This window comes from Ambystoma mexicanum, chromosome 1p (assembly GCF_040938575.1).
Source record: "Ambystoma mexicanum isolate Mex_15411 chromosome 1p, UKY_AmexF1_1, whole genome shotgun sequence".
NCBI classification, from domain to species: Eukaryota; Metazoa; Chordata; class Amphibia; order Caudata; family Ambystomatidae; genus Ambystoma; species Ambystoma mexicanum.
The window spans coordinates 382,072,157-383,165,692 of NC_090921.1; the positions used below are offsets into that span (position 1 = coordinate 382,072,157).

Here is a 1,093,536-nt window from a genome sequence, read left to right on the forward strand (position 1 = left end):
CCCACTTTTCCTTTTGCATAAAATACATTGGCCCTCATTATGAGTTGGCCGGTCCGGGAATAAAGTACTGTTAACAGTGTATACCAGCACCTTTCCAGACCAGCCAACTCCAAGTCTGCCATTTGGGGCTCTGATCTACCGGCAGGCCTGACCTGCAGGCAGATCAGGCACGTACCGGCAAAAACATGCCTGAAGCACCGGTACTAACGGTACCAGTAATTCAGGCAACCTCTTCCCATGGGGTCCTATTAGAATGGGGAGTAACCGGCATCTCCGTGGCCCTCATCCCGGTAACACCAGGATATCGGGACAGTGGAGATGGTGTTGTAGTTTCCCGGATCCTGCCGGAATTAACAGTGGGATACCAGGGAACTCATAATGAGCCCCATTGCCCATCTTTTACTACACCAAAGACTGTAGATGAACAGGGCACAGATAGTGACACCATTGAAGTGTTCACATTCTGGGCATCTATGAGTAAGCCTTCAATAGACATGCAGATCATAACATTGAAGTCTAGAAAATGCGAAAGTAATGCTTAATATAGAGATGACTTCTCAGGCTATTCTGATATTTGAGGCTCGTACAATGAGCTACATGAAATACTCACAGAAAAATAAAATGGCCTCATTATGACTGTGAAGGTCTGGAAACAAGGGTGCCGGTAAGCTTAATGGCACCCTTGTGTCTGACCCTGCCGGGCGCAGAAGCCCCAGAAGGTAGAATTGTCATGCAAGCACCAGCAGCGTTAGCAATGGTGCTGGTGCTTCAGAGTCCCCATTCCCATGGAGTCCCGATGGGAATGGGGACTTACCAAATCACCCGCACAACTTCACCCTCTGTCGGGCATTGTAATGTCCCGGTGGCACCATGAATTCAGGTGGCGGATCCGGTGTTACGGGTACAGCAGCAACCCGCTGGTAGCACCGGCAGATTCCCGCTGTACTCGTAATTAGGCCCAAATGTGTTTTTGTGGTACATGTTAGAAGTTATGTCCAGGGACGTTATTTTGTCCTCCTGTATTCACCCCATCATTCCCTCATGTATTCTACTCATATTGCCTGGAAGGTTAAAAGATGAATGTGTAAGTATGGTACAATACTTAGAATTTGTTGTTTTGTGTTACATTTAATTATGGCTCATACCCACTTACTTTGTGGTGCTTTTTGTAGCAGAGAATTATAAATGGAAAATAAATTACATTTTTTTCAAGTCTTTTTTCAGTGCTTCACTGCATACTTGAATGCCAGCATGGTCTGCTCAGGCTAGTCTTCTTCTAGGGTCAAGGCAATTAGGAGCATTTGAACAACAATAACGTGTTATCAGAGCTCTTTGAAGCATTAGGAACTAGGATTGAAGCACTACATAAGAATGGGATGTTAAAGTAATTAACATAAACAAAGACACAGGAGCACTCTTGTATAAAACATCAAAAGCCCTTAAAGAGACCACACATGTAACATGCAACCAAACAACACCACTACTCATTTCAGTCCAGTTTCTTTGCCCACAATCTCTTCATTGTTTGAAAACGTAATGGATCTAAACTTGACCAATATCTTAATTAAATATTTGGTGGCCTCTATAATGAAAATTAGCACATTGAGATCCTATTGACTTTCTCTCAACCAATCAGAATGTTCAGAGAGCAGTCAATAACTACTGGTATTGACTGCATTCGTAACATTCTGACTTGGAAAGCAGACAGGGAAACCACAATGCAATTTCCAAGGCAAGGTTTCTTGAAACAAAACTCTTCCTTTCTGGTAGGACCTTTTTGCCACAGCAACATCCTATTGAACACACCATAGAGAACACTAAAACATGGCAATATGATTTCATTTTGTTATAGATAAACCGCTTACTTTTACATGACGCCCAATGCATACTCATGTTAAACCCACTCCAGTTTAACCAAGTTTGCAATTAAAATACTAACGTATGAAGACAAACCCGTTATTTAAACACTACTAAAGCTACAGTTAATTTACTAACTCAGTTTGTCTATTTACTTTACTCACTATTAAAGTAATAGTTTTACTTCCCCACCAAAACTCTAAAAGATGTATTGCTACTACAACGATGTGCTAACAGCCTTATAGACCTCGTCAGGGGTCATTATTGCTTGGATAATGACCCTTCCCCAACATATGGCTCTCTTTGACAATGACCCCCTTCCTCAAACTATACGGCTACATTATCAACTGCTCTCTTATCATAGACGTTGACCAAGCTTTTTTAGGTAAAGCAGTAGTGTTACCTGATAAGGAAACCGTACAGACCAACCACTCACCCTAGTGCCTAATCCCTAATTTCTCCACCTTACTTACCACACAAAAACACAAAGTAGCCAAGCGCACAAAGACCCTCTCAGCAGACTTAAAACAGCACAACTCTACAACTGTAACAGTAACAGTAACTGACACTCCTCCAAGTCCCCCGCCAATGCACGCCCACACTTCAAGCATGAGGTCATGGACACAAACAAGGCCCTCAAGCCCCCTAATACATCACATCACACCTGGACACGTGTGACAGCATGCAGAGCCCAGGGGACTTCTGATCTGCACCATCAGCACAGAGCATTTTAATCTTGATGTTTTCCTCTCCACCCTAATAACCAACCTGCTCTCTTCCAGATCAGCAAGAGCCCCTCTAAACCATGCAAGGGGCAGTGGTGTGCAGTACAAACCCAAATATCATTACAAATAATAACACAACATAACGTTTACTGAAAAATCCACCCGGTCAACCCTAAACTACTGTGAATACTAACCTGCTTTGCCCTCAAAACATTGGAGCAAATTGCCCTTTTGTGGTCTGAGAAAAAATAAGTCAAAGATACATCACAAACTGGCAAGTGCTCAGGATAGCCAAGAATCATCAGCAGTAATAGGCAACATGAGTTTTGGGCATTGCAATTGGCACAGAAAATCTGGTCCTAAAATGGCCACTTCTCCACTACAAAGAAGGCACACATATAAGAAGGTGTCTTGACACCTTCAACATCGGAAATACACACCATGTGATCCAAATTAGAAGCCAACAAAGAATAGAAGCCGCTGTGTGGACCCTTCTGCGATTTGAACCTGGCACTACAGGCTGCACACAGATTTCAGAGGCGGGTGCTTAGCTTGCTGTGCTATCTGACCAGCTGCCAGCCTTTGTTACTGAAATATGCTCAGGGTCCGGAATCACATTAAAATTGAACAAGGCCCAAATGTATCTGAAATGCCCTTTTCAAACGTGTATTTTGTTTTTTTGTGTGTTTCATTTGTTTTCACTTAGTGTTTAGGCACACACAGTTGTGCAAGGCAGAGGCATCTGGCACTTAACAATCACAGCATAGCTGAGATTTCAGTAGAGCTCTATATAAATATACAGGTTCTCCCCTTCCTCTTCCATGATTTCAACCAGGGCAAGGAACCCCTTTACTGGCTAGGCATATTATTTGTTCTTTGCCTTGTGAGAATCAAGGAGTAACCCATGCCTAGTGTTTATGGTTTTCAGTGCTTATGTTTTGTCAATTTCAGTGGTGTTTTTCTAGTGTTTTCTAAAAATTTTAAAATCTGTGTATTTCAGTGTTTATAGGTTTTTTCGAAAAATAATGAAGCATAACAGTGCTTTTCCGGTGTATTTGAAAAACATGTCTTTATCAGCATATATACTTTCTGTAGTAGAAATACCTTGGGATATACAAAGTTTTCAATGGACAGGCTATTGAGGGAACTGTCTCTCAAAAGGGGTCTGCAGAGAAAGCCGGCAACAGATGCCAGTGAGACACAGCCCATGGAAAGGATGTAGGCAATGTGTACAGAATGCTGTCCTTTATCAATATCCAGGGCAGGCTTTGTGATGTGTCAGGGCCTGTGTGACAAAGAACGAGGAGCGGGCCTTCATTTGTGTATGTATTGACATCAGTGTGAAATCAAAGAAAATTATGTTACAGGAAATGACATGAGGCTTTGACACTTGGGGGGTAATTCATAGAATTTAGCGCACAAGTGGCGCACGCGGCTGGCGCACAGTGTGCGCGTGCGAATCCCTGCGCCAGCCGCGTGCGCTAAATTCCATTTCCGCGCACAGCCTATTCATGGATTCCAGTTACCAAAACCAGCCGTGGCGCACAGTGGTGCAGCGACCCTGCAGCAGCGCCAGTTACGCCCCCAAGAACGCCTCTCGCGCAGGGAAAAGCCATCAAAATCCCCAATCCAGCGCAAAGGGCTGCGCTAACCCTGTACCAGCACGGCAAGCGGGCTACGTGTATCACTGGGGTGCGCGGGAAGTACCTCACGTCATTTCAGCTGGGTACGTGTATTTCAGGGGTGCGCTGGAAGTTCCACACGCGATTCCATCAGGGTACGTGTACATCAGGGGTGCGCGGGAAGTTTCACACGTGAATTCAGCAGGGTACGTGTATATATGGGGTGCGCGGGAAGTTCCACACGCGAATGTCCTGGCTACATGTATTTCGGGGTGCGTGGGAAGTTTCACACGTGATATCAGCAGGGTACGTGTATTCCAGGGGTGCGCTGGAAGTTCCACACGCGAATGTAGTGGCTACGTGTATCTTGGGGTGCGCGGGAAGTTTCACACGCGATATCAGCAGGGTACGTGTATATCAGGGGTGCGCGGGAAGTTCCACACGCGAATGTCCTGGCTACATGTATTTCGGGGTGCGCGGGAAGTTTCACACGCGATATCAGCAGGGTACGTGTATTCCAGGGGTGCGCTGGAAGATCCACACGCGAATGTCCTGGCTACGTGTATCTTGGGGTGCGCGGGAAGTTTCACACGCGATATCAGCAGGGTACGTGTATATCAGGGGTGCGTGGGAAGTTCCACACGTGAATGTCCTGGCTACGTGTATTTCACGGTGCGCGGGAAGTTTCACACGCGACATCAGCAGGGTACGTGTATTCCAGGGGTGCGCGGGAAGTATCACACGCGATTCCATCAGGGTACGTGTATTCCAGGGGTGCGCGGGAAGTGTCACACGCAAAAACAGCAGGGTACGTGTATTCCAGGGGTGCACGGGAAGTATCACATGCAAAATCAGCAGGGTACGTGTATTTCAGGGGTGCGCGGAAAGTATCACACGCGATTCCATCAGGGTACGTGTATTACAGGGGTGCGCGGGGAGCACCACACGTGAATTGCACGTGTGGGTCCTCCCAGGTGTTCCCTCTACACCCTCCATGGCCCCTGCAGGTGGCCCACACCACAGGGGCCTACCCTGCACATGTCCTGCAGGCACCCCATCCACCATGGCCATGCCCCCCAGCCAACCCACATGTCACCTTGCACTACTGTCCACCAACGCATGTCCCCCTGCACCCCCAGCCACCAGGGGCAGCCTCCACCAGGCCCCCACTCATGTCCCCTATCACCCCCACCCCCCAGCCACCAGGGGCACCCTCCAGCAGGCCCCCACCCATGTCTCCCACCACCCCCACCCCCCAGCCACCAGGGGCACCCTCCACCAGGCCCCCACCCATGTCTACCACCACCCCCACCCCCAGCAGTGCAGGGGCAGCCTCCACCAGGCACCCACCCATGTCTCCCACCACCCCCACCCCCCAGCAGTGCTGGGGCAGCCCCCACCAGGCCCCCACCCATGTCTACCACCACCCCCACCCCCCAGCAGTGCAGGGGCAGCCTCCACCAGGCCCCCACCCATGTCTCCCACCACCACCACGCCCCAGCAGTGCAGGGGCAGGATCCACCAGGCCCCCACTCATGACCCCTATCACCCCCACCCCCCAGCAGTGAAGGGGCAGCCTCCACCAGGCCCCCACTCATGTCCCCTATCACCCCACCCCCCAGCATTGCAGGGGCAGCCTCCACCAGGCCCCCACCCATGTCCCCTATCACCCCCACCCCCCAGCAGTGCAGGGGCAGCGTCCACCAGGCCCCCACTCACGTCCCCTGTCACCCCCACCCCCCAGCAGTGCAGGGGCAGCCTCCACCAGGCCCCCACTCATGTCCCCTATCACCCCCACCCCCCAGCCACCAGGGGCACCCTCCAGCAGGCCCCCACCCATGTCTCCCACCACCCCCACCCCCCAGCAGTGCAGGGGCAGCCTCCACCAGGCCCCCACCCATGTCCCCTATCACCCCCACCCCCCAGCAGTGCAGGGGCAGCCTCCACCAGGCCCCCACCCATGTCCCCTATCACCCCCACCCCCCAGCAGTGCAGGGGCAGCCTCCACCAGGCCCCCACCCATGTCCCCTATCACCCCCACCCCCCAGCAGTGAAGGGGCAGCCTCCACCAGGCCCCCACTCATGTCCCTTATCACCCCCACCCCCCAGCAGTGCAGGGGCAGCCTCCACCAGGCCCCCACCCATGTCCCCTATCACCCCCACCCCCCAGCAGTGCAGGGGCAGCCTCCACCAGGCCCCCACCCATGTCTACCACCACCCCACCCCCCAGCAGTGCAGGGGCAGCCTCCACCAGGCCCCCACCCATGTCCCCTATCACCCCCACCCCCCAGCCACCAGGGGCACCCTCCAGCAGGCCCCCACCCATGTCTCCCACCACCCCCACCCCCCAGCAGTGCAGGGGCAGCCTCCACCAGGCCCCCACTTATGTCCCCTATCACCCCCACCCCCCAGCAGTGCAGGGGCAGCCTCCACCAGGCCCCCACCCAGGTCCCCTATCACCCCCACCCCCCAGCAGTGCAGGGGCAGCCTCCACAAGGCCCCCACCCATGTCCCCTATCACCCCCACCCCCCAGCAGTGCAGGGGCAGCCTCCACCAGGCCCCCACTCATGTCCCCAATCACCCATGTCCCCTATCACCCCCACCCCCCAGCAGTGCAGGGGCAGCCTCCACCAGGCCGCCACCCATGTCTACCACCCCCCCACCCCCCAGCCACCAGGGGCAGCCTCCACCAGGCCCCCACTCATGTCCCCTATCACCCCCACCCCCCAGCCACCAGGGGCAGCCTCCACCAGGCCCCCACTCATGTCCCCTATCACCCCCACCCCCCAGCAGTGCAGGGGCAGCCTACACCAGGCCCCCACCCATGTCTCCCACCACCCCCACCCCCCAGCCACCAGGGGCAGCCTCCACCAGGCCCCCACTCATGTCCCCTATCACCCCCACCCCCCAGCAGTGCAGGGGCAGCCTCCACCAGGCCCCCACTCATGTCTCCCATCACCCCCACCCCCCAGCCACCAGGGGCACCCTCCACCAGGCCCCCACCCATGTCTACCACCACCCCCATCCCCCAGCCACCAGGGGCAGCCTCCACCAGGCCCCCACTCATGTCCCCTATCACCCCCACCCCCCAGCAGTGCAGGGGCAGCCTCCACCAGGCCCCCACTCATGTCTCCCATCACCCCCACCCCCCAGCCACCAGGGGCACCCTCCACCAGGCCCCCACCCATGTCTACCACCACCCCCATCCCCCAGCCACCAGGGGCAGCCTCCACCAGGCCCCCACCCATGTCTACGACCACCCCCAACCCCCAGCAGTGCAGTGGCAGCCTCCACCAGGCCCCCACCCATGTCTACCACCACCCCCACCCCCCAGCAGTGCAGGGGCAGCCTCCACCAGGCCCCCACCCATGTCCCCTATCACCCCCACCCCCCAGCAGTGCAGGAGCAGCCTCCACCAGGCCCCCACTCATGTCCCCTATCACCCCCACCCCCCAGCAGTGCAGGGGCAGCCTCCACCAGGCCCCCATCCATGTCCACTATCACCCCCACCCCCCAGCAGTGCAGGGGCAGCCTCCACCAGGCCCCCACCCATGTCCCCTATCACCCCCACCCCCCAGCAGTGCAGGGGCAGCCTCCACCAGGCCCCCACTCATGTCCCCTGTCACCCCCACCCCCCAGCAGTGCAGGGGCAGCCTCCACCAGGCCCCCACCCATGTCTACGACCACCCCCAACCCCCACCAGTGCAGGGGCAGCCCCCACTCATGTCCCCTATCACCCCCACCCCCCAGCAGTGCAGGAGCAGCCTCCACCAGGCCCCCACTCATGTCCCCTATCACCCCCACCCCCCAGCAGTGCAGGGGCAGCCTCCACCAGGCCCCATCCATGTCCACTATCACCCCCACCCCCCAGCAGTGCAGGGGCAGCCTCCACCAGGCCCCCACCCATGTCCCCTATCACCCCCACCCCCCAGCAGTGTAGGGGCAGCCTCCACCAGGCCCCCACTCATGTCCCCTGTCACCCCCACCCCCCAGCAGTGCAGGGGCAGCCTCCACCAGGCCCCCACCCATGTCTACCACCACCCCCATCCCCCAGCCACCAGGGGCAGCCTCCACCAGGCCCCCACCCATGTCTACGACCACCCCCAACCCCCAGCAGTGCAGTGGCAGCCTCCACCAGGCCCCCACCCATGTCTACCACCACCCCCACCCCCAGCAGTGCAGGGGCAGCCTCCACCAGGCACCCACCCATGTCTCCCACCACCCCCACCCCCCAGCAGTGCTGAGGCAGCCCCCACCAGGCCCCCACCCATGTCTACCACCACCCCCACCCCCCAGCAGTGCAGGGGCAGCCTCCACCAGGCCCCCACCCATGTCTCCCACCATCACCACGCCCCAGCAGTGCAGGGGCAGCCTCCACCAGGCCACCACTCATGACCCCTATCACCCCCACCCCCCAGCAGTGAAGGGGCAGCCTCCACCAGGCCCCCACTCATGTCCCCTATCACCCCACCCCCCAGCATTGCAGGGGCAGCCTCCACCAGGCCCCCACCCATGTCCCCTATCACCCCCACCCCCCAGCAGTGCAGGGGCAGCCTCCACCAGGCCCCCACTCACGTCCCCTGTCACCCGCACCCCCCAGCAGTGCAGGGGCAGCCTCCACCAGGCCCCCACTCATGTCCCCTATCACCCCCACCCCCCAGCCACCAGGGGCACCCTCCAGCAGGCCCCCACCCATGTCTCCCACCACCCCCACCCCCCAGCAGTGCAGGGGCAGCTTCCACCAGGCCCCCACTCATGTCCCCTATCGACCCCACCCCCCAGCAGTGCAGGGGCAGCCTCCACCAGGCCCCCACCCATGTCCCCTATCACCCCCACCCCCAGCAGTGCAGGGGCAGCCTCCACCAGGCCCCCACCCATGTCCCCTATCACCCCCACCCCCCAGCCACCAGGGGCACCCTCCAGCAGGCCCCCACCCATGTCTCCCACCACCCCCACCCCCCAGCAGTGCAGGGGCAGCCTCCACCAGGCCCCCACTTATGTCCCCTATCACCCCCACCCCCCAGCAGTGCAGGGGCAGCCTCCACCAGGCCCCCACCCAGGTCCCCTATCACCCCCACCCCCCAGCAGTGCAGGGGCAGCCTCCACAAGGCCCCCACCCATGTCCCCTATCACCCCCACCCCCCAGCAGTGCAGGGGCAGCCTCCACCAGGCCCCCACTCATGTCCCCAATCACCCATGTCCCCTATCACCCCCACCCCCCAGCAGTGCAGGGGCAGCCTCCACCAGGCCGCCACCCATGTCTACCACCCCCCCACCCCCCAGCCACCAGGGGCAGCCTCCACCAGGCCCCCACTCATGTCCCCTATCACCCCCACCCCCCAGCCACCAGGGGCAGCCTCCACCAGGCCCCCACTCATGTCCCCTATCACCCCCACCCCCCAGCAGTGCAGGGGCAGCCTACACCAGGCCCCCACCCATGTCTCCCACCACCCCCACCCCCCAGCCACCAGGGGCAGCCTCCACCAGGCCCCCACTCATGTCCCCTATCACCCCCACCCCCCAGCAGTGCAGGGGCAGCCTCCACCAGGCCCCCACTCATGTCTCCCATCACCCCCACCCCCCAGCCACCAGGGGCACCCTCCACCAGGCCCCCACCCATGTCTACCACCACCCCCATCCCCCAGCCACCAGGGGCAGCCTCCACCAGGCCCCCACTCATGTCCCCTATCACCCCCACCCCCCAGCAGTGCAGGGGCAGCCTCCACCAGGCCCCCACTCATGTCTCCCATCACCCCCACCCCCCAGCCACCAGGGGCACCCTCCACCAGGCCCCCACCCATGTCTACCACCACCCCCATCCCCCAGCCACCAGGGGCAGCCTCCACCAGGCCCCCACCCATGTCTACGACCACCCCCAACCCCCAGCAGTGCAGTGGCAGCCTCCACCAGGCCCCCACCCATGTCTACCACCACCCCCACCCCCCAGCAGTGCAGGGGCAGCCTCCACCAGGCCCCCACCCATGTCCCCTATCACCCCCACCCCCCAGCAGTGCAGGAGCAGCCTCCACCAGGCCCCCGCTCATGTCCCCTATCACCCCCACCCCCCAGCAGTGCAGGGGCAGCCTCCACCAGGCCCCCATCCATGTCCACTATCACCCCCACCCCCCAGCAGTGCAGGGGCAGCCTCCACCAGGCCCCCACCCATGTCCCCTATCACCCCCACCCCTCAGCAGTGCAGGGGCAGCCTCCACCAGGCCCCCACTCATGTCCCCTGTCACCCCCACCCCCCAGCAGTGCAGGGGCAGCCTCCACCAGGCCCCACCCATGTCTACGACCACCCCCAACCCCCAGCAGTGCAGGGGCAGCCTCCACCAGGCCCCCACTCATGTCCCCTATCACCCCCACCCCCCAGCAGTGCAGGAGCAGCCTCCACCAGGCCCCCACTCATGTCCCCTATCACCCCCACCCCCCAGCAGTGCAGGGGCAGCCTCCACCAGGCCCCCATCCATGTCCACTATCACCCCCACCCCCCAGCAGTGCAGGGGCAGCCTCCACCAGGCCCCCACCCATGTCCCCTATCACCCCCACCCCCCAGCAGTGTAGGGGCAGCCTCCACCAGGCCCCCACTCATGTCCCCTGTCACCCCCACCCCCCAGCAGTGCAGGGGCAGCCTCCACCAGGCCCCCACCCATGTCTACCACCACCCCCACCCCCAGCAGTGCAGGGGCAGCCTCCACCAGGCACCCACCCATGTCTCCCACCACCCCCACCCCCCAGCAGTGCTGGGGCAGCCCCCACCAGGCCCCCACCCATGTCTACCACCACCCCCACCCCCCAGCAGTGCAGGGGCAGCCTCCACCAGGCCCCCACCCATGTCTCCCACCACCACCACGCCCCAGCAGTGCAGGGGCAGCCTCCACCAGGCCCCCACTCATGACCCCTATCACCCCCACCCCCCAGCAGTGAAGGGGCAGCCTCCACCAGGCCCCCACTCATGTCCCCTATCACCCCACCCCCCAGCATTGCAGGGGCAGCCTCCACCAGGCCCCCACCCATGTCCCCTATCACCCCCACCCCCCAGCAGTGCAGGGGCAGCCTCCACCAGGCCCCCACTCACGTCCCCTGTCACCCCCACCCCCCAGCAGTGCAGGGGCAGCCTCCACCAGGCCCCCACTCATGTCCCCTATCACCCCCACCCCCCAGCCACCAGGGGCACCCTCCAGCAGGCCCCCACCCATGTCTCCCACCACCCCCACCCCCCAGCAGTGCAGGGGCAGCTTCCACCAGGCCCCCACTCATGTCCCCTATCGACCCCACCCCCCAGCAGTGCAGGGGCAGCCTCCACCAGGCCCCCACCCATGTCCCCTATCACCCCCACCCCCAGCAGTGCAGGGGCAGCCTCCACCAGGCCCCCACCCATGTCCCCTATCACCCCCACCCCCCAGCAGTGAAGGGGCAGCCTCCACCAGGCCCCCACTCATGTCCCTTATCACCCCCCACCCCCCAGCAGTGCAGGGGCAGCCTCCACCAGGCCCCCACCCATGTCCCCTATCACCCCCACCCCCCAGCAGTGCAGGGGCAGCCTCCACCAGGCCCCCACCCATGTCTACCACCACCCCACCCCCCAGCAGTGCAGGGGCAGCCTCCACCAGGCCCCCACCCATGTCCCCTATCACCCCCACCCCCAGCCACCAGGGGCACCCTCCAGCAGGCCCCCACCCATGTCTCCCACCACCCCCACCCCCCAGCAGTGCAGGGGCAGCCTCCACCAGGCCCCCACTTATGTCCCCTATCACCCCCACCCCCCAGCAGTGCAGGGGCAGCCTCCACCAGGCCCCCACCCAGGTCCCCTATCACCCCCACCCCCCAGCAGTGCAGGGGCAGCCTCCACAAGGCCCCCACCCATGTCCCCTATCACCCCCACCCCCCAGCAGTGCAGGGGCAGCCTCCACCAGGCCCCCACTCATGTCCCCAATCACCCATGTCCCCTATCACCCCCACCCCCCAGCAGTGCAGGGGCAGCCTCCACCAGGCCGCCACCCATGTCTACCACCCCCCCACCCCCCAGCCACCAGGGGCAGCCTCCACCAGGCCCCCACTCATGTCCCCTATCACCCCCACCCCCCAGCCACCAGGGGCAGCCTCCACCAGGCCCCCACTCATGTCCCCTATCACCCCCACCCCCCAGCAGTGCAGGGGCAGCCTACACCAGGCCCCCACCCATGTCTCCCACCACCCCCACCCCCCAGCCACCGGGGGCAGCCTCCACCAGGCCCCCACTCATGTCCCCTATCACCCCCACCCCCAGCAGTGCAGGGGCAGCCTCCACCAGGCCCCCACTCATGTCTCCCATCACCCCCACCCCCCAGCCACCAGGGGCACCCTCCACCAGGCCCCCACCCATGTCTACCACCACCCCCATCCCCCAGCCACCAGGGGCAGCCTCCACCAGGCCCCCACTCATGTCCTGTCCCCTATCACCCCCACCCCCCAGCAGTGCAGGGGCAGCCTCCACCAGGCCCCCACTCATGTCTCCCATCACCCCCACCCCCCAGCCACCAGGGGCACCCTCCACCAGGCCCCCACCCATGTCTACCACCACCCCCATCCCCCAGCCACCAGGGGCAGCCTCCACCAGGCCCCCACCCATGTCTACGACCACCCCCAACCCCCAGCAGTGCAGTGGCAGCCTCCACCAGGCCCCCACCCATGTCTACCACCACCCCCACCCCCCAGCAGTGCAGGGGCAGCCTCCACCAGGCCCCCACCCATGCCCCCTATCACCCCCACCCCCCAGCAGTGCAGGAGCAGCCTCCACCAGGCCCCCACTCATGTCCCCTATCACCCCCACCCCCCAGCAGTGCAGGGGCAGCCTCCACCAGGCCCCCATCCATGTCCACTATCACCCCCACCCCCCAGCAGTGCAGGGGCAGCCTCCACCAGGCCCCCACCCATGTCCCCTATCACCCCCATCCCCCAGCAGTGCAGGGGCAGCCTCCACCAGGCCCCCACTCATGTCCCCTGTCACCCCCACCCCCCAGCAGTGCAGGGGCAGCCTCCACCAGGCCCCCACCCATGTCTACGACCACCCCCAACCCCCAGCAGTGCAGGGGCAGCCTCCACCAGGCCCCCACTCATGTCCCCTATCACCCCCACCCCCCAGCAGTGCAGTGGCAGCCTCCACCAGGCCCCCACCCATGTCTACCACCACCCCCACCCCCCAGCAGTGCAGGGGCAGCCTCCACCAGGCCCCCACCCATGTCCCCTATCACCCCCACCCCCCAGCAGTGCAGGGGCAGCCTCCACCAGGCCCCCATCCATGTCCACTATCACCCCCACCCCCCAGCAGTGCAGGGGCAGCCTCCACCAGGCCCCCACCCATGTCCCCTATCACCCCCACCCCCCAGCAGTGCAGGGGCAGCCTCCACCAGGCCCCCACTCATGTCCCCTGTCACCCCCACCCCCCAGCAGTGCAGGGGCAGCCTCCACCAGGCCCCCACTCATGTCCCCTATCACCCCCACCCCCCAGCCACCAGGGGCACCCTCCAGCAGGCCCCCACCCATGTCTCCCACCACCCCCACCCCCAGCAGTGCACGGGCAGCTTCCACCAGGCCCCCACTCATGTCCCCTATCGACCCCACCCCCCAGCAGTGCAGGGGCAGCCTCCACCAGGCCCCCACCCATGTCCCCTATCACCCCCACCCCCAGCAGTGCAGGGGCAGCCTCCACCAGGCCCCCACCCATGTCCCCTATCACCCCCACCCCCCAGCAGTGCAGGGGCAGCCTCCACCAGGCCCCCACTCATGTCCCCTATCACCCCCACCCCCCAGCAGTGCAGGGGCAGCCTCCACCAGGCCCCCACCCATGTCCCCTATCACCCCCACCCCCAGCAGTGCAGGGGCAGCCTCTACCAGGCCCCCACCCATGTCTACCACCACCCCCACCCCCAGCAGTGCAGGGGCAGCCTCCACCAGGCCCCCACCCATGTCCCCACCACCCCCACCCCCCAGCCACCAGGGGCAGCCTCCACCAGGCCCCCACTCATGTCCCCTATCACCCCCACCCCCCAGCAGAGCAGGGGCAGCCTCCATCAGGCCCCCACCCATGTCTCCCACCACCCCCACCCCCCAGCCACCAGGGGCAGCCTCCACCAGGCCCCCACTCATGTCCCCTATCACCCCCACCCCCCAGCAGTGCAGGGGCAGCCTCCACCAGGCCCCCACCCATGTCTCCCACCACCCCCACCCCCCAGCCACCAGGGGCATCCTCCACCAGGCCCCCACTCATGTCCCCTATCACCCCCACCCCCCAGCAGTGCAGGGGCAGCCTCCACCAGGCCCCCACTCATGTCTCCCATCACCCCCACCCCCCAGCCACCAGGGGCACCCTCCACCAGGCCCCCACCCATGTCTACCACCACCCCCACCCCCCAGCCACCAGGGGCAGCCTCCACCAGGCCCCCACCCATGTCTACCACCACCCCCACCCCCCAGCAGTGCAGGGGCAGCCTCCACCAGGCCCCCACTCATGTCCCCTATCACCCCCACCCCCCAGCAGTGCAGGGGCAGCCTCCACCAGGCCCCCACCCATATCTACCACCACCCCACCCCCCAGTAGTGCAGGGGCAGCCTCCACCAGGCCCCCACCCATGTCTCCCACCACCCCCACCCCCAGCAGTGCAGGGGCAGCCTCCACCAGGCCCCCACTCATGTCCCCTATCACCCCCACCCCCCAGCAGTGCAGGGGCAGCCTCCACCAGGCCCCCACCCATGTCCCCTATCACCCCCACCCCCAGGCAGTGTAGGGGCAGCCTCCACCAGGCCCCCACTCATGTCCCCTATCACCCCCACCCCCGGCAGTGCAGGGGCAGCCTCCACCAGGCCCCCACCCATGTCCCCTATCACCCCCACCCCCCAGCAGTGCAGGGGCAGCCTCCACCAGTCCCCCACCCATGTCTACCACCACCCCCACCCCCCAGCAGTGCAGGGGCAGCCTCCACCAGGCCCCCACCCATGTCTCCCACCACCCCCACCCTCCAGCCACCAGGGGCAGCCTCCACCAGGCCCCCACTCATGTCCCCTATCACCCCCACCCCCCAGCAGTGCAGGGGCAGCCTCCACCAGGCCCCCAACCATGTCTCCCACCACCCCCACCCCCCAGCCACCAGGGGCAGCCTCCACCAGGCCCCCACTCATGTCCCCTATCACCCCATCCCCCAGCAGTGCAGGGGCAGCCTCCACCAGGCCCCCACTCATGTCTCCCATCACCTCCACCCCCCAGCCACCAGGGGCACCCTCCACCAGGCCCCACCCATGTCTACCACCACCCCCACCCCCCAGCCACCAGGGGCAGCCTCCACCAGGCCCCCACCCATGTCTACCACCACCCCACCCCCTAGCAGTGCAGGGGCAGCCTCCACCAGGCCCCCACTCATGTCCCCTATCACCCCCACCCCCCAGCAGTGCAGGGGCAGCCTCCACCAGGCCCCCACCCATGTCTACCACCACCCCCACCCCCCAGCAGTGCAGGGGCAGCCTCCACCAGGCCCCCACTCATGTCCCCTATCACCCCCACCCCCCAGCAGTGCAGGGGCAGCCTCCACCAGGCCCCCACTCATGTCCCCTATCACCCCCACCCCCCAGCAGTGCAGGGGCAGCCTCCACCAGGCCCCCACCCATGTCTACCACCACCCCCACCCCCCAGCAGTGCAGGGGCAGCCTCCACCAGGCCCCCACCCATGTCTCCCACCACCCCCACCCCCCAGCCACCAAGGGCAGCCTCCACCAAGCCCCCACTCATGTCCCCTATCACCCCCACCCCCCAGCCACCAGGGGCACCCTACAGCAGGCCCCCACCCATGTCTCCCACCACCCCCACCCCCCAGCAGTGCAGGGGCAGCCTCCACCAGGCCCCCACCCATGTCTCCCACCACCCCCACCCCCCAGCAGTGCAGGGGCAGCCTCCACCAGGCCCCCACTCATGTCCCCTATCACCCCTACCCCCCAGCACGGCAGGGGCAGCCTCCACCAGCCCCCCACCCATGTCTCCCATCACCCTCACCCCCCAGCCACCAGGGGCAGCCTCCACCAGCCCCCCACCCATGTCTACCACCACCCCCACCCCCCAGCCACCAGGGGCAGCCTCCACCAGGCCCCCACCCATGTCTACCACCACCCCCACCCCCAGCAGTGCACGGGCAGCCTCCACCAGGCCCCCACTCATGTCCCCTATCACCCCCACCCCCCAGCAGTGCAGGGGCAGCCACCACCATGCCCCCTCCCATGTCTCCCACCACCCCCACCCCCCAGCCACCAGGGGCAGCCTCCACCAGGCCCCCACTCATGTCCCCTATCATCCCAACCCCCCAACAGTGCAGGGGCAGCCTCCACCGGGCCCCCACCCATGTCTCCCATCACCCCCACCCCCCAGCCACCAGGGGCAGCCTCCACCAGGCCCCCACCCATGTCTACCACCACCCCCACCCCCAGCCACCAGGGGCAGCCTCCACCAGGCCCCCACCCATGTCTCCCACCACCCCCACCCCCCAGCCACCAGGGGCAGCCTCCACCAGGCCCCCACTCATGTCCCCTATCACCCCCACCCCCCAGCAGTGCAAGGGCAGCCTCCACCAGGCCCCCACCCATGTCTCCCACCACCCCCACCCCCCAGCCACCAGGGGCAGCCTCCACCAGGCCCCCACTCATGTCCCCTATCACCCCCACCCCCAGCAGTGCAGGGGCAGCCTCCACCAGGCCCCCACTCATGTCTCCCATCACCCGCACCCCCCAGCCACCAGGGGCAGCCTCCACCAGGCCCCCACCCATGTCTCCCACCACCCCCACCCCCCAGCAGTGCAGGGGCACCTGCCAGCAGGCCCCCACTCATGTGCAACTCATGTTCCCCTGCACCCCCACCCCCCAGCACTGTGGGGCACCTGCCAGCAGGCCCCCACTCATGTCCAACTCATGTTCCCTTGCACCCCCACCCCCCAGCACTGTGGGGCACCTGCCAGCAGGCCCCCACTCATGTCCAACTCATGTTCCCCTGCACCACCACCCCCCAGCACTGTGGGGCACCTGCCAGCAGGCCCCCACTCATGTCCAACTCATGTTCCCCTGCACCCCCACCCCCCAGCACTGTGGGGCACCTGCCAGCAGGCCCCCACTCATGTCCAACTCATGTTCCCCTGCACCACCACCCCCCAGCACTGTGAGGCACCTGCCAGCAGGCCCCAACTCATGTTCCCCAGCCAACATGTCATCACAATCTAGATCCCTGGTCCCTATGGTCAGCCTCCAAATGCAAAACACCCACCCGAGTATTGCATCCACCCACTTAGAAATGGCAATCACATGATAGAACACCAATTGCAAGTTTGGAAACGAACACATGACCCTCACATACACCCAATGGGTGTCAGTGAATCTCAAAACCCATATCATGATATGCATGAAACGGTTGCCAGTCAATTCGTCGAAAAAAATTGGTCGACCAGACAAATGGTCGAATCAAATTGGTCGAAAACCATTTCGTCGAATTTTTTTTTTTTTCTATTTCAACCCTTTTTTTTTTTTTTTTGGGGGGCCCCCCCCCCCCCCAACCCCCTTTTTTTCTCTAAAAACCCATTTTTTAACAAAACGAAAACCCAAAAAATAAATATATAAATAAAAAAATGTTTTCGACGAAATGGTTTTCGACCAAATTGCGTCGACCAAATTGCAGTCGACCAGTTTTTTTTCGACGAGTTGACTGGACACCCATGAAACCAATAAGATGATACTACACATTGAAGTTTGTTCAAAAAATATGTATTAAAGGAAACATAAATTGAATCAAAAATAAACAAACAGAAATGGGAATGTAAAAAAATGAAAAGAAGCATGTCCGTGTGTTAGGCGGAAACCTGTGCAGTTCCCTCTGGGACCACTGCAAAAGATTTAGGACTACAGGTGTTTGGCAGTAAACCCACTTGGTAGCAGTCTGTACCACACAGATTCACTTGGTAGCTGTGGCTGAGCAGTCAGACTTCTCTCAAGAAGAGTTAAGCAGTATGTGGAGTATACAATATAGGGCAATTCTTCACAGTAAGACAAGAAAACACGTAACGAGGCTTCAGTGTAAAGATATTAAGGTATTTATTTATAACGGAACATCTATGCAAAACACTATGGCACTATCACGGCAAACACTTCAATCACAATTACTCTACGAAGAAGAAACGATCAATTCCCCTAACAATATTTCGACAAGTCTAGGTTCTACCAGCATCACTTATTTACAGACAGAGGTGTATGCCTCAACCTAGATGGCACTCTAATATTAGTTAGGACGGGAGAGAAAAATAAGCAGGTTACGAAATCAACACAGTTCAATACTTCACGGAAAAAATGCAAGGCAAGAAGGCAAGAACCACAATAGATCATAAAGTTCAGAGGCCAGGCCCACTCGGAGAGAGGCAAGGCGATATGTCCCAAAAAGTCTCTAGTGGAAATGCGTTTGAGTCTTTGTAGCAAATTGTTATCGGCAGATTGAACCAGTTCAGAACAATATGTGAGAAAGCTTGGAGGCAACCCAACGGACAGGAGAGAATTAAGACACCTCACTCGAACCGATCGAAAGGGAAGCCAGGCGGACACGGTACCTTGTTTGTGGAGAGACAGCTCCGGCGGGGGCAGTTGTTCCTGGTGGTGGATGCACGTCGGGTCTTTGCCAAGAGTAGAGATGATCTCATCGTCGAAGAAAAGTGAAGTCCGGTGCACCACCAGGGAAGAGACCAGCCGCGAAGTGCTCCGTCACAAGGCACCACCTTTTGGTCGCGGTACAGGGGCAGTGGCTATCCGGTTGCCGAGGTGCTCTGCACGGGCAATTCGACCACTGCGTCCTGAGGCGAAGAAAAAGGCAAAGGGGACTGGTTGTTCCCACCAGTCAGGGGAAGAGACTCTCCGGCAGGGAGATCTCTTCTGTCGTCGGGAAGTGGTGAGTCGGTTCCGCAGGGCTCCACCGGGAGTGTCGTCGTGCAGGTCGGCTCAGCGTTACCCTCATCGGATTCTTAGGTCCTGTGGCGACTTCTGAAGATCCAGTCCCAAAAGCCCTGCTTTTATGCAGAAAACCCCCATTCATCCAGCCTAGCTGTCAATCAACACTTGCTAAGTGGTGAGCGGGGAGGCTCACCACTTGGGCCAATCACTCCAGAGTGCGACCGGAGTTGGCAAGGCAACTCGGTCCAGGGTGCCTAAACCCCCTCCCACACCCCTGTGGTAACCCAGACAGAATGGCACCACTTTGGAGGGTCTCTGTACAGAGGCCCGCCAAAAGTGGAACAAAGGGCTCAACCTTTGGTTTAGGAGTCACAGAGACGAACACAGACGCCATTTTAAAAACCGAGTTCTGGCAGAAAATACCATCCGATAAACTTATTTAAGATAAGTAGACTGGTGGTACGTTAGAGATTAACGAGAAAAAGTATCAATCTCCAACAATGGGAAGAATCCCATAGGGTTATGTTCGGGGTCGAACATAACAAGTAGTTTCCACTGCCACCAGCCAAAACTCGACGAGGGGGGATGGGACAGTGCCCCCTCGACTAACAGACCTAGGAGTAATCGAATTACCCCTACTGGTACGTCCACAATAGGATGGTTTGTACTAGTTCTGTTAGTAAATTTTGGTCTAGTAAAGCCAATGGTGACTTTACATGCCCGGGGAGAGAGTAGTCAGTCCCCGGGTATGGAGTCTATGGTGGAGGTCCGCTAGGACGCCCCAGTGTTACGGCACGTAGGGTGCGGTGTAACACACATAGCAAAACATATGAGACCCTATGGAGTAAAAGACCCCATAGCCCATAGAACACATTGACATTCAAAGGAATTACACACATTCATGTCCAAGAGTGGGAGGAAAAGAGTCTCAACAGGATGGAAAAAAACAAACTCCAGAAATCCAGCAAAGCTGCTGGAGGACTCACTAGGTTAGGAAATTCAGCCTAAACAGAGAATTCTCCCTAACACCGTGAAAAAAAGCAAAACCAAAAATCATAATCCAAAGGAATGGTGTCCAAAGTCACAGTCCACAAAAGAAAATCCAATGGAAAATTATAATTGAAAGCCATTGCTCCATGGGTAAATTGTAAAAGAAAAAGAAAATCCAACAGTGAACTATGTACAGATGAACAAGCCAGGGTCCATTATCCCAACAAAAGAAATGAAACCTATCTAACAACACTAACTAATAAAAAAAAACTATATAAAAAAATGTGGCCCATTGTCCAAAAGGTCCAAAAAAAATTCAAAAACAAAGGAAACCTAACACTAACTACATAACTATGTACAAGGGCAGCGGGCTAGTCTGACGGCTCACTTTTGGATGTCCCGGGCTAGGGCATCATCAAACTCCTGCTCAATGTCCCGGAGGCGGTCCTCCTCCATGGCCCAGAGGGTCCGCAGGGCCGTCGACGTGTCGACCTCCAACCCCCTGCGGATTGCCTCGAGGCACTCGGCCCGCCTCAGGGCCCTCCGCATGGAGTTCTCTGCCCTGACCATTGTGAGCCGTGCCTCTTCCGCCCGCTGCCGCTCTGCATCTATGGCGTGGCCCAACCACTGCCACACGGAAGACACTTTCTGTCCTGGGTCCTCCTGCCCTCTGGCCGATGCCTGCCCCTCCGATGTTGAAGGCCCCGAGCCTTCATGGCTCCCACCACGTTGCTGCTGCTGCTGTTGCTGTGCCTCTGCCCGTGCACTGCCTCCTGCTGCCTGCACATCCTCGGCTGGCTGGGGTGCAGTCGTTGATGTGGCCACCCCTGCTGGACGTCCGACTCCCGACTGTGGCAGGGATGCCTCCTCCACCAGCCTGGCCGCACCGTCAGAGGCAGCTCCACAGGGCACCCAGGTGACTGATGGGTGGGAAGATGGCACGGAGGACGACTGGCACATAGGGGGTTCAGTTGAGGAGGGGGTCACAGCAAGCCCCATCAAACGGAGGAATCCGGCCTGGGAGACCTGTCCCAGTAGGCCAACGCGGTCAACGAGCCATTCGAGATGACGTGCAGTCTCCTCATGAAAAGACTGCAGGTCACCTCGCATGGCCCGTTGACGCAACGCCACACCAGTCAGGACAGGCTCAACCGGTACCCGGATAGCCACGTCCGCAGGCAGAGGAAGGCCAGTTGTCGTGAGCTCATCCCCTGCCTGAAAACGGGTCTGGACGTAGGCATCCCTGCTGGTGCAAGATGATGCAGGGACAGGATCAGGGACAGGATTGCACACAGGCACCTCCGCTACGGCCTGTGCTGCCTCCTGTCCCTGGTCCTGCACTGCACCACTAGCACCAGTGGGATCCCCACCTCCAGACCCCGTCTCTGTTGCTTGCACGGCCTCCTCCTCCACCAAACCCCCCACCAACCTGGATGACTCCGTGCCATCTTCCCCCGTTGGGCCCTGTGGGGTCCCAGCTGCCCCTTCTGCCGCCGAGGAGTCCAACTCCAACCTCCGCCTCTTGGACCTCCCCCCGGCAGCTGTGGCCTGGGACACGCTACCGGACTCCTCACTCCCCGACGAGATCACAACATGGGAGGGGAGCCGGGCCTTGCATCTCCGGCTGGTGGTCGGATCCCCGCCGTTGTGCTCCACAGCACCTTCTCCGCCCTCTTCATCAGTTGACGCTGCAGACAGGGAGAAATAAAACACAGGCATCAGGGCACTGTACAATGGACACATACACACATGACAGTTGTACATGAGTGGCATTGGCAAACCTCAGACATGCCATCACAATCCCCAACACACATGTCATTTCAACTCGCACACATGAGCCATACCACAGCCATATTGCAACTGCCAGCACCATCCATATACATACAAAAGCATGAGCAGGCAAAGCTGAGCCACACATCACATGCAGCACTACACATGTACACACACCACCACACTTGCATGCATGTGTACACCTCTGCCAAGTGTCGCAGTGTTCAGATGGGCATCCATGTCACATCTGCCAATCAGGCTTCCACATCCCGCTGTCACATGCATTCATGTTGCATCACTGTTGCACCCTTGTCAAATACACACAAATGCACATGTACACAGTGCTGATACATGCAGCTGAAAACAACATACATGCGTGACATCACGAACATGTCTACTTACATACACATTCATCCAAACATGTGTGCCCACACAACTGCATTTGGCATGCAAGCCTACACACACAAGCACCATCCATGTCTCACACATTACAGCCCTCGCATGTGTTAGCCTCACGGCCCTGTACACCCCCACCCATACTCGACCCCATACAAACAGATGTGCAACCTGCACGCTACTAAAACATCACCACACGCACAGCTCACAATCATGATGCATGTACACTTACCGCTCGACTCCAGACGGGTCTGCCTCTCAAGGACCTGGACGTGGAGCGCTGGGGATATGCGTTCCAGGACCCTCATCTGATCTTCCGACAAGTGGCCCCGGCGCCCCTTAGCATCCGCTGCCTTCAAGAGGCGCCGGGCCTTGTTCAGGGTCCTGGACCTGAAGTCCTCCCAGCGCTTCTTGACATGTTGTAAGTCGCGGGCTGCCACCCCCTCCGCGTTGATGGCAGTCACGATGTCAGTCCAGATCCGAGTCCGTCCTTCCTTGTCGGCGCGGGAACTTCCAAAGAGGGCATCATACTGCCCCAGGACTTGCTCCACCAGGACACCAACTTCCCTGGAACTAAAGCTGGTGCCCCTCTGTCTCTCTGGCCGGGGGTTGTCAGTGGTGCCAGATGTTGCAGTGCCCGACATGACAACCCCAGAGGCAGGAGTGGGTGGGCAACTGGGTCCTGGGGCTGGGCTGTGGAGCGATGGAATCCCAGTCGGGAGTCTTCGGTTCCAGCAGGGGTGGTCACAGCAACAGCACCCCTGGCTGATGTGCAGGCAGCAAATGGCAGGGCACGTGGGCAGCAGGCAGTCAGGCAGCAGCAGATGGCAGGAGGGAGCGTGCTCGGGGCTCTGGGGGGCAGTAATTCGGCCTTCTGGGCAGGAGCGTGGTCTTCCGTGTGCTTACGCGTGGCCAGCTTGATGCGGAGTGATTTGGCACGTGAAAATCTGTGCCGGTACTACTACATCTGTGCCATGGTTGGGAGGCCACCAAAGGTGAGGGGCGCCTCAGCTGGGCGTCCTCCTCGTGGCGGGCGTGGTCGGGGACGTGGCTGTGGTGACCAGGGAGTAGGGGGACTCCAGGGTGTCTAGGGCGTCCACAGAGGGGGAAGAGGCAGGGGTGCGCCACTTGAGCACAATGTTGTGCCATGTGTCGGTGCAGTCATGCCACCACCCCCTGTGGTTCCGGGGGATGCAGCTTCTGCATCTGGCACTGGCGCCCGTGTGACCCGGCAGTCCGTTCCATCAACTGCCACGGGCCCAAGGGTAGTGGTAGCTGCAGGTGCAGCTGTGGACACCGCCACCCAGGCTCAGGGTCTGCCAGCGCAGGCTGCGTTGGCACTTGAGGAGCCCTTGGTAGATGTCCAACAGGCCAGGAGGGAAACCATAGGGGCAGGCCGGGCTGCTCAGACCAAGACACGTGTCCTGGGGCAGTCATGTCATCTGCTGCCCTGAACAGCCGGGTGTTGGCAAGTGCAGGGGCAGATGCACCCAATAGCACCCCGGTTGTGAGTCTGCCAACCAGGACCGTTGCGGTCAATGACCCTGCCACAGCTGATGTTGCTGCGCAGGGTCCATTAGTGGGCACCCAGCTGCCACTGACACAAGTCAGGCCTTTGGTCATCCCTCCACCTGCCACTCCCTTGGCTCAATCCACCGAACCCACTGGCCATACTGGTCAGGGCGGCATTAGCCAGCCAGTGTCTGCGCCACAGTCCAAGAGGAGGAAGGTTGCACCTGCAGCACAGGCTGGGACCCCACACACAGCCACGACCTCCTGCACGTCGAGGAAGAAGCCTTTCTGCAAGCAGGAACTGGACTTCCTCATGGACTACTTGCGGGGTCACAGTCGTGACATGCTAGTGGGTGCCAATATTCAGACTACGGCTGCCCAACGTGACACCCACTGGAAGCATGTTGCGGAACATGTCAGTTCATTCGGCCATGAGGTGCGCACGGCGCAAGAGTGCAAAAAGCGTTGGAATGACATCAAAACGCAGCACTAAGGCTAAGCGTGCCTCTAATTACAACTTGACTCTGGTGACTGGCGGTGGGCCTGCACCAGAGGAGGAAGAGCTCACTCCGCATGAGGCACTCGTCGCGGAGTTCATACCACCTGAATTGGTCGAAGGAGTGGGAGAGATGCTGGACTTTGATGCCCAGTCCAGTGAGTGTTGATGCGTGTTTGTTGAGTACGTGTGTGTTTCACTTGTGGGATGTGTTGTGCATGATTGCCACTACATGTGACGTGTACATGGTTCTGATGTGTAAGTAATGCAATGCTTCCGTCATGCATGTCTCCTCTGCCTGCATGCGGGGACTCCATGTAGGCATGCTCCCTTGCCCCTCCTCCGCCACTCTGCACCCCAGTTCCACCTTTGCACTGGTGTTCTTCAATCTTGCCAATGTGTACTTTCTTGGTCATGCGTCCTGTGTAGATGCTAACTTCCAGCGTGGAATCTGCCAAACATATGCCGTGTGGTACAGCCTTAGTACTTGATGCAGGGTATCTCACTTGTACTGTGCATAGGTCAGATGTCCCGCAGGGACATGAGTGCCCATTCATGCTCTATGTGCATTGCACACATGCCCATATGTGTCCTTGACTGGATGATCACTGTAATACAAGTCCTTGGTTACATACATTGCCTGCCATCTCAACAGCCTTCCCATGTCAACTGTGGCTCAGTCCTGCGTTGCACACATGTTTAGGGTCTGACAATCTGTGTGGCTCACAGGCCTCAGCCTGTTCAATGGCCAATGACTCTGTCCAACTGTTGTTGTGTCTTCTTCACACATGGGCGGAATCCAGAGTTTTCATCATGTGTCCTGCTTACTGTCCCAGCATAATTTGCAGTGTTGTCACTTGAATCACATTAAGCTGTTGATGCCAGTCAACACTGCCTGTCAATACACAGGTGTATGGTCAGCCTTTTGATACCATGCTAGGCATCCCTGCTTTGGTACTGGGGTGGAGGGGTGCTTGGCTTCTAGATATGGTACACATTGAATGCTCAATGCACGTGATGTCTGAATTTGACATTGCACTGCCTTCACATTTCCTGGCACACACCATGGAGTCCTTGTACATGTAGGTAGTGAGTGGCGTACACATTTTCTGCACTGCATAGACCCACTTCCATGGAAACTGCCACCTTTCAACAGGTCTGATCACAGAAGCAATTCAAAGTTGACCCAGCATGCATGCCAGGTTATATGTTGTGTGTCACATGTCTGCCTGATGCGTTTGCTGTCGGTGTGTGTGTGTGTTGTGTGCTTCTGACATGTGTAGTGACCTTTTTCTCTCTATTTTTCAGGTGATGACGCAATGGAGGCGGAGGATGGTGTTGTCATGCCAGACACAGGGTTGTTACCACTACATCAACCCGGCACTAGTGGGGGTCGTGGGATGGTAGGCCACGAAAACCCCCAAGTGCTACAGTCCATCTTGTCTCTGGCTGCCTATGAGTCCAGCCTTGATGACGACTCTGACGTCCATGTTGAGTTGGTTGAGCATCAAGTCCATGTGTCAGGGGTGAGGGATTCTGATGTGGACACTCCTCTGTCTGCGACACCTGCACTGAGGGATCAGACAGTCTTGGTTCCTCCACCCGTGATGGATCGGGACGCAGGGTCACCCTCCACACCAGTCACTGATGTGCCTGGGGCATCACGTCAACGGGGGCATGTAGTCGTGCAGCCGTGGGCAGTGCCAACACAGCGAGGACCCCCGGTCCTTGGGTCCCGCAGGGGTCAAGCCCGGCAACGCGGTCGCCGCGCGCAACCGCAGTATACTGAGTGGGAGCAAGACATGACTGCCAATTCAGAACGGCAGGGGGCAGCAATGGAGAACATCGCTGAGAGCATGGAGCATGTGGCCCGATCTGTGCTCCCCCCTGCTAGGCAGGTGCTTCTCCAGCAGCAGGCGGCACGGTCCACGGCCCGCTCGCTCAGGCTGGGCATGGCGGCCTCAGACAGGGCACGCCAGGCTGAAATGTCGTATCTGCGTCAAGCAATTGCTGCTCACGCAGAGGCGCACATGGATGCCCCGAGGGAGGAGTATGCTTCCCTCAGATCCACTCTGGGTGTCCTTATGATGTCCCAGAGGCAGCAGGCAGAGGAGAGGTTTGCACAGCTTGAGCGTACCATCTCGGCTGAGCTACAGGCTTGCCGGGAGGTGCTGCGGTTGTCCAGCCAGGCCCTGCAGGAGGAACTCCGTGTTACACGTGCTACCTTGCAAGAGGAAGCACGTGTTTCACGTGAGGTTCTGAATGCAGACCTACTTCACATCGCCACACAGAACCAGGCTCACCCATCCGGCAGACTTGCTGCCGACGAGGGGCAAGCTGTGACTAGGCGTGGCCAGGCTACTGTGCCACATCCTCCTTTACAGGATGAGCCAGACTCGGACGACCATCTATCTCCCACATAGGTCGGGCTGTGCAGGCGTTGAGCCCATGGAGGTTTTTTTTTTGGCTCAGCATCATCGCATGTGGATGTTGAGCAGCACCCTGTACCTCCCCCCTCCTGGGTGCCTCCCCTCCCCCCGTTTCGTATGTGGCCATTTTTGATTTTTCTTTTAGTTTAGTTAGTTAAGTTTCTGTTTGATAGTTAGTTTAATTAGGTAATGTAGGTTTTCCATAGTTAGTGTAATTAGTTAATATAGTTTAAAATCGCTTGTCTATTGTGCTTTCATGTGACGGTGCGGTGCTTTGTGGCTTTTGAAGGCATCCACTGTCTGTTCCAGCTGGGCCCTTCAGGCTTGTCTTGTGTATGTGTTTGCTGCTTGGGGTCCTTGACTCCCATATGCCACTCCTGCCTCCCTTATCCATGGGCTCGCAAGGATGGTTTGGTGTCACAACCTTTTACACAAGGGCTTTGGACTGTCATATCTGTGGCATGTCTGGTGCTGTGTGACTTGTGTTTATACCCCTAGTGGGGATGATTTTGGTGTTATTGTCCACTGTTCAGCTTTTGCTAGATGGGGTGTTTCATGATTAATGTGTACATTCATTGCTATGCATTGTGTAGTATGTTTCTTATCTTTACTGTACACGTGCTTGTTGCAATTCATGCTGTAGATAGTGTTCCACACTTTGGATGTGAAAGACGGACTGATGGTGTGATTTATGATGTGACTCTCTGACATGGTCAAGTAATGAGATGCCTGAAGAGACACACACAGATGACTTTGAAGCATTAATCATGTGTTTCATGCCCTTTCTGTAGGGGGATGAGCCTCCAGAGCACCTTTGCCAGCAGACATGGCCCATTGGACGACGGAATTCTGGACACGTTTGTTGGTGCCCACATGCACATGTGTGCACAAGCAGAGACACAGGGATTGCAGACCTACATCCTAGAACTGCTGACGTGTTCCAAGGAACTCCAGGCAAGGTGAGCAGCACAGGGGGGCCACAACACAGCAAAGCTTGCACCAGGCGAGTTGCACATGCAGGCTTAGTCACAGCACTGAGGGTGAGCTTGGACGAATATTGGTGTTGAAGCACACACAGTGCAGCTCAGATGTGTTGGTGGACTGATGGCTGTTGATTGTAAGGTTGTCTGGGACACCTGCAGGGGCAGCGGCACATACCCTCCGGGTCAACAAAGTCCATCGAGGCACTTGTATCAACCATGTAGCCTTCCGAGACATGGAAAGGGGCAGCTCACAGGGACATACAGCAAGGGACATACTCGGGTGCAGTGCATTTCATTTCCATGTACATTATGATAAATGCACTGCCAACTTTGTTTCGGTCATGGTGGTACACAACTTGCTCTGAAGTCATGGCTTGCTATATGGGTATGTCTGCTTACCCAGGGAACATTGCATGTTGTGTGAATTGTGACACATTGGTGTTCCATTTGCCACGCACCCACCGGCGGCTGACTTACTGCATTGACTGTGTATGACCCATCACAGGGGTAATGTTATATATGGGTACGTAACATCTACACCAGATTGTCTGTTTGTAGAGTAGTTTGTTGCTATGGGGCATGTTTGGTGGTGTGTTTTTGTGTGATTGGCACGTACAGGTTGTTGACTGTGGCTCTCTTTGCAGCATTGCAGTGCTCCTGTAACTGGACCTGAGAGTGCGCAGGCAGGAGGCCAGCACTCAAAACCAGAGCTAAGTGTCTTGTTGTTTTTCTTTCAAACTGCTCTGCATAGGCTTGCTGGGGGTGCACTAATGCATGGATGTATGTGTAATTCAATTTTGTATGTTTTCTTCCCCCTAAACACCCGGAATCCTATGCAATTTTGAACCCTGTACCCTCTACCCTGTGTTCCTGCTTCCCGTACCTATCCAAGCAGCGTTCCCTAACCCTCTTTCCCCGCTGGGGTTGCGGATGCCTGTGTAAGCCCCAAACTTTCAGGCGCCAAAACCCTAGAGGGGGTGGTTGGTTCGTGCCACTCCTAAGCCTGGACTACAGAAGGCCATGACAATGATGTCCAGGTTTGTTTGGATTGTGTATGTGTTCATGCAGGTAGTACATTTTCGTGCATTCCCTACTTTCATGTGTCATTCCTCCTCCCCTCTCCTGCCACTCATTCCAGTTATCCAGTGTGCCAACACCTGTCCCGACTGCATATCCCTGAACCTCCTTCCCCACCAGGGTCTCAGGGGCCTGTGTGAGTTTGACCTTGCAGGCACCCGGGACACGGTGGGGGTGGTTGTTTCGTGACACTCCCGCGCCTGTACACGGGACCTGTGACGGTACACATCCGTTCATGGTGCATCATTCTATGTTATGTAGCACACATGGTTCACATCCTGTTGTGACATTGTTTTACTGTGCTACCTTGGTTGTTGCATCATTGTGGTAGTACTTGGCCTTTGTGAGGTACTGCTACGTCAAGTCATCTACTGGAGGGTGTTCTGGTTCATTTGTATGCCTTGGATTTTGTGATTTTGGAAATGAGTGTGGATTCTGAGGGTGCAGGCACCTTTTTACACACAAGATGGGAGATGGTGACGAAGGGTAAAGGTGATCCTGTGGCCAATTGGAATTGAGGGTTGAAGGCTCCATGACCCAGGTGCAGTTGTTCAGTGGGTCATGGTCATTTGTGAGGAAGGGGGGGGGGGTTGTTGTTGATAGTTGCCTTGCCCTCCAGTGTGATGGGAACCCTGACATTGTAATGGTGGTATCCTATGTACATGTTGTGTTCTGCTGATAAATGCCTGTTCATGTGTTGTGTTTACCTTTCAGGTGCGAGAGGATAGTTGTGGTTTGACATGCTGGGGTGTACACATGGTGAATGTTCACATGTGATGTGTAGAGAACACTGATGGTCACTTGATTGCACATGCATATGTTGAGTGCATGTCCTTGCTGACCCATACACTTGCACTCTGATGCACTACATGTACTACCACCCTTGCATATCCACGTGTACACTGTTTGCCTTCTGGTGCCCACTGTGTCCCTGCAGCACATGTTCTGTGACCAATTATGGATCCTGTACATGCCTAATTTGCTTTTTGATGTGGTCTGTCGCTTAGATGTGATGCTCAGGGTGTGCATCACACACAATGGCTGTTCACTGTGCTGTGCGCTGAGCAGTGTGTTGCAGGAGTAGGACACAGCACACAGAAGCTGCAGTGTTGATTTTGCAATGCACAATGTGCATGTAGACAGGCATTCATTGTTATGTTACGTCTACAACTCTTGTAATGCATTTGGAAATGACTTATTTTGGGTGGGAGGTTGTTGGTCAGTCATTTCATCTGATTCCAGGTCAGGCATCATTGTCTGATGCCACTGTACATTTTGGACATGGCAATGTGTACCTTATTGTTACTGTGTTGGTGTATGGGTATTGCTTGCCATGTCATGTTGTGGTTTGGGAGGGTTTGAGTGACATAACAGTGATGCCCATGGCCTGTTTTGCAGGTGTGTGTGATTCACACCTTGCATGTCAGGGTCATCTGCTTCTCAAAGCAACTAGCTGGGGGTAGATATCTCTCCGCGGCAGGGCCCTCCCTCTGGAACAGCCTTCCTGCCTCACTGGAACTTGAGGAGAACCATCTCCGGTTCAGGAAGCACCTCAAGACCTTCCTCTTTGCTTCTGCTTTCTCTCTGCCTCTCCCTTGCAAAATTCTTCACTGGAACTGCACTGGATCTGCAACTGGGCCACTCTCACCGACCTCGGTCCCTGGCCCAGCCACTCTCCACTTGCACTGCCTCCCTGGCAACCCCTGCACTGCGGTACTGTCTCTCTATCCCTACAGCCCCCCCTTCCCAGCACTTGTCTGCACTTACCTTTGCAGTTGCCACCAGCTGGCCAATGTATTTGTTTTTGGGTCTACTTACCCTGTACTGCACTCCCACCCCTCCCCTTCCCCTTGCACTTTTCCCTTCTCCCTACCCCTGCACTTGCACAATCTAAATGACACCTGGCCTAGTAGTACCGTTGTCTGTCTTCCCTTGTTCCCCCTCCCTGCCTCATCGCACCTTGAAATACTTGTGTATAGGCCATATCATGTCATGTCACATGTGTGCCTTTTGGTCACACAGGATAGCTTGTGTTTAAGTAGCTAGGGATGCTGACAATGTGGCACTTCCATGGCAACTATCTCAGGGTGGTAGGGTTGTTACAGTTGACTGTCTCTTTGTCATCAACGATTGTCACCTGGTATGTGCCAGGCCTGTGTGCACTCCGCAGGGGTGGGAGTTTAGGTGAAAAATATGGCCACAAGCTGGGTCCGGGCTTCCTCGCCACGTGCCCTGTCCCCTCCCATGGGCAGCGCCTGTGCCTGTGGTTGGGGATGTGGGGGCACCACCATGTCCACCGGGACGCCCTGCCGTGTTGCAACATTGTGCAGGACACATGCTGCCACAATGATCCTGCACACTACTGGTGGTGAATAGAGTAGCTGCCCGCCAGAGCGGTCAAGGGAGCGGAAACGTGACTTGAGCACTCCGAATGTGCGCTCCACTATGGCCCTGGTTGCAATATGGGCGGCGTAGTATCTTACCTGGGGTGGTGTGGTGGGGTTCCGGATTGGCGTCATCATGTGGTTGCTCAGAAGGTAGGCACTGTCCCCTGGGGAGGTGTAAATGGTTGTGATTATTGGGGTTTGTTTATTTGTGTGTGTGTGTGTGACATGCATGCATGTGCAAGGGCATTTGTACTCACCTAGGAGCCATGTGTCGCCATGCTGCCCAGCTTCCAGGGCCCGGCTCAGGGCGGACATTCTGTATATGAACTGTCATGGGTGGAGCCAGGGTAGTTTGCATAGACAGAGGTGATGATTCCCTTTGCATCGCATACCACCTGTACATTGATGGAATGCCAGTGCTTGCGGTTTCGGTAGATGTGCTCAGTGGCCCTAGGTGGACGTAGGGCCACATGGGTGCAATCTATGGCACCGAGCACTTTGGGGAAGTGTGCCACCCTGAAAAAATCCAGGACAACGGCCTGCCTTTCTGCGGGTGTTCTGGGCATGTATATGTGCCTGCGGACTGAGGGGCGCGCTGTCATGATTGCCAGTACCTGGTGTAGGCAGCGTGACTGCGTGGCCTGTGAGACCCCCCCCCACCATGGCAGTAGTCCGCTGAAATGACCCAGTGGCCAAAAAAGGCAGGACATTGAGCAGCTTCTCCAAGGGGCTCAATGCTTGGGAGCAAAGGGTGGGGGATGTAAGGTCATCTTCCCACTCCCTGACCAGGTCTAGGATGATGTGGGGTGGAAACCTATACCTGCCATAGACCTGGTCGTCAGGCATCCCAAAAAGGCTTGTCCGTGGTGCGAAAATGCGTGCCCTGGCTATTCTCCTCCTCCTGCGGTGTCCCACGATCAGTGCTGCGACAAATGGGGCATTCATCGTAGCTGTATATACGTGTTTGTTGTTTGCGCGCACTTTTATACTGTGCGCAGGGACGCTTCCGCCTGCCTGTGTGTGGCGGACGCGTTGACGCCTGTGTGCGTCTTTTGCCGTGCGCGGGTTTCCCGTATTCGGATCCATGAATACGGGTTGTTTGCGTGCGTGTGGGCGTTCCGTGTAGTTCCCTGCAGTACTTCCCCAGTTACGCCTTCTTTTTCACGCGTTATTCCCCATTCCGCGTGTTACGCCCACTGTTCTGCCCACTTTGGTTGTGTGCGCCGCGCTATGTGTGCTTTTGCTGTGCGCGTAGCGCACGCGTGTATGCCTGCGTGCGCCATGGCTGGATTGGGCGCACGGACAGCGGGAAACACGCGCAGTGTCTTCCTTGAATCGCACACGTGCGCGTGCGCTGCGTTTCTCGCGCTTGCGCTACCTTGCGCCTGCTTGCGCTTGGATTTTCGGCGCACGTTTGTTCCATGAATCGGCCCCTTGATGACATCATGGAAAGCAACCTTATAAGAAATTGTCATGAGTAAACCAAAAAGCGAACAAAATTTGTGATGTGCAATATATGTTATATTGATTTATACTACGCACCACTGCCATTTTTATGGTCTCCAGTCGCTTTATTAATGGTCCCTGTTACTATTCATGGAGCAGTAGGATGAGTGGGGCATTCTAGGGTAATATAGACAGAATCAGTTCTAAGGATTGTACTTTTCACGTATAAATCACAGTGAGATAAAATGATTTGCCTAAGATCACACACTTCAGTTAAGTGGTGATGCAGAGGTGATGCAGAGATTAGATCCGAGTCTGAAACATAGAAATTAAACCACATATATCTTCCGGGGTCTAGTTGTTAGAAAGATGGGTTTTTGTCTTTCAAGAATACTCCTACAAACATACATTTCTGTAGCAATATGAAAAGAAAATAAAGGGTAATTGTAGCTTTGTTTTCCCTGTTTTGCAAAGAAGCCTGACTATATCAGAATACAAAGCAGCATGAGACATAGGGGCTGATTCATGGAATTTGTGACCCGAAAAACAGGGATTTGTGTGCCATTTTGCACCCAAATCCCCATTTGTTAAATAGGGATTTGCGGGCAGAGTGGCGCACAAATCCCTATTTTTCGGCGCACTAATTCCATGAACCAACCCCTTAATATTTACTTTTGTTTTTATTTATGGAAGAAAAAAGTATTTGTCAGTGGTCGGGGGAGTGTTTGGAGGAAGTGCGGTTAAATTCAGGCCATTTTTATTTTTGTGGCCATTTGAATGCATTGTCGCGAAATTAGCTAAACTGTCCACTGAAAAATATTTTTTTTACATAAAAAGGATTAAGTGATTTTGCAGTGCCTGCGCATGTCTTATTCTAAGGCTTCATATACAGAAATACTTTTTTTTACAAAAGAAGATGTGTAAATGTCACATTCAAACCCTACATTCGAGGAAGGGGGAACAATGAGGGACTAAGGGAAGAAATAGACACACTGAAAAATCCACGTACATTTTTTGTAAATACAAATTTTTGTCGGTGGTCAAGGGCTATTTTGAGGAATTCTGGCCAATTTTGGGATGCGAATCGGCAGCCAAAATAATGGCTTAAATGTGTATACAATTCTCAAGATGGACCCTTACCACTGTGATATATTTTGATTGATTATTTTCTTACAAAGAAACAGTGTAACATAATATGCAGTGTTTATTTACTAAGGTCAGAGGACAGGAGAGGATGCAATGGGAGAAAGCCTACAGGCCTACTGGCGGTTGTGGGGTAGAGCCCTTTTCCTATTGTATGCCAAGCCCCTCTCGCCAGCCGCCTCTTCACCCGTAAAACTTCTTCCAATCCTTGCTCACACTAAGGCACCACTGGAAGGGACAAAACAGCCTTTTTCAGTTTGAACTGAGGAAGCACTTTTTTCTCCTGGTGGTGTTTTTCCGGGTTTTATCGGATGCAAATGAAAGTCTGAAAGCCTACCCAGGCCTTCATCCATTTCGTGTGATACAAGCTTACTAAAACTTACATTTCTCAGTTCTCGGCCAGGCCCCTCTAGGTTAGCAATGAAGGAAACAGTGCTCATGCCTCTCGACATCCCGTTCATTCATAGAAAAGATTGTGTAGAGATGGCAGCCACAGAGCTGGAAGACGGGGCTCCAAATGGAACCTCTGTTCCATTTCCATGATGGCAGGAAGCAGGAAGTCAGAGCAGCAGGTAAGTGAGGATGGGAGCAATGAGGAAAATTATGTTAAGGGGTGGGAGGTTGGGGGGAAGATGGCTGGGCACGGGAAGCAACTGGCAAGTTGCTTGGAAAGCAGGCTTGGATTGTGGTATTCAGCCTCCGATACGAGCAACCTGATTGGCTGCACCTCCCGCCCCCCGGTGCAAATATCTATTAGCAATGATGTGCTAAGTTAGTATGCCCAGAGCTGAAAGTGATGCGCTAAGCTTGATGTATACTGGAAAGGTTGTGCTGTTGCAGGTTGGGGGGTTCAAATGTACAGGAGCTTAGAGCCCTTTGGGTAACACGCATGCAGTGGATGGGATGCAGAATAATTCCAACACCAAATAATAGAACCAACTCAGGACGATGACAAAGTTTTCTGTTTTATTATCAATTGTCTAAAACAGGGAGTTACATTGGACATCAACGGATGTTCGCTCGAGTCTCTCGATAAACTTCACATAAAAACACAGTTATATAGTGAAAATTCATCATACATGATGTCCTACGAGGAATTATGAAAGGCTCAAGGGGAACATCCAAGTATACTTTCTATACAGGGTTGGGTCGTGATTGGAGCTCTACTCTCAGATGGATAACTCAGTGCCCACCTCTAGTGCAGGTCATCTTCACCACTATTAAGTATATAATATATCATTGGCTCTCAAACTATAAGGCCCTTCGTTATGTGGCACTCTATAATTGGTTTGCACACATGTGACATGTCTGGAACATTCCGTTAGTTTAGCAGCACGTAAGCTCATACCCAGGTGCCAGGAGGTGGACTTGACTATACCTTCCCACCCAATTATCCCAACGTCTCTCATCACTCATGCCTTCTGCCATGAAGAGTGTCTTTGAACTTGGCCTTGCAGTGTATTCTTGCCTGTGAGAATATAAGGCAGTGCGAGCACGCATTATCGCTTGTTCTAGACCAACTCCATTTCCAGCCTTGGCTTACGTGACAGGAAACCATGATTTGGACTATATTGCGGCATTTGAATGTCTTAAATGAATAAAACTTGGCACGCCTGGTGTTCTTTCTTTGCTCTTTAACAAGGGATGATTCAGCTTCTCACGTTTGCCACCTTCAAGAATAGATAACCAGTCTTGGCTGCCAAACAGCCTCTTCATTAGTATCTACGATCTAGGCTAATACTTGCTGCAACACAGTTTTCGGCTTTCCTTCTCCATGGGTCTGAGCTTGCTAAATCCATGACACCAATGTCCAGTTTCTATACATTGGCGGATCTGTGTGCAGTCTATTCACTACGTATAGCCAGCTTATAAAGTCACTTAGTCTACTTGCGTTGCTGCATCTGTACATTTATTAAACAGCTTGCATTTTCTGCAGTGCATCACACACATGCACTCCTCTCCTTCGAATATGAAAGTTTACTAGATTCTATACTTTGTCATCAGTTTCTAAAAGGGTCATACATCTTCTTCAGCCAGTGTTCTTAGTGCGTCACTCTCGTCTCTTGTGACGTCACCAGCTCTTCTTTCTCTCTTTTCATATTTCTTCAGGGAGTTCCTCCCTCAGATTATTGTCTCTTCAGTAATACATCTGGTAGGGTTTTCTCAGAGGGTACTTTCTTTCGAATATTCTCCGGGGTATTCTCACAACTGCTAGTGGTGTCAAGCATGGCACAGTCTCAGACTTCCAACATACAGGAGGTATGGGGGCGGATCTCATGCACAGTAGGACTGTTAAGATTTACAATACTGGTTTTGCATGCTCCCTCCTCACCTGAGGTTTCTGATGAATCTTTAGAAGGCTCTTCAAACGAAACTTCCTTTTTCTTCCTTCCTCTAGGTTTGGCAGTTTCCTTCTTTTCCTTCTTTCTCTTTTTATGCTAGAGATAGGGACCAGCTCCCAAGGATGCCACTTTGCCTCAATAAACAGAGTGCCTGGCAGCGGGGCCTCCGGGGAGCCCACCCCGAGTCCAGGGAAAAAGCTGAGGTGAAAAAACCCTGGTGAGTCTGCAGCGGTAGGAGTAGAGAACAGGTGACTCTGAAGTTATTCCCAGGATCCTGATGAATGATACCCCTATGTGGTACCTTGACAAATACTGAACTACGTATCCCAGCAGGCACCGGGAAGACCAGCAAACTGTAAATCCATGGGGGAAGATAGCCAATAAAGCTGTTTGACTGGAAAGGGAACTCCGATGAAGGAGAGCAGCAGGACTGGAGCAAGGTAAGGAGTTCGGGACAAGACCCGACTTCCTAAAGAGGGAGACAGAGGACAGAGGCATACCGCGAGGAGCGCAGTAGCCACAGCAGCAGAGCAAGGCAAGCGGGAGATGGAAAGTGCACAAGAGGGCACAGAAGGAAAGGAGTGCACAGCTGGCTTTAAAACACACGAGCGTTAGCTTACCGGAAAAAAGAGCGTTGCAACGCGAGGTCCTGTAATCCCAGCTAGAGTAAATAGCATACGGCGGCAGCCATTTTAAAATAAACTAGACCACTCGCCAGTGCTATGGGATTACGTGCTGGCGCAATCAGTGTGCTTTCCAGCGATCCCAGACCCTCCAGGGTTAGATCGTGACAGTATGACCCCTTTTCAGAGGTGGTCCTCCCGGCTTTCCCGGATGGGTTCTGTGGAAGTGACAGATCAATCGAGGAGCCTGTATATTTCGGAGTGGTTCCCAGGACCTTTCTGAAAATGGGTAACCCTTCCAATGCAATCTGCCATGCTTGTATCTTTTATCGAGCAGGCGGGATACCTCATATATCTCTGGAGTGTTTCCAGGCACACTCTGGGGGTACTTAACTCGCCTGGAGTGTGGATCTGACCGGTATGCTTTGAGAAGGGAAGAGTGGAAAACAGGATGAACTCTTTGCAGGCAATAGGGAAGTTGTAGGTGAAAAGCAAATGGATTGATCTTTCCCTTTATCCTGAATGGACCAATGTACCTTGTTGAGAATTTTCCAGGATGAACCCACCTGGGTAGGAACTTGGTGGATAACCATAATTTATTTCCTGTGTCCCATGCAGGTTTGGGTCTTCTCCCTTTGTCAGCCCATTTCTTGTAATACTGTCGGCTCACTTGTAGATTGTGTTGGGCTTTCTTGTGTAACTGTCTGAGTGTGTCCAGGAGTTGATCTACATTAGGCATCTTGGTGGAAAGCTGACCCGAAAGTGGGATGTGTCGTGGGTGGAAACCATAGGTACAATAAAAGGGACTCATTCCTATGACAGAATGTTTGGCATTATTATACGCAAATTCTGCCATGGGCAGAAGAGCATTCCAATCGCTTTGTTCCGAATTACAGAAGCATCTAATGTATTGCTCCAGAGTTGCATTCAGATGCTCAGTTTGACCGTTGCTTTCGGGATGAAAGCCTGAGGAGAGCGTCCTTTGGATGTCTAGGTGTTTGCAGACAACCGTCCAGAATTTAGAGGTGAACTGTGTTCCTCTGTCTGAAACAATGGTATGTGGGAGTCCATGCAACCGATCCACGTCACGTAGAAACACTTCTGCAGTGATAGATGCGAAGGGTGTACCCTTCAATGGAAAAAAGTGTGCCAATTTACTGAAAGAGTCCACAGAGACCATCACGGCCGAATAACCATGGGAGAGGGGAAGGTCCATAATAAAGTCCATAGACAAGTCTTGTCATGGCCCCGCTGGGGTTGATTATGTTGTAACAGACCTAGTGGTCGAGCACGGGAGTATTTGCTCTGGGCACATGTAGGGCATGTGGAGACATATTCTTTGACATCCTTTGACATGGTAGGCCACCAGAAGTGGAGAGAAGACAATTCCAAGGAAGCAGACTGGCTCTTATGCCCCGCAGTGGGAAGGTCGTGACACCATGACATTGCTTGTGATTGTAGTTCTTTGGTAGGTATGTATTACGCATTCTCTTTAAAGAGGAGATCTTTCTTGACCAGATGTGGTAAAGAATGCGAAAGCAGTGGCCCGATTGCCGTTTGTACCTGTTGGAGGAAGGTGTCAATCACTCTGATGAATCTCTTCCCTGCCAGTAGCCTCTCGTTCCCCACATAATGTCCTGTATCTTCTCCTAAACTGCGGTATAAAGTGTCAGTGAGTTGGTTATCTCTTCCTGGTAAAAAAGTAATCTCGAAGTCAAATTGTGAGAAGAAGTAGGCCCACCTGGCGTGTCTGGAATTCCTGCATTCCATTTGTTGTAATACTCTGAGATTTCGATTGGTCAGTGCAAACCTGAAACGGGTATGAGTCTCCTTGGAGTAGATGACGCCATTCCTCAAATACTTGTCTCATCGCTAGGAGTTCCTTCTCCAGCACCGAATAGTTTCTTTCACTGGGATTGAGTGTGAGGGAGTAATAGGCTATGGGGTGTTCAAGTTCGTCCTCCTTTTTCTGGAGCAGAGCTGCTCCTATCGCGCCACCCGAGGCGTCTGATTCCACCACAAAGAGACGTGACTGGTCACGTTGCCTGAGTATCGGTGCTGACACAAAAGCCTCTTTTAGGCGTAAGAAGGTGTTGTCTGCCTCTTGGTCCCAAACAAAAGTTACCCCCTTCTTGAGTAGGGTAGTAATCGGAAGTACTATTTCCGAGTAGTTGGGGATACATTTCCTGTAGAAATTTGAAAGCCCTAGAAATCATTGTACGGCCTTTACAGAGCTAGGAACAGGCCACTGTGTGATGGTCTTGGTCTTGCCAGGATCCATCTGAATCTGGTCTGTGGAAAGTATGAAGCATAAGTAGGGAACCGTGGAGGCTTCAAATACACACTTCTCCGGTTTAGCTAATAGGTGGTGTTGGAGAAGATTACAGAGTACTTCTGTGACAAGTTCTCTGTGTTCCTTAAGAGTAGATGAAAAGACCAAAATGTCATCCAAATAGACGACGACCATGGTAAAAAGTAAGTCAGAAAAGATCTTGTCCATAAATCGCTGGAATTGTGCGGGTGCAGTTACCAAGCCGAAAGGCATGACCCTGTATTCAAAATAGCCTGGTGGTGTTCCAAAGGCATTCTTACATTCAGCCCCTTCACAAATCCTTAGGAGATGGTATACGCCTCTGAGGTCGAGTTTGGTAAATAGACTGGCCCCCTGTACTGCTTCTATGATGTCTTCAGTGAGATGCATGGGATATCTATCCCTAATGGTGTGGCTGTTTAGTCCCTGGTAATCAATACACAGCCTGAGTTCCGTGGTACCCTTCTTGGAGATAAAGAAGAGAGAAGCACCTGCCGAAGATGTAGACTCCCATATCAGACCATTTTGGAGGTTAGTCTCCAGATACGCCTTCAATGCTTCCTTCTCAGGTAGTGACAGAGGAAACATTCTCACAAAGGGTACGGAGGATCCTGGAAGGAGATCGATCTTGCAATCTTCTTTGCGATGAGGAGGAAGCTGGCAAGGTTGAACATCCGCAAAGACGTCTGAGAAACACTGATACAGTGTCAGTATAGAGTTGACCATGAGGTGTGGTAAAGGCACCGTAATGCCAAGCTGAGAGCCTTCTTCTTCTGAACCTTCCGAAGCTAGGCAATGATGAAAACAATACTGGGACTGTAATTGTACTGTATTGAGTTCCCAGTTGATACTCGGATTGTGCCTCCTGAGCCATGGAATACTATGGAGTATAACTGGAAAGTGTGCTGCCTGGATCAAATCAAATGTAAGACGATCGTGGTGGGAGCCCATACATATATTCAACTCCAGGGTTTCTTGGATGATTGGTCCTGACTTCAACAGTGTACCATCCACTCCCTCGACAGGAATGGGTCTGAGTTTGTCTGGTCTTGGGATTCAATGGTTCTTGGCCCAAACATTGTCAATGAAGCGTCCTGCTGCACCACAAGCCAACATCGCCAAGCAGTCTACGGGGGAACCTCCTTCCCATTTGAGCGCAACCTTGAAAACCATGAGATGACAGGAGAGATCTGGGGTGTCCGGCTGCGTAACATCACAGGGACAAGTGACAATGACCCCTTCATTGTCCCTGATCAAGGTCGAGGTCTGTCGTGTCCCTGTCTCCTCGGCGGTACCTCGGGATAGTCCCGAAGTAGGTGTTTATCTGACCCACAGTACATACAAAGGCTGAGGTCCTTACGCCTCTTAGTTTCTGTAGCGGAGATCGGCCCTCTTGCCGTCCCAATAAGCATTGCTTCTTCTGATGGCATTTTCTCGGGTATTGGAGGTAGGCTAGGTGAAAACGGACTGTACTTAGGTCTCCGTCTTTCGGCCTTTCGCTCTGACAGTCAGAACTCTATCTGTAGAGACAAGGATACAAGTTCCTGGAAGGACCTAAGTCTCGCCACTCTAGCGAGTTCGTACTTAATCTCTTCTTGCAGACTGCGTCAGAATAGTGTCTGTTGAGCCGAGTCTGGCCACCCTGCTTCAGTGACTACTTTCTGGAAACTAGAAACGTAAGTCTGCACGTCTGTCGTCCCTGGCGTATGCCCAGCAGACTTTCATATGTGGAGTACAGCACTACAGGTCTCTCGAACCTGTTTCGGAACTGCTGGATAAATGACCCATTGTCGTTGAGGGAAGGGTCCGCGTTCGTAACCAAAGGAGTGGCCCACGCCAACGTATTTCCCACCAGGTTGGAGATGAGAAAGCCGACCTTTGCTCTGTTGGACTCATATGCTTTGGAGCGCAAGGTGTAATAGATCACACAGGCGTCCAGGAACTCCTTTAATTTCGAGGATTGCCGTCATACCTGCCACATGGCAACGACAAAGGGGGCAAATAGCCTCTATGTTCGTCCCTTTAGTGTACCAGTTGTCTTAATGCCATGTTGTCGGCTCTCAATGTTTGTACCTCAACAGTAAAACCTTGGATAGCATTCACGAGCTCTTGATATTGCTCCATACTGGCCATTGTATCTTGGCGTTGCAATCTTTCATGCGCAGTAGGATTGTCAGCATTTGCAATACTGGTTTCGCATGCCCCCTCCTCACCTGAGGTTTCTGATGGATCTTCGGAAGGCTCTTCAGACTAAACTTCCTTTTTTTTCCTTCCTCTAGGTTTGGTAGTTTCCTTCTTTTCCTTCTTTTCCTTTTTATTGTAGAGGTAGGGACGAGCTCCCCCAGAGGCCACTTTGCCTCAATAAGCAGAGTGCCTGGCAGCGGGGCCTCTGGGGAGCCTGCCCCCTGTCCAGCAAAAAAGCAGAGGTGAAAAAACCCTGGTGTGTCTGCGGCGGTAGGAGATGAGACCAGATGACTCTAAAGTTATTCTCAGGACCCGGACGAATGATACCCCCCTGTGGTACCTTGACAGATACTGAACTACATATCCCAGCAGGCATCGGGAAGACCAGCGAACTGTAAATCCGTGGGGGAAGATTGCCAAGAGAGCTGTAAGGGTACTCTGATGAAGGAGAGCAGCAGGACTATTGCTCCATACTGGCCATTGTATCTTGGCGTTGCAATCTTTCATGCGCAGTAGGATTGTCAGCATTTGCAATACTGGTTTCGCATGCCCCCTCCTCACCTGAGGTTTCTGATGGATCTTCGGAAGGCTCTTCAGACTAAACTTCCTTTTTTTTCCTTCCTCTAGGTTTGGTAGTTTCCTTCTTTTCCTTCTTTTCCTTTTTATTGTAGAGGTAGGGACGAGCTCCCCCAGAGGCCACTTTGCCTCAATAAGCAGAGTGCCTGGCAGCGGGGCCTCTGGGGAGCCTGCCCCCTGTCCAGCAAAAAAGCAGAGGTGAAAAAACCCTGGTGTGTCTGCGGCGGTAGGAGATGAGACCAGATGACTCTAAAGTTATTCTCAGGACCCGGACGAATGATACCCCCCTGTGGTACCTTGACAGATACTGAACTACATATCCCAGCAGGCATCGGGAAGACCAGCAAACTGTAAATCCGTGGGGGAAGATTGCCAAGAGAGCTGTAAGGGTACTCTGATGAAGGAGAGCAGCAGGACTGGAGCAAGGTAGGGAGTCCAGGACGAGACCCGACTTCCAGAAGAGGGAGACCAAAGGACAGAGGGAAACCGTGAGGAGCGCAATAGTCACAGCAGCAGAACAAGGTAAGCGGGAGATAGAAAGTGCACAAGAAGGAAAGGAGTGCACAGCTGGCTGTACACACACAAGTGTTAGCTTTCCGGAAAACAGAGGGTTTCAACGCGAGGTCCCGTAATCCGGGCTAGAGTAAATAACGTACGCTCGCCAGCACTATGGGATTACGTGGTGGCGCAATCAGTGCACTTTCCAGCGATTACAGACCCTCCAGGGTCAGATCGTGACAGCGGGACTTCCTGCAGAGGCACTGAGCTGCTCCTCTACACTCCCCTCTCTGGTTGATTCATCGACCACCTCTTCACCGGTTTCCACATCTTGATACTTTCTCTTGAAGAAGTGCTTCTTTCAGAGTCCAGATCTTCATCACCCCCTTCATGGTGCCAGCTGATTTAACATTTTCATCCACATTCCAAGTCATGTAGCTGCACTGTCTATTTGGATTGCAATAGACCCCATGTCCCATGTACTTCTTAGGATTCTTTGGATATAGGAACTCTCTCAGGTGCTACAATGCTGGCCTCTATGTATTTTCTGACATCTTCATCTGTCCAATCCTTGGGTCCAAAACCGTGATTCGATATCAATCATGGTATCAATCATGATCTTCATTCCTACTGCTTTCTTTGCTGTCTACATACAATGTGAAATTATTATCTTGATCACACAGAATCCAAACATCACCATGAGCAATAGTGCTTCAGAAAACTTGAAGATATTTGCCATCCACTGCTGAATCCATGAGAATATGGATGCAAACCAACTATCATCTATGATGTACTCTGTCTCGTCTTCCATCTGATTATGTAGGTATGTCAACAACACGATGGCCTCTGTCAAGGTCCCATTCTCGCCATCATTAGAATGTATGAATGTGCAACATGATGTCTCGATTTTGGTGCAAAATTCTCCTTCTATCGCTGTGATCATGTCAAGGACATATCTGTCTTTAGGGTCATCAGTCGTATGGCCCTCAATTCTTCCTTGATTGCATTGAATCCCTTTATGGTGGTTTTGATTGTCTGCAGAAGCTCCCATCTGGTAAGTTGCAACCATTAGGCATTGGCCAGTGTCTGGATCCCAGGCATGAAGATAGTCGTAAATGCTGAAGCAGTTTTGCTCAACAACATGTTTCATAAGGAATAGAGTCATATGTGTCTATTGATTACTGAGAGGTAATTCCTTCTCTTGGTTTGATTGAGAAATTCAAGCCATCTTCTCCTTCTGAAATGGGGATCCACTTTTGTAAATTCTCCAATGTTCAGGTCACTCTGAGCAATCACTAATACTGGAACATGGATGAGCACCAAGGAACATGTTCCTCCCCATTCCGTGTGCAGCTTCATGTAGGCCCTACACCCACAAGCCCAATATTGATCCATCAGGACAGCTGTCCCTGCACCCATTCTGGAAATGTCAACTGTAGTTTTGCAGCCTATGTTATCTCCTACATGCTTCTTACCTTCTCTTCAGAAGCATAGTGTCGAATTCGCCAATGGAATCACAACCACTGGACCTGATTCATCTTCTACCCATGTCAGCAGTTCGGCATGCATAGCCCATGAATTCAAGCACCCCTTTGTTTACTCTTTGTACCTCTTGCACATATTCTGGCTTCAGTAGATGAGCTACACAGGACTTCAGTCCTCCTTCCCATCCCTTCTTGGACTTCACTTGTCCATAGACTAAGACTTGAGTTTGTTTCCAACATCCAGGCGATCCAGCTATCTCTGTTATATCAGGGCATTCCATTCTCTTCATGTCTTTCACGACTACCTCTTCCTGTCCTTCTGCAGGCTACACAAGCATCTTACTCTCCCATCCAGGTTGCTTTTCCATCTGTGAGGTCTTGATATAATCATCCAGGAATGGAAACAACCATTTTGATCTCCATCGTAAAGTATCCCAACTTCCTTGAAATTGTCCTCTAGTCAACATGCTGCAAGATGAACGAGGCATCTGGCATCGTGTTCTGGCACTTCTCTAGAAATAAATGTTTGCACTGCATTCATGGCATAGGGTATGAGAGCACATATGTAACAACTCTCCTTCGATGTTTTCTCTCCCACTTTTTTCATGTGCTGATACCACATGTTATTACCCAAGTGTGCTGCATTGGCTAGATAAGTATTTAGCTCCTCATTATCTTCCTCTGGGGAGACCCTTAGGGGCCTCTGTGTCAGTGGAAGTAAATAAATTGAAAGATGCTGCTGTAGTGGAGGTAACCATAAGGGCCTCTGTCTCAGTAAGAGTACTAGTATGATAAAGACTGTGAAAGAGAAGAAATAGAAAGACAAAGATTGTAATCGTGCAGGCATACATTATACACCAATACATAGGCAACCATCTTTTGTGACATTTTGGTACCTGGTCACTCTCTAGAACTGTACCAACTTCCATATTTCGCATCTTTAATACAATTTGTCAAATCATTTTAGACTTGCAGCTGCAAGATCTGTTCAATGATCGCAATTAGCAGCCTTCTAATCACAGGGTCATTTTTAGGATCCTGTAAAAAAGTGTGAATATTAACATCTCTTCTGACAAGAGCAGGATAAGCTTGAAGGATAAATACAAAAAACAGCAAGCATAAGCCTATGCAAATCACTGTCAGTGAGAACCATAGGGGTTAACTACTTACAACAGGTACGCACCAAGAAATGAATCTGGATACTGAGCTTGCTTCCACTTTCTAATCAAGAACTGACGATTAGGCATAACTTTGATACGTCAATGTATTTCTAGAGTTCATTTTTCAAAATTCCTAAGATTCTCAGTAAGTCTTTGCACTCCTACTAAAATATCTATAAGGAGTGTCCGTTCGAATCACAGTTCAAATATAAGTCTGCATTAGCAGCTGGTTGCTTTATCGTCCTTCTTCTTGGTCTTCTATCGAGTCTGCACACGCTGAAATCCTTCTTCTTGTCTTGCTTCTGGATTGGCAACAGTGGGAGGGAGGTTCGAACCTTTATAAACTTTCACATCACCCAAGTGAAGCCAAGCTCGTATTCCTTTGACCTTTAAAGCGGAGGGGGTAATATTTTCAACGCAAAAGGGGCCATTAAAACGTGGCTCATGCCACTTTCTAGTAAAATTCTTGATCAGAATTAAGTTGCCAACATATAACTTGGGTGCTAATAGAAGTTCATTTGGGTTGGTTGTTGAATTGTCTTCATCTGTGTTCTGAGACCGACTCCCCGGACGTTTGAGTTGATCTGAAATGAGAGAAATGCTAGAGGTCATACATGTAAAATAGCCATTCAATTCATCACCTAACATTTTTGCTGCACTCTGGGTATCACTTCTACTTCTAGACGGAGGTGCAAGATGCATTCTCATATGTCGCCCTGTTACTAGATCGTGAGCGGTGAGGTGGTGTTCTGAACCAGGCTGATTCCGAAGGGCATATAAAGCTAAGAGTAGGCAATATAGCCATCCATTCTTCAAAGTCAATTTAATCATGGCAATCCTTAAGGAGGCCGTTAACTCTCCCACATATCCTGTTCACTTGCGGGTGATAAGCAGAAGAAAACGTATGCTTTATATTCAATAGAAGCCCTATTTGTTCGAATACCTCATTAACAAAATGTGGCCCATTGTCGGATCATAGCACTTCGCACACACTACATCTTGGGAGGACTTTGCGTAATAAAAACTTTTCTGTGCAAGTTGCATAAGGGTGTGGACACAGACTTGCCTCGATCTACCTGAGGAAGGGACACACCACCACTAATAGATACCTATATCCATTAAACACCTGCAGCATATCGACATAATCGATATGTAAAGGTGGAAATGGACCATTCGGTCGAGGTATTACCCCTCTAATTGTTCTCAGTGTATGTCAGCAGTAAACCTTTGACACACAATGCAGTTCACTATAAATAGCGAAACGTGTTCCAACAAATTCAGTATGAACCAGTCTTCCACAATCATTGCAGCAAGACTCTCCCTAGTTACATGAGCGGGGTAATGCAACTGTTCAAGCGTGACTTTTAATAACGCTACTCACATCACTGGCTTTACAGTGCTGTCCTGTCGCTATAATGCTTCAGTGGGGGATAAAGAACACCCCCTTTATTTTCAGAATTCCTTCTCGTCCTGCGGTGCACTCCCTTGAATATCCATTACTTGGGTCATCGATGATTTATTAAACCCTTCTTGCATCACCATGGTTGTGACTACTTTCTCTTTAATACCCAAAGGGCCTCATCACGAGCTGGGCAGTAACGCTGGTGGTATTACCGCCGGCGGTAATAGCCCTACCGCTAAACCCCCGGCGCTATTAGCGCCGGATCACGGGTTTGGAGGTAATGGAATTCCTCATTCCCCACTGAGCCCATTCGGGAATGCCCCATTCCCCATTGGGCTCAATGGGGAATTTTCACGCTTTTACCGCCGGCGGATTTCCCCCAGCTCAGAGCTGAGGAGAAATCCGCCGAAGCCCTTATTTGGCATACCCTTAAATCCGGCGGTAATAGCGTGACCGCCGGATTTAAGGGTTACCATCAAACTCGTGATGAGGCCCAAAGTATCGAAACTCGAGATATCTGGACAGTGTGCGACCCTTTTGGCGTTCTTCGTCTGTGGCTTAGTTTCCACAAGGGTTAAAATATGTTCGCTTAGTGTGAGTGTTAGGGAGAATTCTCAGAAATGTGCCAATACCTCCCACCTTAGAGACCTCCAGCTCTTTTGCTAAACTTTGGGACTTTGAACTTTTAAATTCAATATGTTTTCTGTGTTTGTTTCTTTTGGTTATGTAGTCTAACAAACTCCATTGGCATCATCTTTTTCAATTGTGTCCGAAAGCACCTTCAGTGCAGTGACACAGGAAAGTCTTCCAGATTTCTCAAGGTGTAAATACTTTCTCTGGGATAAACTACTGTTTCCCAGAGCAGTAAATGTGAAATTGACTTTACTTAGCATTGTAACTTTCTAGACCCAGCACACACTATCTTACAATAGAGTACCGGAGGGGTTACTTAGTATCCCCTTTGTCTAGCTTCTTATGTAACATGTTTTATGTTACTCTTTCCTCACTGAATAGCTGGTGGCAGTAGTTTCGTTTTGAACTACTGTGGTTTGCATTTACCGCAACTGTTCGCAGTTCCGGTAAAGCAATCGCAGAAGCCATCTTTTTCAAAATGGCGCAGAGCCATATTTGATAAAATGGCCCCTGTCTTCTTTTTTCGCCATGTCTTTGTGGAAAGATCCTTCTAGAGAGTTTCTCTGCACGCCAAACCAGGTTTGGTCTCTTTGTTCATTTCGCCTTTGGCAGGGATTCTGAGTGAAACCCGCCTCTGGCTCCAGAGTGTCTGGGGTAGGCAGGAAGTGAGGGAGGTGCCCGAAATTCCCTGTGCTTAGTCTCCTAGGAGACCCAAATGCACTATGTGGTGATTGGCTGGCTGACTGTCCGGCAAGGACAGCCACCCTGCTGGGTGAGTGACAGCTAAGTTGGAATGAATGGGAGAGAATTGAATAAAAGGCGAGTCTTTTGGCTTGGAAGGCAGAGTCGACCACTGAACGAAGGAGCCGAAGAAGAGCTTGAAGAGGCTGCCTGCTACAACTCCTGGACCGTTGGTTTGCCCGGTGAAGCCCTGCTGCAGTGCCAACTTGTCAAGTTCACAATCGACAGAGAAGCCCCTGCAAGGATGACTTCTCCCTTTGAGTTGGTGGGACCAATCAACTCCAAAGTAAGCCACCTGGACATCCATCTCAGAACTGGTTGAATTTCCTCAGAGTTGCTGCAGGAAACCGAATAGCCAGGGAGAGGAAAACCAGATTGTGTGTGTTGCCTAGAGCTTTTGTAAGATCCTTTGGACTCCCAAGAAGCAGGACTGACCAAGCCTGAGCCCCCTCAACCGAGTGCGGGACCCCAGAAGCAAGGTAAGCCCACCTCAACAGTCAGGAACCACGTTGTTGCTATTTGCAGTGTTCGGAAGGAGCTGAAACGCGAAACAGCCACTGCAAGTGAAGTTTGCCGGTTGCACGTTTTTGCCAGTCCCAGTGCATTGCATGAGTTCCCCGACGTCCTCCCGCTTGTCCCCACGACTGAGGCCCAGGAACAGTGAGACCTGCAGAGCTGCACAGGAACAGAAGTCATCAGCTGCATCTTTTCTTCTTTACCAAGGTACTGTAAAACTATACAAAGACTTTTTGTCTATTGGCTTTGGCTTAGCCTATTGAATTGTATGACTCTTCTAAGAGGATCTGAAAGTATTTGCCCTGCTTAAAAATATTGATGATCTCTTGTGTTCTAATAACCTTTGCCTTTTACCAACTTATAAGAGTGTTCTGAATGCCAACAGTAAGATATTAATGTCCGTAGCACCCTTGTTATTGAAGTCACCTGTGGGTGTAGGTTGTGTCTGTGGGCCTTCCCAAAAGGGTCCTGTCTGCTTCAGAAACTCTGAGTGTACGGTATTGAAGTGTATTTGTGTGTTACTATTATGTTGTTCCCTTCTAAATAAAGCTTTATAACTGACTGATAAATAAATTAATAATTGTTTATGCAAGAAACTTTGAGTGTAAGAGTTTATTTGAATACCTGTAACTGTGAATCTTTGTGTAACTCCACTACTGCTCACATTTCCCCTCTTGAGATACGCCTGGCTGCTCAACACACTACCAAAGCTGTGTCGTACAAGCTTATACCAAAGGTTGGGTTGCATATACCTGTAGTCATAGTTGTTTGTAGTGTTCCCAGAGGGTACTGCATTCAAACTTTGCCTAACAGAGAGCTGCACACTTAACGACCGCTATGGCCACTGGGAGTTGTAGTGCCTTAATAAGCCTGTCCAATAAGCATGCGTGCTGCACTGGAGTGAGGTCCGCACAGAGGTAGCGCCTCCTTTTCCAACATGTTAACCCTGCATGTACGGTTGACGTCACGTAGGCAGAGTCACTGTACACTGTCACTTTCTGCCCTTCTTGTTTCTCAAGTGTGACAATAAGCGCTACCAATTCTGCTGCTTGTGCTGAAAAGTGAGACGGTAGCCTTGCACTTGCTACAACTTCAGATTATCCATTTAAACTGTGTCTTACTACCGCTGCACCTGAATGCCTTTCCCCACTAGTCTGATCAATTTTCAAAGAACCATTGATAAAGAGAATTTGCACTCCTGACAAAGCATTTTCTTTCACACAGGGTATATCATCATAAAATTCTACATAATTAACACAGTCATGCACATGATCGCCGTCTGATATTGGCTCAGCTATAAACGTGGCAGGATTTACTATTATACATATTACAATTTTAATCGTTGGATTTGAAATCATTAGCTCATAAGCTGAAGCTCTTTGAAATCTCAATGTACCCTTGGGTTTCTCTAAAATGGCAAACAGAGCATGCTCCACGAAGAGAGTGATAGAGCAACCCATGACAATACTTGTAGGCTTCTCAATTACGAATGTAGTGGCTGCCAATGACTGTTCACAAGGAAATTGTCCTCTCATAGTGGGTATAAAATCCCACTGTAATATGCTAAAGGATTGTACCCCAATGTAGTTCTCTGTGTAAGCACTGCTGTCATGACAGTCCCATTTGTGTGCAAAAATAAATAAAATTCCTCTGCATAATTGGGAATTACAAACACAGTGGATGTACAAATAGTTTTTTCAATTACTCAAACCCTTCCTCCATTTCCTCCTTCCATTCTATTTTTACCTTATCCCCTTGTGTATGAACTATAATCAAACACCCGGGCTCTAACATAGTTGCATAGCCCCAGAAATTGTTGCATCAGTTTCACTGTATTTGCTTTTGCGATTTTCATAATCACCTCAGTTCTTTCAGGTGTCACTTTCTTTCCTTCATGTGGCATCAACTGCCCTATGTATAACACCTCTTCTTGGCAATGTTGTAACTTCTCCTTGTCTACTTTGTATCCCTAGTCTACTAGAATAGTCATCAACTTAAAATTACACTGAATAGAATCTTGTCTGCCCTCGTCTTCCGTGGTGTTACAAATTTAAATGTCATCTACGTTTTGTATCACTGCACTCTTAAGATCAATATTGTCTAAATCCATCTGTAGGACTCTATTAAAGATCGATGGGGATTCACAATACCGCTGGGGAAAACAAGTATGTTTCAGTCGAGAATGTAAAGGAAGTCAGATCTTGTGAGTCTTTGTGCAACGGGATCGAGAAAACACATTTTTCAAATTGATCACCATAAAATATTGAGCTTCCACAGGGATACTACATAGTATTGTCACCGGATTAGGAACTAGAGGAAACTCTGCATCTACAATCTAGTTAATCAGTCTCATATCTCGTATAAATCTCCACAGCCCTCCCTTAGATTTTGTGATCGGATACACCGCAGTATTACACAAAGATTCCGATGGCACCAGAACACCTAGCATCAGTGCTGAAATAGTCTGAAATATACCTTCATCAGCCTCTCGAGAAATGGGGTACTGTCTTGCTCCAAGTAAAATCACTCCTGGCTTCACCTTTATTTTGACTTCTATCCCCTTTAACAAACATACTTTATAAGGGCCTGTGGTCCAAGGGACACTTGTCACCTTCTCCAAGTCTTCCTGAAATAATGCTGGACATTGCCGCATTATCGACATTTACTGTGGGACTTCCCTTTTCTCTATTCATATCCAGTATTTGATGCTCTCAAAGAATACCCCTTCATCATATGTGCGGTCTTCCTTCAACATGTCATCATCGGTTATGTCAGTCAATCTGTACCCTTCCTCGAGAGCTATTACTTTTCTTCATGGTCTACCTTCATCATCTACTCCTTTGAGCATTGCCATTTCCCTTCGTACTATGGCTGCTTCTAATTTTATAGGGATAGTATGTCCCCCCTCTACGCCCATAGGTATTCATGGTCTGAACAAAAACTCATCAGGTATTCTCAGAATCTTTCCCACTATGCCAGGTAGCCATGTCAGTAGAATGCTCACCCCATATAGAAAAATCTCTGGATCTACTGGAACGCCTTGCAGAGCAATTTGCTCTGTATATGCCAGTATACATTCTCCCATGATTAAATAGTATATTCCTGTAGTGGAGCACACTATCCCTTGATCAGTGAAGGAAATCGTCATATTAGGTTTTGTCATTAAATCTCTTCCCAAAATGTTAATTGGTGTCTGTCGGTCGCGAATATAACAAAGGAACAGACATATCACACTCTTCTTTAGCGACTGGTAATTCATCAGTAAAAGGAACTCGACTTGTAGCTCCAGAGAACCCTTGAGCCTTCATGGCAATTCCCTACATTGGATATTTTCCCTCTCGCATACATGAACGTGTAGCTCCAGTGTCTACTAGGAAAGAAAAAGATTTGCCTCTTATCGTCACATCGACCCTTGGATCCTCTTGGGGGTCTGGTGTCACAGATAATATTGAACACATCAAGTCACCCTGTGAGCCATCCTATTGTGGGTACAGACTCATCCATGTCCCTGTGAATGGGTTTCCTCCTACCACAGTGATTCCTCCTATTCTGGGTGTCAACACCTGGCCTGTGTTTGCATACTGCTGTGTCTGCATGGGGGCTTATTGCGACTGCCCTTGTGATGGATTAATTTGCACTCGCTCTGGTTGCTGTACCTGCTGCACTTTTAGCGCTTATGTCTGATACAATGTTTAAACTTGGGCATACCATTTCCTAGTTTGTGTGCTATATGGTGGAGGATAAACTGTCCTCCATCTTGAGAATTGGCCATTCTGTACATTCCCTTGGCTCCCACAATGTGCCCTGTCAGCCAACAAGTCCAACATATTGGGTATGCTCGTCTAACATGTCCCCCTTGGTTAAATCCTCCCTGTGCATTCTGATTCTCATTCTCTGTATTCTGGAACCCACCTTGATTATTTTGGATTCCTCCTCTTCCCCTATAGCCCATACATCTGCCTTGTGGTACAAACCCATATCCACCATGGTCCCTCGGGCGCTGATTATTCACCTGCGATGTACTCATCGCTTCCTGCATTCCCAAGCCTTCTCTGCTTGTCAATACTGCCCCTTCTATTGCAAATTTAGGCAATTTCTTCTGAACTAACTTGGCTTCTTCTCTCTCCTATCCCTATCTTCTATCGCTCTCTGCCTTTTGTCATACTTTCTTTGCACTTCTCCCATCCATTTGTTCAGCAAAAGCATTACCTCGTCACCTTTATCCTTCTCTCCTTTCTATCTCTTAATTTCCCTTTCTATTTCTGTCGACATATTCGACTGTTCACTTTTTTCTTCCTCGTCTTGTATGATCTTACACATCTCTTTTGTTCTCTTATTCTCCCCTGGACAATCATCACTGCTATAAGCGGGTGGTTTGTATATTGTATTACTACACCCCGTCGCTGCTTTCAACTCCTTCAAAAGATACAACTCTATTTCTTCCGTACATGTGCCTTTTTCTTCAGGCGAGGTAAGGGGAGCTCAGGGCTCAACACCTTCTTCTTTTCTCTGACTCAGCATACACTCCTCAGGTCGGAGATCTTCCCTCTCTTCCTGGTATATTATCCAGAGCTCTAGAATTGCTAACCTTTTCTCTAATTTCTTCCCCATGTACGCAACGTGCAAGTGTGTGTTCATTTGTTGGAATATCGCTTTGAACAGTTATCTCCGTTGTGGCCAGGCATGAACATCTTATCTGTTGTGCCTTTCACCCATGCTGTACTACACTGTTTGAGCTTGGGCTTGTGCTTTGGCAGTGTCTTACATAAGTGCATCAAAGGAGTGTCTCCCATAATGACAAGTCTTAACTGACTGTCAATACTTACCAGACTTATGAAATATTCTATATAATTTTGCACAAATCACCACTTTTCAAAGCTTTTAAAACAACAAATATCAGCGCGCACCATCAATCGCTGCTCAAGCCTCTAATTTCTCAATTAGCTGTCTCTACCTTTGGATTGGTACAAACCACTTCACTAGATAGTTACTTATAGCTCCTCAACTTTTCTCAAAGACTTTACAACTTCTATCATTCTTCAATATTTTTACTCAACCAACAGCATGCTGACTAGTCGACTTTACACATTAATAAACACCATGATCACACTTTTTTCTTTTCGCTCACCTTTACTTTAATACCCTGTACAGGGTTTAAGACATCACCTTACATGAACCTGCTCATGCGTTATATTTTTCTACTCTACTCCCACTGAAGTTTTAGACATCTTCTCCTGAGCTTCCTTGTGCTAGGATTCCCTAGGCGCTATACTTCTCTTCACACAGTATTCCCCTTACTCAAAAATATATCACAATCCGACCCACTTCATTTGCTATTCCCCTTAGTTTTCTCACCATTTGTTTGTTAATCGACTCAAGGCCTTCAGTATTGTCTCTTCCTCCAATCAACCACTTCGCCTTCTGTCCGCAGAGCACCTGTGGAAAAGGGGCAGGGATTTCATAAAAGGGGGACCTGTTACCGTCTTGTTTCTTCTTGCAAGATTATTTCTATTGGGCCGCTCTCCACAGTAAACCCTGCAACCTTCTGGCTTAATGGCGGTGGATGCCCGATCGTCCGAAACTCTGTAGACAACCTAGTTTGGATATTTTAACCATCCGCATTACTATCTCGTGAGCTTAGATCCCTTTGGATAACATGCATGCAGTGGATGGCATGCAGAATAACTCTGACACCAAATAATCTAACCAACTCAGGAAAATGGCAAAGATTTCTGTTTTATTATCAATTGTCTAAAACAGTGAGTTACAACAGACATCCACGTAGTTCGCTCGATTCTCTCGATAGAATTCACATAAAATCACAGTTTGAGGAGTTGTGACTCCTGCCCGCCTCTAGTGCAAATCATCTTCGCCACTATTAAGTACACAATGTATCATTGGCTCTCAAACTATAAGGCCCTTTGTTATATGGCCCTCTACAATTGGTTGGCATGCTCGTGCAATGTCTGGAACATTTCGTTCACTTAGCAGCACGTATGTTCATACCCAGGTGCCAGGAGGTAGACTCGACTTTACCTCCCCACCCAATTAGCCCAACGTCTCTCATCACCCATGCCTTCTGCCATGAAGATTGTCTTTAAACTTGGCCTTGCTGTATATTCTTGTCTGTGAGAATATAAGCTAGTGCGCGCATGCACTCTCGCTTGTTCTAGAACTCAATGCCCAACTCTATTTCCATCCTTGGCTCACGTGACAGGAGACCATGATTTGCACCATTTTGCAGCATTTAAATGTCTCAAATGAATAAAACTTGACACGCCTGGTGTTCTTTCTTTGCACCTTAAAAAGGGATGATTCAGCTTCTCACGTTTGCCACCTTCAAGAATAGATAACCAGTCTTGGCTGCCCTTTGCCTTGATACCAGGACAAACAGCCTCTCCATTAGTATCCACGATCTCAGCTAATTCTTGCTGCAACACAGTTTACAGCTTTCCTTTTCCATGGTGGGTCTTAGTTTACTAAATCCATGACACTGATATCCAGTTTCTATATAATGGCGGCTCCGCCTGCAGTCTAATCACTATATATAACCAGCTTCTATGATCACTTAGTCTACTTGTGTTGCTGCATCTGTACAGTTATTAAACCGCCTGCATTTTCTGCAGTGCGCACACACGTGCACTCTTCTCCTTAGCATATGAAGGTTTACTCTATTCTTTACTTTGCCATCAGTTTCTATAAAGGTCATACATCTTCTTCAGCCAGTGTTCTTAGTGGTGACGCTCATCTCTTATGACGTCACCAGCTCTTTTCATATTTCATATTTCTTTGGGGATGCACAGAGCGGTATTTAAAGAACTTGATGTAAGCAACCGGGAGTCTAACTCCTGAAGGTAGACTATTAAGACCATAATGCAACATTCTGAAGATTAGCATACCGGACACTGATTGCAGGCTGAAGTGGAATCTGGAATCCATAATGTTGGTAGAGATGTGGACTCGTGTCTAAGGTGCTGACCTTCTACCCTGAATTCTGGATTCTAATCCTGGTTTTAACAGTGAGTGGAACTTGTGGGATTCCGGGCAAATCCCTTTATCTCCCTGTAGCTGTAGTTGTGGTATTAGCTGGTGAGCTCTTCCCAAACTCTAATTTACTGATTTCATGTAATGGATTAGAAAATATAACACCACGCTGCATGGGTTCAACATTTCACACATGGATTAGGTGAAACTCTGAACACCACATGCATGGAGTATGTGGATAACACATACGGCCGATTTAGGCAATTCATTTGAACAATTAAAGACGATCTTAAATTATATTTTTATTTTATATAAACTGGTTTACTAGATGTAGAATTCGCACATATTATGATCAGAAAGTAGCAAATAAATGGAAACATATTGTTTCAAAACGTGCTACCAGCTGGTGTACAATCATAACATATGCCACATACTAATATTTCAAGGGATGAGCACAGAATGGGTGGGGGAGTCAGGACTGCATTTCCGAATGATTGTCGGGGCTCCCAGACAGTGGAGTTAACTGCAGAAGCAATACCCGTTAGAAGTAATCCTGCATATACTGTGCAGAAATATTGTTTCGTTACCTGCCACCACCAGCCCACTGAAAGGGGCTGCACATGGGAGGGGTTTCACTCTCAGGACAAGATGTATTTGTACATCTCTTAAATGCAGCACCAAAATGGATAGATTACACACAAATAATGCATGTACTGAGCAGTAGAGCCAGCATGTTATCAAAACCATGGTGAAAAAAACAAGAATGTATGGGAACACAGCTGAGACTTAACCAACGTGCACTCGCCGCTCCTCCAGCATTACCCTGCCCTCACATATTTGAGCGGAGCCTCATTTTACCCCTTCACACTAGTGGAGTCTCACTTTTCCCATCATGCTCAGCCCTCAGGCACTCTTGCAGAGTCTCACTTCTCGCATTATGCTCAGTGCTCACACTAGTGGAGTCTCACTTCTCTCATTATGCTCAGTCCTCCAACACTCTAGTGGACTCCCCCTTCTCCCATTTTGCTCATTCCTCAGACACTCTAATGGAGTCTCACTTTTCCCATTATGATCAGTCCCCCGTATGATCAGTCCTCCAACACTCTAGTGGACTCCCCCTTCTCCCATTATGCTCATTCCTCAGACACTCTAATGGAGTCTCACTTTTCCCATTATGATCAGTCCCCCGATACTGTAGTGGAGTCTCACTTCTCTCATTATGCTCAGTCCTCTGACACTCTTAAGGAGTCCCACTTCTCCCATTATGCTCATTCCTCTTACACTCTAGTAGAGTCCACAATTCTCGCAATATGCCCAATACTCAGACACTCTTGCAGAGTCTCACTTCTCCCATTATTCTCAGTCCCCCGATACTCTAGTGGAGTCTCACTTCTCTCATTATGCTCAGTCCTCAAACACTCTTAAGGAGTCTCACTTCTCCCATTATGCTCATTCCTCTTACACTCAAGTGGCGTCTCACGTTTCCCATTATTCTCAGTCCCCTGATACTCTAGTGGAGTCTCACTTCTCTCATTATGCTCAGTCCTCAGACACTCTGGTGGACTCCCCCTTCTCCCATTATGCTCATTCCTCATACACTCTGGTAGAGTCTCACTTTTGCCATCATGCTCAGTCCTTGGACACCCTTGTGGAGTCTCACTTCTCCCATTATGCTCATTCCTCATACACTCTGGTAGAGTCTCACTTTTGCCATCATGCTCAGTCCTTGGACACCCTTGTGCAGTCTCACTTCTCCCATTATGCTCATTCCTCAGACACTCTGGTAGAGTCTCACTTTTGCCATCATGCTCAGTCCTTGGACACCCTTGTGGAGTCTCACTTCTCCCATTATGCTCAGTACTCACTCTAGAGGCTTCCCATGCGTTCCCCACTATACGGCCCCATTGCACTTGCATGGCATCTCCCTCCTTCCCATTTCGCTGTGCTGGCACATCTCGCCCACATTGTGTGCCCCGCAGTAACACTCCTTTGGGTCGTGGCCCATCTGTTGCTAAAGGCATCTCTCAAATGATGTTTCACACAGAACCCAATCAGCGACAGGTGTTGCTGTACTTGGTTAGACATCCTGGCATTCGGGGACCTGAGGAAGAGGGTGGGAGTGTCTGGCTGGCTACAGGTGTAATTCACACCGGCACGGCATTAGGGAAGGGCGCCTCTCCCCCACCCATGACCAGAAGAGCACTATTCCTGGTGGTGATGAAGGGGAGCAGGGGTCGGGTAGTCGAAGGGGAACAGCAGGCAGAAGGCATTTCTTTATGATTCAAAATGACCACCGAAAGCTCCGAGCATTGCATAATATGGCACAAAACATGTGGCGCTTTCTGAAGTGTAAAAGCTTACTTTCAGGTGAAAGATCTAAAATTACAATTAATTGTCAATCTGACTTAAATTGCCTTGGATATTAAACCTACACAGCTTCTAACATAAAGTGACACCTTTAACTCCTAAACCCTCCCAAAGTCCATCCATCTTGTAACCCTCAGTGAACTATTGCCAATGGCAAGGAAGTAGGAGACGTGGCTTTTTTGATTTTTATTAATTATACAATGATGCTGGTAATCGTATCTCAGAAAGGGTGGCCTGCTAACCCGTCCTCCTTACAGAAAACTCCATATCAAAAGCATAATTTACCCCTGGGTCCTGCTGCCCCAGTCTCCCGATCTGCAGCTCCTGCTCTCCAGTGGCACAGGGCAGGCTCAGTGGACACACAGGCCCTCTTTATACCTGTAATAAGAGCCAGGTCACTACAGGAAGCGGCAGCATTTACAATATTTATTTTTATTTTTTTATTTTATTTTATTTCTATAGCGCCTAGCACTCAGACAAGACCTACAAACATAAAATCATACAGATAAACTGCGGGCGGATTGGCAGGGATCAGACAGTCAAACGAATGCATGGTCAGTGAAAGAGAATTGTTTTGAGGTCATGTTTGAATTTCGCGAAGCTAGAACACTCTCTTAAGTCAGTGGACAGGACATTCCAACAAATATGCGCATAGTGAGAAAAAGACCCTTGTGTCACTATAGACAGTGTTGTTTTAGGAACGTGCAAAAGCCGGGAGTTGTTGGAATGGACAACTCTCCGAAAGGGAAGCCAAGTCAATCTCTCAGCTAAGTAGCTTCGGCTCTTTTCCGGACAGGCACTTATGGGGGATGCTCAGGGTTCGATAAGTGACCCTGCTCTCCATGGGGACCTCCCTGCATAAGAGACGTGATCAGATCTCTTCAGGCTTTCCACAACCTGCACAGCATTGTTTTGGATGACCTGCAAGCAGGCCATTTCCCCCTAGTTGGTACCCTGTAATATAGTCCATGCGAGCCCCAATAATTGCCCTAGCAATGGTGGCGCAATTAATGCGTTTCAGAAAAGGCCTAATTTGAGCCAATAGCTTTAAGTAGTAGGCCGAACTAGAATCCAAGCTGTTGATATATGACTTCATCGAGAGTTCCCGGTCCAGGACGAGACCCAGAGTTTTAACTTTGGGGAGCGTGGCTATGATGCAACCTGCGATAGTGAATGTCTGATATTCACTGCCGAGCTTCCTTGGCTGTAGTGCCGTACCTGCAATCGTGAGCTCTGTTATTTTTGTATTGAGGGCCGGGTGGTTGTCATTTAGTACATAGATAATATTTACTGAAGTAGTGTCTTTAACATGATCCCCTGAGAGGGGGATCAGACACTGCATATTTATTTATTTATTTATTTATTGTTTATTTTAATTTTTATATAGCGCCACTCACCCATAGGTCTCAGGGCACACATAAAAAAACAGACTAACAACAAGAATCCGAAAAGGAGAGGGAGAGGCAAGGTTCAATTAAGGTGCAAGGTTAAAGAGGTGGGTCTTGGCCCTTTTGTTATCTTTCTCAGGTCGGGGGGAGGGCGTTCCAGGCCAGGGGGTGAGGCCATCTGCATAGTTTGCATATAGGTCCCCTTTTTCTTCTACCATTTCAAAGAGTGGTCTTGTGTAGATGTTAAAGAGTGTAGGCAAGATACACGCCCCCTGAGATACTCCACACGAGACCAGGAAGTCCTAGGTATTGAAGTCATTGTGGAAGACTTTAGATTTTCATCCCGAGAAGAAGGAGCTTATCCACTCCTCTGCTTCAGGAGAAAAATGAGCTGTGTTCCTTAGTCTTTGCACCAGTATGGTGTGATCCACCAAGTCAAAGGCTGAGGATAAGTCGAGTCGCATCAGTAGCGCAGGCTACCATTATCCAAATGATGGAAAATACTTGCCTTCAGGTCTAACAGTGTGGATTCGGTGCTGTGGACACTCCTAAATCCAGATTGCTTATGACCCGGTATATTGTGTTGCTCCAGAAATTCTTGGATCTCTGTATATGCCACCTTGTCTATAATTTTCAGCAGGAAAGGAATGTTGGTAATGGGGAAATAGCTTTCCCGTTAGGCTGGGTCCAGTGATTTTTTTTCAAAAGTGGTGGGATCCATACTTGTTTAATCAGGGTTTAAACATTGCTTTCCTGAAAAGAGCAGTTGATAAACTTGGTGATTATTGGAGTGAGTTGGACTGCGCATGCTTTAACAAATGAAGCCGGGCAGTTGTCTCCTCTACAGGAGGTAGATTTAAGACTGGAAAGCTCCTTAGATATTTCCTCTTCCGTCACTGTCTTAAAGGCGAAAGGCAGGATCAAAGAGGGGGAGAATTTTCAGTAACAACCCTCATGATGTACGGGATGGTATGATTGGCGACTACATTTTCTCTGATGAAACTTTTTTTTTATCAGGGTTTCCTGTATGGTGGTACACCATTTAGAGTCCTTGATCATCTCAAATGGAGCAGGGCATGGTTTCTCAAGCTCCTTCAACATTTTAAGCAATTCTCTGGTGTTGCAGGTAGCACCCTTGATTCTGTTATCATAGTAGAGTTTATTTGCCACACGAATGACAATTTTGTATGTTTTTTGTAGGTTTTAGCAGCATTGGCGTAGTTGGTTTTATTCTGTACTGAAAGGTAATTTTTCCATAGCTGAGATACCCTCTTTTTGTCTGCTCTGAGTGTTTGGATCTCAGCAGTGGTCGAAGTGTACAAAAAGAAGTAGTGGAACTATGTTCCCTACTGGCCAGCACCACTCCCCACAGACCGCATCGCTGCGCCCCCTCCCATGCACAATAAAAAAAACCAAAAACATGTGCCTGCGGTTTAAGGAAACGTCCTGTGCAGTGCACTGAAAGGCCAAGTTTCAACTTCTTCCTCCACTTTTATTTTAAAACGAAACCAATCCGGAACAGTTTCTTTTTAAAATAAAAGTATAGGAATGGTAAAACCTAATTAAAATAAGTATAGGAGCACCGCTCCCAACCGCTCCCGCCCATTTCCACCACTGGATCTCAGCTGAGAACCATATTTTTATGGGAGCATCCCTAGTCCACCTCTCTTGCCAAACATAAACATAATTAGAACAAAATGGCCATGCTTGTGGCCGTTACAATTTTTAATCATAAGCCATACCTGAGATAGGGTATGGTGGCTTATATTTCATATATTTATGAAAGACACACCTGAATCTGTCTCATACAAGTATCAACACTGTGAGGCAGGCCAGTCATGGACAGGCTATATGTATTCTCCCTAGACTGGATGTCTCTGCTACAACCAGCAGGGCAGTAGTCTGTAGGAGTTGCTCTCTTTTGATCCTTTGTGAGGTCAGGTAACACCTTTCTCCACCAAGACAGCCTTTCAGCAGAAACTGTCCTGGGAAACAGGAATCAAAGGGCACACCCTATACAAAAGGACTAGCCTCACACCAGTGTATTGCATACTAAATGGCCTTTAATGCGATAGGCCTGAAAAGAGGGCATTGTATGTGTAGACAGAAGTAGCTCGGCACAAGTGGGGAAGGGTTACACCATATTTTTCTCTCTGTACCTCTCTTTCCTTCCTGTCTCCTCCACTTCCTTTAGCACAAACCACTGTGGGTATGATTCAAAGCCCACTTGTTACAAGAACTGGGATTGGATACCTAAATCTGGTTTGTTTCTATCCAATCACCACTGGACTTTTGCCTATAAAAGAGGGGGACTCCCATTCCTTCTTTGAATCACTTTCGGACTATCCAGAAATAATTAATTTGGACTTGTTTTGGGGAGTTGACTTTCCAAAGACCTCAGCCATTGAGGTGAAGCAGTGGTCTACGCCAGAGGCAAGCTCTGCTCCTTACCCACTCCCAGAGCACATTGGGGTGATGCTTGCTGAGGACCAAGACATGGCATTCTTCTTGAAAAACTCCCTAGGCTGGGAGAACAGAACCTGCCAGGACTGCCCCTGTCCTAGAGGCCCTGCAGTGGGTTTCAAAGTATCTTGACAGCCAGGACAGCCATGATCCCTGTTTTTACCATCAAACCACCTCAGGTAGCCTTTGAGCCCCCTTTAATGCTGCCAAGCCAACGGGAACCGGCACGTCTGCCACTGGCACTCACTCAAATTCAAACCATTGTGCTTGCATCATTGAACCGGCTCAACGCTGTAGCGCTTCAGTAGACTCTCTTCATCTCAAGCACCAGTGCACTTCACACTCAAATCAAAATCACTGCATCAGACAAAGCTTTGAATGGCCAGAACCTCACATTGCTGTGCGACTGGAACCACTGGATCTTCGCATCACGCATTGCACCGAACCAGCAGTACTCGTTGTCTCGACACAAAATTCTCGATTGTTTCCCTGCTCACAGTTCAACCTGCAGTGCCCGGCACAACTTCGGGACATCACAGAGCACAACCCGACTTGATGCTGGCTCGCTAACTAGACCAGCTCAATACAACACCTTCAATGACTTTAACACTGGTTCGACCTGCAAACACAGCTGCTCGCGTTCCGGCTCACCCCGCAATCCAGCAAACATTGGATTGAGGTACTTTGAATTTACCCTGTCCCCCTGGTCCATCTGTTGAGTCCCTTTTGCACCCTTTTCCATTGAGACATATCATTTTAAATTCATTGGGGTTACTGATTGACTCATCACCCCTATTTCATTACCCAGAATGCTGAATTTTTCTATCTTCTACATTTCTCTAGCTTTCCTTTACATGGGTGGGTTTTATAGTATTGTTATAGTTATTTGTCCAGTGGTGTGTATAATTAAAGTATATATTTTGTAAGGCACCTTTTTGGGACATTCCTTTTATTTTGGACTGTTGTATTTGGCTGTTTGGGTTGCTACTAGATCACATGCACATCCCTTCTGAGAGCATAGCTTCATTCAGCCCATGTTACCACAAAAGGTGGAGGGGGTATCTCTTGGCTGTCCCTGTTTTACCTTTATGATTAGGATCACTGTTGGTTTTAGAAGTGTGGCGGATGAGTAGGCAGTATAGCCACTACTCATCCTTAAAGTCCTGCAGAACAGAAGTCATTTTTTCACAGCTCCCTATTCGCTGTCCAACTATACTTAAATGTCCATTGCCAAGCATTATGCCCTTCCATGCTCTTCGTTTGCACCTGCCCATCCAATAACTTCCTCCAGGAAACCAAGCCCTACTACTCCTACCACTCCTACTCCTATGCGGGTCTATCCAAAACAGAACTAACCAAGCCCTTGTGAAGGGTACCACAAGCAAAACCATAAGGCCCCGATTCATGTAATTATTTGCGCATAAAATCCAGTACTTGCGCGTCAAACTGCGTGCGAAACACTACTCGTCAAATCATGGAACCGACTGCGCAGGACGTTTCCGGCACTTTCTTGGTGTTTGCACAGACTCAGCACGGCACTCTGAGTGGCCGAGCACCATGCATGAGACTCCATGCAGGGTGTGGGCGTGGCCTGCATAGGGGCAGGAATAGGGGGCGGAACAGGCAAAATGAGGATGAACAAGGCAGAAAGTGGGTGTTACGAGGGATGGACCGCAGGCAGTACATAGCATGCCCACAAATGTGCACAACAAAGCGTATTCATGGATGAGATCACGCAACCTCTCGCCTGCGAAATGCCTACTCAGTACCCTCGAAATCTCTGCCACCTGGAAGCAGGCATATCGACTTGTACGGAGGATTCGCAACTCTGGAGGTGAGTTTGCATGCCAGATTTAGGGGTGCATGCACGCAGATGGGGTTCCGATCGCACTTAGAGGTGAGGGTACACAGCGTAGCGGGTTGCAGGGACTGTTTGCATGGTTTGCACGCAGTTTGACCATGAAAATAAATGCTTTGCGTGAAACTGTACGCATGTCCTCGGGGTGCTGGTTACAGATACGGGGGACCCTGCCTAGGGTCCCCGAGATGCAGCCCTGCTTTCGGGTGACTCCAAGCACTGTTTGAAGGGTGCATGTATTTGCACCCGGGGGTGCACGCAAAGGTAGCTGTTCTGGTTGTTTTGGCTTTCCGTTTGGACATGTTGGGGGCGTTCTGAATGCGACTTGCGTATACGGTTACTTTGCGCAGACAATTCCATAAACACACAGGGTGCGCATTTTTTATTCTGCGTACAGGCAGTGTCGTTCTCGGCATGCAGCCCTTGCAGGATAAATGCGTTCTTTTCCATGAATCAGGCCCTAAGATTCTGGAACCTATGGGAGAAAACACTCAACTGCTAATTGCTGGTAAACCCCCTATTGCTAGGCAGGCTGTACCAATCACCCAAACAACTACATGAGCAGGCTCGGACTGGCTTGTAGGGCAATAGGCCCATGGCCGAACCAAAAACGCAAAATGTTTGTGTGGGCCAGTTTTTTGGGTCAAAGTGGGGCCCTTTTTTGGCCAATGTGGGCCAGTTTGTTGCGACTAATAGTTTTGACCAGTGTTTCTGAATAGATATTCTTTAAAATTGACAATCACATTGTATCAAAAACCTCCCCATTGGGTACTATTCAAACAGCGTCACAAAAGGAATGAATTCCCATTTGCAACTGTGGGCCTCTTTTTCGTTGGTGCCCGTGACCATTTTATGCCCCAGTCTGACCCTGGGTGCAGGCTCGGACTGGCTTGTAGGGCAATAGACCCATGGCCAAACCAAAAACGCAAAATGCTTGTGTGGGCCAGTTTTTTGGGCCAAAGTAGGGCACTTTTTTAGCCAACGTGGGTCAGTTTAATGACTTACTTCACTATGCGGCTAATAGTTTTGACCAGTGTTGCTGAATAGATATTCTTTAAAATGTACAATTTGCATCACATGTTATCAAAATCCTCTCTTTTGGGTACTATTCAAACAGCATCACAAAAGGAATGAATTCCCATTTGCAAATGTGGACCACTTTATCGTCGGTGCACGAGACAATTTTATGCACCAGTCCGACACTGTACATGAGGGAAGACTCATCTTTCGCTCCCGGCACCCTCTCTTTGTACAGCCTTTGAATGTGAAGTGATAGAGCGAAGCATCTTTCCTTCTATAATGCCACGTGACAAGCACATCTAAAATAAATAAGGGGAGGCAGCAGCATGTGTATCCCGTGCCTCGCTCTTAAATGTGGATGTTAATAGTCCTCATGAGGAAATTATAATAGTGTAAGAGCGTCGTCTGAGTTCAGCACTGGGCTACAGGTTGGAGTTTTCTTAACATGTTGAGAGTTACATTGCTGTGCATGTATGCTAAGGATCTGCAGGCTATGTTCAAATTGGAACTGGCAGAACCCCTTGTAAGGAGTGTATTGTACATAAGCACAACATTGTTGCGTCAGTCAAGACGCATACGTCTGCACGCACAGGCCAAGACACCAGTGCGGCACATACGTGATGAATAATACAGACAGAGGACCCGGTGCATGGGTGCGAATCCCCACATAGCTGCCAACTCACCCTATTTTGGTCTCCTCACCCACAAACCCCTTGCTCAACCGTATAGGTGCCAATGGGGAGCTCGCCCGCAAAAGCACCATTTTCGGTTTTAACCCACCTTTCCATTTGACATGGTTGAGAGGATATTTAAAACGCGTTTGGCTCTCGCATGATATATCTCCCGACTAAAGGGTACTGGTACTAGTAAGGAAAGAACCCAACATCGGTGATGAGGTGGTCGAGTTTGCACCCCATCCTGCAACACAGCAGAAGAAGGCGCTCTGGGTGCAGGATCACGACTGCCTAGATCTCCACAGGTGGCTTCTGTGCAGGTTCGGATTGGCTTACAGGGCAATAGGCTCATGGCAGAATCAAAAATGTAAATTGGAGATGTGGGCCAGTTTTTTTTTTGGTCCAAGTCGGACACTTTTTTGCCCAATGTGGACCAGTTTGTTGAGTTACTTCGCCATGCCCCTAATCGTTTTGACCAGTGTTGCTGAATAAACATTCTTTAAAATGCATAATTTGCATCCCATGTTATCAAAAATTTCCCCCTTGGGTACTATTCAAACAGTGTCACAAAATAAATGAATAGCCATTTGCAACTGTGGGCCACTTTCTCATTGAGGCAGTTTTATTGGCCAGTCCCACCCTGCTTCTGTGCCTCCGTACCTGCTATGCATTTCACAAGCGTCGCATGCGCCCTGATAAAAGCTGTGGATGGCCATATTCTCCAAAGACATGAAGAAGGCTATCAAGGAGACAGATCCTGGAGGGACGTGTTCCATGCTGCTGCACTATACTGGTGGCTAATAATGACCATGGGCCTCATTACGGTTTTGGAGGCAGCCATGGTGCTAATAGCACCATGGCTGCCTCCAAACCGGGCTCCATTACCGGGTTCCTGCAATGGGGACTTACCGGGTCATTCCGACATAGGAGGACCCGGTAATTCTTCCTTGCAGGAACCATTCCCCATTCCCATTAGAGCCCGCGTAGGGCTCTAATGGGAATGGGAAAGGAGGTAATAATGGGCAGATTTCAATTGGCCCGTTATTACCTCCCTCTACCCCTCGCGGGACCCGGAAAGGACGCCTAGGTTTTACCAGGCGTTTGATCCGGGTCCCGCAAAGGGAAGCTTGTAATCGGCGCTCCCATAATGAAGGGGGCCGGTTCATTACGGTAACGCCAGGGTCGTAATGAGGCCGCATGAGTAGTCAGTCAATGCTTTTCATGGCAAGTTTGGGGAACAGGTGAGCATGTACACAACCTGGTCACTGGATGAAAAAATAAGGGAAATAATTACTCCGGGTGCAAAACTAAGATGCCTCATTCTAAAGGAATCTGGCATGATCCTTGATAAAAGATTAAAAAAACTTCCAGATGAGAGTGAGAAACCTAAGGGCAGAGAGGGCAAAGAGTTCTCTCAAGCGGAAAGCGCGAGAGGTGGTGGATTGCATCAGACAGCGGGTCCTCTCTGTCATAAAGCAAGGCACGCAGGTGGAGACTGCATTGGAGAAGCACCGCATGAAGGTGCATGCCCAGCAAAAGCGTGGAAGTGCTTGGTGTGAGGAAAAATCAACCATTTCCCCAAAGGATATGGTTGGCCATAGCCCAAGAGGTGATACAACAAATGAGACAGAAAACAAGTCAACTGCAGAAAGTGAGTGGAGAAGACACAGAGGCCCTGTCAGAAGACGAAACTGAGGAAGATGTGGAGGTGGACATCTTATCACTGGCCAAACCGTCCACAAAAACATGACTATCCAATCCAAAATGCAAAGTCCTGATTCGAGGACTGGAAGTGAAAGCCCTCATTAATACTAGCGTGACCATAAATGGCATGACGGATGACACATACCTACAACTCAAACCATGGCTGAACCTGCAGCGCACAGTAACCAAAGTCAATGCCTATGATAACCTGACACGTATCACGGTGAAAGGAGCATTCCAAACAAATCCAATATGAAGGAAGTGCATTGCAGTAAACTTTTTGGTCGCAGAAACTGGAACAGGGGCAATGCAACTGATATGTTTCCCAGACGTGGCCCGGCCTTGAAGCTAGACGACATCCAGGAGGAGTTCACATATGTAGGAGGCCTGGAGGGGAAGGGGGTGTGACTGGGCATAGACAAGACTGTGTAACCCAAGGAACACTGCTGTGTGCCAGTTCATAAATGGGAGAAAGAACTGATCAAATTAGAGAGTGGAAAGAAGAAAAAAAAGAGGTTTTGAAAATTGCTGCAATGATGAATAGTTTGATCAGGAAAAAGGGTGTTCCCGCTGGCGGTGAATGTCCCAATGTTATGATCCCAGGGTGGGCTAAAGGCCCAAATGATAAGCTGGCCCAGGTGTGGGTGTGTGGTGCTGGGCTGAGTGAAACATGGGACACTGGTTTGGGAGAAGCTGCTCTGTCAGAAGTAATGTTTTGTTTACAACAGATTTCAGTAGAGAGAGGAAAGGAATGTGCCGCGCTAGGCAGGCAGGGTTGGGTTCTCTTGCATGCCTACAGGAAAATACATCAGAAATATGTGGAAATGAAAGAGCATATTTTGCAATTAGAAAAAGAGTTGGCTGCCAAGCAGCAGATAGCGTTAAGGCAAGAAATTCAGTTTAAACTTTTTAAAGACAAGGCTGATAAATATCAGGCTGTGGCAGAGAGGGCAGCAGTTAGAGTAGCCCAGTACAAATATAGAAAAAGACGAGGGGGGTCAACCAAAGGAAAGTGGCAGCTGTAATCGCTACCGCAGGTGTGGATTGGGACCCTGATAAGTGGGATGGAGACATTTTTGACTCAACGAGCCCAGAGAGCAGCTTGGCAAATGAGTCAGATTCCACAGCAGAACTTAATCAAAAGACAGTGGTGGCTAAGCCGGTTAGAAGACAGCGTGCCAGACCCCACCCGTAGAATCCTGCAGACGGGGTTGTGGATTTAACCACGCTGGAAGATTACACCCAACAGGAGGTTGGGGAAATCATTACTCGTTTGAGGCAAAGGTCAGGGGAACCTTTACTGACATGGATGGTGAGATTGCTAGATGGTGGTGTCGCAGAATTGTTGGTAGATTCTACAGACTCACAGTGTTTTTTGTCTTTGTCAACTGACACCAATGTACAGGAGGTCTTAAGGGCAGGGCCGCCCCCTGACGAAAATGGGCAAGATTCACAAGTGTCTTTGTTGCACCTAGCAGTCCAGGAATGTAACCACAAGTATCCTATTACCACAGATTGGTCTAGCGAGGAAAAGAAGTGGTACACTTTGAAAGAGGCGATTCAAAAGGTCAGAGAGCATGCTATGAAGGAGGCAATTCATGTAGATGAACCAGGACACATGGGAGTCGTGCCGTTTTCAGTTTCAAACAGGAACATGGTGATCAGAACTGCTCCGCCCGCATACAAAAGTGTCATTATGACTTTGCTTGTAGGTATGATCACCCACTGATGAAGTAAGGGATGCCATCCGGCAATTGGCAGATTTAGGGGAGTGGGACAAGAGTGATGACAAGCCGCAGGGGAGAGAGGGGCGTAGTCAGAGAAGAACTGAAGGCAGGAGGCAAGATAGTAGAGACTCCCGAGTGTCCCAGAAAGACATGTTTTTGGCCCTGCTAAAAGATGGAGTGCCACAAGAAGAAATTGATGCCATTGAAACCAGGGTAATGTATGAACTATACAAAAAGAGAGGGCTTGCAGTCAAAGAGCGCTATAAACAGGTTAAGAAACAGGTGGTGGCTAAGCCACAGAGGGACACCTACCTTCTGCCCCCTGAGGAAGAACAGGAAGAAGGGCCTATGGGGACACCTTCCCCGTACCAGCCAACATATGCTGATTTGAGGAAGGTGGTGAGTGCAATGTTAGAGGTAGAGTCAGGTTACACTCATTCAAAATTTGACTAGGGTTACGGCCAAGCTTCGGCAGCGTCCGCTCGCATAAAAGTTGATAGGGGACCCCATGTTAATGTTAAGATATTTTGGGGGGCGGGAAATACGCAAGGGGTTCGAGCATTGATAGACACCGGGGCGGAGGCCTCTCTGATTCATGGAAATCCAACACGATTCAAAGGCAGACACTTTACTATTACCGGGCTAAGGGGGAAGGAGACCCCCGCAGTACAAACAGAAGTGGATATGAAAATAGGCATTTTTGGCTAGGCAGAAATACCAAGCGTTGATTGCCCCAATACCTGAGTACATAATTGGCTTTGACATTCTAGAAGGATTAACTTTGGGACTTGGAGATAAAACCTATCAGTTTGGGGTGAGTGCATTGACCTGCACACCCATTACTGTAGGTAAATTGAAGATGCCCCCAGTGCAGGTGCCTGTGGCGACCAAGCAGGTAGCGATGAAACAATACCGCATTCCCGGGGGGCACAAGTAAATTTCAGACACCATCAAAGAGTACGTAGAGGCGGGTGTGTTATGCCCTATTACTACCGCGTGGAACAACCCACTCTGGCCTGTCAAAAAAGGGGACGGGTCTTGGGGGATGACGGTGGATTACCACGAGTTAAATAAACACACTCCTCCCTTGATGCCCGCAGTCCCATATTCCATTACCTTGATTGAGAATGTCCAAAAGTTTGAGGGGACCTGGTATGCAGTGGTAGATTTAGCCAATGCATTTTTATCTGTGCCAATTGTTGAAGAGTGCCAAGAGCAGTTTGCATTTTCTTGGAGCGGGCGTCAGTATACCTTCACGAGGTTACTTATGGGGTACATACATAGCCCGACTATCTGTCACCGGCTGGTGGCAGAGCACTTAGACAAGATACCGTGTAAACCTGACATACAAATCTCTCACTACATTGACGATATTTTGATTCAGCGCAAGGATGAGCGAAGTGTGCAAAAGCAGTTAGAAGTCATTATGGAAGGATTGAAGAAGGGAGGGTGGGAGATTAACCCGAATAAAATTCAAGGCCCAGCTGAGACAGTGATATTCCTAGGGATTCGGTGGCATAATGGGCATCGAGAGATGGTGCCGAAGGCCCAACATAAAATACTTGAGTTTACCACTCCAATGAACAAAAAGCAAGCTCAGCAGTTCATAGGGCTGTTTGGGTTTTGGAGACAGCACATTCCCCATTTAGGGCAGATACTGGCTCCCCTCTACAAAGTGACATGAAAGAAATAAGAGTTTCAGTGGGGGAAAGAGCAGCAAAAAGCATTCGATTTGGCGAAAGACACCGTGCAGCTGGTGCTTTATTTATGGCCATTGAAGGAAGGTGAAGTGGAATTGAATGTGTCTGTGCAAGACAATTACACTAACTGGAGTGTGTGGCAGAAAGAGGACAGGAAATGTGTGCCATTGGGGTTCTGGAGTTGTAAGTTGCCCGATGCTGGTAACTCATACACTCCGTTCGAGCAGCAGTTGCTGGCATGTTACTGGGCCCTTGTCGATACTGAGCAAATGACAGTGGGGTATGATGTGTTGATGAGGCCTGAAATCCCGATTATGCAATGGGTGCTGAGCTCTCCTAAAACACACAGAATAGGACACGCTCAAGAAGCCAGCATAATTAAATGGAAATGGTAAATTCAAGACAGAGCTAAATCAGGGAAGGGTGGGGTTGCAAAATTACATGAGCAAGTAGCCAACATACCACCCTCAGATTACATACCACCAGAAGTGTCTGAGAAACGCCCACCAGTGCCCGCAGATGTTATTGAATCATGCAAACACCAGATAATCTTAGTAATGGAACCCGGTAAAGAAAAATGGCAGTATGTTCCCGCAGACAAATGTTACCTACTATAGTGATTTTCAACAAAGATATCTCTTTTCTGGGTTTGCCTTGTAGATCCTGCGTCTGGCTGGTGTAATTGTGGGACTAAATGGACCCCGTTTGGGAGAGTCAAACGGCATGCTGCTACCCATGGGAAATGTCACATCTGTGCCAGCGATCCATGGGAAACCGATGATGATGAGCAATGATGTCCAAAAGCAGCCCTATGCCAATGCCAAAAAAACAGCCAGACCGAAGAAATGGATTTGTGGAATGCGGCAAACACGTCAGGTGCAAACGCAAACAACGTTGATGCTGTCAGGCTGAGATTCTGGTCTTGCATCTGCGGACGCTGCTGAACCCACGACAATCCCCCTAAAATGTAACGCTCAGAGCTCTGAATAGTTTAACAGCTCAGTTTACCACACATTAAAGGGAAAGGGGGAAATGGATAAAATAACAAACACCAGGCTGGAAGCTATTGACTAGCTGGCTCATCACCTGTAGATGAAACATAAGCATATACAACACCTTGATTACTCACTGAGTCACTGACCTTAGAAACTATATCCTTAACTAAATAGTTTAAAAGACCATAACTGATACTCCTCTGGAAATTGCCCTAAGAAGTGTATATGTAGATATGTTTTTCTTACAAGATGTTTGGAATCTTAATGATCATTCTGCCTTCAAATGTAGTTCCTAGAATGCATTAGCAATCTTTTTCTACGAAAATAGATTCAGTTCCAAATAAATTTTTTTACAAACTTCTAAAGTTTATCTTGAAGCAAGAAAGTTCCAAAGATACCAATAGGAAAAGTCATTTCATACAATGAGTAGTCTCGTTGAAATGGAGAGCTTGAAACATGTGCTGAAACTTCACGTAGATTGAAGATCGCGAACACGTGTTAAAAATCCATGTAGCAAGAAAAACGCACACACGCTTCAAATTCACATATCCTAAAAAAACTTGTACACGCTCTAGAATTTCACATAGCAAACACATGCACACGTGCAATTGAATTCTCGTAGCCGAAGTTCCCGCACATGCGCTGTTATTTCACGTAGCAATACATATGTGCACACGTGCAGAGATTCTTACGAAGCAATACACTCGTGCCGTAGATACACGTAGCTTAACATTCACACTCACGTTCACATGCGCTATGCTTTACTTAACGGCACCAACACGCGCTAGCTTTGTTGAATCACATAGCTCAAAGAAGCACGTGCACGCGCTACATTTTATATGTGGTTAAGATGTACGCGCTCCAGCTCTTGAAGCTTTTCAATTTAAATAAATGATTTTCTCAGAAAACTTCTTTAAATAAATTAAGTAGAATATATAAAGTTCTGAATTAATATGTACACCAACATTGAGAAGTAAAGAAGTCACTTATCTCCTGAAAGAGTCTTGAAAAAGTTCTTCTTACTGCCAATTGAATTTCCTTACTCCTGTCCTGAATCCACATGAACTCCAAACTCAATTCCTGTTTAATTCTCAGATAAAGCCGTTCGACCGCTTGAAACTTGAAGCCCCTGATCAAGTTAAGCAGGAGCAGCTTTTACAAACGTCCTCTCAGCTGGGCTTCGGCGATGAAAGGCAGTTTAGAACGTTCACTGTCCTTCCAATAAACAAAAGCCAGCCTATCAGAATTTAAGTTGGACACCTCCATCTTGGCTTGGGGAACTTTCCAAAGGATGCAATTAGGGTTAAGGCCAAACTTTTGCATCGGAACAAAAAACAAATCATAATTCACCAAAACCCTCCCAGTCAATGTATGTGCCTAACCTGACCCCATGTTTGTATGTACCTGACAGATGCCAGCTATGCAACAGATGTCTTTAGGACGGTGAAAGTATTCCCTGATTATTACCCAAACAGAGAATATGTGGAAATATTTGGACAACAGGTACTCAACATTACACACTTTTGCCTTGCTGATGTGCATCATGCAGAAGCTTTGCTGACTACTTGTTTAGTAGCGGTGCCGACGCCAGTTCCGGTTCTAAAGCACATTTTCAGCGTCATGCACAATGATTCTGCAGTTCAAGATTCCGATATCAGACAATCCTTTTCAGTCTATGAGTACTGCAGGTTTTGCCAGGAAACAGAACGCAAGTGGAGAAACTTGACACGTATTATAACATACAATATAACTCAAGGCGATGTGTGTTACTTTATGACCTGCAATGTAAAAGAAATTGGCAAATGCCAACAGCTGAATTTAACCAAACAGAAAAATCAAACTGCGTTTGAGAAAAGGTTGTGTTCACGAATTCCAAGCACATGTACCAGTGTGAATAATACTATGGGCCTCATTCTGAGTTGGGTGCAAATGGATTACCGGCACCGGTAAGGACACCGGTGCCGGTAATCCCTTTGCACCCTATTCCGAGGTCCCTTAGCGGGTCCCTCCTTTAAGCGCCTGGTTTTACCAGGCATTGTGGACGGGACCTGTTAAGGGACTTCGGAGATAATGACGGTGCCGCAATTTGCAGTGCCTTTATTAGCTACTTCCCCATTCCCATTGAGCCCTATGGGGCTTAAATGAGAATGGGGAATGGATTTTTCAATGGGGACTTACCGGTCCCGCAAAGGTCGGACTAGACCGGTAAGTCCGCATTGAACCAGGGCGGAGTCGGTACCGGTATGGGAGGTAGTCATGGCGCAAATAGCGCCATGACTACCTCCATACTCGGAATGAGGCCCAATGTCTTGCAATCAGACAGTGATAGCTGCCAGTCATCTAAATCATGTGAAACTTCCAACAGGATGGCTCTTTTCATGTGGCAACATCACATACACTTACATTCCAGCTAACATTTCCGGGGGTCCATGTGCCTTAACTCGATTAGGGCTGATGATGTTCCCTTTACACCCAGCAATGTCTCGAAGCAAAAGGTCAACTTTTGAACATGTGGGTCTAACCCCAGATTGTGATTCACATGTGCATTTGTTATCAGAGGCTGAGGTTCTAGCATTAGCCCTTTCATTAGTGGGAGTTTGGGGTGTAGCTGCTGGGGGTTACACATCTTTAATTAAACTATCATGTTTAGTAGTAAAAGGACTTAATCCCACTTCTCAAGCATTAGAAGAGTTGCTCCTTGATAGCAAAGTTATTAGTAAAGCAACCTTGCAGAACAGGGCTGCCGTTGATTATTTGTTGCTGAAACATAATTTGGGTTGTAACGCGGTTGAAGGTATGTGTTGTTTTGATCTAAGTGACCATTCACAATCCATTGAAAGTCATATTCGAGGTTTGAGGGACTTAATTTCCCAAATGTCTCAAGATCATATTGAGAATTGGTGTGATTGTTTATTTTCATGGATTCCTGATGTTGGGGGTATACTGCGTTACGCCTTTGCTTGCATTTGTATCATATTAGCTATCATAATATCTGGTTGTTGTTGTATTCAATGTATTTCCAACTTAGTTCTGATGTTTCGTCGGTTTCAAAGACCTGCTCCTCTACCACTGGGCTATGGAAAGTAAATATCCAAGGGTGGATTGTGATGCTTGAGCTAAAACATGGCGCTGGTGTGCATTGCATTCTGGGAGCACTCAGAGCCATAATGGATATGTATTCCATGCCTCAGTGAAAGCTGCACTTGCTTTGCTAAAAAAACATGTTTTCAACGTTATTCGTTGCTAAGCCTGATATGCAGGCCTCAGCCAAGGACACAGCGCTGGGAAAGCGAGAATCCACAGGTGCCGGCTGGTACCAGATAAAAAAAAGGTTTGTTATGGCTTGCTATGTTTGAACGAAGGTCTCAAGATGAGTTATGGAATTGTTTTCTGTGGTGCTTTAGGAGAGGGAAGCGCTTTGGTTCTTGGGGTTACTGTCGGTTGGCCCAGCCGGCAGCCAACGGTCACTCATCAATGCGCAAGCGCTAATGCCAGAAGGTTCGAGAAATTGCCACCCCTTTTGAGGAGGGAATATATGCGGAGGTCTGGAAAGGTCAAGGGCGAAAAAGCACAAAGACCTCAGTCAGAGCGGGGACGCCTTGTTCCGACATACCTGTGGGCTGTTGTGCTCTCGGGCTGGCTGTTACTGGGGTCTTCCAGCCGCTTCTGGCGTGATGAGGGATTCAGTTACGCCCATGGTGATGTATTCTTGCTAACTTTACTATCTTTTCTGTAATTTATTTCTGTGTTATCGCTTATTGCTTTATGTATGTTTAACTATGAATAAATAGCCGTATAAGTGCTCATCATTTTATAACTGCGTGTGTGGGTGTGAGTTATTGTTCCGTCTACCTGCGTTCAAAGTATTTGCTCTGCTCTGTAAATGTACTGGTGATAAATAACTGTCCGTGCACTCTTGACGAGCAACACAAGTCCTGAGAAGTCTTTTGAGAGTCGAGACATTGGGGGTCATTACAAGTATGGTGGCCCGGAAATAAGGGTGCTGGTAGCAATGTACCTGCACCCTTTCTGGACCTGTGTACTACAACTGTGCCTGACGGCACACTTGCGCGCAGCAAGTCTGACCTTTCAGGGCACATCAACCCAGCAGGCAAAGTTGTCATGGAACCACTGGCACCGTTACTAATGGTCCTGGTGCTTCCAAGTCCCCATTCCCTATGGGGCTCCATTGGAATGGGGACTAACATTTTCCACCGCCTTATATCCCGGTGCCACCGGGATCTCATGCGTCAGAAAGGGCGTTACAGTCCAGTGGCAACCCACCGGTAGGACCGGCAGGTTACTGCCGGACTTGTAATGACCCCTATTGACCACTATGATCCCAAAGCCATTGTAGCAGGCACAACCCCAGGTTTGACACCATCCCCACATACACATGCAAACATCAGCATGGGCATGAACACGCTGAATAATAAAGGCAGAAAATGTAAAGGAGCAGCAGGGACACTCTTAACAGCTACCCCGATTACCAGCAAGAGGGTACTTGGTCTCTCCCCGCCCCCAAAATCACTACCACAAGAACGGAAGACTTAACCATAGGGAAAGCTTAACTGTCTTTATCATCTATCAAAAGTGACAGAGATCACACCAGAACAGCATTTCGTTCCAGATGTTCTCACTCTCCAAACATGGGTTACACCGTTTGAAAGGCTAGTGATGTCTTAAAACAAGTTGCATCTCAAAAAAATCTATCAGGGATGGGAATTGGTACATCGAGGAAAGCTATATATGCAATATATAGGGGTTAGCCATATCTGGTGGCTCCACCTAGGACCACCTCTAAATGTTACAATTACAAAGTTGCAGGTCAACAGGAAAATGATTGGCCACTGCAGCATAGTGTGCTTAACGTGAAAGATAGCTAAGGATTGGACAAAGCAGGTCTTCCCAGTCTTGGGACCCTGGACAGCTAACAGGCTGAGTGTAACTGTTCCAGGCAATGGGAACAATCACAAAGCTGCTGTGTGTTCCCAATAAGTTGCCATCTCTGATCACCCAAGCCCTGAGACTGTACATCCAGCTTTGAACTTGTGTAGTAATTGTATCTTTCCACCTCTGGTTTTGTCAGAACAGCTTTCCTCCATCTGTCTCCAATGAATAGACACTTTTTGATTCTTCCACGTCACATGTGTAAGGACCACGAAATAGAGATCTCCTGCTTGTAATGATGAGGATTTTGTGCTGTGTTCCTTACAGGTGTCTTATCGCCTTGGTAAACTGGAACCGTTCCATCTCTGCTTGTCCTTGGCAAGGATGCGCAGTGTGTCTGCGATGGAAGCTCTGTCTGTCTGCCTTTAGCAGAATTAGGCTGTCAGCCTCTCCTTGTATTCAAAGTTCATCTTGCTTCCCTCATTCACTTCACTGCACCTGTGGCTTTAATCTTTGGTTTTACGGCCGTTCATATTAGTCGTAAGTAACAATGAGAAAGCTAATTGTACCTATTCCTGGCATATTGCTGTTTCCGCATAGCTAAAGATTTACTGGTTTAAGTGTGTCGGTCCTCTAACTATTATGAGTCATAGGCATTTGTTTCGTGTCCATCAGCAATAAACTAAAGTGTTTGTGTAGCTTTGTGCATGGATGCCTTTATACTTCATGTCTAACACATCTGTGTCATGATGTTAGTAGTGACGTCATCGGCCTTTTGAAGTTATAGTGAGTCAACTTGCTTGTTTGATGACGATATGCATCTCTTCCATATTGTCAACTGGGTACAGCTTAAATGGCTGTCCAAGTGAATAACGTTTCTCCCATTTGCGATACATCATTTATGGCGCTGAAGGAGCTAGGAGTGATGTACATCGCTCTTTCCTCTGCCTTCAGGCAGCAAGTCGGGTTGGGGTCACAAGGGCCACATTTGGGTCTTCCACTTGAAGACCCATACGCATGGGTGCTACTCTCCATGAGAAACTATCCAACTGTGCAACCCTTGTTTTTCTCTATACTCAAGAGTGTTAAGTAAACCTAGACAGACCTTAAAACGAGGAGGCGATCACTCTGGTGTGAAAAATAACACACCATGAAAGAAATGGACACAGGGAATCACACTAAAGCTAGACAGCTAGCATGTAACTCCCAGAGGACAATGCTCTACAAATGTATATTTATAGGACTTGTAGTTTGCTGTCACTTTACTGGTAGGGTGTTACCATAAATGAAGCAAGCAGAAAGGCCATTGTTAATTCTGTGCTCAGAAGAGCTGCAGGCTTGAATCACTGTCACAGATAGGTCATATGTAAAAATGTGCTTTCGTTCATATGCTCCCAAAATGCTCTTGGATTTTATGCAAAGCACCAAGTAATTTACATTGGTACTATTTGTTCTTCTCCCCTTTCTGATGGGTGCTCTCCTGGGTGCTTTCAGGGCTGACTGAATATGTCAGCGATAAGTGACATATACCTTGAGGTTGGTCTTTGGCCAGCAAAAGCACATTTAACGTGGCAACGCATTTCGTTTTAGGAGGCACCAGGAACATATGCATGCTAATAACCCTTCCTTGCAAGGGGGTGATAGCTACAGATTATCACAGGACAGGCAGACAGCAGGGGAGCAGAATCCCTAAATGAGCTCTTACGAAGAGTGAAGCAGCACACTTTGCCTGGGTCATTTATTTACAGAATGAATGTGATTTACTCACTGATTGAATCACGTATGCCCTGAGTCAGAAAGGGATTTATTTACAGAGAGAAGCTTATTTGGAAATGGAACCGGAGAGAGTTCTCTTTACAGCATGCAGACTGGGTGCAACCAAGACCACCTGATACCCTGCTGGACGGCCATAAGTACATGTTTGCACGGCCTCATGATCTATTGTTTGTTCAGGGAAGGTGACCTTTGCCTAAGTCACCTGGCCCCTGTAGGCTAATTGTCCAAGCCCCTTTTTAAGAGCCCCTCGATTGTTATCCCACTTAAAGCACTGCCGGTCTGCCGCAGACTATGCTATACTATGATATATTGTACTCCACTATGGCATACTATATTATACCCTGCTACGCTATTCTCTGCTACACTATGCTCTGTTCTCCTGTCCTACCCTGTGATCTATTGGTGCCTTCGTAGGGTTTGCTCTGTAATCCGTGTGCTATTCAAATACAGGTCCTTCCTGTTAGGCTATACTATGCTCAGCAATACTCTTTTTCTTGCAGACCATACTATGCTCATCTCTACCGTGGTATGTTTTACTATAGCATGCACTACTTTTCTGTACTATGCTCTGCTGTACTATGCTAACAGGTATACTATGCTCTGCTGCACTCTGCTACTCTATACAGTAATTGGTTCTGTTATCCCATGCTCTTCCCTGCCTATGCTGTGCTAGGGTCATATGTTCTGTGGTAAATTCCCAATAATCAGGGCTTTAAGTGGGCCGGGGCTCGCCGGTGTGCTGCTCTCTTTGGTGCATGTCTCACCCTAACTATCTCCAGCCATGCCGACCTCTCAGGCAGCCGTTTAGCATAATGCTACATGGTAACTCGGCTGCCGCCAGGTGTCAGCATTTCGTGTTAGCAAAAAGAATAGGCATTGCCTTTTTACTAATCCGAAATGCTGACACCTGAAGTCAGCCGTGTAACGGAGCAGCGCTTCGGCTAAACCTGTTGCCTTGATGTCTCTTTATTCCGAAACAGGAGGAGGGCTGGGTTGGCCAGCCTCTCCTTTTGTTTCTGAGTAAAGAGCTAACATGCAGCAGGAAGCCCATTAACCGTGCTTGGTTAAAAGACTTCCACTGTGTGTTAGATCTTTACTCAGAAACAAAAGGAGAGGCTGGCCAGCCTGTTTCGAAATAAAGAGACATCACGTAGCAGGCAGCCCATTGCATTCAAAGAGATTTGTGGTTAAAGGGTTGCCTGGCAGGGTCAGCGACTACTGCGGGCATTTCTTTAACCACGGTCAAGCAAGGGCTTGGGGGCCACTTAAAGCACTGACAATAATGCAAACTAAGTTCTTTGCCAGGGTGGCCTTGTGGATTCTGCCTGGATGTCAGGCTGCTGGGGGAACAGGTGCGTCTTGGTCTGTGTGCCTGCTCTCTCTGTTTATTGCTCTGTGAGTATGTTATAAATACCACTAGTAAAAGCGCTTCTTTTGGCTTCTAAACCTCCGAGCAGTTCCAGTTCTCGAGACTCTTTTTTTAAAATCTCTCTCAATATCCCCCGCCCCTGGGAACTGGGAAACTATCCGAGCTTCGCCAGCCAATCACGGTCCGTGCGCGAGGCGGCATATGCAAAGCTCTCGGGAGTCTGGGGACCGGGAAACGGGGGTTGGTGGGGGTCATGCAAATCCGGCGGTGACCCGAGAGGGGAGGGGACGGGAGTGGAGCAGGGATGCTCTCAGTCCATGTCTGTGCTGCTCTCGCTGAAACGGAGTGTCAAAGCCCGTGCCAAAACTCCCATTATCTCAGACACGTATGACTGGAGACACGGATGCGCGCGTGCACAGCTAGAACAGGCACAGTTGATGAACGCCCCTGCGCTGTCCTGGGAGCTGCTGGCTTCAGCGTCGCGAGAGCTGGCATTGCCCGCACCCAGGGCACTCCACGCAGCCCGGGCACCGGCGGGAAGTTTGGAGGGAGGAGAGCAGTCTATGCAGTGCAGCCGTGGAGGGCACGTCTGGGGGTCGACGTCACCTGAGCAGGTGGGTAACACAAGTCTAAGGGTGGATCGCACCTGAACAGGTGGGCAACGCAACTTGCCTCGTGTGGGGTCGACGTGCTGCTCTGCAGCAGAAGGTGGGCAGACACCGTCCTTAGTTTGGGACGAGTGGTCTGTGCGGGATGCCTACATGTTGTATCACAGCGTTGCAGTTACGTTCTGTGCATTTTTAAAGTGTGTTTTTTACCAGACTATGCGATGTGTCCATGTTTGGAAGCATGTTGTGTCCGAGGTGTCTGTAATGTGTACGTGAGTGTGGGTCCTTCGCCCAGTGAGTGTGTGTGGGTGATTCATTGATTTGCATGTGTTTTCTTCCTTGTGCATCAGTGTATTTAATTGTGTACGGTAATGTGTGTGTTTGTGTGCATACGATGTGTTTGCTAATTTGTGTTCCTTGGAGAATGTGCTTGATGTCAGTGTGTGTGTGTGTTTTGTGTTTGCCTGCATATCCCAGTTATTTATAATGCACAACACTGTTTGCAGGTGACAGAAGAGCCCGGCATGAGGCATCCTCTTTAAAAAAAAAAAAAAAAAGGTAATATTTGCGGGACAGCAGACTGCACCTGTCTGCAGGTTTACGGACTGCCGAGAACAACTTTACTTTGCAGTCCGATGAAATGTTCCCTCTAAAAAAAAAACGCGTAGAATGCGCTTCTGTTGGGGTGTCTGCGCTGCCTCCGGAAGTCCTCCAGCACATGCGCAGGAGCGCATCTCAGCCTTCAGCGAGTCTCTGATCGGAGCTACTTGGACATGATGCCAGTAGCTGGCAGATCAAGTGACTGCCTGCCTGGTCGCGCGATAGCAATAACTGGCTATGATGTGCGCACCTGCACATATCATGGCATTGCCTGTCAAGTGGTGGCAGTACCCCGCCCGGGCATATGATGGCAGTAGCTGGTCTAAATACCTGGGCATAATATTAGATGGTAACACTTTTTTACCAAGCAAAAAAAGGCAACATGACTGGCGTTGTCCTTATGTTTTGTTGTGCAGACGCCTAGAGGAGACACGCATCGAGATCTATGTTCCATTTTCGCCAGCGGCGAATGCAATATCACGTTTTTACTCGTGTGTGCGGAGAGCGCCACCAGGCAGCTGCATTCCATGCACCTTAGTTGATACATTTGCGTTTGCATTTATTTAACCAGTAGGCGTTAGTTTCATTGTGGAAGGGCCCGTTTTTTTTCCCCCAAGCGCGGGTCCGGGATTTGAACCCGTGTTTGCTCAGCGTGGTCTTGCTTCCCCAGAGCTATGCTCCCGTCCCGCAATTCATGCAGTGTGACTATTCAGGCTACGCTATTGTTCCTATTGGTGCATGTGAAGATTTTACCAGAGAGGCGTACAAGTATACCTTTCATCATGTTATCATGTGCGCCTATCCTTTTAAAACCACTGCTCGCCTGGGCAGTGCAATGCAGCGCACTACTAGATAAGCTCACCAAATAAAATAGTGAAAATACTGCTATTGCGAGGAGATGCGGCATCTAATTCACGGAAGCGTTTCATAACGGCAACAGCCCATTGGATAAAACGCTCTGTGTGTAAGGGCTTTGTTCTCCCGGGGAAGGTGTTACCTTAGAATTTGTGCAGATCTGTTGTAATGTTGGCTTTCACACTGGACTTAAAACGAGTGAGTCTGGGCATCCCACTTTACTGTTTCCATGGGCATGCCACGGTAAATATGTCCACTGTGAAGGCAACCATTACAGTCCCAAAGGCATGCTGTCTCCCCTTCTACGTGTAGCACCTCATGCTAGCAATACTGCTGTTGCTACCATTGCTCTTCAGCCCTGGGCCATTACCAGGCAGTAAAGACCCCACTTCAATAATAGTAATCTAAAATGGCACAGTGTGGCAGGGTTTCCTGGGCTTTGGTGAAGGCCGCGGCCTCCAGCATCTGCAAGGAATGGGGCCTCTTCGACGACACATGGCATGTATATTGTAGGTAATGTGGGGAGCACGTGTGCCTCCCTCCCTGTGAACAGTTAAACGGTGTGTATGAGACGCTGGGCACTGTGCAGATTCAAGCGAGTCACTATTGCAGGCTGTCTTGTACTGTGCTATGTTCTATCTTATGGTGGCTGCCTGCATACCAAGTACACTCTTTCATGCAGTGTCTACGTGCCCCGGGCGACGAGAAGAGTGCAAGGAGAAGTAGGGAGAGGGGAGGCGAGAGCTCAGTGGGTCGCTTGCATTCTGCTTTGCACCATAGTAAGGCCTTCGCAAAGCGCTGAAGGCGAAGAGAGGGGGGAGAGCAAGAGAAGTGGAGAGTGCCACATGGCAAGGGGGCTCGGCCACGAGGGCCGGCGAGCACCGACTTCTATAGTAGGCATTAATAGGTGCCCTGGCACACTGTCAGATGAGGGTGGACACCGGCATTTGGTACACAAGTTCACTGCTGAGAATGCAATCAGCAGGTGATAGGACCCGCTAGCAACCTGGGAGGTGCTGGTTCGAGGAGAAGTTTTTGGAAACCATAGGGTTCGATGGTCTCTGCTTTGCATGGCATGCACTGCAAGCTCAAACATTTCCGTTATTTCTGCCCTGTCCATCCCTGCTGTATGCTCTTCCTTAACGCAATCCCATATAGGTTCTGAAGGTCTCTGCTTTGCATGGCATGTACTGCAAGCTCAAACACTTCAGTTATTTCTGCCCTGTCCATTCCTGCTGTATGCTCTTCCTTAACGCAATCCCCTATAGGTTTCAAAGGTCTCTGCTTTGCATGGCATGTACTGCAAGCTCAAACATTTCCGTTATTTCTGTCCTGTCCATTCCTGCTGTATGCTCTTCCTTAACGCAATCCCCTATAGGTTTCGAAGGTCTCTGCTTTGCATGGCATATACTGCAAGCTCAAACATTTCCGTTATTTCTGCCCTGTCCATTCCTGCTGTATGCTCTTCCTTAACGCAATCCCCTATAGGTTTCGAAGATCTCTGCTTTGCATGGCATGTACTGCAAGCTCAAACATTTCCATTATTTCTGCCCTGTCCATCCCTGCTGTATGCTCTTCCTTAACGCAATCCCCTATAGGTTTCGAAGGTCTCTGCTTTGCATGGCATGTACTGCAAGCTCAAACATTTCCGTTATTTCTGCCCTGTCCATTCCTGCTGTATGGTCTTCCTTAACGCAATTCCCTAAAGGTTTCGAAGGTCTCTGCTTTGCATGGCATGCACTGCAAGCTCAAACACTTCAGTTATTTCTGCCCTGTCCATTCCTGCTGTATGCTCTTCCTTAACACAATCCCCTATGGGTTTCGAAGGTCTCTGCTTTGCATGGCATGTACTGCAAGCTCAAACATTTCCGTTATTTCTGCCCTGTCCATTCCTGCTGTATGCTCTTCCTTAACGCAATCCCCTTTTTTCAGTGTAAATTGTGACCCCTTTTCCCTTTATTATTTTTTTCTGATACTATTACATGAGGACACCCCCCGACACTTGCCGATTTCACTCAAAGCATTGTCATTTTTGTTGCCTGGTTTCATTTTCACTTTTATTTCATTTTTTGGTTTGTATCTTTTTTTTTTAAATGGTTGCCACTGTACCTCCTGTGTTATTTTTCCCACTGGTATTTTGTCCGGATCACACATTTTTGGCATACATTTCAAACTATGGTGCTTCAAACTTTTGGTTTTCCGTACTTTTATTTTCAAACGTATGTATAGCAAAATTATCTTTTAAATTTAGGATCACATACCAGTATGCCTAAGGCACAGGAAACATTGGGCACCTCTGGCGCACATGTCAACATGCCAACATTCCGCAGTTCACTCGGGAAATGCTAGTTCAGTCCTATTTTTAACTTTGCATTGTGGGACTTGCAGTACTGGGTTTAATAATGGGGATATCCAAGACTACAAATCCCAGAGTCCAAAATGAAAAATGTGACTGCATAGCATTTCTCAAATTGAATGGGGCAATGTTGGCACTCCATCCCTCTGCTGTAGTTTTAAGTTAAATGAACTAATGGGCGAAAGCTCAATGTTCTGGGCTGCCTTACCTTTTGTCACGATTTATTAGGTGGTCACTCTCAACTAAGGGAGTTCCTCCCCCTGCGCCCAAGCAAGGTGGCGCGTACCCAAAGCGCTTATACAGATTCAACTTTAGTGAGGCCTCCAACCTCTCTCGGACCAGCCGGGCAAATACCCTCTGTACCACCAATGAGCTAGGAACCAGGCCGGTGTATAGTCAGAATATTTATTTAAGGTTTGACAAAGAACCATAAAACCACCAAAACATCAGCCACCAACGCTGTGGCACAACACAATGTAACAATTTCAAATTACTTACACCAACTGACTTGTATTTCTAATGAACTTACAGATACTACTACACACAGGTACAATTTAGAGACTTTACATCAAAATCACACACATAGGATTTCCTGCACATTCACAATTATGAAATTTGAAACAATCCCCAGTGATTGCTTGGGGTTATCACAATGCTCTTCTCTCCCAGCAACCCCTAACCTCAGGCATCAGTTATATATAATAAATAATAATTTAGCATTTATATAGCGCTATGAACCCTCAGGTATCTGAGTGCTGCTTATTATTACCCACGGTGTGTGGTGCTCTTTTATTAACCTCGGATGAAATGCTGAGTCTGCTGGGATGTGAACCTGCATCAGCAGGCTCTGCACAGATGTCAAAGCAAGCCCTCTACTCGCTGTGCTATTGGACCAGTTTGACTCTTTCATCTGAAGGCAAGGTACAGGGAGTGGAATACAGTAGCAAAATCGTTTTGACTTTTTATTAAAATAGGCAGTGTTTGAAAAATAGACACAATGAAAAAAATAGTTTGGGACTTTTTAATTGAAAGGCAAAGCTTAGGAAAGGAACTCAATGGGAAAATCGTTTTTGGGCTTTTTATTTGCATAAAATGCAAGGCCTTGGGAAAATTGTTTTGGCATGTGAGTAAATAAAATGGGAAATTTCGTTTTGCACACTCTACATTCACTTGAATGGCAGCGTTTTGGGGTTACTTGTTGTGCGATTATGATATGATATGATATGTCATTTATAACGCACCTACACACAAGTGTTTAAAGGCGCGACAAGGCAAAGGAGGGGGGAACAGTGGGAAGACAGAGACAACGATCTTACTAGGCCAGGTGTCATTGAGATTGCGCAGGGGAAGGGGGAAAGGTAAAAGTGCGGTGGGGCAGAGTGCAGTACTTGGGTTCGACAGTAAGAATAAATAAATAGAATAAATAAAAGCATTAAGTAAAAGTGTGGCCAGCCGGTGGCAAGTGCAAGAGTAAGTGCAGACAGCAGATGTCAGGTGCTGGTAGGGTACTGTAGGGATACAGAAAGCTGCTCTCCAATCTTTATTCCAACACCCCATGTGTCCTCATCTTACTTGATCTCTCTTCTGCCTTTAACACGGTCAATCATGCCATCCTGCTCAATCGTCTCTGTGATAATCTGGGTATCACTGATCAGGCCATGGCTTGCCGACTTCTTTCCTCTATGATCAACCCTCCCAGGTCCAACTTGGGTCCTTCCTCTCCTCTATCTCTATCTCTACCTGAGGTTTTCCCTAGGGGTCTAACCTCTCTCCATGGCTGTTCAACCAATACCTGGCACTTCTTGCCGACCGCATTGCTGCTCTCTGCCCCAAATTTCTGTGCTATGCGGATGACACTCAACTCATTTTCAAGCTACCTTCAGCCACCTCTTCTCCTTCTCTGACTGTCTGCTATCCAGGAGTGGTGTGTCACCAATGATCTCTACCTTAATGCCAGTAAGACTGAGATTTTCCTCATCAGCACACCTGCTCCCTCCTTTCCTGTCACTCTCTGGACAACCTCTCTTGGCCCTCTACACACCGTGGGTAATAATAAGCAGCGCTCAGATACCTGAGGGTTCGTAGCGCTATATAAATGCCTAATTATTATTATTATTATTAAAACAGTCCCCCAGTGCGAGGGTAGCCTGGCAGGCAGTGCAGGTGTGCAACTGTGGGGGAGGGGACCTGGGCCTGAGATCAGAGGGTGGCCAGGTAATCAGTGCAGTTTCAGCCAGGAGTTCAGCGGGGGAGAGGAGGAGAGAAAGCAGAAGCAAAGAGGAAGGTTTTGAGGTGTTTCCGGAACCAGTTCTGGTTCTCCTCAAGTATTAGGGAGGCTGTTCCAGAGGGAGGCCCCAGCCGAAGAAAGAGATCTACCACCAACTCGTTGCTTGGAAAAGCGACTGACCCTGAGGGAGTTGGAGGTGGGACAAGCGAAGAGCTCCAGAAGGAAGATATTTAGGAAAAGAGAGTTGAAGGTATTGAGGCCCCAGGCCCCAGAAGGCTTTACGGACAAAGCAGAGGGTTTTGAACTTAATCCTCGCAGCCACTGGGAGCCAGTGCAGAGATTTCAGTCCTGGAGAGATACGATCCTTGGGCTTGAGGGCAAGGACAAGTCTCGCAGTCCTGTTCTGGATGAGTTGCAGAGGGCAGAGAGAAGAAGCAGGCAGATTTAGAAAGAGGCTGTTGCAGTAGTCCAGCCTAGAGAGAACCCCAGTTCTGGAGACAGTGAGCTTCTGGGGGAAGGAGAGGAAAGAAAGAATACATCTCAGGAGGTGCAGCTGCTAGTGTGACTTCTTAGAGACGTCAGAGATGTGAGGAGAGAAGGAGAGTGTGGAGTCGAAGATGACCCCGAGGTTTTTAGCTTCGCAGGTGGGAGCAGGAAGAGGGCCAAGAGAGGTTGTCCAGAGAGTGACAGGAAAGGAGGGAGCAGGTGTGCTGATGAGGAAAATCTCAGTCTTACTGGCATTAAGGTAGAGATCATTGGTGACACACCACTCCTGGATAGCAGACAGTCAGAGAAGGAGAAGAGGTGGCTGAAGGTAGCTTGAAAATGAGTTGAGTGTCATCCGCACAGCACAGAAATTTGGGGCAGAGAGCAGCAATGCGGTCGGCAAGAAGTGCCAGGTATTGGTTGAACAGCCATGGAGAGAGGTTAGACCCCTAGGGAAAACCTCAGGTAGAGATAGAGATAGAGGAGAGGAAGGACCCAAGTTGGACCCGGGAGGGTTGATCATAGAGGAAAGAAGTCGGCAAGCCATGGCCTGATCAGTGATACCCAGATTATCACAGAGACGATTGAGCAGGATGGCATGATTGACCGTGTTAAAGGCAGAAGAGAGATCAAGTAAGATGAGGACACATGGGGTGTTGGAATAAAGATTGGAGAGCAGGTCTTCACAGATGTTTAGGAGAGCAGTTTCTGTGCTTCTGGCAGCTCTGAAGCCAGACTGATGGTCATGGAGACAACCAACAGATTCAGTGTGAAGATTAAGCTGGGAGATGGCCAGCTTTTCCAGGAGTTTGCCCAGGAAAGGCGTGATGGAGATTGGGCGATAGTTAGCCAGGCAGGACAAGTCAATGGGGTTTATGAACACCCCCCGTTCTGAACAGAAGACAGGGGTTTCAGAAGGGTAGAGTCACCCAAGTACTTTATTGTCTATACCAGCTGTAACACACTTGGCATGAACTTTGTTAATTTCAAACTCTAACAACAATCATCCCGTGATTTTCTGTACTGGAATTAATTGATTTAACTTCAGTTCAATGCGCTAAGGATCTACACAGCTCCCTCCCCACAATTTAATGGAAAGGATTAAGGCAGGCAGTTCCCAACACAATTCAATTCAAATAGATAGGGTGATTTTCTATAGTGGAATTAATTTGAGTTAGATTTAATAAAATGTGCAAAGGGTCTTCCCAGTTCCACCCCCTCCCCACTATGCGAGATGGAGATTACGGCTGGCAGATTTCCCTCCCCACACTTTTGTTGGCATTTGGATTAATCTACTTACATGGGAGGCCTTGGTTATGGGGCCTCTAGGGAAACAGCAGGGCTCCTCTGAGGACAGCACAGATCTTTGCAAAGGCTTCGGTCAAGGTTAGTCCCCAACACCCAGACTTTCTCTGCCTCCTCAAATGGCAGGTCCAGGTAGCTTCTAGATTTCCCAGTCTTCATCTCCCATGCAATATTTAAGACCATTGTAGCTCCCTGTCTCTCTGCTAGTTGTACCTTGCACCAGCAATAGAGTGGGACAATCAAGGGAAACATTTAAAGTCCAAAGAAGGGTCCCAAGAGACAAAAAAGTGAAAGAAAAGCCCTTTCGGATTGAAACCTGATCTCTTATAGGGCTGGTTACACTCCATTATTATGATAAATCCCACACTACAAATTGGCCAGCTCTTATCCCCTTTAATATGAGTTCGGGATCAGCTCACTGGGACACACAATTCTCTTTTTATTCAGGAAAAAGGAGTCCAATGTTAATCAATGGCAGTGCTTCACATATGCCACTCAGTTTCACATAGCCCACACCTATTGCTAAATTTAATTTCTCCATCGCCACCTGACACGTACATCTGCTCATCAGCGAGGTCTGTTTCATGCACAATGTTTGGTCATCTATTAGTGGATCTGAAGCCATTTCTTGAGTTCAAGTCAACCCTCAGCCCTGAAACTGTCATTTCTGTTGGCCACTAATGCACAGTTAATGGGTAGACCTGACATTAAAGGTAATTTCTGCTGGCTATGTTATCTACAAGCCCCACAATTTGGATCTAATTCTCTGTTTTTTCCTTGTTTTTCTAACTGTACCAGGCAGCTTTTCCTGGGGGGCCCAGCACAGGTGTGGAGTTCAAATTTTCCAAAGCACTGACCTTTCATTTCAGTGAGGAAAACACCAGCTGCATCCATACTTCATAAAATACAGCTTTAAATCAACAAGATGTGCTTGTATGCAATATTTAACATTATATCTGGGCATGTTGTTTATCATACAATCTTTCTTCACATATGGTTTGTACAGATACAAGTTCACTTTAGGCATTATTCACAAATAGGCCACAGTTACATAGAAAATCCAAAAAGTGGGCCTTTCCATTTGAATGTCAGTTTATTTGTGAGAAGTAAATGTCTTTCTCTGATATATGTTGCTTGGCTTCACTTTTTAAATGTAAGGCACAATTCCTCCTTGGTATGTTTCGCATGCCTATTATTTCAATGTATATTTTCCCATGTGTACTGCTGCAGTTTTGAAACTGTCAAAAAGTGCCTTTTCCCAGTCCACATGAAGTCAGCATCTGCAGCACTACAAGTTATTTTTATTCATCCGGCATATCCATCAGTTTTAAGCTCTCAGCTAGATTCCCCTTCATTTGCGCACCTGTCCATTTGAGTGCAGTTGGCTAGGCCCATTCATATCCATTTCACTAGGCCTTATGTTGGACATCACTGTTTTGTACTAGCTTTTATATTTCAATGGAACTCCACATTAGCCATCTTCCCTCTCACAATATGGCCCTAGCATGGCCTCGCCGTCTCTGTCACTCTGGAGCTCTATTTACACCCCACACTTTGCCCAGCCCTGTGCCACCCCAACGCAGTTTCTGAAGTAAACAAATAGAAATAGTCAGATGTATACGTGTGTGTGTGTGTGTGTCAATATGACAAATGCCATCTAGTGCTGGCAGGGAACCTGAGCTTTTTTTTATTTCTTAGGATAAAATGATGTGGGTAATTCTTTTTCTGAAAGTGAGAGCTGCTAATCACACCCCACTTTCTTAAAGCGCCATGCCAAAAAGCATAATGCACACGTGTACCTTGCTGTGACCATCTCCTGACATCCCCAGCAGGTGCACTGAATCATGTTCAAAGGTTGCATGTGTTTTCCTAAACACAGCTACTGGCACGCAAAGTTCCAGCAGGCAGAGGTTGATTTTTAACTGTCTACACCTCTGGTTCAAAATATTATAATTGTGTACCCCAGCAGTCTGATTGCATTTATTCATATCTAAATATAAACAATGTCTGATTTTGACATGGTAGCTATTGAGATTACACAATTATACAGCCACATGTATTTCATGTCATTTATTGTTAGTTTGGTGAGCAGTGAGTCAGTCATAACAGAGCTTGGGTTGTATTAAGCTGTATGGACTGGTTGTACCCACAACAAACATTTTGGGTCCAGACTAGGAAGCCTCGCTTTGATCCCCCTTAGGAGAGTTAACTAATTCCTCCAGGTAACAGGAACCCTCTAGAGTTGGTGCCATTGGAACCAGTGCTTCAAAGACAGTCCTGACATCATAATGGCCACCTCAAACCAGGGTGCTGATTACTTTAGACCTATTGATGTAGAAAAAATAGGGGACAGGGTTAGAGTAGCCAGGAGAGAGGTTCAGAATACAGAGGGGTCTCTCACTATTTAATTTTGTGGGGGCTCCCAAATGTCTTGTCTTTCCTCCCCACTTCTTACAGAAAAAGCATTCTGTGTTTGACATCAGGAAGCAAAAGACGATTGTTACAGCAGCTATGATTGGATCCTTAACAACAGGCTTGGTGAGGACAAATCCGCTGTAACAATTTGCCTATAGAAGGGAGGAGGACACAAATGATCATAGTTCAAGGGTCATTGGTGTTTATGAAACTGTAGAAATGGATTGGAAAAACGCCTAATCTATACCTAAATCTAAGATGGGAGCAAGCTACAATCATCAAATAAAAATAAAGCAGTCCTTGTGGCGTCTTGTCAAATAAAAGGGCCTATACTAAGAAAAACCCATTGCCAATCCTTACAACTAAATACAAAAAGGGTGTGGAATAAGGTTCTTGAGAAAGAAAGAATTGTTCACAAATGATAAGTCAGGATGTAGTAGCCGGGGTCCCCCTTCACCATGTTTTCAGCACGGGACAAGATGGGATTCCGGAGCACAGCACACACTCAAGCTTTGGTCAGCACAAGCCTACAGTTCCTTTCTCAATTATCAGGACCTCTCGCGGTTAAGTCTCTTTTCTGAAAAAAGTCTCTTGCCTCCAAGGGCCTGCTGCATTCCAAATAATAAACAAAGATTTCCTTTTTTATCAATACACTGGGTGATATCTTTTCACACCTGGGTCCCCCTCTTCCAGGCTCAGACCATTCTTGAATGATAGCCTCCCTCCGCTGGGTTCACTAAGGCTGGTATTTCAAAACAATCTTCTCCGTCACATTTACAATTCTTAAAGTCTCTTTAGACAGTACACTGTGAACCTCAATTTCTTGGGTTCTCTCTTGTTAACACAATATGTTCATTGAGGCATCAGCCTTCGCCCCTTCTTATCGGCATCCCTCCTTCGGGTCCACTCTTTACAATCTTTTCTCTCATCATGTGGGATTCATTACCCTTAGCTTTTCATTACTTGTTGGTCAAAGATTTTCGTCTGTACAGCGGATTTTGCTAGCCCTCTGTATGACCACTTTGACACTGTTCTCACGGCCTTCTGGAATTGGTAGTTTCAAAAAAGATGGGGAACCAACTAGAGTCTCTCGCCGAGCACCCATGTGCCGGTCTCCTTTCAGCTGGTTTTCCCCTACGACCTTCACAGTTCTTTAAGCCTTTTTTAACTTGCAACTTTCATTCAACACAGTTCGTTTTTTTATCGGTACTCCCCTCGATTCCAGCTGTGATGAACAAGCTTGCCTTTCCTTGTATCTGGAGTCAAGGACGGTACCACAGTAGCAAGCGCCTTCTGTCCTCCTGCTGATCAGCGTAGGCACGCCTCGTGTACCCTTGACATCTGCTGCAGCACATGTTAGCTTTTGTTCATGGTCTTACAATTTCTTCCATAGAGGAATCACCGGTCTGGGTCGGAAAGGGCAAGGTCGCTTCTCTCCCTGTCACCCTCTCGGTTCTCGCGGCCTTTCCCCTCCTCTCGAACTGCCACCCTGAGATAGCTGTCTTGTTGTGCTGTCTGCTTTGCTCGTAATGTGCTCTCGTAGTCCACCTTTTATCCCCGTGGGGAAGGGAAAGGATCGTCAGGTTTGAGTGATTCTGGTCAATTGCCTGACCTTCGTTTTGGGACATGTCAAGTAAAGGGCCCTAACGTTAGTCTGTTGTCTCTCATGGTGTGCAAAAGTGTTTGTGTTAGATAAGGTGGAGGGGGGTAGAGAGGTTGAGTGTCCTATGTAGTAGAATAAGGAAGAGAGGTTAACAGAAGGGGAATAAAGTGTCTCACCCGTCGGTGTTCCTGCTCCATTCCCCAAGTACCCCCCATCCAGGTGATTCTACCACACTGGTCCACCCCCAGGAACTGGATCCAATAGGGATGGCTGTGTCCTGGCCACCTGGATGACATATCCCCGGGGATTAGTTTGGGAGACAACTTCAGGTTTCTCACAACTCTCCCCTTAGTTGTTTAATCTTTTAACAATGCTTAAATAAGGATTGACTAGAACACTGTTGGGATGCAGTCTGCTTCAAAGCCTGCGACAATCTGGCTACAGAGCACAGCATGGGACTGAAACCACCATGCTGGACCTTAAATCCACTCTGGCTGGCATGGCGGACAGAGGTCATCCTGCCCTGCTGGTGCTTCTGGACCTCTCTGCGGCCTTAGATCTAGTGGACCATTCTGTACTAGGGACTACACTCAGGGAGGTCGCCCATTGCTCCACTCAAGCATCCAATTGGATATCATCCTTTTTGGGACCCCGGACTGTCCAGGTATTTGCTGGGGATGATCACTCTGTAGCTGTCATCCAAACATGTGGTGTATCCCAGGGCTCCTGCTTGTCCCTGATCTTGTTCAACATATACATCCAGCCTTTGCTTGACCTGTTAGATGCCCTGGGTGTCCGGTAGACTAACTACACCGATGCCACTCAGGTTGTTCTTGAGCTTGGTGGTCATTATGAGCAGGATCTGTGTGCTATAAATAACATCTATAACTCCATCCAGGCATGGATGGCATGTAACTCACTAGCACTCAACTGTAAGAACACAGAACTCTTGATTGTTGCTTCTAAAGCACGCCTGAGCAAATTGGCTCCTGATTATTCCACCTTTCGGATTGCGGGAAATATCATTACTGTCTTAAAGAAAGTCAAGACCCAGGGGGTGGTTCTCGACGAGGAACTATCCATGAGGCCACCTGTCTTGTATATTTGATCTACATGTGGTCTCATCACCAAACGCATAAACTACATTCGTCCTTTCCTTACTGTTGAGAGCTGTGCCTTGCTCGCCACTGCTCTTGTTAATTCAAGACTTGATTATTGTAACAGCCTGTTGGCGGGTACCACAGCACTCAACATTCGGGCCTTGCAGGTGACCCAGAATAATGCTGTTCGTGCAACCCTGGGAATCTCTCGGCATGCACATGTTTCTGTCACCAGGAGAGCTTTACACTGGTTGCTGATCAAACAGAGGATCACACATAAGCTCTTGACCCTGGCCTTCAAATGAGATTCTAAAACCTGCTCGGGCTATCTTCTGGATGTGTTATGTGAAATGTTAACAAAAGGAATCTTCATTCCTCTACGGTGCCTACTTTCTTTCAGCCTAGATTCAAATTGGCCCATCTCGGAAGAACTTGCTTTGATGTTAGGCTCCCCTATTGTGGAATCTTCTTCCTGCTTCCATACGTCAAGCTGTTAATCTGCCCACTTTCAAGAAGGCAATTAAAACCCATCTTTTTAACCTCAACCTGGACTAATTTAGCAGTTTGCTTCTGTTGCCTGCTTCAATCTTGAACCCCGATTTTTCTTTTCCTCACTTTCTGGTGTTTGTCTTGTCATGTTTAATGTGCGCTCTGAGGCCTGCGGGCGTGTTACGCTTTATACATATTAAAATAAATAAATAAAGTCTTCTGCAAGAGGAGTGAAGCCAGAGAAATCCAAGGAAGAGGAAATCTCTTCTTCCTAACCATCCCAAGGCCTTATTTGGGATGACCAGCTGGCTGGACAAGACTTACTGCAAGTGGGACACTGGTACCCAGGATACTGCTCACAGGAGGTGATGTTTTCTGATGTTAAGGACGTGGAGTCTGGGTGCTAAGAGTTTCAAGTATCTATCAATGAGGACCCCAAGGTTGTGAACCATGGGTGACGGGTGAGGTGTCAAGGGGTAAATAGATGGGAGAAGGGAGAGTGAGGTTGGTGTTTGAAGGTGGCATAAAAATGATTTCTGTCTTTGAAGAGTTTTGCGTGGGGCAGTATAAAGCATGCAGTGGTACAGGGTGGTTAGTCAGTTATCCATTTGGGGATAGTAGGGGTGGAGCACGGGAAGGAGAAGATTACCTTAGTGTCATCAGTGAGACTGGAATCTATATCAAAAGGGACCGAAGGACAATCTTCTAAAGGATTGTAGAGTGGTGGGGAAGGAGTTAGACTGGTTGGTAGAAGGAGGGTCTGGTGGGATCAGCACTTGGTTTCTTTAGAAGAGGTATTGATGTGTCTGTTTTGTAACAGGCTGGGAAGATGCCAACTGAGTGGGATAGGTTGAATAGGGTGGGGAAGTGAACAGAGGTGACAGTTACTGACTGGCTTCTGCCTTTGGAAGGCCAGTAGGTCTGAAAAAGAGTCGGATCACATCTGTAGCAACTCTGTTTTTGTGGGACATTTTGTATTTGTAATTCAGGGTGGGGCACTGGACAGACATGTAGATACCAGACAGTGCCCATGCACGTAGCGCTGGCATGCACAACAAATCTACATGTGGGTTCACAAAAGACAAGTATGTAAATACAAAAATTAAAAATCTTGGGCTCCAGAAAGAACCATAAGAGATTTGCGGGTTGTTGAAACACAGGCTGCCCCAGCACAGCACACAACGATAGCACTACACCCACATCCACTACACGAACTGATCGCACACAATACTCCTGTCCCTAAACAAACACAATTCCCATAGCAATAAAGACACTCTGCAGCACTACACGAACAGTGTCCAAGCACTCCACGCACACATATAACCACAATAGAACCTGCCGCTTGAAGGTGTAACTGGGCCAAACTGGGATCTGTGATTACTTTGCTTTCTGGACATAATGGTATCTGGGTTTACTGTGATAACTGTGAATTTCGGAATGTGGCCTTATTGAGCAAACGGGACATGGTGGAATCAGACACTGCTCTGCTAAGTATGCATAACCGTGACAGTGGTTTCACTACCTGAGAATTGGATGGCAATGTTTCAAATACTTGAGTTTTGATGACAAAACTTGCCAATTGGATTTTCATGCCAAACACTGAAATTGTGTGAATGCAAGGGCTTTTGATGAGATTGCCTTGTATACCTTAGCTATGCCTGCCTTATGAGTACCAAAATATCTTATGTCATTACCTGACACATGATGGACATCCCTGATATATGATGGTAGCAGATGGTAAATGGTGTGAGCGCACATGGCTATGTTTCAGCCCAAACTATTGATTTTGTCAATGCTTGTCTCCACATCTGTCAATCAGGAGTGCATCCCGGAGCAGCATGGGGCTCGCCCTCCGGTCACCAACATGCTCCATTGCTCACGAGTCACTCTGCTGGCCGTGAATGTCTGCCTTTCTGAGTCCTGCTATTGGATTTACATCTCTGTATGTTACAGTGTCTAGTGGCACTCCGAAATGACCAACATGTGATGGGTTTACCCCAAAAAAGAGGGGAAATAAGGTTGCATGCACAATTAGTGTGCATACCACCTGGTATAAAAGATTGAATCCCATAATACTGAACAAGGGGAGGTGTTCCCTGCTCCTCTAGTTTGGTATTATAGGCTACAGAGGGTTGCTAGGGTGTCCCCCGCATATATTAGATGCCCAGTGGGGGACAAACAACAAAAATCCAAAAAACTCATTACAAAATGTGATCAAGTGGGCTTCGCAATTTTGTAATTCAAGCTTTTTGTATTTGGTTTTTTAATGTAGATCCGATGTAACAGGTTGATGCAGCATAAAAACTCCTAAACAAATACCTGAACACACATATCTATATATTATAGCACTATTGTCATCAGATAAGCACTATACTGGTTGTTATATGCCTTTCCCCAAGTTATAGTCCTGAGCTGCCTGAAAAGGGGCATATACCAGTCATTAGTATCTGGCGTGGGTGTGTCCACCAGATACACGTAACGTGATTGGCTCGTTTCCGAGCCATACCACGGTGTAATCCCATGGATGCACCTACGTGCCTGCGTTTGTTCCCGGTGGGGGGGGGGGCATGGCAGCCTTAGCCAATGAAGAGGCTCGAAATGGGACAATCTCCGTTCCGAGCCTCCCCAAGTCTGGAGGCTGCCTTCGTCCCCCGCCGGGGACTCAGGTACGTTTATTTTCCTCCAACCCCCTCCCCTCCAAACTATCCCCTCTCCGCCTTCACAGCCCCACTTACCTTCTTTTTTCTTCTTTTCTCGGGAGCGAACGAGCTGGGAACACTGGGAGCGAACAGCCGCCGGGAAAGGGAAACAGACTACGTTTTCCCTTTCCCGGCGGCCATTTTATTTTACTTTTTATTTTTCCTGTCTTCAAACATGGCAGCGTTTCGGAACAGAACAGAACAGGGTACTAATGGCTATAAGCCCCTCGACGGCGGGCCAATACCGCCCACGCTAATGCCCCCGGGGCTTCGTTAAGGCCCACGCTACGCTCAGGCCTGTAACCTGTAACTACGGACTGGGGGCATTACCTGGGGCGGTATTGGCCCACCGTCTTGTGGCTTATTGCCACAATATAGCCTGCCGATGGGCTCTAATGCCGTTAAAATATTCCAACCATTTAGGAGGAATATTCTGATTAAAACATGGGGAGGCAGAGGACAACATTGGGCATGTTAGGAGTTGGGAGGGGGCCATCCATCACAAGCCCTTTGCTACTCCTATGTCAGTTACGAGCATTACAGTGTTCTAATATAGCATTATAGCCCATCCAAAGGCAAAAGAGGACCTATAGCAGAGGTGTTGGATCTGGTTCATAAAGCTCTGTATAGCCCAGGTAAAGAGGTTATGTATTCCTTTTTCTGGAAAGCAAATGGTTGAAATTACTTTTGTTTAAAACAATTTCTCAGAAAAAATGAGTTGGAAAATTATCATTAGATTAAAATCAATGAAATAAACAACAGAAAACATCAGTTACTTTTAGCCAAAACTGGAAATCGATAAAAGCAAATCTGACTGCAGTCCTGGAATTTGTGGAGTAAGATGTGTGTCTCAGATTGTAGGCATGGAAACCGTCACATTCCCAACCTTTTTTCTGATAACAAAACAGCAAAGTTGTCCAACTAGGTATTGCCAGACGGCCGCGTAAAGATTTTAATAAAACTTCATGAATCGTCAAATTCAAATTAGATTGGACCTTGATGGTCAACTATCTAAAAGAATTATAGCGCGTTCGCATTGAGGCAGGGGTGCATACTTGCCCTTGCCGCTTTAATTTGCAAATGGCTGACTTAGAGTAACCTTTGGGTGGGCTGCTTGTCCCTCCGAAGCTTGGTGAGCTGCGGTATAGCTGGATATTGGATGTGGATGATTTTCTACTATTTATCTGCACCAGTATAGGATTGCCGAGTCTGCTTCCAGCATTTGCCAATCTTGCAACGGCCAATGGCTGGCAAACCAATCCGCAAAAAATGAACATTGTACAGTTTATGTCTGCGATAAAGGTCAACCAGACTTAGGTGGGTTATAAATCATGTAAAATGACCTAAGGTGGAGAAAGTCATCTATTTAGGCTTTCCAATTACTTTATTTTAACATGTTTTGTTGGCATTTATACGAAAACAGTTGTTCATGCAATAATCAATGCATACCTTGCAGCATATTTCAATCTTTACATGAGACTCTTTCCCCGCAACAGATTCACACAATAATAAACTAAGAACAAACTAAAAGCTTCCTTCACTTGTCAGACAGCATGCGTTATTGGACATTACATTTTCTTACCCTGCACGGTTTCTTTTGGCGTAACTCTTGCCCATATCAGGGTGATACACCGAGGAAACCGTTGTCTATGTATTGTTATACAGTTTAATCATGTTGGTTCCACAACGACAGGCCTGTGTGCTCACGGGGGTTTGTCATCTGAGGGGTGAAACATATCCCAGATCAACGTTTTCCAGGCTTCATACGAATTGCTTGCACTTTCCTCCACTCTGGCTACCCCCTCCCTACAGACTCTGGTTTCTGCCTCTGCCCAGTGCTCACATTCTTTAAGCCATTGTGTATATTGTGGGCCCCCAGCCGACTTCCAAGCCATCGCTATGGATCTTTTGGCCAGTACGCACGCCAGGTCCATGAATTAAACCACATGTTTAAATTTGCTAACTCTAGGGTATGCACCTAGCAAACATTCTTTCGGGGTCCAATCGTACCGTGTAGGCTTTCCAATTTCAAGCAGATCTGTAATGTATACTCCTTGGGATTATTTGACAAATACATTGGACAAGTTTTTCTTGGTCCCTTTAGTTAATTTCTGCGAGGGGTAAATTGCGCCCAAACTTCTTTATGGAATACAAATGATGCAAATATGGGTGTTAATTAAATTGGATATATTGGGGGCCCTACTCTGGAGAAGGGCTCTTGGGCTGCCAAAATGTACACACATTGTTCTTATACGATTTGAATTGGGCTGACGTCTTTGACGGCTAGAGCTGAATGGAAAATCCTTTCACTGCTTCGAAGAATAGTGGATCCACAAGACAGATCGATATATATGGTGAGTTTGCTGTTATAAAGGATAAAGGATGGAATGGAACAGTGAATAATTTGGGCATCATTACGACCTTCGCGGAACGGGTTAACTGGCTCCGCTAATGGAGGCGGACCCGTTAAACCCATTCCGCGAAATTATGAGGTCCTGCGAGGGGAAGAGTGGGGGCCGGTCGTAATCGGCACGTTGTTAGCTCCCTCTCCCATTCCCGTTGAGCCCTTTGGGGGCTCAGATGGGAATGGGGAAGGTCCGGGCCTGGATTCCCAGAGGGAGGAATTACCGAGCCCTCCGAACTCGGAATGGCCCGGTAATACCCCATTCTGGGATCCCGGTAGAGGAGCTAATAGCTCCATGGCTACCGCCAAACTCGTAATGAGGCCCATTGTCTGGAGCTATTACAGAGTTCAGGACTTTGAGGACTTTCTATGAGCGATTTGGTTATGAGACCTGGGAATGTGAAAGTAGCACTGCACAGGCCAGACTGGATTATAACTATGGAAGCTCTGCATGGATATAGTTCCTTATGACATCTTCTATTGGAACAGACATGTCTGGGCACAAAAGCACCTAATTTAGTATGTTTCCCTAATGCATTTGTGAGGAACATTCTAATAAGGTTCCGATTTAGGGGCCGATTCATGGAAAAGAGTGCATTAATCCTGCAAGGGCCACACGCCAAGACCGTCACTGTGCAAGCCTGCGCACAGAATAAAAAATGTGCAGCCTTCATATTAATGCCCCGACATGCTCCCGTGCAAAGCAAAAACAGCCAGAGCAGCTACCTTTACGTGCTCAGCCGGGTGCGAATACACACACCCTTCAAACAGTGTTTGGGGTCCTCCGTAAGTGGGCCTGCATCTCGGGGACCCTGCACGAGATCTCCATAAGTGTTACTGCCACCCCAACAACATGCGTACGATGTATCGTAACTAGGATAAAACATGGGAAAATCTGCATGCAAACCCCCGTAAACTGTTCCTGCTCCACACTGCACTGCATACGCGCACACCTAAGTGCGATCGGATTCCCGGGTACATACACGCACCCCTAAATCCAGCACGCAAACCCTCCTCTGCACTGTGATTCCTCTGCGCATGTGTACTTACGTCAGCCTTCGGGTGGCAGAGAGATGCAGGGATTTGCGTAGGCATATCGTAGGTGGGAGGTTGCAGTCACATCCATGAATATGCTTTGTCGTGCACATTTGTGGGCGGGCAATGGACTGCCTGTGGCTCGTCCCTCATAGTGCCCACGCTTTCCCTTGTTCTTCTCCATTTTTTTAGTTCCGCCCCTTACTCCACCCTCTGCGCAGGCCTCGCCCATGCTCTGCGTTGTGTCTTGTGCAAGGCACTCAACCACTCGCAGAGACATGCCATGCCTGCGTGATCTCCATACAAGTTAGGAAAAAGTGCTGCACAGTCAATTCCATGAATCGACGAACAGGGTTTCGCACGCAGAATGGCATGCAAATCCCCGATTTTCCGTGCAAATAATTCCATGTTTTGGCCCCTTAATCTACCACCGACAAGAGATGTTTTAGCTAAAAGGGGTCGCAATTCACGTGACCCAGCATATTGTTGTCATCATTGTAATAATACCAATGAAGTTGAAACATGGAAACATATGTTTTTATTGTGCGCCAGGCACTTACTTCTTTTCGTATGTTATATTTTAGACAATTTGTGTATAACACTCGTTATGTAGACAAGGATAACTCATGGCTCCCTACATCACTGGCAATTGCAGCTTCATTAATAACGTGAAGGTTTATACGTTGCAGGGCAATGAGCATGAACTTCTGCGTGTAATTCCCTATGTTGTCTGTTATATTTACGTTGCTGGCAACCACAGTATGAGGCTATATTAAGTTTATGAATGTTTTTATGTCTTGTGATAACTGGAATGAACGTTTAGAAAGTAATCTACTCATGAACCACAGGGGGGTTTTAATGTTTATTTTTCATCGGAATCTTCACTCGATTTATAGAACTGTGTATGTCAGTTTAGATATTGATAGTGTGTGCAGCTGTATGTATGAATTATACTATCTGGAGTATTTCCATACTATGTGACAGATTTTAATGTTGTACAATTTCTGAAGGAATTTTATACTCTGGTACATTTGTGTGATTTTAATTGTTCGCAATTTAGACACATTCAAATGATTTGAATCTATTTAATTTCAAACGTAAACATTTTCTTACATTTCATGTCAGGAAATTTCTTTTCGACCTAACGAAAGATGAAACATGATTTTTTTAAAGTTCTATTCAAGAAATGAAAACCTCATTACCCAGCCGGTCTGTGTGCAGGTCTGTGTGTGTGTGTAAGCGCGCGCTCGAACGCGTGCACCCACAAGGCTATGCGTGTGCCTGTTGATTTGGCCCTGTGTGCGTTTGTGCACGTGTGCGTGTGTGTGTTTGCACATGCGCGCATTCACGCATGTATGAATCTGTATGTGTGCATGTTGATTTGCCTGTATATGTGTGTTTTCTTTCCCTGCACGTGTGTCTTTCACTGACTGTCTGCATGCGTATTATTCCATGTGCTGCTATCTGCCTGTGTCCCTTTAGTCTTCATCATCTCCATGTGTGCCAATGTGTGGAACTGGCAAATTGTTAGACTTTGCTGGGTCACTGTAAATACTGAGCTGAGAAAACATGTACATTACTGTAACATTGTGGCAATTGGGCACATCTTCACACACGGGTCTGTATGTCTGCATGTTGATGCGTGCGTGTGTATGTGTGTGTTTCTCTGCCTGCGTGTGTGTCTTTCATTGCCTCTGCCTGCCCGCATGAATGTGATTCCATGTTACTCTGTATTTGTCTGTGTCCCGGTAGTTTTCATTTCCATGCTTGTCAATGTATGCAACTGGCAATGTGTGTTTGCTGGGTCATTGTGTAAACTGAGCTGAGAATATGCACGTTATTTCAGCATTTTGGAAGCTAGGAAAATATGTACATCAAGCATGCAGTGTGGATACGGCGCAAATATGTGCACTACTGCATCATTGGGGACACTAAGCAAAAGGGAAGTACTGTGCAAATGTGGGCAGTTAGAAAATACTTACCTTATTTTTTATTCATTTATTTATTTAGCATTTCTAGAGTGCTCCCAGCCCATGGGTATCTGTGCACTGGTTACATTCAGGTCAGAGAACACAGGTAAGAGAGAGAATGTAAAAGTACATAAAACATGAGACTGGTTGCTGTTTACAAAGGTGCGCATACCAGTAGCATAAGTCAGAGATGACAGAGGGCGCAGGTCATACCTGGAGAGGCAGAGTGGTCTATAGGGTTTATGGGTTTTGTGAGAAAAGCCAGGTTTTAAGGCTATTACGGAAGGCCCAATGAGATGTTTCACAGCGGAGCGAGGGTGCGAGAGAGTTCCAATGTTTGGCGGCTACCACCAGGAAGCTGCGGCCTCCTGTTTTCTACTGCTTGAATCTGGGGATGGAGAGTAGGTGTGGGTAGGTGGCCCGGGTTGGTCTGGTTGATTGAGATTTGTACATTTGCTCGATAGGTAGGTGGGTGCAGTGTTAGAGAGGCATTTGTGAGTGAGAGATAATGTTTTGAACAGAATGCAGTCTTGTACCAGGAGCCAATGGGAGTTGTGCCTGGCAGATGAGTTGTACTCTATTTTTGGTATGTTCAAGGCAGCTCTTAGGGCGCTGTTGAGTTTTTTGATGTTGCTAGCTGTTGAACCTGCGAAGGGTGCATTGCAATAGTCGATTCTTGAGAGAATCAGTGCTCTAGCTAGTGGAATGCAGCTCTCCGAGGAGACGAAGTGTCTGCAGGCATTGATGAGTTTGGTCCTGTATGCTGCTGCAGAGGCTATTGCATTCGCATGTCTCGAGAGGAAGAGCGAGGAATCTAGATAGACCCCAACGTTTTTACTGATTTGGAGACAGACATGGGGTTTCCGTCAATGGTGAAGGATTTGTAGTCGTCTTGTAGTTTGTTAAGGCGAAACTGAGTTCCAACGAGGAGTGGCTCTGTTTTTTCATCATTATGACATAGGCCATGATGGACCATCCAAATTTGAATGGTTTGGTAAATTATGTTTAGTGCAGTAGAGTCAGAATTGTGGTTACCTGTGATGGGCACGAGAATGTGGGTCTCTTCCACATAGTTTGTAAAGGAGACACCAAAGGTGTCCAGTAAGTCGAAGAGTGGCTTTGTAAAGATATTATAAAGCATCAGTGAGAAGCATGATCCTTGGGAGACTCCATAGGAGACAAGGACAGGGGGGGCTGCGGCTGTGTTAGAGAAGACCCTCATCGTGTGATTCGAAAGGAAGGACTCTATCCATGATATGGCCTTGGGAGAGAAGTTGGTGGCTGTTGAGAGGTGTTGGCGTAGTATTTTGTGGTCAACTAAATTAAAGACTGCTGAGAGATCTAGCAGGAGCAGAATTGCCAGATTACTGCTCTCTAAGATTTCGTCCATTTGGATTTTTAGGTCTAAGAGTGCTGTATTAGTTCAAGGACCGGGCGGAAGCTGGATTGGAGCAGGCCAAGCAGATTGTGTGTTTCCAAGTATTTCTGGATTTGCAGATATGCTGCTCTGTCCGGTATTTTCATAAGGAAGGGCACTGTCGGGATGGGGTGGTCGTTAGTAGGATTGTTCGGGCCTAGTGTGGGCTTTTTTAGCAACGGGAGTACCCAGGCATCTTGAAGATGGTGTGGACGTCACCTGCTGAGAAAGACTTCTTATTGAGTGCTGCGATAGAGGGGGCAAGTTCCGTGACGCAGTCTTTGATAAAGAGAACCGGGTAGATGTCACCTTGGCATCTTGAGGGCTTAATGCCGTCTATGATTTTGGTAACTTCAGACACAGTGACCGGGTTGAATGCGAATGGGGCCAAAGGATGGGCTGACAGCGGTATTGGTGTTTCCGACTATGGTAGTTTCATTTTCTTTATTTCGATTTTGGTTTGGAGAATGGCAATTTTGTCGGTGAGTTCCTTTTGGATATTAGTGCACCAGGTGCATTCTCGGTACAGCTGTCAGGGGGAGTAATAGGGGTTGTCAATTCACGCAGGAAGGCAAAGAGCTCTCTAGGTCCTGAGCTGGCTTTTGTATTCAGTTGTTGTAGGGTGCGGTTTTAGCGTGGAGGATGTCTTGTTTGTAGGCTTTGGATGTGGAGATGAATAGGTCTTTGTTCGTGAGTTACAGGTTTTTTTTCCATAGGGTCTCTACAGCTCGCTTGGAGGAGCGTAAGATTTTAAGGTTGGTCAGTAAACCAGGCATTCAGGTGCGATTTTGGTTTTGGTTTGCACGTTCCCAATGGAGCAACCTTGTTGATGGCTAGCAGGTGTGTTTGGTTGTGTAGCTCCACCATAGAATTTGGATCGCTATCAGTGTATTGGTAGTTAGTTATAGGTTGCAGTAATGGGAGCATGTTTGCAGGAGTAATGTCCCGTGAGTTTCTAGCGAGGCAGGAAGGTGCGATTGGTAGATTATTACTGGCAATAGAAAACGTGATAATGTTATGGTCCCACCAGGGGCTTGGGGTGTTTGATATGATGTTGGTGTTACCATGCATTTCCACCAGCCAGTCTCATGTCCAACCTTTGTCTTGGGTAAGGGCCCGTGATGCAGTGGGCCAGGCCTAAAGCTGACAAGTAGTTGGCTATGGTCTGTGCATTCAAGTGTGCAAGGTCGTTGAGGCGTATATTTAGGTCTCCCATAAGGATTATTCTGGAGGAAGGTTTAGTATTGTTAGAGAGGAGATTAGCAATGTCTTCCTCAAAGGAGTATAGAGGGCCTGGAGGTCTGCACATGGTGTGGAATGTTAGTGTGGCAGTGTTAGATAGGGATAGTTTGATGGATAGTAGTTCGCCAGAGTGGAACAGTTGGACTGCATTTCTCTGATAGTTGTTTTTTTGTCTCTTAAGCCTACTCCTCCTCCTTTAGTAGAGGGTCAGTCATTAAAGTAGACGGTATAGTTAACCGGGACTGCGAGAGATAGGGTTGGACTTGCCGCAGCATGCAGCCAGTATCCTTAATAGCAAGAAGGTCAAGATTGTTTGCTGTGATGAGGTCAGCGATGTACAGGGCGTGGGCTAGGGGGCATCTGGTGTTGATGAGGGCTCCTTTGATAGGTTTTACGGTCACCTCTGAGGGGGTAGTGTTATCGGATCTAATAGCATTAGTCGTGGCAGTAAGGTTTCCGGTCAGTAAGGAGTGGGGTATTTGCTGGCTCTATCATTAAGCTCAATGGTGGTGACCTCAGCTGGGCCATAGGCTGATACATCAGGTGTGCTAGACCCAGTTTCAGAGGAGCCGGACGAGTTGGGCAGGGTGAGAGGTGTGTGCTCCAGGATACCATTAACATTAGGAATAACAGGGTCTGTTGCCAGTTTGGATGTGGCGTCCGACCTAGTGGAAACTGTAGGTTGCGAAGATGGTGTTGTTTCATACAGGAGTGGAACAGTCGTCTCAAGAGTACCAGTTGCTGTAGCACTAGAGGGGTTAATTGGTTGCACAGTCCCTAGGGCCTGGGATGTGGCAGTGGTGTTAAGCTTGATAGGGCCTTTGGCTTCATACATCCTTATAGCAGTGGGCTCAATACATATGGAGGTATGCACAGTACTTTCAGTTTCATACATACTAATGGCAGCAGGCTTCAATACATGTGGTATACAGGGTACATTTGGCTTTTTGGCTTCAAGCATCATTATAGCAGTGGGCTCAATACATATGGAGTCATGCTTAGTTTCATGCAGAGTAATACGTAGGGTATGTTTAGTCTCATACATAGTAATGGTGGTTGGCGTCAATACATGTGGTGGTATACAGGGTACATTTGGCTTTTTGGCTTCAAGCATCATTATAGCAGTGGGCTCAATACATATGGAGTCATGCTTAGTTTCATACAGAGTAATACGTAGGGTATGTTTAGTCGCATACATAGTAATGGTGGTTGGCTTCAATACACCTGGTGGTATACAGGGTACATTTGGCTTTTTAGCTTCAAATATCCTTATAGCAGTGGACTTAATACATATCGAGGTAAGCAATGTACTTTTAGTTTCATACATAGTAATGGTATTGGTCTCAATACATGTGCTGGTATACAGGGTACCATTGGCTTCATACATAATATTGTCAGTAGGCTTGGTCCCCATGTTGTCGGAAAGGGTATTGGTGATAGGCTCACTGAAGCAGGTGGTCACGTAGGTGGAGGGGCCAACAGGGTGTGGATTCCGGGTAGATAAGACTCGGGGTATGGGTGCCAATGGGCACCTGTTTCGACAGCGGTTGTTCCGGGTGTGGACACAAACCTGTAACCGTGGTGCTTGGAGAGACAGGCTGTGCTCAGAGCAAGCGTTTCGGCTGTAAGGGTGGCTTTAGGCCTGAAACTAACATTTTTGGGGGCAGGCCAGTGGGTCTTAGATTTCAACAGCGCGTGCCGTGGATTTATATGCGAGAGCAGGTGCATACTTGGGAAGGACAGGGGTCCTGTGTGACAATGGGCGTGGGGCGGGTGGATTTAGTGGGAGTAGGTTGGAGCGGGAGGGCGTTTGGTAGAAAGTACGAGGGTGCTACAGTCATATGTTCAGGTAGGGAAGTCAACATAGTTAGGTGGATCTTGCGTTCTGAGTTACGTGTGTGGCAGGGTTCAGCACCTGCGAATATGGCTGGACACAGGCCTCCTGTGGTGGATCTTATTGGTGGTGCATTCACCAAGGAGCCATTCATGGTGTATCCCACAAGTTGCATTTGTTGTGAGGAGCAGCGAGAGCTGCTGAGAGTATATTCAGCCTTAGGCTATGGCCTTTGGATTCTGCCAGCTCTGCCTTCCTGCTCGGGTCAGGATTGGTCCTTGGAAGGTGCTGCCGTCAATCAGGTTACTGCACATGGCTAGGTGCCTGGGGGTTACTTTCCACAGTTGCCGGGGCGGCCATTTTCTCGTGTAGGTTTCCTCCTTAATGGCGCTCGGGCATCCTGGGCTTCTGCATGCCCTGCAGAGGTTCGGGTGTATAATGCAGTCGCAGCAGAACTGCTGAGAGTATATTCAGCCTTAGGTTACACCCTTTGGATTCGTCCAGCTCTGCCTTCCGGCTCGGGTCAAGACTGGTCCTTCGAAGGTGCTCCAGCCAATCAGGTTGCTGCACATGGCTGGGTGCCTGAGGGTTACTTTCCAGTTACAGGGGCGGCCATCTTATAGTGTAGGTTTCCTCCTTAATGGCGCTCGGGCATCCTGGGCTTCTGCATGCCCTGCAGAGGGTCGGGTGTATAATGCAGTCGCAGCAGAGCTGCTGAGAGTATATTCAGCCTTAGGTTACACCCTTTGGATTCGTCCAGCTCTTCCTTCCGGCTCGGGTCAAGGCTGGTCCTTGGAAGGTGCTCCAGCCAATCAGGTTGCTGCACATGGCTGGGTGCCTGAGGGTTACTTTCCAGTTACCGGGGCGGCCATCTTATAGTGTAGGTTTCCTCCTTAATGGCGCTCAGGCATCCTGGGCTTGTGCGCACCCTGCAGAGGTTCGGGTGTATCATTATGGTGGAATAGTAGCACGGAGCAAAGAGAGCAAATATGTACATTGCTGTGGTATTATACAAACTGACAATGCATTTTCCATGTGGCATTGGGGAATCTGGGAATTCTTGACATGGGGATATCATGGTTTGGGATTGCATCTCATGTGTGTTTTGGTTTTAGTGTGCTTGTGTGCATATATATGCTGATATTTTAGGCTTCTGACACATAGCAATCACTGGCAAAGTTTGCAAAGCTTTTTGTGAGTGCAAGTCATTCGCACACGGCTATTGATTTAAAAAACCAGCTACGCCAGGGATGCTTGCATGCACGAAAATAAAGCAGTGTGAGCACACGATGCTCGTACGCACTCGGCTGCCACTTGGCTGCCACCGTACTGGCGGAAGGTGGTTGACCCTCCACTTGGATTATGGAAAATGCACATGTAGCTACAGCAGTAGCCGCAGAGAGGCAATGCCAAGGAGCGATAAACCTCCAAACGCAATGCTCATTCACAATAATTAGCAGGTCTGGTTCATTTGCCACATAGTTCCCTAAACATTTATAAGGTTTGAACCACCAGCCTGTAAAATTTCCCTGAAATTCCAACCATTTTGTGACAATGTTACTTCCTTCATCCTCTTAAAAATCCATAATTGTTGCATTTTACTCTTTTACCTGCATATCTTGTACACTAGTCGAACACTGTCATAGACCCTATTCCTTTAGTCAGAGTCCTAAAAAGGATGTCATATAATCATGATCACATGATAGTGGCATGAACCATGTTATTGGCGGAGGCAAAGCAGAGGGTTGTAAGTTGGAAAAAGGTAATTTTCTCAAGTGATAATGGCCTCATTACAGGTCTATAAAACTTTCGGAATTAGGTCTTTACCAGAAGTTATTGCCTGCATTCTGATTGGCTGAGAGGAGGTCTACAGTGGAATCCCTGTGCTACTGCAAAACATACACCCAGTAGACTATAGCTTTGGTTTGGAGATGATACTGTTACCCTGGTGACCCCTGCCAGGTCGCAGCAGGTTGCATACTGGGGTTAGGAACAGGCCTGTGCTCCGGAAATGACGCAGGACGGGGGCGATTATATCTGGCCTGAGTCTCGTCAACCTTTCATGGCGTGGGGGTTTCTCCCCATTGCCTGACTGCTCACTTTGGCTGGGCGGGTACTCCAGTGTGTTATGTTATGTTACTCGAACTTGTAGCGTGCACGTTAACGCAGGAGCACCGTGACACGAGGAGAAGGGGGGCCCCGGGGGATGTTTTTGGCGCTGCACACGGCCAGCGAGTGGCCGTGGGGGGCAGAGCACCTCCTCAGGGTATTTAAGGGTCCAGGGAAGGTTCGGGAGGCAATTGGTGATTGTATCAGTTCTGTCGCCTGCTCCCTAGCCTTCCCTCAGTTGGGCTTTTTGAAGGGGTTATCAGTAGATGTGAGGAATAGGGCATCTTAGCGCGTAGGTTTGTTGTGTAGGTAGTTCTATAAAAAAAAATGTTTTATAGCGGATGTACTGTAAATAAGGTACCTCCATTTTCTTACCTGGGGGGAGGAAAGCGCTGTTGGCGGGGTGTTTACGGGAGCCGCTGTAGTTCAGTTGGTTTTCCTTTTTAAGTTTGCAGGTTGTGGAGCGAACATTTCGACCGTTTCTAATTGGGAGGAGGGGGTGGTGTAGAGCGTTGGGGTTAGGAACGCGGATTCTTGGCCAGTTCATTCTTCAGGGGATTTGGGAAAGTTGCCTGCGTGCGTTTTATGGGCATTTGCTGTTTACGTTATTGGCAGCCTACAGCTCTGTGTCCAGGGCCCGGGGTTTTTCTCGCACAGAGACAAGATTAAGGACGCATGGGCTGTCTAGTGTCAGTGGGATCATAGCCGGTCAAGTGGCACAGCGAGTAGAGCGCTCGATTTGACATCAGTGCAGAGTCTGCTAACGCAGGTTCGAATCCCGGCATGAACACCACACAGGCATGAACACCACACACTGTAGGTAATAATAAGCAGCGCTCAGATACATGAGGGTTCGTAGCGCTATATAAATGCCAAATTATTATTATTACTATTAAAGGGACAGCTCTATTTTTCCTTGATTGCTTTACAGTGCGGTGCATCTCGCGATCCACTAGGGGGCAGTGTGGGAGGTATTGTGTTCAAGTGGATCTTTGTTTCAAGTGGATCTTGTGTCTGGTGGGTGTAGGGTTTTTGCTGGGCACTGTAGAGCAGGATTGGGGGGTCTCTGAGGGCGAGGGCATTAAGAGGGGGCAGTATTTAGGGGGGTAAAATAGGAAAGAAAAAAAAAATAATAATAAACAAATATACATATTACCGGTGGGTTTTTATGAGGTGTTAATTTTACGCTGTTCAAAGATAGCAGTTTTGGCATTTTGGGTATAGGTCCACGGTTGGTTTTAGCTCGGGGGCGTAGTTTAGCTAGCTTAATTTTCAGGGGGCATATTTTAGTGCACAACCAGATTATTGGTGCACAATGGTGGGCCAGGGAGCTAGCAAGAAGGGTTTGGTTGATGCTAGGGCTCTGAGGGAGGCCCTGGAAATTATTAGCAGGGCATCTAAGGCCCAATTGGAAGGGGCGGTAGGGGAAGTAATGGAGAAGGGGAGGTAGGTGGGGGCTGATGGGGCTCTCGCGGTAGTGGTGGCTTGCACCCCCGCGGCGGGGACAGGGGAGGTTTGGGAATCCAGGGGCAGGAAGATGAGGAGGGTGTCCGGGGGAGAAAGGATTTCGGGTGGGGAGCCAGTGAGGGAGGGAGTGAATGATAGCCCTACGGAAGCCAGGAGTGCTCAAAAAGAGGTGTGTCAAGGGAACCATGGTGGGGGCGGTGATGAGGTGCAGAAGGGGGCGACAGGGCAGAAGGGAAGAGGGGGTAAATACCTGCAGAAGAGTGCAGGTGGGAGAAGGAGGGAGAGGTCCCCATGAATTGAGGAGGTTAGAGTGGGGCGCGGAACACCCCCCCCACCGGGTAGAGGGAGTGAGGGCGGAGGGCGCTGGGCAGCCCCCGCTGTTCAGGTGGAGGTAGAGGGTTTTAGAACGGCCCCTCCTCGGTCAGCACAAGGAGAGCCTAGAGGGTGCAGCACGGCGATGAGGATTTCAGGGTGGAGGACGGCACGCCTCGCCCGAGAGAAGAGGACCAGGTAGGGGTTTCTGCGGCCCCGCCGAGAAGACGTCAAAGGAGTGGCGGGGCGGACGCCCTGGGCTCGCACGAAGAACACCAACTCAACTCGGGCATGAGCTTGCATCCTCAATGGTATTTAAGGGGTGATGAAGTTGGATTGGAGGATTATGTGGGCCAGTGGGAGGTAGAAGGTTATAGGGCTGTAAGGGAAAGGGGGGAGGAGAGAAGAAGTTTGAGGTGGGATCGGGAAAGGCAGGTGCAGGGTGGTCGCGGGGCAAGAGGTCGGGGGAACTATTGGCTGGGGGAGTCTGCTGATATGTTTTGTCCCCGCAGTAGGAGCCCTCTAAGAAAAGAGATGAGGAGCATCGGTGTGGATGCCAGACTGCAGACAGGCTGTGTGGAAAGAGGTGAGTGGGAAAGGGAATGGTCACCTGCATGGCAGAGGGGAACATGAGAAGGGGGATGGGAAACGAAGGGTCTGGACTGCTGCAAGGGGTAAGGAAAGAAGTTGATGTACAGGCCATTGGAGCCTTGGGGGATGAGAAGAGCATTTGCTCAGTGGAGGTTCAAACGGACAAGGTGGTGGAGCCATTGGTGCTCGAGGTGCAAGTTGAAAAAGAAAAGGAGGTTGAAGTGAAAGGTAAGGGGAAAAAACTGCCATACATGGGTATAACAAAATCGTTGGGGGCGCACTTGATGGCAGCGACCAGGGAGAAGATTCATGTGGGGGGATTTGTAGATGTTTTTAAGTTGCTCCATAGGGAAGTGAGAGCAAAGGAGGGGTCTAAAGAAGAAGAGAGGGAACTGGCTTCGCCCCCAAGGGTCCCGGTGACTATTGAGAATTGGACGTCGGCATTTATCATTTATGCCAGTGTATATTGTGAAAAATTCCAGGAGCGATGCGTGGCCCTGCTTAAATATATGGATGTAATTAGGAAGGCTTTCACGAGTTTTGGGGGATTTGCCTGGGTACGCTATGATGAGGAATTCAGAGCGAGAATGGCGGAGGACAGTCAGGCGGTCTGGGGGGAGATAGACATGGATCTTTGGCTGCAATGGATGGCTCCGACGAGGCCTGCCCCGACATTGCACACAGCAAGTGGGCTGCCTGTGCCTTACCGGGCCTTTCTTGGCCGCCCCGCCCATGAGGGGTTGGGGGTGGAGGCAGAGGACAGCCCTCAACAGCATGTTGGGCGTTCAATAAAGAAGGCTGCACGAGGTGGATGTGCAAATTTAAACACAAGTGCAGCAGGTGTGCGGATCGGCATCCGGTTAGAGATTGTTTTCAGGCACGGGACAGTGGGTCAGGGCGAGGAGCGGGGCAAGGAGGAGGGGGGGGAAGGACCGCATGCCAGGTAAGTTGGGGAGTGCTGGTAGGTCAGGCTCATTTTAATGTAAAAGGAGGGGGGGCACAAGGTTTGAGAGGTTTTGGGGGCGATCCAAAGGGGGCAGGAGAGGGCTGAGGAGGAGGACGTATAGGTAGGGCAGGGGAGGGCCGCAGGGGGGATGTAAATGTGGAAATTGTTAAGGGGTGGTGGCCGTCATTTGGAGGGCATGAACGACGGTGGCGAAGCCCTCACGCTAGTCGCACGACAAGGTGAGTAAGCTTCAGGCTGCATGGACAGAGGTGCGGGAGTGCCTTTGGTGCAGCAGGGGGAAGTGATGAGATGGGTCTGCATGGACGGGGGTGCACTAGGGCCCCTGGTGCAGCTGGGGGAAAAATGTGGAGCAACGAAGCAAGGTGCTGGAAGAGGAATTTATATGGAATGTACTGCATGGACGGGGGCGCAGGTTGGCCCCTGGTGCAGCGGTGGAGAGGAGTACGACAGAAAAGGGGCCTGCATGGATGGGGGTGCATTAGGGCCCCTCGTGCAGGTGGGAAACAGGTGGTAATGGAGCTTGAAGATTAGTTATATGGAATGGACTGCACGGACGGGGGGTGCAGTTTTGGCCCCTGGTGCAGTGGCGAAGAGGAGTAATAAAGAAAAGGGCCTGCATGGACGGGTGTGCACGTGGGCCCCCGGTGCAGGGGGGGCAATGCAGGGCCATATTAATAAGGTGTTGGAAGGTGGGGGGCCAGGGTGAGCAGGAGGGTAATAGTTTAGAGGAAAAAGGGTGCCAAGTGGGTTTAGGTGTATTGTTTAAATGTTAGGTGAAAGGTGCAAAATATAGGGGGACAGGTAGGAGAGGACCGGGATGTTTTCGGAGAGGGATAAGGAGATAGCCAGGAAGGATAGGGTCTAAGGAAGGTGTTACTAGTGGTGTGGGAAAGGTTAGGGGGTTGGAACGCATTCATTTAGGAGGGGTGCAGCATCTGTAGGTAGCAGGCTGGGCTATTCAGAGGAGTAGGTGAAAAGGTTGGGACGCTGGAAGTAAGGGAGATACAAAGGATATGTCGGGGACCGGGGCAAACGGGATGTCTTTATAGAATTTTTCAGTAGGTAGCAGGAGTGTTGCATTTATTAGGATGTTGTTGATTTGTAAGTGATTTTGTAATTTCTTTTTCAGATGCTGCTAGGAGGTCGGGTCAGATGTCAAAAAGCTGGTTTGTGGGACATTCTAGGGTTAAGTGGGCGGGAAAAGAAGCTGAGAAAAGGGTTGTTGGCAGGCAACTGGGTTGCAACTATAAAGATGTTGTGGTAAGATGGCACGGGTTAGGGGGTCTGCGCTGGGATCAGTTGCTTACTATGTTGGCTGGGTTGAGGGAACGCAATGGGGCTCCAGAGGCATCCCTTATTCATGCTGGGGAGAATGACCGGGTAAGGGATACGGGGGTGGCTCTTCTGAGGAAAATGAACATGGATTTAGTCTGCGTTCGTGAAATGTGGCCTCAAGCAGCTGTAGTGTGGACTAAGTTGTTGCCGCAGAGAGTTTGGAAGGGAGCGATAGAGCGGGCTATTAAGGGGACAAACAGAGAGATGGGTACGTTTTGTGCCTCAGTGGCGGTACAGGTTATGGACCATAAGGAAATAGTCTATGAGGGATTCATGATCTTTAGAGAGGATTATTTACACTTGTAGCTTCATGGGAATAATCATTATGTGGCGGGCTTGGGCTCTTGGCCGGGAGATTGGTTAAGGAGTTGGAGGTAAAGAAAAATGGTGGGGCGGTGGGGCAGAAAGAACACCTCGGTGGAGGGTTTTTCTGGTGCTGGGGGCATGGCCCCTTTAGATGTGGGGGGAGGGAAGCACAATGGGGGAATGGCACGGGAAAGGATGGGGTGGTGCTGTTTGCACAAGCGGGCTACACAGGGGAACAGGTATTGAGCCTGGAGGGGCATGGCCCCGGGGAGAAAGCTGGACGCCTGGAAAGGGGTAAGGAGACGGTAGGGTCCAAGGGATAGTTAGGGAGGAAGTGGCTTTATTTAATTATTTAATTGTTGGGGGAAAATGAAAATGTTTAATTATTTAATTGGTTGTTTAAAATATTTCTTTAGTCTGTAAGGCCATGGAGCCAGGTAAGCGTTTAATTGTAAGCTTTGGCCTGTCACATTGAAGTGACCTTTTCCACTTTTAAATGAGTCTGGGTTTTTGTGCAGTAAGCCAAAAGGAGGGCCCTGGGGGGAACGCAAAGCGTTTCCCCCGGGTATGTTTTTGGTGCTGCACACGGCCAGCAAGTGGCCGTGGGGGGCAGAGCGCCCCCTCAGGGTATTTAAGGGTCCAGGGAAGGTTCGGGAGGCAGGCGACGGTTGGAATTGGTGATTGTCCCGCCCTTCCATCCCTTTCTTTTGGGTTAGGTCTGGTATCTGGTTTTATTAAATGGTGGGGCGGGGGGTTAATTGTACTTGGGTTCTGCAGGGTTTTTTACTTCCCATGTCAAGTTTTTACGGGGTTTTTTGGTGTCTGTTAAGGAGCTATTGTATGGTAGTTTTTTGTGACAGGTTGGGGCATTAGTGAAGTTGTAATGAAAAATGTCTGTTGCTCATGTGGCAGGTCAGACTGGCTGCAGGTCATATGAGGGGGGAGATTGGTGTAGAGGGGAGACTGAGGGGTATTGAAGTGGTTCTGGGCTCCGGGGGCATGGCCCCTTTAGATGTGGGGGGAGGGACGCACAATGGGGGAATGGCACGGGAAAGGATGGGGTGGTGCTGTTTGCACAAGCGGGCCACCCCGGGGGAACAGGTATTGAGCCTGGAGGGGCATGGCCCCGGTGAGAAAGCGGGACGCCTGGAAAAGGGGTAAGGAGACGGTAGGGTCCAAGGGATAGTTAGGGAGGAAGTGGCTTTATTTAATTATTTAATTGTTGGGGGAAAATGAAAATGTTTAATTATTTAATTGGTTGTTTAAATTATTTCTTTAGTCTGTAAGGCCAGGGAGCCAGGCAAGTGTTTAATTGTAAGCTTTGGCCTGTCACATTAAAGCGACCTTTTCCACTTTTAAATGAGTCTGGGTTTTTGTGCAGTAAGCCAAAGGTGTAGAGGAGAGGGTGAAGGTGTCTCTGCCCCACATATCACCAGTCCCCAGCCCTGCTACTGATGTTTCATGAACTTGGAAAAAAGAAGCTGTAAAACGCTGGACTCCGGGCCGCGCCTCTGGGCATCCAACATGTGTGCACATTCAGGGGCGGCCTTAGGGCAGGGCCATCCAGGTGCCCGGCCAGGGAGCCATTAACCCCCCACCACACCAGCTTGGAGGAGTCTTTTAACTTCTCCCCCAAGCTGGCATGGAGGGAAAAGTTGCGGCAGGCGCCCTATTGAAATTAAATGTGCCCTACTCTTGTGCTGGGGCCGGGCTTTCCAGCACAGGAGCATGGACCATTTAATAACAATAGGGCGTTGATGTTTTCTCATCAGTGCCTATTGCATTGATTACCTCCCTGCTCCGTCGTGGGAGTGGAGCGGTTATCATAAGATCAGGGCGTTAACGCATTAGCATTAACGCCCTATTGCAGTGATTAACTTCCTGTTCTGGATTAACTTCATGTTCTCGCATGGGGAGTTAAAAAAATTGACACCCCTCCTCCCCCCCCCCATTGATCAGGGCTGGGGGGTGCGCTGTGCCACTAAGGCCAGCCCTGCGCACATTCCGGCCTGCGCTGCGCTTTTCTGAAGTCAGATGCAGAAGTTGTTCCTGAAGTCTTTGAGGCCCATTCCCCTCCGCCCCCCTCCCCACGGGGACGGCGGAAACCTATTTCTGTGCTGATAGTGCGCGTGGCCAGAAATAGCGCTCTGTGGACTCAGCAAGTCTGCGTTCCGACAGCAGCAGTGGTGATCTCATCAGGGCCCGGGCCATCTGTGTGGGAACCCCTCCTCTTGCTACAGGAACCCACTGGACTCCTCTGACTACCACATTTATAAGAGTGCCATGAGAAGGGCCGCACTACAGTTCCACTTATGGGTTGGACCGAGCCAGCCTTACCACCAGCCAAGCCTACATTGACCCAAGTAAAAGCACTGCCTACACGTTTCCCTCTCATTAGTGCACAGCAGGATAGCTTAGCCCAGACATGCCTGAGCAGGCCCAGAGCATGAGTGAAGCCATCCGCCCCCAGCAGCATCGAGTGGTACATTCCTTGGGTAACTTGGGGGACTGCTCGCAGCTGCTCTCTGTTTGGCCTCTTTCCATGTTACTCCATAGTAAGTATCTTTGGTAGCCCTGTCTATTGTAATGTACAGCACATCGACTAAGGTCATCATTGGCACCTTCCAATGCTCTGTGAACGCGATTTATATAAATCTATAGTAGACGTGACTCATCCTCGATCGAACAGCAAGTCCAGTCTGGGGCTCAGAAAGACCATCCAACGTGATCATTGTGTGTGTGCGTCATAAAATACTCATTTTGGGTACCCTCGAAAATCCAGCTGGATTATGTTCTTGGGAAGATCAATGAGCCAAGACTTAAACTACTGCAGCCAACGAGGGGACATCACCCATAGCAACAGTGCACAGTATGCACCTATCACCCTTACCTGCATCCAAAGCAATCCATATCATGCATGCACATATGACATACCAAAGGCAATCTATGGTGTGCATCAATTGTGCATGTACCTTTTACCCTCGAATGATTTATTTATATACTGTGCACCAATTATATGGTAATCTTCCAAAGCAATTTATGAGGGAAATGTGGACTGTACAGTACTCTGCAGTATCCCTCTGCCAACTGTTGCTATTGTATGTTTGTGTGTTCGTTGCATCCACTGCTGCTCCATAGTTCCTACCTGCTCACTGCATAGCAGCCCCACCGAAATCACCCATTATGATGTGTCATTTCTTTAGGTAATCACATTGCCTTATATATAGTGCTTCATGCCAGATTGGGCCCCGCTGAGACTCGACCCTGAAACTGCACGCAGACATCACTGTGGCGAGAGCTGAACTCGCTGCGCTAACCTACCTATTTCAAAATTATGAAATCCTAAAATCTAGCACCAGTTACAGACAGCAATATCATCTAGCCAATCTCTTTTTAGCATCCCTCTACGACATATTTATATATGGGACCTGTTTTCTGCACATCATCAACAGTAATCTCTAGAATTGCCCAGGTGTATGCACAGCATGGACCTATGGTGATCCGTGGTGTGTCTTTGATAGAGGTTGCGTCCGTCACATCTGTTGTCATTTTAAGCATCTGTGTGGTCACTTGTGTGTGCTTCACCTGCCACGTTCACAACTTCAAAGCGCTTAATGTACCCTGCCCCGTAAACAATGAGCTGGGAAAAGGCCCTTGTCGGGCCGCTGCATGGGACCTGTGGCCACTAAGTAGCATTCCCACCAGCCCTCCACCCCCTCCACCCCTGTGAGTCCGGTAGATCTGCACCTGTGCAGCAATAGCCAACCTTTGGCAGTTCAAGCATGCTTCCCCTGTATGAAACAATCACAAATAACTGCTAGAATGTAATAAACCAAGGAATATGTGCAAACCTTCATCACCATGGCAACATGCCCCATTCCATTCGGCGGATGCTAGTGTTATAATATTGTTGCTGACACTATGGCATTGTCATGATGCAATATGATTCAGGAGTCTTACAAGATTCCGGAATCATATGGCCATGAGCATGCCATAGTGTCAGCAAAAATTTGCCTCCCATGATCATATGATTCTGGAGTCTTACTAGTGGAAAGAATGAATGGATTCATAAAGAGCATAATTCAATTAGCAATTGCCAATAACTTACCATGGAGAGATACCTTAAAGGAGGCATTGAATAGAGTTACCCCACACTCCGTCACGGAAGAAGAACCCTTCACACTGATGAGAGACAGAACAGCTTCTAATAGGTTAAGGCCGGCTTGGCTTATGTTGAAGAAAAACAAAGAGATTAGTATGGATGAAATTATAGAAAGAGTGAAAAAGAGACAGGCCAAGTACAAGAGATATTATGATGACAATAAGCATGTGAATAAGAGTACCATCAAGGAAGGAGATTGGGTTTGTTTAAAAGAACCATGGAAGATATTGAAAGGAGAATCCAAATACAGGGTTCCACAAAGAGTGGAACATTGTTCAAATAAATCTGTAATCCTTGAGGATGGTAAAAGTGGTCCTGTGATGACATAGTGTTGTCAAGAGCAAGGTTTCCTTTGGAAGAAAAGCAAGTGGAAGAACACATGGGAGACAATGAAGGAAAGAGTAATATGTCTTCAAAATCAGAAGAATTATATGTAACTTTAAAAAAGACTTTGTATACTATTGAATCCACATACAATCTACACATGCACTATGATCTCAAGAAGTGGATTCCAGAACATACCCTTTTGAGTTATAGTGTTACTATTATTATTTTTGGTTTGTGTTATTTATATTGTTATTACTGTTTACCAAATGTTTGTTTGTTAAATTGTGGAAGGGGAGATGTTATAATATTGTTGCTGACACTACGGCATTCTCTGGAGTAGCAGATGAGTATTTGAGAGATCACTTGGTACTAAACGTCGCAGACTCTCGGATAAAAGAACGCTTGTGGCAAGCGAAGGGCCCAAACCTAGAGCAAGCCATGGATATTGTTAGATCAGTGGAATTAGGAGATAAATGCATGAAAGAAATACAAGATAAAACATAAAGTGCTGAAGTTAGATGTGTACAAGATGTTCAAGAAAGTAATTCAGATAGAGAGGAAGAAAATTTGATTGCAGCAATTAGGAGAATGTCGAAAGTCAACTAAGGTGGCAGCAACATGAGAAGAGATAGGCTGCTAGTGGGATGCAAAACAGGTGCTACAAATGCGGCAGGTATGGGTACAACAACAATGAAAAAGAATGCCCGCCATTCTCGGCAGAATGTTACAAATGTGGCTATGTAGGGCATTTTGGAAAAGTGTGTTGAAACACCCAAGGAAGGGGGAGAACAATAGGAACATTCTCCAAGAACAGGATGCAAAGAGAAGGAAATCAAGTTAATAAGAATAATAGGTCGAGCATAAGGGCAATAGAAGGAAGTTCTGGTCCAAGCAATTTCATGTCCATGATCAATGAAATGGAAGAACATGTACAGATCCTGACATTGAGACCATTTGAAGGAAGTGTAGGATAATGGGTGTCAATGTTGGGGAATGGTGTGTCATTGAGAGTGATGGTTGACACAGGGTCACCATATGCCATGGTGGATGTACAAACATTTGGAAATGAACAGCAAGGAAAGAGGGCATACTTAAGGGAATCATGTGATCATGGGAGGCAAGTAGAAGAGACGGCAGCAATCTCCAGGGGGATCTCATTATTACAATACAAGAAAATAAATACTTATGTTTAAAAGATACGTTCTGAGCCAAGATAACTTATTTACTACAGCTAGTCCATACTTGATTTTGTCTTTGTATTCTGGGACTCATAGTCCAGGATTTCCCAATTACAAATCCAGAACTAAAGCTTCTAGAATGCAAAGGGAAAAACCAGAACTAGCATCTCCCAAATGGAATGATGAATGTTGGCATGGGTGGCATGGGTGGCGGGCTGCTTCTGGGTGCTGCCGTGCTATTTTGGCATTTAAATGACTATTTATGATGATTTGTAAGATGTTTCTATATGGATCTAGAATGACTGCCAGCAGTGACCCGTGCTATTCAGTAATAACTACACAGGTGCTAATGCTGATATGCCCTGAGGCGGTGGGCCGACCCTTTCGGGCCCTTAACATTGGTGTTGGGCCGTTACCTACGGGTTTGAGGCATATCGCCTCAATAGACTGCTTGGGACATAAAATACATTCCCAGGCAGCCAAACGGTCCAGCTCCGCAGTGATCCGCGTATGAATTGATGTCTTTGCAGCAGTGCTTGAAGGTAATAGGATTGGTGTGTGTGGCTATGGAGATGGGCATATCCCTTAAGAGGTGCGAATGGTGGGCGATTGTAAGGGGAACCTGCATAAAGCCGCATGCTGAGGGGAACAATGGCACACTAATGGTGGTCATTTAAGTGCATTGTCTTGCACTGTATTCTCTTCAGACTTGCAAGAACTGTTCTAAAACACTGCATTGCAGGGTGGAGTAGCGGAAAGGAAGGACTTGTATGGGTAGTGATTCTTTTTTACCCTTCGGGCACTGGGTGTGGTGTTTTTGGAAAAGAGGCATGACCCCCCCATTGAGCCGGAACGGGCAGAGCTTATGTTGTCTATTACTAAGGCCCCAGGTTACATGAAAGTCTGCTGCTTGGTGTGTCTTTATAGGTTCGGTTGTACTTAATGCACCCACCACATCTCAGTTTGTATCCCACATTCGGTATATCTTTAATCACGCTTTGATATTCCATGCTCTTCTGTCCCGCTAACTAATGGCATCCTTGCTGGGCACCAACACTCCTCAGATTATAGTTATAACGGTGGCTTTTAGATGCCAGTGGTGAAGCTGTTGCTACTTCTGGGATTGCAGGTGCTCATTATGTCCCAAGTATTTATAAAACATTTTATCAGTGTGGTGGGTAGCACGCCTCATCACACTGCTTGCCATTAGGTTCTATGAGGTTTGGGACTGTGTGCTATGTCTTTTAAGTTTTTGGTTTCTGTAACAACAGCTTGCTCTCCATGATATTTGGGATTTCTCAGTATAATTTACCTGGAATTTCAACCTACGAGGTTAATGGAAATGTCACACTGGGAGAATCCTGGGAATGTCAAAATTTACTAATGACGTCAAACTGGGAGTGCTATGAAGCTTAGACTGAGAACTCACAGGGAATGTCAAGCTAACTAAAAATGTCAACGTAACTGGAGATATAAAACGGGAACATGTATGTGAATGTCAAGCTTAATGGGAATGTAAACATTATTGGGCATATTCAACTTGGGGGTTACGATAAATATAACGTTTACAAGAAAGGTCTAACTGGGAGTACTATGGATGTCAGACTAAGCGCTTAATGGGAATGTCAAATTGGGAATTTACTGGGAATGTAAAGCAAACTGGGTACGTCAAATTTACTGGGTCTATCAAACTTGGAGATTACTGTCAATATAAAGTTTACTAAGAATGTCAAACTGAGACTACTAGGGATTTCAAACAAAGTGCTTAATGGGAATGTCAAACTAGGAGCTTGCTCGGAATGTCATGGTTCCCAGTAATATAAAAGTTACTGGGGATATCAAACTGGGAGCTTACCAGGAATGTTAAGCTTACTGGCTATATACAAAGGTGGTTAACTAGGTGTCATGAATCGCAGACCCAGATGGTCCCTTTGGTGCAGGTGAAAGAGAATGGGAGAGAGAAGTATGATTCCCTCTTCCAAGATGGGGTCGAGTTTCTCCTTGTTCATGAAGTATATTCAGCGGTCTAATCATTCTCAAAATGGCGACCAGCCAAATTGTAGTGAGTTAAAAGCACTGAGACTGCAGTATAAGAAGAAACACTGCGGCCAGCTCTGTGCACCGCTTCAACCTTGACTGCAACGCTCCTGTGAGTTTTCCCAAACTCCTCATTGCTTTCCTAGATTCAGATTAATTCACACTTTTTCCCATCCCACCTTCCTTTCCCATTCCTCCCTCTTTCTTTCATCTCTTCCTGACTTGCATACGTCGTACTCAGCATTTCTACACCTTGCGCAACTGGTTCACCAATTCCTGAAAGGCTCCAGCTTAACTTTCCTTTGGCTTTCCTACAGCTATCCCGAAGTGCTGCGCTCTCCATGCCCTGTTCCCTGTAACGAAGGCAGGGTATCAAAGTAAGACAAACACAAGTGACCACAGTTCATGGTTGTTTCTTGACCCTTATCAAGGGTGTAGTAAATGCCTATCTAAACCTAAATCTAAGATGGGAGTAAGTTACGACCATCAAATAATAATAAGGCCGTCCTAGTGGAGTCTCATCAAAATAAAAGGACAACAAAAACAAAAAACTATTGATAATCCTTACTGCTAATTTACAAATAGTGTGGGGAAATGTTCATGAAAAAAAAACGAAGTGTTCACAAAATGATAAGTCAGGATCTTCAGGCCGTTGGTCTCCCTTCCCCACGTTTTCAGCATGGGACAAGGTGATTCACTCGAGCATAGCACACTCTTGGGCTTCTTCGGCACAAGGACATCGTTCCTTTTACTAACATCAGGGCCTTCTGTGCCCAAGTCTCTTAAGTTATCAAAGTCTCTTGATTCAAAGGACCTGATATCCCAAAACAAACTAAACACAAAGTTCTATTCCCAATATTCAAGTCGGGCGATTCACTCTTCACCCTGGATCCCCCTCAGCCATGCTCAGATCCCTTTTCTTAACACAAGCTTTTGTTTGGATCCCCCTCTTCCGGGCTAAGATCCCCTTTTATACAACTTGCCTCCCTCAGCCGGGCTCAGACCAATTTCAGTTTATTGGCATCCCTCAGATGGGTTCACATTTGCCACAACAATATCTTTATGGGTGACTCACGGTTTACCCCGGATCCCCCTCTTTCGGGCTCAGATCCCTTTTATGCCATTAGTCTCCCCTCAACCGGGCTCAGACAAATTTCAGTTCAAATCAGCTATCAAAGACTTTCGAATGTGCGCAGTATTTAGCTTGACCCGTTGCTGGACCACTTCGATTGCACAGTTCAACAATTCTTACACGTTCAGTTGGATCCAAACAGAGACCTTAGAATAAGCACCCACGTGGCGCCGGACCACTCTGTATAATTATCAATCTTGATTTCTCAAAGTTCAATCACATAGGCCTCATCTTTTCTCACGCAATGTTGCCACTTGCAACCTTGGTCGTAACACAGTCCGGTCTGCTATCAGTCTCTCTGACTCACCGGTTGTGCCGACTTCACTGGCGCTGCTTTGTTGTCGCAGCCAAGGACAGTACCACAGCAGCAATTGCTTCTCCCCGCCTTGGCTGTCAATGCGGGAGGGCTCTGAGTACCTTCGGACCACATTGCACTGTTCTTCAGCTTTAATTCCCGGTATTATGTTCCTTTTCCTCGAGGCCTCTTGAAAGTTGCAGTTCTTCTCTGAAAAGACCAAGGGCACTTACCTCCTTACAACCCTCTCTGGTCTTGCCATCTTTCTCCTTAGTTTAAACTGCCATCTCAGAATTGCTGCTTCCTCGTGCATTTTGCCTTGCTCAGAGTGTGCTTTCATGCTCCGCCTTTTATCCGTGTGGGGAAGTGTGATGGAAGTAAGGTGTGTGTAATTATCAGTAATTGCCTCACTCTCCCTGACGCTCGTGTTGTGACATGTCAGGTGCACGGCTCAGGTGTTAGTCTGTTTTCTCTCACAGTGAGCTGTCCATGAAAAAGTGTTTGTGTCAGGAAACGGTGGGGATGGTGAGTTCCTATGTATCATAGGTGTTATTGGGAAGGGGATACCGCATCTCACCCTGCAGTGTTCCACTTCCACTCCCTGAGGACCCATCATCCAGGTGATCCTCCCGCACTGGTCCACCCCCAGGTACTGGATCCAAAAACAATGGGCATGTGCTGGCCACCTCGATGACAGATCCCTGGGGACTAGCGGACTAGCGGGTGAGACACCTTCAGGTTTCTCACAGCCCGCATATCCTTATTGCCGCTGCCTTATCATTCTCCTGTTGTGCCTCTGTAGCACCTACACGTCCTAATCACTGCCTCCTTCATTCCCCTAAGTGCCGTGCTGTTACCTTCTCTTCCGAGCGCTCGCACATCCCCATTGCAGACTCTGCTCTCTATCAGGAGTGTTACGTGATAATTACTCATACCCAGGGCCCGCTCCACCTTTTCTACTGCCATCGCATTGCTCCTGGCCACATCTGGGTCTTATTCCCTTGTGAACCAGTTGGGGGCTGGAAGCTCCTCTTAACTCATCCCTCTTCGCTCCTCTGGTTATCATCTTCCTCCCTGGACTTCTTATCCTGTTGGACAAAATTGAGATCTTCCAGAGGCGTAGACTCCAGATCCTTCATTTGGGTTTTATTCCACAGGAGGGTTTCCGAGATTCCCCACCGGGCTCTGTCTATCTACATACCAGAGACAGGTGAGGGGTGTGGAAGGCTCTCAATTTTTCATCATTGACAGATGCAACCACAAACAGGTAAGTGGTCATTGTAATTTTGAAAGGATACACTGTGGTCATAACACTAAGAGTGGAACACTTACTGTGAATGTCAAACTGTGAGCTTACTGGGAATGTCAAACTGGATTTGTAAATCTTATCAAGAATGTCAAATTCGGAGCTTACTCGGAATGTTAAAGTTGGAGCTTATTGGGAATACATGCTTACTGTGAAGGGACATACTGGGACCATTAAACCAGGAGCATGATGTGAATGTTAAACTTGATAGAAATGCCAAACTTGGATCTTACTGGTCATGTCATACTGGAATTATCATGCTTACTAAGAATGTCAAACTCAGAGTTCACTAAGAATGCCAAAGTTGGATCTTATTAGCAATAGCAACAGTGAATGTTAAACTGGGAGATACTGGTGCTGTCAAACCGGGTGCATACTGGGAATGTCAAACTGAAAGGGGCCACTAGGGGTCCCTCGTGCTATGGAAACAAGGCAATAACCATACACGAAAAGATGCGCCAGACACGAGGTTCAAATTCCCAATACTAGGGTTTATTGCAAGAAAAAGATAATATCAATTGGCCAATTCTGATCTCACGCCCCACGACGTGAGTTTCCTAGACCTCGAGGGACGCAAGAGAGCGAATTACGTACATCAGTTACATATATACAAAATGCATATCATACAATCAGCAAAGTCATGTTCAACACCCCTCTTTATTAAGTTCCTTTGAACTCGGGATGACGATGGACATGTCCGACGAGTATGACGATTATGACATTTTCGATGTCTATTCTAGTAACAATGTGCAATTAGAAAGTGCGGAGGCATCTTTTAGTTGTTGAACAGAACACAGTGGTTCTGTTCTTGGAAGCAAGCTGCACACGGGGGAAGTGCCACATTCCAAGCTTTGCTATCTATGAGGTACTATTCGTGTCCTGGGAGCCGACACGTTCTAAAGGGTTTTGCGAAGGGGGGCCGTAAGAAAAGCATAATTCAAGCCTTTAGCTGTATTATTCCAACATATTCTACCATCGTACGAGACTGGCTGGCAGCTGCGAAGTGATTAAATGCCCTGCAGCACTCTCTCCCAAGGCTACAGAGAGGGAGCGTGGGCATTCCTCTCTGGGCTACTCATGAGGAGTTTCAACAAACTCTTCAGTCCCGCGACCTTGTCCTTTCATATTCAGACAACAATGTTAACAGTTGAGCAGAGTAAGCAGAATCCGCAAGAATTGTAAGCTGCAAAGCAGTTTTTAGACAGAAAGCAATGAGCAATGGTTAACAAGCAAAATGGCGATTCTTGCTACATTTAAAATGGCCGCTCGTTGGTGAAGCATAGCAGTTTATATTTCTATAATTCGGTGCATAAGACGGTTGGCCCACGGCCATCAAGTTACATCTATCATTCAAATGAAGGGTATTCATTTTTCCAGATTGACAAACCCTCCTTTGGCCATATGCCAAATGTCTTATTTATTCATTGTATCCTCCTCTAATGAGGATAAGTCTTGGGTATCTACGTATGAATCATCTTCATCATTAATGTCTATCGCCATGAATTGTTTTACTGTTTTTGTTTCCTCAGTGTCTCTGATATTTCGGCCATGCGTTTGTTTTCCTCTCGACACCATGTGCATACATCCCTTAGTACATCCATCAGTTATTTCAGTGCACACTATTGGTAAGCATTGTATGCAACAGCAGCATGTTATGAATATCCCGAGTACCATCATTAGTATCGAAATTAACTTCCATCCCCAAGACCGCAATAATCCCCAAAACCAGGATCCTATCCCCCAAACCCGTTCTTCAGTAGAGAGTGTGGGACTTATGACATGTCATTTCTGGATCGCTTTAAATATCGTAGGGGAGTATTCATCTATATACACACAGCATGCAGTTTTTACGAGCTTGCAAACTCCCCCACGATCAACTAATATTATGTCGAGAGCCATCCTGTTTTGAAGTGCCATTAGTCTTATTCCTTTTTCTTCTAACGTCATATTCAATAAAATATCCATTGTGGAATCTATTGTTTTTTGTAATATTCCAGACAGTTTTCTTATATTGTAAGAATTTTCTATTTGGCAAAGAACGGTATAAATGATTTGGCTATATCCATTGCTATCATTCCATCCTCGCTACTCCTTTGAGTTCTACCTTTTGTTTGTTTGGCTACTTCTGCTGTCTCCAAGAGGAACACTCCTGGAAACAGTAGACCTAGGTAGCATGTACCTCCCCAGTTTCTAGGTAACCATAGATATGCTTTTTCTCCACATATAAAGTAAACAGGGTCTCCTACGTACCCGGGTTCTATTTCGTGTTTTAAAACCACTGTGTTCAGGCAGTTGCTAAACGTTCCTACTTTATAGGAACCCTTTTTCTGTAGACATAGGGGAGCAGTTTTGGGGCTGTGATCCACTGTATAGGCAGGGGGCACAGCATCTTTGCTCCATTCATCCCTCATTCAAAATGTCATTACTGATGTTCTTTCTGCGGCGGGGTTGGTCTATTCTGCCTATGTAATCTACCTAGTCTTGTTATTTTTCGTGTATTCTTTCTCATGGGTTTTAGTGCAAACAAGCGAGCTTTTTGGAATATGGAACAACCCACAGGTCTCATGATCACTTCCTCAAATTCATTCATATTGGTCTCATCTAGCTGACCTGTATTACTCTTGTTCCATTTCCCAAAGAACATTGCACTTAATGTTACCTCACATTAATAAATCAATGGCAACGGTTGTACATACCAGCCTATCCCTTTCCCACCATGCTGTGGTAAATGGGCGCAAACCCAGCAATCTTTTTTCTTTAAAACCACATGGGTCATGTTCATGATGAGCAACAATGTATTGTTGCCGTATCCTTCTCTATGTCTCTCTTCCATTGGGGGCAAAGTACCAGTGATTACATGAACCGGGCTTTCAGTAGCTTCTTTTGGCAAAAGTGTTTCTAATGGGTGTACGTACTCCAGGAACCATAGTGTAATAGCTGTTATTGTTGGTACTATCATACTTAAGAAACATAGGACCAATGTCCAAATCAGTACCTTATTCCTTTTACCATGCTTTTTCCCTAAATTTACAGTCTCTAAATCTATTATCTTTTCAGCAGGGGTGCAGGAGGAAGCTGAAACCGGTTTTGACTTGTTCTTCATCGTCCTTCTTCTTGCTGGCAAAGTTCGTCGCGAATATCTCTCATTCTTGATGCCAGAAAAGTTCAACGAGAAATGTCACAGTTCAATTCTGCCAGCCTTTTCACAGCCTGGATCATTTATCCACTCCAGTCAAGATTAGTTGTTCTTTCTCCCACTGCTCAGACGATTTCCGGACAGTTCTTTATTGATAGAGTTCTATGTGCATCCAGCTTGTCCCGCTCTGGCTTAGGACACATGTACTCTATCAGCCTTAGTACTTATGTGAGTCCCGCTTGTCCTGCTCTGGCTCCTGACACATGTACTTTTATAAGCGCACTGAGGAGCCGTGAGTCTTGAATTGTCCGACTTGCACAATTCTCACACTTCTCTCCTCTACGCCTCTGGTTCCTACTCCGTCTGTGAGTGGAACCAAAGGCAAAAAGAAAAGCACCAAAGATCTGTGGATCACTTTGCCTGTCGAGGCCGCAAATTATACCGATTCACTCCTGGTATTGTATGATCTTTGAATAGTGCCGTTGCATTTCCAGTATCAGGCTCAGTGTCAGCCTGTGGCACAATGATGGGTAGCGATGAGCGCCGTGGCAATGATGTAGTTTCTTTCTTTGGCTTTGGTGCATTCGCAGGAACTGGTGGGCGCCAAAGGGGTACACGCGTTGTTTCTGCTCGTGTTTGTAATGCAGGGTTTGTGTCGCTCGGCAGTGATGTTGTTTCTGCTGAGCAACGTTGGGGCACTTTTCACCCTTTCCCCTTACTGGCAGCCTCCTCAGGCTCTGTTTCGAGTTTCACTTCTCGTTTGCGCTTTGTTTCAACTTTCACTTCTCGCTCAGGCTGATGCTGTGGTACTGGACTGGCATCAGTTTCTTTCGTTTCCGAGACCCTTTCCTTTCTCTGGTCGTTGGAAGTTGTCAGCAGTCCTGGAAATCTTTTGGCATGTGTCGCGTGGATCCATGCCTTTCGTCCGTTTACTTGGGTGGCCGTCTGCATTGCCAAAAGTACTTGATAGGGGCCGCGCCACCTGGGTGCTAATGCTGTCTTCCGTTCAAAGTTTTTAATTAACACCCAGCTTCCAGGCTCCAGCGAGTGCCCCGGTTCAGGTATATCGCACTGGTAACGCCTCCTGCACCTGCTGATGAATCAAACGCAACTTCTGTATTAAAAGCCCACAATAAGTGCTTAACATAGGATGCTCAACCTCACATAATCTTTTGGGCTGCGGTGCGCACCATAAATTTGCTGGTCTCCCCATTATAATCTCATAGGGGGAGAGCCCAGTCTTAGCCTGCACAGACGTGCGCATACACAACAGCGCTAGGGGTAATGCATCCACCCAACTCAACTTGCTCCCAGCGCAAAATTTTGCTATCTTTGACTTCAAGATTACGTTATGTCTCTCCACAAGCCTGGCAGAACTGAGATGCCTGGAACTGTGGAATCTCTTCTCTATTTGCAGATCTGCACAGATCTGTAGCACTACTGTGCCCACAAAGTGGGGGCCGTTGTCTGACCACAGGACACGGGGCAACCCAAACCAGGAGAAATACTCCTTTAGCATTACTTTTGCTGTGGACATGGCAGTACAGTCTTTTAAAGGATATGCCTCCACCCACTTGCTGAATGCACAAATTACCACTAACACATATTTGTAGTTCTGGCACCTTTCCATTTCTATGAAATCAAAATGGACCACCTCAAATGGCATAGAGGGTGGGCCGAAACTACCTGCTGGAGTCACGGTTCCCTTCCCTACATTGTGTTGCAGGCACGTAATACAATTCTGCACTAGTCTTTCTGCATTCTGTTTTATGTGCTCATTCTTCCATACTGTGGATAAATGCTGTACCATCTTCTTCGCGCAAATGTGGGTAGGGCTATGCACCATTATAACCATTGCAGTTACATAACAATTTGGCAACATCCAGTTCTTTGTTTCCTTGTCCACCCAACATCCTTCCAAATCTAACTCAGCAGAGCCCTCAGCCCACCCCTGAATCTCTTCGGTCGTGGCTTCAGCCTGCATTTCTTTGACTGTGGCAACTCCATTCTCTATCATGCAAGGTACTTCCTCAGTCTGCACTGTCATCATTTTATTCCCCAAATCTGTGGCTGTTTGCTTCGCAATTCTGTCTGCAAATGCATTTCCCACTCTACATGTTACTTTCTTATGCGCCTCACACTTCACTATAGCTAGGCACTTTGGAAACGTGAGTGCAGACAACAATCGCACAATCAAAGGGCCATGCTGAATCCTGGCCCCATGTGATGTCAAGAAACCCCTCTCAGCCCAAAGTCGGCCAAAGTTGTGAACCACGCCAAAGGCGTACTGGCTGTCAGTATAAATATTCACGTTCAAATTCTAAGAGAGCTCACAGGCTCGGGTCAGTGCTATTATTTCTGCGGCTTGCTTAGAATTGTAGGGGATTCTTCTGCTTTCTACAACACTCTTTAGGGTAGTAATTGCATATGCGGCCGTTGATGTGCCATCAGGTAATTTAAAACAAGAGCCATCACAAAATAACTCCCCATCTGGTTCTTTTTGTGGGATATCGCTCAAATCAATCCTTCCCTTTGTTTCTTCTTCAGTGATCATTAAACAATCATGGGGTGGTGATTCGTTGTCACCAATTTCTGCTATGGGCAGTGGCATTAATTCTGCAGGATTCAATGCGCTACACCTCATAATTTGGATGTGGGGTGCAAACAAGATGAGCTCATATCTTGTCAGTCTAGCTGAGGTGAGGTGTTGCGTCTGCGTCCTATTTAATAGAACGTCTATAGCATGTGGCACCATCAGAATTAAAGTGTGCCCCAATACCATTGCTTCCGTTTGTTTCACTGACGCAGCAGCCGCTGCGACGGATCGCAAACATTGTGGTAGTGCGCGTGCTACAGGGTCCAACGTGCAAGAAAAATAGCCGCACGGCCTATTTCTTCCACCTTGTTCCTGTGTCAAAACCGCCAATGCACATCCTTCACTCTCACTCACAAACAGTCTAAAGATCTTTTTATAGTCAGGAGTGCCTAAAACTGGCGCAGCACACAATGCAGCTTTCTAACTTTCTTCATCCCACTGTAAAGGCATCTCTGCATCCTTTTTTGTCAACTTTATCATCGGCTTCATAATCAACGCAAAATTATTGATCCACTGCCGATAATAAGAGGCCATGCCTATTACAGCTCTCACTCCTTTTTGAGTTTTTGGAATAGGCATAATAGAAATACTTTCTATGCGTTCTGGTGTTAATCTTCTCCCTTCTTTCGAAAGTAGGTAACCCAAATAAGACACCTCCTTCTGATTCTTCAAACTTGCCTTGTGACCATGGGTCGCTAAGTGTGTCAATAGTAATATAGTGCTTTCTTTGCAGATCTCTTTTGTGTCAGCATCTAGTAACAAGTCATCTATGTATTGCAAGAGTACGCAGCCTTCGGGTAATTCTAGCATGTCTAGCTGCTCTTTTAGCGCTCTGCTGTAAATGCTCGGGCTTTCTGTGTATCCTTGTGGAATGCGTGTGAATGTGAATGATCGACCTCCTAGAGTGAACGCGAACAGATATCTACTGCTTTTATCCACTGGAATGCTAAAGAATGCGTTCTTCAAATCAACTACACTAAAGTATTCTGCAGTGGCCGGTATCATTGTCAGTATTGTTGTGACATCTGAGACCAAAGGGAATTGTGGGTCTACCACTTTGTTTAATGCGCGCAGATCAATTATGAAACGATAGGGTACCTCATTGCCTCCTTTCTTGTAAACTGGAAGAATCGGGCTGTTGCACTTGCTACCTGCAATTTCCTCAACCACCCCCAATCTCACCAGGTCAGTAACAAAGCTTTTCAATCCCTTCTCACCTTCAACAGAAATTTTATACTGGGGAATTCGTGGTAGTGTGACACCTTCTTTCAAAGTTATTTTTGCTGGCTCTATTTTCAAGCATTCTGCATCGTTATCATGCATTGCCCACAGACAGGTTGGTACTCTACTTAGCTCTTCTGGCAACTCTTTTGACATAAATTCCGTCACCGGTGCATCGTGAGGCCACATCGTGAGGAACACCCCGTCTGCCATACAATGTATGACTGCCCCAAATTTTCTCAACAAATTTAATCCTAGCAACTTCTCTCCACAATTTTCTGTCAAAAGAAATGGACACTGTTCCTTAAATGGTCCTATTTTAATTGGGACAGCTTCGGACATGGGGTTAATTACTGGTGTACCTGCGAACCCTACAGAAACATTCTTCTGCCCCGACAGTGGTATTGCCGGAACCAAGTGGTGGTCTATCGAGCACTTCTGTGCCCCTGTATCTACAAGGAAACGGTGCTCCTTATTCCCGACTCTCATTTCTACGTAGGGTCCTCTCTGATTCACGGGAATAGACATTGGTTACGACCCCTGTCGTGGGCTGTCCTATCGCGAAAATAACACATCGTCCGATGTTTAGTCACCGCTACTGCTATAATACGTGTTTGGTTGTGTATCAAAAATATTCCCATTTCCCCCTCGATGTCCTCCACTCTGATCATTTCTCTGTTGGCCCTGCCCACCCTGATTTTGGTTCGAAACACTTTGGTTCAATGTCTGGTTCTGTTGTGCTTGGTTTTGACCATATTATTGGGTTTGAGTACCTCCATTGGTATATCCCTGCTGCTGCTGCATGTTATTTCTACTTGGGCCGTTTGACCCCTGATGTCCTCTATGAGGCCTTCTCTGACCAAACCCACCTCTATTCTGTAGGTGCGGGCATTGCGCTCGCCAGTGTCCTTCCTCCTTACAGTACGCACATTGATTTAATCCCAATGACACCCCATGCATATTATTCAAATTTCCCCTGCCTTGGGCGTTTCCTCTACCTCTATTGTATCCAATGACCTGCTGCAGTAACACCCCTACTATCGTTTGCATCGCTTCTTTTCTCATCTCCAATGGGTACCCATTACATATCTCACTTACTTCCTTTACTGACGTTCTTTTGTTCGACATCCATCGCATTGTTTCCCCTACCCATACCTGCAATCTTTGTTTATCGCCTATTTGTCCCGGTACCCGCAAATGCTTTGTACCACCTGGAAAAACTCTCGGCCATGATTTTTTCATATTCAACCTTGACGCCTCCTTCCTACCTTTCTTAATAAACTCTCTACTATACTCAGGTGTAGCAAAGATTTCAGCATATCTGTCTTCCATTTCATTTTTTACTTCAATCATTTTGTGCACATGTTTTCTTACATCCTCATCTCTTTGCTCACTGCATGCTAACTTATTGAAATCTAACAATCGCTGTGGCGGTCAATTCCCAAGTATCTTTTTCCATTCTTCCACCAAAATTTCCCCCATGCATTCCAACACTACCTGTCTCTCGTTTCTTTTTCGGTACCCATACAATGAGGCCGATGTTGCCGTCTCATCATTTCCTTCTTTGTACATTTCTGCCTCTTGCCGTAATTCAATCTTTCTTTCTTTGCTGATCGCGCTTCGAGTTACCTGTCCAAATCCTGTTCCTTCAGCCCCGCCTCTCGCCTCCCCTGTCTCAATTTCGACTTCGGGAGGGGTGGATGGTGCTGAATCTGTCTCTAGAGCGGGAGGTGCGGATGGGACAAGTGACACAGGTGGCCTCTGTGAAGGGCCTTGCTGGGTGCTGGGAAATTGTGTGTCTGCGGTCTGCACTTATGGGAGTGCTCGCGCTGTGGGCGGGGCTTGGGTTAACGCTTGCGTGAGGGGAAGTGCTTGGGCTGCGGAAGGGGGTATGAGAGCTACTGGTTGGGCCTGCGCAGTCACTGCTGGCGTGTTTGGTTTCGATTCTGGTTTTGGGCCTCGACCCGTGTTAGTTAACAAATGTTCCATTATTTCCTCTGCTATGTGTAGTTCCCGCTGCGGGTATATTCTGTCTATGTTTATCTGGTCACGTCTCCCTTCCCATCTTAGACTTGCAGTCCACTCCTCCTCTTCCTTCTCTTCTGCTACCTCAAGCTTCGTTTTGTGCCTACGCGCATGCTTCTCTCTACTCCTAAGTCGGAGCATTGCTTCCCTCCTCCAATCTTTGACAGTCTCAAAAGCTGCAGGTCGCACTTTCTTTCTAATTAGCACCCTTTCTAGGTTATCTATCCTCCCAATCTCAAAACTACCATTAATCAGCCACTGATGGTCGGGTTGCTTTCTAGTTTGCCTATGCCAAATTTCACAAAATATTATCGCACCCACACCATATTTTGCATACATATCATAAGCCGGCGTTCCCCCAGGCGGTGCACTTTGGCCATATTCCAAGGACTGTCTACCGCATATGAAAAGCCCCGCTAAAGTGGACAGTACTCCAGGCATGTTTCTTTAACCTTCCCCTTTGGTTAGCCACTTTTACGTGGACGTTTCAGTTTGCAAATTTCTCTTTGAATCGGGGAATGACTCAACTGATAAAACAAGTTGCCTGTTCTAACGCAACCTCTCCCAACGTCGTGTCAGCGCTTCTCTGGCTTCTGCCTCGTCTCGGGAACCTTGCCTCCTTTGCACCCTGGCCCGGTACGTCGATCAGGGATCAGATGTGTGCAGATCTGCGGAAGGAATCTCTCCTCACTTCTACAGGGCGCCACGTACACTTCTTGATCCCGGCTCGACCGTCCCGTCCTCTCCGTTCTTCCGCCTTTACTCCATTACAACGTATACGATGGGGAAAGCGGGGGAGGGTCCCTATTCGGGCGCCATCTTGAAAGGGGCCCATAGGGGTCCCTCGTGCTATGGAAACAAGGCAATAACCATACACGAAAAGATGCGCCAGACACGAGGTTCAAATTCACAATACTAGGGTTTATTGCAAGCAAAAGATAGTATCAATTGACCAATTCTGATCTCACGCCCCGCGACGTGAGTTTCCTAGACCTCGAGGGACGCAAGAGAGCGAATTCCGTACATCAGTTACATATATACAAAATGCATATCATACAATCAGCAAAGTCATGTTCAACACCCCTCTTTATTAAGTTCCTTTGAACTCGGGATGACAATAGACATATCCGACGAGTATGACGATTATGACATTTTCGATGTCTATTCTAGTAACAATGTGCAATTAGAAAGTGCGGAGGCATCTTTTAGTTATTGAACAGAACACGGTGGTTCTGTTCTTGGAAGCAAGCTGCACATGGGGGAAGAGCCACATTCCAAGCTTTGCTATCTATGAGGTACTATTTGTGTCCTGGGAGCCGACACGTTCTAAAGGGTTTTGCGAAGGGGGGCCATAAGAAAAGCATAATTCAAGCCTTTAGCTGTATTATTCTAACATATTCTACCATCGTACAAGACTGGCTGGCAGCTGTGAAGTGATTAAATGCCCTGCAGCTCTCTCTCCCAAGGCTACAGAGAGGGAGCGTTGGCATTCCTCTCTGGAGTAGTCATGAGGAGTTTCAACAAACTCTTCAGTCCCGCGACCTTGTCCTTTCATATTCAGACAACAATGTTAACAGTTGAGCAGAGTAAGCAGAATCCGCAAGAATTGTAAGCTGCAAAGCAGTTTTTAGACAGAAAGCAATGAGCAATGGTTAACAAGCAAAATGGCGATTCTTGCTACATTTAAGATGGCCGCTCGTTGGTCAAGCATAGCAGTTTATATTTCTATAATTCGGTGCATAAGACGGTTGGCCCACGGCCATCAAGTTACATCTATCATTCAAACGAAGGGTATTCATTTTTCCAGATTGACAAAACTTACTGTGAATGTCAAACTGGAAGATTACTGGGAATCTTAAACTGAGATTACTGGGAATATCAAACTGGGAGCTTCTTGGGAATGTGAAGTTTACTGGGATTGTGAAACTGAGATCTTGCCATGAAATTCATACTGGGAGCATACTGTGAATCTGAAGATTACAATGAATGTTGAACTGAGTGCTGAAATAGTAGATCATGACATTCCATTGCAACATGACATTGCATGTCACAAACATGACGGAATAATAATAATCACATTTTATGTTGCGCTTCATGCCAGACTCCTCATTCTTCTAACCAATGTAACAGTACATCTTATGATTGCCCAATGTTTTCTGGTACTTCATTTAACAACCTCAGAAGGATAGGGGGGGTTGAGTCAGCACTGATGGGATTCAAACTCAAGTCCTGCAGGCAAACACAGATATCAAAGGTGAACGCTTAACTCAGTGATATGTCCGGCCCAAACAGGGAGTGTATCGGGCCTGTAAACAGGGAGTTTGCCTAAGGCTATCACAGGTTTATGTTTGGGAATACATTTATAGCAGCCCTGAACTGCTGGTTGTTCAGCCAACAAAATGGCTAGATGTATGCTAATCTCGGAGCTGGGATGATATGCCAGATTTAATTAATGTTTGTGCCAGATAAATTCCCTTGCAGGGGAAAGAGTAGCCAGCAGGCCCATTCACACCTTCTTGTATGCAGGTTAGCTGATGTGGGATGGGCCTGGCAGTTGAGGCCACCTCAGCCAGAGTGCAAGCCAATACCAGACATTGCCTAAGGGGCAGAGATTTTACTGTGGCAATAAGACCTGAGGTGGTGGGCCAATACTACCCCAGGTAATGCCCCCGGGGCCGTAGTTACAGGCCTGAGCGTAGCCCGTTAGACCGGGGTACTAACAGCATTTTGTTCTGTTTCAAAACGCTGCTGAGTTTGCCGCTTTTGAGTTCGTCCCGTTTCATGTGCCCAGCTCTCCACATGACGCAGCAGAAAGGCGGCAAAGACCTTGCTGTCTGCATCAAGAATGGAGATTGGGCGGTAATTCCTTGGATCATCTCTGGGTCCTTTTTTGTAGATTGGAACCACATGTGCCATATGCCAGTGGAAGGAAAAGGATTTGTTTTTGTCACATCTTTAAAAAGTTGAGCCAAAAGTCCAGCCCACATTGTTGGGTTACCACGCAACACGTTGGATAGTTTGTTGGGTCCCAGGGCCCTCAATGTGCTGATGTTAACCAAAATTTCCAGGAGGCTTTCTTTGTCCACTTATAGTTGCCAATGCACTGACTTCAGTTCAGATTTAAAATGGGGCTTTAGATCATCCAAGAAATATATTTTCTCGAAATGGGCTACCAAACAGGTTCGGCCACTGCATTTAACCTCTTACACGATTGTGAGTTTTTGATTCTATTCATAATACGCACAAAAGCTGATGCCTTTGTACTGCCCAGCACTTCCAGCACATACTCACTATCCTGGTGGCATAAGCAAGCTCTTCCCCCTCTTTCCCAGGTTCTATTTCTTAATCGGACCTTGTTGATAAGTTTGACTGCCTCCACTGAGTCTTTCCCATATGTAACCTTTATCAATTGGATTTCATCCCTGGATCTTTTCTTATAAACTGCTACTTCGCGATCAAACCTATGCACGTGAGTCTCTTGGGGTTTCTTAGTTTTCTGACGTCTTGGTCTGAACACTTTAGACAGAACATGTTCAACCAACAGGTTAAATATTTTTGTCGTTAGACTATCAACTTTCCATTCCCAGTGCTCCGACGACACCATCTTCTAAAGCAGAGTTCACCTGAGTAACTTTGGACTGATTCCAAATGTCTCCTCACCTCAAGACCAGATGGACCTTCCTCCGGGTCATTTTCCCTCCACTGCAAATTAATGACTGTACTCAACATTGCTTGATCACTTAATGTAGTTTGTGTGATCACCAAAGGGGAGCAATGGCTAAACAGGCCCATTGTCATGCAGTCCAGTATAGATGCCATTATGCCAGGTATAATCATAAGATTCATGTTCTGTTGAGGGAATCCAGTTTAACATTTTGAAACTCAGAGCCTCCAGACTGGCACAGCAGCCAGCGGCATCCAGCTAGACTACGTTTATTCTTGACTGGTGGACATCTTTCAACAGAATTGAGGGAACAAAAGCCCAGACAGGGTGAGTTTAGATCACCTACAAGAATCACCATTCCCCCCGGATTTAGAACACGCCAACCATCAATCAAAGCAGTAATGGTGCCCAACATAGTTTCTTGAAGACAAATACTCAGATGCCAATAAACGTTTAACAATAGAAGGTTTACCATAAAGCACCCTGTTTTCAGGTCGACATGCACACTTGGCAGACCCTTAAGCAAGGTATTTGATGGCACAATCATCATGCCTTTATTCATTTTTAACAAATATGTAGCCTGCCGGCAGGATGATCTGTTGCAGTTGGTTTTGCCTTTTGGGAAACTGATGCAAATCCATTGCTATGAAGTTCCCTCGTTAACCAAGTCTCCTGGACACATATAACAGTGTGCTTTCTTAGACAATTACCCAAAACAGGATCACCTATCAATTTGTTGTGATTCGTGGTGTTCCATGAAGGAAGACTGACAGGACCTTCATACTAGAGGGGGCGCTTATCTACTGGTTCCTTTCTATGGCCATTTAAGATCCCCCACACCCACGATCAGTCACATTCCATTTGCTTGCTGTTGCTTGTTTCACTAAGAAAGGTCACTAACCGGCCTCCATTGTTATTTGCACTTGTTGAGACTAGAAGCTCATTCGGTTGAAAATTCCCAAGTAAATCATGACTTTCTTTTCCATTTTGTTCTTGTAATAGTGATTCGGGAATTATATCAAAACCTGTTTGTTGTAAGGCCGAAGTTTCACTTAATATTAAGTCAAAGACCACTTTGGAGTCAATGAACACCACGGCAGGATCAGTACGGAAGAGATCCTTAAAGTATACCCGTGCAAGGTCCCTGGATGCAATTGCACTCAGGGCCGGCACTGTGCTGAAAAGCTTCAGGATATTCGATCTGTTTAGAATCACCTTCCTATATTCAACTAGCAAGCACTCTACACCAAGTTGGAAAGTTCCTGCTAGCAGTGCTTGCTGGGTTGTCTGAGCATTAGTTAGGTACCTCTGCTGGATTGTCTGGGTCTAAGTATTAGTTAGGAACCTCAGCCCCTCCTCTGAAGGTGTTTAAACTGCCCTTGTTTCCAGGGAGAGTCGATCTGACCCTCTTGCTCCTTTCAGAATGGGATAGATTTCTTTTTGCCCCCCCAGGTTAACTTTACAGGGAACAAATTCTGGAACCACGAAGGGTGGTATATTGCCCCGATTGAGAGTTTGGGCACCTGGGCAGGCTATCTGAGGCTGCTCCAAGCCTCTCAAAAGAATGCCTTTGAATGGCTCACTTACTCTGTTATCAAACCTGACCTCTTGTATGGCAGCAGTGAGAGGGACAAAGGGATTAGCAGCAGGTCTAAGATTAGACAGGGGGGTAACTTCCTGTGTGCACAGGACTGTCTTGATGATTTCCCCCATCGTGCAGCCCCTGCCCGTGCTGCCTCCATCTTGCATCAGCTGGTTCCTTTGCCACCTCTGTGAAATATCAGGTAACATTACCCACACAAATAATGTCGCCATATATGGCCATAGCAACATTATTTGTGGGGATAATTTGTGGGATAAATGGGAGCGCAGGCTGTGGGGGTGTCCCCCGCTCCTTTAAAACAATATGGTGGTTTCCTGGGGTTTCCCCTGCAGGATCCATGGGATAATAGTGCAGCTAAAAAACGGCACCATTCTTGTATGGCGATATATTTGCGGGGATATTAACATAGGGAACCTGTGAAATCACATTTGAAGTCAAGTGATGTAGATGCTCAAGCCTCCACCCGTCAGCATTTAACCTGGCATTTGCAGAAGGTGAATTTTGCGTCCTTCTGCTACTCTTCGCCCATGATAAATTCCGAGATGTCAACTACTTGTGTACTCCTATTAACTTCAGATACATTGACGGTCGATTTGTCTGTATTGCCAGACACTCGAATGGGCCTTTTTCCAGTTCTGATAATTGGCCTTAATTGCTGATTTTGGAGTACTGCCTTGACTGCGGGCTGCTTAGATTAGATTTGCTTCCTAGAGGATTGTTTGTTGGCATTTTTTCTCTTTGCTTCAACTTGGTCATGTGCGAGTTCGTCTTCAACCGTATCCAGTACTTTCCTGTTTTTGCGTTTCTTTCTTGCTTTCCTTTGTTGAGCATATAGTGTAGAATTTTCTTTACCTGAGGAATTTGTATTTTCGGCATTTATAGAGGTGGCTGTAGGCGGCATGACCTTTTCCTGTGTTCCAGCAGCCCACTGTGACCGTTGTGTCAAATTGCCTTGGCTTTGGGCACCTTTGCGTACTTGGATTTGTGTATTACTTGAATCACACGTTTTTCCATTCACCAAATTCCCACTAATCAGGGTCACCGACTGTGTGTCTTGTACGTTCGTCAGATTTCCTCTAGGATAGATTTCTCCTGACTCGGTCACAATCCTGTGATTAGTTATGTTTAAGTCCAAGAAGTCTTTTACCTTTTGATGAATGCCCACATTATTGAATTTAAACACCAGCGATTCCAGTAATGTGGATTGCGTTTTGACTTCTACTTTTAAGCCTTCATACAATGTAACCAGGATGCTCAACACCTGGTTGATCTCTTCAAGCACTGGGTTCAGAGTCTTTTCCCCCTCCTGATTAATAGACGATCAGTGTTGTGTGACACAGTCGGGATTCCCTCTTGCGGATCGAGTACTGGAGACGCATTATGTTTGGCAGAAAAATCTGAGTAATAGACCAAAATTTCAGTTACATCTGGAGAGGCATATGCCTCACTCTACCAACCGTTCGTTACGTCCATTTCTCCATTTAAACTCTCAATTTCGGACCCGTCACCCTCACTGCATGCGTCCTTATATCATGTTGCAGGGATTTCTTTATCTTGCAGATCTTATTTGAATTTCCTGTTTTTTTTTTAAGTCTGTGGCCTTTCCCCGCACTGTGTGAAAAAAGGAAGTTATGGTGCCGGCTTGCGGCACTGATCAATCCTTCGCTACCCCCATTTCACATGGTTCTTGCTGTTCAGGCACTTCCAAACCTATTGGTGCTGCTGCTTCAGCACCCGGGGCACTTCTCCCGGAGATATAGGAATCAGGAGGTATATGGCCAGTTGAATTAGTACCATGTCCTTTCTGCCCGGTTGTGTGCCATGGTCACACTCGGCAATTGTGTGGTCTTATCTCTACTCTTAAGGTACATGGAACGAGAGCTACTCCCGGGTGACTTACAGAGACTAAAGCTGTGATGGGAAATTGCAAACTCTCTCAGATCAATAAACACAGTGATTTGAGATTGTTATGGAGCTTGCCTCTCTGAGGATGGCACTCAACACCCTGCCGAACACTGCCAAACACACTGCACACACCATGTGCGCTCTGCGTTGTTGTTGAATATTTGAGTGGTTTCAAACTCCACCTCCGGACCAGTAGATGCTGCAAAAAGACTCTGCTGCTCCCAGTAAATCGTAGTCTCCTGCCAGGTACTGCCAAACGCACTGGGCGTGCTCTGCGCTGTGTGTGACTATTTGAGTGGTTTGAAACTCCACCTCCGGACCAGTAGATACTGCAAAAAGACTCTGCTGCTCCCAGTAAAACGTAGTCTCTTGCAGGTACTGCCAAACATACTGCACACACCACAGGTGATATTAATAATAAAGACACCACTTATAGTTCAATCCCCTAATAGTATGCACTGAGCAAGAGACAGTTTCCTTTTAACTAAAACAAACATCAATTTCAAATAGCTCAGTTTGAAATGATAGGTAGTCAAAGATGGTGGATCTGATTGCGACTTTGTTGGCATTACAGAGGTAATACCACCGAACTCAGTTCCAGTTCCCAAATGCAGATATTACCAGGTGCCCCGATAGATCCACAAGACTTGGAGACATGGAGACCTTTCCGTTATTTACCATTTTGGAGTCCAATAGGACTCCGTGGAGATGGAGTTCGGTAATGACCACTCCCAGTAATTACCAGATGCTGTACTGCTTTTCTGTGGTGGTAGTTGGCACTGCACAAAAGCAGCAGGTCAAAAGTGTTTCAAAAACAAAACAGAGTGGTAAAAAAACACACAAAACACACACACACACACACACACACGTGATCGAGCCCAGTCTGTTTAACACATTTTATACCACCCATAAGCGCTGAGGGCTGGGTGGGGGGGAGGGGACAACTGCCACCCTGTGGTCATTAGCAATGGAGGCAGGACCCTCACTTTACCCTCATTAGGATGTCCAGTTTTCCCTTTCTCACTGCGCATCCTAAATGAGACGGTGTACAGTGTCCATTTGGCTAGAGATTAAACACGGTTGGCTTTAACGCCATGAACATGAACTGTCTGCATTGTTAGTAATACAGTGATTGTGGCGCAATCAGGGATCCATAGCTGATGTTGAATTCTTTGAAGGGAGTGGCACATCCTAAGGCAGAAAGCTACCAAGGTAGGTCAGATGGTCGAATGACTTGTTGAGATGTTTGAAGTTAAAACGTGCTGTACCTTATGGCATTTTTGAAATTACTTATATGAAAAGGTGCAGTAAAATGCACTGTTCGGCCGGGGGATGGGTTGGGCTGGTTGCTTGCTCATATTCAGGGCAGGTGTGTGGGTATTTCTTCTCCCGATTGTGAAAATAAAAAAGTTGGCACTCAGTGTCTAATAATTGCTATCCACACAATAAAAGCATTTACTTTCAATTGAGCAGTTTGACAAGAACATAGCATCTTTGGAAGTGTACCCCCCCTCCCATGCTCGAAGAGGAACGCAATTCAAAGGGGATTTGTGGGGGTTAGTCTGACAAAAAAAAAAGTAAACACAGTTTAAAGAAACTGGTAGATGTAACTTTAAGAAGCATGATTCACATACGAAAGGTCTTGTTTTCTTGTGTCAATGCAATTGTAAGTGGCACCTTTGTTACTCAATAGTGTGCCCAGCATGATGGGGCCCACCCCAATGATATTCATGGCCCATTTATTCCAGTGGTGTCTGCTTCATGTCAGAAGAAAGAATAGGCTAAGCAAATAAACCAACATGTGATTGCCCACGGTTGGATGAGGGTGTACTTTTAGGGGTCCTGAAATTAGCTAATTGCCAGGGAGGGAGAGGCAGGAAATAGGGTTGCAGAGGCCTGTGGCTCCGAAGGGGATTACCATTTGACATCTTTACCGTGCGCATGCTCTGTGCGTTTTACACACTACACGGAATGAAGAGCAGAGTAAAAGATGGGAGCCCGTCCCACGCATGCGCAGGCACTCTAGCCACCTGCGCAGAGTAGGAAACCCGAATGGAATACCCCCACACGACAGATCCCAAAAAACTATAATCCCAATTACACTGACCCCAGGACACCCAAAAAGCCATCAACGCTGCGCAAACTGGCAACTGGGGGGCTGAGGAAGGCCCGCAAACACTCGCCCCTGTGAAACACAAGATATGATGACATAATATGTTATTTATAACGCGCTTAATACCCAGAGGTTTCTAAGCGTAGACCCGGGGATTGAACCTGTGCTGCTTCGCGTCATCTTGCTTCCAAGGCGAGCATGTTACCCCTGAGCTATCCTCCCGAGATAGCAGGCCCACCATACACACTAGGAACAAGCAATACCATAAAGCTGGCCACCTACTCATATACAGATGTTTAGGAAAGCGCGAGCTAAACAAAGGGATTTGGGGAAAAGCGCACGGCCCCACACCCTGGCATAGAACTCAGCGCTAGGAACACTCAATTCCAGCAGATAACAATCTGCCGGCACCTTGTCATACACACCAACCCCACCAAGGCCAGCATCAGCACTACGATCAACTATAGACCCATTCAGAGAACAAAAGAACACAACAGACTGTTAGGACAGGTCTAGGACTAAATCCTCACAGGGCAGGTGTGCACAACCGATTCCGCTGGTGGGCTGAATCCAGCACACAATTCTCATACAGTGGGCCTGACTGAGTAGGTGGTAGGGGCATGAGTGCCAGATTTGAGTATAAAAAAGAAAACGTGCTTTGAGATGTAATTTATATTTATTGATCTATTCTTTTAAACATGCCTTTATTACATTTTTACCTTTTCATATATCGACCCCTTACAATAAAGAAAGCCACTTGACTGCCCTGTGCACCACCTTCAAAATCCTTTACATTTACACTTCTGGTGAGCAAAACAAGTGATTCATCAAGGATGCATCAGTCACACACATACCGTCCATAGGGTTGTCCTCTACTTATATTGTCACTCCCTGAGCTTTATAGACCTCCTTCTACTCGTAGGGTCAACCATTTTATTACAACCCAATATAATGTGAGGACGGTATTATACCTGATGCCTACCCGGTCTCCTGACCCCCTCGTGATCATCCCGTGCAGACTGGTGGCCCTACCTCTCCCTCTTAATTTGGACTCCAACCCCATTTGCTCATAAATGCGACCCATTACTCATGGAAGGAGCCCAGGTCATCGTGAACAAGATATGTTAATTTGTCCATTGTAAATATGTCGCAGACCTTGTGTATCAGATACTGATAGATGCTTCCATTTCTGGGCCATTGCTACTCTCCCTGCCCTCAACATAGCTTCCAACACCCTAGGGAACCGAAATTCTTCCCTGACCCTTGGGGAATACCCAGAAGAATTAGTAGAGGGTTTATCTCCAACCCCCCTCGTTTAGCCAACTTAAATGTTCTGACCATAATACTTGAATTCTAGCGTGTGACCACTATATATGACATAGTGATCCTACTTGCCCACATCCCCAAGGACAAATTGGGAGACCCCACCCATACATTCTGGAGAGTTTGAGAGGGTCTCTGTGCCACCCATGTAACATCTTAAAATTGTGTTCCATTGCCACTGTGGAGAGATTTCCATAAAAGGTGACAATGCATTTTATCCAGGATTAAGTCTGGAATTTCTTCCCCTGCCAGCCTGTCCTAATACATTTTGAGCATCTGCCTATCCGCTACGTCTGTGGTAATTACTGCTTTGTATAATTCTGAGACTATCCCTTTCCTAGTATCTGATTCATCCAGGACTTTTTCGAAAAGGTGAGATCCCTTTCTATCTGTTAAAGCCATCCAGGGATCCATATCGCGCTCCTTCAGTTTCAGATACTCAAATCCACTTATGGATTCTCATCCTAACATCTCACAAACTTCCCCACAGCCCTTAAATTTAGCCTCTTGAAATAATTGTTCCACCCTTTAGAAACCCCAGTCCGATCAATCCTGAGCTTTCTGAAAACCCAAGTTATTCAAATTGAAAGGTTCCCCCTAGAACGAACTCGTCAGGGAGGGCCATGCAGAAAGTGACTAATTACGTCATCTTTTCAGGTGATCCTCCCTCACTTCTCCTCCCCCAGGGTCAGGATCCAAAAGCGATGACCTTTTCCGGGCCACCTGAGAAGAGGCTCCAGGGGGGGTAGGAGCGAGGATATCCTCAGGTTTCTCACAACATGTTGATCACCCCTCAAGCCCCCGGGTTCTGTTCCACCCACAGCCACCTCCAATGCATCCAAGATATCCCCCCCAAGCGTGTTACCCAAAAGATTTAGCACTCATTATTTAATTGAAAGTCCCTTCTTGGATAACCATGCTACTCTTCCCTGTGTAAATCCATGGACTTATCACTCCCAGAGGAGCCTCTCTCTTATCTCTTTCCCTGTGAAGATGTGTTCATTTTTTAGTATTTTCTTGACCCCAGAACTCTTCACCTTTCCTTGGGTCTCTCTCCTGCCACAGAATTCTGCTGTTTATTATCTTCTTGGGATTGGGGTGTCCCCTCCACCATGAGTTTGCCTGAGACTCTCTGGATTTCGTCCTCCATGACCAGATTGCATTTCAGGCCATCATATTCAAATGTGAGCAAAAAGAAGAACCCCCCAGATATATTGATCCCCTTTTTCCCTTAGCCAGCGAGCAAGGGGACCACACAGGTGCCTCCTAGTAAGGGTGAAGCCAGTCACGTCTTGAAAAACAGATGTCTTAGCAGGGCAATGGTCTATAGGCTTTTCTCTTCAAGCCTTGGCCAGAACTCTTTTTTTCTGTTTAGAGAAATCTCGCTAGAACCGATCTGGGACCCCAGCCTCTATCACCTGCCCGATGTGCTCTATCGATTATTAGTTCACCTATTTGCTCATTCCCAAACATGATCTTTATGAGTTTGTAAATGGCCTTCCTAATGTTTTTCTCGTTTTACCCGTCCTTTTCAGGAAAGCCAAAAAAGGGTACAGTAATCTCAAAATTAGCCATCTTCAATCTTGCCGCTTCTTCCTGTCCCTCCAATTCGGAGATCCTCATATCTTATTGATATTCTAGGATATCTACTGATGTCTGATTAGCTTCCAGCCCCTGTACTCGGTCCTCTTGGGTTTCCACCTTTTTATCCAATCCAACAATTCTGTGCCCAATGTCCATTCTTATCCCCCTGATCTCTTTGAGGAGGTCTGCAATGTATTTCTTCATGGCTGTCTGCTCTCCCATGTCAACTGGTGCATTCACATCTCCTTCTCTAAGGGGATGGACTGAGAGTGTAGTATTTTTTTCATTTTTGTAGGGACTCCTTCCAGCTATCAGGCCCTCTCAAGCTCGGCAGTCTCCCGCTTCACTGTGAAAGCCTCCCTGCATGGGCAGGTTCTCACATTACTATCAGGCCCTCTCATCCTCGTCAGTCTCTCGCTTCACTGTGAAAGCTTCCTTGCATGGTCAGGTTCTCGCTTTACTATCAGGGCCTCTCATTCTCGTCAATCTCAAGCTTTACTGTGAAAGCTGTCCTGCATGGTCAGGTTCTCACTTTACTATCAGGCCCTCTCATCCTCGTCAGTCTTCCGCTTCACTGTGAAAGCTTCCCTGCATGGTCAGGTTCTCGCTTTACTATCAAGCCCTCTCATCGTCGCCAGTCTCCCACTTCACTGTGAACGGTTGCCTGCATGGTCAGGTTCTCGCTTTGCTATCAGGCCCTCTCATCCTCGCCAGTCTCCCGCTTCACTGTGAAAGCTTCCCTGTATGATCAGGTTCTCACATTACTATCAGGCCTTCTCATCCTCGCCAGACTCCCGCTTCACTGTGAAAGCCTTCCTGCATGGTCAGGATCTCGCTTTACTATCAAGCCCTCTCATCCTCGTCAGTCTCCCGCTTCACTGTGAAAGCCTCCCTGAACTGTCAGGTTCTCGCTCTACTATCATGCCCTCTCATCCTCGCCAGTCTCCTGCTTCACCATGAGAGCTTCCCTGGATGGTCAGGTTCTCACTTTAGTATCAGGCCCTCTGATCCTCGCCTGTCTCCCGCTTCACTGTGAAAGCTTCCATGCAGGGTCAGGTTCTCACTTTGCTATCAGGGCCTCTCAACCTCGCCAGTCTCCCGCTTCACTGTGAAAGCTTCCATGCAGGGTCAGGTTCTCACTTCACTATCAGGCCCTCTCATCCTCGTAGGTCTCCCGCTTCACTGTGAAATATTCCCTGCATGGTCAGGTTCTCGCTTTACTATCATGCCTCTCATCCTCGTCAGTCTCCCGCTTCACTGTGAAAGCCTCCCTGCATGGTCAGGTTCTCGCTTTACTATCAGGCCCTCTTATCCTCAGCAGTCTCCCACTTCACTGTGGAAGCTTCCCTGCATGGTCAGGTTCTTGCTTTACTATCAGGCCCTCTCATCCTCGTCAGTCTCCCGCTTCACTGTGAAAGATTCCCTGCATGGTCAGGTTCTCGCTTTACTATCAGGCCCTCCCATCCTCGCCAGTCTCCCGCTTTACTGTGAGAGCTTCCCTGGATGGTCAGGTTCTCACTTTAGTATCAGGCCCTCTCATCCTCGCCAGTCTCCTGCTTCACTGTGAAAGCTTCCATGCAGGGTCAGTTTCTCACTTTACTATCAGGCCCTCTCATCCTCGTCAGTCTCCCGCTTCACTGTGAAAGCTTCCATGCAGGGTCAGGTTCTCACTTTACTATCAGGGCCTCGAATCCTCGTAGGTCTCCCGCTTCACTGTGAAATATTCCCTGCATGGTCCGGTTCTCTCTTTACTATCAGGCACTCTCATCCTCGCCAGTCTCCCGCTTCACTGTGAACGCTTCCCTGCCTGGTCAGGTTCTCACTTTACTATCAGGCCCTCTCATCCTCGCCAGTCTCCCGCTTCACTGTGAACGCTTCCCTGCCTGGTCAGGTTCTCACTTTACTATCAGGCCCTCTCATCCTCGCCAGTCTCCCGCTTCACTGTGAGAGCTTTCCTGGATGGTCAGGTTGTCGCTTTACTATCAGGCCCTCTCATCCTCGCCAGTCTCCCGCTTCACTGTGAACGCTTCCCTGCATGGCCAGGTTCTCACTTTACTCTCACTTAACTTTCAGCACTCAATTTGAATTTTGAACACTCCTTGACAGGGAGCCAATTTACTGGAAGAGACTTGCAGTCCCTCACTTTACTATCAGGCCCTCTATTCCTGCTATTTTTTTTGTTATTCGTTTTTTTTGAAAGAGTGTTATTATAATATTTCTATTTTTTATACTTCTTTTTTACAACCTTCATATATACTATCTTGCCCCGACAACTATGGATAGTGCAACGATATGGGCACTCTGCACTCTATGGTTAACAATTGATTGCATCCCATATCTAAGCAACAATAGTTGTATTCAGTTTATAGTATCTGCCTCCCGTGAGTCTCTTTTGGCCAGATACCATCTCAAATAACACCATATATCTCGGGGTCTAGTAGAAGGGTGTGCCAGCGTCCAGTACATCTCCTCACATTCGTTCACTTTTACCAATCCATGCATCCACTGGGCATGGAATGGTGCGTGTTTGTCCATCCACATCAATGCTATGCATTTTCGTGCTAACAGTAAGGCTAACACAATACATTTCCCTGCATGCTTCAGGAGAGGGGATGGTGGTAGACCCAGAAGACATATCATAGGGCAGTCTATGGCCGTACTGTCCATGATAGCAGCCACCTTCACCGTTACAACACTCCAGAATTCCGCCATTTTACATTTTTTAAATCTGCCTCGAGTTGTTTACGTTTTGGACATGCCCCTGACGCAGTGGGATGGAATTTGCGAACCTTCAACGGGTTGTAGCATGTTTGATGTAACAAGAGATATAGCGAAGCAGGATGCTTGTAATTCAGTGAGATGCCCGCGACTGCCAGCTTATCTGTTCCCATTTCTCATCCTCTACTAGGATACCCAAAGTGGTATCCCATCTTGATTTAGTCGATGCACCGCTTCCAGTTGGACATTGCTAGTCTATAAAGTGAAGAAATGGCTCTAGAAGTAGTTTCCGCCAGTGCAAGATACTGAACAAAAGGACTGCGTTTAGGTTCATCCAGTATGGACGGATGACTATGTTTCAGCTCCAAAGAAGTGTGGTAGAGAGTGAGGTAGTCATGCGCTCATGGAACTCATGCCCCTTATCTAGAGTAAATGGAATCTCCTGTTTATTGTCTAAAAAGGCTGATGGAGAGTAAGGGGAAACATTTATATCTTCTACGTAATTGTAGAGTTACCCATCTCGTGTTTTTTACTGGGTCCATAGAGGCACAGTGACACGACATATTGGTAAGGGGAACAGTTTCCATGGTCAGTTGGAGGGCAAGCATTTTCACTAGTTTAATACGTTGAGCTGTCGGTGGGGATTGGTACCAGTAGATTGTGTGGTGAAGCATACAGACCAGGCATAGATTTAAAGGTTTGGAACATTGATCCATCCCTGATTATACTGTAATATCTGCGTTTCCCATTTGATCCAAGGTGTTTTTTCCATCCCATATAAGGCCTGTCATGACCGAACACATTATCCCAAAGAACGAGGTGGTAAAGAGAATGGGGATATTGGCAAACAGATAGAGGCATTTGGGGGGTAACGCCATTTCAATTAGAGGGATTCTCGCCATAGACGAGATGGGTAGCATAGACCACTTGTTTGACTTGAGCTGTAGTTCACGTATCAACAGGCCATAGTTCGGGAATATAATTGAGCTGCAGTTGGTGCTACATTAATGCCTAAATATCGGACTGATTGCGGGGACCACCTAAACGTTTGCATAATTGCCACGGCTGTACCGCATTTGGCAGTGGGAACAGTTCTGATTTGTTCCAGTTAATCAGTAACACTCCGTGTCGCCCGAACTCAACTATGTCATCCACAAACGATGCTGAAATTGTACTCTGGGTGTTCGACGAAGACTACCGGATCATCCGCATTTCCTGAAGGCACCACATGCTGGTCAAATAGTCGAAGGCCCTTATCGGCATGTCGCTCTCTAATTAAAGCAGCAAGCAGTTCAATGGCCAGGGCGAACAATATCAGGGATAGGGGACAGCCCTGCTGAGTGCCTCTATAAAGCGAGAATTGTTCTGACGTCACACCATTGGTGTATACCCGAGCAGTGTGGTTAGTGTACAATAGGGATACCAGTGATATAAAATACGAACTTACCCACATTCTGGTTAGAAGCTCCATCATAAACAACCATTCCAAGGAGTAAAATGCCATTTCAGAATTTAAGAAGGCTGCCAGAGGCCGAGTGGAGGCGAGTGGAGGCAGTCTGTGCAGTCTGTCGTCCCTATTCTATGTACTTTGGCAAATCTGCAGTCTTTCCACACTTTTATTTTCTGAAGGAGGAGTTATGATGACTTAAACCCATTTTATCTACGGAGCGGAGGCAGTCTGTGCAGTCTGTCGTCCCTATTCTATGTACTTTGGAAAATCTGCAGTCTTTCCACACTTTTTTTTCCTGAAGGAGGAGTTGTGATTATTTAAACCCATTTTTCCCGCGGAGGGGAGTGGAGGCGAGTGGGGACAGTCTGTGCAGTCTGTCGGCCTTATTCTATGTACTTTGGCAAATCCGCAGTCTTTCCACACTTTTTTTTCCTGAATGAGGAGTTGTGATTACTTAAACCCATTTTTTCCATGGAGCCGAGGCGAGTGGAGGCAGTCTGTGCACGTCAGCGACTGTGGGACTGTCGACTGCGGGCAACTTGCATGCAGCACTTCATCCATTCAGCAGTCTCGTCCTGAAAATATAGGTACTCGCCTGCCCGCCTCTGTAACTTGTATGCACTTTTACTCGCAAATAGCTGGGCTTGACTGTTTGTGAGCTGAATTTGCCTGCCATGGCAAGATTGCGTTATGTCTGAACCAGAAGGTAACATCTGAGGGACATTGGAGGGACAGCGCTTATACCTTTTTACCTGCCGTGAGGGAGCTTGATCTCGAAAATCTTTCCGGAAGCGTTAAGGATTTTGCGTACCCCCTCGTTTGAAATATCTGACTCGCCACTTACCTGAACTCATAAAGGAAGATGTTTCGCCCATCAGTACTGGCGTGCTTCGGGTGCGCAGGGACTATACATCGCTTCAGCACGTTTACATAACAGATGATTGGACAAGGAGAAGCAGGACTCTCATTGTTTGTCCGGAATTAAGGCTAATACGACGTGGTCAGTGCTCACGATTTATCAGTGTTCTACCGGTGCTCCAGCGCATAATCTGTGTACTCAGACTCGGGGAATGTCGGCCTTGTGCCTTTGACCCGAGTCTTCTGCTTTTGACAGATAAGCGTCCCTACAGCCAGCCTTTCCTCTAGGCACATACATTTCTCCCCAAAAGCACATCGATCTCGGGGACTGCGGGCTACTGGCCTTTGATCCGAGTACAGGGGTAAGCTCCTACATCACTCTCCAAAATGTATGATCTTCGAAGTGCCTCCCAGGGAGTGGAAGGCAGTCAAAACAATCAGAACAATGCCAATGAGGCTGGCAGGAAGATTCAGGGCCAAGGGATGGGGTGTACAAGTAAAAGTGTCTTTAAGCGCTATAAGTCGGGGGGTGTTTTTCTCCCTCCACTTAGCGTCTATCCATCAGATAACCTGTCCCCTGCCGGCTCTGGAATACTGAAAATGCCGGCAGTGGGCAGGCAGGAATTGGGTGAATTGACCCCGGTGAATCAACCCATCCATGCCCTATTCAAAGGAAATCTTGAATATACGCTAAGAATGACTACCATGAAGAAAGTGATCTCAACTCATCTTATGTCTGCCACAGAGTCAACGTTGGACTGTACTATAGATGATCTTCCCATCCAGGGTTCTGGGTACAACAAGAGGACCCCCAAGTTCAATCCACACTTAATCTTAGTGAACCAAGAGAAGAGGATCTTCTAGAGCTGGAAATGGTGGTTCTGGGAAATTTATCGCATGAATTAAACAGGACACCAGGAGAAAGTGGCCGTGAACAGGAAAAAGGGCTTGCCCTACAAAAGTCCCCCAATTTGATGTCTGCATCTCAAATGATGGGTAACCAGCACCCAGTGAACATACCTCAGGAACTTGTGCCTTCCACAATAATGGCCCTGAACTTTGTTTTAAGTTCACTGGTCAAGGTTTTTGAAAATCTAAGAACAGAGGTTCAACAGCATATGGGCATACTGTTAGAGATCACAAAGGACCTGGAGATAAATGAAATAACTATGGTGGCCTTAAAATCTGCAATTAATGAAGTAATGGGTGAACCCTTGACCGAATTTCGCAAAGAAACAAAAGACCAATCAGTGAAAATTGATTATTTGGTACAACTGTGCAGGGAACTAAAAGAGGACTTGGGCATTTTATTAACAAAATCAGAAAATCCTGTCCAAATCACAGAGGGAAGAAGTAAAGTAAGTTCATCCAATACCCCTCTGGATCCGTTCTTAAATGATACCCCTCTATCAGCCTCTGTGATGGAGGAGTTCTAACGGTTGGTGCTTGTGGCAGACACTGAGTCCCCTCAGGAAGATCTGGAGGAGGGGTTGATAATAAATGTTTCATCCTCGGACTTGGATCTGGAAGTGCCTAAGAAAAAGAACTTGAATGGCAAATCCAAAAAGAGAAGGAAAAAAAGGCCAAGACTAACAAACGAAGCTCCAAACTTGCCCATTAGTAATTAAGGCAAACGAAAGAGGAAACATCAGACAACAGACTCCAATCGATTTATGTGGAAAATTAAGGAAGGTCTGAGTAAGGAAGAGAAAAGGCAGAAAGATAAGGAACCTATAATTGGCAGAGGAAAAAAGGGAAAGAATATCTCCAAACCAAAAGGACTTACTTATCATAATCCCACTGGAAATGAAGAAATAGTGACGCTAACAGTAGGCAGCCAAACAGAATCAGTCGAGCCACCAAAGAAAATTGCTCCAATCTTCCTATTAGCCAAACGAAAAGGCAAACCTGTAAATCCCACTGTAAAAATCGCCCCCATTTTTCTGAAAAAGACTAAAAGTGGAGATTCCGAAATTCTGGGAAAAGTACCCATAGTTACCAACAAAGAGGATCAATGCAGCACAGGGGAATTCCATAACAGCTGTGGTGAAGGTCTCGCCCGTCTAAGGAATGAAAGTAATCCACAAGTGCAACAGGCAGTGGCTCCAACTGTAAATGGGAGTGGTTCAAATAATACAACAAGATCCCCTTTTTTGAACAGCAATCCCGTCGTGGATCTGCAGAAAACATCTAACTCACATATACAAGCTTCAGACCTAAATGTTTTTCTGTCAGGAAAATTGCCTTTTATGCTAAATGGGCTACCTTTAAATCAATCTACGATTCTGTCAGCATTGAAGACAATTCCGTCTCTGAAGTATTTCTCAACAGCAGACATTGAGGTTGTGAGCTTCCCTTTTGGTTCCGACACTAACACTGCTGAAGTAGTGTTAAAATCAAGACTTGGGGCCTCATCACGAGTCTGGCGGTAACCCTTAAATGCGGCGGTACCACTATTACTGCCGCATTTAAGGGTCCGCCAGAACATGGCTTTGGCGGATTTCCTCCCTGCTCTGAGCTGGGGGGAAATCGGTGGCAAAATTGCCGATTTTTGGAGAGATTACCGCCGGTGGGAAATCTGCCGGTGGTAATAGTGCAAATTTTCCCCAATTGGGTCCAATGGGGAACGAGAAATTCCCGAATGGGCCCAATGGGGAATGGGCAATAAATAACCCTTCCGCCAAACCCGTGATCCAGCGCTAATAGCGCTGGGGGGTTTGGCGGTAGGGCTTTTAGCGCCAGCGTTACCGCCCAACTCGTGATGAGGCCCTTGGTCTGGATTTAATTCTGGGGGAGGTGGAGGTATGGGACCAAAGGGGACTGAGGATCTCACAAGTCTGCCCTGAATCAACAACTGTACAATTGATGAATCTCTAGACTCAGGAACGATCAATGGCTGTGCAAAGTAAGGAGGGAAATGCACAGGTCCAACTGAATATGTGGGAAATTGTACCTAAGGTAATCTTGCAAGTCTTCCTGAAAATGGGCATGACTCAGCTGAAGCTCTAGTAAAGACCCATATTAATGTACTTTCATGGAATACCAGAGGATATGCCTCTTTCTCTCAAGAGCCTAGAAAAGCTCAAATATGTAATACTTTTGATGTAATTTTGTTTCAGAAGACATGGTTAACCTGTCTAATGGGGATTGATGGGTTTTCTACCATCCAACAGTTGGCACAGGGCTCGGCGGGTGGTAGACCAACAGAGGCTCTGTTTATGGCTTGTAACAATGATGCCTTTAATGCCTCTAGTATACTATCTAATGAAAGACAGGGCATTTTAGTAGTAAGGGTAAGGAAAAGAGGCATCAAATTGGGTTCATCGTGGATAGTTGTAAACTTGTATTGGAACCCCCGGGCTTACCCTTTAAACGAGTACCTGCAATCTCTCTCAGACTGCCTGGTTGAGTGTGTCTACCAATATCCAGCAGATGAAATCATTATTGCTGGAGATCTAAATTCACAGTCTATCTCTACAAATGATCTATCTACAGGAAATGTTTGTCCTAAAAGTAGTAATGGCATAATCTGGGTAGATTTTATGCAGGGCTGGAATCTCTGTCTGTTTCATGGCAACATATGGGGGGATATCCCGAATGTACCGACTTGGCACAGGGGAACATCTTTCTCAACAATCGACTATCTATTTGCCTCCAGAAACATCTTTGAAAGTTGTCTGAGATTTCAAATAGGGGAGGGAAATATCGATGATCATGCAATGTTAGAGGCGACCCTGTGCTTTGAAGGTGACTCAGTTGTTCCTGTTTTTGACCATGAGTTGTCCACCAACCAGGCAGGAAATTACATTAGGAAATTTAATAGAGGGGGGGGAACTGCTCAACCATAAATTGAATGTTATGGTAGATCAACTCTCTGACCAACAATTGTCGGTATACTGTGACCCAGGGGGTTTCCTCCCCTTTCTCTCAAGTTTGGCTTCATCAGAGGGCAAGCTCCAGAAACCTCACAGGGTCCATAAACATACTTTCAATTTACACATTCTGGAACAGCAAAGGGCGGTGTTAAGAAGAACTCACTGCGATGCAGAGTCCTATAGAGAAGGTCTTACAACTCTTAATAATAACTATAGAAACTGGTTTCGATCACACAGTGATCTCGTATTCCAACATGATGGAGAAAGAATGCTCCATGCTCTAAGCCTGAGAAATTCCAGAAATTTCTGGACAATGGTTGGATCTAATAATGACTCTCATGATCAGAAACAGGATACCATTGTTCAGGAACAGGTCTGGACTGATCACTTCTCGGAGGTTTATGGATCTATCGATGCATCAACCCCTGAGTTAAAAATTACATCTAAGTGGTCTCTCATGTTCAATATATTAGAACTTGAAATGTTAAAAGGAAATCCTCCTCTTCCAGAGCGGTGGGCCCAAATGGCCTTAATAATTTGATCCTTAAAATGGGCCCACCAACTTGGGCGCGGGTCTTAAAACTACTATTCGATAATATAATTTCCCTGAAGAAATTGCCAGAAACGTGGAAACAGTCCATAGTTACAACAATTAATAAGAAGGGGGATCGATTACTGGCCTCAAATTATCGTTCAATTTCCCTCTTAGATGCCGACAGTAAAATCTATCTTTGTCTGCTGAATATTAGGGGAGTTTGAGACCTGGGCGAAATCTAACGGAATAATACCCAGGCAGCAAACAGGGTTCAGGAAGGGATTGTCAACATCACTTAACGGCCTAGTTCTTAGCTGCCTAAGTGCAAACTATTTTCAAAATGGGGACTCCCCCCTCTTTAGGGCGTGGATCGACCTTTCCCAGGCGTTCGACACAATCAACAGGAATCTATTGTGGAAGAAATTGGACGCCTGGGCGGTACCTCGAAACCTACTGTCGATCTTGAGAGAGCTAGATCACGTCAATTCAATGCATGTGAGGCTATCCAGATCTGGATTACTGTTAAGTCCTATCAGGATTGAGAGAGGAGTGCATCAGGGATGCCTGATCACTCCCCTTCTATTCATTCTTTTTATGGCTGACTTATCTAGGTGGCTGCAGGAGATAGGTTTAATAGTACCCTGTATTGGAAACACAAAAATGAACTGGTTAGCCTAATCGGATGACATTGTAGTTCTCGATCACTCTCAGGTTGGGCTGCAACATCTTCTGTCCGCATTGGAGATCTATGAATAACAATATATCCATTAATCCTACTAAGTCCAGGGTACTAATATTTAAACATCCGAGAAAGGTAGTTAAGTCCGACACCTGGAACCTGGACCATTTACCCATTGAGATTGTGCCTAAACTGACCTATTTGGGAGCTTCAATTGAGTCCTTTCCAACTAAAAGTAGTCTTCTATCTATTGACTCAAAGTCATAAAGCTGTGAGCACAAATGAAAAGAATTAAATCCAAATTCTGCAAATTCTCTATACTCCCGCTTGGAAGATTCTATATAGGAAAGGTGATTCCTATAATATTGTTTGGTTTGGATTACAATTCAATAGCCTATGAAAGTAGCATGGGATGTAATAGAGGCCATATTGTGGAAGCGAACTTTGGGTCTCCCTAATTGTGTCCCAATAGTCTGCCTCAGATACAAACTAGGTCTCTCTTCTCTTAGATCGTGGATGCAGTGGAAGTGGATCTCCCTCTACAGACTAATTTTAGATCCCCCAAGAGTTCTCTGAATGAGGATGTGGCCCTTTCGATGCAATGTGCGAACAATGGGTTCCTGGTAAAAAATTATAAGCTAAAATGCATTGAGATATTGACTAGGTCAGAGTGTTGTGTTGATCGCCGTGTTCAAAATCCCCCCAAAGTCAAGGAACAGATGAAACAATGGGATTGGATAGGCACGATAGTATGAAGTAGGCCATGGTCTCAGCCTCTTTTACATTGCTGGGAAAACGATGGTCGGTCTTGCCTCCCTATCTAAAAAAAATCACCTGAGCCATATATGAGATCATCTTTTTTGAGATTTCGACTAAACCTATTGAGCACTATTGAGATAGTATCCACTAGAGATAAGGAAGGGGCTACTAGCTCCATCTGTGATAAGTGTGACAATGAAGAATGTCAGTCAATCAAACATCTACTATCTAATTGTTCCGGTACTTGGGACGTGAGGGTTGAAAGACTTGCTAGGTTTGTCCATGATGTACGCTGGTTAAACACTGATGATTTCTGGTACAGGCTATCTTCAGGTAATGAGATCTTTTTGTCTGCAGAGGTGGTTAGAATTTTGAAGGAATTTAAATTGGTGGTAAACTGACAAACCTATGGACAGGGGAAAAGGAAGAGAGTAAGACGTTTCATTTATGCTATGCAATGCATTATGTGTTCTTTTTTTCCTTTCTTTTCTCTCCTAAATTTCTCTGTTTCCCTTTTCTTCTATTTCTTCCTTCTTGTCTCTCTTCATTTGGTGTTTTGTGTTCTATTTTATCTCTCTTTTTTAAATTTGAGTGTTATAATTGATTACTCACAAATGTGATTGGATTGTGCATATTTTTTTCTTTTTTGCTTTTATATATGTTTTTGGAAAATGTGCTAAAAGTCAAAACATTTGGCTAGTGCACAATAAATAAATAATTTTAAAAAAGAAGGCTGCCACAGCAGGGATGGCAGGATCAATGTATGTCGTAATACTGAACAGCTTCCTCAAAATACCTCCCTGATTCCCTCGGGTACGTTCGCGCATTACAAATAATAAACAGAGAAACAAACAAACAAACATCAAAATGTGTGATGCGGATCTGCCAGCACAAAGCCAGATTGATCATCAAGGATCATGTCTGGTGGGACAGTGGAGTCTATGTGCTAGCACCTCTGCAAATATTTTATTATCCTAGTTCAACATCGATATTAGTCGATAAGACTTAAGATCTTGTAGGTCTTTGTTGGGATTCAGTAACTCTATTATCCTGGCTTCATTTGAAGAAGGGGGCAGCAGGGTGTTCAACTTGTTCCATTGCAACACAATCCATTTATAATAATTCTGGTACAAGTATATCTGTGAATTCCTTATAAAATGAATCCGTCAATCTGTCTGGGCCAGAGGCTCTTACGGACTGGAGGTCCTTAATTGCAGCTTTAATCTCCTCTGCAGTCAAGGTAGTATTCAATGGGGCTCTTTGTTCATCACTGAGCCATACCAAAGTGGCCACGTTTAAATACGTATTTAGATGCGCCCTGGTTTTATCCAGTTTAGATGAGTATAATGACGAGTAATACTGCAGAAAGGCCAAGTTAATATCTTCTGCTTGTGTCCTAGAGGCACCACCGGCTGCCTCTATGGATGCAATATCCATTTGGCACTTGTAATTTTAAGCAGACCAGCAACCTATCGACCGAGCATATCTGATTCTGCGTATTGCCTACCCTGAGGCCTACTAGTAAAGATTTTAAGTCCCATATCAGCTAATTGCTGAAACCCAGCGTGAGATTTATGAATATCAAGAAGAAGAGAGAAGAGTAGTATGATAAGTAATGGCGTGTTCATCATAAAGCAATTTTAAATGTGCCTCGCGGCTATTCGGTTCCCTGCGCACCAGCTTCAAGATCCCAAACTCTTCAGAAGCACAAAGACCCCTAATGTAAACTTTGAATGATTTCCATACCATTGCGTAGTTGTCAACCGGCTCTGTGTTCACTTGGAAAAATTGAACATTCTCCTCACGTACCTCAGATCTAAACACTAAATCCGACAGTGATTCAGACATACTGTTTTTAGTTGTGCTCATTTAGTAACCCTACTGGTAGGCCTACACATTAATGTCAGTGCTTTACTTCACTCCCACCTCATTAAAGCAGTCTCAAGATCTCACTTCATTCTAAGAACCATGTGTTCCTGCTATTGTTGGGACATTACCTCACTGTCAGAGCCTTGCTTCTCTGTCAGGCACTTGTTTCACTGTCTGAGCCTGGCCTCGCTCCCATGACCTCGCTTCACTGTTAGAGCCTGGCGTCGCTGCCATGGCCTTGCTTCACTGTCAAAGCCTTGTTTCATGGACAGGCACATTCTTCACTGTCAAGGCGTGGCCTTGCTGCTATGGCCTCGCTTCACTGATTGAGCCTTGCTTCGGTGCTATGGCTTTGCTTCAATGTCACAGCCTTTCTTCACTGCCCTGTTTCACTGTCAGGTCTTTACCCCAATGTCAGAGCATTGCTTTATTGAAAGGAACTGTCTTTATATCAGGGACTTCATTCACTGTCAATGACTGGCCTTGCTTCACTGTCAGAACCTTTGCAATACTGTCACAACATTGATTTGCTTGTCAGGTTCTTGTCCCACTGTTCCAGCCTTGTTTTACAGAATTCCCTCACTTCACTTCCAGGGCCTGTCTTCCCCTTGCGAGCCTCCCTTCACTGTCAGGCACTTGCTTCACAATTAGAGACGGGCCTCACTACCTTGGCCTTGCTTGACTCTCAGAGCCTTGGGTTTGCTGCCATCATCTTGCCATCATCTGCTAAAAACATAATCTTTTAACTCACAAAGCTCAACAGGAAACAGAGACGAAGGGTTTCAGCAGACAAAATGTAAGAGTAACACCCAAAACAACCAAAACCTAACAAACCGAAAACCTAGAGGTTCCTAATGAAATAAGGCATTTCAACATAAACCACCATAGAATATGAACTCAGACCACCATAACCACCACACAGACTACTAACATCACTAACTAACCCTACTAAAATCTTTCCAATATCCTGAGTACACACGTCTGTGATGAATTGGATTCTGCTCTGCAGGAGTACAAGGATGATTAGGGCTAAAATGACCCACTCAGCCCCCATACTTCTACAAACCAAAAGACTATGCAATCATAAAGGTAAAACAGAGATAGTTAAGAGATATACCTCCTTCACCTTTTGTGGTATAGTGGGCCAAGGGAAGGCTATACTCTCAAGAGGGGTGTGAAGGTGGACTAGTAGTGACCCATACAACATCGTATCACAATCAAAAATAAAGGGAATGTCCAATCAATGTTCTATACAAATATATATGCTTTAATCAAACACACCATTTGCACACAAATGAATAGAAAATACTGCACAAAAACCCACCCCAAAGGACGAATATAGAAGATGTGGCAGACTGGAGAAAGTAGCACTTTGGGCGTAGCTCCAGCGGTGGTAGGTAAAGTGCTAACCACAAAAAGGGTATCTTGTTTAAAACAGGAACGATAGTGACCTAACCAGTCTCTAGGGTCGCAGTGGACCGAGGGGGCAGTTCAGAGTCAAGAGTACCTGGATTCAGTTCTTGTTGGGCTGATGCAGTCAGACCTGGTGTCTAACGTAGATGTGAGCTGATCATGCTCAGTTCGATCATGCAGGATCGTGGAGGCCCCAGCAGCAAGTGGGCGTTGAGTAGGGACGAATGTGGGTTCTCTGTGCAGTAGACGAGTGCCTCTCATAGATGCAAGTTCGGGCGGTCCTAGGAACTTTTCGCAGTTGGCCAGGTCGAGTCAGGATTTAGCTGCTGGGAGGGTTTGATGAATGTCACTGCAGCGGTTCAAGTCAGTGGGCGACGGTCATCGAAGTGGTGATCTAGGGTACGTCGAAATGTGATCCAAGAGACAGCAGTTCAATGGCTTGCTGGGCCGAGCCATGGTTATAACCCAAAGTTAGGGTTGGAGTCTGATTCTCCAGTGATTCAGTTCGGGTCCCAGCAATGAGCAGTCACTTCAGCCCTATCAGGCGATGAGCTTTAGCAGGCAGAGGTTGCATTGTCCAGCTGGTCAAACTTGCAAGAAAAGTCCACTGTGATGGAGGAGCACAGCAACCAGCGCTGGTGACCTCCCTCTTTTCCCAGGTGCAGTGAACACCGAGCAATCAATTCTGCGCGAGAGAACAGGGAGCTTCGGATGGTCATGTCCTCCGGTTGCTGTGAGGCCCTTTCAGGGGGACTGGAGGATAGTATGGTTCCATTCAGAGTCTGCTCTCCCAGCTCAGGAGATTCTATCGCAGAGTGGTAGATCCTGATCCACAGCAGGGTTTATTCTTGATGTGCCCTGGGAGTGGTAGGGGACAGATCTTGCTTCTGTTGTTGATGATGATTCCTTCTTCACCTCAGGCTAGGGCTTTGGAGAGTGCAGCTCTCCCAAAGGACGTCCAGTGAGATCTACAGTATGAATCTGCAGCCTTAAAGAATCTAAGAGGATCTGAGTGAATCTGATGAAGGGGTGGAAGACCCTTATTTTAAAGGCACAAGTCCTCAGGTGATTGAATTAAAGCTAGTCTGCCTTAGTGGTCTAATCCCTGCTCTTGAACGGAGTGGACTTTGCCCTTCTGATGTCACACCCAAAGTGCTTTGCTCCAGAGGATGTGGAAGGGACAAGAAAGAGAGAGCGAGGGTTATACAGTAAGAATCAAGATGGTGGAAGCCCCCTTCCCTTGATCAGAGCCCTCCTTCCTATCATAATTCCGCCCCCTTCACACTGAGAACAAGGCCTTTAGAGATGCAGCACCCTGGTGTGGGGCTACTTCTTTTGAATGAGCATTTTCCCTTGATGCCCCGGGCCCACTTTATTCACTACCTCAGGTGAAGGGTGTTACCTGTCCTCACAAAAAGTAGGCCTGGCCCGACAGGTTCTTGTCCTGCTGTTTGGCAGGCTACACTCAGCTGACCAGAGTACACATTACCTTCCACAGAAGAGCTGACACACAGGAGCTGGCACATGTTCGATATCAAGTGGAATGGGGAGGTCGTGATCTTAAGTAGAACCATGCACTATGCCTAAACGTAGGGATAGCTTTTTTGTAGAGTTTATCCTGCCCCCAGAATGGGTGACTTATGATCATCATAATTTTGTGTACAAGAGGGCATATTAGGCTGTCTCTGCGGCTGTCAAGTGGGCCTCTCATGACCTTCGAACTGCCTCTGTGCCTCCCACAAGTAGAGCGGGTGCCGCAGGTCAGGCTACTGATGCAGCAGGGGACAAGTGCACTATGCTTTTGACATGGAGTCGACGGGAAAGGGGAATCTGGTTGGCAGATTATCCCCTTTTTTGAGATGGAATTACCCTCATAATTTTATTTGCTTATAAAAATAAAAAAGCCAGGGTGTTGCACCCTTGCCAGATGGCAATTCCTCACACAGTCAAACATCAAATAATACATACACATACCTCTACCACAGCAGAAACCTACAACCACTACAAAATGCACACCCACAGCAACACCCAACTAAGCATAACACAATACAGAAACTAAGCCAATTACATACAAATCATCCCACACACACTCATACAACAAACACCACCTAACCTTTACCAACTAAAAACAAGCCTAGCACACACTGACCATTTTTTCTGAAATGAAGCTATGAACTGCACAACAAAGTTCACTTGTGCTTTCCCTCTCTATCCCATTAAGCCCTCCTTCCTTTTCATATCTGCCAGAGCTCCTGGAAACCATGACAATGACAGCGGTGTGCGGTATAAATCACAATAACATAACATAACTATCAGAGCCTGGCTTCGCTGCCATGGCCTTCCCTGATATGATATGATATGGCATTTATAACACCCCTATACACAAGTGTTTCCCTCACTGTCACAGCCTTGCTTCTTGGTCATAGCATCGCTCCACCGTTGGAGCCCCGTTTCACTGTCAGGTCCTTGCCCCACTGTCACCGAACTGCTTCACTATCATGGCCTTGCCTCACTGTCAGGACACTTCATTCATGTAGGGGGTCTTGCTTCTCCGTTAGTGCTTGTCCTCGCTGTCATGTCCTTCCTTCAATGGCAGAGACTTGCTTCACTTGTCAGTGACTTGCTGCATTCTCAAAACCTGGCCTCGCTGTCATGGCCTTCCTTCATGGTCTGAGTTTCTCTTCACTGTTAGAGCCCTGTTCCACTGCCAGGTCCTGTTCGACTGTCGAAGCACTGCTTTACTTTCAGGTCCTTGACTCAATGTCCCAGGCTTGTTTTGCTGACACTGCCTCACTTCACTCTTAGAGAATGGCTTCACTGTCAGACCATCGTTCATTGTCAGGGACTTGCCGCATTATCAGAGAATGGCCTCGCTGCCATCGTCTTGCTTCACTGTCGGAGCCTTGCTCCATGGTCAGAATCACACTCCCCCGTTGATTGGGACGTTTCCACCTGGAACTGAGATCTGTGTTTTCCTGTCGGAGGGTCCACTTTCGAAATTAAGTTTCTGTTGCATTTTGTCAGATTTCCCCATATTCGGTGATCGTGTTCCCTGGCACTGACACAGTCTATCTAGGAGTACTAGCGGGAATCCGAGGTGTCCGCCCTCCTCCACAGTGTGGATACAGCACTTCGGCTGAGCACGGTCCCAGAATTAGGCAGGTGCGTGCATCTGTGAGTGGGGTTATCAGACCCAGCAGCTGCAATGTGACCGCCCCCGACTGGGGAAATCTGCCCTGGTTGTCGTAGTATGTCCTAGTCTTGAATCCCTCTTTCCGTCCCTCCATGTGGGTCATACAGGATTATCCCCTTCTCTAGGCTGCACTGTTATTGAAGGCGTTCAACAAGTGGTGTCCTGCTGTATTATTACACTCTTCTTCTTGCTAGATCAAAGGCAGGCATTGGAGGTCTTGACTCTAAGCTAAACTTATTGTCCTCCAAGGTCGACCTACTACAACACTGACTGGACAAACATGGCGACCGCCTGGATGAGGTGGAGCAGAGGGTATCTGGGCTAGAGGACGGAAATACCTCACTTATCGCCAGAGTGTCATTGCTTGAGGTCCAGGTGAAATTGGTAACAGCTAAAAATGAAGATTTGGAGGGAAGAGCATGCTGCAACAATATTTGCCTGGTCGGTGTAAGAGAATGGTAGGGCTACCCATAATTGAAGAATTTGTGGAGGCCATGTGCAAAGACCTGTTCGGAGAGCCTGCACCGTCCCCATTGTTTGTGGTGGAGAGAGCTCACTGCATACCTGCGGCTCGTCCGATACCAGGAGCAGCCCCTGTACTATCATTGTGTGCCTCCTAAACTATAGAGATTGTGACTAGGGGTGTACCGAATAGTAGATTTAAGTATTCAGCCGTATAACGAATAGTTGGACAAGTATTCGGCCGGGGCCAAATACGTGCTGAATAGTTGCCTTTTTAATAAATAAAGTTATGTAGACAAGAAAAACAGGTTGTAAATGAAAAACACCCTTTAAAATATGTACATCCATCCGATTTTGCATTTCCTCTTCTTTGTTGTCTAAAGATATTTGTGTAAACCATGAAAGGAATACATTATCAGAAAATAAACTGTTCAATAACAGCGCAGTTTGTATTTTTGTGCATTAATAGATATTTCTTGGTCGGCTGCGTCCAAGTTCATGAACGCCCTGGATACACACATAGGCTCCCTAATAGCTACACATGCAAAATACAACCCGTTTTTACATCCTTACAAAGGCGAAAACACTATTTGGCATTCCAGTTCCTCTTGAAAGAATTATTTTGCTGTGCAGTAGCAGTCCTCAGAATTATTATCATTGGCTCTTCGCAGCTAGAAAATTATTGGCTAGTGACGAATGATGCTTCTTCCCAATTAGACTCTAATCACCATCAACCCATATCAAAAGCCCCACACTGTTGACAAGCAGAAGCACATTCATGATGGCAGTTAATCCTGCACCATTTACGCCGGAGGCTATAAACGACACAAGGGCCCTTAATCAGCATGCAGCAACCACAATTAGAAACCTGAGGGGTGGCGGCCTGTGTCAGGGGAACCCAACAGTCAGTCTGCTGCAGATCAGAGGCCGCAAACAGCTGATTTCAGACTGGCTGATATCGGCCTGCTGTTTCCTTTGTCACTTGCGGATGCAGCTGTAACAAGCTGCCGAACCATTGAAAGGGGGAGTATGAACGACATCAAACTTGCTGCATATGGTAGCGAAGGCGCTGCACACCTTTCAGCAGTGTTGTTAATAGTAAGAGCTGGCCTGCCGCTTTGGCTTGCAACTGGAAGGACATCGGAAAAATGCCAGTGAGAATTGTATAAACCGAAGCAAATTCAGGTGCTCACTGAGGAAAAAAAAGGCTGCAGATGTGGCCGTTTACGAGTGGGAGAGGTCTGGAGGGAATTAAATATGTTCCTACATGTATCATAGCAGAACAAACTAGAAATGTACTATGAGTGAAGTACTTGTGCATGTCTACTAGCGTCGTTAGAAATGGCGCACTATTGTGCAATACATTTCTGTTACCTGACGCAGTTCCATGAATTGCAAGTGACCAACTTTCCATTACTAATTTGCAAAACACTTTAAAATTAAAGCATTTTGCAAACTGGTCATGGAAGTTTAAATGCACTCTCAACCATACATCAGAAACATCTATCTGGAGAAAATGTAGGAGTGGTTAGTGGCAACACTGGGGCGTGTGTTACTTGGTGTGATTTGTACAGGTATATAGCAGGGCACTGTTTCTTGTGCGTGATATGCTGAGTGCGTAGGACATATATTCCCGTCTGTGTGATATGTGCAGGTACTGCAGGGCATCGACTTAAGTGCGCGGTATGAACAGTGTGTCTGGTATAGCAACACATGGAGGTGGATCACGTGAGGGGCTTGGAGTTAAATGTCAGGGGTGTGGTGGTGGAGGAAGTGTGGCAGGTGGTGCCGACGTTGGAAAGATGCCTATTTGGTTGGCATGTGGGCAGCGTTAGGGGCCAGATAGGGGCTGGGGCAGTGCGTGATTGGACTGTGTGGGAAAGCAGCGTATTTGTTTCATTGTCTAATAAGATGATTCCAAAGCCGGCAGGCGGTGTGCAGTGAACATTGCTGGGAACCCCCACACATCACTCACAGCGCACGAACACAGAATAACATGTCTTGCGTCTGCCCATTTCTATTCGCAATTTGTACATCTCGCCTTGCTCCACACCGAGAGGAAGTGGAAACATCCCGTGCCGGCACTGGGATGAAATCTAAACACGTCAGTCACCCAATGTGTGCCTGTGGTCAAGGCTGAGCTGCACCACTATTGTGCACACTCGCTGTGTATCATTCGTTTGTAAAACACACTGATGAGTTTGCAATTATAACATCTGCACGTTAATGATTAGGGTTGTAACTTCGGCTTAGAGTGCTGATTCAAGTAAGTATTCGTCCGAAACCGAATAGCTGATTTTCAGCCGGAATTCGGCTGAATACTTACTCAAAGCCGAATTTCGGTACACCCCTAATTGTGACACAATCCTTCGGCTGGCCAGTGAGAAGGGGGAACTCCAGTACGATGGAGATAAAATCCAAATATATCCAGATTTCTCGGCGGCAGTGCAGGTGGAGCGGCGATCATTTGCAGGGGTGAAGAGCGTCTGGGGGACTGTGACATCCCATACTCCATGCTATTTCCAGCGAAGCTCTGGATCCAACATGCAGGGAGGACACAATGCTTTGCCTCGCCGGAGGCAGTGAGCTCCTTTCTTGATGAGATTGGTGAGCACCCCCCAGAACAACCCGAGATCCCGTAGGGATGATCAAGACGGAAGAGACCCATGCTGATGTCATATGACTTGTAATATTGGGGGAAGCAACGTTGCAAACACTAAATTGACCGTTCACACCTCAATTATCTGATCTAATCGCCTCAAATACGTACACACATTAGTTGGAAGGGGAGCCCGCGCACTTGGCCGGGCACTAGCTCCTGAGCTCCGCACTGTATAAGGGGTATGGGTTAAGAGGTAGGGTTGCGTCAACGGGTGGGTTGGGGGTTGCCCATGGGGGAAGGGCATCAGGGTGAATACAGGGACAGGGAGAGGGGCGGGCGTCAAAGGGTGGTGGTGGAGGGGTTTAGGAGTAATTATGGTTGTTGGGAGTCCGGTCCTCGTCAGTTCACCCCGCTGTTGTATCCTACGATACAGGCAGCGCCTGCTTATGGAAAGAACAAATTGGATGGGGAGATCTGGGCCTCGCTGCTTTGGTGTTCCAAGAGTTGATGGGGTTTAATGTGGCAACATGGACTATAAGAGGGGGCAATAATCCCACCAAGATTCGGAGGATTACACAATACCTTAAAAGACACTGGGAGTGTTGCGGTAAGGCAACAATGGCGCCGGTAGTGCTACCGGCGCCGCTGTTACCTCGCCGCAACATTCTGAGTAAGCTCGTGGGTGCCGCCCTGCACGCCTGGACAGACCAGGCATGCAGAGTGGTACCCGCGAGCAGTACCGGATGGCAGCAATGGCCCGTTATTAACAGGGCCGTTGTTACCATTCTCCCCATTCCCATTGAGCCCTATGGGGGCTCAAATGCGAATGGGGACGTACTGGGTCTGGATCCCACGAATGGGAATTATCAGGCCCTCCAAGGTCGGAATGGCCCGGTAAGTGCCCTTTTGCGGGACCCGGACCCGGACCAGAGTTTGGGGTAGCCATGCCCTTAATTATATTGGGTGGAGGCACACCTGCGGGAATCCCTCAAATCGATAACTCTAAATGAAATTTTAGGAGCGATTAAAAAACTCCTGTGGTCCAAATCACCAGTACAGGTTAACGGGGGAATTTTACGAGGCCTTCGCCCCTACTCTGGCACCACTCCTTCTCCGAGTCTATAAAGAGAGGACCACAAGAGGGACTCTCTCCCCCCACGATGCGTGAAGCAAATGTGGTATTGCTACATACACCTGGGTAGCCTCCCAAGGATTGTGCCTCGTATATGCCAATCTCCCTAATAAATGTTGACAGTAAGATCTTTGGTAAAATCTTGGCCCGAAGGCTACTCCCATTAATGCCCGGTCTTGTACTAGCGGATCAGGCAGGTTTCGTCCCCGGATGTAACACCACGTTTGGACTCCGCCGTTTTTTTGGGATCATCGAGGCATTGGCCCCTTCGACCCAGGCAGTCGCTGTCCTTCTGGATGCCGAAAAGGCCTTTGACTCAGTCGAATGGCCCTAACATTTTGCAGTATTACAAAAACTAGGTTTGGGGTCCCACTTCATTAAATTGGTCTCCCTCCTATATGCAAACCCTTCATCAAAAATCATAATAGGGTGAGTAAGATTAGCACACTTTAACATGAGAAGAGGGACCAGGCAGGGGTGTCCTCTGTCAGTGATACTGTTTGCCCTTGCCATTTAACCGTTTGCCGCAGGCTTAAGAGAATGACAAATCGGGAGGGGTCTCAGTCTGGGACCACACAAACTGATCATATCGTTGTATGTTGATGATGTGGCACTCTTCATTTGCGACCCAGAGACCAATTTAAACCCAGTGATATGAGAGGTCCTCAGATTTGGGGTCTTCTATGGTCTTAAGATTAATCACAGTAAGTCTGTGGTGTTCCCCCTCACGACAGAAACCAGAGTATACCAAGACGAATTTGATCTTAGGTGGGAGTCTCCGGCGTTCGGTACCTAGGGGTGATGCTAACCCGCAATCGTGAAGAACTGTTTCTCGATAACTACGGGAAGACCATTGAAGGGCTCAGCGAAAAGATATCGAGGGGCGACACCTTCCACTCATGCTCCTGGGGTGCATATCCATTGTCAAGAGGATTATACTTCCTAAACTATTGTACCTTTTGTTAATGTCCCCTTGCTGTATTCTAGCGGCTTCTTTTGGCGCTTGCGACGATTGATCCTAGATCTGCTGTGGGCAGGGAAACCAGCAAGAGTAGCCTATACAATGCTTGTTCAGCCAATGACAAAAGGAGGCTTAGCTTTACCAGATCTCAAACGTTACTACTGGGCAGCACAGGCACAATTCCTGGGACACTGGTTTGCCACACACATTGCATGACCGCATGTCCAGGTTTAAGGGGCATTGATGGCCCCAGCTTATTATGAGCAGTAATCATTGGGGACCTCCAAGTCCCACCCAACACGCTAAATGTGGTTCTGATCAAATACGCAATATGGAGGAAGATGACAGGGAGTGGTGGCATCTTCAGCATGTACTCACCTCTTGTACCAGCAAAGCACATTCCCGGACTGGCCATAACGAGTGAACGGGTATGTTTGCAATGGGCAGGTAAGCTAGGAATAGAGACCCTGGGTGACCTGTTTGTGGATGGGGTCTTCCTCACATTTCAACAAGTAAAGGAGCAGGTACGTGACTCAGTGCTTCATGTTTTCCTGTATTTTCAGCTCTGTTACACTTTCAAGGCTTTCTTTACCTCATTCCCTGCACAACCACCGGTGTGGCTTCTACTGCACGGGGTTGTAAGAAGATTCAATTCAACACTACAGCTAAGTCAATGCCTAGTCTGGGATACTGAATGGAAACCCTTATTGATATATCTTTATGTCCAGTTCATGAGTTCTGGATGACTACCCCTATATAACACCCCTCTCTTAGAATCCCCCTGACCCCACTGAGCCAAGAAGTAGTTCTGTTTTGCAAGTTTAAAAGGTTTATTTGAGAAATAAGACAAAATATAGATACCACGCTTTTATAATAAATTAATAATCAATATCGCCCTTATAAATATAATGTTAATCAACAATGGGTAATCTGACACTAGCACACTTCTTTATAATCAATGAGGAGTTAGTATAGGATGGATCAAGTAGCAAAAATACTTTTATGATTTCAAGGGAAAAGCAATGAGGAATAAAAGGCAGTACAGAAATACTTGAGATGATTTTAGCAAAAGATAATATAATCACTTTTTCTCTGGCAACTCACCCCACTCCCCTATGCAATGTAAGACATGGAAGTAGATGGAAAGAGGAGCACACAGTTCTCAGGAATGCAATCAAATACAATACGAAATTCAGTTCCCCCCCCAGCAAGCTTAGAGAAAACCGGTATGAGTTTTAAAACACAGGCCCAAGTGCTTTGAATGTGGTGGCAATGAAGTGAGAAATATGCTGAAAATGCTTTTAATTCCCTTTAGGAGGTTCAGGGTGAGTGAGAGATACTTGGGATGAGTTCAGGCTCACATTAGCAATGATTCAGAGATGGTGATTAAAAGGCAATCGAATTTTTAGCAAGGAAAGAAATGACTGCTGATGGTTACACGTGGCTGGATTTTTAACCAAATCGCAAATCGCGGTAAAATTTGCGAGTGCGTGAATCGTGATTGCGGAAAAAGTATAAGAAAGCAAGTCAGTTCTAGGCTTGTTGGAAAGCTGAGATTCTAAGCTTTCAGAGGAAAGTTAAACCAAGTTCGTAGCCCAAACGGTTCCAGAGATATGAATGATTTTGTAAAGGTAATTTTTCGGATTTAAAGTAAACTTAAAATGACAGGTGACAGCTTTGCAGCTGCAGAATTGACAAATGACAGTGGTGCAGCTTTACAAATGACAGGTGACAGTTAGGAGGCAGTTCTACTTAGGTTAAATAGATTGAATTATATTACTTTAAACTAAGAGATTTGGTTTTGCCCCGTCCTAACTGTACTCACAATATATTTGGAAGGACTGGGTCTCGTCACGGATCTGATCAATCAGGCTAGCGGCACTTCACAGCGATCTGGTCTCTGGGTCTGCGGTTCTGCACGGTCTGGTCTGTTCGGGTCTGGCACTGGTCTGGTCTGTCCGGATACAGCGGTCTCTGCACGGCTCCTGGATCTCTGCACTGGTCCTGGCAGAAGTTCTTAGCAAGGGATTCAAGCAGCTCACCCGGCTGTGAGTAGCTTGCAGTGATTTGAGGCCTGCTGCAGAGAACTCAGCTTGTGGTTTTAGGCCTCTGATTTAGGTTCTAAAGTATAAGTTCTAGGTTCTGGAGTATGTAGCTGGAGTCAGTCTGGAACTGGTATCTTCTGGATGTTGTGTGTGTAACGCTCACCTGATTCCCACGGAGGCGCAGGTCTGGCTTCGAGTGCTGGTGCTTCTTCAATGGTGAAGCGCAGGACCCTGAAGATGGACAGGAAGGGCCCCTCTACTCTGGCTTCTCTGGCTCGCAGGAATATTCCCCTCTGCGTGAAAAGGGAGTATTACCTACTGACTGAGTTATGCTCAAGCCTCCCACTCTCCTCCAACCCTCCACGATACCCTTCCACGATTCCCCGTGAAGTCTCACCTTAGGGTCAGGAAGGATGAACTCTCCATCCTGCTTCTGATGCAGGGGCGCGTTGAAACCCAGTTACTTCACTGGATTGAGGATTGATGGGAGTTCAGGTAAGCTTGACTATTCAGGTAAGGCGCTGTAAAAGTTCTGCTGCAAGTTCAAAAGTCCAAGCTTAATAATAATGTTCATTGTCTTGTTGCAGCAAGCGCTAATGCTTATGTCTTTTTCCCCTTAGGGGCCGGGGTTCGGAATGCCGGAGATATGGCGCCGACCCGAAGTGAAACGTGCAGTTCCAGTAAATGACGGGTAAGTTCTGGATGAGCGCTCGGGTAATGTCTTTGCATTCGCTCATTCAATGTCTTTGTCTTTTTTCCCCATAGGGGCCGGGGTCCAGAAAATGCCTGGAAGCGGCAAGACCCGAAATGAAATGGGAATGACCAAACAGGTAAGTCTTAGAAGGAAACTGAGCTTTTCCTATTCCTTTCCTTCTCTCACCTTGTTCTTGTCTTTTTCTCTCTAGGCTCAGGGAAGTGGCTGTGGATCCGGATGATCGCTGCTGAAGATGGAGGCGTCCAGGATAGGTGAGTGAAATGCAGCGCTGCAGCGATCGTAGCGAAATGCTTTTAAAAATGATGTCTTCCTTTTCAGGATCGTCGGTGTGATGTCTCCGTGGTGCTGATTTAGCAGGTAAGGTCTTTTGTCTCCCTTTGCAGGTGACCCAGGATACTGACAGGCGAGGCTGAGGTCCAGATGCAGGAGTTGACACGGTGAGCGTCCAGCTGCGAGGAGCAGAACAACGCGAAGCGTGAGTTGCTGATCGGGTGTGGTTTAAATAGCTTTGGAAGAAGTTCCCAGTGTGTATCCTTCCACCGATCAGGTATGTATCCTTCCCCGACCACACCCGGGTGGAAAGTAGTCCCACAGGTAAAGTAGTTCCATTCAGGCCTCAAGAGGGCCTGGATGTAGCAGCATGGTCTGCATCAGGTAAGTGCACATTAAAACACTTGAACACATGTCTAGCTTTATGAGCCTGGCGCCTAAGGCTCCAGGACAGGGGTCCAACATGAGCCTGGCGCCTAAGGCGCCAGGACTGCGTCCAAAGGGCCTCAGCTTGGGCCCGCTGGCACTCCCCTGGGGGAAATGATGCCTGCCTCTGGGGTTGCTGGGTCGGACCTGGCTCCTTGGAGGTAGGCATCATGACAGTACCCCCCCCCCCCTCAAGGCCCCTCCCAAGGTTCTTTCCTCCGGGGGTTTTGGCTTGTTCGGAAATCTCTGGTGAAACCTTTGTACTAATCGAGGTGCGTGGACATGGTTACTAGGCTCCCACGATCTCTCCTGAGGTCCATATCCCTTCCAGTCAACAAGATAGAAGAGTTTCGACTTTACCACCTTGGAGTCTAAAATGTCTTTAACTTCGAATTCTAATTCCCCTTCAATTTGAACTGGATCTGGAGGCTTGGACAATCGGGTTCCTGGTTGTACTGGCTTCAAAAGTGATGCATGAAAAACTGGATGAATACGCATGTTGGACGGTAGATCCAGTTTAAAGGCCACTGGGTTGATTATAGCCTTGATGGGGTAAGGTCCTATGAATCTGGGATTGAAGGTTCGCGGGCCCTTGAGGGGTAAATGTTTAGTTGCTAGCCATACCTGGTCTCCTACTTGGTAAGGAGGAGTTTTACTTCGGTGCAAATCAGCGTTTTCTTTATACTTTTTCTTGGCTTGCTGTAAATGACTTGCAGCTTCTTTGAAGGCTCGGGTTATTGTGAAATGCAGATGATTTACTGCGGGCATTTCCAGGGTCAGAGGTGGATCTAGGTCAGAGGTCCGAGGATGGTGACCATACAAAGTATAAAAAGGGGTTTGTCCGGTTCCGGAATGCACTGAGTTGTTGTATGCATATTCTGCGATCCAAAGAATGTCTTTCCAATTCAACTCAGATTGGTGTAACATGCACCGAAGATATTGCTTGAGAGTCTGATTGGTTCTCTCGGTTTGTCCGTCGTTCTGGGGGTGGTGGCTGGTGGATTCCCGCACATCTATTTGTGCTAATCGGCAACACCTCTTCCAAAAATGGGAGATAAATTGACTTCCACGATCCGAGACTAATACGGAAGGGAAACCATGTATGCGAACTATATTCTCCAGGAATTCCTTGGCCAAGGTGGAAGCTGAAGGCAAACCTTTTAAAGGGATAAAGTGGGCCATTTTGGAGAATAGGTCCACAATTACAAGGATTGTGTTGTAACCAGCACAAGGAGGCAGGTCGGTTATAAAGTCCATTGACAGGGTGTGCCAAGGTGCCGGTGGAATATCCAAGGGTTGAAGTAGGCCGGCTGGCCTTTTCTTTTGAGCTTTGTTTTGGGCGCAAATTCCGCAAGACAGAACAAAAGACTTTATGTCTTTTCTCCAAGAAGGCCACCAGAAGTGGCGTTTGATTTTTTCCTCCGTTTTAGCGATACCAGGGTGTCCTTCCATTAAAGATTCATGATGATGGGCAATAACAAGTTCTTGCAATTCTTTACTTGGCAGAAACAACCGCTCCTGGAAGTAGGGTAAGTCATCCTTAACGGTGTAATGAGGACCCTTTTGACTCCATTCCAGTAAGGTTGAAGAGTCTAGAAGTTGTTTTACTTGCGTTTGGATGTCCTCAATAGTTTGCAATGAAGTTAAGCCCAAGATTCTTTGCTCAGGTATGATAGGCACAGGTTCTAAGCTCGAATTAGGTTCTTCCATGCCAATCCGGGATAAGGCGTCCGCTTTTCCATTCTTGCAGCCAGGGCGATAGGTAATTACAAAATCAAATTCCGCGAAGAATAGAGCCCATCGGAGTTGTCGTGAAGATTGAGCTCTGGCCGTCTTTAAATACTGTAAGTTTCTGTGGTCCGTAATTACGGTGATGGTGTGTCTTGCCCCGAGAAGGTAGTGACGGCAAGCCTTGAAAGCAGATTTGATGGCCAGTAACTCTTTATCGGTAATTGCGTAGTTGATTTCAGGAGGAGAAAATTTTCTGGACCAAAAGGCCACTGGGTGTAGTTGGTTAGTTTTTGGGTCTCTTTGCGAAAGAACAGCTCCCATGGCCGAACTGGATTCGTCGGTTTCCACAATGTACGGGAGATCTGGGTGCGGGTGCTTCAATACAGGTGCAGAGGTGAATTTGGTTTTCAGGTCCTGAAAGTCTTGTTCGGCCTCAAGAGTCCATTCGAAGCGTTTGTTTTTCTTTAGGAGATCTGTGATGGGTTGGACTGTTCGGGAAAATTCCGGGATGAATCTTCGATAGAAATTGGCAAAGCCGAGCATGCTCTGAACTCCCTTCACCGAGCTAGGAGATGGCCATTTGAGGATGGCGTCCACCTTTCGCGAGTCCATTCGGACTCCTTGAGGTGTCAGGATGAATCCGAGAAACTCAACTTCTGTGGTATGAAAAACGCATTTTTCGAGTTTTGCAAATAGTCTGTGCTGGCGCAATTTCTCAAGAACTGCCCTAACATGTTTTCTGTGATCCGATTCTGAAGAAGAGTACACCAGGATGTTGTCAATGTAAACAATGATACAGACATCGATAAGTTCCCGAAGAACATCATTCATAAAGTACTGAAAGGCGTCAGGTGCATTGCACAAACCGAAGGGCATCACCTGATATTCAAAGAGCCCAAACTCGGTGCGGAATGCAGTCTTCCATTCGTCGCCTTCTTTTATACGCACCAGGTGATAAGCTCCTCGGAGATCTAACTTGGTGTACACACAAGCGTCTTTCACCTGGTCGATAAGCTCAGGGATCAAGGGCAGAGGATAACGATTCTTAATCGTTATTTGATTTAGGGCGCGATAGTCTATACACGTTCTAAGGTCGCCCTCTTTTATCGGCACGAAGAACAGAGCTGAAGAGACAGGAGACTTGGACGGGCGAATAAAACCATTGGCTAGGTACTGATCTAAATACTGACGCAAATGCAGGTTCTCAGGTTCCGTAAGAGCATAAATCCTACTACAAGGTAGTTGAGCATTGGGTACCAGATCGATTTGGCAATCATAAGACCGATGGGGAGGTAACGTGTTAGCCTGTTCTTTCTGAAAAACGTCTTGGAATTCTTGGTATTCTGACAGTAACTGTAGAGGGGTGGAAGTTTCTGAGGCTAGACCCATAGCTGGATTTCTTGGATAACAAGTTGGTTCGCAATCAGGAAAACTTATCTTCTTTGCTCGCCAGTCAATTCTGGGATTATGTGTTTCTAACCAAGGAATTCCAAGAATTACTTGAAATTGTGGGGCCTTGATCACATCAAACACGATTGCTTCCCGATGTCCGTCCTGACCCACCAGTGTCACTTCAACAGTGGAATGCGTTACAGGCCCTGAGGCTATTTCGGTTCCATCTACTGTAGTAATGACATCTTGGGTTACTTTCGGGCGGAGAGGAAGCTTAATCCTAGAAGCCAATTCACGGTCTATGTAATTTCCAATAGCTCCACTGTCGACGTATGCTTTTATAGCATGCAACTGCTGAGGCTGTTTTGGGTCCACGAGCACCATTCGCATGACAAAATGCGAGGTCAAAGAGTTTGTTTTCAAGCTTGGCAAGCGGACCCCTACGCTTGTCGGGCTAGGTCGTTTCCCGAATCAGGTGTCAATAATTCGGTATCAGTAGCTCCAACCACCTTCTTAGGTGGTTTAACTTGACAATTTCGAAGAAAGTGACCGGAAGTCCCGCAATACAGCAATGTTGCATTTGCCGCCTTCTCTCTCGTTCTTTCTGCGTTAATGGTCCTTTAACACCACCGATTTGCATAGGTTTGGATGCGTCGGTACTCTTGGAGTTAGCATGGGTTTTGATCGGTATTCGGGTTTCGTACTTGAACCGATCTGCTTTTCTGTTTTGAAGTCTGTGATCAAGTTGAACCACCAAGTCTATGTAGTCTGCGCAGACCTGGGGTGGGTTTACTATCTGAGCTAGAACATCCTTAAGCTCTCCGCGCAGGCCTCGATGAAACAATGTGATCCTTTTGTTTTCTGGCCATCCAGTTTCCAAAACCAGTCTGTTAAAGGTGGCAATGTAGGGCAGAAGATCCTTATTACCTTGTCGGAAGGATAGCAGTTCGTTATCAAGGGCCTGTCCTTGAGAGTGTCGAGCGAACAATCTTTCCATGCTGGCCTGGAAGCCCTGAAAATTCTGGAGAATGTGATCATCCTGATTTACCAATGGAATAGACCAATCGGCAGCACTGCCACTGAGGTAAGATAGTATAAAGGCTACCTTGGTCTGGTCGTTAGGGAAGGCTCCGGGTCTGCATAGAAAGTGTAAACGACATTGGTTCATAAAGACGGCATATTTCTTGGGATCCCCCGCAAAATGTTCAGGCGGGGCGAAAGGCATGTGTCCAGGTAGATTGATTTGTACCGGGTTATTCAAACCCATTGATGTGGAAATGTCTCCAGAATTAGGTAAAGGAGTGTGCCCTGCCTGGGCCTGTAATAACCTTTTGGCTAGGTCATCTGTTCTTTCCTTGGATAGGATCAGTCCTCTTTTGAGAGCCTTAGTCTCCTGGCGGGCTGAGTGCGCCTCTGCCCGCAATTCCCCCAAAAGCTGGGCCAGCTGGTCAGTCTCGGAAGTCTCCATAGCGCCCGGGTGGGAAATTGTGTTTAGGCTTCGTGTTCTGTAACGCTCACCTGATTCCCACGGAGGCGCAGGTCTGGCTTCGAGTGCTGGTGCTTCTTCAATGGTGAAGCGCAGGACCCTGAAGATGGACAGGAAGGGCCCCTCTACTCTGGCCTCTCTGGCTCTCAAGAATATTCCCCTGTCCGTGAAAAGGGAGTATTACCTACTGACTGAGTTATGCTCAAGCCTCCCACTCTCCTCCAACCCTCCACGATACCCTTCCACGATTCCCTGTGAAGTCTCACCTTAGGGTCAGGAAGGATGAGCTCTCCATCCTGCTTCTGATGCAGGGGCGCGTTGAAACCCAGTTACTTCACTGGATTGAGGATTGATGGGAGTTCAGGTAAGCTTGACTATTCAGGTAAGGCGCTGTAAAAGTTCTGCTGCAAGTTCAAAAGTCCAAGCTTAATAATAATGTTCATTGTCTTGTTGCAGCAAGCGCTAATGCTTATGTCTTTTTCCCCTTAGGGGCCGGGGTTCGGAATGCCGGAGATATGGCGCCGACCCGAAGTGAAACGTGCAGTTCCAGTAAATGACGGGTAAGTTCTGGATGAGTGCTCGGGTAATGTCTTTGCATTCGCTCATTCAATGTCTTTGTCTTTTTTCCCCATGGGGGCCGGGGTCCGGAAAATGCCTGGAAGCGGCAAGACCCGAAATGAAATGGGAATGACCCAACAGATAAATCTTAGAAGGAAACTGAGCTTTTCCTATTCCTTTCCTTCTCTCACCTTGTTCTTGTCTTTTTCTCTCTAGGCTCAGGGAAGTGGCTGTGGATCCGGATGATCGCTGCTGAAGATGGAGGCGTCCAGGATAGGTGAGTGAAATGCAGCGCTGCAGCGATCGTAGCGAAATGCTTTTAAAAATGATGTCTTCCTTTTCAGGATCGTCGGTGTGATGTCTCCGTGGTGCTGATTTAGCAGGTAAGGTCTTTTGTCTCCCTTTACAGGTGACCCAGGATACTGACAGGCGTGGCTGAGGTCCAGATGCAGGAGCTGACACGGTGAGCGTCCAGCTGCGAGAAGCAGAACAACGCAAAGCGTGAGTTGCTGATCGGGTGTGGTTTAAATAGCTTTGGAAGAAGTTCCCAGTGTGTATCCTTCCACCGATCAGGTATGTATCCTTCCCCGACCACACCCGGGTGGAAAGTAGTCCCACAGGTAAAGTAGTTCCATTCAGGCCTCAAGAGGGCCTGGATGTAGCAGCATGGTCTGCATCAGGTAAGTGCATATTAAAACACTTGAACACATGTCTAGCTTTATGAGCCTGGCGCCTAAGGCGCCAGGACAGGGGTCCAACATGAGCCTAGCGCCTAAGGCGCCAGGACTGCGTCCAAAGGGCCCCAGCTTGGGCCCGCTGGCACTCCCCAGGGGGAAATGATGCCTGCCTCTGGGGTTGCTGGGTCGGACCTGGCTCCTTGGAGGTAGGCATCATAACAGTGTGGTCCGGCAAAACGCTCCGCAGCAACTGGATTTGAATCTCTCTACCTGTCCCAGCAGTCTCTTTTTAAGTGTTTTGAAAATGGGTGTGTGCCTGGGCCTAGCTAAGCCTGCCCCTCTCTACTTGTCATTGGCCCAATTCTCCCATCTCCCATGATTGGGGGAAGGAAATGTGAGTCAGAGTGATGCTGTAGGGTTTATGGGTCAGAGGATCCTCCCCTGGTCAGTTTGCCCACAAATCTATATTTGATTCAAATACATCCTTCCCAGATATACAGTTTGTTGAAATTACATGTGCACATTATATATTCCTTATGGTCCATGATTGTCCGCCTCTGATCTTCCTGGGGGCTTGCATTAAAAAATGACAACATTTTGCGCTTTTTAACTGGTTTTGCAATATCGGACATTTACCCAAATTTACACACATGTGCGCAAGGAGTATGGACATGAATTGATGAAGTGTCAGATTTTTAACATGCAGACATTTGGAGTGAGACCCTATTTTCCGCTAGCAACCGCCAGAATACACCACAGGGTCCTAACGCATCTCAAAAAAATGTTCACAGAAAAATCACAAAAATAATGATATTACTTATATAATTCTGACAAGTCCGCACTATGAGTTATCTATCTTTTTAAAATTATGCTCTGGCCCAGATGGGTGTGGTTTAGGTTCCAAAGCACATGGGGGTAGCTTCTGCCTGTCCCCGCCTCCAGCTCGGGTGGCTCCCAGAGGCACTTCTCCTCCCACTTCTCCCAAGAGGAAGCCACTTTTACGACGCCCCCAATATAACATTTGCCTGAGTCCAGGACAGGCCTTTGTTCACCTCCCTATAGTCCCCAGCTGCTCCACCCCTAATCTAATCAGAGAGGTGACAACTCCTTTTGGCAAGGGGAAGAGTGGCTGAGCAGGTTTTAACTCCTGTGGGGGTAGATGTCAGGCAGAATTCAGTTTCATTAAGCCAGGTTTCAGCCAAAATGTCACTTTTTGATCCCCAGTTTAAGTCAATACAATTTTTACATATGCAGCTAGAATGCTGATTCTAAGATCAACACTATGACATGTTAACAGTTACAAACTATGTGACACTCAAAAGTAGGTCACTCAGTTAATTTAAACATTTCGATTTTGGTGGTTTTAATCCAGTTTCAGTTAGGCTGCTGACATGCATAGCTCAGCCAGTTTTGTTATGAACATTGTTTTGGGCTCTTCATCTTCTCAGATTTTGTATGCACACATACTTCATTCTGCCAGATGTCCGCTGGTGTTCAGTGAGATTTTTGGATGTGTTGCAATGTTTGAAAATAGGCATTTTGAGCTGGCATTCAGAGAAACCAAAGGTAATTTTAAAGCGTTTTTTTTTTTTTTAACAAGTGCTGCTGTTTTACCTTTGGCACCCATTCCACTCATGGCACCCTGGCCCATCATGCTCGCACTGGTGGGTGGCAAGTTAGGCAACCATTTTGATGTACGCGCAAACTGCGTGGTTCTCCTGGATTCTGGCGCACATGTGGGCTTTTTGGCCATCTTGGATTTTCTAAGCCCACAGCACCAAATGTTGCAGCATGATAGCTCAAACGTGGGTCAGGACACCCAACAGGGTGATTCAGTCACAAGGGGAGGGCCGGTTGATTTCACGGGTCTATAGCGATCTGATGGCAGACGGGACAGGGGGGGACAGAAACCCCGAAGAGAAAGTGGGAAATAACCCTGGGAGACTCGATCGAAGAAGAATACAGGGCTGATATACTGAAGCAGTCCCAGAAGGTCTCCCTTAATTCCAGGTATAAACATACACATTTTAACTTTGTACATCAGGTGTACCAAACCCCAGCCAGGCTACACAAACACTTCCCCACCACTCCGGATGTATGTGTTAGATGCAACCACACCCCAGCGTGGGAATGCCTGAGGGCCCGTCAGTTCTGTTCGGAGGTGCTGAACAAGATTACATTGATGGCTGGGGAACCACTGGAAATGAATCTATTTGCAGCACTATTGGGATGCACAAGGCCCCTATAACCTGCAGTAAGGCGACTAGAAGCACTGCTTTTAGTACTAGCGCATATGAGAGTGGCCATGGCCTGTGGAAAGGACGCCCCCCAGTGTCAACTGTGGCTCCAAGATGTTGCCTACTGTCATGATACTGAAACTGCGTTTATTAGGACCCTTCCCTTGCATGTGCGTCCCCGAGAAGTTTAGGGCCCTTGTGTTCAATACTTGATTACTATTGTAGACTAACAAAAAGGCAAAGAGCTGGTAGTGTTATCTTATATTTATACAATTGAGATTGATACCTATGCACTGCTTGGAATTGTGTACACTTTGGGGTGGAAGGGTCCTGGGGGAGAATCGGACTGCATGTTGGGTTGTTTGTTATTGTTGATAAATGCAAAAATAAAGTATTTGTTAAAAAAAGGTAGCAAGAAGTGAGTTCCAGAAAGTGGCTGCTTTCACTACAAAGGAACTTCCAAGTCTGTTTGTGTGTTTGTGGTCAGGGCAGCTGATCTGCCTTTTGTTAGTGGAGTGGAGGGTTCTGAGCAGACAATATTGAGTAATAGATGTTTTTTTCAGTAAGCATCTTCCTGTCCAAAAATACATTTGTGGATCATAGTTCCGGTCTTAAACTTAATTCTTTCCTTGATGGGAAGCCAGTGAAGGTTTTGTCTGTGCTTTGAGATGTTAACAAGCCTTGAGACATTTTTAACGATGCGTACTGCATCATTTTGTAATACTTGCCATTTTTTTAAGCTGGAGCTTGAAGCTCCAATCAGTAGGGAATTACATTAATCGAGCCTGGTGATAATAATCGCTAGAGCGACCTGGTGTATAGATTAAACAAAATGGGAGATAGACTGGCCCCTTCAGGGTCTCTGCACCAGATGGGGTTCGATAGAGAGTGGGCCGATCCTAACTAGATTTTGGATTCACGTTCAGATAGAAAAGAATGGAACCAGTCGGCCGCCTCCTCAGAACAAAGTCCCAGGTGACAAACGGAATGTGGGAGCTGTTCCACCATATCGAAAGCTGCCGGCAGGTCCGAAAGAACCAACATACCCACTTTGCTCATTTCAATGATTCCCAGCACGTGTGATTGTAGATCTAGTTATGCTGGCTCAGTGTTATAGCAGGGTCAAAAACCAGATTGTCTGTCGTGGAGGATGTTATGAGTTTCCACAAATGCTTGAAATTGCACACAGGAAAGTTTATCCAGGATCTTAAGGAGGAATTGACAATTTGTAATAGGCCTGAGGCTGCTCGGGTCCTTTGGGTTTTAATTGGGATTTTTTAGCAGTGGAGTAACCAAGACGGTTTTAATTGACCTTGCTTCACTGTCAGAACCTAGCCTTCCTGCCATGGCCCTGACCTCCCTGCCATGGCTTTGTTGCACTGCCAGAACCTGGACTCGCTGTCATGGTCTTGCTTCACTGTCAGAACCTGGACTCTGTGTCATGGTCTTGCTTCGCTGTCAGAGCCTGGCCTCGCTGCCATGGTCTTGCGTCACTATCAGAGGCTGGCCTCGTTGCTCTGGCCTTGCTTCACTGGCAGAGCCTAGCCTAGCTGCCATGGTCTTGCTTCAGTGCCAGAGCCTGGCTTCGCTGCCATGGCATTGCTTTACTGTCAGAGCCAGGCCTCGCTGAATGGCCTTGCTTCACTGTCAGAACCTAGCCTTGCTGCCATGGACCTGACCTCCCTGCCATGGCTTTGTCGCACTGTCAGAGCCTGGACTCGCTGTCATGGTCTTGCTTCACTGTCAGAACCTGGACTCTCTGTCATGGTCTTGCTTCGCTGTCAGAGCCTGGCCTCGCTGCCATGGTCTTGCTACACTGTCAGAGGCTGGCCTTGTTGCTCTGGCCTTGCTTCAATGTCAGAGCCTAGCCTAGCTGCCATGGTCTTGCTTCAGTGCCAGAGCCTGGCATTGCTGCCATGGGCTTGCTTCACTGTGAGAGCCTGGACTCGCTGTCAGGGTCTTGCTACACTGTCAGAGCCTAGCCTAGCTGCCAAGGTCTTGCTTCACTATCAGAGTCTGGCCTCAATGCCATAGCCTTGCTTCACTGTCAGAGCCTGGTCTCGCTGCCATGGCCTTGCTTCAATGCCAGAGGCTGGCCTCGCTGCCATGGCCTTGATTCAATGTCAGAGCCTAGCCTTGCTGGCATGGTCTTGATTCACTAGCAGAGCCTGGCCTTGCTGCCATGGCCTTGCTTCACTGTCAGAGCCTGGCATTGGTGCCATGGCCTTGATTCACTGTCAGAGCCTGGCCTAGCTGCCATGGTCTTGCTTCACCAGCAGAGCCTGGCCTCAATGCCATTGCCTTGCTTCACTGTCAGAGACTAGCTTAGCTGTCATGGTCTTGCTTCCCTATCCCACCGCATTGCCGCTCTCTGCTCCAACTTTCAGTGCTATGCGCATGACACTCAGCTCCTTTTGCAGGCTCCCTTCAGCCACCTCTTCTCCTTCTCTCATCTCTAACTTTCTGTCTGCTATCCAGGAGTGGTGTGCCGCCAATGATCTCTGCCTTAATGCCAGTAAGATTGAGATTCTCCTCATCGGCACACACGCTCCCTCCTTTCCCGCCGCTCTCTGGCTGGCCTCTCTTGGCACTCTTCCTGCTCCTACCTGTGAGGCTAAAAACCTCAGGGTCATCTTTGACTCCACACTCTTTCTCTCCTCACATCTCTGACGTCTCTAAGAAGTCACGCTACCAGCTCCACCTCCTGAGAGGTATTCTTCCTTTCCTCTCCTTCCCCAGAAGATCACTGTCTCCAGAGCTCTGGTTCTCTTTAGGCTGGACTACTGCAACAGCCTCATTCTAAATCTGTCTGCCTCTACTCTCCGACCTCTGCAACTCATCCAAAACAGGACTGCAAGACTTGTCCTTGGCCTCAAGCCCAGGGATCGTATCTCTACAGGACTGAAATCTCTGCACTGGCTCCCAGTGGCGGCGAGGATTAAGTACAAAACCCTCTGCATTGGCCACAAGGCCTTCTGGGGCCTGGGGCCTCAATAACTTCAACTCTCTCTTCCTAAATATCTTCCTTCTTGAGATCTTCGCTCATCTGCCTCCAACTCCCTCAGGGCCAGTCTCTTCTCCAAGCAATGTGTTGGTCGTAGATCTCTCTCTTCGACTGGGACCTCCATCTGAAACAGCCTCCCTGCCTCTCTGAAAATTGAGGAGAACCATCTCTGGTTCCGCAAGCACCTCAAGACCTTCCTCTTTGCTTCGGCTTCCTCTCCTCTTCTCCCCTGCTGAATTCCTAGATGAATCTGAAACTGCACTGGTCACCTGGCTACACTCTGTTTCTCGGGGCCAGGTCCCCTCCCCGGCAGTTGCACACCTGCACTGCCCCCGTGGCAACCCTTGCACTCTGGGGCTGTTTCTGTATCCCTACAGCCCCCTACCAGCACTCGGCACCTGATGTCTGCACTTACCTTGCTCCTGCCACCAGCTTGCCGCACTTCGTATTTATTGTTCTTATTTATTGTTTTTATTTATTGACTGTTTATCCTATGTACTGCACTGCCCCCTCGGCCTTCCCCCGCACTTACCCCCCCCTCCCCTGCACTTGCACGATCTCAATGTCACCTGGCCTAGTAAGATCGTTTTCTTTGTCTTCCCTCTGTTCCCCCTCCCTTGCCTCGTCGCGCCTTGAAACACTTGTGTATAGACACGTTAGGAATGCCATATCATATCATCATATCATATCAGAGCCTGGCCTCGCTGTCATGGTCTTGCTTCACTGTCAGAGACTCACTTCACTGCCATGGTCTTGCTTTACTGTCAGAGACTCACATCATGCACTCACTTTATTCCCAGAACAAGCTTCATGGTCAGAATTTCGCCACAGGACGTGTGCCTTGCTAAGCTCACAGGCCTTGACTTCAAATGAGAGTCTTTCTTTGCTTTCAAGAAATGTCTTCACCCCCATGGCTCTTAATTCACTACCTAAACTTAGCTCCATGCAGGAACTATTTTAGCGTTACTACATGCACGTGTGTGTATTGATATTTGATGTCATTGCCCCCATGTATTCCCCTGTTCTCGGGTTCAGCTATTTTGCAGCATGAATGAGCAGTGAGACCAGACTCCGTAGCCTAAAACCTAGACCCTACATTTTCCTGCGACAACCATCTGTTTCCCGCTCGCTCTGCATCCTTCCTTTTTAGAACGCTTCCTCTTTCTACTTGTGCACGCAATTTGGGTCTGCCACCTCGCATGGTCGCTTTCATTCCCCCCACCGCCATGTTTTCTCTGGTACAGATTTCACACTCTTGCCAAGACTCTCGTTTCCGGACATAGGTCTTCTGCGGTCGCTACTACCCCTGCACTGTTTCTGTAAACCCCGGGGCAGGGCGGCGCGACCAAAATGGTCAGCACTGTATTGCTTTGCAGCTAGGTTCTCGCTTATATTCCCCATGCAAACACCTGCGTCTATATTCTATTCACTAATATAGCAGCTTTTTAGAAATCATTATTGCTTGCAAATACACTGGCCCTAATGCTTGGCGCGAATATGTTACCTCTTTCTGTCGTGTGCCTACAGTAGAGACATTTGTGCACCTGCCTCCCAATCCCCCACCTGTGGTCATATTTAGAGGCTGCTTACATTATTACTCACATCACCTCACATCACTTGTACTCAACTACCTTGTTCCACCCCAGTTGCCTGCAAGCAGCTTGTTAACATCCTAGTCTGCCCAGCCTGTGAAGCTCAAATTGGTCAAATACCACCTGTTGACCCCACATTCCTAATGTGTATGACTGCATTAATTTACACAACCAACTAGCTTTATAAACTTGCCCGATAAAGGTGTTGTGTCACCGCTCTCGTCCGTTGATGAAATCTAAAAACTCACATAGATATTGTTATTTAACATCTCTAAACCAATCAGAATGTTCAGAGCACAGTCAATAACTACTGTTATTGACTGCATTCTAAACATGTTAACTTCAAAAGCAGACAGGGAAACCACACTGCAATTTCCAGACAAGGATTCTTTCAGCAAGAAACTTCCTTTTTTTTTCGTGGCACCCTAAAGAGAAAGCTAAAGCATGGCAATGTGCTCTCACTTTCTTATAAACAGTTTACTGTTACAAGGCGCCTAATGCATGCGCATGTTAACCAAGTGTGCCATTTAAATTATTAACACATAACGACAACCTTGTTATTTAAACACTACAAAATAAAAACAAAGTTAATTTACTGAGTTTGTCTTTTTAGTTTAATCGCTATTAAAATAATGTATTTACTTCACCACCGAAACACCAAAACATGTATTGCTACTACCACTGTATGCCTCGAGAGGGGTCATTATCGCTTGGGATGATGACCCTTCTCCAATTTAAGGCCCTTGGCTTTGCCTCGGGCCATGTGTGATGTCATCTTTGATGTCCTGGGTGTTAGTCTTAGCAGTGCACAGTGGTGGTTTGAGTTATGGTTGCTTAGCTTACCATAACAGCCAAATATATGACGGTTTTTCCGGTTTTACATCACTTTAACAACGTTTTTCATTGAATTTCATACATTTTTATTAGTACAACTTAACCATAACATAAATTTAACAACGTTTTTTCATTGAATTTCATAGATTTTTATTAGTGCTACATAAACATAACATCCCTTTAACAACGTTTTTTCAGTGAATTTTACAGGTTTTTATTGGTGCAACTTAACTATAACGTCCCTTTAACAACGTGTTTTCAGATATTTCATGGGTTTTTACCAGTGCATGCTGTTTTCCTACAACATTCTAATACCATACTTACACCAATGTAGCAGCATTGTTGTCCAATTTATAAAGTTTCACCATAGAACTCATCCAAATCCCACCTTCTAGCATAATTTTTAACAATTCTATACATTTTTTAAAACTTTTTCCACTGTTTTTGCATCCGTGGACGTCCGCGAACATCTGGCGTTATCGCTGACCTTCCAGACAGTGCCACGTGACTAGTGGTCGAAATGGACAGGAGTGGTCGGGAGCGGTGCTCCTATACTTCTTTTAATTACGTTTTACTGTTCCTATACTTTTATTTGAAAAATAAACCATTCCAGAACGGAAGAAGTTGAAACGTGCACTTTCAGCGCACTGCACAGGATGTGCCCTTAAAAAGCAGGCAAACGTGTTTTGGGGTTTTTATTGTGCATGAGAGGGGGTGCAGCGATGAGGCCTGTGGGGAGCAGTGCAGGCCAGTAGAGAACATAATTCCACTACTTCTTTTCGTACACTTCGATCACTGCACATGACCATGCGCTCACGCGCAGCATGACGACGTGTCCATGAACACGTTTGCACTTCACATTCGGGTCCTTGCTTCAAGGACAATTTAGACCCTTCATGTTCTACTGATCTAGGAACTTTAAAGCTCAACATTTACCCTCGCACAGCTCCTACACCTATTCTTACTCATTGGGCCTCATTACGAGGTTGGAGGTAGCCTTGCCAGTTTTACCGGCAAGGCTACCTCCAAACTTGCATTCGGGTAATTGCTCTTTCGCGGGTGCTGAGCCCGGTACGTCCCATTCCCATTTGAGCCCAATAGGGCTCAATGGGAATGGGAAGGGTGGTAGCACCGGTACCGTTAATAACGGTACCGGTGCTACCATCATGTTCTGTTTGCGGGCGGCGGTACGGCCATCAGGTCAGACCTGGTGGCTGCAAGGGCACCCGCAAGCAGAACTCGTAGTATGGCGGTACGGTAGCAACGGTGCCGGTAGCGATAACGGCGCCGTTGTTGCCTTAGCACCATACTTGTAATGAGGCATTATCCATTAACAATTTAGTACAAAGCACATACTTGATACTTGGAAGAATAGTAGAAATACTGCTATTTACCTTAAAAATGGCATCAGCTGTTGCCATCCCTCCTCCGCAAGAGGCACCACCATCAGCTGGAGGACTGACACAACAAAAATGCGCAGTGTTTCCAAAGACAATGAAGAGAACCAAGAAGATGAGGTAGAGGAAGTGCCTACCTCTACCACCCAGAGAGAATCATGGGTGTGGCAGTTCTTTACCACTGTTGGGAATGTACCAAAGGCTAAAGCTACAAAAGTGAAATGCACTGAGTGCAACTTTGTACTCAGTCACAGACTACCTGGACATTACTCCTACGGGACCCCCTCCATGCGCCACCACACCAAATCCAACCACTGCAATGCTCACAGAAATATTGTTCCTTTCTTAGGAAGTAGTAAGCTGTCTTCCTCCACATCATCTTCGTCAACTAATACTGCAATCACACAGCCTACTGTTGTGGGACACAAAATCCCACCAGCTGCCTTGCAAGCAATAAAAGAGGCTGTTGATCCATATCTTTTGAAGACAACAGTCCCCTGTATATACTGCAACACACCACTCTGCAGGGGAAGCAATTTTGAAGTGCTTTTGACGCTGTAATCAAGGACCATGAGAAACACTGCCCACTACCTTAGAGGTAACACATGCGCAACATCTTTCCCTGTCCACCTGCTCCTCCATATTAGTGATTGGTGCCTCATTTCCCTTACAATATTACGTTCTAAACCTTTTTTAAAACAACAAAAGAAAGGTTCCTTTACAAACCACCTTTCACAGTTAAAAAATAGAAAAAAAAAAATCTTATAGACGCCATCTACTTTACATTCCTCAGTAAAGTACATAGGGACTCATTACAAGTATGGAGCTAGCCATGGTGCTATTAGCGCCATGGCTGCCTCCATACCGGGCTCCAATACCGGGGTCTGTGAATGAGGAATTACCAGGTCATTCCGACCTTGGAGGACCCGGTAATTCCTCATGCACAGAGCCATTCCCCATTTGAGCCCCCATAGGGCTCAATGGGAATAGGGATGGAGCTAATAACGGGCCCGTTAATAACAGGCCCGTTATTAACTCCTTGGTCCCCTCGCGGGACCTGGAAGGACGTCTGGTTTTACCAGGTTGGACTTATGATTCTACTGGCCAAACATACCAGATTAAGAATACTCTACTTCGATGGTCCATGCTGCAGCAATTCCCTATGTGTATGTTGTATTAGATTGCTGTATTAACAACAAAACCTCAATGGAACGTTTACGTTTCAATAAGTACATTACGTGATACTTGGAGTAGTTCAAGAGAGGCCCCACCAATGCCATTTCCTATGCTGCTAGCAACACTCTAAACAGAACCCCTTGTAGGGACTTTCCATCAGGATTGTTACAGCGGAGTGGTGTCATATGTGATGTCATCGTTGATGCCATTTGTGATGGCATCTTTGATGTCCTGGGTGTTAGTCTTAGGAGTAAAGGGTGGTGGCGTGAGTTATGGTTGCATGGCTTACCATAACTGGTGAGTTTCTTTAGTTTTTTAGTTTTTCAATTTTACTTTGCAACCATAACGTCCCATTAAAACGTTTCTTTCAATTAATTTCAAAGGTTTTAATTAGTGCAACTTTACAATAACGTCCCTTTAACACAGTTGTTTCACTGAATTTCACTAGTTTTTATAAGTGAACATTTTTCATGATGTTAGAACACTGTATAGAAGTTATTAATAATTTCTCTTTAAACATATATGAAAGGATGATGTACCTTCTTTAACAAACTTCTTTTGCAGCGCTTACTGATGTGTGTCATTTTTAGCAGCACATGCTGCAAGTCATGGTTGAATTGCCTAGGTCATGAGGCTCGACCATGACGCCAGCCCCACCAAACCAGCCTCTTTATCCACTGCACCAAGCCTGCATCCTGGCCCAGTGCTCACTATACCCCCATAATGTGAACAATGGCCAGTGCTCATGGCTTGCAGCCATGGCCAGTTTCCAGAATCCATGGGGTATAGGCTTCACCCATGCTGCAGGCCCCAATATGCAAATCGGAGTAGACATTTGTCCTCTCTGGGTGACAAGCCCACTGACTAGGCATCAAAGTTATATCACTATTTTCTGTACCTACATTAACCCCATAGCCGGTCCCTGCTGGCCAGTGACAGTGGCCAGATTGCCCCCCGGACAATCTGGCCACTGAGCGTGGCCACAGGCTATGCCTCAGGCACCAAGGTTATATCACTATTTTTTGCACCTGTCCTTGCCGGGTGCCAGGCCAACTGCCCACTTTAACCACATAGCCTGTCCCTGCTGGCATGGCCAGTGCCAGATTGTCCAGGGCATGGCATGCCCTGGAAAATCTGGCCACTGGGCCACAGGTTATGCCTCTGGCACCAAAGTTATATCACTATGTTTTGTACTCACATGTTGACACTTTTCAATAAATAAAACACAGGACAGTTTTGCAAAAGCATGCTTTCGGGCCTTTTCCAATCATTTTCGGGCAAGTTTTGTGGCAAATCCGTCCACGATTCGGCCTTTAGCTGCAAGCAGAATTCGTTTTCCCATTCAAGCCTAAATCTGATTTCAAAAATGTTGGGACCCCTCTACAGTTTTGCCCCCTCTTGACAAAATCCCTGCAACCACATTGTGCAACCATCCAACTACGGGTCTATAATCCTTTTGCAAACTGTTGTGTGCAGATTTGTCAAATGGCGTCAAAGTTATAAGATGTCCAAAAATGCTGGGCCCCCACCTCAAATTTTTTCCACCTCTCAAAGAAACTGCACCAAACTTTCGGTCTACATTTTTATTTCAGCTTTGTTGAAGGCCGCCAATGTTATAAGCTCTCCAATAACTGCTGTTCGCAGACCCTACAATGCACACATATGAACAGACGTCCATGAACATTTGTCAAATTGTCAGACAACATCATGTTATCTATGTGCCCAGAGATAGTCTAGTGAATAGTCTGCAAAGTGCATCTGTGCATTCCATAGTTATCTCGCATAATATCATAGCCACTGTGCCTGATACTCCCTTCCCTTTGGTTCCTCTTCCCACTTCCCCTGTGCACACCCCTCTCTGAATAGATGCAAGCAATAGTGTTAGTGCTGAATATAGCGCTCCCTAAAGTATGCCATATCTGTCCTGGTACGTCTTGCCGTTATTGGCCCCGCTTTCTATACTATAATTGTTCTTTCTATAATTGTTCTTTTATAACGCGCTTAATACCAGAGATTGGTTTCTAAGTGCAGGATTGGGATTCGTACCTGTGTTGCGCTGTGTTTTCTTGCTTCCAAGACAAATGTGTTGCCCCTGAGCTGTCCCCCCTAACCAGCTACTAGCACAGGTCACTATGCTCAGCCATACTCCAACCATCTTTTTTTTTTTAAACTTTATTTTTGAAATTTTCAGAACAACAAAAAACACAAGCACACCATCTGGGTGTGTTAACGTAGCAAAGCGAAACAGAGAGATGAAAAGGGACGAATTGGAGAAAGGGCAGGGAAAGGAAAGGAATAGAATAAAGCAAAGAAAAAACATAACATTTCCCGCTCACGGGTTCGACCGCGAAGCCGCCCCACCCCACTCATGTCCACAACAACAAGCATCCGGACTTTCCTAGTTAATTGTCAATCACCCTTAAGGCACAAATATATAGTGTTTTTTAATCTCACAGATCTATTTCGGAGTCAGGGGCTCTCAGTGGCTGAAGGAGCAGCGCTGTTTAGCAGATATGTAATATACGGTCCCCAGATGTCGGGGGGTCGAGCATGCAGTGGTAGCGTTCTTATAAATTCGCTCTCTACATCCTGACAGTAGGTAATGTCTTTTTTCCAATCTTCAATTTTGGGTAAGGGGCCCCGGCTCCAGGCCATAGCGATCCATCTACGGGTCAGCACCAGGAGGAGAGCCGCCAGTCTGCGGGATGCGGGACGTAAGTATTTTGTGAGGCCGAGGAGGGCCGCCAACGGTAGCGGAGCTACTTGTTCCCCAATAATATCGGCGACGATCTGCAGGACTGAGGCCCAGAACCGCTGGATTCCGGGGCAGTCGCATGCCAGGTGGAAAAAGTCAGCATGCGCCGCTGTGCAAAGTTCACATTGGGCCGATACTTCAGGGTGATGTCGGTGCTTTTTGGCAGGGGTGTAATACGTTTGGTGCACGTAATTAAAGTGTATTATTTTGTATAGTGTATTCACGCGACTTTTTGGGTTTGATATAGAATGTAGGACCAGTCCCCAGCATCTATTGACATCTGGAAATCCGATTCCCATCTTTGTTGGGTTCTGGCATTGGGTGACCCGGTGTCTGCCACCAGGGATCTGTAGAGTGCCGAGACCAGCCTCCCCTCTCCCTCGGCCTGGATGGTTTTGTGCAGCAGATCCCATGTAGGGGGTTGTTCAGGAAAAGAGGGCAGTATTTTTTGCAGGGTATAACGCAGTCTGAAATAAAGAAAGATATCTAGTGAGGTGCTTCCGCCCCTTTCTTTGGCCATCTGAGGCGTTAGGAAGGTGCCTCCCGGGAAGACATCACCGAAGGAGTGAATATTAAGCTTGTCGGCCCATATTAAAAATACTTTTTCATTCGTGAGTGGAACACCCGGGATGAACCTGATCGGTAGCAAAGGGGAGTATCTCACGGTCACCCCATACTTAGCAGCCATTTTCTTCCAGACTGCGTACGTAGAGAGGACTGTATTTAGAGTGTTATACGGAACTGGATTTGACTAATGATAACGGCACTGAGCAAGTCGGGAGAGGCCAGAGCACGTTCCACCTGCACATGTGGACCCACAAAGTGGATCGTGTACCAGTGGCTTAGAAATTGTGCCTGGGATGCCCAATAGTACTTCTCAATGTCTGGAAGCGCAAGGCCTCCTTTTGATGTCGGCAGAACGAGGGTGTCGTAAGCCACGCGTGCCGGTTTACCGGCCCATAGCAGCTCCAGGACTGCAGCCTTGACTTTCAGGATGAAGAATTTGGGGAGGCGTAACGGTATGTTGGTAAACAAGTACAGGAGCTTGGGGAGTATAACCATCTTCGTAAGAGAGGTCCTGCCCCACAGCGTTAGTGGGAGCGTTTTCCACCTGTGCACCCGTTCCTGAATGGAGGTGAGTGTGGAGACATAATTGTCTTTATATATCTCGTGATGGTTACGTGACATAAATATACCCAAGTAGCGCACCCCTGAGTTCTCCCATTTAAAGCCGTGGTCATCGGCAAATTGTGCCGTGTGAGGGGTCAGGGGGAATATCACAGATTTAGAGTGATTGATTTTCAATCCCGACATTTGCCCAAATATTAATACCTCCCGCATAACTGGGTTAAGGTTCTCCTGGGGATTGCTGACAAATAATATAACATCGTCAGCATAGAGGGAGACAATCAATTTGTGGGGGCCTAATTTGAGGCCTCTATGTATTTGGAATTCGCATAGTCTGGAAGCCAGGGGTTCCATGATGAGAGCAAAGATCAAAGCTGAAAGTGGGCATCCCTGCCTCATTCTGCGTTCAAGTAAAATGCATGTGGATCTAGTGTTCCCTAGTGTGATATAGGATCGGGGGCTGTTATACAATAGTGACACCAATTTAATAAAGAAGTTGCAAAAACCCATTTGTCTAAGCGTTGCTAGCATGAATGGCCATTCCACAGAGTCAAATGCCTTCTCGGCGTCAAGAAGCACCGCTATTGCCTATTGCGATGGGTCCAGGGCCTCCATGACGCCAAACAGACGCCTGATGCCATAGGTGGTGCTGCTCCCTGGGATAAATCCGGCTTGGTCTCCAATCACTAGTGATGGCATTAGGGGGAGGAGCCTGGATGCAACAATTTTGGCCAGGATTTTATTGTCCAGGTTGATCAGAGAAATTGGTCTATAGGATGCACATTCGTCAGCGGGCCGGCTTTGTGTAAAAGAATTATATTGGCCTCCCGTAGTGTTGGGGGAAGGCATCCGCTTTCAATGGATTCTTCATATACGCGTAGCAGGAGAGGGGCAAGGAAAGTTGCGTAGGCCTTGTAAAACTCTCCGGTAAGTCCATCTGGACCTGGTGCCTTGGACCTCGGGAGGAATTTTATTGCTTCCAGTATTTCTTCTGTCATTATCGGAGCATAAAGAGGTTCTCGTAGGTCTGCCTCCACCCAGTACAGCTCAGTGTCTTCTAGGTATTCTTGCAGAGATTCAGAGTCTGAATTGCCTCTAGAGCTGTACAGGTCCTGATAGAAGTCCCGAAATGCTTTGGCGATGTCCACTTCTGCATAGACACGCTGCCCTCGTGCGTCTTTAACACATTCCACCCGGGTCGGGGCTTTGTTCACCGATAGTAATCGGGCGAGCAGGGCTCCTGGCTTCTGACCCTCTCCATATTGTCGGATCTGGTGTTTCCGCCCTAGGAATTTTAGCCCTCTTTCGGCTCTTTCATTGAACCTCCGAAGCTCCTCCTTCAGTTCTGCCTGGATTTGCGGGCTTGGAGCTGAGATAGCCTTCATTTCTAGATCCTTCAGACGGGTTTCACTGTCGGAGAGTTCACTGCGGATCAGTTTCAGTACACCATTTTCCTTCCCTAAACATATTCCGCGCACAAAGCACTTTAGCGTTTCCCAGATAATGCTGGTCGCCTTGACTGAGCCTTGATTTCTCTCAATGAAGGATGTTATTTCCTCACGCAGTTCTTCTGTGAAAATAGTGTCTGAAAGCGCACCTAGCTTGAATCTCCAGTTCAATCCGGGGACTGTTGCGCCCACCATGGAGGCGTCAAGTGTGACCATTGAGTGGTCGGATAGTGTGCGTGGTAGGATTTGGCTCGTTCCCCAGGCAAACGGAAAATGGGTGGAGGCCATGATGTAATCTATCCTGGAGCTGGTGTTGTGAATGGGCGAGTAGAATGTGAAGTCTTTCGTATTTCGGTTGTGATGCCGCCATGTGTCAGACAGGTCAAACGCTTGACATATCTCGCGAACTTGACTACTGGCTTTGGACCGATTCCCAGTGGTGTTATGGGATTTGTCTAGAGTAGGGTCCATCGGTGTGTTAAGGTCAGCACCCCATATGATTGTTTCTGCGTTGGACCTCCCTAGTTGGGACATCACCCAGTTAAAATTGTCAGGTCCATCAGAGTTGGGAGCGCAGGAATTTACAATCACCACTTCTTTCCCTGCAATTATTCCCCTCACCAGCAGGCCCCTGCCTTCAGTGTCCTTCACCGATTCAATGAAACTGAAGTTTTTTCTCCTGTCAATCAGAATGGCGACCCCTCTGGCAAAGGACGAGTACAATGAAAAGTACCTGTGACAACCCCAGGACTTGGCCCACTGTGTTTCCGATGCCGGCAGGAGATGGGTTTCCTGGAGAATGGCGATGTTAACCTTATGCCTACGGAGACATTGAAGGATTTTCCTTTTCTTTGCCGGCTGATTGCCGCCACGGATGTTCCAGGTGGCTATTCTAAAAGTTATGGCTGCCATTCCGAAGGCCGGTGGATATTCGCCTGTCAGGACGTGGAATTGATAATGGTGCCTTGAAGAGTTGGAGTGACTAGTGGACTTGGTTTCCGGGTTATCAAAGTTATATATCATCAACGTTGCGGAATGAGAGTGGGGTGAGAAAAGCGGCCGCGTCTGGCCCGAGTCCCTCCCTTGTGTGGGCAACCCCCAACTGGCCCACAGTAATCCCCCCATATAGAACAGAGTTACAAGCATAGCTGCGCTAGGGGCACTAGTAGCCTGCCAAGAGGGTACCGGGCTCCCCATAGCGACAAAGTTTTGTTCCTGTGATGTACATTGAGCATGGAAAAAGGAGGTGTGCTGGTCACAACCGCCCATTACTGGGATTGTAGATTACGCAGCGTCCCTTCTCGCTCGCTCTTCCCGAAGGGGTCTCGGATTGTTCCCGCCATGTCTGCAGCCAGTCCGGTCCAGGTAGTCATTGGCTTCTTCGGGGGTATTGAAGAATTGGGTCTTCCCCTCATGTTGGATACGCAGTTTCGCTGGATATAGCATGGAATAAAGGATCTGATTGTCCTGTAGGCGTCGCTTGACTGCTGTGAAGGATCTCCTCTGCGTTTGCACCGCCTGCGAGAAGTCTGGGAAGACTTGAATGGAGTCGCCATCGTATTGCAGTTTCCCCTTATCTCTAGCTGCCCTGAGCATGGCGTCGTGATCCTTGTAGTTTAAAAGTCTTGCAATGATTGGTCGAGGGTGCGCGCCAGGCGCAGGTCTAGTGTTCGGGATTCTGTGCGCTCTTTCTACCACAAATAGCCGAGACAGCGTTTCTCTACCGAAGAGAGCTATGCAGATCTGTTCCACAAAGTCTTCCATTCTACCAGGCCTTCTATACCAGCTGGGCCGAGGGGCGGCGGCACACGGTGCAGTCAGCGGGGGGATGCGTGCCCATGGATCATGCGGCGTGTATCAGAGCGTCGGACCCAGCCACCTCGGGTCGACTGCAGCTCTTGTTCCCAGGATCGTTGCCGCCGGGATTTACTAGCTTATCCTGTTAACTGAACCAGGCCTCTCCGCGCCTGTAGCTGAACGGATGGGCGCCGTGGGAGGCCTCACCGGGACGCGTGTCGTGCCCCAGGAAGCGGCCTTGAGCTTGGATTGCTCCCCTGTGCTGCACACCAGGTCTGCGCCACACCGCGGCCGGCCGTCGGCGGGAGCTGCGCGGATTATGCCGCGTCCGTCAGCGGGGCAGGGCCCATCCAGCGGCAGCGCCGAGCCCGCCCGCGCTGCAATCTGCTCCTACCTGGGCTGTCTCGGGACTCCGGCACCCCAGCTCGTCGTTCCTCTGCCCTCGCGACGGTGCCGCCGTGGGGGACGGAGACCACCTCATCTCACAGGTGCAATTGCGCACACGTCCACCCTGCTTGCACGGCACTGCTCCTGGTCCCGTCGCCGAGACTCCCTCCAAGTGCCCGCCTCCGCCGCTCCGCACACACGCAGGGGCCGCGACCATTCAATCCGTCAGCCAGCAGGCCTCAGATCTGAGAGCGAGTATCTCGGGCTGTGGGCAGGCGTCTGGGTCGAGATTTATCTCAAAATGATCATTGAAGCCCCGGGAATGTGCACAGCTGTAGGATGGGTCATTCCAACCATCACAGGAGCATCGATGTTACAGGATTCATTAGAGCCCCACGGAGCTCTCTCAGGAAGCGGCCATCTTGGGTGGCTCTCTAGCGCCCTCTGTACTCCAACCATCTTGATTATAAGGCACCGCCTGGAGGTGCCCGGGTCTCCCATATGTACTATGTACCAAGGTTTTGTTCAAAACTACAAGAAATTTCAAAAATACACACCTTTATGGCTCCATCACTTCAGGTGACTCAATGGCTCTTGTCTTAATAGCATATATCCAGAGCGTGTTGGGCTGGGGTGAGAGGTCACTAGAGCTATCAAATGTTCCCACTGCAGGTGTGATCAGTCTATTCAGTTGTTTTCTGTGCATTCTGGTAGTTGTAGTCAAAGGGCCACTTAAAGCTTTTGCAGAGGAAATTGTAAAATTGCATGCCTTAAAATGTGGAACTAATTCCATTTTTGGAAGTCAAGCTACTTCCATGCTTGTCATTTTGGTTCAAACCATAAGGAGGCCTTTATTTGAGTAAGACGGAAAAACGGTGCACAAATTACCAAGTGAGTTCCTAAACTACCAACCTGGCTTGCCACCCAGAGTGGAGACATCACAAATGGAAGCCACGTTTTAAATGCAGTGCAATCTATGGAAATATTTAACTTCTCAACTTCTATTGTTTTGACGTTTTGCTGCTTTTACTGGACTTAAGCATGCTCAGCCTAATTGAATCCCCGAATGTAGTTGTGCTTTTCCCATCTTGAAGCCCAAACTAGAAGCATATAAAAAGAGGACTGCATCATGGCTCCAACTCCCACCAGACAAGGCACTACCGGGGACCTGTGTGTTAGCAGCCTGAGAAGAGTTGCTGCCCGTTGCGCTGTGGAACGAAGCCATTTTCTTACCTGTAATCTGGGTTTCTAGACACGTGACCTGTGATAGCAGTGGCAGATGGAGTCGGGAGCAACCTGCAGGGCCCCCTGGGGGCGTCCGGGATCCCGAAGCACCCTGTAATTAAGACGACAAAGAGGAAATGTATCTGCTGCGCGGAGGGTAAATGGGGCGGTCGTCTGTGTCTGCACAGCACCAATTACTGTGCTCTCCTCTGGCGCAGGTCACAGGCGCACGCCTGTCCAATAACACACTAACTGGGCCATTTAACGCAAAGCTAGCATTTATGCGCTGTGAGAGTGAGGCCCCCTGCATGCAATGTTACATGTTCACAAGTCAAGGGGAGCAGAAGTATGGAAGTGCGAGACAAACTCGCTTTTACTCTTTCATTTTCCTCTCTGCCTCTGAATAAATGTCAAACCTCTAAATATGCTTTGTAGGCGTTGTTTACCGGAAGCAGGTTCCACAGAAAGCCATTCATTGGACGCCTGCGTGAATGAAAGGCACGGACAAGACGTAGGCAAAATGCACACGTTCCGTGCCCCTCCTCCATTTTATCCCTGCAGGAAAATGGGGCAGAGAGGGACATTACGCCTTTTTATGCTTCTATTGCCCACCCCCATTGAAAATGAGGCTAATAAGGGCGCACATATGTTCTTTAGATAGTGGCAGTGGCAGCAATAGGTCTTTGTAATTTATTGGACTGTTAGCGGCACTGCTGCACCAAATATTGCAGCGATTTGATCTGCATGGCCTGCTGAATTGCCAGACCTTGTAGGGAGTGAACAAAAAATATGAAATAATCTCTATTGCAAACCATTGGCACTCTGCAACGACTAGATTCTTAGTATGGTATGGTAATGTTTATTTATATAGCGCCTATACATAGGCAAGTGTTTCAAAGCGCTCAGTGGCGAGATAATAATACAATAATAACTGAATAAGTAAATGCAGAAAATAAAATTGTATATTCAGGCTTCTCATACATAATATTTGCAGATAGCCTGAAAACCTGCTCATATACTAGTCCGTGGGTTAACAACCCGTATTCGTTTTGAAAAGGTGTTGTCTCAAACATTAACCTTGTAGCCTTGTGGTTGCTATGAGAGAGATAGAACCTACAGAAATCAATAACACGGCTAACGGGTTGTTCCGTCGTGTTATGCTAGTGTGTTATATTTATTTATTTATTTATTTATTTATTCATTTATAAAGCACACAGGCGGCCCTAGGGCATCGTGGTGCTGTTACATAGTGCTTGCTTAGTTACAGGAGATAGGATAACAGAAATATACAAGGCAGCGCATAAATACAATAATACAGTGACATTTGCATGCAATGCAGCTTAAATCCTAATGGTAGTGGTTCCAAGGGTTACAGAGGAACCATCTGAAGCTCTTCAGGAAATTATTGGCAGGGGGATTTTGTTGAAGAACTTGGTTTTTAGTGCTTTGCGGTATGCTGTGTGTGAGGTGTCGTTCCTCATCGTGGTGTGCAGTGCATTCCAGTTTTTTGGCGCTAGGAATAGGAAGCTGGAACCCCCAGCTTTGGCTCTTTTGAATGTATGGATATTGAGCCAATTGGAAAGATAGGACCTCCTTGGTCTGAAAGCGGTGGAACAGACTATTTTTTCAGATAGGTATGAGAGTGCTGTGTATGTTAAGCGCACATTGGCATTTGTTTGGCTTTTCATGCTGGTGACTGAGTAGCTGTGCAACAATCTGCCCGACTGGGGATTTGCCATCTTGTATTTGTTTATTTATTACTATCACACCGTTCAACCTAGGATATCTTTTCGTTGAAAAGGCTAGATGCTGGGTAGGTATGACAAGATTTAGTCTGTGGATGGGAGCAGCCAGCTTTTCAGCATTTTCGCAAAGCCTAGCCGTGGTCTAAGTTTCAGATGCGCACGGGGGCAAGTTCCAGAGATTGCTGGCATTCACTAAAAAGGCGTGGCTGATTTTCATGTGAGAGGGGCAGGCATTAGAATCAGCAGTCTTTTCTTTAATGATCAGGATGAACTTGCTGTTATGTGTTTTGGGAATTTCTCAAGCAAGAAGAACATTACAAACCCTCAAATACATGCGCCTGATATTTAAGGGAGCATTCAGTGCAATGTAGTGCACTGAAAGTGCAAGTGTGAACATCTTCCTACGCTTTTATTTTAAAACAAAACCATTCCAGAATGGTTCTTTTAAAAATCAAAGTATAGGAACAGTAAAACCTAATTTAAAAAAGTAGAGGAGCACCGCTCCCAACCACTCCCGCTCACTTCGGCCACTGACTGGATGAAAATAGATCCACTTGAGGAGTTCCCCAAAGGGCAAAGATTTCCAGAAGGACTTCCTGAGCCAACACCTACTGATGGGAGACGGGGCTGGGCCTGCTCAGAGCATCCACCACTATGTTTTCTTCTACATCTAGGTGAACTGCTAGCAGAGAGATTCCTTCTCATAGTGCCCAAAACCAGAGCTGCATTGCTTCTCTGCAGAGCGGTACTGAACCTACACCTCCTCCCCGGTGAGGTAATACATGGCCACTGCATTGTCTGTCATTATCAGGACAGAAGGCGCTAGTCTTATTGCTCTCAGCTCTAAAAGGGTGATGTGAAGTTTGAACTCTGATCGAGACAAACAACCACTGATTAAAAGTTCATTCATGTGAGCTCCCCACACTGTGAGGCAGGCAACTGTCATCTCCGGCACTGGAAAAATGCAGGATGTCATGAGGCCGAACAACCTTAGAGAATCGAAGGCCGGAAGATACTAGGCACTGCGACATTTTTGAACCTTCTGCGAAAGATGTTGAGCCCTCAACACGGGTGAGGCTTTCCCCAAGGATGAATCCAGGACCGCTCCAATAAACTGAAGTTTCTGAGATAGTGTCAAGTGGGACTCCTTGAAATTCAGTGAGAAGCCCAGCATGTGGAGGAAGTGGCAAGTATGACTGAGATTACCCTGAGCCTGTACAGGAGAACAAGTTCGATCAGCCAATCGTCCAGGTAGGGGGTAGATGTGAATCCCTTCCTTCCTTAGACTTGCTGCCACCACCGCCATGAGCTTGGTGAAAACCCTCGGGGCAGAAGTGATCCTGAATGGCAGGATCCAAAATTGATAATGAGAACCACCAAGTGCGCACCTCAAGTACTTTCTGTGTTTGGGATGAATTGACACATGAAAGTAAACATCCGGAATATCCAATGCCACCAACCAACCAAGGGCCTGAAGAATTTCAGAAAGAGGAACCTTCTTGAACTTGTCCTTCCTGAGGAACTTGTTCAAGCATCTCAAGTCCAAGATTGGTCACAGTGCTCCATCCTTCCTGGGGATTAGAAAATAAGGAGAGTACCAACCTTGATTCCTCTCCGCCGCAGGTACAGACTCTATCACACCTTTCTCCAACAGGGTGAAGATCTCCTGTAGGAGGAGTGGATCCTTCACTGCTTGGCCTCCTGCAAGACAATTTGGGAGTCTTCTTAAGAAAGGGCGGCAGTAGCTGTGAGACACTGTTTGCAGTGCCCAAGTATAGGAGGTTATGCCCCGCCAACTCTCCAAATGCTCAGTCAGCCTGCCCCCCACCACAGTCCTGTGAATCAAGGACTCAAAGGGGTTTTGAGGTTGTTGCTGCTTCATGAAGCCAAGAAGCAGAGGTTGAGAGAGGAGTTTTTCCACCTCTCCCTCGTGAACCACTGGGAGCCCTTCTCTGAGGAATAGAAACAAAAAGGCTGACCTCTCCAACTGTGGGAAGACCCTTGTGTCTGTTGAGGCTGACGTATCGCTGCTCCAAGTGACTTAGCTGCCACCTTGGATGACTGTAATTTTAGCTCTCATCGGCCTTAGTGCCGAAAAGTTTGGAGCTGTCAAAAGGCATGTACAAGAGTCTTGCTTGAACATCAGGTGGAAAACCTGACTTTCTCAGCCATGCAACTCTCCTGGCAACAGTACTCGCCACCATTGCTCTGCTTACAGAATCTGCAGAGTCTAGTCCAGACTGGAGAGACTGGCACATGGCATCTTGGCCATCCTGCACCAGATTTAAAAACCATCTCTCAGCTCCCCTTTGAGATAATCTCACAGCCAAAGCTATTACATCCCACAAGGTGTGCATGTACTTGGCCAGCGCTCAAGTCGCATGAATGTCTTTCAGAGCCATCCTGCCTGCGGAACACTGTCCTCTCACATAAGGCTTCAAACCTGTTATCTTTTCGATCCGGGGGATAGTTAGGTAGGCTGCCGCCTTAGAAGTCGAAGTGGCTGCCTGTACCACTACGCTTTCAGGAGTGGGGTGTTTAGATAGAAAACTTGGATCTATTGTGGTAGGTCTGTATTTTTTGGCCAAATCCTTGTTAACTGCAGGAGTTGTACCTGGTTTTAACCAGTTCTCCAACCCCCTGGTTCTCAATGCCATGTGGAAGGGCAGCACATGCTCCCTTGGGGGCCCTCTAGTGAGGATGTCTGTGAAGTCATCCTTTTCTAGGATTGCCACAGGTTTTCGCCAAGCTAGATACTCAGTGGGCTTCATTATAACCCTGGCAGTAGCTGTGCCTGTAAAACAGGCATGGATGCCGCCGGAGTTGCATTTTTTCCAGCACCCGTCAATGAGGAATTACCAGGTAATTCCGACATTGCCAGACCCGGTAATTCCTGCATTGCCGGGTGCCGATGCCTGTCAGGGGATGTCGGATGCACTGACAGCTCGTAGTATGACGGTCCGGGAACTACAGTACTGGCATGCTTACCGGTACCATTGTACCCGGGCCGCCATGCTTATAACGAGGCCACTTTTCCCATCACTTATCTATATGAAGGGTCTGCATAACTAGCAGCGTCTGGAGTGACAAAATCAATTTCTGGTGAGGTGCCCAAGCCACTAGAAACCCTCACAGTGTCCACAAAACTCATCGGGCACATTGGGAGTACCAAACCCCAAGTCAAAAGGCACATCTTTGTTTTCCTCCTACTCTTTTTCCACAAAAATCAATCTCATGGTTTTAAAGAAGTCAACCTTAGGTAAAGCCTTAAAAGTCTTTGATGAATCGATTGAGGGCTTTGAGAACTTTGCGGTCATCAAGGGCATCAATGAAGCTGAGTGTATTGAGTGTGTCGACAGCTTCAATGGCTTCAACAGCAACACTTGCTTAGATTGACCAGGTGTAGGGACAAAGACTCCTTCAACGGATGTCAAGGAGACTTACTGCCCTGGCTCTTCGGCACGCAAGTAGTGGTCTCAGAAGACATCCTGCAGCCTTCTTGGCCTCTTTTGAAGGGGCGAGTGGGCTGTCTTCTGAAACACATCCAGCATCTGGAAATTAAATTTCTCCCAGTCAGCCGAAGTTGCCGACTTGCTGGGAAAGTTTACACATTTGTCAGGAGAGGAGGCTGAGGAAGATGACCACAAACAATGGTGTTGTTTCTTTGCCTTTTTGTGTGAAGAGGATGAGGACGGAAGATGAGACCTATATCTTGAGCGCTTTGCATCTTTAGAGTGCTTCTTCAAAAGGGAAACCCCCCTGGACTCGTCTGACTACCTCCTTTTGGAAGATGAAGTTGAAGAAGATTTAGAAAGGGGCCTACCTGTGGCAAGTTTCCACTTCCTTTACCTCAAGGCCTTAACCGCCATCGACTGACAGTAACCGCGGTAGTCGACTTTATGGTCCAGGCCACAAAGGTGGGGTTTTGTTTTGTACCAACCAAGAACTTTTCCGTGCGCCTGGTTAGTGTTTACAGTTCAAGATGGTGTCGCAATTGGTGTGGGGCAGAAAGGGGCTTCTGACCCCCACCCCTTGAGAAAACTGTTAAAGAAAAATGCTCCACACTTAGGAACTGAAAGGGCACCATAACTATTAAAAGATTTTGTGAATTATCAATATCACTGTGGCGCGGTTCCTTAGTGTGGAGCATTTTTCTTTAACGACTTTATGGTCCACACCCAAGCACCAAAGGCAGAGCCAATGTGGGTCCGTAATGGACATTTTAGCACCACAATCGGAGCACCATTTGAAACTGGTCTTCAGTGTAGAAATTATCGAAAAACTACAAAACACTGAATATGCAGTAAGAAAATCGATGAGGCGATGAACTATACGAAGCATGCTGAGCTAGCGGGAAAAAGGAACTGAGGCAACGGGTGCTGTGCAAGCTACTTATGCCAGCAGCAACGTCAAGGCTGAGGACAGGACGGAGGCCATTGAGGACCATGACTAGATGACGCACGACACCCAATACTATGAAAAAAGATTCCGAAGCTGCAAGCAGACTTACAAAAATATCAAAGATGAGGAACACGTGGGAGGACAAATTCCATTCGAAAGTCAGACTTATACCAAGTGGCATTATGGGTAATGCAAAGGGCGGTTCTGATTTTTAGTGACACACGATCTTGGCATTGCTGGCCAAAGAAGAAGCTGGCAGCCACTTTCTGGAAAAGCTGGATTCTATTGATCTGGACTTTGGTAAACACGGATAGATTCTTAGGAAGTCATCGAGATGAGATGAATGCATTCACAATGGTGATCTTATGCTTTATTGTTAGGAGGTGGTGCTGCATCGTGATGATCCGAGGGAGGAGACATTTTCTTTGACCAGTGAGCTGATCTGAACATTTAAGTTGAGGCTCTCAGTGTGATTTGTTGGAATGGGTATTTTTACGCTAAACAGTAAGGTTTTATAACAATCTGAAACATAGTGAGGTTCATCAGTGTAGCCCAGCCTCAAGATAAGGATGCGAAGCAAAAACAAAAGTGTTGAATCCAAAATAAGAAAACTTTCCAAAATTATTAATTCCAGTGATTTGCATTTATTAGATATATTTAGGATTATTATTATTATTATTTTGGGTATGGTTACATCATTATTATTCATAATTATGTAACCATGCCATAGTCAATTAAACCTGGAATTGAACTTCTTTGAAGGGTCTATACTACGAACTAACTCACGTCTAGTGACTGGCAATTTTGGAAGGTCCTGCACAGTGAGATTGATTAAAAGACTTGCCCAGGAACATGCCCTTTGTTTAGCTGGGGAAGCTTGTACTGGATCCCAGTCTGCAAATTAAGCAGTGGACCACACGTTTCCCAGCTCTCCTTGTATGCCAAGGTAAATATTTGTGAGTGGCTTTGATTGGTTGATTGAAAACTCTTGAATGGCACCTACACCTCATAAGATTTCTGGTTGAGATTGGGAATAGGCTGATAGGGAATGTGCATCTACTCAGCTTCTGCATGAAGGGCCAGATCCCCAGGCCTGTGGGGTAGATGTTATAGCACACCAGTGCCCATATTTGATCCTTCATGCCTCCCTCTTTCTGCTGATTCTCTGGGATCATCATGATCAGGAAAGGGTGACATAGAATGGTAATGATGGCCCATGTTGCCCAAGCAGGGACAAGATCCCTACCTCAGTGAGATGTCAGTTGCTCCCAATGATTTCTACCAATGTAGGAGATATTTATGGGGCAACAATTAATTCAAGGAATCCTCTCCCACCCCAATCAACAGCGCCACACAAATTACTCAATTTACCAGACTTTCCACTAGCTCTCCTTCTGACTAATTTCACACTATTATCAGCCCCACCCATGTGCAATAGATAAGCCAAGAATCAGGGCAGTGTGCAGAAAGAATATATATTTATTATTTAGTGTACAAAATCAATATCGCACAAGAATGATCACTAGACACACCACCTCACTCTGTGGCACAACCTTCAATACAAACAAGTTGAACACTATTTTATTTTTTAATAATAGAAATTCACAAAAATATCCCAAACTCAACATGTGTATTTCCAATCCTGCTCTCAAGTAAAAAGACACACAGGTCAATTAAACACTTCAAATGATGGGGTCATTCACAATACACCTAATGTAAAGTATTAAGCAGCACCTTCGACATGATGGAACAATGTAACTTCACAATATACTTTGCATGGGGTTAACTTTAAATAATATGCAGCGCTTTTTCAATTGGCAAAACACTTTTCATACGCAGTGCCATTCAGCTCTGACATCCCTGAGCGTGTTCTATTTCTAACAATGTTCAAATCTCCAAGCATTTAATAACAAAACACTTTCTCCATATATATGACTTTTTCTTTACCACTAGGCAGTGAAAATCTTTCTTCAATTTGGAGTCTCTTTCTCACTCTCAGTAGAGGGTGTGCCTTCCAATCAATTATTTCCCTTTGTTCAACCTGAAAGGCAATTTTCTGCCAAGCACAAACCCAGTTATTAAGATTATCATTCAGAATCCCTCTGCTTTAAGGCATGGTCTGGGGAATATTGCACAGTTGAGAATTGTGTTTTTTAATGCATCCCTCACTTTCAGCGAATTGTGGGGTTGGTAAACATAATGCAGGGATACCCAATTACTTTAAATTACTCTATCCTTATCAGTGATAGGAGAGAAATCTTCAATTTTGAACTCCCTCATGCTCACACCTGTGTTCTTTGACTTTGTGGGAATTAATTGAATTATTAGTTACTCAGAAAACACTAGCAATCTACTCCTGGATACCTGCCCCCTGAATATCTATTTAGGAGAAGACATTCATTCAAATAGAACTCCACCAATACTCTGTTATGTTGGACAAGTTTACTCACTTAGAATTTCTCTGAGTTTGGTGGTCAGGAAAAGTCATCCAGGCTACTGGATTATCTCAGGAAAAACATAGGGACTTGTTTAGACGGCCTCTCCAGGTTCAGTAATGGAGACCTCTAGAATCCATTCCTCTGTTTGCCTCTCCAGGTTCCCTCCAGAAGTCTAACTCCACCCACTTGCATTAGCATTTCTGAACACTCCAGTTATGAACTTAAAAAATTATCAACATGATCTTTTCCAGTTTATGAACAAAATTCACAAACTATATATTTTTTAATTGGTCTGATCATTCTGGACGTAATGCACTGTGTCTCATCTCGGCACGCCATTGCAGGTGTGAATAGCAGGTTTTTGTAATTTACTCAAAATTCAGTGTCATAAAAATGTATAAACTGGTATCTCATTCAATAAGCTATCATCTCCTCGAGTCTCCACTTTGTGACATTTTCTGGGAAGCTATAATCACATTTTAGGTTATAACTCTTGTTCCCAAGGTCGAATTTTGAGAAGAGTGAATATGGCTTTTCATAAAGGGTTTCATTGATATTTGAACCATCTTTGTACAAATGATGGTTCCCGAGATAATGGACAATGTATGATTTCTGATATAATCCTATGAAAATCTCAAGTCATGTGCATAATTTTAACTTCAGTTACACATTGCATTTCTTTTCTTCAAACTTTATTGACTCTGCCTGCTATAAAGTCATGTATATGCTTTCTCCCAGGGCTAATGGACTATTTGCGCTCTTTCAGAGTGGAGAGTATAGCTTCACCTTCGGACTTATGTGACCCCCTCTTGTGCATGTCATCTGTCATCAGCTCAGGGATACAGACCACACATTTAATTTAATTCTTCAGGATTATTCAAAGTTTACAACTATTAGCTGGGTCTGTGTTTATTCAGTTCTGTTATTCCATCACCCCAATAAGCTTTGGTCAGGCACAAGCTCTATACATTTCCTGGCTGGCAGAAGCATCACAGAGATTTTCAAGTTAGGGAATGCAGGACTTGGTAGGTGTAGGGGGAAGAGCAACAGTTCTTAGCCTTTGAATCTCATTGATAAAGGTATTTTGTGCTAAGGACAGCTGTTAGCTCAATTCCTAGGAACAGCAAAATACATGATGCTTTTACATTCTGCATTTTTATACATTAAATCTGCTTTACATCTGACAGTAAATACAAGATAAGTCTCTTCATTTTTCCTTGGGTTGCTTGTGTCAGTATTTTTCCATAGGTTAAAAAGTCACCCTCTTCATTAAAGTGGGCCCTCAAATTACTTCTGTCAATAGAGTTTCTTATTCAAAATGTTCATTGCTTCCAAGCTGCAGAATGCACACATTTCTTCTTGCAGCTCTGTTTTAGTAGGCCTCTAGTTTTGGGCTTTATCATTCAAACATAGGGCCCATTTAATTACATTTTTCCTGATTCTAAAACCACCATTCAGTTACTTGATAGTACAGAATGACATGCTGGCCTTGTCTCTGCCAACAGTATGTTTTCATATTTCAGAATCGTTTTACTCAACCAGAGACAGTTCATTAAGTCCTGGGGATGAAAGTACCACACACCAATGCCCCTATTATGTGAATCCCACCTACAAAGCAGGATTTCCAATCATTTTGTTCTCTCTACCTTCATGGTATCTACCTCCTGTCCCCATTTGCCTGATGCAAGCTCCCTTTGAGTCCCTTAAATCGGGTGGTATTAGGTTTGTGTTCTTCAAGACAATATTTCTAGAATCTATTTCATCTGCTAAGAGGGTGGGAGAGTTAGGGGCTTTACTTTGCCATGTACTATTCCTTATGGTGAAACCAGAAGCTCTGATACTATGACCATATCCTTCCTTTTGGCCAAAACCCCTCACCTCATCCAGGGCAACATACCTCCAGCCTTGGGCACTAATCCAAATACAGCAGAAGATGATTCCCTAAGTCTATTGAAAGTCTGTCGCTCTGCTTTGGTCAACCTGAACAGGTGAGCTTCCTTTTGGAAATGCCAGAATCTGTTTGCAACATTTGATTTGGCAGGTAAGGATAACAAAGCTTCTTCTCTTACCCTGAGTCGATAACCTAGGGCTAAACTTCACTGGTTGATTCCCTTTCCATATTTCAGGTCCACTAGGGGTATGGCACAAGTTTTGGGCTGAAAAGAGACAGTGTTCCCCCGGCACATATATGGAGGGCAGCATGTGGGCATCCCGCATGCATTTGAGGTCCATTACAGATGTTTGTAGTTCAGGATAATGGCTTTGGGGTGGGGGTCCTGAGTTTGCGAGAGGTGATCATGAATTTCAGAGAAAACTAAACACAGAAACAGTCTGTTGTGGGTGACATCTGCTGTGATTATATGTTTGCTATGTTTGTGTTTGTACCAGGCTATACTCATTGACTAAGGGGCTGAGATTAGGAGGAGGGATGTGGGGTAACACCTGCATTACCCTGGGAAATCCCCATTATACCTAGTCCTACTCCTCCTCCTCCTCGCAGTCTTTATGACCCTCTGCCACTCTCACCCAGTGTCGGTGCTGGAGTGAGAGAATCAATAGGATGAAGAGCTGAGAAAGAAAGCATTACGTCAGTGGTAAGGGAGCCTGCAACAAGCATGGGTAGGGCTTGGCACACCGACAGAAAGATGAGATAGAAACTACAGGTTTGAAATCCTGTCTGCAACAGAATAACATATCCCTGTTTAGAGATCTGAATTTCAAAGTACATAAATTACAATAAGCCAGCCTACAATATAATTATAGGGAAAACATCCTACCGAAATATGTTACGTTTAAAGAGTATGATTGCACCTTCATTCCCCCCATCCTGAATGAAAGCCTACATGTAGCATAATGCAAAGGGATTTGAGCCTAAAAACCTGCTCTTTGTTTTACCAATGTGCTTGCAACACTTAAAGGCACAGAACAAAATAAATGATGAGATGGGGTCACCTGCTTATAGTCAGTCTTTGACTTGGGCATACAGCTGGCTATTCATAGCCCGACAATCATTTAAATTCAACAAAACAAACGAACTTGTTTTGAATGTCAAGCAGGCATACACGAAAGAGATAAACTTGAACATTTTAATAAGAATAATGAGAATGTGTTATTTTGTGATCACTTTAGCTTACCTTGAACACATTCACGGGTTTGTTAGATTACTTAAACTTTGTGAGGGTTTTCAGATGCAGAGACGATTGTACCACACAGAATTTATCCTACAGGACTCTCTTAAATGTGCTTTATAAAAGGATGAGCCAGGATACTTAAGAACACAACTCTGAGGAAAAATAGCATGGCCACCCAACCAGACCAGACCAGACTTTGAACCTCCCAGTTCAGCTTCCTGGATAATCAGGACTCAAATTTAAGAACCTGGGTGCAAGATCAAAGAATAGGAAAGAAAAGGGTGTGATGGTCAGCCGGCAGCATGCTCACATTACTCCGTTGCTTCCCAGCTAAGTTTGCGCTTTATAAATCCCATACATACATGAACTATGCGTGCACCTTTAGAAAGGTGTGTATAACATCCCAGTTGGTGCATCAGATATGATGGATCCGGCTTTCCAGTTGTGCTGTGTGTGTATCTGAGAACCTCTATGGTTGCAGTGAGGACGTGGTGGAGAAGGATCCATTGGGTTGAACCCCACTTATTGTACCCCTGTTTTTTGGTTTGTGCTGTGTTAGATATGTATGAGGTTACTCCACTGGGTTGCACCTGCCCCACCTACTTATTGCAGGCATGCGTGTGGATAACTGTTTTTTGTTACTACATGGCAGCAAAGGGTTACTCATCAATGTATATAATGCATTAATCTCACAAAATAGGATGTGTACCAATTTCATGTCCATGTGTTGTACTTTTTGCTCTCTTTTCCGAGTAGATTTTGTGAATGTCATCTTTTTTTCAGGATAAGTGCTGTAGTTGTGTTAATTTCAGAAAGATTTGCTCTCAGGCTTTACACGAGATCAGGGAGATTGTTAGGAAACCAGGAAGACCGGAGACATCAGCCGCCCCCCTAGCCTCCCCTGCAGCCCCCACCGCTGGGGAGCCATCGAGAGTAGGGGAACAGAGGATTGGGGCAGCTTGGCTGTGTGGATCTAGTATGGCACTGATTTCTGCAGTGGCAAAGCTGATGAATGATGGCTCGAAAGTGCAGGATAAATCAAAAGCCACTGGGCCTCATTAGAAGTTTGGTGGTAGCCTTGCCGGTAAAACCGCCAAGCTGCCACCAAACTTGCGATTTCTTTCGGCACCCGTGAATGGGCAATTACTGGGTCATTACGGCCCTGCCGGACCCACTAATTGCCCATTCTCGGGTGCCAGAAAAAAATTCTCCCCATTCCCATTGAGACCCATAGGGCTCAATGGGAATGGGGAGGTCGATTAACTGGCACCATTCAGAATGGTGCCGGTGCATCCGAGATGCTCTGCTCACGGGTGCCGGTACGCCCGCCAGGTCAGTCCTGGCAGGTGGGAAGGCACCCCCGAGCAGAACTTGTAGTTTGCCGGTCCGGTAACAACAGTACCGGCAAGCTTACCGGTACCGTTGTTACCGGACAAACAAACTTATAATGAGGCCCACTGTCATTGATTGCTCTTGGCAACCCTCCCGACCATCGTTTTCCAGCTTGCCACGCCATTACATTGTTATCGAAATCCACGGGCAACTGTAGTTGTAAGTAGCTAGAGGCATGCACCAGCATGCAGCGGATTTACCCCGCTGCCTGAATTCCTCATTGCATGCAAGCTCACCTAGCCAACACGTTTACACATAAATGCATATCAATGAGTCAAGCAGGCCCCTAGAATAAGGCCTTGGTCTTGAGAGGATAGCTCAGGGGCAACATGCTCGCCCTGGAAGCAAAACGACATGGAGCAATGCAGGTTCGATCCCCGGCTCAGTGCTTAAAAACCTCTGGGTATTAAGCGTGTTATAAATAACCAATTGCAATTACTTGTACGGTGCTTTATCATCTTTTACAGCAGTCAGTGATGGCAATTAAATTGTTTCAGGGCACTTTGCAATTATCTAAACAAAAAATGTCCCACACAGTGACAAAGAAAAACAGCACACATTTCTGTCAGCTCTTTCCGGGCATAGGCTAAACGCCCAATAGGCCAATACAGGCTGGATTGTTGGGCTATCAGTTGAGAGACAGGAGAACAAATAAGGACAAATAGGTATTAAACAACCTAAAATAGATATGCAAGAAGGAGATTTTGTATCAAAGGGCTTGAAAGATGCTTTTGCTGTTGGATATTAAGGCTAAGTGGATGGTGAGGAGGATTAGACAATGATGGATGTGGCTTATGCTGTGAGGTACTCAAGTGCTCCTGAGCCCTATGGGAGGGCCATCTCCAACAGAAGGGGTAGAACATCATTAAAGAAGCAAGCCTCAGGACCACCAAGCACAGAAGCCCCTGCACGGGGAGGAAAGGGATCTGGTGCGAGAAGGTTGAGCAGACGACGGATGTGTGAGTAGAGTTTGGAAAAATGGAAAGCTATTCCTTCCCCGGGTGCACGATGCAGGTCTCACTTGCCCTGAACTCATGATGTTGCCCCTCTTGTGATTGGCCGTGTCATGATCTTTGAAGCCAAAAGAGATGCACGTGGCTTGGTTGGGAGGGAGGCATTGCACATTCATGGAGTTCCCTCAAGGCATCCTCTCAGGCAAGTGGATCCACATCATGTCTGTACAGATAAAAGTAATGCGGCAAAAATGTGGATTATCTTCTAAACTTTTCAACATTCCACAAAGAAATACACAGTATGCTGGCAGAGAGTCCTGGACGAATTACTGACAAGAAAGTGGCAGATCCCTGGCACCTCTTTCCCTACACAAAGGTGCCACACATGGTCATCAAATGTAGTCCCTTTGAGCTGATGTTTGGTTTTAAGATCTAAGATCCCAGATGTTTGGTGATTGCCAGGAGCTTCTTTCACCACGAAATCAGCTGCAGTGTGAGTTTGAGGAAAAGGACAACTGATTACATGGATAACCCTGATTGCAGCCTCCAAGGCAGCCAGGCCTTTGTGAATCACTTGCATGACCAAACTGATATACCAGGGCTGTCCACAGCTCGGGTCAAATGTTCTGGACTATCACTCTGTTGGCCCCATTGCCATCGGGAGTCAGAGGACTTATCCGTAAACTATCCTCTAGAGATTCAGTGAGGTGCTTGCAGATCTGAAAATAGCTGAGTAAACATAAAGTGCTTCCTCAACCAGATCGTCTCGAAACAGACAATCGGAAGTCTTTAAACTCTACAAACAACTTGTAACTCAGCCAAGCAAGCTTCAACCCCATACCATCTGAGAAACCCACTGTGCCCCTTCATAACAGACTGCTCACTGTGCCCCTTCATAACAGACTGGTAAAGCAACTCACTGTGCCCCTTCATAACAGACTGCTGTTACATTATCAACATTCCAAGCTATTCAACTTCCTCCCATTACATGGATGAGCAAAGCACTCTTCAGCTTTAGCTCCTTATTCTGAGGGGCTGCAAATGATCTAATACAATTGGTGAAATCTGTGATGGCCTGAAAGGAAGGGTGTTTAACTTAGACATCTTCCCCAATTACAGATGAACTCTTGGTCTCCTGACTTGCTGACACCTGTAATTCCTTCTTTGAGGTACGTCGCATGCCCTTATCTCTCAAGGAAGCTACCATCTGTAACAAAATTAACATGCATTAACAAGTGGTGATAGCCATTAGTTATTAGCAAAAGGTGGATTTATAATGTTTCACAAAAAAAGGCACTTCATATGATTAACTGTGGGATACAAGAAATTAAACTATTTGGGCCTCATTACGAGTGCGGCGGTATGGGGTTAACAGCACCATTAAGGAAGCCGGTGCCGTTAACCCCTTACCGCCGCATTACGAGGTCCCTTAGCGGGTCCCACTAAGGCCGGCTGGTAAAACCAGCCGTCCTTAGCGGGAGCCGCTAAGGGACCAGGGAACTAATCACGGGCCCGCTATTTGTGGGCCCGTGATTAGCTCCCTCCCCATTCCCATTGAGCCCTGTGGGGGCTCAATGGGAATGGGGAAGGGTTTTTTGAATGGGGACTTACCGGGTCCTCCAAGGTTGGAATTACCCGTTAAGTCTTCATTTAGAGAACCCGGACACGACTTTGGAGGCAGCCATGGTGCTAATTGCACCATGGCTGCCTCCAAACTCGTAATGACCCCCTTTGACTTTTCTACAAACGTTCAATCACCCTTTCAAGTCTTCCCCTCCCTCTCTCAGAAATATGGAGTCAGAGTGATTTGCTGCCCAGACACTGTGGAAGGACGGAAACAAAAATAAACAAGTTCCTCATAGTCTGAAAATAGCTGAACGTCCTTCTTCGGGCTTCCCTCTTTCTGCTTTCGCCAGCTTGGTCTTTGGGGTGAAAGTCCAGTTTGGTCAGCAGATGGCCACCTTTGCAGCTGGGCTCAATTTCTAGAGGCTGGTTCATTCAAATAGCTCATCAAGGCCTGCCGCGTCTGCCACACAAAAGGCCACCACTGAGGCTTGATAGGATTTCCCTTGCGTATGGATTGGTTCCTTGTTCAGATGGCCTGCGCTTGTACCCCAGTGGCCCAGCCTGTCTCTCCTTCTCATCATCCCATCACTGGTCCATTACTACAGGACTTTCCCCTACCACCTCCTGAGTTCCCTTGCTATCCTTAAACTCCTGGCAAATCTCCTCAAACCCATGCTGCGTGCTGCTAACTCCTCCACACTGCTCACACATCATGTAGCCGCAAGTTGCCTGTGTCCTTTCCTTCCCTCCTAGCTGCCACTCACCACCTCCTCCTCAGTTCGAATCTCTCCCTCCTCAACCCCACCTCCTGCTCCTCTTCTGATGATCTCACTACCTCATCCTCTTCGTCTCTTCTCATCACCTCCTCCCACTGGCCCACGAATCGCCACTTGCATATGATTGGCCAGGACTGTAGGGTGGATCTCCAGAACACACTTCTATCTCCCATCTTGGATTTGGATTTCCCCGCTGGCAGTGCATGAAGCAGATTGCTCATTTGTGGCTGCCTCAGTCGTACATTGCCTTCCATCTTCTCTTTCTCTAATGGAGTAAATTGTCCAATGGTTTTCATGACAGTAATTTACTTCAAAGTAATTACTTCGAAATGTTACTTCAAATTGTTTTTTAATTTGGGGAGGCCCCCCATGCCCCACATTCCCCTAAACTACTACCCCTACACCAAGCCCCTCCCCATCCCCTTTTACCCCTTAACCCACAATGCCTTATATTATTGAAGTATTTTTGAAGAAAACCACAGGATAACATTTTGAGTTTAGCTTTAAGGGCCTGATCATGAGTTGGGCGGTAGCCCTTAAATGCGGCCGTAACACGGCCGCATTTAAGGGTCCACCCAATCTTGAGTCTGGCATGTTTAGCCCCAGCTCAGAGCTGGGGGTAAACACACTGGAAAAATACACATTTTTGGTGCAATTACCGCGGCGGTACTACGCAGTAATTGCGCCAAACATTACACATTGGACCCAATGGGGAATGGGGACTAAGGACCTCATCACGAGTTGGGTGGTAACCGTTAAATGTGGTGGTAACGGGGCTGCCGCCGCATTTAAGGGTCCACCCAATCATGAGTATGGCGTGTTTACCCCCAGCTCAGAGCTGGAGGTAAGCATGCTGGAAAATTGCCAATTTGCGGTGCAATTACCACCAGCGGTATTACTGCACGATAATTGCGCCGAAAATCAGCTTGAAGCCCAAGGAAAGTATCTCTCAAGACCTAAAATCTCTCCACTGGCTACCAGTTGCTGCAAGGATCAAATTAAAATCCCTCTGCATCATCCATAAGGCTTTCTGGGGCCAGGGACCATGCTATCTACAACTTGTTCTCACCAAATACTCTGCCTCCAGATCTTTACGTTCCACCGGCGCCAACTCTCTGTGTGTCAAGCGCTTCACTAAACTGCAAGCTGGTGGCCGATCTCTTTCATCGGCTGGCACCCTCCTATGGAACAGACTCCCCCTTCCTCTTCTTCTTGAGCCGGATCTCCTCAAATTCCAGAAGCTCCTCAAGACTTTCCTTTTCTCCTCCTCCTTCTCCCCCTCCCTCCTTTGCTAAACCCCACAGTCACTGAGATTGGTGACCCAGGCCCTTATGTGTCCAACTGGGTTCTGGCCTCCCACCCCCAATCGCCTTCAGCCTCTGCCTGCACCCACCACTTGCCTTGGTGCCCGCTGGCCTCTGCTATCACAGGCTGCACTTAGCTATTGGCAGTTGACCACTCCTACCAAGTTATCCCTGCCAGGTCCTTAACAGCTGCCTGCAACTTATTCGCACGCACTTCCCTCCATGGTACTCAGAGCACTTACCCCCTCTCCCTCATCCCCTCTTTCTCTCTGCACTTGCACGTTCTGAATGCTCACAAGGCCTAGTAGGACTGTCTCTCTCTTTCATTGTTATATTTGCCTTTCATTTGCATGTTCCCTCCCTGTTGACAATTTACTTGATGCATAAGCACCTTACAAATGTACAATAAATAAATAAAAATAAATAAAGTCTGGAATCAGACTTACTCTTTATGAAAGATCCAAAAATGTCTTGATTCCAATTCCTATCAATTCTTAACCTTATTGGATATGTCTGTGGCATAAGATATGATTGTTCACACCGCTGTATAGGTGTGAAGGGTACTGCCCTAAGTTGTTTTGTCCCGTTCTTTCAAGACTGCTGTGACTAAGTTAACATAGGACATGTTAGACCCCCCTCCTTTTCAAATACCCGAGGCTCCACTTTTTGCTCTGCTTCTTCAACACTGATCTGAAAGCATTAGCACCAATGATTCAATCCTTCTCTACATTATTCCTGTGTTCTGCTGGTGTTTCCCAGATTGCTTTCCGTCTTGATAAGGTTCAGTTCTCCAAATCACAAATGGCAACCAGCCACTGGGCTTACCCATATTATCGTGGTGAGAGCTCTGAATATTTCTCAGCACTGAGCAAAGAACTCCCTGAACGCTTCACACACCAATCTGGGAAACACTATAAGCCTGTTCCCGCTTTAAATCCTTTGCGGGGCGTGGCATAGGCTGCCTACGTCATGCCATGCAGCAGTTGGTTCCCATGGAGCAGATGTAGCAGGGCAGCCAGTTGGGGTCGGGTTGAGGGCTACAGGACTGGGACATGGTGGCAGATGGAGGATGCTAGTGTGGTGACAGGGGAGAGGCAGCTTAGGGGCAGAACTTCCCATCAGTTGGTGGGGGTCAGAGGGGAGATAGGTGATGGGTGGCAGGTGTGCTGAGGGAGGGGATCATGGGGGATAAAATCCCTATTGAGGCAAGCAGAGCTAAGGCGAACAAGATGGCAGAGATGGCAGAGGAAGGATCCAACTAAATTTGATTCAGTTGGGGGGTGGGGGTGGCACAGAATCAGTTGCTAGGAGGGATTCCATAGGTGGAGATCAGCAGGCAGGGGCATTGGGGAAAGCACACAGATATACTACCACAGTGATAGCCAAGACTGAATGATCAACAACAGCCTTTGATATGATATGATAGGTTATTTATAATACGCTTAATACCCAGAGGTTTCTAAGCGTGGACCCGGGAATCGAACCTGTGTTGCTCCGTGTCGTCTTGCTTCCAAGGCGAGCACGTTGCCCTGGAGCTATCCTCCCAAGTCTCAACACAGATAATTCAGAGATCTTCTTTTTCTCGGAATTCCCTCTCCCTACATCTATCATGCAGATTGCCACATTCCATGGGTCTCTCCTGACACCTAGTTCCCAAATATATCAATCTTTTGTGTGGTTTTCCATATAGAACTTACATTCCCCTGCCAAATAAATGATGTAACTCAGAAAACTCATCTGCAGCTCTACTTATTAAAAAACAATTGTACTGTTCTTGCAGGTGCCATAGGAAATCGACCTAACAAGAGCATTATTATACCTTGGTCTAATTAGAAATATCATCCATCAAGTCAAGTTCATCCAGAATAAATCATTGGGAATAGTATTCATTCTCAAACTGTGGGGTGCTACCACTCTGGGATGTAAAGCACTGCACGGGCGTCCTCCTCTCAGTCAGAGAATAGTTGCCAAAGCCCTGCATGCTGTGCATTGCATTCTCTGGAACATTGACCCCAATTACCTTTACGCCGGGTATTATCAAATATTGACTGTCAAATTTAAGATCAGCAGGGGAAAAGGCAATCCTCCTGGTCAAATGCAGAAGTTCCCATCATGGTGGCCTATCCTTTGAGGTGACGGCCGGAAGACTTTTGAACAATTTAATTGCAACGTGGCAACAGGCAAAAACAGCATCAACTTCAGGGAAGCCCTCAGGCTTGACATTTATCCTAGCCCTGTCGTTTTTTTCAGTTCTGTCTTCTGTTATGGAATGTAGCTGCTCTATTGGTAACTGGGAATGTATGAAGAAGCCTTGTTGTCCTTGTAGGGAGGCAGGAGCTACTTATCTTTACCATTGCGTGCATGTTTGGGGCCTCAGTTCTATCATCAAGAGCAATGTCCATCCCATTCCAAGAGCTGGTGAGGTCACGGAAAGTTGCCAAGTACCTAAGACTTATAAGGTGTACTGGAAGAGTTAGGAAAGAAGAGATATGTATCTACTGTCATCAGGATGGCCCTGCCGGTTTACTGTCACACCCTTTAACCTGAACAATGCCCTCACCCCTGTCTAAGGACTGGTTGGAAATTGCTTGCTGGAATAGATGCTTATCGTTGAACTTACCTGAATGAAATAGTTATAAACAGACATCCTTTGCCACCTTGCTGGTCAGACAGAACTCTGCCACAGTTTGTTAAATTGCCGTGGTGCTACTACTCAAGAGCTCTTCTTCACCATCATTTGAAGTCCTGGTGATATGCCCATTAGCCAATCACCAAAGATAGCCAACCAAAGAACCAACTACACATCTCTGTGATGTCCACCTTAGTGACAATCTCTTTGAAGGGACGAAGGACTGACGTATAGTTTTCACCAACGTAACTGAACAGATATTCAGTTTCAGCTGTCAAGAGCATGTGCAGCATCTGGACAATTCCGAGAGCAAACCTTACCATGATGACCAGCAATAGCTATCTCCAGACCAGGTCAATGAGTTACTCCGGTCTGGAGTTGAGCACATGTCAGATAAAATCTCTTGACCTAAATATAGACATTGCTGAGTGGGTGGTGCCTGGCAACACAACAAAGATGAAACTGAAGCATGTGTACATGGATTGAGCACCGCTGAAAGCTTTCCCCTCTACAAACCCTTGATTTTAATAATGAGTTAAGTTACCTGCAAATGCATCGGTCAGTGGTTTTGGCCAAGCATTGGCCGAATGGGTAGAATTGACCGATAGTATATTTTCTGATGGTTCTCACAGAGTCTTTTTTTATGTGGCCTGTAAATTGGGAACTGCAGTTTGGGGTTTCCAGCACATCGTGGGTGGTTTTGTAGTGTGGGACATGTTCCGGGTTACTCATTCAGATCAGTGACTCTGGAACAGCGGGAATAATAGTGTAAAACGCTCGCCACTCTGTCAATATGGTCAGTCCTGATCAGATAGTTAATGATGTCCAAGGCGCCCACACAAAGAAAAGGAAGATTGTGAATTTGCCGAAATCGGCTTTTTCTGTATTTTTGCTTTGGATCTTGTTCTGCTTGAGAATAATCAATGTTCATTACAATGATTGTGTCAAAGTATGCTCCCTGTGTTTATAACGTAGAATATATTTCTTTGTAAGCAAAATGGCTTTTTAACAATAATGTTCTACACATAAACGAACATTTCTAAATGGAATGGAATATCGGGTTGTTAGTTTATTAAATGCACAGTAAAATTAAATGTTGCTTTCATTTATATCAGCCTGTTGTGGGTTGAACATTTTGCAATAATTCTGTCTGTTCCTAAAATAGACAACACGCTTGTAAATATTATGCTGAGAGTTAAAATGGCGCGTTTAGCTTCCAGACAGGGCCTCATTACAATACCGCCGGTAGCCGCTGGTATCATTTTTATTCCGGCATCCAGGAATGGGCAATTACCGGGTCATTACGGCCCACCGGACCCAGTAATTGGCCATTCCTGGGCGCTGGAAAAACATTCTCCACATTCCCATTTGAGCCCCATAGGGCTCAATGGGAATGGGGAGGCCGGATGCACCGGCACCATTCAAAATGGTGCCGGTGCATCCTGCATGCTCTGCTGACGGGTGCCGGTCGAGCAGAACTTGTAGTTTGCCGGTATGGTAACAACGGTACCAGCAAGCTTACCAGTACCGTTGTTATGGTATATATATAAAGGGAGACAAAGCTATAGCGTAGATGCCAGAAATACAGAACAACAAAGCTAAAGTGCTTCGAAAAGGGGGCCAGTCACAGTTAAAAGATAAGCATCAGGTTTTAATAATAAATCATAGAGGTTAAAACAGTTGTTCACCGTTGTTATGGTGCCAGCAAACTTGGAATGAGGCCCAATGAATGAAAAGTTCACTTGATAATTTCCCGGTATGAACATGTTAGTAGCGAGAGGTCTTTTTCAGGACAGCATCAATAGGGGAGGAGCCTAAAAACCTATATAAAAATAAAACAGGCAGGGGCAACGCGCTCAACTTGGAAGCAAGACGATGCAGAGCAACACAGGTTGGATCCCTGTGTCTGCGCTTAGAAACCTCTGGGTATTAAGCGCATTATAAATAACCAATGAGAATTACATTAAAAAGCAGGCGTGCACAGAAACATGGCACTTCTTTCGAGTTTGATTTCGGTTATGTAGGATAACACTCATTCGTATCCACCACCGTTGAAGCTGTTATCATATTATGTTCATTTTTTGCCAGGTAGGTAGAAATCAAGTGTGATGGTTCCGGGTCCTCATCATGCACCCTGCCTGTATGTTATGTGTCTATGTGGTGTGTAAATATGTGATGTTTCTATCCAGTTTGAGCTGCACACGCTGAGTTTCTCCGATAGCGTCTTGTGCGATATGAAATGTGGGGCTGATTTGGGACTTGTTAGTGCATTTTTCTACTGTGGATAGACTGGGATTGTTTATACTGGAAGTGAATGTACAACCGGGAAAGTACTGGGACTTCCAAACTATGAGCACACTGCAATTGTATAAAATGGCAATATATGAATATTTTCAAACTGTGACGGATTTCACCACACTGGGATTATGTTGGGTTAGTCACATTAGATGCTTATTGGGTGTGTCAAACTGGGAGTATACTAGCATGTATAACTGGGAATATACTGGCATTGGAAACACTGGGAATGTCAACCTAGAAGTATACTCTGATTGCCAATCTGGGAGTATCCTGGGATTCTTCAAACAGAACATACACTGGGATTATGCAAAATAGGAATATGCTGTGTTGTAAAACTGGGAATATATCCGGAGTCCAATGAATTTATCAAACATGGAAAGTACTGCAACTGTCAAACTCAGAGTACACTTGAATTGTGTAAAATGGCAACATACGAGGATGTTCCAACTAAGACTATGTTCCAAGTAAAACTATACTGGTGAAGTAACATTAGTAATATGTTAGGTTAGACAAATAGAAAGTATACTGCGAAGGGCAAAACAGAAGCATATTGGATTTGTCTGTGAGCTTTCTCGGTGTGGCATTCTAGGAACAGACTGGGATGTCAAACTTGATATATACATACATTTTAAAATCTAGAAATGTTAAATTATGTGTATACTGGAATTGTCAAACTAGGAGTATTATGGGATTATCAAATCCGGAGGTTTTTTTGTAGATTTTTGCAGGTCGCAATTTAGTTTGATAATACTCTTAAACCTGAATTATACAGGGTTGTCTAAATGGAAATGTACTGTGTTAGTTAAACTGGGAGAACGCTGGAATTGCCGACTGAGGAGTATACTGGGATTGTCAAACTGTGATTATGCAAGAACTGTATAACTGGGAATATAGTGGGCTTGCACAAAGTCAAATCGTACTGGGGTGTCAAACCGGGAGTATAATTGTTTTTTTAAATTAGCAATCTACTGGGTTTTTGATACTGTGAATATACTGGGCGAGTCACCCTGCAAACTCACTGTAAAAAAAGTAAATGTCAATATGGCAGTATATTGATATTGTGATGACTGAACGCATATTGATATTGTGCAAACTGGGAATTTATTTTAATTGTAAAACAGTAAACTGGTAGTTTACTAAAATTGAGTATACTGAGTTTGCGTGTGTGTTTGTGTGTGTGTGTGTGTGTGTGTGTGCGTGTGTGTTTATAACTGGGACCTTACTTCACGTTAGGTTATCTTGTCATGATGCATCATGCCATGTAATGACATGGCATATCATAACTGTGAAATGATGATATGACATGACATGATATGTCAAGATTCATTAAGACATTTCATGGTTAAACATATATTTAAAAAGTATATTGTATATATTTTAAAACATCTTTGTAAGCACATGCCACACTTGGTGATGAACAAAAACGATGGATTTAATAAATGAAATACAGAGTGAAACTATAGGCTTCTTTTCAAACAGATATCATGTATGTCAGATAGGCCCACGGTTTGTGGGTTTAGTGTGTAACCTTCTTGGGGGGAACTAGTGAAGCTGAGCAGTTATTTCCCTAGTCTTTGTGAGTTTCTTTCCCTGCATGTAATGTTGTTTGACAAAAGGTTGGTTGTTCCTGGACTTTGGGACTCTATTTCCTAGCATGCAGCCTTCGTTTCACAAAAGTAGTTCTTAGACTTTGGGGCTCTTTTTTTGCACCGTGAATCATTGTTTGACAAAAGGCAGTTGTTCTTAGACCTTGAGAATCCCTTTCCCATTATGCAGCATTGTTGGCAAATAACAATTCCTAGGCTTTGGGACTCCCCTTCCCATTATGCAGCATTGTTTAGCAAATGACAGTTCTAAGAGCTTGGGACTCCCTTTCCTATTATGCAGCATTGCTTGGCAACTAACATTCCTTAGACTTTGCGACTCCCTTTCCCATATTGGAGCATTACTTGGCAAATAACATTTCTTACTCTTTGGAACTCCCTTCCCCATTATGCAGCATTGTTTGGCAAATAGCATTTCCTAGACCTTGGGACTCCCTTTCCCACTATGCAGCATTGTTTGGCAAATAGCATTTCTTGGACTTTGGGACTCCCTTCCCCACTATGCAGCATTGATCGGTAAATTGCATGTCATTTGCATTTCTTAGACTTTGGGACTCCCTTTCCCGTTGTGCATCATTGTTTGGCAAATGACAGTTCTTAGATTGTGGGACTCCCTTTCCCGTTGTGCATCGCTATTTGGAAAATAGCAGTTCTTAGACTTTGGGACTCTCTTTACACTGTGCTGCATTTTGTGGCAAAGGATAGTTCTGGGCTTAAACATTCTCTTTACTAACATTCAATGTTGTTGCAAACTGGCAAAATGGTGTATTTCTCTTTGGACAGCATTTCCCAGCTTTAAATGCTTGTGTGATAGCTCTCCCGGTAGAAAGCTCTGGCAGGTAATAGTCCACAAACACAGTTCACTACCTTTAAACGTGTCTTCTTCCAGTTCAAGGTGCTTCGAGCTTCAATTCTTTGGCTTAGCACCTGTGCTACATTTAGGCTAAGAATTAGCTATGTCATAACCCTCCATGCTTTCTTTACCATTTTAGAATGTACTTTCCCAGGAACGATAGTTCTGTGCACACGTCTTGTCACAGTGGCACCAAGATTGGCAAAGTGCTTGGCGACTCTTAAATCCCATTGATCAGCTTTACTTCCTTAACATCGAGATCTTCTTTTTCTATCGGCCCTAAATTGTTTTCTGAAACATTTTAGAACTCAGTTTCCCAGCACACTGATTTTCAACAAGGAACTGGCATTGGCTAAGGGGGGTCTGACCTCCTCAAACCTGTTAACCAGCTACACTTCCTTTCCACCAGGGCCTGTGCCCCATCCCTCTATCTCTATCACTCTCTAGCCCTCTCTCTATTTCTCTCTCACTGTCTCCTTCTCTCTCTCTATCTCTGCCTCGCTCACTCTTTTTCCATAGAGGTGTGCTGGGTCAAACTGCTTTGGTCGTGTAATGTCCTATCTTTATGCCCATTGTTTACTTGTGAAGACAGGTGACCACCTGTTCCCTTTTACTGTTTGTTGTGGGTTGGACCCTATCCCGACACACAATACCTTCAGCTTCGGGAATTGATTCTAGTCACTAATGAACATTGCTCATTTGCTCTATTTCTTATTAAGCTGAATAGAGTTGCAGTTGTATTTATTACTCTCTGTTTTTGTCTTTTTGTCTTTTGCTTCTGATTTAATCAAGCATCCCAGTGACAAATAACTGTTTTTTTGTTAATATTGAAAATTGCTTTATGCTTTTCTTTGATGTACAAATTCTCATTTTTTTGATTGTTTGAAAGTTTCTACACTCAATCCACAAATGGGAGATTTATGTTTATGTTCTTGATTGTATATGTCCTTGCAAGTTGGATTTTATTTTATTATATGCACCAATATTCTGATATAAAGTTTTAAGATCAATCTCTCCAACAATCTGTTTATTTTCAAAGAGTGTTCTAGTACACACATTTGCATGCAACATTTATAACCATTTTGGTTACATGGGTTTAGACCGGGTGAACATTTCGAATTTATTTTCACTTCACACTGGCTAACCCCTAGCATACCAGTACCTCTGTTTTGCTGAGATTGTGGGTTGTACCCCACCATGTATCTTGTAGGTGGGGTTACCGCCTAATTTGCAGTCTGCGCATGAAGATTAAAGAAGGTGCGAACGCATATCTCGGGCTCGTTGTATTATTCAGCCTCTGTGTGATGAGGTTTCATTATTTACAATCCACAAGCGCAGATTCTACATTGGTGACGATGATGAACCCTGCCGTGCATTATCCTTGACAGAGCTGGCCGGCTCATACTTGAAGCGATGTGTCATCTGCAGCTGCCGCGCAGACCCGATTGAAAGCCAGGCCGACACGTATGCGCACAACACTGCTAGCGTGAGTGCTCATCCCGCGCTGCCCGCGAGCCCAGTATCGAGGCTCCTCATTGATGCTGCTGCAGAAAAGAACACCCGCATTGCATCAGTAAGCCTAAAGCAGGCCCTGTAAGGACACCACATTGCACACGGTGCATGGAGTCTCAAAAGCACGGTGGCCGCGCCCGTGATTTATACGCTCGCTTCTGCTGGCTCACATAGCACATGAAGTGCCCAACGCCATAATTGTTTCACACTGCACCGCCATGGGGAACTCGTTTCAGCACAATCAAAGGACCATGCATGCAACAAGGAAGGCCCCATCTCTCAACCTGCACGAACGCGGCTGCTAGGAGAAGAGTGACACCTGGCATACAAGCTGAGGTGAGAGTGCCCCACCTATCATCATGTCGAATATTGATGGGGTTAGTAACTCTCTAAGCCCATCACTAAGCTCATCCACTCAAAATCCAGTGCCCAGGGGTGATGGGGGACATGAATCCCTGCAAATCCAGGGTCTACAGCCATTTGACATCTAGACACAAGTATTGTGGCACCCCAATGGAACAGGTGGCTCAAAGAATTGATGCAACAGGCGTCAGGGAAGAACGACGCCTCAGAGGCATACTAATGCACTCGCTAGGCCAAAATGTAAGGGACATTGTATTTGAAATGCCAGAAAATTCAACTGACACATTTTAAGGCATCATTGATTCATTGAACAATTATTTCGCTCCCCTGAAAAATTTAGACTATGAAGGGCACATATTCCACACATCTACACAAGATGAAGGGGAAACTATGGACAATTATGTCTTGAGGCTACACAAAAGAGCAAAATACTGTGATTTTGACCGATACTCAACACATGAGGCCCTGAAGTCACAAGCAATCACTGGCTGTGAGTCAGCTGAATTTCGGAAATTTTGCTGCAGAAGAACAGGGCACTTGAAGAGATTTTACAACTTCCATGCAGATTGAGTCATTGAGTAACATTACAATCATGCAGGCAGCCTCAACTGCATCTCTGTGCCACATGCCATCGTCTAAACACAGTCAAGATCAGAATAAATGTTATCTGTGTGGTTACAATTTACCACACATCGGCCCATGCCCGCCCTGGGACACAACTGTGATAAATGCTGAGGTGAAAACCACTTCCAATCAGTGTGTAAGAACATCAAATACTTCCAGATGACGGAAAATCATAAGGAGGCTAGAAGGCGGGAAAGTCACCGTCCCAACCGGGAAAGCCCTCGCCCCATAACATGGCCGTCTCCAGCCTCCAGTCCAAACAGCTTGCACAGCAAAAGCAGAGAATCGTCACACAGGGACAGACAACATGGAGAAAGAAGAGAAGATGCCAGGCATCCACGGTCCACATAGGGATCAAAAAGGAGACCGGTAACACAGAAAATAAGGTTTCTGAGGCCTCACCAACATGTCACAATGAATCAGATTCATCGTCTTCAAGCGGCGAGCGGAAAAGGGGATATGTGCATGCCATAGGCAATGCCACAGCAACCCAATACAGCCCAACTTTACTACTGCAAATAAATGGACACAGTAGAGAATTATTAATCGATACCTTAGCCATGGTCAATATAATCAATAAAGAGACCTACAAGCCTTTGACAACAAAAACCGGCAGACATTGACATATATCCATACGGCACAAACACACCTTTGGACTGCAAGGGCATGGTCAAGGCTACCTGCACGTACAAAGACAAGAGCATGAAGGCTACATTATATGTAGTCAAAGGAGAAGAACCAGGAGGAAGCATCCTTAGTTTCTGATCAACCATTCAGATGGGTATGGTGCATGTGATATACCAAATCATGTCAACCTTAACGACCAGCCCGAAAGATATGACGAAATTTTCCTGTCCCTATTCAACGGTATAGGGAAGTTAAAAGGGAAGCAAATCAAGTTGCATATAAACACCTATCAAGCCAATAGCTCAGCACTACCGGGGAATACCCCTCAACATTCAGAAACAAGTAGAGGACGAAATACAGTCGCTATTAAACTAGGACATCATAGAAAAGGCAACAGAACCTACGTCCTGGGTGTCACCCATAGTACCAGTACCCAAGAAGAAAAACAACAAAAGCATTTGCATCTGCATGGACATGAGAGTACCAAATGTTGCAATAGAAAGAGAACGGCACATGTCACCACGAATGACTGACATGATGCACCTGTTATACGGCGCTAATGTTTTCTCCAAATTAGATTCAAATAAAGGATACCACTAGCTTGAACTTAGTCCGGACTCTCATTACATAACTACTTTCTCCACAAACCTAGGGCTCTTTAGATTCAAACATCTCAGTTTTGGGGTATCTTCCAATGCAGAGATCTTTCAGAATGAGATACATCAGATCATTAAGCATATACCCCAATGTATGAACTACAGCAATGACATTTTAGTTTTCGGAGCAACGCTAGATGCCCACAACGACATTTTAAGAAGAGTGTGCATGGCCCTCGAAGAGACAAACTTGACCTGGAATGCAGATAAGTGTGAGCTAATTAGATCAGCACTCAAGTTCTTTGGGCACATCTTTTTATACAAGTCTTTACAACCAGATCCAGACAAAGTTCAAGCGCTAGTAGAAGCACCCACACCAAAATCAACATCTGCCATCAGATCATTCTTAGATGGGGGCTTCGCTTACAGCAATACTCATTCACCATCATACACCGACCAGGAAAAGACAGCAACCCAGCTGATTTCCTGTCCAGGTATCCTCTACCTGCCAAAGATGAAAGACAGTCTGTCAAGGCCAACTAATATCTCAATGACATCATGAGCAATGCGCTGCCCAAATCACTCACCATAACAGGGATCCTCGTGGGCATGAAGCAAGACCACTTCTTCAAAGCAGTGAAAGACTGAGTAACTTTCGGGAAAGTGACATCAAAGGAGTGCCAATGAGACACCTCAGTCAGAAACAGAGAAGAGACAACTCCAGACATTCCACCTGATAAGGCACACTCTCTCTATTTCTCCAGAAGGACTACTGTTAAAAGAGAACAGAATTGTCATCCCAGCAAGCCTACAGGATCAAGTAATTCACATGGCACATGCAGGTCACAATGGCATCGTATCCACCAAGAGGCAACTCAGAACAAACGTATTGTTCCCACCAATGGATGCTAAAGTTGAACAGACGCTGGGGATATGTATAGCATGCAAAGCGGTTGCGCCTTGCACGTTCCCTGAACCACTCAGTATGACAGTGATGCCACAGCAAGTATGGGACGAGGTCGCAGTCGACATGTTTAGACCACTCTCCAATGGAAAATAACTCTTCGTAGTCATAGACGAGATGTCCAGATTCCCGGAGATACACCTACTTCATTCCACGTGGGCTATCAGTTATTCTAGCACTGGACAAAACTTTTTCAGACTCCGGGAACCCCAACATTATGAAGTCAAACAATGGACCACCATTCAGCGTGTTTGATTTCGCAATGTTTGTGGAGCACCTAAGAATCCAACACCGCAATATCACACCACTCTGGCCTCAGGCAAATGGAACGGTAGAGAGATTCAATGCAAATCTTAAATGCACTTTGCAAATATGATAAATCACAAAGGGATCATTAATGCAGGCCATCTGCATACTTCTCTGGGATTATCGGAATACACTACACAGCTCCACAGGTGTATGTCCTTCAGCTCTAATCTTTGGCCGTGTTGTGAGAACCACTCTCCCACACAACCCCAACAGCGAAGTAGCGGTCAGGAGTGAAGCCAAGGCCAGAGCAAACATTCAGGAGGAAACCAAGGAAAAAATGAAGGAATATGCTGACCGCAGACGGAGGGCAAGGAACAGTGACTTCCATGTAGGAGACCAAGTACTAGCACGCCAAGTACAAGGTTCCAAGGATTCACCTGCCTTTAACCCAGACCCCATGATAGTGACACATGTCAATGGATGCATCATTCTTCCGATCGGTTGAAGGTGACCAACTGCTCAGAGAGAAGACTCAACTACGTTTGAGGACTCCTCTGATGAAGACTCGAGTTCATGGATGGACACAGATGACAGCGAGGGTGATCACAACAAGGTTACAACCACTATCCTGCAAAGCCCGTCAAGAAGGGCGATTCGCAAACCCTCAAGATGGATTGTGGAAATGGACTAAGGGTACAAGCTTTCGTTAAGCAAGGGGGAGAAGTAATGTTCTATCTTCATGCCCATTGTTTAACTTGTGAAGACAGGCGACCACCTGCCCCGTTTTACTGTTTGTTGTGGGTTGCACCCCACCATGTATCTTGTAGGCGGGGTTACCTCCTAATAAGCAGTCTGCGCCTGAAGATTAAAGAAAGTTATAACGCATTTCTCGGGCTCCTTGTATTTTTGGTTCTTTGTGTCATTAGGTTTTATTATTTACAATCCACAAGCATGGATGCTACAGGACGTGTCCCTTCCCTTCCTCAGCTTTACTTCTTGACCCTTTCCTTCAGGAATTCTTGTGGAATTTTCAGAGCCAGTTGTGGGTGTTTCTTCCTTTGTCACTGCTGTATGTCCTTAGGCGCGCTTTCCCCCTCTTCCACCAGCAAAGCGGCTCCTCGTTTCTCACATGTTCGGCTCCGGTGTGGTGTGGTGTTCTTGCCGGTTCCACCAGCTGTCTGAGGTCACAATAGGTGGACTGCTGAGACCCCCTTCAACTACCCAGCTGGGCTCTTTCAATTGGCAGCAATACTGTTTCTGGGGCTATGTGAGCATAGACATGGCAGGGAGTTTTTTCTTTCATCATAAGTACCGGAAGAAGCTTTTTGATAACTCAAAAATCATGGGGCAAGTGATGCACAATTTAACAGGTGGATTTTCTTAAATTCATTCCAATGGGGACACCAGGCGTAGATCTAGTACTAAAAAATATTCTCAGGAATGGGTCACAAGAAGTCCATTATATGCCACTCTATTTTTCTCAATGCTGCAATATCATAATATACAATTCTAACAACTTCCTCCCAGCACTCCACTTCCATGGGACCCCGTGCTAGTAGCCAATTTTTGATAATCTGAAGTCTTGCATTTTAGATTAGCAGTGTATTAGCCATGTCTAAAGGCTCTTGGGTCTGTCCCTGTGGATCCTTATACATCTCATATGGAAGGGAACTCGAACCGCTGTTCAATGACTCTCGAACACATGCCCAAACCTCGGCAGTGAAACAACAGGTGCAATAGATCAACGCCTGATTCTCCACTCCTAGGTCCTCGTTTTTTGCCTGAAAGATATGTATCAAGTCTCCTTGGAGTATAACAGAAATTTAACAAAGTCATGATGCTGTTTCACTGAGGAGGGAACTATTAATTGTAATTTGTTCAGATTGCATAACCACTATTCGACCAAGGCTGTGCGGCCACTGATGGCTCAATGCAGCATGGCCATTAGTGGCCTCGGGCAGTATGAGGGGTGATAGTCGGTAATCGCCCCAGTCCAAAGTACGCATGCAGTAAGGTTCACAGGTTTGACCAGTGGTAGAAGTTTACCAAATAAAGTAGTGGCACTGTGGCCTTGGCAGGGGAGAGGTGGAAGCATAGTGCAACATGTGACAAGGCGTTGCGGCGGGGGCATTGCAATAGTCTAAGTGACTAGTAACTAAGGCTCCTATTACCACTTTACACTTGCACAGGGACATGAATGGACACATCCTCTGTATAGAATGGTGAATATGGTAGTAAAAAGTAGAGGAATGGTAAACACAAAAACATAAAAAGTAGTGGAACACCGCTCCCCGAACGTTCCCGCTCACTTCGATCACTGGGTTTGACAGTTAACAATGTCTCTCATTGAGACGGTTACCAGTGTTGGTCCCAGGCTGCACGGGTGGAAATGGTCACAGATATTATATAGACTAGTGGCTCCAACAGCATATGTAATATTAGCCCCTGACAGCAATAGTTGCAGCCTTCAACTGCAATCTGAGCCCAGACAGTGTGGGAAGTGATGGCCCCAGGACGGTGACTCCCTTAGACAGGATTGACAGTCCTTTCCTGGGCGGAGAAGAATAAAAGAAGATAAAAACAGGCAGATGGGCGTGATTTACAATAAGCGCTTTTTAAATGGAGAAAACCCTATCAATGAATGCTTTGTAAATCAGGGCCTCTATGTTCCATATACACAATTCAGAAACCACAATTCTGGCAATTCAGAACCAGGGCCACCCTGACCAGATATCCCAGTCTTTCGTGCTTTTTACAGCTCCTGCAGAGAGTTGCCAATTAACAGTTCTTCACTGAGCGTAGCCGCTTCATCAGCCTATCCCAGAGGCCTGACTCTCACAATTAGCCCTGGTCCCGTCTTCTACATGTGCTCTTGACAATGATTCTGTGGTTTGCCCTCTGGTACATATGTTGCTGCACACTGTCCCACGCAGCTAGGGGTGGACTGGGAACCAAAAGAGGCACCGGAAATAATTACTGTGGACCAAAAGAGGCCCTGGAAATAACTTTCAAAGGGCCCCATATGACACATTTTCAGCAAGCCCAACACTTTCCCTATGAGAACATTTGGAAATACCACACAAAAGAGGCCCAGGGTGCAGAGGCCTGCGGGTAAATCTCCAGTGTTCCCTATAGACCAGTCCACCCCTGCACGCAGCATCACCTGGTCCTTTGTCATTTACAAAGGGAGATACACACATTAAAGGATGAGCAACCCTGGTGTGTTGTCATATTTTATACTTTAGCTTAAGGTTGTTTTTTATATTATTTGTTTGTGTCTGGATATTCCTCATTGTTTTCTGCACGGTGTGCACCGGTGTTTGTGTCAGGCCATTTTCATATCTGCTCCCGGGAGCCCTGGCACCTTCGTGGTCCGACTGCTAGAGCCAGAATCTAACTGGATGAGCATCTGACATTGGGCCACTTGAGATTTCTGCAGTATTGGTGGCAACACTGGTTAAAAAAGTCACCCTCTGAACTCAGACCCAGCCGCCTGCATGTCCAGTTGCCCTCACACTGCCTTGGGGCTCCCCAGCACTTAAGGGTCTGTATCTGACTGCAACCCTACCGTCCTTCTCTCTGCACTTATGAGCCACCTGCTGGCTACACTTGTGAGTTAATTGCACTTCCCCCATTACCTCCCCCTGACACTTTTCCCCTTCCCTCTTCCCCGCACTTGCATGATCTGAATGACACAAGGTCTAGCAAGATCGTTATTTTGTCCTCCCTTGTTTCCCCCTCCTTGTGTTGTCACTCCTAGAAACACTTGTTTACAGACGCTTTATAAGTGCCACATCATATCATATCATAACAATCCCAAAGGAATCCTGGAGTCAGAGCCCTTTCAGCCCCCGCACTTTTCTATAGGGAATGCCCACCCCAGCCTCTACCTGCAGGGAGTTTCCTTTGCCTGATTACACTAGACTTTCCAACAACTATCTGTCTCCACCCCTCTAAGAATTTGTAGAGGCAGATGTACACATCATCTATAGTGCCCGCCCCCTCACCTCCGTCATATTGGAAGAACAACAAGAAGACACTGTGTGTGACATCAGGTATCATCCCAATAGCGCATCGAAGATTTGAGAGACAGTATGCGCTCAGACAACAGTATTGAATGTCCCCTCTAGCTGGCATGGTAGACGGATGTCTGCAGACACCACTGAACATAGAAGAGCTATAAGTGAAGTCTGACAAATGTAAAGTGACGCGATGAAGAAAACACACAAGGACATACTGAAACGATATACGAATACTTAATGAAGATGTGACTGAAGTGACAAAGTGAACATTTATGCGAATGCAAACAAATCGTATATACTGAGAACATAAGTGAGAAGAGATGCAGTAGTTGTACATACAGAGAAACGCAAGGTAGATGAGATATATAGAAGCTTGCTGCAGTAGAAAATGTAACGTGGATAAAGCAGCCATGCTGAGAAAATAGACGTTGACTCTAGAAAAATAGTAAACAAGAAGCCTGAAGGAGTGAGAGCAAGGACGCAGAGCTGACAGGTGCTGGTCTACAGCTCTGTGCAAGAACAAAGAATATTTGCTTGGCTTGGGATCAAGGAGGCCACATCAAGAAGCAACTGCAAGGCAAGAAAGGAGTCGAAGAGGATAAGCTACATATACAGGACATATTTCTCTTAGATTAAGTAAAGGAGTGAACATTTTCAATTGCCAAGTATTGAACAATCAAAGATGCAGAAAACATATGCAAGACAGAGCAACCAAGTCTCCAGAGTACAAGAGGAGTAATTGCACCCAATATAATTGATATGATATGGCATTTATAACGTGCCTACTCACAAGTGTTTCAAGTCGCGAAACTGAGAAATTGAATTAAATAGCACTAAATAGATGATCAGAATGGACAAAATCATGGTCTCCTCACACGTGGTGCAAGACCAGGAAACAAGGCCTATTCATAAAGCTCCAGATGAAGGTAGCAATGTACCTCCACTCCCTTTAAAGTTCTGAGAAAGGGAACATCCTGCAAGCTCAATTACAAAGAAGAAGCCTTGGCTTAGGGCCTAACTGATGAGAGATGGTAGGCTAATTGGTCAAGTAGGCAGTTGTCTGACATTGTTCCTCGCACCTCGGGTTTGTTGTGCTTACGTGCTGCTAACGAGTCGAATGTCCAAGGTTGGAAGAGAAGGCCAACCAATCATAATGGCCTATGTAATGATAGATTATACATTGTCACAGAAGTCAATCCACTGCTGTTATTCCGCTATTATCTGTATTAAATGTAGTTAAAGGTAGTTTAAGGCGTGCCTACCAGATATGGGGCAGCCAATGATGTTACTAACACCTAAACAAACTATAGGTATATATGTTCCCTTAACCAGTCCCTCCTTTCGATAGGTTTTTGCCAGGTAGAATGATGTCATAGCTGATGTATATTGAGGTATGCAGTCTTTTTTGTAATGTAAATGCTTTGAGAGGGTGTGTGCTACAATCGGTTTGTTTTCCAGGTTTCCCCTACTTTATTGAGGTGATAATATAGCAGTATTTGCCATATTCTTTGAGTCTGTCCAGTTATTTGGGCCTGAGATAATTTATTGGTAATCCCAATTGGCACTTGGAACACTTCAGGTGCTACTGCATAAATTCACAAGAGTTTAGCTTTGCCCATTCCTCCGCTAGCCTCTGTTTAGAGACAGACCAGAAGCGGGAAGTCTGACAGACGGTGGGGCGGAACTGGTGCTATACAGTCACATGATGTTTAGACATTGTAGCCAAGTTATATCTACTTTTTTGTACTTTGAGGCTTTCATTAAGTGTCAGAAGCCACACTCACATCAGTACTGGGCATGTCACAGACCATCATGGTCTCTACTCACTTGGCGCGGCTGAAACTGGCTGTATGCACAACACTACCACTGCCAACATGGTTGTGGCTTGTGTCACTTCATGCTGGTGCGATACGCCTCCATGGCCACCAACAAGTAGAGTAAATTAATTGTTGCTGTCAAAACACTCATGAATAAACGTATGTTGTTGGTGAGGTCTAGTATGCCAGAGCTCTGGGGCTTACTACAAGCTCACCCGTTGAGCACCCAAGGTTTCAACAACCCTTCCCCCAGAACAAAAAGAGGACTCAAGCAAGGGCAAGTTAGGCTGTTTTGAACCGGGCCACATCATTCGCAATAAGCATATTTTGGGCCGGGACGCACTGAACATTGTCTTAACCTAAAAGACACTGACACAGGGTTCGAATAGTTTGGAGCCTTGATACACAGGCACATAAATACTTTCACTTGGCAAACCCCTATCAGACCATTGGGACGCACCATTTACTCATATATTGCACATATGTTGTATTATTAATTCATATGATGCTTATATGAACTAGTCTACAGCACTTGCCAATTAGTATATACTTTTAGTTAGGTCGCACTGTAAATTCTGCCTCACTGGAGACTTCACCCAGTGCCTCGGATGGTCCACTACATTGAGTTGGGTGGCCGACGTCCTGACAGCACACTTTGCACGTGACGCCTTGAATGCGTTTAATTTTCTGAGGTGTATGCTTGTTAAGTGCTGTTACCATGGCAGCACGTCTCGTTTCCGCTCTACAAACGCCATCTACGAGGACACGTGGGCCCGCAGCACGATCACGTGAGTGGATCGAACGTGATATTAACGCGCACCAACAATCATGTTATGTAGATGCGCTGTAACGGTCCTCCGAGCAAGTCCGAGTGCTAGGTTCTACCCGCGGATCTTTTTCAATATTTCTAGCAGCCGCCAGCTCCAGGTAAGCGGCTTCCCATAGCGCCATTCCAAGTCAAGGCTAGTTATTTTTCATGCCACGCCGCGGCATCAGTATTCAGATGCGGCGGCTCTAGTTCACGTTAGTCTTGTGGTTCATTAATTTATTTTTAGACAATACAATGACGTCCATGTGGAATCTTACCAACACTGTTGGGATTGTTTGTCTCAAACATCGAGATGGGTACTTGGTTAATAAAACCGACGGAAGTGCCCTGACTATTTGTCGCGTTAATTTGACAATAGGGGGTTTCCGATTTCATTCAATAGAGTCAGGCCCATGGGACATGCCGTATATATCAAGGACACTGCTTCTTTGTGACCTGGGACGTGGAACATCTGCTGACTAGTCTCTCCTTTTTGCCTCTTAGATGTGTTACACTCAGGTTCCATCTTTTCTGAATTACGGGCACTGCTAAAGACATCCTCAGAGGTGTGTGGCCATCCCATCCTGCACCTCCCTATTACCCGGACCGCTTGGGTAAGATACAAATTTGGCTCCCAACTTGTAATTTCTGCATTTCCTCTTTTAAATTTCTAATTATGCAGTTCTACCTGTGAGCATGCTTTGGCTTTATGGGACTAGGTTCCTGACATTGTGCTAATTCTTTATAGATTGGAGCCCCAAGTCCAGCCATCTGTTGCGCAGGAACTCTTATCTGGACGTCACCAATTTGCATGGCCGTGCCTCCAGTTTTACATACAAGAAATAACAGATTGACTCTTGTTGTCTGTGCTAAGGTTTGTCTGAAGTCTTCAAGAAACACATGTTTACTGTCTAATCTTCCACCATAATTGGTTAATTTAGGAGCCATGATCCATCCCCACTTTGCCCAGGGACACCAACCCTGCATGGCAGCACTCCCTGCATGACGCCCAGGGTCTACCCCAGATATACATATTTGGGGCATGAGCAGGATATTGGTAGATTACTTTATTCTATTGATTTTGAGTACAGTTAAGTCATGCATTTGCACTCCCCTTCCTTCTCTCTCTTTCTCTTTTGCTCCAAAGTTACCCACTTTATTCACATGGGGAACTTATGGTTTTATGCTTTTCTTCTCCTTTAGAAAACTATTTGTAATCTCCTGATGAAGACGTAACACAAACAATGTTTATGCGTCGAAACCGGTAGAGAAATCTGGGATAAGGCCGATTGTGAAGATCTTTTCGGCCTATCCCAATTGTTGACCACCTACAAAACCCATTGTGGTTATGCACTTTGTCTTGAACAAAAAACTTTTTGTATAATAATTGAATTGTTGATGAATTGATATATATTTGCTATAGGTTTTTATTTTGTACCTAATGATGTCTCGTATGAGTGGATTGATGTATGCTGTATGGATGTGGATGAATGCTTGAATGATTTAATAGTATGATTTTTATGGAATTAATGTGATTTTAAATCTTATCCTGCTATGTTAAATAATTGCCTGAGTGCAGATTAAATTGTGATTGAACTCACACAGTAATAAATGTATCAGGTATAATAAAACCCTTGATACTGCATTTTCAAATTGTACCCTCTGGATTTTCTTTCCCAGATGAACTTTTATTACAAAAACCAACAAGGATCATACAGGACATTCAAAAATCTCCAGTCACCGCTCCCAAACCTGTGTCATCCCTTTTTGATACAGAATGTCATCACAACATGGGCCCTCCCCGATAAACCTATCACACTTTCTGGTTGGGTGCTCAGAGTGATATACAATACGGATTGCCCCTATAGATCTTAGTTAATTGGCCCTCTCATGTCAGGTGGCTGACCTGCCCCTTCCCCAAGAAACTATCTATTACATTGTTGCAGGGTTGCAGGATTACCATTGGCCCTTGCCCTCTGCCATCCACCCCTGGATTTGTGTCCCCTGGTTGGCTGGAACTTGACTCCCCAGGCCTGAGACCCAGCTATGTTGTCAGCATGACCAATGTTGAAGCACCTGTATCCACAAAGACATTAACTGGATAAGGTTTGAATGGCTGTCTGGGAGAATATTTCTCTGCATACCTGTCAGTCACTGGTCCCCTTGGTGGCTGTCCGAATAGTGAGAGACTTTGTGCGTTTTTGACCCTTCGGGCTATCATGTTCATGGGGATGAGGAGGGGCATTGCAGGGACCATCTTTTCAGTCCCCCCTCTGGTCGGCATGTCGGCCAAACCTCCATACTTCGTCACTCTTGATTTTGGTAGCCATATCTTTGTTACTCCTCCAAGATGTCCATAGTAATTTTCATGGTCATCGAAACTCCAGGTCATATAGCTACAGTCTCCATCCGGATTGCACCATACCCATTTCCTCCAGTATCTGTTATTGCCGAATGGATTGTCGAATGTTATCATCTCATTCAGGAACAGTGGGCATTCCATTAACCTTGCTCTCAGGCTATTTCTCTCTTCTACTATCTTGGCTTTTTTTCTTCCATGTTTACATCTACTAACACCTTCATCCCTATTGTCTTCTCAGTGGTTTTGCGACATTGTGTGATGCAGATCTTCACCACACACAGTCCCACTAGTACTAATATTAGTCCTCCTATTAGTACCGTCAGTCCATCTGCTAGCCATGATGGCATCCAGGACCATATGTATGACAACCAGCTTTGGTCTTTTCCTGTCCCTTTGACTTCCTCCTCCATATTGATATGATATGATATGATATGGTATTTATAACATGTCTGTACACAAGTGTTTCTAGGCACGACAAGACAAGGAGGGGGAAATATAGGGATGACAAAGAACAATCTTACTAGGCTCTGTGTCAATCAGATCGTGCAAGAGCAGGGAAGAGGAAAGGGTAATGTTAGTAGAGGATACAGCGGCAGCACTAAATACAAGGGATACTCGCCAAAAGAGGAATGCAAAAACACCACTTGGAAATAAGAAAGAAGACAAGATGAGCATTTTTTTAATAACCCCTTATGCGCTTTGAAACACATTGTGTATAGGCGCTATATAAATAAACTATCATATCATATCATTACCTGTGCTGCTTGGAGCCTGGTGCAGCTTGAAGATATCAGTTGCATGCCTGAAATGCACCAAAATGAGCCTTACTGTGTTAATATTGTAGTAGTTCAAGCTCCGTAAACCATGCAGTCTGTCATGGCAAAAATGAATAGTTGTTCCCACACAGCCTTAATTCTAGGGTCTCTGAGGAGTGCAAGGACGGATGGGTTTCCTCTTTCTAGTTGTGGGTAAACTTGGGCTAAATATGTATTTGTATTTGTATTTATGTATTTGTATAGTGCACCTAGACCTCAGGCATCTGGGCAAATTGTTTGGTTACATTAGTGCAAAGTTACAAGTTACAATGACTAGGTACATACATAGGAATAAAAAGCAGCAATATATACAGTAAAAATAGGGAACATATAATCAGGTTAGATCAATTAGTTGAGGTCTAGCTAGTCTCCTGAGAAGAAAGCCAGTTTTTAGCTTTAGATCTGAATAATGTGAATGAAGGTTTTGTTCTTAGGTTTTTAGGTATGGAGTTCCATAATTTGGAAGCGGGGACAGGGAAACTGCTGCCTCCAGATTTTTGGCGGTTGTACCTCGGGATTAGGAGACAGCTCAATTGCACTGATCTGGAATGCCTTTTGGCAATTTTGCACACCAGGTAATTAGGTGCTGAATTGGATAAGCACTCATGCGTTAGGGTCAGGGTTTGAGCGAGATTCGGTTTGTGATGGACAGCCTTCAAGAGTTACGTCTGGTTTCAGAGATATGATGGGATCTAGGTATGTTAAAGGCCACTCTGAGAGCGTTATTTTGAAGGACCTGTAGTTTATTTAAGTTGCATTTGCTAGTGCCTAGGTAGAGCGCGTTACAGTAATCCAGAATGGATAATATAAGCGTTCTAGCTAGTGTGGAGCAACTTGCTGGCTAGAGGAAGGGTCTGCACGAGTTTATTAGTTTACAAGTGTACGCTGTGGCTGAGGCTGTGGCGTTCACTTGTTTCATCATGGTTAGAGTGGAGTCAAGAGAGACGCCAAGTGTCTTGACGTATTTGGAAACTGGGATGATTATGCCGTCTATGGTGAATGAGTTAAAGGAGGTGTCTAGTTTGTTTAGGTTGGCTTGGGAGCGGTCAGTAGCAGTTCAGTCTTCTCATCATTGAAGCAGAGGCCATGTGTGGCCATCCATGCCTGAATGATGAGGTAGATTTTGTTCAGTAATGTAGAGTCATTGTCGTGGTTGCCAGAGATCGGGATGAGGACCTGAGTGTCGTCTGTATAATTAGTGTAGGTGACACCGAGGCAATCCAGATCATCGAACAGTGGCTTGGTAAATATATTATAAAGTGTGGCGACACACAGGACCCTTGTGGTACTCGGCATGTTACTGGTGCTGGGTGGGCCGCAGCTGTAGAAGAGAAGATTCTCATTGTTCCTTTGTCTTGAAATGATTGTATACAGGCAGTGGCTTTCTCCGAGAAGTGGGCTGAGGAAGTGAGGTGGTTACATAGGACTTCATGGCTGACGAGGTCGAACCCGGCTGATAAGTCTAGCAGCAGGAGGAGACTTATGCTTCCTTTATCCTTTTGGTCATCGATCTGCGTTTTAAGGTCTATTAATGTGGTCTCCATGCCATGTCTAGGTCTGAACCCAGTTGTCTGAGGCCAAGGAGGTTATTTGTTTCAAGGTGATCCTGTATTTGCAAATTGGCTGTACTGTCCAGAATTTGCAATATGAATGGCACTGTGGTGATGGGCCTATAATTGGTAGGAATGTACGGGTTTAGGTTAGGCTTTTTCAGGAGTGGAAGGACCCAGGCATCTTTTAGGTTGGTTAGGACTATACTGGTTTCAAAGGAGGAATTTATGAAGGACGTGATGGCAAGTGCCTGGTCTTTCGCTGCCTCTTTAATGATAGTCGCAGGGCATATGTCGCCTTGGCATCGAGATGGTTTAAGGCCAACCATTATGTTTTCCACTTCTAGGATGGATAGAGGTGAGCATTTGAAAGGGATGCAAGGTGTTCCAGCTAGGCTTTGAGGCTTGGTGGGCTTGTGCCAGACCTAATGTTAAGTTTTTTCATTTCTATTTTAGTCTGTAGCAATGACATTTTGTCTAGTAGGGCTGCTTGTATTTTGGAGCACCAAGTCTTGTCTTTAGTGCAAGTATCAATAGGGATGGGTGATTCCAAATCTCTAAGAATTTTGAATAATTCTTTGGTGCCAGATTTGGCGTTAGTTATTCTATTGTTGAAGGATTCAGTTTTAGTTTGTAGAATGGCTAGCTTGTATTCCTTTGCAGTTTTAAGAAAGGTGTCTCTGTTAGCGGTTAAGGGCTGATTTTTCCAGTCAGTTTCAGCCTTTATTTTTTGTTATCACGTAGGATTTTGAGGCTAGGGGTGAACCAGTTGTTAAGGTGTGCCTAAGGCTTAGCTTTCATTGCTTTTAAAGGAGCAATGGTGTCACTGGCTCTGTGGAGCGTCTGGTTGTAAAGGTTCACGAAGGTGGCTGGGTCCGTTTCAGTGTTTTTATGATTTAGAATAGGTTGCAGGAGAGGAGGTATGTTTTTTAATAGAATGTTTTTGTTGTTTCTTGTTAGAGTTGGAGGAGCTATGGCTTTGGCTATGTTAGGTTGCGTGCAGGTTTGTATGCTGAACAGTATCGAGTGATGATCTGTCCAAGCGCAAGGTGCGTTGGAGATGATGTTGGTTTCACAATTAAGGTCGGCAATCCAATCGAGGATTCTACCTTTGCTATGCGTAGGTTTGGTGATGCCGTGGGAGAATTCTAATTCAGAGATAGAGTTAGCTAGGGTAGTGGCAGCAATGTCATTAGTGTCAAGGATGCCAAGATTGAGGTCACCCAGTAGTAGGATTTGAGAGCTAGGTTTAGTGTCAGTGGCAAGGAGTTGTAGCATATTGTCTTCAAATGAGGATATAGGTCCAGGCGGTCTGTAGACCAGATTAATGTTTAAGGTGTGAGAGGCTGAGAGAGGGAGTTTTAAAGGGAAGGGTTCGGCAGATGGGAGTGGGTGGTGGGGTAGAGCTCTCAGTCTAAGGGCAGTCTTACTGATGCCTGTGATGCCGCCACCTTTGAAGGTTTCTCTGTCATGTCTAGTAATCGTATAGTTGTATGGGATGGCTAGGGCGAGTGAAGAGCCTGCTGCGGCATGCAGCCAGGTCTCTGTTATGGCTAAGAGGGCAAATGATTGGCGGTAATAAGGTCAGCCACACCTAGGATGTGTGCGATCAATGATCTAGCATTGATTAGTGCTCCTTTGATTGGAATAGTATTGTTCCTGGGCTTATTCGGGCCAGCTAAGGTCTTTGTGGAAGGGGATGAGCCAAGGTTCATGGTAGTCTTATCTAGTTTCAATGTTTTAGTAGTTGTGGTTTTGGTCTAGATTAAACGTTTAGTGGTGGAGGATTGAGGGTGGTAGTGTAACTTCAGTCTAGATCCTAATCTGAGATTCCTGATGGTTAAAGTGCAAGGTTGGAGGCGTAGCATTGGATACATAAGGCTGATGAGAGAGATGTGATGTCATTCGCTGGTGTGAAGGCATGATTAGGTTGGGGGGTCAATGAAGACAAGAACTGTGTGGGTGTTATGGAATCATGGCGTAGTAGGGCAGCCGACATGGATAATGAGACAATGTTCTTGTTGGTGGGAGAGGCAACGTTTGGTATCGTTCTAGTATTATGCTCCATCTTGCAAGGGCTGAAGGCTATGGCTTGCGGGAACAGGAGGGTTGGTATAGTTAAGGTGAGTTTGGAAAATAGAGAACATATGTGCAGGGGACTTTCATTATGCATAGGCATGGTTAGTTGTACTTAGCAGTTAGATGTGCGCATAGATTTCATACTAAGGTATTGACGTCAGGGATTAGCAAGCACTACAATGCTAAAGCTGTTTAGTAAGGGGGTACTTTTAAACTGACTGGGGGACAATTTATGCTATGAGGGACAATGTATGTTAGGACACAATTTGTAATTATTCCTAAACTGTAATTACATAGTGGTCGATATCATCAGCAACAGGCAGTACATATCACATTGGAGCAGCATTTTTGGTAATATCCGCACAGTATGAAAAGCAGGCAGCGAAGTACTGGCACAAATAGTATCAGATGCAATTAAAGAAAAAAATACAGAATATTCCTAACGATGGTAGCATTGGCAGTTACTTCATAAAACATGTGTGAGACTAAACAAGGCGTTCGCCCTGACAGTAAATCACAGTACGCTTATAGGCTATTTCAACCGGCGGCTATACAAATCAAGGTCATTAACGGAGGTGAAATTATTACAGATATTCATTATATGGTCAGGCAGGCAGGAAGTTCCCTGTGTAAACTGCTAGCTCAAGGCGGCAGATAGGCTATACCAGAGGGATATCTATGGTAAGTTTTGAGGCGCAGGTGAGGAGAGTGCACACTATATTGGGGGATGGGATAACGCTGCAGATAGGAGCTCTGGAACATGCTTTCTCGGAGGTGGTAGTCTCCGGTTAAGAGACACTGTAGGAGCTGGGGGGAGGAGGCACACCGATGGTTCAGGAGGGGTATAATACCAATGCACAGAAGGACTCTTACCATAAGGTACGCGGTCACACGGAGTTTCGGGCGCAAGCAGGAGCCTGCAGTGTTTGGTTGTTGTATGTAGAAGGGTCACGAGAGACAGTTCCACAAACAGAAGGTAAAGTGTATGCGAAGGTCCACCAGTCCGCCCAGCTCTGATAGGCTCGGACAGATGCCTTTGCAGAGGGCCTTCACAAGGGGCGGGCTTACGCCTGACGGTCCTCCAATGGGCTAAAATGTAAGGGGAGCAGCCAATCCACACCCAGCAGTGGTTGCCTAGGTGACTGTGGGGCACAACTTATTTGCAAATCCGGCTGGCGGCCATCTTAGTGCAATTTGCTTGCAGCGAACCTCGTGCAGGTCGCGGAGCATGTGAGGAGACACGGCTGATTTTAGAAATGATTTCGCTAGTGTGGACAGCATCCAGCTGATAAAGGAAGCGAGGGAATCAGGATGGCTCAGATCTCATAGCACGTAGGAATCGTCCAAGTATGCTGAGGGACCTTAGCTCCATGGAAGGCAGTGTAGTAGATGGATGGTGTGCTTCTCCAGCAGTGCAGGCAGCAGTGAGTACTTTCCTAGGATCACACGGGTATGCTGTGAAGACATGGAAATACACATGAGGATGGCGTGCTCGAGACCTGTTGGATCTTTTAATATATTGGACAAATGTGCTTTGGAAGGTATCAGGTTGGGGATCAATGGGCAGCATGGAAGAAATGCAATTAAAACAGTTGCACTTTCAAGATGAATGTGTGCAGAAAGAAAAATAACATTGTACCCTCACTTTGGATGTGTAGGAAGTCCTTGCCCTAACTCTGCTGCCTGTGAGCGAGTAACCGTTGGGTGTCTTCTGAAAGGCAGTGCTGATTCAAAATTGTCCCTTTGCTCTTTGTGTTGAGGATCGTTGGGACTGTCGATGTCGGTGCCAGGTGAGGCCACTGCTTTGTAGGGCTTGAAGTCACCTAAGTGATTCCAAACAATTTTTCCAATAAGTTTAATGGCTTTCACAGTTATTGCTTCACCAGTGTGGGGGCCATGAAGCTGGGCGCATCCCACCTTCAGGAGAGATTTCTCAGGAGAACCTGGTCTCCAGGGGATACGGGTGGCTGCTTAAGTAAGTCCTTGTGGTTTTCAATGTTGTCGTTTTCTTCTGCGGCTTCAAGCCTCTGCTGGTTTCATTGTAGTTGGCGAAAAATAAAAGAAGCACTAGCAATCAAGGAAGTCGTATACTCATACATTTCCTGATGCAACACATTAGCCACATTCTCAGCATCCTTCACTGCTCTAGTGGGAGGAGCCAGGGGAAATTGCATGCACCGTCCTGTCACCAACTCATGTGGGGTTAAATGGTGGTCGGATCCGGGCTTATTGCGCAGTGCGAACAAGGCTAGGGGAAGGCAATGCATCCAACTTTTGTTCAAACTCTTTTTAGTCTTGTGGGTGAGAGGCACATGAGAAATTGTTTTGAATCCCGAGCAGGGTTGTAATATGCTGGAACATCTCATTGGCAAAGTGCAGGCTATTGTCAGACCGCAGGACCTCACGCACGCCCCATCGTGGGAATACTTCCCGGACCAGGAATTTCACTGCTCTAAGGGTGTCGGGATGAGAACAAGGACCGGCCTCAATCCAACAGGAAAATTGATACACAACCACTGTCATGTAGCAGTACCCTTGGAAGACTTGGATCCTGTTGACATGGTTGATGTGTAGGTGTTGAAATAGACCAACTGGGCGAGGTATGGCTCCTCTCACTACTCTTAATGTATGACCTGCAGTATATTGTTTACACACCAAACAATTATTCATGTATTCAGTCACATGTTCTGCCAAGTTAGGATAGAACCATGTTTCTCCAATATGCATGGCAAGCACCGCCTTCCCTGTATGGGTTGGATAATGTAGTTGTGTCAGTGCTGTGTGCAAAAATGCAAGTGGCATAACCACCTTCCCTGTGTTGTTTTCCCCCCATAGGGCATCTGTTGGAAACATTGTACATCCCCTCCTTAACGAAAGTTCCTTTTCCTCCCTGGGTGCAGCTCCCTGCAGCTCCATAATTTGTGTCGCTAATAATATGTTGTACCCCTGTTTTAGTATCATAGTTCTTGCATAGTCGCATGTGTGTGATGAAGCCTTCATTTCTAAAATGTCCCCAAAATAGGCAGCACGCTTTGCTTCCACATCTGCTGCTTCATTACCCCTGAATATAGGATCCTCCCCTTTTGTGTGTGCTTGGTATTTCACGATTGCTATTCACTCTGGGAGACCTATAACATCTACCAATCTGCCCAATGGAAGTGCGTGCTGCACCAGTGACTCATCAGCACTTCTGAAACCCCTCCCCATCCAACGTGACAGCCCAGAATGCACTGTGGATGTCACCCAGGCTGAATCTGAATAAACCATCACTTCCTTCCCCTGCTGTGCTCCAATGCCAATATTAAGGACACTAATTCTGCTGATTGTGCTGAATAATGTGATGGCAGGCATGCGCTTGTCACTACCTTGCTTGTCCCGTCCTCTATTAGTCTCACGACTGCTGTCCCAGTATGTCTTTCACCAGTCGTTTGCTCAATTGTCGAAGACCCCTCATTGTAAAGCACATTGCCCCCCTCACGTGTGTCCTCCTGTACTTTGTGAGTGTCACTGAATTCTTCTAAGTTCTCTGGGCAGTCATGTGCATAGTCATCCTTCTCTAAAGCATCGGCGAGCAAGGTTGCTCAGTTGACAAGTCTGCATCTCACTATCTTGAGAGCTGGATTAGATAGTAACACTTCATACCCTGAGGATCTCTGTGTTGTCAGTGTGCTCTTCAGTCTTTCCAGTATTGCAAAGAGAGCATGCTCCATGTAGAGAGTGGTGATGCATCCCATGGTAATATTTGCTGATTTGTCCACTTCGAATGTGGCTGCAGTCAATGCTTGTTCACATGGATACTGTCCTCTCATTGCTGGGTCTAATTTCCCACTGTAATAGTGGTTTGTGCCCCAAGCTGGTCTTTTGTGTCAGCACTGTGGTCATCACTACTCGGTTGTAGTGTGAGAACAAAAAGAATTCCTTTTGATAGTCTGGGATCCCTAACACTTGAGCTGCGCATATTGCTTCCTTCGGCTCGTTAAATGCCTTAGTCATTTCTGTGTCCATTGTATTGTATTCTCCCCTCTCTGTGCTTAATAAGGGCTTAGTGTAAGTGCTGTAGTCAAATATCCATGCCCTGCAGTAGTTAACTACTGCATCTCTCTGACTGTTGTGGGTTTTGCTGTCCTGCTTATTGCCTCTGCCCTTTCTGGTGTCACTCGTCAGCCATTATTGGAGATCATGTGTCCAATGTATAACACCTCTGTCTGGCAATATTGTAGGTTGGCCTTGTCCAACTTGTATTACTTTTCTGCTAGCACTGTCAGCATACGTACTGAGTCATGTCTACACTGTTGTTCTGTCTTGCTGCAAATAAATATGTCATCTATGTACTGTATAGCCATGCTTTTTATCTGTATGTTGCCTAGGTCCATTTGTAGGACGCTATTGAATATGGAAGGTGATTCACGGTATCCTTGAGGAAGTCTTGTATGTTTCAATTTTTTATTTCTATATAGAAATGAAGTTAAGTCTTGTGAGTTTGGATGCAATGATATAGAGAAGAATGCATTCTTCAAATCTATGACCATGAAGTAGGCAGCTTCCATGGGGGTGCTGCACAAAATCTTTGCTGGTTTTGGATCTACAGAATATTCTGCTTCTCCAATATGTTTAAGAGGGCGCAAGCCCTGTATTAAATGCAATGGCCCCGCTGTAGACATTTTGACAGGGTACACAGCCATGTTGCATGGTGGTTCTGATGGCACTAGGTTGCCTTGCTTCACTAGTGCTGCAGTGGTCTCAGATACCTTCGTCTGCCTCTCTCAAAAGTGGAAATTGTTTAACGTGTGGCAGAATGGCTCCTGACTTTAGTTTTATCTTCACTGCTCCTATCCCTTTCATGAGACCCACATGATAGGGACTTGTGGTTCATAAAATGCTGGGGACTTTTGCCATATCCTCCTTGAGAAAGGTTGGTGGGGCTTTCAGCGCCATCACCATTCTCTGTGGTACCACTCTGTAATGTATTTTCATCCAATATCTGACGCTCATCTCGAACATCATCTCATGGTCTGATCTGTTGCCTTTGAATAGTTCTTCATCTGTGACTGTAGTCAACCTGTACCCTTCAGCTATGGCGATCACTGCTCACCATGGTTGCCCTGTGTCATCTGTCCCATGCACTGCTATCCAGTAATCTCCCACGATTACTGCCTCTAATTCTAGTGGCACTATTGTCCCTTCTTTCTCATGTAATGGTATCTCTGGCTCGAATAAGTACTCATTTGGAAAATGCCACATTTTCCCCTGGACCCCTGGAAGCCATGCTATTATATTTCAGTCCCATATTGGAACAGCTCCACGTCCACTGGCACCCCCCACCCGTACCCTTCGGCCACAATAAGCTTGAATGATTTCCCTCACATTTAGAAGGTGTATTCCCGGTGTGGTGTACACTATCCCCTTGTTGGTAAATGAAATGATCATGTTAAGTCTGCTCATGATGTTTCTCCCCAGTATATATACAGGTGCCTGTCAGGAATAGAGTAGGAGCAAGGATAGATTGTGCTCCTCTACAGAAGGTGCAATATCGTCTGTAAAAGGAACCACTTCCGCTGCCCCAGAGAACCCTTGAACATTCATGACATCGCCTGACATACTATATTTCCCTTCCCGTATGTAGGTTTTGGTTGGCCCTGTGTCTACAAGAAAGGAAAAAGTCTATATTTGGTTCCTCCGCAGGGTGGGGTGTAATCGATAGGATGGAACACATCAAGTCTGTATGTGGTCTGTCCTATTGAGGGTATAAGGTGATCCCATTCCCCAGGAATGGATTGCCCCCACTACAATACCCCCCCCACCCAGTTTCCTAATGGGAGTCATTTTCATGGAGTCTGTGCATGCCATTGGCCCGTCGTTTGGTTGTGTGCTGTTCTGCATCTGCAGTATTTGCTGTGCCGTGTATGCGTGTTGTGTGTTACCCTGCATCTGTGGCATTTGTGGTGCATGTGAATACTGCTGCATAGGTGCTTGCATTTGTGGTGCCTGCATCATGGGCTGGTGTGTCTGTGGGTATGCGGTCGATGCCTGTCCTTGTTGTGGCGTCTGGTCTTGCATGTAATACTCGTGTTCTGTTCCCCCTGGTAGGCTGGCTGGTATTGCATTCCCACATTCTGTTGCGCCCATACCCTGCTTCTGCATACCCTTGGGATATACTCTATCTGTCTACACACTCAGCATTGGGGTGGCTCTCTCACCTGCCTCTGGATCCCCCCTGGAATTCCCCCTGGTCCTTGTTGCATTTCTTGCCCATATCCTCAAGATCCTCCCGGGAATCCCCAGTGATTCTGCTGCATCTGATGCCCGTTCCTGCATCCTCCAGGTGGCCCCCCTCTTCCTCGAAACCCATGCTGCACATCCCCGCCCCATCAATCCACCTCCCGCAGGTGGTGGTGTGTACTGTGTCTGTGGTTCCCCATGTCCTCCCATGCTAGTTAATACTCCCCTTCCATGGCATTTTTAGATAGCTTCTTCTGTACTGACTTTGCTTCCTCCTGCTTTCTAACCTCACGCTTTTTACCTGCGTACTCTATTGTGAGCTGTATTTCTGACCCAGGCTTTGCCTCCATCCCCACTAATTTCCTGAGTTGCCTTTGCACCTGCTCTGGCAACCCTTGGCATAATATGTGGTAGATTAATGCTACTGTTTTGTCCCACGGTTCTCGCGTGTCATGGTGCCAAAGCTCTTGAATCGTCTGATTGTAGTGTAAGGAGTCTTCATCTTCCCCCATTTCGCATGCCATAATTGCACTAATGTCTAACGTGTCTAGGGACTGTGTCCTTAGAGCTTGCCATACGGCCACTCTGCAAGTTGAAATTGCTGCACCTTTGTGCGCGGTGTCCTGGTTAGTTACTCCTGGGAAACCTGACCTTTCCACATGTCATCAGTGGCTTCCCCGGGGATTGCCATGAGTAGCCCCTTTATGCCCCCCACTGCTAATTGCCATTTCATATATCCATTTCCCCATACCTGTGGTTAACAAGGGTAGCCCACACCTCAAGTTGTCCTTGTCTATGTGATCCATGGTATGTATTGAGGTCGCCCCCCTTCCTTTTCCAGTAAGGGAACCCAATCTCCCCATTCGCCACTCGTGTCAGCCTGATCTGCCTACCAGGGCTCTCGGCGTCTTTAATATCAATACATGCCTTTGCCGGCTCCCCCTTCTTTCACCCTGGAAGATCTCTAAGCCTCTGCATGTATGGGATCAGGTCATCCATACTGTGTGATGTGTCTCTGGGCTGTTGTGATTGATCGTCCTTATCACCCCTAAATCCCCACAGTGTCTTTTTCTACTTCCCATGTCACGTACCTGTCTGCACTTTTCCCCGTCAACCGATACTTTGGTTGCCCTCTCCCCTAGTCCTCACTTCCCTCTGCGTCCCCGTCTGAGTCGGTGTCCATATCACTGCCGAAATCATCTGCGAAGTTCAGCCTCTTCGAGGTCGTGTCATTGCTAAGCTTCCCTTCAAAGTCAATCAAGTCCTCACTACCCCTTCTCCCGAAGGACCCCACGTCTATCCTATCCGATAGAGTGGCAGTCCTGTCCTGCATGGTACTACTGTCTGGCTCTGCTCGCCTAGCTCCACCCACTTTGTCGTCTCCCATGCCCATTCCCCATTTTGTCCTTCTGTCTCTTGCTGTGTGCTCCTCCTCCTTGCATTTGCGCTCACTTACGAATCACTCTATTTCCCACATTCTCCATTCCCGTCTCACTAAAACTTGTTTTTCCTTCTCGTCTTCTTCTCTTTGCCTCTCTATCTCTTCAAGCTCCCTCCTTCTCCTCATCTCTCGTTACTCCCGCTCTTTCTCTTCTTCCCTTTGCTTGTCTCTCCGTGCTCTCTCACGTCCTTCCTCTTCTTCCTTCTCCTTTCTTTCTACTTCTTCCATTATCTCTGCTCAGTCTAATGCTTCACTGCTTCACTTATAACACTTCATTGCTTTAATCCCCCCGGCTGATTCTCCCATTGCCTTCCCATCCAATTTCAGGAGTATCTGCTCTCCTATCCATTAATTCAATGCTATGCCTTCTAGCCCCTCCTTGGTGCTTGTCTGGGCCTCGCTCTATGCTCCCTTTCCACCGTCTGTTTGTCTGACCCCTTTCTGCACCACCTCCGTGGTATATGGTTGAAGTTGGAATATTAGATTTGTATACCCCTCTGTTACCTTTAGCTCCCATATAGGTGCAGTTCCTTCTTTCCCGCTCTCAGGAGAAGGTGGGGGAGTGGAGGCTGAGGGTGCTGCCCCGGTGTCTCCTGCTGGCTTAGCATCCATTGATGCCTCGCTACTTCCCCCTCGTCCTCCTGGAACATTCTCCAGAGTTCAAATATCAACATACGATTGGCCAATTTCTTCCCCTTATAGGTTTCTTGTATGTGTGTCTGTAATGGTTGCCGCACATTTTTGGAGAAACTTCTGCACTGTGTCCATGGTTTAGTCAATTTACCCTCTGTACTTTTCGTCCATTCCGTGCCTTACATAGGTGGTGTAGGGGTGTATTCCCCCCACGCTTCCCTTGATACACTGCTTTTATATTTACTTGACCTCAAGTCGAGGCTTTCGACACTCAGATATTACACAAGCACAATGTATACTTTCAGTACAAATTATGAATATTACAAATAAGAGTATTCAACAATTCTTCTCGAGCATCTCTGGCTCCAAAACACTCTGTCAGGTGTGCTCCGCGCACCGCCCTTCTACAACTCTCTGCCTCCTTAGGCACACCCACTTAGCTCACGCAATCACGTCATCCGTGCACCACCACTGAACAGTCTCCTCTGTCAATTTTAAGTTTCTCAACACCAGCTTCTATAACAGCTTGTGCTCTCTGAGTCCTATGGACAGACCTGATGGGTGATGTCACCAATTAACTAAACAAGGGAGTGCTAAAGATCACTTACAACACTCACAATGCTAATGTCCCGTTACACGAACATCCTTTTTTCTCCTTCCCCCAGAAGCTCATTGTCTCCAGAGCTCTGGTTCTCTCTAGGCTGGACTAATGCAACAGCCTCTTTCTAAATCTGCCTGCCTCTACTCTCCGCCCTCTGCAACTCATCCAAAACAGGACTGCGAGACTTGTCCTTGGCCTCAAGCCATTTCGTATCGTATCTCTCCTGGACTGAAATCTCTGCACTGGCTCCCAGTGGCGGCAAGGATTTAGTTTAAACCCCTCTGCATTGTCCACAAGGCCTTCTGGGGGATGGGGCCTCAATATCTTCAACTCTCTCTGCCGAAATATCTTCCTTCTCAAGCACTTCGCTCATCCGCCTACAACTCCCTCAGGGTCAGTCGCTTTACCAAGCAACAAGTTTGTGGTAGATCTCCTTCTTCTGCTGGGGCCTCCCTCTGGAACAGCCTCCCTGCCTCTATGAAACTTGAGGAAAACCATCTTTGGTTCCAGAAGCACCTCAAGACCTTCCTCTTTGCATCTGCTTTCTCTCCTCCTGTACCCTGCTGACCTCCTGGTTGAACCTGTAACTGCACTGGTTAACCTGGATACCCTCTGTTCTCGGGCCCAGGTCCCCTCCCCGCCAGTTGCACACTTGCACTGCCCCCATGGCAACCCTTGCACTTAGGGACTGTTTCTGTATCCCTAGAGCCCCCTACCAGCACTTGACACCTGATGTCTACACTTACCCTTGCACTTGTCACCAGCTGGCTGCACTTTTTATTTATTTAATGTCTTATTTATTTTACTTTTTATCCTATGCACTGCACTGTCCCCTCCCCATCTCCCTTCGCACTTCTCCCCTTGCCCCTTCCTGCACTTGCACAAACTCAATGTCACCTGGCCTAGCAAGATCGTTGTCTCTGTCTTCCCCCTGTTCCACCTTCCTTGCCGTGCCTTGACACACTTGTGTATAGGCGCGTTATAAATGCTGTATCTTATCATATCATATCATGAACCCACAGCTGTCTTCCTGCCTCCTAACAGGGGATACCAATATTTTTCATGTTCAATCTGTACCTACATCGCGTTGCAGATAAAACACCTCCTTGAGACTTAACCAGACGAAAATCTTCCGCAGTCAAGGCCAGCACCCTTTGCTTAGCCCTTACACGGGGATACCATCATCCATGACCCAAGCTAAAATGCCCAATTCACGGGGAATCCAATATTCACATAATTACTCTCATCCGTGCCCTTAAATCAGTAGTCTAGGTTATTCACCAGAACCTTTTCCCTCAAGACCGAATGTGCCCTAACCACAGAAATGACATCGACCTCCGCTCCTTTCCCTACTATGCTTCACAATACTCGATACTACTAGACAATACTCAACAATACTCCAAAGATACTCAACAATGCTCATTAACACCCTCACATCCCCCGTGACTTTCCCAGGCCCCTTAGTTGCTGTGTAGCTTAGTCAATACATACACTCTGTGATCCACTGACACTGTTCGGCTACCGGATCCGTCAAAGTTGCCACACCACCCTTCTGATCTGATGGACTCTTCACGGAGCATGGGCAGGATATTTCCAAGCTGGCTCCTGACGGCCTTTGTGTGGGGGTGCACACACCATTGGACTTGGTTCTATGAGGCGCCCCGCAGCCCTCCAGGCGCTGCGGCGGAAGAGGCGACTTATGCCGAACGGGTGTAGTAAACCATCCCTCTACTACCAACTTGTTGGTGAGGTCTGGTAGGCCACCACCTGTTCAGCTCCCAAGGGCCTAACAACCATTCCCCCAGAACAAACAGAGGACTCAGCCAAGGTCAAGTTAGACTGTTGTTTATTAAACAAAACCGACAGGGGTGATACAGGACATTCAAACATCTCCAGTCACTGCTACCAAACCTGTGTTAACCCTTTTTGATACAGAATGTCGTCACAACATGTGCCCTCCCAAAAAAACCTATTGCACTTTCTGATTGGTTGCTTGGAGTGGTATACAGTATGGATTGTCCCTATAGATCTTAGTTAATTGGTCCGCTCATGTCCGGAGGCTGACCTACCCCTTGCCCAAGAAATGATTACATTATTGCAGGGTTGCAGAATTACCAGTGGCCTTTGCCCTCTGCCATGCACCCCTGGATTTCCGTCCCCTGATTGGCTGGAACTGGTCTCCGCAGGCCTGAGACCCAGCTCTGTTCTCAGCGCTCTCTGTGCACATCTTTAATGTGAAGATAATGACTATGTGTTCCCAATGTATCTGTTGCCTGTAACATTACCACTTTTGCCTGTGAGAGTGCTCTCCACGTTGCAACGTTGTTAACTTGTTCATGTTTCACTTCATGTCTGTGTTGCTGGAACTGTTTGTCTACCCTCCGCGGGTGAATGAACAGAGTTTAGCTAGGCCACATCACGTGGTTGAGGACCACAAACTAGAGCACTTCTGGTCTGCAATTTATGAGGATTTATTCTGTTTTTCTGCAGATGGCCCCTTGTGATTTTTGGTTTGGAATGTGCTGCTTGGCTCTGACCTTGACTGTCAGCCCTGGCCTTACAGCCTTGTTCTGCTTTACCTCATCTCTCGGCCTGAAGCTTGTGGCCTTATGTGATTCTCATTATACTTATACTATGATTCCTGCGTATCTATATAGTGCTATGTTTCCTATAGGTTAGTCATATTTGGTCCTATCAGGCTCCTTATGTGGTCCTGTAGCTCCATAGCGTTAGTTGCCATAAGCATCGTCAAGCTTGCTCTGCATCTCTTTGTTGCCTTGTGTTCAGCATTTCTACACCTGGCTATTGAGAAAAATAATAAAAGCTTTCAACAGTATGTATATGTATCTGTCCTCTATCTACAGAACTGTGTTAACAATGTTCTTCATGTACACAAGTGGGTGTTTGTGTAACATTGTGCATGGTTGCGAGTGTACTTCATGACTAACGTGGCTATGTCATGGGTCAATAATGATGTCAGCACAGTGGTTTCTTGGCACTATTCAACGTCATCCATCGAGGCATTTGGGTCCATGACCAATGTTGAAGCACGTGTATCCCCAAAGACATTCACTGGATGCTGAGAGAATATTTCTCTGCATACGTGCCAGTCACTGGTCCTCCTGGGGGCTTTATGAATAGTAAGTGACTTTGTGCGTTTTTGACTCTTTGGGCTGTCTTGTTCATGGGGGCAATGAGAGGCATTGCAGGGGCCCTCTCTTCAATGTGTTTACCTGAGGAAGGCCTAAGATTTATAGCTGCAAGGCTGAAACATTTTGTCACCATAACAGCGTCATAGGCATCCATTCTTATTGTAGATATTGATAGACGCGATGTGTATCCCAGATTATGAGTGGTAAAACATCTTCACAGAATCTTTTTTTTACAGTTTACTGCATTGTGCCCTTTACTATGGGCCTCATTATGAGTTTGCCAGGAACCCATCAGTAGTACCGACGTGTTACTAGCAAACTTGCCTTACCGTTACTGGCACCCGATATCCTGGTGTCACTGGGATACTACAGGTGCCAGCAATGGTGGAAAGTTCCCATTGCATGGAGTCCCATCGGACTCCATGGAATGTGTTTGCCTCTATCACGGGCATTGCTAGTACCGGTGCCAGTTATAGGGGCAATTCTTTGACGGTAGGGGCCTGAACTCCCGGCAGGTCAAGCCTGCTGGTACTTCTCTGCCCCTATTGGCAAACTCTGAGTGTGCCGGTCTGGTACAAATGCCAGATTCGGTGTTACCGCCATTTCTTCCTGACCGGCACACTTGTATTCTAATAATTGTCTTTGCGCTGTGCTGACACATTTTGAAGGGGTTAACAGGAGAAGTCCGGAGTATACATCTGATGCTTAAGATTAACTTGTCCTATGGAGAACTTTCTAGTTCCGCTAGAAATTATTGTACAATTGTCAGTACCCAGTGCTCCTTATGAGGACATTAATGCGTAATGTCACTTTTCTTGCTGGAGCATCTGTGAGCAGTGAATCTTTCAACTGTATTTTTTCTGCGCTGCAAATGTCAAGAACTGGATGCCAATTTCCCTAATGTCCCAGCCTCGTGCCCAAGTATTTTCGTCCATTGTGCTCTTGTGCTTGCTAAATTCGGTGAAATCAGTGTTTATGGAAATAACCAATGACACAGATGATCATGTTAGGCCTGGGCCAAGGTGGATACGTAGACAATGCTCCTGGCAGCCAATGCTGCCAGATTGATTCTGGCAAATTCCCAGATTAAACCAACCGCCCTGCCCCCAAACTGGATCACCGGCTCCAGGAACATCTTAATATTTAACTCCGGATGTGTTGAACTACATCTGCGATCAGTCCGAGCCAGCATAGTCAATCTTAAAGGGCCATAGAAGTCATAATCTAAGACATCTGGCTAGGCGCAGATCCAGAGTTTACGTCTGACTGTCTGGGATGGGGAAATGTTTTCCTTTAATAACCATGGTTGTGGTCAGTAACTATTCACACCTGCCACCTGTCTAGTTAATGATTTAGGATGTTTAGGATTAAGGGTTCACAGGTAGCTATTTAGTTCCTCTGATTAATGCTGCGGAATATAATTCTGCTTTATTTTCTAGCATTGTATGAAATAGAAAAAACAATATACTGGATTGCAATGATAAAAGAAGGATTTACTACCATCAAACCGGGCCTCCTCCTACTCTGCCCTCCACTAATAGCGAGATCACTTGTTTGTATTGCCAGACTACCCATTAAAAACACGCATGTCATTTTGTCCGGCTATCTGCCAAAAATGCTATCGGGTCTACATGCAACAACATAGCAAATAAATAAATAAATAAGTAAATAAATAGACTGTCTCCATTGTCGGAATTTTGGCAGATTTCGAGCAGTGGTGCATAGGCATTTGAAATCCACAATTTGTATTCTTGGCTCTAAGAAATAAAGCCGATAATCACCCCCCATCGCGACCCGCTTCGGGCACATGCAGGTAGGTCTCCATGCGCGAGTATGGGTGAGAGTTGTGCTTCTCGGCCCGCTCCTCTGCTCAGGAGACTCCAGAAGCCCATTCACACCGCGCTAATTGCTGTATTCTCCGATGAGTAGCTGTTGTCAGTGCGTCTCACAAACAGTTTGCTCATTAGGGGTGTACAAATAATGTCTCCAAGGGCGCAGCGCGTGAAGAGGGGGGATGCTGCGATGAAGGGATATACCCGGAAGCGCATGCCTGCCTGTGGCAGAGCAGAGCCAGCACGTGACCTCAGTCTTGCAGGCAAGAGCAGGGAGCTGCGCGAGAAGGAATGCGCAGTTCTAGGGTTAGCTAAGATCTATGTCCCTTGACTGGCGTGCTCTCGCTGCTAGGGGACACCCGCCTGTATGCGGGTGATACGGTTATTGCCACACACCAACTCTATTCACGTCATAATTTATTTCCGCATTGTATTAAACGCAGGGCCGGCTTAAGGTCAGCAGGGGCCCATTTCAAAGGTCTGTTTGGGCCCCCCCTCTAAGACCCGGGATAAACCATGCCCTCCCGGTACACGTGCGTGGTACCTTAACTGCAATAATACTAGGAATTATTATACCATGATGAGACTTCTTCTGCAGTACATATTGACCCAAATCCAGCGACATATTGCCAGTCAGCAGCCTAATAACACAAGAATTGCATTCTGGGGCTTGCAGTGTGCGCTTTGCAGTGCTCGCTTTACAAGCTGCGCTTGCTGGTGCCTGTCCGGCCATCACTTCCATTGGGGAAAGCAGAAGTGTTATCACCTCGTTGCCTTTCAACAACGGTTCCTCCACATCAGCCACTTGCTTATAAAGAAGGATTCATAGTCCCGATTCCTAGCTATTAAGCGGGCATTCAGTGTTTCAGCTCCCTGCTGGCTCACCATCTCGTGAATTGGCGGCTATTAGCCTTATCTTTATCTCCATTATAATGTATGCACCCCACATGTGCATCAGACTGCTTTCCGCTCTAAGCAAGGGGGGCGGGGGTCACAACCATCAAGTTGTAATGGGCCCTCACACATCGTCAGCCAGCCCTGCCTTGAGTACAGGCCCTTAAACTGGGGCTCTTGGAATTGCATGGGTCCTGCTAGAAGCCACTTTGGGATGGATTTGTCACTTAGGATGACTGAGGCCCTCTCAGGATGGTGTTGGTTCCTCTGGAAACTATTTGCATAATCCCACCTTTTCCATCCTTACCTTCTTTCGGTGCAGTGGCATTCCTCTGCTAAAAGAGGGCAGCAGAGAGAACACAGTGCAGAAGTACAAGGAGGGCTGCTCTCTTGGTGTGGGGGAGGGTGGCAGATAACTATACCATACTGAACTCCCAGGCATAAAGGAAATGCACTTCACCAATAAGGTGGCCGATGAGTGCTTTTTGCTGCCGTTGAAAGCCATTGTAATGGTGTGGGATGAAATGCTGAGTTGCCAGTGTAATATTGTGGGATGAAAGGTTCGAGCACAGTTAAATCTCTTAGAAGCCAAAAGCCTTAGAGTTAACCACCAAGAACGCCAAAACCAAGGACTTCCGAAGGACGAATCAAACCAAAACTCGCATGCATTATGAATGTGACCAAAGTCATGCAACACACGACTGTGCACTGTGAGGCTTCAAACTACACACGAGCAACCTATGTGCTCTAGCACCTTGAAGCATCTCATGTGCTAGATGGAATTACCAATAATGATCTCAGACTCAAATAACCGGACAGACTCAAAGAATATGACAAAGTACTACTTTATTATCAGCATAAAATAAAGTAGGGCAATCTGGTGAACAACAAACTGTAGTTCACACACTCACACTTCAATTTTGATTACACAAAGGCTTTACACCTCAATGTACGTCAGCTATGACGCTGTCCTACGTGGCAAACTGTAAAACCTTTTGAAAGGAGGGATTGGTTAAGGAAACATATGTACCTATATATCACATACGTATTAGTAATATCACTTGATACCCCTTATCTAATAGGCACGCCTTGAACCTCCTCTAAATACGTATAATGCAGATCATAGCAGAATAACAGCAGCGGGTCGGCCTGTGCAACATTGTGCAACCTGTCGCTACATAGCCTCTCTGATTGGATAGCATTCTATCCCAACCTTCGACTTCCATCTCATTAGCAGCATGCAAGCAAAACGAAACTCAGGTGCAAAGAGCAATGTCAGACTACTACCCACTTGCCCAATTAGTCCATCATCTCTCATCGGTCAGGCCCCAAGCCAAGGCTTCTTCTTTATAGTTGGCCTTGCAGACTATTCTCTGTTCTGGGATTTTCAAGGGAGTGTAGGTACGCCATTATCTTAGTTTGGAACTTAATGAATAGCCTTTGTTTTCAACTTCTAAGTCACCTGTAAGGAGACCACGATTTGTCCATTTCGTCCTTTTATTTACTGGTATTTGATTTAATTACACAGGTGTCATTACTCCTCTTGGCTTCTGGAGGCTTGCTCACTCATCCATGCATAGGCTTTTCACATCTTTGATTGCAGATGTTTTCTTCTTCGCTTAATCTAAGAGAAATATGACTTACGTACGTGGCCTTTCCCTTTGACTCCCTTTGTGCCTTGCAATTCTTCCTTGATATGGCATCCTTGATCCCAGGCCATTAGACTCCTCTTTATTCCTCACATGAAACTGTTTTCCAGCATCTCCTGACTCGGCAGCCCTGGTCTGTCTCTGAGGTAGCTTGATTGATTTCAACACGAGTCTGAAGTCCATCTTTTCATCATGCCCGCCTTAGCCACGTTATGTTTTCTTCTGCAGCAAGCTTCTATATGTCTCAGCTACCTTGCATTTCTGTGTATGTACATTCACTTAATCTCTTCTCACTTATTTCGTTGGTGCATATTTGTTTGTCTTCGATGACACGTTTCTCTTATCACTTCCAGTTACATCTTATCCTTTGTCTTGGTGCCTCCCCCCGGAGCTCCAGGCCAGGCCCAGCACCCCCGGGAACAGGCATCATGCACCCGGGTAAAAGCCCAGCGGCCCCTTATAGGGTCTCTTTGGACTCTGTCCTGGCGCCCTTGGCGCCAGTCTCATGTTGGACATCAGTCGTGTCGCCATAGGCGCCAGGCTCATAAAGGAAGGTGTTTTGTGCACTTACCTGATGCAGACCATGCTGCAAGATTCAGGCCTCCCTGAGACCTGAAAGGGACTATTTTTTCATTGGGACTATTTTGCCACTCGGGCGTGGCCAGGGAAGGATACTTACTTGGAACTACTTTGGGGCCTATTTAAGCCACGCCCAGACAGTAGCTCACGCTTCGCGTTGTTCTGCATCCAAGCAGCTGAACACTCACCGTGTCTGCTCCTGCATCTGGTCTCCAGCCACACCCGCCTCCATCCTGGAACACCTGTAAGGAAAGAAGAGAAGAGAAAGGTGAAAACCAAGAATTTTATCAAACTTCTTACCTGCATCCGGAACCTTCACGCCAGCATTCCTGAGAAAAGACTTTCATTTAAAAGCACTGCGTTGCTCGCTGCAGCGCCGCGCTTCACTCACCTGTCCTCGGGAGTTCTTCTGGCTCCACCGCGACTGTCTGCACCGGTCGCCACATCTCTGCGCCTAGGGGAGAGAAGAAGAGACAAAAGGTTAGCAGAAGGAACATATGAGGAAAGCCTAATTTTCCGCCATAACACTTACCGGTCTTCTGTTGGTGGACCATTCCTCATTTCGGGTTGGCGCCGCTTCGTTGGCAGGTACCGCACCCCGGCCCCTATGGGGAAAGGACAAAAAGACATTACTGGAGGAGTATAAAGACATTAAGAGGGATCGCCCCCATCGCTAACTCATCTGAGTTTACCATCGGCAATTCAATCCCTCAACGCATCGCCTTCATTCTGCACCTGAAATAAAGGACAGATCACAGGTTAGGAAGGCAACAGAAAAGGAGGCTCAACACTTGAACTTTTGTAATCTTCATACTTACGGCGTTCCGCTCGGAAAAGTCAAGTGGATTTTGCCAGCGCCATTCTGAAAACCAGTGAAGTAACTGGACAAACACGCGCCCCTGCACCAGAAGCAGGACGGAGAGTTCCTCCTTTCAAACCATAAGGTGAGCTTCAACCGGGGATTTCGGAGGAAGTTAGAGATGAACGAAAGGGGAAAGGGGGGAGCAAGCACACTATTCTGCAGACTGTTAATCCCCTTTCTCATCTGCAGAAGGATATTCCTACGGGCCAGACAAGCAAGATTTGAGGGTCCTGTTCAGTCGGTGTTCCGAGTTCTGCGCATCACGCTCGAAGAGGCCACAGCAACCCAGACTAGACCAGCGCCTCCGTGGGAGTCAGGTGAGCGTTACAGAACGCGAAGCCTTCCTACAAATTCCCACCCAGGCGCTATGGAAACTTCTGAGACTGATCAGTTGGCCCAACTACTGGGGGAATTACGGGCCGAAGTACACGCCGCTCGTCAAGACACTAATGCTCTCAGGAGGGAAGTGATTGTATCAAAGGAAAGAACTGATGACCTGGCTAGACAGTTTTTGCAAGGTCATGCTGGACACACTCCTCTACCCGGTTCCGGGGGGAACCCCGCTCCTGTGGTTCCCAGTAACCCTGTGCAGATTAATCTACCTGGAAACATGCCGCTGGCCCCACCCGAACGCTTTGCTGGGGACCCCAAACGATTCGCCGTATTCATGAATAAGTGTCATTTGCACTTCCTATGCAGACCTGGGGTCTTCCCTAATGACCAGACCAAGGTAGCCTTTGTATTGTCATATCTCAGCGGCTGTGCTGCCGATTGGTCAGTTCCACTGGTTACTCAAGATGACCCGATTCTCCGTGATTTTCAAGGATTTCAAGCAAGCATGGAAAGGTTATTTGCTTGACACTCTCAGAGGCAGGCTCTGGATGACGAACTCCTATCCCTGCGACAGGGCATTCAGGACCTCCTATCCTACATTGCAACCTTTAATAGACTAATTGTGGAAACTGGGTGGCCAGAGGATAAAAGGATGACGTTATTTTATCGAGGTCTATGCGGAGAACTTAAAGATGTCCTGGCCCAAGTTTTAAATCCGCCCCAAGAATGCACAGAATATATAGACTTAGTGGTCCAATTGGATCACAGACTTCAAAACAGAAAAGCAGATCGGTCCAAGTTTGAGACCCGGGTGTTGGTCAAGACCCACGCTAACCCCAAGGGTGCTGATGTCTCTGAGCCTATGCAAATCGGAGGGGTTAAAGGACCTTTAACTCAAAAAGAACGTGAAAGAAGACGGCAGATGCAATTATGTCTTTATTGTGGGTCCTCTGGACACTTTCTACGAGATTGCCGTGCAAAACCGCCCAAGAAGGTGGTAGGAGCCGCTGATAAAAACCATGAAGACTCTGTTTCGGGAAACGACCACGCCTGACAAGCGTAGGGGTCCGCTTGCCGAGCTTGAAAACTAACTCTCAGACCTCACATTTCATTGTGTCAATGGTCCTCGTAGATCCGGAACAGCCTAAGCGGTTGCATGCAATAAAGGCATACATCGATAGTGGGGCTATAGGAAATTATGTGGATCGTGAATTGGTCTCTAGGATTAACCTCCCTCTGAGTCCTAAAACCAGCAAAGATGTCATCACCACAGTCGATGGAACCGAAATTGCCTCTGGACCGGTAACACATTCCACTGCTGAGGTGACACTTATAGGTCCGGACGGCCATCGGGAGGCAGTTGTGTTTGATGTAATCAAGGCTCCACAGTTTCAGGTTATTCTCGGAATCCCTTGGTTAGAGACACATAATCCTCGAATTGATTGGCGAGCGAAGAGAATAACCTTCCCGGATTGTGCACAAATCTGCTACCCAGAAAATCTGAAGATTAGTCTAGCGTCTGTAACCTCTGTCTCCATGCAACTACCTCCGGAATACCAAGACTTTCAGGACGTATTCCAAAAGGACCAGGCCAACACGTTACCTCCCCGCAGATTGTACGATTGCCAAATCGATCTGGTGCCCGGTGCACAACCCCCTTGTAGCAGGATTTATGCCCTTACTGAACCTGAGAATCTGCATTTGAGACAATATTTAGATCAATACCTAGCCAATGGTTTCATTCGCCCGTCAAAGTCTCCGGCATCCTCGGCTTTGTTCTTCGTGCCCAAAAAAGAAGGCGACCTTAGAACTTGTATCGACTACCGCGCATTGAACCAGATAACTGTTAAAAACCGTTACCCTCTGCCTCTGATCCCTGAACTCCTTGACCAGGTGAAGGACGCTTGCCTATACACCAAGTTAGATCTCCGGGGGGCTTATCATCTGGTGCGAGTAAAAGAAGGCGACGAATGGAAAACGGCCTACCGTACAAAATATGGATTATTTGAATACCAGGTGATGCCTTTCGGGTTGTGCAACGCGCCTGCTGCCTTCCAATTCTTCATGAACGATGTCCTTCGGGAACTCATCGATGTTTGTGTTGTCGTATATATCGATGACATTCTTGTGTACTCTTCTTCGGAATCTGATCACAGAAAGCATGTCAGGGCCGTCCTTGAGAAATTGCGCCAGCACAAACTATTTGCAAAGCTGGAAAAGTGCGTTTTCCATACCACCGAGGTTGAGTTTCTTGGATTCATCCTGACACCTAAAGGGGTCCGAATGGACTCATGAAAAGTGGATGCCATCCTCAAATGGCCATCACCTAGTTCGGTGAAAGGTGTCCAAAGCATGCTTGGTTTTGCTAATTTTTATCGCAGATTTATCCCGGAATTTTCACGTGTGGTACAACCCATCACTGCACTCTTGCGAAAAAATAAACGCTTCAAATGGACCGAGGAAGCCGAACAGGCCTTTCAGGAATTGAAAGCTAAATTCACGTCCGCACCTATTTTGAAGCACCCGCGTCCCAATCTCCCTTATATAGTCGAAACCGACGCGTCCAGCTTAGCCATGGGAGCTGTCCTGTCTCAGAGAGACCCTGAAACCAACCAACTGCACCCCCGTAGCATTTTGGTCCAGAAAGTTCTCGCCGCCTGAGGTAAATTATGCAATCACCGACAAGGAATTATTAGCCATTAAGTCCGCCTTTAAGGCTTGGCGGCATTATCTTCTTGGCGCCAGGCACACCATCACCGTGATCACTGATCACCGAAACTTACAATATTTAAAAACTGCCAAGGCTCAATCGTCACGTCAGCTCCGATGGGCTTTGTTCTTTGCTGAGTTCGATTTTGTAATCATTTACCGCCCCGGCTGTAAGAATGGCAAAGCGGACGCGCTATCTCGAATAGGAATGGGAGAAATAGACACAAACTCAGAACCTGTGCCGATAATTCCCGAACAAAGAATTTTGGGGATAACCTCTTTACAAACCCTTGAAGACATTCAAGCACGGGTAAAACAACTCCTGGACTCTACAGCCTTGCAGGATTGGATCCAAAGGGGGTCTTACTTTTCGGTCAACGATGGCCTACCTTACTTCCAAGGACGCTTATTTCTGCCAGAAAAGGAATTGCAAGAACTGGTTATTTCCCGTCATCATGATACCCTGATGGAATGACATCCTGGCATTGCCAAAACTGAGGAAAAAATTAAACGACAATTCTGGTGGCCTTCCTGGCGAAAGGATATTAAATCTTTCGTGATGACCTGTGGAGTTTGCGCCCAAAACAAAGGCCAAAAGACAAAACCCACCGGTCTTCTTCAGCCTTTAGACATTCCACCAGCACCTTGGCACACCTTGTCACTAGATTTTATCACGGACCTGCCCCCTTGTAATGGATACAATACTATTCTGGTTGTGGTGGATTTATTTTCCAAGATGGCCCATTTTATTCCGTTGAAAGGATTACCTTCAGCTTCTGTCCTAGCCAAGGAATTCCTCGAAAATATCATCCGTTTGCATGGATTCCCGTCCATACTAGTTTCCGACCGGGGAAGCCAGTTTATTTCTCATTTTTGGAGAAAGTGTTGTCAACTGGCACAAATCGACGTAAGACTCTCAACCAGCCACCACCCACAGACCGATGGTCAGACGGAGAGAACGAACCAGACCCTTGAACAATACCTACGATGTATGTTGCACCAATCGGAGGGTAATTGGAAGGATATTTTATGGGTGGCCGAATATGCATACAATAACTCGGTACACTCTGGAACTGGACAAAGCCCCTTTTATACCCTATATGGACATCACCCTCGTACTTCAGACCTGGACTCACCTCTGAGCCTTGAAATGCCCGCAGTGGACCATTTGCATTCCACGATAACTCAAGCCTTCAAGGATGCAACTGCACATTTGCAACAAGCGAAAGGGAAATACAAAAAGAATGCGGATCTGCATCGGAGTGAGGCGCCTCCATACCAAATAGGGGATCAAGTATGGTTGGCTACCAAACACTTATTGCTCAAGGGACCTCGAACTTTTAATCCAAGGTATTTGGGCTCTTACTCGATCAAAGCTATAATTAACCCAGTGGCAGTCAAGCTCGATCTACCAGCTAACATGCGGATTCACCCCGTTTTTCATGTGTCACTTTTGAAACCAGTGCAACCAGGAACCAGATTAATAAAGCCACCAGAACCAATCCAGATAGATGGGGAGCCTGAATTCGAGGTGAAGAACATTTTGGATTCTAAGATCTCAAAATCAAAACTTTTCTATCTAATTGATTGGAATGGGTACGTGCCTCAGGAAAGGTCTTGGGAACCCAGCGACCACGTACATGCACCTCTGCTGGTAAAAAGGTTCCATCGGAATTTCCCAAACAAACCGAAACCTCCAGAGGGAACGACCTTGGGAGGGGCCTTGGGGGGGAGTGCTGTCATGATGCCTACCCCCGGAGCACCAGGCCAGGCCCAGCACCCCCGGGAACAGGCATCATGCCCCCGGGTAAAAGCCCAGCGGCCCCTTATAGGGGCTCTTTGGACTCTGTCCTGGCGCCGTTAGTGCCAGGCTCCTGTTGGACATCAGTCCTGGCGCCATAGGCGCCAGGCTCATAAAGGAAGGTGTTTTGTGCACTTACCTGATGCAGACCATGCTGCAAGATTCAGGCCTCCCTGAGACCTGAAAGGGACTATTTTTTCATTGGGACTATTTTGCCACTCGGGCGTGGCCAGGGAAGGATACTTACTTGGAACTACTTTGGGGGCTATTTAAGCCACGCCCAGACAGTAGCTCATGCTTCGCGTTGTTCTGCATCCAAGCAGCTGAACGCTCACCGTGTCTGCTCCTGCATCTGGTCTCCAGCCACACCCGCCTCGATCCTAGAACACCTGTAAGGAAAGAAGAGAAGAGAAAGGTGAAAACCAAGAATTTTATCAAACTTCTTACCTGCATCCGGAACCTTCACGCCAGCGTTCCTGAGAAAAGATTTTCATTTAAAAGCACTGCGTTGCTCGCTGCAGCGCCGCGCTTCACTCACCTGTCCTCGGGAGTTCTTCTGGCTCCACCGCGACTGTCTGCACCGGTCGCCACATCTCTGCGCCTAGGCGAGAGAAGAAGAGACAAAAGGTGAGGAGAAGGACCATATGAGGAAAGCCTAATTTTCCACCATAACACTTACCAGTCTTCTGTTGGTGGACCATTCCTCATTTCAATCAGTCCCCGGCCCCTATGGGGAAAGGACAAAAAGACATTACTGGAGGAGTATAAAGACATTAAGAGGGATCGCCCCCATCGCTAACTCACCTGAGTTTACCATCGGCAATTCAATCCCTCAACGCATCGCCTTCATTCTGCACCTGAAATAAAGGACAGATCACAGGTTAGAAAGGCAACAGAAAAGGAGGCTCAACACTTGAACTTTTGTAATCTTCATACTTACGGCGTTCCGCTCGGAAAAGTCAAGTGGATTTTGCCAGCGCCATTCTGAAAACCAGTGAAGTAACTGGACAAACACGCGCCCCTGCATCAGAAGCAGGACGGAGAGTTCATCCTTTCAAACCATAAGGTGAGCTTCAACCGGGGCTTTCGGAGGAAGTTAGAGAAGAACGAAAGGTGAAAGGGGGAGCAAGCACACTATTCTGCAGACTGTTAATCCCCTTTCTCATCTGCAAAAGGATATTCCTACGGGCCAGACAAGCAAGATTTGAGGGTCCTGTTCAGTCGGTGTTCCGAGTTCTGCGCATCACGCTCGAAGAGGCCACAGCAACCCAGACTAGACTAGCGCCTCCGTGGGAGTCAGGTGAGCGTTACATCCTTTAAGTATTTTCATAACGTTTTAGTGTGTCTTTGTGTCTTTCCCTCAGGACGTCACTTCGGCCTTTGTCCGATTTCACTTATAGCTCTTCGATGTCCAGTGGGGTGTGACGACATCCTTCCACACTTTCAGTCCAAGGGCATATTCAATACAGTTGTCTGAGGGCATATCATCTCTCACACACTCATTGCGGTATTGGGACAATACCTGGTGTCCCACATAGGGCTCTTCTCCTGCTATTCCAATGTGATGGAGGTGAGGGTAGGGAGCTAGGGATGATGTATCCACCTGCTCCCCTACACCCATTAGGAAAGGGCCTTCATGCATCCTAAACTGTCAAGAAACAACAGTATTTTAATCTGCCTCTCAAACCAATGCTGAAACTATATGCACCTAAATCTCCTGAATCCTACTGTATGAACAGAAGTCTGGGCCCATCATTAAAAAAGATGTAGTCAGAATGGTGCAAGCAACCACCAGAAAAACTGAGTCTCAAGATACTGTAGAGGTACTAGGTGTACACAAACCTGCCCAATCCACGGCGCAAAGCAGAATTGGGTAGATTCTCCCTGTTGCTCAATTTGCTGAAACACATCTTTAAATTAATTAGGGTAAATGATTTAAACAACCTTTACGCTAGACTGCACAGGACCATTCAACCAAGGTTATCAAAGATTGCTAGACGCTCATGTGACAGTGCTGGCACCATGAAACAGCATCTGCCATAGGAGCCAACATATAGATTGCTCAAGAGAACAAGGTTCTAGAGTGTCACTACTTGTCCATGAGTAAACTCCAGGGGCAATGCACGATCTAACGGGAGTCACCCAGTACAATACAGAGCCCACTGTGAATACAGAAGTAATACAGAGCTGACAATGAGGCACAGCCAGGCCAGGACAATACAGAGCCTACTGGAAAACTCTACTAGAAGAGATAATACAGGGTCGACAGTGAGACATAGGGCCTCATTACGAGTGTGGTGGTAACCCGCCGGTGCTACCAGCGGTTGCCACCGAACTCGTATCACCATTCCATCACCTGATATTACAAGCCCCGGGATATCAGATGGTGGAAAGTGTAAGTCCCCATTCCCTCGATGGGAATGTGGACACGGAAGCACCGGGTCCATTAGCAGATCTGCCTGGAGAAACGGCACCTGCAAGCATGCTTGCAGTCTGGTGGTCCAGAAAGGATGCCGGTACACTGCTACCGGCACCCTTATTTCCAGACCACCAGACCTATAATGAGTTTCATAGCCAGGCCAGAGCAATACAGAGCCTACTGGAAGGCTCTACGAGAAGAGCTAATACAGGGCTGACAATGAGGCACAATCAGTCCAAGACAATAAAGAGCCTGCTGGAAGGCTCTACTAGAAGAGATAATACAGGGCCGACAGTGAGACACAGCCAGGCCAGGGCAATACAAAACCTACTGGAAGGTTCTACTAGAAGAGCTAATACAGGGCCGACAGTGAGACACAGCCAGGCCAGGATAATACAGAGTCTACTGGAAAGCTCTACTAGAAGAGCTAATACAGGGCCGACAGTGAGACACAGCCAGGCCAGGATATTAAAGAGTCTACTGGAAGGCTCTACTAAAATAGCTCATGCAGGGCTGACAGTGAGACCCAGCCGGGCCAGGACAATACAGAGCCTACTGGAAGGCTCTACTAGAAGATCTAATACAGGGCTGACAGTGAGACACAGCCAGGCCAGGATAATACATAGTCTACTGGAAGGCTCTACTAAAAGAGCTAATACAGGGCTGACAGTGAGACCCAGCCGGGCCAGGGCAATACAGATCCTACTGGAAGGCTCTACTAGAAGAGCTAATACAGGGCTGACCGTGAAGCACAGCTAGGCCCGGGCAATACATAGCCTGCTGGAAGGCTCTACTAGAAAAGCTAATACAGTGCTGACAGTGAAGCACAGCCATGCCAGGGCAATACAGAGCCTACTGGAAGGCTCCACTAGAAGAGCTAATACAGGGCCGACAGTGAGACATAGCCAAGCCGGGGCAATACAAAACCTACTGGAAGGCTCTACTAGAAGAGCTAATACAGGGCCGACAGTGAGACACAGCCAGGCCAGGATAATACAGCGCCTACTGGAAGGCTCTACTAGAAGAGCTAATACAGGGCTGACAGTGTGAAGCACAGCTATGCCAGGGCAATACAGAGCCTACTGGAAGGCTCCACTAGAAGAGCTAATACAGGGCAGACAATGAGGCACAATCAGTCCAGGACAATAAAGAGCCTACTGAAAGGCTCTACTAGAAGAGATAATATAGGGCCGACAGTGAGACATATGCAAGCCAGGGCAATACAGCACCTACTGGAAGGCTTTACTAGAAGAGGTAATACAGGGCTGACAGTGTGAAGCACAGCTAGGCCAGTGCAATACAGAGCCTACTGGAAGGGCTGCCAGTGAGACAGCCAGGCCAAGACAATGCTGAGTCTACTGGAAAGTTCTACTAGGGCAGCACATAATCTATTTGCAGGTTTCACGAGAGCAATAGAGTAGGCCTGGTAAACCTACAGGTTCCCACAAATTTCTTAGTGAGATTCGGTTGAGTTCACAAGTTCCTGTAGATTTTTCTTTCAGCCAGAATCATCCCGAATGTACATTAAGAGGCATTCATCTACAAGCAACTTCCAGCAGGTCCAATCTGTTTCGTGGGAAAAGCTTATACACAAAATAATTTAAAAGGCTTCAGGGGCAGACAGAAGGGTTAAGGCAAATAGAGGGGTCATGTACGGATAGTTGGGGTTAGCAAGAATATACTTTGCAGTAACACATCTCAGTAGATAAATGCACATACTGCAGAGATCTATGTGTAACCTGCAGGTCCCAAGTTGGAATTTGGCTAAGAGGAACTCAGTCTTCCTCCTTCTGAATTTGATCAAATGAGTAAAGTTTAAATGGAGTATTGTGGGAATGTATGAGACCAGCACAGTCAGGCACATGCCAGTAATGCCTTTGTCTGCTTTTGATTATTGAGAAGTTGACACATTGTGTATTATTGAGGTTTATAAAATTACAATAGAGGGAATTCACACAATAGATGGACCTCTGAAACACTTATAGGGCTGGGGGAAAGTCAGTCATGCATTAGATATGCATGCAGTTTGATCTTGATGAGGACTACAGAGATCATGTATTTAATGAGAGGGAGAGTCCTTGGCTGAAGTTCAATGACCTCGGAAAGACCAGCAGGGTTGAGGCAGAGTTAGACACACATCAAGCATTAATGACGTGGACTCTAATGTTCCTTAAAGGAATAGCATGTTGTCAGGTAGGATTGCAATGCACCTGGGATTAAAACACATAGCATATCTACAAGAGTCCTATGGGTGCAGGGTGCCCCATGCATGCTCCCAACACTATTATCATTATTATTGTTATTATTATTGTATTTATCGAGCGTGGACCTGGCTTCGAGAAGCAAGAGAGTGCTTTACAGAGGTACATAACAGTACTGATGCATAACAGAGCGCTTTTCAGAGATAACAGCAGAACAGATATACCGCCGGGTAGGATACAGAGGGGGAACAGACACTAATGTTTGCAAGGGGGCTGTCCAGTACATCATCTGTTCTGAAGCACAGCCCCTGGACATTTTCAGACCACCTTTGTGAATAAGGTGCCATGCACATTTCTCAAAGTAATGCAAATAAAAAAAGGCAGCCTCTGCACAATTTTTCTTCGTCTCACTGTTAAAGAATTTGGTTCTAAGAGGTTTGAAAAAAATCATGTTTTTGTTTGCTGCAAACAAAGAGTTGGTTTTGGTTTTAATAATAAAAAAAACAGCCATGTACAAACCATTAATCATTTAGACACGTTGCTTTCTTTGAGCATCCATTGAAGGGAAGGTTATGGACTTTTTACCTATTCCATTAAGTGTATATTTTGTTTGCTTTGAACATTTGCTGACAGGAAAACATATGCCTCATTACAACTATTGCGGAGTGTGTTTAACGGCGCAGGTAATGGTGCCGGCGCCGTTAAACGCATTCCGCAATATTACGAGGTTCCCTCACAGGACCCGCTCTGGACGCCTGGTTTTACCAGACATCCAGAGCGGGCACCCGCGAGGGGACCAGGGAGCACCCATTCCCATTGAGCCCTATGGGGGCTCAATTGGGAATGGAGAAGGCCCGGGCCCGGGTTCCCTGAAGGAGGAATTACCGGGCCCTCCAAACTCGGAATGGCCCGGTAATTCCCCAACCAGGGAACCCAGACACGGTTTTGGAGGCAGCCATGCCCTTATTAGGTGTACAGTCAAAATTTCCTTTTTTTAAATTATATATTTATTTTGGGGTCCGGGAATAAAAATAAAATGGGTAAAACAAAAGAATAAAATAAAAAAGGGGGGATGGGGGGGAACCCCCTATTTCAAATAAAAAACAAATTAAAAAAATAATTCGACTTTTTTTTCTTTCGACATTTTGACTTTCGACATTTTTGTTTTCGATTTTTTCACTATGAACCCCCTTATTAAGGGCATGGCTGCCTCCAAAGTCGTAATGAGGCCCATTATCTCTTTAACAGAGTGTTTAAAGAAACATTTCATCAGCATGAATCGTCATAAGCTTAACCCAAATCTGTCACCTGGATCTCTTAACGGTTCACCTGATTCCAAATCACCGGAATACAGTGCAAATTTGATTGATCCGATGTTCGCCCAAATGTATTCTCCTACGCTCACGATATATATGCCTACTAGGAAAAACTGAGTGTACTGGGAATCAAAGCCAGGTCAATCGAAAGCCTACTGGGAGACAAAGCAAGGGAAATTTTGCAAAGTGCAATGTTTCAGTGAAACCGTATTAGTTTTGGAAAACACCTTACTGTGTCCTGCAATATTAACCACAGGCACGCACTCACAAAACCTGCACTGTGTGACTACAGACTGCAGAGAGAAGGTCTAACAGCAATCATGCGGAAAGCCAAAGAGACTACAACCCAGTAATTTCACTACACAGTATGCAGAACATTTTGGGGACACAAACCCCTCTCATGCAATGAAGAAATGTAGAGTACTCTGAGAGAAATAGAGAAGGCAATGCATGCTTTGTCATCTATCATGCCAAGCCAAGTATCTGGAAAAGGGCACCATATTATCTTTATCGACTTGGTCCTAAATGTACAGAATAGTACTATGGTTGTTTCAACTGAAAATGTGTATGTTACAGTCCTCAATCCCCACTTCATATGAGGATATGAGATGCATGCAATTCAAAGGTTTGTGGAAATCCTCACCAATTTCGATGTTTACACTGATGTGATAAGTCATAGGACCTCATTAAGGGGTCGGCCGTAAAACCTGCTGACCCCGTAACACTGTTTCCGTTGTCTGACATCCCGGTGCCACTGGGATATCATATGTGGCGGTGGAACGGTTATTTCCCAATGCCATGGGGTCGTACAGGACTCCCTGAGAATGGGAAAACTGAAGTGCCTGCACCGGCAGACTCTTAGTTTGGCGGTCTGGAAAGGGTGCTGATACATTGGTACCGGCCCCCTTATTTCCAGACCGCCAAACTTGTAATGAAGCCCATAGTCTTTGTGGGAAATAAATAAATAAGTATTCACATGTTCCTCGAAAAAAAGTATGAGCATAAGCTCCTTAATCAGTAACATGCCATGCAAAGGATGGGATGCAGAGTAACTCTTACACCAAATAATCAGACTGACTCAGAAAGTTGGCAAGGTCCAATTTGACTGTTTTAATATCAATTGTTTAAAATAGGGAGTTAAAACGTATATCAACGGACAATCGCTCGAACTCTCAATGCATTTTACATAAAAACACACTTATATACTAACAATTCGTCATACGTGATGTCATACTACATGGCAAATAAGAAAAACCTACAAGGGATTGTGGTTGGCTTAAGGGGAACATCTAAATATACTTTCTATACAGGGCTGGGTTATGATCAGACATCTACTGTCAGTGGACAACTTAAGCCTGCCTCTTGTGAAAGTCATCCTTAACACTTGCTAAGTACACAAAAAACGATTGGCTCTTAAACTATAAGGCCCTTCGTTATACGGCCCTCTATAACTGGTTGGCACACTTGTGCCATGTCTGGAACATTCGGCTCCTTAGCAGCACGTAAGCTCATACCCAGGTGCCAGGAGGTGGACATGACTTTTCTTCCCACTCAATTAGCTCAACATCTCTCATTGCCCATGCCTTATGCCATGAAGATGTGCCTTTGAACTTGACTGTGCAATGTATTCTCGTCTCTGGGAATATAAGGGAGTACGGGCACACACTTTAAAAAAAAAAAACTATTTTATTGATTTTGTTCCAAGCAAACAACATACAACCAAACTTGCAGTACATGTCACAAAATATCAAGTTTTATACAGATCATTCAATGTCTACTGCTTCCCCTTTTCCCTTCCCCCTGTTCGAGCCTACTCCACTTCGCGATCTGTTTCTTGTTATGTAAAGGGGTTCCTTTTTCTATATCCTCAGCTGAATCCTGGTCACTCGGCCAGTCCTGAGTAGGCCCATATAATGTAGCCACTAAGTGTTTCCAGGCCGTCAGGGTTTCAGCTTCTTCCTCTCCTTTATTTCCCGCTTCCTGCCACACTGCTGTTTCAGCTTCAGTCCATTTTGCAGGTCTCTCCACCAAGCTTCTTTCCTAGGTTTATGGCATGCCTTCCATCCCATGATAATTCTACGCTTAGCAAGTATGTATGCCAAGTCCTTTAATTTACTTACATGTTTTAGTTTGCGTGGTCTAGGGAACCCGCCTATCAGGCATGCCCATGCTGTTTCAACATTTATCTTAATCCCTCTTTCATCTATCTGTGGGCTACTTCTTCCCAGAATTTCTCAATCTCTGGACATGCTCAAAATATATGCGTCATCCCAGCGTTTTCTTCGCCACATTTGGGGCATGTTTGTCGTACTGCATTTTTAAATTTAGCTATCCTCTGGGGTGTCATATATGCCCTGTGGGTTATATATTGCTGTATTTGCTGCAGCCTCGAATTCCTTGACACTTTCTTGTGATACCTTTGGGCCCGCTCCCACAACCCATCATTCATGGGAGTACCCACCTCCTCCTCCCAGTCCTGACTTAGTTGTACCACTTCCTTCCCCATTTTGGACATCAACAGCTCATATATTCTAGATATCTCATGCCCTCCTTCTGCTATATCATATATCGTGTCTATGGCAGCGTCAGGCTGCTCCTCCAGCGTTATTTCCGACCATGTCTCTTTGATCTGCCTCACCATTCTGTTGTATATGATATATTGTCCTGTGTGCAACCCCGTTTCCTCTGCCAACCCCCGAATTCCTTAATCTCCCCTTCTTGCCATATGTCTACCACTGTTGCAATCCCCACCGGTTCCCAGTGCCTTCGAATCGTCTTCATTAGTTGCCCATCTCCTCCTGTCAATGTCACTAACGGCACTTGCGGAGAACACAGGGTTGGGTTCTCCATGACCTGACAAGCTCTGCACCATAACTTCCATCCCAGTACCATCATCTTTGGACGTCCTTGCAGCCATATCACTTCTTTCAGGAAGTACGGGGCACACTCCAAACTCAACAACCTGGATTCTGAGGTCTGGTCTTCTGATAACCATTTTGCCACATATTGTAATTGGCTAGCTAGATAGTAAATCTCGTAGTTTGGCTATTTTATACCCCTTTGTCATATGTGTTTTGTAACTTCAAAAGGGCGATTCTATTCCTCGTCCCATGCCAAAGAAATCCCCTGCAGGTGCTCTGTAGTGAAAAATCGCCTTGGTATCAGATATGGTATGTTCCCAAAATAATGCAATAATCTCGGCAGTACTACCATCTTCAGCATTGCCCCCCTTCCCACCATTGTCAAGGGGAGCTTTGCCCAGAACCCCATATTATTTTCAATGCTCTTTACCGCTTTTTCAGTATTATGTTGGTGTTCCGCCTCTACCGTGAGGTAAATGTCTATCCCCAGGTATCTGAATGTATGTATCTCCCATGGTATTTGTAGAATTGGCAATTGATCCCGTGGGGCCCCTACATACCTCCCTAGAGGGAATATGCATGATTTTTTGGGGTACACCGTTATGCCAGATAGCGACGCAAATCGATCCATCACTTCCAGGACATATTGGAGGTTTTCTTCAGGGTATTATAAGTACAACAGCATGTCATCTCCATTTAGTGAGACTAAATGCGCCTCCCCGTTCACAGTAATCCCTATTATACTGTACGGCTGCCTCAGGTATATCGCCTGGGGCTCTAGTGCTAAGATATACAGCATCGGGGACCATGGACATCCTTGTCTGGTACTCCTACTAAGTTGCCATCGCTCCCTTTTTGACTCTGGCCAGCGGTGCACTATACAGTAGTTTGACACATCTGAGATACCCAGGCCCTATCTCATAGTTGATCAGGGCTGCGATCAACCAAGGCCATTTGACCGAGTCAAAGGCTTTTATTGCATCCAGTGATACGATTGCAATCTCGCAGAGTCTCCTTTCGTATGCTCTACAACCCTGTGAAGTCGTCTTAGGTTATTAGATATGTTCCATTGTGGTACGTATCCGGTCTGATCGGGGTGTATTAGTTTATTAATAATCCGTCTCATTCTGTTTGCTAGCACCGCTGTGAGAATTTTGCTATCTTGATTAAGCATTGATAGCGGTCTGAATGATCCGCAATCCTTTCCAGGCTTATTAGGTTTGGGGAGTGGAATGATGATCGCCTCTTTCAGGGACTCTGGTAACCTCCCTGTTTCAAATGCCTCGTTTAGCATTGCTAGAAGTGGGGGAAGCACTTCTGTTCTGTACGTTTTATAAAATTCACTTGGGAGTCCATCGGCTCCCGGAGTCTTGCTAGTGGGTAGCTGCACTACGAACTCCTCAAGGTCTTCTAGAGTGATCGGGGCATCTAAGTCCTCTCGCTCCTCTGCGCTGATTCGTGGCATGCCTATGTCTTCCAGTGTTTCCCTTATTTCCCTGCTGTCTCTTCCTGCTTCATCCCCATACAATTGTTGATAGTATTCAAGGAATTCCTGATTATCTCCCTCTTGGGTGTCCACCGTTTGCCCATCCTCCCTCGTTATTGCTCTTATCGTAGGTCTGGGGGTCTCCCTTTTATATAACCATGGCAGCATCCGCCCTGTTTTGTCTCCACCCGCATACTGTCTCTCCACATATTTTTTATAGTTCAAATTGCATAGCTGCTCCCAGTGTCCTGCACACTTCTGTTGCAGCTTGAGTACAGCCTCAGCATTGTCCTTAGTGCCACCTCCTCTGCCCAACGCTGTTTCTAACTCTGTTTCCGCCTCCTGCAGCTCTCTCAATATGCCTCCTTGCAGCCCTCTAACTATCACTTTGAAGGCTTCCCACAGCGTACCTGCCGACTCAACGCTACCAGTGTTGGTCCCAAAGTAATTTATTATTTCTTCTCTCAAGTCCTCCCTGAATATTATGGGCCTCATTACACGGAACGCGGTAAGGGTTTACCGGTAAGAGCACCAGTACCGGTAAACCCTTACCGCCCTACTATGAGGTCCCTTTGCCGGACCCTACCTCAACGGCTGGTTTTAGCAGAAACATGGTGCACTTTCTTCTCCTCTCAGCAGCCCCCACCCCATCATCAGGATACAGCCCTAATCTTTGGGACCTTGTGTCGACGCTCCCAATGCACCTTTATAAAGACGATGAGGATAATGTCATTGGGCTGCAGATGTTTTTACTCTTTTCAGATTTTTGGGAATGCATTTTGCAAAAGTAGTTAAAGTGGAGTCTCTTTTAGAGTAAAATTCTGGCTTGCTTGAAAGAGTGAACGCGCTTCTTTGTAAATCCTTGATAATATTTGCAGCACATTTAAGCCGTGCGTTCAACCTGCAAGACCCAGGCAGGGAGGGAGACCTGCGACTCAGCCTTTCATCCTTCTAGGGTGATAAAATAAATAACATTGAGCTGGGTGAGCTAACATTAAAACTGTGATAACAAGTGAGATAAAACATTAATTTTAGTATAGTATAATTGATCATTATAAACAGTTCTTTAATAATTGTTTTTATAGTTTTAAACTGACAATCCCAACTTTTGAAATGAAAATGAAATTCTTTCCAAACGTTGGGCTTGTTCAATAAGAGCTCTTAACATACCTTGTCATACATGTTCAAGCATTAGCATGTGCTTGTTTTGTGTTCACTTGTCCTTTTGTGGAAACAGTTGTAAGTATTCATTGTTGGAGGAATGTAATACCAATTTAAATTACAAATTGACACAGACATTTTAAACATTCCACAACGTGGTGAAATTTAGAAGGGTTAAATTCTATGGTATTTTGCCTACGGGAATGCACAGCTCTACTGCTTTCTTTCAGAAAATTCTCCTGGCCAAGATAAACGGAAGTGCATCTTGTTACTCTATTCAGGGACATTTTCAGACGCCCCGGTGTATGCTGGTTATTTATGCCGTGGTGAATTACAGCAGTGACGGCGGCTAACACTATGGGCCTCATTACGCAGTAGGAGGTAGCCATGGCGCTATTAGCGCCATGGCTACCCCCTTACCGCATTCCGGGTCCATGTTCCCGGAATAGGGACTTACCGGGTCATTCCGACCTTGGAGGACCCGGTAAGTCCCCATTCCGGGAACCATTCCCCATTCCCATTCGAGCCCCCATAGGGCTCAATGGGAATGGGGATGGAGCTAATAACGGGCCGCTTTTAGTGGGCCCGTTATTAGCTCTGAAGTCCCTTAACGGGTCCCTTCCATAAAGCCTGGTAAAACCAGGCGTTAGGGAAGGGACCCGCTAAGGGACCTTGGAATAGGGTGGTAAGGGATTACCGGCACCGGTGCCCTAACCGGTGCGGTTATCCCTTACCACCTACCGCGTAATGAGGCCCATGTATCTATTTTCAACTGAAGGCCTCCAACTCATTTCTTTACGTATTCTGCCGATAGTGGGGCCTGAATAAACCTCCTCAGATGTCCTTTGCTGAGTGCATAGATGCCAGTGCTCCTGGGATTAATTGTGCAGTGGGGTTCAGGTTAAATGCAGCTTGGGGTGCATTGTAGCGAGGGTTTGCTGCAGATTAAGTGCGTCACGTTCAGTGTGAAGGTAAAGGGGGCAGCGCAAATGTTGTGAAATGCAGCACGATTGCTGTATTGTGAAGTGCAGTGTGTGTTGTGGGGTCCAGTGCGAGTGCTCTCTTTTGCCCAGGAGTGCTCCGAGATGCACCTGCCCCCTGTATGGGGTGGTTGTTTTGAAGTTCAGTGCGAGTGTCGTGTGAGGAAAGGTGTGAACTCTGTGTGAGGAGCGAGATGCAATATGATTGAGCAGAGTGCAGTGAGAGTCTTGTGGTGTTCAGTAAGGTGCATGAAGTGAGTTGCAGTGAGGATGCTGTGACGCACATTGTGAGGGCTTTGAGGTGCGGTGTTGTTATCTATCGGGTGCAACCTGAGAAGTTCAGAGTGTCAAATGAGCGCTGAAGGCTACTTTGTCTATGCTATATGATGGAGTCATTGCGCAGAAATAACTACTGCGCTGCAGGAGTACAGGGGTGAGCAGGGGCTGAATGGCCTATCGGCCCCACGCTATTACTAAGCCGGCAGTGATCCCAATCATGAAGATGGAAAAGGCACAGCACAAGAGGACAACTCCATTTGCCTCTTTAGGGTAGCATGAGCCTAAAGGTTCATGAGCTGGTGCAGAAGCAACACAAACAGCAATAGCGCTGTGATGCCAAAAAAAAAAAAGAAATGTCCAATCAAGGTTCTATAAAAATACAAAACCTTAATTAAACCACAAATACACACGACTAATAAAACAGTTTAACCTACTTCTGTGAAGGAAAACACAATGAATGCACACTTTGGAATTAAGTGTGCATTCACACATTTTAATTAATTAAGGGGCTCCCTGCCTTTGAAGACATGGCAGACAGTCTGGAATTTCAGCCCCAAATGTTTAGGTTTAATGAAGATGTCATTTAAAAGGTAGGGAGTGGGTTCTTACAAGTCACTCGGGCCCTTTGAGGCAGGCCAGGCAGGGTCATGGGACTACATTAAATACCATTAGTTCTGGACTGAACAGTGTTGATCCAGCTTCTAGGAACTTGCTGATGTGGTGATTTGCCATTAGGTTGATGAACTGCTCAATTGGGTCCAACACGCCGCGTGGTCTAAGTAGCAATGGCACGTGGCATTAAGAAGCTTGTGGCAGACTTGCAATGTCTGGGTCGGCAGTTATTTGACTTCTGGGTTGTTGGGTGCCAATATCCAGTCTCAAGGGACAATGGTGAGCCCTTTCTTCTACCATTACCTACCAGGAAGGTTTGTAGAAGGCACATGCAAGGATTATATTACCTCCAGTGGCAGTGTCCTGGTTAACAGTGCCTCGGTTGTAGTAGGCCTTGTCCACACAGAGGTTTCATCCATATGAGCCCTGGTGATGGGCAGTGAGAAGAGCTGTCCTTTTCTTTGGAGCCTTCTGCCTTCACCTCTATGGCAGAGGACTTTGGAATAGATTGTATCCCCAATAGAGTTCCATGTGAATCCTTCTTGTCTGGAAATTCAAAGATAAATCAACTAAGGGGAGGATTACCCATATAAAGGCAACAGGTAGCAGAGGACTGGTCCACAGCCAGCCCATCGTTAGGGGTCCAGTTTAGGCTGCTCTAACAAGTGCCCTTTGCCTTCTGATGTCGTACCCAGAGTGCTTTGTCTGGAGGAAGTAGGGACCCACATATCATTTTTTGTACACCCCGGCCAGATGGCTAAGGCGGCTAATACACACCCATCCCTGTCATGAATGAGCCATCTAACCAAGCTGACAATAACATGATGTCCAAATGCTTGTGGCTTTCTATTTGTGTGATTCCAGTAGCCACCATGTAAATCCAGATATGGCTTATATTTAATTATTATTCTACTGCCACCACGCTGACTAGGGCACACAATTATTATATTATGAATCAGAGATGATTACAGTTAATAAGCCACCTCTACCTGCTTATGATTGTACACTTGACCTTCAACCTTCCCCATTGCTATGGTAGGGCAGCTACTGGGGGATATCAGTAGACAGTCATAGCCAGGTGCATGCACACTATGCTTTTTGGCATGGAGCATTTATGAAAGAGAGCCTGATTATCAGTTCAAAATTGTATTGGCAAGAATTCAAAATAACGAAGGCTTTTACACTGTCACAAATGGCATTCCTTTGTAATGATTATGAGTTTGTAGTCAGTGTGACCTCTGGAAGTTGCAGTGTGAGTGCTGCAAGGTTTATAATGTGTATCTGCGTGTGCAGGGAGTAGCAGTGTGAGTGATATTTGCGAGTGTGAGTGTGTAAGATGCAGCTGCTTCTGTGTGTAGAGGGTGACACTGTGCATCAAGCTTAGTACAGTGTTAGTGCTTGGGCTATGGAGCCATGGTAATGGATACAGTTGTGGCTTTGTTTTAGATTGCCCCCATGCCCATCTCTCCTGTTCCTCTAACTTGTTTCAACTTTGAATATGTGCCCCCTTGCCTGGCCTGACAGTCAGTATTTTAAAGCTGCGTAAGCAATGCAGGCTGGCAGCAGTGCTAAAAGTATCAAGGTGCAAAAAGGGCAGCTGATTACTCAACTCTGGTAAACCTGTGCATGCAACACGAGACTGCAGCTGTTGTGCATAGGCCAATCTGGTAGACGTGGATTGGCTTGATTGCCACCTACGTTCAAGGATGTGATTGGTAGTTTTCACGTTTTGCAATATAGTAGTAAACCATTTGTCTGTTTGTGTTTTCCTGTTGTTGGTAAAGGATTCAAGGGGCCAAATGTGTTAAATGCTCATGAAGCCAACGGTCAAAAGTTCAAATGGAAGCCTGGAGGGGAAATGCACAGAGTCTTGCAATATCTGTGAAAGGTCATATTGAGTTTTGGGTCCTGGGAACAGGGCAGGAGATAGGGTGCCAATCAAAGAGAAGATGCTCTGCCCAAAATAGTGGATGGGGAGAGAATGTGGGAGGTCAATCCTGGAGCCGAAGATTGCAGCTGAATTGTGGCTGGCAGAGTGAGTGGGCTCTGATACTGGATGACTGAGTTACATGGACTGGACTGGAGGGTGTGACTGGAGGTCCCTGGCTGACCGTTTGCTAGAGAGTGTGGGTGGGCCAATAGGAATGCCTGGGGGGCCTTTTCAGAGGCAGGGGGTTACAGGGAAAGGCATGAGGGTGTGGTGGGGAGAGTGGGTGCACATGGGTTGTGCAGCTAGATCATAGGGTGTGTGGGGGAGGGCTAGACAGGGAAAGAGAGGCTTTACTGGGATGAGCTGAACAGTTGGTGGAAGTAAGGTTTGAGTGGAGGCTCTCCTTTTGCAAAGAGGTGGGCGTAGCAACGAAGAGGACACTAGGGGATATTCCGGGGGGCCAGATTCGGCTTCCCAGAGTCAAGAGCTGGTGGGGATAACGGAGGAGGGGGGCCTTGCGGTACTCTCTTTTGGGGAGGGTCTGGGTGAAAGGAAGCTGACGTGGTATTAGAGGTGTTCATGAAGGAAAGAAGAGATGTCCCTTGTTTTGGTGGACTGCAGCGCGAGTAAACGGGGGCACAGTGCGAATGCACTGAGGTGCAATGTGTAGGCTAGGGATGTATTATCAGTGTTGCATAGTACAGTGTGGGTGCTATGGATTGCAGTTCGGTGGCTCGGAACAGCACACAATACCTCAATACCTCAAAGACCAGCAATACAAAAATGCAGTGCGAATGTTGTGTGTTGCAGTATGCATGCTATGGAGTTGAGTGCTCAGTAATGACCTTGGGCCTCATCAGGGGTTGGGCAGAGCGGCAGAAATGCAGCAGTAACGCTATTACCGCTGCATTACCACTCCCCACAATCTTGAGTATGGATGGAAGGTAAAACTCTTCACTTTCCGCTCATTAGAGGTGCTATTACCGCAGCATTAATACCACTGGAGGTAATAGCACCATTACTGACCAATAGCATCCTTTGGAGTCTTCAAAACATGGGGCGTAATAGCCTTACCACAACTCAGGATCCGGCACTAATAGCACCGGACCGAGTTGCGATAACGCTGTTTGTGTTGGCAGTATCCCAGTGGATTTACTGCTGGGATACCACCAAGGTTGTGATGAGGCCCCTTGTGTCCTGTGAGATGCATAAGGAATGATGTCTGATGCAGGACGAGTACTACATGTAACAGTCGACCTAGCCGGAGTGATCCAACTGTTGGTAGTCTACATGAACAAGGTCTCTCCCACACTCGCTATAAATGCTTCAGCTAACGAGGCAGCATGGACCATGACTGAGGCCTTGCTTTCTATCCTGGATGGCCTTCCCTTCACTTTTGAAAGTGTTGCTGCTGACTTATCATTGGTGAGATGATCCAGCAGGGACTATGGCCAGTACAAAATGGCAGCAAACAATGGGCGGTGTTCCTTCTTTCTGGAAATGCTTCCATGTGTCTATCTCGAGTAGTAGCAGACTTTTACCAGGTTCATTTACATCTCTGTCACTCTATTTGATGTGTCTAGCTCCCTGACTATTTCTCCACCTTATGTTAAGTTTCAGGAGCACCATATTCCAAAGGCACCTCGCTAATCCTGAGTTCCATTTCTGAGTTCACTACTGACACTGCCTCCTTTGATCCAGGTAAGATCATTCTAATACTTTTAAAAACACTAAGCTTGTCTATGGGGTTTGTTTGGTATTTTTCTTTCATGTACTGATTGGTTTCTCCCCAAAGGCTAAGATGGCATTATGACATTTTCAGTCTTATCTATAATATTTACACCTTTTTGACTTTTTATTATCTGTGAAATTGTTAACAAATTCACTTTTCATCCAAATTATATCATAGGAATTCATCACATTACGCATAAGATAGGTAATATTTTCCTAAATATGTTTCATAATATTCATCCATCCTTAAGATCTCACACAAAATAACATTATTACATTAAATACAATTGAATCGTTTTATTTATATTTTGGTTATTTGTAGTGCGTACTATGCCACCAAAATTGTGTATAAAGGCGCATCAAGACGGGGGTGGGGGAGGTATAAAACAAAAACAAAAACGTTCTTAAAAGGTCTTGAAACATTCATAACGTGCAAGTGCTAAAGCTTGAGAGCAGAGGAGAGGGAGGAGGAAAAGTGCATGAAGGGGTAGAAGAGAAGAACACAAACAAAAGACATTGGGCCTCATTCCGAGTACGGCGCTAACCAATGGCGCTATTAACGCCTTGGTTGACGCCGTACCCGGAACGGCAGCGCCTTGGTGGATGGCGGAATCACCGCCCCATTCCAAGGTTGGCGGGGCGGTAATTCCCCATTCACCAAGGCTCTTCCCCATTCCCAAATGAGCCCCCATAGGGCTCAATGGGAATGGGGAAGATGCAAATAACGGTGACCGTTCAAGCAGGCGTTAAGGGCGAGGGCGCAGAGGGAACTCGGAGTATGGCGGTAAGGGAATACCTCAACAAAGTCAAAGGGGACTACTTATGGGTATCTCAACTGTGTATTGCCCAAAATCGTTTTCACACTGTGGAGGACACAGTTATATCGAGTGAGGAGAAGTTTGCCAAAAAGCCTAGTTAGCTAATTGCGCTTTCCAAATAGTCTCTTGTGCACATGTGTTGTGCTAAAAGACACATGCTCTACCGCATTGGTTGTTGCATGTGTTGGCTGTCATCCAGATGAAAAATGAACGTTAGTTTTAATAGGTTTTCTCTGGATGAACAGGTGCAGGTTAAAATTGAAACAGCAATGAAGAATTTTTACAGCTTTATTCTCTCTGAAGATAGTTACTGGGAAGACCCCTGAATATTTAGGCAGGGGGTCCTACATCCGAACGAGCATAACCTGTGTAGTTCATATTATACACTAGGTGTGGTCGTTCTCTAGCCGACCGGTTTCTGTGGAACAAATTAGTGGGCCACATTCATCAGGGCTTCGCAGGGCATCTGGATACGTGCCTGCTGGGAATCACGTCTGTATCTCTTCAAAAACACTCCCCGCTCCGTGTGGACTGGTAACTTAGCACGGTGGGTGAGACGGCCCGGAACCTTGGAGCGGTAGTCTCTGTTCGTGTGACGAGCCGCGCACGAGAGGTGTGTCTCGTTACCGGTGGCCGCTATCCCTTACCGCCATACTCGGAATGAGGCCCATTGTGACTAGGTCGTGAGACGATTTAACGCCTGGGTCGTAATGAGGCCCACAGACATGATATAACAGGAATGATGCAGCAGTAAATAGGCAGCAGCGAAAGTGATAGGGCTGCGCGAAATTACAGTATACAGCATTAAGTAGGCAGCAAGGAAAGAGATAGGGCTGCAGAGACAGAATGCATGCATCCAATGCACGGAATTACAGTATACAACATTAATTAGGCAGCAAGGTAAGAGATAGGGGTGCAGAGACAGAATGCATGCATCCAATGCACAAAATTACTGTATACAACATTAATCAGGCAACAAGGAAAGAGGGCTGCAGAGACAGAATGCATGCATCCAATGCACGAAATTACAGTATACAACATTAAGCAGGCAACAAGGAAAGATATAGGGCTGCTGAGACAGAATGCCAACAACACTGCAAGAATTACAGTAAACGTTCCAAACCATGAGTAAACCATTGAGGTACAACAGATCAAGTAGCAAGGAATAGTCCTTCGAAGCCATGACAGCAGAGTGAAGTTATTGGACAGTAGGTAGCGGCAGGTAGCCTCAGAGAACTGAGTCAGAGTTAGTCAAGAAGCAAGACAAACCCCAAGTTAAGCCTTAGTATTACATTTTTTTTATCACATGCATTATTTTCAATACTTGGATGTAACAATCTGAAAAGTTTGACATTTGTGCAAAGGTAAAAGAGCACCATTGTAGATATTTGGGATTATATAGTCATCCTCATTTTTCTCAACCAAGGGCAGAAAAACTACTGCTTTCAGCTATTTTCAAGAAGCAAGACTTTTGTAGTCATGGTAGGAAGTTCTTGTGAGGACCCAGGAGTGGCAAAAAGAGGGGGTGGTAAAGAACGGAGAGAGATCGATACATGAACATTTCTGAAGAGGGAGACCCAAACGTGACCCTCATAACACTCATTCCACTCTCAGCCTGGCTACAGAGAAACGAGAGATGCATATCGCTTCTGGGCCCTTCCTCACTATCTTTGATGTGTCGTAGGTGTGAAAAGCGCTACTCACTCAGACAACCATTCAGACCATATCCAGATGACAGTATTGAAGAGATACAGCTGTCATCGATCCAACAAGTCGACTGACTGTAACCTCTAAGAATGCTGATATCGCCATGACTGTTATCATGACATAGATACGTTCGACATGAAGCACATAAGCATCCCAGCACAAACCTACACGAACACTTGAGTTTATTGCTGATAGAAATGAAGCAAATGCTTATGACTCACATAGTTAGGGGACTGACACACCTATACCTTTTGCTGCGCAGAAACTGCAAGATGCCTAAGAATACATATGAATGGCTTGTCTATGCTTAATTGCAACTGTAAATAAAGATGGAAGCTATAGGTACATTGGAGTGAATGGGAAAAGCAAGATGAACTTCAGAATACAGGGTAAGGCTGACAGACTGATTCTGCTGAAGCATGCAGACAAAGCTTCCAGCGCAGACACCTAGCACAGCCTCGCTGAGGACAAGTAGGGAAGGAAGGTTTCCAGTTAACAGAAGAGATAAGACACCTGCAAGGGACGCAGTCAAGAATCCTCTTGATTACAAGCATGGTCCCTACACATGTGACCTAAATCTACGAGAAAGAGCCAATTCATTCGAGGCAGACAGAGACGATTGTTCCCATCGAACCACAGGCAGGAAGATACAACTGTTATACAGGTTCTAAGCTGAATGTTCTGTCAGGGCCTAGGAGATCGAATGTGGTAACATATTGGGAACATTCAGCACCTTTGGGGTCGTTCCCACTACCTTAAATAGTTGCACTTAGCATGCAAATGTCCAAAGCTTAAGGCTGAGAAGACCCTTTCTGTCCAATCCCTAAACACCTTCCACGATAAGCATACCCTATGTTGCACCGGCCAATCACCTTTACAGTAACCTGTAACCTTGTATTTGTAACACATAGAGGTGGTCTCAGGAGGAGTCACCAGATATGGCTTACCTAATGGTCATACTATTCCTTTATAGATTACATATGTAGTTTGGCTAATTAACCAATCCCTTCCCCTGTTAGGATTTTGAGATGCAACGCTGCTTTTGTGACATCACTAGTCAGCAAAATGGGATGAAATGCACCTGGAGAGCTTGCGAATCATTTTGCGTTGTTCATGTTGGGATCCCTATCATTTTAACTGTTAATAAAGACAGTGAACTTTGTTTTTATCACTGAGTCTTTCGTTCCTAGGGCAGGGGATTTCCAGGACCAGTTCCTCTTGAACGTAAATGGGGCATCTGCTCATAGTCCCCCTGTCACTGTATTACATGTCCCATTAGGATCAAGGATATAGATGATGAATAAGCGAAGAGTAGGGGGAGCATGGAGCACATAGGAGGCGGCTGGGCTTACCTGTTAAGAGTGGTTCCATGCAGCACTCGCGTACCTTCAATGCCAGACAGACGTAGGTGTAGGGAAGACCTACGACCACAGGGCCTGTTCAGGTGAAAAGAGGCCAGTCAGGAGAGCACAAGGGCCTTGAGTGTGTGTCTTAGGCAGGGGGCTGGCTTCGCCTGCCAGCTCCCTGGATTGGCTTAAGGTGCTTGAAGCAGTCAATCAATGCTCCGTGAGGCGTGCTCCCAGTGATCACACACGAGGCATGGGGCACACGGAATACTTCAAGGCCAGGCAGATGTAGATGTAGGGAAGAACTGCGACCACAGGGCATGCTCAGGTGAAAAGATATGTAGGTGATAGACATTATGGAGTCACGACAAATATGTAACAAGCTAATAAATACTTCCTTCCTTACCTGCACTGTCCACACTAACCTAAAACATTCTTGGGACCTCCCACTACTAAAAAACCATCCCTGGAACCAAATATCCCCACCAAATTTAGGCCTATTTACTACAGTCCTTTTTTTGACTAAAGATCATTGACAAAGCTGCCTACAATCAAATACAATCATATCTGGAAACTAATAAACTTCCTGGACTCTGTCAATCTGGCTTCAGAGCGCAACATGGCACAGAAACAGCCTTGATTCATCTGAAGATTCATATCGACGATCTGAAAGACAAAGGAAAATCAGCACTCTTGCTCCTGTTGGATTTGTCAGCCGCCTTCGATCTGGTCGATCACAAGGTGTTATCTAACCACGTATCCTCAGCGGCCCATTTCTCTGCAGAAGCAACAACCTGGATCAAATCCTTCCTTAGTAATAGAACCATGAGAGTCTTCTCAGCAGCTGCAGGCCCTATCCCCATTTCCTGTGGAGTCCCGCAGGGATCCTGCGTATCACCTACCATGTATAATGCTTTCACCAAACCACTGTTTGATGATTTGGACAATCTGGGTGTCACCTATACCAACTACGCAGATGACACCCAGATCCTCATACCTCTGACAGGCGATAACGACAAAGACTTAGCTCTCACTAACAAAATCTATCTCATCATTCAGGCCTGGATGGCTATACATGGCCTTTGCCTGAATGATGAGAAGACCGAGGTACTCCTCCTAGCCACTCCTGCCAACCAGAAAAAAATGAGTAACCAATACCTATCCTTCAACATTGATGGCAATGACATTATGGTGGATAAAGAGCTAAAAACTAGACTCCTCTCTGAAACAGGTCAGTGCTACAGCTTCAGCTAAAACGTATACCTGCCAGCTTATTCACGCATGCAAACCCTTCCTCTCTACTAAAAGCTGCATGACGCTAGCCAGAGCACTAGCATTGTCTAAAATGTACTACTGCAATGCTCTAACCAAGGTGCTAGTAAATACATTACTAATAAACTACAGATCTTGCAGAATAATGCACTGAGAACTGCCCTGGGCATTTCCAAAAGACAACACATTTCCGGTATCAGACGAGTCAACAACTGGCTCTCAATCACTGAGAGAATACAACTAAAAACAGCCTGCCTAACCTACAAATGTCTTAACAATTCAGCCCCCCCCACCTCATTGAAAAATTCTCGAAAAGCAACACCACCAGACAAACCAGATCTACAAACTCGGGCTGCCTAAAAGTGCCCAGGTACAAATTAAAAAAAGCAGGGGGCAGCAGCTTCTCTGTAATGGATGCTCAAGTGTGGAACACACTACCTACCTCCCTAAGAGCTGACCGGTCTTTCTATAAATTCAGGAAAGAAACAAAACTTTGGCTCATTTCCAACGACTCACCAGGGTAGGCACCTTATCCCAGGATCCCTCACTGAAGTCCCACTCCTTGTACCTACACTCTTCACCTCTTAAACTACTGATTGACTAAGCAGATTTTTAGCAACTATGAACTGGATTCTACTGTATGTTATTGCAGACTCCCATTGAGTAAATCGTCCAGTACTGTAATTTTCACCTTAATAGATTATTAATAATTCTGAACTGTTTATTTTTTATACTACTGTATATGCCCTTTTATGTAATTTGATTTTTATGTGTAACTCGTCATTCTTGTACTTTTCACTACTGTACAGCTACCTATGTAACGTATATCCTTGTAGTTACGCCCGGGCTGGGAGCGCATTATAAATAAATAAACAAACAAACAAACAAACAGTTGTTCCCGTGGGTTAGCGGACTACTATTATAGCATTCCAAATGTACAGTGTGCCCTGCATGGATATGATAGCTTTGGGGGCACTGTGGACGGTATCAGGTAATATTATCCCCATATATATGGTCGCCGCAAATAATATCGCCGGGAAAAAGTTGTGGCGATATTATTTGGGTGACCATATATATGGGAACAGGGGCAGCAGGGGTTGCGGGGTGTCCCCCGCTCCCCATGAAGAAAAACAAAAGGTTTGAGGGTTGCGGGGGTGTCCCCCGCATGTTCCATGTAATAATGTCCCCACAAAAAACAGCAATTTTTCGGCGATTTATTTGCATGGCGATATTTTTGTGGGGACATTATTACATGGAACCCTGTGGACAGAGCAAGTAACTGGAGGCTGGAGCCCCTGGCCACAGCATTCACTTGTGGCAGAAAGGAGAGCTCCTGACTTCGTTATTGTAACTGGCAGCTGGCCAAGCTAGTTCCTGGAAGACCTCCAGACCCCAAGTGATTTTTCTTAGTTCTCCAGTCTTTTATTGACTTCAAAGCACACATGGACTTCTCTGTGGCATGTTTTAGGCTGTTGTAAATTCTGATTTGCCACTGAGTCAGCTCTCCAGGGTATCATTTTATACTGCTGTGCATGGATGGGGACTTTAGGAAAAGCCTAACATTCATCAATTTGTAGATGGGTCTCCAGTGGCTGAAAATTCATTTGGATAAGACTGAGGTGTTGCTGGTTGGAGGGAGCAAGAATATTTGGGAGTAATCCTGCTGGCCTTTGGTAATAGGGACTCTCCCTAAGCCCTCCACCTGTGTCAATAACCGGGGCTGTAATTGATTGCCCTATCTACTGGTCCTACAGACCCACAGTGTGGTCGGCAATCTGCCTTTCTCGTCCTGCAACTAGCGCCTATAAGCCTACGGGCAGTGAGCGCTGTTATAAATGCACAAATAAATAAATAAATACATGTCTATCATCGTAAAGTCTGGGACAACATCCTGCAATTGTTCCTCCCCCACCAAGCAAATCTCATCAGTTTCACCTACTTTCAGGCTGGACCATTACAACTCACTTTGGGCCTGATTCACAAAGCATCATTCAATGGGTGCATCCCATTGGGAAATGCTTTCTGAATCAGGTCTGCTGCCCAGACGACCTAATAAAACGAGTCTGTGGTAAACTAAGCCTCCTCCCCAAATCATGAACACCATCATATCACACATAGCCATAATCAGGCCCCAGCACAGATTATGACACATCTCCCTTCCTTTCACTGACACCTGGGGCAGTGAGGCGCTGTCTGGTGATTTTTTTTTGGGGCAGTTAGGTGCTGTCCATGTTATGGATAAGGGGCAGTGAGGTGCTGTCTATGTTTGGTTTAAGGGGCAGTTAAGTGCTGTCTAGGTAAGTTATGGGGATAGCGTGTGGATGTGGGGTTTTGTGGTAGGATCAGAGTTTTGGTGGGAGTTTTTGGAGTTGGACACTATCATGGTGGTCACAAGTTTGTGTATGGGGTTTAGAAGATGAGTGGGTTTAGTTGGGTTGTGGTGTGTGGGGTCTCCACCGGGGAAGGATTTATTGTTTGGTTCCTTCCATTGTTGTTGCCTTTCAGTGGGTTTATAGCTGAGTGGGTGTACAGGCTTTGGGGAGGGCCTGTGGTTTGGGTTCAGTTTCTGGTGTTTTACATTTAAGATCTTGGTTAGATTTACAGGGTAGGGCATAGGCTCAGGTGGGTGTTGGGAGTTGTTTCTGAGCTGGTATGAGTTATGTATTTATAACTTTTCTGGTAAGTTTGCATTTGTGATGGTCTCTATTATTGGGGTAGTGTTGTGTCAGTAGAATGGAGGGAGATGTGACATATTCTTGCTGGGGCCTGATTATGGCTGTGTGTTGTAATGGGAGTGTAGTGATGTCATTCACATTCTATGTGGAGTGTTGGTGTGGTAATGTCACTGACATTCTATGTGGAGTGTTGATGGATGTTTGGAATGCTGAGTTCTACTGGTGTCAGTTGAACCTAATGTGCTGGGCTGGATGGATGTCCTAGTGCTTTCTCTACTTTATATCTAAGATAATAAGCCTACATTTATATTTATATATTTTTATATATATGCTTCTATATAGCGCTGTAAGCCCGCAGGCATCAGGCCGCTACATGTCAACTACTTACCTTCTGGTGCACCTGATTTGGGAAGGAGGCTTAGTTTACCATAGAGTCCAGACTATCCAGGCTTCTAGCTGGATCTCGTAAAACGGGCCTTATGTCTCCCATTCGTCCTTATGCTGCGAAGGCTGCTGGTCCCGTAGCACGCTCCTTCCTCGCTCCTCTGTGTAACTCATAAGGCCTTCTACAATTCAGGGTAGCCGTGACTTCCAAGTAAATCGCGGATGTATACGCCTTTGCACTCACTGCGCTCTGGTTCTTGCATCCTATCATACGGACGAAAGAGGCATGAGGGCTGGGCCGTCTCAGTAGTGATATCTAGCGGGAAAATTGTGCTCTAAAAATTCCATGAACATACAAATAGACCTGAATCTGAGTACCATTGGAGGAGCACTTTCTACTGTTCTGCGATATCTGCCACGTAGGACACGAAACAAGCATTGCAATGAGTTCGACACGTGATACAGTGTGCCCCGTTCTACCACCTTGCATGAAAGCCTGAATAAATGTCGGGGCTGATACCGCTGGTATCCCCAGGTTTTTTTGTCAGCGCAGAAGCTGGATGCCACGATCCACTGTGTCCTAGTCTGGAGATGGTACCAGCTCTCTGGCCTTTGCAACACAAAGCCCTTGATCCCTTCCACTGACCTCGGAACCGCGTCCTGGTGCTGGCTCTTACCCACCCTCATTCCTGGCCTGACTGAAAGCTGTCCAGTACACTGCCCCCCCACCCCCTCGCCGGACTGAAGGAATACCACAGCAGCACCTCAATAAACCCATGCAATTCTGTGCAACTTATTCTAAGTGTAGTGATTTGAGTAAACTTTATTTGCACTTCTTAACCTTCAGTATTGTTATTTCTACCCGCACCTGGTTGCTGCGGGGCAGGGTTAGTGCATTCTGGTAAGGCTGAGGTTATGCCGTGGGTTTGAACTTCTTCAGTGGTAGTGATGAAACAGAAGGACGCCTTGGTTCCTTTTAAAATCATTGCTTTTAAATGTATGTAACTATGTTACTGCCCCTGGCAATCCTCAATTTTACAAGGAACAAACATTAACAGGTGGCCAGAGCTTTTCCGTGATAGGCTAATGGATTTTCCCCGTTGAGTGGGCCCAGCAATCTCTAGGAGCTCTGTAGTGTTGCCTTGCCCAGGAGATATGGAAGACACTCCATTGTTTTGGCAGTTTGCACAGTCCCAGGCTTAACATTTTGGGAGTAGTTGCTTTTCATGGCTAACATAATGATGGTCACTGGTTAGGCAGCGTGCCATGCAAAATCCCACATGCTTCCCTTTGATTGACAACAGAAGGCACAACAGCCAATCGCATTGTATGGAGGGGAGCAATGGGAGTGATTTAGGGGGCAATGACTTTGAGTGAAGTTTAACAATAAATCAGCGGATACATAGCTGGAAGGGATATTTCAATCACCCTGACCAGTAGTGATTTCCTGGCTCCTACTTTGGGGAGTTTGTTGACTAGTCCTTGCCTTTAAATTGCCCAAAAATGGATTAAATGGTTATTGCGGATACCAAACTATGGATTTCTCTTAGCTCAGGAATGGACATTCTGATTGTTGTATATCCCCTGAGAATACCTTTGATAATTGTGTGATGTCACTTTCCCTGGCCAAACTGTGCCCCCACAGGCATGCAAATGTGTGCAAACTGGTGCAGAAATTTGATTTAGCTTGAAACTCAGTGGTACGGCTTTGCGCACCCTCTTCTGCTCATTAGGATGGGCCAGGTTGTTGGGTAGCCTCCTGGGGACAGGCAGCTGTTTGTCTCCCCAGGGTGGCATGCCTATGTGGCTCTGACGACTTTGCTAGGTGGGGCCCTTCTGCCGGCCGCACACTTCTCCTTTGCTTCCGGCCTTTATAATGAGCTGTCCTGGGAGGCCCCTCACCTGCAGGCTGATGCAAGCGGCGTTCTTCTTGCAACAACGCCTCCCCTGATGAGGATGCACAGCTGTACCAACACTGCTGAGGGGCCGCATTAGTGGAATACATAGATGTGTTTCATTACTTTGCACACAATTCTGTAATGTCCGTCAGTAAAATCACATATAACCAGGGGGGTACCCAGTCAATATATATCGAAAACATTGCAGAGTAGTACATTTCAGAGTGGACCATAATACCGAAAAACACAGAAAACATTAAATAAATATATAAAGGGGACATGTCTTCTCTGTGAAAAGAACAGTGAGCTAAAGACTTGGTTGAGACTCCCCCAGGGGCCATCCACCCAAGAACAAGTCAATGGGCTGTGTTCGTGCTGGTAGAGAGTTCCCCAGACCCCCCCCCTGTTTTGCATACCAAGTAACTTTGGGTCTCACCCTAAGTTACCAGGGGACTCCAGACGTGGACCCCTTGCCCACTGCTCTTAGAGAGACACAGCTTCACCTCACTGATGATGCCCAACAAGGTTTAAACACGTGTATGGGGTTGCTGTGGTACTCTTGTTCAGAGGAGAATTGCCTAGTATTTCGGTGCTGGACTGCCCCTGGCCAGGACAAAGACTGATATGTGGGGAAATTTCTTCTCTGTGAAAAGAACAGTGAGCTAAAGACTTGGTTGAGACTCTCCCGGGTGCCATCCACCCAAGAACAAGTCAATGGGCTGTGTTCGTGCTGGTAGAGAGTTTCCCAGACTCCCCCGTTTTAAATCTATAAAGGGTAGGGGGTAAAGGGGTTAAAATATGTCGGGGTGGGGTTGGGGTGACATTATAAGGGTAAAGAAACAGGGCACGTAGGGCAAACTGCCCCAAATTAAAAAAATAAACATAAATCAGTGTCTTTCTGTATTTTTTCCGCGATAAATGTAGCACTCTGTAATGTCTGTCAGTAAAATCACATATAAGCCTACAGGGGCAGAGAAGAGAAAGTGAAAGACTTAAGTCCTACTTTACAGTGGAGTGTCATTTGTCTTTCATTTAAGGGTGCCCTTTCAGAGTTTGTGGAACGGCTGTCTAGACTGTGATTGTTTCACTGATCATATTGTGTTAACTTAGTACAAGTGACTTGACAGGGTGTTACGCTAATCTGGTATCCCTGGGGGCGTCTGGAAGGCTCTGATATCTGAAACCCTGGATGCGTAGTTGCCCAGTGTTGCATAATTAATCTTAGTTATTTGTAGGGTGAGCTATCCGTCCTGCGTTTCTTGTGCAGGGCGCTTGACATTTGTTGGCTAGCTGCCCGAGTTGCTTCACTGGCGCAGTATGCCTTCCTTGGGCCCAGGCCTGCTGTGACCCCGAATCTGCTGTTAGGCAGGTAGGTTTGTTAATTGTAAGTCTTTGTTCTGTTAATGGTGGGAATTCGATAATGTCTTTATCTCATCCTTTTCAGGTGCGAAGGTCTTGATGCTGGCGTGCCGGCTGGAGAGGGACCTTTTCTAGGTAAAAGAAAGCATGAAGCGCAGCGCCTTTATTGTCTTTTAAAGCTAACCTGTGTTTTCTTCTTCTTTTCCTCACAGGCCGCTGTGGTGTTGCGAGTGGATGAAAGCGCGATGAAAAACAGGCCCCCCGGAATCCGTTAAGGCAAGTACAGCGCTGTGCGGTTGTTTAATATTGAAAGCGAACCTGAATATGTCTCTTTTCCTTTGCAGATGTTGCTGTGGTGCTCCGGATGGAAGCGTGGTGTAGCGCGATGTAATTCAGTTAAGGCTGATGGAATTCGATGTTTTGGAAGCGCGCGTTCTAATATTGTATTTCCCTTTCTCATTATTGCAGGTCGCAATGTTCGAACAGCAGCTGTGGTAGCGGTTCGCCGGAAGTCCTTAAGCTAGTACTCACAGGTGAGTGATGTTTCTTCTTTCGGTTTCCACAGATTGCAGCCCAGTTGAGATGCTGAGTGCTGTATGGTGTTTTCTCAGGTAAGACAGAATCATCTTGTTCTTGTTCTTGCAGGATTACAGGAAGATGCTAAAGACCAGGAGCTGGACACAGTGATCGTCACGCTGCGGGTTGCAGAATAACATGAAGCGTGTTCTGCAGTCATGGTGTGGTTTATATAACCCAGGTAAAGCAGTACCAGGGAAAGTAGTTCCAGGCCTGCCACACCCAAAACACTAGACCGGATGGCTTGGTTCTTAGAACTAGACTGTGTGGGTGCTTCCATGTTGGATTTAAAGGCCCATGTACATAAATGGGACCTAGTGTGAACAGCTCTTCCTTCCTATATAAGAGCCTGGTGCCAAAGGCTTGGGTTATGCTTGTGTGTAGAGTCTTTACCGCTGGCATTTCCAAGGTTGTGGGGGAGTCTAGTTCAGAGGTGTATGGATGTCTTCCGTATATTGTGTAGAACGGGCTTTGTCCCGTGCTGGTGTGTATGGAGTTATTGTATACGTATTCCGCTATCCATAACAAGTCTTTCCAATTCTCTTCCACTTGATGCAGCATGCAACATAGATACTGTCCTAATGTCTGGTTTGTTCTTTCTGTTTGTCTATCCGTTTGGGGGTGATGGCTAGTGGACAATCGAACATCGATTTGTGCCATGGTACAACATTTCCTCCAGAAGTTGGATACAAATTGGCTTCCACGATCTGAGATTAGGACTGAGGGGAAACCATGCAGTTTTATAATCTGTTCAGAAATGCTTTTGCCAGACCGGTAGCGTTAGGAAGTCCTTTGAATGGAATGAAATGTGCCATTTTAGAGAACAGGTCTACAACCACCAGAATGGTATTAAAACCTTGACAGGGAGCTAAGACCGTAATAAAATCAAGAGAAAGAGTATGTCAGGGAGCCGGTGGAATATCCAGTGGTTGTAGGAGGCCAGCTGGCTTCTGTTTTTGTGATTTATTCTGTGCACATATCCCACAGGATAGAACAAATCGAGCAATGCCCTTACGCGCGGGTGGCCACCAATAATTCCGTTTAACCATGGCTAGAGTCTTAGCAATTCCGGAATGGCCTTCGATCAGGGAATCGTGATAACCAGACATGACCAATTCTTGCAGATCTTTACTTGGTAGATATAGTCATTCCCTGAAGTAGGGTAATCCATCCAGAACCGTGTGATGTTCATTTTGGGAATTCCATTTCTGCAAGATCTCGGGGTTCATTAAGGTTCGAATCTTATCTTGAAGTTCACTCAAAGTCAATGTAGTGGTGAGTCCCAGTAGTTTATCACTTGGGATAATGGCAACAGGGTCCAGGGTACTGTTCGTTTTCTCTTCAACACCCATACGAGACAAGGCGTGGGCCTTCCCATTCCGCACTCTCGGTAGGTATGTTATTACGTAATCGTATTCTGTGAAGAATAGAGCCCACCGCAACTGTCGTGACGATTGGGCTTTTGCTGACTTTAGGTATTGAAGGTTTCGGTGATCTGTGATTACTGTGATGGTATGTCTGGCACCTGATAGATACTGCCGCCAGGCTTTGAAGGCTGATTTTATTGCCAACAATTCTTTTTCTGTAATTGCATTAAGTTCTGGTGGTGAGAATTTACGTGACCAAAAGGCCACGGGGTGTAATTGGCCTGTCTCTGGGTCTCTTTCAGAGAGAACTGCTCCCATAGCTACGCTGGAAGCATCAGTTTCCACTACATAGGGGAGATCAGGGCGAGGATGTCGTAAATTTGGCACAGAGGTGAATCTTTTCTTGAGTTCCTGAAAGGCCTGTTCCGCCTCTTCAGTCCATTGGAATTTTTTGTTGCTTTTTCTCAGTAACGATGTGATTGGGTGGACTATCCGTGAGAAATCTGGAATAAATTGGCTATAAAAATTTGCAAAGCCGAGCATGCTTTGGGTTCCTTTAAGTGAAGAAGGTGACGGCCAATTAAGGATGGCATCTACTTTGTGGCAATTCATCTTGACTCCCTTTGGCGAGAGAACAAAACCGAGGAACTCAACTTCGGTGACGTGGAAGGAGCATTTCTCGAGTTTAGCGTACAGTTTGTGCTGGCGAAGTTTTGCAAGGACTAAGCGAACATGTTCCACATGATCTCTTTCAGAAGGGGAATACACCAGGATGTCGTCAATATAGACCAGGGCACAGACATCGATTAATTCCCTTAATACATCATTCATGAAGTATTGGAATGCTGCGGGAGCGTTGCACAGCCCGAAAGGCAATACCTAATATTCGTACAGGCCATACTTTGTGCAAAACGTGGTTTTCCATTCATCCTTTTTCTTAACACGTACAAGGTGGTATGCTCCTCTGAGGTCTATTTTGGTATAGATTTGGGCATCCTTGACTTGGTCCAACAGTTCCGGGATAAGGGGCAAAGGGTAGCAGTTTTTTACTGTGATTTGATTAAGTGCGCGGTAATCGATGCAAGTCCTCAAATCTCCTTCCTTCTTGGGTACGAAGAATAAGGGAGAGGCTGCAGGTGACTTTGACTGGCGGATACACCCATTAGCCAGGTATTGATCAAGATAGGACTTCAAGTGGAGATTTTCGGTTTTCCGTAAGTGCATAAATTCGACCACAAGGAACCTGTGCGCCAGGTATCAGGTCAATCTGACAGTCCTAGGGCCTATGTGACGGTAATGTGTTAGCCTGTTCCTTCTGAAAAACATCTTGATAATCCTGATATTCTTTTGGTAAGGTGCCCATTGGTTCCGTGATCCCCGATGCTATTCCTTGAACAGATTTCAGGTTTGGCTGTGGTATAGATTTCGGGTAGCAAGCGTGGGTGCATTCGTCCGAAAAGGTCAGTCTCTTTGCACGCCAGTCTATGTGGGGATTATGAGTTACTTACCATCGCATCCCTAAGATCAACCGGAACTGAGGAGCTTTGATGAGGTCAAACGTGATTGCTTCTTGATGTCCATCCTGACACAGAAGGGTTAATTCTGTTGTGCATTGGGTTACTGGTCCCAAAGCACTTTCTGTACCGTCAACAGTAGTTACCTTTTCAGTTGTTGGTTTTGTGCATAAGGGAAGTCCGATTTCTGTTGGCAGATCTCGATCTATGTAATTACCAACTGCTCCGCTGTCAATACATGCCTCTATGGCATGCATCCGTGATGGTCGTTGGTGATTGATCAAGGTGGCTCGTCCTTCGCGCTCGACAAGCAGACCTCTATCCTTGCCGGGCCTGGTAGTTTTCCGATTCCTTTCCATCATCTTCTTTCTCTGTAGCACCTACCACCTTCCTTGGAGATTTCACTGGGCATTCTTTGAGGTAGTGACCCGATTTGCCGCAGTATAGGCAAAAATGTAGCCGTCTCCTCTTGTCTCTTTCACCCTTGGTTAAAGGGGGTCGTACTCATCCAATCTGCATGGGTTCTGTGGTATTTTCTGTTGGACACTGAACATTATCTTTTGAACATACGTACATGGCACGATTTTCAAGTCTACTTCGGTCTGTTCTTCGATCCTGTAATCTGTGGTCCAACTGAACTACCAGGTTGATAAACTCTGCATAGTCTTTAGGCGTGTCTACCACTTGAGCAAGGACATCCTTCAGGTCTCCTCGTAGGCCCGATGAAGCAACGTGTTTTTTTTATCTTCTGGCCACCCCGCTTCTAAAACCAGTCTATTAAAGGTGGCAATATAAATCAGCAAATCTTGATTCCCTTGGCAGAGGGACAGGAGTTCGCTATCAAGAGCTTGTCCATGCAAGTGTCGAGCAAATAACTTTTCCATCTCCTCTTGAAAACCCCTGAAGTTCTGCAGTAATGAGTCATCCCGGCTCACTAAAGGTACCGACCAGTCTGCGGCACTTCCACTCAAATATGATAACACGAAGGCCACCCTCGCCTGGTCATTTGGGAAAGCCCCAGGCCTACAAAGAAAATGGAGGCGACACTGGTTCATGAATGTTGCGTACCTTCTGGGGTCTCCATTAAACCGTTCTGGTGGTGCCAGGGGTACTGCTTCCGGCAACGTTATCTGTACTGGGTTGACTGATGATGGTGTAACGACAGATGGGGCGAATCTGGGCAATGGAGCCTGCCCCGCCTGTGTTTGTAGTAGCTGTTTGCTTAGTTCATCAGTACGGTCTTTTGTGGCTATTAACTCTCGTCTTAAGGCATTGGTTTCCTGCCAGGCTGCTTGTACCTCGGCGCGTAATTGTTCCAAAAGCTGGGCTAACTGATCAGTTTCAGATGTCTCCATGATGCCCAGGTGGATAAGGTTTAAAGGCTTTGTGTTCTGTTACGCTCACCTGGTATCGCCGGGGGCGTCTGGAAGGCTCTGAGATCTGGAACTCTAGATGTGTAGTTGCCCAGTGCTGAATAATTAATCTTAGTTATTTGTAGGGTGAGTTATCCGTCCTGCGTTTCTAGTGCAGGGGCGCTTGACGTTTGTTGGTGAGCTGCCCGAGTTGCTTCACTGGTGCAGTACGCCTTCCTTGGGCCCAGGCCTGCTGTGACCACGAATCTGCTGGTAGGCAGGTAGGTTTGTTAATTGTAAGTCTTTGTTCTGTTTATGGTGGGAATGCGATAGTGTCTTTATTTCCTTCTTTTCAGGTGCGAAGGTCTTGATGCTGGCGTGCCGGATGGAGAGGCACATTTTCTAGGTAAGGGAAAGCGCGAAGCGCAGCGCCTTTATTGTCTTTTAAAGCTAACCTGTGTTTTCTTCTTCTTTTACTCACAGGTCGCTGTGGTGCAGCGAATGGATGAAAGTGCGATGAAAAACAGGCCCCCGGAATCCATTAAGGCAAGTACACGGATGTGCGGTTGTCTAATATTGAAAGCGAACCTGAATATGTCTATTTTCCTTTGCAGATGTTGCTGTGGTGCTCCGGATGGAAGCGTGGCCTAGCGCGATGGATTCAGGTAAGACTGATGTAATTTTATGTTTTGGAAGCGCGCTTTCTGATATTGTTTTTCCCTTTCTCGTTATTGCAGGTTGCAATGTTTCGAACAGTAGCTGTGGGAGCGGGTCGCCGGAAGTCCTTAAGCTAGTACTCACAGTTGAGTGATGTTTCTTCTTCTCTCAGTTTCCACAGATTGCAGCCCAGTTGAGATCCTGAGTGCTGGATGGTGTTTTCTCAGTAAGACAGAATCATCTTGTTCTTGTTCTTGCAGGATTACAGGAAGATGCTGAAGACCAGGAGCTGGACACGGTGAGCGTCACGCTGCGGGTTGCAGAATAACACGAAGCGTGTTCTGCAGTCAGGGTGTGGTTTATATAGCCCAGGTAAAGTAGTACCAGGGAAAGTAGTTCCAGGCCAGCCACAACCAAAACACTAGACCGCATGGCTTGGTTCTTAGAACTAGACTGTGTGGGTACTTCCATGTTGTATTTAAAGGTCCATGTACATAAATGGGACCTAGTGTGAACATCCCTTCCTTCCTACATATGAGCCTGGTGCCAAAGGCGCCAGGACTGGCTCCAGGAGCCCTTTTGCAGTGGTTTTAGGGCCCTCAGGGTTCTGGTGGGAGCCTCCTTGTGGCACAACTTGTGCCCCCTCACAGTGGTCATGACACAGGGACGAGGGGATACAAGTGTGACTGTGTATAAGATCCCACAGAAGACCAGGTAAAAGGAGGTGGCATTGGCATTACTGCATACTTTTACCAGCCACTGAATGCAAAACAGAAAAAGTCTACATGAAGTAATTAGAAAACATAATAGTACATGAAGTGTTTTTAGAAAATCAGGCATAAATGTATAATGTATAAAAATGCTGCGGGGAAAAAAGTAAAGTGCCCATGAGGTCCCGCGCAAGGAGGAAGAAAGAGCAGAAGGGAGAGGGACCACAGGGTGGACGCAGGATGGGGAGATTAGGTGAAGAAGAATGGAGGGTTTGGGGGAGTGTAGTGAGAGATGTGATATTCAAGGTGGGAGTGAACGAGACCAAGCAAGGATTTAAAGACAAGCAGCAGATGTTTAAGGGGTGTGAGAGATCAAGAGTAAGACTAGGACACAGTGGCATTTTCAGTGATTTTCAAAGACCTTTATTGAAGGAAAATAAGGGGTTGGGGTAAACCTACCTGTCCCTAACTCTATGAGGAGTTTCCCAGCCTCAACAACACTAAGGAACATATGTGTCGGGATGTCTAAATCAAAAGAGTACTCCATCCAAAAATCCTAAACTGACCATCACACACTAAACCCAATATAACATGGTAGGGAAGTGTCTTTGAGCTGTACACCAATAGATTCTTCTCAAAGTTTTCGAACAAGAAAAGACTTGAAGGTGAGGAAAAGACAAGAAAATACAAGGTTCCAGTAGAGAAGTGATGTTCTCTTCCCCTAGAGTATTTCTGGTTGTGCACAAAGTTCTTGGTATATGATGCCAAGTAGGATGGTTCTTCCCTTGGGCTCCCTCCATTTCACAAATATTCACAATGGGCCTCATTCCGAGGTTGGTGCTAGTCATGGCGCTATTGGCGCCATGACTAGCACCATTACCGGTACCGTGTCTGCCCTGGTTCAATGGGGACTTACCGGTCTAGTCCGACCTTTGCGGGACCGGTAAGTCCCCATTGAAAATGTCGATCCCCATTCCCATTTGAGCCCCCATAAGGTCCAATGGGAATGGGGAGGGTGCTAATAACGGTACCGTAAATTACGGTACCGTTATTATGATATGATATGATACGGCATTTGTAACGCACCTATACACAAGTATTTCAAGGCGCGATGAGGCAGGGGGGAGGACAAGGGGAGACAGACATCGATCCTACTAGGCCAGGTGTCATTCAGATCGCACAAGTGCAAGGGTAGAGGGGAAGGGAAAAGTGCAAGGGGAAAGGGAGAGGGGAAAGTGCAGTACAGGGTTAGTAGAATACAAGATAAATAATAAGGGCCAGCTGGTGGCAAGTGCAAGGTAAGTGCAGGGAGGAGGGGGGGAGGAGGAGCTGTAGGGATACAGAGACAGTCCCGCAGTGCAGGGGTTGCCAGTGAGGCAGTGCAGGGAAGAGTGGCTGGGCCAAGGACCAAGATCGGTGAGTGGCCCGGTTGCAGATTCAGTGCAGGTTCAGTGATTTTAGCAGGGGAGAGGGGGAGAGAAAGCGGAGGCAAAGAGGAAGGTTTTGAGGTGCTTCCAGAACCGGAGTTTCAGGGAGGCAGGAAGGCTGTTCCAGAGGGAGGCCCCTGCTGCGGAGAGAGATCTACCCCCAACTCGTTGCTTGGAGAAGCGGATGACCCTGAGGGAGTTGGAGCCGGATGAGCGAAGAGCTCGAGAAGGAAGATATTTAGGAAGAGAGAGTTGAAGGTATTTTGAGCTAAGGCCCCAGAAGGCATTGTGGACAATGCAGAGGGTTATGAACTTAATCCTCGCAGCCACTGGGAGCCAGTGAAGTGATTTCAGTCCTTGAGAGATACGGTTCCTGGGCTTGAGGCCAAGGACACGTCTCACATTCCTGTTCTGGATGAGTCTGAAAGGGCGGAGAGTAGAGGCAGGCAGATTTAGATAGAGGCTGTTACAGTAGTCCAGCTTCGAGAGAACCAGGGCTCTAGAGACAGTGAGCTTCTGGGGAAAGGAGAGGAAAGGAAGGATACCTCTGAGGAGGTGTAGCTGGTAGTGTGACTTCTTAGAGACGTCAGAGATGTGAGGAGAGAAGGGGAGTGTGGAGTCGAAGATGACCCCGAGGTTTTTTTCCTTGCAGGAGGGAGCAGGAAGAGGGCCAAGAGAGGCCAGCCGGAGGGTTGCAGGTAAGGAGGGAGTGGGTGTGCCGATGAGTAGAATCTCAGTCTTACTGGCATTAAGACAGAGGTCGTTGGCGGCACACCATTCATGGATAGCAGAAAGACAGTCAGAGATGAGGGAAGGGGAAGAGGAGGCCGAGGGTAGCCTGAAAATGAGCTGGGTATCATCCGCATAGCACTGAAAGTTGGGACAGAGAGCGGCGATGCGGTGGGCAAGGAGTGCCAGATACTGGTTGTACAGCCAGGGAGAGAGGTTAGATCCCTGGGGGACACCACAGGTAGAGAAAAAGATGTCAGAGAGGAAGGACCCCAGTTGGACCTGGGAGGGTCGATTGGAGAGGAAAGAGGTCAGCCATGCCAGAGCCTGACCAGTGATACCCAGGTTATCACGGAGACGGTTGAGCAGGATGGTGTGGTTGACAGTATCAAAGGCAGAAGAGGGATCGAACAAAATGAGTCAAGGTCGTGAAGACTACCAACAGATTCAGCATGGAGATTAAGCTGGGAGATGGCCAGTTTCTCCAGGAGCTTGCCCAGGAAGGGAGTGATAGAGATTGGGCGATAGTTAGCCGGGCAGAAGGGATCAGAAGATGGTTTCTTAAGAAGGGGGTGCACAGGGGAGTGCTTGAGGGGGGATGGGAAGATTCCAGAGGTGAAGGAGTGATAGCAGAAGTCAGCCAGGGCAGGAGCCAAGGAGTTGATGTGGTCCTTGATAGTTTTGGAGGAACAGGGGTGGACCTGTTTTGACGAGACTTTCATAGATCGGACTTGTCTCGAAACCTCATCAGCAGAAAAAAGCGGAAAGGCAGAGAAGGGAGGCGGGGTGGCTGCAGAAGGGCCAGAGGAAGAGCAGGGAATAGAGGGTGGGGGCGTGATAGGAGGAGAGTGAGGACAGGATGTCCTGAGTTTTTGAGATGAAGTGAGAGGCCAGTGCCGTGCAGAGGGCCTGGGAGGGGACAGGAGAGGTAGAGACTGCAGCAGGGTTGGCCAGCTCCTTGCAGATTTTAAAGAGTTCGGCCGAATTGTTAGATGCCGCAGAGATGCGGGCTTGGATTAGGGCTCTCTTCTTGGTGAGAACGGGGAGCCGATATTGCCTTTGGAGCAGGTGGCAGGCCCGTTTGTCAGAGGATGAACATGAAGCACGCCATTTCCTCTCTGCCACCCTGCACTTGCTTTTAAGGGTGACAAGATCCGAGTCATACCAGGAGTTACATTTGGCATTGGGCTTCAGGCGGATTCTCATGACAGGGGCAAGGACATCAAGAGTATCAGATATAGCAGAGTGGAGAGGGCTGTGTCAGGGTGGGAGTCAGCCAAAAGGGGAGGGGGGGGCGAGAAGGTGGCAGCGAAAGCCTCAACTGACACGCGCTTCATGGGTTGGATGACCGAGAAGGAGGGTGGCAGTGATGAGGGTGGCTTTGCCCGTGTGGTAGGGAAGGTGAGGTGGGAGGATAGGAGAAAGTGATCACTCCAGGAGAGAGGAGTGGAGAGAGGGACAGAGAGGGGAAGGTCTTCAGAGATCAGAGCATCAAGAGTGTGCCCTGCAGAACGAGTTGTCCCAGACGGGAGAATAGAGTGAGAGAGAGTCGCAGAGGTTGCGAAAGAGTCCAAAGGGAAGCTCTGAAGTGCCTTTGCGGGTCCCGTCCTTAACGCCTGCTAAAACCAGGCGTTAAGGAAGAACCCGCAAAGGGATCTCGGAATAGGGCGCAAAGGGATTACCGGCACCAGTGTCATTACTGGTGCCCGGTATCCCTTTGCGCCCGGGTCGTAATGAGGCCCAATGTTACTTGTAGGTATATTTCACAGTTCCTTCTTTGGTTTTCTGTTATCTTGCTACAGAAAACAGGGGTATGACTCTGCCCTTTTGATTAACAAAAAAACAAGGTGGGGATATCTCTTCCCCAGCTCTTTCAGCTTTCCACAAAATCAATACAAAAAGGGGTGGGGGCATCTCGACCCAGGTCTCCAGTTCCTGGTTTACTCTCCTGCCAGGGTCTTTGTTCTCTTGCTTACATGGGTGCGAGTATCAGACTCGCCGTATGCCTGGTTTACTCTCCTGCCAGGACTTTGCTGTTTTACTTAAATGTGGTTCCCAGACTCGCTGACTGTCTGGTTTACTCTCTTGCCAGGCCCTTTTCAGTCCATTCAATATTTGCATGCAAGTACCAGTTTTACTCTCTCTACTTGCATTCGCTAGTTCTTGTATCCACGAAATTATGCGTATTATACCTTGGGTCAACAACCCACCTTCAATTCTCCTGTACGGGCTTCTCTACGTTGCTAACGGTACGCAGCTTTCATCCTGAAGCACCCTGGTAACCCATTCTCCTTCTCTGGGCTTACCGGTTGTCTTTGGCAGCTTCGGCGTCTATTGCATCTCTCCAGTTGCTTGGAGGTCCATCTGCTGTCCGGGAGCATATCCCGTCGGCCACTCTGTTTTCGCCTCACCTTTTCAATCCGACCTCTTTGGGTGCTGTCTTCTCCCATTTCCTTGTTTCAGACTGCCTCCCTTCCTCCCGAATCCCAACCAGCATTGGGAGACTCCAATCTCTCATGTTACTCAGATGTTCTGCTTTGGAATGTTCCAGCACCTGTTAATAACTTCTAATGATTAGACCGCAACATTGGCTTGCCACTCTTGGTAATCTTCATTATTCCACTCCTCTTCCTCGTCTCAATATTGTAAAAAGGGGTGGGGAGGACACAGGTTTCAGTGCTGATTAGCTCATTGTTTTTTAAGTGGGAAGAATAAGTATACGATTGGTGGTCAGCAATAAGTGGAGGTTCTTCATCCACAGGACAATAGGCCATATAAGAATGGGGAGATGTACCTGGGACTACCTAGAAACATGGGTAAGGACTTGTTCTTATCCCATGGTCTAATGTCACCTCCCCAAGGTTTGTCCAGACTCATGTGGTCCACCCAGAGATAGCCACCCCCAGTGTCAGAGTCATGTAGCTTCTGCCTTTCCCTGGCCACATGAAGGAGGATTTCCCTTGGAGAACCAGTGACGAGTTTGCTAGAGTTGTCACAGGAGTAATCAGTTTTATATTGAGAGGCAACCAGCGTGAAGACAGTGATTAGAGGTGGGAGATGAGTTGGAAGATCGTAGTGGGTGTCCCGGTAGCAAAGTTAAGTACCTTGTCAAGTGGAGGGAAGGAAGAGAGGGAGGCCGAGAAGGAGGCTGTCATAGTAGTCCAAGCCGATAAGTATCAGGTTTTGAATAAGGTTTTAGTGGACTTATGAATAAGGAAAGGGAAGATTTTTCTGCTTTAATTTATGTTGGTTCTGGACACAGACTTGGTAGAGGTTCTGAAATGATAAAGGTTATGGTTGATGTAAACAAGGACCGTTTTTATACAAGCTTTGGGGAGGGTAAATCAGGTGGGAATGAGATGGGTGAAGGAAGGAAATGAGGGGCATTATAGGCAGGCTGGTAAATGAATTTGGTTTTAGAGGAGTTCATTATAAAACAGTGATGTGCCATCCAGTGATGAAAAGAGAGATAGTTGGGAAGAGAGGTCCGGAATAAAATGAGGAAAGGGGGAAAAGATTTGGGTACCCTGTGTGAAAATGAGGTAAGTGAACCCAGGGGCAGTTATTCATCTGAGAGGAGAGGGAGGTTCAGAGGGTGGCTAGTAGAGGCCACAGACTGAACCTTCAGGGACGTCAACAGGGAGATAGATTGTGTCAGAAGTATCCATCTTCGAAGGCGGGCCTATGCAAGAGGTAAGAGGCAATCATTTAAGGGAACTTCCCTGGTCTCCAAAGTCATTGAGGGTCCAAAAAAGAGAGGTGTTTGACCATATCAAAGGTGGCCAAGGGTTTGAGTAGGATTAGGATGGAGGATAGTTTGAGGTGGTGAGCAGAGGTAAGAAAACGTCCCTACACACCTTCTAGTCAGCAAACTTCCATGCCACCCTTCCCTTTCAACTTCATGCATGCCTTAACATACCCTCATTTCCACGAGCATATTTCTACAAACCCTTACCATTCCTACACATTTTTCCTTTCCCAAACTTCCAACCCTCATCTTCACACACACTCTACACATTTACCCGTTTCCATAATTCATGCTGTCTGCAACAATGATAGCAATGTGAGACCCATGCAGAGGAATGAGCAGTATAAGGTTAAATACATTCTCGGTTACTGCATATACAATGGCTTGATTAAGATCCCATGCCTGTCTACCACATCATCATGACTACATTCAATTCATGCCTGCAGGAGATGCTGGATACACACTGCTGCCATTGCTCAGGACTCCATTCATTAACCCAAAACCCAACATGAGGAGAACTATAACAGGGAACATGTTCAGACCAATGGCCCCATCAAGTGTCTGTTTGAGCCCCCTAATGTTCAATTTCAGTGCCTGCATCGTACAAGCATTGCACCGCATTACAGGAAATAGCTCGCTTGCAAGAGTGTCATTCTATGCATCCACAAAACAACGATCAGGCTCCAGGTACCCATGCCAGACCTGGAGCAGCACGATGCAGGCATCTACCGATAGGGCAAGGTGGAGAAGTTGCACCTGGCCTGCATGATGAAAGAAATGGGCAAATTGTGTGCCAGAAACATTTTGGACAAATTATTTGAATGCAAATATGCCAGTTGACACACTTGATGAGAAGCCAATAGGTTTCCATGCCTCCAACCCCACCACCCTCATTCAATTTGTACTACTACCAAGCACACCATTACCATGTGTAAGTAATAATGGAACACCAATAACATTCCTCTCGCCCTTGAGGCACACATCGTCCACCCTCTCCCAACCCCATGTCCTTCACAAAGGCACAGAATACCCACCCTCTTCCATGAGAACAATTCATTTGTCCCAACATCCCACCTAATGCTTCTGTGCCCTTTTCCCCCACTCGGGTGGAAAAGCAGTGGGTGGACCGCAGTCACAGAGGCCTACAGATGTGGGATGATTGTGGTGAAGTCCTAAGTGGTGGCAATGGTTGAGTCTGGCGTGGCTCTGTCCAGGCTAATCAGCAGTCCCAGATTCTGCCCCATCTTCTCAAAGATGCAGAGAGCATACACTCAGTTGCCTCCCTCAATCTCTGGCACTGGAGTGTTGTTGCAGCTGTCACCAATGTTCTGCTGAATCCTGTACTGATGGAAGAGCAGAGGTAATACCCCAACGCCTTCTCCACTCTCATCACAGCTTCCGGGATTCCAGGAATCTTATCAACTGTCAGATTTGCCACCTGGTTTGGGCATCCTACCTCTCCTCTTTTATGCAAAGTGTGTCTAGCACTGCTGGGGTATAATAGTAAGGGGCGAGGCCCTCAGCAGAGCCCAGACAGCACCTGACTCCTGAAATTGGTGGTGCTGAGTCATGAGGGGGCATGCTTGTACCAGCAGCACCTCAAAGATAATCCCACAATCATCTATTGTTTCAGGACCCTCACCCTAAATGTGGCAATGGGGATGGTCCTGGGAGTCCTGCTTACCTGCATGGTGCATGCTGGGTAACTGTACCTGCTCCCTGCTCCACCAGAAACTCGACTGGCACAGCCTTCCCAGGTTGCAAGTGGTTGAGATCTTCATCAGAGATTCCCAGTGCATTTCATAATGGAGAAGGTGCAGACAAGGGGGTGGAAGTGGCCATTATCCCCATGGCAGGTTGCTCTGGCTTGAGGGGATGCAGCTGAAGGCAACCCTCTGGTCATCTGCCATGCCGGATACTGCCGCTTGAGGATACAGATTGTGGCAAAGACAGTGGTGCAGGCAGGAGCACGGTCAGTGTAGAAGGATCACTTGTGGCACTTTAAGTCGCAGCAGTGGCAGCGGCAGCCTTAGTGAACATGATGCAGATGGCAGTGCAAATGGTCCAGTGTCCCGGTGCCAGCTCTCGTGGGCCGTTCTAGGTGGAGCTTGTCATTGCAACCCCACTGTAACTAGAGGTGTGGGACACCTGTGAGCAATGCTGATGGCATAATGTTAGTGTACATGCATGGTTCTGAGTGTAGGGTGTCAGACCACAGTAACCTGCATGTCTGATTTGCATGTCATGTGTCAGACAATCATGATATATGACTTTTGCATTTGTTGTGGGTGTCAGCAAATTGCACTCAATATAGCAGTTCATTTGTGGGCTTTCACGTCACTTAATGTGGTAAATACAAGAGGGAGGACTAACCTGGTGCTCATTCAGGGTTGAGACATAAACCATATTTTAATTATAATCATTAATGGATGTGTTACAGCTCCTTCCACTTGGGTCTCTATTCCCTCATTGCCTATCATGAAAAGGACAAACAAGGCTCTCGCCACCAAAGGTCGAGGGCAAGCAGTCGAACCGTGCCCCCCAACCCCCAGTGGCAATGGACTCCTTGTGTTGGCCAGCAACAAGTGTCCATACACAGTGCTTCAGCTCCTTCCACTGCTTCTTTACTTTGTGTATGGTGGGCACAACCCCAGTCTTGTCCATGATGGCTTCCCGTAGCTTGGTGTTTTTCCAGGTAGGGCTATGGGACCAGAGACAGCCAAGAAACCGGGATGCCACCTTAGCCAACTCTGCTACCTGAGCCATCAGCGTCACATACAGGAATTGACTTTGCGCGTGCAGTTACTAGGCAGCGGGATATGGGTCATGGCTGACCGAGAGTAGTACTGGCCCACTGGCTATGGGCAGGGGAATAAGGGATGTGGCCGTAGACCACGGCCTATAGTCTTTTTTATCTTACTGTTGCAAAATGGACAGTGGGCAGTGTCAGAAAGAATCTGTTTACGTACGAGACAAGGGGGATGCGGCACACGTCCAAAGGCCATGGCATGTGGGTCTTTGTCTTTTATAACAATTGGTGCTACACGGACAGTGGCCACAACCACAGGCCATGGCCAATGGGCCCTGAAGAAGATACAACATAACAAAACCCTTGAAATTCAGTGAAAAAAACTTTAGTTAAGATGATCCGATTCATTACAACAAAAAGCATGACATTCAGTGAGTGTTTCACTGAATATATAGTTATGAATATGTATGTTGGATTGAGGTATTTTGGATTAAGGGAGCATTATGCAAGCGGGTTTAGTTTAGGCTAGTGGTGAGTGGGATCAACAAAGCCTTTTTAAGGGGATAAAAATTAGGGTGTGTTTTCTAGGCCGGCCGGGTATGGGGTGGTCAGTGCAGGTGAGGACCTGTCAATGGTCACTCTGGAAGAGAGGTCGTCCACAAGGGCCATCTGCTGTTCTCACTTCAAGGTGGGTGGCACAGGTTAAAAAAAGAGGGGACTGATCTATCAGTCTACGCCGGGGTTCCCTCCCTCATTCCTTTATGAGGGGGCTGTCTGCCAGAGCAGGACCCCAGGAGGAGAGTACACCATGGCAGGGTCCACTGGCAAGCAGATGTAGTCCCAGAAAGGGAAATATAAGTGGTTAGGTTATTGTTCATTAAAGCACAGGCCCTGTTTGCTGTTGAAAAATCCACACTGCTGCTGGTGCCGTTTATGAAGGTAAAGGGACTCAGCTAGCAGCCCATCTCTCGTTCATTATTCACTAGAAGGTTGTCTAACTCCCCTTACCTTGCAGATGGACGGTGCCAGAGTGGGGTGTAGTGGTTCCTTCTTGGCCTGGGGGCAGGAGTGTGCCTGAGTCACCAGGCCATGTCAAACGCGCAGGGGTGACATAATGCCTTATTTGGGCACTCTTGTAAACTAATCGCCAGCTTAAGTTGTCCTGTGTCCCCTCAACCCTGCACTGGAGTGGTGCTGATACTGTGATCCTTACTTGCTGATATTTGAACCAGAAGCTCCACTACTACCACGGCCAGGACAGACAGGGCCTTAGCTGGCCCAGGGCCCCTCTCACCGCTGTTGCCCCCCTTCTTCACTCTCTGGGGCGCCTCAAGAGTCGCCCTTGAAGTAACATCAAATACTGAACAGCATCAACTGGGTGGGGGTCCAGCCAGAAGATTATCTGAACCACCCTAGCGTCTAAAATGCCAATGTTTGCTTCTAGGCTCAGAGAAGCAAAGCGAGATCCTTTAAGGTCAGAAGTATGATTTAGTTCACAATCAAATGCAATGAGATAAAAAGTGCATGCAATCGGCATTTAGGGAACATTCATTAATGCCATTTAAGAGGAAAGTCCATGTGTCTGCCCGTACAGCACCGCAGCTATTAAGGTAAATGATTCGCTGCACTGTTATGCCAATCGAAGGGGTTAATTTCCAGCCAAGAATGAAAAATCCAGGCAGCTCTCTGAGAGTGGAGGGGCGGAGGATGGCGGGGTTCTGGGGGGAGGGCGAGAGGGGATCCAATATCCCCCAGGAGAGCGTAAAGCTCACCTGCGTCTGTTGTTAAGGTGCCTTTAATTGCCGGCCTGATTTTCCTCTGACGTCAGCAAGGCAGGAGGCAGAGACATTTCTCTATGCAGTGTAGTGATTAGCATCACAATGGCTATTTGCTATGAGTGATCTCCCTCACCCCACCCACGAGTCCTTCTGCTGCAACAGAGTTTGCAAACACTGCTGTTGTTTTCACGTTTGGTCCTCTGGGAGACCATGTGAGGGAAGATCTTTTCTCCCTGCATTGTAAGCACTGAAGACAGGACTGAGCCTCTAAGTGGTACTGTGAGTCTGGTACCATACCAGCATGCTCTGACACCAGGCACTGTGTTGTAATATGTATCTTGGGTGAGGTGATGACATCACTATACATGGAATATGGTGAGGTCAGAGTGAGTGGAGTGTTGGGATGTTTTGCTCTGAAGCTGTGGTTCTATGTTTTACAGTTGAGAGATATGCTGGCTTGAGGGGACATGGCAATGTTGTTCCTGGCAACTATACTACAATAAACCTACTTGTAACTTACCTGCTGGTCTGGGTGTTGCTTCAGGTACCTAGTCACTACACACTGCTCTAGAAAAGCACCGCAATAATACACTGTTGCATCCAACAGCACAGCTGTACTGAGACCTTCACCAAAAGAACTACATCTCTGACCATCAACAGGACCACCACTCCACCCAACCAGAAAGTCAGAACACTGATCCCTGCGACCACAGCTCATTCCAACCATAGGTATCCACCATTATCCAATCATGAAAACACATGTCCACCAAAACACACAGCCGGAAAATCAGCACAATATAACCACAAAGCATAATACCACAAAGCATCCAAGCAGATGTGAAGTTCTTCATCTTAAACTCACGCCCACTAACAACCATTGCATCAACCTCATCATCTTATATAGGCCCCTTCACTGACCTCAGACTTTAATGACGAATTATGTCACATCTTGAATAATCTGAAGGGAACTAACACTGGGACTATCCTTTTGGGCGATCTGAACAGATGGCGAGGTAACCCCTGTGACAAAGAGGCTATAAGCCTAGAAAACAGTCTAGCAAACATTAACTACCATATTGCTAATAAGGGCTCCACTTGGATCTCTGATAATCAACTCGACTGGATTATCACAAATAACGTTCAACTGACAGTGACCGATACCATTCCATGCATTTGGTCAGATCACTACAAAGTTGAAGCCACACTTTCCATCACTTTCAAATCTGATCATTTCGACAATTCCCCTAAACCAGCTCTAAGCAGAACCTTTAAGAAAATCACACATGACATTCTTAAAGAAGGCCTTACCCGTGTCATGAACAATACTGCAGATGATGACTCTTGTGAGAATATCATCCGCACTTTCAGTAATCATTTCCAGGAGCTACTCGACAAACATGCACCACTTAAAAATAAACAGGTTTGCCCTAACCCTAACCACCAGCATTGGTACACGCCTGAATTGAGCACTCTTAAAATAGCCAAAAGGAAATTAGAAAGAACACGGCACAAAACCCCTTCAGAGGAAAATAAAGACAACTGGAAAAAATGCGATCTCTTATACAGAGTCAAACTGACAGAAGTAAAAAAAGAATACTACAATACTCAAATTACCAGTGCCTCTAACTCCACTGGGAAATTGTTCCAAATCCTTAAATCATTCGAAAAACCACCCACACTATCTTCACCCTTTCAACCAACCTTGACTGACTGCAAAGCAGTTCAACTTGCCTTCTCAAATAAAATTAAAAAAGCCAAAGACTCTATTATAAGTTGCAAAGTATCGGACCTGTCACTACCTGCGCAACCTAAGGTGACGAACCCTGACCTAAACATCCCTAAATTCACATTTTCACCAGTTTTAATCAAAGACATGAATGACACTCTTTCTTCTATGAATTGCACCACCTGCGCTGAAAACATCATACCTCCAAAACTGATCCTAGAAAACGCTGAAATCTTTTCCCCTTTTCTCCGTCGCATGACAAATGCTTCCTTCAGGGACCGGAAAGTACCGACAGGAATTAAAACAGTCCCAGTCACCCCTCTAGTTAAGAAACCTGGACTAGATCAACAAGACCCCACTAACCTCAGACCCATCACTAATTGCAACTTTCTGTTCAAGGTACTCGACAAAATAACAACCAAGCAGCTGCAAGATTATGTAGACCAACACAGCCTGCTACACCCCCAACAATCGGGTTTGTGCCCACAGCACAGAGTCAGCACTGCTGGACCTGCAGACAGAAATGTTGAGCATTCTGGACAGAGGTAAAACAGGACTGTTAATCCTCTTGGACCTCTCGGTGGCTTTCGATTTGTTAGATCACGGAAAGCTCCGAGAGGCCCTCGGCGCAGCTGGTAACTGCTCCCAAGACGCAATAGATTGGGTATCATCATTTCTAGAAGACAGGAACTCAAAAATCAATTGGGGAGGTCATTCCACCTCACCCAAACCTGTAGATTGTGGCGTCCCTCAGGGAGCCAGCTTCTCTCCCTTACTCTTCAACTTGTATATCCGTTGCCTGTGTACCCTTTTATCACAGCTTGGAATCTTTTTCACCAACTTCGCTGACGATACACAGCTCATTCTGGAATTGAGTGGAAACCATTCCATAGACAGCGACAAGTTATCAGTTATCTATAACACCATTGAAAACTGGATGATAACACACTGGATGTATCTTAATAGTTCCAAAACGGAACTTATGACCTTTGGAAACGCTAAAGCCTTAAACAATCTTGGCCCGAACTACTCCGCATTCTCTATAAAAGACTCCACCATCAAGGTATCAAATAAGGTGAAAACCCTATGTATTTATTTACAATCTTCCCTAGGTGCAGAAGCCCAAACAGCTTATTTGAAGCGAAATTGTCAATACTACCAAAGGCTCCTCTGCCGAATTAGACCATTTCTAAACATCAAGAATAGCGCCACGATAGGTAGAGCTACAATTTTGTCCCGCTTGGATTATGGCAACGCATTAATGCTTGGCGCCAGCAACAACTGCCTGAAACAATGCCAGATTATCCAGAATAATGCTGTCAGGTCCATCGCAAACAAATCTAAGCGAAGACACATCACTAAGGACAGAAACGATCTTCATTGGTTGGCAGTGAAGGAACAGATCTTGTTTAAATCACTGACCCTAACCCACCGATGTCTTTATGGCACGGCACCAGCATACCTAAGAAAAAAATGCCGCTGGTATGAGCCAAGCCGTAGTTTGAGATTCTCTAAACAAGGATTGATCAATCCCAGTCTCCCAGGTAAAGTCACTGGCCTCGGTCGAGCTTTTCCGAGCCTGGCGATTTCCCAATGGAATAAACTGCCTTTTAGCCTTAGACTGGAAAGCAATATCCAACTCTTCAGGAAGCAATTGAAGACCTTTCTCTTCAAATAATTAGGCAACTACCACCACACCAGGTTGCCCTCTTTCTGCTTCCCCTCTCTTCTCTCTATTTATGTTGTCCTGTGAATCTCCGTCCTCGTGTTTTTTTTACGCCCTGATGCTTGCGAGCTTCGGCGCGTAATAAATAAATAAATAAATTAATTAAAAAATGACGATACAACTACCTACATGCAACCACAGAATCATAAGACCACATGTCTGCCAAAAACAAATGGCCAAACAACCACCTAAAGACTATCACAAAACCTCAGGACCACATGTCCACCCAAACACACAGCCTAAAAATCAACTAAATACAACCACAATGCATAATGCCACATGCCCATCCAAGCACATGACGATACAACTACCTACATGCAACCACAGAATCATAAGACCACATGTCTACCCAAACAAATGGCCAGACAACCGCCTAAAGACTACCACAAAACCTCAGGACCACATGTCCGCCCAAACACAAAGCCAGAAAATCAAATAAACACAACCACAAAGCATAATACCATGTGCCCATCCAAGCACATGACGATACAACTACCTACATGCAACCACAGAATCGTAAGACCACATGTCTACCCAAACAAATAGACAGACAACCACCTAAAGACAACCACAAAACCTCAGGACCACATGTCCACCCAAACACACAGCCTAAAAATCAACTAAATACAACCACAAAGCATAATGCCACATGCCCATCCAAGCACATGACGATACAACTACCTACATGCAACCACAGAATCATAAGACCACATGCCTACCCAAACAAATGGCCAGACAACCGCCTAAAGACTACCACAAAATCTCAGGACCACATGTCTGCCCAAAAACACAGCCAGAAAATCAAATAAACACAACCACAAAGCATAATACCATGTGCCCATCCAAGCACATGACGATACAACTACCTACATGCAACCACAGAATCGTAAGACCACATGTCTACCCAAACAAATAGCCAGACAACCACCTAAAGACAACCACAAAACCTCAGCACCACATATCCACCCAAACACACAGCCAAAAAATCAACAAAATACAACCACAAAGCATACCACATGCCCATCCAAGCACATGATGATACAACTACCTACATGCAACGCAGAATCATAAGACCACATGTCTACCCAAACAAATGGGCAGACAGCCAACCACAAAACCTCAGCACCACATGTCCACCCAAACACATAGCCAAAAAATAAACTAAATACAACCACAAAGCATAATACCACATGCCCATCCAAGCACATGATACAGCTACCTACATGCAACCACAGAATCATAAGACCACATGCCTAGCCAAACAAATGGCCAGACAGCCACCTAAAGACAAAACCTCAGGGTCACATGTCCACCCAAACTTATCAGTGTACAACCATCTAAACACAACCACAAAACCAGATCCCCTGCCCAAACACAAGACTAGGCCACAACCCATCTACATGCCCAACACTGCCTGTGGGGAACGGCTATAAATAATACGAGGATTGTGTTGACTTGTCTTAAACTGTCAATCTTTATTAGTTCATAACACAAAGTGTCATGCATATAGTTAGGTTTCTCCTGACTCTCACGATTTCTGTGTCTAGCAGCCTGACCTTCCACCCTGTACTGCTTCCTCCAGACAACTAGGCTCAAGTTGCTTTCCCAATGTCCTTCCAAAGCTTTCACAGTTGTCAGTCCTACTCAGGCGCATGTACTTTCAAGTTTTTCAGCACCTTCCTTAGTCTCCAGCCTCTTTTTAAACTTTTCAAGGCCCCTATCTGACTCTGGATGCCTTTCACTCTTCCGAGTGCCCCCTCGGGCTCTAGACGTTTTCGAATATCTCTGACTGTGCCTATCAGGCTCTAGAAAACTTTCATGCTTCCCATTGCCCATCTAAGACTCTAAGTGCTTTTCAAGGAGTGTCACTGCCAACCTCAGCATCCTGGCAATTTTTCAAACTTCTCAATGTCCTTCTCACATTCTACGGGTCTTTCGGAATTCGCAGCACCACTTCTAAGCACCTTGTCAGGCTCAGTGTCAATATTTTAGTCTTCTGAGCAACTACTCATTTTCTAGGTTCTTTGTCCTGCGTTCCAGAATCCCTCCCAGGCTCTACGTACTTTCTAAAATGTCAGTGTCCCTTTGCATCATTCTGACTCCTCAGAGAGGCTCTCTGCTTCTATGTGCTTTTTAATACTGAGGCGTTCAGCATTTTCCAGAGTTCTCAGGAGCCTATTCCAGCATCAGCCGCAAGGAGCAGCAACCATGCACGGGGGAGTAAGAAGGTAACAGTAAATCAGCTTGAGGCCTCCTCTTACAGCTCCGTGTGAGGACCCCATCTCCTTCAATAAGGATGCTCCTCTTATAACCCTTCTCTTGACCCTTATCGAAAGAGATCTTCCCTCCAAATTCTTTCAAATTCCATTGGTTGGGGAATGTTTGCTCTGCATTATAATGCTCTGCTTTCAGGTTGCTATCACATATGTGTGGAAGGTGACTTGATAAAAATTCTGCTGTTATCTTGGATTTTGTGAGTTATTTTATCTGTTTGTTTTGTGTAGCCACTGTTTGGAGCCCTGACTTTGTGGGGCAAAAGGTTTGCTGAAACATTGTTTTTAGTTAACTATTGATTTGCTCTTTTGGGGTTATGTAAGGTTCGTCACACCCCTTAACCACAAGAGTGGGCCATCAAACACCAAAAAGACCACCCCTATTCCCAACCACAAGATTCCATGCTCATACAAGATCACACTTCTACACAACCAGAAGACCATGGGCCTCATTACGAGGCAGGCGCTGACGGAATGAAGGGTGCCGGTACGGGATCGGCCCCCTTCATTCCGTCAGGGCTGATTACGAGCTTCCCATTGCAGTTAAACCAGGCATCCTTTCCGGGTCCCGCAAAGGGAAGAGGGAGGTAACAACGGGACACTCATAATGTGCCCGTTGTTACCTCCATCCCCATTCCCATTGAGCCCTATGGGGGCTCAAATAGGAATGGGGAATGGGGAATGGTTCCTGCAAGGGGGACTTACCTGGTCCTCCTATGTCGGAATGACCCGGTATGTCCCCATTGCAGGAACCTGGAAAAGGAACCCGGTTTGGAGGCAGCCATGGAGCTAATAGCTCCATGGCTGCCTCCAAACTCGTAATGAGGCCCCATATCTCCACCCAAGCAAAACACCACCTATCTGCTCAACCATAAAACCATATCTCCAAACAACCACATGCCCACATCACCACCCAAACTACAAAACCAGACCACTTACCCAAATACAAGACCACAGTTCCTACAAGAACAAACCACAATCAATCACAAGGCTGCATCTTCATTCAACCACAAGACCATACCAGTGCCTAAATGGTTAATGGTTACAAACAACTCAATGTGGGGATGAGTATTTTTAATAAATATAAAAACATGCAATTTGTCCCCATATCGTTTCGTACAGGGGTGATTTGAAAGGGTACAAAATGAGTATACCAAATTGTCCATCTTGGAATGATAACCTTTTAGCAGACAATATTGCATATGGTTATTCTAGATGTTGGTAATATGCTTTGCTTAGTAAGACAGGTGTGACGTTCTTATCATGACTTCAATATATATTAGAAGTGATCATTTAAAATGAGCATTGCAGACTTTTAAAAAGGACTATAGGAACTCAGCACCCCATGCAGAACTACATCCTACTCACTTCCCCCTTCATTCGGCCAATGCACCCTCGGTGTGGTGGAAACATTTCTGCAGGAAATCCACAAATACAATGGGTATCATTATGAGTTTGGCAGTAATTAGGCAGTGTTTCGGTGAAATTACTGCCAAACTCATTTACTGGAATGATGATAAAGAAGGGTTAATCCCCATTTTTACAGTCCATAGGACTCCATGGAGATTTGGGGGGATTTACCAAGAGCAATAATTCCCCCCCATGCTAAATCCACCAATTGTTGGACTTGAAGTCGAGAATTTACCTCCCACATCTTGCTGGGAGTAAATTTGCCACTTCAAGCTTTTGTGGTAAAATGGGCTACTTACTGTCATTTCCTTACCTCACAGCCAAGCTCATAATGAGTCTCAAAATAGCAGGCTGGTCCTCACCTCGTGGATGCCCCTGTCGCTGCTGCTCCCCCATTCCCTACCTTTAAGCGTGTCTTTTATCCACAAAGAATGCTAGGAAGATCACGCACAGACTGCGCAAGACAGTTTTGAATGTTAGACGTTAGGTTTTGCTAACCCGCCTGCTAGGATTGTACCATGTAAATCTCTTACAGAGGCAATGTTTTCTCTTCTTCTGCTCAACAATTATCCTCATGCAAAATAACTGAGTGTGAGCATTCTAAAGCGAACAATGCAGAGAACTCACTGCCCACTTTCCTCATGCAATCACTTCACTCACACTCTTGTTATGCTGAAACATAGCTCTCAAATAATGTTATATAAGACCTGTGTTTGTTAGCACATTATCTCTTAGAAATAGAGGAATGCAATGGCCAGAATACAATAGAATATGAGCCTAAAGGTCAGGATTGATTGATTATTTCAGACCTGGCATGGGACATCTACTTACCCTGCCCAATGGATTATACTACTTCCAGGACTCAAACTCCCCTTAAAAGGGCTTGAGTGACACAGTCACATGCTTGGATTCATTGGCCCTCATTCTGAGTTGGGCGCAAAGGGATAGCGGGCACCGTTAAGGACACTGGTGCCGGTAATCCCTTTGCGCCCTATTCCGAGGCCCCTTACCAGGCGTTATGGACGGGGCCCGTTAAGGGACTTCAGAGCTAATTTGCGGTACCGTTATTAGCGCCTTCCCCCTTCCCATTGAGCCCTTTGGGGGCTGAAATGGGAATGGGGAATAGCTTTTTCAATGGGGATTTACCGGTCCCGCAAAGGTCGGAATAGACCGGTAAGTCCCCATTGAAACAGGGCGGACTCGGTACCGGTATTGGAGGTAGTCATGGCGAAAATAGCGCCATGATTACCTCCAAACTTGGAATGAGTCATATCAATAAAGATGTGGCCTGCCCTGCCATCCCTCCCACCCTCGGAATGAGGAAAACCTGACTGCCCAGCAAACACCTAGCGATGTACCGCCTCCCAGTTTACTGACTTTGAAGGAAATAAGTTTTGCATGGGCATGTTACAACGGCAAATAAATAAATATGGACAGTGCAGGGGAAGGTGGAATGGTTAGAAGGGAGGAAGTGCAGGACGTGTGAGTCATGAAGATAACAGCAGTCCCAGGCCGAACATAGTCTAAATATGCCTGCTCGAGTTATGAAAGAGCTATAATGTTCTTCTGAAGTCCAGGAGAGGATAGCATTAGCTACTAGAGGCATTCACCAGAAGGCGATGGTAGGTCCAGGGTGTGCTGGCGTCCTCTTCTCGTTGAGAGGCTCCGTAAAGACGTTGATTCTATTAATGCTTTAAAGTCCATGGGGTGATTGTTCCAAATGCCAGGGCCTTGGGTTGATAGCAATTTTACACCAATTCTTTTTTTTGGATCAGCTGAAGGCCTCCTCCCATACTCTAGGCAACACCTCCTTCACTCGAGCAAACCCCCACAGCTAGACCACAGATACACCACACCACGTCTCACTGGATCGCAGACTCTCCTGATAAAGCTGGCTTCACTGCATAACACTGCTTCCTCTAGATCTGGGGCTACAACCTTTGGCTCTCCAGATGGTATGCCCCATACAGCGTAGTTATGGTGTGGGAGAAAGGGAAATTAAAATTCCAGTACATCTGGAGACCTGCAGGCTGCAGGCCTCTGCTCTAGCTGTCACCTTTGTTGCTAGTAAATAGTACTGACCCCTAGTTACCAAGCAACACCACATTCTCTTAACAACGCCTCTTCTGAATTACCAAGCAATGCCACCTTCTCTTAACCACGCCTCTTCTGCATTACTGGGCAACACCACCTTCTCTTAACAACATCTCTTCTGCATTATCAAGCTACACCACCTTCTCTTAACAACCTCTCTTCTGATCTACCAGGCAACATCACCTTCTCGTAACCACGCCTCTTCTCCATTACCAGGCTACACCACTTCTCTTAACCACGCCCTTTCTGTATTACCAGGAAACACCACCCTCTCTCAACCACGCCTTGTCTCGATTTCCAAGCAACACCACCTTCTCTTAACCACGGCTCTTCTGAATTACCAAGCGCAACCACCTTCTCCTAAGATCACCTCCCTTGCGTTGCCAGGCAACACCACATTCTCTTAACCACGCCCCTTCTGTATTACCAGGAAACACCACCTTCTCTTAACCACGCCTCTTCTCCATTATCAAGCACCACCACCTTCTCTTAACTACACCTCTTCTGAATTACCAGGCAACACCACCTTCTCTTAACCACGGCTCTTCTGAATTACCAAGCGCGACCACCTTTTCCTAAGATCACCTCCCTTGTGTTACCAGGCAACACCACGTTCTCTTAATCACTCCTCTTCTGAATTACCAGGCAACACCACCTTCTCTTCGCCACGCCTCTTCTCCATTACCAAGCACCACCACCTTCTCTTAACTACACCTCTTCTGAATTACCAGGCAACACCACCTTCTCTTAACCACGGCTCTTCTTAATTACCAAGCGCGACCGCCTTCTCCTAAAATCGCCTCCTTTGTGTTACCAGGCAACACCACCTTCTCTTAACCACTCCACTTCTGAATTACCAAGCGCGACCACTTTCTCCTAAGATCGCCACCTTTGTGTTACCAGGCTACACCACCTTCTCTTAACCACGCCTCTTGTGAAATACCAGGCAACAACACCTTCTCTTAACCACGGCTCTTCTGAATTACGAAGCGCGACCGCCTTCTCCTAAAATCGCCTCCTTTGCATTACCAGGCAACACCACCTTCTCTTAACCACTCCACTTCTGAATTACCAAGCGCGACCACCTTCTCCTAAGATCGCCACCTTTGTGTTACCAGGCTACACCACCTTCTCTTAACCACGCCTCTTGTGAAATACCAGGCAACACTAGCTGCAGCACACCTATCCACCACCCATTACTAGAGCATCATTGCTCTTGCCCAGTAGCCGCCTCCTCGTTCAGTCACCAGACATGTCCTTGCTCAGGCCTCGGCACTGGTCGGTTGGCAGCAGCATTCTGCTGATGTTCACCCCATCATGTCCTGGCACTGGCATCTCACAGACAGAACAGAATGTCATCTGCAAATAGAGAGAAGGAGCTCAGGAATCTCGCTGGGCGCCGCTATATCTCTCCCCTGGGAACCCAGGCGCTTTCTGCTGGGCATCTTCCCATAGGAGAGCCCGGCCTGGGCCTTATTCAGGGCGATGCCTTGGCAGGACATGGTGCCATGCGTGGGTTGGGTCAGCGAGGCAACGACGGGTCATGGGAACCTTTCCACCCATCAATTAAATATAACGTGGCTAAATATAGCACATACCAGAGCGTTATTCAAACAGAAGGCCTTCATAGCTATGGGACTCCAGCTGCATGATATGCAGGGGACCTGAGCGCGAGCTTTATTTAGCGTTTGCACAGGTCCTCTTTAGGGACAGGCCTCCCTTTATCCTCCTTATGTGACATACAGGGGGATTGCTAGGGGGGGGGGGCTAGTGGGGCTATAGCCCCTGATCTTTTGGTTGTAGCCCCGGATAGAATCTCAGGAGCTACAGCCAAAAGACTAGCTAGCCCCCAGTCCCGACAGTACCGACATCAGCTTAGCCCCTGGTCTTTTCCAGACCTAGCAACTCCCCTGGTGACATATATGCCCTAACATTTGCAAATGGCCCAGGCCACAACATGTGAGGGTGAACAATTCTGTTTTAAACAATATAGCATGTACGTATATTATTGCTTTATTTTGATTTATGCATTAGCCTTCTACCCTTTTAATTACAAATAAATACAGCCGTGATGATGCTTGGAGCATGTCCTCAGAGCGTCATCATTACTGCCAGTGTACAGTGGGGATAGGCACGTGCCCCTCCCCCATGAGCATGCTGCTAGGGTGCAGTGTGCACGAGGGTCCTGCCTCAATGCGATACCAGTAATTGTAATTGGTTCTTCATAACGCGCTTAATATCCAGAGGTTTTTAAGTGCGGACCCGGGTTTTGAACCTGTGGTGCTCCATGTCGTCTTGCTTCCAAGGTGAGCGTGTTGCACCTGTGCTATCCTCCCACAGTGCTGAACTTGCTGCCACTGTACAGGGCGCGTGGGGTCCTGCCTCAGTGCTGAACATGCTGCCACTGTACAGGGCGCATGGGGCCCTGCCTCAGTGCTGAACTTGCTGCCACTGTACAGGGCGCAAGGGGCCCTGCCTCAGTGCTGAACATGCTGCCACTGTACAGGGCGCATGGGATCCGGCCTCAGTGCTGAACATGCTGCCAGATTACACTGCTCTGCTCATGGCACCCGGCCTGTATGCTGATCTGCTGTCAGTGTGCATGCATTATGCATAGGGTTCTATGTGGATGCTAGATATCGTGTCCTTGTGTACTGTGCTGTGGGCCTAGCCTCTGTGCTAGACCTGTTACCAATGTGCAGTGTGCATGGCGCCCTGTCTCGGTGCTAGATGTTCTGTTGTTGTGCAGTGTGCATTTGGACTTGCCTCTGTGCTAGGTCTGCTTTAAGTGTACAGTACACACTGTGTGCCTGCTGCTAGTTTGGATCTGTTGTCAGTGTGGAGTGCGCATGGACTCCTTCTCATGTGCTTAATCTGCTGCCATTGTACAGCGAGCATAGGCCCTACCCAGGGCAGTTTCTAGTCCATTTGGTTCCCAGGGCAAAACACTAGGAATGCGCCCCTCCCAGACCCCAAACCCGTGCGCCACTCCCACCGCACCCCGCGCGCCACTCCCAAACTACACCATTAAGGGACTTCTACCCAAAGTCAAACAGTCCGTCACACAAGGAATGAATTGCCATTTGCAAAGGTGGGCCACTTGTTCATTGGTGCCCAAGACAATTCTATGCCCCATTCCCACTTAGGCTGCAGATAATGAGGACTGGGCACACTAAGAGACCATAAATATGGCATAGGATGCAGTATATACACACAAGATTCTGAAGGGGGTTTGGAGGCAAACTAAGCCAAAAGGGCAATGACAAGGAGACACCTGAACCCAATAAACAATCACTTTAAAATTCTTTGAATGGGAATCAAGTGTATGCTTTGATACAGTCGGACTGTTGACTTGTTATAAGGCTACATTGATCCGGATTATTTATTTATTCATGCAATGTTTGTCAGGTACCTGATACAGATATCCGACAAACATTGCATAAATACATACATTATCCATGTCCATGTACTCGACATACATTGCATAAATAAATAAATAATTAAACCGGGTCGTGGCTTAAAGAATACTTACTCAGCAACACTGGTCAAAACTATTATCAGCATAATGAAGTAACTCATCACCAGTGCCATGGAAGTGGTTTAAAGTGTCATTGATGTATAGTTTGGAAAAGAAGCAGCATGAAAGAAATAGCGGCGCTTTAAACTATTATTTTGGCCATATTCTGGGCTTGCAGGGACACACCATGGGCCCGTTTGTACCATGTTGGGGCCCACGGTGCGTTCCTGCAAGGCACGCCCACTCCCCATAGCCCACTGAACCTCCCCTCCCACCACAAGGCCAGCACAAAACCATTCAATGACTAATGGCCCACCATTAGCGGTTTCCTGCCGGCATTGTGATGGGAGGGGCTGGCCTTAGCTGCAAGGGGGACCTGAAGTGTTTTTATTTGTGTGCTTATGCCCCCCACCCCACCCCAAGAGGCGCGAAAGTGGTCAGAGGGAGCCTCTGACTTCTGTAATGTCACTTAGTACTTGTGTACTATGTGACATTACAGTCGGAAGGGGCAGGGCCAGCACCTGACCCGCAGAACATTTCCCACGCCAATGCGCCATCCCACACACTGGGGAATTTCATACCCCGGGGGGCAGAATTGCCCCTGTCCCTCCAGAGGCTGCAGGGACAGGGGCAATTCTGCCCCCTGGGGCTATTGCGCCCTGGCATCTGCCCTCCTCGCCCGGGCCAAGAAACGGGCCTGGCCCTACCTTTTTGCATAATTTGCTGCCAGTGTACAGTGCACACAGGGCCCTACCTGTGTTCTGATCGGCTGTCAGTGTACAGTGTGCATAGGGCCTTGCCTGTGTACTGATCTGCTGTCAGTGTGCACTTCACATAGGGCACTGCTCTGGTGCTGGATCTCCTGCCAGTGTACAGTGTGCATAGGCCCCTGCCTGTGTGCGAGTCTGCTGCCAGTTTGCAGTGTGCATAGGTCCCTGTGCCGGTACCTGATCTGCTGTCAGTGTCCAGTTCACACAGGGCACTGCTGCAGTGCTGGATCTGCTGCCAGTGTACAGTGTGTTTGTTTGTTTGTGCATTTATATAGCGCTACGAACCCTCAGGTATCTGAGCGCTGCTTATTTCCCACGGTGTGTGGTGCTCATTTATTGACCTCGGAAGGATGAAAGGCTGCGTTTGGCCCTGCCGGGATTCAAACCTGCATCAGCAGGCTCTGCACGGATGTCAAAGCGAGCGCTCTGTGCTATCTGACCGGCTAGTGTGCTTTGGGCCATGTCAGTGTACTGATCTAATTTAATTGTCTCACCTTGCGTCTATCTGCAGAGTGCCTGTGATGCCCATATCTGGGTAATGCCACACAGTGCACATGCAGGATAGGTAGCAGAAGCTGCTGGAGCACGCCCCTCTCATCACCGGCCCAGTGACTCACCGGATGTGCAAAGCAGACAATGAGAAACACTGATGAGATTTGCATTCACAATGTGCTGTCACTGAGTACTGCAGGCTGCTATTACCCATTCCCAGCAAGCTAGACCTAGCCCCTGTACCCTTGCTGTTGCTACAGTACTGGGTATGAGCTGCAGAGACAGCTCCGCATCTGAACCCAACCATTCAGGCATTCTTCACTAATGGACTGCCAACCTGTTAGTGATGGCGACTTCATGGTTTTTCCTGCATCCCTGTTATTTGTACAGCTAACGAGATCGAGATTCCAGGTGAAAAGAAAGATGTGGCACATTTAACTGCATTTACAACCGCCTTTTTCAGGTGCAACGCACTGCTCTCGGCACTGCCTCTTTGGCCAGTGGCCCATGGGACACAAGAACAGATCTTGGGGTGGCAGAAGGTGACAGAGGGGGAGCCAGGGGTAGCAGCTTCTACCCCTGGCAAACCACAAATGACATCCCTGCTGCTCAGGCAATACCAGGCCCCTGATGAAGAAACCATACCACTCCTTCCCTTAAAGCTCTGCACTGGCTCCCTGTCTCAGGCACAATTGAACTTAAAACCTTGTATGCTGCAGACAGAGGTTTTCACAGTAAGAGACCAATCTTTACTTAGAAGACCTGGTCACTGTATCCCAAATAAGACTCTCATGTCCGGCTCAGGACTTCACGTTTATGGCCTTTCATAGAGAACCGTGCATGCACAAAAAGTAGTCGGAAGTTGTTGCAAGGCGACATTGGGGCATTATATACAACTCATAAATAAATAAGTCATGCACATGCCCTGCTGTGTCTGCCATACAGTGGAATAAATGGCAGCCCAAAGAAAACAGTCAACGAAATGTAATGCAAACAATAATTGTGTTTTAAGGGGTTCTACCAGAGGTTTTTTTCAGGGTTGGGGTGTTAAAACTTCCTCTGTGCTAGATATGCACCCAGAGAACAGTGTGCATGAGAGGGGAGCCTTCCTATTACTTAGTCATCTAGGACTGGAAGCCTGCCCATTGTTCGTGCTTCTGGGACTGGCATCTGTGCTAGATGTGCTCCCAGTGTACAGTGTGTACCGGAGCCTGCCTCCTTGCTAGGTCATCCGGGACTTACCTTTGTGCTAGATATGCTGCCAGTGTACAGTTTGCAAGGGAGCCTGTCACCTTGCGGTTGCTTCTGGGACTGGCCTCTGGGATAGATATGCTCCCAGTGTATAGTATGCCTGGGAGCTTATCACCTGGGATGCTCTACTGGAGCCTACCTCTGTGCTAGATAGGCTTCCAGTGTACAGTGTGCATGAGAGCCTGTCCCCTTGCTGTTGCTTATGGGACTGGCCTCTTGGATAGATATGCTCCCAGTGTATAGTGTGCATGGGTGCTTATCACATGATGTGGTCTTCTGGGACTTGCCTCTGTGCTAGATATGCACGCAGTGTACAGTGTGCATGGGTGCCTGCTTCTACTAGGTCATCGAGGACTGGCCTCTGTGCTAGATATGCTCCCAGTGTAAAGTGTGCATGGGAGCTTATCACCTGGCATGCTCTACTGGGGCTTGCCTCTGTGCTAGATAGGCTTCCAGTGTAAAGTGTGCATGGGGGCCTGCCACCTAGTTTGGTCTTCTGGGACTTGCCTCTGTGCTAGATATGCTCCCACTGTAAAGTGTATATGGGAGCTTATCACCTGGCATGCTCTACTGAAGCTTGCCTCTGTGCCAGATATGCTCACGGTGTACAGTGTTTATGGGCGCCTGCTTCTACTAGGTCATCTAGGACTTGCCTCTGTGCTAGATATGCTCCCAGTGCAAAGTGTGCATGGGGACCTACTTTGGTCTTCTGGGACTTGCCTCTGTGCAAGATATGCTCCCAGAGTACAGTGTGCATGGGAGTTTTTCACCTGGCATGCTCTACTGGAGCTTGCCTCTGTGCTAGATATGCTCCCACTGTAAAGTGTATATGGGATCTTATCACCTGGCATGCTCTACTGGAGCTTGCCTCTGTGCTAGATATGCTCCCAGTATAAAGTGTATATGGGAGCTTATCACCTGGCATGCTCTACTGAAGCTTGCCTCTGTGCCAGATATGCTCACAGTGTACAGTGTTTATGGGCGCCTGCTTCTACTAGGTCATCTAGGACTTGCCTCTGAGCTAGATATGCTCCCAGTGCAAAGTGTGCATGGGGGCCTGCCACCTAGTTTGGTCTTCTGGGACTTGCCTCTGTGCACGATATGCTCCCAGAGTACAGCGTGCATGGGAGTTTTTCACCTGGCATGCTCTACTGGAGGTTGCCTCTGTGCTAGATATGCTCCCACTGTAAAGTGTATATGGGATCTTATCACCTGGCATGCTCTACTGGAGCTTGCCTCTGTGCTAGATATGCTCCCAGTGTACAGTGTTCATGGGCGCCTGCTTCTACTAGGTCATCTAGGACTTGTCTCTTTTCTAGATATGCTCCCAGTGTACAGTGTTCATGGGCGCCTGCTTCTACTAGGTCATCTAGGACTTGTCTCTTTTCTAGATATGCTCCCAGTGTAAAGTGTGCATGGGGGCCTGCCACCTAGTTTGGTCTTCTGGGACTTGCCTCCGTGCTAGATATGCTCCCAGAGTACAGTGTGCATTATTTTTATTATTATTATCATTATTAATTTTTGTATATGGCGCATCTCACCCAAACGCCTCAGGGCGCACAAGTACAGGAACATAGACATCATAGGAAGTAGTTAGAGGTCAGAAACCTGGTCACTGTCGGGCGGAAAAAAGGAAAAACGCTTTAATCTTTGGAATTAAAAAGAAAGGTTTTAATAGCCTTCTTGAAATGAATACGATCCGCTTATTTCTCAAGTCAGGTGGAATAGATTTCCAAAGACAGGGGGAGGAAGCATCAAAGCTAGTTCTGTAAGTCAAAGCAAGGCTGGAATAGTTTGTTAAGGCCGTTAGACAGAAGAGATCGCATAGTTGGAGCCTTCTTGATTCTCCTCGACAAATGCACATGGCTTGATTAGACAGGCAATTATGAGTCAATGACAATACAGTGTTTAACGGGAAGCCAGTACAGAGATCTGCGAGCTTGAGTGACATGGTCTGCTCTCGCACATCCGCAGATCGCTCTGACGGCACTAATTTGGGCAACCTGTGGCGTCTTCACATTATTCTTAGAGGTGCCAGCAAGAAGATTATTGCAGTAATCAATTAGTTCACAAGTGCGGTAGCGAGCGCAACAACATTAGCATCTGACAGGTAAGGCTTAATCTGTTTTATGAGCTTTGTGGTATAGGCACATGTGGCCTTAATATGTGTAGCATGTTTTTACATGTTAAGGTTGGCGTCAAGAAAGCCGCCAAGTGTTTTCACCCACGGACTTGTTTTGATGACACAATCTGCAATAGTAAATAGACCATATTTAACATCAAGTCTAGACAAGCGCTGGCTAGAGGCATCTAGCATAAGCTCTGTTTTATTGTCATTTAAGGCAAGAGAATTAGCATCCATCCATCTTTGGATGGTGACATATGCCTGGTCAATAGTCTGCGAGTCCCTGTCATAATCACCCATCAACTCTAAGACCACCTGAGTTTCATCGGCATAATTAGTATATTTTATGGCGCAATCATCTAGGAGGTCATAGAGCGGACGGCTGTATAGATTGAAGAGGGTAGGAGAAAGGCAGGCTTCCTGCGGAACACAGCAGGTGAGTACTTCTGATGGAGACTTAAATCCTTCAGATGCTACCCTGATAATTCTAGGTCCCAAGAAGGAGATCGACCACAATAAAGTGGGTTTAGAGCATCAAGGAGCAAGGCATGATCACCAAGAAAAAAAGCTGCAGAGAGCTCAAGCAGCATGAGCAAAGCTATCAGTCCTCAGTCCACAATATTGGTCTGATTGGCTCTAAGGCCGAGCATGGGGGTCTTTGTGGCGTGTTTGGCACGAAAGCCTGACTATAAGGAATCCAGTAGCTGAGATTTTTCAATAGAATTCTGAAGCTGCAGGTATGCCGTTCTATCTAAAAATGTTAACAAAAAAGGAACATTGGTGATGAGACGATAGTTACTCACAATCTTGGAATCTAACATTTCCTTTTTAAGTATAGGAGTAATCCATACATTTTTAAGAATGGCCAGCATCACCGAAGATAAAAAACAGAAATTAACAATTTTGGTGATAAAAGGAGCCATCCAACCAATGGCAACCTAGATAGTGCTTGATAGTGCATCAACAGGGCAAAAAGAGGGTTTTAAATCACTGACAACCTTTATTAGATCACCTTCTGGGATTTCACTAAAGCAGAACTCCTCAGTCTGAAGGGACACGGCCGACAAAGTGGATTAAGTATTGTCAACATCCTTGTCAGCTAAAGTTGAGCTTCAATCTTAGCTCGATGAAAATTGAGTTTAGAGGTGAAACCTTGTTGAATTTTGGTGCACCATGAGTCGCTTTTTGTAACAGCCGGGTATGTGCTAGTTTTGCCCTCAAATTTTGGGAGGATAGAAAAAAGGTCTTTCTGACAAGATGTAGCAGAGATGATTCTTTCTTCGAAATGATCCCATTTGGTTGAAAAAATAGAGTTCTTCTAATCAGCAGTCGCATTGTGGCATGTAGTAAGATTCAATTGGCAAGGAGATTTCCCCCAGGCTCTATCAGCCTGCCTCTTTATTTTCCTGAACTTAAGGAGATTGGCAGAAAAACAGGTTTTACCCAAGGTTTCAGTTTTATTTCCCTTGATAACTACAGGAGCTAGGATGTCAATAGCATAGCTGGGGACATCTAGAAATTGCTCCGTAAGAGAGCAAGTCTCGGTAGAATAGACGAAATGACTCAGCAAGGGGCAGACTGTGTTCGCAAAAGGTTCAGGGAAATCCTGTGAATATTCCTAACTTTGGTAACAGTTCTGGGATTAGTATTGATTTTGGCTAACTTAAAAGGAAGCAAGAGCAAAAAGGTGATCAAGTAATATTCAGACCACAGACAAGCAGAGATGTCAGGCGAAGTGATGTCGATGTTGTGGGTTAAACCCCAATATAGTATATGTCCTTCCTTGTGTGTGGGATTCTTGATCCATTGAGCAATCCCAGTGGCTTGAAAGGACGAAAGGAGAGAACCGGCCTCATAATCATCATCATAATAAGCCCTGTAGTTAATATCACCTAGTATTAAGAGATGTGAGGAAGGCTTCATAAAATCTCCAATAATCTCTAGAGGCTGTTCCTCAAATAGTGGTGTGGTCTTGGGAGGTCGATAAAGAGTAAGTATTTCAATAGTCATGTTACAATTGAGATTTATCTTGATAAATGTGTGCTAACACTCATCTAAAGGTGAAAATGTATGAGTAAATGTGTCAAGTGTGTCTTTAAGGATAATGGCATTACCACCCTTACCGTATAGTGGTCAGTTCGAATAGTAAGGCCAAAGAGGCAACGTGATTCGTAAAGTCTGTGGCCAGGTTTCTGTTAGAGAGGCACGGGCAAGATCCTGGCTCTCAATTAGATTGGCTATTTGTGAACCATGTTTTACAGGAGAATGGATATTTGATGGGATGGTTTTTAAGTGACGTTGGGTAGAAGCAACGCTGTTGATGCGGCAGGTTGAATTATCGGTAACATTGTCAAGAGTAAGGCTGGTGTAATTAGGATTTTGAAATAAGTCTGGGTTTGATGATGGAATTGTTCCACTGCCTTCAACAGGGGAGGAGGCAAGCTCAGTCAGGTTAGACGCAATACAATCTCTAGGTACAGGCTCTAAAAGCTTATTGCTGTTGTGAACAGCATTAGTGTAAGTAGAGTTAATGGGTCTCGTCCCAGCATAGATCGGTTGCTGTGACGGCAATATTTGTAGTGGTGAAGTAGTATATCGATATTCCTTGAATGTTTAAGAAATGTAATAGCATCATATAAATCATTACCGATTTGGCTCTGCACTATATTAATTGCATCCAAGGGGTGCATATTGATAAACGGCAGATGCTTGGGGGCAAGATGGAGCCAAGGGCCTGTGAAATATATAATGAAAAGCACAGAGACACAGATGCCATGGATCGGTACAGACTGGCTGGTTCCACATGCGCCGGCACTCACGTGCCTGGTATGCAAATTAATAGGAATCCCAAGAACTACAGGACAGAAGGGAACTGTAGTTCTATCTGCTAGCGTTACATGCGAACACATTTACAAGAGTGTTTAAACTCATAGCACACTGCAGGAGTTAAAGAAATACAATGCTAGAGGTTTCAGCTCCAAATACTAAAACATATATATATATTCACTGAAAAAAGGGACGTTATGGTTACAAGTGAAACCGAAAAACCTCAGAAATTCGCCAGTTATAGTAAGCTAAGCAACTATAACTCGCACCACCACCCTGCACTGATAAGACTAACACCCAGGACATCAAAGATGACATCACAAATGACCATCCAATCAGTGGGCGTGGCCGATGTCCGCTGGCATCACGTCTCCCACTTGCCCAATTGGGGGCCTGTCTGCGGACCGAACATGGAAGTGAATCCGTGGACCGACCCCAGATATCACAAATTTTGTTTTACCTACTTTTGTTCTGTTTTAAAAAGAAATACTGGACGGATGTACCCCAAATTTACAAAAGCACGCGTTCTGGACCAAGCTGCCGCTCCTGCTGTTAATTTGGTGAAAATCCATCCAGGGGTTTGGGCTGTAGAGCTTAGCAAGATTTTGTATTTCCATTGCATCTATGGAAAAAACAGAAATTTTGGGACCCCCTTACACCTTTGCCACCGCTTGACAAAACCTGACCAAGCTTCCTAGAAAGATTCTGACTGGACCATATGCTTTTTTGCAAAGTTTGGTAAGGATTCGTCCAGGGGGGACAAACTTATAAGCCACCCAAAAAGTGCTCTTCCTATGGGTATATATATATATATATATACATATATATATTCAATGAAAAAACTTTGTTAAAGGGACCTTATGGTTAAGTTGCACTAATAAAAACCTATGAAATTCAGTAAAAAAAGTTTTTAAAAGAACGTTATGGTTACAAGTAAAATCAACTACAAGTGATGTCCTGAGTGTTAGTCTTAGCAGTGCACGGTGGTGGCGCGAGTTATGGTTGCTTAGCTTACTATAACTGGTGAATTTCACGGGTTTTTCGATTTTACTTGTAACCATAACGTCCTTTTAACAACATTTGTTACTGAATTTCATAGGTTTTTATTAGTGCAACTTAACCATAACGTCCCTTTAACAACGTTTTTTTCATTGAATTTCATAGGTTTTTATTAGTGCAACTTAACTATAACGTCCCTTTAACAAAGTTTTTTCATTGAATTTCATAGGTTTTTATTAGTGCAACTTAACCATAACGTCCCCTTAACAACGATTTTTCAGTGAATGTCATGGTTTTTTACCAGACCAAATTTCCCTTGCACACCTCCTACACCTTTTCATACTCATTATCCATTACCAATCTAGTACACAGTACATACTTGGAAGAATTTTATCAAAACTGCTATTAATCCTAAAATGTACATCATTTATTGCCATCCCTCCTCCCCAAGAGCCACCACCACCACCAGCTAGCTGGAGGACCTTCACAACAAAAAAAGCACAGTACTTTCAAAGACAATGAAGAGGACCAAGAAGATGAGGTAAAGGAAGTGCCTACTTCTAGCACCAAGATCGAATCATGGGTGTGCCAGTTCTTTGCTACTGTTGGGAGTGTACCAAAGGCTAAAGCTACCAAAGTGAAATGCACTGATTCGCAGACTACCTGGACAGTACTCCTACGGGACACCTCCATGTGCCGCCACACCAAATCCAATGACCGCAATGCTCTCAGAAAGGTTATTCCTTTCTCAACAAGTAGTAAGCTGTCTTCCTCCACTTCATCTTCCCCAACAAATACTGTAACCACACAGCCTGACGTCTGCGGGCATTGGTGTGTTATAAATAAATAAATAAATGAGGAGGGCTACGGACCATTATCATCCATTGCAGCCCCTGAAATGGGTGATAAAGGCCATTAGCACCCCTGGTTCCCAAAGCGGAAATCCAGGGTGCTAAAACATAGATTTTTCTTCCTATAGCGGGACACCTGCGGTGTCCCGCTGTAAGAAGGAAGGATTATCTTTCCTAGCGGGACGCCTTCAGCGTTCCGCTATAGGAAGGAAATTCCTTTTCCAAGACAGCCAACATGGAAAGAGAATGCGGGGCTCCGGACACAGCCCCTCTTACCTTGCCATGGCAGGCTGAAAAACCCTATGAACATATTACTAAATTACCACAAGCACTTTTTTCCCCTTTTTTCATTTTCAAACCTATCCTACCTTCGAATATCATTTCCACATAGCTGGTCCCAGGTAGACATAGACCCTTTAACACAATTTTTCGTCCCTAGCGGTAAGGGCCAGTAGCCAGATTGTCCGCGTCATGACCTTATGCCATGACCGAGACAATCTGGCTACTGCCCACGGCCACAGCTATACCTCAGTCACCAAAGGCATATGACTATTTTTTGTACCTACATTATTACACTTGTCAAAAAATAAAACACGTGCACATTTGCAAAACCATGCTTTAATGTCCTTGCCAATACTCCTCGCGAGTTTTCTCAAAATCCACCCATATTTTATTTTTTTTAAAAGTGTCAAAATGTATGTACATACAATAGTCATATACCTTAGCCCCCACTTCACAAAATCCATTCAGTCTTTACACAAACATTGACGGTTGGGCCTATAATCTTTCTCAAAACTTTTGTCAACATTCGTCAAATAGCAACAAAGTTATCAGCCATCTAAAAATGTTGAGACCCCCCCCTCTAATTTCGCCCCCTCTTGAGAAAATCCCACCAAACTTTAGAAAACCATTTATGTTTAGATCCAAAATCGTTTTGCCAAATGTTGATTCGTCAAATGACACCAAATCTATATGCCTTTACAATATTTTGGGACCCCACCTCTAATTTTGCTCCCTCTTGACAGAATCCCACAACACTTTGCAAAACCATTCAGGATTCGTTCTAGAAACAATGCAGTTTCATTGAGTGGCGCAAAAGTTATAAGCCTTCCAAAAACTGCTTTTCCCCAACCCTGTAATGCAGAAATGGGTACAGATGTCCTAACATAAGTGTCCACAAACACCACAGGACCGTCCCAGGACATCTGGAGTGTTTGCGGACTTTCGGGGGGGTGAAACAACCCGTTTTTGGCTTATTATGGCCATATTCAATCCAATCCTCACCACCCCCCCCCGACATCCAAGAGATTGTTGAGTTTGGTAAGTGAAATGCTGCCTTTTTTAAAATGTTTTCACTCCGCTGTTCGCAGACCCCAAAAAATGTCTGTGAATCCAAGATGGCGGGCGTTTCAGGAAAACCAACACATTTCACGTTTTCTCACCACTCATTCAACAGCCGCATCCCGATGTCCGCGGACCACGTAAAAGTCAGCCAATTTTTGGCCCAATTGAAAGCCAGTCTGCGGACCGAACAGGGAAGTGAGTCCGTGGACCGGACATAGATATCGCAAATTTTTTTGCCTTACATATTGGTTGTTGAAAAAAAGCTACTGGACGGATTTACACAAAATTAACAAACACACGCTTTCGGGACAAAGCCGCCACTCCAGCCACAAATTTTGTGAAAATCCGTCCAGCAGTTTGGGCTGTAGGCGTGAGCAAAGTTTTTTTTCATTATGTCTATGGGAAAAAAAGAAATTTTGGGACCCCCCCTATAACTTTGCCCCACCTTGACCAAACCTCACCAAACTTTGCAGAGTGGGCCATATACTTTTTTTGCAAGGTTTAGTGAGGATTTGTCCGGGGGGAGCGAAGTTATAAGCCACCCAAAAAGTGCTCTTCCTATAACTACATGGCCGTTACCGCAGGCCATGTAATATATATATTTATATATATATATATATATATATATATATATATATGGTCTAAAAATCATCCGAATACTAAAAGCAATTTTAGATAAAGTGTACAATCTGAAATCTAACAGCAAGTCAAACTGAAATGTGCAATCGCAAATCTCAGTCTCATTTTAAAAGCAGAAAGTGGGAGTCTGCCCCTTTGCTTGGTCTTCTGGGACTTGCCTCTGTGTTAGATATGCTCCCAGTGTACAGTATGCAGGGGAGCCTTCACCCTTGTTGGGTCTTCTGGGACCTGCCTCTTTGCTAAATATGCTCCCAGTGAGCAGTGCCCATGAGAGTCTGCCTACAGCTAGGTCATCTGGTTACTTGCCACAGTGCTAGATATGCACCCGTGAACAGTGTCCATGGGAGTCTACCTACAGCTAAGTAAATGGGGACTTTCCTCTGTGCTAGATATGTGTAAAGTGCGCATGGGAGCCTGCAACCTTGCTGCCTCTTCTGTGACCTGCCTCTGTGCTAGATATGTTCCCATTGTACAGTGTACATGGTAGTCTGCGTAGTGCTAGCCTACCACCTTGCTGGGTCTTCTGGGACCTGACTCTGTGCTAGATATGCTCCCACTGTACAGTGTGCACGGGAGCCTGCCTCCTTGCTAGGTCATCTGGGACTTACCTATGTGCTAGATATGCTCCCAGTATGCAGTTTGCAAGGGAGCCTGTCACCTTGCTGTTGTTTCTTGGACTTGCCTCTGTGCTAGTGAACAAAATGGAGTATCCACGGCCAATGGGGACTCCCGTCCCCTGCACACCTATATGTACTGGAAGAATCTTCCAATCAGAATTGATTATACTCCTTTCTTGTGTAATAACAATTTTGAATCAATGATCATGTAGCTATATCACACATTTGTGTCTCGTATGTTTCAATCCAAAGAAATCAAGTAATGTTGTTAAACAATTTATTTCCAAAATTCAATCTGTTCAAGAACAAATAATAATAAATAATAAAGAATTCGATTCAGAGCTCTAAGCGTTTCGAGAGAAACCTCTCTTCTTCAGGAGCAAAAATATATTTGGATACTTAATTTTAACATCTCAAAAACATATTCAAAATAGTTATCAGTTTCTCTCAATATACATTAATTTCGTTATGAATTAATGGGAACTTCATCTAGTCTAGTCACAATTCAGATTCTTGTGCAGATTTCTCAACTTGCATTGTACACCTGTAGAGTGTATATTAAGTCTGAATTAATAGTGGCCACCAGGAGTAGCATTAAAACCAAAAGCTAGTCAAAGGAAAAGCAAAACTCTGAAATTCCATTGCCTGACATAAATTAAGGAATCTTCTCTCAATGTTAGGGAATTGGCATCATTTCATTGATATATCCTGTTCGGTTTCACCTATAATATCCATATACATGAACAAGCATTACAATATATCTTGGTAATGTTTGTGATGAAGGTTCAAGTATGTCATTGTCAGTTTCTCACCAAGTAGGTGGCCAATGCGAAGTTGGGACTTGAGACATGGGTTTCCTTATTTATTGGTGTGAGTGAGTTACACTCATATACGCCGTCTTTTGGGTGTCTGGTGTTGCCTGCAATATCAATAAGGAATTGATATTATATTATTTTGCTGCATGTAGTTGATTATATATGCTTATGTATCATAACATCAGGCGAGAGTACTCACCCTTCTTGTTGCAAAGATGGTGAAAGGATGCTTGTAGTGCGAGGATCCTTGTCTCCTCCAATGCGTGGATATCTGGAGATGTATCATTATTTCAGTATGTAAAGCAATGCTATTACTGTTGGACTTGGCCATCTACTTTAGGCTATCATTGTTCATTCATTTCGCTTACCCGATTTCTTCGGAGAGCAGAAGCGAGTGATTGCTCGAACGCTGCGGAACACTTCTGTGTTCGTCGGTTGCTGAGCTTGTAACGCGCTGTTAGAGCTGGGACTGTTGGGGAATGGAGTTCAAAGTGACTCCAATCATTCAAACTGTTCCGTACAGGATTATCCTGTGGTGCTAAAATGACTACTAACAGACTTGTGCGTATAAGCTGTCTTTTCGGAAATACCATGAAGTTAAAACCAATTTGTTTGCTCGGACAATTAAACATGATGAAAGTGTCTATGTTAATCTTGATGGTTATTTCATTATTCCACAACAACATTTGACAGTGACATTTTTCAAACGCTCTGCTCTCTGTATTTGTATTAAGGCATGTCGATCCATAGCATGAGCATTGTGGCATTGCATAGAACACATACAATCTCCAGTGCTGCATTTCTAGATCATTTCGTACAGCACATTGTCAACAAAACTAGCTTCGGTTATTTTACAATGACATTATTCGACCACTCGGGTCTGTATATTTATATTACGGCATAGAATGTCATTCTCTGACACGATCAATATTGCATGTTATGGAACACATAAGGTTTCTTGTCGTACATCTATAGATCATTTTGTGCATCGAAATTATCAAGAGAAATATTTTTCATTATTGTCACAAGTTGTCTTTAATGTTACCTATTGGACTTTGGGAACATTAAAGCAAATCAAGATGATGATGAAGAACCCATTTTCAATTGTGGATTTCTCCTCAATGCGCGTCCTGTGAGAGTTGTCTTGTTAGGTTATTTCTAATGGTTACAAGACATATCAGACAGTGTCAAAATCTACTGGGATTAGTGTAATGTGTTTGATTTCTGGTATCCACCCAATTTCAATGAATACACTATTCTTCCCTGTGCTAGACATGCTCCCAGTGTACAGCTTGCATGGGAACCTGTCACATTGCTGGGACTTCTGGGACTTGCCTCTGTGCTAGACATGCTCCCAGTGTACAGCTTGCATGGGAACCTGTCACATTGCTGGGACTTCTGGGACTTGCCTCTGTGATAGACATGCTCCCAGTGTACAGTGTGCACGGGAACCTGTCACATTGCTGGGACTTCTGGGACTGGCCTCTGTGCTAGATATGCTCACAGTGTACAGTGTTCATGGGAGCCTGCCTCATTGCTAGGTCCTCTGGGGCCTGCCTCTGGGATAGATATGCTCCCAGCGTACAGTGTGCATGGGAGCCTGCCCATTGATGGCGCTTCGGGAACTCGCCTCTTTGCTAAATATGCTCCCAGTATACAATGTGCATGGGAGACTGCCACCTTGCTGGGTCTTCTGGGACCTGCCTCTGGGATAGATATGCTCCCAGTGTACAGTGTGCATAGGAGAGTGACACCTTGCTGGGTCTTCTGGGACCTGCCTCTGGGATAGATATGCTCCCAGTGTACAGTGTGCATAGGAGAGTGACACCTTGCTGGGTCTTCTGGGACTTGCCTCTGTGCTCGATATGCTCCCAGTATGTAGTGTGCCTGGGAGACTGCCACCTTGCTGGGTCTTCTGGGATCTGCCTCTCGGATTGATATGCTCCCAGTGTACAGTGTGCATGGGAGTCTTTCACCTAGCTGGGTCTTCTGGGACTTGCCTCTGTGCTATATATTCTCCCAGTATACAGTGTGCATTGGAGATTGCCACCTTGCTGGGCCTTCTGGGACCTGCCTCTGGGATAGATATGCTCCCAGTGTACAGTGTGCATAGGAGAGTAACACCTTGCTGGGTCTTCTGGGACTTGCCTCTGGGATAGATATGCTCCCAGTGTACAGTGTGCATAGGCGAGTGACACCTTGCTGGGTCTTCTGGGACTTGCCTCTGTACTAGATATGCTCCCAGTATGTAGTGTGCCTGGGAGACTGTCACCTTGTTGGGTCTTCTGGGACTTGCCTCTGTACTAGATATGCTACCAGTATGTAGTGTGCCTGGGAGACTCTCACCGTGCTGGGTCTTCTGGGACTTGCCGCTGTGCTTGATATGCTCCCAGTATGCAGTGTGCATGGGAGATGCCACCTTGCTGGGTCTTACAGGACCTGCCTCTCGGATAGATATGTTCCCAGTGCACAGTGTGCATGGGAACCTGTCACATTGCTGGGACTTCTGGGACTTGCCTCTGTGCTAGACATGCTCCCAGTCTACAGTGTGCACGGGAGCCTGTGACCTTCCTGGCGCTTCTGGGACTGGCCTCTGTGCTAGATATGCTCACAGTGTACAGTGTTCATGGGAGCCTGCCTCATTGCTAGGTCCTCTGGGGCCTGCCTCTGGGATAGATATGCTCCCAGCATACAGTGTGCATGGGAGCCTGCCCATTGCTGGCGCTTCGGGGACTCGCCTCTTTGCTAAATATGCTCCCAATATACAATGTGCATGGGAGACTGCCACCTTGCTGGGTCTTCTGGGACCTGCCTCTGGGATAGATATGCTCCCAGTGTACAGTGTGCATAGGAGAGTGACACCTTGCTGGGTCTTCTGGGACTTGCCTCTGTGCTCGATATGCTCCCAGTATGTAGTGTGCCTGGGAGACTGCCACCTTGCTGGGTCTTCTGGGATCTGCCTCTCGGATTGATATGCTCCCAGTGTACAGTGTGCATGGGAGTCTTTCACCTTGCTGGGTCTTCTGGGACTTGCCTCTGTCCTATATATGCTCCCAGTATACAGTGTGCATTGGAGATTGCCACCTTGCTGGGTCTTCTGGGAGCTGCCTCTGGGATAGATATGCTCCCAGTGTACAGTGTGCACAGGAGAGTGACACCTTGCTGGGTCCTCTGGGACTTGCCTCTGTGCTCGATATGCTCCCAGTATGTAGTGTGCCTGGGAGACTGTCACCTTGTTGGGTCTTCTGGGACCTGCCTCTCGGATAGTTATGCTCCCAGTGTTCAGTGTGCATAGGATAGTGCCACCTTGCTGGGTCTTCTGCGACTTGCCTTTGTGCTCGATATGCTCCCAGTATACAATGTGCATGGGAGACTGCCACCTTGCTGGGTCTTCTGGGACCTGCCTCACGGATAGATATGCTTCCAGTGTACAGTGTGCATGGGAGACTTTCACCTTGCTGGGTCTTCTGGGACTTGCCTCTGTGCTATATATGCTCCCAGTATACAGTGTGCATGGGGGATTGCCACCTTGCTGGGTCTTCTGTGACCTGCCTCTCTGATAGATATGCTCCCAGTATACAGTGTGCATGGGAGATTGCCACCTTGCTAGGTCTTTTGGGACTTGCGTCTGTGCTATGTATGCTCCAAGGGTACAGTGTGCATGGGAGACTCTCACCTTGCTGGGTCTTCTGGGACTTGCCGCTGTGCTTGATATGCTCCCAGTATGCAGTGTGCATGGGAGATGCCACCGTGCTGGGTCTTCCAGGACCTGCCTCTCGGATAGATATGTTCCCAGTGCACAGTGTGCATGGGAACCTGTCACATTGCTGGGACCTCTGGAACTTGCCTCTGTGCTAGACATGCTCCCAGTGTACAGTGTGCACGGGAGCCTGTGACCTTCCTGGCGCTTCTGGGACTGGCCTCTGTGCTAGATATGCTCACAGTGTACAGTGTTGTTCATGGGAGCCTGCCTCATTGCTAGGTCCTCTGGGGCCTGCCTCTGGGATAGATATGCTCCCAGTGTACAGTGTGCATGGGAGCCTGCCCATTGCTGGTGCTTCGGGGACTCGCCTCTTTGCTAAATATGCTCCCAGTATACAATGTGCATGGGAGACTGCCACCTTGCTGGGTCTTCTGGGACTTGCCTCTGGGATAGATATGCTCCCAGTGTACAGTGTGCATAGGAGAGTGACACCTTGCTGGGTCTTATGGGACTTGCCTCTGTGCTCGATATGCTCCCAGTATGTAGTGTGTCTGGGAGACTGCCACCTTGCTGGGTCTTCTGGGATCTGCCTCTCGGATTGATATGCTCCCAGTGTACAGTGTGCATGGGAGTCTTTCACCTTGCTGGGTCTTCTGGGACTTGCCTCTGTCCTATATATGCTCCCAGTATACAGTGTGCATTGGAGATTGCCACCTTGCTGGGTCTTCTGGGACCTGCCTCTGGGATAGATATGCTCCCAGTGTACAGTGTGCATAGGAGAGTGACACCTTGCTGGGTCTTCTGGGACTTGCCTCTGTGCTGGATATGCTCCCAGTATGTAGTGTGCCTGGGAGACTGTCACCTTGTTGGGTCTTCTGGGACCTGCCTCTCGGATAGTTATGCTCCCAGTGTTCAGTGTGCATAGGATAGTGCCACCTTGCTGGGTCTTCTGCGACTTGCCTTTGTGCTCGATATGCTTCCAGTATACATTGTGCATGGCAGACTGGCACCTTGCTGGGTCTTCTGGGACCTGCCTCTCGGATAGATATGCTTCCAGTGTACAGTGTGCATGGGATACTTTCACCTTGCTGGGTCTTCTGGGACTTGCCTCTGTGCTATATATGCTCCCAGTATACAGTGTGCATGGGAGATTGCCACCTTGCTGGGTCTTCTGTGACCTGCCTCTCTGATAGATATGCTCCCAGTATACAGTGTGCATGGGGGATTGCCACCTTGCTAGGTCTTTTGGGACTTGCGTCTGTGCTATATATGCTCCAAGGGTACAGTGTGCATGGGAGACTCTCACCTTGCTGGGTCTTCTGGGACTTGCCGCTGTGCTTGATATGCTCCCAGTATGCAGTGTGCATGGGAGATGCCACCTTGCTGGGTCTTCCAGGACCTGCCTCTCGGATAGATATGTTCCCAGTGCACAGTGTGCATGGGAGACTGCTACCTTGTGCAGGGTCTTCTGGGGACCGCCTCGCGGGTAGATATGCTCCCAGTAAACTGTGAACTGAAAGTGAGTCATGTGACTGTGAATGTCATGTGACCTGACAGAGTGTGAAAATAAATAGGGCCCATTGTACAGCAATGCAAATTCCATCTCAAGACGTCCCAGAAAGAGGAATGTAACGCATTTTGTTTACTTTATAGGGCAGAGCATGAGATTAGTTGTTCATTAAGACCTTGTTGTTTTATGTTTTAAATCATGCATTTGACATGTGATTTTAATAGTTACAGAATTATAAAAGTTTGTCTACATCTTACACAAGACTGAGTGCTCCCATAAATTGGTGTTCACCCACAGTTTGTTTTTTGTATATGCCAGCTATCTATAGCATGAGTGGGTGAACTCATTTGTGTAATACCTTCATATACACAAAAGCAATCAGCTTCAACGTTGTATTCTGCAACGTTGAAGTTGCTTACTTTGGTGTGTATGAAAGTGTTCAGAATACAACATTGAAGCTGCTTGCTTTGCAAACACCCGATTTGCGGGCTGTAATCAATCTGTGGGCTATATCAGTGCATATAGCCCGCAGATTGACCAATCAGCTTTCCAGAAACACCACTAGGGTGTTCTAATTTACATTAGAAACCTGAAACACGCATTAACCAATGCTCTGGAAAAACGGACAGAATATCTACAATAGTCACACTACAGATATGCACACATCAACATTACAGCAAAGCCACCCTGCTCTGTTATGCTATGTTATGTTATAGTCTAGTTTATAGAGTGCACATAAATACAAGGACATCTTGGCACTGGGACAGTAACAGAACGAACCATGGGCCAGGTAGCTTAGAACAGAACGGTTTTAAGTAGTTGAGTCGCCGAAAGGAGAGATAATTCTCCAGCCTTCGAAGAGCAAGAGGGACGTCATTCCAGAGCTTTCCGGCTACTATTGAAAAGGCATGGCCTCCTACTAAAGATCCCGACATTTTGGAATGACCACAATAATAGCCACACCAGATCGAAGGGTCTGACTCGGGGAATAGGGCATAAATGTATCCTGTAGATGTTCTGCTCCTTGCCCGTAATACGCCTGGTGGACCAAACTCAGCCCTTTAAATCGAATCCTTTCCGTCATCGGGAGCCAGTGCCAAGAGCGGAGAAATAGGCTAATATGGAAACCACAGGGCGATAGAGTGGCCACCCTGGCCGCCATAAAACGCTGCAGATGATAGATAAGGCCCTTAGGCGAAGCTAGATGGAGGGCACTACAGTAGTCAATGTGGCTCATAATCAGAAAGTAGACCACCTATGGGCCTAGTGCCACCGGTAGAAATGGTAAAATCTTACAGAGTACCTTCAGAGAATAGAAACCCGATTTGCACACCGCCCCTACCTGGGAAACCATGGAAAGCAAAGAAGAGAGACAGACACCAAGATTTTTGACCACCAATACTGGGATGGGAAAAGGCCCCAGTGCAGATGACCAAAAGAAAGAAACCCAGGGAGAGGTGTGAGAAGAGGAACCTACCACCAGAACCTCTGTCTTGTCCCCATTCAGCTTCAGCCAGTTGCCGTCCATCCAGCCCTTCACTGCCTCCATGCACTCACACAACTTGAGTGTCATCAGCATAGGCCAAGCACCGGAATCCATGAGAACGGATGAGGGCAACCAGAAGCTGAATATAGATGTTAAACAACATTAGGGACAGGGCAGAACCCTGTGGGACACCACAAGAACTAGAGTGGGGGACTGAAATAAAAGGTGGGAGAGACGACTGACAACCGTCCGGCAGGAATGAGGCGATCCAAGCCAAGACTGGCCCAGAGAGGCCAGTCAGTGCCAGGCGGGACAGCAGGATGGAGTGGTCAACTGTATCAAATGCCGCAGATAGGTCAAGCACTATCAGGGCACCCCCTCCCCCTCTGTCCACTGACATGGCCAGATCGTCAAGCACGAACACCAGGACGCTATCTGTGCCCCGTCCGGGCCGGAACTCTGCTTGGAAAGGATCAAGACCAATCGATTTCTCCTGAAAAGCACAAAAAAGAGGAGCCACCAGAGATTCTAAGAGCTTCATGAATAAAGGAAGCAGGGACATAGGACGATAGTTAGTCAGGATTAAAGGTGCCACTATGCTAGCATCTCTGGCACACTGGCTGAGACTACATGTCTACATGTCAAATCAAGTGATACAGGACTGAACGAGAGCCAAAGCAATAATATTCCAATTATAAGCGATAGCCTCAGGGGGCACTAACAGAAGAGCATGAGGGGACACCATATTGTCCTTACAATCATTAAATCTACGCAATTACAAGGTGAGACATTTTTTTGAATGGCATGATTGTGACAAAATAACTACTGCTTTGTCAGAGTACAATGAAGATTTGCGTCAAAAATGCCCACTCAGCCAGCCCCCACACTCCTACTAATCCAGGAGGGGTCCCCATCATGCAAGTTACACAAGCAACGCTCGACAGGTACACCTCTTTCTGTAACACGGGCCAAGGCTATATCTTCAGGAGGGAGGTGAGCTGATACGGTTGCAACACAAACAACTTTAGTACTGAAATAAGATAATGTCCAATCAAGGTTCTGTAAATGTAGGGTACAAATATGTAATGCACATAACTAATTAAAAGCACTAAAGACCCAGCCATGTGAACGCGGCACAGAGAGTGCAGACTTTTAGAATACATTGGCACTCTGGGCCGAGACTGGGGTGCAGGCAAATGTGAGAAAAAAATGTCAATGTTTAAAAATATGCCTTTTAAAATAAAAAAGGAGAAGACTTAAAAGCTACTAAGGTCTTTAAGGTAAAACAGGGGACAGGACCTCTTCACATACCTTTGGTTAGTTGTCTTTGGGGCTGAACAGCTTCGGGCCAGGCTTTTAGTATCTGCTGTGATTCAGCACTGGATTGTTCAGCTGGTCAACTGGGTCCAACTCATGTGCAGAGTAAGCAGAAAAGGCATGTGGCATGAAGCTGCTCGGGAAAGGCAGACAATGTCTGTGTCGGTGAAGCACACAAGCGAATCAAGGTGAGCCCAGGATTGTTCCTTGATGTCTGGAATACAGAGACCAGGGCTTCCAGGAGCAAAGTGAGTCCTTTCCTCTGCCCTTCCCAACCAGGAAGCTTGTCTAGGGTACTGGCAGAGGTTTGTTGGCATCCAGTGGCTGGGTCCTGGTTACTAGTACCTTTGTTGCTGAAAGCCGTGTCCTTACAGCGTTTCACCCCCGGTGGTGGCACTTAAACTGTTGTGTGGTACGCATCCTTGTTCCTGAAAATGAGGAAAATTGTGTTTTTCTGATTTTTTTAACTTTTATTTTTGTTGGCAGAGGCATACAGCATACCCAGACATCAGAGCAACCAGGAGTTTCAATATATACAGAGATGAGTACAATGGTATACAAAAGCAATAGTACATCAGTAGGTGGGGAGTAAGACATTATGGGGCATCTAATATTTCAACACTCAACGGAGAGGTCTGGGAGGGATTGTCAATAGAAGAGTGCTCGTCCAGCCTATTCAGGTAGCTGTTAGATAGACCATATATTTTGGGGGCGGAAGTAGACAGGAATTGTATTGAGGAACTCCTCTTCGCAATTACGGGACATTGTGAGTAAATTTAACCATTTCTGGAATGAGGGGGGGAAGGAGCACTTCCAGTTCTGTAAAATACATTTTTTAGCAATTATACAGCTCACATTCAGGAATTTGGCCATGTTTTTAGCACCCTCGGTCTGCCACACTCCAAACAGAACTCCCATCGGGTACGGGTCGACAACAGCTTCACTGATTTCAGATAGTATTTCCAGGATCTTATCCCAGAACGCAGCCAGCCTAGGACAGTCCCAGAACATGTGTAAGTGATGGGCGCCCTCCGCGCCGCAGCAAGGACAGAGCCAGGGGTCAGATCGCACAAACTCGGAGATCCTGCGCGGGGTGTAATACAGCCTGTTCAACAGTTTGTACTGTATGGTGCGATAACGGAAATTTAGGGAGACTCTGTTAGTGTGAGAGCACATCTTCACCCATAGATGGTCGGTGAGCTCCAGTTCCAGCTCAGTCACCCAGTTGTCCCGTGCCCTGGAGGATTGGGGTGGGGCAACAGCCTGCAGGAGTTTGTAGAGTGAAGAGACAACAACGCGGGCGCTGCCCGAATTGGGGATGTTTCCAATCCCAGGGGAGTCCGGCGGTTCATTGGGGAAGTCGGGCCAGGCATTTCGGAAGGCAGCACGGAGTCTATAGAATTGCAGTAACTCCAATGCTGAGCCCGAGTGACCCGGTTTCCACATATGTGGTGTTATGAACTGCCCATCTGGGTACAAATCGGTTAGGGCAAGGTATCCCAAGGTCTCCCAGTGCCGTGCCAGGGCTGTGTCATGTGTGGGTTCCAGCCCGGGGAATAGCCAGGTGGGGAGCCACTTGTAATATGGATGTTGTTCGGCGCATGTTTCGAATATCCTACCCCAGGCTTGCACAGTGGTTCGGACCGGGTCGATGGGCGAGTCTGGCTCATACCGCTGGTGTAATATTAATGACATTGTGTTAATAATAATAATAATAATAGTGTTGGTACCTGCTGCAGCCAGGGTTTCCAGTTTGACATGGGGGCGTGGAGAGGGCCCAGGGTACCAGTAAGAAGCGAACTGTGCCTGTGCTGTGACCCAGTACTGCAGCATATGGGGTGCGGTGAACCCACCTTTGTCGTAGGGGGGTGTCATATCGGACCATTTTTTACGCACAGCGCCAGAGTGCCACAGGAACTGAGCGCACAGCTTATGTAGGTTTGTGAAGTATCTCCTACCAGGTCAAATGGGTACGTTGGTGAATATGTACAGCAGTTTGGGGAGCAATATCATCTTTACAAGTGAAAGTCTCCCCGCTAGGGATAGTGGAAGTGAGCGCCAGCATGCCATTTTGGTTTTGGCCTGCTCAGCCCCGGCCAGGTAGTTGTCTGTTAGCATTGTATCTTTGGTCGGGGACACCTGAACTCCTAGGTACTTAATACCGTTAGGGGACCAGCGGAGCGGATACTCAGTAGCAGGTTGTAAAGTGGAGCTGGTGAGAGGGAAAAGCTCGGATTTAGTGTAATTTATAGTGAATCCAGAGTATGTGCCTATGCGGGTGATGTCACGCAGGATTGGGTCAAGGTGAGCCGCGGGATCTCTAATGAATAATAACATGTCACCAGCGTAAAGAGAAATAATTTCCGGAGCGCCCTGCAGCCGTATCCCTTTGCGCGAGTGGTGCTCCCGGACATGCTCCGCTATTGGCTCGAATGCCAGGGCAAACAGGATCGGGGAGAACGGAAAGCCCTGTCGGGTGCCTCGGAAAAGGGACCCTATGCCCATAGCTTCCAATACTAGCCACATGTACTTCCAGGACACCATGTCGAAAGCCTTCTGGGCATCCAGTGTGACTGCAACCTCACTCGCACCTTGGTCAATTCCCGACATAACGTTGAACAGCCTTCTAATATTATGGGACGTGGACCTTCCGTGCACGAAACCTGACTGGTCATCGTGGACCATTTATGACACGACCGGAAGGAAGCGATTGGCAATTACTTTGGCAAAGATTTTTGTGTCCAAATTCATTAGCGAGAGGGGCCTGTAGGAGCCGCACTCGTCGCTGGGCTTACCGGGATTGAGCAGGACCGTGATGATGGCCTCGCGTAGTGTTGGGGGAAGGGACCCTAAACGAAGCGATTCGTTCCATACTTCCAGTAGCCTGGGGCCCAATATAGCTACATGCTCCTGGTAAAATTCTGCCGTTAGCCCATCGGGGCTCGGCGCCTTCCCCTTAGGGAAACTGGATATGGCCTCAACTATTTCGTCCAATGTGATTGGGGCGTCAAGTTGGTCTCTGGTTGTGGAGGAGATTCAGGTAGTAGGTATATGTTCGAGTAGGTCCCGCATGTGGGAATCACTATGCTCGGGGGTTCAGAATATAGATCCGAGTAGAAGTCCGTAAAGACCTCCAGGATCTGCTGGTCGGACCACTTTACCTTTACTACCCCCTGGCAGTCCCTGACACAAGTAATCTGGGTTTGGCCCCACTCACCCCTCGCCAAGGCGGCCAGTGTTCTGCCGGGTCTACCCTCTCCATACTTCCTTGCAGCTTGTGGATGGCTGAAGTACTGCACTTCCCTAGTGGCTGGTTCATTTAAAAATGGAAGCTCTTTGCGAAGAGTAGCAGGGTCAGCAGAAGTCGGGTGCGCTCGCTCTAGTTCTCGTAGTTTGGCTTTGGAGTGGGTGAGGGCTGCTCTTATGGTTTTGAGGACACCCGCCTCTCTAGAGATGGACATTCCCCTGATAAAGGCTTTAAAGGCATCCCAGCAGACTTCCAAGGCGGTGGAGTGGGGCAAATTATGCTAAAAATAGGACTGGATATCGGCAAGAATGTCCGCCTTGAAGACAATGTCCTGCAAGGCGGAGGCCTTAAATCGCCATGTGTGGATGGTAGGGGCCAGTATACCCACTTCCAGGGATATCAAGATCGGTGAATGATCTGACAAAGTGCACGCGAGTATCTGTGTTTCCGCTACTCTACCCAACATTGCGCTTGACAATGGGAACATGTCAATTCTAGAGGAGCTGTCGTGAACCAAAGAGTAGTGAGTGTACTCGCGTGATTGTGGATGCAGTGCCCTCCATGCGTCTCGAATATCAAGGGTTTTGCAATGTGCCAGGAGCCTGCGTGCCGGACAGGGGTCTAGGGGCCATGCCTATTCTGTCTAGCATAGTGTCCAATATTAAATTCATATCCCACCCCCCAAATGATCTGCACTCCCACATAGCCGAGCAATATGGATACCACCAGGTCTACAAAGTCGGGGGAGTCTTTGGGGCCATAGGTATTTACCAACAGGTATTCTCTGTTAGCTATCGCGCAGTGCAATATAATATATCTACCCTCCGGGTCTATATAGCTCCTGTGGAGAACAAACTTAAGTGATTTGTGAACCATTGTCAATACCCCTCTGGTGCAGGTAGAGTACGAGGTGGAGTATCTATGGGGTCCCCATGATGGTGCCATACATTTAGTCAGGGGGACCATGGAATGTGTCTCCTGCAGGAGTAATATTTTGCAGCCGTGTCTGTTGGCGTAGGACATGATCCTACGAGCCTTGGTATAGTTACTCAAGCCCCGTATGTTCCAGGACATCACTATTACGGGCATTCTAGTGAACATCCCACCACTGTTGTCGTAGAGTATATTTGCGGCGGGATCCGCCAGAGCACTGGCCCCCCGACACCTCGTGGTCTGCCAGTCTGCCTCTGCCTTTTCCAATAACGGAACCCAACCCAGCCCCACCCCCCTCCCGAAACCACCACCTCCAGGCAGGTAGTGTGTCCCACCTCCCCCCTCCCTTCTGAACCAAAACCCCTCATAGAACAGGGGGAAACAGGCGGAGCCCAACATGGGGCCGCTTCAATTGTGGCCCAACCGGGGCCAAAACCCAACATCAAGTTAACGAGACCGAACCTTGCAATCACAGTGGGAAGCGCAGTTGTCGTGTGGTGGACACTCAAGCAGATAAGAATGAAAGCATAGTAATGGTTCCTGACCCACATATCCCGAGACAGTAGAGAGGATCTAGTCAATAGACGGGGACCCCGCCCACAGGGAGTCAATAATCAGGCTTGTGGGTGCAGGTGATTGAATCACCAGTGCCAGAATGAGTCAGTGAAGGCAAATAAGGAAGGGATGGCGGAGAACCGCCCATAGGCACCGATGGTGAGCTTGCCAAGTCTGTTCGTCTCAGGCGATAAATGCCTACATGTAGGTGAACCAATAGGTTACATTGCTATCAACACATAGAGGAACAAATAATAATGAGCATATTAATGAGACACAAGGTGATTAGAGGAAGAGACAGGGAGCACGGTCAATATGAGAAACCATTTGCGGGACAACCTCCTCGCCAGGCAGTCGAAGGGTATGCTCCCTGTCCCTGTAGCCGAGAATTCTAGTGTACATCATTGCCATTTGCGCATCAATAGACAAAGGTTATCAGACAGAATAGGCAAAGGAATAAAGGCGAATCAGGATTAATCATCCTCAGCAGGGGCCTCTCCAGCGTTGGGAAGGGGGATTTGTGATTCAATCAACTTCACTGCCTCATCCGGGACAGTGAAAAAATAGAGTTTGCCATTATGGGTGATCTTGAGGCGGGCCGGGAACAGTATAGCGTAGGGTACATTGCGTTCTCTGAGCAGTTTTTTGACGCCTAGGAATTTGCGCCTTTCTTGTTGTACCCGCACTGAAAAATCGGGAAAGATCCTTATAGTGTGGCCCTCAAGGCGTAATTCCCCCTTCTTGCGCACCAGACGCAGAATGAGGTCTCTGTCGCGGTAGTTGAGGATTCGAGCAATAATAGGCCTGCGGAAGTCACCTGGTTTAGGCCGCGGCAACAGGGCCCGATGGGCTCGCTCAACCGTGAAATGTGGTGACAAGGCTGGGTTACCAAGTAAGTCTTTAAGTAAATTCTCGACCGCGTCTTCCATGCGACCTTTGAGATCGTTTTCGGGAACACCGACTAGGCGGATGTTGTTCCTGCGCGAGCGAGACTCTAAGTCATCACACTTCGCCATTACGGTCTTCATATCCCGGGAAAGAGTGTTAACTGTGGTCTGTAGCAAATGTATTTCGTCCTCATTTGCAGAGATTCTGTTCTCAGCATCAGTGATTCTGGTCCCAGCCTAGTTGACTCTGGTTTTCAGTGAGGCAACATTGGCGTTTATGTCGTCTAGTTTCTCGTGGAAGGAGGCAAAGTTCTTGGCCATTGATTCCATTATTGCGGTTAAATCCGGTGCTAAGGAGTTGGAGTCTGGGACGGCCTCGGGCTCCTCCTGCAAGGACGATGTGTGAGCCACTTCAGCTCTAAGGGCAGATGTGGTGAATTTGTCCATGGTGCCCCCTTTACCCGCTCCACGGGACCTGTTGGGCATCGCTGGTGAAGGGATGAGTACTGCAGCAGTCTGCTAGTGGGGCCAGGGGTGAGCAGGAGGCACCAGCACCGACAAGAACAGGCTGTAAGGGGTGGCGGCTGTCGTGAGAGCAAGCAGCTGGGCAGTTTTAGTAGGGGATGACCGTAGCGGAGCTAGAGTTAGATTGGAGGAACAAGTCGTCGGGGCCCTCAAAGGGTGAACCGCTGCAGGCAAGGCCGGGCAGGGCGATGGGCCGTTCGCCTCCTGGTTAGAGGTAGCAGGCAACAAGCTCTCCCCGCCGGTGCGTCCCAGTAATCTGCCGCTGCAGGTAACCCCAGAGGAGGAGTGAATGAACCCTGCCCAGTGAGTAAGAGGGTCAGTAAAGTACTGAATGTCCGTGGTGGAGATAGGCTACAGCGTTGGTTGTAGCCTGTGGTGACCGAGCCACATGAGGTTTTTTTTCTGGCCAGGATCAGCATGCAGAAAAAAAATAAAACATGTGTCTGCAGACAGATGGGCAGGCCAGTTGTGAGTTATGTAGGTTCTAGGCACTCCACAAGTGTGCTGGCCAGGCGAGATGGATTCAACTGGCATCAGGGACTTCAGGCATGGGGAACGCCTCCCGGCAACTGAACACGTCCCCCGCTCCTCAACTGGGATGCGGCCTCTCCAGCGCAAGATCAGGTGGGCCGGAAGGCAGGGGGGCCAGGTCCACAGCCCACGCCGCCTCCGAGCAAGCGTGGGAAGGCCAGGGGTGCGCCTCTCCGGGCCGCGGATGATAGTCTTCACCGTAGGGGTCCGGGCCAGCGGGAGGTCCACCAAACAGGACGGGGCTGCAGCAGGCGTGCGCGAGCCGACCGCAGACCCAAGGGGGCGGGAGAAGCGGGAGTCCGCCCGGCGGGCTCGAAGTGTGCTGCCTCCCCAGGAAGCACTTGCCAGATGGTTGTCTAGCTCCAGCCGGAGTAGGCGCCGTCCCCTCAGGCACAGGCCGGCCGGGCCGCGAGGCTGCGAGGTGAGGGTGCGCTTCAACCCGGCCCAGACGCCAGGCCGTTCCCCAGAGCCTCATACCGCCTGGCAACAGGCGACTAACGCGGGGGCAGAGCCCCAGAGGCGCAGCTGGGACTGTCCGGGGGGAGCCGAGGGCGGGTGTCGCGGTTGATAGGTTGGCGGCACCAGGGACGTCAGGCGTAGGGAAGGCCAGGCTCGAGGGAGGGCCAGAGCCGGTCAGATGTATCTGGCACTGTAGATTGGTCCCAGATTTCCGAACACGGCCCAAACTGGCAGCACCCAAGCAGAGAGATATAATCTGTCGCTCATCCAGTATTTGGGGCATTAGGATGGCGTAGACCGCAGATGTGAGTGGATTTCCTTCGTGTCCACACGGAGCTTGAAGACTAAGCAGCCATCTTGGGCTGCTCAACAGCACCACCCCCGAAAATGGTGCTTTTTAAAGTGTAAAACACAGAGGTTTGAAATCCTGAAACTTTTTCTTTGTGTGCATAGTTCTTTTAATTCTTATCTGTTATTACTTGGCTATGGTAGACACAAATGTGAAATGGAATATGCTAATGGTCCCTTTCCCTGACAAGCATTCCAACGCCCCTCATTATGTGTATATGCCACAGTAAATTCCATGTGTCTAAATTGACATGAAAACAGTGAGGTAAAAATGCATACACACTTGCACATTTTATTCAGAATTCTGTATAGGGCAATACACAGAAGTCTGGTTGTCTTGTGCAGGTTAGAAAGTTTCAAGCATCAGGGTGGTTTTACGGACTCCTTGATTTTGGGAATAAGCAGCGTTTAAAATTAATGTTGAAAACAAGGAAAGCTGATGTTCTAAAATAATGGAGACGAGAATGGGAACTTTAGACTGAGAGTGCCAACACTGGGGTTTCACCCCTTAGGATGTGCAGGGAGAAGAGCTTTGCTCTTTCTTGGAACCTTCTATCCTAGCCTCTATGGCAGAGGACTTTGGAATAGACTGTATCCCCAACAGAGTTCCAGGCGAATCCGTCTTGTTTTTAACTGTTAAGAACGGTTAAGATGAATCAACTAAGAGAAGGCTTTCATTCTGTTATAATGGTGAAATGGTACATGGGATTGGTCCAAGCAAGCATGTTGTTGGGAGGTTGGTCCAGGCTGCTGTGTCCTTTGCCTTTTGCCATCAAACCCAGAGTACTTTATTGCAGGAGGTTGGGAGAGACAGGACATTGTGGAGAGACCTAGCAGAAATCAATAGGGTAGAACCCCCTCTCCTGGCCTACCTTACCCTCTGGGCTGCTCTGGCCCCACCCTCTTGCCTGTGCCTGGGGAGGAAGGTGTTGGCTTTCCGCAGGTGGATCAGAAGAGCAGCTTCCATGGCATTGTCCTACAGGGCTGTTGAGGAGGCATCCAGGCCAGACAGCTAATACAAATAAGCCCTATCTTGGCTGAAGCACTGCCTTCCAAGCTGACAGCAATATGATATACAAACGCTGTGGCTGTATTATTGTGTGACTTCCAATAGCCACCATGCCATAACCAGTTTACAGTTTAATGTGCCATCAGCGTACTCAATTATTTTGTTTTGAATCGGAGCTGCAGATAATTAAAAACAGCATCCAGTCAATTTACTGAAAACAATTCAGAGTGGTACATTTGACCAAAGACCATAATACCGAAAAAACACCAAAAATATAAAATAAATATAATGTAGTGGGAAATGGTTTAAAATGAGTAGGTGGGGTTGGGGAAGCATTCTAAGGGTAGATAATCAGGCGGCTTGGGGGGAAACCCCACCCCCCAAGAAAAAAAGAATGTAGTGTTTTTCAGTATTATGGTTCCGATTAAATGTACCACTCTGAATTTCCCATCGGTAAAATCATATATAACCTTAAAAACCCCTATGCCCTTTGGTGTTCCAGCAACTGTCAGAAATTCACATTTGACCTTTTAACCTGCCCCACTGAAGGGCATGTACTACAGATGTCAGGAGACTGTCTCAGTAAAACCACATAAGTGCACAATGATGCTGGTATTGAACATTGTGAAAGGGAGGGTCTGGTTAGCAAAACTCCCTTAAAGAAGCAGAAATACCTGCATCATTTTATTACTACAATGCTCATTAAGATACAGCGGGAAGCACAATGCGCCATCACACACAAACTACAACTGAACAATAGCCCTAAGGAAGTCTTCCCATGGAAACCAAAGAACCATCTGAAAGATAGTCATGATAGGAGGAAACTAACGACTGAATACACAGGCTGACCAAGACGGATGCACTAGGATGCCTCATCAACAGCACTCTGACCCAGAACCATTCAAAGCTTCAACTGACCAGTGTCACACAAGATAACAAGGGAATAGACAGTACCAACCCAGCTCCATACCCAAACAAAAGGCGCAGATACACCTACCACCCCACCCCATACAATACTCACTATGATACAGCTGGATCCAGGTAGCACCACCACAGTGAGACACCCCATAAAGAACCAGCAGCAACCCCATACATAGGGATACAGCTCAAACGAAACCATAAGTACCTGAACTGGGATACAGACCCCACTAACCCAACCCTCAACTTTCTGCATACTCAACCGACACAAAACTCACACAACCATTTCTCTCCCAGCAATCCGCACGCACTTTACCACACCGCATGAACAACACATAAACAGCACCTACAGCACACGAGGTCTCGGCCGATCCGATACCTGCACCAACGCCCAGCACTCAGTGTTTACTGAGCTGAAGCTGCCAACAGCACACTACCTCTCCCACTCTCCTACTCCCCTCCTCCCGACTAACCCAACCCGCCCCACTTCCTGTTTACAGATCTGCCAGAGCACCTGGGGACCAATAGAGTTGGTGACGGTGCGCTATGTAAGTACCTTTAACATAACATAACTAAAAATCAAAAAAGCTAAGGCTTTTTCACCCTCATAGATGACATTCCATCACAGTGGCCCTCATTACGACCCTGGTGGAAATCGAAAAACGATGGCGGAAATGCAATACCGCCATCGAATAGCGCTCGGTGCGATTATGACCCGTCACCGTAAAGTACGATGCCATTAGCGACACCGTAGTGAACGCCAACGCTAACTGCACCAAGTACGCGCACGCGCGCCATGCAAAACCGTAATTACCACCATGGCGCAACGGTACGCGAATTCTGACCCTAGCGGACATTTACCTAAAGCCATCAAGCATGGCGGAAAGTACCATTCCGCCATGGTGAGAAGTACGGCAACGCGAACCAACCGTAAATGGCCCTACTGAGTGCCTGTACACCACTCCCTGGCCACATTGCACAACTCCTCGTAGGTGCAATGAAGTCACACAATGCAACCAGTGAAATGTACAAGTCACCCATGCATGCCAACGAACAAATGAATGTAGGGGCTGCAAGTGCCTTGTGAGTGGCCATCCATATTTGCCATGTCACCATTGCCGTACTGATGCAGCACAGGCATGTGAAGGTTCAAGTACAGCAATATGAACTGAAATATGAGACAAAACAACAACAGGCCCCCATCGCTTGACACCAGTGTAAGGCAACATTCAAAGCAGTATCCTGAGGGAGACTGCACCAGCCCTGTACCCTTGCCAGTAAACAAACCAACCATCAGCATAAGCATGTACCACACAAGTTGGCAGAGTGACTGAGCAGCCAGGCCCATCTCAAGAGGGGCCAATGGGAGCTGCAGGGCACAGATGGCACGAATACAGAAGCTATTCCAATGGACATGACCTCAGTCTCCCTCCAAGAAACGCACGCAAACACAGGCACCTGTGACCAGCCATATTCTGATAATCACATCATTCCACCAATCCACCTGGCTGACCGGCATCTGTTACACAAAAGCTAATCCCCCGCCCCTGAGCATGACATCATTAAAACAGTCATAATGGCAGCCCCTATCCCTGACCTCACTGGGCTTCGTAGGCAAACGCGCCCAGTACAGTACCACGCAACTATACTCAGAAGCCGGAACCCAATGCAGATCTTCTCACAATACATCGCTCCACAAATAGGAATATGCTACATTACTTGCAAAGAATAACGCTACACGGTTAATATCATAATAGAAATTTAATGCACAACAAAATCACCAAGCCCATACAGCCATTAGGTCATGAACTCCAAAATATATTTCATTATTGTGGGCTGCATCCGCAATAAATGACCAGCGTCTTCTTGTGTGACGCCCTGTTCCTTCATGGTACACAGGGGCTACATTCACGTTCAAAAAGGCAACATGGAAGCGCCTAGAACCGCAGGGCCGTCCCATTAGGTAGGCACTAGTCCAGCTGAAAGGTCGATATGTTGCTCCTAGCCACTAGTACTGCGTAAGGGCATGTGGCCCATTGGCGATCGTCCCATAAGATCGTAATGGTGCTCCACTGATTAACACGAAGCAGCAGGTGTCGGGAGTAAAAGCCATCTGCAGGAGTGGCATACAGATGGCAGCGGCAAAAGGGGAGGAGATACCTGTCACCCAAATGAAATGAAAAAGAATAGTATGGGCATCAGAACTTCATTTGAATTACTCACTTCAATGATCACACTAAATCTACAGCCATATGCATGCTAGCCCACTCAAAAGGATTATTCCCACCCAAAAATCGCTTGCGAATCATAACTATATAAATCGAGGTGAAAACACTATTACAAACGAGTCTTTGTGTGCATGCGTCTGTTAAAACAGAATCCATTAGATGGGATTAGTAACGTGCATAGACACAAGTGTTTGAAGGCGCGTCGAGACAGGGAGGGTTCAACAAGGGCAGATAGACGATGGTCCCACTATGGCAGCTCTGCATCACATAGCGCAGGGGAAGTGGATAGATTCCAAAAAGCCATGTACATGGCAAACTCTCAATTAAATCATCTGTCCATGCATCCATACATCATTCCCTCATCCCGGTATGAAAACGCCTGATTATTTACTCACATAACATGTGAAATTTCCATTGAGTCTGTGCGTAATGCAGACTGCAAAATCCACTGTGCTCCAGCCCGGAATTCCAGTGTTGTGAAGTAACATGTATTTGGGAACGTCCGGCCTTATCGTCCACTACGCTATTGCGCATCCCATACTATTCATATCAATCATTGCATTCTCGCCATGGCCCCTGTCCGAAGGACATTAAACAATAGAACTTTATATCTGCAGTCAGACCTGTGGGCGTCTCCTCGCCGCTAGCTGAAAACCGAAAGCACTGTCCTTCGAATTCCTCATTTGCAACATCACGTCGAAAAGGCATCTGTGACCGCTTGAAATCACAAATTCATCCATGTAGTGCGGCAGTGTGTGAAAATGGCAACTGGCTTCACTCACAAATGGGACGCCCCGCCCGTCGGTGAACCTCGGTACAGTGCTGCATGAGGGTCCACCGTTAATCGAGTACTACATTCCACTGACCCTTCACAAGTTTGTTCGCGACTGTAAAGATAGTATGTCAAACAATGGGACCATAGCAGAATGAACATATGAACCAATATTTCACTGCCATCGGGATTAAATACATGATTGTAATAGCAAGATGCCATGCGTCAAATTGCAGCGTTGTGTGCGGGACGTGCTCGCCCAAAGGGGATTGCAGCTTGCACAGGTGGAATGAATCACCACAGGTGGAGGCTATACTGCCTGAAAACACATAAATTGCACACCCAACCCCCTCCCACAACCACACCCACTCCAAAATGCTACCGGCAGGACTAGCGATGTTGGCCCTGGGGGACCTGATAGCACTGCAAGTACTCCAACTTCAAGAAGAAGACGAACACCAACTACTACAACAACCGGCCGCACAGAGGAGACGCAGGAGGAGGAGGAGGGCAAGGCAAGGCCAGCAAGGCCCACCAGCACAGCCACTACCACCACGCAGGCAGCCCGCAATCCCACGCCTCCGAGCTCATCCGTTCAACCTCACTGATGAGCAGATCCACACCCTCTACCGTTTGGACCGGGACACCATAACCGCCATTGTGGACATGACACACGCTGACCTTGTCAGCATGATAGATAGCCCAACCGCCATCCCACCCCTACTGAAGGTGGTGTCTGTACTACACTTCCTGGCCACAGGCACCTACCAGCACACAGTCGGACAGTTGCATGGCATTTCACAGCCACTGTTGTCACGGACACTATTGCAAGTGCTCGATGCCCTCCTGAAGCACGCAGACGACTACATCTCTCTACCACGTTCGGAGCAGGAAATTACGAACACAAAAGTGGGATTCCATGCACTTGCCGGCATACCGGGTTGCATTGGTGCCATCGACTGCACCCATGTGGAATTGGTTGTCCCACATGCCATGGAGCTCCAGTACCGCAACTGAAAACAATATCATTCTCTTAATGTACAAATGGTGTGTGACTCCAACAGGATCATTACACATTGTTGTGCCCGATTTCCTGGATCAACCCATGATTCTATGGTCTTGAGGAACTCTACAATTCCACGCTACATGGAGCGTCACGCAGGGAACAGATCCTGGCTACTCGGTGAGTCTCATTTCATGCATGATGATGTGGGGTATGTGATGCGCCAATGACCTGGCAGGAAGGGGGGGGATGCGTACGTAGCAATGTCATTCAACAAACATCCTTTATTGTCCACATACAGGTGATGCCGGGTATCCACTGAAGAGATGGCTCCTTACACCACTCCGGAACCCACAGAACCAGCATGAGGAGGACTACAACCATGCCCACTCACGTACCCGTGTAGTCATAGAACAGGCATTCGGCCTACTGAAGGCTCGTTTCCGCTGCCTCAGCAGGTCTGGCGGGGCACTCCTGTACCGCCATGAGAAGGTTGCAAAGATGGTCATGGCATGTGTCATGCTACACAACATGTGCGTACGTAGAAATGTGCCCATGCCCCCTGACGCAGAACTGCAAGCACCTGAAGATGGTCATGATGAGGGTGGGGATGTGGCAGCACCTCAAGGAGTCCGCGAGGCACAGGAGGGCCGTGAAATTCGTCAGATTATCATAGATTCATGCTTCTAGCACTCACGCCTGGTGGCTGATACATGGACACGGGACTTGTGGCACTGTGTGTGTCTGGAACATGCACAATATGGACTGTACGCCTATAAAGGCCTCGTACACAAAGATCAATGTCCACACATCTCATTGGATGATTGTGAAATGTTTATAGCACATGTGAAATTATGTTACACACCCCATCGACCCGCCACCCAAGAAAGCCCAACACACCCCCTCCACCCTCCTACCTCCCCCCCGAACACCAGTGTCCAAAGATGCTCATTGTCAGTGGGCAGACGCTATTGCAAGCCCCCTCTCCGGGTATCAGGTGCACCCCTGCCTGTGGAGCACAGGTTCCTCCCAGATCTACGTTGGGGGCTGCCCTGGACGGAACTTGCAACGGATGATGTCTCTGCCTGCTCACGTCCATGCATGTCCCTAAGGGTTTGTGAGAGCTCAGTGAGCACACGGCGCACAGCGGCAAGTTCAGCACATACGTCTTTGGACGTCGCATGCAGTTCCCCCCTCAGGCTCTCGGTGCTTCTCTCCATTTGTGCCCTTAGTGTCTCTGTACTTCTCTCCATTTCTGCCCTAAGTGTCTCTGTACTTCTCTCCATTTCTGCCCTAAGTGTCTCTGTACTTCTCTCCATTTCTGCCCTAAGTGTCTCAGTAGATGTTTCTATGGCTGCCTTAGTACCCCCACATTCATCAGCATGCTCCTTGAGGAGCGTGGCCAGTTGCTGCTGTTGCACGATCACCTGGTCGAGGGACTGTTGCCTCTGCTGGGCCATGCCCATTTGCGGTGGTGTCACAGAGGGGCTGATCACCTCATGATGCCTTGCCACAGGGCTTGTGGGGGATGGCCAGTCGTCGTCTTGTGGTTGCCCCTGCGTGGTGTCCTCATGGTGTACGGGATGAAACAAACAGGGGGATTGAGACAGGTCATGGATGGATCCTACATCGACAGCACCGTTTTCTGTGTCGGAGCATGCTGCCATTAATGCAGTGTCACCTATGGTGCTGCTGCCACCAGAAGCAGTGCCTTCTGTGGCATCCATTGGGGGGACCTGTGGTGCTGCTGTTGTGGGCATGCTGCCTGCTGGGGTGCCTGTTGAAGTCCCCTCCTGTGTGCTGCCACTTGATTTGTGCTGCTGCCGTGTCTTGATCCGTGCAGCTGAGGTGGAGGGTCTTTGGCCGTTGGTCTTGGCCCTCTTTGCAGGTGTGCTGGTAGGGGTGTCCTGAAGCTCGTCGTTTGAATCGGACCCTGTGTTGGAGTAAAGGAGGGCGAGCGTTATTTATGGGTCTGTGGAAATTGGAATGGCAATGTATCACATGCATTGGGGTGGTACCTGAGGGTGATTTGGGTCAGGGCCTTGGAGGTGGTTTTATTTTTGTGTGGATTGAGGATGCAGTTGTTTTGCAGCCTGCAGTCAGGGTGTGCATGCTGCACGTGTAGAGGGTGTTTTTAGGATTTTTAATTATTTATGTATTTAATGTGACTTTTGAAGTGCGCTATCAGGCCAATGTATGTGGACGTTCTCCTGGACATGTGTTTCTGTTGCACTATGTGGACACATGGTACTTCACATGATTGGACATTGTGGATTTAGCATTGTTTTATTTGGCCCACCTACCTGATTCTTCGGATGTCTGCACTCCTTTCTCCATCCCTCCGACTCCCTCTATACTCTCCATTCCAATGGTGGAGGCACAGATTTCTTCCCAGGGGGTCAACTTGATGGGTGATTCCGATCCTCCCCCGGTAGCTGTGGCAATGTTACGGTTGGCTGATAGTATGCTCCGTACGCGTATCCGCAAGTCGTCCCATCGCTTTCTGCATTGCTGTGGGTTGCGGGGTGCGGTCCCCACCGCACTTACCCGCTGTGCCACCAGGGCCCATATGGCCTTCTTGTTCGCAAGTGCCGTCCTGGTCATTTGCGTCGAGAAGACGACGGCAGCATTCTCCTGGAGGGTCTCTGTGAGCACGGTGAGTTCCTCATGGGAGAAGTGGACCTGCCGCTTGCGGTCGCACGCTTTTTTCGCAACTTTTCCCATTTTTATTGTTTTCACTAGGGTGGCTAACGGGTTGGGATGTGTCTCAGGGTAGGATTTTTAATGGTTGTGTTGGGATTCTGATTTTATAGGTGCACGGCGTGCTGTTTCCCGTTCCGGGCCCATGTTTTTACTTCCGTTTCCGTATATTTACGGTCACCGTATTTTGCGATTACCGCTCATTACGGTGACCGCTATGATGGGTGGCGGAATTGCACCTAGGGCGCCGTACGACGGCGGTGAGGGGCGTTTTGGGGACATTTCCGCCATCGCGGACTTTGCACTTCCGCCATGGCGTAGTGCTCGTGCCCGATGGGTCAGAATTAGCCGCACTTTACTCCGTCGTGCAATGGCGGAAACGCTATTTACGCTATGGCGGTCAGGTCAGTTACTTTCCGCCAGGGTCGTAATGAGGGCCAGTGAGTGTAACCACTTGTAAGGACTCAAATGTATTGCAGTTAAGTTGCAGTGAGATTACATTATTTTCCCAAGATTATACACTATGTTTAAGCAGTGCAGCCAGGATGTTAATCCATTCTGAAATGTATTCACTTCATCACATACTTTATGAGCTTTACGGGGTACAGATATTTAGGTTTTAGCTTTCAAGGATTGCAATAATACCTCATAAAAGGCCTCATTCCGAGTCAGCCCATCCGGTAAAAAAACAGTGCCGGTATTCGCGGATACCAGCATTTTACCAGTACGGCCGACTACAGGAGCTAAAAGCTGGAGGTAAACCAGGCAAATAAAACCCTCATTACTGCCACAGGCATTGCCAGTGCCGGTAATGACGGCAAATCCCCTCATGGAATCCCATGGGACTACATTAATGGGGATTTTCATCATCACTCTGGCACTCGAATTCCGCCAGACTGAGTGCCGGAAATGTACTAACTTTGCCAGTATCCTGGCAGCTATACCACCAGGATACCAGCAAAGTTAGAATGAGGCCAAGTGTTTCCTTCCAAAATACATAAATCCCATAGTAAATAACATGACAATATTTGCAAATCCTTACAGAAACATGTTAAGCTAAAATAATCTAATTTCAGCTTTCTTTACACATCCTGAATGGTGTCCAATAGTGCAAAATAATGTGAGTCTAAAAAGACCCTGTTTTACACTGCTGTACTTTTATCACTTTTAAGATATCACCTGGCTATAGAGATTGTTTGTCACAAAGATGAAGTTTGCTGTTATGCATGATGTTGAGAACATTTGACTATCCACAAAAAGCAAACCTTTCTTGCATGTCAGTTTAGTGGACATCATGGATATAAATGAATATTTAAAATGAGCTTTTTCGAATTACTTTAAATGTCTTTGAAGCAGCAATGATTTGATAGATAACTGGAGCTGTAGGGGCCTTTCAGTTGGAACCATCCTATCACAGTGCCAATTGCGAAACTTTCATGCATGCGAAAGGCACTGCTTGTATCAAAAGAAAGGTTTTTTCAAAAGTAATTGCAAGACCATTGTTAAGGTGTAAAGACGCAGTTTATCATCTGCATTTTGTCCTGCTCATGAGAGATCTGAAGAGGAGCAGGTCCCTTCAGCAAAAGCCCAGAATTTGACGGAGGCTGCTGCTTATCAACTCCCAAGGAGCCGGTTGTTGCTGGAAACAAAGACAAGGGTGAAAATGGTGTCACCCAGCGCTCCAGAGTGGTAAGCGGCAGGGACACTTTCTATCAGCCATCAGGCCTTCCTGACGAGACTGCAGATGGAAAAAGAAGGTTGTGGGCTGCTCCGAAATGTCACAATCAATATGTTTTCATTATTATTGTTTTGTTATTGAAGTGATTCTTTGTTTTTATTTGTTAAAATCACTGGATACCCTTCTGCTAGTGTGAGTGTGTATTATTCGTTGACCTCTGTCTCTGTTATACACATGCTGCCAGGGTGCACAGTCCCTTCCTCTGTGCTGTAGCTGCTGCTCCAGGTGTGCACAGGGCCCTTCCTTTATGCTGTATTTGCTGCCAGTGTGCACAAACCTTCCTGTGCTGGATCTGCTGCCAGTGGGCATGGAGCCCTTCCTCTGTGCTGGATCTGCTGCCGGGTTTACTGTGTGCATGGGGGCCTTCCTTTGTGCTGGAGCTACTTCCAGTGTGAATGGGGCCCTTCCTCTGTGCTGGATCTGATGCCAGTGTGAATGTGGCCCTACCTCTGTGCTGGATCTGATGCTGCTGTGCCGGGGCCCTTCCTCTGTGCTGGATCTGATGCCGGGTTTACTGTGTGCATGGGGCCCTTCCTCTTTGCTCAATCTGATTCCGGTGTGCATGGGGCCCTTCCTCTGTGCTGTGTCTGCTGCCAGGTTTACAATGTGCATGAGGCCCTTCCTCTGTGCTGGATCTGATGCTAGTGTGCATGGGGCCCTTCCTCTGTGTTGGGTCTGCTGCCGGGTTTACTGTGTGTGTGGGGCTTTTCCTCTGTGCTGCAGCTGCTGCCACAGCACATGGGGCCCTTCACCTGTGCAGGATCTGCTGCTGGGTTTACAGTATGCATGGGGCCCTTCCTCTTGGCTGGATCTGCTGTCTGTGTTCATGGTGCCCTTCCGTTGTGCTGCATCTGCTGCCGGGTTTACAATGTGCACGGGGCCCTTCCTTGTGCTGGAGCTACTTCCAGTGTGTACAGGGTCCTTCCTCTGTGCTGGATATGATGCCAGTGTGAATGGGGCACTTACTCTGTGCTGAGTCTGCTGCTGTGTTTACAGTGTGCATAGGGGCCATCCTCTGTGCTGAATCTGCTCCCAGGGTACATGGGGCCCTTCCTCTGTGCTAGATCTGCTGTCAGTGTGCATGGGGCCCTTCCTCTTCGCTGTATCTGATGCCAGTGTGCATGGGGCCCTTCCTCTGTGTTAGATCTGCTGTCAGTGTGCATGGGGCCCTTCCTCTTTGCTGGATCTGCTGCCGGGTTTACAGTGTGCATGGGGCCCTTCCTCTTTGCTCAATCTGATTCCGGTGCGCATGGGGCCATTCCTCTGTGCTGGATCTGCTGCCGGGTTTACTGTGTACACAGGGCCCTTCCTTTGTGCTGGAGCTACTTCCAGTGTGAATGGGGCCCTTCCTCTGTGCTGGATCTGATGCCAGTGTGAATGTGGCCCTTCCTCTGTGCTGGATCTGATGCTGCTGTGCCCGGAGCCCTTCCTTTCTGCTGGAGCTACTTCCAGTGTGAATGGGGCCCTTCCTCTGTGCTGGATCTGATGCTGTGCCGAATCTGCTTCCAGTGTGCATGGGGCCCTTCCTCTGTGCTGGATCTGATGCCAGGTTTACAGTGTGCATGGGGCCCTTCCTATTTGCTCAATCTGATTGCGATGTGTATGGGGCCCTTCCTCTGTGCTGGATCTGATGCTGTGCACGGGGCCTTTTCTCTGTGCTGGATCTGATGCCAGGTTTACAGTGTGCATGGGGCCCTTCCTATTTGCTCAATCTGATTCCGATGTGCATGGGGCCCTTCCTCTGTGCTGGATCTGATGCCAGGCTTACAGTGTGCATGGGGCCTTCCTCTTTGCTCAATCTGATTCCGGTGTGCATGGGGCCCTTCCTCTGTGCTGGGTCTGCTGCCAGGTTTACAATGTGCATGGGGCCCTTCCTCTGTGTTGGGTCTGCTGCCGGGTTTACAGGGTGCATGCGGCCCTTCCTCTGTGTTGGGTCTGCTGCTGGGTTTACAGTGTGCACAGGGCCCTTCCTTTGTGCTGGAGCTACTTCCAGTGTGCACAGGGCCCTTCCTCTGTCCTGGATCTGATGCCAGTGTGTACAGGGCCCTTCCTCTGTGCTGGATCTGATGCCGGGTTTACAGTGTGCATGGTGCCCTTCCTCTGTGCTGGATCTGATGCCAGTGTGCATGGGGCCCTTCCTCTGTGCGGTATCTGATGCCAGTATGCATGGGGCCCTTCCTCTGTGCTGGATCTATTGCTAGGTTTACAGTATGCATGGGGCCCTTCGCTGTGCCGAATCTGCTTCCAGTGTGCATGGGGCCCTTCCTCTGTGCTGGATCTATTGCTGGGTATACAGTGTGCATGGGGCCCTTCGCTGTGCCGAATCTGCTTCCAGTGTGCATGGGGCCCTTCCTCTGTGCTAGATCTGCTGTCAGTGTGCATGGGGCCCTTCCTCTTCGCTGTATCTGATGCCAGTGTGCATGGGGCCCTTCCTCTGTGTTAGATCTGCTGTCAGTGTGCATGGGGCCCTTCCTCTTTGCTGGATCTGCTGCCGGGTTTACAGTGTGCATGGGGCCCTTCCTCTTTGCTCAATCTGATTCCGGTGCGCATGGGGCCATTCCTCTGTGCTGGATCTGCTGCCGGGTTTACTGTGTACACAGGGCCCTTCCTTTGTGCTGGAGCTACTTCCAGTGTGAATGGGGCCCTTCCTCTGTGCTGGATCTGATGCCAGTGTGAATGTGGCCCTTCCTCTGTGCTGGATCTGATGCTGCTGTGCCCGGAGCCCTTCCTTTCTGCTGGAGCTACTTCCAGTGTGAATGGGGCCCTTCCTCTGTGCTGGATCTGATGCTGTGCCGAATCTGCTTCCAGTGTGCATGGGGCCCTTCCTCTGTGCTGGATCTGATGCCAGGTTTACAGTGTGCATGGGGCCCTTCCTATTTGCTCAATCTGATTGCGATGTGTATGGGGCCCTTCCTCTGTGCTGGATCTGATGCTGTGCACGGGGCCTTTTCTCTGTGCTGGATCTGATGCCAGGTTTACAGTGTGCATGGGGCCCTTCCTATTTGCTCAATCTGATTCCGATGTGCATGGGGCCCTTCCTCTGTGCTGGATCTGATGCCAGGCTTACAGTGTGCATGGGGCCTTCCTCTTTGCTCAATCTGATTCCGGTGTGCATGGGGCCCTTCCTCTGTGCTGGGTCTGCTGCCAGGTTTACAATGTGCATGGGGCCCTTCCTCTGTGTTGGGTCTGCTGCCGGGTTTACAGGGTGCATGCGGCCCTTCCTCTGTGTTGGGTCTGCTGCTGGGTTTACAGTGTGCACAGGGCCCTTCCTTTGTGCTGGAGCTACTTCCAGTGTGCACAGGGCCCTTCCTCTGTCCTGGATCTGATGCCAGTGTGTACAGGGCCCTTCCTCTGTGCTGGATCTGATGCCGGGTTTACAGTGTGCATGGTGCCCTTCCTCTGTGCTGGATCTGATGCCAGTGTGCATGGGGCCCTTCCTCTGTGCGGTATCTGATGCCAGTATGCATGGGGCCCTTCCTCTGTGCTGGATCTATTGCTAGGTTTACAGTATGCATGGGGCCCTTCGCTGTGCCGAATCTGCTTCCAGTGTGCATGGGGCCCTTCCTCTGTGCTGGATCTATTGCTGGGTATACAGTGTGCATGGGGCCCTTCGCTGTGCCGAATCTGCTTCCAGTGTGCATGGGGCCCTTCCTCTGTGCTGTATCTGATGCCAGTGTGCATGGGGCCCTTCCTCTTTGCTAGATCTGCTGTCAGTGTGCATGGGGCCCTTCCTCTTTGCTGGATCTGTTGCCGGGTTTACAGTGTGCATTGGGCCCTTCATTTGTGCTGGATCTGCTGCCGGTTTACAGTGTACATGCGGACCTTCCTCTTTCCTCGATCTGATTCCAGTGTGCATGGGGCCCTTTCTCTGTGCTGGATCTGATGCCAGTGTACATGGGGCCCTTCCTCTGTGCTGGATCTGCTGCCAGTGTGCACGGGCCCGTCCTCTGTGCTGGATCGGCTGCCAGTGTGCATGGAGCCCTTCCTCTGCGCTGGATCTGCTGCCACGTTACATGGGGCCCTTCCTCAGTGCTGGATCTGCTGCCAGGGTACATGGGGCCCTTCCTCTGTGCTGGATCTGCTGCTGGGTATACAGTGTGCATGGGGCCCTTCCTTTGTGCTGGATCTGCTTCCAGTGTGCCTGGGGCCCTTCCTATGTGCTGCATCTACTTCCAGTGTGCACGGGGCCCTTCCTCTGTGCTGGGTCTGCTGTCGGGTTTACAGTGTGCATGGGGCCCCTCCAATGTGCTGAATCTGCTGCCGCGTTTACAGGATACATGGGGCCCTTCCTCAGTGCTGAATCTGCTCCCAGGGTACATGGGGCCCTTCCCCTGTGCTGGATCTGATGGCAGTGTGCATGGGGCCCTTCCCCTGTGCTGGATCTGCTGCCAGTGTCCATGGAGCCCTTCCTCTGTGCTGGGTCTACTGCAAGGGTACATGGGGCCCTTCCTCTGCGCTGGGTCTGCTGACGCGTTTACAGTGTGCCTGGAGCCCTTCCTCTGTGCTGAATCTGCGGCAAGAGTACATGGGGCCCTTCCTATGTGCTGCATCTAATTCCAGTGTGCATGGGGCACTTCCTCTGTGCTGGATTTGATGCTGGGTTCTCAGTGTGCATGGGGCCCTTCCTCTGTGCTGGATTTGATGCCGGGTTTTCAGTTTGCATGGGGCCCTTCCTCTGTCCTGGATCTGATGCCGGGTTTTCAGTGTGCATGGGGCCCTTCCTCTGTGCTGGATTTGATGCCGGGTTTCCAGTGTGCATGGGGCCCTTCCTCTGTGCTGGATCTGATGCCGGGTTTTCAGTGTGCATGGGGCCCTTCCTCTGTGCTGGATTTGATGCAGGGTTTTCAGTGTGCATGGGGCCCTACATCTTTGCTGGATCTGAGGCCAGTGTACTTGGGGCCCTTCCTCTGTGCTGGATCTGATGGCAGTGTGCACGGGGCCCTTCCTCTGTGCTGGATCTGTTGCCAGTGTGCATGGGGCCCTTCCTCTGTGCTGGATCTGATGCTGGGTTTTCAGTGTGCATGGGGCCCTTCCCCTGTGCTGAATCTGCTGCCGCGTTTACACGATACATGGGGCACTTCCTATGTGCTGCATCTACTTCCAGTGTGCATGGGGCCCTTCCTCTGTGCTGGATTTGATGCTGGGTTTTCAGTGTGTATGGGACTCTACCTCTTTGCTGGATCTGAGTCCAGTGTACATGGGGCCCTTCCTCTGTGCTGGAGGATCTGATGGCAGTGTGCATGGGGCCCTTCCTATGTGCTGGATCTGATGGCAGTGTGCATTGGGCCCTTCCTCTGTGCTGGATCTGATGCCGGGGTTTCAGTGTGCATGGGGCCCTTCCTCTTTGCTGGATCTGATGCCGGGTTTTCAGTGTGCATGGGGCCCTACATCTTTGCTGGATCTGAGGCCAATGTACTTGGGGCCCTTCCTCTGTGCTGGATCTGATGGCAGTGTGCATGGGGCCCTTCCTCTGTGCTGGATCTGCTGTAGGGGTACATGGGGCCTTTCGTCTGTGCTGGGTCTGCTGCCGGGTTTACAGTGTGCATGGGGCCCTTCCTCTGTGCTGGTTCTGCTGTCGGGTTTACAGTTTGCATGGGGCCTTCATCTGTGCTGGATCTAATGCCAGTGTGCATGGGCCCTTCCTACGTGTTGCATCTACTTTCAGTGTGCACGGGGCCCTTCATCTGTGCTGGATCTGATGCCAGTGTGCATGGGGCCCTTCCTCTGTGCTGGATCTGATGCTGGGTTTTCAGTGTGTATGGGGCCCTTCCTCTGTGCTGGATCTGATGCTGGGTTTTCAGTGTGCATGGGGCCCTTCCCCTGTGCTGGGTCTGCTGCCAGTATGCCTGGAGCCCTTCCTCTGTGCTGAATCTGTGGCAAGGGTACATGGGGCCCTTCCTATGTGCTGCATCTCTTTCCAGTGTGCACGGGGCCCTTCATCTGTGCTGGATCTGATGCCAGTGTGCATGGGGCCTTTCCTCTGTGCTGTATCTTCTGGCAGGGTACATGGGGCCCTTCCTGTGTGCTGAGTCTGCAGCTGGGTTTACCGTGTGCATGGGGCCCTTCCTCTGTGCTGGATCTTCTGGCAGGGTACATGGGGCCCTTCCTGTGTGCTGAGTCTACTGGTGGGTTTACCGTGTGCATGGGGCCCTTCCTCTTTGCTGGATCTGATGGCAGTGTGCATGGGGCCCTTCCTCTGTGCTGGGTCTACTGCAAGGGTACATGGGGCCCTTCCTCTTTGCTGGATCTGATGGCAGTGTGCATGGGGCCCTTCCTCTGTGCTGGGTCTACTGCAAGGGTACATGGGGCCCTTCCTATGTGCTGCATCTACTTCCAGTGTGCATGGGGCCCTTCCTCTGTGCTGGATTTGATGCTGGGGTTTTCAGTGTGTATGGGACCCTACCTCTTTGCTGGATCTGAATCCAGTGTACATGGGGCCCTTCCTCTGTGCTGGATCTGATGGCAGTGTGCACAGGCCCTTCCTCTGTGCTGAATCTGATGCCGGGTTTTCAGTGTGCATGGGAGCATTCCTCTATGCTGGATCTGATGCTGGGTTTTCAGTGTGCATGGGCCCCTTCCTCTGTGCTGGATCTGATACCGGGTTTTCAGTGTGCATGGGGCCCTTCCTCTGTGCTGGATCTGATGCCGGGTTTTCAATGTGCACGGGGCCCTTTCTCTGTGCTGGATCTGATGCCGAGTTTTCAGTGTGCATGGGGCCCTACATCTTTGCTGGATCTGAGGCCAGTGTACTTGGGGCCCTTTCTCTGTGCTGGATCTGATGGCAGTGTGCATGGGGCCCTTCCTCTGTGCTGGATCTACTGCAGAGGTACATGGGGTCCTTCCTCTGTGCTGGGTCTGCTGCCGGGTTTACAGTGTGCATGGGGCCCTTCCTCTGTGCTGGATATGCTGCAAGGGTACATGGGACCCTTCCTCTGTGCTGGGTCTGCTGTCAGGTTTAGAGTGTGCATGGGACCCTTCCTCTGTGCTGGATCTAATGCCAGTGTGCATGGGCCCTTCCTATGTGCTGCGTCTACTTCCAGTGTGCCCGGGGCCCTTCATCTGTGCTGGATCTGATGCCAGTGTGCATGGGGCCCTTCCTCTGTGCTGGATCTGATGCTGGGTTTTCAGTGTGCATGGGGCCCGTCCTCTGTGCTGGATCTGATGCTGGGTTTTCAGTGTGCATGGGGCCCTTCCTCTGTGCTGGGTCTGCTGCTGGGTTTAGAGTGTGCATGGGGCCCTTCCTCTGTTCTGGATCTAATGCCAGGGTGCATGGGCCTTTCCTACGTGCTGCATCTACTTCCAGTGTGCACGGGGCCCTTCATCTGTGCTGGATATGATGCCAGTGTGCATGGGGCCCTTCCTCTGTGCTGGATCTGATGCTGGGTTTTCAGTGTGCATGGGGCCCGTCCTCTGTGCTGGATCTGATGCCGGGTTTACAGTGTGCATGGGGCCCTTCCAATGTGCTGAATCTGCTGCCGCGTTTACAGGATACATGGGCCCGTCCTCTGTGCTGGATCTGCTGCTGTGTTTACAGTGTGCATAGGGCCCATCCTCTGTTCTGGATCTGCTGCCACTGTGCAGGGGTCCTTCCTCTGTGCTGAAACTGCTCCCAGGGTACATGGGGCCCTTCCTCTGTGCTGTATCTGATGCCAGTGTGCATGGGGACCTTCCTCTGTGCTGGTTCTGCTGCCAGGTTTACAGTGTGCATGGGGCCCTTCCAATGTGCTGAATCTGCTGCCGCGTTCACAGGATACATGGGGCCCTTCCTCTTTGCTGGATCTGATGGCAGTGTGCATGGGGCCCTTCCTCTGTGCTGGATCTGCTGCCAGTGTGCATGGAGTCCTACCTCTGTGCTGGGTCTACTGCAAGTGTACATGGGGCCCTTCCTATGTGCTGCATCTACTTCCAGTGTGCATGGGGCCCTTCCTTTGTGCTGGATTTGATGCTGGGTTTTCAGTGTATGGGACCTCTTTGCTGGATCTGAGTCCAGTGTACATGGGGCCATTCCTCTGTGCTGGATCTGATGGCAGTGTGCATGGGGCCCTTCCTCTGTGCTGGATCTGATGCCAGGTTTTCAGTGTGCATGGGGCCCTTCCTCTGTGCTGGATCTGATGCTGGGTTTTCAGTGTGCATGGGGCCCTTCCTCTGTGCTGGATTTGATGCGGGTTTTCAGTGTGCATGGGGCCCTTCCTCTGAGCTGGATCTGATGCTGGGTTTTCAGTGTACATGGGGCCCTTCCTCTGTGCTGGATCTGATGGCAGTGTGCATGGGGCCCTTCCTCTGTGCTGGGTCTGATGCCGGGTTTTCAGTGTGCATGGGGCCCAACATCTTTGAGGATCTGAGGCCAGTGTACTTGGGGCCCTTCCTCTGTGCTGGGTCTGATGCCAGTGTGCATGGGGCCCTTCCTCTGTGCTGGATCTGCTGCAGGGGTACATGGGGCCCTTTCTCTGTGCTGGGTCTGCTGCTGGGTTTTCAGTGTGTATGGGGCCCTTCCTCTGTGCTAGATCTGATGCTGGGTTTTCAGTGTGCATGGGGCCCTTCCCCTGTGCTGGGTCTGCTGCCGGGTTTACAGTGTGCATGGGGCCCTTCCACTGTGCTGGATCTGCTGCCAGTGTGCCTGGAGCCCTTCCTCTGTGCTGAATCTGCGGCAAGGGTACATGGGGCCCTTCCTATGTGCTGCATCTACTTCCAGTGTGCATGGGGCCCTTCCTCTGTGCTGGATTTGATGCTGGGATTTCAGTGTGTATGGGACCCTACCTCTTTGCTGGATCTGAGTCCAGTGTGCATGGGGCCCTTCCTCTGTGCTGGATCTGATGCCGGGTTTTCAGTGTGCATGGGGCCCTTCCTCTGTGCTGGATCTGATGCCGGGTTTTCAGTGTGCATGGGGCCCTACATCTTTGCTGGATCTGAGGCCAGTGTACTTGGGGCCCTTCCTCTGTTCTGGATCTGATGGCAGTGTGCATGGGGCCCTTCCTCTGTGCTGGATCTGCTGCAGGGGTACATGGGGCCCTTTCTCTGTGCTGGGTCTGCTGCCGGGTTTACAGTGTGCATGGGGTTCTTCCTCTGTGCTGGGTATGCTGCAAGGGTACATTGGACCCTTCCTCTGTGCTGGGTCTGCTGTCGGGTTTACAGTGTGCATGGGGCCTTTCCTCTGTGCTGGATCTAATGCCAGTGTGCATGGGCCCTTCCTATGTGCTGCATCTCTTTCCAGTGTGCACTGGGCCCTTCATCTGTGCTGGATCTGATGCCAGTGTGCATGGGGCCCTTCATCTGTGCTGGATCTGATGCCAGTGTGCATGGGGCCTTTCCTCTGTGCTGGATCTAATGCCAGTGTGCATGGGCCCTTCCTATGTGCTGCATCTCTTTCCAGTGTGCACTGGGCCCTTCCTCTGTGCTGTATCTTCTGGCAGGGTACATGGGGCCCTTCCTGTGTGCTGAGTCTGCAGCTGGGTTTACCGTGTGCATGGGGCCCTTCCTCTGTGCTGGATCTTCTGGCAGGGTACATGGGGCCCTTCCTGTGTGCTGAGTCTACTGCTGGGTTTACCGTGTGCATGGGGCCCTTCCTCTTTGCTGGATCTGATGGCAGTGTGCATGGGGCCCTTCCTCTGTGCTGGTTCTACTGCAAGGGTACATGGGGCCCTTCCTCTGTGCTGGGTCTGCTGGCGGTTTTGCAGTGTGCATGTGGCCCTTCCTCTGTGCTGGATCTGATGCTGGGTTTTCAGTGTGCATGGGGCCCTTCCTCTGTGCTGGATATGCTGCAAGGGTACGTGGGACCCTTCCTCTGTGCTGGGTCTGCTGCCGGGTTTACAGGATACATGGTGCCCTACCACTGTGCTGGATCTGCTGCCATTGTGCCTGGAGCCCTTCCTCTGTGCTGAATCTGTGACAAGGGTACATGGGGCCCTTCCTATGTGCTGCATCTACTTCCAGTGTGCATGGGGCCCTTCCTCTGTGCTGGATCTGATGGCAGTGTGCACAGGCCCTTCCTCTGTGCTGAATCTGATTCCGGGTTTTCAGTGTGCACTGTGCCATTCCTCTGTGCTGGATCTGATGCTGGGTGTTCAGTGTGCATGGGGCCCTTCCTCTGTGCTGGATCTGATACCGGGTTTTCAGTGTGCATGGGGCCCTTCCTCTGTGCTGGATATGATGCCGGGTTTTCAATGTGCATGGGGCCCTTCCTCTGTGCTGGATCTGATGCCGAGTTTTCAGTGTGCATGGGGCCCTACATCTTTGCTGGATCTGAGACCAGTGTACTTGGGGACCTTTCTCTGTGCTGGATCTGATGGCAGTGTGCATGGGGCCCTTCCTCTGTGCTGGATCTATGGATCTACTGCAGAGGTACATGGGGTCCTTCCTCTGTGCTGGGTCTGCTGTCAGGTTTAGAGTGTGCATGGGGCCCTTCCTCTGTGCTGGATCTAATACCAGTGTGCATGGGCCCTTTCTATGTGCTGCGTCTACTTCCAGTGTGCACGGGGCCCTTCATCTGTGCTGGATCTGATGCCAGTGTGCATGGGGCCCTTCCTCTGTGCTGGATCTGATGCTGGGTTTTCCGTGTGCATGGGGCCCGTCCTCTGTGCTGGATCTGATGCTGGGTTTTCAGTGTGCATGGGGCCCTTCCTCTGTGCTGGGTCGCTGCCGGGTTACAGTGTGCATGGGGCCCTTCCAATGTGCTGAATCTGCTGCCGCGTTTACAGGATATATGGGGCCCTTCCTCTGTGCTGGATTTGATGCTGGGTTTTCAGTATGCATGGGCCCTTCCTCTGTGCTGGATCTGATGCCGGGTTTTCAGTGTGCATGCGGCCCTTCCTCTTTGCTGGATCTGATGCCGGGGTTTCAGTGTGCATGGGGCCCTTCCTCTTTGCTGGATCTGATGCCGGGTTTTCAGTGTGCGTGGGGCCCTACATCTTTGCTGGATCTGAGGCCAATGTACTTGGGGCCCTTCCTCTGTGCTGGATCTGATGGCAGTGTGCATGGGGCCCTTCCTCTGTGCTGGATCTGCTGCAGGGGTACATGGGGCCCTTCTTCTGTGCTGGGTCTGCTGCCGGGTTTGCAGTGTGCATAGGGCCCTTCCTCTTTGCTGGATCTGATGCCGGGGTTTCAGTGTGCATGGGGCCCTTCCTCTTTGCTGGATCTGATGCCGGGTTTTCAGTGTGCGTGGGGCCCTACATCTTTGCTGGATCTGAGGCCAATGTACTTGGGGCCCTTCCTCTGTGCTGGATCTGATGGCAGTGTGCATGGGGCCCTTCCTCTGTGCTGGATCTGCTGCATGGGTACATGGGGCCCTTCTTCTGTGCTGGGTCTGCTGCCGGGTTTACAGTGTGCATGGGGCCCTTCCTCTGTGCTGGATCTGCTGCAGGGGTACATGGGACCCTTCCTCTGTGCTGGGTCTGCTGTCGGGTTTACGGTGTGCATGAGACCTTCATCTGTGCTGGATCTAATGCCAATGTGCATGGGCCCTTCCTACGTGTTGCATCTACTTCCAGTGTGCACGGGGCCCTTCATCTGTGCTGGATCTGATGCCAGTGTGCATGGGGCCCTTCCTCTGTGCTGGATCTGATGCTGGGTTTTCAGTGTGTATGGGGCCCTTCCTCTGTGCTGGATCTGATGCTGGGTTTTCAGTGTGCATGGGGCCCTTCCCCTGTGCTGGGTCTGCTGCCGGGTTTACAGTGTGCATGGGGCCCTTCCAATGTGGTGAATCTGCTGCCGCGTTTACAGGATACATGGTGCCCTTCCACTGTGCTGGATCTGCTGCCAGTGTGCCTGGAGCCCTTCCTCTGTGCTGAATCTGCGGCAAGGGTACATGGGGCCCTTCCTATGTGCTGCATCTACTTCCAGTGTGCATGGGGCCCTTCCTCTGTGCTGAATCTGCGGCAAGGGTACATGGGGCCCTTCCTATGTGCTGCATCTACTTCCAGTGTGCATGGGGCCCTTCCTCTGTGCTGGATTTGATGCTGGGATTTCAGTGTGTATGGGACCCTACCTCTTTGCTGGATCTGAGTCCAGTGTGCATGGGGCCCTTCCTCTGTGCTGGAGGATCTGATGGCAGTGTGCATGGGGCCCTTCCTCTGTGCTGGATCTGATGCCGGGTTTTCAGTGCGCATGGGGCCCTTCCTCTGTGCTGGATCTGATGCCGGGTTTTCAGTGTGCATGGGGCCCTTCATCTTTGCTGGATCTGAGGCCAGTGTACTTGGGGCCCTTCCTCTGTTCTGGATCTGATGGCAGTGTGCATGGGGCCCTTCCTCTGTGCTGGATCTGCTGCAGGGGTACATGGGGCCCTTCCTCTGTGCTGGGTCTGCTGCCGGGTTTACAGTGTGCATGGGGCCCTTCCTCTGTGCTGGATCTGAGGCCAGTGTATTTGGGGCCCTTCCTCTGTGCTGGATCTGCTGCAGGGGTACATGGGGCCCTTCCTCTGTGCTGGGTCTGCTGCCGGGTTTACAGTGTGCATGGGGCCCTTCCTCTGTGCTGGGTATGCTGCAAGGGTACATTGGACCCTTCCTCTGTGCTGGGTCTGCTGTCGGGTTTACAGTGTGCATGGGGCCTTTCCTCTGTGCTGGATCTAATGCCAGTGCGCATGGGCCCTTCCTATGTGCTGCATCTCTTTCCAGTTTGCACGGGGCCCTTCATCTGTGCTGGATCTGATGCTGGGTTTTCAATGTGCATGGGGCCCTTCCTCTGTGCTGGAACTGATGCTGGGTTTTCAATGTGCATGGGGCCCTTCCTCTGTGCTGTATCTTCTGGCAGGGTACATGGGGCCCTTCCTGTGTGCTGAGTCTGCAGCTGGGTTTACCGTGTGCATGGGGCCCTTCCTCTGTGCTGGATCTGATGCTGGGTTTTCAGTGTGCATGGGGCCCTTCCTCTGTGCTGTATCTTCTGGCAGGGTACATGGGGCCCTTCCTGTGTGCCGAGTCTGCAGCTGGGTTTACCGTGTGCATGGGGCCCTTCCTCTGTGCTGGATCTTCTGGCAGGGTACATGGGGCCCTTCCTGTGTGCTGAGTCTACTGCTGGGTTTACCGTGTGCATGGGGCCCTTCCTCTTTGCTGGATCTGATGGCAGTGTGCATGGGGCCCGTCCTCTGTGCTGGGTCTACTGCAAGGGTACATGCGGCCCGTCCTCTGTGCTGGATCTGATGCTTGTGTGCATGGGGCCCTTCCTCTGTGCTGGATCTGCTGCCAGTGTGCCTGGAGCCCTTCCTCTGTGCTGAATCTGTGGCAAGGGTACATGGGGCCCTTCCTATGTGCTGCATCTACTTCCAGTGTGCATGGAGCCATTCCTCTGTGCTGGATTTGATGCTGGGTTTTCAGTGTTTATGGGACCCTACCTCTTTTCTGGATCTGAATCCAGTGTACATTGGGCCCTTCCTCTGTGCTGGATCTGATGGCAGTGTGCACAGGTCCTTCCTCTGTGCTGAATCTGATTCCGGGTTTTCATTGTGCATGGGGCCCTTCCTCTGTGCTGAATCTGATTCCGGGTTTTCAGTGTGCATGGGGCCATTCCTCTGTGCTGGATTTGATGCTGGGTGTTCAGTGTGCATGGGGCCCTTCCTCTGTGCTGGATCTGATACCGGGTTTTCAGTGTGCATGGGGCCCTTCCTCTGTGCTGGATCTGATGCCGGGTTTTCAATGTGCATGGGGCCCTTCCTCTGTGCTGGATCTGATGCCGAGTTTTCAGTGTGTATGGGACCCTTCCTCTTTGCTGGATCTGAGTCCAGTGTGCATGGGGCCCTTCCTCTGTGCTGGAGGATCTGATGGCAGTGTGCATGGGGCCCTTCCTCTGTGCTGGATCTGATGCCGGGTTTTCAATGTGCATGGGGCCCTTCCTCTGTGCTGGATCTGATGCCGAGTTTTCAGTGGGCATGGGGCCCTACATCTTTGCTGGATCTGAGACCAGTGTACTTGGGGCCCTTTCTCTGTGCTGGTTCTGATGGCAGTGTGCATGGGGCCCTTCCTCTGTGCTGGATCTACTGCAGAGGTACATGGGGTCCTTCCTCTGTGCTGGGTCTGCTGCCGGGTTTACAGTGTGCATGGGGCCCTTCCTCTGTGCTGGATATGCTGCAAGGGTACATGGGACCCTTCCTCTGTGCTGGGTCTGCTGTCAGGTTTAGAGTGTGCATGGGACCCTTCCTCTGTGCTGGATCTAATGCCAGTGTGCATGGGCTCTTCCTATGTGCTGCGTCTACTTCCAGTGTGCACGGGGCCCTTCATCTGTGCTGGATCTGATGCCAGTGTTCATGGGGCCCTTCCTCTGTGCTGGATCTGATGCTGGGTTTTCAGTGTGCATGGGGCTCGTCCTCTGTGCTGGATCTGATGCTGGGTTTTCAGTGTGCATGGGGCCCTTCCTCTGTGCTGGGTCTGCTGCCTGGTTACAGTGTGCATGGGGCCGTTCCAATGTGCTGAATCTGCTGCCGGGTTTACAGTGTGCATGGGGCCCTTCCTCTGTGCTGGGTCTAATGCCAGTGTGCACGGGGCCCTTCATCTGTGCTGGATCTGATGCCAGTGTGCACGGGGCCCTTCATTTGTGCTGGATCTGATGCCGGGTTTTCAGTGTGCATGGGGCGCTTCCTCTGTGCTGGATCTGATGCCGGGTTTTCAGTGTGCATGGGGCCCTTCATCTTTGCTGGATCTGAGGCCAGTGTACTTGGGGCCCTTCCTCTGTTCTGGATCTGATGGCAGTGTGCATGGGGCCCTTCCTCTGTGCTGGATCTGCTGCAGGGGTACATGGGGCCCTTCCTCTGTGCTGGGTCTGCTGCCGGGTTTACAGTGTGCATGGGGCCCTTCCTCTGTGCTGGATCTGAGGCCAGTGTATTTGCGGCCCTTCCTCTGTGCTGGATCTGCTGCAGGGGTACATGGGGCCCTTCCTCTGTGCTGGGTCGGCTGCCGGGTTTACAGTGTGCATGGGTGCTGGGTATGCTGCAAGGGTACATTGGACCCTTCCTCTGTGCTGGGTCTGCTGTCGGGTTTACAGTGTGCATGGGGCCTTTCCTCTGTGCTGGATCTAATGCCAGTGCGCATGGGCCCTTCCTATGTGCTGCATCTCTTTCCAGTGTGCACGGGGCCCTTCATCTGTGCTGGATCTGATGCTGGGTTTTCAATGTGCCTGGGGCCCTTCCTCTGTGCTGGATCTGATGCTGGGTTTTCAATGTGCATGGGGCCCTTCCTCTGTGCTGTATCTTCTGGCAGGGTACATGGGGCCCTTCCTGTGTGCTGAGTCTGCAGCTGGGTTTACCGTGTGCATGGGGCCCTTCCTCTGTGCTGGATCTGATGCTGGGTTTTCAGTGTGCATGGGGCCCTTCCTCTGTGCTGTATCTTCTGGCAAGGTACATGGGGCCCTTCCTGTGTGCCGAGTCTGCAGCTGGGTTTACCGTGTGCATGGGGCCCTTCCTCTGTGCTGGATCTTCTGGCAGGGTACATGGGGCCCTTCCTGTGTGCTGAGTCTACTGCTGGGTTTACCGTGTGCATGGGGCCCTTCCTCTTTGCTGGATCTGATGGCAGTGTGCATGGGGCCCGTCCTCTGTGCTGGGTCTACTGCAAGGGTACATGGGGCCCGTCCTCTGTGCTGGATCTGATGCTTGTGTGCATGGGGCCCTTCCTCTGTGCTGGATCTGCTGCCAGTGTGCCTGGAGCCCTTCCTCTGTGCTGAATCTGTGGCAAGGGTACATGGGGCCCTTCCTATGTGCTGCATCTACTTCCAGTGTGCATGGAGCCCTTCCTCTGTGCTGGATTTGATGCTGGGTTTTCAGTGTTTATGGGACCCTACCTCTTTTCTGGATCTGAATCCAGTGTACATTGGGCCCTTCCTCTGTGCTTGATCTGATGGCAGTGTGCACAGGTCCTTCCTCTGTGCTGAATCTGATTCCGGGTTTTCATTGTGCATGGGGCCCTTCCTCTGTGCTGAATCTGATTCCGGGTTTTCAGTGTGCATGGGGCCATTCCTCTGTGCTGGATTTGATGCTGGGTGTTCAGTGTGCATGGGGCCCTTCCTCTGTGCTGGATCTGATACCGGGTTTTCAGTGTGCATGGAGCCCTTCCTCTGTGCTGGATCTGATGCCGGGTTTTCAATGTGCATGGGGCCCTTCCTCTGTGCTGGATCTGATGCCGAGTTTTCAGTGTGTATGGGACCCTACCTCTTTGCTGGATCTGAGTCCAGTGTGCATGGGGCCCTTCCTCTGTGCTGGAGGATCTAATGGCAGTGTGCATGGGGCCCTTCCTCTGCGCTGGATCTGATGCCGGGTTTTCAATGTGCATGGGGCCCTTCCTCTGTGCTGGATCTGATGCCGAGTTTTCAGTGGGCATGGGGCCCTACATCTTTGCTGGATCTGAGACCAGTGTACTTGGGGCCCTTTCTCTGTGCTGGTTCTGATGGCAGTGTGCATGGGGCCCTTCCTCTGTGCTGGATCTACTGCAGAGGTACATGGGGTCCTTCCTCTGTGCTGGGTCTGCTGCCGGGTTTACAGTGTGCATGGGGCCCTTCCTCTGTGCTGGATATGCTGCAAGGGTACATGGGACCCTTCCTCTGTGCTGGGTCTGCTGTCAGGTTTAGAGTGTGCATGGGACCCTTCCTCTGTGCTGGATCTAATGCCAGTGTGCATGGGCTCTTCCTATGTGCTGCGTCTACTTCCAGTGTGCACGGGGCCCTTCATCTGTGCTGGATCTGATGCCAGTGTTCATGGGGCCCTTCCTCTGTGCTGGATCTGATGCTGGGTTTTCAGTGTGCATGGGGCCCGTCCTCTGTGCTGGATCTGATGCTGGGTTTTCAGTGTGCATGGGGCCCTTCCTCTGTGCTGGGTCTGCTGCCGGGTTACAGTGTGCATGGGGCCCTTCCAATGTGCTGAATCTGCTGCCGGGTTTACAGTGTGCATGGGGCCCTTCCTCTGTGCTGGATCCAATGCCAGTGTGCACGGGGCCCTTCATCTGTGCTGGATCTGATGCCAGTGTGCACGGGGCCCTTCATTTGTGCTGGATCTGATGCCGGGTTTTCAGTGTGCATGGGGCGCTTCCTCTGTGCTGGATCTGATGCCGGGTTTTCAGTGTGCAAGGGGCCCTACATCTTTGCTGGATCTGAGGCCAGTGTACTTGGGGGCCTTCCTCTGTTCTGGATCTGATGGCAGTGTGCATGGGGCCCTTCCTCTGTACTGGATCTGCTGCAGGGGTACATGCGGCCCTTCCTCTGTGCTGGGTCTGCTGCCGGGTTTACAGTGTGCATGGGGCCCTTCCTCTGTGCTGGGTCTGCTGCAAGGGTATATTGGACCCTTCTTCTGTGCTGGGTCTGCTGTCGGGTTTACAGTGTGCATGGGGCCTTTCCTCTGTGCTGGATCTAATGCCGGTGCGCATGGGCCGTTCCTATGTTCTGCATCTCTTTCCAGTGTGCACGGGGCCCTTCATCTGTGCTGGATCTGATGCCAGTGTGCATGGGGCCCTTCCTCTGTGCTGGATCTGATGCTGGGGTTTCAGTGTGCATGGGGCCCTTCCTCTGTGCTGTATCTTCTGGCAGGGTACATGGGGCCCTTCCTGTGTGCTGAGTCTGCAGCTGGGTTTACCGTGTACATGGGGCCCTTCCTCTGTGCTGGATCTGATGCTTGCGTGCATTGGGCACTTCCTCTTTGCTGAATCTGTGGCAAGGGTACATGGGGCCCTTCCTATGTGCTGCATCTACTTCCAGTGTGCATGGGGACCTTCCTCTGTGCTGGATTTGATGCTGGGTTTTCAGTGTTTATGGGACCCTACCTCTTTGCTGGATCTGAGTCCAGTGTACATGGGGCCCTTCCTCTGTGCTGGATCTGATGGCAGTGTGCACAGGCCCTTCCTCCGTGCTGGATCTGATTCTGGGTTTTCAGTGTGCATGGGGCCCTTCCTCTGTGCTGAATCTGATTCTGGGTTTTCAGTGTGCATGGGGCCATTCCTCTGTGCTGGATCTGATGCTGGGTGTTCAGTGTGCATGGGTCCCTTCCTCTGTGCTGGATCTGATACCGGGTTTTCAGTGTGCATGGGGCCCTTCCTCTGTGCTGGATCTGATGCCGGGTTTTCAATGTGCATGGGGCCCTTCCTCTGTGCTCGATCTGATGCCGAGTTTTCAGTGTGTATGGGACCCTACATCTTTGCTGGATCTGAGTCCAGTGTGCATGGGGCCCTTCCTCTGTGCTGGATCTGATGGCAGTGTGCATGGGCCCTTCCTCTGTGCTGGATCTGATGCTGGGTTTTCAATGTGCATGGGGCCCTTCCTCTGTGCTGGATCTGATGCCGAGTTTTCAGTGGGCATGGGGCCCTACATCTTTGCTGGATCTGAGACCAGTGTACTTGGGGCCCTTTCTCTGTGCTGGTTCTGATGGCAGTGTGCATGGGGCCCTTCCTCTGTGCTGGATCTACTGCAGAGGTACATGGGGTCCTTCCTCTGTGCTGGGTCTGCTGCCGGGTTTACAGTGTGCATGGGGCCCTTCCTCTGTGCTGGATATGCTGCAAGGGTACATGGGACCCTTCCTCTATGATGGGTCTGCTGTCAGGTTTAGAGTGTGCATGGGACCCTTCCTCTGTGCTGGATCTAATGCCAGTGTGCATGGGCTCTTCCTATGTGCTGCGTCTACTTCCAGTGTGCACGGGGCCCTTCATCTGTGCTGGATCTGATGCCAGTGTGCATGGGGCCCTTCCTCTGTGCTGGATCTGATGCTGGGTTTTCAGTGTGCATGGGGCCCTTCCAATGTGCTGAATCTGCTGCCGCGTTTACAGGATATATGGGGCCCTTCCTCTGTGCTGGATTTTATGCTGGGTTTTCAGTATGCATGGGCCCTTCCTCTGTGCTGGATCTGATGCCGGGTTTTCAGTATGCATGGGGCCCTTCCTCTATGCTGGATCTGATGCCGGGTTTTCATTGTGCATGTGGCCCTTCCTCTGTGCTGGATCTGAGGCCAGTGTATTTGGGGCCCTTCCTCTGTGCTGGATCTGCTGCCGGGTTACAGTTTGCATGGGGCCCTTCCAATGTGCTGAATCTGCTGCCGCGTTTACAGGATATATGGGGCCCTTCCTCTGTGCTGAATCTGCGGCAAGGGTACATGGGGCCCTTCCTATGTGCTGCATCTACTTCCAGTGTGCATGGGGCCCTTCCTCTGTGCTGGATTTGATGCTGGGATTTCAGTGTGTATGGGACCCTACCTCTTTGCTGGATCTGAGTTCAGTGTGCATGGGGCCCTTCCTCTGTGCTGGAGGATCTGATGGCAGTGTGCATGGGGCCCTTCCTCTGTGCTGGATCTGATGCCGGGTTTTCAGTGTGCATGGGGCCCTTCCTCTGTGCTGGATCTGATGCCGGGTTTTCAGTGTGCATGGGGCCCTACATCTTTGCTGGATCTGAGGCCAGTGTACTTGGGGCCCTTCCTCTGTTCTGGATCTGATGGCAGTGTGCTTGGGGCCCTTCCTCTGTGCTGGATCTGCTGCAGGGGTACATGGGGCCCTTCCTCTGTGCTGGGTCTGCTGCCGGGTTTACAGTGTGCATGGGGCCCTTCCTCTGTGCTGGGTATGCTGCAAGCGTATATTGGACCCTTCTTCTGTGCTGGGTCTGCTGTCGGGTTTACAGTGTGCTTGGGGCCTTTCCTCTGTGCTGGATCTAATGCCAGTGCGCATGGGCCCTTCCTATGTGCTGCATCTCTTTCCAGTGTGCACGGGGCCCTTCATCTGTGCTGGATCTGATGCCAGTGTGCATGGGGCCCTTCCTCTGTGCTGGATCTGATGCTGGGTTTTCAATGTGCATGGGGCCTTCCTCTGTGCTGGATCTGATGCTGGGTTTTCAGTGTGCATGGGGCCCTTCCTCTGTGCTGTATCTTCTGGCAGGGTACATGGGGCCCTTCCTGTGTGCTGAGTCTGCAGCTGGGTTTACCGTGTGCATGGGGCCCTTCCTCTGTGCTGGATCTGATGCTGGGTTTTCAGTGTGCCTGGGGCCCTTCCTCTGTGCTGTATCTTCTGGCAGGGTACATGGGGCCCTTCCTGTGTGCTGAGTCTGCAGCTGGGTTTACCGTGTGCATGGGGCGCTTCCTCTGTGCTGGATCTTCTGGCAGGGTACATGGGGCCCTTCCTGTGTGCTGAGTCTACTGCTGGGTTTACCGTGTGCATGGGGCCCTTCCTCTTTGCTGGATCTGATGGCAGTGTGCATGGGGCCCTTCCTCTGTGCTGGGTCTACTGCAAGGGTACATGGGACCCTTCCTCTGTGCTGGATCTGCTGCCAGTGTGCATGGGGCCCTTCCTCTCTGCTGAATCTGTGGCAAGGGTACATGGGGCCCTTCCTATGTGCTGCATCTACTTCCAGTGTGCATGGGGCCCTTCCTCTGTGCTGGATTTGATGCTGGGTTTTCAGTGTTTATTGGACCCTACCTCTTTGCTGGATCTGAATCCAGTGTACATGGGGCCCTTCCTCTGTGCTGGATCTGATGGCAGTGTGCACAGGCCCTTCCTCTGTGCTGAATCTGAATCTGGGTTTTCAATGTGCATGGGTCCCTTCCTCTGTGCTGAATCTGATTCCGGGTTTTCAGGGTGCATGGGGCCATTCCTCTGTGCTGGGTCTGATGCTGGGTGTTCAGTGTGCATGGGGCCCTTCCTCTGTGCTGGATCTGATACCGGGTTTTCAGTGTGCATGGGGCCCTTCCTCTGTGCTGGATCTGATGCCGGGTTTTCAATGTGCATGGGGCCCTTCCTCTGTGCTGGATCAGATGCCGAGTTTTCAATGTGTATGGGACCCTACCTCTTTGCTGGATTTGAGTCCAGTGTGCATGGGGCCCTTCCTCTGTGCTGGATCTGATGCCGGGTTTTCAATGTGCATGGGGCCCTTCCTTTGTGCTGGATCTGATGCCGAGTTTTCAGTTGGCATGGGGCCCTACATCTTTGCTGGATCTGAGACCAGTGTACTTGGGGCCCTTTCTCTGTGCTGGTTCTGATGGCAGTGTGCATGGGGCCCTTCCTCTGTGCTGGATCTACTGCAGAGGTACATGGGGTCCTTCCTCTGTGCTGGGTCTGCTGCCGGGTTTACAGTGTGCATGGGGCCCTTCCTCTGTGCTGGATATGCTGCAAGGGTACATGGGACCCTTCCTCTGTGCTGGGTCTAATGCCAGTGTGCATGGGCTCTTCCTACGTGCTGCGTCTACTTCCAGTGTGCACGGGGCCCTTCATCTGTGCTGGATCTGATGCCAGTGTGCATGGGGCACTTCCTCTGTGCTGGATCTGATGCTTGGTTTTCAGTGTGCATGGGGCCCGTCCTCTGTGCTGGATCTGATGCTGGGTTTTCAGTGTGCATGGGGCCCTTCCTCTGTGCTGGGTCTGCTGCCGGGTTACAGTATGCATGGGGCCCTTACAATGTGCTGAATCTGCTGCCGCGTTTACAGGATATATGGGGCCCTTCCTCTGTGCTGGATTTGATGCTGGGTTTTCAGTATGCATGGGCTCTTCCTCTGTGCTGGATCTGATGCCGGGTTTTCAGTATGCATGGCGCCCTTCCTCTATGCTGGATCTGATGCCGGGTTTTCATTGTGCATGTGGCCCTTCCTCTGTGCTGGATCTGAGGCCAGTGTATTTGGGGCCCTTCCTCTGTGCTAGATCTGCTGCAGAGGTACATGGGGCCCTTCCTCTGTGCTGGTTCTGCTGCCGGGTTTACAGTGTGCATGGGGCCCTTCCTCTGTGCTGGATACGCTGCCGGGTTTAGAGTGTGCATGGGGCCCTTCCTCTGTGCTGGATATGCTGCAAGGGTACATGGGACCCTTCCTCTGTGCTGGGTCTGCTGCCGGGTTTAGAGTGTGCATGGGGCCCTTCCTCTGTGCTGGATCTAATGCCAGAGTGCATGGGCCTTTCCTACGTGCTGCATCTACTTCCAGTGTGCACGGGGCCCTTCATCTGTGCTGGATCTGATGCCAGTGTGCATGGGGCCCTTCCTCTGTGCTGGATCTGATGCTGGGTTTTCAGTGTGCATGGGGCCCGTCCTCTGTGCTGGATCTGATGCCGGGTTTACAGTGTGCATGGGGCCCTTCCAATGTGCTGAATCTGCTGCCGCGTTTACAGGATACATGGGGCCCGTCCTCTGTGCTGGATCTGCTGCTGTGTTTACAGTGTGCACAGGGCCCTTCCTCTGTGCTGTATCTGATGCCAGTGTGCATGGGGACCTTCCTCTGTGCTGGGTCTGCTGCCAGGTTTACAGTGTGCATGGGGCCCTTCCAATGTGCTGAATCTGCTGCCGCGTTTACAGGATACACGGGGCCCTTCCTCTTTGCTGGATCTGATGGCAGTGTGCATGGGGCCCTTCCTCTGTGCTGGATCTGCTGCCAGTGTGCATGGAGTCCTACCTCTGTGCTGGTCTACTGCAAGGGTACATGGGGCCCTTCCTCTGTGCTGGGTCTGCTGACGGGTTTACAGTGTGCATAGGGCCCTTCCTATGTGCTGGATCTGCTGCCAGTGTGCCTGGAGCCCTTCCTCTGTGCTGAATCTGCGGCAAGGGTACATGGGGCCCTTCCTATGTGCTGCATCTACTTCCAGTGTGCATGGGGCCCTTCCTCTGTGCTGGATTTGATGCTGGGTTTTCAGTGTATGGGACCCAACCTCTTTGCTGGATCTGAGTCCAGTGTACATGGGGCCATTCCTCTGTGCTGGATCTGATGGCAGTGTGCATGGGGCCCTTCCTCTGTGCTGGATCTGATGCCAGGTTTTCAGTGTGCATGGGGCCCTTCCTCTGTGCTGGATCTGATGCCGGGTTTTCAATGTGCATGGGGCCCTTCCTCTGTGCTGGATCTGATGCCGAGTTTTCAGTGGGCATGGGGCCCTACATCTTTGCTGGATCTGAGACCAGTGTACTTGGGGCCCTTTGTCTGTGCTGGTTCTGATGGCAGTGTGCATGGGGCCCTTCCTCTGTGCTGGATCTACTGCAGAGGTACATGGGGTCCTTCCTCTGTGCTGGGTCTGCTGCCGGGTTTACAGTGTGCATGGGGCCCTTCCTCTGTGCTGGATATGCTGCAAGGGTACATGGGACCCTTCCTCTGTGCTGGGTCTACTGTCGGGTTTACGGTGTGCATCTGTGCTGGATCTAATGCCAGTGTGCATGGGCCCTTCCTACGTGTTGCATCTACTTCCAGTGTGCACGGGGCCCTTCATCTGTGCTGGACCTGATGCCAGTGTGCATGGGGCCCTTCCTCTGTGCTGGATCTGATGCTGAGTTTTCAGTGTGTATGGAGCCCTTCCGCTGTGCTGGATCTGATGCTGGGTTTTCAGTGTGCATGGGGCCCTTCCTCTGTGCTGGGTCTGCTGCCGGGTTACAGTGTGCATGGGGCCCTTCCAATGTGGTGAATCTGCTGCCGCGTTTACAGGATACATGGTGCCCTTCCACTGTGCTGGATCTGCTGCCAGTGTGCCTGGAGCCCTTCCTCTGTGCTGAATCTGCGGCAAGGGTACATGGGGCCCTTCCTATGTGCTGCATCTACTTCCAGTGTGCATGGGGCCCTTCCTCTGTGCTGGATCTGATGCTTGTGTGCATGGACACTTCCTATGTGCTGGATCTGCTGCCAGTATGCCTGGAGCCCTTCCTCTGTGCTGAATCTGCGGCAAGGGTACATGGGGCCCTTCCTATGTGTTGCATCTACTTCCAGTTTGCATGGGGCCCTTCCTCTGTGCTGGATTTGATGCTGGGATTTCAGTGTGTATGGGACCCTACCAATTTGCTGGATCTGAGTCCAGTGTGCATGGGGCCCTTCCTCTGTGCTGGAGGATCTGATGGCAGTGTGTATGGGGCCCTTCCTCTGTGCTGGATCTGATGCCGGGTTTTCAGTGTGCATGGGGCCCTTCCTCTGTGCTGGATGTGATGCCGGGTTTTCAGTGTGCATGGGGCCCTTCCTCTGTGCTGGATCTGATGCCGGGTTTTCAGTGTGCATGCGGCCCTACATCTTTGCTGGATCTGAGGCCAGTGTACTTGGGGCCCTTCCTCTGTGCTGGAGGAAATGATGGCAGTGTGCATGGGGCCCTTCCTCTGTGCTGGATCTGATGCCGGGTTTTCAGTGTGTATGGGGCCCTTCCTCTGTGCTGGATCTGATGCCGGGTTTTCAGTGTGCATGGGGCCCTACATCTTTGCTGGATCTGAGGCCAGTATACTTGGGGCCCTTCCTCTTTTCTGGATCTGATGGCAGTGTGCATGGGGCCCTTCCTCTGTGCTGGGTATGCTGCAAGGGTACATTGGACCCTTCCTCTGTGCTGGATCTGATGCTGGGTTTTCATTGTGCATGGGGCCCTTCCTCTGTGCTGTATCTTCTGGCAGGGTACATGGGGCCCTTCCTGTGTGCTGAGTCTGCAGCTGGGTTTACCGTGTGCATGGGGCCCTTCCTCTGTGCTGGATCTGATGCTGGGTTTTCAGTGTGCATGGGGCCCTTCCTCTGTGCTGTATCTTCTGGCAGGGTACATGGGGCCCTTCCTGTGTGCTGAGTCTGCAGCTGGGTTTACCGTGTGCATGGGGCCCTTCCTCTGTGCTGGATCTTCTGGCAGGGTACTTGGGGCCCTTCCTGTGTGCTGAGTCTACTGCTGGGTTTACCGTGTGCATGGGGCCCTTCCTCTTTGCTGGATCTGATGGCAGTGTGCATGGGGCCCATCCTCTGTGCTGGGTCTACTGCAAGGGTACATGGGGCCCTTCCTCTGTGCTGGATCGGCTGCCAGTGTGCCTGGAGCCCTTCCTATGTGCTGAATCTGTGGCAAGGGTACATGGGGCCCTTCCTATGTGCTGCATCTACTTCCAGTGTGCATGGGGCCCTTCCTCTGTGCTGGATTTGATGCTGGGTTTTCAGTGTTTATTGGACCCTACCTCTTTGCTGGATCTGAATCCAGTGTACATGGGGCCCTTCCTCTGTGCTGGATCTGATGGCAGTGTGCACAGGCCCTTCCTCTGTGCTGAATCTGAATCTGGGTTTTCAGTGTGCATGGGTCCCTTCCTCTGTGCTGAATCTGATTCCGGGTTTTCAGTGTGCATGGGGCCATTCCTCTGTGCTGGGTCTGATGCTGGGTGTTCAGTGTGCATGGGGCCCTTCCTATGTGCTGCATCTACTTCCAGTGTGCATGGGGCCCTTCCTCTGTGCTGGATTTGATGCTGGGTTTTCAGTGTTTATGGGACCCTACCTCTTTGCTGGATCTGAGTCCAGTGTGCATGGGGCCCTTCCTCTGTGCTGGATCTGATGCCGGGTTTTCAATGTGCATGGGGCCCTTCCTTTGTGCTGGATCTGATGCCGAGTTTTCAGTTGGCATGGGGCCCTACATCTTTGCTGGATCTGAGACCAGTGTACTTGGGGCCCTTTCTCTGTGCTGGTTCTGATGGCAGTGTGCATGGGGCCCTTCCTCTGTGCTGGATCTACTGCAGAGGTACATGGGGTCCTTCCTCTGTGCTGGGCCTGCTGCCGGGTTTACAGTGTGCATGGGGCCCTTCCTCTGTGCTGGATATGCTGCAAGGGTACATGGGACCCTTCCTCTGTGCTGGGTCTAATGCCAGTGTGCATGGGCTCTTCCTACGTGCTGCGTCTACTTCCAGTGTGCACGGGGCCCTTCATCTGTGCTGGATCTGATGCCAGTGTGCATGGGGCACTTCCTCTGTGCTGGATCTGATGCTGGGTTTTCAGTGTGCATGGGGCCCGTCCTCTGAGCTGGATCTGATGCTGGGTTTTCAGTGTGCATGGGGCCCTTCCTCTGTGCTGGGTCTGCTGCCGGGTTAAAGTATGCATGGGGCCCTTCCAATGTGCTGAATCTGCTGCCGCGTTTACAGGATATATGGGGCCCTTCCTCTGTGCTGGATTTGATGCTGGGTTTTCAGTATGCATGGGCTCTTCCTCTGTGCTGGATCTGATGCCGGGTTTTCAGTATGCATGGCGCCCTTCCTCTATGCTGGATCTGATGCCGGGTTTTCATTGTGCATGTGGCCCTTTCTCTGTGCTGGATCTGAGGCCAGTGTATTTGGGGCCCTTCCTCTGTGCTAGATCTGCTGCAGAGGTACATGGGGCCCTTCCTCTGTGCTGGTTCTGCTGCCGGGTTTACAGTGTGCATGGGGCCCTTCCTCTGTGCTGGATATGCTGCTGGGTTTAGAGTGTGCATGGGGCCCTTCCTCTGTGCTGGATATGCTGCAAGGGTACATGGGACCCTTCCTCTGTGCTGGGTCTGCTGCCGGGTTTAGAGTGTGCATGGGGCCCTTCCTCTGTGCTGGATCTAATGCCAGAGTGCATGGGCCTTTCCTACGTGCTGCATCTACTTCCAGTGTGCACGGGGCCCTTCATCTGTGCTGGATCTGATGCCAGTGTGCATGGGGCCCTTCCTCTGTGCTAGATCTGATGCTGGGTTTTCAGTGTGCATGGGGCCCGTCCTCTGTGCTGGATCTGATGCCGGGTTTACAGTGTGCATGGGGCCCTTCCAATGTGCTGAATCTGCTGCCGCGTTTACAGGATACATGGGGCCCGTCCTCTGTGCTGGATCTGCTGCTGTGTTTACAGTGTGCACAGGGCCCATCCTCTGTGCTGGATCTGCTGCCACTGTGCAGGGGTCCTTCCTCTGTGCTGAATCTGCTCCCAGAGTACATGGGGCCCTTCCTCTGTGCTGTATCTGATGCCAGTGTGCATGGGGACCTTCCTCTGTGCTGGGTCTGCTGCCAGGTTTACAGTGTGCATGGGGCCCTTCCAATGTGCTGAATCTGCTGCCGCGTTTACAGGATACACGAGGCCCTTCCTCTTTGCTGGATCTGATGGCAGTGTGCATGGGGCCCTTCCTCTGTGCTGGATCTGCTGCCAGTGTGCATGGAGTCCTACCTCTGTGCTGGTCTACTGCAAGGGTACATGGGGCCCTTCCTCTGTGCTGGGTCTGCTGACGGGTTTACAGTGTGCATAGGGCCCTTCCTATGTGCTGGATCTGCTGCCAGTGTGCCTGGAGCCCTTCCTCTGTGCTGAATCTGCGGCAAGGGTACATGGGGCCCTTCCTATGTGCTGCATCTACTTCCAGTGTGCATGGGGCCCTTCCTCTGTGCTGGATTTGATGCTGGGTTTTCAGTGTATGGGACCCAACCTCTTTGCTGGATCTGAGTCCAGTGTACATGGGGCCATTCCTCTATGCTGGATCTGATGGCAGTGTGCATGGGGCCCTTCCTCTGTGCTGGATCTGATGCCAGGTTTTCAGTGTGCATGGGGCCCTTCCTCTGTGCTGGATCTGATGCCGGGTTTTCAATGTGCATGGGGCCCTTCCTCTGTGCTGGATCTGATGCCGAGTTTTCAGTGGGCATGGGGCCCTACATCTTTGCTGGATCTGAGACCAGTGTACTTGGGGCCCTTTCTCTGTGCTGGTTCTGATGGCAGTGTGCATGGGGCCCTTCCTCTGTGCTGGATCTACTGCAGAGGTACATGGGGTCCTTCCTCTGTGCTGGGTCTGCTGCCGGGTTTACAGTGTGCATGGGGCCCTTCCTCTGTGCTGGATATGCTGCAAGGGTACATGGGACCCTTCCTCTGTGCTGGGTCTACTGTCGGGTTTACGGTGTGCATCTGTGCTGGATCTAATGCCAGTGTGCATGGGCCCTTCCTACGTGTTGCATCTACTTCCAGTGTGCACGGGGCCCTTCATCTGTGCTGGATCTGATGCCAGTGTGCATGGGGCCCTTCCTCTGTGCTGGATCTGATGCTGGGTTTTCAGTGTGTATGGAGCCCTTCCGCTGTGCTGGATCTGATGCTGGGTTTTCAGTGTGCATGGGGCCCTTCCTCTGTGCTGGGTCTGCTGCCGGGTTACAGTGTGCATGGGGCCCTTCCAATGTGGTGAATCTGCTGCCGCGTTTACAGGATACATGGTGCCCTTCCACTGTGCTGGATCTGCTGCCAGTGTGCCTGGAGCCCTTCCTCTGTGCTGAATCTGCGGCAAGGGTACATGGGGCCCTTCCTATGTGCTGCATCTACTTCCAGTGTGCATGGGGCCCTTCCTCTGTGCTGGATCTGATGCTTGTGTGCATGGGGCCCTTCCTCTGTGCTGGATCTGCTGCCAGTGTGCCTGGAGCCCTTCCTCTGTGCTGAATCTGTGGCAAGGGTACATGGGGCCCTTCCTATGTGCTGCATCTACTTCCAGTGTGCATGGAGCCCTTCCTCTGTGCTGGATTTGATGCTGGGTTTTCAGTGTTTATGGGACCCTACCTCTTTTCTGGATCTGAATCCAGTGTACATTGGGCCCTTCCTCTGTGCTGGATCTGATGGCAGTGTGCACAGGTCCTTCCTCTGTGCTGAATCTGATTCCGGGTTTTCATTGTGCATGGGGCCCTTCCTCTGTGCTGAATCTGATTCCGGGTTTTCAGTGTGCATGGGGCCATTCCTCTGTGCTGGATTTGATGCTGGGTGTTCAGTGTGCATGGGGCCCTTCCTCTGTGCTGGATCTGATACCGGGTTTTCAGTGTGCATGGGGCCCTTCCTCTGTGCTGGATCTGATGCCGGGTTTTCAATGTGCATGGGGCCCTTCCTCTGTGCTGGATCTGATGCCGAGTTTTCAGTGTGTATGGGACCCTTCCTCTTTGCTGGATCTGAGTCCAGTGTGCATGGGGCCCTTCCTCTGTGCTGGAGGATCTGATGGCAGTGTGCATGGGGCCCTTCCTCTGTGCTGGATCTGATGCCGGATTTTCAATGTGCATGGGGCCCTTCCTCTGTGCTGGATCTGATGCCGAGTTTTCAGTGGGCATGGGGCCCTACATCTTTGCTGGATCTGAGACCAGTGTACTTGGGGCCCTTTCTCTGTGCTGGTTCTGATGGCAGTGTGCATGGGGCCCTTCCTCTGTGCTGGATCTACTGCAGAGGTACATGGGGTCCTTCCTCTGTGCTGGGTCTGCTGCCGGGTTTACAGTGTGCATGGGGCCCTTCCTCTGTGCTGGATATGCTGCAAGGGTACATGGGACCCTTCCTCTGTGCTGGGTCTGCTGTCAGGTTTAGAGTGTGCATGGGACCCTTCCTCTGTGCTGGATCTAATGCCAGTGTGCATGGGCTCTTCCTATGTGCTGCGTCTACTTCCAGTGTGCACGGGGCCCTTCATCTGTGCTGGATCTGATGCCAGTGTTCATGGGGCCCTTCCTCTGTGCTGGATCTGATGCTGGGTTTTCAGTGTGCATGGGGCCCGTCCTCTGTGCTGGATCTGATGCTGGGTTTTCAGTGTGCATGGGGCCCTTCCTCTGTGCTGGGTCTGCTGCCTGGTTACAGTGTGCATGGGGCCGTTCCAATGTGCTGAATCTGCTGCCGGGTTTACAGTGTGCATGGGGCCCTTCCTCTGTGCTGGGTCTAATGCCAGTGTGCACGGGGCCCTTCATCTGTGCTGGATCTGATGCCAGTGTGCACGGGGCCCTTCATTTGTGCTGGATCTGATGCCGGGTTTTCAGTGTGCATGGGGCGCTTCCTCTGTGCTGGATCTGATGCCGGGTTTTCAGTGTGCATGGGGCCCTTCATCTTTGCTGGATCTGAGGCCAGTGTACTTGGGGCCCTTCCTCTGTTCTGGATCTGATGGCAGTGTGCATGGGGCCCTTCCTCTGTGCTGGATCTGCTGCAGGGGTACATGGGGCCCTTCCTCTGTGCTGGGTCTGCTGCCGGGTTTACAGTGTGCATGGGGCCCTTCCTCTGTGCTGGATCTGAGGCCAGTGTATTTGGGGCCCTTCCTCTGTGCTGGATCTGCTGCAGGGGTACATGGGGCCCTTCCTCTGTGCTGGGTCTGCTGCCGGGTTTACAGTGTGCATGGGTGCTGGGTATGCTGCAAGGGTACATTGGACCCTTCCTCTGTGCTGGGTCTGTTGTCGGGTTTACAGTGTGCATGGGGCCTTTCCTCTGTGCTGGATCTAATGCCAGTGCGCATGGGCCCTTCCTATGTGCTGCATCTCTTTCCAGTGTGCACGGGGCCCTTCCTCTGTGCTGGATCTGATGCTGGGTTTTCAATGTGCATGGGGCCCTTCCTCTGTGCTGTATCTTCTGGCAGGGTACATGGGGCCCTTCCTGTGTGCTGAGTCTGCAGCTGGGTTTACCGTGTGCATGGGGCCCTTCCTCTGTGCTGGATCTGATGCTGGGTTTTCAGTGTGCATGGGGCCCTTCCTCTGTGCTGTATCTTCTGGCAAGGTACATGGGGCCCTTCCTGTGTGCCGAGTCTGCAGCTGGGTTTACCGTGTGCATGGGGCCCTTCCTCTGTGCTGGATCTTCTGGCAGGGTACATGGGGCCCTTCCTGTGTGCTGAGTCTACTGCTGGGTTTACCGTGTGCATGGGGCCCTTCCTCTTTGCTGGATCTGATGGCAGTGTGCATGGGGCCCGTCCTCTGTGCTGGGTCTACTGCAAGGGTACATGGGGCCCGTCCTCTGTGCTGGATCTGATGCTTGTGTGCATGGGGCCCTTCCTCTGTGCTGGATCTGCTGCCAGTGTGCCTGGAGCCCTTCCTCTGTGCTGAATCTGTGGCAAGGGTACATGGGGCCCTTCCTATGTGCTGCATCTACTTCCAGTGTGCATGGAGCCCTTCCTCTGTGCTGGATTTGATGCTGGGTTTTCAGTGTTTATGGGACCCTACCTCTTTTCTGGATCTGAATCCAGTGTACATTGGACCCTTCCTCTGTGCTGGATCTGATGGCAGTGTGCACAGGTCCTTCCTCTGTGCTGAATCTGATTCCGGGTTTTCATTGTGCATGGGGCCCTTCCTCTGTGCTGAATCTGATTCCGGGTTTTCAGTGTGCATGGGGCCATTCCTCTGTGCTGGATTTGATGCTGGGTGTTCAGTGTGCATGGGGCCCTTCCTCTGTGCTGGATCTGATACCGGGTTTTCAGTGTGCATGGAGCCCTTCCTCTGTGCTGGATCTGATGCCGGGTTTTCAATGTGCATGGGGCCCTTCCTCTGTGCTGGATCTGATGCCGAGTTTTCAGTGGGCATGGGGCCCTACATCTTTGCTGGATCTGAGACCAGTGTACTTGGGGCCCTTTCTCTGTGCTGGTTCTGATGGCAGTGTGCATGGGGCCCTTCCTCTGTGCTGGATCTACTGCAGAGGTACATGGGGTCCTTCCTCTGTGCTGGGTCTGCTGCCGGGTTTACAGTGTGCATGGGGCCCTTCCTCTGTGCTGGATATGCTGCAAGGGTACATGGGACCCTTCCTCTGTGCTGGGTCTGCTGTCAGGTTTAGAGTGTGCATGGGACCCTTCCTCTGTGCTGGATCTAATGCCAGTGTGCATGGGCTCTTCCTATGTGCTGCGTCTACTTCCAGTGTGCACGGGGCCCTTCATCTGTGCTGGATCTGATGCCAGTGTTCATGGGGCCCTTCCTCTGTGCTGGATCTGATGCTGGGTTTTCAGTGTGCATGGGGCCCGTCCTCTGTGCTGGATCTGATGCTGGGTTTTCAGTGTGCATGGGGCCCTTCCTCTGTGCTGGGTCTGCTGCCGAGTTACAGTGTGCATGGGGCCCTTCCAATGTGCTGAATCTGCTGCCGGGTTTACAGTGTGCATGGGGCCCTTCCTCTGTGCTGGATCTAATGCCAGTGTGCACGGGGCCCTTCATCTGTGCTGGATCTGATGCCAGTGTGCACGGGGCCCTTCATTTGTGCTGGATCTGATGCCGGGTTTTCAGTGTGCATGGGGCGCTTCCTCTGTGCTGGATCTGATGCCGGGTTTTCAGTGTGCAAGAGGCCCTACATCTTTGCTGGATCTGAGGCCAGTGTACTTGGGGGCCTTCCTCTGTTCTGGATCTGATGGCAGTGTGCATGGGGCCCTTCCTCTGTACTGGATCTGCTGCAGGGGTACATGCGGCCCTTCCTCTGTGCTGGGTCTGCTGCCGGGTTTACAGTGTGCATGGGGCCCTTCCTCTGTGCTGGGTCTGCTGCAAGGGTACATTGGACCCTTCTTCTGTGCTGGGTCTGCTGTCGGGTTTACAGTGTGCATGGGGCCTTTCCTCTGTGCTGGATCTAATGCCGGTGCGCATGGGCCGTTCCTATGTTCTGCATCTCTTTCCAGTGTGCACGGGGCCCTTCATCTGTGCTGGATCTGATGCCAGTGTGCATGGGGCCCTTCCTCTGTGCTGGATCTGATGCTGGGGTTTCAGTGTGCATGGGGCCCTTCCTCTGTGCTGTATCTTCTGGCAGGGTACATGGGGCCCTTCCTGTGTGCTGAGTCTGCAGCTGGGTTTACCGTGTACATGGGGCCCTTCCTCTGTGCTGGATCTTCTGGCAGGGTACATGGGGCCCTTCCTGTGTGCTGAGTCTACTGCTGGGTTTACCGTGTGCATGGGGTCCTTCCTCTGTGCTGGATCTGATGCTTGCGTGCATTGGGCCCTTCCTCTTTGCTGAATCTGTGGCAAGGGTACATGGGGCCCTTCCTATGTGCTGCATCTACTTCCAGTGTGCATGGGGCCCTTCCTCTGTGCTGGATTTGATGCTGGGTTTTCAGTGTTTATGGGACCCTACCTCTTTGCTGGATCTGAGTCCAGTGTACATGGGGCCCTTCCTCTGTGCTGGATCTGATGGCAGTGTGCACAGGCCCTTCCTCCGTGCTGGATCTGATTCTGGGTTTTCAGTGTGCATGGGGCCCTTCCTCTGTGCTGAATCTGATTCCGGGTTTTCAGTGTGCATGGGGCCATTCCTCTGTGCTGGATCTGATGCTGGGTGTTCAGTGTGCATGGGGCTCTTCCTCTGTGCTGGATCTGATACCGGGTTTTCAGTGTGCATGGGGCCCTTCCTCTGTGCTGGATCTGATGCCGGGTTTTCAATGTGCATGGGGCCCTTCCTCTGTGCTCGATCTGATGCCGAGTTTTCAGTGTGTATGGGACCCTACCTCTTTGCTGGATCTGAGTCCAGTGTGCATGGGGCCCTTCCTCTGTGCTGGATCTGATGGCAGTGTGCATGGGCCCTTCCTCTGTGCTGGATCTGATGCCGGGTTTTCAATGTGCATGGGGCCCTTCCTCTGTGCTGGATCTGATGCCGAGTTTTCAGTGGGCATGGGGCCCTACATCTTTGCTGGATCTGAGACCAGTGTACTTGGGGCCCTTTCTCTGTGCTGGTTCTGATGGCAGTGTGCATGGGGCCCTTCCTCTGTGCTGGATCTACTGCAGAGGTACATGGGGTCCTTCCTCTGTGCTGGGTCTGCTGCCGGGTTTACAGTGTGCATGGGGCCCTTCCTCTGTGCTGGATATGCTGCAAGGGTACATGGGACCCTTCCTCTATGCTGGGTCTGCTGTCAGGTTTAGAGTGTGCATGGGACCCTTCCTCTGTGCTGGATCTAATGCCAGTGTGCATGGGCTCTTCCTATGTGCTGCGTCTACTTCCAGTGTGCACGGGGCCCTTCATCTGTGCTGGATCTGATGCCAGTGTGCATGGGGCCCTTCCTCTGTGCTGGATCTGATGCTGGGTTTTCAGTGTGCATGGGGCCCTTCCAATGTGCTGAATCTGCTGCCGCGTTTACAGGATATATGGGGCCCTTCCTCTGTGCTGGATTTTATGCTGGGTTTTCAGTATGCATGGGCCCTTCCTCTATGCTGGATCTGATGCCGGGTTTTCATTGTGCATGTGGCCCTTCCTCTGTGCTGGATCTGAGGCCAGTGTATTTGGGGCCCTTCCTCTGTGCTGGATCTGCTGCCGGGTTACAGTTTGCATGGGGCCCTTCCAATGTGCTGGATCTGATGCCGAGTTTTCAGTGTGTATGGGACCCTACCTCTTTGCTGGATCTGAGTCCAGTGTGCATGGGGCCCTTCCTCTGTGCTGGAGGATCTAATGGCAGTGTGCATGGGGCCCTTCCTCTGTGCTGGATCTGATGCCGGGTTTTCAATGTGCATGGGGCCCTTCCTCTGTGCTGGATCTGATGCCGAGTTTTCAGTGGGCATGGGGCCCTACATCTTTGCTGGATCTGAGACCAGTGTACTTGGGGCCCTTTCTCTGTGCTGGTTCTGATGGCAGTGTGCATGGGGCCCTTCCTCTGTGCTGGATCTACTGCAGAGGTACATGGGGTCCTTCCTCTGTGCTGGGTCTGCTGCCGGGTTTACAGTGTGCATGGGGCCCTTCCTCTGTGCTGGATATGCTGCAAGGGTACATGGGACCCTTCCTCTATGCTGGGTCTGCTGTCAGGTTTAGAGTGTGCATGGGACCCTTCCTCTGTGCTGGATCTAATGCCAGTGTGCATGGGCTCTTCCTATGTGCTGCGTCTACTTCCAGTGTGCACGGGGCCCTTCATCTGTGCTGGATCTGATGCCAGTGTGCATGGGGCCCTTCCTCTGTGCTGGATCTGATGCTGGGTTTTCAGTGTGCATGGGGCCCTTCCAATGTGCTGAATCTGCTGCCGCGTTTACAGGATATATGGGGCCCTTCCTCTGTGCTGGATTTTATGCTGGGTTTTCAGTATGCATGGGCCCTTCCTCTGTGCTGGATCTGATGCCGGGTTTTCAGTATGCATGGGGCCCTTCCTCTATGCTGGATCTGATGCCGGGTTTTCATTGTGCATGTGGCCCTTCCTCTGTGCTGGATCTGAGGCCAGTGTATTTGGGGCCCTTCCTCTGTGCTGGATCTGCTGCCGGGTTACAGTTTGCATGGGGCCCTTCCAATGTGCTGAATCTGCTGCCGCGTTTACAGGATATATGGGGCCCTTCCTCTGTGCTGAATCTGCGGCAAGGGTACATGGGGCCCTTCCTATGTGCTGCATCTACTTCCAGTGTGCATGGGGCCCTTCCTCTGTGCTGGATTTGATGCTGGGATTTCAGTGTGTATGGGACCCTACCTCTTTGCTGGATCTGAGTTCAGTGTGCATGGGGCCCTTCCTCTGTGCTGGAGGATCTGATGGCAGTGTGCATGGGGCCCTTCCTCTGTGCTGGATCTGATGCCCGGTTTTCAGTGTGCATGGGGCCCTTCCTCTGTGCTGGATCTGATGCCGGGTTTTCAGTGTGCATGGGGCCCTACATCTTTGCTGGATCTGAGGCCAGTGTACTTGGGGCCCTTCCTCTGTTCTGGATCTGATGGCAGTGTGCTTGGGGCCCTTCCTCTGTGCTGGATCTGCTGCAGGGGTACATGGGGCCCTTCCTCTGTGCTGGGTCTGCTGCCGGGTTTACAGTGTGCATGGGGCCCTTCCTCTGTGCTGGGTATGCTGCAAGCGTATATTGGACCCTTCTTCTGTGCTGGGTCTGCTGTCGGGTTTACAGTGTGCTTGGGGCCTTTCCTCTGTGCTGGATCTAATGCCAGTGCGCATGGGCCCTTCCTATGTGCTGCATCTCTTTCCAGTGTGCACGGGGCCCTTCATCTGTGCTGGATCTGATGCCAGTGTGCATGGGGCCCTTCCTCTGTGCTGGATCTGATGCTGGGTTTTCAATGTGCATGGGGCCCTTCCTCTGTGCTGGATCTGATGCTGGGTTTTCTGTGTGCATGGGGCCCTTCCTCTGTGCTGTATCTTCTGGCAGGGTACATGGGGCCCTTCCTGTGTGCTGAGTCTGCAGCTGGGTTTACCGTGTGCATGGGGCCCTTCCTCTGTGCTGGATCTGATGCTGGGTTTTCAGTGTGCCTGGGGCCCTTCCTCTGTGCTGTATCTTCTGGCAGGGTACATGGGGCCCTTCCTGTGTGCTGAGTCTGCAGCTGGGTTTACCGTGTGCATGGGGCGCTTCCTCTGTGCTGGATCTTCTGGCAAGGTACATGGGGCCCTTCCTGTGTGCTGAGTCTACTGCTGGGTTTACCGTGTGCATGGGGCCCTTCCTCTTTGCTGGATCTGATGGCAGTGTGCATGGGGCCCTTCCTCTGTGCTGGGTCTACTGCAAGGGTACATGGGACCCTTCCTCTGTGCTGGATCTGCTGCCAGTGTGCATGGGGCCCTTCCTCTGTGCTGAATCTGTGGCAAGGGTACATGGGGCCCTTCCTATGTGCTGCATCTACTTCCAGTGTGCATGGGGCCCTTCCTCTGTGCTGGATTTGATGCTGGGTTTTCAGTGTTTATTGGACCCTACCTCTTTGCTGGATCTGAATCCAGTGTACATGGGGCCCTTCCTCTGTGCTGGATCTGATGGCAGTGTGCACAGGCCCTTCCTCTGTGCTGAATCTGAATCTGGGTTTTCAGTGTGCATGGGTCCCTTCCTCTGTGCTGAATCTGATTCCGGGTTTTCAGTGTGCATGGGGCCATTCCTCTGTGCTGGGTCTGATGCTGGGTGTTCAGTGTGCATGGGGCCCTTCCTCTGTGCTGGATCTGATACCGGGTTTTCAGTGTGCATGGGGCCCTTCCTCTGTGCTGGATCTGATGCCGGGTTTTCAATGTGCATGGGGCCCTTCCTCTGTGCTGGATCAGATGCCGAGTTTTCAATGTGTATGGGACCCTACCTCTTTGCTGGATCTGAGTCCAGTGTGCATGGGGCCCTTCCTCTGTGCTGGATCTGATGCCGGGTTTTCAATGTGCATGGGGCCCTTCCTTTGTGCTGGATCTGATGCCGAGTTTTCAGTTGGCATGGGGCCCTACATCTTTGCTGGATCTGAGACCAGTGTACTTGGGGCCCTTTCTCTGTGCTGGTTCTGATGGCAGTGTGCATGGGGCCCTTCCTCTGTGCTGGATCTACTGCAGAGGTACATGGGGTCCTTCCTCTGTGCTGGGTCTGCTGCCGGGTTTACAGTGTGCATGGGGCCCTTCCTCTGTGCTGGATATGCTGCAAGGGTACATGGGACCCTTCCTCTGTGCTGGGTCTAATGCCAGTGTGCATGGGCTCTTCCTACGTGCTGCGTCTACTTCCAGTGTGCACGGGGCCCTTCATTTGTGCTGGATCTGATGCCAGTGTGCATGGGGCACTTCCTCTGTGCTGGATCTGATGCTTGGTTTTCAGTGTGCATGGGGCCCGTCCTCTGTGCTGGATCTGATGCTGGGTTTTCAGTGTGCATGGGGCCCTTCCTCTGTGCTGGGTCTGCTGCCGGGTTACAGTATGCATGGGGCCCTTCCAATGTGCTGAATCTGCTGCCGCGTTTACAGGATATATGGGGCCCTTCCTCTGTGCTGGATTTGATGCTGGGTTTTCAGTATGCATGGGCTCTTCCTCTGTGCTGGATCTGATGCCGGGTTTTCAGTATGCATGGCGCCCTTCCTCTATGCTGGATCTGATGCCGGGTTTTCATTGTGCATGTGGCCCTTCCTCTGTGCTGGATCCGAGGCCAGTGTATTTGGGGCCCTTCCTCTGTGCTAGATCTGCTGCAGAGGTACATGGGGCCCTTCCTCTGTGCTGGTTCTGCTGCCGGGTTTACAGTGTGCATGGGGCCCTTCCTCTGTGCTGGATATGCTGCCGGGTTTAGAGTGTGCATGGGGCCCTTCCTCTGTGCTGGATATGCTGCAAGGGTACATGGGACCCTTCCTCTGTGCTGGGTCTGCTGCCGGGTTTAGAGTGTGCATGGGGCCCTTCCTCTGTGCTGGATCTAATGCCAGAGTGCATGGGCCTTTCCTACGTGCTGCATCTACTTCCAGTGTGCACGGGGCCCTTCATCTGTGCTGGATCTGATGCCAGTGTGCATGGGGCCCTTCCTCTGTGCTGGATCTGATGCTGGGTTTTCAGTGTGCATGGGGCCCGTCCTCTGTGCTGGATCTGATGCCGGGTTTACAGTGTGCATGGGGCCCTTCCAATGTGCTGAATCTGCTGCCGCGTTTACAGGATACATGGGGCCCGTCCTCTGTGCTGGATCTGCTGCTGTGTTTACAGTGTGCACAGGGCCCATCCTCTGTGCTGGATTTGCTGCCACTGTGCAGGGGTCCTTCCTCTGTGCTGAATCTGCTCCCAGGGTACATGGGGCCCTTCCTCTGTGCTGTATCTGATGCCAGTGTGCATGGGGACCTTCCTCTGTGCTGGGTCTGCTGCCAGGTTTACAGTGTGCATGGGGCCCTTCCAATGTGCTGAATCTGCTGCCGCGTTTACAGGATACACGGGGCCCTTCCTCTTTGCTGGATCTGATGGCAGTGTGCATGGGGCCCTTCCTCTGTGCTGGATCTGCTGCCAGTGTGCATGGAGTCCTACCTCTGTGCTGGTCTACTGCAAGGGTACATGGGGCCCTTCCTCTGTGCTGGGTCTGCTGACGGGTTTACAGTGTGCATAGGGCCCTTCCTCTGTGCTGGATCTGCTGCCAGTGTGCCTGGAGCCCTTCCTCTGTGCTGAATCTGCGGCAAGGGTACATGGGGCCCTTCCTATGTGCTGCATCTACTTCCAGTGTGCATGGGGCCCTTCCTCTGTGCTGGATTTGATGCTGGGTTTTCAGTGTATGGGACCCAACCTCTTTGCTGGATCTGAGTCCAGTGTACATGGGGCCATTCCTCTGTGCTGGATCTGATGGCAGTGTGCATGGGGCCCTTCCTCTGTGCTGGATCTGATGCCAGGTTTTCAGTGTGCATGGGGCCCTTCCTCTGTGCTGGATCTGATGCCGGGTTTTCAATGTGCATGGGGCCCTTCCTCTGTGCTGGATCTGATGCCGAGTTTTCAGTGGGCATGGGGCCCTACATCTTTGCTGGATCTGAGACCAGTGTACTTGGGGCCCTTTCTCTGTGCTGGTTCTGATGGCAGTGTGCATGGGGGCCTTCCTCTGTGCTGGATCTACTGCAGAGGTACATGGGGTCCTTCCTCTGTGCTGGGTCTGCTGCCGGGTTTACAGTGTGCATGGGGCCCTTCCTCTGTGCTGGATATGCTGCAAGGGTACATGGGACCCTTCCTCTGTGCTGGGTCTACTGTCGGGTTTACGGTGTGCATCTGTGCTGGATCTAATGCCAGTGTGCATGGGCCCTTCCTACGTGTTGCATCTACTTCCAGTGTGCACGGGGCCCTTCATCTGTGCTGGATCTGATGCCAGTGTGCATGGGGCCCTTCCTCTGTGCTGGATCTGATGCTGGGTTTTCAGTGTGTATGGAGCCCTTCCGCTGTGCTGGATCTGATGCTGGGTTTTCAGTGTGCATGGGGCCCTTCCTCTGTGCTGGGTCTGCTGCCGGGTTACAGTGTGCATGGGGCCCTTCCAATGTGGTGAATCTGCTGCCGCGTTTACAGGATACATGGTGCCCTTCCACTGTGCTGGATCTGCTGCCAGTGTGCCTGGAGCCCTTCCTCTGTGCTGAATCTGCGGCAAGGGTACATGGGGCCCTTCCTATGTGCTGCATCTACTTCCAGTGTGCATGGTGCCCTTCCTCTGTGCTGGATCTGATGCTTGTGTGCATGGACACTTCCTATGTGCTGGATCTGCTGCCAGTATGCCTGGAGCCCTTCCTCTGTGCTGAATCTGCGGCAAGGGTACATGGGGCCCTTCCTATGTGTTGCATCTACTTCCAGTTTGCATGGGGCCCTTCCTCTGTGCTGGATTTGATGCTGGGATTTCAGTGTGTATGGGACCCTACCACTTTGCTGGATCTGAGTCCAGTGTGCATGGGGCCCTTCCTCTGTGCTGGAGGATCTGATGGCAGTGTGTATGGGGCCCTTCCTCTGTGCTGGATCTGATGCCGGGTTTTCAGTGTGCATGGGGCCCTTCCTCTGTGCTGGATCTGATGCCGGGTTTTCAGTATGCATGGCGCCCTTCCTCTATGCTGGATCTGATGCCGGGTTTTCATTGTGCATGTGGCCCTTCCTCTGTGCTGGATCCGAGGCCAGTGTATTTGGGGCCCTTCCTCTGTGCTAGATCTGCTGCAGAGGTACATGGGACCCTTCCTCTGTGCTGGTTCTGCTGCCGGGTTTACAGTGTGCATGGGGCCCTTCCTCTGTGCTGGATATGCTGCCGGGTTTAGAGTGTGCATGGGGCCCTTCCTCTGTGCTGGATATGCTGCAAGGGTACATGGGACCCTTCCTCTGTGCTGGGTCTGCTGCCGGGTTTAGAGTGTGCATGGGGCCCTTCCTCTGTGCTGGATCTAATGCCAGAGTGCATGGGCCTTTCCTACGTGCTGCATCTACTTCCAGTGTGCACGGGGCCCTTCATCTGTGCTGGATCTGATGCCAGTGTGCATGGGGCCCTTCCTCTGTGCTGGATCTGATGCTGGGTTTTCAGTGTGCATGGGGCCCGTCCTCTGTGCTGGATCTGATGCCGGGTTTACAGTGTGCATGGGGCCCTTCCAATGTGCTGAATCTGCTGCCGCGTTTACAGGATACATGGGGCCCGTCCTCTGTGCTGGATCTGCTGCTGTGTTTACAGTGTGCACAGGGCCCATCCTCTGTGCTGGATTTGCTGCCACTGTGCAGGGGTCCTTCCTCTGTGCTGAATCTGCTCCCAGGGTACATGGGGCCCTTCCTCTGTGCTGTATCTGATGCCAGTGTGCATGGGGACCTTCCTCTGTGCTGGGTCTGCTGCCAGGTTTACAGTGTGCATGGGGCCCTTCCAATGTGCTGAATCTGCTGCCGCGTTTACAGGATACACGGGGCCCTTCCTCTTTGCTGGATCTGATGGCAGTGTGCATGGGGCCCTTCCTCTGTGCTGGATCTGCTGCCAGTGTGCATGGAGTCCTACCTCTGTGCTGGTCTACTGCAAGGGTACATGGGGCCCTTCCTCTGTGCTGGGTCTGCTGACGGGTTTACAGTGTGCATAGGGCCCTTCCTCTGTGCTGGATCTGCTGCCAGTGTGCCTGGAGCCCTTCCTCTGTGCTGAATCTGCGGCAAGGGTACATGGGGCCCTTCCTATGTGCTGCATCTACTTCCAGTGTGCATGGGGCCCTTCCTCTGTGCTGGATTTGATGCTGGGTTTTCAGTGTATGGGACCCAACCTCTTTGCTGGATCTGAGTCCAGTGTACATGGGGCCATTCCTCTGTGCTGGATCTGATGGCAGTGTGCATGGGGCCCTTCCTCTGTGCTGGATCTGATGCCAGGTTTTCAGTGTGCATGGGGCCCTTCCTCTGTGCTGGATCTGATGCCGGGTTTTCAATGTACATGGGGCCCTTCCTCTGTGCTGGATCTGATGCCGAGTTTTCAGTGGGCATGGGGCCCTACATCTTTGCTGGATCTGAGACCAGTGTACTTGGGGCCCTTTCTCTGTGCTGGTTCTGATGGCAGTGTGCATGGGGGCCTTCCTCTGTGCTGGATCTACTGCAGAGGTACATGGGGTCCTTCCTCTGTGCTGGGTCTGCTGCCGGGTTTACAGTGTGCATGGGGCCCTTCCTCTGTGCTGGATATGCTGCAAGGGTACATGGGACCCTTCCTCTGTGCTGGGTCTACTGTCGGGTTTACGGTGTGCATCTGTGCTGGATCTAATGCCAGTGTGCATGGGCCCTTCCTACGTGTTGCATCTACTTCCAGTGTGCACGGGGCCCTTCATCTGTGCTGGATCTGATGCCAGTGTGCATGGGGCCCTTCCTCTGTGCTGGATCTGATGCTGGGTTTTCAGTGTGTATGGAGCCCTTCCGCTGTGCTGGATCTGATGCTGGGTTTTCAGTGTGCATGGGGCCCTTCCTCTGTGCTGGGTCTGCTGCCGGGTTACAGTGTGCATGGGGCCCTTCCAATGTGGTGAATCTGCTGCCGCGTTTACAGGATACATGGTGCCCTTCCACTGTGCTGGATCTGCTGCCAGTGTGCCTGGAGCCCTTCCTCTGTGCTGAATCTGCGGCAAGGGTACATGGGGCCCTTCCTATGTGCTGCATCTACTTCCAGTGTGCATGGTGCCCTTCCTCTGTGCTGGATCTGATGCTTGTGTGCATGGACACTTCCTATGTGCTGGATCTGCTGCCAGTATGCCTGGAGCCCTTCCTCTGTGCTGAATCTGCGGCAAGGGTACATGGGGCCCTTCCTATGTGTTGCATCTACTTCCAGTTTGCATGGGGCCCTTCCTCTGTGCTGGATTTGATGCTGGGATTTCAGTGTGTATGGGACCCTACCACTTTGCTGGATCTGAGTCCAGTGTGCATGGGGCCCTTCCTCTGTGCTGGAGGATCTGATGGCAGTGTGTATGGGGCCCTTCCTCTGTGCTGGATCTGATGCCGGGTTTTCAGTGTGCATGGGGCCCTTCCTCTGTGCTGGATGTGATGCCGGGTTTTCAGTGTGCATGGGGCCCTTCCTCTGTGCTGGATCTGATGCCGGGTTTTCAGTGTGCATGCGGCCCTACATCTTTGCTGGATCTGAGGCCAGTGTACTTGGGGCCCTTCCTCTGTGCTGGAGGAAATGATGGCAGTGTGCATGGGGCCCTTCCTCTGTGCTGGATCTGATGCCGGGTTTTCAGTGTGTATGGGGCCCTTCCTCTGTGCTGGATCTGATGCCGGGTTTTCAGTGTGCATGGGGCCCTACATCTTTGCTGGATCTGAGGCCAGTGTACTTGGGGCCCTTCCTCTGTTCTGGATCTGATGGCAGTGTGCATGGGGCCCTTCCTCTGTGCTGGGTATGCTGCAAGGGTACATTGGACCCTTCCTCTGTGCTGGATCTGATGCTGGGTTTTCAATGTGCATGGGGCCCTTCCTCTGTGCTGTATCTTCTGGCAGGGTACATGGGGCCCTTCCTGTGTGCTGAGTCTGCAGCTGGGTTTACCGTGTGCATGGGGCCCTTCCTCTGTGCTGGATCTGATGCTGGGTTTTCAGTGTGCATGGGGCCCTTCCTCTGTGCTGTATCTTCTGGCAGGGTACATGGGGCCCTTCCTGTGTGCTGAGTCTGCAGCTGGGTTTACCGTGTGCATGGGGCCCTTCCTCTGTGCTGGATCTTCTGGCAGGGTACTTGGGGCCCTTCCTGTGTGCTGAGTCTACTGCTGGGTTTACCGTGTGCATGGGGCCCTTCCTCTTTGCTGGATCTGATGGCAGTGTGCATGGGGCCCATCCTCTGTGCTGGGTCTACTGCAAGGGTACATGGGGCCCTTCCTCTGTGCTGGATATGATGCTTGTGTGCATGGGGCCCTTCCTCTGTGCTGGATCGGCTGCCAGTGTGCCTGGAGCCCTTCCTATGTGCTGAATCTGTGGCAAGGGTACATGGGGCCCTTCCTATGTGCTGCATCTACTTCCAGTGTGCATGGGGCCCTTCCTCTGTGCTGGATTTGATGCTGGGTTTTCAGTGTTTATTGGACCCTACCTCTTTGCTGGATCTGAATCCAGTGTACATGGGGCCCTTCCTCTGTGCTGGATCTGATGGCAGTGTGCACAGGCCCTTCCTCTGTGCTGAATCTGAATCTGGGTTTTCAGTGTGCATGGGTCCCTTCCTCTGTGCTGAATCTGATTCCGGGTTTTCCGTGTGCATGGGGCCATTCCTCTGTGCTGGGTCTGATGCTGGGTGTTCAGTGTGCATGGGGCCCTTCCTATGTGCTGCATCTACTTCCAGTGTGCATGGGGCCCTTCCTCTGTGCTGGATTTGATGCTGGGTTTTCAGTGTTTATGGGACCCTACCTCTTTGCTGGATCTGAGTCCAGTGTGCATGGGGCCCTTCCTCTGTGCTGGATCTGATGCCGGGTTTTCAATGTGCATGGGGCCCTTCCTTTGTGCTGGATCTGATGCCGAGTTTTCAGTTGGCATGGGGCCCTACATCGTTGCTGGATCTGAGACCAGTGTACTTGGGGCCCTTTCTCTGTGCTGGTTCTGATGGCAGTGTGCATGGGGCCCTTCCTCTGTGCTGGATCTACTGCAGAGGTACATGGGGTCCTTCCTCTGTGCTGGGTCTGCTGCCGGGTTTACAGTGTGCATGGGGCCCTTCCTCTGTGCTGGATATGCTGCAAGGGTACATGGGACCCTTCCTCTGTGCTGGGTCTAATGCCAGTGTGCATGGGCTCTTCCTACGTGCTGCGTCTACTTCCAGTGTGCACGGGGCCCTTCATCTGTGCTGGATCTGATGCCAGTGTGCATGGGGCACTTCCTCTGTGCTGGATCTGATGCTGGGTTTTCAGTGTGCATGGGGCCCGTCCTCTGTGCTGGATCTGATGCTGGGTTTTCAGTGTGCATGGGGCCCTTCCTCTGTGCTGGGTCTGCTGCCGGGTTACAGTATGCATGGGGCCCTTCCAATGTGCTGAATCTGCTGCCGCGTTTACAGGATATATGGGGCCCTTCCTCTGTGCTGGATTTGATGCTGGGTTTTCAGTATGCATGGGCTCTTCCTCTGTGCTGGATCTGATGCCGGGTTTTCAGTATGCATGGCGCCCTTCCTCTATGCTGGATCTGATGCCGGGTTTTCATTGTGCATGTGGCCCTTCCTCTGTGCTGGATCTTAGGCCAGTGTATTTGGGGCCCTTCCTCTGTGCTAGATCTGCTGCAGAGGTACATGGGGCCCTTCCTCTATGCTGGTTCTGCTGCCGGGTTTACAGTGTGCATGGGGCCCTTCCTCTGTGCTGGATATGCTGCCGGGTTTAGAGTGTGCATGGGGCCCTTCCTCTGTGCTGGATATGCTGCAAGGGTACATGGGACCCTTCCTCTGTGCTGGGTCTGCTGCCGGGTTTAGAGTGTGCATGGGGCCCTTCCTCTGTGCTGGATCTAATGCCAGAGTGCATGGGCCTTTCCTACGTGCTGCATCTACTTCCAGTGTGCACGGGGCCCTTCATCTGTGCTGGATCTGATGCCAGTGTGCATGGGGCCCTTCCTCTGTGCTGGATCTGATGCTGGGTTTTCAGTGTGCATGGGGCCTGTCCTCTGTGCTGGATCTGATGCCGGGTTTACAGTGTGCATGGGGCCCTTCCAATGTGCTGAATCTGCTGCCGCGTTTACAGGATACATGGGGCCCGTCCTCTGAGCTGGATCTGCTGCTGTGTTTACAGTGTGCATGGGGCCTGTCCTCTGTGCTGGATCTGATGCCGGGTTTACAGTGTGCATGGGGCCCTTCCAATGTGCTGAATCTGCTGCCGCGTTTACAGGATACATGGGGCCCATCCTCTGTGCTGGATCTGCTGCCACTGTGCAGGGGTCCTTCCTCTGTGCTAAATCTGCTCCCAGGGTACATGGGGCCCTTCCTCTGTGCTGTATCTGATGCCAGTGTGCATGGGGACCTTCCTCTGTGCTGGGTCTGCTGCCAGGTTTACAGTGTGCATGGGGCCCTTCCAATGTGCTGAATCTGCTGCCGCGTTTACAGGATACACGGGGCCCTTCCTCTTTGCTGGATCTGATGCTGGGTTTTCAGTGTGCATGGGGCCTGTCCTCTGTGCTGGATCTGATGCCGGGTTTACAGTGTGCATGGGGCCCTTCCAATGTGCTGAATCTGCTGCCGCGTTTACAGGATACATGGGGCCCATCCTCTGTGCTGGATCTGCTGCCACTGTGCAGGGGTCCTTCCTCTGTGCTAAATCTGCTCCCAGGGTACATGGGGCCCTTCCTCTGTGCTGTATCTGATGCCAGTGTGCATGGGGACCTTCCTCTGTGCTGGGTCTGCTGCCAGGTTTACAGTGTGCATGGGGCCCTTCCAATGTGCTGAATCTGCTGCCGCGTTTACAGGATACACGGGGCCCTTCCTCTTTGCTGGATCTGATGGCAGTGTGCATGGGGCCCTTCCTCTGTGCTGGATCTGCTGCCAGTGTGCATGGAGTCCTACCTCTGTGCTGGTCTACTGCAAGGGTACATGGGGCCCTTCCTCTGTGCTGGGTCTGCTGACGGGTTTACAGTGTGCATAGGGCCCTTCCTCTGTGCTGGATCTGCTGCCAGTGTGCCTGGAGCCCTTCCTCTGTGCTGAATCTGCGGCAAGGGTACATGGGGCCCTTCCTATGTGCTGCATCTACTTCCAGTGTGCATGGGGCCCTTCCTCTGTGCTGGATTTGATGCTGGGTTTTCAGTGTATGGGACCCAACCTCTTTGCTGGATCTGAGTCCAGTGTACATGGGGCCATTCCTCTGTGCTGGATCTGATGGCAGTGTGCATGGGGCCCTTCTTCTGTGCTGGATCTGATGCCAGGTTTTCAGTGTGCATGGGGCCCTTCCTCTGTGCTGGATCTGATGCCGGGTTTTCAATGTGCATGGGGCCCTTCCTCTGTGCTGGATCTGATGCCGAGTTTTCAGTGGGCATGGGGCCCTACATCTTTGCTGGATCTGAGACCAGTGTACTTGGGGCCCTTTCTCTGTGCTGGTTCTGATGGCAGTGTGCATGGGGCCCTTCCTCTGTGCTGGATCTACTGCAGAGGTACATGGGGTCCTTCCTCTGTGCTGGGTCTGCTGCCGGGTTTACAGTGTGTATGGGGCCCTTCCTCTGTGCTGGATATGCTGCAAGGGTACATGGGACCCTTCCTCTGTGCTGGGTCTACTGTCGCGTTTACGGTGTGCATCTGTGCTGGATCTAATGCCAGTGTGCATGGGCCCTTCCTACGTGTTGCATCTACTTCCAGTGTGCACGGGGCCCTTCATCTGTGCTGGATCTGATGCCAGTGTGCATGGGGCCCTTCCTCTGTGCTGGATCTGATGCTGGGTTTTCAGTGTGTATGGAGCCCTTCCGCTGTGCTGGATCTGATGCTGGGTTTTCAGTGTGCATGGGGCCCTTCCTCTGTGCTGGGTCTGCTGCCGGGTTACAGTGTGCATGGGGCCCTTCCAATGTGGTGAATCTGCTGCCGCGTTTACAGGATACATGGTGCCCTTCCACTGTGCTGGATCTGCTGCCAGTGTGCCTGGAGCCCTTCCTCTGTGCTGAATCTGCGGCAAGGGTACATGGGGCCCTTCCTATGTGCTGCATCTACTTCCAGTGTGCATGGGGCCCTTCCTCTGTGCTGGATCTGATGCTTGTGTGCATGGACACTTCCTATGTGCTGGATCTGCTGCCAGTATGCCTGGAGCCCTTCCTCTGTGCTGAATCTGCGGCAAGGGTACATGGGGCCCTTCCTATGTGTTGCATCTACTTCCAGTGTGCATGGGGCCCTTCCTCTGTGCTGGATTTGATGCTGGGATTTCAGTGTGTATGGGACCCTACCACTTTGCTGGATCTGAATCCAGTGTGCATGGGGCCCTTCCTCTGTGCTGGAGGATCTGATGGCAGTGTGTATGGGGCCCTTCCTCTGTGCTGAATCTGATGCCGGGTTTTCAGTGTGCATGGGGCCCTTCCTCTGTGCTGGATGTGATGCCGGGTTTTCAGTGTGCATGGGGCCCTTCCTCTGTGCTGGATCTGATGCCGGGTTTTCAGTGTGCATGGGGCCCTACATCTTTGCTGGATCTGAGGCCAGTGTACTTGGGGCCCTTCCTCTGTGCTGGAGGAAATGATGGCAGTGTGCATGGGGCCGTTCCTCTGTGCTGGATCTGATGCTGAGTTTTCAGTGTGTATGGGGCCCTTCCTCTGTGCTGGATCTGATGCCGGGTTTTCAGTGTGCATGGGGCCCTACATCTTTGCTGGATCTGAGGCCAGTGTACTTGGGGCCCTTCCTCTGTTCTGGATCTGATGGCAGTGTGCATGGGGCCCTTCCTCTGTGCTGGGTATGCTGCAAGGGTACATTGGACCCTTCCTCTGTGCTGGATCTGATGCTGGGTTTTCAATGTGCATGGGGCCCTTCCTCTGTGCTGTATCTTCTGGCAGGGTACATGGGGCCCTTCCTGTGTGCTGAGTCTGCAGCTGGGTTTACCGTGTGCATGGGGCCCTTCCTCTGTGCTGGATCTGATGCTGGGTTTTCAGTGTGCATGGGGCCCTTCCTCTGTGCTGTATCTTCTGGCAGGGTACATGGGGCCCTTCCTGTGTGCTGAGTCTGCAGCTGGGTTTACCGTGTGCATGGGGCCCTTCCTCTGTACTGGATCTTCTGGCAGGGTACTTGGGGCCCTTCCTGTGTGCTGAGTCTACTGCTGGGTTTACCGTGTGCATGGGGCCCTTCCTCTTTGCTGGATCTGATGGCAGTGTGCATGGGGCCCATCCTCTGTGCTGGGTCTACTGCAAGGGTACATGGGGCCCTTCCTCTGTGCTGGATCTGATGCTTGTGTGCATGGGGCCCTTCCTCTGTGCTGGATCGGCTGCCAGTGTGCCTGGAGCCCTTCCTTTGTGCTGAATCTGTGGCAAGGGTACATGGGGCCCTTCCTATGTGCTGCATCTACTTCCAGTGTGCATGGGGCCCTTCCTCTGTGCTGGATTTGATGCTGGGTTTTCAGTGTTTATGGGACCCTACCTCTTTGCTGGATCTGAATCCAGTGTACATGGGGCCCTTCCTCTGTGCTGGATCTGATGGCAGTGTGCACAGGCCCTTCCTCTGTGCTGAATCGGATTCCGGGTTTTCAGTGTGCATGGGGCCCTTCCTCTGTGCTGAATCTGATTCCGGGTTTTCAGTGTGCATGGGGCCATTCCTCTGTGCTGGATTTGATGCTGGGTGTTCAGTGTGCATGGGGCCCTTCCTCTGTGCTGGATCTGATACCGGGTTTTCAGTGTGCATGGGGCCCTTCCTCTGTGCTGGATCTGATGCCGGGTTTTCAATGTGCATGGGGCCCTTCCTCTGTGCTGGATCTGATGCCGAGTTTTCAGTGTGTATGGGACCCTACCTCTTTGCTGGATCTGAGTCCAGTGTGCATGGGGCCCTTCCTCTGTGCTGGAGGATCTGATGGCGGTGTGCATGGGGCCCTTCCTCTGTGCTGGATCTGATGCCGGGTTTTCAATGTGCATGGGGCCCTTCCTCTGTGCTGGATCTGATGCCGAGTTTTCAGTGTGCATGGGGCCCTACATCTTTGCTGGATCTGAGACCAGTGTACTTGGGGCCCTTTCTCTGTGCTGGTTCTGATGGCAGTGTGCATGGGGCCCTTCCTCTGTGCTGGATCTACTGCAGAGGTACATGGGGTCCTTCCTCTGTGCTGGGTCTGCTGCCGGGTTTACAGTGTGCATGGGGCCCTTCCTCTGTGCTGGATATGCTGCAAGGGTACATGGGACCCTTCCTCTGTGCTGGGTCTGCTGTCAGGTTTAGAGTGTGCATGGGACCCTTCCTCTGTGCTGGATCTAATGCCAGTGTGCATGGGCTCTTCCTATGTGCTGCGTCTACTTCCAGTGTGCACGGGGCCCTTCATCTGTGCTGGATCTGATGCCAGTGTGCATGGGGCTCTTCCTCTGTGCTGGATCTGATGCTGGGTTTTCAGTGTGCTTGGGGCCCGTCCTCTGTGCTGGATCTGATGCTGGGTTTTCAGTGTGCATGGGGCCCTTCCTCTGTGCTGGGTCTGCTGCCGGGTTACAGTGTGCATGGGGCCCTTCCAATGTGCTGAATCTGCTGCCGCGTTTACAGGATATATGGGGCCCTTCCTCTGTGCTGAATCTGGGGCAAGGGTACATGGGGCCCTTCCTATGTGCTGCATTTACTTCCAGTGTGCATGGGGCCCTTCCTCTGTGCTGGATTTGATGCTGGGATTTCAGTGTGTATGGGACCCTACCTCTTTGCTGGATCTGAGTCCAGTGTGCATGGGGCCCTTCCTCTGTGCTGGAGGATCTGATGGCAGTGTGCATGGGGCCCTTCCTCTGTGCTGGATCTGATGCCGGGTTTTCAGTGTGCATGGGGCCCTTCCTCTGTGCTGGATCTGATGCCGGGTTTTCAGTGTGCATGGGGCCCTACATCTTTGCTGGATCTGAGGCCAGTGTACTTGGGGCCCTTCCTCTGTTCTGGATCTGATGGCAGTGTGCTTGGGGCCCTTCCTCTGTGCTGGATCTGCTGCAGGGGTACATGGGGCCCTTCCTCTGTGCTGGGTATGCCGCAAGGGTACATTGGACCCTTCTTCTGTGCTGGGTCTGCTGTCGGGTTTACAGTGTGCATGGGGCCTTTCCTCTGTGCTGGATCTAATGCCAGTGCGCATGGGCCCTTCCTATGTGCTGCATCTCTTTCCAGTGTGCACGGGGCCCTTCATCTGTGCTGGATCTGATGCCAGTGTGCATGGGGCCCTTCCTCTGTGCTGGATCTGATGCTGGGTTTTCAATGTGCATGGGGCCCTTCCTCTGTGCTGGATCTGATGCTGGGTTTTCAGTGTGCATGGGGCCCTTCCTCTGTGCTGTATCTTCTGGCAGGGTACATGGGGCCCTTCCTGTGTGCTGAGTCTGCAGCTGGGTTTACCGTGTGCATGGGGCCCTTCCTCTGTGCTGGATCTGATGCTGGGTTTTCAGTGTGCCTGGGGCCCTTCCTCTGTGCTGTATCTTCTGGCAGGGTACATGGGGCCCTTCCTGTGTGCTGAGTCTGCAGCTGGGTTTACCGTGTGCATGGGGCCCTTCCTCTGTGCTGGATCTGATGCCGAGTTTTCAGTGGGCATGGGGCCCTACATCTTTGCTGGATCTGAGACCAGTGTACTTGGGGCCCTTTCTCTGTGCTGGGTCTGATGGCAGTGTGCATGGGGCCCTTCCTCTGTGCTGGATCTACTGCAGAGGTACATGGGGTCCTTCCTCTGTGCTGGGTCTGCTGCCGGGTTTACAGTGTGCATGGGGCCCTTCCTCTGTGCTGGATATGCTGCAAGGGTACATGGGACCCTTCCTCTGTGCTGGGTCTGCTGTCAGGTTTAGAGTGTGCATGGGACCCTTCCTCTGTGCTGGATCTAATACCAGTGTGCATGGGCTCTTCCTATGTGCTGCGTCTACTTCCAGTGTGCACGGGGCCCTTCATCTGTGCTGGAACTGATGCCAGTGTGCATGGGGCCCTTCCTCTGTGCTGGATCTGATGCTGGGTTTTCAGTGTGCATGGGGCCCATCCTCTGTGCTGGATCTGATAATGGGTTTTCAGTGTGCATGGGGCCCTTCCAATGTGCTGAATCTGCTGCCGCGTTTACAGGATATATGGGGCCCTTCCTCTGTGCTGAATCTGCGGCAAGGGTACATGGGGCCCTTCCTATGTGCTGCATCTACTTCCAGTGTGCATGGGGCCCTTCCTCTGTGCTGGATTTGATGCTGGGTTTTCAGTGTGCCTGGGGCCCTTCCTCTGTGCTGTATCTTCTGGCAGGGTACATGGGGCCCTTCCTGTGTGCTGAGTCTGCAGCTGGGTTTACCGTGTGCATGGGGCCCTTTCTCTGTGCTGGATCTTCTGGCAGGGTACATGGGGCCCTTCCTGTGTGCTGAGTCTACTGCTGGGTTTACCGTGTGCATGGGGCCCTTCCTCTTTGTTGGATCTGATGGCAGTGTGCATGGGGCCCTTCCTCTGTGCTGGGTCTACTGCAAGGGTACATGGGGCCCTTCCTCTGTGCTGGATCTGCTGCCAGTGTGCATGGGGCCCTTCCTCTGTGCTGAATCTGTGGCAAGGGTACATGGGGCCCTTCCTATGTGCTGCATCTACTTCCAGTGTGCATGGGGCCCTTCCTCTGTGCTGGATTTGATGCTGGGTTTTCAGTGTTTATGGGACCCTACCGCTTTGCTGGATCTGAATCCAGTGTACATGGGGCTCTTCCTCTGTGCTGGATCTGATGGCAGTGTGCACAGGCCCTTCCTCTGTGCTGAATCTGATTCTGGGTTTTCAGTGTGCATGGGTCCCTTCCTCTGTGCTGAATCTGATTCCGGGTTTTCAGTGTGCATGGGGCCATTCCTCTGTGCTGGGTCTGATGCTGGGTGTTCAGTGTGCATGGGGCCCTTCCTCTGTGCTAGATCTGATACCGGGTTTTCAGTGTGCATGGGGCCCTTCCTCTGTGCTGGATCTGATGCCGGGTTTTCAATGTGCATGGGGCCCTTCCTCTGTGCTGGATCTGATGCCGGGTTTTCAATGTGCATGGGGCCCTTCCTCTGTGCTGGATCTGATGCCGAGTTTTCAATGTTTATGGGACCCTACCTCTTTGCTGGATCTGAGTCCAGTGTGCATGGGGCCCTTCCTCTGTGCTGGATCTGATGCCGGGTTTTTAATGTGCATGGGGCCCTTCCTTTGTGCTGGATCTGATGCCGAGTTTTCAGTTGGCATGGGGCCCTACATCTTTGCTGGATCTGAGACCAGTGTACTTGGGGCCCTTTCTCTGTGCTGGTTCTGATGGCAGTGTGCATGGGGCCCTTCCTCTGTGCTGGATCTACTGCAGAGGTACATGGGGTCCTTCCTCTGTGCTGGGTCTGCTGCCGGGTTTACAGTGTGCATGGGGCCCTTCCTCTGTGCTGGATATGCTGCAAGGGTACATGGGACCCTTCCTCTGTGCTGGGTCTGCTGTCAGGTTTAGAGTGTGCATGGGACCCTTCCTCTGTGCTGGAGCTAATGCCAGTGTGCATGGGCTCTTCCTATGTGCTGCGTCTACTTCCAGTGTGCACGGGGCCCTTCATCTGTGCTGGATCTGATGCCAGTGTGCATGGGGCCCTTCCTCTGTGCTGGAGGATCTGATGGCAGTGTGCATGGGGCCCGTCCTCTGTGCTGGATCTGATGCTGGGTTTTCAGTGTGCATGGGGCCCTTCCTCTGTGCTGGGTCTGCTGCCGGGTTACAGTATGCATGGGGCCCTTCCAATGTGCTGAATCTGCTGCCGCGTTTACAGGATATATGGGGCCCTTCCTCTGTGCTGGATTTGATGCTGGGTTTTCAGTATGCATGGGCTCTTCCTCTGTGCTGGATCTGATGCCGGGTTTTCAGTATGCATGGGGCCCTTCCTCTATGCTGGATCTGATGCCGGGTTTTCATTGTGCATGTGGCCCTTCTTCTGTGCTGGATCTGAGGCCAGTGTATTTGGGGCCCTTCCTCTGTGCTGGATCTGCTGCAGAGGTACATGGGGCCCTTCCTCTGTGCTGGTTCTGCTGCCGGGTTTACAGTGTATTTGGGGCCCTTCCTCTGTGCTGGATCTGCTGCAGAGGTACATGGGGCCCTTCCTCTGTGCTGGATATGCTGCCGGGATTAGAGTGTGCATGGGGCCCTTCCTCTGTGCAGGATATGCTGCAAGGGTACATGGGACCCTTCCTCTGTGCTGGGTCTGCTGCCGGGTTTAGAGTGTGCATGGGGCCCTTCCTCTGTGCTGGATCTAATGCCAGGGTGCATGGGCCTTTCCTATGTGCTGCAACTACTTCCAGTGTGCACGGGGCCCTTCATCTGTGCTGGATCTGATGCCAGTGTGCATGGGGCCCTTCCTCTGTGCTGGATCTGATGCTGGGTTTTCAGTGTGCATGGGGCCCGTCCTCTCTGCTGGATCTGATGCTGGGTTTTCAGTGTGCATGGGGCCCTTCCTCTGTGCTGGGTCTGCTGCCGGGTTTAGAGTGTGCATGGGGCCCTTCCTCTGTGCTGGATCTAATGCCAGGGTGCATGTGCCTTTCCTACGTGCTGCATCTACTTCCAGTGTGCACGGGGCCCTTCATCTGTGCTGGATCTGATGCCAGTGTGCATGGGGCCCTTCCTCTGTGCTGGATCTGATGCTGGGTTTTCAGTGTGCATGGGGCCCGTCCTCTGTGCTGGATCTGATGCCGGGTTTACAGTTTGCATGGGGCCCTTCCAATGTGCTGAATCTGCTGCTGCGTTTACAGGATACATGGGGCCCGTCCTCTGTGCTGGATCTGCTGCTGTGTTTACAGTGTGCACAGGGCCCATCCTCTATGCTGGATCTGCTGCCACTGTGCAGGGGTCCTTCCTCTGTGCTGAATCTGCTCCCAGGGTACATGGGGCCCTTCCTCTGTGCTGTATCTGATGCCAGTGTGCATGGGGACCTTCCTCTGTGCTGGGTCTGCTGCCAGGTTAACAGTGTGCATGGGGCCCTTCTAATGTGCTGAATCTGCTGCCGCGTTTACAGGATACACGGGGCCCTTCCTCTTTGCTGGATCTGATGGCAGTGTGCATGGGGCCCTTCCTCTGTGCTGGATCTGCTGCCAGTGTGCATGGAGTCCTACCTCTGTGCTGGTCTACTGCAAGGGTACATGGGGCCCTTCCTCTGTGCTGGGTCTGCTGACGGGTTTACAGTGTGCATAGGGCCCTTCCTCTGTGCTGGATCTGCTGCCAGTGTGCATGGAGCCCTTCCTCTGTGCTGAATCTGCGGCAAGGGAACATGGGGCCCTTCCTATGTGCTGCATCTACTTCCAGTGTGCATGGGGCCCTTCCTCTGTGCTGGATTTGATGCTGGGTTTTCAGTGTATGGGACCCAACCTCTTTGCTGGATCTGAGTCCAGTGTACATGGGGCCATTCCTCTGTGCTGGATCTGATGGAAGTGTGCATGGGGCCCTTCCTCTGTGCTGGATCTGATGCCAGGTTTTCAGTGTGCATGGGGCCCTTCCTCTGTGCTGGATCTGATGCCGAGTTTTCAATGTGCATGGGGCCCTTCCTCTGTGCTGGATCTGATGCCGAGTTTTCAGTTGGCATGGGGCCCTACATCTTTGCTGGATCTGAGACCAGTGTACTTGGGGCCCTTTCTCTGTGCTGGTTCTGATGGCAGTGTGCATGGGGCCCTTCCTCTGTGCTGGATCTACTGCAGAGGTACATGGGGTCCTTCCTCTGTGCTGGGTCTGCTGCCGGGTTTAGAGTGTGCATGGGACCCTTCCTCTGTGCTGGATCTAATGCCAGTGTGCATGGGCTCTTCCTATGTGCTGTGTCTACTTCCAGTGTGCACGGGGCCCTTCATCTCTGCTGGATCTGATGCCAGTGTGCATTCGGCCCTTCCTCTGTGCTGGATCTGATGCTGGGTTTTCAGTGTGCATGGGGCCCGTCCTCTGTGCTGGATCTGATGCTGGGTTTTCAGTGTGCATGGGGCCCTTCCTCTGTGCTGGGTCTGCTGCCGGGTTACAGTGTGCATGGGGCCCTTCCAATGTGCTGAATCTGCTGCCGCGTTTACAGGATATATGGGGCCCTTCCTCTGTGCTGAATCTGCGGCAAGGGTACATGGGGCCCTTCATATGTGCTGCATCTACTTCCAGTGTGCATGGGGCCCTTCCTCTGTGCTGGATTTGATGCTGGGATTTCAGTGTGTATGGGACCCTACCTCTTTGCTGGATCTGAGTCCAGTGTGCATGGGGCCCTTCCTCTGTGCTGGAGGATCTGATGGCAGTGTGCATGGGGCCCTTCCTCTGTGCTGGATCTGATGCCGGGTTTTCAGTGTGCATGGGGCCCTTCCTCTGTGCTGGATCTGATGCCGGGTTTTCAGTGTGCATGGGGCCCTACATCTTTGCTGGTTCTGAGGCCAGTGTACTTGGGGCCCTTCCTCTGTTCTGGATCTGATGGCAGTGTGCATGGGGCCCTTCCTCTGTGCTGGATCTGCTGCAGGGGTACATGGGGCCCTTCCACTGTGCTGGGTCTGCTGCCGGGTTTACAGTGTGCATGGGGCCCTTCCTCTGTGGTGGGTATGCTGCAAGGGTACATTGGACCCTTCCTCTGTGCTGGGTCTGCTGTCGGGTTTACAGTGTGCATGGGCCCTTCCCTCTGTGCTGGATCTGATGCCAGTGTGCATGGGACCCTACCTCTTTGCTGGATCTGATGGCAGTGTGCATGGGGCCCTTCCTCTGTGCTGGGTCTACTGCAAGGGTACATGGGGCCATTCCTCTGTGCTGGATCTGATGGCAGTGTGCATGGGGCCCTTCCTCTGTGCTGGATCTGATGCCAGGTTTTCAGTGTGCATGGGGCCCTTCCTCTGTGCTGGATCTGATGCTGGGTTTTCAGTGTGCATGGGGCCCTTCCTCTGTGCTGTATCTTCTGGCAGGGTACATGGGGCCCTTCCTGTGTGCTGAGTCTGCAGCTGGGTTTACCGTATGCATGGGGCCCTTCCTCTTTGCTGGATCTGATGGCAGTGTGCATGGGGCCCTTCCTCTGTGCCGGGTCTACTGCAAGGGTACATGGGGCCCTTCCTCTGTGCTGGATCTGATGCTTGTGTGCATGGGGCCCTTCCTCTGTGCTGGATCTTCTGCCAGTGTGCCTGGAGCCCTTCCTCTGTGCTGAATCTGTGGCAAGGGTACATGGGGCCCTTCCTATGTGCTGCATCTACTTCCAGTGTGCATGGGGCCCTTCCTCTGTGCTGGATCTGATGGCAGTGTGCACAGGCCCTTCCTCTGTGCTGAATCTGATTCCGGGTTTTCAGTGTGCATGGGGCCATTCCTCTGTGCTGGATCTGATGCTGGGTGTTCAGTGTGCATGGGGCCCTTCCTCTGTGCTGGATCTGATACCGGGTTTTCAGTGTGCATGGGGCCCTTCCTCTGTGCTGGATCTGATGCCGGGTTTTCAATGTGCATGGGGCCCTTCCTCTGTGCTGGATCTGATGCCGAGTTTTCAGTGTGCATGGGGCCCTTCCTCTGTGCTGGATCTACTGCAGAGGTGCATGGGGTCCTTCCTCTGTGCTGGGTCTGCTGCTGGGTTTACAGTGTGCATGGGGCCCTTCCTCTGTGCTGGATATGTTGCAAGGGTACAAGGGACCCTTCCTCTGTGCTGGGTCTGCTGTCAGGTTTAGAGTGTGCATGGGACCCTTCCTCTGTGCTGGATCTAATGCCAGTGTGCATGGGCTCTTCCTATGTGCTGCGTCTACTTCCAGTGTGCACGGGGTCCTTCATCTGTGCTGGATCTGATGCCAGTGTGCATGGGGCCCTTCCTCTGTGCTGGATCTGATGCTGGGTTTTCAGTGTGCATGGGGCCCGTCCTCTGTGCTGGATCTGATGCTGGGTTTTCAGTGTGCATGGGGCCCTTCCTCTGTGCTGGGTCTGCTGCCGGGTTACAGTGTGCATGGGGCCCTTCCAATGTGCTGAATCTGCTGCCGCGTTTACAGGATATATGGGGCCCTTCCTCTGTGCTGGATTTGATGCTGGGTTTTAAGTATGCATGGAGCCCTTCCTCTATGCTGGATCTGATGCCGGGTTTTCATTGTGCATGTGGCCCTTCCTCTGTGCTGGATCTGAGGCCAGTGTATTTGGGGCCCTTCCTCTGTGCTGGATCTGCTGCAGAGGTACATGGGGCCCTTCCTCTGTGCTGGTTCTGCTGCTGGGTTTACAGTGTGCATGGGGCCCTTCCTCTGTGCTGGATATGCTGCAAGGGTACATGGGACCCTTCCTCTGTGCTGGGTCTGCTGCCGGGTTTAGAGTGTGCATGGGGCCCTTCCTCTGTGCTGGATCTAATGCCAGGGTGCATGGGCCTTTCCTACGTGCTGCATCTACTTCCAGTGTGCACGGGGCCCTTCATCTGTGCTGGATCTGATGCCTGTGTGCATGGGGCCCTTCCTCTGTGCTGGATCTGATGCTGGGTTTTCAGTGTGCATGGGGCCCATCCTCTGTGCTGGATCTGATGCCGGGTTTACAGTGTGCATGGGGCCCTTCCAATGTGCTGAATCTGCTGCCGCGTTTACAGGATACATGGGGCCCGTCCTCTGTGCTGGATCTGCTGCTGTGTTTACAGTGTGCACAGGGCCCATCCTCTGTGCTGGATCTGCTGCCACTGTGCAGGGGTCCTTCCTCTGTGCTGAATCTGCTCCCAGGGTACATGGGGCCCTTCCTCTGTGCTGTATCTGATGCCAGTGTGCATGGGGACCTTCCTCTGTGCTGGGTCTGCTGCCAGGTTTACAGTGTGCATGGGGCCCTTCCAATGTGCTGAATCTGCTGCCGCGTTTACAGGATACATGGGGCCCTTCCTCTTTGCTGGATCTGATGGCAGTGTGCATGGGGCCCTTCCTCTGTGCTGGATCTGCTGCCAGTGTGCATGGAGTCCTACCTCTGTGCTGGGTCTACTGCAAGGGTACATGGGGCCCTTCCTCTGTGCTGGGTCTGCTGACGGGTTTACAGTGTGCATAGGGCCCTTCCTCGGTGCTGGATCTGCTGCCAGTGTGCCTGGAGCCCTTCCTCTGTGCTGAATCTGCGGCAAGGGTACATGGGGCCCTTCCTATGTGCTGCATCTACTTCCAGTGTGCATGGGGCCCTTCCTCTGTGCTGGATTTGATGCTGGGTTTTCAGTGTATGGGACCCAACCTCTTTGCTGGATCTGAGTCCAGTGTACATGGGGCCATTCCTCTGTGCTGGATCTGATGGCAGTGTGCATGGGGCCCTTCCTCTGTGCTGGATCTAATGCCAGGTTTTCAGTGTGCATGGGGCCCTTCCTCTGTGCTGGATTTGATGCCGGGTTTTCAGTGTGCATGGGGCCCTTCCTCTGTGCTGGATCTGATGCTCGGTTTTCAGTGTACATGGGCCCCTTCCTCTGTGCTGGATTTAATGCTGGGTTTTCAGTGTGCATGGGGCCCAACATCTTTGCTGGATCTGAGGCCAGTGTACTTGGGGCCCTTCCTCTGTGCTGGGTCTGATGCCAGTGTGCATGGGGCCCTTCCTCTGTGCTGGATCTGATGCTGGGTTTTCAGTGTGCATGGGGCCCTTCCTCTGTGCTGGATTTAATGCTGGGTTTTCAGTGTGCATGGGGCCCTTCCTCTGTGGTGGGTCTGAAGCCGGGTTTACAATGTGCATGGGGCCCTTCCAATGTGCTGAATCTGCTGCCGCGTTTACAGGATACATGGGGCCCTTCCTCTGTGCTGGATCTGCTGCTGTGTTTACAGTGTGCATAGGGCCCATCCTCTGTGCTGGATCTGCTGCCAGTGTGCATGAGGTCCTTACTGTATGTTGGATCTGCTGCCACTGTGCAGGGGTCCTTCCTCTGTGCTGAATCTGCTCCCAGGGTACATGGGGCCCTTCCTCTGTGCTGGATCGGATGGCAGTGTGCATGGGCCCCTTCCTCTGTGCTGGATCTGCTGCAGCGGTACATGGGGCCCTTCCTGAGTGCTGGATCTGCTGCCAGGGTACATGGGGCCCTTCCTCTGTGCTGGATCTGCTTCCAGTGTGCCTAGGGCCCTTCCTCTGTGCTGGATCTGATTCCAGTGTACATGAGGCCCTTCCTCTGTGCTGGATCGGATGGCAGTGTGCATGGGGCCCTTCCTCTGTGCTGGATCTGCTGCAGGGATACATGGGGCCCTTCCTTTGTGCTGGATCTGCTTCCAGTGTGCCCGAGGCCCTTCCTCAGTGCTGGATCTGATTCCAGTGTACCTGGGGCCCTTCCTCTGTGCTGGGTCTGCTCCCAGGGTACATGGGGCCCTTCCTCTGTGCTGGATCTGCTGCCAGTGTGCATGGAGCCCTTCCTCTGTGCTGGGTCTACTGCAAGGGTACATGGGGCCCTTCCTCTGTGCTGGGTCTGCTGATGGGTTTACAGTGTGCACACGGCCCTTCCTCTGTGCTGGATCTGATGCTAGTGTGCATGGGGCCCTTCCTCTGTGTTGGGTCTGCTGCCGGGTTTACTGTGTGTGTGGGGCTTTTCCTCTGTGCTGCATCTTCTGGCAGGGTACATGGGGCCCTTGACCTGTGCAGGATCTGCTGCTGGGTTTACAGTATGCATGGGGCCCTTCCTCTTGGCTGGATCTGCTGTCAGTGTTCATGGTGCCCTTCCTTTGTGCTGGATCTGCTGCCGGGTTTACAATGTGCACGGGGCCCTTCCTTTGTGCTGGAGCTACTTCCAGTGTGTACAGGGTCCTTCCTCTGTGCTGGATATGATGCCAGTGTGAATGGGGCACTTCCTCTGTGCGTATCTAATGCCAGTGTGCATGGGGCCCTTCCTCTGTGCTAGATCTGCTGTCAGTGTGCATGGGGCCCTTCCTCTGTGCTGTATCTGATGCCAGTGTGCATGGGGCCCTTCCTCTGTGCTAGATCTGCTGTCAGTGTGCATGGGGCCCTTCCTCTTTACTGGATCTGCTGCCGGGTTTACAGTGTGCATGGGGCCCTTCCTCTTTGCTCAATCTGATTCTGGTGCGCATGGGGCCATTCCTCTGTGCTGGATTTGCTGCCGTGTTTACTATGTGTACAGGGCCCTTCCTTTGTGCTGGAGCTACTTCCAGTGTGAATGGGGCCCTTCCTCTGTGCTGGATCTGATGCCATGTGAATGTGGCCCTTCCTCTGTGCTGGATCTGATGCTGCTGTGCCCGGAGCCCTTCCTTTCTGCTGGAGCTACTTCCAGTGTGAATGGGGCCCTTCCTCTGTGCTGGATCTGATGCTGGGCCGAATCTGCTTCCAGTGTGCATGGGGCCCTTCCTCTGTGCTGGATCTGATGCCAGGTTTACAGTGTGCATGGGGCCCTTCCTATTTGCTCAATCTGACTGCAATGTGCATGGGGCCCTTCCTCTGTGCTGGATCTGATGCTGTGCACGGGGCCCTTTCTCTGTGCTGGATCTGATGCCAGGTTTACAGTGTGCATGGAGCCCTTCCTATTTGCTGGATCTGCTGCCGGGTTTACAGTGTGCATGGGGCCCTTCCTCTTTGCTCAATCTGATTCCGGTGCGCATGGGGCCATTCCTCTGTGCTGGATCTGCTGCCGGGTTTACTGTGTGCACAGGGCCCTTCCTTTGTGCTGGAGCTACTTCCAGTGTGAATGGGGCCCTTCCTCTGTGCTGGATCTGATGACAGTGTGAATGTGGCCCTTCCTCTTTGCTGGATCTGATGCTGTGCCGAATCTGCTTCCAGTGTGCATGGGGCCATTCCTCTTTGCTGGATCTGCTGCCGGGTTTACAGTGTGCATGGGGCCCTTCCTCTTTGCTCAATCTGATTCCGGCGCGCATGGGGCCATTCCTCTGTGCTGGATCTGCTGCCGGGTTTACTGTGTGCACAGGGCCCTTCCTTTGTGCTGGAGCTACTTCCAGTGTGAATGGGGCCCTTCCTCTGTGCTGGATCTGATGCTGTGCCGAATCTGCTTCCAGTGTGCATGGGGCCCTTCCTCTGTGCTGGATCTGATGCAAGGTTTACAGAGTGCATGGGGCCCTTCCTATTTGCTCAATCTGATTGCGATGTGCATGGGGCCCTTCCTCTGTGCTGGATCTGATGCTGTGCACGGGGCCCTTTCTCTGTGCTGGATCTGATGCCAGGTTTACAGTGTGCATGGGGCCCTTCCTTTTTGCTCAATCTGATTCCGATGTGCATGGGGCCCTTCCTCTGTGCTGGATCTGATGCCAGGTTTACAGTGTGCATGGGGCCCTTCCTGTTTGCTCAATCTGATTCCGGTGTGCATGGGGCCCTTCCTCTGTGCTGGGTCTGCTGCCAGGTTTACAATGTGCATGGGGCCCTTCCTCTGTGTTGGGTCTGCTGCCGGGTTTACAGTGTGCATGCGGCCCTTCCTCTGTGTTGGGTCTGCTGCTGGGTTTACAGTGTGCACGGGGCCCTTCATTTGTGCTGGAGCTACTTCCAGTGTGCACAGGGCCCTTCCTCTGTGCTGGATCTGATGCCGGGTTTACAGTGGGCATAGGGCCCTTCCTCTGTGCTGGATCTGATGCCAGTGTGCATGGGGCCATTCCTCTGTGCGGTATCTGATGCCAGTGTGCATGGGGCCCTTCCTCTGTGCTGGATCTATTGCTGGGTTTACAGTATGCATGGGGCCCTTCGCTGTGCCGAATCTGCTTCCAGTGTGCATGGGGCCCTTCCTCTGTGCTGGATCTATTTCTGGGTTTAGAGTGTGCATGGGGCCCTTTGCTGTGCCGAATCTGCTTCCAGTGTGCATGGGGCCCTTCCTCTGTGCTGTATCTGATGCCAGTGTGCATGGGGCCCTTCCTCTTTGCTAGATCTGCTGTCAGTGTGCATGGGGCCCTTCCTCTTTGCTGGATCTGCTGCCGGGTTTACAGTGTGCATTGGGCCCTTCATTTGTGCTGGATCTGCTGCCGGTTTACAGTGTAGATGCGGACGTTCCTCTTTCCTCGATCTGATTCCAGTGTGCATGGGGCCCTTTCTCTGTGCTGGATCTGATGTCAGTGTGCATGGGGTCCTTCCTCTGTGCTGGATCTGCTGACAGTGTGCACAGGCCCGTCCTCTGTGCTGGATCGGCTGCCAGTGTGCATGGAGCCCTTCCTCTGCGCTGGATCTGCTGCCAGGGTACATGGGGCCCTTCCTCTGTGCTGGATCTGCTGCTGGGTATATAGTGTGCATGGGGCCCTTCCTTTGTGCTGGATCTGCTTCCAGTGTGCCTGGGGCCCTTCCTATGTGCTGCATCTACTTCCAGTGTGCACGGGGCCCTTCCTCTGTGCTGGGTCTGCTGCCTGGTTTACAGTGTGCATGGGGCCCCTCCAATGTGCTGAATCTGCTGCCGCGTTTACAGGATACATGGGGCCCTTCCTCTGTGCTGAATCTGCTCCCAGGGTACATGGGGCCCTTCCTCTGTGCTGGATTTGATGGCAGTGTGCATGGGGCCCTTCCTCTGTGCTGAGTCTGCTGCTGGGTTTACCGTGTGCATGGGGCCCTTCCTCTGTGCTGGATCTGCTGCCAGTGTGCATGGAGCCCTTCCTCTGTGCTGGGTCTACTGCAAGGGTACATGGGGCCCTTCCTCTGTGCTGGGTCTGCTGACGCGTTTACAGTGTGCATAGGGCTCTTCCTCTGTGCTGGATCTGCTGCCAGTGTGCCTGGAGCCCTTCCTCTGTGCTGAATCTGCGGCAAGAGTACATGGGGCCCTTCCTATGTGCTGCATCTAATTCCAGTGTGCATGGGGCACTTCCTCTGTGCTGGATTTGATGCTGGGTTTTCAGTGTGTATGGGACCCTACCCCTTTGCTGGATCTGAGTCCAGTGTACATGGGGCCCTTCCTCTGTGCTGGATCTGATGGTGGGTTTTCAGTGTGCATGGGGCCCTTCCTCTGTGCTGGATCTGATGCCAGGTTTTCAGTGTGCATGGGGCCCTACATCTTTTCTGGATCTGAGGCCAGTGTACTTTGGGCCCTTCCTCTGTGCTGGATCTGATGTCAGTGTGCACGGGGCCCTTCCTCTGTGCTAGATCTGCTGCAGGGGTACACGGGCCCCTTCCTCTGTGCTGGGTCTGCTGCCGGGTTTACAGTGTGCATGGGGCCCTTCCTCTGTGCTGGATATGCTGCAAGGGTACATGGGACCCTTCCTCTGTGCTGGGTCTGCTGCCGGGTTTACAGTGTGCATGGGGCCCTTCCTATGTGCTGCATCTACTTCCAGCGTTCAAGGGGCCCTTCATCTGTGCTGGATCTGTTGCCAGTGTGCATGGGGCCCTTCCTCTGTGCTAGATCTGATGCTGGGTTTTCAGTGTGCATGGGGCCCTTCCTCTGTGCTGGATTTGATGCTGGGTTTTCAGTGTGTATGGGACCCTACCTCTTTGCTGGATCTGAGTCCAGTGTACATGGGGCCCTTCCTATGTGCTGGATCTCATGGCAGTGTGCATTGGGCCCTTCCTCTGTGCTGGATCTGATGCCGGGGTTTCAGTGTGCATGGGGCCCTTCCTCTTTGCTGGATCTGATGCCGGGTTTTCAGTGTGCGTGGGGCCCTACATCTTTGCTGGATCTGAGGCCAATGTACTTGGGGCCCTTCCTCTGTGCTGGATCTGCTGCAGGGGTACATGGGGCGATTCTTCTGTGCTGGGTCTGCTGCCGGGTTTACAGTGTGCATGGGGCCCTTCCTCTGTGCTGGATATGCTGCAAGGGTACATGGGACCCTTCCTCTGTGCTGGGTCTGCTGTCGGGTTTACAGTGTGCATGGGGCCTCCATCTGTGCTGGATCTAATGCCAGTGTGCATGGGCCCTTCCTACGTGTTGGATCTACTTCCAGTGTGCACGGGGCCCTTCATTTGTGCTGGATCTGATGCTGGGTTTTCAGTGTGTATGGGGCCCTTCCTCTGTGCTGGATCTGATGCTGGGTTTTCAGTGTGCATGGGGCCCTTCCCCTGTGCTGGGTCTGCTGCCGGGTTTACAGTGTGCATGGGGCCCTTCCAATGTGGTGAATCTGCTGCCGCGTTTACAGGATACATGGTGCCCTTCCACTGTGCTGGATCTGCTGCCAGTATGCCTGGAGCCCTTCCTCTGTGCTGAATCTGCGGCAAGGGTACATGGGGCCCTTCCTATGTGCTGCATCTACTTCCAGTGTGCATGGGGCCCTTCCTCTGTGCTGGATTTGATGCTGGGATTTCAGTGTGTATGGGACCCTACCTCTTTGCTGGATCTGAGTCCAGTGTGCATGGGACCCTTCCTCTGTGCTGGAGGATCTGATGGCAGTGTGCATGGGGCCCTTCCTCTGTGCTGGATCTGATGCCAGGTTTTCAGTGTGAATGGGGCCCATCCTCTGTGCTGGATCTGATGCCGGGTTTTCAGTGTGCATGGGGCCCTACATCTTTGCTGGATCTGAGGCCAGTGTACTTGGGGCCCTTCCTCTGTGCTGGATCTGATGGCAGTGTGCATGGGGCCCTTCCTCTGTGCTGGATCTGCTGCAGGGGTACATGGGGCCCTTCCTCTGTGCTGGGTCTTCTGCCGGGTTTACAGTGTGCTTGGGGCCCTTCCTCTGTGCTGGGTATGCTGCAAGGGTACATTGGACCCTTCCTCTGTGCTGGGTCTGCTGTCGGGTTTACAGTGTGCATGGGGCCTTTCCTCTGTGCTGGATCTAATGCCAGTGTGCATGGGCCCTTCCTATGTGCTGCATCTCTTTCCAGTGTGCACGGGGCCCTTCATCTGTGCTGGATCTGATGCCAGTGTGCATGGGGCCCTTCCTCTGTGCTGTATCTTCTGGCAGGGTACATGGGGCCCTTCCTGTGTGCTGAGTCTGCAGCTGGGTTTACCGTGTGCATGGGGCCCTTACTCTGTGCTGGATCTTCTGGCAGGGTACATGGGGCCCTTCCTCTGTGCTGAGTCTACTGCTGGGTTTACCGTGTGCATGGGGCCCTACCTCTTTGCTGGATCTGAATCCAGTGTACATGGGGCCCTTCCTCTGTGCTGGATCTGAAGGCAGTGTGCACAGGCCCTTCCTCTGTGCTGAATCTGATGCCGGGTTTTCAGTGTGCATGGGGCCATTCCTCTGTGCTGGATCTGATGCTGGGTTTTCAGTGTGCATGGGGCCCTTCCTCTGTGCTTTATCTGATACCGGGTTTTCAGTGTGCATGGGGCCCTTCCTCTGTGCTGGATCTGATGCCGGGTTTTCAATGTGCATGGGGCCTTTCCTCTGTGCTGGATCTGATGTCGAGTTTTCAGTGTGCATGGGGCCCTACATCTTTGCTGGATCTGAGGCCAGTGTACTTCGGGCCCTTTCTCTGTGCTGGATCTGATGGCAGTGTGCATGGGCCCTTCCTCTGTGCTGGATCTACTGCAGAGGTACATGGGGTCCTTCCTCTGTGCTGGGTCTGCTGCTGGGTTTACAGTGTGCATGGGGCCCTTCCTCTGTGCTGGATATGCTGCAAGGGTAGATGGGACCCTTCCTCTGTGCTGGGTCTGCTGTCAGGTTTAGAGTGTGCATGGGACCTTTCCTCTGTGCTGGATCTAATGCCAGTGTGCATGGGCCCTTCCTATGTGCTGCGTCTACTTCCAGTGTGCACGGGGCCCTTCATCTGTGCTGGATCTGATGCCAGTGTGCATGGGGCACTTCCTCTGTGCTGGATCTGATGCTGGGTTTTCAGTGTGCATGGGGCCCGTCCTCTGTGCTGGATCTGATGCTTGGTTTTCAGTGTGCATGGGGCCCTTCCACTGTGCTGGGTCTGCTGCCGGGTTACAGTGTGCATGGGACCCTTCCAATGTGCTGAATCTGCTGCCGCGTTTACAGGATATATGGGGCCCTTCCTCTGTGCTGAATCTGCGGCAAGGGTACATGGGGCCCTTCCTCTGTGCTGGATCTGCTGCAGAGGTACATGGGGCCCTTCCTCTGTGCTGGTTCTGCTGTTGGGTTTACAGTGTGCATGGGGCCCTTCCTCTGTGCTGGATCTGCTGTCGGGTTTACAGTGTGCATGGGGCCCTTCCTCTGTGCTGGGTCTGCTGCCGGGTTTACAGTGTGCATGGGGCCCTTCCTCTGTGCTGGATCTAATGCCAGGGTGCATGGGCCTTTCCTATGTGCTGCATCTACTTCCAGTGTGCACGGGGCCCTTCATCTGTGCTGGATCTGATGCCAGTGTGCATGGGGCCCTTCCTCTGTGCTGGATCTGATGCTGGGTTTTCAGTGTGCATGGGGCCGTCCTCTGTGCTGGATCTGATGCTGGGTTTTCAGTGTGCATGGGGCCCTTCCTCTGTGCTGGGTCTGCTGCTGGGTTTAGAGTGTGCATGGGGCCCTTCCTCTGTGCTGGATCTAATGCCAGGGTGCATGGGCCTTTCCTACGTGCTGCATCTACTTCCAGTGTGCACGGGGCCCTTCATCTGTGCTGGATCTGATGCCAGTGTGCATGGGGCCCTTCCTCTGTGCTGGATCTGATGCTGGGTTTTCAGTGTACATGGGGCCCGTCCTCTGTGCTGGATCTGATGCCGGGTTTACAATGTGCATGGGGCCCGTCCTCTGTGCTGGATCTGCTGCTGTGTTTACAGTGTGCATAGGGCCCATCCTCTGTGCTGGATCTGTTGCCACTGTGCAGGGGTCCTTCCTCTGTGCTGAATCTGCTCCCAGGGTACATGGGGCCCTTCCTCTGTGCTGTATCTGATGCCAGTGTGCATGGGGAACTTCCTCTGTGCTGGGTCTGCTGCCAGGTTTACAGTGTGCATGGGGCCCTTCCAATGTGCTGAATCTGCTGCCGCGTTTACAGGATACATGGGGCCCTTCCTCTTTGCTGGATCTGATGGCAGTGTGCATGGGGCCCTTCCTCTGTGCTGGATCTGCTGCCAGTGTGCATGGAGTCCTACCTCTGTGCTGGGTCTACTGCAAGGGTACATGGGGCCCTTCCTCTGTGCTGGGTCTGCTGACGGTTTTACAGTGTGCATAGGGCCCTTCCTCTGTGCTGGATCTGCTGCCAGTGTGCCCGGAGCACTTCCTCTGTGCTGAATCTGCGGCAAGGGTACATGGGGCCCTTCCTATGTGCTGCATCTACTTCCAGTGTGCATGGGGCCCTTCCTCTGTGCTGGATTTGATGCTGGGTTTTCAGTGTATGGGACCCTACCTCTTTGCTGGATCTGAGTCCAGTGTACATGGGGCCATTCCTCTGTGCTGGATCTGATGCCAGGTTTTCAGTGTGCATGGGGCCCTTCCTCTGTGCTGGATCTGATGCTGGGTTTTCAGTGTGCATGGGGCCCTTCCTCTGTGCTGGATTTGATGCCAAGTTTTCAGTGTGCATGGGGCCCTTCCTCTGTGCTGGATCTGATGCTGGGTTTTCAGTGTACATGGGGCCCTTCCTCTGTGCTGGATCTGATGGCAGTGTGCATGGGGACCTTCTTCTGTGCTGGATCTGATGCCGGGTTTTCAGTGTGCATGGGGCCCTTCCTCTATGCTGGATCTGATGCCGGGTTTTCATTGTGCATGTGGCCCTTCCTCTGTGCTGGATCTGAGGCCAGTGTATTTGGGGCCCTTCCTCTGTGCTGGATCTGCTGCAGAGGTACATGGGGCCCTTCCTCTGTGCTTGTTCTGCTGCCGGGTTTACAGTGTGCGTGGGGCCCTTCTTCTGTGCTGGATATGCTGCAAGGGTACATGGGACCCTTCCTCTGTGCTGGGTCTGCTGCCGGGTCTAGAGTGTGCATGGGGCCCTTCCTCTGTGCTGGATCTAATGCCAGGGTGCATGGGCCTTTCCTACGTGCTGCATCTACTTCCAGTGTGCACCGGGCCCTTCATCTGTGCTGGATCTGATGCCAGTGTGCATGGGGCCCTACCTCTGTGCTGGATCTGATGCTGGGTTTTCAGTGTGCATGGGGCCCGTCCTCTGTGCTGGATCTGATGCTGGGTTTTCAGTGTGCATGGGGCCCTTCCTCTGTACTGGGTCTACTGCCGGGTTTAGAGTGTGCATGGGGCCCTTCCTCTGTGCTGGATCTAATGCCAGGGTGCATGGGCCTTTCCTACATGCTGCATCTACTTCCAGTGTGCACGGGGCCCTTCATCTGTGCTGGATCTGATGCCAGTGTGCCTGGGGCCCTTCCACTGTGCTGGATCTGATGCTGGGTTTTCAGTGTGCATGGGGCCCGTCCTCTGTGCTGGATCTGATGCCGGGTTTACAGTGTGCATGGGGCCCTTCCAATGTGCTGAATCTGCTGCCGCGTTTACAGGATACATGGGGCCCGTCCTCTGTGCTGGTTATGCTGCTGTGTTTACAGTGTGCATAGGGCCCATCCTCTGTGCTGGATCTGCTGCCACTGTGCAGGGGTCCTTCCTCTGTGCTGAATCTGCTCCCAGGGTACATGGGGCCCTTCCTCTGTGCTGTATCTGATGCCAGTGTGCATGGGGACCTTCCTCTGTGCTGGGTCTGCTGCCAGGTTTACAGTGTGCATGGGGCCCTTCCAATATGCTGAATCTGCTGCCGCGTTTACAGGATACATGGGGCCCTTCCTCTTTGCTGCATCTGATGGCAGTGTGCATGGGGCCCTTCCTCTGTGCTGGATCTGCTGCCAGTGTGCACGGAGTCCTACCTCTGTGCTGGATCTACTGCAAGGGTACATGGGGCCCTTCCTCTGTACTGGATCTGCTGCCAGTGTGCCTGGAGACTTCCTCTGTGCTGAATCTGCAGCAAGGGTACATGGGGCCCTTCCTATGTGCTGCATCTACTTCCAGTGTGCATGGGGCCCTTCCTCTGTGCTGGATTTGATGCTGGGTTTTCAGTGTATGGGACCCTACCTCTTTGCTGGATCTGAGTCCAGTGTACATGGGGCCATTCCTCTGTGCTGGATCTGATGGCAGTGTGCATGGGGCCCTACCTCTGTGCTGGATCTGATGCCAGGTTTTCAGTGTGCATGGGGCCCTTCCTCTGTGCTGCATCTGATGCTGGGTTTTCAGTGTGCATGGGGCCCTTCATCTGTGCTGGCTTTGATGCCGGGTTTTCAATGTGCATGGGGCCCGTCCTCTGTGCTGGATCTGATGCTGGGTTTTCAGTGAACATGGAGTCCTTCCTCTGTGCTGGATCTGATGGCAGTGTGCATGGGGCCCTTCCTCTGTGCTGGGTCTGATGCTGGGTTTTCAGTGTGCATGGGGCCCAACATCTTTGCTGGATCTGAGGCCAGTGTACTTGGGGCCCTTCCTCTGTGCTGGGTCTGATGCCAGTGTGCATGGGACCCTTCCTCTGTGCTGGATCTGATGCTGGGTTTTCAGTGTGCATGGGGCCCTTCCTCTGTGCTGGATTTAATGCTGGGTTTTCAGTGTGCATGGGGCCCTTCCTCTGTGCTGGGTCTGCTGCCGGGTTTACAATGTGCATGGGGCCCTTCCAATGTGCTGAATCTGCTGCCGCGTTTACAGGATACATGGGGCCCTTCCTCTGTGCTGGATCTGCTGCTGTGTTTACAGTGTGCATAGGGCCCATCCTCTGTGCTGGATCTGCTGCCAATGTGCATGAGGTCCTTACTGTATGTTGGATCTGCTGCCACTGTGCAGGGGTCCTTCCTCTGTGCTGAATCTGCTCCCAGGGTACATGGGGCCCTTCCTCTGTGCTGGATCTGATGCCAGTGTGCATGGGGCCCTTCCTCTGTGCTGGACCTTCTGCCAGGGTAAATGGGACACTTCCTCTGTGCTGAGTCTGCTGCTGTGTTTACAGTGTACATAGGGCCCATCCTCTGTGCTGAATCTGCTCCCAGGGTACATGGGGCCCTTCCTCTGTGCTGGATCGGATGGCAGTGTGCATGGGGCCCTTCATCTGTGTTGGATCTGCTGCAGGGGTACATGGGGCCCTTCCTCAGTGCTGGATCTGCTGCCAGGGTACATGGGGCCCTTCCTCAGTGCTGGATCTGCTTCCAGTGTGCCTAGGGCCCTTCCTCTGTGCTGGATCTGATTCCAGTGTACATGAGGCCCTTCCTCTTTGCTGGATATGATGGCAGTGTGCATGGGGCCCTTCCTCTGTGCTGGATCTGCTGCAGGGATACATGGGGCCCTTCCTTTGTGCTGGATCTGCTTCCATTGTGCCCGAGGCCCTTCCTCAGTGCTGGATCTGATTCCAGTGTACATGGGGCCCTTCCTCTGTGCTGGGTCTGCTCCCAGGGTACATGGGGCCCTTCCTCTGTGCTGGATCTGCTGCCAGTGTGCATGGAGCCCTTCCTCTGTGCTGGGTATACTGCAAGGGTATATGGGGCCCTTCCTCTGTGCTGGGTCTGCTGATGGGTTTACAGTGTGCATAGGGCCCTTCCTCTGTGCTGGATCTGATGCTAGTGTGCATGGGGCCCTTCCTCTGTGTTGGGTCTGCTACTGGGTTTACTGTGTGTGTGGGGCTTTTCCTCTGTGCTGCATCTGCTGCCACAGTACATGGGGCCCTTCACCTGTGCAGGATCTGCTGCTGGGTTTACAGTATGCATGGGGCCCTTCCTCTTGGCTGAATCTGCTCCCAGGGTACATGGGGCCCTTCCTCTGTGCTAGATCTGCTGTCAGTGTGCATGGGGCCCTTCCTCTGTGCTGTATCTGATGCCAGTGTGCATGGGGCCCTTCCTCTGTGCTAGATCTGCTGTCAGTGTGCATGGGGCCCTTCCTCTTTGCTGGATCTGCTGCCGGGTTTACAGTGTGCATGGGGCCCTTCCTCTTTGCTCAATCTGATTCTGGTGCGCATGGGGCCATTCCTCTGTGCTGGATCTGCTGCCGGGTTTACTGTGTGCACAGGGCCCTTCCTTTGTGCTGGAGCTACTTCCAGTGTGAATGGGGCCCTTCCTCTGTGCTGGATCTGATGCCAGTGTGAATGTGGCCCTTCCTCTGTGCTGGATCTGATGCTGCTGTGCCCGGAGCCCTTCCTTTCTGCTGGAGCTACTTCCAGTGTGAATGGGGCCCTTCCTCTGTGCTGGATCTGATGCTGTGCCGAATCTGCTTCCAGTGTGCATGGGGCCCTTCCTCTGTGCTGGATCTGATGCCAGTTTTACAGTGTGCATGGGGCCCTTCCTATTTGCTCAATCTGATTGCGATGTGCATGGGGCCCTTCCTCTGTGCTGGATCTGATGCTGTGCACGGGGCTCTTTCTCTGTGCTGGATCTGATGCCAGGTTTACAGTGTGCATGGGGCCCTTCCTATTTGCTCAATCTGATTCCGATGTGCATGGGGCCCTTCCTCTGTGCTGGATCTGATGCCAGGTTTACAGTGTGCATGGGGCCCTTCCTCTTTGCTCAATCTGATTCCGGTGTGCATGGGCCCTTGCTCTGTGCTGGGTCTGCTGCCAGGTTTACAATGAGCATGGGGCCCTTCCTCTGTGTTGAGTCTGCTGCCGGGTTTACAATGTGCATGCGGCCCTTCCTCTGTGTTGGGTCTGCTGCTGAGTTTACGGTGTGCACGAGGCCCTTCCTTTGTGCTGGAGCTACTTCCAGTGTGCACAGGGCCCTTCCTCTGTGCTAGATCGGATGCCAGTGTGTACAGGGCCCTTCCTCTGTGCTGGATCTGATGCCGGGTTTACAGTGTGCATGGGGCCCTTTCTCTGTGCTGGATCTGATGCCAGTGTGCATGGGGCCCTTCCTCTGTGCGGTATCTGATGCCAGTGTGCATGGGGCCCTTCCTCTGTGCTGGATCTATTGCTGGGTTTACAGTAGGCATGGGGCCCTTCGCTGTGCCGAATCTGCTTCCAGTGTGCATGGGGCCCTTCCTCTGTGCTGGATCTATTGCTGGGTTTACAGTGTGCATGGGGCCCTTCGCTGTGCCGAATCTGCTTCCAGTGTGCATGGGGCCCTTCCTCTGTGCTGTATCTGATGCCAGTGTGCATGAGGCCCTTCCTCTTTGCTAGATCTGCTGTCAGTGTGCATGGGGCCCTTCCTCTTTGCTGGATCTGCTGCCGGGTTTACAGTGTGCATTGGGCCCTTCATTTCTGCTGGATCTGCTGCCGGTTTACAGTGTACATGCGGACCTTCCTCTTTCCTCGATCTGATTCCAGTGTGCATGGGGCCCTTTCTCTGTGCTGGATCTGATGCCAGTGTGCATGGGGCCCTTCCTCTGTGCTGGATCTGTTGACAGTGTGCACGGGCCCGTCCTCTGTGCTGGATCGGCTGTCAGGTTTAGAGTGTGCATGCGACCCTTCCTCTGTGCTGGGTCTGCTGCCGGGTTTACAGTGTGCATGGGGCCCTTCCTCTGTGCTGGATATGCTGCAAGGGTACATGGGACCCTTCCTCTGTGCTAGGTCTGCTGCCGGGTTTACAGTGTGCATGGGGCCCTTCCTATGTGCTGCATCTACTTCCAGCGTGCACGGGGCCCTTGATCTGTGCTGGATCTGTTGCCAGTGTGCATGGGGCCCTACCTCTGTGCTGGATCTGATGCTGGGTTTTCAGTGTGCATGGGGCCCTTCCTCTGTGCTGGATTTGATGCTGGGTTTTCAGTGTGTATGGGACCCTACCTCTTTGCTGGATCTGAGTCCAGTGTACATGGGGCCCTTCCTATGTGCTGGATCTCATGGCAGTGTGCATTGGGCCCTCCCTCTGTGCTGGATCTGATGCCGGGGTTTCAGTGTGCATGGGGCCCTTCCTCTGTGCTGGATCTGATGTCGGGTTTTCAGTGTGCATGGGGCCCTTCCTCTGTGCTGGATCTGATGCCGGGTTTTCAGTATGCATGGGGCCCTACATCTTTGCTGGATCTGAGGCCAATGTACTTGGGGCCCTTCCTCTGTGCTGGATCTGATGTCAGTGTGCATGGGGCCCTTCCTCTGTGCTGGATCTGCTGCAGGGGTACATGGGGCCCTTCTTCTGTGCTGGGTCTGCTGCCGGGTTTACAGTGTGCATGGGGCCCTTCCTCTGTGCTGGATTTGATGCTGGGATTTCAGTGTGTATGGGACCCTACCTCTTTGCTGGATCTGAGTCCAGTGTCCATGGGACCCTTCCTCTGTGCTGGAGGAAATGATGGCAGTGTGCATGGGGCCCTTCCTCTGTGCTGGATCTGATGCCGGGTTTTCAGTGTGCATGGGGCCCTTCCTCTGTGCTGGATCTGATGCCGGGTTTTCAGTGTGCATGGGGCCCTACATCTTTGCTGGATCTGAGGCCAGTGTACTTGGGGCCCTTCCTCTGTTCTGGATCTGATGGCAGTGTGCATGAGGCCCTTCCTCTGTGCTGGATCTGCTCCAGGGGTACATGGGGCCCTTCCTCTGTGCTGGGTCTGCTGCCGGGTTTACAGTGTGCTTGGGGCCCTTCCTCTGTGCTGGGTATGCTGCAAGGGTACATTGGACCCTTCCTCTGTGCTGGGTCTGCTGTCGAGTTTACAGTGTGCATGGGGCCTTTCCTCTGTGCTGGATCTAATGCCAGTGTACATGGGCTCTTCCGATGTGCTGCATCTCTTTCCAGTGTGCACGGGTCCCTTCATCTGTGCTGGATCGAATGCCAGTGTGCATGGGGCCCTTCCTCTGTGCTGGATCTGATGCTGGGTTTTCAATGTGCATGGGGCCCTTCCTCTCTGCTGTATCTTCTGGCAGGGTACATGGGGCCCTTCCTGTGTGCTGAGTCTGCAGCTGGGTTTACCGTGTGCATGGGGCCCTTACTCTGTGCTGGATCTTCTGGCAGGGTACATGGGGGCCTTCCTGTGTGCTGAGTCTACTGCTGGGTTTACCGTGTGCATGGGGCCCTACCTCTTTGCTGGATCTGAATCCAGTGTACATGGGGCCCTTCCTCTGTGCTGGATCTGATGGCAGTGTGCACAGGCCCTTCCTCTGTGCTGAATCTAATGCCGGGTTTTCAGTGTGCATGGGGCCATTCCTCTGTGCTGGATCTCATGCTGGGTTTTCAGTGTGCATGGGGCCCTTCCTCTGTGCTGGATCTGATACCGGGTTTTCAGTGTGCATGGGGCCCTTCCTCTGTGCTGGATCTGATGCCGGGTTTTCAATGTGCATGGGGCCCTTCCTCTGTGCTGGATCTGATGTCGAGTTTTCAGTGTGCATGTGGCCCTTCCTCTGTGCTGGATCTGAGGCCAGTGTATTTGGGGCCCTTCATCTGTGCTGGATCTGCTGCAGAGGTACATGGGGCCCTTCCTCTGTGCTAGTTCTGCTGTCGGGTTTACAGTGTGCATGGGGCCCTTCCTCTGTGCTGGATCTGCTGTCGGGTTTACAGTGTGCATGGGGCCCTTTCTCTGTGCTGGGTCTGCTGCCGGGTTTACAGTGTGCATGGGGCCCTTCCTCTGTGCTGGATATGCTGCAAGGGTACATGGGACCCTTCCTCTGTGCTGGGTCTGCTGCCGGGTTTAGAGTGTGCATGGGGCCCTTCCTCTGTGCTGGATCTAATGCCAGGGTGCATGGGCCTTTCTACGTGCTGCATCTACTTCCAGTGTGCACGGGGCCCTTCATCTGTGCTGGATCTGATGCCAGTGTGCATGGGGCCCTTCCTCTGTGCTGGATCTGATGCTGGGTTTTCAGTGTGCATGGGACCCGTCCTCTGTGCTGGATCTGATGCTGGGTTTTCAGTGTGCATGGGGCCCTTCCTCTGTGCTGGGTCTGCTGCTGGGTTTAGAGTGTGCATGGGGCCCTTCCTCTGTGCTGGATCTAATGCCAGGGTGCATGGGCCTTTCCTACGTGCTGCATCTACTTCCAGTGTGCACGGGGCCCTTCATCTGTGCTGGATCTGATGCCAGTGTGCATGGGGCCCTTCCTCTGTGCTGGATCTGATGCTGGGTTTTCAGTGTGCATGGGGCCCGTCCTCTGTGCTGGATTTGATGCCGGGTTTACAGTGTGCATGGGGCCCTTCCAATGTGCTGAATCTGCTGCCGCGTTTACAGGATACATGTGGCCCGTCCTCTGTGCTGGATCTGCTGCTGTGTTTACAGTGTGCATAGGGCCCATCCTCTGTGCTAGATCTGCTGCCACTGTGCAGGGGTCCTTCCTCTGTGCTGAATCTGCTCCCAGGGTACATGGGGCCCTTCCTCTGTGCTGTATCTGATGCCAGTGTGCATGCGGACCATCCTCTGTGATGGGTCTGCTGCCAGGTTTACAGTGTGCATGGGGCCCTTCCAATGTGCTGAATCTGCTGCCGCGTTTACAGGATACATGGGGCCCTTCCTCTTTGCTGGATCTGATGGCAGTGTGCATGGGGCCCTTCCTCTGTGCTGGATCTGCTGCCAGTGTGCATGGAGTCCTACCTCTGTGCTGGGTCTACTGCAAGGGTACATGGGGCCCTTCCTCTGTGCTGGGTCTGCTGACGGGTTTACAGTGTGCATAGGGCCCTTCCTCTGTGCTGGATCTGCTGCCAGTGTGCCCGGAGCACTTCCTCTGTGCTGAATCTGCGGCCAGTGTGCATGGGGCCCTTCCTCTGTGCTGGATTTGATGCTGGGTTTTCAGTGTATGGGACCCTACCTCTTTGCTGGATCTGTGTCCAGTGTACATGGGGCCATTCCTCTGTGCTGGATCTGATGGCAGTGTGCATGGGGCCCTTCCTCTGTGCTGGGTCTGCTGCCGGGTTTACAATGTGCATGGGGCCCTTCCAATGTGCTGAATCTGCTGCCGCGTTTACAGGATACATGGGGCCCTTCCTCTGTGCTGGATCTGCTGCTGTGTTTACAGTGTGCATAGGGCCCATCCTCTCTGCTTGATCTGCTGCCAGTGTGCATGAGGTCCTTACTGTATGTTGGATCTGCTGCCACTGTGCAGGGGTCCTTCCTCTGTGCTGAATCTGCTCCCAGGGTACATGGGGCCCTTCCTCTGTGCTGCATCTGATGCCAGTGTGCATGGGGCCCTTCCTCTGTGCTGGACCTTCTGCCAGGGTGAATGGGGCACTTCCTCTGTGCTGAGTCTGCTGCTGTGTTTACAGTGTGCATAGGGCCCATCCTCTGTGCTGAATCTGCTCCCAGGGTACATGGGGCCCTTCCTCTGTGCTGGATCGGATGGCAGTGTGCATGGGGCCCTTCCTCTGTGCTGGATCTGCTGCAGGGGTACATGGGGCCCTTCCTCAGTGCTGGATCTGCTGCCAGGGTACATGGGGCCCTTCCTCTGTGCTGGATCTGCTTCCAGTGTGCCTAGGGCCCTTCCTCTGTGCTGGATCTGATTCCAGTGTACATGAGGCCCTTCCTCTGTGCTGGATCTGATGGCAGTGTGCATGGGGCCCTTCCTCTGTGCTGGATCTGCTGCAGGGATACATGGGGCCCTTCCTTTGTGCTGGATCTGCTTCCAGTGTGCCAGAGGCCCTTCCTCAGTGCTGGATCTGATTCCAGTGTACATGGGGCCCTTCCTCTGTGCTGGGTCTGATCCCAGGGTACATGGGGCCCTTCCTCTGTGCTGGATCTGCTGCCAGTGTGCATAGAGCCCTTCCTCTGTGCTGGGTCTACTGCAAGGGTATATGGGGCCCTTCCTCTGTGCTGGGTCTGCTGATGGGCTTACAGTGTGCATAGGGCCCTTCCTCTGTGCTGGATCTGATGCTAGTGTGCATGGGGCCCTTCCTCTGTGTTGGGTCTGCTACCGGGTTTACTGTGTGTGTGGGGCTTTTCCTCTGTGCTGCATCTGCTGCCACAGTACATGGGGCCCTTCACCTGTGCAGGATCTGCTGCTGGGTTTACAGTATGCATGGGGCCCTTCCTCTTGGCTGGATCTGCTGTCAGTGTTCATGGTGCCCTTCCTTTGTGCTGGATATGCTGCAAGGGTACATGGGACCCTTCCTCTGTGCTAGGTCTGCTGCCGGGTTTCCAGTGTGCATGGGGCCCTTCCTATGTGCTGCATCTACTTCCAGCGTGCACGGGGCCCTTCATCTGTGCTGGATCTGTTGCCAGTGTGCATGGGGCCCTTCCTCTGTGCTGGATCTGATGCTGGGTTTTCAGTGTGCATGGGGCCCTTCCTCTGTGCTGGATTTGATGCTGGGTTTTCAGTGTGTATGGGACCCTACCTCTTTGCTGGATCTGAGTCCAGTGTCCATGGGGCCCTTCCTATGTGCTGGATCTCATGGCAGTGTGCATTGGGCACTTCCTCTGTGCTGGATCTGATGCCGGGGTTTCAGTGTGCATAGGGCCCTTCCTCTTTGCTGGATCTGATGCCGGGTTTTCAGTGTGCGTGGGGCCCTACATCTTTGCTGGATCTGAGGCCAATGTACTTGGGGCCCTTCATCTGTGCTGGATCTGATGTCAGTGTGCATGGGGCCCTTCCTCTGTGCTGGATCTGCTGCAGGGGTACATGGGGCCCTTCTTCTGTGCTGGGTCTGCTGCCGGGTTTACAGTGTGCATGGGGACCTTCCTCTGTGCTGGATATGCTGCAAGGGTACATGGGACCCTTCCTCTGTGCTGGGTCTGCTGTCGGGTTTACAGTGTGCATGGGGCCTTCATCTGTGCTGGATCTAATGCCAGTGTGCATGGGCCCTTCCTACGTGTTGCATCTACTTCCAGTGTGCACGGGGCCCCATCATTTGTGCTGGATCTGATGCTGGGTTTTCAGTGTGTATGGGGCCCTTCCTCTGTGCTGGATCTGATGCTGGGTTTTCAGTGTGTATGGGGCCCTTCCTATGTGCTGGATCTGATGCTGGGTTTTCAGTGTGCATGGGGCCCTTCCCCTGTGCTGGGTCTGCTGCCGGGTTTACAGTGTGCATGGTGCCCTTCCAATGTGGTGAATCTGCTGCCGCGTTTACAGGATACATGGTGCCCTTCCACTGTGCTGGATCTGCTGCCAGTATGCCTGGAGCCCTTCCTCTGTGCTGAATCTGTGGCAAGGGTACATGGGACCCTTCCTATGTGCTGCATCTACTTCCATTGTGCATGGGGCCCTTCCTCTGTGCTGGATTTGATGCTGGGATTTCAGTGTGTATGGGACCCTACCTCTTTGCTGGATCTGAGTCCAGTGTGCATGGGACCCTTCCTCTGTGCTGGAGGATCTGATGGCAGTGTGCATGGGGCCCTTCCTCTGTGCTGGATCTGATGTCGGGTTTTCAGTGTGCATGGGGCCCTTCCTCTGTGCTGGATCTGATGCCGGGTTTTCAGTATGCATGGGGCCCTACATCTTTGCTGGATCTGAGGCCAGTGTACTTGGGGCCCTTCCTCTGTTCTGGATCTGATGGCAGTGTGCATGGGGCCCTTCCTCTGTGCTGGATCTGCTGCAGGGGTACATGGGGCCCTTCCTCTGTGCTGGGTCTGCTGCCGGGTTTACAGTGTGCTTGGGGCCCTTCCTCTGTGCTGGGTATGCTGCAAGGGTACATTGGACCCTTCCTCTGTGCTGGGTCTGCTGTCGGGTTTACAGTGTGCATGGGGCCTTTCCTCTGTGCTGGATCTAATGCCAGTGTGTATGGGCCCTTCCTATGTGCTGCATCTCTTTCCAGTGTGCACGGGGCCCTTCATCTGTGCTGGATCTGATGCCAGTGTGCATGGGGCCCTTCCTCTGTGCTGGATCTGATGCTGGGTTTTCAATGTGCATGGGGCCCTTCCTCTGTGCTGGAGCTTCTGGCAGGGTACATGGGGCCCTTCCTGTGTGCTGAGTCTACTGCTGGGTTTACCGTGTGCATGGGGCTCTACCTCTTTGCTGGATCTGAATCCAGTGTACATGGGGCCCTTCCTCTGTGCTGGATCTGATGGCAGTGTGCACAGGCCCTTCCTCTGTGCTGAATCTGATGCCGGGTTTTCAGTGTGCATGGGGCTATTCCTCTGTGCTGGATCTCATGCTGGGTTTTCAGTGTGCATGGGGCCCTTCCTCTGTGCTGGATCTGATACCGGGTTTTCAGTGTGCATGGGGCCCTTCCTCTGTGCTGGATCTGATGCCGGGTTTTCAATGTGCATGGGGCCCTTCCTCTGTGCTGGATCTGATGTCGAGTTTTCAGTGTGCATGTGGCCCTTCCTCTGTGCTGGATCTGAGGTCAGTGTATTTGGGGCCCTTCCTCTGTGCTGGATCTGCTGCAGAGGTACATGGGGCCCTTCCTCTGTGCTGGTTCTGCTGTCGGGTTTACAGTGTGCATGGGGCCCTTCCTCTGTGCTGGATCTGCTGTCGGGTTTACAGTGTGCATGGGGCCCTTCCTCTGTGCTGGGTCTGCTGCCGGGTTTACAGTGTGCATGGGGCCCTTCCTCTGTGCTGGTTATGCTGCAAGGGTACATGGGACCCTTCCTCTGTGCTGGGTCTGCTGCCGGGTTTAGAGTGTGCATGGGGCCCTTCCTCTGTGCTGGATCTAATGCCAGGGTGCATGGGCCTTTCCTACGTGCTGCATCTACTTCCAGTGTGCACGGGGCCCTTCATCTGTGCTGGATCTGATGCCAGTGTGCATGGGGCCCTTCCTCTGTGCTGGATCTGATGCTGGGTTTTCAGTGTGCATGGAGCCGTTCCTCTGTGCTGGGTCTGCTGCTGGGTTTAGAGTGTGCATGGGGCCCTTCCTCTGTGCTGGATCTAATGCCAGGGTGCATGGGCCTTTCCTACGTGCAGCATCTACTTCCAGTGTGCACGGGGCCCTTCATCTGTGCTGGATCTGATGCCAGTGTGCATGGGGCCCTTCCTCTGTGCTGGATCTGATGCTGGGTTTTCAGTGTGCATGGGGCCCGTCCTCAGTGCTGGATCTGATGCCGGGTTTACAGTGTGCATGGGGCCCTTCCAATGTGCTGAATCTGCTGCCGCGTTTACAGGATACATGTGGCCCGTCCTCTGTGCTGGATCTGCTGCTGTGTTTACAGTGTGCATAGGGCCCATCCTCTGTGCTAGATCTGCTGCCACTGTGCAGGGGTCCTTCCTCTGTGCTGAATCTGCTCCCAGAGTACATGGGGCCCTTCCTCTGTGCTGTATCTGATGCCAGTGTGCATGCGGACCTTCCTCTGTGCTGGGTCTGCTGCCAGGTTTACAGTGTGCATGGGGCCCTTCCAATGTGCTGAATCTGCTGCCGCGTTTACAGGATACATGGGGCCCTTCCTCTTTGCTGGATCTGATGGCAGTGTGCATGGGGCCCTTCCTCTGTGCTGGATCTGCTGCCAGTGTGCATGGAGTCCTACCTCTGTGCTGGGTCTACTGCAAGGGTACATGGGGCCCTTCCTCTGTGCTGGGTCTGCTGACGGGTTTACAGTGTGCATAGGGCCCTTCCTCTGTGCTGGATCTGCTGCCAGTGTGCCCGGAGCACTTCCTCTGTGCTGATTCTGCGACCAGTGTGCATGGGGCCCTTCCTCTGTGCTGGATTTGATGCTGGGTTTTCAGTGTATGGGACCCTACCTCTTTGCTGGATCTGTGTCCAGTGTACATGGGGCCATTCCTCTGTGCTGGATCTGATGGCAGTGTGCATGGGGCCCTTCCTCTGTGCTGGGTCTGCTGCCGGGTTTACAATGTGCATGGGGCCCTTCCAATGTGCTGAATCTGCTGCCGCGTTTACAGGATACATGGGGCCCTTCCTCTGTGCTGGATCTGCTGCTGTGTTTACAGTGTGCATAGGGCCCATCCTCTGTGCTTGATCTGCTGCCAGTGTGCATGAGGTCCTTACTGTATGTTGGATCTGCTGCCACTGTGCAGGGGTCCTTCCACTGTGCTGAATCTGCTCCCAGGGTACATGGGGCCCTTCCTCTGTGCTGGATCTGATGCCAGTGTGCATGGGGTCCTTCCTCTGTGCTGGACCTTCTGCCAGGGTAAATGGGGCACTTCCTCTGTGCTGAGTCTGCTGCTGTGTTTACAGTGTGCATAGGGCCCATCCTCTATGCTGAATCTGCTCCCAGGGTACATGCGGCCCTTCCTCTGTGCTGGATCGGATGGCAGTGTGCCTAGGGCCCTTCCTCTGTGCTGGATCTGATTCCAGTGTACATATGGCCCTTCCTCTGTGCTGGATCTGCTGCAGGGATACATGGGGCCCTTCCTTTATGCTGGATCTGCTTCCAGTATGCCGGAGGCCCTTCCTCAGTGCTGGATCTGATTCCAGTGTACATGGGGCCCTTCCTCTGTGCTGGGTCTGATCCCAGGGTACATGGGGCCCTTCCTCTGTGCTGGATCTGCTGCCAGTGTGCATGGAGCCCTTCCTCTGTGCTGGGTCTACTGCAAGGGTATATGGGGCCCTTCCTCTGTGCTGGGTCTGCTGATGGGTTTACAGTGTGCATAGGGCCCTTCCTCTGTGCTGGATCTGATGCTAGTGTGCATGTGGCCCTTCTTCTGTGTTGGGTCTGCTACCGGGTTTACTGTGTGTGTGGGGCTTTTCCTCTGTGCTGCATCTGCTGCCACAGTACATGGGGCCCTTCACCTGTGCAGGATCTGCTGCTGGGTTTACAGTATGCATGGGGCCCTTCCTCTTGGCTGGATCTGCTGTCAGTGTTCATGGTGCCCTTCCTTTGTGCTGGATCTGCTGCCGGGTTTACAATGTGCACGGAGCCCTTCCTTTGTGCTGGAGCTACTTCCAGTGTGTACAGGGTCCTTCCTCTGTGCTGGATATGATGCCAGTGTGAATGGGGCACTTCCTCTGTGCGTATCTGATGCCAGTGTGCATGGGGCCCTTCCTCTGTGCTAGATCTGCTGTCAGTGTGCATGGGGCCCTTCCTCTGTGCTGTATCTGATGCCAGTGTGCATGGGGCCCTTCCTCTGTGCTAGATCTGCTGTCAGTGTGCATGGGGCCCTTCCTCTTTGCTGGATCTGCTGCCGGGTTTACAGTGTGCATGGGGCCCTTCCTCTTTGCTCAATCTGATTCCGGTGCGCATGGGGCCATTCCTCTGTGCTGGATCTGCTGCCGGGTTTACTGTGTGCACAGGGCCCTTCCTTTGTGCTGGAGCTACTTCCAGTGTGAATGGGGCCCTTCCTCTGTGCTGGATCTGATGCCAGTGTGAATGTGGCCCTTCCTCTGTGCTGGATCTGATGCTGCTGTGCCCGGAGCCCTTCCTTTCTGCTAGAGCTACTTCCAGTGTGAATGGGGCCCTTCCTCTGTGCTGGATCTGATGCTGTGCACGGGGCCCTTTCTCTGTGCTGGATCTGATGCCAGGTTTACAGTGTGCATGGGGCCCTTCCTCTTTGCTCAATCTGATTCCGTGTGTGCATGGGGCCCTTCCTCTGTGCTGGGTCTGCTGCCAGGTTTACAATGTGCATGGGGCCCTTCCTCTGTGTTGGGTCTGCTGCCGGGTTTACAGTGTGCATGCGGCCCTTCCTCTGTGTTGGGTCTGCTGCTGGGTTCACAGTGTGCACGGGGCCCTTCCTTTGTGCTCGAGCTACTTCCAGTGTGCACAGGGCCCTTCCTCTGTGCTGGATCTGATGCCAGTGTGTACAGGGCCCTTCCTTTGTGCTGGATCTGATGCCGGGTTTACAGTGTGCATGGGGCCCTTCCTCTGTGCTGGATCTGATGCCAGTGTGCATGGGGCCCTTCCTCTGTGCGGTATCTGATGTCAGTGTGCATGGGGCCCTTCCTCTGTGCTGGATCTATTGCTGGGTTTACAGTATGCATGGGGCCCTTCGCTGTGCCGAATCTGCTTCCAGTGTGCATGGGGCCCTTCCTCTGTGCTGGATCTATTGCTGGGTTTACAGTGTGCATGGGGCCCTTCGCTGTGCCGAATCTTCTTCAAGTGTGCATGGGGCCCTTCCTCTGTGCTGTATCTGATGCCAGTGTGCATGGGGCCCTTCCTCTTTGCTAGATCTGCTGTCAGTGTGCATGGGGCCCTTCCTCTTTGCTGGATCTGCTGCCGGGTTTACAGTGTGCATTGGGCCCTTCATTTGTGCTGGATCTGCTGCCGGTTTACAGTGTACACGCGGACCTTCCTCTTTCCTCGATCTGATTCCAGTGTGCATGGGGCCCTTTCTCTGTGCTGAATCTGATGCCAGTGTGCATGGGGCCCTTCCTCTGTGCTGGATCTGCTGACAGTGTGCACGGACCCGTCCTCTGTGCTGGATCGGCTGCCAGTGTGCATGGAGCCCTTCCTCTGCGCTGGATCTGCTGCCACGTTACATGGGGCCCTTCCTCAGTGCTGGATCTGCTGCCAGGGTACATGGGTCCCTTCCTCTGTGCTGGATCTGCTGCTGGGTATACAGTGTGCATGGGGCCCTTCCTTTGTGCTGGATCTGTTTCCAGTGTGCCTGGGGCCCTTCCTATGTGCTGCATCTACTTCCAGTGTACACGGGGCCCTTCCTCTGTGCTGGGTCTGCTGCCGGGTTTACAGTGTGCATGGGTCCCTCCAATGTGCTGAATCTGCTGCCGCGTTTACAGGATACATGGGGCCCTTCCTGTGTGCTGAATCTGTTCCCAGGGTACATGGGGCCCTTCCTCTGTGCTGGATCTGATGGCAGTGTGCATGGGGCCCTTCCTCTGTGCTGAGTCTGCTGCTGGGTTTACAGTGTGCATGGGGCCCTTCCTCTGTGCTGGATCTGCTGCCAGTGTGCATGGAGCCCTTCCTCTGTGCTGGGTCTACTGCAAGGGTACATGGGGCCCTTCCTCTGTGCTGGGTCTGCTGACGCGTTTACAGTGTGCATAGGGCTCTTCCTCTGTGCTGGATCTGCTGCCAGTGTGCCTGGAGCCCTTCCTCTGTGCTGAATCTGCGGCAAGAGTACATGGGGCCCTTCCTATGTGCTGCATCTAATTCCAGTCTGCATGGGGCCCTTCCTCTGTGCTGGATTTGATGCTGGGTTTTCAGTGTGTATGGGACCCTACCTCTTTGCTGGATCTGATGCCGGGTTTCCAGTGTGCATGGGGCCCTTCCTATGTGCTGGATCTGATGCTGGGTTTTCAGTGTGCGTGGGGCCCTTCCTCTGTGCTGGATTTGATGCCGGGTTTTCAGTTTGCATGGGGCCCTTCCTCTGTGCTGGATCTGATGCCGGGTTTTCAGTGTGCATGGGGCCCTTCCTCTGTGCTGGATTTGATGCCGGGTTTTCAGTTTGCATGGGGCCCTTCCTCTGTGCTGGATCTGATGCAGGGTTTTCAGTGTGCATGGGGCCCTACATCTTTGCTGGATCTGAGGCCAGTGTACTTGGGGCCCTTCCTCTGTGCTGGATCTGATGTCAGTGTGCACGGGGCCCTTCCTCTGTGCTGGATCTGCTGCAGGGGTACATGGGGCCCTTCCTCTGTGCTGGGTCTGCTGCCGGGTTTACAGTGTGCATGGGGACCTTCCTCTGTGCTGGATATGCTGCAAGGGTACATGGGACCCTTCCTCTGTGCTGGGTCTGCTGCCGGGTTTACAGTGTGCATGGGGCCCTTCCTCTGAGCTGGATCTAATGCCAGTGTGCATGGGCCCTTCCTCTGTGCTGGATCTGCTGATAGTGTGCACGGGCCCGTCCTCTGTGCTGGATCGGCTGCCAGTGTGCATGGAGCCCTTCCTCTGCGCTGGATCTGCTGCCACGTTACATGGGGCCCTTCCTCAGTGCTGGATCTGCTGCCAGGGTACATGGGGCCCTTCCTCTGTGCTGGATCTGCTGCTGGGTATACAGTGTGCATGGGGCCCTTCCTTTGTGCTGGATCTGTTTCCAGTGTGCCTGGGGCCCTTCCTATGTGCTGCATCTACTTCCAGTGTACACGGGGCCCTTCCTCTGTGCTGGGTCTGTTGCCGCGTTTACAGTGTGCATGGGGCCCCTCCAATGTGCTGAATCTGCTGCCGCGTTTACAGGATACATGGGGCCCTTCCTGTGTGCTGAATCTGCTCCCAGGGTACATGGGGCCCTTCCTCTGTGCTGGATCTGATGGCAGTGTGCATGGGGCCCTTCCTCTGTGCTGAGTCTGCTGCTGGGTTTACAGTGTGCATGGGGCCCTTCCTCTGTGCTGGATCTGCTGCCAGTGTGCATGGAGCCCTTCCTCTGTGCTGGGTCTACTGCAAGGGTACATGGGGCCCTTCCTCTGTGCTGGGTCTGCTGACGCGTTTACAGTGTGCATAGGGCTCTTCCTCTGTGCTGGATCTGCTGCCAGTGTGCCTGGAGCCCTTCCTCTGTGCTGAATCTGCGGCAAGAGTACATGGGGCCCTTCCTATGTGCTGCATCTAATTCCAGTGTGCATGGGGCCCTTCCTCTGTGCTGGATTTGATGCTGGGTTTTCAGTGTGTATGGGACCCTACCTCTTTGCTGGATCTGATGCCGGGTTTCCAGTGTGCATGGGGCCCTTCCTCTGTGCTGGATCTGATGCTGGGTTTTCAGTGTGCGTGGGGCCCTTCCTCTGTGCTGGATTTGATGCCGGGTTTTCAGTTTGCATGGGGCCCTTCCTCTGTGCTGGATCTGATGCCGGGTTTTCAGTGTGCATGGGGCCCTTCCTCTGTGCTGGATTTGATGCCGGGTTTTCAGTTTGCATGGGGCCCTTCCTCTGTGCTGGATCTGATTCAGGGTTTTCAGTGTGCATGGGGCCCTACATCTTTGCTGGATCTGAGGCCAGTGTACTTGGGGCCCTTCCTCTGTGCTGGATCTCTTTCCAGTGTGCACGGGGCCCTTCATCTGTGCTGGATCTGATGCCAGTGTGCATGGGGCCCTTCCTCTGTGCTGGATCTGATGCTGGGTTTTCAATGTGCATGGGGCCCTTCCTCTGTGCTGTATCTTCTGGCAGGGTACATGGGGCCCTTCCTGTGTGCTGAGTCTGCAGCTGGGTTTACCGTGTGCATGGGGCCCTTACTCTGTGCTGGATCTTCTGGCAGGGTACATGGGGCCCTTCCTGTGTGCTGAGTCTACTGCTGGGTTTACCGTGTGCATGGGGCCCTTCCTCTGTGCTGGGTCTACTGCAAGGGTACATGGGGCCCTTCCTCTGTTCTGGGTCTGCTGGCGGTTTTGCAGTGTGCATGGGGTCCTTCCTCTGTGCTGGATCTGATGGCAGTGTGCACAGGCCCTTCCTCTGTGCTGAATCTGATGCCGGGTTTTCAGTGTGCATGGGGCCATTCCTCTGTGCTGGATCTGATGCTGGGTTTTCAGTGTGCATGGGGCCCTTCCTCTGTGCTGGATCTGATACCGGGTTTTCAGTGTGCATGGGGCTCTTCCTCTGTGCTGGATCTGATGCCGGGTTTTCAATGTGCATAGGGCCCTTCCTCTGTGTTGGATCTGATGCCGAGTTTTCAGTGTGCATGGGGCCCTACATCTTTGCTGGATCTGAGGCCAGTGTACTTGGGGCCCTTTCTCTGTGCTGGATCTGATGGCAGTGTGCATGGGGCCCTTCCTCTGTGCTGGATCTACTGCAGAGGTACATGGGGTCCTTCCTCTGTGCTGGGTCTGCTGCCGGGTTTACAGTGTGCATGGGGCCCTTCCTCTGTGCTGGATATGCTGCAAGGGTACATGGGACCCTTCCTCTGTGCTGGGTCTGCTGTCAGGTTTAGAGTGTGCATGGATCCTTCCTCTGTGCTGGATCTAATGCCAGTGTGCATGGGCCCTTCCTATGTGCTGCGTCTACTTCCAGTGTGCACGGGGCCCTTCATCTGTGCTGGATCTGATGCCAGTGTGCATGGGGCCCTTCCTCTGTGCTGGATCTGATGCTGGGTTTTCAGTGTGCATGGGGCCCGTCCTCTGTGCTGGATCTGATGCTGGGTTTTCAGTGTGCATGGGGCCCTTCCTCTGTGCTGGGTCTGCTGCCGGGTTACAGTGTGCATGGGGCCCTTCCAATGTGCTGAATCTGCTGCCGCGTTTACAGGTTATATGGGGCCCTTCCTCTGTGCTGGATTTGATGCTGGGTTTTCAGTATGCATGGGCCCTTCCTCTGTGCTGATCTGATGCCGGGTTTTCAGTGTGCATGGGGCCCGTCCTCTATGCTGGATCTGATGCCGGGTTTTCATTGTGCATGTGGCCCTTCCTCTGTGCTGGATCGGAGGCCAGTGTATTTGGGGCCCTTCCTCTGTGCTGGATCTGCTGCAGAGGTACATGGGGCCCTTCCTCTGTGCTGGTTCTGCTGTCGGGTTTACAGTGTGCATGGGGCCCTTCCTCTGTGCTGGATATGCTGCAAGGGTACATGGGACCCTTCCTCTGTGCTGGGTCTGCTGCCGGGTTTAGAGTGTGCATGGGGCCCTTCCTCTGTGCTGGATCTAATGCCAGGGTGCATGGGCCTTTCCTATGTGCTGCAACTACTTCCAGTGTGCACGGGGCCCTTCATCTGTGCTGGATCTGATGCCAGTGTGCATGGGGCCCTTCCTCTGTGCTGGATCTGGTGCTGGGTTTTCAGTGTGCATGGGGCCCGTCCTCTGTGCTGGATCTGATGCTGGGTTTTCAGTGTGCATGAGGCCCTTCCTCTGTGCTGGGTCTGCTGCCGGGTTTAGAGTGTGCATGGGGCCCTTCCTCTGTGCTGGATCTAATGCCAGGGTGCATGTGCCTTTCCTACGTGCTGCATCTACTTCCAGTGTGCACAGGGCCCTTCATCTGTGCTGGATCTGATGCCAGTGTGCATGGGGCCCTTCATCTGTGCTGGATTTGATGCTGGGTTTTCAGTGTGCATGGGGCCCGTCCTCTGTGCTGGATGATGCCGGTTTTACAGTGTGCATGGGGCCCTTCCAATGTGCTGAATCTGCTGCCGCGTTTACAGGATACATGTGGCCCGTCCTCTGTGCTGGATCTGCTGCTGTGTTTACAGTGTGCATAGGGCCCATCCTCTGTGCTGGATCTGCTGCCACTGTGCAGGGGTCCTTCCTCTGTGCTGAATCTGCTCCCAGGGTACATGGGGCCCTTCCTCTGTGCTGTATCTGATGCCAGTGTGCATGGGGACCTTCCTCTGTGCTGGGTCTGCTGCCAGGTTTACAGTGTGCATGGGGCCCTTCCAATGTGCTGAATCTGCTGCCGCGTTTACAGGATACATGGGGCCCTTCCTCTTTGCTGGATCTGATGGCAGTGTGCATGGGGCCCTTCCTCTGTGCTGGATCTGCTGCCAGTGTGCATGGAGTCCTACCTCTGTGCTGGGTCTACTGCAAGGGTACATGGGGCCCTTCCTCTGTGCTGGGTCTGCTGACGGGTTTACAGTGTGCATAGGGCCCTTCCTCTGTGCTGGATCTGCTGCCAGTGTGCCCGGAGCACTTCCTCTGTGCTGAATCTGCGGCAAGGGTACATGGGGACCTTCCTATGTGCTGCATCTACTTCCAGTGTGCATGGGGCCCTTCCTCTGTGCTGGATTTGATGCTGGGTTTTTAGTGTATGGGACCCTACATCTTTGATGGATCTGAGTCCAGTGTGCATGAGGCCATTCCTCTGTGCTGGATCGGATGGCAGTGTGCATGGGGCCCTTCCTCTGTGCTGGATCTGATGCCAGGTTTTCAGTGTGCATGGGGCCCTTCCTCTGTGCTGGATCTGATGCCGGGTTTTCAGTGTGCATGGGGCCCTTCCTCTGTGCTGGATTTGATGCCGGGTTTTCAGTGTGCATGGGGCCCTTCCTCTGTGCTGGATCTGATGCTGGGTTTTCAGTGTACATGGGGCCCTTCCTCTGTGCTGGGTCTGATGCCAGTGTGCATGGGGCCCTTCCTCTGTGCTGGATCTGATGCTGGGTTTTCAGTGTGCATGGGGCCCTTCCTCTGTGATGGATTTAATGCTGGGTTTTCAATGTGCATGGGGCCCTTCCTCTGTGCTGGGTCTGCTGCCGGGTTTACAATGTGCATGGGGCCCTTCCAATGTGCTGAATCTGCTGCCGCGTTTACAGGATACATGGGGCCCTTCCTCTGTGCTGGATCTGCTGCTGTGTTTACAGTGTGCATAGGGCCCATCCTCTGTGCTGGATCTGCTGCCAGTGTGCATGAGGTCCTTACTGTATGTTGGATCTGCTGCCACTGTGCAGGGGTCCTTCCTCTGTGCTGAATCTGCTCCCAGGGTACATGGGGCCCTTCCTCTGTGCTGGACCTGATGCATGGGTAAATGGGGCACTTCCTCTGTGCTGAGTCTGCTGCTGTGTTTACAGTGTGCATAGGGCCCATCCTCTGTGCTGAATCTGCTCCCAGGGTACATGGGGCCCTTCCTCTGTGCTGGATCGGATGGCAGTGTGCATGGGGCCCTTCCTCTGTGCTGGATCTGCTGCAGGGGTACATGGGGCCCTTCCTCAGTGCTGGATCTGCTGCCAGGGTACATGGGGCCCTTCCTCTGTGCTGGATCTGCTTCCAGTGTGCCTAGGGCCCTTCCTCTGTGCTGGATCTGATTCCAGTGTACATGAGGCCCTTCCTCTGTGCTGGATCTTATGGCAGTGTGCATGGGGCCCTTCCTCTGTGCTGGATCTGCTGCAGGGATACATGGGGCCCTTCCTTTGTGCTGGATCTGCTTCCAGTGTGCCTGCAGTCCTTCCTCAGTGATGGATCTGATTCCAGTGTACATGGGGCCCTTCCTCTGTGCTGGGTCTGTTCCCAGGGTACATGGTGCCCTTCCTCTGTGCTGGATCTGCTGCCAGTGTGCATGGAGCCCTTCCTCTGTGCTGGGTCTTCTGCAAGGGTACATGGGGCCCTTCCTCTGTGCTGGTTCTGCTGTCGGGTTTACAGTGTGCATGGGGCCCTTCCTCTGTGCTGGATATGCTGCAAGGGTACATGGGACCCTTCCTCTGTGCTGGGTCTGCTGCCGGGTTTAGAGTGTGCATGGGGCCCTTCCTCTGTGCTGGATCTAATGCCAGGGTGCATGGGCCTTTCCTATGTGCTGCAACTACTTCCAGTGTGCACGGGGCCCTTCATCTGTGCTGGATCTGATGCCAGTGTGCATGGGGCCCTTCCTCTGTGCTGGATCTGGTGCTGGGTTTTCAGTGTGCATGGGGCCCGTCCTCTGTGCTGGATCTGATGCGGGGTTTTCAGTGTGCATGGGGCCCTTCCTCTGTGCTGGGTCTGCTGCCGGGTTTAGAGTGTGCATGGGGCCCTTCCTCTGTGCTGGATCTAATGCCAGGGTGCATGTGCCTTTCCTACGTGCTGCATCTACTTCCAGTGTGCACAGGGCCCTTCATCTGTGCTGGATCTGATGCCAGTGTGCATGGGGCCCTTCATCTGTGCTGGATTTGATGCTGGGTTTTCAGTGTGCATGGGGCCCGTCCTCTGTGCTGGATGATGCCGGTTTTACAGTGTGCATGGGGCCCTTCCAATGTGCTGAATCTGCTGCCGCGTTTACAGGATACATGTGGCCCGTCCTCTGTGCTGGATCTGCTGCTGTGTTTACAGTGTGCATAGGGCCCATCCTCTGTGCTGGATCTGCTGCCACTGTGCAGGGGTCCTTCCTCTGTGCTGAATCTGCTCCCAGGGTACATGGGGCCCTTCCTCTGTGCTGTATCTGATGCCAGTGTGCATGGGGACCTTCCTCTGTGCTGGGTCTGCTGCCAGGTTTACAGTGTGCATGGGGCCCTTCCAATGTGCTGAATCTGCTGCCGCGTTTACAGGATACATGGGGCCCTTCCTCTTTGCTGGATCTGATGGCAGTGTGCATGGGGCCCTTCCTCTGTGCTGGATCTGCTGCCAGTGTGCATGGAGTCCTACCTCTGTGCTGGGTCTACTGCAAGGGTACATGGGGCCCTTCCTCTGTGCTGGGTCTGCTGACGGGTTTACAGTGTGCATAGGGCCCTTCCTCTGTGCTGGATCTGCTGCCAGTGTGCCCGGAGCACTTCCTCTGTGCTGAATCTGCGGCAAGGGTACATGGGGACCTTCCTATGTGCTGCATCTACTTCCAGTGTGCATGGGGCCCTTCCTCTGTGCTGGATTTGATGCTGGGTTTTTAGTGTATGGGACCCTACATCTTTGATGGATCTGAGTCCAGTGTGCATGAGGCCATTCCTCTGTGCTGGATCGGATGGCAGTGTGCATGGGGCCCTTCCTCTGTGCTGGATCTGATGCCAGGTTTTCAGTGTGCATGGGGCCCTTCCTCTGTGCTGGATCTGATGCCGGGTTTTCAGTGTGCATGGGGCCCTTCCTCTGTGCTGGATTTGATGCCGGGTTTTCAGTGTGCATGGGGCCCTTCCTCTGTGCTGGATCTGATGCTGGGTTTTCAGTGTACATGGGGCCCTTCCTCTGTGCTGGGTCTGATGCCAGTGTGCATGGGGCCCTTCCTCTGTGCTGGATCTGATGCTGGGTTTTCAGTGTGCATGGGGCCCTTCCTCTGTGCTGGATTTAATGCTGGGTTTTCAATGTGCATGGGGCCCTTCCTCTGTGCTGGGTCTGCTGCCGGGTTTACAATGTGCATGGGGCCCTTCCAATGTGCTGAATCTGCTGCCGCGTTTACAGGATACATGGGGCCCTTCCTCTGTGCTGGATCTGCTGCTGTGTTTACAGTGTGCATAGGGCCCATCCTCTGTGCTGGATCTGCTGCCAGTGTGCATGAGGTCCTTACTGTATGTTGGATCTGCTGCCACTGTGCAGGGGTCCTTCCTCTGTGCTGAATCTGCTCCCAGGGTACATGGGGCCCTTCCTCTGTGCTGGACCTGATGCATGGGTAAATGGGGCACTTCCTCTGTGCTGAGTCTGCTGCTGTGTTTACAGTGTGCATAGGGCCCATCCTCTGTGCTGAATCTGCTCCCAGGGTACATGGGGCCCTTCCTCTGTGCTGGATCGGATGGCAGTGTGCATGGGGCCCTTCCTCTGTGCTGGATCTGCTGCAGGGGTACATGGGGCCCTTCCTCAGTGCTGGATCTGCTGCCAGGGTACATGGGGCCCTTCCTCTGTGCTGGATCTGCTTCCAGTGTGCCTAGGGCCCTTCCTCTGTGCTGGATCTGATTCCAGTGTACATGAGGCCCTTCCTCTGTGCTGGATCTTATGGCAGTGTGCATGGGGCCCTTCCTCTGTGCTGGATCTGCTGCAGGGATACATGGGGCCCTTCCTTTGTGCTGGATCTGCTTCCAGTGTGCCTGCAGTCCTTCCTCAGTGATGGATCTGATTCCAGTGTACATGGGGCCCTTCCTCTGTGCTGGGTCTGTTCCCAGGGTACATGGTGCCCTTCCTCTGTGCTGGGTCTGCTGACGGGTTTACAGTGTGCATAGGGCCCTTCCTCTGTGCTGGATCTGCTGCCAGTGTGCCCGGAGCACTTCCTCTGTGCTGAATCTGCGGCAAGGGTACATGGGGACCTTCCTATGTGCTGCATCTACTTCCAGTGTGCATGGGGCCCTTCCTCTGTGCTGGATTTGATGCTGGGTTTTTAGTGTATGGGACCCTACATCTTTGATGGATCTGAGTCCAGTGTGCATGAGGCCATTCCTCTGTGCTGGATCGGATGGCAGTGTGCATGGGGCCCTTCCTCTGTGCTGGATCTGATGCCAGGTTTTCAGTGTGCATGGGGCCCTTCCTCTGTGCTGGATCTGATGCCGGGTTTTCAGTGTGCATGGGGCCCTTCCTCTGTGCTGGATTTGATGCCGGGTTTTCAGTGTGCATGGGGCCCTTCCTCTGTGCTGGATCTGATGCTGGGTTTTCAGTGTACATGGGGCCCTTCCTCTGTGCTGGGTCTGATGCCAGTGTGCATGGGGCCCTTCCTCTGTGCTGGATCTGATGCTGGGTTTTCAGTGTGCATGGGGCCCTTCCTCTGTGCTGGATTTAATGCTGGGTTTTCAATGTGCATGGGGCCCTTCCTCTGTGCTGGGTCTGCTGCCGGGTTTACAATGTGCATGGGGCCCTTCCAATGTGCTGAATCTGCTGCCGCGTTTACAGGATACATGGGGCCCTTCCTCTGTGCTGGATCTGCTGCTGTGTTTACAGTGTGCATAGGGCCCATCCTCTGTGCTGGATCTGCTGCCAGTGTGCATGAGGTCCTTACTGTATGTTGGATCTGCTGCCACTGTGCAGGGGTCCTTCCTCTGTGCTGAATCTGCTCCCAGGGTACATGGGGCCCTTCCTCTGTGCTGGACCTGATGCATGGGTAAATGGGGCACTTCCTCTGTGCTGAGTCTGCTGCTGTGTTTACAGTGTGCATAGGGCCCATCCTCTGTGCTGAATCTGCTCCCAGGGTACATGGGGCCCTTCCTCTGTGCTGGATCGGATGGCAGTGTGCATGGGGCCCTTCCTCTGTGCTGGATCTGCTGCAGGGGTACATGGGGCCCTTCCTCAGTGCTGGATCTGCTGCCAGGGTACATGGGGCCCTTCCTCTGTGCTGGATCTGCTTCCAGTGTGCCTAGGGCCCTTCCTCTGTGCTGGATCTGATTCCAGTGTACATGAGGCCCTTCCTCTGTGCTGGATCTTATGGCAGTGTGCATGGGGCCCTTCCTCTGTGCTGGATCTGCTGCAGGGATACATGGGGCCCTTCCTTTGTGCTGGATCTGCTTCCAGTGTGCCTGCAGTCCTTCCTCAGTGATGGATCTGATTCCAGTGTACATGGGGCCCTTCCTCTGTGCTGGGTCTGTTCCCAGGGTACATGGTGCCCTTCCTCTGTGCTGGATCTGCTGCCAGTGTGCATGGAGCCCTTCCTCTGTGCTGGGTCTTCTGCAAGGGTACATGGGGCCCTTCCTCTGTGCTGGGTCTGCTGATGGGTTTACAGTGTGCATGGGGCCATTGCTCTGTGCTGGATCTGATGCTGGGTTTTCAGTGTGCATGGGGCCCTTCCTCTGTGCTGGATCTGATGGCGGGTTTTCAGTGTGCATGGGGCCCTTCCTCTGTGCTGGATCTGATGCCGGGTTTTCAATGTGCATGGGGCCCTTCCTCTGTGCTGGATCTGATGCCGAGTTTTCAGTGGGCATGGGGCCCTACATCTTTGCTGGATCTGAGGCCAGTGTACTTGGGGCCCTTCCTCTGTGCTGGATCTGATGGCAGTGTGCATGGGGCCCTTCCTCTGTGCTGGATCTACTGCAGAGGTACATGGGGTCCTTCCTCTGTGCTGGGTCTGCTGCCGGGTTTACAGTGTGCATAGGGCCCTTCCTCTGTGCTGGATATGCTGCAAGGGTACATGGGACCCTTCCTCTGTGCTGGGTCTGCTGTCAGGTTTAGAGTGTGCATGGGACCCTTCCTCTGTGCTGGGTCTGCTGTCAGGTTTAGAGTGTGCATGGGACCCATCCTCTGTGCTGGATCTGATGCCAGTGTGCATGGGTCCTTCCTATGTGCTGCATCTACTTCCAGTGTGCCTGGGGCCCTTCCTCTGTGCTGGATCTGATTCCAGTGTACATGAGGCCCTTCCTCTATGCGGGATCTGCTGCCAGGGTACATGGGGCATTTCCTCTGTGCTGGATCTGCTTCCAGTGTGCCTGGGGCCCTTCCTCTGTGCTGGATCTGATTCCAGTGTATATGAGGCCCTTCCTCTGTGCTGGATCTGATGGCAGTGTGCATGGGGCCCTTCCTCTGTGCTGGATCTGATGCCGAGTTTTCAGTGGGCATGGGGCACTACATCTTTGCTGGATCTGAGGCCAGTGTACTTGGGGCCCTTCCTCTGTGCTGGATCTGATGGCAGTGTGCATGAGGCCCTTCCTCTGTGCTGGATCTACTGCAGAGGTACGTGGGGTCCTTCCTCTGTGCTGGGTCTGCTGCCGGGTTTACAGTGTGCATGGGGTCCTTCCTCTGTGCTTGATATGCTGCAAGGGTACATGGGACCCTTCCTCTGTGCTGGGTCTGCTGTCAGGTTTAGAGTGTGCATGGGACCCTTCCTCTGTGCTGGATCTGATGCCAGTGTGCATGGGTCCTTCCTATGTGCTGCATCTACTTCCAGTGTGCCTGGGGCCCTTCCTCTGTGCTGGATCTGATTCCAGTGTACATGAGGCCCTTCCTCTGTGCTGGATCTGCTGCCAGGGTACATGGGGCGTTTCCTCTGTGCTGGATCTGCTTCCAGTGTGCCTGGGGACCTTCCTCTGTGCTGGATCTGATTCCAGTGTACATGAGGCCCTTCCTCTGTGCTGGATCTGATGGCAGTGTGCATGGGGCCCTTCCTCTGTGCTGGATCTGCTGCAGGGGTACATGGGGCCCTTCCTTTGTGCTGGATCTGCTTCCAGTGTGCCTGGGGCCCTTCCTCTGTGCTGGATCTGATTCCAGTGTACATGGGGCCCTTCCTCTGTGCTGGGTCTACTCCCAGGGTACATGGGGCCCTTCCTCTGTGCTGGATCTGCTGCCAGTGTGCCTGGAGCCCTTCCTCTGTGCTGAATCTGTGGTAAGGGTACATGGGGCCCTTCCTATGTGCTGCATCTACTTCCAGTGTGCATGGGGCCCTTCCTCTGTGCTGGATTTGATGCTGGTATTTCACTGTGTATGGGACCCTACCTCTTTGCTGGATCTGAGTCCAGTGTGCATGGGGCCCTTCCTCTGTGCTGGAGGATCTGATGGCAGTGTGCATGGGGCCCTTCCTCTGTGCTGGATTTGATGCTGGGTTTTCAGTGTGTATGGGACCCTACCTCTTTGCTGGATCTGAGTCTAGTGTACATGGGGCCCTTCCTCTGTGCTGGATCTGATGGCAGCGTGCATGGGGCCCTTCCTCTGTGCTGGATCTGATGCCAGGTTTTCAGTGTGCATGGGGCCCCTCCTCTGTGCTGGATCTGATGCTGGGTTTTCAGTGTGCATGGGGCCCTTCCTCTGTGCTGGATTTGATGCCGGGTTTTCAGTGTGCATGGGGCCCTTCCCCTGTGCTGGATCTGATGCTGGGTTTTCAATGTACATGGGGCCCGTCCTCTGTGCTGGATCTGATGGCAGTGTGCATGGGGCCCTTCCTCTGTGCTGGGTCTGATGTCGGGTTTTCAGTGTGCATGGGGCCCTACATCTTTTCTGGATTTGAGGCCAGTGTACTTGGGGCCCTTCCTCTGTGCTGGATCTGATGCCAGTGTGCATGGGGCCCTTCCCCTGTGCTGGATCTGATGCTGGGTTTTCAGTGTGCATGGGGCCCTTCCTCTGTGCTGGATTTGATGCTGTGTTTTCAGTGTGCATGGGGCCCTTCCTCTGTGCTGGGTCTGCTGCCGGGTTTACAGTGTGCATGGGGCCCTTCCTCTGTGCTGGGTCTGCTGCCGGGTTTACAGTGTGCATGGGGCCCTTCCAATGTGCTGAATCCGCTGCCGCGTTTACAGGATACAAGGGGCCCTTCCTCTGTGCTGGATCTGCTGCTGTGTTTACAGTGGGCATAGGCCCCATCCTCTGTGCTGGATCTGCTGCCAGTGTGCATGAGGTCCTTACTGTATGTTGGATCTGCTGCCACTGCGCAGGGGTCCTTCCTCTGTGCTGAATCTGCTCCCAGGGTACATGGGGCCCTTCCTCTTTGCTGAATCTGCTCCCAGGGTACATGGGGCCCTTCCTCTGTGCTGAATCTGATGACAGTGTGCATGGGGCCCTTCCTCTGTGCTGGATCTGCTGGCAGGGTACATGGGGCCCTTCCTATGTGCTGGATCTGCTTCCAGTGTGCATGGGGCCCTTCCTCTGTGCTGGATCTGCTGCAGGGGTACATGGGGCCCTTCCTCTGTGCTGGATCTGATGCTGGGTTTTCAGTGTGCATGGGGCCCTTCCTCTGTGCTGTATCTTCTGGCAGGGTACATCGGGCCCTTCCTGTGTGCTGAGTCTGCAGCTGGGTTTACCGTGTGCATGGGGCCCTGCCTCTGTGCTGGGTCTACTGCAAGGGTACATGGGCCCTTCCTATGTGCTGCATCTACTTCCAGTGTGCACGGGGCCCTTGATCTGTGCTGGATCTAATGCCAGTGTGCATGGGGCCCTTCCTATGTGCTGCATCTACTTCCAGTGTGCACGGGGCCCTTGATCTGTGCTGGATCTGATGCCAGTGTGCATGGGGCCCTTCCTCTGTGCTGGATCTGATGCTGGGTTTTCAGTGTGCATGGGACCCTTCCTCTGTGCTGGATTTGATGCCGGGATTTCAGTGTGCATGGGGCCCTTCCTCTGTGCTGGATATGATGCCGGGTTTTCAGTGTGCATGGCGCCCTACATCTTTGCTGGATATGAGGCCAGTGTACTTGGGCCCTTCCTCTGTGCTGGATCTGATGGCAGTGTGCATGGGGCCCTTCCTCTGTGCTGGATCTGCTGCAGGGGTACATGGGGCCCTTCCTCTGTGCTGGGTCTGCTGCCGGGTTTACAGTGTGCATGGGGCCCTTCCTCTGTGCTGGATATGCTGTCAGGGTACATGGGGCCCTTCCTATGTGCTGTATCTTCTGGCAGGGTACATAGGGCCCTTCCTGTGTGCTGAGTCTGCAGCTGGGTTTACCGTGTGCATGGGGCCCTTCCTCATTGCTGGATCTTCTGGCAGGGTACATGGGGCCCTTCCTGTGTGCTGAGTCTGCTGCTGGGTTTACCGTGTGCATGGGGCCCTTCCTCTATGCTGGATCTGATGGCAGTGTGCATGGGGCCCTTCCTCTGTGCTAGGTCTACTGCAAGGGTACATGGGGCCATTCCACTGTGCTGGGTCTGCTGGCGGTTTTGCATTGTGCATGGGGCCCTTCCTATGTGCTGGATCTGCTGCAAGTGTGCCTGAGGCCCTTTCTCTGTGCTGGATCTGATTCCAGTGTACATGAGGCCCTTCCTCTGTGCTGAATCTGTTGCAAGGGTACATGGGGCCCTTCCTATGTGCTGCATCTACTTCCAGTGTGCATGGGGCCCTTCCTCTGTGCTGGGTCTACTGCAAGGGTACATGGGGCCATTCCACTGTGCTGGGTCTGCTGGCGGTTTTGCATTGTGCATGGGGCCCTTCCTATGTGCTGGATCTGCTGCCAGTGTGCCTGAGGCCCTTCCTCTGTGCTGGATCTGAATCCAGTGTACATGGGGCCCTTCCTCTGTGCTGGATCTGATGGCAGTGTGCATGGGCCCTTCCTCTGTGCTGAATCTGATGCTGGGTTTTCAGTGTGCATGGGGCCATTCCTCTGTGCTGGATCTGATGCTGGGTTTTCAATGTGCATGGGGCCCTTTCTCTGTGCTGGATCTGATGGCGGGTTTTCAGTGTGCATGGGGCCCTTCCTCTGTGCTGGATCTGATGCCGGGTTTTCAATGTGCATGGGGCCCTTCCTCTGTGCTGGATCTGATGCCGAGTTTTCAGTGTGCATGGGGCCCTACATCTTTGCTGGATCTGAGGCCAGTGTACTTGGGGCCCTTCCTCTGTGCTGGATCTGATGGCAGTGTGCATGGGGCCCTTCCTCTGTGCTGGATCTGATGCCGAGTTTTCAGTGTGCATGGGGCCCTACATCTTTGCTGGATCTGAGGCCAGTGTACTTAGGGCCCTTCCTCTGTGCTGGATCTGATGGCAGTGTGCATGGGGCCCTTCCTCTGTGCTGGATCTGATGCCGAGTTTTCAGTGTGCATGGGGCCCTACATCTTTGCTGGATCTGAGGCCAGTGTACTTGGGGCCCTTCCTCTGTGCTGGATCTGATGGCAGTGTGCATGGGGTCCTTCCTCTGTGCTGGGTCTGCTGCCGGGTTTACAGTGTGCATGGGGCCCTTCCTCTGTGCTGGATATGCTGCAAGGGTACATGGGACCCTTCCTCTGTGTTGGGTCTGCTGTCAGGTTTAGAGTGTGCATGGGACACTTCCTCTGTGCTGGATCTAATGCCAGTGTGCATGGGCCCTTCCTATGCGCTGCATCTACTTCCAGTGTGCCTGGGGCCCTTCCTCTGTGCTGGATCTGATTCCAGTGTACATGGGGCATTTCCTCTGTGCTGGATCTGCTTCCATGTGCCTTGGGCCCTTCCTCTGTGCTGGATCTGATTCCAGTGTACATGAGGCCCTTCCTCTGTGCTGGATCTGATGGCAGTGTGCATGGGCCCCTTCCTCTGTGCTGGATCTGCTGCAGGGGTACATGGGGCCCTTCCTTTGTGCTGGATATGCTTCCAGTGTGCCTGGGGCCCTTCCTCTGTGCTGGATCTGATTCCAGTGTACATGGGGCCCTTCCTCTGTGCTGGGTCTACTCCCAGGGTACATGGGGCCCTTCCTCTGTGCTGGATCTGCTGCCAGTGTGCCTGGAGCCCTTCCTCTGTGCTGAATCTGCGGCAAGGGTACATGGGGCCCTTTCTAAGTGCTGCATCTACTTCCAGTGTGCATGGGACCCTTCCTCTGTGCTGGATTTGATGCTGGGATTTCAGTGTGTATGGGACCCTACGTCTTTGCTGGATCTGAGTCCAGTGTGTATGGGGCCCTTCCTCTGTGCTGGAGGATCTGATGCAGTGTGCATGGAGCCCTTCCTCTGTGCTGGATCTGATGCCGGGTTTTCAGTGTGCATGGGGCCCTTCCTCTGTGCTGGATTTGATGCCGGATTTTCAGTGTGCATGGGGCCCTTCCTCTGTGCTGGATCTGATGCCGGGTTTTCAGTGTGCATGGGGCCCTTCCTCTGTGCTGGATCTGATGCCGGGTTTTCAGTGTGCATGGGGCCCTACATCTTTGCTGGATCTGAGGCCAGTGTACTTGGGGCCCTTCCTCTGTTCTGGATCTGATGGCAGTGTGCATGGGGCCCTTCCTCTGTGCTGGATCTGCTGCAAGGGTACATTGGACCCTTCCTCTGTGTTGGGTCTGCTTTCGGGTTTACAGTGTGCATGGGGCCCTTCCTCTGTGCTGGATCTGATGCCGGGTTTTCAGTGTGCATGGGGCCCTACATCCTTGCTGGATCTGAGGCCAGTGTACTTGGGGCCCTTCCTCTGTTCTGGATCTGATGGCAGTGTGCATGGGGCCCTTCCTCTGTGCTGGATCTAATGCAAGTGTGCATGGGCCCTTCCTATGTGCTGCATCTACTTCCAGTGGGCACGGGGCCCTTCATCTGTGCTGGATCTGATGGCAGTGTGCACGGGCCCTTCTTCTGTGCTGAATCTGATGCCAGGTTTTCAGTGTGCATGGGGCCATTCCTCTGTGCTGGATCTGATGCTGGGTTTTCAATGTGCATGGTGCCCTTCCTCTGTGCTGGATCTGATGGTGGGTTTTCAGTGTGCATGGGGCCCTACCTCTGTGCTGGATCTGATGCCGAGGTTTCAGTGTGCATGGGGCCCTACATCTTTGCTGGATCTGAGGCCAGTGTACTTGGGGCCCTTCCTCTGTGCTGGATCTGATGGCAGTGTGCATGGGGTCCTTCCTCTGTGCTGGGTCTGCTGCCGGGTTTACAGTGTGCATGGGGCCCTTCCTCTGTGTTGGATCTACTGCAGAGGTACATGGGGTCCTTCCTCTGTGCTGGGTCTGCTGCTGGGTTTACAGTGTGCATGGGGCCCTTCCTCTGTGCTGGATATGCTGCAAGGGTACATGGGACCCTCTCTCTGTGCTGGGTCTGCTGTCAGGTTTAGAGTGTGCATGGGACCCTTCCTCTGTGCTGGATCTAATGCCAGTGTGCATGGGCCCTTCCTATGTCCGGCATCTACTTCCAGTGTGCACGGGGCCCTTCATCTGTGCTGGATCTGATGCCAGTGTGCATGGGGCCCTTCCTCTGTGCTGGATCTGATGCTGGGTTTTCAGTGTGCATGGGGCCCGTCCTCTGTCCTGGATCTGATGCTGGGTTTTCAGTGTGCGTGGGGCCCTTCCTCTGTGCTGGGTCTGCTGCCGGGTTACAGTGTGCATGGGGCCCTTCCAATGTGCTGAATCTGCTGCCGCGTTTACAGGATATATGGGGCCCTTCCTCTGTGCTGGATTTGATGCTGGGTTTTCAGTATGCATGGGGCCCTTCCTCTGTGCTGGATCTGATGCCGGGTTTTCAGTGTGCATGTGGCCCTTCCTCTATGCTGGATCTGATGCCGGGTTTTCAGTGTGCATGTGGCCCTTCCTCTGTGCTGGATCTGAGGCCAGTGTATTTGGGGCCCTTCCTCTGTGCTGGATCTGCTGCAGAGGTACATGGGGCCCTTCCTCTGTGCTGGTTCTGCTGCCGGGCTTACAGTGTGCATGGGGCCCTTCCTCTGTGCTGGATATGCTGCAAGGGTGCATGGGACCCTTCCTCTGTGCTGGGTTTGCTGCCGGGTTTAGAGTGTGCATGGGGCCCTTCCTCTGTGCTGGATCTAATGCCAGGGTGCATGTGCCTTTCCTACGTGCTGCATCTACTTCCAGTGTGCACGGGGCCCTTCATCTGTGCTGGATCTGATGCTGGGTTTTCAGTGTGCATGGGGCCCGTCCTCTGTGCTGGATCTGATGCTGGGTTTTCAGTGTGCATGGGGCCCTTCCTCTGTGCTCGGTCTGCTGCCGGGTTTACAGTGTGCATGGGGCCCTTCCAATGTGCTGAATCTGCTGCCGCGTTTACAGGATACATGGGGCCCGTCCTCTGCGCTGGATCTGCTGCTGTATTTACAGTGTGCATAGGGCCCATCCTCTGTGCTGGATCTGCTGCCACTGTGCAGGGGCCCTTCCTCTGTGCTGAATCTGCTCCCAAGGTACATGGGGCCCTTCCTCTGTGCTGGGTCTGCTGCCAGGTTTACAGTGTGCATGGGGCCCTTCCAATGTGCTGAATCTGCTGCCGCGTTTACAGGATACATGGGGCCCTTCCTCTTTGCTGGATCTGATGGCAGTGTGCATGGGGCCCTTCCTCTGTGCTGGATCTGCTGCCAGTGTGCATGGAGTCCTACCTCTGTGCTGGGTCTACTGCAAGGGTACATGGGGCCCTTCCTCTGTGCTGGGTCTGCTGACTGGTTTACAGTGTGCATGGGGCCCTTCCAATGTGCTGAATCTGCTGCCGCGTTTACAGGATACATGGGGCCCTTCCTCTTTGCTGGATCTGATGCCAGTGTGCCTGGAGCCCTTCCTCTGTGCTGAATCTGCGGCAAGGGTACATGGGGCCCTTCCTATGTGCTGCATCTACTTCCAGTGTGCACGGGGCCCTTCCTCTGTGCTGGATTTGATGCTGGGTTTTCAGTGTATGGGACCCTACCTCTTTGCTGGATCTGAGTCCAGTGTACATGGGGCCCTTCCTCTGTGCTGGATCTGATGGCTGTGTGCATGGGGCCCTTCCTCTGTGATGGATCTGATGCCAGGTTTTCAGTGTGCATGGGGCCCATCCTCTGTGCTGGATCTGATTCTGGGTTTTCAGTGTGCATGGGGCCCTTCCTCTGTGCTGGATTTGATGCCGGATTTTCAGTGTGCATGGGGCCCTTCCTCTGTGCTGGATCTGATGCTGGGTTTTCAGTGTACATGGGGCCCTTCCTCTGTGCTGGATCTGAGGCCAGTGTACTTGGGGCCCTTCCTCTGTGCTGGATCTGATGCCAGTGTGCATGGGGCCCTTCCAATGTGCTGAATCTGCTGCTGCGTTTACAGGATACATGGGACTCTTCCTCTGTGCTGGATCTGCTGCTGTGTTTACAGTGTGCATAGGGCCCATCCTCTGTGCTGGATCTGCTGCCAATGTGCATGAGGTCCTTACTGTATGTTGGATCTGCTGCCACTGTGCAGGGGTCCTTCCTCTGTGCTGAATCTGCTCCCATGGTACATGGGGCCCTTCCTCTGTGCTGGATCTGATGCCAGTGTGCATGGGGCCCTTCCTCTGTGCTGGACCTTCTGCCAGGGTAAATGAGGCACTTCCTCTGTGCTGAGTCTGCTGCTGTGTTTACAGTGTGCATAGGGCCCATCCTCTGTGCTGAATCTGCTCCCAGGGTACATGGGGTCCTTCCTCTGTGCTGGATCGGACGGCAGTGTGCATGGGGCCCTTCCTCTGTGCTGGATCTGCTGCAGGGTTTTCAGTGTGCATGGGGCCCTTCCAATGTGCTGAATCCGCTGCCACGTTTACAGGATACATGGGACTCTTCCTCTGTGCTGGATCTGCTGCTGTGTTTACAGTGTGCATAGGGCCCATCCTCTGTGCTGGATCTGCAGCCAATGTGTATGAGGTCCTTACTGTATGTTGGATCTGCTGCCACTGTGCAGGGGTCCTTCCTCTGTGCTGAATCTGCTCCCATGGTACATGGGGCCCTTCCTCTGTGCTGGATCTGATGCCAGTGTGCATGGGGCCCTTCCTCTGTGCTGGATCTGCTGCAGGGTTTTCAGTGTGCATGGGGCCCTTCCTCTGTGCTGGATCTGCTGCAGGGTTTTCAGTGTGCATGGGGCCCTTCCTCTGTGCTGGATTTGATGCCGGGTTTTCAGTGTGCGTGGGGCCCTTCCTCTGTGCTGGATCTGATGCCGGGTTTTCAGTGTGTATGGCGCCCGACATCTTTGCTGGATTTGAGGCCAGTGTACTTGGGGCCCTTCCTCTGTGCTGGATCTGATGGCAGTGTGCATGGGGCCCTTCCTCTGTGCTGGATCTGCTGCAGGGGTACATGGGGCCGTTCCTCTGTGCTGGGTCTGCTGCCGGGTTTACAGTGTGCATGGGGCCCTTCCTCTGTGCTGGATCTAATGCCAGTGTGCATGGGGCCCTTCCAATGTGCTGAATCTGCTGCCAGTGTGCATGGGGCCCTTCCTCTGTGCTGGGTCTGCTGCCGGGTTTACAGTGTGCATGGGGCCGTTCCTCTGTGCTGGGTCTGCTGCCGGGTTTACAGTGTGCATGGGGCCGTTCCTCTGTGCTGGGTCTGCTGCCGGGTTTACAGGGTGCATGGGCCCTTCCTATGTGCTGCATCTACTTCCACTGTGCACGGGACCCTTCATCTGTGCTGGATCTGATGCCAGTGTGCAAGGGGCCCTTCCAATGTGCTGAATCTGCTGCCGCGTTTACAGGATACATGGGGCCCTTCCTCTGTGCTGAATCTGCGGCAAGGGTACATGGGGCCCTTCCTATGTGCTGCATCTAATTCCAGTGTGCATGGGGCCCTTCCTCTGTGCTGGATCTGATGCTGGGTTTTCAGTGTGTATGGGACCCTACCTCTTTGCTGGAAATGAGTCCAGTGTACATGGGGCCCTTCCTCTGTGCTGGATCTGATGGCGGGTTTTAAGTGTGCATGGGGCCCTTCCTCTGTGCTGGATCTGATGCTGGGTTTTCAGTGTGCATGGGGCCCTTCCTCTGTGCTGGATCTGATGCCGGGTTTTCAGTGTGCATGGGGCCCTTCCTCTGTGCTTGATCTGATGCCGGGTTTTCAGTGTGCATGGGGCCCTACATCTTTGCTGGATCTGAGGCCAGTGTACTTTGGGCCCTTCCTCTGTGCTGGATCTGATGGCAGTGTGCATGGGGCCCTTCCTCTGTGCTGGATCTAATGCCACTGTGCATGGGCCCTTCCTATGTGCTGCATCTACTTCCAATGTGCACGGGGCCCTTCATCTGTGCTAGATCTGATGCCAGTGTGCATGGGGCCCTTCCTCTGTGCTGGATCTGATGGCGGGTTTTCAGTGTGCATGGGGCCCTTCCTCTGTGCTGGATCTGATGGCGGGTTTTCAGTGTGCATGGGGCCCTTCCTCTGTGCTGGATCTGATGCCGGGTTTTCAGTGTGCATGGGGCCCTTCCTCTGTGCTTGATCTGATGCCGGGTTTTCAGTGTGCATGGGGCCCTACATCTTTGCTGGATCTGAGGCCAGTGTACTTTGGGCCCTTCCTCTGTGCTGGATCTGATGGCAGTGTGCATGGGGCCCTTCCTCTGTGCTGGATCTGCGGCAGAGGTACATGGGGCCCTTCCTCTGTGCTGGGTCTGCTGCCGGGTTTACAGTGTGCATGGGGCCCTTCCTCTGTGCTGGATCTAATGCCACTGTGCATGGGCCCTTCCTATGTGCTGCATCTACTTCCAATGTGCACGGGGCCCTTCATCTGTGCTGGATCTGATGCCAGTGTGCATGGGGCCCTTCCTCTGTGCTGGATATGCTGCAAGGCTACATGGGACCCTTCCTCTGTGCTGGGTCTGCTGCCGGGTTTACAGTGTGCATGGGGCCCTTCCTCCGTGCTGGATCTAATGCCAGTGTGCACGGGGCCCTTCATCTGTGCTGGATCTGATGCCAATGTGCATGGGGCCCTTCCTCTGTGCTGGATCTGATGCTGGGTTTTCAGTTTGCATGGGGCCCTTCCTCTTTGCTGGATCTGATGCCGGGTTTTCAGTGTGCATGGGGCCCTACATCTTTGCTGGATCTGAGGCCAGTGTACTTGGGGCCCTTCCTCTGTGCTGGATCTGTTTGTAGTGTGCATGTGGCCCTTCCTCTGTGCTGGTTCTGCTGCAGGGGTACATGGGGCCCTTCCTCTGTGCTGGGTCTGCTGCCGGGTTTACAGTGTGCATGGGGCCCTTCCTCTGTGCTGAATATAAATGCCAGTGTGCATGGGCCCTTCCTATGTGCTGCATCTACTTCCAGTGTGCACAGGGCCTTTCATCTGTGCTGGATCTGATGCCAGTATGCATGGGGCCCTTCCTCTGTGCTGGATATAAATGCCAGTGTGCATGGGCCCTTCCTGTGTGCTGCATCTACTTCCAGTGTGCACAGGGCCCTTCATCTGTGCTGGATCTGATGCCAGTGTGCATGGGGTCCTTCCCCTGTGCTGGGTCTTCTGCCAGGGTACATGGGGCCCTTCCTCTGTGCTGGATCTGATGCCAGTGTGCATGGGGCCCTTCCTCTGTGCTGGATCTTCTGCCAGGGAACATGGGGCCCTTCCTCTGTGCTGGGTCTGCTGCCGGGTTTACAGTGTGCATGTGGCTCTTCCTCTGTGCTGGGTCTGCTGACGGGTTTACAGTTTGTTTGTTTGTTTGTTTATTTATTTGGTAATGCGCACCAAACCCGTGGGTAGCTGGGCGCAACAGAGAAGGATACTTTAGGCATAGTTACAACATATTATAAGGTACAATACAGGACGTAGTAATGACAGCATAGTATAGCTGCAATACAGGACGTAATAATTACAGCATAGTATAGATACAATACAGGACGTGAAGGGTGCATTAACAGGTACAGATAAGAATAAGTACAGCTATAGATACAATTGAAGATACAATTAGGTTTATAGCTTAACTAACATAAATGTTTCCCTAAGAGTGTGAGGAGGAAAGGAAAAGGCCAGGTGTTTTGGCGTTATGTGTCAATGGACCGCAGCCAGTTTAGTGACTTACGTCTGAAACTGGTGTAGGATTGGTCAGTTCTTAGGTTCAGGGGAAGTGCATTCCAGTATTGTGCAGCTTTAACTGGGAAGCTGCCACCTCCCGCTTTGCTAAGCTTGAACCTCGGTATCTCTAGACGGTGGGAATGAGCTGCTCTGGACGGGCGTGTAGAGGTTTTTCTGGTTATTCTGTCCACAAGGTATGGGGGGGCTGCCTCATTGAGACGTTTATAGGTGAATGAAGTAGTTTTGAGTAGTATCCTATCGCTAATCTTTAGCCAGTTATGGTTTCTTCTGATGTTTGAGATGTGCTCTCTGTTGGATAGGTTAAGGGCAGTTCTCAGAGTGTTATTTTACAATATTTGTAATTTATTGAGGATGTAGTTGTTGGCTCCTAGGTAAAGTGTGTTGCAGTAATCGATTTTAGACAATATAAGAGCGTTAGCCAGGGTGATGCAGCTAGCTTCAGATAGGTACGGTCGGCATGCTCTGATGAGTTTTCCTGTGTAGGCAGGCGATGAGGCTAGGGAGTTCACCTGTTTCCTCAATGTTAAGGTGGAGTCCAAATAGAATCCCAGCGTTTTTATCTCATTTACTGTTTTAATTATATTTCCATCTATATTAAATGAGGTGTAGTTAGAGGTTAGTTTGTTTAAGTTGGCTTTGGAACCAAGGATCATGATCTCAGTTTTTCATCATTCAGGCAGAGGCCATGGGATGCCATCCAAGCCTGAATGAGGGTGTATATCTCATTTACCAAGGCTGTATCCTTGTCGAAATTGCCCAAAAGGGGGATGACGATCTGAGTTTCATCTGCATAGTTAGTGTAGGTGACACCCAGTCTGTCCAATTTGTCAAATAGGGGCTTGGTAAAGATATTGTACGTAGTAGGTGAGACGCATGATCCTTGCGACACCACAGGTAGTGTAGATCGGGTCAGCTGAGGCCGATGGGGAGAATACTCGCATGGTTCTATTAACTAGAAATTATTGGACCCTTCTATTGCATCACTCGATGCTAGGAGCTTGCACAAAACTGCATGGTCCACCAAGTCAAAGGCCGCCGATAGGTCGAGTAGGAGTAGCATGGTGGTTTTGCCCTTGTCCTTTAGCTCATCAATTTGTGTCTTGAGACCAATCAGTGGTGTCTCAGTGCCGTGTTGGGGTCTGAAACCTGATTGCCGAGAACCTAAGAGGTGGTTTGCTTCGAGGTAGCCCTGAATTTGCAGGTATGCTACTCTATCGATAGTTTTAAGAAGAAATGGGAATGCTGTAATGGGACGGTAATTCGTAGGAATAGAAGGGCCCAGTGTCTGTTTTTTAAGGAGTGGGAGCACCCAGGATTCTTTTAGGCTCTCAGGGACACAGTTCGTTTGAAAGAAGTGTTTATGAGTTTGGAAATAAACGGCAATAGATCTCTAGCTGCATCTTTGGCTATTTGTGCCGGGCAGTTGTCACCTTTGCGGTTGGAGGGCTTTAGGGACAATATAATGTTCTCTGTTTCCAGGATGGACACTTTAGTGAACCTTAAGGGGGTAAGAAGGTTGGGGACTATAGGCGATAGAGTGGTGGAGGTCACGGTGGGTATCAATGAAGCTTTCTTGTTAGCGATTTTAGTTTAGAGGGAGGCTATTTTCTTGCACAGTGCATTTTGGATGTCTGTGCACCATTGTTTGTCCTTCAGGATGTTGTCTACAGGGGTATAGGAGATTCTAGTTCCCGGAGGATCACAAAGAGCTCCTTAGTGTTCGAATTGGCTTTAGCAATTCTTTCATTGAACACATTTATTTTGGTATATAATTATTTCTTTTTTATATTTATTGGCTAGCTGGTTTAGCTGTAATTTGTTTTGCTTAGGTGGGGTGTGTCGCCAAATGGATTATAGTTTTCTTTTTTGGAGTCTTAACTCTTTAAGTTGGGGGGTAAACCAAGTGTTCAAGTGAGCCTTTGGTTGACTTTTGCAGAGTTTAACTTGCGCAATCATATCTAAGGCTTTAGTCATTGCGTTGTTGTAGACCTCAACTAAGAGGTTTGGGTCAGCATTATTAGGAATAGAATTGATAGAAGGCAGGAGGAGAGGCAATAGTTTGTCAGCTGTGATATTTCTTTTGCATCTAGTATGTAAAGGAGGTGCCATAGCCATGGCTTTAGGCATTAGTTTATCTAATGTTAGGGTAAAGTCTATCAGATAATGGTCTGTCCAAGGTTGCGGGGTTATGTTCAGGATTGTAGGGGAGCAGTTTAGGTTGGCAACCCAGTCAAGGGGCATGGTATGCAGTGGTGTGCATGGTGTGCATGGGGCCCTTCCTCTGTGCTGCATCTTCTGCCAGTGTGCATGGGGCTCTTCCTCTGTGCTGGGTCTGCTGCCAGGTTTACAGTGTGCATGAGGCCCTTCCTCTGCGCTGGATCTGCTGCCAGGTTTACAGTGTGCCTGGAGCCCTTCCTCTGTGCTGGATCTGCTGCAAGGATACATGGGGCCCTTCCTCTGTGCTGGGTCTGCTGCCGGGTTTACAGTGTGCATGGGGCCCTTCCTCTGTGCTGGGTCTGCTGCCGGGTTTACAGTGTGCATGGGGCCCTTCCTCTGTGCTGGGTCTTTTGCCAGGTTTACAGTGTGCGTGGGGCCTTTCCTCTGTGCTGGATCTGCTGACAGGGCAGATGGGGTACTTCCTCTGTGCTGGGTTTGCTGCCGGGTTTACAGTGTGCATGGTGCCCTTCCTCTGTGCTGAATGTGGCGTTAAGCCCCTGTTCCAAAGGCTGGAACGGGGTAACGGCCCGGCAGTCCAAGTTAACGGCCCGAGCAAAGCAAGGTCCATTAATGAGGGATCTGGGCCATTACCCCCTGTTCCAGCCCTTGGAATGTGGGCTTAAGGCCATTAGCACCCCGGGCTTCCAAAGCGGTAACCTGGGATGCTAAAAAAAGTATTTTCAGTCATTGAATGGGACGCCTCGCTCCTCCTGTTCAGTGACTGAAAATACTGTCTAAAGATAACCGCCATGGAGCCCCTCTTCCCTTTCCATAACAGCCGTGGAAGCAGAGCGAAAGTTGCAGCTGCGGCAGAGAGTGCCGCCGCTGCCGAAATAAGGCAAGTGAGGAGGAGGAGGAGGGAATTAAAAATAAAGAAGGGGACGAAGGGTGAGGGGAAGATGGTGGCAGGCGGACCCAGCCGTTAGGTGGGATGGAAAGCAGCCTTTCACTGGTGGTTCAAGCCACGTTCCTAGCCACCTGATTAGCTGCCTCTGCCCGCCAGGGTGCTAATGTACCTATGTAGTATTTTCTATGATTAAGAAACTGCATTTGATTGCTTCTTTTTTTTCTATTCCATGCTTTCTGTTTTTTCCTTTCTAATGTGCTTTTCACTTTTTCTCCTCCCCATATTCTATTAATGTCTGTTTCCTTCCCAATGCTGGCTCTCTCTCCCTCTGCCTTTCTCTCTATTTCTCTCTTTCTCTCTGCCACACTCTCTCTGTCTTATATTCTCTGCCTCCATCTCACCTATGTTGTGATCGCTGTTTCTGTCTCCTTTTGTCACTCGCTGTCACTCCTCTCTTCCTGCCCTGTCCACTCTTATTTCTTCAGAATTGTCTCGAACAGTTCCCCCTCTGGGTTTTGTCTCTCTGTCATTATTAGCTGAGTAGCTCCGTCTCTTATCCCTGTCACCCTGATCTCCAGTCATTCGCCTCCAGCCATTGTCATTTTTTTCTGTCTCTCTCTCTCTCTGCCTTTGTTGCGGCCTTGTCTATTTCTCAATCTGCCTTCCTGTTGCTCTCTGCCAATCTCTCATGCACCCCATAGGCGCCTGTCTCTGTCCCCTTCTCTCTGCGCCTCTGTCTTTCTTTCCCTCGCCCGCTTTCCCAGACACACAGAGCGCTTTCGCTCAGAAGTCCAGATGGGCCGGAAGAAGATCCAGATCTCGCGGATTCTGGACCAGCGCAACCGGCAGGTGAGTAGAAAGCGGCCAACAATCAGGGGTGTTGATAGGTTTGTAAAAGATCCGGGGCTAAGCTAATGTCAGGAGTGTCAGGACTCGGGGCTAGCTAGCCTTTTTTTGTAGTCTCTGAACTTCTTTTCCGGGGCTACAACCAAAACACCCAGGGCTATAGTCTCTCCAGACCCCTCTAAAAGCGCCTGTGGGAGGAAGCCACAGCACCCCCACCCTGGATCAACTATTTCCTGTGGCCCATAATTACCGATTTACAACGTAACCACCTAAGTTACCAAGTGTGTTAAGTGGAACAAGGCACCTAGTGCAATTACCACCATATGCAATATTGGCTCGCACAATTTAGCAGCACTGAAGCAATATAACACAGAAACACAATTTAACACAACAATTTTACTCTGCACCTCCCTAGGCAGTGTATTTAACCCCAGTCCCATACACCTTTTTATTGTTGCATTAAGATGCGTCTTCCCCTAAGTGTAAATGGAGAGCATATTGCCGGGAGGATAGCTGAGCGGCAATGTACTCTCCTTGGAAACAAGATGACACGAAGCAACACAGGTTCGATCCATGGGTTTGCGTTTAGAAACCTCTGGGTATTAAGCACGTAATAAATACGCAACAAAGTCATATTTCTGTAATAGCACCTCGATGCCCCCGGGCTGTGTGAGTGCTTTAAAAATGTAAACAAAATTAAATATTTTCGCTGCGGTCATTCAAGATTCATGTAGCACCAGTGCTTCAAAGGGAACTCGATAATTGAGGGGCAGGGTTCTGGAAAGGGGGAGTGGCCACATTGTTCTGGGCATGGCCTGAAGGAAGGGCAGAGTGCTTAGGCAAGGTCCACCTGTTAAAAAAAAATAATAGCGCAAGAGGTCCTGAAAACATGTCTTTTGGGTCACTTAGCACTTTCTCGTGTGGTATTGTTTACCTACTGTAAATTCAACGCCTGCTGGCTTAGTTTCTTAAAAAACTGCTGTCTGCAAATAAAACCCTTGCTCGCTTGGGATATAAGCAATTCAGTCAGTGAGTAAATGCCATTCTCCCTGTAAATAAATGACCCGGGCCTGGGGTGCTTAAGCGTTTCAGCTCGCCTGCTGCCTGCCTGGCCCATGATAATCTGTAGCTGTTACCCGCCTGCAAGGAAGTGCTAAACGTACGCACATATGCCCTTGGCAGGCAGCAGTCTTCCCCAAGTGTCACTTGAAATGTCCCTTTGCAGCTGGCCAAAGACCTCACGGTGTTAACTTATCCCGGACAGGGTTTGCTCTCCTTCCAGCTCCTTGGCGTGTGGGCAAGGAGTGTGCTTGGCTAGTAATGAAGTGGAAGAGGGCACCTGCTAAGCATATGGGTGTTTGCCTTATATTGCAAGGATGCAGTATGATATGATATGGCATTACAATGCGCCTATACACAAGTGTTTCTAGGCGCAAGCCACTCTTCTTGCAGTATCTAAAATTAGGACTCTTATTTCCTTTTTTCCTGGCTAAGACACTTTCTCGAAAGCCAAACCAGCCTACCTTATCTTCTCCAAGCTGAGCCGAGAAACTCTCCCTAGTTTGGTGCATTCTTTTCCAGTAATTTTATGGGGTATTGCAGAAACGTTGCACCGTTTGCACCACTGCAAGTGCAATTAGCATTAGGGGCAAACGTGCAATCCCGAAAACATTCTTTCAATGCATTTTTGCCCCAGGGGCAAAGGACTAGAGCAAGGGAAATCACTGTCCTAATGCACAAATGCATTGAAAGAATATGTTTTTGCACCAGGGCCCTAGAGCTAATTGCATTTGTGCCGGTGCAAAGTTTCTCTAGTGCCCCCTCCCCAGGCCGTTACTGCATTGAGACGCATTCTTGCAGCTCTGAAAGCGTTGCCTCTATAGTGATGAGACTATCAATGTTACCTGTTGATGGTGATATGATATGATATGATAGGTTATTTATAACGCGCTTAATACCCAGAGGTTTCTAAACACGGACCCGGGGATCGAACCTGCGGTGCTCCGTGTTGCACGTTGCCGATGAGCTATCCTGCCGAGACAAATGTACAATATACAACGATACAATTAATATTCTTTGTGTAGTGAGAAATATTAGCCAGGTCTGAGGAGTCGCTCTGCTCCATTCAAATAAAAATCACATCCTAATCAAATATATCGCCATTCTGGAAATCTCTGCCAGTAGTAGGACCCCAGGGTACATTCCTGTGCCAAAATAAAGGTTACACTCAGTAGCTCAATGGCACACAACACTACCTTTCAACTGCTAATAAGCAACCACCAAGGCCAAAGCAGGCAGTGAGGTGGTGCAAATGTCTTCCAGGTGCTTGGCTCATTCTAGAGAAGTCATGGCCTCCCAAAATCTAGTGAAGAATCTGGGGCCGGGGGCGGTTTGCAGAATGTTACCTGAATGGTGGAAGGTTAGACGCTTGTGCAATTTCTGACACATAAACCTTGCAGCACTTTGAGAAGCCAAGCGGCCATCTTGATTTTGGCCTGCTAAATCATAGGATACCAGTGCAGACCACAGAGAATTGGAGTTGTATAAAAGAAGCGGTAATCACACATTTCCAATTAGTCCTCTGATGAGGTTCCCGCAACAAACCCATGTGGCGCTGGTCATAAAGTGGAGAACATTCAGCTCCACACCACGGCAATGTGGAGGTGCAGACTCCAGGAATGACATTCACACACCCCTTGAGAGCCAAGAGAAGCACATCATGACTACGGCCTGTTCCTGCAACTATGTTGCAAGCTTGCAATCAAATAGCACAGCACGATGCACACAGACATGGATTGTCCAAACGCAAAGGACTCAAGCAGACTTTTGTACAACAGCAGTTGTACCCGCTGCCCACAACCATTGAACTCACTCGTGTCCCTTTCTAACCAGTTTTCATTGTTTCGGGAAGACTTTGGCTCTGGGGCTCTGTGAATCAGGAAGAAGGAACCAGTGCACTGATTGGGATGCAATACATATACCTCTGGACGGCACCTCTCAGCAACCTTACATATATGTTAAAAAACGAGATCACAGGTGGAATCACTGAAACAGTTCTAAAGGGTAGGCCTGCCAGGCAGCACATAGAGCCCTTTTAAAAAAAAGAAAAATGGTTATTGTTGCATATATAGTTTACAAAAACAACCTTACACAACATAATAAGATAAAATGAACAATAAAAGAAAGGAAAAAAACTTTCCACAAAAGATCATAGAAGTTGTAAAAAAAAATGCTAAAAACTAAATACATCACACATTAATCACAAAAAAACACAATTCGTCATTATAAGCAAATTAATTTAATTCATCAGAAAATATTTCTTTCAGTGCAGTCTATTCAGCAGAATCTGATCCCTTAAGAATGCCCAATTCTAAATTCCTTTTATCCAATTCAGAGTTAAGAAATGTAAGAAAGAGAGTCAGAGCTAGGACCAAAGAAATGCTAGTCCCCCACATACAGCGACACCAAAACAAGTTCCTGGACACTTCTGAGCTGACAGTGATCTTATGCCGGAAGCAGTTGGCGTGCTCCGTATCAAAGGACGAGCAGACAACAAACAAGTGTTTCAGCGTTTCCCGAGATTCAGTACCTCCACAGAACCTGCATTTGCTCTCAGATATATTCAAAGCAGCCAAGATATTCCACTTGCTCCAATGCCTGATCTTCTCACAGACAGGTAATTGATTTAGCCTGAAGCGCATGTAATTCATGCGTATGTTGGAACAGGGAAATCTCTGAATATACAGCGGTAGACATTCCCTTGCATGGATAAATTGGGAGTATTCCTCATAGCTGACATAGGAACAAATACAATCCACTGTCTCGGCCCAGTCCAACCCAAACAAGATCTTTTTAATCTGCCCTGGTTAGACACCAACTCTTCACGAAAAACATTAATGCCAGCCAGCACTGAATTCATCCTTTCACTGAACATAGAGCCCTTTGTCAATGGCTGACTCCTGCCGTGTAGGGAGAAGGCTTTCTTCACCTGAGCCAACAATACTCTCAATTTACCTTAGTGTTGCCTCGTTGTGCAGTAAGTCGCTGCGCCCACCATGTCCGAGATGTAGCTAATGCCCGCAGGCAAGAAGAAACCATGTCCCATGTAAACTAGGGTGTTCCCTGCCTTATGGAAAGTTCTAAGCCCAAATTGGATGTCATAGTATTTAGTGGTGTCCTCTAAACATTCCAAGGAGTATAAATGCCGCTCTCAAAAACTCTCACTGCCAATCGAAGATCGGTGATTAGATGATTGTTGAACCAAAGTCAACAACATCTCTTGGTGTCTTTTGGAGTAGTGTAACAAATGGTCTTTTCAGGACACTCTAAGAAAGAAGACGGCACCCCTGAACCACCTACTAGCCCCTTAGATCCAAGTAGCGCTCGCAAGAGCCAGGATGGGAAATGGCCAGATTTATTCCAGCCACAAAGTGATTGTTCTCAGCGGGGAAAACAAAAATACATATCAGGGCATACATCAGGGTGCACTGCACTTGCATTTGATCGATTCCAGAGGATAAACTATTTTTTTCATTTCCTTACTCATTGTTTAGTAAGGGTCACTACAGGAGCTTTGCTAGAAAATTATATCAAGGGATGTTACACCAATAAAAGGCACATTCAGGCTTGTCAATGACTAAACTTTCAACAGGGTGAGAATCTCTTCAATACTCAAATACTTGGAAAGAGAATAAATGTATCTTCATACTGAACACAGGAAAAAGTGGGCTGAATGAGTCCATCAATTGTTAACACGTCAATCATAAAGAGCTAACACTTTCAAGAAAAGAATTGGGAGCCAAGAATACATCAGATTACTACACTGATTGAAGCGGTCTTCCTAGATTGAACCTAATAGCCACAAGACCAACTGTGAGACGAAGACAAGACTGACTACATTAAGAACTATGTTAAAGGGCCATGCTACCGCTAAAAGAGGTTCAGCAGTTGTATGCTTTTATGAACCCATTGCCCCCTTTGGGTATCAGGGACCTTGCTCCACTTACCACTCTCACGCTACAGTCCCTTATTTTCATATTTCATATTTGTACTGAATATTTTACATTCAACCAACAATTCTCAGGTGCAATTAGTTATTGTGGTCTCTAATTGAAAGGAAAGAGGGCTCTGGAGTGCTTGAGCTCATAGATGTAGTCTTCCAGGATCCTTTTGGGTCATGATTAATCACTGATACAGCATTCAGTAATTCTGTAATACACCTCATTGTGGGAAATCCACCAGTGCAACCATGAAAATGGTTACAGGTGCATACTTTTTAAATACTACATGCAGTATTTCTGGAAATCTGTATGCATATTTTAAAAATCATTTAAAATTAATTTCCACCCTCCTTTTGAAGATAGAAATGGATTCTCAGCAATAGTGGATGCCTACGTTTTTACCCCCTTTAGTAGTCCCCTGCAGAATTCCTTTCATTAAGTTAAAGAAATATGAAAGTCCCTCCGTCCACATCCGGAAATAAATCTCTTTAAACTGCTTGGGGGAGGGGGATAAAATATTACACCACCTTTTGGGCAAAGTGAACATTTGTAACATTTTTGATTAGGTATTTGGGAGCATAATTAGATGGTATACACCTCAAGCAATATTCCTGGCAATTCTGCATGCGGACAATATCAACAGTCATCTGATGAAGTTTGTATGGAGTGTATCCTCAATGAAGTAGACTGTTGGAACTTAAAACTAGGAACGTTCTCTTTTCTTTGCCATCTGGGTCACACCTGCAGGGAGTGGCCATTGCACGTTCTGATGACGTTCTATTTATCCCAGGTCACCTTCACCAAGAGGAAGTTTGGGCTGATGAAGAAGGCCTATGAGCTCAGCGTCCTCTGCGACTGTGAGATAGCCCTCATCATCTTCAACACCACCAACCGGCTCTTCCAGTACGCCAGCACCGACATGGACAAGGTGCTGCTGAAGTACACAGAGTACAGCGAGCCACACGAGAGCCGCACCAACGCCGACATCCTAGAGGTAGGGGCGCGCTAGGACTGCACCTCATGCACAGCAGAGATTGTCTTAGGGGTACCCACCATCCCACCAGTAAAAACCGACGGGCACGCACTGAAGACTCTTGGCTACCAAGTAGTGTCTGCTCCCCAACTTAGATAAATACCATGGCCCTCATTATGACCCTGGCGGAGGTCCATGGTGCAATTTGCACCATGGACCATGGCGCAGAGCTGCCAACTCCGCCATGGGGGTTGGCGGACTTACCGCCCCATTCCGACCTTGGCGGGGCGGTAAGTCCCCAATCCCCATTTACCCTTCCCCATTCCCATTTTTGTCCCATAGGGTATAATGGGAGTGGGGAAGGCGTTAATTACGCCACCGTAGAATACGGTGGCGTAATTAACGAGGGGACCCGTAGCGCCATGGATTTTTCCGCCCGGAAAATCCGGGCGTAAAAATCGCCATGGCGCTACGGAAAGTCCTAATCTGGCGGAGAGGTACGCCATGCATTACGCTGGCGTAAACCCCTCTCCGCCAGGGTCGTAATGAGGGCCCATGAATCCTCCTGAAATTGATTGAATTTGCCTGAATTGCCATGTCCTATCTAAAACAGACCTTTCACACTGCACATTGACACGATACAGGAAATTAGCACGTCATAAGTGGTGTAGTCATGAAACACACGCAGCCGCCTGTACAGGAACCCTGAGCTGTGCAGTGCGTGCACCTTCATGCCTGAATAAAACACTATTGCCCGCACTTCCCCCATCCCTCAGTGTGTGGCCTTTGAAAGTATGGTCCTCCCAGAGACAGCCCGCACACCTGATTTCTCTTCCCCTGTGTGTCCACGTCATCCACCTCGCACATCTCCCACAGCGCCCATCTGTGGATTCACGTTCATGGAGAGGCCAAGCAAGTATGGCTTTTGTAGGGTGGTTTTAACTTCCCCTTCCTTCTTCCCCCTCTCTCTCTCGTTGTGGTTCCCCGCATTCATCTTTTTACACAGTCATTTGTTGGTTCTGGCACTTCTGACAGTTGGCCTGGAAGTCACAAATAGTTTCATTGGGGTTTGCAGGCGTCCTACACTGTAACCGTAACGTCCTGTACCAAAGTATTTTCAGTGACTTTCAAATGGTTTTTAGTACAGTAGGTCAACTATAACTGTTCTTAAAGTGTTTTTTGAATGAATATATATAAATACTAGCTATCCCTGGTGTATCATATGCTGATCACCTGCCATCCCCATGCACTCTCCATCTCTCCCTCTCTCTCTCTCTCCCGCTCTCTCTCTCACCATCACTCTCTCTTACTGACTGTCTTTGTCAGTGCCGCTCTCTGTGGATGTCAGACAGTGCCTGTGAATAGCCAGCCTCTCTCAGTGTCAGTCGATGTCCATGTCAGTCTCTGTCCATGCCAGTTTCTCTCTGGGCCTCATTACACGTTGTGCGGTAATGGAATACCGTTACCGGTAATGATTTACCGGTACCGTTAATTCCCTAAGCAAATCACGACCCGGACCCACCGCTATCTGCGCACCCGTTAATTACGGTGCCACTAATAGCGGCAAGGCCGCGGGCGCGCGACCCACATGCCGGAATTAGCGCCATGGCGCTAATACCAGGCCATCACAAGCCATGCGGACATGGTATTAGCGGCATGTAAAACACCCAAAAACCCCTTACCGGCATGGCGCTAATAACAGCATCGAAAAGCACCCATTAAGAGACCTGAGCAGTGTACCCATCAACTACAGGTGGACACAATCAGCACAGGTGCATGCTATGGGGACAGGCAGCACAAAAGAGCACACCACACCCCTACCCACACCCCTTCCTAAAACCAAGATGGTCCCAATAGCAGCAGCATGACATGACAGCCTTGACTACATGATAGCAGTGCAGCACCTACAACAACAGCCAGCACCAGAGGTGAGCCGTAACAGGCACCCATTACCCACACCATACAGGCGAAGACAGCCATCCACTGAGGAGGTGGCTCCTAACCCCTGTACGGAACCCACAGAACCATCAGGAAGAGGACAACAATATAGTACATCCTTCCAATGACAGTGCTCCGCTGCCTAAGCGGCCTGGGTGTGGCACTCCTGTACAGCCGTGTCAAAGTGGCAAAGACCACCATGGCATGTGTAGAGCATCACAAAATGTGCATATGATGGAATGTGCCTATGCCACTTGAAATTGACATGCAACCACCAGAAGAGTATGATGTGGCAGGGGATGAGTGCGGGTGGAATGCCCCAGCAGGACATGAAACAGGCAGTGCCAAGGAGGCACACGATGTGCATCAGCATCTGATTCTGTAATCTCATCATGCACCAAGGTGTAATAGCATGGACGTAGATGGGAATTGTTGCCCTGGTGCATGTTTCGAGGCCCACAAAGGACCCTGTCCACAATGAATGACACATACACAATAATGGAGACCACGCTTGGGTTTCAAACTCTGAACAGTGTATATTGAACATATCGTGGTACTAAAGTGCATAACCCAAACTCCCAAAATACACCCTTACCCCCCCTCAACACACCCAAATACACCCTTACCCCCCATTCAACACACCCAAACACACCCTTACCCTCCTCCCCCTCAACACACCCAAATACACCCTTACCCCCCTCAACACACCCAAACACACCCTTACACCCCTCCCCCCTCAACACTCCCATGTGAGTCTCATGACATGAATGTGTCCATTGCCACATGTGGCACACAAATCCTGGTGGCCCTATTTGCCAGTGCCTGCATCGTCATCTGGTGGCTGTGAAGCCGTGCGCCGCAGGTTCCGCATAGACCGGCGCAGGGGACTAGTCTGGCGTGAACTCCCAGACGAGGAGGGGCTGGTTCTTCCTGGGCCGGGAGTGGGCACCGACGCTCAATAGCGTCTGCTATGCGGTTCATGGCCTGCCGCAGTTGGGCCATTTCACTGCAGATTCGGCTGGTGCATGCCTCCATGCCCTCCCTTGTCTGCTGTGCAAGTGTAGCAATGTCCTCCCACAGGCGGGCTGTCTCTGCCCCATGTTGACCTACTAGGCCACTCATCTCGGTCTGCCTCTGGTAGATGGACGAGAGGTCATGTCGCATGGTGGGTGCTGGTGGGATGGCTGATGCACCTGGTCCCATTGCACTTGCATCAGGAGAGGATATCTGGGGGCTCCATATCCCTTCAGGGGTGGGTGAATCTCCATGACTACCCGGACCTGAGGAGTACCTCGGGCGTGCCAGTAAGGGGCTTGTTGGTCTGGGGCTCTGGCTATCAGCATCAATGGCAGGTGTGTCCTCCTCATCTGAAGGTGGGGCCGTGGCTGCTGCTTCACCCGTTGAGCTGGTGGCAGCAGAGTGCATCCCCTCGATGCTGCCCTCACCTACTGGGAGACACACTTCCATGGGTGCCACGACGGGAGCAGCCATGGCCTGTGGATGCGTGCAACTGGTGTTCCGGCTGCTTTTGTCCCTGTGGTCATGGACACTCGTCCTGGCTGCCCTTGTGGATGTGGCGGTGTCCCCTGTGGCATCCCTCCTTGCTTTTTTGCTGGATGTGAGAGCAGGTGTGGAAGTGCGTGCCTCCTCAGTGTCAGTGTGTGAACCTGCAAGGGTGAGAAATGTTGACAACCATCAGTAATGGGTCGACCTGCCTTGAGCAAAATGAATACCTCATGCCGTTCTATGCATTCCGGGCTCTTTAGTGTGGATGCAGGTAATGGGGATGTTGGGTGGGTCATGCATGAATGGGTCTGTGTTGTACGGGCATGTGGTGATGCATGCATGTCTGTTTGTGGCTGGAGCCACGGCATTCATATGGACACATGATTGGGGGGAACATCACACTTCACTGTGCATTGTTTGATGCATACACTCACCTCAATCGGACGAAACGGCCACGCCATGCTCCATTTGTCCAACTCCCTCAATGCATTCCACCCCGATGGTTGATTCACATGTCTCCTCCCACTCATTGAGCTTGATTGGCGATTCACTGCCTCCTCCTGTGCCCGTAGCCATGTTGCGGTTCACGGATAGAATGTTCCGCACACGGAGCCGGAGGTCATCCCACCTCTTTCGGCAGTCTTTGACTGTGCGGGTTGTGGTGCCTACCGCGCTGACCTTGTGGGCTACCTCTTCCCAGATGGCCTTCTTCTTCACAATGGTCTCCCGACGCATGTCGTTGTTGAAGACAACATGAGCATTGTCTGCTAGTGTCTACGTTAGCATGAGGAGCTCCTCCTTGCAAAATTTCTCCTTGCGTTGCCGCTCAGACGATTTCTTAACGGCCTTGGGCATCTTCACGGTGTCCTTGGTGTTTTTCCCAACGTGGTTCCTGGTAAGGCGTCCTGGATAAGGAGGATGGCAATGGATTGTGTTTTTAAAGATGGCCGCCGTGCTCTTTCCCGTTCCGGTGCGATGACGCTATTTCCGGTTCCGCAATATTACGGAAACCGCTATTTGCATGTGGCGGCAGGTTGGAAGTGCTAACAGCGCTTTCGAGGATGTCGTTAAGGGACTTTTTGGGGAGTTTAGCGGCATGGCGGTAGGCTCATTACCGGCATGGCGGTAGGCTAGTGCCCGGCAATTTGCGGCCTCTTGCGAGGGCGGACACGCTAATTACGCCATGCCGGTAATTGCCGATTTTTACCGCCTACCGTGTAATGAGGCCCTCTGTCTCAATCAGTTTCACTGCCATTGAGGGTCATTACGAGTTTGGAGGTAGCCATGGTGCTAATAGCGCCATGGCTGCCTCCAAAGTCGTGTCCGGGTTCTCTGAATGGGGACTTACCGGGTCATTCCAACCTTGGAGGACCCGGTAAGTCCCCATTAAAAAAAACATCCCCATTCCCATTTGAGCCCCCATAGGGCTCAATGGGAATGTGGAGGGAGCCAATAACGGGCCCGTTAATTACGGGCCCATTATAAGCTCCCTGGTCCCTTAGCAGCTCCCGCTAAGGACGGCTGGTTTTACCAGGCGGCCTTAGTGGGACCCGCTAAGGGACCTCGGAATGCGGCAGTAAGGGGTTAACGGCATCAGCATCCTTACCGGCGCTGTTAACGCCTTACCGCCGCACTCGGAATGAGGCCCATTGTCAGTCTCTTTCTATTAAGTGTCTGGCCCTCATTACGAGTTAGTTGGTAACCACGCGTCGGGGTCGGGCCCTCGGAATGAGGACTTACCGGGCCATTCCGAGTTCGGAAGGCCCGGTAATTCCTCCCTTCGAGGACCCGGACACGGTCCTTCCCCATTCCCATTTCAGCCCCCGTAGGGCTGAATGGGAATGGGAGAGGGAGCAAACAACGGGCCATTACGAGATGGCCCGTTGTTTGCACCCTCTTCCCTTCGCGGGACCCGGTAAGCACGCCTGGTTTTCCCAGGCGTGCTTACCGTGTCCCGCGAGGGGAACTCGTAATGCGGCGGTACGGAGTGAACGGCGCCGCCACCTTTTACGGCGCCGTTCACTCCGTACCGCCAAGGTCGTAATGAGGCCCTCTGTCTCTGACATTGGGGGTCATTACAAGTTGGGCGGTAAGGGATACCAGGCACCAGTAAGGAGACCGGTGTCGGTAATCCCTTACCGCCCAATTCCAAGGTCCCTTAGCGGGAACCCTAACGGGGACCTACGGGTCCCTACGGGACCCGTAAAGGACCGTGTGGTCGGACCACACGTCCTTTACGGGTCCCGTTAGGGGACCAGGGCGCTAATTACGGACCTGCTATTAGCAGGCCCGTAATTAGCGCCTTCCCCATTCGCATTGAGCCCTATGGGGGCTCAAATGGGAATGGTGAATGGCATTTGGAATGGGGACTTACCGGGTCCGCCTAGGGCGGAATGTCCCAGTAAGTCCCCACTCCACCAGACCGGACCCGGACACGATTTTGGAGGCAGCCATGGCGCTAATAGTGCCATGGCTAACTCCAAAGTCGTAATCAGGCCCATTAATTAATTAAGTCGTAATGAGACCCGTAAGGAGTGATGGGGGTCATTACGAGTTTGGAGTCAGCCATGGTGCTAATAGCACCATGGCTGCCTCCAAACCCATGTCCGGGTCAGTGGTGTCGGAATGGGGACTTACCGGGACATTCCGACCTATGGGGACACGGTAAGTCCCCATTTCGAAAACCATTCCCCATTCCCATTCGAGCCCCCATAGGGCTCAATGGTAATGGGGAAGGAGCTAATAACGGGCCCGCAAATAGCGGGCCCATTATTAGCTCCATGGTCCCTTAACGGGTCCCGCTAAGGGCGGCTGGTAAAACCAGCCGGCCCTAGTGGGACCCGCTAAGGGACCTCGGAATGCGGCAGTAGGGGGTTAACGGCACCGGCATCCTTACCGGTGCCGTAAACCCCCTACCGCCGTACTCGGAATGACCCCCAATATGTCTCTTTTAAATAAACGCATTCAAATAAGATCGATTTAGAAAGACCGCTCGGAGACCGCTCCGAGCGGTCTTTCTATACCGAACTGTCAGCCCCCACGATGCACACGTGCACACAGGGGCTGATGGGCAGCAAAGGGACCGGAAGAGGGAAAACACAGACATCTTGGGTGTTTGTGTTTTTTAAAAATTGTGTGTGTCTGTGCCTGTGTGCCTGTCTGTCTGTGGGAAAGAGTGGGAATGTTAGTGGAGGAGAAGGGGGGGCGTGGGAGCAAGTAAATATGTAAATGTGTGCGTGTTTGTGTGTTAGAATCATCAGTGTGACTGTGTTGGGGGAATGCTTTGCGGGGGAAGAGAGGCGGCAGAGGAGGAAAGGCGGGTTTCAGAAAAAAAACCCACCACGAGTGAGGATGGGAATAAGGGCAACAGGGGAACAGCTTGCCTTGGGGGGTTGAAACCCCAACAAAAGTGTGCTATTTACACTTTTTGAGGGCCGCACGAAATCGGCCATAATGAATTGGCCTTTTGTTGTGCAGCCTTCAAAATGCAGAAATATCACATGAAACCTTTAGAACTGGCCGCTGTAACTCTTTCACTCTCTCTCAATGTCAGTTTTTATCAGTATGATTAACTCTCTGGTCACTATATCAGTCTCTCCCTGTCAGTGTTATTCTCTTTTAGTGTCAGTCTGTCTTTGTATCAATGTCAGGATCTGTCAGTGTCATTCTATGTCAGAGTCACTCTCTGTTTTCACCACTGTCAGTATCATTCTCTCTTTGTCAGTTATTATTGTAAATTTTATTGTTATGAGCGGTATTTATTGAGTGCGGACCTAGCTTCGAGAAGCAACAGAGTTCTTTACAAATAGGGGGAGGTGAGGGAAGCAAAGATACACGGTAGTGGGGAGCTAACAACGGGGGACGGGTAAGGCAGGCAATTTGGCAGAAACAGGGGGGAGCAGATCGACCAGTCATAGGTTAGGTGAGGAGAGGAGGATGTGTAGGCCTATGTGTTAGGAAGGAGGCATTCCTTGAACAGGAGGATTTTGAGCTCCTTCCTGAAATGGAGAAGCAAGGGGTAAGTCTGGTGTTGATGGGGAGGAGGTTCCAGAGTCTTAGGGCGTATACAGAGAAGGCCTGTCTTCTGGTTCTTTCCTTCCTGCAATGGTGGAGTTCAAGTCTGCACATTTACTTACTTCTGGTGGATCATAAGCCCCCGAAGATGCTAGGTTTCTCACTGAAGTACCTTGGGGACTTCAGGGTGACAGTGTTGTAGATGATGAAGCAGGATTTGAAGATGGTACGTTCTTGAAGCGAGAACCAGTGCAGTTCGATGAGAGAATGCGTGATGTAAAATTTACTGAGTCCTTTGATAAGTTGTGCAGCAGCATGTAGGACACATTTCAAGGGTATCAGGGTAGTCACCGGAGTGCCTTCCAAAAGGGCATTGCCACCATCCAGGTAGCAGAGCACCAAGGCTTGGACAGCAGACCTAAAGTTGTTTTCTGAGGTGAAGAGCTGGATGTTCCACAGGAGAGAAAGTTGGTACCAAGCGTTTGTGTCTTCCTTGCTATGTCCTGTTTGAAGAACAGGTGTCTGGTGATGTAGAACCCAAGGGACTTAGCAGAGGTGGTCAGCTGAGGTGTGAAGTTATCAAGGTTCATAGCAGAGAGCCCGATCTGAATGTCAGGGTATTCAGTGTTATTGGTCAGCAGTAGTAATTCGCTCTTGGAGGGATTGAGCTTCAGGTAAGCACTGGACTTCCAGGACTGGATAATGGGAGACTGGCCTTGAACATGTGGATGCTGAATATAATTGTTATTTTTATTTATTTATTTATTTATTTGTATGCACCATATGCCTGTAAACCTCAGGCCAGATATCTTGAGGTAGAGCTGCGTGAGTTCTTTTTATTGGTGGATGTGGAATTTCTGATAAGGCAGGATGGCTCAGAGTAGTTCTATGTAAAGATTGAAGATCACAAGGGAGACAATGGATCCTTACAGGACTCCACAGGTGGTGGGTACAATTGGTGATCTGAAGAAATACATTTGGATGAATTAGAGGTGGTGAGCAAGGTAGGATTTGAACCAGCTGAGGACGATTCGCTGATCATCATGCAGCAATGCAGAATGTTCGTGAGTGTCTGGTGGTCTACTGTGTCAAATGCTGCTGAGAAGTCAAGGAGATCCAGGAGGTAAGGATGGCAATCACCAACACTTCTAGGACTGAAGGTGTTTGTTGGCTATGATTTATCGGAAGGGTTTCATGGCTACTGCTTTCTCAAGGGACCTATCTAGGAAGCGAAGATGGGTCAGGAGTTGCTGAGGAGGGCTTCAGTCGGAGGGTCTTGAGTACAGAGGCAGATAGGATGTAATTCGCTTATGATGTGGCCTTCAGGGATGCAAGGGTGACAGTGAGGTCTTCTATAGTGAGAGTCTTGAAAGTTGTCCAGATAGTTATGGTTTTTCTGGATGGGATGTGCAGTGTGTTGTTGGTGTCCTTATGTTGGCGGATCATGCTGAGCTTGTTGATGAAGGAAGAGTTGATGGTGGTGAATTTTGAGATGGAGTGCGGTATGAGTGGGATGAGCAGAAGGTTGATGCACAGCATGATGGCTTTGAAGAGGGCGCTCCTTTAATTGCTGGATTTAGCCCTGGTGTTTTGGTAGTAGTTAGCCTTGGCATTGCTTATTATTTGTGTGAATGTAGCAGAGTGCATTGAGCAGGGCAAGCTCTGATGCGCAGCTAGAGTTTCAACCAATATTTTCTTGTTTTCTGATGATTCTTTGGTTGAAGTTGAGTTCTTGAGTGTACCAGTGTGTGGAGGGTTTAGGCCTGAGGGTGTGTTGTTTCCTTGGTCCATGGTGGTTGATGTTCTAGCACCTTGAAGCGTCCTGTGTGCTATATGGAATTACCACTAGAGATCTCAGACCCAAATAACCAGACAGACTCAAAGAATACTATTTTATTATTAGCATGAAGTAAAACAGGGCAATCTGGCAAATACCAAACTGTAGTCCACACACACTCACACTCACATTTGATTATTCAAAGGTGTTATGCCTTGATATACATTAGATATGCTGTCATGCTATGTGACAAACTGTTAAAACCTATTGAAGGGAGGTATTGGTAATGGGATATATGTACCTATATATCTTATAAATATTAGTAATACTATTGGATGCCCCTTATATGGTGGGCACACCTCGAACCACCTCTAATATGTAAAATACAATTTATAGCAGAATAACAGCAGCGGGTTGGCCTGTGCAACACTGTATAGCATGTTGTTGCATAGACAGTCTGATTGGTTGGCATGCTTTCCCAACCTTGGACTTTCAGCTTCTTACCAGCACGTAAGCAAAACGAAACACAGATGCAGAAAGCAATGTCAGACTACTACACACTTTCCTAATTAGTCCATCATCTCTTCTCGGTCAGGCCCCAAGCAAAGGCTCTTCTTTATAGTTGACCTTGCAGCCTGTTCTGTTCTGGGATTTTCAAGGGAGTGTAAGTACACCATTATCTTTGTCTGAAGCTTAATGAATAGCCCTTGTTTTTGACTTCTGAATCACTTGTAAAAAGACCACAATTCTGGGCATTTTGACCTTTTATTTACTACTATTTGGTTTAATTAAGCTAGGTGCCATTACTCCTATTGGCCTATGGAGACTTGCTCACTGTACCTTGCATATGCTCTCACATCTTTAACTGTCCAATACTTGGCACTTGCACATGTTTTCTTCTTTGCTTAATCTAAGAGAAATATGACTTACGTATATGGCTTATTCCTCTTGACTCCCTCTGTGCTTTACAATTATTCCATGACATGGCATTCTTAATCCCATGCCAATAGACTCCTCTTTGTTCTTCACTCAAAGCTGTTTTTCTAGCATCTCTTGACTCTGCAGCCCTGGTCTGTTTCTGAGGTAGTCCGATTGTTTTCAACACAAGTCGGACGTCCATTTTTTCATCATGGCCACCATAGCCATATTATATTTTTTTGCAGCAAGCTTCTATATGTCTCAACTACCTTGATTTTCTGCGTATATCCATTCACTTCATCTCTACTCACTTATTACTTTGGTGCATATGATTTCTTCATCTTCAATTACATGTTTCTCTTGTTACTTCAGTAACACTTTTATTCTAAACTATTTGCATATCGTTTCAGTGTGTCTTCATGTCTTTCCTTCATGACATCACTCTGCTCTTGTTCGATTTGACTTATAGCTCTTCGATGACCAATGGTGTGTGCAGACATCCTTCCACCCTCTCAGTGCGAGGGTACATTCGATAAGGTTGTCTGAGTGCATATCTTCTCTCATACACTCTATGAGGTATTGGGATGAGACCTGGTGTCAAACACAGGGCTCTTCTCCTGCTGGTCCAGTAGGATGGAGGTGAGGGGGAGTTAGTTAGGGATGACGTATCCACCTGCTCCGCTACATTGCTTTATTTTATTTATTTATGACATTTATATAACGCCCAAACCATGGGGTATCACAGTGTTCGTTACACATGCAGAATTTAGTTACAGACAAACATACTTATTCATACTTATTGAAAAGCCATGTGTTTACAAGTTTCTTTAATACATGATACCATTGCTCATTTCTGATATTCCTCTGGAGGGTGTTCCATAGGGTAGGTGCTGTGACCCCAAAGCTACAGTTGCCAGCCCTTTTGTTTCTAAAGCGAGGGGGGACCAGGGAGATACTGTATTGTGAGGGTGATGTAGAGCTCTTTGAGTAGCGAGTTGTAATCCAGATTCACCTGAGGTATGTCAGCCCAAGTGAGGTGGAGGTTGGCAAAAGTCTTCTGTGAGAGCCCCCCCAGGGAAGTTCTTGAATGGTATGAAGGCTTGTTTGCTGAATTTCCCATGGGCGTGCTTGACTGGGGTGGTGTGACTAATGTCAAAGGAGATTGCCAGATGGTCTGACCAGCAGAGCGGAATTGAGTGGGCAGGACATTAATGATACGGTGAAAGATGTTACCTTTTGTTTGAGTTGGGTTTTGTGTGTGCTGTGTAAGGTGAAGAGGGTCATTGACTTGATCACTGGGCTGTCAGGGATATTGAAGTCGCTGAGTGGGATGTTGTTGGCATGTCTGGGAGACGTGGAGGTGACGTCTTCAATGACGGAGGTGTTAGGCTTGGGTGGTCGGTAGATGGAAAGTGACTGTGTCCATTGAGGTGAGCGGGAAGTGGCATTAAATATTTTCGAAAGAGACAATTGAGGTAACATTTAATTGTGTGCATGGCCATGATGCCTTGTAAATGATGGTGAGGCCTCTGCTTATCTTGACTGTGCGCTCTTGTTGTAGAATTTTGTATCCGTTGGGGATGAGAACATCTAGGAGGTGGGTGGAGGTGAATGTTATCCAGGCCTCTGTAATGAGGATGGTGTCTAAGTCATGTATGGTGATGAGGTTGTCGATGGCTGCTGAGCGGCTGAATGCTGAGCAGACATTGGTGAGCATCAGTTTTTGTGTAGTGGTGAATGATGGATTTCTGATGCGGTCAGTGGTCGAAGTGGGCGGGAGCGGTTGGTAGCGGTGCTCCTCTACTTCTTGAAATTAAGTTTTACTGTTCCTATACTTTTATTTTAAAAAGACACAGTACCAGAATGGTTTTGTTTAAAAATAAAAGTGTAGGAAGCAGTTGAAACTTGCACCTCAGTACACTGCACTGAATGCTCCCTTAAACAGCAAGCGCATTTTTTGGGGGTTTGTATTGTGCGTGGGAGGGGGTGTGGCAATGGGGTTTATAGAAAGCGGGCAGGCCAGCAGGGAACATAGTTCCGCTACTTCTGCTCATGCACGAACACTGGATGGGGTCTATTGTTACGCGGGTGAGCTGGCTGCTTATGTCCATGATGTTGATGGTGAGTGTCGAGGTTAGAGATGGGTGGTGTTGGTGAGAATGGGCTGATGTGAGAGAGTCGTGAAACACATTTTCGAGGGAGCTTCCATGATTTAAGAGGAGCAGAAGCTCTGGTCTTGAGTCCGTTCTGGTCCTGGGTCATTCCAGCCCGAACAGGTCCAAATAGCTATTGCCCTTTTGTTCACCTTCCCTTTGCTTTAGATGACCGGGCGAGAGATGCCAGTTAAGGAAGGAAAGGGAGTGACAGGGTTATGCAGGTGGGTGGGGCTTAGGTCACATGTACGTAGATCCACTTGCATCAGCTCACCAACTGCAAAACAAAAGACGCTTGGGGCCTGCTTAAGTAGGGGAAAATGGCAGAAAAACAAGAGTGTTGGTTGACAATGTTACTCTCTGTCCATGCCAGCTTCTTTTTGTCTCTATATTTAACTGTTTCATGGTGGTCGTTATCTCTCTGTCAGTGTCAGTCTTTGCCAGGCTCTTTCTGTCAGTCTCCCTGTATTAGCGTATTTGGCTCTCTCTGCATATTTTTTTCTCCTGCATACGGGAGAACTTTACCTAGAGGGGGAGCAGGCTGGCACCCATGGGAGCTGTGTGCGATGTATACTCTGCTGTTTCTTCATGCTTTGTGTGCAGAAGGGCTATTCCCTAGTGATGGAGCCAGCCCATTGTTTTTCCATTCCTGTGTTGTTTTCTGGGCTGGAGCCATGCAGGAGGGATGCGCTGTCCTGTGAGATGCACTGTCAATCCCGACACCACAGGTTTCTCTGCATACGTGTATACATATATGTGCAAGACCAATTCACATTGCATGGGTCTCCTTAGCTTTTTATCTACATAGGATTGATATTTGTATTTTACTGAATTTATATAGCGTTTTAATCCAAAAAGCTTTACAAGAGGAACAAGCAAGATACAACAAGCATAAGTAACAATTGAATTAAACCAGAAAACATTACAAAAAACAATGTACATTATGGAAGAGGATTGGAGAGTGGAGCGACACCAAGGTATGAGAGGAAGTAGGAGGAGGTATGAGCAGTGGTTAAAGCAAAAGTAAGAGAGGAAGCATAGTGTGTAAGAGAGAAGAATGGAAGAGATGAGAATTAGAAAAGTGCAGGAAGTGGGGTTGGAGCGAGTAGAGTGAAAGGACAGGGTGTGGTGGAACAGAAGTAAGAAAGGGAGTGGGAGGAGAGGGTAGAAGTAGTAGCAGAGGTGAGAGAAGAAGCAAAGGGTTTTAGGGAGGTGAATGGAAGATATAAGATTGTAGAGAGGTGAGGAAGTTAGGGAAGGAGGCAGTAGAGCGGATGGAGAAGGGGAAGTGGTTCCAGTGGAAAGGAGCGAGCAGTTGGAAAGAGCAGAAGGGGGAAGGGCACAGGGGAGTGGAGGAGGAGAGAGTAGGAAGGGATTGGCGGAGAGAACGAGAAGGAGTATAGAAAGTGAGGAGGGAGGAAAGGTAAGGGGGGCAAGACCATAGAGGGATTTGAAGACTAAACAGAGGAACTTGATTTTAAGCTGGGAGTGAAATGGGAGCCAACCTAGAGAGGTGAGAAAAGAGGAGATGGAGTCATGAGGAGATATAAGGCAGAGGGAGCGGATGTCAGAGTGGTAAACATATTTGAGTGGGGAGAGGTGAGACGAGGGGAGTCCAAAGAGAAGAGTTGAGCAGAAGAAAAGCCTAGAGAAGATGAGGGAGGAGATTAAGAGTTTAGTCACGAGAAAGGTTAGGAAGGATCGAATTTTACAGATGTTGTAAAGGTGAAAACGGCAAGATCTGGCAGTAAGAGAAATGTGGTGACAAAGAGAGAGGTGGGTGTCAATGTGAAGACCAAGGTTACGGCATGGGGAGAGAAGGAGAGTTTGGAGGGGGAAAGAGAATAAAAGAGGGAGGGGAGGGAGGAGGGAGTGTGTTGGCAGGGAAGAAAAGGACTTCGGTTTTGTCAGTATTGAGAGTAAGGAAGTGAGAGGACATCCAGGATTTAATAGCAGAGAGGCAAGAAGAAAGCTTATGGTGGATGTCAGGAGAGAAGGAGGAGAAGCAGAGGAGGAGCTGGATATCATCAGCGTAGAAATCATGTGAGCCACCAAAGGAGGAGATGATGGGGGCTAAGAAGGAAGTGTAGAGTGAGAAAGGAAAGGGTCAAAGGACAGAACCTTGGGGGATGCCGTGGTTGAGAGGATGGGTGGGAGAGGTGGAGCCACCCCAAGAGATGGCAAAGGTGCGGTTGAGAAAATAAGAGGAGAACCAATTAAGGACAGAGTCTTTGAGACCAAAAGAGGAGAAAGAATTAAGGAGAAGAGGATGGTCAACAGTATCAAAAGCAGCAGAGAGGTCAAGGAGAATGAGAATAGAGGAATGTTTAGAGTACCGTGAAGAAAGGAGAGAGTTGAGAACAGAGATGAGGGCAGTTTCGGTGGAGTGTTGAGGTCGGAAGCCAGATTGGGTAGAGGGAAGGAGAGAGTGGTTTGAGATGAAGGAGAAAAGTTGAGAATAGACAATGTGTTCGAAAAGTTTCGAGAGGAAGGAAGGAGAGAGATGGGGCGGTAGTTGGATGTAAGGTGGGGACTAGCAGAAGGTTTTTTGGGAATGGGGATGATAGTCGCATGCTTAAAAGGAGTAGGAAAGATGGAAGTCATAAGACAGGTGTTAAAGAAGGAAGTGAGATAGGGTATGAGGAGGGGGTAGATTTTAGAAATGAGGGGGGTAGGAATGGGGTCGGTGGGAGAACCAGTAGGATGAGATTTAGACAGAAGTAGGGTAACTTCAGATTGAGTGACAGGCATAAATGAGGACCAGCAATAGGGTGGGGGAGGAGGGAGGGTGGAGGAGGAGAGTAAGAAGGGGAGGAGAGGATCGTTTGGCGGAGATTGAGGACTTTGTTAGAAAAGAAGGAGGCAAGATCAGAAGCAGAGGGAGGAGAGGAAATGGAAGGATCGGGGTTAGCTGGAGAGAGAAGTCGGGATAAGGTTTGAAAGATGCGGCGAGGGTGAGAGAATTGAGACTGGAGAAGGTCAGAGAAGTAGGTGCGTTTAGCAGAGTTAAGGCAAGCGTCGTAGAGGGTATGATAGGAGAAGTATGCTGATTGGTTGGAGGGGGTCGTTGTTTCAGCCAGAGTCGTTCAAGGCGTCTGAGAAGGCAGCGCATGGAGGAGAGGTGAGAAGATAGCCAAGGTTGAGCAGGTCGGTGAGAAGGGTGGAATGGGGAGACAGATATATAAAACCCATAGGCCCTCATTACGACCCTGGCGGAGAGGGGTTTACGCCAGCGTAATGCATGGCGTTCCTCTCCGCCAGATTAGGACTTTCCGTAGCGCCATGGCGATTTTTACGCCCGGATTTTCCGGGCGGAAAAATCCATGGCGCTACGGGTCCCCTCGTTAATTACGCCACCGTATTCTACGGTGGCGTAATTAACGCCTTCCCCACTCCCATTATACCCTATGGGGCAAAAATGGGAATGGGGAAGGGTAAATGGGGATTGGGGACTTACCGCCCCGCCAAGGTCGGAATGGGGCGGTAAGTCCGCCAACCCCCATGGCGGAGTTGGCAGCTCTTGCAAATTGCACCATGGACCTCCGCCAGGGTCGTAATGAGGGCCATAGACATTTGACCTGCCTATTATTTGGCCATTCTACTCTTTTTTCCGCTATACACCTATGCATTTTCTACCCGCTCATTTGATATGATGTCTACAGACAAATGAGCAATATCCCTCTTTTTAAATGATAGACCCTATATCACTAATGTAATATAAACCAGGCTCTGCACGTTTGCATGATCTTTCGTGACAAATGTCAAAGACATTTGGGGCGAATTATCTCTTTTTGGTTTCGGCTCCTTTATGGGAAAAAGCTATCGGTACAGATGTGGGTTTTTTGCACATTTTTTCTGGCATTTGTAGAAGGGTACACACAGGGCGCTACCATGGGCAGTATCACATTGTCCGTGTTATGCAAATTCTTGTCACATTAATTTAAAATAGTCATGTATGCCTGCAAAAACGGTTGTCTGGAAAGTGGTGCAAAAATTACAGCCACTCAGATGCTCTTTAGTACGTGGCATGTGCAATTTCGTTTTCTGATATGTTTTTGTATACACGATGTAAAGACTATAAAGACTAGTAGTAACATGTTATTCATTTTAATAGGATAATGTGTAGAAAATGGAATATATAAATGTTGTAATGTCTGGCTGAAGTAAAAACACTATTTGCTTTCCCAATGCTTCTTTTAGATTGACGCGAGGTGGATAATCAGGTCAGGGAAATTATGAGTCATTCATGATGGCCCTCCTGAGTTTGGCTAGTTTCGTATTGTCTTGTGGTTGGGCAGCATGGGCTGGTAACAAGCAAACGGTGCTTTGCTACTCTGATAACAAGGCTGTGTGTGCTCTCTTTCTCCATAGACCCTAAAAAGGAAGGGGCTGGGGCTAGACAGCCCAGATCCAGAGAACGACGTATGCCTCGATCAGGTGGAGAAGTACCGGAAACTAAACGAAGGGGTCGACCTGACGACAGCTCGCCACCGGCTTTATGTAAGTCTTGAGGGATGGGGTGTGTCTCTCGCAGCTATGAGTAGAACCAAATAGTGTTGTGGATTTGTATGTGAGAATGTGTGCCTGTTACCGAGGACCCCACGAGCTTGCTATATTGTGGGGCCACAGTCCTCAGGAGACCTGTATACAGATAAACACTGCTTACTGGGTTGGGCAGGGCCCGCCAGCCCCCTTACTCCCCCACGCCCACCCCCATCCCTCTTCAGGTAGGCCAGAGCACGGCAAGGGCCTTGCGAGGGATGAGAGTCCAGATGGGCACTGTCTACCCCAATAAACAATGTTCTTCACCATTACCATTGAGGGAACTTGTAGCTGCAAAGAACATTCATGACTGATTTCTCTTACAAAAACTCCATACAAAGATGTCCTCCACACTATAAATAGTAAATAGAGCAAGACCCTTTGCTATTTCCATGACGCGGCTGGGCAGTAGTGGTGCAAGAGACAGGGGTGGTGACCAAATAAGTTGGGGGTGTGGCAGGAACCGGTCCACAGGATTTGGGGTGGAGGGTGGTAAGGTGCAAGGGGCTGTGACAAAAGAAAATGTCGATCCTGGGTGAGAAGCACAGTGGCAGGCAAGAAAGCATGGGCAATCACTGCCAGATTCTGGGCCTCATCAAATGTTGGGTGGTGCGGTAAAAATGCAGCAGTAATACCACTACCGACACATTACGGCACTGCCCAATCACGAGTTTGGGGGAAAGTCGGAGGAATGCCCCGACTTCCCACCCATTTTTGGTGCAATTACCACGATGCAATTACCACCGGGGTAATTGCTCCAAAAATACCCCATTGAGTCCTATGGGGACTTACACTGACACTTGTGATCCGGTGGTAATACTGCCAGACCAGGTGGTGGTAACGGTAATTTTGTTCGGCAGTATTCCGGTGGATTTAACACCGGGAGATCGCCCAATTCATGATGAGGCCCTCTGTCTGGTTCACCGCCACCTCATTGGTCAGTGCCTCTCTCCTGGGTTTCAAGAGAAGCTTTCACCAGGTTTTTGTGTTTGTTTTTTCTATGCCATGTCTCTATTGAAACATTTAGAGATTTTAAAAGTTCCCACATTCCCCTGGAGTCTCAAGTGCCTGCACAAGTCACAAGACAGCTAACTGCGCCTGTGTCCTATTATTCTATCACCCCATCTCACCCACACACAGCACATGGCCGCACCAGAATGAACTGCGAAGGCTGGGTATAATAAGGGTGTTCTCTACACAACTAGAGTTTTCCATTTATGATCGCCCAGCCACACAGAACCTTCCCTCACACAATGGAGAAAAGCATGCAAGCACCATTTTCAATCTTTGCATACTCCTAAGCCCGAGAGCGGTTTCGTCCCACCACATCCCCATATGTTTTCAATTGAAAGGGAAATAGACAGTTTGAGTTATTGAGCCCTTTTGCCAAAACACAATAAAAACAGTACACACTAAAAGGAAGTAACACATTAAAGTATCAAAATTAGGAAGATGACAGAGAAAGAATGTAGGGCCTCATTACAAGTATGGCGGTGCGTAAAACAACGCCGTTAATGCAGTGGTAAAGCAGTATTGTTGCACCGCCATACTACAACTTTGGTTGTGAGGCAGTGGAAAATTCAATGCCTTACCAACAAATCGGCAGAATTACTGCCGGTGATAATTCTGCCGAAATCCCCATGGAATGCTATGGGCTCCATAAATGGGGACTAACACCACCATACCACCACTTATAATCCTGCGGTAATTCCGCTGGACCAAGTGGCGTAATGATAATTCTGTTTTGTGATATTCTGGGGGATTTACTATCAGAATACCACTAAACTTGTAATGGGGCCCACAGTCTCTTAAATGCGATTAAAAGAAAGAAAGAGAAGAATGAGGTCTGACAGACAGTGGAAGTTTATTGCAATATTTCGAAGCTAAGAGACAAAAGGAACAGAACTGAAACTGAGCACATCGAGGATGAGGAATTACCAGAAGTAACTGAAATTGGGATCCAACTGTATGATTAGGGGAATAGAAAGTGTTGGCTTAGGTATGCCAGAGTTCTGGGGTTACTACAAGCTCACCGTCTCAACTCCCAAGGCCCAACAACCCTCCCCAGCGTACAAACGGAGGACTCAGCCAAGGGCAAGTTAGAACTGTTGTTTATTACACAAACCGACAGGGATCATACAGGACATTCGAAAATTCCTAGGAGTGTTATCCCTTATGGATAGCGCCTATCAGTGGTCGAAGTGTACGAAAAGAAGTAGTGGAATTATGTTCCCTTCTGGCCTGCACCCACACCCCACAAATCACCACGCCCCCTCCCACACACAATGCAAACCCCCTAACACTTCCACCTGTTGTTTAAGGGAATGATCAGCGCAGTGCACTGAAAGTGCAAGTTTCAACTTCTTCTTACACTTTTATTTTAAAACGAAACCATTCTGGAACGGTTTCTTTCCAAAATAAAAGTATAGGAGCTGTAAAAGGTCATTTAAAAAAGTAGAGGAGCACCGCTCCCGCTCACTTTGACCACTGGCGCCTATAGATCTTGGTTGATTGGCCCTCACATGTCAGGTGGCTGATCTGCCCCTTCCCCAAGAAACTATCTATTACATTGCTGAAGGGTTGCAGGATTACCATTGGCCCTTTCCCTCTGCCATCCACCCCTGGATTTCGGATGCATGATTGCTTGGAACCGGTCTTCCCAGGCCTGGGACCGAGCTCTGGTCTCAGCACTCTGTGCAACTTCTCAAGGTGATGCGAATGACTATATGTTACCAATGTTACTGTTAGTATTGACACTTTTCCCTGTCAGAGTGCCCTCAGCATTGCAATGTTGTTAACAATTCCATGTTTCACTTCACTTCATGTCTGTGTTGCTGAGAACCATTTGTCTTACCACTACGGATGAATGACCGTTGACTTGCTCGGCTGCATCACATGGTTAAGGACCACGAAATCAAACTCTTCTGGTCTGCAATTTATGAGGATTTATTCAGTTTTTCTGAATGTGGCTCCTTGTCATTTTTGGTTTGGAATTTGCTGCTCATCTCTGACCTTGGCTGCAAACTATTCCTTCTATTGCTGTGAGAAGGTCTAGAACATATCTGTTCTGTAGAGCCATCAATCGTACTGATTGGAGTTCTTCTTTTATCACGTTGAAGCTGTTTACAGTGGAGTTTATTGTCTGCATCGGCTCCCATCTTGTTATCTGAAACCATTTTGCATTTGTATATGTCTGTAGAGCTGGAACCTCCGACGTGAAAAAAACCTCTCTGTCCCACTGATCAACCAGGTGGTTCATCTAGTGATGATTCTGATGAGAAATAGTTGTCTCTTTTCACTCTACTCACTTCTCCTGACCATTTCTTTCTTCCCTTTTCCTTCAATTCTACCTATCTCCTCTTTCTCTTGTTAGTATCCATCTTGGGGAAGTCGTCTATCTTGAGGTCCTTCTGTGGCACCACCAGTGCTGGAATATTGATGTGTACCAATGAGGAAACTCCTCCCTAGTTGGGTGACAGCTTCTTGTATTCCTTGGATCTGCATGCCCAATAGTGATCCATTAATAATGCTGTGCCAATCTTCATTGCTGGATTCTTTTCTGTGTATCTGCACTCTGTGTTTTCTCCAGCCTTCACTGTACCTTTGTTCTGGTAACATAATCCTGGTTTCTTCAGTGGTATTATGGACAATGGTCCAGCTGCATTGTCCACCCGGATCAGTAACTTGGTGCTCGCATCCCATTCCTTCAGGCACTTGTCATTTTCTTTTTGTACTGTATTTACCGGTGCTTGTACTAGGGTGTGTGCCTACCTACTACTTCCTCCTTGCATTCTTCCACTGTGTGTATCTGGCCACACACAAGCATTTGTGGTGTTTCCCAACATCCTGGCTCTCTTCGTATTTCCCTACCCCCCCTCTTCGGGCAGGGCAATTCCTTCAGTGTTATTGTCTCTCCTTTCTGTGGGCCGTCAGTTATGTATTGTATGGCCTGGTATAATTGCCAGTAATTGTTCATCATGTCAATAGTCTTTATATAACTGTCTCCATAGGGAAATGTTGTCTTGTACATCCATCTCAATGTTGCTGTTTTCCCTTGGAATCTTCCTCGGTTTGTGACCCTTGGATAGGTACATAAGTGTTCTTTCTACTGGTATGTCAGTTGCTATAAACGTTCTGGAGGCACTCATGGCATAGGGGATTAGTGAGCAGACATAGCAGCTCTCCCCAGTGGTTTATTTACCTACTTTGGGCATGTGCTTGTACCACATGATGTTGTTAGATACTCAAGCAGTATCATTGAGACATAGGTTCATCCCTCCCATGTCTGTATCAGCACTGTGCTTACCTCTCCATACTGTGCTTACAGTGCTCCCTTGTCCACCTGACATGGTTGTTCCACCTGCTGAAGTTAGGGTAATGTTAGTAGAGGATACAGCAGTAGCATTAAATCCAAGGGATATTCGCCAAAAAAGAGAAAGAATGAGCATCTTTTTAATAACCGTTTCCATTACCTGTGCTGCTTGGATCCTGGTGCAGCTTTAAGTTATCAGTTGCCCGCCTGAAATGCACAAAAAGCGCTATGGGATTAGTATTGTATTAATTCAAGCCCTGCGGACCATGTAGTCTGCCATGGCAAAGATGAATAGTTGTTCCTGAATAGCTTTAATTCTAGGGTCGCAGAGTACTGCAAGTACGGATGGCTTCCTCTCTCTATTTGTGGGTGAACTTGGGTCAGATGTGCTATGAATTCACGAAAATACACATTAGGGTGACATCTCCGTGTTCTGTTGGACCTCCTAACAAATTGGATGAATAGGCCTTGGAAGGTTTCAGGATGGGGATCAGTTGGAAGCAGGGAAGAAATGCAATAAAAACAGTTGTACTTTCACGATGAATGTGAGCAGAAAGAAAAATAACAAACAGTGTACCCTCACTTTGGATGTGTACGAAGTCCTTGCCCGAACTCTGCAGCCCATGAGCGAGTAACCATTGGGTGTCCTCTGCTGGGCTGTGCTGCTTCCAGGTTATTGGTTTGCTCATCTGTTTGTGAATCGTTGACCCTGTCGATGTTGGTGCTAGAAGAGGCCACTGCTTGATGTCGTCAAGGTTATTCCAGGAGTTTTTCCCGATCAATTTGACAGCTCGCTCAGTTACCAGTTCAAACACATGGGGTCCTGTAAACCGTGGGGCATCCCACTTGCGGGAAAAATGATGCAAAAGTACTGTATCCCCTGGATACAAAAGTGACTGCTCCAGTAAGTCCTTGTTAGTCTCAATGCTGTCACTCTCTTCTCAGGCTTCAGGTCTCTCCTGTTGTCTTTGCAGCTGTCGAGAAACAAAAGAGGCATTAACAATCAAGGAAGTTGTATACTCGTACATTTCTTGACCCAATACATCAGACACATTCTGAGCACCTTTGATTGCCCTAACGGGAGTAGCCAGCGGAAGTTGCATGTGCCGTCCTGTCATCACCTCATGTGGGGTTAAATGGTGGTCGGACCTGGTTTATTGCGCAGTGCGAATAAGGATAAGGGAAGGCAATGGAGCCAGTTTTTATTCAGGGTATTTTTAGTTTTGGCCATAGCCTCCATAAACAAGTAATTGAGGCGCTCACACACCCTGTTTGCTTGTGGGCGACAGGCACAGGAACATTTGTGTTAGATACCTAACAAGGTTGTGATGAGCAGGAACATCTCAAAGGCGAAGTGAGGGCCGTTGTCTGGCCGCAGTTCCTCACACATGCCCCATTGTGGGAATATCTCCCGGACCAGGAATTTCACCACACTAAGGGCATCAGGATGGGAACAAGGACCAGCCTCGATCCAATGGAAAAATGGCCATACAACCACTATCATGTAGCGGTACCCTTGGCAAACTTGGATCATGTTGACTTAGTTGATGTACAGTTGTTGGAATGGACCCACTGTGCGAGGTATGGATCCTCTCACTACCCTTAATGTATGACCCACAGTATATTGTTTACACACTAGACAATTAGTCATTAGGACAGAACCATGTTTTTCCAATATGAGCAGCCAGCACCTCCCTCCTTGTATGGTTCAGGTAGTATAATTGTGTCAGTGCAGTGTGTAATAATGCAAATGACATTGTCACTGGTAATGTATTGTACCCTTCTTTTAGTATCATAGTTCTTGCATAATCGCACACATGAGATGAGATCTCCATTTCTAAGATGTTCCCACAATAGGCAGCGCATTTTGCTTCTGCATCTGCCCCTTTGTTAACACTGCAGATGGGATCCTCCCCTTTTATGTGTGCCTGGCACTTCACTATTGCTATTTGCTCTGGGAGATATATGACCTATATCCATCTGCCCAGTAGGAGTGTATGCTGAAGCGGTGACCCATCAGCACGCCTAAAGCCCCTCCTCATCCAACGTGACAGCCCAGAATGCACTGTGGATGTCACATAGGCTGAATGTGAAAGAATTGTCACTTCCTACTCACTTCTGTGCTCCAATGCCAATATTAAACCCACTAATTGTGCTGCTTTCGCTGCATAATGTGACGGTAGGCGTGCGCTGGTCACTACCTCACTTGTCCTGTCCTCCCTTAACTTCACGACTGCTGTCCCAGTATGTCTTTCCCCAGATGTTTGGTCAATTGTCAAATACCTGTACATCTCCCCCTCAAGTGCGTCCTCCTTTCACTTGCGAGTGTCACTGAATTCATGTTTGCTGTGCGGTCATGTGCATAGTTACCCTTCTGTAAGATGTCAGTGATGAAAGTCGCTGGGTTCACAAGTCTGCATCTCACTATCTTGAGAGCCGGGTTTGATAGTAATACCTCATACCCTGAAACTCTCTGTGTCGTCAATGTGCTCTTCGGGCTTTCCAGTATTGCAAAGAGAGCATGCTCCACGTAGAGAGTGGTGCTGAATCCCATGGTAATATTGATTTGTCCACTGCAAATGCAGCTGCAACCAATGCCTGTTCACACGAATAGTGTCCTCTCATTAATGGGTCTAAACTTCCACTGTAATAAACTAGAGGCATGTGCCCCAGGCTTGCCTTCTGTGTCATTACGGTGCTCATAACTGCTCCATCAGTGTGTGAGAATATGAACAATTCCTTTGATAATCTGGGATCCTTAACACTGGAGCTGTTCGTATTGCTTCCTTCAGCTTGTTAATTGCCTCAGTCATTTCTGTTGTCCATTGCAGTGTCTTCTCCCCTGTTTGTGCTTCTTTCAGTGCACTAAACAGGGGCCTACTGAAGGTAATGTAATCAAATACACATGCCCTGCAGTAATGATATAGTCCTATGAACTGTTGCATTTGTCTTACAGTTGTGGATGTTGCTGCCCTCCGTATTGCTTCTGCCCTTTCTGCTGTCACTCTTCTGCCATTTTGGGATAACATCTGTCCAATGTATAACACTTCTGTCTGGCAATATTGTAATTTGGCCTTGCTCCCCCTTACACTCTTTTTCCGCTAATACTGTCAACATGTGTACTGAGTCATTTCTACGCTGTTCCTCTGTTTTGCTGCAGATCAATATGTCATCTACGTACTGTATTTGTATTTATTTATTTATTCGTACCATGCCGTAAACCCACAGGCATCTGGCCGCCACATAAACACAATAGAACAAAATAAAAAAACAGGACATTTTGATATCAGTATATATCAAGAGGCTGCATATTCCCCCTGACTATGAAGTAAAAACGTATTTAAAGAGAATCGTTTTTAGCAAGGCCCTAAAGGTTTTCACATTGCTGTACAACCTGAGAGTGCTAGGGAGAGAGTTCCATATCAGAGCAGCTTGGTTGGGGAAGGCCTTCCCTAGACCACCCACCCTTTTGAATCCGTCTTTGTTAATTGTTCCCAAAATTGCAGAAACGGCGTGCATGAGTGGGTAGGTATTGTATGATGCGGCTCTTCAGGTATGCTGGTGTCTTTCCGTATAAACACTTGTGCACTAACATTGCAACTTTAAAGTGGATACAGGCTTAAATAGGGAGCCAGTGTAGTGATTTTCTCCCTGATGAAATGTGATCCCGTTTGAGGCTGCACTTGATGATATGAACTGCATCATTTTGGACGATTTGGAGCTGATGCAGGCATTTTTACTGGCCCCTATCAGCAGTGAATTACAGTAGTCGAGGCAGGAGAGAATGATGGCGCGACCGATTGAGGCACAGTTGTCTTCTGAAATAAAGGGCTTAACATTTCTGAGTCTTAGGTAGTAATTGCAATTTTTAGATATGTAACTAGTCTGGGTCTCAGAACCCAGTGTTGAGTTTAGGAAGACCCCCAGAGTCTTAACTTTTTCGGCTACTGCTATAGGGTACCCCTTGATACTTAAGTGCAAGTATTCTTTCCCCAACTTAGCTCTGGCCCCAAGGCTGCCAAACAGTAGGAGTTCAGTTTTTGCTCTTTTGCCCAATTTTCCGTCATCCACTGTGCAACGAGTCCATAGATGGTGGTCAGAGTCTTGGTGTGCTTTTCATAATCCCCAGTGATTTCCAAAATCAGCTGGGTATCATCAGCGTAATTCTTAAAAGAGACCCCATAAGTCTCTAACAGGTGACAGAGTGGTCTGGTGTATAGATTAAAAAGTGTGGGTAGAACCGTGCTCTCTATCTGTACATTACCTCTCGGCAGGATAGCTCAGGGGCAACATCCTCAGCTTGGAAGCAAGACGACACAGAGCAACACAGGTTCGATCCCAGGGTCCGCGCTTAGAAACCTCTAGGTATTAGCATGTTATAAATAACATATCATATATCGTATCATTTGAAGTACCCTATTGAATAAGGCAGGTGCTTCACAGTACCCTTGAGGAAGTCTTGTATGTTTCCACTTTATGTTTCTCTATAGAAATGAAGTTGAGTCCTGTGAGTCTGGGTGCACTGGTACAGAGAAAAATGCATTCTTCAACTCTATGACCATGAAGTAGGCATTTTCCGTGTGGGTGCCACACAAAATTGTCGCCGGGTTCGGAAACAAATGGAAATTCTGCTTCTACACTGTGTTTAAGAGTGCAGCATCCTGTATAAAATGCCATGACCCCTTTGCCGCCTTTTTGACAGGGTACACATCTGTGTTGCATGGTGATTCTGATGGGACTAAGATGCCCTGCCTCACCAGTGCTGCAATCATTTTATAGATGCCTTTGTCTGCCTCTAAGAAAGTGGGTACTGCTTAACTCATGGTAAAATGGCTCCTGGCTTCAGCTGCTTTATCTTCTGCTCCTATCCTTTTCAGAAGCCCCACATCATAGGGACTTGTGGTCCATAGGATGCTGGGGAGACTTATCAAATCTTTCTGGTGCTTTCAGCACCAACGCCATTCTCTGTGGTACCTCCCTGTGATGTATCCTCACCCAATATGTGATGCTCATTTCGAACATCATCTTGTGATCTGATCTGTTGTCTTTGAATAGTTCTTCATCTGTAACTGTGGTCAACCTGTACCCTTCTGCCACAGCGATGACTGCTCTCCATGGTCACCCTGCATTGTCTGTCCCGTGCACTGCTATCCAATCATCCCCCACTATCATTGCCTCTACGTATCATGGCACTATGGTCCCTTCCTTCTCATCTAATGGTATCTCTGGCCTGAATAAGTACTCATTGGGAAGGCACCACAGTTTCCCCTGGATCCCTGCGAGCCATGCTATTATTATTTCAGTCCCATACTGAAACAGTTCCTCACCTACTGGCACCCCCCTCTGTATCTTCCTTCCACAATAGACTTGAATGATTTCCCTCACGTTTAGAAGGTGTATCCCTGGTGTGGAACACACTATCCCCTTGTCAGTGAAGGAAATGGTCATGTTAAGTCTGTTCATGATGTCTCTCCCCAGTATGTTTACAGGTGTCTGTCGAGAATATAGTAGGGGCAAAGATTGATCATGCTCTCCTATAGAAAGTGCAATATCTTCTGTGAAAGGAACCACTTCCGTCATCCCAGAAAACCCTTGAGCATTCATGGCATCGCCTGACATACTATATTTCTCTACCCGGATGCAGGTTTTAGTCATCCCTGTGTCTACGAGAAAGGAAAATGTTTTGTCACCTATCATCACCCCTATACATGGTTACTTCGCAGGTTTGGGTGTAATCGATAGGATGGAACACATCAAGTCTTTCTGTGGGCTGTCCTATTGAGGGTATGACATTCTTTTCCCCGTAAACGGGTTGCCCCCACTACAGTAGCTCCCCCTAGTTTTCTAATGGGAGTCTTTATCATGGAGTTCATGCGTGCCACTGTCCCATCGTTTGGTTGTGTGCTGTTCTGCATCTGCTGAATTTGCTGTGCTGTGTATGTGTGTTGTGTATTAACTTGCATATGTGAAATTTGTGATGCCTGCGAATACTTCTGCATAGGTGCTTGCATTTGTGGTGCCTGTGCCATGGGCTGGTGTGTCTGTGGGTATGTGTTTGGTGTATGTCCTTGGTGGTGTGTCTGGTCCTGGGCATAGAAATTGCTCTGTTCCCCTTGATATGTTGGCTGGTATTGCATTCCCCCATTTTGTTGTGTCCCTCCCCTGCTCCTGCATACACTTGAGATATGCCCTATCCATCTGTCCACACACCCAACATCTGATACCCCCCAGAAAACCCTTCTGGGCCTTGCTGCATTTGCTGTCAATATCCTTTAAATCCCCCAGAAATCCCCCTATGTTCTGCTCATATGATGCCTGTACCCGTGTCCCCTTGGTGGCCCCCCTCTTCCTCAGAAACCATGCTGCGCATCCCCGTACCCCATGAACCCATCTCCCGTGGGCAGTGGTGCATACTGCATCTGTGGTGCCCCTTGTCCTACTGTGCTTGTTAATTCTGCCCCTTCCATGGCATATTTTCACTAATTTCGGCTGCTCCTGCTTTCTTTGATTGCGCATTTACCTCAAGGTCTGTTGCGTTAGCCTACAATAGTGTACTATCATGAGTTGTATTTCTGACCAAGGCTTGGCTTCCATCCCCGCCAACTTTTTAGTTGCCTTTGCACCTGTTATGGCAACCCTTGGCATAGTATATGGCAAAATGATGCCACTGTTTTGTCCCAAGATTCTCGCATTTCTAGGCACCAAAGCTCTTGAATAGTCTAAATGTAGTGCAAGGGGTCTTCGTCATCCCCCATTTTGTGTGCGTTAATCGCAATAATGTCTGATGTGTCTGGTTACTGTGTCCGTAGAGCTTGAGATACAGCTGCTCGGCAGTTAGCAAATGGCGCCCCATCTTGCACAATGTCCTGGGTGGTTACTTCTGGGTACCCTGCCCTTTTCCATAAGTCATCAGCGGCTTCCCTGAGGATCGCCACTAATAGCCCCTTTATGTCTCCCACTGCTAACTTCTGTTCTGCTGTCATCCTTTCCATTTCATATATCCATCTCCCTACTCCTGTGGTTGATGTGGGTAGCCTACACTCAAGTTTTCCTTATCTATATGCTTCCATGGTATGTACTGAGGTCGCCCCCCTCCCTTTTCCAGTAAGGGCAACTGTGTAAACCTGATCTCCCAATTCACTCCTCGCATCAGCCTGATCTTCCTATCTGATCTCTCAGCATCCTAAGTGTCAGTAAGTGCCTGTGCTGGTTCTCCCTTTCTTCATCCAGGAAGGTCTCTGAGCCTTTGCACATATGGGATTAGGTCATCCATACTTCGTGATGCATCTCTGGATCTCTTGTCCTTGTCACCCCTAGATCTCCCTGTGTCACTTCCTATTTCACATGTCATGCTTCTATCTGCGCTACTCCCCGTCGATCAATGCCTGGGTCATCGCTTTCCTTCATCCTCACTTCCCCCCTTGGCCTCATCTGATTCGGTGTCTCCCATGTCGCTGTCAATATCATCCACGAAGCTTAGCCTCCTTGTGGTCATGACTTTGCGTAGCTTCCCCACAAAGCCGATCAAGTTCCAGCTGTCTTCCCTCTCGGAGGACCCTGTGTTTGTCCTGTCCGATGGTGTGACAGTCCTGTCATGTGTGGTGCTGCTGCCTTGCTCCGTTTGCCTATCTCCTTCCACCTTGTCATCTGCCCATTCTCCACTTTATTCTTATGTCTCTCACCGCGTGCTCCTCTTCCTGGCGTTTGCCCTCTCTCACAAGCTGGTCTATTTCCCACCTTCTCCGTTCACTTCTTATTAAAACTTGCTTTTCCTTCTCGCCTTCCTCCTTTCACCTTTCTAACTCTTCGAGCTCCCTCCTTCTCCTCATCTCTCACTGTTCCTGCTCCTTTTCTTCCTCCCTGTGCTTTTACTGTTGCACCCTTTCACGTCCCTCCTCTTCTTCTTTCTCCTTTTCTTTTTACTTCTTCCATTATCTCCGCCCAGTCTCGCACTTCACTTACGACCTAATACTTCCTTATTCACTCTTGCTGGATCTCCCGTTACCTTTCCATCCAACTTCAGAAATATCTGTCCTCCCACCCACTCATTCAATGCTATGCCCTCTAGCTCCTCCTTGGTGCTATTCTAGGTCTCGCTGTGTGCTCCTTTCCCACCATCCGTCTGTCCAACCCCTTTCTGCCCCTGCCTCCTTAGCATATGGTGGAGGTTGGAATATTGGATTTGTGTACCATTCCACTGCCTTTAGCTCCCGTATAGGGTATATCCCCTGCGCTTCTGCGGCAGCCCCTTGTTTCTCATGCTCAGGAGGAGGTGGGAGAGCGGGGGCTGAGGATGCTGCGTCCATAGTCTCCTGCTGGCTCAGCATCCATTGATGCCTTGCTACTTCCCCCTCATCCTCCTGGAACATTTTCCAGCGTTCAAATATCACCATGCGTTTGGTCAACTTCTTCCCTTTATAAATGTCTTGTATGTGTGTCTGTAATGGTTGCTACACATTTTTGGGGAGATTCCCACATTGTGGCCATGGATTAGTCAATTTACCTTCTGTGCTTTTTGTCCATTCTGTGCTATATTTACAAATCTTGTTCTTGTATCACAGAAGGGCCTTACATAGGTTTTGTAGGGACGTATACCCCGTACTTCCCTGATACATTGCTTTATACTTACTTGACCTCAAGTCGAGGCTTTTGATATTTCCATTACTATACAATCACAAAAGAATACTTTGATTTCAGTTTTCTCAATTTCACAAATAGCAGGTCTCGTCAATTCTTCCCAATCCTCTCTGGCTCCCAATCAACCTGTCAGGAGTGCTCCATGCACCGTCCTTCTACAACCTTCTGCCTCCTCAGGCACACCTGCCAATCTTGCACATACGCTTTCCGCACCATGCCACAGAACAGCCTATTCGTCAATTTTTAACTGTCAGCGCCAACCTCTGTACCTCCTTGTGCTCTCCTATTCCTATGCACAGACCTGATGGGGACATCACCACTTCACTAAACAAGGGAGTGCTAGTGATCACTTACAACGCTCACAACGCTAATGTCCCATTACACAAACATTTACACAACCCCAACATGAACCCACAGCTGTCTACCTGCCTCCTAACAGTTGATATTAATATTTCTTGTGTTCAATCTGTACCTACAGCGTTACCTTGTAGATAAAATGCCTCAGTGAGACTTAACCGAACACCTACCGCAATCTTGACTAACTCCCTTTGCGAAGCCCTTACACGGGGATACCATCATCCATGCCCCAAGCTAAAATGGCCAATCCACATGGAATACAATATTCACATAACGTCCGTCATCCGTACCCTTAACTCAGTAGTCTAGGTTATCCACCAGAACCTTTTACCTCAAGACCAAATGTTCCCTAACCACAAAAATGACATCTACCTCCTCTCCTTTCCCTACTATGCTTCACAATAATACTCAACAATACTTCAAAGATATTCAACATCCCACACCCAATGTTAATTTACCACCCCCCTTAGTTGCTGTGAGTCAATACTTACAATCCGTGATTCAGACGCCGTTCGGCTACCGGTTCCCCAAAGCTGCCATGTCACCCTTCTGATCTGCTGGACTACTCACGGACCACGGGCAGGATATTTCCAAGCTGGCTCCTGATGGCCTTTGCACAGGGGAGCACCTCCTCGTCTGGCTTGTTTTCCACGAAGCGCCCTGCAGCCCTCCCAGTGATGCGGCAGAAGAGGCGGCTTATGCCAAGTGGGCGTATTTAACCATACCTCTACTACCAAAGTGTTGGTTTAACTATGCCAGAGGCCTGGGGGTTACTACAATCTCACCGTCTCAGCTCCCAGGGCCGAACCCACCGACCCACCCTCCCCTAGTATACAACGGGTGGACTCAGCCAGTGGCAAGTTAAACTGTTGTTTATTACACAAACTGACAGGGATCATACAGGACATTCGAACATTCTCAGAATCACTCCTCAAGGGCCCGTGTCAAGCCATTTTGTTGTATCCCTGCATCACAACATGGGCCCTTCCCCAAAATAACTACGGGTCCTACTGGTTCGGTGATTGGAGTGGTATCCCTTATGGATATCACCTATAGAGCTTGGTTGATTGGCCCTCACATGTCAAGTGGATGGCCTGACCCTTCCCCAAGAAACTATCTATTACATTGTTGCAGGGTTGCAGGATTACCATTGGCCCTCGACCTCTGCCAACCACCCCTGGATTTTGGATCCCTGATTGGATGCAACAGGCCTCCCCAGGCCTGGGAGTCAGCTCTCTTCTCAATGCTCTGTGAAACCTCTCTAGGTGATGAGAATGACTATGTGTTCCCAATGCAACTTTAGTATTACCACTTTTGCCTGTGAAAGTGCCCTCAGCATTGCAACATTGTTAACGATTCCACATTTCACCTCATGTCTGTGTTGGTGAGAACCATTCCTCTTCCCACCGTGGATGAATGACCATTTTCTAGCTGTGCTGCATCATGTGGTTGAGGACCACAAAATTAAGCTCTTCTGATCTGCAATTTATGAGGATTTATTCTGTTTTCTGCAGATGGCTCCTTCTCGTTTTAGGTTTGAAATGTGCTGCTAGTGTCTGACGTTGGCTGAAAGCCCTGGCATGCTGTTCTGTACAGCCTGGTTCTACTTTCCCTCATCTCTAGTCCTGTAGCCTCATGTAATCCCCATTATAATTATTCTAAGATGTCTGCATATCTATACCATGCTAACCTATCATAGGTTAGTCGTATTTGGTCCTTCCTGGATCCTTACATGATCCTGTAGTTCCATAGGGTTAAATGCAATAAGCATCTGCAAGCTTGCTTTGCATCTCTTCGTTGCCTTGCGTTTAGCGTTTCTGCACTTGCCTAATGAGAAAGATAATAAAAGATTTTGACAGTATATATATGTGTCTGTCCTCTATCTACAGAACTGTGTAAACATGTTCTTCGTGTGCGCACGTGTATATTTGTGTAACTTCGGGCATGGCTGCGAGTGTACTTCATGACTAACCTGGCTATGTCGTGGTGTCACTAATGACGTCAGCACAATGATTTCTCCTCATTAGTCAACGTCGTCCATTGAGGAGTTTGGGTCCATGACCACTGTTGAAGCACCTGTATCCATAAAGACATTGATTGGATAAGGTCTGAATGGCTGTCTAAGAGAATATCTGTCAGCATATGTAGATGTCACTGGCCCTCCTGGGGGCTGCCCAAATAGTGAATTGCTTCATGCGTCTTTAACTCTTCGGGCCGTCATATTCATGGGGGTGAGGAGGGCCATTCCAGGGATCCTCGCTTCAAAAGAAATATGAGGTGAATGCAAACCATACACTTTGAAACAATAGATAAGAAATGAAAAATCAAAAATTAGAAGTGATTTAAAGGGGAGCCAATGAAGAGTAGCTAAAGCAGACAACACAGATTCACGAGGGGATAGAAAGAAAAGTTGGTGAGTAGTAGAATTGTAACTAGAAGGAAGAAGACCAAGTAAAAGAGTGCAACAATAATCGAGGCAAGACAAAATTAGGGAAGAAATAAGAAAGGGAGAAATGCATAAGGGAGAGATACCCAATTGAACGAGGTAGTCGTAAAATGATACAGGCATTGAGAGCTTGCAAGCACAACACTACCGACTGCGTGCTCCATTTAAAGTCACGAGTGGCAGAGAAGTAAAGGATTTAAGGAAGGTCCAAGTTTTCTGAACAAGGATACTAAACACACACACATCGCGGCACATTTAACCATAAGGACAAACCTTGAAAAGGCAAACTCAACCGGTAGCGCTGCATGCAAAAAAAGAAAGCTAACCATAGGGCACATAGTACCAAGTGCTCAAGAGTGCCTTTAGATTCAGTGAACCACACAAGGTATTAAAGTGTAATGGTGGAACCATCATCCATCGTCACCAAGGGTGAGAGAGTATGGAGTATGGAGCACATCGCCAGGAACAAGTGAAGAACAAGTGAAGGGGAAACCACTCCACGCACAGGGGGCTCCATGCCCAGCAAAGTGAAAAGTAGGCAATACAGGTGTGAAAGGCCATGCACCCCCATCTTGTGCAATAGATCTACAATGTTCAGGTGGGAGTTGAAGTAAATCAGAAGGTCAGCATTGAGGATTCTAAGGTCTACACAAAGCCTAATAATACTTGTGCTACCCGCGCTGATGGGTCCGTCTCCTATTTCTTTCATGAAGATTTTGAGGGACATGTCTATGGCATGTCCAGATCCGGAATGCCCGCCAACATCATTTGCTCCTTGTGTTAGTGTCACCCGAAGGCCAGCCAGTGTCATCAGTTATGGATGAGGGCTCTTTACTTGCCAGGATTGTCACCTGATTTTTGATGCCGTTCCTGCATTACATCTGTGACTTGAAGCAACCTATGATCTCAATTGTATGTCCAGAATATGCTCTGGTGCGAGTAGTGTCTTTTAGAGGCTCCCCTCTGCTGCCTCCAGCTTCCCCCAGCACACCTCTACCGGCATTACGGTGCATAGGGACCCAGAGTTCGCCATCAGCCCCGGTGGAACACTTGGATCATTATCTGACATGTGTCTCTGGAGGCAATTGAAATTCTATGGTTCATCTTCGATCACCCTAACATACAAAAAGAGACACTAGGGACAACAGTGAAGGTACCCCCTAGAAAGTGTACCTCACAAGACTATTAAACCTACTTTCCTATGTTTATAGGGGACAGCATGAATGGGTACCTTACAACACTTTTAAAATCAATGTTATTCAAACAAATATACATTAATTCGAGGGAAAGAAATCGTCCATGAACATGTTACAACAATACCAACCGTTCACCACCCTCATTTCCAGGATAGGAGGGATCTAAAGATGTTTGTTTGTTTAAAGAAACGACTACTGCCATCTTCAGCGAGGTGGGTATATAACCAGAGAGCAGAGATTTACAGATATGCATTGAAATTCACGCGTGACATTTTTCAAGAGAAACCCCTGTTGGTCTTCTTTCAGCCATAATATGGAGTACAGACTTCTCTGATAGCTCTGTAAATGTATCAAGGATTTTCTCCTGAACCACCCTGATTAAACATGGAAGAAGCATCAGGATCGAAGGGTGGAGATGCCTTGACCAGTTGTTCTCTGATAGTCATAATCTTGGATTAAAAATAATTGGCCCGTTTTTCTCAAAGAAGTTGAGAGGATATAATATATGGGGTGACTCCCTGAACTGTACGTGATTTAAGAAGAATTTTAACATTTTCTTACCACTTAGCCTTGGCCTCAAGCCCAAGGACAGCATTTCTCCATCCCTAAAATCCCTCCACTTGCTCCCGTTTGCTGCAAGGATCAATTTCAAATCCCTATGCATCATCCACAAGGCCTTCTGGGGCCCGGGGACAATGCTATCTACAACTGGCTCTCACTAAATACACTCCCTCCAGATCTTTACGTTCCTCTGGCACCAACTCTCTGTGTGTCAAGCACTTCGCTAAACAGCGAGCGGGTGGCTGATCTCTTTCCTCAGCAGGCTCCCTCCCATGCAACAGCCTCCCCCTTCCTCTTGAGCCGGATCGCCTCAAATTCCGAAAGCTCCTCAAGACCTTCCTTTTCACCTCCTCCTTCCCTTCCTCCCTCGTCTGATAAACCCCACAGTTGCTGAGATTGTTGACAAGGGCCCTTATGTGTCCTTCTGGGTCCTGGCCTCCTATACACAATCTCCTTCAGCCTCCGCCCGCCCCCAGCATTTGCCTTGGCACCCACTGGCCTATGCCACCACAGGCCTGCTCTTATTTATTGGCAGCTGACCACTGTCTCCAAAACACTTAACAGCTGCTTACTCCCCAGCACTTTCCTCTTTTGTAATCCTAGCACTTACCCCCACTCCCTCAACCCTTCCCTCACTCTCGCATTTGCACACTCTGAATGCTCACAAGGCCTAGTAGGTCTGCCTCTATCGTTCATTGTTATATTTGCTTTTCGTTCGCATGTTCCCTCTCTGTTGCCCTGTGGGTGCTTTGAAACACAATTTATTTTATGTATAAGTGCCTTACAAATGCACAATAAAGAAAATAAATAAATAAAATAAACTAATACTATTAGTGCTTGTAAGGAAACAGTTAGCAACATATCTTTTTTTGATAGTTGACTCCATTTTTGTATCCTCTGACTTGTCTTAGGTAATTGATCCTTGAGGAGGAATCTCCATGTTTCCGCTAATGACGTTCAAGACGATGCACTCGGTTTAGACATTTGTATTTCCTCATTATACCAAAGGTTGAATTTGGGTAATGATGTTTTCACATTAAGTGGTGCGAGAGAGTCTACTACCGTTTGAATTTTATCGTAAAAACAGGATTACATGGAACAGGATTCAGAGCAAATCCCCACTTCTGCCGTGTCTATAGGTAGACTGAAAAAACTCCATGAAAAAGCAACCTCCGTGATATGGCTCCATTTGCGAATACATTTTGGAACTGAACAACCTGAAGATGAAGACAAAGTTTGAAGAGTGTAGACCCCACCGTGTCGCAGGCGCTGTTTCCACTCTGCAGGGGTCTCATGGCCTACCGAGTGTAAAGAAGGTTAGACCTCAGGGTGCCGACTAATGGGCCCGTGGTGACTCCCACACAGGGTAGGGAAACTGGCTCTGCGTGCTTCTGCAAGCGTGATGAGCCTGGAACCACAGGCCGGGCAGTGTGTCCACCAAGACACTATACAAGTTCCCTGGAGGGACCTACTGTGTGAAAATTATTCTGGGGACCTGAATAAGCCTCATTTCATTGACCTCGGGGACTAGGTGTGAAAATGAGCGGCACACCTAGACGAAATCTTCATTACACCGAGTCCTACTCTTCCTCGCCAAAGTCCCCGCAAAATGAAAGTCTCACCCGGAGACAAGCCCCCACACGTCCTTCTTAAAACATGTGGATAAGGGGGCTGTCTCCATTTCTCACCCACGAGTCCTGTTTTTCTGCGGTTCTGGGCAGCTTGCCTCGTTCCAGCTTCTTTTCTTAGTTAATGCCCTACTTTGGAAAGCATAACGTGGAATAGTATTTTCTGTTGCTTACTTGAGAGTATATCATTACTCTGACATCGAAGCTGGCACGTTCCCACTGTTTGGAGTGGCATACAAAATGCTTTCATGACATGGTCCATCTATTTTGATTTGCAACTAAGCCTTGAGTTCAAAAATGTAAAGAACGCGAGAAGCGCTCAACACTTAGTTGTCACGTCCCCTCATTCCCTTTTTCCTCTCCCAATATGCTTGCCCTTTTCAAAGTCTCTACTAGTCCAAACTGGAGACCACTTGCTGACGAGCACTCGCTGGAACGAGCATGTAGGCTCGAGCAAAACACCCGGTACCGAATACTGGACATCGCAGAACAGTTGTAGTGCGTTCGATATGCCAGGGGGCCCAACTTTTCAGCCGAGCTGCTATTGCTTAGTTGAACACTTTCAAGGCCTATCATTAGGGCTGATATTTAACATTGCAACAATACAGGGCCTTCTCAGCAGAGAGGCCGAGGACTAAATGGGCATGCAGTCTAGCCAAGGCATTGACAATGTTATGCCTGTGTGTTGTACACACACTTTCAACAAGATGTGCCATGACTCATAGTGCCCCAGCCATGCAAGCCTTTCAAAAATATTCTGTGTGAAAGGGGACTGGCTAACTGAGGTACTGAGTGAGTGCACACACATGAAAAGCTGATCTCCCAAAGATGTATTAAAACAGCCAACACCAAAATACTGGATGAAAAGCCTACAGGAGAAAGGCATGGTTGTGACCCCAAACTGGCACACGGAACAGTTCCTGCGTGAGCACAGGCAGCCCAGCCCATTTCCTCACATGCAGCGCAGGCAGAAGCATGATTCTTGCAGAAAACAGCACAGACAGTCACAGTGCAAGCTTTGCCCTCTGACTGAACAGACGCAGCAAACATACAGGGCCTCATTACACGGTAGGAGGTAAGGGTTTACCGGAGCCGGTATTTTACCGGCATTGGACCAAGGTGCTAATAGCACCTTGGTCCACCGCCATCCGTGTAATGAGGCCCACAGTCTTCATTCACATACAATAACATACTGCACTGACAGGGGTAGCAGCTCAAGCTTCCAGTTATGGGGGTAACTCCTGTGCGCCATGGATGTCCATGAGGTTCTCTCCTGGTCTGAGCATGTGTGGGTGCCCCCCTGCTGTCTGTGTAGCGTACTCGTAGGCTGCTCTCCTGCGGCCGGCACGTGTAAGCTCTTGTCCCGAAGCCTGTGTAGGATGAGTGCAGCCCGCCCTCCTCGCTTTCTACAATCTGCAGACCGAGGCAGGCGAGGTCCGTTTCTCTAAGGGGTAAAGCATGATCACCTGTTTGAAAGATGGTCTCCAGTGAGTAGGTGGGCTAACCTCCGCAGATTGTGGGTGAAGGTGGGCTGGTCTCTTCCGCCTGAACGTTGTCTCATCCCATACTCCCCTGATTTTCTCAGGCATGTTTTCAGCCATGTTGTTGGGCTGGTAAATGAACGGAGCACAGTCAGTGGAGTAACTTGCTGAAAATGTTGGGGGGGTACATGACATCTGAAGAAAAGGTAACCCAGGCCCAGCCAAATTAATGGGGACAAAATGGTGTGCCATGAAAGTTGGGGGGGACAAACACCCCACGCCCATGACACAGTCGCCCATCCTGCAATAGTGCAGAGTGGATTGTGATACCAAGGGGAAGTGTTCAGTCCGGCCCTTGACAGCTACAGCCTAGGGTGGCTAACTGTCCCGTATTTTACGGGATTGTCCCGTAATTGGGGACTCCGTCCCACAGTTTGCAGAGTGGCTGTGCAGGACGCAGGTTGTCCCGACTTGCTTTGTTCCCTGGAGTGAGACTCTCGGGAGACAGCAAGCCACCTGCTGGTTTCTTTCTCTGGGCGGCTCCGTGGCACCGGCTCCCTTTGAGCCTGCAGGTCGAGTTGCTAATGCTCTGACACCTGTCTTCATTCCAATGCTAATGCTTTGTTCCTGGGGTCGTGATGGTCATGTTTGCAGTTAAAAAAAACATGACCATTACCTCCCAAGGACAAACCATTTGCATTGCAATTAAGCCAGGTGTTAAGACCCATATTAAACCAGGTGTTAAGAGCCATTGACAAATTTAAATTACAAATGTGGCGGGCCAAACGTGAATGATGCTGTGATGTCATCACTGCCTTGTGGGCAAGTGTCCCGCAAAGGATATAAAACAATTGGCCACCCTACTACAGCCCCATAGTGCCAGAACCGAGCATCCACATTAACAAGGCACTATCTCCTTAACAGGTTTGGATTGTCTGGCACCAACCGGTCACTGGTTTCTCCATGACCTGCAGATTAATGAGGATCAGGGCCTAATGAGGGCATGAGGTTCTCTCTGGGGAGTTTCACATGTAATGTAAGTGGTCTTGACTAGCGCCCTTCTGCCACTTTTGGCAGCTTTGATGCGTGCGCCTCAGTAAACAAATGGGTGGGGCTTATTAGTGGGACAGTGGCAGAGGAAGATGTGAAGCCTGGAGTGTTGAAGGGTGGAGGCTAGAAGTACCTGCTCCCTGGGTTCAAAAAAGCTGCCTATGGGTTTAGCAGAGAGACTTGATTTTACGAAATCCATACGGAAAAGACACGATCTGATAGGCGACAGTGCTTTAGGTCTAGTTATCCGCTGATGTGGGAAAGTGTGATGGGGTTCTATAGGAGAACGTATTCTTAGCTAGATTACCGTTGATGAGCTAATAGCCACGCCTGCAGCCACCTTTGAGGGATGTGCGTTTGTGTTGTGTACGCTGGTAGGAAAACCTAGTGGGGAGTCCTTTAGTCAAGGGAGAAGGGGATAAGGCCATACAAGGCCATAAAAAAACCTGCGGCTCTGCACTCCGTCTACTGGCCTGTTGCAGAAACCTCATTCTAACATGCGCAGGTGCAATGCTCAGTGGCCTTCTGGGATCGCGGCAGGGGCCTGAATCCATGCTCGTTTCCTATCCTGCTGTCTCCCTCAAGCCCCAAATTCTTCTCTCCCAGGGCACACAGCCTCAGGCCAAAATGAAATTCCCCTTCCTCCCAGGGTCACGGTTGAACAGGTGGTTTAACAGTGATGCCCCTGCAGGGGATTCTTCACGATGAAATGAGGAGCAGAAAAGATAGGGGGTGCAGTAAGGATTTCTCAAAGTGCCCCCATTCGCCCCCATGCTCTGTAGACCATCTCTTGGCCAATGTGTGGCGTGGCGGCTGCAGGAAGGTGAAGTGAAGTTTGAGTGGGGGGATAGAATGGCAGTCCAATAACACATCAATATCGGGTTTGCCGTTTATTCGGCCCTTGCTCGGTAGGGATCTCTGCCTGAGTTCCTTACAAAGCTTTGTGCAACAGCTAAATGATGGGAGCAGGGCAAACACAGGCATCCTTTCTTCATCAAGATATTATGGGCTGTCCTTCCAGGGGTAGGAAGGGACTGTCATGGGTTAGCATATGCGCATAGTGTGAGCTGTTCCTCGAGGGGGTCTCCTGAAGCCAGATAGGTGCACCCTCGCCCATTAACAGATGTTTACACCACATAAAAGAGGAAGGGGCGAGAGAGAGGCTGCCTTACTGGGCTAAAGTGGGAAGCACTGATGTGTGCTCTAGTATTTACATCTTTCACTCAAATTGGTGAGATTTCTGAGGATAAATGTCAGAGAATTTTGTCGCGTGGTTTTGAAAGGGGCTCGAAAAACTACGAAAAGACTAGGGCCTCATTATAAGTTGGCCAGTCCGCAATTTAAGTGTTGGTAATAATGTGTTTTCTGGACCAGCCAACTATAGGTTGGCCGGTAGGGTGGAGGATATACCTCCAGCTCAGAGCTGGAAGTATATCCTTCACCCCACTGGCAAAAAAATGCTGTTATTACCAGCCCGTTAACACCGGTGCCAATAATACCAGCAAATCCCCCCAATGGAACCCTATGGGAGTCCTATGGGGCTCCATGGAATGGGGATTTACCAGCCTTTCTGCCATTTGGAATCTGCCTGTATTTCCGACAGACCGAGTGCCAGAAACAGTACTACCGTTTGCCAGTATACCGCTGGGACACCGGCAAACTCGTAACGAGCATGAGGACGATTCGAGTTACGATTTGAGGTTCTGCAGTCGGAAACCTGGTCATGTACGGTACGGTATGTGTGATGTTTACCGTAATGCCCAGTGAAATGTGTTCAAGCAAGTATAAAACTAGAAGGCATTTTAAAAGAGTCATTCAGTGAATTGTCTAACACACAAAGAACCACAAGATGTGTGTTGTAAATAAGGAGCTAGTGTTGGTGAAAGTACAATCCATGTATATAGGTTCACTGGTGCCCTCAAAGCATGAACCTATGATTTCTAGTGGGAAATATCAACCGGTCTGAGGGTGCAAGAAGACTTCTACTGCATATCCTCAGAACTGGGAGCTTCCTACATGCACAATAACAGCATGTGGAATTGCCAGATGTGGTTATTGTGCGTCAGGTCTTGCATGACAATTCCAAGTACACCGCAATCAAGTGATTAAGCAGTGTGCACTAATATTTCCCACCAGCTCAAACTAGGTAGTGATCGGTGTCCTGGGTCCAACATAGGGGTTGTCTAGGGTGCCATCAGCACAAGGGCACCAGAAGGCCCCTAGTTCACACCATATTTTACGTGAAGGTTTGATAAAATGCCATTTGCCTGGGGCAGCTTAAAACCCTGCACCGGCCCTGACTGCAGTTATCACGATATGGACTTTCAAAGTCAAACAAGGCCCGTGAGCAAAGAAACAGGACCTTTGAGGTGTCAGGGCCTTGATGAAAATATCAGTGTTATTAATTTGTGCCACTTAGGAACGGTGAAGGAAATAGAAGCATGGGTCAGGAGCATTCCTGAAGGATATATCACATGTACCACATGTCACAAATGGCATGGGTTACCCTGGTACATTTAAATGAAATTGCTAGAATGTATCGGGGCATGATTACTGGTAGTAAATGTGCTTTTCATGCCATTTTCTACACTTATGCATGCACACAGCCTAGCACATGTGATAAAGTACATGCATTGTTTTGCATATGATTATATTCACTGTGTTGCCGCTGAATGCAGCAATTGCCTATATTTTTAGAATGTCACAGAGAGAAAACATAACCTTGTTTTTCCTAATTCCTCCTCCTCGCCCAATCCATACCCCATTTCCCAGCAGTCTGAAGCAGTTGTATTCTGCGTGCAGTGCTGTGCAAATCACAAAATTAAAAGAAAACTATAATACAATCTTCTCGGGCCTCGCCACCTTTTCCTTGCTTTCAACAGTCAGTACCCCAACAGTCTTTAAGCACAGGTTTGACTGTGTCCCTCATCATTTTGTGTATAGAGTCTAAACCTACAGGTATGTCTGTACCCAGTGCGCACTCATGAAAGATTCACTTGTGTAAGCATCAAAACAGAGACCTGATGTAAACTATATGTCAAGACCCTGAGGCTCGGATTATGCTTCTCTTATCTTTACTTAACTCGAGCAGCATTACAATAACAACATCAGTAGAACAGTAAAGTGAAAAAACTACATGTTCCATGTAAAACAGAGTCTTTAGTAGTTCTATTTTTTATTGGTCTTCAAAATAAACATGTGCTCTTATTCCTCCAATAGTCTCAACACCGCCATAAACCTGTCCACCATCTTAATATTAATAGCCTCCTCTTTCTTTTGCTGATCATTCATTTTGTGTCCCAACTGGTAAACGCTGATCTTTATCTAATCTCTCTCTGATGCTCATGTTCCTGTCTGCTTGCTGTCTCCCATGGAACCTGCAATTAAAGAACATTTTAGGTTCCTGGTCACCTGGGGTGGGTAATCATGTTGCATGACAAAATACATCACATAATTGCATCATAATCATGACATTATATTATATATTTTCACGATTAGAATGGGTGGGATAATCCTTTGCCTCAGTGTCTTTAATAGAATTATGACTTCTATTTCAAGACCCGGAGGCTCGGATTATGCTTGTTCAAAGCTTACTTACCGCCAACGTTGTTACTTTTTCAACTGGTTTGAAATAGAAAGTTTTGAATGTGGACTCATCTTTCCAATCTGCTTCTTTCAATATATCCTCCAGTCTTGCTCCTACACTAAAAGCTTTGGATGCCAACGCTCCTCTCGCTGAGTGTGCGCCATAGTGTGAAATGTCAATTCCCGCTTCGCTCATCACCCATCTCATCCATCTTGCTAAAGTGGCTGGCGCTACTGCCCCAAAAGGTCTCCTCAGCGCAATGAGCAACTGAGATACCCCTGCACGACATAGCTCCTTTGTTTTATTTATATACACCTGCATGCATCGTAATGGACATAATTAGGTTGTCCAGTGAATGATGCATAATCAAACGTGCTCAGATTCGTTTGGCCATGTTGTGAACAACTTTAACATTCTGTCTACATCCCATAATTGGTTGTATTGTACCCTGGGGGGTCTCAACAGTCAGATACCGTTCAGTAATCTGAATATCAAGGGGTGGTCCCCTACTGCTCGCTCTTCTAACTGCATCTTTCCTGCTGATATCGCAGATCTAGAGGTATTGATGGCCCTGTAAGGTTTGCCTTGTGCTGCCATTTGCTCTAAATAAATTGTTACATGTACTACATCTGTTCTAGCTGAATTGACGCTCCTCTCCATACACCAGCTATGCCATTTTGGCCATGCAGACCTGTATGCCTTTCTGGTCCCTGGTGCCCAGGATACCTCAATGATGTGCTGGGGACAGATGTGTTGAAAATCTGAATTAGCCATTTCTGAAACAGTAAGATGTATTCCCTTTTCCACGACACCTCCAATCATGTTTTTGCCATGCACTAACACACTGTGCTGGGGATCGGTCATTAATTTGGAGAAGAGGAGTTGCATACAGAAGGAAATGAGGGACTGCGGAGCAGTGTCCATTCTGGCTCCTGTGGGCTGAAGCCCGCAGTGCACTTGCCTCCCCTTGCATAGCTCGGGAGACGGCACAGAGCCGCCAGTGTCATCGGGCATGGAGAGAAGAAGCCACCATCAACAGGAAGTGCCGGGGCCCTGGCCAGCAGTAGCAGCCTGCTTGCATTGTGGGGGAGAGCAGCAGGTGGCCTCCATCTTAACGGTGGGCAAAATCAAACATTGTATTGAACTCAGCCATTAAGTGTTGGCAAAGCCTTCCAACATAATATTGAGATACGAGCTCATAATGTAGAGGGGCAAATGCTGTACATAAACGATGATTAAAGCCAGTATTACACAAATGGGCGTCTGCTTTTCATTCAGACTGCCTCTCTGGAAATAGAACAGGAATGTGAACAACAGCAGGAGCCAGCATTCGTCTGCATTACAACCAGCATTCATGTGTTCCTACATATAACATGGGTGCCACAAGCACACAACCTGAACAAATTCAATGGCTTAGTCTTTTTAGTCTTTTGTGGCCATCACAATGCAAGTGTACAAGTGTAGTGCCCACCAGATTGCAGTCAGGAGTGACTTTCCCGACCAAACATAATGGAAAGAAAAGCATTGCATGCTACATAAAGTGGTGCAGAGCGCATCAGAGTGCCAAGCAGCAAAGAAATAGAACATGCTCTTATAAGTATCATTCAGCAATGTAGGCATAAGTTAGACAGCTCCACTCGCTCCTAAAAGGTGCCCACCCTGGAAAAGAGCTTCCTCAAGGATGCACTTGCCATGCATGACACAGTCACTTACTGGCACAAGTGCTCATTCTAATATGTATCTTCATTAATTCTGGAAAGGACAAAGCCAGCTCTAACTAGATATAAAAAGAGGAGCGCAAAGGAGTGGCATTGAGTGTAAGGGAAGACTTTGAGGGTGTCAGGTGGAGTGGCAGTCGTCAGGGTCTCTCCCAACAGATTTACAGGAGGATTATTTTTCCCAGTTACTGCCAGCGATCTAAAGGCATGGGTGAAACCAGAAACGGGCAAAATAAGGTAATGGTAAAAAAAGAAATCTATTTTGTCCAACGCACAAGAATGCCCACACCACTAAACAACAATGAATACAGATACCGAACTTGGTCGCTACCAAAAAACGGACACAAACAGAATCCAAGGAACCAACCCCACGACAAACCATAAGACATTATGAGAAATAGCCACAAAAGGAGGACACTAAAGACTGAACACATACTAAGTCCAAACGAAAGCACTGAGACGTCTCATCCACAGCTTCCGGCCTGTACCACATCCAAAGCTCCGGCGGACACATCCACGTAGAGAGTATGGTAAGAGCAGACCACAACCCCTGCTCCGACACCCAAGCAGGAGAATAGACACTCAACCCCACTATACTCAGTTCATTAAATTACAACACCATACTGAGTTCACTAGAATAGACCAAGGAGCGTGTCGCAAATAAATAAATAAATAAATAAATAAATAAATAAAGTGTTTCAGGTGTAGGCCCTTTTCTCCCTATACAGGACGGACCCACTACTCTAGCAAGGCTTTAGGGTTGCACTAAACTAACGGGACTCACAAATCTAGCTGCTTCTCACCCAGCAGGTCTCTCGAAATCGAGGCATTCAGTCACACTGTAATGATTAGCTGCATAACATATAACCCACTAACCAAAAAAGCTCACATTTTCTGCATACTTAACTCACAAACTAACACAACCAGCTCTCGCACTACAAGCCGCATTCACTTCACCACACCGCAACAGCACATAAACTGCCCCAACAGCACACGAGGACTGACATCGCTCCGATACTCGCACCAAAGCTCAGCGCACAGTGTGTACCGAGATGAAGCTGCCAACAGAACACCATTTATCTCACCATCCTACTCCCTCTCCACCCTACTAACCCATCCCGCCTTCTCCCTTGCAGATCCGACAGAGCGCCTGGAGACCAATTCCGTTGGTGACGGTGCACGGTACAAATACCTTTAACTTTTAACATTTAACCTTTAAAAACATACATCATTTTGCAAAAATGGGAAAAACATGGATTCTTAACATGATTTGTTCGAAATTAACTGTTATTGTACTCTTCAGACTTCTTTTCCATGTTCTTTCTCTTGCTTTTGCAGTTGACGTGGTGGGAACCTGAGTTCGAGGGGTTGGACTTACGCTTCTAGCTGAATTTCAGGGCACGGCGGGTGGCGAATTAACAGGTCATACAGCTCTGCTGTGTGCAGGCAGCCTGCAAGACTTATGGCTTGATGCATTAGCAGAATAATTATAATAATGATATTGAAAATGTAATACATGTTTATAGAGTATTAAACTGAGCAGCTGTGATGGGGTCACAGTGCCAGCACATAATCCTAAATATTTCCGCCATTAGAAAGGATTTACAAGCAGGCATGTATGCAGCACTATGGCCCGAATGGCACTGGTTTGAACCACTGGTATTAGTGGTTTTATGTCTATGCAACTGGGCTCAAGCCCATGTGACCTCGAGAAGCCACTATGCTTCCTGCAGTTGACCCTGGAGCTCTGAGTCTGGGTGTGCCCTGGGGCACTGTGCCTAGGACTGCTAAAGGAATTAAATGGTGCCTAACCGTGGACCCTTCGCAGTGGGGGGAGGAAGCCACACCCCCCACTACTGCAACAACCGTCCAGGCACTATGCATGGACTGATGCAGCATGATGATGAGCGCAGTCTTCTTGGAAGATGCTAGGCCCACCTTTTTTTGAGGAATGGGCTGGTGTATTTGCCTGGAAAGTCAAGTGCAGCCCCCCTGCATGTACACTTTGGTTGTTGTCGCTGAAAGGCACCTTTTCATCTCCAGGGCCCAAGTGTCAGTAATACATAGATGGTTGGAGCACTGCAATCCTGTCAAGTGACAGCAAGCATCCAGGAGCTACATGAACTGGCTGCACTATGGGAACATCAGAAGAACAGTATATACTGTGGCAGACCTGCAGCGTGAACTGTGGGAAGCTATTGAAAACCGGGGTGCATATTGTATGCCATGTCATACTCTATGAGGTACTAGTCACCTTCATACCCCTCCCCTGAAGGGTATCTAGGTGCTTGAAACCCCTCTCTAGACATCCAAACTCTTACTGGGACCTCCAGCATTAACAAGCCGCAAGCGAGTCCCTGAGGAAAGAGAGTGTTGGTCTGAAAAGGGGGAAGGAGTCAGTCAAACTGCTTTGCATTCACACTCAGAAGAGATGTCAGTAGAAGCCCTCAAGCATTTCAAGGTTCAAACAGAGGACCCTCCACAATGGTAAAGGCACTCGACGCAATCCAGACTTATCACACGCTAGGTGTGATACTCACTATGGCTTAACCCGATCAGAGTGGCTCTAACATTTCTACATCATCCCTCTTCCATCAACATGCATTGGCCGTAGCTCATCTCCTTGGCATATTAGATGTTATTCAGATAACGTTTCTGTAGACAAGTGATCTTATCACTATACAGTCATTGAGTTGGCTGGTAATCAGTCTAGGGCCCTTTTTTCTTTATTGACGATTATAAAGAAACCTTGCACACAAGAACTCCCTTGCTTGTCGGAGGACAAGTGTCAACAAGTTGCGCAGTTCTTCTCTAATAAGATCTGAGATATCAGGGAAGAAATTGCTCAGACACACTATCAGAAGCAGTTTTACTGCTCTGATATGGATAATCTTATAGTCCTTATGACCAAAACGATACCAACTTTGTACGCAGTTGATCCTTGCCTTGCTGTTAAGTTTAGGGAATGGTTTTCACTTTTTGTATCTTCTGTCACTCCTCTAGTCAACCCCAATGTTAATAAAGGTGGTTTTCTAGATTACATGTATCTCCCCATTAAAAAAGCCTAATCTTGATACTGCTGTCTTCCCAATTTCCGGCCCGTAACTTTGTTGCGATTTCTTGGCAAATTTCTTGAACTAGTGGTGTCTGTTCAAATAAACTAGTGAATTACTGAGCAACAGCTTTTGGCCACCTTTCAATCTGGCTTTTGGAGGATTGTGGCATTGAAATGGCCACCCTTCCTTTTTTGGATGATTTATACCAAATCCTGGATGATTATTTATTGGTCCTTCTCGACCTATCCGCTGCATTTGATACCACTGATCATGAGGTACATTTGGAGATTCTTTCACAGCAGATGGGTGTTAGAGGTTAGGGTTTGGAGTGGTTTCACCCTTTTCTTCTAACAGGTGGCAATTGGTAACCCTTGGGCAGGTTCGCTCAGGCCTTTTTCATGTGCTGTTTGGGTTTGTCCAGGGGTCAATCCTCTGCTCTTTAATTTGGATATGGAGCCTCTGGGTGAATTGGCTGTGAAACATAATGTGAATTTGCATCAGTAAGATGCTGATACTCAGCTTTATATAAGAGAGTCATCGGAGGGAGATATCCATCGCCTCTGTGATTATTTGCTTGAGATTGCAAATTGGTTATCCTCTCATTGTTTAAAATGTAACCCTTTTCGAAGACTGTGTTTCTTCTATTTTCTCAGCGGAATTCATCATCTCTGATTGATTTTGTTCAATATTGGCTGAAGCCAGCCACGTGTCAACCAGGATTTGCCTCCCCCCAACCCTGTGCTAAATGATTGGGTTTTCTTTTGGACTCCCACTTGTCTCTGATTCCCCATATCAACCCTTTAGTTAAATCTGCTAATTAAATCTTTTGTTTCTTCTGTTCATTTTCGTTTGTTAGTTCAATCAGTTTTATCAGGTATCAACTTTGGTAATTCTAAGTTGGTGGTTGAGTATTTTGATTTCTACAAAAGTTTTCAATGTTCTGGTCTTGGAATTTAGAACGAGTGGTTTTTAAGGTGCTTGTATTATAATCTTCGATTCATGTTTTTACTGATGTTCGTGATTTTATTGTATATGTTTTATTGTACAGTTCTCAGATGCATTTTGTGCCTTGCCTGTGCTTTATAAAAGTTGTAATTAATAAGTAAATAAATAATACATTTGGGATTTGTCTCCTCATTGATTCACTATGCCTCAAGTTTGGTTACAGACAAATTTTGTAAAGCGCTCCAATTACTCAAACCTAGAAAACATTTCTTCCACTGATCAACGTACCCAGCTATATCTTTTCTGGGATTCATGTTTCCTTTACTGCTTGCAGCAAAACTAACTTTCCCTCACAAGTGTCACAGGTCTCCTATCTAGCTGTACATTCAGGGCTCAAGTCGAGTGTACACGTGGGTGGACAAAGTCCACCCACTTTTTTCAGTGGGTGGACCTAATCCCCCTCCCCCCAGCAACAATGAGAAACATTGAATGTGCTCTTTGAATTTATTAATTAGTCGTCAGGCTTGCATGCTGGACATTTCACCACTGCACTACATAACCTGATGAAAAATAACAAACAACTAAAGGTGAAATGCCTCATTTCAGTACTGCAGGTTCCAGGTAAAACATTTCTATTGGTTCTTGGAGTTTAAAAGGTGCACACCTTTTAACGTTTTCAAAAACCCTATTAGAAGAAAATATCCTCTCTTGGTTTTGTGTGTGTTTTGATTTTATGATAGGCAAATTCCATTCGTCCTGTGCAATTCGGGTGGTTATGCAAAGCCACTTTAATGAAATGTGCATATTTCAGCTTGATATGCTAATTTCTGGCGACATCACATCCCATTGCCTTTATTGATGAGTCCCCCCACTTTTTCGATTCGACCCCTATGTACATTTGTCTGTTGTGTTATGTGGTTGGTTTTCAAGAGAACACTTACGGCAAAAGATGACCTCTTAGCACTAGGCCACACGGAGGAGGAGGGACTGAGCGAATTTAAGAGCTGGCGTTCAACACATTATTTTTAATTCACGTTGGGAAAGTGCCAAACATTCACATTCTGGAAGTCCTGGGATTGGAGAATTTCATAGAGCGGTATAGAGGTGCCCGAATGGCCCTAGGTGTTACCGTGGTGGGACTTTGTCTAGAAATCTCAGAGTGGAACAGGCTGTGTTGCTAGCTTAACACAAATCCAGAGCTATTCTTCTTTTGCCCTTAACAAAATATATAAATAATGTTATAACCATCAACAAGTCTCCTGCTATTTGGGCCTGATTGTGTCTCCTGGTGCACTGATGAGAGGCTTTCCATCCCATAATACCTCCAGAGATCAGTCCCCAAATTGCTCTGCTACACTTACTTAAGGGAATAGTTCTGAATACAGAGCTGATTTTTTACAAATTCATTATTTATTAAGTTCATTGAGTGGCAAAAATGGGCCACAATGCAATTGAAAACATTAGTGTATACATTCTAAAAATGTATTGAACAAAACCAAGACATTTTTCTAAATAGGCAGCACAAGAGGGTGCCAGTTCCACAAATAATATGGAGGAGAATTTTTTTTAAAAAGTGACACGTGATGCAATTCATACAAATGACCTGTTTCCTTCTTTCAGTCTGCTCCGCACCCCGGCCACGGGCTACCATTCCCGCCAGCACTGCATGCTGGGAACGACACTGCCACCAACGGACTGCCACAGAACGCAAGCCTTCCTATTCATTACAAACCTACCACCACAAAACAACCTCATCCATCTGGACGTTCCCCAGGTTCCCCTCCCGCAGGTGAGTGAGTCTCTCTATGAGTGAGCAGTCATGCTTGTTTGTGTAGTTACCTACGTGCAGCGTTAGGTGGCAGTGTTCTCCTTCGAGTCACTGGGCCTGTGCTTTAAAGATTGAAACTATGGTCACCTACACAGCAGTAGAGGTCTAACTACCTTCACTTCGAACCAGCACCTTTCCATGTCATTTATATAGTTTCCATCCCGCCTGTACAAAACTCTACGAAGCATCTTCGAGCAGTGTGCGTGCTTTAAAAAAAAGTAAAAACAGAGCCAAATACCCCTCACCTTCTTCTGCTTTCCCTGCAAAACCCGTCGAAGTCTCCAACTTCCGCTTCCAGAGTAAGGGGTTGGCGGGGGCTCTGTCATCATATCAATTGGTCGTTTCTCCAGTTAGAAGCCCACCAGGACCGCACACTGATGAATGCCAGGAGCATGGAAAGGTAAGACTAACTGTCTTTAACTCTGTGTGATTTTATTTTAGCAATGCACAGATTTATTTTGTCCGTAACAAAATATCCAGTTATTAAGATAGGGTAGCAAAGACATGTCCTTTTTGGCAGCTATAAAGCACATTTAATTCCCCTATTACAAGCTACCATTCTTAATTGTACTTTCTAAATAAAACCCTTCTTCCTCAACGCATGTAACATTTCTCCCATGGTAGTGAAGACATCATGTGAGTACCTGCGATGCCAGCCCTTGAAAGTCATTACTGACCTCCGCTGAACCAATTAGAATGCTCTGAACCTTGTCGCATTCATTATTTCTTGAGAGGATATCCAATCCGCATGACAGGCACTTTTCCCTGTATCCACTGGATTACCAACACCTAACTATGCCCCGCCTCCTCATCCCCTAGACCTTAAGAAGCCATCCCACACTGTGAACTTCCTCTTATTTCTGATTTAGGATCAGGGGGTGAGGGCAACACTTGAGAGTTTGCATGTTTATGAAACACGTATATTTTCACTGAATTATAATGTATTGTTGTTGTGGCGGCCCTATGCCGTTCATCAGACTGCATCTCAATGTCACTGTGCTTTGGTTTCCTTCAAGAAGTGAAGTGAAATGAATGTGAGTGGTAGAGTGGTGAGGGGGTAATGACCTGATTACATAAGTCATCTTCTTTACTCTAAGTCCACTCTTCCTCATCACATTCATGGTGTCCTGCCCGCCTACCCCACCCCCATACGAGCCAGCCGCTTCTGGAAGGTAGCTTGCAGGGACATCATTTAGGGGTTGCCAGGGGTCGCAGCTGCGACCCCAGACACATCTCCTGCGACCCTTGGCACTGCCTCTGCAACTCCTGCTCAAGGATAGCAGAGGCAGTGCACACTGATAAGTAAAAGGCTTTGATAAGAGAGAGCCCTCTTTACTTTTGCATTGTGTGGACAGGCCCAATCTGTGAGTTTGAGGGAACCGGGCCTTCCTTCCCTCCTGAAGCAAACCTGGGGCTGTCACTGCTTTAGCTCGACCCGACCCTGCGGGGAAAAAAACATTCATTTCACTCAGTGCCTGGATTGCTTTGCAACCCAACAAGAATGGGCCCATTTCCCTGCCCCTGCTCACACATGCAAGCTGAAGTCCCAGGCGAGATCCTTCTTATCATTCCTCTCTGGATATTTTTGAAGCTGAGCGGATCGTTGCTGCTCTGAAATGGCTGTCATTGAGGGGCCTTTACTGGCAGTTATGTTGCATCAATCGGCCCCGGATAAATCATACTTCTATTTTAAAGACAATTTTCAGTGCTTTCAATTCACAGGACTGGCTGCTAAAAACTAAAAATTATATATTTACTCAGGTGCAAGGCAACGAGGGGGTGGGCATATTTGTAATTTTGTAGTGCACTTGTTCTAATTTTTATTTCTTGCCTCCAAGTGCTTTCACACTTTAACTTTGCATGCCAGAACTGGTAGTCCCATACCTACATTGGGAACAACAAAACTACAGTCTCTAGCATGTAATGGGAAAATACAGGACTTGCTAGATGTGTCAGGAATGGCACAGGGCAACTTGGCAGGTATGCTTAAGGTGCTCTTGGTTTTTGTGTGTTGGCACCCTGATCGCCAGAGACATGGCTTCTTGATTTGTGCTTCTGTTAATATATTGCATTTAGCCTACCCTGATATTTGTGTTTCTGTCAATATACTGCATCTAATCTACTCTGATAGTTGTGCTGCTGTTAACATATTGCATTTAGCCTACCCTGATACTTCAGACTTCTGATGGTTTATTGTTCCCAGCCCACACTGCCACACTATGCCTGAATAATATACTATACGTTGAGTCTATGAATATCAAATATAGCCATACACACATCTCCCCAAAGGCTCACTGCATTCTAAACATAGTAATGTTAGTTTGGTTACTTATCACCATGTTCCCATATTGCGCTGTCCCAGAAAGCACTCCCTGCACAGGTAATCTCCTATTGATTTTCATAAATGGTCTATCTAGGCTAGTATGCCCTAGACACCACCCCATACCCTGCCCAACTCCTTTTTTGCCATCCACTCCACCTTTTGCAACCAGCATTAACCATGCACCCAACCACTCGTCTACCCTTAAGCTATCAGTAGACCCCAACACCAACGCCATTGTTGGCGCTGTCAGAATATTTCGCCTAAGATCACGCACCAAATTACCTTGGCTTCACCACCCCCTTCCAATCAGGACGCCCAAGCCATTCAAGTCCAATGACCCCGGACATATCATAAAACAAGTGTCACCTACCGGCCAGACCCCTAACAGATCACCCAAGGACGTTCAACTCCAATCACCCAATAATGCTACACTAGGTAAGCCCGAGTTACTCTCTAGTTTCAAAAGTGCCCTTACCAACGCCGATCTCTAGGAGCCCACGCCATCGGAATTCACGATCTTATCATTGAACAAAATCTGGATCTTTTGATAATCACAGAATCTTGTCTTCACCAAGCATCAGGTCCTTTACTAGCTCTGGCTATACCACCCTATTACACCATCTTAAGAACTGATACAACGCATGCAATAGGTGGAGGCGTAGCCATCATAGCCAGGATTAACATACAACGGAGGTCAATTTCCATTGAAGATATTGCAGGCTATGAACTGTTGTTTGCTAAGCTTGCCATAAATGAGAAAACCACTATCAATATCATAGTGATATATAGAATTCCCAGTTCAAATAGTCACCCAGAAACAGATATACCCCTTCTACTCGCACCCATCATCAAACCCAATACAAAATGCATCATCCTAGGAGACCTGAACCCAGGATATAATGACAACCAAGACCACAAAGCTGCAATACTACAATCAGCTCTTACAGATATGAATTTTTCTCAAATGGTGAATGAACGCACTCATATCAAAGGCAGAATTCTGGACTGGATCTTGACAGTAAACACTAGACTAACCATTGATTCTATCTCCCCCATTGACTGGACGGACCATCACTGTATAAAATTTACCATTATGAGTGATGAACCCCGCCCTCCCAAACCTAACAAAATGGACACCATAGAAATCAGAAATCCCCGAAAGCTCACTGTAGCGAACTTCACCGCCACCCTTAAAAAAAATCTTGCATCCAACCTAGTCACTAGTGATGATCCTAGTATCATTGCAGATTACTACCACAATTGCCTCACCCTTACCATTGATGAAGCAGCGCCTGTTACAAGTAAAACTTGCTGTACGGACAAAAGGACCCACTTCTGGTTCAATAAAGAACTAGCATCCCTAAGAAGAACTAAACGTTCCTTGAACACTCCTACAATAAACTTCCCACCCCTGACTCCGCCAAAGCCTTCAAGGATGCAAACAAAATCTACAAAACAGCCATAATATCCCACAAAGCCAATGCATATAATACATGTATAAACAATGCCTCGTCTGATGCCAAAGAACTCTTCTCTATCCTTAGAGAATTAGAAAACCCCACGCCTATCACTACTTCGGATAAGGCTAGTAAAGAATGGTGCACCACCATGCAAGACTCACTCTCCGCCAAAATCACTCTGTTACAAAATAAAATCACTACCAAAAGACGGCTTCTAGCAGACAAAAACACTGTAACCTCCAATGCCCCACCAACCTCTCTCGAAAAACCTAAGCCACCTTTCCACTTCAGCCCAGTTTCACAAGAATTAGTACTCAACACTATTACCAAACTCAAAGCATTCAACTGCAAAGGGGATAGTGTCCCAGCTAAACTAATTAAAGCATGCGCAAGCACCCTCACCCCCATCATTACCAATTTTGTCAACTCCTGTTTCAACACTAACATAGTCCCAGCCAGTATCAAAAAATCTTGGGTCACCCCACTCCTTAAAAAAACAACAATGGACTCCACAGTACCCACTAATTACCGAACAATAACAACGGTTCCTTTCCTACTCAAACCCATTGATAAAATAGCTTACACACAAATCCAAGCACATCTAGAACAGAACAAATTTTAGGAACTAGACAATCAGGTTTTAGGCCCAACCACAGCACAGAAATGGCCCTCCTGGACCTCAAAATCCAGATGGATACTATCAGAGATTCAGGTAAACTCTGCATCCTCCACCTGTTAGACCTCTCTGCAGCATTTGACCTTGTGGATAATGATAAACTTTGCACCTCCTTAGCCAATGACTTCAACTTCTCCAGTGCACCCGAGAGAGAGTGACCCCTGACTGGCTTATAGAGTCAGAGCTCGCTCTCAAGTACTTTAAGACGAGATAGCTGCACCTTGAGGTGAATGGGGTCTAGGATTTCTTACTCCAACACCAATCAATAAGGACAACTCAATGGTTTGGAAAAGGGGAGTCTGTTTAATGACAAATACAAAAAACGGGGAAACATGGAAATCAACAGTGATGCGATAGCCCGTCTCGCTTCAACTCCCAACAATTTCATTCAAATAGTAACAGTTATACCCAAAATTCGTCATCATTGATGTGTAACACTCAAAAGTTTATCATGCAATTCTATTGTTTGGAAAGGGTAACTTTACTATAGGTACTATATCTGTATATGGTAACGGAGTGTGAGGATTGGATAAACCTTATCAGGTGGGCGTCTACGCCCTTCCCTCTAACATTACTCATGTAGACGTCACTAAAACAACCACGTCTCATTGGTTCTACTATCTATAGGACCCTAGATTATTTGGTCCACTATGATTGGGTTGGCTTCAATCCCATGCATAAATCTCCACTTTAATCAACCAGATGCAGGATGCCCCAAGTTTCTCCCGGCCTCCCTTCCATCAATCAGTACTTTAGTGCTATGTGTCAATTAGTTGGCCGTGGACGGCCTCGAAACTGTAGCTTCTTGTCAGGAAAAGTTATAGTATCTTCTGTTTGGGAGACAGCCAGGCGTAGGTGCCTCTTCTCGCTCGGCTGGTCACGTGCTAGCACACCATGAATCTGCTTAGTTTTCCTTCTATTTGTGCATTTAATTCTTATTTCGGCTTGCCACCTGCCTGGGCCTCCATATATCGACCTTCACGGGGCAGGCTGCTCTGTTCTTAAGTTTCGATTCTCCAAAGCTACTGTCCGCCTCCCTCTCTTGGTTTTACCTCGATTTCCCAGGCACGAGCTGCTTCTTGCTGAGTTTCGATTCCGTCGTCTCTTTTCTTGTTTAGCTGGAATACGAATCCTGTCCTGTTTGACCCTTAGTAACCTGGGTTAATTCTGCTTTTGTGTAAAGTGGACTCGCACTTATATAGTGTGCTTCTTTGAGGTAGATATATAGTTGGCGCTTACTGCTCTATTCTTCTACTAAGCATAGCAAGCCGCACTGTTTTCTTAGCTTCTTGCGGTTACAAGCATATGTACAGGCGTTAGCTGGTTGAATATCTTCATCCTGCTTTACAGTTTAAGGTTCTTTATATTTCAACATCGCCTCTCCTTATACTTATTCATGGTGTTTCGTCTCTGTGTGCCATCTTTTGGTTGTCATTTCTTTCATCTGTGAGTCTGTCCGGGCCCTTGTGTCCTCACCATTCGTCTTTACGTAAGGCCTTTTGGGTTTCTTCTGGGACAGTGTTTAAGCAATCCTCATTTCGTGTCATTTGTTGGTAGGGTTGTCTCAATGGATACCTTACTGTCCATGGTTGTCTGGCTATTGTTAGTTCAATAGGTATTGCTCTTCTGATGGGCACTGGGCAGAGCCCTAACGCGGCTCTTTGCTGGTTTATATGCTCATCATACATCACATATCTCGGTGTGAAAGTTCCTGGTACTTCAAATTGTGCGGCTGGAGTGCAGGCTATATTTGGGACCTCCTCTACACTCCCCTCTCTGGTCGGTTTATCGTCCACTTCCGCTTCCTCTTTTGGATTCATCTTACTTGGTTCTTCTGTATCCATCTCTTCTTCATCTTCTGGGTTTGTACATTATGGTTTGAAAGAATGTTGTTTGGAGTCCATATTTTTATCACTCCTTTCAGGCTTCCTGCTGCCTTTACATGTTCGTCTTTATTCCATGTCATTAACTGACATTGTCCATTTGGGCTACAATAGATCCATTTGCCTTCATAATTTTGGCGTTTCCTGGGGTAAAGAAATTTCGTACCCTCTGGCGCATGCTCGATTGCCTTCACAAAGTCTCTTATTTCATCATCAGTTAGATCTCTGGGCTTCCATCCTGGTTTGACATCAATCATTATCTTCATCCCTATGGCTTTTTTTGCAGTTTTCTGGCATTGCAAGATTATTATCTTGATAACGCAAAATCCTAGTAATATCATTACTAGCAGGGCTCCCAAGAACTTGAATGCATCTGCCATCCATTGTGGAACCCGTGATCCAAACCAGCTGTCATCATCAACTTCGTTGGTTTCATTGATCATCTGGTTCTGCAGGTTTGTCAGCATACCTATGGCTTCTGTTAAAGGTCCATTTTCTTCGTCATGAGAAGGTATAAATGTCCAACATGATTCTCCAATTTTTGCACAAACTCCTCCATCCATAGCTGTGATCATGTCAAGTGCATATCTGTTCTGGAAAGTCATCAGTCGGATGGCTCTTAACTCTTCCTTGATCGCGTTGAATCCCTTTATTGTCGAGTTGATGGTTTGCTGTAACTCCCATCTGGTTATCTGCAAGCATTTAGTTTTTGCTCCAACTTGGAATCTTGGCATGAGGATTATCGCGAACACTGATGAGGTGAGGCTGAACAGCCTGTGCTCATATGGGAAAAATATTTTTTTCTTTTCACTCGAGTTGTCAGTTCCACAGATCTCCTCTTCCTCAGGTGGGCATCTGCTTTCGGGAAACGGTCAATATTCAGGTCACCTTTTGGGATAACCAGTGCTGGAACGTGGACATTCACTATTGTGCATATGCGTCCCCAGTTTTTCGGCAGTCTGATGTATGCTTTGGATCCACATGCCCAATAATGATCCATGATTACTGCAGTCCCATGAGTCATTCCTGGAGCTTCAAAAATTCATCCACAGTTCTGATTTTCTCCCATTTTCCTTGTGCCATTGTTCCTGAAGCACAATTTCGGGCTTTCTAGTGGCACTATATGCAAGGGTGCTCCTCTGTCTTTGACCCATGTCAGTAATCTTGTAAGCTTTAGCCATAGTGGTTTGCACAATCTCTGTGAGTTTTCTATGACTTCTTTGCAGGCTCCAAGGACCATCCATGTTCGACAGATCACTACTCCTTCTTCCCATCCGTTTGGTGAAAGCACTCTTCCCCAAATCTGCATTTTTCCTCTATTTTTCCAAATTTGAGCTTCTTCTGGAGTGTTTCCTTGGACGTTCAGTCTTGTGTTTATTTCCCATCTTATCCCTGCTCCTTTAACTCCCGGTTTCTCGTACCTGATCACGTGATTCCTAGTATGGGCTCTATTTCTCGTCTTAATGTCCTGAACATAATCGTCTTCATCGGGATAATCTGTTTCAGTTTCCCATATCAATGAGGCATCACTTCCCATGAACTGGCCTCTGGTGTTGCACATTGCTACTTTTGACAGACAGTGTGCTGTCGGGACATCGATTTCTACAGCCACAAAGATCTTGGATTTCCCCAAGCTGTATGGTAGAAGTGCATAAATGAAGCATTCTCCTTCTGAGTTTTGTCTTCCAACTTCTTTCATGTGCTGGTACCAAATGTTGTTCCCTAGATGTGCTGTGCTGTCCAGGTAATCGTTTAGTTCATTATTATCTTCATGTAAGCTTCTCTCGATTCTTAGTATTTTCCTGTAGTTTGCTATAACTGCACCCCTGAATGCCTCTGTATGGCTTTTTCTTGCTGATGGGTTCTCAGGTATCCTGGTCCATGGTGCAGGTTTCTTCATCTGTGCCATTTCAGTGGACAAGAGTCTGGCAGCTCTTTCCTGGTCCTCGTGCATTTTTTCCCTGCTGCGTGCAAGTGCCCATGCCAACCAGCCTGACACTGCTCCGGTATATGGCTGTATTGTAGGTCTGGTACTTGTCCCTTGTGTTGGAATATGCGTGCTGGGTAATATAGTCTGTGTCGTTTTGTTCTTCAGTTCCTCTTGTCGTTTTCTCGCTCTGGTTAGGTGTGGAAATAGAAGGTCTATTAACATTTATGTCCTTGCGGAGAGTCTTTCTGAGGCCGCTTCTGTTTTCTTAAGGGCTTCTTACAAGACTGCTTCTGTTGGCCTTCCTCTTAATTCTTCTCGTTTTTTTTCACTATCTCTTGTGAAACTTTTTGCGGTAGGCAGCCTCATCTTCTCTGCTGCTTTCTTTTGAGGTTCTGTGGTCATTGACGCTTGGCCTGGTTTGTGTGCATTCAGTGTGTGCGTGCGTGCAGTTGCATTTTCTTCATTCATTTCGTGCTGACCCTGTCTCCGGCTCTCCTGCTCATTCGTTACCATAAATGTGTGTATATCACTATTAATCACATTCATTTCAAGTTCATTTACTTTACCCTCAGATCTCCTCGGGACTGGAATGACTATATAAGGTCTTGGTTCTTTTGTGGATTTCATGCGTGCATCATCAGGTGGGTGCACTGAAATTGGAATGCTTCGTGCACCAATAAAAAATGCAGTTCTGATCGTTAATGACAGTAAAATAATGATAAATACAATGCATAAATATATTGTAGTTTGATATGTAAGGCGACAGTATTTTCTTCCAGAGAAGCAGGGGGGCCTCTCTGCTTGTGGGAGGACCAGGTTACTGCTCTGGGCCCCCATCTCGTTCATTCGCGAAATATCAATGTTATTGTTCCCCCACCCAATATCGTTCTCCGACTTTTGTGTCAAAAAGTGTCAGGTGCTTCACAAGTGTCCCCCCTATTGTGAGTGACAATTGTCTCTTAATACAGGATACAGTTCCTTTGCTAAACTATGGGAAAAATAGATTATAATAACACTTCGATGAGGCACCTTTACTGTGCATGTTCAAAGTACGTGAGTTCCCAGTCCACCCCCCGAATCTGCTTCAGTCCTGAGGACATGTTGTACACCGGTCAGTATGAAGAAATAGGGAAAAATGACAACAAATATAACAAGTAAGGTTTTTGACTCTGCTCCATCGATCTGTCCCTTGGCGAAAGTCTCTTCAGAATCTCCTCAGATAATCTCTCTGATGGTTGGAAACTTCTACTTGGATTATTATTCCATGCTGGAGCATTCCCATTTGTGCGATATTAGTTGGATCTCTGATGAAGGTGAGGACGTCAACCTCGACAGGCCTCCCCGCCAATACCGGAAAGTCAGTAACTAGGCGAAAAAGGACATTGTGCGCTAATCTGCTGTGTTCTGGTGATAGGGACATTTGTCCCGTCTTTGTTGAGATTCAGGTTTATATGTTCTTTCCTTGACGTACACAATGTTTGCACTGTCCGGTCACGTGGAGTGCGACCAAAATACTGATCTTATTTAACAGATGGCTCAAATGTTCAGTGGATCTTGAAGGAATGTCAATGTATCAGTTGTTCTCCCATCAAGAGATGGACACTCTTCGATTATGTGAAAGAAAAGTGTATTGATGAGTTCATCTATTTCCGCCTATGGTGGAAGCATTTGTTTCCTTCTCACTGTACTCAGGGAGTACGATAAATTGTTCAGCAATGACAACAAGCAGTTGTCTTATTGTTTTTTCATTTTCAGGATCTTGGAGAAAGTCTGTGACACTGGGGAGCCTCCCTACCAGTGACGGGTAAGATCTTAACAATAGGTTGAAATATATAACCACATCCTTTGTGATGTCTATACTGTGGGACAGCATAAGTGCTTCCAAACAAAGTCTCGGTTTTGGATTAATCGGGATGCTGTATCTGTTTCCAATGTACGTATCCTTAATCAAAGTTTGTCATGGTCTTTTTCTCCTCACGGCTTAAGAGTGTCTTCGTTCAAAAGTTCATGTCAACAAAACATGTTGTGGCTTATTCGCGCAATTTTCTTCTTCACCCTGCAACTAGAATGCACAGATTGTCCGTTTCCATGTCCTTATCCCCTTTTTTGCTTAGAGGAAGTGTCCAGGTTAAGCCACAACTTGCAAAAGTTCTTTGTCTTTACTTTGCGGGTCATGTATCCTTCTTCCTCGTCATGGATCTCTTCTGCACGTGCTGTGGTTCTTCCCCATTGTCTGTAGTCTCTTCGCGTTGGGGTGCAGGCAGGGGGGTTCCTCCGATGTATGGCTTGATATCACCCAGGAAGATCCAAGCTCTTCTTCCTTGTAGCTTGACTGCTGATGGGGTGACGTCTTCAACTGTGAATGGTCTGTTAAACCTCGGCTCATCCCACTTTTTCCCTGTGTGATTCCTCACCAAGACGGTGTCTCCAAGGAAGACGAGTGGAACACGTAGACCCTGAACTGTGTCTGGTGTAGTGTCTCTTTCTGTGTTCTGTGCTGCACTGCACCCTGTTCGTCGCCGCTGCAGCTGGTCTGAAATTACAGTAAGGCAAGATGTCATGCATTTCAGATCATTTTGCATTTCAGATCCTAGAACCTCTGATGTTAACTGGGCGTCACATCTAGCTCTATCTCGGGGTGTGAGGGGAGTTCTCATTCTTCTTCCTGTGACTATCTCGTGTGGCGTAAGATGATGGTCGGAGCCAGGTTGGTTCCGAAGAGCATACAGTACCAGTGGAAGGCAGTCCAACCATCCCCTCTTTAGAGTGAGCTTCAACTTGGCTATCCTTTCCCTTAACAAGCCGTTGAGCCTCTCACAGATCCCATTACCTTCTGGATGATACGCCAATGAGAACTTGTGCTTTATACCAAGCAGCAAGCTAATCTGTTCAAAGATTGCATTTACACCATGAGCCCCATTATCTGATCTCATCAATTCACACACCCCCCCACCTGGGGAACACATCCCTCACTAAAAATGTGGCTGCACAGGTAGAGTTTAGGTGTGTTCATGGACCTGCTTCTATCCATCTAGAGAATGGGCACACCACAACAATTAAATATCTGTACCCGTTGCATACTTGAATCATGTCGACCTAATCGACATGCAAGTGCTGAAAAGGCCCATTTGGCCTGGGGATGACTCCTCTCATTACCTTTAATGTTTCCCCAGCTGTGAATTGCTGGCAGATTATGCAGTTTACCATAAAGAATGCAACATGCTCAGCTAAATTCGGTATGAACCAGTCTTCCGCGAGCGTTGCTGCTAGATTCTCCTTTGTCATGTGTGTCGGGTAATGCAACTGTTCCAATGCTATTTTTAATAGTGCTTCAGGTATTACTGGTTTACCAGTGCTGTCTTGTTGCCACAAGCTGTCAGAGGGGTATAAAGAACACCCTCGACTTTTCCACAAGTTTTTCTCTTCCTGTGGTGCCGCCCCTTGGAGCTGCATTAGTTGTGTTTGCCCAAGATCGTTATAGGCTTCCGATGAGGTTTGTGCCACCATGATCCTTTCATGGGTGTACGCCACTTCCACTTCCATATCCGTCTCATTTTTGGATGCCCTACGCTTGGCTTCCATGCCTGCTGCATGATTTCCGTGTGAGACGAAATCTGTCCCTTTCTCGTGGGCGGTGCATTTTACAACCGCTATGCCCACTGGGAACTCTAGTGCCTTTATCAGCCTGTCCAATAAGGCTTTGTGCTGCACTGGCGTGCCGTCCACTCGGAGATAGCCCCTCCTTTTCCAGCGTGCTAAACCTGCGTGCACTGTTGACGTCACATAGGCGGAGTCACTCACTATTTGGATCGCCAACCAAAATAGCCACACTTCACCCGGACTACACCTCCATCAACATAGACGGCTCCCTGATCTCAGTACTGAAGCAAGTTAAAACACTAGACGTTTACCTAGACGCTAATCTCACGATGACCAAATATATCAGTACTCTCTCCTCATCCACCACATACACATCCAAATTGATAGCGTTAAGCCGCCAATTCCTGACCCCAACCAATATGCCTTACTTTAGCTAGAGCATTGGTATTATCCAAACTCGACTATTGCAATGTACTATTGCTAGGGATCTGAAAGGCCAACCTCAGCAAATTGCAACTCATGCAAAACAAAGCTCTTAGAGCAGCTTAAGGGATAAAAAAAGTCTGATCACATTTCTAAGATTAGGAAAGATGCACATTGGTTATCCATTGAAGCCAGAAAAATCTTTAAAACTCTCTGTATTACACACAAATGTCTTACAAAAAAGCACCAATCTATCTTAGTAATGCAGTGCAGAAAAAAGAAACTACCAGAACACTAAGATCCAATGGCAATCAATTCCTTGTGTCACCCCGCTACAACAACACTAGAGCAGGGGGTAGCAGCTTCCAAGTACTAGCTCCCAAACACTGGAACTCCCTCCCCATTAACATCAAAAAAGAGACCTCATTCCCCGGCTTCAAAAAGCAACTGAAAACCTGGTTATTTAACTAATACTAGTACCCGGTCTTTCCTGTCCTAGTAGAATGATTACTTGCCCAAACCGTAACTATGTCTTGTGCCGAACCTTTATGACTTGCCTATTGTTACATTATGCATCTCTCTCTATTATATGACCAATTATTAAGATGTCTGTAGCCACGCCACGATACCACAGGGTCTGGGCGTGTAACAAATTAATTAAATAAATAAATGGCCTAATTGTTGCCTACTACCCCAGTGTCTTGCGTGATACCTTCAGGCACTCCTGCATTTGTGCATTGAATGCTGCGGCTTGGAGTTATATAATTTAAATGGAAAATGTACCTCGATATCCCAGCCTGCAATATGGAAAACCAGTCCTGTTTGAAGGGGTTGTGCAGTACATGCCACTTAGCAGGACCTTGTGCTGTGCGCAGTGGTGATATTTATATATAATCAGTGCACTGCATCAGCAGGGCCCCATCTATGGATTTGCGTGCAATTCTTATCCCATAAATCTATGGGTTGCCGAGTTAGGAATGAAATAATCATTTTTTGTCTACAACAGTCCACAAAAATGTGCTTAAAAAAAAATCAAATTAACAGAAAGGTAAACCTAAAGTGTGATTTCCACATAGCAGAAAAGTAGCATAACTGCACCTTTGGTAAAACAGTTTTCAATGGTGGATTTAATAATTCTTGGTAAATGCTCTTATGGCCAAACAGCATGTGACCGAGAGGTACCTATAAGTAAAGGCACAGCGCTTTGGCTCTTTTCGTTAGATTTTATAGCAGGCAAGGAGGTTCAGTAATTACATCTGCTGCAACTATCTTTGCACCGCCCAGGTTCCAAGCGCAGTAAGATAGCTCAGTGTGTTGATGCACATGCAACCGATTGGATAGAGGTATGTAATCTACTGGTCATAGAGGCCAGTAGTGGTAACACAATTTGTTTTTAATGCACATGCTGCAGAAGTGTGTGCGTGTGCGTGTTACTAGATGATACATCTGCAACAGAGAGATCTGTTTAACAAACTGGTCATAGGGGCCAATGTAATCCTAGCTCAACAGGTTAATGCACTTGTAGGGCAAACACATCAGCTTTCATAGTGGTTAATGATTTCAGTCAAAGTACTGGGTGTTAATACACCAACAGTACAGAGATGGTTTCAATCTGAAATCACAGGTCAATAGCCCAGAAATCATTAACCATTGTACTCAATGAATTAGAGCAGGGCATATACAAAATTACAGATTCAATATGAATCATTGAAATATTTAATTTTACAATTCTAAAGAGTTTTGGAATGAATACCAGCAACTGTAAAGGGATTAAAATATGATTTGGTTATACTCGTAATAAATATTAGTTTAATTATAAAGGTTTGTGTGCTCTAGCACCTTGAAGCGTCTCTTGTGCCAGATGGAATTAACAATATATATATCAGACCAAATAATCGGATAGACTCAGAAAATATGGAAAATACGAGTTTATTCTTAATTCAATAAAGTAGGGCAAATTGGCAAACAATGGACTGATGCTCGCACGCTCACACACAAACTTGATTATGTACGCCAATATGCATCATCTATGATATCCTACGTGGCAAACTGCAAAACCTATTGAAGGGAATGGTTGGTTAAGGGAACATATGTACTTATGGGATACATAAGGGTTAGTACTTCATTGGCTGCCCCTTAACTGCAAGGCATGCCTTGAACTACCTCTAAATATGTATAATACTGATTATAGCACAGAAAATGGCAGCAGATTGGTCTATGCAACATTGTATAGCGTGTTGCCCCATATACCATCTGATTGGTTGGCATTCTCACCCAACCTTGGAAATTCAGCTCGCTAGCAGCACGTAAGCAAAGTGAAACCCAGGTGTTCAAGTCACGTCAGATTACTCCCCACCTTTCCAATTAATCCATCATCTATCATCAGTCCGGTCATAAACCAAAGTTTTCCATCTGTCGTTGACCTTGTAGTCTGCTTTCTGTTGTGGGACATTTGAGGGAGTGTAGACAAATCACTACCTTCATCCAAAGCTTAACGAATAACCCTTGTTTTCGACTTCTGAATCACGTGTGAGGAGACCACACATTTGTCCTTTTCGTCCTCCTATTTACTGCTATTTGATTTAGTTATACTGGGTTTTCTTGCTTCTCTTGGCCTCTAGAGACCTGCTCACTCCATCTTGTACGAATCTTAGCCATTGTTAATTGTGCAATACTTGGGTCTTGCAAATGTTTTCTTCTTTTGTTTAATCCAAGAGAAATATGTCTTACGTACATAGCTTATCCGTCTGCCTCCCATTGTACCTTAAAATTATTCCTTAAAAAAGCACCTTTGATCCCAAGCCAACATAGGTTCCTCTTTATTTTGCACACAAAGCTATTTATCCAATGTCTCCTGCCTCTACATCCCTAGTCTGTCTCTGAGGTAACTGGAGTTAGTCTTAACACAAGCCAACGTCCATCTTCCTATTATGGCCGTCCTTGCCACGTTATATTTTCCTCTATAGCAAGCTTCTATATGTCTCATCTACCTTGCGTTACTGTGTAGTTACACTTATTGGTCAACAAGTTACTTTATCTTCTCTGTATATATGATTACTTTATCATTTTGTACATGTTTCTCTTGCCACTGCAGTCACATCGTTACTCTTAAGTATGTTCATATCGGTTCAGTATATCCTCGTATATCTTCTTCATGACATCACTGCCCTCATCAGAATTCACAGAGCGCTCCATGATGTCCAATGGTACCTGCTGACATCCTTCCACTCTTTTCAGAACAAGGGTTCATTCGGTATGGTTGCGCGAGTTTATATTGTCTCTCATACGCTCGATGCAGTATAGGGGAAACACCTCGGGTCACACATAGAGCTATGCTCCTACTGTTCCAATAGTACGGCGGTGGGGGGGTGGGAGCTAGGGAAAACGCATCCACCTGCTCCTCTATATTTGTGTTCCATGTCCCCAATGCTTCACCAAAGTAGTTCATAACAGCAAAAAATAGACTATCAAGTCCCCCTAGCATGGCCAATGCTTTGCCACTCTTCCTGTGGCTGTGCTTCTAAAAGGGGGCAATCATTTAGCTCTCAATCATTTACACCAATAGTAAAAGACATTTTTTAAAAGCGTGCCTCTCTCCCTCTGATCCATGCATCTCTGCTTCCTTGGCGTACCCAAGGGCATGTGGGCAGTTGGTTCAATCTGAAATGTTCCACTAATTTCTGCACAATTATCTGCATGATTACTGATGATCACATGCTAGGCCCTCCTGACGTTTGTACTCCAAATAGGACATAGGGCCTCATTAGACGTTTGGAGGTATTTCTGCACTAAATCTTGCGAATACCACGAACCCGATTTACTGGTATCACCACTTGGTCCGTCGGAATCACTGCTGGATTATAAGTAGGGGTATGGCCGTGTTAGTTCCCAGACTCCATGGGCATTTTGGCAGAATTACCACTGGCGATAATTCCGCCAACTGATGGCTGTTTTCTGAAGGTAAGGTGGCAGAATTACCTCCAACATTTTTCTGAAGGATTTTCCTCTACCCCACCACCAAAACCATAGTTGGGCAGTTCGGGAATGTGGCCGTAACTGTGTTACTGTTGCATTATCACTGATCTTAGCCGCACTGCCCAACTTGTAATGATGCGCATAGTGCCCCAGTTTGTAGCAGTTTTACACAAATGGATCCCCGCACCATTTCCCAGGAACACTCATTGAAAAAAGAAAGTTATTTTCTAGTCCAAAGCTTTGGATGGCTCCACACATGAGCAAGCCCCATAGTATCCGATATGGGCAACAAATAAGAAAGAAACTCTACATAGCCACATGAAGCCCCAAGACGTCCACCACACTCAATAAATACACTAAAAATAATAAAATGTTCTTTGTTTCTGAGGCCTATCATTTTGTGCAAAAATACTTCACGTTTGTTATTTTCCTGTATTGAGGTAAAACAGCTGTATTTTATCATATTCGTATGTCTGACTCCTGCCTCTTCCTGCTTCTAAGCAAAGTAAGAAGGTGTTATTACTATGAAATGTAGTAGCACTTACTTTATGAATTTCAGAAGGATGAAGTGCTGATTCAGACCTACAAAAATACAAACTTGGAAAGTGCGGGCTAGCACATGTCAGAGTTGAACTATTAACTCGACGAGCTATCCAACTACGACACAGCATACTGTCTAATCAATTGTGCAGTTAAAAGGAAGTTTTTATTAATATATCTACCCACCACCCTCTTCTGCCCCCTTACAGTCCTTTTTAAAAACAAAATATAGCACTACTATTACCAGGTTTAGTAGTGGACGATGACATATTCCACCTACTTCTAAGCACTGTAATAATAGGTGTTATGTTAATAGGAAATGTAACCCCCAGAGCCAATGCATTACCAAATGCTGTGGTAGGCACATTAAAGAAGAAATTGCTGGTAAGATAGCTCAGTGGGTTAAGTGCTCCCTGCTATGATCTATGTGTGGTCTACAGGTCACAGGTTTGAATCCTAGTAAGATCGACTCCTCTTTTTGAGTGTAACAAATGTGCATTAATTTCAGTTGCCAGGAAAAATAATGGAGTGTTTGTCGAATACGCTATATAAGCAATGTTTATAAATGCCTAATTGCATAAATAAATCAAAGCATAGGCCCGGAACAATGTACGGGCAGATTCTCACCGTTTTTTTGGGCAAGTTAGGAGATGAGCGCATTTCCTCAGTTGCTCCAAAAAAAGGAGCAGCCCAATCCACAAAGGCATCGGAATGAGCGCATCTTAAATGCGCTCATTCAGAGGCCCTTTTTCAATTCTTTGCACATTTCCGCACATCCAAGGGCACTTCTGCACATTTCTGCAAATCCAAGGGCGCTTCTAAACATTTAGCAGCGCACCCCGAATTTGCAAACGCAATATGCTTTTAAGCGTGCAAAAATGAGGGTCATCCTCCACCTGTGGAAACAGGAGGCGCAAATCATGATAGGGTCATCTTTGACCCTGACATACATTTTTCTTTAAGTGTGACAGCTGTGGTTTAACCCGCAGCTGTCACACTTTCATTTCCAGCCCCCTAACGGGGATGTAAAGGCTTTTATTTGAAGCATTCCACGGGGATGGGCCCTGAACAACTTTGTGGTGTTTCTGGATCATTTGCAGCTGAGCTTGGTACATGACGGAATCAATTACACATGAGGCTGCACGTGTACTACCTCATACCATGCATAAATGGCACTGACTGGCATTACTGCAGCATTTGTGGTTGCACTTCACATATAATGGCAGCAATTAAACATGTGAAGGTCTCCCTTACATATGGTGACCATGCCAGGTGCATGAGACATTAAGTGGCATTGGGTGGCATTACTGGGCATTTGAGGATGCCTTTGGATATGATGGATGCAAGTGGATGTTTGAAGGTGTAACTGATATATGTTGACTATACCTAGACTAAAAGGCTATAAAAGACATAAGATGGCTACACTTGGCATATTGTATTGGCAGAACCTGAGAAAGTGGGGCATTACTGGGCACGTGATTGCTAGACCTGACTTGTGCAGCTATAATTGGTATAACATATCATTAAATGGATGGCCATGTAAGGCTGTAGTGGCATATGCATTTTTTGACAAATTTAGTTTGATTTCTAAAGCGCATAATGTCAAGTCATAATGTTACGGGCAGTGGTACTCCATCTAGGCATAGTTGTTACAAACGTATGGAGCAATGCAGACATGCTGGAGTAAAGAAAGGATTGTCTGAATAACAGTTTTTTTGTTATTTACGAAATTCATTAAGGAAGTTAGCATGGCAGTGCCACCGGCCTATGATGGCTCGAATGGGGCTACCCCTGTCATAGCCTGAGCCCCACCATAGCATATCAAGGCAGCACCCTTGGTAAAATGTGGTTGGTAGCTAAAAATCTTATGTCTGCATCAGCACCAGGTTGGTATTTTATGAAATGAAAAGCTTATGTACATTTGTTACACCCATGAATCACTTCAGGTGACATCATTGGGGTTAAATGTCATGTGATGTTATTTCATGTGATGCCACCTAGGTTAAAGGTCGTATGACATCCCTTCCTGTGATGTCATCGGGTGTGCAATGTCACTTCCGGTACCCTTGGCATTTTGGTGAATTGACATCACTGGTAGCATGGTTCAGTACACAAAGTTTGCAGTATGGGACTGCCTCTTAAGTTTCCTGGGTGAGGAGGTGGAACCTAGGAGGTCATGTTTAGGCTTAATAGGAAAAGTATCCAGGAGATACAGGGAAAAATGTCAGTCATGAGGGTTGGACGTGCTTCAAGAATGTGGCGGGGAAGAGTATAATTCAGAGTAATGAAGTCAGCATACATAATCAGGGCATTATTTGTCCTACCTTCACGTTATGGCCTAAAGCTGTTAGTACAAAGTAGTGAGATCTGTATAGGTTTTTGAGTTATGGAGGTGAAGAAAAAAAAAGTGTGCATAATGGTGAGTAAAGTATTCAGACAAAACATGTTAGTACATTAAAAGGGGTATTATTTTGTAGTATTTAAATTACAAAGTTATCAGGTAAGCATTTTAACTATAATCTTGGTCGAACTGAAACAGTTTTAACATGAGCATGCACTCAGTAATATAATGTAAAAGTTTAACGTTTTCTTTAAATTAAAGTGAAAGCATGCTTCTACATTCTGGCTTTCTTTTTGACGTGTTAAATTGGATGTAGTCTTATGATGAAGTGCAGTGAAAAAATAATCACAGAAAGACAGCGTCTTGTCGAAAGAAATCTGGATGGGAATTTGTATTGTTGTTTCTTAAATGTAAAGAACTGCTTTCTACTGTTTCCCTTTCTGCTTCTGAAATTAGAAAGGCCAGAATGCAGTCAATAACTGAACACAACATTCTGATTGGTACTCTCTTGTTATTGACCTAATTTCAGCCATCATTCAGACTTCAGCATCAGCCTAACAGCTGACACTGCATACAATATTTTATTGTGGCAATAAGCCCCGAGACGGCAGGGTAATGCCCCCGGGGCCCACAGTTACAGGCCCGAGCCTAGCAAAGGCCTTAACAAAGGCCCCGGGAGCATTACCGTAGACCGTAATGGTCTGCCGTCGAGCGGCTTGTTGCCATTAGTACCCTAGCCCGTTAGACCGGGCGACTCATTTCTTTTTTTTTCTGGCTGCGAGTCCCTTCTCCCTTTCGATGGCGCCATTGAAGTAAGTAGAAAAAAAAGTAAACAAAAAATGGCCACCATGGAAAGGGAGGAGGAACTACACGTCGTCCCTTCTCCCTTTCCATGGCGGCCATTCCGGAACGAAAATGCTGTTAGAGATGCGAGCGAGCTGAACGCCGTTGAGTGATCGGGATTACCATCAGGTAAGGCTCCGAATCCAGCCAACCACAAATAATTGTTTTGTTTTTTGCCGCGCCAGGTACTAACTACTTTTACTGCAAAGTGTTCATAGCGTTATTGGCCTTAGGATGTACCCCAACTTTGGGAAATTACTTAGGAGCAGGAATTATCATTGTTGTTGTTGAAAATGACTTCATTACCGACCTCTCCTAGATAATCTATTAATTCACCCTCTACACATAATGTTGGTTCTCTAGTTGCTCTCACGCATTTTTCATCTTCCAAACCTCCCCTTCCCTCAACATGTGTATGCCTAGATACTACGAGTGTTCGGGCTTTGGTCATTTTCATTGTTGTCCCTCCCCCACTCGCCTCACTCTCTGTGCTGGCTAATATTAGAATATTAACCATGCCGTCTGCATTTGTTAGAATGGGCATAAATCCATCAGGTGTAGATCCTTCCTTTTCTCCTGAAGATGAGGAAAGGTGGAGTCAGGGACGTCATTTAGGGGTCGCCAGAGGTCACAACTGCAACCTCTGAGGTCTCCCTTGCAACATCTGTGGTCTCTCTTGCGACCTCTAAAAAAATCTTTTTTTAAAAACAGGTTTTTTTTTGTTGTCATTCAAGCTTCTGGGCTGTGGCCAGCACCATATGGCTCTTTTCTTCTGGAGTGGCTGTCTTTCTTCTTCAGGCCCCTTAAAACAATAAGAACAGGAGTGCCAGAAGTCTAACACTTTCAGCAGTGACCCTAAATAAGAAAGATTAGGAATACCAAAAATGTGTCTTTCTGGAATTCTATACAATAATTGCTAGACTCATTAAAGGTTTATTTCAGGCACACTTCAGGGAGTGAGTCACTGATTTAGTCTGTTCTTAAACGCGTCAACTCAGCCTTTCATCCTTCTGAGGTCCATAAATGAGTACCAACACAGGTTGGGTGATATTGTGTGTATATTTTTTCTATATAAAGCACTTAAGCGTAAGTGTTATATAATAACACATCATTATCATTTGGTCATCGACGTCTGCTTTCATTCACAGTCATTTCGTAATATGGGCCTATACACACTGATCTTAATGATACATATGGCGATCCATTCTTTTATGAAATATATATCACATTATAGTGATATCTTAACCATATTTTTCGTAGTGTACAATGCTATGTGATGCCACTTCCTGTTTTGTCAACAGGTGAAAGGTCGTGTTTTTACATCGCTTCCTGCGATATCACTTTGGGATAAGGTCAAATGACATCACTTTCTGTGATGTCATCAGGGGTCAAGGGTCGTGTAATGTCACTTCCGCTACCCCTGGCATTTTGGTGAAATGACGCCCCTGGGTGGAGTAGCGTCCCCGAGTTGATTCTGCAATTTGTATTGGAGAGATTTGATTGGTGTAAGGATGGGTTATCGAACATCAGTAAATTACACAGGGCCCTTTCACTTTCACGGGTTTGTCTTTTTGCCACCTTGTTCTCTTTTTCTTTGGGCACTCGATCTGGGGTCCAGTATTACACAGTCTTTGTATGCATGAGCTGGGCAGCCAGCAGCGGCGTTGGCAGCTTTCCTGCATGTGGAAAACTCAACACCTGTCCTCAGCACACAAGCTCTGAGCATCCAGCTACCTCCCCAGACAGTCATTAGGTGCTGTGCTAACAGGGGGGTTGGGTGCCTTCCACAAAATAATCGTTGGGAAATATATTGGTTAGTACGTAAGCCTCGAAAAACTTGACATAGCCTTTTAGTCCACGGCAAAAGGCTATATCTCCTACACCTTTGAGGGCCAGTACGGCTCACTCCGATGGACGATAGGGCTATCAGTACCAGTGACAGCAACTGCAGACAGTGTGTCACACTGCGGGCGGTGCCAAGGCTGCATGCAGACGACGGCAGATGGCAGGGAGGGCATAGTGGGAGAAAGAGCAGCACATGTGGTAGGGATTGCAAACTGAATGGGAGGCATCATTGCAGCAGGTGGACAGAAGCAGGCTAAGGGAAAAACTGGGGGGTTACTCTACCTTCTAGTTGGATAAAAGAATGGGGGGAAGTAAGGCTGCCAAGAAAAAACAGGGTAATCTCCACCTTCAAAGAAAGAGCCCTCTTTCTATTTCTATGACAACAACAAAAGGGACCTGCAAGGAATGGAAAAGTAAGGGATGGGCATGGTGGGAGCAGCAGAGGAGGCAAGCATGGACAACACGGGAGGTGCGCAGAGTCAAGGGAACGGCTCACAGTGCAAACAATACCCCTGGTTACTGTCCACTTCCATCCATTTTATTGGCTCTGGCAAAAGTCCCTGGTGCTAATTTAGCATTGTAGACCGCAGGGTTGCCATGGTTGTGAGATTATCTCTGCCCGAAGTCATTGACAAAGTTGAAGCAGAGGGGATATGGCTATGTATAGGGATTATGGCCGCACCGCTAAAGTCTATTATGCTATTAGAACCTATCCTTTGACTGTCATTTTCCCCCTTTGTCCACCTTGTGTGAGTGGGAGAAAGAAGGGTCATAACAATGAAGGCACCCCAATCTAAAATGGCAGCTCAACAAATGATACTCAGTGTTCAAGGTGCATACAACTGGCTTTTGTGTATGTTAGCAGGAGAACAACAGAGGCTGGCATCTGTGGCAGGTGAAAATGAGAAGCCAAGGAATATGTCAGACCTCTGGCAAAAGTGGTGAATGCAGAAGTGCGGGGTGAATGAGATTGGTACCAGAATGCAGTCTATATCAGTAGTTTTACACTACATTACAAACACTCTTATTGGCTCATCCACAAGTCCGTAGTTGCTAATAGGATATAAAAAACACTTTACTGGGGGACTGAGTGTTATCACCAAAGAAAAAGGAGGCTAACATTGACATTTGAAAGCACATTTAGACCAATGTCACCCTGAGCGGGAAGGGTATGCCTAGACATGGGTCCCAAGTCTGCTGGGGCTAGAGACAAAAGCTACACCTCACTGATGACACTCCATGAGACCGAAACTTGCCTGGGGTCGCTTGTGGTCTTGTGCAGAAGGGATGTGACCATGTAGTTTGAGCTGGACGGCACCCTTTTGGGGGTGGCACCAAGCCTGATAGGCATATATTCTTCCCCCTCCCTGTAATGTATTGGCGGGTGAAATAACAAGTATCTCGGGGGTTTCCCAGAGCAGTGCCAGAGGTTAAGATTCATTGAAAACCTTCCAGCCATCACCTGTTTTGTTTGGCTATCGCCTATTTGACCTACACCCCAACCCAAGCCAGTTACAAATGTCCCAGTGAGATTCGGGGTTGCCTAAGACCATTAGGCAGTGTGTCCCCCCTCCTCTGCCCCTAGTAGCTGAGCCACTGCCAGTCACCAGTTGGCAGATTATAATTTCATTGCATTCATCCACCAGGCGTATGAATACAAAATTAAGCACATGTGTATGAGCGCGTTATAAATGCCATATCATATCATATCACATGCGCGATGTAAAACCTATCAATTTAAGTAAAAATCAAAAGGCAAATACAAAAGCAAAAAGCAAGTAAAAAGGGCAAAACGAAAACTTGCAGGGCACATATATAGGTCACCGGGAGGAAAGTGAAGCAAGCAACAGAGTGTTTAAAGATGGTAGCAGGAAAGTAGGGTGGTGGGGCTTGGCTCCAGAGAAGATTTTGAAGTGGGAGTACTTTATGCCACATATTTTAAATTTAGGAGTAAATTGATTTTTAGGGAACAAAAATCCCATTAAAAAGGGTTTTTTTGTAGGTCAATCGTGTTGGCACCTACGAATTCATCCAAATTAATACATACATTGCAATTAAGAGTTCCTCTTCCGATCAGGCAGTAATACTAGTGAAGCGCCTTCCTGTGGCACTGCTCGGCTGGTACCGCTGACTGGTATATATCCATGAATCTCTGTGGGTGTGGGAAGGTGACACGCTCCCGTTTGTGTCTGTTCTTTCTTTTTTCTTATTGGGATATTTGTATGGATCTGGGTTTAAATGTCGTTTACCAAAAAAGCAAAGTTACACAGACCCATCTGGTAAAGGCTGCCCCCAAATGGGTTCTCTTTCTCCCTCCCTGGACATTTCTGTGGTGGGGGGAGAGGCAGTAGTCGAAGTGAGCGGGAGCGGTCGGGAACGGTGCTCCTCTACTTTTTTAAATTACCTTTTACAGCTCCTATACTTTTATTTGAAAAAGAAACAGTTCCGGAACAGTGTCGTTTTAAAATAAAAGTGTAGAAAGACATTGCAGCTTGCACTTTCAGTGCATTGCACTGAACGTTCCCTTAAACAGCAGGTGCAAGTGTTTGGGTGGTGTGTATTGTGTGTGGGAGGGGACATGATGATGGGGGTTTGTGGGGAATGGGTGCAGGCCAGCAAGGAACATAGTTCCCATACTTCTTTTCGTACACTTCGACCACTGGGGAGGGAGCGCACCTACACTTCCCTTCCCCTCTGCCTCTCCCCCATAACTCCCCGCTCATTCGAGCTCCAGATCCATCTCCGATCACCTGTCCACCGGGCTGAAGCGAAACATACTATGCATCGGCCTAGGTGCTATGCTGGAGACGATAGTCTACTTGTGCTCCTTATATTTGTTTGTAGGGAGTATTAAGGGATTGATTGACGTGATTCTTATCTGTGGGGCTATGGGTGTGTGCAGTGAACGGCTGAACACATGGCCACTGCGGCTTCGTTTGAGGTTGTTTGTGGGACTTTCTTGGCGTGTGTAGCTTTCTCTCCGCAGGCCGTGGTCATCGTGGTGCCATCTTTTGTCACCTTGGCCCTGGTTGTCATGTTCCACATGTTTTAATGTGGCTTTCTTCCGTTTCCAGATTTCTCCTGTTGGTGCTCTCCTGCCCTTCTCGCCTCACTGATACTCAGTTAGGGAGGCTTAGTCTTCCAGACACTGCTCCACTTGTCGTTAACTGGCACGAGACTTGTAATCCTTTTCCCAGGTTTTCAACTTGATATTATATGATATGATATGATATGATATGGCATTTATAACGCACCTACACACAGGGTTTTCAAGGGGCGACGAGGCAAAGGGAGGGGAAACAGAGGAAAGACAGACAGCGATAATACGAGGCCAGGTGACATTGAGATTGCGCAAGTGTAGTGGAGGGGGGAAGGAGAAAAGTGCAGGGGGGAAGGGGAGGGGGCAGTGCAATACATAGGATGACAGTCAAATCAATATAGGAAAAACATAGAATAAATAGAAGTGCAGCCAGCTGGTGGCAAGTGAAAGGGTAAGTGCAGACATCAGGTGTCAAGTGCTAGTAGGGGCTGTAGGGATACAGAAACAGTCCCTGATACAAGGGTTGCCAGGGGGCAATGCAGGCGTGCAACTGGCGGGGGGTATCTGTGCCTGAGATCAGAGGGTAGCAAGGTAAACCAGTGGAGGTTCAGATTCAGCCAGGAGATCAGCAGGGAGAGGTGGAGAGAAAACAGAAGCAAAGAGGAAGGTCTTGAGGTGCTTGCGGAACCAGAGATGTTTCTCCTCAAGTTTCAGAGAGGCGGGGAGGCTGTTCCAGAGGGAGGCCCCAGCAGAAGAAAGAGATCTACCCCCAACTCGCTGCTTGGAGAAGCGACTAACCCTGAGGGAGTTGGAGGCGGATGAGCGAAGAGCTCGAGAAGGAAGATATTTAAGAAGGGAAGAGTTGAAGGTATTGAGGTCCCCGGCCCCAGAAGGCCTTGTGGACAATGCAGAGGGTTTTGAACCTAATCCTCGCCACCACTGGAGGCCAGTGCAGAGATCTCAGTCCTGGGGAGATGCGATCCCTGGGCTTGAGGCCAAGAACAAGTCTCGCAGTCATGTTTTGGATGAGTTGCAGAGGGCGGAGTGTAGAGGCAGGCAGATTTAGAAAGAGGCTGTTGCAATAGTACAGCCTAGAGAGAACCAGACATCTGGAGACAGTGAGCTTCTGGGGGAAGGAGAGGAAAGGAAGAATACCTCTGATTTTCCCACATGGGTTATCCTTTTCTCCGTTTGTCATTGGCTTTGTATGGAAATGTGTACCCACTTGGCCACTTCCAGATAGCTATTTGCGAGCAGAAAGGTAACAGGTCTCTCTATTGCAAATGTTCTGCTCCCAGCATGCACCCCAGCACGTCTGCCTGCGTGGCTAGGGTAAGGCAGATTAGCAGCAGGTGGTTCCTTGAACCTCACCCAGTCCTATCACGTTTGATTAAAAGTCTTTATTGTTATGGAACTTTGAACACACAGGGCCTCATTACGACCCAGGCGGTAAGTTACCGCCTGGGTCGTACCTTTACCACCATGGCGTAAACTACGTTTACGCCATGGTGGTTGGCGGACTTACCGCCCCATTCCGAGGTTGGCGGGTGGTAAGTCCCCATTAACCCATTTACCCTTCCCCATTCCCATTTTTGCCCCATAGGGCATAATGGGAGTGGGGAAGGCGTTAATTACGCCACCGTAAATTACGATGGCGTAATTAACAACAAGGTCCCTTAGCGCCATGGATTTTAACACCTGCTAAAAGCAGGTGTTAAATCCTCCATGGCGCTAAGGGACCTCGGAATCAGGCGGTAAGGGTCGGCGCTGTTTACGCCGCCGTAAACCCCTTACCGCCTGGGTCCTAATGAGGCCCACATTCTTTTATTGTGGGCTCTTTGTAGTTGTTTTGGGATATCAGCTCACATCCCTCCTGAAGATACAGCCTTCCCTCGGCCTGCGCTACCACACAGGTAAACAGGTATGCCTTAGGACAGTGCCTGTGTCACCTCGATGATTGGGGTCACTGCTGATATAGTAGTAGTATTTGGCTCAGTAGGCAGGTTAGCCCCTACTCGTACCTGTACTCCCGCAGAGCAGTAGTCAGTTTGTCACACCTTGTTAATCCAGTTTTAAAACAATCACAAGAGTTTTTGATACCTTTTTCGTGAACTAAGTGAAAATATTGTGCTGTGATGGAATAATGAATACGCCTTCGAATGCCACAAAGACCTTCATCAAATGGTTATAAGCAAAGTGATGGGAGAGTACCTGCCATCATAGCTTCATATCCATGACGAATGCAGTGCTGAAATGCCCGAAAGACTGATCTGCTTTGAGTATGGAAATGCAAGGATCTTATTAACTTCTTAAGTGCCAGGCTATTATGCAAGTCTATGCAAAAAGGACGAGCATACTCGTCCTTGGCCAACATGTGTAACTGCTATGTCTGCAAGCTAACAGATCCGCAGTGCAGAAGTACAACTGTTAAATAAGAGAATCAGAGCACTGCATTCCTTGCGCCCCAGCCTTGGAGGTGAAACATCCAGAGCGGTCTGTCTCCCATCACTGTTGCTTTTTACCATCTCATAAAGAAGGTGCTTGTGACTTTTAAAGCTAATGCAAAGGGGCTGTTGGAACTGCCAGAGACACGTTCGGATTATGGACCTGGACCATCTGAAGCTGGGATCCCTGTGTTCTCACTGACATGTTTGAGAATCATGGGGAAGGTTTCCCCATGCCTCGTATTCGTCATGTGGAGATACCTGGAGTAGGCGCAGCCGCCCACCATTGGACCAAGCATCTTTGGCAAAGAGAAACGCAGGGATTCTATCATAGATGATGGCATGTAGTCCTCCTCTAGCATCCCACATCAATATAGTGCCCCCTGTCCCACCAAAGCATTAAAGGACATAATGGCCAGATAATATGTCACATGGAAAGCTATGGATATGCCAACCACAGTGATGTGTCAATGGTCCAACCTTCAAGAGTGATGGTATCAGTGGGCATGCCCACCAGAGTGATTTCATCAGTGGATATGCCCACCAGAGTGATGTTATGTTATTGGGCATTTGTATAGCACCTTTTAGCATTTGTATGATTCCAAAGCGCTGTGGGTGGAACACTCTTGGGGACCATGGTCAGGTCAGTGGAGAGAGTAGTGTAGTAAAGTGCTTGGGTGCACTCGATATGTGTGCAGCCAAGGTGAATTTAGTGGTGTGTAGCTGCATTGTAGTGCTATGTGTGGTGCAGTGGTTGGGTGAGATCAGTGGAATGTTTGCAGCAGGGCCAGTTGGACATGGGTTGCTGCATTCTGGTGGCGGCAGAGTTTGTGAGTGTTATTATGTGTGCAGATAGGCCAAATTAATTGAGGGGTATAGCTGCATTCTACCATTTGTTGGTGTAGAGGGAGAGTTTGCATATTGTTGTGATTGTGTGGATTTTTGTGGGGACCCTGTTCCTGACGAGTTTCCAGTGCCTGTCGAGGGGATGGTATCTCCCTTTGTGGTGCGGGGCTGTTAGGCTAAGGTCCCCCTGTGTCTGGTTGGGTCTGCAATTGCTTGTTAGCATTGTCTGTTGCATGGCGACAGCCAGATCTGGTCCAAATCATATTGTTTCAATATAGGTGCTGGAGAGGCCCTTGGTCGGTAGTTTTGCTAGATACATTCCCCGATAAGTAAGATTAGCAAGATACAAGAATTGCAATCCAGAACGATATCATCAGTGGACATGTCCACCAGAGTGATGTCATCAGTAGATATTCCCATCAGAGTGATATGTCAATGGTTATACCTTCCAAAGTGATGTCATCAGTGGACATGCCCACAAGAGTGATGACATCAGTGGATATGCCCACCAGAGTGATGGTGCCAGGAGACATGCCTATCTGAATGATGGCATTGTGGAATGTGCCAACCAGAGTGATTACATCAGTGGATATCCAAACCAGAGTGATGACATCAGTGGATATGCCACCAGAGTGATGGTGCAGGGGACATGCCTATCTGAATGATGGCATTGTGGAATGTGCCAACCAGAGTGATTACATTAGTGGATATGCCCACTAGAGTGATGACATCAGTGGATATGCCCACCAGAGTGATGACATCAGTGGATATGCCCACTAGAGTGATGACATCAGTGGATATGCCCACCAGAGTGATGACATCAGTGGATATGCCCACCAGAGTGATGGTGCCAGGAGACATGCCTATCTGAATGATGGCATTGTGGAATGTGCCAACCAGAGTGATTACATCAGTGGATATCCAAACCAGAGTGATGACATCAGTGGATATGCCACCAGAGTGATGGTGCAGGGGACATGCCTATCTGAATGATGGCATTGTGGAATGTGCCAACCAGAGTGATTACATCAGTGGATATCCAAACCAGAGTGATGACATCAGTGGATATGCCACCAGAGTGATGGTGCAGGGGACATGCCTATCTGAATGATGGCATTGTGGAATGTGCCAACCAGAGTGATTACATCAGTGGATATGCCCACCAGAGTGATGACATCAGTGGATATGCCCACTAGAGTGATGACATCAGTGGATATGCCCACCAGAGTGATGACATCAGTGGATATGCCACCAGAGTGATGGTACCAGGGGGCATGCCTATCTGAATGATGGCATTGTGGAATGTGCCAACCAGAGTGATGACATCAGTGGATATGCCCACTAGAGTGATGACATCAGTGGATATGCCCACCAGAGTGATGACATCAGTGGATATGCAAACCAGAGCGATGGTGTCAGAGGGTGTATTTGTATCTGTTTTTATTTTTTGATTTATTTGTATTTATTAAGCACTTTCACCAAAGCGCTGAACAGAAGAAAATAAACTGTACTTAAACAATTCCAGTAATGATGGCAAATGAATGAAAGGGCGATAGGAAGGACAATATGCCAGTTGTTGGTAATACTAGTAACAAGACGAGCGTTTAAGTCATGTACGAAATGAATGAAGAGAAATGATGAACAAAGGAAGAGAATTCAAATATTTTGCAGCAGGAAGTGAAAAAGAACGGAAAGAAGCTGCAAGCAGGGGACAGAGGAGCGATAAGTAAGAAAAGATTTTGAGAACAAAGAGCAAGCGAAGGAAGATAGAAAGAGATAAGAGATGAGAGGTAGAGTGTGGGAGAGGCGGTGGATGCATTGGTAAATAATAGAGGAAAAGTGAAAAAGAATGTAGCCATTAAAAGGTAAAAGTGAGGTGAGTTAGAGAGCAGAAACGATATGATAGGTTATTTATAACGCGCTTAATACCCAGAGGTTTCTAAGCGCGGATCCGGGGATCGAACCTGTGCTGCTCTGTGTCGTCTTGCTTCCAAGCTGAGGACGTTGCCCTTGAGCTATGCTCCCGAGACTGATGATGAAGTAATGGAAGAAAGGGGAGAAAGTGGGAATAGAAGATGAATAGTGGAAATGTAGATGGAACGAAGAGGAGCAAGATGGGAGGCAGGGAGATGAAGGAGGAGAGCAGACCAATAATCAATAGGAGAAAAGATGAGAGATGTAATTAGAGGCTTGGTGGTGTGGAATAATCTATGTGATCGCCGCCCATAATGTCCACAATTAAATTGACGACCCCCATTATGGTGCAGCGCAGTGATCACATAGATCACTGTGCCCTGCATCCCCTGCAACCGCCTCCCCCACCTACTTAGCTTTTCTGCTGCACACCATGATGTGTGCCGCCGTCTCTCCCACGACCCTGCAGTGCCAGTTCTCGCCCACTAATGTGGGTCTGAACTGGTGTGGCAGGGTCCTTTTTTCTTTTTCTTATCTTTATTGTCCCACGCTCCCATCTAATGGAAGCGGGGAACACCCCCGCAATCCCCGACACCCACTACACCAACAAAAGGGATCAGGGGACACCCCACAACCCCCGCTCACATTAGTCAGTGTAGTGGGGGTCAGCGGCGAAGCAGGAGAAGGGGAAGGCATGGGTGTGGATTTCCATTTTAGAGGGTTGAGGTGGAGAAAGTGGGTGGACATCCAGTGTTGTACGGCAGAGAAGCCATTGGAAACAGTGGTATGAAGTGAATCAGTGAATGAGGAAAAGTTAAAGAAAATATATCTATCGTCGGACTACAAATGGCATGATGAGTTATTAGAGTAGAAAGAGGACTAGTATAGAAAGAGGATTAAAAGGGGGACAAATACAGAGCCTTGGGGGACACCTAAGCGAAGGGGACATGGAGAAGAGGCATGTCAGGAACAAGCAATAGAGTAGGTACGGTTAGAAAGGTAGGAGTGGACCCACTTCAGGACCGAGTCAGAGAACCCAAGTGAAGTGAGTGAAGAAAGAAGACTAGAACGGTCCATGGTGTCAAAGGGCACAGGTAGAACCAGGAGGAGTTATTCTGACAGTGAACATGTCCACCAAGGTTGCAATCTTCCCTAGAGGGCATTAACTAATGTAACTGTGGCCACGCCTAGGCCCATTCTGTCAGCCCTCAGGCAACGGGCTTGCTCCATTTTCTTGAATGTTAATGCTGCCACATTCTCGAGATTGTGGTGTGCTGCAAGAAATAGAATCAATGGGCCTCATTACGACTCAGGCGGCCACAGAATGAACGGTGCTGGTAAGGCACCGGCACTGTTCATTCTGGGCTGCCCTATTACGAGATATGCAGCGGGTCCCGCTCTGGAACGCCTGGTCAGACCAGGCATCCTTAGCGGGACCCGCTAGCAGACCAGTATGCTAACAACGAGCCCGTCATTTACGGGCCCGTTGTTAGCATCCTCCCCATTCCCATTGAGCCCTATGGGGCTCAAATGGGGATGTACCGGGTCCGGGTCCCGCGAAAGGGATTTACCGGGCCTTCCAAGGTCGGAATGGCCCAGTAAGTCCCCTTTTGCGGGATCCGGACCCGGTACCCGTTATGGGGGTAGCCATGCCTCTAAAAGCAGCATGGCTACCTCCATACTCGTAAAGAGGCCCAATATACTAGGAAAGGGATGATTCTCCCGCACTCGGATTCCAGGTAGAGTGCAGACAAATCACTGCAGCAGATGCATTAGGTCACTAAACCATATTGCTTGCTTAAAGACACTGCTAGGCCCTACAGTTTCAATGCAGATTTGGATTTCCCTTGAGGTTGGGAAGAGGAAACACTTTGACCACTTCTGCTTTTATTTTATTTGTTAAACAGAATTTGGCCAAGTAGAGCATTTTCAGCAGACTCCAGTGTTTTGGCGGTAGTCTCGGTTTCGGGGAATATGCTTTGGAAACAGCATGTGCACGCAGTAGCTGTTGGACTGTTGCCCGCGTACACCACAAATCTCAATTTTTCCATCTGAGGGACACCAGCTGATATGCCTTGGGCAGCAGTCCCAGTTCCCTGTGCCACATCACTGACATGTCAAGAAACAGTCCCCTGGTCCCCACCACCACTCTTGGCATGGCATGGGCTGGCTGCCAGTGTGTGTGTGTTCTCCTTTTTCTCCTATATAGTCTTTTCACAGACTGGCATTCTACAGAAGCAGAAATACCCAGTTCTTTAAGTTGGGCGACAGGGGCGGGTTTTCACAAAACGCCATGAACTTATATGGGATGGATCAAAGTCTGTTCTTTTCATCTTTATGATGTCCAAAATGTTGGTGTGTTCTGATCATGTGGCCTTTGTCCGTGAACATTCATTATTCCTGTGCATGTATGTAAGTATGTATATACGTCATTTATAAAAGGCGAAGCTAGTTCAGAAGCAATGGTGGATTTACATAGGTGATGCACCCAGGGGGTTACAAGTAGTGTGCAGGGGTGGCAGAGGAGCTGGAGTGGGTGGGGAGGGGAGGAGGAGAGCTGCGGCAGAGTAGTAGGCCTGAGGGGAGCGATCAGCGATTGGCGAGATGTTCTTTAAAGAGTAGGGTCTACAAGTCCCAGCGTTCTGAAGGTTCCATATGTTAAAATCGCGGCAAAAATGGCCATGAACGCAAAATATTGCAGCAAAAATGCCATGATTTTGACGCCGCAATCCATGTCAAGGATGTGGGAGACACCCCCACAACCCCCGTACCCATTACACCATTTAAGGGGGGCGGGGGACACGCCCGCAACCCCCGCTCCCCTTAAATGGTATGATGGGGTACACCTTTAACGCGGCAAACCATGGCATTTTTGTAAAGGCGATATTTTTGCTGCGATTTTATCACTACATACTGTTCTGAATACCAATGTCAGTCTTGACTACGTTCTATGCGAGAGAGGAAAGCAGAAGTTTCAGTTTGTGAATCCCCGACGATTTACACGAAGAGAGGTACTTTGTTGCACTGGAGCCTGGAGGCACCTTTCTGGTCATGCTGAATAATTACAGGAAGAGAGGCACTTTGTTGCACTGGAGCCTGGAGGCACCTTTCTGGTCATGCTGAATAATTAGCCCTGTGAATCAAATTGTCACCAGCACCAGCTTTGACAGCCATCAGCCCTGATGATGGACATCATGTCCTAAACGCAATGGCAGTTTTAGCGTTTCTTGGCATAGGCCACTTACAGTGGTCATTCTTTAAATCAAAAAACTTTGTGTCTTTTTTTATCAGAAACAACAAATCGATATGAGTCACTGCAGGCTCTCTTAGCCGAGGTCCACATTGTTCCCAGGCTTCAGTGAGCCTGCAAGAAAGGGAGGAGCCTTGCTGAGCACACCATGCAAGCTCGAGCCACCCAGCCGACACAGAGTTCCCCAGGTGTTAGAGCAATCAGTGTTTTGCGCACTCCCAATTTTTGCCGATATGTGGAATTAAGCAAAAAGGGTAGTTTTCTGTGTATAAGGGGCAGAGCACCCACTACCAGGGAGAATCTCTGATGAAAGGAGCATACATGCCAACATGTCATTCAGTAAGTGCTTAGGCAGGCCTGGTTTTTCTATACATTCTGCGATTTGTAGTTGTGCTTGTCTCATTATATATGAAGGACTACAAGAAAAGGTAGGACTGGACGAACATCTCCCAAGTGACGTGAGGCATGTCGTCTAGCATGAAGCAAGGACCTGGCGGGTTCCATCTTAGGGTACATGTAACAGCATTGCCCAACCCGGCACCTGGCAGGCCTTACTCTCTAAAAGCTCTGTGAAAGAAAAGGCCCCATGTTCGGAACTCTCAAGAGGCCTCATGCCAGGTCAGAGTACCACAGACCACAGAGGCCCGATTTTTCATTTGAGTCCTTGTAGTTTTGCTGTTAGAAGTAGAGAACTACAAGCCCCAGAATGCAAAGAAGAATTTAGGGGGGGTCTGCTGCCTGGGCCTAACAGAGTTAATTGTAATATACCTTGAAATTGAGACACTATGGACTATTGCAGTGCACAATTAGCGTCATGCACTGAGGGGGGCGTGCCTAAGGAGCCATGTAACAAGACGTGCATCCAAACGAGCTCCTGATGATCCTACAGTAATCCTATAAGAAGACTAGCACGGAGAGATGGAAATGAGTCCTTGAAATACTATTGGACAGCTGGTAACATTCTGGAGCGGATTGCCAAAGCGTTTCATGAGGAATCAGCTAAAAAAGTTTGGAGGCGGATTGAGTGTGGCGACCCCAAGATGGCAGACGGCCCAGAACAAAGAGACTATCCAAGAGTCAGACCCTTGAAGCCTGGACCGCAGCAGTGGTGAACACCGGAGGATACGAATCAATGCAGCAGCACCTTTTGGAGCGGCTTCATTAGAAGACCGGGTCCAGTGAAGCCTTGTGGTGCAGGGTTGGAGGACGTACGGAGTGCCCGCAGCGAGCATAGCAGCTGGGCTGCGAACCACGTAATGAACAGACCGCAGCTGGGGCCAAACGAGATGCACCCGGGAAACAGTGTGGCCCACATCACGTAGCGGTCCGCGCTCTGAAATAAGCATGGCAGGAATACAAGCGCATGAACAGAAAGCCGCACAGCCGAGAAGTGTCAGCGGCCCTGGACCCCGTGGTACGTACAGGTGCAGCAGGGATCGGGAAGCAGCGGAAGCGCTGGGGAAGCAAGCGGGACACGTTGAGACAGAGAATGGGTCCGACCCTCGCACTATACCGATAGGTGTCGGCCCTGCATTCATAGTATAACCACCCGGAGCAGCGCCGCATTAATATATTATACGCGAAACCAAATGAAGCACACAGAGCTTGTAAACGGATCAAAAATCGCCCACAAGCAGGGGAGCAGGGTCACAGAGCGAGCTGCCAGCAGCGAACATGGAGGAGACGTGCACAATAACAAGTAGGCCGACTGGTCTCTCGGCATAACCATTGCATGGATCATGAAGCAGGGAATTCCTTCAAGGACACACGGAGAGGAGAAATAAACGCCAGGGTATGCGGCACAGAGCTTTAACCGCAGGAACTGCAATCAATGTGTAACGAAGGAGGCGTGTCGCTTCCCTGGGGGCCTAAGAATGAAGGAGTGCGAAGGATGACCGGAGAGACACTGCCATAAAGCCAACCATACATAACTATAAGGTGTAAGCTCTGATCCCGCAAAAACAGGGTGAGGGGATAAGTGACCCACGAGACATACTGTGAAGAAGGCCATGCAAGGCAGCTAGAAGACTGTGGGGCCTAGACAGTTAAGGGGTCTAGACAAGGCCATCAGTGCGGAACAAGAGAGTGGTGGTTGGAAGTCCGGCGCAGACAGGGAGAGCTGTGCTGGGGAGGGGCATTAAGTGGCACCCACCTACACCAACTGCTGGACACCGGACAGGGGGTGATTCTATGGGAACCCGAAGGGTAAATCTGAGACGGATCTGCTGAATAGTGGGGCCTGCATGTGACAACCAAACTAGCAAGAACAGCGCCATGAAAGCGGCAGAGGTGGGAGCGCAGTGCGTGGATAGGCACAGCTCTTCACCGCGAGATGCAGTAATTACACTAGGAAGCGAGTTGGGGGCCACAACAAGGAGTGGGGTCTAAGTGAAACCATACGAGACAGCACCTATCCAAGGCTCCAACTCGAGAGCTACGACAGTGAACGGACTGGAACCTGAGACACATGGGAACAGCATAGCACTGCGGCAGCAGGCAATTAAGGCGAGCAAGACAGAGGAAGGGATGGGGTCCAAAAACAGCAAAGTTAAGGGAAGCAACCCACGATGGATATCTTCACCAAACCATCTCAATCACCGGACGTGTCCACACATGCAGGGGGTGACAAACGAGGGACAACCACCCCACCATGTGCTGATCAACAGATCCTGGAGGCCATAGCAGAACTTAAATCCTTGTGGGGGAGCAAGATCGATGCAGCCATGGTGGAACTAAAAACTGCACTGTAATTTAAAATTGACACGGTCAGTGTGGATGTCAACCTCCTGAGACAGGACGTAAGAGTGCTGGCAGATAGCACGAGTGGTCTAGAAAGTAAAGTGAACACTAACACAGACATCAGCACGACCAACGCCAAGGAGGTTCATATATTGCAGCAGCAGGTGTGCAATCTGGAAAGCCAGCAGAGGAGGCTGAAGGGCGAGCCTGACGCAACAACATATGGGTTGTGGGGCTATCGGAGGGAGAAGAAGGTATGGACCTGACAACCTACGTGGAGAACATGCTGATACAAGAGATAGGAACAGGCGTGCTCACCCAAGAGTTCACATTTGAGAGGGCACACAGAGCACTAACTAGGAGACCCCAACCGGGAGCCCCTCCCCGAGCGATCATCGCCAGGATACTGAACTATAAATAGGGAAAAGATTCTGGAACAATTCCGCAAGGGTGGGACGATAAGCAGAGCATCGGCAACTGTCACAGCGTACCGGGACTACACCATGCTGGTACAGAGACAACGTCTACACTATGTGTCTGTAAAAAGACAGCTGAGGGAATATGATTTTAAATACATGCTATTGTATCCTGCGAAGTTGAAAGTCTTACATAGGGGCAGGGCGTTCTTCTTCGAGACACCCGAGGAAGCGGCGAGCTGGCTGGACACACAGGGTTGCCTGTCGGATGTGGATGGCCATAACCAGAGCGGACAGGATAAGTGAATCGGCTTTTCTACTATTGACTGACGAGGCTGATGTTAATTTAGAGGCTCCAATACTGACATGGTCATTGGGTAGTACTTATATGCAAAGGGGTTCACTGTTTACGTAAAGGAGAATGTGGATATTAACCGCTGTATAGGCTCACTATGTGGACCTCTGGACTTGAATATAACACATAATAAATGTCATGCATAAGAGGGTGTGATATATAGGCGTGCGTAGTACACTGTAGCATTAGTTCGGGAGATACAGAGGAAATGCGTTCTTACCCCCAGTAGATAGTTTAGTTGGGATACCAATAGTGTGGTATCCCCCTGCTGTGTTCAAAGTTCCGGCGGAAGACAAGAAAGGACGAGATGTGGGGTAGCCTGAGATCCAGGGATGGAGCTGGGCAACAGTTGGGAATGGGCAGGGGGATGGGTGCAGGGTAAGTTGGGGAGTTCCATGGGAGAGAACTTAAGGATGGGAAGGGAGTTGAGGGGGGAGGGGAGAGGGAGTTTCGGGTCCTATCAAGGGGCGAGCCCACAACTACAATTCACTGCATGTGAAGCAAAAGATGAGGAGGGACACAAGCAAAGTGAAATATGGATGAGATGGGGGACCTTAAGATAGTGACCTGGAATGTCAGGGGGCTCAACAACTATCTGAAGCGAAATAAGGTCATGACGTACCTGATGAGAAAGAAGAGCGATATTGCTTTGTTACAGGAAACACATTTGACCAAAGATAAACAGGAGGTGGTGGGGAGGAAATGGATAGGGACAACCAGAGGAACAGCATATTCGGCATACGCCAGAAGGGTTATTAGGTGGATTGCACCGCATGTCCCCTTCAAGCTACTGCAATCTACTATAGAGCCAGATGGAAGGATGGTGTTAATAAGAGAGCTAGTTAAAAATAGGGAGTTGAGCATCATTAACATGTACGCCCCGAAACAGGATGCCACCAGATATTTCAAAGTCCTATATAGTAAGATCAGTCCGTATATCGGGGGGCAGTTATATGGGGAGGGGACTTCAGTTGTATGCTGGATCCCAAGCTCGATAGATCAGATGGGAGTGTTGGGAGGCCTACCTCAGTAGCTAAGGCTTTGATGACCCTAATAAGAGAATTTCAATTAGTGGCCATATGGAGAATGCACCACCCACGAGACAGGGAGTACTCCCACTACACTGCCCCACAAAACCTGCACACTCGGCTGCACTACATATTTGTCGGGAGAACTAGTGAAGTCGGAATACAGGGCGAGGGTCCTTTCAGACCACGCGCCATTTATTATAACATGGCAGTACTCGTCGCCTAGAGCGAGAATCCAGACATGGAGGCTTAGAGCTGAAGCGCTAAAAGACACAGTGTTCAGGGAGGATCTGAGGAAGGAAATAAGGGAATATTTCGAACACAACACCGGGAGTATAGAATCGCCCGGTACACTATGGGAGGTGTTCAAGGTGGTAGTGAGAGGGGCAGCAATATCTAAATCTAAAGGCCTACAAGGCGGAATAACGCAAATGTTGCACGAGTCAGAAAGAAGATTAGAGACAATAATGCAGGTAGGTAGACATAGCCCAGAGGAGGCTGGGATCATACGGCAACAACAACAAGATTGCACGGATCACTGTGAGAGATTATGCAACCTAACCTACAAAAAATATGTTGAAAGGCAACAGGCAGAGGGAGATAAACCAGGCAGATTATTGGCCTGACTGTATAAGAATGAGTGCGCCAGACAAACAATTAGAGAGGTGCAGCGGATGGATGGACAAATACTAGATACCCAGGAAGGTGTGAACAAATGCTTCTTGGAGTACTACCAGCGATTATATATGGACGCTACTGAGGGAGAGGAGATTGAGATGATGGAAACATTGGCAGTTATTAACCTTCCCAAACTGGAGTCAGCTGAGAGGGAGAATTTAGAAGCTCCAATTACTCTGGAAGAGCTGGAAGAAGTGATTAAGCAACTACCCACTGGTAAGGCTCTGGGGGCCGATGGACTCCCCAGCGAGTTCTACAAAACATACAGGGCAGAGGTGCTTCCCCGATACTAGCAATGCTAAATGAGGCATTGGATATGGGTAAGCTGCCGGAGTCGCTTGGGGAGGCAATCATCATCCTGCTCTTTAAACCCAATAAACCGAGCACGGAATGTGGGTCATATAGACCACTATCCATGCTCAACCAAGATAGTAAGATAGTAAGATACGTACGGCAGTGTTGGCAAATAGGCTGAGACTGGTTATAAATAAACTCATACACCCTGACAAGACCGGATATGTTCCGCGCAGAAGCATTTCTGACAACCTTAGGAGGCTCCACCATGTCATAGAACAGACAGGAGGGGACTCCCAAGAGGTTGCATTAATTTCATTAGATGCTGTGAAAGCCTTTGACTCAGTCAAATGGCCTTGGTTGATGGCTGTCTTGAAAGAATATGGGGTTGGACCCACATACTTGAAGTGGGTCCAGCTGCTGTACAGTAAACCACTGGTTCGAGTCAGGACGCGAGCGACCATCTCAGAATGATGGCAACTTAGTAGGGGCACAAGACAGGGATGCCCATGGTCCCCAATGCTTTTTATCCTAGCACTTGAACCTCTGGCGATATACTTGAGGTAGGCATATGGGGAAGTGGGAATTGAAACAAACTGATATTGATGTACGCCAATGATATGCTGCTATACCTGAGATACCCTGAGGAGAACCTAAAATATATTTTGGAGGTAATGGTATGATATGCTGCGCTATCGGGCATAATAATGAACCCCAAAAAATCATGCATATTTCGACTTGGTAGATACAATGGGATACCACGGGATAAACTTCCGGTATTACAAATACACTGGGAGACAGAGACTTTTAGATACTTGGGTGTAGATGTATATCATAGTGTTGAGGTCGAACACAAACAAAACACAGAGACGGCGGTGGCTAAAATTGAAAATAGCATGAGGTTCTGGGTAAGCTCCCTTTGACCATGATGGGGAGGGTGGCACTGTTAAAGATGGTGGTACTGCCTAGGCTTTTGCACTACTTCGCGAACATACCATACATGATACCCAAGCGATTCTTTGTCAAAATTCAGAGTATGTGTAGGGGGTTCATATCGCAGAATTCTAGAAATAGGTTAGCATTATGGAAACTGCAAAACACTTATAAACAGGGGGGCATTAAACTGCCCAATTTCGAGATATACTATCTGGCCAGCCAACTACAATATGTGGCAAGTTGGTTATCGAAAGACCCCATACCAAAGTCCAGATTGCTGAAAGCTGAGTGTGCCCCGTTCTTCCTGAATGATTGGATATGGTTGCCAATATCGCAACAAGGAGGGGGGACAAGAATTTTAGATTTGGGATGGAAAATGTGATGGAGGGCCTGTCGGGTCATGGAGAACCTGTTCCCGTGTTCCCCACAGATGCCGCTGATGGTGCTGAGTTTGGTGGATGAGCAATTGAGGAAGACAGTCAGGAAGCATTGGGAACTGATCGGTATTGCAGCGATGGGGGATGTATGTCAGGATGGGAAGGTCGTGGAGTTCGACATGCTGGTGGAAGACACCGGTTTACCCCGAGGGCAGTACATTACTTATACTAGACTGGTGCAGAAGATAAAAGACACATGGCCGGAAACAGTGCTGGCTAGACAGCCCGATACGGCCATAAAAATGTTTTATGACGTGTCAGAAGGAGGCCATGAGGTCTCCCGAAAATATGAACTGCTGATGTCGAGGGTGGGGAAGGAGGGGGTCCAGTTGAGACGAGATTGGGAGGAGGAAGCTGGAGAAACTATGGAAGATGGGTTGTGGGCACGGGTACAGGGATACCACAAAAGAGTGTCCAGGAGCGTGAGGTTGCAACAAATCCAGTTATATATTACCCATAGAGCATATATGACTCCTCAGACGATATCTAAGTTTACGGATGCGGGAACACAAGTATGTCCTAAATGTGGGGAGGAGAAAGCGGGACTGGTTCATAGGTTCTGGGCATGCCCGGAAATAAGGAGATTCTAGGGCGAGGTAGCCCACCTCCTGGTGGCAAAAGAAATAAGTCTGGATGTAGGATCTATGTAGGCGTGCATGGTAGGGGGGATCCCTAGGCCGCGTAAATTAAAACATGTAAGTAAACTCAAAGACCTTGCTTATATACTTGCTAAGCGCAGAATAGGTATGAGCTGGAAAGCAAGTAATAGGCCGAAAGTGGAAGCCTGGAGGCATGATCTCCGGAAGTGGGCGGATGCGGAAACTGTGGTGTGGAGTGACGCAATAAACAGGGGTGGAGATGAAGAAGTGGAGGCATTGATAGCCTGGAGGCACTTAGTAGCTACACTGTCTGTGTCTGACCAGGCAGGCCTGGAGAACAACGGTTCTTCAGGGGGAACGGAGGGGGGGAGCCCTCAGAAATGGTGGAGGGAGGTGGTGATGTGGGGTAGGCTCAGGATAGGGTAGGGGTTAACGGGGGCCGGTGGACACAATAAGAAACTGTACATGAGAATTGGAATGCATCACTTGTTCACTGTTTGGTTTTTATGTTGGAATTAATAAAACTGAACGGTGCAAGCAGGCCTAAGGTCTGTGCATGCACCTTGAAGTACTCAGAGAAGATGAAGGCAAGAAAAACCCCACCAGACTTTTTACTCCACCCAGTTCCATGATGTGGCACTCACGAACATCCCATTGGTTCGAGCATTACCGTGTTTGCCTCCCCCTACCTCCCTCTCAGAGTTGCAAACTGGCCCTGTGTCATCAGACGACCTTTAGCAGTCCTCGCCTAGTCTCGGGAGGATAGCTCAGGGGCAACACGCTCACCTTGGAAGCAAGATGACATCCCCGGGTCCGCGCTTAGAAACCTCTGGGTGTGTTATAAATAACCAATTACAATTTAGAGATTCCAATTTTACCAACGGAAGGATGGGCTTAAAACAGAAGCTGGCAGCCCCAAAAGTTAAGAGCCATGAAGTGGACTCTGAAGCCATGGGGCAACTGTACCCTGAAATGTTAATGTACGTTGCAAATCAAACTCCCCATTCTTTTCGATTCACATTTTTATTTTCCCTGCCCATTGCCTATTAAATACCAATTTCACATAGTGATTAACGCATACAAATGCAAGCGAGCCCCCAGCAGGACCATCACCCAGGCCATGGCAAGGTTTCTGTGATCCACCCGGTCACTCCGCCCAATTATTCAGACATCATTAATGATTTGCTGCTGCTTGGAGACTCTGAGCAGAGCATTTCAACTTGTTTTCAACTGCCAGTTTTTTGGTTGAATTTGAAAGGCACGATCTTTCAACGTTCTGCAACCATTTTTTAAATAAACCTCAGATGTGCAGAAATCCATAATGTTCTCTATAAATCGAGTTCATTTCACATGTTTTCAAAATGATCCGGGGCCAGCATTAAAAACACTTGCCAACATTGGGAGATTTCGTGGGCATCCTACATTTGCACCTGTTACCTTAAACCTGATTCACAAAAACTAAAAGTGCAGCCAATCAGGAGATGCATGTGAGCATCTCGGCATGTCACTGTGCACTTTATACCTTATTCACAAAGCCTGAAAGTGCAGCCAATCAGGAGATGCCTGTGAGCATCTCGGCATGTCCCTGTGCACTTTATACCTGATTCACAAATCCTGAAACTGCAGCCAAGCAGGAGATGCCCGTGACCATCTCGGCATGTCCCTGTGCACTTTATACCTGATTCACAAAGCCTGAAACTGCAGCCAATCAGGAGATGCCCGTGACCATCTCGGCATGTCCCTGTGCACTTTATACCTGATTCACAAAGCCTGATACTGCAGCCAATCAGGAGATGCCCGTGACCATCTCGGCATGTCCCTGTGCACTTTATACCTGATTCACAAAGCCTGAAACTGCAGCCAATCAGGAGATGCCCGTGACCATCTCGGCATGTCCCTGTGCACTTTACACCTGATTCACAAAGCCTGAAACTGCAGCCAATCAGGGGATGCCCGTGACCATCTCGGCATGTCCCTGTGCACTTTACACCTGATTCACAAAGCCTGAAACTGCAGCCAATCAGGGGATGCCCGTGAGCATCTCGGCATGTCCCTGTGCACTTTACACCTGATTCACAAAGCCTGAAACTGCAGCCAATCAGGGGATGCCCGTGAGCATCTCGGCATGTCCCTGTGCACTTTACACCTGATTCACAAAGCCTGAAACTGCAGCCAATCAGGGGATGCCCGTGAGCATCTCGGCATGTCCCTGTGCACTTTACACCTGATTCACAAAGCCTGAAACTGCAGCCAATCAGGGGATGCCCGTGAGCATCTCGGCATGTCCCTGTGCACTTTACACCTGATTCACAAAGCCTGAAACTGCAGCCAATCAGGGGATGCCCGTGGGCATCTCGGCATGACACTGTGCACTTTACACCTGATTCACAAAGCCTGAAACTGCAGCCAATCAGGAGATGCCCACGCCCGTGACCACCTGTGCACTTTATACCTGATTCACAAAGCCTGAAACTGCAGCCAATCAGGAGATGTCCGTGAGCACCTCGGCATGTCCCTGTGCACTTCAGCATCTCTGAGATGCCCATCAGCAAATCTTTGTAAAACGCATTTGCATGTCAGCCTCTCATAGATGTTTAAGGCATCAACATTTTTCCCTTGTTTTAGACTTTCCCCCTGATTCATGGAATTATTTGCGCGTAAAACGCACATTTGCGTGCAATTCTGGCCGAAAATCCCTGTTTGAGGTATGGGGATTTTCGGGCAGAATGGCGCGCAAATGTGTGTTTTACGGGCAAATAATTCCATGAATCACGGCCTCTGTAAGTCAGGTATAAGGGAGTCTCAGATCCTCAGGGAATCTCCTCATGTGATCAGGGTTTTTTTTTAGCTGTCCCTTTTGTTCGCTCCAGTGTAGATCCTGGTGAATCAGGCCCATGGAATCTGTGGTGTACATTTCATCATGCTAAACAAGATAACCACTCACATTTCAAGCTCTGTAGCACATCCCTTGATGAGGATGCTTAGACAACAGAAAGCAAATCACTGCCTTCCATTTTGGATATGGTGAGGTGGATGAAGAAGAACTATTATTATTATTATTATTATTATTATTATCTCAATTGAGATCTTTCACCCACAAATCTGTGTTGGCTAAAGTACTTTATTCCATAACATCAGCATTGCCAGCTAGAGCCGTAAAGTGCTAATAACAGAGCAAACACAATGGTTGAAAACTCACATAATTTTGTCAGGTCAACAAGGATGCTCATATTGCCTGCACTAAGTGCTGTAAATGCATCTACTTTTATATACAATTGTGGCATCGGTCAATTTGGTGAACTACCTCAAATTCCACACTCCAGATGGCATTTGATGTAGCGGTTTCACCACACATTACACAGAGCTGTTTCGTCTCCCCCTGTAGTGCAGTAAGGTTTTCTCTAATAAGCTGAAGCGAGTCATAGCAAAACTCTTGCTGCATCATTGTTATGCAGGTGACTGATCAGTTTTTGCTCAGTTTTGTGTGGCGGTGCCGGGAAACCATGAAACGGGAAGTTGCAGGCTCACAAAAAATCTACCAAAGCAGCTGCCATATTAGCATAACACCATAGTCACTAAATGGGACAAGTGCTGCATCGTGTGGGAGATCAAAAATATCTCACTTTTATCTAAATGTCAACATTCTAGCTCACTAATTTAAAAATTACTGGCACAAATGCCGATACAAAAATTAAACAAAAAAAAACAAAAGTAAACTAGTGAACTCACTATCTCTATATAAATCCAAACATCTAGACGGCCCTTTGGGCTCATCATTAAAGAAGGTTAATGCAGCAAGATTTACTATTGACCAGATTAGTTCTTATCCGGCAACACTTGCTAGAATGTAGGTATGAATCAAAAATAAAAATAAGAGTAAGCAAAAATGCATTAGAGGTAATAAAGTCAAATATAGCACTAATGTATCATGTGAAAAAGTATTAACGGAATAAAACAATCCAAACTGACTGATTAACATTCACATTTTAAATTTGCTGGAAGAAATTGAAGGCAGTGCCTGTAAGTGATCTCTTAGAGAATTTATTTCAGATACCCTTAAAATAAAACTCTTTCAAGAGTTTGAAACAAATTAGGCACAACGAATGCCCACTAAGTATATTCTAACCCAAACTTAACTGATGCAAATTATACTTAAAGTACTTAGACATCATGGTATAGTATATGAATGGTACTTATAAAGTGCGTCGTCCACTTCTGAAGAGGTATCTTGGTGCTTGCACTACTGAACTTAAATCAGTTCTCTACAGCATGTAAGTCTTGACATTTTTGTCCTGTACTCCTGGATAACTGACCTGGCAATTGGGAGGGTATTGGATGGATTTTCACTGCCAGAGTGTGGGGGTCGGAGGGATAGAAAACCCCTCACTGTATCTGTTGGAAAAGGAGAGTAGATGTCAGCAATGAGGCACAAAGGCAAAAAAAAACACGTTCAACCGCACCATAGTACCGCTTTTTGCCTCAGGTCAGTTATCCAAGAGCGCAGGACAAAAAAAGACTACTACTAAGCACACCAGGGCAACGTGAAAATAAGGTAGAAAAATCAATTTTGGGGAACAAAGTAAATACAAAAGAAAAACCCACGCGGCAGAATGGAAATGCGCTTTACACTGGATTTGCGATCAGGCAGTAAAGGAAAGGGGTTAGCTGTCAAAATCGGAAATCGGTTTTCAAGGACAAAAAGAGAGGTACATAACAGGTCGTATTCTAACAGAAAGGAATTGCTCTCAATGGGACTACAGTTTTGGGTTTTCAATGCAGATGCACATTGGAATTCGTGGGTAATGCACACAAGGCACGGGCAAATTCGGTTTTCAGTGACAATGACCAATTCTATTGACTATATTTTAAATACTATAGTTATTAAAGAAAGACACTGGACACAAGGGGGTTAATTTCAAATTTGAACCAGTTCGCACCGTGAATTTCCTTATAGGGGAATTCATTGATTTACTTCAAAATTAGACTGAGGACTTATACAGACAACTAAAAGATGTATCAAAGGAATCTGTTAACATACACAGGCTAATACAGATTCTTTTATGGAAAGGTGAATAAATCATACTGGCAATTTGGGACTTTCAATCGGATTTTAATAGGATTCCTTATGGGAGTGATGTTACAAAGAGAGGGGTATGCAATTTGGGACTGGGGTTGTTTGCTACTGACAAAGTAAGCCTTCGTATGGGATTCTGGAAAGTGAGTGGGATCTCAGGACCCTCAGGACAGCTAGGCAAGGGGTCTGGTCTCTGCACTCTCCTGGATTGAATTCTGAACAGCCAGGCTGAATCACAGGGCTCTCTGGAAAGCTAGGCAAGGGTCTAGTCTCTGCACTCTCTTGGATGGGATCAGCTAGGCAAGGGTCTGGTCTCTGCACTCTCTTGGATGGGATCAGCTGCCTCCTCTCCGTCCTCCCCCTGTCTCCCCGTAATCTTGTGTGTGTGTGGATATGATCCCTTGTGTCTAATCCATTCCCCTCTTATATAGCCCAAATGACATCATTTATTTTACAATCAGGGGGACGTACCCTAGAATTACTCCTACCCTGGGATAGGACAACCTACCATTCCTTTCCCCACCCTCTGGTGTCATTGGTTCAAGGGGAGGCATCACCATCTCTATTTGACATTTATGACAGTTCTTTGTTCTCTTGGCCAACTTTCTAGCAAAACTGAGTTATGTATCATAACTTCCAATTTATATTAGACAACGCCATAAGAAATAGATAGGTGGTTTCAGGGGGTCATGGGGAGTTATACAAGCTGATTGCCGACCTTGTGCGACGTAGCGTGGCCCCTTGGCACCTTTTGGTCATTTTCATAGAATCTATAATAGTTATCACTCTGCAAATATTTAATCATATTCATAATGTACATCTCCATCTTCCCACCAACTGGCAAAGTTGTCCCATTTTAAAATCAGCCAGAAACTAGTCTTGACTGACCATTTAAGTTCACAAAGTCCTAGAAACATGTACTCAGTCTCTGAAAATCTGGCTGGAAATCACATGAAAAAATATCATAAAGCAATATTATTTCTTATTCTGAGTGCTGGTGAAAAATGCCTAAACTGCATACATCTTTAATATCAATTTGGAGCATCGGCCACATATGGGAAGGTGGTGCTTCAACCCCCACAGCCAAATGTCTCCCCCTGGCTCAGCTTGCAACAAAAGACTTTTATTGTACCTTTGAAGTTTGTCCTTTTAAAGTTTGTGCTGGAAGAACTTGCACTTCTTGGTCAAACACTGGCCACACTTGCATTCTTTGTCCCTTCTGCTAAGACTGCTTGCTAGTGTGGCAGAACAGGTAATTATCACGACTTCAGCCACCTCATACTTCATTGCCGAATAGTTCACTTATGAGTGTGACTTCCAGGCCGAGACCAGGCTTCCAATAGAGCCCAGAACTGGTTTTACTGGTATTCTGAGTCTGATGGTACTTGAAGCCTTGTGGGGGAGAACATACTGTACATGTGTAGCCAACCCCCACCCACACACTGACATTTCGGTGCAAGCAAAAGTTACTGTTTCACATTTGGCTTTTAAACATCATTTTTTCTCATGCTCTTTCCCCCGTGCAGCCGTATTTCATCTAAAGTGATAAATGTGGTTCTGTAAGACATGGGAAACTTTTTAATTTGTCCTTCTCAAATGGGTTTGCATTTAAAGTTGATCCATAGATACAGAGCGGAAACCCTCTGTTCTTTCATTTGACACGGGAGAAAAGAACAAACTAAGCATTTTTCTTTCATTTGCAGTGTTTCAGAGTGCTGCCGTTCACATGAAAAGGAAAACATAAGCTGTGTTGGTTGTAATGTGAAATCCTTGCCCCCCCATGTGAATGAACAGTCAGATAATGCTGCTTTCTGATGTATTGTCTAACATTTTGGCATTCAGATGGAATAAAACAAATGCAGGGCTGTTTTTCAAGCAGCACATAACTTTTTGGTATTTCTGATGAAAGAACAGCAAACGCAGGGCCGTCTTGAATGTAATGCACAACTTTGATCTTCAGATGACAGAACAGCAAATTTAGAGCCATCTTGAATACAGTGCACAACTTTATGGTTCAGATGAAAGGAACAACAATTGTAGGGCCTTTTTCCGGGATGCAGTGTCCACATGCTTTCCACACATGTGCCAGGGAGAAAACAACACAGCCGTTTCTGGTGGCAATGTTTAATGTGGTTTTTAGGTGAAGGATTTCTGTTAGGGCCTGTAAATGCACCCCACAAATTCTGCATATCATCCAAGGGTTTGACTCAGGATCAGTAGCTTTTTTTTGATGTATCCAAATTATCAATGACCAACCGCCAAACCTTCATCTTTCCACACTGACAGGGAATACATTGTTTCTGTGAAAGTAAGCAACAATAGTATGAATGTACTGCTCTTACAACAGAATGGGTGAATAGAATGGATAGTCATCAGCATAAGATTTATTTTGGTGAGTAATACACCACAAAATAATACATAATCAAAATTTGATATACTCCCATAGATCATAAAACAATTCATATCATCAAAAAATGCAAATGGTAATACAGAGTCCTCCTGAAATTGACCAGCAATTACATAAATGATTCTAAAATACCTAAAATCATCAGAATATCTAATTGAACTTGAAAACCCTTCTCAGTCTCCAGGCAGCTTTTACAAATTCGGGATATCCCCTCATAAAACCGCTTCACATTCTCATTGATAACAGAAGTCAGAGACCTGGGAAACTGTTCTTAAATCAGAAGTTCTCAACACTGGGAATAGCAACGCATTTCTTACATAGCATAAATTGGACAGAACGGAAACATGTGTGAGATCTTCACATGTCACTACACATACCGTTTTTACAATTAGCTTTGTAATCACTCTTACATTTAGCAACCAGGGATCCTGTAGGCAGGGTTCTTAGTCTAAATTCAGATAAAGCAACCTTGCTTTGATGAATTTAAGATAAAGCCTCCTTGCTTCCCTATCCTCAGCAAACCTGCTTCACTATCCTCAATGAGTGATTGATATTTTCTTGTCATAAATACATTTTCCTTTTAAGATAAGTGAAGGTCAGACTCCCCAGTGGTTCTGAAGATAGTTTTACATGATACAACCAGGTGTTATATGCTTTGGAAACCATGATCCGGGACGGGCCTGAGAGATTAGGACAGTGGCCAGCCATAACTCAAAGGCTGTCCAAGGCCAGCTGCTCAGAGGGAGCGAATGTACTTGAACCGGGGAGATTATTAGCCTCCACCTGGTCCAGCGCATCACTGCAAGCATCTCTGTAGGAGGACATGCAGCCTCTTGTCCACAATGTATGCCAAAACAATGATAGATAGTAACTTGGACCTTGAGGGCATTGAGACCACAGGAATTGAACTACTCTGTAATTGAGCAGAATGCCCTTCCTTGATTTTGAGGTGTGCAGCATTTCAGATAGTATTTATGGGGTGCCCCTTTCTAAGAATGGAACACTGGTCCAAGTATTAAGTGTGGGGGTGCAAGTAGGTCAGATCGCAGGCTCCCCTGTCTCTGCTCTAAGCTTCAGCGGCCTAACGGCGACAGAGCAATGGCCAATGCTTCTGCAGGACACTAAGGGATCTCTGAACCCCCAAGGGCACTCAAGTGGCACTTCAGGGGGCCTTGAGTTGAACTGATGTTGCGGGAGCGCATGTGTGAAGATGAGCAGCAATATTGACGAGGTGCTTAAAAAACCTATGTCTCTGATGATGCCCTTGCAAGCGCCTAGGGGGACCTATATTAGGTGTGCATCAAACACTGATGGGGGGGGCAATTAATCTCCTCTCAAATGTGGCCAAAACACATCCCTCTGCTGCTTTCACCCACATACAGAACAATTTGTTAGTGGGGCAGTAAACCATGTCCTGAGTGCACACTTAGAGCCCTAACAGGTCCATTCAATGGAGATTCTGAAGTTAAGAGAATGACTAATGCAATCAGGTACACAGCGCATTCTAAGACCAAAGTAATGATAATGGTCTCTTATTTATATAGCGCTTACGCCTAAGCGCTGTACACAGAGCATATTTCCATGAATCATCGTCAGGCCAATCGAAGTTGGTACTGACGATGTAGCTCCGTCCACCTCACGGGGGGAAAGCAATGCCATTGTCAGCAGCAGGTCCAATGGGTGGCAGGGAAAGTGGAAAGGTCAAATGAGGGTCACCATTGACGTTAATCAGTTTGAGGAAACAATGAACAGGCCATATTGCCAAGGAAACAAGCCAGCTCAGGTTGCTGGACAGGTCAGGAAAGGGAATTTCAAGCAGCGTTCTTCCATTGGGGTCACTCAAATGCTCAATGCTGTCCTCGGCATGGGCACCATGGCAGGGTCAGGAATGCGGAATGGATACAAGGTTCCCCGGAGTATTTGACACAGATTGTTGGGACTGGGAGAATGATAAGTGCACTTGAGTCCAAGGACAGACACTAGAAGCATGTAAGTAGGACTGGCGCTGTTAGAAGTGGTTTCACCTTGGATGAAAATACGCGTGGCGGTGTGCGCGTCCAGGGTGCTCATGGGAGGTGGAGAGAAATAGGGAGGGTAACAACTGAGAGGCTGTTGCTGGAGCACCCATACACTACAGAACTAAGGATCGAATTCAGGCAAACATTCACTTTTTAATATGTTCTGTGACATTGAGGTTTCCTATTAGCTCTATTAACTCTGTATTTTCCAGTTCTGTTTGCTTTTGGGCTTTATTTTTGCATAAGTGACAGAACGTCTCCATTCATAGAAGGGAGATGTCCTCAATGTGTTCGCTGTACTGAGTGAAGATGTGGCATGAACTTATCGCTCCTTCATCTCCTGCCTTGGAATGTGATGAACTCCTATAAGGCTGAGGAGTACAATGGTATTATGAAAGTGAGTGTGGCAGTCAGTCCGAGACAACGAAGGGAAGGGGTGGTTGTTCTTGCAACAAAGCTTAGTTGTATTCTGTTGCACAACCTGCTTCTTAACAAATGAGTAGTAGCCTACCTGTACATAGCGCAATGTGTGTGGGTCAATTTGAAAATGACATTTTCTACTTACAATGTTCTTTGATCAATGTGAAAGTGGCACAAGCAATGTTTTTGGAAAATGTTAAAGTTTTATGGGTCAAAGTTCTGAATGAAGCATGAAAGTGGCATGAAACAACATTCCTGGTGCAACATTCTAGGCTTTGTGAAGGTGGCATGGGACAATATTGTTTGGCAATTGAAAGTAGCATGCGAACATGGTTTGGGCCTTTCTGAAAGTGGAATGGCCCATTTTTCAGTGGCAATGTGAAACTGACCTGGGGACCTTTTTATTGAGGTAATGTGAAATTGACATGGGAATATTCTGGTAAAATGTGAAAGTAGCAAAGTTAAAAAATACTCCTGACAATATTGCGTGGCATCTGCATTTTCTGAGGGGAATGTGAAAATATAATGCAATATGCTTAGCTTGGGGAACACTCCAATGTTCTGGATGCAGTATTAATTGGCGCCGACATTCTAGAAGATAACATTGAAACTAGAATTAGAATGTTAACAACTGGAGCAGCACTGGCATGGCACTGTTGAACTTTATACGTAAATTGTATCAAGGAATGTGAAATTGGCATGGTCATATTCTGGGGGTTGTTGTGGAAGCTAGCACAACAATATGCTTAACTGTAACAATGTCATGGCACCGTTAAAACTGGCATGAAGTATTAGACTCTTCAGTGTCCCCAGATATGGGCCCCTCTCTCTCTGTCCCTAGAGAACCAAGCTGTACCTAAGTACTGTGGCAGAGGAAAGCAAAAACATGTTGGGGGTCGCTTGTACTTCTACAGAGGGGTGTGGCCTAGCAGGTCAGGGATGGAATACGCCCATTAGTGGAAAAACCAATACTGATTTGCATGCGGCTGCTCCTGCCCTGTAATGGCACAGAGAAACTAAACAATCAGGATGTGGAGGCAAAAACTGAATGGCAGTCTATTAACTGTAATCATTAAGGAGCCGGCCCAGCATTGGGTGAATGGAGGTGCCATGGTAAGGAGCAGGGACATTTTGTTGTTTTCGGGGGTGTGTGTGCTCTGTGAGAGGAGGTAGTTATTGGCACAGGGGGCAGAGAGCATTATGCATGCATGATGCCAGGCTCACCCACCTTTTGTAATTCTATTTTTTTTTTGTTTTTTTATTTTTTATTTTTTATTTTTTATTTGACATATATTCAGGCAAAACCTGGAATTTTATCAAAAGTAATTCTATTTGGAAGTCTAAGTCTGGCACACTTGCTGTCCCTCTTCTTGCCTCATACCCACACAGACAGGGCATGTTTATCTCAAGACCTTGTCACCACACAAAATGCTGTATGTGCTAATTTAACTAAGCCGTTTCCTTGTAACAAGGCCACGATGCCTCTGGGCTGTTTGCGTGCTTTATAAGTGCAAATAAATAAATAAATGCTGCTGCCTTCTCTCGGAGGCGCTCAAGCAGATTTCTGGTGGAACTGACCCAGGATTTCAGGAGTAGCCTAGATTGCCTGGCCCGTGCTTGATAAATGGCATTTTGTGATTGATGGGCAAAAGACCCAGGAGGCCCTACTGGGAACAGCACCTGTGCATACTTGCCACCATGACCCGTTCCAAGCTGTAGGTACGTATCCAGTCCTGTTTTTTTTCTTTGCATTCTGGAACTTGTGGTCCGAGTTTTATAATGGGAAAAGAGCAACTACAAGTCCCAGAGTGCAAAGAAAAAAAACAGGACTGGCTAAGCACCTACAGATTGGAATGGGTCATGTTGGCAAGTATGTGCATGGCATTGCAGGGCTTGAGACTGCTCTCAGTTGTCCCCCTACATATTAAGGAGAAATGGGGGACTTCATATTGATATGCCAATGAGCCATGTTGCTCTCCTGAAAGTTCATGCCTTCGAGAACACCCAGTTCCCGGGCAGTGTCCTCCTCTTACCGACCATTCCCTGATCCCTGTCCACACTGACCTTACTTAATCTATTAGATGGAAAAAGATAACGAGAGAGAGAGAAAGACAGAGAAAGGGAGAGGGAGAGAGGGAAAAAGGGCAGTTATGGAGTGAGAGACTGATTGCACAGGCCAGTGGATTGAGTGTGGGGCTTCAGGGTAAGCTTCCTGTTACCAGTGGCAGTAGGGGTGAGGGCTGGCACTAGAAGAGCGAACAGTAGAATTGAGTGCTTCGGTTTGAGCCTTAATCTTCCCTCCCAATGAAGCCTTGTGACAAGAGTCTCTGCAAGTCGAGTGCTGTTTTTACAGGTGGGTTTCCGCTAACTTTCCATTGTGCTGAGGACGCCATGCAATTGAAGCAGTGAAGGGTATCTATGGGGCAGTTGCTTCCTTCTCTCACAACTGTTATTCTGTCCTTTCCTTAGGTCTGGCTTACCCTGCTGTCTCCCATGGTAGCATGGCCCGCGCCATGCCTGCAAAGAGCTCACCGCCTTTCTACCTGGGGGCAGACGGCCTCCGAAGTGACCTGCAAAGCAGCCTGCCTGGCTCCAGGAGCAGCCTCGCTTCAGCAGTAAGTAGTCTATCCCAGAATGCCCAGGGTGCAGCGGGACAGGTGGGCAGTCGCTTGACGTGGGGCCATGCGCCCGCAGGGCTGGGGTACTCGTGCAATCGTGTTTGTGGTCAACATTTGGATTTCAATGGTAGTTATTGTCTGCGCGAGGATACCATGTTGTTAATTAGTTCTTCGCATCATCAGGACTATGCAAGGCAACACTATTAAACTAATCTTTGGCAAAACTCGCATTTCCAGGGTACCCAAAGTTAAACGCACCCCCAAAGCCTTTTCCAAATTTCAGATGAATGTTATGACCCATTGTGCCTGAAAGGATGTTTTGTAGATAGTGAAACGAAACCGTCAAATACTGTTTTGCCTGCGGCTATTCAAGATTAACCGTTTCTAATGGCTTGCATCAGGCTCTAGGCTAGAAAGCAAAAATGACTCTATTTCATCATAAATATTAAAAGATGTCAAGCAGTGTTCTCAAATATTTTAGTAAAAATCTTGACAACTGCATAACATAGGAGGTCTTCCGCCGTTCATCAAATTAATCCAGCAAACTTCTGAGTCATAAACCATATACTCTGACAGCAAGTAACCACGTTGCTTACTTCGTACATCATTTAGTGTTGGACAGAACAAAAGCAGATGCTTCAGTGTTTCCACAGTGGGCAAAAGCAACAATTATTCACTTTTCAGTTGGCAGAGAGAATTCCTTCATAATAAAGCGCCCTACTGCAGAGATATGTTTTCTATTGTCCTTTTTCTGGTGCAGGTCTCCTAGAAACTCTACTAATATTACTTTACTGACAAGCCTTATTTAGTGTCGGCCTCGGTGGTTGAGCAGCTGCATAATGCTTGCTGTACATGCAGTTAACTGTCCCACAGCCCACCTGGCCTTCAGAGGTGGATATCAGCCATGAGCTCTCTATAGCAATGTTGGCGTCCTCAGAAAGATGAGTGGTTGCACACTGCGTGCTTGACATGTTACAGACTCCACCCAGGAAATACTGGCGTTTCGGCAGTGTAGGCCTTGCATCCAGGAGCTCTCTATAGCAATGCTGGCGTTTTCAGAAGGTCGAATGGTTGCACCCTGCGTGCTTGACATTTTACATACTCTACCCAGGAAATACTGGCATTTCTGAAGTGTGTGTCTTCGAGCCAGGAGCTCTCTATAGCAATGTTGGCATTCTCAGAAGGATGAATTTTGTTTATTTGTATATCGCGCCTAGCCCAAGGGCAACTGGGTGCATAATGGTTGATGAATGGTTGCACCCTGCGTGCTTGACATGTTACAGACTCTACCCAGGAAATACTGGCCTTTCAGGGGTATAGGCCTTGCATCCAGGAGCTCTTAATAGCAACGCTGGCGTTCTCAAAAGGATGAATGGTAGCACCCTGCGTGCTTGACATGTTACAGACTCTACCCAGGAAATACTGGCCTTTCAGGGGTATAGGCCTTGCATCCAGTAGCTCTCAATAGCAACGCTGGCGTTCTCAGAAGGATGAATGGTAGCACCCTGCATGCTTGACTTGTTACAGACTCCACCCAGGAAATACTGGCCTTTCAGGGGTAAATGCCTTTCAGCTAGGAGCTCTCTATGGCAATACTGGCGTTCTCAGGAGGATGAATGGCTGCATCATGCGTACTTTACATGATACAGACTATACCCAGGAAATACTTGCCTTTCAGAGATATATGCTTTGCATCCAAGAGCTCTCAGTAGCAATGCTGGCGTTCTCAGAAGGATAATTAGTTGTGTCCTGCATGCTTGACATGTTACAGACTCCACACAGGAAATACTGGCTTTTCATAGGTATTGACCTTGCATCAAGGAGCTCTCAATAGCAATGCTAGTGTTCTCAGAAGGTCGAATGGTTGCACCCTGCGTGCTTGACATTTTACATACTCTACCCAGGAAATACTGGCATTTCAGAAGTGTGTGTCTTCGAGCCAGGAGCTCTCTATAGCAATGTTAGCATTCTCAGAAGGATGACTTTTGATTATTTGTATAGCGCGCCTAGCCCAAGGGCAGCTGGGTGCATAATGGTTGATGAATGGTTGCATCCTGCGTGCCTGACATGTTACATACTCTACCTAGGAAATACTGGCCTTTCAGGGGTGTAGGCCTTGCATCCAGGCGCTCTCAATAGCAACGCTGGCGTTCTCAGAAGGATGAATGGTAGCACCCTGCCTGCTTGACATGTTACAGACTCTACCCAGGGAATACTGGCCTTTCAAAGGTATGTGCCTTGCATCCATGAGCTTTCAATAGCAATGCTGGCATTCTCAGAAGGATGAATGGTAGTACCCTGGATGCTTGACTTGTTACAGACTCCACCAAGGAAATGTTGGCCTTTCAGGGGTAAATGCCTTTCAGCCAGGAGCTCTCTATAGCAATACTGGCCTTCTCAGGAGGATGAATGGCTGCATCATGTGTACTTTACATGATACAGACTATACCCAGGAAATACTGGCCTTTCAGAGATATATGCTTTGCATCCAAGAGCTCTCAGTAGCAATGCTGGCGTTCTCAGAAGGATAATTGGTTGTGTCCTGCATGCTTGACATGTTACAGACTCCACAAAGTAAATATTGGCATTTCAGTGCTATATGCCTTCCAGCCAGGAGCTCTCTATGGTAATGTTTGCATTCTCAGAAGGATCAACGGTTGCACCCTGCATGCTTGGCATGCTACAGACTCCACCCAGGAAATAATGGCCTTTCAGAGGCATATGCCCTTTCAGAGGCATATACCTTTCACCCAGGAGCTCTCAATAGCAATGTTGGTGTTCTCAGAAGGATTAATGGTTGCACGTTGCACCCTGTGTGCTTGACAAGCTACAGACTCCACCCAGGAAATGCTTGCCTTTCAGAGATATAGGCCTTAAAGAGAAGAGCTCTCAGTAGCAATGCTGGCATTCTCAGAAGGATGAATGGTTGCACCCTGTGTGCTTGACATGTTACAGACTCCACCCATGACATACTGGCCTTTCAGAAGTATTTGCCTTCCAGCCAAGAGCTCTCTATAGCAATGTTGGCATTCACAGAAGGATGAATGGTTGCACCCGGTATGCTTGACATAATACAGACTCTATCCAGGAAATACTGGCCTTTCAGAGGTATATGCCTTTGAACCGGATGGACACGAGCCAGCCCATAAAACTGGGGGTCTCCAAACGGCCCTTTAAGATGAGCGGCAGCACCCTCGAGATAGATGGGGATGCAGATTCATATTCTTGCATCAAATAATAATGATAACTCAATAGTTTGGCAAAGAGAGTCCGTTTAATGACAAGTACAGAAAACGGGGGGTTCAATGAACAGCAGCAACTGCTCGATTTTCCTTCTCACTTAAACTCCAACTAATATCAGCAAAAACACATTTATACCAAAAACTCATCATCATTGACGTGTAATCTTTAAAAACCTAACATGCAACTTGATTGTTTATAGGAAGGTAACTTTTAATATAGGTACTATATCTGTTTATGGTAACGGGTAGAGGGGATTGGATAATAATGTCAGGTGGGGCAACTAAGCCCTTCCTTCAAACTGGCCACTGTAAACGTCACTAAAAGTACAACGTCCCATTGGCTCTACTCTCTTTAGGACCCTAGATTACATGGTCCACTATGATTGGATTGGCATCGATCCCAAACACACTTTTCCACTTGCGCACAGCAGCATGCAGAATAATTAGCCGGGTGCGGGGAGTAAGTCTGCACCCCAGCTTCCCTCCAATTTCTGTTACAACCATACTGTCAAGTTGGGAAGCACGAGAGGGCTGCGTACCTGGTTTCTTGGTCTTTGATCTTGCCGAGGTCGCCAGTCTGGAGCCAGTCGAAAGACGAGCTTGTGGCACGAGAGACCAGCCTCTCCGCCACCCAAAACTGATACTGGGTGGAGGATGGGCCGATTCCCAATGTCACGGAAAGCACTCCCCTGATTAACGTGACGAAGGGACTGTGCAAGCACAGACAGGAGAGGCTGCAGTCCTGTTGCCGATCACGGGCAAGGATGGAGTCCGATGGAATCAAGTCCAAAAGCACGTGAACTGAAGCGGAGGTCAATGATTCCGGCGTGGCAGATATATTCTTAGTCCAGAGGAACGGATGTAGAGGGTAAGGCTGGACAGGAATGGAAGGAACCAGGCTGGAACAGGTGACCAAACTGAAGGGGACCGAAAGGTAACCCTAGGGCAGCAATCACAGGGGACCCCGGTAAGTGTATGCTGGCAGACCCAGGGAGATCCAGGTAAAAGTATGTCGACAGGCCCTGAGTTGAGTCTGGTAAGTTGCTGGCAGAGCCAGGGGAACCCAAGTAGAGTATGCTGGCAGGCCCAGGGAGAACCCAGGTAAAGTATGCTGGCAGGCCCAGGGAGAACCCAGGTAAGGTATGCTGGCAGGCCCAGGGAGAACCCAGGTAAGGTATGCTGGCAGGCCCAGGGAGAACCCAGGTAAGGTATGCTGGCAGGCCCAGGGAGATCCCAGGTAAGGTATGCTGGCAGGTCCAGGGATATCCCAGGTAAGGTATGCTGGCAGGCCCAGGGGGATCCCAGGTAAGGTATGCTGGCAGGCCCAGGGAGGAACTCAGATGAGTAGCAGGCAGCCCAGAGTGGACTCAGGTAAGTTGCAGGCAGCCCAGGGTGGGCTCAGGTAAGTAGCAGGCAGCCCAGGTAGGAATGCTCACGGAACGAAGCAAACCGCGTTGAGACGCGGCTTGCCTTGATCTGCGGCTCCTTTTATGGGTCGCCGGCGCCCGTGAGGCTTGAAACGCAAGCGCTTCACCTCCGGGCGCCGGCGTACTCAAAGCGAGTCCTGGAAGGCAAGCCCTTCCTAGGACTCGAGCCCAGTCCACGGCGCATGCGCGGAACCGAGACAGAGGTCTCCCGCGCATGTGTCGTGGCCCTCCGGCCCCGACACCCAACGCTCTCCCTCTGGCGAGCCCACAGGCGCGGAAGTGCGGGTAGACTCGCCAGGAGGTGACGGGGAGAGCGGGCGCGGCGGACCCCGGTCTCCAACGTGGCGTGACACATACATCACCTCAGTGGCCGTGTGTCAATTACTGCTTTGTAGTTTGGCCGTGAGTCTGACTCTTGGTCTGAGAAAGTTAAGGAGGATGGGTACGGCAAGGCTCCATGCGTAGGTGTGCGAGTCTCATCCCTTTCTGCCTTCCTTGCCACATGACTAGGACACTGTGAAATAAGCCTCTTCGTCATGCAATTTTGCGTATTTGATTCAATTCTGTCAGCTGTTTACCATCTGCAGCTTATCTCGACCTTGCTGAACAGGAGACTCTGTTATTTTTTCTCTTTAATTGTGGGCATTGCCAGCCTATTCCAGCTTGATACGACCTTGGCTCCTTTGCATGGTTACCTTCAGCTGGGTTTCTCTCCATCTTTAATTCTTGATTTGTTTGCTGCGCCTTCTCCTCTTGAATCCTTAAGTAACCTCTATTCAATTCTGCTCATGTGCGTAGTGGATTTTCACTCCTCTATAAAGTGCTTTTGAGGTAGATATATGTAGTTGGCGCTTGCTGCAATCTACTTTCTACTAGGCATAGCAAGCTTCACGATTTCTTTGCTTCTTGCGATTTCTTGCGTATGTACGCGTTTAAACTGACTTAATGTCTTCTTCGTGCATATGGCATAAGTTTCTTCATCTTGGAATCAACTGTTTCACATTAGGCCCAAGATGTCACTTATCCATGGCATTTCATCTCTTTATCAGCATTCTTAGGTCATTATATACTCTATATGTGCATCAGTCCGATCTCTCATGACGTCACCATACGTCTTTTAGTATCTTCTTGGCTTCTTCTGCTATCCCATTCTGACAAACGTCCTTTTGCTGTATCTGTAGATATTGATTTCTCAGTGGATACCTTACTGTCAAGGTCTGCTTGAGTGTCAGTACTTTAATAGGTGCTGTTATTCTGATAGGCACTGGGCAGAGCTCTACTGCGGCTCTCTGCTGGTTTATCTGTTCTTCATATGTCACATATTTTGGCGTGAACGTTCCAGGTGCTATGAAGGGGGTGGTTGGAATGTGGATGACACTTGGCACTTCCTCTCCACCTTCAAGCGAGGAGCTCTCAATAGCAATTCTGGCATTCTCAGAAGGATGAATGATTGCACCCTGTGTGCTTGACATGTTACAGACTCCACCCATGACATACTGGCTTTTCACAAGTATTTTCCTTCCAGCCAGGAGCTCTCTATAGCAATGTTGGCGTCTTCAAAGGGATGAATGGTTGCACCCTGCATGCTTGACATGTTAAAGACTCCAGCCAGGAAATACGGGCCTTTTCGAGGTATATGCCTTCCAGCCAGGAGCTCTCTATGGTAATGTTTGCATTTTCAGAAGGCTGAACACCTCCCCCTCCCCAAGAAACATCCAAAAATCAGAATGCTATATCTCTCTAACCAACTTATACATCACAGTTCCGAGCAAATGCAAACTCTCTGCGCCAGTTCTGCCATCATGTCAGTGGCATCATGTCAGTCCCATTGTTCATGCTGCTGACGACAATGTTCCTCATTTTAGGGAACCTCTGCCACCCCCCAGGCTTTTCAGAAGTGCAAGCCTGCCACAGTCTGAAATGATTGTGTGGGTCATTATCAGTCATGTGATCATGATTTGCGGATGGCACCCAACTCCACATTCACATCCCCCACCTGTCTCACAAGCCAGCATGTTAAGTAATCCCCTCAAAAGCCGCCATTAGAACCTGGCAAAATCCCTTTCCCCTTAACAGTTCCTTCCTTTGTCTATTTTTCTTTCTCTGTCTCCTATCCAAATCTTTGGCTTTCTCCTCTTCCGCACATCCTCAAACCCAAAGAGGCCTGTCACTCACAGCTAAGAAAAAAATGAAAATTCCTCTTCCAATGTATCCCAATGAAGATCACAGCTCCCATGGAAGGCACTCATGAATCCCTGCCTGCGTTGACTGCAGACATGCCCTCTTCGCTGGTATCTTGCAACCTCCATCAGCAGAACTCAGATCTCCAAGAGGCATCCTGTCTTTGACAGCCTATCTCTCTTGTTAAGGAATGACTTCTTCTTAAGTCTCTTGTTTTGGTCTACAAATCTAACCAAAGTTCATTGCCATCCAATAAATATAAAATTCCACCTCGCCCTCCCTCATGCCACCTGAGACTATCAGTCTCCTGCTGGCCCTCTAACCCCGGAATGAATAGCTCCTCCATGGGTGGGGGGGGGGACAAAGGGGCAGATGTTTCGGTGTCTGGGGCCCTCAGCAGTAGAACCAGCTGCCCCTGCCACTTCGCTCTGAAGCAGTCCATCTGCTGCAGTTCAGAGCCCTTCTTAAGACCTTGCTGCCCAGCGACCAGCCAGTGCTCTTTGATGTATCCTGCCTCCTGCAGGCTCAACCCTGGGCCAGTAATCACAAGGAGCAGGAACCAGGCTGACCCAGGTAAGTAGAAATAGAAACATGCTTTATTTACTTCTTAGGTTCCATAGTATAGGTGGTAAGTAGGAGAGATAGTCATAGGCCTCCACCCTGGTTCCCTGCCCAGCTCCAAGTTCCCAACCGTCAGTTGTGGAACCCCCAGGTGCCCCAACACTCCACGCCCCACGAGAGTATTCCGCAAGGCCCCTGCACTCACACAGACATCCTTGATACATATGGGATACTACACTCTTCCTGTCCATCAGTCTGTGCAGATCAGTTCCAATAAATGGGTGATTCCCCAGGGGGCACTCTAGACATCACCACACTCACCCATTCCTTCAGGCCTTTCTTGTGCTGAATACATTTCTATTTTGAAGGGCTAACATGTTCCTGAGTCTCCAGGCAAAGTTAAAAACCAGTATTTTGCATAGCCAATAGATGGGGCTTTTATGTAGGTACCATATAGGTAATTCCATCCACCGTTCTTCAGTGCCACTCACTACCAGAGCACTCTTCGATGTTGAAGATCTGGGTATGTCATCATTTTATAGTGTAGAGCTGGGGGAGATCCTGGTCACTGTGCCCCTGTATTGGAGCTTTCAGTGAGAGATGGACTTGGCATCTGCGCTCTGCCCTGCCTGGAGGAGCGTGCGTGCACGCAAAGCATTTCATGGTGTGTGCGCATGTTCTCTTGCAGTGCACTTACTCTGCATGCGGGATACCCACAGTGTGTATTACTTAGGTCTCTCCACACATATATGACAAGAGTTAGTAAACTGGTTGTATCCCCACAAATCAGCCAAAAAGAACCTTGAATTGGGAAGCCGAAAGTCGGACAGTTGAATGAGGTGCTCAACCTTCCCGTCAGTAGGAGCCATATTCCTGCAGTTCTGCGTCCCTTTGAAACTGTTGTTCGCATGATTTTTTACAAAAACTGTCCACCCTGAAACCCAAACTATCCTGAACCAGCGCATGATTGGAATTGATGGCTCTGAAGCAGCAAACAACCTCCCACTGGAGATTTCCAGAGGCCCCTTTAAAATCTTCACACAGGCAATGTATGTTTAAAATATAACTTTTTTGGTAAATAAATGGTTAATAGAGCTGCACAATATACATGTAGCGCCAAGAACAGCCTACCTGTCACTCTAAAACTTGAGGAGAACCATCTCTGATTCTGGAAGCACCTCAAGACCTTCCTCTTTGCTTCTGCCTTCGCAACCCTCTCCCCTGCTGATCTGTTCTCTCTTGGCACCGTGCACCTGGCCAACCTCTGTCCTCTTGGCCCAGGTACCTGCTCACCCCGCCACTCTCCCGCACTGCCTCTGGGCCACCCCTTGCACTGGGGTCTGCATCTGTACCCATACAGTCCCCCCCCTTTTCTTCCTGCACTTATCAGACCTACCCTGTCTGCTGCCTTAAACCCAGCACTTGCCACTTGCTGGCTGCACTACCACTGTTTGTTGCCTTTATTATTCATTTATTATTATTTTTCTGTTTCTCCTTTGCTCCGCACTTTCCACTTCTCCCCCTTCCATGCACTTTTCCCCTCCCCCCTCTCCCATGCACTTGCACGTTCTCAATGTCACTGGGCCTAGTAAGATCGTTGTTTTGTTCTCCCCTGATCCCCTCCCTTGCCTTGTCGCGCTTTGAAACACTTGTGTATGAGCACAATAGAAATAAAATATCAATATCAAGAAGCCTCTGGGCGGATGTTGCGCTATATACATGGCCCTAACATAACATAACAGAACATGTGCTTATTTGCCATCATCTGTGTCTTAGTCCAGCCCATGAATGGGTCCTAGTTTGGCTCCTTCCTGGCAGAACACTATCCATCTGTGTTTTCTTTCTCTCCTCGTCTTCTGTCTGTGGGATCGCACAGAGTTCCAAGCTTTCCCCTCACCTGATTCGTCACCTGTGCCTATTCGGGTGGCACCCAGTTCAGCCACCATCAAGACCAGGGCTTGTGACCTTCTTCACATGGAGGGGCTGCTTGCCATAGAACGGCGTGTGGCTTTAAAGTGTCTAAAACTCAACACAGACAAAACCGAGGAGGCCCCTCTAGCACCTGCACTCATTTCTGCCCCTCAAGATCTGGGCAACGCGACTCCTTCCACCGCTGTTCGAAACCGTGGTTTTGTTTTTGACAATTAGCTCTCCTTGGTCCCACAAATGAACGCTGTGGTAAGAAGCTGTTTCTTTTTGATGACAATTCTAAAAATAGCCGTCCCCCCCATTCCTCCTGCCACAGCACAGAGCCCATGTGGGACCTGCTCTATAGTCGTCTTGGCTAGATCATGAGAGTTCCTTCCTGGGGGGCTTCAGATTACGCAGAATACCGCCGCCCCTCTTGATGCTCCTCTTGTACTAGTTCTGCGGCCCTTCTGACCAAGCTGCACTGTCTACCCATCCACCAGAGAGGTATATTCTAAACTCTCTGCCTTCTATTTCATGCCTCTTGTGATATTAGTCTGTCTTTCCTTTCATCTAACATGATACTGTACATCCCTGCTAGCCTGCTCCAGTCCAGCAATGCCCAGCTGGCACAAATGCCTCGCTTCTGCTTCTCCCTGAAAGGAGGTAGAGCTCAGGGACGGCCTTAACTCTGGAAGCACCCGGGGCGAGTCAACACAATTTGGCACCTCCACTACCTCCCCCAGTGGCCCCGACCCAGGTCTCTGCAGGAGGAGGGGGTGGCCAAAATGGTTTGTTGCTGTATGGAATTAAGTGCTTAACTCACCACTCCCATGCAGGTGTGGAGAGTTAAGCACTTCAATACGGGGCTGCTGCCCCTTGCTGGCTTGACAGCTGTTCTGTATTGTAATAAAAAGCACCCTGCTCTCCTACTGGCGTGCCCAGCACAAGCAGGTGAGCGGGGCGTGCACCTGCTGCGCCTTCACCCACCCTTGAAAGACTACACCAAGCTGGAGTGGCGGGGGCTAATGGTGCCCTGGGCGATCGATCGGGCGGCCCTGCCCTAAGGCCGGCCCTGGTAGCGCTTTTTCTATTATAGCTCCCTGTCTGTGGAACAGACTGCCATTAGACATTATCACTATTGATAACGTCTTGCTGTACCGCCATGCGGTCAAGACTCTCCCGTTTCCTCAATAGGTGTCTCCACCCTCTAACTACTTATCAGTGCCTTGAAGCCTCTGGCGATTGGGGGCTCAAGTAATTCCCTACCCACAGCATATATTATTTCACATGTTATATTATATTATATTATATCATATCATATTATATTATATTATAATTGCATTGTATAGCCCTTTTCAGTTACATTCCATAAGCAGAGGTGGTTTATGACTGTCCATAAATTTGACCCTCCTAAGGTGAACTTTTTTAAAGCATTTCCTGCTGCCAGAGTCTTCTAGACATGGCATTTCTGTTTGCTTAGACACTTATAAGGTGCATTGTAAATGGAAGGTGAACGATTTGATAAATGGTGCTTTTTAGATCACAACCTCCGAAGGGACGCTAACACAAAAATTACTGCAACAAGTTCACCACATTTTAAAAGTAGCTGTGGTTTGCCTTTATTCTATCCCATTTTCTGACGGACCAGCCAACAGACCCACCGGGCTGAGGCTGCCAACAGCACATCACTGCTCTCTTGCACTTTTCCAGCTCATTCCCACTAACTAACCCCCCTTCCCACCCCCATTTCTCCCTTTACAGAACTGCCAGAGCGCCAGGGGACCACTCCGGTGGTGATAGTGTGCGGTACAAATATCCTTTAACATTAACATAACTGTGCCGCATTCCATTCAGTGAGACAATAGGAAAACAATAACTGCCTGCAATTATATTTTTGAACAGTTAGATGGCAGCAATGCTCTATAAAAGAAAATAAAGGCATTACATGAAGATGAAGGTAATTCATTAAAAACAAACGTTGATATTCAATGAACAATATATGCAGAAGAACCTACATTGCGACCTGCAGCACCTGAAAACCAGCAAATCAATCAATAAAATGCTGTCTGGCTAAAATGATACAACGCGTCAAAGGTTCTACAGTGCGCCATTTAAAGCACCAAAGTAACCTTAAAACTCCCCACCTCCTTCACAGGCCAGCGAATGTCATCCATTAACGCAGTGGGTTCACTACTGGTGGGAGAGAACATTCAATAAATACTGATGTAACTGGGGGAGTGGTATCAACTTAGGTAGGACACTCAGGAACCACTCCGAATCCAGGGTTATATGAAATATAAGACTTCTTTATTGTACAGTAATAGTGGGAAGGTGAGACAGGAGATCAGGTGATGTGCTTCTGCTTCCCTTGGCTCTCTCCCTGCCAGTCCCCCAACCGTCATTCCTGAAACCCTCACACTCACTCCATTCCAGACCTCACACTCCTAGCTCCACTGCTCTCTCAGACAGACACACAGCTCACATAGCAGAGGTAATGCTAAACACTAAAGTAAGATTAGGCGCTAGGCTACAAAAAATACCTTAACTTGTGACCTTTGGGACTTTAAAAGATACAACTATAGGGATCGAATAAGCAGATAAGGAATGTTGAAGTGCGGAGACCATTTCAGGAAAGAGTACGATGTACAAAATGACTCGGTATCCCCATTGGGGGCCTTTTGATCTCGCCGGTTAGTGATGGGATAAATGGTCATCTACTTACTAATGTGGAATTTGAGTACCTTTGGGTCCCACATCCCACACACTCCCTCACTGTACCTCATCCGAAAGACCTCTCAGGGTGGCCTAGCATTTTTCTCTGTGCAAAGGCATCTGAACATTAGGATGTGTTTCTGGCCCTATGGTGATGGTATTAATGTCATATCTGAGAGGCACTACACATATCCTACAGATAATTGGGGCTCTGAAGATCAAGAATTGGCACACCCTGACTTTACATGCTGCGCCTCTATACCTCCGTGTGCCACAATGTTGGCATCCTATCACTGACTTTTTTCAGATTCTACTCACCAGCAAGAGAGATGTATTCTGCACATTGAGGAGCGCAGCTTGAGGAATGATGGGCCTCGTTACGAGTGTGGTGGTGGTGTAGTAGAAAAGTGGGCAAAAACCCATTGCCGCAACTTATTTTTGCAGCAACACATTTTCACCCATTTGTACTGCACCACCAAATTACCATCTTCATGGTGAAGTGGAATAGATAACTCCAGCCTGTGGCTGGGGGTATTTCCTCCACTTTATCTCCAGAAAAGGGAGGATTTACCACAAGTAGAATTATTGCCTTTGGTAAATCCTCCGAATCCTATGAACTCCAAGAAAGGAGACTAACTCCACCGCTCAACTACTCCTAGACTGGTGAATTCCACCAAACTGTGAGGAGCCTAAATGCTGCAATCATTGCAATTTGTGCTGCAATATATGCACTTTTATGCTGCAAAATATATCATGCCACAATATCCTGGAGGATCTGAATTTAATGAGGCCCAGTGCATTTATATATAAGGGTGTTCATCACAAAAAAGTTAGGGGTATGACCATGGGGGCTATGTTTGCTCCAAAATATGCAAACCTCATTATGGGGTGGATTGCGGTAGTGATCACGCCTGGACAACAATTCCAGAAATTCCCCCCAATGATAAACTCATGGCGTTGATGCACCAGCGACGTTTTGGTCATTTAGGTTAGCTCTGAGGAGGAACTCAGTGCTTGCCTGTTCATGTTGAATGGTCGGAAGTAAATCTCAGATTTAAAAGGACCTATTAAATGACAGCAAGTTCATACCTGTCTTTAAAAATATACGTGCACGATCTTTAGCAAGCCTATGTGACCTCATGACATTCTTCACTGCAGGAGTGCCGCCCGAAACAACAATAAAGGCTATAACCATGTGGGGAAATTATTGGGAGCCATGGAACCTTCCCAGAGAAGGCTAAGTTCATTCATGTAACCAAACCAATGGCTGGCAACTGGGGAGAGAGAGGAAATAGATCCAACCTGGATAACGTCTGCTTTAATAAGTTGTTGGGATATGACAGGAGAGTACTGCTTTTTTGTTGTGATGCACTGGCGATGACTAGGTCTAATGGTAGCGTGGGGGGAGAATTAGATGAGGTTTCTCACTTCATTCCACACTGATCATGTATCCATACCCCACATTAACAGAAACATTGGCAACGTTCAGTCTTATTGAACAACCCCCTGATCACCGTCCGCAGGCTGTTGAATGTGAAAGGTAACCTAAGTCAGAGGTACCGCAGCGAAACACCAAAAGCAACTAATGCATTCAGGTTTGGAAATGCCACTTTAGAGATGTGTATCCAGCAACATTCATGGGCCCTTAGGAATAGAAATAACACCTACCCCTTAACCACCCATTTTTAGGGTTCCAGGGGGAGTTCCTTGGCTAGTTTCCAGTTTTGCGGCATTGAGCGTATAACATTGTCTGAAAGGGTGGAAACTTAGAGCTACCTTTTTAGAAAATAAAAACGGCATTGGCTTTTGAGACTTTTGTGCAAGTTGCTGCAGACAAACATATTTTTTGGGACATGTATTGGTGCCAATATTTCATTTTCCCAACGAGACAGAACAAATAATTTTCACTACGGGGCAGAAATTCCCATACTGAGTGAAGCAAGGGAGCAGGAATTGGAAAAAAGCCATAATATTTATAGGCAGATCTAACGTTGGGGTGTGCGTACGCAGTGAAGCGGGATGCAGGAATGGTTTACTGGGGTTCACACGCCGATTTTCTGAGTTTTACCCCAGTTATAAAGCACCGTGTGCATGTTGTCGAGGTGCCGGTAACAGTTACGGGTGACACCACGCACTGTCCCCAAGATCCAGGCCTGCTTGCGTGGACCCCAGGCACTGTTTGAAAGGTACATCTATTCGCCCGGGGGAGCATGCAAAGGTGGCTGTTCTGGCTGTTTTTGCTTTGCGTGGCGGTGTGTCGGGGGCATTCAGGCCACGACTTGCATAAATGGTTATTTTGCGCAAACAATTACATGAATACGCAGAACACGTATTTTTTTTCTGTGCACAGCCTTGTGCAGTGTCCTTATAGGCGTGCAGCCCTTGCGCGAGAAATCCGTTCTTTTCCATGAATCGGGCCCATAATATCTCAGCAACAGTCACCTAACCTGCTGAGCTGTCTTTGCAGCATTCTGATTTAGGATGCCATACTGCTTCCGTATCTTCTAATACAAATAATGATGGCCTGTTCTCCACCCACCCCTTCTAGAAAGGGGCTGCAGCATCACCACCAGCTGGTCCTGCCCACAGCCGAGAATACTATTTCCCCTCTGCTTGTATCCATTCTCATTTATGAAACAAATCTTGCATACACAAACGTGATGTCATAAAAAAGGCAAAACATTCCCAAGATAGCCACTGTAGGACATTAAAATGGGGCACAATGAAAAGAGCGCCCTTTCCATTTCCATGGCAAGCACCAGGTATTGCAGGAGGTGCAGGCGGGGTCCATGAAGACAGCAAGTGACAGGTAAGTTTGTACACATTTTATATTAGTGCATATTTTATTTTTGATAAATATTGGCAGCAGAGCAGATAGAGGAGTGGGGTTGGGGAAAGGGTAAGCTGTCAGAATGCTCGCAGCACAGTCTGTACCATCAGACATCACCTCTTTCCAAGCAACCTGATGGGATGTGGTGCTAATTAACATGTGATCTGCCTTCCTCTTGCACACAAAGAGGCCAGGTAAGAGATGATTACCCTCTGCCCTGTTGTTTATGCAAAATAGAGAGTAGGTTGATGTACAGGATGGCCGAATGAAGTAAACACAGGAAGGTGTCATGTTATTGCTTCATGCATGAATTATTAAGTTCACCCATGTCAGGCGTGAGTAGTAGTTCATTGGGCCCTGATATTGGAAGCCCTACTTTTATACTGAGAAAAGCAAAACTGAAAGTACCAAAATGGCAAGAATCAAAACAGGACCGGATAAGCTATTCATAACCCGAGGGCGCTAGCTTGCACCATCTCAGAGTCGCCTGTTGAAAGAAGCACAGAAGCAGTGCCTTTTGGCGCTTGAGAAATGACGTGTAACATGTTTTCCTTTCCGCAGCAGAGGTCGCTTTACCCGGGCCTGACGACCGGAAGTACAGGGATTGGAGCAGGAAATGGCAGCTTACCGAGCGCTGGGTTAGGAGGCTATCCATACTTCCCTGCTGGACAAACAGGTGAGTGCCAGCCTAGCCGCATCTCACAAGCTTCCACGTGCCATGCCTGAGAAGGAAGGCCATACACACTGGTTTTGTTATTGACATGCTGGGACTCTAGATTGGCTTTCCCCTTTTTGTATTCAGGGCTGCAACTCCCAGAATGCAATGGAAAACCAGGAATGGGTGACCTACTCTTGCATGACATGGGGAAACCTGAGAACTCCGAGTGAGCCTGATAGACAGGCCAGGTGGAGGGCATTACATGTGACTCCCATGATTATTCTGAGGGCAACTCAGGTGGAAATGATCCATTTCTGATGATCCTGGAACCCTTTCTATTAGAGTCTACACTCGCTTCACATTTAATGTTGGGGGTCTCTGTAAAAGTGCCATGTATTGATGCATTTTGTGTTTCATTGTTTGCATTATTTTTTAGTCCTTTAAGTCACCTCCGGACCACTTGGTTTTTTGTTGTAGCAACAATGTGTGGTGTTGTTGCTAAATTTCGGACTTTGGATCTGGGAGAGGTGAGCTCCAATCTCAGTTCCATCAATTAACCATTTGAAGATTTAGGATAGGAATGTCTTGCTTTGAAAGAAGCACATGCCCGTACGGATGAATGGGGAAAGTACTGTGCTGCTTTTTAAGCCCTATTAGGTAGTGATAGACACAAAAAGATACTCCACTTCCGTGAAATCATAGCGTGGTTCATTTAGTAAAAAATGCTAATTGCATGTAGAACCCTACCAACCATCGGCTGGTGGCTCTCCTGTACACAATGTTCAACTCTTGCGAACAAAGTGCTGTTGTAAACTGGACAAAGGCACAATCTCCTTTGGTTTTTGCTGCCAACACTACATTTTGTAAAAAAAAAAAAATGCAAATGCCACCTGCAAATTAGGCTTTGCATACGGCCTTTATGATGGATTCCCATGGATCCTGAATGCTTTTATCTCGTGCTAAATGCAAGCAGAGTTCATAGAAATCCATTTGTTTAAAGGCAGCATGAAAGTACATGCTGCCACTAAGCATGCGCTATTTGGAGGTGGAGCAGGAATGGACAGGGGGAAAGTTATCTCCGCTGCGTGCCTCTACTCCACCTTCAAATGGAAGGGCTCTCTCCTGGAGGCTTATACCACTCTCCTCCTTGCTTCTGAATCTTGCTTTACTGCCCTAGGGCTTATGAAACGACCCCCATCTCTCCAATCAAACTGCTAACTCTGAGGATTAAGGTGAATGATGGGGACCCTCCGGGGCCCATGGCCACACCAGGATTTAAAATATCTATGTGTTGTCACGGGATCACTCACGGAGTCCATCAGACAGTTCTTGGCCCAAATGGCTCAAGCTAGACGTTGGCTCGCTGGCTGAGCAGGACGCGGCCCTAAGGCTGAGCTAGTTTAGCACGGCTCTTAGCACCCAGTATGCCACATGGCTTCGCAGAGTACAACCATTACTTTATCAAATGAGATTCAAGACAGTTTAAGTCTGTGAAGGTTATCTCTTACCTGGACAAGCCATTTGACCAAAGCCGACTACCCTGTTCGTTGATCATGTCTTTCAAAGTTTTCATGGCATAGAGAAGCCTGCCTCCAGAGCACAATTTTACATCCCCATTTCAAGCGGCTTTTCATAATGCCCCATCCCAAGACAATCTGGTATTCACATTGTCTGATTACAATCACATCCGTACTCCAATCACGGACACTGTGAGAACCTGGTATCCAGCCCATCTGTAGTTACGTTGGACTGCTTCTGTCATCCATCCGGGAACACTATACACCTGCCATTATACTGGTGCAGCGAGAATTTTCCTCTACAGCCACTGATTCTGCAGCAAATTCTTCTAAAGAATTATCTCCACTCGTGGTGTGTTGGAAAATAGAGTAGCTCCCGCTCCTACTTTTCCCATTACTCAAGATCGCCGTCAAGTGATCTGCAATTTCCTCCACTCCACTGGGGCCTCAGCTTGCAGCCACACAGTGCCCAAACCTCGCCTCATAACAATGAGGCATGTGACCCCAGCACTCCACTCTCTGCAGCAGAACTGGAATCTCCTGTGACTAGCGAAGAATTAAGGTCTATCATTCGATGACAGTGACGTCCGGTGCAGTCATCCATCATTAAAGGCTGTCTAGATGACCCTTTGCCTTTTTATGGACATGATATGGTTCCTGACCCTCTTTAAATCTTGTGGGTCGCCCCTCTCTTAAAAGAGCTGACTTTCGATCCTAACTCAACCTCCATCATCCAATCGCAAATGCCTCTTTTCTGATGAATCTTTGTAGAAGGTTTCTTTACAACTCCAAGATTGTGTTGAGACATGCAGCCTACTAGGCAACATGCAGTCCAGATTCTGTGCCGCCCCGAGGAATAGAATTAGCCTTGGTGGATCTTCGCTACAACTTTCTGTAGAAAAAAACAGTCACAGGCCCACCTTGCTGGTCGTACTGCACCTTTTTTAATGGCTTTCAACACCTTGGTCCACTAGTTCATACTTGATAGACTGGTGACAGTGGCCAAGGTGTCTGCACCTGCTTTATCCTGTTTTTGAGTTCTTCATTTACTATGTATCATCCGAAGAAGACATATGTTCAGCAGAATGCAATCTCCTATTGGACCTATCGGTAGAGCCTCCTAAAGTCTACAGGAGGCTGAAGGGTCACAGTTCAAACGGTTCTCATCTGGAGCAGCCTAACCCCTTGCCTTAAGATTACAATCAAATACAATGTTGTTTAAGAAGCAACTAAAAACTCCAATGTATCAAACTTTTTAACAACAGACTCTTATGTTTTGTGTAGTTCTCGTTCCTTAATTACAGTTCTGCATGATCCCTTTAAAGTACTTCAATAATCAAAGGGCCTCAGTGTAAAGACTGGACGGGGTACCTGTACTCCTGCCCTTTAAATGGCAGAGCAGAAGCACAGAGCACCCCAGCCAAGGTTCTCTATAGGGTAGCGAAGGACAAGCAACCAAGGCTTAAGCTCTCAGGAGGTGATGCAGGCTGGTTCTTAAGTACACGGTGGTCCCCAAACCTCCACAAAGGAATGTCCACACACTATGTTATGTGCTAAAACAGTTCTTTATATAAAAATAAGGTTCAATATATATACACAATTAATAACACACTTTATACTTTGGCAGATCTAATATGGCAAATATATACAACGTCTATGTGGTACCACACTTAGTTATTGACTCCTTTAAAATGCACCAAGTGCTGACAGGTTCCAATGGCATACAAATCAAACAATAAAGTGTATATGCATAGGACATAGGAAGGAGGACAAGTTAGTTTAAACAATGGCAGAATACTTTGTCCAACTACCAAGACACAGTTCTGTGTGAGGATCCCCCCACCTGGGCAACCTGAAATAAAGTGTATTAACAAGCCCAGTCCATATATGTTTAAATAATCTTGTTTCCTAGTCAACAATGTTCCACTACCCCAATGTACCTGAGTTGGCAGAGTTTTGTCGATGGCTCATCAACAGGTTCCTCGTGAGCAGACTGCCTTTAAAGTAGGAGCCACTGTCATCGAGATGCCGTGAAGAAAATGTGAACACCGTCGTCGGGACAGCAGCTTCGAATTTTGCGGTGCTCGTCAACGATCGATCGTGGATGTCCTGCATAGACAAGGTGTGCAATGCGGCTCGATGACTGGAGTTCGGTGCTGCAAAGAGGACTCAGTGACGAGCGTATGCCTGGCAGCGGGCGTCGGGTGTCGGCATTGGTGTCGACAATCGGGACTCGACCACAGCTGGATCTTCACACGTCGGCTTCTTTGTCGACTTCGGGTAGCGCAAAACCCACCAGCGGATTCTCCTTGGTCATCGGCGACCTCTACTTTCTTTGGCGGGACAAAGCGGTCGACGGTGATGGCAATGAAGCCCTTGGTTTAAATGTTCTTAGGCAATAGTGGAGCATTGCGGCTCCTGTCATTGAGCAGCATGTTGTGAAACTGTCCCCGATTTGGGGCAACACGACTCAACATGCTTCCAGCGGTCACGGAAATCATCTGAACGGCGTTCACCGGTGATGGATATCGATGGCCCTGATGTGCTGATGATTTACTTCAATGTTTCTCGGCAGACCTGGTCTCTGGTCGACAGCCTTTTGGGACTCACTTCCAGGGTGCCTTGATGAAGATCAGCTTCTGCACAATGTTCCCTCATAGCTCGGGGAGAGGTCTCCTAAACAGGACCTCTCTTGGATCAGCCTTTGACAGACACAGCATCTTTTGGATTTCGTCAACGGAGAGCAGCAGCAAACCATCTTCATCCTGCTGGGTTTTGAAGGATAAGCAGCTTCAAGTTTAAACTTCAGTTTCTGAACAATTTGGTAAGTGTGAGGTCCCCAGATATACAGATCTGTCCTTCATTCACACAGCTGAGCCTAGCTCAGTCAGCCAATCAGTCAGGAGGGCATTCATGCAGGCAGGCAGTGAATCAGGCTCACAGAGCATTCAAGCCATTCACTTCCACTCCGACACCCATAACAAGGAATGTGGATTGGGCAAGCACCCAGCCTTTCAGCACACCACACTGCATTCATGTCAGTTTCAGGCAGGGCTGTCTCATTCTTTGTGTCGTACACAAAGATACCAGACACCCATAACATAGAATGCATATTGGTCACACACTCCATTCAACCAGGTCCCACCCCAAGAGTGTACCCACAACATACAGTCACTGGGAAGGCTCCAGCCAGTCTGGTCTGGACTACCCCACAATACAATATAGGGTTCTTCCACCCAACAGCCAGTCAGAGAAAGGGACAGAGTCAGGGCTTTCCAGGACTTTAGGAAAACAAGGTAACGGGTAATAGAAACCAAGTGGCCAGACCTTGTCTCCTATCAGGAATCCACTGATTCCCATGGCAGGGCCTGCGTATCCCAAAATGGAGGATACTCAGAGCACCTGTCAAATTCAGCATGAAGCTGGCACCAGCCCATACCCTGATCTGTGGCCCGCACACTGGTGCCCACAAACATACAATAGGAGTACAGGGTTGTACCCCCACCCATGGGTGCCATAAGAGTATCCCAATGGTTTCAGTTCACCACAACCAAAAAGAGGAAGAGCTGCACTGCCAGGAGTCTCACATGGACCCCTGTGCAGAAATCAACACAGAACACACATGATAAGGGAGCACAGGACAAGGACATGGAGGCCCTGTCCCTCCAATAATTCATTTCCAGCATCACACCCAGCACTCCAGAAATATAATTAACATCAGACTTAACAATCACTGTTTTCCAAAATAGCAGAAAAAAATGTGGCTATGGGGGAGAATTGACAACAAAGTGCAAACCAAATATCACTTCAGGCATTGAGTTTGTAATGTTCACTCCTAGAAGATCATAATTTATGGCAGTAGCATTGTTTCAAAAGTTTCTAAGCTGCGGCAATTCAGAAAACATTTGGATCAGGTCCAAGAGCAGCTTCCAACATCTGGCAACATCTGGCTCTAAGGTTCCCAAACACTGATTCACACAGACGTAAGGTGCATTCCAAAAGATCATTTGTAATGTTGCCACTGTCGTAACGGATGCCTTTAGCAATCCCATACTAGACAAAACGATCTATCCTGAAGTTGTCTCTGCCTTAAAGCTTAGAGGTTAAAGAGAAATTGACAGGGTGTGAAAGAAGTTCAAGGACTTGGGATCTTCGTTTTAACCAGGTTCTCCCTAACCAGCAGAGAAATAGGGAGTCTGGAAGGCTGTGGGGAACTGACATGGTTTCAGGATTGTGGATAAATAAACCTGGGGGATGGCAGCCCCTTTTCTCAAGATTTCTACTCCCAGGTACAGAGCACAGCTTCCAGTTTGACCAGAGGCCAGTGACCCGCTCAATATTCCAAGGCTTGGTTGCAGGTTTGCCCTCTTTCATTTTATAGTCCAATGTATGTCCAAATTCCTCGGCAAGTAACAACATTTGGGGTAATCCCAATCATGGTTGCAATGGCAATCTTAAATCTTCTATGTAGCCAGCGATTTTGGTTACAAGTTTAGGTTCTAGAGTAGTTGATCAGCGGCTCAACAGATAATGTGAAATGGAGTGAAGGGAGGGGTGAGCCCTGCTAGGTTTTGAGCAGTGGTGGACTGGCCCAGAAGGAACTCTGGAGATTTCCCGGTGGGCCTCTGCACCCTGGGCCTCTTTTGTGTGGTATTTTCAAACTTTCCCATAGGAAAAGGGTTAGGCTTGCTGAAAATTTGTAACATGGGGCCACTTTGCACATTATTTCCAGGGCCTCTTTTGCTTCCCAGTCCACCCCTGGTTTTGAGTACCACAGAAAACGACATTCACGCAACTTCTCTGACAATGACCATATCCCGTCCATGAAGGGGGAGATAGTTGATAATATGTTCATGTTAATGTTAAAGGACATTTATACCACGCACTATCACCACCGGAGTGGTCCCCTGGTACTCTGGCGGTTCTGAAAGTCAAGAGGGTAGGGTGGGTTAGTGGGGCATAGCGGGACAAAGGTAAAGCAAGAGGTTTTGATGTCCTGTTGACAGCTTCAATTCAGTTAACACTGTTTGCTGAGCATGGGTGCAGTTTTTTTTATTATTTTTGCATTTATAGCAGCACACTGAACCCTCAAGTATCCAAGCGTTAGTTGCATTAGAGAAAGGGGGGTGGCGTGTTCAGGTAAAGGTAAACGGGAAATGCAGTAAGCGTAGGTTCAAGACTTTCAGCAGTTCATAGAGAGTCTTGGCTTCGAGGGGCTTAGGTGAGAAGGGAAATTTCCAAGTTTCTCCTATAGGTCCAATGGGAGGGTTCCATTCTCAAGAACATGGGGAGATTGTTCCAAAGCTTGGCGGTAACGACAGGGAAGCTTGAGCTGCCTACAATTTGGCGATTGAAGCTGGGCACTTTGAGAAAGTGGTCGTGTGAGGATCTTAGTGGGCAAGAGGGAGTGTATTTTTCCCCATGCTGCAAAAGGTAGGCCATTGCAGTATCAGAGAGACACTTGCGAACGATGGAGAAGATCTTGAAGTTGATTCCCTCTTGGATTGGTAGCCAATAGCTGTCTTTTCTGGCTTCTGAGACGTGGGCGTGTTTGGTAAGGCTGAGGGCAGCTCGGAGGGCATTGTTTTTTGATGGGTTGTAGCGTTTTCAGGTTGCGTTCTGAGGTGCCAGCAAAGAGGGCGTTACAGTAGTCCAATTTGGCCCCAGTGATGGCTCTGGCAATTTGAGGCAATTGGGTACGGAGAGGAAATGCTTACTGGCATTCAGCCGTTTGGCTGGGTGTGCGGCAGCGGAGGAGATGGCGTTATCTTGACGCGAAAGGTCGAGTGAAGCGTCCAGATAGATACCCAGAGTTTTGGTGGTGGGTGAGATGGGGATTAGGTTGCAGTCGATGTTGAAGGATTTGTAGGCCAGATCCAAGTTGTGGAGAGTGGTGGAGGAACCAACAATGAGACTCTCGTTTTTATCGTCATTTAAGCATAGAATGTGTGTTGCCATCCAGATTTGGACGATGTTGTAGACTGAGTTGATGGTTGGGGTGTCTTGGTAGTAAGAGCTTGAGAGGGGGAGGAGAATTTGAGTGTCATCAGCGTAGTTCATGTAGGTGTGCGGGACTATTTGTTTTGTTGCAGTGTAGTGAAGTGCATGCAGATTGCTGTACAAGGACCTGGTTTAGTTTAGTTTAGCGTTTGAGGGGTGTATGCAGAAAGGAGAGTTGAGGTTTAGCAGTTGGTTTAGTGGGGCTTTTATTACCTCATTGCTTCGGATATCCGTCACTCGCCGGGTTCTGCACATAGTGGTGGCATGTCTCTGTAGCTGTCTAGTGATCTGTGGGCAGGAAGGTGGGGAAAGCCCCCCATCCTTGGTACACGATGGGTATGGTAGTGGGATTTTATATTAGGTCATCAAGTGTTGTGCCTGCCATCGCCTCCCTGAGCTCTTAGGGCAGGTTCCCCTCCCTCCGAATTACAGGTGCTCCCTGTCCTCCTGGGGTGCCAGTTATTGGGTAATGCTCCCCCGTCTGCAGCTAGGCTGCCTGTCCATTAGGTGATTCCTAACATAGGGATTTGGCTTGGGAGTGGGTAAATCCTGGGCTACCCCCACCCCCACCCGTCCCTGTCTTCTTCCCTCTGTGTGCACTTGTGGTGTGTTTTATTTTCAGTGGTGTCTTTGTTTTTCTAGTCGTTTCCGTCTGGTTCTGAGGTGAAGGTTCTATGTAGGAAATGTTGAGGTAAGGCCATGTCTGCCAAGGTTGTACAACAAAACAGTTTTCAGCAACCTTCCAGATCCAGCAAAGTTGGAACAAGAAGGATATGGCTGGTCATGTTACCAGTGGGAACAACTTCATTGCAGGATTTGCTTAATGAGCATACTGCCTGCTTTGAAAAGGGTAATCAGCAGCTACGATGAGTAGTAGCACAGGCCTTTTCCTTTGTGGGGTAATATCTTTATATTAAAATGACCTAGGGAAATGGTGGTGCAAAAGCTAACCATGGAGACTAACCCAACTCAAATCTCTCTGCACCAACCGTAGGATTCTGATTACCAAGGCCAAAGCTGCTTACTACTCCACCAGCTTTGTGGCAGCATCTAACAGGAGCAAAGCCGTCTTTGAAGTAGTAAAGCATTATACCAAACCCTCGCCTGACTCCGAGGATCTAGCAACTCAAGAAAAATGCGACAGAATCAACACATTTTCTATCAAACAAATAGACATACTCTAAGAGACCATCAAATCAACCTCTCACAGCTTGAATGTCCCCTGCAGCCAGGCACGCTCACTGCACCACTGGGCCAAATGTTCTCCTCTCTCTCCCATGACAATATCATCCCAGTCTCCATAAATAAACAATTGATGGGCCCAGCACTCAACCCCCTCCTCAGCATCATTAATGCCTCCCTCACAGAAGGGTCATTCTCTGACATTCTCAAGACTGGTCTCCTATGACCTCTTTTGAAAAAAACAACCCTAGATACAGATGACATGGCCAACTACTGGCCCATTGCAAACCTCCCGTATATTGGCAAAATCAACTACATACCAAAATAAAACAACTCCACCTCCTACATGACTATAGGCCAGGATTCTGCCCCAAGTGTAGTATCGAGGAAGCCACCATCCAGGTGATGGATGATGCCTGCATCCTTCTCTCCCTCCTTGCTCTCAGGATGGGATTATCTGGCACTGTTCTGAAATGGTTTACCTCCTATCTTTCAGTCAGACAACAGGCCATCCAGATGAATTTGTTGCATTCTGACTCAAGGTATTCTGCAGAGCCCCCCAAGGCACCATCCTCTCACCAGTCCTTTGTGACCTTTACATGGAGCCTCTGGGCACTCTCCTCAATGATCCCAATGTAGCCATCCACCAATACACACACGATACTCAGTTGTATATGAGAGCCAATAGCATGCAGGACATCACTCATTGCTGTGCTTACCTAACCCTCATCCAGTCCTGTATCTTGACTACCTACCTTAAACTAAACCCATCCAAGACTGAATTTGTCATCATCAGTCCACCTGCTAAAAAACAACTTGGCTTAAGGATATTTGCCTAGAAGGATTTGATCCACAACTCTCGAACTCAGCAAAATCCTTAGGCTTCACCATTGACAGAAGCCTGTTCTTCCAGAAATAGCAAAGAAGGACCAATCAGCCTGTCTCTGAATCTCCACCATTCAAAAAATCAAACCCTTCATCCCGCCGCAGCACTTCAAGATCGAAGTGCAGCCTTTATGGTCTTGCACATCTATGGGGGAAATGCTCTCCTGACAGGTCTCCCAGCTGCCCTCTTGGCTTCCCTAAAAGCAGACCACTTTGACTGAACTACCCCACCCTACTTGAACTACATTGGATTCCTCGCCAGGCCAGGATACTGTTCAAGACTTCAAAGGAGTTATGAGTAGCAGACTAGCATACCTGGTCGCTAAACGCCACATATCTGGTAGGACATGCTCCTCGTGCAGTAAAACAACTAACCGGCTTATCACAACTTGTCCACAAAGAGAGGACCCACAAACAATACTTCTCTTTTCACACACCCACCCTCTAAAGCTCGATCCCGGTGTTGGTTCGGAATGCCCCCACAATTCTCCAATTTTGTAAATCTCTCAAAACATGGCTTTTTCAACAACACCTATCCAACGACTAGTAACAATGGACATACATACCGACGCACAGACCCCAACTCGCAGTACTGCGCTACTGTTAAAAGATGCCACCAAATGCTGGCTACTCACATTCTGTACAGCGCGAGGTAGGTCTGCATGTTAAACAATAAAATAAGTTAAATGAAGACAGGTGTCTGGAATTTTACTGACCTCTATATATTATTGTGGAGAGGATGGACCTGTCGGGCATGGGTTGGGCCCCGATAACCAAATACAAAGGATTGGATATAGGTCAAGTGGACCACCATAACCGAAAAAAGGATTGAAAATAGGTAAAACAAAATTTGTCGACCAAACGTATCATCTTCTAAATTATAACTAATTAAGCACATAGGAACTCTTATTATATGTATTTTTAAATGTTTTTTTCCACCCACAGTATGAAGCGGGGAACATGGAATGGAATGGATTCCTTTTGGATATCTTCTGATTTGGTATTTTGTCTGGTTTTTCTGCCATGGCGAAATGACAGGGCACCTGGCTATTCCCTGATCTCTCCAGGTTGTAAACACTTTTGTATGTATCGAGAAAACGATCAGGGTGAACCTGGAAGAACAAAAAGACCCAAAGATTTAATGATTATTGGAACAAAGCACAAACCTATGATTCATTAGATACAGGTTAATAATTGTCACAGGTGAGTGAACGCAAAACATTCCCAAACAAAAAACATACAGTGATAATCAATAGTACCAATTGCTATACATACAAAGTCAAACGTATCTCATCAGTACAGTCCGTACAATTTTAAAAGGGGGTTCTTTTGATGTAGGGTTAGAAACGTAAAACCTGGTGTCCAGTGTACACAATAGACACTGTGCGTTATAAAAAGTTGACACAACAGTTTTTCGGCCTTTAAGCAAGCTTGGATAGCTTTTAATCTGACAGCCTTCATCAGGACGGGGAATTGTGGTCGGGGCTCTGGCAAGAGCTTCCTGTGATGATGATCTACAAAACAAATGGGATGTACTAAATAATGGTCTATTTCCGGGATAATTATTTAAAAAAGCTTCGAAAATAGCTGCAGCAGTATCCCCAATGGGGAAACGTACCGTGCTTGAATGAATGTAACACATAGAATCGGCGCATTCAGGTTGCGCATAGAGCATTGGCTCCTAGGGTCCTAGTCCCATCACAATGGATAAGGTAGTGGAGTGCTACACATGCACTGCCACCTACGAATACACAAAAGATGTAAAAAGCACATGGTTACAGGGCCTATCAAAACAATGACTGGTTGCCTCCCCTGTGGGGCAGGAAACACCATGCTTTACTGGGAGTTGCAAGAGTTGCTATCAGGCAGTGCTTAGAGTCTGGTCTAATGGAGTCCCAGTCCCCTCATAAACTAATAAATCTAGTAAAATTGAGAAAAGTGTATGTGAACCCGGGAAAATGGGGCCATCCAGATAAACAATAAACAATGCAATAGTGAGGCCTGCCTTTCTCTGTGCACAAATAAAAAACAAAGTCTGCTGCCTCACACTGAGGCATGCTAGAGAGGGCTAAATGTAGGCCTGGCTGCACAGCCAGCAAGGCTGCTAGAATAAGCCTGTGAGTTACAGAAGCAGGACATTTGTAAACACACAGGCAGACACCTACAAGTGCACCTACACACACACACTTAGATTGCAGTCTTTCAGGAATGTTCAGATGGGAGCTTATTTGCATACAAAATAAGAAAAAGATATGTTTATATTTCTGTACATCAAAATGGCAGCTAATTAGCCTGTGGTATTATAGTTTTGAAGTGAAAGCTAAATGCATTTAGTAAAATAAAGCTATATAACACATCTAACATCTTGTTCTGCTAAGCTATGTTATCTTACATTTGTTTAGCGCCTCCTGATGGTTCCATGTGATAATCTCCCTGCAAAAATTTCGCCTTACAAGAATGGTGCCGTTTTGTTTTGCGGCGATATAACCACATGGAACCTGCGGGGGACACCTCTGCAACCCCCACATTTTTTAAATGGAGCGGGGGACACCCCTGCAACCCCCGCTCCCATTTACCCCATATATTATCCCCCTAGATAGTATCACCTATGCCGTCAGCGACTATATTTGTGGCGACATTATTTATGGGGATAATATTACCTGATACCCTCCTGACATAGTTTATGGTGTCGCAGATCTGTTGCCTGTTAGAAAGACAAACGAGGAGTTTGATAGAACCTTCAGTAGTGGTAGGGAGAGCAAAGGCGGGTAGGATGAGGGCGAGGGATAGATGAAATGCTCAGGAAGGCATGAGAAGGAAAAGGTGGAGGCACTGTGTACAATTGGACTAAATTTATTGCATGGAATGGAGAGATAGCTGGAGAGGGCTGTTTGCCGCAGCATGGGGTATGTTTGTAATTTACTCACCTCATGGTGATCCTAGGCATGTTAAAGACAGGCCGAAAAAAACACAGACGGCAAAGCCCTCCCACTTACTTCCCGAGGCGCCCAACAACATTTCAGAGGGCTCGTGGGTGAAAGCATTCGAAATAATAAGTACAATACAAGCAGTTCTAAAGATGCGCTCATGATAGAAATGATATTTTCTGTAAAAAAAAAAAGACTTATTAGGCCCCGAAGGGAGAAAGAGGACACCATTTCTCTTATGCCTTAAGACTGGTGAAGCTCTACCGATCGGCCCAAGCTCAATTCTTACTAGAGCTTTACTCTGTCATTAACCCTTCAGGGTGAGGCATGGTCCTAGCTTCAGGGGACTGTCACAAATGTGCCATTTTTACTGCATAGCTTAAAACTGTCCTTGGGTAGCGACATCGGGCTCGCCTTCTTACCCCTGACAGGCGGGAAAATATTCTCCAGTTTGTGAAGTTGGAGGCCTCATTATGAGTATGCAGGTCCGGAATTAACGTGATATGATATGATATGATAGGTTATTTATAACACGCTTAATACTCCGAGGTTCCTAAGCACAGACCTGTGGATCGAACCTGTGCTGCTCCGTGTCGTCTTACTTCCAAGGCGAGCACATTGCCGCTGAGCTATCCTCCCGAGACTATATAGATTTATAACGTGTCGATAATTTCGTTTACCGGCACGTTTTCGGACCTGCATACTCCAAGTTTGCCAGTGGGGGGCCTGATTTACCTCCAGCCAAGAGGTGGTATTACCAGTACTGGTATTACTTGTGTCCGTAATACCGGCAATCCCGCCATGGAGTCACCCTTCCCGCCACTTGTAATCTGCTGGTAATTCCGGCAGACGAAGTGGCGGGCACGGTATTACCATTTGGTGGTATCACACCGGATTTACAGTGGGATACCACCAAACTTATAATGAGGCCCTTAAGTACCCTTACTGATGGATCAGATAATTTAGACTGTTATATATGAAGTGACAATGTTCCAAAAAGGCTTATAAAGTGTCCCATCGAACTACAGTGTTTACTGATATTTCATGGAATGCTGCTACTTCGTGCGGCACATGCATTTTGAAATGTTACGGAATGGCACCCTGGAAGTGCGCATTGTACATATGGCTCAGTGTAGATGTCTTTCCAATCATACAGACCCCTGCCACTTTTCTCTTGCAGAATACTCCCACGCAGACTCCACTACTCACTCAGGATTTTCGCTTGCGGGTACCCTGCAGCCCGCTTCGCTGTCATCGTGGCAGCATCAGCACGAAGTAGCGCCCTCCCCGGGACTCACCCCACACAGGTAAGCAGCCAGCAGAGTAGCCCGCCTTATTGACTCATGAGACTACATTGTGTAAACCAATGCCCATATTTCCAGAGAGAAACCTTAAATCCTTCCTGGCCTACATGCACTGCAACACTCCCGCACCCTACACCATTCAGTGAGCCTGCCCTGCACTTCCTCTTGTTATATACCTGTCAGAGGCAGACAAGCCGGTGTCGGTACTGGCTGACTGGCTCTTAAGCTATTTGCATCCCATGCTCCTCACCCATGCATGCATATAAACAGTTCTATGTGATTTCATCGAGGAGATTTGGTCGAATTCGAACCCATCGAATTTCTTTTTCTTTTAATCCATTTGGCCACAAATATATGCAGGGGGGAGCCCACCATAAGCCCCCTGTGCCCTCCACCCTAATTATTACACTTACCAACCCCACACATATATTTCCGGTCAAATTTGGCCAAAATGATTTGATGGATTTGGCTTCGACCAGATTTCCTGCCATGAAACCTCCCAATCCCCATAACCACACCTATGTGTCTGCTTTTGCTTTTGCAGTCCATCTGTCGGAGTGTATCACAATGTTCTTACTGCTAATACCATTTTCAATCTCTAAAATGTTATATAGGAAATGGAATATACATGTGTTAAATCGGCAATCTATAAAAATGCTGATTGTAATAAACTATAGTAAGGGCAGTTATATTAAAACATAATACAAATTATAGTGGATTCTGCACCGTAGTATTATACACATTGGAAAGCCTTATGCATGGGTATGTAACTAAACTATCAAATGAAAGATGTGTTAGGTCCACCCCGGTGTCTGCAGTTCATGGAAGCAGAGAGATAATCATGTTTGACTTAAATTACAGCATGCAGCATAGTAATGGCAAGCAGAGTGGCACTGAGGATCAGGACTGATGACTGAGAAGTAGGACTGCCGACTCTGGGCCAGTAATGATGATTGAGGACGGATGAGTAGGACTGGTGGCCAAGGAGTAGGAATAATGTCTGATGAGTAGGGCAGAACGGTGGGCTAAGAATGATGACTGAGGATGGATGAGTAGAACTGTTGATCAAGAAGTCAGAATGATGACTGATGAGTAGAACTGATGACTGTTTAGTAGCAGTGATGACTAAGGACCCATGAGGCAGACTGATGACCAAGGAGTAGGAATGATGACTGATGAGTAGGACTGATTACTGTTTACTAGGAGTGATGACTAATGACCAATGAGGCAGACTGATGACCAAGGAGTAGGAATGATTCCCGATGAGTAGGACAGGCTGTGAGCTGGGAATGACCACTAAGGACTGATGAGGAGGACTGATGGCCAAGAAGTAGGAATGAAGACTGATGAGTAGGACTGATGACTGTTTACTAGGAGTGATGACTAAGGACCAATGAGGCAGACTTATGACCAAGGAGTAGGAATGATGCCTGATGAGTAGGACAGGCTGTGAGCTGGGAATGACCTCTAAGGACTGATGAGGAGGACTGATGGCCAAGGAGTAGGTATGATCACTGATGAGTAGCACTGATGACTGTTTACTAGGAGTGATGACTAAGGACCAATGAGGCAGACTTATGACCAAGGAGTAGGAATGATGACTGATGAGTAGGACTGATGACTGTTTACTAGGAGTGATGACTAATGACCAATGAGGCAGACTGATGACCAAGGAGTAGGAATGATGCCTGATGAGTAGGACAGGCTGTGAGCTGGGAATTACCACTAAGGACTGATGAGGAGGACTGATGGCCAAGGAGTAGGAATGATGACTGATGAGTAGGACTGATGACTGTGTACTCGGATGGATAACTGAGGAATAGAACAAATTATTGGTGACTAGGACTGAGGACTGAAGGCCAGGACCGTTGATGTGGACTAGGACTGATGGATAGCTGTAAGGCCTGATAACTGAGGTTTACAAAATGTAGAAGCAAAGTGGAGAATTAAGGATGTCCTAAAATAAACGCTGCATGTAAGGGTTCCAAAACTAAAGCTGCGCTAGTGCGGATGAATACTGAGACAGAAATTGTCCCTCTTGTTCTTTTCAGAAATCTTTGGTACGATAAAAAAAGTAGAAGATAGTCCTTCTATAATGCTAATAGCACTATAGCAGGAGGGGAGTATAGCTCAGGGGCAACGCGTTTGTCTTGGAATCCATGGGTTCGAAACCCGATCCCGCACTTAGAAACCACTCACTGGTATTTAGCGTGTTATAAATTAACAATAAAATTAAATAAATTAATTGCGCTACGAATAGGTCCACAGGCAAAAAAAGGATACAGGCAATGCCATGCAAATGAAGGCCCCGTGAGAACCAGGGACATAAAAGCGTATGAAATGGGACGTTCCCAGGCTATGCTGTAGCAGATCTTGTAAAGGACCCAGCACAAAGTGGCTCACTAGGGCCTAATGTAAAAATATCACTGCCGATATGAAACAATGAATAATTCATGTTATATAATATGCATAGATAAATGCACAGACGTCTGAATAAACACTACATTCCCAAAATGTCGTTATATTTTTAAATAAAAATATTTTCGAAGCATGTCACGTCTCCAACTTACACAACTGGAGACTGCCCTTGGGTGGTAGTGGTGCTTGGTATATATAACTCGACATAGCATAACACCTAACAGGAAGAGGTAAAGGATGGCCAAATGTAGCTGAGGTACAGCGTGGTAGGCCAGCGAAACAAAGCACTAAGAAACCCATCAAACACAAGCCTTAGAATATGACCGGCAACGAGATACCCCCAATGGAGCAGAGCAGAAGAGATAGAAAGTCTGGAGTAGATGTCAGATTTCTCTCCAAACACTGGCTATCCGGCACTGGTGCTGCTCCCACAGAACATTTCTTGGCAGCCACCTTGTAAAGATAAAGGGTCAACAAGTGTGTTGCTCTGTTCATTTATATAGATCAAGAAGACGCTCGGTAAAATGCGCTACGTGGCGCATTTTACTGAGCGTCTCCTTGATCTATAGTCTTTTGGAGCATGGGGAATACTCTTTTGACACTTGAAATGCGACAGTGTTTAGACCAGTTGGTTCATCGGACGAAAAACCCTGACTACCCCACCTTCTTTATATACAAGCTGTTAATGTATATATGCTTATATGCATATTTTTCTGAGGCCACTCTGTTGCCTTTCAGCTGCTTCTGAGCACCACATTAGGTGTACAGGCCTTCATAACAATCTTAAACCTTTAGGATGAAACAATAATTAATGCTATTAACAGCAAGCGGAAGGTACAACAAGACATCGCTTCCCCCAAAATGGGGAAAGCAGATCCCCACACTTAAGGGGTTATTTTTTTCAAAAGAAATGCAAATTGCATGCAGTGACCACCAACGCTATTTCTACGGCGATGTTGGGTCCCCTGCGTGGGATTTTCAGCATTTACAAAGCAGAGTATAAATCAAGGTAAAAGCACCTCTAGTCTTCGCCATTAGGCTCCGCTTTCATAAAAATAAATCACGTACAATGTACGCAAGGTTTTTATAATGGGTTAACATGGAATCCACCCGTTATTTACTAGGTGTAAATGCAAGGTGCATTCCATAGGATCCACTGGTTTTACAATTGCATGAAAATCTCATTCAGGCATAAAAGCTGGTGCTCTTTGAAGACGGAGGAGGAAAACAAAGCAGAGATGCAAACTCCACTTTGCACCCCTCCTACTACTCTGAAAGGGCATGAAAAGTCCCTGGAGTGTCATGATATGATATGATATGATATGATATGATATGATATGATATGATATGATATGGCATTTATAACGCACCTATACAAAAGTGTTTCAAGGCGCAACGAGGCAAGGGAGGGAAAACAGAGGGAAGACAGAGACAGCAATCCCACTAGGCCAGGTGATATTGAGATTGCGCAAGTGCAGGGGAGAGGGTAATGGGAAAGGGGAGGGGGCAGTGCAGTAAATAGGATAACAGTAAAATAAGACAAAAATAAATAAAAGTGTGACCAGCAGGTGGCAAGTGCAAGGGTAAGTGCAGACATCAGGTGTACAGTGCTCAGCGGGTCTCTAGGGATACAGAAACAGTCTCTGAATGCAACGGTTGCCAGGGGGTCAGTGCAGGAATGCAACTGGCGGGGAGGGGACCTGGGCCCAAGATCAGAGGTAACCAGTGCAGTTTCTGATTCAGCCAGAAGATCAGCAAGGGAGAGGAGGAGATAAAGCAGAAGCAAAGAGGAAGGTCTTGAGGTGCTTCTAGAACCGGAGATGCTTCTCTCCAGTTTCAGAGAGGAGGGAGGCTGTTCCAGAGGGAGGCCCCAGCAGACAAAAGAGATCTACCACCAACTCGCTGCTTGGAGAAGCGACTAACCCTGAGCGAGTTGGAGGCGGATGAGCGAAGAGCTCGAGAAGGAAGATATTTAGGAAGAGAGAGTGGAAGGTATTGGGGCCCTAGGGCCCAGAAGGCCTCGTGAAAAATGCAAAGGGTCTTGAACTTAATCCTCTCTGCCACTCGGAGCCAGTGCATAGATTTCAGTCCTGGAGAGATACGATCCCTGGGCTTGAGGCCATGGACTAGTCTTACAGTCCTGTTTTGAATGAGTTGCAGAGGGCGGAGAGTAGAGGCAGGCAGATTTAGAAGGAGGCTGTTGCAATAGTCCATCCTAGAGAGAACCAGAGCTCTGGAGACAGTGAGCTTCTGGGGGAAGGAGAGGAAAGGAAGAATACCTCTGAGAAGGTGCAGCTGGTAGTGTGACTTCTTAGAGACATCAGAGATGTGAGAGAGAAGGAAAGTCTGGAGTCGAAGATGACCCCGAGGTTTTTAGCCTCACAGGTAGGAGCAGGAAGAGGGCCAAGAGAGGCTGGCCAGAGAGTGACAGGAAAGGAGGGAGCAGGTGTGCCGATGAGGAGAATCTCAGTCTTACTGTCATTAAGGCAGAGAACATTGCCGGCACACCACTCCTGGATGGCTGACCAAAATGAGAGAAGGAGAGGAGGTGGCATAAGGGAGTCTGAAAATGAGTTGAGGGTCATCCGCATAGCACTGAAAGTTGGGGCAGAAAGCGGCCATGCGGTGGGCTAGAAGTACCAGGTATCGGTTGAACAGCGAGAGAGAGAGGTCAGACCCCTGGGGAACACCACAGGTAAAGCTAGAGATAGAGGAGAGGAAGGACCCAAGGTTATCATGTAGACGGTTGAGCAGGATGCCATGGTTGACCGTGTCAAAGGCAGAAGAGAGATCAAGTAGGATGAGGATACAGAGGGTGTTGGAATCAAGGTTCGAGAGCAGGTCTTCACAGATGTTCAGGAGAGCAGTTTCCGTGCTTCTGGTAGCTCTGAAGCCAGATTGATGATCTTGGAGACATCCAACAGATTCAGAGTGAAGATTAAGCTAGGAGATAGCCAGCTTTACCAGGAGTTTGCCTAGGAAAGGAGTGATAGAGATTGGGGGATAGTTAGCCGGGCAGGAAGGGTCGGCAGAGGGTTTCTTAAGAAGAGGGTGCACAAGGGAGTGCTTAAGGGGGGATGGGAAGACTATGGTGGCGAAGGAGTGGTTGTAGAAATCAGCCAGAGCAGGAGCCAGGGTGTCAATGTGGTCCTTGATGGTTTTGGAGGAACAGGGGTGAACCTGTTCCGACAAGACTTTCATAGATGGGACTTGTCTACAAACATTGTCTGAGGAGAACAGGGAAAGGGCAGAGAAGGAGGGAGGAGAGGTGGATGAAGAAGGGCCAGAGGAAGAGCAGTGAGTAGAGGGAGTATGGTGAGAGGAAGAGAGAGAGGACAGGATGTCCTGAATTTTAGAGATGAAATGAGAAGCCAGGGTCGTGCAGGGGGCTTGGGAGGGGACAGGAGAGGTAGAGACTGCAGCAGGATTGGCCAGCTCCTTGCAGATTTAAAAGAGTTCAGCCGAGTTGTTAGATGCAGCAGAGATGCAGGCTTGGATATGTGCTCTCTTCTTGGTGCGGACAGAGAGCCGGTATTGCCTTTGGAGCAGGCAGCAGGCCAGTTTGTCGGAGGATGTACCGAAAGCACACCATTTCCTCTCAGCCACCCTGCACTTGCGTTTAAGGGTGACAAGGTCTGAGTCGTACCAAGAGTTGCACTTGGCCTTGGAGGGAGGAGTGAATGGCTAACACCTACCTTTAACATGTTCCCCCAATATGTAACTTTTGGACCCACTAGGTGGCCACAGTCACGGCCACTAGTCATGTCTTTTTGGCCCACTGGCCACTTCCGGTCCACTAGCCTTCTTCCCTATCCACTGTACATGTTCCCCAAATATGTTTCTTTTGGACCCACTACGTGACCACGACCTGATGCCATGGCCACTATAGCCTTTCGGGCCCACTAGGCAGGACCTTCGGGCTAGGCCAGTGAGCACAGCCTTTTTGCTCACTGGCCAGGGCCATTTTGCACCCCTTGACATTTTGACCCAATAGGTTAGCCCAGACCTAAGTGTAGCTGTAAAATTGCACTTTTTTGTATTAATCTCAAGTTTTTAACTCTATCTTTTTAAAATAAAAATGTTTCCCATGACCACGGGTATATTAGCAATGGACTACAAATAACCCCGAATATTTCCAAAATATTTGTGATTATTTTACTTGTGATGCACTTTTTTTTTACCATAACCCTGAATATTCTCAAATTTCCCTGAATATGTGAACATGTTTGAGCTCTGTACTTGGTCCCTAACCCCACTTCCTAACTACACAATACCACATGATGGTATTGTATCAGAAGTATAAAGCATGTATTGCCAACATTATTACTACTCTACAGAGGCAGAGAGCGCAAGATATTGGCCCAGCCAGACACAGAACTGATATTCAGCACCTGCGAACATTCCTATTACTTTTTCTTTTGTTTTTTTACAGACTACCCAGCAGGCTTCTGGGCATTGATGGGTCGCCAACAGCAACTGCCACCCTCCCGCACTACCACCAGCTCCACAACCCAGGGGTCAGCATCAAGTCTGAGAGGATGTCTCCAACCCTGGGCTGCCACTCAGCCCTCTCGCCGCACCCTCCGCTGAGCCGGCTCTCACCGGCTGGCGATTTGCCGCGGACCCCAGTGGACCTGACTTCACGTGAGGATTATGCCAAGGCATTCCACTACCCTATGGCGCTGCCCCAGTCACTGGCAGAGGAGCGGGCAGAACCTCGCGCCAGACGCCCGAATCTCTCAGACAGCAGTTGGCAGAGATAGCGGACTGTGACTTACCAAGCCGCCAAGGAAGACGCTGTGCGGTGCACCAAGGACCGTGTACATATGTACTTTAATGAGGAGCAGTAAGAGATTGAAAGGACATTTTGATGGTGGTTGTGGTTTTCTAACTGCTTTCTAAATATATGCGATGCCAAAGAGTTGGCTTGTGAGGGCTCGTTGGCTTTATCTCCACATGTGACAACAGGTACATTGTGGAAATGAGGACACTGGAACCATGATGCCATCTCCTAATCTGGCACCTACTCCCCCCTGTGCAAATTGCTATTCTCTTCATTGAAGTCGTTTTAGCCGTTATTCGGTTGTGCTCTTATAGACACCCTCTCCCCTTCCCCGCCACCTCGGGAAACAGTGGCACTGATTTCAACATTTTGCAGCTTCGAAAATAAAATATAGCGGCATAAATCTTCCATTTTTGCTGCACCTTTTTTATGTTATGTTATGTTATTTGGCTTTTATACTGCGCGAGTCACCACTCTAGTGGTCTTACACCGCAAAATTAAAAATAACCATACACAATAAACGTATGTAATTACAGTGCTGTTGTCCTGATTGTGCTTGGCTGATTGAACTATTTTTGTACAAGGTGATTTGATCTAGCTAGTAGCAAGAGAACCCCCTGGTCATCAGAACTAGTTTAGCATGTTTGCGGCTGGGGCATCTGTGACGAATCAACTTCCGGGGCACCGTGTTACAGGGATGAATATCGGTTTCTAAACCATGAATCAGCCCCACATCTCTAGTACACCAGAAGGGATCCAAACAGATTGGAAACACAAGCAAATTATAAACCTCCTTTCCAATTTTGGTAACGTGGACGGAACGGCAGGCTTATCTCCGAAAGGTTGTGGATCGTTGGTTAGTTGCAACACAGAGAAAATACAATTATTACCCAATTATAAAAGGGACTGTCCAGTCAAGGTTGCATACAAATATCTACTTTATTATTATCACAACAGACAGTTCTAGCACACTACAAAATATAACCCACCTTTTAAAGGAATGCAGAGGACAGACAGGAAGGAAAAGGGATTCACTCTGGATACTGACAGGAGGGTAGTCGGTATAGTAATTAATTGCAATAGTTCACGGATACTTGGTTTCAACACAAAGGGAGCAATGAATCGTAAAATGTCACTAGGGGCCTTCAACCACAATGTACCTTGTGCTGTTGGAGTTATTGATGCTCGACAGGGTCGAGTCAGTTTCAGGGTGCTTTGCAGCTTCAGCGACAGAGTTCAAGATGGGAGACAGCTGTGGGTATCAGGCGGCAGGCAGTTCTGCGAGCGAAGCTAGATGGACAACTGCTGGCTTGGCCTACACGGCGGCTTATGCTCATTAATTGTTGTTTCACTGCTGGACGGTGGTTCTGAAGCACTAGTCAAGGCATCTCAGATGGCTTTAGCAACTGCAGCATAACAACAGTCAGCTGTGCAGTCGGTTGCAGCTCGAGGGACTCGACTGGCTCGAAAATTTCCTTTAATGCAGATGTCGGTAGATGCTTGTCGATGCACACCTCCTAGCTTCTTTACTGGGCTTGTGCCGTCATTTAAGGAAAACGGCCCAAAGCGGAGGACAGTGTTGCAGGCAGCTGCCTTGTCATTGGTTTGGTTCAGAAACTCTCTGGCACTTCCCAACTTGGAAGCTTGCTGCGGAGCTTAGTAGGACATGCTGTGTGCTGGCTGGGTACCGGTTCTGGAGCTGCTGGAGGGTCCTCTGGATTCGGTATCTACCTGTGTTCCCTGGTAGAAGTTTAGGGGAGTGATCTTACAATGCTTTGCTACAACCACCAGTGGGTGGTAAGAGAATACTCAGTTCTACGAGACGGTATGCTTTGATTGCAGTTTCTGGCCATGAAGACGAAGATTGCTCCGAAATGCACTGGCTTCTGTACTGCATACTGCATCCTAAAAGATTAAATAAATATGGACTGAGTTTATTCATTGTACTATGCAGAGAATATTGTTGAGACATCAATGAATGCATTAAAAGAGATGAAATATCATGAGCGTTGAAGTACATACCAACTGTGAGTATTAGGTTGGGCCTAGGGCATCCCTGATCCTTTTTGTTGGTATAGTTTCTGTCCTTGTGCTAAGGATGTCTTTCCCTGTTTGCTCCAGCCACCCTGATTTACTGTCTGTATATAATAGATTTACCTGTTGTTATAACCAATGTATGCTCATTGTAGTGCTCACCTTCATCCATTCTTTTAGATTACGTAACCCCCTCATTCTCCTAGACCTACTTGTCATGGTCCCAGTGCTTACTTTTGAGGTGCCAGTCTCCATCACAGGAGCCTTTAGAATCCAATCAAATGTTCTGCCCCTCCCTCCAGGTGGCATAACACCTCCCTTCAGCCACAATCCACAGATGGGCCCTAGCATCTCCCACTGGGAGGCAGAGGCAGGTTGTAAGTACTGTGAAAAGGAAAGTAGGACTAAGAATCATAAGGATTACCGGTAAGCATTCTAAGCATTACATCCTCGTTCCTCTTCCTCATCCCAGTACTTGCTTTTCAGGAATATCAAATCCATTGATGATCAGGCCTGTGAAACACCACACAACATGCAATGTATGCTTTACACACACATTGCCAAGTTTATTGACAGACAACTGGCACCCATTTCTCTCCGTGTGTGCCAGAATTCAGGACACTGGAATCAAATGTACAGGTGTGCAGTGCTAGAGCGTACACAAAAAGTAGTGGAAATGTGACTCTGGCGGGGGGCAGAGTAGGAAGTAAAGAAGCAACGTGCAAAACATTTTTCAAGTGTTGCGACAATCTTGGTTGACAGCCAATTGAGTTGAAACAAATTTCAGTTCAGCCGTAACTGATATCGGGTGGTAAATTGGCAAAGTGTGCTTTAACTTCACAAATAACTCATCCAGAATGGTGAAAATGGTTGCAGAAAGTAGTGGAGCTGTTAACAGTAAAAATAAAAGTAGTGGAACACCGCTCCCGACCGTTACCGCTCACTTCGACCATTGCAGGCTTGTGACTGGGCACATTCAGCCAATAATGTCTGATGTATGTACTTGGGTCTGCCCAATTAGCCACCCTACAAATGTCCTGCAGAGCGACTTCCTGTGCATCCACCCAGGATGGAGCCATGCTCCTGGATGATCTCCCCTGAAACATTTCCGGCAGCGGAACTCCTGCTGCCTGATAGACCATGCAAATGAGCAATCTTATCGACCGACTAATGGAGATCAATGAGGCCTTCCTGACAGCCTCACAGACTCCTAAATCACACCTTGTGCATTTTTCCTCCCAATGCACATGAACACTGCCCTGTAGATATCCAATCTATGCCAACTCTCCTCTGGTGAGGAAGGATTGGAAGGCCACAAGCACAACATCCTGGGACCCATAGAATTTAGATGCCACTTTAGGGAGAAAAGCAGGATCTCCACAAAACACTAGAGCCTCTGATAGAAACTCCCGGAAAGACTTCCTACACACCATCTGGGGATTTGTGATAGCAACCAAATAGTCTGTCTTCAGGGTCAACATCTTTACGTCATTCTTCTCCACAGGCTCAGAAGGCAGAGCCTGGAGAAATCTCAACAGCAGTGGAAGATCCCAAGGTGGAGCCCAGCAATAGTCCACTGGCCTAGACAGTGAGAAGCTCCGCAACAGGCGTTCCACCAGATTCCCTACGTCAGAGGTACCTCCCCCAGGGTTCCCTGATTGGCTTCCAGCTGGCCACTGTACCATCAAAGCAGAGACAGACAGACCCTACTGCAATTCATCCAACAGGAATGGCAGTACCACCAGAATGTCACATGTCAGCGCCTGCACCCATGTGCCATACATCAGGAAACAGACTGGTTCCAATGCCCATTATAGCACTTCAGGGTTGCCAGAATGGGAAACCAAGATCGCTTGGGCCAGCAAGGTACCACCAAAATCAGGCCTGACCTGCTGTCCTAGAGATTGCTGAACAATGCTGTAATTAATGGAATGGGAGGACATGCTTATTACAGACCCCAGGCTACTTCAGGGGCTTCTCATCAGCACCCCCAGCCATCATTTCTCAGGAACCTAGATCAGAACAAAAGAAGTTGGGCATTCTCTGGAGTGGCAGAGAGATCCAGGAAGAGGGAACCCTTACTGACTGTGATTTGTAGGGTCATGGAGGATATTACTTCAAAGCCCCCAATTAAAGCCCACAAAAGCAGTATATCACATAGCCTCAAAGTGATCCTTAGTTCGTAGGTTGCACAACCCTCAAACGACTCTATTTTGGATGATCACGAAACAGCATATGACAAAGCCCTTACATTACTCTCGCATGGAGGCCACCTTGGCCATCAAACGACCCTTAATCTGCACAGCATCCCTCATCACTCTCAAGTAGCTAGCATGTCCATAGTTGTGAGACAACATACCACTTAGCCGTCAAGTGACTTAAATGTGCAGACTTCGAGGCAACCGTTCTGATTCGTTTTTAGAATACTCTCATTTAAAGAGTCTTTGACCATCCTACCGCGTAGTCCCTCAGTGGCCCTTATATGCAGAGTGCCTCCAGAATTTAAAATTAAAATGACCATTGTCTGCTATGGTGCCAAAATTGTCTTGCAGCCATACGTCTTCCAATGGAGGGTTCCGCTTACATCAGAACTTCACTGTGAGGGATTAGCCCTTAGCAGTTTGCGAGGTTGAAGGCAATGTTGCAGAAAGCTCTCTTGTATGTGCAGCTGCAGTACAGGCTGGAAGGTGCTGGTGTGTCACTGACCAAGGGATGTAGAGATGGGTGTCATTCCCATGGTCTACAGGCTGAAAGTTGCTGGTGTGTCACTGGCCAAGGAATGTAGAGATGGGTGTCATTCCCCTGGTCTACAGGCTGAAAGCTGCTGGTGTGTTACTGGCCAAGGGATGTAGAGATGGGTGTCATTCCCCTGGTCTACAGGCTGAAAGCTGCTGGTGTGTCACTGGCCAAGGGATGTAGAGATGGGTGTCATTCCCCTGGTCTACAGGCTGAAAGCTGCTGGTGTGTCACTGGCCAAGGGATGTAGAGATGGGTGTCATTCCCCTGGTCTACAGGCTGAAAGCTGCTGGTGTGTCACTGGCCAAGGGATGTAGAGATGAGTGTCATTCCCCTGGTCTACAGGCTGAAAGCTGCTGGTGTGTCACTGGCCAAGGGATGTAGAGATGGGTGTCATTCCCCTGGTCTACAGGCTGAAAGCTGCTGGTGTGTCACTGGCCAAGGGATGTAGAGATGGGTGTCATTCCCCTGGTCTACAGGCTGAAAGCTGCTGGTGTGTCACTGGCCAAGGGATGTAGAGATGGGTGTCATTCCCCTGGTCTACAGGCTGGAAGGTGCTGGTGTGTCACTGGCCAAGGGATGTATAGATGGGTGTCATTCCCCTGGTCTACAGGCTGGAAGGTGCTGGTGTGTCACTGGCCAAGGGATGTAGAGATGGCTGTCATTCCCCTGGTCTACAGGCTGAAAGCTGCTGGTGTGCCACTGGCCAAGGGATGTAGAGATGGCTGTCATTCCCCTGGTCTACAGGTTTAAAGCTGCTGGTGTGCCACTGGCCAAGGGATGTAGAGATGGGTGTCATTCCCCTGGTCTACAGGCTGGAAGGTGCTGGTGTGTCACTGGCCAAGGGATGTAGAGATGGGTGTCATCCCCCTGGTCTACGTAGCGTGTTGTGATGGAGGGGGAACCTGTCATTGGTGGCGAAAGATTATGTTACATCTTTCCCAGCTTCGCATCAGCATGCCTGAGCATAATAGAACCAAGATCTGCTATAGCGCATTATGTCCTTTGTGGAATGAAAGGTTTTCTGCACCAAGAATAGGGTAGTGTCATTAAACCAGGACAATTTTAGGGAGACCGATCTAATTTACAACATCTATACACACAATGAGAATGTTTATACATGGAAAATATACCTACAAGAAATAGTTTGGTGCCTGGAATGGCTGATTGTAAGAAGTGATGATTAAGCTCTTGTATAGCCTTACAAACGGAGGGGGGTCATTATCATGGGATAATGACTCGTACCCAAGTGCCTCAGAGCATTACCTGGGGAAAGGCCATAATCGCGTGATAATGACCCACTAGCCAGGTCTATAAGGCTATAAGCACATGGTGATAGTAGCAATATAGGTTTTGGAGTTGTAGTGCTTTTGTTTGCTAATTAGTTAAGTAAATAGACAGTACGTGCTAGTGAATTATGCGCTATTTTATTTTGCAGTATTTAAATAATAGGTATATGTTTATATGGTAAGCATTTTAAAGTTGGTTGAACTGGAGCAGTTTTTAACGTGAGCATGCATTGGGTGGACTATAAAACGAAGGATTTCCGTGTAGGCAGCTAAAAGCCATTTTTCCATGTTTAGGCTTTCATTTTGGGGTATTAAATTTGATGTTGCCTGTCTTAACCCCTCAACAGCGAATAAGACACACCAGGAGTGGCCGCAAGCGACCCGGCGAAGACGGCAAAGACGGGCAATGGCAAGGGCAGGGGAAAGAGAGGAGGCACACAGGGTTGCTGAGATAGAGTCAAGGCAAGATGGCCACAACCGTTTCATCCCACGTCCCTTGCTCACTGATAATGTCAAATGAATTTGGAGGGTTCTGGCCTTATAGGCCAAGGGAGGGTTTGTTATCGCAGGGTAATCATCGGCCACCAAGTTATGGCCCAAGGCGAAATCAAGGGCTATAAATTGGAGAAAGGCCATTATCCAAAGTGACAATGACTCCTCCCGAGGTCTATAAGGGTTTCAGCACATGGTGGTAATACCCATAAAGGTTTCGGAGTTGTGGTGGTGAAGGAAATCACGCAAAAGTGGTTTTATTTGGTGATACTGAAATACCTAAGCTGTCTTCATAAGATAAACATATTAATTGTAAACTTGGTTGAACTGGAATGGTTTTCGGAAGACCTTGTATTAGGTACCACGTTGAAGTGAACAGATTTTTTTTTTTTAAAAAAGTTAAAGCATTGTTCCATGTTTTAGCTTTCACTTTGTGTTAGGTTTTGTTGGATTGTCTTGCTGGGAAATTGCTCTGCTGTTTTTCTTTTAATGCAGAAAGATGCTTTATGTTGATTCCCTGGTTGTTACTGAAGTCAGAATGTCAGTAAAGCAGTCAATACCCGTAGTTGTTGACTGCATTCCACACATTCTGATTGGCTCAGAGGAGGTCAATAACAATGTCCATGTGCTAATAGCATTTACATGTATGCTATTTTAAAATCTGTACAGAACTAATTCAAAAAGAAAAGCAGGGCGGTGTCACTCTAGCGTAAATCTAGTTCTTTGATTCGGTAGATCAATATAGTTGCACTGTTCATTTATTATTTCTGCTTGAAAAAATGAAAGCATGACGCAAACGATTTAAACCAATGGGTATGATCAATTATATATGGCCGGCACACACACATAACCAGGAGGCATGATGAAGAGAACAGTGGGACCCATCACCTGTCTTGTGCAGTCTTTTCTGACCACACGCATGTGATGAGTTTAGCATAGTTGCCAACATGACACGTTCCAATGTGTAGGTGCTTATCCATTCCTGGCTTTTTCTTTGTATTCTGGGACTTGTAGTCTAAATTTTATATTGGGAAATGAGGAATTTAAAGTCCCAGAAGGCAAAGGAAAAAACCAGCACTGGATAAGCACCTACAGATCGTAATGGGTCATGTTGGCAAGTATGAATTAACCCTGTGTCATCCATGGTGGCACGGGAAAAAGAAAACGAGGAACCGAATGAAGTCTTCATCCCCCCGCTGACACTTAATTTTAATAGATGATAGTCTTCTAACAAATTCTTCTCATCCCGGATAACAGGCCACTCAGGATCAGAATGAGGGGGAAGTCACCTTTGCTCCTCCGTCCTGCCGGCAACTGCCCATTGACCAATCAGGGGCATCCAACAAGCAGACTGGCTTCTACGCTGCTCCATCCTTAAAATCTGAAAGAGGCAAAGACCTGGGGGTAAGAGAGAAGAGAGGCGAATGGACTCAGGTGGCTGGCTCGGCTCTAGTTTGGCCCATCCTTCATGATACATTTACAATTTCATTATTTTCATCCCTCCACTCACTCTCTCCCTCATTTCAAGCTCCCATCCATTCTTCCTGCCCTCCTTCCTATACCCCTGTCCAACTCTCTTTACCAATTTTCAATTTCATCCAGCAGACTGAGGTCTAGTGAATCCTGTGTGGGGACACAATTCGCCCTGAAGTTCAGACAAGCTTAGGTGCTTTGACACGGCTCGACATGAAACCCCAATAATGAATGAATTCATATGGAATCTGCAAGAGACAAGCAAGGCATTGTACTAGATCTGGCCCCACGCACCTTGCTCGGATAGCTTGACCTCGGTGCTAGGGGTACAGAAGAAATGCAATGGGGCTCTAGAAAAATGCACAGGTAGGTGTGGCAACAGGTAGTAACTCCCAAGTAACTCTAGCCAAACCCTGGCCCCTGACTAGCAGGGAGTACAGAATGTCGGCAATGTTGTTCTACACTCAAAGGATGCTGGTAACTCAGCAACAGCCAATTGAAGGTTGCATATCACTCAAGTGGAAGCATTTCGCAACAAGCAGCTGGAGCAGTTTCCTCTGCTAACCCAGGTCCCCTGTAGCAGGGCCGTCACAAAGGGGAGCCAGGGGGAGCAAACTGCCCCAGGCCTCGTGCTCCAAGGGGGCCTCGCGGCTGCCTGGGTCATGAATGCAATTTCAAAACAAAAGTGAAGTGCATCTGATCTGCGTAACACAGCATGGTGGTGTGGGGTGTGGCTCTGCCCCACTCAAGACTGTTAATGAGATGCTGATACTTGGCAGAATGGGGAAAGTAAGCAGAGGGGCCAGGGAACGGAATGATATGTGGCGATGCGTTTGCTATTACTGCGAGAAGCCAGGATAGCTGAGGAGGTGAATTAGGTCGAACATCCCTGCTTTGAAGCATTGATTTACAGGCAGAAGCTGATAAGCACGGGGAGAATGTTGAGTTGTATTTCACTTCATGGCCCAGGGTCAGGGATGTGTGAGTTCACTCAGCCCAAGGCCAGGCCCAGCTGCCAATTAGGCTGCCACTGCCAGTCATGTGCATTGGGTCTGTCTGGGAGCTTTCTGGGTGCAGTGCCACACTTTAGCAGAGCACATGCTGCCTGCGAGCCTTGGCCTGGAGAGAGATGGCAGTGTAACTGGAGCAGGCAGACCTGGATGCTAGTAGTCGACTCAACAGGAGACAGGCGGTGTCAGCCCTTTGTTTTTCGGAGCTGCCTCTCACCCTCACCTGCTGCCCTGCTGCTGCTTGGCCGTAGTGACTCCAGCCCCTGAGCCCCAAGGCCCTAGTCACCATGGGGAGCTGAGCCGCCTGCGATCGAGGAGGGAGACGACGCACTCATCATCATTGTGGCGTTGCCCCTTTAAGGGTACGCACGCGACGGAGTGACGTCAACTCCGTCGCGTGCCAGTTTAAATAAACGAGGCGGCTCCTGGTGACGTCAGTTCACCGGGGAGCCCACACCGACAAGATCTCCGTCTCTGTGTCTCATTACCACAGGGGGTGGGGGGCTCACGGAGGCGGCCCATTGGAGACCGCTAACAGTGGCGACGAGACCGGGATCGCTTCCTGGGACACGCGGGGGGAGTTCCGACGCAGCGCAGATGATCGGATGTGAGCGCGCGACGAACTCCGACCGCAGAGAAGGAAGCGACGCACGCGGCCGGCGGCCATTTTGATGAACAGGCCTCGGAGACTCACGGCTTCATAACGAAGCGTCGGTGAGCCATCCGGGCTTAATTTTTGGAAACTTCAGCGGCGGATGGTCGCTGAACACGGCACATGTCAATTTCGTGAGGAAATTTTGACAGTTTTCACGATTATGGTCGAGCAGAGGCAGGGAGACTCCATGGAGGGCCTGCTGTGGCAATAGGAGTCCATCTCTTCCTCTACTCAATTTTTGGACACACCATTGTCTGCATGCTGGCTGGAGTGACACCTTCACGAAGATCACGGCTGGTGGTGAGTTGAGGCCCCTTTCTTGCCAATCTTGTGGGGTGCCTGTGCGCTTTCCACCATGAACCAGGATGCTGCTGCTGCTGCTGCTCCTGCTGTTGTGGCTCCGGCACCGCCTGTGCTTCCACCTGCCCCTCCGCTGAAACCACCGGGGTCCCTACAGCCAATGCCTGAGTTTGATATCTCGGGTGCTCCATCGGGCCTGGGACAGAGGTGGAAGATGTGGATGGATAGGCTGGAGATGTACTTTAGGGCCACAATGGAAACAACGGACGATGGCAAGCTGGCCACCCTCCTCTACTCTGCTGGTCCGGCGGTGCATGAGGTATTTATGTCCCTGCAGCCGGTGGACGGGTCGTTTGCTGCGGCAAAGGAGGCGCTCCATAATCATTTTCTGCCAATGGCCAATGCGGACTATGAACGTTATCTTATGGGAACGGCTCGCCAAAAAGATGATGAGACTCTGGACGTATTCTTTGGGCGGCTGCGGCGTCTGGCAGCACCGTGTGCCTGGAATGACCCCGAGGTCATGATTAGGAACCAACTCATTCAAGGGTGCAGCTCTGGGAAACTGAGACGCCAGATCCTCCGAGAGCCAGGCATCACCCTCCCTCGCATCCTAGAACTGGGGAGGTGCCACGAGGTCTCTGTACTGCGGGCAACCAGGATGGAAGCGGGTATTCGCCCAGCCAAGGTGGAAGAGATCTGTGCGGTCGGAAGAGGCCGCGGGTTGAGGCGCCCCATGAACAATCAGAGCCAGCGCGCGCAGGGGTCGAATGTCTCCTGCCCGAAGTGTGGCTATGATCTCCCGCACCCCGCGGAGTGCCCGGCAACGGGAGTCAAGTGTGGCAGATGCGGAGGCCCTGACCATTTCGCCAGAATGTGTAAGTCTGCCGCCCCCAAAATTGTGCCGAGGGGACCAGTTCGAGCCGGCTTCTTCCGGCCCCAGAGGGCCTCCAACGTTGCCCAGGTGGACCAAGGTGACGAAGGAGCCCCTCAGGAGGAGGAGGAGGACGAGGATGAGGAGAACGTGTTTTTCGTGTCCAGTGTGAGCGTACTCAAGTCCCGCTCCAAAAGACAACCCAGGTGTAACGTGTTGGTTAATGGAGACTCTGTGCCGATGCTAGTGGACACTGGCGCATCTGTAAATGTAATGGCCTGCCAGCATTACAAGACTATGCTGGCCCCGCCTGCGCTGGCTGCGCCGAGGGCACGCATATTTACCGTCGGCGGGGACCGGCCTTTGCCTCTAGACGGTGTATTCGTGGCCCGTGTGCAGTATGGGGACTCACACATACGGGCTCGATTCTACGTTACACCGGTGAGCGACAACACCCTGCTCTGCTGTGCCGCGGCGGAGGCGCTGGGTATTGTCACGTTCGCGTACGCAGTATACATAGAGGACATCCAGGTCCTCCTGGCCAAACATGGATCCCTGTTTGAGGGCATTGGACAGCTGGTGGGTGAGCCGGTCCGGCTCCATATCGATGAATCCATACAACCAGTGGCGCTGAAGCACCGACGGGTCCCTTTCCATCTCAGGGATCTGGTGGATCGTGAACTTGACAACCTCGTGGGGTTGGACATAATCGAAAAGGTTGAAGGACCCACCCCCTGGGTGTCCCCCATTGTCATTGCCCGCAAGCCCAAGCAACCCGATGCTGTGAGAATTTGTGTGGACATGCGGCTGCCTAATAAGGCCATAAAGAGGGAGCGACACCTCACCCCCACCATCGATGACATTATTGCGGAGCTGCAGGGTGCAAGGTTCTTCTCTAAGCTCGACCTGAGATCGGGCTATCATCAGGTGGTATTGCACCCCGAGTCCAGATACATTACTACCTTTACCACACATCGGGGTCTCTATCGATATAAAAGACTAAGCTTTGGGGTGTCCTCGGCAGCGGAGGTTTTTCAAAACATAATAAGAGGTGCACTGGCGGATCTGGAGGGCGTCCTTAATATCAGCGATGATATCCTAGTGTATGCCAAATCGGAAACGGAGCATCTGTCACGCCTGTCCAAGACTTTTGAACGGCTACGGCTGCTGGGCCTCACTTTACACAAGGACAAATGCGAATTTCTGAAGACGGAAATCGAATTCTTTGGGTTCGTATTCAAGGCGGATGGGGTGTCACCAGATCCCCGCAAAGTGAGGGACATCAAGGAGGCGCGCCCGCCCGAAAATGTCGCGGAGGTGAGGAGTTTTCTGGGGATGGTTACGTACTGCGGCCGTTTCATCAGAAATCTCGCATCCCGCTCTGAGCCCCTGAGGGCGCTCACCAAGAAGGACACCACCTGGCAGTGGGGCCCTCTGGAACAGGCGGCGTTTGACGATATTCGAGGGGCGTTAGCGGCGCATGACACCATGGCATTCTTTGACCCGAGCCTGCAGACGGAGATCGTGGTGGACGCCAGCCCATATGGGCTAGGGGCAGTGCTCACGCAAGTGGGAAAAGACCAGGAGGTCCGGCCAATAGCATACGCCAGCAAGGCCCTGTCTGACACTGAGCAACGTTACTCTCAAATCGAGAGGGAGGCCCTGGCGGTGCTGTGGGGCTGTCGGCACTTCCGCCTCTACATTCTGGGGCGTCCCGTGACCGTAGTCACTGACCACAAGCCGCTGTTGCCGATCATGGCGGGCTCGTCATCTCGCCCGCCAGTGAGGATTGAGCATTGGATGCTCGCCCTGCTGGAGTATGGGGTGTCATTGACCTATCGTCCCGGCGCCAACAATGCGGCGGACTACCTATCTCGACACCCCAGGAACGACTCGCAGGTGTCGGCGTCGGCGGAGGAGGCCGACGAACACGTCTGCCTGGTCATAGAGACTGCGACACCAAACTCCATGCAGGTGGAGGAACTCGAGGCGGCTTCGAAAAGCGACGAGTGTTTCTCCATCCTGAAGGAGGCCATGCAGAAGGGTGCCTGGAAGACAGTGCTGGAGGCGGTGGAGCGAAGAACATGTGAGGCCAGGGTCACTCTCGAGCAGTTGTGGAGAGTGAGAGAGGAACTAACATTCTCCGAGTCGGGGCTACTGCTAAGAGGGGAAAGGATCGCAGTGCCCCAGGCCAAAGTGGCACAGGTCATCGCGCTGGCGCACCAAGGTCATCAAGGGGCCCCCAAAACGAAAGCCCGCCTCCGTCAGAAGGTGTGGTTTCCTGAGTTGGAGCGGAAGGTGGAGGAGTTCGTGGCCTCTTGTGTGTGGTGTCAGGCGGCGGCCCCGGCCCAGAAGGAACCGTCCATTGAAGCAATGCCCCGCGGGACTCGGCCATGGGAAGTGGTGCACGCCGACTCTGGGTCTACATCCAGAGGCACGCATTTTCTAGTGGTGGTAGACGAGTGGTCAAGGTACCCGGAAGTGGAGTTTATAGACTCAGTGGCGTTTGAGAACGTGGTGGTGGCGCTGGAGAAGATCTTTGCCACTCATGGTCTCCCCTCTGTGCTGTGCTCGGACAACGGAGCCCCATTCCAGGGGGAGAGTTTTTCAGAGCTCATGAAAGAGTATGGAATTCAACACCAGCGGGTCACCCCGCTGTGGCCCCGCGCCAACGGGGAGGCCGAGCGAATGATGCGCACCCTCAACAAGGTGTTCCGCATTGCACATGGAAAAGGGGAGTGTTTGCAGAGGGCTCTGTACGTATTCCTACGAGGGTACCGCACCACCCCTCATTCGTCTACGGGGGTGGCTCCGGCAGAAGCACTATTCCAACGGTGCCCGAGGGATGTCATACCGGAGGTGGGGGACAGAGACCCCGCCGTCATCGACAATGAGCAGGTGGAAGAGGACAGACAGGTCAGGACACAGATGGAGAACATCCGGAGGGGGCTCAGACCCCCACACATCGCGTTGGGGGATGAGGTGCTGGTAAGAAATCGTCACCCTCATGGAAAACTGTCTCTCACGTACGAACCCGCCCCCCTGGACGTGGTAGCTGTCAAGGGGTCAATGGTGACTGCATCGGATGGAACTTCATCGGTAACCAGGAATGCGTCGTTCTTCAGGAAGATTGGTGACCCCAGAGTGGACAACCCGGACAACCGAGAAAGTGAAGGCGCGCTGGATGAAGGTGGGGGAGAACGCGCCGTAGTGGAATCGCCGGCTCGAGGCGGACCCAGTACAGGAACACCAGCCAGGGACGGTGGCAGGAGGTACCCCCTGAGATCAGGGCGTGGGAAACCTGCCCGTCTCAGTGATTATGTTATGGACTGAGCTGGGAGGCTGACCGGGGACTAATGGTCAGGCCATGACAGGTACCCACGGGGGATCCGGGGTGGCTGTCAATAAATGGGGGTTTTTGTTGAAACTTATAGAGTGATATGTGTCATAGATGTGTGCTAGTTAAGTACTCCTATTTCCAATTTGTTGTTATGGAAAAGGAGGAGTGTGGCGTTGCCCCTTTAAGGGTACGCACGCGACGGAGTGACGTCAACTCCGTCGCGTGCCAGTTTAAATAAACGGGGCGGCTCCTGGTGACGTCAGTTCACCGGGGAGCCCACACCGACAAGATCTCCGTCTCTGTGTCTCATTACCACAGGGGGTGGGGGGCTCACGGAGGCGGCCCATTGGAGACCGCTAACAATCATCATCTGGCAAGTCAGTAACTAAATGCTGCTGCGGACCGCGGCTCCTGCTGGTGGTTTAAACATGTGGAACATATACATTATGATATTCATTTGATTTTTTCATGCAGGCAGATAGCACAGCATGCACACATCAAATGTATATGATATTGCCACCCCCCGCCCCGACCCGGTGCGCTCCATTAGAAGCACTGGGGCTGGAGAGCCCAGATAATGCCTTGGATCGTTCGGCACTTTCCACCGATCTCTCTAGGTACCGCAATCTGAACACTTGGGGTTGGTTGTCAGCACTGCTGTTTTCCGTAGACTACCTGTGCAGTGACACATTAAATGCAAAATATGCTTAAACGTGTTTGGCATAGTTCACCTCGTGTTCAAGCGCATAAGAAACCTCTGACAGCGCCATATCGCTGCAGGCACGTATTCATTCACTTTGCCTCTTTTCTGTTACTTAACACCGTCAGAGAATAAAAACTCGATAGCATTGTAGTTGGAAGTAGGTTTACATAAAAGGCTGCAACTGTAAAGGGAGTGGGCACTCGAAAAAGATTTCTGGTTCGTACAAAGCTGAACACTTGAGTAGAATGCTTGCCTTTGCTATGTTTTTTGCTTATTACTGTTGGATTTTTCTGTGCTGTCAGGTGTGATTTGACTGGCCAATGGCCGCCTCCACTGCTGCTCGGCTCCCAGCACAGCGGCTCGGATATGGCAACTTAATCTAAAGGTGCCTCCTAGTATCAAAGACTGATGATGCTCCTTGCAATGTCCTTTTTCTGGGAAGTCATATCTGCTGGTGCAATTAGGAGGTTTGCATGTATTTTGCCGCGGGCGCCTGGACAGAGCTCTAATAGATGGGATTCCTGCATGATGCATCTGTAATGATTCTGCAGTTTTATTTTTTTGTTGTGTGTTGAAATGCCATCTGGCACTAATGTGACCAAAAAAGTAGATTGGGGCGGGGGTGGGCGGTTTGGGGCACGACGGAGACCATATGGAATTGCGCGCACTGCATTTGGGGGACAGTAGGAGGACTTTTTTCGTGGCACGTCATAAACTGGATGCAGAGACTTAGTGATGACAGTCGACTTGCGAAACGTGAACCCTCCTTCCCCCACCCGCAACACAAGGTGAGTGCTCCTTTTAAAGCCATCCGCTCATCCCCCCTTCAAACCTATCCCTCTTAATGTGCATCAGTCAGCAGTGCACCACCTTACACCTTCATCATGAAACAAGGGTTCTAACTTCTGGCAGAAGTAACAGAGCGATCTTCAGATTTGAGTTCATCTGATATTGCCATTGCTCTGGCTACTGTTGGGTCTGAATCACAGTGTTATACAACCGTATCTTTCTTCTGTATTGTAAGTATGAATCCACTTACTGGTGCATTTAATACATGATCTGAGTACAGTTCATATGCTTTTTCTGACTAGAGTATGTCTGAGGGATCACTGTAGTAGGGGTAGGTTTTATCATATAGGGTAAGTCTGTTCTGGGACATGCATTTCTAATGAGCCTTCCGCCATGACCTGAGGTTTACCTTTTAGCAATGGGCTAGAGTTGGGCATGCTGACACACCTGGGAATTCACCCTCTCCCTTAAACTTTAGGCCATTTTTAGTTTTAGCCATTACTTGGTGCCAAAACCAAAAAGCGCCACCTATAAACGGACACTTGTATTGGAGCACAGTTAGGATGGAGCTGACAGGTGAGAAGGAAACACAGCGTGAGCGCGTTGTTTTATTACCCACCCATTGACTGTCCCTGGGCATGACAATTCATATGGCCATTCCGACCAGCTACCTGCCCCTCCACATAAAAAACAAATCCACCTGAGATCTTTGACAGTTCTATCAAGCAGTAACATCAAACCTGTCTGTGTTATTTCTAAGCAGTCTGAGAGCTAATGTCTTAATTGCAACTATGAATGTGCTATTGGTGTAATAAAAATGGCTTTACCTATGATGCCTTCAGCCACTGGACTTATATTTGTTCCTTAAACTGAAGTTCTATTAAAAACAAACACGTGCAAAGACAACAGTTGTGTCTAGTGTATAGGTATTGTTATATATGGAGCAACTCTATAGTCAGGCTTTAATTAAAAACCAGCATGATATATTAACATACGCTCTGAAGTGCATCACAGAGCTGCAGATAAGACACAGTGTGAATAAATGATCTGGCCAGGATCACACACTTTGGTTAAATGGTGAAACCGAGATGTGGAAAATTTCAGCAACTGAGCACATCTTCACAGGTTTAGCTGATATAAACATGTATTTCTAATAAGCCCTTGAAGATAATTCATTCACTACGTTCAACAGTGAATGCTTTGACACGTCAGTCTTGACTATGACAATGCTCTGTATTTAGGGATCCCCTTTTCAAGTCTCTCCCAAATGCAACCTTTTCACCACTCACCTGCTAGACGTATTGCAGGCCTGAATAAACATGGCTGCATTAACCCAATTCATACTAAATTGCATTGGCTTGAAGAGGTTTTCTCTGTCTTTTGGAGCAATATTTGTAATGGAGGCACTGGAGGAAAGCATAGGGATTGGGTGACCTGCCATACACATCACTATGGCAACCCTGGAGACTGTACAGTGGCTGCCTATGTAGGATTTTTAAAAGCATTGTTCAACATTCAACGGTTAAAGGAGGGAACATTGAAGGAGGGGAACATGGCACACCTGTCTCCCAGGCAGGGCCGTCACAAGGGTAGGACTGGGGCAAATAAGTGTCTTGGGCACCAATGAAAAAGTGGCCACAGTCGCAAATGGCAGTTAATTCCTTTTGTGACAGACTGTTTGAATAGTACCCAAAGGTACTTGGAGTTTTTTTAATAAAATATTATGCAAATTGTGCAATTTAAACAATATTTATCCAACCACAATGGTCAAAACTACTAGCCGCACAGTAAATTAACTCATCAAACTGTCCCAGTCCAGAGAGGTCCAGTCCTTTCTCTTCGCACTGAGTTTTTATTACTACTCAATAACCAAAAGTAATGCTAATTTTTTAGCATACCTGTACTATTTAAGTTGAAATGTCATCTGGGCTAATTAGCCCTTCATCTTTCTGAGGTTGATAAATGAAGTACCATCCAATAATACCTACTTTAACTTTTCCATTGCTTAGAATAGCCAATACCCAATGCTGCAACGTCCCTATGACAAAAGATATACTTTCTCCAAGGATGGATGAATATTTTACTTTTAAATATCTATTTCCATTTGCCTTTTATGTCGAATTATTTGCCAGGGAGGACATGGGTCGTACGCGTGATATCGGAAGAAAGCATGAAAGTGGGTCTGTGAAAAGACAAAAAAAATTGCAACGTGAAAAGACCCTAACAGAAGGAAGAAGGAATCTACTTGAATTTGGTATCACAACGACTGCAAAGAAGGCACCTATCTCCCAAGCAGAGGAGCAGATACCAGAAGCTGTCCAATCACACGAGGAAGAGGGGATCCACCAGGTAGCAAAAAAGAACCCGCAGTTGAAGATCAGGAACCTACATGTTCAACTAATCGCCTTGCATTGGCCCAATTGTCAGAATTGCAACCTCATCCTCAATTACAACTTGACAGTAGTACAGAAGAATATCTTAACATAGCGGTGACTGCTGTACAATTAAGACAAACAGCCACAAACATATCTTCTGACCCAGGAACATGGAGAGAGATTCTTACACAAGGTGAAATTGACTTTCTCGTTAAAGAAGGACCACCAGTGATTAAGGCTAGTGGTCTCCCAAGAGATGGTGATCATAGAAAGTTTCCTAAAACTGTACTCTTCAGTGTTCCCCCAAATGGTGAACAATGTTTTCGAAACTATCTGTGCTGGAGTGAGAAGAAACAAGCTTTACTTTCTTTTCCATGTCGCTTGTTTTCTAACGAACATCCTGCACAAAGATCAAGCTTGTGTCTTCCAGAAGGATACATGGTTTGCGGATTTAGTGCTTATAAAAAACTACGTGAAAAAATAGAACTACGTGAGTGAAGCAAACCTCACTTGTTTTCATTCCTAAAGTGGCAAAATAGACAGAGAAGCTTAAAGGGAAAAGGCATCGATGCTGCTATGCAAACTGCAATGGTTTCTGAGGTGCAGAAATGAAAAAAATTGCTGGAACGTTACCTTGATGTGACTCTCTTTTTAGCACGCAAGAACCTGTCATTTAGAGGCAGTGGTTCTTTAATTGATAGTCCGGAAAACGGAAACTTTCTTGGTCTTCTGGAACTTTTAGGAAAGTATGACAATTTATTAGGAGATCATTTAAAAAAAAATCAGGAGTCTCAGGAAGCTGGAGAAAAGACAGTACATTATCTTTCAGGCACTTCTCAAAATGAATTTTTATCACTGTGCAGTGAACAAGTCAGCAGAGAAATCATGAAAAGAGTAGCAAAAGCTAAGTACTATGCATTGATCTGTGATGCTACTCCAGACATAAGCCACACGGAGCAAACAACCATAATTTTGAGATACACAGAATTTGACATGCCCTCAAAAAGTTGGACAATTGAGGATGGATTCATTGAGTTTCTGTGCTCCGTTTTAGAGAAACACAAAGTTATTCTTGCAGACTGTAGAGCACAGGGGTATGACAATGGGTCAAACATGGCTGGAATTTACAAAGGCGTTCAGGCTGAAATTCTTCGTAAAAACAAATGTGCACTTTTCTCTCCTTGTGCAGCGCATTGTCTCAACCTCTGTGGAGTCCATGCTGCCGAAATATGTTCTGAATGTGTGACATATTTTGGAAGCATCCAAAAGTTATATACACTTTTCAGCTGTAGTCTGGCAAGATGGAAAATTTTTAATAAAGAAATTAAGATTACCTTCAAGTCACAGTCTCAAACTAGGTGGAGTGAAAGACTTGATGCCATAAAACCAGTTGCCAAACACTTGCCATCTGTTATTAAAGCACTTGAGAGAGTTCTAGCAGAAATCAATTTAACAGAAGGTGCAAAGGCTGAAGCAAAATCGCTGCAGCTTTACTTTTCTCCATTTCCTTCAATCTTGATGTCCTGCATATGGTTTAACATTCTTCTGGCAATAGATCATGTGAACAGAGTGTTAAAGCAAAAGCAGCTCTCCCTTTGCAAGTCAGTGCAGCTAGGTAAGCAACTTGTGTCTGATCGGAGACATTTTTGTGATTCAGGGTCGTAAATACTGCATGAAGCAACATTAATTGCAACAAATTTAAACATCCTAACAGAATTTCCAGCTAAACAGATAAAGAAACAGAAAACAATGTTTGATGAAACAGCAGAAGAGCCATTACCGTCTGGAGACAGTCTTGAAACACTTGAAGAAACCACTTTCCGCAGAAATGTGTAGAGTGGTTGATAATTTAGTTGAAGAAATGAGCAAGCACTCAAAGTCCGCAGAACAGATTTATAACTAATTTTGTGTATTGTGGAACTTTGACCAAATGGATCCAGAATAGATTCACAACAAAGCCACCAATTTGCTAGAATTTTATAAGGAGGATTTTTCTGAAAAGCTCATAGATGAACTTAACCATCTGTGCAGTGTGGGGAAAACACTTCACAACATCAAAGATTGTACAGAACCTGATACTCTTCATTTTTTGAACACAATATACAAGGAAAATGTGGAACATTTATTTCCACAGGTGTGTATAGGACTTCGGATGTTTCTAACAATCCCAGTTAGTGTTTCTACAGGGGAACGTTCCTTTAGCAATCTGTCATTAATCAAGAACTACCTACGGTCAACAATGGGCCAAGAGAGATTAAATAGCCTATCTATTTTGTCAATTGAAAATGCACTGGCTTCCAAAATTGACTAAAAAATAATTATTTCTTCATTTGCAGAGAAGAAAGTTCGAAAGTGGAAGTTGCAGTGAAAGCTGGGTGGCATGTGTCCACATATTACACTTTTGACAGATATATTGAGTTGTAATTTAAGTTACTTCAGAAAGTCTGTTCTAAAAATAAAATGCATGCAAATCTATATTTAATGCATATGATACAATACCAAGTCTGGAATAAACCATTCTTCAGCTTTGAAACATGGCTTTGCTTTAGTTGATTTGCAGTCATAAAAATAAACCATATTCGAGTTGTTCCATAGATAAACTCAAGTAGAGATTTCTCACATGACTTATTTACAGTGCCACTGGCCAAGTGCAAAAAATGAAGGGGCCTCACCAATGTTTTGTCCCGGGCCTCACCTCACCCTGTGACAGCCCTGCCCTGGAGCACGAGAAAAGCACAGGGAACAGGCCAAGGAAAGCAGGGCTAATCTGTCAGTGTGGGAGCCATGCTTCTGAGACTGGCTAGGGAACCCTGACTTTCTCAGGGCGCGCTGGGGCTGCAGCTCTGACAAGCTTTTCAGGCACGCGGCTCCTGGTTTCACAGGCAGCCTCGCAGAAAGGGAGGAGGGTGGTGGGTGCATGGGAGGAGGCGGGTAGCGTATATCTTTAGGAGGAGTGGACTAAACAGGACCCTTTATACAACAGAGAAGGTGAGCAGGGGTGGACAGGCCTACAGGCAACTCTGCATATGTACCGGTAGGCGAGAGGAGCAGCCGTTTTTCTGTTGGGGGTACATGAGGGTGGATTACAAAAAGGGTGGTGAGGGATTGTGGTCGGGGAGTATATTTCTTCCTTTTTAGGGTTAGGAAAGGAACAAGAGAACACATAAAGGAGGCGTGGGAAGGGAGCACTGCACCAGGTATATTTCTTCATTTTGGGTGCTCGGTTGGGTTGGGGGGGCCATACTCAAGGGAGGTGGGGGAGCGTGGTATTTTTCTGCATGTTTAGGTTGGGACCTTTTTATGTTGCAGTCAACGCCTGCCTCCTCTCGCCACTCTCTGCAATGATGGTGCAGGGAATATGGGATGTGGGAGGGGGATGTGGGCTATGCAGAACATAACCTTAAAGGTGCTTAGGTGTCAACTCATGAGGTATATTTTACCTTTGGGCTCAAAGTGATGTCACAGACATCTCTAGATCCACTCTTGCCGTCTATCAGGTGTCCCTCAGGACCACTTGGTCGCTACACAGGTATAATTCTACGCATTCTACACATTTTCAAGGAGGTACTAGATGACAACAATATGTTGCTCTTGGCTATCTCTTACTTCCATTACTTTGCCTATGTTATGACCTTTTCACAGAGTTTTTGGGGATCAGGACAAGATCTACACAACCAAAAAACAAACTCCTACACATGGGTATCCTGCTTGAATGATGCTTAGAATATCTGTGGGTGGTATCTGTGGGAGGTATATCCTCTGGACAGGAGTAGGAAACTGGTATCCAGTCTGAAGGATGCTTAGAATCTCTCTGGGTGGTATATCCTCTGGACAGGAATAGGAAATTGGTTTCCAGCCTGAAGCATGCTTAGACTCTCTGTGGGCGGTATATCCTCTGGACAGGAATAGGAAACTGGTATCCAGCCTGAAGGATGCTTAGAATCTCTGTGGGCGGTATATCCTCTGGACAGTAATGGGAAACTGGTATCCAGCCTGCAGGATGCTTAGAATCTCTGTGGGCAGTATATCCTCTGGACAGGAATGGGAAATGGGTATCCAGCCTGAAGGATGCTCAGAATCTCGGTGGGAGGTATATCCTCTGGCCAGGAATAGGAAACTGGTATCCATCCTGAAGGATGCATACAATCTCTGTGGTCGGTATATCCTCTGGACAGGAATAGGAAACTGATATCCAGCCTGAAGGATGCTTAGAATCTCTGTGAGGGGTATATCCTCTGGACAGGAATAGGAAACTGGTATCCAGCCTGAAAGATGCTTAGAATCTCTGTGGGCGGTATATCCTCTGGACAGGAATAGGAAACGGTTTCCAGCCTGAAGCATGCTTAGAATCTCTGTGGGTGGTATATCTTCTGGACAGGAAAAGGAAACTGGTTCCGGGCCTGAAGGATGCTTAGAATCTCTGTGGGCGGTATATCTTCTGGACAGGAATAGGAAACTGGTTTCCAGCCTGAAGGATGCTTAGAATCTCTGTGGGCAGTATATCTTCTGGACAGGAATAGGAAACTGGTATCCAGCCTGAAGGATGCTTAGAATCTGTGTGGGCTGTATATCCTCTGGACAGGAATATGAAACTGGTTTCCAGCCTGAAGGATGCTTAGAATCTCTGTGGGCGGTATATCCTCTGGACAGGAATAGGAAACTGGTATCCAGCCTGAAGGATGCTTAGAATCTGCGTGGGCTGTATATCCTCTGGACAGGAATAGGAAACTGCTACCCAGCCTGAAGGATTCTTAGAATCTCTGTGGGCAGTATATCTTCTGAAGAGGATATATCCTCTGGTTGCATGTAGACATCTGTGGGAGGAACAGCAATCCAGCATTTTCATGCCAGGACCAGAGGGACAGGCTCAGCCACTTTCGGATTGTTGAAGGTGATCTAGAACTGCCCTACCCGTGGGGTGCACATAAGGTTTCATTACACTTCACCCCTTAACGCAGCTCCACCTTTCACTGCTCTATTGTTTTTCTCCCCTCTTCCAAACCACTTCCCTTTTTTTCTTCTACTTTCTTGATTCCTTTTGGGTCAGCCAGAAATCAGTAGGCTGGGGGCCTTGCAGGCTGTTTACTACGGATCTACGTGATTACTGTGCAGCGTGAAATACCAAATCCACAAATGTCCAATTTGAAACTCGCGCCACGCAGTGATCACATAGATCACTTTCTCCTGCATCCTATATCCCCTTGCCCCTTCACCCACTTACCTTTTTCGGCAGCACCCTTCTGTGTGTGACACCAACTCTCCTCTAGCCCTGCGGAGAAAATGCACTCCCACTAACGTGGGTCGGAGCTTAGAATACCAGGGACCAAAATAGCGATATACCCGGGATTTATAGTCTCTGTTCCTGTCCTCTGTTGCCATTAATAAAGACACAGCGCAAGAGATGCAATTTGCAATGATAACTCCCCCTAGACTCTGCGTCATCCACAGGGACAAAAGTTATTAATTAAATGAGTTGAAGATTTCTGCAATGTCATACAGTGGTTCTATGTGACTTTATCTAAAACATTCCATTGCAATTCTTTTTTTTTTTTACTGTTCTATTTTTCTGCAAATATATGTTGGGGGAATGCCTCCCGTAGCTCCCGCTTAACCCGCAACAATATTTATTGGCCTAAACCCACCCCCCTCCACATATATTTTCGGCAAAATCTGCAAAAACAATTTGATGAATTCTTCTTCGATAGAATGTACTGCAGCAAAAACTCCCATTCCCCATACAGTAGATACTTGACTCTCACCTCTATTTTAAGAGATAGCAAAGGATCAGGGGGCTTGAACCCCAATACGTCTGATGACTGACGACTTAATTCCTACATTCATGGTTTCAGTACTGCCCAGGGGTGGACTGGCCTATAGGGAACTCTGGAGATTTCCTGTCTAGGCCTCTGCACCCTGGGCCTCTTATTCGTGGTAACCTATTTTATTTCCAAATGTCCTCATAGGAAAAGAGTTGGGCTTGCTGAAAATGTGTAACATGGGGCCACTTTGAAAAAAAATTCCAGGGCCTCTTTTAGTTCCCAGGCCAACCCTGGTACTGTCTGGCAACAGCTGTGGCATGAATATCCTGCACACGATCCATAAGTTGTTTAGGTGCCGATATGTTGGCTTCGTGGAATTGGTGCACGGCACAAACGTACTATTTGCACCGGAAGTCATCATGTCACAACATGTTTATGATAACATTCTACAAAAGTCATATAGTGGCTTCTCTTTCAATTTTAGACAGGTGCACATTGTGGTGTTACTGAGTGGGTGGGAATGAAGTGCCTTTTGCTGGCACCGTTAGCCCCCTACATGCCAACTGCTGAATTGTTTCCAGGTTGCAAGTATGTGGGTACTTCACGGCGATGGGTGTATTATATTTTTTCCTTTATTTATTTATTTGCATTTGCATTGTAATACATCAAGTAAATTGTGTTTCAAAGTACCCACAGGGCAGGCAACAGGGTGGGCACATCGGAATGAAAGGCAAATATAACAATGAAAGAGAGGGGGGCGTGGCTAACCGCCATGTGAAGAGGACGTGCTCTGGGTGCGCTCCGTCCGATGCGACCAACATAAGCTGTTTTTCCTACTTAAATGTGAACCCCTGAAGCCTGCACTCCTTCTCATCGAACGCTGCTACCATCCTGCACCCGCTGGCTGTTTTTCCAAGCCCGGAGGCACCCTATGAAGTAAGAGCTGCCGCACGGAAAATCGCCGCCCACCAAAGCCAAAATGGCGGCTCCCTCGCGCTGAGATACGCGGCAGCCCTTACACCAGAGCCGCGCCCGGACCGCGGCGCCGCGCTAGCTGAGCTGATCGGATACGGTGCCTACGATCCTGCCTGACCTGGATGCCCGGCCGAGAGAGGAAGCCCTTCAGCCGCGTGCATTGCCTCCAGTGCCGCTGACGGAGTCCCGAGCGGCCTACCCGCCCTGCTCCTCCTCATCAACCCGTGCGGGGCCCGGAGCCCCGATACTGCACCTGACCAGCGGAGGGCACACGCGACTCGACACGCGAGCGGAGATCGAAGGGCGGCGCGGCCTGGGTGCTGCACGCAGCCTGCCGAGAGCGGAGCCCCTGGAGTGGTGGCCGGAGAGAAGAACGGAAGGCCCGGGCGTCGCTGAGCCCACGAGGTGAGCCGGGGGAAGACCTGCATTCCCCCACCCCCTTTGCCCACCATATCCTCTGGAACCCCGAGGCGTAACACCCCGAACGGCTCCATCCGCCCCGGGCCCACGCTAGCGTAGACAAGATCCGCCAGGCCCTCCGCCATGTCCACCAAAGGAGCCAGGTCCAAACAGCGCCAAACCACCATAGATACCTTCACTGCTGGGGGCCCCATCGCTTCCGAAACCTCTAGCGGCACAACCTTGGACGCACAACCCGACCTCCCGGGAACGGCCACTGAACCTAGCAATGCCCAAATCCTTGAGGCCATTAAATTGTTCCAGACCACCATGGAGCAAAAAATTGACGCGGTGGCCATAGATCTGGGCCTCCTACGCCAGGACGTCCGCTCCTTAGCCGACAGGACTGATACACTTGAGGCTCAAGTGCGCGAAAATACAGAAACCAAAGTGGAGCTCCTCAGAGATGTTGACGAACTGCGGCAAAGAGTGAAGAACTTGGAGGAAAGGGCCGAAGAGGCAGAAGGGAGGGCACGCCGAAATAACATCCGCCTCCTGGGCCTGCCGGAGGGCATTGAGGGATCCGACCCCACGAACTTCGTGGAGAACCTTATGCTACAGGAGATTGGCGCCGAGAAACTGTCCCAAGGCTTTACGATCGAGAGGGCCCATAGATCCCTCACCAAAAGACCCCCTCCTGGCACCCCACCCAGACCAGTAATAGCGAAGGTTCTTAATTACAGAGACCGGGAGACCATCCTGGCCTACTCGCGGTCGGGCGGCCAGATCCTCAGAGACTCGGCCAAAATATCCATCTACCCCGACTACACCTTCCAGGTCCAACTGAAGAGGGCTCAATTCATACATACCAAAGCTAGATTGAAGGCCGCCGGACTGCGCTACATGCTCCTCTATCCCTCTAGATTGAAAGTAATACGCAACAACAAAGCCCACCTATTCGACACTCCGTCTGAGGCCCGCGACTGGATGGATAGGGAACAGATCCCCGACATAGAGGCGAAGGGGCGACGACCGCGCTGAGCCACACCACGCTGGCGGCGCTGGGCCCGAGGACCCCCATGGTCCCCTCCACGCAAGTGCCAGCTTGTCACAGCTGAACAGATCCTTAGCAGCGAGGCACCAGAGTCGAACACTCTTCCACCCCCGGAATCTTTTCCTGTTTTTTTTTGGGTATACCCATACCCGCCCGTAGGGCACCAGGCGACCAATGCACGGTCTAATGGAGCAGAAACGGGATAGTCATGACGGGGGATACCTCGCTCGACTTGTTATTAGTTTGAGTTGTTTAAAGTTACGGGGGGGAGGGAATATGGGAGTTGGCACGAAGGTTAGGTGCCGGGGAAGGGAAACCACTAGACCACTGACGTCCAGAATACATAACCCGAGGACCACTCAGCCCCTAAGCCAGGCGACACCCAAGCCACTGAGTGGGGGAACAAGAGGCAGTTGCTTCACAGTTATGTACCCTTATCTAAGAGCGCTTAGACCACTGACATCCCCTACATGCTTCTTGCCGCTGACACGGCCCCTACCTGCACCCCCAAACAGACGCTATACCCCCTATTACCCATGGCTGCCACGATAAAAATCATCACGTGGAACGTCAGGGGCATGAATAGCTATGTGAAACAACGTCGCGTCCACGCATACTTGAAAAGGTGCAAAGCCGGGATTGCCATGCTTCAGGAAACCCATCTCTCTGCTGATAAACTTAAAGCATTGGCCAAAACTTGGCGAGGAACCTTGATAGGATCCTCCTACTCCTCCTATGCAAGGGGAGTCTTGATATGGGTTGACCCAACCACCCCCTTCAGACTAATAAGCACAAAGACTGATGATGAAGGTAGGATGGCACTAGCGTATGGCACCATCGAAGGCAGAGAGGTATGCCTAATTAGCACCTATGCACCCAACCACGACGCTACCGCTTTCTTCCACTCCCTATACCCAAGGCTCAGCCCCTACAGGGACGGCGTCATGATTTGGGGAGGTGACCACAATTGCACCCTAGACCCTCTAAAAGATAGATCTGATGATAAACATACCCGCCCATCCCCCCCGGCCAAGATTCTGTCCAAACTGACTAACCAGCTGTTACTCCGAGACTTGTGGAGAGAACTGCACCCTGATCAGCGAGTTTTTTCCTTTTACTCCCCTCCCCATGCTGTCCACACGAGGCTGGACTACTTGTTTGTAAGCCAAGAACAGCAAGCTATGTTTGGCGACGCCCTCTACCTGCCCAGGGTCCTGTCTGACCATTCCCCGCTGCTGGCCACCTGGGAAGTGTTCCCGCCTAGACCCCCGATCCCCACTTGGAGGCTTAGAGCCGAAGCCCTCCATGACGCGACCCTTCGGGAACACGTAAGCGACTACACCGAGGAGTACTGGGAACGAAATTTGAATAGCGTCAGATACATGGGCACTGCATGGGAGGCATACAAGGTAGTCATAAGAGGGGAGATGATTGCGTCCATAGGAGGGGCCCGTAGATCCATCACATCCTCCCTGGAACGCTCGGAAGCGGAGCTGGGTGAATTGGAAAACAGGGCTGATTTAACCCCTGAACTCCTACAAAAAATAACCGACCTGAAGCAAACCTGTTTAACACACTGGGAATCCCTGGGTAAATTGAGTTATACTAAACACATTGAAAGAACCCACGCCCTAGGAGACAAACCCGGGAAACTCCTGGCTTGGTTGTATAAAAGTGAGACCCCCCGAGCTCCCATTTGCCAAATTCTTAAGCCGGATGGCACCACGGCACATACCCAAATTGAAATCAACTCAGTTTTTTCAGATTTCTATCATAATCTTTACTCCGAGACCCCGCCCGAGGCTGATACCAGCATTGAAGACATCTTAGACATCATTGAGCTGCCTAAATTAGACTCACAGATGGCCGAAACACTAGACGAGCCCATCACTCCCGACGAAGTAAAAGCAATCATTAGATCCCTCCCCTCTGGAAAAGCCCCTGGTACTGATGGCCTCCCCGGTGAGTTTTACAAAACTTACGAGGAAACTCTGGCTCCTCTGCTGACCCAAGTGTATAACGAAGCTTATGAGCGCGGCACCCTCCCCGACACCATGAGGGAAGCCGTTATCATCCCCCTTCTCAAGCCTGGCAAGGAAGGTACGGACTGCGGCTCCTATAGGCCCCTCTCCATGTTAAACGTTGACGGTAAAATCCTCACCTCCCTCCTAGCGAACAGATTGCGTAGGGTAATACCACACTTAATCCACCAGGACCAAACGGGCTATGTGCCCGGGCGCTCCATAACCGAGAACCTGCGGAGATTGCACCACGTTATATACAGCACGGAACTGAGGCCCCAGAAATACGTGGTCGCGTCATTAGACGCCACCAAAGCTTTCGATTCTGTGCGCTGGGAGTGGCTATATGCCACCATGATAAAAATGGGAATAGGACCTGTTTTCTTAAATTGGACTAAATTGATTTACACCAACCCATCTGCCAGGGTGCGGACCAACAAGACATACTCTGACTCGTGGTCTCTCCACAGGGGCACTCGCCAGGGATGTCCTCTCTCCCCGATGCTTTATATCATCGCCAGTGAACCCGTGGCCGCATACCTCAGACAGGAGTATGGCGATGGGGGCATTGAGATCGACGGGATAACTCATCTGGTCTCCATGTATGCTGACGATACCCTGCTATACTTACACAACCCCGAACACCTCTTGCCCTACATTCTTGAAACCCTAGAATGCTTCCAAATTCACACAGGAATCCGTATTAACAAAAGCAAGTCCTGCCTCTACCCGCTTGCTGCACTATACAGAGAAAACTTCAGATCCCTGCCCTCCTTAGATCTGCAATGGCAGTCGACCTCCTTCAAATACCTTGGAATCACTATACACCGTAACCCCCACACAGAACACATCCTCAACACAGTCAGAGCTAAAGATGCCCTAGCAAATTCCATGGACTTTTGGGGGAAGCTTCCGCTTTCCGTGGCCGGGAGAGCAGGTCTCCTCAAAATGGTAGCACTTCCACGCCTATTACACAACTTCACCAACGTGCCCTTCAACATCCCCCCTTCCTTCTTTAGAGACATCAATAAACTATGCAGGCAGTTCCTCTGGCAGGGGGGCAGGCACAGGGTAGCACTGGAAACACTTCAAAGACCCTACGAAAGAGGGGGTCTGAAAGTCCCCAATTTCGAACTATACTACCTTGCAAGCCAGCTAAGACATGTGATGCGATGGATGGCCGATGAGATCACCACAGATACCAGACTTCTCCAACCAGCTCTGACAGGCTTCCTACTCAGGGACCTACTCTGGGTCAAGGAGGACGCCCTAAGGCAGTACCCTTATCTGGTACAGCTCGGAACTCGGCTCTGGAGAAGGGCTTGCAGAACGTTGGGGTCCCCTGATCCGTACTCCCCACAGATCCCCATAGCAGCAGTCATGACCCATCGCCCGTGGGGGCAACTGGAAACGCGAGCACAGTGGGAGCCCTGCGGGGTGGCCACCCTCGGAGACCTGGTTCAGGATCGGGTAATCCTAACATTCTCCGACCTGAGCGAGTCCTCGGAGCTACCTACAGGACAATTTCTGCTCCACAGAGCAGTGATCCAGGCCATGAAAGACAGATGGCCGGTGGCGACCATTCTTGCAGCGGAGGACGAGATTATTGAGACTATGTTGAACACCGCCGAGGGGGGCCACGAGACCTCACGGCTCTACGAAGCCTTAATGTTAGGCACGACCAGGAATGAGCTCAGGAGCAGAGGGAAGTGGGAGCACGAACTGGGCCGGGAATTTGACGACAAGGAATGGGAAGGAGTAACCCTTTATCACAAGAAAATCTCCAGAAACGCCCGTCTGCAACTTATCCAACTATACATTACCAACAGGGCTTACCTAACTCCGGAAACTATATCGTCTTTCAAGGGCGCAGCCATCCAGCTATGCCCTAAATGCAATGAGCCGAAGGCGGGAATGACTCACATGTTCTGGGGTTGCCCAGCGATACGCTCCTTTTGGATGCAGGTGCGGGGAAGGGTGGCAAAAGCAGACATTGAACTGGACGTACATAGCCCTGTGGCCTGCATCCTGGGCAGGTGCAGCCGTGATCGCAAAAACAAACCCCTAAATAGACTCAAAGACTTAATTTATATCACGGCTAAAAGACGCATAGCCATGTGTTGGAAGAGCCCCAGAGGCCCGATTGAAGCACAATGGTGGAACGACCTCACTAAGTGGCTGGCAGCCGAGACCGGAGCGTGGGAAACCGCTATCCACGAACAGAGGCTGGACTCCAGTGAGGAATTACATCGCTGGGTGTCGCTGACCGTGCCATTACTCCACCTTGGAGCGGTGGATGACCCCTCAGTTGATCAGCCAGCCCTGACCTCTGAACTGGCTCGATATTGAACAGTGGAGTTGATCGGAGTCTTGGGGGGTGGGGTGGGGGTGGAGGGTGGTATGGGGGAAGTTATGGACGTGTAATGTATATGCAGTACCTGATATGTTCGTGGTCTATCAATCTGTTGAAAATCAATAAAGAAAGTTTTAAAAAAAAAACAATGAAAGAGAGAGGTGGTCCTACTAGGCCTTGGGAGCATTCAGAGCGTGCAAGTACAGAGGTATTTAATGTGGGTGGGAGAAGTTGATTAATCTGGGGTTTCATTAAAACTGTATTACAGCTCCTCCGGTAAAGGGGTCTAATCTAGTGATTGAATGTGTCCCCAGAAGCTATGGTGGGGGGACAGTGGGCTTCTCAAAGTGTCGGTCCAGATGTTGAGCTGGCATCTGCAAGGTCTTCATAATTATATCCAGGAATAAAATAGTATCCTATTTTGACAGGCTTGGGGTTCAAATTGTGATGCTACAGTAATCGCGTCCATTCTGTTCTGCTGCTGTAAGATTCTCTGGAGGCTGAGGTAATGCCAGGAATTGCACATAATTCTCCTGCAGTTCTAGGCGCGCCCTCACGGTGGTGCATCAATGGCCCTGGCTCGTCCCCAGAGTTGTGGTTGATGATCCGCAGGACAGGTATCTTACAGTCTGGGCTCACCAAGGGAACTGAAATGACATTAGTCAATACTTATGCGCTAAACGAAGATGAACCCGAGTTACTCGATATTAATGATAGCAACCGTTGTAAGTTCTTTGATACGCCTATAATGTGGGCTGGGCATAAATAACATATTTTAAGTGTCACTCGATAGGTCAGGGACAAGGTCAGACCATTATCCTCCAGTCATCCTGAGAGTTTCCAGATACTTTTGTTTTTTGATCCATGAAGTGTTCAACATCCAAACACCTAGGAGTTTTCCCTCATCTGTGCGAGCCATCGAGGGGCATGTGCCATCGAGGGGCATGTGCAAATCTCCAAGCAGATCATGTGCATGGCTTGCGTAGAGGGCTAGGAAGGGCAGAACTCAGAAAATGGGGAAGTACATGCAAAAAAGTGTCTTGCCAGTTCCGATGACATTGCAGGCTGACCCCCATGGTCACAGCCTAATATGACATTTATAACGCACCTATACAGAAGTGTTTCGCTCCAGCCTGGCGTGCAGGAGAGCAGGGAGCATGGCCTGTTACTGGCAGATTTAGCCAGTGTTCCCTCAGTGTCTAGGACATGTTATCGCTGTGCTAATGTTATGAACGCGGCTGTGTGTCGGCTGTAGGGTAGGCTAGCAAGTCTATAGATGAACTGGTGGGTAGATCTGGGTCATCTACCCGATGAACTGTAACTTAAACTAAGCTAACGGATAAAGTAACATCTCGCTACTCCACCAGGGAGATCGGCGAGCATCATTGGTTACCTCAAGTACTGCTCTGATTTGATTGATTTTGTTCATTTTCATAGCGCTACAGGAACTAAGCAGAATAAATGGCGTCTGGGCCCTGCTGTTAACAGAGGGAGATATATGAAAAAGGGTGAAACATTTTGAATTCCAGAGCCGGGGGCCTGCCACTGAGAAACTCTTGTCCCATCCGATCACGCAGCGGGAAGAGGGCACGGCCAAATGATGTTGGTAGGCAGTGGATGGGATGGCAAGATTGAATTCTGTTGGCAAGATACAGAGGGACAAGTCTGTGAATGTATTTAAATACTAGGCAAAGTAACTTCAAAATGAGTCTTTGCCTAGCAGGCAGCCAGTGAAGGGGAATACTCCATTTAGAAATTGAGGAGAATGAATGTACTTTGCACAGCAGCCTAACTGCTGCCTTTTGGGGGACCTATAGGCATGAAAGAGCTTGTTCAGGGATGCTGAAAAGTGTGTCTCATTTGAATAGTGCAATTTGGAATTAACCAGAGCCCCCACGACTGTGGGACGGGCACCCGCAGGGATGTAAGATAGAACAGATCGAAGTATCCGAAGGCAAAAATAAACTGAGATTCCCAGCCGAAATCTGTCTGCCGATAACATCCCAAATCGTTTACCTTAGTAGCAAAGGAACAGGGAAGACCAAACAAAGAAGGAGGAGATGGCAAGTGTTTGGGGGGTTCCGTTTTGAAGGATTCCGTTGCGGTGTATTCACAATTCATCCATTGGTTGATTTCCAGGGTACAGTCAAGAATACTCTGGACGGAGTGGGAAAAAGTGTTGACACATGTAAATCTGGGTGTCACCGGCATATGAATGATAAGCCAGTTTGAATTTTGAAAAAAATTGAAATACGTGGATGAATATACAGGTTTAACAGCATTGGGGACAGAGATGAGCCCCAGGGGACTCCACAAGTAGCTGGAATAGGATCAGAATGACAGCTGCCAATTTTAACTTGCTGGGTATGATGCTGGGTATAACCATCTAAGACCCTGCTGGGACACACGCGCAACCTCTGTAAGGAGGGTCGCAAAATCAATGGTGTCGAGGGCTGCAGAGAAGTCAAGCATGATTAGGAGGGTAAAGACCCATTTGTCTGTGCTCTGCAATATGTCATCCTAGAATGTAAGTAGAGCTGTTTCCGTACCATGTCCCCGGCGAAACACTGACTGAAAGGTATTCAGAAGGTGATGCTATTCAGCATTTTCTTGTAGCTGCTGCGTTATGACTGGGTCCCAGATCTTAGCAGGCCAGGGCAAGCCAGCAATAGGACGATAGTTCTGTAGAAAAACTAGGATCAAAGGAGGTTGTTTTAACTAAAGGCTTTGAGGCTGTTGGGTACAATACCGTGATCAAAAGAGAGATTAATGAAGGATGCAATAATGTCGGAGAAGCCAGGAGCATGGACACGAGCATTGCATGCTGGAATCGCATCAGAATGATGATTTGTGGCTTTGAAGGTCAGATGGTCTGCTAAAACTAAGGCCCTGATTCATGGAATTATTTGCTTGTAAAACGGGGATTCGCATGCCGTTCGACGCGCAAATACCTGTTTGACAAATATGATATGATATGATATGGCATTTATAACGCACCTATACACAAGTGTTTCAAGGTGCGACGAGGCAGGGAGGGGGGACATAGGGAAGACAGACAATGATCCTACTCGGCCAGGTGTCAGTCAGATCGCGCAAGTGCATGGGAAGGGGGGAAAGGGAAAGTGCTGGGGGCAAGGGAGAGGGGAAAGTGCAGTACATGGGATAGTGGAATAATAAGATAATAATAAGGGGCCAGCTGGTGGCAAGTGCAAGGTAAGTGCAGAACAAGTGCTTGGAGGGGGGCTGTAGGGATACAGAGACAGTCCCGCAAGTGCAGTGGTTGTCAGGGAAGCAGTGCCGGGGCAGGTGGCTGGGCCAGGGACCGAGATCAGTGAGAGTGGCCCGGCGCCGTTTTAAGTGCGGTTTCAATCAGGAATTTAGCAGGGGAGAGGGGGAGAGAAAGCAGAAGCAAAGAGGAAGGTTTTGAGGTGCTTCCGGAACCGGAGATGGTTCTCCTCAAGTTTCAGGGAGGCAGGAAGGCTATTCCAGAGGGAGGCCCCTGCCGCGGAGAGAGATCTACCCCCAACTCGTTGCTTGGAGAAGCGGCTGACCCTGAGGGAGTTGGAGGCGGATGAGCAAAGAGCTCGAGAAGGAAGATATTTAGGAAGGGTGAGTTGAAGGTATTTCAGCCCCAGGCCTCAGAAGGCCTTGTGGACAATGCAAAGGGTTTTGAACTTAATCCTTGCAGCCACTGGGAGCAAGTGAAGAGATTTCAGTCCTGGAGAGATACGGTCCCTGGGCTTGAGGCCAAGAACAAGTCTCGCAGTCCTGTTCTGGATGAGTTGCAGAGAGCGGAGAGTAGAGGCAGGCAGATTTAGATAAAGGCTGTTACAGTAGTCCAGCTTAGAGAGAACCAGGGCTCTGGAGACAGTGAGCTTCTGGGGGAAGGAGAGGAAAGGAAGAATACCTCTAAGGAGGTGCAGCTGGTAGTGTGACTTCTTAGAGACGTCAGAAATGTGAGGAGAGAAGGAGAGTGTGGAGTCGAAGATGACCCCAAGGTTTTTCACCTTGCAGGTAGGAGCAGGAAGAGGGCCTAGAGCGGCCGGACAGAGAGCTGCAGGAAAGGAGGGAGTTGGTGTGCCGATGAGTAGAATCTCAGTTTTACTGGTATTAAGGCAGAGGTCATTGGTGGCACACCACACCTGTGTAGCAGACAGACAGTCAGAGATGAGGGAAGGAGAGGAGGAGGCCGAGGGTAGCCTGAAAATGAGCTGGGTATCATCTGCATAGCACTGAAAGTAGGGGCAGAGAGCGGGCTTTGCGGGCAGAATGGCAGGCAAATCCCCATTTTACACGCAAATAATTCTATGAATCAGGGCCTAAGTCAAAGCATTGAACATAGCTGCGTTAGAGGTAAGTTTAAATTTCATAGGGCCTCATTATGAGTAACACGGTATGGAAATAATGGTAGCGTTAAACCCGCTGCCACTGTTGTTTCCATACCGGGTGATCTCGAGTCCTGCAGGTGGAGGTGTCATTCCCGCCAGGTCTGACCTGACGGGTTTAACACCGCCCGCCTGCAGGCGGACGTGGAAACACCGGCACCGTTACGAGATGGTGCCGGTGTTTCCATGGTCCCCATTCCCATTGAGTCCTACTGGAACCAATGGGAATGGGAATTTACCAAATTCCGCCTCCAGAATTCCCGGGTCACCAGGGTTGTTATGCCCCGGTAATTCCGGGAATCACGGAGGCGGAATGGTAATACGAGTCAGGCGGTAACCGAGCCGGAAAACCGGCAGGTTACCGCCGGACTCGTAATGAGGCCCATAGAGTCCTTACGTAGAATAAGTAGTTTAAGATTCTCTTAAGATTGCATATTTCTTATCCAGAAGTAATTCAATAAGCTCATGTGACACCCCCATTGCAGGGAGGGCATTTGAACGGACATGTGGATCTGTTAATTTAGTGATTTGGCCGTACAAATGACCCTCTTATAGTTATTGAGGGGGCTCTTAGCTGAAATAAAGGTTTGGTCATCTCTCTTCTTTCTCCTGGTCTTTCCTTGTTACTGTTTCTTGGCTGTGTGTCACTTTTTGTTGCAACTGTGCTGCGTTTCGGCAATGAGTTCCACAGACTCCAATCCGGTCCACCTGGTGACGAGGAGACCCACGCATGCTGCAAGGCTGCACATCAAAGCTATGACCGCTCCTCACTCAAGGAAGGTTTATTCCCACCTCTAGATTTTCGGGTACCCAGTCATTTTACCAAAAAACGAAAAAGAGTGGTACATTTCACCGAAATACAAAATACCCCAAAACACAGAAAATGTTAATTAAATATATATGGGGTGGTGGAGTAAGGGGTTAAAATGGGTCTGCGTGGGGGGTGTTATAAGGCTACAAAAACGTGGGGCTTGGGGTGGACCGCCGCAAATAAAAAACAAAAAACAATCAGTGATTTTCAGTATTATGGTTGCAATGAAATATACCACTCTGAAATTTGGGTCGGTAAAATCACATATAACTGATTTTTTGTGCCATTAATTGGAGCTCTCTCGCTGACTTGTGCTGGTTTTGTGTGCTGGGAAGTAGGGAAGGGCCGCAGTAGGAAGAGGATAAGGTCTAGCTGCGCAGTCAATGGTTTGAAAGCACAGAGGTCAGCACTCTGTCAGTCATGGGGCAGTAGCACGGGTTGCTTAAATGGCTCTGCTGTGCAATGTCAAGCCAAATGCTAAGGTGCTATGCACCAGTGCACAGCCAAGAATCTGAAGTGTGGGAGTGCGATCACCAACGTTGTGGGTCACTGTGGGAGTGCAGTCGTCAGTGTCCTGGAAGGTTTTAGCCGGAGTAGTCCAGAGGACAACATGGCCACTGGGAATTTATTAATACAGTGCAATGGGACATCCTTTGCTGAGGAAGTACATTGTCACAACGGAACCTCTGCGATGTCTATGGGTACCTCCGTCCCCAAGCACCAGTGAAGGAGAGAATAATATACTCCCTCACCAGTTATTGAGGCCACAGGTGTAAAGGGTCAGGAACACGGGTACCAGGTGCTGCTAGGGAAAAGCAGGTGGGTGTGAGTATAAGGCAGTAACCTGGGAATGACCAATAATCAAGAAAATGGAGTGGGACCTACCTAGCATGGGAGAAGAACCAGGATGGGGAGACAGCCGGGGGCGCTGGAGATCAGAACCCCCTCACTTGGGGCTTGACGTGGTGTTGAGCCAAAGTCCAAAACAACCTTGAGCCAAAGGGGAGTTCCAGAAGCAGTTCCAAAATGTCCAAAGCCAAAGTGTCCAAGATCCGAGGAAGGCAAAACTCGAAAGTTCCAAAAGCCAAGTCCGAAATCCGTAAGAAGCAGGTCCAATGATGCAAGCCAGAAAGTCCAAAATCCACAAGGCAAAGTCCGGGCAACCAAATCCAAGGAGCAGGCAAGACAGTCCAAAATCACCAGAAACCAGGGTTCAAAAGCCGGAAGGTCAAGATCCAGGATAAACACAACGCCATTCGCAATGCTGAAAACAGATGAGAAGCGGGGAAGCTCCGCTTCAGTGTACTTTTAAGCCGGTGCTTGGGTCACGTGATCGCTTCCTCACTGGGTCACGTGAGTGGCGTTGTGTATCACGTGACCCTTTCAACCGGGAAGCGGCAACAGGATTGGCTGGGCGGGCCGCTCCTTCAGCAACACGTGGGCGTTGACCACGTGACCAGGAAGCCGGGGTGGTGAGGACCAATCCACCCCAGTGCCACCGTGGCCACAGTTTCCATGACGCCGTGCGCCGCCTCCCTCATACGGGGAGCCCAGTGCCACGGCCTCTGAAGGGGAGCGCCCGGGAAGGACCACCACCGCAGGTAGGGTGTCGCTGGGAGGCGGGCGGTGTTATGCGTTGGGAGGTGGGCGGTGTTGCGCGGCTCGTGACAGAACCCCCACCCAAAGGCCCACGTCCACGTGGGCAGGACGGATGCTCCGATGGAATCGTGACACTAAAAGGGGGGCGTGAACATTAGATGCAGGCTCCCATGACCTCTCTTCCGGTCCAATCAATCAGGTAGTACAAGACCCCATTACGAAGAGGCGATCCCAATATGTCCCTCACCTCATACTCATCTAAGGACTCGGCGGCAGCAGTGGCCTCGTGAGGGGCCGACAAGGTTTTAACAGGGAAGTGTGAAACACTGGGTGTATGCGCCATGAGGAGGGTATGGTCAGACGGAAGGCCACTTGGTTAATGACCCTCGAAATTCGGTACGGGCCAACAAAACGGGGAAGGAGCTTACGGCAACCTGGTATCCATAGGTGGCGGGTGGACAACCAGACCTTATCCCCAACCGAGAAGCAAGGGGCCGGAGGTACGATGTCTATTGGCCGCACGGCACATGGCGGTCTGGGCATCCTTCAAATGCACCAGGGTCTGAGCATGTATGCCTTTCAGACCCCTAATGCAGTCGGCTGCCGCAGGAGTCAATGTAGTGGAGAAGTCAGGAATGGAAAAGACTCTGGGATGTTGTCCATACATGGAATAAAACGGAGAGAAACCGGTGGCAGAATGAGGTGCATTGTTGTATGCGAATTCCGCAAGGTGCAGAACTTGGAACCAGGTATATTGATGTTGAAGAGAGAGACAGCGAAGATACTGTTCTAGTGTCTGATTGCAACGTTCGGTCTGGCCGTCAGTCTCGGGGTGATATGAAGACGAGAAACGAGCATCTATGCCCAAAAGATGAGTGAGGGAGCGCCAAAACGTAGAGGTGAACTGGGAACCCCTATTGGAAATGATTACCGCAGGTAATCCGAAGAGACAGAATACCGACTGAAAAAACAATCTGGCTAGTCGGTGCTGAAGGAATGCCGCTGCATGGGACGAAGCGTGCTATCTTGGTGAATGCATCCACCACAACCCATATGGTATCATGACCCTGGACCTTCGGCAAATCGGTTATAAAGACCATTGTTACCGTGTGCTAGGGGCGGGGAGGAATGGGCAATGGTTGAAGCAGACCCAACGGACGTCCTTTATTATTTTTACATTGAGCACAGATTGGGCAGTTTGAAATATAGTTAGTTACATCTCTGCGCATTATCGGCCACCAACACCATCTCTTTAATAATGCGAGGGTTTTTTGTTGCCCCGGATGCCCGTTAACTGGAGCGTCATGAGACCACTCGAGAGCCTGAATACGCGTGTCCGTGGTGGGGAGGAACAGTAGGCCTTGCATAAAGGGTAATCCCTTGTGATACACTAAATCCCATTCACTCATTTCATTGGAATGTGTAGAAGCCCAACTGCAGACAAAACTGACCAGGTCGGTTGAAGGAGTGCATAGACAGATAACATGATTTTTGCCCAGGAGGTGTTCAGGGAACACAGGAAGAGACTCTCCACCCTGTAACCTGTAAACGTGAAAGAGCATCTGCTTTACCATGACCGGTGCCAGGACGATGTCGTATGACAAAGTCATAGGTGGAGAAGAACAGGTGCCAACGGACTTGTCGACTGTTTACGCATTTCAGGTTCCCCAGGTCTTGCAGGTTGTGGTTGTCAGAATAAACGACGATTTGATTTTTTGCTCCCAACAAGCGGTGTCTCCAAACCTGAAATGCGTCCTTAACAGCAAGCAACTCCTTTTCGGTTACAGTGTAATGTAGTTCTGCAGCGGTGAACTTGCGGGAATGATAGGCGACGGGGTGCAGCAACCCTGAGGCTGGACAATGTTGCGACAACACCGCCCCTAATGCAAATGATGAGGCATCTGCTTCCACTATGAAAGGTAAATCAGGGTTTGGGTGTTGCAGAATAGGAGCGGAAGTGAAGGCTGCCTTTAATGTCTCGAAAGCCAGATCCTGTGCTTTTGTCCAAACATATGGTTCTCGGGGACTGGTCAGGCGAGTAAGCGGTGCAGCTATGGAGGAAAACCCTGCAATAAACCTTCTATAGAAATTTGCGAACCCGAGAAATGATTGCAAAGCCTTAATTGTCGTGGGTACTGGCCAGTTCAGAACAACATCAACCTTGGTCGCATTCATGGACAGAACTTTAGGAGTGATGTGAAACCCCAAGAAATCCACCTCTGTAACATGAAAGAGGCATTTTTCAGGCTTGGCAAACAGGGCGTTGGTCCTAAGCCTGTGGAGTACCTCTCTAACATGAGTTATGTGTGATGAGAATGAAGAGGAGTATATCAGAATGTCGTCTAGATAGACTATGACGAATATATCTAGGATATCATGGAAAATGTCATTCATGAATCTCTGAAATGTCGCAGGGGCGTTGCAGAGTCCGAAAGGTATGACGGTATATTCAAAGAGTCCATGTCGGGTACAGAAGGCGGTTTTCCACTCATCCCCTTGTCTTATTCGAATAAGATTGTAGGCCCCACTGAGGTCAAGTTTAGTAAAAAGTACAGCATGAGTAAGATTGTCTAGAAGGGGGTTTATTAAGGGAATCGGGTATCGGTTCTTTATGGTGATTTGGTTGAGATGGCGGTAGTCTACACAGGGACGTAAGTCTCCTTCCCTTTTGGGGATGAAAAAGATGGGATTGGCAGCAGGGGACTGTGATGGGCGAATGTGGCCTATTCTTAAGGCTGTCTGTAGGTAGTCCTTGAGGGCCTGATCTTCCGTGGGAGAAAAGGAATAGATCCGACCACAAGGAATTACGGCATCAGGGACGAGGTTGATGGGACAGTCATAAGGTCTGTGTGGCGGGAGATCTTCAGCCTTTCTGCAGGTATGCCAGAAGCGGTGACTCATATGACATGGTTAGGAGGATCAGACTGCATATCCTGCTCATCGTGAGCTGCAAATGGGCCAAAGCGCCCAACACTTGAGAAGGGGAGGTCACCGGCTCAGGGTATACCAGGCAATGATTTTGACAATAGGGGGATTCGAATAACACCTTACTCTGGGCCCATTCAACGATTAGATTGTGGGTTTGCAACCACGGAAGAGCCAAGATGAGACCGAATTGTGGTGTTGTGATAAGATCAAATGACAGGGTTTCTTTATGTTTTTCATGGATGACAAGGGTCAAAGGTGCTGTCTGTTGCTTGATTGGGCCTGAGACGAGCGATGAACCGTCAACAGCTTGCACAGGTTCCGGTCGTCGTTTGTTCAAAATGGGTAAGTTAAGTGAGGCGGCTAGTGCTATGTCGACGTAGTTCCCCGTGGCCCCTGAATCGATCGCCAAGTGAACCTGATGTGGAGTGTTGCCGGGGGAAAATAGAAGGGCCTGAATATGCATGGGTCCCGCTAATGTTGCAGGTGAGGGGGAAGAAAAGGGAGGCCCCGTCTGAACCCCCTCACTTAGGAACGGGCTTTCCGAAAAACCTCCGCTTTAGGTTTAGGACGTCGAGGACATTCCCGGACGTAATGGCCGTTCAACCCGCAGTAAAAACATGCGTTGGAGGTTCTACGGTGTTCCCTTTCGGTAGCCGTGATAGGGCTACGGACCCCACCGATTTGCATAGGCTCAGTAGTGGAATCGCTGATGCTGGGGTTCGAAAAAGGAACAGATTTCTTAGCCTCAACTCTTCTCTCAGCCCTTCGGGCATCGACCTGTAGTGCCAGATCCACGAGTTCGGGATATTGTGCCGGCAGCAAAGGTACAACTGCCAGTGCATCTTTCATAGCCTCATTTAGACCACGATAAAACACCACAGACTTTTTATTCTCTGGCCATGCTGTCTCCACTGACAATTGGTTGAAGCAAGTAATGTAATCCACTAGTGGACTCTTACCTTGAGCCAACTCTAACAATTCTAGATCCCGTGTCTGTGCTTTGTGTCTAGTATCAAACACTCTCGTCATTTCCGTGATTAGCAAATCGAAATCGTATAGTACGGGGCTGTTTGTTTCTAGCAATGGGTTGGCCCAGGCGGCTGCTATGCCTCCCAGGTGTGAGAGTGTGAATGCCGCCTTCATTGTGGAATCGGGAAAAGCTAGGGGGCGGAATAAAAAATGAAGTTTGCACTGATTAATGAAAGTACGGAATTTGCTGGGATCTCCCTGAAACTTTTCGGGAGGGGCCAAGGGGAACGGTGTGGGAACGTAGACCGGGGCAGGAGTCGTAACAGGGGCTGGTGGGCTCATCTGAGAAGTGCTATCCCTGAATTCAGGATCAGGAGAGAGTGCATGGCGTTCGCTTTGTATAGTGTCAAGTCGCTGATGGATAGCGGCCGTGGCAGCAGACATATCAGCTCTAAGAACCGTAATTGCCTGTACTAGAGCAGCCACCTGGTCCCCGACGGCGGCATCCATAGTCAAGGCAGAGAAGGCTTCTCAGTTCGTCACAACGAAACCTCTGCGATGTCTATGGGTACCTCCGTCCCCAAGCACCAGTGAAGGAGAGAATAATATACTCCCTCACCGGTTATTGAGGCCACAGGTGTAAAGGGTCAGGAACACGGGTACCAGGTGCTGCAAGGGAAAAGCAGGTGAGTGTGAGTATAAGGAAGTAACCTGGGAATGACCAATAATCAAGAAAATGGAGTGGGACCTACCTAGCATGGGAGAAGAACCAGGATGGGGAGACAGCCGGGGGTGCTGGGGGTCAGAACCCCCTCACTTGGGGCTTGACGTGGTGTTGAGCCGAAGTCCAAAACAACCTTGAGCCAAAGGGGAGTTCCAGAAGCAGTTCCAAAATGTCCAAAGCCAAAGTGTCCAAGATCTGAGGAAGGCAAAACTCAAAAGTTCCAAAAGCCAAGTCCGAAATCCGTAAGAAGCAGGTCCAATGATGCAAGCCAGAAAGTCCAAAATCCACAAGGCAAAGTCCGGGCAACCAAATCCAAGGAGCAGGCAAGACAGTCCAAAATCACCAGAAACCAGGATTCAAAAGACGGAAGGTCAAGATCCAGGATAAACACAACGCCACTCGCAATGCTGAAAACAGATGAGAAGCGCGGAAGCTCGGCTTCAGTGTACTTTTGAGCCGGTGCTTGGGTCACGTGATCGCTTCCTCACTGGGTCACGTGAGTGGCGTCACGTATCACGTGACCCTTGCAACCGGGAAGCGGCAACAGGATTGGCTGGGCGGGCCGCTCCTTCAGCAACACGTGGGCGTTGACCACGTGACCAGGAAGCCGGGGTGGTGAGGACCGATCCACCCCAGCGCCACCGCGGCCACAGTTTCCGTGATGCCGTGCGCCGCCTCTCCCATATGGGGAGCCCGGCGCCACGGCCTCTGAAGGGGCGCGCCCGGGAAGGACCACCGCCGCAGGTAGGGTGTCGCTGGGAGGCGGGCGGTGTTATGCGTTGGGAGGTGGGCGGTGTCGCACGGCTCGTGACATACATCGCTATAGTATCCCTCTGACGAACACCTGTGTGGATGCAAGGGGACGAGCATTCATCATAGAAGAAGGACTGGTTGGAGCCTGTGGAACTCATTGATGAAAAGCAGGGCAGCTGCAACAAAACGTGATTAGGAACTCATGGCAGCCAAGAAACAGGAAAAGGGACTACGGCTCAACTGCTGGCACACAAGTGTGGGACTGCGAGAATGCAGTGGTGGATACTCGCGCTGCAATACATGCCAGTATGTGTAGTAGGCTGTGGGTGCCTCCATGAAAGTATCCCACAGACACAGAAGAAGGAATTGTTGAGCTGTGAGGCTCTAGGTAGCCACTGGAAAGGTGTTGGTCCAGAGCCGAGACCAAAGGAAAGATTTATGGTACAGTTTCCTTGCCTGAAGGCCAATCTTTTGCAAATGGTTCACAATGGTGGCATTGACAGTCACTGGCAAGAGGTTGGCATGGTGTCAGCCATGTCATGTCCTGGTATTCTGGTGAATTTCGGATGATGGGGGGCCACAGTGTTCATGTTCTTTGACACTGTGTTGGTTGTCAGATGTTATTGAGCTGACGCTGGTGTTTCATTATTGCCTTTTGGTGTCCATGGCATGTCTAGGACCACAGTTTCTGATTCTGGGGAAAAGAATGTCAAATTGTTAAGTCCTGTGTTTCATGATACGCTGTGTGGAATATATTGCGACTCATGTTGCGTGTTTTTATTGTTGGTGGACATGTTCTTCATTAGCGCTGCACTTGGAGCTGTACAGCAGTAGGTACAAGCTTTTATGCTGCATTCATATTTTTGAACTATTATTGTAAATGGCCAGTGCAGTCTAGTTTGTCCACAGTTTGAGTGTGTTTTGGACACATTTCAGCTATGTTTATGGAAGGTTAGTTTGCTAGTGTTTACTGTGCACATTGTAGAGTTCGTGGGTTTGGGTACATGTGTTATGTTTCCTGGGATGGCCTGGTGGGTTCTAGGAATCACACACAACTATGGGTGGCCGTCCATGACATATTGTTGCCTCTGGGGTTTGCGGCATGATTAGTATTTGTGTCGTACTTGTTGATGTTCATGTTTTGTTCAGATCTTGATGTGGTGAGTGGCATGTTTTGTGGTCACCTAGTGGTTGGTTGCTACATGTTGCACAGTTATATCTGTGTTATATTCAGCTTCTTTGGTTGCTGCCAGGTGTTATCACATGTTTGGTTACTGGACAGTGATATGTGCTGGGTGTATGTTGGTTTTGAGCCATGTGTTGGTGCATTCGACAGAGAGTGAGTGGGTGTGTATGTGCGTGTTTGTGTGTGTCTAAGGCAGGTGTGTTGTGAATACTGTCTGGTTCCCATTGATGTTGGCTGTGCATCATTAGGTCCTCTAGTGTTGGTTGCCTTTTTTTAGGTCTGATGGTCCAGCTTCCTGTGGTAGTGGTCTGGGAGATTCTGCTCTTCAGTGGTATGAAGGTGGATGTTGCGTTGGTTGCCCTCCTAGTGGTGGTGGTTCATGCCATTCCCTTACACTAGTTATGGACTATGTAGAGGTGGTTGTGTTTTGATTGGGGCTAAACCCTTGAGTGATTCTTCCTCTTTCTCCTTGGGAGTGATATTTATGTTTGATTCTCTTCCATTGGATCTGAAGCGAGGGATTGTGCTGTAATGTGGGATTTGGGTTGGTTGACCCAAGGGTAATGATTTGCGGCAGAATTTACTACAGTCAATTTTGCGCGAATCATTTTGCACTTCTGCCAAACAAACCAAAATGTGCCTTACACCATCCCCCCCACCTGCTTGCTCGCTGCTGCTTCCCCTGCACCCCTGCAGCATCAGTTCCATCACTCTAACGGGGGTCGGATCCGACACCGCAGGGTCCCTCTTTCTTTTTTTTGGGTCCCCCGCCTCCAATGTTGATGAAGCGGGGGACACCCCTGTAACCCCTGCTCCACATATTCAGTATTTTTTTTAATCGATCGAATGGTACTGGCTGAAATCGGTCAAATGTACTATTTGATCGATTTTTAGCGATCAAATTGGCTAGTTCCGTAATGAGTATTGTCTGTTTCTCTACATGCTACTGGAAGGTAACCAAATGAATACATGATGCTGGAAGGTAGCGGCTCCAAGATCATGAATTAAGTGGGATGATGGAGAGAGTACTGTGAATGAATATTCGGTTTGTCAGTTCGAGAGTTAGCCTGCAAGTGTATGGATGGACCGGGTTGGTGTCTCTGTGTCCTACTTACCTGATGAACTGTAATTTGGAACCTAAGCTAAGTAACACTCTAGCATCTTTCACTGCTACTTCTCTGACCAGCTGGCATCATTGGACAGTGCCTTCCAGTTACAATATGGCTAGCTGTAAAGACTGGAGGGGGGTATCTGTACTCCTGTTCTCTATATGGCAGAGTAGAAGCACAGAGCATCCCAGCCAAGGTTCTCTGTTTGGTAGCTTGGATGAGCAACTGAGGCTTAAGCTCTCAGGAGGTGATGCAGGCTGGTTCTTAAGTACAGGGCAGTCCCCAAGCACTCACAAAGGAATATCCACACACTTTGTTAGTGAAAACACAGTCTTTATATAAATAAGGTTCACGTTATGTACAAAATCACAATAACACACTTTGTGCTCTGAGAATTCTAAAATAAAGTAAATATATACAGTTTGTGGTACCACTATTACTCCCATTCCATTAAAATGCATCAACTGTATACAGGTTAAATAGCAAAAGGTATCAACCATAGACAAAGGAGGAAAGCAGGTTGGTTAAACAATTGGCAAAATACTGGGCCCCTACCATTAGGCATAGTTCTGTATGAGGATCCCCCACCTGGGCAACCTGTAAAGATATAACACAACCCCGGTCCATATATTGTCTACCACCCCAATGTACCTGGAATAGCAGACTTCGACATTGGGTCGTAGACGGATCCTTCTTGAGTGACTCCCTTTAAAGCAGGAGCCTCGAAGAAAAGGATGTACAACGTTGTAGAGGCAGCAGCTTCGGTTGTACCCCCACCCATGGGTGCCATAATGGTATCCCAAGGGTCTGTGCACCAAACCAAAAAGAGGAAGAGCTGCACTGCCAGGAGTCCCACATGGATTCCTGGGCAGAAAACAATGCAGAACACACATGAAAAGGGACTACAGAACAAGGACAGGGGAAGCCCTGTCCATCCAACGCATTTCCAGCATCACACTATCATAGCCAAAAAATGTCATTTATTGACTTGGAATTGTGAGACCAAGAATCTGCCAGCAAGAAGTTCTAAGGTCCATCACCAACAAGCTACACGGTCTTCTTTGGTGGAAGGATTATGAAGCAACGTCCCACGGTTTCTTCTCTGCCAGGGATGTCAATTGTTGGGCTCAGATACAGGCTCTGCAGGAGTAACTGATGACACAGCACAGCCACCAGCCAATCACAAAGCGGGAGAGGATCTACTACACCCGCATTCTAAGAGGTGATTCCTCCACATTTCTGCACTGTTGTTCCTTCACTGCATTTACTGGTTATCTTGATGCCAGATAAATAAAGCTCACTGGATTATTTGCGAAATTGTCGTTGGTTATTACTCATCCCAATGGCAATCATGTTATCATCTTTCATAGCATGAACAGCTGTGTCATCCCGATTGGGATTAAAACACGCTAATTGCAAGAACCTGGAACCAAAGTCCATGGACACATATCACCACCAATGGCCAAGCGGTAGTGTTTTAGGAATGCGTGTCCCATGTAACCTCATTGCAAATGTCCCTTAGCGAAAACTTTGTGCATCCACCTTGTGCATGACATCTCCGGACAGAGCCTGTGGACCTGCCGGTAGAGGGGCATTCACCTGAGTTTTAGCCGCATGATGAGTGGATGCTGCAGACTTTTCCCCCTCTGCTACCTGCTCCAAGGTGGACAAAGAGGAAATGAAGTTTTGAAAATATCTGCCCACACTCATTGAGATTGCAGTAGAGAAACTTCCAAGTCCAGCCGTAAGCCATCAGAGAAATATTTTCGGGTCGTCAATGAGGCGAAGGGGTCACATAAAGGGAGCCCCCTCCGATCCATCAGAAGTTGGAAGATGCGATGGTCCAGGCAGCGTGCCATCAATAAAGGCAACACTCTGCTCAAGCTTTGACATTCTGTCACCCCAGAAGCTAAGCTGTGCAGAGATCCAAAACATGACCATGAAGTTATGCTCACGCAAATAACCTGGCCATCACATTCAGGGGACTTGGACTTGCAGCCCTTTGGCTGTTGATATAGGCCTTGGAAATCTGACTGGCTTACCGTATCTGAATTTTCAGCCCCTCCAATGTTATTTGGAAGCCACATCATCATCCTCCGGATGGCGGATAACTCCCTCCAATTGCAGGACCAATGGCCCAGGTGGGAAAAGGAGCTTAGTGTTGCTCCCCAGGCTGCCTTGTTGGAATCCCTCGACAGAAGTACAGGGCTCTCTGGATCCAGATCCATGCCCACTGGTGGATGTTGAGGATCTCCCTACCAGGTGAGAGATAACTGAAAATTCTTTAAAACGGTACAATGTGATATCATTGCAGAAATAACAGAGACGTACAATTACAGAGTGCAAAAAAATATTGCAAGATAAAATATCGAAATGCCTTTTACAGTACACATTGTAAAAATACCTAATTTTGGGGAGAATCCTCTGAATCCCCTTTACCTCTCCAACTCTTAAACTCACCTAGTCTCTCTCCCCTCTATCCCATTTTTAACCTAAATCTGTACATTTATTTTTTTACATCTAAAACCCATCCCTATCGTTACATTTTCTTTTCTTTATTTCAATATTTTTTCTGCTGTTATGTATTTTTTACCCGCTCTATTATTTCTTGCAATATTTTTTCATCTTTGTAAATTCATTCTTTGTTATTTCCTGCAATATTATAACTGGATACCCTGTAAGACAGGCATCAGGAATTCCTAATCCCTTAATAGGGGACCATTGTGCCAGTACACACGGTATCCGTAAAAATAATCACAGGAACAAAAACTGATTGTAAAACTTTTTTTTGTGATTATTTTTCCAATTTTTGGGACGTTTTTAGGGAATATAGGGGTTGGGTAGAGGAAATAGTTAAGGTTGAGGTGGAGGGGGGCCTCGTCCCAAATAAAAAAAAAAGATGCGCTCATTTTTACATTCATTTTTTTCACAGATATCCGTACACACTGAACCAGCGGCATCAGGTGGAAGCAATCCCATGAGACAATGGTTGAGCAGGCTGCTATGCCCCCCTACAGTCTTACCCATGGCCTTGCGGTTTCTCCCTCAGGGGCCAGCAGCTGTTGCACATGTCAATGTAAGATAAGAGCACATGGTCGTCGGAAGAAAGCCCTCCCCAGATCTCAGTGTTGTTTTTCCCGAATGAAGAGACGAGCCAGCAAAGGAACAACGGTTGATCCTGAACCCACGCTGCTTAAGGAGTTAGCAAACCTTGCCTTTATGTTATGTCAATTTATTTTATACCACCCACTGTTACCATTGGCATAGTCTCCAGGTGCTCACTTGGTTCTATAAGAAATAGGGCGGGTGGGTTAGTGAGGGAAGAGGGATAGGATAGACGTTGTGCTCTTTTCTTGGTACTTGAGGAACCAGGAGGAATCAGCGTCCTGTGCAAGTGAGTTTGATTGTGTGCACTGACTTGCTTTGTTGGATGTGTGTTTTGCGTGTAATTTGGCTGCCCCGTAGGGCATCTGTGGTACTTGGGAGGTATGCGGAAGAGGAGCACGGGCAGGGGTGGTTAGTACATTGGCTACCCTCAATGTCTCCAAAGTGCAATGCCTTCACAATACTTCTGAGTTGTTGTACCTAGTCTAACCGTCATAATTCTTCTAAGTGTGATACATTTACAAATCTTTATATCGTTGCGAGTTCTGTTAGTTGCAATACAAAGGCTAATTTCACAGCTCTTCTTGGGTAAACAAGTCTTCCAGGGGGCCCAGAGCAATTAATGTTGGTGGGGGATGTGGACAGGATGGATGCAACTAAGGGGCGAACAGCTTGATGAGATGTGCTTTCCCAATGACAGGCCAAAGGACAAGACATGGAATTAAGATATTGTTGACCTTCAACAAACTTCAGAATCCGCTGATGAATCTCTCGGATTGATGTATGCAGGTAAGCATCCTTCATATCTTTAGCTGTTTTACAGTCCCCTGGAATGATTGACTGGTGATCACGTTTGCGACTTCTATCCAGAACAGTCTACTTTTTTAGGTCCATAATTGGCCCGTTGTCACTGGATGAGATTAGATTTGTGGTTGAGTAAGTATGTTTCAGATGCCATCAATCTTCTTATCCACCAGCTCCTTTGTCAAGGGAAAAAATAATCTGGCCAACCCAATCCCTCAGTTGAGAATTTAATTTGACATTACTGAGTTCGTTTTTGCCAAACTCAGTCTTGGGATAGAGTTTGAAGAAGTATCGGCCAAAGGAAGGCTTCTCAGTGTCTTCTAACTCATTGAGCAATACATTTTCAATGTCCTCATAGAATGGCAACAAAGAGGTGGGGAGGTTTTTTAGTGGCTTAATTTTAAAACCGCTTAAAGATCTTATTTTTAGGATTCTGAGCAGTCCCTAAGTACTCCAGATGTGTTTGCATTTGTTCCAATATGTTCTTCTACTCTTCCCTCTTCACATGTCTTCCCACAAGAACATCCCCCTCCTCCTTAATGACACAGTATTTGGGGTCAGCATTCTTAGAGGCGTCTTCCACCTCTACAATGAGTGTGCTGTCCTTGCTGAGGGGTGCAGAGTGACCCGGGGCCTGCAGAACAGGAGTTGACCAGTTCACATTTTCCAGCATTGCCTCAGCTACAACATTCTTGACCAGCTGTGCAATCTCTGCTGCGGACATGTGTTCTGCGGACCTGGAACGCATCCTGATCTTATGGTGGCGGTGGCGCACAGGAGAAGTTCTGAAGTGCCCCCACTTTCTTCCAGTCATTACTGAGCTGGACCTGAAGATGTACAGGAATACAGAACTACCACTGACACCAGCCAAGACCAGCTGAACCCCCACACCAATAGCAAAGAAGCACCTGGAACTAGAGGTATAAAGGAAGGCGGGGGGTTGTCTACCATCTTGCCATTACAGACATACCGCCCTCTAATGTCCCAGGGAGCAACAAGGAGTCTGACTCTTTTCCCATGGAGCGTTATATCATGCTAGTAAGTGCAAGCCTCCCATTTGCATACCACGCATAGTGGCTGACCTGATGTTCCTCACTGCGTGTCTTCCCCAGTGCTTCGCCTACCGATGCATCTGTTTAGTGTCCTGAATGGCTTGGGGACTGTTTGCAGTGTTGGTGGCAGGTATACCAGCGGCCTGTGTGAGAATTTTCGCACAGGGCGAGCCCCCCGCTGTTTGCCCGGTGCGGCGTGATTGTTGAATAGGCGCTGGTGCCACACCTCTGTCACTCACTAATAGAAAGTCATTGACTGACACTTTCGGAAAGTCAATGACTTTCTATTAGTGAGTGACAGTGTCATGTAAAGGACGCCACTGGCTCACACAATGAAAAGTGTCATGATGACATATTACATTATGTGAGCTGGCAGCGCCCTTTAGTGGTGCAGCGCCCCTGTGTGACCGCACCACTTGATCACACCTTGACCGGACTCTGACAGTTTGCATGGGGAACCTTCTATGAGCAGACAACAGCATGGCCCAAATTAGAGTGGGGGGCACCAATCCCACAATGGTGCGGCCCAGTAAAGCAGGTCTGCAACCACGCAACTCTGTGAGGGAGCAGAGGGTGAGGGGTGGTATGAGGGCTGCAACAGGGCCACCCCAGGGAGCAAACTCACCAATAATGTAAACTGACGATGGCAACATCCCCACCCCAGCCTAATCCAAAGAGATGTTGCCTACAAGTCAGATAGCGTTAAGGAAGGGGAGGGGTCTTGTAGTCAAAGGAAGGGTCTAGGGTGAAAGTGCTGAATATGGACCACTATCAGGCCACGCTAAGCTTAGGATGCTTAGGAAAATGTGCCCGCATATTCCATCTAAATTGTGGTGTCTGGTAGTCTTGCCGTCCATATCAGGGACCCTTGACTACTGCAACGCTACATGCAGCACCTGCAAGTGGTACAAAACTCTTCTCACCTGGCGGTTGGCCTGCCCAAATTTGGCCACGTCTTCCCGGTACTTTGGCGTCGTCAATGGCTACCTGTCGCAGCCAGAATTAAATTCAAGATCCTGTGTCTGGTTCACCAGGCCTATTACAGCTTTGGTGCACATCACCTGCGCGAGAAACGTTTCAAACATATCCCCTTGCGGAATCTTCGTTCTGCTAAACATCTCCTTTTGCAGGTCCCCCGTTTCTTGAAAGTTACTATCAGGGGGTGTGCCTTTTCGATTGCCGCCCCGGTCTTGTGAAACTCTATCCCCCTGACCTTGAAGGTCATTAGAGAACATCTGCCCTTCTGGAAAGCACTTCAAATGTATCTTTTGAAACCGACTGTCCCCTGTTTCTGCCTCCCTCCTGACGTTTGGTTCAATAGTGCCAAGATACCTTTGGGTCCTAGTTGCGCTCAATAAATAAATAAATAAATGGACATATTCGAGGGATCTACCTGGAAGGCAGATACCTTCAACCAGTAGGGACTGTGCGGAGGAAGGGATGTAATAAAGAACATACATCAATTAACAAATTGAATCTGCCAATGTCACTTCCTGCTGCAACGCCATAGGCTCTCACTCTCTCTTTTCTCAGACCCTGGAATGACTGCACCAGTGCTGCAACCAGAATTTCAATACAGGGCGGGGCTGCCCCGTATACACGTGGCCCTAAGGCAGGAGAGTGGAGATATATGTATTTAATTGGGGCGAGCTTTTTACACACTCCCCTGGCCAGGCCCAAATGCGAGCTTTAATAGGCAATCTTTAGTGCATTGTAAGTTCTATATTTTATTATTACCCAACTAAATGGTATTCATTTTATTGATTTAATAGGGATAAAATACAGAAATGGCCCTGTCATATTTCAAACATGCAGAATGTACGTTATGTTAGAACTATGTTACGCTGTGCCACATCACCGCGTAACTGGATGACGTTTTTCTGGAGGGTAGCGTACTGTGCCCAGCCCCAGGGTTCGCTCTCTATTTTCACCCTTGTTTGTGCAGCACTCAGTTGCTTCCCAGCTAGGTTTGCACTTTGTGAATCCGTGCATAGATGTATGCATACATGGCTTCTCATCTTCTGCAGAGCAGTTATCTGCATGCAAGATGGTGGCTGTGTGTAAAAGTTCTAAGGCCAGTAGAGCAGAAGAACCACTGCTCACTCTCTTGCTACATAAAACCTCGATTAAACACAGCTCTCTAACCATCTTGTGTGTATTGGGCCCTGCTAGCTCAAGTCATTTTGCATTCCCACATAGTGTACGAATACAGAACTACATATAGCAGACTGCAGTATGATGAGAGGCTTAAAGCAAGACTGGTTGATTATTTCTCTCAAGGAATGGGGCAACTTCAGATTCCGCCCAATGGGTTGCACTGCTTTAGAATCGTAGACTCCAGCAGAGCCTGTGTGATAAGTGTACTACGGGTCATTGGGTGACTGTGACAGGCAGTTATTGTTACCCATAGGATACATGACATTTTCTGTTCCAGAAAAAAAACTATAACACATTGTTAGTACCTCCAGTAACAACTGGGCACCGTCAGCTGGCCAGAACTGGTCTGAACAAAGATGGTTTGTGATCAGAATGGTAAATCGGGGCTTGAGGCAATGGGGGAGTCTTGCCTCTCATGCACACCCTTCTATACGTCTCGCTTCCATTGAGTTTGGCCCTGGGTGTTCCCCAAATCTTTCAGCCTCCGCTTTTCCAGCAAGAAAGTAATTGGCTTGGGAGACCAGGAATTGCCCTCCGGTTATCAGCGTAAGACCGTGTCCAGCTCAAGCTGTACTGTTGCCATCAATGGTCCATTGTTCACCTTGAGTGCTGCCTACACAAGTATGCCACATCACCTGCATGTCCATCTTCCTCGTCACAGTACTTACTTCAGAAGGTATTCCAAATCTGAGTCTTTTTAAACAATGCCGCCTAGTGCTGGGAGGTATAAAACATCCTCTTCCATCTACAATCCACCTGTCATACTACCAACTAGGACGGGACACATCCATCTGAGTCCCATGGAGGAAGAGGCGGGCTTAAACCCTAGGATGAAGAAGAGTAGCAGTAATAGAAGCACTACACCCACGGACCTCATTCTCATCCCAGGTCTTACTTTACGAGGCGAGGACCTTCCACCAGAAAAGAGAAACAATACCACGCCAACCGTAGAGCACCATGTTACAGCAGCGCTTCTATTGAACTATTACTGGTAGAAGAGGCACAGAAAAGCACCAGAAGGCCCAGCTAGAAGCATGAACATTATAGCAGCCGAGGACAAAGGTCCTATGAGGTGCTCTGGAAGTCCCCTAAGGGCAGGACACTTAATCCGAAATCTGGAGCCTGTTAATCCCAGTGCTTCGGTACCTCCAATACCTATTTTTCAGCATTTGAGTACCTGCACTTCTGAAAGAGAATACCAGTGCTCAACTATGTTGCAAGGTGAAAAGGAAAGCTTTTCATGGCACTTTATCGCAACTTAAAGGACTAGCCTTCGCTGGGGAAAGCAGTGCCCTCTCCTCCTCTTCAATCCACCACCCTAAAGCCCTCGCAGGACAAGGCCGCAGTGTTGAGTGATTCAGGGGCGCAGGAGACACTGCCTGATTATACGTAGCATGGAATGCTACGTCCACGCTTCCAAGCCTTTAAGAACCAAGGATTGGACCCTCTGCGGCAAAGCCCTCACAGGACAATGGTGTTGAGCGATGCAGGTGCACAGGAGACGCTGCCCAATTATACGTAGCACGCAATGCTATGTCCACGCTTCCGAGCATTTAAGAACCGAGGACCGGACCCTATGCGGCAAAGCCCTTGTAGGACAAGGCCGCAGTGTTGAGTGATAGAGGTGTTTGGTGGCGATGGGGTAGCAGTGCCGATTGTAAGCGCAAAAGACTTCACCCTCCTTTTTGTGGCCGCGAGGTAAGAAGGTGCAGGTAGAATTAGCACTGCTACACTCCATGCAACCCCCTGACAATGTGCCCCTTCGCCCTCTTGCACACGCATTAGTCCCCTTGCATCCGGTACGCAATCCCCCCGCACGCGCCCTTCTCCCCTGCCCATGGGCCCTCTCTTGCATCTTAGGCTGTGTGTGATCCATCGTAACTTCGGCTGCGTGCACTCTCTCGCATCTTAGGGTGTGTGTGCTCCATCGTATCTCAGGCTGCATGCACTCCCTTGCAATTTAGGGCGCATGTGCTTCCTCGTAACAGGGGCCACATACGCTCCCTCACAATTTAAGCCACCACGCAACCTGTCTGCACTTCCCCGACCTAGCGCACCCTTTTCCGCGCAGCTCTCCCTGCATTCCTGACCTGGCCCTCCTCTCCTTCCACTCAGGCTCCCCTGTGCCGTTTGCAGTGCATTGTTCCCTACCTGTCTCTCGCATCCTACTCCCCCTCGTTCTCTGACCTTTTGTATTGCAATTCTATTGTGGTATTTTCAACGGTAATTCCATTGTTTGTATTCTCTGCTGCACTGTCATTCCATTGCATTGCCTGCATTTCCTTTACTTCTAGGTTTCCTTGTACTACCTGTGGTTGTGTATTGTGCTTTGTTGGGACACACGTGCTGTATCGCCTGCATTTTCTTTTGCCCACTTAGGGCCCTTGGATAACCAGCTGGTCTACTGTACTGTACTTGACATTGTTGCTTGCATTGTTTTGCCACCCTCGTTAGGACCTCGCTAGGCCCCAGTGTTTCTTGTTATGTGGTGTACGTCCTGCTCCCCCTCTCTGTTTGTGTCCCCCCTTGTGCCTCCCTCCTGTCTGCCCCTAGCGTGCGACCCCCTCCTGCTTGGGCCTCCCCTGCATTTCCCCTTATTTCCAACGTGCACCCTCTATGGTGCTCTCTGCCTCCTCTATCTTCTCTAACTGCTATTCCATCGAGTATCCTATCCCCCTCACTAAGTCTGGCATGAAGAAGCTCAAAAGGAACATCCTGGTCTGCAACCCAGGCCCCCCTGTCGCTGATATCTACACCAGTGCTTCCTCCAGACAGATCCTTACCGACATCCTCTTTGTCGCTCCCTCTCCAGGTGGATGGACCCCCCAAATGGTCTCTGTTCTCTCTCCTTGTTCCTCCTCTCCCATTAATGGTAGCACCCATTGGAAGGCCCTCCTGATCCCCTTCCACTCCATCATGTCTACTTAAATGGTACCGTCTTGGTCCAGGGCCCTCAGGCCAATCTCCTCCTTTTCAATAGACACTTCCCGCATCTTATCAACTTCCTTTCTTCTCCTGCTTCTCCCATCTACCCCTCCATGGCTTCTCTGCCGCCTCCTTCCTCTGCCACCTCTCTGGCATCCCCTGCTGCTTCTTCGGCTGCCCTGTTGCCTCCTTCCTCTGCCACCTCTCTGGCACCTCTGCCACCCTCCACAGCTTCTCTGGCCGCTCTGCCTTCTCCTCCTTCTGCCACCACTCCGGCACTCTCCTCTTCCTCTCTGACTACCCTGCCCTCTCTTCCTTCCTCCTCTGCCCATTCTCGGGCACCTCTAACACATCGCACAGCGTTCCTAATGCCTGTATCCCTCCACGGAAGTCATGCAAAGGTGGCAATCTGTTCCACATCTTAATTCTGGCTCTGCTGTCAAACACTCCTCTGATATCTGCTGTCTCCTTGAAGAGCTTCATTTGGATATATGAGAGAAAGAAGATTGGCAGAAGGAGACTGATGAGAGCCAGCGCTAAAACCATGGGGAGTTAGTTTGTTGATGGGCTGCAGGTAAAAGCAAGGTGTGGGTTGCCTGCCAAGTTACCCACAATCAAATTAGTATGCACAAAAGGGATTGCTTGCTTTCACACTGCGCACTTAGACAACAAAATCAATGCAAGGTATGCACAGTTTGAGTGCAAGGCAGCCTGACACGTGTTTCGAGCTATAATGCAATTTGTTAATGTAAATTATGCTGTTCTTAGTATATATTAGCACTGTTGCGAGATAGATGCAATCTATTGAGTGTTGAGAATTCTGCGTTTCTGCATGAATGCCATGGACGGAAACGCTGAATTCTCAACACTCAGTAGATTGCATCTATCTCGCAACAGCGCTAATATAGTGGAGCCCATTGTTTTGAATACTAAGAACGGCATAATTTACATTAACCAATTGCGTTACGTACAGTTTCCAAAGAATCCTAAGACTCAGAGGAAGAGCCTTACAGCTCGAAATACGTGCCAGGCTGTCTTGTACTCAATTAAACTGTGCATACCTTGCATTGATGTTGTTGAAGTGCACAGTGTGAAAGCAAACAATCCCTACTGGCTTATGGCGTACTTGCAATTTCCCTTCCCCCACCGGCCTTGCACTTCACACACTTCAACTTCGCCCCCTTCCAAGCCCACCCCAGCACTTGCGCAATCTGATTGACACAAGGCCTAGTTAAGATCGTTGGTGTTTCCTCCCCCTGTCCTCCCTTCCTTGTCTTGTTGCGCCTAGAAACACTTGTGTACAGGCACGTTATAAATGACTTATCATATCATATCACCCGCACTGCCCATAATGTCTCTCTCAGAGCCCACCGTGCAGAACAAAAGGAGAGACAAGCATGCATCTAGGGTGCTCTCAGCACACTGGGCGTGGAACACTGTTTCCCTAAGAAGGATTCACCTGTTACCATTGGGGCCCTTTGATGGAGCAGCGGTTGATTTGGAAAGCCTGGGAAATTACTTTCAAGAAGTTTCTTTGTTATTAGCAGGGCCTATTCTAATATGTAAATGTTTAAGTAATTGGAGTTGTGATGGAACGTTTTCGACTGAAAACTCGCACACAGGTCCAGTTACCTACCGATTTTCTTATTAGGCAATGAAAGCACGCTATGATTAAACTCCCCTTTCAAAGCTTAGTTTACAGCTACGATAACTGCTAGTTTGATACGCAAAAAATATAGTCATTTAAAATAGATATGCAAACTTTAACACAATGCATAACAACAAAGTTTGTGTGAAAGGATCTCAGATACAGATACACTGCTTTACCAAAGTGTGTGCTCCTTGGCACATAATTTGATCTCATTGGGCATTACCTGCAAACAAATGTGTGTGCCTAAAAGGGACCTTTGCCTAAGGTGCCGCCTTGAAAAAAAGGCTGGCGCCGAAAGCGCTGCGGCCGAGTGTCCGACGTCGTAGCTTGGTGAGTACCTGCACCATTTAAAGCACTGGTTAATCCTCACATGGGATGCCCTGATATTCAAGATACCCCAGTGACATTGGCATGGAGAGATAGTCATGGTCAACCAGACACACCAGTGCACCCCAGTCAAGCCAAGGATGAGTGATAGCGGTGCAGGATGGTGGGGGGGGGGACACATACTTGCCTGATAGAGGAGCTAGCAGTACATGGCGGAACCAGATTAGTGCATCTGCTTGGAAAGCTGGAGGCTGGAAGATGCCCGAAAGACCCGAGACAAACTCACTGAGACCAGTGGCATAAACGGGTGTTGCATGAGGGCCAAGGCCCACGCTAGGAGTAATTAAAACTATTATGGAATTGTCGCAAGATTCAATGTTGGTTCTCTGTGAAACAAGGATGATGCAGCATAGCAAAGAGCCAGAGTTCCCCCACCTCGGAATGATTTTGGTAAAACGAAAGGACGTCCTTATTTTCTGGCTTGGAACAATTTCATCATTTCTTGCCCAATGCTGCCACCCTGTGGCGATTTGTTGACGCACTTTTCCAATTTGAAGTTAGTGCTGATAATATGCATTATTCTTCGGAGGATTCGGCGTATTTTGATGACAGACTGAAGAGCACGTCACCAATGGACTCATTTGAAGACAGGTAAATTGTGGTGAAAATGCAGTATTATCAGAATGTCTACTGTGTTTCCATGTCAATAAACGTATGGCGAAATCGGCGAAATTTTAGGTAAATCCATGGATCCATACACCTAACTCTAAAGCGCTCCTGTAAATGTCCACGTGTAGTTTGTCGCTAGAGTCTGGGCACTTACGCTTTCACACAGTTAAGCTGTTTCCCAGGATTCTGATAATCGCCCAAAATGGCAGCAACAGAGTGGTGCATTGCCACCTGCTTGTGGTGAAGGGGCGGGAAACCAGGATCCATGCGTGTTTCTGTGCCCTTCGCAGCACGCATGTGATGTCTTGGGGATCAGAATGTGATTCCCAGGGGCCAGGGTCACAAGCCGTTGCCTCACCAGCATGGGAAACCCCACATGGGAACTCTGGTGTGGGGTTCGGGCACGGGGAGCTCCTAATACCGCTGGATGTTTTGCGTAGATTTTCTCTACACCTGCACTCACCACAATGAGTGTGTAAATGAGACACTGAGCACCCGATTCTGCTCCGATTACTTATCAGTAGTGTTCATTACTCCTAGTCCTCCTCTTCCTCTTCCTCCCACCCCTTATGCACCCTCCAGCCCGTAACAAAGGGGTATTTTCTCCGTGTTTTACTTTATGCATACCTGCACCCCATATTGCTACAGCTGTTTTTCCTCTCTTGCAAAGTTATTGGATGGCATCAGTCCGTGCAAAACTAAGGACTTTCCCTAATCGTGCGCCTTATTTAGACGTGTACAACTGCAGTAGCTGGGCGCCGTGGTTCTGCCTGGCTGCCTACTGACGTACATGAAACCTACCTTGTCTGTAATTACCCTTTTTCCACATACCTGTCTGCATGATTGATGTAGCCCCCGTACTATGAGGCAATGCTTTGCCAGTCTATACACACACACACCTATCTTTGTCTCATATGCTTGTCTGCATGAGTGATCTAGCACCCATACCATGAAGTGAGGCTTTGCCAGTCTATACACACACACACCTATCTTTGTCTCATATGCTTGTCTGCATGAGTGATCTAGCACCCATACCATGAAGTGAGGCTTTGCCAGTCTATACACACACACACCTATCTTTGTCTCATATGCTTGTCTGCATGAGTGATCTAGCACCCATACCATGAAGTGAGGCTTTGCCAGTCTATACACACACACACCTATCTTTGTCTCATATGCTTGTCTGCATGAGTGATCTAGCACCCATACCATGAAGTGAGGCTTTGCCAGTCTATACACACACACACCTATCTTTGTCTCCCATGCTTGTCTGCATGATTGATGTAGCCCCCGTACTATGAGGCAATGCTTTGCCAGTCTATACACACACACACCTATCGTTGTCTCATATGCTTGTCTGCATGAGTGATCTAGCACCCATACCATGAAGTGAGGCTTTGCCAGTCTATACACACACACACCTATCGTTGTCTCATATGCTTGTCTGCATGAGTGATGTAGCCCCCGTACTATGAGGCAATGCTTTGCCAGTCTATACACACACACACACCTATCTTTGTCTCCCATGCTTGTCTGCATGAGTGATCTAGCACCCATACCATGAAGTGAGGCTTTGCCAGTCTATACACACACACCTATCGTTGTCTCATATGCTTGTCTGCATGAGTGATCTAGCACCCATACCATGAAGTGAGGCTTTGCCAGTCTATACACACACACCTATCTTTGTCTCCCATGCTTGTCTGCATGATTGATGTAGCCCCCAGCATACCATGAGGCAAGGCCTGCATACACATAGCCATTTTGCCAGCAACCGTTATGGACTTCTGTAACCGCTTTGGCACCTCACTATTGTAAATGGATATTAACTACAACCCACCTCGTGTGATTTCAATACTCTATGCTGTTATACTCTAGCAGCAGTCAGCTACAAGTGCATTTTCCCAAGAACCTACCTAATTTGCCTTTAGCAGCATGTTAGCTGCACATGGATGTTACATGTAACCCACTTATTGTGACTTTAGCAGCTTTGGCTGTAAACGATGCTTGCCTGCACTCCTGGACCAGCCTTCGCTCCATGAGGTGAGGCTTGACAAAATGTGCTGTGCCACCTAGCACTACTCTGGAACTCATAGGCCTACTTTTGCACTCTTTCTGAATTGTACCATGCACTTTCTGCAACTAGCACCGTGATACCTCCGGGTCTGGGCACTATCAACAGATGTAATAAATCAATAAATAACCAGTACTTACCTCTGAGACCCTGCCTCCACTCCAGGAACCCCTTTTCACTTTCTTTTTCATTTGAGGTATACTACCTCCTACTTACCCACAATCCCCAGTTACCAATTTACTAAGCCGGATCATGGGCTCTTCCCCTCTCAGGGAGGGAGAGGAGAGTCATCAGTACTGTGACGAGCAAGAGTAGGACCAGGAGTAATGCAGATTACCAGTAGGTAAGTAATCAGAGCATTACCTGCACGTCCCTCTTTCTTGCCCCAGTAATTACCTGTGGGGAGAGGTCCCAATGAGAGACACAGAGACAGAATTGCTGCCATATCCCATCACCACTTTATTCCCCTAGAACAAGTCAACCCATGCCTACAGTCAAGACCCCCAACCCAAAAGACCCATCCCTAGGGTTATGCACATTAAGCCTGTAGAGTCTGACAAATGTGCTCTAATCGTCCCAGGTAACCGCCCTGCAGATCTCTTTCAGAGAAACAACCTGAGCATCTGTCCAGGATGCAGCCATCCCACTAGTGGAACGACCCTGGGTATGTCCAGAGATGGGCAATTCCACCGACACATATGCCATGGTAATGACAGTCTGGATCCTTAGGCTGATGGAAACAACAGAGGCCTTCTTACCCTTACCCACTGGGACAAAGGTCACCAGAAGACTGTCAGTCTGCCTGAATTGCTCAGTTCCAGAGAGGTACTCTAGAATGCCCTACGGACATCAATAGAGTACCATGCTGCCCCCTCGAGGCTCTGGGGATTCTGAAAAAAAGGCTGGGAGAACCAGATCCTGGGAAGGGTGAAACTGTGACAACACTTTTGTGAGAAATTTGGGATCACAGCGTTAGACAATAGCATCAGGGAGGACCCACAGAAAATGAGGATGACACAATAAATCCCCCCCGCATCCTCCAAATTTCGGGTCGAAGTAAAATCTATCAAGAGAAGGGGTATTCGGCGTGAGATACTGTACGTCAATATACCCAATAGATTAAAAGGGAGGACCCTGTAAGAATTGCAGCACAAGATGCAGATCCCACGGAGGAAGGCCCTTATAAGAACAGGGGCGAGAAGAAGCAAGACCTTTAGAAACTTCCCTACAAAGGAATCCCCCTCCATTTTCCCCTCCTGATTCCATTTGAGAGTCTTAATGGAGTCCCAATAGGATCGAACATTGGACACAGCAAGCCTCTTGTCAAACCCCTCTTGGATAAACTGTAGCACAGAAGGAAGACCAGACTGAAGGGGAGAGATATTGGACCCCTTACAACACACCAGGAAGTTCCCCAATTGCCTTACGTAGGTTTTTAAAGTAGATGGCCACCTGGCATGAAGGATGGTGTCAAACACAGGACCCAAAAAAACCTGCACTGTCAGAGTAGATCTCGCAATTTCCAGACTGCCTATTGAACTTTCCTGGCATCGCTCCCAAACCCTGCTTGTAGAGGGCAAGGCCACTTCTGAATCTTCCATGGGTCCTGACACTGGAGATCCAAGAGGGAAGGGAACCATCCCTGGCAGGGCCCAAAGGTGGCACCAAGAGGGAAGGGAACCATCCCCGGCAGGGCCCAGAGGGGGCCACCAAGAGGACCATCGCCCTGGAAAGCGTACATAAGACCAATTCCAGATTCAAGCATCCACCCCCCATCCCCATGCCCTCTGGAACCTAGAGCAGAATCGCAGATCCTTTGTCGAAGATGGGGAGGCAAAGAGATCCAGACTCAGGGAACTGAACCTGTGACATATCTCTGAAAAGACCCTGTCCAACATCCCCAATTCCTGAGTGGTGGGAAACCACCTCTCCCCTGATATGCGTAGCTTCCAGAGAGCAGATGATCTTTATCCATGAAACAATTTTTAAGGCAAGGACATTGAGAGTCCAAGATCCCAAGCCTCCTTGATGGTTCACATAAGCCATTGCCTTAGTGTTGTCCATTCTGATCGACACAGCCCTGGCCTCTAGGGACCAGGTGAAGGTCAACAGGGCTCAACAAATGAACATGCAACTCCCTCCAGTTGGAGGACCTCAGATGCTCCTCCTGGTCTCATTTCCCCTGCATCATCCAAGAGCCCAGAGTGGCCGCCCAGCCCAGACTGCTGGTGCCCGTAGTAAGGGTAGTCTTTATGGGGTGAGCCAGGCCCACCCCCATCCAGAGATTCTTGGTACCCAACCACCATGCAAGCCCCTGTTTCAGGTCCTGTGTCACTGGGATCCAGGCCTCGTAATCCTGAGAAGCCGGGATTAAGTGACCCAGGAGATATGTGACATGGAGACAAGCCCACTGGACAAGGAATTCACAAGGCCATGTGTCCCTATAGAGTCAGTAACAGCCTTGCTGGGACCCACTGCATCCTGAGAACCATGCGGAGAACCAAGTGGAGCTGTCAAACCCTCTCCAGAGGCAAGAAGACTCTCGGAGTGCGGTAATGTGTTGTCCGTGTTGTTGCTTTGGAGGAGCTGCAGCGACCAAGTCTGTTGTTACTTTCTACTGGTTTAGAGGAGGAGTTACTTCTACAAAACACACATTCACACACGGAGCGTTGCAGAGTGCGGCAAGTGTGTTGTCCGTGTTGCTTGCGGTGTGCCGGAGTGTGAGTGCGATCCCCCCAGCCATATGTTTGGCCAACACGCACAACGTTTCGAAAGCGAAAGCACGCACTCAACAGGAACCATGGACACGCCTGGTCCCAGCACTTCTGGACTTGGAAGATGAAGTTCTGCTTATTCATCACATGGAACTGGATGGAGGTGTCCACCCGCTTACACGACGGCAACGTCAATTTCTGGCCGCTGGAGGCAAAGATCTGGCCCACCTGATAAGTGTTTGTGCTGCACGAAAAAGAACTTGTGCATCCACCACGTCCACAAATTCAGAAATCTTTTTGACTGCCTAGTCAGTAGCTCCCCGGTATTCTCCCTGTTAACCCCACACACAATCATGGAACTGGTGGACAGAGGGGTGAAGAGGGGGGAGCTGAATGGCTCGCAAACGTATGTGTGTATGAACGCAAACAGAGCAACGAATGTAGAGGAAGTTGAAGTAGAAGCATCTGAAATGGATTTGCCGGCTGGTCTTATGCCCACTGGTATTGCGGTGACGCCACTGACCGCTCTGGTAAATGCCATACTTTCAGCTAATTCGAGAAGTGACATTCAAACTGTCAAGAGCCTGCAATTTATGACTTCACAAGCCGTGACAGTCATTAAAGATTCCAACAATGAGCTGTCAGAATGCTTGCAGCTAACGGCTCAGAGAGTCCAGGAACGCACATAGAAGAGTTACCTTGTGAAAACTCTACCGTGGGATGCAGAGACCTGAAATTAGTTAATCAGGGAAATGATGCGACTCATGAGATAGATGACAGTTCTCTACCCGAAGCTGATAATAGCCCTTACACACTGAAGGAAAAACCAACAGCATGTTCTGAACGAGTGTCGATTGGGGCTGTGCAATCAGCCTATCTGACAAGCCAACTAGCGATACGGCAAACCCCAATAGGCGTAGTTCAATTGTGGCTGTAGACAAGGTCTTGAGAGACCTAAGAGAACTAAACGCAAGAATGGAAATCAGCAAAACCCTGAGCAAAACCCCGAGCAACTTGTCGAAACACCAATTGACGGAAACCTACAAGAGCAGATGCATTGGGTCAAATGGGCTAAGCAAAGGAACCCACTACAACCACCCACTTGTGAAACGGCACATTATGAGAAACTTTATCCGTGGTCGCGACCCTCAGCGAAAAGGAAAAGACAAGAATCCCTAATGGAAGATCACGTACCCAACTCCCAAAAGAGACTCATGAGGGAACTACAACTTGACCCTCGAGACAACAGATCAATTGACCACTCCCTGGGTTCATCCCCGGTGCGAACAGTTCTGTCTAGTCACCAACAAAGAAGAGGATTTCTTGGGGGAAAAAAAACAGATTGCGACGATTTAAGCCCAAAAAACTATACCAAACACAACAAACACAACAACTAGCGCAAGAACTATCCAGAAACATCTCTAAAGACCTGAACACAATGATAATGGCTGCTCATACTATATCCTTGGCACCTTATATGAAACTATATGAACATCTGAATGATGATGCCAAAGACCAGACAACTTTATTAGCCATGCTGAACACGAAAATGGTGATGATTGAGCAAGAACTAATGATGAACAAACAAATCTTGGCTAATGAACATGAGAGATCTGAAATGAACGTGACGGTAATATTGGAACATACCAAGAATAGTGCGACAGATAAGCGTCTGTTCGCTGAAGTTGCTAGAGAAGCAATTTCCTTGTTGAAATTGCAAAATGCGAAAATGTTAACATCAGGCCAGCCTGATAAAATTGACCTTATGGAGGTCCTGGAGCCGCCAAAGACCATACGAAACTAAAAGATCAAACTATGGCATCAAACATGAATAGCGGTACGGAAGTAAGCCTTGGAGCCGAAAATAGTGACATAGTCCCAACCACAGATCTTTCCATTACAACGCAACCGCAAAAATGCAAACAAAAAATGAAATACATAGGTGAAGTCGAATGAAATCGAACATCAGATGACTGTCGTCTCAAAGACCGCAAAAACAGGACAATGTTAGGCTCAGTAATAGCAGCACTGTCAACTGATGGAGCTAAAGAGACAGCACCTATCCGACAACCTCTTACTGTGACTGTAGACAGTGCCTCGAGCTTTATTCACCCGGAAACAGCGGCAAAGAAATCTTCCTTATCCTCAGCTAACATCTCAAGTCAAGTTGAACACGCTAAGGGCCTGGATCTACCCAATCGGGAATTAGCCAACGACCCATATGCGTGGAAGATAATCCAGATGACAAAGCTACTGTTCCCAACGAAGAAGTGTTTTCGATTTTCAATTGCAACAAAGCCGAAACTGCAAAAAAGGACTGCCCGAATAACATAACCGCAGAGAAGAAATCTAAAAACATGAAAAAAAGAAAACCTTAGAAAAGATCACAGGTGCGTTCCTATTTAAGGAACATTAAAGGCTTTAGTATTACAACAACCTGCAACAAAACACATAGAGAGCAAACAAACATCAGTACTAATATCAGCACAAAACCATTTCTGATGAGCAAAAAAACTGCAACGCGGTGGAAAAAAATACTGTCCCTGAAGATGACAGTATCTCGGTGGATCTGTTAGATCTTTCGATCTATGAAAATTATGAAGAAGACACAGGCGATTTGACTCAAATTACCTCAACTGAACCAAAGGAGGCCTCTGTGCTGACTCCTGCAAATACAAATATAGACCTCAGCCTGCCTGTGAGTGATTAGAGGATACCGGCTGATTTCCAAAGAAATGAGCTCATCCCTGTGAAATTAAATGTTCCGGAAACAAAGGAACCCATATTTAGCAATCAAAGACTCATCATCATGGAACGACGAAATCTGGACGAGACCGTCCCGAAACCTATCACAGACCTCCCTGACAAATTTATCACGAATCCTAATCGCTGCTGGTAGATGTTATACAACCGATGAATCAGATGAGGTACTGCATAGGAATTTTACACACTAGAAAGCTCAAATGTAAGAACAGAGAAGAGAATCAGTGAACCAATAAAATATGAGACAGATCCTTGACAAACAAACTAATGTCTCTCACCAACGCAAAAGATAAACTTAGACTCTTATAAACCGAGGACAGCGGACACCGAAAAAAATGCAAAGGCTAATGCATTGCCCAACAAATTAACAAGCTGCCAACTCCAAACCGATAAAAATAAATTGGGGAAATATCTTTTACGGCTGGAGCAAATAGAGAAGGAAAAAGATGGCCTGATACTAAATCGAAAGAACGTGATGGTGTTATTCCATCATATACCGCAACTGAGAACAGTGGTTTCAGACGGCATCCAAATTGTGGAATTTGAAGACGAAACCAAAAATGACTGCGTAATTTTGCACATAGCGTAAAAAATCATATGAGACATTACTGAATAGTGGCACTATCCTGAACTCTCTAGGGTTTGACATCAACGAAACTTGCGAAATTAATAGGTAAAATAAGACCAAGAAACGTGGTCGCTTACCTGATCTCGGACCTGTAGTAAATAACAGCCCCCCTAAACAAGTGAGAAAAGATAAGGCCATATGCAAGTCAACGGCATCCAACTATCAGGTCAGCAGCGAAAGACCGGCTATCGAAAAAGACCTGATCAAAATAATGATTGCTAAGGCGGATAGTGCTGTTCCGAAGAGCCATCTCTGTTCCGGAGAGGAGCAGGACTGTACTTGGGTTGCCCAAACCATTAACAGTTGCAAAGAGAGCTAATGCCAAAAGTCTAGTGAGCCGGGGAAAATATGCTTTGCCTCCTGGAACACAAGAGGTCACATGCATTTGTTCGGCGATATTCCAACTAATTTAGAGGATGTAGACATCTTGTGTCTACAAGAGACATGGCTAATGAATATACCAGTAGCGGACGGCTTCGAGATTGCCTTCAATCCAGCAGTTAAGGGAACCAAAGGACGCCCTATGTCTGTGCTGCTAACCCTTGTCAAACTTGAAAGTGGCATACGCATACTACCAGCGAAAAATATATCACCATATATACAAGTTGTCAAAATTAAATTGCTGATACAGCAACCCAAAGTGGAGAACCTGTTAATACTGCTAAATGTCTAATGCTTCAACGAGATGCAGAAGCAATGATGGAAACAATAGCCAAAAGGAACACAAACGCCTTCTGGGCTTACTTGAATAACATATCGACACAACAAGGGGCAGTAACTTAAAACATGGTGTCTGAGAAGGTTTGGTTGGAATACTACTCAGACACATTCTATAATAAAAATACAATGCCCAGCAAACCATCAGGCTCGAGAAGTAACTGGTCAATCAAAATTGACAAAGAAGACATACATAGAAACATCATAAGCATTAGCACGTCGAGAGCCCCTGGACCCGATGGGCTAACGAATCAACTTCTAAAACAACATCCAGAACTATGGACGGACTTCTGCCACACTCTATTCATCTCGATTCTGCAGGAGAGAAAGATTCCTTCCTCCTCGCGGAGTGCTATCGTCGTGCCAATCTTTAAAAAAGGCAAACGTACAGATCCTAGAACGACCGTCCAATAGCTCTATATTGCGTTTATCGATCTGCCCAGCGCATTTGATACTATCGATCGTGAAATGCTCTGGAACAAAATGAAGCAATTGCCCAGAAAACCTACTAGATCCTATCAAAGAATTACACACTAACACCGAAAATTAAGATCAGATTGGATGACAGTGGGACTCTTAGTGAATCAATCAAAACAAACCAGGGTGTAAAGCAGGGATGCCCGTTGGCAGCCACCCTGTTTGGCCTGTTCTTGTCTGACATTGGAGAATCCATAGGAGCAGTAAACTCTCATCCACCTAGAATCAATGGAATGAGCGTAAATTGGTTGTTATATGCAGATGACATTGCACTGTTCGATTTAACACCAATTGGGCTGACAAGAAAGCTAAAGGCCCTTGAAGGATATGTGCTAAAAATAAATTGAGAATCAATCCTGCAAAATCCGAAGTAATAATTCTTCAAGACCTTACACGAACTATAAAACAAGCTAAAAAAAACAAGCCAACATGGAAACTGAATAATGAATACCTGAGTTGTGTAAAAAAGGCCAAATACCTCGGAATGTGGATTAACAGCAACATAAATGATGCACCATGGGCGGTGAACGCCAAACAAAAATCTAAACAACTAGCATGTCAGGGAATGATTATAAATAAAAAGTATGGAAAATTCTCCTTGCTGCCTGTTCTAGCCCACTACAATCAAAAAACAGTCCCTCACTAATTTACAGAGCGGAATGTGCCCTAGGAATAACCGCTAATCTATGGGGCCAATTGGAAAACCAATACTGGAGGCGTGTTCTGCAGTTACCAAAAGGTATATCTAGTGCGTGTCTACGGTATGAACTAAATCTAAGATCTATGAACGCGCGTGTGATGTGGAACATGCTGTCAGTCTATAGGGAAATAATCATTGATGGCTGCACACCTCAATTTGTCATACTATGAGACGCAATGAAAGGAAATCAGGAAGCCTTACTGATAAAATGGCCAAATGCATGCAAAAATCATCTTGCCGAGATAGGCACTGACCTGGAAACATTAAAAACCAATCCGAACTATGTGAAAAACAAGCTATGGGCACGAGATTGGTGTGCAACGGTAGACGACAGAAACCGCAACAAGCTGATGAAGGACGCAGCAAGTGAAGGGAAAAATCAAAAAAAGCATCTGCAATACGTGGTAAAAACAGCTAATGCCAGACATTGTAGGATGCTCTTGAAATTCAGACTCAACTTGTTCGATACAAGAACAAGTCTAGCGCTGAGATTTCGAAAACCGGATGCGATAGTTAGTTGCCCATTCTGTAACAACCACCCTGAGACCTTAAAACATCTCACGCTGTATTGCTCTGGACTGAAAAACATGAGAACCCTGCACTAGTTAATCAATACTCCACTTTATCTGGAGAAGGGCTATGAATGTAATTTGCGAACCCAAGAGAAAAAGATGTCTTTGTCCTGACAAACTTTCTGCAAAAACTGGAAACCATGCTAGTAGCTTAAGCCCAAGAGAGACCGATTCAGGAACTGGAACTAAAAGAGAGGAGGAGTTGTTGAATAAGCAAACTGCGAAACCAATCTAACAGACACCGATTTGAAGGAACCCTGGCAGCCTGTGAACCTACGTGAAATTGCCAGGAAGACTGTGTGTGTTTTTATGTGCAGTTGTTCCTTTTCATTGGTGGAGCAACCCCTGTGAAATTATGCTTCACATGATTGTTTTTTTACCTCTCTACGTCTGTAAGATGCGTATGGAGGGATCATAAATCTTTTCAAAAAGTTTGTATAAACTAAATGAAGATGAGCCACCAGCTTTGTGAATACCCTCAGAGCCGATCTCAACCAGAAACGCCCTGGAGTAAAATCCCTGACCTCGTTCAGCATGAAGAGGCTGCATTATAGCGTTATTCTGCAATAACATCTCCAAGGCAGTGAATATGGCCATTCTCTTGAGGAGTAGGAGTCACGGTCATAGTGGTTTGAACGGGAAGGGACAGAAAGTCCACCTGATAACCCTTCTGGATCATACGAAGAGCCCAAGCATCAGAGCACCACCGAACCCCCACAGGAAAAAAGAGCCAGAGCCGTCTGCCCACCGGCCAGCTTTAACTGTCAGGGCTTCTGCAATGTCCCAAATGATTCCCAGCTCTAGAACATGCATGCCCGTCCTCCCCCTGCACAGCTTTCTGAATGATCTGGACCCATTCCTCAAAAAAGAAGGCTGAAACTTGGAAGAGGAGGATTTCTTAGACGCAGAAGAGGATTTTCGCCACAATTTATCTGCATGTTTGTCCGCACAGAATGTTATGTGAACCTTCTCCTGCAAGTTTCGCCAAACAGTTTAGTTCCCACAAATAAAATATTTAGATCTGCAACCTTCTGGGAACCCTCAGTCTTCCAGGCTTGAAGATGGATATGCCTACTAGCCAAAATACTGGTACATATCGCCATGGCCGGACCACGCACCCTACCATAGGACAAGTCCAACATAAGGTGACCCTGCTTCTGAATGTTAAACAAAATAAGAGCACAATCAGCACCTTCCTCCATCGCCCATCACAACTTCTTAAAGCCCCTCAACACAGTTTTATCCTTGTAGGACCCGTAGACCTTAGCTCTGCGAGCTCAATGAGCACCAAAATGAAACTTCTTTAAACTAGAGTTAGCCTTGCTATCCACCGGATCCCAGACCACCGCTTCCTCCGCATAGTCGACCATCCCACCAGGCTGGCGAGGATGTCATCAAATTCCATGTTATCTGAGAGACTGCTGTTAGTGCCCTTAGGGGGATATAGATTAGCCCTAAACCGGGGCACGGCAATATGTTCTGGGTCCTTCCACTACTTGAGGATATTCTTCTTCATATCCAAAATCAGAGGAAGCCCCATTTTGGGAGTATGTTTCGTTTGGCTTATCGTAGGGTCCATGATAAACCCATGCCGTCCCAAACCTCTGAAACCACAGCTTCTACTTCATCCCTGTCCAGGTACTTTCCTTCCGCCTCATCATCTGAGGTGGGGACAGCGAAGGGGAGGAGGAATACTAACTGGAAGGGGAAGACAACGAAGAGGACAAAGAGCAAGACCGGTTCCTCTTCTTCCTACCCTCATATTTTCATATAGCCTGCTTCATAAGGCTTTAAATATCTTTCTGGGACAAAAGAACTTCAGCTCCATCTTCTGCTTATCTTCTTTCTTCCTAGGCCTGTCCACCGAAATGGAACAGTGGTCAGAGGACTTCAGGTGCTTCCTTTTCCCCTTATGCTTCCCAATAGTGCAGGGACAATCCGGAGACCTGGAAGAGGACTATACACAAGCGTGTCAGCAGGGGCCCTGGTAGCGGCAACAAAAACAACCTGCCTGTATCGCGCAATATAGTGCAAGGGCTAAGTAGGCCCAATCAAGGCACCAGGCCTGCTCAGGCAAACTGGTGTCGCTGGGAGCCATGGCAACCGAGACCGCTGAGAAAAGGAGAACCTGTGCCAACCACGCCAACTAGGACCGCCCCGAGAGCTATGGGGCGTTGGCGACCCGCGACTCCGACAACCAGTTGCTGCGTCCCCCCCAACATGGAAAGAAAACCTCCCGCGAGAAGTGCGGGAGCCACTTACTTAGAAGCTCCTGGCCTGATGCTCCTGGCCTCAACAAAGCCTTGCCCTCAATCAGTACCCCTCTCCCTGCAGAGGGCCTAAGAGGGACGAACTGAAGCCATCATCGCTCAGCTGGAGTCCCCGTCTGCTGTGAAACCAGGGGGGTGCCCCTACAGAAACGGACACACCGCCTCGCCTGAAGAACCATCCAGGGGATCCGCAGAAGGTGCTCTCCGTTGCCACACACCCGAAATAAATTATTCCTGGCAGGACATTTATTAATAGGGGATTGTGTTAAGTGGGAAGTATTATACCTCAATAGAAAAAGAAAGTGAAAAGGGGTTCATGGCATGGAGGCATGGCCTCAGACATAAGTAATGGGACGAGGGAGAGGGACGTGAAGGTGATGATCTAATCCTTGCTCTGCGCTGTGCTCCCGGCCTTCTGTAATGGAGCACAGAGGTGTGAATGGAGAGTTCATTTGCGCTTAGGAGATTTTTTGCCAGAGCACCGGTTATTTATTTCTCCATAACCGCAATGTAATGAAGAAACAGCACCCCTCGCCTGCTGGGAAACGGGTATACATTTTAAAATAGTTATCCGAGCCTGCCCTGTAGACTGAACATAGTTATCAGGAAAGAGCTTACATTGCCAAGCTATCTCGTGCAAATTCAGGATGAGAGCACATGGGCTAGGCATTAAACTCTGATATAGGATTAGCTTGCATTTCACAAGGTCGCATTCCAACGGGGCCAATTTAGGCCATCATCCTTTGGGAGAACCATTAATTGGGTAATAATAAGAGCTATTATTACAGACTTAAAAGTGGGAGTGATCAGGCATAAAGAGGTAAACATTAATATGATATTCGTATTATAGATGTAAATGTAATCTAACAAAAAAGGGTTTGAAAACGTCTATCTAATCCTAAATCGAAAGATAGGAGCAAGCTACGACCATCAAACAATAACAAAGCAGTCCTAGTGGCGTCTTGTCAAAATAAAAAGGCCTATGCTAAAAATAAATATTACCAATGCTTACCTCTAAATATAAATAGTGTGGGAAACAAGCACGCAGCTGGATGGCGCTCGCCGGACCCATCAACGGGCCTCCATCTAAGGGTCAACCCCTGTCTGACCCTGTCCCAGCCTGGCCGCACCGTATGCACACCCTTTCTTCCATTTCCTCCCTCCACATCCCGCTGAACTCCTCCAGAATGGGGCTGATGGTGACCTCTCACGTTTGCCAGGCTTCAAAGCACACATGCAGTCCTACCTGTGAGTAGTAAACCTGGACTCTCCTCGCTTCACCGTGACTTGCAATCTGCTAGCACTGCTGTCCCTTGTGTTTAGTGTGCACTGCCTGAATTGTAGTTAGGCGTTTTACATCTGCTAGCACGGTTACCCTCGTGTTTAGCGTGCACTGGCTGATTCTTTTAGTTAGGCGTTTTTACATCTGCAGCCTTTTTCTGTGCCTGGATATGTTGAGTGTGCCTCTCCCACTCTTCTCCTCCTTATGTCCTTTGCACTTATTTGTGTTGTGCGTCTTACCCCACAGCCCCTCCTCCCATCTCTCCTTTCTCCATGTTTAGTTTGTACATTTTGTAATGGCTGTATGTTGTTACAGTATCATATTTCCCCTTTATTATGTTGTACCTCTTAACACGTTGCACTTGCACATTCTGAATATCCCAATGCATAGTAAGAATGTTAATCCTTGTAATAGTTGTAGTAGTGTTCAAGAAATTATATGTCAGGATATTCAGGCGTTGGCCTCCCTTCCCCACGTCTTCAGTATGGGACAAGGCGGTACACTCGAGTTTAGCACAGTATCTGGCTTGTCTAGCATGAGGTTACAGTTCAAAATTTAGCATCATGGCCTTCCGTGCCCAAGTTTCTTTGCCTTTCAAAGCCTCTTCTTTCAGAGGATCTGATGCAACATACAAATAATACATTCTTCTCCTATTAGGATTTCACACATACTCAATTTCTCAGGCGATTCACTATTCATCTCAGATCCCCCCCAACCCGGCTCAGATCCCCTTTAACACAATGCTTGTAGAATGTTCATGTATCCAATTTCTCAGTTGGTTCACAGTTCACACCGGATCCCTCTCAATCGGGCTTGGATCCATTTTAACACAATGTTCAATCAGTCTCCCTCTACCGGGCTCGGACCAATTTAATTCACTCTAACACAAACTTGCTTTAACCCAAAGCTTTCAATTTATCTCCCTCGTTCGGGCTCGGAAAATCTTTATCTACTTTGTCATCAACTTTCTCAGAAGTATCAACATCAAAGACTTTCAATTGTGCATGGGATTTTGCTTGACCCGCGGCAGTACCACTTCGATGCACAGTTCTTTTCCACTCTTCCACCTTTTTCAACTCTCAGTTGGATACCTTACAGAGACCTTCAAATGAGCATGCACACGGTGCTGGGCCACTCTGTCAAATGTATTGTCTTTTGGTTTCAAAGTTTAATAACAATTATCTAAAACAGGGAGTACAACGGACATCATCGGATGTCATGCAGTAAGATCTCAGAGCATTCCACAAAAAAAACGTATATACTAAAAGCTTGTCACCATTGACATCATACTACGTGGCAAACTAAGAAAATGTATGTGCGACTGTGATTGGGGAACGGGAAACACCTAAGTACACTTTCTATGGGGGTTGGGGTTGTGATTGGGTCTTTACTGTCAGGTGGACAACTCTGTCCACCCATAGTGCAAGTCATTGTAAGCGTCATCAAATGCACAACATCTTATTGGATCTCTAAACTATAGGGCTCTTTGATACATGGCCCTTTATAATTGGTTGGCACACTTGTACCCTTCTGGAATATTCCACTCGTTAGCAGCATGCAAGCTGGTTTCCCAGGTGCTGGTGGGTCAGACATGACCATGCCTCCCCACCCAATTTGCCCATCATCTATCATCACTCAAGCTCTCTGCCGTGAGAATAGTCTTTTTAACTTGGCCTTGCAAGTATCACTGCTCCTGGGAATAGAAGGAAGTGAGATCATGTTCTTACCTTCTGGTCTCGGCATAGCTTGCCCAAAGTCTATTTTCATCTGACCATGTGACTGGAGACCACGTTTTGAGCTCCTTCGTTGTATTTAATACCATTAAATGAATACAACTTGGCACTCATTGTCCCTCTGCTGCACCTTAACAGTAGCTCAGCTCTCGCCCTCTCGTTCATTGTATCTTTCCATCATGGGCGTAAGTTTAGGGTGGGACAGGGATGTTTGTCCCCCCCAACTTTCATGGCACACAATTTTGTCCCCATTCATTTGGCTGGGGCACCTTTTCTTCAGATGTTATGTCCCCCACAACATTTTCAGCAAAGTTACTCCTCTGCTTTTCATGATAGATAACCAGTTTCTTGGCTGCCCCAGTCCTTGACACTGGGCCAGGCAAAGCTTCTCGATTCGCCTTCCATCTCCAGCCGGGCTTATTCTGCTGTGCCACACTTCAAGTCCTTCCATTTACAGGATTTTCAGTTTGCTAAAATACGACGTGGAACTTCCAGGTTACTAGCATATATATACCTTGGCGGCACCACCTGCACTATTCACTACGTATAGCCAGCCTTCAAGACTACTTAATCTACTTGCGTTACTGCATCTGTACAATTATAAACTGGTTTTCATTTTCTTTCGTGCTTTTACACGTGCAATTTTTAATCTGCATATGAAAGTTTATCCGATTCTTAACTTTCGTCATCAGATTTTATATGGTCTATTCACCTTCTTTCTTACCATCTCTTCTTAGGCATGTCACGTTTACATCATGTGATGTCACCAGTCTCTTCTTTCATCCGTCTTCACGTGCTCTTCAGGGATTTTTCCCAAGAGGCTGTCAGCTTTTCGTGGATACATAAAGAACGGTCTTCTTAATGGATACTTTGCTTCGAAGGCTGCTCGTGTTATAGGCATCATTACAGGCAGGGACGTCATTTGGGGGTCGCCAGGGGTCGCACTTGCGACCCCTGAGGTCTCCCTTGCTACCCCCGTGGTCTCCCTTGCTACCCCTAGAAAAAAAAGATATTTCTTTTTAATTTTTTTTAAAATGTAAGCTAATGGGCCAGTGTCATGTGGCTCTTAATTTTTGGAGTGGCTGACTTACTTGTTCAGGCCTCTCAAAAATAAATGGGGTTCCACAAGTGTATCACTTTGGGCAGTGATGCTAAATAAGAAAGAATAGGAATAACACATAATTTGTCTTTCTGGAATTCTATCCAATAATTGCCAGACTCATAAAGGTTTATTTCCAGGCACACTTCAGGTGGTGAGTCACTGATTTAGCCTGTTCGTAAACACCGCAACTCAGCCTTTGACCCTTGTGAGGTCGATAAATGAGAACAAACACAGGTTGGGTGATATTGTATGTATATTTGATCTATATAAAGCGCTTAAGCGTAAGTGCTATATAATAGCATATCATTCTCATTTGGCCTTGAACGTCTGCTTGCATTTACAGTAATTTGGTAATATGGTCCTATTACACACTGATATTAATGATACATATGGTGATCCATTCTTGTATGAAATGTATATCACATTATAGTGATATCGCAACCATATTTCTCTTAGTGTACTTAGGAACAATATGTGATGTCCCTTCCTGTTTTGTCAAGGGGTGAAATGTCGTGTTGGAGGAGGACGGCGACCAAGTGACCAGCAGGAGGGACTATGGAGCAGCAGATTAACAAGAAGAGTTTTGGAACAGGTGAGGCATTGGTTTTGGAGTGTTAGTGGTTTAGAGGTAAGAGGGTGTGCGTTTGAGAGACTAGTGTGTAGAACGGATAGTGTAAGGTGTGAATGTGAGAAGACTGGTACTAAGTGAAAGGAGGGTGACTGAATAGGAGGGTGGGAGGAGTGGTAGTAGTGGGAGGAGGAGTAATAGTGGAAGGAGGAGTGGTAGTGGGAGGAGAAGTAATAGTAGTAGTGGAAGGAGTGGTAGTAGTAGTAGGAGGATGAGAATAATAGCATAGGAGGATAAGGAGTATGAGTAGTGGGAGAAGGAGTGGTAGTAGTACAGTGGGAGGAGAGGGAAGAGAGTTCACATCAAAGGGTGGAGGCAGGAGGAAGTTGGAGTGGCACATCAGAGGGACAGAAGTTTGGTGGGGAGGAGGTGGGTAGTGTAGGGGGACGCTGCAACGGTGGTCGTAAATGGACTAAGTAAATCTTCCAGCGCGAGTGCGAGGTAGTGATCTCATTCCCCATTAGAACACTAGCCCGTGGCAAGAGAAGGGAAAGATAGGAAGTCCTTGAGGGAGTTATTGAGGCTGCAGTTGGGGAAAAACATCTCTAGGCTAAGACAGTAACCAGTTAGTAGGGTTTACTGATTGATAGCACTAACCGTGAGTCACAGACACATGGATTGGAGCGGGAAATCCCACAGGGGAAGAGAGGGAAGGTCTATGGCCCACAAAGTTGACAGTAAAACAATCCTTGAGACTCAGAGCGGTTTCTGTGCCATCTGTAACGTTCGACAGCAATGTATCAAAACCTTCCACTCACTTGTGAAGAATACTTGTTTAACAATGGCAATGTCTGAACCCTTCCCTCTCCCTCCTCTGTAAGATGCTCTGAGAATGTTTCTTGCTTTATAACATGGATGAACTGTTTGCCTACTCATTATAAATACTGCTTTCAGTGATTTCCTGCTCTCTCGGGTTCCTTAAATGTCCGTTGTCCCTCACCTGCTAAGGAAAGCTGTTAATATAGCGGGTCTTCAGAGTTAAGTGCAAGCATGAAACTTTAGAAGTACATTTTGGACATTTTAGACATTCCCCAATCTGTTCAAAGGCCTAGGAAAACTAAAACATCGAAAGGTACAGCTGCACATAAACCCGAGGATACCGCCCGTCGCCCAGCATTACAGGGGCATTCCGATAAACATACAACACCAGGTCGAAGAGGAGCTACACAAGCTAATCAAGCTCAACGTCATTGAACCAGTCTCAGGGCCCACCCCATGGGTACCCCCCATCGTTCCCGTCCCCAAGAAGTCACCGGACGGATCGATACGCCTGTGTGTCGACATGAGGAGAGCCAATGTGGCCATTGAGAGGGAAAGGCACCAGGCGCCCAGGATCACCGACATGATACACCTCCTCCACGGGGCACAGGTTTTCTCGAAATTGGACCTCACAAAAGGCTATCATCAAATTGAGATTGCTCCCGAATCCAGGTACATGACGACATTCGTCACACACCTGGGTCTATTCCAGTATAAAAGGCTTAGCTTCGGGATATCTTCCGCAGCCGAAATCTTCCAAGAGGAAATACACAGAGTCATCAGACACGTGCCCAACTGCCTGAATTACTCGGATGACGTCCTCGTATTTGGAAAGACTAAAGAAGAGCACGACACAGCTCTCCACAGAGTGTGCGCTGCACTGCAAGAGGCCGGACTAACATTCAACAAGGCCAAATGCGAGTTTGGGAAAGGCTCACTACGGTTCATCGGCCACATATTCTCTGACAAAGGGATGCGACCAGACCCGGAGAAAGTTGCGGCACTCAACTCAGCCGCACCCCCAACGAACACGACGGAGCTTCGCTCCTTCCTGGGACTGCCCAGCTATTGCTCCAGATACTTAAAGGACTACGCAACCATCAGCAACCCGTTGCGCCTCTTAACGTGCAAAGATCAACCCTACACATGGTCCACAGACTGCCAAAAAGCGTTTGAGGCGATACGAGATGCCATTTCAAAGGCAGAGGACATGGCTTACTATGACGCCAAAAGGCACACCGAGGTAATAGTGGACGCCAGCCCCGTCAGTCTGGGCACCATATTAACACAAATTGACCCACTGGAACCCGCAAAAATATACATTGTCGCATACGCCAGCAGGAGCCTAACCCCGACAGAACAAGCCTATTCCCAGGCTGAAAAGGAGAGCCTAGCGGTGGTATGGGCATGCGAGTACTTTCACCTGTTCGTGTATGGTAAGGAGTTCACCATCATCACGGACCACCAGGCACTGCTTACAATCTACGGAGACCCCAAGTCAAGGATGCCGCCCAGAATAGCCAGATGGGGCCTACGACTGCAGGACTACAAGTTCATCATCAAGCACCGGCCTGGAAAAGAAGACAATCCAGCGGACTATCTGTCGCGCCACCCGACTGGCCCCGCCAACTCCCAACCATCCATCGCCGATGAATATCTCAATTATGTGGTTCACCACTTACAACCGTTACCAGTGGGGTGGGCAGACATCATAGCACACTCAGAACAAGACCCGGCTCTACGAATTGTACGACACTGCATACAGGAAGACAGAAGGGCACACATGCGTCAACAGGCGCAGCACGAATCGGAAGAGATCCAAGAGGACATCAAACTAATAGACCATGTCTGGGACGAACTCTCCATTGTCGACGATCACGTAATATTAAAAGGGTGCAAAGTACTCCTCCCAAAGTCACTGCGCACCAGAACAATCCAGGTAGCACACGAAAGCCACCGAGGAGTGGTTGCCACCAAGAGACTACTAAGGGAAAAAGTGTGGTTCCCCAAGCTGGACATGAGGGTGGAGGAAATTATAGGACAATGCACGACGTGTGCACAAGTAGCACCGCCTCCGCACCCAAACCCACTCCACATGTCGCCACTACCGAAACACGTATGGGAAGAATTGGCGGTGGACTTCTTTGGACCTCTCAGAAATGGCACCTATGTGTTAGTACTAATAGATGAACACTCCAGATTCCCGGATGCACAAATTGTGGACAGCACGGCAGCCTCCAGTGTCATCCCGGTACATGACCGCATGTTGTCCACATATGGAATACCCAGGATCATAAAATCTGACAACGGAGCGCCGTTCATGAGCACAGACTTCGAGAACTTCGCGAGGTATATGGGCTTCCACCATCGGAAGATAACTCTGAGATGGCCACAGGCCAACGGGATGGTCGAGAGGTTCATGGCCAACATCAAAAGAACCCTGCAAATAGCGACCATCCTCCATAAACCATTTGAACAAGCACTCTATCAGTTCCTCAGGGACTATCGTCACACCCCCCATAGCACGACGGGCATATGCCCAGCCGACTTGATGTTCCGCAGACCAGTACAGACACGATTGCCGGAAGACACACATGCAGCAGAGGCCACGCCCCTGGAACAAGAGGCCAGAAACAGGGACGACACAGCTAAAGCCAAAATGAAGGACAAGGCTGATCACAAAAGAAAGGCACAGGAGTCGAACGTGGAACTGGGAAACCAAGTGTGGTTGCGGCAACCCAAGCAACGCAAGGAGGATGCCACGTTTGCACCGGAACCGCTGACGGTCACGCACAAGATAGGGACGATGATTACAGCCCAGAGAACCAACCAGTCCTCCGTCACTAGAAATGTGTTGTACTTCAAACCCAAGAGGTATTACATGGAGGACGCACTGGACCGAGAAGCAGACAGTGAGGATGACCACTCTCAGGACAGCTATTACGTGGAGGAGAGCGAGACCTCAGAAGGTGAGGACCTCTCATCACCCCAGGGCCTGGCCGAGCAAACGTCTGGCCACAGTGGTCGACCCCAGAGAAGCCGCTTCAAGCCTCACAGACTCATCGAAGAAATGGAGTAAGGAGGAGAGAGCAACTTGGTTGCTAAAAAAGGGGGAGATGTCAGGTTGTTAGTGAGGGCTCTGCAGCCCGCCCACATCGTTGTGTGGGCAGACCGCCGTTGCGGTCTTAGTTCCCCGGACAAGGGGAAGTGACGTTGGGCTAGGGAGGGGGCGGGGAAACGTTGGGGCAGTTCCTGTAAGAGCGACGAATAAAGAGGTCGCCTGCATCCCGGCTCCCGTGTGACCTTTGTTCAAAGTGGTTTACGGGGCCCGCGTAAAACCCAACAGAATTTATGCTGAAGAATATTCCAGATCTGACAATGCCCGTAACTGCTGCTCCATAGCGGCCATCTTTGACTGGTGCTATAGACATTGCACTGCATTGGATGATAGTGAACAATATGCACTGGAAACATAACTGTTTTGCACAATGCCTATGGTTCAGATCTAGAAGGGGCGGTATGCACGTATAATCGCAGGTTGCAACAAGATGTAGATTATATCGCTACTCTAAAACTTGTCCACTCCAATAAAACATCCAGACACTCGCAAGCTTGGTACGCAGTTATGCTAAGTATGTCTAAATCTGACAATGGAAATGCTGAATCCGGATGGTGACCTCCCTACTGCCCTCTCTCTGAGATAACCGAAAAATCCAGCATTAGATACAGATGTTTTGTGACAAAGAGAAATTCAATGCTTCCCTGTATCGATGAAGTACAAAACAAATCCAAGAAGTTATTAAAACTCCTATGAGAAATGTTTGCCCCTCTTTTCATTGTATCGCAATATTCCTACTTAGGAACTACATGACTCACTGGCTAACTATTTCTTTTCCAGAGTGGATCATAGCAGAAGGGATATTACTCCGCATAATCCTGCTCTAGAATATGCGTGTGGAGTCGAATCTTCATTGTTTCCTTCACCTAAATCCCCTCTTTTCGCTTTCTGCTCCATTACTTCTGCTGATCTTAACTTTATAGAGAGTAAACCTGCTGGCTCTCCCAGAGAGCCTTGTATAGCCAAACATATAAGGTTAGTTGGAGACATAGATCATCAAGGATCCTAAAAAGTGCAACTTTCCTTAAAACACACAGAGGTTTAACTCATCCAGAAAAGACACATGTTGATCCTAAGAAACCAGTAACTACTGCCCTTTCTCGCCAATTGCCCCTTCTGGGCAAGTTGTTGAAGTGAGCTACATATACAAACAACTTCAACCTTTTCTGAAACCTGGACCTCTATACCTTTGCCATGCAGGCTATAGACCAGCCCACAACACAGAGTCAGGTCTGATTTTGGTGCTTGATGGCCTGAACGATGATGGAAAATGGCAGGATTGTCACTGCACTCATTTTACCCAATCTGTCAGTGGCTTTGTACACTGTAGACCACGTTGCCCTCCTATGCCACCTTCACCAGTTCTGCGTTCAACACCTGGTGCTGACCTAAATTTAGTCTTTTTAAAGGACCGAGCGCAATAGATGGCCTTTCCCACATTTGAATCTTAACCCATGTCCTTGTTCTGTGGTGTCCTCCAGGGCTCACTCCTATCCCCACTGCTTTAATAAAAAAAAATGTAATAAAACTTTTAAATGTTATTTCAAAATAAGATGCACAGATAACCATGAGAGTAAAAGGATAACCTACAACAGGAGTACAGTAGGCGTAATTGGCATCAAGACAGTTCCGCATTTGAGCACATTGTAAACATAACTAAACTGTGACCATGCTAATACATATTCCTGTGTCCATAAAGCAAACCCAACCACCCTCGACATGCCCACCAATTCACACTGCAGTCTCCCACTTGCCCCAAATCTTCCCAAACGTTTAGAGGCAGCCCCTAAACCTATAAATGCCTTCCTCCAGCATCATGCATGTGTCCATATCCCGTTCCCATTTCGACATTGTCGGTGGCGCACTTGCTCGTCACAACACCGCAATATTGCGTTTAGCTAATACAAAGGCATTTGATAGAAGAGGTTTCTCATATCAGGAAAATGCAGTGTCTCTCCAAATACCCAATAGAAATAATATTGGGTCCATAGACAACGGCTGCTCAAGAACTGAAGATAGGCAACACGAAATTGCACCCCAGATCCTCTGCATCTTGGGGCATAGCCACATAGTATGGTAGTATTTTTCTCAGTGCCGTTTGACATCGTAGACTATCAGGTGTCGTGGTGCTGCCACATCTAAATAAAAGGTCAAAAGCGTAGTAGTTCTATAGAGGATTTCCAGCTGAATCAACCGATACCTAGCAGGAAGGCTGAACTCGCACGGAGCCATTAAGGCTTCCTGCCCGTCGTCAGCTGTCATTGAGCCTATATCCCATTCCCATTTTGACATGAGGTTTGGAAGAGACCGAGGAGTAAAATTTAGGATAGCCTGGCATAATGTTAAGATGGACTTTGACAGGATCAAGGCATCATTAATGTTGTCCTCTAACAGAGACTGTGAGGCGCGGTCATAGGAGTCGTGAAACTGTGCAGACATATCGTGTTTGAAACTGCAGATATGAAAACTGATCACCAGTTGTAAATGGGAACCGCTGCTGCAATGCAGCAAAGGTCTGAAGGTGATCTCCAGCTAGCATATCCTATAGTAGTTGAGTGTTCCTATTTGCCCATCTCTTGTCGAATTGCAGGCACCCGAACTCCAGAAGGTCCTTATTGCTCCAGACCGGAGATTTTAAAGATACAATACCATGCCAACCCATAGCCTTAGTGACTGCGAACCTTGAACGGATAGCCTGTTGCGACGTCGCTGGTAGCTTATTAATAGCCCTGCAATCCAGCACATGGAGCAGATTGCTGCATTCAAGCCATGAAAGTTCAAGTGCACTCTGTGGGAGAGTGTGATCCCTATGGAGCCATTCATCAGCGACCATCAGTTGTGAGGCCCAATAATGCAATCGGACATTCAGGTGTCTTATGCCCCCCTCACAAACTGATATATATAGGGTAGCAAAAGCTAGTCTGGATTGGGAGTCACGCCACAGTAATTTCCTCAAGGGTCGCTCGATCCTATCAAATTCTGCACAAGAAACCAAATAGAGGCATTTTGAAGAAAATAGAGGTATTTAGGTAGAATCATCATTTTGGACAGGGCGGCGCACCCATTCAGCGAAAGAGAAAGGGCTTCCCAAAATGTAACTGTGATAACGTTTAATATCACTGGTGCCAAATTGAGTGTAAAGAAGCATTGAGGGTTATGACCAATATGGATACGCAGATAGCAAAAGTTGTCCAGGACCACCAAGAACCTAAACCCTGGCAGTATTGCCCCCGGCCATCCCTGTAACAGAAAGAGGACCGACTTGTTCCAAATCCCATGCAGCCTGCTAAATCGTTCATATATTCCCAATATTTCTATGACCCTGGGATTAGACCGAAGAGGATCTCCCATGAACAGTAGGAGGTCATCCACGTATAATGACACTCGATCTTCACAGCCCAATGGCATGTCAAAGACCTTCAGCAGTGGGTTGCCTCTGAGCCATATTGCAAGTGGTTTGATGACTAGGAAAACGAGCAACGGTGAAAGCGGGCACCCTTGACACATCGCCCTCTCCAATGCAAAAGACTGGGATAAAAAAAAAAACATTAACACACACCAACACCTGCGGGTGTACATAGAGCAATCTGGCCCAATGCAAGATCCCCCTCACTAAAGCCCATCGTCAATATCACCACCAAAAGTCCAGGCCGACGTAGTCAAACGCTTTCTCAAATTCGATTGCTACAAAGGTGAGAGCATCATAAAGAGAGCAAGCCCTTTCCATGGCTACATGTACCTGATGAATTTTCATCCGAATGGTTATGCCAGGTAGGAAACTGTTCTGATCTAGATGGAACAATGATGGCAAAACAGTCATCAGGTTTATCGCCAGTTCTTTGGCCAATACCTTTGCTTCTGAGTCAATAAGTGAAATAGGCCAATAAGATGCACACTCAGGGACCGAGTACCCTCTTTCGGCAAAACTACAATAGTTGCCTGCCTCAGGTCATGGGGCATCTCTCCACTGTCTCTGCTGAACTGAAACATCGAGAGTAAGGGACCAGTCACACTAGTGTGCAGCTTCTTCTACAGTTCGATTGGGCACCGGTTAGGTCCCAGCGATTTGCCAAACTGGAGAGTGGACATGGCCACCGACAACTCCTCTTCAGAAATATCAGAGTCCAACTCGTCACTCTGTTTGGGCTAAATATTGTGCAGTGGGAGTTCTTTCAACAGGTCGGTGAATGCTGGCCGGGATGCATCAATCGTGCGGCATAGAGATGACCCTAATAATCTGCAAAGATATTGCATATATCAGCATCGATGTTCTGCAGTCTGCCCTCTCCATACTTGATTGCATGCACACAGATCTGGGACCCTTCATGTCTTTCCAGCCAGGTCAACATCTTGCCGGCCTTGACCCCCAACCTTGTATATCCAGGCATGGGTGGCCAGGTGGGACTGTTGAGCCATTTTGGTTACACAGTTATGATAGTTGGCCCGTGTCTGCAGTTGCAACTTCTGCGTATCTGGAGACTGGTCAGTGATAAACTCAGCATCCAGCCTTGACAATTTGAATTCCAACACCAAACATTCCTTGGTCCTAATCTTTTCCCTGGCCACAAGGATCGAAATTGCCTCCCCACGCAGCACACTTTTATAGCCCTCCCACAGTGCCTGGGGATCTTCCACTGAGGCGTTATTCATCTCGAAGTATTCCACAGTCTTACCAGTAAGACTCTCCAAAATCTCTTGGAAACGTAGGTAGTATGTGGGAAGGCGCCAGTTGGTCTTAGTAGACAGGCTTGACAAGTCCAGGGACAACAATAACGGAGAATTATCCGAAATACCTCTAGGGAGATAATGCACGTCTGAGATCAGAGCAAGATGAGTAGTTGGCATGAAAAAATAGTCAATCCTTGAGAGCGACGAGAGCACCCAAGAGTGAAACAAATAACTTTGCTTCAGAGGGTGACATGCGCACCACACGTCTTCCAGACCCATCGCTCTCACAAAGTCATGGAGTCTGGACGGGAATCGCACATTCGACGTTGAGAGAGTACAGTGATCCAAAGTCCGATCCATGACATCATTGAAGTCTCCCCCAACAGTCAACGTTATGTCGGAACAGTGGCTCCTGCAGCTCTATTAGCAAGTCGGAATGCAATGGTGAGGGAGAATATATATTTAGTAGTCCCACCAGCTCCCCCTTAAATAGACCTATAACCAGTGTATACCTGCCTCTATTGTCGGAAACATCTGTCGGCAGCTTGAGAGAGGTGTGTGTAACAAATAAAATAAGCACCCCCCTAGATCCACTATTAAAGCCGGCATAGAATCCCCTGGCATAGTTAAATTTACGAAAGTATTTGCAATCGTTAATGACCAGATGGGTCTCCTGGAGAAAGGCCATGAAGGCTTATATCAGTTAAAGAATTCTAACACTGTACCACTCTTAACCTTGTCGCACAAGCCATTAACATCCTACGACATACAAGATAAGCCTGATTCACCCATTTAATTCCCGAGGGATTTCCCAGTATGTGTAGACGACAACCAATAGTGGAGGATGATGGCACAGTAGAAGCAGAGGGTTTTGGGCAAGTCTCCGTTCGGGCCTGCTTTCCCATCGACGTGCCGCCATCTTCAAAGGTATGCACAGGTGAAGCCACTCCCACGTCTCTTTAGGATCAGAGAAGAAATGTTCCTAGCCTTCATGCATTATCTTTAAACTGGCTGTATAGTATAGGGTATATCAGATGTCCATGGTCACCAGGTGCCTTTTGATAGCGTCAAACAGCTGCCTGGCCTTTTGCACTACTCTGGTAAAGTCTGGAAACACTGTGACTCGTGTATCAAGGACCACATCGACACCCTTGCTCCAGCCTTGGCCAATTTCTGCTATCACTCCTTTGCCAAGGGAACTTTCCCCTCCCACCTTAAGCACTCTCTTGTGCTCCCCCTTCTAAAGAAGCCCTCGGCCGATCCATCCTCTTCGGATATGTATCGCCCGATCTCGATTGCTCCTTTCCTGGGCAAACTCTTGGAAAAGCTAACCGTCTCCCAGCTTAATCTACATACTGAATCTGTTGGTTGCCTCCATGAGCACCAGTCTGGCTTCAGAGCTACCAGAAGCACGTAAACTGCTCCCCTGTCAGTCAGCAAGGGTTGAGGGGCCACAGCGGGGGCTGCCCCGACATGAACCCCAGCACACAGGGCCTGGCACCCACACCGCGCCTCCAGGATCACGCACGTCCCAGCCTCAAGCAATGCTGCTCCTCCACACCACACTGGTGCTCACAGGCGCATGAGCAGGCCTCAGTGTCGGTTCATCATTGAGCCGGGGCAGTCGGGCTCCAGGAGTCCACCAGTGAGGCAGACCAGCTCCAGGAGAAGATTTCACTGCTCCCGGTGAAAGATCACAGGGTAGAAAATAATTAGATCAGGATAAATAGCAGGTTGGTGCGGAGCCGATGTAATAGGCAGCTACATCCATCTGCTGCGCTCTGGCGCCCACCCCACCACACTGTTTTTTAATCTTTATCTTCTGCCTCTGGCTGCTCTGAGTTGTTCACACGGTTTGTCTTTCTATGTATACCAACAAAAGCCAATTCCTTGTATGTGCGTATGGGATTTATAAAGTGAGACTCTAACTGGGAAGCAACCGAACACTGTACAAAGAGGACAGAACCAGGGAGTTGCATAGGGACAATGCGCAGGGATCCTTCGTACTCTGAAAGCTGGGGAAAGTCATCCTGGTATTTCACTGCAGCATTCAAGAAACAAGACATTGGGCCTCATTACGAGGTTGGTGGTAAGGGAAAAACGATGCCGGTAAAGGATTTCCGGCATCGCTAACTGCTCCGGTCTATTATGACCCGGCAACCCGCTATTAGCGGCACCATAAATAACAGTGCCTCTAATGGTGGCATGGGCGCGTACACGCCCCCCTTCGGGGAGCAAATACCGGCATGCCGGTAATAGGAGGACATCACAACCCACGCGGAAATGCAAATACGGCATCCAGAAGCCGGTAATCATGGGCTGCACGATGCCAGCCATACAGGCATCGCGGACCACCCGCAAACAGCAATCAGCAATCAAGCCAACTGCCAGAGGTGCACACAATCACCACAGGTGCACTCAATGCACCAGCAAAAAAGGAGTACACCCACACACCACACCCCTTCCTACACCAAAATGCTAGCACTAGCTGTTGCAGTCATGGCGCTGGAGGACATGCCTATACTGCTACAGCTACAGCAACAACACCAACTCCAACAACAACTACAGCAGCAACAACAGGCAGCACAGAGGAGACGCAGGAGGAGAAGGAGGGTGAGACAGGGCCAGCAATTACCACCAGCACAGCCAGCAGTGTTTGTAAGGCAGCCACCAATCCCTCACATCAGACCCAGGCCATTCAACCTAACCCCTGAGCAGATCCACACCCTGTACCAGTTGGACCGGGACACCATCACCACCATAGTGGACATGATACACAACGACATTGCCAGCCTCATAGAAATACGCACAGCCACCCCCCCGCTACTAAAGGTGGTGTCTGTGCTCCACTTCCTGGCCACAGGCACCTATCAACACACAGTGGGTCAGCTGCATGGCATTTCACGACCACTATTTTCACGCATGGTGAACCAAGTGCTGGATGCCCTCCTGAAGCACGCAAGCACCCACATACCCCTACCACGAACTGCCCAAGAGATAGCCAACACCAAAGTAGACTTCCATGCACTTGCAGGCATGCCCAATTGTGTTGGTGCCCTGGACTGCACCCATGTGGAATTGGTAGTCCCCCATGCCATAGAGGCGGTGTATCGCAACCGCAAACAATACCACTCCATCAATGTGCAAATGGTATGTGACTCCAGCAAGATCATCACACCTTGCTGCGCCCGATTTCCCGGATCAACACATGATGCCATGGTGCTGCGCAACTCCACGCTACCCCGTCACATGGAGCGACATGCTGCACCATGTGCCTGGCTGCTTGGTGAGTTGGCCAACAGGCCCATGGCAGTGCTTTGGGGTACTGATGTGTAGGGATGCATACTCCACCTGGGTGGGAAAGGGGGGATGCATACTCCAACTGGGTGGGAAAGGGGGGGCGATGCATACTCCACCTGGGTGGGAAAGGGGGGGAGGGTAAATACTCCAACTGAGTGGGAAAGGGAGGGGTGCATACTCCACCTGGGTGGGAAAGGGGGGGGTGCATACTCCACCTGGTTGGGAAAGGGGGGGTGATGCATACTCCACCTGGGTGGCATTTATAGGTGATTGGAGAATGCATGCAGAGCTAAACACTCCTGACCTGAACCTCCCAAACCGAACATGACAAATTACTGGCACAAATTTGACCATTAATGCAAATAGAAGACAACAAGTAAGAGCCACGACCAAGCCACCATGGGTACGTCAAGCAATGCATGACTGAACAGGATTGCAACTGTGCCAATGTGGCTAGTGTGACCATGCACAGTGTAGAATACACAGCATCAATGGGAGGCCAAACATTGTCGTACAACCACAGTACTTCTGCCTCAGCATGCATTATTACACCCTGCATCATCTATTGAACGCCATCCAGACTACCACACCTCATAGCAGTATAGTATGCATCTAGGTAACAATCTTGCAGACGTACAGGGACATGTGCATGTCCACACCAAATAGCTGCGGCCATGACTCTGCTTCCTGAAGGTGGCAGCTCAGAAGATGCAGGATATCCCTTGAGGCCGTGGCTACTCACCCCTGTGCGGAACCCGCAAAACAGCCATGAAGAGGAGTACAATCGTGTGCACACCCGTACCCGTGTCGTGATTGAGCAGACCTTTGGCCTGTTGAAGGCGCGTTTCCGCTGCCTAAGCAGGTCTGATGGGTCACTCCTATATAGTCCTGAGAAGGTGGCAAAGATCACCATGGCCTGTGTCATGCTGCACAACATGTGCGTCCGGAGAAATGTACCACTGCCACCTGACATTGACATGCATGCACCAGGTGATGATGATGAGGATGGAGACAGAGGTGAAGTAGTAGTGGGTGGTGCACTGACGGGGCCTGCATTCTGGGTGCTTTCCTGCTCATTGGAGCTCAGGTCCGAGTCTCGGAGGCAGGGATCCCAACTGCTGTTGGTGGGTGAGTGCTGTTCTATATGGGGCTGGGGTGGACGGGGGCTTGGGTTGGGTGGATAAATCACTACTGTGACTCCCTCAAGGTCCATATTGGTATCCTGGTCATCCTCGGTGGTTGCCGGCGCATGTAGAGACTCCCCTACAACTGGTGTGGGCTGCTGGTTCTGATGTGTGTCCGTCACACTGGCAGCAGGTGTTGTCGGCTGTGTTTCCACTCGTTCAGGCACACTGCCTGTGGGTGTTGCCTGCTTTTCTGCCATGGAGGTGGTGCTGGCGGTGGCCCTTTTCTTTTGGTGCGACGTGGATGCCCTCACAGTGTTCTCCTGCCTGGCATCTTCATCATCGGTGCCTAGGGGGTAGAAGAGATGCAGGGTATCAGTGATGGTGTCACATGCCAAAGGCATACAATAGTGCTGTTCAATGTTCATTCATCTATGCATTCATGTCTTACAGGTGTGTCACACAGGGTGTTCTGAGGGGGCATTTTGGCATTCACTGCATGGCAGGTGGCATGCCGTTGATTTGGGGTTTGTGTGATGTGTTACATGGGCACGGTCCAGGTGTGTTGGCCGTGTGTTGGCTATGGGATTGGCACTCAGCATGCATTTCTGTGTGGCAGGGTTTGGGCCGCTATCTGGACTTGGATATGTTGATGTGGGTGTAGGGACGTACATTGCCTTGCCTAGTCTCTATTCCACATCACTTGTGCTACGTCATGATTTCCCCTACAGGGATGTGCAGGGTCACTCACCTCCTTCTAGGGATGATGCCGCACCCATCTCCATCTCCCCGAATCCCTCAATCGACTCTGGATCGATGAAGCTGCTAGCGGTCTCCTCCCAGGGCATCATCTTTGCAGGAGAGTGGGGACCCCCACCTGTGGCCATGGCCGCCCTCCTGTTGTTTGACATTATGTTGCGGACCCTCAAGCAGAGGTCGTCCCACCTCTTACGGCAGTTCCTGACAGTAAGTGGGGTGGTACCCACGGCCGACACCTTCCGGGAAACCTCCTGCCAGATTTCCTTATTTTTCTGCTGGACCTCACGCTTCATATCGTGTGATTTTATGAGGTCTGCATGTGCAGCTAGAGTGTCTGCCAACATATTCAGTTCTGCGTCGGAGAACCGCTGTTCGGGGGGTGGTCTTCCAGGTAGCCTTGGACATCCTCAAGGTATTGCCACAGTGCGCAACAGGTATCAACTGGTGGTTAGGGAGGATGGCAATGAATTGTGTTTTTAAAGATGGCGCCGGGCCATTTCCCATTCCGACGCGATGACGTTATTTCCGGGTCCGGTTTTACAAACCCGGTATTAGCATGTTGGTATTACCGGGTCGGTATTTAGGGGTTCCTCCTAGGCGGTGCCGGTATCGGCGGGTCCCGTGATGCCGCTATCGGGGGGTTGGAGGGCCTTTTGTGGCATGCCGGTATGGCCATTACCGGCATAGGGGTTCGCGCGTGCTTGCGCACTCGTAATCACCCACTATTAGCAGGGTCATACAAGCACGGGCCCGCTCGTTCCACCATGCCGGTAATGGCCCCGTTTTTACAGCGCTACTCGTAATGAGGCCCATTGGATTCATGTGAACCGCCTTACCTTACATTCAATGCATCTAACACCAAAAGCATTATGTTTGCCCCTGTACCTGATATGTTGAACGAAGCCCCATGGCCCACCGCCATCTTGTCCTTCTCCGATTTCCCATGTGTGATATTCGATTCTGAACCCACCCATGGACACCAAATAAACAGCCTCATTAACAACTATTTTTATCACTGTCTTCTCTCTGTCATCTTCTTGGCACAATGAATCGTAATTGCAAATGCTTTGCTATCCTAGTGGATCAACCTCTGCAATTCTATCTCCCTAGGACTCCTTAATTATTTGAACTCCCGGAGTGCAGCAGATGGCGGCCCACCTGATCTCTATACCGCAACCAGATCTTACCCCTACTTCCTGCAACCGGAGCATATCCCTGCTTCCTTGTGCACCCTTTCATTGCTCGCCGTGGATAGCAGGTGTCACACTTAAAGCATTCTGCTACAGGCGCTGTGCAATTCATGGTGTGGGTCCTCTCCTTGCGAGTGGATACGTTTGCCATCCATAATATTGCATAATCTTCGCTTAAAATCGCTCAGGACCATTGTTTCCATATGTGACGTGGCAGCTTCTCCTTTCCTACGGCTCTACTTTGGAATTCATTACACCTGGCAAGTAGCAGTGGTTGAAGTGTACGAAAAGCAGTAGTGGCACTATGTTTCCTGCTTCCCCACCCACGCTTCCCACGCACCCCATTGCCACGCCCCCTCCCACGCACAGTACAAATCCCCAAATAAACATGCCTGCTGTTTAAGGGAATGTTGAGTGCAGTGCACAAGTTTCAACTTCTTCCTACACTTTTATTTAAAAAACGAAATCATTCCGACGGGGATGTCATTTCACCAAAATGGCAGGGGTAGCAGCAGTGACATCACCTGACCCTTGACCTCTGGTGACATCACAGGAAGTAATGTCATTTGACCCCACCCTGACATGATATCGCGGGAAGCAATAGAATGGGACCTCTTACCCCTTGACAAAACAGGAAGTGGCATCACATAGCATTGTTCCTAAGTACACTACGAACAATATGGTTACGATATTACTACAATGTGATATACATTTCACACAAGAATGGATTGCCATATGTATCGTTAATATCAGTGTGTATAGGGCATATTCCCAAATTATTGAGAATGCAAGCAGACGCCCATGGCCAAATGATAATGATGTATTGTATTACTTACGCTGAAGTGCTTGATATAGAAGAAAATATACATACAATTTGAGTGTTGCTTCTCGTTTATCTACCTCAAAAGGATGAAAGGCTGAGTTGAGGCGTTTAAGAACAGACTAATTCAGTGACTCATCCCCTGAAGTGTGCCTGAAATACAGCTTTACTGAGTCCATTAATTATTGTATAGATTTCCAGAAAGACACATTATTTGGTATTCCTATTCTTTCTTATTTAGGGTCACTGCTGAAAGTGTTACACTTTTGGAACCCCTGTTCATTTTATTTTAAGAGGCCTGAAAAAGAAAGCCAGACACTCCAGAAGCAAAGAGCCACATGGCACTGCCCACAGTCCAGGAGCTTACATTTAAAACATTTTTAATAAAAAAGACACTTTTTTTAACATTTAATTTTTTAGCGGTAGCAAGGAAGACCACAGGAGTAGCAAGGGGGATCTCAGGTGTTGCGACCCCTGGCAACCCCTAAATGACGTCCCTGATTCCGGAACGGTTTCTTTTTAAAATAAAAGTATAGGAACAGTAAAACTTAATGTAAAAAAGTAGAGGAGCACGGCTCCCAACCGCTGCCACCCACTTCGGCCACTGGCAAGTAGGCACTACAGTGAATATTAGCGCTTATGTGAACAGGTGAAGACCTGGCTCTTTTCTGCTCCCTTTCTTTTTCTGTAGCACCAAGACGTGCAAGGGGGCTCTTTATAATATCCAAACTAAGTTACATCTCATGTAAATGTTAGCGTTGTAGTCGCCATCAATTCTCAACAAGTCCACAAATGATCAGCGATATTCAATTTTCAAAATTACTTCTTTTACATACATACGTGTGCATATAAGAGAACTGTGTATATTGCATTTGGTCAAATGAAAAAGGTATATGCCTGCTGTACAAAAAAAGTGCAAAATAAAACGCAAAACCTTAGCGCCACTGCTACGATTGTGCCATATAAAACCATTGCAAGGCATGCTAATTTACAAAATAAATGCTGCGCAAACCCCAACGGCACAATTAAAAAACGGTAGCACTGTACAAGCTCACAACACGCCCCCTTGCAGACCCAGTTTGCAATGTGGGCCCACATTGCGCCGCAAAGGGAAGTGTTAAACGGGTGATTCCAGCAATTGGGTGGTGCAATCATACAGAACACTTCAATGAATATTCGGATTACTTACTGGTAATCTGTATTACTCTTACTCTCCCACATGACAGTACATACTCTATGAAGGTGCACAGCCTTCTGACAGAACCCTTTCCCACAAAAATTAATTTCTGTTATTTTTGCCCCTCCCCTCATAGCCTGGGCTATAAAACACCGGACCAATCCTATAATTCACATGTTGGGCCACGAGTAAAGAAGGTAGGGCCAACGCAAGGGCGGAGAAGGGCATGGAATATTCAGCAAGCCTCATAAACCAGAGAAAGAAGAGGTTTGTCAGTACTGTGATAAGGAAGCGTAGGACTACGAGTAATGAAGATTGCTGGTAAGTAACCCAAGCATTGCCTCCATGTCCCTCTTCCATGTCACATTATTTACTCTATGAAGTATTTCAGTGGTCCAAATATTGAACCTGCACTTTCTTGCACAGCAAAGAAATTAGCCCTGTCCACAACGGGAGCAATGGCTATCCCATAGAGAGTCGCAAGTAAACACACCCAACGAGAGAGAGAAGTGTACATCCCTCACAGGGGCCAACAGCAGAGGGGTAAAAAGCCATGTGCAATGGACAGACCTGTACATAGGCCATTCAATAGGCCTATGCCAGGCAAGCTGGGGGCTCTAGCCTTGGACAGTCCAAAAGCAGGCAACCCCAGAGAATCATAGAAGCCACAGGTGAAGACCAGGGATGAAACCACCCTAGGCCAACTCCCAACTTCTGGATCCTAAGGAACTACTGAGCAAGACAGGGGGCATAAAAGGCCAACAACTGCAACACTATTCCCAGTGCTATACAATCAGGAAGAGCCTCCAGGAACACCTTGATCCAAGAGCACTCCACAACATATGGCCAGCAGTAGTCCAAGTGTGGAACTGCACAACCGTTGCAAGGTGGAACCAAAGGGATTCAAAAGGGCTGCCAGGTTTGAGGGTGACGACAGAGCACCAGGGCAGGTAATTCCCAAAGAAGCGGGAAAGAAACCACACCATGTTCTATGATCAATCAACTATGTCCCCACAGGGTAGAGAAAATGCCCCTGAATGAAGGAGCTGCGCTGAAGTGCCACTCCTCAGTGGCCAGTACCGCAAAAATAACCGACAAGTATTCTAGCCCACCAAACTGCAGTCCCTAAAGCTGCATCTCAGGTGAAGACGCAGACATAGAAGTCTGCAAAACCAGGCCCCAAAGTGCCCAGATTCAGACCCCCATCCAAAACATTCAACTTGTCGCCCAAGCTGATCCTGCTTGCTGCTACAGAACATGAACGATCTGAGGTAGTAGTATAGGCCGAATTTAGAGTGCAGGCAAAATGACTTAAGCAATACTGAACCCAGCCCTCCAACATACTCAGCTTCAGAATGAACTCACCATCACAAAGAACAGAATGGTGTTGGGTATGGCAGGGGAAGGCTTTTAACCATGTTGCACAATTCTAAACATGATGCTACAATACTGCAAGACCAGGCTATCTGCCTTCAGCAGTCAGAAGGTAGGACAGCAGTTTTCCATCTGTGAGGCTGGCTCCCCTAGGGAAGCCAAGAAGATGTCCAGGGGGTCACAACGCACCTTCAAATGAGAAGATGGTAGCTGTGTGTAACAGGAAATATTAGCAGTACTGGCTTTGTGGCAGTCCTGGCAACTGCAGGGCTCATTCTGTAAGTCATGGCCGAAGTGTGGTTCCCAATTACCTCTGGCGCTGGTGACCTTTGTTACTCACTCCCACTTTTCTGCCTTTTTATAGGCCATCTGCCTACAAGCATGGGCACCCCTGCCTCTCAGCCCAGCAGAAACTGCTGGTTTGCCACTACTCACTTGGCTAGGGGTGGCCTCATATCCTGAAGTCCAAACCCAAAATCGACTGAAGGGGAAATTGCCAAACAGCATTCTTAGACCCACAAGGTCCTTCAGCAGGTTCAACATTTTAGATTTAAAAAAGCAGACCAGCCCATCTGCCCTCTCCAAGATTCATTGTCTGGAAAGACAAAAAGCAAAACAGGAGATTGGTGGGTAAGTTATGCCCTGGGCTATGAGGGGGGGGGTGAAGAAAATGAACTACACAAAATATATTTCAAAGGATTCTGTCAGAATGTAGAATGCCTTCATAGAGTAACTACTCTGACAAGGAAGAGGAAAGTGGAAGCAATAGCTGTGTCCCGTCCCCCTAACACCAGGCAAGGGCAATCTGTGACTGGCACGATCATGCAAGTGCTCACCAAAGAAAGTTTAATGACACTAATAATAGTGACTGCCAAGTGGAAGTCATCCCAACATACAGCACCATGATGTGAAAGCCAATTACATCAGAAACAGTCCAAACTAGAGTACTCATGGCGGTAGTGTCTGTGCAGCACAGAGGAAACTTTACTTGGACTGAAATATATAGTTGCCCAACATATGTTGGAGCATGTTTTTGCCACTGGTTCCTGTGATGAATCCTGCGGAGTTATCACTGAACCCCAGCCTAAAGTCTGCTCCCATGTGGCAAGGGAAGGCAGCCGCTACCTGATCCTAACCCTAGGGGTGGTATCACGAGGGAGGATCACATGGGGGGAAATGGCTGTCATGGGGAAGTGGTGACTCTATTAGGAGGGACGCAGTATTAATCCCCTTCTGAGGATGAGATTGCCTGAATGCCTACAAATCTAATGGCATGCTGTCACTGTGCGGTTCCCTCTCCCAGAACTACCCAAAGTACAGAACATGAAGACCCTTTTTACAAACATGGAAATGGTATAATGAGGGATCAGAAAGCTAATATCACAACTTCTAACTGTTACGATTCTGCTTATATCAAGGTCCTAAACCCAAGGGTAAAATACCAACTCCTTTAACAATCTCCCCTAAGTCTGAACACTCTCAGTTACCCAATAAGATTGGGTTAACTAATAATAAAACAAACAAGAACATAATGGACTTCAAGTCCCATAATGCCCATAGTACTGAGACAAGGAAGAGGGGCTCAGAGTTAATGAAGAGTTTTGAGCAGTCTAGTTGTTTGAATAGAAAGAACCGGAGTGGGACCTTTAAAAACTTAAAGGACCTTCAGGTACGTGAGCAGCAGCAGAAAGAAGCAGACGCAGAGGGTGTTGTTGTGGCCGCAGCAGGATGCTGCATAGGAGCTACGGTAGTTGTGGGGGAGACATGGCCATGCAGAGAGCGTGCAGCAGCTAGCAAAGAAGAAGCAAGCCACGCTGTGTCGGAAATTAGCTCCCAACACTCCGTGAACTGCTTTGGTATTGACTTTACACCGGAGAGTGAACGGAACTGTGAAAGCTTCACTGAAGGTCTGAGCATACCACGGCAAACCAAATGGAGCAAACAGAAGCAGTAGAAGCCCTGAAGAGACCGCAGCAACACCAGCGAGTCAGAAGGAGACGCCAAGGCATACTGGTGAGTTGGCCTGAAGCAGGTGACACCGGGACGCTCTGGAGGAGACCGCTAGGTGAGAATTCATATTTTGAATACCGAACAATTGAATTGATGCAAAACGGGGCTAATTAGGGATTACAAATATGGGACTATTGTAACCTGCATTGCCAAAGTCAGAGAAGATTGATAATCAGGCAAACTGGGCACAACTCTCCTAACCAGGGACACCAATTAGAGGACAATTGTAACTTGTATTGCTAATGCCAGAGATGATTGAAATACAGGAAAATTGGGGGCCAATCTCCTAATCAGGGATGCCAATTAGGACACTATTGTAACCTGCATTGTCAATTCAGGAAACACTTCAAAGACACCCGGAAAAGATAAAACGAAAGCTTTATGACTGGATCCATTCTCTAGAGGCTAGAGTAAATTCTAAATTGTTCATGAATAACTTCATGGAATCAAGAGCAAGAGGCACCCTTCCACTGTACATAAAGAAGTTCCCATGCAATTTTAAGTGTAATAGCTTTCTCAGGGTGAGAATGAACATTTATCCAACAAAATAAGTTACTGAGGTTACAAAGCCAGCCGTTCTGCGAGACTACCATGGTCGTCTCTGTGCTTGTGATAATGAAACTTTGATTAATCTTACCCTTATTTGCTCCGGCTGTGCTGAGCTGTGATCTAAATGGCTGGCTAAATATCTTGCTGAATTATCGACATCAACGCTGATGGAGCTATGGGGTCATTTAAGGTCAAGTCCAAGTATTTCGCTGAACCTGGCCCTATTGGCTTTCTTGAAGGAACTTTTCGAACTACCAGCGATGCAAGCAAAGCCTACAGTGTGCTAAGGGCTAACAAATAAATAATGTGAGCACCCTGATAAGGTCAAACTGAGTGACTAAAGTTATGGACTGGATTTTAGAATTGGTTGGCATTTTATTAATATTGTACAAGTTTTAAATTAAAACATGGTGCTCCCTGGTTCTGTGTTTGCTCTTTTTTATTCTGTCTGTAAGTAAAATGTTAATGAATGGTGACATAGCAAAGGTTTGACTTAAAACCATATGCTTAATAAAAATAAATCAGTAGAAGAGTGATACAAAGACCAACTGGGCACAACTCTCCCAAAAAGAGATGTCAATTGGGAGATAATTGAAACCTGCATTGCCAGCAGCCAAGAGGTTGCACAATCAGAAAACAAAGGCCACAGGAGCAAAGCCCTCCTTGTATGAGAAACCAAAGGGGAGAGAACTGTAAACTGCATTGCTTAAAGACAAGCAAGAGAACAATTATCCTTTTGTGGAATATTAATTTGGAAAGAGATGTAACACAATTTGCTAAGGTCAAAAGACTATCAAGAGAAGCAGTTGTTGGTTAAAATCTCCTCATTTATGATTCTAGTGCAGAGAGTTTGGAACAAGCCTTACCACAGAGTACAAATTTTAGTAGTAGGAGTTTTATCCTGGCAGCTGAGTAAACCAGGAAAGGGACCAATTGTAGTTAGTCCTGGCAGCCCAGTATTCCAGGAAGTAGAAGATGATTTAAATTACTGTGGTTGTGGTAAAAGGTTGTGGTGGAAAGGAAGTGTTAAGTCCATCACCTTGTCCTGTAGAACTTGAACTGTGGCATTTCAGAAAGAAATTGTTGAACCATCCTCACTAAAGTGTTTCTTTTGAAGAAGTATGATGTTCTAACAAGTGCTTGGCCTTTTGAGAAAAGAACACTTGTATTTGATTTATGAATTTATGTTTGGCGGAAAAGACATTTGTTTTACGAAGCAGGAGGTGTTTGGAGGAGGAGACCTTTGGTTTACGAAGCAGGAGGTTTTGGAAACATTGACAATTCCTTTGATTTGTAAACAAGCCTTTGGAAGAGAGACATTCACTTTGCCGAATGAAAGGATATATTGAATGGAAAAGACTTTGTATGCTACATTGAATGGGACTTTGTTATTACCCGGAACCTTCTTGAAATTGAACTTTGTTTCAGATATTTCTGAATTGATCCAACCCTGGTCACAAGGATTACTGTTTATGACCTTATGAATTTGACTTGATATGTTATTTGGTGGAATTTAAGACAGCCAAACAAACCTTGGATGATTTTGTTATTTATATTAGCGTGAGAGTCAGATACTTTTTGGATACTAGGTCATTTTTTATTTAGTCTTAGTTTGTTAGGTAGGGACATCCATGCTTAGTTAGGGAAAGATAGGCATTGTCTCACTCCTTTTTATTTAATAAAATGGCAATTTGTGAGAAAGCTATACCTTTGTGTCCTTCTTACTTTCCTGACCCCTTCTATATGGTGTTAGTAGTGAGATCGGATTCAGCTGACAAAAACTAGGGATCCCACATGAGTATGGTAGATACAAATCCCACCTATGTTGGATCAGATTAAGACTGGCATGCACATACTCCCTCCCTGGATAGGTTATATGCTCAATCATCAGAACATTATTCTATCACATCCACAACTAGGGAAGAAATTATCTCAGACCCCATTCTCTTCAGGGGTACGGGAACATTGAGAGAAGGTTATAGTAATTGTTGGCCTTCTCAAGTTAATGTAGGCATAAACTTACAGAAACTCTCGTGCCAAGCCATTGCCCCTGTCAAAATACCCGTAGAAGGAAATATCTACCATCTCTTTTGTCCTCAAGATTATGAGATCCCAGGAAAGGACAACATCTTAATTTCTCTATAGTTACAAATAGAGTGTCCTGTTTTCCTATCCGTCTCCATTATGCCTTTATAAGAGACAGGGTTGAACATATTTCCTCTGGTTTCTTGTGGAAAGGAATTCAAATGTTTGTTCCTGAACACTTCACCAGACTCTTGTGCAATACATAGGGGAAATATAGTAGGAAAATTGATATATGATGTTGTTGGGAGGCATGGAATAAGGAGAGACCTAGAAATTATGTGACTTGACAGAAAGGAGGGTGAATCCACTAATATGTTGACATGTTTTGAACAGGTCCGGTTAGAACCTAGAAGGTTTGACCAACAAGAAACGTTAATCTAAATCTTGATCATTTAGAATCCTCTTGAAATCCAGACAGCTCTGGTAACTAGTCAAAAGAGAATATCGTAGGAAACCACTTTTATACCGCAGAGGTTAAAGAGACATGTTGTCGGTACCTAACAAACATCTTTCTAGACGGGAGGGTAGACTCCTTGGTATATGAAATCCACTAGAAGGTACACCCTAAGAGTCCATACAATCAAATCCTAGAAAATGTGAAACTTCATATCTTCAGGATTTAGAATCTTCTTTGGGAGGTCCTAGAATCTCTGAAAATTCCCTGCCAATGGATATGGGATGTTTCATTTGTGGGAGTTTTAAACATTTAATCTGTCAATGCCTACTACATTATCCACACATCTCCAAAGAGAAACAGAAAAGGGTAAATGCTGGATTTTGTGAGTAAAAGCACCATATCTTTCCATTAGAGAAAAGCCATGTCTTTTGAGAAATCTGATGTCATGCTTTGTGCAGGGGAGAAAAATCAGTATTGAATCTCAGTGATAATACAGGGGAGGACAATTTGGGCCCATTTGGACACAGCAAGTAGAGGATGTGCAATAAACACAGATCTTCCTTCAGATTGGAAACCCCTGGGACAGAGAACTGTAGATTGTGTTCATGGTCAAACAAAAGGACATCCGTTAACCGAACTTAATGTAACTGTATTGGGAAATGAAGTATCATTATTAGTGGCAGTAATACCTGATCTTCCAACTCAATTGATTTTGGGTAGTGAAGTGCCCCATTTTGATAAATGGATAATCCGAGTAGGTCAACTAAAATGTTACTAATCATACTCGAGATGTCATGCCTCACTCACCTGTTTCATGTAGTAGCAGGAATCTGTATGCTTTCAGAATGGCGGCAAGACCGTTCTATAACAGGTGGAGTCTATTTTCCAAACTCCCCGCAAAACGGCATTGTATTCCAGCACCTAAGATCACGTGATCATGTTGGTGGCGACATCAGTCACGTGCTTTCTGTGCACATTTATGTCCATTCCTCTAAGCGTTCTGCGCTTCTGATTGTTGCTACTGTGTTTCGTTCCTTATCATGGTTAGTCACTTCATTGACCGCGTACCTCAGCCCTGCCCTCTAAGGCTGCTCTTGGTTCGTAAGGTCCGGGGTGCAGACCTTTTTCCACGCTTTTATTCTTGGCATGTAGGCACTTTGCGGACCTTTTTTCCACGCATTTATTCTTGTTGTGGAGGCACATTTGCATTCTGGAAAGCCGTCTTCAAATACTCAAGGAGGCTTCCTGAAACCGCCGTCATCTTTTCACAGAGCCTTCATCAACCGACTTCCGCAATTCCTGTCACAGAGGTGTCCTGTCCTTGCCAGAAATCAGGTGAAAACTTCCTTATCGCTTACTCACTGCCGGGTTTCTCCAGACGCATAAAACATTCAATTATTGTTTTAAAACTTCCAAGTTACGAGAATTAGACTTTCTGAACAATTGTCATTGCTTTTCTTGCCAAACTGATCCACTTGCTGAGCACTCATCAGTACTGTATCCCAGATGGGATTAATTTGCTTTCCAGTATTATTTCAAGGGTGAATAAAGCACTACAGATGAGAGTGAAGACATTGTTTGTTTTGAACAATTACTGAGATGCCAGGATTATGTTGTGTCATACTTTGTGCACAGAACTAAAGGACGCTATCCAGAGTGCACCTACCCGACACTAGGACGGCCCTCGTTTCGTTTAGTTTCCTACTAACTTCCCCTTTCCTTGTCATTGTGTCTTTTGTTGGATTATTATCTGGAGCTCCACAGTTCACCTCGCCATTCAGCAAACTACCCTTACAAGGATAGTCTGGAAACTAGTGGAATTATAAGAGGTCAGCTGAATTAGATGATTTACTTACCTTATTGTTTTCTAATACACAGATTGGAGCGTGTGCTTAGTTACTCGCCCTTTCAATTGATTCCTCGCTCTGGCCGTGTCTATTTCATCGGGCAGTGGGTGTAATCAATGGAAAGGGTTCTTCCTTGAGGATTCTTCAGTGAAGTTTAAGAAGAAAGAATCTGGATCAATATTGTATCCTTTTTTATGATTATACTCCACCTGTATCCTTTGTTGGTATAATAGAATATTGTTTATGATCTAGAGATTCAAGGGCGGCATGTCAGAATGTCAGAATCAGAAGCCGTAGCAATGGAGGTTGTGGATCCCTTAGGAAATGAAGCAGTTGAGTGGATACTTCTTAGAGCAGATGAAATAGGAGCACAAAAGGAATTTATAATGGCACTCCTAGAGTTCATTAGCAACAACTCGTACTTCAGATACAAAGATAATTACTACCTACAGGTAGCTGGCACAGCGATGGGGGCTACTATGGCCCCTTCTTACGCTAACTCATTCATGCACAAATTTTAAACTGAAAATGTTCTACTTAACCAACGGTGGCAGCAACAGCTAGGGGTCTGGATAAGATATATTGAAGACATATTCGGAATATGGAAAGGCAGCGAATCGGAACTACTTGAATTCTTTGATTACCTAAACAGCATAGACACAAGAATACAGTTCACAGATGAATACTCTCGAGAAAGTATACATTTCTTGGATGTACAAATTAGAATAACAAACACAGGATATCAGACCACTATTTATCGTAAATCCACAGACCGGAATAATTTACTTCAACGGCTAAGCTTTCACCAACCAAGCCTCATCAAAAACTTACCATACAGTCAGATGCTTCGTGTGAAAAGATTGGTGAGTGATCCAATAGAGTATGAAAAGGAGGTCAAAGAAATGGGAAAGAAATTCCTTGACCGTGGTTACATGCAAGAAGAAGTGTCGGCAGCGGAAACACGCATAGCGACACAGACAAGGGAAGACCTATTGAAAACAAAAATCAAAAAGGATGAAGAATCTCCCCTAGTATTTGTATCAAAATACTCAAGACAGAGTAACCGCATTAAGACAATCATTAAAAAACACTGGAACACAATGACCTGTGACCACCAAGTAGAACACCTATTCAAAGAGGCCCCGACATTCACATATCAACGAAGCCACAATCTGAAGGATAAACTTGTAAAAACCAAACCAGCACAGAAAAAGAAAACTACGAAAAGATGTGGTACTTTTCCCTGCCTGAATTGTAGCAACTGTGGCTACATAATGAAAGGTGATACCTTGAGACATCCGTACACAGGAGAAACTATAAAATTAAAAAGCTTCGGGACATGTGACTCTCAAAACTTGATATACACTATAAAATGTCCCTGTGGTTTACATTACGTTGGTCAAACTGTGAGAACAGTCAAAACAAGATGGAATGAACACAGATCCTGTATACGCAATAACAACAAAACCTCGGCTGTGGCCAGACACTGGCAAGACAAGAAACATAACTTGGCACAAATACGCTTTGCTATCCTAGAGATAGTGGAAAAGAGAGATCCACATGAAAACTTCCAAAAAACAATGGATCAACGAGAAACTTTTTGGATTGACCGTTTAAGTTCTCTGATGCCTAAAGGAATGAATGAGGAGATCAACTTTATGTGTTTTTTGTAATTTAGAATTTCTGACTTTGCATAAATACCCACAGATGTTGGATAACCTTGGATCGATTCCAGACATTGGTGCATAAGACTGATAGATTTAGACACTTGGATTAACATTCATGCTTACCTGAATAATCATTGCATGTTTTAATTGTTTAAAAATTATTTTGGGTGAATGTCTGCTGCTTGCACCTGTAGATGAAGTACTTTTAACACTATACACTATTTAAATCATCATTTAGGTTAACTGTCTTGGGTTGCACTTATGACACACTATTGACGCTCGTTATATTCATATTGAGACTCACTGCTCTCAGCTAACTACATTAGTACCTAACATTGGTCGAAATTTAGATAATGAGCTCTAGGCTGTGTACTTAGTGCACACTTAGCTAATTTTTGCTAATAGTTGCCAATGAGGCAGACATACCTCTCATAATAGCCAAGAGAAATAGTAGGAATAGCGTAGTTCATACATCATGAAACACATGGCGGACATACCATTTAAAAGAGTAAAGAGAAATAGTAGGAACAGCAGAGTTCATGCATCATGTGAAATAGGTAATACACCAGAGATACTCATGTGTAATGACACATAATGTATTTAACAGAGAGTATGTTCATATGAAAGGGTTTAACACACGGCAGACACACCTTTCAAAAGAGCTTAGAGAAATAGAAGTAATAGCATAGTTCTTACATCATGTAATACACGTAATGCACCGTAGAAACCCATGAAAAATCACACATAGTGTATCTAACAAATAGTATGTTTAGCTATCCGAATAAAGAGTTAAACACATGAGTAAGGCACTGACAGCTCGACTTATCACGCATAGTGGAACAGAGGTTGCAATGGAGACATCCCCGCCCCAGGGTTAACACCCGGGGGTGGGGCGCGAGGCGTACGTGCTCCAGCATTCCGGTTGGACCACGGCGCCTCGCCACCGTCTCCATGACAACGTTTAAATCAAACACATAGGCATGCGCGCGCACGTCTCTCTTCAGACGGCAGGACAACGCTGGAACTCTAGGTAAGCATCGGTGAATACTCGCCGCTCTTTACAATAGATACAACAATATGAGAATGGCTGTTTAATTGCCTATCTCTTCAACAGAGGCAAGATTGAAATATGCGCTTCGTTACGCATCTAAACATACGCAGCCGTGAGGCCGCGGGGGTTACAATACGAAATAGAGGAACAGAAGCCCTTGGGGCTTGTAAACACTAGAGAGAAAAACGCATTCAAAGCGATCAGGTAAGACTCGTTTTTGTCCTAAAAATCAATGCATATAGAGCTCATAATGCTGAAACTAAATGGCTATTTCTGGTTGTTTATTTTTCATCTGGCGGAACTATTGAATATACGTGGGACAAACCAAATGGTATGTGTGAATTCGTTAATATACTGTATTCAAACCATGCAATGCATTTAAACTGATGAATATATAATTATGATTAGCTTGATGATGTAATCAAGTGCCTATATACAGCCCTGACGAAGGTTCTAACCGAAATGCATTGGCAGAATGTATATTGATGGCAAAATATGATCGCCCAACACAGTATAATGTGAATCAATAATTATACAAAAACGGGAATGTGAATTAACATTCCTGGCTAAAAGTACATAGATACATTTGACTTTTTTTGTATTTAATTTGAATAACATATTGAAGAAGAAATTGAACTTCTTGGAAAATTTGCAGCCCTACAGAGGGGCCAACTGAGATGCGCCAGTTATAATAAGGCAGAGTTGCCTTGTTTCTGTATTTTTAGTTTATTAAGGTCCTTGTGCTATAGGACTAGGTTTGAACTGGTAGCTCCAGGTTAAAATCAATTTAATCTGACACTGAAGGTGAAATTCATATATTCAATTGAAGCAAAGAAAAAACTTGTGGTGCCCACCTCTCCGATACTTCTCCCTTAGAAGCCCTAACATGGGTGATAGCGGATCTACGAAATGAAATGATAAATGCCCAAAATACCTTACGTCATTGCATGGATGTCCTACAAGACGCAATGCGTTCCTCACCTCAGGGAGGTGAGATCCCTGCAGCCAGCGCTTCCGGTTTGGGCTCATTACTACCTCCACGGGAATCAGTACAGGTGGTTATGCCTACCCAATTTCCTCTGGCTCCTCCTGAGAGGTTCACTGGCGATCCCAAGGCATATCGTACCTTTGTAAATGAGTGCCACTTACATTTTCTGTGTTGGCCTAGTTCGTTTCCGGACTTGACTACCAAAGCGGAATTTGTTCTATCATACTTGGGTGGCACAGCTGCGGCGTGGGCTAACCCACTCTTAGAAAACAACAGTCCGTTACTATATGACTGTGATGCTCTATTAGAGGCGATGAGCAAGGTTTTCGACATGCGATACGCTACACAAGCCAATGATCTGGAGTTGTTGAGTCTTCAGCAAGGAAGCCAACTCTTGTTGTCCTATTTAGCCAAATTCAATCAGCTAACTGCTGAAACAAGTTGGCCTGAGGAAAAGAAAGCTGCAGTCTTTTACAAAGGTCTGTCTGAGGAACTTAAGGATGCCCTTTCTACTGTTCCAGGGGTACCTGCAGGATTTACAGAACTCCTGGATCTCATATTACAATTAGATTCTCGCAGAAATGCCCGTAAAGGAGAAAAGAAACCATTTCTACCATCCTTGGTATGTTCTGAACCTTCAGCAGCGTTTTCCAGTGATACCGAGCCCATGCAGATAGGGGCCATATGTGGTCGTCTTTCAAGTGCAGAAAGGGAAAATAGACGCAAAAATAATCTTTGCATGTATTGTGGGTCTGCAGAACATTTACTGGTTTCTTGTACCAAAAAGCCAAACAGACATCCGGGAAACGCCAAGACTTGGCATCAGTAGGAGTCCCTGTGCCGAGTTCCAAATCGGGCTCCTGTAAAATTGCTCCTTCTGCTCCCATCGCCATTTCAGTGGAATTACGTTTTCACGGTTCTAACATTCGGACTCAGGCGATGATTTATTCAGGGGCTACTAACAATTACATTGATCTCTCCTTTTTGCAAACTGCTGCTATACCTACGATGACTAAGAAAGTCCCAGAAACAGTCAACATTGTTGGTGGTTCTATCCTCGCATCTGGTTTGGTCATTAAAGAAACTGTCACGATTACAGTGGTTCAATTCAACGGACATCCCGAGGAAGTGGTTTTTGATGTTATTGCAGCACCTCAGTACAAATTGATATTGGGTGTTTCTTAGCTTACCCTACACAATCCATTAATTGATTGGACAACAGGTCAATACAATAGCCTTCATCGTATTGCAATGAACATTACTTCAAAGATTCAGAAGTGGTCAGAGATTCCTCTGTTGCATCTTTGCTTGACACAGCAGCTACTATAGGAGCTGTGACCTCACCTAACTCCCAGGTACCACAGGAATAGAAAGCTTTTTCTGATGTATTTGACAAAGGTATGGCTGAGCATCTACCACCACATCGTCCTTACGATTGTCCAATAGAATTGCTACCAGGATCCAAAGTACCAACAGGAAGGGTTTACTCCTTAACCCAACGGGAAGGTGCAGTCATCAAGGAGTACATTGATTAGGCGCTGAAGATGGGTTTTATTTGCCCTTCACAGTCTCCAGCGGCCTCTCCATTTTTTTTGTCACTAAAAAGGAAGGTGATCTTAGGTCTTGTATTGATTACAGAGCCATTAATGCTATAATAGTGAAGAACTAGTACCCTTTACCGTTAATCAGCGTATTGTTAGATCAATTGGGCTCATCAGTCATATATACAAAACTAGATCTATGAGGGGCATACAATTTGGTATGCATTCGCGAAGGTGACAAATGGAAAACGGCATTCAAGACTCAATACGGTCTCTATGATTATCTTGTTATGCCGTTCGGCCTATGTAACGCCCTTACGACTTTTCAGTTTTTTATGAATGACATATTCTGAGATATTCTGGATCAGTTTGTTGTCATTTATTTGGATGATATTCTAATCTACTCCTCTTCATATCAAGAGCATATACTTCATGTCACTAAAGTGCTACAAAGATTACGAGAGCACAAGTTGTTTGTGAAAGCTGAAAAGTGTGTTTTTCACATGAGGTTGAATTCCTAGGATATGATATTACCAGTACTGGAGTACGTATGAGTAGCTCCAAAGTCAAGGCCATTCTGAATTGGCTAATTCCCAACAACAGAAAGGCTTTGCAATCCTTTTTAGAGTTCGCCAATTTTTACCATCGCTTTATTAAGTCCTTTCCACAGACAGTAGCTGTCACGACTCGCTCCCTTCGCTCCCGTTCCCACCACTTGGGGGCATGAATTGGGGTTTATTCCCTACTGGACCTTTCCTCCGAACCTTATGCTACAGTGCTGTGATGAATTGGGAGCGCTAAATCCCTATTTTCCAAGCTACTTCCCTTCCGGATCCATTCCAGGTTTTTGGCAGCCAGCATGCTTCTTTAACCAAATGACTATGCTTCCCAGAATGCCTGGCCCACTGCTCCACCTCCACCCTTGCAGGACAAGGTTGGGTGGAGGATAGGTAACAGCTGTGGCTGCAGGTGCAGCAATCAGCACACCTGAGGCGTGTGCTCGTTAAGCAGCTTTAAAAGCCTCAGTCTTACTTCAGTCCAGCGCTGGTCATCGTTGCAGTGTTTCCTGTTGTGACTAGTCCCTTGTTCCTTGATCTTAGCCTTTGTACCTAGTTCCTAGTTCCTGTTTTCTTGTTCCTCCGCCCTGGATTTCGGATTCATGCGCTAATTGATTTCTGCTCCCTTGATTCCCTTTTTGTCTTCCTCGGTTTGCAGGCAGCATTTCTCAGTGCTTTCCCCTTTTAGATGCAGCCCAGTTTGTCTGTGTTCTATATTTCTTTGACTCTGTCCTTTGCTGCTGTAAACCCGTATGCCTTAGCCTTCCTCTTAGATTAGCTTCCTGTCTATTCCTTGGAGGGGTAGGGAGAAGTTTGCATTGGTTATTTCGTTTTTCCCTGCTCCTGATCCTTACTTTCTATTGGGATCCATTCCATGTTTTCCATTGCACTTCTGCATTTATTTCCCATTTGATTATTAGGTGTGGTGTGCGGTTGTAGCTAGCTCCTGTGTGAATGCTTATGTTTTCCTCACTAATTTGTAATCACTATTCCAACTTAGGTATTTAGTTTTCCTCCCATTGCTGTTCTAGCCTTTCGGGGTCCCAGTTTCATCAACAGGATTCGTGGGCTAGCTGACATTCAAGAGGTTTATCTCGTCCTCGTGAGTACAGTTCTTTAGTTCCCTTATTTAATACCATCAAGAGTGTTAGTTCACAGATCCTGTCATTGCTTGCCCTCCACGTGGGTTTAGCGCTGTCAGTACCTGTAACAGCAATTGGGGGTAAGGCGCTTGCCGACTTTCCTCGCGGTCAGGTGCTTACCCCACATCCCTTTTCATATATTGGTTTTGATGTCACACTCTATTTGCACTCCTGGGTTCTAGCATACATGAGTCGTTGTTCCTGTGTGCACATTTCCCTTGCCATATTCGCTGCCTTTGTAATCGCCTGACTAATCCTGACAGAATGACCAGCCCAAAATTCCCATTGAATATGGCAAGTTTAAGAAAGAAAGGCAGCAAGGCCTCTAACAAGTTTGTACAGAAAGCTTCCCCTACATTTACCTGTGACAATCAAATCACTAGTCCTGACTTAAATGAACTCCTTGTCACGAATGGGCATTTACGTGCAAAGTATTTTTCCCATAGGATGGCACATCCTACATTGCCTGATCCTAGTTCTATCTTTTGTTTTGATCCCGATTCTATGTCAGCGCAAGCCTTAGCCGCAGAAAACAACGCACTGTTAGACTTATTATACAAGAGTACCTCTGTTGTTAAACCCCATGATTCCAGTTGTGCTTCACCTCAGATAGAACAGTTTCATGGTACAAACATAAAGAATGGAGGGGTTCCTTGCATAACTTCTGTTTTCTACCCTCAGTCTAAAGCATACTCCTTTGCACAGGTACATACTGTAGTCCCTAATGCCAAGAGGTCTAATGTCAATAGTTTGCTTAAGGGAAACACAGACCAAGTTGGTAAGAGAAACTATAAATCACAGAACCTGCAAGCAGTAGAGGACAATGTACAATCGGCGCACATCCAGATTGCTAGTGCAGGATCCAGCCCTGATGCCACTATGCCTCCCCCTGTGCCTACTGATAGTGATGTACAGTTAATGCAGGGCATGTTAAGAGCTAAGCTTGAGGAGTTAAGACAAGAATTCATTTCTTTACAAGAGGAGAATAAAACCTTGCACTCTTTACTGAATACACCTCAGACTTTATCTGTTGATGTTGAGGAAGTGAACACTGTTCAGCCCCTGAGTGCAGAGACTTTGGTAAACCATGATATTTGTCAATATGTTAGATCTATTGGGAGTGAAGGTCTCTCGTCTAGCACAGCGCTTAATCTGGGCACAGTTTCTAACAATGGTTCTGCTGTTTGTCAGGGATTGCAGTTAGCTGAAGATTTACAAGCCACTCCTTTACCTAAAATTTCCTGTGTAGCAGTTTGTCATAATTCTGAGCTAGCACACATACAAGCTTCTGATTTCCAAACACAATCCACAATGGTGGCATACACAGATTCAGTCACTACAGTAGGCTTAGGCCCTGCTCTTGATACAGCTGCTGAGACTGAAGTAGATGTTAAAGCTGATGTGGAAAACGATGTTACCTCTGGGTTCACTCTTCCTTCTGCCAATTCTGATCAATACGAACAGTCAGAGACAGTACAGATTTCATGTTCTGATGGACTCATTCCACAGTATACACAACCAAAAAACCGGCAGGCGATTCCAGAACTGTTGATTGTTAATCTGCCTCTTTCAGAAGCTTAAACAGAGGAATGGACAATTGACGAAATCCTGATTAACAGAGACTTTACTATGGTGATTCCACTGGTTGATTTTGACTTCTACAAAGAAAGAGACTCTGTGTCACCCACTAAAGAAAGGGACTGCAAGGGTACAGCTCAGTCTTTGGTTACTGGTGCCAAGGAGTCTACGGCCCTAAAGGTGCCCTCCATTCCTGAGCCACCAATGTGTCTGTCAACTTCTGAGACTTCTGTCTGTCCTCCTACAACCATTGACTCTTCTATGATCCAATCCACAGCCCTGCAGTCATCTTTGGCACACGTGTCTTCAACCAATGAACCGCTGCCATGTCTGCCATTTACTCAAGAGCCAGTCCCAAAGACCTGGACATGTTTGTATCCAGCAACCGAGATTGCTTCAGCTTGCATGCCTTCAGCCTCAAGGTTTCCCCTGGCCTGCCTGTCTTCAGCTACAGTGACTCATCCTGCAGATCATCCTTCAGCTTTAGAGCCTCCGGTAGTCCATCAAAAGTGCATGTCTTCAGTCCCGGAGTATACTGAGTATTTGCCTTCAGTTCATGAGACGCCTGTATCCTGCTTAGCCTCGCTGCCAATATCAGAGGTATACCTGTCTACACCATCAGATCCTGCTGTATTTTCTTCTGCTCCAGCGATTCCTCCTGAATCCCAACCATTTACTGTCGATGAACGTCTAGCTTGCCTTTCTTTTGCTTCAGGAGGAGCACCAGAATGCCTGCCTTTTCCACAAGACGATTCTCCCAACAGCTTCACTTTAGCATCAGAGCCTCCTAAAAATGCAGCATCAGAGTTTGAGACTTTTGCCAGCTCCCGCTTCAGAGTCATCAAGCTGGACCAAGTGGTGAGTCAGAACCACTCACCTGGGTGTGCACAGGGGGTGGTGCAGACCGGCGTATTACCTACAGGACTTGTGCAACAGAATTCCGCCAAGAAGCACCAGTTGGGTGCTAGTAGCCAAAGGAAGGGAATGACTGCTGCAGTTCAAAATGTGTCTGTTATTGCTCCTTCTGCGAGTGTGCCTGAAATACCAAGTACTGTGTCTATCACTCCTATCAGTATGCCAAACGTCCCTGCTGTTGTATCCCACGTGCATCAAGGTGGTTACACGACTGTCACCAGGAGTACCAGCCTTGTACAACCCATTGGACTTTCAGGTCTCCAAGGCGTAGAACATGTGCAGTCAAACCTTAGTCACTTTCAACCACAAGCCTTTTCCCAGAAGGATGACAGAAGATAATCTGAACCTCTACCTCATCCGCCACCTTCTCTAATGGCTGAACATAAACCTTTCCTGAAGCCAGCAATTTCCTCACCTCCCGCATGTCCACTCTCGGCAGAAAGGCTAACAGGGCTTCTACCATTGTCTAAGGCATGTTGCACCAGCCTGCCTCCCTCCTCAAAGACTTTTAAGGGTCCACTCCCAGTGACTGAGCTTCCTGGACCTTCCAACTCTGCTTCAGGTCCTGCAAGTCCTTCATGCCTTTCTTCGAACCATGAGTCTCTTCCTCACCAGAAGCCACCGTTTCCATCAGTACCACCTCCAAAGACAAAGCACTCCTATCATGGAAGTCCATCTGCCTTTGCCCACAGGCCACCATTTCCATCAGTGCCACCTCCAAAGAAAAGGCACTCCCATCATGGAAAGAAGATGTCTCGTGCGGGTGGCGGGCACCCGAAGACGGCCGTAGGAGGGGGTATACTGTCACGACTCGCTCCCTTCGCTCCCGTTCCCACCACTTGGGGGCATGAATTGGGGTTTATTCCCTACTGGACCTTTCCTCCGAAACTTATGCTACAGTGCTGTGATGAATTGGGAGCGCTAAATCCCTATTTTCCAAGCTACTTCCCTTCTGGATCCATTCCAGGTTTTTGGCAGCCAGCATGCTTCTTTAACCAAATGACTATGCTTCCCAGAATGCCTGGCCCACTGCTCCACCTCCACCCTTGCAGGACAAGGTTGGGTGGAGGATAGGTAACAGCTGTGGCTGCAGGTGCAGCAATCAGCACACCTGAGGCGTGTGCTCGTTAAGCAGCTTTAAAAGCCTCAGTCTTACTTCAGTCCAGCGCTGGTCATCGTTGCAGTGTTTCCTGTTGTGACTAGTCCCTTGTTCCTTGATCTTAGCCTTTGTACCTAGTTCCTAGTTCCTGTTTTCTTGTTCCTCCGCCCTGGATTTCGGATTCATGCGCTAATTGATTTCTGCTCCCTTGATTCCCTTTTTGTCTTCCTCTGTTTGCAGGCAGCATTTCTCAGTGCTTTCCCCTTTTAGATGCAGCCCAGTTTGTCTGTGTTCTATATTTCTTTGACTCTGTCCTTTGCTGCTGTAAACCCGTATGCCTTAGCCTTCCTCTTAGATTAGCTTCCTGTCTATTCCTTGGAGGGGTAGGGAGAAGTTTGCATTGGTTATTTCGTTTTTCCCTGCTCCTGATCCTTACTTTCTATTGGGATCCATTCCATGTTTTCCATTGCACTTCTGCATTTATTTCCCATTTGATTATTAGGTGTGGTGTGCGGTTGTAGCTAGCTCCTGTGTGAATGCTTATGTTTTCCTCACTAATTTGTAATCACTATTCCAACTTAGGTATTTAGTTTTCCTCCCATTGCTGTTCTAGCCTTTCGGGGTCCCAGTTTCATCAACAGGATTCGTGGGCTAGCTGACATTCAAGAGGTTTATCTCGTCCTCGTGAGTACAGTTCTTTAGTTCCCTTATTTAATACCATCAAGAGTGTTAGTTCACAGATCCTGTCATTGCTTGCCCTCCACGTGGGTTTAGCGCTGTCAGTACCTGTAACAGCAATTGGGGGTAAGGCGCTTGCCGACTTTCCTCGCGGTCAGGTGCTTACCCCACATCCCTTTTCATATATTGGTTTTGATGTCACACTCTATTTGCACTCCTGGGTTCTAGCATACATGAGTCGTTGTTCCTGTGTGCACATTTCCCTTGCCATATTCGCTGCCTTTGTACTCGCCTGACTAATCCTGACAGTAGCTCCTTTGAAGGCTCTCACCAGTTCCAAATTGTCCTTTGGCTGGAACAAGGAGGCACAAAGATCATTTGATACACTAAAAGAGGCTTTCACCACCGCTCCTGTATTGCAACATCTAGATGTTAATCTCCCATTTTTTGTAGAAGCAGATGCTTCTAATGTTGCAGTCGGGGCCATTCTTTCTCAAATATGCCCAGACAGTAGTGAGGAGCATCCTGTTGCCTTTTTCTCACATAAACTTACTCCATACGAACGTAATTATACAGTCACTTGAAAGAGAACTTCTAGCGATCAAAGACGCATTAGAGGAGCGGCATCATCACCTATTAGGAGCCAAACATCATCCCGTGACTGTATATTCAGATCATCGTAATCTACAAGCATTCAAAACAATGAAATGCCTCACCGCACGCCAAGCCAGATGGCATGCGTTCTTTACCCAGTTTGACTTCCAGATTACTTACCGCCCTTCACGTGAAGTACTCAAAGCTGACGCATTATCACGTATCGGGAATGACAAATCCGGGGATATATCGGAACCTCATCCTCTCGTGGCAAAACATGTCATTTGCAGTTGTTCTGCTCAGTCTTCGTTAAAACATGAATTACAGGAGTGGGTATCTCAGCATCCACAAGAAGTAAACACATTGCATTTGGATATCCAGAAGGGTCTGCCATTTATGCAAGGGGTCCTGTACCTACCTACTGAAGACACTCACTCCAGAGCCATGCGTTGGGGACACGATTCAATAATGGCGGCTCATCCAGGTCAGAAGAAGACTTTAGAACTACTAAGACAATGGTGTTGGTGGCCTTCCATGTCCAGAGACGTGATCGACTATGTCAACTCATGTTCTGTCTGCGCCCAGTGCAAAAATCAACCCGGTAAACCAATGGGATTAATGCAACAACTACCGGTACCACATAAACCATGGTACATGTTTTCCATGGATTTTGTGGTTGAGTTACCATTAGAACAAGGCTTTAACAAAATATGGGTTGTGGTTGATTATTTTACCAAAATTGCACTGTCATACCCTGTAAGGGGCTACCCACTGCTTCTGTATTAGCAGACCTTTTTCTACGACATGTATTTCGTTTTTTTGGCTTACCAACTATCATCATTACAGACAGAGGTTCTCAGTTTTCCTCACACTTCTACAAGGCACTTACTTTTGCTCTATTAATAGATGAAAGAATGGCTAGCTCGTTCCATCCCCAAACGGATGGACAAACTGAAAGGACAAACGGTACCATGGAGCAGCACTTGAGATGCTTATGCCTACAGTATCCGTCTAACTGGTTGTCCATGTTGCCATCAGCGAAGTTTGCGTATAACAATTCTCTTTATTCCTCTATTGGTACTACTCCGTTTTTTGCTCTGCATGGCCAACACCCTAGATCCATGCCATTGGATTCTGACCTTTCTTTGGACAATCCAGCGTCAAACACCACTTTAAGGTACATGTCAGTGGGCCTCATTACGACCCTGGCGGAAATCGTGGCGCCAAATGCACCATGGAGCACGGCGGAAAGCTGCCGATAGCGCCATGGGGGTTGGCGGATTTACCGCCCCATTCCGACCTTGGCGGGGCGGTAAATCCCCATTCCCCATTTTACCCTTCCCCATTCCCATTTTTGCCCCATAGGGTATAATGGGAGTGGGGAAGGCGTTAATTACGCCACCGTAAATTACGGTGGCGTAATTAACAACAAGGTCCAGTAGCGCCATGGATTTCTCCGCCCGGAAAAACCAGGCGGAAAACGCTCCATGGCGCTACGGGAACTCGTAGTAGGGCGGACGGGTCCGCCGCGAATACCGCTGGCGTAAACCCACTCCGCCAGGGTCGTAATGAGGCCCAGTGTCACATACGCGAATCCGACGACAACTGCACCGCACCCAACAGAATACCAAACGATATGCGGATGCCAAGAGAGCATCTGCACCAGTATATCAGGTGGGTATGAAGGTTTGGTTATCAGCCAAGAATCTGAAGATACCAGGCAAAAAGAAGCTCCTTCCACGATTCATTGGTCCTTTTGTAATTACAAGACTTATCAATCCCGCAGCGGTCTGCCTGGACTTGCCTGCTCGTTGGAGAGTGCACCCGGTGTTCCATGTTTCCTTGATCAAACCATGCAATCCGAATGCTCGTTTACCTGTCAGGCCTTTAGCAGTTAAGGTCAAAGGTTCAGATGAATACGAGGTTAAGGCCATCTTGGACATGAAGATATGTGCAGGCAAACCTTATTATTTGATTGATTGGAAGGGGTACGGCCCTGAAGATAGAACATGGGAGCCACTTGCTAACATTCATGCACCTGTCTTGCTCCGCAGGTTCCAGGCCAGGAGGGGTGTGGAAGTGCCTTAGGGGGATGGTACTGTCATGCCTCACTCACCTATTTCATATGGTAGCAGGAATCCGTATGCTTTCAGAACGGCAGCAAGACCGTTCTATAACAGGTGGAGTCTATTTTCCAAACTCCCCTCAAAACGGAATTGTATTCCAGCACCTAAGATCACATGATCATGTTGGTGGTGACATCAGTCACGTGCTTTCTGTGCGTATTTAGGTCCATCCCTCTAAGCGTGTTTCGTTCCTGTTCGCGGTTAGTCACTTCATTGACCGCGTAACTCAGCCCTGCCCTCTAAGGCTGCTCTTGTTTTCTTCAGACTCCTTTTCCGAGACTTCCTTGGTTTGTAAGGTCCAGCGTGCGGACCTTTTTCCATTCTGGGAAGCCGTCTTCAAATACTCACGGAGGCTTCCTGACACCGCCGTCATCTATTCACGAAGACTTCATCAACCGACTTCCGCAATTCCTGTCACGGAGGTGTCCTGTCCTTGCCAGAAGTCAGGTGAAAACTTCCTTATCGCTTGCTCGCTGCCGGGTTTCTCCAGACGCATAAAACATTCAATTATTGGTTTAAAACTTCCAAGTTACGAGAGTTGGACTTTCTGAACAATTGTCATTGCTTTTCTTGCCAAACTGATCCACTTGCTGAGCACTCATCAGTACTTTATCCCAGATGGGATTAATTTGCTTTCCAGTATTATTTCAAGGTTGTATAAAGCACTAAAGACAAGAGTGAAGAAATTGTTTGTTTTGAACATTTACGGAGATGCCAGGATTATGTTGTGTCATACTTTGTGCAGAGAACTAAAGGGCGTTATCCAGAGTGCACCTACCTGACACTAGTTCGGCCCTCAATCCGTTCGGGATTAGTTTCCTACTAACTTCCCCTTTCCTTGTCGTTGTGTCTTTTGTTGGATTATTATCCGGAGCTCCACAGTTCACCTCGCCATTCAGCAAACTACTCTTACAAGGTTAGTGTGGAAACTAGTGGAATTATAAGAGGTCAGCTGAATTAGATGATTTACTTACCTTATTGTTTACTAATACACAGATTGGAGAGTGTGCTTAGTTACTCGCACTTTCAATTGATTCCTCGCTCTGGCCATGTCTATTTCATCAGGCAGTGGGTGTAATCAATGGAAAGGGTTCTTCCTTGAGGATTCTTCAGTGAAGTTTAAGAAGAAAGAATCTGGATCAATATTGTATCCTTTTTGATGATTATACTCCACCTGTATCCTTTGTTGGTATAATATAATCGTGTTTATGATCTAGAGATTCAAGGGTGGCATGTCACGAGAGGAGAAGAATAAAATCTCTTCTTCTTCTTACTCCCCCCCGTAAATTCTTGGGCTCAAAAAGAAACATTTTCAGAAGATCGGGTTTGGGACTAGGGAATTCAAAAATCTCCTTTTAATATGCGGGAGGCTGATAGATCAAATGTAGAAAAAGAACCTGGAATGGGAGGCCAGGTTTTTAGGGGAACGATATGTGATGAATCCTGTGGAGTAATCACTAAATTAAATAAAAGTCTCCTTCCATGTGGCCAGGTGAAGGCAGCCGCTACACGATCCTGACCCTGGGGGTGGTATCATGAGGGAGGATCGCACAGAAGGAGATGGCTGTCGGGGGGAAGTGGTGACTCTGTTAGGAGAGATGCATTATTTATCCTCTTCCGGGGATGAGATTCCCAGAATGCTTAGAAATCTAATGGCATGCTGTCACTGTGCGGTTCCCTCTCCCAAAACTACGCAACATATAGAACATGAAGACCCTTTTTACAAACAGGGAAATTATATAATGACCCCTCACAGTCTTTGTGGATGGAATCTACAATGGCAAATTGGGGCAGTACTCCATGACCACTTGGGGTCTACTCTTGGTCACATGACAATTGCAAGCACTACTCAGGCTTCAGTGGTATTGTGAGGTTGCCATGACTAAAAGGAGCTGTGGATGATTGCCAGCTAAGGGACGACTGGTGCAGGTGGAAGGGCCAGAAGTATGGATGCAGGTGGGATGCTCACCATGGACAGCATACCTATCACTGAACCGAGGCAGTCAGTTGTGCGGTTGATGGTGCATGTGCATGTGGACAGCCACAACATAATGATACATCCCATGGTTTTTGAAAAATCAGTGGACCAGTATATGTGTGTGTTGTGGACACACTACATGCAATGCGTCATGGCCCCAAGGAATCGCCATGTGTTGCTCTCTTTGCCTATGGTGTTAATGCATAATTTACACATTCCTCAGACATCAGTTGCCTGAGCACACTTAACTGATGTAGCCATGGATAGCCATTCCATCTCTACTGATGTGTCTATTGCAGAGGATGAGGCCTTCAGTGTGCGAGGCTGTGGAAGTGCAAATCTACAGGGTGTGTTGGCACACAGGTGCATAGTGGTGGACGTTGTCAGCAACACCATAGAACATTGACTGGATAAGGAACTTCCAGTCATGGTAGTTTCACAAACATTGCCCCATAATAGGGGGATGATGTGGAGGCCTACCCTGACAGCCAGCACTGGGAAGTGGAAGAATTTATCTCAATGCCTGTTAGCTGCCTTACCCATTCATGTGGATGAAGGGTTGTATGACTCATGTGAAAGTCAATTGTCACATTAATCAAAAAGTACAGTGTCATTTGACACCCATGACAGAGTGTGTTTAGGGTGTCCGTGAGGAGGAAGGAGATGGCACCTTCAATGTGTGTTGACTTAATTGTGAACTGTGTCTGGATCAGAGTGTTGGGAATGCACTCAACACCTTCCTTTAGCCAATTGTTACAGGATTGCCATGATGGTGAACAAGGTGTTGGGATGAATGGGGGACATTGTCATGAGCAAGTCTGCAAAGTCTCTAATAGAACATTGACTGTCCTTGGGTCGGGGTGACAAAGTTCAAGAGGGCTGTTTCTGTAGTTGTAAGTGGGAAGCCAGCAAAGCCTCCTACCAAAAAGCCAATGGTGTGGAGGTATATTAGGGTGCATGCACAGGAACCATAGTGAATAAGGGGATGCCTCTCACCATCTTCTGTGGACGGACTGAATATAGTAAGCAGTGGACAATATGGATGAGGACCTCTGGCCTGTAGTTGGTTGTCAGTCACAAAGCAGTAGAGGTTGCGCGTATGAATCAGCATGCCGATGTATGATCATGTCAGGGTGTTGCATGCATGTAGGGGAACATCTCTCCTCATGTCATGTAGGGGGGCAGTTGTAGTGCATGTGTTCCCTATGAGGATATTATTGATGTACCTCCAATGCTACGTCCATGCTGTTTTCTGGAAACAGCAACGTCAAACGATGAGTGGAGATGGTGTGTCTTGGCTGCAATGAGTGAGAGAGAAGCAAGACAATGCATAACAACACAGGTTTGAATCCTGGTCTAGTGCTTAGAAACCAGTTCAAAATTAAGCGTGTTATAAAAGAACAATTATAATTATAATTAAATACAGGGAGCAGACCTGATGTGTGATGTGTGATGTGCAGGTCATACTACCTCATGATCCCAAGCGGTAAACACAGGAAATATCCTGCAGTATGTGTGTACTACCCTTAGGATGTCTGGCAGAGGGATGGTCAGTGCCTGAACAGTTTAAAAAGGGAACATAAGGGGCATGGCAGCATAGGTGAGTGGGCCACAGTTCACATAATCTACAACCAGCTGTCCACCTGTTCAATGACACTTGTATCTAACAACGACAGACACCACTCCATCAAGTTGCACAAAGCAAGATATCAGGAAAAACAACACTAGCAATTTTCACCCATAATGAAAAGCAATTGCTTCCTTCATCCCAGCAAAATACATGACACCTGCCATCCAAACTTCAGCCCCCTCACACCTTAGTGGCCTCCATACCCCCCTCAAAGTCCTTTTGGGCAGCAACTTTACACACCAAAAAGGAGTCCTACATGATGTGCCATCATCCACATATGGACTGTTAAGTCCAACACAGCTAAACAACCCTCATCAAATAGCAATAGCTCACACCTCAAACACAGGTCACTTTTAAAATAGCACATATCTTCTACAAGCCTGTACCCCTCCAGTCCCATATCTGCCTTCCTGATAACATATGCACCCCTTCAGGCCTACTATCCAGCACAGCACCTATCCTCAAAAAATCGACACTAGCCCACACCTCCCCCAGAACTACCGGCCCATCTCCAACACACGTTTCATCGGCAAACTCATGGACCGCGTGGCATACAAACAGCTTGGCCATTTTGCCGAAGCCAACAACCTCCTAGACCCGGCACAATCAGGCTTCAGAACACTAAAGGGAACAGAATCTACCCTAGACTCCATCTGGGATGACCTCAAAAGAAAAGCAGATGCAAAAGGCTGCACTGTTCTCATCCTGCTGGACCTCTCCGCAGCCTTTGATACCATTGATCACACCATCTTACTAGACAGGCTATAAACACTAGGAATCAGAAGCACAACCCTCTCATGGATCTCCTCTTTTATCTCAAATCGAGCACTAATCATACACCTCCACCAGTTCACATCCACATTACGACCAGTAAGTAAAGGGGTCCCACAATGATCATCCCTATCACCCCTAATCTTCAACTTCTACCTAAAACCCCTTCCCGAGATCATCAGCTCGTACAATCTTACCTGCTACCACTATGCAGATGACACCCAGATCATCCTAAAAAATCCCAAAATCTCAAGGCTCTGCCACTCCGGACCTGACATCATGCCTCTCGGATATTGACCACTGCATGACAACTAACCACCTCATCCTCAACCCTGGGAAAACTAAAATCCTAATTTGCGGGAAAACGGCCCTCATCCCCCAACCAATCCCATGGCCGAAACCACAAGGACAAGCACCAGCAATCTCTAACGTGGTAAAAAACCTTGGATGAACATTGAACTCAGAATTATCCCTTTCCCAACACACCACTACCGTATCTACCTTCTGTAAATATGTATATTGCTGTATGCCTTGTATACTATGTACTGTTCAATGCTTTGAATATATTTAATTGTATGCTTATGTAACCATGTCTAAATTGCGCCCTGATGCCTCCGGGCCGGATGGTGCGCGTTACAAATAAAACAAATACAAATACAAATACAAAACTGCTTCTTCCATCTGCGGTTTCTCAGGCTTATTTCCCTTACCTCACCTATCCCCACTGCTTTTCGGCCATCAACTCCATCATCCTGTCCAGCCTAGACTACGTGAACTGCCTCTACATAGGCTCCCCGGCTTCTCAACTGAGGAAACTCCAAAGAATCCAAAACGCGGCAGCACGTCTGCTCCTTAACCTACTCGCCAGAGAACACATCAGCCCTACTCTAAGAGTCCTCCATTGGCTCCCGATTGGTCGACGCACTACCTTTAAAGCCATGCGCCTCACCCACCATGCTGTCCACAACACCGGACCGGAATTCATCCGAGACTAAATTGTTCCCTACCAACCCTCCAGAAATCTCTGATCTCGCACAGCATTTCGCCTAGTGATCCCACCTCCTCCAGGCTGGGTGGTACATCAACTGGAACTCCCTACCTCTGCACATTCGCAACACTGAAAACCACCGGAAATTCAGAAAGGCCCTAAAATCCTGGCTTGTCCCAATAGCCCACTGAACCCCTGCTCCACGAAACTACACTTCTGAAAACTAAGATCCCTTAAACCAACTACAACACAGTGGCCGGCAGCTTTCTCAGCGGCTCACCTGACATCGCCCCATGCACAACAACACTTCTACCTGACAAATCCACCAGTGAAGCCAGCAGCCTTTGCTGTGGCACACCACAATAAACTCTCCCACGCTCACCGCTCCTCAGACCTTCGCACAAGAGAGACCACGAATATGAGACAAATAGACCAGGGAAGCCTGCAGCCCTCACTGAGCACACTACAATAAACTCACCCACGCTCACTGCATGCTCAGACCCTTGCACTGAGAAACAATCAATACCGAGACCACGCCGTCTGCACTGGACAAAGATCACTCTAGCTGAACAATTCCGAAGACTACGGTACATATAACCAGGAAGACTACTGTACATATACCTTACACCACATCTGTGGACACAGGTCGCAGGCATGGCCAAGCACCCATGCACCGTAGAATGCAGCTACGGCTATGCTTTCCGGTCCAGCAGCACATATAGCCGTCCACACTGAAACACCTGACATACCTCAACACCTCTGCCGCTAGCATACGGCAACTACCAACGAAAAGAAATTCGGTATAGCTGGCCACGCATCGACTCTTTCAACAATAGCACTCTATCGTAAACCACCAACAGCGCCCACCCACGTGCCTGGCCTCTCTTTGGTCTGCTTAGTCTAGCCTAGCCAGCCTCCCAAGTCCTAGACCGTCAATAATGCACACATGCATCTCCTAATTTATAACTCTTAGAATTTTCCAGCACATTGACTACGGTCCCCAAGGGCATTCCAACCAAAAAAGCACATTGAGGACACACACGTGGGGAGAGAGCACCATATAAATAACCACATACAATACAATACAGTACAAGTAAGGACATGTGCAGACTTTTACTCTGCTAGGCTAGAAAGTAAGGAAGGAAACACATGCCTTCACTGCCCATGACCACATACCCTGCATCACCCTCACTATCAACATATGACTCCCAACCACACTTTACCTCACAGGGATGAGCCCAGAACCATCATCAACAATTGATGGCACCTTCACAACACCTACCTTCCACTACCATGCAACCCTGATATTGGACCTTAGCAACCCCCGGCTACATTACCTGGTTGAATGCACATTCCTTGCTGAATATTTGCCTGCACTCCCCATTGTTACTTCCCCACAACCTTTCAATGATCCCTTGCCAAGTGCTGTCATCCATGTGCAAATCCCCATATGACTAATTAAGTGCACTGCACCTTACGAAATCAAGCTCCACCATAAAGCAACACACACATTAATTCCATTGGAAGAGTGCAAAGGTTCTCACAGCCCACATCACATCCGCACCCGTCCACACCTTAACGTGATTAATGGCCTGCATGTTTACCAAACACTGGAAGCTGCAAAGAAAGATATGTGTTGGTCGGAGACTTGCAAATGTGAAAGCTGTATACACGTCACCTGCTAACACTACTCAGTGACCATCTACTTACAGTGGCCATGATATACTAATACATACCTACATGGTGCTATGAAGCATGGACACATGCCCTATAGGAACACGTCACTTACCAGTATGACCCACACAATATTGCATCTAATCTTGTGACATTCATACCACAAACCCTGGAACTTGGAGATGATGTGCCAAACAGATTGTGATATGCACACTAAACCACTCGTACACACATCCAACAGCATGCAAACACATACACCACATGTTCCATTAACAAAGTAATATCTTGAATTGAAAGAGAAAAGTGAGTAATGTATTATAAAAGCAAACAAGATATGAAAAATGAGAACATATGTACAAAATGATAGAAAGAAATGTCAAAAGAAACCAAAGATTACCCCTCCAAAATAATGCATAAACCCACACAACTATGTAAACAAATCAGATGTTCATGTCATCCTCCAGTATCACCAATGCCCAGGCCACAAGGTCAACTCTCCACCACACTGGCCTCCTGGAATTGGGCTTCCCTGTCTATGCAGGGACTCCAGGGCCTGCCACATCCTCAACTTAATGTCTTGGGCAGGCCAGAAAAACTCCTCCATGATCAAAACACAAGCATGGGCCATCTGGTCCTCTGCTTCGGCTCTCGACAACGCAATGGCAGCCTCATGTTCCGCCTCTGCTCTTCCTGCTGCCTCGTTACCCCCAACACAGCTGCCACCTCTGTCTGCTCCCTTAGCCTGGCCTCCTGCATTGCACTAGTGATGTTCCTGGTCTGTTGCACCCTCATATCTGCCTCGATGGTAATGTCACGCCTTCTCTGTCGCAACAACTCTGTGGCCTGGCAATCTGTCTCTGCCGCTGGTTCTCCCACTGCAAAGATGATTTGTTGCAAACAGAGGATCCCATGCTGGCACTGCCCTGTACTGACTTCAGCCACCACAGCCTGTTCACCACTGGGCACCATGGCAGGCCCAGAGCCTGCACCGCCACCTGCTATCCAATCATATATGCCACCACACCTGCCTTGGTATGGACCTCCACCTGGGGCAAAGGCACATCCAAAGAGGCCGATGGCGGAACAGGGACAGAGGTGCCAGAGCAGATGTCAGGCACAGAAGCCCCACTTGAGGTTGTTTGGGGCACAGATGTGGGGGTGGAGGATTGGGCATTGAACTTTACAAAAGGGGCAAACTGAAGAGAGGGGGCAACAGAGAAAAAAAGATTCACAGATGAGCTGGTCACCCTCACAGATGTTGTGTTTGAGAGTGGGGAGCACTACCCTTGGGCATGCAGTGCCCTCTCTGTTACGGAACACGAGCATCTGTGTCAGGAGTTGACACACCAAATTAATGCTTGTGGAGTTGAACAATACTGTGCCAAGAAGGTCTCTAAGTGCATAGGTAACCTTAAAAGAAGAACAAAGGACAAGTTAAGTAGGAATGTGAGTCCAGCCATGGAAACAGCTAGACGATCACCCAGATGAAAAGCTGACTGTAATCAATCAGGTGAGGTCTTCAGTGGCCTCATAACAAGTAAGCAGATCAGTGGAGGCCTGGATACATACATGGCCACCTCATGTAAGTGATAAGTGTGCAGGATGTATTTGCTGTCCGCACATTCAATGTGTGCATATGTAAATGGGACATTATTCAGGGTCCTTCTCTTCCTCCCTTCATTCCCCTTGTCATGTGAACACGCCCTGTCCCATGGTATGGGGTGTTGCAAGCCTGATAAAAGTATCATCCCTGGGACAGTGCAACATAGCTGTCCTTTCACACATGACTCTTTCGTTCAAACATGAGAAGAGGAGTACCTGGTAATGTGCCTTTTGAATGCAACACACATGGTACAGCGCATAATTCCAGTGTCACGTCAGAGGATGTTCATGTGGCCTGACTACAGTTGCCTTTTCCTGGATTACACTTTGCAGCTTTCCATGTAAGAGTCATGTCTTCAGTGCCCTTAGCAGCCACTGGGCGAGTAGGTAGTACAATGAATGTTTTAAAACACATTTGGTGTTTTGTCATAGCTCTCAACCATTTATGTCGCAAAAGCGGGTGAAAACACCTGATTTTACTTTTGGCGGGTGAGAGGCCCATTGAAATGAATGGCCGTGCATGAGGTTTGGCGGGTGAGTCCGCTGTTTACAAGGCGGGTGACACCCGCCAAAAGCGTGTGAGTTGGGAGCTATGGTTTTGTGCTCACACGCAATCCTGAAGTGGCAGTGTTGGTATGTGAGTCATCAAGCCCTGGCCAGACTGTGAGTGGCAAGCATTGACTGGGTAGCAGTATCCATTGTGGCCATGTCCAACCTTGAGTGATGGCACACATATTGCTGCTGCATAGGATCATGGGCAAGGACATTAGTGTGTTTATGTAATGTAGGGAAGAGAAGCTGGTGATGAGGATGTAAGTCCCACATGTCTTATGATGCATGTTTTGGTTGTATGGTATGACGGCTGACCCACAGGGGTAGTATGTTGGTAGAGGCCATATGCACATATGGCACACCATTGAAGTCTGATACTGCCAGATGCCATTATTTACGGCTGACATATACATGTATGCATTTATTTGTATGTAGGTATGGTGATAGCCACATCCTCTATGTGCCTTAATTCAGGACCCTTAGTGTGTGCACATGCGGATGTCCAGTGATCAATGTGTGGGTGTGTTACACAGTTGCTCCATTCATTTTGGAGTGCATCACATGATGGCATACATCCACCTACAGCCCCAAAGACTGTCATTCTAGATGTCCACCCAATCACATTGGGTTAAGATCCACCAGTGGTTGTTGTTTACCCTCCCTCAGTCACACATTTGTTCTTTCTGTTGTTGGCACACATTGGACAGCGGTCAGGGTAGCCACAGGTCACAATGGCTACTGAGCAGCTGTGCATCTGACATGAGTGTGTGGGGCAGAGGTGCCCTGTCACATGAGGAAGCCTGGCTGGTTTGGCAGGACCGGGCGTTACATGGCATCATCATACACTGCTTCTCTTGGTATTGTCTTCCAAAGGGCCATTCAAGGCGTGCCAGGTAAAAGGCGGCAGACTGTTAGTGAATCTTCTAATCAGTGCTTGTGGGTGATTGGCTTTTTTGATGCCATATCAGAAAGGTGATGGTGTGCAGGACATTGACATTGAGGGGAAATTACATTTGTCATGTTTGTTGGATTATTTAGCATGTGATGTGCTCTGTGAGTAGGTCACATGGGATTTTTGTAAGGGGCCAGTAGGCTGTTAGAATGCATATGATGCTTATTTATTGAGGGACATTGTTTGAACATTGTATTTTAAGTGTCTAAATGTTGAGGTGTTGATGATAGCTGTTGCCTGATATTTTGCTGGTGAGAATTCCCCAGAGGAAGATCAGCCTGGTGGACTATTGACGAGCACAGGGCAGCTATCTGTGTCTTGTGGAAATCCACAGTGATTGCAAGCAATTGTGAGCAGTCCCAAGGATTCATCCGCCTCGGGTGAATGTGTCTACTGATGTGGATGACATGTTTGGAGAACTCATGCATGGGGCTGAACTCACAAGCCAGGATGAGGAGGAGTTGCTCCTTTTCACGACAGAGGCTCAGTCAGAGGAAGAGACTCAGGTCACCTTGGGTTGGTCTGGTGTGACCATGGCACCACAGCCGTCATCTTTAGTGGTGTAAGGGACAGTGGGGCACATGTGAGTCAACAGACAAATATGGCTTGCTCTGGTGTGTCCACAGCTGCAGTGCCTGCCTCTGGGTCAGTGCCATTACCAACAACTTCAGTGGAGTGCGTAGTGCTGGGTGGGGCCAGTACATATGGTACAGGACAGATTCCACAGACTGTTGGGCATAATGACAGGGTAGACCATTTTCATAAAACCGGGCTCGGCCATGCAGATGTGGGGGCTGTTTGCCTGCCAGCCAATCGGAGTGGGAGGAGAATGTTCTGTGCGAAAGCATCAGACAGGGACAACTCGTGCATGAGTTGTCGGATAATATTACCCAGATGGGCCATACAGTGGTAGCAGGCATTGGGGCTCTTCGTCAGAATATGCATGCATTGATGGAGGACATGCACAAGGACATGTTAACATTGAGGTAAAGCATGCTGGTGATGCTAGTCAGTACTGCCACTGCTAGTACTATCCACCACTAATTTGCCTAGGACCTAGCACCTTACAACGATAATCACGCATATGTACCTGTCATTGCCCAGATTTGTACTACTAGCTAGTGTCACAACCCGCCTGCCGTGGAGACTATACCCAAGATGGAGACTGAAAAGGAGGTAGAAGAAGGACTCCTTCCCTAGACTCGCTGTGCGCATTCTAGTCTTTTGACTTTATATTCCCGGAAGTTGCTAACGCACTCGCGTTGCAACTTCCAGTACTTTGGAAAGTGTTTCCCAGCGCTCGCATGTTATTTTTCTTTTTTCCTCCTGGCCGCTTTCCGAACGGCTTCCCCTTTCCGTTTCTGCCGTTCTCGGACGGCTGTTCCTCTGTATGCTGTCTACTGCTTATCTTCTTGGAAACTCCCTCTTTCCTTGCTCGCAGTTCTTGCGAGGTACCAGCTACTCTTCTGCAACCTAGCCCCTCCGGACTCCTTGCATCCTGCTGCTGCTCTCTTGAGTGTTTATTTGGAGCTATTGTGTACTTTGCCTACTCCTTCAGTTTCTCAGTGCATTCTGGGATCAGTAGTCCCAGCAAGATATCACAACCTACCAGGGTTTTTTCGGCAAGGCTTTTTCCCTGGTCTGGGGTGGCCTCCCTGGGGTCCCCACTGCCAGGCAAATTGCATCTCAGGCAAAGTGGCCTCTAGTGGAGCCCATACCCATCGCACCAAACCAGGGGTAAGGACGCACAAGAAGCCCAGCGACTTTTGGAGACAGAGAAGAAAGGAGATACCAACGGATGAATCCTGGGACTCTGATTCAGACGGTACCTCAGCCATAAAGACTTCAGGTGAGGAGGGGGTTGGTGGAGATAACAAGGATCAGACTGAATCTGAGAGCTAGTCCCATTAATAATAGTAGCCCATAGTATTATTACTCGCCCAGGCACATTCCACAAGAGTGACATTCAGATGCACTACAGATAGCCAATACCAGTCCCCTCTCCAATCCAAACTAAGCCACACCATGCAAAGCTGGTTACTATTCATGATGTTTCCGTTCTGTGTCGTCCCGTATAACACACCTTGCACTGGTACCCACTTACTTTTCCTCGACAACGGCCTCTCCAGAGCAGCCTGCCCCAGTCATCACCCCATCCCATGCCCTACACCTTTCTTGCCCCGCATTCCACCATTCCCCAATCTGTACCATTCGACTAATAGTCTAATAGATCACAAAAGCATCCAAAACCCACTAAATGACAACACACCCCACGTAGTACCTATTACAACTACCCCGGTTCTCAGTGCACTTAGACACACCAGACTCAGATCACGGACCCACATAACCTCCTACGGTCCTACTAGAGTACCCATCAAAGTTAATCAATCCAATCAAATCCCTCTTCTAGGCACCATACGAACCCAAAGACTTAGATCTAGATTCACCAACCCTCCTAGAGCTATCACCTTCACCAATCATGCAAACACAGGAAGTATACCCCTAAAAAAAACAAGCCAAACACCCTAAAAGTCCCATCACAATCAAACAACAATCTAACCCCATAGAGGCTACCAACATTCACTCACACCCCCCCTACCCAAGAGTCACTTCCATCCACACACCTCAAAGCAGCCCTCATTAATGCACGGTCCATACCTGCTCATGCCACAGAAATTCATGACCTCATTATCGAGCAACAACTTGACCTACTCATAGTGACAGAAACCTGGCTCCACCAAGCGTCCGGCCCCTCTCTCTCCATTGCCATTCCCCCAGACTACACAATTCTCAGAACAGACAGAACAAAATCAGTAGGTGGGGGAGTAGCCATTATTGCTAAAGCCCATCTCAAAATAAGAACCAGTCCTATTGAGAGCCCAGTCGGCTATGAAGTCCTGCTAACTAAACTAGCCACGGACCACAAAACCACTATAAACATAATAACTATTTTCAGAGCACCTAACACCATATCTCAACCAGAATTAGACATACCACTATTGTTAACGTCACTTATTAACCCAAACTCAAAATGCCTAGTGCTAGGGGACCTTAATCTAGGATTTAATGACCCCCAAGACCACAAAGCAGATGCACTACACAGTGCACTTAAAGACATGGCTTTCACGCAAATCGTGAACGCCCCTACCCATACAAAAGGGAGGTCACTAGACTGGATACTACATCTTAACACTATAGTATCCATAGACTCCATCACCCCGGTACCCTGGTCAGACCATCATTGCATACATTTCACTATCCTGTGCAAAAAAACAGACTTACTGAAAACTGTTGTCGAAGAGTCCTATGTAACAAGAAGCATCCGTTAACTCACAGCAGAAAACATCAACCCCCTATTAGCCAATGCCCTCAATAACGAGATCATCACCGCCAAAAAACCTTGTGCCCTGGCAGACCATTACCATAATTGTCTTACCAGTACTATTGACGCCCTAGCACCCTGCGTTAACAAAACCAAACGTAAAGACAAAAAGTCCTCCTTTTGGTTCAACGAGGAATTAGTCTCTCTTAGACGGATCAAAAGATCGCTTGAACACCGCCTAAAGAAAAACCACACCTCAGAAGCCCTGGAAGAATTCAACTCTGCAAACAAAACCTATAAATCAGCCATCGTCGCCCATAAAGCAGATGCCTTCAATACTAGAATTAGTAATGCGTCCTCCGATAGCAAAGAGCTATTCACCATACTCAAGGAATTGGAGAATCCAATCCCCATAATTAACCCTGTCAAACCAAGTAAAGAATGGTGCACCACCATCCAAGATACCTTGGCCACTAAAATGAAACTATTACAAAACAAAATTATCTCCAAAAGAAACCTCTTGTCCGACAAACACTCCACGGCCAACCAGATCTCCACGATCATAGAAAATACAGCCCCCCTCTTCAACTTCACATCAGTCTCTCATGATACAGTACTTAATACTATATCCAAACTTAAAGCGTCCAACTGCAAAGGAGATAACTTTCCAGCACACCTAATTAAATTCTGTGCCCCCACCGTCACGCCTATAATCACCAACTTTGTTAATGCCTCCTTCTCCACAAATCAGGTCCCAGTCAGCATTAAAGCGGCTTGGGTCACCCCTCTACTAAAAAAGCCCACTCTAGACCCTCTAGTGCCCACAAACTACCGGCCTATAACGACTGTCCCATTTTTACTTAAAATCATTGATAAAATAGCTTACAACCAACTACAAACTCATCTAGAAAAAAATAACCTCCTAGGAGCCAGACAATCAGGCTTTAGGCCTAATCACAGCACAGAGACAGCCCTCCTGGATCTTAAAATCCAAATGGACTCTTTTAGAGAGTCAGGCAAACTAGCCACACTACTGCTACTGGACCTATCAGCAGCATTCGATTTGGTAGATCATGACAAACTATGCAACACTCTAAAAAAAGATTTTAATCTTTCCAACAATGCCACACACTGGTTCAAATCCTTTCTCACCGACCGTACATCCAGAGTTGCCATTGGAAACTTTGCAGCAGACCCCATAATAGTACCCATTGGAGTCGCCCAGGGATCCTGCCTCTCCCCCACCCTCTATAACACATATACTAAACCTTTATTCTCAGCCTTACACGATATGGGTGTCATTTAAACCAATTTTGCAGATGACACACAGATCCTCATCCCTATTACAGGCGACTACACCCAAGATACCATCACCATCAATAAAGTTTACTCCATAATCCAAAACTGGATGGCCCTGAACAGTCTCTGCCTAAACGATGAGAAAACGGAGGTCCTCATTGTGGGCTCCCAAAAAAGAATAAGTACCCTTCACCCGGACTACTCTCATATTAACATCGACGGTACCCGGATCCCAGTACTTAAACAAGTCAAAACGTTAGGTGTCTACATTGACGCCAACCTCTCCATGCACAAACAAATAGCAGCCCTTTCCTCGTCCACAGCCTACAAAGCAAAACTTATTGCACTCAGTCGCCAATTTCTCACCCCTGTAAATTGCATCACCCTGGCTAGAGCCTTAATCCTAACAAAACTAGATTACTGCAACATCCTCTTCCTAGGAACGTCCAAAACCAATTTAAACAAAATTCAATTACTACAGAACAAAGCCCTTAGAGCGGCTTTAGGGATGAAGAAATCTGAACATATATCCAGTACTAGAAGAGAAAACCACTGGCTGCCAATTGAAGCAAGGATCATATTCAAAACTCTTAGTATTGTCTACAAATGTACCACCAACAAAGCGCCCAGCTACCTCAACAATTCCATTAAAAAAAAAATGTCATGCAGGTCTCTGAGATCTAATAATCTGGCACTCTTAGTTCCTCAATACAAATACAGCAGAGCAGGAGGAAGCAGTTTCAAAGTTCTAGCCCCTTCGCATTGGAAAACTCTACCTCTGAGTATCAAAAAAGAGGATTCCTTACGAAAATTCAAAAAAGCATTGAAAACCTGGTTATTCAATAAATATTAACCGCTCAAGTCCTACCCTCCCATGACCAACTACACTGCTTAGGCAGCCGTAATAATGCAAATAGTGCTGAAACAAAATGGGAAGGGCTAACTGACCATACGGAATCTGGTATATGACTACATGATCTCTTGTAACCTATGTAAAAAAAAATGTATTATTTGTTTTTGTAACTGCAACATTGTATAATAATGAGTGAACTCTCCTGTATCTTCTGCCGTGATACCCTATGGTCCGGGCGAGTAACAAATGTAATAAATAAATAAATAAATAAATGCAGGAGCAGATGTCGAGAGTGAGAGGCAGCATGAATCAGGACGTGGTGGGTTCCAGGGACAGCATGTACCAGGACTTGGTGGCACCAAGGGACAGCATACAGCAGGATGGGGTGGCATCGTGCACCAGGACATGGGGTGGCATCGAGGAACAGCATGCACAAGGATATGGCTGCAGTTGGGGGCTATTGTCTGTCTCTCTGTCAGACATTGCTGTGTTATCAGAGGATCAGAACGTGTCACTGCATTGTTTCATTGGTCCCCCAATCAAGCATGCACTACTGGATAGTGGTTCCCAGTGACTGTGGCCATTTTGCCTCTCTTGCATTGTCTTGCATGTGGCATGCATGCTATTTGTTTAGGACTGCTGAAAGTGGTCTTTCCCCACAGCTACAGTAAAATAATAGACTGCATGGACACCGATGGACACACCCCAGTAGGGAATGAGACCAGGAGAGATTGCAAGTGAGTAAAAGGTATTCTTTATATAAAGATCAAGTGGGGCACGCAGAGGACTCTGCTACTCCGAGAGCGCTGTGCCCATCATACAAAAACTTCACATTTTATGTCAAAATGACGTGTGCTATACGGGTTGCACTAATACATTTCATTGGTTCAATAGAAGACAGTATACAATGTTTATGAATACTGGTCCTGGATTGGCTGAGGTCGTACTTGTTACTTCTTGAGGTGTGTGGGGCGGCTGGGCTCATCAGGGAGGGGTGAAGGGTGACGGTGTGTCCACGCAGCTATGACTCTAGCTAAGCTAAGCTTCAAAGTAATCATGGGCATGCAAGATTTAATAAGACATTTAAGATTCTTCACAACACATTGTTGTATATAAATTGTTGCAGTAGGTATGCACTCTTGACATGAGCCAAAGTGGGGCAGAGGTGTGGTGGTCCAGGCGCTTTATCTCAGAGGGTACTGTTGGGGTCCATTTATCAAATGCCTCGAGGATCAAACAGGGGTGTCTGGGTTTGTTAGTACATGGAGAATATATGTTTGCTCAAGATTAGTTATATAGAGGCAATCAAGGGTGGCCCATGGACAGGGGTCTTACTCCTGCTACATCAAAGAAGCAAGGGGTTTTAAGGTTCATGCAGGCAGTAACTCTTAAGGTGGGGGTTGTTCGGGCAGCGGCAGGTTTGTGCATAGGGATGGTTTCCATGAGCCTGGCTATGGCCCGGTCACACACAGGGCAGTGATCTCAAAGGAAGAAGAGAGATACAGTGTCAGCTTGCAACAATTCGCACCCAAGCTTCCAGGAGAACAGGACAGCCACAGCGCAGACAGTGTGGAGGAGGTGGGGGTTGCTGGGATGGCCCTGCATGGCGCTGGACAGGGGAGAGATTCAGGCTTGCTGCTGAGGGTTTCATGTGCAGCCTAGTTAAAGATGGAGTTGTGGTTAATACAAAATGAAGTCTCTGGGGTCCTGGAGAGGCATTGGATATGTGTCATTCAGTGGCTACCTTGCACCCGTCATCGGGCTAGGCTAAGGGTACGTTGCCAACCATTGAAGGAGCATAACGGACACTTCACCAGGAATGTAGGGGGGCCCAAACGACCCTTCCGACCTTACACTGCCATGTTGGTGTGTATATATTGAGGGTGATATCTGAGGGTGTGCTGTGTTTTGTTGGCAGTGCAGTTCTCCTTTAGGAGGTGTATTTGTGATGTGGTCTGGTTTTGTTGTGACCAATATACATTGCTTTACTGTTTAGTTCCACATAGTGAAAGTTGTGGTCCATGGCACAGGCTTGTGAGTCATCTGTCTCCTGCAAGCATAGGTGCTGATGTGCAGGTACAAGAGAATGGACTGCTCTGCCACTCATGGGGGTGTTGATGTTGTCCTTTTGCTGCATTTGTGTTGTCTATAGACTGTCGTACTAATTAATAAAGTAATCTGCCAGTGTGATGTGCGGTTATGTGTAATCTTTTCCATGTTCACAGGTTGTGTGCCCTGGAGTTTTGGTGGGTGAGTCCTTAACGTGTTGGATGCAGTTTGTCATTTCCTGGTGCATGTGTGTTTCTGGGGTTGCATATGCATACTCAAAGGTTCCACCATGGGGAAGAAGAAGTTAATTTGCACTTGATTGTAAATTCAAGTGTACACGTACGGTTATCCACAACAGATATCCTGTGAAGCCTTTCTGGCATGATGATCTAAAAAGAACAGATACTGTGAGCAATTACTGGTTCAAATTTGCTATTATGAAGTTTTAATAAAAAAGAAGAAAAAAACAATTCATAAGCATAAAATTAGCAAAATACAAAAAGCAAAGAACAGAGCACACTAACAGATCAGACATCTACAGTCATTGATCTATGTGACACTATACACGTTTCTGTGAAAACCTTTTCTTCCATGTAGGTGTGTACCTTGGGACAATAACTTTGAAGGAGAAGGTCATAGATATTACATAGAGAGTATCAAAGATGTTCACAAGATGTAATGCCAAAAATAGAAGGCACAGCAAAGAGATACATTTAAAGAGAGTTGTTTGAATTAAAGGAAATTGTACATTGATTTTGTGAAACATCTGTGAAAACTGAACAAATTATTCCATGGTTAGACTGAACCATTTACTTCATGGTTAATGCTTCACGAGTCTCTCCTAACTTAGAGACTCCAAAGTTCAAAGTTTTTATTCCCCTTGGTTGAAGACCGTTTTTAGGGAGGGCTTCAAAGTCCTAAAGTCCATATACTTTAGACATAGGTAGGGGTCTGCCAACCTGTTAGTATAAAATCTAAATTATCTGTTTCAAGAATCTTGTGAAGGTTCAATGAGATCCCTGGTTGGGCACGTTTCGGTGAGGAAACATATAGGTCATCTCACCTTTTTCAGGGCATCTTCGTTGACCCTGTGAAATACAAAGTACACAGTATGTGTGTTTTAGTCACATGCCAGAAATGATCAAGATATCATTTTTCAAGGGGCCTTATTATCTAAAAATGGACACTTACCCTTAAGTGTACGGGAAGTGGTAGACTCCATCATGCACCTCCCTATCAGTAGGGCAGTCAACACTCATGAGTAGAATAAGTAAATCCGGGTGGTGAGCCGGAAAGAAGAGAGGTAGGAAATGTTGAACAATCTGCAAAAGAAATGTGGGCCGAATTAGGTAAGGAACGTGGCCTTGTAGAGACTACCGTGGTAAAAAAAAATTCTTAGCTCGGTTCCTTGGTGTTACGTGAGCCGGACCACCCTTTATGTTGGGCATGCATCCTAGGCGTTGTGTGGTGAAGCAAGTGAGTATATCTGGGCAGCAAGGTTGAAGGAGCCATCCCTCGAGCTGTGCGGCATGCAGGGGCTGTGTAGGAGACCAGAGTTAAACTGTGGGGATCGTGGTCTAATGTATGCACATCGTCAGGCTGTGAATGGACACACACCGTGGCATGCAGTGTATGAAAAAATTCTTGTGTGTCTAGCAATATGTCCGAACGTACCTCTAAAGTTCCCCTTGTGACTGATGGGATCACTCTATCTTCATCAGTGCGTTACTGCTGGATGTGGGGCTCCATGGCGATTAAAGTTTGTTCGTCTAGGCAGTGGGAAGAAAGAATCTGGTCAGATGAACTCAGTCCTCTGATAGCGTGGGGGGCGGAGGGGAAATGGCACTGTTGCTAGGCTATAAGTGACCTTACCTGTGGATTGAGGCCATCTTGATCGGCCGTTTGTGCTTTTGCAGTGTAGCGGGAAACTCTCCTTCTTTAGCTGCACATAAATTTATGTAAGACGAATTGCAGTGGGTCTGTGCATCGTCATCAAGGGAACTGGTCACGCTGCTGCATGTGGAGGTGTGCCCGGAGAGGTTGCATCCACATTGGGCGGAGACGGTTGTATTGCTCGAGCTGTGTCACGTGTGGCAAGATTTCCCATTGGTATGGGAATGGTGATGTATTGACATAGTCCTTGTCCTGGGAGATGAGCGGCTGCAAAGGACTAATAGTTCAGGCAGACAGTCAGAGGTAATGTGATGCTTAATAAGTAAATACGCGTGATGATTTGTGAGCAAAGCCACTCATTTGGCAGCGTGCGTCACTGTCAAAATCTTGATGAAACAGGCAAGATCCTGGGGGTGCCCTGTAACAAGTGTCTCCGGGGAATACTCGGGTCGTGTTATAAACAAGAGGCATTCTGCATATATAGGTGATCGCATCTAAGCATGGTCACTGGGTCTGATGGTGCGCAGTGAAGAAGGCTTAAACGGGGGGGTAGAAATTCCTCATTAACAACATGATTGTAAGTATCCAATTTGTGTTTCTTTCTCCCGGAGGCTTTTTTTTACATTAGGTCCACTTTTCACTGTGTCAGAAATCCACCAGAGTAAATCTTTTTGCGAGTGTTGGTATTCCATGTAGTGGCTGACCAGTGGGGCAGAGACATTCATGCTGCGTATTCTAGATCTGTGCTCCGAAATCCTTGTGTTGACCATTCTAATTGTTTGGCCAACATATCGAAGTCTGCATGGACATTCAATGCAATAAATGGCTTGGTTAGTTTTGCAATTGGTCATGTTGCGAAGTGTCCATGTTGTTTCTCCTATCTTGAATGTTTTCATTTTTTTAGTACATTGACAGGCCACAAAGCTTCCGCATTGATGGTGGCCCGTCACCACTTGGAGGTTCCATAGTCCAGTGTGAGGTGTCTCCATGGTAAATTGGTAGTGTACCAATTTGTCATGTAAATTCTTAGCTCTTTTAATAGCAAATCTTGGTAATGGTTCCTCTAATGGTTAAGGAGTACAATTGGCCAATATTTATTGATTTGTTTCTTAATCTGAAAGGTGTGTCTGCTAAGGGTGAACACACAAGTCATTTGTTTGTTAAAATCCTCTACTGTGCTGTTTTTGGGGAGTGAGCAGGGACTCACTATTAGTGAACCCAGCTTGTTTTTTAGACCTTGATAGTATTTTCTTTTAGGGTATCCACACGTTTTCAACCCAGTATCCAGTTTTTCTGCATGTTTGTAAAAGTTCTCAAGAGAACTACAGTTCCTTCTGATACGTAAATATTGTCAATAAGGCAAATTCTCTTCGATATGTGCAGGGTGGTTACTTTGGAAGTGTAGTAACGTATTTCTATCACTACTTTTGCAGCAAAGACTACACTCCACACTCCTGTTGTTGTGGCTAATTATCAGGTCCAGGAAGTGGAGTTCTGAGTGGCTGTAGTCAATTGTGAACTGGATGTTTTCACACTTCTCGTTTAGCCACCAGTGGAAGGATTTCAGTTTTTCTTCTGTATCGTTCCAGATGAATATAACGTCATCTATATATCTTCTCCAGCTGTTGATGTATTCATGGAAAGGATTCAAATCAGTCAGAAAGTGTTCTGCTTCAAAGGTGGCCATAAACAAAATGTCAAACCTATACACAAACGTTGAGCCCATGGCAGTAACTTTTGTTTGAAGAAAACATTGCTGGTTAAATTAAAAAATGTTTCTACATAAAGGTAAGGTCATGGGTTCTAAGATAAAATTGTGTTTCATGGTGGTGGCAGTGAATTCGAGACTATTATGTTATGTTCAGATATGTTATGTTAAACCGTACCCGGAAGGACGTACATTGCGATTTGAACAAGGTCAATAATTGAAAGAGCGAGGTGTAAGTTAGGAAGGACGTACATTGCGATTTGAACAAGGTCAATAATTGAAAGAGCGAGGTGTAAGTTAGTACTGCGGACTGAGAACGCTGGTGTGCTTAGTTGTTTTATTATTTGTTTACTTTACTAGTAAGCACACAGTGAAGCGTATCAGCGCGAGAACACGGTTGACGTCATAAAACTAACAGAGGAGTGTAACACAGAAACGGCTGCACCAACCCAGTAGTGTGGCGCTGCCCCATGAAGGGACGCGCACGCGGCGGCGTGACGTTGCACGCCGCCGCATGCAGCATAAATAAACGGGGCATTCCCGTCTGCATCAGTGCGACCGGGAAGCCCGAGCCATACGGACGTGTGTCGTGTGAGTCCTTATGTGCTGGGGGCTTACAGGCATCGCATTGGGGGTCAGGACAAACCCCCAACAGTGGCGACGAAGGTGGGATGATGCCAGAATCTTCTATTTTGTTCCCTGAAATGGAATCTTGACAGCATTTCGTTTCGTGCCGTAGGCCGTGCATCACACACGCGGCTGGCAGTCATTTTGTATTTCAGGTCGTGGAACTTCACTGAGCTCCGGTTTGGGCGGTGAGTGGCATCCAGGCTTAATTTTTGGACACATTAACAGCAGGCAGTTATACCTGCATGCCCATGCCAATTTTTGAATTTTTCTTGAATCTTGGGCCTACTACGTCGAGTGCAAGCGAGGAGAAGGGGTACACTGGCTGGGCCTGCACAGCCCTAATTCTCTTTTGACTCAATTTTTGGGACTCCTGCGCCTACAAGGTGCTGCAGCAGCTGAGGAGTAAACTCTTCTTCATCCTCTTCATCATCAGGAAGGACTGCTGCAGCTGTGGATCTTCCTTCTTCTTCATTCTGTTCATCATCACATCCAGCTGCTGTGGCTGTGCATGAAGCTGCTTGTGGAGGGGGACACTGTTATCGTCTTCCTCACTCTCAGGTTGGCCATTTCATTTGCCTGGGTGCGTGTGTTTGGACTGTGCTGTGGTGCTGGGAGCTGAGTTGCAGCCCCCAAACTTCACGCTAGGGGTGCCTGTGCGCTCACGCCCATGAGTGGGACTAGTGATGAGGATGGTGAATTGCCATCAGTGCGCCAGCAGCCACCTCAGGACGGTGGGCTAGCAGCTGCCCAACAACAACCTCTCCAGGTCAGCGGACTACCGGCAGCGCCGCAGCAGCTGCCTCAGGACGGCGGACGACCAGCAGCTATACAACAACCTCCTCAGGTTCAAGTAGGAGGTCAGGCTCCAGTGCCACCAGTACTGCAACCCGTTGCTCAGCCAGGACATCTCATCATGGCACAGGCGCGTGCCCATACGGCCCTGCAGCCCATCCCTGAATTTGACGTCTCGGGCCCGCCGTCCAGCTTGGTGCCCAGGTGGAGGAGGTGGGTTGACCGCCTCGGCATGTACTTTAGGGCCACACAGGTGACTGATGATGACAGCATGCTGGCAACCATGTTGTACTCGGCGGGACCTTTGGTCCAGGAGACATTTGAGTCGCTTCCACCAAGGGATGGATCCTATGCAGCGGCAAAGGCAGCACTCCATGCCCATTTTCTGCCACTTGCCAACTCGGACTACGAACGATTCGTCATGCTGTCCGCAAAACAAAAAGATGATGAGACTTTGGACACCTTCTATGGACACTTAAAGCGCCTTTCGCTCGCCTGTGCAAGGAGTGATGCAGATGACATGATAAGAACTATGCTCATCCAGGTGTGCTCCTCGGGCAAGCTCAGAAGACAGGCCCTAGGAGAACCCGGCCTCACGTTGCCACCCATCCTGGAGTTGGGGCGGTGCCATGAGGTGTCTGAGGCTCAGGCAGCGAGGATGGAGGCCGGATCGCGCTCCATCAAGACGGAGGAGGTGTGTGCCACGTGGCGGGGTGGCAGAGGATTCCGGAGACCTGGTATGGGACCCTGTGACAGAGCTGGAAGAGCAGGTGAGTCCTGCCAAAAGTGCGGGTACGACCTTCCCCACTCAACGGAATGCCCAGCGGCCGGAAGGACATCTGGAAGGTGTGGGCTGCCCGATCACTTCTCCCGGGTGTGCAAGGCAGCCCTACCCGTGATGGTGCCGAGAGGCCCGGCCCAGTCCGGGTTTTGCCAGAGTCGCCCTCCGAATGTTGCCCAGGTGGACCAGAGTGAAGAGGATGCCCAGGTGGAGGAGGCAGACGAAGAGGAGGAAGAAAACATCTTCTTTGTCTCCAGTGTAGGAGCCTTGAAAGGGAAGAACAGAAGACAGCCGAGGTGTGTGGTGGAGGTCAACAAGTCGCCAGTCTCGGTCCTTGTCGACACGGGAGCGTCAGTCAACGTGATGGCCCGTGGGCATTACGACGCCATGGACGCGCCTCCCAGGCTGGTCACACCGAAGGCTTGCATCTTTGCTTTCGGGGGTCTGGAACCCATCCCACTGGACAGTGGCTTTGTGGCGAAGGTGGAGCACGACGGCTCGCAGATCACGGAACGCTTCTATGTGACGCCGGTAAGCACTAACACCCTGCTGAGCTGTGCGGCGGCTGAGGCCCTCGGCATCGTCAGTTTTGCGTATTCAGTGTATCTGGAGGACATTAATGACCTGCTTGACAAGTATGCAGCCCTATTCACAAGGATCGGACGGATGGCTGGTGACCCAGTGAGGTTGAATATAGATGAATCAGTTCAACCCATCGCCCTAAAACATCGCAGGGTACCTTTTCACCTTCATGAACATGTGGACAAGGAGCTGGACAATATTGTGAACCTCGACATAATTGAGAAGGTGGAGGGTCCGACTCCCTGGGTGTCCCCGATCGTCGTAGCAAGGAAATCCAAACAACTAGAGGCCGTCCGAATCTGTGTCGATATGAGGCCGCCGACAAAGGACATCAAGAGGGAGAGGCACCTCGCTCCAACAATTGATGACATTATTGCCGAAGTACAGGGTGCTCGCTTCTTCTCCAAGCTGGATTTCCGAGCGGGCTACCACCAGGTGGTCCTACACCCTTTCAGAATATCATCCGGGGCACCCTTACAGACCTAGAGGGCGTCCTGACCATCAGTGATGATATCCTGGTGTTTGCCAGGACGGAGGTGGACCACCTGCGGAGACTGGCGAAGACTTTTGAGAGGCTGCAGTCGTTAGGTCTCACCCTTCACAAAGAAAAATGTGAGTTCCTGCGCCCGTCCATCGAGTTCTTTGTCTTTGTGTTTAAAGAGGGAGGGGTGTCACCAGACCCCAAGAAGGTCCAGGACATTAAAAAGGCGCAGCCACCTGAGTCGGTATCTGATGTGAGGAGTTTCCTCGGCATGGTCACGTACTGTGGACAGTTTATTCAAAATCTTGCCTCCAGATTGGAACCCCTCAGGGCCCTGACGAAGAAAGACTCTACCTGGCAATGGGGCCCTCTTGAACAAGCAGCGTTTGATGACATCAAGGGTGCGCTGGCGGCTGAAGACACAATGGCGTTCTTTGACCCTGCATTACAGTCGGAAGTCATTGTGGATGCCAGCCCCTTTGGCCTGGGCGCCGTGCTCACTCAGATTGGTCGTAATGGGGGTGTCCGCCCGGTGGCCTACGCCAGCAAGGCGCTGTCGGAGACGGAGCAGAGATATTCACAAATCGAGCGTGAGGCACTAGTGGTGCTCTGGGGCTGTAGACATTTCAGGTTATATGACCTGGGGCGCCCGGTGACGGTTGTGACGGACCACAAGCCTCTGCTTCCCATCCTGGCTGGGTCATCGTCCAAGCCGCCGGCAAGGATCGAGCGGTGGATGCTCGCTCTTCTGGAGTACGGGGTCACCCTGGTGTATCGGCCTGGGGCAAACAATGCGGCCGATTATCTCTCTCGACACCCGGGTGCACAGGGGGAGAAGAGCAGGACACATGTGCTGAAGAGGCTGATGATCACGTCCGCATGGTAGTGGAGGCGGCCACGCCGAATGCGATGCCCCTGGGGGAGCTCGAGGCAGCAGCAGCGGGAGATGAATGCTTTCAAATCCTGAGACAGTCCATGCAGCAGGGCTCCTGGAAGTCGGTTCTAGAGTCCCTGGCGGGGCGCACTCAGGAAGCCAAAACTGGGCTGGAGCAGCTGTGTAAGGTCAGGGAGGAACTGTCATTCTCAACATCCAGCCTGCTGATCAGAGGTGATCGCATTGTCATGCCTCAGTCCAAGGTGAGGGATGTGATCACCCTTGCTCACCATGGACACCAGGGCGCTGCAAAGACCAAGGCCAGACTAAGACTGAAAGTATGATTCCCGGAACTTGAGCGGAAGGTGAATGACTTTGTGGCGGCCTGTGTCTGGTGTCAGGCGGCGTCTCCTTTGCAACGAGAGCCCGTCATAGAGGCGATGCCTCGAGGGACGCGGCCCTGGGAGGTGGTCCATGCAGACTTTGGGTCTACAACGATGGGCACACACTTCTTGGTGATCGTCGATGAGTACTCCAGGTACCCTGAAGTGGACTTTGTGGAGTCGGTGGCCTTCGAGCATGTGGTGGTGGCCGTGGAGAAGGTGTTTGCAGCCCATGGTTTCCCCCACACCTTGTGCTCTGACAACGGGGCGCCATTCCAGAGCGACCGGTTCTCGGAACTGATGCAGAGCTGCGGGGTACAGCATAGGAAGATCACCCCTCTATGGCCAAGGGCAAATGGCGAAGCCGAACGGCTGATTAGAACACTGAACAAGACTTTCAGGTTTGTCCAAGGCCAGGGTCAGTCCCTCCAGAGAGCCCTCTATCAGTTCCTGCGGGTGTACCGCACCACCCTGCATGCCTCTACAGGACTGACCCCGGCCGAGGCTCTCTTCAAGTGGTGCCCTCAGGGTTTGCTGCCCGAGGTGGGGGAGAAGTAGCCGGGGGTAATCGATGACCAACAGGTGGAGGTGGACAGGCGAGTGAGGATTGAGCAGGAAAATATAAGGCGGGGGCTTCTCCCGCAGCGGCTGGAGCCAGGTGATGAAGTCCTCATCCGAAACAGACACCCCCATGGAAAGCTCTCCCTTCCCTACGAGCCGGAGCTGTTGGATGTTGTAGCGGTCAAGGGATCCATGGTGACGGCCTCGAATGGAAGATCAGCTGTCACCCGTAATGTGAGCTTCTTTAAGAAGCTAGGGGATCCGAGAACTGACCCTCCCCCTTATCCGGACCTGGTGGAGACCCCTGAAGACAGGGGAGAGACCTTGCGCATACCTGAGTCCCCTGCCCGGGGAATGCCTGCGTACAGACTACCCGTGCGGGAGGTGAGCGGGAGGTACCCCCAGAAGGCTGGGCGAGGGAAACCCGCTCACCTCAGCGATTACGTGCTGGGACACTTATCTGATCGGCCTGAGGCTGTAGACTGCTAAGTAAGGGGACCCGGGTGGATGCTAATAAAGGGGCGTGTGGGGAAACTCTTATTAAGTGTTTGGATTGGTGGTGTTATTTGGTTTGCAGTGTGTATTATTAAAGTAGTTGTTGTCCTCGTGAAAAAGGAGGAGTGTGGTGCTGACCCGTGAAGGGACACGCACGCGACAGCGTGACGTTGCACACCGCCGCATGCAGCATAAATAAACAGGGCATTTCCGGCCGTGTCAGTGCGACCGGGAAGCCCGAGCCATACGGACGTGTGTAGTGTGAGTCCTTATGAGCTGGGGGCTTACGGGTATTGCATGGGGGTCAGGACAAACCCCCAACGAGTATGACGGGTTGACAAGCGGAATGGACCGCAAGTAAATAAAAAGAAGGGGGAGTGTCCCGTGTGTGCTGCTAAGTAACTACGCAAGGACGAGTAAAACTAAATCTTAAGCCGTCAGGGCGTTAAACGTGAAGGTACAGCAAGAGTTTTCAGAAGGTGGAATGTAGTCTGAGGGGGACAAATTGGGTGCATATAACTGGCTTTGAAGACGAGCGTGGTGGTTTAGAGCAACTACAACGCAATTCAGACACATGAGGTGCTCTGAATCAGTATACTGCGAAAAGCATTATGGTCAATGTAGCTTTGGCCATTTAAACAGAGATGTGGAGGGTTCACTCGGTTGGGGGCTAGTTATGCAATTATTTAATGTTGACCCACAGTGTTATTCTAGCAGAGTCAGACGGACTGGATATGGGAATTGACACGTGGCCATTATGTTTTGATTTAGAAATGAGGAGCAGTGATGTTAGCTGCGGAGTGACCTACGAAATAGCCGCTACAGTCTATTTAGAAGACAACTTTAAGAATCTAATTTGAATCATTTCTTCAAGTGTAATGCAAGGCACAGTGAAAGAGTACTCAGTTGGGTGAGTATGCAACGCAAAACAGACATAAATGTTGTAACCCTGTGAAAGGTGTTACTGAGACACAGTTCAGGTGTCCTGTAGTTGATGTTAACTAATGAATCAACTACACAGTGTAAATAGAATACCAAATGGAGGTACTAAAACCTTCTTTATATGTCATTCTGTAGGTTACTCTCATAGGAGAGCCAACACTGGTGGCACTAAGAAGAATCGGAAAGCGGGACTCAAGTGCAAGAACAAGTGGATGTAGAAACAGAAGTGTACAACATAAGACATTGGGCCTCATTACACTGGCGGCGGTAAGGGTTTACCGGTACCGGTAAGGGCACCGGTACCGGTAAACCCTTACCGCCTTACTACGAGGTCCCTTTGCGGGTAGGTACTTTAACGCCTGCTGTTTATCAGGCGTTAAAAACCAACCCGCAAAGGGACCAGGGTGCTAATTACGGTACCGCAATTTGCGGCACCGTAATTAGCGCCTTCCCCATTCCCATAGAGCCCTATGGGGCAAAAATGGGAATGGGATTGGGGAAGGGCAATGGGGGAGGGGGAATTACCGCCCCGCCAACCTTGGAATAGGGCGGTAATTCCCCTTTCCACCAAGGCGGTGCCGGTATTTTACCGGCATGGACCAAGCTGCTAATAGCACCTTGGTCCTCCGCCTACCGTGTAATGAGGCCTAAAGTATTAAACCGCTGCGCAAGCAGAGGGAAGCGCAGCGAGAGTGTCTGATTACACATTGTTTACACTTGTGCTTGCACAAGCAGGGAGGAGTGGAGGAGGTGGCCCAGGATATTCCACATCAGTACCAGGATTTATTTTTGGGGTTCCGGATGAGGAGGTGTATGCTACATACGGATTTCCCCCACATGCCATCCTGGGCATGGTCAGGGAGTGGGAGGATGACCTGGCTTACCCAGCATGTGTTCACACACAATACCTCTGCATGTGAAAGTCTTACTACCCTTCTCCTTTGGGCCACTGAGTCATTCCAGTGGATCATAGCCATTGTAAGAGGCATATCTCAGCCTATGCAATCCTGGTGCCTGCATCGGGTCTTGCAGTGCATCATTGCACAAATGCAAAGCTACATAGTCATTCCCCACACTTTGCAGCCGAGGCAAAGAGTGATCCAGGAATTTTATGCTGGGACAAAGGTTCCCCCAGGTGCTCAGAGCCATTGACAGCACGCATGTAGTGCTGCAATCCCCCAGAGAGACAGAGCACATATACTGGAATAGGAAAAATGCGCGTTCCATCAATGTGCAGGTGCTCTGCCATTCACAATGTATTTCAATGCCAATTTCTCTGGATGCTGACATGACAGCTACTTCCTACGTCATTCACTTATCTATCAGCGGCTGGCATCTGGAACCTTTGGAAAGACGTGGCTCCTTGGTGAGTAACACCCAATCACACACATCTAACCGCATACACAAAGAACCACATGTAAAATAAAATACACACCTACCACAGGACCCAAACTAAACAATATGTACGATTTATCCATCTGCAAGGTCAATTCCTACCTGCGCTCACCTTTACTCCTGACACCCATCAGGAAGCCTGCAAACTCAGGTGAGGCACACTACAACGCAGTGCACATTACCACTAGGTGCATAAGGAAGCGCACATACAGAGTGCTCAAGCCACGGCTCAGTTTACCTGAGAATTGGGGTGGTGTATTGCGTCATACACCACCAGTGGTATGTAAAATCATATTGGCATGTTATGTCCTGCATAGCATTGCTACACACTGTGGCATAGCTATGGATGTACAAGAGGGATTGCAACCCAATCCACAGACCACACCCAAATCCTTAACCGGCCAAAGGGAGCAGGGACAGGTCACCCGCAACCATCTGGTGCAAACTCTATTTGCTTAAATCACACCCTGTGTTGTAGACACACTGCAACACTCCATCCCTGACTGGTCTCAATGATGAAAGAGGGCAAGTCCTTTCTGCCCAAACGTAAAACCCTGAGTATGCCTGCCTCAGAACGGCAATGAAGGTTTGTACAATACCATCTTCCTCTACATGCTGCAAACATACACAAACACACAGGACACCCATAGCACATGCCTCACCACATCACTACTCAGAAACAACATATCGACTATATGCAATGCCATAATCACGTGCACATGTGGCCTGCTGTAAGGCCTGCTTTGCCAATGTTACACAAACACTGTTTTCCCTGAGGCTCTTCCTCAGACATCATACCCACTTGTGTAAAGACAGCCATTCTGCTCCTTCCTCGCTTTCGTTTTGCAAATAGCAGTTAATGGCTGAAGCAGTACCTTGCTGCTGCAGGTGACCCACTGTGGGGAGCAGCTCACACCTTGTGCATTTGCTAATCCTTGACAGCACCTGCCTACCTTCGGAAGGACAGGCTTTAATACCTGGGTAAAGAATGAATGGCTGTTCTTGCCCTGACATGATCTATTCGCTTTGGCGCAAAACTTTTTTGGGACATCGGCCATAGACCTTGACCTAGGGAGAAGCCATAGAGACTGCAAACTCGAGACTCTAGTGTCACTGGACTGCCCATTCTGTCCCCTCGCCCCTGCCAAAATACCAAAACCCACTTTCTGTCACTGCTAGCATGCTCCTTTTCTGCTTCCTGCAGCCGCTGTACCACCCTCAGGCTAAGGTGCTGCACTTCCAAGGACTCCACACTCCAATTTCTCATTGTGAAGAACCCTCTGCAGGATTGCAGCATCACTGTGATACCAAAAGTCCTGGTACCTCCTTTAAACCTGGTAAGGCCTGGCTGTTGGGGGCAGAGGTAATATTATTTTGGCCTGGGTGACAAAAGTGTTTGGTTTCTGGGAGAGAGCAGGATAGACTCCTACGAGGAATGAGCAGGGATTCAGGGCACTGCCCAAGACGGACCCTGACCTTGATGTCCAGTATTCCCAGCAGGCCACTGGGCGCAGCACCTGAGCATGCTAGAGTGAGGTTTGAGGTGTCCCTCAGCCTCTAACCAAGCTTACCATGAAAGGCTAAGAATGTGAGCCCACATATCAAGTCACCCTTTTTTCTGAACAAAAGATTCTTGTCTCTCATAACCCCAACCCCCTCCCCCCCACAGGCCTCCCTTTGGCTGACCTATTCGCAACTTTCCCCACAAATCATCAGAAGAACATTAGCTCAAAGGAACCGGGTACGTTCCACCTGCACCCACCCACACCACAGGTATTTCAACTGCCTCTCCCACTAGGCACCCCCATTCCCGTTTCTTACAGAGCCAAGTGCAGCGAGGCCAACAATAATGGCAGAAGGGAGATATAGAACACCACTTACTATGCTATTGCGGTATGCTCATGTAGCCTACTGTGAGGGCAGTGTTGCCAGTACACAATAAGGTGTGCTGCAACAGCAGTGCTGATTCAAGGAAAGAGGTTTGTGAAATGTCTATTGCATGTGACGGCATATCATTCACTGTGCACATATATTTATTTATTTATTTATTTTTTTTTTTTCTTTTATTGTAAAACTTCAACTTGATATGGTATATCATGTTTTTGTTACATTTCGTTGAGTCGAAGAGAGAGTAAAATGCTTTTCTCAATCGCACAATTCATCTTTTCATTAGACATTGCCAAAATACTGATTAATAGTTCCACATTATGATCATGCAGTTGTCCGATTGCCTAGGCCAACTGATATGTAGGCACTGAAGTTAGAATTTCATCGAAGAAATTAATTAGGCAACATGACAACTTGATGTTGTGTCCTGCCACAGCATAGTCCCACCAATCATCGTCCTCGTTAGTTAGCGATTTAAAGTCTTTTAGGTGTATTTCGCGTAGATTGGTTAGCGAGGGGCATACTGCTGCTAAGTGTTTTAAGGACTCAATTGCTGATGTACCACAAAAGCGACATTTGTTGTCAATTGTGCCTTTGTTCCTACGCATCCAAAGCATCTCGTTGGTGTTTAAGGCATTTAGGCGTAGCTTCAAGAATTGTGCCCTATGATGTCGCGAAGGACAGTGTGTAAGAAATTTTGATTGGCAATGCAGCTTGATAATGCTTCTCGAAGGAGGTAGCGTGGATTTAAGAGCTGCGCGGTTGTTATAGGTTGTAATCCAGTCCCAAGAAGCTAGTTTTTTTTTGGCGTGTTGGGGACGTTGAGTTAGTTCTTCCTCGGATATACCTGCTTCAGCTGTAATCCGATTTAACTTGCTCCTCCATACATCGATTAACACATTTGTCTTCGCATCGTTGCTTGGTTGAAAAATATTATACGCAGAAGTGGAAGAGCTAAGCAGTATTTTACGCAGAAGTGATAGAGATTTCCAGACTACTGTCATATAGATTGAGTTTAATGCTAGCTCATATCTGAGTGCTGATATCGAAATGTAGTTTGGAAGATTTAAAACTCGTCTCCAAAACTTTCCTTCCAGTCGACTCCAGACATCATAGCTGATATTTAGCGCCGCTTCGCTCCCAAAAGTGATTGTTGGAACAACTTTTTGTAGGTAAAACATTATGACCGGAGTTATGGAGAATTTTCCGTAGTCTGAGTTAATTTTGGCCGCTTGAAGGCTTAAGATCTTTGTTTTGGCTGTCAGATCTTCAATCCAGGCAGTTTCTGAGGGGGAGTCACTGATCATAACACCTAAGTAACGAATCGACTGGACGACCTCAAGTACTTGTTCATCTATATGCCATTTAAAAGCTTTGTCTTTTTTTGTCATGGATCGACCAATACACAAGATCTTTGTTTTCTCAGTGTTAATGATCAACTCGTTTGCAGATAGAAATTCTTTCATACGAGAAAGAAGGTGCTGAAGGCCAATTTGTGTTTGATCTACCAGCACTATATCATCGGCGTAGACCAGATGGTTAATGACCTGACCGTTGAGTTTCGGCGGAAAGCAGTGGGTAGATTTTAGCCAGTCTGGTAGATCAGCAATGAAAAGTTTGAAGAGGTCTGCTGCAAGCGGGCATCCTTGTTTAACGCCTCTGCACGTTCTTATTGGTTCTGTGAGATCTCCTTGTGAGTTCAATCTAATTTGAATTGAGGTGTTTGAATGCAGGGCGATGATTGGATCTAACAGATGGTTTGGACATTTCCATAGATGTAATTTTGCCCATAATTTGGTCCGATTGATAACATCGAAGGCTTGACGAAGGTCAATAAAAGCAAAAAAAATGTTTTTCTTCGCCTCTAATGCTGACAGTTTCAGGAACGATAAAAGTGTGAGATTTGCGTCCGTACCCACATTCTTCGTGAAGCCTGTTTGTCGAGGGTCGAATTTACCAGATGAGATAGCCCAATTTACCAATTGCTGACGCAGAAAGGATCCAAAGATCTTACTAATTGTGTCCATAAGGGCGATCGGGCGATAGTTCACAGGATCAGCCCGACAGCCCTTCTTGTAAATCGGAACCACTATGGCTTTGGACCATGTAGAGGGAATCATCTTACAGAGTGCAATCTGAGAAAATAATTCATGTATGAATACAGCCCAGAGTACTCTATGTTTTTTAAGCGTCAAGTTCGAGATTTGGTCAGGGCCAGCAGCTCTGGAGTTGTTGAGTTTAGAGATTGCAAGCTCAATCTCATCGCATGAGGGTGTGATATTCCAACTGGTACTTGGTGCGATGGGAAGAGTAGAAACTTCAGACATTGAGTCGGCGTATATTGAAGTGAAATGGTCGTGCCAATCTTTACTTGGTATCTCATTGAAGATTGATGGGTTAGATTTCGAGCGACCTTTATTTAAGATGGCCCAAATATCGCGGGTATTTCTGTGAGCCAATAGTTTTAACATGGTTTCTGCTCGTCCTTGATCAATTATTATTCGGTGTGATCTTAACCAGTTGCGATAGACTTGCCTACGCCTCTTTATCTCCATAACCTTGGAGTTTTGGTCACAGTGTGATCTTTTGATCAACTTGATTTCTTTTCTCAGTAATTTTTTTGCCACTGATATTTCCGGACTATATAGATGTTTCGGAGTTGTTCCAACAGTTCTTGAAATAAGATTGATCTGAGTGAAATCTGACAAGAGTGGAGTATATTCTACTGTCTGAAGTGTGTGCAAGCTCCGGCTTATGTGGCTGATCTTTGGACCACTTACTCTCAGTCTGTTTCCTGCAGCAGTTAATTGGAGTGGAACTGAGTGTTTTTCTGGAGGGCTACCAAGGTCTTCACACCAGACTAATCGCAACAGGTCGTGGTCGCTCGATGTCGTTGGTAACACATTTAAGGAGGTTGCTCTTTCAAGTACATCAGACGAGGCCCAGATATAATCCAACGTGTTTTTCCGATTCAAGCTGTGCCAAGTGGGATTGGCCGGAGAGTCGCCTCTGATTGTTCCATTTAACATGTAACAGTTGCGCTCTAGCAGATTTTTCGCCCAGAGTTGTCCCCTCAAGATGACATCAGAGTCCGACAGCCGAACATTTGATTTAGAGAGAGGATCAAATTTGAACCAGCTACAATTTAGGTCCCCACATATTATTACTGAAACATTTTCATGTTTCAGAAAAGCATGATCAATTTCAGTCATAACAGATTGAATGAAGGCTGTGGATGAGATCATGGCGGGATTCCAATAGCCATTTAGGATCAGAATGTTAGAAACCATTGTTTTTGATGAGAATTTGATTAGGGTGCTTTGTACGAACGGATTAGGGTTAGCGGAGTTTACCAATGTCCACTGATTCCCAATTTTTAGTAGAGTTATTAGACCAGCAAATGGTCTTCCTTTAGAGTTCTTTTCAGCGGGATTGATTAGGATGGCAAATCCATCGCAGATAGGTGAATCACGTAACCACGTTTCTTGTAAGCATATGATAAAAACTTTTTCCAGGGGTTCCTGGAATGTGTTAAATAGATGTTTAAATCCTCTGGTGTTCCATGACAATAGAATTAGCTCCTGCTTGGTAATTTGTTGTCGTTGTTATTTATATGGGCCTTGTGGATATCTTTTGTAGTTGTTAGCTCTTCTTTCAAAGGATTGATGCGTGGCAGTGTCTAAAATATCTGGAGAAGAGACTAAAGACTGACGTAGGGCTGCACGCAAAGCGGCTCCGGGATTTGCCTCATTGACCAACTTAGAGGCAGATGACAAATTTGTTTCCAAAGCAGGTGGTTCCAGAGTGAGATCGAAGCCATACACCAGAAGATCTTCGTTTGCTTGGAGTAACATGTTTTTTACTGCTGCAGAAGCAATGTGCAGTAGAACATGATCAGATGCTGATTCGGATACGTATTCTACAATTTTAATGTCGTCAGATGAAATGGCTCTCAACGGTGGAATACATGCGAGCAATTTCAAGATATTTCTTCGATTTAGGTTAACCTCATTTCCGTCAGAATGAACATTTTGGAGACGAAGTTTCCACTTATAATTTCTAACTTCAGGATTTCCAAGACCTGACATTCTTTTGGTTAAAGGAGCGTGCAATTTTGATTGATTTGATGTTTGTTTGGGATTCAACCTTGCACTTAGCATTTGTTGCTTTGCCTTATTTGGAACAGAGATAGGATAATTTACAATTGGATTTACTTGTAGCGGCTTTGGGCCTTTATCTGCCTCTTTAATTATCCTTAAGACGTCATCAGGTGATTTGACAGTTTGGATTCTTAAAGAAGTATGAGTAGAGTTTTCTAGATCATCCGAGTAGGTTGATAAATTGCATAGATCGATTGCAGAAGTTGTCGAACCATGTTCTGAGGACAGCAAGCTTGAATCGATCCGCCTGCGTTTTGCTGCCAACTTAGGCTGGTTCAATTTGATACGTGGTGAGGTTTGTTGCTTGCCATCCATACTTTTGACAGGGATGATGAGAGAAGATCTTGAGAATAAACTTGGCTTCTTCGGAGTAGTTAGATTTCTTATAAACTTATTCGTCGTTTTTTGTGATTGTTTCGGTAGAGTACTTATTGGTGGTTTTGGTGGCAGTACTTGTTTTCTGCATATCTTTTTCGGTTTGCTTTTAATCGTAGTAGTGATAGATTTTGCTGAGCCCTTGAAAATATTAAATGAATTTACTGCCATGGCAATTGGTATGGCGTCTGTTTTGCCTATTGAGGTTGCTTGTAAATCAAGATTAATCATGGGTAAGCCTGTATCCTGAATGATCGGGGCTGTTTTTTGAACGTCATGCGTTGGAGGTGGCAAGCTCAAGGCTGAGCCAGATTGTATGGATTCAGAGGAGGCTGGCACTGAGGCTCTAATTGGGATGGAGTTGACAATTTCAGATGACGTGTCTCGAGGCACCGAGTGATCAAAGACTCGAGTGGGTGCATTCTTTCGCATCCACTTTACTGAATCTAAGAGGCCTTCCATTAGAGCATCATTTTGACAATGGTGCCTTGCCGCAAGGTCACTCAGCCTGTCTTGCCATCTCGTGGCAGTCTCGGCGTTGATTGACATTTGATTTTGAAGAAAGCTCGAAAAATGTTCTAACTTGTTAATTTTAGACATTAGGTTGGTTATAGCAGTACTTTGATCACCAATTGTTCCAATAAGCGATTCAAAAATTTTTGTAAATGGAGCCAATGCGATGGCCGAGGCAGCCAGTACATTGTTGTGAATCTGAGTAAGGGCTTCAGATGAAATTCCATGAGCTTGTGGTTCAAATTCATGAAAAGACGATGAACAATTTGAGTTGTCTGGATTATAATGTGGTTTGGTTGATCCAAATTTCTTCGCAGGAATCGAAGAATGGGTTTCTTCGCCAAAATGAATGTTCATGGCATGTGGAGTACTTACATTCTGGGTGGAATGTCCCGGTAGAGGAAGTTTGGTGTAAATACTTTTGCTCTTGAGCTCAGCAACTCTTTGTAGACGACTAGCACGCGCGGCAGCACTCCGTTCCAGATGTTTAAATAGTGGGTTAGGAGGTGGTACTAGAGATTGAATAGTATTTTCAGTATTATTACCATGTTGTTGATCGCTAATGATTAACATGGAAGAGAGTCCAGCCTCCGGAGCTTGACAGGCTAGACCACTGTTATTCTCATAATCTAGAAATTCTGGGATAATTCCTGAGGACTGAGGACGATTTGAATTGGCTTTCAGACTGTTGCAGACATTTTCATGATGAAGAGGAGTTGTGGCAGGTAATTTCGAAATTTGTACCTTCGAAGGTGTTTGTGCTAGTTTGTTCCTCACGACATCGTTAGTTAACGGAGTCTTTGTCAATGGGTGGTCCGCGTCTGGATTGGAAATTTTTAACAGTTCCTCATCAGATACCAAATTTAGAGGGGGACCTTTGTCTTTCCGAGGGTCAACCTTATTCATTGATTTATCAGAATTGAGAGATAGGATTGCCGAAATCCGTGTCGTTGGTTGAGCTGAAGGTATGAGACTTGTGTCTGACATGAAAACTGGAATTGCAGACACAATGTGATCTGATTGTGCTTGGTCAATTTTTGTTACATTGGGTACAGAAGAATCAAGAACGCTTGCATTCTCATAATCACATGTGGCATCAATAGGAAGTAAACTGTCGATATATTTGGAAACGCAAGAGCAAGATGACGCTGAATTAATTTGTGGAATTTGGGGGACACCTCGTTGAATATAAGACTGTTCTGATAGACTTGGTACATCTTCAGGAGTAGAGAGCTCAGCAGAGCACAAAAGTGTCAACGGTGATAACGGGTTACTATCCCCAGTCATTATTGGACTTGCTAGTGTTTGTGATTTATTTACAGCCAGTAACACCCGTCCTGTGGATTTGCTTACCTTGGTTCCAGTCGTACCTTTCATCATCGACCAAGGGTTTGTCGAGCGGCGTTGTAACGTGGTTTTCTTTCTTGTTTGCGGACCTTCTGCTCGTAGGGTCATTGTTAATGCTGCTCGAACGAGAACAGCAGTAAAGCAGCAAACAGCCAAACAGTGTACTTCTTGCAGTCGCCCTTAACGCGGCCGGGCTTCACGCCGCAAGGGTTGCTGGGATTCTCTTTTGAATCCTTGCTGCCTGGAGTGGGTGGTGCCAAAAATTGGGCGGGGCTTCAACCCGCGTCGCAGCGGTTCCCTCTCGCACTCGCAACCAGCCTCTCACCTCTCACAGGGCGGGGGTTGCGAGGGGGGAACTCACAGAAGTGGAATCAAAGCTAAGTTAATAGCGCAGCACAGCCAAACAGTGTACTTCTTGCAGTCGCCCTTAACGCGGCCGGGCTTCACGCCGCAAGGGTTGCTGGGATTCTCTTTTGAATCCTTGCTGCCTGGAGTGGGTGGTGCCAAAAATTGGGCGGGGCTTCAACCCGCGTCGCAGCGGTTCCCTCTCGCACTCGCAACCAGCCTCTCACCTCTCACAGGGCGGGGGTTGCGAGGGGGGAACTCACAGAAGTGGAATCAAAGCTAAGTTAATAGCGCAGCACAGCCAAACAGTGTACTTCTTGCAGTCGCCCTTAACGCGGCCGGGCTTCACGCCGCAAGGGTTGCTGGGATTCTCTTTTGAATCCTTGCTGCCTGGAGTGGGTGGTGCCAAAAATTGGGCGGGGCTTCAACCCGCGTCGCAGCGGTTCCCTCTCGCACTCGCAACCAGCCTCTCACCTCTCACAGGGCGGGGGTTGCGAGGGGGGAACTCACAGAAGTGGAATCAAAGCTAAGTTAATAGCGCAGCACAGCCAAACAGTGTACTTCTTGCAGTCGCCCTTAACGCGGCCGGGCTTCACGCCGCAAGGGTTGCTGGGATTCTCTTTTGAATCCTTGCTGCCTGGAGTGGGTGGTGCCAAAAATTGGGCGGGGCTTCAACCCGCGTCGCAGCGGTTCCCTCTCGCACTCGCAACCAGCCTCTCACCTCTCACAGGGCGGGGGTTGCGAGGGGGGAACTCACAGAAGTGGAATCAAAGCTAAGTTAATAGCGCAGCACAGCCAAACAGTGTACTTCTTGCAGTCGCCCTTAACGCGGCCGGGCAGCACATATATGCTGCATGTAGCACTCAGACAAATAGCATACAGCTGAATTCCACGATAAACTGCTCCAGCTGTCACATAGTTTCTATCAACTTTAATATACTCCTTGCCCCTTCTGCAACCTCTCTTTGGCTTCACAGATCACCACACTACACTTCTTTGCTTTCTGGCTAGTGCCTAAACTATACATTCAGCTGCATCCATTGGTTGTTCTTCGCTCACGTCTTTTCAGACTATGGTCTGCTGTAGGATCATACTTCCTATTCTTCGATTGCAATTGCATGTGGCAGATGGCACTATACAAATATTTCACGACAAAAGGAGAGAAAGGGGTCATTTTATAACCACGGGAACTGTTCCCAAAAAACAACAATGGTTAAATGTCATTCCCTTGACAATACATTTACTACCTCTTACACTCTCACTAACCTCAACCTGTGGCCACTCGTCTTTTCTCAAACAAATATAAAGAAAGGGCCTCATTACACGGATGGCGGTAGGGATTTACCGGTACCGGTAAAATACCGGTACCAGTAAATCCCTACCGCCTTACTACGAGGTCCCTTTGCGGGTTGGGGGATTTAAAGCCTGCTTTTTGCCCTATGGGGCAGAAATGGGAATGGGGAAGGGCAATGGCGGAAGGGGGATTTACCGCCCCTCCAACCTTGGAATGGGGCGGTAAATCCCCTTTCCGCCAAGGCGGTGCCGGTATTTTACCGGCATGAGCCATGGTGCTAATAGCGCCATGGCTCACCGCCTACCGTGTAATGAGGCCCTTTGTGTCTGTTCAAGTTGATGGTACGTTTTAGGGTCGTTGAAACTTGTGCAGCGCTATCTTTTTTGTGAATTCAGTTTGTTTTGCACTTTTATGGGCATGTTTGTGGGTTTGCCCGGCGCCTCACTGGCCACGCCCATGTCACTCCCCGTTTTTGCACATTAATGAGGCTTCTTGCATATTGCACCCCTTTGTCCACATTCAAGCTTCCTTTTTGCTAAGGTGGTCCTAAAGCCGTGGAGCACAATGTGCTTGAGAAGGGTGCGAAGGGCCAGCGCAAAGTGCATTCTGTGAATAGCGTTCAGACTTTTTGTGCAGCGAAAAAGTGCAGCTTTTCAGCGCACAACGTGTGTAAAGCAGGCCTGACTCTCTCACAGCCCTACCACATACAAACACTTCCTATTTTAAGGGAAATTCTTAGGCGAAAATGTTTTTTTTCCCTTTTAAAAGGTCTCTTACTGCAAAGCAAATCAATGGTCCGATATATTCTGACGGAACATCAACCAACGGGTGCATCCAAAGGTGGCTATCTGTGCCACGTCAGCTCCCCACTGCAGACAAACGTTTACAAACAAGAGCAGCATTAAAACATGTATTAAAAAGCAAGGAAAAAATGAAAGCACTACGCCACAATTCAGCGTTACAGTGACAGGCAGGCCCGTGATGGATGGGCGGCTTGGCAAGGCCCGTCTAGACTACCAGTCAGAAGGAGAGCGGTGACAGTGATTGCTGCCAGGCTCCACCGAGCGCTAGGCCGCAGTAGGCCTCACGCCTCAGCGCCCCGGCAGACACTGCGCAGGAGCAAACATCACCTTCCAAAGGGCCTTCGCACTTAGTATGTAAGGGTGATGTCTGTGCTTTGTCTCCCTCGGAGCGATGTCAGTGTGAGGGCAAGTCCATTTCAATAAATGAAACAATCCACTGACATGGGCAGTAGAAGTTCCCACACCATCAATGCACCACATCCTGCACCTTCCTTCACTGAGGAAGACGTATGCCTTTTGTGTAATGCTTTATTTAGATTAACTGGTATGACACAAATTAAGTCAATTAAATGGCAGGGTTGCCCCACACTTCCTTAACAAAAACATACACCATGTTAAATAGATAAACCAAATGAACAACTGCAAAAACTCTATTGTCTAGACTCTAAGAGCAGCCCAATGCGTCTTCATGTTGTCTTAGTGTAGTTATTAAAATTTTGGGCCGGGACCCTCAACAGCCACCTATGAGGATCACAACACTATGAAATCCTCATGAACTGTCCTGGCAGAATCACAGACCCTTGACATTTCTTTCTGTCTAATGTTTCGCATCAGTGACCACAGCTGCAAACTGCCCACAGTCCAATACACTTACAAAGGGCTCAAATGTAAATGGAATGTTTTAGGTGCCGTTGGGAAGGAGGGCGCTCCGCGTCGAGGCCAATAGTTGGTATTACTCCATGAGTTAGATCTATGACAGGCTACGGGCCGACACATCTCACCACATTTGTTTCACAGTATTTTATGGCGGGCCAGCTACCCATCGCTGCTGTCCTCCTCCCCTTAATCCCAACATAACTATACTCACTATTTTCCTACCCCTTGGCTACTCACCGCCCTTAAAATTACCACGAAAAACGCGGTGAAACGTCCTACACCAAAATCCGGTGAAAGGATGGTGGGAAACAAATAGATACGCATGAGTTGGCGTTGACATGGCACCGTGTCCCTCTCGTCCTACAATGTGTGGCCTGCTGCTATGCCCTCCTCAGTAGTCCCATTACACTACCCTAAGTGAGTCTGACAGCCACAAAAAATGTCCAACCACAGGTAAGCGATCTTGAACCCAGCAGTACACCCGCACTGGTGCTGCACCCGGTTCGGTGAGTGGCACAAAGCAGTTCCCCCGCTCCCTGCACCACACCCAGCGGGCCTGGGTAAGAAGGGTTATGACGGCAACAGCTGATTGGCATCTCCACTGACGCCAGAAAATTGGGCCCAGCAGCAATGGGTGTCGCATCACACAGCCGAAAGATTCAGGGGGAAGCAGGGCTCCAAGATGGTTAGGTAAGAGGTGAATCAGCCGGCTTGCGCCAAAAAATGAGAAGTCATATTTATGGTGTTGGTTAAAGTTTCTGTAGCATGGGCCTGAGAGGAAGGCCATCTTCACCAGGCAACCTACTTATATAACTACATCTAACAAATACCTCAATGTCATCTGTGCGCAGACTAGAACCTTGCTATGCCAAATGAATGTATTATTATGAAGAGGTGCCTACACTCGTGCACGGGCCTGTGGTTTGCCTATATTTCGGCTTTGTGAAGGCTAGTACAAAATAAGAAATATTAATCATATGAATATCCTGGCTTGAAAAAACAAAGTGTGCCCATGTTAGACAAAATGTAAAAAGGTTGTGTAGTTCGTTGATACGCTAGTAACGGGCGCTTCTCATCATTTCTTCAGATTATGTGTGCCGTAAGACTTGTTGTAATCAGCTATTCCTGAAGGTCACTTTAGTTGCAGCGATGGCATGAGCTGGATAGTCTGATTAGAATGTGATTTCAAAATCAGCGGCGTTCCTCGCGACATGATCAGAAGAGTCTGTTACTAGCGTATCAACGAACTACACAACCTTTTTACTTTTATCTAGCACGGTCACTCACGACTGTGATATCGGTTTTTTGGATTCCTTTACAATATTCTCAAATCAGGATGTTGATATAATGAATATTTCTTATTTTGCACTGGGCTTGAGTAAGCCGAAGTATAGGCAAAGCACAGGCACGTGCACCGGTGTAGGCACCAATGGAGTTATGTTACAGGAGCCCGCCCTTTCCATTTTTTTTGTATCCGCCGGCTCACACAAATTTGCACTGGAACAGAGAAAGTGAGGAGGAGATACTTGTGTGCAGCTCAGATTTGCCCCTGCTCCCTAATGCCCGATTCACAAAGCCTAAAATTGGAGCAAATCTGGAAATCCCTGGAGCGTCTCTGAGCGTCTCCTGTGCAAATCAGATTCACAAAGCTTTGCAGGAGGGCAGATCAGAGATGCGGCAGGCCGCTCCAGGTGTGCTTCAGTTCTAAGCTTTGCGAATCAGGTATAAGGTGCAATGCTAATGGTGTAAAATGCTAACAAGCGTCTCTTGATGGGCTACAGAGCAAAACTTTCTGAATCAGGCCCTAAATTGTGCTTTCTTGAAAAACCCATTGCCCGCCGGCCACCCCGCCTAACATAGGATTGCCAATGTTGCGAGAAAAAAAAACACCTTTTGTGAATACTTTGTTTGGGGTTGCAATCTGATGTTAACATATATCTCCAAAGGCAGTCGTGTGTTTAATAGCAAATAATTTAGGCTTTTTCAAATATATTTCCCCTTGCAGCTCAAGGGGAATGTGCTTAGAATCTAAAAAAAAAAGGATGGAAAGAACCCAAAAATGGGCTTCTTTGGAGGGCCTGTGCTGCATATTGTTCGCGCGAGACTGCTTTTAGTGTCAGCGTATAAATCTGCACCGTTGCCTTCTGCGCAGCTTCTTTCCGTGCCCCAAAATACAAAAGGGAAATGATGCTGCCCACATGTTTGTCTGCCGGCCTCCTCCCATCTCAGGCGACTCCTATGGCCTATTATGCAGGCTTGGTAGATTTATATTTCTTACGGCCCAATTATATTTCGTGTGAATTTTTTCCCTCTCGGTTTTCTATAGAGAACATTAGCCATTGTCGCAGACCCTGAAGGTCGTGTCTGGGCGCCTCTCCAGAGGGAAGCTGTCTGCATATCTAACTAGGGAACGGCTATGGCCCCTAGCAACCGCCACCCTAGCACAGGCCTCGCCAGCCGCACTGCCCTGCACCCAGGCTGCCACAAACATGCACATAATTACGATAAATGCGCCATTGGGGTGGGGGTTTCTTTTAAGAAGCGCGATTTTAAAGCCGTTGCCTGAGTACAGAGGTGTTGCGTGCTTAATTCCACGCATTGGCAGGCCACTTCCTGTGTAGTATTTCCTGTCTCTACATTCTGCTGAGCTTCGTTCGTTATGAGCAAGATTAGAAATTAGTTGGAGAACATGTGCCTATCCAGTTTAGTGCCTCGTGCCCAGTGTCTAAATTGACCTGCCGAATGCGGAAAGGAAAACGGATAAGGTAGCCTCTGCCAGGAACCTACACGAAATAAGAACCTGGACAGAAAACGTGACAGGATTTCCGCATAAAAGTGTCTTTAATTTAAAGACTGAAACCTCTCCAGAGCAGCAGGTACAGCCTTCTTCCGGTAGGGGGCGCCCAGCATCCAGTGGACGGAAATAAAGCACCGCGCTTTGGGGCTTGGTTAGCTGGCCTTTCCTATTGATGGAGAATGGCTGTGGGGGAGGGGTTGCAGACTTGAGAATCCCACCACCAGCTCTGCCAAGCGGTGTGAAAATTCCCATTAAATAGGAACACCATCTGTCACTTTCCTCTCAATGGAGACCCCTGTTTATTTTTCATTTTGAATTGCAGACAAAAAGGCCATGCGAGAGTACCCTAATGTGTATCGTCTGGTTGGTGGTGGCAACAGCGGTACCGCAAAATTGGTGTGCCTTCTTAGCCCTGAATGGAGATGGAGCGAGTTGGCCTGCGCACCCAGCGAGGGCCTTGTGAGTACAGAAAGTCCTGTAGCTGCGCAGAGCGGGGAGCAGACACCTAATATGGCTGTCACCCCAAAGAGGAAATTATTTCATCTGGAGATTGGCTATTTAAGAGAATAATTAAATAAAGTGTGATTAGTCCATTAGCTGCGCATGACTTCTGCGCTGGGAGCACACATTCTTACGTGCCCACCTTGCCCATATCTATCAACTCAAATGCTATTGGCAGGTGTTACCACCCAACCCCCCAAGAAACCAAAGCTGCCATCTGCCAATCCCCATATCTGCCTGTTCACTTCAATAGACTCTCATCCACCAATAAACAAAATCTTGTGTTTCTACACACCCGTGGGACTTGGGTTCAATACGAGGGCGCACGCGGGGGATGGGAAGGGGGCAGAGTCCCCCACATTTTACGGAATCCCCAATTTGTTCAGAGTGGACCTTGATATGCTAATTTATGGTGAAGCCACATTCAATTGGTATGATGAGTACCCCCATTTTATTTAGGAACTGACCCCTGGTTGAGAGGTATGCCTTTCCCCACATATTACGGGGGAGTGGTAGTCGGTATGTATGAGTTGTAGGAAGTATGGTGTAGACATTAAGTAAAGCTCTCTCAAACAGCGAGCACGTTTTGGTACCATTGGCTGGCAGGTGTGTGCACACCTATCAAGCATTCTAACAGAGCCCCCACACTTCTGTTTGTTGTGCCCCTCTAGTTTGTCCTCTGCGCCCATTATTGGTCTTTTTTTTGCTGGCTGGAGGGAATTGTATCCCTGCCTGTAGTGATTGCCTCTCAATATTTTTCTACCGGATGATCATTTTTTTGTTGTTGATCTTTTCTTTCTTTTGCTCGCCAGCCAACTCTTGGATTTCAGAAACAACTGAAGCAAGAATCTTTATACCTCATATGAGAAGACTGCACTGTAGTCTCCAGACCAAGTTAAGATGGTTTTAGCTATTACAGAGGTATATAACAATACAGATGCATAACGAGTGCTTTTCAGTGTTAACGGAACAGATATAAAGCGGGCCGGGTGGGATACAGTGCGGTACAGATGATGGGTACAGCAGTACCGGATGGCAGGGAGGAGAGGGCGGGCAGAGTCTAGCGAGTCCAGAGTCCAGCGAGTCAGGTGGCGCGAGTGGCAACGTGATGGCCTAGGTGTTGAGGAGGAGAGACTCTTGAACACGTGGGTCTTGAGTTTTTTTCTGAAGTGTAGGAGCGTGGGGGCGAGTCTGATGCTGACGGGGAGGAGGTTCCATAGTCTTGGTGCGTAGGCAGAGAAGGCTTGTTTTCTGCTCCTTTCCTTTTTGCAGCGGCGGATCTCAAGTCTGTACAGCTTCTCTGTCCATCTGAAGAAGGGCAAGAGGACGAGGGTGTACAATCTGGAGTCATTCAGAGCAGGGCTTTGCTGTGTTATGTGCGTCCTGATTGAAGAAAATTTCCATGGGTTAGTAATTGGTGTCCCTCTGAATTTGGTCAGAACAAAACCTGATATTTTCATTAAGGTCATTGCTAATTTGGCAGTGCTCGTCACACCCCAAGTTGGTTTATGTTCCCTTTTTTCAGAAGAATGCCTGGTCACACCTAAAGCTCTGCAGCTCACTCCGTCTAGACACCCAACGCATGCTGAATCCCGTCACAGCCTAGATAGTTGAAGTATAAATTGCAGGTCTTACTCTGAAACATTTTTGAGTATACAATTTATGGGAGACATTTGAGAATGGTCTACATTCCCTAGTAGAAGGTTGCAGCGACCAAGGAGATCGATCTTCTGTACCCCCTGCATCCAGCTCATGTACCCTGAACTCATGGGGACCCCACACAACAGTGCTGGGACCAGAAGCTTCCAAAAAAATGAAGATTTACTCTGCCGCCACGGTGCACAATACTCCTAGCATTGTATAGTTTTACCCCTTTGTTCTTGAAAGATGTGAACACACCTCAATTTCCTGGAATACCCCAGACTTCCTGGACTGAGATCTGAATCATACTATTATACAGGGTTGGTGATAACTTCACTTTGTAGAAGCACTCCCATTTTCAATGGTGGGATTGGAGAAAACGAACTAGTGGTACTCTGGCTGCATCCAAAAAGGGGGGAGTGGAATGGTGGGAGCAGTGGAAGGAGAGGAGGGGAAAGGGTATGGAGGGGCTTGACCTTTGGTTTGCGATCTTCAATGGCTCTTGTTGAATTGTAGCTAGACTAGTCATTGCCCGGAGCAATAAAATACATGCACTAGATGTGTCCCCGACAGAAATATCAAAACAACATATCAATAAATGAATATCTTTGATCCAACTGTGCACGCAAACTACACGTGGTATTATTTAACCCACATATCTCTTTAGAACGTGTTATTAGTGTTATCTAAGGCATCATTTACACTGAAACGTACCACCTCTACTCATTCAGTTTTAGCTGCAGCTCCAACGTCCGCTCTTGCGGTGGCCCATTCACTCCCTCCTACCAAACACTCTCATACGCACTGATCAATGAGCGATCAATCATCGCTCATGCCTCAGATGTCAGGGACCGCATCACTAACTACAATCCGGACATCTTAGCCAGAACTGAAACATGGTTACACCCTTTGGCTGGACCAGCACTCGCCATTGCCATTTCCGCAGGTCACACAATCCTCTGTTGTGATCGTCCTTTGCACAAAGGGGGTGGAGTCGCCCTCATCCACAAAGACACATTGACCTTCAAAACTATCTCCACCACTGCTCCACCAGCCTGTGCCCTACTCAGCAGTAGGATAACACTATCACCTACTGTCATCTTAATCATTCATGTTATCTACCACCCTCGTAGCCCGGCTAAATCTTTTGATTTAGACCTTTCTTTGCTTCCCAGCACCAGCATTAGACCCATTTCCTTCCCTTAATAAACCTTTAATAGGATTTGCGCCTTCAAGTCAAACATAAATTATTTAACAAGGACAAAAAAAGAAAATAATACACATAGTGGATACAAATATATAAAATACATGGTAAACAGTTGGTGCTGGTAAAATATGGAATTCATAAGTTCAAAACGTCTGTGCGGCGTGTACTGGTCATTCGCGTTAGTTTGGAACGTTTGTCCGCAGCGTTAGAGGTGTTTTCAGCTCCACATTAAGATTGAACACCAAACAGTGAAAGGCTTGATTCTAACACAACCCGGTCTATTACAACAGAATTAATTGAAAGTTGGATTTTCTTCGCATTTGCCATAGAATTAAGAAAGAAGAATGCTTGTGTCCCACAGATATCTGAGAATACTTTGGCTATATGTTAGCAGATTATATTTATATACATGCTCTATTAATTAGGCATGAGGCGAAAGACTTACGAGGAAGTACGCCACAGACAAAGTACAACTTTGAGGCTTTTTATCAGCATTGCAATTGTAATGCGTATCAACCCTTGCCACATGGTGTTGAAGTAATCTACAATTTAAAGAGAAATTCCACTGAAGAATGCTCACCCATTTGTGGCATAAAGAACAGAAACATGTTGGGAAATATGTTTTAGAGACACTTTTAAAGTGTTTAGTGTTACATTTTGTTGTCATCTGTGTCTGATATTTGTTAAATGTTGTTTTTTGTGAATTGTAAGTGACTAACATGTACAGTACATATCCACTGTGTCTAATGTAGGGGTCTTATTTTTATGAACTTGAGTGATGTCAATAAATGGAATCAATATGAATAATTTGTAGCAGTTGTTTACTGAGTCCATTTTTTCAGGACTATCGGTACCGGAAAATCAATCACCCTTTTCTTTCCTTGTGATGAGAGCTTTGTGTGTTAAACTGTATCTATCTCCTTGTATGCACACATTCATAAAAGCCAAAAAATCACAAAATCAGGTACAGTCAGTGAAGGTAATAAATAAAACACTAGCAGAGCCTTGCTCGCAACCTCAAAGCACGATTTTGCCATGGATTTGTGCTACTCCTTTGGTTTGATGTTTTGATAAAGGAACAAAATGCACATTAATTACTGCTATAAGTAAAAATGCATTCTTAGCTCATAATGTTGCTTAGAAAATGTACAGTTCATAAAAACATTAAAATCTTATAACAAAAAGAATCAGAGAATGGATAACAGTGAGGAGAGCCCATTTTGCAACCTCAATGCACAGTTTTACCATACCATTTAACTACTCCTTCGCTTAGATATTTCAGTGGGGCATATTTGAAGACACAATTGGCCATCGTACTGACTCCAAGTGGGCTTTTAACACTTTTAAGTCTGACATAGCAGCTTATTCCTTAAAAGCCAAGTTCTGTGTATATAACGTGCATGCCCGAACACCACAAAAGGGTCCAAACTCTGTCTTAACGCTTTCGTTGCCGCGTTTGTATCCCTACATCCAACCTACAACAGGACCAGTCTCAAATACAAACGCCTTAAATGCTTAGATATTCCACACACTAGCATAAAATGTAGGACCGTTTCCTTTATGTTACTGCACATCGGGCACTGCGCAGTATTAGCCGGAGCCCATGATTTCGTAAAAAACAGCCCCTGGTAGTGTGCCTATTCTTAGATGTAGGTACATAGACCTTTCAAATGATGGCCAAATAAAGTCCCAATATGATTTGAAGCCAAAAGTGGTGATTTCGGGATAAGCCAGACCTGATTTAAGGTTCATTGCATCATACAGCAATTCGTCACAAGCATTATTGACCAAGACCTCTTTAATTCTTTTCTTTATGCCCATGGGCTGGCTCTCAGGGTTAATCCACAAGTTGACTTCACCCACTCCAAAAAGGATTTTTTTTATTTCGAACCCAAGCTAAGGATTTCCCACCATCTGATGTCATAATATGGCTCTGTGCTAACCGAGAATTTTCCAACCCTGCTTGGGTCCAAAGCTTTAACCAAAATAAAACTGGTCTAAGATTGAACTAAACAGACACATTGAGAACATTAAGTTCCATGAGAATCAAGGCGGAGGGAGCACTCTTTGACAGTAACAACAGGTTTTTTAGGAATTTATGTTCACTTGAGATAATATATTTTGCATTGGCATGGCCCCATAGTTCCACCCCATATAGGGCTGTCGGTAAAGCTGGTCTTTCATAGGGATTCAACGCAGGGGAAATAGCACCGCTTGCGTGATTACATGGAAAGACTTGATAGACCAGCTACATTTCCCCATAGTGGTAATTGAACGCCTCACTTGCTCTACCCAATCTCCTGCATCCTGAACCCTCACCCCAAGATAATTAAAGTATTTAACTTGGGCCAACTGTACTGCCTCCACCTTGAGCACCATGGGGGAATATTTTGCGAAGCGAGGTTTGAATACCAAAACCTTGGATTTTTCTATATTCAATTCCAGGTGTAATTCCTTACACTTGGAAGTGAACATCGCCAAAGCTTTTTCCAGGACCTGGGGGGTGGTAACCAAACAAACGGTGTTATCCGCATAAAATATTGCTGGGTATAAGTTTGGGGACATTTTAGGACTGTCCTGACATTCCTTCAATAGAGTATTAATAACCTCCTGAACATGGAAGTTAAATAATAAGGGCGCCAGGGTGCAACCTTGCCTTACCCCTCTATTGACCGGGAAGGACTTCGTAGTTTCTCTGCTCTGCTCATAGCAGACAGAGGCACTATTACCACAATACAGCAAACTTGATGATTTTTACCATATTGAGGGAGGGCCTTGCGCTGAATAAGGATGTCCCACAGTTTTTCCCGGAGACTGAATGGAAACCAGTTCTAAGATCCAGGAATACTGCATATAATTTTATTTTCCTTAATGCTACGTATTTTTGGATCAGCAAGGATAAAATGAAACATTGGTCTAATGTGCCCTTTATCTTCCTGAAGCCCGCCTGAAGGTCAGTAATTATTGAGTTCTTGTCAGCCCACTCCTGAAGGTGAGCAAGGATTACTGTGCCAAAGAGTTTGCCCGCACTGTTCAGAAGGGAAATCGGATGGTAGTTAGCTGGGAGATTCCTCCCACCCTTCTTATGCGGCGGGACTATTACAGCCTTCTTTCAAGTCTCTGGTATTAGACCTTTCCTAATAATTGAATTAAAAGTTCTACAAAGAATTGGGGCCCAGATATCAACCTCGTCCCCAAACAGATCCCCTAGTATTAAGTCCAGGCCTGCAACTTTGCCGTACTTCATAAGAAAAAGTGCACTTCCGACTTCCCCACAGTGATACAAAGGTAGTCGATAGAATATGGGAAATCTATAGTGCAGGACACGGAGGGGAGAGCTACAGAGTCTTGTTGGCCATAAAGAACTGAGAAATGCTGCCACCAGTCCTCAGCATTAATACAACACTCCAATTTGTGATCACCCTTCAGCCCCTTGTCTGCCACCAATTTCCAAAATAGGACATTGGTTTTTAGATTGTAGGGCATCATCCAAAGCCCTCCATTTATCCAGCACATAATCCCTTTTCTTCCTGTACGTTAGCTTTTTATAATCTAGGCAGGCTTGATGAAGTTTCGCTTTATCAAGCCGTTACTTTGATGCAGCACATTGTATCATTTTCTTTTTGGCCTTATGACAATTGTCATCAAACCCCTCCTCTTTGCGGATTGCCTTATCTCTGACCTTTCTCACCGGAGCGAGATATATGGCAGTATTCTCTCATTTAACTCTTTATAAGCTTCCAAAACAACCCCATCGCTGGTATCCGTGCTGCAGATTACCTCGATGTCTCCAATTATTACAGCATAGAGCACTGGTTTAGAGTCATTTTCCAGCACTTTCACAGATTTACGTGAATGCCCAGTTATGTCCACTACTTGATTTATTTTTGGCTCTAGTCCTCTGGACAAAGGGGACCCCCTTCTCCTAAGGCTTTATTGCTGTCGAGTAGTGGTCACTCTTAGTTCTGTTCATTACTTCAAAATCAACCACTCTTGCCCAATCCGCAGTTGAGACCAGGATATAACCTATAAGGGTCGAACCATTGTGCCCACTAAATGTTTTCTTTGCTGGTCAATCCTCAGAGGTTCTCCCATTAAAGGCCCTTAAGTTTGTTATATAGAAGGCATGCAGATTCTATTGCTAATTGGTGTGTTCGTGCTGGGGTACATCGACTTTGGGGATCTCCCAGGCCATATCCTGGTCCTCCCACAGACCAGCAAGAACTCCCATCGGTTCAATCGGAAGGTTTAAGTCTCCAGCCACCGGTGTCAGTTTATCTGTACATCCATACTCGTGTACTTGAATCAAGGGCTTCTTAAGAAGGGTAAGTGTCTCCATTCCCTGTGTGCTGTACGGACTATTATATATGTTCCTAAGACGAACTTCCTCCCCTTCCCCTGTAGTGATTGAAAGGGATTGGAGGTCTCGGGGACCTGTTTCACTCTCCACGACTCTCCAACCTAAGGTTATATCCACTCATACTAATAGCCCTCCACTAGCCCTACTCTTTGGATTTTTCTTAGCGGGTACACAATATGATTGAAACCCCTGAAAAGAGACTGGTTCAATAGCCCAAGTCTCCTATAGCACTAGAACATTGAAACCTCTAATAAAGGAGTTCCATGACATATCTGCCAGTACTCTGTTTAGGCCAGCTACATTTCACGACAGGATCTGAGTAATCCCTCCCTAATCTTTGCTGTGCTCAGACTCTATGCCCAGTCCCTCAACGTCATCGAAACCACCCAAGTCAGGGGTTGGGGAGTATAATACTCCTTGGGTCTGGTTTTAGAATCCATCCCACCAGAGACTGGGCTCACCATTATGTAAGTATTTTCTTGGGCCCTTAAGTAGCAAAAATATAGGTTTCTTAATACAATTTCGGTTCTATTAATGTGGTAGGTCCTGCGCTCAATGCTCAACATACCTTCTACCAGTTCCCAAGAACGAGATACATCTGTATATAGTCCCATTGTGAGTTTGGGGTATTTCCCCTATGGCAGGCTATGATGTCTCCATGGATAACCGATAAGCACCCTTTTATGTGCCTAATCCAGTGGGTACATTTGTTTTTTAAACTCTCATGGTCTTCCAGATGACCAATGGATATTCGTGGGACATTGGTCATTATTACAGAAGGGTGGTTGTCCCTAACCTGGGTATTCGCCTCCGTTGGGCTTTGGATGAAAGTTGGGGGCTTTCGTATTACAATCTGATTTGGGCCTGTCAGAGGAACAACCTCCCTATGAGGGGGGTATATATTTGCATGAACCCAGTTTCCATGTCCCGCCAACTGGGTGCAGGGAACCCTCCCTTTAGGGAAATCAGGGGCCCTTCCTGTTCTGGGAACCTTACCCCACGAAATAGCTATAAGGTTATTAGAGCTCTCCCGGTTCCACCTAGCAGTTTCATCAAACCAACAACAAATACTGTAAAAAATGTCTCAAAGTGACTTTTTGTTTTCTGAACTACAATCCCCATAGTCTCTGTAGTCCATCGCCCTCCTTGCTCAGCTATGACCATATCCTGCCCCTGAACTCCTCCTCTTCTTTTACTCAGTGGTCGAAGTGTACGAAAAGAAGTAGTGGTACTATGTTGCCTGCTGGCCTGCACCCACTCCCCACAAACCCCATCATCACGTCCCCTCTCACACACAATACACACCACCAAACACTTGCACCTGCTGTTTAAGGGAATGTTCAGTGTAGTGCCTGAAAGGGCAAGTTTCAACTTCTTCCTATACTTTCATTTTAAAACGAAACCATTCCGGAACGGTTTCTTTTTAAAATGAAAGTATAGGAGCTGTAAAAGGTCATTTAAAAAAGTAGAGGAGCACCGCTCCCTACCTCTCCCGCTCTCTTCGACCACTGCTTTTACTGCTCCTCATGCAGATAAGTACCTTTCTACTGATCTCCCTTTAGGAGCATGTCTGAAGGTTGTATATAAGGGGAATATAGACTTTATTTGTACAGGCATGACAATATTAGCGTGATATACACGTTGCGGGCAATAACGTATTGAGTAATATTTAGTTTCAAGAGCAGAGCGGACCCGGGCACGGCAGTGAACAGTGCCGCTACACGCGTCGACCGTTGTCGGATAAGGATAATTATTATTCACGGGCTCAACAATGCCCACACCAGGCCGGGCTACGAGAGCAGAGCACGAGCAGAGCAGAGAAACTCCACACATGCTCGACACATGCTCAGAGCAGGCAAGCTCCTATAAGACTCTCGAGCACGGAAGTTCGTGGAATCAAGGCCTCAAAGGCCTGTTAAGATAAAATCGCCATCTCTGGCATTCTAAGCATGAAACATCCAGTGCAGCCACAAAAAAAAGAAATATTTATATATAAAGACTGAAAACAAAAAGATATATATATATATTCAATGAAAAAACTTTGTCAAAGGGACGATATGGTTAAGTTGGACTAATAAAAACCTATGAAATTCAAAGAAAAAACTTTGTTAAACAGACATTATGGTTCCAAGTAAAACCGAAAACCCCCTGAAATTCGCCACCACCGTGCACTGCTAAAACTAACACCCTGGACATCAAAGATGACATCACAAATGTCATTGATGACATCACATATCTGGGCCACTTTTTTTTTTGTTTTTTTGTTCCTTAACATATATAGGCCAGGTGGTTTTGTTCAATGGCAGTCAGAATAATAACATTTTAAAAGGTGTTATATATCTAGTTGTTAACCTTGTCCTATCTTCTTTAAGTGCTTTCCTTAGGGTTTGGTCTCAGCTCATGGTGCACATACCTGGGGAAATGAGCAGGCCTCAAACACACAATTCATTTGTATACATGAAGATAAACTTTAATGTCATTAACATTTTCTGATGATGCAGTTTCTTTCTTCCTTACTTTAGTTTCCCTGTATGTGCCTCTGATTTGTATGCATTGTGGTGCTTCATATGTATTGTTTGTACCAGCACAAGTGATGTAAGTCTTGAATTGTTAGCTGGTTAATACATGTTTAACATTACTCAAAACTCTGCTAAAGGAGCATTCATTATTGTACTATCCAAAATTACAATATTATACATAGTGTACTTCTATGGTGCATGCTGCAGTCATTGCCTATGTTTATATATGATTAGGTTTCTGTATTAACAACAACACTCCAATCCAATATTAGATGAGTACATTCTTTAATAGATTAAGTAGTTCATGATAGGTCTCCCATTCACTCCTGACATCTTGTTATCAACAATATAAATACAACTCCTTGTAGAGACTTTTCATCAAAATGTATTTCACATGTGATGTCATCAGTGATGTCATCAATGACATGTGTGATGTCATCTTTGATGTCCTGGGTGTTAGTCTTAGCAGTGCATGGTGGTGGGGCGAGTTATGGTTGCTTAGCTTACCATAACTGGCGAATTTCAGGGGGTTTTCGGTTTTACTTGGAACCATAACGTCCGTTTAACAAAGTTTTTTCTTTTAATTTCATAGGTTTTTATTAGTCCAACTTAACCATAACGTCCCTTTAACAAAGTTTTTTCATTGAATTTCATAGGTTTTTACCAGTGCATGCTATTTTCCTACAACATACTAATATCATACTTCCCCGATACAGCAATATTTGCGTCCAATTTCCAGAGTTTCACCATAAAACTCTGCCATTTCCCACTATCTGGAATAATTTTTAACACTTCTATACACTTCTTGAAACTATTTCAACTAGTTTTGCATCCGTAGACGTCTACGAACATCTGACTTTATAGCAGACCTTCCAGACAGTGCCACATGACCATACTCTGGTGCGCGGCATGTTGACGTCCGCACTTCACGATAAGATCTCCGCTTGTCGGAGAGTTCGGAATTGCATTTTCTACTGATCTAGGAACTTCCAACTTCAAAACTTCCCTTGAACAGCTCCAACGCCTATTCCTACTCATTATCCATTAACAATCTAGTACACAGTACATACTTTTGACAAAACTGCTATTTATGTTAAAATGGCATCAGCTAATGCCATCCCTCCTCCCCAAGAGCCACCACCACTGCTGTAATCAAGGAGCATGAGAAACAGTGCCCCTTACTTAGAAATAACACACACGCAACATTTTCCCTTGTCCACCTACCCCACCATATTAGTGTTTGGTTGCTCTTCCCTCATTTCCCTCCCCACTGTTCGTTCTCAGCTCTCCTGCCAAAAAGAATACATCCAAAAACAACAAACGACATATTCCTTTAGGAACCACCTTTCACAGTTAAAAAATAGAAGTAAAAAAAAAAATGTATAGACTCCATCTACTTTATATTTCTCAGTAAAGTACATAGACTAAATAAGATTTTCCAACATTTCCATTTGCATTTTGTGTTATGCTAATGGAAATATTGTGGCGTTCATCCTCCGTTCCAGGGACTGGAATGGTGGATACCGGCCCAGCAGCCCAAGTTGTCAGCCCAAGCTAGACCTTTATCCCCCCATTCCAGCCCCTGAAATGGGGGATGAAGGCCATTAGCACCGTAGGTTCCCAAAGCGGGAACCCGGGGTGCTAAAAAATGCGGCATCCCTGTGTAGGAAGGAAAATCCTTTTCCAGGATGGCCACCATGGAAAGGGAAGGTGAGGGTTCCATACAGGGCCCCTCTTTGCTTTCCATAGCAGCCTGCAGAAGGCAAAAAGAGAACCCTATGACTATATTACCACAAGCACATTTTTCTTCCCTTTCAAATCTATCCTAATTTCGAATATCTACCACAATGCAAGTCCCAGGTGGACATGGCCACTTTAATCCTATGTTTTGTCCCTTGTGGTCATGGCCAGTAGCCAGATTGTCCGGATCATGACCTTATTCCATGACCTGGACAATCTGGCCACTGCCCATGGCCACAGGCTACCCCTCAGTCACTAAATAAACACTGACACATTTGCAAAACCATCCTTGTAGGTCCTTGCCAATGCTCCTTACGCAAGTTTGCTGGAAATCCACCCATGTTTTATTTTTTCAAAAGTGTCAAATGTATGCACATACAATCGTCATATAACCTAGCCCCCACTTGACAAAATCCATTCAGACTTAACGAAAACATCTAAATCTAGATCTATAATCTTTTTGCAAACCTTTGTGTAGATTTGTCAAATGGCACCACATTTATAAGCCTTTACAATATTTTGGGACCCCCACTCTAATTTTTCTCCCTCTTGACAGAATCCCACCAAACTTCACAAAAACATGTATATCTTGATCTATTGTCAGTTTACCAAATGAAGTGTAGATTTGTCAAATGGCACCTCATTTATAAGCCTTTACATTTTTTTGGGCCCCCCCTCTTATTTTGCCCCCTCTTCACAAAATCCTACCAAACTTCGGAAAACATTCATATCTAAATGTATTATCAATTTCCCAAATCAAGTGAGGATTTGTCAAATGGCACCTCATTTATAGGCCGTCACATTATTTTGGGACCCCCCCTCTAATTTTGCCCCCTCATGGCACCAAAATTAGCATACTCACTCAGAATCAGCCCAGGAATTTACATGCAAAACTTCATGCAGTTCCATTAAGTGGCGCCAAAGTTATAAGCCATCCAAGAACTGCATTTCACCAACCTGCAATGCTAAGGTGTTGGCGAACTTTCACAGGACTGTTCACGAACATCCAAACTGTTCGTGGACATTTGCGGCAAAAACCACCCTTTTTTTGCTTGCTTCCTGCAGCCATATCGCATCCAAACCTCACCACCCCTCACCTCCCCAGAGATTATTTGATAAGTTTGACAAGTGGAATGCTGTGTTTTTTCATATGTTTTTACTGCGATGTCCGAGGACATCGGCCGCTGTCCGCGAATCCAAGATGGTGGGCGTTTCCAAATATCTGACGCACTTCAGCGCTCCTCACCATCCAACCAGCGAACACGTTGCATGTCCGTGGACATGAAGCAAGCCGATTAGCCAATCAGGACACTGTCCACGGAGCAAACAGGGAAGTGTGTCCGTGGACCGGACATAGATATTGCTCACTACTCTTAGAGAGGCACAGCTCCTCCCTACTGATGAGGTCCAACCAAACCGAAACACGTGTCTGGGGATGCTGTTGGTACTCTTGTTCAGAGAAGAACTGCCTAGCATTTCGGTGCTGGACTGCCCCAGGGCAGGACAAAGACTGATAATTTTGGGATATTTCTTCTCTGTGAAAGATAGTGAGCTAAAGACTCTGGGTAAGTCTCTTGTAACCAGGACTAATGTCTGGCAGAGGGACTCCCAGGACCCCCCATTGTTAATCCGGACATAGATATGACACATTTTTTGTGACCTACTTTTTGGTCATTTTTTAAAAAACTACTGGATGGATTTTCACCAAATTTACAAAAGCACGCTTTCGGGACCAAGCCGCTGCTCCTGCTGCAAATTTGGTGAAAATCCATCCAGCGCTTTGGGCTGTAGGCATGAGCAAAGTTTTTTCCCCATTCAGGCTATGGGGAAAAAAGAAATTTTGGGACCCCCCTATAACTTTACCCCCTCTGGACCAAACCTCACCAAACTTTGCAAAAACATTCAGAGTGGGCCATATACTTTTGTTGAAATGTTTGGTGAGGATTCATCCAGGGAGAGGCAAGTTATAAGCCGCCCAAAAAGTGCTCTTCCTATGGGATTAGCAACTTAACCATAACTACACGGCCAATACTGTGGCCGTGTAATATATATATACAGGCCAGCTACTAATAAGCTGCCCAAAATGTGCTCTTCCTATGGGATTACACGGCCACTACTGTGGCCGTGTAATATATATATACAGGCCAGCTACTAGTGAGGAGGGCGTGCCCATACACCTGGTTCAGGTACTTCAGGCACAGAGCACCCCTAAAAATGTCAGAATTCGAGTGGAGAGAAGAGGAGCAGTCTTTGGATTTAGCTGACAGCTTCAAGGAGGTGCTGGGTAACTCACTAGTGGAGGCTGTGGTGCAAGGGGTGAAACCCCTGCAGGAAAGGCTGGAAATCTTAGAAGCAATCCTGCACCAGTCGAAGGATAGCACCGGAATAGCTGATCGCACGCCCACAGAGCCCTCTACAGCAGGGACTATGGGGAGTACCCAGGCTCATAAGAGGAAAGGCTCTTGTGACCCCCAGGGCCCTTCGGATGGAGCGAAACCAAAGGCCCCGGAGGTAGTCGATGCCTTTGCAAAGCTCAGGGAAGCATATTTGCGGCGTCAGACAGTGCCAGACCTCACAACCCCCACTCCCAGGGAAGAAGTTGATAGGGGTGGATGACCCAAAAGCAGACCTTCCGGGTAAAGTAGCCAAAACGCCAGCGCTGGATTCCAAGATGCTTACTTTTGTATCTAAGACCAGCAAGGACCCACATAAAGGCATCGACAGATCTTGAAAGAGCTGCAAAGAAAAGGTACTGGACCTTGCAGGCCCACTGGCAAAGATAATGGACCTGGCCGAGACAGCCAGAGACACAGGAGAAAAGGTGGACCCCAAAGCCCTAGCAGGCTGGGCGCAGAGAGCAGTATGTCTACTAGGCAATGCCAACTGCGCTATGGCCTCGGAACGGAGGAGAGGCTTATTGCTGAAGATCGATCCCAAACTCAGTGACCTTGCGTCATACAAAGCGGCAGAAGCAGCACAAGGGCTCCTATTCGGAGAGACATTTGGTAAAGAGATGAACTGCTTCGTCAGCACATATACCTCGCTAGAGAAGGCTCAAGCTTCGATTCGGAAAATCTTCCCTAACCGATTTTCTTACCGGGACTGGCCGCTACAGGGGTCGCGCGGCTGTTCAAAATCAAGGAGGAAGACGACCCCCTAATCCCAGAGCCCAATATTGGGAGAACAGGCAGCAGGATTCCTTCTTCCCAGCTAGAGGACGCTTCCCGAGGGGACGCAGAGGAAGAGTAACCGGCCGAGGACAACGAGTAACACAAGGCGAGAGTGGCACATTACCCTCTGGTTGGGGGGAGAACAGCTATTTTCTGGGCAAACTGGCACACGTTACCAGCGATGTATGGGTACTGCAAACCATATTGGGTCTGCACATAGAATTTATAAAACCTCCCTTTCAAGAGCGCAGACCACACCACCAGCGATTAGAGCACACAGATCACGAGCGGTGGCAGCTCGCCCAGAAGAACGCCACAGAGAGATGCTCGAGGACACCCAGTTTTGTGAGCAACATGTTCCTAGTACACAGGAAAGAGAAAGTGAGACTAGTAATAAAGCTGAAGGAACTGAACAGATGGGTAGTTTACCACCATTTCAAGATGGAGGGCATCCACCAGCTCCGAGACACACTCAGAGAAGGAGATTGGCTGACGAGACTGGACCTGAAGGATGCATACCTGACGGTTCCAGTATTAGAGGAATTCAGGACCTTCCTAGCTTTTCGCTGGAGAGGACAGTTCTGGCAATTCAAGACCATGCCCTTCGGGCTTGCATCAGCTCCATGGGCTTTTACCAAGCTGGTGAAGCCAGTGGCCGCAGCGATACAAGAGAAGGGCATCAGATTGATCATATACCTAGACGATCTTTTGCTGCTGGCCGAGGACCGAGAGGCACTGATAAACCAGACGAAATGGGTACAGAGCCTACTACTATCCTTAGGATTTCTAGTCAATGTGGAAAAGTCGGATACCATTCCGGCACAGAAACTAGACTTCCTGGGATTTTTACTGGACACCAGGAGAGCCACGCTAGAGCTCCCAGCTCGGAAGATGCAAGACATCAAAAGAGAGCTAAGAGGATGGCTCCAGAAACAAGTGGTATCACTCAGGAAGTTAGCAAGAATAGTGGGGCTAATAGCAGCCTCCATTCAAGCCATTTTTCCCAGGCCCTTACACTATCGAGCGCTGCAGAGGCTAAAGCTAAGACATTTGCAGCAGGGCTTAAAGTATCATCAATTAGTACCTTTGGATCAAGAGTCGGTAACAGAACTGGAATGGTGGTTGAAGAATATGGACGCCTGGAATGGAGACCGACAAGACCTGATCATAGAATCTGACGCAAGCCGACTGGGCTGGGGAGCCTGATGCGGGGTCCTGCCTTCACATAAACTGCCTAGAGCTACCAGTAGGATCCTTCACGATCAAAGCCTTCATGAAAGGGAAGATGAAATCACGCGTACTGCTGAAGATGGACAACATTTCGGCAGTCTGATACATAAACCACCTGGGCAGCACCAGGTCCAGGATGCTAGCAGAGCTAGCGAAAGATTTCTGTCACTTTTGCCTCCAGTCAGAGACGTCCGTGACAGCAGAATATCTGCCCGGAGAACTGAAGGTAGTGGCGAACTGGAATTCACGATACCTCATGGACTCCAGTGATTGGAAGCTGGATCCGACAGTATTTCAGAGGATGAACCAGAGGTGGGGTCCGCTTCACATAGACATCTTCGCATTCCGGCTGAACGCACAGACAACCGATTACTTCAGCTGGAGGCTGGACCCAGGTGCTTGAGGAACAGATGCATTTCTGCAAGAATGGAGCAGAGGCCCGCACTATGCTTTTCCCCCATTCATGATGCTGAGCAGAGCTCTAGCGAAATGTCGGAGGGAGAGAGCATAACTGCTGTTAGTAGCACCACTGTGGAAATCACAAGTATGGTTTCCGACACTAATGGAATTGGCGGTAGACCTGCCGAGAGTGCTACCGGAAGGAGAGCAACTGCTCACGGACCCAGTTGGGTCATTTCATCCTCTGAGAGTGAGAGGGAGATTCCCGCTCATCGCGTGCAGGATATCAGGAGACGTTGGGCATTGCCAGACATTTTGGCGCAGGCTGCAGAAGCTTATAGCTGAATCCTGGGCTCCATCCACCAGGAGGAGCTACAACGCGGCTTGGGCCAAATGGGTTAGCTGGTGCAGAAGGGGAGGTGTTCATCCCGTTTCAGCACCTGTAGTGTCGATCCTGAACTTCATATCACAGCTACTGCAAGACGGAAAAGCTTTCTGAACAATAGGAGTATACAGATCAGCAATTTCAGCAGGACACCTGCCAATTGAAGGTGTGCTGGCAGGTGAACATCCGGCAGTGGTGAGATGGATACGAGGAGTCAAATTTAAGACTCTCCCAGAACCTTGTTATCGAGAGTTGGCCGACAAACATATATCTGTCACTTAAGCAACTGTCCGGGGAGCTGGCAATGCTCCCATGTCTAGTATCATGTAAATGAGTATCAGATGTGCGTGCACTAGAGATAAATAGGAGGGCTTTTGGCCGGAAGGAGTCACCTTCTCGGTAGTGAAGAGAACCAAGACAGAGACCTCCCCGGTCCATTATCCATATTTTACGAATAGGTCTAAGCTGTGTGTAGCAAACTGTATCAAAGAATACGAGAACAGGACAGCAGAGTTTAGAGCAGCAGGTACCACGCAATTGCTCATAGCACGTAGGAGGCCTTTTCGGGGGGTAGCTACTGCAACCATCGCTAGATGGGTGAGGGAAATTATGCAAGCAGCTAACATAGATTTGAGGAAGTATGGAGCACATTCTGTGCGGGGAGCTATTGCATCTAAAGCATTCAGAGCAGGAGTGTCCTTCAAAGACATTATGCTAGCAGCAGACTGGGCTAATGATCGCACCTTTAAGGAATTTTACTTTAAGCCTGCAGAAAGTATAACAGCTGCTGTAGAGGAAAGCTTTGAACAAGCATAATGCTCGCCTCCAGTCTTGCCATAGAAGAAAGATTACCCCTGCTTTCTGCGCGGGGAGGATTAATTCTATTAAAGACTAGGAGGTGAGCATTAAATTCCCTCCCATTCATATATTGATTATGATGTTTATAATTGGCCTGTTGGTATTAACTAATGAGGATATTCTTGCAGGTTAGTGGCAGTACATTGACACCACCCTGATTATTTTGCTTTGTATTATTTCCTAGGCGAAGAGCCAAAGAACAATTGAAAGGACAGACTAGCAACAGTAGTCAGTTTAAGTCGAGGAGGATCGACGCCCCAGTTTGAAGTGGTTAAAGTCTTCGCTCTGTTTGCAGGACATGGTGTGGAGTTCAAGTGACAGTTCAGAGCATGTTAAAGAGAGGAGGAGCTCAGGGGCAGGATATGCTCATAGCTGAGCGAGGAGGAAGATGGACTACAGAGACTATGGGGATTGTAGTTCAGAAAAGAAAAAGTCACTGAGACATTTTTTACAGTATTTGTTGTTGGTTTGTTGAAATTGCTGAGGAGTATTAATAAATGAAGTTGAAGCATAATGCTCACCTCCTAGTCTTTAATAGAATTAATACTCCCTGCGCAGAAAGCAGGGGTAATCTTTATTGTTAATGAATTTTGTGTACTATTGCCGATTGTGACTTTATACACTATTCCATATGCTGTATTACGTGCTATATAAACCTTATGTACTTAATGTTCTTAATAAAATACTTGAACTGAAAAAAAGAGTTTCACTCATTTTCCTGAGGGGCAGTCCTCTGGATGCCTCAAGCAACTTCGATGGCTGGCAGCAACAGGGGAGGACATTAATGTTGGTTCTTACGCAGTTAGACCAATATATTAAAATCTATGGTGCACTGACTGGCTGGTGAGACTATATATCTGCTTGTCAAATCGGGTGATATGGGCCTGAGGGATAGCCAGCGCAACACAAATGCAACTCTAGGTGATAGCCGTGGGTGCCACTAACAGAGGAGCATGAGGGTACACCATTTTGTTGCTAAAATCATGAAATCTGCCACACAGTAAGGATGTCTTTTTTTCAAATAGTGTGATCTCAATCACGGACAGGATGAAGTGTGCGGAAAGGATGAAGTGTGGGGAAATGATGAAGTGTGCGGAAAGGATGAAGTGTGCGGAAAGGATGAAGTGTGTGAATGGATGAAGTGTGTGAACAGATGAAGTAGGTGGAACGATGAAGCCGATAGAACAGATGAAGCGGGTGGAACGGATGAAGTGTGTGGAAAGGATGAAGTGTGTGGAAAGGACGAAGTGTGTGGAAAGGATGAAACCGATAGAACAGATGAAGTGGGTGGAACGGATGAAGTGGGTGGAACGGATGAAGTGGGTGAAACGGATGAAGTGGGTGAAACAGATGAAGTGGGTGGAACGGAAGAAGTGGGTGGAACTGATGAAGAGGGTGTAATAGATGGAATGCATGGCTCGGACGAAGTGCATGGATCCGAAGGAATGCATAGAACTGATTAAACTGATGGAGTGCATAGAACTGAGGGAGTACATGCGACGGATGGAATGCATTGAACAGATTGAGGGCATGGAATGGACATTGTACAAGAATGGTTGGAGTGCATGGAACAGTTGGAGTGCATGGAACGCTTGGAGTACATGGAATGATTGGAGTGCATGGAACGCTTGGAGTGCATGGAACGGTTGGAGTGCATGGAACAGTTGGAGTGCACGGAACGGTTGGAGTGCATGGAACGGTTGGAGTGCATGGAACGGTTCGAGTGCATGAACGGTTGAAGTGCATGGAATGGTTGGATTGCATGGAATGGTTGAAGTGCATGGACCCGTTGAAGTGCATTGAACAATTGAAGAGCATGGAACAGTTAGAGTGCATGGAATGGGTGGAGTGCATGGAATGCATGGAGCATGAGGGCGCTTGATCTCAAGCACCTACTGAAAACCACCTTATCACATCACCACGCTTACTCTCTTCTATACACCACCACTCAACTAGAACACAGTGATACTATGACACATTCGGTATAGCTGTTCTCATACCAACACCTGCCACATACTCCCCATCATTCTAACTAAACACAGCTGGCTGCACACCCGCCAGCCTAGGCGTTCTCCCCAGGCCTAACGAAGCCAGAATCAGTCTGGTATCACCCTGCCAGAACGAACACATACTCCTGATCTCCCAACCACCACACCTACCGCTACGAAGCAGCTATCATACGAGTGCCACACCTACTGCACACATATCCGGTGCACACATGCACCTTACGACTCTCTCTCTCTACTGACTTGAACTACGGTTCCCGAGGGCGTTCAACCTACCAGCGCCTTGAGATCATACCAATGGTACATAAGGCGCTATATAAATGCAAAGTAACATAACATAACTTAACATAGAAAGGACTCCAATTTTGGCAGTTGAATCAGAGTGTGATTAAATGTTCCCAAAATCACACACTTTGGCTAAACAGGGAATCAGGGATTTTCACCCTCTCTGCAGTTTAGACACCTGACCACATACCTTCCAAGCTGCACGTCCTTATAGAAACATGTTAAGCCAAAAGAATGTCATCGTATCTTTAATTTCCACATCTTGTAAGTTCCAGAATGCACAATAATACAATCTTGAAAATGTCCTATTTAAGAGCACTATACTTTCAACACTTTAAGACACACAACGAAAGAAGTTGTCTGATAAACTCACTACAGTATGGAGATCCTTTGTCACAAACCTCCAGCTTGATGCAAGATGTTAAGAACATTTTACTGCGACATAAAAGCAAACTTTCTTGTTGCCTGTCAAGCTTGTAGACCTGGATATAAACCAATCTTTAAAAGGGAGTTCTGTTTCTCACTGTAACTGCAACAGACTTGCTAGGTAACTGGTGCTATACGGGGTCTGTCAGTTGAAAACATTCCATCACATATATATATACTTGGCTGCTTGGGTGTTGCGGTCTGGAAGCTTCGACCTATTCCGGTCCGGTTTTGTTAAAGAGGTGGGCCCGAGCCTTAATCTATTTCTATTGAATGTACAAAAGACTTGTTGGTGCCATCATGGAAAAAGGGAAGATGCATCTCGCGTTCATTGACCTGGCACAGGCTTTCGACTCGGTAGACAGGGACCTGTTATGGGTGAAATGAGGACTGTGGGGCTGTCCACCTGACTTGGTGCAACAAGAGATTAGATCACTGTTCTCTGACACACCCTTGAGGAGACGGCTGGATGGGGCAGGGCATTTATCTAGATCTATAGAGACCACAGCAGGCCTGAAACAGGGGTTCCCCCAGGCCCCTGCCCTATTCAACTTGTTCATTTTAGGCCATGGGCGATACACTGAAGGGTTCAGGGGTTCTAGAACTAATGGAAGGGTGATAGGTCACCTGTTATACGCAGATGACCTTGTCCTCCTTGATCAAAAACCAATAAAGTTGCAGCACAATATAGATGCCCGGCACTCGTATGTGGACCACAACATGTTATTGGTAAACGTGGATAAATCACGAGTCCCAATATTTCCTTCGGCCACAGGCAGGTGTGCAAGAACCAGAACTTGGCATCCCAAACCGGGAGACCTTGGTAAAAATGGAGTCGTTTTTATACTTGGGCATGTTGTTGAATATCAGTATCAATGATGCACCTAGGGTGGCACAACTGAGCCCTAAGGTTAAAAGCCTGGCAGCACGGGGTGCAATCCTATTGAAAAGGTTTGGAAGATTTACACTGACTCCTGTGGTGTCATTCTGCCGCCTAAAGGTGGTTGCAATACTTGCGTACCGAGTGTTTGCCATATCACATAACCTGTGGCCTATTATGGAGGCCCTTTTCTGGAGGAAAATCCTCAAACTACTCCTTACAAATCGCCCTTACAATGTTCTCCCTAAATATCTAATGACATTTCCCTGTAGTTTCCAGCGCTCTCAATTCTTGCAATTGCGCCTAAATCTGTGCCCCACCAAAGAATTGTTAATATCTAGGAAGCAATGAAAGGGCTTGGATTTATCATGCAGGTTCTGTTAAACAACATGGGGAGATGTATTGAAGAAATGGCTACTGTTACACTGATGAATGTTGAACGATTGCCTGCATAGATTAGGGTGCATATCTTGTGGGTTGCTTTTTTCAAGAATCCATGGCCGGAAACTATTCGGAATAGAGGGAGGTGGTATCCAACGTTGCCAGGAGTGCATTGGGTGGGATGTACCCTATCTCTTGAACCTTCCTCAGGAAGTATGTTGTGTCCTGTACAAAGCTTTTTGTGTCCAGCACCAGAGGTTTCACGATGGACTTAAAGTATCCAGATATTGTTTCAGTTAATGTGTTAATTTATTTATTTTTATTTTATCCAGCAATTGTAAGGCGCTTTATACAACAGAATTGTGTTTAATGCGCCACAAGGCTAAATGGGAAGGGAACAGGGGAAATAATAAAATACAAGCAGTAAAATACAATCATGTTCCAATTAGCCCTTGTGGCATTCGGCCGTGCAAGTGCATTGAAGAGAAGTGCAGGGAAAGGGGGAGCAGAGGAGTGGACACGTACTGGAGGAGGGCCCAGGAGGGAAGTGCTAAGGGGAATCAAGGAAGAGAACCTCAGGCTAAGTGCTAGTATAGGTGACGTAAGGGTGGTATGTGCAGCCGCCAAGCAGAGGCCAGTAGGGCAGTGCAGTGGGGCAAGGGGTGCTGGTAATGACCGTGACAAAGGGCCTGGGATACAGTTAGGTTCATGAGGAACAGGCCACCGGTCACAGCGGTAGTGGGGTGATTAGCAGGCGAGGGAAGAGGTAAAGAAGAGTAGAGTTTTGAGCAATTTCCGGAACTTAAGGAGGTCCGGCTCAAGTCTGAGAGGGGGCAGGGAGGCTCATCCAGCGAGAGACACCAGCCGAGCAGCGACCCTGGCCCCCCACTCTCTGCTTGGAGAAGCATTTGACAGTCAAGAGAATTGGAATTAGAGGAGTGTAGGACTCTAGCAGGGGAGTATCTAGGTAGGGAAAGATGGTGATAGTGTGGTCCCAGGCCTCAGAAGGCCTTGTGGATAATTCAGAGGGTTTTGAATTTGATCCTTGCAGCTACCGGGAGCCAGTGGAGAGATTCTAGGGCTGGAGAGATATGGTCCCAGGGCTTGAGGCCAAGGATAAGTTTTGCATCCCTATTCTGGATTAGCTGGAGGGGGTGAAGGGAGGAAAGAGGGAGATTGAGAAGTTGCAGTAGTCAAGCCTGGAGATGACCAGAGCTCTAGAGACATTGAGTTTCTTGGGGAAGGGGAGAAAAGGAAGAATGCCTCTGAGGAGGTGGAGCTGGAAGTTGGACATCTTAGTAAGGTCCATGATGTGAGGGGTGAAGGAGAGATGACCCTGAGGTTTTTGGCCTAACAGATGGAGGGGTGGCCCAGAAAGTGTGGCCAGAGTGTAGGTGGAAAAGAGGGCACAGGTGTACTGATGAGGAGGATCTCCGTCTTACTGGCATTGAGACAGAGATCATTTGCTGCGAACCATGCCTGGATGGCGGACACACAGTCAGAGATGAGAGAGGATGAAGAGGCGGAAGTAGAGGGAAGGTTGAAGGAAAGCTGTGTGTCATTGGCATAACACTGGAAATGAGGAGAGAAGGAGAAGAAGGGGGAGCCAGATAGATATTGAAGAGCCATGGCGATAGGATAGATCCCTGGGAGAACCCTCAGCTAGAGAGTGTGGTGGTGGAGGAGAAAGGGCCCAGTTGCAGCTGGGAAGGGCGGTTAGTGATGAAAGAGTTCAGCCAATCCAATGCCTGGTCAGTGATGGTGAAGGGTGTCACAGAGTTATTTTGTGTGGATGGAATGGGTGACTGTGTCAAAGACAGAGGAGAGATTGAGGAGAATGAGAACAGAAGGAGAGTTGGAGTCATGATTTGCAAGCATGGTTTGCACGTTCTGAATGCTCACACAGCCTAGTAGGAATGCCTCTTTCTTTCTCTTCAATTATATTTGCCTTTTGTTCCCATGTTCCCTTCCTATTGCCCTGTGGCACTTTGGAACACAATTTACTTGATGTATAAGCGCCTCACAAAAGCACACTATATAAAATAAATACATGGGTGTTCAAGAGAGCAGTTTCCGTGCCTCTGGATGCCTAGAATCCAGCTTGATGGTCATGTAGGCAACCAACAAGATTAATATAGATAACAACCAATGTCCTTGGTCTGATCATCATGTGTTGGAATGATCTATGTCCATGCGTATTCCTACTAAAACCAGGCAGAAGATCACAGTTGCTACTCTGGAACCTCTTGTCTTGTCTACTGTTCAAAATCTGCCCAATCTTGACTCTGCAGAGGAGCTGGCAGTCGCTTGATGACACACATTGGAAAAAGCTGTCGATAATGTGGCCTCTATGAAATCACGCCAAAAGCAGCCAGATATGAAATGGTATTCAGCTGAAGCTGACATTAACAATTTGAAAAGGGATAGGAGTAAGGCCTTGAAACGATGGGTAAAAACGAAGTCCACTGAAGACAACATTATTTATTCCCTCGCTGTTAAGACCCATAAGAGGCCCATTTATTAAGATGAACAAAAATTCTATGACCTAAGAATCTCAGAAGCAGCTACTAGTACCAAGGAGCTTTTCAGAATTCTTAAGGAGTTGGAGGCTCCGTGTCCACCAGCCTCGCATATTGTGAAAGATTCAAAATGGTGCGAGACCATCAAGGACTCAGTAACGCATAAAGTCAAAAACATTCAAAAAAACACTTTGGCCGGAAGTAGTGTTGGTGGCAGGGGTGAGAACATTATGGCCCCCTCGATTAACAAGGAGGCCAGCCCTGAATTTAATTTTCATCCCATATCAGAGCCTGACCTATTTGTCATTTTACGGAAGCTTAAAACCACAAACTGTCAATGGTACATATCCCCAGCCATTGCAGTTAAATCATGTGCACCACAGCTAGTACCCCAATTGCTAGGTTTGTGAATGCCTCCTTTAGTAGAAATTATGTCCCAAGGGATACTAAACAGGCCTGGATCTCCCCCATGATTAAAAAACCTTCTGTGGACCCTACCTTGCCCGGTAATTACCAGCCCATTACTAACATGCCATACCTACTCAAAATTCTGGATAAAGTAGCCCAGGTGTCTCGGAAGGATAGCTCAGGGGCAAAGTGCTCGCCTTGGAAGCAAGACGACACAGAGCAACACAAGTTCGGTCCGTGCTTAGAAACCTCTGGGTATTAAGCAGGTTATAAATAACCAATTGCAATTACAGGTACAGATTGAAGAGTTTCTTCTGGAATACAACATTCTTGGGCAGAAACAGTTGGGTTTCAGACAGGGTCATAGCACAGAATCAACCCCACTAAATCTTAAAAACAACATATTCAAGATCAGGGAGAAAGGGAAGACATCTTTGTTGGTGCTGCTAGATCTGTCCGCTGCGTTTGATCTGGTAGATCATACCATTCTAGCGGACATACTATGCAGCACATTTCTCCCCTTCAGCCCTCGAATGACTGAAGTCCTTCCTTGCAGATTGCAGGGCAAAGGTTTTTTCTAATGAGGCCAGAGCTTAGGAGTTCACTGTATTATGTGGGGTTCAGCAGGGCTCTTGCGTGTTGCCTATGCTTTTTAACATCTTTATGCTCCCTCTGTTTGAACAGTTGGATGAATCAGGCATTATATATGCCAATTATGCAGCCGACACACAATGCCTTGTGCCTTTTACGGGAAACTATGCTACTGATGCCATTAATTTGAACTTCGTCTATGAACTGTTCAACTATGAATGTGAGATAATAAGCTTGCGCTCAACGACTCAAAAACAGAACTGATGGCTTTGGGTACCTCCACACATCTTCGAAAGTTGAGCCCAGAACATTGCTCCTTTAGTTTGGCAGGTTGTACCATTGTCACTTAGTCCAAGGTCAAAACTGTTGGGGTCTACTTTGATAAAGATCTCACTATGAAGGCCCAAGTAAATAGTCTGGTCTCCAGCACTGTGTAGCATCTTAAACTACTTATACAGCACCGTCCCTTTTTGAATGTTACCAGCCGTGCAACCATCGCACGCGCCATTATAAAGGCCAAACTGGATTATTGCTTGAGTCTCCAATTAGATATTGCTATAGGGGACATTACCTGTCTTCAGGTAGTACAGAACAATGCCGTCCGTGCAGTGGAGGGGCTTCACAGATCTGATCATATGACTGTAGAAAGGAAGGCTCTACACTGGCTTTCTGTCTCTAGCAGAATCGTTTTTGGAGTACAGTGTTATCACACACAGGTGTCTGTGGAGCCACAGGTGTCTCCTTGTTGTCTATTCGAATAACCTTGAGGTCCAATAATACCTGCCCCCTGGAAACCCCACAGTCTGGACTTGTGAGTGTAGTCCATGTATTGTTCCTGCATGCCGCCCCAAAAACCTGGAATGCTCTGCCTCCGGACGTGAGAGCTTGTGCGGTGCTTTCCACAAGGATTGAAAACAGTGCTGTTCTCTTAATTACCCGGCTCTCGCCCCTCTGCCTTTACACCTCCTGTTTTGCTTTCCGGGCTCTGTTATGTGATATATAAATTAAAAAAATAAAAATAAATGTGGAGGGTCAGTTGGGGGAGGACCAACTTTTCCAAGAGTTTACCCAGGAAGGGGTTAGTAGAGATAGGGCGATACTAATCCAGGCAGGAGGGGTCAGCAGACGTCTTTTGTAAGAGAGGGTGCACAAGGGAGTGCTTGAGGGAAAGAGGCAAAGGAATGGTTACAGAAGTCAGCAAGAGCCAGGGTGAGGGAGGAGATGTTATCCTTGATGGTTCTGAAAGAGCAAGGAAGCACTTGTTTGTGGGAGGCTTTCATAGAGTGGACCACTTCAGAGACCTCATCCGGTGTTATGGGCAGGAGAGAGTGAGGGGGGGGCAATAGGAGGGACAAGGGAGGCAGGGAAGAAGGCGTGGGATGGGAGGCAGGGGTGGTGGAGAGTGAGGACATGATGTCCTGAGTCTTTGATGTGAAGTGGGAGGCCAAGGTAGTGCAGAGAGACTGGGAAGGAAGGAGGGAGGTGGAGACTGTGATTGGCTAGTTCCTTGCAGTTTCTGAAAAGTTTAGCAATGTTGTTAGTGGATCCAAAGATGCAGGCTTGGATATTGCAAAGAATCAATATTACCTTTGGAGCAGGTGACAGGCCAGTTTCTCAGAGGATAATCCCAAGGTCTTCCACTTCAGTTTAGCAACTCTGCACTTGCGTTTCAGAGATGCTAGATCAGAGTTGTACCAGCTGTTGTTCTTGGTGGCAAGGTTTGGGCAGATCCTCATGGCAGGGGCAAGGATGTCAAGGTTATTAGAGATAGAAAGGTGCAAGTTAGCAAGGACAGAGTCAGAGGTGGGGTTGGGAGTGGGGATGAAGATGGAGGCAAAAGCAGCAGCTGACACACGCTTCATTGGTCAAATGATGGCGAAGGAGGCTGGCAGTGCAGGATGTGGCTCGTAAAGAGGACAAAGGGGCCCCAGGTGGGAGGAGAGGAGAGAGTGGTAAGACCAGGAGAGAGGGGTGGTGACCGAATTAGAGATAGGGATGTCACCAGAGATGAGGGTATCAAGGGTGTGGCTGGAAGAGTGAGTCATGCTGGAAGGAAGAATAGTGAGAGAGAGGGAGTCACAGAGGACCTGAAACTGAGAGGGACGATTCAAGAGAGTTGCGGTGGATGTTGAAGTCACCAAGGAGGAGGTGTTTGGAGGAAGAGGTTGAGAGGCAAGAGGCAAGGTTGGCCCATTCATAGAGGAAGAGGAAGGTAGGGCCACAGGGTCTGTAGATAGTGGCGATGGTGAGAGAGAGAGTAGGTGAGACCCCAAACCTACAGATAAGGCATTCAAAGGAGGAGTAGGATTGAGTAGGAATGATGGAAGCAGGTACCCACTCAGGGAGGACCAGGGCCACTCTACCTCTGGGCCGGTTGGGTCTGGGTTTGAAAAGGATTGTGTAGCCCTCAGGGAGGAAAATGTCAAGAGCAGTTATAGAGCTGGCATTGAACAATGTCTCAGTAAGAGCGAGGACATCCAGGCCAAAGTGTTTGAGAAGAAGACTGATGTCAGAGGAGTGTTTGACATCAGAGCGAGCATTCAGAGTAGCTAAGTGAAGCTGGTTACCACCTTTGTAGGTTTTCTGAGGGGGTGTACAGGGGTGTGGTACTCGCATCTGTGGTGCTGGACAAGTGAGTGGAGAAGGAGAAGGGGTGGCAGGAGAAGGGAGGGCATTCATGAGAGAAGGCAGGCGCTGGTCGATGAGAAGAAGAACAGTAGATTGAGAACCTTGGGCCATGATAGTGTCATTGTGATAGACATTAATGATGCATCTAGAGAATGAGAAGTTTGCAAGGAGTACATCTCAACTAGTGCCACCATTAAGGAGAAGGAGAAAGAGTGAAAAAAAGATGGAGGATCTATAGGTCTTAGAGTCCAGGAGAGCTTTTTGCAGCTTTTATCTTCCAGACTTCATGAGAGAAGAGGGATACGTGATAGAAATCTATGGGAGAGATGGAGAGTTCCTTGGTAGTAGAGGGCATAGAGAAATAGACAGGGGAGCTGCAGAGTGCACGGGAACTCACCAAGCAGCTAGTCCGGCACAGAGGAGGGGTATGCGAAGAAAGGCAGACAGTGCACTGAATGAAAATCACACCTGGATTAGAAATTGCCAAAAAGCACTAGAAACAGCATAGAATGGAGTAGACCTGGATTCGAAATTGCCAAAAAGCACTAGAAGCAGCACATAATGAAGATTGCAGTGATATTAAAGCACACCTGGAGATTCGAAACTGCCGAAAAGCACTAGAAACAGCACAAAATGGAGGATGAAGATAATGACGGCTCTCTTGAAGAAGAATTATGGGTTTGGCCATAGCAGGCAGAAGAAAGCAGGCTATGTGAATTATGGCACATACACAAGTCAAATTGGAAGAAGATACAGGTTGTAAACAGGGTGAAGGGCAAGGGAAGCAGGATTTAGCAGTGAACCAGAGGAGCAGGTGATCTGGAGTAGCTTACCAGTAGAAAGTAGTTGCACATTTTGAAAGGTCCCGTGATGCAGTAGTGGGGAAGGTTTGTTTGTTGTGAAGCGTAGGCCAGATATATTAATGTAGTAATAACACTGTATCCAGCGGACAGGATCATGTAGTAACAGCCAGGGGCCCTAAATTATAGGCTTTAGAGCATCAAGGGATTTAATGATGGGCCCCGGTGCAGTTCCCAGCCGATCTGGACCGCCGGATTGGATATTAATCCTATTAGCAGCCCAGGATTTTAATCCGGGGTGCTGATAGCAATCTATTTTGCGGCCTCCTGTTCATTCAAACAAAATACATACCTAAAATGGCTGGTGAGGAGATGGAAGGCAGGGCCCTATGCGGAGCACCTCTTCCATTTCCATGGCGGCACAGAAGGCAGGAGCAGTGGTAGTTCTGCCACTAGAGGAAGCAGGTAAGTGGAGTAGGTTGGAGTGGGGAGGGGAGCGGAAAGGAAGGTTTGGAGTCTGAAGGAGAGATTGGGGGAAGATGGTGGGGCAGGTGGTCACTGCTAGGAGCTTGCTCGGAATGCAGGCTTGAATTGTGGGATGCAGCCCGTGATCCGAGGAAGCTGATTGGCTGTGGCACCCGCCCCGGGTGCTAATGCCAGAGATGATTGGCCAGCATGCATTATGTGATTCAAGAATCCTCTATTTTAAAAGTTTGAAGCCTTTTTAACCTTACAAATCTTATTTCATTTGTTACATTTTTAAAAATAGGCATGAGGAGACATAATAATGAGTGAGGACTAACAAAAGACAACAGCACGCCTAATGAATCACTTCCGTGATTATTGATAATGCAGAAGTAGTACAACATATTCACACATTTGTCTGGCAGGATGAAAGCGGTCAATGGTGATGAGCGAGGGAGTCCTTGAATCAAATGTCCTAGGCAAAGGAGCGTTGCAGCTCCGGTCGACGATGATTTTCGTCGACGGTGATGGAGTTCAATGTGTGGGCGCTTCGCTTCATGATTCCGCGGTAGTCCCCGTCTCCTGTGGGCAGCCTTTCGAGGACTGACTTCCAGGGTGCTTTGGCGAAGGTTAGCTGGTGCACGATGGTGCCTCGTGGCTCAGGAAGAGGTCTCCTAATCAGGTCCTTTCTTGGATCAGTTCTTTGAACGCACAGCCGCTTTTAGATTGGTGAAGGACAGGAGCAGCAATTCTTCTTCCAGTGGGCTTCAAGGTTAAGCATCAAGTATCAACTTTAGCTTCTGAACGATTTCCATCAGTGAGAGGTCCCCAGATATACTGTTTGGTCTCTCATTCAATCTGCTGGATCACACTCAGGCAACCAACCATTCAGAAGGGTATTCATGCAGGCAGGCATCCAATCAGATTCACAGTGCATTCAGGCCATTCTCCTCCCTCCAAACACTCACAACAAGAAATGTGTATTGGGACAAGAACCCAGCATTCAGCACTCCACACTGCATTCATACCAGTTTCAGGCAGGGCTGTCTCATTCATTGTGTTACATACCAGAAACCAGACACCCATAACATGAAGTGCATATTGGTCACACACTCCATTCACCCAGGTCCCATCTCAAGGGTGTACCCACAACATACAGTCAATGGGAAGGCTCCAGCCAGTCTGACCTGGACTTCCCCACAATACCATATATGGAACTCCCACCCAACAGTCAGTCAGTGGGAAGGAACAGAGTCAGGGCTTCCCAGGACTTTGGAAAAACAAGGTAACAGGCAACAGAAAGCAAGAGGCCACAGGGACCATCTTGTCTCCTATCAGGAATCAACTGATTCCAATGGCAGGGCCTGGGTATCCCAAATGGAGGATACTCAGAGCACCTGTCAAATTCAGCATGGAGCTGCCACCAGCCCATACCCTGCTCTGTGGGCCACACACAGGTACCCAGAAAGATATACTCGGGGTACAGGGCTGTACCCCCACCCATGGATGCCATAAGGGTATCCCAATGGTCTGTACACCAAACCCAAAAAGAGGAAGAGCTGCACTGCCAGGAGTCCCACATAATGTCATATGCCCGTTCTATCGGCGTATCTGGAGTCAATGGAAACTGTTCCACCATTGAAATGTGCCTTCACGTTTCCTATGTTTACTCTGCAACAGTCTAGTCTTTTCTGAGATGGCCGCTGCCAGCTTTCAAGACCGGTGTTCCTCCCACGGCCGAATGCGTTGCAACTTTTCAGGACTTCTCCTTCGTTGCTGCGTTCCGAGTATTCTCTAGGCTTTGCTAAACCCTCTGTCCTTGGTCCCCTTAGACCATCTCCTGCCTGCTGCTTTCTGCTTCCCGCTTTCCTTTCCCTGGCACTCTCTCCCTCATTTTGGATTACCTCTTCTCCTGTCTCTATTACGGTCTCCCGCCGGGCTGCCGCCTGTGGGCTCCGTTTGACTACGACCTTTTCTCTCCCTCTTTTCCCCTTGTTTCTTACTCTTACCTGCATCCTGCCGGGTCACCTCAGCTGCTTCCCCTGCCTGAAACAATCTCCTTCCGTGGACTCTTCAGCTTACCCGAACCATTCCCAACTTACTCTGGGTTCTCCGATGATCCTCAATGGACAAAAATGCTGGTGCCACACGTTCCGCTCAGAGATCAACCCTACAATGGACGGATCGTCACATGGTTTTTGCCTTGGTTAAGGCTGTGTTCCCCTTTTTGGCTGTCGCAGGACCGGGGCCACTGGTCTTCTGGTTTCTTTAACCGACCAGAGTGACGTCGTCCCGTGGCAGGCCTTATCTGCATAAAAAGAAAGACGTGACCAGAACACGAGGAAGAAAGAAACCTCTTGTCAAATCATCTTCCAGTTCAGGTGAGGAGTAGGATCTAAGTCCAGACCTGAAAAGTTTGCAACGCCTAATTCCTCCCAAAATGGCGACTGCAGAACAAATACAGGAGCTGGTTGTTGCAGTGCAATCCCTTACAATAGAAGTGCAGCACCTAAAAGTGGAAAACACAGGATTAAGACAGCTGGTATCCACCAGGGACCCTCACCAAGCCGACCTTCCTCCCATGGCGCTTTCTTCAGGGAAATATGATGGGTCCCCCAAACACCTGAAGGAATTCATAGAAGCCTGAAAAGTACACTGTGCTTTCTGCGCTACCACCTATGCAACAGACCTAAGCCGAGTAGGCTGTTAAGTCAGGAGATATTCCTTGACAAGTAACCAGAATCCTGACTTCAAGTCGTTGAACTCGTCGTGTAGAGGACGAATTCTTTTTGTCAATGTACCCAACAGAGATGTAGAACAAACTCTCTGACCAGTCAATTGACCAAAAGATGAGTGTCAATGAACCCAAGAGAGATGTAGCATAAACTCTCTGACCAGTCGATTGACCAAGTGATGAGAGGACGTCACGGGAACCAGTCAACCTGTAAAGGAACCGTATATTAGTGGCAGAAGACAACTTGAATAGCAATGCTCAAACAAGCCCACCTCAAGTACCTGAAAATAGACTATAGTAGACCGAATGGCAATTCAGAAAGGAAGGTGGCGTCAGATTTCTAAGGGGACAAGAATAACCGGTAAGTAACTGGAACCATACAATGATCAAAAAGGGAATCAGAAAGAAAGGAACAGTCTTACCGGATGAGAGTTTCCCAGGGTGTTCCAAATAAACTGAAGAAACCAATGAAGCGCCGGAGTGATCCAGAAGCAATGCGATCCACCTACCCACCGCCGGCACGAGGACGCCTAAACAAGAATCCAGCAAACAGCAATGTCCACTGAAACCGACGGCACGCGGACGCCTAGTATAAAGTCTTCAGTTCCAAGTGGAAACGAGGAAGTCCGTAGAAATGTTCCCGTAGCAGCCGAATGAAGGACGTAGATGGTAGCACCAGCCAAAAACTTGACAAGGAAAAATCCGTGAAATGTTCCAAGTGTCGAAAAACCATGCGGGCAAAAATCGAACAGACGTCCGTGATCCGTAACAAATCCAAAAAGCAGTTCCGAAGGTCGAGACAACAACAAGAGGGTACAGAAACAGGAATCCAGTAGCCGGTCCGGGTCAAAACACAGAATACAACAGGAGAAAGGTCGGATACGTAGCGGCAAGAGAAATAACAATTTCAGAAGCAGCGAGTAGCGGGGAGGCGGGGTATAAGAAGGCAAAACAAAAAGTCACGTGAGGTTCTAAGGATGTGAAAAGACACGTGACCTCAGGTACGCAGAGCGACTGCGTTTCCATGGCAAAGACCAGCGCTGCTTCAGATACACCGAACGAACTGGCTGAGCAAACTTCCGTGTTCTGAAGCAGCGTCTTCGTGATAAAAGCGAAGGAACCCCAGGTGGGGAAAGCAAACGAGTATGAGAGGAAAGATTGCCAGTACGCCTCCCTGATTTACGAATCCTGACATAGGCTTTATGGTTTCCAATCTAGTTGGTAATGCCCTTGCATGGGCTACCCCCTTTGTAACCAGCAATGATCCCATCTTCCGTGACTTCGATGGCTTTGTGAATCGTCTTGAACAGACGTTTGAACGTCCTGAGATCACTTTTATGGTATCCGACGAGTTATTAGATGTGCAACAAGGACAGATGGATCTCTTGTCCTACACCACCCTGTTTAAATGTTTGGCTACTGAAGCAGGCTGGCCGGAGCAGGCACGGTTTGCCATCTTCCGCCGAGGACTTAAGGAGGACTTAAAATATGAGTTGGCCCGAATACCTTGCCCATCCTCTTTGTCTGAATTGTTGTCTACGGTCTTACAAATGGAGTACCGTATGGGCGAACGAAAGAACGAGAAGAAGAAACACTGGGGCTCTCCCTGGCCATCTGTCCCTCCTCTACCACCTCCCACTGGAAGTACCCTGCCTAAAGACGAACCCATGCAGGTTGGAACCACTCGAGCTCCTCTCACCCCCGAAGAAAGAAAACGTGGGAGGGACACGGGGTCCTGTATGTATTGTGGAGATCCATCTCATTTGCTAAGGAACTGCCCTGAGGTGCCCCCCAGATGCTCAGGAAATGGGAAACCTCGAACCTAGGGGGGACTATGGTTCGAGGTCATTCTGGAAGTCCCAATGTCATGCTGGCAGTCTCTCTGTGTCACATTTCTGAGGATTCTCGACTCATGGCGGTCTCTCGTCTTCTGTCTTGGAGCAACAAGAAGATAGACACCCCGGCCCTCATAGACTGTGGTGCGGCTGGCAACTTCGTGGACACCCTGTGAGCCACCAATGTGGGCATAAACCGCATACCCAAGGAGGAAGACCAGAAGGTGGAAGGAGTAGATGGCTCGCTTTTGAGCTCTGGACCAATCACAAATATGACGGAGTCTTTGCAGGTCATCATACAACAGCCCGTTCAAGACCTAACCTTCGACATCATCAGGGCCGTGCATTTCCCCATTATTCTGGGAATTGCTTGGTTGTGCCGCCACAATCCTAACATAGATTGGACAAAGAACACCCTTGATTTTCAATCCTTGTACTGCAAACAAAACTGCTTACATGCTCAACATTTCCAACCCACCATTCTTTTGAACACAAATGCTCGCACTCGAACAGTGCACTGTATCTCAGCGGAACTCAGAAGATACAGTAGCGTCTTCACAGAAAGAAGAACCCGATTTACCACCTCACCGACCGGAGGACTGCTCAATTGATCTGGTGCCCGGGAGCTTTTGTGCCTTTCGGGCGCATGTTCTCGTAGTCCCTTAGGGAAAAAGAGGTTCTACGCAAGTACTTGGATGTCAACTTGAAGAACGAGCTCATCCAACCCTCCAAATCCTCGGCCGGGGCTTCACTGTTTTTCATCGCCAAGAGGGATTCCCCTGAACTTCATCCATGCATCGACTACTAGGGACTCAATCAGGTTACAGTGCGCGATAGATACCCGATGCCCCTCACCTCTGACATTTTGGAAGTTGTACAAGGAGCCACAATCTTCACCAAACTAGATCTCAGGAACGCATACCATCTGCTCCGAGTCCAAGATGGGGATGAATGGAAGACTGCATTCAGAACACCTTATGGGCATTTTGAGAACCGGGTAATGCCATTTGGACTGGTAAATGCGCCTGCCATCTTCCAAAGATTCATGGACCGCACGTTCTCTGATCTTCTGTTCCAATCCATTATCATCTATTTAGATGTCATTCTGGTCTTTTCTCACACGGATCGAGAGCATTCCGTCCATCTACGTACGGTGCTGCAACGACTACAGGATCACCGTCTTCTAATCAAGCCCGGGAAATGCCACTTTCAAGTAACTTCTGTCCCGTACTTGGGTTTCATTCTATCCAAAGAAGGCATAATGATGGATCCTCGCAAGGTGTCCACCATCCTGGAATGGCCAGCACCTTCCTCCATCAAGGACGTACAAAGATTTTTGGGCTTCTCAAACTTTTATCAAAGGTTTATCGCCGACTTCTCCCACACTGTTCTACCCATCACAGGCCTTCTTAGGAAAGACAATTTACCATTCCAATGGACACCCGAGGCAAATGCCGCTTTCAGAATCCTGAAACAAAGGTTCAGCTCTGCCCCAATACTCCATCAACCGGACCAATCTAAAAATTTGATCGTGGAGGCTGATGCCTCAGCTAGCACTGTGGGAGCTGTTCTCCTTCAGGAACAAGATGGAGACGAACATCCGTTGGTGTATCTATCAAAGACCCTCACTATCAGTCAAAAGAATTACTCTGTGATTGAAAGGGAACTCTTGGCCATTAAACTCACTTGTGAAGAGTAGAGACACCTCCTCTAAGGAGATGTTCATCCCTTCGAGATCAGAACCGATCACAAGAATCTCAAACCCCTTCAGAATATGCAATGCGCCAACTCCAGACAAGCCCGATGGGCACACTTCTTTTCGCACTACGATTTCACCATCACTTACATACCAGGCAGCCAAAACATCCTTGCAGACATTCTATCTCGTCGATTCATCCACAGTGCAACCAGAAAAATAGTTCCCTGAAAACCGAATCATTAGCACCGTCTCTACCTTCCTGAGCCAAGTCAAGGCTGCCAATTCTCGCGAGACCACCTCTGATCTGTCCTCTCCAGTTTGTCAACAAACGCCTGCATATACCCCAAGGGTATCTACGCCAGCAGGTCATGTAATGGTGCCATGATCACAAGATGGCAGGCCATAGAGGGATAAAAGGCACCAAAGACCTCATCAAGAGATCGTTTAATTGGACAGGAATGATGACAGAGATTGCTGAGTATTTTAAGGCATGCACGAGATGTGCTCAAAATAAATACCGATTCAAGAAACCTATCGGTCTGCTGCAACAAATCCCTTTACCGAACAAACCCTGGAGCCAGATTTCAATTGACTTTATTGTTGAGATACTCAATTCACAAGGATATACCTGCATCATGGTGACGGTGGATTCGCTCTCCAATCTCGCTCATTTCTCTACTTTCCCGGGAGTTCCTTCAGCTTCAAGCATGGCATAGGTATTCATCCGGGACATATTCCGACTACACTGACTACCCGACTACATCATCTCTGATCGAGGGAGCCAGTATACCTCTCAATTCTGGCAAGCCTTATGCAAGAAATTGGATATCGAGCGGGCTCTTTCATCAGGTTTACACCCGCAAATGACCGGCCTGACCGAACAGCTCAACAGAACACTAGAGCAGTACCTAAGATGTTATGTGAACCTCAATCAGGACAACTGGTTTTTGCTATTGCCTACAGCCGAGTTCGCATATAATAACACCATACATTCAGCGCTGGAACCAGCTCAGTCCGTTTTTCCGTACCTAAGGTTTGCATCCCAGAGGTATTCTTCCAGTCGTTACCTATGACACCAATATACCTTCCATAGAAGACAGAATTAGGGAGATCATGGAAGCACACCGGGCAGCCAAGAATGCTCTTACGGAAGCTCGGCAGAGATACAAAACATATGCCAACCGTAAACGTGCCCTGGAACGCATACCACCAAATACCTGCCCAGATGGGTGCACCTGACTAAACTGTCACCTCGCTTCCTGGGTCCCTATGAAGTGTTGTCTCAGATCAATCCAGTGGCCTTTCGCTTAAGACAACCGAAGGCCCCGTCGAGTCCATCCTGTCTTTCATGCATCTCTTTTGCATCCGGCGGATAGCAGCACCACAACCTCTTCCATACACTGACCAAAAGATCAAATATCCACCAGTGCTTTCTGCTTCCCGCTTTCGCTTCCCTGGATCTCTCTCCCTCATTTTGGATTACCTCTTCTCCTGTCTCCGTTACGGTCTCCCGCAGGGCTGCTGACTGTGGGCTCTGTTTGACAACGACCTTTTCTCTCTCTCTTTTCGCCTTGTTTCCGACTCTTACATGGATCCTGTCGGGTGCCCTGCACTGCTTCTCCCGCCTGGAACAATCTCCTTCTGTGGACTCTTCAGCTTAACCGAACCATTCCCAACTTACTCTGGGTTCTCCGACGATCCTCACCGGACAAGAACACTGGTGACAAAGGTTCCGCTCGGAGATCATCAACCCTACAGCGGACGGATCGTCACAGGGTTTTTGCCTTGGTTAAGGCTTGTTTCCCCTTTTTGGCTGTCGCAGGACTGGGGCCACTGGTCTTCTGGTTCTTAACCGACCAGAGGTGCATCGGTGCACGCAGGCCTTATCTGCATAAAAAGAAAGACGTGACCAGAACATGAGGAAGAAAGAAACCTCTGGTCAAATCATCTTCCAGTTCAGGTGAGGAGTGGGATCTAAGTCCAGACCTGAACGGCGAATGTGATACCTGGGCAGAAAACAATATAGAACACACATAAAAAAGGACTACAGAGCAAGGACAAGGAGGCCCTATCCCTCCAATGCATTTCCAGCATCACAGACACCAACTTCAGTATTGCTCTAAATGTACCAGTGATATATTAATGTCCACAGTGTCCTAACTATTTTAGTCACCTGCGGATGTAGGAAGTGTCTGTGTGCCATCCAAAATGGGTACTTGCTGATTTAGAGAAACTAAGAGTGTGTATTTTTGAGTGTATTTGTGTGTTACTATTATATTGCCCCGTCTGAAGAAGGCTTATTCAAACTAACTGTTAAAATAATAATTGTTTAATCAAGAAACCTTGAGTGTAAGTGTTTATTTGGATACCTGTCACTGTGAATCTCTGTGTAACCACCCTACTGCTCACATTGACACCTCCTGAGATAAGCCTGGCTGCTCAGCCACTCTACCAACCTGTGTAGTACAGACTTATACCAAAGGTTGGGTTCCTATTGCCAGGAGGTCAAGGTTGTTGTAGTGCACCCAAAGGGTACTGCTCCAAATCTTGCCTAACAATTATGGTTTATTTCTTATTTCGCACCATATGCCCATAGGCCTAAGTACGCACAATTTGAGAAGGGGAAAGAGGTATGAGGTTACAAAAGGAGAGAGGGTGCATGTGAAAAAGTCAAGGGTGCTCAAGAAAGGACAAAGTAGGTATTGAGAACCACAACAAGCCAGGAAAGTACTTGATGATGGTGTTTTGTTGAAAGATGGTATGGTGTGGAAAAAATCGATGGTTGCAAGGGAGGTGTGAAGTAGTTCCCCCATGCACCTAAGGGAAGACATCAGCGATATATGTACAAAGAAGTGTGGTGTGTGTTATATAGTGGTTCATGCATCAGCGATGTATGTGAAGAGGGGGAGGTGTGCTATATAGTATTATTGTTTATTACTGTTTATGAAGCACATCCACTGCTTCAAGCATGTGCGCAAACATGCATATAGTTCAATAGAGTTCTGATAGAGGAAGACAACCTGATGCTCAGACAATCTCTCAAACCCTGTCTGCTGTGACCACCACAGACGAATTAGCACAAACATGCAAATTCCAAAGTCTAAACCAATCAGATCCTCACAAACTACTAGCAATCATAGACTGGAACCCAAAGACCCACCAAAGAGCTAACCCCATAAGCAGGAATTCAGCAGGCATACAAATAAACTGGTGCACAGCATGTAAATCAAGAACCCCCATGAGATCAGACTTATTCAGGTCTCCAATCATCCTCATCAAAACTCGGAATATCGACACCACCCAAACAATCATTATAAAAAGGAACCAAGAACAGCAAGAACCTACCATATTGGCCGAAGCCAGCAGTACGTGGCTCTGTTATCAGCCGGACAGCATACTTCAATCCTACCCTGTCAGCTTACCCTAGTAACACCAAACAATATGACCCCCTCCCCCCCCCCCCCCAAGAGTCTTGCTCGCTACCTCTTCCTCCCCAGAGCTAACCTACTCTATGTTCAGTTTATTATCAGCTCTACATTACATACATGGCCCCACACAGACTGAAGGTACACATTTGCTAGCACAACCATATTAACCACGCAGAGTGCTCATTACACAACCCACATCCTTACCACTATCACACACTACCTCCTCTCTTCTGACCAGAGGTGAACTTGCGTCGACAGCTTATAAATCTTAGGTTCCCCCACTCGTGATAAAACGTAAACCAAGTGTCACTACTACACACCAAATATAGGAACACAGAACACTGGAACTTCCGGCCTACATCCATCAACACCTGCCCCTCCCTCTACGCTGACTAACCCCTGCAACACCACCCTTATTCTAAAACCATTTGTCACTATAAGATCACATTATATTACATGATCCTTTCTGCTAACTTTTTCCCCACATTATTTTATTGTATTAATGCGTTTTGTGGTTGGAACGCCCATGGTGACCAAAGTCAATGTAGTGGAGGTTCTAAGAATTTTTGATTAGGTGAGGCGTGTGTGCATGTTTGGCCAGTCTAAGACTTGGGTATCTGGCTAGGCTCGACTAAGCAACCCAAAGAGGTCAGGCATGAGAGAGGAAAAAAAGGGTTGATATGTGGCCAGCTATACCGAGTTTCTTATCGTTGGCAGTCGCTGTATGCTTGTGGCAGAGGTGTTGCGGTACATCATGTGTTTCAATTTGACAGCTATATCTGCTGCTAGACCGGAAACGCTTAGCCATAGCTGCATTCTATGGTGCATAGTCCACAGATGTGGTGTAAGGTATATGTATCGTAATCTTCGAGGTTATACGTACCATAGTCTTCGAGATTATTCGGCTGGAGAGAACTTTGTCCAGTGTGGATGGCGTGGTCTCATTATTCGTGGTCTCTCTGGTGCGAGGGTCTGGGCGGGGAGGGCAGGAGAGGGCAGGTAAGTTTATTGGGAGTGCCACAGCGAACGCTGCTGGCTTCCCTGGTGTATTTTTTAGTTAGGTCAGTATTTGTGGATGGGGCGACAGTGTGTCAGGTGAGCCGCTGCGAGTGCTGCCGGCTTCTGTGTTGTAATTGGTGAAAGAGAAATGTTGGATTCTGCAGTGCGGTTTTCGATGGGGGGCAGGGGGAATTCAGGGGGATATTATGGGAAGAGCCAGGATTTTAGGGCCTTTCTGAATTTCAGGTCGTTATCGGTGTTGCAAATGTGTAGGGTGGGGAGATCCAGATGATTGGGGCTTGGACAGAGAAGGAGGATTTGCCCAACCTGGAGGAGTTGCGAGATGGGACCACTAGGCGAAATGCTGTGCGAGATCTGAGATTCCTTGAGGGCTGGTAGGGAGTGATTTTGTCTCGAAGGAATTCAGATCCGGTGTTGTGGATAGCACAGTGAGTGATGCCCATGGCTTTAAAGGTAGTGCGTTGAGCAATCGGGAGCCAATGGAGGACTTTTAGTGTAGGGCTAATGTGTTCTCTGGCGGGGAGGTTAATGAGCAGGCATGATGCCATGTTTTGGATTCTTTGGAGTTTCCTTAGTTGGGATGCAAAACTCCCTTTTCAGTTAGAACCGTAACTTCTTAAAATATCAGCGTTAACTACATTTGAAAAAGAAATCCTTGAGTTTCATGGGGGCGAGTACTTTTTGCCACCAAACTGTTTGCCTCTCTTTCCTCATTTTGGATTACCTCTTCTCCTGTCTCCGTTACGGTCTCCCGCAGGGCTGCTGACTGTGGGCTCTGTTTGACAACGACCTTTTCTCTCTCTCTTTTCGCCTTGTTTCCGACTCTTACATGGATCCTGTCGGGTGCCCTGCACTGCTTCTCCCACCTGGAACAATCTCCTTCCGTGGACTCTTCAGCTTAACCGAACCATTCCCAACTTACTCTGGGTTCTCCGACGATCCTCACCGGACAAGAACACTGGTGACAAAGGTTCCGCTCGGAGATCATCAACCCTACAGCGGACGGATCGTCACAGGGTTTTTGCCTTGGTTAAGGCTTGTTTCCCCTTTTTGGCTGTCGCAGGACTGGGGCCACTGGTCTTCTGGTTCTTAACCGACCAGAGGTGCATCGGTGCACGCAGGCCTTATCTGCATAAAAAGAAAGACGTGACCAGAACATGAGGAAGAAAGAAACCTCTGGTCAAATCATCTTCCAGTTCAGGTGAGGAGTGGGATCTAAGTCCAGACCTGAACGGCGAATGTGATACCTGGGCAGAAAACAATATAAAACACACATAAAAAAGGAGTACAGAGCAAGGACAAGGAGGCCCTATCCCTCCAATGCATTTCCAGCATCACAGACACCAACTTCAGTATTGCTCTAAATGTACCAGTGATAAATTAATGTCCACAGTGTCCTAACTATTTTAGTCACCTGCGGATGTAGGAAGTGTCTGTGTGCCATCCAAAATGGGTACTTGCTGATTTAGAGAAACTAAGAGTGTGTATTTTTGAGTGTATTTGTGTGTTACTATTATATTGCCCCGTCTGAAGAAGGCTTATTCAAACTAACTGTTAAAATAATAATTGTTTAATCAAGAAACCTTGAGTGTTAGTGTTTATTTGGATACCTATCACTGTGAATCTCTGTGTAACCACCCTACTGCTCACATTGACCCCTCCTGAGATAAGCCTGGCTGCTCAGCCACTCTACCAACCTGTGTAGTACAGACTTATACCAAAGGTTGGGTTCCTATTGCCAGGAGGTCAAGGTTGTTGTAGTGCAGCCAAAGGGTACTGCTCCAAATCTTGCCTAACAATTATGGTTTATTTCTTATTTCGCACCATATGCCCATAGGCCTAAGTACGCACAATTTGAGAAGGGGAAAGAGGTATGAGGTTACAAAAGGAGAGAGGGTGCATGTGAAAAAGTCAAGGGTGATCAAGAAAGGACAAAGTAGGTATTGAGAACCACAACAAGCCAGGAAAGTACTTGATGATGGTGTTTTGTTGAAAGATGGTATGGTGTGGAAAACATCGATGGTTGCAAGGGAGGTGTGAAGTAGTTCCCCCATGCACCTAAGGGAAGACATCAGCGATATATGTACAAAGAAGTGTGGTGTGTGTTATATAGTGGTTCATGCATCAGCGATGTATGTGAAGAGGGGGGAGGTGTGCTATATAGTATTATTGTTTATTACTGTTTATGAAGCACATCCACTGCTTCAAGCATGTGCGCAAACATGCATATAGTTCAATAGAGTTCTGATAGAGGAAGACAACCTGATGCTCAGACAATCTCTCAAACCCTGTCTGCTGTGACCACCACAGACGAATTAGCACAAACATGCAAATTCCAAAGTCTAAACCAATCAGATCCTCACAAACTACTAGCAATCATAGACTGGAACCCAAAGACCCACCAAAGAGCTAACCCCATAAGCAGGAATTCAGCAGGCATACAAATAAACTGGTGCACAGCATGTAAATCAAGAACCCCCATGAGATCAGACTTATTCAGGTCTCCAAACATCCTCATCAAAACTCGGAATATCGACACCACCCAAACAATCATTATAAAAAGGAACCAAGAACAGCAAGAACCTACCATATTGGCCGAAGCCAGCAGTACGTGGCTCTGTTATCAGCCGGATAGCAGACTTCAATCCTACCCTGTCAGCTTACCCTAGTAACACCAAACAATATGACCCCCTCCTCCCCAAGAGTCTCGCTCGCTACCTCTTCCTCCCCAGAGCTAACCTACTCTATCTTCAGTTTATTATCAGCTCTACATTACATACATGGACCCCACACAGACTGAAGGTACACATTTGCTAGCACAACCATATTAACCACGCAGAGTGCTCATTACACAACCCACATCCTTACCACTATCACACACTACCTCCTCTCTTCTGACCAGAGGTGAACTTGCGTCGACAGCTTATAAATCTTAGGTTCCTCCACTCGTGATAAAACGTAAACCAAGTGTCACTACTACACACCAAATATAGGAACACAGAACACTGGAACTTCCGGCCTACATCCATCAACACCTGCCCCTCCCTCTACGCTGACTAACCCCTGCAACACCACCCTTATTCTAAAACCATTTGTCAGTATAAGATCACATTATATTACATGATCCTTTCTGCTAACTTTTTCTCCACATTATTGTATTGTATTAATGCGCTTTGTGGTTGGAACGCCCATGGTGACCAAAGTCAATGTAGTGGAGGTTCTAAGAATTTTTGATTAGGTGAGGCGTGTGTGCATGTTTGGCCAGTCTAAGACTTGGGTATCTGGCTAGGCTCGACTAAGCAACCCAAAGAGGTCAGGCATGAGAGAGGAAAAAAAGGGTTGATATGTGGCCAGCTATACCGAGTTTCTTATCGTTGGCAGTCGCTGTATGCTAGTGGCAGAGGTGTTGCGGTACATCATGTGTTTCAATTTGACAGCTATATCTGCTGTTAGACCGGAAACGCTTAGCCATAGCTGCATTCCATGGTGCATAGTCCACAGATGTGGTGTAAGGTATATGTACCGTAATCTTCGAGGTTATACGTACCGTAGTCTTCGAGATTATTCGGCTGGAGAGAACTTTGTCCAGTGTGGATGGCGTGGTCTCATTATTCGTGGTCTCTCTGGTGCAAGGGTCTGGGCGGGGAGGGCAGGAGAGGGCAGGTAAGTTTATTCGGAGTGCCACAGCGAAAGCTGCTGGCTTCCCTGGTGTATTTTTTAGTTAGGTCAGTATTTGTTGATGGGGCGACAGTGTGTCAGGTGAGCCGCTGCGAGTGCTGCCGCCTTCTGTGTTGTAATTGGTGAAAGAGAAATGTTGGGTTCTGCAGTGCGGTTTTCGATGGGGGGCAGGGGGAATTCGGGGGGATATTATGGGAAGAGCCAGGATTTTAGGGCCTTTCTGAATTTCAGGTCGTTATCGGTGTTGCAAATGTGTAGGGTGGGGAGAGCCAGATGATTGGGGCTTGGACAGAGAAGGAGGATTTGCCCAACCTGGAGGAGTTGCGAGATGGGACCACTAGGCGAAATGCTGTGCGAGATCTGAGATTCCTTGAGGGCTGGTAGGGAGTGATTTTGTCTCGAAGGAATTCAGATCCGGTGTTGTGGATGGCACAGTGAGTGATGCCCATGGCTTTAAAGGTAGTGCGTTGAGCAATCGGGAGCCAATGGAGGACTTTTAGTGTAGGGCTAATGTGTTCTCTGGCGGGGAGGTTAATGAGCAGGCATGATGCCATGTTTTGGATTCTTTGGAGTTTCCTTAGTTGGGATGCAAAACTCCCTTTTCAGTTAGAACCGTAACTTCTTAAAATATCAGCGTTAACTACATTTGAAAAAGAAATCCTTGAGTTTCATGGGGGCGAGTACTTTTTGCCACCAAACTGTTTGCCTGGCAATAGGGGCTTGAGCAAGCAGCCGCCTCCGATATTGGGAGGCTGACATACATATGAAATCAAAACCCCCCTCATTCAAAGCTCTGGAAAGTTCCATCCGGCTTATTATTGCTGCCTTTTTTATTCAATTCGATGTAAATTTAGCCACCATATTTCTCTCTCTCTCTTTCTCCCTCTCAGTTTTATACACCCATAGGGGCCCTGGCTCTTCTATACACACAGGCGTACTGCAGACTAATCATTATCATCACGTTCTAGCGTCTCTCTCTCTTTCGTTTAAATCAGTTCTCTGGAGTCAATGCATCAATCGCTCTCTAGTAGCTTCCTGTTGGCAGTAGCGCTTTGTTTGTTTTGCTGTCGTTACTTGGAAAGGGCATTTGCAGCCATCACCCGCCCGCACGACACTTTCACTGCCTTGCATAGAAGGGAGCACTCTCTATCACCACGGAGAGGCCCCACACGGTGCTGATGAGCCGCACACCCGGTATTTTCACAGAGACTAGTATTAGACACCATTTGTGTCTCCCGTTAACAAGCCCATAAATACCAGCATGTGACACGGGACAGTTACAGATTTTCACCCATAGCACACCACCACGGCCAGATAGTGAGCACTGATAGTTGGCCCATCACACAGCCAGCACAGGTGCAAGAAACACGTATGCAAGTGTGGATACCTTTATCTACACTATGTTTCACCAGATATTTATTATCTCCCCCAACAGCCACTGAGCTGCAGACCAGATCCTAGACACACAGGATCAAATGATACACAGTGCACAGAAGGCGCTTGGAGTGAAGTAATTGAATACGATTCTTCACCAACCTGTGACACTGAAAAGAAAAGGCTCAGGTAGGATCCTACCCAGCACATTCTCCAGGCACCAAAAGTCCCTGCAGAGATGCCCATCTCTAATTTTTACCTCCTTACCTTTAGATGTCCTAACTTTGTGATACATCGGAGACACCACCAAGTCCACTACAAGCGTCCTGAAGACGGCACCAGAACCTAAGCCACCCAACTTGTGCCAGAAACACCATTTAGTGTCTACTAGACAGATGTGTAGTCAATCCGACCACATTCTAAAGTCACCCATTGTACTAATCCACACTACAAAGGATTGAATGCAAAGAATCAATACCTGGGATTGTTTTTGAGATACCTTAAACAATGCATAATCCGTCATTTATGGGCTAGGAAAAGGTTTTGGATGATAGGTTTGTTATGCTATTTTTAAACCCACATGAATAAAATATAATTGTGTTATATGTAATTTTGGTGTTCTCTGATGTACAGACCACTTGTAGGGATCTGTTAAACAAGCGTGCTGGATCCACACCCGACCAGTGTCCAACAGGTGGGGTAGCCTAAGTCCCTGTTTTTTCATATATCTCTTTAAATTGCAGACAGGGAGGTCTATATGAAAGACGAGCAGCGAGTGTCCCATGTAAATAGCAAGCAGTGAATGGCCGTTCTAAATGACTAGTGAGCATGCCATATAAATAGCCAGTAGTGAGAGGGGCCTAGATTGCAAGTAGTGAGCATTCCATGTAAATGGCAAGCAGTGAATGGCCATTCTTAATGATCAATAGTGTGCATGCCATATAAATAGCCAGCAGTGAGAGTGGCCTAGATTGGCATGTAGTGAGCATTCCATGTAAATAGCAAGAAGTGAATAGCCGTTCTAAATGACTAGTGAGCATGCCCTATAAATAGCCAGTAGTGAGAGGGGCCTAGATTGCAAGTAGTGAGCATTCCATGTAAATGGCAAGCAGTGAATGGCCATTCTTAATGATAAATAGTGTGCATGCCATATAAATAGCCAGCAGTGAGAGTGACCTAGATTGGCAAATAGTGAACATTCCATGTAAATGGCAAGCAATGAATGGCCATTCTCAATGACAAGTAGTGTGCGTGCCATATAAATAGCCAGCAGTGACAGTGGCCTATTTATTGGCAAGTAGTGAGCATGTTATGTTATGTTTCCACAGCTTAGTATAGTGACTACCCAGAGGTATCTTGGCGCTGTTACTGAACACCATGAGGGCTAACAAGAAAGAGTGACAAAGAGTAAGAAAGAGTGGGCCGTACCAATTATTGTGAGTATAGAAACGTTGTTAAAGCCTTACAAAATGTAGCATTCCATGTACAGGGCAAGCAGTGAGAGGCCTACTTAAATTGTAAGCAGCCCATTTAAAGTCACCCGTCTAAATGGCATGCAGTGAATGCAGTTTATGGACGTTCTAAATGGTAAGTAGTGTGCATTCCGTGTAAATAGTCAGCAGCAAGTGGCCCATGTAAAGAGCAAGCAGTGTATGGCCTATTTACAGAGCAAGCAATGTGTGGCCCATGTACAGAGCAAACAGTTACCGGCCTATTTATATGACAAGCAGCATGTGGCCTAAGTAAATAGCAGCAAGTGGGTCATGTACAGAGCAAGCCATGAGTGGCCCATGTACAGAGCAAGCCGTGGGAGGCCCATGCAGTTTGTTCTCTGTACAAATAACCTGCGTCGGTTTTCAGGAGTACCTCCTTTTATCTCATCTCTCGCCCAGCCATTAAATATGTGTTTCCCAGACACCTGTCTGGACTTCCAGATCATTGACAGTCCCTAATCTAATTGTCAAGGAAGCAGCCTCTCCTTCACCTGGCACAGCCCTTTGTCCATTCTAATTTGGTGAGATAATCAAGTAATATACAGTAGCTGATAAATCACACCTGTGGACAGGAGAGCTCTTTGATATCTCCCTGCATGGCTGCCTCATCAACATTTAATATCAGACCCTTCAGACGTGAAATAATCCACGCATCACGCTTTTATCAGGCTGTCATTTTTTCACAGGAGTATTTTTTTGCTTTATCTCTTCCTTGGCAGCTGAAGTGTCAAGGTATCGGAGACTGGGTTTATATGAAATATGGCTCCTTACATTGTTAGATATTCCATCCTCATGGTGATAGGAGGAGTGCTAGCACATTGCGGTTTAAATAGGATTCCTATTATAGTTACATAAGTCAGCTGTGGTGGTCTGTATACGTGTACATGGGTGCACGTGAAACTGGACGTTTCTGTCATGCCATGTTGCCATCTGCATAGGAGGGCATGTGGGTGCCCCTGAGAGAGGATGCTGTTGTGATGCATGTTGCCGTATCCATAGGAGTGTATATGGGTGCCCGTGAGAAGGAATGCTGCTGCCATGCATGTTACTGTCTGTACAGGCATGAATGTGTGTGACCATAAGACAGGATAGTGCTGTCAAGCATGTTTCCAACTGCATTGGCGATTATATGGGTGCCTGTGAGAGAGGATGCTGCTGTCATGGACATTGCTATCTGTATAGAAGTGTATCTTGGTGCCCGTGAAGGTGTACGCTTCTGTCATGTATGTTGCTGTCTGTATAGGAGTGTATGTGGATGCTCATGAGGGAGGAGGCTGCTGTCACGCATGTTGGCATCTGTATAGGAGTATATGTGGGTGCTCATGAGAGAGGGTGTGTCTGTTATGCATGTTGCAGTCTGTATAGGAGTGCATTTGAGAGGGAATGCTTCTGTCATGCATGTTGCCATCTGTATAGGGGAGTATTTGGGTGCCGTGAGAGAGAATGCTTCTGTCATGCATGTTGCTATCTGTATAGGAGTGTATGTGGGTGCTCTGGAGAGAGGATGCTGTCAATGCATGGTTCCGTCGGCATAGGCGTGTATGTGGGTGCCGGAAGAGAGGATGCTGCAGTCATGCATGTTGCCATCTGTATAGGAGTGTATATGGGTGCTGTAAGGATATTTGGCATGTTACAGCACAGAGTACAGCACTACTGCACAAGTAGCATTTTTTTTTTGCAGCACCACCACAAGGGTGCGGTGCATTGCTATATGGGTTAGCAGATTAACAAGGAAAGACAGACTATTCAGTCAAAAACGATTTTAACATATAAGATGCAAATCTATTTTTACAGTTAAAAGCACACGTGTTCATTTAAAAATGCACACTATTTTTCACCTGAAATGCCTATATTGCTAGAGACACATTTGAAAATTAACAGCTAACATATTAACCATTAACCTGACTAATAAAACCTTATTTTAATATAAATCACTAATAAAATGTGTTCTCTACTGCAGAATTAGGCATACTTTAAAAACCATTTAAATGAGTGTGCAGATTTTTTTTTCTTCTCTTCTCTGCCTGATTATCCGTGTTGTTGTGCACAGTAACGGCAGGAAGGAGGAAGTCAGATTTGCAACAATTGCAAATGTATAAGCGAAGCTATTGTTGAAGAATAGGAGGATGAGAGATGATGGATTTCATTGGAACACGTCATAAAGAGGGCTGAGAGGAAAGTTTTAGTGGGCAGTATCAGGGAAAAAGACAGGAGACATCTTTCTGCACTACTGGGGAGAAGACCTGGCTGTGGGGGTGTCCTGCTGCAGTCGAGACTGGGGAAAGCTGAAAGAATTACCTTTCCACTGGCAGAGGCAGTCCTATCTGAAAAAGCTGAGAATTCCAGGCAATGACCCCGGCTTGAGAAGGCAAGCGTTCCTTTTTGCTGGAATTAAGCCAAGAGAGCCACATTCACAGAGAGAAGCCTCTGAACAGATAAGGTAATTACCTAACTGGGGGAGCTGTGTGTGTGCACGAAAGTATGCCGTCAGTGTAGAAAAATGAAAGTCCCGTGCGTGTCTTAATCAAGTGCTAATGTTGCAATTTAAGTTCTGTTCTCCGCCACTATAATTGCAGTGTGTCATTGAAAATGCTTTGATTGTTCCATTTTATTGCTGTAAAGAATGAGATCATGTCTAAATGCAACTTTTATAATACAGAAAATATTTGAAAACAGACGGGTGGTTTATTTTCTATTTACCATTACAATGCCAATGATGTGGGGAGATTTTTAAACAGTGCAATGGTCATTTTAAGACAGATGTGTGTATGTCAGAATCAGTATGAATAATTGTGAGTGACTGTAGTATAACTTGTTGGAGGTACATGAGCCAACGGGAAGAGAGACTCTCTGAACATAGCTCCCTACCGTATATAAGGTAGTGGAAATTACCACAAGACTACCACATATAGCTCTCTGTCGTAAATAAGTCAGTGAGTTTGCCCATGGTGGCGCACCAACACTATCACTGGAAATTGTGGTATCTCTAGAATGCAGGTCTGAGGTCTCTCTAGTGATCACACGAAAAATCTAAGCTAAGATAAGGGATTCTGGACATTGGGGCCACAAATATAACAAGGGAATTATGCTCACCAAAATACCACCAACCACGTATACCAAATATGCAGGTCTGGGTGCTGAAATAATGCATGTCCATTGTATTATTGTTGCACATGGCCAAATCTGAATACAAAGAGTGATTATTGCTAAGTTATTTTTCGGCGGTAATAAAATACCGTCAGGCCCCAAATCTCCACAAAATACCCAACATATTTATGGTGCGTTGGCCGGGAAAGTGATCATAGAGTACCTACTGGGCGTGGCAAGCGTGTCTCACACTGCCATTTGCACATTAAAGGGAACCCATTTTATAATAGCAGTGTGCCACTAAAAACGAATTTCAGAATGTCACAAAGGGAAACCACATTCTCAGATCTAGTGCAATATTTAGAGGCAAAGTTATTTGCACATGGGAATTGGTCTTCGAACAGTACCTTAGAATGGAGTAACCGCATTCAGGGTGAGGTGCAGAAAGAAAAACTAGACAATATTTTTGCAGAAGGCAGCATAATTCAGGTCTGCCTTACAAGATTATTGAATGCAGCCGATAAAAGTGCAGAGAAAGACTGTTTAATACGGCTATGCGGCAAAATATGGTTTATTTTAAACAAGTCCCTGCGAATGCAAGAGAATGATACTCAGCTAATTAACAGGTTAAAGACTGAATTAGATGGGGCAAATAAAAATCAGGAAATGTTGAGAGCAGAATTGGATGTATGCCAAAAAGACATGCAATTAAAATGCAGAGACTTTGATACTCAGTTATCCAAAAGCAAGAAACAATTTGAAGATAGTGAGCAAGAATTGACACACTTAAAAGCCTTAGTGGATCACATTAGGCAGGATAAAGATGAGGTTGTTTCAGAAATGCAGATTTTACAAAAAGAACATTGCGAAAAAGAAGGTGATCTCCAGAGTGCGGAACAAGAAATGATTAAAATGATCCAAGAAAGAGACAAGAGAAATAAAGAGTTCAATGAATGCCAAATGCAAATGTGCGATATGCAGGAGGCAATTAATAAAATGAGTGATGAAAATAATTATTTGCATGATGAAGCCAACAGACTCCTTAAAAAGTGTAAGGACTTAGAACAGCAAATGTGCATTCCCAGGTCCCAGGAGAGGCGGCAGGGTACCACATTCAATGGAGTGGAGGTGAATTCTAGCTCTGCCCAAAGAGCTAGTGCCCCAGTGACAGGGCCGGTGACTGAACTTGGTTGCAGCGCCCTTGGGGGATTTGATACTCCCATTGGGGGCAGCCACCAATCTCATACACCTGAAAACAGGATTGAATCACAAAATAGTGCAATTCCATGCATTGCAACAAGTAGCCCCATAAAAATAATGAAATCCATTAAAGCCCTGATCAAACCATTTAAAAAGGGAGGTGAATGCTGCATTGAGGATCACTTAGAAGCGGTGCATGACATTTTTAAAGCGCTCCAGATACCTAAGGAACAGTACAGACAATATTTTCATTTAACTTTAGATGCCCCGACGGCCAGCATCATAAGGGGATTAAATGAACAGCAGAATATGACATGGCTGGAGTTTGAAAAAGAAATTAGGCGTCATTTTTCTCCTTTTCAGTCATTGCAGGAGGCAAAGAAAGTCGCGTACACTATTACTGCTGGACCTAATACATCACCTCGCCAATTTTTACAAGACTTAAAAAGAGCATTCTCTCGCTTTGATGTATCTTTTGACTCAAATTCCAATGAGTTTAAAACCGCATACTTCTATGGGCTACAGAAAGACATCATATCCCAATTGGTCCGTGAATTTGACCGTGACAAGTCCCTTGAATGGATTGTACATCAAAGCACCAAGCTATATGAGGTACTCTATTGTCAGGGTAGAGAAAGTGATAAAATGAAAGATACTAGGCCTAAATCTAAAGAACCCTCAGCCACAGTAATGGAAATCAGGTCAGCCAAAATGTCCCTTGAGTCTGCTCAAAGCCTAGGTAAAAATAATGTGACACCTGAACAAAGGGGTAATCAACAAAGATCGCCATTTCCTGTACCAATGTTCCAATCAGATGATCCTAGTAATAGAGAGAGCTACATCAGCCCTAGATATTTAGGTGATAGACCCCGGGTAAGATACCGGTCTGATATGGCAGGTATGAACAATAACCAGAGACAAAATCAAGATCAAAGAAATGATGGTCCCTACCAGTCATTGGGGACACAGAGCAGATTTGATCCCAGCACCATGATATATGGTAATCAGGATAGGCCCCGATATGTGGATCGATTTACTGATAATGGAAATCAACATAGGGGCCAGTACCCACAATCTGAGAGACAGGACATGAGGCAAAACATGAACTACAGTCCACGCCAGTACAATGATTCCCCACCAGGGGACTATAATCAAAGGATGGGTGCACCCCGCTCCCCTCCACAAATGAATCAAGAGTTCAGAAACCATCCCAACCGGTATCAATCACCTGAGAGGTATCAGAATAGATCCAATCAGGGGGAAAACAACCAATATCGACCTAGGCCACAGAAAGAGGATCCTAGAGAAGTGGAAAGGTTCCAATGCCTTGAGGCCCAAGTGAAAATGTTAGCTGAGCAAATAGGAAAGCTCTATACAGCGCAAAAACAACCTTCCAAAGAGGGGGCTGATGGCCATAGCAATGACCGGGGGGCTTCCGAAAAGTGACTAAGTACTCATGATAACTGCAGCGCCAAAATGACAGATTGCTCTGATATAACTTTGCATAACGACTCTGAGATGACTAATGGATTAAAAATGAAAGTACCAGTAAATGAAATTGTGACAGAAAGTGCAAATACTTCTAAAAAAGAGGTACGGTTTAACTTAGAGCTAAATAAAACAGTAAAGATTTGCACAAATGAAAAAGAAACATTAGGAATTCCAAAAGAACAAAGGAACAGATTTAAGAAAAATGACTCATGCATGGGGAATACCAGTGAACAGGGAGTAAGTGGGGATGCCATAGCTCCTTCCCTGGGCAAGCAAAACAATGACCAAACACAGACAGAAAAAGGAAATACTCACAAGGAGGGTACAAGTCAATCACCTGAAAAATTCTTTGAGCCACATATTTTTGAAGAGGCTGAAAGGGCTGGTATTACACTAAATGATCACAAATGCACAGAATTAAAAAATGACAAATTGCTGGATGATGTTGTTACACATGTTCAGTTGGAAGGTTGTAATGTGGTCTCTGATGTTACCCAGATGGATGGGCGAACGGTGGCCACACTCCAAAAAACCTCTGAACATGGAGAAATGAATAAAATATCTCGCACAGAAATGGGTAAAAAGGAGGGAAAAATGTCTTTTCATTTACCAATGTGCTTAGCCAAAAGTGAAAAAGACCTGAGAAAGGTGAGCCCTGAAATCAGTAAGAATTCACATTTCTTATGTGTATTAGAGGAAGTTGAGGACAGATATTATGCACCCATCACTGTAGAAGAAAAATGCCACACCTTTGCTATGATTGACACTGGCGCACAGGCCACAATTATGTCCAAGGAGCTGGTAAAGAGTATCAATGAAGGGAGGCCTCCACAGAGTCAGATCACAGTGAAGGCAAATCAAGGCCCAGTGCATAACTTTAATGGGGAGGAGGTGCCCATCATAGGTGTAACTGAGGTTGACATAAAAATAGGAAAGCACAGAATGAAACAAGAGGTATTGATCACATCTATTTGTGAAATTCCATTTCTGATGGGGACAGATTGCCTGAAAAGATTGTCTCCTCTCATAGATGGGGTGAATGGAGTGCTGTGGTCCTTAACCAAAAAACCATTGAGGCCTAAGAAACTAAAATCACAAAACAGCAATATAAAAGAATGTCACACCGTTGCCAAAACAAATGATGCTGTGGAGGTATATCTCCAGAATAGCTGCATACCTAGTGTCACTGTTATATTAATGTGTCAAGACAAAGATCAGAGCCACAATGAAAAACTACCTGTACAAATATACTTGGACCCAAGGAAAGATTGGCAGACTGCCATAGACGAACACACGTTACGTTTCTATTTAAAAGAGAATACATGCAAACAGAATATTGTTCCTAAAACAGATTCAGAAAAACACATTACCACTATGGCAGAGATACACATGGAAGATGAGCAACCATGGGTTCACGCTGGTATAAATGATTATCTTAAAACAATAAAAGCCACTTTAGCGCTTGAACATGAAAGGAGTTTCATTAATGAGAAATTGTTGCAAAAAATTATGGAGAGGGAAGAAATCCCGAAATTTAGGATTAAAAACCAATATGTTTCTGGGTTGGACAGTCCAGACTTTGAAAACCGAATTACAGGCAGATGCATGCTTAAAATTAGCATTGGGCAGAAAACAATTTACCATAATGTATGGATAGTGAATGGAGCACAAAATGAATTTTACATGGGCAATGACATCATGCACAGAATGTGTATGGTGTTAGATTTCCTTAATCAAAAAATATGGTCACGCCTAGGTGGGCCGGCGCCTGAATTTGAAGACAAAAGAAGGGCTTATCATTGTGCACAACTAGTTCCTTATGCAGTCGAATTACAAATGAGGAAAAATACTATTGTTCCTGCATTTACAAAACAGTTTGCAATAACACTGAAATGCAAAAATGGACAGCAGATGAAAGGCTCTGATGCATTTGTATGCCTGAATGAATCCATAAAACAGCAAGGCCTGGATTATGAATACATTCCATTGGTAGACATTGGTGAGGGATCTGTAAAAATCATGGTAAATAATAAAGGTTGTCAGGATATTCATTTAGAGGAAAACTCCCCATTAGGAATGGCCATACAAAAATCACATTATACGGCAGATTTAAATAACATGGTGATTGGGAATATTCCTGAAAAATATGTAGATGCCAAGGGCGAGTTGCCAGAACACCTGGACTCTCAGCCCAAAGGAATATTTAAAATTCACTCTGTGTATCCTTATGATTCAAATGAGACAGTGTGCTGCCATCAAGAGGATTGCATAATATTTAATTTAAATGAAAATGAAACAGGAAATCAGCCCATTGAAGTGGAAGCTGATATGCCAAAATATTTGAAAGTGGCAGCTCTACAAAAAGACACAGCCACACAGTTAGAGGAAAGCGCTGAGATTCCTTTACCAGAAGAGTTTCCAGAATTTTCCAGAATGGTAGAAGAGCAGATCTCCTTAGCGGATGCATGTAACAGCGATGAGGATCGACGCAATCTGAGGGAAATATTTATGGAGTTTAAGGATGTATTTGCAAAAGATGCTTATGATTGTGGTTTAACTGATTTACATGTGGCCACACTACCAGAAGGTTGTAGCAGAAATCCAGTGTTTGTACGCCAGTATAGACTACCGCTGGCATGTTTAGAATCATTGGCAGAGATTATTAAAAATTTGGAATCACGGGGAATAATTAGGCCCATTCATAGCACATCCAATACGCCTATTTTAGGTGTGTTAAAGCCAAATGGTCAATGGCGGCTGTGTGCAGACTTAAGAGAGTTAAATAAAAGAGTACCAGTATCTAGATGGCCACTACCATTCATTGATCAGGGCCTAGCTCAGATACATGGTTCAAATGTATTTACCACGTTAGATCTCACATCTGGATATTGGTGTGTGCCATTGGCAGAGGAGATACAACACCTATTTTCCTTTACATTTGACAGGACTCAATATGCCTGGCTTAGAGCTCCGTTCGGATACATCAATAGTGGGAGTGAATTTGGCATATTTTTGAGAAAGGCCATGCCGGATGCAGCGGAAAGAGGGACAATAGTTTATGTGGATGATGTCTTGATAAAAAATGAAAACCTTAAAAGCCATTTTGATGAAATAAGACATGTGCTTGGCCAATTGCAGAAAGCAGGCGCCAAAGTATCTTTGCAAAAAGCACAATGGTGCAAGAAAAAAGTGAACTTTCTAGGGCATGAAGTGACTGAACATGGGCTAAATCCACAAAGGAAGAAAATAGAGGCCATACAAAGATTAAAAGATCCTAAAAATGTGAAAGGAGTAAAAAGTTTATTAGGGATGACAGGCTATAACAGAAAGTTCATTGAGAATTATGCAGAAATCACTCAACCATTGACTAAACTGCTTAAACTAAATACTCCCTGGAGATGGGAAAGAGAGCAATCTGATGCAGTGGCTAGATTGAAGGAATGTCTTGTAAAGGCACCATGTTTAGCATACCCCATAAAGAACAGGGATTTCTTTATAGAAATAGGCTTTTCTGAACATTGTATGTCAGCAGTGTTATCACAAAAACACGATTTGAATCACAAAACCATTGCATATGCAAGTAAGGCATTTTCCCAAGTTGAAATGAAATTTAATGAATGCGAAAAGGCCCTATTAACCACTGTGTGGGCGCTACAACATTTCCGCCCCATTATTCAGGGAGAAAAGGTGATTATTGAAACAAATCATCAACCTTTGCAATTTTTAGAGAGTAAAAGAATTAGATCAGGCAATCTAGCGCAATCCAGAATCACTTCATGGACGCTGGCATTACAAGGTTTTCCCGTAGAAGTAAGATATGGACAAAATAAAAAGAGCCCAATTGCTCAAGGGTTAGCTGACTTACATGGCTGTGCAGCTGAACAAATAACAAATGAAATGGATGTGGAAGCTAGTTTACAGGAATTTGAACAATCACCACACAAAGCTTTTGATGAAAAAACATGCAAGGATCTGCCAACTGTATATGTGGATGGTTGTGCTTTTCACATTGAAAATGACAGTAATAAACAATTAGTGGCAGGAATAGGAAATGTCTGGTTGAAATGTGAAGGCGTTCCTAGTATAGGGATGAGGATTGGAGATAGGAGCAGTCAGGTGGCGGAATTGGCAGCCATCTATAAAGCAATTGCTACTGCAGTTGATAAAAAGTTCAGTGAAATTGTCCTGGTGACTGATTCTGACTATGCACGGAATAGCTTTGTGGAGTATTTGCCTGGTTGGAAAGCAAGAGGCATGGTTACATACAACAAAAAGCCACTTAAACATGGAAAAATGATACAAGCCATAGACAAATTGGTGTCAGAAAATAATTTAACAATATACTGGAGAAAAATTCGTGGGCATTTAAAAACACCAGGAGAGGATAAGGAGGGAAATGATAAGGCAGACCATCTGGCTAAGATTGGGGCTGTGATGGGAGAGTTGCTACCTATTGATTATTTAATGGGTGAAATACAAATTGATGCAGTCACACGTTCTAAAGCACCAAAGGAGGTAGATCAACCGGTGGTGCAGTGGAGTCATGACACGCCAGACCAAGATTTGATTGAGGCACAAAAGAATGATCAAATTTTGGGAATCTATTATAATCATTTGATAGATCCTGAACAAAATCCTTTAACAGAAAATGATTGTATGGGAAAAGAAGAGTTGAGGGTGTTATTAAAGAACAAAACACGAATTAGATTACAGGATGGACTCATGATTAGAGAGTCCATAACAGGGCAAATACAGTGGGTAGTACCCCTTTCATTCAGAGGACTAATGCTACACCATGCACACGATGCCATAACTGCAGGCCATAGAGGTTCACAAAAGACATTAGAAATACTAAAAGATTATGCTTACTGGCCACATATGTCCCAAGATGTGGAATTATATACTAGAGGATGTCTAGTATGCGCCCAATTTAAACCTGCTTCACCAATGCATAGAGCACCATTGATGAAAAGAGGCCTAACTCTCCCATGGTCAGATTTGCAAATAGACTATGTAGGTCCTTTAAAAAGGTCGAGCAGGGGACACCGTTATATTTTGAGTGTGGTATGTTTGATGTCCAAGTGGATTGAGTGCATTCCTGCACCAGATTGTAGTGCGCAAACAGCAGCCACATTGCTGGTGAACCATGTGTTCTCAAGGTTTGGGTTGCCACAAAGAATTGAGTCAGACAGAGGAAGTCATTTCACAAGTACTCTAATGAGTAAGGTATGGCAAATACTAGGTGTGAAAAGGAAACTACATATCGCATATCGGGCGGCGTCTTCAGGTACAGTTGAAAGAAGCAATAGGTCTGTTGTGGATATTTTAAAGAAATTTGTGGCAGAAGCAGGTTCCAGCTGGGATTTGCGTTTACCATTGGTTTTGATGGCAATCAGGTCGACTCCTGCCAAAGCAACAGGTGTTAGTCCCCATGAGGTCTTAACAGGTAGGAAAATGGTGTTACCACAACACCTACTATACAGAACACATGAGCAAACTCTAGTGAGTGCATCCACAGTTCATGAATATATTGATGAACTGAGGAGGCATTTGCAACATGCATTTGCTTTTGTGCAGAGAAATCTGGAAAGAGCTGCTGACAGTGCTAAGTCATATTATGACAAAAAGACATCAGTAAAGGAATACAATGTAGGGGATCAGGTGTACAAGTTTCATTTTGGAAAAAGTAAACAGAAAAATTCTAAATTTCTGGCAGCCTGGCAGGGGCCATTTCGAATTATAGATAAAGTCTCTCCTGTAGTGTATAAAATTTTGAAAAATGAAGGCGAAACAGCAATAGAGCAGTTTGTCCATGTAAATCAAATCAAACCATGCCATCCCAGACATGAGATCAGGCAGCTTGAGCATGTGGAAACGGATAGAGTCCCTTGAGAAAATAAATGGGTGTGATCAGGAGGCAGTGACAAAGAAGTTAAAAAAAAGTTGATTGTTAGGATGGCACATAAACACTGTAATATATGTGAAAATATATAATATAAATAAATAAATAAATAAATAAATAAATGCACATATAACGGAAGCTCGTGGTTGGTGTGCAGAGAGAAAGTGTATTAAATATTGAATGCTGTTTTATATGTGTTTGTTTTCTTTTAACTTGTGTTTAATTTCAGAAAAAAAAAAAAAAAAAAACGAAGTATTTTTACCAAGCATGTTTTATTTTTGGCAAAAGGATGAAGTTAGTATTGTGCTATGTACTTAATCTGTTTATTTTCTATTTTGATTTAGACAATTAACATTATTTGGTCGGAGGTTCCGGGATCAGAGGCCACGGGAGACGATGGAGTCCTGGAGTCCCCTGGATGAAGACCAAAAGATGCCTGCCTCCAGGTGGAGGTGAAGACAAAATAACCGGAATGCCAAAAGAGATGACTACTGTGGATTCAAGATTGCCAAGATGAAAAAGTACTCGAATGAACCGAATAACATCGCTGGCCGGGACATACCAAAAGAGACAAAGCAAAAGTTCCGGCATATGAAGTTCCACGTATTTATTATTTTAATTATTTATTTTAACTTGTTATATTACTTATTTGTTTTAGTTAGTTGTTTTATTTCATTGTTTTTAATTGACTTGGAAAATTTAAACTTAAAGTAATGCCACTTCCACTGAGAAGGCAAATGTGGAACATTTTATGGACTTATGGACTCAGATGAAATATTGATTGCAAATTTTCATTGATGCACATGAATATTCATTTTGTTGGATTGATATATTGTAAAAAAAAAAAAAAAGAACAAGTTGTTTTTAGAGATTGGCTTGGATTATAGCCAAGTTATAAAAACAAAAGGAGGGTATATGTAAGGATATTTGGCATGTTACAGCACAGAGTACAGCACTACTGCACAAGTAGCATTTTTTTTTTTGCAGCACCACCACAAGGGTGCGGTGCATTGCTATATGGGTTAGCAGATTAACAAGGAAAGACAGACTATTCAGTCAAAAACGATTTTAACATATAAGATGCAAATCTATTTTTACAGTTAAAAGCACACGTGTTCATTTAAAAATGCACACTATTTTTCACCTGAAATGCCTATATTGCTAGAGACACATTTGAAAATTAACAGCTAACATATTAACCATTAACCTGACTAATAAAACCTTATTTTAATATAAATCACTAATAAAATGTGTTCTCTACTGCAGAATTAGGCATACTTTAAAAACCATTTAAATGAGTGTGCAGATTTTTTTTTCTTCTCTTCTCTGCCTGATTATCCGTGTTGTTGTGCACAGTAACGGCAGGAAGGAGGAAGTCAGATTTGCAACAATTGCAAATGTATAAGCGAAGCTATTGTTGAAGAATAGGAGGATGAGAGATGATGGATTTCATTGGAACACGTCATAAAGAGGGCTGAGAGGAAAGTTTTAGTGGGCAGTATCAGGGAAAAAGACAGGAGACATCTTTCTGCACTACTGGGGAGAAGACCTGGCTGTGGGGGTGTCCTGCTGCAGTCGAGACTGGGGAAAGCTGAAAGAATTACCTTTCCACTGGCAGAGGCAGTCCTATCTGAAAAAGCTGAGAATTCCAGGCAATGACCCCGGCTTGAGAAGGCAAGCGTTCCTTTTTGCTGGAATTAAGCCAAGAGAGCCACATTCACAGAGAGAAGCCTCTGAACAGATAAGGTAATTACCTAACTGGGGGAGCTGTGTGTGTGCACGAAAGTATGCCGTCAGTGTAGAAAAATGAAAGTCCCGTGCGTGTCTTAATCAAGTGCTAATGTTGCAATTTAAGTTCTGTTCTCCGCCACTATAATTGCAGTGTGTCATTGAAAATGCTTTGATTGTTCCATTTTATTGCTGTAAAGAATGAGATCATGTCTAAATGCAACTTTTATAATACAGAAAATATTTGAAAACAGACGGGTGGTTTATTTTCTATTTACCATTACAATGCCAATGATGTGGGGAGATTTTTAAACAGTGCAATGGTCATTTTAAGACAGATGTGTGTATGTCAGAATCAGTATGAATAATTGTGAGTGACTGTAGTATAACTTGTTGGAGGTACATGAGCCAACGGGAAGAGAGACTCTCTGAACATAGCTCCCTACCGTATATAAGGTAGTGGAAATTACCACAAGACTACCACATATAGCTCTCTGTCGTAAATAAGTCAGTGAGTTTGCCCATGGTGGCGCACCAACACTATCACTGGAAATTGTGGTATCTCTAGAATGCAGGTCTGAGGTCTCTCTAGTGATCACACGAAAAATCTAAGCTAAGATAAGGGATTCTGGACATTGGGGCCACAAATATAACAAGGGAATTATGCTCACCAAAATACCACCAACCACGTATACCAAATATGCAGGTCTGGGTGCTGAAATAATGCATGTCCATTGTATTATTGTTGCACATGGCCAAATCTGAATACAAAGAGTGATTATTGCTAAGTTATTTTTCGGCGGTAATAAAATACCGTCAGGCCCCAAATCTCCACAAAATACCCAACAGTGCCCGTGAGAAGGAATGCTGGTGTCATACATGTTGCTATCTGTATAGGAGCGTATGTGGGTGCTCTGGAGAGAGGATGCAGTCAATGCATGTTTCCGTCGGCATAGGCATGTATGTGGGTGCCCGTGAGAGAGGATGCTGCTGTCATGGACATTGCTATCTGTATAGAAGTGTATCTTGGTGCCCGTGAAGGTGTACGCTTCTGTCATGTATGTTGCTGTCTGTATAGGAGTGTATGTGGATGCTCATGAGGGAGGAGGCTGCTGTCATGCATGTTGGCATCTGTATAGGAGTGTATGTGGGTGCTCATGAGAGAGGGTGTGTCTGTTATGCATGTTGCAGTCTGTATAGGAGTGCATTTGAGAGGGAATGCTTCTGTCATGCATGTTGCCATCTGTATAGGGGAGTATGTGGGTGCCGTGAGAGAGAATGCTTCTGTCATGCATGTTGCTATCTGTATAGGAGTGTATGTGGGTGCTCTGGAGAGAGGATGCTGTCAATGCATGGTTCCGTCGGCATAGGCGTGTATGTGGGTGCCGGAAGAGAGGATGCTGCAGTCATGCATGTTGCCATCTGTATAGGAGTGTATATGGGTGCCCGTGAGAAGGAATGCTGGTGTCATACATGTTGCTATCTGTATAAGAGCGTATGTGGGTGCTCTGGAGAGAGGATGCAGTCAATGCATGTTTCCGTCGGCATAGGCATGTATGTGGGTGCCCGTGAGAGAGGATGCTGCTGTCATGCATGTTGCTATCTGTATAGGAGTGTATGTGGGTGCCTGTGAGAGTGGACGCTTCTGTCACGCATGTTGCCATCTGTATAGGAGTGTATGTGGGTGCCTGTGAGAGAGGGTGTGGCTGTTATGATTGTTGCTGTCTGTATAGGAGTTTATCTGGGTGCCGTAAGAGAGGATGCTTCTGTCATGCATGTTTCTATCTGTATAGGAGTGTATGTGGGTGCTCTGGAGAGAGGATGCTGTCAATGCATGGTTCCGTCGGCATAGGCGTGTATGTGGGTGGCGGAAGAGAGGATGCTGCAGTCATGCATGTTGCCGTCTGTATAGGTGTGCATATGTGGGTGCCCGTAAGAGAGGATACTGTTGTCATGCATGTTGCCATCTGTATAGGAGTGTATATGGGTGCCCGTGAGAAGGAATGCTGATGTCCTACATCTTGCTATCTGTATAGGAGTGTATGCGGGGGCCTGTGAGAGAGGATGTTGCTGCCATGCATGTTGCTGTCCATATAGCAGTGTATGTGGGTGCATGTGAGAGGGAATGCTTCAGTCATGCATGTTACCATCTGTATAGGAGTGTATGTGGGTGCCTGTGAGAGAGGGTGTGGCTGTTATGACTGTTGCTGTCTGTATAGGAGTTTATCTGGGTGCCGTAAGAGAGGATGCTTCTCTAATGCATGTTGCTATCTGAATAGGAGTGTATGTGGCTGCCTGTCAGAGAGCGTGTTGCTATTATGCATGTTGCTGTCTGTATAGGAGTTTATCTGGGTGCCGTAAGAGAGGATGCTGCGGTCATGCATGTTGCCATCTGTATAGGAGTGTATGTGGCTGCCTGTCAGAGAGCGTGTTGCTATTATGCATGTTGCAGTCTGTATAGGAGTTTATCTGGGTGCCGTAAGAGAGGATGCTGCTCTCATGCATGTTGCTGTCCATATAGCAGTGTATGTGGGTGCATGTGAGACGGAATGCTTCAGTCATGCATGTTACCATCTCTATAGAAGTGTATATGGGTCCCCTTGAGAGAGAATGCTGTGGTCATGCATGTTGCCATCTCAGTATATGTAGGTGCCTGTGAGAGAGGATTTGGCTGTCATACATGTTGCCATCTGTATAGGAGTGTATGTGAATGCCTGTTAGAGAGGATGCGGTGGTCATGCTTGTTGCCTTCTGTATAGCAGTGTATATGGGGGCCTGTGAGAGGGAATGCTGGTGTCATGCATGTTGCCATCTGCATAGGAATGTATATGGGGGCCCGTGAAAGGGAATTCTGCTGTCATGCTTGTTTGCATCTGTAAAATCGTCTATGTGAGTGCCCATAAGAGAGGATGCTGCAGTCATGCATGTTGCCGTCTCTATAGGAGTGTATGTGGGTGCCTCTGAGAGAGGCTGCTGCAGTCATGCATTATGCAGTCTGTATAGGAGTGCATGTGACTGCCAGTGAGAGGGAATTCTGTCATGCATGTTGCTATCTGTATAGGAATGCATCTCGGTGCCCCTGAGAGGATGCTGCTGTCATTCATGTTGCCATCTGTATAAGCATCTGTGTGAGTGCCAATAAGAGAGGATGCGGCTGTCATGCATGTTGCCATCTTTATAGGAGGGCATGTAAGTGTGTGCCCATGAGAGAGGATGCTGCTGTCATGCATGTTTCCAACTGCATAAGTGTGTATGTGGGTTCCCGTGAGAGAGGACGCTGCTGTCATGCATGTTGCTATCTGTAACAGAGTTTATCTTGGTCTCTGTTAGAGAGGCTGCTGCTCTCATGTATGTTGCTGTCTGTATAGGAGTGTATGTGGGGGCCTGTGAGAGATGATGTTGCAGTCATGCATGTTGCCATCTGTATAGGGGAATGTGTGTGTGCCTGTGAGAGAGGATGCTGTCAATGAATATTTCCATCTGCATAGGCGTGCATGTTGCCGTCTTCATAGAAGTGTAAGTGGGTGCTCTTGAGAGAGGATGCTGCGGTCATGCATGTTGAGGTCTGTATAGCAGTGTATGTGGGTGCCTGTGAGAGAGCATGCTGCTGTCATGCATGTTGCTATCTATTTAGGAGTGAACCTTGGTGCCCGCTGTGGGATGTTTTTACCCATGCATCCAAGCCCTACAGTAAAACTGTGCAGTACTGGCATGGAAAACATCATGATGGCCAGAACTCCCCAGAGAGTGCACAGGGAAAACATGAAGAATAGGCTGCCACCCATTTTTGCCTATGTTGTGAGCACAGGAGGGCACTGCCTAAAACCACCAGTGGGCTACACACACAGTAGCCTGAAACCATTGGGAATGGCAATGCTGATTGCCAAAAAAGCAACTCAGAACTGTGGGAAATTCATTTTCTTAATCCCAAAAATGGTTGCATTACCAGTACTCACCTCTATCAGAAAGCCAGCGTTTTAAAACCACCAGACTTTTGTGTAAAACTGAACAAATGAAACAAAACCAGACCAAGGAAAGTCTTGCTAAGAGGTGGATACAATGTAAAACTATATTCTGAAATGACGAAGGAAGTAATTATTTAATGTATATGTAAAAATTGTCAGTTTGATTTGAATGTAGAAAACTGGGAACAAAAAGTGACATTTAGCTGAAACCTGGCTTAATGAAACTGGATTCTGCCTGACAACTACCCCCGACAGGAGTTGAAACCTGCTCAGCCACTCCCCTTGCCAAAAGGAGTTGTCACCTCTCTGATTAGATTAGGGGTGGAGCAGCTGGGGACTACAGGGAGTTGAACAAAGGCCTGTCCTGGACTCAGGCAAATGTTATATTGGGGGGCCGTAAAGTGGCTTCTTCTTAGGAGAAACTGGGAGGGGCAGTGCCTCTGCTAGCAGCTGAGCTTGGGGGAAGTGGATAAACCAGTTATTCCACCCTGTGATGTGGGAAGCCACACCCCTTTTTGACCAGGGCATAATTTCAAAAAGATAGATAACTCATAGTGCAGACTTGTCAGAATTATATAAGTAATATCATTATTTTTGTGATTTTTCTGTGAAAATTTTGAGAGGCGTTAGGACCCTGTGGTGTATTCTGGGGGATTGCTAGCAGAAAATTGGGTCTCACTCCAAATGTCTGCATGTTAAAAATCTGACACTTCATCAATTAATGTCCATACTCCTTGCGCACATGTGTGTAATTTTGGGTAAATGTCCGATATTGCAAAACCAGTTAAAAAGCGCAAAATGTTGTCATTCTTGAATGCAAGCCCACAGGAAGATCAGAGGCGGACAAGCACGGACCATAAGGAATATATAATGTGCACATGTAATTTCACCAAATTGTATATCTGGGAAGGATGTATTTGAATCAAATATAGATTTGTGGGCAAACTGACCAGGGGAGGATCCTCTGACCCATAAACAGACTTCATCATGCTGACAATCCATTACCTTCCCCCAATCATGGGAGAGGGGAGAATTGGGCCAATGACAAGTAGAGAGGGGCAGGCTTAGCTAGGCCCAGGCACACACCCATTTTCAAAACACATAAAAAGAGACTGCTGGGACAGGTAGAGACATTCAATTCCATTTGCTGCGGAGAATGCTGACCGACGACTTCACATCCAGAGATCCAACACTTAGACTTCCAAGCTAAACAGAGACTACAGAACTTTGGAACCAAGAAGGCCCACTGCAAGCAAAAGTATTTGTCAGCAGGCCTCAAAATCATTTGCAAACTCTTCGACAGCCGGGCGAGCTGTCTGAATTCTTTTGCCAAGAACTCTTGCCAGTACCCAGAAAGCAGTGTTGCATCCAGAATCCACCTGATCCGGACCGGAAAGCAGAGCAGTATCCAGAACCAGAGGCCGCTGAATCCAGAGAGGCTAGACCAGCAGAGCAGAGCTGACCCAGACCGCTGTGAGCAGAACCAGTGACCCGGATCGCTGTGAAGTGCCGAGACCAGAACCGGAGTCCAGTCCAAAACCTGACCAGATCCGTGGCGAGGCCCATTCCTGCACAAAATATCTTGTGAGTACCTAGCAGAACTGTGCAGAACCAATCTCTTAGTTAAAATAATCTAATCCAAACTATTTTAACCTAAGTAGAACTGCCTCCTAGAAATCGTGTCATCGGTCATTTTTAAAGCTGCACAACTGTCACCTGTCAAATCTGCAGCTGCAAGCTGTCACCTGTCATTTTGAGTTTACTTTAAATCCGAAAAACGACCTTTACAAAATCGTTCATATCTGTGGAACCATTTGTCCTAGGAACTTGCCTCTTAATAACCATCCCTGAATCATTGCTAAAGCGAGCCTGAGCTCATCCCAAGTATCTCTCCCTCACCCTGAACCTCCTAAAGGGAATTAAAAGCATTTTCAGCATATTTCTCACTTCATTGCCACCACATTCAAAGCACTTGGGCCTGTGTTTTAAAACTCATACCGGTTTTCTCTAAGCTTGCTGGAGTGGGAATTGAATTTCGTATTGTATTTGATTGCATTCCTGAGAACTGTGTGTGTTACTTCCATCTCCTTCCATTTCTTACATTGCATAGGGGAGGGGGGTGAATTGCCAGAGAAAAAGTGATTATCTTATCTTTTGCTAAAATCATATCAAGTATTTCTGTACTGCATTTTATTCCTCATTGCTTTTCCCTTGAAATCATAAAAGTATTTTTGCTACTTTATCCATCCTATACTAACTCCTCATTGATTATAAAGAAGTGTGCTAGTGTCAGATTACCCATTGTTGATTAACATTATATTTATTATGGCGATATCGATTATTAATTTATTATAAAAGCGTGGTATCTATATTTTGTTTTATTTCTCAAATAAACCTTTTAAACTTGCAAAACAGAACTACTTCTTGGCTCAGTGGGGTCAGGGGGATTCTAAGAGAGGGGTGTTATATAGGGGTAGTCATCCAGAACTCATGAACTGGACATAAAGATATATCAATAAGGGTTTCCATTCAGTATCCCAGACTAGGCATTGACTTAGCTGTAGTGTTGAATTGAATCCTTTTACAAATTGGGGGCTCGTCCGGGATTCCGGATTAGATCTATCACTTGTGCAGATTAATACAGTGTGCTAACTGACAAGATACATACATCCGGTCGGATCACCACGCTGTGTTACGCTGTAAAGCACTCCTCAAAGGAACGCTCTAAGGAAACGGTCTGTTTTGCAAAAAATAAAATACAAACTTCTGTAAATCAGGAAGGAACTCAAATTCCAGAATGACGACACTGGTAGACATCAAAATAGCCAGAGAGCACTTCTTACATAAGCTATTTGTGAGAGGTGAGTGGACTCATCAGGACCAAACGGTCTGGTTGCAGGCAATCGTGTAACAGGTCACTGAAACAGGGTCAGATAAATGGAGAGATCAGGGTCCCCTACATGTGGCCCTGAGTGAACTATATATGGCCCCTAAAGCCAAAGATGAACATACTAAGATTGCCAGGATAGCGGCATATTTGTACCTATATATGGGAGCCATGCAGGACAAATGTGCTGAAGGCCAAGATCTGGCAAATAGGCAACGGATGGCGTTAGAGAAGGCCCAATCTGATCTGGACTCTTCTGAGCAGAGGCTGCACAGGAGCCAGGAGTCAGAAAAGGACAGCAGACAGTACATCAGTAAAATAAAGGAGGATATGGATGTGCTGCAACAGGAAAAGGCTGACCAGGATACCAGATTTCTGGCCTTGCAGAAGGAGTACCAAGAAGGTTTGGACTCCCTACTGCAGAGCCAGAAAAAGCTGGAGCAACAGTTAGACTTCAATAGGGCATGTGCTGAGCAGGTAGTCACCCTGCAAAACCACCTAGATAGGGAAAAAGAGGAAAGCAATAAATTGATTCTGAAGGACCTGGATACCCAGGCAGAGTTTGATCAGAAGCGCCAGAAAGCTGGTGCCTTCCAAAGGAAAAGGGACGACCTGGCGGCACAGATGCAGGCTCTTAGTCAGGAAAGGGATACCTTAAACCAGGAAGTCTGCCACTTAAAAAGGAAAATGGAAGAAAATCACCTGGCCCTCCAGGGACTGGGTGACCTCCAAAAAGAACACCAGAACTTGTTAGAGCACACCAGGAGGGTGGAGGAGGCTCTGGCAAGAAAGGAGCAGGCCAGTAGGGATGGGACTCCAGAGGTAACCCTCCTGCAGCAGAGACTGGCCCAGTACTCCAGGACCAATCAGGAGGCCCAGAGAGAGAATGAGGCTCTCTGCCAGCGCAATGATAGGCTCCAGCAACAGGTAGCGATGCAGGAGAGACTGATAGAGTCTAGTAAGGCCTTAACTGAGGAACTGAAAGCGCAGGCTCTTGCATTGCAACAGGGAACAGGGGTGGCTAGAGATGAGGTTCGCTGGGAAAGAGAAACTCCTGAGCATAACCTCAGGAGCCCTAATGCCAGAGCCCTTCACCTCTACCAGTCCATGGACTCTGCCACCCCCATGTTCCCTGGCGCACGTGAGCACAGGGATGGCAGATTACTATCCAGCTAAAAGTATGGGGCTCATAGGCCAGTACCTCCCAGGAATGGATGGGCGGGTATCCTGGTATGGGCACCCAAGCACAGTGCAATTTAGTGGGGAACCCCAGGAGAGTAGGCCCATTAAGGGCATCCTGAAAACCTCTGCCCAGTTAGGTCAGTGGGGGGGATACCCAGCAAATCCTGGTAGCAAGGAGGGATCTGAAGACTCCTCTGAGTGTCACAGGACACAGGAGACCAGGTCCCCACATTCTGCCAGCCATTCCCAGGCTCGCAGAATCCGGGAAAACCTGGAAGATCAGACGGGCACCTCTGGGAGCAGTGCTTCTGAGTCAGAGGATGAATGGACCAGGGTTACCCGAACCAAAAAGGCCAATACGGCAAAAAGGGCCTTGCTTATGGACCCATTGAAACAAATAAAGGCAATCAGGAGTGTCATCACTCCTTATCATAAGAACGCCAAGTATTCAGTTTGGGAACACTTGGAGCTCTATGAGCAAATGATGGAGACTTTCCATCTGAAGGACAGCAGTAGCTGCATCCAGTACGTCAAATGGACATTCTCCCCAGAATACTCCAGTTTCTTTGCAGGGCTGGAGGATTAAAACCATTCAAGGTGGTCCACATACAGGGCGGCCATCTTGAAACATTTTTCTGTGCACAGAAATCCTCAAGAGGCTCGCAAGGCAGCCTACAATTTGCAATGTGGGGTGGATCAGGCCCCACAAGAGTTTGTGCAAGAATTAAAGCGTGCTTTTGTGCAGACCACCAGAAGGGTGCTCACGGATAGCAGAGAATTTATCAATACGTTTTTCCATGCCTTACCCAAATACATAATGACCCAGCTCGTGAGAGATTTTCATGAGAAAAGATCTTTAGACTGGGTCATTGAACAGGCTACCCGGATCTATGAGGTGCAGAAGCCTATCGAAAATAAAAATAACGTGCCGAAAAACCCCAAAACCAACAGCACCCCTGCTGCTGCCAAGGTGGCAGAGGTAAAGGTTGCCCCCGTTTTAGATTTGGAGATGGAGGGCCTAAAAACCTGCCTGCACCAAATAATTCACAGCCCAGAAGGCCCTCGGGCCAGTCACAGACAGGGAGTTGAGGAGGTAGTCCCACAAATGGGGTCCCCCGCTCCTCTGACTATATAAGTCCCCGCTACAAGGGAAACCGGCCAATCCTGGGTTATGTGTGGACTCCTTCAGCCAAAGGGGGGGATCCAGCCAAGCACTTGACACAGGGAACTTCCCTCCTAACTTCCCCCAGGAGGGCAGAAATTCACCAAATCCTGGGCAGAACTTTTTTCCCAGGTATCCACCCAATTTCCAACCCCAAAACCATCCATCCTTCTTTCCCCAATTCCCTGAGCCCAGACAACCTAATCCGGGAGAGGGGAGGCCAAGGGTGGAGGGGTACCCAAATCTTCCCAATCCGGGGGATTACCAGAGAAGGGATAGCTACCCTTCCCGGGATCAGCCTAGGGGAGAAAATAGAGCCCCGTATCAGCTTGAGCGGGTTTCACAACTTGAGCGCCAGGTCCAAAATATGGCACGGGATCTGGGTCACATACTGAGGGATCAACAGAACCCTCAGATGAGCATGCCACCGCAGAATGCCCCAAAATCTGGACCTGGTGCTCCAGAACAATGACGGGTGCAGCACCCCGATAACCCACCGGTTCCCAGGGAGGAGGCACAAGGGGAAGGGGTGTGTAAAGCCTTGGAGGAAGCTTCCTTTCCAACTTGTAAACAGCCCCTGGAAAACCAGGAACGGGAAACAAAATCTCCTACCCCTGAAAGTCTGCCACCCAAGGAGCAGAGAGGAGGTAGGAGAAACAAAGTACCCAAACAGACCCAGTTTGTGGAGGAAGTACAGATCTTCCAATCTGAGGGAGAGGGATCCTCAGAGGATCCTGGGGAAAGGATCTTCTCCTTTAGAGATGGGGGAACTCCTCCCAAGGAAAAATGGGTCCCAAGGGACGCCAATTCAGACTGGGGAGATGTGGAGACTGAGCTACCGCCGCCCATCATCTCATCCCAGAACCGACAATACCGAAATCCCCTGGTTCAAACCCATCCTGGTGACTGCCTCCAAAAAGGGGGGGGCGGCCCAGAACCGGAACCAGGGGAACCCACAATGGCTCTCATCTCCAGTTGCTACTTTTTCTTTCAGATTCCCAAGGCTCTGCACAGAATTCTGCCCAAATCTCTTCGCTAGCAATGTCCAAAACCAGAAAGTTAGCCCACCAGTTGTCCAAAAATGTGCATTATCTGTGCCCCCTTGAGGAGAAGGAGGGAAGATACTATGCCCCGGTACAAGTACAGGGGCAGGGTACATTTTTGGCACTGGTGGACACTGGATCCCAAGCTACCCTTCTGTCCAAAAGGGCCTTTGAGGAACTAAATGCAGGAAGGGGGGAGAATTACCAAATTCCTCTCACCTCTCTTCCTGGACAACTGCAGAACTTTGACGGGAAGGAAATTCCCGTTGAGGGGACTGCGGACCTGGACATTAGAATTGGGCGACATAAGGTGAAACACCCGGTCATAGTAGTGACTCCAGAGGGCACCCCTTCTTTACTAGGGAACGACCTCCTGAGAAGGTTGTCACCCCTAATAGATTGTGTAAACAAGGTCCTCTGGACCCAGACTAGCCGACCAATAAAATTAAAACAGAGTGTCAACCATGTTAGTTTAAATAGCACCTGCCACATGGTTGAACAAAAATCTGACCAAGTAGAATTTCACTTCCAGAACAACCAAATTCCAGACGTGTCAGTAATAGCAGTAGGACAACAGACTGGTGATGGGGGGTCCTCTCTATTTCTGAAAATCAACCTTCCTTCCAGTGTAAGGTGGTATTCCACACTGGAAGGAAACACCCTGAAATGCTTTACTAATCCACAATCAGAAACTCCCACTCCTATAGTCCAGAAAGACGTGACATCAGCTCAGAGCCTGGCTGATATTCAGCAAATTGGAGAGCAGTTGTTCATCCCTGTCCAGTTAAATGATGGGAAGGACTCTGTTATCGCTCGAGTGTGTGTGAACAACGGTAAGAGTTTCATCAGCGAAGCCATGTTCCGCCAACTCCCAAAAGATCCAGCCATTCCCACATTCAAACTGACAAATGGGAAATGGACCTGGAAGCACCTAATTCCAAACATCTCCTGCCAAGCAGGTGTATGCTCAAAATCTCCATTGGCAACAAGAGCATAGTCCATAATTGTTGGGTCGTGCGAGACGTCACTGCCGCCGTTTACTTAGGCAGTGACATTCTCAATCGCTTTGCCATTAGTTTGGACCTAATAAACTTCAAAGCTTGGTCCCGATTAGCGGATCATCCCATGGGCTTTGATGATCCAGAAAAAGCATTTAGGTCAGCTCAATTGCTACCTTATGCAGTTGAAATTCAGATCAAAGAGGAAGTCACCATCCCAGAAAGGACCCGACAATTCTCCCTGGAAGTGAAAGTTAAAAGAGGACAAAAATTGCAAAACACTGATGCTTATATACATCTAAATGCTTCTCTCCAACAGCAAGGGTTGGGGGTAAACCCAACTCCATTAGTCAACATAGAACATGACACCATTCCAATAGAGGTGGATAACATCGACTTAAAGAGTATTACTCTAGCCGCAGGCACCATTATTGGAATGGCGTTTGATGACCGACATTTCTCCATTGATCTAGGAAATGAACTGTTAGGACCAATCCCCAAGGACTGTTTTGACAGTGACAGTGATGACAAAACAACACCAGACAGGATCTTCACCCGGCATGGGGGGAACTTCCTGGTGTACACTTCTTGCCCTTACGGTAAGGAAGATATGACTTGTGACTTCAGGAGGGATGAGGTGATTTTCCAGGTCCATGAGGGCTGCCTTTCCCACCTGAAGCCTCCAGTCCAAATCAGCACTCTGACCAGGGACTTCTCCACCCAGCTGGAGGAGGCCGCTGAGATAGCCAAACCAGAAGTCTTTCCAGGCTTCAGGCAGATGGTGGAAAAGAGAGTCAACCTAGCTGATGCCTGTGTGACTCTGGAACAGAAGCAAAAGTTGAAACAAGTTTTCTTGGATTTCCAAGATCTCTTTGCGGTAAACTCATATGACTGTGGTCGCACCGACATCCACACCACAACAATTCCCACGGACCCTGGAATGACTCCAGTGTTTGTGAAGCAATATCGCTTGCCTCTCTCATCCATGGAGTCCCTTACTGAAATAATTAAGAACCTAGAGTCCCGGGGAATAATCCGTCCAGTCCACAGCACTTTCAATAATCCGGTGCTGGGAATATTGAAGCCAAACGGCCAGTGGAGACTCTGCGCCGACCTTAGGGAGCTCAACAAACGGGTCCATACTTCCCGATGGACTCTGCCCTACATTGACCAAGGGCTGGCCCAGATTCAGGGGTCACAGGTATTCACAGCAATAGACCTGACCAATGGATACTGGACCGTGCCTGTCAGTAGGGAGGACCAATACAAACTGGCTTATACCTTTGGGGGCCAGTAGTACACATGGACCCGGACTCCCTTCGGATACCTCAACTCCGGCAATTAATTCAACATTTTCCTACATAAGGCCATGCCCGACCTGGGTGCGAGGGGTAACCTGGCTTATGTAGATGATGTCCTCATCAAAAGTTCATCTGTGGAGGAACACATAGCAGAGATCCGTTATGTTCTGACACAGTTGAGGGCAGCCGAAGCAAAACTTTCCTTTCACAAAGCACAGTGGTGTAGAACCCGCGTTAATTTCTTGGGGCATGAGATTACTCCTCAGGGTCTCTGTCCCCAAGAAAAGAAAGTGGAAGCACTCCAGAAACTGAAAGACCCCACAACTCTGCGGGAACTAAGGAGCCTTCTTGGACTGACTAATTACAGCAGAAAGTTCATTAAAGGCTACGCAGAGATCACTAGGCCCCTGATTCATCTCTTGAAGGGGGGGGGGGGGTCAAGCGGGAATGGGGTCCAGAACAATCCGAGGCGGTAAGACAACTCAAAAGAAGCCTCTCACAAGCGCCTTGCCTAGCTTACCCTGTCAGAAACAAGGAGTTCTTCCTGGAGACGGGGTTCTCTAATACGTGCTTAACGGCAGTATTATACCAAAAGCATGACAAGGTCAATAAAGTAATCTCCTATGCGAGCAAAACTTTATCCTCTGTGGAGGAAAAATTCAACGATAGTGAGAAGGCACTCCTCGCAACGGTGTGGGCATTGAAGAATTACCGCCCGTTTATCCAGGGGGAACACATCATAGTGGAGACTCCACACCAGCCTCTGCAATATCTCCAAAGTGACCGAATCCGGGCCGGAAATGTGAGTAATTCCCAAATTACTTCCTGGATTCTGTCAATGCAAGGCTTTCCTGTGGAGGTCAGATATGGCCAAAACAAGGAGAGTCCCCTCGCGCAAGGTCTGGCTGACTTGCATGATTGTGCCAGAGAAAACTGTCTCGAGGACGAAAGTCTAAAAATCAAGGACAACATGGAGGCATACCTTAATTCCCCACACAAAGTCTTTGAAGAATACAAGTGTGAGGGAATGACCACTGTCTATGTGGATGGATGCTCTTACCATGTTGACAACGACGTGGAGAAAGAACTGGTGGCTGGCGTAGGGAATGCATGGGTGAAGGAGTTCCCAGATCCCTCCGCTGGATACAAAATTGGTCCCCGAAGTAGTCAGGTGGCAGAATTGATGGCTGTGCATCAGGCCATCCTCACTGCTGTCCAGCATCAACTCCACAAACTGGTCATAATCACAGATTCGGATTATGTACGGAACGGGTTCGTGGAGCACCTGGTCAACTGGAAAACCAGAGGCATGTTATGCGCTAATAACAAACCCCTGAAACATGGGAAGCTAATCCAAAATATTGATGATCTGGTCACATCGAATGGGATGACCATCTACTGGAAAAAGATCAATGGTCATTCCAAAGTAGAGGGGCCAGACAAAACTGGAAATGACTTAGCTGATCAGCTGGCAAAAACCAGGGCCAGCCAAGGGGATCTAATCGAAATAGAGTCCCTGTTGGGGGAAATCCAGGTCACTGCTATCACTAGGTCCCAGACAAATGCTCACAATGATCTTTCAACTGCACAATGGAGTAAAGAGACCCCTGATGCTGATTTGATTACAGCTCAGAAGGGGGTTCCAATAATTGGTAAGTTTTACCAACACATTGAGGACCCTGAGAACTTTCCCCTGACGGATACCGATTACATTGGGAAGGAGGACCTTAGAGTGTTGATGAAATGTCCAAAGATGTTCCGAATCCAAGACGGTTTGTTGGTAAGGAAATCCCAAGCTGGCCAGGATCAGTGGGTGGTCCCTATCTCATTCCGAAGCCTGATGTTAAGTCACGCCCATGACGCGGCCACCGCCGGTCATAGGGGGTTTCACATAACATTGGAAATCTTAAGAGAGGTTGCATACTGGCCACATATGGGGCAGGACCTCGACCAACATTTGAAGGGGTGTCTTGTGTGTGTACAATTTCAGCCATCATCCCTCACACACCGTGCGCCTCTCCAAAAGAGGGGGATGACACTGCCATGGTCAGATTTGCAAATCGACTTTGTAGGCCCTGTGATTCGCTCGTCTAGAGGAAACAAGTACATGTTGACCGTTACATGCTTGTTTACCAAGTGGGTGGAATGTCTCTCAGCCCCAAACTGCAAGGCAGAAACAGCAGCTGCCCTGATGATTAACCACATCTTTTCCCGTTTTGGTCTACCTCAAAGGATTGAGTCAGACAGGGGTAGCCACTTCACCAGTGAAGTAATGACAAAGATGTGGGAGATACTGGGGGTTAAAAGGAGGCTACACATTGCTTACAGGCCAGCTTCTTCTGGAGCAGTGGAGAGATATAACCGAACCATTGTGAGCATCTTAAAAAAGTTTGTGGCAGATTCTGGGCCAAGTTGGGATATCCGATTACCTCTGGTCCTAATGGCCATCAGATCTACCCCTTCATCTGCAACCAAAATGTCACCATTTGAGTTGATGACTGGACGCAAGATGGTGCTTCCCCAGCATTTGCTCTACAGGACCCAGGAGAAAACGTTGATAAATGCCTACACAACTCATGAGTATGTGGAGAATTTAAGGAAACACCTTCAGCATGCTTTTGCCTATGCTCAGCGGAATCTAGAAAGATCAGCCGAGAGCATGAAGACCCACTAAGATTTAAAAACTACCCGAAAGGAATATAAGGTGGGTGATCGGGTCTATCTATACAATTTCCAAAGGAACCAGGCCAAACAGCGAAAATTCTTGCCTACATGGAAGGGACCATTTGAAATTATAGACAAGATCTCCCCTGTTGCCTATAAGATCTGCATCCCCAAAGGCAGTCTGGCGGAAGGGGAAGACAAGTGGGTACATATAAATCAGCTAAAGTGTTGCCATCCCAGGCACACTCTGCAACAACTGGAGGAATCCACTGGAATCCTAGAGGGGGCCGCTCCAGAGTAATTCAGTTCCAACCCTAAAATATTCCACATACAGCATATACAATTCTGTGATCCTTGTATACATATATGTTCTTGTCTCCTAATTTAAAAAAGAAAATGTATATGTTCATATCTTCTGATTCATAAAATGTATATGTTCGCCACACCATTAAAAGTGGTGAAGAAATGTCTACGAATAGGTATTGCCACTTTGCTTTATCATCCTAGGAGAGATGAAACCATGGAGACTGACCAAGGAGGACGACCGGGGACCGGGAGCAGAGACCCGAGGGGCCCGGGGTACCGCCCAATCCTCCCATCAGGACCAGCAAGGAGAACTGATTGATCGACTGGAGGGAGGAAAAGATGCTGAACTGTGCCACCTATGGAATTGGAAGAAGAGGAGGCGAACATCCCAGATCTTGCGAGTTCCATCAGTGAAAGGACAGAATGGCCATCACAAGAGGAGGGGCTTGTGGGATGTTTTTACCCATGTATCCAAGCCTTACAATAAAACTGTGCAGTACTGGCATGGAAAACATCATGATGGCCAGAACTCCCCAGGGAGTGCACAGGGAAAAAATGAAGAATAGGCTGCCACCCATCTTTGCCTATGTTGTGAGCACAGGAGGGCACTGCCTAAAACCACCAGTGGGCTACACACACAGTAGCCTGAAACCCTTGGGAATGGCAATGCTGATTGCCAAAATAGCAACTCAGAACTGTGGGGAATTCATTTTCTTAATCCCAAAAATGGTTGCATTACCAGTACTCACCACTATCAGAAAGCCGGTGTTTTAAAACCACCAGAGTTTTGTGTAAAACTGAACAAATGAAACAAAACCAGACCAAGGAAAGACTTGCTAAGAGGTGGATACAATGTAAAACTATATTGTGAAATGACTTGAAGGAAGTAATTATTTAATGTATATGTAAAAATTGTCAGTTTGATTTGAATGTAGAAAACTGGGAACAAAAAGTGACATTTAGCTGAAACCTGGCTTAATGAAACTGGATTCTGCCTGACAACTACCCCCGACAGGAGTTGAAACCTGCTCAGCCACTCCCCTTGCCAAAAGGAGTTGTCACCTCTCTGATTAGATTAGGGGTGGAGCAGCTGGGGACTACAGGGAGTTGAACAAAGGCCTGTCCTGGACTCAGGTAAATGTTATATTGGGGGGCCGTAAAGTGGCTTCCTCTTAGGGGAAACTGGGAGGGGCAGTGCCTCTGCTAGCAGCTGAGCTTGGGGTAAGTGGATAAACCAGTTATTCCACCCTGTGATGTGGGCCGCCACACCCCTTTTTGACCAGGGCATAATTTTAAAAAGATAGATAACTCATAGTGCGGACTTGTCAGAATTATATAAGTAATGTCATTATTTTTGTGATTTTTCTGCGAACATTTTGAGAGGCGTTAGGACCCTGTGGTGTATTCTGGGGGGTTGCTAGCGGAAAATAGGGTCTCACTCCAAATATCTGCATGTTAAAAATCTGACACTTCATCAATTAATGTCCATACTCCTTGCGCACATGTGTGTAATTTTGGGTAAATGTCCGATATTGCAAAACCAGTTAAAAAGCGCAAAATGTTGTCATTTTTGAATGCAAGCCCCCAGGAAGATCAGAGGCGGAAAAGCATGGACCATAAGGAATATATAATGGGCACATGTAATTTCAACAAATTGTATATCTGGGAAGGATGTATTTGAATCAAATATAGATTTGTGGGCAAACTGACCAGGGGAGGATCCTCTGACCCATAAACAGACTTCATCATGCTGACAATCCATTTCCTTCCCCCAATCATGGGAGAGGGGAGAATTGGGCCAATGACAAGTAGAGAGGGGCAGCCTTAGCTAGGCCCAGGCACACACCCATTTTCAAAACACATAAAAAGAGACTGCTGGAACAGGTAGAGACATTCAATTCCATTTGATGCGGAGCATGCTGACCGACGACTTCACATCCAGAGATCCAACACTTAGACTTCCAAGCTAAACAGAGACTACAGAACTTTGGAACCAAGAAGGCCCACTGCAAGCAAAAGTATTTGTCAGCAGGCCTCAAAATCATTTGCAAACTCTTCCACAGCCGGGCGAGCTGTCTGAATTCTTTTTCCCAAGAACTCTTGCCAGTACCCAGAAACCAGTGTTACATCCAGAATCCACTTGATCCGGACCGGAAAGCAGAGCAGTATCCAGAACCAGAGGCCGCTGAATCCAGAGAGGCTAGACCAGCAGAGCAGAGCTGACCCAGACCGCTCTGAGCAGAACCAGTGACCCAGATCGCTGTGAAGTGCCGAGACCAGAACCGGAGTCCAGTCCAAAACCTGACTAGATCCATGGGGAGGCCCATTCCTGCACAAAATATCTTGTGAGTACCTAGCAGAACTGTGCAGAACCAATCTCTTAGTTAAAATAATCTAATCCAAACTATTTTAACCGAAGTAGAACTGCCTCCTAGAAATCGTGTCATCTGTCATTTTTAAAGCTGCACAACTGTCACCTATCAATTCTGCAGCTGCAAGCTGTCACCTGTCATTTTGAGTTTACTTTAAATCCGAAAAAACTTTACAAAATTGTTCATATCTCTGGAACCGTTTGTCCTAGGACCTTGGTTTAACTTTCCTCTGAAAGCTTAGAATCTCAGCTTTCCAACGAACCTAGAACCTGAATCATTGCTAAAGCGAGCCTGAGCTCATCCCAAGTATCTCCCACTCACCCTGAACCTCCTAAAGGGAATAAAAAGCATTTTCAGCATATTTCTCACTTCATTGCCACCACATTCAAAGCACTTGGGCCTGTTTTTTAAAACTCATACCGGTTGTCTCTAAGCTTGCTGGGGTGGGATTTGAATTTTGTATTGTATTTGATTGCATTCCTGAGAACTGTGTGTGTTACATCCATCTCCTTCCATTTCTTACATTGCATAGGGGAGGGGGGTGAATTGCCAGAGAAAAAGTGATTATCTTATCTTTTGCTAAAATCATATCAAGTATTTCTGTACTGCATTTTATTCCTCATTGCTTTTCCCTTGAAATCATAAAAGTATTTCTGCTACTTTATCCATCCTATACTAACTCCTCATTGATTATAAAGAAGTGTGCTAGTGTCAGATTACCCATTGTTGATTAACATTATATTTAGAAGGGCGATATTGATTATTAATTTATTATAAAAGCGTGGTATCTATATTTTGTTTTATTTCTCAAATAAACCTTTTAAACTTGCAAAACAGAACTACTTCTTGCTCAGTGGGGTCAGGGGGATTCTAAGAGAGGGGTGTTATATAGGGGTAGTCATCCAGAACTCATGAACTGGACATAAAGATATATCAATAAAGGTTTCCATTCAGTATCCCAGACTAGGCATTGACTTAGCTGTAGTGTTGAATTGAATCCTCTTACACCGTGAGAGAGGATGCAGCTATCATGCATGTTGCCATTGGTATAGGATTGTATGTGGGTGCCCGTGAAAGTGGACGCTTCTGTCACGCATATTGTCACGCATATTGGCATCTATATAGGAATGTATGTGGGTGCCCGTCAGAGAGGGTGTGGCTGTTATACTCATGTTGCGGTCTGTATAAGTGTTTATCTGGGTGTCGTAAGAGAAGATGATGCTCTCATGCATGTTGCTGTCCATATAGGAGTGTGTATAGGTGCCCGTGAGAGAGGATGTGGCTGTCATGAATGTTGCCTTCGGTACAGGAGTGTATATGGGGGCCTGTGAGATGGAATGCTGGTGTCATGCATCTTGCTATCTGTATAGGAGTGTATACAGGGGCCCATAAAAGGGGATGCTGCTGTCATGCTTGTTGCCATCTGTAAAGGAGTGTATGTGGGTGCCCTTGAAAGAGGATACTGCTGTGATGCATGTTGCCACCTGTAAAGAAGCATATATGGGGGCCTGGAAGAGAGGATGCTGCTGTCATGCATGTTGCTGTCTTTATAGGTGTGCATGTGGGTGCCGGTGAGAGAGGATGTGGCTGTCATGCATGTTGCCATCTGTATAGTCATGTGTATGGGTGCACACGAGAGAGGATACTGCTATCATGCATGTTGCCATCTGTAAAGGAGCATATGTGGGTGACTGTGATAGAAGATGTTATCTTGCATGTTTCTGTCTGTATAGGCATGCATGTGAGTGCACGAGAGGATACTGCTCTCTTGCATGTTGCCATCTGTAAAGCAGCATAGGTGGGTGGCTGTAAAAGAAGATGCTGCTGTCATACATGTTGCCATCTGTAAAGGAGTGTATGGGCCTCATTACAAGTTCCCCGGTCCGGAAAGCGGTGATTCCGCGGCAACGGTAATAAAGTTTCTGCGTCCGCAAGGTTGCGGAAAGACTGGCCGATTACCGGCTGTCGGTCGCGTGCACCACACGGACGCGGAAACGGTGTCACCGTTGCCACGTAAACACCCACGGAAATGGACATAGCGGCCCCACAAGCAGTGTAAAAAGCAGAAATACCATGACCGCGAAAACCGGAATTAGCGAGGCGACCATCATATAAAGCACAATCCCCTGCCATCCAGAGTCAGCACAGGCTAAATCTGCACAGTGAGAAGCCAAAAAGGAACACAGCATGTCAGCCAGGATCCCTGCTCAGAGGCAACGCAAACATCGCTTCAGCGAGGCGGAGCTCACTGTATTGGTTGACCAAATAGTGCAGGATGCCGAAAATGCTGTTAAGTGCAGACCAACGGCGTGCAACACAACAGCGCAGGAAGGAAGTGTGGGCGGAAGCTGCACTCAAGTGCACAGCTGTGGGCGTGACTACGAGGAGTGTCAAGGACTGCCACAAGAGGTGGGACGACCTCAGACTGAGGGTGCGAAACCTGATCGCAACACACCGGCAACGCAGCAGTGGGACAGGTGGAGGGCCCCCTTCCCCACTGAGGCTGCAGACATGGGAGGAGCGCTGCAGCAGTGTCCTCCACCTTGAGGCCATCCATGGGATTGGGGATGCTGAGGCAGGAGTGAGCCCACCTGCAGATGCTGGTAAGTGCAGAAATATGAATGCCATACGAGTACCTGTTGAGGCCAGGAGTGCCCCAAAGGACCCATTAACAGCCCCCCCCCAGCCAGCACATGAGTGCCCCAAAGGACCCATTAACAACCCCCCAACCCCAGCCAGTGCATGAGTGCCCCAAATGACCCATTAACAACCCCCCCCCAGCCAGTGCATGAGTGCCCCCAAAGGACCCATTAACAACCCCCCCAACTCCAGCCAGTGCATGAGTCCCCCAAAGGACCCATTAACCCCCCCCCCCCAGCCAGTGCATGAGTGCCCCAAAGGTCCCAATCATGACCCAGATGATGATCAACATCACTACAAGATATGACCGTCAACAATCATATGTCTGTAAATGCAAATGTTCACTTATCAACCTGTCTGATGCATGTGATGCACCCATCAGGTACCACCACACAACTAATAGCATTCCCTCTGTGTCCCCACAGCCATATCAAGTGACAGTGACACCGCACAACAGCTGAGGCAAACAGCACCTGCCCGTGTGCAAGCCAGCGCCCCTGCCCAGGAGAATGCCGCTAGCAGTTCAGCAACACTGCCACCAGTAGCATCTGGTACACATGTACCGGCCACCAGCACCACCATCTCCACGCTGCCTGCTGCAACACAGGTGCCACGGGCACCCATCATGCCTATACAACCCACCCCAGAAAATACCTGCACTGCACAGGAGGCAGCAGGTAGCGACAACAGTGCCCCAGCACTGCAGTCTATTTAGGCCCACAGGGGGAGGAGATCAACCAGGATGACTTGGCATCCTTCCATGACCTCCAGTTCAGCCCAACATCACTACACAGTCCAATGAGGTCGCCAACCCCCTCAATGGCTGAGCTCAATGCCCGCATGCAGCGGATGGAGGACCAGCAGGCTACCCTCACCCAGCTGGTGGAAAGGCAGCTTGAGGAGTCCAGGCTGCAGAGAGAGAGCTGCAGCACATCTGTGTGTCGGCTCTCAAGGTCAATTGGACGCTTTGCCACCACAAAAGTGACCCTGGCACGCCAATGCGTGGGAGGGCAATAACAACACTTCCAGTATTGCTGAGTCTATATTGCTTGCCCAGCAGGCATATCTGGGACATTTGCCACCAATGCCAGCAACAGTGCCATCCACTAGCAGCAACCCATCCAGCTCCACCTCTGCCAGTCCACGGAGGCGCTCAAGTCGCCTAACAGGGCTCTCTGGCAAGGATTCCCATGCGCAGAAGCGCACACGCAAATGATGGCATGTGTGTTTGGCACTGCAGGACACATGGGGACAAGAAGGGTGTAAGAGGGTGGGTACGTTTGGGTGGTGGGGGAGGTCCATTAGGGGGTTAGTCATTTGGGGCATGGTTGGGGGTGGGTACGTTTGGGTGGTGGGTGGGCACAGGTGTACAGCTTCCCTACCCAATGCACCTTCTTCCCTGTTGTAATGTTAAAAATATATCATCATTGAAAGAAACATTCATGAGTGGACATCCATCATTTCATTTTCAATCAATTTATTAACTGGCATCGTCATATCCATGCAATGCTCTCAATGTGCAGTCTTTCAAAAGTAAATGTGAATCAGTGTATCCCGGGCTCGTTGCCCATCTTGTGCACCCCCAGGAGGATGTGCAGCCATCCCATCTCCATTCCCATCTCCATCCCCATCTCTATCCCCATCTCCATCTCCATCCCCATCCCCATCTTCATCCTCTGCGCCTGGGGGCAGCGGAATGTTTCTGCGCATGCACAGATTGTGCAGCATGGCACAAACGAGCGTGATTTTACCAGTCTTCACTGGGCTGTAGAGCAGTGATCCGCCAGATCTGCTCAAGCAGCGGAACCGGGTCTTCAGTAGTCCAAATGTCCTCTCAATCATGCCACGTGTGCGGACGTGTGCCCTGTTGTACGCCTCCTCATGCCTGTTCCTTGGCCTCCGTACCGTAATCAGCCATGACATGAGTGCATATCCAGCATCACCTACATGGGAAGTAGATGTGGGGGATATGTCAGTGTTTGTTGTATCATGTCTTCATCAGACACAGTGCAATCGTGTGTCATTGATCATTCATACATATGTGGCAAGCAGTGGTTGGACCGGTGGTTGATTTCCATTCCTGGGTCATTGTAATTGACGTTGGCATCTGGACATTGACAACCAAATTGATGTGCATGTGTAGTTGGCCCTGCGGGTGATATTAGTTGTATGGCATTGTGCACTGATGTACACAAATTGACTGTGATGATGTTGTCGATGCAGGATGTCTCATGAGCAGGCATCATGTGCATTGAGGGGGCATTGGTGCATATTGTGGGTGGATGCATTGATTGGCTCATGGTGTATGGGCCAGTGGTAGTATTGGCTGTGTGTGTCATGTTGCAGGATTTCTACGGGCACACTGTGGCAAGCTGTCATGTGTAGCTTTGTGATGTGTTGGTTGTGCTGACTATTCACTCAATGGGTGGGGGGGATGCATGTGCAGTCGTAGCAGCCAACTCACATAGGCCCTGGACATACATCCCACTACCACAGAGGCTGTGCATTGGCAGCTGTACTCACCCAATAGCCATGTGCCTTGTCCAGCATAGCGTTCCATGAACCGTGGCAATGTCGAATTCCGCAGAACCATTGAGTCATGTGTTGAGCCCGGGAAACGTGCGCAGCATTGTGTTATCACGTGTGCGGCATCACATACCATCTGTACATTCAGTGAGTGGTACTGTTTCCTATTGCGGTACACCACCTCGATAGCATGTGGTACTGTCAGCTCTATGTGGGTGAAATCAACTGCACCTATGCAATTTGGCATGCCTGCAATGGCATGGAAGGCCATCTTGGTGCCAATAGTCTCGGGAAGGGTACGGGTAGGGCAATGTGTTCAGTCACATGCCGCAACAGGGCATCCAGTACCTGTACCAATATTTTAGAGAAACAGGGTTGTGATAGCCCGTGCAGCTCACCAACTGTATGCTGATAAGTTCTGGTGCCAAGAAAATGCAGTACCGACACCACCTTCAGGAGGGGGGCTGGCGGTGATGATGTCAATGTGGCTGCTGATGTCGTCCTCTATCATGGTGGTGATGTACAGGATTGTTGGTCCAGCCGGTATAATGTGTGGATCTGTCCTGGGGTAAGGTTCCAGGGTGAGGCCCTGATGCGTGGTATTGCAGGCTGCCTGCGGGGTGGTGCCGGCTGGACAATAGGGTTTGGTATGGGTACAGGGTTTGCTAAGTGCCACCTGTGCCTCCTCCGTCTCCGCCTCCTCCTCTGCACATTACTGCCATCATGTGCAGTGCTGCCTGTTGGTTCAGTACCCCCAGTCCCAATGCTACGAGAACTGCTGCCAGCTACTGTTCTTGCCAAGGCGAGACGTGCCGTTTTTAGCTAGGGGAAGGAGTGGGGTCGGGGGGGATGTTTAGGGGAGTTGATGAGAGGAAGCGGGAGGGGATGATGGTAGGGCCGGGTGTGCCTTGGAGGCAGGGCGGGCTGTTAGTTGGAGGGGCAGGGGGTGGGGCATGATGATACTGGGCGGGTGGGTGGAGGGGAGGGGAGGGGTAGGGGTCTTAGGATGGTCGGCTCGCCATCAGGCTCCTCTGGTTTGGTGTTTGGATAGGGATTGGGTTGGGGGCGCGGTGGACAGCGATTGGGAGTGGGCTGAGGATGTGGTGGAGGGGGGAGGGAAGTGGGGCGGGGGCAAGGGAGGCGGGCGTGAGTGTGTCTTTTTCAGCAGACCATGGTGGCCCGGGTGGACTCATGGTGTGGCTAAGTTTGAACTATGCTGTGGTTGGCTTAGGATGCTTTGGTCACTTCAAGTTTAACTATACCACTCGATGATATCATTCACAGTTTATACATTCAGTTATATCACAGTTAGGGACATATTCTAAGTTTCACTATACCATAGGATGGTTATTCATACTTTTGTATGTTCAACTATACCATGGGATGATATTATTCACACCTTCTAAGTTCAACTATACCATGGGATGATATTATTCACACCTTCTAAGTTCAACTATACCATAGGATGATATTATTCGCACTTTCTAAGTTCAATTGTACTGCATGGCGAGATTATTCGCAGATTCCAAGTTCAACTATACCACAGGATGATATTATTCACACTTTCTAAGTTTACCTATACCACCGTTGGGGATACTTTCTAGGATTGACTGAACCACAGGATGATTATTCACATTTTATAAGTTCAACTATACCACGGGATGAAATTATTCACACTTTCTAAGTTAAATTATAACACAGTTACACTATGAATATTACAGTCATACTAATAACATTAGCAATATCGCTCCTACAATTTCACGCCTCAAACCACCTCACTACCCATTCTCAAGTAGGCGCACCTCGACCCACTATGGCTAACATCCTGGCTGTACCCTGCCTGCTTATGGCAAGAAATGACAAACTTCGTGTGTGACTACCGCGCATTTACGAACTACCAGCTAATCATAAATCTAACCATAGCCAAACTCTCAATAACAACCGCTCCAAAGTGAACTCCCCTCATTACTTAATTAAATCATCTGGCCATACTACACAGAAACCAACAAATAAAAAACTGCCTACAGTCAAACCTACAACGCCTAGATGTACAAACTTACAAATTCCAAACCATTCTTCGATAATCAAGGCTGCATTGATAAATGCCAGACCCTTGTGGCTCATGCCCTAGAAATAACAGACCTAATCACCATGAATAACCTCGACATCCTAGCAGTTACTGAGAGCTGGGTACACCCTGTAGCAGGATCAGCACTCTCCTTAGCAGTCCCTGATAACTACAAAATCATAAGAGCTGACAGGCCTGAAGCAAGAGGAGGCGGTATCGCCCTCATTATGATATGATATGATATGATTGTTTATTTATATAGCGCCTATACACAGAAGTGTTTCAAAGCGCTTCAAGGAGGGAGGGAACATAGGAAATACAGTACATTCAGTAAAGTCCTTGAGCAATATAGAATGTGGAAAATAACTACCATAATAGGCCTGACGACATTTCTGATAGTGCAAGTGCCAAAAAACAAGTAGGGTAGGAGGGAATGGAGAAGGGGAACAAAGCAAGCAGTAACATTACTATGTCTGTCAACAATTTACGCAGTGCAGGAGGAATACAAGAGGAGGGTTGGGAGGGGATGGCAAGGATAGAGAGGGTGAGGGGGAACAAGACAACTGCTGAGCCAAATTCATCAGATAATTTCGAAGCAGGGGAGGGGGAAAGGAGAACAAAGGGTAAGAGGGGGGACAGACAAGCAACTATCATCGGTCATGGAACAGATGATAGGAGTAAGTGCAAGGAGGGAAGACCTCGCGGAGTGTTTAGGTCCCCAGAGGAGGGGGAGAGGCAGGCAAGTGAGAGTAGGAAGTAGAGTGGGAAGTAGAAGAGGGTGGGTTTGAGGTGCATAGGACAGGGTAGGCAACTCAAGAGAGTGCGTAGGGTCAGCGCAGAGCAGGGGTAGGAAGGTCACGAAGGTCCGGAGGCAGGGGCAAGAAGTGGACATGCAAATGGCATTGTCAGGCCGTAACGGGACCAAGTCTCGGCAGAGGCGGGCATGCTTAAGCATTTAAGGAATGGGAAGAGAGAGGGAGGGACACGACCAGAGGGAGAGGGGTGGAAGGGTCAGAGCAGGTGTACAAGGCACAAAGTGTGCAAAAGTAGGCAATCAAGGTAAGTTAAAAACAGTGAATGCAACACAGGAACATGCATAGATAATGGATCAAGCATATGCAGTGCGTTTGTTTAGAGGAATGGTGAAACATGAAAGAGGTACGGGTAAATCCCCCAAAGCAATCGAGGGCAGATGTGTGGTATACAAAATTAGTGCAAGACCAATAAAAGCAGTATTAACAGTGTTAAGTTACATGAATCCACTGCGGTGGAATTAGAGACTGTAGATGACCAGCTCAAACAAAAGTCAACTGGTGGTGGAGGGCAGTGAAAAGAGTCACGTTGGTGCTGCAAAGTCAGATAACAACAGTGCTGGGTTTTTTTGGTAGGTTCTGGGGGGAAGGTGGACATGGAAAAGGAGGGGCAAACGGAGGTGCGTGCACACCTTACCTGTGTGCCGTGACTCAGCAACAGGTGTTGCAAAGAACGCTGGGTGACCAGGAGGGTGGGCTGCAGGCAAAGTCCATAGACAAGTCCATGGAAAGGACAGGGAAAAGACAGGAAGGAGCCCTTAAGCGCTGCCCTTAAATGCGCGGACCCGGCTTCGCCTTACGGCTAGGTCGGGTCTCTGCATTTCAGGAGGGCAGGGGCCAATCAGGAGGCAGTAGAGGGGGACGTGCCTCCAAGCACCGAGGACGGTGCAGAAACGCAGAAGGAAGTACGGCGGCCATCTTGGCATAGCCTCGTCGGATGCTGCAGGGATGTAGAAGGCAGCATTCCGGGTCCCACGGTGGTCGAGGGGGCCATCCTTCCAGGTGGAGGGCACAGGGAAAAGACATTGCTATATCCAATCTAGAAATCGGATTACTACCTTCAGCTCTAATCTCATCTTGTGAAATCCTCACAGCCAAAGTACCCATCTCTAACACTAGTACTCTAACAATGTTTCTAGTATACAGACCTCCAGGACCAATTGGCACAAGAAAGGACGATATCTTGAGCATTCCATCCAATAATATTAAAGAGACCTCACAAGTACTCCTACTGGGAGGACTTTAACCTAGGTTTTAATGACCTAATGGACAAAGATGCCAAGGCAATCAATAATATGCTCTTAGGACAGGGACTCTCTCAAAAATAACACACCCAATGCATTGCAAAGGCAGGACCCTTGATTGGGTCGCTGACTTAAACTGCAAACTGTCTATCATTGACTCAATTCCACCACCATGAACTGACCACCACTTGATAACCTTCACTATGGCCATAAATAAACAGCCACAACCCTACTGAGCCGTAGCCCCTCCACAGTGTACAAGGAATAAAAAAAAAATATTACCGGTGACAGATTACTGCCTCATATCCTTCCCACACTGAGCTCTCTCTCCTCCTCAACTAACCCCGACATCCTAGTTGAAGCATACAACAGCACTATGGCCCTCATTATGAGTGTGGCGGAAAGGCAACAACTGCGCCGGTAGTGCTACCAGCGCCGTTGTTAACTCTCCACCACACTATGAGTTCTGTTCGCACGGCATACCGGCACCCCCGAGCAGAACTCATGATTGCACCGGCACCGTTATTAACGGTGCCGGTGCAACCATGCTCCTGACCCCCATTCTGCCCTATGTGACAGAATGGGGATCGGGAGGCCGGCCATAACGGCACCCGCGAATGGGCAATTAACGGGTCCGCCATACTCGGCATGACCCAGTTATTGCCCATTTGCGGGTGCCTGAAAAAAAAACCAACTTTGGCGGCAGCCTGCCGCCAGAGTTATAGTGAGGGCCTATGTCTAAAGCTTTAGACTTAATCGCACATCTTAAGCTACGCAAAAGCAAACCTTGGGCTCACCTGAATGCATGGTTCACTCCACATTTAAAAGCCCTCAGAGAGGAAAAGAGAAAACTAGAAGCCCTATGGCGCCATACTCCTTCTGACGAAAACAAAACCACATTAACGAAGTTTGCTGATAAATACAAATAAGAAATTATACGCACAAAGAAATAACTCTTTAATGACAGGATATCCAAAGCTAGATCCAACACAAAGAATCTATTTACTATTTTACGAGAAATGGAGGCGCCTATCCCACCAGCCGACAATCTGGTCAAAGACAAAATCTGCTGCACTAGCATACAGAACGCACCAGCCAACAGAATAGTACTCCTGAAAGATGAGATAGCCACAAAAAAAATCTTCACTACCTAGTCAGGTCGCTCAGACGCCTACATCCAAAGACCCAACCAAAACACCGAACCAATGCAAATTCTCAAAAGTTTCCACTTTGGAAGTAGAGAAGATCATCTCCTCACTGAAACCTTCAAGATGCCATTAATTTCCAAACTCATTAACTCACCCTTTTCCACCAACAATGTCACAAGCAACCTGAAAGTGTCCTGGGTATTACCCTTACTTAAAAAACAAACACTAGACCCATCTATTCCAACAAACTATAGGCCTATTACGACTGTTCCCTTCATTTGAAGAAATTGGAAAAAGTTGCGTATCTTCAAATTCAGCAATACCTTGAAACCAATCTTCTCTTACGTGCTCGCTAATAAGGCTTCAGACCATTACATGGAACTGAAACAGCGCTCATCAACCTAAAGACCCAAAAAAAGGAACTAAAAGACAAAGGGAAAACGGCCATGCTACTCCTCCTTGACTTGTCAGCCGCCTTTGACTTGGTGGATCGTGAAGTCTTATGTAACCATCTCGCCATGGCAGCCCACTTCTCTAAGGACGCAATAGCCTGGTCCAATCGTTCCTTAACAATAGAACTATGCAAGTCTTCTCCACATCTGACTAAGCAGACCCGATTCCCATTACATGTGGCGTACCCCAAGGTTCTTGTGTTTCGCCCACTATGTACACTATCTTCACAAAGCCGTTGTTTGACAAACTGGATAATCTGGGTGTCTCCTAGACTAATTATGCAGACGATACCCAGATCCTCAGACCCCTTTCGGGCAATTACCTCAGTGACACGGCTCTTGTGAACAAGATCCATCTCCTCATTCAGGCATGGATGGCCACCCATGGCCTATGCTTGAATGACGACATGACAACCTGAAAAAACTCAGCAGTGATTATTCTTCGTTTGACATTGACGGCAACTCCATCAAGGTGGTTAAAGAGGTCAAAACTCTTGGTTTTTACCTTGACACCACCTTGACTCTGACTAAACAAGTCAACTCACTGGCATCCACAACTGTATACACATGCAAGCTAATCAAGGCCTGTAGGCCTTACATATCCGCACTTAGCTGCATTACATTAGCTAATGCCCTCATACTTTCCAGACTAGACTATTGTAATGCGCTCTGTCTGGGCGAATAGGTACATTTTAAACAAGATCCAGACACTGCAGAATAATGCTTTAAGAACAGCACTAAATATCCCAAACAAAGATCATATATCCGATCACAGAAGACAAAATCACTGGTTAAATATTAAGGACAGAATTTTGCTCAAAACAACTTCTCTGACATCTAAATGTCTGAATAACTCTGCCCCAATCTATCTCACCAACCGTATTGCTAGGAAAATCTCTAATCGCTCTTCTAGGACCACCAATGACTTCTGCCTAAATGTACCTCGTTTCAACCTAACTAAATCTGGTGGCAGAAGCTTCCCAGTTGTGGCAGCCCAAACTAGGAACTCACTCCCTCTCACATGCGTAACATACAGAAATGGCTGAGAACTAACGACATTCACCTGGGGTCCAAACTATCAAGAACACTACTCGACCACATGCCCTCCTCAACACCGATCTCTGAATAACAATCCACATCTCTGTACTTAGCATACTGCCTGCTCCCTTTTCTGACCAAGTGTGACTGATACATCATTTGTAGCAGATTCTCTTCTGACCAAGTGTAACTGATAGATCTCTTATAATTATTGTACTTTTCATTCCTATGTATATATACATGGTATTGTACCTGCACCATCTATTTTCTTTAATGTAATTATTTGTATTTCATCATGCGCAACCATGTTTATATATGCCTTTTATTGTATTCTAAGCCTAACATTGTCTTGTACAGCTTGCGCCCAGTTACCTATGGGTTTGGCTGCGCTTTACAAATAAATAAACAAATAAACAAACAAACAGGATTATTCACACTTTCTAAGTTCAATTATACCACAGTTTGCCTATATCACAGTTAGGGGCAGCTTTCTAAGTTTAACTGTACCACAGGGTGATTTCTATAGGGATGTATGTGGATGCCAGTGAGAGCGTATGCGTCTGTCATGCATGTTGCCATCTGTATAGGAGTGTGTGTGGGTGAATTTGATAGAGGATGCTGCTGTCATGCATGTTTCTGTCTGTATAGGCATGTATGTGGGTGCACAGGAGAGAGGATACTGCTTGCTGTCATGCATGTTGCCATCTGTGTAGGAGTGTATGTGGGTGCTGTGAGAGAGGATTTGTCTCCATGAATGTTACTGTCTGTATAGGAATGTATGTGGGTGCCCGTTAGAGACCATGCTTCTGTCATGCATGTTGATATGTGTATAGGAGTGTATGTGGTTGTGCCCTTGAGAGAGGATGCTGCAGTCATGCATATTGCTCTCTGTATAGAAGTGTATGTGGGTGCCCTTCGGAGATAATGTTGCTGTCATGCATTTTGCCTTCTGTATACAAGTGTATTTTGGTGCCTGTAAGAGAGGGTGTGGCCGTCATGCATGTTGATGTCTGTATAGGAGTGTATGTGGGTGCCCGTCACAGAGAATGCTTCTGTAATACATGTTGCTATCTGGTTGGGAGTGTATGTGGGTGCCCATGAGAGGATGCTGCTGTCATGCATTTTGCTGTCTGCATAAGAGTGTATCTTGGTGCCCATGAGAGAGGATGCGGTTGTCATGCATGTTGCCATCTGTATAGGAGTGCATGTGGGTGCTCATGAAAGTGAACGCTTCTGTCAGGCATGCTGCTATCTGTGTATGAGTGTTTGTGGGTGCCAGTGAGAGAGGATGCGGCTGTCATGCATGTTATTGTCTGTATAGGCATGTATGTGGGTGCACATGAGAGAGGATACTGCTGTCATGCATGTTGCCATCTATATAGGAGTGTATTTGGGTGTCCATGAGAGTGGATGCAGCGGTCATGCATATTGCCATCTGTGCAGGAGTGTATGTGGGTGCTGTAAGAGAGGATTTGACTGGCATGCATGTTGCCGTCTATATCAGAGTGTATGTGGGTGCCCGTGAGAGAGGATGCTGCAGTCATGCATTATGCATTCTGTATATGAAAGAATGGGGGTGCCCGTGAGAGGCAAAGCTGCTGTCATGCATGTTGCCATATGTGTAGGAGTGTGTGTGCGTGCCCTTCGGAGACAACGTTGCTGTCATGCATTTTGCCTACTGTATAGGAGTTTATTTTTGGTGCCTGTAAGAGAGGGTGTAGCCATCATGCATGTTTCTGTCTGTATAGGCATGTATGTGGGTGCACATGAGAGAGGATACGGCTGTCATGCATGTTGCCGTCTGTGTAGGAGTGTATGTGGGTGCCCTTGAGAGAGGATGCTGCGGTCATGCATGTTGCCATCTGAATAGGAGTGTATGTGGGTGCCCGTGAGAGGGAATGTGGCTGTCATGATAGTTGCCTGCTGTACAAGGTGTGTATATGTGGGCCCAGGAGAGGGAATGCTGGTGTTGTGCATGTTGCTGTCTGTATAGAAGTGTATACAGGGGCCCATGAAAGAGAATGCTGCCGTCATGCTTGTTGCCATCTGTAAAGGAGTGTATGTGGTTGCCCTTGAGAGAGGAGGTTGCCGCCTGTATAGGTGTGTATGTGGGTGCCCATGAGAGAGGATGCTGCTGTCATGCATGTTGCCACATTTAAAGGAGCACATGTTGGTGCCCGGAAGAGAGGATGTGGCTGTCATGCATGCTGCCATCTGTAAAGGAGCATATTTGGGTGCCCGGAAGAGAGGATGCTGATGTCATGCATGTTGCCATATGTGTCGGAGTGTATGTGGGTGCCTCAGAGAGGATGCTGCAATCATACATTATTCAGTCTCTATAAGAGTGTATGTGGGCACTCTTGGGAGAAGATGCTTCTGTCATGCAGGTTCTGTCATGCAGGTTTCCATCTGTATCTAGTTGTATGTGGGCACCCATGGGATAGAATACTTCTGTCATGAATGTTGAAGGATACTTCTGTCATGCATGCTGCTGTCTATATCTAAGTTTATGTGGGTTCCCATGGGGTAGGATTCTGCTGTCACATATTCTGCTGTCTGTATCAGTGGGTGCCCAGGGGATAGGAGGCCACAACAATGCATGTTGCTGCCTCTAAGTGTCTGTGGGTGCCAGTGGGAGAGAATGATGCTGTCCTATATTCTGCTGTCTGTATCAGTGGGTGCCCATAGGATAGGAGACCACAACAGTGCATGTTGCTGCCTCTAAGTGTCTGTGGGTGCCAGTGGGAGAGAATGATGCTGTCCTATATTCTGCTGTCTGTATCAGTGGGTGCCCATAGGATAGGAGACCACAACAATGCATGTTGCTGCCTCTAAGTGTCTGTGGGTGCCAGTGGGAGAGAATGATGCTGTCCTATATTCTGCTGTCTGTACCTAAGTGCATGTGGGTTCCCATGCACTTGCGCGATCTCGTTGTCTCTGTCCTTCCTCTGTTCCCCCTTCCTTGGCTCGTCACGCCTTGAAACACTTGTGTAGAGGCACGTTACAAAGGCCATATCATATCATGGGATGGGATACTGCTGTCATGCATGTTGCTCTCTGTACCCAAGTGTACGTAGCTGCCCATGGGATAGGATACTGGTGTAATAGCACCATACCTAGTAGAGCGCTTGCTTTGACATCTGTTCACAGCCTGCTGTCGCAGGTTCGAATCCCGGCAGTGCCAAACACCACCGTTCATCCTTCCAAGATGATAAATGAGCACCACACACCGTTGGTAATAATAAGCAGCGCTCAGATACCTGAGAGTTCGTAGCGCTATATACATGCTCAATTATTATATGTTGCCATCTAAGTGTATGTGGGTCAATGTGAGAGGATGCTACTGTTATGCATGTTCCCATCTATATGTGGGTGCCCGTGAGAGGGAATGCTGCTGCTTTCAAGCATGTTTTCATCTGAATCTAAGTGTATGCGGGTGCCCATGGGAAAGGCTGTTGCTGTTTGTATCCTAGTGTATATGGGTGCATGGAATATGATACTGCTGCCATGCATGTTGCAGCTGAATAGGAGAGTGTGGGGGTGCCAGTGAGAGGGAATTATGCTGTCATCAATGTTGACGTCTGTACCTAACTGTACCTTAGACACTGCAATGCATGTCACTGCCTGTGTCTAAGTATAGATGGGTGCCCACGGGATCGGATACTGTTGTCATGCATGTTGCTGTTTGTAGTCTAAATGGGTCACTGTGAGAGACTAGGTCACTGTTATGCATGTTGCCATCTGTATGTGGGTGCCGGGAGAGGGGAATGCTGCTACTGTCATGTATGTTGGTGTCTGTATATAGGTGTATCTTTGTGCCCATGGGACAGGATATTGGTGTCTGTATCTAAGTCTATGTGGGTAGACATGCATGTTGCTGTCTCCATAGGTATGTATGTGGGTGCCAGTGGGAGAGGATGCAGCTGTCATGCATGTTGCCATCTGTATAGGAGTGTTTGTGGGTGACTGATAGAGGATGCTGCTGTCATGAGATAGTGTTGGTGTCTGCATCTAAGTGTATGTGGCGGGCCCTGAGAAAGGGTGCTGCTGTCACTCATTATGCTGCCCCTATCTAAGTATAAGTGGAGATCCATGGGATAGGATATGGCTGGCATGCATTGACAATAACCTTTCTGCCATCAGGCCTTTTTCATTTTGGTTTAATAGTTTGACCAGGCAATTCCCTTACCTTCTGTTACCAACAACAATCACCTTTATGCACGGTCAGTCATCTGCAGGGTGAGTAGGGCAAGGTTGGGTGTGTGACAGGATTTTCACCTAGACTTTTCTTTTTTTTATTGTTCATTTGTTGAAGTTAACTTCTTGAGTGTACCAGGATAGCAGAAGGTCTAGACTTGAGGGCGAGTTGTTTCATGGGGGCATGGTGGTTGATGTTGGTTGTGAGAGAGTTCTTGGAGAAGCGAGTCACAGACTTGGTTCGTCTTAGAAAGATTGGCCTATGAGAGGCGGAGATTGCCAAGGTCTTTCGTGAGAGTCTGACTGGGAAGCTCTTGAATGATCTGAAGGCTTGTTGGCTGGGTTTCCGTTATGTGTTTGACTGGGGTTATATGACTAATGTCGTAGGGGATTTCCAGATGGTCCCACCAGACGAGCAGGAATGGAGAACTGGGATGGTGGGCTGACAGGGCAGGGATAGTGAGATCAAGGCTATTACCTTTCCTCCGAGTTGGGTCTTTCGTGTGCTGCGTGAGGTTTAGAGTGTTGCGCATTCAGTGAAGATGTGATAAGCAAATGGGTGGGGGGATGATAAGCCAGATGGCAAGGGGATAAGAAAGGAGGTCAGTGGGTGATAGAAATGCATCCGAGGTGGTGTTCAGCATGGAAGTGGGGGTAGTCTATGATGATGTAATGATGAGGAGATGAGGGGTGAAACGTTGAGGATTTTGAGTGTAGTAAGTGTCACAAAGCTGACATTCGGAATCAAGAATGATCTCAAGATCGTTTGTTTTTTCCGACCTCGTGTTATGTTAATATACATAAGCCAACAAAACAAGGGAGGATGAAGCATTTGTCAATAACGGCAAATGTACTCTGACTAATTAGCAAGACAAAAGAAACCACAATCAGGATAGGCCTGCTGGCGGCAGGGTTTCTGGGCACATCCTTCCACTCTAACCCTCTAGGTTTATGGGATTCCGGACCCCTCTTCTTCAGCTCTTCCCTGCAAGGCCTTTCCCATGTCAGTAGCAGGCATCAGGCCAGTTGGCTGTGAGATTCTAGACCCATTCCATGGGTGTCCTGGAGATTGGGTCCCACCACCCTCTAGTGCAGTGTTGGGGGATTGCAGGGTTTCTGAGCCTTCTCATCTCTTGGTGTGAACTTTCTGGGGACCCAGACATCTAGCAGCTCAAAGATGGGGTGTGAATCATTGCATGAGGCATGGGTAGTTAGAGAGAGGTGCCTCTTTTCTCTGCATCAGCCACTGTGGGGAGACCGTATTCCTCATCTCTCTCTAAACTGTCAGTACTCTTCACCCACCATCTGGGCCTGCCTAGAGTCTGCCTGGTCTGATGGAAACTGCCTTTTCTGGCTGGCCTGGCCCAAGCACTCATCCTGGTAGCTTCTGCTGTAATCTCTCTGTCTTCGCCCCTTCCCTACATCACTCTCCCCTGATGTGTTAATGGGTTCAATTTAGCTCCCATGCTCTATCAATGCCTCTTTCCTTCTCTTTACCCTAGATGTGTCTGCCTTCTTTGCGTCTTTGTTCAACCAGTCTCCCTTCTTCTTACACTCAGCGTGTCTCACAGACTCCTGCTCTACCTTTCTCCAGATCCTCAGTTCCTTCTCAGGATGCAAGCAATTTTTCTACCTTCTGCCCGCCTCCCGAGTTATCACCTCCTCTACCAGATGTTAACGCAACCACTAAGTCTTATTATCCCAATCACCTTTTACTCACACCTCTTTCTCCTCCAGCAACTTCTCTCCAGTCTCCTCTGACTTACTCCACTCTTATCACCACCTTCTCCTCCACCACCTTCTCTGTCTATTCGAATGAGCCAGTGATCTTGGCAGGCCAGGATTCATAGCACAGGTTACCCTCATCCTAGTGTGATCATGATTTAGAGCCTTCACCGGTGGAACTAGCTCAATCTGACGCTGGGACGGGCGAGATTGCTTCCCTTCTTACCAGCAACAATGAAGTTGTGGGGGCTCTCTGGAAGTTATAGATGTATTCTAGCAATTATTTTGGATCCTACATGTGTACTGGTTTGGACCAGGGGAGGACGGTACTTTGCAAGGTTATGGCTCAAGTCTAGGGAGTAAGTGAATGAGTTCCGGAGGGGTTCAGATGCCATGCCTGAGCTCATCGGCCTGCATACTTGGTATGCTGGTTTACGGTAGACAAAACAGCTTTTGATCCTGTGTGAGCTATTGGGGATTGCAGGCAATTCTGCAGTTGTAATGAATGCCCTTGTGTCAGCCCGCTAACTTGATGAACGGGCCAGAGGGTAATTGCATGGCCCTACAGCCGCCTGTTTCCCGAGTGGATGTTTTCCAGTAAGATTGAGGCTGTTTTGGGGAACCTACCCTCTGCTTTGGGAAGGGGATCTCCAAAGGCGTTAACCTAGGTAAGGGTCTACTTAATTTCCAATATTTTTGGGGAAGTGGGTACGTTTGCATTAACACAAAGAGGAGGGCAACACATAACTGTATGAAGTTACAAGGGAAAAGGGGCAATGCGGAAATCCCTCAAATGAAGTAACAGGCGTATGGGTAGTGACCGGGGAGATACTGGGTAGAAAAGAGAAGGATAGATGGAAAACAACTTCCTGTCCCTGTCTCAACCCAATCGTAGGAAAACTTTCTAAGGAAAGCGCTGGTGCAACACTTACAAAAAAGGGGACAGAAGGCGGCAAAGAGAAATCATTTTTGAAAAAACATAATATAGAAATTGTTAAACTCCTGTATATCCCAGGTCACTACAATCCTCATTTAGAGGACTAAAGGCAAACTATGGGGGTGTTAAAAAGAGTGGACACCTAGGACTGGAAAGCAGTGGACCAAAAAGTCTACTTGGGGTCAACAAAACTTTAATATCCCGTAGACTAGTCGGGCCATCCCAGGGTGGCTCAGAATTAAGAGACTAATAAGGAAGCTCAAAGCGCTGCTGCAGATTGTAAATGATATACTGCAGACGGTGCTCCTTAGTATAGGTGAGCTAGCTTTTTTAAGATGAAGACAAACACTGCCCGTATCGCTCGTCCTAAAAAGATACTAAATGGTAGGGCAGAGCGGGGGACAGACATAAAACACAAATAACAGGTTGTTCATGGTACAGGTAGAGCAAGTTTGTAGCCTGCACCACGTAACAACCGCTGTCTACCGGTTTCAGTGGTGTGTATTTAGGTGGAACCACTTTCATCAGGACAGTCTTCTAAAAGCAAAGTATATACTTGGTGATACTCAAACATCAGTCACCATTGTCTGCCGCAGGGTGCATACTTTACCCTGCTTCTTTGCGCCAATGCAGGGAAGGTCAAAAGGAGAGCCTTCTGGCTGCAATGGGTGTATTCAGCAGTCAAAACTAGTTGTTGGAAGAGTCTGTGGTAAATTCGTGACGTGATACAAGGAGAACACTGTCACGGGCAATTCATTGTTTCCACGAGCGCAGCCGTGTCTGGAAGTGCAGGTACGTTTGCGCCAATGTGTCTTTTCCTCTGCCAAGTGTCCCGAACAGTGGGAGATTACATCAGCGATTCTCCTCATTCAGCCCCCAGGACCATTATCTGCAAGCTTAGGGAGTTATCTGGCCCCCACAGCTGTGCTCCTATCTGCCCATAGAGACAGGCAGGGAACGTTCTCACAGGGGGCTCTTAGGATGGATATTACAAGTGGACACCTAATAAGCAGGTTATACACTTATTTACTGATAAGACATTGTAGTGTAGTGCATGGGTAATTGGGGCCCCCAGGCTCCTACAACTTCCCTCACACTCTAGAGCTCCCACAGGTCTTAACTATCAACAATCTGAGCTCCTAGATTCCTAGATGGAATCCCTCCCCCAGGGTGTCATGCACACTGAACAGAACCAGATATATTCAATATAACAGGCAATAAGGATGGTGATGACAATGTAGTGAAAGGGTAATCAGAGCAGGGCTAAGAAGAAGGTGCCATGAAGGGTCAAACGAGGCTGGGTATGAGGAATGATAATGTTAAGAGGTTTTAATGAGGCCGGGATGATACGGATGGTAATTAGGTTGAGATGATTGCCCATAAACTTGGGGTAGAAGGTAATACGGATAGGGAAAGAAGGGGTGATAATGAAGGGGTGATGAGCAGGAGGTGGTGATGGGGATAGATTTGAGTACAATGGGTGATGAGTGGGGCTTATCAAAATAGTGATCTTGACTGATGATATGTCAGGTTTTATGGTCTAGCAACACCCCTTGCTGTGCTGAGCTACCCAGACTGATGTTGAACTGTGTTCCCTTGAGATGGGAGTGTTGTAGAAAAGAGGCAATTAATAGGGGATTGGAGGTGAAAAGTGCTCCTCTAGTCCCTTCCATGTTGGAATGTCTGCATAAATACAATATTCAGATAAGTTATGTACTGTCAGAGGCATCACGGGTGAGAATCACAAAAAGGCAGACACTATATGTATTTCTCAAGAAGATAACGTTTATTTACATAAAGAAAACGGAAGGAATCTTGAAAACGGAAGGAATCTTCAATAATGAATCGTGAGCAAACAAAGTCTCTTAAAATTCCAGTTTGGCTCGTTCGGATCCTGCTCCAAGATCCAATAGAAAACCCTGGTCATTGTTACCCACAGTGTGTGGTGCGCATTTATCGACCTCGGAAGGACGAAAGGCTGAGTTTCGAACCTGCAGAGCTGTCAAAGGAGCACTCTACTCGCTGTGCCACTTCACCGGCAGACAGATCCTGACTGGAAAACCTCATAAGGCACTACACAGGGATGTACAAACTGTGAAGGGAAACGGGGAGGTTACCGGCCACCGGCATCACATGGACAGCCCAAAAGGCATGGCAGAGGGCAAAAAACAAGTTAAACTGGGGATGGGCTACAGCCCGGATATATGCCATTAAGAGCAGATACCAAGATGGTGGGCATCGTGAGGGATATCAGGACGGTCAGATGCACCCAGACAGGGTTCCAGGCAGTGGGAGACTTATTCCAGGGAGGTCATTTACTTCCCTTTACAGAATGGGCACGAAACTTCCAGATGCCTGGGGTACAGTTCTTGAACTTTGCACGTTTAGTTAAGGTGCTAGCAAGTAAATGGAGTTCCATTCCCAAATAAACTCCGACCACGCCTGTACTCCAATCCATATAGAAAAATAGGCACTGAACAACACGCGATATCACGACTATACGTAGCACTACATGACAGCGTTGTGCCACCCCTATTGAAGGTGAAGGAAAAACGGGAAAGATGTGGGAGCCAATAAACACCCACGAACTGCTGGGTGCAGGCCGTCCTCTCCAGTGTAGCAGTGTGGCAGGAGCGCTCAAGACCCATGGAAAAGTGCAGAGCTTTAGCAAAGTTACAGGACGCTGGAGGCAAGACGCAAGGAGGAGACCGGCGAGACCGAGGGAAGCGGTCATGTGAGTCCTGAGTCGTGCAGGAAGCACTGCTGGGTGAGTGCGAGCCATTTAGGACTGCTGGGAGAAGCCTCTAGGTACTGAACGTGAAGAAAGAAACCTGTGACGGTGGAAGACACTGCAAGAAGCCGTAAGTTCTTACTGGCTAGTGCAACCAGAAAGGGGACCACCGGGCTGGCAGGCGGACATCGAAACCAAGTAATGGACATTGATTTAAATGGAAACATGCATTGCTATTTGAATGAAAGCAGATAGAAGGCATTTTGAATACTGAACGAAATGAAAGCAAGTTGTGAACACTCTTGAATCTTGAGAGGAGTGAAATAAAGATTATGCATCTTACTGAAAGGAGGTTTGTGAACTATATTGAAATGACGAACTGTATTACCCGAGAAACCAGTGCAAGCAAAGCCAAGAGAGTAGAAAGAGTTGTATGCTTTATATGAGAAACCAAACATTTGCATTAGCCAAAATACAAGGAACTGTATTACCGGAGAAACAAGTGCAGGCAAAGCCAAGAGAACACAAAGATTTGCATGATATGAGAAATCCAGCTTTGGCTAAAGCCAAGAGAGTTCAAGGAACTGTAGATTATGAGGAAACCAGCATTGGCAAGAGCCAAGGGAACAGAAGAAAGTGTAATAAGTGATTGGTGGCCAACAAAGCCACAATACAGTGTCAGGAGAGTGTGACATGTGAATGAAGCAAGCATCACTGCTAAGAAGAAGCAGTGGACTGGTGGTAATGGAAAAGCAGTCAAGAAGGGGGACAAGTTGCGTGACCTGTAATCGGTGGACCATGTGGTCTGTCAACTGTGCCTAGACCGGGTGCCCATGAATGGAAAAGCCACTGAAAACATCCATAAAGAAGCTGGCGTTGTGCAATAACCATTTAGGTGACGTTGAAGTCAAGTGTTGTTTTGAAAGCTGGAAAATTTGAACTCTTGGGGAAGGGAGCCCCTGTGTTTAATTAACTATTCTGAACTTGGGGAAGGGGAAGTTGATTGCAAGCCAAGAGCTAGAAGAAGCTCTGAAATTTATTTTTAACGCTATTCTTTTTGATGCCGACATCCCTACACATTGTATGCAGTTAGTTGTCAGAGCAAGTATTGGTTTACTTTGGACTTACTGACACAGACAATACTTTGTTTTCTTTAGATAGGGACATCCCACTTTAGAATAAGGAAAGTTAGGCATTACTCGATCCTGCCTTTGTGAGTTAATAACACTTTATTAAATTAACTTGCACCTGTTGTCTGTGTCTGACTCATGATGCCTTTCACAACCCCTAGAAGACATACCCAAACAATGCAAGTTGGTTTGTAGGAATTTTCACTTTTCCATATGAAGAGAAAGGCCTTGTTTCCGAAGCATTGCCAGCACAAATTCTAATCTCTCCAAATGTTGAGCATTGGATGCCACATGAACTAGTATATCATCACTAATGTTAAGCACTTCTGAAAGGCCAGCTAAACTGCCACTGATGACATGTTGAAATGCTGCAGAAAATATGTCAAAACTGGAGACCACCAGTGGGCATAGGTAACATGGCAGACTAGCATGTTGTCGCCTTAACCCTTAGAACAAACGCCATGAAAAGGGACCCCTGAAAGCCCTGGCCATGAAGATCAGAAGGCAAGCGGTTTCCTATGAGGTGTCCAAGAGCAGTTTGAGCCCACTCCCAAGGACTGAGAGCGATCTTGAACACAACTTATTGAGGAGACGTGAAATGTCCTTGAAAGTGGGGCCATTAAATATTAAGGGTTTAAACTTGCCACAGAAACGATCTATGCTGGGGTGAGAGGGGAATTCAGGCAATCCGGTATGGACACATTATTTGTACAGGAAACTAAATTTAAGAAGGGAGAAGAGTTCTCCATACCGGGTAAAGGGATAGGTGATGCTGTATGGGCATCTGGTCCGGAACAAAGGTGGTGTGGGAATGTTGATGAAGAAACCCTCCGCTCCCAAATATTGCATACCAAGGTAGGGCACGATGGCCGTTTCTTAGCAGTCAGGGGGAATCTTAATGCAATCAAGGTGATACCCTGTGTATAGTATGCATCCAACCATCAACAAAATCTGTTTTGCGATGAGTCACTTACTTTGCTGGCGGGATGGAAGAGAGGGCTGACGATCTGTGGAGGAGACCTGAATTCCCTGGCAGACGCGCTAAAAGATTGGTTTTCACTGCGGGTGGGTGAGATATGGCCTGCTCGTGTGTTGGGGAAGGCTCTGGCAGATCTTTTCATTGGATACCACATGACGGACACTTTTAGAACCAGCCACCCAGACCTCAGCGCACATATGTTTTACTCCACACAACACAAGACATGACTCAACTACATACTTATAGAGGCTGATAGAGCACACGACATATAATGAGTGTGGACAGTAGAGTAGTGGCATGGTCTTATGACATGACAATAACTATCATTGATGTAGGCCATCAGATCGCTACAGACAGATGGACATATAATGACACCCTGTTCAGAGGCAAATTGTTCTGAGATATATTTCAGAATGAAATAAGACATTTCTTTAAGATCAATGATACGAGGGAGATCGGAAAATGTATGGTATGGGAAGCGGCAAAAGTAACTCTCTGAGGACTAAATCTCAGAGAGTGCAGCAAAAAAAAGAGGGTTAGGACACTACTAGAGGTACAGTTAAGGCAGCCAATAAGGGCCTAGGACGAGACGAAAAGCAATAACCGAACCGAGACAGGAATTGACCGACCTTTGGAGAGGAGCATTTGCTGCATTGTCTAAAAAAAAAAAATATATAGAAAGGGGACAAAGTCCACACCCTTTTAGCAGTCACGCTTCAGAAATATCGCAGAGATAGGTGAACAAATTGAGAGGTTCTCATGGTGAAAAGTTAACTTCTCCGGAGAGTATAACACAGATTCACTCACTACTACAGTTCCTTGTATACTAGTAAAGCGATAACACAGATTCACTCACTACTACAGTTCCTTGTATACTAGTAAAACGATCGCTCCCGCCCATGGAATAGAGGAATATCATGACAATATCCAGATTCCTAGACTGGCGGTAGAAGACTTGATCCACTTAAATACCTTGATTGAGCCTCAATAGGTTCTACAGGAAATTGCCAAGCTGAAGCCTGGCTCTGCCCAGGACACCATGGCTACACCACTGCCTTTTATAAAAGGTTCGACTCACTGTTGGCCCCTTTCTTACTGCAATTTTTAACAACATAATGGATGGGAATTCGGTCCCCCCCACTTCCCCCCCCCCCCCCCGACTCCTTCACCCAGGCTAGAATTGAGGTAATCCCGAAAGGGGGGGCGGTGGAGGACAAGTTTGACTGTGGTTCTTACCACCCAAAATCTCTCCTAAATGTGGATGAATAAATGTATGTTAGCGTACTGGCGGAAAGGTTGGAAAGGTTGATGCCCAGTCTGGTGCATAGCGAGCAGGTAGGTTTCTGCAGACAGAGACCCAATACCAGCCTCACTTGACTCTGAAAAGGCCATCGACAGAGTCAAATAGCCTTTTCTCAAAGCCGCTCTTTGTAAGATAGGACTTAATTCTCGTTGGTGTGAGGGCGTTATGGTTTTAAATAGGACTCCGAGAGCCCAGGTAACGGTGAACGGTATTTCTTCGCACCGATTCCCCCTTCAGATAGGTACCAGACAGGGTTGCTCCTCTCCGCCGGGCTCTTTTCCCTGACCCTGGAACCACTAGCAGAAGGTATCCGTAGAGACGAGAAAATCAGTGAATTGGTGAAGCAGGGGAGAGAATACAAATTGTACTCTTTGCCGATGACATACTAGCATATGTGATGTTGCCGGAAGTATCCAGGCATGATCGCAACTGTAGAGAACTATGGTGTTTGTTCAGGATTTAAAATACATTTTATAAAATCTGAAAAATCTGAAATACGACCCCTGATGGAATCTGCCCCAGAGTTGTCGCTTGAACGGATAGCCCAGAACGTTTTTGCATACAAACTACGGGCTTGTATTAACTTGCATCTCAATTCACAGGGCTACGGCAAAGCCAAATAACGCAAAATACCCCCCTTTGTGGTCCGCAATTAAGATAGACTTAGCAAATACGTGGTAAGCTCCATCCCAGTAGATATCCCCCCCCCAATATAGGGAACGCCCTACAGAAAAGAGCTTACAGCCTTTGTGTGGGATCAGAAAAAAACCTAGAATACAAAAGAGGATCTTGACGAGATCGCCAACCCTGGGAGGACTTGGGGTACCCGATATCGAGAGGTACATCCTAGCTGCTCAAATCGCACCCATGCTGAAGTGGATGGGGGAGGACACATCAAGCGGGTGGACAGGAATTGAACAAGGGGTCACTACAGTCCAGCTGGGAACACTACACGCGCTGTAAGAGCTAGAGGAGCAGAAGGCCACCTGCTGGAAGCATCTAAAGTATCACTGAGTGGACGGGACAGAGCTCTGAGGAGGCGCAACTTCACACCAGGCCTAGGACCGTTCACACTAATGGTACATAATCAGGACTTCACCTCTTGCAAGCAGACACAATTTTGGGATAACTGGGGACAGGCATAAACAATTCACCGAAATGAATTTTTCCAGGGGGAAAACCCGTTACTATTCGAGGAATGCAAGCATAAATTTGGTGTAGGGGAAAAAGAAAGATATACATAAATACAGATCAAGCATTGGATAACACAACGGGAGGTTGAGAGGGGGGCCACTAGGACCCTGATAGGGCTAGAGCTAACCCTACAGGAGGGTAAGGTATCAACAGCAATATCGAGACTGTACAGGCTGCTGGATAAGGCACAAGTGGGGGATAACCTTTCATACATGGACAATTGGGCAAAGGATCTGGAGCACCCATTACGGAGGAAGAATGGGCTCAAATTTGGAAGAGCACAGAAAACGTCCAGATGCACTGCCATCGGAGAAACGGCATACAAAATATGTTTTCGGTGGTACCTAACCCCCCCATAGGCTGCACAAAATGAATCCTAGTTACCTGGTTACCTGCCCACATGTTGGAGGCAATGCAGAGGCAAAGGAGATCTGTTCCACATGTGATGGTCCTGTCCCAAGGCCACAATATATTGAAAGGAGGTTCTCGGTCACATAAAAGATCATAGGGAAACAATTACCATTCACACCAAAAGTAATACTATTGGGAACATAAGAAGAGGGCGTTTACGCAGCAACGGGTAACAATGCAATCCCCATAACCCACCTACTAATGGCAGAAAAGATGACTCTGGTCCAAGGGTGGAAAAATCCTGATGGCCCTATAATAGCATGCTGCTGGGTAAAAATGTGGAATGTAATGGCCATGGAGAAGGTGGGGGCCCTGAAGCAGTATGGGACCCCTTTCTTGAGTTTGTCAGAGAGAAGGAAGCACAATTCTATAGACCGGCACTATTGAGAACACTACAAAATTGAGGACACCAAACCAGGTCTAGTGGAAACCCAAACCAATGAGCTATGCCTACTGAAAGGACACATTGTCTCTACCGAGCGATATATGAACCAGACCATATCAACCAGGGGTTGGGTGGGAGGTAGAGGGTGGATGCGGAAAGGTTGTTGAAATGTTATAAGCAATGTTAGATTAAGGTATACAAATACACAGTCAGCAACCTAAGGGCAAATATGTAAAAGTGACTAAAGTAAACAGTCAGTGTAACACCAAGTAAGGCACTGATGCTACGAGATAATGATTGTGATCGAATAAAAAAAAGATAGACTTCGCAAGATAGAAAGGACTGGTTAATTTGTGAGCGGGTCAACACGCCACACAAAAATTAACTGTCCTCCCACACCTCATGTTTTTATTTCAAGCACTGTTGATTAAAGTCCCGCAGATGTTTTAAGGAGTCAAAAAGAACACTTCTCAACTTTTTAAGGGAGGAAAGGAAGGCAGGCGTAGCCTATAGTACTTTGATCCTGCCAAAAGATAAGGGAGGGGTGGGTTTCCCAGAGTTATGGGAGTATCATAGGGTGGCACAGCTATGGGTTCTTTTGGACCACCTGCAGGGTAGCAAAGAATGGCAATGGGGTCCCCTGAAAATTACCTGATGACTCCAGTAAATGTAGGGGAGTGGCTGTGGGTGCCTGAGGGGCAGCTTCCATTTAGAATTAGGAAGCATCTAATCCTGGCTACATTGTGGGTGTTATGGAGAAAAATAATGGTTCCTAAAGAGATAACGACTTGGCATTCCCCCCTTAGTTGTTTGCGGCCCCCTGCCCTGGTTAGAGACTCCACAAACCATTCTGATTTCAGCCATTTTACGAGAGGGGTCTGACGAGGGTGAGACAACTGTGGAAAGATGGATCCTTCCTTGCCAAACCAGTCCTAGACGAAGAGCTGGGAGGTGACCCAATGTCCAATTGTAGGTACCTACAATTGAAGGGAGTCCTAACAGACGGAGGGCCTCATTACGACCCTGGCGCTAATGGGTTAACGGCCCCGTAAAAGGCTGCAGCGCCGTTAACCCATTAGCGCCTGATTATGAGGTCCCCTTGCGGGACCCGAACTTAACGGCTGGTCTAAACCAGCCGTTAAAGTAGGGACCCGCAAAGGGACCTTGGTGTAAGTACGGTACCGCAATTTGCGGTACCGTACTTAACGCCTTCCCCATTCCCATTGAGCCCTATGGGGCAAAAATGGGGAAGGGCCATGGAGGAAGGGGGAATTACCGACCCGCCAACCTTGTAATGGGGTGGTAATTCCCCCTTTCTCCATGGCGGAGTCGGCTATTAGCACCATGGTTTTCCGCCTGGGTCGTAATGAGGCCCTGAGTCTGGAAGGGCTGTCTGAGTCGCCCACTAACGGGTTCAAACAAATCCTTAACACACGCAAGGGATCCAGGTGCCTAATTTCAAAACTCTATTCAACCTTAGTGGAAGCGAATAATAAAAAAATCCAGAAAGCCAGACAACATTGGGCACGCAACATACCTTCCCCAGAAGACAGAGATCCCTGGCCAGCCATATTTAGACAAACATGGTCAGCTACAACGGCAATGCAATGCAAGATTCATGGCTATAGATTGTTGCAACTGTGGCAGTCCTCTCTGTACAGACTGACCAAGATGTTTCTGGGTATGAGCCCTCTATGCTGGAGGGGATGCAGCAACATTGGCACCTACTGGCACATCTGGGGTGGTCTGTCTGGCAATCCAGCTATTTTAGAAAGAGTTGCTGGCCTGGGTGAAGGATATAGATGGGAATGAAAGGCCCCTGGCCCCATTAATGCTTATTTTCTGGTTAAATGACGATGGGAAGACCTATTTCAGACTCACGCACATGGTGGCAAACCTACAGCTAGCAGCTAGGACATGCCTAACAGTATATTGTAAGAGATCGTACCCCCCCCACCTCCACACAGAGACTGGCTTCACAAAGCACACGGCATCTATGCATGGAGAGCCTGGCGGCAGCCCTTTCAAACTCACATAAAAGCATAGATCTGGAATGGCTCCCCTTTTTGACTTATTATTGACAAAGTTGGCCAATGGCTCAACCAAGATCCCGTCAGGATCATGTACGAATATCCAGTCCACTTGTATGCTTGGATGGGATGGCCTGTAGGTCCTAGTACCACCCTGTGTTGGGAATGGATAGAAACAATAACACCCTGGGAGCGATACCCTACAACCCCAAAGGATACATTTGCTACCAAAGTAACCAGGCAAATATAGACATTGGGCATAAACAGCTGTAGGGATGATTTGGCTTTAGCATTTACAGAACGATGGGTGCTCATGCTGGTCCCCTTGCACGGTTTGGGGCAGGGGAGAAAAACATAAAATTGCTAGGAAGTTTATTGAGACTTAACAGCTTTCTTTTTCTCCCCCCCCCCCCCTTCTTTTTTTCCCCTTCTTTGACAAGTTATGGTTGTGGCAGGGTATGGGGAAATTTGACTTAGTATGCAAGAACTAGATGTTACAATGTACCTCTTTATTCCCCATGACTCGGGCTAACTCCATGATCTTGTATGATTTGCTTATGTTGATGTTACTCCTAGTAAAACTGAATGAAAATGTTATATATATATATATATATGTCAAAACTGAGTCTTATACTGGTGCAACCCTCTATGCGTAGTGAACGTTCTAAGGTACTATGATTCTGAATGTAGTACGATCTGGTGGTACCCAGCTTTTAGGTCAAGTTTCAAGAAAAGTGTCACTCTGTGTTAATCTGCTACTACATCCTCTATGGCAGGGGTAATTCACCCCTCTCTTTTTAATGAGGTGTTAGAAAGGCACATGTCCACGCATATTCTCACTGACCATAGTTGTTTGGGTTTTGCTGCCACGACAATTGGGGACACCAATGGAGTAGGGCCATCTGAAGATGATGTCTTCAGGTGCCATTTTGTCCAATTGCTTCTCGACTTTACTACTTAGATGGAAAGTTACTCTCCTACTTGTTGGTTCAATTAATCTAAGTGGAGCCTTATGTGGCCTCTTGTAAGGCCACCCCTCAAAATATATGGTCACTCTTGCTTATGATGCTGTTAACGTCCTCCATTTATACACCATAGGCACAATTCACAATTTGAAGTGCTTCAACTGTCACGCAAGGAAGAAGAGTGTCTTCGCTCACTGCTGTAACATAGAACCATGCCTGGATTTTCTGGGATTCATGTTGTACTTCGGCAACGATAGATCCTTAGGAGGAATATGAGTTGATCCCCCAAATAAGTATATCCGCTACTGGGTTGGTGTTAAGTGAAAGGGCTTGCGAAATAGTTGCACATTTTAAGTGCCTTGATATTTACAGGGGCACCTGTGTCAATCAGTAAGGATGTGACGTTCCCCAGTACCTTCACTGCGCAGCGTGGCTGTCTTTCGTTTTCTCCCAGCCCAGAGAACACTTGAAGAACCCATCACGGTCATCAGGATTCTTTGATTTTAGGGTGTCCTGCAAAACCTCTGCTCAAGCTACTCTCGGCTGACGCTTTATGAAGGAAGGCTGTGGCTTGCTTTTGCTCTCTGGAAACTGAACATGGCACCTTTGTGAAGTGGTCAGCTCGACCACACAACTTTTTGCTTGGCAAACTCATGCGTGAAGAAGCACATATCCACAGCATGTACAGATCCCTCCAAATCCACTAGGGCGTTCCGCTTTGGCTACACCCACATTTATACCATATTTGGTGCATGTTTTTCTAATTGAAGAGGTCACTACTAATATTGATGGACTTTAATGTCAAATCCATTTGGGGGGCTCTTTCTTCGGCGGGCATAGCCACCTTGAGGCAAAGAGTGAACGATTGAGCAAAAACAATGCCCCACTTAGATAATTCCAGAAGGTGAGCAGGAGTACAAATCACTTTGCCCATCACCACTGAATTTGATTGACGGCCAAAACAGTATTAAAGTGCTATAAATACAGCAGATGCCCGTGAAAGCCTTCACTGCCTTTAACACACTGTGTTTCATTCATAGGACAACATATATATGGCACTCTACCAGAATCTCATAGAAGCAGCTAAGCAATTGACCTAGTAGGAGACTTCAGTGGGTTGAGTTCCATTGTCAGAGGGCCTTGGGCAACGACACAGTTCCCCAGCAGAGCGGGTTTTCCTCTTTTGAAGGTTGAGCAGTATTGCTCAGCTGGGGGTAGCAAGACCATGACATAAAGCATCGAGGAACAATGGTTTGCAGCGTGCACTATACAAACAGTTATTAATAAGATGATATCAGCACCTCATCTTCCCACCAAAACCGAGGTTTGGAAATCCAGGTGTAGGCATAATATGCAATATCCACTCGCACAAGCCTCCAATGTCTGGAGAACACTACAGTGTTAACGGGTGCAATATGAGAGCCTATTAGACTACAGGCCAAATTTGAAATTGCCTCATCTTCAATGAAGTGTGGGTCTCTAGATCAGATTATTTGCAAAGGGCCAGGGCCTGTGGAAGTATTGGCCTGTGACGTTGCAGTTTGTGTCAAATGTTGCTCAGGAGCAACACCACGTTTCCCAGAAGATAATCTTTGTAGCCTCTTGTAAAGGCACGTGGAATTATTTTGGTGTGCACTGTCAGCTGGAAAATAAATAAAACCCAACTATCATTTTGAGAAAACATTTGAAAACATCAGCTTTTTGCATTTTCTGTGTTGATAAATTTGGACAAATACACACATTAGTACTGCAACTGTAAAACCAGAAAAGCTTTATTACCAAATGCCAACAATTGTGTCGTTTTTCTTTTTCTATACAGATATTAAAATACAAGCAATGGCTTTCTCGGTCAGCATGGCACATTTCAGTGTCACCGTCAAGGCTCAAGGTGAAAGTGGATAGGAAACAAACAAGGGGAGGGCCTGCACAAGTTCCTGGCACAGCAGTTATCATAAGGCACACATGCAGGCTTTTTGGTTCTCTGATCCGTGCAGATCCTAGGCTGGTGCAAGCTTTTAACAAACATGAGGTAGCACACACACTTCGAAATTCCATAGAATTCCTTCAGAGTGAAGAGCTCTTGCCAGCAGACAGGGGGGTTAAGAGTGGTAGAGTAAGACGAACCACTACCCAGAGAGGTCATAAAGGAAGAAAGCAAAGGCTATGCCTAGTAAAGGGGTAGATCATGTTCACACCTGTGTGTTACCAGAGAAGAAGGCAAACATTCAGGTAGGACTACATGGAAGCTGTGCATATCTGTGGAAGGGTGGTTCTGTACATGGAGAGAGATAGGACATTAATGGTGCACCTGGCTAGGGGCGAAGGAGAGCACGTGCATGAGGCAGCAGAGCTAAGAGGGAATATTTTGTACTTTTTAGCCGATATTGAATTTCATAATCCAGTTTGGATCACCAGAAAAAGGATGCCATTTGTTGATGTTCACTCAGAAGCATTAGTCCTAGTGGACGCTAACGGAGCAGGGGCAGACCCATAGACCGATATCTACTGGGCAACTATACAAAACAAAAGCATGGGCTCATTAGGCCAGAACCTTCCAACCTAGAAAGTGGATTCTGCCGAGCACCTTGACTTATCCTGAAGTCCTGATGGAATGTCACCCTGCTGCAGCTTCTGGACATGCAACAGACCACAGGAAAAAGGCATTATGCATAGAAAATGTAAATGTACCTCTACTAGTTTAGGCCAGCTCACGGGCATCCGCTATTGGTGGCTGGGCCACCTGATCAGATTTGTTTCCAACGAGGCATAGGCTCAATGTAGTTTCCAGGAGGTTTCCATGAAATGTTTCTACCATGGTCCAAATACATAACGTGAGTTTACATTAGTCCATGTTTTATTTCCCCGTTTGGTGTTAGAGGAAGTGCCCTGGAGAGAATCTGTGCTCCAGCATCCCAGAGCAGTACTCATTCTTTTTCAGAGGTAAAAAAGACACTATAGTTAGTACATTTTGTAAAGCACACCATTCTAAAGTAATATTTTCCACCCCGTGTCACCCCAAGAAGAAAGGCCCATGAGGCATTCTAGTTATTCTTGTTCTGCTTTGTGCCAGGATGTTGAGAAGCCACAAACATACCATTTATACAATGCAACGAACTACAGCGAGTGGGTTCTTCAGCCTTAGATACGCCAATACGTACAGATCAACACGCTTTGGCACGTCTATAGGCCACTGGTCCTCATGCGGAGTAGAGGTTTCCTGTCTATCAGCCCCAAAACTCTCTATGCGGATCTCACTCACCAACACCAACCTCTGCCAACTTAAAGCCCAATAAAGAAGTATTTGTTCTGTTATTAAGAAATTCCTATGGGGGAAGAAAAATACCCATGTACTACATGAATAGCACGACCAGCTTCAAGTCTTTATTGTGCCGAGCTGCTCTGTCCCAGACGTGACCAAAAAACACCAAGGGTCTCATGTTGCCAACTTGCTCACGCTTCTTCAAGATCATACCTTGCCGTAAACCGCGGATACGTTCCCCTCTTTTAAAAGCCACTACAGCTTAAGCTGAATGGTTGTGAACGTAGGCAGAAACAGGATTCCTTGGTGAATGTTGGCCACATACACATCTGCCCCCACCTATTCGATGGTACTGAGATTACCGCAAGTGCAGGATAACTCCCTCCTGTGCTACTGCTGGTCCCCCATTACCCGCCCTCCCCTTAGGCCAGTGAAAAATGATCTTTGCAAAAATATCAAGCCACTTTCTAGTCAGAAAACAGCGTTGGCTGCAAGAGTAGAACGTTGCATTGAATGGTCTGGCGTGTCAAGGTGTAGCTGACACTCTTTGAAAGAGACAGTAGCATTGACTCGCGTTTCTTGATCATCCATTAGGTGCAGATGGAACTATCAGAGTATCTCATGGAAAGATTTAGCAGAAAATGGTCTTAGGTGCCCTTTTACTACTGCTAGAAATCAATCATTCGATTACTACCTTTAACCAGTGCTAAAAATGGGCAGGACTTGAAAGACACTAAACTTGTCAGCGTGGATGCACTAGTTTTAATGGGGGGGGGCGGGGGGGGGGGGCGAGAGCCTGCATTTTTATTTGGCGTGTTGGTAGTGGTAATCGACCCATTTTAAGCAGCAACTTTAACCAGGAAAGTCCTATGTAACATGAATAAATAAGGGCACTAGTAAGAAAAATAATACATATGTACACTCCTACATCCCGTCCCCCTTCCGCCCTACAAATGGGTTGTCGTCCCCAGAAAGAGGCCTGGGCAGACCACTCTGCAAAGCAGACTGAGAAATACACACATAACATGAGGCACACGTGTGGCGGCTACATTAGCGTGCAGACAGCTACACATGCAAACCTTCACCTTAAACTACCAATCAATGTCACTGCCTCTAGAACAGGAGCTCTCCGATAGTTCACTGGAAGTCAGCGATTTTTTCAGGCTTGTCCTTGTCCACGTTTCCCTAAACGCTACTATTGTGCATACCATGCCCCGCCCTGTGTATCAAGCAAGTTGTCCTTTTCCAGAGCAGACTTGCATTCCGTTTGCATCTAGCGTCTGGTGGTAGAACATGTGTGGCTGTCGTGTGCATGTTGCCACCGTTTCTCCATCAGGTACTACGATGGCAACTTGATTGCTGGCAAGATCTTTTAAAGGGCCTTGTCCCTTCAGAGCAGAGACATTTTGTTGAAAGCGATGTTAAGGACACACGATGATTACTCGTCACTCAGGAGCCCCAACTGGTGATAGTCTCTGGACATAACACAGAAACCAGAGGGACTTCACTGCTTAATCCTTGTCTTCATTTGGAAAAGTTCCCTAATGTCTTAATTCAGATAGTCCGGATGAGCCCCCCCTTCAGGGCTTAATTCCAAATTATAGAAGTTGCCATCTACAAAGTGTTCTGCCGGTCTTCAAGGGGAGGTCCACTAGGGCCTAAAATGGCAGGCTGGACATAGGTCGTCTAATCCTAGCCCTGCGCCTTTTTCTGAGGTGCTCGTGTTGCAGCAGTTCTTTCCTTTAAGATAACCGCCCAGCAAGTCAATAATATTAGAGTACAGGAACCCACTTCACATCTGAGTCATAAGGGTGTGTAAAACTAGCGAGCGATCCTAGGCTCCGGAGGCCCAGATTAGAGAAGAGTTTGAGATGCCCATTTGCCCTCAGTTTCATCCAGACATTACCTTCCTGCTGAGGAGTTTCTCACCCCCCTTTCACCTCTCTAGAACATCACGCAAAGGAACAACTCTGTATTCATCATTCCCTCAAGACCCCATTTAACCCATAGATTGTATTGGATTTCAGTCGACGATGCCTCAGCACGGCAGCGGAAACTTTCAGGGCAGGATGAGACCCTTTAACACAGGTTATATAGTCTCATTACCGAGGCCCACTTCTGAGATAATGTAATAGAAGTCCTTTTGGCTCCTCATGTTTCCATAGATACTGTGGCAGGGCCAGTTATAGCTCAGTCCCCTCCTGTAACTTCAGCATCGAAGGACGCTTTACCTGCTATCACTTTGGCACAGGTTCCAATGGCTCCAGCACCCTAAGTGCCTCTGTAGCCACCTGACCCACTGTAGGCACTCAGCTTTCAGAGCCTGTGGGGTCAGGTATCCAGCCAAACCATCCCGGTCGGTTCTTCAGACCAGGAGCCTATGTTACTTCAAGACCCTGATCAGAAGGATTCAAAGGATTACCTTCTTTGGCAAGGCTACTCTTCAGCCACACCCATGGAAAAGGAAGAAAAAGCTACGCCAACCATGATGCCTTCACGGTGGCATGCATCCTTTCACTTGCAGTCCGACAGGTATATTTGTGTCCGATTTTTTTTATAATTTTTTTTTTTACAAATGTCAGCAGTTCCAAACTTGCACGACAGATGCTAAACAGACAACACTAGCCCTACTTCAGCAGACAGCCAATCATGTTGGCACAGCATTCCGTTATCTTGCCCAGAATTTGCGATATCAACATGGCATTTTAGTAAAAAGTAATGACCAGAAGCCCAGGAGAATGTTCTTAATCTTTCCCCACCGAAAGGCAAGTCATTTCCCTAACCCACCGAAGAGCATCTCACCGAGGTAAATAGGGTACCCAAACTGCTAAACCAGTTTCCATTTCCTAACCGCTGCCCAAGCCATCTAGATGGTCCACCACAAAGAGGAAAATGGTTCAGCTTCTCAAAACTGTCAAGGTTTCCAGGCTTAAGGCCAGGAGCACAGAGGCCAACAGGGCAAACTCGCATCCTCTCAGTACAGAAATGATCCAAGGGCCAGAGCATGTTCACCTTCATTTATTCAGTATAATACTGAAGGCCAAAATACCTCCGTTTTTTTCAGATTTCAGCACAGTAATATGTGGGGGGTGAGTAAGGGTAATTTATTATCTAAGGGGGGTATGGTGAGGGTCAGGGGGGTCCCTCACCATGGGGAGTATGGTGAGGGTCAGGGGGTCTCCCCCCGCCGTATATAACTTCACAAAGCAGAAAAAAGAAATTCATGATTTTATACTCGCAGTGATCACACAGATCCCATTTATTCATCCTCGGAGGAAACCCCAAGGTCTACTTCCAATCCTCTCTGGTTAGAACATCAATCCTCCTAGACACATGCCATATGATCAGAAAAAGATTCCTAGACACTGTGTGGCTTGACAGGGATACCACCTTCCTTTCCATCCACCCCCCATATCTCAAAGTATTTTTCGGGAACTGAATGCAGAACTTCAAAAGATAATGCCCATTAATAGCAACAAGGTAGTCACTGCATAGGACGTTAGCAGGTGAATTTACTCCCGGGTCTTCCCAGTGGACAAAAATAAATATTAAAAATATTCAGGCCTCAGAACTACCTTGGACCTCTCCATCCAATCTCCATCTCTCCGCAGAAACGTTCCAGATGAATACACCAGCCGAGACACCCATCCGGACTACAGTGAGGCCTCATCGCAGGCATTTCCACGTTTTGTTGTAAAAGACCCACTAGCAATATTGGGTCCTCCCCTTTGGCCGCAGTCCGGCAGCAAGGGTATTCACATAGAACCTTATCGACTACTGACTTTCATGAGACCACTTTCCTTCAAAGTTGTTCCGCAGTCTTCAGAACCTCCTACATCTAATTGGCTCTCTGGGTCTTTTGGTCAATGTAAACAAATCTGCTTTCTCCCCTGCTAAGAATATTTGATTCATTTCATAAAATTGGGAATGGGCAGGGCTTTTCCTCCTTTGGAATCCATCCAAGGCTTTAGCATGGTAAGCATGTTGCTAGCTAGATACTCTTACTCCAGTCTTCCTATACCAGAAGGCTCTGGGATTTAGGTCATCTGTACGGTTAGAAGCTGCCTTTTCTCCCCTTGATATGACATGCTCAGCTTGCCATGTGAGGCACAATACTGCAAGTTCTGGATTCTTAACTAGTGACAAAGGACCTAGGACGGTGCATTCAGAAAAGGAATTTGTTATTAGAGGTCGCAGAACTCCTCAACAATCAATGACGGTCATGACAGGCTCACCTCTGAGGAGTTATTTAAAGGCAGATGTAAAGGTCCATAAGTTGTGTAATGTTATTGCCAGGCCGATCATCATCAACCTCCTGGACCTTAAGCCAATATTCTTAGTTCCAAGTGCATTTCTTAATTCGAGAGCACAGGTTTTTACCAGGAACACTGTGGCTATGTTTTATCTGAGCGGGCAGGTGGCACCTGCTCTCCCTAGCTTTGCAACAAGGCTCTTCAAATTTGAAACAGGGCCATTCAGAATGGCATTTGGCTAATGACAGCTAAACTTCTATAAGAGCTCCCAAGAACAGACACTACTTCTAAGAGGTTTAGACATTTGGGTATGTGTGAGCGAAACAGAGGGCAAATAGCGAAACTATTGGTAAAGTATCCTTCATATTTTGCTAGATCAATTCTACGCTTTCATAAGTGTTTTATAATGGTGCAATCCCACTGGAAAACGATCTCTGAATCTGGCCCTAAATATATTGCCCACTAATTAAAATCTCTTCTTATGGAAAAATAGGGGGCTAAGAGGCCCAGAGTGTAGGCATTGCCATAAAGAGGTGACATCCATAACGCATTTGTTGTTGGTTTGCCCCCTCTTGTACAATCATCGGATGCATTGTTTTAAGCACTACATTTGTGATTTACGAATTCTTCCATGGAATTTCCTTTGGGGAAGAAGGTTTTACACAACTGATCAATTACAGTTTTATAGCCGTATCACTTTTTAAAACAAATTGATTTATTAACAAATTATTAACAATGAGATTAGGATTTATGTACATTAATGCTGATTTTATTTTTTGATTGTTATGAATGAAATTATATTTTTTATGAATCTTGTGTTAAGGTTGATATGTTAAACCTTAGGACACGATGAATAAATAAATGAATAAATAGACTACTTCAATATCACAACAGAATGTACATTGCTGGCATCACCACAGCATACACCTTTTTGCCAGAACAAGAATAGCTCCTTGAGGCCAGGTTCAATGGGCAGGGCGCTCAATATTCTCATGACAGTGTGTTTGTATATGGCTTTCCTCCCACTCCACTGATTCCCACTGGGTTACAGAGACTCAGATCCAGCAAGTTGTTCTACCTTATTTTAATCGCTCGCTCTGGCCCAGGAGGTATTGGTATTCTGACCTTCTACAAATGTGGGTGCTGTATCCATATATCCCTGCCCAGATCTCCCTGCCCAGATCTCATCAACCTAGCCAGACATCAAAGGAGAGAGGTTCATGCCCCCTCAAGCACCCTCAAATAGTTTTCCATACCAGTCTGGCTCCTGTTGACTTATATCATGGCCACTTGGATTTTGCTATTGGTCTCTCTATGGAAGAATGAATCCTATAAAAGGTCTCACATCTCACACTTGGCAGTAATGGCATCAACATGGAGTTCAACACACCCATCTTTCTGTAACTGGTGCTCATCTCAATTCTAAAGAGAATGGTTTCACTTTGTAGAATTGGATGGTTAAAAGTCATTTTGAGGGTTTTATATGGTAATTTCCACAAATTAAACCTCCCCAGCCCACCAGGGATTGGAAAATGTTTCTCTTTCGGCCATAACCGATATGATTTTTTGAATTTTTTAAATCATCCCTACCTATGGGGCATATCAAACTAGTGTAGTATCATTGAGGGATGCATTCATGGTCTCAGTTAACTCTGCTCACCAAGTTCACAAACTACTGACATTTAAGGTGGAAAGACCCTTTTCAATTTTCGTGGAAGCCAAAGTGGTGTTGGGAACTCATGCCTCCTTCCTTCAAAAATGGTTTCCAAGTTTTACATCAATCGTGTAATCAATCTTCTGGCTAGGTAACCCAACTAAGACAGGAGTGGGAAGAGGAAGTGGGGGGGATGTATGAATGACGGGTTGTGGGAAAGAGCTCAATGGTATCATAAGAAGGTGTCCAGAAATGCAAGGCTGCAACCAATCCAGCTATACTAACTCAGAGCATACATGACCCCCCAGAGGATAGCCGATTTAAAAATGCAGAAATACAATCATGTCCCAAATGTGGAGAAGTGAATGCGGAAATGACCCGAAAATTAGTAAATTCTGGAAAGAAGTGGCCCACTGCCTGACAGAAAAGGGGATCATGCTAGATGTGGAATCGGTGTGGGCATGTATTTGGGGAGAGGGGTCACCAGACCGCGCAAGCTGCAGCATGTGAGCAAACTTAAAGACCTGGCTTACATATTGGCCAAGCGCAGGATTGCCATGGGCTGGAAAGCATGTAACAGGTCAAAAGGTAGAGGTGTGGTGGAATGACCTCAAGAGAAGGGTAGAAATCGAGACAGTGGTACGGACTGAAGCAGCCAGTAGAGGAGGGGAGAAAGAGGCAGATACATTGACTGCCTGGAGGTATTTAGTGGCCAAACTGTTTGGATCCACCCAGGTATGCCTAAGCGGGGATGATACCTCCCAGAGCACGGAAGAGGGAACACCCCGAGAGGATGTAATGGCGGAAGGTGAAATGGAGTAGGCTCAAGTTAAGGGGGGAGGGTAAAAAGTAGGTAGCGGTTATAGTTTAACATGATCTGTAATATTCAATAATGTATAACATGCCCTGCTAAATTTTGTTTTTTGTATGTTGTTTGGTTGTTATAATAATTAATACAAATTATTATTTTTTAAAATCAATCTTCTGGCTTTCCATTTTAACGGCATTCAGTAAGATGCGTGTCAGCATGGCTTTAAAGTGTTCCTTGGAGAGGACTGAAGAGTTCAGATTCTCCGCAGGCTGTTTAGTTGTCACAGAAACCTTCTCAAGGTGCTCAAATATCCAAAGCAATTTTGAGCCTCTGGTTTGTCGCCAGTATTTGGAAATGCCACTCAGTTCATAGCCCCCCTCATTCTAAAGGTGTTCACACCTATATTGTCAAGATCAAAGTGGACTCTGAATTTCCAAATACATCCCTGCCTTGAAGGAACCTGAACAACAGCTACTTGGTTCAATCCTCATGCTTTTCGCTGGTACTATATCTCCTGTTCAGATGATGTTTTTGGTCAATCTGTTTACACGAACCTGTATGGTTAAACCCATGCAAGAATTTTTCTCCTCCCAGTATGGGCACACTATATAGTCTCCCAACTTTGTGGAGAAAAGGAGAGGGGGTGTTGGTGTTACCTACCATAGGGACTACTCTATTCCTCTGAGGCCCGTTTGTTATGGAGTGTGACAGACACTCTTCCCACCGTTCTTGGGAATCATGACCAGCGTTTCACACATGGTCTAAAATAAAAAACACACACTCACATGTTTTGTAAGTCTTATTCTCATCATTGTAGAGAGTGCATATTGCAAAGCCTATAGATAAGCCCTTGATAACCAGTAACCACCAGTGGGTAAGTCTGTTGGAATAGATCAGCTATTGGTCAGTGTCCAAAATACCAGAAGGTATTTCTGGGCCTATTACTCCCAGACAAGGCTCGAGAAAGGACTTTGTAGTGTGTACTACATTAACATTAAAATCCAGGTTATCCCCCAAGGGTGGAGGGATTCAGAATGCCAGCTTTTTCCCTGCATTATAGACTGAGAACATAGGAGACGCTGCAGGGAGAAAACTCCGTCCATCTTGCTGAATAGCTATATTCCTTTTTGGCTATCAGGCAACACTAATTTGGAGGGAAAAGAATGCCCAAAATAGCAATGCAGACTCTTCAATGCAGTGAACAGGACAGGACTATTCAGAACAAGTAGATTTGTAATTATTCCTAGCACTGTATCAAGTGCTGGCATATGCCTGTCCTCGCACTGTGTCTCGGTCCTCCTAAGTCTCATCTGAGATGGAGCGTAGGTGAAATAGTTTGATGCTAAATCTTCATTTGCACAGTCTCAAATGTGTCCTGAAAGAATATGTGGTTTAAGCTGAAGATTAGTCACTCAGTAATGTACTGTGAATACAGAAACTACTAATATGACTGCTATGTTAGATACGTGATGTCCCTTGGTGAGCAGCCATCATACATTGGTCTCTACCCACTATATTGCATATGACGCCATGCTGCAGACAGAGCAGGAGATGGAAGGTGCAAGACGGGGCGTGGTGTTGTCAAGGCAAGGACAGAAGGGTTCCCTTTTGCTTAAGCTACAGTACAGACATAACCAATTTTGGAAATTTACTCAAATTGTGCCCTTCCATTTATGGTGTATACTACATTTTATTAAGTAGCTTTTACGAATACGAATAATATCAGATTCTGTGGCCTTAAAAACAGGACAGGTCTGGTAGCTGCCAAAAAGAGCAACCAGGGGCTGTGGTATGGGCTTTCCCACAGTGTTACTACTTAAAGGGCTAGTACTCCAATGTTTCCTCATACTGTGCCACGTAAAGAGACCATTCCACCATTGCTTTTGGGAGTGTTTACAGTAGCGTGACAGCCAAAACCTGGAAATGGATTTTAGGTAGTCCAGGGCCAATGGTGAATGTGAATGCACTCACCACACAATACACATTTACTTAATATTTGTGTTGCTTTCAGGAAGGTTTGGGGTGACTGGATACAGATAAGGGAGGCAGGTTAAGAGTCAGAGAGAGTGTTAATTCTATAGAGGGCACCATGTCATTTTACTTCCTAAAGTTCTGGCTGCCCAGGAGAAACACCACATCTGTTCACATTACTTTTTTCTAATTTGGACTTGATCTAGATAACATTCCTGGAAAGTGATTCAACACCATGGCAGGCGTTCAGGTTACGTTCCAAGTACAGTCCAAGGTTTGGATTGGAGCAGTCATTAGGCATGCACCAGAATTGCCAGTGCTCCCTTGGTGGTTGTATAAGGAAAGCAGAGTAACTGCGTGGAGAACAAAGGTCCTCACCGGGACACAGTACTGCAAATTTGACCAAAAGGGTAGAGTATGGAAGGAAACGGTGGAGCTAAAAACAAACAAACATTCTTTTTTTCCTATGTACCTTGAGATAGGAATTCCCAGGTCTAAAAGCAGTAAAAGGATTTCCTCCATGAATATCACAATTCTTCATAAGTCAATAAAGACAGCCATTTGGGCGCTGTTCTTTCTGTGAGGGTTTGATAGTGGTCTTTGTCCAGGAACTGGAGCTGGTTGCATCAGTCTAGCTGCAGAAGGTTTGGCTGTCGGGAAATCTTCAACGTTGTTTTAAAGTTAAGTAGCCACCAGGTACTGATGGAAGTAGAGGCCAAATAAACTGGTGACAATTTGGCAGACTGCCACCCACCACGTTAGGAAGGCAAAGAGGCCGCGGTAGAAAAGGGGCGTGAAAACACTGCGCAGGGCTACGAGGGCAGTGGTGATATGGGCAACAGTGGCTTGAATATCTTCCTCCTCTTCTTCCTCTGATGAAGTAACGGGGGCAAGTGGCAGGGCATCCAAAGCAGGGGAGACACCAGGGGGTTCAGGAAACAAACCCCACGAATAGTCACCTATAAAGTAAATAAAATGCATAAAACAACATTACATAGATTGCAATATGAAACGTAAAAGGTTTTACCAATGTGCTTAATTAAACCTTCATTAAACCTTTAATTTTGCACCTCAGTTTTGATAAATAAGTACCTGGATATAATGCAAACGGCAGCAGCACGCAATATAAAACCCAGTCATTTAACATACCATAAAACAAAATATTACATAAATGTACACGATCTGCATGTAATTCAAATGTGCATATGATATGATTTTGGTTGAACAGTATTAATAGCCGGATTACTTACCACTTATCTTCATTGCACCGAGCCCAAGTGTTCCTCGTAACAGTCTTTACTACTTGATGGAAAACCTCTTCTGAGACAATGTTTCCTAACAACCTATACAAATTCAAGATGGAGCAGGACTCGTCCTTTCTCCATGTTCATTTGCGTTTCCGTTTCCGTTTTTTCAGGCAACATGACCAGAAACGGCCTCCTCCTTCCCATCCTGGCATGTAAATACAGAGACGGAAATGAAATCATGTGGGCTGGATAGAACTAGCCCTGTTATGCAGAAGTCTAGGAATTGGTGTAATGCTAGTCTGCAGTCTGTCTTCCTTATTATAGTCCTTACTACTTGAGGACCTACTCCGCAGCATGCCACCAAGAAGCAAGATAAACCGCCAAGAATTGATGCACAACTTGTGAAACTTAATTAGTACTGTCAATTGAGACACTGTAGCCAGAACTTCAGAACCAAAATACCCAGACAAAGGGGTTCTAGTATCACAGCCCAGCTGTTTGAAAGCCATCCTGAAGAAAGGATCCCAACCCAACTAAGCCCATGAGACGCCATGACAACTTCCCAGAATTAAAGCGGGTGGTGGAGTCCTGGAGACGGCACATGTTGGTGAAATGGTCAACTTGCTTGGTACTTCTCTTGGCTGTCCAAAACGTGACTAAGAGATTTGGTTTGCCGAAGGATTGAGTGCATTCAATATAAAATTGCTAACACACTAGCAAGATTCAGTGAACAAGACTACAGAGTTTTCTGTGAAGTTTAGGATAACCATCTCTTGGTTTCTATGGCATGCAGCCATGACCTTAGGGTGGAACGAGGGAGGAAGCCGAAGAGTAACCCTGTCCTCTTCAAATTGGAGATGGGGATCATAATAGTAATAATAATATTAATAATAATGTCTGTATTTCCAACGCTGGTCTGTGTGGGCCAGATGGAAATATCATTCATGACATATTTCGAACATTGGCCCCTCTAAAATGGTGCCCACAATGGAATGTAGACTTGTGTACGTTTCCATTCCATCATGTCGTCACCCCTCCCATGTGATCCTCCCTCATATAGCCGCCCCCAGGGTCAGAATCAGGTAGTGGCTGCCGTCCTCTGGCCACATGGAAGGAGGTCCCAGCTGGGATAAGAGTGATTCCGCCATTGGATTCATCACACAGACTGATACAGAGGAACGTTATTTAAGCATTTCTAGGCATCTTTTCTTGGATCTGAAAATCAACCTGGAGGGCTAGAGAGACTAATGCATTAAAGGTATCTGGTCTAGGGACCCGTGCCAGCTCATACTTGAGCCCCTAGTTTAAACCCTGTCTGTACAAGGTAAAACCTGCATCATCCACCCATCCAATCTCTTTTGCCAGTTTTCGTTGTGAAGGTCATTAAATCCTGGGACCCTTGGTGAAAATAAAGAAAATCCTCGTGGGCCGAATAATTATTTTTGATCGATCGAACATGGCCTTAAAGGCCGTCAGAAATTCAGCGTAGTTATCCAAAGCGCATCACCACATGTGACCAGAGGGGTTGCCCAAGATAGGGCATTTCCGGGTTAAATGAAAAATCACAAATCCAAACTTAGCCCTTTCTGATGTATACAACAAGGGCTTGAACATGAAATGTATGGTGCATGAGTCTATGAACTGATGTAAAAGTTTAGGGACTGCAGCCCTGAGGATTACCGGCATTTCCATCCGAGGCACTGCTTGGAACACTGGTGCTGTTCCAGCATGCGCAGAACAAAAGAAAAATACTATTTCGAAAATTGCGGGCTGATCCCACTTAGGGTCTTCCTGCAACCGATTGCTTTGTGGTGCATGCTGTGGCACTAAAAGATTCTTAGTTTGAAAAGCCCAGTGGGGCTTTGAGGCTTCTCATGCTCCTCATGGCAACTCTAAAATGGCCGCCACCACTTCTCCAATACTGCAGGAAGCAGCAGATGCCAAGTGACCGCCCATCCTCTCCTGATTTGTCATTGTCGTTGCATCCTTCTAGTATCCTATCCTAGGAGCCGGCAGGCTGAGCCCCCCCTCCTTAAGACCCTCTCTTAAGTCTGCAGGGTCTACCCTGTCTGGGCCTAGGACGACAGTGTGGAGCCCTCTGCCTTGTCTTCGGTTTCAGCCTACACCAGCATTTGTGACTACCATCCTACATCACGGGTACGCTCTCAACATCCTCGCCAACTTCACACCTTATGTTCTTTTCTCTCTGCACATTACGGTTTGCAATAACCTGCCCTGTTCTCTCTCAGTCACACCCAGCACTGTTGTCACCACTCTATTATTCAGGCCATGCTTGCAAAATCTGTGGCCTCCAAGCTGCTCCTTATGGTCTCTCACACTGCGCTACTTGACATTTGTTTGTGGTTCCTTGCCTGAACTCACATGGAAGCCTGCACTCCTCTACACAGTGTTGATGAACTTTGATTCTCTGTGTTCCTTTTTCTGTTTAAACATTACTTTCACATTGTAGCTTCCTCTCCCCCCTCTCCTCTCTTACTGCCAAATGTGGATGCCGGTATGCCCTGACTGCGCTGATTCTTGACGCCTCCTGACCTCTGTTTCGGCAACCTGAATCTTGCTGTGTCCCAATGTTGCACTTTGATTTGTTTGTTGCTGCATTTTTAGTGCTGTACTAATAATTCGAATCTAGCTGTGCCCTTAAACCTGCTCCCTGATTAGTTTTTTGCTGCATTTCTAGTGCTGTACTAGAAAGTGTCTTGAAACTGTCCAGTGTCAGACTTTTTAAACTTGGACATTTTTCTGCACTAAATGCCTGAGCCCTGACAGTCCTGATGTAAGACTGATCCTCAATTTTCGTACCTCCAACCATGCCGCCCCTACTGATAACCGGTTACAAGTGCTGATTTTTATTTTTTTGTTTTCTTCTCTTATTGGCTGCTAGGCCACCTAGTGAGTTCTATCGTGCACTGTACTGTTTTGCCCCTCTCCTTCATCTGCTCACCCTTGACCCCCCTTCCCTAATTGTGCCCTGCCATCTATTTTAACTGCTTCTCGATCACCTATCCTCCCTCTTGAAGTCTGGAAGGAAGACATTTAAGAAGGCTTTCCTGGTCTCCAACCCAGGTCTGCCCATAGCAGACACTTGCATCAATGCTTCCTCCAGGCAGACTATCACATTCTATTTGCCGTTCAATCGCCTCACCTATGGACTCCCCATATGATCACTGTCTTCTCCCCTTTCTCTTCCTCACCCATTAATGTGGCCACTAGATGGGACATGCTCACTTATCATCCAGGTGCATCATCAATGTCTACCACAATGGCACTATCAAGGCCCAGGGCTCTCAGCCCAGCCTCTGCCTACTTGACAGGTGTTTACCAGCTCTTTTCAACCCTCCCCCCTGTCTTCCTTCCTCCTTTGTCCCCCATCCAGGGTAGTGGTACCCCACCGCTGTAGCCCCCCCCCCTCGGAAAACATCTAAAGGGGCTACCAGCTTCACTTAGCTACCCTCAATGCTCGCTCTGCTGTCAAACACTCCTCAGACATCTGTCACATCCTTGAAGACCTTGACGTCCTTGCTCTCACTGAGATGTGGTTCAAGGTTAGCTCTGTCACTGCTTTTGAAACCCTTCTCCCCGAGGGCTACAAGATCCTATCAAATCAAAGACCCACCCAGTGTGGGGGCGGAGAGGCCCTGATTTTCCCCGAGTGGGTGCCAGCCACCATCATTCCCACTCAATCCTACCTTTCCTTTGAATGCCTCATCTGCAGGCAGTCTGTCACTCCTACTGTCTCCCTCACTCTCACCACTATAGACCCCTCAGATCTACCCCCCCTCTTCCTCTCTGAATGTGGACCTCTCCTACTCTCTCTTGGCCTCCTCTCCCAAACTTCTCTTCCTTGGGGATTTTAACATCCATCTTCATTCTCCTGATTTGGCCACTGTACTCTTTCATGACCTCTGTGACTCTCTTTCCCTCACCATTCTTCCTTCTGGTTCTACCCACTCTGCCGAACACAACTTGGAGGCTCTACTCTCATCTGATAACCTTCTAACTACTCCTCTCTCCTGACCTACCACTCTCGCCTCTCCTACCATCTTAAGTTTCCTGTGTCCCAGATGCCTCTAGCCGCACTGCCAGCTTCCTTCTCCGTCATTCCACCGATGAAGTGTGTGTCGCCTTCATTCCAATTCCCTCTGACTCTCCTACTGATTCTGCACTGGCTAACCTCCATCTCTAATACTCTGGCCACCCTTGCCCCTGCCAGGAGGATCCACATGAAGCCTGCCTCCAAATGCAACTCTTGGTATGACTCAAGATTGGCAGCCCTGAAACATAAGTGCAAGGCTGCCAAGCAGAAGTGGCAGGACTCAAGTACATCCTCTGAGAAACTGGCCTGCCGCCTCCTCCAAAGGCAGTATTGTCTTGCCATCTGCTCCAAGAAGAGGGCTCATGTACAAGCCCGCATCTCTGTGGCAACCAATAACACAGCTGAGCTTTCCAATCCTATGGCAGTCTCCTCCTCTCCTCTGCCATCCCAAGCCAGACACTGCACTTATCTCCCACTTCTCAACCAAAACTCAGGATATCCGGTCCTCATTGTCATTTACTCCACTCCCCAACCCCTCCCCTCCCCTCCCCTTCTCTTCTCTTCTCTTCTCTTCTCTTCTCTTGCCTCCCATGGCCACTGACCCCTGCCATTTTCTCCTTCTTTAACAGTTTATTGGGATGCCACTCAACACAGGGAGCTCCTTCTCTCCCCACTCAAGGCGTCACACAACATACTGTTTAATGGATTATGTTCTTCGGCCCTCCTTCAGACGCCCATGATGCCCTGTGGATCCCTCCACCTGAGCTACCAATGAGTCAAGAACCAGGCTGGTGTACAGGAAATATATTTGTATTTATTTAAATTAAAAGTAATAGAAATCACACAACTACACACACCGTCTTCTTTGTGGCTCACCAATAACTTCTAACACTAATCAATTATACAAATTAGTCAAGAAAAAATAACCAGAAATCACTATTCTTTACTTTTTACCAATTTCACTTAAAAAAATAATTAAACGGAATAACCAAAACAATTACAAATGTATTGCTGTGCAATTTTGATTTTCCTGCACGCTTAACAGCTAGCAGTTTATTTTTACAAATGTGTGCAAATGCATATGCCAATTATTATTTCACCCACACTTGAGCTTTAAAATAAACACAGGTTGATTTAGCGGTTTGTTTCTCAAACCACCGCTCCCCACTATGGTTTGGGTTGGTGAATTCCGACCGAAAATTGGAAATATTTGAGAAATGTTGGATTTCGGACTCCGCTCCACTGTGTTGGGCAAGCTGGATGGTAAAAATTGGGATAGTTTGAGAATTTCGAATTTTTAGTCCCCCATCCCCACTGTGTTAGGGGAAAGTTGGACAAAAAGATTGGACCAATTTAACAACAAAGAAACCTCTCTTCCTTAAAGAAGTCAGAGTCAAGAGGACTACCCAATCAAATTATAGGCTATAGTTTTTTAGCGCACACCGGGAAGTGAGCTTTGTTCATTTTGAATTTTAACAAATATCACCCTGTAGTATTCTGCTAAAGGGAATTAATAATATGAATATGTTTTGTTAAATAGGCTAAGGATCTACACACACCCCCTCCCACTATAAAGGGAAATGATTTAAGGCCAGCAGATCCCCCCACCTTTTGTTTGCAAAGGGCTCAAGTTTACTTACATTGAAAACCTCAGTTTAAAAGTTCAGGACAGCCATGTCAGGACCCTCTGGAATGATAGGGCAGGGGTTGGGTCACTCCACTCCCAAGGATGGCCTCCTGCTCTCCACCACTGGACGCAGTCAGATTTTAGGCTTTCCTAGCAATAGACAACTCCACCCAAATGCACTCCTAGCAATCTCCTCTGGTGTTCCCTTGAAGCTGTCAGATGGTAAATTGCAGCAGCCCTCTTTTGATAGTCAATTTCAGCAGCTCTGTCCCTTCCCACTAGTACAGTTCCTTTTATATAGCAGTGATGGCACCATCACTTTTACAATCTTGGGGGCGTGCCATGCAAAAGGACACACAAATAGGATTGGACAGTTACCCTTCTCTCGCCTCCTCACTCCAGCCCCTCCCTACGGATTGGTTTAAGAGTCTAGAGCAGACATATGGCAACTTCATTTCCAAGCCCCATTTGTTCTCATGTCAAATGTTTGGCAAAAACTAGTTATGTGGCAAAACTTCATAATTTTACTAATAGCTGTCATAACATATATATTTTCTGATTCAGCCAATCATGGGGAATTAAATAAGACAACAGCCAGGTCTGCACCATGTTGCACAGCCATGTGGCAATTTTCTGCCATTTCTGTAAAAAGCATAACAGTTATGAATATGTCATTTATTACCCATATTCCTAATTTTACGATCCACCCGTTCACCCACTCTTACACCCGGAACATTTTCAGATCAGCCAGAAACCCATTTTAGATGATCATTACAGTTCCACGAGTCGCAGGTGGATGAATTTTAGATCATTACAATCGCCTGGAAAGTACATTAATAAATGACAAAAATAAAAAGAAATCTGACTCATGGTTGATGGGAAAAATGCCCAAATGATAATATTCCTTTTACAATTAATAGTAAATCTTCATGTGGGACAAATGGCAATTCTCTTGCCTTCAGGCAATATGGTCTCACTGGGCACGTCTGAGTTGCTTTTATCAGTCTCTTTGAAGTGGGGTACCTGTTTGAAGTTAAAGTTTCAGGCTCCTTAATTTAATTATCTTCACAGTTCCCCTTTTCACACCTACTGTCTACATTGTGGTCATGCATCAGCCAGGCAAAATGGTCCTGCAGAGACAGCCAGTCTAAAGAACACTTGGTTTTCCACACCCTCCAGAGCAAGCACATTTTATTGCAGTTGTAAACACTAGGATGCTAGCCTTCCAGTGATGATGTTCCTTGTGACATATGTCCAACAGCCAGAAAAAGGGTTTGCCTCTGCCTGCAGAACTTTTCCCATGGAAAACAAAGTGGATTTTTAAAAGATCACTGGCAATTTGTGTGCAAAACAAAATAGACATTACTTTTTGTCAACACGCACCATGTCTTTTACCCTGTCATTTTTCCGGTTATCAGTGGTACATATTTCACATTTAAACTGCAACTACACATGTCAAGCCGTTTTTGGGGTCAGTGTTTAAAAATCCTGCTTTTCAGTTGAAAGGGATCTTCAGTTTTCACTTGCAGCCACAAGCAACCCCGTTTTTATGTCAGTGTTGAAAATGAAACATCCTGCTTGTCATGTGAAGGGGACCTCAGTTTGGAGCCTTTGCATGCAGCCCACACTTCTCTCCTATTGCACCCGATGAGGGTTCTACAGTAGTCTGCTCTATGAAAGTCTTCTCCAATCAGGTGTTTCTCTGCTCATCCAGAACTATCAAGGACAACATCTCTCGCACCCCCTTCCTTGGCTGAACACTCCTTTGTCACTGGCTCTTTCCCACAACCCCTCAAGCACCATCTTCTAAAAAAGCCATCTGCAGACCCTTCATGCCCAGCCAACTACCACCCTATCTGTATCACCCCTTTCTTGGGCAAACACATGAAGTTGGTCATCCCCCAACTGACCCGCCCCACTGAATTGGCTGGCTGCCTCCTTGACCACCAGTCTGGCTTCAGAGCATCCTCAGGCATGGAAACCGCGCTCCTGAACACCCGTGAAGATCTACTTTCACACCTGGACTATAACTCTCCCTCTTTTCTGATCCTTCTTGATCTTTATTCTGCCTTTGACACAGTCAGTCAATCAATCATGCCATCCTCATAAATCCTCTGCGATACCGTAGGCATCACACACTGGTGTGGGTGACCTCCTTCCTTTCAAACCAACCCTCCCAAGTATGATTGCGCCCTTTCCTTTCCTCCACCTCACTCTCTACCTGTGGTGTCCCTCAGGGATCTATCCTATCGCCATGGCTCTTCAACATCTATCTTGCCCCCCGATCACCTTCTCTCCTCACTTCTAGTGGTATGCGGACGACACTCCATTTTCCCTTAAGCTTCCATCCTCTACTTCCTCCCCTTCCTATCCCATACTGTACTGCTATTCAGGTGTGGTGCTCTGCTACCGATCTCTGCCTTAATGCCAATAAGACAGAGATCCTTCTCTTTGGGACCCCTGCCCCCCCCCCCAACTTTCTGGCCACCCTCCTTGTGTCCCCTCCCCTCACCCTCTTGTGAGGCAAAAAACTGTGGGGCCATCGTTGACTCCCCTCCCTCCTTCTCTCCGCACATCATAGACTTTGCCACGAAGTCCAACTTTCAGCTCCACCTCCTCAGAGGCACCCTCTCCTCATCTTCCCCCAGAAGCTGAATGCCTCCAGAGCTCTGGTTCTCTCTAGGCTGGACTACTGCAACAGCCTCTTGCTCAATCTACATCTTGCGTCCCTTCAACCTCTGCAACTAATCCAAAATAAGGTTGCAAGAATTATCGTTGGCTTCAAGCCCAGGGACTGCATCTCTCCAGCCCGAAAGTCTCTTCCCTGGATCCTGGTGACTGCAAGGATCAAATTCAAGATCCTTTGCATCATCCACAAGGCTGTCTGGTCCTGGGACCTTTCTACATCCATCATTCCCTCCCTAAATACCTCCCTGCTAGAGTTATTTGGTCCTCTAGCTCCAACTCTCTGCAGGTCAGACACTTCTCCAAGCAGAGTGTGGAAGGTAAATCCCTTTCTTCGGCAGGAGCCTCCCTCTGGAATGGCTTCCCTGCCCCCTCAGACTTGAGCCGGATCTCCTTAAATTCTGAAAACTTCTCAAGCGTTTCCTTTTTTCCTACTCCTTTCTTCTCCACCTACCGTACAAATTTTTCCCCTCTGCTGCTGCAACTGGTGCCTGGTCCCTTATGAGTCTTACAGGGACAAGAACCCCCCCCTTGACCAGTCCCTCCCCCCCAGCATCCCTACTAGAACTTGCCCTCGGGCCCCCTTCCTGAATTAGCCTGCAATCTGGGCCACCCCTCCTTCACACTTCTACCTTTCCTATTTCCCCTGCACTTGCCCTCGGGCACCCCTCCCGGACTAGCCCGATTATGGACCACCCCTCCTTCGCACTTCCCCCATTCCCACTTCCCCTGCACTTGCCCTCCCTCGCCTCCACCCCTGCCACTTCTCCACCCTCCCTTGTTCTTTATGTCTCCACACTTGCACATCAATAATGTCACAAGGCCTAGTATGAACGTTACTGTTGGTTATTTTTCCCTATGTCTAAGTTTATTGTGCAAATTGTCAAGAATGGGCTTCCTTTCTCAGAATTGCCAAAATACAGGGACGAGGAGGAAGAAACGAGCAATGCAGAGCAAAGGAGGTGACAAGCCGAAGGAGCTCTCTAGTTGTACACCTCGTCCGGTCTGGACACACTAAGCTGCGGGGACATGCTGCAATGATATCGTTGTCCGTCATCATCGCGGCCGTATCCGTCCCAGTGTCTGGGTCTGTTGGGGAAGAAGGGGCCGACGCGGTGTGGAGGCTGAAATGGGGGCGTCGGATGACGCTTCCTCTTCTTCACTTACAGCTGATCGGTGGCCTGGGGGACCACTGGAACTAGCCCTTGTGGCATCCTCTTCTGGATCACCGACACCAGGGTGTGGAGGGTCGATAGGGTGTCCAGAGACACATCTCTCGGCATTGCTGGTGTGATCGGAACACTAGGCCCGCCCCAGCGTCACCGTCGTCATTGCCCTCATCGTCCTCTACCACATCCTTGTGGACCGTGCGTAAGGACTCCAAGTCCTCATCCGAGGACGAAATTTCCATGGCTTGGGCCTGATCCGGGCCTCATTGCCCCCTTCTTTTCCACCCTAAGCGACTGGAACCATGTTTTCTTCGACTGTGTCCCCTTGTCAAAGTCACTAGGGCAGCCTCGCGCCTTGGAGGGATGGATACCTTAAGTGCTCTGGGGGATACCTTCTCAGGGTTAGTCGCCTTAGCTTTCATGAGAGCCGCAGCCACTAGCTCGGTCGTCGATGACCATTTATCCTGTGCCACCTGGCCTTCCTGGGCAGTACGGCCTTCTCCATCGCGGCTTCTCCCACAGTTTAGCCAGGTTAGACGATTTTCTCTTCTAGGAGGAGCTCAATTGCCAGCTGGCAATGGAGGCGGAGGGTGATGTTGATCGCACCCGTTCTGCCATGGGACCCGCTTCCGTGGCAACCCCCGTGGACCCGGACTTGCAGATCTTGGCCTCATCTTGTGCCCCCGCGAGTAAGGCACCCTCACAGGACTTAGAAGACCACTCCTCGGAGCGGCCGGACCTCGGTGAGGCATGACCCTGCTGGGGGAATGCGGCAGAGGCCTTGGCGTTCAGCCTCGCAGGCAGTCTATTATGTCTGTTCTTTGTCGTCTTCTTGGAGAAGTCGCAGCATATCTCGCAATCTGCTTCCTTATGGTCCCGATGCAGGCAGTTGAGGCATTGCAGGTGCTTGTCTGCCACAAACACATTTCAAAGCCTGCACCTGGTGCAGGACTTGAAGAGAGACCTTCCTTCCTTCTCATCCATCATGGTTGGAGGGTGCGAAGTAGGCCCAATGGCCTTCTGCAAACTTCAACAATCTTCGCCCTTGAGAGGCCCTGAAATTCACTGACAACGGATCCACAGTGATGGAGAGAAGAGCACACAGGCTCTTTCAGAACGAAAATAGAACATTTTTCCGTGAAGAAACACGAGAAAACGTGGAAGTATCTCACAGAGTAAACTCGAGGACTCCCAAAAGTGAAGTGTGAAGTAACAATCTGAAGATGGCTGCCAGAGGAGGTGCTTAGGGAGAGGACTGTCATTGGAAAGGGCAGTATGACCCAGAGGACATTGAGTGGTTTATGGGAGAAATACAGTTTGTAAGTGACAGTTTTTCTTTTACCGAGGATTCCCAGCCTGACGACAGGGAATATTCATGAGCATGTGACTCCATGCCAGACCCCATGTTGGAGAAATGACAAATACAATACAACTGAATGGAACTTTTCTTCATGCAACATATCTCTGGATCACTAACTTGGCAGCAGGTTTTTTTCCCCCCTCTATTGATGGTTTTTCCTATTATTGGAGGCTCACTCCAGGTGTCACCTATCCTGTGTTTAAACTTCAGGCAGGGTGGTGTCCAGAGAGGACCGCCCTGTTATCCAGGATTCTCACCTACAACATCGGCTTCGTAGCAACCTATAACCACCTCACTCTCATCGCATCAACACTCGGGTGAGCCCCAAACCTAACAGTTCATGGCACATGAGTACACTAATCTGACCGCAATTGCGCCCTGAGGTGATGGGCACCAAGAAGGCTACTTTTACTGAGAGCATGTTCAACAGTGATTCTGTCACGGGTCTGAAAGGTGGTCCCTGTACACCCCGTAGGATAAGAGGCAGGTCTCTTGGAGGAACAAGACTGCAGAAGGCCAGACGCTTTAGGTCAAAGTGGTGGATTTACTTGGCTATAAATGGCTAGATTTTAAGAACCCCACCCCAATTGCAAAAGAATGCCAGATATTTACCCACTGATACCTCAAGGTTTCAGGAGGAGAGACCCACGACAAAGACATCCCTGAGGAAATCAAACTATGAAGGGATCTATCTGAATAAGCAAACACCCCTTCTCTGACCACCACCTAGAAGGTTTGCCACTGCCTTTTATAATGAACACAGTCAACAATAGAGTTGAGGAGGCTTTATTATGTATAAGTTCCAAGTCTCCTAATAACAGAGTGCTCGGCCACCCTCTAGTCTGGCTGCTTGGTCACCTGCTGCCAGTGTACTCTCAGTGCCCTCAAATTATCTGTGAAGGCATGCCATTTTAAGTGAACTTACATACATATTCTTCCATCCCTTCAGCAACCTAGCCCAAGCCATCACAACCTTGATAAGCCTGAAGGGTGGAAGTTTTCCTGGCCTCCTAGATAATAGAACAACCTCCATGCAGCACCCTACTCATTCAAATTCCGGCGTCTCAACATTCAGACTGCCAAGTGGAGGTTCTATATTTAAGGTAGCAACTGGGCAAAGCTCAGAGATGAAAGGAGGAGAAGAATTCAGGGGTCCCCCTGGCTAAGGGTACAGAGAAGGGGAAACCAAACCCCATTTGTCAAGAGCCGATGACTGCTAGGACCTCTGTCCTCTCTTCTTGGATTTTCCACAGTACCCTCTGTAGGAGTGGAATGTAGGGTGGGTGAGGCATAGAATAGCCCTATAGGCTGCAGGAAGGTGAGGACATCTGGCGTTCATGCTTTGGGGACTAGAGATGCTGAAACAAAGGGTATGGAGGCAGAGGTCCAGCTCGGATCTAAAAAGGAGACCCTGTAAATCTGCTGGAAGATGACAGGATTGGTCTGCCCATTTATTTTCTCTAAGGGCAGCGTATCTTCTGGGAGGGAGAACAGATTACCTCCCAGAGCTTCCAAGGGCAGAGAATGACGTCTGCCGGAGCCTTGCACCGAGTACCCCTCATCTATTGATCTAGGACTTGGCCATCTGATTGTCAGTTCTCACTAACATTGTCCGGCCCTGCAGCAGAGCTACAAAGTAAAGATGGGCCATTTGAATGATTGACAGTTTCCTCCAGCAAGATGAATGACACTTCTTCTGAGGTAACCACATTCCACTGTCTTTTCTCACAGGGAAACCACCAACCCATGTGCCGTGCATCCATCGTCGGAGCAGGATGAAAGAGGGCAATTGCGGCCGATAGGTTTGAGGAAAACAACCTCTGGATATTTACCTTGAGGGGCCAAGGAATGGGGATCTCGTATTGGAAAAGAGCAGGAGACCATTTGTCTAATAGATGGTGGCACATGGCTCGAGGTGTTCCCGTGCCCACAGCTCCACCTGTGTTGCTGCCAACATCTCCCCTTGGGTCCCCAGCGATTGCCTTGCTAAAGAGAGTCCAGTTCCAGGAGGCTTGATATTCTGGCCTGAAGCCACCTCATTCCTGCCTTTGGCATAAGAACATTATCTCCAATAGTGTTGAAGAGGGCATCCGAGAAGGAGACAGAAGGAATCGGATGACACTTCTTCCAGCTGATCAAAAAGCCTTGACTCTGAAGATGTCCACAGTGGCTTTAAAAAACAAAATTGAAAAAAAAGGAGTGGTGATGAATCAATCATCAAGGTAAGAGAATAGGGCATCTAACAGATGGGCTAGAACCTTTTTAAATAGCGTCTGAGTGAAGGCAGAATAGGAGTATAGAGAAATGTAAGTGTTCCTCCCTATTCCCAATGATTCAGGGACACCAGGAAGTACCCAGGCAAGAAGAATTGGATGTTTCCCTGCAGTGCAACCATCTGGCTTGGTTGTACATTGCATAACAGTTGACCTTCATATCCAAGATGGGTCTGAACTCTCTGGTAGCATCCGTACCAGGAAACAAATGGAATAACTCCCCTTCTCCCTCCTAGAACTAGCATGGCATTCTTGAGAAGAGAAGCAATTGCTTCAAGGGATCTTTCGGAAAAGGAGTCCGTAGGATGCACATTCACGGAGGAGGGGATGAAAACTCTACCTTGTAGCCATCTTTGATTGTACGGAAGATACACTGTTACTGAATCAAGTTTGCCACACCTGTGAAAATGCTAGAAATATTCCCCCATCATCTCTAGCATGACAGCCATACCTTTTAGGGAGGGTTGGACTGTTGAGGGGAGGGAATGATATGCTGTAAAGGCCCCATGATCTCCGTCCCTGCTCTAAAGGACTGTCTGTCCTAACCCCCCCAGAGAAGGCCCTGATGACCTATAATTAGGAAAACATCGGAGGGGGGTGGCTGGCAGATAGGAGTGAAAATGTTCTGGTATTCCGCCAATTTGTTCAGTAAGTCTCCCATCAGTGGTTGGATCAGTGGTCGGAACAGTTTCGAGAACTGGAATGGGAGAAGCAACAGGAGCAACTTATGGCTAGACCACATCTTCCACGGCTCATCCACAGTGGACACCGGATTCCAGGGACGACCAAGCAGGTGCATCTTAAGCACACACGCCATAAAAAACGACATTAGAAAACCATGTACACTGCAACACTGTTTACGCCAGGGAGTCAGAGGGAGCTTCCTAAAATTGAATGGAGGAAGATACTGGTCTAAAGTCTCTGACCAATATTAGGACAATATAGGCAGGGTATGTTCCAACTAAACAGATGTTACAACTGAGAAGGCTCTCTTTAGAGAGACATCTCAGCAAGAAGAGACAATGTTACATGTAGGATTGGTTCTGTATGGGTTATACCATTTGAAAAACTCCTAGGGCCAACCACTAATTTTGCCTGAGGTGTTGCATTAACTAATTTCGTCTTGTGCCAGAACACAATTAAAAAAACCAGGATAGAATACGTCATTGTTCAAGTGATATATATATTTTCTTGAAAAAACAACACAAACGTACAAATATTCACATGACATAAAATTGAAAGAAAAAGCAGAAGTAATAACAAATTCAATATTTGACTAATCAAATTTTAACAGAGAGACTGCATTTCAAATGTATGGAGATAACCATTAACACATTTTTGTCTGGGAATAGTCTTTTAAATCAGATGCTTTCATCAACCTCGAGATGCAGACTACCTCTCGAGGTGGGGTCTCGTTAGAGAGACTTCAATCTTCTTGTCTTTTGGGTCTGGCAGGGTAGCTTCCTCTGAAGGAACAGATGCCATGTGTAGCCATATTGCATTCTAATGACTCCACATTGGGGTCTGGAAGGAATACAGTCTCAACTCCTTCTAGTGGATACTGTACTGCTACAAAGCGTGGGAGAACAAGCTTGTTGATCTGCCTCACTCTATAACCAGCAGTGCCCACATTTCTTTATGACTGGTGTTCAGACGGATTTCCAGAATCCGGAATGGTCCACAATAAGTTGGCATTGAACAAATCAAAAACCGAACTGCTTGTCATAGGTTCTCCACATACCATCAACAAACTTAGTCCACAATATGATAACTTCCAGTTGGGAGAAGAATCCATTAAACCTCTAAAAAAAATTGAAAACACTGGGAGTGACCTTTGATCAACACATGACTATGAAACAGCATGTACGTCTTGTATCGGCATGCGCATACCATATTAAACTCCTAGCACTTCTAAGGCTTCATATCGCAGGATAATGCAGAGACTATTGCTAGAGCAATAGTAGGCTCAAAAATAGATTATTGTTCTAGCCTTCTTATAGGACTTAATAAGTCTGACTGTAACAGGCTGCAAATATGTCAAAATGGGGCTATTAGAGCCATAATGAAACTCAAATACAGAGATCATGTTATCACGGCAAGACGAGAGCTCCACTGGTTGCCTGTGGCATCCAGATTTCTCTTTCGAACTCTGACTATTGTACACAAGTGTAGATCTGGAAATATGCCAGGATATCTGCAACAGCTCCTCTCTACGAGAAATAACATGAGAACACTATGGTCGAATAATTTGTACCGTTTGTCCGAACCAAAGTGCCACACTGTTAGAGTAGCCAATACAGCCTTCTTTTCCAATGGACCAAGGGCTTGGAATGCTCTTCCTTTAGAGATGAGATCAATTGAATCAACTATTCAAGAAAAGATTGAAAACCCATCTTTTCAATTAAACTGTTCCGAGATGTTTCCAAAAGAAATTAATTTTCTATGGCGTACTGGATCCTCCACTCCGTTTCCTGTTGTATACGTCATGTAGTGCCCTCACGCCTTCGGGTCTATGGCTGCGCTATATAAATGTATTACAGTAAAGAATCTGAGAGGCCATCCTATTTTGGTGAACAGATATAAACACCAATGTCTAGCCAAACTCGATCTTGCTAGTGTAACTGGGAAGCAAGGCTTAGACTTATGAAATGTAAGTGTTGAAGGGTTCAGCGAAACACACAAAGAGCACTCTTAATAATACTAGTTGGGCAGAATGTTTAAAAACGTAGTTATTTATTTAGGTCTTAGACAAGCCTTTACTAATGGAAAACCACAGGTAAGACACTAAAACATTCACTACGATTAAAGACACATTCAGTTTGGTGTGCTCTGCGCAGAGCAACAACACTTTACTTTTAGAATACAGTTAGCTATTGTACAGTGTTCTGAAACTGATCTAAGTCAGTGAATAAAAGAACCAGGTACGTAACCATCAGTTGGAGAACGAAAATGTGGATAGAAAGGAATTAGAAACACCATACAAAGCCTTATAAACACATTAAAAAGTCCTTCACTAGCTAGAAAAGTGGGGGGCCTAGTGTCGTAGAGTCACAGGTCCGATTGCAAGACTCTTCAGAAGGCTAGGAGTCTTTAAAGAGCTAGCAACGAAAACAGGCAACTTGAAAGGGTTTCAAAGGTAGTTAATTAAAGAAAGGATTTTAGCAGAACATCTTGCAATCACCCAACGTAGGGCGTCAGCACAGGGTAGGAAACTCAACCATAACTTGACAGCTCACAGTCATGCAAGTGAGAGGTATGGCAAGGACTTTACGCCCATTAAACCCTATAGACGTAGGGTAATAGAACAGGTATGTGTACTGGTTCTATGTGATATTCGCTGGAAATAACACTGAGGGTGATGCAATATTTTTTTAAAGGCCCGAACCACCCTTCACAACACATTTTAGGACTGCTGCAATTATATAAACAAACTCCAGTCCTAGAATATTTGGGGTAAGTGTTGGATAGTGCCTTTAAAATAAATAGAGTCACCCCCAAAGTTATTTCCAGCGATTATATCACTGGATATCATGTGTACTTACCCTGCACTCCGATTCACCAAGGGGCCACTGTTGGCCCCCTTTCCTTGTGCATTGCTTTTGATGAAGGACGTCCAAAGTTCTTGAGTGCAGAGGACACATTTGGCTTTGAGTTTTGAGTCCAGCTAGTTCATGGTTTCATGATCAAATGGATCGGTTCTGAACACTGGACACCTCTACTGGACTGAAGAAAGGACTACCGCTCCCACGACGACCTTAAAAGGACCTCAGGACACGATGTAGGCAGCGATGGACACTATGAAGAAATGGCAGTCACCATGGAAACAAAGAAACTAGTCCTGCAAGGCCCTTCTTTGTGGTGGAGAGCGTCACTGTAGGGGGATGCTTATTTCGTAACAAGATCTGCACATCGCTTAAGATCAACTCGGGATGATGATCGATGCAGCAAGATAGCTCAGGAAGAAGCTGTTCAACTCAAAGGATGGTTCTGGGACACTTCCAAGGGCAAGGTTCTCAGGCATGGGTACAGGGAGGGCTGTGACTAGTTGTTCACAGAGGTCAGGGGTTGAAGCACCAATGAAGGCCTTCTGGGGATCAGTAAAGGAGCAGGGCTTCGCCCAGACGGTTGAAAAAAGTGCTGCTGGCTGACTTCCAAGGACGAGTCCCCCTCCCCCTCTTTCATCCAAGATTCCAGCTGTAGTCACCCCCAAGTCCACCAATGGGAAGGAGCTGCACCACTCAACCTGGCTGGGGCTCGCTTCCTAATACATCTGTCCAGCAACAGACACCCTGGCATGGATGTGGAGTAGGACCAGACAGAGCTAGCCCCCACATTCGACCACAAACACATACCACTACTTTGCCTTGGAAATCTGGAGCTTTCCCAGGGAAAGGGCTTTCCACATATGGCAATTCCAAGCCTGTGAGGCACGAAGAAGGCTGAAGAAAAAGATGGACAAAGGACAGACAAAAATCTTGTGGCATAGCCATTTTACAGTATATGTTACTCTATTTGGCAATAAGCAGTAAAATGCAAATGTGCACAAGACAATGAAAAAGATAACCATTGAAAGGCATCTGCTGCCACCAGCCCATTATGGACACATCATATAATTAACCAAAAAGTTAAAAATAACAAACTAGCTAATAGGGACACAAAGTATCTCTACAGCACTTCGCAGGTGGGTAGTTCTGCACCACTAGTCATGGAGACTGATCAGTGCCCCAAAAAACAGATGAGCTTAGCAAGGCAAGTGAAATAAAAAGGCTTCCAAAAGGTCAGCGCAATTTCAAGACAATAGCACAATGTTGGGTGTCCCAATGATGTATGTGGAGGGAAAGCAGAAAAAAGAAAATCTTTCCTAAGAAATGGGCAGGCACTTACGATCTGCCGTGACATAATCCCTGAATAGGTTATGCTCTTCCTCTGAAGGTGCAGGCTCTGGAATACAAATGCCCCCAACCCGCCGCCCCTGAAGACAACCGCACTATTTTTGGGTCACTTCAGAGGGTTCAGGTACAATTGTATTGTTATTTTCTGAACATGATCCTTCTGTTCCTGAAACACAATTGCTACAGCTGCTGCAAAGAGATGCTGGAACATATTCTCCTCCACTTTGGTCATGGGCTGGGGAGGAGGAGCAGCTGTGGACCTGGTAACTCGGAGTGGGACTTGTGCTCCTCATTTCCTGGTTTCCACTTTTCAGAGCACTCGCGTGGAGCTGATGGCTGCTTTGCAGTCTCCATAGTGAGGCACACCGCCCTCTCACCATACCATAAGTCAGATGCTAGGCAATGTGACAAGAGTACTCGTGAGAACTTGCCATTTTCTGTGGCCTTACAGAAGTTAACAACTCGACCCTGATTGGGAGTAGCAGACATCAAAGAACTGGAGAATTGCCGAATTCTCTGGAATGAAGGGCACAAGCTGCTGCCGTCGTTAGTCCTGCTCAGCTGTGCCCGGTGACACATTTGTCAACCATAGCTTGCTTGACGATGCCCTGGGGAGCATGAAGGAATGGGTCCACCCTGCAGGAACCCTTTACCATTTCACTAATCTGACTATATGGTATACATGTGAGGAGCCAAGTAGTACCCACAGGGCACTACATGGAGCTTAATCACCATTGCTATTAGTACAAAAAATATACTTATCCTTGTCGCAGCTGGGAAGGGTTGAGCACTGTACAGCCAAGACACAGCCTGGATCAGAGGGGATAGGCTATTTCTAGTCATGTGACCCAAGTAAAACAGAACTAAACACGTAGAAAGAACTAAGGCAGGCCTGGGGTTCCTATTCCATGTTGATTTTGGATGGGTTGTTCGGAAAAGCTGTCTCAGGAGACTTTGCCCTAAAGTAGTAATGACTGACAAGAAAGACTGATGGGGGTAATGTAAACAAACATTGCCCAAAAAGACAAAAAGAACAACTCTATGTTATGTTGGCAAATATTTATACTGCACTCATCACCACCATAAGGGTCTTATGGCGAACCCCATGAAAAAAATTAAAAAGAAGACCATAATGAATCACCAAGAACATGAAAGGGAAAAATCAACACAAAAAAACACTATGTTCATCTAGTGCATCCCAAACATAGGAGACATCCCCATCAGTCAATGCATTTGCTGCATGTGTGAGCATTTTGACAAGTAGTGATTAGAGGTGTGCGACATCGTTGAGACGTTATTCTCACAGACTTTTATTTGTGTTTAACAAAGTTACAGATGGGTTAAAGCCTAACATTTTCAATACCCAGTGGGCCCACAAAGGATGAATAATAAACAATGCTCAGAACAGGAAATCACAATTAACATGCGAGTGAGAGGTTTTCTATTTTCAATTCAACTTTTTTGGGGCCTGAAGTCCATGATCTAAACTAATTTGGTGTCAGGGCCAAATGTCCTGTATAAGCCAATGTTTCGTCAAAGTCCTCTGAATTTTAAGGTCTCACATTTCCTTCGGGCAGGCCAGTAGGTCTGGTACTGCCAAGCGCCTGATTGACCTTTAGGTTGAATAGCAGGCTTGTCCTTCAGGGCATATCAACATGGGGCCATCTTGGCAGAAAAATAGATGTTTAGCGCTTTTCTTGCATCCAAATGCACTGGCCCTCTGGAGCATACCAATGCATTTTCCCTCTGGGTTCATGAGGATGAGAATCCACCTGGACTTTCAGTGGTTGTTCTCTGGGTTACTGATGATCCAGGACAGGATCAGTCTTTTCAGGTTCTGCTCTCCCTACCTAGGGAGGATTGCATAGTAGTAGGTCCTGATCCCCAGCAAGAGTCACCACCAATGTGCCCTGGGAGTGAGTATGAAGTAGAGCGTGCCTTTGCCATGGACTGCTCATTCTTTACCTCCGTGTTGGAGGGCTTTCGAAAGATCAACTCTCCCAAAAGAGGTTCAAATGAATTCTTCCTTGGGTGTTTGTCCAACAGTGAATCAGAGAAGGAGTGGGCAGCCCCTTCGTTTAAAGGCAACAACCCACAGGTGATTGGACTAATTCCGGTTCTTAAAACAAGTGGTCTTTGCCTTATCACTTTATACCTAAAGTGCTTAGTGCCAAAGGAAGTGCAGGGCACTGGAAAAAGAGAGATACAGACACAAACAAGATTATGGAATCCTGCATCTACACCAACACTGACCCCTTCCCTTGTTAATGGTATCAAAGGCCCTTTTGGTGCAAAGCAGGCTGTTGTGGGGCTAGTCCTTTTGGGCTGGGTACGCCCTTTGATTCCTATTCCACAAGACAGCTCCTGCTGGGAGGCTGCCTGTATGGGGAGAGGTGTTACCTGTCCTCACATAGGTTCAAAAGGAGAGGCATAGCCATGCATTCTCCTTCCCTGCCAGTTGGGAGGGCCATGCTGTCTGGCCACAATATATAACCCTTCCACAGCTGAGCAGGGCTCACAGTGCTGACACATGCATGATACCAAATTGATGTGGCTGCAATAAGTACGAGAGATACTACCCAATATACCTTAAACCCAGGTATGGCTTATAGCCATACAAGCCATATTTGTTCCTATCCTTCTGGCAGTTTGCGACTACCAGCAGGATAGAAACTCTAGTCATTAAGTTTGGGAACAGAGGTGCATATTTAAATGCAGGCCCTTCGCTGAAGTGACTTGGCTATCATTGCAGCTGTTAAGAGGGGAGACATGAACCTGCTCTGTGCCACTGGAGAGCAGGCGCTGAAGATCAGGGTACAGATTCAGCAGGGCAAGGTGCATGTGTATGGTTTTTTGTTACATTGAATTTGCTGAAAGGGTGTCCTAGCTAGCAGGCCACCTTTGTGAGATAATAAAATAATGTAATAAAAAATAAACTAGGGCTTCTATAACCCTGCTGGATTGCAATCCTTCACAGTCAACAAATGCGTTGATAATCCTGGATGTGCCAACGCCCCTCGCTTGGTTAGTATAAGGTGCCCCTTTCTTTGGTCTCTCAGACAATATCCCAGCCCCACTTGGGTGGGTTGCTTGTGGGATGAGTCAGAACGAACACCAGGTGGGAAGTCTGAGCCCATAAGTCCTATCCAAGTTGCTTCTTGGCCATTATCTTTTCAATAGGTTACATAGTTTGACATGGGGAGGCACCTGTTGGTCCCAAGTATAATTATTTTTCCTGGCACCTCAAGTGGCCTCCCTAGCCAACTTTCCTGTAGGCATTGTCCTCGCTGGACTTATTTCCATTTTTGTTTTCTCATCTCTATTATTATTATTACACCATTGTTCTCGTCTCGGTTTAGAGAAGTATACTTTCCTTTTGCTAAACCTACCCCCCCCATCATACCCCCCGCTAAATCCTCCCGTTATTTCGTCATTCATTTCTTTTCCGCCCGATACAGGGTTTTCCACTTTCCTTTTGTACCAGTCTCCTCGCAGCTTTACTTGTATTACTCTTCTCGGTTTCTATTCTTCTCCCATCTCTGGGTGGCTCTTTCTAGCTTGTTTGTCCTCTTAGTCTCTGTCAATTCTCAGAGGCCTGCAGACACTTACTTTGGGGTTTTCTTGCATCCTCCAATCTGGAAATCCAACTTTACTTTGGTATGATGCATGGCTTCCTCCAACCCACATTTCTGTCTTTCCTTATCCACTCGTCCATGCCCTTAGTGTCTGTATTCACACCTCTTCACCTTGCTGGCTTCTTTCTATTAATCCCTTTTTAAACACCTTCCTTTCAATTTCCCCTTTCCTTTACTCTTTGTTCCCGTCTCAATTATCCCCTTTTCTCTGTTGATTGTTCTTAACGGCTGTTTTTAATTCATTATAACGCCCTTAATACCAGAGACCAGTCTCCAAGCACAGGACCGGGATTCGAACCTGTGTTGCTCTGCGTTGCCTTGCTTCCAAGACAAACACGTTGCCCCTGAGCTATCCCCCGACCAGGGGTGTTGCTAGGTCTGGAAAAGATTGTGGGGCTACACTAATTTTGGGACTGTCGGGACTGGTGGCTAGCTATGTTTTTTTATTTCTAACCCCTGAGCTTCTATCCGGGGCTATAACCAAAAGACCCGTGGCTATAGCCTCCTCAGCCCCACCCCAGCAACATCTCTGCCCTCGACCCAGTTTTGTTTTGACTCGGAGCAGGGAGGCAGGGGACCTCAGGTGCAAGGGGAGGGTGGTAAGGAGGCAAAACACCAGAAAATTGCAGAGGGGCTCCATAGATGTCCTGAGGTAGAATTGGTGTTTTTAAGCCTGAAGCGTCAGGGAGATTATTTAATGAGGTGTGACCAAGGCCTCTGACGGGTTTGAAAATGAAGGTCAGAATTTGTTTAAGGTTTCTTGACTGTTTTGGCAGCTTGTCTGAAGGTGGCTCTATAGAGAGGTTTAATATGTAACTGGAGAAAAGGTCTTTTCTAGAAGTAGTAATGAAAAGCAATGAAGAGGATGGTGTAATCTTGAAGAGGAATGGAGTATTGATTAATGACTTGGGAAGTAGAGGTGACTGAGGACTGGAGTGGACATGATGGCAGCAGGCAGAGGAGTCCGTTGGCATGATGGAAGATGGACATGTGACTGTGTGATGAAATCTCATGATGCAGAATGAGTGATGGGACTGGGTTGACCATGGGGGCTATGTGCCATCACCTGTTCTGTGATGCAGGCCCCGGAGGATGCTGAGCCCTCATAGCGATCAGGAAGTATTTGTCCTTCCTGCTAGGAAGTATCATGTATGTTCTAAAAGAAGAGTCCCTCTTATACCTATTGGTGCATTACCTATGTGGGAACTGGCTTTGACAACAAGGGAAATGCTTCAAAACAATGTAGCAGTCTTGCCTGCGTTTCCTTGTTGGACCACAATGAACCTGAGAATTTTAAAGGATAGCACTTCATTTGATCTCAGACTAGATGCGTGAGTAAGCTGCTCCGCATGGCTGCTTACAATGTTGGTTCGCACAGGACTGCAGAGAGCAGACCCAGGGCACCTGCGATCTTGGGTAATATCGAAGGAATCAGACAACTGGCTCACCAGACTGCTCAGAACAGCAGGGGTGGTGGCTGCACATTCGAAGAGGAGCGACATCTTGACATCAGTGAAAGACAAGCTTCCAATCAAACTGGTGAAGAAAGAAGTGCTGGGGCACTAAAACGTTGAAAAACAGAGTGACTTTTGGATTGCCAGTAAAGCTGAGAGAGGGAAGGATTGATGGACTATGGTCCTTTAGAAAGTCCCCACTACATTGTTTCAGAGCTACTCAATCAATTAGTATTTGTATTGTGTAATAAAGACCCATGAACCTTAAGTATTTTGCTTCGGGTTGTCGCTTTATCCTTTGGTGTGATAGTTGGTCATCACAAAATAGAATGCAACTGGTGGTTAATGGGGACTTTAAACACTGTAAAAGAGAAGTAGTGACATTTAGGGGGATGCAGAGGGGGTGGGGGGTTGACTACACCTCTGCGCTTACAGCACTTCCTCCATTATCGTTAACATTTCACCATTTGATGGGCAGGCTTAAGCAACATGAAACCTCCCGTTGGTGGGAGAATAGAAAGAGCCTCAGACTGCACTTGGAAAAGTAGTGGTAGGGTCACCAGATATCGCCATTTCAACAGGACACCACTTTTCTAGTTGTGGGCCTACCTTATGCAAACTATAGATATACATTAAAATTAAATTGTTTTTTATAGCACGCTTAATGCGATCAGAAAATGTATTAAAATTCTTTTCAAATTAAGTCAGTCCAAATTAGGTTAACCAAGACAACAATTTCCACAAGCCATTTGTTTTTAAATGAAAACACAAGACTCGTGAGTGAACTTGTGTCCTTAAATTATCCTTGTAATCCAAGTTGTGTCCATGCAACACTTAAGCGATTCTGGAGTTTTGTCACCAGGCATTCAGAAAGTGTCATGCCATCAGTGACAAAGCATTTCTCTCACCTCAATAAGCTCCCAGTTCTCAAGAAAGAGCCACCTGTAATTCCCATGCTCACCAATCTAAAAGGCTTGGCGAAATGGTCAATGTTTCTTAAATGTTGTTGATCATGGAAGACAGCAAATACTCCCCAGACTGCAAATCTAGATCAACCAACTCTTCGAAGCAGAGAAAATATGCAATAGTTTGGATTTCCATTGCACTAACACCAGAATGGATATTCAAGCAGGTCTAAGTCACAGAGATGTCATATTAAAAAGGTCTATGCTGTATAGAAAACATCCAAATTGGGATGAATAGGCCTTTAGTTTTTCCAGGATGCTCTCAAACTTTGGGGCTCCACGCAGTGAGTGCCAGATCTGTACACACCCATATCTGAGAACTGACATCTGTCCACACAGAATGCTTTCAAACGACCATGGCAAACTTGGCAAACAACGAGCTACTTTCACTCCAGGACAAGGTCAAATGCATCACATCGGAAACTATACACAAACATCTCTTCAGGGATTTCCATTCGGTAAAAATCAAGTGCATTTTTTTTTAAATGACATTTGCATTGCCCTCTTTGCAAAGTAATTGGCAGTTCCTTATCGCCTCACATGAAAAAAACTTTCTTGGAGGTCACGTCCGTTTAGAAAACTAAACATGAGCGTTTAAGTTTTGCAGGGAGTCTTATCTGAACAGGAACAAGGATAATTTAAGGACACGAGTTCACTGCAAGACCATTCACCATTTCAACATAAATTCCACCTTGGTCTTCTTGTATGACAACCTACAGACAATACATCCATCTGAACAGTAGTCCCGCACAACTATTATGGTAATATTTCTTTATAATGTTCACAGTCCTACAATTAGAGACAATGGGCCTCATTACAAGTCTGCCGGTCTGGAATTAAGGGTGCCGGTAGCAGCGGACCAGCACCCATTCCGGACCAGCAGACTACTGTGCCTGCCAGGGCCCTCTGCGCCCGGCAGGGTCTTACCTACCAGGCACATCGGCCCCGGAAGGCACCGTTTTCATGGAAGCACCGGCACCGTTAGAAACAGTGCTGGTTCTTCCATCTCCTCACTACCATAGATTTCTATGGGACTCTAGGGGAATGGGGACTTACGATTTCCACCGTCTAAGATCCCGGGCTGCCGGGACTTGTAATGTCCCAGTGGCACCGGGATCTAAGGCGGCGGAAACAGTGTTACGGGGTTGGCGGAAACCCCGCTGGGCTATTGCCAACCTTGTAATGGGGCCCAATGGGTGGTTTTCTCACCCTAGATTCTCGAAGTTCAAAAAAGGTAAGATTTTCATGGCATGTCCCCAAATATTACAGGGGAGCTTTGCAGGAACCAGTAAGACCTATTTTCCATCATTTATCCACGTGCTTCACAGGCTCATTATATTTAAGTTAACATGAAGAGTCTTCAATTTTTTTATTTATTTGCATTAAAATTGAATCAACAATTCTTTTGCAAAGTTACAACAATTCCACAAACATTTAAATATATGACAAAAATAAATAAATATGTCCACAAAAAAAAATAAAAAGTAAACAGGACATTTTTCCACTTCCAATCTCGGGAACAACATTGATCAAGAATTTCACTGCTGCGGTCTAAACTCTGCTGCGATAACATCTTATGGCCTGACATTAAAGGCTTCCACTAACCATCAGTATCAAAAATGTCATAATCTGAAAAGAGCGGTCTTAAGTATTTAGAGCATTTGACAGTTAGGGCTGGACACAATGTCATTATGCGGAACAGAGAGTCAGTTGTAGTTACATCGTTACAATGCTGGCAATATTTCTCCGATGATTGGCCCAGAGTTGCACGAATCTCGTTGGTCGAGTGCAAGTTCAGACGAGTCCTCAGAGATAGGTCTCCGACTGTCAGGAAATTGCTTTAGATATTCGCGCAGTGAATTAAGTTTCCAAGGTTCTGGTGGTAGATGAGCTACTGAGTGATATGTGTTTGCCGTCTCTTGTGTTGAAATCCAATCGCAGTCCTGAAGTTTTCTTTTAACCCGTAATGGGTTGGACAATAGTTGCTCGAGAGAACTGCCAATTGACTCTAGAAGGTTTATCATAGATACATGTCAGCCAGTCAAGGAAGAATTGCAATTATACCACAACCCTCTATGGATCATCTCCAACATCACAGGGTGCATTTCGTGAACAAGGCAAGTCTGTTCCAGTTTACCATCCACTTCAAGGAGTTCAAAACCGGTTCCCTTCGAAGGATGGCTATCGGTGTAGACAAAGGGAACCCTAAGACTCTTTTCCAGAACATACCTTCAGGATGACACCAGAGAGAGTCTGGGATGTTATAGCCTCCACCCCGTGATTCACTGCAGGGACCGCGTTGGCTCTGTAACATTTTACAACTGGTAAAATGGAAAAACTCTTCCGTTCAGCGCACAAGCTTGGCTGGTAGATGTTTTCATTTCTTCCAGAAGATAAGTTGTCATAGGAGCTTCAGGTTTAGAGTTACTCAACCATAGCCAGGTACTTAAAAGATGGTACCTGTTCAATCTTCTTTCCGTCTAAATACAGGGAATGTTTTTTCCCCAGGGTACAGTTGCCAACATTGTCTTAGTTTTCCCCCTTTTTGATTTTGAGATCATTCTTTTTGATGTAATGTTGTAAGGTGTCCAGTGCCTTTGAAGACCAACAGGGGTTTGGTCGATTAATACGACGTCATCTGCGTATGAAAGACGCTGCTTAACTTCTACATCAGTTATTTCATTGGAAAGGTCCCGGCCTTGTTCAATCGAACCCTTAAAGAAGTGTTGGAGTGCATTGCCATGATGGGGTTAAGTATTCTTTTTTCTGCACTCTCTCTTTTTTTTAATTTCGACCAAAGTTTAGACCTGTTAATTTGGTCAATCTTTTGGACCCAGTCCACAAAAGCCATGTATGGTTTAGGTTTGTTTTTCCCAGAGTTGCCTTTTAAGAATTTGTAATAAAAGAATATTCACCACAGTGCTCAAGCCCTTAACAAATCTGCTTTCAAGTGGGTCATAACATCTGGTTTCTTCACACCATGATTGAAAATGGTTGAGGATAACAGAGCGATCATTTTTTGGATTTCCTTGGTCACCTTTTTTGTGAATAGGGACCACTATCGCTGTCCTTCATGAACTCGGCAACTGATGGCAGATAGCAATTTGGTTAAATAGAATGGAGATGAAAATGGCCCATCCGTCAGGGAACTCTGTGAGCATGCAGTTAGACAACCTGTCTGGTCCCGGTGCTTCCTATCTACTATATTTTTCAGGAATTATACCAAAATGTCACCACTACTAATACTGCGCCTTAGCGCAGTACAAAAATCTTCACCCATTACTGTGCCAAAACGGAGCAGGAGTTGCAGGGGTGTCCCCCACTCTCCTTGGTCACAGTAACGGGAGTCAGGGGTGGGCCACGCTTACCATTATGGTAAGTGGCGAATTTGAAAAAATAAAAAGAAGGACCCAGCGCCCCATGGAAGTGGGAGGAATTGATGCCGTAGGGGTACAAGGCAGTCGACGGTGCACAGAAAAGTTTGCTGCAGTAAAGGTAAGTGGGGGTGTGAAGGAAGTGCAGGTTGGAGAATTGCGGGCCAGGGCATGCAGGTAAAAGTGATCTATCTAACCACTGCACCGCGCCGTAATTGTAGTTGACATGGTCATCGGCCGAATTACAGGCGGTGCATTATCACGTAGATTCTATATTTCTTGTCATGGTCTGGCTTTGGTTCGTCCAGCTCATGGTTTTTGTTTTTCAACATTGTCTAGAAATGCATGGCCATAAATGATGGGACTCACGTTTGGGTCTGGCCTCCACTAGGTGAGAGCACAATCCCAAAGAATATTTTCTGTATGGAAATGTGATCGAGCTAACCAAACAAAAGAGCTAACCGAACAAAGACGCAACTAAAGTGATTGGAGCTGCTGAGTGTCATCTTGGGTTGAACATGTGGAAGAATATTACAGAGCAGACACAAAGTCTTCCAATATTTCTTTTCATGTGAAGTTGATACTTTTGAGAGCATCTACATACGTGCTGTGCTTTTTAGGGAGGGCAATAAGCTTTCCTGGATTGATGTCTGGGTTACTAAAACAAAATAAACAAGGCAACAACAAATCCAGACAGTTCATTCTGAGCTTTTCTAAGCAATAGCGATATGTCTGTAACAATGACAGTTTCATACCCAAGGTCTTCAAAACAAATGTGGCATGCAGCGTCAGAATGATGGGTGCCAAATACTGCAGGCCAATCACGGTAAGGTAGCAGAAGATGCGAGAGACCTGGCAACGGAGGAAAGTAAACAATTTCAGTCAAGAACAAAAAGGAGCCACATGAAGCAATCTCAGTCAGATCACACAAAAAAACAACCATACAACAACATTTGGGAAAGGCCTCTGCTGCACAGTAAAAATCACATAACCATAGGATGAGGAGGGTGAAGGGACATGAACCCTCCCGTTGGTAGCAGAACAGCATGAATGCCAGCATGCACTTACAAACGTAGTGGTAAGGTGACCCGATTCACACCACTATTGCCATCAGAAGATTAATTACATTTTTTTTTAAAATAATTTAAGTCACTACAATTTAAGTTAACCAAATTCCACAAGGCATTTGTTTTTAACTGAAAACCCAAGACTCACAAAGTCATGTCCAGGAGACACGAGTCCCCTGGTCACCTTAGATGCAATAGCTCAACACATATGTCAACACTCAAGATAAAGAATGAGGCTTAGTGCAGGAAATCAAGCACGGGGAGGTAGGAGTGAGGTGAAACAACAAAGCAGATTCTTTTTAATTTTATATTTTACAGCATAAATTCACCCTTTGCCTTGAGGCACCAGATTGTTTGCCAAACCAGAAATTAAACTAGTTATTACCAAAGCAGATCATGTCAATAACCAATTGTCTCACTTTAACGTGAGTTTAAAAAGGTCTACACCTCTGAATGCAGGAATTCTTTTGACAGTGGTTCTCGTTGCAAGATTTAAAGGTAAGAGGCGAGAGGGCAGTTATTAACTGGCGTAGTTCAATGTAAGGCAGTTTATGCATCAGTAGTGGGTCTTGGTAAGATAGGATGTAAGATAGGATGTAAGGACTTGGACACCACAGAGATTATCTTTAGGTAGCAACCAGTCTTTGTATTTTAACAGTAATAGGGGAGACCTTGCTTAGTTGATACAGAGGTTTAGATGATTGTTCCTGTGTTCAAAGCTATAAAATATAAGAGGGTTGTTCATCATACAGCTCAGTCAAGCTGTACAGTTCAACATTTACGGAAGATCGGCAGGTCAAGTGGATGTGTTCCCAAGATTGATCCAGCTCCTATAAGTCTGCTGACCACATAACGGCCATTTTATTAGCAATGCTGATGATCATAGAACACAGTTAATTTCTTAACTTCAGGCCGAAAAGAAGAATGCTGTAAGCAGACATCTTCTAAATGATTATAACCCAAACCTCGTTCTACAATCAATTCTCAGTCAAAGCCTAAAACACACTGATCAATATCACCAGCAAAGTCACACAACATGCAGTTGGTCCTGCAGCCTTGAGAAGCTTACTTGGACTTGCATATGGCCTCCATGTTGGAACCAATGCCCACCCCTGTCATGAAGCCTCCTACAAACATGTACGACAAGTCGGAGAAAGCTTAGTTACTTGTGTGGGTTCACTTGGGCACTAGGAGCTTTTTACGAAAGCCCTGTAATCCCTTACCTTGCGTTGTATCTCAATGGTTGTAATACGCCCGGCCTCCCTTTTCATCTGTTCCACCCAGCGATCGGCCAGGCATAGGTATGCCTGCATGTGGTAACGAGTCATTGCCAGGCGGAGCAGGCAAAGGATCACGATGATCCAGAGTCGCATGGAGTTGTAGGTGGAGTTGGACATGCTGCCAAGTAAAGAAGAAACAAATATATTTTACAAACACGCAGGTGAGGGGAAGTAGCAACAAACAATTGCAGATACTAAATACTGAAAGGATGTCGGCACAGGGCTTTCAACATTGCAAAAGTTAAGAATAATGTGAAATACCTATTCTAAGTCACAGGAAACGAGGGACATGAGGATCATAAGAGGTAGATTAAGATAGCATTACAATCAAATGCCCTTTAGACCAATGCACAATTTCATACGAATCAATTCCATATGGATCATATTACATTTATAATCAACATTTCAGAGCATGGCCGCAGACACAGGAAGAGTAAAGGACCTGGTATGAAGGATATTTGATCTCTGCATGCATTAGAATTCCAAATAAGCATATTGGTTTGAAACACCAACAGACTAAATCATCGACTTACCCCCCCGAGTGCCTGAAATAAACCTTTAATATTGTATAGATTTCCAGAAAGACACATTATTTGGTATTCCTATTATTGCTTATTTAGGGTCAGTGCTGAAAATGTTAGACTTGTGGCACTCCTGTTCTTATTTTTCTTCTTTTTTTAAGGGCCTGAACGAGAAAGCCAGCCACTCCAGAAGTAAAGCGCCACATAGTGCTGGCCACAGCCCAGGAGCTTGCATTACCAAACATTTATTTAGAGGTCGCAAGGGAGACCACAGAGGTCGCAAGGGAGACCTCAGAGATCGCAGTTGCGACCTCTGGCAACCCCTAAATGACGTCCCTGAGGACTACCATTCCGTCCAGGAACTCCCAATAACCTCTCCAGCGGCAGTAACTATAACATCAAAGAATCAACATATTCCCTCCAAACCAGTCACTATTTGCTACTGCAATGTTATCAGTAATCAATCTTAAGAAACCACTCATACTGTGAAGAAGAAGAATGAAGAATAATCAGTGGGTTGGCAGCCAACCACACTGAGACGAAGAAGATAGGACAAAGCATGATGAATGCATCATGGAAAGAGACAGGACTGTGAGCCTACGATGAGGAGTGCCCAACACTTCCTCATAAAAACCAAGGAAGGACCAATGGAGACAGATCCTGTTGGCAGAGCCCGGGAGATTTCGAATCGAAGCTGAGGAAGAAGTCTGCGAATGCAAAGTTGCCTGATGTGGAGTGGGTGATCCAGATGTAGGGAAGAGGGAAGCATTCGGGAAGCCCAACCCCGAATTGAATATCCGAGGATGCCCGGAGGTGGTGGCGTGACCCAGACAGGGTGGATCAAGCGGTCCGTGAACAACGCCGAGACCATACCAGGAATGGCTCCACAGAGCCAGGTAAGGACTAATGAAGAAGAGGAAGTCCATGCAGATTAAGTCAGACGGACAAACCTGACCCTGTGGGAAGAACCGGTGTTGCCCATCTTGAATGACAGAGGTAACGGTAATGTCAGGAGACCTGGGTGGTGGAAGTGGCACGAGTTCAATGAAGATTACCAAGGGACCACTCCTACTCATCCCAGTATCAGTGAATATTAGAAGATTGACTAACATTACCAGTGCACCAATCATACTTGTCTCAGTACCCGAGATGGGGGTGAAGTTAACAAAGATTACCAGGGAACCACGTACACTTGTCCCAGTACAAGTGACTGTTGGAAGAGGAACAAGTTAACCAAGGGACCACTCATCCTCGTCCCATTATAAGTAAATGGGATAAAGATACCAAATGCTACCAAGGGAGTAACCAAACCATTGATAAGGTAAGTCAAGTCTCCGTTTGTGGTGGTTTTAGCTCATGTCCCTGGTGGTCTAGGGGGAGTTGCCCATGTGTCTTTCTTGAGCAGGTTGAGGCTAGCATGCCGTGTGCGGCTAGAGTAATCGCAGCATAGCTCCTGCTTCTGTTTCATCTCCCTCTGTGGTGACTGTATGCCACTCACATAGAATTTTGCGTGGAAACAAGATCTCTGGTTCTCTTTCTGCGAGTTCTCTCTCTCCATTGCAGTGTTCAGAAGGCTTTGCGTGGGGCAGTGATTGTTCTCATTCTGGTGGGTGCTCTTCTCCCAGATCTGTAGTTTCTCTAGAAAGAAAAAAAGAAAAACTAGGCCGGCATCTGGAATCTTAGGTATGGGGTGATGAAAAATGGTACTGAACATATATAAACTGGCACATGGGGATGGGACAGGAATTGGGAACATCCCAACTGCCACGCTTCCATCTGGAGTAGGATGGTCTCTAGATGGGGACGTAGGCACAGTAAGATGGTTTCATCCTGATGCACAAAAGCTCAATAACATTGCCACGCCCATTCAACTAAAGACTGGAAATTAAAAGTTTCAGTTACTCCCGACGCTCTTTGGATGCGACTCCCAAGCCAATCCCTCTCCTACACCAACTCAAGGACTCACTTATCCATCTCCTACCACTATACACTAATCAGACAGTCAACCCTGACAGATGGCAGTCTGACTACAAAATACCATAGTTACAGAGCAATGCCACTGCTCACATCTCTAGTTGTAGAAAAACGCACCCCAACACACCAGTGTCTAACCCAGACCTGCAGGGCCGATTCCCAATTGCTTGATAGTTGGGATCTCCCTTCGGATTAAACACATACCAAAGTGTCACTGCCACAAACTACTTTGAATCAGCTTACTAACAACCATACTCCCATTTTGGTAGGCTCATTGCTTATGTTTCTTCAAGTAAATTAGTAAGAGGAGAAAAGTACGCAAAGGAAAAATCAGTGTTCAAATTGATAAAGGTGGCTGAATCAGCTCTCCCTCTCGTTAGAGCCCATGGATTAAGGTGGTCCTTGTAGGCAGGATGACACACTCTGGCTCGGATTCTTTGTTCAATAAACTGGTCCAAACAATGGATCGAGGCCTGCCTGGCCTGCCACGTTAAAGTCTCTCTTTCAGACCGTCAAATAAAATTTTAACACATAGTTAATATAGGTCCCTCTCTGTCGGGCCAGAACTTCAGATACAAAGTTCACAGAGGGCCCCCATCGGGCTCTGAACTTTTCAAACAAAGTTCAACAAAACTTTCAAAGGGGCTCCCTTCCCCAAGCTTATTTCACTTCGAGTCTCGCTCAGCCATACTCAGACCACTTTCGAGTGTCGGAGTCTTTCGATTGTCATGGCTTTCTTTACAGACCTCCGAAGGACCACTTCGACTAAAAGGTTCTAATTTAACTTCCACTCTCCCCTTCTATAGGAGGTAATTCTGCTTATTTTGCTTTATACTTCATTCCCTTTATCGTCCCCAACAATGCACCGTTCACAGGGACTTCTGAGTGGGCCTCTTCCTTTCACCGGACCACTCCGTTACTCAGTATCGCTGATTCTACAGCTGTTCTTTACTTCAAAGTTCATTCACAGGTCTGCCTTTCGTCACGTCTCATCTACAAATGTGCAGCCTTCACTTTCTTTAACACATACCGGTTCCTCAAGTCACTTGCCAACTCACGGGCTATGTGCATTTCTTACTTGGTTTTATAATTTTAACTTCATGAGTCAAGGTTAGTACCACAAGCTTGGCCTCACCTCCCCAACTCTGCCGGTCACCCGGGAGGGTCGCTGGCGTCATTGAAACACAATGCAGCACTTGCGGGATCTGGCCTTCTCCACTTGTCTTTTGTGGCCTGTCTGAGGCAACGACCTCCAGTAGGGAACTCTTGGCATTTTCTACCCGCTGTTTTCGTCCTTTGGTCCGTCGCTCTGCTCCAATAGGTTTGCCTTTGCCCCGGAAGTCCTGCTCGTACTGGTGTTCTGCCTTGCACAGAGTGTCTTTAGGGTTTGCCTTTTTTCTGTGTGAAGAGAGCTAATTGGTATCAGGTGCATGCACTTGAATGTTGCAAGACCCGATTAACGGGACATGTCCAGTGGTGAGTGGTCGGGATTCTGGGAGTGTCTCCCGAATAACAGCGCAGAGATGGACGCAGAGGAACGAGGGTTCCCAGTGTATCTCCCAGACAGTCAGAGGAAGGGAGGTGACATAGTCAAGGGGGATGAAGGGGAAAGATCACTCACAGCTCTTGTTGTGCAAAGATATAAGCCGAATGGGAGTTGCGAAAAAAGATAAAGACAGAAAATCACTTACAACCGGAAATCAGCATAAGTGAAGGCATCAAGCAGTTTGCATTGACAGAGAAGTCAAGGACAAAGAAAGTCTAGCAATGTCTGAAGGTTGGACATTTCACAAGTGGGACCGTCTACTCGTAGCCAGTTGTCCGGGTAGAGGTACAAAAGTATTCCCTGGTCTCTTGAGGCACGAACGGTGTGAGCCCAGAAAGGCGGATAACCTGGTGTAGCCCCCTGATTCATGGCCCAACCTGGTGCAGGGACTGAGCAATCCCTGCCCCGGGCCAGGGATTATTCCCATGGGAACCACCATGCCCACCATCCAGGCCAGCTGGATTGGTAGGTGTGATGCACCTGTAAAATAAACATTCCTGTTATAAGAGAAGCGTTATGACTGGAGGGATCTCAATGGGGATGCCTCAGTTTATAAAAACACAATCTTTTAACTTAAAAATAATTACATATGACCCATACTCTCCCCCCACCCCCCATCTCAATGTCCCTTGCTGGGAGTTCCATTTCAATAGGGATTTACTACTTCAGCACAACCTTCCTCGGAAGGGTCACTGGGAGACTCAAATGGTGGGACTGACGCAACAGACACCTGCCGAATACCAGGTACAAACCACTAATGCGTGAGGTCAAAGGATGGCCTCTGTGGGTAGTCCCACCCCCTAGGGAGCATCAGGCCTCGCCTCTCAGGCCTCCTGACAGTTGCTCCCCGGGAGGACTTTGCGATTGGGCTTACTTTGCCAGCCATGAGGCAGGCCGTCAGCGATACTGCCGGGTTGCCCAGTTTGGGCCACGTCCTACACTGCCTGAACTGGGCAATTCCTTAATCTTTGGCCGTAGCAGCACCGCACCTGCTGTTCGGACCCCTTGATGTAAATGGGCCTGTACGGTCTGGCAGGCACCATGTTGCTATGGACACCCAGCTCGAGTCCTCGTTCTCGGTTATGGCTTTAGTCACGGGGTAGGGGTGTGAGGGGAATCGCTCAATGCCACAGCCCCCACAGGTGATGGTTTGCAGACCCTACTCGAGACTTTGCTGGAAGAGTCTGTCTACACGGTTTGCTGTCTGAGAGAAGGGCTGAACATTTTACTAAAACCAAGACGTCACGCGTGTATGTGGATGCAGAAGTGGTCTGCGATGTTTGCGGACCCTACTGAAGACTTTGCTGGACAACTCTGTCTACACTGTTTGCTGTCTGAAAGGCAGGCTGAAAATTGAACTAAAACCAAAATGCAGAAGTGGTTGCAGAAGTGGTCTGCGGTGGTCCGGCGTAGCTCCGGAGGTGCTGCAAGGTGAGATAACATCGGCCAATGCTTCATCTGTTTGCCTTTGATGCCCTGCCGCTCCTTGGTTTCCCGGATTACAGTGCACTCTATCTTAACTTTTTCCCACCTGTTTACATCAAATGCCACCCTCCGGCCTGCATTAGAGCTCAATATGCACAAATTAACTACTACTCGCTACGAAGTGGCACAAAGTTGCCCTTTCAAAACAAATTGGACTCGAGCTCTGTGTTACCTCGAAAGCCCTCAACCGCGGCTCCCCAATATCTAGAACATGCCCGTTTCTTACGCTAAATTTTGTCGCTAAGGTAAAGAAGTAGACATCAACTTATCGCTGACAGATACAGCCTTACTAAACTTGACAACCGTAGGAAATGATGCTTCTGTTCTCAAAGTGGAACGAGGAAACTGCACAGATGTCCTTGTTGAAAGCGCATTGGACGCTCGCTGCATTTCTTTTTCCCCGCAAGTTCAGTTAATTGCCGATTCAAACCCATCACAATCCCCTCCCTTATTCACAGGATTCTTCTTCAATTACGGCCACTGCATTTCAGTTTCACCACTTGCCCCAGGCATGTCTCTTTAACCCTGGGGGCTCTCTGCTGATGCATTCCTCATTACACGAGATCCCTAACACGCCTGGATCAGCATTACATGATTTGAAATATACTCCCAAATGGCAATGCAAAAGAATTTTGCGACCAATGCTTAATTCTTAATGCTATGGCAGCAAAAAAGGCCTTTCTGGGGGGTTTTATTTGTGGCAAGGCAGAGAACAACCACGCACCAACAGAGGGAAAAGTGGCAGAGGTCCCTAAGTTCCTGCACGCCTCCCATTTCACCCCTCCTCAACATAGTCTGCAGCCGATGCCTCTCCTCCAATAGCCTGGAACCATTGCCTGCGAGAAATATTTGCAAACTGAGGGCCCTTTTGATCAAAAACCAGGCTGACAAGGACCTTACTAATCCAGAAACGAGGTCAATAGAATCTTCGACAAATACAGCTGGGAGCATAAACCAGCAGGAGAAAAAGTCTAAAACAAGCCAAATGCCAGGAAACAAAGGTCAAGGGGACCTGGCCAATTTTTTGAGGAAGCTCTGGCATGATAACTGTTCACCTACAAACTCTGACAAATGTACCTGCGAGAACATCACACCAACTCTCACGATAGAAGATGAGGCTTCAACAGAGCCTTCAACAAGCAGCGCTTCTAAGAAAATCCTGTGTAAGAAAGCAAAGCGTAAAAGCAAAAATCTAAGCCGGACAATGGAGGGCCAATGGACATTTTCTAAAACACTGCTGGCAAATACAGAAGCCCTGGACGTAAGTATCTTAACAGTCCATTCAGAAATGGAGAGCATAGGGGAGCTGCCGTATGAAAACAGGGTAATGCTGGGGCAGCTTTCTCCCACAACCCTGTTGTTAAGGGCCCTGGAGGACTCTGCTGAAAATCCTCCTCTGCCTATTGCTGCCCCATTATCAACAGCTTTGCCCCTGGCCCCCATTTGTATGCCCCGCTGCCTTGCACCTCCCAAGCCAAAGCTTCCATCTTCAACATTTTCTACAATGGGTCAAGCAGGGGCTGCGACTGTGGACCAAAACCTGCAATAGGTAGCTGTGAAAACAGCAGTTAGCGTGATCTCCTGGGTAGTTAATACAGAAGACGTGATGACCAGTATCATTCCCAACCAAATCCATCCTTCTGCTCTGCCTTCTAAACCTTGTAGGAACAAAAAAAAAGGAGCTCCCCATTAGCGTACCATCATCAACTGCCCAAACCAACTTCTTTTTTGATCTCACGCGATCAACCATTGGAGGAAAAAGGTTTGCCAATGACAAAATATCCTCGCAAACTCCATAGGAACGGTGAAGATTCCTCCTTAGCTGTACATTGGAATGCAGCGACCGTAAAATCCACACAACCCAGAAGACATGATCAACCAAATCTGAGCTGTGTGACAAACAACGACTTAGGAGTTATAGACACGAAGGATGGGCAAGGAACAAGGAAAATCTTCACAGAAGATCACATCCTGATTCTGAACAGGTTATTGTGAGCACAGAGACTTATCCTTTAAATCAAAGCCACATAATGGCCCTGTTCTCAGAAATTCACAACCTTCGTTTGCTATCCTCTAGACACAGACACATTGCTCAGGTTGGGTTCATCATAGAAGGTAGACTGGGCATGGTCAAATTGTATTTTTTTTCCTGAATGATCAGATTGTTGGTCCACTCTAGTTGGAGTCACTTCTGTCAATGGGATATGATGTTGTCCAATCCTTGGAAATGGAAAACAAAAACATATTGTCCAGGAGAGAACTGGTTTTAAATTATCCAGTCTCATTAACAACTAACAAATTGGCCCCTACTCAATCCCTCATGATAAATTTCAATAAAACCAAGGGTAATACGAGAAGGGTTTTTCTCTATGATTGAAACTATCTTATCCGCCCTCCATGGGGGAGGATTGGATCTAACTGAATGGAAGTAACAAACATGGCCTCCTGGAACTGTAGAGGGTAAAGCAAAGCTCTCTGTAGTGGGACTTCAATTGCTTGCTGGTTTACTCCTTTCTATGCTTGCAGGAGACGTGGCCGACTAGCCCTCTAATCTTGGGTGGGTATACAGTCTTTGTTATTGCGTCAGTTCAGGGCCCGCAAGGTCGTCCTTCAGGAGGTCAACTCTGCGCCTTAAAACACTGGGTGGGACGTACGATGCACAAGGTCGAAACAAATAGGAGGGTATCTACAATTAGTGAAGTTGTCTGCCTTATCTTCTAGTGTATGATCTGATGTACTTAATCCCTTGTGCTATCCATTTAATGTTTATTTTAATCCAAAATCTGGCAGTGCAGAGTCTTTCATGAATGTTTTATCCTCCCTTATATCAGAAACATTGGAAGATGCACTTATCAATGTAATTATTTTAGGAGATTTTAATAGTGAATGTGTGGACTCGCAATGGGAAAGGGAAGCAAATAGGTCTGCTACATTCTAAAGTATAATAAAATGCCCCCTTCTTGGAAGAAAGCCCCGATTGTCGGGATTTACAAGAAGGGCGATAGGTTAATTCCATCAAAGTGTCGCCCAATCTCGTTGTTAGACGCTTAGAGTAACATTTTCGGGGCACTTATTTTAAAACAAGTCCAAATTTAGGCCTCGGGCAATAGCTGTATTGACAAATATCAATCCGGTTTTAAACCAGGCTTTAACACCTCACACAACTGTTTTGCAATCCACCTTTTGCTATTTGGGGAAAAAAGGTGATATATTGCGCTTTTTTAGACACCTCATAGGCTAGACTTTCGATCGAGTAAATTGCTCTATCCTTTGGTGAAAACTAAATGATCTAGGGTGCCACATGGTATTATTATTAGCAGGTTAATTGCATTTCACTCGGACACCAAGTTGAAATTTAGGCTGGATCAGAATAGCAATTATACAAGATGGGTAACTGTGCTGGCCCCAATATGCATTTTAATGATCTGGGTAAGGTTCTTGAAAAAATCAGTAACTTTCCCCCAAAGCTGGGAAATCGTGTTCCAAGTCATCTAGCTTATGCTTGTTCGACTGGATTCCAATTGGACTTCAAAGATCTATCAGCTATTGATGTTTATTTTAAAATCTTTAAATCTGCCACTAAATGAGGCAAAATCAAACATTTTAATATTCAAGTATATGAAAAAAAGTAAACAAAACTTCAAATGGTTTATCAACCATGCCCGTTTGGAAATAGTTCCTAGTTTTAAATACAGGAGTTGAGATCTTTGAAGAAGAATTGGTCGAACCGACTTAATGATGAAAAATGAGATACGTTTTAATGCATTTGAACCATCGGCTTTGGAAGATTCTCTGCACTCCCTGTACTGAAATACTATAATCAAAAAACGATTCTGCACTTACTTTACAGAGCAGACTTGTCTTAACAAATAAATGGGACAGACTGGAATCATCGATATGGTAGAGGTTGTTTATGCCAACAAACTCCTAAAGCAGTAATCCGACACAAGATGGGCCTGATTTCCCTACAGGCCTGTGCAGACTGGAAGAGGCTGCAACTACTGAAAGTAATGTTGCAACCTCCGGAGAAATGCTTGATGTTTGAACTACGCAGTATTCTGCTTTCACATACTTGTAAAGTTTTGAGAGACTAGGTGCAGGACCCCTTGAAGATTCTGGGAACCTATAATTTGGATGCCCGGGACCTCATGGTTCCTTCGATTAATTGTACAAAGCTCATCTATGAATTTGATTGGATAAGGAAGAGGCTCAGCTATGAATTACCATCTTTTTGACCATTTAAGGTACGTAGTAAGAGCTCTTAACACATTGGGCCTCATTACAACCCTGGCATTAAGGGGTTAACGGCGCTGTAAAAGGCTGCGGCGCTGTTAAACCCTTAACGCCAGATTCACACTTTAACGCCTGCTTTTTGCAGGCGTTAAAGTCCAAGGCGCTAAGTGACCTTGGTGCTAATTACGGCACCGTAATTTACAGTGCCGTAATTAGCGCCTTCCCCATCCCCATTGAGCCCTATGGGGCAAAAATGGGAATGGGGAAGGGGCAATGGTGAATGGGGATTTACCGCCCCGCCAACCTTGGAATGGGGCGGTAAATCCGCCATCCACCATGGCGGAATCCGGCATGGACCATGGTGCTATTAGCTATTAGCACCATGGTCCTACGCCAGGGTTGTAATGAGGCCCATTACCTTCCTATCTCATATAGCATCCCGCTAGAAAGCATAGATCTGATTTTTTGCACTTCAAACTGAATCTGCTTCTGACCAAAGATGTTTTGGGTGCAAGACAGGGCATCCCTCGCCTAAAGAGTGTATTAGGTACTGTGCCACGAATGTGGAAACTATTCATCACCTTGTAATTGAATGGAATGACTTGGCTGAACTTCACCACCACAATCTTTTTAATCGGTATGTGTATGATGTTCGTTTTTTAAATACCAAAGCGTTTTGGGCAAGAACACTTAACAGTAATGAACCCTCATAAGACATATCAACTCAAAAATGTATCACTACTGAAATCCATACTAATTGAATTGGTTTCATTTAATCAATTGAATTTAATTGTACATTCTATTGCATGACTTTAGTCAGAGTTTAATGTGTAACATTTTTAACAGTGTTTTAATTTGTGTTTTTTATTGCTATTGCATAAGCAATTAAAGAAATAAATAGAAATAAAAACAGAGATTTAATGCACAGATACAATCAACCAAAAGCTGTACTGGAAAGATCAGATTGAGCTTCTATGGTGGTAGGCAAATTTGAGATGGGAGAGGTCCTTTATGGTGTTTAAACCCATCTGGTTCTTTGTTTACCCTGGAACAGCCTTCAAAAGAGGCCCAAGACTATTTTAGACAGAGTGACTTCCTACATCATGTCTGAGCTGCAATGGCATTGAACCCCCTCAAGCAAGATCAGAACCTCATCTTGAATAAAATGAAGGAGAGCGCTCTACAATAGGAATCCCAAAAATTCCACAAGGCCCTACTATGTCTCATGAAAGGCTCTAGCACAGGACAGGCCCTTTCAACACCATGAACCAGCCATTTGACCCTGAAAAGAAGTGAGCAGCAGTGTTCAGGCAGAGGAGTGGGAGGGGCTGTGCAGGAGGAGGATTTACGCGAGGGCCAGATCTTTCACATGGGGAAGTGCTTTGACTGTGGAAGAAGATGAGCAGATTCAGTTTAAAGTGCTCTGATGCTCAATGAGTGTTCTTAACAGCTAAGAATCCCCATTTGGGGAGGGAAACCTTTGACAGTAAGACTTATTACTGCATTTAGCAATGGAATCTTATAAAATTGCATACTTCTTCTTGTTTAGATTACCTACCACGAACTGGTACATGGAGAATATATCAGTCACACTATAGCATTGCAAGGTGATATTGTTTGAGTGGACAATGACTTGGAAACTTTTTCCACAAGAAAAATACACAAATAAGGCCAAGGATTAAAACCTATACGCACGTAAAAAAAATTGTATCATGTACATTGAATGCATAACATATGATTGGTTAATTTTTTAATTAATATGTTGGGAGTTTTTGATTTACCATTATTTTACTCTTATTTTTTTCTAATAACAGTCCTTGAAGAAGGTTTTATACAGACCAAAATGCATTGGATAATATAAATGTTGCAAGATGCCTCTATAAAGTGTAATTAAATAATAAATGTACCTACATTTGAATTAATCAAGTTTTGTCAAGAATTCTTGATATTTATGCACAATTGGACACACTCAAGTAATAAATAGTGGCTATGCCCACCTAGGTCCTTCCAGCAGACTGGGAAATCCAATCCAGTCATTGTGCATCACTTATAATAAAAAAAAGCCCTGCAGATGCATGCTGAAGGAAATCCCTGGAGATGCTGACCTTATGTTAAGTTTTTAGGACAACCTGGAACAGCCTCTTTTAAGCTTCGTATTACATAACCAAATGCAAGAAACAATCCGCTGCAAGTTGGTTTGATTGGAATTAATGTAACCTTCATAGCCTGGATTATAAAGGACAAAATATGATCAGCAGTCTTAGTGCTTTAGTAGTAACCCTTTTAAAGTAGCATATTTTAAAATTAGAAAAATTTGCAGAAATATGCACAGTTCGATGTAGGTAAAATGTGGACATTGTTTATAGTAGAAGAAAAGAAAGGCAAGCTCCATTTGCCTCAATAGAATATAAAAAAAAGAATCAACACAACAGACTTGTATCATAGCACTACTGTGTGCTGGAAGAGATCGAAATAAAGGTCAGAAATGTTTTTTTTTTTTAAATAAAATGTTCACATCAAGGCACGCAAGGCCAGTGTGCAGAATCTCTGTCCATCTGTGGGAGGCTGGCCTTCAGTTGGGCGCCCGTGGCAGCTGCTTGCAGGGGGACAACACTACATGCAGTGGTTAAAAGATAGATCCGTGAGGGAACCACGCCAGAACCCCGGACTCAGTTGCCACCAAGTGCTAAACTAGTGTACACACTGGACTATTCCTGTGAGGCCTGGCCTTCTCAGAACCCCCCCCCCACTGCAGGTCATACCTCTACAATCCTCCTTGTAACTCGGGATCCCATTGGGGACCTGCGTCCAAGGAGAAGCAGGACGAGGAATAAAACATGTAAGCATAGTTTACAGAGTAAAATAGAGGCATATGACAACTGTGCAACAAATAATGCTCGGCAGGAGAACCTAGCGACCCAGGCAAGACTGAAGGAGAACGGCGATAAGGCTGGGAAGTTATTGTCCTGGCTAGAAAAGCAAGAAACTTCCTCCAGATATATACAAGGTATCAAAACAGTCACAGGTGAAGTGGTCACAGATCACAAAAAATCTGCAAAGCTTCTCAGACTACTACAAACAGCTGTACAGGGTGCCCACTGATCGAACTGTATGGGGATCTTTAGGATCGGTTTCCCAATCCATAGTATCACGGACTGCCAGAGATGTGTCCTACATTCGAACATTACGGAAGACGAAGTGGCAGCAACAATAATGTCGCTCTAGTCGGGCAAATCCCAGGCACCCAACGGATTCCCTGTGGAGTTATCAGAAAAAAAACGTTTTGACAGGGTATCTAAACCTATGCTGTCAATGTTCCAAGGTTGCAAAGATAGTGGTACACACCCTTGATCTGCGCCTGGCTAATAATGTTGTCCTTCCCAAAAAAGACAAGCCACGAGAGGACTGTTCCTTATATAGGCCGATATCGCCCATTAACATTGAAAGAAAAATACTGGCCAAAATCCTTGCTCGAATACTGTTGAATGTTTTGTCCTCACTGATCCACCCAGACCAGAGCCACTTTCTGTCAGACAGGGCTACACATATGAACATACGCAGGCTTCATATTGCCCTGGATCGAACAGGACACGTTCCGGATCCTCTCGCTGTTGTGGCAATAGATTTTGAAAACACGTTTGACACGGCCCAGTGGGAATTTGTGTGGGCCCTGCTGGCAAAAATGGAGGTTGGACTAATATTTTTTACAATGTACAAAATTCTTGTATAAGCGATTTCCGGTGGTGAGTGGAACGCGACAAGGTTACCCCCTTCCCCAATGCTTTTTATTCTGCCCATTAAACCACTAGTGATCTTTTTTGCAGGGAGACCCTGTAATGAAAGGATTTGTGGGGCAATCTGGGTGAGAGGATCGAGTGTCATTATATGCAGAAGATGTGTTATTGTCCAGGGGCGAACCGCGAAGGTCCAGCCCCAGAGTAATGAACATTTTGCAGATCTATGAATGTTCTAGGGGCTCCACCTTAACTGGAATAAATCGATATTGCTCCCGGTCAAGAGAGGACCAGAGGTGATCACAATGTTTGTAACCTTTTGGTTGCCATCGACATGTTCAAATACATGGGCATCCAGATATGTCGGAACCCAGACACCTTCAATAGAGTAATCGGAAACCAATTATAGATAGATTTCTCGCAGATACTAGATTTTGGGATGCTCTCCCCCTCACCCTGCAATGCTGTGCATCCATTACGACTGCCCCTAGATACTTACTTGTCCCCCAGAACACCCAGGTCACAATGTCCCAGCGCGAATTTCACAACATCAAGCAGACCCAGAGACAATTGCTCTGACGTTGGTCGCAGGTAAGGATTGCATTACAGATCCTTTACAGCTCACCTCAGGAGCTACTATTCGGCCTCCCAATTGATGGTTGTTAATGAATGATTATATGACAATCCCTTGCACCCTCATATTAGAATAGAACTTGACGGGATGTCACAGGCCAAGCCCCTTAAAACAATGTATAATAACGCTGATAGAACAACGTTGCAACTGGCTTCACAGCAGGTTGTCCCGGTTAATAGGGCTCCGTCCAGGACAGTGGGATGGGCTGGAAGAGTCACCCTGAAAGCTCCGCTGTGGAATAAAAGAAATCTCCCCGAACTCCAAAAAGTAGTATTTGCAAAAGTATGGCTGGGGAACATTATACGTCTTGTAGGGGATGTGTGATCTGACGGGTGGTCGTTTACATTTGCAGGAATGCAATATAGTTTTGGGTTGATACCTACAGATGAATTCTGATATATATCCAATTTAAACATGCTATGCAAATACAATTTGGAGGAACCTACGAATCCCCAAAAAGTCACTACCTACTCTATACATCAGTTCATCCTCAATTTTACCCGCCACACCATGACAAGGCTTGAACAGAAATGGGAGTGGGCCTTCAGCCCCATTGATGAGGAGGACTGGCAAGAAGCGTTGATAGCACCACAGGAAAGAGCTATTCCTGTACGATTTAGGCTGATCCAGTAAAAAATTCTTCATAGGGTTTGTTACACTGGGCACCTGCTGTTTAAAGGCGATGCAAACTCCAACCGTTTGTGTTTCCACGTTGCAATTTACATCTTTTATCGTACAATCTAGGTATGCCCGAAAATCCACCGATTTTCGGTTGCAATTCAAGGGTATGTATCCCGAACGCGTGATCAACCAATTTCCGATGTTCCAAAACTCACTCTGCTCGGCATATGGAGAGAGACAGCCTATTCTCAACACGAAAAACTCCATATGGAACGCTATGATAGTGGCCAAGCGTAATATAGCCATGTAGGCCTTGTGTGACCCTTGGCAAAAAGATGCATTGGCCATTTCTAGATTGTGTGTTATTAGAGGAGGGATGGGGTTCTGCTGCAGTGAGTCAGTGTTGCGGGGGTGGAGGGGGTCTTGTAGGTGTTGTGTATGCATAGCATAGTTGGGTTGTGTGTGGTTGCAGGAGTATGGAGGGTTTAAGTATGGGTTGGTGGGAGAAAAGTGCAATCCTCATAGCAGTGGGTTAAGTCGCAGTGATGCAGGTAGCTTGTTGTGTAAATTAAACTCAGTGTGCAGTGGTCAGCTATGTTTGGTCTCTCTTTGACAATAGCCTATGGCTTGCGAGTTAGCTCGCCATATCACGTTTTTACTGCTTTCCGGAAGGTCAGGTGACCCTCTATTGTGCACATTCCCATGGGGAGGAAATTTTCGAATTTTTTTTTCGATGCTCAAAAATTAAGGTCCACTATATTTAATATTCGGATAATGTTTGGGTTCAAGGCGTACGTTATTGCTAGACCTCGGGGCTCTATTTGATCGGTAGACAGATTTCTTCTGGCTGTGAAATGCTCTGTGAAGAATGCAGAGTGATTTTGTAATGGATGCTTTTCTTGCTTGGTAGCTAGTGTAGCGAACTTAGTGCAGTTCTCTCGTGTTGAGCATTAGAAGGAGACTTGCTGCCGTGTTCTTGATTTGTTAAAATTATTTAACCAATAATTCCGCAATGGAATCCAGTTAAAATTCTGGGAGAATACCAATTGGTTTTCAAAGTCTCTTAAAGATGTGAAAAGCGGACATTTTGAATAAAGAAAACTGCCTGCATGCAGCATTAGTACGGTTTTGAAGCCTCAAGAATAATGCAGCAGAACCTCTATGCTAGACAAACCTGTTCCTGCCACATCCTCCAGACAGACTGGGGGCATTAATAAAGTCTCCAAGATTTAAACAAATGACTGCAGAGGGGATGGACACCACATACTATAAACGCGGCAGTCTTTAGTATAGGTAACAGAGCTGCCACTGCAGCTTTCTTTGGATCTATAAGTATAAAGAGGAAACTTCATACAAATATTCATAACACAAACCGGGATGTGAAAGGTTGTAGGACAAGAAAACATTGGCGCTGTTTTTAAGTAGCCTTTGCTCCCCTGTGCAGTAATTTATTTATGGGTTTAAGCAAAAATGCATAAGGGGTCATATTCAGACCCATGTGACTTTACATTTTCTTTAAGGTTCAGCTGTCTACCAAATCTCCCCGTGAGATTTCTGCCAAAATTCATGAGTCAATAATATTCGCAAGTTGCGCCAGATGTTTTAGCAGGCCAATTTCCAGTAGAGTTGCTTAGGTAAGTAGGTCAAGCAGGAACAATTTTATTACAGAATGGGATTGACAATTTACTGAGGGATGGGGTAAGAGATCTGATTAGGTGAAGGGTGGCTGTATGCGGCTCATAACCCAGGTGTCCTACTACAAGAATATTGTTTACAAGGATGTGGAAAGCCGCTGCAGAACTGGGTGAAAGCACTGGGCAGTTAGAAGTTGAAAAGCCAAATTAGTCGCACCAAACCTCAGGGTCTGTACCTGGTTTCGTAGAAACATATCAAATTCCCATAGTAGGAAATGGGACAGAACATCTGATGGGATGTTGGGTGCTCTCACACGGGAGCAGGCTTCAGGAGACATGGGCAAGTGAGACCTAAGGACCCCAAGTGTGTGTGTGTGTATATATATATATATATATATGGGATACATTACTCACCGTAATCGTATTTCTGATGCTTGTATCTGCTTAGATTCACATGCTGTGCATAGGCCGACATCTAGTGGAAGCTGCGGAGTATTACAGTTTGTTTTTCAAAACTCGAAAATGGGCGTCGACACAGGCGTGCCAGTAATACTATCCCTAGTGTGACGTCCACTGTACCCAAGATCCCTCACGCGTCTGGGATCCTCAGATTGTATTTTTTCTGACATGAGGAAGCATGAGGAGTAGCGTGAGTACAGATAATCCAAGCAGATAGACAGAAAGGTAAGACTACAAGCAATCATGCGCCTTCTCTCGGAGGGGAGGAAGGGTAGGTCGCATGTGAATCTAAGCAGATACAAGCATCAGAAATACGATTACGGTGAGTAATGTATCCCTTCTGAGGCTTGTGGAATCTGCTTAGATCACATGCTGTGCATAGATTAGCGAGCAGTACCCGAAGAAGGAGGTGGGATGTGAGAAGGGTCATGAGCAAACAGGTGTCTTAGAACCGCTTGTCCCACTTGTGTATCTGTCTTGGAATGAGTGTCAATGCAGTAATGCTGAGTAAAAGTGTGAATAGAGCTCCAAGTAGCTGCTTTGCAAATGGTGTCGAGGGGAACATTTGCAATGAAAGCCAGAGTGGCACCAATGCCTCTAGTAGAATGGGCCCTTGGCGTAAAAGGCAGAGTTTTTCCAGAAAGAGAGTAACACAGCTGTATACAGTTGATAATCCACTTCGAGATCGCGCCTTTAGAGACGCGATCCCCCCTCTCTGCCTGTAGCTACGGAGACAAACAGTTGATCTGTTTTTCTTAGCGGTCTGGTTTTATTTACATAGTAGAGGACCGCCCTACGCACATCAAGGGTGTGTAGTTTCACCTCAGCCGAGCTTTGCGGGTTCTGGAAGAAAGCCGGAAGCTCGATGGACTGGTTTACATGGAATTTAGATATAAATTTAGGTGAGAACCTAGGGTGTGTGCGTAAAACCAGTTTGTCTTTGTGGATAATAAAGAAAGGATCCTGCACTGACAGAGCCTGAATTTCACTGACCCTTCTTATGGAGGTAATGGCTACTAAGAAGGCCGTTTTATAAGTCAGGTGTTTGAGACTACTTTTATGCATGGGTTCGAAAGGGGGGCCCATGAGCTTATCTAGCACCACATTGAGGTCCCATCCTGGCGGTGGGTTCGAAATAGGAGGGTGAAGTCTCTTTACTCCTTCCATGAAGGCTTTAACTACTGGTACTTTCCACCACGATACTTTGTTATGGGATGTGGTGTAAGCCGAGAGGGCTGCCAGGTGTACTTTCAGAGAGTTAAAAACCAAACCTGCGTCTAGCAGGTGGAGCATGTATGTTACCACGTTGGAAGGAGTGCAATCAACTGGGTTGATTTGTTTATTCTGGCACCAAATAACGAATCTCTTCCACTTGTCAAAGTAACAGTGCCTTGTGTTTGGTTTCCTGGATTCGTTTAGGATGTCCATACACCTCTGTGGTAAATTGAGATGCCCAAACTCTATGACCTCAGGAGCCATGCTGCCAGGTTCATTGAGTTGGGTTCCTGGTGCACTGTTTGACCTTGTTGCTGGGACAGTAGGTTGTACCAGGCTGGGAGTTTGATGGGCTCGCACAGCGCCATCCTGCGTAGGTGTGGAAACCATGGTTGTCTCGCCCACATGGGAGCAACTAGGATGAGCGTCATCGATTCCTTGTTCATCTTGTACACCACCTTCCTGATGAGGAGTTGGTGGAAAAGCGTATGCAAACATCCCTGACCAGTTCATCCACAGGGCGTTCCCTTGGGAGTCTGGCTGGGGGAACCTGGATGCAAATCCTGGGCATTGTTTGTTTTCGCTTGTGGCGAATAGGTCTATAGTGGGGAAACCCCACTGAGAGAAGAGATCTTCTACGATCTCTCTGTGAAGGACCCATTCGTGTTCTTCTGGGAGGGAGTCTCTGCTTAGGGCATCCGCTAGGGAATTGAGCTCCCCTGGAACATGTTGTGCTGACAGGAAGATGTTCCGTCTGAGTGCCCATATCCAGATTTTCTGGGCAAGCTTGGACAGATTTGGCGAACGAGTCCCTCCTTGTTTGTTCAGATAGAACATGGCTGTCGTGCTGTCCGTCCGGATCTGCACCGACAAGTTTAGTAGATGGGGCTCGAACGCCCGAAGCGCTCGGAATACTGCCAGAAGCTCTAGCAGGTTGATGTGGTTCTTGGCTACTGAGTGAGACCAGAGACCCTGAGCTGTGTGGTGGAGATGGTGACCTCCCCACCCAGTCAGGCAAGCATCTGTAGTTACCACTGCTTGTACTTCGGGATCGTAAAAGGGTTTTCCCCTTGCGAGATTCTCTTTTGTCCACCAGTGTAAGCTCTGTATGAGTGTTGGCGAAACGACCACTAGATCGTCCCACTGACCACTTGCCTGAGACCATTGTTTCGCCAACCATTCCTGCATGGGACGCATGCGCAGACACGCGTGGGGGACCAGGTAAATGCATGACGCCATCATGCCCAGTAACCGCATTGCTTTGCGTACCGTTATTTGTTGACCTGACTGATAATGTGGAATTTGCAGTAGTATATTCCGAATTCTCTCTTCCGAGGGGAAGGTCAACCCTTTCTGAGTATCTAGGATTGCTCCTAGGAACTGTTTTGAGGTGCTTGGCACCAGACTTGACTTCTTCTCGTTGATAGAGAAGCCTAATTCGTGGAGGAGGTCGATAGTCCTCTGAATGTTTGACCTGCAAATTCTTGGGGTTTCCCCCGTTATGAGCCAGTCGTCCAGATAAGGGTACACTGGGATTGCCTCCCTGCGTAGGTGTGCAGCTGCCACCGCCAGTACCTTGGTGAATACCCTTGGTGCTGAAGCTATCCCGAAGGGCAGTACCTTGAATTGGTAGTGGCGACTGTCCACTTTGAAGCGCAAGTATTTTTTGTGCGCTGGGAGCATGGAAATATGAAAATAAGCATCTTTCATATCCAAGGTTGCTATGTAGTCCCCCTTTTTTAGGAGGGGGATTACCTCTTGTAGCGTGGTCATACGGAATTTTTGGGGCTTGACATACTTGTTGGCAGGCCGTAGGTCCAATACTGGGCGCATTGTCAAATCTTTCTTTGGCACAAGGAAGTAAGTTGAATAGATACCCTTGTTTACCTGGTGTCCTGGGACGAGTTCTATTGCGTCCTTTTCTAGCAGAATGGCGATCTCCTCGAGAAGGATCTTCTGATCTTCTAAGGAGTGTATTCTTTGTCGTGGAGGGTGGTTCCGGGGACGCTGCAGTAATTCTATACAATATCCTGTGGACACTGTTGACAGCACCCATCTGTCTGAGGTGATCCCTTCCCAAGCCTGGGTGAAGTTGGAAATGCGTCCCCCTACTGGGGTTGCGTGAGAAGGGACCCTGAACTGAGCGTCACTGCTTTGGCGGAGGCGTGCCACCTCCCTTGTTGGGGCTGCCTCTGCCTCTTCCACGACCTCTCTTGTTACCCTTGCTGTAACTTTGGGTAGACTGCTGGTTGTTGTTCCATTGTGTACCCTGTCCTTGGGCATAGTTGCCTCTTTGTGAATTTTGGCCGCGTGGGCGACGAAAATTACTGTTCCCCCTCTGGTTCGGGGGTTTGTTGGTAAGCTGGCCAAGGGATTTGAGAGTCTCATACTCGTCCTTGGCATTCTTAAGTGCGTCTTCGACCGCTTTCCCAAACAATAGATCTGGTTCCACCGGCTTGTCTATTAATGAAGCCTGTGTTTCTGTTTTGAACCCCGACTGCCGTAACCACGCATGTCTCTTGATAACAGTACCTTCTGCTATCAATCTTCCTGCGTTGTCTGCAGCGTCGAAAGTTGCTTTTAATATGCAACCAGACACGGCTCTCCCTTCTGCCGAGATCCGAGCCAACTGGCCCTTTAACGGTTCAGGAGCAGAGGCTATGAGCGCCGCGACCTCTTCCCATTGATGGCAGTTGTAACTTGCCAATAGGGTGGTGGAGTTTGCAATCCTTGCTTGGTAGGCGGACGTTGAGGCTACCTTCCTGCCAAACCCGTACAGTCTTTTGCTCTCCTTGTCGGGAGGAGCTTCTGACGACGATAAGGGTGTCCCAGCCCTCTTCCGAGTGTTGGTAACCACTAGGGAGTCTGGTTTAAGATGACCTCTTATATAAAGAGGGTCAGACTGGGCTGCCCGAAAAAGTTTTTCGACTCTGGGGTTGACGGCTCTGGTGAGGTTAGGATTCACCAGGGATGGATCTATTCTACGTTGGATGGATTTAAGGATAGGGATGGTCTGAGCGACCGGCCTCCTCTCTCCCACCAACTCTTCTGCGAAGTCTCTTTCCTCCTGTACACCGTGGGTGTCGATGTGAAAATGTTCTGCTGCGCGAGCAAGAACTTCATTAAGGAGGGGTTGGTTATCAACTGGCGAGTCGGTAACTGGGGCTTCGCTCTCTACCGGGGAATCTACTCTGTAAATTTCCTGCTCATCTTCTACCTCCTCCAGGTCCTCATCGTCCGCATAGTATTCAGACCCGGTTCGTTCCTCCATAATTGTAAACTCCTGGTCCCCTTCAGGGAAAGGTTTTCCTTGGTATCTGGGGTGTGGAGTAGAGTATGGAGTAGAGTAAGGCTGCACCTCGAAGGGGTCAGGTCTTTCGACCCGGGCCTTTTTAGTTAGGGGGATAGGATCAGAGGAGCCTGAGGGTGTGGCCCCTTGAGGGTCATACGAAAGGAAATGTTCTGGGTTTTTGTCATAAAAATCAGCTAAGGAAGACATCCTTGACATGACCCTGTCTATGTCCTCACTGGACCATTCTTTGGAACAGGGTATGACTTTAGTAGGCAACTTAGAGGACTTACCAGGGGTACCCTTGCTGGATGTTGAAGTCCCAGTAGATTTATGTTTATCTGTCTGCTTGGGGTGGAAGGATGGTCTTACAGGAGTGGAAGGCTGAGCTTTCCGCTGTTTCCCTCCCTCCCCGTGCGTGGAAAAATGTTTTCCCTGCCCCTTGGAGGCCCCAGAGACTTTCGACGCCTGGCGCCGAGGGTCGGGAGAGGTATCTTGTTTCGAGCGTGGGGCCTCGCTGGTGTTAACTGCGCTCTCGGTCTCTTGGAGCGCGGCCTGGGGGTGGAAGTCGTCTTCGTCTGCCGACGATCGAACTTCCGTTAATCTAGGGAGCGAGGCACTCTTGGCAAGAGTGGATGATTGCCTTGCGTCATGAGGCGATCTCGATCGAGAGCGCCCAGAGGACACCGAGTCGGACCGTTCTATCCGTGCCTCTTTCCGAGAAGTCGACGTCGTCGAGGTTCGGTTGGACTTAGTGTGCTTAGTGTGTGTAGGGTGTGTAGCGCTTGCGTCGCCGGGGGTCTTCCCCATAGCCGCCCTGCCGGACAACCTTCCGAGGGCGGGGACCTGCGCTCGGCAGTCTTTCGACGCCGTAATGCCCTCGCCGTCCGAAAGTACGGCGTCGCTGCCATCGCTGAAGGCGCCCTCCGCTGCCATGGCTGCCTGCCTGGCGTGGTGGGCCCAACGCTTTGTCGAACGGTCCTTAAGTGTTTTAGGTTTAAACCTACTACACGCTCTGCAGTTCGCTTCGGGGTGGTCCCTCGGTAAGCAGAGATTGCACGTGGCGTGCCTGTCGACCCAAGGGTATTTGCGGTTGCACTTGGGGCAGAATTGGAAAGGGGTACCCTCCATACGCACCTTGAGGCAGCGGGCTGGTAAGTGTAGGAAATATATAAGGTGTACCTATATACCAAGAGTGAAGAGTATGTACCACCCCCCCACTCTCCCTACTTGCAGGGCCGAGGCCAGCGGCCTACTAGGCCCGGGCCGAGGCCAGTGGCCTTCCGAGGCCCAGATCCGTCGTGCAGCAGCCGACGGTCGATGTCTCCTCCAGCCGTCGTCGAGTCGATGGTCGACGTTGGGGTGGGGAAGGATGTCAATAAATAATTGTAAATTGCAATAATTAGCAAAAGTATGGCTAAGGCCAGGGGACTCCGCAAGATGCTTCCGACCAGTATGGCGGAAAAAAACAATCTGAGGATCCCAGACGCGTGAGGGATCTTGGGTACAGTGGACGTCACACTAGGGATAGTATTACTGGCACGCCTGTGTCGACGCCCATTTTCGAGTTTCGAAAAACAAACTGTAATACTCCGCAGCTTCCACTAGATGTCGGCCTATGCACAGCATGTGATCTAAGCAGATTCCACAAGCCTCAGAAATATATGAGAGAAAGAGAGAGAGCTACACATGTAAAAGCTATCTGTTGAAAAAAGTGCCTGCCACACTCTCCTGGGCGTGGAAATTACAGAAATAACACCAGCTGCAGCCCTGGGGGGCCACTAGGGACGACAGCATGGGGCCAGACACAGACTACGCACCGCCACGCCTGGGAGTGGTCTCAGGTCATTTCAGTGACTCTGACGTCACTGAGTGGAGTGGAGTCATATTGGGTCTGCCGCATTTTGGGCGCACAAGTGAGGCTGTCTCAGCTCAGCCGCATACACGTAGAGGCACGCACTGCCACGCCACCAGCAACAGCAGGTGGGAGGCCAAGGCCAGAGCCCGTGACGCCAAGTTCTTGCTTAGGCTGGCCTGGGCACAGCTGCACAGCACAGGGCACCTCACGTGCCGCCGGCTCTGTCTTCAGGCTCCCTCAGACTCACTCAGGCCGCGGGCCAGCCCGGTCGCTCTCACAGCAGTCACCCTGAGCTCATCATTTGGACTGGACTGTGGAGTGTGGACAGCCGGACTGAGGTAAGTTAGTGACTCATTGGGGCCTGCCCTGATGGGATCTGTGAAGAGGGCGTGGGCGGGCCAGAGACTAACAGTCCACGCTCTTCTTCCAGTGCGCCTGGCTGCCCCCTCTCTTTTTGGGTTTCCCACAAGTTCGCTCTCCTTCCCGACCCTCTTGCTTCCAGCTTTTCCATCCCTTGTCACTCCTCTTCTCTCTCCATCCCTTTCCTCCATTTCTCCCGGTCTCTTGCTTGCCTCATGCTCCAGCTGTTGTCCTCCTCACCCTGCGGTTGACTTCATGTTTGGAACTAGGAACACCTGTAGACCCGTGCTCTTGGTGCCAAGCTGCCTGGTTATGCCCCCAAGAGATGCTGTTGCAGCATTGTGTTGTCTGGATAATAAAGCATATTGCATCATGCCCTCAGTTTGCCACCCGCTGAGAGGCAGCCGTGTGCTAAGGAGGGTCCCGTTGCAACTTGCAAGCCATCGTTATGGGTGGTGCATGCCTGCTGAGATGGGCAGCCTGTTGTGGAGGCGTGTGATTAGGTCAAACCGAGGGTATGATGCCCTAAAGGTAATGGAAACGGTAGGCATGATGGTGGCGAGGGTGGTCCAAAGGTGAATTTGAGGTCAGGATGATGCTTTAGAGGGCATCCGAAACGTCAGTGTGGTGCTATAAGAAGAATACCGGATGCAGATGAGAGCAATTTAGAGGGTGAACATGATACTATGAGGGTGGCTCCTAGGACTGGCGGAGTGCCTTGAAGAGTGGCTTAGGATGCCAGTAAGTGGGCATGGTGTCATGCGTCAATAGGCCGACCCAATGTTGTTGAGGGTGGTCCTTAAGGGGGGCTCTTATGCTATATTGATGGTTTGTGGAGTGCACATGATCCTGTCAGGGTGGTTCGAATCAATAGCATGCCCGGAGGAGTGTTTAAGGTGGCCGTGATGCCAGTCAGTGGTTCAGATGGTGGACGTGACACCATTGGGGTGGCTGTGATGCCTTGATAAAGCGGGTTCAGAGAGTGTACATGTTTCGGCTAGGGTGGTTAATAGGACTGCTCCAAGTCTATGAGAAGTGCCCCTGGGGTGGATGCAACAGCCACTGCACTGAACACTGTGGCCTGACGCATGTTCTTTTGGGGAGGGCAGTGGTGGTGGTGGTGGTGCTGGTCGAGTGCGGTATGGTACATAAAGTCATGCATGGGAAACTATGTGAAATGAGGCAGAGTGAATGCATGCAGTGATTTCAGTGATGAGTATTCATTGCATAAAGAATTCTGGGACAGAGTCCTTTGGGTACTGTGCCTCAGAATTTAGACAAGTCCAACATTGCACTATGACTTAGTGCAGATTGTATTTTAGGACGCGTTTTAACATGAGCGCTGCATGAGCAAAGTGCAGTCAGAGAAAGTGAGTTATGTGACTCCTAGGTTTTTTCGAGGGTGCAAGAATTCTGCAAGTTTTATTTGGCATATAGACAGCACCTGCGTACATGATGGTGGCACCTTTTACAAATGGGTAGAGTTTGGCATAGGCTGACAGCAGGCGCTTTTAATTGCGTGCACCTGGGCAATTGAGGTTGGACCCGTCACATGCTGGCAGTACCTTTCCTAGCAAATGAACGCTTGTGCTTGTGCATGTGCGGCTGCCGTTGGGTATATGAGCAACAAGTGACATTTAAATGAAGCCAGGACCAGTGGATTTATCAATACTGTTTTACATATCTATTTTATCTTCTGTTAGGAGATCACGACTCAGCTTAAATCTTATTTCTGAAATAATGGCGCACTAAGTACGGATAAGTACTGTTTGCTGGTTTGCTGAATCTGCTGGACACGCAAAATAAATCGTCCAGGAGGACGTCTTTGCGTGCAGCGTCTGGCTTGCCTGACTTCCTGATCCACAAGGGCACTTCCTGGAGGGAGACCCCGCCCTTGTTAAGCACGTGACGTGCAAGTTACTCCTCCCATCCTCCTCTACAAATACTCTCTCCCTGGCGCACTCGCGCCGCGCACTAAGTACGGATAAGTACTGTTTGCTGGTTTGCTGAATCTGCTGGACACGCTGAAGGAAATCACCACGAGAATCCCATTGAGCCCGCTGCCGTGCCATGAAAACGCAAAATAAATCGTCCAGGAGGACGTCTTTGCGTGCAGCGTCTGGCTTGCCTGACTTCCTGATCCACAAGGTGATTGAGTACCCAGTCCCCTGTGTGTGTGTATTTAGTTGGACTCGTGTCTTATGAGCATATTTGGACATTATTTGGACTCGTGTTTGGATAAGCCTGTTATTGTCCTCACATACACCAAGCCTTACTAAGAGTGTATCCTTATTCTTTTGTTTAGGGCACTTCCTGGAGGGAGACCCCGCCCTTGTTAAGCACGTGACGTGCAAGTTACTCCTCCCATCCTCCTCTACAAATACTCTCTCCCTGGCGCACTCGCGCCGCGCACTAAGTACGGATAAGTACTGTTTGCTGGTTTGCTGAATCTGCTGGACACGCTGAAGGAAATCACCACGAGAATCCCATTGAGCCCGCTGCCGTGCCATGAAAACGCAAAATAAATTGTCCAGGAGGACGTCTTTGCGTGCAGCGTCTGGCTTGCCTGACTTCCTGATCCACAAGGTGATTGAGTACCCAGTCCCCCGTGTGTGTGTGTATTTAGTTGGACTCGTGTCTTATGAGCATATTTGGACATTATTTGGACTCGTGTTTGGATAAACCTGTTATTGTCCTCACATACACCAAGCCTTACTAAGAGTGTATCTTTATTCTTTTGTTTAGGGCACTTCCTGGAGGGAGACCCCGCCCTTGTTAAGCACGTGACGTGCAAGTTACTCCTCCCATCCTCCTCTACAAATACTCTCTCCCTGGCGCACTCGCGCCGCGCACTAAGTACGGATAAGTACTGTTTGCTGTTCGCGGTTTGTTGTGTTGTGCCTGGGGCGCGGATTGGGCTGGCAGCATTTGACTCAGCCATACTGCAAACGAGAAGGAGAGAAGAAAGGTGCTTAAAAAATCATATATAAAATTAAAAAAAAAAAAAAAAAAAAAAAAAAAAGAGGGAAAATTGTGCACTACGTGAAAGGGTAAGAGGCTACTGCCTGTACTATTATTTCCACCCATAGTGTTATCTCTACGCTACGTATCGTACCCGAGTGTGAGTTTAACTGTGTTTTATTTGTGGTAGCATGGAGAAGGGGTCTTACACACTGAAATCTGGTATGCCGCCCATGAATAGTGCACTATTTAAAGAAGGAAGTAATCCAAAGATAAAAAACATGGTGGGTATGCCGCACACTCCAACAGTCCCAATCTTAAAGAAAAAAGGAGCTACCTGTGCAGGGGAAAAAAAAGTGGGAAACAAAAACAGGAACCGCTTAATGTCAAGGGTACCTGATATCCGCTCATACTATAATCTGAATACAAGCACAGGGACATAAATTCCCCAAGAACAACAACAAACCAAAAATTGTCATCTGAACCAAGAAAAGCTCACTGAGCTGAACAAGCGCCTTGACATGGAAGTAGCTGCCATTAAAGTAAGCGCACCTGTAATATTAACTGTTGGAGTGGGAAATGCAATCTCAGACACTACCATGGAACATGAGAGCAAACGGTGTGAAAATGATAAAGTGTTTGCACCTCAAACACTTGAAAAAATTGTTGAAAGTCCGCCTAAGCCCTGTATGATTGAAGCCCAGCAGAAACTAAGAGAGGCTTATCATAACTTGCAAATCACAGGTCAAGTAGATGAGGAAGCTATACAGTTCATGGATTGTAGCTCTGCTTCAATGAGCACAGAGGAAGTTGTATTTGTTCACTCCAACACAGGAGACTTAATGCAAGTAGACAGTCTGTCGCCCATTCCAATACAACATCAACATAACACAAGCAGGCATAGAATTGAAGAGGATGACATAATGAATGTATCACAAAATTACAAAGCAATGACATCTTTAGAAATGCTAGAATGCTCTGAGGAAGAAGCGTTTGTGAAATCACTCTCTTTTGTCCCTCCAACTCCCAGGCAAGCTGTAAGGGGAAATAAAAACCTTACTGTTGGGAAAGCACGGCCGGTGATCCAACATGAAAGTCCTGTAGAAGAGGCTGAGGCCCTGATTGAGAAAAATTCGGTCTTATTAGCAATGCACACAGCTTTGCTATCGTTGGCCAAATTATATGAAGCAATGGATCAAAAATTGAACTATCAAACGATATTATTGAATAAGTTGACAGACCAAAGTAACAGCTGTCAGGAAATGGGAGAACGAAGAGAGTGCATTCAACAATACGAAATATTTAGACATTGTGAATCAAAAGAGTCGGGAACCCAGACCACAATCCCCCCCAAGTAATACGATCGACAGGCTTAAGACTCCTTTGCACCCAAAACAATTCAATTTTAGTGGGGCGTCAAACACTAGTAATATTGAAGAACCCTCAAAGCATCTGCTACAGAACGTCGCAAAAGGTAGCGATGGCGAGCCGTCCACGACTAAGTTAGTGAGCATATGAGCAGTGAGCATATGAGAACCATGCCCTTAAGTAGTATAAATAAAATTACACCAAGCCTATTCTACAAACCATTAAATGACTTAGTTGCAGTAGAAACAGCAATGAGAAGAAGCGAAAGCGCCCAACCTCAGGCACTCCCCAACAGTGAAAAGATAGATTCAAGGTGGGGGGGGGTTAAATGAGGCGCAAATGAGAGAAGAAATAAACAAAACTGTAGAAAACTACATGGCCAACAAGTTGAAGGAAACTACGGAAACTGGATCTAGCAAGATGGAGACAAAATCCATGCCAGGAGGTCGCCTAGTGAGAGGTCCCATAAACAACGCAATGTCTTCAAATAATGAGACAATGGAGAATGCTGGTATGAGAAAAACAGCACAATGGCAAAAGAACAAGAATATGAGCAAAGAAGTCTCATGTAAATCGAGGGCAGTGGCTCAGAAGAACAGTCACTGCCTCATACTGGAATGCAGGGACCATCCATTCCAGCAATTTGACTTGAATCGATCAAGCGTCATAAACATCTGCAGGGAGATATCTCAATTAAGGAACATTGCAACGTCGGACATCGACAGAGTTGAGTTCATGGATGATCAGGATCTGACACGATCCAGAATATCTATACACTCAACCATCCTTGCAGATATATTATGGCAGGCTAGAGATGCTTTCTTTCAAATGGGCTTTAACTTGTATCAAGAAGACTGTCAGTCGAATGAAGAAGTCGGAGGATCCACAAAGTGGATTCCCCGCATTTATGGTGCCAACTTTGCTGCATCAGATGAGGGAAGAGGTAATCATTCAGATCGCTCATAACAACCCATAGCAAAAGAGAAACTCCAACTGATATGTTGGAATACTCGGGGGTTCAAGCACTTTACAAATTCGGCGAATACTGAACTGGACAAGTTTGATATAGTGGTCTTGCAGGAGACATGGTTAACCGAAGCCCCAATTTGGGATGGTTATGAAATATACTTAGAACCAGCAATATGCCTACCGCGTGGTAGACCAATGGCAGGGCTTTTAGTTGCAGTAAAGAAATCAAAAGGCTTTACAATAGCTATGTATGACTCCACCACCCCTTTTATCCAAACTGTCAAATTGAAGAGTGGTTCACACCTACTTATACTCATAAATATCTATTGGGGAAGGTCTCATCTAACTGCAGATTGTTTTTTTGAACTCTGTCAAGAAGTATTTGCCAAAATTGCTAAAGAAAGAAATGTTGATCATGTAATGATCATGGGCGATTTTAACATGCATCTGTTGAATAAGAGGAAAAGAAAAAGAACGGTAGAAGAAAGAAGATGGCTAGCAATAATGGAAGACATGCAGTTATTTATGCTAAATGGGACTGTGGAGGGGGATACGCAGGCTGCTAACACATGGCATAATGGTTCAGCTGAAGCCATACTAGATTACATATTCGTGAACAGTGCACTGTTAAATCTAATCCAATCCATGACTGTAGTCAAAAAGGGAAAGTGATCACAGCCAACTCTGGTTGGTGTGGGAAACAGAAAAAAACCCAATAAAAGCACTTGGGACACATATAATGGAAATATAATCATTAACAACAGGAGGAATAAAATCAAGTGGTCCAATACTTCCCTGCAGGATTTTGACAAACATTTGGCCACACGTCCGGGCTTGGATTATGTATCAATAATGCAGAAATATGCATATGTGAAAAACACCTCACAAGGACAAGGGTACAAACATGCTCATGTCTGACATTGATGTCAAAACCAAAAAAGCTAACATGAGAAAACAAATACGACTACTAAAAGATCTAACATTAGAAGAGAAACTTCCGCAGATAAGGCACTTACGGACAGTATACAAAAACTGGTTAAGAAGTAGAAAGGCCCAATGTTACCAGAGAGACAGTGAGGACATGCTTAAAAAAATAGCCTCCAAATCATCAGCGGAAATCTGGAAAGTCCTGAATAATGTCACCTACAAACATCAGTCATCTGTTCAAATTAACTCCATATCGGCGAAAACCTGGCGCGATTACTTCCTGAAAATATACCAGACACCAATGATGATCCAGCAAATACCTCTTAAAGGTACAAACTGGGATCACACGATACAATTCGATCAAAATGACATACTATTCTATATCTCAAAACTAAGCTCCTCAAGGGCCCCTAGCCCGGATGGGCTCGATAATAAAACCATCAAAGAAGAGATAGAAGTGTGGTCACGTATACGGACGAAAATATTTGCGGAAGTGATGCGCACCGGGTTGATCCCAACATCATGGAAAAAATCTATTCTAATCCCGTTGTTTAAGAAGGGAAAATATTTGCTCATCTTGTCTTGCATGAATTTAACAACTGGCTAGACAGAGAGAACCTGAGGGACCCCTGGCAGACAGGTTTCATTAAAGGTCTAGGAACAGGTATTAACCTATTCACCATAAATGCCATCATTGCAAAACAAGCAAGTAAAGATCTACCACTGTACATTGCATTCATCGATTTCAAAACTGCGTTTGATTCTATATTGAGGGAGCTGCTAGTGGTGAAGCTAATGAGAAACAATTGCCCATGGAACATCTTGAAGTGGATCATTGAGCTTCATCAGGGTACCTCACTTCAAATAAGATTAAACAGCGATGGTCTGCTGACTGACCCCATTGACACATCGAGAGGACTTAAGCAAGGGTGTATACTTGCCTCAGCAATTTTTAATTTTTTCATTTCTGACATGGGTAAAGAGTTTCTCAACATCATAACTGATTCCCCAAAATTAGGCAAGCACGAAATTAAATGGCTCCTGTATGCCGATGATCTCCTCCTCCTATCAAAGACACCGATGGGATTACGCAATATGCTCAATATATTGGAAAACTATGCCAAATGCAATGGTATGATCATAAATATTAAAAAAACAAAAGTGATCCAATTTGGAAATTCACAGCAAAGAAATAAAGATCATAGGTGGGTTTTAGATAATCAGCAGATCGAATCAGTGGGTGAATACATTTACCTGGGAGTGAATATTAACAATAGCCCTCAGGACACTCCATATGAAACCACTGCAACAATAAAATGGAATAATCTAATCTCCCAAGCAAAAATTATCAGTGGCAAATATTGTAAATTCACCATCGCTCCCCTAATGACATACTATAAGCAAAAGGGTCTGCCAATACAATTGTATGGATCAGAGACAAGACTATACAAAACACGCAACTATTGGGAGAAGAAAGAAGGAGAATACTGGAAAAATCTTTTGAAACTCTCGAAATCTACACCCATAGCCCTCATAAGGCATGAATTAGGGCTTATATCGATGCAAGCCACCTATAAATGGAGAGTATGCATGCTATACAGGAAATGTGTCCTGGAAGATCATAGGAATAGGCTGGTAAAACATTTAGCAAATTATGTAAAAACATCGAATGACAATTTTGCTAAGCATTGGAAAGCCCAAGCGCAGAGATTTTTGCAAGAAGCAGACGTAGGGAATGAGCTTTTGTTACAAAATCCTGACAAAGCTAAGCAAAAGATCTGGGAAATGGATTGGATAAGCACTAGAGAACAATGTCAAGTCTATAAATGCTTTAGACGGAATCCTTTTGCCTTAAAATCCCTTGGTACCCCTGAAGAGTATCTCTTAAAATCACCAAATGTCTCGCATCGAGCAGGACTTCTGCGCTTGAGGTTAAACCAATGGAAAACCAGGGAAATTACATCTAGATGGTTTCCTGATGCTGTAAAATGTAGTCTATGTCGCTTCTGTAATAAGCATGAGGAATCACTAGAACACTTGCTCACTGAGTGTACAAAGTTGGATTGCTTAAGAGTTAAATACTTTAAAAACCTGTTTCAACACCGAACACACTTGGAGGCTAAAGATCTTTGGAAATTTATATTTCATGTGCACTCAAAATCAATAGGATATGCAACGGTAAACTTTCTAAATGAATTAAAACTAGAAAATGATGAAGAACCAAAAAAACAAAGCTAAAAAATAATAAATAATACAGTCAAAACAAACAATAATGATATGCTATGTTGAGAACTGTATAAGCACCTTGCTCTGTATGCTAAATAACTGCCCTTTCCCTTTTGTATTTACACTTTTTATAATTTCCTATTGTTTATCTTTTCCTTCTGTTTTATTATGAACTCAAAGGATTTACGCTTAGAATACTTTAGAAATAATTTATGAGAATTGTGATCAGCTAAAGGAATATAATATTTATGTAGTATCATGACACATTTTATATGTTTTAATGAAGTAAATGGATTTTGTATTGAAAGGTTGAATCTTTCAGCCAAATCAAATAAAAAAAAAAATAAAAAAATACCTCATTTGTTGTCAATGCATATTTTGTGAGGGATGTAATTGTAAGTGGGACTGAAGCGGTTCACACTGCTACTATCCCCTAAAGAACCAACGCACACAAATTAACTTTCCTTAAATTATGTAGCAAAGTAGGTGAGAATCTGAGAACATGAAAAGTTCAGCCTTCACGTTTAAAAGATGGTGATACGAATGAACCAGTAAACCACGCAAATAAAATGGTGAAAGAAAGACATTAAGCAATACCGGAAGTCGGAATAACTCTTGGATTTAAATGGAGATTATGGAATATATGCTCTGATCTGAACTATAAAGTCTTTTCTCCTAAAGTTACGAGCGCTTACTGTACAAGAAATATGAATGTGCATTTTTTGGGGTTTAAAAGGTGTGCACATTTTATCCTTTGGTGACAACATTTAAAGAAAATTGGCTTTTTTTTCCCCAGGTGTTCATGGTTGGATGATGGTTTGAGGCCTAATTCTTTTGAGGCGAGGGGTGGGCCACTTTTTGTTGGGGGGTCCGGGCCCATTTCTTGTCCTAGTCTGCAACATACAAAAGAAAGCAAGCGCTTGTGTGCATTGTGATATTATATAATCTAAGAATTTGAAGTGTGGTTAATATGCACCAAAAAAATCCGTTTCTTATACTTCATAATTACATTTCTAGAAAAGAAATGAAGAGAAGTAGTTAATTATGGACATAGCAATGGGATTGCTAATATTTTTTGTTATTTCTTTTGCAAATACGAATTTGTAGTCCAATGAAACAGATGACCTTCCAAAGTACATAAATAATTACATAATATTCTTCTTTGTAATATCATCTAACATACTCACAATTGTATACCACGTGTTACATTTAAAGAAACAAGGGCAGAATACATTGTATTGTTCAGGTATGAAATTATATATATGTTATGTTAAACAGTTGTCATCATTCAAAATGTAATTAATCAAACCAGTGATGTAATGCATGATGTAAATAGAGATGCAATCAGTGATGTCTCGTATGATGTCATTAGTGATGTCACCAGTGAGGGCATCAGTTAGGGCAGCATTGTGGTCATATGCGGCACAACAGGGGCGCATAGTTAAAGTGGACATACTCGAAATGCAACTGCTGAATTTCAGGGGGTTTGACACGCTCTTAACCAAGGGTGTTTGCACTGAATTTCAAAAAGGTTTTGTTGCTGTGCGTTTTTCACATTAAATCTGATCACCTCAACGCTCTAACTAAAGTTTGTTCATTGCATTTCAAGGGTTTTATAATACTATCGTTTCTACGGGGCCCACGAGCCATCATGGCCGTCAGCTATGGCCACTATAAATGTTGCACCAACCGGTTTCTTTGGGGTCCACTAGCCATGGCCTGCAGCTATGGCCATCGTCCAAGATCTTCGGCCATGACTACAGTACATGTGGCGCCAATAGGTTTCTTTGGGAACTACTAGCCATGGCATTTGGCCATGGCCACTGTACATGTTGCACCAACAGGTTTCTTCAGACCCACTAGTCATGGCCTTTGGTCAGGGAACTGTACATTTTGAACCAATAGGTTTCTATGCGGCCCACTAGCTCTGGTCACTGTATATGTTGCACCAATAGGTTTCTTTGGGGCCATGGCCTTTTGCCATGGATTGCACTAATAGGTTTCACTGAGGCCCACTAGCCATGGCCTTTGGCCTAGTCCTCTCTACATGTTGTACAAATAGATTTCTTTGGGGCCCACTACCCATGCCCTTTCGCACAGGGATACATTACCACCTGCCTAGGAGATGTGATCACTGCAGGTGTAAAATTTACTTTTTTTTTTTCCTTCACTCACTCCCCATTCCCGTAGGATTCCCCCAATAATGGCAACTAACAAACTAGTTTTAACTGCCTCACTAGCTGAACGTATTAGAACTGTAATTAGAACTACAGTTCGCTTGAATCTTTTAGTCCTTGCGCCCTTTTATCACACGGTAAGGCACGTCAGCGTCGGTTTGTGCTATTTAAAAGGCACTGACCGCTTCAACTTGCCTACTTTTTATTTTGAAAAGCTAATTTTAACCCTCTAGTGTGTTTAATATATTTTACAAACTCTTTAAAAAATTACCTAAATTTGATTTCTGAAGATCAATTGTACTGCGCCACATGTGGGTTTTACTCTCTTAATTTCAAAGCTTGTTATATGCTGCAAGGGCTTCTTTTAACTGCCTAACTGAACGTATTAGAACTGTAATTAGAACTACAGTTCCCTTGAATCGTGTAGTCCTCGTAACCTTTTATTATAAAGGTCAGGGGGGTGTGGCCAGCGCGCATGCCGTAAAGATGTGCATCTGCGAAGCTCCTGCCCGCGATCCTTTGGACGACTGCAACAGGCAACTACGGCCAAGAAATTCCCTGCAAAAATACGACTGGAAAGAGAAACCTCTCCCCGCTGCAGCGATCCGACCTCCGAACGAAATCGGAGTCGACAACACCCTGAACGAGGCGAGCAAAGAGACGCCCCTGAAGATCCAAGATGGCGGCGACCGTTGCGATCCCAAGCGCCCCCTTCTTGACGAGCTAACTCCCAGCTCCTGGGCTCGCTCGCGGCCCCCCGGGGACTGGAGGAGAAGCTGCGGAGCTGTGCAAAGCCGCGACCTGCAGACCGTGGACCGCCGACTGCTCGGAGTGAGCAGGGATCCTGCGCAGCGAGAGCTGGAGACGAGGGCCTCCTCTCGCTGCCCGACAACACAGGCGCTGGGCCCCACTAGTGATTGAACGCGAGGAGGAGGGAACCGGGGCCAGACCTCAACGGACTGAACCGCAGAGACAGGCCTGCGACACAGGACAACGACCCCCAACGCCGATAACAGTGAGTGGCTGCCTTGCACCCGCCCCCCGTGCTGCTATGGAAATATAACGAGGGCACCAGCCCAACCGCCAGGGCCTGTGGGAAGGGGGACCAGGACTAGCTGCCCTGCCCAGCATAAGACATCCCGGATTACGGCGACACTTGAACCCGGGTGGTACCACACCACCGTGATCATACAGGGGCAAGACACAACGCCACCCTAACATCACCGGAGGCTGAACCTAACTATACGGGGCAATAATGCGAGAAGGGGGAGGCCCAAGCTCCGGTTCGTCACCGAAACTCAGTATCGGGATAGGCACCCAACGAACAGTGAAGGCTGGCACGGCGGCCCAGAGGGAAAGGATGTCTCCGCCTAGAACCAAACCGAAATCCATGACAATGGACACCTACACGACGGTCAGGCCTAAACAGCTGCCACAATCAGACCCTATACCCACCGATGAACCATCACACACGGCAGCAGCAACTGGCGATACACAAGTCCTTCAGGCCATTGCAGCGCTCCGCGCCTCCATTGAAGGCAAGATTGACGAAATTAAAGTGGATATACAGCTCATGGGGCAAGACGCACGCAATCTGACCGAATGAGTCAACACCAATGAAGTCACTCTACAGGTCAATGTTGAGAATACCACAGACCTGAAGAAGCGAGTCATAGACCTAGAACAGCAAGTGGCAAGGCTGGAAGCGCGATCCGAATACGCAGAAGGCCGAGCACGGCGCAATAACATCAGGATCCTAGGTGTTCCCGGAGATATGGAAGGCTCGGATCCCACAGAATTTATAGAGACAATGCTGCAACAAGAAATTGGCGCAGGAAAACTCTCGCAAGGGTTCTCAGGAGAACGCGCCCATAGATCCCTTCAAAAGCACCCTCCACCGGGCTCACACCCACGCCCGATCATTGCAAAAATCTTAAACTTTCGAGACAGAGACAATATTGCGCTATTCCAGGGAAGGAGGAGAAATCAAGACTCGTCAATTGTCATATACCCAGATTACACCCCCACAGTACAGCGTGCCAGGAACTCATGCATGACAGTAAAAGCGAGACTCCACAAACTTAATCTGAAATACATGCTGCTCTACCCCGCTCGCCTCAAAGTCCTTTACAAAGGGAAAGCACTCTTCTTGGAGACCCCAGCCGCAGCAAACATGTGGCTCGAGCACAATAACTTGGCCGATGACGGAGAGGAACCGCCAACGACCAACAACGGATAAAGCAGGAAGCCACAAACGCCATCACCGGCCGTCAACTCCACACAGAGGTACAACACAGCCAATCCAGACCGTAACATAACGATAGCAATATCGGGCAGAAGCACGAGGCACCACACACGACCACGCCAATAGGCGCCCCCAAAAGAGATGTGTGAGCCAAATGCTTGCACGCAGCCCGCACCGGAAGGCCTGGAGAGGCCCAGAAGGCTCGGGAGCCCCTGAGCGCTGCAAGTTCTACGCAACTGCTGGGGGAAGTTCAGAGTTAAATGGTTTAGTTAGTTCATTCATTAGAATGACAGTTGAAAAAGTTGATAAGTCTCCATACTACATTATGCCAGCTGCAGAGAGGGAATCGAGAGGAGGGAACACGCTCCCGGAACCCAGGCGCATAGACAAAACTCCTTACCAGAAACACCCCGACCACGGGAGCCCGCCTGGAAAACTGCGAACACCACAACACCCCCCATGACATGGCGATGAAAATAAAAATCATGACATGGCACGTAAGGGGCCTCGGCACCTACCTTCGAAGGAACAGAATTATCTACACAGAAAGGGGATAATGATAGCGCTCTTACAGGAAACACACTGCACTGCAGAATCCACCACCAAACTCCAGGAACACTGGGGTGGGCAGGGGTACGGGACCGCTTACTCCAAGTATGCTAGAGGGGTCTATACATGGATCCATCCCCAACTCCCATTCCAATTAAAGAAAGCAGTAAAAGACCCGGAGGGCAGGTTCGTGATACTGCTCGGAAGCATAGAACACCAAGAGGTCTGCATAGTGAACTCCTACCTCCCCAATAGCAATGTCCCAGCCCACCTCGACTCAATGTACGCTAGAGTCACACCACACAGGGATGGCCTTTTTATTTCGGGAGGGGACTTTAACTGCACCCACAATACAGACCTGGACAGATCCCTACCCTTGCCTAGGGCCCCATCAGTGGCTACGACCGCACTAAACGCAGTAACGGATAGACTAGATCTGGCAGACATATGGAGGGAGCTACATCCACAGACACGCACCTATTCTTACTCCTCGTCCCCCCATGGCCTCCACACGAGACTAGATTACGTCTTCGTAGGAAGTGAACACCTACCCCAGATGGAGGAGGCACGGTACCTGGGTAGGACGATCTCTGACCACTCTCCATTGGTGATAGAGTGGAACCATGCTGGCCCACGACCACCCATTCCCATGTGGTGAATGCCGGTGGAAGCCCTGAAGGACCAAGTTTTTAAAGATGAACTCCAGGACTCAATAGACAACTACATAGAGCTAAATACAGGGAGTGTAGAACACGCGAGCACCATATGGGAAGCCCTAAAAGTAGTAATACGGGGTGAAATTATAACAAAGGCCGGAGGCGTGAGAAAGAAGTTGAAAGACGAACTAACACAAAGAGAAAGGGAGATAGAGAGGCTCGATAACAGTCCCTTAAGCCCACACAACAGGAAGACAAGCTCAAAGCCCTTAGAGTCGAATGCACGAAGGCCTGGGATAGACTGGCCAAGTTTGATTATACCACCAGAACGAGCAGAGCACACACGGAAGCTGACAGGCCTGGTAGGCTGTTGGCTTGGCTCTGCAGGAAAGAACACCCCAGGCACACAATTACCTCTTTACAGGACAAGGACGGCAACGTACATCAAGCCCAACATAACATAAACGACACCTTTAAAAATTATTATGCGCACCTGTACTCACACGAAGCTGAAAACCCCTAGACCAGATAATGGACACCCTAGACGAAATAGGACTACCCAGGCTCTCCCCTACACAAGCCGAAGCCTTAGATGCTGAAATCACTGCAGAAAACATAGCTGAGGTAATTAAGTCACAGGCTACATGCAAGGCCCCGGCACTGATGGGTTTCCCTCAGAATTTTATAAATCATACGACTCCTCCCTTGTCCCACTGTTACACAAAGTCTTCCTGGAAACATACGAGCGAGGTATCCTACCTGACAGCATGAGGGAAACCCTTGTGATCCCAGTCCTCAAGCCAAACAAACCGGCGGAACACTGCGAATCATATCGACCCCTAGCCATGCTTAATTATGACGTCAAATTATTGACCACAATTCTTGCCAAACGACTTTCCAGACTCATAGGCGATATTATCCACACAGACCAATGCGGATTTATACCGGGACGCAACACAACCATGAACTTACGCAGACTACAACACATAGTCGAACAAACGGATGCGAATCCCGAACCCTGTGCCTTGTTGTCGCTAGACACCGTCAAGGCATTTGATTCTATATATTGGGAATGGCTGCTAGCAGTTCTAAAGGAATTCAGTTTGGTCTGGGATTTGTTCGATGGGTCAAAATACTGTACACCAGACCAAGGGCTCGGGTGAAAACTGGGAGACATGTATCAGAAATATGGGACATATGTAGGGGCACAAGACAGGGGTGCCCGCTGTCTCACATGCTTTATATCCTCGGGTTAGAACCCATTGCAATATATTTCAGGAAACAGTTCTTTGATGCAGGGATAAGACTTGGCGGGACGGACCACATCATTTCGCTCTATGCGGACGATGTCCTATTGTACGTCAGGGATCCACACCTTAACATTCCAACCATGTTGGAGGTCCTCGACAACTTCTACAAGGTCTCGGGCATACGATTTAGCAGAGCTAAGTCCTGCCTGTTCCCACTGGCAGGACTGAGAGGTAGAGATAGGGAGGAGCTCCCCGCACTAGGTATACAATGGCAGACCACGACATTCCGCTACCTCGGAATCCAAATTATGCACACCCCGGAGCTTATGCATGAGCACAACACGGTGGCGGCGATACCCGCACTACGCAAATCAATGAGCTTCTGGGCAAAACTTCCCCTATCAGTGATGGGCAGGGCCTCAGTAGTTAAAATGATTGTCCTCCCCCGGTTCCTATACAAATTCCAGAACGTACAATACTACATCAAACCTAAGTTCTTTCGTCTGCTTGATTCAATCGTTCGTGGCTTCCTCTGGGGGCAGGCCAGACACAAAATAGCACACCCTACCCTAGTATTAACATACGCACAAGGCGGTATCCAGCTCCCGAACCTTGAAAAATACTATGTAGCTGCTCAACTCAACTTTGTGTCCAAATGTTTAGCCAACGACACCACGTCCGAGACACCCCTATTACAATCCATGATCTCCCCTATATACCTGAGAGAACTCATATGGGCCCCCCAACACCTACTGAGTGACATACCCTCCATTGCCACCCTGGGGAGGCAAATATGGCAAAGGGTGAAGGAGATAACCCAGCTGAAACACCCATACTCTCCCGAAATCCCACTGATCCAAGACATGTGCAAATCAAGTGTGGACCTACTCCACCTTAGACACTGGGAGAGGAAAGGTGTCTATACTTGGGGGGACCTGTACGACGAAGGCTCCTTCAGGGAGTTTCAGTCACTACAAAAAGAGGAGGACATACAAGCTGGCCAATTCCTGTGGTACCGCAGGATACGGGAAACGGCTAAGGAAAAATGGGACGTTTGGCCAGAGGAACCAGAGTCAGCCCCTCTTATAATGCTGTTATATAACCTGGGAGAGGGACAGGGAGCGGTCTCTCAGGTATACAGTCACCTCAGCGACATACCCAACCCAAAAAGTGAGACAATGAAAAAGAGATGGGAAACAGATCTGAGACGGGAACTCTCAGAAGGAGAATGGAACAGAGCGCTAGCATACCCCAAAGCTGTGTCCGGAAACCACAAATTCCGATTTATACAACTGAGCATGCTACATCGGACATATCTGACCCCCTGCAGGCTAGCGAAAATTAACAAACAAAAGGAAGCTCACTGCCCATGGTGCAACGCAGACGGGGCAGATCTACTTCACATGTTCTGGGAGTGCAACAAATCGCAATCCCTATGGATGAAAATCAAACAGACCTTTGAAAAAGCGGGTTCCCCCAACTACAAGTAGTCCCCCGAGGAGTGCCATCTGGGAACACACCCCAGGCAAGCCAAACTCAAACACTGGGTGAAACTCAAGGACTTGACCTGTATACTGGCCAAAAGACAAATTGCCATGGCCTGGAAAAAACCCACAGGCCCGAATCATAAGGCATGGCGCAATGAACTAGACAGGTGGATTAACGCGGAAACAAGAGCATGGGAGGACAGCGTCAACAGGTCAATTGACGAATCGAGCTCTACCTTGGAGGCATGGAAGGAAATAACCATTAGCATGCTTTCCTCCCCAGATGATAAACCCCCATGAATGAAAAAGGACCCGACCACACCGCGTCGCAGGAACACAACACCCATGGCAGAGACAGACACAGATCACGCCCAGCCCCTGAAACTTGGAGCCCCCCTCACCCCCTGCCCCGATATCCCACCATAATGTTTGCCAAGACTTTTGAACAAAGAAACTGAAACTAGGAGACAGTTAAATGTCGTTACGTTACTTTAAAAAAAAAAAAAAAAAATGTTACTGTTTATTAAGCAAATATCACTATACCTGCTATTGAATGGAGGCCGAGAAGTTTTACTGTAAGATAACAAATGCCAATAAACAAATTTGAAAATAAATTCATCAAACACTCCTAAGAACTTGTGCAAAGACTTTTCCATTTACTTACCTGTAGTGCTTCATCCTATACAAGACTTTTGCCCATTGATTTTGGCTTAGCCTATTGAACTGAATGACTCTTCTAGGAAAATCTAAAAGTACTTGCCTGCTTAAGAATATTTGTGGTCTCTTGTTGTTCTAATAACCTTTGCCTTTTACCAACTTATAAGAGTATTCTAAATGTCAACAGTAAGATATTAATGTCCCCAGCACCCTAGTTATTGAAGTCACCTGTGGGTGTAGGTTGTGTGTGGGCCATCCCAAAAGGGTCTTTACTGATATAGAAACTCAGAGTGTACAGTATTGAAGTATATCAGTGTGTTACTATTCAATTGCACCCTTCTGAATAAGGCTTTATAACTGACTTATAAATAAATTAATAATTGTTTATGCAAGGAAAAATGTTTTTAAAAAAGAATTATAAAAAGGTCAGGCGCGTCAGCGCCAGCGCTTCAAAGCTGGTTTGTGCATGGCAAGTAGTACAGGAACCTTTTGATACTAGAAAGATAAAAGCTCTGGGAAACATAAGTAGCTGTGTAGAATGTCCTGCATGGATCGGATTTCAAAAATTCAAAATAACAAAAAGGTTAGACTAGACGCAGATGTAACGGACTACGTTCTTGAAGACCCATTGATTCACAACGCTATAGTTCAGCTAGATCCCTTGGTACTGGGGACTAATCAAGCTAGCCTTAGCTCGGTCGTTAGTCCAAAAATTCAAACAAGTCCATTCAATACAACTGACCTATTAATTGAGAACGGGTGTCTGGAAGTCACTTATTAATATCAATGCAGAGTCATCTAATAGTAACAGTCTTACTGAATACCCGCTCACTCGTATGCCATGCTACGCAACTGTCAGAATTCATATGCGAGTCAAAGACCGATCTAGCAATTACAACTAAGACCTAGTTGCAAGAAGCAAGTCTACACACTGCACAAATTGCTACCCAGTCTGTTCTTGCATACAGATCATGTGGGCCAGAGAGGAGAGGAGAGGATAATATTTCCCATACCTTCACAGTCCTACTCAATATTCTGTACAGACTACCTAGACCTACAAACACGTTTGAGAAAGACCTTCTACATATACTGAAGCCTAACCTCAAGCCAACCTCCAAAATCGTCCTGCCGGGTGACCTGAACATGGGCCTAAATGACTTTTCAGACCATAATGCCACATCCCTAGCGAACTCTCCAAGTGCCCTAGGCTTCACTCACTGAGTCAATGCCGCCACACATGTCAAAGGCTGCACTCTCGACTGGCTAGCCGACCTCAACTGCAAGATAAGACATCAGTGCTATCTCCCCATCTCCCTGGTCTGACCACCATTTTTTTTTTAAACTTTCTTTATTGATTTTCAACAGATTAACAGACCACAAACTTATCATGTATTGCATATGTATTACACGTCCATAACTTCCCCATTACCACCCCCCACACCTCCCCCACCCTCAGGACCCCGGTCAACTCCACCGTTCAAAATTAAGCCAGTTTAGAGGTCAGGGCTGGCCGATCCATCTGAGGGGTCGTCCACCGCTCTGGGGTGGAGTAATGGCACGGTCAGCGACACCCAGCGGTGTAATTCCTCACTGGAGTCCAGCCTCTGTTCATGGATAGCGGTTTCCCATGCTCCGGTCTCGGCAGCTATCCACTTTGTGAGGTCGTTCCACCATTGCGCTTCGATCGGGCCTCTGGGGCTCTTCCAACCCATGGCTATGCGTCTTTTCGCCGTGATATAAATTAAGTCTCTGAGTCTGTTTAGGGGCTTGTTTTTGTGGTCACGGCTGTATCTGCCCAGGATGCAGGCCACAGGGTCATGCACCTCCAGTTCAATATATGCTTTTGCCACCCTTTCCCGTACCTGTGTCCAAAAAGACTGTATCGCTGGGCAACCCCAGAACATGTGAGTCATTCCCGCCCTCGGCTCATTGCATTTAGGGCATAGCTGGATTGCGGCGCCCTTGAAACTCGATATAGTTTCCGGAGTTAGGTAAGCCCTGTTGGTGATGTATAGTTGTATAAGTTGTAAGCGGGCGTTTCTGGAGATTTTCTTGTGGTAGAGGGGTACTCCTTCCCATTCTTTGTCGTCAAATTCCAGGCCCAGTTCGTGTTCCCACTTTCCTCTGCTCCTGAGCTCATTCCCGGTCGTGCCTAACATTAAGGCTTCATAGAGCCGCGAGGTCTCGTGGCCTCCCTCGGCGGTGTTCAACATTGTCTCTATAATCCCGTCATCCGTTGCAAGAATGGCCGCCACAGGCCATCTGTCTTTCATAGCCTGGATCACTGCTCTGTGGAGCAGGAATTGTCCTGCAGGTAGCTCCGTGGTCTCGCTGAGGTCAGAGAATGTTAGGATTTCATGATCCTGAACCAGGTCCCCAAGGGTGGCCACCCCGCAGGGTTCTCATTGTGCTCGCGTTTCCAGTTGGCCCCATGGGCGATGGGTCATGAGTGCTGCTATGGGGATCTGTGGGGAGTATGGATCCGGGAACCCCAATGTTCTGCAAGCCCTTCTCCAGAGCCGGGTTCCGAGCTTCGCTAGGTATGGGTACTGCCTTAGGGTGTCCTCCTTGACCCAGAGTAGGTCTCGGAGTAGGAGGCCTGTCAAAGCAGGTTGGAGAAGTCTGGTATCTGTAGTGATCTCATCGGCCATCCATCGCATCACGTGTCTTAGCTGGCTTGCAAGGTAGTACAGTTCGAAGTTGGGGACTTTCAGACCTCCCCTTTCGTAGGGTCTTTGAAGTGTCTCCAGCGCTACCCTGTGCCTGCCCCCCTGCCAAAGGAACTGCCTACATAATTTATTAATGTCTCTAAAGAAGGAGGGGGGGATGTCGAAGGAACATTGGTGAAATTGTGTAATAGGCGTGGAAGTGCTACCATCTTGAGGAGACCCGCTCTCCCGGCCATGGAAAGCGGAAGCTTCCCCCAGAAGTCCATGGATTTTGCTAGGGCATCTTTAGCTCCGATCGTGTTGAGGATGTGTTCCGTGTGAGGATTACGGTGTATGGTGATTCCCAGGTATTTAAAAGAGGTCAACTGCCATTGAAGATCTAAGGGGGGCAGGGATCTGAAGTCTTCCCTGTATAGTGCAGCTAGCGGGTAGAAGCAGGACTTGTCTTTGTTAATCCGAATTCCCGTGTGATTTTGGAAGCATTCTAGGGTTTCGAGAATGTAGGGCAAGAGGTGTTCGGGATTGTGTAAGTATAACAAGGTATCGTCAGCGTACATGGAGACCAGGTGGGTTATCCCGTCAATCTCAATGCCCCCATCACCGTATTCCTGTCTGAGGTATGCGGCCACAGGTTCGTTGGCGATGATATATAGCATCGGGGATAGTGGACATCCCTGGCGGGTGCCCCTGTGGAGGGACCACGAATCAGAGTATGTCATGTTGGTCCGCACCCTGGCAGATGGGTTGGTGTAAATCAATTTGGTCCATTTCAAGAAAACTGGTCCTATTCCCATTTTTACCATGGTGGCATATAGCCACTTCCATCGCACTGAATCGAAGGCTTTGGTGGCGTCTAATGACGCAACCGCGTATTTCTGGGGCCTCAGTTCCGTACTGTATATAACGTGGTGCAATCTCCGCAGGTTCTCGGTTATGGAGCGCCCGGGCACATAGCCCGTTTGGTCCTGTTGGATTAAGTGTGGTATTACCCTACGCAATCTGTTCGCTAGGAGGGAGGTAAGGATTTTGCTGTCAACGTTTAACATGGAAAGGGGCCTGTAGGAGCCGCAGTCCGTACCCTCCTTGCCAGGCTTGAGGAGGGGGATGATAACGGCTTCCCTCATGGTGTCAGGGAGGGTGCCGCGCTCAGAAGCTTCATTATACACCTGGGTCAGCAGGGGGGCCAGAGCCTCCTCGTAAGTTTTGTAAAACTCACCAGGGAGGCCATCGGTACCAGGGGCTTTCCCAGAAGGGAGGGATCTAATGATTACCTTTACTTCGTCGGGAGTGATGGGCTCGTCTAGTGTTTCAGCCATCTGTGAGTCCAATTTAGGCAGCTCAATGATGTCCAAGATATCCTCAATACTGGCATCGACCACGGGCGGGGTCTCGGAGTACAGGTTATGATAGAAATCTGAAAAGACTGAGTTGATTTCTTTTTGGGTATGTGCCGTGGTGCCATCTGGCTTAAGAATTTGGCAAATGGGAGTTCGGGGGGTTTCTCTTTTATACAGCCAGGCTAGGAGTTTCCCGGGTTTGTCTCCCAGGGCGTGGGTTCTTTCAATGTGTTTAGCGTAACTCAATTTACCCAGGGATTCCCAGTGTGTTAAACAGGTTTGCTTTAGGTCGGTTATTTTTTGTATGAGTTCTGGGGTTAAGTCAGCCCTGCCTTCCAATTCGCCCAGCTCCCCCTCCGAGCGTTCTAGAGAGGATGTGATAGATCTGCGGGCTCCACCTATGGACGCAATCATTTCACCTCTCATGACCACCTTGTATGCCTCCCATGCAGTGCCTATGTATCTGACGCTATTCAAATTTCGTTCCCAGTAACCTTCGGTGCAGTCACTTATGTGTTCCCGGAAAGTCGCGTCGTGGAGGGCTTCGGCTCTAAGCCTCCAGGTAGGGACCGGGGGTCTAGGCGGGAATACTTCCCAGGTGGCCAGCAGCGGGGAATGGTCAGACAGGACCCTGGGCAGGTAAAGGGCGTCGCCAAACATAGCTTGTTCTTGGCTTACAAACAAGTAATCCAGCCTCGTATGGACAGCATGGGGAGGGGAGTAAAAGGAAAAAACTCGCTGATCAGGGTGCAGTTCTCTCCACAGGTCTCGGAGTAACAGCTGGCTAGTCAGTTTGGACAGAATCTTGGCCGGGGGGGACGGGCGGGTATGTTTATCATCCGATCTATCTTTTAGAGGGTCTAGAGTGCAATTGTGATCACCTCCCCAGATCATGACGCTGTCCCTGTAGGGGCTGAGCCTTGGGTATAGGGAATGGAAGAAAGCTGTAGCGTCATGGTTGGGTGCGTAGGTGCTAATTAGGCATACCTCTCTGCCTTCGATGGTGCCGCACGCCAGTGCCATCCTACCCTCATCATCCGTTTTTGTGCTTATTAGTCTGAAGGGGATGGTCGGGTCAACCCATATCAGGACTCCTCTCGCATAAGAGGAGTAGGAGGATCCTATCAAGGTCCCACGCCAAGTTTTGGCCAATGCCTTTAGTTTATCAGCAGATAGGTGTGTTTCTTGAAGCATGGCAATCCCGGCCTTGCATCTTTTCAAGTATGCGTGGATGCGACGTTGTTTCACATAGCTATTCATGCCTCTGACGTTCCACGTGATGATTTTTATTGTATCAGCCATGGGTAATTGGGGGTATAGCGTCTATTTGGGGGTACAGGTGGGGGCCATGTTAGTGGCAAGAGGCGTGTAGAGGATATCAGTGGTCTTGGTGCTTTTAGATAGAGGTGCTTAACTATGGAGCCACTTCCTCCTATCCCCCTACTCGGTAGCTTGGGGGTCGCCAGGCCTAGGGGCTGTGTGGTCTGCGGGCTGTGTGTGGTGGACGTCAGTGGTCTAGGTGTTTCCCTTTTCCGGCACCTAACATTCGTGCCAACTCCCGTTTTCCCTCCCCCCCGTAACCTTAAACAACCCAAACTAATAACAGGTCGAGCGAGGTCTCCCTCGTTGTGACTGTCCCGTTTCCGCTCCGTTAGACCGTGCATTGGTCGCCTGGTGCCCTACGGGCAGGTATGAGTATACCCAAAAAAAGGAAGATTCCGGGGGTGGAAGAGTGTTCGACTCCGGTGCCTCGCAGCAAAAAATCTATTCAGCTGTGTCAAGCTGGCACTTGCGTGGAGGGGCCCATGGGGGTCCTCGGGCCCGAACGCCGCCATCGTGGTGTGGCTCAGCGCGGTCGTCGTCCCTTTACCTCTATGTCAGGGATCTGTTCCCTATCCATCCAGTCTCGGGCCTCAGATGGAGTGTCGAATAGGTGGGCTTTGTTGTTGCGTATTACTTTCAATCTGGAGGGATAAAGGAGCATGTAGCGCAGTCCGGCAGCCTTCAATCTGGCTTTGGTATGAATGAATTGAGCCCTCTTCAATTGGACCTGGAAGGTGTAGTCGGGGTAGATGGATATTTTGGCCGAGTCTCTGAGGATCTGGCCGCCTGACCGTGAGTAGGCCAGGATGGTCTCACGGTCTCTGTAATTAAGAACCTTTGCTATTATTGGTCTGGGTGGGGTGCCAGGGGGGGGTCTTTTAGTGAGGGATCGATGGGCCCTCTCAATCGTGAATCCTTGGGACAGTTTCTCAGCGCCAATCTCCTGTAGTATTAGGTTCTCCACGAAGTTCATGGGGTCGGATCCCTCAGTGCCCTCCGGCAGGCCCAGGAGGCGGATGTTGTTCCGGCGTGCCCGCCCTTCTGCCTCCTCGGCCCTCTCCTCCAAGTTCTTCACTCTTTGCTGCAGTTCGTCAACATCTTTGAGGAGCACCACTTTGGTTTCAGTGTTTTCGCGCATCTGAGCCTCAAGTGTATCAGTCCTGTCGGCTAAGGAGCGGACGTCCTGGCGTAGGAGGCCCAGGTCTATGGCCACCGCGTCGATTTTGTGCTCCATAGTGGTCTGGAACAATTTAATGGCTTCAAGGATTTGGGCATTGCTAGGTTCAGTGGCCGTACCCGGAGGGTCAGGCTGTGCATCTATGATTGTGCCGTTAGAGGTTTCGGAAGCCATGGGTCCCCCAGCCGTGAAGGTATCAATGGTGGTTTGGCGCTGTTTGGCCCTGGGCCCTTTGGTGGACATGGCGGAAGGCTTGTCGGATCTTTGTCTTCACTAGCGTGGGCGGTCGGAGCTGATCGGGGTGTTACGCCCGGTGGGTATGGTGGGCAAAGGGGGTGGGGGAATGCAGGCACGGCACTCTCCGGTGATCCTGCTAATGATGGGCTTCCCCCCCCGCTCACCTCGTGGGCTCAGCGACGCCCGGGCCCTCCGCTCTTCTTTCCGGCCGCCACTCCAGGGGCTCCGCTCTCGGCAGGCTGCGTGTAGTGCCCAGGCCGCACCGCCCTCAGCCCGCGTCCTGAGTCACGTGTGTCCTCCGTCGGCTTCCCCCACCGATCGGTCAGGTCGGAGGGACCCAGGAGCAGTCCCAGATCTCCGGTCCCCCGCGCAGGTTGGTGAGGAGGAGCTGGGCGGGGGGGGCACTCGAGACACCGTCAGCAGCTCTGGAGGCAATGTTCGTGGCCGAAGGGCATCTCCTCTCGGCTGGGCATCCAGTCTCCCGTTGGCTCCCAGCGCGGGTCTGGCAGGATCATAGGCACCGTAACCGATCGGCTCAGCTGGCGCGGCGCCGCGGTCCGGGTGCCGCGTATCTCAGCGCGAGGGAGCCGCCATTTTGGCTCGGGTCAGCAGCGATTTTCCGTGCGGCCGCTCGGTCTCCATAGGGCGCCTATGAGCTCGGAAAAACAGCCAGCGGGTGCAGGAAGGTAGCTGCGTTCGATGAGGAGGAGTGCAGGCTTCAGGGGTTCACACTTTAAGTAAGAAAACAGCTTATATTGGTCACATCGAACGGAGCGCACCCAGAGCACGTCCTCTTCACATGGCAGTTAGCCACGCCCCCCTGGTCTGACCACCATATTGTGACTTTCTCTATCCCTAAACCCTCTGACAGCATACTGCCCTCCGCCTCCCACATGAGCATGGAGCTCGCGTAAAATTACCAAGAATAGCATCACACCGCAGCTGTCAGTCCTCCAATCCAACCACATACTCCATTTGGCCAACGACCCAATTGCTCTAGCAAACACTATCTGAAAACACTGGCATCAGCCGTGGACACTGTTGCCACTCTAGCAATCCACAAAGCCAAAGCCCTGACCCACAATAATTAATTTTTCTCCAGTGATCTGCAAGAACGGAGAGGCAAGAAACACCAGGTAGAAACTTCCTGGAACAAATCCCCAACAGAAGCACACAAATCCAAATTCAAATCGACTGCCAATACTTAAAAATCAGCCATCATTCATGCCAAAGCAACCGCATATAACCTCAGAATTGCCAATGCCAACTCTGACTCCAAAGAACTTTTCTCAATCCTCAAGGAATTAGAATCACCTGCCCCACCACCCCCAGGCATCACCAAAGATGAAACCCGGTGTGCGAACATCCAAAAAGGCCCTTCTCAACATAATCACCACCCTACAGGAGAAAATCCTCGCAAAAGAATCAGCAATCAACATATCCCTGCCTCCCAGCCCCACACTCACCACACTCACCACACCCTCGCCCCATTCCATTTTCACCAAGTATCAGAAACAGGGGCGACTACCATTCTCAAGAACCTCAGACCCTCCAAATGCTAAAGAGACCCTTGCCCAGCCTCCATCAAAAAGGACTGTGCTGAAGTCTTCACCCCCTTTATCACCTGTTTCATCAATGCCTCCTACAGCTCAAGCATGGTCCTTGCCTCCCTCAAGGAAGCCTGGGTTCACCCCATGTTAATGAAACCCATGCTGGACCCAGAAATCCCAAGCAACTACTGCCCCATCACCACAGTTCCCTTCCTGCTAAAAATCCTAGACAGGGTCACCTACATTCATATCCAACATTATCTGGAAATTAACTGCATCCTCGGCTTTCGCTAATCAGGTTTCCGACCTGGCCACTGAACAGAATCTGCTCTACTAGACCTCAAAAATCAACTTGATGAAATCAGAGATGAAGGCAAGCCAGCCCTCCTCCTCCCATTAGACCCATCGGCTGCCTTTGACTTGGCTGACCACAATACCCTTTCCCATCATCTCACATCAGCAGCCAACTTCTCATCAGCAGCCACATCATGGTTTGCCTCCTTCCTGACCAGAAGATCAATCAAGTCTTCTCAGAAGTTGCCTGTGCCCCGCCATCACCCATATCTTGCGGGGTGCCACAAGTATCATGCGTTTCGCAAACACTATACAAAACATTTTAACCAAGCCCGTTTACGATCTTCTGTACTCCATCAGCATCTCCTACACAAACTATGTTCATGATACCCAAATTCTACTACCTCTCTCCGGCAACAACACCAAAAACTCTCAAACCCTGAATAGAATCTACCTTACAATCCAAGCATGGATGGCAGCCAACAGCCTGTGTCTCAACAACAATAAAACAGCAATCTTTCTAGTGGGGCCCTCATCAGTAATCAAACTTTTTGGCCCCCAATATATCAACTTCAGCATCGATGGTCTACAGATACCCATCTCAACAGCAGTGAAAACCCTAGCTGTGTACCTTGACTCTACACTCTCCCTGACCAGACAGGTCCAGGCCATTGCTACTTCAACAGCCTATACTATGAAATTAAATGCGGCCAGACCATTCCTTACCCCCCCCAATAGCTGCCTTACTGTCGCCAGACCCAATATTGGGGCCAGATTAGACAACTGTTAATGCACTCTTCGCAGGGACATCAGCTCACAACATCCACAAGCTCCAAGTGATACAAAACAATGCCATCCGCGCAGCTCTTAACATTCCCAAAAGAGAGCACATAAGAGGCCAGAAGGAACATTCATTGGTTGCTAGTCAAGGAAAGAATTATATTTAAAACTATGTCCATCACACACAAATGCATTTCCAACTCCGCCCCACCTTACCTTGCACAAAGATTCTGCAAATCAGACACATCAGATGGGCTTACACCCACAGACTGATCCCACCCAAATATAAAAGGGTAAAAAGTGGTGGTACGAGTTTCCCCATCAGTGGCAGCCAACAAATGGAATGCTCTTCCGCCACAGCTAAGGGAAGAACCCTCCTAATGGACTGGACTTTCCATAGCTACCGCCCTAGCCATATGTACCTGACTTTTTTGCTATATTTGAGTGTAACTGGTTGTAACAGCGCCATAATGCCCAAGGGTTTTGTGTGCTTAATAAATGGAAAAAATAAATAATACTGAACTCAGCGAGATAATACATATAATGTATATAAAATGCAACGCACACAGAGCATATTCTACAGTGTACTGAACAGGAAACAATGTACCTGGGCGTATGCATAATAGGCACCAGCTTTCATTGCCTGGTGCCTTCCTGCTTGCCGCTCTGTTTCCCTACTTAAGGAGCCCTCCAGCTTCTTTTCCTTTGCAGATGGGGAGCAGGTGCAAGTGGATCTAGGTCACCTGGCCTAAGCCCTGCCCACTTGGTGCCTTCCTGCCTGCCGCTCTTTTTCACCACTTAGTAAGCCCCGCCCACCTGGTGCCTTCTTGCCTGCCACTCTTTTTCACCACTTAGCAAGCCCCGCCCACCTGGTGCCTTCCGTCACCATCACCGTCTTGTGGTCAATGCTGGATTTGATTTTTATGGACTTCATTCATTCACGGTGCGTCACTCTTTCTCAACTCTCATACTGGACTTCCTTTGCATCTTGTATTCATGGTGGCCCTGAATCATGCTGTTCCGATTTTTTTTTTAATTATATCTTTTTGGGGGGTTTCCGTTTAGGTAAAAAAGTGGTTTTTACCACAAAAACAGGGGTTGGGGGGGGGGGACCCCCCCAAAAAAAAATATTTTCTCGAATCTTTTGTTTTCGGTCCTTTTCACTCGAGACTTTTGTCATTCGATCCTTTTGATTCGATACTTTGACCTATAACCATCTTCATCTTGTATCCTGACTTGCAACATTATGTGTTTGTACTGACTTCTGCAATTGTATTCGCTCTCCACTATTGCTTCTCCACTCTTTTTTTGACTGCTTACTCTCTTTTCTCTCCTCCTTTCCCTTCTCCCTTTTCCTATCTCCTCCCCTTACTTTCTTCTATGCACTTACTCTATCAGAATTGTACCTGGACCTAATATGATAGCAACCTCGTCTGTTTCCTCCACCCTCCCATTACTGTTTTGTTTCTCCCCACCAACCCTCCAGCACTATTTGAAATGTCGTCAGGCCTAGTATGATAGTCGCTTGTTTTGTTCCTCCCCTCCCTTTCTGCACCCCTCAGCCTCACCTTTTGTTTTTCTCCGGCTCTACCAGAAATGTTGTCAGGCCTAGTACGGTAGTCGCCTGTCTGTTTCCATTTCCTTTCCACTCTCCCCCTCCCTTCCTTATCTATGTTTTAGCTCTTGCACTATCTGAAATGATGTCAGGCCGAGTACGATAGTTAATTTCACATCTTACCGTTCACGGCCTGTAAGAATGTGGCTGTATTTTCCCTTGTTCCCTTCCTTGCCTTGAAGCGCTTTGAAACACATTGTGTATAGGCGCTATATAAATAAACGGTCATATCACGATCATATCACGTGTTACATATATGATTGCAAAAACCATGCAAAAGATAGATCAATAGATGTCCTATAAATACCGTGCCATTCAAACATACTCTGTGCGTAGCAGCTATAGCTAATAAAGTGCTGTGTTCTGTGCAATATAGAAGAAACAGGGTATCAATATTGCAACGCTTCCCCCCCCCCCAATATGCACATTCAATGCCGGAAGACTAATGAATGTGGGCCTGGAGAGAGGCGGGGTTGTGATGACGCTGTAAGCAAAGAGTGAAAGAAGGATGCAAATGTAGCAATATGCAATGCTAGCATGAATAGCAGGGCAGGGGAGAGCGACCGACAGCCAGCTCCTGCAAAGAAGAGCACCCCCGGGCTTTATCTAGAGGTGTACCATCCGCCAGGATAGGGCGAGGTCCTCCCAAATCTTTGAAATCTGCATAAATGGCATAACAGCGCAGCGTTCAGTGCCTAGCCTCATACAGCCATGCTAGCCAGCACAGTAGATTAGCCCTTCTTTATACAGAGGTCCACGCTCAACAGGAATCCAATGGCCCCAGAGTAGACTGGGAGCCTAAAGGGACCCTGGTAATGTTGCTCCATCTTGCACTGTGCAATCTAAAGTAAGGAGCAAGACCAACCCCTCTAAATAGCTGTCGCGGGTGTCCCCATGTAAACAAAAGTGCAGAAAAGTTCAAATGGTACACTTTGAAGCACATTTGTCACTACATAAAAATTAAAAAGCAGTTCCACAAATAATGACATCTAAAAATGTTCAAGAGGGAAGTCAAAATTCCTGAAAGCTTTATAACAAATTATTTACTTGGATGTGGGCGAGCAGTAGAGATGGAAGGCATGTGGCAGTGTGGATGGCAGACAGGGTAGGCGGAGCAGAAATCCAGGATACCCACACAAAAGAGGAACATGGTGCAGAGGCCCAGCAGGAAATCTCAAGAGTTTCCTGGAGGCCACTGAATGGCCCTTTGCATTGGGGGGGGGGGGGTCAGCACCAAGCAGGCATGGAATCCCTTCTCTATTTCGAATGGGAAAAAGATCAAACCAAGAGACATTTAAATAGGCAGTTCATGGCAGAGATCTCGCGCAGACAGTGTTCAGACAGGAAAAATAAAGAAATCCTGGGTGCCGAGCATTCAGTCACCAGTACCAAAAATGCTCCGATATTTAAACCGGGAGAATCCGTTTTTTTTCTGAAGGCTTATAAATGGAGTCCTATTTCCTTTAAGCTGAGTTGGTGGGAGAAGGTTCTTACAACATTTTCACCCTGGGGAATGTGGTGGCCCGCTCGGGGTGGCTGCGATCACACAGCGGGTTACACTGCAGGGGTCCACCTGCGGGGTTCGGGATCACCCGACCGAACACCAATACTGTGGGCACACAGGCCTGGGCTTCAACACAGGCTGTGGGCACACGGCAAGCACACCATAAAGAAAACACAGACAGAGTTGGCGCTTCCTGAGTCTCTGCTGCAGTGCCTGCATGTGCACGCAGAGGCGTTACCCTCACCTGGTATCCACAGTGGCGTCACACGATACTGGATGGAGGTCCAAGCGCTATCCTGGACCCCTCTATGCTTGGTTATGTGCCAGACGTTGGGTAGCACCTAACAGGAGAATGAAGGGTTAAGATACTGGTTCTACAATGAGTGGACTCCTACCTCCCTCTGGTCCAAATCCCCTCCCTTGGGGTTATTGCTCACCTTAGATTTTTGTGCGTTGAACTCTCCGTCCTGCGTCTCTGTGCAGGGGCGCGTGGTTGGTATGGGCGTTCCGTGGACCTAGTTGCTTCACTGGTCTGTGTACCCTTATGTCGGGTCCAGACCGGCGTCTTGCTCCACTATGCTGTTCCCTAAAATGTCTCTTGTTTTCACAGCGATGGTTGTGATCTCAGAGTTGCCGTGCCGATGGCGAAGACAACTGAGTTATTGATGCGCGGGGCGCTGCGCTGTTTATTGGTGTTAATTGCTAACCTGTGTTAGCTTCTCTTCTTTGTACAGGTTGCGGTGATGTTCCGGAGTGATGAGCGATTGAAGCGCTGCTTGCCCAGGTAAGTGCTTTGTTAATGCGGTCATTATTCCTTCTCCCTTGCAGGTTGCGGTGAAACCCGGAGATGGGCGAAGTAAGAGAAGTGCAGGGTGCGACCAGGACTCGCTGTTTGCCCAGGTAAGAATTGTTATTAATCTATCCTTGTTTCTTTACCTTTGCAGGTTGCGGCGAATTCTGGAGATGGGTGAGGTAAGTGAAGCGCAGGATGGATTCAAGGCCGGTTACTTCACAGGTAAGTGTTCTTGCTCACTCATGCTGTTCTTGTTCTTCCAGGTTATTAATGGAATCCGGAGCTAGGTCTTCAGGATCGGGCCGCCGGAAAAGCAGATTAGCAGAAGCTGGACACAGTGAGCGTTACGCTGCAGGGGTGCAGAATAACGCGAAGCGTGTTCTGCTGTTTGGGTGTGGTTTAAATAGCCCAGGTATAGTAGTTCCAAGCCCAGCCACACCCAAAACACTAGACAGCATGGCTTGGTTCTAAAGAACTGAGCTGTGTAATAGGCCTCCATGTTGGATTAAGGTCCAAAACTGGTATTACTTTATTCCCGATAATGAGCCTGGAGCCAAAGGCGCCAGGACTGACTCCATACTGGACTGACTCCATCTATGTTTCTGTTGGAGTTTTAAGGCCCTTGGAGCCAGTGTGAAGGGCTTTAGCCCCACTGCTGCCAGGGGGCTGTTATACCTGAGGGGGCCAGGGGCATGGATCATGACAAGAGGCCCCTTCTATTGCCTCATCATGACTGGTGTTCTCAAAGGGGCAACATGCCACAGGGAAGATGCTGGTCTGTAGAAATATATTACTAAGTAAGATCAGCGTTTGTTCAAGTTAAAATACTTGGGAGATTTAAACAATCATTCCCAGTAACCTACAACATAGCATCAGAGGAGGGATATTTGCCTGAAATAGGCTGCCATGCATTTCTCTACGCTTTTCCCTCGGAGGCACCCTCTAGATTGGAGAATACGTTTATAGGTCCATATTCCAACAGCAGCTTCTTAGGACTATGGATCTCTAAAAAATGTCCCGTTTACTTACAGAGTATCATTTTGAAATTGGGGGATTGGGGGGCTGAGGAGTGGGAGGAGGTTGCCAGTATAGAGCATGTGGCTGCAAACTTGTACATGAAAGCCCAGACGCCCCATGGAAAAGGCATAGGATGAACACATTCCTTATGAAGGCTCGGATTTTGGTACAGAGGATTCATAAAATGGTGGCAGTTGGTTTACTTGGGTTCGCATGTGTAAAAGACTGGCTGTGCAGATGACCGGGTTGGAAGCGTGGCTTGCTCCCTGCACATGTTCGGATACCAGAGACAGATTCATGACTTTTCAGACCCTTGAGTATCATGTAGAGGAATTAAATTAGGAGCCCATGCCAAGCCGCTTGGATTCGCTACTCTGAGCAGGTGCTCCTGGCTAAGTCCCTCCGGGCTTGGCACTTGCTACTTCTTGTGTACATGCGTAGGCTGGTATCTTAGGATACTTTCATTGACTTTTCAAAAGGTACCTTTTAGTCCGAGCCAGCTCAAGGCTGCCAGCCAACTGGAACGGACTACTGAGACAGGATAGGTGATGGCTGCCTCTGCATTATTAAAAAGGTACCATTTAACTCTTGGTAGCACTCGATGAAATGATAGCCGCAGAGTCCAGACCTGTTCATCTTTTGCACCCGCACATGCAGGTGATAAGTGCAGCCAAAAACAGTATATGCAGCACATGCCGAACAAAGCTAAAGTAAAAATGAAAAAGGGCTCCAGGGTGATCGACATTTGCTACATGAAATAACAGGACAGGTATTTTATGACACCATTTTCTGGGGTAACCAGAATAATCTCCAGAATACTTACAGCTCAACGGCCTCTTTCCCCATGGGGGCATGCAGAAGAAAATCCCTGGTGATTGGCTTGATCCACAGCAACACCACGATGATTGGAGGCAGGAAACTGGCATGAAGCAGGAGCCTGCGATTAGGAATGGGGACATAAATATATATATTTTAGCACAGCTCATCTGACGCTTTGCCCGCGCAGATGTCACAATAACAGTAGAGGCTACGAATCTGCTCCGAACAACTCTCAGCAGGGAAGCTGGCATAAACCATTGCCAGGGAATAAATAGTACCAGCACAATGGATGAGGCACACGCTTTGATGCAGAAGCAATGCTACCAAACTCTGCAAGGCACCCATGTATCCGCCTGTGTTTAGACGAATCACTACGAAGGAGCTAGGCAACATTTTCCACGTTAATGAAGCCGTCGACAGTGCCAAGAATCCACTGGCCTGGTTAAGGAAATAGCCGTTTTGGACTTCACTCAAATGACCATCCCTAGACTTCATTGAAAGCCCCTAAATTAACCTTCCCATTGCAAAGCAAGGTTGATTCTAAACCCCTACGTATGGCTTGCGTTAGCATCTGTGCCTCCAAATGAAGAGTGGTGGGTGCAAACATCTACGAGGTCATTGTGCATCATCAGATCCCTTGCCTCTCAAAGACCTCACAATAAAACGACACTAGGCCTTCAGCTTTCAGGCTTCCAGACAATGCTTTCCCTTTCAAGGGCATTATGGACTCTTCCCTTAACCCTTCTTTTCGTCCAAAGCCCCAGAACTGTTCTCTCCACCTATAACCCCATTGCCATCTACTGAGCGACCGGAACCCATGCAGACAGAGGTTCCCAATAAAAATATTTCAGCTTGACTGTATAAATAAGCCTTACTCAGAATGGATAGAAGACAGTAGGCGTGAGTGGACAAGGATTGCTTAGATGGATGGAGCAGAGAGGGGTAAGGGGGCTGGGGGTAAGGCAGACAATCTAAATGGGAAACCAGATTATCCCGGAGGAGATGGATTTAGACCAAGTGCTCAGTTTTTCCCCTAATGCGACACAGAACCGAGAGTACCAACGGATGCAAGTTAGAGTTAAAATTGACAAAGGGAGATAAAGGACATCCATAGAGTAAGGCATGGCCAAATGCACTGGGTTGTGAAAACTAGCTTACTTCCATTTGGGCTGCTGAAAAGGATTTCTCCAACATACACATTTAGGATCAGGTAGGGATTACCAACCTGTACTTGAACATAAACGGCTACTTACTGAATCATAGGGCGGTCAGCAGCCAGTCTGAGTGCATCCAGGTGAGTCTGAGCTAGCCGCAGGCCAGGAAAGGTGAGACATGCGCCGATGAAGGAACAAAGAGCTACCAGGATGAGCTTGAAGGTCAGGTTAGTGAACGGGACCCTACATTAAGCAAAATAAAAGGCCACAGACAACAGGCAAAGTATTAGAAAAGAATGAAAAGATGGTGGCCCTCGTCGGCTTTGTAAAAGACTACATTTGAACAAAGAAATTTCTCAGCAAGTATTAAAGAGGGAACTGCATGCCTTTTTCGTGCTTAACCGTCTACCCATGAAAAAGAGGAAGCTGAGAAGCTCTTAGACTTGTTCCGGGTAATTACCTGAAGATTGTGCTAGTTGATTATTATCTTAAAGAAGCAGCAAAGTTATTCTAAGAATGGTGGCCTTGAATCAGCATGTTCCCACACCGGTTGCTGGCATACATAAAGAATTATGATCAAATTGAGAAAGCGATCAGGCAAGAAGAAGAAAACAAGTTACTTACCTGTAACTCTTGTTCGCCAGCATGGGTCTTGCATGGATTCACATGCTCATTAATATTCACAATCGTCGGGCTGGAAATCCTTGGTAAAAATAAAGCAGTTTAGCTTTAAACAAAAACTGCTCGTCTCCTCTATAGCCTATTGATGTCCTTTGGGTCATATTGCCCCCAGCCAATGATACTCGTCCTCCTAAACTCCCCCCCTGGTGGGCATCTTCAGATTTGGTAGCACATGTAAAGTGGTAGTATAAACCAAGAAGAGCCAGAGAGGGGAAGGAGGGAGGGTTTACATGTGAATCCATGCAAGACCCATGCTGGAGAACAAGAGTTAGTTAAGTAGCTTGCTCCTTCGTCAGCATGGGGTCTTGCATGAATTCACATGCTCACGAATAAGATTATAAAGCAGTACGTATACACAACCACAGGAGGTGGCAAGGCTCATAGAAGCAATACACTTATCACTAGAACAGACCCACCTCAAACAAACAGGTTGCGTAGCATCGTTTGGACGACCAGGGACTCCTCCTTAGAATCCCTGCCGACACAATAGAATCTCGTGAAGGTGTTGGTAGACCACCACATAGCAGCCCTGCATATTTCTAGCAGGGCAACACCAGAGAGAAATGCGGTCGTCGCTGCAATGGCTCTGGTGTACTGGGAAATGGATCTGGTGGAGTAGGCTATCAGCCAGCCAGGAAGCGGTCTGTTGGTCAGACAATGGCAATGCCGGAAACAGCAGGAGAGCCACCTGGTGATGGAAGCCTTCAGACAGGGCCTTCCCATGTCCCACAGGTCTAAAATTGATGAAAAGCTGAGGAGTATTTCGAAGATCCTTCGTGTATACTACATAAAACTTCAGGGCACGCACAACATACAGCAAATGCAATACCCCTTCAGCAGGCAAAGGAGGATTTGCAAAGAAAACTGGCAGAAACAAAGGCTTGTTGAGATGAAAGTACGATGGAACCTTCAGCATGAAGTAAGGATGTGTCCGCAGAACCACTTTGAGTGGAAAGACACATACAGACTCTTACAGGAGAGGGCTGTATCTGCCTGACCCGCCTGGCTGAGGTGATTGAAACCAGGAAGGTGTTTTTCCATGACAGAAACTTCAAAGGGGCACGATTTTTTGGTTCAAATGGAGGCCCATCAGTTCAGACAGTAGTACGTTCAGTTCCCATGCCAGGACAGGAGCTTTCACCGGTGGGAATGTTCTGAAGAGACCCTTGAACTTCTTAACAAGCCAGTGGGACCACAGGGAGAGCTTGCCTGGAGCCGGTGTGTACCGGATATGATAGCCAGGTGGACCTTGATAAACGCATGGGCAAGACCAGCATTTGCCAGTGAGAACAGGTGCGGGAGAAGCTGCGGAGCAGTCACGCACAGTGGTGAAGTTATCCGTGCCTGGCCCATATTGTAAAGCGCTTCCATTTTTGCCTAAAGCAAGTCAACGTAGAGGAAGCCATGGCTTTAGCAAGGATCTCCTTTCATTCAAAGGCAGCGAATAATGTCCGAATTCTAGGGCTGAAGGACCCAGGCAGCGAGGTTCAGCCACGCTGGATCATGGTGCAGGAATGACCCTCCTTCTCTGGAGAGGAGGTCAGGAAGCGGAGGCAGTTGAATGGCCAGAACAACTAAGAGATGGAGAATGTCTGAATACCAGATCTGCACTTGCCACACCAGTGCAATGAGGATCATCCTGCATTGGCAACATCCGAGTGTGTTGATCATATGTAGCAACAGCAGAACCTGTGGGAATGTGTAAGTGAAAGTTCCTCCAAAGGGAATGAGAAAACGTACCCCCAGAATCCTCCGCTGAGGATACCTACTGGCACACATTCGTCACTAGATGTTGGCAGCTGTCACAAAGAAGTCGATCTGAGGAAGACCACCATTTGCTGAAGAGGCGAAACACTTGCGCTTGCTGAAGCGCCCACTCGTGGCAGCTGCACAGCTCCCTGCCAAGAGTCTGCAAGGGTGTTCTTGACGCCTTCCAGGTGAAAAAGGACAAGAAACATGCGTTGAAGAATGTCCCAGTGTCACAGCAACTGGACTTCCAGGGAGAGCGCAGGGGAGTGCGTTCTGTCTGGTTTACTCATGCAAAACATGGTGGTGGTGTGGTCTGTGAAGACCCTCGCCACCTTTCACTGGAGCGGAGGTTGAACACACTTGAGGGTCCAGAAGACCACCCGCAGTTCCAGGATGTTTATGTGCAACTCTTTTTTTTCTGGGATCCAGAGGGCTCTGGCATTAGAATGTCCTGTGTGGGCTCCCCAACCCTCCAGAGACGCATCGGTCATGAAGGTAGCCTGGCAGGGAGGGATCTGAAAGATAGCTCCCCGAGAGAGGTGTGGATGAGCCGACCACCATTGTAGGGCTCGACGGAATGCCTGATTGAGGGCGATCTCATCTGTCCATGTGCCAGTGACTTTGTCACCTGGCATCCAGAAATTCTTGAAAGAGTCTCATCTGAAGCCTGCAAAAGGGGACCAGATGGATGCAGGAAGACATCATTCCCCAGCAGGGACTTGATGGACCGGACTGATGCCATGGATGCTGTTGACAGCCATTGGACCTTTCCAGGATGGCCTTCACCCTCTCTTCTGAGGGAGTCGCCAGACACGCAACTGTTTTGAGTCGGGGGAGCCCAGGAACAGTGCATTCTGAGATGGCACTACGCAGGACTTCAGATAATTGATCGAGAATCCTAGTGAAGTCAGAAGTTGGATGGCCTCCGCTATGAACTGGGTTGCCAGTGCGTGGGAGAAGGACCAGATGAGTCAATTGTCCATGTAAGGGTAGATGTGGATTCCCTTGCGGCGCAGATGCGCTTCCACCAGGGCCAAGTATTTTGTAAACACCCTCAGAGCCGAAGCTGAATGGAAGCACATTGAACAGGTAATGTCAGCCCCTGGACGCATTCTCCAAGTCGAGGGTTGCCAGAAAATCCCCCTCCTCCAGCTCCTCAAGCACGTGCTGCAAATGGGACCATCCTGAACGTTTGGAATTTTAGGAACTCGAGGCGTAAAAAGTCTATGATTGGTCGCTACCCTCCTGACTTCTTCCCTACCATAAAGTATCTGAGTACACTCCGGATAACCAGCGGTGCTGAGGGACTAGTTCTATTGCCCCCTTGCTAAGCACGGCTTCAACCTTGTGCAGCTCCTGACGCGCAACTGGTGGAATGTGGGGGCAACTGTCTTGAAATTGTAAAACATGCCCCTGCTGCAGAACATCTAGCACTCACTTGTCTGTGGAGATCTTTTGCCACTGACCGACAAAGTTTTATAGTCGGCATCCCACTGGGTTGCATAAATGGGGGCGTGTGTCCTAGGCTGAATCAGGCCTGCTTCGGCATCTGCATCCTGGATAGCTGGGCGACAACTACGCTGGGTGTCCCTGCCGTAGGCCTGGGAGCGATCCCTGTAAGCTTCCTGGGTGGATAAGGGTATAACCCTCAAAAGATCTGGAGAGTCTCCCATTCGGAGAACGAAAGGACGGCCTCCTCTCCTGCAGGGTCCCCAGAGAGAGAGAGCGTGCCGTCTGCATGCCTGTCTTGATGGCCTGGAGAGCATCTTCGGCCGCTTTCCCAAAAAGGCTGTCCCCATCGAACGGCATGTTGATGACTTTGGTCTGCAGGTCTGTGTGGACATTTGTGGCATTTAGCCAACCTTGGCATTGGAGAGCCACATCATTCCCCATATGGCGGAAACCGGAGTCCGCTATGTCAAGAGAGACAGTGATGGCGTGGTAGGAAGCCACTTCACTCTCCTCAAGGCTTTGGCTTCCTTATCATCAGGGAGGAAGTCACGGACGGGCCCCAGCTTGTACCACAGCTCCCAGTCGTACCTTGACAGGATGGTGAGGGCATTGATGGCCTTGATAGTGGAAGCTGCTGTGGTAACTATACGCTTCTCTGCAGCATAGCATGGAGCTTCTTGCCCCCCTGGTCCGGAGGCACCATAGACAACGAAGAGGGGATGGAGGACCTCTTCCTGGCGGTGAAGGCTGAGACATGAGTCACCTAGGGGATTGAGTCTAGAACCTGGTACTACTTCTCCAGTGGCTATGCTTAGCAGGCATGGTATTAGGGGCCTTCATGACTGCCAAGCCATCCTCCCTGATGTCCTCCAGCAAAGGGACTGATACAATGGTGTTCTTGGAGGACTCCCACTGTTCAAAAAGGAAACCCTGCTTCTTCTCTTTTGGCACCAGGCTGAAGAGTTTATCAGCTTTGGAAATGGAGTAGAAAGAGCCAATTTCGTCTGGGGGAGAAGCCGTGGTGGGCTCATCAACATCGGGAGGTTCCCCATCCACTGGACCATAGTCAAACTCCTATGTATGAGACCTGGCTCCTCCACCACAGTAGGCAGAGCCCCTGTAGCACACAGAGGGTCTCTTGGCACAGGAGCAGCCAGGAACAACAGGATCAGGAACTGGGCTTGTGACCCTTGGAGGGCTAAACGGTTGGGAGGGCCCACGGGTTGGTGAACTCCGATGAAGCATGGGCAGAATGGGGTCTGATTTCCTGTGGCCACCTTCCTGATATGAATACAAATCTTCTGGCAGTTCCTCCTCATAGGAGCCAGAGCAACGAGTGGCATAACCTAAGTAGGCCTGGGCAGGAATTCCAGGCATGTCTCTCATCAGATCAGAGCCCCTATGGAAAAGGTGACAAGTGGAGGCCTGTGGAGCCGGAATGGGTGCCGTCGTTGACAGGATTGTCATTGGAAGCGTTGACTGCGGTCCAGGAGGCAGAGACACCCTGGGCGTGGTGACCATTGAAAAGAAGGTGACAGTCATTGACGAACCCTTCAGGGTAGCAGCCATGGAAGTAAGACTTGACTTCACAAACAGAGTCATGGATGCGGTGCAATGAAGAGGTCAGCGGCTTACTGGCGGGTGGATGTAACCCGCCAGCTGGCAGGCCAACTGTCAATCAAGACGGCAACAGTGACGGACCCTTCTCAGAACTGGGTCCCTGCAGTTGCGGCGACCATTGATGAGGAAGGTGATGGAGTGTGGGATTTTGCCTTCTTTTGGATCTTTGCCAGGGAAGCATGCTCAAAGGGCCTCGACACATTCCAAACAGAGGCAGTGCGTTCAATGGATGTGCCGGTCCTGGTGGCGGTCCTTCCGAGACTTCGGTGAAAAGGATTGACAGATCGAGCATCCATTTGCGTCGTGGTCGGGATGAAGACAGTAAATGCATTTGAGGTGCTGATCCTCGAATATATTTTTTGCGGCATCCACCATGGTGGAGGTGTAGTCTCATGCCTGGGCCTGTGGTGCCACAGGCTAAAGATCCGGCAGTGGATTGAAGATCTCTGCCAACAATGGGTCCCCTCTGCAGGTAGTCGCTGCGTGATGGTTGACGATGAAGAGATGGAGAATTTCTTTTAAAAAAAAAAAACAGCAAAAAACAAACGATTTTCAAGGAGCGAAGCGGGAGGACTCCAAACACCAGAAACGTGTGCTAACATCTGGCCACCAGTGGGGACCTTAGGAGGGCGAGTGTCTGTAACTTGGGACAAGGTGACCCAAAGGACACAATTGGCTATAGACGAGACCAGCAGTTTTGGGTTAAAGATAAACTGCTTTCTTTTTACCGAGGATTCCCAGCCGTATGATGGGGAATATTCATGAGCATGTGAATCCATGCAAGACCCAGTGATGAAGAAATGTTATGGTGCCTTCCGTGCCCATGTAAAATGAAGAGTTTTTAAACATGGCACATATCATATTTGTCACCAGGGAAGGGCTTGCCATGCAGTAGTGACAAGATTGTGCCCCTCCACAATTGCTGGCTTTACCTAATGAAGAAGGCATTACTTACCTTTGATAATGTTCTCTGATGGAAACCTTAATTCCGCCCATAGATTCATCATCTTTGTAATACACTTCAAATGAAGTCTGGACATCTCACAAGCGCAAGCATAGATAGACTTGGTGGAAGGGGGACCTTCCAGAAAAGACAACTGCAAGCACCTCTTCGGTGAAAGACCCCAGTCATGATCTCAAACATTCGAAAGCCAGGCATGTAGACTCAACATCCCGTCATTGGGGTAATGCAGTGTGGAGCAAGGGTCCAGTAGGTCTTCTCTGTAAGGGTTCTTTCAAGGAAGGCAAAGCAACATATGTAGTATCATTGGGAACCAGGTCCTCCATGCCAAGTCCAGACCACTCAAGACTCTTGTGCCGCTCTGCATCAACTTCCAAAGCTGCAAAAGAATACACAGTAATTGATAGAAACAATGTCAAACTCCCAGGAGATGAACTATTGCAACCATCCTCTGGGAGTTACCCTAAAGCAAAGGATTCCACACTTATTGCTGGATAAAAGCCTGCACAATCTTCCCTTTCACCTGCATATCCCGACAGACTCCAGATAGTCGACACAGTACATCTGCTTAAGTATTCACAGTGCCAGCGAGGTGCGACGCGGTCACCATCACCTCGTTCTAAATTGCCTAAAACCACAGGAGCATGGGTTCCCTGCACGATTTAAGCAATCCCACACTGCCAATCTTGTTGAGGTAATGCATTTCAGGGTTATGGTCTTTAAGAACCTGCAGAGTTGAACTTTTCTTTGACACTAAGAATGTGTGGAGTGCAAACTCACTGCCCTGAGTCCCAGCAAGATGATGTGGAAAGCCTTCTCCGATCCATTCTATAGCCCACTCACTCAAAGATCCTAAGGATGAACTCCCATTCATCGCATCGGGTACTCGTCCCTAGCCAAGTTGGCAGTTGACCATGGCTGTGGGAATGAGACCCTCTATAGGAGAATGATTGTGGTGGACCATCAAATTATGATGTTAGCCTGTTGGTGTTGGGGCAACCTAATATACTTTCAGGCCGATTCATGGAATTAATGTGCGCCGAAAAAACGGCGCACGCGTGCGAAAACGTGCGAATCGCAATGAAATAGTGAAAATCGCAGTGCAAGTGCGATTATCGCACAGAAAACATCGAACATCAATTCATGGAAGTCCGTGCACGTGCAAAATGTGGGATGTGCGCTGAAAAAGTGCGTGGCGCACGCTGGCGCACAGGTCATCGAACGCTGTGCGATAAGGCCACAGCGAATTCGCACATAGCGCGGCGCACATAACAAAAGTAGGCGTAACACGGGGCGTCACACGCAGAATGGGGAACAACTCGTGAAAATGTGGGCGTCACGGGGGGGAAGTACAGGAGGCAAGTGCGCAGAACACCCACACGCTCGCCTACAACACGTATTCATCGAATCGAATAGGGAAAAACAGCGCACGGCCAAAGACGCGCACAGGCCCATACATGTCCGCCACACGAAAGCAGGCGGTAGCGTCCCTGCGCAGGAAAAAAATGTGCGCCAAAGTCCTACACGCGCGAGAAGGCCCACACGCGATCGAGCCTGGGGGAGCGTGTGCGTGTATTTCAGAGGTGCGCGAGAAGTTCCACATGCGATTGGCCTGTGCGCGTGTATTTCAGGGGTGCGCGAGAAGTTTCTCACACGCGATTGGCCTGGGCGCGTGTATTTCAGGGGCTCGCGGGTGGTTTTAAACGCGATCGGGCCTGGGGGAGCAGGGTACCACTCACCGTCTGCCTTGCGTGTAGAAGAACGCGTAGCCAACACCCACCCGCTGTGAAGTAATAGCTAAGGGCCTTTGGTCCAATGGAATCGCATATGCGTGCTGACGCGCTAAGGGCCTTTCCTCTCGATTCACACGCTGACGTGCAGAATTTTCACGTGCCAAATCACTCCGTATCAAGCTGGCCACGCGTAAGCACACGGAAGACCACGCTCCTGCCCAGAAGGCCGAACTACTGCCCCCCAGAGCCCCAAGCACGCTCCCACCTGCCATCTGCTGCTGCCTGACTGCCTGCTGCCCACGTGCCCTGCCATTTGCTGCCTGCACATCAGCCAGGGGTGCTGTTGCTGTGACCACCCCTGCTGGAACCGAAGACTCCCGACTGGGATTCCATCGCTCCACAGCCCAGCCCCAGGACACAGTTGCCCACCCACTCCTGCCTCTGGGGTTGTCATGTCGGGCACTGCAACCCCCGGCCAGAGAGGCAGAGGGGCACCAGCTTCAGTACCACCGAAGTTGGTGTCCTGGTGGAGCAAGTCCTGGGGCAGTATGATGCCCTCTTCGGAAGTTCCCGCGCCGACAAGGACGGACGGACTCGGATCTGGACTGACATCGTGACTGCTATCAACGCGGAGGGGGTGGCAGTCCGCGACTTCCAACATGTCAAGAAGCGCTGGGAGGACTTCAGGTCCAGGACCCTGAACAAGGCCCGGCACCTCTTGAAGGAATCGGATGCCAAGGGGCGCCGGTGCCACTTGTCAGAAGATCAGATGAGGGTCCTGGCACGCATATCCCCAGCGCTCCACGTCCAGGTCCTTGAGAGGCAGACCCGTCTGGAGTCGAGCGGTAAGTGTACATGCATCCTGATTGTGAGCGGTGCGTGTGGTGATTTTTCAGTAGTGTGCAGGTTGCACATCTGTTTGTATGGGGTCGAGTATGGGTGGGGGTGTACAGGGCTGTGGGGCTAACACATGCGAGGGCTGTAATGTGTGAGACATGGATGGTGCTTGTGTGTGTAGGCTTGCATGCCAAATGCAGTTGTGTGGGCACACATGTTTGGATGAATGTGTATGTAAGTAGACATGTCCGTGATGTCACGCATGTATGTTGTTTTCAGCTGCATGTATCAGCACTGTGTACATGTGCATTTGTGTGTATTTGACAAGGGTGCAACAGTGATGCAACATGGATGCATGTGACAGCGGGATGTGGAAGCCTGATTGGCAGATGTGACATGGATGCCCATCTGAACACTGCGACACTTGGCAGAGGTGTACACATGCATGCAAGTGTGGTGGTGTGTGTACATGTGTGGTGCACTTCCTGTGTTGCATGCGATGTCTGGCTCAGTTTTGCCTGCTCATGCTGTTGTATGGGTATGGATGGTGCTGGCAGTTGCGATATGGCTGTGGTATGGCTCATGGGTTCGAGTTGAAATGACGTGTGTAGGGGATTGTGATGGCATGTCTGAGGTTTGCCAATGCCATTCATGTAAAACTGTCATGTGTGTATGTGTCCATTGTACAGTGCCCTGATGCCTGTGTTTTATTTCTCCCTGTCTGCAGCGTCAACTCATGAAGAGGGCGGAGAAGGTGCTGTGGAGCACAGCGGCGGGGATCCCACCGCCAGCCGGAGACGCAAGGCCCGGCTCCCCTCCCATGTTGCCATCTCGTAGGGGAGTGAGGAGTCCGGTGCCGCGTCCCAAACCGCAGCTGCCGGGGGGAGGTCCAAGAGGCGGAGGTTGGAGTTGGACTCCTCGGCAGCAGAAGGGGCAGCTGGGACCCCACAGGGCCCAACGGGGGAGGATGGCACGGAGTCATCCAGGTTGGTGGGGGGTTTGGTGGAGGAGGAGGCCGTGCAAGCAACAGAGACGGGGTCTGGAGGTGGGGATCCCACTGGTGCTAGTGGTGCAGTGCAGGACCAGGGACAGGAGGCAGCATAGGCCGCCGCGGAGGTGCCTGTGTGCAATCCTGTCCCTGATCCTGTCCCTGCATCATCTTGCACCAGCAGGGATGCCTACGTCCAGACCCGTTTTCAGGCAGGGGATGCGCAAACGACAACTGGCCTTCCTCTGCCTGCAGACGTGGCTGTCCGGGTCCGGGTCGAGCCTGTCCTGGCTGGTGTGGGGTTGCGTCAACAGGCCATGCGAGGTGACCTGCAGTCTTTTCATGAGGAGACTGCACGTCATCTCGAATAGCTCGTTGACCACGTCAGCCTGCTGGGACAGGTCACCCAGGCCGGATTCCTCCGTTTGATGGGGCTTGCTACGACCCCGTCCTCAACTGAACCCCCTACGCGCCTGTCGTCCTCCGTGCCATTTTCCCACCCATCAGTCACCTGGGTGCCCTGTGGAGCTGCCTCTGACGGTGCGGCCAGGCTGGTGGAGGAGGCATCCCTGCCACAGTCGGGAGTCGGACGTCCAGCAGGGGTGGCCACATCAACGACTGCACCCCAGTCAGCAGAGGATGTGCAGGCAGCAGGAGGCAGTGCACGGGCAGAGGCACAGCAGCAGCAGCAACGTGGTGGGAGACATGAAGGCTCGGGGCCTTCAACATCGGAGGGGCAGGCATCGGCCGGAGGGCAGGAGGACCCAGGACAGAGAGTGTCTTCCGTGTGGCAGCGGTTGGGCCACGCCATACATGCGGAGCGGCAGCGGGCGGAAGAGGCACGGCTCACAATGGTCAGGGCGGAGAACTCCATGCCGAGGGCCCTGAGGCGGGCCGAGTGCCTCGAGGCAATCCGCAGGGGGTTGGAGGTGGACACGTCGACGGCCCTGCGGACCCTCGGGGCCATGGAGCAGGACCGCCTCCGGGACATTGAGCAGGAGTTCGATGATGCCCTGGCCCGGGACATCCAAAAGTGAGCCGTCAGACTAGCCCGCTGCCCTTGTACATAGTTATGTAGGTAGTGTTATGTTTCCTTTGTTTTTAGATTTATTTTGGACCTTTTGGACATTGGCCACATTTTTGTATATAGTTTATTTTATTAGTTAGTGTTGTTAGATAGGTTTCATTTCTTTTGTTGGGATAATGGACCCTGGCTTGTTCGTCTGTACATAGTTCACTGTTGGATTTAATTTTTCTTTCACAATTTACCCATGGAGCAATGGCTTTCAATTATTATTTCCCATTGGATTTGCTTTTGTGGACAGTGACTTTGGACACCATTACTTTGGATTATGATTTTTGGTTTTGCTTTTTTTCACAGACATGCTTCTTTTCATTTTTGTACATTCCCATTTCTGTTTCTTTATTTTTGAATCTATTTATGTTTCCTTTAATACATATTTTTTTTATCGAACTTCAATGTGTAGTATCATCTCATTGGTTTCATGCATATCATGATATGGGTTTTGAGATTCACTGACACCCATTGGGTGTATGTGAGGGACATGTGTTTGTTCCGAAACTTGCAATTGGTGTTCTGTCATGTAATTGCCATTTCTGAGTGGGTGGATGCAATACTCGCGTGGGTGTTTTGCATTTGGAGGCTGGCCGTAGGGACCAGGGACCTAGATTGTGATGACATGTTGGCTGGGGAACATGAGTTGAGGCCTGCTGGCAGGTGCCCCACTGTGCTGGGGGGTGGGGGTGGTGGGGAACATGAGTTGGACATGGGTGGGGGCCTGCTGGCAGGTGCCCCATAGTGCTGGGGGGCGGGGGTGGTGGGGAACATGAGTTGGACATGGGTGGGGGCCTGCTGGCAGGTGCCCCACTGTGCTGGGGGGTGGGGGTGGTGGGGAACATGAGTTGGACATGGGTGGGGGCCTGCTGGCAGGTGCCCCGCAATTCGGGGGTGGGGGTGCAAGGGGACATGAGTTGGTGATCATTAGTGCAAGGAGACATGTGCCTTTGCTGGGGGGCATGCACATGTTGGGTGGGCTGCCTGCGGGACATGACCAGGGATGCAGGGTAGTCCCCTGTGGTGTGGGCTGCCTGCAGGGGCCATGGAGGGTGTACAGGGAACACCTGGGAGGACCCACACTGCCAAATCACATGTAGGACTCCCCGGCACCCCTGGAATACACGTACCCTGCTGAAATCGCGTGTGAAAATTCCCGCGCACCCCTGAAATACACGCGCCCAGGGCAATCGCGTGTGGAACTTCCCGCGCACCCCTGAAATACACGCGCCCAGGGCAATCGCGTGTGGAACTTCTCGCGCACCCCTGAAATACACGCGCCCAGGGCAATCGCGTGTGGAACTTCTCGCGCACCCCTGAGATACACGCACCCAGGCCAATCGCGTGTGAAACTTCAAGCTCACCTCTGATATACATACACACGCTCCCCCAGGCCAGATCGCGTGTGGAACTTCTTGCGCACCTCTGAAATACACGCACACGCTCCCCCAGGCCAATCGCGTGAGGAACTTCTCGCGCACCCCTGAAATACACGCGCCCAGGGCAATCGCGTGTGGAACTTCTCGCGCACCCCTGAGATACACGCACCCAGGCCAATCGCGTGTGAAACTTCAAGCTCACCTCTGATATACATACACACGCTCCCCCAGGCCAGATCGCGTGTGGAACTTCTTGCGCACCTCTGAAATACACGCACACGCTCCCCCAGGCCAATCGCGTGAGGAACTTCTCGCGCACCCCTGAAATACACGCGCCCAGGCCAATCGCGTGTGGAACTTCTCGCGCACCTCTGAAATACACGCGCACAGGCCAATCGCGTGTGGAACTTCTCGCGCACCCCTGAAATACACGCGCGCAGGCCATTCGCGTGTGCAACTTCTCGCGCACCCCTGAAATACACGCGCGCAGGCCATTCGCGTGTGCAACTTCTCGCGCACCCCTGAAATACACGCACCCAGGCCATTCGCGTGTAATACTTCTCGCGCACCCCTGAAATACATGCACACGCTCCCCCAGGCCAGAACGCGTGTGCAACTTCTCGCGCACCCCTGAAATACACGCACCCAGGCCATTTGCGTGTAATACTTCGCGCACCCCTGAAATACACGCACACGCTCCCCCAGGCCAGATCGCGTGTGAAACTTCTCGCGCACGCGTGTTCCCGACTCCCGTAATACGCGTTCCCCGCTTTGCGTTTGCTGTTTGCCAGGCTGGTAAACTGGTACAGGGTTGGCGCAGCCCTTTGCGATGGTTTTGCGATCTTGATGGCTTTTCCTTGCGCGAGGGCGTTCTTGGGGGCGTAACTGGCGCTGCTGCAGGGTCGCTGCGCCACGTCTGCTTTTGGAGGTGAGAATCCATGAATACGCTGTGCGCGGAAATTGATTTTATCGCACGCGGCTGGCGCAGACATTCGCACGGGCACACTGTGCGCCAGCCACGTGCGACACTTTTGAGAGGAATTACATGAATCGGCCCGTTTGTGTCCCAGTTGAATTGGGACCGCTCGCTCCTTAGCGACAAATGTAGCAACCACATCTGCAGTCTTGCCTCCAGGACTATGAAGGTGCAGAGCACCATGAGCCTTAGCATCATCAAGAAAATTCCAGCAATGAGTCCAACATTTAGTTGGAAGATAACTAACGTGATCAGATTGCTTGCTACACTTACTGGAGATGGGACAGGCCCTGCAGACTTGAGGGATTGTGAGGGGGTCAAACATGTCTTTAGGTTGATGGAGAAACAAAATTCATTAAGGAGGCATCATCCCAAAATCCACTAGGGCCGACTCTTACACACTGTCCCATAGGAGTCAATCACTGAGGTAGGGAAAGACGTGCTCTTACTTCTCCTATGAAGATGGGCCGATACCACTGCTCTAACCATCGTAAATATTCTCAGGAACAAAGTAAAGTTGAATACGATTAGTACAAACCAATAATGGGTGCATCCCACTGAAAGAAAATGTATTTCTGATTGTTGTGATGGCTTGGGATTTGAAAGTTTGCATTGTGCTGATCTAAATACACATGCACAAGATGGTTGCAGCTTCACAGCCTGCAGAATCCGCTCCAGGATCACCATATTCAAACTGCCGTTTTGCAGGAGCTTGTATGAGGTATCCCCAATTTAGGATGCATCCGAGTCCTCGCCTTTCTTGGAAAGCAAATGGTAAAGGGAATACCAGCCTTTCACAACTTCTGCCACTTGAATAAGCTCCACCTCTCCCTTCAACAGCAGCTGAACTACCTCTTAAAAGGAGAAATGGCACCGGAGGACGCGAAGGCAAAGTCGGAGGATGGGGGAGGGGGCCGCTGTTTCTTTTTTCGAGGGTAGGTACGAACCCTGGTCTACAATCTGGAGCACCCAAAGGTCTGCCATGATGTTCTGCCAAGTCGTTAGAAAGATTCCAATGCTGCCCTCCTACAGGTACTCAGGAAAACTACAAAAGCGATTTTGTTGCTGAAGTGCTGGATGGCATAGAAGGCAAAGTCTTCACCTCAGAAACACTCCTGCCTCTGGTGGAATGGAATGAAACCCTGGTCCATTTTTGAAGGAAAAGAGTATAATATAGTCCTTCCTCTAACAGAAGATAAGGAGGATTCTGGGGCTAGAAGCCCAAAGGCTTTGATGTGTGGCAGGTGACCTGTCATTTTGCCAGTCTCTTGTTTACCTTCGTCGCAAACATCTAATTTTGCCTGAATTTGCTACGTGAAATTTGCTGTCCTGATCCAGGAATGTTATCTAAATATAGCACCTTGTTCATGGCATGTCCCAAACAATCTGCTGTATTTAGGATAGTCTTCAACTGATGCTTAGCAATCTTTCATCCTGCAACACTTTTCGTATGGTTCCAGCATCTCTGGTGGAAGACAGTGACCAGCTAGCTTTGCAGCCTTTCGCAGAGCATGAGCGTAGAATGCCAAAGTACAGGAGCTTTCAGGGTACCAATGCCAAGCTGCCCGATGCAAAACCCTTCCGTCCCCATGCAGTAGTTTTCTCCAATTATCTGGGAAAGTAGTATGGAAGGTAGTCATTTAGAACTGGCTATGGCAGCTTTAACCACTAGGCTCTTGTGTGTAGAATGAGCTGTGGGATAAACTGGGTCCAAAGGACCAGCTCTATGCTTCTGTGCTAAGTGTGACGCTGTACCTCGTCCAACTCCAGCTTCTAGCAGAGGGCATCTCAGGATGCCGGGCCCACCACTTGTCCGGGGATGTGGGCCCCAGAGGCCGGGTAGGGAGCATTCCCTGTCTCCCCCACAACCTGGGAATAGACTAGCAGGTAATCGTCACATTAGCCCCACAGCTTGTTGAAGATGGACTTTAACAAAATCATTTTGGGAGGTTGAAGCGATCCCCTTGCCATCCACCTCTCAATTCCAGATGTTAACATTACCTTTATCCTGTAGACCGATGCCTCATGCATACTGTAGGCCTAGGAGCAATCTTCTCTCAGGTTTGGAATGGGAAAGAACATCCTACTCTGTTGATCAGCTGCAATTTGTAAACCACAGAATTTATGCCACAATTGAGATAGAATTTCTGGCCATTAAACAGGCTGAAGAAGCCCTCAAGTACTATCCTAGTGAGCCAACATTTATATTGCCAATAGGCTAGGCCCCACCTGGCCTGCCTGGACAGGAAAAAGGAGACCAGTACTCAAATAACGCATTGGTGTTTAACCCTTCTACCTTACTCCTTTGCAGAAATCCATAGGGTGAGATGTTCACGGTTCAATTTATTTATTGAATTAATTGAACATTTTTATGGCGCCTATACAGCAAGAAGTGTTTCCAGGTGCCACAAGACAAAAAAGAGGGACGGGGGGACAGAGGAGAAAACAACAATAATGGTCCTACTAGGCCTTGTGACATTCAGATCATGCAAGTGCAGTATCAGGAAGTGCAGGGAGAGGGTGCAGATTAGGGTGAAGGGATGGGATAGGGAGAGAGGGAAAAGGGAGAAGTGCAGGAGCGAGGGGGTGCCAGGGGCTGGACAATTGCTAAGGGGAGCCCAGGAGGACAAATGCTCAGGGGAGTGTAAGGGATCATTTTCATTTCTATGCTAATATCCTCCCACCTTAGAGACCCCCAGCTCTTTTGCTGGACTTTTAATTTTATCTCCTGAGTGAGTGGGCCTTTTTCCTCACTCTTTCGTGCGTTTTCCCTGATTTGGATTTTATGTTTTCACTTCTTTTGGAGTCTGACAAACTCCGTAGGCATCTGCTTTGTGTACAGTGACACGCAGCACCTTAAGCGCAGTGTCACTGAGAAGTCTTTTGAACTATAGTTCCCAAGAATAGTAAGGTTAAATTAATCTTACTTAACTTTTCTCTTTGTAGGTCCAGTACACACCATCTTATGTGGAGTGTCGGGGGTTACTTAGTAGCCCCTTATCCTACTCTCTCATGTAACATTTTTTTGTTACCCTTTAAATGGCTGGTGGCAGTGGTTTAATTTTTCCTACCATTGTGCTTTTCTACCGCAAGCTGAACCCTCAGCTGCAGTACAGCACCCATGGGTGAACATTTTGTCAAAATGGCCCCAGTTTTCTTTTTTTGACATTTTCTGTTTGTGAGGTCTTTCTTGGCTTCTACTCTGCGTGTGGAGACCGGTTTGAGCCCTTTGGCGGGCTTCAGCCCTAAAGTCCGCTGCTGGCTCCAGTGTGTCTGGAAGGACAGGATGTGAGGGAGGGTCCCGAAACTCCCCTATCCTTAGTGCCTGAATGAAACTAGTCCTGACTGGCTGGCTGGCTGGCTGGCTGGCTGGCTGTCCTTTCAGGACAGTCACCCTGCTGTGTGATTGACAACCTAGGCTATGCATGAATGGGCGAAACCTGCTTAAAGGTTGAGGGTTTGGGACTACAGGCAGAGTCGAACACTGGAAGAACATCCGAAGAAGAAACCGTGTACGAAGCTTGCTGCAACCTCCTGGACCTTCAATTGCCCTCCAGACGTCCTCCTTCTTGTCCCCACGACTGAGGCTCAGGAACCAGGGTCTGCTTGGCTGTAACAAGACAGAATCCAGCTGGACCACCTTTTCTTCTAACCAGAAGTACTGTTTGGACTTGGGGTACTTACCTTCTTGCCTTGACTTGTGCTGTCTGACTTGTGATTTGCACCTACTTACTTTCTGAGTTGATTTCAACTCCTTTTTCACAGGCTTAACAGCTTGTGGCCCTACCAGCGATTTTTCTGAACTCTCTAACTTTGTGCAAGACTTTCTATCCAAGAAGTACATCAGATCCCTATACTATATCCAAATGACTTTGGCTGTCCTGGCTCCCTAAAGGCATTCTGCTAAATCCATTGACTTTGATACTGCTTGCCCGCCAATAGGTTGTGGCTTGTTAAACAGTGTTACTGCTGGGAAAGGCTCATCTAGAGTTCACTGGAGGATTTTGTTGTCCTCACATATTCATTTTGTTGTCCTCACATATTCGGCGAATCCATTCTAACCTTTTTGCTTCCCTTAACCTTTCCTATCAGCAACTCTGAATCTGCAAAGTAAGCTAGTGTAATATGTAAATGCAAATACTATCCTTGTGATTGTTTGAACTCACCTCTGGGCGCAGAAGTGTATAAAGCATATCCAAAGATTATTCACTGGCTTTTTTGATTCTGAGAAGTAATTTCAAAGTTTATTTGTATTGTTACAATCTGTTGCCTTTTTAAAGAATGTTTATTTAAAACAGACGTTAAGAGGGGCTTGGCTGGAGTCTAATGGAGGACTAATCCCAGAGGCTCCGCAGCCCTGCAACGCTCATCAGCCTGCTGCATGCCTGATAAGCAACCATGAAGAACTGCTTTAAAACAGAATATTGTATCGGAAGCTATTGCCCAGGTGTAGCTGACATCTGAGGCTCTGTGGAGCCTCAAATCTCAGAATAGCACACTACACCAGTCCGGGCGGCCGTCCCGGCAACCGGAAAACAAATGCCCGCCGCAACTCAGTGCGGCATCAGGAGAGAAGCGCTGGCGGAGCCGGAGTGAGGGACACAAGAACACGGACCATAAATTAATCCCAATCTGGGGGTGAGCTCTGAGGCTGGAGGCAGTGAACAACACAGAGGAGAGCCCAGAGGCGGGCCACACCATCCGAAACCCACAATATATAGCAGGTACGAGCGGCACACTGGACACCAGGGTGTGTGGGAGCTCCGTATCCCTCATCCACGCTCTGCTGGGGCTGCGGCACACACCCAGTTTGAGTGAACTAAGAGGCAATGGGCTAAGAAACACAGGCTACCAAGGCAATCAAGCCAACAAGGATCACGGGGGAGGAGGGTGAAAGAAAAGCAGCCACAGGCGCTCTGAATGGAGTAAAATCAGCATCAAGAACTGACTTGCAGGGAGATGTCCCTGAACCCAAGGACTATGAGGTACTACACAGCTTCAAGCAGTTAGAGAGGCGAGAAGCCGGGGTCATGAGTACCCCATCAATCCAGACTGAGGAGCCATAATCTGCCCACCTACGGGTGGCCCTGGGAAAAGAGCCTTGGGACTAGCTTTCAGAGGTTCACTATAAGCTTACCCGGGACCCAAAACTGAAAAGAGTAAACAGACACCTCTAACAAAGACAAACAGAACAGAGGGTCTCCCTGTGAGCAGATGGCAAGCCGAGTAATTATCCTGAAGACTCTACCCCAGTGGGAAGCCCGAAAACCATATAAGCAAAGCTTACAGCAATAGTGAAGCCCTCCTCTCCACTTCAGCCGGATAGTCCTCGGTACACCTCCTGCTAAGAAATCTCATTTATGGGCAGGATGAAGTAAGGCAAAGCTAAGGAGAAAACAGGGGCCTCCATCAGAGACATGATCCAACACTCAATGCCACCACCAGACCTATCGCCGGCACTAGAGGAGGAAGCCCAGCCCGCCACTAAAATGGGACATCCTGCGCCTTATTCCAGTCCCTGCAAAACGAGATGGCGTCAACAGCAAAAGACCTAAAAAGCTCCCTTCAAGAACTGTCACACACCGTACAGCAAAATGAATCTAAACTAGATTACTTGGAAACAGCCTTCTGCGGACAGACACAATCACATGACCAACTCAAGCAAAGGGTGGCAGCACTGGAATCCTACCGGAGTATAGCGGAAGAAAAGCAAGAGGATGCCGAAAATCGTTCTTGCAGGAACAACACGTATAAGAGGAGTACCAAGAGACATCCAAGACTGCGACCTGGAAGGGTACGTTTGAGCTCTATTCCAGGAGATACACTGACGAAACGGCCTATCTTTCACTAGATAGGTACAAATGGGGTGTTCTACAACTTTCAGACGACACACAATCTCCTCCCAGATGTCCCAGTATGGCTCAATTTTTTCTACAACAAAGACCTCATCTTTCAAAAGGCTAGCGTGATGGGTGACCTACTATTGCAGGGATAGGCTCTGCAGCTGTTCAAAGATCTCTCCCAGAAAGCAATACAACGCTGCAGACAAATTAGGCCATTGACAACTTGGCTCTCGGAAAAGGGGATTTGCTATAAATGGGGCTATCCATTACGGATCATGTTCCAAATGAATGGGTCCCAACACCAATTTACATCACTCAAGGCGGTGGTAGAAAACCTGAATAACCCAGAGGCGGACATACACATCAGAAGATCAGGCCTCGGAAGACTCTGCAACTCCATGGTCACAATCAAAGTCAAAGAAGAGCAGATGCTGAGACCGCAAGAGACCTTCAATGGACAAAAGAGAAAGGAGTAGAGATGCAGAGGCACCAGTCTGCATGACAGGCTTAGAGACATAACTCAATTTAGCTCCCTCAGGAGCACCACAGAGACCCTGGGAGTTCGAACATTCTAAAATGATGATACCAAGTAGCTGAATACCAACAGAAATAATTGAAATGGCAGCAGCAAGTTGATATTTTTGCAACCATTAAACTTATAGGGGCAATAGGAACATGTGCCCTTATTCAAGCAGATTGCTTGATGTTGACCCCAGGCAGTGTTATTCTGGTTTTGTTTTTCTTTGTGCTCTTTTTTTGTGTGGCTATACATCCAGAAAAGTAATAGGAAGTATTACTTGACCAAGCGTTGGACTATTATACAACATCTTAATGAGGGGAGCGGGTATAACAGGGCCATAGGAATACATTGGTTTTTGTCTGAGCAAGTAACCCTAAGAGCTGGAACAGATTTCTAGCAACACCAGGAATTATTATAGACTATGGCTGATATAAAAATGGTTTCCATAAATGTCCAAGGCTCAACTCACAATGAAAAAGTAAAAGGAGTCCTCTCTAAATTAATAAAGCTCAAGACAGACATTGCGCTGCTCCAAAGGACTATCTGTTGAGTCGAGAAGAAATCAGGATGAGATCATGTTGGTTCCTGCATCAGTACTTCGCTTCCTCAGCTACTAAGAAAGCCGGGGTAGCTATCTTAATAGTTAAATCTCTACAGTCTGACAAACTGAAGGTGGTAAGGGATGCCATAAGCAGATATATAGGGGTTGTTTTGCGCATAGCAGGAAAAAAAAAAAAAAAAACTTACAGTAGCATCAGTGTACGGCCCCAATCAACACCAAGCCCAGTTCTATACAGACTGGATTCCTCAAATAGCACAATTCCAACAAGGGGAGCTAGTAATAGGAGGGGACATTAAAGTGGTACTTAATGGCAGCTTGGATAGGTCTGGCCCAGAATCCTCAGCTGAGTCGGCAAGAGCGGCCCCTCTCAAGGGGGCAATGGCAGACTTGAACCTGGTTGAGCATGGTGCAACCTTCATCCTCAGCATCGGGACTATTGCCATTTCTCGCATGTGTACCGCACCTACTCCAGAATCATTTATTTACTGGTATCTCATACCTTATTGCCCGGGTTCTCAACAGCCATTATAGAAGTAGCTTTAGTATCACATCATTCCCTTATCACAATACACTTAGTAGGATATGGTCTAGGACATGGGTGCACAACATACAGCCCGGGGGACAGTTGCGGCCGGCAATGCCGTTTTGTCCGAATGCCAGCAGCATCGGCCACCCTACATTAGGAAAGTCTGTGCGGTCTTCCGGGCTGGAAGACAGAGTGTGAGTGTGTGTGGCCTGAATGTTTGTTGTTGTGTGCACGTTCAGTGTATGTTGGGATGCAGGGGTGGGGGGGGGTCCGGGTCTGTATGGGTGCATGCTTGTGAGTTTGTGTGCTGAGTTGGGGGTTGGGGGGGGGGTTCAGGTCTGTATGGGTGCATGGTGTATTGGTGTATGCTTGTGTGCCGAGTTGGGGGGGTGGGAGTTCGGGTCTGTATGAGTATGGATGCATGGTGGCATGGGGCATAGTGTTTGCTTGAGGGATGGGTTTCATGGGGCATAGTGTTTGCTCGAGAATTGGGTGTCTTGGAGCATAGTGTTTGCATGAGGGGTGGGTGTCATGGGACATAGTGTTTGGTTGAGAGGTGGGCACCATGGGGCATAGTGTTTGGTTGACGGGTGGGTGTAATGGGCCATGGGGCATAGTGTTTGGTTGAGGGTTGGGCGCAATGGGGCATAGTGTTTGGTTTAGGGGTGGGAGCCATGGGGCATAGTGTTTGGTTGAGGGGTGGGCGCAATGGGGCATAGTGTTTGGTTTAGGGGTGGGAGCCATGGGGCATAGTGTTTGGTTGAGGGGTGGGTGTCATGGGGCATAGTGTTTGCTTGAGGGGCGGGTGTTTTGGGGAATAGTGTTTGCATGAGGGGTGGGTGCCATGGAGCATAGTGTTTGGTTGGGGGTTATGGGGCATAGTGTTTGATTGAGGGGTGGGAGCCATGGGGCATAGTGTTTGCATGAGGGGTGGGTGTAATGGGCCATGGGGCATAGTGTTTGGTTGAGGGGTGGGGGCCATGGGGCATAGTGTCGCACTCCAAGAGTGAACCCAATAACAAAGCTAACAGGCACACTTTTTGTGGAAACCTGACTCAACAAAGGCGATACTCCTCTTGGGCATCCCAAACAGCAAAGTATAGCAGACCAAAATAACGGAATGTCAAATCAAGGGTCAATAAAATATATATAATTTAATTAAACAATAACTAAATAGAAATCGATGATAACAATGGAAAATGTGTAGTATAAAATGTAAGTTTGAAATTCAAATAAAAATTGTTACACCTCAAAAACGTCATAAAATTGGGGGTTGAAAAAGCCTCTGGCCACGCCACGCCTGCTGCGCCTAGCGCCCCGCCCACATTTACTTATCGGCCCACTAGAGCCATCATGTAAGGTACTTTCGGCCATCTGTCAAAATCAGTTGTGCACCCCTGGTCTAGGAGGTCGGAAGTCCACGGTATGGAAGTTGGACGATTCACTACTCACAGACCCAGTAATATGCTCTGACATTACAGAACGGATTACAAAGTATTTTCAAGAAAACCTCACAGGGGAAGTGTCCATCTCAGGGGTATGGGAGGCTCTTAAGACCACGTTAAGTGGAGTACTGATTAGTATAGCCACAGCCCATAAAAAGCTACTATCCACCACCCAGAGAGTCCAAGCTGCAGAAAGGGTGACCAAGTGGGAATCTGGATACACGCGTGATGGGGCCAGAACACATATCGGCATCTTCAGGTAGCCAGGACCGAGATGCGTTGTGGGCAGGCGATATCTCACATAAATTACTTCGAACAAATCACTTCTACTTTAGCACCTCCAATAGAGCGTCCCAAATGCTAGCCTACGAAGTTCAAGCACAGCGAAATGGCACTATTATAGGGGCCCTACAAGACAGCAGGGGGGAGCTCCCCAATTCTACTCTGAGCTATTTGCAGCAGACATCTGTGAGTCCACAGCAGGAGGCCTGCATTAGAGAGGCTCAGCTTCCCCAGGTTACAGATGAACAGAAACAAGCTATAGACGCACCTATTACAACCGAGGAACTAGCATATGCCATTCGATCCCTCCCGGGTAATAAAGCACCAGGACCAGACGTCTAAACGGCCACCTTCTTTAAAACATTCTCAGCAGTCCTCTCCCTTTATATGGCAACCTTATTTAATTCCTTTGCGGAGACGGATTCAATCACTCCTTCTATGGGTGAATCGCTTATGACTCTGCTCGCTAAACCAGATAAAGGCCCTACCCTATGCTCATTCTTCCGATGGATCGCAATCCTCAACTATGATTCTCAAATCTACTCAATGGTGCTAGCCACAAGATTGGCCCTGATCCTTCCAAAATTGGTGATGGCAGACCAAACAGGGTTCATACCTGGACACCAAGCATATGACAATATCCAGCGTAAAATAGACATTTCGGCCTGAGCGCAAAAGCACAAACAATCAATGGCTTTACTCTCAATTGATGATGAGAAAGCGTTTGATCGTGTTGATTGGTCCTATATGTCCAAGGTCCTAGAGGGGTTCGGATTACGCCAGCGTTTCCGCAAACTGCTACTCGCCAACTGTGTATCACCATCTATGAATATTAAAGTAAATGGGATTCTCTCCAATCTGGTGTGTTTATATGGGCGAACTCACCAGGGGTGCCCGCTGGCTCCACTATTGTTCGCCCTATCTTTGGAACCCTTAGCCTGTTAGGTGCGCTTATCTAGAGGCATTAAAGGTTTTGAAATAGGGGGTCACCACCTTAATCTGGCCCTGTATGCGGATGACCTCTTATATGCAGAAAACCTGAACCACACTACCACACATCGTTTCACTTTTGGAACGATTCCACAAGGTCTCGGGCTTTAAAATTAACCTAACAAAATCAACAGAACTTAATATTACGGAGCCAGGAACGGTGGCACAGCTGAAGAGAGATCTTCCCTTCTCATGGGTCCCAAGAACCTTAAAATATCAAGGTGTGAACCTGATGGCAAAATATGTCGACCTCTACACAGCTAACATCATCCCACTGTGCGCCAAACAAGATTTAATAAGATGGGGTGAGTCTGGAATCTCCTGGTTTGGGAAGATAACAGCAGTCAAGATGGCCCTACTACCATGCTTACTGTATGTCTTCCAGGTGCTGCCAATCTGGATACCGAAAACAGCCCTGTAGGATCTACAATCACAGATATTTCGCTTTACATGGTCCCGGAAGAGGCTGAGAGTAGCCAGACGTACATTGATGATGCCCAAAATAGCAGGGGGTCTAGCTGTATCTGATATCGAATGCTATCTATACACGGCCCAGTTAGCACCGGTTTTAGAGTGCTAAACATTGGGTGAACATTGAACAGAGAGCCATAGGAACCCCTTTACATAAGGCATGCTGGGTGTCCCCTAAGGTGCGCAAGAGCGGGGAGCAGGGTCTTCTAACCTCTAGTACCACATTAAGATTTTGGGACAAAGCTGCACGTAAATATGAGATGACATTTCCCTCACCTTAGACAGGACTATGGGATAAGGAATTTCCCCTGGTTTGGACAAGGGTCGATTTACCCGCTGGGGGCAGCACAGACTAGGGCAGTTGTAGAGAGACAATCATCCTCTCACATTTGAAGAGTGCAGGCAGGCCCACATGGTAGAGGAGAGGGATAGGTTCGAGTATCTGCAGCTTCACCACTGGGCCACCCAACCACAAGTAGCACCCTGGGGGAACGTGAGACCACTACGTTTGAGGATTTGTTTATTGGTGACCCCCCCACCTCCCCAAGTGCTAAGGTAGCAACTCTTTACAAGGTGTTCAATGGATCCAGGTTTAAACCCCTGCACACATATATGGCCAGATGGGAAGAAGATGTAGGGAGACCTATAGACAATCTCATGTGGTTCAATATTTCGACAAGAGCCAATAAGACGTCTCAAGCTGCTCACCTCAGGGAAAATAGCTTTAAGCTATTACCAAGCTGGTATCTCACTCCAGAGAGTATGCACAAAAATACTCTGACACGCCCTGCCAGCTGCTGACGATGGAATGCACCCTCAGGCTACTTTTTCCATATGTGGTGGGCAAACATTTTGGCAGAAAGTAGTCACCCAGATCAAAGAAATATGTGGGTTTGAAATGGAGATGGATCCACTGGTTTTACTTCTGGGAAACGTGGACGCACAGGGCCATTACAAATTAACAGCCAGAAGCTCCAGATTAATTACCTTCTTCCTAATAGCAGCACGTTTGGTAATTGCACAACACTGGAAGTAACAAAACATGCTAGGCACAAAAGAATTGGTGGGCTAAAATATGGTATGTAGCTGCCATGTCCAAAATTGAGGCAGCAATGCAGGGATCAATGTCAATGTTTCCGTCACATTGGGCCCCACACTAATCACATTTGTAAATACTTCTAGGAATCCTGGCACCCACCACAAACCCCACGAGATGTCCTCCTTCTCATTACTGAAGCAAGCGGAATAACTTGCTTTACTTGTGCCCTCACAAAGGACCGAACATATAAGCCATACTCCACCAAATACTCACTAACAGTATACGGGATGTATAGACAAACTGTTTTGTTTTTAATTGATTTGCCTAATTTTTATTTTTATTTTGTTTTACTTGGAGCTTTTAATGGATAATTGATTATAGTTCTGATTTGATGTGATTAAAGTGTTTGGAAACCTGTCAGATACGAAACAATGTTATACTAGCAGAATGCCAGTGTCAGATATAACCATATCAATTTAAGTTTTGCAACCCTGGCCTGTATTGGCACCAATGTTATGGTGACGGAAACATTGTGGAATATGACTCGATAAAACCTAAATGTTAAAACTGACGTTAAATAAAGAAATCACTATTTATAACTGAATTGTTAGAAGTGTTACTTGGCTACTTGTATTTATGGATTTCAGTTGTACAGCTCTACAGCTCACATTTACCCCTCTTGAGATAGGCCTGGCTGCTCAGTCACACTACCAACTTGTGCAGTACAGACCTATACCAAAGGGTGGGTTACCTAATACCAAGCAGCTTGTGTAGTCTCACAATTTGTGACTGCACCAATTCTTAGCTAAAGGTTAGCAGGGGTGGGGGTCAACTAGTGCGAAGACGGGGTGGACCAGACTCAGTCAGGGAAGGGTGCCGAGGGGAAGTGCTGGAAAAAAGTGGTGCGGGAGAATACTGTTCGAAGCAGGGTTTGTCCCCAGTAAGACTCATAAGGGATACAGGCAACCAGTGAGAGTGGCAGGTGGAGACTAGCAAGGGAGGTGAGAGGGAAGGAGGAGGAGAAAAGGACGGTCTTGAGAAGCTTCCTGAAGTTAAGGAGATCCGGCTCAAGTCGGAGAGGGGCACGAAGGCCGTTCCAGAGGGAGGATCCTGCCAAAGAAAGATCTACCCTCCCCCATCCTCTCTGCTAGGAGAAACGTCGGATCTGCAGAGAGTTGGAGCTAAAGGACTCTAGCACGGTGGTATTTAGGGAGAAGGAGTTGGATGTAGCGAGGTCCCAGGCCTCAGAAAGCCTTGTGAATGATGCAGAGGGTCTTGAATTTTATCCTTACAACCTCTGGGAGCCAGTGGAGAGATTTTAGTGCTGAAGAGATGTGGTCCCCGGGATTGAGGCCAAGGATAGTCTTGCAGTCCTAGTCTAGATTAGTTGAAAGAGGGCGGTGGGAGGAAAGAGGCAGATTAAGGAAGAGGCTGTTGCAGTAATCCAGCCTGGAGAGAGCCAGAGCTCTGGAGACATTGTTTCTGGGGGAAGGCGAGGAAAGGGAGAATGCCTCAGAGAAGGTAAAGCTGAAGTGGACCTTCTTGGCAAGGTCAGCGATATGTGGTGAGAAGGAGACGAAGATGACACCCAAGTTTTCAACCTCACATGAGGGTGAGGGGGGATCCCAAGGAGGACAGCCAGAGAGTAGGAGGCAGCAATGAGGGGCAGAAGTCACAATGAGCAGAATCTCAGTCTTACTGGCGTTAGCAGCACACCATGCCTGAATGGCAGTCAGCCGTCGGGAATGAGAGCGGAAGGAGAGAAGCTTAAGGAGAGCTATGTGTCATCAGCATAACACTGGAAATGTGGATAGAAGATGGAGACTAAGTGGGCAAGAGAGGCAAGGTAAATGTTGAAGAGCCACGGCGAGAGGATAGCGCCCTGAGGAACGCTGCAAGTAGAGAGTGAGGTGGAGGAGAGAAAAGGGCCCAGTTGCCCTTGGGAGGGCCAATTCGAGAAGAAAGAGGACAACCAATCCAGTACCCTGTCCGTGATGCCTAGTGCATCACAGAGACCATTTATGAGGATGAAGGATTGACTGTGTCAAAGGCAGAGGAAAGATCGAGGAGGTTGAGAATGGAAGGAAAGTTGGAATCAAGATTTGAGAGAAAGTCATCACGGGTGTTCAGGAGTGGATTTTCCACGCCTCTGGCTGCTGTGAAGTCAGACTGGTGGTCGTCGAGTAAAGCCAACAGATTCAGTGTGCTGGATTAGTTGGGAGATTATCAGCTTCTCCAAACGTTTGCCCAAGAAGGGGGTAGTGGAGATAGGGGTGATAGTTAGCTGGGCAGAAGGGATCTCCTGACAGCTTTTTTAGGCGGGTGTGCACAAGGAAGTACATGAGGGATGAAGGGAAGGAGCCAGTGGCAAAAGAATGGTTACAGAAATCAGCCAAGGAGGGAACGAGAGGCAATGTTGTCCTTGATAGTTCTAGAGGAGCAGGGAAGCCTCATTTTGGAGCATATGTGGACTACTTTAATGCCCCATAGACAACATAGGGGTGCTCAAAGGAAGAGGGGGAAAAATTGAGGATGTCCCCTGTCTTACATCAGCTACCAGTCGGAGGTTCGATTCAGGGGGCTGGGCCATATCATGCGCTCCATAATGTGAAGCCGGGGCAGTATGGCGAGGATCCCCTGGTCTCCTCCACAATCTGGGGATGGGCCAACAGAGGATTTCACATTAGCTCCGGAGCCCCTTTAAGATGGAACACAAGAAGTATGCTTGGCAAACACGTGGGCCTTTTCCATACAGGACCATGACATTATTGTCATCCTGCAGAGTTTTGAAATTCTAACATAGAAATAACGGACCGAAAGATGCTCATGTGCATATATTTCAAGTAGCCAAACTAACTTGGAGCAGAGTGAAGCCCTTCTGGCTCCACTCCCAGTTCTTGAATTGCGCATGGGTGCACGAATGTACAGGAATCTAGAAACCAAGATGGTGGCCCATCCGGATACAGGTTTGGTCCCCGACACCGAGCAAAGCTTGGGAAGTCCATTCTATACACCTGAATTAGTTACCCACTCACCCACCTGCTGATCCAGAGGGAGAACAGACTATGTTTCTCAGGCGCCATGAGTTAAGTTAAACCCAGCTCCGGATGAGGATATAGTCAAGTATATAATCCGGGAAAGAGAAAGCAAGAGAGTGGGTGTTTGGAATAGCAGAGAAGCAGGGAGAAGTGAAGCAAGAGTTGAATGTGCAAGACGTGGTGGGGTGCATGAGGAGTTGAAGGTGTAGAAAGAGGTAGAATGTGCAAGGGTAGCTGAGGTGGGTATAGCTGCAGCAGGATCTGAAGGTGTAGGAGCTGGTATGCAGGAGGAGTTGGGAGTACAGGTGAGGGAAAGAAGAGGTTGGAGAAGGAGAACACCAGGAAGGAGGAGAGACAACAGAATGGATTGGTGAAGTTCCAAGGAGGAAGAACCAGTATTTGGAAGAGTGGAGCAGGGGCAGGAAGAAAGAGCTGGGGATTGTCAAAGTACCATAGAGGTGCAGTGAAAGTGATGAAGCCTATCTGTTTTTGGGCAGAGGTGGGAGGAGGAACAAATGCATAACAGAAAGTCAAGGAGGTTAGGTAGCAGACATGGGAGCCCAAAGGCACCAGTGATCTTAGAGTCCAAAAGGAGGGAAGTAACACGGAGTTCAGCTGTGATGGGCTGAAGACCCAAATACAAACACGTCTACCCAATACTCTCCAACGGAGACGCTGTGGATCTTGCCACATCAGAGGCTATGGGGCCAACAAGAACACATAGAAAACACCCAAGTGGTGCTACCCTACCAGAGAAGGCCAACTAGTGACCATGACATAATTTGTCTGAGCCGCTTATAACACAGAGTAGAGACTCAGACTTTTCAAAGAACCTTTTGAAATAAAAGAATTTTATTTTGCCATTCTCCAGACACGATATATAGACCCGAATAAACATTTATGAACAAATTCCATGAGTTGTATCCTCTATGGAGTCCATGTGGCCTCATGACGTAAGTCCGTCAACTGAAGGTGCTGAAGCGCGTCTATTCCATGACGTCAGTGCTCCAGATAAGATTTTGAAGTGGAAGTATTGTACTCCCTATTTTTTAAAGTTGGAAGTCAAATTATGTTTATGGTTGTAAAGTCCCATTCCCAATGGGAGTATTTTATAAACAAGTAAAAATAGCTTTTAACTGGCAAATGGAAATGTTTTTGTAATAATTATTTCTTTGTACCTGGTTATTCATGCACATTAAAGGATATAGGTTTACATCCTCGGATCAGGCAGTACTATTACATGCACTATTGGTACAAACATTTTCATGGAGCTGTGCAGAGGCACAGGGTTGTAAGTGTCGGTTTCCTATTTTGTATCAGGAGTATTTTTCCTCCCCATTTTTTTTTGCTGAGTATTTACCCATTTATAGGGAGTAAATGTGGCAAATACACCCTTTTCTGTATAGCTCCATGATGTTAGTTTGTATTTATATAGTGCTTCTACTTCAAAAGCACCAATACAAAATATTTAAAAAACTACAGTGGTAAAATCAAAGGAGCAATGCAAGCCAGATAAAAGCAGCAGAAAGAGGACAGACAGCAACGTTCAACTATTTGAGTGAAGAGATAACAAATCGGCTTTTAAATTAGACAAAAAAATACAAAGAGTAGGAGATGAACAAATGGAAAAAGGGAGAGAGTTCCAGTGGTTAGGCGTGAGAGGTCGAAAGACAGGAAACAAGAAGATGCACGTGTAGGTTTTGGAACAGAAAGAAGTAGCTGATTCTGGGAGCGAAGAGCCCGGTAAGGGGAATAGAGTGAGATAAGTGAGGAATGATAGAAAAGAGCGAGATCATGGATGCGCTTAAAGACAATTGAAATAAAATGATAAAGGAGACAAGACGCAACAGGAAAAAGCGATATAGAAAGAAGAGAAGGTGTAATCGAGGAACGCACAAAAAAATAAGACGAACGGAAGAATTGAAGATAGAACAAAGAGGAAGAAGATGAAAAGTGGGAAGACCAAAAAGGAGAGCTGAGCAGTAATCAAGTCGAGAGAAAACCAAGCAAGGAAGAAGGAGCTTGGTAGCATGGAAAGACAAATGAGGACAAGCATGACAAATATTAAACAAAGCATAGCGGCAAGATAGAGCAGTAGAAGAGAGATGTATGGAAAAAGAAAGAGGTCAAAGATTACACCCAAGTTACAAGCAGAGGAAGAGAAGGGGAAAAAGAGGGTGGGGAGCAGAAGGAAGAGTAATGGCAGGAAAGAAAAGAACCTCTGTCTTGACAGTTTAAGATGTAGAAAATGAGAAGACATCCAATTTTGAACAGAAAAAAGTCAATTGGAAACAGTAGAATGCAAAGAATGATTTAAAAGATAAACAAAATGTGAGTGTCGTCAGCAGAAAGATGAAAACGAAGATTGAATGACGAGATAAGAGTGGACAGTGGAGCAGTAAAGAGTGAAGAGGGCCAAGGACAGACCCTTCAGAGACACTGTAAAGGAGAGGATGAGAAGGAGAAGTGTTCCCAGCCCACGTTACTAAGTAAAACCGCTGAGAAAGAGAAGAGTGGAGCCATTGAAGAACAGAGCCATATAGATAGAGAACAAAGGGAGGAAATGAGAAGAGAGTGATCAACAGTATCAAAAGCAGCAGAAAGGCCAAGAAGAATAAGAATAGAAGACAATTTAGAATGACAAGCTGCGAGAAGAGCATTGGAGACATGTGACAGAGCGGTCTCTGTAGAGCCTGAAGGTCGAAATCCAGACTGGAGAGGAGGTAAAGAGAGAATGAAGATTAAGATAGGCAGAAACCTGAGCAAATGCAGCTGCCTCAAGAAGTTTGGAGAGGAATGGAAGAAAAGAGATTGGTCAGAAATTAGTAGGTATGGAAGTGTCCAACGATGGCTTCTTCAGAATCAGGAGGATAAGTGAATGCTTAAAGAGCAGGAAAACAAGAGTGAGGAAAGAAAGACTTAATAAGAGGTAAGATAGGGAAGAAGAGGATAGATTTGAGGAATGTGGTCAGTCAAATTCCCACTAAATGGGAGTAAAGGCACCTTGCTTATCTTTGGCTCTAAAATATCCATTAGGGCATGGGTCTTACCCTATTCGGACAGCACAGCCATGTCGAATATATCAACCACCCCTGTAACCACAACTCTAAACAGGGCCAAAATCAGGGCCAAAAAGCTGAAATTGCTGATGTGGCAATTTAAGAGTCAGTGGAAAAAAAGCAAAAGAAATGAGCCTGCTTACATCACGCAAGTCTTTTGCCGAGATACATCTGACTAATCCTCTGATCCAAACTGTTCCAACTATCCCTGCTTCGATAGTTACTATTCAGAGATCAGCCGAGGAGAACAGCAGCCAAAAAGGCACAGCAGCTCACTGAAAAACACTCAACTGAGCCAAGGAACCAGCTCCACTTTACCAACAGGATTGTCCAACCAACAAGCCCAGCACTGAACAACCATGGGCAGCCAAGAGTACATTTAGACTCGAGAAAGACCCTAATGGGTCGAAATACATGTCGGCTGACCTACTTATATCACTTATTAAATCCTGTATATGAAAAAACTAGAAAAGCATCATGTTCCTTATCAGAGCAAGCATTACGGGGTCCTACCCTTTCATGCTAATACAGGGTGTGGGCAACACCTCTCCCTCCCGGGATCTTGCTGTTAATCCAAATATCAAAACCTATAAGAACCCATATAGCTAAAGACTCAGTGCTGCACATGTTGATTCAGCATCTAGTGCCCACTTAGGCCTAGTCATGTATCTCTAGTTCGAGCTGGTCTGAAAGCCATAGGGAATATCATCATCACTAATAAAAATGTCCTGAAAACTTTAAAATGGTGTATGTCCATCTGTACTAACATCAGCAGACTCCTCAAAGAGTTGGGCAGAAATGCCTGTGTTGGAGCCACCTGCTTTGGTGGCACCAGCTCCAGAGGCGGAAAAGGTGGCTACAAAGATAATGGAGCCAATAATGCTGGCACAGAGGAGGAGGCAGAGGCGGTACACGGCACCAGGGCCAAGGATGCCGATGGTGCGACTCGTACAAAGCCTTGCCCAGTCCCAAGCTCTTAAGCAAGTGGATTCAGGATTGTGCTCCCCCGAGCAGTCCTTTAGGTGAAAGTTTTTGATATTTGTATAGCACCTACTGCCATTCTTATGGCCTCGAAGCGCTGTGTGGGTGAAGGCCCTTCGGAAGACCGTAGTCTGTGCAAACATGAAAATAAAAGAGCATTACATTTCATGTGAATAATAATAATTAGAAAGTAAGTGACTATTCAATTACTAGCAGAGATTACTAGTTTAAAGTCATGATGAAAGCCATGCCAGCAAGTGTGTTTCGGTGCAGAGAGGACATTTCTGTCAGTGACTATGTGACAGCTGGAGCGAATTGTTCATGGGACTCAGCTGTATTCAAAGTGTTGCAGCGTAAAAGGGGGATGTGTGCTCTTCCATTTGTACCCTGCACTTCGTCATGTTAAAAACAAGTACTAACGAAGGCAAGTTTAGGCTTTTGTATGGGTATTATGTGATGTAATGTAAGTTGTCTTGTACAGCACCGGTCTGCCACTATTGGTGGATTTCGGTGCTTGGCTCTGCAAGAAAAAGAGGGTTGGGTACGTTAGTGGGACAGTGGAAAAGGCATATGCGAAACCTGCGGTGTTGAGGGGTGCAGGCCGGAAGTACCTGGTTCCTGAGTACCAATCTGCTTTCTATGGGTTTGGCGGAGAAACTTGGGAGTAGGTTGGCCGTAGGGAAGATCCCAGCAACTGATGGACTGCAGCGCTTTGGGTCTGGTTAGCTGCCGATGTGGGAGAATGCAACAGGGTTAAAGAGGAGAGCATAGTCGTGGCTTGGTTAGTGTTGATGTGCCAACGGTTAGGCCTTTAGGAGAAGTGGATTATTAAGGATTAACCGACCCCGGGGCCTACTCGAACACTGTGAGCCTGGCAACACAAAAGTCTTCCCATTCCCAAGTAGCAAAGAAATGTTTAAGCGTGCTTGGCAAAATCAACTGAAGTGCAGAGTCCTCCTACTCAACACTTCCAAGCCCTGGTTCGGGTCTTTCACATCATTTTTTCAACTGAGAACAAGCACTCTGGATTCGGGACCAAATCTGTTTCATAAACTCAAACCAGCCTTATTTACAAGCATAGACATGTTAAAGTTCCCTGGGGACAAAGGCTGTGCGGAGATAAAGTTGTAGCAGCTATTTTAATAGTCAGGACAAAAAAAAAATACAACTACAAAAAATGGTGCACAAACATTTTTCAACGGCTTAGGAAAAATAGTTGGTGAAAAGAGCAAAAGCGGTACTCCTTTGCTGTTGATGTAGCCATGTCTAAGACAGTCACTGGGCTATGAAGGTAGATGCACTATACAAGGTGGAGAGAGTGTCCGTATGACAAAGCACACACATGGTCTAAGGAAGCCGTGCAAACCTCAGTCCATGGCTCTGTGTGCATGAGTGATCCAGCTCTGCCTATGGAAGCCACCAGGCCCGGCCAGCAAGCGAACCCTGCCTGGAGTACACACTCCAGTGACATTATCGCATGTGGGAATCCAGACATGTACATGTTTATAGGAGTCAGTTCTCAGGTATTTTTTGTACCATATAAAGGAACGGGCATAATCGGTATTCGGTTGAATTTAAAGTCTTATTAAAGTAATACGTTTAATATTAGGAACTAGCATGAAGACTACGTAGAGTAGGTTCACTGAGGAGACCACCAAGATTTTGATTCAAGGAGTTCGAGATTGGGGGGGGAGGGGGATTTCGGGCGGAGGGATACTAGTCAGTAATATTCGCAAAACACTACCATATGTGGACGCCAGGGGGTGTCCATCTTTGGGGAAGTGACATACAGAGAGATCAATAGAGAAATGACTCGGGCCCTTGCAGCATTTGGTGTCCATTTATAGACACCTGTGGCTGGTGAGCTGGGTAACCTCAAACTTCAAACCTGCCCCAACAACTCGCCATGCACTTCAGGAGGCTTCATCCGCTAACGCTTCTGAAAGCACCACGACCCCCCACCCCTCCTCCTAGGAAAATATGAACCGATGCGCACTTCTTGATCAATTATGTATTAAAACGACTGTCCATTTAATTCTGACAAATTAGAACACTGGCCTGCCATTGATTGAAATTCATTACGTTTAACTTAATTAAAAACGAACTTCAAAAATCACAGCATAAAGCAAGCGCTGTGTTCAATAAAAGCTTAAGTGGCTACTTCTGAGAAAACACAAACGTACTGGTCTTGCGCAGGTTTCTCCACAGCGCTTAGCAGCGGGAGGTCCTCTCATGTGGCACAGTAGAGATCACCGCAGGGCTATGGTGGGGTAGATACTACCTCACCTAGGAAGCCTGTGCTACCGACAAAGATTATACTTAGGGAGGATAGCTCAGGGGCAACATGCTCGCCTTCCAAGGCGACACGGAGCACCACAGGTACGATCTCCGGGTCCGTGCTTAGAAACCTCTAGGTATTAAGCGCGTTATAAATAACCTATCATATATCATATTACTATCCACACTGCTACAGTCTTTGGAAAAATACATTAGTTGCGTCAGTCTCCCTCCCACAGCACAACAAAGACAAAGCTTCGACGACTATCAGACTTGTGGAGGTGCCAACCCAAGTGGCCATACACCTTGCTCCATCCTTGATTTTGCTCAGATTAGGGCAGGTGCTGCTTGTAGTTGCCCAGTCTAAAAAGGTAGAGGTCACCAATTGGGATCTGCGAAAGCCACAACAGGATTTCGGATTAACCACCATGTTAACCGTTTGGATTAATTGCGTGTGAATCCCAAAAAACAGTGTGGATTTGGCTCTTGAGGGCTGGTCTTGCAGACCACTGGTCTAATACGCATGTCCATGGGAAGGTACCACTAAGAGCTCCAGTAATGTCTTTTGCAGCAGAATCGTGCTCAGTCCTACAACCAAATGGAAACTAGTCAATATGCTCACCGGGCAAGTCGTACACTTTATCAAATATTCCTCTGACCTCCCTTATACCCGCTTCTTCCCCATGGTTCTCTAAAGTGCAGCACTGAAGTTCAATGAGTGCAATGGCTGGACAAGTTTTCAATTATTTATAACTAGTGCCCATTACTCTGGGAAGGCTTCTATACCATTGTGTCTCGGGAGGATAGCTCAGGGGCAACGCCCTTGGAAGCAAGACGTCGTTGGGCAACACAGGTTCGATCCCCGGGTCTGCGCTTAGAAACCTCTGGGTATTAAGCGCGATATAAATAACCAATTATAACTGTTCTTCGACCTGCTATGTCATAATAGAAGCTGCACACCATAAGACAATCAGGCTTGGTCCTATACCAAAAAGGGGTGAAGCTGCTAGGTGGACATGCCTTCTGCATGTAACAAGCAACCCCAGACATGTTTCAACCTCATTTGCGCATCATCAGTGGGGTATAGCTCTGAACTCCAGGCATGCTGATGACTTGACATTTCTAGCTTTTTTTTTTCTTTAGTTGGTAGAGGGCAGGTTCAGATGTGGCTCCCTCCTTTACTGCACCTCAGGGAACCAAGTTGATCCTCTCTGATGAGGACCAACAAGGCCGAAATAAGTTTGCAGTTACCCATGTTGCCATGTGATGGTGGGGCCCAAGACTGCTTTACATATGGCTGGTTCCCTTCTGTAAAGGCACACATAGGCTAAAACACAATGGCAAAGAAGGTTACTCAGAACAATGCAGATGACTACCATTTTTCCAAACCCTTCCATCAGTCACTTTTTGGTTTTAGTTTGTGCCTCTAAAATGCAGGCCAGTATTGCTCACCTAGCTTCTTTTTGTATCATTCTGCTTCTATAGGACAAGCAGGACTTCACAACCTTATTCTATTGCCGCTCAGAGTGACCTTTTGTCTGTTTGGGGTCTACGCTGCCAATGAGAATCGACGTAGGTAGTGTCTACATGAACGCTTGCACTGGAGTGAAGGGTAGGTAGGGTTGATACACTCGCCAGACTGAAGCAAAAGATGGCCAATGCCAGCACAGCACTCGGACAAGAGTTAGGCTCCCATTGCCTGTAGGACCCTACTGTCCCAGACTTACATTTTAGGAACCCCAGACTGCACAGAGTTAGTAAGGCACACAGGGGTTAGGGTTGGCACGGTTCAAGACAGTCACCCAAACTGATATCAGCGTTATGAACAGATAGGTGTAGCTGTACCTGGACAGTCAGGGGGAGCCAAGAGTAAGCTTCTATCTTTACAACTACTTTGACTTGAGTGGAGTACAGTCACAGTTTGTAACACTTTGAGAAGTCCTGAATGTAGTTAGCTGGACAGGAGTGCTGAAGAGCAGTTATTGGATTCTGCTTATTTATTTTAATTTAATGTGAGTTAGTTTACAAAGTAAAGTCACACATATTGTACAAATACAAAACTAAGGGTTATATTTATAGTTATTCTCCCCAGCAAGGCCCACCATCTGTTTAACATGAAACACATTATCACCACGTTTCCCGTTTCTCATATCATTGGGCCCAACCTGGCTTCGATATTTAGCCATATATTATAAAGGGCAATTAACAGGCACATACTATCGGTGTTAGTGCAGTGATGCCAAAAGGACAGTTCCCCAATGGTTTCCCGATTATGTACATACATACCAATATAATACAGGATTGTACTGGCCATAATTTGACATTCGGTCAGCAAATGTTTGGCTGTCTCCAATGTTTCTGGTGCTTTACATAGGCGACAGACTCGCTTTTTAATAGGAATCTTATCTGTGCTCCCCATGACCATCAATGTTGGAAGTGGTTACATTCTAAATAAGAGAATGAAGCTTCTAAGTCTCTTAGATGGGCATAGGTTCAGGTAAGCATGTGGCTTCTTAAAGGAATATAGTCTGTACTGCACAAACGGATATCTCTTCAACGTACTGAGGTGGGCAAAGTTCTCCAGCCAATCCCATAACTCACCACGTTTCCCAAGAGGATTCTGCACTTCCTCGAGTATCTAACTCCTCTGCAAGTCCAGCCTATTTCCGCTAGGAATTTTGTCAAGGACTCATGTAGTGGGCAGGTGGTGTGGTTTTTAAGTAGTTCCTGGTGGAATGCCATCAAAAGTGGATTTGTTGTTCCACTAATCATCTTCAAATAGAACCCTGCCCTCTTTTTTAAGACCATCGCTTTTAGGCATGGCAATCCTAATTCAAGCCTTAGGAGGGCCATGGGAACACAGGGAGGTAAACCAAGGATCCGTCACCAACATTTTCCTTCAATGACCTCAAGACATTTCAAATCAAAAGTCAGAAGGGCCTCTAGGCCGTATGTCATCATCGAGATGAACACTTGTATGTATAAATGGCACGTGCCCCATAATGTAAAACCGCCCTGCTTACTGGTAAAGCTAGAAAACAGAGCAGTTACTTGCGCTGCTCTGATAGTGCGTGTTTTTATGCATGCAACATAGTCGCCGCTGGGCTCGAACTCAACCCCCAGATGTCGGTAAGAGGGAGCATATAGAATATTCATGGGTGTTCTCCACTCCACTTGATGGGATACTTACGACCATTCCCATCCTTGCCGCTTAAGGAAAACTTCCAGGTTCTCATTGAGTGCTGCAAATCCTAAAGAAAACAACAATACAGGTTTAAGTAGGGTACAGTGGGATGGGTGGTTATAAAGCAAGGGCATAAATTGCACACTTTCTGGGTACAACAGCATCTGTACAGTGCTCTGCCAAAACTCCACCCATGAAAAACCCAAGCGACTCCTATAGTGTGCTACTCATCTCATTGTGGAGTAGATTTACATTTTTGGTAAGACAGATATCCAAGTTTCGTGAGCAATACTCTTTAACTGATAACAAGTTTGAAGGGGCACTAAAGGTTCACATTTTTCACTTTGCTAAAATGTGAACTTGTCAGATTGGTTTTAAATTGTTCAGACTTTAGGCAAACGTTCAATGCCACAGTCAACCAGTTCCAGAAATGTCTGGCCTGGAGGTTTATATATTCATGCATATGTACATTCTATTCAACTGTACATTGTAGATTATTTTCTGTGACATGACTATACTACACCGAAAAATGCGCACACTGAATATTCGGAAAATAAATCACTCGAGTGCCCTGCAGTGTGATAAATGTGGGCCAACAAGAGGACGCAGGTACCAATCACACAAACCTGCGTAGCAAATCACACACACTGATGCCCCCACCCAATTTGGGAGATGGCATTGGCCATCTACTTAAAACTCACCAGAGTCCAAGCCAAACTCCAGGTAATCTTCTCGAACAATCAGTACCACCATGGAGACGAGAAGGAAGAAGAGCGCAAAGGTGAGGCATACGGAGCGCTCCCCGCCCTCCTCAGAGCGGAAATAATGCTGCATCATGGTGAAAAGTACCTTACTGGAGGAAAATCGTTAAGGAAGCAACAAAAATGGGAGCACTCATCCCATCGAGTACAGAGTGCCCCAGTATTCTGGGGCACAGAAATACTGCATGATATAGTATTTTTTTTTTTAAACAAGAGATTTCAAGCAATTCCATCATTTTGGTACTTTGGAGATGACCCAGGAGGAGAAATCACAAATTCTACTTTGCAAAGAAACGCGAATGTGTTTTACACAGTTAGTAGCAATACTCGCCCACAGCTCTCCGACGATGTGCTTTTCAGGTACTAGAGCAAGGCAATAATAGGCGAGCCTTTGCAGCAACCTAGATAGGAGTGCATTAATTTGGCCCTAAAAGAGGGAATAGGACGAAATGTCGGAATACAAATTACCGACCACACCAAAAGACCTAAACCACACACCACGAAAAGTTCCAACTACCAAAAGTTCAAACTTTTCGTGGTATGTGTTTACGTTGGTCGGTATGAAAAACTTTTTTTTTTTTTTAAAGACTGCAGGGGGCTGGGGTGACCACAGCAACACCCTGCTCCCTACAGTGAGCAGGGGTTGCGGGGACACCCCCGAAGCCCTCGCCAGAACAAAAAAAAAGCAACAAAAAAAAGCTGGGGGTTGCAGGGGTGTCCCTGCAACACCCCGCTCACTGTAGTATACAGTATAGTGAGCAGGGTATTGCGAGGGACACCCCGCAGCTCACCCGAGTAAAAGAAATTATGAAAAAAAAATGCCAGGGGCTGCGAGGGTGTCCTCCGCAACACCCCGCTGACTATACTATACAGTATAGTGGGTGGGGGTTTAGGCGGACACCCCCGGAGCTCACCCAAGCAAAAGTTAAAAAAAAAAAAAGTTTTTTAAAAAAGAAAAAAAGGACCCTGGAGCGCTGGTTCCCGATCACGGAAGTGAAAGGGAACTGGTGCCGCAGGGACACAGCACTTCTGAAAGAAAGGTATGTAGTGGGGGCGGGGGTGTGGTGGGGGTGTGAGGGAGGGTGTGCGTTTAATTCTGTGTGATTTGTAATGGAAATGTTTGCATGGGAAGTGTACGAACATTTTGTATTGCATACATTTCCCATGAGAATGTTTCCGTCAAAGGTAATTTGCCCGCGGACAAATCACGTAGATCCCTAAAAGATCACAACAATCAGCAAATACTGCTCAATTGTCATGAGTACACCTTTGCCAAGTCAGGTGCTTAGGCGTTGACCGCCCAGGGCCGTATGGCACAGGCCATCATTTGAAAGTCTACACCCACGTGAGAGAAGACAAAATAAAAAAGTCTTGTGTCGGGGGATTGGGAACTCTCTGGAGAGGATATACAGAAGCAAGAACTGGTAGGGAAATCATCACACAATTGCTGTTAAGTTAATGTTAAAGGATATTTATACTGTGCACCGTCACCACCAGAGTGGTCCCCTGGTGGATCTGTGGTAATATGTTCAGTCAACAACAACCTGGTGTTGTGTTGAAGCCAGGGCACGGTGGTGAAAAGATCGGTCGACACTATGGACTACACAATTAGCCTTACAAAATATTTTATAAGGCCTTGGTTGGGTCTACTAAAATATAGGTTACCCCGTCCCCATTTATGGGGAGTTACAAAAGCACAGGTCTATGCAATATTTGTGTAAAAGGAGGTAATGTTGTGTTATTTCAATGGTACCGCCGAGGCTCCCTTGGTCTGTGTGCATGTTTTACACCTCGAGTCCCGCTTATAACCAATCTTCTCTATTTTCGCCGACCCAATGCCTCAAGGCCACCACGAATGTCAGAGATGCACTACACAGGACCACATTACAATACCATTCGGTTGGTTAGCAATAAAACGTATACAGGGAGGGAGGTATCGCTAGGAGGCGCTACATAAAAATGGGACATTATTATTAAACTTGGATTATGGGTTACCGGTTACAAGCACCGCTGAAATGCCATGTTGGAGTTGCAGCCTCTAAGTGCGGCCTGGGTGCTGGTGGGTTGGACCTTGTAGGTACCCGGCGAGTGGGAATAGTGGGGGGGAGGGGGGTTTGCAGACTATTATTTATTTATTCTATGTATTTTTTCATGAACTGATTTTAGCTACAGCAACACAGGATGAGGAAATGTGTTAAAATAATTACAAAAAAACTTGTAAGACCAAAAGTCTTTGGAAGTGTTTTTCAAAGCCTATTTGCAACAGGTGAACAGGATACTTTTGGAGTCTCCCTTAACTGGATGCAAAACTTGCATTGTCTTATACCTACTCTGAACTTATACGGTCACTTTCTTAATATATACAACCAGTTTGGAAACTATAAGATTATTTAAACCAGTTTGGCCTGTTAACCCTCATTTGTTTATGCCCCTACTCGCCCTCCTACTGCCAGTTGTGCCCACGCATCCTAATAATGGCCTCTGGAGACGGCACTGAGCAGGACTAGAGGTAATTAGGGTTACATGCTATAAAGCAGCGCAATTTCTTAGGGCTCAGCTTCAGTTCACCGCAATGAAAAGCACAGAAAAAAGGAAGGCGCATCGGCGCTAAATGGACTCCCCATTTCTATCGTGGTTAGGTCAGTAAAAGTGTCTTCCGCCCTCCAACTCAGAGGAGTACAAGCAGCGTGCATTTTATCAGAACACCCACCGCCCGGCCCCCTTGCCCAGTATGTTTAGGACTTGCTGGGAGAAGTTTATTAACTCGGGCGTTAAAAGAAGCGGGCAGAGCTCAACCGGACCTCGCCTTTCATTGTGCAGATCTCCTAAAAGCAGGGCAGTTCCTTGCCATTGGTACAGAAGAGGCACATCCGGCAAACATGTTAAAGGTGTGGGGTGCGAGGAGGCTATGAAATAAGACATCAAACGGCTGAAAACAAACGCGCGCGCCACAACGGTCTGGTGCCCTCCACCCCGCTTTTGGACCCCTTTTTGGAGGCGAAAGTCTTAATGTAGCCTCTTACATTTGATGTATGGGGTCGGGCCGCGCCACAATTGCAGGCTACATGCTGACAGAGAAAGGACACGAATCCCGTAGATTAAGGACGCCACATGGCTATTGAAAAAGGCCCGTCTTGGCCATTGTTCACTCTGCAAATATTCACTTTCCTTAGCACGGTGTCGCTGCTTTAACTTTAATGTGGCGTTTTACCGCGTACGCCAACCACTGTAACTCAACACACAGAGGTCGACTCCCAAAGACGTGATATGGCTCACCCCCGAGCAGGGAAGAACACGTCAGGAGAGTACGCCAGGGTTTCTCCTGGTAACTTGGCAGTGACGAGAAGAGTCTTCTCCAGGAGTAAGTGTAGTGCAAGCCGGAGTTACCCAGTAACTGCTCTGTGAATCAGCCCCAAAGTCGGTGTCACGTTTCTGAAGTACACGAAAAGCAGCTCTTGACTACACATTTAACTAGCATTCTCGTCACTCCCCTGTCCAATACCTTTGAGTTTCAATGCTCATTTTTCAAACACAATGGCGTGCATGCAGATTTCTTATAGAAATATCTATATATAAATTTCGATCACAGGCAGGGGTGGACTGGCCTATAGGGAACTCTGTAGATTCCCCGATGGGTCTCTGCACCTTGGGCCTCTTGTGTGGTATTTCCAAATTTTCACATAGGAAAAGCATTGGGATTGCTGAAAATGAGTCATATGGGGCCACTTTGAAAATTATTTCCAGGGCCTCTTTTAGTTGCCAGTCCACTCCTGATCACAGGTGGAAAAAGATGAAATAGCAAGCATAAGTAGAAGGCGTCTTTGGAAATTGTAGAACAATAATAGACACACCTCATTAAACAAATGTCAGGTGTGTGGTTTGATATGAAAAGTATTCCCTTATGCCAAGAGTCAGAAGCACAGGACACAATAGTAATGAGGCAAATCCAAGGGCGCCCCCCTAGTCCGACAATCCTCAGACCCCAGAAATGTCCCAACACTAAGGGGGAGGTGTATACAGTAAACCTTGGCCACAGCGACTGCAGCCCGCTTTACGTAGCCCAGTTTACACATCGGTTGGTTGAGCCAGCCGAAGCGCTGCATTGATTGACCTAGCAGAAAGGCCTCCAGCATGGAGAGCATGGAATGACTTCATTCGGAGCTCAGGTTTTTCCTTTTAAAAAGAAAATAATTGTCCCCGTTTAATTTCCTTCAGTGTTCCAGGAGCATTTGTTCTGATACTCCGACATAATTATTAGCATTAGCGAAAACTGGCAGCAAATAGGTTGACAGACGCTTAATTAAAGGGATACCGATTTGTGCTTTGTGTTAATCTTGCACAGCCCCTTTCATTAAGAACAGCAGGGCCTTCTTGCCTGCTCAGTCTATCTTAAAGTTGAATTAGTAAAAGGCCTGCTGTAGTCAAGCTATGCTCTTTGGAGGACTTGCTTGGCCATCCCAAGAAAGTGCGCCCTCTGACAAGATACCAGAGCTACAGGGTGAGAAGCTACCGGAAGGAGTGCCGCCAGAAAAACACAGACACAACACAAGAGAACAGAAGTAAGGAACGACACAGACCACAATACCAATGACCACAAGCAGTACACACCACAGCTATCAATCCTCTGGGTGTTTCCAAAGTTCTTAAGAGACTGTAGCAGAATCCTAAACTTCAAACATAAAAGGTACTGTTTGAGTCATTTGGTGATAAACGATCCCACTAGGTTATCACCAGGGGACACCGGAAAGTGCAAATCGCCTTAAAATGCAAAGGATACACTGAGAAAAAGACAGTGAGTAGACACCACAAGACGCCAATGTTGACTTCCTTCTGGGGGTCCACTAGGCAAAAGTATCCCTCTGTGAATAGGTACACAACGGTAGAGTACACAGCGAAGTCCACAAACCACTGGTACTCCAGGAAGTAACGAAGCACTGAAAAGGAACAGGGGGGGGAAAAAGGTTGGTCACAGAAATCCCATTGATCCAGAACACTGTTTGAAAATTGTCCATTCTCTAACGCCAACAATTGAAAGTCATGAACAGGCGGGTGGGTGAGGGTTATAAATTACCAAGTGCGTCCATGGTCATGATGGGTTTGGTCTCCAGGTGGAGGTCAATGTCCTTTGGAATAGAGAGGGGTTTGTCGTCCGAATCGCCATTCTGCCTCCTATAGCTGAAAAGAAGAATTAATACTCCAGAATTACAGCACAGCTATCACAATACGAGGAGTACAACCTTTCTTTGTATCCAAGGTCAGAATGTTAAAACACATCAGCTTGACATAAACTTAGCCGTATTGTGGTTTTTGCAGATGTATCTGTATTAAATCAAACACAAAATTCGGTAGAGCCGATGTCAACCACTCGCTACCAGATATTAGTGGAATCAGACTTTCCATTGCCTCCGTCCAATATATAAAACATAGGCTGGGTGTAGAGTTTCTCGCCCAGTTTCAAAGACATATGTTTGGAAAACTCTTTGCACACAAGTCCCAAACCTATGTTTTTGTAACCATTTGAGGAAGCCTTGACCCTGTCAGTTAAATATAAAATGAGGGGGGAAAAGGATGTAGAGGGCTATGTCAAAACTAACATTGAGCAAGGGGATGAGTGGCAGGATTGGTGCCAAGTTTGATTTTCAACCCAGGTGTCCTTTTTTGGTTATAAACAGAGCCAGGCTAAGGTCAAACGATGTCCCTTCTTGTAAGGCAAAGAATTCAGGGCAGTGAGGAGATGGCCGTTAACATGGATGTGGAGCAACATTTAACAGAGGCTCAAGCAGTGCCAGCAGACTCAAATGTTGCTATTCCTAATTGCCACTACCCTGAACAGTGTGGCTCCTTAGCTCACCTAACCATACCAGGTACAGGAGCCTACCAGCAGAATAGGAAATGTAGAGCAGTGGGTTATTGAAGCAGTTAAACACATTTATATATAGTTGGATTTGCATGTACATGTTTTTCAGCGATGGAATGGTTTTAAGAATCTCAGCGTCCAGACCTCCTCAGGGTAAGCCATTTTATGGATAGATCATGATGACATGGTACCCAAAGAGCGAGTTGAGCTCAAAGAGCGAGTTGAGAATACTTTAGATTAACATTAACCTACGCCACGGTTGCTTCTTTGCAACCCCAAGCGAAAGTTAAGTCCATCCACCCTCCACGCCAACCGTATCACTATTGCTAAAAAACCTCTGCACATGTCATATGGTAAAAAAAAGTGCCCTCACCTGTCCTTCTTGGGTTTCATCCTCGGCTTCCCGGCAAGCATACGGAGCTCATCATCTGTGGGATGCTTGAAGCGGAATAAACTATAGGGATAAATCACAGGCTTGTAAGTCAAGCGACCTTTACTTCTCATATGTGAATATAAAAAAGTCTGGCACTGTAAGCTGATAAAATGCATTTTAGCAGGTCATCCAAAAACGTAATCCAACACCCAATGATCGTGGGGGCATGCAGACGTGCGTATGTTATAGGTGAATGCCAGACACCCATGCATGCAAACACCCACGCTCTTAATATATGGCTGACTCTTACTCAGCCAAACAGACCATTTAGGAGATGACCCAAACCTCCCACGCCAATTTCACCACATTAAGCTTTTCTACTTAGAAATCTAACTGGCTCCCCAGTTACAGCCAAGTCATCAATTGGAGCGGGCATGGTACCAACCTGCCATTGCAGAGCAGCCAGCGTGCAAAGGAGCAGTAGGGGGACATCCTTTGCATGAGGCTGGCCATCACCAGGCTCACCACCAGCTGCACTCCCATCACCGCCTGTGAAGGAAAGACAGCACAAGGTCAATATGGCGGCCATGGGTGGATGTGGCGGAGGGAGATACTGCTGAAACCTACCCTGTCCCCCTCATCATCTCACTGGGTACTAGGCCCCTCCACGACCAGTCTTCCTTTGCACTGCCTCCTGGCCTACCGCACCCTTATGAGCTGCAACTGTAACCCCGACAGCCCCCCTGCCTCCTTGTACTTACTCAGAGCTCAGCTGCCCTGGCTGCACTTACTCACAGCCATGCTGCCCTGATTGCACTTCCCCCTTTCCTCTCCCTAGCACTACCCTTGCACTTCTATTGTTGCACTTGCAGGATCCCAATGACACAAGGCCTAGTAAAATCGTTTGTCTCGTCTTCTCTATGTCTTCCCTTCCTTGTCTTGTGGCGCCTAGTAACACTTGTGTAGCGGCGCGTAATAAATGCCTTACATCATATCAAGAGCTGCCTTCATAAATCTGGTTTCACAATAAGAATTAGAGATGGTTCTTGGATGGAATTCACCACCTGCAAATAAGCACCCTGGTCTTAATATTGCAGGAGAATTGGGTATCTATCAGAAGTCTAGGAACCAACTGCAGGCCTAGAAAAAGCCCCAACACCAGCCCCATAGCAGGTGTACCCTGTGAGGGATTCACATTTGGTGAGTGAGTGGAGGGGTAGGGAAGCGTGTAGCGAAGCCTTCCCAAAAATTGAGGAAAAAAAATGAAATGGGCCGAAATTTGCAGTTTATTGTTAATTCTTTTTAAATGTATTGGCTAAAAAAATATAGGTTATAGAGCTAGTACTGAAGGAAAACCCCTGGCATAATACAGTAGGTCATCGCGCCACTTCAGAAAGACCTACACGCACCCAACACTGCAACCTGCTTGCCATCCCAACCTTTAAAAGAGCCAAAGCTGGAGGCGCCAGCTTTGTAGTCTTAGCACCAAAAAATTGGAATGCACTACCACCAACACTCAGGAAAGAGACCTCACGCTCAGCCTTCCGTAAGTTTCTGAAAACTCAACTATTCCACTAGGCCAGCCACCTTAGACACTTCAGACATACCTTACCTGACCTGTGGATTCCTCCATGTTAATTGCCCAATCCGTAACTGAAATGTATGTCTAAACTGCTGTATGCTCTTGTAACCCTACAAGCTATGCTCTTTGTCTAAGCAAGTATCCTTAAAAGCGCCACGATGCCCTAGGGCCGATGCGGGCTATACAAATGCAAATAAATAAATAAATAAAGAGTTCTGGAGACCAGGAGCGTCATTCAGCAAAAGCAAATGCACGTGTGTGACTGATACCAACACTGGATGCACGGATGTGCCTTGGTGGCATCAAACAGAGAAAATGATTAACAAATTCCACACTAGAAGAAACAAGCCAACTTTTTAAATTTGGTGTCATTGCCATCCTGCTTCCTGTGCCATTTAACAGACCTTGATCATTTCAATGTAATAAGAAAACATTCGAATTGCTGCAGTCATATACCAGAGTGCTTCCAATATTCTAGATGCTGCTTAAATACTACTGGCTACTAATATCATCAATGTGCAAGTTAATGGTCAATCCTCCCAGAGGTGCTGCCGAGTTTTGCTTATTATGTCAGTCTGCCAGTAATGCTGCTCAAATGTATAAGGGAACGCCAAAGAGGTTACTTGAGCCAAGGGACAAACCCAAGCCCGCAGACCTTCTGATCCCCTACCACATCTCCTTCAGGTACATTCAGACAGGGGGCTGCTCCTCCATAAAACCCATCCTCCCCCTTCCTCTGTCCTTCAGTGGAAGCCTGCAGAGGCAGGATAGGCTGAGGAAATTGACAGAGCACCAGGACTCTTTTTTTTAGCTTTGGCTATTAGGTGGTGCTAAAGCATCACTTATAGGACTTCTATATGCATTATAATACAGCTCAGGGAAAATGGGATTTTAGGTGCGGTTTGGTCATTTACACACCCATTGACTTCCCATGACCCTGCTAATCCCCATGGCCATTCTCACCCCTTCCTGCCCATCCCCGCCCAAAACACATCCTCCTGGGATCTCTTTGATCTGGCTTTTTATCAAGCCTTACCATAACACGTTGTGTTCGAAGTGCCTGCCAGGGTTTCTTTCAAAATAAACTTCTGAAAGTTAATAACTTGATTGGAGCTGTAAACGCGCTACTGGTGTAATAAAAATGTTTAAACCAAGTTTGCCTTCAGCCACTCTATTTATAAGCACTATGCATGCCCTTCACTTAAGTCCAGCTAAAAACGAGCATTGGTGGAGCTAACAGATTTAGTTTGTGTCTAAGCATTCAGCAGTGGCCAAGCACAGCCATTAGATGCTCAGGTACTCGCAACATTTTGCAGCTCCTACCATGGTTGGCCAGTGAATATCACTACGGCAGTGCCTGGCAAATGCCTTTCCATGCCTACACAAAAGCCAAAACTGTTGGCATTGCCAATGCGTGTTGTGGGTAGTCACTTGAGCAGGCTGACTCTTTACTGCTGAGCCTAGTGTGCGCTAATTTTGCCTGCATCTGGCTACAGAAGTGTGAGTCATTCCCAGAATGCATGGCTGGAGCACAGCAGAGTGTCTCAATTAAACTACTTTGATACAAATAGTTTCAAAGAGGGAGGAATACTGTGCTAGCTAGTGCGGATTATTATTTTTATTTAAAAACAGAAGACCATGCAGTAGTGATACCGTGGAGGCCAACACTAATATTATAGCTTAATACAGGTTTCATTTCTTCAAGATCCTCAGCTTTATTTTTTTAAAACAGCAGCAGGCACGACTGCTTTGAGAGTAATTGTTAACAGAGTGGCATGGGGTGCATGTACCTTCCTCCTCCTCTTGCTCACCCATAGCTCTACAACAGACACTAATATATCCATGTGTAACCTTCCGAGTGCCCGTGGTGTTGGGAATCTTGGAATATCCATGATAGAGTGTTACTTACTCTCCTCTGCCAGCAATGAATTTATGTGGAGTCCTGCCTGCCGTAATTCACCTAAGCCGAAACATCAAATCGTAACCCCATGCCTAATAAGGGAGAGCCTAAACTGGGGGTTACATATGTATTAACAGCCATTATGGTAAATAAAATTCTTGGAATGTCGATTTGTGGATCCATGCCAAATTCCCCTCTGAGAAGGCTAGATATGGAAGAGGCCAGCAAAGTACGAAAAGAGTCGACAGTTGCGAATGGGAGGAGAAGCCACAGCAAATACATCTCTTGGAGGGCTGCTGCCTCGAGAAGCCCCGCCCTCCCTCCCCGGACCTGAGGAGGTGAAGACAGGTGGCTCTGTGATAAGGAGAGTAGGAGGTCCTGCTGAGGAAGAGCAGGGGGCTCTGTTGAGCGGCTGGAGGTGTGCTGTGGATGAAAGCCCCAGTATGAAAAGTGCATAGAAAGTATATTTTGTTCCAACACAAGTGTCTATTCATGGTTCTGCAAATGGGGTTAAACATCTACTGGCTGTTTGTTCATTAAGAATTGTACCAGAGAAAGAACTCTTTCATTGTTGTGGCCGATCTATTATAAATGTTATCTTTTCAATCACAAATTGTCCAACATGCTCTTTTTTTCAAGAGCTGGTCTGGTGGGTGACGACTGCTTTTAGTGGTCCCTCCCTAACCTGGTGACAAAGGCCAGCCAGCGGGCCAGAGCAGAAATGACCTGGACAGCTAAAGCTCCAACTTGGGTTCAATCTGCTCTATTAAAAATACATTCAACTTCTGGGTCACTTTCAAGCCTTTCTTCTTCCCTCGTAGCGCCTCCGTAATCATGTACACCTCTCTTGATGCACTATGTGCTTATCCCACCCAAACCTACATCCAACTCCTGATCACAATACAGCACAACAAGAAGAAGCTGCAATGCTGTCCCCGGAAAGCACATAGGGAAAGTGGTGGAAACGGAAAAAAGGACGGGAATGGAGGCCCCAAAATAGCTGGAATGTGACTAATCAACTTCTGGGGCACCAGTGGTCCAGGGATGACTATCGTTTTCTAAACCATCAATCAGCCCCATACCTCTAGTGCACCAGAATCGGAAACAAGCAAATTATGAACCTCCTTGTCCAATTTTGGGCATAGCTCGTTCCCTAGTTCTAACACAGTGAAAAAACAATTATTACCCAATGATAAAAGGACTGTCCAGTCAAGGTTGTGTAAAAATATCGACTTTATTATTATTCAACAGACAGTTCTAGCAACACCCTGTAAAGGGATGCAGAGGATAGACATTTTCAAGAAGGAAAAGGGAACCTCTGGCTTCTGACAGGAGGGTTGCCTGTAGAGTAATGCATCACAATATTTCAAGGATACTTTCAGCACAAAGCGAGCAATGGGTCATAAAGTGTCACTAGGACCTTCTGGGAAGGATCAAAAGGACAGAATCACAATGTACCTTGTAGAAGTTCTTGATGCTTGAAAGGGTCGGGTTGGTTTCAGGGTGCTTTGCAGCTCCTGCGACAGTCGAAGACGGGAGACAGCTGCGGGTATCAGGCGGCAGGCATTTCGGTGAGCGAGGTTGGCTGGACAGCTGCAGCTGGCCTACACGGTGGCTCAGGGTCAGGAATCGTTGACTCAGTGCTTGTTGGTGGGCTTGAAAACTGGTTGAGGCGTCTCGGATGATGTTAGCGACTGCAGCGTGACAACAGTCAGTTATTCAGTCAGTTGCAGTTCAAGGAGCTTGCAAGGATCGAAAATGTTCTTTAAGGTGGACCCTGGTCGATGTTTGTCGATGCACTCCTCCTAGCTTCTTCACTGGGCTTGCGTCACCCATTAAGGCAGATGTCCCAAAGCTGAGGAGATCGTTGCAGGCTCCGGCCGTGTCCTGGGTTTGTTTCAGAGGCTCTCTGAAACTTTCCACCTAGGAAGCTTGCTTGTAGAGCCTAGCAGGGCATGCTGTGTAATGGGCTGGTACCGGTTCTGGAGCTGCTGGAGGGTCCTCTGGATTCAGTATCTCCCTCAGTTCCCTCTGAGGAGTTTAGGGGAGGGATCTTGCTTCCCTCTTGGAGTTACTGGTCTTCCTTCTCTGGTGGAAGAGGTAAGGCAGACTATACCTTCAGCCATGGTCCCAATGAGTTCTTCTTTGCAAAGTCTTCAGATGATCTGCCAAAAGAGGGGCTCAATCCTCTTTTAAAGCCAAATGCGTCCCAGTGATTGGTGTAGGCCAAGCCTACCTTAATGAACCAATCCTGGGTCCCCACCAAAAATCTTCCGTTATGTGTGAGGTCATAACCTGAGTGCTTTGCAACAAAGTAAAGGGGTGAAAACATGTACTACTAAGTCCCACCCATTTTCCTGCCTGTTGTGGATCAAAGGGTGTCTCTGGTTAATTGAGCTATCTATGGTTCCTGATTAGAGACAGTTGTGGTGAGAACAGACTTTTTGGCTCCATCAAATCACATACTCCTACCCTCTGTAGGCGTTGGCTACTGTAAACACATGTACCAGACATGACACTTCACTGGCCTTGATACTGAGGGGCAGGAGCTGGCTTCAGGTTGACACAGTGCATATGAAAGGTTGTTGGGGTTTGCAGTCTCTTTGGTAGTCCTGCGACCAGGTCCCCCCGTAGGCCTGTTTGAATGAACTCTGATTACAATGCGAAGCAGCCAGCAGCGGAGCCAACAAAGGACAGAGCGGATCCATGGAGCCTTTGTTAGTTAAGGAGGCTGGCCATGGCAGGAGGAAGGTTTTAGCCTCCCTCTTCTGAGATGACTTGATGGACTCTTGGCTGTCATATCCCAACTAAAGATGACAGGGGGGGCTGCACCTGTAGGCTGTGCCCACCCAAAGTACACGGGTCTATGTGTATGTCGCACGCTGAGCATAGGAAAATGTGTGTGGTTTAGCCCCACACATTTTCCGAGGTACATCTACCATGATTCAATTTCTTTTTAAATTTTCTAAAAAAACCCAGGCGAGTGCAGACCCGCATAACCACTGTTCTCTGTACAACAGTCTTATTAATAACTGCTAACTGTATCAAACCTCACCTGAGCCGCCCCTCCAAGGTCTCCTATGCCTCAGTCGATCCTTCTCAGATGTGAATGAAGGCACTCCCTTTGAAAAGAGGTCAACTTAAATCACCAAAATCCGAAAACACAGCTATGAATGCTTTTGAACTCATATGTTTTTTGTTTGGCAATGTATTTTTGTATTAAGCCTATTGTGGAATGAAATAAAGTTTAGATGAACAGGAACTAAACGCAGCTCTTGGGTACTAGTGTGGGGTGAAATAGCTCTGAATGCCATAAACTAAAAGCCAGAGTCAGTGGGGCGACATGCCCTTCAGTAAAAGGCTTGCGCTGGAGTAATGTGCAAATTGAGGCCCTGCAATTTCAAAGTGAAAAGGAGCAAAAGTGGGCCTCAAAACTGGGTGATGCCTAAAAATGTTCATTGCCCGGCATAAGGGAAGGACAAATGGCATAATTTGCCAAAGCATGAGAAAGCTGAAATAATATCCTCCAGAACTACAGTCCACAGAACCCTAAATGGGATGGCAGCATTGCAAGATACAGTTACTGTGAAGCAGAGTGCATTTTGGCAGAAATATTAAAAAGGAAATGTGTAAATCCTATTTTCCCTTTATATTAAAGACATGCTCAGGAAAATGTGTGCAAGATGGGTAATAGATGAACTTGTCCATCATGAGCCCTTCACAAGAGGAAACAATGATTTGCAGAATCTACATGGAGATGTTGAACTGCAGCAGAGTGAAAACCATTCATGGCTGGAATTGACAAAGAACATAGCAATTGTGCCTTCTAAATCAACATTGTAATTATTCAGATGTATAAGAGTTGATTTAAATGTAAAATGCTGTTCAGCACAGGTAGTCCGAAATCCTGGTTTCATTTCTTTGCTTTGGGTTCCCAAAGTGTGAAACTAGATTTCAAAGCTCTGTTGTCAGGGGGACGAGTTGTGGAATTCTCCTGCTCCCCAGGTTTTAGGACTAAAACTATTTAGGCCATCATAAAGCTGGCCATCCGCCCTTGAAGCTCTGGGCTAATCTAAACAAAAGCCCCCCTCTTGATGTCAGAGCAAAAACCAGATCCCTTGAAGGGTGGGGGCAGAGCTAAGGAGTAGTTTCACAACCATTGCACAGAATGGGAGATATGCTGTTTATGGGATAACTTGGGAAATATTGACCGCACACGATTCACGTTAGGATTTCTGAAAAGCTGTTAGTGAGACGCTTCTGGCGAGCCAAAAGATTTTGGTGACACCAACATACCAAATGTTACAAGGCAAAACTTGATTGTGATCTCTGTATAAAGGTGTGAACCATAAAAATGTGAGGAAATCTGTGAAATATCCATATTCCGCCCACGAGTGCCATATTTTTCATTAAAATAGTTCTGGCGTAAACGAGAAAATACTGTAGCTTTGCACAAGTAGGTCGCACAGACCTCAAACAAGGTTTAGTGTGATTCCCTGAATTAAGTATTAAAAAAATGATGCTTTTGTGTCATATGATGAGAAAGGGTCATACGGTGAGATTTTCATGTGCAAAAATCAGACCCAGCCCTTTTCCCAGTAGATTATGGATGGATGGGGTATCCTTGCTTGGCTTCCCAGCACACACTCACTTTCTTTGGACCCATCGGACCACAGAGGGGAGGGAACCCTGGACCACTGCCCTATCCATTCTGGGAGAACTATGACACCTCAGTGATGTCACTTGCCTTATAAATAAGTCACTCCACCTCAAATCTGAGTGACTCTCCCTACCAAATCTTGAGGTGTGCAGCTGACCAAATCTGGAACCATACTAGCAGAGGGGCCTAAATCTTGGGGAGAAGGCAGGAGCTGTATTAGCAGGATCGGGACTCTTTTGGAGGACAGAGAAAAGCCTTGACTGACCTCTTGATTGTCCCTGCAGTGATGCCAAGGTGCACCCTTGATGTCCATCAAGCCCTCTCCTGTAAGTATATACACCCCCAGCCATAGCCCCATCTTCTTCAGCATTGCCATAGAGATTGCCCTATGGAAACATCCCCCATCTTCTTTGTTTGTGTAATTCAGTCATTTTCTCATTGAAAAATATTTCACTTGCCCATGCATTGTAGAACATTGTTCCCATTGAAAATCCTTTGTGTTTGCCTGTGCATTTCAGTCCTTTCCCATTGAAGAATCTCCAGTTGCTTGTGTAGATCCCCAGTATACATTTTCTTCAGTAAATCAATTAATTTCCACATTATTTCACTAGACCAAGATAGTTAGAATTCAAAACTAACTATCTGTTCCCAGTGTCTTGTGAGTTGGTATAGTATAGAGCAGCGGTATTCAAACTGTGGGGTGCGTAACCCCAGGGATCCGCGGCTGCATTCCTGGCCCCCCGCCCCCCGAGAGCTCAGCATGAAATGAAATGTAAAAAAAATAAAAAAATAACTTTTTTCTTTAAAGATGGAAGAAATGGGCAGGGGTGGCTCACATGGTTGGGTTGAAGCATGAAACCGTCTCAAACAATGAAAAAGTGGCTCGCAGTTGTATATGGATATTCATTCCTTTAATCACAGACTGGGCCTCATTACAACTATGGCGGTACGGTAACAACGGTGCCGACCCCCATAGTATGAGTTGTGCTTGCGGGTGTCTGACCTGGCAGGCCGAGCAGCACCCGCGAGCACAGCTCGTCGGATGCACCGGCACCGTTACTAACGGTGCCGGTGCATCCGATCTCCCCATTCCCATTGAGCCCTGTGGGGCTCGAATGGGGATCTACCGGTACCGGCACCCGCGAAAGGGCAATTATCAGGTCCGCCTAACTCGGCATGACCCGGTAATTGCCTATTCGTGGGTGCCGGACTCGGATGCAACTCAGGCGGCAGCCGTGCCAGTTTTACCGGCACAGCTACCGCTAGGGTTAGGGTTGTAATGAGGCCCACTGTTTCAATAGTACCCAAGGGGGTGCTCCGTTTTAAAATATAAGCAAATTGCGATATTCAGCAACAATGGTCAAAATTACTAACTGCATAGTAAAGTAACTCATCAAAGTGGTCCACATTGGCCAAAATGGTGGCCCATTTTGACTGGCCCACACTAGCATTTTACATTTTTGGTACAGGCATTGCCCTATAGGCCAGTCGGAGCCTGGCGGCTCATCCATAATGGCGAGGGGGTGCCCACCCAGTGGCCCCTCACCCATTATGGAGGAGCTAAGGAGTCAGCCCAGTGAAACAGTGAGCACTCCCTCAGCTGCTTTTTCCAGCTGATAGTGCTCCTGGGCTGGCTGAACTGTCAAAGGGAAACACTGTTTCCCCTTTCACAGTTCCGATTAGTTCCCCAGCCCCACATGTTCACTGAGCCATGCAAGTGCTGGGGCATTTTGCTTCGCCAGCATTGCATAGCTCATTGGAAATGTCTGTATGTCCGAGGGGGGCTCCTGCGCCTCCTCGCACATACGGACAGAGCAGCCTGGAGCAGGGCATTTCAGCACCCACATGCAGGCCAATGCAGAAGGTACGTTTAGGTTCACTTTTTTAATTTAAGCATGTGTATGCTTATGTTATGAGTGAGTGTATGGTGATGGATGCTCGTGTGAATGATAAGAGTGATTGCTGTATGAATGTGCAGCGCCTTGCATACACACATAATCATGTCGATTTTGTTAGGCCCAGTGGGGCTCAGGGGACAGGGACGAGATCTTTTTACTGGACATCCATCATAGATGTCCAGTAAAAAATATCATGCCTGCCCCCTCGGCCCCTCAGCACCAATTGCAAACTGTTTGACCATTTACCCATTTTTTTGTTAAAAGTATGCTCTACAATGCAACATTTTAAGCCATTATTTAAAGAGAATTCACGGGGGGAAACCCCCGCGAACCTCCCTTTACTGGTTCGGGCACCCTCACTATGCTCGGTCGCTATGGCATTTTTGGGGGAAATAGTTATGCCCCTCCACTTAAAAAAAAAAATCACCAGCCACCACTGGCCCTCAGACTGTGTTGGGAACGTGATGGGGGGAACCCAAGGACTATAGTGGGAGCACAATGGGCGGGAACCATGGGATAGTGGTGGGAGCAGAGTGGGGAGAGCCCAGGGTGTGTGATGGGGTGGGGAGAGACCAGGGACTGGGTAGTAGTGGGATGAGGGAGCCCAGTGACTGACATGGGAGCAGGTGACGGCGCGCAATACATACTGTCCATTTGGCATTTCTGGGGGGTCCCAGCCTGCCCAAATTTTGCTCAGGGTGGCCCCGGCCAAAAAAGTTAAGACCACTGGTATAGAGTGTTCCCCAAAGAATTTTCATTGTGAGCTGAAAACGAATTTGTCTGTGTTTAAATGGTGTTTTACAAAACAAATTTCTATTTGCATCAGACATTTTGAACCCAAACCAACCTTATTGTGAGTACTCTTTGCCCAGAGCCTACCCGTTATGTTGCCCTAAGTAAAAACCCATTTTTCTTGGTGCAGGAAAACGAATTGTCCCATTCATTGCTGGCTCCCCTTATGGTTTCTGAAAACCGCATTCAAAATCCGATTTTAACCTGGTGTTCCCATTCCTTGCGACTGCCTTCCATTCAAAGTTGACAAGTCTAGTGGAGGTCTGGGTGGAGGGGGGGTTGAGGGTTGCTGGGACTCGAGTCCTTTGTGTGCACATGCACTTTCCTATGTGGTGCAGTCTTTAAGAACTGTTGAATGTAGTGGTGAAATCATTAAAGTAAATCAATGTGCCTTACATGTTTGAGTTGTCTTAGTGTGCCAATTGACTAAAAGGACTCTAAATTTGTGTTGCCACACCTTGGCGGCTATTCAACGGTTTATTCAATTTTCCCATTAAATCACAAATTAATAAAATATTCTTTGATAACACACCAGCCTGGTTCCTGGTCTACTGTGACACGGGGTGCTTGTGGAGGTTGGGCGCGAGACGGGCTGGAGGCCTCCTTAAAAACGAAGTGGGACTGTAAAAATAAAAAGCAGTTTTATTGCGTGCCACATCCATCGCAAGGGAAAGAGATCCCGGACTTGCTTGTGCTGCATAATATATTGTGACACTAGGAATGAGCCTGTAAGCAGGAGCCACATCTGTGGAACAAGGAGCTGGTATATAGCTGCCTGCAAACCTGCCTGCCACATGTGATGCAAACTAGAACGTTTTCTCTTTTATATATGACCCATTCTGCTTTAAACGTCCACTAAATAGGTTAGCAAAAGCCTTTATGCACATTCCCAATTAATGTAATACAGTATGTTTGTACGACACCACTTGCCTACGGAAGCCAAATGTAGCCGTTATCATGCCAATCTGGCTCATCTAGGCCTCAAGTGGGAGTTCAATAGCTTAGTGATTTCAACCTCTGATGCATTGGTTATTCCACAGTTTTTAAAAATTAGGTTTGTTTTTGACAGAGACTACCCCTCTGCTCACATACCGCCTATGATTGCTATTTAGCCGTTGCGCCCCCTTTTCTACCCCTCTACATCCCTCAGATGCCAGAGCTGGCCCGGTCAGTTGTATGCAAACCTACAAAAATGCATCACAGTCTCAGGATTACTTCTGCCTTCGAGTAATGTGGTCTCTAGGCAAAATCATGAAATCCGGGAATGTGTATGGCCATATTCGAGTGCTATTTTTAATTATTTTTATTTTTAAGAAGTGCACTAATTTTGCTTTCACTTTTACTTGGTCTGTGCCCTGTGCTTTTTTTTTTAGGAATCTGTTTTTACATTTCTGTTTACACGTATGTACGAAGCTTTTTAGCAAGCTATTCAATAAATCTATGTTTGAGTTTGTCTTTATTTTCAAAGGCAATTAATCTACGCCCCAATATGGTATCCAAGAAAAAACCCTTGATAGGTGAGTCACTACCGGATACCACAGACACTTCACTTTAGTCAGTATAGACTGTCGCGGATTTTAAAATGTTGCCACCAGGATCAGGAGAAGAAGAAAATTGCACAAACGTGGAATATTGCATCAATTATTCCTAATGAGATGATCTAAAAGCATTTTAGGTTTTCAAGGGTATAGGTAACAGAAGCATCGTAGCTATAGTGGCGATTTGCTTAGCTTTTGCGGCACACTAATGCGTAGGTTTGCCTGGTCATAGATAAGCCTCGCCAGTGAACAATCTTTAGCATTCTGCCTGCATTTCCACAGGGTTAACCCTTCTGTCTTTCCTACGCAGCTAGCATTCCTATGCAGGTTTAAGTTTCAGCTCGGGGCACCAGGAAGCCACTTGTGACGATCATACATGCTTTAAAGAATCCTATACAATAAATGGTCTGCGGTTTGTAACACAACCAATGGCAAAATCTTGAACGGATTTAAAAAAGATCATGCATCTGCAAATAATGTAATGTACAGAATGTGTAGGGCACAAACTATGGCCCAAGGGCATCTAGGCGCTACGGCGTGGGTAGGGGGACACTAGTGAACTCAAAAAACGTGGGCACTACTTAAAGGTGTGTTTAAGGATTTCCCAGATGACAGCTACGCTGCAGTCTCCCGCAAAGAGAAAGACAAAGCCTTCCAGAGAGTGGAGGCCAGGACCGAAAACGCCCGGCCCCAAATCTGAACTTGCTGAAAGCATGGAATTTTCCGCAGCGATTAATCTCAAATAAAAGCCAGTCTACACAATTTGAAGTCATTTATTTTTACTGTATATTTCTTGAAAATCGGCATGGAATTGCCTATTCTGAAAGTGCATGAACACAGGAGTGAGCGACCGCAAGGGGCGATTTCCTGGTGTGCCTCTGCACCCTAGGCCTCTTACGTTAGGGTGACCAGACGTCCAGGTTTTTCCTCGATGGACCCTCTGCCGCTAGCCACCCACCCCCCGAGAATTTTTTAAGCTTAAAAACATTGTCCTGGTTTTGGGCAAAGCGATGGGCGACAACAATTTTAATTGTAATTATTTTTGCAACACTTTCAGAATGTTCAAGTTGGAGGATTGGCTCGAACCTTACTGACTGTGCCCCAGAGACTGGCTTGGAAATGATTGTACAGCAAGCCATGTAACATCAATTAGAGCAAAAGCTTGTTTTTTATTAACATGCCAAGATTCACAGACAAAACTGCACATTTAGATCATATATAAATGTATAGAAAGGAGAAGTGTTGGGTGGTGGTAGTCGGGGAGTGTGGGGGGAGGGGCCGTAATGGGTGGGCTGCAATGGGGTAGCCCTTTTATGTTGTTGGCTGTCCCGGTTTTTCATTTTGGAAATCACGTCTCTGTATCTTACGTGGGTACCATGGTTTTCTGCTCCTGCCATCTCCTTACATTTTTGCTCCTTCATGCCTCACACCCACTTTCTTCCACAATCACCTCGTCCCTTTGAAGTAAAGAATGTATTATGAAGCTTCCAGTACGCCATTCATCTCTTTTAACAAATGGTATTTGCCCTTACGTTTCACTCCTTTTAATTCATATAGAAAGGAAACTGCATTCAAATTCACAATTTTAACAATTTTTTCCAAATATCTTCTAAGCAATCACATTTCTAAGAAGTAGGCTTGCTCGCATAAGTGGACAATTTGAAAAACCTTTCCAGGGCACTTTTGGTTCCCAGTCAGAGTCCGACTGACCTATAGGGCAATGCTTGAACCAATGCTAGTGTGGGCCAGTTTATTGGGGAAAATTGGGCCACTTGTTTGGCCTGCGTGGGTTGGTTAAATAAATTACTTCAGCATACGACTGACTAGTAGTTTTGACAGTGATACTGAATAAATATAATACGGAGCTGTGAGGAGAGGTGTGAACAGTCCACAGCAGGCTGCAGTGTTTTTTCACTTTCCTTTGTGGGAGGACCCACTTATACCTGGTGTACACCACGGAGCGGTGAGGAGAGGTGTGAGCTGTCCACAGTCTCCGGCAGGAGCCGGATGGAGCCTGCTGACACCGTGTTCATCACATCCACCAAAACCCCTCTCGGCAGACTTGGATCCAGGTGCGTGACGTTTAAGGAGTCATCGAACCCTACCTCCACTCGAACTAAAATCACCAACAAAACGAGCTAAAGAGGTAAGATCCAGCAATACCTCCAACACAACAAAAAATGTTCCGTCTGTCTACAACTTCTCGCGCTAACAACAAACGCTCACCCGATGCACTCACCATGAGCTTAGCCAACGACACTAAGCGATATAGGTGACACAGACAATGTTGTTTTTGAGACAATTCACCCTGCCGCTAATCACGGCCTCACGGCCCCCAACACCATGGAAAATGGGGCCAACGGAACCCACGCTGCCCCGTCTCACTCACAAGCGATCTCGCTGTCGCCATCGCGAGGCCTGGACCCGGTTACACTTGAGCTGAGGCCACCTTTGGTGGTCTCGAAGCGGGGGAGTCCTTCCCTTCCTTCCCAAGTTTTATCTGGCCGCTCTACCCAGCTGCCAGATTTCCGCTGAGTCGAGGGGTGTCCGGGCCACGACCATCGGAGGATGGACGGGCCTGGCCCCTGTTCTGGCAGCGGGTGAAAGCAGTGAACAGGAAAATGGTACTTCGTCGTACGACGTTGCTGAAAACCCTGGAAGGATGTTGGAGAGATCCAATCAATCGCAGAAATTTAGCCTGCCTGCCCTAACTACAAGTCCTCACATGCCACAATCCAAGAAAACAGACCCGCCTCTGAGAAACGAGGGCCTGGCAGGGGGGAACCAGGGCTGCACCGAGGTATGTCTGAAATTAACGACCCAATGTACCATTGCTGAAATCCTTGCTGAGTTGGAGGCCGTGACAATGGACAGTGTGTTCATTACCCTGCCCATACTGAAGAAAAAACAAACAAAAAAAAACGGACCCTCTTGGAAAATCGCCTCGAGCAAATTACTAACTCAGCAAAAGATACTGCACGCCGTGAAAACCTTAAAAGGAGGCCCTACCCACCGGCACTAGTAATACGGACAAAACACATCTGAAACAGGCAAACCTTGGGGTCCAGACGGCTGAACACCAGTATACTGAGCTTGAAGCCCTAATGATTCAGAAACGACCAAACGCTGTTCCGGAAAAAAACGTCAAAATAATTCAAACCAAAAGGTCTATATATCATGAAAAAGAACCAAAAAAAGGCCTACGAAAATCACCAAAAGAAATCAAGAAACTTACTGCATAGAAATCAACTGGGACAGTACAGAAAAAAAGAAATAGGCAAGAAAGCTCTCCCCTACCCACTCCTATCTAATGCCCTTAAGGACTTCTTTAAGAACCAATGTAAACGGAAGTTAGATCAGGACCTGGAACTTTCAGACGCTGAAATCTTGGAGGCCGTACTTGACTCCCCTCCCCTCCATCCCCCCCAGCCAATAAAGCAAGAAAACTGGATACAACAATTCCCAGGTCAACAGCCGGCCATCAACTAAAAAGTCAAGTTCTACCCAAAACACCATAGTTGCAGCCTCTCATCTGGGCAAACACCAAGAAGACTCCATCTTGGTGGGACTGGGGGTCGCAACTACAGACACTCATTCCTCTCCACCGATGATTAATCAAGTAAGGTTACTTAAACCAGGGCAATTGTGCCCAGAGACAAGCCCACCTCTGGAGGAAACCGAGAAGAACCCTAAACCTGGCAAGCAAGTGGAGAGCGGGATTGATGTACCTGCCAACATCCTGGATAAGCCAGGACGAAAGCCCTTAGTGTTGACACCTACGGCGCCCCTGGCTGCACAAAGACATCCCTGTGCTCAAAAAATCATTTGGGACAATCCACCAGAAAGCAAAGTGCCCGTATTACAACCCAAGAGCCCCGAAGGGACAAACCAAATCGGGAGAAAGACTTTTCGCTTCACCCTCACCTTATTCAGTTACCCCAAGAGGGCGATCTCCCTTGAAAAACAGGCGATTAAGTGAAATCGCTTCAACAAGCACAAAAGAATCTCCATCCAAAAGGTTAGATCTTACAACCGTCATGTCAGCTATAACAATCGCTCTGGCCCCCTTTGGGAAGCTGTACGAGGCTATTAATGACTCTATGAAAGACAGCGTTACGGTGACTGCAATGATGCACACCAAGTTAATTTTCGTGGAAGGGTTCATTACAGCATTTGACCAAAGAAATATAGAGAGCACAGAGATTCTTGGGAAACAAAGATAACTTTGTTGTAAGAAAAATTAAAACTTCTCAAAGCATCTATGCCCCCTGAATGTACGACCTTAGACAAAGAAACTCAAACAATGCCAGAGCCCCAAACTCGAGAATTGGCCCTTTTATTCGTAGGACCAAATGAAAAATCTGCCTGTGTCTTGAGCTCACCCACCAAACAAATGGCACCAAGAGACAACCAACAAAAAGACATTAACATTCACAAAAACAAGTCTTACTGAAATTAGCAGGCTCTTCTCAATCAGAAGAGCACCACTTGAAAATTGCGACTGCCTTACACCCGTTGTCTGGTGGGAAAAAAAACGACTGATGGAAAACAAAGTGCTCGACAAGTCAAACAGTTCACTAAAACGGCAGTGGTAGATATTGCCACTTCACCGAAGACACCAGAGGAATTCCTGGTCAGAAGTTCCCCGATTGATCTCACTCAACATTGGGATCCAGTAGAAGGTACAGAACAGCAAACTGAAAATACCCTACGATCGAACCAAAAGAATCAAGCCCCCCGGATTGTCCCTCTAGGGGAGAAGGCAAAACAACAACCTCAACACCAAAAACAGAAACAAAGGATGCCCGTCTGAAAACTCACCCTTCTGACACTATCCAACAAGCCCAAAAAAGGCCTGATCATCCTTCTACTACTCTGGGCAAATCTAATAAAGAAAAACAACAGCTAAACTCGCCAATCCAATCAACCGAGGACCAACGCAGAAGAAAGGACACATTAACAAGATTGACTCGTCTTTTCAAAATAGAGCAGAAACCAGGGAATGAAAGGTACATGATTCTAAACAGGAAAACCGTGCTCAAGCTACTAAACCAAGTCGACACGCTGCAGATACTAAAAACAGAGGACTTCATCCTGATCAAGCCGTACCATAGAAAAAACCAAGCAAAAGCTTATCTTCAAATCAAAAGTTCGGCATTACGAGAGATTCCTCAGGACGTATACTTGGAGCTGGAACACCTGGGCTTCACTCTCCAGGAGATTCCAACTACAGCCACGAGCCCTGAAAAAAATAGACAAATCCAGTGAGACAACAAAAAAAAATATAGACTTAAATCAAGAACGGAAGACCTATACAGAACCAACAGAGGGCTAAGAAGGCCAATTTCCCCAAACAAATAGGACTACAGACACAGCAGGCAGAATCGGGAATGGACAAATTCTAACAAACAATACAAGAGCGCTCCAACCTTAAACAGAGGAGGCTTAATGTATAGAGACACCAGAAATCAGAGACATCCAAGGAGTCACCACGTTTACCCAAACTCATTTAGCCCCGAACATCAAGAACACCCTAGAACTCTGCAACCTTTAGAAACCAGAAAAAAACCATTAAATCCTGTTCAGACTCGTACGGACGGAAGTTAAAAAGGGCCCTTGGTAATGGATTTGAGATGCCATGACCTCCAGCTCCAAGAGATAGCAACCACCACGGGGTGTTTCAGCTGTACAGTCACCCCAACAACATCACAACGACCCTCCAAAGACCTCCATGAACATGGCATCATGGAACACCCGAGGCCATGTTCACCTAACCAAACCCTGACAGCCATAACCTGGGAGTATACGATGTCCTGTGCCTACAGCACACTTGCCTGTGGAAAAACCTCCCTAGACGGCTTTACTATCGAAGTATCACTGGCGTCCTAAGGGTTGCTAGGTCGCCCATCTTCGGGCCTATTGATAGCCATTCACTCTGGGTCGGGTTCAACTATCACAAAGAAAATTCCAGAAACTATGAGCTGCTAGCTGTCCTCTCTACTTGGGCCCATTTAGATCTGCCTACAAATTCGTCCCCTGTTGAATCTTTGGCTATAGTCAATGTTTAATGGAACCCCCAAAGAACTTCAATAGTGAATTTCTGCGACTCAGTGGCAAACATCATTGATGAAATCTCAATCAAGTAAGAGACTTCAAACATTTGAATCTGCAGAGATCTCAACGCCAAATGTACCGCACCAAATGTGTCTCGGCCAAATTATTCCCCTGCAGTAAAACCGAAACTAGGGGTTTGGCATAAACGGATTTGATGAAATCCAGAAACTTCAATGCAGCAACTACGAACAATGTCCAACCAATGATACCAACGTAGGAGCAGGATTTTTCATCGGCCACGCTCGATTAGATCTTTGCCTCCCAAAAAATACTTCCACGCATAGAGTATTTTTTGGTAATTAAAACCATAGAGAGTGACCATAACCTGCTCAAACTCATCTGCACTGCAAGCAGGGCTTCCCGCCCTACATACAGAACAGCCATCGAACCAAATACTCAGCAAACTCGCCTTCGCATGACAGGACTCGACATTCGAGAGCTTTTGGAAAAATACAAAACTTAAACGACACTCAAGAAGGAAATTTACAGAGCAAGCTACGTACCGCTTTTGCTACCCTTCAAAAACTCATCAGGGAAGGACACAAAAATGCTCCAAAGCCCAATCATACGTACAACGTCAACCTACTAATGAAATAAAGGAGTCTGAGAAAACAGAAGAGACAAGCAGTCACTCTAAACACCGGCAAAAGCGTGGGCTACTTTCCACCTAGAATCAAGGAAATACAAGAAATGGCTCAGAGATACAAGATCTGCTCTATACCAAGGAGACGCAGAGGACATGCTTAAAGCCTTGACTAACAAAAAAAAAATCACGAGAGTTCTGGCTACTAGTTAAAAAACAAACCGACAATCAAACAACCAAATGATCAATGCGGTTTCGGAAACAAATTGGATTGCCCATTTCTCCCAACTATTTGAGCGCCCGGAACAGCAAACAATCACAATCACCCTCACAACCGAGGGAAATTGGGTGGACTTATCAGACAAAGAAGATATCAAGACATGTCTTATCGAAGCTAAACATTTCGAGAGCACCGGGCCCAGACGGCCTCGCAAACACGGACTTACAACAGCACCCGGAAGACTGGTCAACTTTAATCAGTATGATCTTTGCGGATTGTAAAGAAAGGAAAATAACCCCAGACTCCTGGTCCCGAGCAGTAATCGTTCCCATATTCAAAAAGGGCAACAGAGAAGCCCATCAAACTATCGGCCCATAGCTCTTTTAGACAAAATCTGGAAGATTTTTGCAACAATGCTGCTGGGTCACTTCCACAAATGGGCACATACGTCTCCGAGCTCTGACTCCTTTCAAACAGGGTTTCAGAAGAATGCCAGCAAACATACTGCTACTACACACAATAAAGGCAAAGGCTCTGTCGGGAGGCCCACTGGTATTTTTAGCTTTCGTCGACCGGTCACAAGCTTTTGACAGAGTCAATAGACAAAAACTCTGGGTAAAATTAAAGTTGTGGCACTGTCCTGAGTCCATCCTGGACCCACTAATTGCTCTGCACTCCAACACCACTGTAAGACTCTGTTTAAATCAGCAAGGCCTACTTTCTGAAGCTATACCCTCGGAGCGTGGAGTAAAGCAAGGATTTGGCACCTGCCCTTTTTATATCTTTCCTCTGTAACTTTAAAGAATCGCAAGTCAAGATCAGGTCCTTTCCACCGAAAGTAGGGAAACATACTGTCCCAAGACTATTATATGCAGACGACCTGATACTCCAGGATCACACCCAGATCGTTCTTCAGCGACAACTAGACAATCTCACAAAATATATTGAAGAAAACAACCTGGAGATCAATAAAACAAAAACTAAAATACTGATCTGGCAAAACCCGCGGAAAGAGAAAAAGGAGAACTTGCAGTGGTACTTGCACAAGATAAAAAAAATCGAATTTGTTTAGGGGTCCAGCTGCCATGTGCACCCTGCAGATTATACAAAGCCAACTTCCCGGCGCTTCTCAAAGAATTCAAGAGCGACCTGACATGCTGGCAGAAACAAGAGATCTCCTGGTTCGGGAGAATCACAGCCCTGAAAACGAACCTTATTCCTAGACTACTTTATCAGTGCTCGGCCTTACCCACCACCATCCCGAAGCAAGCGGTCCAAAACTTGCAAAAAAGCATTATGAGGTATATCTGGGAAGGAAAACAGCCTCGAATCCCAAGGAAACTCATGCTCTGGGGTCGGGCGATGGGAGGTCTGGGAGCGCCCGATGTTGCCAGATATATCCTGGCTGCCCAGCTCTCGTACGCGTTCGCCTGGCTTCCCTCCACCCAAAAACCCTGCTGGCTGGAGCTAGAAGAGGCTTGGTGCTCAGCACCGATAAACTCTCTACCGCATATGAAACGCCCTAGCGAAGGCGAGGGCAGGGGGCATCCGACAGCGACCAAAAACACGGTGGTGAGCTGGAGGAAGGCAGCGCGACTGGGGAAAATCCGCAGCACATCAGGCCCACTCACCCCGGTCTGGCGGAACCCGGAATCCACACCGGGCTAAAACCCCAAGAACTTCATCAGGTGGAAAAAAGGAGGACTGGAGAGGGTGCAAGACTTTTATGAGGAAGGAAACCCCCTGGATTTCGAGGCCTGCAAGAGGAAATTCAAAGTTCCAGAAAGCAAGAGATTCAGATACTCCCAGCTTCGTCACTGGCTCCCGAACAGGCACATGAAGCACCTCGGAAGCAGAGACCTCACAGCCCTGGAACACACCGTCACAGCATCCCCCCGAAGGGAAAAATATCAACCCTATCAAGATCCTCGACAGAACGGACCCGATCCGGAAGGAACCGTACATGCTCAAATGGGAGAAAGACATCGGGAGGCCCATCGAACCGGAGGAGTGGGACCACATCTGGGCCAGAGCACATAGAAGCTCAAAATGTGTATCCAACAAGGAGGGGGCATTCAAGGTGTGTTACAGGTGGTACCGGACCCCAGAAACGTTTAATAAATGCAACCCGTTAATCCCATCGACGTGCTGGAGAGGATGCGCAGACAAAGGCACATTATTCCATCTATTCTGGACATGCCCCAAGGCCACCCAATTCTGGAAAGCCGTGTTAGAGCAAATTAACAAGATCACAGGCTGGGGGCGTGGCTTGGCGCCGATGGCGAGCAGTAGCTGATCTGCCGAGCTCCGGCCGAGACGCCGTTTCCTGATCCTTTTTCTCCGGCTCATGTGCGGCCCCAGCCCTTGCAGAGGAATGCGCGGTTGGGGGAAGCGGTTCTGCATCTGAATAACCATTGGGCCCGCTGAATTGGACCCCCCAGACGCAGCTGCGGCCCTAAAACGGCTCTCCCCCCCTGCCGCTCTGATCGGATCCAAGATGGCGCCTCGCATCGCATAGCGGAGCCTACGAGGGGTATCCCTCCCCCAACGGACTTCCAGGTCGGGTGGGGAGAAGCGGAAGCACGAGAAAGGAAAACGACTTCCCCGGGTGCCGCCCGTCTGACAGAGGACTGGCCTGGCTCGGGTTACTCTACCGATCCAGCCCCACAAGATAGGGTGCGCGGGATCCCGCTTCACCCGCGAGGGGGGCCTCCCGCCTACCCTTCTGATACCCGACTCTGTGGGTCGCACAACCAGACACAGGGGCAAAACACAGCTTACGGCCCGAAATTTCGGCTAAGAAGAGGGCCTCACTAGCAACCCTGCAAGCGATCTATCCTTTGAGGCCTAGGACATCCGCAATCATCACCTCAAGATGGCCGCCAAGAATAAGACCAGAGCCGCCACCATGGACTCCTTTGTTTCCACCAAGCTGAAGACCCTCACTCAAGCCGGGGCCGGCTCCTCTGAAGTCGCCCGGACGGGCGAAGGGGTGGCCGCCGATAATCACTCTCAGATACTTGATGCCATAGCCTCCCTAAAAACGCATATAGACTCTAAGATCGACGAATTCAAAATTGATATCCAACTGATCCGCCAAGACGCTCGCAACTTAGCGGAGAGGGTCACGACCGTCGAACAGTCGACGGAGGAAACATCCACGACCACTACAGCCATGAAGTCAGAAGTTGCCCTCCTGAAGAGGAAAGTTGCCTTCCTGGAGGAAAGGGCGGAGGAGGCCGAAGGTCGGGCCAGACGGAGCAACATCAGGATCCTGGGCGTCCCAGAGGGGAACGAGGGGGCAAATACCACATCCTTCGTCGAAACCCTTCTGCTGCAAGAAATAGGGGCCGGCAAACTGACCCAGGGATTCTCGGTCGAGAGGGCCCACAGATCCCTCCAGAGGCGCCCTCCCCCTGGATCGCACCCCAGACCTATAATCGCTAAGATACTGAATTTTCAGGACAGAGAAACTATCTTACGGCGATCCAGGGAGGGGGGCCCCCATCGAAAGAGGGGACTCAAAAATCTCCATCTATCCGGACTACACGCAGAAGGTTCAGAGAGAGCGGAATTCATTTGTCCCGATAAAAGCTAGGCTCCGACAACTGAACCTAAATTATAGATTGTTATATCCGTCACGCCTCAGGGTCGTCCACAAAGAGAGAGTGGTATTCCTCGATAATCCAGAGGCAGCCAACATGTGGCTAGAGGATAATAACCTGGCAGATGGCAAGGACAACTCACGGAATGAGGCCTAACCCCCCCTGATCCCACAAGAGACCCCCGAGTAACAGTAAGAACTATCGTACATGACGCTGGAACACAGAAGGTAATCCAACTTCAGTTTTTCACTTGGAAACGGCCTCGCTCGGCTCCGCCGCCAGACCCTCGCCCCACCCCCAGCGTAGAATTCACCCGGTCTGGGCACCTGCCTGACCCAGCTCGCGCCCGACTCCCGGATGGGCTCCAACGGCTCGAGAGCGCCTGAGCACCGCAACAATGTTGTAGTCGCTGGGCGCACCAGTTTGAGTTTTGTTATTAGTTTTATTAGTTATACAGTCTTCATGCTTCTTTCGCCAACAAAGACCGAGATGGGTCCAGGACGCGACCCCGACGACCGGAATTCAGTGATATTCCCCCCGCAGCCCACCTACGGAGGACTAAAACAGAGCCGGACTCCGGAGACCGAGTCCCGCATCAAATCCGAAACTCAGACCCGATGGCGGCACAGTTCACTGTGATGACATGGAATGTGAGGGGTATGGGCTCATACCTCAGACGCAATCGTATACAATCCTATCTCAGAAGGAAGAAAGTCTCAATTGCACTCCTTCAAGAGACTCACCTCACGACGGAGGCCATGTCCAAGATTGCAGACCGATGGGCTGGGACTGTGAGAGGGTCCCCCTACTCCAAATACGCTAGAGGGGTGCTAATATGGATAAGCCCGGATGTGCCCTTCCAGATGGAGGGGAGTGAACAAGATAAGGAAGGGAGATACGTAGTGATTTGGGGCACAATGGAACAGACCCCAGTCTGCTTGGTCAACTCCTACTTCCCACATCACGGAACACCGGCGTACTTCGCCACAATGATTACAAAACTGATTCGGCACCGGGACCGCACTTTCATATGGGGAGGGGACTTCAATTGTGTTGTTGACGCAAGCGCGGACAGATCGCTGCCCCCCCCACACCCGAGCAACCTTGCATCCCGTGCCCTGAGGGAAACTCTGGAGCAGCTCAATCTAGTTGACATCTGGAGGGAACACCATCCGGCCGACAGGATTTACTCCCACTACTCAGCCCCACACGGAGTCCATACAAGAATTGACTACCTGTTTATCAATAAGGAGCTCGCCCCATGTGCTGCATCTACAGAGTATCTGGGGCGAACGATCTCTGATCACTCCCCACTGACCATGCTATGGCAATTGAGGGGCCCCAGACCCCCGATCCCCATGTGGAGGATGCCGACTGCAGCACTTGAAGATCCCGAGTTCAGGGAAGACCTTGCCGAAAAATTGGAAGATTACCTGGAAATCAACATGGGGTCGGTATCCTCCTGGGGCACATTATGGGAAGCTATGAAGGTGGTGACCAGAGGGGAAATTATATCGAGAGCCGGCGGTACTCGCAGGCAGTTGCAGAGAACGCTCGAGGCACAGGAGGCTGAGATCTCCCGACTAGAGTCCGCTCACGACAACTCCACAGAGGCCGAGAATAAATTGAAGGAAGCCCGTGCAGAATGCCAACAAGCATGGGAAAGACTGGAGAAATTCGATTTCACCACGCATACCACCCGATCCCACAAAGAATCGGACAAACCAGGGAGACTACTGGCCTGGCTCTGCAAGCGGGAACACCCCAAACACCTCCCAGTGGAGATACGGGACGCCGATGGGACATCCCACACGACCCAGTTGGGGATCAATGAAGCCTTTGCCAAATTTTACACCGATCTGTATGCCCACAAGACGCAAATTCCTACTGAAGACATTATAGACACACTTGAGGAGATAGAACTTCCCAGCATCTCACTCGAGCAGAGAGAGGAACTGGAGATGGAGATCACTCTTGAGGACGTACAAGGGGCGATCAGGTCCCTCTCTAACAACAAAGCCCCTGGCAGCGACGGCCTCCCACCTGAGTTTTACAAGACGTATGAGCCCATCCTTACCCCAGTTCTCCACGAGGTCTACCAGGAGGCATACACGATCGGGATTCTCCCCAACACCATGAAAGAAACCATAATCGTCCCTATGCTCAAGCCACACAAATCGCCCACCGACTGTGAGTCCTATCGCCCTCTGGCCATGCTAAACTACGATGCCAAGATCCTCACATCCATATTAGCTCGCAAGCTGGCCAGAGTGGTGGGATCCATCGTCCATGAAGACCAGAACGGATTTGTACCTGGGCGCAACACCACTGCTAACCTCAGGAGGCTACAGCATGTAATGGCTGAAACACACGAGAGGGACGAGGACCTGGCGGTGTTGTCGCTCGATGCTATCAAGGCCTTCGACTCCATATACTGGGAATGGATCAGGGAGGTCCTGAGAAGATTTGGCTTCGGAGGGGGCTTCATCAGGTGGATCGAGGTCCTCTATAATTCCCCAATGACGAGAGTGAAAACGGGAAGAATGGTATCAGCAGCCTGGGAAATACAAAGGGGAACGAGACAGGGGTGTCCGCTATCGCCCATGCTGTACATACTGGGCCTGGAGCCGATTGCACTATACTTCAGGCAGCAGTTTTTCGACGCTGGTATCAAGGTGGGCACTGTACACCACATAATATCTCTATACGCAGACGACGTCCTCCTTTACCTAAGCACTCCCGAAGTTAATGCACCGACAGCACTGGAGGTACTAGATAATTACGCGAAGTACTCGGGGATCCGATTCAGCAGGAGCAAGTCCTCCGCCTTCCCCCTGGCGGGCCTACGCAACATTCCAGAAAGCAATCTCCCAGTGATAGGAATAGGTTGGCAACTGGTCAAGTTCCGTTATCTGGGGATCAACGTAAGCCATAACTCGCTACTCACGCACGAACACAACACTGAGGTCGCCATCATGAGTCTTCGACGCTCTATAAAATTCTGGTCCAAGCTCCCATTGGCCATGGTGGGCAGGGCAGCGATAGTCAAGATGATCGTACTCCCCCGATTCCTATATTTCTTCGTGAACATTTGCCATTACGTTCGACCGCCCTTCTTCAAGAAGCTGGAGGCTATTATCAGGGACTTCCTTTGGGGCCCCCACAGGCACAAACTGTCGCCATCTGTTCTCTCCCTGCCACACAAAGAGGGTGGAATAAAGCTACCGGATCTCCAGTTATACTATCTGGCTGCCCAGCTGAGTCACATAACGAAATGGCTCTCGGACGAACCTTCGGCTGAGACGGAACTACTGAGGCAATCCTCGAACAATGTGATCCCCAAGGAAACCCTGTGGCACCCCACACGACAATCCCCGGTCACCTCACAAGTGATTGACCTGGGAAGGAAGATATGGGCCAGGTCCTGCTACATCAGGCGAGTACAACACCCATACTCTCCGGATAATCCCATTTTAGCAGACACCTGCCGAACGGATGCAGACCTCTCCACAGCAAGGAGGTGGGAAGAAGCTGGCATATACACATGGAGCGACATGTACGAGGAAGGAGAATTCAGGGACTTTGAATCTCTTAAGGCCGCCGAAGGAATACCCCCGGGCCAGTTCCTCTGGTACCACCGCCTTAAACAGACTGCCAAGAAACAATGGACCGGCTGGCCGGAGGAACCCTCCCCTGATCCTCTACTTCAAGAAATGCATGACCTCTCAGATGGCTGGAGACCAGTCTCCAGGCTCTACAGCAGACTATGCGACAAACCTAACCCTAAAGGCGAAGATCTGAGGGCGAAATGGGAAGCGGACCTTGAGACCCCGATCACGGATAAAGAATGGGAGAGAGCGCTGATATTTCCCAAAAAAGTGTCCAGGAATACCAGATTCGGCCAGATTCAACTGAACGTCCTGTATAGGACATACATGACCCCACATAGGGTCGCCTCCTTCAATAAGACATCCTCCCCTGCATGCCCATGGTGTGGGAATGATAAAGCGGACATGATCCACATGTTCTGGACTTGCACTAAGGCGATGACACTATGGTCCAAAGCCAAACAGACTTGCATGGACGCCGGAATGACGAGGTACGAATGGACCCCCGGAGAGTGCCTCCTGGGGAATTACCCCAGATCTAGCAAGTCCAAGCATACTGTCAGACTAATGGACATCTCATGCATTCTGGCTAAGAGAACAATTGCGATGGCCTGGAACACGCCGTCGGGCCCCAGGCATGAACGATGGCTCAAAGAACTCGAGAGATGGACAGTAGCTGAAACCAGGGCCTGGCAAGAAGGAATCATGTCAAGCGGCGAAACCGAGTGCGGCACCCTGGAATCATGGAAGGCCCTCCTCAGAGACATACGCTTCAGCGCCGACCACAAACCCCCCTGAAATCTTGTAGCATCACACTGGCACTATCCCCTGATGCCAGCACTGGAAGGACGGCCCTTGTATGCAACCCCTCCTGCTTTCTGAAACTCTAGGTCGCAGGCCCTAACCCATCCATCTATTGTAAGCTCGCTACAACATGAAGACTGTTGTTGATTTGTTTGACCCTTCCCCTCCCCTATCCCCTTTGCACCGTCCCCTCCCTTGTTTGAACCACTGTTTGATTTCTCGTTGTACTGCACGTTTTTTTTTTCTTTTCTCACCAAAATCAATAAAATACGTTTAAAAAAAAAAACAAGATCACAGGCCTAGCAATCCCATGGGACCCGGGTATCGTCCTACTAGGATCAAGCGGCGAGGGCCAATTCCCTCTATCAGGGCACAGAGCCGAACTATGCGCCCACCTGCTGACGGCCGCGAAGATCTCTGTGGCCAGGCTTTGGAAAAATCCAGAGGGCCTGGTAGTAAAAATGTGGTGGACAAAATGCTGGGACATAATTGCAGCGGAAAAAATAACTGCCCTCCGGTTCGGGAACAGAGACAAATTCTTCCAGACGTGGGCCCCTTTTCTGGACTACACTCAAAAATACCCAGGACTGGCCCGACAACCACCCTCCCTACGATGGATGGATAAAGCTGACTGAAAAACAAGGGCGGAAGGGCACAACAGGAGGTATGGACTGGAGGAGTCCCTACCCTGCTCGTCAGTCCAGAGACAATACAATGAGAGCCCAGACCTTTGTGGAACCCCTCTTCCGCCCCCCAACAGGTTCCTGAAGCATGAACAATCCCCTTGATCACCTTCACCCAACCTGGAGCTACTATCTTTGGAACCCCCCCCCTCCTGAAATGCCCCACGAACATTTCTCTGACCTGTTGATGTTCTGTTGTCTGTTACAAGTACTTACAAGCACTGCAACGCTGCGTGCAGCGGTCTCAATTCAAATGCCACAAGTTATATGATGCTTGCATAAAATCAATAAAAATATATTTAAAAATAAATAAATAAAAATCGAATTTGTTCCGTCATTCAAGTACTAGGGGGTGCAAATCGATAGTTGTAAAGACTGGAGGGGGGGTGTCTGTACTTCTGCTCTCTATATGGTAGAGGAGAGGCACAGAGGACCCCAGCCAAGATTCTCTATTATTGGTAACGTAGTCGAGCAATCAAGGCCTAGCTTCTCAGGAGGTGATGCAGGCTGGTTCTTAAGTACAGTGTAGCCCCCAAGCCCCCACAAAGGAATGTCCACACACTGTATTAGTTAAAACACAGTCTTTATATAATTAATATTCGAGGTTATGTACACTATCACAATAACTCACTTTGTGCTCAGAAAATCAATAGTGGTAACTATATACAGTTCTAAAGTGGTACCACAATTATTATCAGATCTCATTAAAGTGCATCAACTATTCTGTCAAAAATGTCACACAGATCAATAACAAGGAAACCAATAGGCAGAATACTGGCCTCTTCCGTTAAGCACAGTTGTGTGTGGAGATCCCCCCCCCCACCTGGGAAACCTGTAAAGCAAAGATGCATCACAAGCCCAGTCCATATATTGTTCTACGAGTCTTATTTCCCTCTACAATAGTTCTACAGCCCCAATGTACCTGGAATTTTAGTGTTAGTCGTCAGGGAATCAACGGCCCTTCTTGAGAGCCCTCACTTTAAGGCAGGTGTCACGGCTCGTCGAACGTCCGACGGAGAACAGGGTGAACTACGGCGGTGAAGTGGCAGCTTCTTTCCTAGCGGTGCTCATCAACGACGAAGCGTTGGCGTCCTGCAAGGAGGAGGCATGCGGGGCACCTCAGTGACGATAGTTCTGGACCGCAAAGAGATGATGAAGCACTGTGGCCCAGCAAGGGAGTCGTTTCGTCGGCGTCTCTGTGGTCATCGGGAAACCCACCGGTGGATGCTCGTCGGCGGCCTCGACTTTCTCCGACGGGGAAAAGTGGTCGATGGTGCGGACGAGAGCGTCCTTGGATCAAATGAAGTTCTTAGGCAAACGGGAGCACGGCGGCTCCAGTCGGCGACAGCGGTCGTCGACAGTGGCTGACAACAGTCCGGGTGCTTCTCTTTGGGATTCCACGGCAGTCCCCGTCCCCGGTCGGCAGCCTGTCATAGGTCTGTCTACCAGGGAGCTTTGGCAAAGATCAGCTGGTGCACGATGGTCCCTCGTAGCTCGGGAAGAGGGCGCCTTACCAGGTCCTCTCTGAGTCAGTCCTTGGAGACACAGCAGCTTTCAGATTGTGAAGGAGAACAACAGCAATTCTTCTCGTCCAGCAGGGCTTCAAGGTTAAGCTTCAGTTTCACTCCAGTTACTCATCAGCTTCTGAACACGAATTCTAGCAGTGAGAGGCCCCCAGATATACTAGTTGATCTCCCAATCATTCTGCTGGGTCACACTCAGGCAACCAATCGGTCAGAAGGGCATTCATGCAGGCAGGCATCCAACCAGGTGCATAGTGCATTCAGGCCATTCACTCCTCTCCAGACACTCACAACAAGTTATGTATATTGGGAGAAGTACCCATCCATTCAACACTCCACACTGCATTTAATACCAGTTTCGGGAAGAGCTGTCTCAGTCATTGTGTGAAACACCAGATACTAGACACCCACAACACAGAATGCGTATGCATCGCACACTCCATTCACCCAGGTCCCACCCACAGGGTGTACCCACAACAAAGTCACTGGGAAGGCTCCAGCCAGTCTGGCCTGGACTTCACAACAACACCATATATGGAACTTCCACCCAACAGCCGGTCAGGGGGAAGGGACAGAGTCAGAGCTTCCCAGGACTTTGGGAAAACAAGGTGTCAGGCAATAGAAAGCAAGAGGCCACAGGGGCCATCTTGTTTCCTATCAGGAATCAACTGATTCCAATGGCAGGGCCTGGGTATCCCAAAATGGAGGATACTCGGAGCACCTGTCAAATTCAGCATGGAGCTGCCACCAGCCCATACCCTGATCTGTGGGCCACACACAGGTGCCCAAAAACACACTAGGGGCACAGGGTTGTACCCCCACCCATGGGTGCCATAAGGGTATCCCATAGGTCTGTTCACCAAACCAAAAGAGAGCTGCACCGCCAGGAGTGCCAGGAGTCCCACATGAATTCCTGCGCGTAAAACACGACATAACACACGATAAAAAGCAGTAAAGGACAAGGATACGGAGGCCCTGTCCCTCTGATGCATTTCCAGCATCACAATAGTACCGAGAAAGCGTTAAAAATGCAGCAGACACTTTGGGAAAGGACAAAAAACATGACAGCCCAGACAAGAGCTGTCGACACAAAGTACAGTTAATTCTCTCTAATCCCAGCGATCCAGTTTTATAAGACAAAAGTGGTCCCTTTGTTATCTATGGGATGGACGCAACGCCGACAATTCCGTCCTCACTGTGGCTAAAGCTGAAAGGTTTTCTTTGGAAATCAGTATTGGGACTTCCCAAATCTAAATCTACCGCTGCAATAAGAAGAGAATTAGGCCTACTCTCACTGAACGGAGCAGTAGCACAAAGTACTATGCAACTGTTCAGAAAAATCCAACTTCCAGAGAGCTTGCTAATATATGAATGATTGCGAAAGAAATTGCCACAGGAAACAACAACCTGCTAAATGAGTGGGCAAAGACCCAAAGGGACAAATTACGTGAGATTGCCTGCACAGAGGAGGACCTTCTATTTTTTTTTATTGAATTAGTTGAATTTAATCAACCTTACAATATCAAAAAACAAAACAGAAATAATGTACAAGTTCATAATAATTTAAAACATACCTATTTCATATACAGACAAATTCATTATCTCGAAAATACAAAATGCAAAATGACATAACGCAAAAGTAAAAGTAAAATCCCTCTCATCAGAAGAACAAATAGAGCAAGTGAAATGCAAAACCAACCAACTGTAAAGCTCACAAGCTAAAATATTATTTAAGAGTAATACCCAATAATGAGTCATATCTGATTGACACTGATCTTCAAACTCATTGGGTCAATATATTGATAAAAGGTGTTCACCAAGGTCAACTCCAGGCCTTTCATAGATGGCTGGTGTCAAGAATATGGTCTGTTTAAATGTGACAGAACAACTTGCAGTTCCTTTTTTTCAGGCAAAGATGTTAATATTAGACAAAGTGACTACGGATAGTATATGCTAATGCATATTAATACACTAGGAGTCTTGAATTAAATGAAGCCTTATTAAGATGTTCACTGTTGCTAATTGAATCCTTGGTTTCGAGCAACTCAAAATGGTAGCCCAACATGCTTCCTCATCGAGATTTCCCAATTGACGACAGTGTTTTGCAAAGTGCGTTTGTCTACTGGGCATTAATCAAGAGCATTGTATTATCAAATGTTGTAATGTTTCAGGCACCCCCATTGTGTTACAAAAGTGACAAATATTGTCACTGGGTGGCATGAGGCGTCGTTTGGTTAGTACCTCCCGTGTGTGCCAAAGATTGAAGCGTAATCGTATAATGGCAGATCTATATGCGCTGGTGTGGGAGATCTTAAGTACGGTGGCAGAAGCCGCAATTTTTTTGGTGGAAATCTAATATGGTCTCCTCCTTGATACTGCATACGTTTGTCGCACGTATTGATCCAGTCAGCCGGATATAGGTTTCTTTTAGATTTGTCAGGATGTGATATTAATAGATAGGTCAGCGTTACCCATAATCAGACAGATCTTGTTTATCCAGGTTGAGACAAATCTATCTTTGGAAGAAAACATATATGTAGATAATGGTGGTAAAGTAATCTTGTCACTAGTGGATAGTAAACATTTCCTAAATAAGGAACAGAGTCTCCAATGATGTAGTGCTTGGAGGGAAACAAGGCCCAGTTCATACCTAATCCAGGCATGCGGCACACAACCAGGTAGGAAAATAATTTTTCTCCAAAATTTGGCTTCCCAATGATCGAACGGGAGCAATGTAGTGCTCGGGAGTGTTTCCAAACCATATAACAGACAGTATTGCTTTCTGGTTCCAATAGACCCAGGCCGGTTTAATGGAACATTTCCCAAATTTGGACATGATCAGCTTGGTTTGTGCAATGGCTGTATCGAGTTTCCTCTCCACACACTCCAATTGGGTGTTGACATTATTTGTGCCCTCAAAGCACATTCCCAGATAGGTGTAGAAAGGTACTCTTTGCAAAATCACATGATTTATGGACCATGAGAAGCTTTTTGGACCTTTTCTTTTAGGAGAGTAGATGACAATTTGGGTTTTCTTGGTGTTAACCCTCAGCTGGATATATGTCTGAAAAGCTGACAAAAGATTTTGAAGGCCCATTTGGGTCTTTGCGATCAACACCAAGTTGTCTGCATACATTAATGCCTTGATAGTATGCATGCCCAGTTTTGGAGAATCAGATAGAATATGAAATACATTTTTCAAATCGTGAATAAAGTAATTGAAGATAGACGAGGCTAGCAAGCAACCCTGCTTAAGGCCTCGCGCTGTATTAATTGGGGCAGACAACATTCCATCTAAGGAAAGGCGGATGCGGATTGAGGTGTCTGAGTGTAGTGCATAGATGATTTCATGCAACGAGGTCGGACATTGGTCTCTGGCTAATTTTTCAAACAAGAGCACCCTTGAGATTGAATTGAAGGCCGAATGCAAATCGACAAATGCAAAGTATGCTGGACATTTCAGGGCTTGGCACTGGGCGTTGATTGCATTTAAACAGAGCAAATTAATGTGTGTTCCCATGCCTGGGACAAAGCCAGTTTGACAAGGATCAAGCAGATGTTTTTTTTTAGTCCAGAAATTAAAGTCCCGCAGTACAAGTTTAGTAAAAATCTTGCCCGGGGCATCTAATAGCGCAATTGGCCTGTAGTTTTGTGGCAGGTGGCGGTCCCCTTTTTTAAAAACGGGGATGATAGTTGAGGTTTTCCATGATGCAGGGACTTGGGCAGTTCTTACTATTAGTCGAAATATCTTATGATGGCCCATCCATGTACATTTGATTTTAATGTCATGTTAGTAATGCCATCAGGCCCGGCAGCTCTCGAGGTGCTTGCCTGCTTGATTAGCAATTCAATGCTAGATGGTGAAAAGTCCAGAGACCAGCTAGCTACACTATGTATATCAGTTTGAATTTTTACAAAGTCAGGATCGGCATAAAGTTTATCAAAATACTCAACCCATTGATCTTCTCGGACAGCCATCAACTGAATATCGGCTTGTGAGGGACCAGCATGATTATTCAAAAGCATCCACATCTGGGCCGAGTTTTTATTAGCCATGGCAGTAGCCATGTGTTCGCTATCATGTTGGTACATTAGATACTTTCTTGATTTGACCGAGTTTTTGTAGACACATTTGGCATGTTTTAGATCTTGCTGACAGCTTGCCAAACCTAAGGTTATGATTTTTTTCCTTTGTTTCTGATAGGCAGCACGTGTAGATTGAATATCCTGATTGTATATATGCCGGTGCTTCGAGTAAGCTTTAGGGGAAACACAATAGGTGTTAATAAATGGTTGTAATAGGTCTGTGTTGTGTAACGGCACTGGTGCTTTGGCATTTTTCATCACAGTGGTTCTGTACGCCACTACCTTTGTGTCAGACCATTTCACTCGAGATTTAGCTGCATTAATCAATACTGGTTGTTGTAATGAGTTCCTTTTGTCCCTGTGATGACCTCCTGTTATAGTTAGTAATAACAGTTTATGGTCACTATTTGAGGAATCGAGCACCAATAAGCTCGAGACTCGTTGGAACAGAAGGGAATCTACATAGATATAATCAATTGTACTAGAGCTATCATTTCTGAACCAAGTAGTATGGGCAGGCACATCACCATGGACTGCACCATTCACCATACAGAATTGTCTCTCTTCCATATATGATAGCCATCTTTGTGTGTCTTTTGATTGACGATTTAAAGCCTAGCAATCTAAATTTAAATCCCCTAAGATGATCGCGTGAGCTATATTATTCGTGCAGCTGACTAAGTGTAGTATTCTGTCTAACGAGCTATAAAAAGCTTCATCTGACATAGCCATCGGATTTCTATAGAGGTTAACAAGCACTATATTCCATGTTACAGTTTTGATCTTTACTAACTGCAATTAGACACTTTCTGCTGCCCATTCATTAATCAGCAGACTCTTTCCTAGCTTCACTGCTACTACCAATCCTGATGAAGGGCGCCCTCCTGTTAACAGTGCGGGTAGCAAAATGACATCAAAGCCATCCCATATTGGGGTCGTGGTGAGCCAGGTTTCTTAAAGTGCAATAATATTGAACTTTATAACACATTTTTTCAACGAAAAATGCAGATGAGAGTGACCTCGCGAATTCCAGCTCGCAAGTAGCCATCGGATTTCTATAGAGGTTAACAAGCACTATATTCCATGTTCCAGTTTTGATCTTTACTAACTGCAAGTAGACACTTTCTGCTGCCCATTCATTAATCAGCAGACTCTTTCCTAGCTTCACTGCTACTACCAATCCTGATGAAGGGCGCCCTCCTGTTAACAGTGCGGGTAGCAAAATGACATCAAAGCCATCCCATATTGGGGTCGTGGTGAGCCAGGTTTCTTAAAGTGCAATAATATTGAACTTTATAACACATTTTTTCAACGAAAAATGCAGATGAGTGACCTCGCGAATTCCAGCTCGCAAGTTTTAAATTTGGGAAGATATCCTGTGCTAGTGGTTAGCATTCACCCTCTCTGGGACACCATTCCTCATAACGTGTGGCGTTAGTGGTGCTTTGATAGATATTAGGTTTTGGAACCACAGGTTGTTCTTTACCAGGCAACAACTCGGGCTCCTCAGCCAAAAGAAAACCCATGTCAAAAAGGTTCATTTTTTCTTTCCAAATGAAATTAGCAACAACACCTGAGTGGATCCACAATCTGATGACAGAATTAGTAAAGTCTGATATAAATTTGATTCGTTCAATGTCATTAGAGGATACATCTTGCACATTTTTCACATCATTGAAAATATTGAGTACACTTTTCCGATTCAACACATATGATGGAAAGTCTCCTTCTCTACATTTCAATATAAAGGAATATAAGGAACCCCTTTTCTGATTGGATGATTTAATAGTGTGTGGTTGTCTAACACCAGAAGAAGCATTATGCCTCTGAGGGGGTTGTATAGATTCACCCCTACCATTGTGCAGATTTTCAGAAGTGGACACATCACCATGCATTGGAATATCAGATCGGCTGATTTTTTCCTGTCTCTTTCTGTGACGTAACATGAACACATTCTCGTTGGGGCAACGATGTAGTAATCACAGCTGCATGCTCAGACAGATACTTATCTATCATATCTTTGATGGAGGCAGCCATGTTCTGGGTTTGGTCACATTTAGTACTTACAATGACATTAGACTCTACTAACCTTGATGGTATTTTGTTCATAAGTGATGCGTCTGTTATATCTTGTGTAACAAGTTTTGCCAACCTCAATGAATCTACAAGTTGATCCAATGGTGAATGAGCAGGCAGACACACTAAAGGACACTTGTCTTGTCAGGGGTAACAGCCCTCCCTATCGATGTACTGGTTACTTTGTCCAACGCCACATTTGAAACAGTTCCATTTATATCAGAATGAATGGCGACCATGGGGAGATGTAACGGGGAAGGGAACCACCGATGGCCTGGAAAAAGCATTCAAGGTTTTCTTTGGCCCTTTTGGACAGGGCATATTTTTCGTTTTTTTGGCAATGGCTTTCGGACCTTTTAATCTTAGAGCCTTTAATATTTTTCTTTTTGGAAGAGGTTTTTTAATTTGTTGGTTGGATTCAACTTGAGTGACATTGGTCAAGGCCTCAACTCCTTCAGTGGGCAATTTGACCTCATCTACTGAGAGATCAATATAGGATGAGTCTTTAACCGCCTGTGTACAAGCGTTCAAGGGAGATCCATCAATGGGTCGTATAATTTCCGCTATCAAAGGCAACGTTGAGGTTGGAGCGCTGATTTGAGCGGTCAGATTCAATCCAGCCCTGTAACCTTCATACACAAGACTGGCTTCCATTCCGCTTGTAAGTGAATCAGTGTCTCTCACTCTCAGACATTTTAGGCTTAATTCCTCCAGAAGCATGCGGTTCGATCCCAAGCCATGAGTGAGTTCTTCTAAAAGGGAGGTTTGTTTGTCAAGCCTATTGTCCAGTGTCTCAAAGAGTCTGAAGAGACTTTGCACTGAGGTGTTCACTGCAGAGAGCCAATTCAAGCATGGCAGAATTAGTTGGTATAGTTGGGCACTGTTGATCAGGTAATAAGTTTCGGCACACCCTAGAAGTGGGTTGTGCGAAAGAAGGAGAGTGGGAACGAGAGTGCGAGATGGATGACGAGATGGTCTCTATCAAACTCATGCAGACCTCGATTCCCTCTCTAATAGAAATTGGAGATTCACATTGAGAGGCATAAATAGATATGGCCAAATTGTCACATAGATCAATAGGGAAAGGAATGGGTGATACCGCCATTAAAGGCAAATTGGTAGAATAAACACGATCTGCCTTTACAGAGTCAAGAATTGTTTGGTCAGACAGAAGACCACTCTTAAGCATCCTAACAGGTATAGACCCCTTGTCCTGTGGAAGAGCATGAGAAGGAACATAGAGGAGACAACCACTGTCAAAGACGGCAGCAACTCTAGAACCAGGACCAATGGGAGAATCACTAGGCGCAAAAGCCGCTGCCGCACCGTGGGTACTCCTCACAGGTCTATTATGGGGAGTTAATACAATCGCAGCACGGCTAGAACAGCTAGGCTGAAACGGCACTGCTTTCGTACTTTCAGTAAACATACTGATGCCCGGCGGCATGTTTGTTGTCAGGGTATACCTAAGTAGACCAATGGGGCACAAAAAGACACTAGCCAATGCTTTTTCACACAGAAGAGAAGTACAGTTCGGATCGTGAGGACACAAATGTAACAATCACAATATCAAATAAGACAAACCTCTACGAACTCTCACAAACCCCACTATTCAATGAGCACTGGAAAATCGAAGTTTTACTGACCCAAGCCGCTACGAAGCAGTACTTGAGCCGGTACTTGGCCCGTGTGTGCACGCACGCTGTGCGCGTGCGTTGGAAATAAAAAGGAAGTCAATGGCTAGAGCCGGGGCCAATCCCAGCAAGTCCAGGGCGGGACAAATCCAGACAGCAACAGCAGCTGTCAATCACTGGGGAGGAAGAGGAAAGTACGCCCTCAATATTATTCAATGTGATGCAAGCCAGTACATAGAGTCTTGCATCCAACAGTCACCTTTGGTTTCTCGTTCCAGGTTTGCAGCAATAGCAGAAGTAGCAGCGTCTCACAGCGGGAAAGCGGTACTTGAGCCGGTACTTGGCCTGTGTGCGCGCGCGCTGTGCGCTGCAAATAAATAGGAAGTCAATGGCTAGAGCCGGGGCCAATCCCAGCAAGTCCAAAGCGGGACAAATCCAGACAGCAACAGCAGCTGTCAATCACTGGGGAATCACTGGGGAGGAAGAGGAAAGTACGGCGTCAATATTATTCAATGTGATGCAAGCCAGTAGATAGAGTCTTGCATCCAACAGTCACATTTGGTTTCTCGTTCCAGGTTCGCAGCAATAGCAGAAGTAGCAGCGTCTCACAGCGGTAAAGCGGTACTTGAGCCGGTACTTGACCTTCTATACAACCCAACCAAAGTGAAGACAAAAATGGAATGCCAAGACTGGATTGAAACAAATAACAAAAGCAGCTTCGAACAAACTCCTGATCCATCTACCGATGACTTAAACTAAAGGAACCCATGGCATATTGATTAAAACATCCGAATACATTTTTAAGGAAAACCTTTATAAAAGCTCACATTAACTTGCTCCCAACACAAGAAATACTAGCAATAAGGGCAGCCAGTGACAAAAATTCCTGCAGACTATGTGACGATCTGCACAAGACAGAGACGATTAGACACCTTCTGTTGATATGTCCTGAAATGAACCGAGAAAGGAAAGCTTTTTTGACCCTGCTGCTTGTAAATTCTTTTATAAACGATGAAGAAACATGGTGGAATCGCCCTTCATTACAGGAGTCCAAACAAGATGGACAATAGCGACGGCTAAACTATTGAACATTGCTATGGACAAGATTAAATCGCGCTCGAACCCACCGCAAGCTTCGGCTGAAAACAAAGTTGCATAGACGACCTGTCCCATTGTTGCATCAGCATTGGATATCATTCTACTTGTCGAATCTTTTTCAATGAAAAGTGACCTTGTAAAAATCTAAGTGATTATATACAAATAAATAAAAAAATTATAAAATATATAATGTTTTTAAATGCACAATTCGCATCACATTTGATCGAAAACCTCCCCCCTTGGGTACTACTGAACAGTCAGTCACAAAAGGAATGATCTGCCATTCTAACTGTGGGTCACTTTTTCCATTGGTGGCCGAGACAATGTTATGCCCCAGTCCGACCCTTCTCCCAGTTCATGACTGGTTGAGCATAGGCATATTATGAAATGCGCAATTTAAACAATGTTGGTGGGGAATTAAGGAACCATTCTCCCCCAAATAATGTTTCAGAGAACAACAAAGTCTCTAAAACGTATGTGACCAGAAGTTGTTCGATAACTAAGAACAAGAATAAGATGAATCCTTAACAAAGCGGTACAAAAATGGCCGCCGACTGGTGTGGCGGGTGTGAGCAGGCCCTCTAGTTGATGGAGGAGGCTCTCAGCTGTGATAAGCATCAGGCAGTGTAAGCATGCTCCCGCCTGAAGAGTGCGAGGCGTGCAGCCCTCTCCCCAGTGCTCGCGCTCCGCCGCTTCATACGGCAGCGAAGATTGCACGGATTATCCAGGCAACCGGGGCTGTCAGACACAAATGGGAGTCAGCCCTCCGGAATACCAAGCGCGCCCGTCCACCGGAGGGATCCCATTATAAACATACTCCTCCTGCAGGCTATTACTCTTGTCTGGTAACAAAGAGGGTCGGAGATATCCTCGAAATGGATTATCCATAAAATACAGGCTACAAACTGATATTTGTAATCACCTCTAAAGTCAGTCATTCTGACTCAATAGCTGAGGCCCGCTCATTACTTCTCCTCCGAGAAGCCTGCCTCACGCGACCAGCGGGAAGAGCGCCAATACCGGCGGCTCCTCGTCCATTCGGATTTTGTTGTATATTTTCCGTCACACGCAGGGACAGGCACAGGCGCCTTTTGAGCACAGGTAAATAAATCAGACCCCTTGACACGAACACCTTTTTGCAGACGCATGGGTCTTCCTTCAATGTTCACGATAATTTGCATCACATTTTATCAAAAACCTCCCCCTTGGGTACTACTTAAACAGCCTGTCACAAATTGCCTTTTGCAATTGTGGGACACTTGTTCATTGGTGCTCGAGACAATTGTATGCCCCAACCCGAGGCGGTCTAGCAGGCTACCAAAGTATACAATAAATACCTTAAAATGTGACTAGTATTTTAAGTCAGCCTACTCCGACCTGGCTGCCTGTGTAACTACTATCACAATTATGAAACGGGTATAGAAACAACATAAAGAGATGCACGCCCACATCTAAACATCCAGGAAGCTCCACGTGGACGTCGTGCTCCTACATGCGCCCGGGCCTGGCTGCGCTTTATAAATAAAATAAATACAAATAAATAAATAAAATACATCCTTTACAATATATTGCGTCTAGGTCAAGACCATTCTGATGCCCGTAATGTCTGTGACAGATGGGGGGGGGGCACAGGGGGAGCAGGGGACTGGCAGAACATATCCACCCGTTTTTTTTATACTGGTAATGGATTGATTTCCAAGATGGTGTCGCAGGTGAGATGTTCCTCATGCAGGTATGCTCTTCACTGACACCTATCAACGGGTAAGGGATCAGGTTCCATCGCTGGGAGTCACTCGCCAAAAATGGGTGAGGTATGGAGTGGGGGACCTGGTGACTCTGATCAGCTCAGGGTGTTTCCCTACTCTGTACAGATAAACAGAGAATGCATCTGCCCGCATCTAATTTTGATGCAGATGGGTAGGCTGAATCCCCACGGACTGATGCTGGATTTGTACACCTGTAAAAAGCAGGTGGAATCCAAAATAGATTAATTGTACCACTGGCAGTGGTACATGTACTTGGAGGCTGGCATTCCTGCTTGTTCACTGCTCAGAGTGGAAAAAAGGCACAGGCAAGGGCGGACTGGGCATTGATCCGTTTGGGCATTAGCCTGCTGGGCGAGCCTCATCAAAGGCATCATGGATGCCCACCTGTGTGGCCACTTCCCACTGAAGCCATGGGCTGCATCAACAGGGACAAGGCAATTAAAAGGCTCACACTAGCCTAACTAAGTGACGCGTGAGACACAGCAGCTCCCGCCTACTGTCCTCAGAGTAAAAACCGCTCATCTACATGGGCCACCCATGTTGCCATTCAGGACCGATAGCGGACTGCATTAAGTGCATGTTACTGAGATCAGTGCATACTCTGCAGAGAACGTGTTCGAGTACAGTCAGTGCATGGACATAGAAGGCTGCAGCCTTCTGAGTGGCAAAGCGTTCACAGCACTGTGTGCGCAGATGAATAGTGAAGATTTGTCAAACGGGGTGGAGAGCATTACTGCCTCGGCTGCTGGTGGCCTCCAAGTCCACCCCTGGGCACAGGAAATAAAGAACATACAGATTCCAAAGCCTTTTGTCTGCGCCAACCAGCATACCGCGGAAAATCCAGGAAGCGGGACGTGGACACAGTTGCTCATTTGAAGTGCTGTGTTAATCCCACGAAAACTAGTGGTGGATTAAGATGTTGCACTACTCTTCTTTATCTGAGTCGAACACCTGAAATGGGATATTGAAATACAGTTTTGGCTTCCTGATGGGTCACGCATTTTAGGTAATTAGATTGGAGGAAATGTACCAGGAATGGAAGTTGTGTGTAAGTGGTGGAAAATGAAAACAACACATCATACAACAGAATAGAACAGGACAGGACTTTTGCTTCCGAGTAAAATGTTTTGCCCAGTCATTAGGGGCACCCTTCATAGCTCATTGAACAATGTCATTCCCTTGGCAGAAATTGGAGAGAAATCTGGCCCCAACCGCTGGTGTGCAAGGATTCATGCATCTCAGTCAAAGTGCCATTTTGGCATCCCCCCCCCTCTTAAAATGTGGAGCAGATTTTATGTGGCTTGTGTTGTATCTTTCCACCCTACCTGTATGGGTGCTTGCCTGGATGTTATGAGTGTTGTATGCTGCTTGTACGTGTCAAAAGGAAGGAAGGCGTGTTGTAGAGCTTGCTTCTTTCCCTGCAGCTGTCCAGCCTCGCTTGCCGAACTGACTCCCGTCTTGAACTCTGTTGCAGAAGCTGCAAAGTACCCTGAAACCGACACGACGCAGTTAAGCACCAAGATTCTCTACAAGCACAAGGTACATTGTAGTTCTGTCCCCCTGGTCCTTCTCCGAAGGCCTCTAGTGACATTTCACGACCCATTGCTCCCTTTGTGCTGAGAAGAAGTATCCTTGAACATTGTGATTCATTACTTTACCAACTACCCTTGTGCCAGTATCCAGAGTGCATCCTGTTCCTTCTTGAAACGGTCTGTCTTCAGCATTCCTTTACAGGGTGGGTTGTATTTTGTAGTGTGCTAGAACGGTCTGTTGTGATCATAAGAACGTAGATATTTTTATACAACCTTGACTGCACAGTCCCTTTTAACATTGGGTAATAACTGTATTTTTGCTGTGTTGCAACTAACCAACAATCCACGACCTTGTAGAGATAAACCTTCTGTCCACGTTAACAAAATTGGACAAGGAGGGTTATAATTGACTTGTGTTTCCAATCTGTCCGGATCCCTTCTGGTGTACCAAAGGTGTGGAGCTGATTGAAGGTTTAGAAACAGATATTCATCCCTGGACCACTGGTGCCCTTGAAGTTGATTTGCCACAATAGGTCCAACATGGTGTCCTCTGCAGGCCCTCAGATGGAGGAGGAGTCCTAGGCAGCTGGCTAGTATAGTCTTATTGTTGGTGTGTGAGGCTGACTGTGCAAGTGAATTGTCTTCCACAAGTTCTTCCCTTCTGTGGGTAAGAAGGGTGGCCTAAAAGCCATCAATAATGGTTGCTTTTCAACATATTTCATGGCCATCCCATTTAACACAGCAACCTCCAGTTCTAAAAGTATGCCAGTAGTATACGACTGGAAGAAACACCCCAAAACGTTGAGATCACAAAGCCTAACCCCACACCTGCTTTTGGTTGGAAGTTTCCCTTCCATCAATGAGAAACAAAATAGTTTTAACTCTAGTAGAGAATGGACGCTTAACTCATGGACCAAGACACTTGGTATAACAGAAAGAACCTGAGTGAGTCAGAAGTCTAAAGGTGGTCTTTGATAGCCTAGGTTTGTTCATCCCTTCTCCCTACAAAATCAAAACGATGAACGCGAAGGCATGCACCAACTGATCAATGCTTAGCAAGGTGCAAACTGATCTCGCTACAGAACCGGGCAAATGAGATCGCCCAGCATAGCCTTACTAGGTTATGGCAACAGTCGCAAAAAGAAGCATTCACCCATAAACTTCAGCAAGTACAGAGGCTGCCCACAACAATATCGCAACAAATTTGCACAGCACAACCACATACAATTAGCCTTGAAGAGTCCCCATTGGCCACTGAGCTCACATAGGATAAAGTTTAAATCTATCTTTATGCACAATTTATTTTGTATTTATTTATTGCATATTCGTCAAGAAATACTGCATATAAGACATTTGATGGCTGGAGCAGTCACTTCACTGGGTTTTAAGAAATAGCTACAGTCATAATTGTGAATACATTAAACAGGCTGGTGGTTTCAACGAGCTCGATAAAGTAAATGGGTACTGCGCAAGACAGGCTTTAAATAAATCGTTCTACGTTATTACAATGAAGTGAATGACTTTGTGGTAATTCACTTTGTTTGAATCACTTCGAATTCATTCCTGATTTTATTTATTTGTGGTCTCCCCCCCCCCCATTTTCCCCTTCCCCTGCACAGCCACCCTGCACAAAGCCCCCCCCAAGACCCCTAGTTTTACCCCTTAATCCTAAAATACATTTCCAAAATTCGAAGTACTCCCAAGCGTTTGCAACGAAGTAAATTACCATGAAATAATTAACTTTGTTGAAACAACCGGAGACCAAATAAATCTTCAGTAATTACAGCATTTCCAGATATACACCGATATGCAATGCAGTGGTGATGGTGGTTAAGGATCATTGGGTTGGGATGACAGCACTTCAGAAGCCCCCTTCTGGGCGAGAAGATAGTTGTTAAGACCACTGCAGAAGCCAATCACTGTTGATATGTTCTTAATTTCAGGGGCAAGAGATCTCCAGTAATATGGAGGCAAGAGCATGGAGGCAAAGCAGGAGGCCGCAGAGGGTGTATAGGGTGTGAGGGGTTGGGGTGCGAGGTGTACAGTCTGGTTTAGGAGAACCTGGGAGCGATCAGTGGTTAAATTCAGCCAGGTAGGGGTGGGAGGGGCAAGAACTGATTTTAACACAAAAATGAATTTGAATAGTTAGTGATTTATGGTTATCCTCCCAACATGGAGATGGGCGTTTGTAGAGTGTTTGTATGGGTGGAAAAGTTCAATTATCAGCCATCATTCATGTTTATTTTCGGATGAATCCATCAAATATTTACAGTATAAAAAATGAATTTCAATATATAAATACGGCAGATTAAAACCAGTGAATCAGCAACTGAGTAACTCAAACAGGGTTAGCCATACCATGACAGTTAGGAAAGACCTCTCTTTAAGGAACTTTCCCTCCATCGTTTCTATGGACCCCCGATCGTTTTGCTTTGTTTTTGTTAACCTGTTCTGACGATTTGAGAAGTAAAGCCTTTATTATGAGGAAACTGATCAGTCCTTCAGACTTTCAGTACTGGGAAAATAAGTTTCCCTTTTTGTCTTTTACTATTTGTAACATTTTAACACTGCACACAGCGTCTTACAATGCATCCTAGCCTTTTACACTGGATTTTTGGTTACTTTTATATGTGCCTAAAGACAAGCTGGTGGCAGCAATTATATTTTTTACCATTTGTGTGTAATTTCTAGTGTGCACATTCCGGTTTACAGTGTATGGCTGCTAAGAGTGGCTAGTGTCGCAAAATGGCCATGCCACGAGATTTTCGCGTGTTCTTTTGCCCTATTGTTGTTAATCCCATATAAGGGCAGTCATTTGACCGGGAAAGATCAGCTTTCGCGGTGTTATTGATGGCTTTGTGTGTGTGACCCAGAAAGGGAGTGTGACCATCTGGTCCCTCTCCACATCTGTGGTGCCAGAAAGTTTGGGTGTGGGACCGGAGTGAGAACAATAGTTGTCCATGATTGGACAACTACTGGCTGTTTGAATGGTGCAGATCCTCCTATTGGTGGAATTGGACTTGCTTCCAGGCTACATTTTGGTTAAGAAGAGGACTCCTGCACCCATTTCTTTAGATCAGCGTTGGAGCCAAGAATCCCTCATTGAAAACAGGCAACTGAATATCCGAAGAAGACTCCCGAAGATGCCCGGCATCCCTTCTTGCATCTAGCCCGGTATCCGGTAGTTAAAAGGCCAGTAATTACTTAGAAATAATTCATAGAAGAAATATAAGGGGTTGTGGGTAAAGGGGTGATACGGGGTGGGGAGAGGTTTGGGGTAGTGGTTGTAGCATAGGGGAATGAGGGGTGTGGGGCTGCCCAGCCCCAATAAAAAAAAAAAAGAAGAATTTGGAGGTAACATTTCGAAGTAATTACTTTGAAGTAATTACTGGTGTTGGAATGGCATGGAACAGAGTAGCCCGGTGAAAACATGTTGGGCTACCTGATCTGCAAAGTCCCTGTGGGCTGCTTCAACCCCAGGACTGGTGGGATCAACCAGTCTCGACGTGTTCTCGGGGATCCAACCATCCTGAGCTTTCGGAAGTGTCCCTCGACCACCCGGTGGACTGTCAATCTCTCCAGTGGCCTACCTCGGTAGAACCATTGTGGTTCTGCATTTGCAGCTGGGACTTTGCTGGTGGTAGAAGTCACTTTTCTGCTGAATGTCAGCCTCCCAGCCTCCAGGGATCCTGTCCTGGAAAGACTTCAGGAACAGAGAATGGAAGAACGCCTGGCGTTGTCTGTGTGCGGTGGCCGTTGCTGGAACTCGCCTTCCCCCGTCCTGAAGAAGGCCGCATCAGTGATTCTCGCCAAGGGTTGCACTCTGCATCTGGATCTGACCTGAAGAATCCTTGCACCTGCAGCTCCTGGGGACCTCACACCGGAACCAATGGCAGGAAATCCAACCTCCAGCGACCCCCAGTCAACCATACAGTAACCTGGGAAAATCTGAGTCAGGGGACTAAGTAAACGCGAAACATTTATCTCCCCCTCTCCTCCATAGGTAACATTGAGAACAAGACTCCCTAATAACTTTGTTGCATCTTTCCCTTTGTACAATCACCAACACAAGTAATTTAACTGCTACAGATACATTCTGGGGAGAAGCACTGGGTCTCCTGTGACTTTTGGGCACAAGACCACATTCCTCTTAGGGATTAGACTGCTAAATTAGGACTGCTGGGAATATCACTTGTGACTTGGTTCCATCTTTACTGCATCACTTACTTCCTTTGATGATTTAAGTCATTGAACACATTTTAAGAACCTGTGGTGACTGTATATACACATTTATTATAGAGTGCTGTGTGATATGATCACCTGTTGGTTTCATTTTTTAGTGTGTGTTGAAGGCCTAGAATAAATACTGTATTTTTATACATTCCTGTCTAAATTGAATTATTGTGTGCTTTACTGTGTGGACTCACTGTGGACCCCTTACTCTACTCACACTCTCCTGAGAATAGCCTTGACTGCTCTCCAGGTTTACCTTGATTGGGTTTTGGCTCTTCACTACAACAGGGGGGCCTCTTAAAACCGGTTTACGAGGACAGATTCTAGAAATCCACCTTAACAAGTTGACACATGCATACAAATCTCAAGTAAAGTTCATATATGCTGTAATAATCAAAGCTCCTTCGTCATCTTGGGTAGGTTCCACAAGTAAGTTTTATTCCAGCTACATTAAGATGGTAAACATGAACCACTGGGTCCCATCATCCAGACTGGGCCTCGCCAACTGATATACTCTGGAACCATCGCCACAGGCATTCCCACACTCGCAATCAAACATTCTCTCAGATATACCAGCATTCTCTCTCTCATGTATTCCCTAGAACCTTTATACAGACTGTGGGCCTCATTTCAACTCCGGCGGGAGCCATTCTGGTAAATTTGGCAGGCTGCCGCTGGAGATTTTTTCCGGCACCTGGCTCTACGGGAACACCAGGGGATTAAGACCCTGGTGTTCCTGGAAGTCAGGCGTCGGAAAAATGTAAATCCCCATTCCCATTTGAGTCCCATGGGATTCAATGGGAATGGGCATGACGGAAGCACCGGCACCGTTAATAACGGAACCGGTGCTTCCCGGGAAGCTCTGCGGGCGAGTGCCGTCGGCAGACTCAGTGTGCCGGTCCGGTAACAGTGCTGGTAGGCTTACCGGCACCGTTGTTACCAGACCGGCATGCTCTTAATGAGGCCTTATATAACAAAAGAATTTATAAATCGAGAGTTTTTTCACAGAAAAAAATGTTTATTGAATAACTATAGAAAACATATAGAATTTTATCGAAAATATACTGTTTTACATAAAAAATGATTACAATTTACAATTTAATAATATATAAATGTATACTGTTAAATGCAACTTTTCATGTAGATATCTTTTTTGACCATCTGGGGATGCTGTTCTGTCCATTTATTTCGATTAATTTATATTGACGTTCATGCGTTTCGGCCATTTTGGATTGCCTACTTTTGCGATTCGGACGTGTTTCTTCTGAGTTCCTGTTATGGTTTTTTTCAACTGGTTCCCTTCCTTTTTTGGGGAATTTTTCTGTGGATTCACTAGTTGAGCTGTTCCGTGGCTGTGGATTTCTACATGATTTCCCAATTTTTTGTGGACTTTTTCAATGGATTTCTCCTGGATTTCTTTCCAGATCCTCTTGTTTTTTATTTGGGATTTTTTAAGGATTTGTATTTTTGATGGATTTTTCATTGGATTCACTGGTTTTGCTGTTCCGTGCCTGTGGATTTCTTCCTGGATTTCTGACTTTTGTTGATTTTTCTATGGATTTCTCTCTGATTTCTCTCCATTTCCCCAGGACTATTTTTTTTAAATGTTGTTTTCACTGGATGTTTGGATTTACTGGCATTTTGGATTCCCATGGATGTGGATTGTTGGCTTCCTCTAGTTTCCACTTTTCCAGATTGCTGTGGTAAGTCTATTTTCCAAATTTTAAGGCTTCATTTCCTCATGATGAACGCATTCTTTTAGTCTCTTTTGGGTATCTCGATCATTTTTCTGTTCTGTTTTTTCGTGTGCGTTTACATGCGCAATTTGTATTTTTTGGTGACTTTGTTCTCTTCTTAAATTGTCTAATAAAGCTTCATAAGCTTGAAGTGTATGTTGTAAAAGATAGTGTCAACCCATTGTGCCAACCTTATCATTTATTGTTTTTCGCAGTTCCATTTAGTACAGCATTGTAACAATTCAAAATGTAAGGGTTCTTAACACCTCTCAATGTATCATCGAATCTGTGATCTTTTCAGTAAAAGAGTCAGTATATAAGCACTTTTCTTTTCATGAATATAAATTTGATAAACATTTTTTCAGTGAAAATATTTCGGTGAAACATGCATTTGGTATATCATTTTCGGACATGTAACCCCTAGCACCAGCATTCACACCAAGCACAATACAAACCCCTCCTGTTTCTACCACTTCACTCTCTGGTACCCACTGCTATAATGTCATTATGCTATTATGCAATAGTCTATACCTGGGGTTGCCTGCCCATTTTGTCAGATTCAAATAGATTATTCTGAACGCTGCAGAATGGACAGAGGGAGCATTTACCGAACAGTGGATTCCAGGTCATTATCTGGCTCATCCAGAGAGCCTTCTATGGACTGTCCTTCCCTTCATCGGGAATAAGCCTAGGCATTATTGTCCTACCCAACTCCTTTATTCGAGTGTATCCCTAGGTAGAGAATGGTGGATTACTACCTTTTCTTTATAGCCCCAGCCACCATTAGAATTCTCTACCACTGGCCGTTACGGCTGTACAGGACCAGCTGCAGTTTCACAAGGCCTTCAGGACCTGGCTTTTCTCCCATGTTACTCTCACCTGCTTTTTCTTTTCACCATTCTTGATCTTCAACGCTATAATACCACCAGGTAGATGTGCACTCTATAAACCCCGGTAGAAATCAAATGTCTCTGTCTCTCAATAGAACTCAAGCAGAATGAACCTGGAAGCATAAAGCTTCGCCAAAGGCTATGCCCAGTCTAATACTCAAGCAGCCCTCCTCTTTAAAGGACAGTTTAAATGTCCAGTGAGCCATACAAAAACCCCATAACTAAGATGGTGGAAGCCCTACAAGTTTAGAAAAATTCTAGTCTGGAGTCATAGCTGTGGAACCTTTTTAACATACCCCTTCTCTCATGGCCTAACTTATCCTCTCATTCTCATAACAGAACCCGGTCAGTACCATCAGTTAGCCTACAATTATAGACCCCCCAAAATCACCCGAGGTCATCGGAGGCAGCACTCCCATTCCACAGGGAAATGCGCTATACTGCAGTCACCACAGCTCAGACAGACCCCTGGGGGGTTGGGTGAGATCACTCCACTGCAGGAGAAAGGAAGAGATTAATCTCATGTATGCCAGACTGCAGTACCACATTAAAGAAAACATACCAGTGATGGGCATGCTTTTTCTAACCTCGATTAAAAAAGAATGAACTGCATGTGAGAAGAGAGATGAGAGAGTAGTGGGGGCACCACGTAGGGGAGTGCATGGAGTCCTTAGATGCAAGGTAGGCCAAGAACGGGTAGGGGGACGATATACATGAGGCATGTTGGTAGGGGAACAAGTGTATTTCTTGGTAGGAAGACACAAGTGCAGAGGCATGGTGCTCCAGAGGAATATATAGTCAGCAAGCAGGAAATCTAGCACATGCTCCAGAGGAATATTCAGTGAGCAGGACATGTGGCACTTTTTCTAATTTATCCTCGACGTAAATTGATCCAGGATTCAACACGAATTATGCTGGCGGAAAAAGCTTCTCTGTTCAGGGCCCCAAAATTTGGAAATGGTCTTCCAAACCCTCTGTGATCAAAGTCCAATACGATTGTTTTCATAAAGAGGTTAAACATGTTTCTATTTTCATCCTCTTTTTCCTCTCTAACCATGTGATATGTTTGCTCAATTTGCATTGTTCCATTCTATAGCACTCGTATGCCTCTGGGTTTTAGTGTTTGTGAGACATTCGACCACCCGTATGCTGCGTGTGCACTCGCCTAGGCTATTTTTAAAATTTTAAATGAAATCAAATGATGGTAGATCAACGTCCGGAAAATGTGTGGGGCTAATCCACACACATTTTCCTATGCTCACAGAACGACATATGCATAGGCCAGTGTACTCTGGGTGGACACAGTCTACAGGCGTCATACTTAGTCGGGATTGGACAGCCAGGAGTACACCATGTCATCTCAGAAGGGAGAGGGCCAAACCTTCCACATGTCATGGCCAACCTAATTAACTAACAAAGTCTCCATGGATCCGCCCTGTCCTTTTGTTGAGCCCTGTAACTAGTGGCAGCATTCGCATACTAATCCATTTTTTATTCAAACCTGGCTGCAGAGGCTAACAAAGGAGATAGGAAAGGGTGTTGGGGTTTCCTATGCACTGTGTCAACCTGACACCAGCTCCCGCCCTCAGTATCGATTGACAGTGAAAGGTCATGTCTGGGACTGCATGTTTACAGTAGAGATCCCTGCAGGGAGACCCCATTCAGAAGGTACTAGTATGTGGATTGACAAAGCCAGATAGTGTGGTCTCACCGCAGCTTCCAGGGAGAGCCGCAGATTTAATCAGGAACCACAGAGAGCTCCATTAACCAGGGGGACCCTTTGATCCACAACAGACAAGAAGATGGGTGGGACTTGTTCTCACCCCTTTACCTTTTCTGTTGCAAAGCACTCTGGTTATGACCTCACGCATACAGGGGATTGTTGGTGGGGACCCATGATTGGTTCATTAAGGTAAGCTTTGCCTACACGAATCCCTGTGGTTCATTTGGCCTTAAAAGAGGGATGTGCCCCTCTTTTGGCAGTTCGACGCTTCACCAAGGAAGAACCCATCATTGGACCCTGGCTGAAGGTACAATCTGCCTTACATCTTCTGGGAATAGAGGGCGATACCGAATCCAGAGGGCCTTCCAGCAGCTCCAGAACCGGTACCCAGCCCGCACACAGCATGCCCCTGTGGGCTTGGAGCAAGCTTTCTAGGTGGGAAGTGCCAGAGAGACTCTGAACCAGACCAAGGACAAGGCAGCTGCCTGCAACACTCTCCCCATTTTTTTCGGCCGTTCACCTTAAAGGATGACACGAGCCCAGTGAAGAAGCAAGGCGTGCATCGACAAGCATCCATCTATGTCCGCCTTAAACGACATTTGAGCCAGTCGAGCCCCTCGAGCCGCAACCAAAGCACTGCTGACTGTTATGCTGCAGTCGCTAAAGCCATCAAAGACACCTTGATCAGTGCTTCAAAAACGTTGACAGCTAGTCATCTACCTCGCCAATGGCTAGCCTCCCTCCTTTGCCTTCTCCGAGATCATGCAATCTCTTCACCCCTCACCTCAACCAAAGAGATTACGAGTATATGCATTCATAAATACTTACCTGTACCATGCTTCTTTTCCTTTCACAGACGTCTGGATAGCCCTGGCGAGGGCACTCTACAACAACTCTGGACAAGCGTAGGTGCTCTTAGACCTCTACACTGGCGATTCGGTGCAGCACAAATAATTGATAATGTAACATAGGAGGATCAGACCTGCACAGCGACTCCACTTGAACCGTTTTAAAGAACACCAATATATGTGCATTGTGGGATATGAAGTCACATGAGGGCTGTCACTTCTGTGCAAGACAGATTTAATTCTGGGAAATGTAGTCCTATGAGGGACAAGTTATGTTACGTGACATTCTCATAGCGCCTAACTGCCACTAAATGGCCTTGAACCCCACTGGGTTGTCTGGGAATCCGTTAATGGCTTGTGGCCCAAGTTACAGGCCCACATAAAACGTAGTCTTTAACCTAGGCACAGGTGCCATTATAGGGGGGTAAAACTACCCACCGAAGGGTTACAGCCATTTAAGACGTTAGAATGCTGGTAGTTTCTTTGCAAACAATACATTGGCAGAGGGCCTTAATGAATGTTTTAAGTGCTTTGTTCCAACATTCTAATGTGTCTCTGCTGTCTCTACCCTCATATTGTCTCTTGAATGTGCTTCTGCATGTCTGTTGCGATTGAAAGACAACTTTTATTCTAGTGTGATTTATAATAAATATTCTGAGCATTGTTTCCTTATGCAACACTAACATTGCACAGTGTATCAGGTTATCTGTGGATAGACCAACATATTGTTTGCTTACTTTTACAAGTTTACATGGGTGAAATTAAACCTTTTATGTTTCACAATAACAGAATACCCATCGTGTAGCCTTGAACTCGTGATACGCTGAAATTACTAAAATGGTATATATTATTCCAAAACATCCTTTCAATCAGCTCTTTGTAAAGCAATCATTTCCAGACAGCTATTAACACCAAGTTCAATGCATTGAAGATAAACAGAAAAGCGGTGTGTATGGAAGTTAATAGGTCTGGATCCAAATTACAAACAATATGGATTAACTGCTATTGGTTTGCCCGAAAATCAAGTCCACTGGTCCAACTACTCCAAGCAAACCTCCAGAAAATCCAAGTGATACATTACCATTTCAATGACAAGTTAAGTGCATTTTCGGAGGCAGATGCCTAGAGAAGGAAATCAGCCCATACCATTTTAGAGTATTAAGGGTCACGATGAATGTGTGTCTGTAACATTACGTGCATAACTTCAACTCTTGATTAACTCCTTTATGCACAAAGTGATACACATAAATTAGATCTTAGGATTCAAACTATTCATGAAAATCTGAATAGGTTATTGTATCCAATATATTGGGTCCCTATGAAGTATTCGAAAAATGAACATTTCAGTTCAGTATCAGTCCGCATGAGGGGAGGGCTAGTTCGTAGCAGACACATCCCCCTTTATGACATATCAAGCTCAATGGGCCCATAGAAGAAAGGATGGCCCTTATGTGTGAAAAGGAAAAGGGAACCAATGACAGGGAACGTCCAGTCCAAGACAGTGTCCTTCTAAGACGGGGTTTACATCCAATAGGGATGAAGGACTGTTTACCAAAATGTGCAGGCGGAAAAGAGAACTGGGCCCAGTGAGTATTTTCTTACCAGGGTAGAAACCTTATCTGGATACAATAAGGCTGCGAAGAACCAGAGGACCTAGATGGCAGGTGCTTTCCCAATTTCAACCTGTTAACAGCGCAAACAAGAGAGGTCCCGAGTAAGCCCAGACGCCTCATTCCTCTCCATGCAATTAATTCAAAAAACCAAAAACATACTGAATTGCTGTCCCACTGTGCATTGAAATATAATTAATTTAGCAATAGAGAGCTCTGAAAAAGGGGGAGCGGGCAGTTGTCAAACCTAAGAAAAATAATTAATTTCCTGGGTTTGTTTCCGACAGTGCAGCCCCTACTGAAATCTAGGGTTTCTTGATCCGATGTCTCTGATTTGACAAGGGATTTGCACAGGCCTGTATGAAACAGCACTTTCTATAATTATAATTCCAGATCATGAAGTAGACTAAATCCTAAAGAATACAAACTAGAGGGGGGTTGATTTGATATGAAATTTAAGTATAGAAACCAGGTGTTCAAAATGTTTCACTTCCTGCAGGCTCCTTTTCCACGCCTTACATAAAGTCATTAAAACAAAATGAAACTCGCCCATCATTTATTCTCGTTTTATAAATCCTAAGCAAGTCCAATTTCTTTGTGCATGCGTTTTGAATAGGAACCCCTTTTATTCTTTAAAGATTTTCTTTTAGATTATGAATATAGTACAATGTTTTGATCATAGAATTTCTTTTGCACAGCCCAATTGAATATTCAATGCATATTTTTTGACTGCTAGTTTGAAATCATAATTGTGAATGGTTTCCTTTGCATATGACAAGCGTTATTCACCGTAATAGCATTTCTGATGATTGGATCTGCTTAGATACACATGCTGTGCATATAGTCTGACATCAGTTAACCGTGGAGTATTGCATCTTGTCTTTGCCTCACCTGTTGACAGGGCGACACCTGCCCTCTTTCTCGTAGTTGTAACTAGCAGGGAATCTGGAGTGGGATGCCCTTTAATGTAAAGGTGGTCGGTAGGAGAAGGGAGAAACACCTTCTCTACCCTGGGATTAACTACCCTGGTCTGGGCCGGTGTTAACTATGAGGGCCCCAGACGTCTCTCGATTATAGAGTTCAATAAGGGAATGGCCGGACTAGCTGGAGGCTTTTCCTTCAGTATGTCCTCACAAAACCTGAATCCTGCACAGCCTCCTGTGTGGTGATTTGAAAACATTCAGCCGCCTTCTTTAAGATGGCATTAAACGCCATCTGATCATCCACCAGTGAGGCCTGACGGACTTGAGTGGTAGGAAGGGCATCCAGAGCGTCAGGGTCCGGGGTAGGAGACGCCCAAGGTTGATTATCAACCGGATGGCTGTCTTCCCAATTATCCATGGGATAAGCAGGATCATCAGTAGGGTCCCCAATGTCATCCTGCATGTAGGTATTGATAGGCACCTTGTCATCAGTAAGGTCATTCACTTCATGAGGATCCTCAAAGGTCCTCTGAAACTTAGCCATAGGCGTATAAGGAAGCTCTTCACAAGGCCTCTTTGGAACAAATTTCTCTGAATATTCAACAAACCTCTCCAATCTGTTCATGCACCCCTCAAACCTCTCCCTGGTCCATGGAGATGAACCAGAGGAGTTCAGGGGAGGAAAGGGGTCTTCTTGACAGTTTTCCTCTGCAGAACGTTGAGATTTCCCTTCTAAAGTCTTGGATAAAGACAAAGGGCTCTCAGAGTACTCTTTTCAAGGCTCTGGGCGTTGCGACGGGTCTCTAGACACATCTTTAGGCTGTTCTTTCTGCTTCGATGTCTGTTTCAACTGTTCCTTTTATTTAAGCGCTGAAGCGATCCTCGCAATACTATCGCTGATGCTCGGGTTTCAGCGAGGTGTGAAGTTTCAGCCGGTGGATTTCGGTGCCACCGGGGCCTTAAGCGGTGTCAGAATCTTCTTCTGAAGCGTCTCAACGGCCGCGTGTGATTTGATGCTAGCACCCTTACTTTTGGATTGCCCAGACGCATGCCGCTGTCGCAGTGGCGGGCAGGGATGCCAATCATAGGGATCAGCAGGCACCACCGAACTATTAAAACGTGCCCGTTGGCGCGCTTCGACTGGACTGCCGAAGCAGAACTGTGGGTTTTGTGCTTAGTGTGGGAATCGGGTGTGTCCCTGTTGCGGGATGTATAGTTCCCATAGCAGGACTCACGTCGTGCCTATCGGAGCCGGGGACGGACACTGCGGATCGAGAACTCTCTGCAGTAAGGTCAATGGCTTCCGAAGTGGAGCCTTGGTCATTGATAATCCCTTTGTCACACTCTGCGGCTGTGGCGGTGGGGGAATTGCTTTTGGCATGTGACATACCATAGGCTGCCCACCGCTTCAAATGGTGCTCCTTAACAGTCTTAGGCCCTAGGAGTTTACAGGGCGCACAAGATGCCTTGTTGTGGTTGAATGGAAGACAATTATTGCACCGACAGTGCTCGTCTTTCCACAGGTATTTTGCCTTACAGGAAGGACAACACCTAAACAGTCCTGTCCATAGCGCAGGATCGTGATAACAACGACAAACCCAAGGGCACAAAGAGGAGTAAATGAAAGGCATTCTTGAAAAGAATAGGAACACCCTGAGCCCACTCTCCCTACTGTAAAGGCCGGCCACGTGGTAGGCAGCACTGACCAGATCAACAGTCGTCGAAATTCCTTCATCAGCAGTCAGTAGCACAGAAATCAGCTGTCGAAGGGAGTGACAATGAGAATAAACGACCAAAGGTCGAAAAATATAACAATTACGCAATTTTTTTATGAAGAGCTCCGCATTAGGGCGACCAGATAGCTGGGCGGAAAAAAAACTATCTGAGGGACCTGGACACGTGAGGGCTGTTGGGTACACTACACGTCACATTAGGGATAGTGTTACAGGCACGCCCATGTCAACGTCCCCTTTCGATTCTCGAAAGACAAGATGCAATACTCCAAGGTTACCACTGGATGTCAGACTATATGCACAGCATGTGATTCTAAGCAGATTAACAAGCATCAGAAATGTGATTTCCAATATTGAAAACAGGATTTAGAGGTGGTTTGAGCATGTTTTCCAGAATAGTCATTCATATTTGTTTTGCTATGTATGGAGGCTTGTGGGCAAATGTAAAGTACTTTGGATATTTCATTGTAAATTAAAATGTCAGCGAGAAAAACACAAGCAGGCCACAGTGTGTTTATTGTCATTGTAATCTGAAGTCCATTTCAGCATTCTGACGCGATTTCCCCAGTTTGTGAGTTCAGGGACAATCTACATTTCCCAGAGTCATCAATTTAAATAAAACAAATATATTCTGATTAAAACAGCCTCTTTCTTGTCCTAGATTGCTTGGGGTGGGAGGGGATTGCTGCCATGTGGGTTTTTAGATCTATGGCAGTTCTCCAAACCATGATAAAAGTAAATACACATTCTTTAAGCATTTTATTACAGTGCATTTTATTACAAGGTGGTAACATGCTTCGGACTTCGTTATATGCCCTCGTAACTTGGGTCAAGGGTCGTTATCACATAGTAATGCTACATTGTTTCTTAATATTAACCACAGAAAAGGAGGCAAACAGTAACTCCACGTTCTTGGGGTACTAATCAAGGAGGCGTGGCAGCAAGCAAGCAAGGAAGGCCGAATTGCGGCCAAGGAAAGAAGGACTAGCGAAGAGAGGGAGCACTGGAGAGCATAATGGCACTCAGGGTGTAGGAGTGGAAAGGGGACTTGTGGGGCCAGATCAGAGAAAGGGGAAGAGGGCACAGAGGTCGTGAAATGAGCTTTTCAGAAGAGGCACGAGTACAGCAACAGGCACAAGCAGTAACATCATGGAAGGCTGTACAACCATACTGTGAGGTCATACTGTGAGGTGAGGCCTGGTTATCAGCGGTGAGAAAAAATAACTAATATATGATAGACCGTTCATTACAATGCAGGGGAAAAATGCTTAGGCAGAGAAAATCTGTACTGTTACACGATCTTTAAAAGCCGTTATGAGTTGAGCGGTGGGTTGCATCCAATCCAGAGACGGATTCACAAGGCTGCGTGTTACAGAAAGCAGTCTGTCTTCCTACGTACAGAAGCTTCAACAAGACTCTGCCACAATATGACACCTATCACAGAGAGAACTACATATCTAGGAATATGCATTGCCTCACTCAGTATTTAAAGTAGCCACGGGAAAAGATTCATTAATGCATTCTGCTTCACAGAGTAGAAAAGCCTCCTCTGGGCTACATGTGAGAGAACGCATAACGTTTTATGTTGTATGTGCTTTCTTTGGAGGGCCCGCCTTAATACAGGGATCAGGCCTCAACTCAACAGCATCCATCTAACCCGAAGAGTGGTTTGGGACATGGTCTCATTGAGGACAAGGATCTGCCACCTGCAGTTCTGTAGAGGTTTTGGACTGCGACTCCAAGTCTTTGCTGGCTTGGAGGTTGGGAGTTGTAGTACAATGCACCTGGCAGTCCAATAGTTGCAGACCCCTGATCTATGCAGACAAAACCTCTGTCCCACCAGTTCAGGATTTCCAGGATAAGCAACTAGAACAGATAAGTTTCCCCATTCACACAGGACCGCATCAGACATATTTAGGCCTCAGTCAGCTGGAGCCCCGCACATGGAAACAGATGTCCTAAGAAGAACACTGCTTAACTCAGTATGGAGAACCCCCCCGAAGTGTGAATACATGCCCCGCTCAGTAAAGATTACCTCAATGTCCCATAATGCAGTATGACTGATTCAGGACAGCACTTTACACATGCACCAGAATGCATGCTACCTCGGTGCAGAAACACTAAAGCACTACATGTCCAAAAGTAGTCAGAGTGTGTCGATATCGACTTCACATTCCATAATCCACTTGCTTTTAAGGAAAAGCTGTAAACAGCCGCCAACGGAGTGTGTTGTGCAGCTTGCCCCCAAGATTCATGTGGTGCTTGAAAGTGAGGCACAGTGAAAGGAACTGTGCACATATGAATAGTATATGAGATATTATAAAAAGTTATGCATTTCTTCTTTCTGCAACTGGCACTTTCAGGGAACGGTCTACATGGTTGGCTCAGTGCACGGCAGGGGAAGTAACCAGAGAAGGAAAGGGAAAAGAGAGGGACGCTTCACCATTTGGCCCTGTGGGGACTGGTGTAAAGGGCAAAGTCAATAAGCTGAAAGCCCTGAATCCTATTGGCTAGGATCTCCTTATGGGTGTTCTCCTGGAGATGTTGAAATCATTCACTTTATATGCTTTGTGCTGGTGCTTCTTCTGGTTGAGCTTAAGCTCTTTCTATTTGAGATGTTGCACCTTCTTCCTGTTTATTTGCATGCGACATGTTGCCTTTATTTTACAGGGGAGTTTCTTCTGGCCAACATTTATAGCGATTACATCAACCAGTTGGGTTGTGGTCTTCTTGTTCGACTCTTGTAAGGAGAGGGAGTGAAAAACAACTTACAAGAGTCAAACTAGAAGTCTACCAACTAACCGGTTGATGCAATTCCATAGAGCCCTAATGTCAATTGTCTATCCTCTCGTTCATAAGTGCTAGGCAGGATGGCCTCATGTTACAGTGATGGGACAGGAGTGTTACTGGACTGGGCCTGCAAGTCTTTACACTCTCCTCACCCTTTTGTATAAAGCAACTCTACAAGCATTTCACCATTCCCCATCGGGGAGTAGAACTGCTTTAATTGTTACTTTCTGCACACAAATCGTGAGATGCATTTATTTAAGTGTTCTGTACATGGCCTTCCAATCCATCCTACTCTGATCCAATCATTTGCTTGAATACTGTACTTTCTCAAGTGTATCCTGCTACTGTATTATGTTTCTCTCTTTTCACAAGTTTCTTATATTTTATCTCTTATATGGTGGGACAAGATGCTCACTGTCTCTTTTGCTCATCGCTCAATTTGGATTTAATGTTTTAGTGGTTGGATGACATATCATCAGCAATTATGGAACATTTTGTGGCTATGTGGGATGCTATTGCTTCCTCTATCCTGTCAAGTATGAGCGCCAACTGGAGGGTTTTCCTAATGCGTTTCCCCCTTGGGTGATAAAGGGGGGTCATTTCAAGAGAAATGCCACTCAGTGCATTTAGGGTACTGATAAAAGGTACCCTGGATGTGGACTTTTCTAGCATAAACACTGCTGAATTAAACAAAGCAGTCTAGGGTAATGCAGAATACACCCTACAGCCAAATCCATTCACTCACAATTTCAAGCGAGTAACAATCACTGTATGCTCTTGTGTATTTCCGCAGAATTGTATTTTTTGTGCTTTACCTGACAATGTCATTTATATGAGTATATTGTGTGACGATTTACAACATTAATCTTTGCCTTTATCGTTTTGCTTCCATACTTCACTAATTACACCTTGTGATATATCTTCTTTGTTGGCATAGCTCGCCACCACACTTATGTTAATAAAAAAAAAATGCTGCGATTGAGAAACACTACGAGATACTCTTTGTGACTTTTTTAGCACTTTATTTTTAAGTTGCCTAGGGTCATCCAGACATGAACCCCTTGCTCACTGTGCTCAAAGAGGCACAGCTCCACCTCACTGACGAGGCCCAAAAAGGCTGAAACACGTGTGCGGGGTTGCTGTTGGTACTCTTGTTCAGAAGAGAATTGCCATAGCATTTTGGTGCTGGATTGCCCATGTTGGCGAGACAAAGACTGATATGCAAATATATATTTTAGGTACAGTGAGCTAAAGTGTGGCTGCAGACTCTCGATTGGGTACCTTGCCAAAGAAAAGAAGGGCTGTGTTCGTTCTCGCAGTGGGGCGCCTAGTATGTCATGTTATTTCATTTTTTGTTGATTGGTATTTGTGACTAGCACATCCGTTATAGTCAGTGCAGCCATTAACCCCATAGAGCCGATGCAATTTGCAGTTTTAACTCAAATAAATTGGCACTATTGGGATCAGCCGGGGGAGGTATCAGGACTGCCATGGAGATGCCCTACCCAATGGACCAAAGAGGTGCTACAAAATATTTGGGCCCTGGCACTTATTCTTTTACAAATTAAGAATGTCGTTCTGTGCCCACAGCGTTGTAAAAACAGTGTTGTGTACGTGTAGCAAACTACTCATTACCTTTTCAAGCTTTCAGGTAATTTCCAACGGTCATGGACCATGGGGACCATGGTGTGGGTGGCACACCTGGTACAGAGAGAAAGAAGGGAGAAGGTCCACACCCTGCTTAAGGTAAAGGCAATGTTCCAGAAAAGGATTCTGAAGTGGCAGTATTTTGCTCCCCATTTTTTTAAAGGGGAGTTAAAAAAGGAAGTCCCATTTACAATAGGATAGTCTAAAAGTGACAAAAAATTAACTGTTAACTGTTCAAATGAAAAGTTTCTGTAATAAATATGTACTTGCACCTAGTTATTCATGCACAGTTTAGATACATGTGACCTCTTCTCTGATGTAGCACTACGTGCATTACTATATCAGACGTATACATTTAGTTGTGGGGGTGGGAGTATGGGGGGGGGCTGCTCCCGTTTCATATTTTATGTTGGGAGTATTTGTACTGAATATTAGTTTTTTTGGAGGAGGAGTATTGCCAATTTTTAGGGAGTAAAAGTGGCTGATAACTTTAGCTGTAGTGCTGGGTAAAAGTGCAAAGGCCCTCCACAAGGCTGACTGGAACGGAGGGTTAGCAGTGTGCAAGGCAAGAGTGCAAGCCACGTGGCCATTGTGGTGTTTCAATGTGAGGCGCAATGGCAAACTTTGCACACACGAGTAGTAGATTAAGTGCTATATCTGTATTCCTTCTAGCTTTTTCCTAAACCGGCATCATCAAGAACGGGTTGCATGCTCTACTCAGCTCTGCACTGCACACTGACCAGTCTTAGCACAACCACACACATGCAGAGTCCACACTTGCTCCTTGGCTTTGGCAGATTCCCTTGATGCTACTTGCAAGGAGGAAAAAGTGGGATGCTACAAGCCCTAGCCCCTCACAAGCACTAACCCCTCAAGTGTCCCTTTGGTTGCGGGTAATGCTATATACCCGGCCATCCCCTACATAGTAGAATACCCACCAATAAAAACCTGGAGCCATGCACCACACCTTCATTGACTGCCATCGTTTACACAATGCAAGAATGAAGACAAAATGCCAAGTCAGCATTCCATTATTTACTCTGTGTCGTTCTTCTTCGTCCCAGAATTTTCTTTTGAAGTACCAGCTCAGATGAGGGGATTTTTTTTTTTTTTTTTTTAAATGTGTGTGCTGCACCTCTCCATTGAGCATATAATACCCCGGTGTCCCACAAAACAACAGTTAATTTGTCCCCGCCTTGCTGGGATGTGGGTGTGTAACGTTGCAACAGGCAAACTTTGAGGGGTAACCATGCCTTTTCTCCCTTCATCAACCACCTCTGCAGGGTAGGAAAGAGGATTGGACGGCAGTGGTACACACGTGGGGTGCCTGCTGAGCAACGGGCCTTGTTGTGGAGGATTCAGAGTGGTCCTCACAGCCCTGGTGACAAGGTGCTACAGGAGACTGGAACACCACGGAGCTGGGTCAGAGGGGCTCCAGGACCGGCAAAGGTTAATGGGGAAACTGAATGCCTGTCTGGTCTCTTCGGGGAGCAGCGTGACTTTTCCCATGGAGACCATATTTGTGTAGGCACGTAGTGGGCCAGCTGCCCAGTACCAGTGGGATGTATGCAAGGAGAGCGCGGCTTCGCAGACCGCGTTTGGAGGCTCAGAGCTGGTTCATAACAGCAGGGAATGTATGCAAGCGTAATGATAAAATAGCATGGCAGCTGACGAGGAGATTGCAGAGGCAGCTGGCAGAGGCGATCTTGGTCTAGGAAACCTCAGCTTGCGCACAGAGCATGCCCGTGGTTCTGGTATGAATGCTATGTCAGGAACGCGGTTAAATTGTTGCAGTAACAGCATCTTGGCAGAAGGCTCACAATAAGCGCACAGTAGAGCTCCTCGAGAAGGAAACATGCTCAGGGGGAGAGTAGTTCTTCCCCAGATTGCAAAAAGAGGGCCCCCAAAAATAAGAATCCTCCCACTCTGTGTCAGGGAGGTAAAAAAGGTGCCAATTAAAAGAGAGCCATGAAAGAGGAAGATTTAAACAATAAAAAAAGCAGAAAGACGCAAGGCCTTTCCCTACTTCTTCCTCCTTCAGAAGCACGAGCACAAAATCTGAGCAACTGGAGTGAGATCCCTCGGAAGTTTGGGGGGGGGGGAGGTGGGGTCACCCAGACAGAATCAATATTTCTAGTTTCATGAAAAAGGCTTGCACATTAAAAGGGGACAAGTCCTACTCTCAGACAATGCGAATTGATCCGATTCTGCGAACACTGGTTGGGAGGTTATTCCTGGCTCTGGAGGAATTCGGTCAGAGACCAGGTTTACAGAAAAGGCTTACTCATCGTCCCGGGGGCATACGCAGTGACACAATTGAGCTTGCGAGTCAGCGCTTATGACATATACATATGAAAAAGCTCTAATGAACTTTGAGAAGCTGAACAATGCAATTGAAGGGCCAGAGTTTGGTACAATCCTACAAAACACGTCCCAGGTGAATCCGGTTTATGATTGCGTACAAGCATCTGCCATGGCCATGGAAGCAATGGTCACAGGATGTAGGGCAGGTGAGGGTTTGACACCCAGAAGGCCACCACAGGTCCACGGGGTTGCAGGTATTCTATTTGCAGGCAAAATCCTCTTTGGAGAGCCCTTGAAAGAAAAGATCCACAAGGTCTTTCAGGCTGATGAGCATAGCAGGAAACTGCAGGACATCTAATCCTAAATCCATGCAAAGGACATACAGTGGAAAGAAATACGTCCACCTCTGATCATACTCCAAAGGCAGAGTCAAGCAATCCAGCTACAGAGCACAGCCCAAGCTTGTACTGAATGAAAACCTTCAACTCTCCTACAACACAGAATTCCAGGCACCAAGAGAGCGGAGGCCAAACTGCAGTGGTTCTCAGATGTGTTGGAGAAGCCCTCTACAGATGAAAGGGGGAAATGGCCCACAGTTCGGGCCTCATCCCGTAGTCGGGAGTGATTCAGTTACTGCTTCCCAGGGGAAACAACAAGAAGAAAGTGACAATTCAAACAAAAGCTGCAGTACCTCAGGAGCAGCATGATCGAGGCCTTTACCCACATTGAAAAACCGACTGGGAAATTCAGACTTGTTCAGGACATGAAAAGATTAAACTAGCGTATTCCAACGCATCATTTTAAGATGAACGTCGTCAAAAGATCATCCCTAACCAGAATGGAAGATTACCTGTCAGCTCTGGAACTCAAGGATGTGTCATTTTATATAGGAATCAAGCACATCAGAGATCTCTACGGTTCTCGATTGCATGGATGCCTTTTCAGTCCAGAACCCCAGTGGTGGCTAATCGCCATTTGCAAGGAATCCAAACCTTGCCGTTCCTGGATGACCGCTTAATCAGAGCGGCTTCCCAGACACAACTGATGGAACATGTCCCGACGACATGTGCAACCCTGAACTTTCTGTGTTTCCTTTTGAACATGGAATAATCGTGATTGGAGACCTCCCAGGATCTACAGTTTACAAGGGCCACGTTTTGAATATGAAAGCAGCGATTCCCCTTCCAGAAGCCTGTGCAGTAAGCCTACAGTTTGTCACTTCCAGTTCGTGGCATGACCAAACAAATATAAATGGCAGTGCTGCCATAACTAAAACAACTCACCTTGGAGCCTGAGGCAGCCCTCCTGGACTCCTAAGAACACTCTGACACCTAGGGACGCTTCATTGTCACCACAAGTAAGTTACTTAGGCTAGATCTTGTATAGAATAGCAGCACACCTCTGCTACCGCTCACCCTTTTTTTCTTAAATGTATATTTACCTACCCATCTTGCCTGATTTCTAGGACCATCTTATGTCCTCATCACTGCTAGTCTGACCTTTCCACGCATCCCATTGTGATTGCTAGTGAACCTACATGAAGCAAAATCTTGGGTCCACAAATGCAGATTTTTCTGATAAGCACCTATGCTCCTGTGCTGGTAGGTTCTTTTTCCTTTACTTATAAATATGTTCTTTCCCTAAAATACTGTAACATTCTTGAACTTTATTTTGTAGATCCAAGCCGCCACTATTGTGGATGAATACACATGCCACTCTTTACTATGTGTATCCTTTAGACACAAACAGGGCAAGAATGGCATTATCCTTCCTTTTGCAAAACTAATATATGTATTCCTTAATCACCTTTAGCTTTAGGATTCAACAAGCTCTTATTATCTGTTATGATGATCCCATGAATGACCGTTTCTCCAAACTTATGATTGTCTATTCAACATGCCTGTGGGAAATTTTGCTAAATATCTTGATTTATGCCATTATTGAATGGTGATATGAATACTCTTCAAATCAGTTGATTTCTAATTGTGATTGTTTTTTGATTAGATTGAAAAAAATCCGAAATTTTATTTGCCCCTGAAGAAGAGACCACATCTCGAAACGCGTTGGGCATATTACCCTCTTGTGAATAATAAATATATTCTGCACTAAATCAGATAACTTGTTCTTATTTTCATAAGTGTGCTACGAAAATAACCTTCAAAAGATGTATAAAATCATTACCTGAAAATGTTTGGCTGCCTTAGCCTTCGATAGCGTGCAGGGGACGGGAGTTCCCCAATAGCAAACTTATCTTTTTTCTATTCGTTATACAGCCCATATGCCAGGGTTGCACTTCTTCTCCCCTGCACCTTAAAATCTCTAAGTAATTCTTTCAACCTATTCTATATAACAAATAAGACTGAAGCTACAAATGGTGTGCAAGCGATAGAGCCTTCTCTTTCTTTCTTCAGTAAGCCTACAATACCTGTTGGTGGAACTACTATCTGCAAATGTGGCGTTAGCCAGGGAGATTCTTCAGGTTCACGGTCACATGGCGACTGTTTGTGGTACCCTGGGCGAGATTGGATATGCGCTCCCAAATACCCCACCTCCACAGGCATTGGAGCCCAATGCAGAATTTCTAGGCACAGTCCTCATCAGTCCGGAATGAGTAGTTCAGTTGCAGTGATGGGCGAATAGGAAAAGCCTGCTAAAAAGAGTTCCCTTTGTAAAAGCCCTCTCTGACGAAAATGAGGACAGATGCCAGCGATCAAGGGTGGAGAGCAATGTTGGGGGGTATGGCAGAACCAGGAAAAGCGGGTCCCTTTGGCAGCAAGCAAGTCCTCCAATTAGAGAGAAATGGTGGCATTTTTCAGGGCCCTGCTGATAAGTACACCGTCAAAGTTCAAAGCAGTGATAATCAAAATGGACAATTACCAGCTATGCCATTTGTGAACAGGCAGGGAGGGGGAGGGGATATGGGTGCAGGCCAATTTGCTGTGCCCCAAAGCTGTACATATTAAGCATGAGGCAGGAGAATTGAAATGCACCCTTTAAACTGTCAGTAATTTTCCATTGCATTACAAAGTTTCTTTCCTGGTCGCTTAAGGATCATTTAGCCTATGTCTGTTTTTAGGGGTACGCAGCAATTGCAGCTTATTGGGCGTTTGTCAACAAAAGTAATTAGAGTTGGAAACATTTTTGATTAGAAGAGGCTACCCTAAAAACGTCATCAAACGGTTACAAAAATGAGCAAGTTTCACATCTAGAGAAGTGCTCTTGCGTCCTTCGAATCCAATATCTTCAAAGGATAATAAGTTGTATATGAAGCAGAAAATCCTCAGTGCAGTTTTCTTCAGATTGTGAGGGACAAAGAAAAAAACTAAGGGTGTCTGTACTTTTTAATCAATCACTTGATTGCATTTAAATGTATCACCACTTTTTGATAAAGTGCTTCGTGCAAATGAGTAGACAAGTGTAAACATATAAATGGAAATTCAATTTCTTTTGCTGAACACTAGTTGCTCAACAGGACAGCCAAATGCGTGTATTGACAAACAAGAATACAGCCAATATCAAAATATTTCACATATGGATCTGCCAAAGGGCATATTCAATGTAACACTTCCCTATGCATCTCAAAACTAGTGAATCAAAACCATAAGTACACACCGTGTGACAAGTGTAAAAAAAACACTAACACAAGACCAAGGCTTGTGAAAATAACAACAAAAAAAATACACTAACGAAACTCACTAACCCACTAAATAATTCTATAACAGTGTAAACAAGACATCGGTTACTGCATCCCATTCATGGGTATGCAGACCAATGTGAATGCATGTGTTAAGATACAAAAGCAATGAAGGCTTGCATAAAAAAAAAAAAAAAACACTGCTGATGCACGATGTCCAGTTAAAGGATCGAATGTAAAAGGATCGACGCAATAGGGCCGAAAACAAAAGGATCGCATTTTTTTTTATTATATATTTTTGGGGGGGTTTTCGTATAGGTAAAAAAAGTTTTTTTACCACAAAAACAGGGGTTGGTGGGGGACCCCCTCCAAAAAAAAAAAAACAAAAAAAAGTAAATAAAAAATATATATATTTTTCGACCCTTTGACCTATAACCCTGAAGCACTTATTCATGACTATGAGGAATCTTCAGTACATGCCAACTCGAGTTAGCTTTTGGAATGGCCTTCAATTTTGAGGGGACACAGCCTTAATCAGGCTAAAATAAAAAAAAACGTTTGCAATCAAGGAAGTGAAGGTTAAAGCACCATGTGTGAATTCCTGGTGGACATAATCCACATTACTCTTCAGTCAACAGAGCAAGCCTCCCCAATGCGCCCTGGGTGAAAATCACATGAGCGTCAAGGAAACCATGTGTGGTGCCGAAGTCAATATCAGCAAAATATTTCAGGTGCACGTGCCTCAAATATTCCGGTCTGAAGGCGCAGGGAACACTGCAGGGGCTCAAGGATGACGGTGTTCAGAGAATGAAGGATTACCCAGCACTTGAAATCGGTGAAACATAAATGTGGTCCCAGAAGGACTGGACACAGCTCATTTTAAGCGTCCCGACGCGAGGTACAAACCTCGTCAACCACGTTTCAAGGTACTGCAACGCACCGTTTCTGAGATATTTGCACCACAACGCACTGCACCACAGGTGGAGAGAGCATACAGACTGCCCAGTATGCTCCAGCACTTCAACTCTGACCTCCCCTCCACGTCTGCTCCGGGTAGGTCAGCCAGCCACACACGCCCATTCTCTGAGCGCAAAGGACATCAAGTAATAAGCAACTCGGAACAGCGACCTACAGAATCAATGATTTTCACCGAGTGGTATCATGTCCGTTTACAGAAACCGTGCAGAGTGCGGGTACTTTTTGCTAGTACATTATATGTTTGAGCACCTATAACCCTAATCTGAAAGATTATTCACAAACATTGGTCACGGGGTCAGTCGAGTTTGACGCCGAAACCGGTTCCCCCTTTTGATCTATAAAGAGGTAAGAGCATCAGGGACCATTTTGTACACTTTAAACTCCAAATCAATCCATATATATACCCTCAAAAACAGTAACATATGTGACCATTATCCATGTGGATCATGTACTGCATGATTATCCAAAAAATAAATAAATAGTGTTTTAGGTGAAAACACGATTTGCCAAATACGGAGTATGACCAATAGGAAGAGTAAGACAGTCATTTACTGCACTGAATGTCTCTGTAGTCTTAAGTGGGACAAACGACATATGAAATGAACAAAATCAAACAGGTCACAGCCCCTTTAGAACAACACGACATAGAAGGAGGGTCCTCAGAAAAGGATATCTTCTGGTGGTTCTTGGGTAGTGTGTGGTTCTAATCATAAGGAATTCAAAGAAGCCTTTCATATAAAGGGACAGCAATGTATTTATTGTTAGGTACGATAGCAAGTGGTCTCAATGAAGAAGAAGATTAACAACTAGAATAGTGTAGTCATTGAGAATATTCAAGGACTAGGCCGCCTTGGCTTGGATGATCATCTCTGTATGTAAGACAACGGTGCAGAGTCGGCATGATAAGAGTGATCTACATGTGAGACATCTGGTGATGACAAATGACTCCTCTCGGTGTTAAATTGATTACATTGAAAATGACGAGTTAGTTATTAGAGATTCATTTTACTTGTATTAGGACAATGAAATAGTCAATCTACAGTCACTTATCAGTTTACTCTTTGTAAATCGGGTATTGTGCAAGTAGTTCAATAAGGACTATTCAGAATTCCTAGTATTTATTTAGGCTTTAACTTGGGCAAGGAAACAACACTGTGTGATATATACCGGACAGTGGCTAAATGTTCAGGTGACAAAATGACTTGCTCTGCAGGATTACAAAAAGGAGTACTGTCTAAACCGCCTACTCAGCCCCACAATCCTACTAAACTAGCAATTCTTCCAATTATAAAAGGTGAAACAAGCACAGCCAGACAGTTATATCTCCTTTGCCTCTTTTGGTAATATAGACCGAGGCAGGCTTTATCTTCACTAGTGTTGCGAGCTGATAAAGGTGCATCACAAATAATAGTATGTTGGTACCAAAATAAAATATTGCTCAATCAAGGTTCTATAAAATAGGGACTTTAATAAAAATAACAAAGTGCACACGTAATTAAAAACACTAAAATACCCACACTAAAGACACATAGAAAATGCAGACTTTAAGAAGAAAGAGCACTCAAAGTAGGGGCGTTCAGGCAAAGGACTTTAGCAGCAACGTTAATGTTCAAGGTTATGTTTTTAAAAAGGCAAGAAAGACGGCTTAAAAGTCAATGTGGTCCTTTAAGGTTGGGCTTGGGGGACAGGAACTCTTCAAATACCTTGCGTTTGGTATTCAACAGCGGTTGAGATAGGCTTCCAGTTGCTTTGCTGCAGCGGAGCTGGTCGAGTCTTGCAACTCCAATGGCACATTGATGTTGAGTTTGTTGGACAAATAGGCTACCATTGGGTCGAGTCGGCATTCAAGATGCTCGATTCAATGGCTTCCAACGGTTTGAGTTGGAGGCAAAATTATGCCTCTGCTGGGGTGAGTCGGTGCTTGAGGCTGCAAGTCAGTGACTTCCAGGAGGTCAAGTCAACCATCGCGTAGGTTGCTTCCACAAAGTCACGCTGTTGATTGGGCCGAGTTGGTCTGCTTGAATGAGTTGAGCCAGCGTCTAGATGGCTCGAAGAGCAAGTAAGTGGTTTGAAGGGCAGAAAACGAAACGCAGCACAACAAACAGGTCCTGTAATGGCTTGAAGCAAGTCAAATGCGGTCAAACAAGCTTGATGATTTCTCAAGGTGCTAAAACGGTTTTCCAACAGCATCTGGATTTCTAGGTTGGTGGGGGCCCAAAAACAGGATCCCCAGGGACAAGGGGAGACCTTAGCTCTGCACGCCCACTCCCAGGGGTTTCTCCGGCACTTGCAAGGGTTACTTCACTCCAGTGAGCAGGACCCTGGTTCCAGTTCACAGGCAGCAGAGATCTTGGTTCACAGTATTTTCACCCCCAATGTTCCCCGGTGATGGTTAGGGGACAGACCTTGCCTCTGCCTTGGGAGTGCACAGTTTTCTCCTCTATGGCAGAGGACTTTGCTTTAGACTGCCTAACAGCTGTCCTTTGCCCTTTGCCATCATACCCTGAATGACCATAGAAGCAACTATGCCATATCCAGGTATGGATTATTTTTACAAATTGATGTGCCACTAGCTTATACAATTATTATCATTTGAGCTGCAGACAATCAAAAAACATCTCTGCATGCAGTGTTGCCACTGCAGGGCTGGTGCCGAGGCTGAGCTATAATTGACATGCAGCATTAAAAAAATAAATGGGGGGGTCCGATACGCTGACCTCTTTTAGAAACATGATACTCGCATCAGTTTAGTTATTAAAGATCAACAATAGCTACAGGAGTAAAACGTTTAGAATATTGTAAGACCTGCAATGGTGGGTGACACGACATGCGGACAGCATGGTCCTCACGCCACGTACTATTGATGTTAAAAGTTGGTCCAATATGATGCCCACAACTCACGTGGTGGACGCATACATGCTTGTGATTTACTCTCGCTTAATTCACTTTTGCGGTTTGTTCGCTTTCTAACTTCAAACAATGTACCTATCACAGAGACTTTCGAATGGACTACTTCCTTTTGCCGGACCACACCATTAATTAGTATCGCTGATCTCCCAGCTGCCTTTTACTTCAAAGTTCATTCAACCAAACACGTGCAGCCTTCACTTGTGATATAATGTTGCTACTTCATTCGCTTTAACACACACCGGTCTCTCAGGTCACTTGCCAACTCACCAGCTGTGGGCGCTTCTTTCTCGTTTTGGTATTTCCAATTCATGAGTGAAGGTTAGTACCACAGGCTTGGCCTTGCCACCCCAACTCTGCCATTCACCCGGGAGGGTCACTGGAGTCCTTGAAACACAATGCAATCTTACTTGTTGGATCTGGCCTTCTACACATGTCCTTCACTGTCCCACCCTTAGGGAACCCTTGGGGGTTTCGGCCCGCTGTTCTCATTCCTTGGTCCGTTGCTCTGCTCCAGTAGCTGTACCTTGGTCCCGGAAGTTCTGCTCGCACTCATGATACGCCTTGCTCAGAGTGTGCCTTTTAGGTGTTGCCTTTTTTTTCGTGTGAGGAAAGCCAACTGGTATCAGCTGTATGCACTTTGTGTAAAGTGCCTGACTTTGCCTGACCCGATAATGGGACAGGTTCAGTAGGATGTGAGAGAGTTAGTCT

General features: G+C 47.7%; 2 protein-coding genes across 4 annotated transcripts in view; one reads left to right on the forward strand and one right to left on the reverse strand.

Moving 5' to 3' along the window:
* Positions 1-79,421: 79,421 nt before the first annotated feature.
* On the forward strand, positions 79,422-612,704 carry MEF2B (myocyte enhancer factor 2B). 3 transcript variants are annotated; one of them, XM_069649127.1, is made up of 10 exons: positions 79,422-79,773; positions 278,326-278,412; positions 466,297-466,660; positions 472,448-472,651; positions 489,308-489,436; positions 522,072-522,240; positions 575,483-575,628; positions 591,057-591,171; positions 604,845-604,971; positions 611,819-612,704. In XM_069649127.1, exons 3-10 carry the CDS (start codon positions 466,607-466,609, stop codon positions 612,147-612,149), a joined length of 1,275 nt encoding a protein of 424 aa, XP_069505228.1. In that variant the 5' UTR covers positions 79,422-79,773; positions 278,326-278,412; positions 466,297-466,606; the 3' UTR covers positions 612,150-612,704. The 3 variants fall into 3 exon arrangements, with proteins under 3 accessions (XP_069505228.1, XP_069505230.1, XP_069505229.1); XM_069649129.1 differs by having other exon boundaries at positions 278,332-278,412; XM_069649128.1 differs by lacking the exon at positions 79,422-79,773 and adding an exon at positions 177,825-177,968.
* A 277,117-nt stretch (positions 612,705-889,821) lies between these two features.
* Positions 889,822-1,093,536, reverse strand: part of TMEM161A (transmembrane protein 161A) — a 227,544-nt gene continuing 23,829 nt past the window's right edge. Inside the window, exons 2-12 of the mRNA XM_069649130.1 lie at positions 1,023,613-1,023,716; positions 1,023,168-1,023,248; positions 1,022,009-1,022,112; positions 1,021,715-1,021,871; positions 1,016,878-1,017,029; positions 1,016,183-1,016,243; positions 978,608-978,751; positions 977,359-977,472; positions 921,148-921,322; positions 919,613-919,709; positions 889,822-891,081 (exon numbers count right to left, since the gene is read on the reverse strand). Coding sequence (XP_069505231.1) covers positions 890,804-891,081; positions 919,613-919,709; positions 921,148-921,322; positions 977,359-977,472; positions 978,608-978,751; positions 1,016,183-1,016,243; positions 1,016,878-1,017,029; positions 1,021,715-1,021,871; positions 1,022,009-1,022,112; positions 1,023,168-1,023,248; positions 1,023,613-1,023,716 — 1,467 coding nt within the window. The 3' untranslated portion in view covers positions 889,822-890,803. The remainder of the gene's footprint in view (positions 891,082-919,612; positions 919,710-921,147; positions 921,323-977,358; positions 977,473-978,607; positions 978,752-1,016,182; positions 1,016,244-1,016,877; positions 1,017,030-1,021,714; positions 1,021,872-1,022,008; positions 1,022,113-1,023,167; positions 1,023,249-1,023,612; positions 1,023,717-1,093,536) is intronic.

Coding starts and splice junctions, on each gene's coding strand:
- MEF2B (XM_069649127.1), top strand. CDS start 466,607: ATGGGCCGGAAGAAGATCCAGATCTCGCGGATTCTGGACCAGCGCAAC. Junction 466,661..472,447: donor TGGACCAGCGCAACCGGCAG/GTGAGTAGAAAG, acceptor TATTTATCCCAG/GTCACCTTCACCAAGAGGAA. Junction 604,972..611,818: donor CCGGGACTCACCCCACACAG/GTAAGCAGCCAG, acceptor GTTTTTTTACAG/ACTACCCAGCAGGCTTCTGG.